This window comes from Bos mutus, chromosome 2 (assembly GCF_027580195.1).
Source record: "Bos mutus isolate GX-2022 chromosome 2, NWIPB_WYAK_1.1, whole genome shotgun sequence".
Classification (NCBI taxonomy): Eukaryota; Metazoa; Chordata; class Mammalia; order Artiodactyla; family Bovidae; genus Bos; species Bos mutus.
In genome coordinates, this window is record NC_091618.1 from 81903097 (window position 1) to 82900000 (window position 996904).

Here is a 996904-nt window from a genome sequence, read left to right on the forward strand (position 1 = left end):
GCTGAGAATACACTAAAAAAAAGAGCAAAGAGGAAATTAAAATGTTTAATAAGTTTCTACAGAAGGAGAAGAGGGCTACAGAGGATGAGATGGTTGGATGGCATCACTGATTCAATGGATATGAACTTGGGCAAACTCTGGAAGATGGTGAGGGACAGGGAAGCCTGGCGTGCTGCTGTCCATGGGGTCGTGAAGAGCTGAACACAACTTTGGCGACTGAACAATAGTAACCTAGGCAAGAAGATGGTGGTTGGAATGAATGTAATAGAAAGGGAGATGATATGAAATGTTCTAATGCGTTTTTAACATAAAGTCCAAAGGTTTTGCTGTATGCAGAATGATTGTGAGGATTTAAAGAAACAAGGAAGTCAAAGATGAATTTGAGGCTCTTATTTTATGTTATAAGGATCCAGTGACAATTGACTCAAATTGGTAACATTAAAGTAGGAGAAGATTTGGGTTGATGACTGGGTACTGAACATTTTTAAATTGTGTTTTATATTTCTAATTCTCACTGTAAATTAATAATAGAAGTTCTAGCTATCATATCATTGATTCTAAGTTTGACTTTAAAAAATAACATAGTACCACTCTCAGTGCACAGGTATAATCATGAATTTAAACTACAAAGAAAAGGAAATGACAGAGTTTTTTAGAGAGTCTCTGAGCAGTCAGCCAGTCTGTCATGCGACATATTCTAGGGGCATCTATGCTTCAGCATCTATCTGCTTTCAAACTTTAAATTATGGTGAAAGTAACATGGAACTTAGACTTGATGAACCTAATCTACCACTCACTTAGAAAAGGAAGGAGAACAAGGGCATGGGCTTAATCTTCCAAAGGTATTATTTAGTAAGATGTACTAAGCAGGAAATCAGTCCTGAATGTTCATTGGAAGGACTGATGTTGAAGCTGAAAGTCCAATACTTTGGCCACCTGATGCGAAGAACTGACTCACTGGAAAAGACCCTGATGCTGAGAAAGATTGAAGGCAAGAGGAGAAGGGGACGACAGAGGATGAGATGGTTGGATGGCATCACCGACTCAACAGACATGAGTTTGAGTAAACTCTGGCAGTTGGTGATAGACAGGGAGGCCTGGCATGCTGCAGTCCATGGGGTTGCAAAGAGTCGGACAGGACTGAGAGAATGAAATGAACTGAACTGAACTAAGCAGGAAGGAACAAATAGCAAATGAGGAACTATGCTATGAACTTGGATTTGATTGTGGTTGACTACCTTTCACACATATCTTCCAAAGGGCTGAAGCACAAGGAAGTAGTCTTATCAAATTCAATTGCCTTTGGTTGAATTTCCATATATTCTTAAAGATTTTTTATCTTCTTTGCTACTTCAAAAGCTCTAGCAAAAATCAACTAAACAAAGCATCTTTTGCCAACTAAATTCATCCCAAATTAAAATGTAGTTATAACAGTTGTTACTAAGGATTTTGTTTTCTAGAACTTTCATAGATTAAAGAAAAAAAAAAAAAGGAAAGAAGTAGATTTCACAGTATATTTTTCTCCAGAGAATGCAAGGTCTATTAGGACAAATTAGTAATTTTTATATTTAGGAATGAGCATCAAGAAAGGTCTACTTCTACAGCAACAACAAACTATGCTTACTCTATTATTCTGTTTCATGATCACAAGACACAGTTTTTTTTAATTTTATATTTAATCTTTGCAATGGATGTCTATTAAAGTCAATTACATTTCCAAACAGCTGTCAGCCTGTTAGCAATCATGGTCTAATGCCACTGCCTATGTATGGGAAACCATCAAAATGCTAGATCAAAACTCACTGAAAGGATGGCAGTGGCTTGTAGAAAGGCTGAGAGGTAATTCTGGTGCACTCTTTTAAATTCTTAGAAATCATCAGTAAAAACACTGAATCAGATAGTACTTACAAAAATTTCTAACATGTATTTAAAAGTAATCTAAAGCTACATAACTGCAGAGTTGTCTCAGGGCCATTTTTAAAAGATTTTAATAATCTTATGATTTTAAGAAATGCTGTGTCATCAATGTTCTTGAGGATATTAATAACTGAATTTAAAAATTTTCTAGAAAACTTATAGTTTAATCGTATAAAACTTTCAGGAAAAAGTCAATGAATTTACTTCAATTATACTTTGTTTATATGCATGTATAAGACTGATAAAAGATAAAACCCTACATCTCATTAAGCCTAGATGAGTTCTTTCAAAATAAAATTATAAAATATGAATCTAAGTGAAAATAAGCACTGAATTAGAGTTTAATTGGAAGCATCTTCTGTAAAGATAATAGGGCATCTTAGATGCAATGGTAACTTCAAGTCAATGAAATACATGCATGCGTGCTCAGTCATGTCTAACTCTTCGCAACTGTATGGACTGTAGTTCACCAGGTTCCTCTGTCCATGGGATTTTTCCAGGCAAGAATACTGGAACAAGTTGCCATTTCCTCGTCCAGGGGATCTTCCTGACTCAAGGATCGAAACCTCATATCCTGTGTCTTCTGTATTGGTAGGTGGATTCTTTACCACTGCACCATCTGGGAAGCCCTCAATAAAAAACAGTATATTCTTTAGAGTGATGACTTTTTATCAGAAGTAAGATAAAGTTATCTCTAGAAACTGTGATATCCCAGGAAAAGCACTGAGTGGTGATCAAGAGGTCGAGGTGTGACACTGACTTGTTAGAAGACTTTAAGTAGCAATTAAATTTTGCTTTATTTTATTGGTCATGCATGTTAAGTCACTTTTGTCATGTCTGACTCTGTGGACCCTATGGAATTGAGCCTACCAGTCTCCTCTGTCCATGGGAATCTCCAAGAAAGAATACTGGAGTGGGTAGCCTATCCCTTCTCTGGTGGAGCTTCCTGACCCAGGAATCAAACCGGGGTCTCCTGCATTGCCAGCAAATTCTTTACCAGCTGAGATACCAGAGAAGCTCTTAAAATACAGTACCAACTCTTAAGTCAATGAAGCTATCTGTTTAGGTACTAGAGATAATATGATCCTTTTAGAAAATCTATGGAAACAAATAACATATGTCCTCCTGTTTCTGTGATGATAGAAAAATAGACATTATTAAAATCAAATAGAAACTAAGTGCTGTCATTTCCTTGACTATCATATATGAAGTATAATCCTTGATACTCTCTGTTATGTGCTTCTATCTTATTGTGTCATAACATGTATTATATTAGCATTTTACATTATGTCTTTATTAACTATGGTCCTTCTCTCAATCAAGAACACAATGAAAGCAAAAGACCGGTCTGGTTTCTTTAGTACTGTATCTTTGTTTCTCCTAAGGAGTGTCTGATATATGAAAGGTATTTTCTATTAAAAAAAACTGTGTGTAATGGTCTAATAAATTAGATGTTTAAGCAAAAATACTGAGCACTATATAAATACAATATATTGTGAGAATGACACAAAGGATGACATGAACCTTACTCTATATTTTCCAAGGCAAATATGTATAGGGTATATTTATTTACTTGGGAGTGAGTCCACTTATCTGTGATGTCCAGCAGAGATGTTTTCATTTGAAAAGACAAGAGTTAAGAAAATCAGACTTGATCTTTCTTCTTTATTCTTCCTTCTCTTGTTTTCCATCATATTCTGACATAGTTTAAAAGAAATTTTAATGTCATGTATTCTATGAAATGGAACACTTTAGTGATGGCTTTAAGAAGAATTTTGAGAGTAATTTTTATATCATATGTACTGAAACTTAAATTACTCTGTTTTCTTTTAAATTGCTATGGTGATGTGCCTCTGTTATAAACTCTCAAAAAGAGAGGTTTTTTACTGCCTTGTAGTTCTGTGTCTTGCTTAATTTTGGAATATGCATTTTAGCTCTCAGTGAAATTACTAATCTTTTTTCAAAACAATTGAATTTGAACAAGCTGTTGTTTAACTATTTTCTTTAGATTTATATCTTTGCATAATCTATATATAAATAATTATTAATAATTTTATATGTCTTTGTGTTTGTAGTACATGCTTGACCTTAAGGTAAAGAATTTAGAAAATGTCATTATTAAATAAATAATGAAAATAAATAAATAAATAATGTGTACCACACTGCAGTATTCTTGCCAGGAAAATCCCATAGACAGAAGAGCCTTACGGGAGACACGATGAAGTGACTGAACACACACACACACACACACACACGGACGTTTAGAGAAAATTGATCTTTGAAGTGTTTTGTTTGGTTTGCAATAAATACATTGCAAAGTGATGATATTTCACTTCTGGATATGTATTTAATCATAATCACAGAATTGGTCAAATTTTTAAACTGTCAGACAAACATTTTTCATGTTTTTTCTTCTGATTATGCAAGTTTATATAGAGAAGACATTAAAGAAGGTCTGCCAGTTAACCTTTATAATTTTCAAAGCTATCTCAAGGTCTCAGTCTCTTCACAGATCATAACCTTGTCCTGGTAAATAGGCTTTGGTAACTCAATGAAGCTATAAGCCATGTCGTGCAGGGCCACCCACGACGGATGGGTCATAGTTAAGAGTTCTGACAATACATTGAGGAGGGAATGGCAAGCTGCTCTAGTATTCTTGCTGCAAGAACCCCATGAACAGTATGAAAAGTGCTGGAGAAGATGCTTGAGAGTCCCATGGACTGCAAGGAGATCAAACCAGTCAATCCTAAAGGAAATCAACCTTGAATAGTCATTGAAAGGACTGATACTAAAGCTGAAGCTCCAATACTTTGGCAAGCTGATGTGAACAGCCTAATGAGTTTCTAATGAATTCAGTAGAAAAGACCCTGATGCTGGGAAAGAGTGAAGGCAAAAGAGAAGAGGGTGGCAGAGGATGAGATGGTTGGACAGCATCTCCGATTCAATGCACATGAGTTTGAGCAAACTCCAGGAGATACTGAAGGACAAGGAAGCCTGGTGTGCTGAGTCCTTGGGTGACAAAGAGTTGGACATTACTGAGCGACTGAACAAGAGCAAACAAGGTCTCAGACTACTTCCACTGAGGTAAACATTAATGCATTAAGCATATTCCTCAAGGATTTAACAAAAGTTGAACATGCTCTTTCCTCTCATCAAAAGTCTAAATTATTCAGGCCATAAAAATAGTGCTAACAACAACCAACATTTTTATGTCCTAACTACTTGTCACTAAGCACCACCACAACTATGCATAATAAGGCACTCAGTACTCTATATACATTCCTTCATTGAATCTGCGAACAACCTTATGAAGAAGGGTAATATTTTAGAGTCTAGGTAAAGTGATGTGAAGAGACATATTGAAAAAAAACCTACAGATTTTGTCCTTTGTTTTCTCCTTTATTTTTTTCCTTTCTGTTTTATTGAGATATAATTGACATACACTCCTTTACTTATACACAGAACACCATTACTGACACTTTAGGCCACCAGATGTGTGGGGCTTTTTCTCCCACATCAAAGCAATTCATGACATCAACTGGGTGTCCTACAATTTAACTCAGTTCTGGAAATGGGTCAGATACCACAGGTTAAAGATCAGTTCCGCAAGAATGCTTCCACAACACTTTAGATACCAAGGGATAGTAGGTTCCCAGAGTACCCACAACTTTTGTCTGATTGGCTACACATCTGAAATTTTCACAATCCCCTCCTTGATTAATAATAATTTGCTAGAGTGGCTCACAGAGCTCAGAGAAACACTTAATTACATTCATGAGTTATTAAAGAATAAGATAAATGATACAGATGAACAGCCAGATGAAGTAATACATAGGCTGGGAGTTTCCCAAGTAGAAGAGGTTTTGTCCCTGTGAAGTTGGGATGTGTCACCCTGAATATGGATGTGTTCATCAACCTGGAAGCTTCCAGACCCCTACTCATAAAATATTTTGGAGGTTTCTTCACATAAGAATAATCAATTACTGGCATAATTGATTGCTACTTCCATCTCTAGCCCCACTCTCCTCTTTGGAGGATGGTTGTAAAGCTGAAAATACCAAGCTTTCAATCATGGTTTGATCTTTCTGATGACCACCCCATATCTAAGAACTACCCAGGGGCTCATCTAGAGTCACTACAGTAGAACATGTGCTCCTGGTGTTATTATATAAGAAAGTACAAGGGTGTGAGGAACTCTGTGTCAAGAACTAGGAGCACAAACCCATATTCTGTTACCTCACAAGAGGCAATGAGACTTACCTTAAAAGGACTTGAAACACAGGTACTTCCAATTCTAGATCCCAGAACCTGACATGGGTGCTATAAAGAAATATCATGAATAATTAATTATTTTACAAAATACAACTGTGTCATTACATAGAAATTTTTATTACAATGAAATGTAACTAGTTAAAACTACTACTATAGTTATTCCTAATAATACTGTGTCTCAAACAACTTATTTAAGAGAACTTAAACTGATGTAGACTTGAGAAAATACCAAAGTAGACTAGCCAGTATAAGCAGATCTTTAAGTTGAATAACGAGAACGCCAATATATTTTCTTTTATTATTCTAAAAAAACACACACACGATAAATTTCAGAATGAATGACATCTAGTTTGATTGCCAGGCATGAAAAATGTAGAAAAATAAAACATTGAATGAGGAAAGAACCAATCAATTGAAATCAGACACAATTTACACTGATATTAGAAATTAGAATTTTAAAACCATTGTAATTGTACTGTATATGTTCAAAATGCTAAGACCTAGAAAATATTATTTTAAAGACTAAAATCAAATTTCAAGAAATACAAACCACAATGCATATGATGAAAAATATACAACATTAGCTTAATATAGTATGCTAAGTGCTAAGTCGCTTCAGTCGTGTCCGACTCTGTGCTACCCCAGAAACGACAGCCCACCAGGCTCCCCCGTCCCTGGGATTCTCCAGGCATGAACACTGGAGTGGGTTGCCATTTCCTTCAGAAATTACAAAAGAAAATATTAGTGAACTTAAAGATATAGTCATAGAAGTAGCCAAATTCTATCATCTAGTGGAATAATCCAAAGTGAAACACACAAGAAAAAAATTAAGAAAATGAACATTAGAGCTGTGTAACAATTCAAATGATCTAATGCATGTAATTGATATTTCTTAATTAGATGAGAGTGGGGAGACAGAAAAATCTTGAAGAAAAAGTTCTAAATTTGATTAAAACTATAAACCTATAAATCCAACAAATTTAATGTGCTGTAAATACAACAAACTTGAAGAAAGCTACAACCATACAGAATATAACCGAATAGATAAAACAAGGCAAGGGAGGGGAAAGAAAAAAAAAAAAACAACTTAGAAACAGCCAAAGCCAAATGACACATTATTTACAGAGAATCAAGATATTGTGTTAGCAGAGTTCTCATCAGACATAATGCATGGTGAGAAAATAATGCATTAATGTCTTCAAATACTGAATTAAAAATAAAATCAGCTTATTATGAGTAAAAATATATTTCAAAAACAAAGGGGAAAGAAAGGTGTTTCATCAGATATTCAAACCTGAAATAATTCTTCACCAACAGACATGTACTATAAAAAATGGTGAAAGACATCCTTGAGCAGAAGACAGAATCTACACAAAGGTGGCAAAAAAGAACCAGAACTTACAACTAAATGGATAAATATATGATTTATTTTTAATATTTAAATCTAAAAAAATAATCACAACTTCCACATCTAGAAAGATGAAACAAATGTGATTTTTTTTCTACTTCTCAATTAAATGGAGCTATGCATTCTGTACATTATATCCATAGCATATATAAAGTGTTTCTGAAAGATAGAAAGAAGGCACAATGGCTAGAGATCTCAAGATCAAAGAGATAGATGTGCTCAAAAAGACTGAAGTTATTAGGAAGTAAATCCAATAAAACATGTCCAGAGTTTGTTATTCTGAAAACTGAAAATCAGTGATTAAAATAGTGAACTAAATAAATGGAGAGACATAGTGTGCTTATGGACTGGAGGATTCAACATAGTAAAGATATCAATTCTTCCCAAATTGATTAAGTTAAATGCATTTATTATCAATAATCAAAGATTGGTAGAAATAGACAAAACTATTATAAAATTTATACACCAAGAAAAAGGAAGAAACTTAAATTGCTTAAAATGTTTTGAAAAAGAACAAAGTAGGAAGAATCAGAATACATAACCTCAGATATGCAGATAACACCACCCTTATGGCAGAAAGTGAAGAAGAACTAAAGAGCCTCTTGATGAAAGTGAAAGAGGAGAGTGAAAAAGTTGGCTTAAAGCTGAACATTCAGAAAACTAAGATCATGGCACCCGGTCCCATCACTTCATAGGAAATAGATGGGGAAAGAGTGGAAACAGTGGCTGACTTTATTTTTCTGAACTCCAAAACCACTGCAGATGGTGACTGCAGCCATGAAATTAAGACATTTATTCCTTGGAAGGAAAGTTATCACCAACCTAGACAGCATATTAAAAAGCAGAGACATTACTTTGTCAACAAAGGTCCATCTAGTCAAAGCAACATTTTTTCCAGTAGTCACACATGGATGTGAGAGTTGGACTATAAAGAAAGCTGAGCGCCAAAGAATTGATACTTTTTAACTGTGGTGTTGGAGAAGACTCTTGAGAGTCCCTTGGACTGCAAGGAGATCCAACCAGTCCATCCTAAAGAAGATCAGTCCTGGGGGTTCATTGGAAGGACTGATGCTGAAGCTGAAACTCCAATATTTGGCCACCTGATGTGAAGAGCTGACTCATTGGAAAAGACCCTGATGCTGGGAGGGATTGGGGGCAAGAGGAGAAGGGGACAGCAGAGGATGAGATTGTTGGATGGCATCACCGACTCGATGAACATGGGTTTGTGTAGATTCAGGGAGTTGGTGATGGCCAGGAAGGCCTGGCATGCTGCGATTCATGGGGTCGCAAAGATTTGGACATGACTGAGCAACTGAATTGAACTGAACTGAACTGAATGTCAGCTATTTGGTTCAGTTCAGTTCAGCCACTCAGTCCTGTCTGACTCTGCAACACGTGGACTGCAGCACACCAGGCTTCCCTGTCCGTCACCAACTCCCAGAGCTTGCTCAAGCTCATGTCCATCGAGTCACCATGTGCAGTGATTTTGGAAAGATTTTAAAAACTAAAGTCTCTCAATGTTTCCATTGTTTCCACATCTATTTGCCATAAAGTGATGGGACTGGATGCCATAATCTTTGTTTTTTTAATGTTGAGTTTTAAGCCAGCTTTTTCACTCTCCTCTTTCACCTTCATCAAGAGGCTCTTTAGTTCCTCTTCACTTTTTCCCATAAGGATGGGGTCATCTACATACCTGAGGTTATAGATATTTCTCTTGGCAAATTTGATTCTGGCTTGTGCTTCATCCAGCCGGGCATTTAGCATGATGTTCTGCATATAAGTTAAATAAGCCGGGTGACAATATGCAATCTTGACATACTCCTTTCCTGATTTGAAACCAGTCCATTGTTCCATGTCTGGTTCTAACTGTTGCTTCTTGACCCTCTTACAGATTTCTCAGGAGGCAGGTAGGGTGGTCTGGTACTCCCATATCTTCAGGAATTTTTCACACTTTGTTGTGATTACACAGTTGAAGGCTTTAGTGTAGTCAACTAAGCAGAAGTAGATGTTTTTCTGTAAGTCTCTTACCTTTTCAATGATCCAGTGGATGTTGACAATTTGATTTCTGTTTCCTCTGCCTTTTCTAAATCCACTTGAACATCCAGAAGACTCATCTCACCTACTGATTAAGCCTAACTTGGAGAATTTTGAGCATTACTTTGCTAGCCTGTGACATGAGTGAAATTGTGTGGTAGTTTGAACGTTCTTTGGCACTGTCTTTCTTTGGGATCAGAATGAAAACTGACCTTTTCCAGTTCTGTAGCCATTGCTGAGATTTCCAAATTTGCTGGCACATTGAGTGCAGCGCTTTTAACACCATATCTTCTAGGATTTGAAATAGGTCAACTGGAATTCCATCACCTCCACTAGCTTTGTTTGCAGTGATGCTTCCTAAAGCCCATTTGACTTCACATTCCAGGATGTCTGGCTCTAGGTGAGTGATCATACTATCATGGTTATCTGGATTAAAATCTTTTTTTTTTTTTTTGTATAGTTCTTCTGTGTATTCTTGCCACCTCTTCTTAATATCTTCTGCTTCTGTTAGGTCCATACTGTTCTGTCCTTTATTGTGCCCATCTTTGCGTGAAATGTTCCCTTGGTATCTCTAATTTTCTTGAAGAGATCTCTAGTCTTTCCCATTCTATTGTTTTCCTCTATTTCTTTGCATTGATCACTTAGGAAGGCTTTCTTATCTCTCCTTGCTATTCTTTGGAACTCTGCATTCACTCAGAGTTCCATGCATAGATATATCTTAGCTTTTCTCCTTTGCCTTTCACCTCTCTTTTCTCAGCTGTTTGTAAGGCCTCCTCAGACAACCATTTTGGCCTTTTGCATTTCTTTTTCTTAGGGATGGTTTTGATCACCACCTCCTATACATTGTTAGGAACCTACATCCATAGTTTTTCAAGCACTCTATCAGATCTAATCCCTTGAATCTATTTGTCACTTCCACTGTATAATCATAAGGGGCTTCATTTAAGTCATACCTGAATGGTCTGGTGTTTTTCCCTACTTTTGTCAATTTAAGCCTTAGCTACAATAATCAAGACTGGGTTTCCCAGGTCGCTAGTGGTAAAGAACCTGCCTGCCAATGCAGGAGCCATAAAACATGCGGGTTCAATCCCTGGGTTCGGAAGATCCCCTGGAGAAAGACATGGCAACCCATTCCAGTATTTTTGCCTGGTTAATCCCATGGACAGAGGACCCTGGCAGGCTCCAATCCATAGGGTCCACAGAGACAGACATGACTGAAGTGGGTTAGCACAGCACGTACAATCAAGACTATGTGCCAGATAAACAGACATAGACCATGGAATTGAACAGAAAACCCAAAAATGGACCCACACAAATAAGTCCAAACAGATTTTTATTCAGGTGAAAAGCTAATTCAGTGGAGATAGTGCTTAAAGTACTGGACATCTGTAGATTAAAAAAAAAGAACAGAACCAAAGTTTCATGACTTATAAAAAATTAGTTCAAAATGGATTGTGGATTTAAATGTAAAACTATAAAATACCTAAGGGGGTGGAGGTGAAACTAAGGGAGATTTTTGATAGCTAGGACTGGGAAAAATGTTCTTTGACTTGATGCCAAAATCACATTTTATAAAATATAAACAGATAACTTATACTACATCAAAACTTAAAACTTTGGCTCTGCTCACTACCCTGATAAAAGAGTAAAAATATATTCTACAAAATGGGAGAAATATTTGCAAACCATTTGTCTGGCAAAAGACCAATACCTAAAGACATAAAAAACTTTCAAAACTAAACAGTAAAAAAGCAAATAATATAGTTAGAAAATGGACAAAAAACAGAGTCATTCCATTGAAAAGAATATACAGCTGACAAATAAGCACTTGAAAGTATGTTAAACATCTTTAGAGATTAGAGAAATGAAAATTAAAACCACAATGAGATATCATCACTCTTCAATCAAAATAACTAAAACAAAATTAGTGTCAACATATGCTGGTAAAGCTACAGATGTGAAAGGGCCAGATGGGAAATGCAACCTCTTGTTCCTTCCTATTGCAAATCAGCTGAAGCTGATCTCAGCCTGGGAGAGCAGAAAGATCTGATGTTAAGTAAACTCAAAATTTTGACAATTAAAAAGAATTGGACTATTTTCTAAACTGAGATGGTTTCAATTCAAAGTGGCCACAAACTATATTAATCAGAAATGTACTGGAACTGGACCAAATCTGAGACTGAAGATCTAGCCTGTATTGAATCTATATTGGGAACAGTGAAAGATAGTTTCTTTATGATTATTTACTTTTAATAATAACTTGTAAAATATTGTGTGACTCATAATAAACACAAGATTGATAAGGAATCATTCAAAACAGTTAAAATACTCACTTTTGACAGAGAATTTCAGAAACTGAAACATGAATACGGTCAAGTATTATACAATTAATAGATCCACCTCCTCCCTATTATTTTTTTAAAAACAATCCCTGTAAAAGAGGTATCCAAATATTCTCTGCAACACAGAGCCACTTAAAGATACTGCTCCTGGTGATAATGGACCTGTTGATGCGTTTTTGTATTTAACCAAGAGCCTTGTATTAGAATGACCTTTAAATATTAAGAACATTTATAATAGAAAAAGTCATTGCCTTTTGTAAATATAATTGAAAGTACTTCAGTCCTTTCAATCTGCAAATAAACATGTCTCTATTGGCAGCTTTAGTAGTATTGCTTAAAGTGGTATTTTCACAACTGCCCCTCATGAGAACCCTGCATAGGGAGTCAGCAACTTCAGATTCTTTTTTCACCTTGTTTCTGCCTTAGCACATTACTCTAGAAATACTACTTAACCTGCCTCTCTTCTCTTTCCACATCTTTTAAGACATATATTACAGCTACACCAAATAGGCCAGAAAATCATTTTCAAGTGCCAGGCATATATTCATGGTGTAGTTTCTCAATATCTGGAGGCATGCTTTATCCTGTGCTTGAAGGAGACTGATGTGAAAGATTTAAAGTTGCCTAGAAACAAGCAATGGAAACCAAAGTTTAAAAAAAAAAATCCCATTTCTTCCAGCAGAGAATGAAAATAAAGAGCACATTTAATGAAAACTGTGCATGATATCTGTGCAGTAAAGGGCAAAAATCTACAGAATAAATTAGAGAATACATAAGTAAATTTAAGAGATTTACCTCGTTCATAGATTAGAAAGTACCGTGTCTGACTCTTTGTGTCCCCATGGACTGTAGCCCACCAGGCTCCTCTGTGCATGGGATTCTCCAGGCAAGAATACTGGAGTGGGTTGCCATGTCCTCCTCCAGGCAAACTTCCCAACCCAGGGATCGAACCAGGTCTCCTGCATTGCAGTCAGATTCTTTACTTTCTGAGTCATCAGGGAAGCCCCTCATAGATTAAAAGCTTCAATATTTTTTTTAAGCTCTCAATTCTTTCTGAATTTATCGAAAATATAGATTCAATTTCATCTCAATTTAAATCTCAGCAGACTTTTTTTTTAATTGGCAAGTTGGAAGATGCTAGAATAACCAAGCATTCATATGGGGAAAAATTTCCATTTCACATGATACACAAAAATAATTTAATAGGCAAATTCATAAAGACACAAAGTACAACAATAGTTGTCAGGAATTTAGCAGGAGAGGAGAACAGAGATATTGTCTAATGGATAAGAGTTTCAGTTTGGGATGGTGAAAAAATTCTGGAAATGGATAGTTGTAATGGTAGCTCAGCAATCTGAATGTATATAATACTAATAAATTATATACTTAAGATGGCTAAAATCATCAGTTTTATGTCTTTGTATTTTACCAAAATCTCAATTAAAAAGAAAAAAATGGAATTGAGTCTTTGGAAAGCAGTGTGGCCCTCATAGCAATCTCTCGTTCTAACTAATGTGTGACTTATCAAGTAGAATGAGATATCAAAACCACTGCCTTTCTTAAAGACTTGGAATAAATGACTGAATAAAATTATGCTTAAAGACTTTAAAGTATACACCAAACTGGTGGAATACAAAAATGCAAATCAAGTATATGTTAGAAATATATGCTTGGAACTATTTTTAAAAGTGAAGCAGCATAATTTCCATTAGATTGAGACATCATACTCCCTTGAAATTTCAAACTTGGCATCCTACATATAGGCATTTTAATGTATGCCTATTATAATAAAACTATTAAAATAATTCAAGGTGAATGATATAAAATAATATATAATTATTTTTATTCACCTTGAATAAAAAATAATTCAAGGTGAATGATTTTACAAGATGAATGTAAAAGATAAAAATTTGAAACTTCTAGAATTAAAGAGAAAAATATTTTTGTGATGTTAAGATAGACAAAGTTTTCTAGAGAACACAGAGGCCCCCAAAAAATGGTAAATAAGACTTAAACCACAACCAGATGTATATTCATTGAAAGGAAAAATTAAGAAAATAAAAACATAAGCCAAAGAATTGGATATTAATATTTGCAGTAACTATATGTGATATAGTATCTAGTATCTATATGTGATATCTTGTATCTAGAAAATATATATGTATATTTTTATATACATATATATTTATAAAACTCAATAATAAGAAAACAAATGGGCAAACAACTTGACAGACACTTCCTCAAGAACATACAACTGGCCAATAAACTTGGGCAGTTCAGTATTCCACTCCAGTACTCTTGCTTGGAAAATCCCATGGACGGAGGAGCCTGGTAGGCTACAGTCCATTGGATCGCGAAGAGTCAGACAGGACTGAGTGACTTCACTTTCACTTTTCACTTCCATGCATTGGAGAAGGAAATGGCAACCCACTCCAGTGTTCTTGCCTGGAGAATCCCAGGGACAGGGGACCCGGGTGGGCTGCTGTCTATGGGGTCGCACAGAGTCATACACAACTGACGCGACTTAGCAGCAGCAGCAGCAGTTCAGTATTATTCATCATGAAAATGCAAGTAAAAGCCACATTACTAGGATTGCTAAAATTAAAAAGAATGACAGTACTAAGGGTTAATGCATATGGAGCCACTGGAACTCCCATTGTTTGCTGGTGAAATAGAAACTGGTACCATCACTTGGAAAACTACTTGGCAGTTCATTATAAAGTTAAAATATACCTACCCCATGATTGAGAAAATTCACTCTAAAATACTTTTCCCAAGATAAATCAAAACCTGTGCTCCCTAAAATATTGGTACAAGAATATTTATTACAGGTTTATTTATAATACTGAAAACTGGAAACAAATTAAAATGTGAACGAGTAAACAAATTGTGGATATTAATACAAGGGAATAGAAATCATTTAGGGCAAATCAAACAAGATATTCACATTTTAATTTAAATATAGCTATAGAACAGGAAAAATTGGTAATAGAAATTAAATAAATTATTACCTTGCATTGGGGAGAAACCAAATATAAGAGACTAAATGTAAAGGTGTAAATGAGGAAATGCTCTGAGGTGACTGAAATGTTTTTGCTTATAGTGTGGTCACAGAGATATTTATTTGTCAAAACTCATTCCACTGAAAACTTCACATCTATGCTTTTTATCCAAATTACACTTTGTGATGGCTAATTTTATGTGTCAGCTTGAAAGTTATTTGTTGATGAGATTAACATATAAATTGGTGGTTTGAATAAAGTCAATTGCTCTCCATAATGTGGGTAGGTTTCATTCAGTTAGGTGAAGGCCTGAATAAAGCAAAAAGACTGGCGTCCCTAGCAAGAGGAGTGCATTTCTCCAGCTGACTGCCTTTAGACTTCATTTGCACCATTGGCTTTCCTGGTTCTGCAGCATGTTGGCCTAACCTGCCAACTGTGGATCTGCTAGGTTCCATATTGTGTGAGCTAATTCCTAACTAAATCTCTCTCTTCCCCTCATATAAATATATACATATACACAAGCACACTTCTTATTTTTTTCTCTGGCAAATATTAATATATACCTCAAGTTCATTAAATAATATAGAGCAAATTCTCTAGAAACAATATGCTAATACAAGGGAATCCTTCCAAGACAGTAGATTTCATTCCAAGCCAGGATTCAGGGTGTACAACTTGTGTTTGTGCTCAGTTGTATCCAACTCTTTGTGACGCTTTGGACTGTAGCCCACTAGGCTCCTCTGTCCAAGAGATTTTTTTCAAGCAAGAATACTGTAGTTGGTTGCCATTTTCTCCTCCAGGGGATCTTCCCAACCTAGGAATTCAACCCACCACATATCCTGTGTCCCCTGCATAGCAGACAGATTTTTTACCCACTGAGCCATCGGGGAAATCAAAACTATTCCATTTTTCTTTATGAATCTTGCATAATCCAGCTACTGGTAAAATTAAGTTTGAGCTTTCATTCTGCCAACTTCCTCCTTCCTAAAGATTCTGACTCACTATCCTCCGTGGAATCTACGTCTCCTTAGCTATTTTAGTTTGTCCCTACTCCGAGACCATATTCACTCAGGCTAAGCTTCTACAACAGATTCCTACTGCTCTACATGAACTTTCTGGGTCATGGCTGGAAGTACTTGGCTCCTCCATTCTGTCAGTGTCTAAATACAATGTCTGCATTCCTAGTACTATGTACATGAAATTCCTGATTACCTGTTGGTTTTTCAGTTCAGTTCTGTTCAGTCGCTCAGTCATGTCCGACTCTTTTCGACCCCATGGACTGCAGCACTCCAGGCTTCCCTGTCCATCACCAACTTCTGGAGGTTTTAGCCACTGTTTTCTGCCAGGTGTCTTGAAATCTTGCTCTATGTAGGCATAGTTGAAGAACCAGCCAATACCTGTGGAGGATTCATTTTGATATTTGGCAACTAATACAATTATGTAAAGTTTAAAAATAAAATAAAATTTAAAAAAAAAAAAAAGAAAATTTGCATACAGATTATTGTATCCACTTTTCTGGAGTTCCTTCTCTCCAAGATGTTTCTTCCACAAGCTTCATTCATTTTCTCAGTTCTAGGCTCTTACTTGTACTTGGCCATTTTTTGTTTTGGCTCTATTCCTAGGAACTGAAGGTTTCCCTCATAGCTCAGTCGGTAAAGAATCTGCCTGCAATGCAGGAGGCCCGGGCTCGATTCCTGGGTCAGGAAGATCCCCTGGAGAAGGAAATGGCAACCCACTCCAGTATTCTTGCTGGAGAATCCCATGAACAGAGGAGCCTGGCAGACTACATCCATGGAGTCACAAGAGTTGGTCATGACTTAGCAATTAAACCACTACCACCAGGAACTAAAAATTGCAAAACACCTTTAGATGAAAAAGCCAAAATACATGAATAAGATCATTCACTCCCTTTCTCTTAAAGGAAGGAGCCCTACACCCAGCCTGTCTTCAGTTGCATGGCTTTTTCCATATTCAGTAATTATTTCCAGAATACAGCTAGAACCAAAGTTACCAGCGCACAATCTTTAAAAACATAAATTTTATTAAGTCACTTACCCAAGCCTTAAAATTTTTCAATGACTTCCAACTACACTTTGAACAAATTGAGATACCTAGCCTTGACCTAAAAGGACTGCATTATCTGACTCTGCCTGTCTGGCCTGGTTCACCTAGAGTCTCTATTGCACATTCTTTTTAGTTACTTAGCCACATGTCCCTTCTTGCAACTCTTAAAAAATAACACTACTATATATGAAATAAACAAGGACATACCGTATAGCATGGGGAACTATAATTCTCTATCTTGTAATAACCTATAATGGAAAAGAATTTAAAAAGTATAGATATGTGCACATATGTATATAACCAAATAATCACTTTGCTGTATAGTTGAAAATAACACAATATTGTAAATCAACTATTTTTGTTGTTGTTGTTTAGTTGCTAAGTCATGTCTGATTCTTTTGTGACCCCCATGGACTGTAGCCTGCCAGGTTCCTCTATCCATTGGATTTCCCAGGCAGGAATACTGGGAATGGGTTGCCATTTCTTTCTCCAGAGAATCTTCCCAACCCAGGGATCAAATCTGTGTCTCTCCTGCATTGGCAGGTGGATTCTTTAACACTAAGCCTCCTGGAAAGCCCCATAAATCAAATATACTTCCATTAAAAACCCAAACCAGAAAAATTTAAGCTCCTTAGTGGCCTTTATTTTTGCTACCTTCTCACCTCTGCTTGAAATACTCTTCTCTCTTTTATTAGATTGATTATTTCTTCTCGTGATTGGCCATGATTGACGTCAATGTAGCCTTTTCAGAGAGGCCCTCCTTGATCACATTAGTAATTTCATACTCCTTTGTTATTCATTATTTCTGTACATTATTTTTCACTTTATTCTTTCAGTGTGTATCATAATATAATAAATTACAAACAAAATCACACCTGAAGAAATGAAGAAAGTGAAGAAGAAATAAGTAGGATTTAACTAAGCAGAGAAAGTGAATACAATTACAACATTTGCAAAGTCACTGACATGCAGAGACTAGTGAAGATACTCACGTCTGAGGACTGGAAATGATAGCAAATACATGTTTTTGTTTTTGTTTTTACAAAAGTCAAATCACTTTGTAAAATATTACAAGTTTTGATTAACTTCTAAAATGAACAATAAATATGAAATTATTTTATTTTTATCAATGCTTAAATCAAATTTGTTTTTTGTGTCATCTCTTTCTATATAAGTGAAGAAAATTAATATTAGTGGTATCTTTTGTTCTCAACTTGCTCATACACTTAACGGGTTTGTTGTTTTCTACTATAAACTGTCTTCAAAGTATTTTACATATTCATTTTGCAGTAATATTAGTAAATCTTTATTACATATGTACATATTTTAAAGGTTTTTGACATTTATTTTATTATAAATTTGTGGCCATATTGAAGTTTGAATTTGTACTGTTAAGTCTTCTTCTTTATGGCTTCTCTTGATATGTCATGTTTAGAAGGTAACTCCCTATCCTAAGGTGCATTCAATTCTTTTGTCATCTTAACATGTTACTGTTAATATGTATTAAATACATGAGAATTTATTTTGATTTATGTTGTAAATAGAGAATCCAAATTATCATTTCTTGAATGTCAATCATCATATATATTTTATAATATTAGCTTTCCCATAGCTTTAAGATATCAATAATAAAATACTTAAATAAAATGAATAAATTAATATTCATGAATTCAATATATACACACTTTTACCCTTGGATGTAGACATTGTGCTCTATTTTTAAAAAGTTAATTTATTTTTACTGGAGTATAGTTGCTTTACAATGTTGTGTTAGTTTCTGCTGTATAGCAAAATGAATCAGTTATACATATACATATACCCTCTCTTTTTTTATATTTCCTTCACCACATAGCACTGAATAGAGTTCCTTGCACTATACCATAGGTTTTCATTATTTATCCAGCATTTTACTCTGTTTAATTGATACACAATTAACCTTTATAATAGTACTTCTTAATGATTTTTCATTAAATAAAATAAAATTACATATTATATTAGTCATTAAATTGTTACTTACTATTTATTTAGTAACCAAATTAAATAACTAGATACAGCATCTCAACTTTACATATATATTTTGATATATTCTAAAACAAAGCACTATTTTTACCCTTGTTTTCAAAAAAAGTTATTGAATATTTTATTTTTTTATTCTTAAAATAACAATATTAAATTATTATCTCAGACCACATTAGAAAAATGTCACATTTGGTGCAAAAAAGAGTCATCTGGAGATTGGTATAAATATATTGAGAGAAATGTTTTCTACAGAACTGGGATAAAACTAGATTTCAAAGATTTGCTCAACCTTATTATGACTCATCCAGTGCCTTACTGAGCACACGGAAACCTTTCAGTAAATATTTATTGATTGATTGAAAAAACATACTTGAAAGCATTTCAAATGTGAGCTACTTGTCCAAACTGTACAAATAAAATTACAGAGATAAAAAAGTTCCCTTTAAAAAAATTTTATGACACATGAGTTTTCAGCCAGCGTGCATTAACAATATGTGTTTATTGGCTGCTTGTAGAAGTCTCAGTTATTTCTAAGGAGCAAAAGATGTAATCAATCTCTTGTTTCAAAGAGTTTACAAAAAATGGTGACACATGTAGTGTGCATGTAAACTTTGGGAAAAATTAAAAATTCTTAGGGGAGGGAAGTTTGTAAGGTCTGGAATCACATAGTTTCCCCTATGAAAGCTAAAAGGGGTTCCCAGGTGGCGGCAGTGGTCAAGAACCTGCCTGCCAGTGCAGGAGACCTAAGAGATGTGTGTTTGATCCTGGTCAGGAAGATCCCCTGGAGAAAGAAATGGCAATCCATTCCAGTATTCTTGCCTGGAGAATCCCATGGACAGGAGTCACAAAGAGTCAGACACAACTGAGCACATGCCAATTATCTTAGGTGACATTCTTTTTAAAAATATATTTCACTGGATAAAAGTAAAATATGATTTTTTTTTTTACTCTTTACACATAATGTGAATTTCCTTTCTTTTTTCATATTTTACTTTCTTTTTAAAATTACATTTCCAGGTAAGTGGCTTGGGTTCTTGACAGAGGGTATGGAAATATTCAGTTCTGTATTTCCCAGGTCTTAGCACTACCCAGACATTCAGGTTATTTATTTTCTTTTTTTTTTTTTTTCTTAACTGCATAGTAACATAATTATAGCATATGCTAACAGAAGAAATAATGGAAAGAAGAATTAAATATATTTAAACTCACTGTCGGAGAAGGCACTGGCAACCCACTCCAGTACTCTTGCCTGGAAACTCCCATGGATGGAGGAGCCTGGTGGGCTGCAGTCCATGGGGTCACTAAGAGTCGGACATGATTGAGCGACTTCACTTTCACTTTTCACTTTCATGCGTTGGAGAAGGAAATGGCAACCCACTCCAGTGTTGTTGCCTGGAGAATCCCAGGGATGGGGGAGCCTGGTGGGCGGCCGTCTGTGGGGTCGCACAAAGTCGGACACGACTGACGTGACTTAGCAGCAGCAGCAAACTCACTGTGGGAGAAGGCAATGGCACCCCACTCCAGTAGTCTTGCCTGGAAAATCCCATGGTCGGAGCGGCCTGGTAGGCTGCAGTCCATGGGGTCCCAAGAGTCGGACACGACTGAACGACTTCACTTTCACTTTTCACTTTCATGCATTGGAGAAGGAAATGGTAACCCACTCCAGTGTTGTTGCCTGGAGAATCCCAGGAACAGGGGAGCCTAGTGGGCTGCCGTCTATGGGGTCGCACAGAGTCGGACACGACTGAAGCGACTTAGCAGCGGCAGTAGCAGCAAACTCATTGAGTGTTGTGCCTGTAGACATGATGTTAGGGATCTACATGAAAGTACATAGACAAAGTGCTTGACTTGGCTTGATTTTTGGTGCACTGGCCCAAGACACATGCAAGAAAAAAGTGAAGCAGTTAGCAAGCTAATGAAAAATTTTTCTTATGGTTAAAGCCTACATATTTAGATGATACTTGCTAATGTTTTTCTTAGTGTGTATATATCATACATCCTTAAAATTCTGTGATACTTTATGTTTGCTTGGAGAAATAAATTAAAAACAAAAAGATGCTTCACAACACACAAGTCAATGTATCAGTGTAAGCATCACATCTCATATTTTATCCTGAAATGTTTATGAAGTCTCTGCTCCATTAAATCTTCACCCCAATAACCTTAGAAGGCCCCTTGTGTTTATCCATTTTAGTGCCTGTTGGTTGATATTTATATCTTTCAGTAATAAATGCTTTTATTTTGAAATTACTTATGAAGGGGTTAAACTAGTGCACCATATGCAGAGAATAAACACATATTTTCCCTCTGATAAAATGCCAAGAAAATGAAAATAAACAGATGGATTTATGGATGTATACTAAAACATCATTAAAGCTTAGTTGATTCTGCTTACAAAGCCACCTTAATATTCAGTCGAGATCACTGCCAAATCTGTTCAACCATAGCAATTGGTGTCAATAAGTAAAGACAGTCAGAATCATTCCTTGAACTATACTGCATCCTACCTCAGTTGTTTAAGCTATGCAGCCATTGTCCAGATACTGAACTTTCTGTCACTCTCTCTCTCCTTCATTATCTTTTATCTACAAATATGTTATAAAAAAATAGATTTATGTAGCCCACTTTGGACACTATGCTAATATAAAGGTAAAAAGGTCTCTTTCTTTCTCCTATACCCAGGTCAAGATGGGAAGGGGCATAGAAGATTCAAGTGTCCTCAGTGAATTTACCTTGGTTTTGATATGTAGTAATGACTGCAAGACGGAAACCCCTCGTGAATCAGCGGCAAAGAATCCTCCTGCCAATGCATTAGATTCATGTTCAATCCCTGAGTCAGGAAGATCCCCTGGAGAAGGTAATGGCAGCCCACTCCAGTATTCTTGACTGGGAAGTCCCATGGACATAGGAGTGTGACAGGCTGCAGTCCACGGGGTCATAAAGAATCTGACGAGATTTAGAGATTAAACATGGCAACAAAGACTGAAAATGGAGTAATCACCAAGGCACCTAGCCTATAACTATCTCTTCTTATATTCAGAGTGAACTGATCAGCAAGGTTCATGCTTGGCAGGAAAGCCTTTTGAGCAAATAGATAACAATCTTTCTCTTGCAAAACTTTTAATAAATTACAGTCTTGCTGTCAGTATTTATTCTTCTTAGCAAAGAAGCTCTCAGAAGAATAGGAGATGCAGATTGTCTAAGAAGTGAGAAAAAGTCCTTTGGGTTTCCCAACCATCTGGAAAAATGTCCTAATCCTAGTGGACAGTAGATAGTTCACAATTTTTAGATTTTAATAGAAGTTTTCTCATGGTTTTTTGTTCTAGTCTAATCTTGCCTATAAGCTGTTACAAAGAAGACCTCAATAAACAGGACTTCTACAGGGAGTACTGTCAACATGATAACTCTGAACCACAGAGTGGCAGTCTCTTGTTTAATTTTTTTCCCCCCTCTGTTCAATGTGGTTATGACTCGTATGTTAAGAATAGTACTACTTTATAGCTTAAAATTAATAAACCAAAGCCTCAATTAAATAGAGTTGCAAAGGACTCAGTAAAAAGCCATGGACTCATTATTTACAATAGAACTATCAACATCATTTACCTTTTTATAAAAGCTTTCTCCTTCCCTTGTGGGATGGGAACTTGCATGTGGCCTGCCATTGTTGCAGACCCCAAACTGTAATTCTCAGCTGATCCAAAATAAATTCATCTTTTGGGGAGACATATCAGGCAATCTGTTTATTTAAGGTCAACCCAACCACAGTATTGGGAAAATTAAGTTAATTGATACATTACAGTATTTAGAACAAAAGAAGCATTGACTCCTAATGCTTACTCAACCCCAAGTAAGCATTCAATGAGCATTAATAACTTTACCTTTTTGCTTCTTGCTGTAGCTGTTGTCTTTATAATTATCAATACTGAACACCAGCCTGCGTGACTGCCTCATCCTCCCTTTCTGTCTCCATCCTCCAAATCCTTTGGACCACTGCAGCTGTCAACATGAAGGCAGGTAGGAGTCGGGGCATAATGGTGGGGAAGGCAGAGCCCTCCACTTCAACATATTGACATGAGGAATAAAAATAGGTCATCCCTTAAAACTCCCTTGGCAGGATTGTGACTAAATTGCAGCTTCTAAAAACATTTAACTGAAAGTGCATGGTTAACACAGGGGTATAAAACCAGCAGTTATTTACAAGTGCTGATTCATGTGGTTCATTTCCAAGCCCACTAGCCCAAGATTACCCTCATGGATTTCCTGACAGTCAGGTACTCTAGATGACAACTTGCCTACATGCAGCAAGGTTAGTTTAGCTCTCATTATTAAAAAAACAAAAACAAAAACAGTGGGGCACTCTGTTCTACATTTCATTATTATGAGGCCCAGAGAGAAAAATTCTCCCATTATCCCAAAAAAGGCTTGCCTCTCAATTTCTCATTTCTCTTCCCAGAATCCACCTTTTTTCCTAAATCATGTTCAACAAAACTCTCATCTCTATAATATAACAATATAGTTTAATGTAGTTTAATCCATTCTAAGCCTTCTAAAGAGAAGAAGAATTTCTACCATCTGTTTCTTCCTGCCTTCTCATCCAGGCAACAAAGTCAACAGGGATAGAAACTCTTCCACAGCCAAATGTACACAATTTCATATTGCAAAGCTGAATATTTACTTCTTCATCTAAATCATCTGCATTTAGGTATATGGACATTCTAGTTCTTTCCATTGAACAATAGCTGGGAACATTATGGAATATCACAAACAATTACAGATGCTGTCAATTTATTTCAAAAATTGCTTTGGGGGGGTGCGGTCCTAAGATGGTGAAGGAATAGGACAGCACAAAGGTTAGTTTAGCTCTCATTAATCATTTGAACGCTAAGCAAATTCCACAAAACAACTTCTGAATGCTGGAAGAAGATACCAGACACCCAGAAAGACTGCCCATTGTCTTCAAAAGGAGGTAGGACAAAAGATAAAAGATAAAAAGAGAGACGAAAGAGTTAAGGATGGAGTGCTGTCCTGGGGACGGATTCGTAAAGGAGGAGAAGTTTCCAAACACCAGGAACCTGTCTCACCAGCGGGTCTGTAGGGGAGTTTTGGAATCTCAGAGGGCAACATAACTGGGAGGAAAAATAAATTTAAAAAACCCCACAGATTACATGCCTAATGGCAACTCATAGCAGAGAAGTAGCCCACATGTTCGCATCTGCCACCAGTAAGCAGGGGCTGAACAGGGAGGCGCAGGCTGCATTGTTTAGGGTACGGACCTGAATGCCCTGAGGGCAATCTGAGGGAGCTAATGTGAGACAGCTACCCAAACAGTGGGATAGCCAGAGAGAGATAAAAAAGGGAGAGAGAATAGAGAGAGAGAGAACTTTCCCAGGAAAAGCTCTAACCTAAGGCTCTGCCGGGCCTGCTCACAAAACAAAGGACTGAGTGAATACCAGAGGAGAGCTAGCCAGCTGCGCACCAGCCCACCCCTCACCAGAGGCAGAGAGGCAGGCATGTGACAGCCAGAGCCGGAAAGGGGCAATCTCAGCCCCAGAGATGGCATCCTCTACCAAACTGCGAGCAGGCTCCCAGTTGTTAACCAAGTCTTCCTGGGACCCTGGCCAGTTGACATCTGTTGAGAGAGTCACAGCCAGAGATCAGCTCTCCAGAGGAGACACACGGCACACCTGAGACGGCACTCCCGCTGCGCACCCAGGAAAGTGAGTGCCCGGGACCGGGGAGGTGATAAGATTCCCTGCCCCACCTGGGGAGAGTGTGCTCACCAAGGACCTGGTCGCTTGAGCTTCTCGGACCTGGGAAGGGCACAAAACGCAGGCCTCTGTGGAGTACGCAAGAACCTGTACCTGAGCGGCTTAGACCTGGGAAGTGCATGCAACTCAGGGCCCGCTTTAGACAATTCCCCTGCAGAGCAACCTGGAGCCTTAGCAGTGTAGAATGGGAAAGCACACACGCCTTGAGCGGGGACAAACCCAGTGTGGCCAAGACACTGCGAGCACTCCACACACACGCCAGTGATATTTGTTTGCAGTGTTCCTCCCTCCCCACAGCACGACAAGTGAGCCTAAATAAGTGACCACCTTCTCCCCTTGTGTCAGGGCAGAAATTAGACACTGAAGAGACTTGTAAACAGAAGCCAAAATAAACAGAGGGATCCACTTTGGAAGTGACAGGTGCAACAGATTAAAACCCTGTAGTTAGCACTGACTACATTGGAAGGGCCCTATAGAACTTGAGAAGTATAAGCTGGAACAAGGAACTATCTGAAACTGAACTGACCCCAACACTGCCTGCAACAGCTCCAGAGAAATTCCTAGATATATTTTTTCTATTATCCTTTTTTTAATGTTTTTTTTTAATTTTTAAGCCCTTTATTGTGCCTTTAATTTTCATTTTTATAACCTACTGTTACTTTTTAAATAATTTTTGTGATTTTGTTTTGTTTTGTTTTAATATTATATTTTTGAGATTCTAACATCTACTCTAGATTTTTAATCTTTGTTTTTTGTTATTTGTTTTCAATTTTGTACCTTGAAGAACCCAATCTTCAGTACCCATTTTTACTTAGGAGCGTGGTTACTGGCTTGATTGCCCTCTCCCCCTTTTGACTCTCCTTTTTCTCCCCTAGGTCACCTCTGTCTCCTCCCTCCCATTCTCTTCTCTACTCAACTTTGTGAATCTCTTTGGGTATTCCAGACTGTGGAGAACACTTAGGGAACTGATTACTAGCTAGATCTGTCTCTCTCCCCTCGATCCCCCCACCCTTCTCCTCCTGGTTACCTTTATCTCCTTCCTCCCTCTTCTCTTCTCTAGTAACTCTGTGAACCTCTCTGGGTGTTCCAGGCTGTGGTGAGCACATAGGGATTGGATTACTGGCTAGCTTGCTGTCTACCCTTTTGATTCCCTTTCTCTTCCTCCTGGTACACTTTATCTCTCTCTTCGCTCTTCTTTTCTCCATCTAGAACCTTTCTGGTTGTCCCTCACTGTGGAGAATCTTTTCTCCATTAACCTAGATGTTTTATCATCAGTGCTGTATGGATGGAGAAGTCTTGAGGCTACTGTAAGAATAAGACTGAAAACCAGAGACAGGAGGCTTAAATCCAAAACCAGAGAAGTTCTGACTCCAGGGAACATTAATCGATAAGAGCTCATCCAAAAGCCTCCATACCTACACTGAAACCAAGTTCCACCCAAGAGATAACAAGTTCCAGAGCAAGACATACCATGCAAATGCTCCAGCAATACAGGAACATAACCCTGAGCTTTAATATAAAGGCTGCCCAAAGTCACACCAAACCCATAAACATCTCAAAACTCTACTGGACACTTCATTGAACTCCAGAGAGAAGAAATCCAGCTCCACCCACCAGAACACCTACTCAAGCTTCCCTAACCAGGAAACCTTGACAAGCCACTCATCCAATCCCACCCACAGGGAGGAACCTCCACAATAAACAGGAACCACAAATTGCCAGAATACAGAAAGGCCACCCCAAACACAGCAATCTAAACAAGATGAAAAGGCAGGGAAATACTCAGCAGGTAAAGGAACATTATAAATGCCCACCAAACAAAACAAAAGAGGAGGAGATAGGGAGTCTACCTGAAAAAGAATTCAGAATAATGATAGTAAGAATGATGCAAAATCTTGAAAACAAAATGGAGTTACAGATAAAAGCCTGGAGACAAGGATTGCGAAGATGCAAGGAATGTTTAACAAGGACCTAGAAGAAATAAAAAAGAACCAATCAATAATGAATAATGCAATAACTGAGATCAAAAACACTCTGGAGGGAACCAACAGTAGAATAACTGAAGAAGAAGATGGGATAAGTTTGGTGAAAGATAGTATAGTGGAAATAAATGAAGCAGAGGGGAAAAAAGAAAAAAAGAATTAAAAGAAATGAGGACAACCTCAGAGACCTCTGGGACAATGTCAAATGCCCCAACATTCAAATCATAGGAGTCCCAGAAGAAGAAGACAAAAAGAAAAGCCATGAGAAAATACTTGAGGAGATAATAGTTAAAATTTTCCCTAAAATGGGGAAGGAAATAGCCTCCCAAGTCCAAGAAACCCAGAGAGTCCCAAATAGGATAAAGCCAAGGCAAAACACCCCAAGACACATATTAATCCAATTAACAAAGATCAAACACAAAGAACAAATATTAAAAACAGCAAAGGAAAAACAACAAATAACACACAAAGGGATCCCCATAAGGATAACAGCTGATCTTTCAACAGAAACTCTTCAGGCCAGAAGGGAATGGCAGGACATACTTAAAGTGATGAAAGAGAAAAACCTACAACCTAGATTACTATACCCAGCAAGGATCTCATTCAAATATGAAGGAGAAATCAGAAGCTTTACAGACAAGCAAAAGCTGAGAGAATTCAGCACCACAAAACCAGCTCTTCAGCAAATGCTAAAGGATCTTCTCTAGACCGGAAATGGAAAAAGTGTATAAACTCGAATCCCAAACAAAAAAGTAAATGGGAATGGGATCATACTTATTAATAATTACCTTAAATGTAAATGTTTTGAATGCTCCAACCAAAAGACAAAGACTGGCTGAATAGATACAAAAACAAGACCCCTATATATGCTGTCTACAAGAGACCCACCTCAAAACAGGGGACACATACAGACTGAAAGTGAAGGGCTGGAAAAAGATAGTTCATGCAAATAGAGACCAAAAGAAAGCAGGACTAGTAATACTCATATCAGATAAAATAGACTTTGAAATAAAGGCTGTGAAGAGAGACAAAGAAGGACACTACATAATGATCAAAGGATCAATCCAAGAAGAAGATATAACAATTATAAATATATATGCACCCAACATAGGAGCACCACAATATGTAAGGCAAATGCTAACAAGTATGAAAGGAGAAATTAACAGTAATACAATAATAGTGGAGGACTTTAATACCCGACTCACACCTATGGATAGATCAACTAAACAGAAAATTAGCAAGGAAACACAAACTTTAAATGATACAATGGACCAGTTAGACCTAATTGATATCTATAGGACATTTCTGGAGAAGGCACTGGTGACCCACTCCAGTACTCTTGCCTGGAAAATCCCATGGATGGAGGAGCCTCATAGGCTGCAGTCCATGGGGTTGCTAAGAGTTGGACATGGCTGAGGGAATTCACTTTCACTTTTCACTTTCATGCATTGGAGAAGGAAATGGCAACCCACTCCAGTGTTCTTGCCTGGAGAATCCCAGGGATGGAGGAGCCTGGTGGGCTGCCATCTCTGGGGTTGCACAGAGTCGGACACGACTGAAGCGACTTAGTTGCAACAGCAGCAGGACATTTCACCCCAAAACAATGAATTTCACCTTTTTCTCAGTTGCACATAGAGCCTTCTCCAGGATAGATCACAACTTGGGCCATAAATCTAGCCTTGGCAAATTTAAAAAAAAAAGAAAAGAAAAGAAATCATTCCAAGCATCTTTTCTGATCACAATGCAGTAAGATTAGATGGCAACTACAGGAAAAAAGCTATTAAAAATTCCAACATATGGAGGCTAAACAATTTATTTCTGAATAACTAAAAGATCACAGAAGAAATCAAAAAAGACATCAAAATCTACATAGAAATGAATGAAAATGCAAACAAAACAACCTAAAATCTATGGGACTCAGTAAAAGCAGTACTAAGGGGAAGGTTCATAGCAATACAAGCTTACCTCAAGAAAGAAGAAAAAAGTTAAATAAATAACCTAACTCTACACCTTAAGCAACTAGAAAAGGAAGAAATGAAGAACCCCAGGGTTAGTAGAAGGAAAGAAATCATAAAAATTAACACAGAAATAAATGTAAAAGAAACAAAAGAGACCATAGCAAAAATCAACAAAGCCAAAATCTGGTTCTTTGAGAAGATAAATAAAATAGACAAACCATTAGCCAGACTCATCAAGAAACAAAGGGAGAAGAATCAAATCAACAAAATTAGAAATGTAAATGGAGAAATCACAACAGACAACACAGAAATACAAAGGATCATAAGAGACTACTATCAGCAACTTTTTGCCAATAGAATGGACAACTTGGAAGAAATGGACAAATTCTTAGAAAAGTACAACTTTCCAAAACTGAACCAGGAAGAAATAGAAAATCTTAACAGACACATCACAATCAGAGAAATAGAAACTGGAATCAGAAATCGTCCAGCAAACAAAAGCCCAGGACCAGACGGCTTCGCAGCTGAATTCTACCAAAAATTTAGAGAAGAGCCAACACCTATCCTACTCAAACTCTTCTAGAAAATTGCAGAGGAAGGTAAACTTCCAAACTCATTCTGAGGCCACCATCACCCTAATACCATAACCAGACAAAGATGGCACAAAAGAAGAAAACTACAGACCAATATCACTGATGAACATAGATGCAAAAATCCTTAACAAAATCCTAGCAAACAGAATACAACATATTTAAAAGATCATATATCATGACCAAGTGGGCTTTATGCCAGGGATGCAAGGATTCTTCAATATCCGTAAATCAATCATCATAATACACCACATTAACAAATTGAAAGATAAAAACCATATGATTATCTCAATAGATGCAGAGAAAGCCTTTGACAAAACTCAACATCCATTTATGATTAAAAAAAAAAGCCCTCCAGAAAGCAGGCATAGAAGGAACATACTTCAACATAATAAAAGCTATATATGACAAGCCCACAGCAAACATTATCCTCAATGGTGAAAAATTGAAAGCATTTCCCCTAAAGTCAGGAACAAGACAAGGGTGCCCACTCTCAACACTACTATTCAACATAGCTTTGGAAGATTTAGCCGCAGCAATCAGAGAATAAAAAGAAATAAAATGAATCCAGATTGGAAAAGAAGTAAAACTCACTGTTTGCAGATGACATGATCCTCTACATAGAAAACCCTAAAGACTTCACCAGAAAATTAGTAGAGCTAATCAATGAATGTAGTAAAGTTGTAGGGTATAAAATTAACACAGAAATCCCTTGCATTCCTATACACTAACAATGAGAAAACAGAAAGAGAAATTAATGAAACAATTCCATTCACTATTGCAATGAAAAGAATAAAACACTTAGGAATAAATCTACCTAAAAAACAAAAGACCTATATATAGAAAACTATAAAACACTGATGAAAGAAATCAAAGATGACACAAATAGATGGAGAAATAGATCATGTTCATGGACTAGAAGAATCAATATAGTGAAAATGAATATACTACCCAAAGCAATCTATATATTCAATGCAATCCCTATCAAGCTACCAGCAGTATTTTTCACAGAGCTAGAACAAATAATTTCACAATTTGTATGGAAAAACAAAAAACCTCAAATAGTCAAAACAGTCTTGAGAAAGAAGAATGGACCTGGAGGAATCAACCTGCCTGACTTCAGGCTATATTACAAAGCTACAATCATCAAGACAGTATGGTACTAGCACAAAGACAGAAATATAGATCAATGGAGCAAAATAGAAAGCCCAGAGATAAATCCATGCACCTATACCAAAGGAACATTGCATGCAAAGATGGGCTCGATAAAGGACAGAAATGGTATGGACCAAACGGAAGCAGAAGATATTAAGAAGAGATAGTAAGAATACACAGAAGAACTGTACAAAAAAGATATTCACGACCCAGATAATCAAGATGGTGTGATCACTGACCTAGAGCCAGACATCCTGGAATGTGAAGTCAAGTGGGCCTTAGAAAGCATCACTACGAACAAAGCTAGTGGAGGTGATAGAATTCCAGTTGAGCTATTCCAAATCCTGAAAGATGATGCTGTGAAAGTGCTGCACTCAATATGCCAGCAAATCTGGAAAACTCAGCAGTGGCCACAGGACTGGAAAAGGTCAGTTTTCATTCCAATCCCAAAGAAAGGCAATGCCAAAGAATGCTCAAACCACTGCACAACTGCACTCATCTCACACACTAGTAAAGTAATGCTCAAAATTCTCCAAGCCAGGCTCCAGCAATATGTGAACCATGAACTTCCTGATGTTCAAGCTGGTTTTAGAAAAGGCAGAGGAACCAGAGATCAAATTGCCAACATCCGCTGGATCATGGAAAAAGCAAGAGAGTTCCAGAAAAGCATCTATTTCTGCTTTATTGACTATGCCAAAGCCTTTGACTGTATGGATCACAATAAACTATGGAAAATTCTGAAAGAGATGGGAATACCAGACCACCTGATCTGCCTCTTGAGAAATTTGTATGCAGGTCAGGAAGCAACAGTTAGAACTGGACATGGAACAACAGACTGGTTCCAAACAGGAAAAGGAGCTTGTCAAGGCTGTATATCGTCACCCTGTTTATTTAACTTATATGCAGAGTACATCATGAGAAATGCTGGAATGGAAGAGACACAAACTGGAATCAAGATTGCCGGGAGAAATATCAATAACCTCAGATATGCAGATGAGACCATCCTTATGGCAGAAAGTGAAGAGGAACTCAAAAGCCTCTTGATGAAAGTGAAAGTGGAAAGTGAAAAAGTTGGCTTAAAGCTCAACATTCAGAAAATGAAGATCATGGCATCCGGTCCCATCACTTCATGGGAAATAGATAGGGAAACAGTGGAAACAGTGTCAGACTTTATTTTTCTGGGCTCCAAAATCACTGCAGATGGTGACTGCAGCCATGAAATTAAAAGATGCTTACTCCTTGGAAGGAAAGTTATGATCAACCTAGATAGCATATTCAAAAGTAGAGACATTACTTTGCCAACAAAGGTTCGTCTAGTCAAGGCTATGGTTTTTCCTGTGGTCATGTATGGATGTGAGAGTTGGACTGTGAAGAAGACTGAGCACTGAAGAATTAATGCTTTTGAACTGTGGTGTTGGAGAAGACTCTTGAGAGTCCCCTGGACTGCAAGGAGATCCAAACAGTCCATTCTGAAGGAGATCAGCCCTGGGATTTCTTTGGAAGGAATGATGCTAAAGCTGAAACTCCAGTACTTTGGCCACCTCATGCGAAGAGTTGACTCATTGGAAAAGACTGATGCTGGGAGGGATTGGGGGCAAGAGGAGAAGGGGACAACAGAGGATGAGATGGCTGGATGGCATCACTGACTCAATGGACGTGAGTTGAGTGAACTACAGCAGTTGGTGATGGACAAGGAGGCCTGGCGTGCTGCGATTCACGGGGTCGCAAAGAGTCAGACATGACTGAGTGACTGATCTGATCTGATGGACACCTTATCTTTGACAAAGGAGGCAAGAATATACAATGGAGAAAAGACAATCTCTTTAACAAGTGGTGCTGGGAAAACTGGTCAACCACATAAAAAAATGAAACTAGAGCACTTTTTAACACCATAGACAAAAATAAACTCAAAATGGATTAAAGATCTAAACATAAGACCAGAAACTATAAAACTCCTAGAGGAAAACATAGGCAAAACACTCTCTAATATAAATCACAGCAGATCCGCTATGACCCACCTGCCAGAGTAAAAGAAATAAAAACAAAAGTAAACAAATGGGACCTAATTAAACTTAAAAGCTTCTGCACAACGAAGGAAAGTATAAGCAAGGTGAAAAGACAGCCTTCAGAATGGGAGAAAATAATAGCAAAGGAAGCAACTGACAAAGAATTAATCCCAAAAATATACAAGCAACACCTGCAGCTCAATTCCAGAAAAATAAACGACCCAATCAAAAAATGGGCCAAAGAACTAAATAGACATGTCTTCAAAGAAGACATACGATGGCTAACAAACACATGAAAAGATGCTCAACATCACTCATTATCAGAGAAATGCAAATCAAAACCACAACGAGGTACCATCTCATGCTGGTCAGAATAAAAGTAAGAGACAGGAAGAATAAAAGAAAAGAAGGCCCCAGCAAGGCCGCAAAAGAAATTTATAATTATTGATAAACTGGGTGTTATAAGGCATGAGACTCTTGGAACAAGTCCAGAGGGAATAGTTCATAATCTTGAAAACAAGATATTATCCTGGGGTCAAAAAACTAACCCCAGACTGTTTCTCAAGTGGCATCTCAGAGTCACATGTTTTATGTATTTGGTGGGAAATCTATAGATAAGAATATTAGTCTTAGCTACTGATTTGTTATTGATTACTGTTTCCTAATTACTCAATGGTTAACAATCATTTTGTTCTGTGGCCCTGATGGCCACATGAGTTATAGTTTAACTCCCGCTTATTCTTTCATTCACAGCTGAAAGTATAATAAAGCTGCCTTGGATTCAGTTTTGACACCTTCACCTTGGAGCAGTGTTGGTCCCCTGACCCTCGCTTTTCTCTGAATTATTGTGTCTCATTTCTCATTCTCTCACTGTATCGTGCTTTCAGAAACCCTGCTTGTCGAGCTGGTCTCAACAAATAAATGCTGGAGAGGGTGTGAAGAAAAGGGAACGCTTTTACACTGTTGGTGGGAATGCAAACTAGTACAGCCACTATGCAGAACAGTGTGGAGATTCCTTTAAAAGCTGGAAATAGAACTGCCATATGACCCAGCAATCCCACTGCTGTGCATACACACCAAGGAAACCAAAATTGAAAAAGACACGTGTACCCCAATGTTCATCGCAGCACTGTTTATAATAACCAGGACAAGGAAGCAACCTAGATGTCCATTGGCAGACAAATGGATAAGAAAGCTGTGGTACATATACACAACGGAATATTATTCAGCCATTAAAAAGAACGCATTTGAATCAGTTCTAATGAGGTGGATGAAACTTGAGCCTATTATACAGAGTGAAGTAAGTCAGAAAGAAAAACACCAATACAGTATACTAACTCATATATATGGAATTTAGAAAGAGGGTAATGATGACCCTATATGTGAGACAACGAAAGAGACACAGATGTATAGAACAGTCTTTTGGACTCTGTGGGAGAAGGCAAGGGTGAGATGATGTGAGAGAATAGCATTGAAACATGTATATTATCATATGTGAAACAGATTGCCAGTCCAGGTTCGATGCATGAGACAGGGTGCTCAGGGCTGGTGCACTGGGATGACCTTGAGGGATGGGTTGGGGAAAGTGATGGGAGTGGGGTTCAGGATGGGGGACACATGTACACCCATGGCTGATTCATGTCAATGTTTGGCAAAAACCACTACAACATTGTAAATTAATAAACATCCAATTAAAATAAATAATTTTTTAATTGCTTTAATTGCTTATGATATACCTGGAATTGGGAAATAAAAACAATTAAGGAATAAATTTCAAACATGAGCCTGTCTTCTGAAGCTAAAACTCTAGCATTAGATTAATGAATAAGTTAAAACCAAAATATTATAGATGGCTGTAAGTTTCATGAAAGAAACAGGGATCTCTGCAAAATAACAGCAGATGGCATTAGTGATGATATGGCATCCTTTCAGTCACTGTGTGGTTTGCTCAGAAATAGTGTTTTCTGGGTATGATTTTGTTTTTTAAAATATTACTACATTATATCTAAAGAGTACAGAAGCTGGGTTAATGTTGAAAATACTAGTTTTAAAAAAAGTGTTAGACTGTGGTGAAACTAAAAGTGGTATCAATAAAAATAATTAAAAATGTAAACAAAAGTGACAAATTTAGCATGTTGGGTGTGAATCTGTTGAATATAATATCCATTTTGAGAAGCAAATAGCAGAGCATACATCATGTGAAAAGTACTGTGCTTACACAGAAGGCCATAACCAGCAAGAGGGGTTTGCTGTTCCCTCATCCTGCATCTGCTCTGTTTTTCCAGAATTTTAAACAACATCCAACAATCCTATACATGTTTCTTATTTACCAGGTATTTTGCACATTTATTCCCATAAACCATAAATTATAGGATCAGGGTTTTCCCACCTGGTAAATTTCAAAGCACCATGAATAGTACCATATGCATCAAAGTGTTCAATAAATATTCATTAAATCAAGAAACATTAAGTAAATGAGTGCACAGATGAACCAATAAGGAATCTAATAATTAGAAAATGAATACTATTGGATGAATTCCAAATATAACTCACACTACAGAAGCAGAAGATATTAAGAAGAGGTGGCAAGAATACACAGAAGAACTATACAAAAAATAGCTTCAGGATCCAGATAATCATGATGGTGTGATCACTCACCTAGAGCCAGACACCTTGGAATGTGAAGTCAAGTGGGTGTTAGAAAGCTTCACTATGAACAAAGCTAGTGGAGGTGATGGAATTCCAGTGGAGCTATTTCAAATCCTGAAAGATGATGCTGTGAAAGTGCTGCACTCAATATGCCAGCAAATTTGGAAAACTCAGCAGTGACCACAGGACTGGAAAAGGTCAGTTTTCATTCCAATCCCAAAGAAAGGCAATGCCAAAGAATGCTCAGACTACCACACAACTGCACTCATCTCACACACTAGTAAAGTAATGCTCAAAATTCTCCAAGCCAGGCTTCAGCAATATGTGAACCACGAACTTCCAGATGTTCAAGCTGGTTTTAGAAAAGGCAGAGGAACCAGAAATCAAATTGTCAACATCCACTGGATCATCAAAAAAGCAAGAAAGTTCCAACAATAAAGCAGAAAAACATCTATTTCTGCTTTCTTGACTATGCCAAAGCCTTTGACTGTGTGGATCACAATAAACTGTGGAAAATTCTGAAAGACATGCGAATACCAGACCACCTGACCTACCTCTTGAGAAACCTGTATGCAGGTCAGGAAGCAACAGTTAGAACTGGACATGGAACAACAGACTGGTTCCAAATAGGAAAAGGAGTACATCAAGGCTGTATATTGTCACCCTGCTTATTTAGCTTATATGCAGAGTACATCATGAGAAATGCTGGGCTAGAAGAAGCACAAGCTGGAATCAAGATTGCCGGGAGAAATATCAAAACCTCAGATATGCAGACGACACCACCCTTATGGCAGAAAGTGAAGAGGAACTAAAAGGCCTCTTGATGAAAGTGAAAGAGGAGAGTGAAAAAGTTGGCTTAAAGCTCAACATTCAGAAAACTAAGATCATGTCATCTTGTCCCATCACTTCATGGGAATTGTATGGGGAAACAGTGTCAGACTTTATTTTGGGGGGCTCCAAAATCACTGCAGATGGTGACGGCAGCCATGAAATTAAAAGACATTTACTCCTTGGAAGAAAAGTTATGACCAACCTAGATAGCATATTCAAAAGCAGAGACATTACTTTACCAACAAAGGTCCGTCTAGTCAAGTCTATGGTTTTTCCAGTGGTCATGTATGGATGTGAGAGTTGGATTGTGAAGAAAGCTAAGCACCAAAGAATTAATGCTTTTGAATTGTGGTGTTGGAGAAGACTCTTGAGAGTCCCTTGGACTGCAAGGAGATCCAACCAGTCCATTCTAAAGGAGATCAGTCCTGGGTGTTCTTTGGAAGGACTGATGCTAAAGCTGAAACTCCAATACTTTGACCACCTCATGCAAAGAGTTGACTCACTGGAAAAGACTCTGATGCTGGGAGGGATTGGGGACAGGAGGACAAGGGGACGACAGAGGATGAGATGACTGGATGGCATCACCAACTCGATGGACATGAGTTTGAGTGAACTCTGGGAGTTGGTGATGGACAGGGAGGCCTGGCGTGCTGGGATTCATGGGGTCGCAAAGAGTTGAATACGACTGAGCGACTGAACTGAACTGATTGTGCTTTTTAAAGTACTCTGAAGTAGACCCTTTTAACCTTGCCTATTTTCCCTTTCTCCTAATAAAACCTGGTATAATTTCTACATATAAGTAATTTTGATTGCTTATTTTTATTGAAGTAAACTTTAATTACAATGTGTCAAATATTGCTGTACAGGAAAGTGACTCAGTTATGTATATACATTATTTTTCATATTATTTTCCATTAATGTTTATCAGATGATATTGAATATAGTTCCTTGTGCTACAGTAGGACTTTGCTGTTTATCCATTCTGTATATTGTTATACCAGTTTGCATCAGCAAATCCCAAACTCACAATCCAACTCTCTTTCACTCCACACCTTGGCAACTATCAGTCTATTCTCTGTGTTCCTAATTTTGTTTCTGTTTCCTAAAGGGGTTCATTGTGTCATATTTTAGATTCCACATGTAAGTGATTTGGTGTTTTGTGTTCAGTCGCTTAGTCATGTCCAACTCTTTGCAACCCTGTGGACTGCAGCCTTCCCTGTCCTTCATTATCTACCAGAGTTTTCTCAAATTCATGTCCATTGAGCTGATGATGCATACAACCATCTCATCCTCTGTTGCCCCCTTCTCTTCCTCCCCTCAATCTTTCCCAGCATCAGGGTCCTTTCCAATGAGTTGACTCTTCACATCATGTGGCCAAAGTATTGGAGCCTCAGCATCAGTCCTTCCAATGAATATTCAGGGCTGATTTCCTTTACGATTGACTTATTTAATCTCCTTACTGTCCAAGGGACTCAAAGTCTTTTCCACTACCACATAAATTCTTCGGTCCTCAGCCTTCTTTTTGGTTCAACTCTCACATCCGTACATGACTACTGGAAAAACCATGGCTTTGACTATACAGACCTTTTTCAGCAAAGTTATGTCTCTGCTTTTTAATATGTTCATATAGTATTTGTCTTTGTCTTTCTGATTTACTTCACTGAGTATGATAATCTGTAGTTGCATCCCTGTTGCTACAGATGTTTTTTTTGTTTTTTTGTTTTTTGTTTTTCTTTTTTATGGTGGAGAAGGCAACAGCAACCCACTCCAGTACTCTTGCCTGGAAAATCCCATGGACAGAGGAGCCTGGTAGGCTGCAGTCCATGGGGTCGCTAAGAGTCGGACATGACTGAGCGACTTCACTTTCACTCTTCTCACATTTATGCATTGGAGAAGGAAATGGCAACCCACTCAAGTGTTCTTGCCTGGAGAATCCTAGGGACAGGGAGCCTGGTGGGCTGCCGTCTATGGGGTCACACAGAGTCGGACACGACTGAAGCGACTTAGCAGCAGCAGCAGCAGCATTTCTACTTTTGATTACTTATTTCTCTTATTAAAATATAAGAAGATGATGTTGAAAACACTGGGATAGTAATTTACATGAGCAAATATAGGGATTTTTGTAATATTCTAATATGATGGTCAACATACCCATTCATCAGTTCAATAGATGTGTTTTAAGCATATGCTATGTGTCAGGAGTATATTTTTGAAAAGGAAGACAGTATTATTGACCTCATGGGAGCAATGTAAACAAGTAAACAAACTGAGTTATTTCAGAGAATGATAAATGTAATGAAACTTAAAATGGAGGAGGGGAGAGGATCTTGCTTTCAGTCAAGGTATTTAGGGAGAGTCTACATCAGAGGTAACTTTTGGATTGAGACCAAAATGGAGAGACTGTACACTCAATAGGAAGATAGGAGAACAGAGTTTCCTAGGAGAGAGGGCAAGTATGAGAGGTTAGAGTGAGGCAACATGAGCACAGTTACAGAAAGGAATGAAGACCAGGACGGCTGGAGGCCACTGAAGAAGGAAGAATACAATGTGTGTTGAAGTCAGAAAGGTCTCAGGGACCTCAGTCATGTTGGGCCTTGTTGACCACAGAGAGTGTTTAGCCTTTCTTGTTCACTTGTATTTTGCTGGAAGGTTTCATCTTGCAAGTAACACAATTTGATCTATTTGTGTTAAAAAAAAAAAAAAAAAAAAACCTAGCTATGTACAGAAAAAACCTGCACTAGTGGGGAAAAATATCCCCCTCATGTGTAATTCTCTTTTTCCTATGAAATCTCTCAGTGAAAAAGATACTATATTGAACTACTATTACATTTCTACATGTCTTGCCTTCCATGCTTTAAAAGTCACAGCTTTGTAATTTTATTCATGTGTACCACAATTACAAATTTTTTTTACTGATCATTATTGTTTGTCAAAAAGTCCACACTTCTTTAAAACTAACCTCAGTTCTGCAGAATGTGGGGAGGGGGGTTTAATGACTGTTATTCCAGTCCACAGATATTACTTTTGATAAAAATATTCTAAATTTTTTGGTTTTTTTCAGTATAATTTCACATTAACTTTAGCAGATAGCAATGGGTAAAACTCATCAATATTTCACTTGCCATTCCTCCTGAAAAATGTAAACCTGATGGGCTAAAATAAATTTAAAATCTAAACCACACTGTTATATTAAATTCAGTTTTGGCAATTAGCAGATATTTTTTATCCTACAACAACAGATGTGACTAAAAAAATTGATCTTGTTTATATCCCTACCCTTGTATGGATAGAAATCAATATTAACAAATCATTTACCATTGCATGTTCTGGCCAGGAAATTTTAACCATTCATAAAGTCAGGTTGAGCTTGTTCTCCATTGTAGTGTCACAGCCTACTTCTGATGGAAAGTATTTTTATCTGCAGTTGGCTAAGTCATTTATCTTAGTGAGACATCACAGGCAGTAGATGGCATCAGCAAGTAGATATAGGGAAACTGCCATCATTAATTATACTGAGGGCTAGAATTGGGGTCACTGAGCTTCCAGTGACAGACTCTCAAAGCAGGTAATACAACTTGTGATTCAAACACAATTAAGTGTAATATATTAATGTCCATTTAGTCACCTCTTTAAGTTGTAGGATTAACTCTAAGTCTTCATGATGATGACAGGTGTCCAACCAAATTTGGGAGTGTTTGATCTGGATTTAATATTGTCTTTGCAGTTGAGCTTCCTGACAAGATTCATGACAATCATCCATGCGTTAGGGGTAACTTTAGCCATTATTTGCACACACAAAAATAAAGTGAAGACTGAATACTCCAGGTAGTTTTTCTCCCACATTTTGATTATTTACATGACTACAATTTTCAAGAATAATTTGCAGAGAAACAACAAATTTTGATTCTATGGTAAGTTTTCTGTAAATGTTATTTAGCATACAGTTATGTAAAAACATTATTATTTTGACAAATAGGACATACTTTCAGAACATAAAATGGAGTATACAGGATTATGTGAAAAATGTGTGGCACGTTGGTCCCTGGTATAAGATATTTAAATCTAGCTAATTCTAAGAGTCATTATTAATTTAGTTATTTATCCACTTAGCTATTGACCTTTATATTTTCTGTCTCAAAATCTGCAGGTTTGAATATAGATCTCCTTATGCTCATCCATATTTATTATAGTTTGTTTCTCCCTAGCCTCTGGTTCTTACATCTAATGACTTGTATAGCAAGGAGATCCAACCAGGCAATTCTAAAGGAGATCAGTCCTGGGTGTTCTCTGGAAGGACTGATGCTAAACCTGAAACTCCAATACTTTGGCCACGTCATGCAAAGAGTTGACTCATTGGAAAAGACTCTGATGCTGGGAGGGATTGGGATGACAGAGGATGAGATGGCTGGATGGCATCACCGACTCGATGGACATGAATTTGGGTGAACTCTGGGAGTTGGTGATGGACAGGGAGGCCTGGCGTGCTGCAATTCATGGGGTCGCAAAGAGTCAGACACGACTGAGAGACTGAACGGAACTGAACTGATAGCACTTTGCCATGCTAGTCCTTCTACTTATACTCATTCATCTCCTTTAATATTTTGAGCATATTTAGCATTGAAATTTAATTTTGACCTGTTTCATTTTTTTTCTAAAATCACTCCAGTATGTCTACTAAAGCTTAGCAGAACTTTTATATACTGTTTTATCCATTTTTAACTTTCCTAAATTAGAAAGTAAACATTTGCAGTAAAATTCACAACCCATTCAGAGAATTCCCTGATTACATAAATCAGTGATCAAACAAACGCATACCTGTTACAAGTACTGTTTTTTTGTTTTTTGGCTTTTTAACTGGTTAAATTAAAAATATGTTGCAATATGTAAGATTGCTTTTGGTAGAAATTCTAAGTTTACATTCAAAAAGATAAAATTTATACATCTCTCAGAGATGAGTATGGTTCTTATAAACACCCATTATTTACCTGTCATGTATGGATGTGAGAGTTGGACTGTGAAGAAGACTGAGCACCGAAGAATTGATGCTTTTGAACTGTGGTGTTGGAGAAGACTCTTGAGAGTCCCTTGGACTGCAAGGAGATCCAACCAGTCCGTTCTGAAGGAGATCAGCCCCGGGATTTCTTTGGAAGGAATGATGCTAAAGCTGAAACTCCAGTACTTTGGCCACCTCATGAGAAGAGTTGACTCATTGGAAAAGACTCTGATGCTGGGATGGATTGGGAGCAGGAGGAGAAGGGGACGACAGAGGATGAGATGGCTGGATGGCATCACTGACTCGATGGACGTGAGTCTCACTGAACTCCGGGAGTTGGTGATCGACAGGGAAGCCTGGCGTGCTGCGATTCATGGTGTCGCAAAGAGTCAGACACGACTGAGCGACTGATCTGATCTAATCTGATATCAGTATTCACATTTATAAGTTAGTGTGTGTGTGTATTTTAAGTGGTCAGTGGATTGGGGGAATTTGTTTGGCATGATCACGGGAAAGCCTTGTGTGAGTGCTTAGTCATTCAGTCCTGTCTCTTAATGACCCCATGAACTGGACCCCACCAGGCTCCACTGTCCATGGGATTTTTCAGGCAAGAATACTGTAGTGGGTTGCCATTTCCTCCTCCGGGAAATTTTCCCAACCAAGGGAGCAAATCCACGGCTCCTGTGTCTCCTGAATTGTAGGTGGATTCTTCACCCACTGAGCCATCAGGGAAGCCATGTTTCATCAAACACTGAGAAAAAAATGATAAGTTGTATATGTCCCTTTTGTTTCTGTCTTTCCTTCATTTTACTATTGACTTGCAAATATAGACTAGAATTGGAGTGATAGAATCGCAGTTTATTATCTCTAGCTCACTTCATATTATTAAAAGCAAAACAGCACACTGCCTTTGATTCAAAGGAGACAGTAAAAATTTACTCACATTCTATAGGTGAACTCTTTACAGATACATCCCTTCTCCATCCAGACTGATGTTTCTTATCTTCTACATCTATTAAGGGATGGATGGAATATAGGAGGAATAATCCCTGAGCATATTATTGTGAGCACACTGTTCGCGGGCCATGACTCATCCAGCGAGCCTCCTGTAGGAGTATTCTTACATGAATATTATCTCATGGAATCCTCGCAGCCGTCTTGTGAGGAAGGGAAACATGATATATTACTACAGATGGGAGGAATCTGAGACCAACAGAGGCTGCCTCTCACAAGACTACATACTAGAAAGCAGCAGTTTCTCACTAAGGATTCTGTGTGTTCTGACTTTAAAATCCACATTCTCTCCATATCACGTAGCCTCTAAAGCAGATCTCAGCACAGCTGGCAACATCCGCAAAACACAATGAACTACTGGGTTCTGTTATTCAGCCTCTAAGAATTTTTTGGCCAGATTACACAGCACCAGTTCTTGCTTTAAAATAAAAAAAGAAGATAAGAAAAGAAAGAAAGCAGTAAGAGTCAGTCTTGTGCCCACTGGAATAAGTGGTAATATATATAATTTTTCAATTAAAAAATGTTCAAAAGTTACCAGACAGCTTCAGTGGCCTTCCCCTGACAGCTTCAAAGCCCACCAATCTTAATCCATTAATACATGTGAGGTATTTCCTTCCCGTTCTTCTAGTTGCAAATATATCTGGAACAAATGGGGCACTGAAATTGGTGTTACCTATTTAAGTTTCCTACATAATTGAAAAGAGTATGGTAGCACTGGGGACACTGAAATGGGAGAAAGAGGAGAATGAAGGAGGGGACCTATAAAGAGCCCTCTTCATTTCACTATTTGTTTACATTTGACCTTGCTCATAAATATAACTGTACAAGTTAGAAATATAAATAGCATCATTAATGTCTTTAAAAAGACACTGATGACAGTTCCACACAGGCTTTCAAGGGAAACAATGGTGTTTTGGAAGCTCTTTTTTTTTTTTTTTTTTAACATTTCGGGTTAGCATCAGGTACAACCACATCTCCTCATAGCAATTCTTTTGTGCCCTACTAAGTGACAGGATTCTGATAGGGGCAGTGCTCAACTGACTCAGACTAGCAAATATCATACTTTTGGCTCATATGCATGGCCTCTGCTTTTATGATGCCATCTGCAGAGAAATAAATCATCATAAAGTTGACTGAGTGTGTCCTATGTACATATGCTTGACTGTGTTTGATATAATTGACTGACAATAATAAAAAGAAATTAGAGAAAAGAGACATCAGTGTTGTCAAGTGATTGGCACCTGACCCAGGACTCCCAAAGGACAGTCAGGATATGGATGGGCTAAGAGAAAAGAAGAAGCCATCTAAGAAGAGTAGGAACAGATAGTATGGAAAGATGATGACTGCATGACATCTGTGTCTTGTGTTTGGAGGAGTGCGGGGCGAGAGCTCCGCCCCTGGCAAAGGTCATGAGGAAGGAGGCTTGGCATACGCAAAGGCGGGATCAAGCCTCAGGAGTCTCCCTGGAAATTCTCGAGCAATCTACCCCCAAAACCAGAGTCTGCCTACTTTCTGCTTTGTGCTTTCACCTGTCCCCCACTACCTCTCTCTGAAAAAAGAGTTAGCTTACAGCTCCAGTTAATAATTCCTGGGTGTGACAGTGTTTCAACCTACAAACTCCCTTGAAGTCCTCTAGCCTGCCTGAATAGGTTTTTCCGGCCACATGTGATTGCTCAGAGCCTCCAAACTGTGAGAGGCATGAGATGTTCTAAACTGTCTAAATACAGATTCCTCTGAGCAGTCAAAAGATTGATTAGAAATTGTATTGGTGAAGGGATTTTCACTTGTTGGGCCAATATTTGCTGCTAAGTCTCCATATCCCTTACCTGCTGTGTCCCTGGCAGTGTATTGATTAATATAATTGGTGTAAATAGTAGCTTTAATGTTTGTAACCTGGGACCCTTGAGTTAATTCTTTTTCTTGTTATAGCCCACCACACCTTTGCTCTGTAGGAATGCAACTTTAATACTTTTTGGAGGCTGGCCTGACTTTAGAATAATCACCTTTAGAGGAAAAGGCCTCCGGACCAGAAGATGATACAAATCACCTAAACTTTTGCATATGATAAGTTTGCAGGAAGAAAGCCTGGCTTACTGCATGACTCTACCCCTTCCCCCATTATCCTCTATGCATAACTTAAGGTATAAAAACTACTTTGGAAAATAAAGTGCGGGCCTTGTTCACCGAAACTTGGTCTCACCATTTCGTTCTTTCTCTTACCTTCTGGCTGAATTATTCAGCCTCTTTTCTCCACTGAATTTCCTCACTGAGCTATCCTTATTCTATTACTCTTTATATCCTTAATTAACGTTTAATTAAGCAGTTGTTTCCTGATCCTCGCCAACGCCGTCCCCGCTTCGAATTCCCTGGATCCACTGGGGCTGGACCCCGGCAGAGGAGGTTGCGTGTGGTGGAATAAAAAGGAGAAATATTTTGCAAAGTTAAAAAGTTAGTCTTATTGAAATAGTTCATGTTGCTAACTAACGAGATCATTTTAAAACTGTGGAATTCAGTGAAGTAACTGTATACCATAATTGGGGTTTTATTTTTATATCACATTTGACATCTCAGCACTATAGCACTTTTAGCAGACAGAGAAAGAATTAAGTGAGCATTCTGTTCAGGTTGTGACTTTCACGCTTGTTCAGTCTCTGTATGCATGCATGCTAAGTCATTAAGTTGTGTCCCATGGACTGTGGCCCATCAGGCTTCTCTGTCCATGGGATTTCTCAGGCAAGAAAATGGGTTGGCATTTCCTCCTAAGGGGATCTTCCCCACCCAGGGATCAAACCCACATTTTCTGCATCTGGATTCTTTACCACTGAGCCACTAGGGAAGCCACCCAACATCTTGTATACCAGAATATAATAGAAATTCAATGTAACCTATCTAAAAGTCAGTGTCCAGTCAGACCAGGACACTCTATATTTATAGTAAAATTTTAAGGTGTTTTGGGAACATAAAGAGAAAGAAAGAATATATATAAAACAGGTGAACTCATATCTGTTATGAGAGTTAAGTATATGTTACTCTAAATATTTATATGCAATGAACTATATCCACACAGGAGGTTTTGGTTTAATGTTTAGTTGATCATGTTCAAGAAGTAATGGAAAAAATTAGGCGGAGTTTTTCTGATGATCTGTTTGGATTTATTGCCATCTTTCTCCTGCTTAAGGAATTTTATTACTCATCAGATGAGTTGAGTTCTTAATATTTTCTTGTTAATTCCTTCAATTATTTTTGAAGCTTTAGTCCTGTTTTTTTAACTTTAGTGGCCTGCATGTGTCATCTTGTCCTTTGGATAGCAGTGTTCTAAAATGAGAGAGAGAGGATTTTTTAAACTTCTCCTGGAGGATCTTTTGAACAGAGTTGATATAAAAAGAAGAAAAGCCCATACACCGTGTATACATGTTGAGGTCCTAGCTTTGAATTATCCCAATCTAAGAAACTGATTGGGGTAGAAATCTGAATACTTAGAAATCTTAGAAATCTGAATACTTTAAACTTGGCCTTATAAGTAAACGGTCAAGGCAAAATGCTCAATTGCTGTAGGGTGGCAGACTACAGACTATGCCATTTCAAAATATGCCACTTAAGCACAGGGGTTATTTTGAACTGAAGTCAGTTGTGAGGAATTAGATACAAAAAAGTTCTCTGCCTTGCTCTTTTTTCTCTAGAAGCAAAACATAAATTGACAGAGGTATCTCTACTCTCCTATCAATAGGAAGAGCAAAGTTAACCATCAAACAGTAATTTGTACCTCTTAATCCCATACCTCTAGTTTGTCCCTGCTCCCTTAATAGATAAGTAACAAGGCCACAAGGAATTAGCCATTATCTTATAATAACTTTGATAGAGTATAATCTGTTAAATTTTTGAAACAGTATGCTCTAACCTGAAACTAATATAGTATTGTAAATCAACTATACTGCAATTAAAAAAGAAGAAGAAAGAAAAGTTAATTACTGATGAAAGGTTTTGATAATAGCCTGGAAACAGCATCAGAGGAACCTACATGACAAGATATACTAACTAGGCTTTATCTACCATTAGTTTATCAATAACCTCAGATACGCAGATGACACCACCCTTACCGCAGAGAGCACAGAAGAACTAAAGAGCCTCTTGATGAAAGTGAAAGAGGAGAGGGAAAAAGTTGGTTTAAAACTCAACAACCCTGTGTACAAGACAGCAAAAGAGACACTGATGTATAGAACAGTCTTATGGACTATGGGAGAGGGAGAGGGTGGGAAGATTTGGGAGAATGGCATTGAAACATGTAAAATATCACGTATGAAACGAGATGCCAGTCCAGGTTCGATGCACGATACTGGATGCTTGGGGCTAGTGCACTGGGACGACCCAGAGGGATGGTATGGGGAGGGAGGAGGGAGGAGGGTTCAGGATGGGGAGCACATGTATACCTGTGGCGGATTCATTTTGATATTTGGCAAAACTAATACAATTATGTAAAGTTTAAAAAAATTAAAATAAAGAGAAAGTAAAAAAATATATTAAAAAAAAAAAAAAACAACATTCAGAAAACTAAGATCATGGCATCCGGTCCCATGACTTCATGGCAAATATATGGGGAAACAGTGGAAACAGTGGCTGAGTTTATTTTGGGGGGCTCCTAAATCACTGCAGATGGTGATTGCAGCCATGAAATTAAAAGATGTTTGCTCCTTGGAAGAAAAGCTATGACCAACCTAGGTAGCATATTAAAAAGCAGAGACATTACTTTGCCAACAACGGTCCATCTAGTCAAAGCAACATTTTTTCCAGTAGTCATGTATGGATATGAGAGTTGGACTGTAAAGAAAGCTGAGCGCCGAAGAATTGATGCTTTCTAACTGTGGTGTTGGAGAAGACTCTTGAGAGTCCCTTGGACTGCAAGGAGATCCAACCAGTCTATCCTAAAGGAGATCAGTCCTGGGTGTTCATTGGAAGGACTGATGCTGAAGCTGGAACTCCAATACTTTAGCCAGCTGATGCGAAGAACTGCCTCACTGGAAAGGACCCTGATGCTGGGAAAGATCGAAGGCAGGAGGAGAAGGGATGACAGGATGAGATGGTTGGGTGACATCACCAACTCAAGGGACATGAGTTTGAGTAAACTCCAGGAGTTGGTGATAGACAGGGAGGCCTGGCATGCTGTAGTCCAGGGTTTCACAGAGAGTCGGACACGACTGAGAGAATGAACTGAACAGAAGAGTTGCTCATATATTTACCTTTCCACATTTTCCTGCCCCTAGAGACTTAGGTCCTTTCCACTTCTTTAGAAATGCATTATTTCTTTGTTAAGATGCTGTGTAAATCCAAGTTCTAACCAAATCTTTGAGTTCCTCATATCTGAGTACTATCATGTGCCACATGTGATGTACATATTAATAAACTCTGTTTCTGTTTTTCTCTTGTTGATTTTTTTTTCTTTTTCCAGTCTAATTTAAAGGGCTCCAGCTAGAGAGCCCAGATGGGTAGAATAAGACATTTTTCTTCCTCTACATCAATTAATTCCAAAATTCTGTGAGCTTCTTGCTGAGAGCCGGTGAGGCATTCCACTCGTGACAAAGGTCATGAGGAAGGAGGCTCGGCATACCCAAAGGCGGGATCGAGCCTCAGGAGTCCCCCTAGATATTCTCGAGCATCTACCCCCCAAAAAACCAGAGTCTGCCTACTTTATTGCTTTGTGCTCTCACCTCTGACTTTACTGGGGGCTGTCCCCCACCACCATCTCACTCTCTCTGTCAAAGAGTTAACTTACAGCTCCAATTAATAAAGTTCCTGGGCAATTAGGAGTGTTTACAAACCCCTCAGATGGCTCTCTAACTCGCCTGACAAGTTTACCCGGACTCCTACAGCTATGCATACGATTGTTTACAGTCTCCCAGCCTCGAGAGGCACGGGAAGCTTAAGATATTCAAATAGCTTAGAGCCTCTCAGAGAGTTAGAAACTGTCAGAATAAACTAGTAAAGGATTTCATTGATGAGCCAATGCTTGTTGCCAAGTTTTCATATCCCCTGAATTGTATCCTTGAATGTGTATTAATTAATATAGTTGGTATGTAGAAAAAATAAGTAGTGGCCTTGTTGTTAGTAACTTTAGACCCTTAAGGTAATAAATTCTTTCCTTTGTTGTAAACCCATTACACATCCACCCTATAGGAATGCAATTTTATCTTCGGAAGATGGCGCCAAACCTTAAAATAATTACTCTTAGAGAAAATAAGTCTTTGTTGATAAGTCCTTGTCAAGAGTCATAAAATGTTAATAGGCCTTCTGGCCAAAAGATGATGTAAATCACCTAAACCATTTGTATACGATAAATTTGCAGGAAAGAAACCCTGGTTTTTGATAAGGATCAAAAACTGCTGACTTTGCATCCCCTGTTATCCTCTATGTGTAACTTAGGGTATATAAGCCCCTGTTAAAAATAAAGCTATGGGCCTTGCTCACCAACGCTTGGTCTCCCCATGTCATTCTTTCTTTTCACATTCTGGCTGAAGTCTCCATCTGGAGCGTGGATATCCTCTGCGACCATTTATTTGCCTGGGCTTCTAAGACCCACTCGAGAAGGTGTCTAAGGTGGGGCACCTTCCGCTATTCGAGAGGGCGCCTGCGGCCTCCGTGGTCAGAGCTAACCTGGTGTCACGGGTTATATTGATTTTCCGCGTAAACCAAGCTACTCAGCCTCTTTTCTCCACTGAATTTTCCTACTGAGCTATCCTCATTCTATTACTCTTATATCTCTAATTAACATTTGAATAGTCGCCTAGGCCATCTCTCCTTCGAATACCCTGGATCAGCCGGGGCTGGACCCCGGCAGTTTCTCTACAAATGTTTATGGCTATATAATTTTATTCCATGCTTAGATATAACATTCAATATGAGAACTTTAAGTTCCAGCCATATAACGCTGGACAAATCCTTTCTGTACCCAGCCTCACCATATGGTGTAGCTCTAAAGACGGATAGGAGCAATGAACCTAGTGAGCTCCTGTGCAGGGAGTGGAATAGAAATGACAGATAACATGACAAATAGAAGCAACAACCAATTAATCAGTCAATATTTATATATGGTATTCCTACTAGAGTCTATGACTGGCATCAAACAGAGGGATAACGTGTGCTTTGCCTTACAACATCTGATTTGAAAATCTCATATTTATTCCCATATTTCCAAATATTTATTCCAATGTTCCAAAATTCTAATATTTATTAAATAATTAAACTTTTAAAAGCCAACAGTGACATTAAAAATAGTTAGATATTAATGTTATATGGAACCACTAAGTCTGAATTGTTTAGGCAAAGATTTTTTGGGTAGGAGTTTGTAGCCGGATTTAAGATGAGGAAGTTTCAGAAACAAATATGCAAAATATTGTAAGAAGTGGGAACAAATGAAGTGGAGAAAGTAAAGAAAGACTAAAGGTAGAATATTTTGGAAATAGTAAGTTCTCACTAAAGGGAAGACTCCATCAAGGCAATCCAGAAATAGCAAGAACTTCAGTTCGGTCGCTCAGTCCTGTCCGACTCTTTGCAACCCCATGAACCACAGCACGCCTGGCCTCCCTATCCATCACCACTCCCAGAGTCCACCCAAACCCATGTCCATTGAGTCAGTGATGCCATCTGACCATCTCATCCTCTGTCGTCCCCTTCTCCTCCTGCCCTCAATCTTTCCCAGCATCAGGGTCTTTTCAAATGAGTCAGCTCTTCTCATCACGTGGCCAAAGAAGACCAGCTTTTATTGGAAATATCATGAATCACTCAGCTGAGGCAAAGGGGCCACAATTCAAGGGACAGAGTGTAAAAAGAATTGAAATAGAGTTCATCAATTAAAACAGATTTAAAATTATGTTTCTTACTGATAGTCTGTTGACAGTCTGCACATAAGAGATGTCCAAATAATACTAGAGAATTATTGTCTGGGCAAAATGAAATATGTCATTTTAAAAGTCAAGTTGAGACTTTTCTCCCCTGAATATGCTCTGACTTTGGAGATTTAAAATGATCAATTTCTATCACTGGTAGAGATAGAATACATGGAATATTTGGAATATTGAATTTAAGACCTATCATTTGCTTGAGCTACACTATAATAGTTTAATTTTGAAAACAGTATAGCTGAATAGTCTTCATACAGGAGCTAGATAATAGACTGTAACACAAAATAGAAGAAAGTATAGTATATTTCTTTAGGGTACAAAGCAGGTGCCTTCAAATGTTTGTATATTTTAAATGTAAATCATTTTCTTTTAAGAGAAAATATTGCATTGAATATTGATGCCAAAGGATTATATATATATATGTTTTATTTTCTGAGTTGTAAAACTCATTTTATTCCTTTAATGAGAGTTCTGTGAAATATTCCACAATGTTTGGAACAAATATGACCTTTAAGGAAATGGATTTATATAAACTATAGCTAAGATTGTTCTGTATTTCTATGTACTTTCTTTTTTTGTAACATTTCATGTAGGCTTATTATGATGTTATCTATAGAAGCATTTAGGCATGTTTTAAATACTAAGGAAAAAGTCAAAATTTGAAATTGAACAAAGAATTCAAAGTGAGCTACTAGGACTAGAGTTCTTCAATAATGAATTTTAAAAGTAAGATCAAATTCTCACTATAGAGACTGTATATCTGAATAATTTCCAGTTGTGACCCAGTAATCGAGACTTCTCTATAACATGGCCTATAATTACCATCATTAAGAATTTTATGGATATCATATCTAAAAAAACACTGGAGAGGCCTCCTTTGAAATTGATGAACACTGTAACTCAGAGGCATTTACACGAAAAACTTTGTAATAAAGAATAGTGCAGTGGTGTAAGAACAAGTTGATTTCAATCACACTTTGAAGTTAAAGCATTTGGGGGCCACAGTAAGTGTCTATAATTACAGGAATGTTCTGTAGAAAGGTGTGAGGAGAGTTTCTGAAGCTATTTCTGAAGAAGATAAATGAAGCATGATGGTAGTACTTTTCATTGGTTATTTTTTCAATAGATATTTTGTAATGAAGATACTGAAGAAAGTAGGGAAAACCACTAGACCATTCAGGTATGACATAAATCAAATCCCTTATGATTATTCAGTGGAAGTGAGAAATAGATTTAAAGGACTAGATTTGATAGATAGAGTGCCTGATGAACTATGGACAGAGGTTTGTGACATTGTACAGGAGACAGGAATCAAGACCATCCCCATGGAAAAGAAATGCAAAAAAGCAAAATGGCTGTCTGGGGAGGCCTTACAAATAGCTGTGAAAAGAAGAGTTAAGCAAAAAGCAAAGGAGAAAAGGAAAGATATAAGCATCTGAATGCAGAGTTCCAAAGAATAGCAAGGAGAGATAAGAAAGCCTTCCTCATCAATCAATGCAAAGAAATAGAGGAAAACAACAGAATGGGAAAGACTAGAGATCTCTTCAAGAAAATTAGAAACACCAAGGGAACATTTCATGCAAAGATGGGCTCAATAAAGGACAGAAATGGTATGGACCTAACAGAAGCAGAAGATATTAAGACGAGGTGGCAAGAATACACAGAAGAACTGTACAAAAAAGATCTTCACGACCCAGATAATCACGATGGTGTGATCACTGACCTAGAGCCAGATATCTTGGAATGTGAAGTCAAGTGGGCCTTAGAAAGCATCACTACGAACAAAACTAGTGGAGGTGATGGAATTCCAGTGGAGCTATTTCAAATTCTGAAAGACGATGCTGTGAAAGTCCTGCACTCAATATGCCAGCAAATTTGGAAAACTCAGCAGTGGCCACAAGACTGGAAAAGGTCAGTTTTCATTCCAATCCCAAAGAAAGGCAATGCCAGAGAATGCTCAAACTACCACACAGTTGCACTCATCTCACATGCTAGTAATGTAATGCTCAAAATTCTCCAAGCCAGGCTTCAGCAATATGTGAACCATGAACTTCCAGATGTTCAAGCTGGATTTAGAAAAGACAGAGGAACCAGAGATCAAATTGCCAACATCCACTGGATCATCGAACAAGCAAGAGAGTTCCAGAAAAACATCTATTTCTGCTTTATTGACTATGCCAAGGCCTTTGACTGTGTGGATCACAATAAACTGTGGAAAATTCTGAAAGAGATGGGAATACCAGACTACCTGACCTGCCTCTTGAGAAACTGTATGCAGGTGAGGAAGCAACAGTTAGAACTGGACATGGAACAACAGACTGGTTCCAAATAGGAAAAGGAGTACGTCAAGGCTGTATATTGTCACGCTGCTTATTTAACTTATATGCAGAGTACATCATGAGAAACGCTGGGCTGGGTGAAGCACAATCTGGAATCAAGATTGCTGGGAGAAATATCAATAACCTCAGATATGCAGATGACACCACCCTTATGGCAGAAAGTGAAGAGGAACCACAAAGCCTCTTGATGAAAGTGAAAGTGGAGAGTGAAAAAGTTGGCTTAAAGCTCAACATTCAGAAAACGAAAATCATGGCATCTGGTCCCATCATTTCATGGGAAATAGATGGGGAAAAGTGGAAACAGTGTCAGACTTTATTTTTCTGGCCTCCAAAATCACTGCAGATGGTGACTGCAGCCATGAAACTAAAAGACACTTACTTCTTGGAAGGAAAGTTATGACCAACGTAGACAGCATATTAAAAAGCAGAAACATTACTTTGCCAACAAAGGTCCATCTAGTCAAGGCTATGGTTTTTCCAGTGGTCATGTATGGATGTGAGAGTTGGACTGTGAAGAAAGCTGAACACCGAAGAATTGATGCTTTTGAACTGTGGTGTTGGAGAAGACTCTTGAGAGTCCCTTGGACTGCAAGGAGATCCAACCAATCCATTCTGAAGGAGATCAGCCCTGGGATTTCTTTGGAAGGACTGATGCTAAAGCTGAAACGCCAGTACTTTGGCCACCTCATGGGAAGAGTTGACTCATTGGAAAAGACTCTGATGCTGGGAGGGATTGGGAGCAGGAGGAGAAGGGGACGACAGAGGATGAGATGGCTGGATGGCATCACTGACTCAATGGACGTGAGTCTGGGTGAACTCTGGGAGTTGGTGATGGACAGGGAGGCCTGGCGTGCTGCGATTCATGGGGTCGCAAAGAGTCGGACACGACTGAGCGACTGAACGGAACTGAACTGAACTGAACACATATATGTGGAATCTAGAAAGATAGTACTGACAATCCTGTATGCAAGGCAGCAAAGGAGACACATACATAAAGAACAGACTTTTGGACACAGTGGGAGAAGAAGAGGATGGGATTATTTGAGAGAATAGCATTGAAACATATGCATTACAGTATGTAAATAGATAGCCAGTAGGAGTTTGATGTATGACACAGGGAATCCAAAGCTGGTGCTCTCTGACAACCTGGAGGGATGGGGTGGGGAGGGAGATGGGATGGGGGTTCAGGAAGGAGGGGACACATGTATGCCTATGACCAATTCATGTTTATGTATAGCAGAGGCCATCACGATATTGTAATTATCCTCCAATTAAAATAAATGAATAAACAGAATACCACTATCTAAACTCTATGTTCAGAATAGCTCTATTACTGTTCAGAGCTGGTCTGAAGTGTAGAGGCAGTGGGTTCCTATCCCTTGGCACTGCATCAAATCTATTCCCCTGTAAAAACATAGCTGTTTGCCTTTTTTGCTCAAAACCTTGTCCTGGTAAGCTTAACTACATAGGTGAACTGTATAAAAGGCAACTCTTGCACAGATGATCACTTCTAAAATAAAGAAAACGTAGAAGCGGTTGCAGTGAAACAGTAACACAAGCTGAAGTTTTTCCCTATGAAAGCCTGAGGCTAGAAAAACAGAACTTTTGTCTTCAAATTGAAACTCAAACTTGGATCTGGAAAGAAAGAGAAGCTATACACAAACTATTTATCTTCTTTTATCCAGAAGGATGCCTGGAGACAGAGGGCAGACAGTCTTGTGGTGAGAATCCAGTTCTTAGGTTCTTGGAGAAAGCTCAGTTTGCAGAAACCCATAGACTGCTGGGGAGGGAAGGAAGGTGGCATTTGAACAACTGTGTAGTGTCAGGAATACTCTTGCCTTGGGAGCAATGCTGGAGCAACATACCGTTGGACACACTTAAACCTAAATCTCATAGGATAGCAAAGTTTTCAGCAAAAGAGACTGTGATGGAGCCTCGTCAGAGGGCAGACAGACTGTGGGTGGTACATCACCAATACCCAGCTGTAGATACTGCAGCAACTCCCACCACTTGTATCCCTCAGCATAGCTCAACAGCTTGATCTGAGTCACAAAGGCAAATAAAGCTGAGGGTAAATATAGCCTCAAGGAAATTTAGCATAAAGCACAGAACACACAAGGAAAACAATCCAAAAAGGTTGGGTCTTCTAGTGAATCTGAATCTGGAATTTGAATTTGAATATCACTTTGAAACTGAATCTGGAGGAAACAGATGAAATGGTTACAGAAACCAAAAGGAATACTGAGATTAATGCAATGATCATAATAAGGCATCATTATAGAAGTATAATTTTTAAATTTAAAAATATCAGAAATACTGAGAAAGGAGATGGTCATTGTTAAAAATGAAATTAGCATTCTGAAATCTTGAAATGACAAAAAATGCAAAGATAATAAAAAGGAACCTATTAAGATAAACCAGGATGTCTGACATGTGAAATATAGGAGTTAAAAAAAAAAGGGAATGAAGAGGTTGGGGAGAGACAAGTTAGTAATTGTCTCTAAATTACATGGAAGAATTGTCCATGTATACACACACACTCAGGCATGCTCATGTGCACACCCAAGTAGAAACATTTGGTCAAATTTTAATTCATTCCCCTATAAGCACTCATTCTTTTATTTATCATCTGCATCTTTTTCAAACCACCATTCATGACTTATTTACATTCATGTGGGTTTAATAATATATAGTTTGTGTCTGTTTGTTTTATTCTCACAAATTATATTATGCAATATGGCACATTGTGTAATACAGCTCAAGAAAATGTCATAATTTTGGTTTTCACTGAACATTTCACTTTTGATCTCTATCTTTTTTGATAGAGATAAATCTTGTTCTTCTACTATTATATGTATTCCATCTTATGCATGTCACACATTTGTCCATAATTTCCTTTCCTTGACATCATTTCCATATCCTTGCTATGCGAAACATGCTAGAATGGATATGAAGATACATTTCTTCGTGTAAGTGTGGGAGCATTTGGATAGGAGATAGAGCTGATTTCCACCTGAATAAGAAGAGCTATATCTGATTTTCGACTTGGCCAAAATAAGGGCAGGCAGTAGATATATGATATTCTGCTTAGAGTATGGTCTCCCTGACAGTACTCAAAGTTAGCTTCTTTACTGATAGTTTGCAACTGACCTAACCAGTTTGATGAGCCTGATTTATCTACATAACGAACCACTGAGACCTTTGGGGAGGAACTCTCCCGAGATATAATTCCTTGTCCATATCCTGGCAGTTCAAGTCAGAGACTCAGCCCAGTCCCAGAGCATAGAGATTGGGCCCACAGGGGTTCAAACTGGATATCTCTGAGAGCTCTGAGGCTTGCCTGCATTCTCTAGAGAAAATCCTCAAGTGGTACACTCTGTGACTGGGCTAAGTCAGTTCAAATATTCAAAATGGGGGAAAAAACATAACTACAGATCTCTCTTCAGAAGTGAAATTGCTAAATCATAGGGGGTGTTCCTGTTTCATTTCAATAAATTGCCAGAAATGGTCTATACAATGTCTTTTCTAGACCTAAGGCCACAGGACATTGCACTTTTCCTTATTCTCCTCAGCTCTAGATATCATTTGTATTTCTGTCAACATGATAGCTAAAGGTAGCTCATCATTCTGTTACTATACACTTCTCTGATTCCTAAAATGTTTGTGTATCTCTTCAAAAGGTATCAGCTATTCAGGTTTTCCCATTGTGAACTGTGTATTTTAATCCCCTGTTTATTTTTTTATTATTTTTATTGTGTTTTGGTCATTTTTCCTGAGGAATTCTTTAGATGTTCTTAATAGTCATCATTACCTAACTTGTCTTTTCATACTGTTCATGGAGTAAACAAGGCAAGAAGACTGAAGTGGTTTGCCATTCCCTGCTCCAGTGGACTACATTCTGTCAGACCTCTCCACCATGACCTGTCCGTCTTGGGTGACCCCACACGGCATGGCTTAGTTTCATGGAGTTAGACAAGGCTGTGATCCATGTGATCAGATTGGCCTGTTGTCTGTGATTGTGGTTTCAGTCTTTCTGCCCTCGGATGCCCTCTCTCAGTGCCTACCATCCTACTTGGGTTTCTCTTACCTTAGATGTGGGGTATCCACTGGATCATCAAACAAGCAAGAGAGTTCCAGAAAAAACATCTATTTCTGCTTTATGGACTATGCCAAAGCCTTTGACTGTGTGGATCACAATAAACTGTGGGAAATTCTGAAAGAGATGGGAATACCAGACCACCTGACCTGCCTCATGAGAAACCCGTATGCAAGTCAGGAAGCAACAGTTAGAAGTGGACATGGAACAACAGACTGGTTCCAATTAGGAAAAGGAGTACGTCAAGGCTGTATGTTGTTAACCTGCTTATTTAACTTATATGCAGAGTACATCATGAGAAATGCTGGGCTGGAGGAAGCACAAGCTGGAATCAAGATTGCCAGGAGAAATATCAATAACCTCAGATATGCAGCAGAGAAGGTGCTGGCACCCCACTCCAGTACTCTTGCCTGGAAAATGCCATGGACAGAGGAGCCTGGTGGGCTGCAGGTGATGGGGTTGCGAAGAGTCGGACGTGACTGAGTGACTTCCCTTTCACTTTTCACTTTCATGTGTTGGAGAAGGAAATGGAAACCCACTCCAGTGTTCTTGCCTGGAGAATCCCAGGGACAGGGGAGCCTGGTGGGCTGCCGTCTATGCTGTCACACAGAGTCGGACACGACTGAAATGACTTAGCAGCAGCAGCAGCAGCAGATATGCAGATGACACCACCCTTATGGCAGAAAGTGAAGAGGAACTCAAAAGCCTCTTGATGAAAATGAAAGAGGAGAGTGAAAAAGTTGGCTTAAAGCTCAACATTCAGAAAACAAAGATCATGGCATCCGGTCCCATCACTTCATGGGAAATAGATGGGGAAACAGTGGAAACAGTGTCAGACTTTATTTTTCTGGGCTCCAAAATCACTGCAGATGGTGATTGCAGCCATGAAATTAAAAGACACTTATTCCTTGGAAGGAAAGTTATGACCAACCTAGACAGAATAGTGAAAAGCAGAAACATTACTTTGTCAACAAAGGTCCATCTAGTCAAGGCTATGGTTTTCCAGTGGTCATGTATGGATGTGAGAGTTGGACTATAAGGAAAGCTGAGCACCGAAGAATTGATGCTTTTGAACTGTGGTGTTGGAGAAGACTCTTGAGAGTCCCTTGGACTGAAAGGAGATCCAACCAGTCCATCCTAAAGGAGATCAGTCCTGGGTGTTTATTGGAAGGACTAATGTTGAAGCTGAAATTCCAATACTTTGGCCACCTGATGAGAAGAGCTGACTCATTTGAAAAGACCCTGATGCTGAGAAAGATTGAGGACAGGAGGAGAAGGGGATGACAGAGGATGAGATGGTTGGATGGCATCACCAACTCAATGGACCTGGGTTTGAGTGGACTCCAGGAGTTGGTGATGGACAGGGATGCCTGGTGTGCCTCGGTTCATAGGGTCACAAAGAGTCAGACATGACTGAATGACTGAACTGAACTGAACTTGTCACTTTTCCGTTGGCTCGATCTATAATATTTCACTTCACTTTCCTCCTCTATAAAGTAGAAGCAAAAGCACTAATAGTACCTATAACATTTTTTTTTTCCTTCTAAAGATTAAGGGAGAAAATACAGATGAAACACTAGTACATTACTTCACACTCAGGATTAAATATAAACTAGTTATTTATTAAGCTTGTTTCAAATTGAACTGATACTGTAATGGGGCCTAGATACACATATAAAATGAGATATAAATTTAATTTTAGTCTAAATGGAAATTGAATAATTCATCTCATCCTCTGTTAACTCCCTCACCAAAGACTAAGACTAGACACAGGAAACTGAAAATGTAGATTCTGGTGATAGATGGAGGAAGATGTGACTAAGAAACTAGGAGCCATTAATCTGCTCTTAAACACATGTTAGCCTGGAACTCCTGTCTCTGGGACTTCCCTGGTGGCTCAGAGAGTAAAGAATCTGCCTGCATTGTGGGAGACCTAGGTTTGATCCCTGGGTTGGGAAGACCCCCTAGAAGAGGACATGGCAACCCACTCTAGTATTCTTGCCTGGAGAATCCCCATGGACAGAGGGGCCTGGTGGGATACAGTCCATGGGGTTGGAAAGAGACATACATGACTGAGCGACTAGGCACAGCACGCCTGCCTCTGTGAAGAGCAGACTCTGCCCTTAAAGCTGACCTGCTTTTGTGCCCCAAGCATCTGACCTGCTGATGATGGAGGAACTTGCATGTTTTCACCTGTGCCAAATATATCCATTGAATCCATACATTTATAGTTTCAAAACTGCAACATTTTCATCACCATTACTCTTGCCCCTAGTGCATGATTTATCACCCAAACTTTCAAGCCATTTTGAGGAACGTATCATGAAATACAGAGTTGTATCTGATTTCTTTACTGATGAAAAACTCTAGGGGGAAAAAAAAAACTACACTGTTAATGTCATGATAGAAAGTGGAATCATTCATGAACTCATGAAGCAAAATATGTTTTCTAAAATCTATCATAGATATTGGCAGAGAGATATGAAAAACAAGGGGCAAGTGGAATGTTCTTATAAGTGCATGGAGTTTTCTCTTGGTAGAAACTTTTCCATTTAGTTCCTAAACATATTCTCTAAACATTGAAAATATTTTAGAACTTCTCAGGAAATGATCATTAAAGTAAATGGCTAGTGTTTGATAAATTCTTACTCCATTGCCCTTCTGTGACTCCTTCAATCAATACCTCTGTTCTTGGCCAGATTCTTCACTAGCAAGGAATTCTGGGGAGCATTTTATATTCACTTATCTATATCAGGTTTGTCTATGATACTGCCTAGGTTGGTAAAAACATTCCATGCCTTTAAAAATTAGTTCCTGAAGTACTCTGTTAAGGAGATGAAAGACCACAATGAGGCACAGATGAAAGCAGCACAGTGTGAGCTCCATTAACAGGGACTGCCACCAGCAAGGAAGAAAGGAGGAGCTTCAAGTGGGTATAGACACTTCTTTTAAATACTCACTCATTTTCCCAAGCAGATTCACCATTGCTGTTGCAGCTGCTAGTCTCTTGTCGTGTCCAACTCTGTGCGACCCCATAGATGGCAGCCCACCAGGCTCCCCCGTCCCTGGGATTCTCCAGGCAAGAACACTGGAGTGGGTTGCCATTTCCTTCTCCAATGCACGAAAGTGAAAAGTGAAAGTGAAGTCTCTCAGTCATATCCAACTCTTAGCGACCCCATTGACTGCAGCCTACCAGGCTCCTCTGTCCATGGGATTTTCCAGGCAAGAGTACTGGATTGGGTTGCCATTGCCTTCTCCAAGAATCATCATTACCTCTTCCCAATTCCATGGGGCTGTATTTTCAGAATATTTTGAATAATTAAATTATATTCAAGTTCTCTTGTGATTTAATTTGTCAAATGTAAATATGAAATAGCTACTATTCTTGGAAGCTTTTTAGACCAGTTAATCCTTTATTACATTAATCAATACATTAAATTAATTAATCAAGTGGATTACTACATACAAATCATGTAAGGACCATGCATATGCTATGGCTATCTAAACTTAGCTTATCCTCTAATATAATTCAGTGAGCATTATGTGTGTTCTTCTATCATGTTTGGATTATTACAAAGGTATCGCATGCTGTTCTATAAACTCCAAGTTTCACAAACATAATAGGCAGTATTTCTCTCATTGTGTAATTATACTGTAATCAATATGTAGAACACAAGAAGCTTAGTAATAAAAACATTAGTTGTATCTCAAAAATTATGAATGGGATCTTTAATAAGCAAAGACTTTGGGTCAACTCTTAGACTAACAGGCAGAACTGCAGAAAATAAACTTTTCATAAAGTCTCTTTAGCTGAAAATGTAAAAAACAATCATTGTGTGGTTATACAGGGAAATGATTAATTCTAATTCTGTTGATATGTATGTATTTCCCCAATCATCCTTATGATTGCTTATAACAGAAGCAACTTAATTTTTGAAAGAGTGGGCTGTAAGGTTTTGATAATGAAGAAAGAAATTCCAATAAAGCATATTTTTCTTTCTAGTATTTCTACAGCTAGTTTAGTATTTAGTGGGTATTTTTATTCAGCCGATGGCTTCTGAAAGAATATTTTGTTTTTTGGTGGATTTTCCTTTATTTTAATTAAAATTGCATACCTCTATCATGTTTAACTTATAATTTTTATGACAATGATGTATACATTAAAATAGTTTTTACAGAGCATTGACACAAAATGGTAGTATTTCAACATTGTTTTCTATTTGAAGACCACAAGTAGATCTTTGAATATTAGAAAACCTAAAAAATTAACATTCTAAAAATAAACATAACTTTCACCTTTATCAGTTTGCTTTGTGTCTACTTAAGACCTCATGTTCATTTCTGATAACGCTGGGTCTACATGGTAAACAGATCCTCAGACTTATGGTTCAGAATTTTGTTTTGTTTTTAGCTTTTAGTTTCATATTCCATTGCCATAATGCTTTTCCCTTTTGCTCTTGATTACAATTAATGATATGTTAATATATTTAATTATCAATGTAACTGGTTAATAATATATCCTGATGAATAAAAGCAGTGCAGAGACAATATTTTAATAACTTGAATTCAGAAAAAAATATTATATACTATGAAAAATGAAGTAAAGAAAGATAAAAGTTTATGTTCAAGTAACAGTACTCTAAAAGAAAGATAATCATGCATACACATATATTAAGAACTCAGCCTATGCTAAGGGCTATTAACAGCAATAAAGTGTTATAGGTACAAAAATGAAGGCATGCATTTTTATTAGCAGCAAAGGGAAAGTAGAATGAGACTGGAAAAGAAGAAAAGGCAAAGGAGAATGAGAAAAAAGATTAAACAGATTTGCACTATAGAAGAACTGATAAGAACAAGAGCTTTCAATGTAGAGGCTGTCAGCAGAGAAGGCGGTTTGGATTTGCCAATTAGGAAATCATTATAGTTGTTATTAGAGAAGAGACTCAGTGACACAGCAGAAGTGGAAGTAAGATTTAAGAGGAGCTCACAGTTAAGGAGGCACTTTAAAGGTGTTTCTACTCTGTTCTCTTTGAAGCCAAGAGAAAACTGAAAACTTCTTAGAAAATAGAGAAGAAATCTCTCTTTAATAAAATGGGCATTGGCTATAATTGCAAACCAAAATTATGATGAATAGCTGCTGAATACACAGTTTCAGACCTAACATGTCTGGGTGCAAAGAGTGCACTCATCTCATTTGAGCCCTGAAGTTCTCCCAAGGCAGGTGGTATGGTCCTATGGTCCTATGGGTCCCGCAAAGAATATCTTATCCAGAAAGTAATTCTGGAAAATTGAATAGGGTGGAGAACAATCTCTAAGCTCCATTCTACTCTGAATATAGAAAAGAGACATAAGAATGGAAGAGAAAGTACATAGATCAGCCGTCATCACACAAAATTGCAGTCAGTATGGTAGTGGGAGGAAAGAGAAGGAGCAATTCACTTCACTGATGATGATAAAAGCTAGTTAAGTCATTTCACAACACAAAAACCTGTGTCACCTGGAGCTAAATTCTAAGCCATGTTGATTTACTGCTTCAGCAACAACAAAAAAGAATCGAAACATACTGAGCAGATAAATCCCCTCACATCTCCTGAATACCTCAGTCATGCTTCTGAATTACGGAGGACTTGAACTGTCTCAGCATAATCAGTCAGTTAAATAAAATAAAATAAGAAGCATTATAACACAGACAATAAACTTTGGAATATAAAGAAAATTTTAAGTTAGGCAAAAATATAAGTTCATTTTTGGAAGAGAGCAAGCAAGAGAGAAAAGAATATTTTAAATCAAAGGAAGAAACTACATAGAGGAAAAGAGAAGTGGGTGGAGAGTTTGGAGCCGTCAGATTCTCAAAGTGAGTTTCACATGGCTGGATTATAGTACACATGGGGAAGAAGGGCCCAAAATGAGGTTACAGAAGTAGGCACAGGCCAAAGCATAAAGTGCTTCATATGTCATGTCAATAATTTCATTCCTCCCGCACACAATTTTAAAAGGTCTTTAAGTAGCATTTAACACATGATTTGAAAGATTAATCTGCGAATGACAAGGAATTTAGATTACAAGGGAAATATTTAGACAAGGAAGCAAGTTAAGATACTGTATAAAGGAAATTTTTAAAAAGTCATAAAATGATGACATGTTAGACTCGGACAAGCAGTGAGGGTAGAAAGGGATAAAAGGAATGACTAGACAACACTTGGTAAAATTGAGGACTCCATAGGTACTTTTTGTAAAGTACCTATAGAGTGACAATTCTGTGATCTCATAAAGAGTCACAGATAAAAGGAAATTAAGAACATTTCTCCTGCACGTTGTTTCCTGCTGATGATATTTTTGTTTTCTATTAGTGTCCTTTAAAATTTTCAATTTAAGATCATCTTGCTTGGTTACTAATTGCTGTCAATAAAACAGTAATCTCCAATTGCATCCATCCTGTGTTAGGGCACTGAGTCCAAAAGTCCATTCTTGTAGGCACAATAAAGTTATAGGAGTCTCATGAGAGTAGAAAAGTTACAAGGAATTCTTTAGGAATAATTACTCGAGATTATCTATATTCTGAGGAGAAGGCAATGGCACCCCACTCCAGTGCTCTTGCCTGGAAAATCCTGTGGATGAAGGAGCCTAGTAGGCTGCAGTCCATGGGGTCACTAAGAGTCAGACACGACTGAGCGACTTCACTTTCACTTTTCACTTTCATGCATTGGAGAAGGAAATGGCAACCCACTCCAATGTTCTTGCCTGGAGAATCCCAGGGACGGGGGAGCCTGGTGGGCTGCCGTCTATGGGGTCACACAGAGTCAGACACGACTGAAGTGACTTAGCAGCAGCAGCATCTATATTCTGACAAAGAACAAAGAGAACTAAAAAGTTAGAAGTTAGAGGATTAGAGGATTTATAAACTGCCGTGTTGAAAGTAGGTCTGATGTAAGCTGGACAGAAGATGTAGCTAGTTACTGACCACTTTACAGTTACCTCCTGGCTTGGATACCACAGTAAATATACAGACAGTAAAGGCTTCTTGTCTTATAAAATATCTGATCAAACAAGGAGGGCTAAGGAGATATGACCCTGCATTTTGAAGGCTTCCTTGGAGGAAGGACCATGAGGGTGAATATTTTAAATAGATTCTCAAGAGCCCATAATACTGAAATCAAAAGGTAAGGAGTAACTGAATTACTGAGCAGCAATTAGGAGCCAAAGTGAGACAAGGTAAATTAGTATGGGAGCAATAATTGCCTTCATATTTATTTATCCATTATTATTTAACTAGGCTGGCTAATTTATATTATCAATTAAAAGGTTACATGTAGGCTGAAAAATAAATAAATATATTGATGCCATAGACAGATTATTGTACAGTAAATATAAGAGAAAATTAGAACTGAGTGATGTAAATGAAAAGTCTCACAGAATGCTTAAGTGTTAGTTGCTCACTCATGTCTGACTCTTTTGACCCCATGGACTGTACCCCACCAGGCTCTTCTGTCCATGGAATTCCCCAGGCAAGAATACTGGAGTGGGCTGACATTTAGGTAGGGCAAAAAATTGATTTTAACCTCCCCAAGCAGCCAAACAGTAGTACAATTCTTCTTGATTTAAAAAAAAAAAAAAAAAAAACTAAGATTTGAATGATATTTCTCCTATAATTTTTCAAAGAAAAATCAAAACAGTGAGGTAAAAAAAACATAAAGTGAAATGCATGATTCTGCCTTTGCTTCTCTCAAGTCACACTGAGGCAGTAAGTCAAATCAAGTCACACTGAGGCAGTAAGTCAAATCGGAGTTCTATAAGATCCAAATTCATTAAGAGCCAAAAGAAATGACGTTCAAGGGTGAAGCCTAAGGTAAAGTCTTAAGATTCTGAAAAGTCACTCAGATGTCACTGATTTCCCCAGGTACTTTTAAATGCTAATGATAACCTTGAATATTCATCCTCAGAATGCCTTCCTTTGTTCCAAGGATATGTGTAGGAGGGAAAATATACTTTTAATCACCTCTTTCCTGTATTCCTATTTGAATAAATATCTTTCATTTAGAAGACTATTTTAGTCCATTAGAGGTTCTCTCTTTACCAAATCATAATGTGCTGAACACCAACACTATTTTTTTTTATTTCCACCAACTATAACATGGACAGGCTTCCCTGTTAGCTCACCGGTAAGAACCCACCTGCGGATGCAGAAGACACGGGTTTGACCCCAGGACTGGGAAAGTCTGCCAGAGAAGGAAATGGCAACCCAGTTCAATATTCTTGCCTGGGAAATTTCATGGACAGGGGAGCCTGGCAAGATACAGTGCATGGGGTGGCAAAAGAGTCAGATATGACTTAGTGACTAAACAACAACAGCTATAACATGGACATAAGACTTTTGGCTGGAAATTTAGGTAGAAAAAAGGTTTACATTGTAGGACTGTAACATGAACAATCACTCAGCTTCTTTGTCTCACTCTTCTTTTATCTTCTTGCCTATTACAGACTCTTCCTGCCTGGGCCACCACCCACATTTGATTATTTTCTATATACTGTCGAAAGGTAACTTATAAAATTAAAAGCAATTGCAACTGTTAATAATAAATATTTGAAATAACTGGGAAAGAATTATGAAATAAAACCAGTGAGATTACGTGAAAAAACAGAATACAAAAAACAAGAAATTGAGTAAAAATAAATAATAATCAATAGTAAATGACACAGCAAATAATAACAAATCCTTGACCATGTCAAGAAAATCATTTAAAATAACAAAGATTAAAATAAATAAAAACTGAAAATTAAAAGTCATTTAGGAAATAAAGTAGGGAAAGACATTTTAAAAAGTAAAATAATTAAAATTATAAAAGAATCAATATTGGAGTAATAAATAATAAGTGAACATAAGAATCAGATTGGACAAAACTGAAAAGTTAAAGCAAGAAATTTGTTTGGAAAAGATTAATATGAAAAAATAAGTTGGAGTTCTCTGGCTGTCCAGTGGTTAAGACTTCGCCTTCTAATGCAGCAGGGTGTAGGTTCCACCCTTGGTTAGGGAGCTAAGACCCTACATGCCTTGTAGCCAAACAAAACAAAACAAAACAGAAGCAATACTGTAAAAAATTCAATAAAAACTTAAAAAAAATAAGTTGAGAAGGAAGGAGTATATAGGAATTCTCTGTACTTTCTGCTCACTTTTGATGTGAATCTAAAACTGCTCCAAAAAGCACAGCCTACATAAAATAAAAAGAAAATAGAAAAACAGATAAATAAGTTGAAGAAAAAAAAAAGTAAAAAAAAAATATGCTAAAATGTATGTCTTCTGAGGCAGGAAACAAAAAGCAAAAATAAGCAAGTGGGATTGCATCAAACTAAAAAGCTCTTCACAGCAAAAGCAACTGTCAACAAAATGAAAAAATAACTCGCTGAATGGACATTTACAAACCATGTATCTGACAAGGGGGTAGTATCCAAAATATGTGAAAACCTCATTCAACTCAACAACAACAAAAAAAAACAACAGCCAATTAAAAAAATGGGTAGAGAACCCAAATAGACATTTTTCCAAACTACTTCCCCCCAAACAAGCAAAGAAGCAAAATGACAACAACAACAACAAAAAAAATAGAGGTAGCCAGTGGATACATAGAAAGATGTTCAACATTATTTATTACTAGGGAAATGCAAATCAAAACCACAAATATCACCTTATGTCCATTTTAATGACTATTACTAAAAAGGCAAGAAATAACTGTTGGAGAGAATGTAGAGAAAAGGGAAGCCTTGTACAGCCACTGTTGAAAACAACAGTGAGATTACTAAAAAACAAACAAGAATAGAACTACCATACAATTCAGCTAATCCACTTCCAGGTATTAATATTTACCTGAAGCAAACAAAAATACTAATTCAGAAAGATGCATACACCCTTATGTTCATTGCAGCATTATTTACATTAGCTGAGATACAGAAACAACCTAGTGAAGTGAAAGTCCCTCAGTTGTGTCCGACTCTTTGCGACCCCATGGTCTATAAAGTCCATGGAATTCTCCAGGCCAGAATACTGGAGAGGGTAGCCTTTCCCTTCTCCAGGGGATCTTCCCAATCCAGGGATCAAACTGGTGTCTCCCAGATTGCGGGCAGATTCTTTACCAGCTGAGCCACCAGGGAAACCCAGAAGCAACCTAATTGCCCATTTATAGATGAATGGATAAAGTGTAGTTTGTGTGTGTGTGTATATATGTGTATATATGTATATATACATACATGCGTGTATATATATGGCTTGCTGGTGGCTCTGATGGTAAAGAATCTGTCTGCATTTCAGGTGACCAAGGTTGGATCCCTGGACTGGGAAGCTTCCCTGGAAAAGGGATTGGTTACCCACTCCAGTATTCTTGCCTAGAGAATCCCATGGACAGAGGAGCTGGTGGGCTACAATTCATGGGGTCACAAACAGTCAGACATGATGGAGCGACTGTTTAAGTTTCAGTTTCATATACACATACATATATACACACACAGAAAGGAATACAGTTCATCCATAAAAAAGTAATATTGTCATTTTCGACAATATAGATGGATGTAGACGGTATTATGTTAAGCTATTATGATAAGTCACATGGAGAAAGACAACATTTGATTTCACTCACATGTGGAATATAAAAAACATACAACAAACAAACAAATCAGAATCAATGAACAAACTAAACCTAACAAAAACAAGCACACACAGAGACAGCAAAGTAGTGATTACCAGAGAAGGAGTGTGGTGTAAGACCAAAATGGGTAAAATAACACCCCCAAATGGGTGTCATAAAAGATGGAAACTAAATTTTTGGTGGTAAGCACACTGGAGTGTATACAAAAGTTAAAATATGGTGTTGTACACATAAAACATATAATGTTATGAACCAATGTTGAGATAATAAATAAACAAAAAGAGAGAGAGAAAGAAAGGAAGAAAATAACTTTTGCATCACCTGTTCCCATTTTGCAGTTATCACAATTGCAATACTGCTGTCATTGAATTAATGATGCCAATATACTTATTACTTTGTGCCTTCTGTTTTATATCAGTGGAAACTCAGGACATCTCTCCTCATCAAGAGAACAATGATTGCAGCAACAATATTACTTTGAGAAAATTTGACATTAAATAAACAAATAGTAAAAGGAATAGGAAATGGCAACCTGCTTCAGCATTCTTGCCTGGAAAATTCCATGGACACAGGAGTCTAGCAGGCTATACTCCATGTGCTCACAAACAGTCATACATGACTGAGCGTGTATACACAAACACACACAAGCAATAACTACTATTACAAAATGGTTTATTTGAAAGCAAATCTTTCTCTACAGTGGGAGTTTTAAAATCCTTAATGTTCATCTTCTAATCATCTAATTTTCCTCTATTCAGATGTGATGACTCATTGAAAGCAAATATGCCTTTTTCAAAACTATTTTGAAAGCATTTATCTTTTCCAGACTAATTTGAAAAGCTCAGCTAATTTGTAGCTCAGCTCTGATTCTCTTATCAGCTAACTATCTGAATACAGAGGGGAAAATAGATACTTTTGATAATTCCAGTTCTTCATGTAAACAGAGATTTGGGAAAATTGATATGCAAACATATATAATAGAAAATATTCAGGTTCCCCAGAAGAGCACAAATATAGACTGCCTTTATGCCTCTGAATTTAACTGTAAGGGAGAAAATGTAATCCAATAAAAAGTGAGTAGGTTATAGGAATTTTAGTTTACAATTTTAATTACCAAATGGCAAAATGGCCTTTGCTTATAATAGGCTCTTGTATTTTTTTTTTTTTAAAGAAGAACTACATATAGAGGACAGGAAAGCCTGTGCTCATCACTGGGGAATTTTCCTAATTACCAAAATTCTAATTCTTATAATAACCAAATGCATGCCTCAAAGGAAAGAGAGAACAGATTATCTGTTTAGCCTAGTGATTTGTTATTTTCTATCCCCTTTACATGTAAGGAAGAGGGGAAAAAAGGGAAGAGAAGAGGGGTAAGGGGTGGAGGAGAAGGAGATGAGGGGAAAGGACAGGAGGGAGGGAATAGGGAAGAAGAAAGAATAGGGAAGGGGGCAAGAGAGTGAGAAAAGGCAGAAGAGGAGGATTAAGGAGAGTAGAGGAGGAGGAGAGGGCATAAGTAAAGGATAAGGCAAGGAAAGAGAGGAAAGGAGAGAGAAAAAAAGGGGGACGGAAAAAAAAAAAAGAGAAATCCAGGTGTGTGTGTTCTGTTCCTTCTATTTTTTCCTACCCATGTAAACAAGATCCAGCATTCCTTGGCTCAGAATGGAAATTGCTAGACAAGAACCCCCTGACCTGGGTTTTGAGAGAACCCATGTTATATTAGTTAACCCCAAGAGGAAGGGGAAAGAGTGCTTGGGAGTGCAGAGTGATGAAACTGGGAAAGGAGCTGCTGCTGCTAAGTCATTTCAGTCGTGTCCAACTCTGTGTGACCGCATAGACGGCAGCCCACCAGGCTCCCCCGTCCCTGGGATTCTCCAGGCAAGAACACTGGAGTGGGTTTCCATTTCCTTCTCCAATGCATGAAAGTGAAAAGTGAAAGTGAAGTTGCTCAGTCGTATCTGACTCTTAGCGACCCATGGACTGCAGCCTACTAGGCTCTTCTGCCAATGGGATTTTCCAGGCAAGAGTACTGGAGTGGGGTGCCATTGCTGTCTCCTGGGAAAGGAGAGGCAGAAGGAAAAGTGAAAAGGAGGCTACCAGGCTGAAGATCTGCTGTATGTACAACATCTGGGATATTTCCAATACCCCCTTTGAAGAAGGAAAGAGAGTCCAAATAATGACAGATTAAATTTCCCTCCGCAGAGTAAAAAGTGATCTCTTAAAATATTCATATTTAATTAAAATATAGATTAGTGTAAAAGTTACTATATAGTGTAAAGGAGGAAAAATAATATTCCCTCTACCATTTTGAGTTCTTAACTAGGACTTCTGCAATAAAAAACAGATTAACAAGAGAAAACAGAGGTTTATTAATATAAATACCTTATGTATACATAGGAACTACCCAAGAGGAAAAAAAAAAAAAAACTCTCAGAGGTTGTTTAAAATTCAGGCTAAATGCCCATCGTAACAGGAAAAGGCAAGGGGTTTGTATGACAATTTGCGGAAAACAAATGATTTTAGGAAATATCAATGGACCCTTAGAAGAAAAAGTGAAAGAGAAGATAGTTTGTGAGAAGGTTTGTTGGTGTGGTGTGAACTTCTGGTATCTTTTGTGATAAGAATCAATCTTCCCTGGTTAATCCAACTTCTGAAAAGGAAATTTATGAAAACTGAGTTCCTTTCAGATCCATGTTTAAAAGGAGTTCACAGACATCTCCGCCCTGCATTTGCTGTTTTTCAAGTGCTATAGCTCAAACTAGTCAATATACCACAGTGGCATATTTATGGTAACACACGGACAGCGTATTAAAAAGCAGAGACAACACTTTCCTGACAAAGTTTGTATACTCAAAGCTATTGTCTTCCAGTAGTCATGTACAGATGTGAGATTTGGATCATAAAGAAGGGTGAGTGCCAAAGAAGTGATGCTTTCAAACTGTGGTACTGGAGAAAACTCTTGAGAGTCCCTTCGACAGCAAGGAGATCAAACAAGTCAATCCTAAAGGAAATCAACCCTGCAAATTCATTGGAAGGACTTAAGCTGAAGTGAAGGTCCAATCCTTTGGCCACCTGATGCAAAGAGCTAACTCATTGGAAAAGACCCTGATGCTGGGCAAGACTGAAGGCAGGAGGAGAAGGGTACGATAGAAGATAAGACAGTTGGATGGCATTACAACTCAATGGACAGGAGTTTGAGCAAGGTCCAGGAGATGGTGAAGGACAGGGAAGCCTGGTGTGCTTCAGTCCATGGGGTCACAAAGAGTTGGACACAACTGAGCAATTGAACAACAACATCCTGAACTCCTACAATCATTTTTCGGGGTAGCATATTCTGCTATACTTCCACATATGAGTTTGAGACTGCAGTTTTTTATGAGTTCATCCTCCCTGGCCCCTGAGGTTCTCTTTTATTTATACAATTCAGTTCAATTCAGCTGCTCAGTTGTGTCCAACTCTTTATGACTCCATGGACTGCAGCATGCCAGGCCTCCCTGTCTATCACCAACTCTCGGAGTTCACTCAAACTCATGTCCATTGAGTCGGTGATGCCATCCAATTGTCTCATCCTCTGTCATCCCCTTCTCCTCCTGCCTTCAATCTTTCCCAGCATCAGGGTCTTTTCAAATGAGTCAGTTCTTCGCATCAGGTGGCCAAAGGATTGGAGCTTGAGCTTCAGCAACAGTCCTTCCAATGAATATTTAGGACTGATTTCCTTTAGAATGGACTGGCTGGAGCTCCTTGCAGTCCAGGGACTCTCAAGAGTCTTCTCTAACACCACAGTTCAAAAGCATCAGTTCTTCAGTGCTCAGCTTTCTTTATAGTCTAACTCTCACGTCCATATATGACTACTGGAAAAAACATAGCTTTGACTAGACAGACTTTGTTGGTAAAGTAATGTCTCTGCTTTTTAATAGGCTGTCTATGTTGGTCATATTTTATTTCTACAGATCACTTCTAATAGTTGGACCTGAACTGACGATAAGTCAGCATCTTTGTCTTCAATCTCATACTCATTTTTACTTATTGAACATGTAGCATAAGAGTTTCATAGCTGGATCTATACCCTTGGATTCTTACAGGAATAGTGTGCCACACTGAATTTAATTTGATTAATAATAATACGATCTCTCACTGAAATCTACTCCATGTCAGGCACTGGCCCAGTCTTAGTGAATAAGCCCTGAAGAGTAAAGATAAAGTTCACAGTTTAAGAACAGTTTAAGAATTAGTTTTTGAGAGAAGAGAATTTCTCTCATATTCCAAATCATGAATTTTTATAGAAAGAACTGAATCAACTTCTGGAAAAAAAAAATTCAACAGATATTTTCTTAGCTTTATTCATGGGCAATCTCAGAGGAGGATAAAATCAAATTCTCTGCTTTTCAGAAACATATGTTGTAGGTGAGATGTCGTACACGGAAATTAGTAGACGGCTCTGAATTGGTACAACAGTTTAACCTGGCAACATGTTTCTTCTTTCAGTTTCCAAGAAAGAAGAAATATAAGCTCACTCTGTTCTCTCTTTTCCCTTTACAGCTGGCTCTGCAGTGGATCTTGCATCCACCACTCCCCCACAACTTGTTTTCTCACAACCTTTTATATTTTTAGGTGTTTATGGGAATATTCCTTGGAGAAGGCAATGGTAATCTACTCCAATATTCTTACCAAGATAATTCCATGGACAGAGGAGTCTGGAGGGCTACAGTGGTCACAAAAAGTAAGACATGATGTAATGACTAAACACCAATGTGAATATTATAAAGATTTTATAATGGAAAACCATTATATCACCAGCTACAAAGAATATGCTAAATACTTTTAAAAAATGAATGAAGGGAACATTTTTTTAAAAGGACAGATTTATAAAATATAAGATATAGGTTGATAGATTAGACCTCCAAGTGAGTTCTTTAAAAGTGGCTATGTTAAACAATAGTTTTTAAGACAATATTTTGATGGAGTGGTCTTTAACATTATCAAAAGACTTCAGAAGAAGAAGTGAAAGCAAGACACTTTATCTCTACTTTTGTATATATCTATATGTGTCTCCTGTAGTTAAAAAGGAGTATAATTTTTCTACCAAAAATGACACAGACTTCACCCTCAGACTTACTTCCTGGATATTAGAACTTGGCAAATTATCTAACATTCTTACAGTACAAGGAATAAGTGAAATAGAAAAAAAAAAAAAACAAAATTTGAGATAGTCTGGATTCAAAGTTTTATTCTTCCAACTTAATAAAATTAAGACATTCCTCTTATTCTATAGTATTATTTTAATGATAAGATTCATGTGATAAAACATATTTTCTTTTCACTGTACAATTACTTGTACAAAAGTAATTTTGTATGTCTTTTATCCCCATTTCTTGGACACTGGAGGGTAATGCTTTTGTTCTGGATTTTTTTTTTTTTTTAAGGATGTGTTACTTATTAACTTGTGTGTCTTGGTACATTGGCTCTCTACATGCATTGCTTTATATATATCTCAGTAATCTCAGTAAATACAAGTGATTTAATTATTTAGCCCCAGTCTCTATCTTTGGTCTTAATTCTGAAACATTTTGCTTGTGGTTTTTCATACCTAAAAGGATATATAATAAAAGACCCAAGCTTGGGAATAAACATAAAGAGATAATGAAGGTAGAACGATAGATAGCCCACAAGCTTAAATAATTTCCATTTACAATTTCCTACTTTAGTTTCCACATGATCTTCTAACACTGACTTTTTCTTACTTGATTGTTTTGTTAACCATCTAGATTGATGATTTAGGACTTTTTAAAATCCACCTATTAGGCAATAACAGAGAAGGCAATGGCACCCCACTCCAGTACTCTTGCCTGGACAATCCCATGGATGGAGGAGCCTGGTGGGCTGCAGTCCACGGGGTTGCTAAGAGTTGGACATGATGGAGCGACTTCACTTTCACTTTTCACTTTCGTGCATTGGAGAAGGAAATGGCAACCCACTCCAGTGTTCTTGCCTGGAGAATCCCAGGGATGGGGGAGCCTGGTGGGCTGCCATCTATGGGGTCGCACAGAGTCGGACACGACTGAAGTGACAGCAGCAGTAGCAGCAGGTTATAAAGTATATCCTAGAATTTAGGGCCAATATTAAACTTTCAACTTAAATGTTAATTCATTAAGTGTCAAACTCTGTTTCTAGAAACAGAGTTCTGTTTTCCAGACTAGAAATTCACAATGCTTTTGACAGTGAGGTATTATCTCAAAATCCAAGTCTTCTGGATTACCTCCGGAGTTAGGAAATAACTTTTCTCCAGTTCTTGGTGTATTTCATAGCCCAAAGCAAGGAGGAATGTGAATTTGGGGATTTAGTTCCTAGACAAACTAATTGGTTCAGCTCACACACAAAAGAGGATAATCCATTTACTCTACAAGATTATTATAGGATATGGTTCACATTCCCAAAGATCTTAGTGAACAAGAAAGTGTTTACCTAAGTCTACAGGGCAGAGCTTCACAGGGGACAGTGCCCGAAGCAGAGCCCCTAGTGTTTGAAATACAGAGCAGGAGCAGCATGTTGTTTAGATATCTGTCAGTGACTGGCGATTTACCGTCAGAATACACAAGAGTGGGAAGAACTAAAATTAGCTCACAAATTCCCCATAGGGTGGAGTCTGAGCAAAAGTGCTTTGACTTTCTCACTCAGAAGTCTAGTCTATATTTGTAAGCTACTTTTGAGAGGTTTCATTTTGCTGAAAAGAGACACTGGGAGCTGTGGACCCCACTGGAATCCTAATAGGTAAGTTCTGAGACATTGATATACTCTACACAAATATACATTCAATGAGTTTTCTAAAGGATATTCCTTCTGCTAGAATTTTTGTCATAATGCTTTAGCAGTTTCTTCTGCTAGATTCTTCTCTTTCTTTTTTTTTCCTCCAAATTATTTTCATAAAAATAGTGCAACACACAGGGTCTCTACCACTAAAGACCCTTTAACCCTGTGGGTTAAATGAACAGATTAAAATATATATATATATATATATAGTATAAAACATCTACTATAAGATAGTTATAGTTGAATAAGTTAATCTTACTGTGGTGTGGATACTCGCTCAGTCGTGTCCAACTTTTTTGCGACTCTATGGACTGTAGCCTGCCAGGCTCTAGGCAAGAATACTGGAGTGGATTGCCATTTCTTGAGTTTAAATGGTAAAATTAGATGAAAATTCATATCCTGAAGTTAGCTTTTTAGATCCTGTGTTTTCTGGGGACTCTATTTGTCTTATGTTGATATTAGTTATATTCAATTTTATTTAGAGAAGTGAAAATGTCTATTTCTTGAATAAGGTTTCTTCCGCTTTCACTTTGTGAAATGTTTGCCTAAGAATGGAAAGTTGAAACATTTTTTTCTATATAGTTAAAAGAGTTTACTTATTTCTTTCCTGTTTTTATTTTGAGAAGGGTGAGGTATTTTTTAGATAGTAATATTGGACCAAACACCTTGAATTTATTAATTTGAAACTCAGCATGTAATTCATATAAGCTTAGATATAAAGTGTGCAGCTGTATCAGTGACGTTTCTTCATTCCTCAAACAGCGATACATTTAAAGAACATTGTTCCGTGCATATGTATTAAATAATACTCTTTCTCAAGCTACACACTTTCTTTATAATATGCTTTGCCAGGTTCTAAACTTTGAACTCATGTGAATAATTTGCTCATTTCAGCCATGAAATCTGAAACTGTGTAAAGATTAACCACTGGTGAGGTGAAAGTCCCTCAGTCATGTCTGACTCTTTGTGACCCCATGGACTATACAGTTCATGGGATTCTCCAAGCCAGTATACTGGAGTGGGTAGCCTTTCCATCTCCAGGGGAACTTCCCAACCCAGGGATCGACTGTCACTTATTTAAGTATTTAATTTGCTTACTAGTTAATTTATTTAACTATCTAACCTGAGAACCTGTGGGTAACTAGGAGATCTTGAATTCCACGATTCCACAAAAATGTGTTTATAACTATAGAAGTTTCTTCTTTAAAATTTTAGCTGTATAAATAAAATTGGAAACACAATTTACAAAATTTCCATTGAGGGTAAATGGCAATTTCCACCATAAGGTATTAATATGAAAAAAAAATATTATGAGACTTTTATCCATCTGTGTACATAACCACTTTTTAAATAAAATTACCTCTAAATATATGAAATATAAAATTTAGAAGTTTTAAATTTGGCTTGAATTGCTTTATTTCAATATCAGAGCATGTCAATTTACCTGTAAATGGTAAACTAAACAAGGTATAACATTCTGGTTTGTGAAGTACTAACTGACTTAGTGGCAAGGTGAGTGCAGAATGTAGCAGGAATCATTTATGATGAGTTAATAAATTGCTTTCTTAGAGTGAGGGTACTGTGAGTTTATTTACTCCTGTTGGGGGCTGTTGGCAGGGTGGCATCCTGGGTGCTCTTCTGGAAAGAGTATTTCACCATCAAGTATCTTACTACCCGGGCAGGTGAGGTTTTGATACTCAAGTTGTGACAAGTTCAGAAGAAGGCGTGGACTTCAACCTTGCCCTCACTAGGACTGAAAGGATTGATTAAAAAGAGTAGATGGATTTATAGCCTGTGGGGCTTTGCAGAGTGAATACAGGGGTTTAAAAAAAGAAAGAAAGGGAATGAGCCAAAGAAACACTGCAAAAAGAATTAAAAAATTAGATGGAAGAAATGAAAGGTTCAAGCCTTGTGTCAGGAATTCTTCTCTGCATACTCCACCCACATGCCCTGTCAATGACAAGTTCAGCTTGACTCAGTTCCTCAGGCAAAGTGCAGTCCCAGATTGTGAGCTCTGTTATCTTTCTCCTTCATTTTTGTTTCTACTCTATTGATTCCAGAGTTTGGTCTCAAAGTAGAGGAAAAACAACTCTAATCCCTCAAAACTGGTACAGGGATGAAATAAGAAACAAATATAAAGAGGCCCGTGAGTTAATATTAATATCTTTTTTGTTAAACAAAGAAAGTTAAATTTTACAGGGGATATCACAAAAGAAAATGAATATATGTTTGTTTCAGTTCAGTTCAGTTCAGTCGCTCAGTTGTGTCCGACTCTTTGCGACCCCATGAACTGCAGCACGCCAGGCCTCCCTGTCCATTACCAACTCCCGGAGTTCACCCAAACTCATAACCCATTAGAGTTTAGAGTCAGCCCTGATGAATTCACAAAGTGCTGACTCTCCAAAGGAAATCATGCAGAGTCCCACTGAAAAAATTCTTTTTAAAATCACTTCCCCTGTGGCTAAATGAGAAGGGTATTCCTAAAGTAACGGTCATTAATCCTGTCAAATAATTCACCGATTTTGTGCATCTTATTCAATTGCCAGTTTAAGGGATTACTCTATTTTAAAGGCACTGATCAGGAATGGGATGGCTGCAAGGATAAATTACATGAGATTCAGTCCCCCGACTAAATATAGTTCAGTACAATAGACCAGCAATTCAATCAAGCTATCGTAAGTAGCAAGCTTATAGTAAAGACACACTCGGTAGACAGAAAAAACAGCTCATGGGATTCTTGGAACAGCCAAGAAGGCAACCTCCCAGGCCTTGTAAATAGTATGTTGCACAGAAAGATCAATGACTTCCCAGTTGGCTTGTCTTGTCATCTTTCTAGGAGCCATAGCTATTTTATCTCTTGCCATCCATGTAACTAAGTGATTCTTACTTGCCTTTGAAGTCACTTCATGTTTTAACAATCAGTGGTTCAGTTTGACTCTGAAAAAATGAGTCACTCATGACAATACTCCTTGCAAACCCTACCATTTTATTGCTTCTCTTTCTTAAATTTGTGCTTGTTTCTAACTGAATGAATAGCTATATCTCACAGGTCAGATTCCTGAAAAAATTGGATTATATGCTCAGCTAAACACCATCAGGATTGTTGGGCTAGAGCTTTTATGAGCAAGTCATTCACAGACCATTGATAAAATAGTGCATTGTCTTTAGTGCACCAAGTATCCAGCAAAAGTCTGATCTACTATGACTAGGCAATTGACAATGTCAAGCAGTAGTGCTATTTAATGGGCAGGTTCCTTCATCAGAAAAGTATAGCTAGAAATGCAGATAAAATCAAGTTGTAGGCATGGCATGAATGTTTGTTCCATATATACATATGTATCTAAATAACTACAGGAACTAGCAGAACGTATTATTTATTATAAGAGGTATGCTCACAAGTGTTACAGGTATTCAGAGGGGGAAAAAACTACTTTTAGCTCAGATAACATGATGGAACTCATGAAGAACAATGACATCTGAGCTAGGGCTAGAAGAGTGACCAGGATTTGAATATATAAAAGGAAAAGTAGAATATTTTAGGCAAAGGGAATAAATAAAAATCATAGAGATAGAAAATTTCGTGAAGATGACAACTAATTTAATATGGTGTCCATCTATCCACCCTGCCATCATGTGCTCAGTCATGTCTGACTCTTTGCAATGTTATGGACCGTAACTCTCCAGGCTCCTCTGTCCATGGGACTTTTCCAGGCAAGAATACTGAGTGCATTGGGATCTTCCCAATCCATGGATTGAACCCATAACTTCTGCATCTTCTGCATTGCAGGTGGATTCTTTACACCTTGAACCATCGAGGAAGCCCTAAAGTGTGTGTATGCATGTGCTCAGTTGTGTCCAATTCCTTGAAACCCCATGGACTTTAACCAAGCAGGATCCTCTGTTTTTGGAAGTTTCCAGGCTAGAATACTGGAATGGGTTGCTGTGCGCTCCTGTAGGTGATCTTCCTGACCCAGGGATCAAACCTGTGTCTCTTGCTTGCTTCTCCTGCGTTAGCAGGCAGATTTTTTTACCACTGTGCCACCTGGGAATCCCCAATTTAGTATGGTCAGGTATTAAAAGAACAAAAAACATTAATAACAAAATCAATTAACATTCTTATAAAAGCATAGATCAGAGCAGTTGAAAACTACTACGAGCACCAAAGCTAAAAAAACATACACATTTAAAGCTCAGTATTCTTACCTTTTGGAGAAGGCAATGGCACCCCACTCCAGTACTCTTGCCTGGAAAATCCCATGGATGGAAGAGCCTGGTGGGCTGCAGTCCATGGGGCTGCTAAGAGTCGGACACGACTGAGCGACTTCATTTTCACACATTGGAGAAGGAAATGGCAAACCACTCCAGTGTTGTTGCCTAGAGAATCCCAGGAACGGGGGAGCCTGGTGGGCTGCCATCTATGGGGTCGCACAGAGCCGGACACAACTGAAGCAACTTAGCAGCAGCTGCAGCATTCTTACCTTTGAATATAAAGGATGGCTCATCAAGGGAGACCACTGGCAACTGAGAAAGGAAGAGTTCAAATAAATAAGGAGGATTTAAGTACAGAGTACAGGAGGTATGTCTACTTAGCTGGCATTATAAAACATTGAGATATGCAACTCTTAATTGCCTAACACTGTGTGTTGGTTGAGGTGGCAGGAGAGTGAGTGAGGAATAGGAGAAAGATGATTGAACTGCAATCTGTTAGTTTCCATTGGTCCATAAGAGTTCTAAACTTTATGTACTGTCTATGAATTGAGAAGTATCAAACTTATATCTCATGATTCAATTTTCTCATGAGCTACAGACTCAAACATCCAATGCTTGACATTTCTACCTGGGATTCTTAATAATCATCTTAAACTTAACGTGTCCTAAACATAACTCTGATTTTCCTCCTGAATTTGTTTCTTTCCTAGGTATTTCTTACTTCATCACTTTGAATATATTCACTCAGATCCCAAAGCTAAAGGTCACTCCCTTTCTTGTCCTCACCAGAGATACTTTCTTTACTTTTCTCTCCAAAATATACCATAAATCCACACACTTCTTTTTCCCTCACCACATTTAATTTACTATCATTTTCCCCTTGAACTACTAAAATAATCTCTTTTTTACTCTTATAACTCATCAAAAGCAGAAAAATGATTTTTATTTAAAGTTATATAACTCTGCTATTCAAGACACTCCAGTGGTTTCCCACTAAACATAGAAAAACAGCCAAATTCCTTCCTGGCCTTCAGAGTCGTTATGATAAACGATCACCTCCCCCTCTCTTACATTTTAGTCTTCCCTTCTCTCTGCTTTCCTGAGTTGAACAACCCAAACCTGTCTACACTTCAGGACCTTTGCACGTTTCATCATCTTCCTCCAGGTCTAGATCTTCTTCACATGTCTGACTTTCTAACGGGATTCAGAAATTCTCCTATGTCCTTACCTAGGAGAAATGCACTTGACGCACCCCCTAAGGTAGCAATTCCATGCTCCAGTGACTCTATTCCATTCTCTGCTATCTCTACTCATAGCTTTTGAAACTATCTAAAGTTGTATTAATTTATTTATTTTTCCCTTCTTGCACTAAAAAGTCACTCAACAAAAGTCACTTTTATATACTTTGTTAGATGCTGCTGTTCTATAGTAGTTGGGGCTATAGTACAGGTGTTCAATAAATATCTGTTGAAAGAGTGAAAAAATGAAATACTGTATACATGGGGTCAACAATAGTATAAGTATTAAATAAAACTAGCTTGAGAAAATTTCTTGACACCCACCAGTCTCTAACCTCAGAGAGTGTTCTAGCAGGTTCCTAGATATGTGTGTTAAATTAGATGCCAACCCCTCAGGCCAGAGTTTAAATATAAGCAAATGAGCCTCCTTGACTAGGTCTAAGCACAATTGGCCGCCTTTGAGCCAGGCCCTGGGACAGATAAGTTTGAGCACCCAAGCCCATTAAGAGCTATTACTCAGGCTCCTACTCTTTTGTGCCTTGGGACTTCAGCCCTATTGGTTTTCACAGTTTTATGTTCTGGGGGCTTCTCTCTTAAATACACGTCTTAAAATTTGAAGTATCTGATGTGGGAGCAAAACCCTTTGCACCTCAGAGAGAAGATCCAGGCTTTGATTTCCTTCAGAAGGTAGATCACTACACAGGCAGGAGGGGGTGTTAAGGCCAGACTGTATCCTAGCCTCTTCTACTCACTTCAGTGTGGTTTTCTCTTTGTTTTTCCAATGTGTATTTGATGCTCAGCCAGCCTTTACATTTTTTTGTTCAGAGGACATTGCTGCATATGTGGCTCCAGACTCTGTCTGTGGGGGTGGGTGAGTTCAGTATATACCTGCAGCGCTATCTTGAACTGGAAGCCTGTACAATTCTTGCTCAATTTAAAAAAAAAAAAAATGAAATTTTGGGAAATATAATTATTTTTGAAAAAAGAAATAGAAATCTCCATTGCTATTTATCCATTTCAGAAATTTAAGTTTTCTTTCCAAAAATATAGGAAGTGTTAGATAATGATTAAATGAAGCAGGATGTGGTTTCAAGTAACACCAGAGGTCCCTGCTTTGTTCAAGGATGGACTATATGATTGTGAAAGAGGAGAAATGTTTCATTATCAGCAGTTCGTAGATCTCATTGGTCTTCATATGGGAAAAAAATCACTAACATTATTTAAAGTATTTAAATATTTTTCATTGATATTGTTTTTATTCACAGTAAATAATTTGCTAGGGTTCTATTGTGTATATGTCTCTATTTGTAAAACTATGATCCAAAAATTACTGGGGATGGGAGAGTTGAGGAGAGCTAGAGAAAAGGAAGATGAGCTCAGTGGAGCACTGCTCTTCTACACTTTTCACAAAAGCCTCTTTATTCTCACCTCCTAGTAAGTAAGACATCTAAAGAAAAGATGCCAACATTATATATGTTTGAAAATCATTAATTGGGACCATTTCTTGGAAAATAACAAAGAAACGAGCTAACATCTATTGAAAGCTGACCTTGTCTTGAGCATCATTACCTAATTCAGCTTTTTCAAATCCCTAAGTTACTATTATTTTCCTTACATAAGAAAAATTCAGGCATGGGTTTGAATTCCAATTGTTAATTATATCATTTGTGAGGTTGGGAAGACTAGAAACTTTGTTAAAATAAAAGGTGTTTTACCTAAAAGGCTAATTTTCTACTGAAGAAAAATGACAGTGGCTTGATTATTTTTAGTTTTTTTTTCAAATGTATTTTTAGAGGAGAACTTGTAATGGAGCCTTCACCTCTTGAGTTACCAACTGATACATTGCAGCGCATCGCATCTGAACTTAGATGTCACCCAACAGATGAGAGAGTTGCTCTCCGCCTCGATGAAGAAGACAAGCTGAGGCACTTCAGGGAGTGTTTTTATATTCCCAAAATGCAGGATCTGCCTCCAAGTAAGAACACTGAAAAGGGTTTTACTTTCCTTAATCAATTTGTTATTATATTTTCTACTGAATGTGTTTATCACAAATCTTTGAAAATCATTGTTCTGTTACATAATAGAGCCATTGCAATCATGTCTGCAAACAGCAGGTTCCTGGCGGCATTAAATCAACCTGTCAGCCTAATTTAGTCACAGATCCTATATGTTTCCTCTCCTCTGCTGAAAAGAAAAATACTTTCAGTGTTCTTATATTGTCATCTAGTTCTCTGAACAATAGAATGCCTGATTGAAAATTATAGCGGATGCATTTACTTGTTCTCTTACTCACTTAGAGCTCAAAACAATTCCTTTTCAATACAGTATTAGTATATCTTTTATTTTCTGGTACCTAGTTCATGACAGCACATTAGTCTAAGAGGGGATATTATTCTGGAACTTGGATATATTAGGAGGGATATTACATGGATATCTAACTCTGTGTGCTGTGGCATGTATAAGACTTACTTAATAAATAAAATGCCTAAGAAATGCATATTGCTTTTTAAAAACTTAATACTGAATCTGTTCTTGTTTTGGAAGATGTTCTGTTTAAAAAAAGAAACTGACTCTTATTTTGGAGGATTTTCTGTTTAAAAAAAATAGGTAACAGGTTAAAAAAATGAAGCAATAGTTTGTATTTGGCTTTGCTTCATTTTATGTCAATGAAAAAGGCTACCAGTTTGAATGGAATTGATCTACCAAAATGGATTTCACATACTTTCTAATTCAGTCTAATTTCCTTTTTTCTTCAAATTAATTGTGGCAGGTACAATTCTGGATACTTGTAATCCAAGAGCATTACCGAATATGATTTTAAAATGAGATCAGGTCACATAACTTTCCTATTTGGCTTATATTTCATTATGCAACATGGGATGGCACCTTGTAGAATTATGGAAGGATACAATAAGAGGAGGGCTTCCCTGGCTCAGTGGTAAAGAATCTGCCTGCCCTGCAGGAGACACCAGAGATGAGGCTCAATCCCTGGGTTGGGAAAATCCTCTGGAGAAAGAAATGGCAACCCACTCCAGTACTCTTGCCTGAGAAACCCCATGGACAGAGGAGTCCTGGAGGGCTATAGTCCATGGGGTTGCAAGAGTTGGACAAGACTGAGTGCACACACACACACACACAATAAGAGGAGGATTTATATCCATTTTAAAGTTGCTTACAATTAACTGAGGAAGACATTGATGAGACCAGATAAAATGGGGTTGTAAGTGAAGTGATCTGAGATCATAAGAAAAAAAAATCTTCTATGTCTTTCTGGAATCTAGAATGTAAGTGCATTTTGCTTTGAAACTTAAGGATAAAAAGGAATATTAATGTGTGAAAATGATGAAATTAAGTCTAGGAATATTCTATCATGATGGGAAGTTAAGGACATGGTAGCATACAGAACATAGTGTGGAAGTCCTTGAAAAGTCCAAGGACCCACTTAAGACACATTATGACCCTGTTGTCCCAATGCACTCTCCAGCCTCTGGGCTACCTGGGGCTTTAATGAGCCCCTAGACAAGGGATGTTTCCCTGGTAGCTCAGAGGGTAAAGCGTCTGCCTGCAATGCAGGAGACCTGGGTTCGATCCCTGAGTCGGGAAGATCCCTTGGAGAAGGAAATGGCAATCCACTCCAGTATTCTTGCCTGGAGAATCCCATGAACGGAGGAACCTGGTAGGTTACAGTCCCACGGGGTCCCAAAGAGTCGGACATGACTGAGAGACTTCACTTTCACTTTCTTTCACTTAGATGAGGGATGACAGCAGAACCCTGGAGTGCCAGAGTTTATGATTGCCCTCCACACACAACAGAACTATAAATTGAGAATCAAGGCTCTAGAACTTTATGTTACTTATTGCAAGTTCTAATTTTCTCGTGATTAAAAAAATATTTTGTTCCTTTTCATGAATGATAAGAAAAACAGACACAACAAAGTAAGCAAGCAGCAAAGCCTTTCCAGTGAGGGTAGATAATGGTATCAGAGACAAGGAAGAATAAGAAAAGAAAATGGCTAGTGGTACATGGTAGCTGCAGCCGGGGCCGAGATTTCTTGGAAAATAATGCTAAATAATGGCTACATCTAGACACAATGGCTATTTCCTCAACATTGAAGATGATACAATAGGAGTTTTGACTTCTTTGTCATCATTCTTTTCTTAAGATGTCTTTCTTCAAAGTAAAACCATTAGGGATTTGGGTTTTTAAGGACAAAAGTCTATTGAAATGAATGCATAGACAGAAAGTGAATTCAAATGCTATTTTGAATTCATCATTTTTTTCTGTTACTGAACTTAAGCCTTATTAACTAACATAACTCTCATCCTCATGTTGAATCACTTACTTTCAACACACATTTATTAGTTACCTTTACACAATCCCCCTCATGCCTTGAAACATGCTCACAGTGTTTATCCTGAGAGGCTCTGTGGTCTGATTTTAATACAGATCAACATAGGGCTCTTTTACTAAGCTTTGAGATAATTTAATCAGAACCCAGATAAATATAGCAATGCACATGTAACCACTTCATTACACTTAAAAGCTGACTCAAGTATCCTGATTATGGGTATCACATTTTTATAAATAGAAAATAACTTAAAAACTACAAACGGTTAAATTTTTGTTGATTTTTAATAATTTTAATTTTTAATTTTCTATATATATACAGAAAGGGAAAGAAGATGAATTGATTCAGTAAAAATTCAATCAATCTAAACAATTGATTTCTTAAAAAGTATAGTTTTGAATGATACAAAGTTTTACTTCATTAACTCCAAGAGTTTTTTTAAATTAGTTATTGTCAAAGTGTGATTTTCTGACCAGCATGTGAAGATCACCAGGGAACTAACCAGAACTTGCCAGTTCTTGGTTACCACCCCCAGAATTACTAAATTAGACTCAGGGGAATCCAGTCATCTGTAACTAGCTCACTTTGGGTTGTGTCACAGAGAGTTAGACTAATTAACTTCTGCTCTAGTTATTCTCACTCTAGGAGTTCCTTACTGTCTGAAGTTTCATCCTTTCAACAAATATTTATTAAGTACTAAATCTGTTTGAGACACTATTCTCAAAACAGTTTATCAGTGGACTAAAGAGCAACATTATCACATTCCTGAATGTTTTATTCTAGTATGAGGAGATCTAATAAACAAAATTACAAACAATGTTAGGTGTACTCTGTCAGATAGTGCTCTAAGAGTTTAAGGGCTGGGAGGGTGGGAAGAGTTTCGTTTTACTCAGGGGACTCAGGGAAGGAAACACTGCTGAGATGATATTTGAACAGTGGTTAAGAATTAAGTGAGGAAGTGAAACTCAAGAATATGGAGATGAAGATAAGCCTGATGGCTCCTTCAATTTGGCACTGCCAACCATCTTCAGTAAGTTAAATTTAAGCTATCTAAATAAGATCTACTCTTATTCTGACTTTGTCATATTTAGCACTGGTTACATAAAACTGACATAGAAAACTGTCATGCTTGAGTTTGTATCCAGGGCTTTCACATAACATAATGCAGGCTCTTCAGTTCAGCTATTGGTAGTCTCAGAACAGTGATGAGTAGGAGGTAACAGTAAACAAAATGAGGGAAAGTATGCTTTTCAACATAAACTGGAATGCTTTATTTAAGGACAGTTAACACTGTGTTCAACAAAGGCTTTATCCAGTTAGGACTATGTGATTTTAATAAAGACTTCCCTGTAGCTCAAACAGTAAAGAATTTGCCTGTAATGCAGGAGACCAGGGTTCGATCCCTGGGTTGGGAAGATCCTCTGGAGAAGGGAATGGCAATCCACTCCAGTATTCTTGCCTGGAGAATTCCATGACAAAGAAGCCTGGTGGATTACAGTTCGTGGGGTTGCAAAGAGTCGGACATGACTGAGCAACTAACACACACACACATGTGATTTTAATAATGACTTAAATATCTAATATCCATAAGAAAAACAATGGAGTATCTCTTAATTAAAAGCTAAATTTTGTAGACATGTTGAACTTCTAGAGGCAGTTGTATTCTGCATTTTAGGGAGGAACAGTTAAGACTTATTTGTATCCTTCTCTTTTCTTTTGTATTAGGCTATCTGCTCCCTAGAAATAGAGACTGATTTCTCTATGTTTGAGTGAGTGTCATCTGGGCAGACTCCAGTGGGAAGGCAGCCAACTAGATCTTATCCTTCAGAGGGAAGAACATTTTGCAAGCTATATTTCAAATAACAGGAGCAGATAGGGTCAAAGAAGAAAAGTGTGTGTGTGTGCTCTCCCTTGAAGAAACCTCCCAGAAGTAGGCTTATTACATACCTACCTACCTGCCATGACCCCATCAGTATGCAGGGAAGACTGAGTGTAAAATATGATTTTTATGTTTGTGTTACCAAATCAGGTTCATCTGCAACATGACAAACACTGAGATGCCGAGATTTGTAGCAATAAAAGGGTTATTCATGAGAGAGTGAAGCAAGGAGACAGGAGAACAAATCTCAAATCCTCTTCCCTGAAGGCGAAGGGTTGTAGATACTATGAGATAAAGAAGCAGGGTAGTCTGAGGCTTGGGGGAGGGGTGAAGAAATGTAATTGTAGATAAGAAAAAGTGAGGTAATGATCCTGCAGAGGCACAACTGAGCTACATTCTTCTTCATGGGACACATGTTCAGAAAATGGTGAGCTTAGCATGACCTGAGCTGAGAAGGCGATGGCACCCCACTCCAGTACTTTTGCCTGAAAAATCCCATGGATGGAGGAGCCTGGTAGGCTGCAGTTCATGGAGTCGCTAAGAGTCGGGCACGACTGAGCGACTTCACTTTCACTTTTCACTTTCACACATTGGAGAAGGAAATGGCAACCCACTCCAGTGTTCTTGCCTGGAGAATCCCAGGGATGGGGGAGCCTGGTGGGCTGCCGTCTATGGGGTCGCACAGAGTCGGACACGACTGAAGTGACTTAGCAGTAGCAGCATGACCTGAGAGTGGACATTTTGGCCCTCTAACATCAAAAGTTCACCTATTAGATGCTGTCACATGCCCAGTGATCCCAACCAGTTTTAACTGGTTTGAGCTCAAACTGGCCTGAGTTGACTCCAAGTTCCTGAATGAAAACTTGGGAAAACATTGTTTCAGCTACATGCTGCTTAGAAGATATGCAAGTGTGTCTAAAAAAACAATGAAAGCCAGCTTATTTGGTAAAGGCAGATTATAGCTTATTATTCATTAAGCAAGTTATCATTTAATGGATCTAACTGATGACTACTCTGTTTCACTTGGAAGCCACAAGTTATTATTTTGCTCTGTTTTTAATAAGAGGATTATGTCCAGGCCTTCTGAAATGTGACTATATGATAGACTGGCACATACATTATTAATAAATTGAAATACATAAAGCTCATCAGTACAGTTCAGTCACTCAGTCGTGTCCGACTCTTTGAGACCCCATGGACTGCAGCAGGCCATGCCTCTCTGTCCATCACCAACTCCCAGAGTTTACTAAAACTCATGTGCATTGTCAGAGATGCCATCCAACCATCTCATCCTGTGTTGTCCCCTTTTCTTCCCACCTTCAATCTTTCCCAGCATCGGGGTCTTTTCAAATGAGTCGGTTCTTTGCATCAGGTAGCCAAAGGATTGGAGTTTCAGCTTCAGCATCAGTCCTTCCCAATGAATATTCAGGACTGATTTCCTTTAGGATGGACTGGTTGGATCCCCTTGTAGTCCAGGGAGTCTCAAGAGTCTTCTCCAACACCACAGTTCAAAAGCATATATTCTTCAGTGCTCAGCTCTCTTTATATAAAGATCATACGCACGCACACACACATATATATGGAGAAGGCAATGGCACCCCACTCCAGTACTCTTGCCTGGAAAATCCCATAGACGGAGGAGCCTCGTAGGCTGCAGTCCATGGGGTCGCTAAGAGTCGGACACGACTGAGCGACTTCACTTTCACTTTTCACTTTCATGCATTGGAGAAGGAAATGGCAACCCACTCCAGTGTTCTTACCTGGAGAATCCCAGGGACAGGGGAGCCTGGTGGGCTGCCATCTATGGGGTCGCACAGAGTTGGACACGACTGAAGCGACTTAGCAGCAGCATACATATATATATATAATTCTTAAAAATTAATCTTTCATGAATAGATTATAATAACTGGTATAAAGAGTATTACACCCACATATTTATGATTTTAAAATGACTATCTCTTCCAAAGACATAATATCCAATACTGGTATCTGCCAACATATTTACAATTAGGATGCTGTTTGGCCAACTCTAGTAATATTAGTTGGCTGTTCTAAACACACTGAGTGTTCTTTTTGTGGACAGCATTCTAGTAGAAAATTTATATATGTTGAAGACATAAAATTCTATTCAAAGACTCTAAAATAGTTACAACTAAAAATTTAAAATAGCTTCATTAGAATGCCAATAATTAATATATTTAGGGGGCATATTTCCTTTCAGGTAGCTGAACCTAGTGAAATATAGTAGAATTAAATCACTTCAAAAGCACCTGACCTGGGAGGGCTACTTGTTGGCTTATTTTAACTACAGCAGTAACGGTCTTGAAATATACTGGAAAAGGTGGCAGGCAGTGATAGTGAATAGGATCAAAAGACATCAGCTGAAGTGTGCATTCACTACTTGAGGCAACTAAATATAGGAAGTCTCCAGTAAGAGGCACTGCTACAGAAAAAAAGTACAAAAAAAGTAACCCATAAAGGAAAGATCTACTAATACAAAGGCACTAAAGCTAGATTAAGTTTTTCTTGTCTTTATTTCCTCATTTCATTTATGAAATTAAAAGTAGCAGCAGTGAGGAACAAGAACAAACTACTGTCAACATATTCCTCTGTTTCAAACTATACTTTTCTGAATTAGATCAACCCTGAGCTGGTAATGCATAACGCTTTGAATTGGAAGTGATGTTGAAATTTTGATTTATATTTAAGAAGGAAAAATGAAATTGGTTCTTGGATTAGGTTTGAGACATATGAATGAACTTAAAGGATATGCAATTAAGGTCCGGAGTGATAAACATTTTTGATGCACTGAAATTACTAAGAAGCAAATGAATATCCAGAATCATGAACTCTATATCAATCATATAACAACCTTTGTCAACAGATGAGACTTCCAGACAAATGAGGTGAGGCCTTTTTGTAGAAAGCTGAAACTCTTGAGTTCTTAGACTATTTAAAGTCAAGTGAACCTTCAAGGAGGATGCTATGGGTTGAATTGTATCCCTAAAAGCTTATGTGTCCTAACCCCAAGTACCACAGAAAGTTACCTTATTGGGAGATAGAGTGTATAGATGTAACCAGGCTAAAATGAGCTCGATAAGATGTACACTAATACAATATGAAAGGGAATATCTGGAGGCCAATGGCAACATATGCAAGAGAACTGTTGAGAAATTACAAAAATGTATGTCTAAATTGATATCTCCTACTCAAAGAAAAGTAATATGAATGCATCATTTCCAAAATACATATTTTGGCAGAATACCAAATCCTCAGTATGCTAAGAAACTTTAAACACACAGAAAATATCCTGAAGAATAAAAATGACCAGTTTATGTCAAACTTGACTTTGGAAGAAAGAATAAATGCAATGAATATTTTCAGAAAAGGAACTCTTCCCAGACCATGAACATACCTGGATCTTATCCAGTCTCATGATTTTATTTCAGAAGACTCTAGACTTGGACTTAAGCTATTAGGAAGCAGCAGAAAATTATCAGCAATGATCGGCAAGACAATCAAGAATAATTGACATGACAATTGATAATTTAAAGATGGAAATCAATGAGTCATGACTGAATCTGAGGTCCAGAAAATAATGGACATTCTAACCAAGGGACTTCTCTTGGCACAAATGAAGAACAGCTCCAGACATTCAGTGAACAAACAATGGATTCTGTAGGTGAGGAAAATTCAGAAGCTAACAATTTGGAAATCCTATGTTCAACATATTTCCTTTTCCTTTCAAGTATCAGTTCAGTTCAGTTCAGTCATTCAGTAGTGCCCAACTCTTTGTGACCCCATGAACCGCAGCATGCCAGGCCTCCCTGTCCATTACCAACTCCTGGAATTTACCCAAACCCATGTCCATTGAGTCGATGATGCCATCCAACCATCTCATCCTCTGTCGTCCCCTTCCCCTCCTGCCCTCAATCTTTCCCAGCATCAGGGTCTTTTCAAATGAGTCAGCTCTTCTCATCAGGTGGCCAAAGTATTGGAGTTTCAGCTTCAACATCAGTCCTTCCAATGAACACCCAGGACTGATCTCCTTTAGGGTGGACTGGTTGGATCTCCTTGCAGTCCAAGGGACTCTCAAGAGTCTTCTCCAACACCACAGTTCAAAAGCATCAATTCTTCGGCACTCATCTTTCTTTATAGTCCAACTCTCACATCCATACTTGACCCTTCAAGTATGGTATATGGAAAAAGTTCCTGGGCTGTAACAAAGAGTTAGGAATTTAAGGGAGTGTTTTATTTGTGCAATTCTCTATTCTGGGATTTCTATTCTGTTCCATTGATACATGTCTGTGTTTGTTTAAAACCACATTGTTTTGATTTCTGTTGTTTTATAAAATAGTCTGAAGTCTGAGAGGGTGACACCTCCAGCTTTGTTTATTTTCTCAAGATTGCTGACAATTTTGGGCCTTTCAGAATTCCATATGAAATTTAGGGCTATTTATTCTAGTTCTGTGAAAAAATTCATGGGTATTTTGATAGGCATTGGATTGAATATGAAGATTGCTTTGGGTAACATGGTAATTTTAACAACATTAATTCTTTCAGCTTAACTTCATGAGATAACTTTCCATTTATTTGCATCACCTTCAATTTCATTCATTAATGTTTTCAGAGTATAGGTCTTTCCCTATTTTAGCTATTTATTTATTTTTTTGTTTTCTGGGTGTTTTATTCTTTCTGATGTAATGAGTCATTGAGTATGAGTTTGGCTTAAATGGCCTTTATTATGTTGAGATATTGTCCCTCTAGATCTGCTTTGATGAGAGTAGTTTTTTTTTTTTTAATCATGTGGGGATATTGAATTTTATAAAAAGTTTTTGCTGCATCTATTGAGATAATCATGAGATTTTTATCCTTCCTACTGTTAATGTGGTGCATCACATTGATTTGTGAATCCTGAGCCATGCTTGTGACTATGAAATAAATCCAACTCAATTATGGTGTATGATCATTTTTTATATTAGATTCCATTTGCTAATATTTCATTGAGTACTTTTGCATCTATAGTCATCAGAGATACCGATCTGCATTTTTGTTGTTGTTGCAGTTTTTGTTTTGTAGTTTTTGTAGTCTGTTTTGTTTTTATATCAGGGCAATTGTGGACTCATAGAACGAATTTGAGAGTTCTTTTGAACTTTGGGGGATAGTTTGAGGAGGATATGTATTAGTTATCCTTTATATTTTTGCTAGAATTCCCTTGTGAAGCTGTCCTGTCCTGGACTTTTGTTTGCTGGGAGGTATTGATTTGATTTTGTTTTTTCCTATTACAAACTCATTTTATCTAATAATGATTGGTCTGTTCAAGTTGTCTATTTCTTCTTAATTCAATTTTGGCAAGTTGTATGTTTCTAGAAATTAGTACAGAACCCCATGACAGCCAAGAGCACCAAATTTCAATACCAAATTTTCTTATCATTCTTCTGGCACAAGAGAAGCCGAGGCCCCCACAGCTTAAAGGTCTATAGGTCTTTGATGTTGTAAAGATCTGATGGGATTGAGCTGGAGAGTAGAATGTTATCTCATCATTCTTATTATAAAAGGTACTTTCTTGATACTCTATTGTACTTCTTTACCTAATGCCAATGGAATGCTCTTATGATGTCGTTAGATGTGCTTTAAGACTTAAAAAATATGCAACCAAGTAAAAGGAAAATAAAGAAAATGGGGAACCCACTTTTGGAAGACATGTGACAAAATACTTTACAATTCTGCATTTCTTTCATAAGAACACATTTTAAAAATGATTTTCTAAATAACAGTAACCCAATATTTCAGTTCAGTTCAGTTCAGTCACTCAGTGGTGTCTGTCTTTTTGTGACCCCATGGACTGCAATACGCCAGACCTCCCTGTCCATCAAGAACCCCCAGAGTTTACTTAAACTCATGTGCTTTGAGTCAGTGATGTCATCTAACCATCTCATCCTCTGTCATCCCCGTTTCCTCCTGCCTTCAGTCTTTTGAATCATGAGGGTCTTTTCCAATGAGTCAGTTCTTCACATCAGGTGGCCAAAAGACTGGAGTTTCAGCTTCAGCATCAGTTTTTCCAGTGATTATTCAGGACTGATTTCCTTTAGGATGGACTGGTTGGATCTCTTTGCAGTCCAAGGGACTCTCAAGAGTCTTTTCCAACACCACAATTCAAAAGCATCAATTCTTCAGTGCTTAGCTTTCTTTATAGTCCAACTCTCACATCCATACATGACTACTGCAAAAACCATAGCTTTGACTAAATGGACCTTTGTTGGCAAAGTAATGTCTCTGCTTTTTAATATGCTGTCTAGGTTGGTCACAACTTTTCTTCCAAGCAGCAAGTGTCTTTTAATTCCATGGCTGCAGTCACCATCTGCAGTGATTTAGGAGCCCTCTGTCACTGTTTCCATTGTTTCCCCATCTGTTCACCATGAAGTGATGAGACCAGATGCCATGATCTTAGTTTTCTGAACGTTGAATTTTAAGCCAAGTTTTTCACCATCTCTTTCACTTTTATCAAGAGGCTCTTTATTTCTTCTTTGCTTTCTGCAATAAGTGTGATGTCATCTGCAGATCCGAAGTTATTGATATTTCTCCCGGCAATCTTGATTCCAGCTTGTGCTTCATCCAGTCCAGCATTTCTCATGATGTACTCTGTATATAAGTTAAATAAGCAGGGTGACAATATACAGCCTTGACATGCTCCTTTCCCAGTTTGGAACCAGTCTGTTGCTCCATGTCCAGTTCTAACTGTTGCTTCTTAATTTGTATATAGATTTCTCAGGAGGCTGGTCAAACTACCACACATTGCATTCATCTCACAAAATTCTCCATGCCAGGATCCGATAGTAAGTGAACCGTGAACTTCCAGATGTTCAAGCTAGATTCAGAAAAGGCAGAGGAACCAGAGATCAAATTGCCAACATCCATTGGATCATCGAAAAAGCAAGAGTTCCAGAAAAACATCTACTTCTGCTTTATTGACTATGCCAAACCCAATACTTAGTTGTCTATAAAAGCACCACTAAGAAAAAACAAGACAAAAACAAAAACAAAACATGGGAGCAGATATCTGGGTGGTTCCCTCCTCTTTCTGGGTTGTTGATAAGGCTGACACACACAGAACATGTTTAGTCTTTAAACTACTTTTAGAATGCTCAGTTGAAATCTAAGCCATGGTGCACTGACTGAAACTTCTGAATTCTGAATAAAATCGTTCAAAATTTGTTCTCTAGATTGACAAAGAACTGTTAGATTAATCCAATTTAAATGTATGAACAATATTTACATCTGTTTATTGGGACAGACTTCAGTTCAGTTCAATCACTCAGTCGTGTCTGACTCTTTGCAACCCCATGGACTGCAGCATGCCAGGCTTCCCTGTCCATCAGCAACTCCTGGAGCTTGTTCAAACTCATGTCCGTTGAGTTGATAATGCCATCAAACCAGCTCATCCTCTGGCCCTCTTCTCTCCTGCCCTCAACTTTTCCAGCATCAAGGTCTTTTTTCAGAGAGTCAGCTCTTTGCCTCAGGTGGCCAAAGGATTGGAGATTCAGCTTCAGCATCAGTCCTTCCAATGAATACTCAGGACAGATTTCCTTTAGGATTAACTGGTTTGATCTCCTTGCAATCCAAGGGACACTCAAGAGTCTTCTCCAACACCACAGTTCAAAAGCATCAATTCTTCAGTGCCCAGCTGTCTTTATGGTTCAGCTCTCATATCCATACATTACTATAGGAAAAACTACAGCTTTGACTATGTGGAACTTTGTTGGCAAAGTAAAATCTCTGCTTTTTAATATTCTATCTAGGTTTGTCAGAGCTTTTCTTCCAGGTAGCAAGTGTCTTTTAATTTCATGGCAGCAGTCAACATGTGCAGTGATTTTGGAGCCCAAGAAAATAAAGTCTGTCACTGTTTTCATGGTTACCCCATCTTTTGCCATGAAGTGATGGGACCAGATGCTATGATCTTAGTTTTCTTAATGTCTAGTTTTAAGCCAGCTTTTTCACTCTCCTCTTTCACTTTCATCAAGAGGCTTTTTAGTTCCTGTTCACTTTCTGCCATAAAGATAGTGTCATCTGCATAGCTGAGGTTTTGATATTTCTCCCAGAAATCTGGATTCCAGGTTATGCTTCATTCAGTTGGACCTTTCACATGATATATTCTGCATATAAGCTAAATAAGCAGGATGACTATATGCAGCCTTGACATACTCTTCCCCAATTTGGACCAGTCTGTTGTTCCATGTCTGGTTCTAACTGTTGCTTCTTGACCAAAAAAAAGAAATGCAAAAATGTAGGCCTTACAAATAGCTGAGAAAAAAAGAGAAGCAAAAAGGAAAGGAGAAAAAGAAAGCTATATCCATCTGAATGCAGAGTTTCAAAGAATATCAAGGAGCAATAAGAAAGCCTTCCTAAGTGATCAATGCAAAGAAATAGAGGAAAACCATAGAATGGGAAAAGCTAAAGATCTCTTCAAGAAAATTAGAAATACCAAGGGAACATTTCATGCAAAGATGGGTACAATAAAAGACAGAAAACTTATGGACCTAACAGAAGCAGAAAAAACTAAGAAAAGGTGACAAGAATACACAGAAGAACTATACAAAAAAGATCTTAATGACCCAGATAACCATAACGGTGTGATCACTCACCTAGAATCAGACATCCTGGAGTAAGAAGTCAAGTGGGCCTTAGGCAGCATCACTATGAACAAAGCTGGTGGAGGTGATGGAATTCCAGTTGAGGTATTTCAATTCCTACAAGATGATACTGTGAAAGTGCTGCACTCAAGATGCCAGCAAATTTGGAAACTCAGCAGTGGCTACAGAACTGGAAAAGGTCAGTTTTCATTCTAATCCCAAAGAAAGGCAATGCCAAAGAATGCTCAAACTACAGCACAACTGCACTCATCTCACACACTAGCAAAGTAATGTTCAATTCTCCAAGCTAGGCTTCAATAGGATATGAACTGAGAACTTCCAGATGTTCAAACTGGATTCAAAAAAGGCAGAGGAATGAGAGATCAAATTGCCAACATCTGTTGGATCTTCCAAAAAGCAAGACAATTCCAGAAAAAAACATCTGCTTCCTTCACTATGCTAAAGCCTTTGACTGTGTGGATCACAACAAACTGGAATATTCTTCAACAGATGGGAATACCAAACCACCTTACCTGCCTCATGAGAAATCTGTATTCAGGTCAAGAAGCAACAGTTAGAACTGACATGGAACAATGGACTGGTTCCAATTTGAGAAAGAGTCAGACTTAAGAGATGCCAATGAAAAACAAAGATAGTATCTATAAAGGCTGTCAGGTTGAATTAAATGGTGGCCTTTTTCGATGCACGATACTGGATGCTTGGGGCTGGTGCACTGGGATGACCCAGAGGGAGGGTATGGGGAGGGAGGAGGGAGGAGGGTTCAGGATGGGGAACACAGGTATACCTGTGGTGGATTCATTTTGATATTTGGCAAAACTAATACAATATTGTAAAGTTAAAAAAAAAAAAAGTCAGCAAAAGTTTAAGTAATCTAAATAAAGACAAGAATACAACAAAATTATTCCAATAAAATTTTGGCAGAAGTTTAATTTTTTTTTCAATAGAATTAAGATAAAACTTACAAGAACACAATTATAAACTTGTGCATTTCTAGGAAATATTTTAACCATATGGATTGATTTACTGCTGAAATTACATTTATTGCAACCAAGGTAGAATTAAAAATTAGTGTAGCTTTCATTTATTTGAATAAGAAGTAAATAAAGAAAAGAGCCTTTGCCTAAACATGTATGCATAGAGAGAGAATAAAAATGTACACATTTATTATATCCACTTCAGATATATCGATAATCATTTAGATTGTGTCTATATGCTGCAACACCAGTTAATGCAGAGTATCATTACTTGTCAAATTCTGATAACCTTCTGCTATAACTAGATAGGCTGATATAATTTCTGTAGAAATTCTTATTTTAACTTTTTTCTATTGGCTATTTATTATTGGAAGTACTTGTTCATCTAGATTTCTTTGTGGAGCATAATACATATGACATATCTAAACAGAAGCATCTAAATATTTAAATTATATGTTAAAATATAAATGTAAAATATTATTTTTAAGAGAACCTGATGCTATACTTGGAAGGAATTGTAAGATATTTCTCATCCTTCTTGGAGTTAAGTACATTAATTGTTTGTAGTGGATAAACAATGCCAAATGGAATAATGTTAATTAATTGAATAGTATTTTTTTTTTCATTTTCTTCTATTTCAGTTGATTTATCTTTAGTGAATAAGGATGAAGAAGCTATCTATTTCTCGGGAAATTCTCTTGGCCTTCAACCAAAAATGGTTAAAACATACCTGGAAGAGGAACTAGATAAATGGGCCAAAATGTAAGTATTATTTCAAAAGCTAACAATCAACATCTCATACAAGAATTGTAAAAATCACTCTAGACTGTCTAATATTTGAAAAGATGTAAAGCAGAATCTTAGAATATTAGAGCAGAGAGGAACCAGAGGGATTGTGTTCAATGAATGATAAAATATTCTCATTTTATGGACAAAATAACTGAGGATCAGTAAATAAGGTCATATGGCAAATTAGTGGTAGAATCAATAGTAAAGCTTTTAAAATATTTTAAAAATTAAGCTCCTCTTCTGAATTGGCACATCTATGTCATAAGCAATTATTTTATTTTTTTAAATTACCAACAAAGGAGTTAATATTTAGGATTCAGTTTAGTGTTTTCATGGTTAGTTCTTGGCTAAACTCTAGTACACCAATTTTTATAAATAAGAAAATAAAAATTGTTGAGGCAGGACAAGAGGTTGAGTGAAACAGACGGTACTTCCCTCACCAAACTGAACTTGATTATTGAGCAGATGCATATCCTTGTTGGCTCAGATGGTAAAGATTCATGCCTATGCCTGCAATGCAGGAGACCCTAGTTCAACTCCTGGATTGGGAAGATTCCCTGGAGAAGGGCATGGCAACTTATTCCAGTATTCCTGCCTGGGGAATCCCATGGCCAGAGGAGCCTCACGGGTTACAGTCCATGGGGTTGCATAAGAGCTGGACACGATTAAGCAACTATAACTTTCATTGAGTAGATGCTCCACTGGGGCTTAGTTTAGCAGGTTCACTCTAATTGTGTAGGAATCTTACATCAGGATTCATGTTTTTCTCCATTTTTCTGTTCTGCTTTTACTCTTCTACTTATGAAACTCTCCATACTCTCTACTTACCTCAGTTCTCATCTCTTAAATATCAACCTTCTCAACAACTCATTACCCCTTGTGGAATATCTAGTGTAATAGTAATCACCGCTCTACAATAGGTAGTTTGGAGATATCTACTTACATTAGTTTCATATTTTTAGCTATATTATAAATCCCTTAAGGAAAATAACTTAATCTTATGTACTTCTTATCCTTCCCTAATAATTACTGACAGCTAAAACTGGATTTTTTTTAAATATCTTAACTATTTAAATACTTATATTATTTGAATATTAAAAATAATATAAGTATTTTATTTTTTTTTGCTCTTTTTTTTTTTTTAATTTTTTTAACTTTACAATATTGTATTGGTTTTACCATATATCAAAATGAATCCTCCACAGTTATACGTGTGTTCCCTATCCTGAATCCTCCTCCGTCCTCCCTCCCCATACCATCCCTCTGGGTCATCCCAGTGCACCAACCCCAAGCATCCAGTATTGTGCATTGAATCTGGACTGGTGACTTGTTTCATATATGATATTACACATGTTTCAATGCCATTCTCACAAATCATCCCACCCTCTCCCTCTCCCACAGAGTCCAAAAGACTGTTCTATACATCAGTGTCTCTTTTGCTGTCTCGTATACAGGGTTATTGTTACCATCTTTCTAAATTCCATATATATGCCTTAGTATACTGTATTGGTGTTTTTCTTTCTGACTTACTTCACTCTGTATAATAGGCTCCAGTTTCATCCACCTCATTAGAACTGATTCAAATGTATTCTTTTTAATGGTTGAGTAATACTCCATTGTGTATATGTACCATAGCTTTCTTTCTTTTTTTTTTTTTAATTTGATTTTATTTTTAAACTTTACAATATTGTATTAGTTTTGCCAAATATCGAAATGAATCCGCCACAGGTATACCCGTGTTCCCCATCCTGAACCCTCCTCCCTCCTCCCTCCCCTACCCTCCCTTCTGGGTCGTCCCAGTGCACCAGCCCCAAGCATCCAGTACCGTGCATCGAATCTGGACTGGCAACTCGTTTCATACATGATATTATACATGTTTCAATGCCATTCTCCCAAATCTTCCCACCCTCTCCCTCTCCCACAGAGTCCATAAGACTGTTCTATACATCACTGTCTCTTTTGCTGTCTCGTACACAGGGTTATTGTTACCATCTTTCTAAATTCCATATATATGCGTTAGTATACTGTATTGGTGTTTTTCTTTCTGGCTTACTTCACTCTGTATAATAGGTTCCAGTTTCACCCACCTCATTAGAACTGATTCAAATGTATTCTTTTTAATGGTTGAGTAATACTCCATTGTGTATATGTACCACTGCTTTCTTATCCATTCATCTGCTGATGGGCATCTAGGTTGCTTCCATGTCCTGGCTATTATAAACAGTGCTGCGATCAACATTGGGGTACACGTGTCTCTTTCCTTTCTGGTTTCCTCAGTGTGTATGCCCAGCAGTGGAATTGCTGGATCATAAGGCAGTTCTATTTCCAGTTTTTTAAGGAATCTCCACACTGTTCTCCATAGTGGCTGTACTAGATTGCATTCCCACCAACAGTGTAAGAGAGTTCCCTTTTCTCCACACCCTCTCCAGCATTTATTGCTTGTAGACTTTTGGATCGCAGCCATTCTGACTGGCGTGAAATGGTACCTCATAGTGGTTTTGATTTGCATTTCTCTGATAATGAGTGATGTTGAGCATCTTTTCATGTGTTTGTTAGCCATCTGTATGTCTTCTTTGGAGAAATGTCTATTTAGTTCTTTGGCCCATTTTTTGATTGGGTCATTTATTTTTCTGGAGTTGAGCTGTAGGAGTTGCTTGTATATTTTTGAGATTAGTTGTTTGTCAGTTGCTTCATTTGCTATTATTTTCTCCCATTCTGAAGGCTGCCTTTTCACCTTGCTAATTGTTTCCTTTGTTGTGCAGAAGCTTTTAAGTTTAATTAGGTCCCATTTGTTTATTTTTGCTTTTATTTCCAATATTCTGGGAGGTGGATCATAGAGGATCCTGTTGTGATGTATGTCGGAGAGTGTTTTGCCTATGTTCTCCTCTAGGAGTTTTATAGTTTCTGGTCTTACGTTGAGATCTTTAATCCATTTTGAGTTTATTTTTGTGTATGGTGTTAGAAAGTGTTCTAGTTTCATTCTTTTACAAGTGGTTGACCAGCTTTCCCAGCACCACTTGTTAAAGAGATTGTCTTTAATCCATTGTATATTCTTGCCTCCTTTGTCAAAGATAAGGTGTCCATATGTGCGTGGATTTACCTCTGGGCTTTCTATTTTGTTCCATTGATCAATATTTCTGTCTTTGTGCCAGTACCATACTGTCTTGATAACTGTGGCTTTGTAGTAGAGCCTAAAGTCAGGTAGGTTGATTCCTCCAGTTCCATTCTTCTTTCTCAAGATCGCTTTGGCTATTCGAGGTTTTTTGTATTTCCATACAAACTGTGAAATTATTTGTTCTAGCTCTGTGAAGAATACCGTTGGTAGCTTTTTAGGGATTGCATTGAATCTATAAATTGCTTTGGGTAGTATACTCATTTTCACTATATTGATTCTTCCAATCCATGAACATGGTATATTTCTCCATCTATTAGTGTCCTCTTTGATTTCTTTCACCAGTGTTTTATAGTTTTCTATATATAGGTCTTTAGTTTCTTTAGGTAGATATATTCCTAAGTATTTTATTCTTTCCGTTGCAATGGTGAATGGAATTGTTTCCTTAATTTCTCTTTCAGTTTTCTCATTATTAGTGTATAGGAATGCAAGGGATTTCTGTGTGTTGATTTTATATCCTGCAACTTTGCTATAATCATTGATTAGTTCTAGTAATTTTCTGGTGGAGTCTTTAGGGTTTTCTATGTAAAGGATCATGTCATCTGCAAACAGTGAGAGTTTTACTTCTTCTTTTCCAATTTGGATTCCTTTTATTTCTTTTTCTGCTCTGATTGCTGTGGCCAAAACTTCCAAAACTATGTTGAACAGTAATGGTGAAAGGGGGCACCCTTGTCTTGTTCCTGACTTTAGAGGAAATGCTTTCAATTTTTCACCATTGAGGATAATGTTTGCTGTGGGTTTGTCATATATAGCTTTTATTATGTTGAGGTATGTTCCTTCTATTCCTGCTTTCTGGAGAGTTTTTATCATAAATGGATGTTGAATTTTGTCAAAGGCTTTCTCTGCATCTATTGAGATAATCATATGGTTTTTGTTTTTCAATTTGTTAATGTGGTGTATAACATTGATTGATTTGCGGATATTGAAGAATCCTTGCATCCCTGGGATAAAGCCCACTTGGTCATGGTGTATGATCTTTTTAATGTGTTGTTGGATTCTGCTTGCTAGAATTTTGTTAAGGATTTTTGCATCTATGTTCATCAGTGATATTGGCCTATAGTTTTCTTTTTTGTGGCATCTTTGTCAGGTTTTGGTATTAGGGTGATGGTGGCCTCATAGAATGAGTTTGGAAGTTTACCTTCCTCTGCAATTTTCTGGAAGAGTTTGAGCAGGATAGGTGTTAGCTCTTCTCTAAATTTTTGGTAGAATTCAGCTGTGAAGCCGTCTGGACCTGGGCTTTTGTTTGCTGGAAGATTTTTGATTACAGTTTCAATTTCCGTGCTTGTGATGGGTCTGTTAAGATTTTCTATTTCTTCCTGGTCCAGTTTTGGAAAGTTGTACTTTTCTAAGAATTTGTCCATTTCTTCCACGTTGTCCATTTTATTGGCATATAATTATTGATAGTAGTCTCTTATGATCCTTTGTATTTCTGTGTTGTCTGTTGTGATCTCTCCATTTTCATTTCTGATTTTATTGATTTGATTTTTCTCCTTTGTTTCTTGATGAGTCTGGCTAATGGTTTGTCAATTTTATTTATCCTTTCAAAGAACCAGCTTTTGGCTTTGTTTATTTTTGCTATGGTCTCTTTTGTTTCTTTTGCATTTATTTCTGCCCTAATTTTTAAGATTTCTTTCCTTCTACTAACCCTGGGGTTCTTCATTTCTTCCTTTTCTAGTTGCTTTAGGTGTAGGGTTAGGTTATTTATTTGACTTTTTTCTTGTTTCTTGAGGCATGCCTGTATTGCTATGAACTTTCCCCTTAGGACTGCTTTTAAAGTGTCCCACAGGTTTTGAGTTGTTGTGTTTTCATTTTCATTAGTTTCTATGTAAATTTTGATTTCTTTTTTGATTTCTTCTGTGATTTGTTGGTTATTCAGCAGGGTGTTGTTCAGCCTCCATATGTTGGAATTTTTAATAGTTTGTCTCCTGTAATTGAGATCTAATCTTACTGCACTGTGGTCAGAAAAGATGCTTGGAATGATTTCTATTTTTTTGAATTTACCAAAGCTAGATTTATGGCCCAGGATGTGATCTATCCTGGAGAAGGTTCCATGTGCACTTGAGAAAAAGGTGAAATTCATTGTTTTGGGATGAAATGTCCTATAGATATCAATTAGGTCTAACTGGTCTATTGTATCGTTTAACGTTTGTGTTTCCTTGTTAATTTTCTGTTTAGTTGATCTATCCATAGGTGTGAGTGGGGTATTAAAGTCTCCCACTATTACTGTGTTATTGTTAATTTCTCCTTTCATACTTGTTAGCATTTGTCTTACATATTGCGGCGCTTCCGTGTTGGGTGCATATATATTTATAATTGTTATATCTTCTTCTTGGATTGATCCTTTGATCATTATGTAGTGACCATCTTTGTCTCTTTTCACAGACTTTGTTTTAAAGTCTATTTTATCTGATATAAGTATTGCTACACCTGCTTTCTTTTGGTCCCTATTTGCATGGAAAATCTTTTTCCAGCCCTTCACTTTCAGTCTGTATGTGTCCCCTGTTTTGAGATGCGTCTCTTGTAGACAACATATGTAGGGGTCTTGTTTTTGTATCCATTCAGCCAGTCTTTGTCTTTTGGTTGGGGCATTCAACCCATTTACATTTAAGGTAATTACTGATAAGTATGATCCCGTTGCCATTTACTTTATTGTTTTGAGTTCAAGTTTATACACTATTTTTGTGTTTCCTGTCTAGAGAATATCCTTTAGTATTTGTTGGAGAGCTGGTTTGGTGGTGCTGAATTCTCTCAGCTTTTGCTTGTCTGAGAAGCTTTTGATTTCTCCTTCATATTTGAATGAGATCCTTGCTGGGTACAATAATCTGGGCTGTAGGTTATTTTCTTTCATCACTTTAAGTATGTCTTGCCATTCCCTCCTGGCTTGAAGAGTTTCTATTGAAAGATCAGCTGTTATCCTAATGGGAATTCCCTTGTGTGTTATTTGTTGTTTTTCCCTTGCTGCTTTTAATATTTGTTCTTTGTGTTTGGTCTTTGTTAATTTGATTAATATGTGTCTTGGGGTGTTTCGCCTTGGGTTTATCCTGTTTGGGACTCTCTGGGTTTCTTGGACTTGGGTGATTATTTCCTTCCCCATTTTAGGGAAGTTTTCAACTATTATCTCCTCAAGTATTTTCTCATGGTCTTTCTTTCTGTCTTCTGCTTCTGGGACCCCTATGATTCGAATGTTGTAGTGTTTAATATTGTCCTGGAGGTCTCTGAGATTGTCCTCGTTTCTTTTAATTCATTTTTCTTTTATCCTCTCTGATTCATTTATTTCTACCATTCTATCTTCTAATTCACTAATCCTATCTTCTGCCTCTGTTATTCTACTATTTGTTGCCTCCAGAGTGTTTTTAATTTCATTTATTGCATTATTCATTTTATATTGACTCCTAAATATTTAGCTTAAAACTCCACTCTAGCCTTTTCAGCTAATGTTGTGTTGGAAGGAAAATTTTCCTCTATCAACTTACCTTCCAGTGGTTGGGGGCCTGAGGATTAATTGACAACAGATAGATTAGCTTTCTAGGTGGTACTAGTGGTAAAGAATCTGCCTGCCAGTTCAATCCCTGGGTCAGGATGATCCCTGAAGTAGAAAATGATAACCAACTCCAGTATTCTTGCCTGGAGAATCCCATGGAGAGAAGAGCCTGGCAGGCTACACAAAGAGTTGTACATCATGCAGAACATACACACACACACACACACACACACACACACAGATTAGCAGGAGTAAACTTTATTTTACATGGGTACCGAAACACACTACAGTGGTTCACTTATCAGCCAGAGTAAGGGATTAAAACCAATTTAACAAAAAGTGGGCAGTTTTAGGCTTCAGTAGGAAAGTATGGTCTGCTCTACTGGGCTTTTCCAACTTGATAATAACCAGCAAATCTTTCCTGCTTGGGAGCTCCCCAAGAGAAAGACTGAGGGAAAGTAAATGTGTAACTCCTAGTGCTAAGGGCCATTTTTCTCTGATGGTGGGTCAGTGGTGGTGGTTTTTTCAGGAGGCTTTCCTTAAGTCTGGACAATGTTTCTTTCTTAGGATTTCTTTCTTAGGTCAAACATGCTTTTAAAGTAATCTTCCTGCCACTCTGGTGGCCCGTTGTTTCCTTCACTTGCCTTTCTAACTATTGCCTTTGTTTTTTACTAAATTTCCCCTGCATATGTTTGGTTTGCCTCTGGACCCAGAGCCACTCGTTATTGTAATGAGTATTATCTGATTATCTGTTCTTCTTCATCTCCTCCAACCCTAATTCTGCCCTACTTCTCAGCAGATACCCAAACCAAGACAGTGCCCACCCCCATTCCTGACCAGTGAGAGATTTTGAGAACTGAGTCAAAGAGAGCTACACAGTCACTAAATAATGTACCTTAAAATTATTTGCTTAACAGAGGAAAATAATATTAAAAATTTATAATCTTAACAGTAACTGAGAAATTTGAGTGAAATATTGCCCTGGGATATTGATATCAAATCTCTGGGCATCCATGACCTATAACATAGGAAATGACATTTGGCTTATGTTTTTTATCTTCTAAGTCATCATCTTTCACGGACTATTGTAGACATATTACCTACTTATCTATAAAATAAACCATCACTGGTCATCATGCAGCTCAATCTTATAATTCACGTGACTGCCATATTTGATTACTTTACACTAAAGAAAAGTCAAGAATACAGGCACACTTAGAAATATTTTAGGACTCAATTGATTTCTTCTAAAACTTCAAGTGATTCAAGCAAGACTATGAAATTAAAATGCTTACCTCTGTATTTTTTAAATGCCTATTAGTATTTTCCAAATTCATTTTCAACTGTATATGATTTCTAAAGTAGGTTAATAACACTTTATTTGGAGAATAAATTATTTGATGAAATAATAATATTTAGATTATTTTAATTTTCTGAAATAGAAAACTTTTAGTGTAATTTCACTCTTTGATATATAATAATTAGTTATCAGCAAGAAGATATAACAACAATAAGAAGCAACAATATCATATGCTTGTTCATTGTGGGTCTGCTAAGATGGATAGGCAATAAACTTAATTTGGGGGAATATTTAAAATTAAATATTTACTAATGACCCAGATCAATTAAAGGAGAATGAGTAAGTAATCATAGTGGTAAAATTCAGCTATATCAGTCCTAAAGAGCACATTGTAAGTTGAAGGATGTATGTTGTGTCCCTAGGTAGTAATCACTATATTATTGGTCTTCTGGGTTATCCCATTTGCTAGATAAATAAATGTCTTTCTTTTTTTATAGGAGCAAAATGTTGCCACAGTTTTGTCTTTATAGGGATTCTTATAAACACTGATACATTTTAGGTAGAATTACTTAAAAAGAAAAATAGCACACTGAATTACACAGTAGGAACAAGCTGCCTGGTTTGCAGTGACTTAGCTTACATGGTAATATGTGTGCAGAAAGGGTGCTGGTGAAGTACAGGGATACACATGTTTCTGCAGACCTGCAGTCTCGTTCAGTTTAAGGGTTCTTTCTTTAAAAAATATAAAGGTGTATTGTAGAGGAGGAAAGACTTGCCCCCTACTCCACAGGTCCATTACTGGGCCTAGGAAATAAAGTAACAGGCAGATTAACAGAAGAAAAGGCATAAAATTTTATTACTTTTTAATATTACATGCATGAGGACACCACAGGAAAAAAAGAAATGATTATCCAAAAAAAAGCAATGAGATTTGAAAGCTTATATGTTGTCTTAATAGGGGCTAAGGAGGAGCTATACAGGTCACTCTGAGAAAAGTAAATGAATGTTAGGAAGGATGAATAGGCTGTTAGAAGAATAGATGGGAAGTGTGGTAGTTTGTGACAAGGTCTATCTGGCTGTGGTGCTGACTTCATCTCCTCTCTTGTGACCTGAGTCAATCTTCCTTTGTTGATGAAACTTCCAAAGAGGGAATTAATGACAAGTGAGTTCTTTTGGAGGATCTGTCTTCACACAGATAAGGCGAGTTCAGAGATATCCTCCCCTTGCATTTGCTCTTTTTCAAGTACCTCCAGCACATAATAATCCTTATGCCCAAGCGGCAAGTTTTAGTGTGGCATATTCTGCCTCCAGTATGAATAAAAAAGTACATGGTATGACATGTTACAGAGCTTTTCCTGACATCTCTGTTGGCTAATCATCAACTGGGTCACAGAAAAAAGTTGTGATATCATTAAGGGAGACTCTTTGAAGCCTTATTTATTTGCTTACTGGGGGGAGCTTTTAAAAGCAGGGGCACTTTTCATTCTGTAGGATGGTTAAAGCGCAGCCCTATTTCAAAGAGGATCCACATTTCTATTAACTTCCTAATTAGATTTTATATCCTGAAATCTAATTTCATGAGCAAATACTGCTCTGCAGACATCTCAGCCGACTCACAGCAATGATTGATGCAATGGTAGTGAGTGAACTCTGTCCTATGCTCTCTTTTCCTCACAGCATTAGTAAAAGAAGATTGCACCTACACTGCAACTGCTTTAAGCAGTTTAGAATGAAAACAACATAAGCTTTCTCTTCAATTGAATATGTATGTTTATAACTGCACTGTGATCCACATCGGCTCTTTCTAATGACAGGCCACTTTAAGTTTATTTGGGTAACACTTCCTAAATACATTTCACTACCCTAGGCTAGTAGACTGGCAAAATGAAGAAGTTGATTCTGTGTGTGACATCTTAAAGGAAGGAAGATGCCAAAAGCATTGCAGGAAGAAACGGATCCTTAAAGATTATTACCATGGTGTCTACAAGGGTGAGAAGTAGGTGGCATAATATTCTGAGATATAAATTCTCTGAGGCAGAACATAGAATTTTACTGCCTAAATGCAATAAGATGTATTGTGCTATCAGCAAGGCCATGGAGCTCTATGTGATTAAAATAAAAAAGGATCCAAGTATCTGCCTTTAACTACTATTTAATGATAAAGACTTTTGTCTTTAGCATTTATATTGGAAGTCAAGAAAGAGGCAAGCTGCAGGCTATCTAACAATAATATGAATAATACTCACGAACAATTCTCTTTCTCTTCCTCCTTAGTTCTTATAGTCTGCTTATTCTCAAAGTCTTCTTCCTTCATCTCACTTTATATGGTAACTGAAGTATTAGTTTAAAAACTGTGTTTTACACCACATGCTGATGTGTAGTGCAGTGTTAGTCGCTCAGTCCTGTCTGACTCCTTGCAATCCCATGGACTGTAGCCCGGTGCCAGGCCCCTCTGTCCATGGAATTCTCCAGGCATACTGAAGTGTGTGCTATTTCGTCTCCAAGGGATCGATCTCCAACCCAGGGATTGAATTCGGGTCTCCTCGGTCTCCCACATTGCTGGCAGATACCTTCTGAGCTACCAGGGAAGCCCTCACATGCTGATCAAGTGAGTTTTAACATTAGATTTGCATTAGGAAAGACAACTCAAAAAAGGGGTACCATGTACCAAGATCTTTCACATGGTATCTTATTTATTTTTCATACAAAGCCTTTAAGGTACATATTATAACCCATTTACTGTTATAAAAGTGGGAAATTAAGTACTATAAGCCTCTAATAAATGTAGCCTCGTACGTAGTATTGACCTGGAACTGGCCCATCCCAGGTGATGGAGTCAAATGTTAAACATTCAGGATTTTCATTGATGGGCGGTATTCATACCACAGAAATCAGCAAGGGATCCTCCTTTCCAGTTTCCCCACTGCTCTGTAGAGGAGAAACAATCCTTTGGCCTTCTGAGGTTTTAACTGATAGCCCTGTAATAAAAGAGAGGTTAACAAGATAAAAAAAGAATTTTGCTTATTAACACAATTTATTAACATGAATACCTAAAGGATACATAGGGAATATTCAGGGAAAAATGAGTGACTCCTGAAGGTGGCTGAGAATTCAAGCTTAAATCTCATTTAATAGCTAAAGAGGAAGAAAGATGCAGGCCTCTTGGGGGATAGTTAAGGACTTCTGTGAAAGATGGATGGATCCTTGAAGAATAGATAGGAGGAATAGTTCTGAAGTTTATCTGGGGGTGGTGTTGCTTGTAATCTCTCCTTGCTAAGAGGCTTCCCAGGTAGCTCAGATGGTAATGTGTCTGTCTGCAGTGCAGGAGACCTGGGTTTGACCCCTGGGTTGGGAAAATTCCCTGGAGAAGGAAATGGCAACCCACCCAGGTATTCTTACCTGACAAATTCCAGGGACAGAGGAGCCTGGTAGGCTACAGTGGACACAGCTGAGCAATTGCCATGCACCCACCGTGCCAAGAGTCAATCTTCTTTAGTTGATGAAACTCTTGGGAAGATTTATGATAACTAAATTTCTTCTGAAGGATCTGTCTTTAGGCAGATAGCAAAGTTCAGAGAAAGCCTCTTCTTGGATTTTCTGTTTCTTCAAGTGCCTATAGCACAATATGATGAATGTACCACAATGATGTTTCAGGATGGCGTATTCTACTACTTTTCACCTCTAAGAGAAGGTTTTCCAGCTCACCACTACCAGCTTATTTAATTCCAGAATATATATTCATCACAGTTAACACTATACATAGAGCACATGCTTATTCCTTTCTTCCAAGTTTACATAGTCTTTGGATCCCAAAAGAATTAAGAACAGTCTATTCCAGAACTTTCTAATATACAAGTTTGTAACAGCACACAGTCACTCTCTTCTTGATTTCTTCTCCTATTTTTCAAATGTATTTGCCTTCCTTATTTGATAGAAAGGACTTGAGGATTGACATTATCTTATGTATTTAGCATTTTTTCCATTATGCCTACTGAGATACTTACTAGAATAACAAAATTGAGCTAGAATGTGATAGATGAAATTGCTAGAAAATATGGGATTCCCAGGTGGCTCAGTGTGGTAAAGAATTCACCTGTCAATTCAGGGAACACAGGAGTGATCCCAGGGTCGGGAAGGTTCCCTGTAGGAGGAAATTGCAATTCATTCCAGTATTCTTGCTGGGATAATCCCATGGATAGAGGAGCCTGGTTGGCTACTCTCTGTAGAGTCACAAAGAATAAGACAGGACTGAGCACACAAGCAGATGAAGATATAGTATTGTCTCTGATTATTGCCAAGTTTCACTATTAACTTAAAAAGTCATCATGAGTATAGTCACATTTTATATACTTATATTTAATTCATAGATTATAATTATATTTTAAAATGCAATTAATAATCATTTTAATATCTAGCCTCAGGTAGCTGTAAAATGTTGTAGTATAGATACAATTACATGGAATGGTATACAGGTAAGATATTCAAATAGCCTTAAAATTTTCAAAAGAGAAAAAATAATATCTTAGACTCCAAAATAAAGAAAGATAATGAAATATTATATGGTCAACTCCCCCTATACTCCCCAACAAAAGAAAACAAAGAAATATTTTAAAATTACAAGTTAAAAAGCAGAGTTCTCAAATATTACTTTTGGTTTTTAAAAAAGCATGCTTTTTATTAAAACATTACAAAGACTCACTTAGAAATGTTCAGTCACTAATGTTGATATTTGAAAACTCACACACACACTGACACAGACACACAGAGATACACACTATACACATAGATGCACACCAAAACTAAGATTGTTATATCCCTTTTCAATTTCAGGGGAGCCTATGGTCACAGTGTAGGGAAACGTCCTTGGATTATAGGAGATGAGACTATTTCAGGACTTATGGCTGACATTGTGGGTAAGTACAAAGTAAATTTTTTCCAAAAAACTCATAAAGACATAATCATTTGGTTATACACATAGGTTATTAGACAAACGTTTTATTGAAGAACATCCTGATTTTTTATTTTAATCTATAATACTAAAGAGTAAATGTGCTTTTAACTAAGACTCGATTGCTAAAGTTTTTTTTTTTCTTATATATTCTAAGGCTATTATTTACTCATCAATGAAAAACATCTGCACTTATAATTAAGGAAATTTCATAGAAATGAACTTCAATTAATTTTCTAAGAGTTTATTATACGGTAAAATAAACATTAACCTTCACATGCTAAAGGCCTAAAACACCAATATGTTTAGGGTCATTTCAACTTAATCTGTGATGATCTTTTAAAATTAGGCTGAGTGCTGTTGAAAATAATATTGATGCTGTATTTTCAGTCTATGATGTATTTCCTAAAGTGAGTTCTATATACTGTTGGTAAAGCTATTCAATATAGTTTTAAATGGTAAATGTGTTATCATATTGAAAAAAATTATTTGTTTAATAGGGTAGATTATTCAGCATTGCTTAAAGAAGTCTTATATGAAATTTAAGGTATTAAACTATATATATATATGTGTGTGTATACATATATACATATACACACACATATCTATCCCATAGTATCTCCTATATAAAGACACTTCTTTAAGATCAGGAAAATAAAAATCTTCCCTAAAATATACAAATAACCACAGAGAATTAAACAAAGTGAGGAGACAGAGGAATATTTTCCAAAGAACGGCAGGAAACTGCAAAGAACTAAGTGAAGTGTTAATAAATAATCTACTCAATAAAAAATGCAAAGTAATGATTATAAAGATGCTCAATTAATTCAGGAAAATGGGTGAAAATAATGAGGAGTTAAACAAAGAGTTAGAAAATATAAAGAAGAACCAAATGGAGCCAAAGGAAACAACTGAAATAAACTAGAAGGAATCAACAATAGAGTAGATGATACAGAGGAATGTATCAGTGAACTGGAAAACAGAGTAGTAAAAATTACTCCAGCTAAGCAGAAAAGCAGAATAAAGAATTGAAAAAGAGGGACAGTTTAAGAGATATCTGGGACAATATCAAGTATACTAACATTCACATTATAAGGGTCCCAGAAGGAGAAGAAAGGGGCAGAGAAGTTATTACAAGTGATGATTCCTGAAAACCTCCCTAACCTGAGAAAGGAAACAGACATCCAGGTCCAGGAATCACAGAGGGTCCCAAATAAGCTCAGCCCACAGAGGTCCACACCAAAACATATTTGTAATTAAAAAGTCAACAAAATAAAGAGAAAATCTTAAAAAAGCAGCGAGGGAAAAGCAATTTATTATACATAAGAGAACTCCAAAAAAAACAGTAGCTGACTTTCCAGCAGAGACTCTGCAGGCCAGAAGGGAGTGGCATGATATATTTAAAGTGGTGAAAATAAAAAAAGCCTACAACCAAGAATACCCTGCTTGGCATGACTATCATTCAAATTTGAAAGAGAGTGAAGGCATTTCACAAATAAGCAAATGCTAGAAGAATTCAGCACCACTAAATATGCTTTACAGGAAATGTTAATGAGACTTCTGTAGGTGGGAAGAAAAGGCCACAAGTAGAAATACAAAAATTATAAAAGGAAAAATGTCTCTTTTTTAAATGTCCTATACACAGTATTCATTTGTTCTGTAATGATTCACATTTTAAATAGTGCCTTCTGACAACATGCCAGTTGGCTCTTCTTTAGTAGGGTAATAAGAATAGCAGTTCACATTCAAGGTGGAGGTATCACCAGACCACAGGAGAAGGGTAAGCAGAGACCCTCTGGGCATGTTGCGGGCATGTTGTCTAGGGCAGAGGATTTCTAAAGGAAGGAAACAGGAGAGACTGGGAGAAAGAACACCCTTGTATTTGCAGAAGTCATTACTCTTTCTAAGTAGTGGTCATATTAGCTTTGCCGGTAACCCCATGTAGGGAGAAGAGGAAGAAAGCAGCATATCTTGCTTTAGATGCTTGGTTGGGGTGTTGCCTGCGAGAAGGAAGCTTATGGACACATTTGACAAGAGACTAGCACCCACATCTATCAGGTGAAGCTTCCTCAATCCTCAGCCACCATTCACACCCTCTGTACTGACAGCAAGACAGGGAAGAAAGCTTTAGCTTTCGTTCCGTGTTTAGCAAGGAGAGATTCAAAATTATCATAGTCAAAACAATTTATGTTAATATAGTTTGTAAACAGACCACAAATAATTTAGGAACGCTATGTTTCTAACTTCTTCTTATGTATTTCTGGGACTCATCCCAGCATAAGGACAGTCTTCTGTCCCAAATAGACCCCCAAAAATAGATCCACAGGAAATGACTTTGCATTTTCAGTTCAGTTCAGTTCAGTCATTCAAGCGTGTCCAACTCTTTGGGACCCAATGGACTGCAGCACGCCAGGCTTCCCTGTCCATCACCAACTCCCGGAGTTTACTCAAACTCGTGTCCATTGAGTCAGTGATGCCATCAAACCATCTCATCCTCTGTCGTCCCCTTTTCCTCCCACCTTCAATCTTTCCTAGCATCAAGGTCTTTTCAAATGAATCAGCTCTTCGTATCAGGTGGCCAAAGTATTGGAGTTTCAGATTCAGCATCAGTCCTTCCAATGAACACCCAGGACTGATTTCCTTTAGGATGGACTGGTTGGATGTCCCTGCAGTCCAAGGGATTCTCAAGAGTCTTCTCCAACACCACAGTTCAAAAGCATCAATTCTTCGGTGCTCAGCTTTCTTTAAAGCTGCCTAAAGTTTCTGGCTTCCCAAAAAGCCTCAACACGATCGAGAACCAGATGACTCTAGATGGCTCAGTCTGGGCTCAGAGCCACCCCCCAAGTTTAAATATTCAGTTGACTATGAATTAGAAGTGATAATACCTGAAAACCTGCCTAACTTGGAAAAAGAAACAGACATCCAGGTCTATATATCAACTGTGTTAAGCATGAATGAGCATAGAACACACTCATTCTTAACATAGCCCAAACTGCTAGACTTTTAAGGAAAATAAGTTCTTAGTTTAGGAACTATATGAATATGTAACCTGTTCTATTAAAAAAGTTAACATAAATAAATAAATAAGCACCTAGATAAAAAGGTTGCAAGCAAAAGCAAACTCTGTTTGCTGCTATTTATTTTTGAATAATCACTACAGTATACACATTTCTACCTCTTTTATGTAGTTATATTACAGGATCAGAATATCAGTTTCTAGTTTAAAATAAGAGGTTAAGTACAAACTGAAATGTTCCCTTCTGTTCTAAACACAGAAAAATAGAAAAAAAATTAGATTAACAAGCATATAGCAACACTTAAAAATTAAAAAGAAATCTTTATTGATCAGAAATATAGTATTTGCTGAAGAAAGAAGTACTTGGAAGCTGGAAGCACAGTATTTGAGGAGTAGTGCATGGAGCCAGCATGAGTATGTAGGGTCTGAGTGCAGGACTCGCACAAGAAGCCCCAGGGTGAATCTACAGAGCTCTGGATGCTTGGGACTCAAACCCAAAGTCAGGACATTTTAACCAGGGTGGCTAAAGGTGAAAGCTTAGCGTCTCCTTCCAAACCAGTCAGGATCTTGGGAGCACAGAGCACTTGATCAGACTGCCAGCATAACCCAGAGGATATGTATACGTATGTGTATAGTGTTATGGAGAGGATTCTCACCTGAACAATCCTGGATAGCATTTATAAGTGTTTTGCCTAGTTGTCTGATAATGCTTTTAATCTGTGTTCATTTCTTTGAAGCCAATTATATTCATTCAAATGCCTAACATGTAAATCTAAAAAAAAAAAAATACTCAAAAAATCCTGAACTAATTTCACCTGAGCATTTATATTTTCCTTAGATGTGGACTGTTTTTTCTTTGCTAGATTTGCATTCAGAACATAAATTGCATTCTAATTCTATTATTTTGTGATTAATATTTATCATGCTCTAAAGAGGAGTTAGGGTGTTAGGCCAGGGAAGTGGTAAGGCAATTATTTAGTGAGATTTATAAAACCCATAAAACTTGCAAAAAGATTTCCTTTCACCATTTAAAACTTTATAGCTCCACTGCAACTTATTAAATGAGCATGCATTTTGTTGCCCAGCAAATATGTATATGTCACAAAGATCAATGAAATTTCAAACCAGCCCACCTCTCATTATTGTTAATAAGATTATTAAAAAAAGAATAAGTATTTAGATTACTTAGATAAGTAACAAAATTGAACTTATTAAAAATGTTTTAAACAATAATTATCAGTTCTAGTTTTAGGGATTTTTGTGTGTCTTTGAAATACCACACAAAGGCATGTGACATATATGGGATAAACTTAATTTTATATGGAACTCAGTAAACAGTGTATGTACTATTTATTATATATATATATATATATTTCTCAAAGTTTTAAGCCTTAATATGACAATTAAATTATCATATTTAACTGGAAATATTATCAGTGCATCATTAAATCTAAAGTAGCTTCTTTATTTTAATGACTATTTTATTAAATGTCTATTTTGTTCTCTACAATGTATGTTTTATCGGGAGAAATAATTCTACCTTTTTTGTTGTTGTTGTTGACAGTAGCTGCAAAAGAGGACTATGAGCATGATTTTAAAAGCTCGTTTTTAAAATTTTTTTTCAGTAGCTAATACCTATCCCCCAATTTATTTACTTTTAAAATTGTATATATTACAATTTTATATTACCATCAAATAAATGGTTCTTAATTTAAGTTTAAAAATGAATGAGTTTACTTTGTTTGCCTTAGTAGGAACTGATTCTTTTATAAGGTATTTGTGTATGTGTTCATGTTTGTCTTTTTTGCTGAAAATCCCAGGTTTCCTTTTTGCCTTGGTTACTAGTACGTTCTGAGAAAATATGATAGAATGAAGTACCAGAACCATTTAATAGCTTCTAATTTGTTTCCCATGAGCATATATTGTACTTTGTTGTAATTTTTAAAAATCATTCTTTCTCACCTTAAATGCAAGACACCTAATATCCTCTTTGGAGGTAGATATTATATAAATTTTAAAAAAATTAAATTATATGGTAACTACAGAAGACAAGAGCAAAAGTCAAATTGATTTTTGCTACTTGTGGGATGTCGAAATGAGTCAGGAGCAAACAGACAAGCTATAAGTTTTGGACTACGATTGAATCTTCCAGGTTCTTAAAACCACAGCCTTTATTTTGTCATAATACTTCTGAAAAAGAAGAAACAGGAGGATAATAAAAATTATTATGGGTACAAACTGATAGAGTGAATAGAGAGGAGAAAGAGGTAATGAGCAATCCTATTTACTCATAGAGAAAATAATTCCCATTTCATAAGGGATGAAAAACTTTTAATAAAACATTTATATATATGTTATCAAACATATACATATTTCACTTTTCATATATATAAAAACAAATGAAGCTTATCACATACATATTACATGCCTTTGTATGGTATTTCAAAGACACAAAAGTCTCTAAAGGTAGAACTGCAAAACATGGAATAACTTTCCCTTATAATTAATGTCACATTATCAGGATGCTAGAAATAGAATTGCTGAGGAATATTATTAATATTATTATTAAGCCTACTTCTCCCTGGGTACATAAACATTACAGAGGACTAGATACATTCATTTTGGCTTATAAAACTATTGTAATATGAACATAAATTTGCTTTATGAAACTTGAGGTTGACCCTCTGAGAGGTAATATCCCTGGGAGCTCTCTCCAAATAGCCATGAATCATCAAGCACACTCGAGACACCACTAAGGACCCCAGGAATTTGCTACTTGTAAAATGGAGTGGAAAGCTCTCATATTAGCTTAACTGCAAACCTTAGAACAAAACAACATTTGCATCTGCTTAATAAAATATACAGAACGTGGCATGGCAGTTATGAGAACCTTCTTATCAAACACTAAGCAGCTAGGGACCCTGTCATTCTTATTTTGCAAAACATTTGAAATTAAATGAGGATGAGAAAGATACAGAAGGATATTAGTAATGAACATGGGCTTCCTATATTTGACGTACAGAGAGCAGATAACATGGACAACACTTGGCAAATGTTATCTTGAACAAAGATTTTATTTATTTATTTTTCTGAGAGAGAAAGATTTTTGTCTCCTACTTCCTATCTGTGACAAGTTAGTTCATCTGCTTGCACATTAGTTTCCTCATTGATAAAAGTGGAAAATAAAGTAGATACCTTATTGGATTACTGTGAAGATAATATAAGTCACACTAGAAGTGTTGGCACATAATAAGGGCTCAATGGACATTAGTGTGCTAGGTATGGATAGAAGAAGGTAGTGCTTGCATATAAGTTTCACCTTCTGGTAGAGCAAAAAATTGTGTTCAATAAATAAACAAGCAGTTCTCACTCTTCAAATGAGAACCCTGTCTCACACATATCTTAGATGAAATAATTCAAATTTTTACACTTACTGCAGTGACTTGTACATGATCTTCTAAAGTAAAGTGAAAATGAAAGTTGCTCGGTTGTATCCAACTCTTTGTGACCCTGTGGACTATACATTCCATGGAATTCTCTAGGCCAGAATACTGAAGTGGATAGCTTTTCCCTTCTCCAGGGACTCTTCCCAATCCAGGTATAGAACCCAGGTCTCATGCATTGCAGGCAGATTCTTTACCAGCTAAGCCACAAGGGAAGTCAAGGAAAACTGGAGAGGGTAGCCTATCCCTTCTCTAGCAGATCTTCCAGACCCAGGGGTCTCCTGAAATGCAGGCAGATTATTTACCAACTCAGCTATCAGGGAAGCCCATCTTCTAAAGTAAAGACTCTTTCAAATCCTGATAAGATTTCAGGAAGTTTTTTAAGAAATCCTTGGCCTCCAATAATGTAGTACTTTCATTTGTAATTTTTATAAATTATAGTCAGATGAATAAAGAAAAGCAAAATATTAGTGTTAGTTGCTCAGCCATGTCCAACTCTTTGTGACCACGTGGACTATAACTGGCAAGGATCCTCTGTCTATGGAATTTTTCAGGCAAGAATACTGGAATGTCCATTCCCTTCTCTAGGGGATCTTCCTAACTCAGGGATCAAACCCTGGTCTCCTGTATTGCAGGTGGATATTTTACCATTTGAGCCACTAGGTAATGGAATATTATTCAGTCATAAAGAATAATGGAATAATGCCTTCTGCAGGGTGTGCATGGACCTAGGACATATTATACTTAATGAAATAAGTCATACAGATAAAGACAAATACTGAATATTATATGGTAACAAGCAAATTTGTCCTTGGAGTACAGAAAGAAGCAGGGCAAAGGCAATAGGGTTTTGTGAAGCAAACGCACTGGTCACAGCAAACACCCTCTTCCAACAACACAAGAGAAGACTCTACACATGGACATCACCAGATGGTCAACATCGAAATCAGATTGATTATATTCTTTGCAGCCAAAGATGGAGAAGCTCTTTACAGTCAGCAAAAACAAGACCGGGAGGCGACTGTGGCTCAGATCATGAACTCCTTATTGCCAAATTCAGACTGAAATTGAAGAAAGTAGGGAAAACCACTAGACCATTCAGGTATGACCTAAATCAAATCCCATATGATTATACACTGGAAGTGACAAATAGGTTCAAATGATTAGATCTGATAGAGTGCCTGAAGAACTATGGACAGAGGTTCATAACATTGTATAGCAGGCAGTGATCAAGACCATCCCCAAGATAAAGAAATGCAAAAAGACAAAATGGTTGTCTGAGGAGGCCTTACAAATAGCTGTGAAAAGAAGAGAACTGAAAGGCAAAGGAGAAAAGGAAAGATATACCCATTTGAATGCAGAGTTCCAAAGAATAGCAAGGAGAGATAAGAAAGCCTCCCTCATTGATCAATGCAAAGAAATAGAGGAAATCAATAAAATGGGAAAGACTAGAGATCTCTTCGGAGAAGGCAATGGCACCCCACTCCAGTACTCTTACCTGGAAAATCCCATGGACAGAGGAGCCTGGTAGGCTGCAGTCCATGGGGTCGCGAAGAGTCCATACGACTGATCAACTTCACTTTCACTTTTCACTTTCATCCATTGGAGAAGGAAATGGCAACCCACTCCAGCATTCTTGCCTGGAGAATCCGAGGGACGGGGGAGCCTGGTGGGCTGCCGTCCATTGGGTCGCACAGAGTCAGACACGACTGAAGCAACTTAGCAGCAGCAGCAGCAGAGATCTCTTCAAGAAAATTAGAGATACCAAGGGAACATTTCATGCAAAGATGGGCTCAATAAAGGACAGAAATGGTATGGACCTAACAGAAGCAGAAGATATTAGTTTTGCCAAATATCAAAATGAATCCACCACAGGTATACATGTGTTCCCCATCCTGAACCAAACTAATACAATTATGTAAAGTTTAAAAATAAAATAAAATTTTTTAAAAAATTAATTAATTAAAAAAAGAGAAGATATTAAGAAGAGGTGGCAAGAAAAAAACAGAATAACTACACAAAAATAGAGCTTCACAACCCAGATAATCACGTGGTGTGATCACTCACCTAGAGCCAGACATCCTGGAATGCAAAGTCAAGCGGGCCTTAGGGAGCATCACTGCAAACAAAACTAGTGGAGGTAATGGAATTCCCATTGAGCTATTTCAAATCCTGAAAGATGATGCTGTGAAAGTGCTTCACTCAATATGCCAGCAACTTTGGAAAACTCAGCAGTGGCCACAGGACTGGAAAAGGTCAGATTTCATTCCAATCCCAAAGAAAGGCAATGCCAAAGAATTATCAAACTACCACACAATTGCACTCATCTCACATGCTAGTAACTGCTACTGCTACTGCTAAGTCGCTTCAGTCGTGTCCGACTCTGTGCGACTGCAGAGACGGCAGCCCGCCAGACTTCCCCGTCCCTGAGATTCTCTAGGCAAGAACACTGGAGTGGGTTGCCATTTCCTTCTCCAATGCTAAAAGTGAAAAGTGAAAGTGAAGTCACTCAGTCGTGTCCGACTCTAGCGACCTCGTGGACTGCAGCCTACCAGGCTCCTCCGTCCATGGGATTTTCCAGGCAAAAGTACTGGAGTGGGGTGCCATTGCCTTCTCCACACGCTAGTAAAGAAATGCTCAAAATTCTCCAAGCCAGGCTTCAACAGTATGTGAACCATGAATTTCCAGATATTCAAGCTAGATTTAGAAAAGGCAGAGGAACCAGAGATCAAATTGCCAGCATCCACCGAGTCATCAAAAAAGCAAGAGTTCCAGAGAAACATCTATTTCTGCTTTATTGTCTATGCCAAAGGCTTTGACTGTGTGGATCACAACAAAATGTGGAAAATTCTTAAAGAGATGGGAATACCAGACCACCTGGCCTGCCTCTTGAGAAATCTGTATGCAGGTCAGGAAGTAACAGTTAGAACTGGACATGGAAAAACAGAGTGGTTCCAAATCGGGAAAGGAATACGTCAAGGTTGAATACTTTCACCCTGCTGATTTAACTTATATGCACAGTACATCATGAGAAATGCTGGGCTGGATGAAGCACAAGCTGGAATCAAGATTGCCAGGAGAAATATCAATTATCTCAGATATGCAGATGACACCACCCTTATGGCAGAAAGCGAAGAAGAGGAGCCTGGTGGGCTGCAGTCCATGGGGTTGCAAAGAGTCGGACACAACTGAGTGACAAAGCACAATCTAAAAAATAGTGCAAAAGATGGTATATGCAAAACAGAAACAGACTCAGGGATGTAGAAAAGAAATAGTGGCTTCCAAAGGGGAGAGGGAAGTGAGGGGAGGAAATTAGGGCAGTTACAAACCACTATGTATAAAATAGATAGCAATAAGGATATATTGTGTAGCACAGGAAATTATAGCCCATACTTACAGTTTTTGATGTGTCAACATTAGTTCAAAAAAAGCTCTTAGGAAAAACAAAAGGAACAAACAAAAGCAACTTGAGAGAATTTCAACTTGCTTTAAATGAAGATTTATTGTCATATAGAATGCTGATAATACTGAAATATCTTAAAGGTACAAACATGAATTTCAGAAATACAAACTGGACCAAAAGAAATAGGTCAATTAGGTAACTTTTCTTTTGAAAATATGCTAAAAATCTATCTGATTTGTAGCCCATGAATGTTAAGAACACTTGATTCTTTGGGTGCTTTAGGTCATATTTGGAATAAACATTTCTGTTAATGTTATACAGCCTTAAAACATGCACCATCCTTAGCTATACTGGGGTGTGCATACACACATGTTAAATACACTGAGCTTCCCCTTCACGAAGTTCATAAGCAGGTGAGGAGGGCATTTGTGAAGAACTTGATTGAATTTAAAGTGCTAAGGTGGGATAACTTTTGTGTATGTGGGCAGACAAATTCAAGTCAGTGAAGGATTACTTACAAAGAACTGATCCAAGTTTTAGCAGTCCGTTGAGAGTGAAGAGTGCAAAGCACAGGGCCAAGTGTATGTCTAGATTAATTCCGCCCAAGCACCTGTGGTTCATCACATTCCATGCATGAAAAAAATTAGGTGATCCAAAATGAACACTGTATTCTTTGAAGGACTAACATTTCTTAGGGAAGGACAATTATTTTAGACAAAAGATAATTATTAAGCAAAAATGGAATGCCTGGCCTTGTATAGAAATTCTACCTCTTTTTTTTCTGCATCTTCCATATCTTTGTTTTCATTTGGTGGTAAATGTATAAATTATTTTATCCTCTTTTGATTTCTTCTCATTACATTATTTCTGGCTTCCCCAGTGGCTCAGTGGGAAATAATCCCCCTGTGATGCAGGAGATGCAGATCTGATCCCTGGGTTGGGAAGATCCCCTGGAGCAGGAAATGGCACCCACTCAAGTATTCTTGCCTGGAAAATCCCATGGATAGAGCAGCCTGGAGGGTACAGATCATGGGGTCGCAAAAAGAGTCGCATACAATTTAGCAAGTAAACAACAGCACAGTCTTTCAAATGCTTTTCTTTCTATTAGTTCTGCTCTTTCTTGATACAGTCACCCCTCAGTTTCTTTGGGGATTGCTTCCAGGAGTCCACACAGGATATTCCCTCCAGGATATCAAAATAGGTGTATGCTCAAGTCCCTAACATAAAATGGGTAGTTCCATGAATACACTCCTTCCTCTATATCCATGGGTTTCACATCCATGGATAAGGATGGTGAAATGTATTATTTTTCCTTCCTTTCCTCCTTCCACATTCCCTGCCAGAATATTTTTTATTAAAATTAATAGTTTTCAGAAAAGATATGTGTAAAGAGCTAATGGGAAGTTAAGAATAATATCAGATTGATGTCTTAGATGATGTTTTGTTTTATAAGTAATAGTGAAAATTCATACCATAATGCAAATAAATCTGGCAGCATTTCTTTCATCATATTTCAAAAAGATGCTCATACCATAGAAGATGTATGCCCCCATATACAACATAAGCTATCTAGCGTGTGTGAGATACCTGTTTAGTGCAAGGAATACAGTATGAAGAACTTCTTTGTGGCTCACAAGGTAAAGAATCTGCCTGTAGTGTGGGAGACCTGGATCTGATCCCTGGGTTTGGAAGATCCCTCGGAGAAGGAAACGGCAATCCACTCCAGTATTCTTGCTTGGATAATTCCATGAACAGAGGAGCCTGGCAGGCTACAGTCTATGGGGTCTCTCAAGGAGTTGGACACAACTGAGCAACTTATATATATATATATATATGCAGTATGAGGTTGTTATTGTCCTTGGACTTGAGACACTATTCACCTTACAATGACCAGAGATACATATTTAACAGCCACCATTTGTTTACCAGTCTTGCATATCAGAGTTGGCGATGGACAGGGAGGCCTGGTGTGCTGCGATTCATGGGGTCTCGGAGAGTCGGATACAACTGAGCGACTGAACTGAACTGAACTTGCATATCAAGTGGGGAAATCCATCCATCAAATGCAACAAGTTTTTCTTAACTAGTTCAAAGCACAGGCCTTTCCTTAAATGACTATGTTGAAATATAAATTCCACTTATCTCCAGTGGCCTCCCCTCAAGTGAATTTAACCTAAAACTCTGTCTACTTATTAGAATAATTATCCTACTTACAGTCTATTTTTTGAGTAAAATGGGATTCTATCAGAAGTATCTCATTGGATACAAAGTGCAAGACTTTTATGAAGCATTTTCTCTTACACTTAGTACAGCCTTACAAACATTAAAGCTCATACCCTCTTTTTCTCAGCAATGGTAAAGAGATACTATTTTAATTGCCTTCAAGAGACATCATAAGAAGCAAAAGGGGGAAAGTATTATTACCTTTGTTTGTGCTCTGAGTTCTTAAGTATCCACTGTATGCTTTCTCTTTGGGTCTGTTTCTGGTGGTATAACCCTTGTTAATAGGAATTAGATCAGATTATGATTGTGTTGTGGTTATCTTAATTTTGCATGTTTTCTTCATCAAACAATACATATTTATATTAATTATCTCATATCAGTGTGAATAAAGAAAACCCAGAGCTATTTAGCATTTACTTAACTACTAGCTTTTTTTTGTCTTAGGAACTACTGTATATTTCACTGTAATAACAGTGAGTTATGTTTAGCAGCATTGCCTTCTTTTATTAAAGGTGCATTAATTTAATGTTAGAAACAACCAGCTTTAAAGATGTGATTGGCCTTCAATTCTTTTTAGATTCCTCTTCGAGATGCACTTACCACAAAAATGTGTTCTGTGGGAATTTGGCAACCTAGCTGATGATAGGATAGATCATTTTTAGTTTACAGGAGAAAGCAAATGCTTCACTATTATGTTGTTATTATTTATTATGTCAAAAAGAAAATGTATTTTTAGCTAGCTATGTGCATGTGAGTCCAAATATCGTTTGGTAAAACTAGTCAAGTGGGAAAGCTTCCACTTCTTTGTGATGACGCATCAAATATGCCCTTATCACTAAAGACATTAAGGTGAAATGGTGATACTTTGTTTTTCCAAGCACCCTTAAAACTAACAGGAAAATCTAAATTACTGTATATTTATTTTTCAGGAGCCAATGAGAAAGAAATAGCCCTAATGAATGGTTTGACTGTTAATTTACATCTTCTACTGGTAAGCTTCCTTTCCCACCAGTGTTTAGAATACACTCATTTACAGAATCTGATTTTTTCTATCTTTAATTCATGAGGATTTGGAGTTTTACTTACTTAAAAATAAATTGTGAGATTATTTTCAATTATTCCAGGAAATGCTGGGCCCTGCTAGAATGGCTTCTTCATAATCATGGGAGAGTTGTCTCTTTACAAACAGCTTTAGAATACTGAGCTCTTATCTTAGAACATAAGGAATAAGAGTCACAGTTGATAAAAAGCTAAATTGCGGCAAGCACACAAAATAACGATGTAAAAATGGTAGCAAGCAGTGATCTTTTCAGAAAGACAGTTTTCCAATATGCTGAGTTTTAGGGGGTTCACTATGGAATATTATATTTCTGTACATTGATTTTAGGGGGTAGATTAAAAAAGACCCTGTTACTGGGAGAGATTGAGGGCATGAGAAGAAGGGGGCAGTGGAGAATGAGATGGTTAGACAGCATCACCGACTCAATGGACATGAAATGGCTCGATCTCCAGGAGACAGTGAAGGACAGAGAGTCTTGGCCTGCTGCAGTCCAAGATATCACAAAGAGTCAGACATGACTTACTGACTGAACAACAATAACAAACATTGAGTCACTCTGCTTAGGTATTTCTTACATTTTAAGAATTTGGTAATATGTATACCTTAAAATATATATTCTTGGTTTGAAATATGGTGCCTAGAGTAACTAATGTCATGAAAATTTTGTATTTCATTTTTAAGTGAGATTTTGAAAACATGTCTATAGGACAAAGATGGACTATTAAGATACTGATATTTTATTTTTATAATATACAGACATGATTATTAAACATGGCTGAAGGAAAGTGCTTATGGAGTATGTTAAGTATGAAGGTAAACTGCATGACTTTCAGTTTAGACAACTCTGGTTTGGCTCCCAGCTAGATTACTTAAATACCTGTTTGATTTTGGACAAGGGTATTGGCATTTCTGGGTTTCCCAGGTGGGTCAGTGATAAAGAATCACCTGCAGTGCAAGGGATATAAGTTCGATCCCTGAGTCAAGAATATCCCCTGGACAAGGAAATGGCAACCCACTCCAATATACTTGCCTGGGAAATCCCATGGACAGAGGAAACTGGTGGGCTACAGTCCATGGGTTGCAGAAGAGTCAGACACAACTTAGCAACTAAACAACAATTGGCATTTCTAATTTTAATTTTTTCCTTTGTAAAAAATGAGGATGATAATATCTACCTCATACATATAAAACATGATAATATGTGAAAATTGTTTTAGCACCCCGGCCAATGGTCAACATCCAATTAACAATAGCAATCATCCTTATTGTTATTATTGTCTGTCAGTATTCTCCAAGAACTGCACGGAGAAATGACAAGGCTCCATTGAACACATGAGCTACTTATCCCTGGTGAATCTAGAAATCCCAAATGTTTCATTAGGGCAAAGGAATTTTCAGTTGGATCTAAAATTAGATTTCATACAATCATAAAACTTTAGAAAGATTATGTACTAGAAACCAAATCTACAGCTATGAATAAGACATACATATAGATAGGCTTCCCAGGTGGCAGTAGATAGACTATGATATTTCAGTATCAGAGCAATTGCCATTAAGTGCATTGAGATTTTCAATTTTCAATTAATTTTCAATTAGCATTTAAGTGAAGTTTGAGAATTCATTTTTATCTGATTCACATTTTTCTCTCAAATTTGCTTTCCTACTGATAAACATAGTGAGCAAATATCTTGTTTTTAGAATTCATTGGAAACAACGCTAATTGGAAAAATGTACCTTTGATAGGCATCTAACTGTGTAGTTAATTAATTCCTTTAAAATGCTGGAGATTATAAAATTAAAGTGTGGTATAAAAATGAACAAATGTCTATGTTGTACATTAATGCTTTTCTCAATAAATCCATTTCATTGCAGTTATCATTTTTCAAGCCTACACCCAAACGGTATAAAATTCTCCTAGAAGCCAAAGCCTTCCCTTCAGATCATGTAAGGATTCTTCAAATGATATTTATATTCTTTCTACTCTTCCTAAAGGAGCATGTCATTTGCCTGACTTGAATGTTTATTCACTAGTCTTTTCTAAGTAACCTTATAATAAAAAGATCTGTCAAATGCTTTTGATTTATGCATTTTTATAGATTGTAGCTTTATTTCTTTTGTTCAAGTAAAACATGTGTTAAGGGAAGAAAGAATTGAGTAGGAACATTGATTTATTAGTCTTTTTAAAGACACTGAACAAACCACTGGTCTAAATCAAGTGCAGTTATAAATGTTTTATTAATTCTTGTTGCTGTTTGGTTTTATGAAATTAAATCAATACACACCCCAGTACTTAACCCTTTAGTTACCTAAAGTAGGAATATAAACATTTATCTGTCCATTTGCTTTCATAACACACTAGCATAATTATTGGTAGTTTTTAATTTAAAAAATGCATTGAAGACTTTAAGAATTTTTTGTGGTTCAAGGAAAAAAACCATGCTACTTTTTTTGCAATGTCAGTTGATAAGAAATTTGACTGTTACAGACACCAACACAGATAAAAGCATATTTCAGTTTTAGTATTAGAGAAACTTAATTTCCATCTTTATATTATCACTATTTAAGTATTCTAGCCTATGTCTTATAATTTCAAGGCATTTAATCATTCAAATTAATAGCCATGATCTTACTAAAAAGGATCAAGAATATTTATCTTGAAAAAATTCAGGGTCCCTAAAATTTCTGGTTCCCATTTTCATCTGGGGCTCTCAATGAAGGGAACTTTTTTTATCCTTTTCTTACACTAGCTTACTCTTTATAGGGCAAGCCATTTCTGTATCCTGTATTGAAGCCTAGCAAGTCTTCACTGCTCACTTTGGTTATTTTCTAAACTCTGTTTTGACTCAAATTAGATTAATTAAATATCTTACTCAAAAAATGTCATATTTCTAAAGAATAAATGACCCTTCATTTCTATCCCTATAATATTTCTGTTCAGATTGCTGCATGTAAATAATGTTAAATTTTTCTCTGATACATTCTGTTTAGTCACTTTTAACCTTGACCTTGAATCTAAAATGATAATATGCTTTTATTGTTATTTTATTATCTTTTTTTGAGCTATTTTAATGTACTTCTGTGAACTGGACTTGATTTAATAAATCATCTTTCTTTTCCAGTATGCTGTTGAGTCACAGCTTCAACTTCATGGACTTAACATTGAGAAAAGTATGCGGATTATAAAGCCAAGAGAGGTATATAAGAAAGAGAAATAAATATTCATCATGCTTCTATTTAGTATTGATTTTTTCTTCATTTTCTTCAAAAGTTTATTATCTTCATTACTTTAATGGAACTTTCAAGAAAGTATAAAAGACCTATACTCTGTTACTATTAGGTCATTTTGCTTAAAATAGAAACTTAACTCAGAAGTGTATTTATTTTAATTTTTTCAAGGGCTTGTCATATTATAAGCAAACTATATTCCTATCAATACCACTAGAGTCTGCCATATTCTTCAGTGGAATGGAAGGAGATAGCAACTTGCATATATCATTTTCAAATTTAAATGCCATTGCCTGTGGGTGCCATTAAAATCACATTAAAAATCAGTTATATTTGTTGAAGTTGAATGATGCCTATCTTTTTGCCCCTCTTAATCTAAGTACCAAATGTTTGCCTCTGAGTTTAGTCTGGGGTATTGAAAGGGACTTAGTGTAGCAGAAGGAAATTAGGTTTACAATCTCGTTATTACTCCCCAGGGAAATCCCCGTGACTTTGTGTTACTTACTTTATCTCTGAGATTTCTTTATATTTAAACAGATTACAAAGGAAACAGTTGGGCTTGACCATATGTTTAAGATCTAAAATACTATGCCCTTTATATTAATAAAGCTGTAAGGCTAAGTTGTACAGGCTTTGATATCTAAACCCTGCCCCTTGTGTGACTTGGCACCAACAGATTCACACAGGATAAATTTTAGGTTTCATGTATGTATGACACTCCCAAGTCAATGTTTGCACAATTATTTCTTTCAACCCAAAACCAATTTGAGAAATTAAAGATCTACTCTATTCACTTCTTTTTGGCAACATGTTATTAATGAAACAGAAAGTTCTCACAGCTTTGGAATGATATGTTTCATATATTGTATATAAATTGCTTATTTCTAGTAAAAATGACTATAGCCATCACAAGTTTTTGTTTTTTTTTTTTTAAAGTAATAAGTGTTGTGGAGCTGTATGACTTAATCATATATTTGGGACTACTCTTTAGCATTACTAGATTGAAGCAGGTCAACATGAAACAGAACCATATCTTATCATTGAAAATAAATTTCTCATTTTCTTAGTACTGATTCTTTAAAGGAATAAAGCATTAGTATATAGAGCACTTTCCTTACTTTTTTAAACAATTATAATGGACAAAATGTATTAGCTTCCTCTACAGGAAAAAAAAAAAAAAGAGGTTGGGGTTGTCATGTTACTAATTTTACCTTAAATTTTTTTCTTAGAATTACTATTTTTTAATTTAAAATTTATTTTTAACTGGAGGATAATTGCCTACAATATTGTGTTGGTGTCTGCTATACAACAATTTGAATCAGTCATATATCCCCCTCCTTCTTGAACCTCCCTTTCACCTCTCCCCCATCCCACCTCTGTAGGTTATCACAGAGCACCAGGTTGAACTTCCTGTGCTATACACCAACCTTCTCCTAGCTATCTGTTTTACATATGGCAATGGATATGTTTCAGGGCTATTCACTCAACTCCTCTCCTTCCCCCACCGTGTCCACAAGTTTGTTCTCTATGTCTTTATCTCTATCCTGCCCTTCAAGTAGATTGACCAGTACAATTTACCACTCTTATTTTTATAGATTATCATTTTTTCAAACAAGTCTCAGACTACTAGCAGAAATTAGCATATTATTACATATGTGATACATATGATATATGCCTAATGTGGGACACAGTAATTGGCAAATAGTAAGAGTTACCAAAATTAAAAACAATTGAAGAAAAATCCATTAATACTGACCATGTCAGATTGAGCAGTGTAGAAAATCATGAAGACTTCATAAATAGATGAGAATTATTAGGCTACAAATTTATAATTTGTATCTGGCAGAGTCCTTTCACTCAAGTTGTTTATAAGACCAAATTAAATCATTCACAGTATTCACAAACTAACTGATCACTGAATTGTGGGAGAAAAGTAACCTTGATAATATTGAATTTCATTGATAGTTTCTTTGTGTTTGGATCTTTACCTTCAGATTGGTATGGAATAGATATTGCTCTTAAATTAATAGAAAATATTAGGTTAAGTTTCACTCAGATGATGTATATGTGTCTTTTATCTGGAAAAAATTAATGATTTTAGATTGATAAGTAAAATACTAATTTGCAAGAAATCAGTTTTGACATTTAATATTTTATGGATATCCTATTTTTCTGGTATTTTATTGGATGGGAATAAAAATGAAATAATTTATAAGTATCTAAATAGTAAAGATTAATTGAAAAACTGAAGAATAAAATCAGGCAATAGAGTTTTGCAAAAACTTATACTTTATAAAATACTTTTTACTATTGTATTATCATTTCTTAATAACAAAAAGCATGTTCAAATGTTCTTGCCAGATTTTTGAAGACTCTTAACTTGAAAAAAATACCTTTGCTTTTTCTTATGATAAGAAAGATCCCAAAGTGATTTTTGGATTGGGAAATATAAACGGAAAAGTTGTCATTGTGGATATTATGTAATTTATGCCTACCACGACTTTAGGGGGAAGACACATTGAGATTAGAGGATATCCTTGAAGTAATTGAGAATGAAGGTGACTCTATTGCAGTGATCCTTTTCAGTGGTCTGCATTTTTATACCGGACAGCTCTTTAATATACCTGCCATCACAAAAGCAGGACAAGCAAAGGTATGTGCACCATTTCTTCCTCCCCACTTTGTCCAGAACATCTATATACACACACACGCACACACACACACACACACACACACGTGTATATATGATATGTGAAAGTGTCAGTCACTCAGTTGTGTCTGACTCTTTGCAACCCCATGGATTGTAGCCTGCCAGGCTCCTCTGTCCATGGATTTCTCCAGGCAAGAATACTGGAGTGGCCATTCCCCTCTCCAGATCTTCCCTTCCCAGGGATCAAACCCAGGTCTCCCATGTTGCAGACAGACTCTTCACTGTCTGAGTCACCAGGGAAGCCCCATATGATACATATATATATATTTGCCTAAAGTAAAATATTTATGTTTTAAAATATATTTAATACATATGTATTTAATACATATATTTTAAAATTTAAAGTTTATTAAATACACTTTAAAATATGAATATTTAGCTTTAGGCATCTCTGTTTAAACCTCTTTTGTTACTTCTGTGGTCATACCTCCTTATTAGCATCTGCTCTCTCAATGTCTACCTCTAATCAGCAGGATGGGTGAGATTCCTTAAGTGTTGTCATTGGTACAGAACTGCTCAGTCAGCAGAAGTAGCCAATACTTAGGATAGTAACTATATATTAGGACTATTAGAAACTCAACTCTGGTGCTTAGTTGAGTTTCTATAACTCATTCTAAATATCAGATCAGATCAGATCAGTCACTCAGTCGTGTCCGACTCTTTGCGACCCCATAAATCACAACATGCCAAGCCTCCCTGTCCATCACCAACTCCCAGAGTTCACTGAGATTCACATCCATCAAGTCAGTGATGCCATCCAGCCATCTCATCCTCTGTTGTCCCCTTCTCCTCTTGCCCCCAATCCCTCCCAGCATCAGAGTCTTTTCCAATGAATCAACTCTTCGCATGAGGTGGCCATAGTACTGGAGTTTCTGCTTTAGCATCATTCCTTCTAAAGAAATCCCAGGGCTGATCTCCTTCAGAATGGACTGGTTGGATCTCCTTGCAGTCCAAGGGACTCTCAAGAGTCTTCTCCAACACCACAGTTCAAAAGCATCAATTCTTCAGCGCTCAGCCTTCTTCACAGTCCAACTCTCACATCCATACATGACCACAGGAAAAACCATAGCCTTGACTAGACGAAACTTTGTTGGCAAACTAATGTCTCTGCTTTTGGATATGCTATCTAGGTTGGTCCTAACTTTCCTTCCAAGGAGTAAGCGTCTTTTAATTTCATGGCTGCAGTCACCATCTGCAGTGATTTTGGAGCCCAGAAAAATAAAGTCTGATACTGTTTCCCCATCTATTTCCCATGAAGTGATGGGACCAGATGCCATGATCTTCGTTTTCTGAATGTTGAGCTTTAAGGTAAATCTTTCACTCTCCACTTTCACTTTCATCAAGAGGCTTTTTAGTTCCTCTTCACTTTCTGCCATAAGGGTGGTGACATCTGCATATCTGAGGTTATTGATATTTCTCCCGGCAATCTTGATTCCAGCTTGTGTTTCTTCCAGTCCAGTGTTTCTCGTGATGTACTCTGCATATAAGTTAAATAAACAGGGTGACAATATACAGCCTTGACGAACTCCTTTTCCTATTTGGAACCAGTCTGTTGTTCCATGTCAAGTTCTAACTGTTGCTTCCTGACCTGCATATAGGTTTCTCAAGAGGCAAGTCAGGTGGTCTGATATTCCCATCTCTTTCAGAATTTTCCATAGTTTATTGTGATCCACACAGTCAAAGGCTTTGGCATAGTCAATAAAGCAGAAATAGATGCTTTTCTGGAGCTCTCTTGCTTTTTCCATGATCCAGCGGATGTTGGCAATTTGATCTCTGGTTCCTCTGCCTTTTCTAAAACCAGCTTGAACATCTGGAAGTTCACAGTTCGCATATTGCTGAAGCCTGGCTTGGAGAATTTTGAACATTACTTTACTAGCGTGTGAGATGAGTGCAATTGTGCGGTAGTTTGAGCATTCTTTGGCATTGCCTTTCTTTGGGATTGGAATGAAACTGAGCTTTTCCAGTCCTGTGGCCACTGCTGAGTTTTCCAAATTTGCTGGCATATTGAGTGCAGCACTTTCACAGCATCATCTCTCAGGATTTGGAATAGCTCAACGGGAATTGAGCCATTCCAGTTATTCCATTCTAAATATAACTATATTCTAAATATAGTTATAACTCTAATTCATTCTAAATATAATCATATAACTCATTCTAAATATAATCTATGCTCATTAACCCTATGTACCTGAAGGGGAGATGAAGAATAAAAGTTTATCATAGATGTGATTTTACCCAGTTTACTTTAAGGAAGCCATTATACTGCCTATAATGAGTAATTTTCTTTAAATACTACTGAATAATATTTACACAGTATACTATTATGAAACAGTAACTCTTTATATGTGTCTTGTGAAAAAGTGTTTTAGTATGTTTGCTTGAAAAAAATAAGAGGGAAAACACTTAACAGTTACAATTTGTATTTAAAATCTTTAAGTGTTCTATTTGATTTAGCAATCAAGCCATATATTTAAAAAGCCATATATATTAACAATCAAATTATATTCTTAACATTAGTAAGTTATGGGATTAATACATAAGTGAGATCTAGTTAATATATTCAGCTATTGAAGCTAATGAATGGAACTAATGAAAAGAAATTTAGCACCATTACCAGTGGTCTCTAGGAATTTCCAACCACAACTTCCAAATGATTTGATAAATATGAAAGTGGTGCATTACAAAAGATATAATGATGATGTCTTCTTAATTTAGATATTAAAGCTTAAGCACCAAAATAAACATAGTTCAATAAAATACCATATTTTAAAATGTTATGTAAGTAATTAGAAGTCTCTGATCACCTTACTATACATGCATGTCTCATTAACTTTCATAGAAATGAGGCAGGAAGGTAGATAAGAAAGATGGTGGGTTTTGGAATCACTCAGTCTGAGGTTCTAATCTTGGCTAGGTCAGTTAATTTTATATGAACTTGGGCAAGTTACTTGACTCTTCTGAGTCTCTGTTTTCAAAAGCGTTAGTTGGAATAACAGAACCCACTTGATGAATGCAGTGCTGATTATGAAGATTATGAAATTATCTATTAGATTGTACATATTCTGCTATTAAATAGTGGTTACTTCCCACTTTCCCCTGTCCTCAACAAGCATGAAGTTAAGAAAGTGGCTTAAATATACATTTTCTTTCATTTCTCATTAAAAAGCAAAATAAACTTGTTTACTACATATTATATGTAACTCCCATTCAACTACTTTGATGCTGAAACCATTCTTTCAATATTTTGCAGGCTTTCTTTCACTTACCAAATGTGGTAACTGCCTACTAGGTAAGACTTTCATTGAGTTTTCAGTCATAGAAAGCAAGGTAGGAATGAGTAGTTCCATATAAATGCAACTGTACAGAAATGATGGATACTATGGGAGTGAAATGGTGATCTAGCTGACTTCAATTTATCCATTATCAAAATGATTCTAACAGATATTTATACTCTTGCTAGACAATTCCCTTCATTCTCAATGAAGATTTAGAAAAAGTATTTAAAATGTAGATTTACATAGCTCTCTTGGGTGGTCTATGAAGATAAAGCTGAAGAGAGAGAAAGAAAATTAAAGGTGTCAATCAAGAAAGAGTTGGGAAATCTGAGGTGGAAAAATGCCATTAAAGAGTCACTATTATGAATGTCTAAGTGAGATTAAGAAAAAAAAAGAAAAGTTTCCATAAATATGGTTGGAACAAAAACTGATTAATAAAAGCCAACATTAGTAGATTTTCAAGTAGAAACTTCAAATGAAAGAGAAGAGGGAGATAGAATTTTTGAAAAATATATTAAAGAAACACATATATACCAAAAAGATCACAAATTATAAGTGGGTAGATGAGTTATTCTGAACTCTTACAACCATCACCTAGATCAAGAAATTTCTAGAACATTTATAAAACTCAGAATCCTCCATGTATATAAATATATACATATTAGTTTTGTCCATCTTTGAACTTCATATGAATGGATTAACATACACTGTTTTAGGCCTTTTAATTGCTCACAAATGTATTTGTGAAGTTCATCCATTTTTGTTCAAACAGTTTTGAGTGTTTTCCTTTTCATTTCAGTATATTATTGTATTATATGAAATAGATCACCATTTAATTTTTTTTATTCTAATCATTTGAGGGCCATTACAATAAATTTTATTCTAACCTTATAAATCTATATCCTTATACATTTCTTTGGGTATGCATTCACACCCATTTCTGTTAATTCAGTTCAGTTCAGTTCAGTCGCTCATTCGTGTCCAACTCTTTGCAACCCCATGAACCGCAGCACACCAGGCCTCCTTGTCCATCATCAACTCCCGGAGTTCACCCAAACTCACGTCCATAGAGTCGGTGATGCCATCCAGCCATCTCATCCTCTGTCATCCCCTTCTCTTCCTGCCCCCAATCCCTCCCAACATCAGGATCTTTTCCAATGAGTCAATTCTTCGCATGAGGTGGCCAAAGTATTGGAGTTTCAGCTTTAGCATCATTCCTTCCAAAGAACACCCAGGACTGATCTCCTTCAGAATGGACTGGTTGGATCTCCTTGCAGTCCAAGGGACTCTCAAGAGTCTTCTCCAACACCACAGTTCAAAAGCATCAATTCTTCAGCGCTCAGCCTTCTTCACAGTCCAACTCTCACATCCATACATGACCACAGGAAAAACCATAACCTTGACTAGACGAAACTTTGTTGGCAAACTAATGTCTCTGCTTTTGGATATGCTATCTAGGTTGGTCCTAACTTTCCTTCCAAGGAGTAAGCGTCTTTTAATTTCATGGCTGCAGTCAACATCTGCAGTGATTTTGGAGCCCACAAAAATAAAGTCTGACACTGTTTCCACTGTTTCCCCATCTATTTCCCATGAAGTGATGGGACCAGATGCCATGATCTTCATTTTCTGAATGTTGAGCTTTAAGGCAAATCTTTCACTCTCCTCTTTCACTTTCATCAAGAGGCTTTTTAGTTCCTCTTCACTTTCTGCCATAAGGGTGGTGTCATCTGCATATCTGAGGTTATTGATATTTCTCCCGGCAACCTTGATTCCAGCTTGTGTTTCTTCCAGCCCAGCGTTTCTCATGATGTACTCTGCATATAAGTTAAATAAACAGGGTGACAATATGCAGCCTTGATGTACTCCTTTTCCTATTTGGAACCAGTCTGTTGTTCCATGTCCAGTTCTAACTGTTGCTTCCTGACCTGCATATAGGTTTCTCAAGGGGCAGGTCAGGTGGTCTGATATTCCCATCTCTTTCAGAATTTTCCATAGTTTATTGTGATCCACACAGTCAAAGGCTTTGGCATAGTCAATAAAGCAGAAATAGATGCTTTTCTGGAACTCTCTTGCTTTTTCCATGATCCAGCGGATGTTGGCAATTTGATCTCTGGTTCCTCTGCCTTTTCTAAAACCACCTTGAACATTTGGAAGTTCACAGTTCACATATTGCTGAAGCCTGGCTTGGAGAATTTTGAGCATTACTTTACTAGCATGTGAGATGAGTGCAATTGTCGGTAGTTTGAGCATTCTTTGGCATTGCCTTTCTTTGGGATTGGAATGAAAACTGACCTTTTCCAGTCCTGTGGCTCTGCTGAGTTACATGCTTAGATTTGGCATTTTTAGAATATAATGTAGGTGTATGTTAAATCCAGATCAACAATGACAACTTTCCAAAGGTTTATATCAATTGGTCATATACTCTCACCATGAATTTCTGTAACTCTACATTCTCACCAATAGCAAATCTGATTAGTTTGTAATGATAATGCATTGCAGTTTTAATATGAACTTCTCTAATTATTGGTGAAGTTGCAGATATTTCAAATGTGTACTTGCTAAGTTTATTTTTTTCTGTTATGAAGTGCTTGTTCAAGTGTCTTGTCCAATTTTTCAATTGGTTATCTCTTTGTTATAAATAGTATAGAAATTGATTCTGATGTAAGGAGAAGATAAATGATTTCTAGTGATCATCTAAAAGGAAAACTAATAAATTAATCAAACAACAACTGGTAGTGTAGTATGGCCTGTATTCACATAATGAATTTAGAGAATGCTGAGGCTTTACTTAACTGAGGAGAAGACCTGGGATCATGACAAATGTGTGAGGCCAATGAAAACTAAGCATAAGATCAGGTTAGAGAGCCATATTATAAGGGAAGGCCAGCATGTGAAAAGAGACATCATATTCATATTTTGTCTCTGAAGCTATCTACTTAATTTTGTATTATTGGCCAACCTACTATCTTGGAGCGCTGCCATATATATATATATATATATTCATATTCTATTACTTGTTTGTACTAATAATTTCTTCTCATCTACACTCACTGGGTGTTCCCTATTTTGCTCTGAATTACTGTCCCTAGAGATTTTGACTATTGGCACCAGTCAACTTTCACTACCAAGTAAAAGCTACAGGCTACTCCTACCCTTGAAAATTATTTATGACCACCTAACTATTACACTCAGAACTTCTATATGCACCTTGAGATCAGTATGCTCCAGAGTTGTCTCCCTCCAAAATACCACTACTGTTTCACACTACTATCCTTATAGTCCTTTATAGACTCAACCCTGACAGTTTCCTGTTCTTTACCTTTTCAACCAATCACTTCTTAATTCTTTCCTCTCAGGGTTAGTCTTTCCTTTAATATTCCTTAATCAATTATGAAGGTTTTCAGCTGCAAAAAAAAAAGTCCCAGAAGAAAAAATAGCTGAAAATTAGAAATTTATTTTTCTCACAACAGAAGACTTGAGGCAGGAGTTTGCTAGGATGCAATTATGAAGGTTTTCAGCTGCAAGAAAAAAAAGTCCCAGAGGAAAAAATAGCTGAAAATTAGAAATTTATTTTTCTCACAACAGAAGACTTGAGGCAGGAGTTTGCTAGGATGCACTAAGCAGTTCAGTAACGTTAGTGTGACATCTCCAGGGCTTTCTGATATGTCCTTCAGATTTCTTATGTCATAGTCGCTAGGAGAGTTGTCCCAAATCCAGATATCACAGTTCGCATAAAGAAAGAAGAGAGGAGAAAGAGCACTACAGTTTTATCCATCCTTTTCATCCAAAGTGCAAAGTCTTTCCCAGAAAAACCTAGCAGTTTCCAGTTTCCGATTCAATGCTTTTTGAAGCAGTAGCTTTGAGGAAGCATGAGTAAAGGACTTTTTAGCTTTTATGGACCTAAACCAAAGAGAGGCTAAAAACAGAGCTGGGAAGGTGTTTGGGCTAACAAACCCACAGTACTTCTTGCATCTTCCAATTATACCCCCATGAAACATCATTACTTCTATTCTTCTAGCCCTCTGTAATTTTTCCTTCTTTCCTTCTTTTTTTCATATTTGTTTTATGCCCCATTTCACAAAGCATTTGAAACCAATTCATGGGCAATTTAACAGACAACATAATGAAATGTAAAGAGAGAGAAATAAAAAGAAAATCTAGATCATCTGGTGGAATGAATAATAATTCTCACAAATAATAATTTCTCAACCTGGACTATGATAAGAAACAGGTAATTAGAAATTATTGTCAATGGAAACTCTTGGTAGAGAAGATAGACTAAGTCTTGGTAACAAGTAGATAGAGCCAAAAATGCCTTCACTGTGATAAATATTTATTAGTTGCTCATCCAGCAATCAAGGATCAAGTTACCAGGGGTTCAGGGTTGTATCCTATGGCTTTCATATCCTAGAACTTCTGTTAATATTCAGCCAAAGGAATGGGATTTATTTCCACTTGTATTCCATTGATTAATGCATGGTCATTGTTGGGAAATGAAGTATATCTGTGTGCTCAAGAAGAACAGCTATTAGCTTTGCCACCTGTAATTCAGGTATTTTTGCTTGCTGATGGAGTATTATACTATAATTCTGAAAGTAGTGAAGCATTTGCATTAATGAAATATTTATATAGTAGAGACAGAGCTGACTTGGCCTTGAACTCATGCCTTTCTATTAGTTTCTAGCATAGTTTAAGTGGCTTAATTCATTTACCAATCAATGTGAGTTCATTTCTCCGCTTAGTAAATGGGGAAGGTAACAGTGCCCATGTATTTGCTCTAAGCAGAAACAAGGTACTATTCCTGAAACAGTGCATTGCAAGTAATAAGTAAACATTATCACCATATATAAAAAAATCACAGTGTAATATCCAATCTACAAAAAAAACAACAAAGAAATAATGCATCCTTAGAAAGTGAAATATTCAGAACTTTACTCTACTTGGACACTTCTACACTAGATTATGAAAGAAAACAAGAAGCAACGTGGTTAGGATTCAACAGACTAGACCGAATTTTTTTTTTAATTATGTAATGAACTAACAACAATTTTAATAATCTTATCCCTAAAAAAACTCATTGCCAAATGCTTGTATTCCACTTTCCCTCTCCAATGCCATACAAAATGTCCTTCAGCACTCTGGAACTCAAGGTGCCTGGCAGATAGTGGTTCCAAATAAATATTTTTTGACTGAATGAATGATTAATTATCTTATTTATCATATATTTTACACTATTTTACTGTATATGGATGCTGGAATGTTAGTTTCTTTTAGCCTAAAGAAAATTGAAATGCAAATAACAGCCAAAAAGAAGACTAAATTTTGCAACCCTGTGTTTTGTTTTATTAGCTTCTCCTTTATTGCGTGGTACTCTCTAGTGGGTGTGAGTATGAACATCTCTCTTAGACCCAACTATAAGCTGCCTAAATAATTAATAAATAATAATTGCAATTATAACCACAAAATTTAAATACAGAATGAATTAATTCTGGATTCAGAATAATATATGACAAAAGCAGAAATATGAATAAAGACCTCATTATAATAAAGAAAGACATATTTTAGTTTTAACATCATTTAATAAAAACTGAGGTATCTAAATAACACTCATATATAAATGGTCACTTCATTGATGCATCCACTTATCTTCAGGGAAGGTTTAAATTATTGTTAAAAATTTTGAGACTTTTTAGGAGATAAATAATTGATCAAAGCTCAAAATTCAACAGGAAACTTGGCTGGGATGCTTCTAATACTGAAGACTAGGAGTTAACTCTCATGGACTATTATAGAAGAATAATATCAATAATACTTGCATGAGATCAAGATTTGAGCAGTGAATCAGTTAGGAAAAATCAGTACCAGATACTTTTATATACAACTATAACATAAACTGGCATGTTGTAGGAAATGTTTATATATAATGAATAAACCCTTTCCGAAAAGATTTAATATTCAGATGCTCAACATTAAGTAATCTTTACTAGAAATTGTAGTACACACAGCCATTATTTTATTAAAGTCACTGCCAGTTCACCAAACAGGATCTTGTCCTTAGTGCATAAAAAGAATCTTGTCTCTATATTCTCTGTAATAGAGCAATACACATTTGAATCTTTTATCCATTATTTCTATCAGCAAATATTTGAAGAGTAAATTATAATAATAGAATTCTAAATAAGAACTCCTAATTTAGCCTGGAGTGTTAGACTGACCTTCTTAGACAAGATGAGACCTCAGCAAATCCTAAAATTATGAGTAGGAATTAACTAGGTAAAAACCCCTCCAGGAGGCAGATAATATGGTGGAGCCATTCTACATATTAAAAAAAAAAAAAAAAAAATTGCAAGGAAGCAAATACTTCAGTATAATTTGATTGTAAAAAATGCTGTATGATTTGATAGAAAAGGTATGATAAAAAATGAGTCTATAAAGCAGACAGAGGCTGGGTAAATAAGGGCCCACTAAGCTATATTATATGTCTTGAACTTCTCTTAAAGACATAGGGAGCCACTGAAAGCTTTTAGACAATGAAACAAACTGGGTTTTGTTTTAATTTTAAAAAGATATGCCCTACTTACAGGAATGGGTAGGGAGAAGATGAATAAAGAGTCATCTTCAGTCTCTATGCAAAAAGTTTAAAACTCTCTGTCATGATACAGTTCAAAAGATAGGGGTACCAGAGGACAGATCCATTTCTTACCAAATGAAATATTTTCTGATCTCTTCATAGATCACTCTTATTTAAACATTTTATCTTAGTGATATTAAAGACAAAATTTGTATAAGCATCAGAAATGAAGGATCTGTACTAAACTCTGATTTCACCTAGATTTCAATCTATCCACAGAATACAAGGATTAAAAATAATAATAATAATAACACACACACACACATACATACAGTCAGAGACAGAGAGAGAGAGAGAGAGAGAAGGGAAAAATGACCTAAATTTTAGATGGACCATCTCATTAACTAAGCATACTTTACTTCGGAAATAGCAAAGGATTATTCTGTTTAGAAATACAAAATACACGCTCTGTAGTTTATCCAAGTAGGAGCCTGGAGTCAATGTTTGTGAGGATCAATGCCCAAGAATCTAAAAATTTTGAGCTGTCCCTAAGAAGTTTTCATCAGATGTTTTATCTAATTTAAGCTTTTCATTAAATGGACCATGTGAGGAAGATTGATTAATTCTCAATAGAAGAGAAATTTGCGCTCAAGATGTTTTAGGATTACAGATCTGAGAAAAGCAAGACTCCAAATTGTCAATCAGGATTGTTGGTTTGGCAACCACTCTCATCAAAGCCATGGTGGATAATTATTTCTTCTGATCTAGCCTCATCCAAACCCAGAATTCCCCAAATGAAAGTGTATACTTAGGGTTTCTTTTAGATGATATACATTTTACAAAATACTTAAGTTGCCTTAGACTAAGGCTGTGTTCAGTCGTGTCCAACTCTTGTGACCCCATAGACTGTAGCCTGCCAGGCTCCTCTGTCCATGGGATTCTCCAGGCAAAAATACTGGAGTGGTTTAAGATCTATGTTTTTTAGCCACTTGATAAACAAAGGAAGGGTGATTTAAGTCTTTGTTAAGCTGAAAAATGAAAGTGTTTCAACATGAAATGTACACATACATTTTAATTTAATCACTAACCACCATAAGAATGGAAAGAAAAATGTGTGTTTGATGGCAATCAATGTAGGTGGAATTTCAAAAGATCTTTAAGCAGGAAAAAAAAATCCCCAATAAAATGTGAGATTTCTCTTAATGTCCTTCTTCATGTTATCCTTATTTAACCAGGTAAATTCTGTATGCAAACAAAATCAAAAACTGAGCTGAGAAGGCAATGTTCATTTTCTTAGGAAATTATCTTAAGTAAGGTGGTGAGCAAAGCGGATAACCATAGCATTGTCTATAAAAACTAGATTTAAGGGAAGAAATTAAAGAATGATGTATTTAAGAATTATCCCATAAACTTCTTTGCAATATTATCAAGTTCAGTATGTAGTAAACTTAATAATATAAGCAAATTTGGTTGAGAAAATGAGCATTCAGGTTGACATAGTAATCACTAGAAAACCATATTAGGGAAGAGTGTACTTTCATTTCTAATCAAAATGGTGCTTTATTCGATGTAGAGCACCATTGCCACATGATGGATAAATTAAATAGCTGCTTTAAAACCAATGTATAACAGGATAGGTAGATAAAACAGATATGTAAAGGTTAAAGGTTTCCACGTACCTGAAAAGTAGCTGCCCATTATTGGGAGGCTGTGATTAGGCCCTGGTGTCTCCTATTTGATCCCTTCCTCATTCCCACATGGTGCCCATCACTCTTCTATCATTTGTGGGATAGTTCAGACCATTGTAGACGTTTTATGATTATGCATATACTTAATTTAATATTGTATTTCCTCTGCTGTCCTTCACAGACTTATATTTACGCCATACCAAATGTTTCACATGTTTTCTGTACAGATGTCGCACTGTTGCCATGCCTTTCTTAGTTTTCCTTCGTCTTTGGACTTCCACATATGAAGATTCTATGCCTCTATCCCAGCTCAACCACTATCTGCTTCACAGGTTGTGACTGGTCCTAGAGAACTGCTGACCCTCTTTGTATATGCAAATGTGGTACGTTAAAAATTTTTACTTACATGCCAATAATGACAGATCAAAAGATTTCATATAAAAACTCCTAGTTTTAAATACCTTCTGAAAAGTGACATGTTTGGCAACATTAGACCATCATTAACCTAGGATAACAAGTGGTAAGACTGAGTCATAGCTCTGCCCACTAGATGGAACTTTAGTTCTTCAACACAACTCCCATTTCTACCTACTGACCTCAGCACTGAAGCAGAGTGACAGCTGGCATATATATATTTCTACTTACATTACAGCATTCTTACAAAACTGAGTAAAGGGGAGTATTTCTTATAGGCTCAACTCACAATATTTCTTGACTAACTCCTGTGGAACCATGAGGGGGCGATCCTTGATCTTTGTCATAAAATTTTTCTCATTCCTCTGTGTCAGGCTAAATCTGTCTTCCTGTTGTATTTCCACAGCATGATAGAAAATGTATTATTGGTCCCATTTTGCACTATCTTGTAATTATTTATATGCATATCTATAAAATTTAGGAAGCTTTGGTAAGTAGAATGTTCAATGACTGATTGAGGGTAGGCCTTACAAACTTCACAGGCTCATACTTTTCATATATATAATTAATGCTTTCATATACATAACTCAGTGCTTTTCATATACATAATTATTTATCATTAAATGGATACCTGTTTGGTCAGTGAATGGATAAATGTGTATATCAGTAAGGATGGATTAGGCTGTTTTATGGATCACATATTGCATAAAAAGCATAACTATGCTCCCATTTAATTAGAATCAGAAAATTCTGAAGAATTACTTATAATGGTTAATTACTTTAAAAAATAAAAATACTTGTTGTAAAATTTGAGATCTTTTTCAAATTCCATTTCTACTCTTTGACATACTTAGGGCATGCAGACAACTCCATTAAATTATTAAACATTAAATGAACTAAATTAAGCTTGAAAAATTACCTTGAGCTATTTTTCCCATCTTGGGTATCCGAAATAAATCAAACAAACTATATTTTGTGTGAGAACCTTGCCAGCTGGAGAAAGACTCTAGAAGAGAACAGTATTACTCAATTTGTTTTATTTTTCTTCTTTGGTTTTGCACTTACTTCTGACAATAAATAGAGGAGACAATAGCTGTTTTTTCTGGTAAAAGAAATAGCTGAAATTTACTCTTGAAAGCACACTCTGTTAGGTAGTAAGACATTTTTACCTGCAAATTACACAACACTTTAGAGTCTGAAGGGTTTTTCTCTTTTCCTCCCTCTCTAATCCTTTACTTTTCCTGCCCAAGTAGCTGTTAGCTTTTAGCTCTGTCTCAGACCTTCTTAACTGACACCGCCCCTCCCCCCCAACTTAAATTTCATTAGCAAAATGCTCCCAATATTCCTACTTTCTATTTCTCATCTCTGGATTTGTCAGTCTCATCAATCTTTACTTTTAAAAAAGTCAGGCTAAAAGGATGAATCTAGTTTCTTCAAGAGTGCCTTGTACAAAGGTAATAATACTAGGTGCTGCTGATGGCTTTCTTTGCTTCCGGTACTTGTGATGTAGTATTTACAATATTCCCAGCTATGCTAACAGGGAGCTTTTCCCATGATTCATTGAGGGAAACTGAGTCTGAGAGAAGTTAAGCACTTGTTCAAGCTGACTTAGCCATCTGGGAAACTGGAGTCTGGCTCCATACCTCTCTTTCCACTATATTTTCTCCTTTTACAGCTGCAAACTTAATGTGTAATGACAAAGCAGTCTCAACATTTGGAAAGTCTAAGAAAATATTTATAGCCCTCTTTCTTGGTTATTTTTCCTTGGGAAACTGAGGCCCCTCTCTTCAGGGTTGCATGATCATCTCTTCAGTTTAGAGAATGTTAAACCGCAGTTTTTACTTTGCCCTAGATGTCAAGGATGCGGAGAAGGAGATGACACCCCACTCCAGTACTCTTGCCTGGGAAATCCCATGGACGGAGGAGCCTGGTAGGCTGCAGTCCATGGGGTCGTGAAGAGTCGGACACGACTGAACGACTTCACTTTCACTTTTCACTTTCATGCATTGGAGAAGGAAATGGCAACCCACTCCAGTGTTCTTGCCTGGAGAATCCCAGGGACGGGGGAGCCTGGTGGGCTGCTGTCTACAGGGTCGCACAGAGTCTGACACGACTGAAGCGACTTAGCAGCATCAGCAGCAGCAGATGTCAAGGATAAGAATCAGAATTATTGCTGAATAAGATTCTGTCAGTGCCAGCATTCAACAGTACCCCAACTCAGAACTTCAAACACACTCCTTCCAACTGCTCTCTTTAAGAGATGCCCCGAGACACTGATGGGTCTCCTTCTGATGGGTCTCAGGTAGTTTCACTGGTAATAGCTCTCACCAATGACAGTGTCATTGCCATTCCTGGTAGCAGCTCTTTGGGGCTTTTAGATGTGTTTGCACAAGCCCTCTCTCTAATTAAATGAGCTTACCAACTTACACATGATTGGGAAGCTAATCTACATGACACTGGGGAGAATTTCAATGAAAAGTCCACTGAACCCTTTAATGGTAGCTGAGTTACAGAGTACTCTCTAGAAATTTCATTCTGTCACAGGTATATTGACCCCTCACTAAATATCAGATTCCAGGATTTGAAAGAGACAGACAGACAGATGGATAGAGAGAATAGATTAAGAAAAACTCCACTGTCTCTGCCTTTAAAGAGTCATATGCGGCATAGAGGCACATAAAAAGGAAATTGTTCTAGACTGTGTTAGTACTTGTCAAAGGTAAAAACAAATCTGTGAAAATGTCTTAGAATATCAATCTAGTCTAATACCACAAAAAGTAGAGTTGTGCATGTTCCAGTTTATCTTAATGATTGGGTCAAAACCACACACTGCAAATTGACTCAAGAATAAGTCAGATAGCGTGGGAGATGTAGTCTCACTCAAGTTCAGAAACTATCATTTTCCTCCAGGCATCTATTCACAGAACTAGAGTGCATAGCTATTAAGACAGAGCTATTTTTCCAGACTCCAGTTGCCAGTGTTCCCCACAGGCTACCTGGTCAGCTATGTAAACTCTATAGCTAAAACAGTTCTGGAATTTAAACAGAGTACCTTGAGATACATATTAATTAAAAAAAAAAAATAGAGGCTGTCTTTCCTGTGACATAAATAGAGCCTGGAAAGGTGTCTAAAAATGCACCAGGTTGGCCATCTTCAGTGAGCGGAGTGGAGGTCTACTCATCTTCAGTGAGTGGAGTTCTACCACCCCATTCAGGACTCTGAGGTTTCCAAGCAAAGAGGAGCTCCTTACAACGTGCCCATGTCCATTCTCTTCTTCCCAATATTCCACATCCTGTCACTTCACTGTTACTTTTCCAACAGAACACATTCTTCATAAACATATTTTCTTTTAGTTAACTACAGCTGTAAGCTACTATACTTTCTGAAAATATGAAAGTATGGCTTGATGTAAGAAGGCAACAAAATCCTAATACCATTTTACTCTAATTTGTACAGATTGACACATACATATTTCAGAACGCATTCCATTTTTACTCCTTAGTTAATCCGTAAATCCAAACCAGAGTCTTTAAGTCATCAAGTGAAAGCGTTCATTCTGATTTTGATTTCAAGTTAAAGGTACTCATTTTAATTTAATGAACTCCTTGATATCTGTGCCAGCCTTTGTCATGACTCTTTTGATTCAAAAGTCCCCCTAGTTAAATATCTTATCTTTTTCAAAATCCAGTTCTCTGGAAACTCCCAAGTAGAGTCATGGCTCCCCAGATCCCTAGGAACAGCCCACATGAGAGGCACAGATGTTTGGTTTTTAGTGCTTATTGTCTCCTCTATACAGATTTTCGCATAAATACCATCAATCAATAGCTCTAGGAGAAAAAGGTAGTTTTCTTACTCAAATTATCATGTAGTGTAAGGGCTATTTGGGAAATCATCCTTCTCTGTACACTTACATTTTAAAATAATATTTTGGTAGAAGATACATTTCAAATGAGTACACCTTAACCTTAGAATAATTCATCATATGGTCTAAAGTAAAATCTTATCTACCCTCCCAGTTTTTCTTGTTTCTGTTCCTGTTTGCTGCTGAACTTCAATATGAGCATTTGTAATTATCAAGTCACAGCTTCCTGGATGGGATATTGTGTGTAGTTTTTCTCTTGCAGTACATATGCTGATTATTTACTTCTGGAATCATATATTATCTTTAAGAGCCTCAGAGCTAAAATAACTTTGAGTAGCATTCAGCTTCTGCCTTAAAATTTTAGACGTTGGTTCTAGTTGCCAAGCTACTTGATTTCTAGAATATTTACCGCAGCTCCACTTGGAAGATTGTGTTGTGTACTTTTAACTTACGAGTTTATTTGCATTTTGTACTGCTATATGTTTTAGTATTGAGGAACAGCTATTCCTATCAATCTCTTGCTGTAAATAAGAGAAGGCTTAACATACCAATTCAAAAAGCAACAACAACAAAATAGTAGATAGCTCTGTTAGATAATTAGGGGAAGGAAAATGTTATACAGATTACATTTTGACTTTAAGTGAAAAATAAACACCATGCAAGAATTAATTAATGCACAGTTCCTGCTTATAGGCTTCCCTGATGGCTCAGACAGTAAAGCGTCTGCCTGCAATGAGGGAGACATGGGTTCAATCCCTGGGTCAGGAAGATCCCCTGGAGAAAGAAATGGGAACCTATTCCAGTACCCTTGCCTGGAAAATTCCATGGACAGAGGAGTCTGGTAGGCTAAAGTTCACTGGGTCACATGACTGAGGGACTTCACTCCTGCTTATAACCAGAGTTGGATGAAAAGGAAAAAAAGTGAGAAGGATACTTGAAAATCATAATAAATTTATGCTGGGTGAAAGGAAAGACTTCCAGGATAAAAATTCACTCTGAAATGATATACTATATTTACAGAACTGGTAGAGGCCCCTCTTACAGAGTATTTCTTTTTTTTTTATTTAATATCTGTGCATTATTTTGAACCATAGCAATTGAATGAATTTTACAAATTTTAGTGCTTCAAGACAGTGGCAAGAAACCCTGCCACCTTTCACCTGCCTCTTCCTCAATCTCACCCCGCCCCAGTACAATTCAACATCTCTTTAATTATGAGCTTCTTTGGGAAGTCCCAGGATCAAAACTAACTAGCCAACCAGTTGTTTTTAATCCCCTCTTTGTCTATCCTATCTATGTAGAGATGAACACACACACACACACACACACACACACACACTCCTATCATTTTTTAAAAAAATTTTCATTCACTGTCTTCAAATTTTCCCACCAGTTTTTCTTTTTAAGGTAACATTATTCAAATGTATGGCAGTGTACTTCTGCAATTGTTTCCTGTGACTTTATATTGAACCAGGAGTAACATTTAGAATGCATAAAGATCTGCTTGGTGTGGTGTGGAAACTGTAGTTCCCATAAACAGTCCTGAGAGCAGTCATACTCCTACTACTAGTATCCAATTACTAACCTGGAAGGAATCTTGCAGGCACCTATAATTTACCCACCATGATGCTAATGCCACTTCCAAGGGCATCCTGAAGTTTGGACATGCACCCAGCTCGCACGTATGAATGGCCACAGTCTACATGACATGCATCCTTTGCAGGTACTGCCAAAGTAACCTAGGTGGTTACTCAAGTGGGCCAAAGGCTACTTACCTATCTTAAGTATTTTATTATTTTAACAATTATATGAACATACAAATGCATACGACCTGGCTTTCAGTTCTGTGTATAGGTACAAGTGTCTTATATAATTACCCTTTTCACACCAAATTTGTTACTTATTGATGGTCTTCATAATTTATAGGAGTTTTGGGGAGTGAATAAAGAAGAAAATAATGATATCAGCCCAAAGTCAATCTGTTACAGGATAAACCAACAAAATTATGAGGACTTGAATGCTACAAGGGATAAAATTAAGCCTTACTATTCCATATTTCATTTTAATAAATAAAAAATAATAAACTAAATTTAAGAGACAGTGAGATAGCTACCTAGAAATCTCAACACAGGCCCTATGTGTATTATTATACTGGTTAGAAAAATTCTTAGTATTGTGCTATTGAAGATGGTCAAAATAAAAACTCATCATATGCCTTGTTTTATTGAAAAGAATTTTAAATATATTTTAAGCTACTATTGATTTCCCAAGAAACTTCATTTTAAAAGATTCCAAGCCTGAATAAATGATTTATGCAATAAAATTGCAATAGAATAAAGGATATCAAATAATATTCTTTTACATTTAGCTTCAGTTTACATAATATTTATTGACAATTGTCTGGCTTTATTATATGTTCTTTTGTTTACTTATTCATTCAACAATTGAATACTTGAATTTATATTATGTAAAAATAGAAAAATAGTAAGATTGGAAAATTGCTAGAAGAGATTTATGTAACCGGAACTGTAAGAGAAGAGAGAGGTTTGGCGAAGTACCTTCCTATGGAAATTATCTTGTGATCAAAATCTGAGCTACTCAGGCAAATGGGAAGGGAAAGAATACTCTAGAGACAGAGAAATATTTATGCAAGAAGAGGAAAGTAGGTGTAGGGCACCTGAGATACAAAGCTGGAAAGAATCAGGCCATAACAGTCTTTAAAAACCATACCAAGGAAAATGAGTTACATCCTGAATTGAATGGGGGATCACTGAAGGGACACAGGAAGTCTCAAAATCAAATGTATGATTTAGAAAGTTCATTGGAAGAAAGCAGGATGGAAGGAGTCAGAATGGTTAGAAGATTACTTCCGTAGTTTGGGGATTGACTATAAACCCAGGTGACATGGTGGCTGAAAACTTCTGTGCTTGTAATGTTGTTTATCATTTACATTTGTCACTCTCTTTTATCAATGAGTGAGTGAAAGTCGCTCAGTCATGTCCAACTCTGCGATACCGTTGACTATACAGTCCATGGAATTCTCCAGGCCAGAACACTGGAGTGGGTAGCTGTTCCCTTCTCCAGGATTTACCAATGAGATTCTGAACAATTGCGGGTAATTAATCCAAATCTGTTGAAAATATTTAATTTCCATTTTAGCATTGCATAAAGTATGCACTCAAGTATGCAATGTATGTTTTCACATATTCATATTGTTTTACCTACTATTTTTCTTAAAGTAATAAAAATATTAACTGAATGGCTATACAAAGTTTCAGAAAACTCTTAGTGTTTTCTTTAAAATGCTGCCATCTAGTGAAACTTCTATAAAATCACTTGGTGATGATCACATTCAAGTTTGTATCTTAAAGTCATTTACTCAAAATAATTGCATTTAATAACTTATGTTCTCTGCCATCCATGGGGAAAGAATTGTACATGCATTAAAATATATTGTAGGAGCCACAAGTGATTTTTTAATATATTGTGCCACATATGTGACCACAGGGCCTTTAACAACATGGTATGTGGGTGAAGTTACATAGTTTCTTCATCAGGCTATTCTTTATAAATAACTGATAATATAACTGCTGCTTTTTTTATTCCTTGAGTTTCCTAAGAAAAATTGTGCTATAAAAACTTGTCTATGGGAGGCTGAGGAATAAAAATCACCTCATAAAAAATCACTTCAATTAGAAATGTTGGTGAGAAAAAAGAGAATTTTAAATTCAGAACTTCTTTCCCCTACATTTAATTTCATTGAAATTATGAAAATTGTGTCTTAAAATACAAACCAATTGCACATGTATGTGCACTTTTATCTGGAGAAGGAAATGGCAACCCACTCCAGTCTCTTGCCTAGAAAATTCCATGGATGGAGGAGTCTGGTGGGCAGTCCATGGGGTCTCAAAGAGTCGGAAACGACTGAGCGACTTCACTTCAAACCTAAACATCAGTCTGCAAACCTGGTTTTTGTGTGTGTGCTCAAATGCTCAGTCATGTCCTACTCTTTGTGACTCCATGGAATGCAGTCCACCAGGCTCCTCTGTCCATGGTATTTTCCAAGCAAGAATACTGGAGTGGGTTGCCAGTTTCTACTCCAGGGGAACTTCCTGACCCAGGGATTGAACACAAGTCTCTCACATCTCCTGCATTGGCAGGCAGATTCTTTACCCCTGTGCCACCTGAGAAGCCAAAACCTCTAAATCTTGAAGGAGATTAATTGTATTTCTTTCCTGTTGCTCCAAAAACTTATGTTAATGTGAAGTATCTGTCATGTTTTCATGAGAGATATGTAAGGTTTTTATGTTTTATGTCATGTTGCTCATTTTTTGTGTTTGGGAAATAAAATACCTGTAAGAACCTCTTTTCTTTTATGAGATTCTAGTTTTGGTCACATTATAATGAGTAAGTTTTCTAATTAACCGACTCTCCAGTATATTGAGCTTTCTTCATGGAAACCGATGTTATAGGGTTGGGGTCAGCAAATCTTTTTTGTAATGGCCAAAATAGCAAATATTTCAGACTTTCCTTTCATGTGATCTCTGTTGCAATAATTCATTTGTGCTTGCAAAAGCAACCATAGACAATATCTAAACAAATGAGATTACCTGTCCTCGAATATTACTTTATTCATTAAAAAGGTCATGGTTTGCATCCTTCTGTTCTGGGGAAAGTGAAGTGTAGTCGCTCAGTCATGTCTGACTCTTTGCGACTCTATGGACTGTAGCCTACCAGGCTCCTCCATCCATGGGATTTTCCAGGCAAGAGTTATGCTGGAGAGGGTTGCCATTTCCTTCATCAGGGGATCTTTCTGACCCTAGGATTGAACCCAGGTCTCCCACATTGTAGGCAGACACTTTACTGTCTGAGCCACTCACCAGCGAAGTCCCTATTCTGGGGAAAGTACCTGTAATAGCAGTTCGGAGTTATTTTTAAGAGGTGTTACAATCAAAAAGTGGGTCCTTCTGCAATTATTAACTTCAAAAAACATCAATCAATAGATGTATTTCTTCAAAGTTGCAGGAAGTCTAATGTTTTAAGAAGGTTATTATTATATGTGCTCTTAGTAAGCTAACAATAGAAGAACTCAGAGGTAAGACATGTTTGCAAAATGAATACCCTCATTTAATGACTTTTTTAAAAAAAATTCATCTTCATGTACAAAGTTGTCTTAATGTGGAATGAATCACTATATTATCTAGCTAAATGTTTTCACATTTTGATCTACAGAAGAAGGTGGTTTTGATGGTAAGCAATTAAATCAGGAAATTACTACTTGAGTACAGTTTGGATAATATAAATGTATTGCTCCATGCTTTCCTTCTGGTAATTTAGTGTAAAGAGTCTTACATTCTAATACACTGAGTTCTACCAGGCAGACATACAAAATACTTGAAACCATACAAGTAAATAATTGAGACAGAATAGAGTCAGTAAGAAATTGTCCAGGTCTCAAGTCAATGTACAGGAAGAACACAACATAGATTCAAAAATAGCATTGTTTTTATAGGCCTCCTGAGAAATCTGTATGCAGGTCAAGAAGCAACAGTTAAAACTGGACATGGAACAACATACTGGTTCTAAATTGGGAAAGGAGTACATCAAGGCTGTATACTGTCACCCTGATTATGTAACTTATATGCAGAATGCATTATGCAAAATGCAGGGCTGGATGACGCACAAGCTGAAATCAAGATTGCCAGGAGAAATAACAATAACCTCAGATTCGCAGATGACACCACCCTTATGGCAGAAAGTGAAGAACTGAAGAGCCTCTTGATGAAAGTGAAAGAGGAGAGTGAAAAAGTTGGCTTAAAACTCAACATTCATAAAACTAAGATCATGGCATCTGGTCCCATCACACCATGGCAAAAAGAAGAAGAAACAGTGGCAGACTTTATTTTGGGGGCTCCAAAAATCACTGCAGATGGTGACTGCAGCCATGAAATTAAAGGATATTTGCTCCTTGGAAGAAACACTCTGACCAACCTAGACAGCATATTAAAAAGCAGAGACATTACTTTGCCAACAAAGATACATCTAGTCAAAGCTATGTTTTTTCCAGTAGTCCTGTATGGATGTGAAAGTTGGACTAGAAAGAAAGCTGAGCACCAAAGAATCGATGCTTTTGAACTGTGGTGTTGGAGAAGACTCTAGAAAGTCCCCTGGACTGCAAGGAGATCCAACCAGTCAATCCTAAAGGAAACCAGTCCTGAATATTCATTGGAAGGACTGATGCTGAAGCTGAAACTCTAATACTTGGGGCCACCAGATGCAAACAACTGACTCATTGGAAAAGACCCTGATGATATGAAAGACTGAAGGCAGGAGGAGAAGGGGAAGACAGTGGATGAGATGGTTGGATGTCATCACCAACTCAATGGACGTGAGTGTGAGTAAGCTCCGGGAGTTGGTGATGGACAGGGAAACCTGGTGTGTTGCAGTCCATGGGGTCACAGGGTTGGACACAACTGAGTGATTGAACTGAACTGAAGTTGCTTCAGCCATGTCTGACTCTTTGAAACTCTAAGGACTGTGTGCAACCCAGGCTCCTCTGTCCATGGGATTCTCCAAGCAAGAACATTGGAGTGGGTTGTCATTTCCTATTCCAGGGGATCTTCCCGACCCAAGGATCGAACCTGAGCTCCTATATTTCCAGCATTGGCAGGTGGGTTCTTTACCACTAATGCCACTTGGTCAACTTTACGTTAACCAAACTAGGCAGGACTTGGTTGCAAGGATGCTTCTACTTTAAGCTGACATCACTAACATGCCTTAGCTATTGTAAATGGTGCTGCAATGAACATTGGGGTACATATATCTTTTTCAAATATGGGAAAAATACTTACATTCTTAAAAATTATTGAACTCCTCAAAGAGGTTTTAATATTGTTTATGTATACCTATATTTACTGTATTTGTAATAAAAACAACTTTAAAATATATTATATCAGATCAGATCAGATCAGTCGCTCAGTCATGTCCGACTCTTTGCGACCCCATGAATCACAGCACGCCAGGCCTCCCTGTCCATCACCAACTCCCAGAGTTCACTCAGACTCACGTCCATCGAGTCGGTGATGCCATCCAGCCATCTCATCCTCTGTCGTCCCCTTCTCCTCCTGCCCCCAATCCCTCCCAGCATCAGAGTCTTTTCCAATGAGTCAACTCTTCGCATGAGGTGGCCAAAGTACTGGAGTTTCAGCTTTAGCATCATTCCTTCCAAAGAAATCCCAGGGCTGATCTCCTTCAGAATGGACTGGTTGGATCTCCTTGCAGTCCAAGGGACTCTCAAGAGTCTTCTCCAACACCACAGTTCAAAAGCATCAATTCTTCGGTGCTCAGCCTTCTTCACAGTCCAACTCTCACATCCATACATGACCACAGGAAAAACCATAGCCCTGACTAGACGAACCTTTGTTGGCAAAGTAATGTCTCTGCTTTTGAATATGCTATCTAGGTTGGTCATAACTTTCCTTCCAAGGAATAAGCGTCTTTTAATTTCATGGCTGCAGTCACCATCTAGGACAAAAAAACAAACCCATTACATACTGAAATACATATTACATTGTTAGGGGGTAAAAATGTAATTCTAAAAGAAACAAAAAAAGAATGTTTTATATTTGGCATATATTTTATATAGAAATATATTTCTTTGCTATTTGACTTAATAGAAGGCAGCTGGTTTTATATATCTTCTGCATTTAATCTCTTGATTTTTTTTTCTTTGTGAAATATAAGAATAAAATTGGACCTTGTACAGATATATATTTAGAAAAAGTACAAGTAATATAATAGCTTTTTCAGTTAACTGTGAATATTCTTTGATCCTATACCAGAATTTGACAAGAACATCCTGGGATTTGTAGTATGAAATGTGAAACCAAATCAATGATATTTCTATGCTTTGTTACATTAAAATCTATGGGCTGATTTTTCATTTTGAACAGATCTTTTATCCATGCATAATATGTAACAATATGTCTTGATCATTTGGAAAATATCAATTCATTCAGTTCGGTTCAGTTCAGTTGCTCAGTCGTGTCTGACTCTGCGACCCCATGAATCACAGCACCAAGGCCTCCCTGTCCATCACCAACTCCCGGAGTCTACATCCATACATGACCACTGGAAAAACCATAGCCTTGACTAAACAGACCTTTGTTGGCAAGGTAATGTCTCTGCATTTTAATATGCTATCTAGGTTGGTCATAACTTTCCTTCCAAGAAGTAAGTGTCTTTTAATTTCATGGCCGCAGTCACCATCTGTAGTGATTTTGGAGCCCAAAAAGATAAAAGTCTGACACTGTTTCCACTGTTTCCCCATCTATTTCCCATGGTGTGATGGGACTGGATGCCATGATCTTAGTTTTCTGAATGTTAGCATTAAGCCAACTTTTCCACTCTCCTCTTTCACTTTCATCAAGAGGCTCTTTAGTTCCTCTTCACTTTCTGCCATAAGGGTGGTGTCATCTGCATATCTGAGGTTATTGATATTTCTCCCAGCAATCTTGATTGCAGCTTGTGCTTCCTCCAGCCCAGCGTTTCTCATGATGTACTCTGCATAGAAGTTAAATAAACAGGGTGACAATATACAGCCTTGACGTACTCCTTTTCCTATTTGGAACCAGTCTGTCATTCCATGTCCAGTTCTAACTGTTGCTTCCTGACCTGCATACAGGTTTCTCAAGAGGCAGGTCAGGTGGTCTGGTATTCCCATCTCTTTCAGAATTTCCCAGTTTATTGTGATCCACACAGTCAAAGACGTTGGCATAGTCAATAAAGCAGAAATAGATGTTTTTCTGGAACTCTCTTGCTTTTTCATTAACTTATGTATATTTTCTAAATATTTCATATTTCATTATATGTTCTTTTTAAAATTGTATGTTAGTTTTAAACTCACCATAAATATCTTTAAATACTGGGAAATGATCATATTTATGGAAATGGACACAATTTTTCCAAAATTCCAGTTTCTCTTGGTAACTACTTTTTTCCTTTGGCAACAAATTCTTCAAGTTATTTTCCTCAAATTGATAGACTCACTTCATTTTTCAAAATATGTCTCAAATACCTAAGTATGATTTACTATCATTTGTCTGTAAGTTGCTCTTTCATGCAAAAATGGCTTTCTATGAATTTAAAGTGGGTAACTTAGCTTCCAACTCAAATAATTGCATAAGTGCATTATGAGACAGACATCCTACTTCAGGATGTTGTTAAATGTTTTATGAATAATTCCCATATTAAACCTTAAAAGAATAAAATTAAGATATTGACATTTTATACAAATGTATTATTTTTATACTTGTACCAAGGAGATATATAATTCAAATTAACCTTTTCATGCTGTAACTGAATGCACACAATGCCAATACAAGTTTTGACTACCTTGATTTGTGCAAAGATGTCAGCAGTTTAACACATCATTGCTTCTGTGTTATCAGTGCAAAAGTCAACACAGTGAAGAAGGCAAAGAATGTCTTCTTCCTGGTATGAAAACTGTTTTGACCTGAAAGGGCCTTGAGAATGCCCAAGATTTTATGATTCACACTTTGTGAGTCATTGCACCAAAGGATAAACTGAATTTATGGTACAGCATTTTTTCAATAATTTTCTTAAATATACTTGTATTTGTTATTTTGAATCATTAAGCAATTTCAAAATGTTATCATGTTCTTCCCCAGGGTTGTTTTGTTGGCTTTGATCTAGCACATGCAGTTGGAAATGTTGAACTTCACTTACATGACTGGGGAGTTGATTTTGCCTGCTGGTGCTCCTACAAGGTATCAACAGACTAGTTAATATATTTATATCCTTTTAGTCCACACTAACATTAATCTAAATGTAAAAATGGATCAGTAAAAATGTATTGTAAAATTGTAAAAATGACCAATTTAAAAATTGTAAAAATGACCAATTTAAAAATTGTAAAAATGACCAATTTAAAAATGTATTGTAAAAATTGTAAAAATGACCAGTTTTAGGTATTTGAATTACTTTCCTCCATTTCCTTCATTACTGTATTTTGTGACTTTAGTTAATTGTAGACTCAGTTAATCAATAGTATAGGTTATTATGTTTTGGTATTTCCATCCTTTATAGAGTATTTATTCCTTCAATTCTCTGACTTCTGTGAAAAAATCAGGACGTTCTGGACAATACTTCTATACTTAGAACTTAATTCAAATTTAATCTAGTTTTTTGTTAATATGTTGAGAAATTTCTACATAAGTTAAAGATAATTCTTATGGAATCAACTTTGTATTGACATTTGAAAACAAGTTTATTGACAGGGAGCATAGAAATAGAAGTGATCTTAAGCGTTTTAAAAATATAATATTTTATTATTATTTAAATATTTTGTGGCAAAATAACTGAAATAAATGAGCTTTGAAATCAGATAATTGTCAGTAGAACTGAACTGTTACCTACCAGTTGGGGCAAAAACTGGCCAAAATAGTAATAGCTATTTATTCCTAATTAATAATGCTACATTTCATTGTTTTTCTTTGAACAAAGTAACCCCAAATTCTGTTTTATAATAAAAGTTAAAATAATCACGCATTTTGATCTTATCAAAGTTGATTTCATAACAAAAAAGTCAAATTATTATTTTTATCATGTATATTTAGGCAAACCTACACAGTTTAATTTACTCTCTATCCAGTATTTAAATACAGGAGCAGGAGGTCTTGCTGGTGCCTTTGTCCATGAAAAACATGCCTATACAATTAAACCTGCGTGAGTACTATTTTCAGATTTTCTTTGGTGATGGATAAATGAATTAAATGAATTTGAATTAATTAGTGTGCTAAATTTACATGTGTTCTTTCAGATGCTATCCAATAAGAATCTGGGTTGATTATAATTATTTTACTACTCTGTGAACAATGATATGCTTTATCAGAAATAAACGATTTCCAAAGAGTTCACTTGGTTGAACAAGAAATTTAATCACAAAAGGGAAGCTTCAATGCTAAAAACAAGTCCCTGTAATCATGTAGAGCAGATGGTTTAATGCAAAGAGACTACTTAACTTTTTTTCAAAAATTAGACTTTAGAAAAGTCCAGGTTTCTCACATTGATGAATAAATCAAAGGCAACACAGAGCTGTGCCTAATAGAGCTTAAAAGTAGTACATGATTATTAAAATTACATCTACCTTTAAAGCTGGAAACTTATAATATGGTCTTGTAAGGAATATCTTCTGTCCTAAAAGATTTTATAATCCATGAAAACTAAAGAAGCTGAACGCTGAACAACAGACTGACTACATAAAAGAAATACTCTTCAATTTTTATATAGCACTCTTCATTTTTTAGAGCAAGTATAAATGCAAATGTGATACACCAACAAATTTAACATTTTTATTTGACTGGGGAACTCTTAAGTGTTTCTATTATTTTTATCTGGTATGGAGAAAAAAAAATATTCTGTAAAAAAAAAATCCTTTCAAAATTGTATCAGAATGTGTGTGATGAGGAGACTGTCTAGACTCCTAATAGGTAATATAATAATGTTTGATTAATTTTCCGAATCTTTTCAGTCACTGGCTGAATGGTATAATCTTTATGAGAACTGAAAGTGAATTAGTTATAAAGCTTGGAGCCCCTCACATTTTTGAGATTCTCCATATAAATCATACAAATTTAAGATCATTTTCTACAGCTCATTTAATTATACCTAAATTTCTTCAAGATTTTAAAGTTTTAAAATTCAATAGAGCATTTTTTAGACAGATATTTGTTAGGTACTCATCTACCTTGAATATATTGTCAGGACATTAAATTTCTCCCCTGGTTCCAAATTCTGCAAAGAATATCTTAGCTATGGGCTTCCCTGTTGGCTCAGCAGTAAAGAGTCTGCCTGCCAAGGAGGAGATGCAGTTTCAGTCCCTGGGTCAGGAAGATCCCCTGGAGAAGGAAATGGCAACTCCTTCCAGTATTCTTGCCTGGGAAATCCCACGGACAGAGGAGCTTGGAGGGATACAGTCCATGGTAGTACAGTTGGACACGAACAACTAAACAATGACAACATTAGATTTCTCCCGTTGTCCCAAATTATCTGAAAAGAATCAGATCAGATCAGTCGCTCAGTCGTGTCCGACTATTTGTGACCCCATGAATCACAGCACGCCAGGCCTCCCTGTCCATCACCAACTTCCAGAGTTCACTCAGACTCACGTCCATCGAGTCAGTGATGCCATCCAGCCATCTCATCCTCTGGCGTCCCCTTCTCCTCCTGCCCCCAATCCCTCCCAGCATCAGAGTCTTTTCCAATGAGTCAACTCTTCACATGAGGTGGCCAAAGTACTGGAGTTTCAGCTTTAGCATCATTCCTTCCAAAGAAATCCCAGGGCTGATCTCCTTCAGAATGGACTGGAATATAAAATGTATATTATAGGACTACCATGCAAGTTTTAAAAGGTCTGGGTTTTTTTTCATTTATAAACAACCCCATTGATAACATTTTACCTAGCCTAAGTGTTTTCCACATAGATGGTATGTAAGATACTGCCTGCCTTTGTGTGAAAACTCGCCACCCTGAGCATTTCCAACTCTCCACTTATTTAAACTGCACTAGAGAAATCGGCAAAGGGAAGCAGGGATATGGTAAGTAATGTACACAAATTCTAGAGAATGCAAGCACTAGCAGTTAAACTCTGATTTCGCAGCATCTCTATTACACTTCAGAGTTCTTTCACCATTATTTGCCCTTCATGGATGAGGAACAAGAGAGAGCAGAAGGGTTGTAGTGTGCCTGCATGTGCCTCATCTTCTAGAATCTCAACATCCTCTAGACCCAGTGAGTGAAGTCACTCAGTCGTGTCCAACTCTTTGTGACTCTATGGACTGTAGCCTACCAGGTTCGTCTGTACATGGAATTTTCCAGGCAAGAATACTGGAGTTGATTGCCATTTCCTTCTCCAGTAGGTAAGTGTTAAGTCTGTGCTCCCAGGAGAAAGACCATACAGACAGAGCAGATTTACATTCTAACCTGACCACTCACCTGCTGGTCCTGAAGAATGTTCTTGATTTCTCAGTGTTCTAGTCTCTTGATAAAGAGAACATAAGTATATACCTCATAGAAAGTTATCATGAGGTTAAAATAGGATAATGCATGTAAAACAGCACAGCCACTGAAGCATGATAGGTGATCCATACATCTAGGGTAAGTATCTTTTTGCCTTGCTATGAAGTTGCATGTTAACTTGTAGAATTTTGCCTAGTAGAGATCATTTCTCCTCAAGCAGGAAACATACCCTTAAAGGTTATGGTTTGTGACCTTTGGGATATTAAAGAATTTTGTACCTATGGCCAAACTCAGACTGAGCCTGTAAGCCTCTATTCCTGGAATCCTGTCTGATACTGGCCTCACCATCTTACTGGCTTATCTGCTAATTATGAGTTGATTGAGATCTTTATATGTGTTCATGTTATATTTATACAAGAGCCATGTTTGTACAGTCTTCTATTTGTACAGTTTGAAAATCACATGCTATTAACTTCTGTTGCATTTTAAGTATCTAGTTTGGAGATCAACAAGACTCAAACCAGTCTGACTCAGGTAGTCCTTCTTACAGGAAACACTGGTTGTTGTTTCTTTGTTTATCAGTTGTTAAAGTTTCTTTTTATGTGACATTAGAGGGACTAGTTCCAATAATACCAACTTCTACCCTAAGTGCAATGTAACTACTGTTAACTTCATGAAGTAAACTTTGTGCTTAAAAAAAGGGTGACATCTAGTGGCTAAACATGTTATTTCAAATAAATAGTACACATAACTTTTCCTGGTCCATTCATTCTTTATCTATACTTAAAGTATAATTTTTTTTCTATCATTTGACCATATATTTTTAGTGCAATAATTGTGTAGCCACAGCCTTTGATAAAGAGGTAGGACAGGATGGAGGTGGAAGTTAACATTAGGTGCATTTTAGGTACAATGTTAAACAAAATGCATAAATGTTTATCAAGGTTGAGAAGAAGGGTACTATGTGAGTGGATCCTGGAACTTGTAACCCTGAATTCTGAAAGTTTAATATTAGGTGAATAATTTCAAAATATCTTTTATATGATGTTCCCATTAGCAACTGGCAGATTACATCTGTACCAAGAAATTTCACCATTTTTTGTTTGTTTATTTAAATAGGCATTTTGGCCATTGTTCAAAATTGGTGACCTAAGACTTTTTCCAAGAACACTTTGTCAATAAAAATAATGAGTAGACCAGTGTCAATCTAATGTATTAAGCTTTATAATTCAAATCATTAATCTCAGCTATAATTTGACCTCTTCCTAGTTTATCATCATGTTTTTCCCATTCTAGTATCATATTCTAAACCTTATATGTAGCTAAGAATTATACTAAATAAGGACTGGTTCTGAGTAAATGTCATCTTGTGTTTTTTGTACTTCATGTCTGACAATTTTAGTGTATACAGTTAATAATTATCGCTCTGCACTATGAAGGAATTACTTTTAGCTGTAAGAATTCAAACGTTAGAAACATATCACCTTTTAAAGAAATCCTTCAAGTGAAAGCATTAATCGCTCAGTCATATCCAACTCTTTGCGACCCCATGGACTGTAGCCTGCCAGACTCCTCTGTCCATGGGGTTTTCCAGGCAAGAAAATATTACTGGAGTGGGAGCCATTCCCTTCTCCAGGGGAATCTTCCTGACCCAAGGATAGAAACCAAGTCTCCTGCATTTCAGGTCCTTAAAAATCTTGCATTTTTATTTTAAATTTATAAGTGTTGACCTTTCTGAAAGACTTTAGATCAATACTTAATTTTTTATTTTAGAAGATTCAAACATATGTGAAGCCTGTAAAATGATTCTTTTGTAAAAGTCCACAGACTGCAATTCAAGACACCACCCATCGCTTCTTGGTGTTTTTAGAGAGACTCTAGCAAGAAACAGGAGTAAGTTATTAAGATTCTTTCTGTGGCTTACTTTTTTTTTTACTCTATCCAGTGAAATCATACATACTAGAAAATTGCTGTTCTTCACTTTCCATGCTGGCATAAAGAATCTTTCAAATGCTCTTATATATTAGCTCTCCTGAAATTCTTGCTTCCCCTAGTATTTTTTTTTAAGTTTTTTAAGTGGTCAAGAATGGAGGCTACTGATAATTTTTTGAAAATGTTAGAATTTCAAATCATGCCAATACATTTCCATAAACAGTTAGAGGTATTTGATTGAAGGCTTTAAGTAGAGATGACATTTTTAAGGCTTTATTAAGAGCTTGAGTCATCTCCTTTATTGTAATAAGTAATTTGCAGGTTAAAAAGAACCAGCAGAAGAGGCTGGCTGCATCAGTGCCTGGGAAAGGAAAATTTTAAACTCAGAAGTATAGATTATTACTACTATTATTATTATTTGGGAACTTAAAAAATAGACACATAAAACAACATACGGAGAAGGCAATGGCACCCCACTCTAGTACTCTTGCCTGGAAAATCCCATGGATGGAGGAGCCGGTAGGCTGCAGTCCATGGGGTCACTAAGAGTCGGACATGATTGAGACTTCACTTTCACTTTTCACTTTCATGCATTGGAGAAGGAAATGGCAACCCACTCCAGTGTTCTTGCCTAGAGAATCCCAAGGACAGGGGAGCCTGGTGGGCTTCCGTCTATGGGGTCGCACAGAGTTGGACACGACTGAAGCGACTTAGCAACAGCAGCAGCAGCAAAACAACATAAGAAAGTCTAAGAAAGGATAAAAATAAGCATCAAGAAAATTTATAAAAATGGCTTAAAAATTATAAGCATGTTTCACGCTTGACCCAACAGAACAATTAATGTTATAGAGAGAGATCATCTACTTGTTCTGGAGTGTGATGATGATATATCTGATTGTACTTCCTTCCCCAGGCAATGCTGGAGAATACCACAAACCCAAACTCATCTATAACTTAAACCCTGTTTTGGTTTCTGTGATTCTTTCTGACTTACTAATTATCACAGCTTTTTCTAGTATCTATATAAGGTTTTGGTATTAAAGACTGGCAGAATGAGGGAGTGTCGGTGGTGGTAGCAAGGTGGGTGAATTCACCAGACCCCAGATACTTGCAAATGGGATAGGCCAGTATCAATGTATTTCTCAGTGAAAGTTTTCACAGAATCCTTAGTTAAACTATGACTCAGACCTCCCAGGGCATTTATTCTATGCATTTAGCTTGTTTTTAACTGGAGTTAGATGTTCAGTATGAATTAACGTGGATGGCATCTTAGCCACAACTTCCTGCCCTGTCAGACAGCCATATTACATGTACTTGGCCACCCCTTTGTCCTTAATGTTGCCTCCCACAACCCTACGTTACCTCCCACAGCCCTAATCTTCCAGTGTATCAGTTCCCCTTGCTTCTGTTCCAATGTATGCGATTGCTTTTCTGTACCTGATAAGTTTACTCTTTCACTTTTTCATTGATTCCCTCAATGCCTCAACCCTTGGTCCTTTTAACTCAGGTGTATCTCATCCTCTGTAATGATGTCAAAAACAGACATTTGCAGAAGATATCAACTGTATTTCTAGCTTTATGACTTGCTTACTTTCTATCCCTTACTTTTATCTGATTGCAAATTGCAAGAGCTTCTGATTATCAAAGTATTATTCTAATCCCGAAAGATACATGACAATGTAGGAAAGTAAAAACTGTGAACTACTCACTTATAAAATTAACCTTTACCAAACACCCTTTCTCAATTAGTATTAACATTTATCTCTATGCATTATTATAAAAAATATTTTGGTCTCTTGCTGATTATAGAATGTTATAACATAGTAAAAATTTTTTGCAAATGAATTGTAAAGTAAAATTTTTCAAGAGATTCAGCATTTCATGATGCAAGTTATACTGAAGAACTGCTGAATCACAAAATCATGAACAATGAGAATATGTTAGAGTCAAAAGCATTAACAAATGAAGTAGAGGAAATTAGGCATGGTAATTCAAAATCAAATGACTTGAATATGAGGGATTAAGAGGAACTGATGAATGCTTCAAAACTTTTGTGGAAATGATCATCTTTATGTTCATGCTAAAAAGTTAAATATAACACAAAAAAGATTGCTACCATGACATTTGTCAAGCACACCAAAAAAAAAATCAACATTTGATTTACTATTCATTCTTTTTAATAATTTGCATATTATGATTTTAATGTAAGTTTTGTCAAATTAAAAATTAAATTTGTTATACAATTTAAAGTTTTATTTTTCAAAAGCATCCCAATCAAATCTTTTATTTTTTTCCTTCATTATTTACTACAAAAGTATGGTTACTGGTTTAAAATAGTTCTATTTTAAAAGACCTTTTCCCAGTTTTCCATGTGTGCTCAGTTGCTCAGTCATACCTAACTCTGAGACCCCATGGACTCTAGCCCATCAGGATCCTTAATCCGTGGAATTATCCCAGCAAGCATACTGGAGTGGGTTGCCATTTTCTCCTCTGTGGGATCTTCCCCCACCCAGGGATCAAACCCAAGGCTCCTGCAGTTCCTGCACTGGCAGGTGGATTCTTTAAAATGAAAGTCGCTTAGTCCTGTCCGACACTTCATGACCCCATGGACTATACAGTCCATGGAATTCTCCAGGCCAGAATACTGGAGTAGGTAGCCTTTCCCTTCTCCAGGAGATCTTCCCAAATCAGGGAGGTCTCCCATATTGCAGGCAGATTCTTTACCAGGTGAGTCACAAAGGAAGCCTAGCAAATAATGAGGACTTCTAATATATCCATGTATCTTTCCAATCTTATGAATTAAGCATGATGGAGCTTCCATTTTATCCTACTCCAACACAAATAGCCTTTCTAAGGTGCTCACTGCTTTATCAAGTAAAGAGAATGTTTCTCAGTCATTTGAGGAGGCATGAGCAAATATAACCAACCTTTATTTTTGTACAGGAAGCTTTCATAGATAGAAATAAATACAGGATGCTGCATTTTTTTTAAATCATACAACCCATTTGGAAAGATGTTGTTTCAATAGTTGAATAAACAATTTAAATGATAGGTAATATAGGGTTAGAATATGTGCCACAAGGCAATTCCTAAATAACTGCTGGGTGAATTCTCATGTGTCACCGTAGGAACAGTGAAGGGATAGGTAACTCAGAGCTCCTTTGGACAAGCTTGAAGAAGTTTGTGGTGAAATTTACAGATACTGTTCCTCTGCAAAATGGAATGCTATGTTAACTAAGTGCATAAATTTAATCTCTTACTTTGAAAGCTGAAATTGTTGCCTATGAGAGAGATTTCACTCGATTAGTTTCATAAATCTAAGGAAGTATAATGAATTACTTAAATGGCCTTTCTTTAAAGGATATGTCAAGTGATCTTTTTATACACTTGATAGAATTCTTATGGAATCTGAGTTATTGACTTAACATTTAAAAGTCTGCCTAGGATCATAATCTTGCTCTTTATCTCTTTTCTACAGTATTTTAGAAATTAAAAACAGTAGTAAAAGCAGGTTTGCTTCATAGTCTCACTTAGTTCCAGAGCCATGCTCATGAGTGGCTTATACCTATGAGAAATCCTAGTCTCCAAATCATCAGTGTAAAGGATCCAAAGGAAGACAATATGATTGGAGAAAACTCACCTATGGATTCATGACACATAAATCATTCCTATCTTCATTCAGAAACCATTTTAGATCAATAATTCTAAAAAGACTCCTCACCTTCAAAGCTTGAATTTTTTATTCTGCAAATCATCCAGATAATTTTTGAGTGTAGTGAATTTAAGCTGTGATCATAAAAATAATGTTTATGCACTGAGGAATGATCACAGTTAAGAATAATTTCAGTAAATAATCTGATTTTCTCAACTCAAGAGATAAGGGAATCCTGACTCTTAAAACAGGAAGAGTAATTATCAGTATAAAACTGCATTAAAGTCAATGTTGTTTGCAAATCACTATTCTCAGATAATGATGACATAATCACTAATATGAGAAAATTGAAGTCCTTTGAAGCCTCAAAATTTATTTTCTCTTCAAAAATTGCAGTCTAGTGTCCCTGAAGATTTATCAGGTCAGTGAATCCTTTAGACACAAAATATAAACTTGTCAAAGAGCTTCAGCTCTTGTTTTAATTACTTCAAGTTTTGTCCCTAAAATGACCTTCAGAATATGAAAAGTTTCTTTTTTAATATAAAATATGAAGAGCAATGGCAACCCACTACAGTACTATTGCTTGGAAAATCCCATGGACGGAGGACCCTGGCAGGCTGCAGTCCATGAGGTCGCTAAGAGTCGGACACGACTGAGCGACTGGACTTTCACTTTTCACTTTCATGCATTGGAGAAGGAAATGGCAACCCACACCAGTGTTCTTGCCTGGAGAATCCCAGGGATGGGGCGCCTGGTGGGCTGCCGTCTATAGGGTTGCACAGAGTCAAACACGACTGAAGCGACTTAGCAGCAGCATTACTAAACTTTATTTGTTCTTGTTGAGAAAACACATGTATCCATCTGACTCTATAAGAGGTGCAGTGATACATGTTGTGTGGGGCAGCGTGGGAAACTACTCATTGCACATGAGCCACTGGGTCCTGCTGCTTCCAAGACTGAGCTGGGCTAACATCACAGGCCACAAAAATGCTTGTAACGCATAACTCAAAACAAAGGTCTGAATTCCTATGAATCAGTTTCTCTTTGGTCACTTCTTTTTAACTCCACCCCAGAGGAGAGAATTTGATTGAGTGGAAATTATCCTTTTATCTAGTGTTGAGGTTTGTCTTCATCATGATAAATTCATGTAAAGATAGATTGCCTTTACTCTCTTCTAAATCTCTGTTCCAATCAGATTTGGTCAAAGTCTCAGAAGATTTGGCATTAGTATGGAAACCTAGACAGAAAATGACCATTTGAATCTTTTTTTTTTTAAGGGTGCCTGTGATCTTTGTGAGAATCCATTTTAGTATGTCCATTGTGATGGTTTGAAAAATTGACCATAACATAATTCTAAATGTTAAAGTACAGGACATTGTCCTTCTGATCTTCCTTTATTATCATAATCCACAATGCCCGAGAACATATATATATATATATATATATATATATATATATATATTTTTATTTTGTTGTTGAATACATGGCTCTTTCTTTACTTTCAGCATAATAGACAAACCATCTTCTAGCATATGAAAGTATTTCTACTTTGCAAGTTACTCTGAAGTGAGTATGATTTTCAAAATACTGTCAAATTAAATATGCATTTCCATATGCTTCTACAAAGACTAAATATATCCATGAAACCAGCTATAGACAACTTTAAAAATCCTTCATGAGTATTTTAATCAACTTTAATCAACATTGCAAATAGTTCTTTCTAAAGTCCTAAGTTCAGAAATCTTGATGTGTTTTATGATTTTAGCACCAATATCACCATAGAGGATTATAAACCAATATTTTAAAATAATAGTAGATTTCAAGAAATGATAAGCAGAAAATTTTTATTAATGAAGCTTTCACACCAATAAAATATTGATTTAGCTCATGTAAGGACAACATACTATTCTGAATCTTCAGGAAACAATTTTCAATAACCAAAATTTATAATATCAGGAATTTTTGTAACTATGTTTATCATACTGTTAGCTCACTGGGCATATTTTAACAAGCCTTCTTTTGAGTAAGATTTGAAGATGTAATTGAATATGTATCAGAACCAAGTAAAGCACTCTCTCATAATGATATTTCCATATGATTGGGCAAATGAGTGGATGAAAAGGAATTGAATCCCCATAACTCCTCAAACTCCTTCCCAAAACAGCATTAAATCAGTTGACTTAGAACAGAGCAGAGCAATTGTGAATACTTTTTTCTTTTTTTTTTTTTTAACAAATTAAGAATTGATAAAGACCTTCTTTACTAAGAGTGAGTTGGTAATATTTTACCTATCTAATGTTATGGCCATACTGAGCCTTGAAATAGTCATGCTTGGAAACTCATTGCTGACAAGGAATGAATGCACGATTCACAAGCTGAAACATCCCATTTTGTCAAGATTTTCATCGTCATTAGCACCTTTGAATCTGTTCTATCACTTAGCCATAAGTTTACTTTTCCTTCAAATATGCTCTTTACTAACTGCTTAGATTTAGATTCTCACTGCTCCTTCTTTTATTTTTAGTTGAGCTTCTGTTTTTGTTTTTGTCGTTTGTTATAGTTTATATCTACTGCTTTCCCTGATCCTCATTCCTATACAGTAGCTCCACCTTTCCTATTCTAATATCAACTTGAACTTTAGCAATTTTGTTCCTCTTTCCCAAGCCTTTCTTCTCCTTCTGCATGGTAGCTTAACAATATTAATGCTTCACTGGGAGAGATGACCTAAAAATTTACTGGGATACTTATGTACTGTGCAACCATGCTCATGTCATACCCACTGATCTTACTTCCCTGAAGGCAAGTTGCTCAGACCACCCTTGTTTGCATTTGGCATACAACTGGATTGCTTGCTGAGAAAAGACTGTCAGTGGAGGCGGAAGAAACACCTTGGCCGATTATAGAGGGATAGAGCTTCAGTCAGTTCAGTTCAGTTTAGTTCAATCGCTCAGTCATGTCCGACTCTTTGCGACCCCATGAACCGCAGCACACCAGGCCTCCCTGTCTGTCACCAACTCCCGGAGTTCATTCAAACCCATGTCCATCGACTCGGTGATGCCATCCAACCATCTCATCCTCTGTCGTCCCCTTCTCCTCCTGCCCTCAATCTTTCCCAGCATCAGGGTCTTTTCAAATGAGTCAGCTCTTCGCATCAGGTGGCCAAAGTACTGGAGTTTCAGCTTCAACATCAGTCCTTCCAATGAACAACCAGGACTGATCTCCTTTAGGATGGACTGGTTGGATCTCCTTGCAGTCCAAGGACTCTCAAGAGTCTTCTCCAACACCACAGTTTAAAAGCATCAATTCTTCAGTGCTCAGCTTTCTTTATAGTCCAACTCTCACATCCATACATGACCACTGGAAAAACCATAGCCTTGACTAGATGGACCTTTGTTGGCAAAGTAAAGTCTTTGCTTTTTAATATGCTGTCTAGGTTGGTCATAACTTTCCTTCCAAGGAGTAAGCGTCTTTTAATTTCATTGCTGCAATCACCATCTGCAGTGATTTTGGAGCCCCAAAAAATAGTCTAATACTGTTTCCACTGTTTCCCCATCTATTTGCCATGAAGTGATAGGACCAGATGCCATGATCTTAGTTTTCTGAATGTTGGGTTTTAAGCCAACTTTTTCACTCTCCTCTTTCACTTTCATCAAGAGGCTCTTTAGTTCCTCTTCACTTTCTGCCATAAGGGTGGTGTCATCTGCATTTCTGAGGTTGTTGATATTTCTCCCGGCAATCTTGATTGCAGCTTGTGCTTCTTCCAGCCCAGCGTTTCTCATGATGTACTCTGCATATAAGTTAAATAAGCAGGGTGATAATATACAGCCTTGACATACTCCTTTTCCTATTTGGAACCAGTCTGTTGTTCTATGTCCAGTTCTAACGGTTGCTTCCTGACCTGCATACAGGTTTCTCAAGAGGTAGGTCAGGTGGTGTGGTATTCCCATCTCTTTCAGAATTTTCCACAGTTTATTGTGATCCACACAATCAAAGGCTTTGGCATAGTCAATAAAGCAGAAATAGATTTTTTCTGGAATCCTTTTCCTTTTTCAATGATCCAGTGAATGTTGGCAATTTGATCTCTGGTTCCTCTGCCTTTTCTAAAACCAGCTTGAACATCTGGAAGTTCATGGTTCATATATTGCTGAAGCCTGGCTTGGAGAATTTTAAGCATTACTTTACTGGCGTGTGAGATACAGTAACTTGGAATAACTAAAAAGAAAGACAGGAAAAAAGGTGTATAATTGTACATGAAAAGAAGTTAATATTGTCACTGAACATTATGGAAAAATTTGACTTATAATCCTTTCAGGTATGGCTGAATTATGTCCCTGTACCACATTTACATTCATTAAAGAAACAATTATTGAACATCTACTATAATCCAGGCATTTAAAAAAAATCTTTCGGATATATGGATAAATAAAGCACAGAATCCTTCCTCTTATAGAGTTTACATTCCATTAAGGACAGACGGAGTATGTACAGAGCAAACTGCATGATACATTTAAAATTGATAAGTCCTATGGATAATTGGAAAAACAGGACAGAAAAGGGGGTATAAGAATAATCTAGAAAACTTGGCCATGCACAGTATTCAAAAAGCATTCAAGAAGGCTCATCATTGGGAAATATGATATGGATGAAGAGGTGAAGGAGGTGTGCCAAACAATTATTTAGTGAAGAGGGTTCCAGGCAGTGGGAGTATTTTATCAAAAGCTCAAAGACATGAGTGTGTTGAGAAAGCCAGCATGGCTGGAGCAGATTGAGCAAATTGTATATTAGTGAGACAAAGTGGTCCAGGCTTGGGATCCATTCCTATTTTGCCTGAAAAGTGGCATGATATAGAAAATTTTAAATGATCATTCTGGTGGCTTTCTTGGGAACAGGTTGTAAGAGGGTAATGGTGGTCTTTGGAAAACCTGTGGGGGAGCCATTGAGGAAAGAAGACAAGAGGTGACAACAATTTAAAGCAGGGGAGCAGCAGAGGAAGTGCTGAGACGTTTGTAGGCTTCTCGGGCTTCCCTGATGTCTCAGACAGTAAAGAATCCACCTGCAATGCAGAAGACCTGGGTTCGATCCCTGAGTTGGGAAGATCCCCTGGAGAAGGACATAGAACCCCAGTCCAGTATTCTTGCCTGGAGAATCCCCATGGACAGAGAAGCCTGGCATGCTATACTGCAGGGGGTCACAAAGAGTTAGACATGACTGAGCAAATGAACTGGCAGGACGTAGAGAAAAGTTTGGCTAGAGGGACAGGAATGAGGGGAGAATTAAAGACTTACGTCTGTTCAAATGATGCTAAGTTACTCAAATGGCACACCATTGTTTCATTTATCAACTACAAACATATTTCTTGAGCATCTACTAGGCAAAGCAGTATGAAAACACTGGGAATTCAGAAATATCGTCTTGGAATTTATCATTCAGTGTGACAGGGAAAAGAGAGAGAGAAATTGGAGAAACCTATTCCTATTGACTGGAGAAATCCTAACTTTTAGTCAGACTGAAAGGGAACAGGCAGGATCATCGAGGTCCTTGTGTTTCAAGTTAGAGGTTTTGATTTTTATCTTAAAAACAAAGGGGCTCAAGTCTCAACACCTTTCCAGGTCTTGGTTTAATTATGGGAAAAATAAATAGTTACACCTGGACATCTCTAAGATTCGCTTCCAGTTTTTAAACTCTGATTCTCTAGGAATAAATATGAAGCTTTGAAAAAGGCAAACTGCTGATAAGGATAACTCAGAAACTAAAACCAGTTTAATGGAAATCTATGCATATTTATGAGTCTGATGACCCTCTTCCCTTCCTTTTTTTTTTTTTTTTTTTGTAATAGGTGGATACAGTAAAGCCCAGTAAGTTGAGATAAATTTGTAACAAACTTTACTGTAATCTTCTCATCTTTGTCTTTTCTCAAGTATGAAAGAGTGCCCTCTTCCCATTTCTTAAAGTTCAGCTGCCAAAAAATTTTATTATGAAAATTAAGACTATATAAAAGCGATGTGAATGAATAAATTTCTCATTATGTCCTGAATGAATAAATTTCTCATTATGTCCTGAATGAATAAATTTCTCATTATGTCCTGAATAAAACAACCTTTAAGAAACTTTTGATTCTGTGAAACTTGATTATTTGATGAGGATTTTAAGTACTACCCTTTGACTTGAGGTTAGTTTATAGAAGTGAAGAAAGAAATCACAACCCACTACAGTATTCTTGCCTGGAGAATTCCACAGACGGAGGAGCCTGGCGGGCTATAGTCCATGGGGTTACAAAGAGTCAGACAAGACTGAGTCACCAACACACACACACACACACACACTAGCTTTTAGAGGACATTAGGATATGACAGGCATTCAAACTTATCTGCAATTGCTATTACAGATTTTGTTTAAAAATAATTGTGCTATACCCCAAATGTTCTATTTTTTATAATGCTGTAACAGTTTTGTTGATTCAACACATTTTTTGAAGTCATGTAAGCAGTAAGACAATTGTATTTAGTTCTAACTTGTGACCTCAAGAGACAAAGAGAGAAAGAAAAATAAGAGAAGAGGGGTGGGAGGGTAGGAAAAAAGAAAATGAGGAAAAGGGAAGAGAAGATGTAAAGGAAAAGGGAAAAAAGAAGAAACTTGCTCCCAATCAAGTTTACATTTCTAAGCACAGACTTAAATTATTAAATGTATGGTAATAAACTGCCAAATAAAGGACATTATGAAAGCAGTTTTTATGCAAATATATTTTCTTAGAAAAGACTGTGATCTAATTTCTTTGTATGTTGGATTGTGTTCCAATGATTAATTGCATTTTTAACAGAAGTCAGGAAAACTGGTGTAAGCTGTTTTGTTTAGTTTTGGTGAGTTATGGAGTGAGGAGAGGTAAGGGGCTTGCAGAATAATTTGAACTAATTCAGTGCATGAAATATTTACGGATTCATACTGGAGATTCTGCCATTAAAGGCTTGCTAAGGAGATCAAGGAGCATTTGGATATTTCATTTTATAACTCTTAGCATCCAAAATTATATTCAGTGGATCCCTGGTGGTTTCCTCTTACTGAATCTGAATATCACGTCTCAAAGATGCCTTTATTATAAGTGCTGCTTTCCATTTGATAATACTTATTTGAAAATCCTTTTAGGAAATTTATGATGTTCAAAGAACAAAAAGCCTATTAAAATCTTTACTTTTTTATTATTTATTGGATCTCTTCCAACAACTTCTCTCAAAATTCTGCTAATATCTTCATTCCAAGTAAATTAACTCCCTGTTTGATTTTTAATTTTTGATGGCAAGAGATTAAAATTTCTATCCAAGTATGATGATATAGCATCTTAATTGTTATTATTCATATTCAGCTCATAGATATGTTTTATCAGCCTGTTGTGATAATAGCTACTTATAACCTAATTTAATGGTTTTTAATTTTACTTCATTAGCTTTAGAATATTTGCTTATTAGAATTCATGCTAAAGTTTCATTTATTTTTTTAATTTTCTTCATTATATATATATATTTTTTTTAATTTTATTTTATTTTTAAACTTTACAATATTGTATCGGTTTTGCCAAATATTGAAATGAATCTGCCACAGGTATACATGTGTTCCCCATCCTGAACCCTCCTCCCTCCTCCCTCCCCATACCCTCCCTCTGGGTCGTCCCAGTGCACCAGCCCCAAGTATCCAGTATCGTGCATCGAACCTGGACTGGCGACTCGTTTCATATATGATATTATATGTATTTCAATGCCATTCTCCCAAATCATCCCACCCTCTCCCTCTCCCACAGAGTCCAAAAGACTGTTCTACACATCAGTGTCTCTTTTGCTGTCTCGTACACAGGGTTATTGTTACCATCTTTCTAAATCCCATATATATGCATTAGGATACTGTATTGGTGTTTTTCTTTCTGGCTTACTTCACTCTGTATAATAAGCTCCAGTTTCATCCACCTCATTAGAACTGATTCAAACGTATTCTTTTTAATGGTTGAGTAATACCCCATTGTGTATGTGTACCACAGCTTTCTTATCCATTCATCTGCTGATGAGCATCTAGGTTGCTTCCATGTCCTGGCTGTTATAAACAGTGCTGCGATGAACATTGGGGTACATGTGTCTCTTTCCCTTCTGGTTTCCTCAGTGTGTATGCCCAGCAGTGGGATTGCTGGATCATAAGGCAGTTCTATTTCCAGTTTTTTAAGGAATCTCCACACTGTTCTCCATAGTGGCTGTACTAATTTGCATTCCCACCAACAGTGTAAGAGGGTTCCCTTTTCTCCACACCCTCTCCAGCATTTATTGCTTGTAGACTTTTGGATCGCAGCCATTCTGACTGGCGTGAAATGGGACCTCATAGTGGTTTTGATTTGCATTTCTCTGATAATGAGTGATGTTGAGCATCTTTTCATGTGTTTGTTAGCCATCTGTATGTCTTCTTTGGAGAAATGTGTGTTTAGTTCTTTGGCCCATTTTTTGATTGGGTCATTTATTTTTCTGGAATTGAGCTGTAGGAGTTGCTTGTATATTTTTGAGATTAGTTGTGTGTCAGTTGCTTCATTTGCTATTATTTTCTCCCATTCTGAAGGCTGCCTTTTCACCTTGCTTATAGTTTCCTTTGTTGTGCAGAAGCTTTTATTACATTTCTTTTGCATTTTGATTTACCTTTCCTGTATTCCAAGTGGTGAGGGTTTTAAAATGAATTTAACTTTCCCAGAAGTTTTTTGAAATGTATTTTGAGGTTGAATAAATATTCTTTGAAATAATCATTTCTTTAATGACTTTAAACAGTCCCCATTTCATCTGTTGAGGCTTCAAGGTGCAATATATGATTGATATGCTTATTCAGATTCACTGTATTAGATCCATAGGTTCACACATTGAACCTCTTCCTTGAAGAAGAGGAAATGACTACAGAGATTATCAAAGATCAGAAGGAATATTTTTTTGTTTTTGCAGGAGAAACATTGTATATAAACAGAATGTGGCTGTCACCCAGCCTGGTGTTTTGCTAGGTCAGAACCCCAAGTGTAGTATTTAAGGAATCTAAGGAATATTGCTTTTTTTTTTTTTTAAAGAATCCCTGATGAATTAAAAAAAAAAAAAAAACCTGTCTCAGGTGATTTTGCATATGTTTATGAATATACTTGGTCATGATGGGCCATATCTACATTTTAGGCTTCAAGGACCAATAATTGTATTATCTTCGACAATTTATACAGAGTTTTGGAACCTCAGTTTTCTCATTTGTATAATGAGGATGATAACACTATCTACATTATATGATTCTTTTGAAGATTAAGTGATTGTTCAGAACTGTGTCTGACTCATAATGAAATCTCAATTAGCATTTGTTTTTGTTGCTCTCAAAATTAACAAAAAAACTTATGAGAACCTAAATCAGGAAGAACCCACATATTCCTAAGTCAAACTCTTCTTGAGTATTTTTACAAGATCTTTGCTTAAGGTTTGAGGACAGTCAATCACTTGTTTTCACATTGTTCATTTTTATTATTTGGAAAATAATATGGGGAAAAGATTTATCTCTCAAACATATTATCTTAATAAAATATATTTTCCTTTTCTTATTTAAATTAACAGTGATTTTCAAAATTTTAATCTAGTTATGGTAAAAGTTATATGAGTATGGGGTCTTATATTAAAAATATATCATTGATGGTGTTTATCATGAAAATATTCAGAATATTCAGAAATTAAAGAAGAGATTCTAAGATTTTTTTACTTTACAAGGAATTAAGTGTAAAAAGAAATTTTAATAAGACAAAGTGTCATTCTCTTGTTGTAATATGCCATTTAAATTATTATTTTTATCATGTAAAAGTATAGAGTGATTAAATTTAGAAGGCTGCAATTATTTTCATCGAAATAACATTTAGAATTTCATTAAGATTATTTATACTACAAATGATTACAAGAATATGACAATTATTAATACTTTATACCAGAATAAATATTCAGTGAAGAAAAGCATCATGTGAAAAATCAGTAGCAGAGACCATTAACCACTACTGACTCAGGACTCTGAAGCACATACAACATGGAAGATCTCCTCCATCCTATTTTTTCATAATCGTAAAAGTGTTTGTATTATGGCTTGTTGAATTCTTCTGATGCATATTTTCTTCAAGTTATTGCTTTGGTAACAGAATTCAATGATGTTACTGTCACATCTAGATATTAGACTTTCCTGCCATACATTTGATCCTCCGGCTCTTAAGCACTCTGACCCAGAGTGATAATCATTAGAGAATTATGGTATAAAAAGCCTCTATAAAGAGTCATTGTTTTCTTTCTCCTGTTGTTCTTACTCTACTTCTCTTAATGAGTTCAATAACCAGGTTGATGAAACTGAAACTCCTCACCCTTTCTGAGTCTCTAATTTCATTTTTTTCAGTATTTAAATCCACTCAATATCTCACTCCTAACAAAATCTGTCTACAACTCTGCCTTCTTTAGCTCTTGTTTACTATCAAATGTCTAGGTTTTGGTCCATTTTCCCTCTCTCAGTTCTTTCCGCTTTATTTCACCTGAATCCATTATTATTGATGAAAAGTCACAGGTCCCACCCACAGTTCTTAATACTGAGCCTCATAATGTCATGAACACCAGGAAACAAAGATGGGGGACTATGCACCCACCCTTTGTTGAATTAATATTTGTTTAATTAGCTTCTCACCCATACCCAAAGACTTTAAGCTTTTTGTGGGAAGGAACCATTTCTATTTTAGTTCACTCTACTATTTCTATCTTTTGCTTCTAGCAAGGTGTGTCATTAACTACCTTTGAAGAATTAATGATTGAAATATAGGAAAACTCTAATAAGCCTGATTTTTAATGTAATTTAACTAGTACTATAAATTACAGAAATGAGACACTTATAAACAGCATCAACTCTAGCTTCATGTAACTTCCATTAAACTATTTTACTCTACTCTAGTTAAGTCTACTCTATTTAATTTTAGCTTCTGCTCTTCTGCTCAGCTTCTAGGCCCCGATGATCTCGGGTTCTTCTAGTTTATTGGTTCGTTAAGATACTTGTTTTGAACTTCCTCCTTCAACTTATTTCTGAGGATGTGTATATCAAACACAGTTTCTAACTGTGGGTCAGTGTTCCTGCTCACTTACTGGGCAGGATATGGGCTTAACTAGCTATGTTCCTTTATATGATCACTCAAACTCTGCAAGCCTTACTTTCTTCAAACATAAAATGAGAGAAACAATACCTACCTCAGTATGTTGTTGCAGATTAAGTAAAGTGACTGAGACAATCTTGCCCAGTTTTCCAGCAAACATGTCTTCATTTCTTCCCTTTTTTTCTTAGTAGTTCACTATGCAAAAGCTTTGCCCAGCCATGTCTTTTGAATAGGATTTCCTGTAAGCATGAGAACAGATAATCTGATTAGCTAGACTACTCTGAAATGTTATATAGGATGATATAATTTTCATCCAAAAGTGACATAGATGTAGGGGCCAAGGGTGATGGATGATAAAGAATTAGAATCTCCAACGACACTAGTCCCAGAATCTTTTGTAATAAGCCACTGGATTATTGTTGCTTAGTTGCTAAGTTGTGTCTGACTCTTTTGCAACCCATGGACTGTAGCCAGCCAGGCTCCTCTGTCCATGGGATTTCCCAGGCAAGACTGCTGGAGTATGTTGCCATTTCCTTCTCCAGGGGATCTGCTCAACCCAGGGATCGAACCAATGTTTCTTTCACTGCAGGTGGATTCTTTACCACTGAGCCACCTGGGAAGACCAAGCCACTGGATAGTAAAACACAATTTCTTTAGTGAATAAATTCAAAAGAGGTATATCATCATCAAATAATGAGGCAAATTGGAAACAATTAAAATATTATATTTTTACTTTTTCAGATAAAAATTTAAAGTACTTTTATGGATTCAGTAAATAAAGCATAAAAATGATGCCTTGATTTCAGTTATAGAATCAGATCCAAGTATTTTTTTCTCTAAAGAAGAACACATTTTCCCTACTTATTCCTTTCAGATTTGGGTTATGAATATGTCATCAGTACTTTTGCTGCTGCTAAGTCACTTCAGTCGTGTCTGACTCTTTGCGACCCCATAGACAGCAACCCACCAGGCTACCCCATCCCTGGGATTCTCCAGGCAAGAACATTGGAATGGGTTGCCATTTACTTCTCCAATGCATGAAAGTGAAAAGTGAAAGTGAAGTCGCTCAGTCGTGTCTGACTCTTAGCGACCCCATGGACTGCAGCCTACCAGGCTCCTCTGTCCATGGGATTCTCCAAGCAAGAGTACTGGAGTGGGTTGTCATTGCCTTCTCCCATCAGTATTTTTAAACATTGGCTATTATTTCCTCCTGTGATACCATGTTCATACACTAGGTCTTTGATTGTTTCTTTCAGATATATTCAACAATCATAATTCATACTTGACTTTTTTAGTAGCACTACACAAACAAAAATGACAAATACCTAGTCTTTCTAATGAATACAGAAAAATTAAAGATAAGTTGCTAAATAATAAAAAAAAAAGTATTGAAGTACTCTCCCAATGTTTATTTTGAAGCCATTGAAAAAAATGGGAAAATATGCAATTTTTTATGACCCTATTTCACAGCCACTGTATTTGCCTCAGATTTTTAAAAAGCATAATGCCAAGAGGAAATTTTGAATTCATTTCCAAAAGAAAGCTTTATGTGCAAAACTGCTTATACATTGATTCTTAATTTGTAACTACAGAAATTTTCATGAACAAACTGCAGTATTTTTCTTTTCTTTCAAAAGATAAAAGTAATAAAACAATAATCAATGCCCCTATACTAAATGACAGTCAATAAATCTACTTCATTCAAGCTAAAATTCCTTTCTTAATTCCTTCACAATAAACTGTGGACAATTCTGAAAGAGATAGGAATACCAGACCACCTGACCTGCCTCTTGAGAAACCTGTATGCAGGTCAGGAAGCAACAGTTAGAACTGGACATGGAACAACAGACTGGTTCCAAATAGGAAAAGGAGTACCTCAAGGCTGCATATTGTCACCCTGCTTATTTAACTTCTATGCAGAGTACATCATGAGAAACGCTGGGCTGGAAGAAGCACAAGCTGGAATCAAGATTGCCAGGAGAAATATCAATAACCTCAGATATGCAGATACCCGTATGGCAGAAAGTGAAGAGGAACTCAAAAGCCTCTTGATGAAAGTGAAAGAGGAGAGTGAAAAAGTTGGCTTAAAGTTCAACATTCAGAAAATGAATATCATGGCATCTGGTTCCATCACTTCATGGGAAATAGATGGGGAAACAGTGGAAACAGTATCAGACTTTATCTTTTTGGGCTCCAAAATCACTGCAGATGGTGACTGCAGCCATGAAATTAAAAGATGCTTACTCCTTGGAAGAAAAGTTATGACCAACCTAGACAGCATATTGAAAAGCAGAGACATTACTTTGCCAACAAAGGTCCGTTTAGTCAAGGCTATGGTTTTTCCAGTGGTCATGTATGGATGCGAGAGTTGGACTGTGAAGAAAGCCAAGCACCGAAGAATTGATACTTTTGAACTGTGGTGCTGAAGAAGACTCTTGAGAGTCCCTTGGACTGCAAGGAGATCCAATCAGTCCGTCTTAAAGGAGATCAGCCCTGGGTGTACTCCAGTACTTTGGCCACCTCATGAGAAGAGTTGACTCATTGGAAAAGACCCTGATGCTGGGAGGGGTTGGGGGCAGGAGGAGAAGGGGACGACAGAGGATGAGATGGCTGGATGGCACCACTGATTCGATCGACATGAGTTTGAGTGAACTCCGGAAGATGGTGATGGACAGGGAGGCCTGGCATGCTGTGATTCATGGGGTCACAAAGAGTTGGAACACGACTGAGCGACTGAATTGAACTGAATCTTAATCTCAGTAGAAAGGATGATATTGAGTTCCCCTCAGTACACAGCATAGTTCCCTACTTGCTGAAAGAATAAATTTTCAATAAATTTACATCATGATAAACATAAGTACCTCAAACAAATTGCACAGTGATTTTGCTTTCCATTCACTTTATCTCATTGGTATAGCTCAGTTACATGTTCAAATTAACTTAAGATATGTTCTGATTTTGAATATTTAATACAAAGCATGTGAAAGCTTTGACAAATATATTTTTCATTTTATTATTGATTCCAGTTATCATCAGAAATTTGATAATTGTTTTAAAAGTTGTAAAGGTCATCAGGTTACAAACTCAGGTACACAAGTAATTTTCTTTATTTTCGTCTATCAACTCATTTGATGCAGGAAATTCAATCTTGTAACTTGGAGGTATACTTAATGACTTTTGTTATTTTTCTCAGTAATTTCAGAGTTTAAGCTCTGTCTGTTCAGAGTTTTTGTTTGGTTGTTTGTTTTGTTTTTTGTCCTTTTCTCCTTAGGATACCATTTAAGATTGAAAAGGTGACTGATGTACACAGACATGGATAAAAGAGAGATATCCAGTCCACAGGCAACTCCAGGATCCATTAAACTGTGCCTGGCACTCCCTTGGTCATCTGCTTCCATTACTACTGCACCCTCCAAGATGTCTATGGAACTATCATGACAATATGCCCTTTATCTCAAATTCCACTGGGGATACTGAATATCTTAGTCCCTTCAATTCCCTTCTTTGGTGGCACTGGAATTTCAGGATACTACCTTGGGTCTATTGAGTTAATATGATCCTAAGTTATAAGTAAAAGTGCTATCACAGGTCCATTCTGCTAACATTTTTATTTGAAGACTACAGCACCAAACTGGCCTGGAAGAATTCTTACAAATGGTTTTATTGCCTAGTAGGTCTGAGGGAATATGTTACAAGAGTTTTCTATCTGTAGATCCCCCTGAATGTATCTGGAGTTCCCACTGATTTCTCAACCATCCCAACTCCTATCCCCTAGAACTTAACTTTGGGCAGGGAGTGTAGCCAGTTCTGTATTAGGAGTATGAATCCAGTCTTTCTCTTTCCATTCTGAAGCTTCTCATTCCTCAGCATTCAGAACATTATTTTAATCATGGGAAACAGGAAATGGAAGAAATACTTATTGTTTCTTCCACTCTCTTTTCTTTTTGCTGTTCACAGCATAAACTTTATGCTGGGCTACTATATGAGATATGATAATCAGAATTCAAAAATGTCTATATATTGCAAGTCAGAAGCCTTGGCTTTTAAATACTACTGACTCTGTATAAGTTTCAAAATCTTGTCTTGGAACTCAAAAGGAATTTGGGTACTATATATATCCTTTGGAGCTTTCCACCTAACAAATGAACCTAACACAGTAAAATTTGATTCACTATGGATAAGAAAGTTTAGGAAAATATTTGTAAATGATGAGAAAAATTTTAGTTAAAGCCTTCAAAGTTTTTCTCTTTTACCACCCCAAATATTTTTTCCAAACAATATATGTCAGTACATTATCCCTGAAGACAGATTTTTCAAAGAAGGGAAACTGGTAATCATGGCATCCGACCCATTACTGCATGGCAAATAGATGGGGAAACAATAGACACAGTGAGAGACTCATTTTCTTGGGCTCCAAAATCACTGCAGATTGTGACTGCAGTCGTGAAATTAAAAGACGCCTGCTCCTTGGAACAAAAGTTATGACCAGCCTAGACAGCATGTCAAAAAGCAGAGATGTTACTTTGTCGACAAGGATTTGTCTAGTCAAAGCTGTGAGTTTTCCAGTAATCATGTATGGATGTGAGAGTTGGACCAGAATTGATGCTTTTGAACTGTGGTGTTGGAGAAGACTCTTGAGAGTCCCTTGGACTGCAAGGAGATCAAACCAGTCAATACTAAAGGAAATCAGTCCTGAATATTCACTGGAAGGACTGATGCTGAAGCTCCAATCCTTGGGCCACCTGTTGTGAAGAACTGACTCATTGGAAAAGACCCCAATGCTGGAAAAGATTGAAGGCAAGAAGAGAAAGGGATGACAAAGGATGAGATGATTGGATGGCATCACCAACTCGACTGACATGAGTTTGAGCAATCTCCAAGAGTTGGTGATGGACAGGGAAGCCTGGCGTGCTGCAGTGCATGGGGTCTCAAAGAGTCGGACATGACTGAGCAACAGAACTGGACTGAGAAATATCATACAAAGAAGGAGTAGAACCTAAAATGGACTATAAATTTTCTAGTAAGCTTTAGTATTTTATTCTGGAAAAATCATTTGACAACAACTCCAAAGTTGAATATTAAATGCACATCTAGAAATTTAGTAAACCAGATTTAAAAATCAGAAGATTCATTTAAAATCCACCTATATAGAAAGAAAAAAAATAAAAGTGGAGAAAGAAGGTGGTGGGAAATTTGCCCTCCTTGTCTATATATGTGTTCGGTCTTTGAACATGTTGTTTTGATTATCTGGAACACTCTTTCCTTTCTCTGTGCTGAAATATACACATTCTTTTGCTCATCAGAGCTTCCCCTGACCATCACCACCCTGGTTCAGCTGTCCTAACTCATGCTTCCCCTATCAACCATTTACCATACCTCACATCATTCGCTTTAAAAACACTCCTCTACAAACGTTAAGAGCTGGTCCCTGATCTCATGAACTTACATTCTAGTTGAGGAAGATAAATCAAAAAGTTAATTATTTAGTTCATAAAAATACTATATGTCCTATCCTAATATATTTTTTGGTTTCTGGTTTCTTGTAATCATTCCCTTTTAAGACACAGAATCCTTTTTTATTCACTTCTGATGTAATTCTTATATGATATTTTACAATATAAATTTACCATAATTTATAAAACTAATCTTCTATTGAAGAGAGGTTAGGCTATTTTCAATCTTAGATTATTACTGAAAGTTATACAATGACCATACTTATGCATAATTCACTTCATACTTGGACAAGTTCTTCTGAAGAGCTAAACTCCCAGATGTAAATTTTCCAGGTCAAAGAGTATATGTATTTGCAAATTCCACAACTGTTATTCATTTATTCTCTAGAGGGGCACATCTATAATACATATTCCAACAAGAATATATGACAGTAATTTATACAATGTGTTAATATCAATAGAGTTCTTAATAAAACTTTGGAATTTTTCCACTTTAAGAGGTGGGCAATGGTAATTTGTTGTTGTTCAGTCACCAAGTTTATGTCTGACTTTCTGTGACCCTGTGGACTGCAGCATGCCAGGCCTCCTTGTCCCCTATCATCTGCCAGAGTTTGCCCATGTTCAAGTCCATTGCATTTCAGTTTAACTTTAATTTGTATTTTTCTTAACAATAAATGGATGGCCCTTTTAAAAAATAATTGAGAGCCATTTCCTTTTTCTGTCTATGTTGGTCATTTTTCTTGGGCTGTTACTTTTGCATTATGATCTCTAGGTATTTTTATACTAGAAAGTTTAGCTTGTTATGACATAAGTTGCAAATGATTTTTAAAAAATAGATTGTCATATGATACAACTTTCTCTTATGATTTATTGGTCTATGGAGATGATCCTATAACTTTCTCTTTAGTTTTATTAATATGATGAATAGTATATTAATAGATTTGACCACTGTTTTCATTTTGACATTTTATAATGTTATAATGTTTTGTAGAAATATTCAACTTCATTGCTCTTATTTTTTAGGGATGTTTTACTATTATTTATTTTCCATATGGCATTAGAATTAGCTTGCAAGTCCTAAATGAAAACAAATAAAATCTATTTGTATATTTTACTGGGATTATTTAAATGTATACACCAATTCAAGGAGAACTGACATTTTTCTTGATGTTGAAAATTATTCAACTTGATGTTCTTGTTCAGATTCAGGAATATTTTAAAAAATTTATATAAATCTGAAATATTTTTTGTTAATATATCAGTTTGCTTTCAATTTTTTAATTTCACTTTTAAATTTAGTCCTCATATTAATTTATTAACAGATATTTAGTTCTCATATTAATTTTGTACCAGACTACCATGCTAAGTTATCTTTTTGTGCATACCAGGTACACAACTGTAAAATTTTAAAGTGGTAATAATTGACTATCTATTTTTCAATTTTAAGCTGCAAAATATTAACATTAAAGAAAGCACTTTTGGTGTTTCTCCATTAAGTCCAGGTGTGAGTTGGATGTGAATAAAGCAGAAGTTAAAATTTTTAACATTTTGGCCATAATTACATATAAATGCGTGCAATATATATTTATCCTAAGATCAAACTCTAAATATTGTTATCTCTATTTTATAATTTTGAATATATATTCTTTCAAATATGATTTTTAAATGGCTATAATATTTCATAACATAAGCATCGTATAATTTATTTTTTCTCTCTTACAAGATGCTGGGGTTGCTATGACACTGTAAATAGTACTGTGCTCATTGTCCTAGCACACACATTTTAGTGTACTCCAAATAGTCTTTTGCATGAATCTGAAAAAGTAAAAGTACTTAGACAGAAAACTGTACATAGCTTTAATTTATATTTTTTAAACTGTACTTCATAAAGGTTTTATTACTTATTATACTCATTATTGAACAGAGTTTATTTTTTACTGAATCCCTGATGAAAAAAAGACATCTAAATTTTAAATAACTTTGCCAATTTAATATCTTTCATCTTTATGTGGTTTCATATTTTTCAATTTTTACTAACATTGAGCTTTTTTCTTCCTGGAATTCATGGAGCATTTTCACTTCTCTTTGTATAAATGTCCTGTGCATGCTTTGTGACTGGGCAGCTTTGGGGACACTGCCCTTTCTCTGATGAAAAAACTCTTGGTGCAAACTCTTTTAAATGTGGCAAACAGCGTCCTTCTCCCCATCATTGGGTCCTTTTAATTTTGTCTATCTTTTTAATACAGAATTTAAATGTGTATGAATATATGATATTATCCTTTATATTTTATTTGGTTTTCATAGATTCTACTTTTAAAAATCAAATATATGAATATATTTTCCTCACATTTGCATTTTTTCAAATGTTACATTTATCACATTATATAATTGTATGATCTGAGGACCATTTATATTTTCTGTCACATTCCATTTGTCTCCCTGATGCTTCTCGTGACAGTACTATCCTCATTTATTTAATGAATTTTGTAATATGGGCTTCCCTGATATCTTGGTAAAGAATCCGCCTGCAATGCAGGAGACCCCAGTTCAGATTCTTGGGTCGGGAAGATCCCCTGGAAAACAGATAGGCTGCCCACTCCAGTGCTCCTGGGCTTCCCTTGCGGCTGAGCTGGTAAAGAATCCACCTGCATTGCGGGATACCTGGGTTTGATCCCTGGGTTGGGAAGATCCCCTGGAGAGGAGAAAGGCTACCTACTCCAGTATTCTGGCCTGGAGAATTCCATGGACAGTCCATGGAATCGCAAAGAGTTGGACATGACTAAGCGACTTTCACTTTCACATGTAATGTAGAGCATATCCACCTTTATACTCTGCTTCAAAATTTATTATTTTTACTCATGTATTCTATATAAACATAAAAAAAACTGCCAACTTCAAAAAAACAGTACATTGGAATTTTTAATTTTGGCAGTGTTAAAACTAGCACTTTATTTAGGAAGAGTTGATTATACAAGAATACTGTGTTTGTCTCTTTCTCAAATTTTATATTTTCTTCATACCATTTGTAATTTTTATCTAATAAGTACACACACATACATATGATTTTTCCTGTATATTTTATACTTTATGTCTGGCCAATTAACATTCTTATGAAACTCTGAAAGTAACCAATTTCTTTAGAAAATTATTAAAATTTCAACAATTTAGAGGTTATTTTTATGTCATTTCCCTTTAGGATTCCTATTGCAAAAAGAATACATTACTGTATTAATCACTTTTCTTTGTTTTCACCTTTTTTAAAATCTAAAGAAACAACATTTTTGTTCATTTTATATTAAACAACAAGGTCATTAAATATAGCTCTTCAGATTATTTAACTTTGCAAGTATATAACCAGTAATATGAAAACATTGATTTTTATTCTCTCTCTGAGGTTATAAATATTAACTGTATTATGATATCACATGGCATTTATATGCTTAAGTGTTTGATGACTCATATCACAAATGATTTTAATATGAAGGCCCAAGAGTCCTATATTAATTCCGACTATATTTATAGACCAAAATCTCTAATGTTACTATATATGTTTTAGGTTAGTGGGATGGTTCGGCCATGAACTAAGCACCAGATTTCAGATGGATAACAGTAAGTATATTCAACTTTACTTCACAAGTCATTTTATTTTAAGTTTATTTCAGTTTTCATCTTTGTATGATATGTAATATGCATGCCTCATGGAGAGAGAACTTTGAAAATGCCACTAAGAATTCTTAAAATAAGGAATGACATTTCCTCAATGTAAGACTAAGTATTCATAGATTTTAGTATGATTTTGAGTCTATCCTTTTACAGGGAAATAAGAAGAAGCAAAATCTAAAATACAGAATTCAGGTCTCACCAATATGGAATACCTAAACCATCAGACAGCAGGGACAGAGAGGAATCATGGTCCTTATAGTCAGGCCCAGAGAGACTTAGGTATCAAGTTTATTGGTTTTGTGATGCTGTACAAATTTGATCATTTTGGGCTTTTAATTTTCTCCTCATGTATCTAATGTGAATAATAATATCTATTTCATGAGGGTAAAACATGTTCAAAGCTGTAAACCAAGCAGCATACTAATTAATAAGTGTTCGGTTTTATCCCTCTCTTTTCCCAAATTGTCCTCCTTTGGTGGCTTTTGCCACCAGCATGCGTACGTGTGTGCTAAATCACTTCAGTTGTGTCCAACTCTGTGCGACCCTATGGATGGTAGCCTGCCAGTCTCCTCTGTCAGTGGGATTCTCCAGACAAGAATACTGGAGTGGGTTGCCATGCCTTCTTCCAGGGGATCCTACCCCCTCCTAATGGATCAAACTTGCATCTCTTATGTCTCCTGCATTGGCAAGCTGGTGCTTTACCACTAGTACCACCTGATAAGCCCACTTTCACCACATACCAAACAGTAACCCCAGTGGGTAGAAATTAAAGTACATAATTAGTGCAGGGAGTTCTTAAACTGCCCTACTTCTCTTTCCTGAGTGACTTTATTCTTCCATCACATGGGATACAGAAAACTTCCTAAATGTTCTGAGAAATCAACTTAAACTTGATCCTTCAGACTGCTTCCAATCCTGAGATTTGATGTTACATATATACACATTTGCACCAACCAAGATGCAAAGGATAAAGATGGGCCCTTTGACTCAAATCAAGAAAGCTATATTTTATCTTAGCTGCTGAATCATAGCTCTTTTATACAGTTATTTAAATTGTTTGTAATAGGTTTTCTTATCTGTAAATAGGGAAGTTGGATTAGATCAGGAGTGGGCAAAGTGTTTTTTTTTGTGAAGGTTCAGACTGTAGACATGTCAAGCTTTGGAGGCTAACTGTGGCAAGTGCACAGCTCTGCTATTGTGGTGCTAAAGCAGCCATAGAAATATATAAATAGGTGAACAGGGCTATGTTCCAATAAACTTTTATTTACAAAATAAGGAGTGGGCCAGATATGACCCATAGGACATAGTCTGACTAGCCCTCATTAGATGAATATCTAAAGACCCAGAAAATTCTCTCACTCTAAGTCAGTATTAGTTTTCAATTTGCTCTAACTAGTAATTTTAACTATTGGATTTAGCTTGCAGCTACTCAATATAATTAATTATATGACAATATTGTCTGTTATTAACTTACCTTTTCAGTATATTCTTAGGCAGATCATTTTTGTAAACCACATTTTTTCCTCTTTCCTAAGAGAAGTCACTTGATGTAGTAATTCTAGCATTAAAAGTCACCTTCATACATCATTTCACTCACATTTCTGCCTTTGGAGGATATTACAATTACAAGCCATTCAAGTCTTGATATTTTGCTGTCATTGACATGGTTTCTGGTTTGGAAGCCTCTGTGGACTGTGACCCATGGAGACTGCCACCGCCATTAGGTCTCAGGTGGGGATGAGGGAGAGGTTTGCTGCTGCATCAAGGCCTGGGCCCGACTGGTGGACGGCTGTAGCGAGAGCGCTGGAGCTCTGTGGAATGCAGCCCTGGGGCCCCCAGTTCATCTGCCAGTTCTAAGGCCTAAGGCACCGATCCGTCTCTCACTGTGCTCTCCTCTATGAGCACCACTGCCAGGCTGACTGTTAACACAGCGGGACCTCTAACCGCCTGCTAAGAATCTTGCACTAGAAGCTGTGTGCCCACACTGCCCCTATTACAGGGGCAGACAAGATGGAAGTTGCAGGTGAAGGAAAAATATACTAGTATTTTAGGTCCATGAATTTTCTTTTAATTATCTCAAAACTCTTGGGAATAAAAGCTTTTAAGTCTTACATTTTTTTCCTTCTACTTTGCTGTCATTAAAATATCCATAAAGGACACTTTTTAGATACATCGTATAAAAGTGATATTAATTTTTCAGAACTGCAGTTAATCCCTGGAGTCAATGGATTCCGAATCTCAAATCCTCCCATTCTGTTGGTCTGCTCCTTACATGCTAGTTTAGAGGTAAGTGATCTATGCGTCAAACTTCCCACGTTGTCACCTTTTCTTTATCTGAGTGTGACATGCTGTCATATTTCATCTGTTAATCAGCTAGGTTAATATGCACTGTGCATAAGCATTGAACAAAGGGCAGGGTTCTCCTATAGGACAGTGACTGTGGCTCGTGTCACCCTTTATTTATATCTCCCTCCCCCAGCACAAGGCTTGGCACAGTGTGGGTACTTAATGTTCCATAGAACTCAGTTGGGGAGACGTATATTTAGTTCCACTTAGAATTTGTGTGAACTTGAATGAGTCACGGGATCTTCTATTAGTCTTTCTATATGGAAAATAAACCTGAAATATTTAAGTCTTGATTAATTCACTCATTCAAACATTTATTTAAAAATTATCATGTGTCAGACAATGTTGTGATTACTGGGGACTCATTTCTTCTAGTTCTATGAGTCAGTGAGCTGACAAAGTGCCATATGACAAAATTATAGGAGGACTTACTTTAAGGGGCGAGGGAGAGTATGAATAGTCAGAGTAAAGCAGAGACTAAGTAAGCTTGTCCCATGAGGTAGGGTGTATTTTCCCCCTTATTGGGGTTTCTATGTCATTGTATCCATGTGTAATCTTTACTGTTACTGGCTTAGTGTTTTTCTTTAAGTTCATTCATATTTTTACTTGAAAGTAGTCTCACTCAAAATTATAATACTCAAAGGGTCAGTTTGGTTTTCTAGACATGCATATGTCTATTATTTCTATATATCTAGGTACTTAACCTATAACTATTCATTTATACACACATATTCCAATCCCAAAGAAAGGCAATGCCAAAGAATGCTCAAACTATCGCACAACTGCACTCATCTCACATGCTAGTAAAGTAATCCTCAAAATTCTCCACGCCAGGCTTTAGCAATACGTGAACCATGAATTTCCTGATGTTCAAGCTCGTTTTAGAAAAGGCAGAGGAACCAGAGATCAAATTGCCAACATCCGCTGGATCATGGAAAAAGCAAGAGAGTTCCAGAAAAGCATGTATTTCTGCTTTATTGACTATGCCAAAGCCTTTGTGTGGATCACAATAAACTGTGGAAAATTCTGAAAGAGATGGGAATACCAGACTACCTGACCTGCCTCTTGAGAAACCTGTACGCAGGTCAGGAAGCAATAGTTTGAACTGGACATGGAACAACAGATTGGTTCCAAATAGGAAAAGGAGTACGTCAAGGCTGTATATTGTCACCCTCCTTATTTAACTTCTATGCAGAGTACATCGTGAGAAATGCTGGACTGAAAGAAGCACAAGCTGGAGTCAAGATTGCCGGGAGAAATATCAATAACCTCAGATATGCAGATGACACCACCCTTATGGCAGAAAGTGAAGAACTACAAAGCCTCTTGATGAAAGTGAAAGTGGAGAGTGAAAAAGTTGGCTTAAAGTTCAGTCTTCAGAAAACGAAGATCATGGCATCCGGTCCCATAACTTCACAGGAAATAGATGGGGAAACAGTGGAAACAGTGTCAGACTTTATTTTTTTGGGCTCCAAAATCACTGCAGATGGTGACTGCAGCCATGAAATTAAAAGACACTTACTCCTTGGAAGGAAAGTTATGACCAGCCTAGATAGCATGTTCAAAAGCAGAGACATTACTTTGCCAACAAAGGTTCGTCTAGTCAAGGCTACGGTTTTTCCTGTGGTCATGTATGGATGTGAGAGTTGGACTGTGAAGAAGGCTGAGCACCAAAGAATTGATGCTTTTGAACTGTGGTGTTGGAGAAGACTCTTGAGAGTCCCTTGGACTGCAAGGAGATCCAACCAGTCCATTCTGAAGGAGATCAGCCCTGGGATTTCTTTGGAAGGACTGATGCTAAAGCTGAAACTCCAGTACTTTGGCCTCCTCATGCGAAGAGTTGACTCACTGGAAAAGACTCTGCTGCTGGGAGGGATTGGGGGCAGGAGGAGAAGGGAACGACAGAGGATGAGATGGCTGATGGCATCACTGACTCGATGGACGTGAGTCTGAGTGAACTCCGGGAGTTGGTGATGGACAGGGAGGCCTGGAGTGCTGCGATTCATGGGGTCACAAAGAGTCGGTCAGGACTGAGCGACTGAACTGAACTGAACTGAATTGAATAATGCATATACATACACATGTCTTCCAATTATTTGGATATGAGATATTCATTAGTTTCATTAATTTATAAATTAATTAGTTTCATTCATTTCATATTCATTAGATTGAGACAAAAATTTATCTAAGTAAATATATATTGTTAATAATTATATACTGTATGATAATGAGCTTCCCCAATGGCCCAGTAGTAAAGTGTGCCTGCAATACGGGAGACACGGGAAGAGCCTTGGGTTCAATCCCTGGGTTGGGAAAATTCCCTGGAGAAGGAAATGGAAATCCATTCCAGTATTCTTGCCTAGGAAATCCTATGGACAGAGGAGCCTGATGGGCTATATAGTCCACGGGGTTGCAAAAGAGTTGTCAGATACAACTTAGTGACTAAAACAACAACAAATATGATAATGGTATTAATACACATATTAAAGAAATGCATATTTTATATACATAAAGTATATGTTAAGTAAATATACATATATATTTCTAATAGAGATCTTAAATATATAGACATTAAAATAAAATTTGATTTTTTAAAGTATTGAAAGCCTCCTCGTATTCCAGCATGAGTGACCAGATAAAGACTTTCAAAATCTCTTCCAAACCTAAAATTCTAGAAGTCTGTGAAAATTCTCAGCAACTTCTCATTCTGGCCACTGGACGGCAGTGTCAAGTTCCTCTGTTTTTATACAGCTTCACCACTAGATAGAAGTAATCAGCTCGTTTCATTTCATCCCAATTTAAAAAAAAAAAAAAAAACACCTACTCAGTGTGACCACTAGATGGAGCTTGTGCTATTTTCAGGTTTTGGCAGATTTTTCTGTTTTGCATTGAAATAGACCCAGTAACAAGATTTCTCAGTGATACAAATTATATTTGGGGAGGGGTGGGGAAGTGATTAAATCTGCTTGGCAAACCAAATAATGATATTTGACTTGTTTTTAAAATATTCAACCTGAGGCACAGTTCCATTAAACATTTTTGTTTTTTAAGAAAATAACGCTTTGCAAACTTTGCAAACTTATATCAGGGAGAAGATAAATTATTAATACAATAAGGAGAAAAGAAATAAGGCACAAAGGCATACCTTAGAAAGAAGTAGCACTTAAAGTTATTTCCTCTGATTTTACTCATCTTTGCAAATTATTTCCTAGCCATATCTAGAAAATGTCTTTTAGACACTATCACCGACATTCTTTGCAGTGGACTGACTTCAGTATTCACCTCTTCTGCCACAGAAAAAAACAGATTCCTATTTTCCCTACCAATAGTTTAGCTCCACACTGTATAACATTCACCTAGATATGCTTTTTATTCTCAGCTGGAATCTGAAAACTGATGTATCTTCTACTTCAATATCTAAACTTAAACCTAGGAAAATGACCCTAAAGCCCCAGAAAAGGGATGTACACTTCTCTTGAGTTTCTCATCACTTAAGTATTTCTCTGCAGCCTCATGGAAATACCTTATTTAAATAATTCACTGTTGAGGCTATGTTTTTACCAAAATTATCTTTAAATAATCAAACCTTGAGTTAAAGAAAGTATTTTCGAAATTCTTACTCCCCATTATAAATTGCAAAATTCTGAAATTACAAAATAATATATTTCCCATTCTCTGCTGCTGCTGCTGCTAAGTCGCTTCAGTCGTGTCCGATTCTGTGCGACCCCATAGACGGCAGCCCACCAGGCTCCGCGGTCCCTGGGATTCTCTAGGCAAGATCACTGGAGTGGGTAACTGTTAAAGTGTTGTTCTTTCAAATGCTTCTGAATTTGCTATATGACTATCAATGAATTAACAGATTCAGCACTTAGCTTATTTATTTAAAAATTTTGAATATAGGAGATTAGTTGAAGTTTGAGTAAGTGAAAGAAATAAACACACAAATCAAATATTTGTTATCTCTACTTCCCTTTCGAAAAGTATTCTTACACAGTAAAATGCCAACTGAAGGAGAGATTTTATACTTAAGAATCGATATATATTGGGACTTCTCTAGTGATCCGATGGCTAAGACTCCACGCTCCCAATGCAGGGGGCCTGGGTTTACTCTCTGTCAGGGAACTAGATCCTAGAGGCCACAACTAAGAGTTTGCATGCTACACTGAAGATGCTGCATGCCGCACCAAGGACTGACATTCCCGTGTGCGAAAACAAAGATCTGGTACAGCCAAATAAATAAATATTAAATAAAAATTGCAAAAAAATGAATTGATGCACATGGATATGATTACAGATTTGTAATACAAAGAATTTTTTTAAATTAGTTATGGCATTGTTCACAATGTGTATTTGACTGAGGCATATGATGAAAAATAACACCTTATAATCAGTTTCAAACTGAAATCAGGTTTCTTTATACTGTTGCCTATTTAATAATTTACACAATAATTTTAAAAATACTGTAGATAAAGAGGAAGAATAAGGTAGGAAGCAGGAGGCAAATACTCCATCCCTTACTGTGACACTAGGTATGACCTTAAACAAATGACAACTATTCTTGAATTCATTTGCCTCAACCTTTTAATAAAGATGTTTGAACCAGATTACTTCAGAGGTCACCTCAATCTTCCAATTAGTAAACATGACATTAAACAACACTTATATTTTATTTCGAAGGGTCCTATTTATACATAACAACAGGTAGGCAATATAATTATTTAAATAGCTTCAAAATATAAAATTAGAGCATTCAATTAAAATATAGGGCAAGTCAGAAGAAATGTACTCTGCATTTCCTCAGAAAGTTATTAGGCACCTAATTTTAAGAACTTAAGAGTTGAGAACATCATGTTATACTTATTTTTCCTATTTAAAATGATCTAACTTTTCTAACTTTGAATTTATTTTAGCTAGTAAGAAAAATAATCTAAGTAGTGGAAATTCTGCCAAGAATTCTGTTATAAGCTGAATATTTTCAAATTACACTTTTCATTTTTCCTAATTAAAAAAAAAGAAAAAAAGATTTCCACAGTGTTGAAAGCACGAAAATAATGAGAAGTTAAAAAAAAAAAAAAGGCTGTGGGGGACATTTACTCTACTTCACTGTTAACTCCTATTATCCCCTCTTAATATGTTTAACTGAAGCCTCTGAAGAGACTTTAACACCCTGTGAGAAGAATTTAAAGCCACTTCAGAATGCAGCTTCTCTTGTTATAGTTGTAACGTGGAAAATAGTTTTACATTTAAACATTATTTGATTATTAACAAAGAGTACTGATACGTTAAAATCAAGATATTTGTCATGAAAAACTTTTGCTTTCTTGTTATCAAATCTGCAAGAGCAAAACTTCATTTAAAGAACCCTATAATCTTAATATCCCCCAACGTCTTACTGACTTATGAATACAAGTGAAATGTCATTAAAAGTACTAACTTACACAGTGCCCCCATCTGCATCTTATGGGACCCAAAGCAGATCCAGAAAGTTTACCAGAATTACTTAAATAATTAAAATGTCTTCAAAGACTATGAATCGCCAAAGAGAAGCTTGGAAAGATTCCTGTTTTTGTTTTTGTTTTAATTCCAAGCCTGACAGACCACTGGGTGGACCATATTTTACCTGTTCCTTGCTCCTGCCTTCTGTGAGAATGTTGATTCTTGAATCAGGCTCTCTGATGGCCATTTTGTTTTACATAGGAAATGAAGAGATGTCTCCTACCAAACTCCATGTAACGAGGGTTACCTGAATACTAAAGCAGCATTTTTTTTGCACTGAATATGTCAGATGTTAGCTTCTACTTTCAGCTGAAGTCTTTCCAGGTTGCAGACACAGTCCATGAGGTCTGGTTGGGGAAACAGACAGATACCTTTCTACTGTCTGATACTCCTCTCTTCTTTCAATATATTAACTTAAATATAACTCCCATCTTCTCCTTCAGCCAAATACATACGCTCTGCAATAGGTCAAGAAAATCTATGCCTGGACAGTTTGAGTCCTATTAGAATGCCTACCCACACATGCCATGTGTATATACAGAAAGAACTATTTCCATAGACTTCATAAAGTATAGATATCACCAAATGACCCTATTTTTGCTCTGTGCCTACCACGATAGAGAAAAGGGACATTAAGTGGCCTGCCAGTGCATCATTCTCTGTTTGCAGTTCATTCAGTTCTTATATGTAGGATAGATCTTTAAACTCTACTTGACCTTAAGAGATAAGCTAAAAAAGCATGTCTGTTCTGACCCCTAATGTTCCAACACCAGTGACTGTGTGCCCTTGTCACTCATCTTAATATAAGAAACCTCAAGAAGCAAGTGCCAGTGTTTTCACACCAGTGTTAAGAGTTTAGCAGCAGAAAAAAAAAATGATGAAAGAAGAAAAAAAGAAAGACTTCAATGCTTTCAATACCAATGCTTCAGTAACATATAAGCACATCTAACATTATTTGCTTTCCTGCCTGACAAAACTTAGCATCATTTTTAACTCCTTGTTTTCTTACTGTTAAACTGAAAGAGATTTAGAAATTGTTAAAATGATTATGAATAATATTGGTAACATTGCCTTCCACATAAGCATTGAACTCTTACTGTACTTTTTTGTGGACTAAACAAACTTTATACAGGAATAGACAAAAATGTTCTTGACTATAATTGTATAAAATGTTTGGAGGAAGAAGTCTGACATTTATAAAATTTAAATCCATTTATTAAGGTATGTTTTACTTGTACTAATTATATGAAGCTAATTTAAAATAGCTCTGAAGGAACATTATGTTAACTTATTTTTTTCTGCTTTGGCAAGTATTGTTTAAACAACATTTGTACAGCTAATCTATCATGGAAACTTTGTGTTCAATTTTTAATGGCACAGTACTTGAAAAACATTTTTTTTAACGAAAAGATTATCTAAAATGGGATGTTTTATTGGAAAGGTCAGAAGCAGGCCTTTCCTTTTTATATGTGATTTACAGTTAATTTTTACTTTATAAATCAACAAGAAAGTGTGAACCTAATTGTTTCTCATTCTGCAGATCTTTAAACAAGCAACTATGAAAGCACTGAGGAGAAAATCTATTTTGCTAACTGGTTATCTGGAATACATGATCAAGCAGTACTTCAGCCAGGACAAAGCAGAAAGCAAGAAAACAGTCGTGAACATAATTACTCCATCCTGTATAGCGGAACGTGGCTGCCAGCTAACCCTAACATTTTCTATTCCAATAAAACACATTATCCAAGAACTAGAAAAAAGAGGAGTGGTTGTAAGTGTATCTCTTGTTTTCCTACTAGGTTTTCTCTATGGGTTGCAAATGTTGAGGATAAAATTTGAATTTTTCAGTTTATGCATTTTTCTATGATACTTAATTTTGATCAGTGAGGATAAATTAAGTGCCAACTAAGTATTCAGCACTCTGTTAACTAAAGACACAGAGATCTGTTATTTCTGATAAAAGGGAAAACACCACTGATTTTGTTGTAGGAAGCAGTATTATGTAACTTATCCATTCTTTTCATTATAGATTGGGCAGAAAAAAAAATAGTGAAAACCCCAATATAAATTTGTGGAGTAAGTGGAATTAAAGAACACATCAATATAGTAGAGGAAGAAAAAGTAAATTAGTCTTGTTTAGTTTGATTGAAATAAGTTATTTTTAACCTGTTCACTGCAGTCAAGAAAGACATGTAGACACATCTTAAGAGTGCTAACATTGTATGGAATATATTCTTTTGTTGCTGTTTTTTACCTTTGTGCCTAAAATAGTCCTCTTTGTCTCTTGAAGAGAACTAATAATTGTTTAATGAGCAATTACAGGATAAATAGTGATATCTATTTCCAGAGATAATATAATTTAGAAAATACTGCACTCAGTTTTCCAAACCTTTAGGAGAGATTTCCCCAGTTTTTGGAGACACATAGAATATCAGCAATCCAAATAACATTCTACCATTTGCAAGCCATGTGCTCCTGTGAAAGTTGGTAAACATCTATTGACTTGAGACTTCTCATCCATATTGGAATTGAATATACTTACCTCAAAAGTTGTTATCGAATTAAAAGTGCCAGCAAACACAAATCATTTATTATGTTGTCTAGCCTGTAGGGGTGTCTCTTAACAACAGAGTCACAGTGATCTTCAGACAGCTGAATTATCTAATTCATGAGATTAGGGATTATTGAATTCAATGGAAATATAATTGACTAAAACTCTCCAGATCTCAGTGAAGTTCTCATTCATTGAAATGTGTGCAAGGGTTCTAGTTTCTTCAGGGTCTCCCCGCAGATAAACTACATACCCAAACTATTGGATGCTTATAAAGGATGAGTGCACTTCAAGAAAGCACTTCAGACATTAATGTACCAACCTATTAATATTTTAATTATTATTAAGAGAATAGCTTCAAATAACACAAACATGACATTTTACTTAAAGTGAAAAAATTCTTACATATTAAATTTTAGAGTAATCAGTATGAATGTTTTATGTAAGTTTCTCTTGAATGCAGATTTCCATTATGTGAAAAATGCTAACACTATTGTGGCTTTACTTTTTGTTTCCCCTACAGTGTGACAAACGGGAGCCAGATGGCATTCGAGTGGCTCCAGTTCCTCTCTACAATTCTTTCCATGATGTTTATAAATTTATCAATCTGCTCGCTTCTGTACTTGGCTCTGTAGAAACATAAAATAGCAGTATTTTCCGCAGCAACTAAAGCAAATAAAATGGAAAGCCTGCAGTTACTTTATTACTATTATTCAAGTCTTAATTATTGGAAGTATTTAAAAACTGATTACAATTAACTGGAAATGAATTGCGTACTTTATAGAACACATGACAGTTTTGCTAAGGACCTGTGGTCTTGAGATCTCTATGGCTGTCGAACTTCTTGGTATTTGGTGAATCAAAGTATTTATTGGTGCAAGTATCACATACATAGTCTTGATTATCTGTCACATTTCACAGTTAATGAAATGCTTTCTGTTGGTTTAATTATAATTTGAATGACAACTTCATATGTATATAGAAATTTTTGTATCAATTTTAGAACTATTACTTTAATTTTAATTTACCAAGCAATTTCTTATAGGCACTGCCATTGAACAGTCTGAAGAATGTATGCTTTTTACAGTGTTCCACCTAATGCCAATCTAAGGAAGACAAAATACATTTTCTAGGGCAGTGGCTTTCAAATACTTTGTTCATGATCTATACTAAGAAATGCATTTAATACCAGGGGCTAATTTGTGTACATACCTTACTTCATCAATTCTAATACATAACTTTTAACCACATTTTAACATCCAATAAAGAAGAAATATCTTTCAACTTTCATTCAACAGCTTCTTAAAATTGCCACTGGCCATTCTTTCATGTTACCATCCCTGATGCTGCCATGATTCTCATCCTGAGTATGCTGCTGCTGCTGCTGCTGCTGCTAAGTCGCTTCAGTCGTGTCCGACTCTGTGCGACCCCATAGACGGCAGCCCACCAGGCTCCTCTGTCCCTGGGATTCTCCAGGCAAGAACACTGGAGTGGGTTGCCATTTCCTACTCCAATGCATGAAAGTGAAAAATGAAAGTGAAGTCGCTCAGTCGTGTCTGACTCTTAGCGACCGCATGGACTGCAGCCCACCAGGCTCCTCCGTCTATGGGATTTTCCAGGCAAGAATACTGGAGTGGGGTGCCATTGCCTTCTCCAATACTGAGTATGTATCATCCTAGATTTGGTTTTAAAGTTGTATACATAGTAGAAGCAAAAGTTGCATATATTATTTGCCCGTGCTTTAATATTCATTACTTTATGTCACCACAACAAATGTTGGTTGAAGTTCATTAAATTGATTTCTTTACTCACTCCTGCGTCCTAATCCATTTTTCATGAATGTCCTTTTATTTAATGTTATCATAATCTCTTGTTTTTGTTTAACAGGAATCACTCTGGATAAAAGACTTTATTTGGATGCGTCTGTTCTGTAAAAGAGTGAAATAAATCACAGAAGGATTCTTGCAGTTGAGGACCAGAGTTAGGAAAAAAGTGCTCATCTCTGAAGCCCTGTACCAAATCTATGGACTTTTCTTATTCACTGTGAAAAAAAAAACTGCAGTTACATTCAGCCCTGTAAGATTCCCTTAGTTTTTAGCTGTTGATGCCATAAACACTATTCATGAATTGGCAAAATATTCCACACTTCTGTACATAAGCAACAAGAAAAAGTAAGTACGATGTAATTATTGCCCATGATGAAACAAATTAACTTAGCCAACCACTTTGAATGGCAGAGTTAAATAAAAAGTTGCAGAGCTCCGACATCAACACCAGCAACTACTGATATTTATGGAGTACTTCCTACATACCATGTTTTCTGCTATTCTATTTATATGTTATCTCATTTAGCTGAGTAGTTGCATAATTACTTTAGAAGTGCTTTCCACCTCCACTTTTGGCAAAACTCATCCTCATAGATGGAAAAATTCTCAAGACCTTAAAAATCTGACCATAAATGACTTCATCTAGAAGAAACAGTTTTTCAACCTCATAGTGGTACACTAAAAAGACATAGCTTCAGCTCGCAGAGGACAGGTGGCTTAGTGGGGAAATAGATTGTAAACCTATAAACATCCAAGTAAATATACACTCACAAACTATAACTTCTTCTATGAAGATAAATGGTGATATTATGAGAGAAAAATCTTAAGGGTATTCACTAAATGGTTGAGTAAAAGAAGGTGTATGAAGGCACTTATCAGTTTAAGTTCTGAAGTATTTCATGTTAATTACATCAGAATTACATCAAATTGTGTTTAAAAACCATTCGAAGCATAATCAGCACTCTGTTCTTATCAGGTAGGTGAGAAACAGTATTAGAAACTAACTTTCTCCCACTTGCATCCCCCTCTCTCCCTAAAGAGATAATCATTGAATTAAATGTTGTGTTAATCATTTCCTTTCTCTAATTTTTATAACTACATATTTACCCATAAAAATATATTAGCCAAACTTGCCTGTGTGAACTTTATATAAATTTAATCATACTGTTGGAGAAGGCACTGGCGACCCACTCCAGTACTCTTGCCTGGAAAATCCCATGGACAGAGGAGCCTGGTAGGCTGCAGTCCATGGGGTCGCTAAGAGTCAGGCACGACTGAGCGGCTTCACTTTCACTTTTCACTTTCATGCATTGGAGAAGGAAATGGCAACCCACTTCAGTGTTCTTGCCTGGAGAATCCCAGGGACAGTGGAGCCTGGTAGGCTGCCGTCTATGGGCAGACGCACAGAGTCGGACACCACTGACGCGACTTAGCAGCAGCAGCAATCATACTGTATATATTCTTCTGCTTCTTTTGTTCAGCTTCTTATTTTTGGAGATTCATTCATTTGTTAGACATAATTTTTCATTCATTCTCATTGCTGCTCAGTAATTTATTATATAATTGAAATTGTTGATTCATTTTACTACTGGTGAAGACATGAGTTATTCCAAACATTTGTAATATTGCAACAATGCTGCTATTAACAATCTTAGTGTACACATTTAAAAGTGCAACCAGGACACAAAACTGTGAAAGTGCTGAGTCACAGGCCAAACACATGTTCAACTTCACTGTGTACTGGCAAACCTTTCCAAAGTAACTGTACCATTTTCCATGCCAACCAGTAGGACATGAAGATTTCCATGCTCCTTACCTTTGCCAGTGGTAGCAGTTGATTGCCTTCGTCATGTGTGCATGTTAAAACAGCCAAGGTGATTATTATTAGTATTATTATTATTTTAAAATAACAGAGAAGAAAATCTTTAGCTTCCACACAAAAAGAAAAGGGGGAAAAAAAAAATGAACACACACAAACCACACCAGTTAATGCTTCAGACAACATTCTTAATTTGTGGATTAAACCAAAACCAGAATTTTTACACTTGTCCAGCCTCTTTTGCTTTCTGTTATCTCCTTCCCAGGTTTTTTTTTTTGTGTGTGTGTGTTTGATAAGTGATAATTGTTTCAGTAAAACATATTTATCCAAATCCCTGTCTGAAGGTCTATTCCTTGGGAACTAAATCTAAGATAGCATTTCCTTTAGCTACTCTTAATAATCATAAATATTAATATTTTATGTGTGTGCATGTTCAGTCACTTCAGTCATGTCCAATTCATCACAATCCCTTGGACTATAACCTGCCAGACTTCCCTGGCTATGGGATTTTCCCATCAAGATTACTGGAGTGGGTGGCCATGTCCTCCTCCAGGGAATCTTCCTGACCCAGGGATTGAATTTGTGTCACCTGTACTGCAGTAGATTCTTCATCCATTGAGTTATCAAGGAAGCCCAAGAATTTTATATTCCGTATCTAATAGATGATGAATTTACAGTTGTTTCTGTTGGTTTTCACATAAAATGCTAGTTTCCTTGTATATATTGCAATTGTTAACTTTATGGTGCTCCTTTATCTTGACCTTTTGAAATTCTTTGAGAACTGGGTTAAAGTGTATTATTTGAAAGATATTCATGCTTGCTTCTGCCAGTTGCCCTGGGTCACTTGTGACTTTTTTTCAGGCTTTTCAAATCACATGAACAGCATGGAACTGGGTAGGTTAATCCATGTGGGGACCAATTAATATTTACAAATCTTCAGAAGATAATTAATTTTTCTTGCTGATCTTTTTTGGTTGTCAATATTATGCCAGGCTCTACTATCAGCATACTTACCTTGACCACTCTAGGCTTATCTCATGTCCTATTTAGTTATCAGCTCTGAAGCTCAGTGACTCTGGGATTTGGCACATACTCAGGATGAAAGCCATGCTTTGATCCTGAGCTTACTTTGATCTTTGCTTACTTCCCAGGTTCCTGTTTTAATTCATTTTGGGGTTCTAAGAATTTCTCACTTTCATGCCATCTCATTTTAGAAGGCTTTTTTGGTTGTTGTTTATCTTTTGTTCTTTTTTATCTGGTATCGAATCCCTTACAACATGCTAAACAGTCAAGTGCAGGTTTATGACTGAAAACCAAAAGTGTATATACTTCTTGTTTTCTTAAGTATAACATGTGACAAATAAATCTTACTTTTTCAATAACTCATGCATATCTATATAAATATCAATTCTTTTATAACGATACCCTTGGGTGCTATAGTAATACACAGGTCTGTTTATGTAACGCTGAATTGTATTTATTATACAAAACTTACTGGAGAAAAGGCTGGATGTAAAGTCAATAACTTATTTTCAAATTAAAGAAATAAGTTTTCTCTACAGCTATTTTCTGCTCAATAACTTTCAACATATTGTTTCATCCAAAACTATATGGGTTTACATTCAAATTCCATTATATCTTTGTTTCATAAATTGAGATTGTTAGAGTAATTATTTTTAAGTATTTATAAATGGATTTTGGCATAATCTTAAAAAAAAAAATCCACACACACCACGAAAGCACATCATAAAACAACACAGCAATCACTGGGTAAGGGTGCTACTCTCTTACTGAGAAGGTTGATTTGTTGCTTCTGTGGACCGTTAGCATCTGCATTATGTGTTTGATAAAGGTGTGAGATATGTACCTGGCCCTCTAGTAAATTCATTTTTAATCTCAGCAAAATATTCTCAAAGAACAAAATGATAAAGAGGATTAGTATAAATTAAAGGATTTAAACATTTTTGCTGTGGTTTGGCTTATTGCAATTATTATTTTTATTAATGATCTAGTGTTCCAATTTTTGACTGTTTCAAGTGGCTCCTGAATCCTCTTGACAGTACCTTGACTATTTTTTGATAGCTTCATTGCTTTTTAATTGACAAGATGTAGGCTTACTTTGAATATTTCCTACTTCAAACTTGACATCACCCATTTCTTTAAAAATATTCAATCTCTTTTGGGAAAAAATGGTATTTAGAAACTGTAATCTTAACTGTAAGAGTTCTCATTATAATCAGGTTGATCATTACTTCCACAATTTTGAGTTAAAGAGGATAGGAAATAAACACCTTTTAAGAGAAATTATGTCTTTATTTCATATTCATATTTTAAATTTAACCTAGGATAACAAAACTTTTACTTAATCTACTTTATATTTTATTTATTGTGCTGGAAACCTTGGTTCTAATTATATATTAATTTATATAGTGTAATTTATATAGTGTATAGTTTTATCATATACACTATATACTATTGTATATATATTCAATACATGCATATATATTATATATATAGTTTTAGAATTAGTAATACTAAAGCTGTCATAAACAATATGGTGAAAACACGTTAAGAGCTAAGTTTTGGAAAACACTTTAAGAGTTAAGTTTTGGAAACTTTTTGTTTTTTCCTTAGAATATGTTTCACTAGGAATAGTCAGATTACTGTGTTTAATAGGCACTTGTAATAACTCTTCTTTGTGTGGTTGTGCTCTGTATGATTATATGTATAGAACTATATACATAGTTAGGTTCACTACTTTGGAATCAACTTTTCAATCTTTATAAATTCCCTTTTAAATTTAAGTTATTTTAGAATTGTGTAATATACTCAGATAATTTTATTTTTTAATATTTTTGTTTTATTTTATTTTTAACTTTACAATATTGTATTGGTTTTGCCAAATATCAACATGAATCCACCACAGGTATACACATGTTCCCCATCCTGAACTCAAATCTGCAAGCCAGCTATACTCAAAGAAGTCTGGATTCTCTCCTTATTCCCTTTTCCCTATTTCCTCCCCCTATTTATACATATCTTTTATGCTTTGGTTTACCCCTTCTATTATTTTACATATGTATAGATAGATAGATAGATATACACATAGATAGATAGATATAAACATAGGTAAATACATGTATATTTCTCTCTTTTACATATAGTAAATATAGTAGCATGTTGCAAATACTTGTTTCCACTTTGGAAAAGCATTCATTTATAAACAAAAAATTAAAGTTAATACTTGAGGAATAATAGAATTAGGATATAACTCATTTTCAGTTATTACTAGAATAATTAGTTCAGCAAAGATCAAACATTTTAGGAAAAGTGGATAAGAAAGTCCATAGTAGGAAAATTGGATTGTTACCACTTAAACTCACTGATTACCACTGGTACTGCTAAAAATGGAGCAACTTCTTACCATGTGCCTGAGGTGATGCAGTATTAAGCAGATAGAACCACTTAAGCAATATACTGTTGTCGTTCAGTCGCTCAGTTGTGTCCCACTCTTACCGACTCCATGGACTGCAGCACACCAGGCTTCCCTGTCCTTCACTATCTCCCTGAGTTTGCTCAATTTCATGTCCATTGAGTTGATGATGACATCCAATCATTTCATCTTCTGTCATCCCCTTCTCCTCCTGTCCTCAATCTTTCCCAGCATCAGGATCTTTACCAATGAGTCAGATCTTTGCATTAGGTAGCCAAAGTATTGGAGGTTCAGCATCAGTCCTTCCAATGCATATTCAGGACTGATTTCCTTTAGGATTGACTGGTTTGATCTCCTTGCAGTTCAAGGAACTCTTAAGAGTCTTCTCCAGCAACACAGTTTGAAAGCATCAATTCTTCAGCGCTCAGCTTTCTCTATGGTCCAATTCTCACATCCATACATGACTACTGGAAAAAACCATAGTTTTGACTATACAGACATATGTCAGCAAAGTGATGTCTCTGCTTTTTTAATACGCTATCTACATTAGTCATAGTTTTTTTTTTTTTTTTTCCCAGGAATAAGTGTCTTTTAATTCCATGGTTGCAGTCACTGTCTGCAGTGATTTTGGAGCCCAAGAATATAAAGTCTGTTACTATTTCCATTTTTTCCCCATCTATTTGCCATGAAGTGATGGGATCTGATGCCATGATTTAGTTTTTTGAATGTTGAGTTTCAAGCCCGCTTTTTCACTCTCCTCTTTCACTTCATCAAGAGGCTCTTTAGCTATATACTTAGGAAATAATAAACCTGAGTCCAGTAAAACATTTAGGGCTATTTTCTAGTTTTACAACAACATAAGGAATGGAGGAACAAGCTAAATGATCCAACAGAGAAGCAAATATGGGTCATTCTACATGACAGCTGGTTGGATTTCTTCAACAAATCACAGCATGAATAAAATAAGGAAAGGGTGAAGGAGAAGGAACTACTCTGGATTATAAGACTGGAGAGACAAAGCAAGCAAATGCAATATATGGTGTGGACTTGGTTTGGATCTTCATTCAAAGACCAACTATAAAAAATATGTTGCTGAGATAACATTTGAATGAGAAAATAATTTTATTCAATTTGTTAGCTGTGGATAGCCACTGTGGATATAAGAAGATCCTAATATATCTAAATATATATACCATGTACAAAGAAATAAAATGACATGAAGTCTGGAATTTGTTTTAAAATTCCCCTAGTTCCCTTCAGTGCTCCTCCAAAAAAGAATGATGCCGAACAAGTCATAACAAACTTAGTGGCTTGAAACAACACACATTTATTATCTTAAGAGTTTTGTAGGTTAGAAATCTAGCATGAATCTTCATTAGACCAAACTCAAGGTTTTAACTGGATTATATCTCTTTATGAAGACTTCAGAGGAAAATCCATTTCCTTGATTTTTCCATCTTCCAGAGACTGTTCCAGTCCTTGGCTCTGGTCTCCTTCCTGTCTTCAAAGACAGCAATGTTGCATCTGTCTGATGGCTCTTTCATATCACAGCTCCTTCTAACTCTCCTCTTCTGAGTTGTTCTGCTTTTAAGGGCCTTTATGATTGCAATGAGATCAGCTGGACAAGCCAGGATCATTTCCCTATTTTTAGCAACCTTAATTCCATCTGCAATCATTATTCTACTCTGCCATATAATGTAAGATATACACACGTTCTGGGGATTAAGGCATGAATATCTTTCAGGGTCATTATTATCCTATCCCAAGAAGATGATGAATGGATGGAAGAAAAGAAAGAAAGAAGGGGGAAAGTGCTGCAAAATCTTGACAATTTTAAAACTAGACGATAATGTTTGAAATTCTCTATACTTTTTTAATGTTTGAAAATTAAGAAAAAACTATCAACAGTGATGACTTAGCTGAGAATCCAGGATACTTGCCTCAAAATTCATGCTTTTAATAAGATCATTTTTTTAATATCCCCCACTACATGTTCTCATGATGGAAACAATCTCTTCTGCCTCCATGTGTCAAAAAGTTGTTTTCCATAATTCCCTTATGATGGATTTTTGCAAGGAATATTATATCTTACATGGTATTTGCATATTTGTTTTTTTATCCTACTTTAATATCCTAAATCAAATAAGAATACTTTAAAGCGTGACTTCTCACGAAAAACAAAAAAGCTAACTAACACTAGATTTCTGGGCCTCAGTTGCAATTTCAATCACATATACTCATATTATTTTAGGTGAAAAGAACTGCATTTGAGTGCCAATATTTACTAAACAGAGGTCTTAATTTACTCTTTCCCAGTATGTGGGAGCTTCATTTCATGCCGCTCTTCTTGCACTCTATTGTGCTAAAACAGCAAGCTTGTCAAGAATGGAGACGTTGCAGTGATATATGCAGAGTCTATGGGAGACATTTTCTCTATGGGTTAACGTAAGTAGCTGGATCAAAGTCAGGACATAGATGCTACAGCTGGTCTGGGGAAAAAAATGGCAATTAAGAAGAAAAAAAAAGAACAGAAAGAGAGAATTGCAGACAGTCTTTTTTTAGGTGGCAACAACAGAACCAGACTGTTTGAATTTGGGAACTGACTCCAAATGTCACATTTTTCACTGAATTCTAAATAATATTGCTATTTCATAACTGTTATTTGGTCGTATTGATGGCCATACTAACTTACTTTATAACAAACTTGTTACATGTATTTTATAATCTATATTTGTTATCTTTCTCTTTCTTATATCTCTTTCTCTCAACAATACTTAGGAGGATTGAAGAAAAGCTTCCTTTGAATGGCTTTCAATCCAGTCAAAACTGGCACATTTGTTGTGATCAACTCATGCACTCTGTGCAGTTCAATACCCAGTACCCATGAGATTACCTATCCATCAGAAAACTCCCTCTTCTTTAAAGATTTCAATGTGTATTTGTGTTAGAAAAGCAAAAATAAAATAAGATTAAGAGAAAACTAAATGTTTTAAATTAATTTCTTTGGGAAAGTTGGGTAACATCATTTTAGGGGGGCAAAATTACTGTATACTAATCTGTATTTCCAGGTAATAGCCATCCATCTCACAAAATGATAGCAAATTAATAAATGTGCATAAACATAGAAATACCCTCAAAATGATAAGGGTCAAGAGTGTATGGAAGATATCAGTACACTTTCAAAACTGGAAAGTCAGCTGACTTAGCATGACAAAGAAAACTGAAATATAGTTGCCAAAATGAGAAGGGAGGCTATCAAAAAATATTAAACTAATTCAGTTCAAAGCCATTGAAATGTTTAGGAATTGGAGGTGCCTGTTATTTATGTATACCAGGATATATGCATGTAAATCCCACCTTCTTACATCCACAAAGACAAGAGTTCACTTTCTAGAAAGGATCAACTCTTGTAACTCTAAGACTTAGGGGCATGAGGACAGTTGAGAAGATAGACGAACCATTTAACTAAAAGTTGAGTGATTTGGTAAAATTTTGCAATAATGGTGAAAGCCCTTGTTCTCTTTTCTCTACTTGGTTCCCAAGAAATTACACATGCACCCAGAGTCCTGTTCAGTTCCCCTTCCAGCCCAACCCAGGAATAGGATTAGAGAGCTCTCACTGGGAAAACTCTCTAGTCCAATTGATAGGAACTGCAAAACTTTACATGGGTCTCATTGTGACATAGTGCTGGCCACCAATCAGAAAATTTTGCCCCTGTACAAAATTGTTGCCCTTGATTTTTAGAGTTCCGAGTTTTAAATGAACAGCTATGAAGTATCACCATACACTGAACAATAACATTCGAAGTTCAGAATAGAACCCAAAAGAACAAATAGGAAATAAGCAATACAATGAAAAAGGAAGAAAAAGAAGAAAAAAGGGGGGCAGCTGCAGTTAAAAATCTTCCAATAGAAAGGAAAAATCTTTGAACAAGAAAACTATATAATTAAAAGGATTCAGAGAATAAGAAAAAAGTCTTTGAAAATTAAGAAAATATATATATCAGAAATAAAAAATTCAAAGGAAATTCTGGACTATAAAATTGAAGAACTGTCTCAAAAGTAGAACAAAAAGATTAGTTAGAGGTAACTAGAGGTCAACACCCATCTAATAGTGGCTGTAAAATAAAAAGGGAGAGAAAACAAAAGGAAGAAAAATTATCAAAAAAAGAAAACTCCTCCCAAGAACTTTTCCCAAAACAAAGATGTGCTTTCAGAAGAGGCTCAATAAGTACTAAACATAATATATTTTTAGAGTATAAATCACATTATGGGAAAAAATGTAAGACACAGGATATAAAGAAGATTCTAACAAGTTTTATAGAAAAAAATTGTTACATTAAAAATATCAGCAATCATGATGAAGAAATTCTTACTACCAAATCTGAAAGAGAATAATAGAGGATATTTTTGATATTTAGATAAAAAGTTATTTCCATTTGAGATTTTGATTGCAACCCAAACTGTTAATTAAATGTGAAGACAAAATAAAGATGTTTTCAGGTAAGCAAGGTTTTAGAATGTTTTCTTTCCATGTACTACTTCTCAGAAGCTACTGGAAAACCCTGAGCAGCCTGCACTCACATGCCTCTGTACACACACACACAGAGGCAATGAGATTCCCTAAATGAGCATGAAGAGAGGTCTCATGACCACAGTCCTAGAGCAGAACCACTCCAGACTGGAGTAAGGGCTCCAAGATGTGGATATTTACTTCTTCTCTCTGTGTCTGTCTCTCTCTCTCTCACATATACAAACTGATGAAATACCTAACACCTCTTTTATTTCACTCTCCTGATAAGAGTTTAAAATTCTGTTAGAACTAATTTGAGAATTCAAATTAGTAAATAGACAACAATACTGAACAAATGTAAAATAAGATAATTACTAACTCTAAAAATAAGATTATACAATAAAAGAAACATTATCAGAGTAAACCATGTGGTATAGAAGATAAACCCTCTATTTCTCAGTTTAATACTACAAAAATGCTACATTCTCAATATATTCTAACATATGTCGTGACTCTTTCATATGCACACAACACAAGCTGTAAATAATATCTATGAAGTTATAAACATGCAAACAATGAATACTGATGTAATATAAATTATAATTTCACTGTATTTGTAGGATGAGGGGAGAAAATGTGTATGTTTGTGCATATATGTTCATGGGCCGTAGAGGAGGGAGATCTATAACTAAACCCTCAATTTTCATGGTAGGAAAAAATAATGTTGCAAACTTGAATATGAAGAAATAGCTATAAATTCATATTTATGGAATAATACGGAACTCAATATAGGTGGAGACAGCTAAAGTGTTTCAGAGTTGTCACCCTTTGTTTAGCAGGACAGGAATTAATAGTAAGTACTGATGGGTCAGAGGACTGCTGTTTTGGATATAAAAGTTGAAACCTGCAAAGAAGTGTGCTGTAAGAGTTAAGTTCACAGACTCTGACACAGGGTTCAAATATTGGGTCTACCACCTACTAGGTATGTGATCTTGTGACATAAATGCTCAGTGCTCCCATTTCCCTTTTGTAAAATTAGACAGTAATAATAGGATTACTTCACAGGGTTGTCAGATATTAAGAAGTTTAATACACAGAATAATTTAAATAGTGTGAGGCACACATTAGTAATGCTGGCAGTTCAGGGTTACTGTTAACTATTTACATGTGTTACTTTGACAAAATAATTTTAGAAAATACATGATACACTGTGCAATCTAAAGAATTTAGTCAAGAAATAAGAATTATTATATTTAAAAACTAAAAGTTGATGAATTATCATTAGAATAAAACTATCTTAAACTATGTTTCTTACTATTTAATTTCTAAACAAAAGCATTCATTAATTATGCTTAATTATGAAAGATTAACTTTTGTCTATTATAATATCAGTATATGAACATATGCCTAAGATATGAATTAAAACTGATTTCTAAAAAGCAGAATCTCATTACCAAAGAAATGAAGACAGTAAAACTGATTTCAAACTAATTAATTAATATTTTTCAGAAGGCTAATTAATATTTATGCTAATATTTACTCTTTCAGATGAATATTGGTCCTATATCTGCTTTGATATGTTCATATAATAGCATGTATGCCCTCTATGCTTCAATTTAATATTAAGATAATCCTAAATTCTCAGCATGCTTTAAGATATGTCCTTATTCTTTCATATACAATTAATTAGTCCAAAATTTAAACAAAACTGACACTATTTTTTTTTTTTTGGTCCTCATTAGAGGCTAAGGATACCTTTTTTTCGTTTGTTTCAAAAACCAACTATGTTTAAAGACATGCTAATTAGAGGGAAAAATAAGAGGTAATGTTTGTTTGTGGTGGTTTTATTAATTTTAACATATACTAAACCATGATTTTGTTTGTATTTATATTTTCAACATACAATGTAAATAAGAACACCTCCAGATATTCTTTTGGCAAGTACAAAAGCTGTTTTTCCATGGATGATATAGACAATAATGTATGGCTCATAATTAGAAAGAAAGCTGTAACTTAAGTTCTGATGGCATTCAAACAGTTTGTGTGTAACTAAACTAAGGCTGTTAGTGAATGGCAGCTTTAAAACATTTTAAACATGTGGACCAAAAATTGAATTTTTATTATTGTAAACGAAAAGGAAGATTTCTGGAGAAGGCTAGACAACATACTGTAATCCAAGCTTGAGCAAGTCTAGGAGGTATGGTGTCATATAAATAGAAACCTACTCTTCCCTTTATGTGTTTAACATGCATAATATGAAAAAGAGGAGAGATATGGAATGATAATGTATAACATCATACATCTAGTCCAGGAATAGAAATGCTTTGATTCTGAATATCAGAAACTCAAGGAAGAATCTCAATGAAATATATTTATCTTTGCAAATCTAGGTACATCCTGAAAATTTTGAATAAGATACATTTTATGAAAAAGATTAACTTGAGTGAGTTTGTATATGTGTACGTGATGACTGAAAGAGAAAATTGAATGAGGGACAAAATTTAATCTAGTCATTGCTGTCAAACATATGACAACATTCAAAGACATTTCTAGCAAGCAAAGTTTGAGTACAGGAAAACTATATGATAAAAAAATATTTATAGTCCTTTGTTCATCCAACTCAATATGAGCTATTTATAGCTTATGGAATATTTCATAATTATATTCATAGTTTATTACATAGAGAAAATGAAAGACAGAAAAGAATAACATAGGGGAAAAGAAGTGACAATGGATTAAGAGAACTGAGAGAGTAAATTTCTTTGTTTTGAAACATTTGTAATAAAATTCAATTCATTTTATTTGCAATGTTTAGAAATCTAGCAAAGAATCATTTCTTATTACAGAATCCTGCATACTGTAGGTATTTTTATATTATTTACTATATATTGAATGCCTAAGCTGTGTAACTTACGTTAATACAAAAATAAGTACAAAATGGCTACAGTCAAAAAATAGATGTAATATCAAATGCTGTTAAGGCTGTGTAGAAATTTAATCCCCAATACACTACTGGTTAGGATATAGAATAGTTCAGAATAGTTGACTAGTTCCTGCAGAATAGTTCAGCAGTTGCTTCTAAAACTTAAAATATGCATATAATACAACCAGTAATGGTACTTTGGGAAATTTACACTAGGGAAATTAAAACTTATGTTCATGTAAAGAAATTGTTACACAAGTATTTATAACAACTTTATTCATAGTAGATAAAAACTGAAAACAACTCAAATATCTTTACACGAATGAATGATCAAACAAGCTATGGTACACCAATACCTTGAATATTGCTCATTTATCTTTACCTCTTTAGTTAATTTAAATTCACTTTCTCCAATCGATAGAAACTTTTATTTTGCCTGGAAGCTTCTCCTTCTAGAACAAGTTGAGTATCTTTGACAATATAGTCATTCACTTGGGAATGTCTTTAACACAGAGCTTAATATATCGAATGAATGAGTGAGCGAATCACTGTAGCACAAGTGATTAATCTCTGAGATATGGAAAATATTTGAAAAAAATGAGAAGTCCTTAGTGAAAATAAACTCTTGTCCAACCAAAAATAACTTTTGTTTCTTTCTTATTCATTTCTGTTGAGTTCTCAGAAGTTAAAAACTTCACATTTTTCTAACTGGTTTCATTATTTTATCTAATAGCTATCTAATGGATATCATAATAAATAATAGCTCAATAAAGATTTTACTTAATTATTTTCTTAACATGTGCCAGACTTGTCTAAACACGTTATATTTAATCCCTATCACAACCTTGTGAGATATAGGGTTCTTATACTATTATTTTGTTCAAATTCTAGATAAAGCAGGAGAGGATAAGATCAAACAACTGAAAAATAGCAGAGTTAGGACCCAACTCTGGGTCTGTCTCTAGAGCTCAAATACTTAACCAATATCCATTATTTCCTCTCTTGAAGCACACTGATAATTTGATGTATTTTATTTTCTCTAGTTTCCTCGCCTTTCTTAATATGCATGGCAAACTCATAAAATCCTAGGTTTGCAAGTTCATTTCCTCATATGTAAACTAAAATAAAATTACTTACTTTATTCACTTCTCAGAAAAATAAACATTTTGTAAACTTTGAAGTTCTACCATAAGGCCTTTGTCACAGGCAATGATATATCTGGTTTCTTTTCTGCCTTAAAGTCATCTTGCCATGTTCCTACCTTATCCCTTTTGATCTGCCATCTTTCTATTTCTTAATTTAGCCTTAATTATATTAGTTTTTCAGACTTCATCTCTCTAAAAGAATATGCATTGCAACTAAACACTATATGATTCACATATTCATCCTTTAGAAATACAGGCATAACTTGTTTTGTTGCACTTCACTTCATTGCATATATTTTTTTACAGACTTGAGTGTTATGGAAACTCTGCATTGAGCCAGCTACTTGGTTCCATTTCCCCAACAATTTTTGTTTACTTTGTTTCTGATTACATTCTGTAATCTTCACAGCTATTTCAGACCTTTTCATTGTTTTATATTTGTTATGGTGATCTGTGATCATTGATCCTTGAAGTTACTATGACTCACTGAAGGTTCAGATGATGGTTAGCACTTTTTTAGTGATAAAATAGTTTAAAATTAAAATATGTACTTTTTTATAGACATAATGCAATTGCATATGCCACACTGCAGTGTAAACATAACTTTTATATGCACAAGAAAAAAAATTCCATATGCCTAGCTTTATTATGATATTCACCTTATTGTATAGATCTAGAACTGAACCCATAATACTCCAAGGTATGCCCCTATTAACTGAGCCCTGGCTACACCACATCGCCATACTAAGCTCAGGGATTAGAAAAAGGACAATCATCCCAGCTGCAGGGAGCTCAGAATCTGGGGAGGAAGCCATAATGTAGATACACTCCAGACAGTAAAGGAGTAGAGTTTTGGTAAGGGTTGTAAAGAAAAAGGATAGAGTGTGCAATGGAAGACTGACCAAGGTAAATTTCCATCCACAGGTTGGTCAGGGACGGTCTTCACTGAGGAATTGATTAAATGAGACCAGGAGGATGAGAAACAAGGAACCTAAGGTGGGGAAAGAACATTCCAAACAAAGGTCTGAAAGGGCTTCAGGTAGAAATTAGCTTGTCTTCTGAGAAACATAATAGACAAAATTTCCTATTTAAAAGGTCAAAAACTTTTTCTAACATTTTAAAATATTTTTTCCAGTTTTCCTATTACATAGTTTAATGAAACAACAGTGAAAAAGTACATTAATTTGTGAATGAAGTTTTAAAAATGAGTTTTGAGTTTTCCTGCGGCTAATCCAGTGAATATAAAATAGCCTACAAGGCAACATCAGGCTGAGATGAGTAGTAATTATTTTGAACCAAAACATCTACTGGATCTTTGAGTGTTCCTTTTATTCAATCAGATCTCACCCCAAGGGAGAGAAGTGTTTCTCTATTTGTCCTACATTGACAATTCAACTACAAGGCATATACCAGGGTCAGCAAACTATGGCCTGTGGGCCAAATCCCGTCCAACATCTACTTTTGTTTAGCATGTAAGCTAAAAATGTTTTTTTTTTTTTTAAATATATTTTCAAATGGCTAAAAAGTTTTTAAAGAACAATATTTCATGCATATGATAATTATAGAAAATTCAGATTCCATTGCCAACTATGTTTTTGGTGAGTGAGAACTCAGTCACATTCACTTGGCCATGTTTTATCTATGGCTTCTTTTAATCTCTAAGGTCAGAGTTGGATAGTTGTCACAAAGACCTTTTCATCCACAAAACAATACCATCATCCACAAATATTTACTTTCTAGTCCTTTACAGAAAAAGTTCACTGACTTCTGCGTTAAAACATTACTTTGTTGAGGTGTTATCAATAATACATTCATGACATTAATCTTCAATTCAGTTGTACACCCATAGTTTTCACTGTACACATTAAATGTATACGAGCTGCCTTTTCTACTTTTAACTTTTAGAACAGTATCTTATTAGCACACCAGATAGTCAAATAATTTTATTTTGAAAAACTATGATTTTTTTTGTTTGTTTGTTTAACCATAAGTTTCAGTAGCTTTCTAAATTCTATTTCAGGATACTGGTTTTTTTCTCTGACATTATAATACATAAAGTTAACATTAGGTGTCAGTATTTTACATATTATTTAGTAAGTATGTGAAGATGAAAAAGTATTATTACAGACAACAATTTCACTGGAAAATTTTAATTTTGTTATAATGCTTGTTCTACTGTGTTTTTTTTTTTTTTCTTGGTTTCTGTATTATTGAAATGTTCTTTATGATATCTCATAAGAGAAAAAATGAAATCATTTAAAATGTGACCCATATACAGGAGTCCACTTGCCAGCTGAATGTAACTATATCCTCAGTTGAAGTCACAAAGAATAGAAGATATACCAAATTCTGGACCAAGCATTCCTGAAGTGTATTAATTTTAGCCTCTAGATTTTGAGATGATTTGTTAAACACCTAAAGATAATTAGAACACTTGGGTCAATCCCTAGTGTTGTGGACTATAGGCAGGATTCAAAAAATCTTAAATTGGCATATAAATTTTAACTTGCTGGTAAAGTGAAAGAGTAAGAATTTAAATATTATGACTCAGTCAAGCCAAATATATAACATTCTTACCCCCGATTCCAAAAAGTCTTTTCCTTGAAAGCCCTATGAAGCAACTGGGAATAAGGTTGGGAGGGAACTCAAACCTGCAAATTAAGGGTATTAACTCATTTGAGCACAAAAACCAGATCTGGTCCAAATTCAGTTGATCAGTATTTACAGAAGGCTATATATATTGCTTCTATTTATTATACTTAGTGTGAATATTCATATATTTGGTTCAGTTCAGTTCAGTTCACTCGCTCAGTCGTGTCCAACTCTTTGTGATCCCATGAACCACAGCACGCCAGGCCTCCCTGTCCATCACCAACTACCGGAGTCCACCCAAACCTATGTCCAGCGAGTCAGTGATGCCATCCAGCCATCTCATCCTCTGTCGTCCCCATCTCCTCCTGCCCTCAATCCCTCCCAGCATCAGGGTCTTTTCCAATGAGTCAGCTCTTCGATTCAGGTGGCCAAAGAATTGGAGTTTCAGCTTTAACATCAGTCCTTCCAATGAACACCCAGGACTGATCTCCTTTAAGATGGACTGGTAGGATCTCCTTGCAGTCCAAGGGACTCACAAGAGTCTTCTCCAACACCGCAGTTCAAAAGCATCAGTTCTTCGGTGCTCAGCCTTCTTCACAGTCCAACTCTCACATCTGTATATGACCATTGGAAAAACCATAGCCTTGACTAGACGGACTTTTGTTGGCAAAGTAATGTCTCTGCTTTTCAATATGCTATCTAGGCTGGTCATAACTTTCCTTCCAAGGAGTAAGTGTCTTTTAATTTCATGGCTGCAATCACCATCTGCAGTGATTTTGGAGCCCAAAAAAATGAAGTCAGTCACTGTTTCCACTGTTTCCCCAACTATTTCCCATGAAGTGATGGGACCGAAAGCCATGATCTTAGTTTTCTGAATGTTGAGCTTTAAGCCAACTTCTTCACTCTCCTCTTTCACTTTCATCAAGAGGCTTTTCTTGATGAAAAGAAAAGCTCCTCTTCACTTTCTGCCAAAAGGGTGGTATCATCTGCATATCTGAGGTTATTGATATTTCTCCCAGAAATCTTGATTCCAGCTTGTGCTTCCTTCAGCCCAGCATTTCTCATGATGTACTCTGCATAGAAGTTAAATAAGCAGGGTGACAATATACAGCCTTGAGGTACTCCTTTTCCTATTTGGAACCAGTCTGTTGTTCCATGTCCAGTTCAAACTGTTGCTTCCTGACCTGCATACAGGTTTCTCAAGAGGCAGGTCAGGTGGTCTGGTATTCCCATCTCTTTCAGAATTTTCCACAGTTTATTGTGATCCACACAGTCAAAGGCTTTGGCATAGTCAATAAAGCAGAAATAGATGTTTTTCTGGAAGTTTCTTGCTTTTTCCATGATCCAGTGGATGTTGGCGATTTAATCTCTGGTTCATCTGCCTTTTCTAAAACCAGCTTGAACATCTGGAAGTTCACGTATTGCTGAAGCCTGACTTGGAGAATTTTGAGAATTACTTTACTAGCTTGTGAGATGAGAGCAATTGTGTGGTAGTTTGAGCATTCTTTTGCACTGCTTTTTTTGGGATTGGAATGAAAACTGACCTTTTCCAATCCTGTGGCCACTGCTGAGTTTTCCAAATTTGCTGGCATGTTGAGTGCAGCACTTTCACAGCATCATCTTTCAGGATTTGAAGTAGCTCAACTGGAATTCCATCACCTCCACTAGCTTTGTTGGTAGTGATGCTTCCTAAGACCCACTTGACTTCACATTCCAGGATGTCTGGCCCTAGGTGAATAATCACACCATCGTGATTATCTGGGGCGTGAAGATTGTTTTTGTACAATTCTTCTGTGTATTCTTGCCACCTCTTCTTAATATCATCTGCTTCTGTTAGGTCCATACCATTTCTGTCCTTTATTGAGCCCAAGTGATACTGTCTTAGACCTACTGGAAGTGATATGCAATATGTGATGAATATATCTTATTGCTTTGTAAATCCAAAAAAATTCTAAATAATAAGTAGACCCAAACATATCAGATTAAGTGCTGAGAGTCTATATTATGTGGCAGTTGAATATGTCATTTTAGGAGTTATAGTATTGTGTTAAATTTTCAACTCTGTCACTTACTAGTTCAGGGTCATGGGTAAATTACTTAGTCTCTGTGTACCTTAATTTCCCCATTTGCAAAATAAGGATAACAAGCAAATGCAGATATATTCACAAAGCATATCTTCAGGCAGACTTATGCAAATATTTTTTATAAAGATAGAAAATTAGACACAGAACTATAAGGGACTAATTTATGGCATCATTAAAAATCTTGTTTTAGAATTTTTAAATATTTTAAAATGCCATACATTCAACACTGTAAATAGATATTGAAATAGTGAAAACATTATCGCTACTCCAGAGAAGTGAAAATCAGAAATAGACATTAATATGATTAAATCTAAGCCAGAAGAAGCTAAACGAAAGTGAATTTATTGTACCAAGTTTTATGAAAGTGAACAGGGGGAAGAGTTTTAATCCCACCTAAGGTGATAAATGACATCTTCTCTTTTATAGTAGCTTGAAATTCTCAGAAGTCCCAGCCTCATTGGTTATCATTAATGGAAGAAGCAAGAGAGTGAGGAAGGAAACAGCATTACATAAAGACAGAGGTGTCACTGCGTCTATCAAGATTCATTTTCAAAAACAACTAAATGGTACTCAAACAAAAAAGACTAAACATACAAAACAGTCTAATTGTTTGGGTGACTGATGCAGCCCTCCACTCTACTGAATATTCTGAAGACCCAGGTAGAAGGTGACGTTTGACAGCAATCCCTCACCTTATAGATGCTTCTTGGTACACAAGCATGACCCACACTGATGGGATTCTAGTGTTTGAAGACAAGGTCTATTTTTTATAAGTATTTTCAAATATTTAGTTTTCCAACATATAAGCCATAAACTTTATCTAGAAGTCAACCAAAGTAATCTCGTTTTCCAATGATGCAGAAAAGAACTATCCATACTGAACTTATATAGAGAATGTAGGTCTCCATATAGAGAACAATCTTGTGGACACAGTCGGGGAAGAAGAGGGTGGGATAAATCAAGAAAGCAGCACTGACATATACACAACACCCTGTGTAAAATAAATAACTAGTGGGAAGCTGCTATATAACACAGGGAACCCAGTGTTCACCTGTGATGACCTAGATGGATGGGATGAGGGTGGTGTGGGAAGGAGGGTGGAGAGGGAGGGAATAGATATATAATATGGCTGATTCACTTTTTTTGTATGGCAGAAGCCAACACGACAATGTAAAGCAATTATCCTCCAATTAAAAATAAAAACAAAACAAAAAAAGAAAATAAGTCTCTGAAATGTCACCTTCTTTGAAGATCTGCAGTTAGACTAGGGGTCAGTGGAACCCTTACATCCATTCTACTACCCACATCTTAAAGATGTACAAACTCAGGACCAGCATAGTCAAGCATGAGAACCCTGAAGTTGTCACTTTATGAATGCTATTTTTCCTCCTTCTTCTATACTATTTATGTGAGGATTCCAAAGTCCTCAGCTACTACACTACCCTCTCAGTGGAAATAACAAATGGGGCTTGTTGGTCATTCTGTTTGCTGTCTGAGAAACTTGCTTCTGTACTGTTGGAAAACAGAACAGCACCTCAGAGGATTCTCTGGCTTCAATCACTACATGTTTCAAATATGGGAGAGTCAGCCTGGAAAGTAAGATCTATTCATTGATTTGCTGGAAGTGCAGGAGAAACTCTTTCCATACACGAGCCTCCATCTCAGCCAGGAAGAGGTATTCCACCTCTGAGAGTCCTTGCTTTGTCTCCCCACACCTGTTTCCACTACTCTCGCATTATCTTTGAGGAGAAGGAATGAATAATTTTAGCATTTTTCCATTCAAAATATGTGAAACTAACCTAGCCCCACCTCCTGAAGCCTATGGAAAAGTGGAGATATTCTCTGAGAATCAGTACCCCCTTGAACCTCAGTTCGCCAGACCCAAAGTCCCTCAGTCCTCAGGTATACACTAGTTTTTTCTTGTAGCCCACCAAGTTTTGAAATGAATGTATAGGCAGGAAATTAGGAGAAACAGAGTAGTCATACTCTACCCACAAACTTTCATCTAATCTATAATTGATTTTTAATCTATTTCATATTAGAAATTCAAAAAATAATGTCTTCTTCCATCACCAACTCTTTCCAGACACCCTCACAGGGGTAACTTGTCAACTTTAACTGGCATGAAAAGTGAAAGTGTTAGCAGCTCAGTCCTGTCTGATTCTGCAACCCCATGGACTTTAGCCTGCCAGGCTCCTCTGTCCATGGAATTCTCCGGGTAACAATACTGGAATGTCCATTTCCTTCTCCAGAGGATCTTCCCAACCCACCGATTGAACCTGGATCTCCTGCATTGCAGTCAGAGTCTTACCACCTGAGCGACCAGGGAAGCCCCTTCCTTTTTAATAGCTACGTAATTTTTAGCTTTTATGATTAAAAATCTGAAAATAGTGAGATGTATGGAAAAAGTAACATGGAAACTTACATTTTAAAAAATCTGAAAAGAATTTTTTAGATGGTCACCCATGTTCTCTTTGAAGTTCAAAGTTGCAGGAAACAGGCTCAGATGGGAATTTATTTGTAAGGGTTTTATGTGAAATGCTATTGAGATGAACATGTGTTTGTGGGTGTGGGGTGGAGGGATGGTAGAGGAAGCAGGATTGTGCCAATGGAGAAAATGAAATTTAATACAGATTAAACAAAATTCCCAACCAGTTGCACAGGGAGTCTAGATTACAGTGACCCATCAGAATTGCCTTCCAATTGCGGTCCCTTGTGTTAGGTAGGTAGAATAGGGAAAAGGAGTCCAAAATGGCGGTGGCTAAAAGACAAGGAAGGTCCGAGGACCAGAGTGAAGACTTCAGGCAGAACAAACAGAACAAAGAGCACTCCTGGCTAAGCCAAATTTGCATAGGGCAGGCCCAGGTGGAGGAAAAAACATATAAAAGGAGGAGCCAAAGCACTTTCTCTCAGACTCTCTCTCCCGCGTGCATGTGCTCTTTCGCTCTCTCTCTTTCTCTCTCTCACTCTCTCTCTCTCTCTCTCTCTCTCTCTCTCTCCCTCCCTCCCCACGCACTCCTCCACTCTCTTCTCTTCAAGTCTTGGATTCTCCTGCTATCTTCTAAACAAAATAGAGCTGTAACACTGATTTGCCTAAGATCTATAGCATGGTTTGTCCAAGACCCAAGAGCTGTGAGGGCTTTAATGTCCGTCGCTCCAAATCTTTGTTGTGATGAGACAAAGAACCGAGGAACATACACTCGCATGACACTTGTATGGAGTCCCAACATCCTTGTCATAGAGACAAGAAGCTAGAGCAGAGAGGTCAATTAGGGGCAGGCCCAACCTCAGCTAGCCACAGAAACTCACTTAGAGAGGTCTGTCCCCAACAATCCACTAATCATTGTTTTGAGGAATGAGAGTTTTGCAGCTAAAGAGTAAGAAATAGACATCAAAGTCAGAGAACAAAGACAAAACACTTGGGTCAGAAAAACAAGATCAAAGATTTGGGATCAAATGTAAGTGGGATAGTATAGTATTTCCTATACCAATCACTTCTAGTTCCTGTAGCTTGGGTGTGTAGACGTATGACAGATGTCAGGTTCAGCTATCATGAAAAGAAGTCAGTTAATGATCTCCTTCCTGCCACCATCATCTTGATTCCCCTTTTCCCTGAATGGTTTCTGATCTTTTGACAAGCCTGGGTACATGTGTGTATTTTTTGACAAGCCACCAAAACTTCACATTTCATGTAGAAATGTTATCAGAGCCAATATATTTGAGTATATACATACATATGTATATGTATACACACAAACACAAACACAGGTATACGCACTCATGGAAACACATATTCTATGCAAACAGCTAACCCTGAGAGATAAGTGCATATCTTATCTCTTTTGCCATATCTTTTGCATATCTTATCTCTCTATGCCACATCCCCATAGCTTTTGGGGATGTGGCATATCCTTGAAGGTGGTTTTGGTGTAACTAAAAGTATAATCTGAAGTTTCTTTTGTTTAAAAGAGAAATTTTTTTTTTAATCTAGTTCTTTTTTAATTACTAGAATCAGCTCTCAAAATTTATTTTTTATGTGTTTCCATAAAATTTAATAAACTTAAAAATGAAAAAGATTTATAAAGGGAAAATTATCCTTAACCTGGTCTGAGACAGACTTTTTAATTCACAACCTCCTTCTGGGAAGGAATTAGCATTCCTGATAAACTGCTTAAGCAATTTTCAGATAAACTGTTAATGGTATTAAGACCTCTTCTGGGAAACCAGTTGTCATCCCCCTCAGCCAAACAGTAGTCAAGAGTTCAATGATCTTTCACCTCTTTCACCAAACATCTTTCCCTTTCTGCGAATGGTTTAAAAAAGACATCCTACACTCTTTCGTATATGTTTATGTGTATGTCCGTGTATATATATCAAAAGAGAAGCTTAAAATTGTCTGATTTAGAATTTTTAATAATCTCAAAATAAAATTTGATTAGTGTACATAACTAAATTTTCTAGGGGAAAAAAGTTTCAAATAAGAAGTATTTCATTAATATTGGTTCCATTTAGATTCTCTAAACATTTTAAACTACAGTTGTGAATTTATTCAGTAATACTTGATTTCATTTTTAAAGACTTACACTGCCTGAAAAAAATGTAAGTAATTATATAATTCTTATAAAATTTACTAAATTAAATTTTAAAATAGAATAAACCTATGCCAGTGCACATTCCAATACTGTACATGAACTTGCTGAGATTTTAAGATCTCAAGTTGAAATTGGTTTTGACTTTGTATATTTTAACTAGAGTCATAAGTATCAGTTCAGTTGCGTTCGGTTCAGTCGCTCAGTCATGTCTGACTCTTTGCGACCCCATGAACCGCAGCACGCCAGGCCACCCTGTCCATCACCATCTCCCGGATTCCACCCAAACCCATGTCCATCGAGTCGGTGATGCCATCCAACCATCTCCTCCTCTGTCATCCCCTTCTCTCCTGCCCTCAATCTTTCCCAGCATCAGGGTCTTTTCAAATGAATCAGCTCTTCGCATCAGGTGGCCAAAGTATTGGACTTTCAGCTTCAACATCAGTCCTTCCAATAAACACCCAGGACTGATCTCCTTTAGGATGGACTGGTTGGATCTCCTTGCAGTCCAAGGGACTCTCAAGAGTCTTCTCCAACACCACAGTTCAAAAGCATCAATTCTTTGGCTAAATCTGCTAAACTCTCCAAAATATTTCAGATATTTAAAACAGCAAGTGCGTATAGTTTACTTAACAACAATGGCAAAATATCATAGACATGTTTTTCTAAAACATTTTATATAGTAATTTTATATCTTCTCAGGTTTAAAAAAGTGCTACAAATAATGACTCAGTTATGTCACCCAATTCAGTTTTGGTGGTTACCTTCCCTTGAAATTTTTGGAATTGCTTTCACTTTTTTGGTGTAAATATATTGATCATAAAGGAATAGATCCTTATCTGGGATTCTAATGGATTCCCCATGTATATAAAGAGGATTCAACAGTCTTCCTAACTTAAAAAGTGTAGACATTTAGACCATGTTATTAGATTTAAGTCATATCATTGCCAAATTTTCCAATGAAACAAGGTCTATAATCCACACTGAGAATTAAATTTGATTTTGCTTTTTTTTTTTTTTTCTATGGAAAAGTGTCTCCAATCAAGATCTAAAGACGCATGAGCTTGAAACCTCCTCACATTATCTTGGTATTCTATAAACTTTAGAAGATATGACAATTGCTAAGCTATGCCCATAGTTATGTTGCTAATACTGGTGCAACGAGAATTTAAAGCCAGATCTGATGGACCTCAAGCGTGTTTTTTTTTAAACATCTATTATAAATATTCTAGGCAAACAAGAAACAGATGATCTCGTGGACAATTCAGATCTTGTTACACAGGTATTTCTTTCACCATCCCTTTTTTTAATCTCCCAAAATGAGATTTTATTGCTGTTTTGTTATTTTGTCTTTGTAGAATTTATATTATCTCGTATATAATGAGCTGTTGCAAGCACTGTTTGCAAGTCCTTGCTGAATGAGACATTATCCTATACATGTGGAAACTCCTATGAAAATAATGTTGAATGAATGAAGCAAAAAAATTTTAAAAAGCAACACAGATTTATGTTATTTAGTATTTAAAGCAGAAGAGATACTTTTTTGGAGAGGAAGGGGAAAATGAACCCTTTGGCAATGTATAGTTTTCAGTACTTCTGTATATTAGGCATTAATTCTAAAATACACTAGGCATTTATACATGCTTTATTTCATTCAAGCTTTTCAATAACCTGCCAAGAGTCATTGCAATACTTCTATCTAGTATTATTGCTGTGGAGCCACTAAAGAAGTTAAGGAACTTGACAAAGGATAAAGATCAAGTCTTAGGACCAACCAGACTTTAGAGCCCAGTGTGTCTGATTTCAGTGGTAAAAGGAAACAGTTCTTATTCTGATCATACAGAGAGTACTGAAAGATCCTTATTGTTGAAATTATTCTCTACCAAAATGCTGAGTATTCTTAGTAGAACCTTTTAAACAAGTTTTTTTGTATTCTTCAACTAAATTGATTTGAATGTAATACCACTCATATTGAACCAGGCATTTGAGGAAATCTAAATAAATGCCACATTTATTTCCATTACCTCCAACCCCAATTTTAATGCACCCCTTACCCTCCAAACACCTAGTCTTTTTATCGTCCAGATGGTCCTCACAACTTTCCTGTGTTCCTTTCCCTATCCTGACACAAATCTACAGTGAAACTCTACTGACATCTCATCCTCAATATGGTTGGAATTAAATTTGCTGTCTTTACAACTGCTCCCAAATAAACTTTGTTTCTATTCTTCATCCTGTGTCCTCTATGTCATTTAATAACCTTACCAGCTATTCATTTGCCCAAGCCAGTCATTGATGGAATGTCCTTTAAGCCTCAAGTTTCCAGATTTAATCAATAACTGAATTTAATCAATAGTGCCAGTTCTATCAATGCTACCCTTCTTCCAACAACACAAGAGACAACTCTACAAAAAAAAAAAAAGACAACTCTACACATGGACATCACCAGATGATCACTATAGAAATCAGATTGATTATATATTTTGTAGCCAAAGATGGAGAGGCTGTATACAGTTATAGCAAAATTAGGACCTGGAGCTGACTGTGGCTTGGATCATGAGTTCCTCACTGCAAAATTCAGACTTAAATTGAAGAAAGTAGGGAAAACTATTAAGCCATTCAGGTATGATCTAAATCAAATCTCTTGTGATTATACAGTGGAAGTGGCAAATAGATTCAAGGGATTAGATTTGATAGAGTGCCTAAAGAACTATAAACAAAGGTTCATAACACTGTACAGGAGGCAGAGACTAAAACCATCCACTACTGCCCCCCCCCCAAAAAAAAAATGCAAGAAGGCAAAATGGTTGTTGAGGAGACCTTATAGATATCTGAGAAAGAAGAGAAACGAAAGGCAAAGGAAAAAAGGAAAAATATACCCATCTGAATTCAGAGTTCCAAAGAACAAGGAGAGATAAGAAAGGCTTCTTAAGTGAACAATGCAAAGAAATAGAGGAAAACAATAAAATGAGACAGACTAAAGATACCGAGGGAACATTTCATGCAAAAATGAGTACAATTAAGTACAGAAATGGTATGGACTAAACAGAAGCAGAAGAGATTAATAAGAGGTGGAAAGAATACACAGAGAACTGTACAAAAAAGGTCTTACTGATACACCATAATGGTGTGGTCAATCACCTAGAACCAGACATCCTGGAGTGAAGTCAAGTGGGCCTTAGGAAGCACTACTAAGAAACAAAGCTAGCAAAAGTGATGGAATTCCAGATGAACTATTTCAAATCCTAAAAGATGATGCTGTTAAAGTGTTGCACTCAATATGCCCCCAAATTTGGAACACTCAGCAGTGGCCACAGAACTGGAAAATGTCAGTTTTCATTCCAATCCCAAAAAAGAGCAATGCCAAAGAACGTTCAAACTACTGCACAAATGTGTTCATTTCACATGCTAGCAAGCTAATGCTCAAAATCCTTCAAACTAAGCTTCAACAGCACGTGCCCAAGAACTTCCAGATGTCCACGCTGGATTTAGAAAAGGCAGAGAAATCAGAGATCAAATTGCCAACATTGGTTGGTTCATAGAAAAAGCAATGGAATTCCAGAAAATACTTACTTCTGTTTCTCTGACTACACTAAAGCCTTTCTCTGTATGGATCACAACAAACTAGAAAATTCTTCAAGAGATGGGAATACAAGACCACTTTACCTGCCTCCTGTGAAACCTGAATACAGGATAAGAAGTAACAGAATCTTACATGGAACAATGGATTGGTTCCAAATTGGGAAAGGAGCATATCAAGGCTGCATATTGTCACCCTGCTTATTTAACCTACATGCAGAGTACATCATGCAAAATGGTGGGCTGGAAGAAGCACAAGCTGAAATCAAGATTGCAGGAATATCAACAACCTCAGATATATAGATGATACCACTCTAATGTCAGAAAGTGAAGAGGAACTAAAGAGCCTCTTGATGAAGGTGAAAGAGGAGAGTGAAAAAGCTGGCTTAAAACTTAACACTGTAAAAAACTAAGATGATGGCATCAGATCCCATCAACTCATTGCACATAGATGGGGAAAAAATTGAAAACAGTGACAAACTTTATTTTCTTGGATTCCAAAATCACTGCAGATGGTGACTAAAGTAATGAAATCAAAAGATGCTTGCTCCTTGGAAGAAAAGCTATGACAAAGCTGCTGCTGCTGCTTCTTAGCTGCTTCAGTCATGCCCTACTCTGTGCGACCTTATGGGCTGCAGCCTGCCAGGCTCCTCTGTCCATGGGAATTTTCCAGGTAAGAATTCTAGAGTGGGTTGCCATGCCCTCCTCCAGAGGATCTTCCTGACCCAGGCATTGAAGTCGGTCTCCTGGATTGCAGGCAGATTCTTTACCCCTGAGCCATCAGGGAAGCCTAGACAGTGATTAAAAAGCACAGACATCACTTTTTTGTCCAAGGTCTGTATGGTCAAAGCTATGGCTTTTCCTGTAGTTATGTATGTATGTGAGAGATTGTAAAGAAGGCTGAGCACTGAAGAACTGATACTTTCAAACTGTGATGCTGGAGAAGACATTTGAGGGTCCCTTGGACAACAGGGAGATCAAACCAGTCAATCTTAAAGGAAGTCAACTCTGAACATTCATTGCAAGGACTGATGCTTGAAGCTCCAATACTTTGGCCACCTGATGCAAAGAGCCAAGTTATTGGAAAAGATCCTGATGCTGGGAAAGACTGAGGGTAGGAGGAGAAGTGGGTGACAGGGGATGAGATTATTGGATGACATTGATTCAATGTACATGAGTTTGAGCAAACTCCGGGAGATACTGAAGGACAGGGAAGCCTGGCATTTACAGTCCATGGGGTCACAAAGAGTTGGACATGACTGAGTGACTGAACAACAAAACCTCCTACCGCTCCTATAATTATTTTTATAATATTCCATTTCCATTGTCAGAATCACAGTTTATTCAGTTTTGTTTTTTGGGGGTTTTTTTGCCTTGAATTCATGAAAATGATCCTCTCATACACTTCCCTGTCAGGAGGCATATCCTACCTTTTGAGTTCTCCACATTATAGCCAAATTATAACAGGCAAATAGTTTCTAGTTGAATTCCATTTTAGAACTGTCACTATTTCCAGGGATTTGGGGACAGAGTAAATATCTGGTTCTGAAACCCTTTCAAACCTCTCTTTTCATCATTCATTTGTTCCTCCAAACTGCTCTTCCAGAATTAATTGTGCTTTCTCTTGATGTGTGCCATCTGAGATTCTATACTTAGAAGACATTACTCATGCCTTGTCCCCTGGTTAATTTCTACTCTTCAAAGTGTTGCCTGAGTCTTGCTTAATTTGCTATTGAAATTGTTGCTAAAGGGTATTATCCTTACATCCCATAGCAGGAAAATATGAGCAATCTAAATATTCTCATAGTAAAATTAAGTAGTTATTTGTGTTTCCATTGTAGTTTTGTACTTCCCTGTTTTCATTCCTGTCTATTGTATTGGTCCTGATGTATTTACTAAGTACTGGACAGATATCTGGAACATAGTAGGCATTCATGGAATGCCTTGTTCACTTGAAATATTAAATATACTTATGATATTTATTATTAATTGAATGTAATCTTTGGATAACTGAGATACAAATTTTTAATAGACACATGCTATATTCAGAAATTATATATGTAAAGCAAAAATAAAAATAAATTATGCTAACTAAAAGTAGAACACTGTACTTATATGACTGAATAGCATGAGAACTTAAGATGAACATGAAAAATTTTTAATAAAAATATTCTAAATTAATGGAAGAATGGTTAGTAAGACATGTTTATAGTATTCTTATATGACACAGTGCTGTGTATTTTACTTTTCTTCTATGTTTAGCTCATTTTAGAATATAGTTGAGCATTCCATTGGATGACTCTTTAGATCAATTTTATTAATTTAAGCAAGTGGAATACTGAAATTTAGATTAAAAAAAGAAATATTAAAGTGAAAGATAACAGAGTCATAAAACAATGAAGTTGGTACAAGTGAGGGAATATAAAATACTAAGTCAGATTAAAATAATAAAAAGTTCATTTGTCTGATATCATGCCATGTCCTTCACCACATTTAGCATCTTTTCAAAGAAAACAAACATCCCATAAATTCACTGAATTTTATTTTGACTAGGTTGGGTGTATTTGTTAAAAACATAAATAATCTATAAGACTTCTGGTGGGGAACATAGGTTTAGCTACTGTTTTGAGCAGTTAAGTAATAAGTGGAGTTTTATTTTATGTTCTGTTCTGTTTTGTTTTTTAGCTTTTGTTTTCTTTTGTTTTTATCATGCACCAAAGTTTCACTCAATATTGGTGACACATTTTATTTACATGCCTTGCAACTTCCATAAATGACACAGTTATAGATCAGTAATTCATGCTTTTTTATTCTTCAATTTTATTACCTAAACTTACTCTTCTAAGAGTGGTTTTATGTTTCTAGTTAAATATAAGTGAAAATTGATTGGAGTATTTCTCAATGGAATTTTATCTTTATTTCATCATAATTGCTTCATATTTGAATAATGACAGATGAACTGCCTCATTCAATTGCAGTTTTAAGGCTTTGAAGTCACAATAACAGCACAGGATTTAAATCCTCAAGCCATTATTATAGCAGAAAAGGCACTGGGGAAAATGAAAACTTATGGTGCCATAATTTGATGGGGGAAAAAAAAGATTCCAATAGTTAAAGCATATTATTTCCTGGACAATTTCTAACCTAAAACATTATGACACAAGAGTGAACTGGAAAGTTACACAGTGGTACCACCTTCCTAAATTATTTCTAGAGCAATATTTTATAACTATTGGGCCAAAATTCACATAGCAAGTAAATGGCACTAAAATTATTCTGCTTTAGGATAAAACATTATCTTAGTGGCATTTATAATTCTATTCAGTGACAATTGTTTTTCAGCAGTAGAGAGTTCATCAGAACTTTTTTTTTCTCTGACATTTACATCAAGAGCTGAGTACTTTACTCCAAGGTATGCATTTCAAAGTTCTCTTTGTCTTTATATTCAATTTTAAGTAATGAATCAAACAATTTTAGCCTATGCAAAAGCTAAAATTTAAAAAAAAATCCTGCATTTAAAATTTTATTAAATATAGCTAATATGTTTTGCAGTGGCATATTTATGCATGCAATGCTTTTACTTTTTTATTTTCAATAAGTTTATTTTTATTTTTTCACAAATAACTTGTTTTTAAAAGTCATATTTATTTATTTTTAATTAATTAATTTGTTTATTGTAAGATAATTGCTTTATAGAATTTTGTTGTTTCCTGTTAAACCTCACCAAGAATCAGCCATAGGTATATATATATCCCCTCCCTTTTGAACTTCCCTCTCATCTCCCTCCCCACCCTATCCCTCTAGATTGATGCAGAGCCCCTGTTTGAGTTTCCTGAGCCATACAGCAAATCCCCGTTGGCTATCTATTTTACATATGGTAATATAGGTTTCCATGTTACTCCTTCCTTATATCTCATCCTCTCCTCCCCTCTCCCCATGTCTGTAAGTCTATTTTCTATGTCTGTTTCTCCACTGCTGCCATGTAAGTAAATTCTTCAGCACCATTTTTTCTAGATTCCATATATATGCCTTAGAATACGATGTTTATCTTTCTTTTTCTGACTTACTTTACTCTGTATAACAGGTTCTAGGCTCATCCACCTCATTAGAACTGACTCAAAGGTGTTCCTTTTTATGGCTGAGTAATATTCCATTGTGTATATGTACCAGAACTTCTTTATCCATTCATCTGTTGAGGGACATCCAGCTTGCTTCCATGTTCTAGCTATTGTAAATAGTGCTGCAATGAACAATGGAATACATGTGTCTTTTTCAATTTAGGTTTCCTCAGGATATATGCCTAGGAGTGGGATTGCTGGGTCATATGGTGGTTTAATTCCTAGTTTTTTAAGGAATCTCCATACCATTTTCCATAGGGGCTGTATCAATTTACAGTCTCACCAACAGTGCAGGAGTGTTCCCTTTTCTCCACACCCTCTCCAGCATTTATTGTCTGTAGACATTTTGATGATGGCCATTCTGACTGGTGTGAGCTGATATCTCATTGTAGTTTTGATTTACCTTTCTCTAATAATGAGTGATGTTGAACATCTTTTCATGTGTTTGTTAGCCATCTGTATGTCTACTTTGGAGAAATGTTTGTTTAGGCATTTTTCCCACTTTTTGATTGGGTTGTTTGTTTTTCTGGCATTGAGTTGTATGCTGCTTGTATATTTTGGAAAATAATTATTTGTCAGTTCTTTCATTTGCTATTATTTTCTCCCATTCTGCAGGTTGTCTTTTCACCTTGCTTATAGTTTCCTTTGCTGTGCAAAAGCTTTGAAGTTTTATCAGGTCCCTCTTGTTTACTTTTGTTTTTATTTCCATTATTCTAGGAGGTGGGTCACAGAGGATTTTGCTTTGATTTGTGTCATCAAGTGTTCTGCCTATATTTTCCTCTAAGAGTTTTATAGTTTCTGGTCTTACATTTAGGTCTTTAATCCATTTTGAGTTTATCTTTGTGTATAGTGATAGGAAGTGTTCTAATTTCATTCTTTTACATGTAACTGTCCAGTTTTCCCAGTACCATTTACTGAAGAGGCTGTCTTTGTCCCATTGTATATTCTTGCCTCCTTTGTCAAAAGCAGGGTACCCATAGGTGCATGGGTTTATTTCTGGGCTTTCTGATTGTTCCATTGGTTTACATTTCTGTTTTTGTGCCAATACCATACTATCTTGATGACTGTAGCTTTGTTGTATAATCTGAAGTCAGCAAGGTTGATTCCTCCAGCTCCATTCTTCTTTCTCAAGACTGCTTTGGCTACTCGGGGTCTTTTGTGTTTCCATATGAATTGTGAAATCTTTTGTTCTAGTTCTGCAAAAAATGCCAGTGGTACTTTAATAGGGATCACACTGACTCTTCAGATTGCATTTGGTAGTATAGTCATTTTCACAATATTGATTCTTCCTATCCAGGAACATGGAAAATCTCTCCATCTGTTTATGTCATCTTTGATTTCTTCATTAGTGTCTTATAACTTTCTGTGTATAGCTCTTTTGTCTCCTTATGTAAGTTTATTCCTAGATTTTTAATTTTTTTGTTGCAATAGTGAAAGGGATTGATTCCTTAATTTCTCTTAATTTCGCTTTCTGATTTGTCATTGTTAGTACATGGAAATGCAAGTGATTTCTGCATATTGATTTTGTATCCAGCAACTTTGCTAAATTCACTAATTAGCTGTAGTAACTTTCTGATACCATCTTTAGGGTTTTCTATGTACAGTATCATGTCATCTGTAAACAGTGAGAGCTCTACTTCTTCTTTTCTTATCTGGATTCATTTCTTTTTCTTCTCTGATTGCTGTAGCTAGAACTTCCAGAACTATGCTGAATAATAATGAGGAAAGTAGACACCCTTGTCTTGTTCCTAATCTTAGGGGGGATGCTTTCATTTTTTCACCACTGAGAATAATGTTTGCTGTAGGCTTATCATATATGTCCTTTACTATGTTGAGTTAGGTTCCTTCTATGCCCATTTCTTGAAGAGTTTTAATCATAAATGGGTGCTGAATTTTGTCAAAGGCTTTTTCTGCATCTATTGAGATTATTATATGGTTTTTATCTTTCAATTTGTTAATATGGTATATCACACTGATTGATTTCTGTACATTGAAGAACATTTGCATCCCTGGAATAAACCCAACTTGATCATGGTGTATGAGCTTTTTAATGTGTTGCTGACATCTGTTTGCTAAAATTTTGTTGAGTATTTTTGCATCTATGTTCATCAGTGATATTGGCCTGTAGTTTTCTTTTTTTGTGTTATCTTTGTCTGATTTTGGTATCAGGATGATGGTGACCTCGTAGAATGAGTTTGGAAGTGTTCCTTCCTCTGCAAGTTTTTGAAAGTTTTAGAAGGATAGGCATTAGCTCTTCTCTAAATGTTTGATGGAATTCTGTGAAGCCTTCTGGTCCTGGGCTTTTGTTTTTTGGGAATTTTTGATCACAGCTTCAATTTCAATGTTTGTAATTGGGTTGTTCATAATTTCCATTTCTTCCTGGTTCAGTCTTGGAAGGTATGAAACTTTTAAGAATCTGTCCTTTTCTTTCAGGTTATCCATTTTATTACCATATAGTTGTTCATAATAGTCTCTTATAGTCCTTTGTATTTCTTCATTGTCCGTTGTAACCTTTCCTTTTTAATTTCTAATTTTGTTGATTTGACTCTTTTTTTTTCTTGATGAGTCTGGCCAAAGGTTCTTCAATTTTGTTTATCTTCTCAAAGAACCAGGTTTTAGTTTTATTAATCTTTACTATTTTTTCTTTCATTTCTTTTTCATTTATTTCTGCTCATATCTTTATGATTTCTTTCCTTGAACTAATTTTGGGTTCTTTTTGTTCTTCTTTCAGGTGCTTTAGGTGTAAAGTTAGGTTGTCTATTTGATGTTTTTCTTGTTTCTTGAAGAAGGATGGTACTGCTATAAACTTCCCTCTTAGGGCTATTTTGCTGCATCCCACAGGTTTTGAGTTGTGTTTTCAATGCTATAATAGCAATACAATCCAACCTCAAGAAACAAGAAAAACATCGAATAGACAACCTAACTTTACACCTAAAACAACTGGAAAAAGAATAACAACAACAACACACAAAAAAAAGGACACTGAAAGATGAACTCCCCAGGTCGGTATGTGCCCAATATGCTACTGGAGATCAGTGGAAATAACTCCAGAAAGAATGAAGAAACCTAGCCAAAGCAAAACACACACACACACACACACACCCCTGGTTGTGGAGGTGACTGGCAATAGAAGCAAGGTCCAATGCTGTAAAGAGCAATATTACATAGGAACCTGGAATGTTAGGTCCATGAATCAAGGCAAATTGGAAGTAGTCAAATAGGACATGGCAGCAATGAATGTGGACATTTTAAGAATCAGTGAACTAAAACAGACTGGACTGGGTGAATTTACTCAGATGATTATTATATATACTACTGTGGTCAAGAACCCCTTCAAAGAAATGGAGTAACCATCAGAGTCAACAAAAGAATCCAAAATGCAATACTTGTATGCAATCTCATAAACAACAGAATGTTCTCTGTTCATTTCCAAGGGAAACCATTCAATATCAGAGTAATCCAAATCTATGCCCCGACCAGTAATGCTGAAAAAGCTGAAGTGGAATGGTTCTTTGAAGACATACAAGACCTTTTAGAACTAACACCCCAAAAATATGTCCTTTCATTATAGAGGACTGAAATGCAAAAGTAGGAAGTAACACCTGGAGTAACAGGCAAATTTGGCCTTGGAGGACAGAATGAAGCAGGGCAAAGGCTAACAGAGTTTTTCCCAGAAATGCACTGGTCATAGCAAAAGCCCACTTCCAACAAAACAAGAGAAGACTCTACACATGGACATCACCAGATGGTCAACAATGAAATCAGATTGCTTATATTCTTTGCAGACAAAGATGGAGAAACTCTATACAGTCAGCAAAAACAAGACCAGGAGCTGACTGTAGCTCAGATCATGAACTCAATTGCCAAATTCAGACTTAAATTGAAGAAAGTAGGGAAAACCACTAGACGATTCAGGTATGACCTAAATCAAATCCCTTAAGACTGTACAGTGGAAATAACAAATAGATTCAAGGGGCTAGATCTGATAGACAGAGTGCCTGAAGAACTATGGATGGAGGTTCGTGACATCGTACAGGAGGCAGGGATCAAGACCATCCTCAAGAAAAATACATGCAAAAAGGCAAAATGGCTGTCTGAGGAGACCTTACAAATAGATGTGAAGAGAAGGAAAGTAAAAAACAAAGGAAAAAAGGAAAGATATACAAAGAATAGCAAGGAGAGATAAGCCCTCTTCAGTGGTCAATTCAAAGAAATAGAGGAAAACAATATAATGGGAAAGACTAGAAATCTCTTCAGAAAATTAAAATACCAAGGGAACATTTCATGCAAAGATGGGCTCAATAAAGGACAGGAATGGTATGGACCTAACAGAAGCAGAAGATATTAAGAGGAAATGGCAAGAATACACAGAACTACTGTACAAAAGAGATCTTCAGGACCTAGATAATCATGAAGGTGTGATCACTCACACTCACCTAGAGCCAGATATCCTGGAATGTGAAGTCAGGTGGGCCTTAGGACGCATCACTACGAACAAAGCTAGTGGAGATGATAGAATTCCAGGTGAGCTATTTCAAATCCTAAAAGATGATGCTGTGAAAGTGCTGCACTCAATATGTCAGCAAATTTGGAAAACTCAGCAGTGGCCACAGGACTAGAAAAGGTCAGTTTTCGTTTCAATCCCAAAGAATGGCAATGCCAAAGAATGCTCAAACTACCGCACAATTGCACTCATCTAACATGCTAGTAAAGTAATGCTCAAAATTCTCCAAGCCAGGCTTCAGCAATACGTGAACCGTGAACTTCCAGATGTTCAAGCTTATTTTAGAAAAGGCAGAGGAACCAGAGATCAAATTGCCAACATCTGCTGGATCATCAAAAAAGCAAGAGAGTTCCAGAAAAACATCTATTTCTGCTTTATTGACTATGCCAAAGCCTTTGACTGTGTGGATCACAATAAACTGTGGAAAATTCTGAAACAGATGGGAATACCAGACCACCTGACCTGCCTCTTGAGAAACCTATATGCAGGTCAGGAAGCAACAGTTAGATCTGGACATGGAACAACAGAATGGTTCCAAATAGGAAAAGGAGTACGTTAAGGCTGTATATTGTCACCCTGCTTATTTAACTTATATGCAGAGTACATTGTGAGAAATGCTGGGCTGGAAGAAGCACAAGCTGAAATCAAGATTGCTGGGAGAGAAATATCAGTACCTCAGATATGCAGATGACACCACCCTTATGGCAGAAAGTGAAGAAGAACTAAAGAGCCTCTTGATGAAAGTGAAAGGGGAGAGTGAAAAAGTTGGCTTAAAGCTCAACATTCAGAAAACTAAGATCATGACATCTGGTCCCATCACTTCATGGCAAATAGATGGGGAAACAGTGGCAGACTGTATTTTTGGGGGCTCCAAAATCAGTGCAGATGGTGAATGCAACCATAAAATTAAAAGACACTTAGTCCTTAGAAAGGAAAAGTATGACCAACCTAGACATCATATTAAAAAGCAGACACATTATTTTGCCAACAAAATTCCATCTAGTCAAGGTTTTTCCAGTAGTCATGTATAGGTGTGAGAGTTGGACTATAAAGAAAGCTTAGCTCCAAAGAACTGATGCTTTTGAACTGTGGTGTTGGAGAAGACTCTTGAGAGTCCCTTGGACTGCAAGGAGATCCAACCAGTCCATCCTAAAGGAAATCAGTCCTGAATATTCACTAGAAGGACAGATGTTAAACCTGAAACTCCAGTACTTTGGCCACCTGATACGAAGCGGTGAATCATTGGAAAAGACCCTGATGCTAGGAAAGTTCGAAGGTGGGAGAAGGTGACGACAGAGGATGAGATAGCTGGATGGCATCACCAACTCAATGGACATGAGTTTGGGTAAACTCCGTGAATTTTTGATGGACAAGGAGGCCTGGCGTGCTGTTTTCCCTAGGTTGCTAAGAGTCGTACATGACTGAGTGACTGAACTGAACTGAACTCCCTCTTAGAACTGCTTTTGCTGCATCTCATAGTTTTGAGTTGTCGTGTTTTCATTGTCATTTGTTTCCAAAAGTTTTTTTATTTCCCTTTTGCTTTCTTCAGTAACCTATTGGTTACATAGAAATTTGTTGTTTAATCTGCATGTATTTGTGTTTCTTACAGCTTTTTTCTTATAGTTGATATCTAATCTCATAGTTTTGTGGTTGGAGATGCTTGATACAATTCAATTTTCTTAAATTTACTGAGGTTTGATTTGTGACACAAGATGTGGTCTATCCTGGAGAATGTTCCATGTGCACTTGAGAAGAAAGTGTATTCTTCTGCATTTGGATGGAATGTCCTGAAAATATCAGTGAGATTCCTCTCATCTAATGTATAATTTAAGACTTGTGTTTCCTTATTAATTTTCTATTTTTATGATCTGTTCATTGGTATGAGTGGGGTGTTAAAGTCTCCTACTATTATTGTGTAACTGTCAATTCCTCCTTTTATGTCTGTTAGTGTTTTTTCTTATGTATTGAGGTGCTCCTATGTTCAGTGCATAGATAATTACAATTGTTAGGTCTTCCTCTTGGATTGATACCTTGAGCATTATGTATTGTCCTTCCTTATCTCTTGTAATCTTCTTTAAGGTATATTTTGTCTGATAAGAGGATTACTACTCCACTTTCTTTTGATTCACATTTGCATGGAATATATTTTTCCATCCTCTCACTTTCAGTCTATATGTGTCTTTAGGTCTGAAGTGGGTTTCTTGTAAATAGCATATATATAGGTCTTGTTTTTATATCAATTCAGCCAGTCTGTGTCTCTTGGTTGGAGCACTTAATACATTTACATTTAAAGTAATTATTGATATATATGTTCCTATTGCCATTTTGTTAATTGTTTGGGGTTGATTTTGTTGATATTTTTCCTTCCCTTGTATTTCTTCACTATATAAGTCCCTTTAACATTTGTTGTAAAACTGGTTTGGTGGTACTGATTTCTCTCAACTTTTGCTTGTCTGAAAAGTTTTTTATTTCCCCATCAATTCCAAATGAGATCCATGCCAGGTACAGTAATCTTGGTTGTAGATTTTTCCCTTTCAGTACTTTAAATATATCCTGCCATTCCCTCTTGACCTGCAGAGTCTCTGCTGAAAGATCAGCTGTTAAACGTATAGGGTTTCCCTTGAATGTTACTTGTTGCTTTTCCCTTGCTGCTTTTAATATTCTTTGTTTGTGTTTAGTCTTTGTTAGTTTGATTAGTGTGTGTCTTGGCATATTTCTCCTTTGTTTTATCCTGTATGGGACTCTTTGTGCCTCTTGGATTTGATTGACTATTCCCTTTTCCATGTTGTGGAAATTCTCCACTATAATCTCTTTCAAAATTTTCTCATACCCTTTCTTTTTCTCTTCTTCTGGGACCCTAGAATTCGAATGTTGTTGTGTTTGATATTGTCCCAGAGGTCTCTGAGCCTATCCTCTCTTCTTTTTATTCTTTTTACTTTATTCTGCTCTTCAGAAGTTATTTCCACCATTTTGTCTTCTAGCCCACTGATTCGTTCTTCTGCTTCAGATATTATACTATTGATTCCTTCCAAAGTATTTTTAATTTCAGTAACTGTGTTGTTTGTCTCTGTATGTTTAGTCTTTAATTCTTCTAGGTCTTTGTTAATTGATTCTTTTAATTCTTTGTTAATTGATTCATTTTCTCCATTTTGTTTTCAAGGTTTTTGATCAAACTTACTATAATTATTCTGCATTCTTTTTCAGGTAGTTCGCCTATTTCCTCTTCATTTATTTGGACTTTTGTGTTTCTAAGTTGTTCCTTCATTTGTGTAGTATTTCTCTGCCTTTTCATTATTTTTTTTTTTAACTTATTGTGTTTGAGGTCTTCTTTTCCCAGGCTTCAAGTTTGAATTCTTTCTTTCTTTTGGTTTCTGACTTCCTAAGATTGATCCAGTGGTTTGTGTAAGCTGCATATAGGTTTGTGTAAGCAAAACCTGTATGTTTTATGCTGAGTTTTTGTTTGTTTTTCCTCTGAATGGTAAGGCTGAGTGAGGTGGTACTCCTGTCTGCTCATGATTGGGTTTGTATTTTGTTTTGTTTGTTGTTCAGATGAGGAGTCCTGCACAGGGTGCTACTGGTGGTTGGGTGATGCGCAGTGTTTTATTCAAGTGGTGTCCTTTGTGTGCATTCTCACTATTTGATACTCACTAGGGTTCTGGCCTGGAGAATTCCATGGACTGGAGAAGTCCATGGGTTCACAAAGAGTCAGACATGGGTCAGCGACTTTCACTTGAACCTGAACTTGAAGGGTTAGTTCTCTGGTAGTCTAGGGTCTTGGAGTCAGTGCTCCCACTCCAAAGGCTCAAGGCTTGATCTCTGTGCCACTGTGCCCTCCAGGCCTCTCCATGCACCTGCCCGGTTCCCAGCTCTCAGCTCTGGGATCCCAGTCCAGGCTCCTGGCTCCTGGTCCAGGCTCGGTACACGAGTGCCCTGCTTTCATTTTTTGACAAAGATATTATATTTCTACCAATGTTGCATCAAAAGTTTTTCAGAATCTCAAAATACAATGTAAATAGAATAAATAAAATCCATAAAACACATACTTAACATAACCCTTTGTATAAAATAACGTACATAAGAGGGAATATTTGTGAATGATTATAGTGACTAACATGAACATGAAAATGGCTCCCAATTGCAATTCAGAAAAGTTAAAGTAAAAGTGTTAGTTGCTCAGTCGTGTCCAATTCTTAGCGACCTCATGGACTGTAACCCACCAAGCTCTTCTGTTTACAGAATTCTCCAGGCAAATATACTAGAGTGGGTTGTCATTCCCTTCTCCAGGTGGTCTTCCTGACCCAGGGATCAAACCCCAATATCCTATATTACAGGCAGATTGTTTACCATCTGAGACACCAGACACCATTTTAAAGGGGATTTTCCTCAACTATTTATTAAAGCAAGTTGATATTCCTAATAAGTCAATATCTTTCTCAAAAAATAAAATTATGTAAAATAAAAAAATTATACATTACAAAATTATATTTTGTACCAACACAAATTTTGTGAAGTTAGAAAATCCAATAAATATTAGTTTCTTCACTAATAAGAAGAACATCATTAATACTTTTTGTATGAAAGATCATAAAATACTATGAATGAAGCACCTCAGAGTCAGTCAAAACACTTTTTTTTCTAATTGCATAGATGTTTTGCAAATAGAATCTATTTAAATTCTAAAATTTTGCTTGTTTACATTTTAATACTGTTTACCTGGGGCTTACCTGTTGGATTAGTTGTAAAGAATCCATTTCCAATGCAGTGGACCTGTTTCAGGATCCCTAGGTTGAGAAGATCCCATGGAGAAGGAAATGGCAACCCACTCCAGTATTCTTGCCTGGGAAACCCCATGGACAAAGAAGTGTGGTGGGCTACAGTTTATGGTGTCTAAACAGCAACTGTTTAACAACTGGGATGTTCTATATCATTTGAGCTCTAGGGGAAATGTGAGACTGTGTGTTCTATCTATGCACTCAGTCAACTTCTTTTTAAGTTGAAAACCATTAAATAGATCAGCATGGACTTATCAATCCTGAGGATGAATCTACAATTTAAAGAAAAGATATTTTTACATCAGGGGTTTCCAACTCTGGGCTTCCCAGGCAATTCAATAGTGAAGAATCCACCTGACAATGCAGGAAACACAAGAGATGCAGGTCCAGCCCCTAGATAGGGAAGATCCCCTGGACCAGGAAATGGTAACCCTCTCCAATATTCTTGCCTGGAAAATTCCATGGACAGAAGGACCAGGAGGGCTGCAGTAGATGGGGCTACAAAGAGTCAGACACAGTTGAGTGACTGACCACACTCGTGCATGCACGCGCGCACACACACACACACACTTTATCGAGAAGAGCTTATTTGGTACATTATATGTTTATTTTTAAAAAGCTGTCCTTTTCATCGTAGGTGATTGGAACGCAAATGTAGTAAGTCAAGAGATACCTGGAATAACAGGCAAGTTTGGCCTTGGGAGTACAAAATGAAGCAGGTCTATGGCTAACAGAGCTTTGTCAAGAGAACTCACAAATCATGGCAAACACCCTTTTGCAACAACACACAAAATGACTCTACACATGAACATTACCAAATGGTAAATGTCAAATCAGACTGATTATATTCTTTGAAACTGAAGATGGAAAAGTTCTATATAGTCAACAAAAACAAGACCTTTAGTTGACTGTGACTCAGATCATGAGTTCCTTCAGACTTAAATTGAAGACAGTAGGGAAAACCACTAGGCCATTCAGGTATGACCTAATTCAAATCTTTTGTGATTATACAGTGGGAGGGAAGAATAGATTTAAGAGATTAGATCTGGCAGACAGTACCTGAAGAGCTATGCACAGAGATTTGTAACAATGTACAAGAGTCAGTGACCAAAACCACCCCAAAGAAAAAGAAATGCAAGAAGGCAAATGGTTGTATTAGGATGCTTTACACATAGTTGAGGAAAGAAGGGAAGCCAAAACCAAGGTAGAAAGGGAAAGATATACCCAACTGAATGCAGAGTTCCAGAGAATATCAAGGAGAGAAAAGAAGGTCTTCTTAAATGAATAGTATAAGAAAGTAGAAGAAAGCAATAGAATGGGAAAGACTAGAGATCTCTTCAAGAAAACTGGAGCTATCAAGGGAACATTCTGTGCAAGGATGGGCATGATAAAGGACAAAAATGGTAAGGCTCTAACAGAAGCAGAAGAGATTACAAAGAGGTGGCAAGAATATACATAAGAATTATTCTAAAATATCCAGATAACCATGAGAGTATGGTCACTCACCTAGAGACAAATACCCTGGAGTGTGAAGTCAAGTGGGCCTTAGGAAGCATTATGACAAACAAGGCTAGTGGAGGTGATGGAATTCCACATGAGATATTTAAAATCCAAAAAATGAGGCTGTTAAAGTGTTGTACTCAATATGCCAGCAAATCTGAAATACTCAGCAGTGGCCACAGGACTGCAGTGGTCAGTTTTCATTACAATCCCAAAGAAGGGAAGTACCAAAGAATGCACAAACTATTGTATAATTGTGCTCATTTCACATACTAGCAATGTTATGCTCAAAATCCTTCAAGTTAGGCTCCAGTAGTACATTAACTGAGAACTTCCAGATGTACAAGCTGGTTTTAGAAAAGGCAGAAAAACCAGAGATCAAATTGCCAATATTCATTGGATATTAGAGAAAGCAAGAGAATTCCAGAAAAACATCGACTTCTGCTTCATTGACTACACTAAAGCCTTTGACTCTATGGATCACAACTAACTGTGGAAAATTCTTCAAGTGACTAGAATACCAGGACACCATACTTGTCTCCTGAGAAACCTGGATGTGGGACAAGAAGCAACTATTAGAACTGAACATGGAACAATGTACTGGTTCAACTGGGAAAGGAGTATGACAAAGCTGTATATTGTCACCCTGCTTGGTTCATTTATATGCTGAGTACATCATGCGAAATGCCAAGATAGATGAATCACAAGCTGGAATCAAGATTTCTAGAGACATATCAACAACCTCAGTCATGCAGATGATATAATAGTAGAAAGTGAAGAGGAGCTAAATAGCCTCTTGATGAAAGTGAAAGAGAAGAGTGAAAAAGCTGGCTGAAAATGTGACATTAAAGAAATTATGGTCATAGTTTCTGATCCCATCACTTCAAGGCAAATAGATAGTGAAGAAGTGGAAGCAATGACAGATTTTATTTTCTTGGGCTTCAAAGTCATTGCAGATGGTGACTGAAGCCATGAAATTAAGAGAAGTTTGCTTCTTGGAAGGAAAGTTATAACAAACCTAGACAGCATATTAAAAATCAAAGTAATCAACAAAGGTCCATACAGTCAAAGCTGTGTTTTTTTCCCAGTAGCTTATATTTACATGAGAGTTGGACCATAAAGAAGGCAGAGCTCTGAAGAATTGATGTCTTCAAATTGTGGTGCTGGAGGAGACTCTTGAGATTCCCTTGAACTGCAAGGAGATCAAACAAGTTTATCCTAAAAGAAGTCAAACCTGATTATTCGTTGGTAAGACCAATGTTTAAGCTGAAGCTCCAATACTTGGCCACTTGATGCAATGAGTTTACTCACTGGAAAAGACCCTGATGCGGGAAAGACTGAAGGAGAGAGAAGAGAGTGGCAGAGGGTGACATGGTTCAATAGCATCACAGACTCACTGGACATGAATCTGAGAAAACTCCAGGATACTGTGAAGGACACAGAAGCCCATCCAGATGCAGTCCATGGGGTTGCAAAGAGTTGGACATGACTTAGCAAATGAACAACAAAACTTCTTTGACCTGAGTAAGATCTAGCATCTTCAAACTGGTCAATTAATTCTAATCACCCATATTTCAATTTACTATGATTCAAATGTCCATTTGACAACTTATTTCATTTAAGTTTCTTTCTTTAAGAAAGAAGATGAAGCACTTAGGAGTAGATGTTGGCAGCAAATGTTGGAGTCTAGAGATGGCAAGAAGGAATAAGAAGAAAAACTGAATGGAAACGTATGAAAGCTTATTTGTCTTTCTATACCTAGATGCAAGTGTAGTGGTTTCAGATCTAGGAAAATGTTATAAAGAAAACTTTTCATGCCACGTTTGAGGGAGTAAATTCTTATGTAGATTGATAAGGAGTCTGGGGCCCTGGAGGAGGAGAAAGGGGTCTGGGGCTCTCAAGGAGGAGAAAAGGACAAATATATATTTGTCCTTTTTATATATTTTTATATTGCTTTGTCTTAGTCACAGGAGATTTTTTTTTTTCTTAAACTCTGAGTTGTTATGACAACAATCTTTAAGACTAACTTTCTTCAAGCCCAGAGCTAATGATTACACAACAAAACAATTCATCTTGCCCAAGGGTATGTTTTTCCTAAAGCCCTGTACTAGTGATTATAACAACAAGGGCTTCCCTAATTGCTCAGAATCTGCCTGCAATGTAGGAGACCCAGGTCGATTCTTGGATTGGGAAGATTCCTTGGAGAAGGAAATGGCAACCCACTCCAGTATTCTTGGCTGGAGAATCCCATGGACAGAGGAGCCTGGCAGGCTACAGTCCATGGGGCTGCAAGAGTTAGACAGGACTTAAACAACCACATTTTGCTCAAGGACATGTTTCTCCTTCTTAACAAGAACCTTCTGACTAATCTTGTTATCTTAAGACCCATATTGTGGGAGTGGGTCTGCTAAGACGTTTCTATTGTTAGTTCTAATCTTGTTAATTCATGATGTATGTTGTGGGAGTGGATCTGGTAAAAGTATATAAGGCCTTGTTAAGAAGACTAGTGAGTGGGGCACTCTGTCCCCCTTCTGATGTCTATGTCAGAAGCTTTCTCTGTCCTTTTTTACCATAATAAAACTTCTGCCACACGAGTATCTGAAGCCTAGTCCCTTTCTTCTTTGGGTCTTCTTCTTTGGAGATCTCGAATCTGACATAAGCTACCATCAGCTATCACAGTCAAACCTTACTTTCTGAACCCAACTCTTAGATTCTAAATCTTTATCTCCTTTCAGCTCTGATGAACAAGACTTTATATTTCTAAAACCCTTCACTGAAAAACCTTGACCACAGTGCTCCAGCACTAAAATAATACTCCTTTTCCCCACTCCCTCCTAGATCTGCTCCTAACATTTTCAGTGCCAAGGGTAGGATCACAAATAGCAACTAAATATTTCAAGGTTTCAAAACATACATTTAATAAGCTGCAAAATAAAACATTGTTCTGATTTACTATCTTGACATATATTCCTTTATAAAGTCCTGGGAAAATAAGTTTCAAAGTTAGAATCCACCCTGAAATGAGGGTGCAAGGGAGCCAACCCTCTGATCTTGGTTTTAAGTTTGAGCTCTGCTGTCTCTTCCCACCCTTGGATCTAGCTGGCAGCTGAAGGACTCCAGTTTAGCTCAGTTCAGTCACTCAGTAATGTCCAACCTTTTGCGACCCCATGTACTGAAGCACACCAGGCTTCCCTGTCCATCACCAACTCCTGGAGTTTACTCAAACTCATGTCCATTGAGTGGATGATGCCATCCAACCATCTCATCCTCTGTCGTCCCCTTCTCCTCCCGCCTTCAATCTTTCCCAGCATCAGGGTCTTTTCCAATGATTCAGTTCTTCACATGAGATGGCCAAACTATTAGTTTCAGCTTTAGTATCACTCCTTCCACTGAATATTCAGAACTGATTTCTTTTAGGATGAACTGGTTGGATCTCCTTGCAAGGGACTCTCAAGAGTCTTCTCCAACATCACAGTTCAAAAGCATCAATTCTTTGGAGCTCAGCTTTTTTTATAGTCCAACTCTCACATCCATACATGACTACTGGAAAAACCATAGACTTGACTAGACGGACCTTTGTTGGCAAAGTAATGTGTCTGCTTTTTAATATGCTGTCTAGGTTGGTCATAACTTTTCTTCCAAGAGGCAATCATCTTTTAATTTTATGGCTTCAGTCACCATCTGCAGTGGTTTTGAAGCCCAAGAAAATAAAGTCCCTCACTGTTTCCCCATCTATTTGCCATGAAGTGATGGGACCAGATGCCATGATCTTAGTTCTCTGAATGTTGAGTTTTAAGCCAACCTTTTCACTCTGCTCTTTCACCTTCATCAAGAGACTCTTTAGTTCTTCTTCACTTTCTGCCATAAGAGTGGTGTCATCTGCATATCTGAGGTTATTGATATTTTCCCAGCAATCTTGATTCCAGCTTGTGCTTCCTCCAGCCCAGCATTTCTCATGATATACTCTGCATAGAAGTTAAATAAGCAGGGTGACAATATACAGCCTTGACGTACTCCTTTCCCAATTTGGAACCATTCTGTTGTTCCATGTCCAGTTCTAACTGTTGCTTCCTGGCCTGTATATAGATTTCTCAAGAGGCAGGTTATGTGGTCTGGTATTCCATTCTCTTTAAGAAGATGGTATTCCCGTCTTTGCAGCCAAAGATGGAGAAGCTTTACACAGTCAGCAAAACCAAGACCAGGAGCTGACTGTGGCTCAGATCATGAACTCTTTATTGCCAAATTCAAACTTAAATTGAAGAAAGTGGGGAAAACCAATGGACCATTCAGTTGTGACCTAAATCAAATCTCAGGATTATACAGTGGAAGTGACAAATAGATTCAAGGGATTAGATCTGATAGACAGAGTGCCTGAAGAATTATGGACAGAGGTTTCTAACATTGTACAGGAGGCAGGGATCAAGACCATCCCCAAGAAAAATAAATGCAAAAAGGCAAAATGGTTGTTTGAGGAAGCCTTACAAATAGCTGTGAATAGAAGAGAAGTGAAAGGCAAAGGAGAAAAGGAAAGATATACCCATTGAATGCAGAGTTCCAAAGAATAGTAAGAAGGACTCTTACTCTCAGGTATATATGGCTTAGTCTAAACCCTCCCCTTAAAGAGCTCTTAGTGAGTGGTACACACATCTGGCAGTGTGACCTTCTTTTTGATAAATGGAAGCAGGGAAGAGGCTTTAACAAGGTCTGGAAGCAAGGTCAGAGGGCAAGAATCTGACTCTTTGGGTAACAAATTCCTCATTTTTTATATTAGTAGATACCTAAGGGTTCAGAGACACTGGTTCAAGTTGGACACATGCCCTTGGTCCCATGGATTCCCTCACTCATGGGAAGGAGGACTGTTGGAAGAGAACCAGAGCATGGACCTCTGAAACGTGTATCTCATCCCAAGGTAGGGGATCCTCTACTCTCAGTCACATGCAAGGGAAGAAGCAAATTAAGGCCATTCGTATTATTATGTGAATGGTCAGTATATTCATCTTTCAGTAAGGCTGAAATGACCCCTATATCTGAAATAAATTAGGTCATCAACTTTTAATTTTAAAGATTCATTTGTAATGTGGTTGTTCAAATCTTGGATTTCTCTTGTCAGATGGGTCAGCCAAAGCCTGCTTAGATTACAATATAGTTGAAATGATACTGAAAGAATAAGTGAGAGATGATAGTAATTCTGCAAAACTGGTTAATTACATACAAAAACATAAGACAAAGGGAAATAAACCCTGAAGATTTTATTTCTTGTAATTCTTCATAAAATTTGAAATCTCTCAGTAATGTAAGAAAACTATGATCTTTTCTATCAAAGAGAAAGACATAAGAATAAAAAAAATGATAAATATTCACAAACAGAAAGATGTGTGAGAGTGTGTGTGTGTGAGTGTGAGTGTGTGTACCCGGCTTGTGAATAAGGTTCCTAAAGATGGCAGTTCATTGCCAGTCCTTTGTTCCCTTCCCTTCCTGGTTCCCCTTCCCCATAAGAACAATTTGGCAGGCAAATTTTGTGGACTTTATCTCACATGCTAATAAAGTAGTGCTTAAAATTCTGCAAGCCAAGCTTCAGCAATACATGAACCGTGAACTTCCAGATGTTCAAGCTGGTTTTAGAAAAGGCAGAGGAACCAGAGATCAAATTGCCAACATCTGCTAGATCATCAAAAAAGCAAGAGACTTCCAAAAAAAACATGTATTTCTGCTTTATTGACTATGCCAAAGCCTTTGACTGTGTGGATCACAATTAACTGTGGAAAATTCTGAAAGAGATGGGAATACCAGACCACCTGACCTGCCTCTTGAGAAACCTATATGCAGGTCAGGAAGCAACAGTTAGAACTGGACATGGAGCAACAGAATGGTTCCAAATAGGAAAAGGCTGTATATTGTCACCCTGTTTATTTAACTTATATGGAGAGTACATCATGAGAAACGCTGGGATGGAAGAAGCACAAGCTGGAATCAAGATTGCCAGGAGAAATATCAATACCTCAGATATGCAGATGACACCACCCTTATGGCAGAAAGTGAAGAGGAACTAAAGAGCCTCTTGATGAAAGAGGAGAGTAAAAAAGTTGGCCTAAAGCTCAACATTCAGAAAACGAAGATCATGGCATCCGGTCCCATCACTTCATAGCAAATAAATGGGGAAACAGCGGAAACAGTGTCAGACTATTTTTGGGGGCTCCAAAATCACTGCAAATGGTGACTGCAGCCATGAAATTAAAAGACGCTTACTCCTTGAAAGTTATGACCAAACTAGATAGCATATTCAAAAGCAGAAATATTACTTTGTCAGCAAAGGTCCATCTAGTGAAGGCTATGGTTTTTCCAGTGGTCATGTATGGATGTGAGAGTTGGACTGTGAAGAAACCTGAGCCCCAAGAATTGATGCTTTTGAACTGTGGTATTGGAGAAGACTCTTGAGAGTCCCTTGGACTGAAAGAAGATCCAACCAGTCTATCCTAAAGGAGATCAGTCCTGGATGTTCACTGGAAGGACTGATGCTAAAGCTGAAACTCCAATACTTTGGCCACCTGATGCAAAGACTTGACTCATTGGGAAAGACCCTGATGCTGGAAGGGATTGGGGGCAGGAGGAGAAGGGGACGACAGAGGATGAGATGGCTGGATGGCATCACTGACTCAATGGACGTGAGTTTGAATGAACTCCGGGAGTTGGTGATGGACAAGGAGGCCTGGCATGCTGCAATTCATGGGGTCACAAAGAGTCAGACACGACTGAGTGACTGAACTGAACTGAACTGAACTGAGATCCCATTTAAAGGGATTTTACTCTACAGATAATATAAAACAAGGAGAGAAGATGGAAACCTCAGTTAATCTGTAATAACAAATAGGAAAGTTTCCTATAGTAAGAGTTGGGCGAGACAGAGGAACTTTGAGTTTGGACAGCAGAATGTCTGTCAACTGTGAAAGATGCCTATATGCAATTCTCCAAACTGAAGAAAGACTCAGTTATGTCTTCCCACACAAGCAGCATTTTATTACTGTATGACGTTGTCCTGTATCGACCAGTATCACAAGAAATACTTCCTCAAATTAAATGGCATAATAAAAGTAGTTACAACAAATTCACTGGAATATTTGTTAGTAAAGTTTATATAGCAGACCTTTGATGGCTTCCCTTTGATATAGAATATAGGATGAGGAAACTGGACTCTGGCCTTCCTTTGATTCCCTGGGGCGGGGGGCGGTGTGCATCTACACATACACACACACATGCACACTGGACATACAGACTATTTTTCATTAATTATGTAGTATATACTTGTTTATATATAAACAAGTTTTGCCAAGAAAATGCACTGGTCATAGCAAACACCCTCTTCCAACAACACAAGAGAAGACTCTACACATGGACATCACCAAATGGTCAACACCGAAATCAGATTGATTATATTCTTTGCAGCCAAAGATGGAGAAGCTCTATACAGTCAGCAAAAAAAAGACCAGGAGCTGACTGTGGCTCAGATCATGAACTCCTTATTGCCAAATGCAGACTTAAATTGAAGAAAGTAGGGAAAAACACTAGACCATTCAAGTATGACCTAAATCAAATCCCTTATGATTATACAGTGGAAATGAGAAATAGATTTAAGTGCTCAGATCTGATAGATAGAGTGCCTGATGAACTATGGAATGAGGTTCGTGACACTGTACAGGAGACAGGGATCAAGACCATCCCCATGGAAAAGAAATGCAAAAAAGCAAAATGGCTGTCTGGGGAGGCCTTACAAATAGCTGTGAAAAGAAGAGAAGTGAAAAGCAAAGGAGAAAAGGAAAGATATAAGCATCTGAATGCAGAGTTCCAAAGACTAGCAAGAAGAGATAAGAAAGCCTTCCTCAGCAATCAATGCAAAGAAATAGAGGAAAACAACAGAATAGGAAAGACTAGAGATCTCTTCAAGAAAATTAGAGATACCAAGGGAACATTTCATGCAAAGATGGGCTCGATAAAGGACAGAAATGTATGGACCTAGCAGAAGCAGAAGATATTAAGAAGAGGTGGCAAGAGTACACAGAACTGTACAAAAAAGATCTTCATGACCCAGATAATCACGATAGTGTGATCACTCACCTAGAGCCAGACATCCTGGAATGTGAAGTCAAGTGGGTCTTAGAAAGCATCACTACCAACAAAGCTAGTGGAGGTGATGGAATTCCAGTGGAGCTATTTCATATCCTGAAAGATGATGCTGTGAAAGTGCTGCACTCAATATGCCAGCAAATCTGGAAAACTCAGCAGTGGCCACAGGACTGGAAGAGGTCAGTTTTCATTTCAATCCCAAAGAAAGGCAATGCCAAAGAATGCTTAAACTACCGCACAATTGCACTCATCTAACATGCTAGTAAAGTAATGCTCAAAATTCTCCAAGCCAAGCTTCAGCAATATGTAAACCGTGAACTTCCAGTTGTTCAAGCTGGTTTTTAGGAAAGGCAAAGGAACCAAAGACCAAATTGCCAACATCCGCTGGATCATGGAAAAAGCAAGAGAGTTCCAGAAAAACATCTATTTCTGCTTTATTGACTATGCCAAAGCTTTTGACTATGTGATCACAATAAACTGTGGAAAATTCTGAAAGAGATGGGAATACCAGACCACCTGACCTGCCTCTTGAGACACCTGTATGCACATCAGGAAGCCACAGTTCAAACTGGACATGGAACAACAGGTCAGTGCAGTTCAGTTCAGTCGCTCAGTCATGTCCGACTCTTTGCGACCCATAAATCACAGCACGCCAGGCCTCCCTGTCCATCACCAAATCCTGGAGTTCACTCAGACTCACGTCCATCGAGTCAGTGATGCCATCCAGCCATCTCATCCTCTGTCTTCCCCTTCTCCTCCTGCCCCCAATCCCTCCCAGCATCAGTCTTTTCCAATGAGTCAACTCTTCACATGAGGTGGCCAAAGTACTGGAGTTTCAGCTTTAGCAAAATTCCTTCAAAAGAAATCCCAGGGCTGATCTCCTTCAGAATGGACTGGTTGGAATCCTTGCAGTCCAAGGGACTCTCAAGAGTCTTCTCCAACACCACAGTTCAAAAGCATCAATTTTTCGGCGCTTAGCCTTCTTCACAGTCCAATTCTCACATCCATACTTGACCACAGGAAAAACCATAGCCTTGACTAGATGAACCTTTGTTGGCAAAGTAATGTCTCTGCTTTTCAATATGCTATCTAGGTTGGTCATAACTTTCCTTCCAAGGAGTAAGCGTCTTTTAATTTCATGGCTGCAGTCACCATCTGCAGTCATTTTGGAGCCCAGAAAAATAAAGTCTGACATTGTTTCCACTGTTTCCCCATCTATTTGCCATGAAGTGATGGGACTGGATACCATGATCTTCGTTTTCTGAATGTTGAGCTTTAAGCCAACTTTTTCACTCTCCACTTTCACTTTCATCAAGAGGTTTTTGAGTTCCTCTTCACTTTCTACCATAAGAGTGGTGTCATCTGCATATCTGAGGTTATTGATATTTCTCCCGGCAATCTTGATTCCAGATTGTGTTTCTTCCAGTCCAGCATTTCTCATGATGTACTCTGCATATAAGTTAAATAAGCAAGGTGACAATATACAGCCTTGATGTACTCCTTTTTCTATTTGGAACCAGTCTGTTGTTCCATGTCCAGATCTAACTGTTGCTTCCTGACCTGCATACACATTTCTCAAGAGGCAGGTCAGGTGGTCTGGTATTCCCATCTCTTTCAGAATTTTCCACAGTTTATTGTGATCCACACAGTCAAAGGCTTTGGCATAGTCAATAAAGCAGAAATAGATGTTTTTCTGGAAGTCTCTTGCTTTTTCCATGATCCAGCGGATGTTGGCAATTTGATCTCTGGTTCCTCTGTCTTTTCTAAAACCAGCTTGAACATCAGGAAGTTCACGGTTCACGTATTGCTGAAGCCTGGCTTGGAGAATTTTGAGCATTATTTTACTAGCATGTTAGATGAGTGCAATTGTGCGGTAGTTTGAGCATTCTTTGGCATTGCCTTTCTTTGGGATTGGAATGAAAACTGACCTCTTCCAGTCCTGTGGCCACTGCTGAGTTTTCCAGATTTGCTGGCATATTGAGTGCAGCACTTTCACAGCATCATCTTTCAGGATATGAAATAGCTCCACTGGAATTCCATCACCTCCACTAGCTTTGTTGGTAGTGATGCTTTCTAAGACCCACTTGACTTCACATTCCAGGATGTCTGGCTCTAGGTGAGTGATCACACCATCGTGATTATCTGGGTTGTGAAGATCTTTTTTTGTACAGTTCTTTTGTGTATTCTTGCCACCTCGTCTTAATATCTTCTGCTTCTGCTAGGTCCATACCATTTCTGTCCTTTATTGAGCCCATCTTTGCATGAAATGTTCCCTTGGTATCTCTAATTTTCTTGAAGAGATCTCTAGTCTTTCCCATTCTGTTGTTTCCCTCTATTTCTTTGCATTGATCGCTGAGGACGGCTTTCTTATCTCTTCTTGCTAGTCTTTGGAACTCTGCATTCAGATGCTTATATCTTTCCTTTTCTCCTTTGCTTTTCACTTCTCTTCTTTTCACAGCTATTTGTAAGGCCTCCCCAGACAGCCATTTTGCTTTTTTGCATTTCTTTTCCATGGGGATGGTCTTGATCCCTGTCTCCTGTACAGTGTCACGAACCTCATTCCATAGTTCGCCAGGCACTCTATCTGTCAGATCTAGTCCCTTAAATCTATTTCTCACTTCCACTGTATAATTATAAGGGATATGATTTAGGTCATACTTGAATGGTCTAGTGTTTTTCCCTACTTTCTTCAATTTAAGTCTGCATTTGGCAATAAGGAGTTCATGATCTGAGCCATAGTCAGCTCCTGGTCTTTTTTTTTGCTGACTGTATAGAGCTTCTCCATCTTTGGCTGCAAAGAATATAATCAATCTGATTTCGGTGTTGACCATTTGGTGATGTCCATGTGTAGAGTCTTCTCTTGTGTTGTTGGAAGAGGGTGTTTGCTATGACCAGTGCATTTTCTTGGTAAAACTCTATTAGTCTTTGCCCTGCTTCATTCCATATTCCAAGGCCAAATTTGCCTGTTACTCTAAGTGTTTCTTGACTTCCTACTTTTGCATTCCAGTCCCCTATAATGAAAAGGACATCTTTTTTGGGTGTTAGTTCTAAAAGGGAACTTCAGCTTCTTCAGTGTTACTGGTTGGGGCATAGATTTGGATTACTGTGATATTGAATAGTTTGCCTTGGAAACAAACAGAGATCATTCTGTCGTTTTTAAGATTGCATCCAAGTACTGCATTTCGTACTCTTTTGTTGACCATGATGGCCACTCCATTTCTTCTGAGGGATTCCTGCCCGCAGTAGTAGATATAATGGTCATCTGAGTTAAATTCACCCATTCCAGTCCATTTCAGTTCGCTGATTCCTAGAATGTCGACATTTACTCTTGCCATCTTCTGTTTGACCACTTCCAATTTGCCTTGATTCATGGACCTGACATTCCAGGTTCCTATGCAATATTGCTCTTTACAGCATCGGACCTTGCTTCTATCACCAGTCACATCCACAGCTGGGTATTCTTTTTGCTTTGGCTCCATCCCTTCATTCTTTATGGAGTTATTTCTCTACTGATCTCCAATAGCAAATTGGCCATCTACTGACCTGAGGAGTTCCTCTTTCAGTATCCTATCATTTTGACTTTTCATACTGTTCATGGGGTTCTCAAGGCAAGAATACTGAAGTGCTTTGCCATTCCCTTCTCCAGTGGACCACATTCTGTCAGATCTCTCCACCATGACCCGCAGGTGGCTGTAACCAGTGCACTAAGCGTGGCTGAGAGGAGCTACTCCAGTCCAAGGTCAGGAGCAGAAGCCGGGAGGACCCCATGCCCGAAGAGTGGCGGCCAAGAGGAGTTACCCCACGTCCGTGGTGAGGGGCAGTGGCCAAGAGTGCCAGACTGCAATGGCACAGGAATGGCTGAGAGGAGCTACCCCTCGACCGAGGTCAGGGGAGGCGTCCAGGAGGAGCTACCCCATGCCAGAGACCAGGGGTTGCGGCCAGGAGGATCAACCCCACGTCCAGGGAGCAGTGGCTGCGAGGGCACAGGAGGGCCTAGAGGAGCTATCCCACACTGAAGGTCAGGAAGGGTGGCGGTGAGGAGATACCCCTCTTCCAAGGTAAGGAGCAGTGGCTGCGCTTTGCTGGAGCAGCCATGAAGAGATACCCCACGCCCAAGGTAAGAGAAACCCAAGTAAGACGGTAGGTGTTGCAAGACGGCATCAGAGGGCAGACACACTGAAACCATACTCACAGAAAACTAGTCAATCTAATCACACTAGGACCACAGCCTTGTCTAACTCAATGAAACTGAGCCATGCCCGTGGAACAACAGACTGGTTCCAAATAGGAAAAGGAGTACGTCAAGGCTGTATATTGTCACCCTGCTTATTTAACTTCTATGCAGAGTACATCCTGAGAAACGCTGGGCTGGAAGAAGCACAAGCTGGAATCAAGATTGCCGGGAGAAATATCAATAACCTCAGATATGCAGATGACACCACTCTTATGGTAGAAAGTGAAGAGGAACTCAAAAACCTCTTGATGAAAGTGAAAGTGGAGAGTGAAAAAGTTGGCTTAAAGCTCAACATTCAGAAAACGAAGATCATGGTATCCAGTCCCATCACTTCATGGCAAATAGATGGGGAAACAGTGGAAACAATGTCAGACTTTATTTTGGGGGGCTCCAAAATGACTGCAGATGGTGACTGCAGCCATGAAATTAAAAGACGCTTACTCCTTGGAAGGAAAGTTATGACCAACCTAGATAGCATATTGAAAAGCAGAGACATTACTTTGCCAACAAAGGTTCATCTAGTCAAGGCTATGGTTTTTCCTGTGGTCAAGTATGGATGTGAGAATTGGACTGTGAAGAAGGCTAAGCGCCGAAAAATTGATGCTTTTGAACTGTGGTGTTGGAGAAGACTCTTGAGAGTCCCTTGGACTGCAAGGATTCCAACAAGTCCATTCTGAAGGAGATCAGCCCTGGGATTTCTTTTGAAGGAATTTTGCTAAAGCTGAAACTCCAGTACTTTGGCCACCTCATGTGAAGAGTTGACTCATTGGAAAAGACTGATGCTGGGAGGGATTGGGGGCAGGAGGAGAAGGGGAAGACAGAGGATGAGATGGCTGGATGGCATCACTGACTCGATGGACGTGAGTCTGAGTGAACTCCAGGATTTGGTGATGGACAGGGAGGCCTGGCGTGCTGTGATTTATGGGTCGCAAAGAGTCGGACATGACTGAGCGACTGAACTGAACTGCACTGACCTGTTGTTCCATGTCCAGTTTGAACTGTGGCTTCCTGATGTGCATACAGGTGTCTCAAGAGGCAGGTCAGGTGGTCTGGTATTCCCATCTCTTTCAGAATTTTCCACAGTTTATTGTGATCCACACAGTCAAAGGCTTTGGCATAGTCAATAAAGCAGAAATAGATGTTTTTCTGGAAGTCTCTTGCTTTTTCCATGATCCAGCGGATGTTGGCAATTTGATCTCTGGTTCCTCTGTCTTTTCTAAAACCAGCTTGAACATCAGGAAGTTCACGGTTCACGTATTGCTGAAGCCTGGCTTGGAGAATTTTGAGCATTATTTTACTAGCATGTTAGATGAGTGCAATTGTGCGGTAGTTTGAGCATTCTTTGGCATTGCCTTTCTTTGGGATTGGAATGAAAACTGACCTCTTCCAGTCCTGTGGCCACTGCTGAGTTTTCCAGATTTGCTGGCATATTGAGTGCAGCACTTTCACAGCATCATCTTTCAGGATATGAAATAGCTCCACTGGAATTCCATCACCTCCACTAGCTTTGTTGGTAGTGATGCTTTCTAAGACCCACTTGACTTCACATTCCAGGATGTCTGGCTCTAGGTGAGTGATCACACCATCGTGATTATCTGGGTTGTGAAGATCTTTTTTGTACAGTTCTTTTGTGTATTCTTGCCACCTCGTCTTAATATCTTCTGCTTCTGCTAGGTCCATACCATTTCTGTCCTTTATTGAGCCCATCTTTGCATGAAATGTTCCCTTGGTATCTCTAATTTTCTTGAAGAGATCTCTAGTCTTTCCCATTCTGTTGTTTCCCTCTATTTCTTTGCATTGATCGCTGAGGACGGCTTTCTTATCTCTTCTTGCTAGTCTTTGGAACTCTGCATTCAGATGCTTATATCTTTCCTTTTCTCCTTTGCTTTTCACTTCTCTTCTTTTCACAGCTATTTGTAAGGCCTCCCCAGACAGCCATTTTGCTTTTTTGCATTTCTTTTCCATGGGGATGGTCTTGATCCCTGTCTCCTGTACAGTGTCACGAACCTCATTCCATAGTTCGCCAGGCACTCTATCTGTCAGATCTAGTCCCTTTAAATCTATTTCTCACTTCCACTGTATAATTATAAGGGATATGATTTAGGTCATACTTGAATGGTCTAGTGTTTTTCCCTACTTTCTTCAATTTAAGTCTGCATTTGGCAATAAGGAGTTCATGATCTGAGCCATAGTCAGCTCCTGGTCTTTTTTTTTGCTGACTGTATAGAGCTTCTCCATCTTTGGCTGCAAAGAATATAATCAATCTGATTTCGGTGTTGACCATTTGGTGATGTCCATGTGTAGAGTCTTCTCTTGTGTTGTTGGAAGAGGGTGTTTGCTATGACCAGTGCATTTTCTTGGTAAAACTCTATTAGTCTTTGCCCTGCTTCATTCCATATTCCAAGGCCAAATTTGCCTGTTACTCTAAGTGTTTCTTGACTTCCTACTTTTGCATTCCAGTCCCCTATAATGAAAAGGACATCTTTTTTGGGTGTTAGTTCTAAAAGGGAACTTCAGCTTCTTCAGTGTTACTGGTTGGGGCATAGATTTGGATTACTGTGATATTGAATAGTTTGCCTTGGAAACAAACAGAGATCATTCTGTCGTTTTTAAGATTGCATCCAAGTACTGCATTTCGTACTCTTTTGTTGACCATGATGGCCACTCCATTTCTTCTGAGGGATTCCTGCCCGCAGTAGTAGATATAATGGTCATCTGAGTTAAATTCACCCATTCCAGTCCATTTCAGTTCGCTGATTCCTAGAATGTCGACATTTACTCTTGCCATCTTCTGTTTGACCACTTCCAATTTGCCTTGATTCATGGACCTGACATTCCAGGTTCCTATGCAATATTGCTCTTTACAGCATCGGACCTTGCTTCTATCACCAGTCACATCCACAGCTGGGTATTCTTTTTGCTTTGGCTCCATCCCTTCATTCTTTATGGAGTTATTTCTCTACTGATCTCCAATAGCAAATTGGCCATCTACTGACCTGAGGAGTTCCTCTTTCAGTATCCTATCATTTTGACTTTTCATACTGTTCATGGGGTTCTCAAGGCAAGAATACTGAAGTGCTTTGCCATTCCCTTCTCCAATGGACCACATTCTGTCAGATCTCTCCACCATGACCCGCAGGTGGCTGTAACCAGTGCACTAAGCGCGGCTGAGAGGAGCTACTCCAGTCCAAGGTCAGGAGCAGAAGCCGGGAGGACCCCATGCCCGAAGAGTGGCGGCCAAGAGGAGTTACCCCACGTCCGTGGTGAGGGGCAGTGGCCAAGAGTGCCAGACTGCAATGGCACAGGAATGGCTGAGAGGAGCTACCCCTCGACCGAGGTCAGGGGAGGCGTCCAGGAGGAGCTACCCCATGCCAGAGACCAGGGGTTGCGGCCAGGAGGATCAACCCCACGTCCAGGGAGCAGTGGCTGCGAGGGCACAGGAGGGCCTAGAGGAGCTATCCCACACTGAAGGTCAGGAAGGGTGGCGGTGAGGAGATACCCCTCTTCCAAGGTAAGGAGCAGTGGCTGCGCTTTGCTGGAGCAGCCATGAAGAGATACCCCACGCCCAAGGTAAGAGAAACCCAAGTAAGACGGTAGGTGTTGCAAGACGGCATCAGAGGGCAGACACACTGAAACCATACTCACAGAAAACTAGTCAATCTAATCACACTAGGACCACAGCCTTGTCTAACTCAATGAAACTGAGCCATGCCCGTGGAACAACAGACTGGTTCCAAATAGGAAAAGGAGTACGTCAAGGCTGTATATTGTCACCCTGCTTATTTAACTTCTATGCAGAGTACATCCTGAGAAACGCTGGGCTGGAAGAAGCACAAGCTGGAATCAAGATTGCCGGGAGAAATATCAATAACCTCAGATATGCAGATGACACCACCCTTATGGCAGAAAGTGAAGAGGAACTAAAAAGCCTCTTGATGAAAGTGAAAGAGGCGAGTGAAAAAGTTGGCTTAAAACTCAACATTCAGAAAATGAAGATCATGGTATCTGGTCCCATCGCATCATGGGAAATAGATGGGGAAATAGTGGAAACAATGTCAGACTTTATTTTGGGGGGCTCCAAAATGACTGCAGATGGTGACTGCAGCCATGAAATTAAAAGACGCTTACTCCTTGGAAGGAAAGTTATGACCAACCTAGATAGCATATTGAAAAGCAGAGACATTACTTTGCCAACAAAGGTCCGTCTAGTCAAGGCTACGGTTTTTCCAGTGGTCATATATGGATGTGAGAGTTGGACTGTGAAGAAAGCAGAGGGCCGAAGAATTGATGCTTTTGAACTGTGGTGTTGGAGAAGACTCTTGAGAGTCCCTTGGACTGCAAGGATTCCAACAAGTCCATTCTGAAGGAGATCAGCCCTGGGATTTCTTTTGAAGGAATGATGCTGAAGCTGAAACTCTAGTACTTTGGCCACCTCATTCGAAGAGTTGACTCGTTGGAAAAGACTCTGATTCTGGGAGGGACTGGGGGCAGGAGGAGAAGGGGAAAACAGAGGATGAGATGGCTGGATGGCATAACTGACTCGATGGACGTGAGTCTGGGTGAACTCCGGGAGTTGGTGATGGACAGGGAAGCCTGGCATGCTGAGATTCATGAGTCGCAAAGAGTTGGACACAACTGAGCGACTGAACTGAACTGAACCGATACTTGTTTATAGCTGAAGATAGACTATGTTGTTAGATTTTGTGTCTTGTTAAATTTTGTGACTTAAAATTTACCTACAGTAAAAAATAAAAGCAATCATATTGCTTAAAACACACTTTAGCTAAACTCTGATTTTAAAGACTAGAAACAAATTGTTTATCCAATGACCATTTTCTCTTTTTCTGAAAAAACCAAATACTAATTTTCCTTTTGGCTGTCAATGCGCTCAGCTGAAATATTACATTTATAAACTTTTTCTTTCTGGTTAGTAGTGGTGAACAAGCTATAAACAAGGTTGTTTGCTGAAACATTTGGAAGAGTGCTTTTTTGCCTATCTGTCTTGGCTGCATGGAACTCAGACATGAAGACAGGAGCTAAGACAGCCATTTTAAGACTATAAGGCCAAAGGCAAAAGTGTCACAGATATCTAGATCTTGACTATCCTGAACCACTGAAAAAGGGCTAGCTGCTATTTACTTCTAGATTTCTCATTATGTGAGAAAAATTAACCCTTGTCTCCAAGCCACTGTCATTTTTTAAAATACATAATTAAGTCTAATTCCAACTGATAGAAAGGGTAAGTAGGAATCATCTTTTACTTGTCTTGAACAAAAAGGTACTCTAAAACTCAAAATGAATCAGATACTCAGTAAGTGTTTACTAAAATGTATCACCACAGCTCAAAAGCATCAATTCTTCGGTGCTCAGCTTTCTTTGTGGTCCAGCTCTCACATCCATACATGACTACTGGAAAAACCATAGCCTTGAATCCAGTCAACCCTAAAGGAAATCAGTCCTGACTACTCATTGGAAGGACTGAGGTAGAAGCTGAAACTCCAATACTTTGGCCACCTGATGCGAAGAACTGACTCCTTGGAAAAGACCCTGACATTGGGAAAGATCGAAGGCAAGAAGAGAAGGGCACAACAGAGGATGAGATGGTTGGATGGCATCACTGACTCGATGGATATGAGTTTGAGCAAGCTCCGGGAGTTGGTGATGGACAGGAAAGCCTGGTGTGCTGCAGTCCATGGGCTCACAAAGAGACACGACTGAGCAACTGAACTGAACTGAACTGAAATGCTGAACCAGGTGCTGGAGTTACCTATTTTAAGAAACACAAAAGCTTAATTCAACATATAGAGCTCATATTCTTGAAGAAGGTAAACTGATTAAACAGAAAAAAAACCAAATTCAGTACAATAAAGAAGAGATAGGAGGCCAAGATAAAAATGTGGAACAGAATGGGGTGCTTCATAGATTGGTTAAGAGAGAGACAGCATCTTAAGCTGACATCTGTAGAAACTAGCTATGAGAACAATGGACGGCAAGTATGAGGAGTGGGTTCAGAGCCTCTGAGGCAGAACAGGCAGCTAGAACAAAGGCCTCAGGAAAGAACTTGGCTTTCTCAGGAAACTAGAGGATTAGCGGAGATGAAGCAGTGCACAAAAGAGAAGGTGTCTAATATGTCTTAAATACTCAAGAAATATTTGTTGAAAAGCTATAGTGAAATAACACTATGAATATAGTTATTCAATTATAATAGGACTGAATTAAAATATTAAAAACACACTAAAATTACTCAGTTTTTAAACTTGACTCAGTAGCTTGTGGTTTACCAACAATACTCTCCTCATAAACTAAAACATAATAACTAAATGACAGTAGATGAGCTCATTGATAAAATTGATATGTTTTTAACTTGCAATATTTTTTCACAGTTCAATTCACTTTTTGAGTATTGTTAACATTAATTCACTTATTAGAATGTCCACCAAAATTATCAGAATCAGTAAATGAGATTGAAAGGCATTAGACTGGAAGTAATAAAGATAATTTTCAACATTTTCTTCACTTTGCTCTTTTCATGATCACACTCAATCAGATGCTAAAAGGATTTTAGTAAGGTTTGTTGAAGAGGGTGGGGGAAACTTCTTGAGAAATAAAGGCATCAACTGCCTTCATTCTGAAAGTATCTACCTTTATTTGATCAGGACATATACAGAGTAAAATTTCTAAATATTTGATTTGATATTTGAGGTTAAAAATGGATAGAATCTTTCATCAAAAACAGAGTTACTCATTATATATCATTTTGGTGAACATTTTAATTTTTAGGTTTTAGACTAACCCACTCCAGTACTCTTGCCTGGAAAATCCCATGGACGGAGGGGCCTGGTGGGCTGCAGTCCATGGGGTTGCTAGGAGTTGGACACGACTGAGCAACTTCACTTTCACTTTTCACTTTCATGCATTGGAGAAGGAAATGGCAACACACCTGGAGAATCCCAGGGACAGGGGAGCCTGGTGGGCTGCCATCTATGGGGTGGCACAGAGTCGGACACGACTGAAGCAACTTAGCAGCAGCAGCAGCAGTATTTTTAAATTTACCCAAGATATGTATGAACTTGAAGAGGAAATATAGTTTTGAGAGTAAGTTGCTGATCATTCTTCATTTTCTAAGTGTTACTTATTTATGAAGTATATAAACTATACTAATATATGAAGTATAGTTTATTTCATATCTAAATATTATTTTTGAATGTATAAGAAAGTTTACATATTATAGCTCAAGCATTATAATGAGCATTACTATATTGAATGGATCTGTATATACTAAGATATCAATAAAATCACAAGTACTATAATTTTTTTTGGCCACCCCTCACAGCATGTGGGCTCTTATTTCCCTGACCAGGGATTAAACCAGCACTTCCTGCATTGGTAGCATGGGATCTTAACCACTTGGCCACCAGGGAAGTTCCCCTAAGGTTTTCTTTTTTTTTTTATGAAAATTTTCTGTGTCCCATGTTTAGAAACTGTGATTCAGTAAGTCACTGGATAAACATTGAAGTTCTTTTTAAAAATTCTAATTATTTTGGTACAGAAGTTTTGACCAGCTTGAGGGGAAAATAAACAAGCAGCAAGCATTGCCCTCAATTTTTCAGTTGTCTAGTAAAGGTTGGTAAAGAATCTGCCTGCAGTGCAGGAGACCCAGTTTAATTCCTGGGTTGGGAAGATCTGCTGGAGAAGGGATAGGCCACGCACTCCAGTATTCTTGAGCTTCCCTTGTGACTCAGATGGTAAAGAATCTGCCTGCAATGTGGGAGACCTGGGTTTGATCCCTGGGTTGGGAAGATCCCCTGGAGCAGGGAAAGGTTACCCGGTCCAGTATTCTGGCCTGGAGAATTCCACGGACTGTATAGTCCATGGGGTCGCAGGAGTCGGACACCACTGAGTGACTTCTCTTTCTCTTTCACTTTCAGCCATAGGAGGAAGACAGTATTGTTTCCTGACAGCAATAGTATCAGTTTTGTCCATTGTGTGGAAGAATAAATAAACATATCTTAGTTTAAATAACTGAGTGTATCTTGAGAATGAAACTGTAACCTAGCCGAAGAGTAATTTCAGGATTTTTTTTTAACTAGAAACTTTTTCCCTCTAGCTGTCCGCAGAAATAGATTATTTCTAATTTCCTGATTTAGTTATAGTCATAGTGTACATAAAAACAGATTTGATTTTCTTGGAATCAAACATAAAATGAAAGCCTAGGCCTTATCACTGAAACAAGACAGCAGTTTTGCAGAGCTGTGTACATCCTTTGAACTCAGATGACATTGTCTCAGAGGAAAAGATGTTTGATGAGTTTTTTACACTTTAAAGCTCTTGCTAAGGAAAATGAGCTAGGGATCTCTTTTGGTAGAATTGAAGGGGGGTGGATGATTTCGTCTTCAAAAGATGAGGGAAAAAGTGTCATTTTCTATTTCCCTTAAGTATCATTCTTTCAAATACTTGTGTGACAAGAGGTTCAACAGGCTTAGATTTGGGGTTTTAGTTTTTCACAAATACATGTAGGACTTAAATGGCCCTGTACATCAAAAGGAAGAGAGAGGGAGAGAGAGAGAGAAAAAAGAAAATCCCCTGGAAAGAAGAAAATAGTGCAGAAAACTCTTGAAAAATATAGTTCATAAAATTGCTACAATAAATCAATATACTACAATTTGAAAGGAAATTAACAATTGAAACTCAAAAAACTGAATTAAGTAACATTTTGTACATTTAATTCAAGTTGTCAATGATAAACCAAGTGAGAAGTACTCTCTAGAGATAGAAACTTATAAATGTATTGGTTCATTTAACAAATATATACTATACATCAAGCTCTGTACTAGGTCCTATTTACCTGTACAGAGGATGAGGTTAGATTGAGTAAACAAAGAACAATGAGAAATAAGGTGACACAGAGTGGAAGGAGGGACGAAAGGATGAAATGAACAGAGACTGGAAGGATAAGCAGTGCAGGAAGAAAAGCCAAAATTGGAAGGATCGATGTGTTGAGAACAGTGAAGGCTCTGAGATTTTGTACTAAACACAAGCTGACAAATCAGTCTGCTAAGGTTTCACATATGGCAAAACACAGGAGAGTCGTGGGTCAGAGACAAAGAACTTTTACTTACTGCCCAGGAAGCAGCCTGTACTTCAAGTCCACATCATTTTCCCTTGCTTCACAGATCCCTGAAGGCAATATGCTGATAGGTTCAGCTGGATAAAGTATACACAATAGGTTTGCATCACAGCTACGGGAACTTAAAATATAAACCCTGAATTGTATAAAGGCAAACCTACTTAACCAATTTTTGCCCCAAAGGGAGATATAATCTTCACTATCCTGAGCAATAAACAAAATGTCCCTCTACTTCAGGGGAAGATACAATACCTTCCAAAGCTGTGTGCTATACAAAATTCTTGAATCATTACTCCAGAACAAAGTCATTAGTGCCTCTGATTTATAGATAGCCAGAAACACAAGAGATCCATGGGAAATTTTCTCCCAGGTGGATGTAGAAAGTACAACAGTTTCAACTAGCAAATGTTGCTGTACTGTGACACTTTATATCTTAATGGTTTTTTTCATTAGACCAAAATATTATCGGCATAAGTGATTCTTCCATATGATCTTTTAAAATTGTGCTCAGCTAAATCATTCCTAAACAACTGTTCATTTACAACACACACACATATGAACAGCCCGTGATAAACTTACAAAGACATAGTTTTCAGGTATTTTCACCATACATGTTTTTAAAGTGGTTTTAAAGGATCCTAATTAACTATTTTTATTTATTCTTATTGTTGTCATCGTTTTAGAGAAAAAAATATATCATTGGGGTGTTTACCAAGTCTAGCAGTTTTAAGCCTCTTATTATGATTTTCTCCATGACCTAATCTTTCTCATTTTTGGCAGTGTCAAAAACAGCGCTGGGGACGTCCCTGGTGGCCCAGTAGCCAAGATTCCATGCTCCTCATGCAGGGGGCCTGGGTTTGATCCCTGGACGAAAACTGGATCCCACATGTCACAACTAAGATCCTCCATGCTTCATGAAGACCCAGTGCAGCCAAATTAAAACAACAACAACAACAACAGCAGGGCACTTCAGCCTCATTATTGTGTTCTTTCACAGAGGGGTCATAACAGTATACTTTAACCTAACAAGAGAGAGATGCTTTTATTGTGTTTCAGCATGGATCACAGTGGTACCTTATTGTAATCTAAAGTCTGGAAATAGTAACCTACACTTTGTTTCTGATAATTTCTGTAATATGGAGAGAGAGGTAGCTAAGATGGTAGAGTGAGAAGAAACTGAACTCACTTCCTCCTGTTGACACACCAGAATTATGACTACTCACAAAGCAACTATCTATGAGAATGATCTGAAGATGAGCGGAAAAGATTTTCCACACCTAATGACAAAGAACCACGGCAAGATGAGTACGGAGGCAGACAGAGTACAGTCAGGATGCACTCCTCTGGGCTGGCAATTCACAAAAAAAGAAATACCATAATCATTCAGGTCCTTCCCAAGGTTGAGGGTCTGTGCCCCATATTGGGTTACCCATCCCAAGGGTCCAGCACCAGGAAGATGAGCCCCCAGAACATCCAGCTTTGAAAACCAGTGATGTTTATGTTCAGGAGAGCTAGATGACAATGTAAAACAGAGACTCCATTCTTAAAGGGTATACAGAAATATCACAATCTCTGAGTCCCAGTACACGGACAATAATTAGAAAGGGGTCTCTACTTTCTGATCTTAAGACAGCCTCCTGGAGAAACAGAAGGCAACTAGGCTCCTTGTAACAACAGAACACTGGTAACAGCCTTTTTTAGGAGGTCATTCTACCATAATACCACCAGCAGTGAGAAGTGCCATTTTGGAATCCTTCCTCTAACCTGTTACTGCCTGGGATAGAGCCATACCATGCAGCATGTTGGCACTAGGTCTATTCCCCCTCTGGTCACACAGACGACCCTGCAGGGACCAGTCCCCACCCTGCAGTAGGCCAGTACCAGCCCTGCAACCTCCCTGAGCCATGTAGACAGCTGGCTATACCAGCCTGATCCACTCTGGGCTACCCATTCAATTGCAAAGGAAATATATCCCACCTTCCACCAGCCCAGAGCCACCACACAAGGCATGGCCTCACAGCCAGCTGGGCTTGGGGCCAGCCCACCTACCAATATGCCCACAGCAGTCAATCCTTCCACACCAGAAGTACATGCAGCCCACATAGAGCATACCTCTAGAGCACAGAGCTCTGATGACCAGAGGGGAGTATGCTGCTGAGCCCAATAGGTGATCTGGAAGACAAAGTAGTGGAAATCATCTAATCTGTGCAGAGAAAGAGATTTAAAATATCAGGATAATTTAAAAGATCACTGGACAACATTTGCATTATGAGTCCCTTCAGGAGAGGAGAGAGAAAAAAGAGCAGATAACTTGCTTAAAGAAATAATAGATGAAAACTTCCCTAAGCTGCAGAAAGAAATAGACATCTAAATCCAGGAAGTACAGCATCCCAAACAAGATGAATCAAAAGAAATCCATACAAAAACACATTATAATTAAAATGTTAAGAATTAAAGATACAGATAGAATCTTAAAAACAGAAAGAGAAAAGCAGAGTTATATACAAAGGAACTCTCATACGACTATCTGCTGATGTTTAGCAGAAAGCTTGCAGGCCAGAAGGGCGTGGCACAATATATTTAAAGTGATGAAAGGAAAAAAAATTAAAAAAGAAAAACACATCCAATAATATTCTACCAAGCAAGGCTATCATCCAGATCTGAGGGAGAGATAGAGTTTTACACACAGCAAAAATGAAAAGAATTCAGCTCTAGAAAACTGGCTTTAGAATAAATGTTTAGATGATGTCCATGTAAGATCTGAAACCATAAAACTTCTAAAAAATATATACACAGTCTGTTCTTTGACATCAAAGCAGAAACTTTTTTTTAATCTGTTTCCTCAGGTAGGGGACATAAAAACAAAAATAAACAGTGGGACTACATCAAATTAAAAACCTTCTGCACCACAAAAGAAATGATCAACAAATGAAAAGGCAGCCTACTGAATGGCAGAAAATATTTGCAAATTATATAACTGATAAAGAGTTAATATGGAAGAAAAGATGTTCAACATCACAAATCATCAGTGAAATGCAAATCATATCAATGAGATACCATTACACCTGTCAAAATGGCTATCATCAAAAAGACAACAAAGATGAGTGTTGGTGAGGACATGGAGATTGCACTTAACTCTGTTGGTGGAATTGTAAATTGGTTTAGTCATTATGTAAAGCTTCATGGCGGAGAAGGCAATGGCAACCCACTACAGTACTCTTGCCTGGCAAATCCCATGGACGGAGAAGCCTGGTAGGCTACAGTCCATGGGGTCACTGAGGGTCGGACACGACTGAGCGACTTCACTTTCACTTTTCACTTTCATGCATTGGAGAAGGAAATGGCAACCCACTCCAGTGTTCTTGCCTGGAGAATCCCAGGAACGGGGGAACCTGGTGAGCTGCCGTCTCTGGGGTCTCACAGAGTCGGACACGACTGAAGCGACTTAGCAGCAGCAGCAGCAAAGCTTCATGGAATTTCCTCCAAAAAAAAAATGCAAAAAAAAAGCAATTTCACTTCAGGTTATTTATCTGAAGAAAATGAAAACAGTAATTAGAAAATATAGCTGCATCCCTATGTTCATTGCAGCATTGCTTACAACAGCTAAGATACAGAAGCAACCTAAGTGCTCATCAATAGATGAATCAATAAAGAAGTTGTAGTATATGTACACAGTACAGTATTACTCAGCCATAAAGAAAGATAAAACTTTGCCATTTGTGACAACATGGATGGATCTAGAGCATATTCTGATAAGTAAAGTAAGTGAGACAGATAAATACTGTATGATATCACTTATATATGGAATCTAAATAAACCTAAACAAGCAAGCAAAAGGATATGAAAACAGGTTTATAGGTACAGAGAACAGAAGGGTGGTTGCCAAAGGTGGGGATATAGGGGGACAAAATAAAGGAAGGGGATTAAGAAGTACAAACCTTCAATTATAAAATAAATAAGCTATGGGAATGCAATATAAGCATAAGGAATATGGTCAATAATCCTGTAATAACTTTATATAGGGACAGATTTTACTGGACTTATTGTGATGATCCTTTCATAATGTGTGTAAAAGTCTCAAATCAGTATGTAGTATACCTTAAACTAACATAACAGTGTATATCTAGGATATTTCAATTTTTTAAAAAAACAATAATTTGAAAAGATAAATGCAGCCCATGATCATTGCAGCATAGCTTCATTTTTATATAAAAAATTACTTAATAACTTACTCTAGAAACATTAGTCCTAAATTGTAGCAACTGCCAATTTCTGTGGTAAATACCCCCATCATGGCCAATTTCAAATTACCAACATGATGTCACAGAACACAGCTTGAGAAGATAGGTTTTATTTGACTCTTGTAAGGTAGCTTAAGCCTGCTCCAGCACACTAGTGGACAGCTTCATCCATCACTCATACCTTCCATTTGTAATATAGTTCATTGGAAAATTGGAAGGCTAACATTTAATTTGTAGATGGAAAAATAAAATTTACACCCAGTATGATAAGTGCCAAGTCATCACAGAGAAATTAGAGTCCTCTCTGACTGGTGAATAGGGATTTATACATTACCTTATTTATTAAAATAGAGGACACAGTGTCATCAGTCAAGAGCTTTATCTACATTCAAACATGCCTATCTCGATGATTCACCAGCATGTTTCTTCAAAACTCAGCTCAGAAAAATTTCAGCTTATGTAAGTCATGCCTGAACCTACCTTTCATCATAATCAACCATTCTCTATTCTGCATTTCCGTTACATCCTGGTCTTTTTGTCAAGTCAAGGAAATTCTCTGGCTTTATCTCTTTATATTTTGTTCTCCTCTATTTTCTGTGTTTTTTGTATTTCCTTCCTTTGAGATGCATTCTATCTTTACACCTTTTATTTATTCTTTAACATTTTACACCTTTTTAGGACTTACTAGGATTTTCTTCAAGTCTATCTTCCAGTTTACCATTTTTTTCTGCATCTGTTGTTTACTTTAATATGCCTTTTGAATTTTTAATCTTACTATGTTTTATTTTGTCTTACTACCAAATTTTACCTGAGAAACAGAAGGTGGAAAACTATAGTTTCTGGCTGAGAGTTCAAGATAATAGGTAAATTGGCATAAAGTGATAAAGTGCAAGTATCAGACATTTTACATCTGCATTAGTTTTAGAAAATAAAAGGAAAAGTTTACCACCTACAATGCTATCAAAGTTTCAATATTTGTCATCTATTCATTAGAAAGTAGATATACATTTTAAGGTTATTTCAGTTTTAAAGATGTAAAATACAAGTTGCTGATATATTCCATGAAATACAATAATGTTTTTTCCATAAGCAGTTTTTACCTAGAAGTCATTTTTAGTTTCTAGTTCAATTCTATAGACAGGAAATAAAGAAAAACAATAAAAATTATAAACTCACCAATTCATAGAATTGCTTATTTTTCAGTTATATAAAACAAATTATATTCTATCTATGATGATGTAAATGATCCTTCTAGTTTGAGACTGAAAATTTAATTGAAGCAAATTGTTTTATAGGTTATGTTGCTTAACTGAAGAATATTTATTATGTGCTCGAATCTACTTTCCAAGAGTTATATCTGAAAACTAATTATGTGAATAATTCAACCCTTGATTTATAATAATATATATTTATCAAAGAAAGTCATATAATGGTGGAATATTTCAGTTTGAAGGCATCGTAATATAGGACTTCTATTCTAATTCATGATGCAGCATGGGTACAGTTACTATGGTAAAATTAAAAAAGGATCATCTTTTTAATTTTTCTACTGCTAGAAAAATTCTCCAGTAATCAAGAACATGAGGCTTCCCTGGTGGCTCAGCAATAAAGAATCTGCACAATGTAGTGGATGTGGGTTAGTCCTTGGGTGGGGAAGATCCCCTGGAGAAGGAAACAGTGACCTACTCCAGTGTTCTTGCCTAGGAAATCCCTTGAACAGAGAAGCCTGGTGGGCAACAGTTGATGGGGTTGCAGAAGAGTCAGGTACGACTGAGCAACTAAACAACAAGTCAAGAACTTAAATCCTTATATGCATTTTTAAAAATTTATATTTGGTTATAAAAAATGTCATTGTTTTAAATGGAACTCTGGTTTTTCTGTGGGAATCTATTTCATTTCTAATTTTTGTATTCAACTGAAATATACTCATTTTGTAGATTTTTTTTAGATTGAGTATAATCTTGAATTCTGAGGAATCATTTTTATGCTGACTTTTGCAAATGGTTGATGATTTTTTGATACGCAGTGTCATTTTCATTGTGAAAGCACCTTATATGGATGGATCTGCATGCACTCTGGCTTGAGGAAGTATTTGCTACATAGTTGTTTTGCATTTGCTTCTTCCAGAGGCCACCTGGTTTCACTGGTTTAGATTTTATATGAATTTGTAGACTTCGGAGTCTCCAGTATCTGAGAAAGCAATGGCACCCCACTCCAGTACTCTTGCATGGAAAATCCCATGGACGGAGGAGCCTGGTAGGCTGCAGTCCATGGGGTCGCTAAGAGTCGGACACGACTGAGCGACTTCACTTTCACTTTTCACTTTCACGCATTGGAGGAAGAAATGGCAACCCACTCTAGTGTTCTTGCCTGGAGAATTCCCGGGGACGGCGGGGCCTAGTGGGCTGCCGTCTATGGGGTCACGCAGAGTCAGACACTACTGAAGCGACTTAGCAGCAGTAGCAGCAGTATCTGAGAAGATATCATGTATCCGGATCCTCAACATAAATCAGTTTTTAATTTCTCACCAAGACTTTTTTTTTTTAATCAAGGACCCAGTGTAGACGAGCTTTCTAGTTTTTATCTATTCTAGTTTCTCTTTTGTGGTTGACATTGCCATTTGAGGGTCCTATTTTTCAGCAGGAATCAGTTCTAACTGCTGCTTTTGAGCAAGTCTAGTGCAATCTTTTCATTTCCTTGGTGACCATGAATATCTCTGACCCCGGGGACTACCTGCCTCCTCTATTTGCCATAGCAGCAGCCTGCAAGCTTACTCCTTTAGCTTCAGATTTCCTTTTAAATCCTATCTTTCAGTTAGTTTCACTTGCTTTTTCTGGGATGCTGAGCCATGCGTTTAATAGGAAGTCTTTCCGTTTTGCACGTACTCCTACAGCATGAACTGCATGTTTTGTAACTAGCTTACTTCTTTCCTCCTTCTCTCCCTGGAGTAATACTCCAGGATTTTCAAATAGAGTTGGAGGCTAGGACCTGGGACCTGGCTATGTATAGATACCTAGAATCTTAAGACTGTGCAAAAGTATGTTCCTGAGCCAGGAGCCCTTAAGACATATCTTGGCTACTTAAGTCAATACGAGAAAAACAGGCTTTATCCCTGTTACAATATCCAAATAAGCAAGATGGAAAGAACAAGCCAAGATGTGATGACAGTGTCCTGATAGAAGTGAAGGGGACAGAGGGAGGTGAAGAATTTTATAGAAATTCTAATTTCCTAGCACAATTACTTGCACAATGTGCATAAAAATGATTGTTTCTTACTTGGCATTCAGTACCCTACAAAATCTTGCCCTCATTGTCTGCTTTCTAGGCACGCATGTCTCTTTACTATTCTTCAAACTGACAAGCTTGCTCTAACATTGCGTTTACTCTTTCTTCTGCTTGGACCACGGTTCTACATATATGCATCAGGTTTCTCCTTGACTTTTTTCATGTCTTGTGTCGAGTCACCTTGTCAGAAATATCACTACTGAAAACCCTATACCTATCCACCTTCATCTGCTGCTGCTGCTAAGTCACTTTAGTCATGTCTGACTCTGTGCGACCCCATAGATGACAGCCCACCAGGCTCCCCTGTCCCTGGGATTCTCCAGGCAAGAACACTGGAGTGGGTTGCCATTTCCTTCTCCAATGCATGAAAGTGAAAAGTGAAAGTGAAGTCGCTCAGTCGTGTCTGACTCTCAGCGACCCCATGGACTGCAGCCTTCCAGGCTCCTCCGTCCATGGGATTTTCCAGGCAAGAGTACTGGAGTCGGGTGCCATCACCTTCTCCACCTTCATCTAGATGCTCTCATTTTTCTCTTGATTATATGAATTATCTATGGATTGATGTCAAGGTTGCTCCTTACCTTTCACCTACTCAGGGTCATTGTTTCTGGGAGTATCCCTTTTACATGTCAACATTAATAAAATTTCCTTCTCTACTGCATCATTGCAATCAGCATGTGCGAAGTGAAGTGAAAGTCGCTCAGTCATGTCTGACTCTTTGTGACCCCATGGACTGTATAGTCCATGGAATTCTCCAAGCCAGAATACTAAAATCAAACTGTTAGTATTCTCTGTTTGTCACCTTTTTCCCCTCAAGGCATTGCATACTTAACTTCCTTTTAGATTATGATTTCTTGGAAGAGTTGTGGATATTCACTATTTTCTGGTCTTGCTTTACTATCTCCATAGTTCTTACTACTCTTGTACATTATTAATTAATGTGATTTTACTCTTGTTTATTGTCTCTATCACCCCTCAATGACATTAAAATACCTTCAAGAAATTATATCCTTAGAGCTTGGTGTTGTGTCTAAATACCAAAGTAAATATCCCAAATATAGTTGTTGAATGAGTGAGTATTGGGTACACATGTTTTTTCCCCCCCCACAACAGTGTAACACTTGGTTGCAAGAGATGTCAATTTATTTTATTTATCTTTTTATAAATAATTTAAGGTCCTGTTCTCACCAACTTTACAATTAAATTTCCATCATGATTTATACCCCAACCCCAATTCTACCATTCTACATCTAAGTTTCAAACTATATAGGACTCCCTATTGCTTCCACAGTCTTTGGGGAAGCTCCTTGGGTCATTATGAGTATCACTGAAATACTTCTTGTCTAAGTTTAGGGGCATAATTTAAAATAGATAGTCCTGATGCTTCTGGCAAAATATGGGATATGGAGATGTATCCACACTCTACCACAGAAAGCCTCACGATGTTGAACTCTTTCACGACTTATTTTCTCTCTTAAAATCTCTCAACTCCATTTTCTTACATTCTAATTCTCACTCCTATTTTATTGACAAAGTTGCTGCAATCAGAAGAGAATTCCTACCGACCTCAAATACTGCATATTTGTGTCCTGTCTGTGTCCTCTGGCTTCATTTCTTTTACAGTGAAAGAACTGCTCATGTTTCAGCCAAGGCTAAATCCATAAAACTACTTGTGCCTGAGATCCTATTCCCACTCCTCTGCTTAAGAAGTGTATCATAACACTTTCCTTTCTATCTGGCATCATCAATATTTCTTTCTACAGGATCTTCTTCATTTATTTTACTTCTATTATTATTTCCTATTTATTTCTAAAGTAAAACTCCAAAAGGATATCTGTACTTGTTGTCTTCAGTCTATTAAAATAAGATTTTCTCGTCCATATCTTACTAAAACTTTTATCAAGTTTATAATAACCTGTATGTCGCTATATCAAAAGGTAATTTTGTTGCTTTCTTTTTACCTGAGTTTTCAGTGGCATCTGACAATTTATGAACCTTTCATCCTAGAAAATATTTTCCCTTGGCTTCCAGGACATCAAAGTCATTTTTCCTCCTTCCTCCTTCCTCCTTCCTCCAAGACTACCATTTTTAAGTCTCCTTGACTCTGTGTGAACCTATGGACTGTAGTCTGCCAGGATCCTCTGTCCATGGGATTCTCCAGGCAAGAATATTGGAGTGGGTTGCCAAGCCCTTCTCTAGGAGTTTTTCCCAACTCAGGGATCAAACCCTCATCTGACAAGTCTCCTGCATTGGCAGGCGGGTTCTTTACCACTAGTGCCACCTGGAAAGTACCCCACCCCTGGCCCCTCGGACCTTCATATCTAACTGCAAAATAATCAACTCCATTGAGATGATAATAAGCACCTCAAAGTTATTACTACAAGTCAGCATGCCCCAATGTACCAGCTCTTCTGAAGATTTTTTTGTCTCATTTAATAGAAAATCCATTCTTTAGCTGTTCAAGGTGTTCAAAAGGAAATGGCTGTTGGATCCGTTTTCAGAACACATCCAGAATTTGACCATTTCTCCATTACACTTGTTACCACCAGTTTGGTCTGAATCCCAGTCATTTATGCCATGGATTACTGCAATAGCTAGCTTGCTAATTGGTCTCCCAGGTTCTATTCCTATTGCTTTGGTCAGTCCTTCATACAACTGACAGAATGCTCTTGTAAAATCATGAGTCAAATTATTTTAATGTTTCCCCTTCTTACTCAGATTTTTCAAAAAGAGAAGAGGAGACCACATGGTCTGAGCCTTATACTTTTCTGACACTACTCCCTATACTCTTCTCTCTCACTTATCCACAGTTGCAATGACCCCCATGCAGCCTTTTAATGTCCTAGACACACCCGTATCCAGAGTCCCTGCACCTGGTACTCCCTCTCCCTGGAATACCCACCTCCCACCTCTAAATCCACATGGCTACAACCATCACTTTCTTTAAATCTTTACTTTCCTTGCTGAATCCTCTCTTGTCATCTGACCTTCAATCTTATACCTTCTGAGAATTTTCTCTTCCCTTTCACTGCTTTCATTCTTCTCTTCTTATCAATAAACTATTTTATGTTTTTCTAACTAATATACACATCCCTAAAGCTCACTATATTCCCTGGTACATAGTAAGCCTTGAATAGGTAAACAGATGTTGCCCCCAGATTACAGTGTTCACCAATGCTGGACAGCTTCTTGCGAGTGGAAGCAAGCTCTCCTCCAATGCAAGAAACCCATTTCTCTCTCCCATTTTTGTCACAGGAAATCAAAGTCTTTCTCAGTATAAGTCAAGCTTTTCTTCTCTGCTTTCCCTTAGCATCTAACTCATAACATCTTTTTGGAGGGCCTGGAAACTTCTGGGTTTTCCCCCCTAATTATACACAAATGCCCAGATACAAGTAAATATTACCTGAGTGACAAAAACCAAGACCTAAATCAGTTAACTTGTTGTGATAAAGGGGAGAAAACAATTCTTGGTGAGGGATTTATCTGAAGCTATGTTATACCAAAAGTGGGTTGCTGGATAGTGCATGCATATATTTTATTTTGCTTTTTTTTTTTTTTTTGCCAAATTGCTTGTCGGAATAGCTTCGATTTACAGTTGGACCATCAATATATGAGAGGTCCTTTCTATAAATTCTCATCCAGATTTTTGCCATTTCAATAGGAGCTACTTTAACTTATTTTTACAATGACTATTGGGGTGTTGTACATCTCTTTAGATACTGATGGATATTATGCAGTCCTTTTCATGAATCATTTATTCAAATAAATTTCTTAATTCCCACTTGGGTTTCCTATTGACTTGCACAAATCTTTTGTGAATCTATGCATGTTCTACCAATCTGTTATTTTTCTGTAACTTTGTCTATAGTATTTTATAATTAACAGAATTATTTAATTATTATACAGTCAAGTCTGTATATTTTTTATCTTTTCCTTTTAGGGATACTGTTTACAAAAGTTGCAATCTACAAAAATATATTTCTTTATTATATTGTATCAACATTATGGATTTACCTTTCAAATGTAGATTTTATTCCATCCAGGGTCCATCTTTGCATGTGGCCTAATGTAGGAAACTCAACACTGCTTCTGTGATTTAGTGAATGTGTCTTGCCAGCATCATCTACTAATCAATCTATTCCTTTTTGTTTACTTTATGATGTCATCTTTGTCATATATCAAGAACTCAAAGAAATATGATCTGCTCTTGGACCAGTATTGAAATGTTTTTTTTTTAATATTATGACTTGGACTATGTTGATATCTGACCAGTAAGTCATCAGTCTTTGCTGTTCTGTTTCCAAATAAACTTAGGTATTTTTTGACATTTGTTTTTCTATGGAAATTTTGGGAATAGCTTGTTATGTTTCTTAAAAATTCAACTGCAATATAAATGAGATTCTATTGAATCTATCTGCTGATTGACTTGGACAAATTGATGCATCTTCAGTGTTACTTTTCTCATTTATTCACATAGTGTATTTTTATTTATCAATTCTTTCAGTCTCTTCAATATAGATTTAAATATAGAGAACTTTGGTGAGATCTGACTTTAGCATGAGTGCCAAGAATGATTTCCACCTGCTGAGTCTATCTTTCCTGTCCATGAAGAAGGAAAAAGAAACACAAAGGGCGAAACTTTTCCACATTATTATTTAATTGAGTTGTGTTGAATAAAATGTAGTTAGGAAACAGCATAGTATTTTAGAACAAAGACTGTGGGATCAGGGCCCTTGGTTTGACTCCTGGCTCTATTGCTTACTAAATTGTGCAACTACATAACCTCAGTTTCCTCATAAGAGAGGGGGAAAAAAAAAAAAAACCAGTACAATAATATTGGTTAATTCATAAGGTTTCTGTGAGGATTAAATAAAAGGATACATGTAAAAGGATTAGTACACTTCTTGGCTTACAGCAAGTAGTCAAATATTAAACACTGGAAAGAGTGAACATACTGAGTCATGAGCGTCGAAGTCTAAACTAGAGTAAATGCATCTCCTCTAGCCACGAAACCTAGATACATCACTGCCTAAGTTACTCCCTTCCCATCTTATATAAAAAATCATGCTTTGTCTCTATTTAATGTCCACTTACACATGATGAAAAATAAACATTGAAAATTTATACCTTCAAGTAGATGTTTGTGTTTATTTCCCATAAGGATACATTGGTTTTTATATTTTTTCATATTATAATATCTGATATTAGTACCTATGTAAAAGGAATGGTCTATATTCCTTGTTCTACATTTCTGAGCCTAACTTGGACTTGCTGTAGTCGCTAAGTGGTGTCCAACTCTTTTGCAACCCCATGGACTACAGTCCACCAGGCTCCTCTGTCCATGTGATTTTCCAGGCAAGAAAACTGGAGTGGGTTGTCATTTCCTTCTCCAGGGGATCTTCCTTAGCAAGGGATCAAATCAACATCCTCTGCACTGGCAGGCAGATTCTTTATCACTGAGTAACCAGGAGTTGGACTTACAAAGGCTTAAATCAAGTAGGATGTACTGAATATTTTTATGCTTCTTGGGAGGCAGCAGTATTTCCCAGTCATGCTAATATCTGCCTATCTTTACTGTGTACAAAATATTTAAATCTATTTTTTTCTTTTTCCTTTTTTATTTTAAACGTTTTATTTTGTATTGGGGTATTGCCAATTAACAATATTGTGATGGCTTCAGGTGGACAGAAAAGGGGCTCACCCATATATATACAAGTATCCATTCTCCCCCAAACCCCTCTTCCCATCCAGGCTGCCACATAACATTGAGCAGACTTCCATGTGCTATACAGTAGGTCCTTATTGGTTATCTATTTTAAATAGAGGATTAAACTCTATTTACTTTTTGTTGGAAGAGGTAGCTGGGAGAATGTGACCTCTGCTTGAACCACAAACTGGACCAAGGCAATCAGAGGCTCCTCACCTCCTCCCCTGACCTGGAATGCATATTCCTCCCACTGTTCCCATAGTGGGAGCCATTTTTAAGGACAGAGCCTGAGAGAACAATGTGTTTTGGGGACTGTATGGACTATATGCTTAACTGAACCCAGTTAAGGCCTTTATATAAAATTTTTTAAGATTCTGGTGGTGGGCAAGTACAAAGATTTATTTGTCTTACAGCCACTCAAGACAATCCTTGTATGAGTTCCCTTGCTTATTAAATCTGCCATCTACCAGACTGGTAGGTGGTGCTAGAGATGAAGAACTTGCCTACCAATGCAGGAGAAATAAAGGGATGCAGGTTTGATCCTGGGTCAGGAAGATCCCCTGGAGGAGGGCATAACAATTCACTCCAATGTTCTTTTTTGGAGGATCTCATGGACAGAGGATCCTGGCAGGCCATAGCCCGCTGGGTCACAAAGTTGCCAAACACAGCTGAAGCTACTTAGCACGCACACACCATTCTAGATGGGTCTGTCTCTTTCTTTGTTCTCTTTTTACTCTTAATGTATCGGGCCTACTTTCAGATTTCACCTGGGAAGCTTTCAAGTATACCAACCAATAATTTTATTCTGGGAGATAGATATTTTTATTTGTGTATTGTATTATAGAGACAAGTAACCTGAATTTCAGAGCATTTAAGCGACTTGGCCAAGGTTAAATAAACAGCAGTGTCAGAACTGAAGCCTGAAATCCGATTTCCTCGCTTTCAGTATCACGTTGTTTCTATTTTCTCCACAGCGTTGAGGAAAGTTGAGTACAAACTGTCAGGGCTCTACAAACTTAAAAAGGTGCATCCTGGAATGACAATTGACAGCAAGTTCTACGGTAGATCTGAAATATGATTTTAAAAATGAGAGTCCTAGAGAAATTAATTTGCAGGAACATGCCATGCTTATCTTGGGCCATAAATACGGAATATATTTTTAAAGCTTTTCTTTATGTGTGCCAAACATTCCACATCACTGAGAACTATTACACAGATTTCTAGTCTAATTGGTTTTATGACAAGAGATTCTGATTTAATTTTCTCAGATATTTGGAAGAAAAGCTTTTCCTTTCGTGAAGATCCTACAAACCTCACAAAACCAGCCAAGCCTGGACATCCAGGAGCTTATTCTTAAAACTCTATGGTTCAGTAAAAACACACACCCTTTAGTCATTCTGAGCTTCCCACTCCCACCCTAAATGTGTCTTGCTCTGGTCAAAGTTTGACATAGATGGGCACACAGCAGCATGCCAGAAATGATACCCCTTAAATCCTTTATTCTTTCTTTTTAAGTCAGGCCACACAAAAAGTCATTCAGCCAGATCAAAAGCTCCTCAGCAGATTTCAGAACTGCTTAGGAAACAGAGAGAGAACACACCAGAAAGAGAGCCACCACCAGAGCAAACGTCACAGCTGCTCCAGATGAGTGCCTCTCACCCCCCAGGTGAAAGCAAGGGCCTGGGCTGTATTCTCCCAGGCTCTAATGCAGGCTGTCCAAAGCCTCATGAACTTGGTAACGGAGCACCTCTGTTTGGGCTCCTCCATGAGTCACACGGAAGCGCCATCTCTGTCAATGCCGGTGGCCTCTTGGCTTCCTAGGCCAATCAACAGAGCCTTCGGAAGCCATACAGACCTGTTCCAGCCCACTGAGGAGAGCAGGCTTTAGGCTTAAAGCCCTTGCTAGAAGGCAGAGAAAGAGGAAGTGTCCCCAGGGCTTAGCAGGCTGCTCCTCCCCCTCCTAAAGTTTTAATTGCACATTTTGCCCCATTAAATCAGAACTGATGAAAACTTTACAACTGTGGGTTGTCTGAAAATTGAAAATCACCTTGGAAAACAACAATGTCGTTGACTATAGAAGGCAATTTCTTCAAATCAAGTAATGATGTGATGTGTGTGGTTAACTGTATCTGCGCAGGAAGTGGTTTTATTTAAAAGTTTTTTCTGCTAACTCCACCCCGCCCCTCCACCGCCCCGCCTTTTATTTTTTTCTTCCAGTACTGAAATTAAGCAGCATCCAACCTAGGCCTACTCTTATGACATGTGACTTGAGTTGACTGTTTTTCGTTTTTGTTGAAAGAATCATTAACAGTTAGAAGTTGATGAAGTTTCAATAACAAGTGGGCACTGAGAGAAAGGTAAGTGAGTTTTACTTTGTATTAAACATGCAATTTAAACTTGAAAATATTTGGCAGAGTATTCTATGCTTCAGTAGCAACATACAAACCTTTCCAACAAAATTGTAACATTTTCACTTGTGACTGAAACATCAATTTGTTTCCTTTGGTGTAGAGAAGAATATTGTTTTTTAAATTTGCAACCATTAAATTCTAAAGTTTTTAAAAGATATTACACTAAGATTTTATAGGAAAATATTAAAAACAGAGTAAAAGTAAACTTTTAGTTTCAAAGTGCTTCAAATACTGAGAGAAAATGTGAGACTTTGTATCTTTGACTGCTTTATAAAGTGCACTCTTCATGATCTAGATAATAAAGAGAAAAAGGCATTTTGTAAAAGTAAGAAATAACATCTGAATTGCATGCAGCATGAAAGATAGCTACTGTAAAGTATTGTATTAAAGTTAGCATGAGAAACCCTTGAAAAGGTGTAGTTTATTTAATCTGTAGTCTATTAAATGGCTATTAAAAAGCAGGAAGCTTTCAAAATGCAAAAGAAAGTTCTCTAACATGACATTTGAGTTTTTTCCGATAAATTTTATTTAAGATACAGGGTAAAATGAGGGCAAGTTTCTATTTCATAAGTAAAACTCTGCATTTAAAAGAGAAGTCACAGATGACTTCACAGAGGATTACTTATGGGAAAGAGGCAAATTAGAAATATACTTCTGTTATTTAGGTAATTATATAATTTTCTTTCTTTGAGATTTCCAAAACAATAACCTTAGAAATTAAAATAATTTGTTAATCATAAACTGAGAAGAACTTGTCTTTTATAGTGACTTCTTACCTTTACAGAATGTCTTTATGTGCTGTAACATATGTATGAAAAGTATAGAAGTATTGCTAATCTCAGAGACAAATACCTAAAATAAATCTGACTGTAGATTTTTGAGGGAATTTTAATAAAAGCTCCAGATATTATACACTCTTCCATAATATCATTTTTATTGTACTGTTGGATGGGGGACATGATGACCCCACAACACTATTTTTTTATGTTATTAAAAAATGGTTACAGGGTTGATAAGTGGCAACAATTTTCTTTTCTTTTATTGTCTTCTATTGAATGACTCATATAAATGATTTTTGATGTGGTCAATTTGGTAGGAAATTATTACTTACACTAGTATACTCCATTTTAAGACCTCCTCAATTGTCAATACTGAAGCTAGCTACTTGTTGACTATTAAAATGATCTTGGAAAAAACAGAGATTAGGACTTGATGTTCAATACATTTTTTTTTATTGTTAGAGTATGAGAGAACCCTGCTAATATTTATTTGCTTTGATATTCTGATTAGCTTTTCAATTTGCTCACAATGGAAAGCCTTATTTAAATTTGTCTTCAATATTATGGTTCTGAACATCTATAGAAGCTTTATAATTCAGATAGCTTTGGTTGATATGTTATTACTTTATTTCATTTTACTATAAAAGAGCATCACATGAATAAACATATGTAGTACTTACACGTTAGCAAGAATGTATATCTACATAAGCATTTGGTACTGAAAAAGTCCACTACAGTTTTTTAAAAGCCAAATTATTTTTTAAATGATTGTTTCTTGCAGAAACTGTTAAATTAAAATGCAAATATTTTATGGAGTATGTGTAAAATTAAGAATTAATTAAACATACTTATTATGAAATTATAAAGAGCAACAGGTAGAGATGATAGACATATAAACGAAGATGTTCTCATTTTGTAGAAACCAGGTATGTGTTATCCCTGGAATGCACAGATCAAATCTTAAGAGAATAAATTACAAATGAGTTACTATAAGTTATTATAACTTTATGCATTTTAAGTGAATAGGAAAAAATTCTGATGAAATAAAAACAAGGCAGAGGATCTCATCTGGAAAGTCATTTTTTAAAGAAAAATATGCTCTTCCACTTCGAGCCAGGATTCAGCAAAATTCTGAAAGGCTTGATATTCCTTCTCTTATTCTTTTTAAAAGCTCTATCCCAGAATGGCCTACTCTGTCCCTAACTTAAGGTCAACCATCCTTGGTACCTAGAGAAACAGACCATGCTTTTAATTTTTTTTCCTTCCCAACACGCCCCCACTGTTGTTAAAAAATGTACACATCCTATTTTCCAGAAGTTAGAGCATCTGATGAAAAGAATCCATGCTCACAAGAGAAGACTCCAAAGCTTTGTTTCTTGTAACTTGTTATTCAGGACTCCCCTCCCTCTAGTAGAATTTTAATAAGTTCTCTCAGCAGACAAGATCCAAGGGAACAGCTAAATGTTGACTACTCGGTCTCAAGTGAGGAGACTAATTCCATGACAAATAGTTTTGGGGAAATATTTGGGGGCACAAAGAGTGTTTTGTTAACCATTCATCCTGTCTCTGGCAATTAACCCCAGAATATCCTGAGAATGTTTTACATGAAGGGTCCATCACAGAAATATGTCCATTTCGTTAAAATATACCTAAAGAAATATATATGTTTCTTGCAGTGGATGAAAATTAACTGTACTATATTTTCAGGGTATTTTGCTATTCTCATACAATTAGAAACTAACGTAACCCAATGTTTTACATGTGTATTTTAAATATCATTTAATATCCTGAACACTTTGGGCACCATATTTTTTGTACTGCAAGATAATGTTATATAACTAAACTATAAAATATACTTATAATTATTCTAAATTTCAGCTTATAGTAGATAAAATGCCTTTGTTTGCAAATGATAGAAAATAAGCTAAAATTACCCTAGGAAATAGAGGTAGGCACTGATCTGTATAACTGAAAATCCAAGGAGAGAAAAATCAGGCTGGACCCAGCAGTGCACACAGGATTACCAAGACCATTTTCTTCATTCCCTAGCTCTTGTTCTCTCTTTTCTATAAGCACTCTCTGGCAGAAGCTCATACTAAGTTGACCAGGACACTTCAGGTTTACATCTCACTCTTTTAGAAAACTTTGTACAAAAGAGTGTCTTTCCTCCGAGGCCACAGCAAAGATACTTCAGATTAAGATCTGACTGAATAAAAGCAGGTCACGTGACCATGCTGAGCTGCCTTTGAGATTTAGATACCCTGAGTGATCAGGTAACTGGCTTACTCTTGCACTGATGAGCCACCTTCCCCTGCAACACATGGAGTCTCAGCTGAAAAGAGGGGGCTCCACACTGAGGAACTAAAATTCTTCCCTCAGAAGAAAGAGAACTTCATATCTTAGAGCTGAAAGCCATAGAAAACCATTACACAGCCACATAGGGTAACATTTAAAAGCATTACTTGGGATTTCCCTGCTGGTCCAATGGCTAAGACTCCTGGCTCCCAATGCAGCGGCCTCAGATCAGATCCCTAGTAAGGGAACTTGATCCTGCGTGCTGCACCTAAGACCTGGCACAGCCAAATAAATAAATATTTAAATAAGAACAAAAGAGCTACTTAAACTTTCTAAGCTCTGTAGTCAGACAGAAACAATGTCAGTTTAAGAGTAGGTCTAAATGAAGCAAATGTTTTAATTAAACTGAATTTTAAAATATTTTTCCACAGCCATTCCTATGTGCTTCCCAGGTGGCTCAGTGGAAATGAATCTCCTGCAATGCAGGAGAGGTGGGTTCGATCCCTGGGTGGGAAAGATCCTCTGGAAGGAAGCGATGGCAACCTACTCTAGTATTGGAACTTGAAAAATCCCATGGACAAAGGAGCCTGGCGGGCCATAGTCCATGAGGTTCCGGAGTCAGACACAGCTGAGCCACTGAGCACACACGCACTCCATGTATAAACCCTTGCCCCTCAATACTTATCTTCTAAAAGTTTATAATATCGTTGTTGTTTACTTGCTCAGTCGTCCCACTCTTGGCAACCCCATTGAGTGTAGCCTACCAAGCTCCTTTGATCATGGAATTTCCCAGGCAAGAATACTGGAGTGGGTAGGCATTTCCTTCTTCACAAAATCTAGTAAAATCATTATATTAATAATTATAATGGTGACAAAATATATCAAGTACCATAAAAAGATATGAGATGTTCTATTAGGATTCAGACCTTCGTCGAACATTTTTGTCTTCCTGTTATATGCCAGGCAATAAACTAGAGAATTTTGCAGACATATCATTTACCATATTCAGTCAGAGAAATCAGGACAAAATTTTTGAATAAATATGTGTACAGCAGTTCTCCCTTCTCCAAAATTTTGCTTTCTGCAGTGTCCATAATCAACCACAGTCCAAAACTATTGAAGACAAACTTCCAGAAATAATTCATACATTTGCAATTGTTCACCTTTCTGAAGTAGCTTGACGGAGTCTCACCTCGTCCTGCTCCTGCGAATCAGTCCGGAGTCTAGCGTTTCCTCTGTAACTCACTCCTCAGCCATCTTGCTTATCAGATCCATGCTCTCCTGGGTTTGAAGTTTCGCGTTTGTTCTGGAGTCCCCCTTATTTCACTTAATACTGGCCCCATAGCACAAGAGTAGTGCTGCTGGCCTGGTTGTTTGGACATGCCAATGAGAAGCCCTGCGTGCTTCCCCTAAGTGAAAGGGTGTGAGAGAAAAAAAAAATACATATATATGTCGAGGCTGCTAAGATTTACAGTAGGGGTTAACCTGAATCTTCTATTCATGAAATTGTGAAGAAGGGAAATAAAATCCTGTGTGCTTTGCTGTTGCACCTCAAACTGCAATAGCTATGACCACAGTGCATGGTAAGTGCTTAATTAAGATGAAAAAGACATTAAATTTGTACAGTAAAATAATTTGTGTGTGTGAGAGACCACTGTCCACATAATTTTACAGTATGTTGTTACAATTGTTCTGTTAGTAGTTGTTAATCTTTTCCTGTGACTAATTAACTAAACTCTATCATAGGTTTGTATACTAAGAAAAAACATTGTCTATATAGGATCTGGTACTGCCTGTAGTTTTGGGTACCCATTGTGGCTCTTGGAATGTATCCCTATGGATAAGGGGGTGCTACTGTGGTAGTTTCCAGAGAAAGTTAGAACTGGGGAGATGAGAAACATTCTAAGGGACAGGAAAGAATGTGTCAAAGGATGAAAACATGGAGTAACAGAATTTCCAAGGCAGAGTGAGTTGTCTCCTGCTGTTAGCGACAAGTATACTAGTAAGAGGTTGGGGCAGATAGTTTGAGATTCTAATAGAGTGAACTTGCTGAGCAGATCATGACTCTATAGAATAGGTAACTACAAGGTTGTTAGGCAGGGGAAATCCCTAATTGGATGGCCATAATTGCATCTGGGTGGGTTATGTAGCATCAGGATTTGTTTACTTCTTCCATAGGACTTACTGTTGATGATATACTCTTTAGGGTGGTTTGGAGAAATGCTTGTCTTCTATGAAGAGAGGTTCTAATATAGGCTGTGCTTATAATATTTTGTTTTTTCTTCTATATTGTGGAACTCTGATTGGTTGTTTTTAATTTTGAGAATAAGTGACACAGTGAAATGGTTTGAAAACAAAACCTAAATATAAGCATTTTAGTGAAAATCTTTCTTATTTTCCTGCTTCTATAAACCTCTGTTTTTTCCCACCTTAACCCAACAAGTAACCACTTTTCATAGTTTTTTTTAAAAATCCTTTTATAGTTTTTTTTTTATGCAGAAGCATATATGTATATACACACATGTATGTGTGTAAATATCTTTATTACATTAAAGGTAGTATGCTATATATATCTCTTCATTTTTTCTTTCAGTAATATCTTGGAGCTATTTTAATTACAAAGATAATAAACTGTCTAATTCTCTCTCTCTTTGTTTATAGCTGTACTGTATTCCACTGTGTGGATATATTGTACTTAATCTAACCAGTGTCTTTTTTAAAAGAGTCATGAGTGCTTTAAATTTTTTTTTGCTGCTGAAAAGAATGTTTTAATATAATTGTGTACATTTGAAAATATATCTATGGAATGAATTCCCAGAAATACTGTGTTTTTATAAGCCAAGAGATAAAATGGTACTGATAGATAGATAGATAGATAGACAGATAAAATGGTATTGCCAAACTGTCCTTCATGTTAGTTGTAAGTTTTTGAACTTCCATCAGCACTTATTGAGACTGCTGGTGGAGGCTTCATAGCTTTTCTAACAGATTGTGTTACCAAACATTTCAGTTTTTTCCAGTCTGTAGAAAACTGTGTCCTCATAAAGTTTTATGTAATATTTCTGTTATTATGATTGAGATAAGCTTGTTTTTTAAAAGGTTAGAGGTCTTGTTGTTTTTTTACTAATAACAGAGTGTATCCTTTCTCAACTGTATAATTAAGGATCAAAATCTTAGTTAAGTTCAAGGCTAGAATGAGATATTAAAGGAAGTAGGGAATTGAGGCTAGTGTATATAAAATATTCTTTTTATAAAGCTTGAAATAGGCAATAGCTAAAATGAGTATGAAATATGAATGTTTAAGTGAAGGGAAAGAGAAAAAAATGAAAATAAAGAAAATATATATATATATATTCAGATATCCAACAAGGTCTCAGATGATACAGTACAGATTGGTGTAATCACTAGCTCAAATAGATAAGTTAACCTGAAACAGAAGGAAGAGCACTTTAATGAGTGTGTATGTAGATGAATTGGATGTAGAGACGATGAAGTGAGGAAAGGAAGTTGAAGGAACACTTTCTCTGTTGATTCTATCTTCATTGAAGTGGTAGGAAAGCACATTTGATGAGAGGGAGTATTTAGAGGATGCCAAAAAATAGGCAGACTATCTTATTTTTAAAAAATCAGTCTTGTCAAAAACATACAACTGTGAATTTTAAAATTGATTTTTCTCTTTCAATGGGCATCAGCCCAATTCAATTCCATAAATAATTTTGAGCTCCAACTAAGTACAGTGTATTATGCTAGGAATTATTGGGGATACAGAGTCAGTGTGCTATCTAGCCAGTGAAAACTTCTTAGGTAGCTAAGTGTATAAACATAAGAAGTTAAATATAAATTCATAAATTTAAAGTCAATGCCTTAGAAATATTACAGAATATGCTATTGTCAGAGACTGGTTGTGCTGTGCTGTTCTCAAATGCTCAGTCATGTCCGCTTCATTGTGACTCCATGTACTATAGCCTACCAGGCTCCTCTATCCTTGGGATTCTTCAGAATAAAGGTACTGAAGTGAGGTGCCATTTCCTCCTCCAGGGTAGCTTCGCAACCCAGGGATCCAACTGCTTCAGTTAAGTCTCCTGTGCTAGCCTGTGGATTCCTTACCATTAGCACCACCTGGGAAGCCCAGAGTTTCATTTTACTAAACTCGGTGGCTTATTTATGTCTTCATGTTATTCACATGTGAGTTGCATCTGATGCAACTGAACATTCCTTCTCTCTTGAAATTCTCTCCTTATTTAAATTCTATGATATTTCATTCTCCCAGTTTTTCTCCAAACTATTTGGATGCTCCTTTTCTGTCTCTTTGCTAGCTGTTCCCCATTACCCAACCCTATAAATTTTAAAATGTCCTGCACTTAATCTTCATATTTCTACTTTTTCGGTCCTAGCTATTGTCTTCAAGTTTATTTCTATGCAATATTATATATTGCCATGATTTTAAATACTACCTAAGACTCTTGAGAGTCCCTTGGACTGCAAGGAGATCCAACCAGTCCATTCAGAAGGAGATCAGCCCTGGGATTTCTTTGGAAGGAATGATGCTAAAGCTGAAACTCCAGTACTTTGGCCACCTCATGCAAAGAGTTGACTCATTGGAAAAGACTCTGATGCTGGGAGGGATTGGGGGCAGGAGGAGAAGGGGACGACAGAGGATGAGATGGCTGGATGGCATCACTGACTCGATGGACGTGAGTCTGAGTGAACTCCGGGAGTTGGTGATGGACAGGGAGGCCTGGTGTGCTGCGATTCATGGGGTCGCAAAGAGTCGGACACGACTGAGCGACTGAACTGAACTGAACTGATATTCTAATTAGCTCTCAAGACCAAGCCTTTTGTTTTTTAGCACTAAAGCCGTAAATGCTATTGCCTATCATCTCCACTTGAATGTTGCAAGAGACAACAAAATGAGTATGTTCAAAAACTAAGCTCCTAATTACTCCCCATCTGCCCCCAACCCAGCCTGCCTCTTCCCTATTTTCATTTATCTCATTTAATGGCACCACCATTTATCTCTCTGTTCAGGATAGTAAATAAGAATTATCCCCAGTTTCATTCCTTCTCTCATACTCCTTATCCCAAACCAACATCCAGTTAATCAGCAATAGGCAGAACCTGCAAAATATTAATTCACCTCCCATAATCCTGTTTACTTTTCTCAGTGTTGGCTCTTAAAAAGGTATATATATATTTTTTTTTTCAGACTATTGGGTCTTTTTATTTTTTTTTTGTTTGTATACTGAATATTCCTCAAAACACCCGATAAATGTATACACTACAAAACGTGGCATTTAGATGACATCACAATTTTAAATAGAACCACACTTACTAATTTACTTCCTAGCTTCAAGTTAGAGATAAATCATGTGAAATATATGGAGCAATGTTTATTTGAACATTTTGAATGAACTGAAAAGGTTGAAGAAATAGGAGCTTGTAGAATGTTCCTGTCAGATTTTCTGACCCTATAATTGTTTTGTTTGTTTTTGTTATATCATTAAGTATCATTTATATAATTTATCATGTAATCATTAAATGATAAATGTTATTTAGCATTTTCTTGCCCATCTGAGGGCAAGAAATCTGTTTCAAAAACATCGGTGAAGACAAAGATACAGAATAAAAGAAATATATTAAATACACTTTTAATATGTTTTATGTAGAGTATTTTTCAAATTGTTGTTACTACTTACATAAACCCATTTTTAAAATCCATTCATGAATTTTTATATTTATAAATGTTGGTTGGGTATCTTGCTTTTATTTAACTGGTTTTCTCTTAGGAGGAATGAATTAAACATTAAGCAAGGGGTAAATGTATATCAAGATATCCCAAATTTAATCACTTCTTAACACCTCTACTGCTGTAGAGTTCTCCTGACTCATTTCCCTGATTCTACATTTCCTGATAATCATTTTCTGAAGAGTAGCCAGAGTAACTTTCTTAAGACTTAAATCATACAAGTCTCCAACTAAAACATTCCAAATGATTTTCTATTGTACTTTAATTCAGTCTTTTTCCATGATTTTTCAGATACTCTGCCTAATTACTCTGCTTTTGTTTGCTTAAATGGCATTTTGGATATGAGGAATCATTATTACATGTGAAGTCATTTAGTGGCTATCTTTACCCAAAACTGAATGCTCTATGAAAGTGTTGGCTTTTTCTGCCTCTTTACTACTGAATACTGAGAATCTGGAACAGTGGTAGGCGTATAATAAACACTCTAAATATTTGATTAGTGAAAGAATAAATAATATGAAAGCTGAATGTGGACTGTGGAGCCAGGGAAGGTTTTCTGGAGATTTGTGACTTCTGTTGGGTCTCACAAATAAGATAAACTTAGGCGAAAGAAAGCTAGAAACATATTTCAAACAATGACACTTTATGGACTCCTTTTGAGTAACATGACAGTGCTGAAGGTGGGATTAGAACATTGGATCCATTCTATACTGTGGCGCTTTTCTGAAACTCCAAATCAAACAACCCTCCATCTGAGAACATATTGAATAAACTGATAAAAAAAATACCAACTACCTCTTAGCATTTAAATTTTAAGCTGTTTCTCTAAAACCATGGTGTTACATTGAATAATTTTACTTATTTTAGATTCATTTCCTAAACAATTAGAGAACTTTTTGTTCTAGTCTCTGCTGATATAATGACAAGCTTGGAGTCATAACGAGATTTCTTTTTAAAATAGCTGTAAAAGGTAGAATGCTCAGGAAGTTGAGTGCTGTGTCAAGGGAATTTTTTTTTTTTTTAATTAATCTTTCTGCTTCAGTTAAGTTCATATTAGAACTTTAAGGGATAGAAACTGAACAGTGAGGCCCATATTAATCTTTTTCGCCTTTCTGCTACATGCCCTGGGAAATCAAGAAGTCTGAGCCTCTATTCATACCTTGATGGTTCTCCTAAAGGAAGTAGAACGTAGGAGGAAAAAAATGAATGTTGATTTATCCCAGTGGTGTCTCCAACACTGTGGTAGGTACCATGATGTTAGGCTAAACAAACAGTATTCCTTTCTTGTCTAGATACTTGCAGTAGCATGAGACATTGTTAATAAAAATGATTATTAGAGTGGGATTATTAATAGTAATCATTAGTGCTATGATTTATTCACTGTGTATTATGTATCAGGTGTTTTGAATACTTAATAGCATTTGAATCCTACAAACATTATGTAAGGGAGTTAGTATTCCCATTTTAAAGATAAGAAAGCTTAGGTTAAGTGGTTAAGTGCCCAAATTTATAGTGCTATTGGTAGGCTGAATCATGATTCGTATGAAGATCCACATGATATAAAATTCTTGTTATTTTCCACTATGTCATGCTATCATTTCTAAGCCTATTAGGCGTCGGTAGTTAAGCCATACTGAACCTCATTCAGGAGGCGCTATAGTCTGAAACAGTTTAGAAGGATCCTGCTCTGTCTCATATGTAAAAAAACTATTCCATCTGTAAAAACCTGTCCCTTATTCATATATATATGCACACATCTACTTTATGTACAGATGTTATAAAATATGTGAGGAAGAAGACATTTTTTGCCTTAGTTTCCTGTTTCTCTTTTCTTATCTTCCCTGGACCCTATGTTTCCTTTCAGCCCTTAGATCCCACAGATTCTGTCCTAGAATCATGCTGTCCATTATGGTAGAAATTAGCCCTAGATGGCTATTTAACATTTAAAATGCATGAATCTAAATTGAGTGTTAAATAAGCACCAGTTTTTGAAGACAATAGAAACAAACAACGTAAAGTATCTCATTAATATTTTTACATTTTTATATGCTAAAATTATGTCAACATAGGGAATTAAATTAAAAAATATTATTTTAATGGGGTCACTTCTTTCATTTTCCTCATACAGGATGGCTACCAGAAAATTTTAAATTACTCATGTTACAACTATTTCTAGTGGATGGCAAAATTTTAGGCCATCTCTTCTTCTCACAAGATTACTTGACATTCTTATTCATTTTTATGATTTGAATTTAATCAATATGGGCCTTCAATTTTTACGTTTGGCTTTGGTCTCTCTCCCAGTATTGTTCCTGGTTCCGGTTGTCACTTGATACCTCTTCCCTAATGTCTAGTCAGCAGTTCAAACTGAGTATACGCCTCATGTGAAAACCATAATCTCCCTACAGAATCCCCATTCTCTTTTAAACTTCAGTTAAGTTCTTCAAATCACCTAAAGAAGTAAGCTTGGGATCTCCATGGACTCCTGTCCATACATCCAATCAATTACCATTGGCATTCAGTTCCTTCTCTCTGTGTTCAGTTATTGTCTTAGTTACTCATTTGGTTATCCTTTAAGGCTTGTCTAGACTATGGCAAAGGGTCTTACTTTAGTACTCATTTCTCTTACGTCATTTGGCCTATGTAAAGTTTATTTTATGTCTTTATGGTGATGGTTGGGTTCAAATTAATTAATACAAATAAGAATGTCTGTTGTCTATTTATAATCTATTTAGAGTTTTAAAAATGACTCTAGTGGAAAAAGCTAGTGGAAAAAGCAGATTTAATAAAAGACAAGGAAGCTTGGAGAAAAAGAAGTGTTTGAGGACAGGCTAAGGACATATTCTTCCCAAATTCTGGTCCAGAACATTTTAATTTCTTATGGAGATAGTAAAGATTATATTTATATATAAGTATATATACATATATATGTATATATATATTTTACATGGAATATATTGCTTTATTGGAGAAGGCAACGGCAACCCACTCCAGTACTCTTGCCTGGAAAATCCCATGGGCGGAGGAGACTGGTAGGCTGCTATCCATGGGGTCGCTAAGAGTTGGGCATGACTGAGCGATTTCACTTTCACTTTTCACTTTCATGCATTGGAGAAGGAAATGGCAACCCACTCCAGTATTCTTGCCTGGAGAATCCCAGGGACAGAGGAGCCTAGTGGGCTGCCATCTATGGGGTCACACAGAGTCGGACACGACTGCAGCGACTTAGCAGCAGCAGCAGCATTGCTTTATACTTTGTGCTAGTTTCTGCTGTACAACAAAGTGAATCAGTTTTACATATGCATATATCCATTCTTTTCTTAGGTTTCCTCCCATTTAGGTTATCACAGATCACTGAGTAGAGTTCCCAGGGCTGTACAATAGGTTCTCATTAATTCTCTTTTCTTTTTACATAGTAATGTACATATGCCAATCCCAATCTCCCAATTTGTAGCACCACCTCCTTCTCCCTTGGTAAATTTGTTTGTTCTCTACATCTATGACTCTCTTCTAATAGCAAATAAGTTCATCTATACCATTTTTCTAGATTCCACATCTGAGAGACATTATACGATATTTGTTTCTCTCTTTCTGACTTGCTTCACTCTGTATGACAGTCCCTAGGTCCATCCATGTCTTGAAAATGGCACAGTTTTGTTTCCTTTTATGACTATTATAATATTCCATTGTGTGTGTGTGTGTATATATATATATATATATGCCACATCTTCTTTATCCTTTCTTCTGTTGATGGACATTTAGGTTCCTACCACCTCTTGGCTATTGTAAATAGTGCTCCAGTGAACATCGGAGTGCATGTATCCTTTTGAATTATGTCTTTCTCCTTACGTTTACCTAGGAGTCGGATTGCTGGATCATATGGTCAGATTTCTGATCATACAGCCAGATAGATAATATCTGGTCATCATGGCTTGGCTGCTCCCCCCCTCATACTTTTTACCACATAGTAAATTGTAATGTAGGTGCTTCCCTGATAGCTCAGTTGGTAACGAATCCACCTGCAATGCAGGAGACCTGAGTCCAGTCCCTGCATTGGGAAGATCCCCTGGAGGAGGGATCTCCACTCCAATATTCTGGCCTGAAGAATTCCATGGACAGTAATAGTCCATGGGGTTGCAAAGAGTTGGACATGACTGAGTGACTTTCACTCACTTCGCTCGTGGTAGTTCTATTTTTGCTTTTTTAAGGAACTTCCGTATCATTCTCCATAGTGGCTGTGAAGTGAAAATGAAAGTGTTAATCAGTCGTGTCCGACTCTTTCTGAGCACAGTCTCCTCAGTCCACAGAATTTTCCAGGGAAGAATACCAGAGTGGGTTGCCATTCCCTTCTCCAGGATATCTTTCTGACCCAGGGATCAAAACCACATCTCCTGCATTACAGGCAGATTCTTTTTTTTTTTTTTTTAACCTTACAATATTGTATTGGTTTTACCATATATCAACATGAATCCGCCACAGGTATACTGAGCCACAGGAAAGCCCAGTAGTGGCTGTACAAATTTACATTTCCACCAACAGTGTAGGAAGAGGGTTCCCTTTTCCCCACACCCTCTCCAGCATTTATTGTGGAGATTTTTGTTTGTAGATTTTTTTGATGACAGCCATTCTAACCAATATGAGAGATAGTAAAGATAAAAGAGTATTGCCTGGGAAGTCAGAAAAATAAAGTTAAATCTTGGGCTCCATCAGTTGTTAGATAGTATATATGTTATTTTATACAACTTACTTAATCTCTCTGAGCCAGAGTTTCCTGATTTATTATTGTTCCTAAGTTGCTAAGTCATATCTGAATCTTTTGTGACCCTATGCACTATATAGCCTGCCAGGCTCCTCTGGCCATGGGATTTCCCAGGCAAAAGTACTGGAATAGGTTGCCATTTCCTTCTCCAGGGGATCTTCTTAACCCAGGGATTGAAACCGCATCTTCTCCATTGACAGGTGGGGTTCTTTACTACTGAGCCATCAGGGAAGCCCTGATCTATAAAACAAGGCTTTTTCTCACAAGATTAAAAAAAATAATAATGTACATAAGGAACTTTGCCTAGTTTGTGTCATAAAATACTGTTTTAGAAAGATTAAATGTAATGTGATAGTAGTTGTAGTATAACTGTTCTATTAGATTGTCTTGAAACACATGATGACCATTTTCCCCTTCCGTATGATATAAAAATCATGTCAGGATAATTTTGGTTTATTTCAACTCTGATTAGTCTGACAAGATTATGAAACTCGTCAAAAGCAATTTCTTGCTATTAGTTTCATTTCCTCAGTACAGCTGTGTGGGAGACAAGGAAGGAGGCTCACTCTTTTCTTGTTTATTTACCAATTTTTGGTTGATATGGAGAATTTCCTTTGAGCAGTTCACGATGTGTCCTAACCAAAAATACCCTTTAATTTTGAAAAATTAATATTTATCACACAGAGCAGTTAAAAAAGTGGAAGGCAGCTACTGAATCTTGGACCTAAAATTAAAATGAAGCAAAGACGAACTACATAAACTAGGAGAGAGCAAAAAAAAAGTAGGTTTTTTTGACTCACTTTTATATTATATCTGATTTTTGCCTTGGATTTTAAAGTATCAGTGTAGATTGTTCACAAAGCATGGGGGTCCTAGAAAAATACTCTCGGGGAAAAATAAGAAAAGATTTTGGAATGTCCAAGGTCTAAGGTGCTGAGCCAGTGAGCAAAGTCTTTTTCTGTTTTTATTCTGTTTTGTTTTCCCCTTGAGGAAACCTGATGAAAATTTCATGTATGGAGGTAGACTGAATATACCAATCTCAGTCCTAATTCTGAAAGCACTTGGTATTAGGCCATCCATTAAATGATAGAAGGTGTGGCAGTGGGAAGTCCCTGACAAAATAATTGGGAGATAAGTGGCTGTGGGGTTGTCCCTGGAGAATTAGCTGCTTTTTACAGGCCAGAAGTTTTAGATTAGAAGTCTGGCTCTAAGAAAGGGGATTAACAAGTTTACCATAGCTGCAGGGTGGGAAATCAGTTGGAGAGGAAAACCAGAGACTAGTCAGCATGGCAGATGGGTAGAGAGTATGTCTGGAGTCATGAATGGAGCCAAGGTGAGATGCAGTGGATATTCTGACTTTCCCTGACCATGGTGCACTGATCCCAGGTCCATGTGGCAGCTTTTGATGTGGAGAGTAGAAAAGAAGCACGAGAATCCAGTAACACTTGGGACTGTGAATCATGACCATTCTAATATGGTGGCAAACTTGCACTTGTTGCAAATGCTCATTTTAATACTGGAAAAATTAGAAACAAAGAATTTCAGTCAGGCACCAAATGTTCTTGGTCCAGTACAGTGTATCAACACTGAAAAAAATACAGCATTTGACTTTTAGGAGTCCAAAGTCAATTTGGCAGGAGGGACATCTAACTCAAGTAGAGAACAGAGAACAAAAGAAGTCAGGATATGATTATCTGCCAAAATATAATAGAAACAGTAAAGGAGGTCAGAGCAGAGAGGGGGAAAAGGAACTTGCTTAGCAATAGCAAAGAGCACAGCACAATATCCTATTCGTGGTAATTTCAGATCATGTTGAAAAAATTGTATAAATAAATAATGTTAATCTCCAGTGAATTTCTTTCTAAAGTTGAGATACAAATGCAGTCTCTTGGTTTTGTTCTCCATTTTCAATCCTATCAGCTTGGATTTAAAAATAATAAGATATTGAAAATCATACCAGTTCAATATGCAGCAGAAACTCTGCTCAACCCACAAATCAGAGAAGCAAAACTCCTAGAGGTGATTGACTCCTGGGGTCACAGTCACAGATATCCCCAGGTCAGTCAGGTTATCTATGCAAATAAAGGGTGAAGGGAGAGAAAGCCTGATTCAGAGAGAACTCATTCTGTTTACAAGATACTGAAGCTACACATCTCCACCTGATAGTTCTCATGCATACCTTAACCAGTTCTTCACATCTCATCATTTTTTAAGAGAAGACACACAAATACAGACTTGTTTTTAGAAAAAGTAAAAATTATCATGTTTCAATTGGAAGCTGATTCAAAATTCTCCAAAACATTGTTCAGGCCCAACAACATATGTCTGTGGGTTGAATTTGGTTGGCAGTCTGCCGGTTTTCCACCTCTTCTTGAATTTATAGCTGCTCCTAAGAAAGCAGGAGCAGGGTGTAATGATTAGAGAGAACTAGAGTCCTCTGAGTAACTTCTGTGCACACAATGAATCCTAATAAATGGCTGGAGACTGACTAGCACATTTACTTTATGAAAAAGCTTCCGTTTATCTATAACCTTTTCATTTAGGTCCTTCTTTTGTTTGTCTGCCTTTCACAACTAGGCTCATTTACTTTACTTGGAAGAACAAACTCTTCTGCTGCTAGTCCTCCTCAAAGCATTGTTTTAACCATTAAGATGTCTCCAAAATTTAACTTTTCTAAGTAATAACAAATATAATAATCTTTAGTTTCCCTGATTTTCACAAAATCATAAAATATCAAATACAGATCAGAACACCTATACTTGTAAAGGATCAATTGTCATAGGGCAAAGAAAAGAGAGTTTTAGTTTTGTATACCTTAGGTGGCAATAATAATAGTAACAACAATTTAAATGTGTATGTGCATGCACACACATACATGTGTGAAATTCTCAGTGCATAGGATGAGGAAATGTAGCCCAAGTGTGGTTGTATAGCCCATCATATGTGTTATCTCTTAATAGATGATTATCTCTTTTCCAGAAGTAGTCATGACAATGGATATAAATGATATGGGAGGACACAGAGAAAAAGAACTACTGTTCAATAATTTTTAATTAGGTAATCTGATAGACATTTTAAAATTCTACCATTTATGAATTCCTTTTCACTTCAAGATGTCCAAATCAAAATCCTATATTTTACTTTATGAGGGGTCTAAATTAAGACAGAAATTTGGCTAAATTACTTCAAATTACAGTTACACTCAGTTAGCTGGAATCTAGTTTGATAATGCATACAACTATCTCTTCTAACTCCTACTTCCTGAGTAGAGGCCTCTGAAATCTACTTTGAGGAAAGACAAGCAAAACAACTTATTTCAGTGGGAAAATATCCCCTAAACAAATCCTGGGTTGAGGTTCCTAACAATGCAGCTGAAGCTCTTCAAGCAATTATAGCAACATAAGAGCCTTTAGTTAAGCAGCCTAGAAAGGATACAATTTAAGATATATAATAACAGAGGATATTATAGTATCTTCAAAGACTAGCATTGAAAAACACACTCAAAAACTTTTAATTTAAATAATGTGGACTGCTAAAAATGTTTACTATTTTGATATTCTTGACTTCATGAAAGAAAGCTTTCAGTTCAGTTCAGTCCAGTCACTCAGTCATGTCCGACTCTTTGCGACTCCATGAATTGCAGCACGCCAGGCCTCCCTGTCCGTCACCAACTCCCGGAGTGCACTCAGACTCATGTCCATCGAGTCGGTGATGCCATCCAGGCATCTCATCCTCTGTCGTCCCCTTCTTCTCCTGCCCCTAATCCCTCCCAGCATCAGGATCTTTTCCAATGAATCAACTCTTTGCATGAGGTGGCCAAAGTACTAGAGTTTCAGCTTTAGCATCATTCCTTCCAAAGAAATCCCAGGGCTGATCTCCTTTAGAATGGACTGGTTGGATCTCCTTGCAGGCCAAGGGACTCTCAAGAGTCTTCTCCAACACCACAGTTCAAAAGCATCAATTCTTCGGTGCTCAGCTTTCTTCACAGTCCAACTCTCACATCCATACATGACCACTGGAAAAACCATAGCCTTGACTAGACGGACCTTTGTTGGCAAAGTAATGTCTGCTTTTGAATATGCTATCTAGGTTGGTCATGACTTTCCTTCCAAGGAGAAACTTTACTGTCCCCAGATTTCAGATTAAATTTGAATGAAAACAGCAATATTTTATGGAATCTGTTTTGTTCTCACACTAAATATCTTTTGATATTTAACAAGGAAGAGAATGGCTTTCCACACGTTCAAATTGTTCAAGTTGTTTTACTCAAACTTACTATGTTTATGATATAAAAAACAACAACAAAAAACACTTGATGAAAGTTCTACAATAGACCTAGATTTCTTGTAGTATAAGCCAACTTGGTTTTTCCTTTATATAAAATAATTAATTTTGCAGCAAAAGTTAGGACTGGATATACATTCTAGATAGCTAAATATCATATTTTAATTAATCTCAAATAAGATATTCACAGTATTCCTTACATGTACCTAGGTGTCTGTGTGTCAATCTATATACTAGATAATATATAATTAATGCTAAATCTATATACTAAATAATATATATTTATTTAGCTACCTACTCATTTCTCTTCTTGCTGTTCTCAACTGTGATCCACACACCACTCCCCCAAAACACCGGCATATTCCAAAGGGAATTTTAATTCCGGAAAACTTAATTAGAGCAAAAATATTAACAAGTATGAACCTAGTACCATTGGTCTTTAAAAATAAGACAATTGTAGTAATTGTTACAATTTTAGGACAATGACGATATAAAATTTAAAAAAAAAACTATATAATTCTGTCAAAGTTTCTCATCAAAGTTCAATGTGCATATGAATCACTAAGGGTGGTGGCCAAATGTGTTCTTTCTCAGGCTCATTCTCAGTCCTGCTAAATGGGAATATCTTTGGAAGGTACGGTGAAATATGCATGTCTGTGAAGCTTCTCACACTGATCCTTGAGAATCACTGCTCTACAGCTGTCAGCTATCTTCTTTCTCACTCCTAGAGTCTTTTTTTTTTTAGCTGAAGTTGAGTTATTTCTGACCCTGCCTCTCATGGGAAAGCTTAATGTAGGGGATCTTTAACTAATTCCAGTGAAATGGAGTTCTGTGAATTTAATAATAAACTGTAACAAGTGATTATGGCTTTTAGTCTGCACTTAAGATACACAAATCAAGTATGTTACCTCCTTGTTTACAAGTCCCAGTGCCTCAGGAAGTCACACCTTCTTCATTAGGCATAGTTTTGTCCCTGACTACAACATCCTCTATTGGAAAACTGGTCATTCATTGCCTCATTTTCTTGCTAAGATTAAAACCCCACCTCTCTACTAACAGTCTTCTATGTGGGTAATCGAGCTGGCTCTGAACAAATACCCAATGTTCAGAACTCTGACTGTAACAAACCTCCTAGCTGATAAAAATCTGCAAAGCTGAACTTCTGAGGATTGCTCCTCTAAGAATGGGTATTTTTTCCTACTTGTTAAAAAAAGCTTTTTATTCAACTTGTATCCCCAGTTACCAAGTATTTACCAAGATTGTAACCGAATAGTTATGTAATTATTAGACTCAATGGCACCTACTGTCGATACCTGTGGATAAGAGAGCTCTTCAGCATCTGTTCACTTCAGATGTAGAGCCAGGTCCCAGGTCTTGTTTCACCTAGATAAATCACAAGAAATGACAGTTCCTTCTAATTAATATTTTTTATATATATATATTTACACACACACACACACACATGTGCTAAGTCGCTTCAGTTGTGTTTGACTCTGTGTGACCCTATGGACTGCAGCCTTCCAGGCTCCTCTGTCCATGATATTCTCCAGGCAAGAATACTGGAGTGTCTTGCCATTTCCTCTCCAATATATATATGAGTTATTTATATAGAAAGAACAGTATCCTACCTCACACAAACAGCAATTATTTCCAGAAGGATCACAGTTCTAAAAAAAAAAAGTTTAAACACCAAAGCTTTTTAGAGGAAAATACATGAATAGTCTTTGTAGCCGTGGATTAGGCAAGGACTTCTTAAGAGGACAAAAAGAGCACTAATCACAAAGTTAGATAAGTGATACACTGGATATATTAAAGCTAAATCTCTACTAATGAAAAGATGAGTGAGTAAAAAGCAACCTACAAAAAAAAGAAAATCACTATTGCAACAGATATACTAAAAAGAAACTTGTATTCAGGATATAAAACAGCTCCTACAAATCAGTAAGAAAAGGACAATTTTGCACAGATACTTCCAAAGAATATCAAATAGCAATCAGCTACACAAATGAAATTTTGAGTGAAATAAGCCCAGCAATAAAAAGTATATATTCTAGGTTTCTGTTATATATAAGTTCAAAATAGACAAAACTTAAGAAGGTAGAATGATGGTTATCATTGATGGGGTTGGGGATGGACAGTGACTGGAAGGGAGCTTCCGAGGGCTTTTGGAGTGCTGTTGATTTTGAGTTTCTCAGTTTGGGTGTGGTTACATGAGTATGCATTCAGTTTGTGACAATTCATGTTATAAAAATACAGGCATACACACACATAAAAAAATTGATTTAAACTGTATTTTAGGCATATGTTATTGAGCGAGAAAGAAATCATTTTTAAATGCATTTAAAAAGTTATTCTGAAATATTTGTATCTTAATGGGGCTATCATTGTCACAGTGATGGACCATATTACTGTCCCATTCTCAGACATGTCCCTTTGGCACTGAAATCCAATTCAATCAATTCAGAGTTTGAAGACATGAGCATTAGGGAAAGACTAATAGGATACAATAACAAATTTGCTAAATAAAACAAATGTCAGCCACATTTTACTACCCTCCATTACTGACTCTCGTTAATTACTGTCGAACACTAATTATGCAATATGCAGCTTCCCCATATTTTAACTTGGGCAGGCCAAGATGGAGATAGAGGGAGCCTAGTGTACTGCAATCAATGTGTGATTAGATTTCATCTGCTTGATAAAAGGGCTTTGCAACTGAGTCATGTCCTTTAGGAACTAAATGCTATAGGACATGAAATTCCAGGAAACAAGCCATCACAGGTTGAAATGTGTGTTTTTGCACTTGATACACTTCCAACAAAGATCAGAGAGTCAGGTCTGTCCCAGAGAATGAGACAGCTTGTTTTGCCAGTTATTTTAATTCTGTGGCTGCCGAACAACTTGTTGTACAGCTGATGTTTTCTGTGTAAGTGACATTTCATCGTCCGCTGCCCTAAGATAGTCACCCTGTTTTCCCTTAATTGATACTTGTACGCAAGAGGCGGAAAATGGCTCAGCATTTCTTGCTAGATTAGGTCAAAACTGACAGAGGAAGCAGAGAGAAGATTGCATTACTTATACCCCTTATGGTTCTCTTCTGTATCTAAGGAGATTGCCATTTCATAAAATTTCTTTTGCTGCCTGAACATCAATGTAATAATACAAGCATTTAGTTCCTATTTGCTTTTCTTTCTTTTTTTTTTTAACTGCTTACCTGATCACCAGTGGGAAATTCATAAGCAGTTCTACTAACTCTCAACTTAATTTTTCTTCTTTGTCCTTAATAAGATGTAATTGTATCCTTGGACCTCTCTTCCTTAAATGCTTCATTTTGTCTTTTCTGTGGAGCCTTTACTTTTCTCTTCATTTGATTTATAACCAGAAGAATTAAACATGCCTCTGAAAGTTCAAAGTGAGTTTCCTGAAGGTTTTTTGATTTTGTTTTTCCCGGATTGTGGGGTATTCTTATCATAAGATTAATGTTTACAAATAGATGTGGTGGTATTTATTCTGATTCAAAGTTAATTAAGAAGCATCCCATGAAAATGTTACTGTTCATTGTGCAGCCTCAGTAACTGGGGATCCATTCTTCTGGGTCTCTTTTCACCAAGTCTTTTGGAAAGAGATTATGTCTTTAACAAAGTCATCAACAGTTCCCAGAATCTATAAGACAAGCCCACATTCTTTAATGAAGCAGTAATATTTCTGTGCGTGTGTGCTAAGTTGCTTCAATTGTGTCCAACTCTTTACAACCATATGAACTGTAGACTGCCACGCTCCTCTGTCCATGGGATTCTCCAGGCAAGAATACTGTAGTGGGCTGCCATGCCCGCCTCCTGGGGATCTTCCCAACCCAGAGATCAAACCCGAGCCTCATGTCTCCTGCATTGGCAGGTCGGTTTTTTACCTCTGGCATCACCTAGGAAGCCCCAAGGTTGTCCTGCTGCTGCTGCTAAGTCGCTTCAGTCGTGTCCGACTCTGTGTGACCCCACAGACAGCAGCTCACCAGGCTCCCCCGTCCCTGGGATTCTCCAGGCAAGAACACTGGAGTGGGTTGCCATTTCCTTCTCCAATGCATGAAAGTGAAAGGTGAAAGTGAAGTCGCTCAGTCGTGTCTGACTCTTAGCGACCCCATGGACTGCAGCCTACCAGGCTCCTCCATCCATGGGATTTTCCAGGCAAGAGTACTGGAGTGGGGTGCCATTGCCTTCTCCGCAAGGTTGTCCTAATCCAGCTCTAATCCACTGTCTGTATCTAGCTTTCCAAATTATCCACTCCCCTCTATTATGTGTTGTGGATGTTCACCTTGCCTTTCCTTAAATTTTTTTACCTCAGCCTGCACTGCTCTTGAAATCCCTTCTCTGCCTTTTGAATCGTGTTTATCATACAGTTTCAAGTTTATCATATGGTATCACTTTCACCATCACCGGAAATTGCCCTCAGACCCATTCTCTGTTGCACTCTAATCAGACTCCATTGTAAGTAAGCGTGTATATGTCCAACTCTACTCCAGAATTTTTAATAATTTTTGTAGAAACTGTGGGACCTAGAAAGTCTGTTTCTCAGGGTAGAGGCTCAAAGATTATTTGAAATATAATATATGTTGCATTTCTCCCAGTAGGATTGAGACTAGTGGACTAAAGTGCCCAGGGAGGGAGCACTAGCAGCATGATACTAAGGTTGCCTACCACAGTTTTGTTCAGTATTTATTCTACTTAAAACACATTTTATATTTTACTTGTCATTTTCACTATTTAGGATACCCATGTGAAGAATAACTGTATTACCATTTATCCATGAAGCTGATCTGCCTGACTTTGTCAGTAAATGCAGCGTATCACCCAGATTTCTTGATATAAGTTAACTAAATGCAAAGTCTTATTATAACATTTCCTATATGTAATACCTGTCCAGTCAAAGACAATGTTACCCAGTGGTGTGGCTATGGTCAAATTCCTTTACTGTGAGCTTCCTTTCTCATTATATTTGACATTTTTGAAACTGAGTTTTATTGCACTTGCTCTGCTTATGAAAATGGTCTAGGGAAATTAGACTTAATAGAGATGTAGAAGCCACAGGGAAAAAAAAAAAAAGAAAAGAAAAGCAAACTCGAAGGAAAGTGAAATTAAAATGTTATTTTGGTAAATGGCTGCTCTGGTGGAGATGACAAACAATCGCAATGCAAGTTAATTACTGACCTATCAAGAAAGGGTAGCATGGAGGTTGTGCCACACATTACTGGAGCAACCACAGTCACAAGTCATTTCCACAGGGGAAGAAACAGGCTGTGCTTTACCACAGATCAACAGATCTTTCCAGGGGACAGAAATGAGTTTCTCACAAATACAGTATCTGTCTGTGGAGTTTCCACACACTCTCAGTAGACCTGGAGAAAGCTCTTCCTACACATTCCGGAAAAGGAATGGGGTCATATTGCCACAAGGAGTTCCTGTGTGTCAAGGCAGAGAGAACCTTGGCTTTTGGTGGTTATGGTGACCATACAGCTCACTGCTACACAGTGGAAACCCAAGCTGACACCCAAGGAACGGGAAAACACTGAGGCACACTCAGTGCTTACCTCTGAGATAGTTCTCCTCACTAAGTCTTTAGTGGGAATCCATGTCAGGCAAGAGAGTCCTTCCATTTAGAGAAAAAATGTCAAGCACCCAAAGAAAATTGAAACTTGAGGGAGACTTTCTCTATTGTTAGAACATAGAACCCTGCTAAATACCAAGATGGTCATAAATGTGGTCATTTTTTTTCTTAATAAGAAACAAAATGGTTGTCTGAAATGGAAGTAGGCTAATGTTCATATTTTTAAAATTTTGTATGATTTTCCAAATATACTTTAATGTTGGCGTCAAAGAGTATGAAAAACATTGCTTATTTGCAGCCTTATTTCATTAACTTACCGTGAAATATCCTTCGTTCACTGGTCCTCAGACCCACTGGCCAGAGTAAGTTATACATATTCTTTTTAAAATAAGAAATAAATTTGATCAGAAGCATTTCTATTGGTAATACTTTCCTGGGCTATATACTCTGGCCTTAACTAGGGTCCATATTTATTTTCCATTTCTATATTCTGCAAACATTTATTAAGTCTTTGTGGTTTTGTCAGGAAGCACAGGGATGTAAATGATTAAAGACTTACATGATCTATACTTAATATGGGTGCTCTACCATCATTTTATCCACTAGATCTCCATTAGATTTCCTTTGGAATTCTTGTTACCTTAGTTTTCCAGACACAGTTTCCCCCTGATCTAGGGGTCTGTGACCAAGGCAAGGATGTTTGGAGATGCAGCACTTGAGATCTGTCCTGGGACTACTTGGAACAGGTGGGGACACTTTGGGGAAGAACCACCAATATCCTTCAACTTTAATTTTCTCTGCTCTGTAGCACGGAAATAATTTCATAGTGTCCATTCAGTTTCTCCTAATTCAAATAATTCTTAATACACTTTTATTTTAATGTTTCTGAGGGGAAAGAGATGTCAAAAATAAACTTTCTAACTCAGGAGACTTAATATAATTAACAGAGTGCAACAGATAATCGACAGAGCAGCTATGAAATTTAGAATTAGATGAAATATCACATTCATTCCTATTTAGGTATTTGCAGTGTGAGTGGGAAAATCGGACCCAGAATATCACTGAGCCAACCAAGTCTGTTGAGCAGAGTCAAAGTTTGTGGGGCTCTTATGAAGTGCATTCTCATCACTGTTTCCTGTTTTTTAAACAGTATTGAAAGTGGAACTGGTGTAATATCACAAGCTATTCTTGCTCTTCTCTTGGTACATATAAAATCAGGAAGTCTAGAGAAATTGTGAAGGCAGCCTTAAGTGATTTACATTTAAATTTCTAACTCAAGGATGTTTATTTAGACAGTTTTGTAAAATAAAATTGACATTTTAAACACATGCAAAATGAACTAATTCTTCAATATTTTCCTTAGGCTTCCACCATGCTTCTGTGTGCTTCCTGTAAGAATATAAATGCTTTAGTCATCATTTTTTTCTAATAGAATTTAATAACAGTGATGATGATGATAAGATGTTATAGAAGGAACACAGGAAATACTGAATAAGCATGTAGATCACATGAAACAAACTTAATATGACATATAGTTAGCAGAATGCTGGATGTTCTGAAACTGTATAGGAATAAACATAGAAAAGGGCTTCCCGGGTGGCACTGGTATAAAGAACCCACCGACCAATGCAGGAGACAAAAGAGATGTAGGTTCAGTCCCTGGGTTAGGAAGATCCCCTGGAGGTGGGGCATGGCAATCCACTTCAGTATTCTTGCCTGGAGAATCCCATGGACAGAGGAGCCTGGCAGATTATGGTCCATGGGGTCACAAAGAGTTAGACATGACTGAAGTGACTTAGCACACATGCACAAGCATAGAAAAATATTACTGATTTTTCGATATACTCTACCAAATCTAGAAACTCAAGGGTCAGTGAGAAATGAAAATACAGGTGGAACAATAGAATATGATTTCAAAACCCTATGCATGTTCTTGGAATAATAACATAAAAACTCATTGATTAGAGCTCTTCATTGCCTTCCTTAACACATCCTGAAATTAATACTTCTAGGTTCCTGGAATTATATTCTTCCCCTGATGCTGGAAGCAAGTCATGATGGACCCTGGGGTTTGAGGGTTTCTTTCGACTCATAGTTGGGCAGACTTTATAATGGAGTTTGTTCCCCTAGAAACTTCTTTCCTAAAGACTCAAAAATTAGAGTACCATGGCAAGCCATCACATCCCACAACTCCAGGAGACACCATTTACTAGAATACAATCCTGATCTCCTTTCCTTAGTCACAAATGCTGCCTGCCTCTACAAGTACTTAGGAACACACACAAAGTAGAATAACCAAAGCTTTTCTACTATGAGATGTGTTCCCACATAGCCAGAAGAGTTTCCAGTATGAGACTCAGGTAAACGGTTCCTGAGGGTTAATGTGAAATCTGACTACTCATTTATGGTATTGTGTTAATTGCTATAATCACTCCTCTCCCATATATACATCTAAGTGATTCACTGAGCAGATGGATTAAGTAAAAAAATGTAAGTAAGAATTGATGATGGCCTTTCAGAAATATTGACCCTGTGGATGTGATGGGGCCTAAGTAGGTGGGAGGGCTTTGGCAGCCAAAATGTTAAAAGGATCATAGTGTTCAAGGTAGAGGAAAAAGAATATTAGGGTGTGGGCGAGGGGAAAATGGGAAAGTTGAAGGAGTCTAAAGAGAAAGAACTGTAAGTGGGATCGGAATATGACTTGCAAAATTTGGTATAAAACAGCCTTATCCACTTGGTGTGAGAGGTTTCTAACAGGATGAAAAAGAATAAATCACCTCTGAACCCACAGAGCACAACAGTTAGAAGTTTCACAGCTACCAGTGCAACTGTCATTTCTGGCAATTATATTTCCTTCCTCCTCTGTCCTCCCCCTTCCCCAGTTCCTGCTGAGGGTGAGGGGGTCCTGCTTCCCTCTGTCTTGTACTCAGTTCTTCCACACAAGATGTTTGTGTGTTATGCCAAGGAAAGCCCTCTTCCCAAATTCTCTTCCTCAGAGTGTCTAGAATACCTTGCCTCTTATAGCACTGGTTGGCTTAGGAGGGTTGAGGCTCTCAGTTAATCCTTCAGCCTGATGAGAGGATAGCAAGATAATCAGACTTACCCACATGGATACTAAATGCCATTTCCTTCATGAAATCCAGCACTTGTCTTTTCCTTCAACTTCCTCGGTACTGTAGTATTTCTTTATAACACATGTGAAATTTTACCTTATAATTTCACAATTATTTGCATACCTCTGCACTACCAAGCCTTTTGCCCCAAAAGCCCAACTTGTCTTAATTTAGCTCCAGCATCGGCTGGTCTTCTTTTGCAGACTTTCTCTCTCTACACCTCACCATTCCACCAGAGTCAAATGCCATTGCTTCTCTTCCCACCTGGGCACAACTCTTTTCTCATTTAATTTGATTTATTTATTTATCACACTCACTAAACTACTACAAAGCACTTGGCTGAAGCAAACAAAAACACAAAAAAGAACCTCTGCTGTAGTGTCTGTCACTCAGGAAAGTCTCAATAAACCTTAAATAGGTCATTTATTTTCTGTGGGTAAGAGGAAGTTTGTGTCATTTTCTGTATTCTTCTTAGAGCAACATGAAACCACCATATTACAAATATGAGAATAACTATGAATAGTATCAAGGGAATACCATTGTAAAACAAAATACAGAAGAAAAAATAAGAGAGCAATGTGCTTCCAACAAAATGTGAACTGGGGTCAGTTGGGAAAGGAAGTGATAGATAGAGGAGTGAGAGAAGAGAAATAACATTAACCAGTGTAGGGGGAAAGCAGCTTAAAAGAAAGATCTAAAGGAGGAATTTTGAAATTCCTTTCTGCAGATTGTCCCCTAGAAAACAGGTGGGGAAGCCAGATAAGAGGTTTTTTAAAGAAATCCAGCCTGTTGACGGAAACCCATCCCCAGACAAATTATGGGTTAATTGTGAAATCAATACCAGAATGCAGATGTTGATTTGATGCTGAAATGTGTGCCGTCTGAGGAAGCAACATTTCCTATAAATGGCACATGGTGAGGCTATGTAAATTCAGTGGCTTCACGCTCTTGGTCAGAAGATAGTGGCTCTAGCTAGAGTATTTCCCTCACCAATGTGGCAAGCACACTATCTTTGGAGTACAAATCTAATGAATAATGTGGAAGATCAAGCCTTGAATGAACTCCAAGGAGAATCTAGATTCTTTTAGAAAAGATTTATATGTTTAATCCTTGATTCTCCTCAAGCATAATCCACATCCCTTGGACATTAAATCATACCAATGCATTTTCATTGCTGCCTATTTGCCTGAAACTTTGGAGCTCTGTAAATCTGCAGTAGTACTTCAGCTCCCAGTTTTTAGTGCAGTGGTATCAGAAGTGAAAAGGATGGTGCATATCATAGCGGTCCTCCTGGTTGACCATGCACCCTCACTCTCAGTTTTCTTCCAAAGACAGAATAAGGGGCCATGGACTTGTTCAAAGGCATTAAGGTGGACATTACAGGCTGTGCTGCCACTAGAAGTCATCATGAGTTCTTTTTATGCAACTGTTGCTGCTGGTACTGTTAAGTCGCTTCAGTCGTGTCCGACTCTGTGTGACCCCATAGACAGCAGCCCATCAGGCTCCCCCGTCCCTGGGATTCTCCAGGCAAGAACATCGGAGTGGGTTGCCAGTTCCTTGTCCAATGCATGACAGTGAAAAGTGAGAGTGAAGTCACTCAGTCGTGTCTGACCCTTAGCTAGTCTAATTATAATGAATCCAAGGTCTCCATCACAATCACAGTGCCTAGATTCTCATTGTTTCACTCATAATTACTTCATTCACTGAAACGCTGAAAAAACTCATGCCTTTATTATTAGCACTTTATCAATATAAAAAATCCATAGATTTGCTTTATTTTGAAATAATGTCTTCTTGGTTATAAAAAATTGAAGGCCTCGATAATAAATAATACACAGAATAAAACCAAAAATGTATTACCCTGTACTAGGGTATATGGAAAAATAACTATTTATATCATTTGCCTGTGATTGCATTTACTTTTTAAAACACACTGATATATTTAACCTTCTATATCTTATTCTAGTTATATAAAGAGATAAGTTCCCTTATGCATACATTAGTGGTCAAATTCGATCCATTTAAAAATTCTATTAAATGTAGTTGTAATCATATTTATATGGAATAGTGGGGATAAGACTTCCTTATTTTATTACTTCAAAGTTGTATTTCTAATGTTGTCAAAAGAGCCTTTTTGTTCTCAATTAAATGTTTTTTAAATACGTCACTCATAGGATTATGAAATGAATATATTTTAAATAAATGAAAATAAAATAAGTAGAAAAATAATTTGGTTCAGTCAGTTCAGTTGCTCAGTCGTGTCTGACTCTTTGCGACCCCATGAATCGCAGCACGCCAGGCCTCCCTGTCCATCACCATCTCCCAGAATTTACTCAGACTCACGTCCATCGAGTCAGTGATGCCATCCAGCCATCTCATCCTCTGTCGTCCCCTCTTCCTCCTGTCCCCAATCCCTCCCAGCATCAGTCTTTTCCAATGAATCAACTCTTGGCATGAGGTGGCCAAAGTACTGGAGTTTCAGCTTTAGCATCATTCCTTCCAAAGAAATCCCAGGGCTGATCTCCTTCAGAATGGACTGGTTGGATCTCCTTGCAGTCCAAGAAGTTAGATATTACTAAAGTACAGTGAAGTGCAGTTGTTTAAAGTGTACAATTTGATCATTTTTAATACTTGTATATTGTTGTTAAACCATCATCACAATCAAGATAACAAACATATCTGTCACTCCCAAAGGGTTCTTTGTTTCCAGAGTCTACCCTGTCCCTAGGCAATCTTTGTTTTGTCTGTTTACTTTGTTAGTTTGAATTTTCAAAAATAGTATATAAGTGCACCAGCCCCAAGCATCCAGTATCAGGCATCGAACCTGGACTGGCGACTCGTTTCATATATGATATTATACATGTTACAGTGCCATTCTCCAAAATCATCCCACCCTCTCCCTCTCCCTCTCCCACAGAGTCCAAAAGACTGTTCTATACATCAGTGTCTCTTTTGCTGTCTTGTATACAGGGTTATTGTTACCATCTTTCTAAATTCCATATATATGCATTAGTATACTGTATTGGAGCCAGAGGAATGGTATGGGGAGGGAGAAGCGAGGAGGGGGAACACATGTGTACCTGTGGCGGATTCATTTTGATATATGGCAAAACCAATACAATATTGTAAAGTTAAAAAATAAAATTAAAAAAAAAAACCTAAACCACCACAACTAAAAATGTATATATATATATATATATTATATAAGTGAAATCATAAACACGCAATGAGAACTTTTTAGGGAAAGGGCTTGGTTTCTTTCACTCTGCCCAGTAAGTTTGCAATTCATCCATGTAGTTGCATGCATCAGTTATCCATTTTTTATTGTTATATTGTATAGATAAACCAGAATTTTTCTATCAATTCATCTGTTGGTGGACTTATGGGTCGTTTTTGGTTGTTTTTTTAAGTGAGTTCAGTTCAGTTCAGTCGCTCAGTCATGTCCGACTCTCTTCGACTCCATGAATCGCAGCACGCCAGGGCTCCCTGTCCATCACCAACTCCCAGAGTTTACCCAAATTCATAACCATTGAGTCGGTGATGCCATCCAGCCATCTCATCCTCTGTTATCCCCTTCTCCTCCTGCCATCAATCTTTCCCAGCATCAGGGTCTTTTCCAATGAGTCAACTCTTTCTATGAGGTGGCCAAAGTATTGGAATTTCAGCCTCAGCATCAGTCCTTCTAATGGACGCCCAGGACTGGTCTCCTTTAGGATGGAGTGGTTGGATTTCCTTGCAGTCCAAGGGATTCCCAAGAGTCTTTTTAGTAAGGGGGGAAAATAAGTATTCCACTTCTTTGTGTTCACTGTCCTTAAGGAAATTTTTAGTCTTTCCAATGCTCATTTTTCTCCTCTATAAAAACATAAGTATAATGTGAATATCATAGGAGCTTTATAAGGATTAAACCAGCTAATTGCCTGGCACATAGTAAATACTCAATAAATATTAACTTTTTAAAAAATATCACTCAGCTGCCTAACTGGTATCAGTTTTTCCTGATACCACTTTTCCTCCTATTAAAATGCTTTTATTTTTTCCTAATTATTTTCGTGTCCAATCAACCAGAACATTACCACAATTTTAGCCTGGTTGTCTGTCCAACCAATGTAGAAGTACCAATACAATTGGCTCCTTAAAATATAATCCTTCTTTAGGATTATATTGACTTTTAAAACTGACTGATGACAGTTTTTTCTAATATTGTACCCAATTGACCAGGTTAGCACTGAAGCATCTGTATAGGTGAGAGATGGAGACAACACTCAGGCAGAAGCGGGTCTGTTTCTAGAAACTTAGAAGCTATATTTGCATTGCAAATGTTCTATTTTAAATGAGTAGATGTATTCATTTGAGGAACTTGTGGGCAGGAGCAGCTGAAAAGGATTATGTATTTGGGAAGCAACTCAAAGCCCTCTTGGTCCACCCACCCAATTTATTTTCTTTGTTTTCTTTTTCTGAAGTATTCTTTTTTCATAGCCACTCCTTTAAAATTTGCCCACGCTGGATTTTCCTGGCTGAATCAGACTCCTTCCAATAAAATAAATGTAAATAAATAAACAGTGTTGATGTGTTGATTTTCTCTTTCTTCATAAATATTATATCCAGTAAGTTATTAATACTAAACCTGGTTCAGTTGGCAGATGGCAGTGGACAAAGGACTTTTAATTTTTCCCTGTGGATAATGCAAGTAGAGGTGGGGCTAGCACTCTGAACCAGGCTAATGAGGCCAAGCCAACATATTTGATAGTCAGTGGGACCAGCTTGGTTTGCTCTAAAGCCAATTTTATACACTTAAATTTGACCTCAATCACAGTTTTTTGGGTTTTTTTCCCCACTAAAAAAAAAGTTGCCAGTAATAGTATCGGAAAGTGGTGTGGGATGGGGTGGCTAATAGATCAAAGACATTGTGAATGAAAACAGCATATACCCTGAAAATGCTTAGTTGGCAATAGCATTTCTATATAAGGGAGATCATATCATATTGTCATTAGGAGTTTCTTAATCAAATGAAGGGACTACACAGAATTTGAGTGTATTATATTTGAATTGAAATCCTCTGGCATGAATACAGTAGTGTTGGAATATAGAGGTCCTAACTGATAAAAAACAAACAAACAAAAAACACACTGCAAAATAACTACCTTCTTCCTCACCACTCAAAGAGGCGGAGACTTAACGCCATTTTTGTGCCTTAATGATGAATAGAGATGTCCACTCCACCAAGAGTTTTTCATAGAAAACTATGTATATTTAGAATAATATAATACTTTTATATTTTATCAGGATACCACTGTACTATGCAGAAATCTACAAATTCTGATATCCCTGTGGAAACACTGAATCCCACCCGCCAAGGCACTGGAGCTGTGCAAATGAGAATCAAAAATGCCAACAGCCACCATGACAGGCTGAGCCAAAGTAAATCTATGATCCTCACCGAAGTTGGGAAGGTCACTGAACCTGTAAGTCAGACACCCCAAGTTCCCTGATATAGAATTTTATAAAAAAGTAAAAGGGCGGGGGGGCTAATTAGCCGTGTTTTATTTGTTTTCCTAATGTGCATGAGAAAACTGTTTTTGTAATGCATTTTATCTTGCCTACTTATAATCATAATAATATCCCCAGTTGCAAAAGAAGAACTGGGCTTAATCCAGAGTGATAAAGTGGATTTGGAACTAGACTGAAGAGCACCTTTGACTCATTTTAAGGGCCTCCACTATCATGCTTCAGTGTCATAAAAATAATGAGGTTATGCTGGCATGTGGTGTTTGTACTTCCAAATACAGTACATCACTTTGAAAAGCCAGAGGCTAAAATTAGCTAAGAATAAACTGAGAAAAAATATAGTTTTTAAATGTGAAAATCTCTTCCTTAAAAATCTTCCAACAATATATGATATTGGAAATTACAGTCTGATTTGGAATGAGTTTGAGCAGTGGAAATGGTGTGGCAATTTAAGGTTTGGAGAGGAAGCCATTTTGTCTCCATAATGTGTCATTAGGAAGATTTGAAATAAAATAGTTAGAGATGAACTCTACTGCCAATTGTGTCCCTGCCCCTGCACTCATCCTGAGCCACTAAACATACTGATTGCAATGAGTCTCCTCTGGTTAATTTTCTTCCATAATGGTGGTAACTTGCAGCTGAGGCCATAGGATGTTACAAAATTATTTATGCAATGTTAGCCACTCTTTTGGACCCCGGATCTGTTTTGTTGCTCACAGTGAGAGCAAGAGCAAGAGCTAGGTTAGCTGGGGATAGCCTGTGAGTCCCAGTCACCCTGCAGTAACATGTGAGCTATTAATTGAGTGTTCTGTTAATATCATAGGGGCCTATGAAATATTCAGCTCCCTAACTGAGTTATTAAATGAGATCAACTTGCTGAGTAGCATGTTACTGATTATATTTATTCCCTGTTTTTCACTCGAATTTCAAGTGCAGAATTAACCCACCACAATTTCAGGAGCCTGAGGAATATATGATCTTAACCATTCTTTTTTCAGGTATTATAGACAGATGTAGCATGAGGAAGCCAGTGATTATATTTTGGAAGTGAGAAATATATCCCTAGATAAGGTTCTGAGAGAAACATTTTTCTTTCTTTCTTTTCTCATTTAAAAGTATTGTCTGCTGGGAGGCACAACACAGTCAGCCTGACTTTGAAACCTGCTAAACCGTTCCTCAGCCGTGAACTTGAGATAGTGGTTAGAGTAAATTATTGGAATCTCTATAATGTATTATCAGTAAGAACTGTACCTTTGAAAAAGTTTAAAAGTTAAGTATATTTAATGATGCCTAACATATTTTATTGGCTGTGTTTAACAAAAGGCACTATGCCGCAGTTGTTTTTGACAAGCATGAAAACATCACAGCATGAGACTGCAAAAGGAATTATGGAGAGAAATTACAAGTGATCCATCTCTCAATGAATTATCCACCTCAATAGCCCGCAGAACTCAGCTACCAATTAACACCTACTTTATTACATGTTGGGATGTACTTAATAACTTTCATGTGTTTATGCACTATTACCTTGACTGATGCCTCTTGTACAATTAGGCATAATTGGCATATCAATATGCAAAAGTTAAAAGGATTAACCCTCTTAAAACTAATGAGCATTTCTGTATCCAGCTGCTAAATGAGACAAAATTAGCATTTTTCACTTTTGGGCAGGATTTTATCATGCAGTTTCTCATTGTTGATATTACCTTGTTACATAACTTTAGTTTGGGGGGTTGTATGCTGGACTGCTGGAGAATCAGAGTTTTCCAAAGTTAAATTAGCTATAATTATCCCAGCTTTTGTTTCCGCATTCTTAGCCTCGGCAATATGTATTCCTCGATAAGGAACAAAAATAAAAGTTACTTTTGGTTATGTGTGCTCAGTGCATAATTATATAAAAGGGGTATTTTAGTGAGGATATGTCATTTCACCAAGAAAACTTGGCTCAGAGATCCTGTATTGAAAGCTTGCCATGGCACTAATTTTCTTTCTGTCTCAGTTCTTTTCATCTCTTTTTTCCATGCACAATTTTCTGACTAGATACTGACAGAATGTAAAGTATTTTGGCATATTTATTCAAACAAGCCTGTTAAAGATATCTGCTCAAGCTAAACTAAGAACTTGATTTCTCAGAAGTTGGAAGTTGGGGTAAGGTCAAGGGGGAGATTTTGAACTTAAGGAAAGTGGGCGAAGATATACACTAAAATGTGTGCAGAAGTTCACATGTAGCATGATTTTCTGTAACAGACACAAATACATTTAATTTGTACAGAAAGAAATTGAGTATTTAGAAACTATATATGTATTATGTGCCCTATTTAATATATTTGGCATATATATACTATTTGTTACTGCCATGCCAATTATGCAAATTAACAAGGACTTAGAGTATATACTAACACAGTCTGATATTACATTACTATGATTTCACCTATAATGAAAAATGATAGTAATTCTAGGGTCAGATCTATTATGTAATTTTGTCATTAATTTATAAAGTCCTTTTTTAAAGTTGATTAATTAAAATGTGTGTAGTAAGACTCTCATATAAAACTCTCATATATATGTCATAGGAGCCTATGTCCTTGATGTATTAAATCGAGGAGTATTTGAAATGCCAATATAAACATTTATGCGACCCCAAACTCTGCAAACACAGGTGAATTTACTTGTTGAATTAAAAGTTTTTATTGCCTAAGTGCTGCAGGGAAGCATTCCAGTAAAACAGGTATCAATAGTCCATTAGTATTTTATTGGTGGCATGCATCATTTTCTTTAAACACCAAAAAATCATTTTTATGTGGCTCATAAGATTGACGCCTTTTCAAAATTCAAAGAGGACACTTTGCTTTCTAAGAAATGTTGGAGAGATGGGAAGTTTGGACATGGAATGACATGGTTAGTAAGAAAATTGCATATCTGTGAGAACGGTCTGGCGGTTTCGTGGGGAGGGAACGCTCTTTGGTCTCAGTGATTTGTTATCTCCCTGCCCCCTGCCCCAAGCACCAGAGACCTCTTAAAGGTGGACTGATGGTTTACCCGAACATGCTAAATACAGAAGCAGAAGGCTGAGTGAGCATAAACAGGGGCAAGTAAAGTGTGGGGCGAAAAAGGCTAATGTGCCAGAGAATAGCTAATACAAAAGGTTTAATGTGACTTTGATGTTATTTGTAAGAGGGATGCCCAGCCTACTAGACAGCTTGAAAATAGATATTAATGAAGAGTTTAAATAGCCCAAGTCAGGAAACCGCAGACATAGGATTTGCAGGCAGGAGCAGTTCTGGCATTTAATACCGGTGTCTTAAGCAGCATCATGTATGAATATTCACCATTTCCAGCTTGTAAACCCCACAGAGTGCATCACTCCATTCATAGCCATCATAGACAGGAAAATGTTTTATTTTTATTAGTATTCAGATAAAGACTTAGTTCAAGCCATTTCTAAACATTAACATACAAGACTCCTTGTGCTTCTGTTAACAGACAGTGTTCCTTCATTTTTCTTTTCAATATATTATAAGGGAAAAAAAGGAAACAATTTTCCTTTGTTTCTTACTTCTGTGATTATAGGATACTTGCCAAAGTTGTGGCTAGCTAAAAAGGCAGACATAAAAATTGCTACTAAAAATATAAGCCTTCTGTTTAGCAGAGATTTTGAGAAATATTATGAGGCTGTAGGACTTATCCCTGTTTATTTCAAATCAAGCTTATAGTTAGGTTTGAGGCTTTGTTTGTATAAATTGTCCTGAAGTGGATCCTGATATTCAATTAAAATGACACTAAATCACATTGAATTGATAAGACTTGGCATCTCAAACAAAGGTAATTGCCCGTATTGGTTTTATACAAAAATAGCACTGCTTGGAAAATGTGCAGCCAACACAGACTGTCAACTCCATTTATAGATCAATATGTGAAAACCATTGATCAGGCAGGCATGTATAACAGTAACACTTTGCATTTATTTGTTGTTTTTATACCACATTAAGGCTTACAGGATTATAGGCTTCCTAAATATTTTGACTTCCTCATAAATATATGATCTGTTGCATGTTAATTAAATGAGAGTCTGCAGCCATTTCTAAAATTGTCTTTAGTTTGATGATTTCCTTTTATTGCTGTGGATCGTATGATCTGAAAATGGATTAGTTTCCTTTTGCGTAAAGATTATTAAAGCTTATTTTTAATGTGTCCTATTTAGTATAAGATGTGGCTGCCTTTTTGCTTTGAAAAATATAGATACAGAAAATTATTTTCTCTTAGCGAGTGGCTGATCTTTTTTTATTAACTGGGCATTCTCAGAGCTCAGGGTAGAATTATTTCCTGACATATTTTGCACATGTTGTAGATAACGGGTCTTCCTGATTTTTCCTGCTAGAATGAATTTGTTTTCTTTCTTTTTTTTTTTTTGTCTAGCTCTGAAGTACAGGCATCTAATCAAACATTGTGTGGAAAACAAACTGATCATCTCAATTAAATTCTAGACACACACAAATATAATTTGAATTCTATTTTCCTGATTGGAGAACAAGCCTTACAAACTGTTCTTATACACTGCATTCTGCAGTTAAATCTTTCTTATCTCATCAATGTAAGGACAGTGTTTTGTTCCTAATCTTTATCGAACTATTGTGGATGACATTTGTAAGCCATTTTGGTTTATGAGGAAAAGCTGGAGGACAGTGGAGTGAGACTCTCCATAGATCCAAATCTCAGATACGACTACAAAATTATTTGTCTTCCACTGCAATTTTCTTTGCCACTGAGAGGTCAGTTTTGTTGGGAAATCTTTTTATATCCTCTATATACATTAGGACTACTGCTTTCAAGACAACACTTGGTTTTATATACGATATTAAAACAATAATAGAGAAACAAGTTTTCAGAAATAGCCCCCCCCCAAAAAAAAAAGAAAGAAATCATGATATTCAAAGGTTACCTAAGGTAACCAGTCTGCTGTAAAGCAGAAGAAAATATTTATTAGCTAGATTTTTTACTTTTACATAAAATGCCCTGGGGGGGGAAGGAGGAAAGAAGAATCAAAACCACTAGAGATTTCTTTCCTGTCCTTGCCATCCTATATCATCTCATGCTTTGAAAATCTTTAACTCTGTTTACCAAGCACAAATTGGACATGCCAAAGGTTCGGGAAGTTTTCATTGACAGTGTAGACTCTGTACTTCAAAGAATGAGCTGGGGCTCTTGAGTTCATGTTCGAGCTTGCGTGGTTTCCATTTTAACTTGAGCATAGCTAAATTTGTTTATAATCTCCTACTGATTGAACATGGCTCTGAATGTACATGAGATACATTTTTTTTTTAAGTTAGTCCTCTGATTACTAATTTGAATCCAAAACTCTAACCTTGTTAGCATCTGGACTTATTTCCATAATAACAACCCCTTCAGAACCTACAAAGTAATGAATAATTGACAACAAATGAAATGTTTTGATAGTTGTCGGCACAAAGCATGTTTAATGTTTTGTGTTGCTTCCTAGCTAATTATGTAGATGACACATTTGTCAGACCTTGACTGCCATTAGAAACGTGTTTCCAGAGGGGAGAAAAACAGGCTATTCATAGAGTAATTAACTAGAATGCTCAATGACCTGTGAGAGATTCAAATCGCTGCCAGTTCAGACATTGTTTTGTTACAGAAGCAGAGGGGTAATTAAAATTCCAAATTACAGTCCTATGATGGAGCATTTGTTTGTTGACAGTATACTCTTACTCTAGTTTGTTAATTCTTTTTAAAATTGCTTCTAATCCATTTTATAGCTTTAGGAGTTCTGTCTTTGAATTTACTGACAACTAATATTATGGTAAATTGTACTTCAATGGGGTACTGCCCGCCTCACAGTTTCAAGGGAGCACAAGGTGGGTGGGATAAAAATAGCTCCTTCCCTAAACTGATATATCAGGTGCTGTCAGTGGGAATGCCACTAAACTGGAACATCTTGTTAAATACTGTATTTCCAATTCTGTATTAGGGGGAAATGTCCTGGCAGAAAATAGAGAGATAAAAAGGAAAGCGATGAACATCAAAAAAGGAGGAAAAAATACTCTCCCAACAAGAAATGATTGATTAAGGTGTTTTATTAGACAAGGAGGAAGAGAGAGGAGATAGGGCTGAGGATGATGGGGAAGGTGTTGAGATCAGTGCAGAAGATGTCTGTATGAGAGCTCTCTTGGATCACTCAAAAAACGGGTGTTTCTACAGCAGTAAACTCCATCTCAGGTCAATAATAAACTGTAGGACAGGGGTATCACGCATTAATTTTTTTCACAGCGTTATTGGCATAGTTTACAAATCTGGAAGGCTAACATAATCTGAACAAATCAGCTCAAGAGAAATATTTATTTAGGTTGCTGAAAGTGAGAATATAGTTTTATTAAAAAGATCTGACAGAAGTCACACGGTGTTTGATGCAGGCGAGCTGACAGAGGCATCCAGTGGGCGTTGATTATCCCGAAGTCACTGTCAGCTAGGATTGATTTTCACTTTCTCCGTTTATGTAACGGTTCCTGTAATACAGCTGACCCCGAATCACGTTACCTTGTCATTTCTCTGCATGGATCAAGAAGAGATGAGCTGAAAATAGCTAGACACTGACCTTGAACTTGCCAGAAAAGTGAGAAGTGACAGTGGGGTTTTTCTGTAGTACATGTACAGAGATGAAGGCAAACTGTGCCTTATGTTGAGTTCACTGCAGCAGCACAAGGGGGCAGAGCAGTACTAGAGATTACAGGTAAAACTGCTTCTGCACCAGCATGTACAGGCTCTGAAATACCAAGTTGAGACAGAGGTCTCATTTTTACGTCTTAGTGTAGACATAAAGGAGAATTACTGATGAATCAAAATCTCAGGTCCCCTGATGTTCATAATCAGTAATCTTAAAGTGTACATTCTAATTAAAAAAAAAAAAATGTTACCTAATACTCTGTGTGGCAGCAACTATGCTTTTCCACCAAATTATTTGCACCATCTCTTATTTAATTCATATAATACTCTTCACCCTTAAAATAATTTTGGAACCACAGTCACTATTATTAAGGGGAAAAGTGAAAGTGAAGTCGCTCAGTAGTGTCTGACTCTGCAACCCCCTGAACTGTAGCCTACCAGGCTCCTCCGTCCATGGGATTCTCCAGGCAAGAATACTGGAGTGGGTTGCCATTTCCTTCTCCAGGGCATCTTCCCAACCAGGGATCGAACCCAGGTCTCCCACACTGGAAGCAGACGCTTTAACTGCTGAGCCACCAGGGAGCCTTATTGAAGGGGCGTTTATGGCAAATTCCTAAGATGATATGAGTCATTTCAGGTACAGTTGTATCAGAAGCTGGGAACAGTATTTTTAAACTTAGTTGTCGTGAGTTAGTTGCTAAGTTGTGTCGGACTCTTGTGACCCCATAGACTGGAGCTCACCAGTCTCCTTTGTCCATGGGATTTCCCAGGCAAGAACACTGGAATAGGTGGCCATTTCCTTCTACAGGGTATCTTCCCTACCCAGGGATCAAACCTGCATCTCCTGTATTGCAGACGGTCTCCTAAATTGCAGGCAGATTCTTTACCACTGAGCCACCAGGGTTTTTTACACTATTAAGTATCAAAACCCCAAATTAAAATTGGACAGTGTTATATGATGATTATAGGCACAAAGAGGTAAAATGCAAGCTGCTAAATAATGTTTGCCATTTGATTTATGTTTTTATGTGCCTTGTACATTTTCCCATTTTAATACTTGCCTCACTTTTCAAAAATTTTCTTTTCTTAGATCATCATTATAACTTTGATTAATCCAAAGCACAGTGTGTTCAGAATATTGTCCTTTGATTGTTAGCACTTAGTTAAGTTAAATCATTGTTGTACTGATGCGAAATGTTTCTTATAAATGACACTCGACTTGCCAAGTGAAGCAGAGAACTGAAGCAGATTGAGAAACAGAAGAACAAACACTGACTTTATCCCCTAGGTTGTAAGTGCCTTATGTAATGGCAAAATGGTATCTTTGTGTGCATGGTTGCACAATAACATTGCAAACCTCTACAGTAATAAGATCCTTTCTTGCCTATAGTAGATTCTTTCTTTGTGTTTATACATATATAGTAAATAAACATACCTACATCTCTCACTTCAGAGTGAGAGGGACATGTATATAAAATTTATATATTTGAGCTTATTTTTATATTCTCAAAATATAAAAGGGAAAAGACCTGCATACATATATCTACAAGCTGAAATATCCAGATTGCTACAGTACTCTTTTTTGCAATAGATTTAACTCAGGACAAACAGACAATGTTAGATCTGAGAAATAAGTAGAATTCCAATAAATTTTAAGAATGAAATAAATAGATCATTTGGTTGCCAGAAATGAGGTTGAAAATATTCAGAACAACTGTGTTATCAGAGATCTCTAGTACCTTGTTTTTGTCCTCACATAGAAGATGATAACTTGTGTTGTTGGAGCATAAGTCCTCCAAAGTAGGTCTTGGGGTGTGTGTGTGTGTGTGTGGTGTGTAGGAGGGGTGAGGATAAGGCAGATTTACAGTTACAAAGTTGATGTGTCTAAAATTGATGTCTTGAAGGCAAATCATGAGGAAGAGTCACTTTCCTTTAGAGTCACACAATCTACATTGCATTTCTGTTCCTCAGAGTGTGCAGGGACCTCGTGTGTGCCCTCTCCCAGGTGGTAGGAAGCCCATCTCTAAAGAGTTGATTAGCTTCTGCTTCTGAGACCAAGGCATATGTAAAGGTGTTGGCTGCTAAAACACTTCCCCAGAGTTGTCATTCCACCACCCTTCAGTGTGTAAGGCTTTTAATAAGGGACTCTAGTCCCTCATGTGTTCAGATCCAGTTTATTGTTACCATCTGTTTAATTATACTCTCAGGTTTGTGTTGGGAAGCATGAAAGTATGTTATCCAGCCTTTGAATCCCTGTGTTCCTAAAGAGATGTGGCTAAAGTGCATGTCAGTTTTCAAAGAGCATATTAAAAACTGATAAGCAGAACCATCTCCAAACAACACTATGTAGGAAAAAAAGACATTTTTTATGTTAATGCATGTTGCATGTAATTAGCAGGTGTACACTGATGTGGCACTTTCTCCCGGAAATGAGGCCATCTTCTTTACGTACAAACTCATATGCTTCTTCTTTGTGATGATGGATTCTGATTCCCATTCACTTCCAATTCACTGGTAATAAGTTTATTGGGGAAGAGATATGGAATTTGAGTTGTAATAGGATGTATAGCTGTCATATGCCAAGCAAGTTTAAGGATATGATAAATTGGGAGATAAATAATATCCTCCAAAAATGAGAAGAGACTCTTTGAGAAAGGTGAAAAAACCCTAGAGGAAGCTGCTTTATTCTTTCTCTTTCTCCCCCTCATTATTATTATTGCATTCCTTTTTTTTTTTCGGAGAAACACCAGCATTTTTTTTTTTTTTTAATGGTAGCTCCTGTAGTCACCATGATATGGTACATTTTTCCCCATGTAAATACCTTTGATAAAATTACATTGACTGACTCAGACCTCTCACTCATTTATGTGCAAATTATTTTACATACCAGATTTTGGGTGAAATAAAACTTAAAATGAAACAAAGCCAAATTCTGGTCTTTACGTATCAAAATGTTGTAGAGGTCTGGCTCTGAAAACCAAAAGGAAATCAATTAAATGTTTATACTTTCTAAATAAAACCAAAACAACAAAAAAAGACAATGGCTGCTAGTGTTTTATTTCTTTTGTCCCTGAGGAGATGATCTCAATAAGCTAGTTTCCCTGAGATTCGAAGATATTTGATTAATAATGTGTTTGAAAATGTCCAGAAGTACTTATTTTTATTGTGAGTGCCTTCCACAGTACCATAAACACAAACAACCATGGTACTGTTCCTTTTTTTTTTTTAATTCCTTCATGAGGAAACCGGTGCTGGTCTTGCCTGATAATCTTGTTTCTGTGGAGGAGCAGGAGGAGGAGTAGTGATGACACTAACTTTCCTCCACTCCTTTTGGACACCTGACCTGCTTTCTTTCCCACAGGGTAAAAGGCAACTGCAGACTTCATATTTCCAATGAGAAGGGACATGTGTCTCCTTGCATTGAATTGTCTTAGATCATATCATGTAGCACAAAGTGACCCAATAAAGGAAGACAGGAAAACAAAGTGACAGTTTTGTTTGCTCAAATATAAACACCGACATCGAAACATGGGGGCAAATCCTAGAGGTCCAACCGCCGGCTCACAGGAATTAAATAGCAAGAAGTACTGCTAAGTAGTGATATTCTGTACTTAAATAAAATGTGTTCAAGGTGTAGTCAATAATCACCAGGGAAAGGATAATGAATGAATAAGCTTAGTTCAGGTTAGACGAACTGATCCATGAGAAAGTGAATCTAGCTTTGACAATACGTCACCCACTGTGGTCTTACCTATAGATCATAGCCTGACAGTGGGTAACCTTACATGACAACATCCTCTTTCACCGTGTATTATTGACAGTGTCCATGCCAATAACACGTGATCAAATAGAAAGGAAAGAACTTTACGTTCCTGGATGTGCTATCTTCAACCTCCGTACTTTTAATATTATCCTTTAAAAAAAGGAAAAGAAATTTTCTTTCTTGTCTTTAAAGTACTAATGAATAAGGTTTTACTGTCACACAGATTATTAATTTGGCATCTTTTTGGCTCTCATCTATAACACATTTTAGATAATAAAACTCTGAATATAAGGGACCATTATAGTGGATAATGTTCTTGCATAACAAAAATCCTACAAAATGTCATCCAGTAGTGTGTTCTAAGGTCCCTTCATTAGTAATTTCCTGCTCACAGAGTTATGATCATCCCAACGCAGCCTCTGTTTGTGTCCCTTTAAGAGACCCCAGAGTGGAAATGGGTGAGCAGGTCAACTACTTTCATCCGCTCATTCATTAGTCCATTCTTTTTTATTTGGCAGATATTTATTGGCAGCTATCAAGGAGGGCTTTGAAAACTGGGGACACAAAGCATAAAGGTTCTCTGTTCTCTTAGAGTTTACATTCAAGTGAGGTAGAATCTGGGTATAATACCCCAGACTCATCCTGTTTGCTTCCTAGATGTCATCATTGTCACCACCTGCTCTCCCTCATTCTCCATACTGATACTAGCATTGCCTACCTTTCACCTTGCCACAGATATTGTATACAGTGTTTAAAAGATACTTATGAAATAGCAGAACTTCACTGTCTCTTCCTATAGATGCATTTCTGTGGGTTGTATGTCTCAAACAAGAGTTTTTTGCTTTTTTTTTAATGTGAAATTGTGGAACTCCAACCTGATTTTAGCCTATTAATACTTTAAACTCTCTTTTGCACATTTTGATCTATTTCCCATGTAAATACAATATTTCCTTTAGCAAATCCAAATTATTAAAGTTCTTTCTTTGGTAACAAGTCATGGTACAAGTGTTCCCAACTGGTTCAGTTTATAATGCCTTTTTATTCATCACCCATTCTTAGTCCCTCTTCTGTAGTTTTCGTGAACTTATTACGTATGTTTAACTGGAGTAGTTGAAATAATAATTTTATGACTACAAATTAAAGTGTTAGAATGTATACTTGACATCTAGGACTGTTTATGCTTTCAATATGAAGACTGAACACAGAACTAATTTAGAAGTTTACAGAGCATTCAAAATTTTCTCCAAGTTCTTGACTCTTTAGTAATTTTTAATGTGATCTTTGCTGTTGAGATATGACTGAATATTGTCCTCCAAGTACCCGTGCTTTGTTGAATTTTGTGGGGTTAATCCTGGAAGGAATGATTTAATTTACAAACCTACCTAAGTGGTCCCTATCATTAGTGTTATCCTCATCTATTTAAGAGGAGCATGCCATCATAGTCCTTAAAACACATTGCTGGCTATGACACCAATGTGCTCCTACACTGAAGCAAAGGGGATAACACTAAGCACAAAGCAAAGACCAGAGAGCGTAGGCTCAGTTGGCAGAATGAGCTATTTTAAGGCTTACTCTATTCAGTAAAAAAAAAGAAAGAAAGAAAGAAAAATGTTTTGAAGAATAATTTCTTCAAATTGCATAGACAAACTAGGGCCAAAATATAGTAATATCCAGGTTTTGTAATAAACCAGTCAGTTGACTAGTTTAAAGATTTAGCTCCATGTAGAGCAAAGTGACTCCTAGATATTTATGAATAAAGGCATATTTCCCTTACTGTGCTTCACTGTATGTCACATCATAGACTGCCTTTTTTTGTTTTTGTTTTTTACAAACTGAAAGTTTGTGGCAACCCTGAGTCCAGTGAATTGGCGAGATTTTTTCCAGCAGCATTTGGCTATTTCATGTTTCTGTGTCACTTTTTGATAATTCTTGTGATATTTCAAAATTTTTCACTATTAACTACATTTGTTATAGAGATCTGTCTGCGATCAGTGATCTTTGATGCTACTTTTATAATTACTTTGGGATTTTTTAGAAATAAAGTATTTTTTATTTAAGCCATGTACATTTTTTTAGACATAATGTTATAGACACAATAGACTAAAGTATAGTGTCAACATAATTTTTATATGAACTGGGAAATCCAAAACATTTGTGTGACTAGCTTCATTGTGATATTAGCATTTTTGTAGTGATCTGGAATGGTATCCGCAGTGTCTGTAAGGTATGCCTGCACTTGGTCATGCACAAAATAGGTTCTATTGAGACTTCATAGTTTCTTAATTCTCTCATGTGTGCATAATTGGACAGAAGTCTTGCCATGAGTATGGACAAGGAAACCCAAACTAGATACTGGATGCATTAAAGAGATCTGTTTGCACCCTTTGACTGTCAATCTGAGCTTTTCGCTACTCATGTTGACTTTTCAAGTTCTGAGCTCCCCACCTTCTGCCTGAATGCTTGCTGAAGCCAGTCTTGGGAGGTCTTTGCTTTCCAAGATCACTAATGTATACTTGGAACTCCAATGGCTTCCTTTTACTTATGCTTCAAGGATTTATTTAAAGACAGTATCAATTTCATATATACTTGTGACAAGAGACTAATGGTCTAAAGTAGGGTTTGCAAACAAGTGAATGAACCAATTTTGCCCATAGGTATTTTTTGTTTGGGATTTTGTTTTTAAAATTTTTAATTTGTTTCTGGCTTACTTCACTCTGTATAATAGGCTCCAGTTTCATCCACCTCATTAGAACTGATTCAAATGTATTCTTTTTAATGGCTGAGTAATACTCCATTGTGTATATGTACCACAGCTTTCTTATCCATTCACCTGCTGATGGACATCTAGGTTGCCAGGTTCGATGCATGATACAGGAAGCTTGGGGCTGGTGCACTGGGATGACCCAGAGGGATGGTATGGGGAGGGAGGTGGGAAGAGGGTTCAGGATGGGGAACACATGTATATCCATGGCAGATTCATGTCAATGTATGGCAAAACCAATACAATATTATAAAGTAATTGGCCTACAATTAAAATAAATAAATTTATATTTTAAAAATTTGAATTTGAAAGCCCTTGGTTGGAGTAGCAATGTCTCTCATCAATTTATGCTATCTGCTTGGCCCTGAAGAGATTTCAGTTTATAATCTTACAGCCTTTTCAGTGACTGACTATTTAGAATTGAGAACATAATGTGGCAAGTCAGAAGATGACAATTGTTAGTTATCAATTTGAAAATTTAGAAGATGACAATTGTTAGTCATACATTTGGAAATGTAGTCTCTACCACATTTCACTGAGAGTGTGAAAACATTCTGTTATATAGCTAAATATGAATTTTCTTATTCAGACTTTTTTCATGTGGGATTAATTTCAATTTTAGACTTGTACATTATTATAAATTAACAAACAACTTGCTGCCTTTTAGAAAACACTAGATTATCTCTGGAAATAGTGTTCTTGTTACCAAGTTATAAATGCTCTGTTTATTCTGGTTTATCTGTAATTTAACTTCTGTAAAGTTTGTTAAATATTTCTTAAAACTTGATGATAAGTTGCTTTATATTTAAGTGAAGCAGTACACTTCTAAATATTATAAAAAAGAATCACACCAGACCCTTAGAAATGAGAAATGATACTATTTGACAGTTTATAATATTATACAAAATTTAAATCAACTTATATTTGACTAATCATCTTATTACTTATCATTTACTTTACATTTTTACTAATTAAACTTAATTTGAAAGCTATTAAACTTTGTTAGAATTTTTATTTCTTTTTCAGTTGACATGTAATATACCATAAAAAATGAAACACAGAAAAAATGAACCTTACAAATAGTCTCAACGCAGCTCCTTATAGCCAATTTTTTTTTTTTTTTTGGAGAATAGGCTTTACCAGGTCAGAAGCTGTGTGCCTTTATGGAGAGAAGATAGGTTCACATAAGGAAGAGAAAAAGTCCTTTGAAACGAAGATCAAAGGGCTCTCAGAGATCTTTAGACTTGCATCTTGCATGCTGAAACCGACCCAAAAATGTGTTTTGCCTGTCCCAGTTTCCTTCTTGTTTTTTTTAATTGAACTGGCATTTTAACATTGTGAAGTTTCACAAAAATTTGTATATATGACACATCTCAAAATATCAGACATTCTGGCATCACAGGGTATCATTCTGGCTCCCCAAAGAGTAGGCAGTAACCAGCTAAAGGTAAATAGATGTTGCCCTGTCTAGGTGCATCAAGTAGCCTCTAGTTAACCACATTTAAATCCAGGTTCCCTTCACTGGATCCTGTTACCTACCTGACATCTGAGTTGGCAATGTCAGCTTTAGAGTTTCCATTCCAACCTTTTTTAAATGCCCACTAAGGACAAAGAGAAGCTGTGTTATCATTCAGGTAACCGCAAAACTAATGTTTCCATCGAATATAACTTTTCTAAGTTGCCTCTTCCAGATGAGAATAAGGTTTGGAAACAGGAAGACCTGGTTCATTTATGTACTGAAGTGGTTATTTACATAAATGAGACTTTGGAAAACATGATCCTCTGCTGATTCCCAGAGACACTAATTAATGCCCCTGTGGCACACAAATCTCCAGTGACAAATCAAAGATGCAGTCGTGGGGAGATGTGGCAAGTCTCTGTCCCTGAAGTGCCCCCTCCAGGTTCAATCAGAACTGTCAGGGCAAGTGTCATACAGAGGTTGTGATGCTCTTGTTAGTTACGAGTTGGGTACACGTTCAGTATTTTGACCAGTAACATTTGACTCTAGCCAGGATTAGAATTATTTTTAGGCATTGTAACCCAGGCATAAATCATCCTCTCAAGCACTTCTACATGATGGGTTACCTTCAAAGTGCTTTGCAACTTCATGGAAGCAAATTGGAGTCTGGTGATTATAAACACGGGTTAGTGCTGAGCAGACATGGGAAAAAAATCCAGGCTCTGCCGCTTACTTACTATGTTACTTTGGACAAATTTCTTGATGGTTTGGGGGCTTCCTAGCTACATTTTTATTTTATTTTTAAAAATTTTTAATTGAAAGATATTTGCTTTACATTAGTACGTTAGTTCCTGACATATATCAATATGAATCAGCCACAGATATACATATGTTCCCTCCCTCTTGAATCACTCTCCCACCTCCCACCCCATCCCACCCCTCTAGGTTGTCACAGAACACCAACTGTGAGCTCCCTGCATCATACAGCAAATTCTAACTGGCTATCAATCTTACATATGGTAATGCATGTTTTTTCAGTGTTACTCTTTCCATTTTTCCCTCTCTTTCCTTCTCCTACTGTGTCCACAGTCTGTTCTCTCTGTCTGCATCTCCATTGCTGCCCTGCAAATAGGTTCATCAGTACCATCTTTCTAGATTCCCCGTGTATGTGTTAATATATAATACTCATTTCTTCTCTTTCTGACTTACTTCATTCTGTATAGTAGGCTCTGGATTCATCCGCCTCATTAGAACTGACTCAAATGTGTTCCACTTTATGAATAATGAATAATATTCCATTGTATATATGTACCACAACTTCTTTATCCATTCATCTGTGTTGGACATCTAGGTTTACATCTTAGCCATTGTAAATAGTGCTACAATGAACACTGGGGTACATGTGCCTTTTTAAATTATGATTTCTTCAGGGTATATGCCCAGTAGTTGGGTCATATTGTAGTTTTATTCCTAGTTTTTGAAAGAATCTCCATACTGTGAATGTAAAAATATCAGTTACCTATAGACTGATGAAAATTAAAGGAGATAATGTCTATAATAGGCGCTCATGGCAAAGAACCCACCTGCCAATGCAAGAGGTGTAAGTGATGTGGGTTTGATCCCTGCATCAGGAAGATCCCCTGGAGTAGGGCATGGCAACCCACTCCAGTATCCTTGCTTGGAGAATCCCATGGCCAAAGGAGCCTGGCGGGCTTCAGTGCATAGGGTCACAAAGAGTCAGACGTGACTGAAACGACTTAGCATGCAAACAATGTATATAATGTACTAAGTATGACACCTGAGCACAAGTGTTCGGAAATTGTAGAAAATTGCCATTATAATTATGCCACTCATTTGACAAGGGTTGTATAGACCTGGCTCTGTAGCTTTGATATTTCCTATGTCCCCTCTGCCATTTGACCAACATCTTCCAGCAAACTGGCTCCAATATTCACCTGTGTTCAAAAACATTTTGATTCAACCATCTTGAGCTCTTACCCAACCTATTCTGGGTTTATTTAAGCTTTTAATTCTTTGACAAAGATCTTCTGATATCTGATGCTGTTTTTAGAATAACACCTGCTGGTATCCATCCTCAGCTATGACTCAGGATTAGCTCCTATGTTACAGTAATACAAATGTTTGCCATTTGGGTGCATCTGCTATGTACCTGGCACTGTGCTAAGTGCTGCAATGGAGAAGAATTGATTAAACCCTCACACCAAATTTCTGTGATGGAACTGAGACATAACTCCAAGGATGGCTGATACCAAAGTCCAAGCTTTGGCCATAGTGAGCCACAGTCTGTATTATAGCTCCTAACCCTGAAGCCCTACCTTTCTGTTGACCCCATGGTGACATTCTGCTATTTTCAGTCTGGCCCACAGAACAAGCGAGAAGCAGACATACATTTTCCTTTTATGCCAATTAAAATTTTATTCAACTTTAAAGAGTGAATTAAAACTCAGTCTTTTACCCAAGGGTTTCTCAACTGGCTTTTCCCTCATCTGAACTCCTACAGCAGTTATTCATTTGATTAATTATATAACTTTTCATTATGCACAGCTTTAATGTATTTCTCTATGCTTTATTTTGAAAATGTATCCCTCTTTATTATAATTTAACTTTTTATATTTTCATATTGTATAACCCCTACTAATATGAAAATTCCTAGAAGTTGGAGATTATACCTAACCTCACCTGAACCTGACTAAAAATGAGCACTTCAAATGTTTTTAAAAAAATTTAAAGTGCTTTTAAAAAGTGTAAAATATTATGCGGCTAGTAACACCTAGTGATATCTCTTCTAATTTCTGAAGAAATTATCTCTGTAACAAAAATATATAATTTTATTTGTATGACAAGAAGGGGGAAAAATATACCTAGGGATATCTTATAACTGTAAAACTAAAGAAGTTGAATTGAGAGCAGGAAAAACTCAATAGCCAATCTGTGCTTCTAATCCTGAACAGTGAAGTCATCATTGCATCCATTGAGGCCCAAGTAGGTAGCTCATCTCTTTGACGCCTTCCTTGTGATTCAGAAATAATAGTTTGCTTGCTGGCCAAACACTTGGAAAGAATCCCTGTGCCATGCAGGTGTTGTTTTATGAAACAACCAGAATTCTGTTCTTTATCCTTTCCCCACCTTATTATATCCACCCAGAGACTGAAACTCACAGAAAACACTATTGTAGAGATAGTAGAAGACTGGCAGTAGAATAAGGCATTTAGTAACCACAAGTATATTTCCAAAGGGGAGCCAGAATTACCAAGAGCACTGATAGAATGGTGGGCTTGAATTTAATTTTATATATATATATATATATATATATATATCTGCTTTATTGACTATGCCAAAGCCTTTGACTGTGTGGATCACATTAAACTGGAAAATTCTGAAAGAGATGGGAATACCAGACCACCTGATCTGCCTCTTGAGAAATTTGTATGCAGGTCAGGAAGCAACAGTTAGAACTGGACGTGGAACCACAGACTGGTTCCAAATAGGAAAAGGAGTACGTCAAGGCTGTATATTGTCACCCTGTTTATTTAACTTACATGCAGAGTACATCATGAGAAACGCTGGACTAGAAGAAACACAAGCTGGAATCAAGATTGCCGGGAGAAATATCAATAACCTCAGATATGCAGATGACACCAACCTTATGGCAGAAAGTGAAGAGGAACTCAAAAGCCTCTTGATGAAAGTGAAAGTGGAGAGTGAAAAAGTTGGCTTAAAGCTCAACATTCAGAAAACGAAGATCATGGCATCCGGTCCCATCACTTCATGGGAAATAGATGGGGAAACAGTGGAAACAGTGTCAGACTTTATTTTGGGGGGCTCCAAAATCACTGCAGATGGTGACTGTGGCCATGAAATTAAAAGACGCTTACTCCTTGGAAGGAAAGTTATGACCAACCTAGATAGCATGTTCAAAAGCAGAGACATTACTTTGCCAACAAAGGTTTGTGTAGTCAAGGCTATGGTTTTTCCTGTGGTCATGTATGGATGTGAGAGTTGGACTGTGAAGAAGGCTGAGCGCCGAAGAATTGATGCTTTTGAACTGTGGTGTTGGAGAAGACTCTTGAGAGTCCCTTGGACTGCAAGGAGATCCAACCAGTCCATTCTGAAGGAGATCAGCCCTCGGATTTCTTTGGAAGGAATGATGCTAAAGCTGAAAGTCCAGGACTTTGGCCACCTCATGCGAAGAGTTGACTCATTGGAAAAGACTCTGATGCTGGGAGGGATTGGGGGCAGGAGGAGAAGGGAACGACAGAGGATGAGATGGCTGGATGGCATCACTGACTCGATGGATGTGAGTCTCAGTGAACTCCGGGAATTGATGATGGACAGGGGGGCCTGGCATGCTGCGATTCATGGGGTTGCAAAGAGTCAAATACGACTGAGCGACTGATCTGATCTGATATATGTAAAATTACATTTAATTATGTATATATTCATAATTAGTATATAATTATATGTTACATATAATATATTGTTAGTATATAATTATACATAATTAGCATTTTATTATATATAAATATAATTAAATAATATATACAATTAGTCCATTACATTAGAGGAACAAGGTGGGGATAGCTGAGGATATTCCCACCTGTATATAGCAGCACTATATTAATCTGTCTTATTGACTAAACATTTGATGGAGAATTTTGGTTACTAAACAGTTCTCAGGCTGTATCTAATTCCAAGATGAGAATTCCACTAGCCATCTGGATAATGAATTCAGTCCAGAAATAGTCACATGACCTTTGTTACAATTAAAGATTGCATTTGGCCTCATGGAACAGAAAAGTGGACATATTCATTTGAATAACTAATGGGCTTCTTTTTGTGTATAGCAACGATGCACACGTAGTGACTACCAAGCAGCTGTAGTGCTGGGGTAGACAAAGTATCAGACACAGGCTTCTTTGGCTCACCCTCCTTAGAATGCAGTTTATTTCCCATTGCTGATCTTCTCATGGCCAGCAGATGGCTGCTTTACCTTTAGTATTTCAAGTGCATTATAGGCAGGAAAAAAGACAAGCTAAGGGCAAAAGGCCTGTGCAAGCTAAACCTACTGTCTTTTAAATAGCTTCCACAGAAGGTCCATTCAGTGATTTCTACTTATATCTTGCTCAAAACTGTATCACATGTTTAGTTAATGTTTAGCTTCAAGGAAGACTGGGGTGTAATTTTTTGATCAGAAGACTTCCCTGCTGCAAACAAAATAATATCAGATAGAGATAAGGGCTAATGAAAGATCAGAGTTAAAGGACAGAATGAAGTAGAGTGAGATTGGAGTGGAGCTGTTCCGTAGATAACACAAAGCTTTGTAGTATACTCTAAGAAGTTTGGATTTTATTATTTGATGCATAATTAGAGGACACTGAAGGATGTTAAGCAGATGAGTGCCCCTGTTTGGTGGAAAATAGGTTGAGAGAAGAAGAAAGAAAATGGGAGTGCTATTAAGGATTTCAAACTATTCTTGATCCAATAAATCATGGTAACTTGTGCTGGATTGGTTGAGTGAATATAGATGGAAGAAAACAATTTAAGAATATTTTAAACATAGAATTGAAAAGACTTTGAGATGGATTGAATGCAGATAGAAAAGAAGTGGGGAGGTTTCCAGGTGTTTAGCTAGAGAAACTGTATTAATATCCATGCCAATCACTGAAATGGGAAGAACCAAGAATAGACAATAGATCTGACAATGTGAGATTTCAAGTCATCAGATTTGGTTATGAAAAGTTTGAGATTTTAATGACACATCAAAGTCAAAGTGTCAAGGTGACAATGAATTATGTGAATTTGTAGCTCAGAGAATTGGCATGACCTACAGATATAATTTTTATGTCAACAACCAACAGATAATATTTAATGCCACATGTATAACAAAGTGGAGAAGGCAATGGCACCCCACTCCAGTACTCTTGCCTGGAAAATCCCATGGACGGAGGAGCCTGGTAGGCTGCAGTCCATAGGGTCGCTAAGAGTCGGACACGACTGAGCAACTTCACTTTCAATTTTCACTTTCATGCATTGGAGAAGGAAATGGCAACCCACTCCAGTGTTCTTGCCTGGAGAATCACAGGGACGGGTGGGCTGCCGTCTCTGGGGTCGCACAGAGTCGGACACCACTGAAGCAACTTAGCAGCAGCAGCAGCAGTATAACAAAGAGCCCATCAGGATAAAGCATAGACATTAAAGAGGATTTAAACTTTCAGGGTAAACCTGCAAAGAAATTGATAGAGTGACTGGAAAAGTGAACATGAACCAAGAGAAGTCCATGAATTCAAGAAAAAAGGGGTGCCTGAGAATTTTTAAAGAAAAAAATATATATATAAGTACATATTTTTTTCATATATTTCATTTAAGTGCCTTTAGATTCAGTTTCTTTGAAGGCAAAATTAATTCCTAGTAATTGGAAATGAGGCAAAACTAGTGGCTCTCAGTGTTGGAAATTATGACCTAAAGATACAATAAAAACAGAGGTGTCATTTTTTTATGTGTATTTTAGACATAGTTTATAGTCATATATGAATATGAATCCATGTACAAGTATATTTATCTATATACATTTTTATGTGTGCTCTGATCAAATCTAAGCAGTACTACATATCTTTATATTTTTAAAACATTATTTTTCTTTTCCTGGTAGAGGAAAATTCAAATTTTATTTTTTACTTTTAATTTTCCCTTAAGAGGTATAGTTTCTGGTTCAAGAAAAGCAATCTCTCATTGCAACATCACAAGGACTAGGAAAAAGTCAGAATGTCTGGAAAATGATAACGGGTTTAAACATGTGAAACAAATGTTCAAAGATAGAATCAAAGGGCAAACATCAAGGTGAAGATAAAGAAATAAATGATACAGAGATAATAAAGATAATCCACAAAACTAAACACACACACACACACACACACCTCTAATTTTATCTTGAGTAAATTGAGTGGATATTTTTGAACTTTGTTTTTCATTTACAGTTTGCCCCAGGATAAAACGATAAGCTCTATTAATCAGAAAAGGTTAATGGCATATTATTTCTTTGGTAGATGGATAACAGTTTCTGGACCAAGTTATTTGTAACTTCTGTCCAAGTGGACTATTGTACCTTAGCAGCAAATCACATGAAAATGTCAACCATGTGTTTGATTTTACCCACTTTACAGAAAAAAAAAAGAAAGAAAAATCCCACAGGGAGCATATAGGATAATAGAATATGTAAAATGAATCATTTTTTAGGGGTCTTTTTCAATTCTATTCTCCTTGGTTGAATTCCCTTCCCAATTTGGCCCTCAGATATGCATTTTATTATTGGAAGATGTGTTTGTGGCAAGGGTACTAAGAGCTCACTTTGAGTTAGCTCTCATTTATCAAACAATTCCCTCTCACCCAAAAATTCCCAGAGTAGTAACTACTAGCAATTCTCCTTTATTTGTACTCTCCATTTGTACCTGGTGAATTCTATATTATATTAATTCATAAAACCAGCTCTGCCAGACTCCCTATGGTTACAATTATTAAGGCTGTAACTGAAATGATATTTCTCATATTGATCTTCAACCAGAAGTTTTTGTCCTGAAGCTTTTGTTTCACATTAAGACACTAATGATCGCCTCCACCAAATGAGCAGCTTAATAGTCACAAAAAGCTGAATGAAAAGATTTTGATCATCACCTTGGAGAGCACTGTATTCCAACATCTTTCCCGTCCGTAATTGGCAAACACTAACAGAGCTTTCAGTTTAAAAAAACAAACAAAATGCTTTAAAGGAACTTTTTTTTTCTTTTTACAAAAATCATCTCTGTTTTCATTTGTTTTCACCAACTATTTTTAGCTTTACATACTCTGTTTGCTTTCCAGGTCATATCAAGACTGTTTGCCTAGGGATTATTTTTAATATTCTAATTTTTAACAGTGTTTCATTTTTTTTCTATGAGAACAAGATGTTGTGAATACAGTTAAAATGACAGAAATTAGGAAGCACTTTAAAGTGCCTATTTGATGTGTTAAGAGAATTGATACAGATTAGTCAGTGTAGACTCCCCCACATCTGGAGGGACAGAGGAGCTACTTGATGGTTCTTCCATATTCATATCTCCTCCTGGAAAAAAGTAGAATGATGACTCTATAATGAAGCTTTTATACAAACACAGTGTATCCTGAAAAATATTAACAATATTTTTGAAATTGATCAAATGGGGAAAAAATTTCTTTAGGTATTAATTAGACATATTAACGTTATTCACTCCACTGTTAAAATAGTAACACCACTACTGAGACTCTGTATCCAAGTTTTAAATCAACTTCATATTGTAGACTATTAATTTTCCTAGGAACCTCCAGATGCATAATTTAAAAATGGATACTTTGTAGTGGTGGACTTACACATACATAGAAAGAAAACTAGAGAGGGTTAAAAAACATCAAGCTGAATGTTTATGGGTCATTAGATCTTTAATGCATCTCATGGGCTCCTAAACCAATGAACTGAGAGCCTTGGGAAGCCTCTAGGCTGACCCAAGTGGAAGAAATGAGGAAGAGCACAAGTATTACCAGTGCTCAATGCTATTAAATATTCACAAAAGACTAATTTGGAAACGTATTAACCACATAGTAAGTTAAGGCCCATCACGGATCAAAAACTAAGTTTTGGGACAGAAAGCAATTGTTGGAAATGATTGGCTGATATTCAGGGAGGAAAGAGTGAAGAGAGAAGACTGATAGAAAATGACCTGATAGCCTTTTAAGGCCTGTGATTGGCAGAGTTCCCTGTGATAATGATCTGCTTCCCTTAGTGTTTCTTCTCTTAGGAGACACACGCCTGAAAAAAAGAAGCTCTGTTGTCTCTATGGATATGGAGCAGGCTTGTACATAGACTGAAGGAACAAAATTATCTCCACCATTTTTATTCTTGACCACAGATCCTGGGGTGAAAATGCTTTCTAAAATCATCTTCAGAAGCCACTATAATTCCTGTACACTTCAGACTTCTTCCTTGAACTTGGAAATTAGTACAGAATTTTTGGAGTGGCCTCCCTAACTACCACAAACCTTCAGTATCTCAAGGGCTGTGAAAAATGGTCATCTTGAAAACCCAAACTCATAGCAGATGTAGTTTCAACAAAAAAAAGGAAAAGTCAAATTTAAGTAATAGAGTCAGATATCTATTTGAATAATAGTAATAATGTAATGAATATAAGTGAGTAATATAATGTACGTATGTGCTGTGTGCTTAGTTGCTTGGTTGTGTCCGACTCTTTGTGACCCCGTGACTGTAACTCACCAGGCTGTTCTGTACAGGGGTTTTCTCCAGGCAAGAATACTGAAGGGGGTTGTCATGCCCTCCTTCAGAGGATCTTCCCAACCCAGGGATTGAACCCAGGTTTCCTGCATTGCAAGCTGATTCTTTATGGTCTGAGCCACCAGGGATGCCCAAGAATATTGGATTGCATAGCCTATCCCTTCTCCAGGGGAACTCCTTACACAGGAGTTGAACTGAGATCTCCTGCATTGCAGGCAGATTCTTTACAGCTGAGCTACCAGGGAAGCCCAATACAATGTATCTAATACCTTAAAGAAATTATTATTATATAATACATTAACAATAAAATACATATTACTATCTAGAGATAAATTTTTTATCATTGGCAAATATTAAAGGAATCACTACATGGTCAAGCTTGAAAAAAAACTGAGTTCCTCTATTTTGAAAGATTCTTCTATATTACCAGTTGATCATGTGAGAAAGAGAGATGACCTAATTCCTTAAGTAAAATACATAAGGATGCTGTTGTCACACATTATAAAGATTCAGCAAAGTTATTTTGTATTGATGAAAAATGTTAAGTGAGCAATGATATAGGAAACTTTACTAATATTCATCTATTCAGTGATCAGCTCAGTTCAGTTCAGTCACTCAGATATGTCTGATGCTTTGCAACCCCATGGACTGCAGCACGCCAAGCTTCCCTGTCCATCACCACTTCTGGAACTTGCTCAAACTCACGTCCATTGAGTCGGTGATTCCCTCCAACCATCTCATCCTTTTCATCCCCTTCTCCTTCATTCAATCTTCATCAGGGTCTATTCTAATAAGTCAATTCTTTGCATCAGGTGGCCAAATTATTGGAGCTTCAATTTCAACATCAGTGCTTCCAATGGATATTCAGGACTGATTTCCTTTACATTGACTGGTTTGATCTCCTTGCAGTCCAAGGGTCTCTCAAGAGTCTTCCCCAGCACCAAAGCTCAAAAGCATTCTTCAGCACTCAGCCTTCTTTATGGTCCAACTCTCACATCCATACATGACTACTGGAAAAACCATAGCTTTGACTAGATGGACCTTCATAGGCAAAGTAATGTCTCTGCTTTTTAATACACTGTCTACGTTTGTCACAGCTTTTCTTTCAAGGGGCAAGTGTCTTTTAATTTCATGACTGCAGTCACCATCTGCAGTGAGTTTGGAGCCCAAGAAAATAAAATCTGTCACTGTTTCCATTGTTTCCCCATTCATTTGCCATGAAGTGATGGGACCAGATGCCATGGTCTTAGTATTTTGGGTGTTGAGATGTAAACCAGCTTTTTCACTCTCTGCTTTCACTTTCCTCAAGAGGCTCTTTACTTCCTCTTTGCTTTCTGCCATAAGGATGGTGTCATCTGCATATCTGAGGTTATTAATATTTCTCCCAGCAATCTTGCTTCCAGCTTTTGCTTCATCCAGCCTGGCATTTTGCACAATGTACTCTGCATATAAGTTAAATAAGCAGGGTGACAATATACAGCCTTGATGTACTCCTTTTCCTATTTGGAACCAGTCCGTTTTTCCATGTCCAGTTCTAACTGTTGCTTCTTGACCTGCATACACATTTCTCAGGAGACAGGTAAGGTGGTCTGATATTCCCAACTCTTGAAGAATTTGCCACAGTTTGTTGTGATCCACATAGTCAAAGGCTTTAGCATAGTCAGTGAATCAGAGGTAAATGTTTTCTGGAATTCTCTTGCTTTTTCTGCAATCCAATGGATGTTGGCAATTTGACCTCTGGATCCTCTGCCTTTTCTAAATCCAGCTTGAACATCTGGAAGCCCTTGGTTCACATACTATTGAAGCCTAGCTTGGAGAATTTTGAGCATTGCTTTGCTAACATGTGAGATATGTGCAGTTGTGAGGTAGTTTGAACATTCTTTGGCATTGCCTTTCTTTGGGATTGGGGAGAAGGAAATGGAAACCCACTCCAGGTTTCTTGTCTGGAGAATTCAGACAGAATTCTTGTCTAAAGATGAGCCTGGTGGACTACAGTCCATGGGGTCACAAGAGTCGTACATGACTGAGTAACACTTTCGTTGGGATTGGCATGAAAACTGACCTTTTCCGGTCCTGTCGCCACTGCTGAGTTTTCCAAATTTGCTGGCATATTGAGTGCAGCAGTTTCACAGCATCATCTTTTAGGATTTGAAATAGCTTAGCTGGAATTTCATCACCTCCAGTAGCTTTGTTCATAGTGATGCTTTCTAAGGCCCACTTGACTTCACATTCTAGGATTCTGGTTCTAGTGAGTGATCACACCATCATGATTATCTGGGTCATGATCTTTATTATATAGTTCTTCTGTGTATTCTTGCTACCTCTTAATATCTTCTGCTTCTGTTAGGTCCATACCATTTCTGTCCTTTATTGTGCATGAAATGTTTCCTTCAGTTCAGTTCAGTCACTGTGTTCGACTCTTTGCAACCCCATGGACTGCAACACACCAGGCCTCCCTGTCCATCACCAACTCCTGGACTTTACCCAAACTCATGTCCATTGAGTCATTGATGTCATCCAACCATCTCATCCTTTGTTGTCCCCTTCTCCTCCCACCTGCAATCTTTCCTGCATCACAGTCTTTTCCAATGCGTCAGTTCTTCCCATTAGGTGGCCAAAGTATTGGAGTTTCAGCTTCAGCATCAGTCCTTCCAAAGAACACTCAGGACTGATCTTTTTTAGGATAGATTGGTTGGATCTTCTTGCACTCCAAGGGACTCTCAAGAGTCTTATCCAACACCACAGTTCAAAAGCATCAGTTCTTCAGCTCTCAGCTTTCTTTATAGTCCAACACTCACATCCATAGATGACTACTGGAAAAACCACAGCCTTGACTAGACAAACCTTTGTTGGCAAAGTAATGTCTCTGCTTTTTAATATGCTGTCTAGGTTGGTCATAACTTTTCTTCCAAGGAGTAAGCATCTTTTAATTTTATGGCTGCAGTCACCATCTGCAGTGGTTTAGGAGCTCAAAAAAATAAAGTCTGCAACTGTTTCCACTGTTTTCCCACTTATTTGCCATGAAGTGATGGGACCAGATGCCATGATCTTCGTTTTCTGAATGTTGAGCTTTAAGCCAACTTTTTCACTCTCCTCTTTCACTTTCATCAAGAGACTCTTTTGTTCTTCACTTTTTGCCATAAGGGTCGTGTCATCTGCATATTTGAAGTTATTGATATTTCTCCCAGCAATCTTGCTTCCAACTTGTGCTTCTTCCAGCCCAGCGTTTCTCATGATGTACTCTGCATATAAGTTAAATAAGCAGGGTGACAATATACAGCCTTGACGTACTCCTTTTCTTATTTAGAACCAGTCTGTTGTTCCATGTCCATTCTAACTGTTGCTTCCTGACTTGCATACAGATTTCTCAAGAGGCAGATCAGGTGGTCTGGTACTCCCATCTGTTTCAGAATTTTCCACAGTTTATTGTGATCCACACAGTCAAAGGCTTTGGCATAGTCAATAAAGCAGAAATAGATGTTTTTGGAACTCACTTGCTTTTTCGATGATTCAATGGATGTTGACAATTTGATCTCTGGTTCCTCTGCATTATCTAAAATCAGCTTGAACATCTCGAAGTTCATGGTTCACGTATTGCTAAAGCCTGGCTTGGAGAATTTTGAGCATTACTTTACTAGCATGTGAGATGAGTGCAATTGTGAGGTAGTTTGAGCATTCTTTAGCATTGCCTTTCCTTTGGGATTGGAATGAAAATTGACCTTTTCCAGTCCTGTAGCCACTGCTGAGTTTTCCAAATGTTCCCTTGGTATCACTAATTTTCTTGAAGAGATCTCTAGGCTTTCCCATTCTATTTTTTTCCTCTATTTCTTTGCAATAACCACCAAAGAATTCTTTCTTATCTCTCCTCGATGTTCTTTGGAACTCCACATTCAGATAGATATATCTTTCCTTTTCTCCTTTGTCTTTCACTTCAGTTCTTTTCTCGGCTGTCTGTAAGGCATCCTTAGGCAGCCATTTTGCCTTTTTGCTTTTTTTTTTTCCCCTTGGGGATGATTTTGATCACCACCTCCTGTACAAGTCATGAACCTCCGTCCATAGTTCTTCAGGCACTATCAGGTCTAATCCCTTGAATCTATACATTAATAGATTTTCTCAAAGTTTCATTTGCAGTTTTCAAAACAATTAGGGAAATTACTCAGTAAGAAAATAAATCTATTGCTTTGTTAATTTATTTGCTTCATATTTATCAAGAATAAAGTGGAGTTGATATTTATATGCAGAAGCCAACCTATTAATAAATGAACAATTATATATCCAAAATGACCCTGGCTTTTGGGCAACTGATACCTTCCATGATGGCTCAGTAGCTGAATAATCACCTGCAGTGCAGGAGCCACGGGCGATGCAGTTTCAATTGCTACATCAAGAAGATCCCCTGGTGGAGTGTGTGGTAAACTACTCTGGTATTCTCTGGTATTCTCTGGGAAATCCCATGGTCAGAGGAGCCTGACTGGCTACAGTCCAAAGGGTCACAGAGAGTCAGACATGTCTGAAGATACCAACATTGGGCAGCTGGCTAATATTGTTAGATAATAGCAGAGGAAATCACTTAATGTTAAATAGTGAAAAACAGCTAACAAATTGGAAAATCTATATTAAAATCATCTTGTCAGTTTTTTAGATTGCAAATATAGAAACCCAATTTAAACTAGTTTAACTAGAAAAACTATTAATTCTTATAGTGTGTATTAATTATTTATCATTGCATCTTTAACCATCCCCAAATGTTTATGTAACTTATAAATCTTCAGTTTGATGAGGATGCAGTAGGGAAGGCTCATCTCGTTGGCTGGGGCAATTCAACTCAGGCCTGGAGGATTTACTTCCAAGATAGCTCACTCACATTACTGGAACATCAGCTGTTGTCTCCTGGAAGCCCAATCGGAGGTGAGGGTTGAGGGGTGAGGGGATGCTATTTCCTTCCACATGAACTCTCCTTGGCCTATTCAGCTTCTTCATGACACAATGACTAGGTTCTAAGAGTTAGTGTCTCAAGAGGAAAGTTGTATGATCTTTTAGGTACTGGTTTTGGAAACCATGTTGTTCACTTTTGTGGTAGTTACAGACCCCTAATTTGAGAGAAAGGAATATATAAATTCTTAATGGACGAGTGTCAATGTGATGTTGTAAGAAGAACATGCGGAACAGCAGATCTTGTGAATGCCTTGGGAAACAAAATCAGCCACTTGGTCAAAATTTAAGAATTTTGACCTATCCTCTATCCTCTGCTCCTGCCCCTTGCTCTCTAAATGCTAGCTTTTTTCTCCCCTACTACAGTCTTTCTCAAGAAAGTGGGTAAGATGAGAGCTGGTAGTCTACATGTGTGGAGAGGTCTATTGTAGAAGAAAAATATCCTTCCCCATCACTTTGAGCCAGAAAAATCCCAGGCAAAGACTCAAATTGGCTTTGTTTTCGTCATGGAGCTATTCTTAGACCAGTGACTGGTCCAGTTGGATTGGGGACTTAAAAAAGAAAGGACAGAAAAGGCTATGTTATAATTTGGACAGAACCCACCAGGATGATTTCATTGGATTAGAAAAGGCCATCCTCGTTCTCACCAAAGAGGAACTGCATTCAGGACAGATAACATAAAGTATATACATTATAGCATTTGATAACAGGAAGAGGCTTTTGCATTTATCTACCTTTACTTTCTATTGTATATTCATTTGCTTATATAACCATGCATGGCGATCTGACAAACAGTGTCCTACATGAGTGATTGTCAAAGGGTGATCTAGAGATTCCTGTGGGTACCTTTGCATTTCAGGGGATCCCAGAGGTCCAATCGATTTTCACAACAATTCTAAATTAGTATATATATTTTAAAAATATAAACCAATGCCTTTCATCTCACTATTTTTTTGTTTTGAAAAAGCAGTTATTTTCATAAACATGTTATTTATGTTAATAAGCAAAGATTTTATTATTGCTACATGTAAATTAGTACACAAGTATTTTTTTAATTACTCAATTTTAGTTCCTAATGTGACAAATATTGTTTGATATATCTCCCATGGAAAAGGTTTTCAAGGTCTTTAAAGAACTGAAAATTTTTTGAGTGTAAAGTCTGCAGAAAAATGTTTGAGAACCCCTGCCTAAGTCAAGAATCTGGCATCCACGGGACTTCCCTGCCGGTCTGGTGGTTAAGAATCTGCCTTGCAATTCAGGGGATGCAGGTTTGATCCCTGTTTGGGGAAATAAGATCCCACATGCCACAGGACAACTAAGCCCACACATGCAACAACTAGAGGGAAGCCCACGAGCTGCAACTAAGAACCAACACGACCAAAAATAAGTAAATATCTTTTAAAAAGGAATCTGGAATCCAAGAAAGTAGACTAAGTCTCTACTGTGGAGTGCAGTAGATATGCTAACCTATTTTGAGAAGGATTCCAAAGTTTATCATGCAGCAATGTACCTATCTACCAAATTTTCAGCCACCTTCCTAAGACTCAAAGTTCTTAGAGGGTGAGGACTTTGTATTATTTTCAGAAAAAAATGTTAAATAATGATAGTTATTGATTTTACAAAGTGAACTACAAAGAAGCACTCAGTTTTATGCATGTATGAACCCCCCTGAGGGATAAAGTCTCTCTTTCATGCTAACTTATTCTTAAGGTGGCAAAAAATGAAACTGAGAACTTACCAATTTGTTTGAAAGTTCTCATTAAAATTTCCAGTTTGTCACAAACTGATATTGCCTAAATATTGTCTAAATTGACTAAGAAGTGTTCACGACAACTGGTTTGTAAAATTCATTATATCCAGAAAAATAGCATTGTGTCAAGCACATTTTGGTAATTTGGAATTGTTAGAAAAATAAAATAATTTGGCTGATTTTTTTTCTCTGGCATTGTGTTGAGTTCTGCTGTTTTTGATGGTATATTATATGTCCTTCATAAATCTTGAGTTTTGTTTTCTGAGATTAGGTGTGGAATGTAACATAGAAACAGTAAATTTTTTGAGCTGTTGAAGATTGTTGGCTCCAAGCTCCTAATTTCACAGGTAGGTTAAGTCATCAAGTAGCTAACTATCCCATATTGTGGCCAACGGGTCGATGGCCAAGAATCCACCTGAAATCCCCACTGAACATTATTTGGTGGATTAACAATGTGAGCAAACTAGGGTCAGATCCTGGTTTATGTACTAACTGGGGGATATTTTACATGTTCCATAACCTCTTTGTGTCTCAGTTTCCTCACTAAAAAAACAATGGTAACAGCCTTAAATTAGCTGAAAATGCACAGAATTTGGGCAGACCAAGTTGAATAGAAGCATCCCCTATAAGAGAATCAGTCCTTTAAATTCATGGTCTCACTTAATCTGCATACCTGCAAGGTATGCAGATTTTAGTAGTTTTAGTAGTATGGCAACTAACAAGGTTACGGAGCACAGATACAGCCCTAAATAAGGAAGCTAATTCCAGGGTGTAAATGGTGCTGTCATTCAGGAGTTCTTCCTGTCTTTTTAGCTATTTGAGGTTTAACCTCATTTACAGTCACCTAGATAGGTGCAATGGATTCATCAGCTCTGATTTAATCTCACTGGTTAAGGAGTAGTCCCTTTATTTGGCTGGCATTACCACTCACCTTTCCCGACGTTTCCAGGACTGTCTTCATACCCTTTCATCCTTACCATTGTTATGGGCAAGCCAAGTCTAGACATCCATTCAGGACCTAGAATAAGGTTAGCCCCCCTTTCCTCACTGTTGTTCTTTCATGCTGGAAAATGTTTTCCAGTTATTCAGCACTGTTTTCATTCACAGCCTGAGATTATCAGATTATTTTCTTTAACAATGATTTTGGAGTCTCCAGACATGGAGACGAATCCTAGACGACTGAAATCCTAGAAGTAGAGTCTTGGGCTTGCTTAGAGTAGGATATCCAAGGAAATTATTAACATGCTCTTCTGCAGTGATTACATGTGACTGATCACAAGAATCACTGGCAGAGCTTTTGAAAATACAGATTGCTGAACTTAACCTAGATCTTAGGAATTAGAATCCAGCTTATACCTATTCACTAGGTCCCAAAGCTTTCAGGCTTCAAAGTTAAACAAAACCAAGAGCACTCTTTATTGGTCAGACTCTGCTTTGAAACTGAGTCTGTAAAGCCAGTAGTACTACACTGTACAAAGTCAGTTTGCCTTAAGAAGCTAGAAATGTTCACCTTCTACTCTGCATGTAAGGTTCCACCTTCTTCTATGTTTTGGAAAAGTTAGACATATTTCATCTGTCTTTTTTAAATCAATAATTTCTAAAGGAGTGTGTGTGTGTGTGTTTGTGTGTGTGTGTGTGTGTGTTTGAGAAAGACAGAAAGATAGAGATAGAGAGGGACTTAAAGAAAGACAAGAGAATATTGGGTTATTGCAGAACCAACAGAGTATCACCTGTATGGCTCCGTAACCCTTTTAGGGACTTCTTTTATGCTGCCATTCGCATAAAAACTCAGCTCCTGCTAGGATGGGAATTACTACATTAGTAGAGACTGTCTCCAGTAAGGCAAATATTTGATGCTGAAGGAAACTCAGATATATTTTAGGTAACCATGTTTACCAGCTGGTTCAAGTGCTTGGTAGGAACAAGGTCACACAGAATTTGAATGAGATGTTATTCTGTAATAAGGGTTCTGTCTATATGTATCAGAGCCCTCACTAAGTAGCAGGGATACTAAAAATATAATCTAGTCCCAGGAAATAGAATGAGAAGGATTCCTTCAGCAACCAAGCATGAATCACATCAGGTCCTGTCTATCACTGGGGAAGATCAGGGGTGTAAAAGCTAGCTGTCAAGGCTGGGAGATCAATCTTATAGATTAAGTTGATACTAGAGGCCGGCAAGAAAGATATGAAAGGGTCACAGGAATTCTCAAATTTGGACCTAACATGTAGGCCTGACGGGCACTAGGAATTCAGGGTGGTTCTTCATGAACTTGGAGTCTTGAGAGGCTCACTGACTATTCATCTTCTTAAGGCAGTGGGACAAAGAAGACTGACATATTTTTGCTCCTGTTAGAACTGGTTCTGGAGCTCTGCTAAGCCACTTAGAACTACTCTTCAGAATCTAGGATAAGCAAAGGTAGAAGGTTTGCAGGGCTGTTGGGTGTTACCAGATGCTGTAATGTATTCATAACCAATGATTAATTATTATCAGCTTCAAGGGGTCCATGTTATTGGAATTATAAAGTTTTAAATTCTCTCTCAGATTTAAGGCATGTTTCTTCTGTGTAAAGGGAACAATGATTAATGAGGAAAATGGGAATGACTTTAGGGGACACCATCAAAGACTGCCATTTTTCTCTGTACTGTTATAAGCATATCTTTGAAAAAAATAATCAAGTATATTAAAGTATCAAAAATAGGATCAGGAAAGAAATAGGGTTACACAAAAGGGAAATAAAAATATATAGGGACTGAAAGAGTCACATCATTCCAATATGAGTATGAGAATAAGACTTGGTAAAACACTCTGTAGATTTCTCTGTTTTGAATCTTTATTTTAAGCTAAAGATAAAATGCTGTCAGATTAAAACTTTGTTTTTTTTTTTTACAAAATGATTTTTTTTTAAACTTTGTTTATTGTAAGCAAAATTGACCAAAAGAAATAGACACTGTCCTTAAATTAGAGTTTGAAGTTGGAACCACATAAAAAGGTAATCTTTTTAAATCATCAAGTTGACACAGCCGAGTAAAATAAAGGCATGCACTATTAGGCAAGCCAGAAGTTTCTCCTTTGTGACTGCCTTTGCTCTTCAGAGCTCTTTCCTTCTCTGACTAGTAGCCCATGGCAGTCCACTGCAACTAAGGAGGTCAGCAATCCAGCAGCCCAAGTTTCATGAAGAATGGACAGAAACATGTAACCTGAAATGACACAGACGCTGATGCAGCTTGTTGCTCCATTAGCTTATATTTTGAAGTATATTATGTGAGCTGAATTGCAAAGAATAGCATTCGACAGGGTGAAGGGTTGCGTATACTACAGAGAAGGCAAGATTCTTGGGGAGGCAAAAGTCTGAAGGACAAGTGCCTTTAGCACCAACTGAAAGTCTATCTGTATAAATGTGACCTCAAAAAACTGGACAGCACTGCATAGCCAATCGAGGGAGAGCAAACTGGACAAACTTATTTAGTTGTATTGCTTACTTAGAAATACTCCTCGATGACTTTGATTTGAATAAAGCAGGACTATTTTCTTTATCCTTATTTTCATCTGGGTTCATTTGGGTTGGCATGTCCCAGTTGAAAGAGAACTGCAGGTTTTACTCTTTGTGGCCTCAGGAAACACTGTGGATCACTACAGAATCTGATCTAATATCTAGTACTTAATATATCTGAACCTCAGCTTATAAATCTATGATACCAATTAAAGAGACTGATTTTTATAGATCAAATGACATTTGGGATGTAAGTAAAAAACAAATATTCTTTATTATCATAATAATCATACCTAGTTTGTGCTAGATTCAATACCGTATTTTGCTCATAGAACTAACCCAGGAAATACTCATTTATACTCTAGCCTAATTTCCTTATCTTCCAAAATGATATAATAATTTCCTGTATATTGTACAATACTGTTGTTTTTATAAATGAGCAAATTATATGAATTTATTTGGGGACATAAACAAATCTTTTATTGATATTTTAATATTCACCTTAACAACATTCATCCCATGCCTGTCATATGCCAAGTACTGTGCTGGTCTTTGGGATTAATAGGATGAACTGCATACAGTCACTACCTTAAAATCAAAATACATTTCTTCTCTTTTTAATTTACGTTATCCCTATGGAAACTTTCTTTGCCCCATTACTTTTAACTATTAACACAGATTTAAGCTCATGTACTTTGAACATTTTCCATATTTTTCCTGGGTTTAAACTTCGATTCTCTCTTTGATTTTTAATCTAAGATCAAGGTAGGAGCAGGTCCTTATGACATGGGAGGTATATATATGTATGTGTGTATATATATACATATATTTTTTTTTTTTTCAAATTACAGCCCCCTCTAATTGTAGTGCTACCTAAAGCCTATAATCCCTGCAACAATAAGAGTTGTTACTTACAATTGTGTTTTCTTCAAGTATGTTTGGAGGTCCAAAAATAGAAAGAGCTGTGATCCTTTCTCTAGAAATACCCTTTCTTTATGGTTAGGATGGATTTTACCTTCTTCACCACACGATGTAGACTACCCTTATTAATTGCTATTGTAAGAAGTCTTTTTATCTTTTGTCAGGATCATCAAAGGGACTTCATAAATCATATGAAAGTGATTTCTCCTAAGCAGAAATTTTAAATTATGTTTCAAAAAATGAAAGAAAAAAGTATTATATCCTAAGTTTACAATAAAGATATGAAATATATATTTTAAATAATTTCAATCTCAAATTCAATAGCTTTACCAAATCTTTCAACTCTTGTCTTATTCCTTTTCTTCTTTAAACTGAGACCTCAAATTAACTTCTCATAGCTGTCTGCAGTATGTCCTGCTCCCTGTGAAAAACCCCGCCAATCTCCTGTAAAGAATATTTAATAAATATCTTTTACATCCCTTCAGAAAACTCTGCCATTAAGTTATCATTGAGCTTGTGGCCAAATTTTCAAAAACAATTTTCAACTGTTTCTTTTTTATTGCTCCTGATTTGGGTGTGTCTTTCATTGTTGTTGGATGAGGAAAATCAAATCAGTAGTAAAGCCCCAAATAACCAAGGAAATTTGAGCATATAAAATAGGAACAAATTCATGTTTTCTTCATTTATGATTAAAAGTTAGCAATCTTTATTTAAATTATGTTGGCTTACAAAAAGCAAGAATGTGACATTTGCATCTTGAAAAAAATTATTTTGAAAACTTAATAAGTTAGTTTTCTGTTTCAAAGTTTAGTGTATATGGCTTTCATTTTAAGAGATTATATTACAAAACCCATTTATTATAAAAATTTCCTTTAGCATATGACCTGAAACTTTGGTTCCTAGGTTTATTTTGTACCTGTTTTTTTCCATGATTGAAAGTTCTTATTCATCATTTTGAACTGCCACTAAGTTCAAATCCCTATCCTCAAACTGATATAATGACCATTCTATATCCCTTTATCTTCAAAACATTCCCACTTGGTCCTATATTTTATTACCCTTCACATTTCCCTTAAAATATCTCTAAATGAACCACAGAGGATTCTCCCCTAAATGCTCAGGATCACAGTTTGGGAACAATTACTCCATGTGACTGATTTCTCCCCAAACACTTTGATCATTTAAAAATGATGGCCCTTGCCAAGAGCACTAATGAACTAACTTGTGCATTGTGGTGGGTACACAACGGAGGATAAAAAATGGGCTGGGAGTTAGACGTCCTGTTTATTCATCCAAGGGGAGCATTAGTGAGAGTGTTATTTTTAAAAAATTAATACAATTTTGGCAGCTTCTCTTGATTTGAAAATGAAAAGGTTTTAAGTAGGTGACTAGCAAAGAGGCTTTCTTTCTTCCTGGTTCAGTTCAGTTCAGTTCAGTCACTCATTCATGTCCGACTCTTTGTGACCCCATGGATTGCCGCACACCAGGCCTCCCTGTCTGTCACCAACTCCCCAAGTTTACTCAAACTCATGTCCATAAAGTTGGTGATGGTATCCAACCATCTCAGCCTCTGTTGTCCCCTTCTCCTCCTGCCTTCAATCTTTCCCAGCATCAGAGTCTTTTCAAATGAGTCAGTTCTTGGCATCAGGTGGTCAAAGTATCGGAGTTTCAGCTTCAGCATCAGTCCTTCCCAATGAATATTCAGGACTGATTTCCTTTAGGATGGGCTGGTTGGATCTCCTTGCTGTCCAAGGGACTCTCAAGAGTCTTCTCTAACACCACAATTCAAAAGCATCAATTCTTCAGAGCTCAGCTTTCTTTATGGTTCAACTCTCACATCCATACATGACTACTGGAAAAACCATGGCTTTGACTAGATGGGCCTTTGTTGGTAAAGTAATGTTTCTGCTTTTTAATATGCTGTCTAGGTTGGTCATAACTTTCCTTCCAAGGAGTAAGCATCTTTTAATTTCATGGCTGCAGTCACCATCTGCAGTGATTTTGGAGCCCCCAAAATAAAGTCTGTCACTGTTTCCACTGTTTCCCCATCTATTTGTTGTGAAGTGATGGGACCAGATGCTATGATCTTAGTTTTCTGAGTGTTGAGTTTTAAGCCAACTTTTTCACTCTCCACTTTCACTTTCATCAAGAGGCTCTTCAGTTCTTCGCTTTCTGCTGTAAGGGTGGTGTCATCTGCATATCTGAGGTTATTGATATTTCTCCCAGCGATCTTGATTCCAGCTTATGCTTCATCCAGTCCAGCATTTCTAGTGATGTACTCTGCATATAAATTAAATAAGCAGGGTGACAATATATAGTTTTCACATACTCCTTTCCTGATTTGGAACCAGTCTGTTGTTCCATGTCCAGTTAGCTGTTGCTTCTTGACTTGCATACAGATTTCTCAGGAGGCAGGTCATGTGGTCTGGTATTCCCATCTCTTTCAGAATTTTCCACAGTTTATTGTGATCCACACAGTCAAAGGCTTTGGCATAGTCAAAAAGCAGAAGTAGATGTTTTTCTGGTACTCTTGCTTTTCCGATGATCCAACGTTTGTTGGCAATTTGATGTCTGATTCCTCTACCTTTTCTAAATTCAGTTTGAACATCTGGAAGTTCATGGTTCACGTACTGTTGAAGCCTGGCTTGGAGAAGTTTGAGCATTACTTTGCTAGCATGTGAGATGGGTGCAATTTTGTGGTAGTTTGAGCATTCTTTGGCATTGCTTTTTTTCTTGGTAGATTTCTGTAAAAAACAGAAACATGAAAAGCTTTCCTTGAACATCATAGAATCAGGGACCTAATAGCACCTTATCCTCTAATAACAACCTCTGGGTTATTTCTCAACTTCTTCCACTTAATGTCCAGAAAGATACAAATCTGGTTAATTAATAGCATGCATGCTTTTTAGGATATGGAGCTAAATACAAATGTAACCATTTCATTCCTTAGCTCTTTGTTTTGTTAAGGCCATTTGTCTGTGTAAAATGCTTTCACTGGAGAAGAGATAATGTGGCCAGAGAAAATAAAAGAGGGGCCACCTCCATTGATTTCTCCTTTGACCCTGACTGTCACTGAAGGTGCATTATGGAGTGAGTCTTCCATTGGAAACTCAAGAAAGATCAAAGGGCTAAGGAAGACATTACTTTAAGAGGGCTCTCTTCAGTTCAGTTCAGTTCAGTCGCTCAGTCGTGTCCGACTCTTTGCGACCCCATGAATTGCAGCACGCCAGGCCTCCCGTCCATCACCAACTCCCGGAGTTCACTCAGACTCACATCCATTGAGTCAGTGATGCCATCCAGCCATCTCATCCTCTGTCGTCCCCTTCTCCTCCTGCCCCCCATCCCTCCCAGCATCAGAGTCTTTTCCAATGGGTCAACTCTTCACATGAGGTGGCCAAAGTACTGGAGTTTCAGCTTTAGCATCATTCCTTCCAAAGAAATCCCAGGGCTGATCTCCTTCAATATTAAAAGAGTTCTTTTGATAATGATAATGACTAACATGTATTGAGTACTTATTACATACCAGGTGCTCTCATATTCACTTTCAAAGTATTAATCCATTTAATATCCAATCTAACAGTGTAACCTATTATATTCCCTGTTTTGTAGATGAGGAAACCAAGACACAGAGATGTTAAATAACTTTCCTTAAATCATGCAGATTAATGGTGAATGCAGAGCTTGAATCCACAAATTGTTATGTGGTTGTGATTTTGTAACAATTATTGCAATTGTTCTCTGCTGATTCAGACTTAATTCAGCTTGTGTTCAAGGCTCAGATACGCAAGTGGAACTTTTTCATGATATAGATTGAATGCTAAGACTCCAGGTTGGATATTCATCCAATTTGGTGTGAGAATTCCTGCTTTCTCTCTCTTTCAAGTCCATTTGGGGAAATTTTTAATTTTTCCATGATAAGTTACACTTGTCAGAATTTATTTTTTATCAAAGTTACACATGAATTTACAATATTAGTCTAGAAAGCTTTTAATTAAACAGCGTATCTCTGGTTTCTGCATCTATCTGCTCATCAATTTCACTTCCTAGAGGCTACCAATTTTAACAGCTTTAGTTTTTTTGATAAAATTTTTTACATCAACCTTCATGTTTTCAACACTGTATGCAATACAGATTTTTCCTGATTTATCTATTTTAGGCATTACAGATTGACTTTGTTATGATACTTTAAACCCCACACTCTTAAACTCCACACCTTCCTTTCCCTCTCTCTTTTCATTATAGTTCTGTCACAATTTTTGTTTCAATCACTAGTTGACCTTACTGTGATTTTCTAAATATCTTCAGCTGAGCTGATAATTATTATATAATTATCATTCATTTTCTATTCAGCATTCTTTCATGAAGTTAATAATTGCCTTAGTTTAAATTACTTATATTTTATCATATCTATAGCTAATTTACCCAACAGTGCCAGCAAATCTGTCAAACTCCTACCAATCTTTTTCTAAGACACTGAAACATTAAATATTGTCTACTCCCATTTATTTATTTATTTATTTTCTGTTTCTTTCCATCACCTTCCTTCAATTTGGACTGTAGACTGTTGGCCTGACACACATCTGTGAACTTCTCTTTACCATGTTCCTAGGTCTCCAGGCCTTATTTATAATGCCTTCTTATCTTTGGTCAAGTATTTCTTTCTTTTTTTTTTTTTCAGGAGTTTCCCAACGAGAATTTAGTGGAAGCAAATACTGAGAACCTTTCATTTTTGGAGATGTCTTTATTCAGTTCTGATTTTGATTGATAGTTTAACAAGCTGCGTAATTCTAGGTTGACAATATTTTCTCCTTAAATTGTGAAAACATTTGTCTAGCCTTCAGTCAGCCAACACCATTCTGATTCCCATACTTTTGTATGTGATATTTGTCTTTCTATTTCCAGTGTTCTATAATTGCATGACCAACCTATTAATTTACTGCTCTGGACACCTGATAGGTTCTTTTAATCAGAAGGCTCATATTTATAAACTTCTATGATATTTTCTTGTAGTTTATTTTAAAATTTCTTACTATACTTTTAAAATGTTGGTTTTATCTTTTAGGGTTTTCCTGTAATGTAGATGAACTTCTTAGATTATTTTTTTCATTTGTTCTTTTTATGATTCAGCTCTTTGTTTTTCTATTTCTTGACTTGTTATTCCTATCCTCCAAGAATTATATTGATTTAATACATTTATCTAGATTTTTAACTTACAAATGCCTCTCTTTATTATTTTCTTTCTGTTTTCATGAATCCTATGTATTTTCTTATCTTTTAATAATATTATCAATAGTATTTTTAAAATATTTTATTCCTTTTTGTATTATTTCTGCTTATTTTGAATTCCTTTTTGTATTTGCTTTTTTGATATTCCTCTTCCATTTTGGGACTTTCCCAAAGACTTTTTCATTAAAGCAGAAGCTATTTTTCTTCAGCACTTAGAATATATTGCACATATTTAGTTATCAATAAATAAATGTATAATATAGTGATTATAATTTATTACATGTGTAATATAGTAATTATATATGTATTATATAATATCTGATCTATAAGTATAATATATAAAGATTATATATTATGTAGTGTTATATATTATATATTAATTAACTTCTTTTAGCTATTCCTACATGTTCATTTTTTTAAAAGAGGCACTATAATGTCTCTTTTGGAGTTGGTATGTTGGTCTTGTTGACAGTCAGGCTTCTTTGTAATGCATGCTCATGCATGCTTTTCACTGAGGATGTCTGAGTTTCAGGATCCAAAGGGCTTTAGAACCATTCAGTCTTCAAGAGTAGATTCCTTAAATCTTCTGGGTGAAGGAATACATTCTTTGCCACTGGCATTTCTGGGAGAGAGGCTGAGAATGGGAGCTGAGGGTTCCATTGCTCAGTGTGTAGGCTTTAATTCCCTAGTTCGGAGTATCGAACTCTTCTCTTCCCTCTGTGATGCCAGGTAATCCTGAGTCAAGACTCTGGAAACTGCCTGATTTAATGTCTGTCTCATGTAAATCTGGGACTGATCTCTGGATTTGAATGAATGAGTGAGCCTGGGAGTCCAGTTTTTTCAATGATGGTTCTTGTAGGCAGTCTTGATCTTGTCTTTATCTGGTGCTTCCAAGTGATGAGCCTTGGGGAGGGAGGGACTGACTGACATTTTTGTCATTAATAACATCAGCTTCTCCTGCTGCAACACTGAAGCTGTAGAATTTTCATTTTACAAGGTAATATACAATGTTTTCATACATTTTCTATATTCTAAGCATTTTTGAGATACAGTATCCACTTTTGCTCATATTTTCATTCTATGCAAATATATTTTTTATCTTTTTACTCTTATTTTAGTACATAGGAGGGATTAAGATGTATGGTCAGTCCACAAGTGTCAACTAGAAATCTACCCTGGCAACGTTACCTCAGCTGGCATATTATTAACATCTAGAGCAGATAGTCACTTTTCAGTTCCAGGATATACCAAATACAAAATCGTAGCACTATTTTTGAGTGGATACTATAGTTAAGTATATGCACCTTTAGTCCATTCATCTTCCTGACTTCCAAAACATTGCTATCATTATTTTATCTTAATGCTCAAGATGATTATAAAGATCTTTTATTTGAAATATGATTAAAATAGAATAGACACTTAAGCATAAGTAAAATAATTGAGTAGAAGTGTAATAAACAAGGATTTCCCTTGTGGTCCAATCTCTAAGACTCCACATTCCCAATGCAGAGGGCCTGGGTTTGATCCCTGATCAGGAAACTAGATCTCACAGGCTGCAACTAAAAATCTCCCATGCTGCAACCAAGATTTGGCACAGCCAAAAAAAAAAAAAAAAAGAAGAAGAAGAAGAGTGATAAACATCAGTGTATATTTTGATCTACAAACAGTGCAATATGTTGATGGGCAGACAACAACCATTTGCTGAGTTTCCACTTTGAAAGGTGGAAGGGTAGGGTCAGCTTTGGAGTCAGTATGCATGGAGTTTTGAATTGAATGAATCTAGATTAATCAAAAGCCTCTGACCCTCACTTAACTTTCAGTCTTTTCCCACTTGCCTTAGATTTATCATCTATGCAGTGAGGGCAATAATCATAACTGCTTCATAGCATGGATAGTGCATACTATTAAAGTTGTTAAAGACCACTGGCTATAGAATCAAATTACTTGTGTTTGAATCCCACCTCTGCAATTTAATAGTTGATCTGAAACTCAACTTATTTCAAAACTGAATCTAGATTTTGGTCTTTAAACTGGTGAGATGAGATTTACATTTGTATGATGAGATTTTGGACTTTGAGTGGATGCTATAATAAAATAAGACTCTTTGGAATCATGGGAAGAGATGATGTATTTTGCTTGAGGAAGGGACATAATTTGTTGAGGGCCAGAGGTGGGATTGTGGTAGACAGAATTCTAAACCACCAAGAGCCCCACCTCCTGGTGTGCATGTCCAGTATAACTAGATTTCTGAGTATTTAAAGCATTTTCTAATGAAATGATTTCAAAATGCCCTAAAAAAATAGTTGGAATTTTTTGAAGATATAAATTATTTTAAAAGAGTTTTTAAAAGCATCAAAGATTTTAAGAGAATGTTAGCTTAATTTTTTTTAATTTAAATTTATTTATTTTAATTGGAGGCTAATTACTTTACAATATTGTATTGGTTTTGCCATACATTAACGTGAATCCACCACGGTGTACACGTGTTCCCCATCCTGAACCCCCCTCCCACTTCCCTCCCCAACCATCCCTCTGGGTCATCCCAGTGCACCAGCCCCAAGCATCCTGTATCCTGCATCGAACCTGGACTGGCGACTCGTTTCTTATATGATATTATACATGTTTCAATGCCATTCTCCCAAATCATCCCACCCTCTCCCTCTCCCACAGAGTCCAAAAGACTGTTCTATACACATGTGTCTCTTTTGCTGTCTCGCATACAGGGTTATCATTACCATCTTTCTAAATTCCATATATATGCGTTAGTATACTGTATTGGTGTTTTTCTTTCTGGCTGACTTCATTCTGTATAATAGGCTCCAGTTTCAACCACCTCATTAGAACTCATTCAAATGTATTCTTTTTAATGGCTGAGTAATACTCCATGGTGTATATGTACCAAGCTTTCTTATCCATTCATCTGCTGATGGACATCTAGGTTGCTTCCATGTCCTGGCTATTATAAACAGTGCTGCGATCAACATTGGGGTACATGTGTCTCTTTCAATTCTGATTTCCTCAGTGTGTATGCCCAGCAGTGGGATTGCTTAATTATTCATGTACAAGAAGATATTTACCTATTTACTGGTATACTGGAAGAGGAATTATATAATTGGTATAGCAGAGGTTATACTAACAAGGACCTACCATATGACAAGCTGTATATGTTTTAATTTACTTATTTCTAATGCAATCCTATGAGAAATAACTTCTATATTATGCATATGTTGAGGAAATAGAGACACCAGAAGTTAAAACAATATGCCCAGAAGGTAAGTGATAATAGAATATGAGTGTGTGTATGTGTGTGTGTGTGTGTGTGTGTGTGTGAATCACTCAGTCATGTCTGACTCTTTGCGACTCCATGGACTGTAGCCCATCTGGCTCTTCTGTCTATGGGATTTCCCAGGCAAGAATACTGGAGTGGGTTGCCATCTCCTTCTCCAGGGGATATTCCCAACCTAAGGGTCAAACCTACATCTCCAGCATTGCAGGCAGATTCTTCAGTATCTAGCCACCAGGGTACCCCCTAATAGAATAGAGAACTCTTCAAAACAATAATCTAAATAATTGGGTAATGTTATTTAAAAGCAGAAATACATCTACCTAAATCTATATCCACAGGTTTCCATGGTGACTTAGATGGTAGAAAATCTGCCTGCAATTCAGGAGACCCGGGTTTGATTCCTGGGTCAAGAAGATCCCTTGGAGAAGAGAGTGGCAACCCATTCCAGTATTCTTTCCTGGAGAATTCCATGGACAGAGAAACCTGGCAGGCTACAGTCCTAGGGTCACAAAGAGTCGGACGTGCCTGAGGGACTAACAAACACACATATCCACCCTATGCCTATTTATATCTTTTTATCTTCTCAGATTTTTCCTCTGGAAGAGGTATATAAGCCTCAAGCATAGGGCATACAACATAGATGAGTAAATTATTATCCTACTAGTATCTGTTATTTCAGTTGTAGGCTAATGAAGGTATCGTTTTGAAAGTTCAACCTTATTTCAGTAAAGATAGATGGCAAATCTCCTATAAGAAACTATGGAACTTCATCTAGAAATGACTACTGACTTGATTTATATTTTGGAAAGAATGGTAAATATGTTTATAACAAGATATCATAAGGCAAGATATTATACAATTTGAAGGTCATGGTGAATTCAATGAAAAGTAAGTCACATGTATCAGATGATGCAAAATGGAGTGTGGAGTTTTCATACTATACTAAACTCCATTGATTTAAAGATAAATAAAACATGGCTCATCCTCAAGAGTTTCTGAAGAGCATGTTTGCTTTTCTTTTTTCATTTTCAAAGAAGTTAGTAGTATGTAATTATTACTGTAATATACTCAAGGTGTGATAAATCATGAGGAAAATTGTTTATTCTGGGAGCTCTGAGAGTTATAGCATAGAAACCAGAATAAGAGTTTTGGATGATTATATACATTCTTTGTCTATTTTCACCAGAAGCTCCCAGATAATTCCAAATTGAGTTTTTCGTAAATACTTTTTCAAACTATTCAAACTTACCTCTTCTTTGACTAGTTCTTTCTTAAGTATATATCTAAGCACATTGTGCTAACTTGAAGGTCAATAAGGAAAACAGAATGAGGGATCTGTCTTTTATGAAAATGTGCTGCCTTTGAGAATTTTTTTGGTAGGAAAAAAATGGCAGATTTTCTCTTATAAACCGTATGTTCTTGCATTTCTGATATCTGGAGTCAGTAGCTTGCCAGAAATATTCCCAATCAAAAGCCAGACTAACCCATAAAGGTGTCCAAAGAAGTCTGTTCTGATTACTGAAGATGTTGAACTAGTCCTGACTTCAAACAGTAGATATTTCCACACTTTAGTGGTATATGACAGCTCTATTCATTCCACAATGTCAAATTCTTTGGTTTAGGCCATTGGGTATTTATGCATTTCTGGCTAGGGAAGCAGAGAAACCTAATTTGATTCTCGAGCCAAAAGTTTTTAGGCCCTGTTCCTTTGGAACTTGGACTGGAGGATTTTGGCACTGTATAAAGACCAGGACAGAGCAAGTAGTCACACATAACTAACTGACTCAACAGAGCATATTCAGGGAGAAAGATCATGCCTACACATTGGATAACCATTCTCCAAGGCAGACTGACAACACCCTGAATTCAATCACCCTTAAATAAACACACAAGGAAAGCAAGCCTTTAACATACCTTCCGGCACTGCTCTCCAATGCTGCCTGATTAGTTTGAGTGCCATAGGCCAGGCTGCAGATGCAACCATTACTGTTGTTCTTACTTATGTCTGTCTGCTGTCTGCTAACAAGCATTCATATGCTTTGGATCATTAAAGTCACAACCTCCTAAGCCAATCTATTCCTCTCCACGGGTTTGTTGTAGATTGGAAAGAGAGATGCTATTTCTGTTTCGTTCTCTATTAAGTCTTCCATTCAGGGTTATTTCTGAGGTCTGAATATCATAGCTTGCACCCTTGCCCCCATTGAGCATATAAATTGTGTTCCCATTAAGCTTGTTCTTTTTGCCTGATTTATTTTGTTTTCTGTTGTATGTGCCTTTTCAATGCAAGGCAAGTGATTTGTGCTGGAGCCGCGACAGACAAAAAGTGCTGTAACTTAAGCTATTTCCTGGTGCCATTGCTGTCTGTGAGAGATCTGCCGTACTTACACCCTTGCTAAATTTCTTCTGACAGACTCCAGGTGGTCGGGATTTTCACAATCCAACCCATTTCTGTGTTAGAACTTGTCATTTGGGGCTCTGTGGATTCTTCCCTTTCGTCTCCCTGTTGGTAGCAGGTTGAGGGTATTTATATATCTACCTGTAAAAGGCCACATGTGTCCACAGGATTATCAGAGGTAGAGAAACATACAGTTTCTCTTTCAGAGAAGGCACAGAAGACAGATACTGGAGAGAGAGAGAAAGAGAAAATTGTCACTTGTAGTATTATGCAGGCTGCCCATCTAAACCCATCATTGCCTGGCACCTACACACTAAGGGCAAGGATCCAGCCAACTTGTGAGCGGGCACCATGCCATTTGAGCAGATGGGCATGGAAGTCGGCAGCCAGTAGACCATGTATGTGCATCAGCGGTGGGTGTTGAGGGCACGATTCCCAGAGGAGAATGTCCTAACAGCTGTCTGGCCTGAGCCAACATACTTACGACCAAGGAAAAGTGCCATCCTTCAATCCTGCTGAGTTGGATTAACCTTCAGAACTAAATCTGCTTTTTTCGGCAGCAGAAGGTGAGTTTAGGGGTCTATGAAAACCTCAAAGAATAACTGAAGAAAGGAAACTGGAAAGATACAGTTATTAGACATTCACTAAAGATGCCAAGGGTATTCATATGCATGTTTTAAACATTTGACCAAAAGTCCATTAATTCTTGAAAGAACGTCACAGTTGTTAAAAGTTCTGCCTCCCACAATGCTTTTACAAGTGATCTTTCCACACAGGCAGAGCATTTATAGTGAGTTAGATAGTACATTCCCATCTTTGCACTATGAAATAATGATGTACAAGGAAAGGTGTCAAAAGACTATAGAAATCTGACTGAGGGTAGATGTATTTGTCAAACTTTACATATCATAGATCAAACTAGATATTGCGTAGATTACAGTTTTTCAAAGAAGAGAATTTCTTCTTTAGTGATTGAACATATCCCTGAAAAAAAAATAAGAAGGCAACTTCATAATTCAACTTAAGCTCTTCTGGGCAATGAAAGAGACTTATATTTGAGACTGTAAATAAAGCCTGATTCTGATTTGAGAATTTCCAGATAGTTACATATCCAGAAATTAGACATAGGTCGTTTCTGCCCAGTGTGGCCAAATGGTGATTTGACAATGATTTGTTTCAGTTAGCTAAAAATTGGTAGGCCATTTTAATAATTTAGACTCTCAATAATTGTTTCCTATTTTTCTTTGTTTTGAGGTGTTTGTGAGATAGTTCTCTTGGTATCGTTTTATACTGTCTTGAATCTTTCTATTTAAACAATAAATTATGACTTGCAATTGTGGAGAAAATAGCAATTTGGCCCGAGTGTTCTACATACCTATCTATATTTTCTTAATCTGTTCTCTAAATTCTTTCCTTTAGTTTACACCAACAAAGGAAATATCTCTGTTATAGAGAGTAAAAGAGACAAATAAATTATTTTACCAGCTAACTTTCTATCTGGCTCTAATGAATTATCTAATGATTTAGATTTAATACCATTAGACCTAATACCATTAGTAGTATTATGAGTGAAATAAGATGTCTTTGTGTCTATTTGGCCTTTATTTGCTCATTATATCAATTTAGAAATTCATGATTGAAGTATATCTTTGTTGTTGTTCAGTTGCTAAGTAGTGCCCAACTCGTTGTGTCCCCACAGACTGCAGTATGCTGGGCTGCTCTGTCCTCAACTACCTCCTGGAGCTTGCTCAAATTCTTGTCCATTGTGTTAGCTATCTAACCATCTCACCTGCATCTCTGCATCTCCCGCATCAGCAGGCAGATTCTTTACCACTGTGTCACCAGAAAAGCCCTGACTTAGTATAGATGAAACGATAAAGTAAAAAAAGAAAGTAAACTAAAAATTTAAGATGGACATAAGAGCCCTTCATTGAAGAAATTATAGAAAATTTTATTACCCAGAATCTGTGTTTCTTATTTCTGATAGTTTTTGTCTTACAAGCATAATTGAAGGTTAAAATTATGGAGTGTCCAAGTTCCATATGAATGTTACTTCTCAGTCTGAGAAAATTATTGGAGATAAATGTTCTATTTACGGTGAATGGACGTTGCTTCAGTCACGTCTGACTTTCTGTGACCATATGGACTGTAGCCCTCCAGGCTCCTCTGTCCATGGGCTTCTCCAGGGAAGGATACTGGAGTGGGTTGCCATGCCCTCCTCCAGGATATCTTCCCTACCCAGGGATTGAACCTGTATCTCTTACATCTCCCTTATTGGCAGGCAGGTTCTTTACCACTACTATTGATAGTATGCAAAAAGATATGAGAAGACTAAAATAAATAGTATTTAACAATAAACAAGGAAATACATGTAATATATAGTTCATTTATAATTAAACAGGAGGTAAAAGGCAGTTTGATTTTCTTCTTCGTGGTATACACATGTTTGAGGGAAAATATGAAGGAGTAAGAATCATTCCAGCAAACACTTATCTTTGGCTATCTGGGAGAAGAATATGTGGCTGAAGCTGTTTCACTCAACTAGACTTATCCCAGGATTGACAAATTGGTGAGAGCTTCAGGTGGCCCAGATGCTGACTAAAGAATATTCAAGAAACTAAAAAAAAAAAAAAAAATGCTGATAAACTTTAATACATCTTGCAAATGTTTCTGAATCACTCTTTCATTTTCTACAGGGGATAAAAGAGATTATCAGATTTCTGACTGACAATCAGTTCAGTTCAGTCGTTCAGTCGTGTCTGACTCTTTGCGACCCCATGGACTGAAGCACGCCAGGACTCCCTGCTTTCACCAACTCCCAAAGTCCACTCAAACTCATGTCCATTGAGTCGGTGATGCCATCCAACCATCTCATCCTCTGTCATCCTCTTCTTCTCCCGCCTTCAATCCTTCCCAGCATCGGGGTCTTTTCCAATGAGTCAGTACTTCACATCAGGTGGCCAAAATATTGAAGTTTCAGCTTCAGCATCAGTCCTTCTGATATATATTCAGGACTGATTTCCTTTAGGATGGGCTGGTTGGATCTCCTTGCAATTCAAGTTACCCTCAAGAGTCTTCTCCAACACCACAGCTCAAAAGCATCAGTTCTTCAGTGCTCAGCTTGCTTCATAGTCCAACTCTCACACCATACATGACTACTGGAAAAACCATAGCCTTGACTAGATGAACCTTTGTTGACAAAGTAATGTCTCTGCTTTTAAATATGTTGTCTAGGTTGGTCATAACTTTTCTTCTAAGGAGTAAGTGTCTTTTAATTTTATGGCTGCAGTCACCATCTGCAGTGATATTGGAGCCCCAACAAAAAATAAAGTCTGCCACTGTTTCTACTTTTCCCCATCTATTTGCCATGAAGTGATGAGACCAGATGCCATGATGTTAGTTTTCTGAATGTTGAGCTTTAAGCCAACTTCTTCACTCTACTCTTTCACTTTCATCAAGAGTCTCTTTAGTTCTTCTTCACTTTCTGCCATAAGGGTGGTATCATCTGCATATCTGAGGTTATTGATATTTCTCCCGGCAATCTTGATGCCAGCTTGTGCTTCTTCCAGCCCAGTGTTTCTCATGATGTACTCCACATATAAGTTAAATAAGCAGAGTGACAATATACAGCCTTAACATACTATTTTTCCTATTTGGAACCAGTCTGTTGTTCCATGTCCGGTTCTCACTGTTGCCTCCTGGCCTGCATACAGATTTCTCAAGAGGCAGGTCAGGTGATCAGGTATTCCCATCTCTTTCAGAATTTTCCACAGTTTATTGTGATCCACACAGTCAAAGGCTTTGGGATAGTCAGTAAAGCAGAAATATGTTTTTCTGGAACTCTTCTGCTTTTTTGATGATCCAGCAGATGTTGGCAATTTGATCTCTGGTTTCTCTGCCTTTTCTAAAACCAGCTGGTACATCTGGAAGTTCACAGTTCATGTATTGTTGAAGCCTGGCTTGGAGAAATTTGAGCATTAGTTTACTAGCGTGTGAGATGAGAGTAATTGTGCGGTGATTTGAGCATTCTTTGGCATTGTCTTTCTTTGGGATTGGAATGAAAACTAACCTTTTCCAGTCCTGTGGCCACTGCTGAGTTTTCAAAATTTACTGGCATATTGAGTGCAGCACTTTCACAGCATCATCTTTCAGGATTTGAAATTGCTCAACTAGAATTCCATCACTTCCACTAGCTTTTTCGTAGTGATGCTTCCTAAGGCCCACTTGACTTCACATGCCTGGATGTCTGGCTCTAGGTGACTGACAATATACAACCAAAAAAGACTTATGGAAAAATAGAAAAAGAAAGGCATTTGTATGCCCACTATAGTAATTGAATGCTATTATGGGCAGATGGAAGATGAGAACCAAATTGTCAAACAATATACCGTAGTACATTAATAATGAGTAAAACAGAAGATTTGGTTTTTCTACAATTTATGTTATTACCTCTCATGAGGACTATGAAAGATACATTTAGTAAGGGTAGAATAATTATGAGGCATGGACAAATTTCACATGTGCCTACAAATATTTGTAAAGTTAGAAGATTAAATGCATGATAAGATAATGTTCTTATATCTTAACTGCCTTTTGTTTTCAAAAGCAATTACCTACCACATATACATGATTGAAAACATATAGCCATCACTTATGTTGACATTTATTATCTCTAAACAATTAAGTTGCTGTAAGTACAGGAAATACTGACTACCTTTCCACATGAACCCCCCCACACACAAAAAGCATCACTAACTTTCCTTAGTTTCTGATTATAGTAGCTTTAAGAAAAAGATATTGGTGAAACATATGAAGATTTGAACATAAAACTTGGGATATACTAAAAAAAAAAAGAAAAAGAAGAAAAACTTTTGAGAAACTGTGAAGATAAAAACTAAACTTAACCACAAATTTATTTCTGTTTTTCATCCAAGTATCCAGGGAGGTTGCTAATGAGAGGTATGCCTCAGAAAATGTACATGTCTGTGAAAATGTTGGAACAAACTAATGCTTTTATTCAAGTGATTTTATTTCAATTTTAAGCCACAAGCTATAAACTTTCATCAAAAATGGTAATCTATTTAAAATCAGAGCTATGTGGAATGTTTCATGTTTATGTATAACTTTCATAGTAGACCCTCCTACACAAGAAAAATAATATGCTCAAATTCTGCTATTTTTATAGTTTGTGTCAAGTATCAAGTGCTAGTCCCACCTATCAGCTTCATATTTTAAAATAGATTATGGAAAAAGGAATGGAAGGACAAAATGAAAACATTGAAAAAGTGACTTTTTAATTCCTCTTTTTGGAGGAAAAGATATCTGAAAAACTTAACTATAATGCATATTCTAATAAGAACAAAAAGAAATTTAAAGGGGAATATGCACTGCACATCTTGAATACTTTATTTTTCCACCTTGCAGTACACAACTAGAAAGGGGAGTACCTGGGGAGGTTAGAGGAGTGGAAGTAGAGAGAGTGGTAGGTGGTGACAAAGAAGGAAAAACTCATAGACTTGACCTAAAAGAATTTCAGTGATATATTAACTTAATATTGAGTTCAAAAAAATCCAAGTCAAAAGATATTTGTTTTTCAATTTTTTTCAGTGGTAGCTCCAAATCATTTCTATTTACTGGAAAAATAAATCAATAGGAAGATGGCATCACTGAAAATAGATGAGGTCTGACTTTTTTCCCTCCTCAAAAGAAAAGAAGGGTTGCCATCCACACAACTACTATCTATTATGAAAGCTTAGCTTATTATGATGCAGAATACCATGATAAAAAAAACAGTTTATGACATAACCATGTCACCTCAAAAGACACTGTTAAGTAACATTCCTTAATAAACAGGTCAGAGAAGTGTGGAAATTTTAAGGTTTCTTTCTGCTTAAAAGCTAGAAGTGAATTGAAAAGTAGCAATTCATAAAATTCTCAAATGGGAATTGTAAAATCATATTGAAAAAAATATGTCATAATTTAAGAGTATGAGAACAAGCCAAAAAAATCAGGGTAGAACACAAATATGTGGTGGGTATACATACATGTTCATTTATGTTTAAAAGGAAGATCTGTATATGATTTAAGATATTTGGAAACAAAAAAGAAAGCAGACACACATAAAAAAAATCATATTTCCAGGCTTCCTCAGAAAAAATACTTCTGTAATTCACAAATAAAATAATGTGTTAAAAATTTTGTATCAAGCTACTGCTAATATTTTGACCGTTATTTAGGTTTAACAAATTCAATGATTAGCAATTCCTGCAAAAATGAAAAGGACCTAAGATTAAACAATGGAGCCTGACCTTGCCAGCATTCTGAAACTTATCCAAAAGCAATTTTCAAAACAAGATATAGGGGTTTTTGTTGTCAGGTACTTTTAAAAGCTCTGATATTCTGGGAAAAAAGTTAGGATTGTCCAAAATAAAGTACGTGCTTTATTTGCAACACTAGTAAGAGATTTTTTTGTAATGTCAACAAACAAGTACATTTTAAGCACTCATTATTAGAAATTACTGGCATATGTGTGTACTAAACATGAAATGTTTGTTGGCTAAAATGAATGGCTCATCAAAACATCTGTGGAAAAGAATAAAAATTATATATATGGCTTCCCCAATGACTCAGCAGTAAGGAATTCGACTGCATTGCAGGAAATGCAGGTTCAATCCCTGAATTGGAAATATCCCTTGGAGATGAGCATGGCAACCCACTCCAGTTTTCTTGCCTGGAGAATCCAATGAACAGTGGAGCCTGTCATGCTACAGTCCGCAGAGTCACAAAGAGTCGGGTATGACTAAAGCAACTGAGCATGCACGGACTCGTGTATGTGTGTATATCTGAATCACTTTGCTGCAGAGCAGATAAGCAGAAAAACACAACATGGTAAATAAACTACATTTCACTACAAAAAGTCTAATGTCTTAAGTGGTAATGTTTCTTAAGAGGTCATCCCTTAAAAATTTGAAAAATTATCAGATACTATTATATTAATTATCATATACTATTATCAGATTAATTATCAGATACTATAAAATTATCAGATACTATTATATTAATATTACATTATTAATAAATAATTCTGTAAACTGTAAGATATTCTGTTGTTTATGCTATGATTTAGGAGAATCCTGTCTTTTCCCTTCAAACTTACCTCATGAGATTGTGATTGACCTCAAATTTTCTTTATAATTATTATTTCAATTACATATGTCACAGAAAGACAGTTCTTTTGAAACATTCTAAGTTTTTCAGATATCAATACAAGACAACTGAGCAATTTTGGATCAAGAATTTCCTAAATCATAAGTCTCAGTCAGCATAATCTGATTTGGCATAATAGCATATTTCTGTACCTAATACTTAACTGAGAAAGACATTAAAGCAAAAGACAGGTGATGAAAGTTTTCTTTTCTTCCATATCTTTGTAACTTGGTTGAATATGATAGATTGGTTAGCTTATTGATTTAGGAATGATCAGCAATATTACTTCCCCCAGAGGAATATTAACATGTTTCATAACAGATTCAAAACCTGATTTCTAGCTTCCTGCGTAAACGTGTACAAATTTATAGGTTTAGGTCTCCTCAAATTTCTACCTTACGAATATCCACTTATGCACACAGGAGATCTCTGCAGTTCCCCAAGAATTTAGTGACTGTTTTTATACATAAACATTTTTATTGCTGGAAAAATAGTAAAGTGCAATAACTAAGGGCTGAAGTCCACATTAAAATATCACCTATGCTTTTCCTAGCTGTGGATTTTCAAAGTTCCCTAAAAGGTCTATGTTTATCTTTTTAAAATATATGTCTCTGATCCCTTAATTTCTGGGTAATAATTATTTTAGTATATTCAAAAACACTTTGAACAATGCCTAGCAAATAATAGGTACTTACTAAATGTTGGCAGGCAGTATTGTATCATATCTCAAGTTGAATTCTTGTTTATACCATGGAACCAAAGGTCTCCCTCAAAAGTGGTACATGCTCAGTAAATGGTCATTTCTGATCCAATTTCTTTCTATTAAAATTTGTTTCCCAAGCTTCAGTCATTCACTTATTGTGTTTGTGGGGTTTTTTTCACATTTCATTTACTTAAATAAGAAAACTCCTTCTATCCCAGAATTCTCCCACCATTGTAAGTTGAGTATAAGACATAATACTAAATTCCAGTATAATGAGTAATAATTAAAAGTACTAAATTATAAACACATAGTCACATAAAATAAATTCCTAGTTCTTTAAGAGGCTTAAATCTCAAATATATACATATATATATACACACACACACACACACACACACACACAACATCCTCCTGTTGAAAAGCTGAAGTATCAGTGAATAACAGATATGAAGTTTTGGTTCTAGGATTTCTCCCATTAACTGCTATTCTGTTCACAGTTTTCTTATGCAGAAGATCTTTCATTTCAACACTAACTAACCATCAATTATGGTTATCTTACTTAGGGTAATGCTAACAAATATAAAATTATCTAAAATATATCATGGCTCCACAAAATAAAAGTTTATTCCTCACTATTTAAAAGTTCAAAGGACATTTCCTACCTGAACTTTCTGTTCTCGCTACAACTTTTCTCTTAGTATAAAATTATTCCAAAATAAAGTTTACTAAATAAGACAAAGTGAGTTTTCCTGAACTATGCTTGGGTTTTCTTGACCTGGTGATTCAGCATTCTCCCATCTTGCATTTTCATTCTGCCATAAGGCCTCGGTTGATGTTTATTCCCAGCTAGTATCCCAAGAAAGGGAATGTGGTGGGACAAGCACTCACTGGTTAATAGCTTTGAAAGGGAAGTGGTTCTCATTGTTTCTACTCATTTGTTTTTGGTCTAAACTACTCACATGGACACTCTCAACTGTAATGCAGTCTGGAAATGTGCCCTGGAAGGAGAGGACAGAATCTGGTGAGAGATTTCCAGATTCTTCCTCCCTCCCATATATCAATTTGCACCTGTCTTCTAACACTTAGGAATAAACTCCCACACCTCCTCAAAGGAGACAACCAAAAACCTCACTTAGTTACTGCCTTGAACTCCAATTCCAGAATCTCTGGTGGCAAACAGCTTTCTGCATCAGGTCCAAATTTTCACCAGGGGATTAAGAATGTCAAACTCGAAAACTAAGCTCTCCATCCTGTTTTCTCCATCATATCTAACAGACAATGTTAGGGCAAGAAATTGATACCTGAAAATAAGCAAAAAACAAAAATCCTCTCATTTATAAAGGAAAGAATGGTAAACAACGGACAGCCACTGGATGCAAGCGATGACTAACCTCCCGGTCAGGTCCTGTGAGACGTGTCCAGGCAGTAGCGACAGTTTCTGCCTCTTCTTTCTAGAAGAATTTCCCATTACATTGTTCTCCAGGGTTTCTGGCTGGGCTTTCTGGAGTCTCTTCCTTCTCCATCATCCTTCATGGACACCACATCTGAAGAGGACATGGACGAGAATGGCCTCCTTGAAGGCTGTACTGCCTTCATAATTGTTTTTGTGGAGCAAATATGGAATTCAGGGATTGAATAGAATCACAGGGTCTTTATATCAGGCTTTTGGTTCCTTTGGGAATACAATTTCCTCAGAATCTTACCAGACCACCTTACCTGCCTCCTGCGAAACCTGTATACAGGGCAAGAAACAACAGAACCGGTCATGGAACAGCAGACTTTCCAAATTGGGAAAGGAGTATGTCAAGGCTCTATATTGTCATTTTGCTTATTTAACTTATATGCAGAGGACATCATGCAAAATTCCAAGCTGAATGAAGCACAAACTGGAATAAAGATTGCCAGGAGAAATATCAATAACTGCAGATACGCAGATGACGCCACCCTTATGGCAGAAAGTGAAGAGGAATTAAAGAACCTCTTGATGAAGGTGAAAGAGGAGCATGAATAAGCTGGCTAAAAGCTCAACATTCAGAAAACTAAAATCATGGCATCCAGTCCCATCACTTCATGGCAAATGGATGGGAAACAATGGAAACAGTGACAGACTTTATTTTCTTGGGCTCCAAAATCACTGCCTATGGTGACTGCAGCCGTGAAATGAAAAGATGCTTGCTCCTTGGAAGAAAGTCATGACCAACCTAGACAGCATATTAAAAAGCAGAAACATTACTTTGCTAACAAAAGTCTGTATAGTCAAAGCTATGTTTTTTCCAGTAGTCATGTAAGGATGTGAGAGTTGGGCCATAAAGAAGGCTGAGCACCACAGAATTGATGCTTTTGAACTGTGGTGTTGCAGAAGACTCTTGAGAATCCCTTGGACTGCAAAGAGATCAAACCAGTCAATCCTAAAGGAAATCAATCATGAATATTCATGGAAGGCCTGATGCTGAAGCTGAAACTCCAATACATTAGTGACCTGTTGTGAGGAGCTGACTCATTAGAAAAGACCCTGATGCTGGGAAAGATTGAATGCAGGATGAGAAGGGGTCGACAGAGGACGAGATGGTTGGATGGCATCACTGATTCAATGGACATGAGTTTGAGCAAGCTCCAGGAGATGGTAAAGGACAGGGAAGTCTGGCGTTCTGCAGTTCATGGGGTTACAGAGTCTGACATGACTGAGCAACTGAACAACACCACCACAATCTTAGCTGGCATTGAACTGATCTTTTCAGTCTGTTTTATGTGCTGGTAAACAGAGCCAAAATCAGCCAAAATTATTTTCTAGACATAGTGCTTAATTTAAAGATTCCTTACACTCATGTCTCTCTCTCTTTCTCTTCTATCTCTGTCTCTTTCTTTCTCTTCCTACTGATTTGTCCCACCACCTTCTCTTCTTAATGTAAAGTACTGGAAAATCCCTTTATAGTGAAATTGTACTATTAATGACAGCTTTTATTTAAATTTTAAAATATGATTTTTAATTATAAATTCCTTTTTTTTTTTTTACTATAGAATCTATGATACTTCTTCAGGAGAAAAGATAAGGCATTTAAAGCAAATTTGTTCTGAAAACACTTACTGTGTGTTTTGTGTATTTATATATATATATGGATAACAGTGGAAGACATGGAGATTAATAGCACATTAACTCTGAAGAAGCTAAGTTTATAAACACACAGATAAACACAAAAGTTTCAATATTAAATATTTTGTCCCAGTTACTTCTACAGCATTGCAGATCACTCTGAAACATAGAGGTGTAAAACAATGATTTTTTTTTTTTGCTGATGCAATCTGGTCAAAAATTCAGATAAAGCACAATAAGAGTAGCTATTGCAGTGTTTGATATCTCTACTGAGAAGACCTGAAAGCTGTGGGGATTCAATGCCTAGAAAAAGGAATCATGAAGATACTTTTTGTTCACATGGTCAGTGGCTGATTTTGGCTCTCTGCTGGAAACTCAACTAGTCTGTCAGCTAGAAAACTGGTCTCTCTGAATGGGCCAATTTGGGTTTCCTCTCAACATGGTGCCTTTTTTTTTTTCTTTTTAACAAAAAACAGCAATTGTATTATTCAATATCCGATATCACACCACGACACCACCTAGAAACCTCACCTTCCTTCCTTACCTGTCCCCAAGGGTACACCCGAAATGGAAAAAAATAAAAGTAAACCCAGATCTCAGCTCCTTCTCTGGAAGAAGGGGTGTTGGCCTTGGGAGCCCCTTTCCGCTGGTCCCAGGAGGCTGGAGAGCAGATCCTTCCTGTGCCCAGAGAACTGGGCTCCAGCCTTCAACAACAGAAAGAACATTCAAACAGGAGCAGAGCCGTTTCTGCAGAGGAGGAGGATTTGGGAGGGTTCCAAGAGAACAAGTGGGGAGTGAGTGGTATTTTTATACTCTAATATTTGGAGTCATATATGTCACTTCTGCCATGTATTCTGGTTAAAGCATGTATAAAGGTCCACCCAAGTTCAAAATGAAACAGCATACACCCCACCATTTGATAGGAAGGCTATCAAGGTCAAAGGGTAAGGAGACCACATGGAATATGAGATATCATTGCAGCCAGCCATCTTTGAGTACACCTTTTATCCAAATTAGTTAATGTCCAAAACATTTACTTCCCATTTAAACTTACTTTATTCACTTTTTTGAGTGAATTTGAATATGGTGATTCTCATGTGCACTGTTACAAAATTATGCTCTTTTATTTAAAGATTTTTTAATATAAATTATATAATGGTATCAAATGTCACTGTTTTTTCAGATATCCCGGCACAGAAGAAATCATTCACAGCATATCTTGAAAGATGTCATTCCTCCATTGGAACAATTGGTAAGTATTTCACTTCAGTACTGTATTATTTGTCTACTGTCAACAAAATAAATTACCTCAGAGCTCAGCAACTTAGGACAGCATATACTTCACATTTCTGTGGGTCCGAAATTTGGGCATAAGCTAATAGGGTCCTGTGGCTCAGAGTCTTTCAAAAGTTTTCACTCAAAAGTTAAGCTAAAATTGGGGTAACATCTGAAGGCTTGAAGGGGGAAGAATCTGTTTTCAAGCTCAAGTACATGGCTGTTGGCACGATTTCATTCCTTTGAGGCTTTTGGCCAGAGGCTGCTCTTACTTCCTTGCAACTTGTATGTTTGCTTTCTTCTCCCAAGCATGCCAGCTGGGAAGGCAAGAGAGTCTGTTGGGTGTGCTTAGTCACTTCAGTCATATCTGATTCTTTGTGACCCCCATGGGCGATAGCCCACCAGGCTCTTCTGTCCATGAGATTTTCCCAGCAAGAATATTAGAGTGGGTTGCCATGCTCTCCTCCAGGAGATCTTCCTGATGCAGAGATTGAACCCAAGTCTTCTGCATTGCAGGCAAATTATTTACCACTTGAGCCTCAGGGAAGCACCAGAGAGTCTATTAGTAAGGTGAAAAATAGAATCTTTTGCAACCTAATCATAGAAATGATATCCCATCAGTTTTGCTACATTCTCTTGGTCACTAAATTCAGTCTATACTTAAGGAGGAGGGATTACAGAACAGCGTGAGTAACAGGTGGTAGTGGTGATTTAGGTGCTAGGTTGTGTCCCACTCTTTGTGACCCTATGGACTGTAAACTGCCAGGCTCCTCTGTCCATGGGATTTCCCAGGCAAGAACACTGGACTGGGTTGCCATTTCCTTCTCCAGTGAAGTAAAGGTTATCAGGCACCTACTGCAAATTTTGACATTTTTAAGGAAAAATTAATCCCTTATCTGTAGATTCTAAGAGTGAGACCAAGTTTTGTGTGTTTTTTAATCTTCTTGTTGTTTATTGTTGTATCCTATGGCACCCCACTCCAATACTCTTGCCTGGAAAATCCCATGGATGGAGGAGCCTGGTAGGCTTCAGTCCATGGGGTCGCAAAGAGTCGGACACGACTGAGCGACTTCACTTTCACTTTTCACTTTCATGCATTGGAGAAGGAAATGGCAACCCACTCCAGTGTTCAGTCTATGGGGTCCCACAGAGTCGGACACGACTAAAGTGACTTAGCAGTAGCAGTAATGACAATTAAGAATACCTGAAACATCCTACAAAACATAAAAGAATGAAGTAGATATAAATAACTTATAGATGTCTCAGAGATATCTTCAGTTCAGTTCAGTTCAGTCACTCAGTCGTGTCTGACTCTTTGCGACCCCATGAACCACAGCACCCCAGGCATCCCTGTCCATCACCAACTCCTGGAGTCCACACAAACCTATGTCCATTGAGTCGGTGATGCCATCCTCATCTTATCCTCTGTAGTCCCCTTCTCCTCCTGCCCTCAATCTTTTCCAACATCAGGGTCTTTTCAAATGAGTCAACTCTTCGCATCAGGTGGCCAAAGTATTGGGGTTTAAGCTTCAAAATCAGTCCTTCCAATGAACACCCAGGACTGATCTCCTTTAGGATGGACTGATTGGATCCCCTTGCAGTCCAAGGGACTCTCAAGAGTCTTCTCCAACACCATATTTCAAAAGCATCAATTCTTCGGTGCTCAGCTTTCTTTGTAGTCCAACTCTCCATCTATACATGACCACTGGAAAAACCATAGCCTTGACTAAATGGACCTTTGTTGACAAAGTAATATCTCTGTTTTTCAATATGCTGTCTAAGTTGGTCATAACTTTCCTTCCAAGGAGTAAGTGTCTTTTAATTTCATGGCTGCAATCACCATCTGCAGTGATTTTGGAGCCCCAAAAAATAGTCAGCCACTGTTTGCACTGTTTCCCCATCTATTTGCCATGAAATGATGGGATCGGATGCCATGATCTTAGTTTTCTGAATGTTGAGCTTTAAGCCAACTTTTTCAGTCTCTTCTTTCACTTTCATCAAGAGGCTCTTTAGTTCCTCTTCACTTTCTGCCATAAGGGTGGTGTCGTCTGCATATCTGAGGTTATTGATATTTCTCCTAGCAATCTTGATTCCAGCTTGTGCTTCTTCCAGCCCAGCGTTTCTCATGATGTACTCTGCATATAAGTTAAATAAGCAGGGTGACAATATACAGCCTTGACATACTCCTTAAAGACACATAAACACAAACTTTTTGATATGTAACTTTCTTTTTATTAATGATCTCCTTTTTGATAAATATAATGCCCCCTTTCTCCTTGCTTATCCTTCTTGTACTTCATATTAGTCAACATGCTTCCAGTTCAAAATGATTTTTTTCTTGGCTCAGTTCCATGATTTTCTTTGCTTGGCATGTTTTAGGTCACTTATGTCCACTCTAGCTAATTGCTTCGTTATTCTGTTTTACTTTAGAATAAAAAATTCTTTAAAATATTGTCTACCTTTAATGTCCCTAAAATCTCCCCTCCTTTTACTTCTTGCAGCAACTCCATTTAGGCACTTATCCCAACCACTCACCTCTTAACGAGGTCATCTGTTACTTTCATGTTACTAAATTTGGTACCAACATGGGCACATGTTGGTAAAGTTTTGGTTTTCTCCTTAGAATATCTATCTCAGAATTTAATCCAGTTAATAACTTTTTGGAAACATTTTCCTTACATGACTACCAGGAAACTGCTGTCTTTTGGATATCCAAATAATTAAGTGGCCACTGACTTTCCATCTCCTTTGCTGGTTCTCATTCATCTTGGAGATTGACTCTTAACTTTTCTTCTTTCTGTCTACATTTATTCACTAAGGAATCTCATTTCAGTGTTGTTGTTTCATATACTGTGTTACACTAACCACTTCTAATATTCAGTCTCCAGGATAGACCATTACCCTAAACTACAATATTGTACACTGTGGCATTTTCATTTATATGTCTACATCTCAAATTTAACATCCAAAAGTAATTCTGATTTCCCTCCAAACCTGCTTCTCCCAGTCTTCTCCATTTCATAGGATGTAACTCCATTCTTCTAGGTTTTACAGTCAAAACTGTTAGTCATCTTCAACTTTTGTTTATTTCATTAGATAAACTAAAACACCAAAGAACCACATTTACTCTGTCTTTAAAATCCATCTGGAATCATTTCACTCTCTCCCATCTTTATGCTATGTCATTCATCTCCTAGTTTATTACATGTGTATGCTTTAGTTGCTCGGTTATGTCTGACTCTTTGAGACCCCATGGACTGTAGCCCACCAGGCTCCCCTATCCATGGAATTTTCCAGGCAAGAATACTGGAGAGGGTTGCCATTCCCTTCTCCAAGGGATCTTCCCAACCCAAGGATCAAACCTGAGCCTCCTATATTGCTGGCAGATTCTTTACTGCCTGAGCTACCAGGGAAGACTTTGGGCTTCCCTGGTGGCTCAGACGGTAAAGTTTATTATAATGCCTTCCTAATGCACGTATCTACTTTCATTCTTGCTTTCTATTTTTTTTTTTTTTTTTTTTGATACAACAGCTAGCATGAGATTGTTAAAATGTAAGTTAGTTGATGTCACGCTTTGGCTCAAATACCTCTCTGATTTCCAGTGTCTCCAGGGTAAAACCTAAAAGACATGAAGTTACTTACCAGATTCTATAGGACCCAGCCACCTCTGTGCTTCACCCTTTCCTCTCTTCTGCTGACACTGTGCTCCAGCCAAGATTACCTCTTTACTTTTTCCTTAGGGCCATTTCACCTGCTCTTTGTTCTGTCTAGTACAGAATAGTTCAGTTGGCACCCAGAAATTTGTAAGCCTTGTTCCTTCCTTTTCGTTGCATCTTTATTCAAATATCATCTTTTAAAATAGCTCTTCTCCAGTCTCCCCTAAATACAAATGAACAAATTAAGAAAACCACCATTTCAGTCCACACTCCTTTTCTCTTACCCTAATTTAATTTTCTCCATACAACTTATCACCATGTGCTATACTCTGCATTTTCCTTTTGTTTGTCATCTCCTTAGAGTGTTCTGTTGTCGCCTATGTTTAGATCTTGATTCCCATGATTCTATTAACTGTAAGAACATAATAAAATTTCAGTAAATATGTGTTAACTGAATGCACAAATGAGATAGCTATGAGATAAATGAGATAGTTAAAGACTTTTTTTTTTACTTCCAGGCTTATAATACACTGATGCATACTTGTGTATTTTCTCTTCATTATCTCATCATATATCTTGAAGTGTTACTTAGTCATTTGTTCTAGCATATCTTAGGGCCACTCTAGATATGAAATATTCCAAGTTGAACCCATCATCACCTTCTTCTCAAATTGACTCCCATTTCCATTGACCCTACCATTATTTTTTATACTTACTTAAAAGAACAAGTTACCTCTTTTTAATAGAGAAGAGACTTTTAAAATTTTTGTTCACATTTAATTTTAATTTTTTTTAGTTTATATTGGAGTCTAGTTGATTAACAATGTTGTGTTAGCTTCAAGTGTATAGCAAAATGCTTCAGGTATATCTATATATTCTTTTTAAAATTATTTTTCCATTTAGGTTATTGCAGAATATTAATCAGCATTCCCTGTACCATATATATAGTAGGTCCTTGTGAGTTATCTAGTTTATATATAGTAGTGTGTACATGGGGCTTTCCAGGTGGTGCTAGTGGTAAAGAACCCTCCTGCCAATGCAGGAGATGTAAGAGACTGGGTTCCATCCCTGGGTCAGGAAGATCCCCTGGAGAAGTGCATGGCAACCTACTCCAGGATTCTAGCCTAGATAATCCTACGGACAGAGGAGCCTGACAGGCTATACAGTCCATAGGGTTGTAAAGAATCGAACACAACTGAAGAGATTTAGCACACACACAGTGTGTACATGTTAATCCCGAATTCCTAATCTACCACATCCCTGTTAGTAGTAAACATTTATCTAGGCTGAGAATACATTTTCTCTGGATCCTTTATTTACCCTATGGCCCTTCATGTAAGTCAACATTTTCTGAAGTGTTTTCTCCACGGTGGGTGTGATGTTCTCATCTTTTTTCCATGTGTGCAAGCACATGTTCCCCAAGCCTTTCAATGCTCTGGCCTCACCCCACTGTATCCACCACACCTCTCCCACTGATTCTGCAGTAATTCCACACCAGCCTTCTTTAAATAGAAGCTTCATTATTTCATGCTCCTAGTCACAACTTTCAGCAGCTTCCTATTTTCTATAGCATCAAGTCTATAGACTTTCTCACAGCCCTGATTTACCTTATTTATTATCTACTGCCAAATACATACCCTCAAGCCAGCAATAGTAACATGATTAAGACATGGCTCTTACCCTGAAGGAGCTCGGATTTTCTGTAACAATTATAGTTCCTTCATCTCAACACTCTTTTGTGTTGTCCACTCTTATTTCATGGGTAATAGACTTGTTCCATGGCTAGACTATAAATGCTTTTTAGTTAGGGGTCATGACTTGTATTTTCTTTATTATGTCATACTTCCCCTTACATTGTTTCTGGCACTAGTGTTTGTAAAAGACACACATGTCAATGGTTTAATTATAAGATATTAAAGATTTATTAAAATAATATCATTGATTTCAGAGATTAATACATATATGACTGTTAATCATAGTGAAAGACATTTTTAAAATTTAATTAGATGTAACAATATCTTATATTCAAAATTGACCACTTAGGTTTCAACTTAGAGAACATTTTCCCTGGAAAGTATTTCTTTGATTCCTCAACTTTGAATCAGGTAGCCCTTCTTTATTCTGCCTTTCTGTAGCAGCTTTCCTTGCCTCTATCTCTAAATTGACTCTATCTCTGATCACATTGAAATTGCCTGTTTCCTTTTATATCTCTCTTACTGCATTGCAAGGTATTTGAGGGGAGAGCTATGCTTCACTTACTGTTTTCTTATTAAAACTTCATGGAAGGCCTGGCACAGTAGAGCTGTACAGTGAATAGAAAAGTAATGGTGTTTCTTTTGTATACATTTGCCTTACAGAACAAATAAAGTACATATAAATAAAATGCTTTATTTTAAGTATAGCACATGCAAATGTCTCTCTGAAGTGTTTGATGAAACATGGCAAAAGTTAAACTGAAAATGAAGCTATATGAGTGTGTGTATGTAATATAAATATGTATGAAATTATATGTAATTTTATATGTGCGAATATATATGAGATTATATTTGAAAAATGCCATAAACTTTCAAATTTTTACATGAAATGTGTATTAATTATGAATTTTAAAAATTAAAATTATGATTATTACTTAAATTTAACCAATAACTAATGGTATACTTTTGCTATGCCTGTATATAAAGCATAGGCTAATATTGAAAGAATTAAAATATTCCAGAAACAGTTTTCTTAATGTACCTTCCTAACTTCAAGGTTATTTGTTGGTTTGTTGGCTGGAGAAGGCAATGGCACCCCACTCCAGTTCTCTTGCCTGGAAAATCCCATGGATGGAGGAGTCTGGTAGGCTGCAGTCCATGGGGTCGCTAAGAGTCGGAAACAACTGAGCGACTTCACTTTCACTTCTCACTTTCATGCATTGGAGAAGGAAATGGCAACCCACTCCAGTGTTCTTGCCTGGAGAATCTGAGGGACGGGCGAGCCTGGTGGGCTGCTGTCTATGGGGTTACACAGAGTGGGACACGACTGAAGCGACTTAGCAGCAGCAGCAGCAGTTATATGCCTTAACTCTGCAGCCTCAATTCTCAATAAATTAAACTTATTTTTAAAAGATCTCAAATTATGTATAATGTAACTAAGAAAAAATATATCTATATGCTTAATACACTATTCTAGATCAGATAAACTTGGAAAAGTGGCATTGGGAACTACTGCTAGATAAAAGGAAAAAAACAGTAATTTGTTGATCTCTTTAGCTTTCAGTCTCTGTAAATCTCTTTCCCTGCATTTCTATTCAATCTCTCTGTTTATACACACACACACACACACACACACACACAAGCTCTAAAAACTCTATTGGAACTACCAAGTAATCTACTTTCTATGCCTGCACTGGGTTTCCCTGGATCCTTTCTATGAGTACTTGTTTAGCTCTCATTTCCCTTGTGAACAGAGGTTAGGTTCAACTTTTATTCAGTCTCTACTTGAATTAAATTGCTTATTTAATGTTATTTTAAAGATAGAAATGTTTATCTTTTCCCTACAAGTCTTACTTATGAACTACTCCATTATGATAGACAATGAGAAAATAATCACCAATTCCTTCTAACAACAAATTTGTATTGATTTTTAAGTATCCATTGCTGTTTACATCAAAACTTGAACTATTTTTCCACAACCTATAGAGCTGCTTTTATATTTGCCTAATAAAACTAACATTCAGAAAACGAAGATCATGGCATCTGGTCCCATCACTTCATGGGAAATAGATGGGGAAACAGTGGAAATGGTGGCTGACTTTATTTTTTGGGCTCCAAAATCACTGCGGATGGTGACTGCAGCAATGAAATTAAAAGACGCTTACTCTTTGGAAGAAAAGTTATGACCAACCTAGATAGCATATTCAAAAGCAGAGACACTACTTTGCCAACAAAGGTCCGTCTAGTCAAGGCTATGATTTTTCCAGTGGTCATGTATAGATGTGAGAGTTGGACTGTGAAGAAAGCTGAGTGATGAAGAATTGACGCCTTTGAACTGTGGTGTTGGAGAAGACTCTTGAGAGTCCCTTGGACTGCAAGGAGATCCAACCAGTCCGTTCTGAAGGAGATCAGCCCTGGGATTTCTTTGGAAGGAATGATGCTAAAGCTGAAACTCCAGTACTTTGGCCACCTCATGCGAAGAGTTGACTCATTGGAAAAGACTCTGATGCTGGCAGGGATTGGGGGCAGGAGGAGAAGGGGACAACAGAGGATGAGATGGCTGGATGGCATCACCAACTCGATGGATGTGAGTCTGAGTAAACTCTGGGAGTTGGTGATGGACAGGGAGGCCTGGTGTGCTGCAATTCATGGGATCGCAAAGAGTTGGACACGACTGAGTGACTGAACTGAACTGAACTGAATAAAACTGTATACTTATTTTTAACCTAGATTCAAATATTTTTTCCACAATCTGACATGTTCCTTCCTTCTGTCTCTACATCTCTTTTTCTTTCCCCCAACCCTGCCTCAGGGTTGCTTCTGTAGTCATCCATAAGTTCTTGCAGTGTTTTTCCTTGTCAATACCTACCAAGATGAGCTACCATATATAAAATGATATGTACCAAAACACTTTATAAAATAGTAAAATCCTTGCTGCTGCTGCTGCTAAGTCGCTTCAGTCGTGTCCCACTCTGTGCGACCCCATAGACGGCAGCCCACTAGGCTCCTCTCTCCCTGGGATTCTCCAGGCAAGAATACTGGAGTGGGTTGCCATTTCCTTCTCCAATGCATGAAAGTGAAAAGTGAAAGTGAAGTCACTCAGTCGTGTCCGACTCTTAGTGACCCCATGGACTGCAGCCTACCTCTGTCCATGGGATTTTTCCAGGCAAGAGTACTGGAGTGGGGTGCCATTGCCTTCTCAGTAAAATCCTTGAGTAGATGTTATTACTCATTATTTTTACCATCTGGATCTTTGAGCTTATTTATATCCCACATTTTGTGCTAAAAATCTCATTTCCTTTATCTCTCATATTTAGAAATTCTTTGAACATTATCCAGCAGTCATTAGAGCCTTTGGCTTTAAGCGTAACTGACCCAAAGTATGCCATTCCACCCACTCCTTTTGGAGGAAAATAATTCACTTTCTGAGAGTGGAGTCTGCTATGGTGGGTGATCCCCTAGATGGTGTCACCCTTCAGTAACCATAATTTACCACTTTACTTCCCCTTTAAGAAAGAAGTTGCAATCAGCATGGTTAAACAGCAACATAATGCATTTCTTTCGAATACTGGCAAAAATATATTCCTAGCTGGAACCTGAAATCTCAGGGTGCAAACTACCCAGTTCACTGACAGCTGACGTCACTTACGCCACTTGGTATGCAAATCCATATGCTATCAATGCAAGAGACTAAATTATTTTCTGAGAAGCTGTGTTGTTTCTTAACCAGCTCTGTAACACAGTGAAGATTTTAAACATGAAACGTCAAATGTACTAATATGTGTTTGTTTCCTGATGTTGTATATTTCACATTACAACTCTTTGTGAGACCTAATTATTTTCAGAGTATTTCCCCTTTTTCCTTTAATGAAATATTCAAGAAAAATAACCCTGTTTATAGCATGTTAAATCTTTATCATCTTTATGTTTATCAAAAGTGTATAAGGCATGTCTGGGGATAACCCTGCAGGACTCAAAAGCCTGTGGCAGGTTTTAGAGAATCATCTGCTGCCTCCTGAGCTGGAAGGATTTGCAGGCCAGAGCTCAGGAAGTTGCCATGGCTTGAGGGCAAAGCAGGCTTTTGCAGATAAACCTTAAGTCACAGATTCTACCTTTTGGAGCCAGATATCATTTTGTGGATTAATTAATACTTGTGAGGGCTTTAAGGATGAAAGACATTGTGAGCATACAGCATTTCTTATGTTAAAACAAAGGACAGCCTCTTTGTGGGGAATCATGCTATTGATTAGGCTGTGCTTTCCTTAAATTGCAAAAAAAATTACCAAAAGCTCTTTAGTCTTTCAAAATTCTACTTTGTTAAGATAAAAATTAGGTTTTTGGAAAAAGCACTCTCCCAAATCTTCAAGATGTTAGTATATTAATAATGCTATATAATTTAAGAACCCTTATACAAACCATCTCCAAGTTTTCATTGTTTTATGTGCCCTTCCTTTACTCAAACAGGAGTGTTTTTTATTTTTTTTTTTTCATTTAAAAAGTGTTATCAGCATATAGATTTTACAGTGTTGTGTAGGAGTGTGTTAACTCCAATATTTGTTGAGGCCATCCCTGAGCTAGGTTTGGGTGTGATATGATATGCTAAATAGTCATGTCGTTTTCTGGAGGGCCTGTCAGTCCAGAGGTGAAGAGAAATATTAAACAAAGAAAGAAAGTCATAATTCTATAAATGCAAATTACACAACATGCTATGACAGCAGACAAACAAGTTTCTATGAGAGAGGGAGAGCCTACTTTGGATTAAGTATTTATAAAAGCACAATTTGAAAGAGCCATTTAAATTGAGATTTACAGGGTGAATAGAGCTTGTTAAGCAAATAACTGGAAGGATGCTGCAAACAGAAGGACTAGCAAGTACAGAGGTCTGGGAGTCAGAACAAAGTTGTTAATATTGGAAAAACTGCATGAATGCTGCACTGACTAGAAAAGAAAGAAAAAAAGTGAAGCTGCTCAGTCGTGTCTGACTCTTTGTGACCCCATGGACTATAGCCTACCAGGCTCCTCCGTTCATGGGATTTTCCAGGCAAGAATACTGGAGTGGGGTGCCATTTCCTTCTCCAGGAGAACTTCCTGACCCAGCTCTTGAACCCGGGTCTCCCGCATTGTAGGCAGATGCTGTACGGTTTGAGCCACCAGGGAAGTGGTAGACTGACTAGGGATATAAATCTGGAAATGTGGGTAGAGGGAGACAGTTCTCAGATAATGGTAAGGAGTTCAGAAGCCATTAAAATACAAAAACAGGTTACAGTAACTTTTCCCATCCAGGCCTACATTTGAAATTCATTTAACTCTACAGAAGAGAAGAACATTCACACAACAACAATGAAAAAGGTTATTAACATTGAGCAATCTTGTTTTCCCTATTGCCTTGACCAAAACTAGTTATAACAAAACAATTGAATTATGCTAATAAATTTCCCAGACAGTAACCAGGAAGGCCATTCTCACTGAATCCCAATAACAGTTAAAGAAAGAACACCATATTTGTATCAATGGCACAAAGAAATAGAATTCAGGGAAGAAGAGAGAAAAAAAGGAAGGGAAAGGAGATGCATTTGTACAGGAAAAGCTCCAAAAGACTGAATTTCTTGAGACAGAAAGAAGTGCCCTCATCAGCCTGTTTCCCAAATAGAACCTGGATTTTTATGGTGGTGACCAAATGAAACACACTGGTTACAAGATGAAAGGCTAAGGGGGTTCTTAAACATCAAATGCTAGCTTATTCAAGATGATATTTTGATGAGTTAAGGGTAAATAAATCAGAGACATGTGGGTAAAATTTCCCTTGAAATACACAGGGGTTTAAGATGATGGGGAAATGCATTTGGCAAAACATAATATGTACTTTGCCAAACCCAACATTTGAAAACCGGTTCAAGACATTCAGCAGAGCCCCAGAGCACAACATATTCTCTCATCCTGAGAGCAAAAGAAGGAGAAAACCCATGAAAGCAATGTACAATACACACTGCAGGGTATAAATAATTTGCATTCAGCAAACCATGCCTAACTTTAAGACCTGAAGTCAAGACCAGCTTTTCCAGATCTTTAAGCATGCTTAATTACTCCTTTATAGGCACTGCTCATGTATGACACAGCATCCTTTTTCTTCTATTCTCCTTTCATGTAATTATTGTTTTCAACTTGAAAATTTTGGTTTACCACTTTTTAAACGTATGTACACAATTATGTATCTTTGTTACACAGAGATTTTATATTTCATGTCTCCAAGAGCATCATAGTTCATTTTCCAACTATATGTGAGATGGCCCTAAAATCGAAGTGAAGTGAAGTAGCTCAGTCATGTCTCTTTGCGACCCCGTGGACTGTAGCCTACCAGGCTCCTCCCTCCATGGACTTCTCCAGACAAGAATACTAGAGTGGGTTGCCATTTAAAATTAAGCATTTATATTTTAAATTAGTACTTTATATGATATAAAGATAAGCTACATTTTGAAGGTGATTTTTTTCCCTTTATTTTTGTTTTTGTTCCCCTACAAGACCACACACACGGTCAGCAGATCTGATGTAGCAAGAAAGCTAGAGTCAATACATAAATAACTGGAAACTGAGAAGAAAAAAATGTAAGCAGTGAATCCCAAAGAGGAAAGTAGAGCAAGAGAGGGAAAGCCAGTGGAGTTCTGTAATGACTAAGTTCTAGAGATTGACTGTACATTAGGGTGATTATACCGGTTAATAAGGCTGTGTTGTACACTGAAAATTTGCTGAGAGAGTTGACCTTACATGCTCTCACCATAGAAAAATCTTCAAAAGTAACTATGTGAGGAAGTGGATATGTTAAGTAGCTTGACTATAGTAATCGTTTCACTGGTTGTCTGTTATTTTTTAGTCACTAAGTCATGTCTAGCTCTTTGCAACCCCATGGACTGTAGCCCTCCAGGCTCCTCTATCCACGGAGTTTCCCAGGCAACAATTTTGGAGTGAGTTGCTGTTTCCTTATCCAGGGGATCTTCCTGACTCAGGGATTGAACACACACCTTCTGCATTGCAGGGAGATTCTTTACCACTGAGCCACCAGGGAAGCCCAAACATTTCATTATGTATATGTAAATCAAAATATCATGTTGTACACATTAAATATATACATTTTTTATTTTAAAGACAGAAACAAAAAAATAATTTTAAAAAGAAAGCCATTGGAAAAAATACACAACATTTCTATTTCTGTGAGTAGTGGAAAAGTTAAGAGATTTAAAAAGGAAGAGAAACGTCATTGGGGGTAATATGATGTAACCAGATATCCTCCTTCTGTGCTTTATAATAGAAATTATCAAAAACAAGATTATCAGCAAAGTACTTTGATCAATTGAAAGTTCAGAAAAAAATATAACGTCTAATTACTAAATTGGAAAAGCGTTAAATGCAAAATCTGTTTGAAAATTATAGTAGCTCATGTGTGTAGTTATGGAGATTCGATACAAGGTTCTCCCAGGAAGCAGGTTAGTCATACAGAAAGTTTCACAGGTGCCACTACTTTGGAGGGTTCTCTCCAGTTCAGGCCTGAGGCTTGTCTCAGTTCGGTGGATCTTGATAGATTACATGTATCAATATTACCAGTGTTTACAGAGATGATGAACATTTACCTAGGGTTTCCTTGGTAGCTCAGTGGTCAAGAATCCTCCTGCTAACGCAGATGTGGGTTCTATCTGTGGGTCCAGAAGTTCCCCTGGAGAAGGAAATGGCAACCCACTCCGGTATACTTGCCTGGGAAATCCCATAGACTGAGGAGCCTACTGTCTGTGGGCTACAGTCCATAGGGTCACAAAACAGTCAGACACAACTTGGCAACTAAACAACAATGGGATTACCTCACATAATGAAATTTCTAAGAGTCTGCTGTATAAACTTGAAATCTGATTTATTAATTTGTAATGGTGCATATACTGATATTGACTATGGTCCATCACATTCTGTGTGAGAGGACCGAGGAAGCTGAATTAGGAGTCAGAAGATTGCCAGTGAACACAGGAATCAGAACAAAGGAGAAAAGAGCAACCACTCACATATATCAGCAGAGCAAAGGCTCTATGTTTCTGGTACTGAACATCAGTCTTTTCTCGTAAAAATGCGCTGAAAGTTTTAGATTCAATGTATTTTCATTTATAAACATGTATTTCAACAGGACTCTTGTACTGGTGTAGATAAAACTCTATTGTTTTCAATTCTACTTATTTTATCTGAGAACTATTTTATCTTATTTTATAAGATAAAGATATAAGAACTTATTTTATCTGAGAACTGAAGACTTCACATTAAAAAAATTGCAGTGTCTGTAGTTATGGTTACAGTCTGGTCTTTCTGCCTGACTGTTAGCATTAATCACAGGTTGTCTTCTGCTCTCTTGCCTTGTGTCTGGCTTCCAACTTAGGCTGATAAACAGGTGCTATCTGGATATCCCACCACCATTCATTCTTTTCATATGTATCTCAGCACAGTTGTGTCTGCTGAGTACTCCCTCACTGCTAGCAGACTGGCTGGCATCCAATCTGGACAAATTGCTGATCTTTCCTGCCACTTAACATTAAATAGGGCTTCTGAGGAACGTTGAACAAATAGCACAAGAAGCCAGATTCAGCATCTAAAGACTGGTTGATGTTTCTAAGTATATGGTTTAGGAAATGCTACAACTTTAAAGAACTTCAAGCTGGCCTGGAACTTGGCATGTGGTATCCCAAAGTGAAAGAAAATGAACATTTCAGTTGTTCAGTACTGTCTCTTTGTGGCCTCATGGACTGTACCTCACCAGTCTCCTCTGTCCATAGAATTCTCAGGCAAGATTATTGGAATGGGTAGCCATTCTTTTCCCCAGGATATCTTCCCAACCCAGGGACTGAACCCAGGTCTCCCGCATTACAGGCAGATTCTTTACCATCTGGTCCACCAGGGAAACACACTCCTAAACCTAAACATAATTTTGTAAATTACCAGAGGCAAGACCATCTGGGTCCTAGACGACCAACTTAGTCCACTGTAATTCATAGATTACTGTCCATTCAAACCATGGGATTAACATAAAAGAGGAATAAGTAATTAAAATAATTAATATGGTACCATACATAAACCCACATGCAAAATACAGAGCAATCTTCTGCTTGCCCTAAAACTTCTTTTGGCTCCTATGAGCCTCCTGGAATAAGTGATTCCTAGTGCCTGGAACATGAAAAAGTATTTCAAAATATGATGACAAGGAATAATAAAGTAATAAAGTGTATTAATGGAAACTTTGCTTTTCAGCATGGGACTTGAATAATGCAGTGCTTTCAGTATAGGAAACCTGACTGGAATTTTCTATTCCAGGACAAAAGCTGTTCTCATCTCGGAGGTAACTGGAGGCAAGTAGGGTATCCATTCCCTCCAAAAGAGGAATAGGAGTATCTTGAAATGTGATCTCACAATGATATAAACCGCAATAAGATCAAGGTTGTCCTATTAGTCTTTGTGGGCCTTCCCCAGTGGCTTGGCGGTAAGAATCCACTTGCAATGCAGGAGACAAGGGTTTGATCCCCAGGTCGGATAGATCCCCTGGAGAAGGGCATGGCAACCCTCTCTAGTACGCTTGCCTAGAGAATCCCATGGACAGAGGAACCTGGCAGACTGCAGCCCATAGGGTCACACAGAGTCAGACACGACTGAAGCGACGAGGCAGCAGAAACATTAACTTTTGCAGTCCCCTTGTGAGAAGAGCAACTGGTATTTAGTGGAAGGGGGTGTTATTTTAAAATGTATAAAAAAAAGGTTGTATATTAAATATGAAAGAAACAATGGAGAGAAATGAACAGACATGGGAATAGTTCATGATGGTTGCACATGTATATAATTACATGTAAAATGTATATGCAGATACACAGATATGTAAAAATATGCACTGTAGAAATAAATATAATAGGTAAAAGTACACACTAGAAGGATTACTAGTGTCTCCCAATGACTAGGAAGGCAACTTGGACGTTAGAAGATAATATAAAAGAAGATTCCTTACCTGTTTTCTCTGAGACCTCTGTGTGGACATGCCTAGCAACTCTATTGCATTGATCAAAAGCCATGAAAACTGACTCAGCCTGTTTGATGGCAACGATGTCCATTTATAGAAGCCTAATATGAGAAATCCAGCCCCTGGCCTCAATCTCAGTTATCCTGAAAAGGTCCAGTGCATAGAGGAACATTACTTATTCAAGGAGAGAGAATTTTAAGGTATATAACTCAAGCCAGCTTATGTAGATTTCTCCTTGCGAGAGTATTAGGTTTCTACTTTCACATTTTCCGTCTCTTTTTAGACAAGTGGTCATCAATAATACATCTCTGGCAACTAAATATCCACCTAGTAGCCTTTTAGTGATTTTTTTTTTCTGGGGGGAGGCAATATTCTTAGCTAATAATGTTTGCATAAAATTTTATTATGGGTTGAGAGATTTTGTAGGTTTTTGGTAGACAGATTCAGTCTTTTGGTAACTTATTTTCATCAGAAGAAATCTTAAATAAAGAGGTAAATTTTATCTATCATTCGTTCAGTTCACTTCAGTTGCTCAGTCGTGTCTGACTCTTTGTGAACCCATGGACTACAGCACACCAGGCTTCCCTGTCCATCACCAACTCCCGGAGCTTGCTCAAAATAATGTCCAGTGAGTCAGTGATGCCATCCAGCCATCAACCATCTATTATTTGTTACACAACAAAATTTCTAAATATACATTCATAAAGAAAGGGACATCTTCTGTGATGCTAATTGCTCTTAAAAACATCTCTCTTCCAAATCTTTGTAGAAACGAGTGATGCCCACAATTAATTACTAAATGTATTATATGAATTTAGGGGATAGACAAATAAGATTTTCTGGCACTAAAAGAAGAGACTGTATACATTAGGTGAAAAGGTGATTAAAGCAAATGAATATTCATATCTAAGTACAAAAGAGGCACCACTGAACATCATGATTCTAAAAGTTATCTAAGAGAGCTTCCTTATATTCTTCTAGGCTTATGGAAAGTACGCTGAAATAAAAGAAATTCTCTGGAAATGTAGCTATGTGAAAAGTAGTATGCTATGATTATCATAAATCTTCATTATCTTCATTATTTTTTAAAATATGTATTCATCCAATATATTTTGAAAGCTAAGTATTGTGCTATGTATTGTGAATATAATAATAAACAAATCAGAAAAGAACTCACTCATATCAGAGTGAGTCTTGTAAATAGCCAGTTTTTTAACTGATGAAATTTTAGTGGTTTGGGAAAAGTATTAGTCGTTCAGTTGTGTCTGACTCTTTGTGACCCCATGGACCCCCTGTAGCCTGCCAGGCTCCTCTGTCCATGGAATTCTCCAGGCAAGAATATTGGGGTGGGTAGCCATTTCTTTCTTCAGGAGATCTTCCTGACCCAGGGACAACTCACTCCCAAATATCTCTTTTTTTAATCTATCGTAATGCATACATAGGTTTTTTGTTTTTTTTTTTTTTGGGTTTTTTTTTGCTTGTTTGTTTGCTTACCCAGTTTCCTATAAAAATTTAGATAAACATTTAAGCAGCCATTCATTCATCATTTATCCACTCATTTGTTCAAACAATATTTATTATTGTAATTATTGGTGGCAGCAAGTACTCTCTCTGCTGGGAACCCTGATGTGAAAGGAAGAGTCACAGCACAGGTGCAGGTACAACCCAACAAGCCCTATGATAATGATAACAGCAGAATGAAAAATGAAGATTCAGAAAAGGGCATTTAAAAGGGACTGCAGAGGAACCATGGAAGAACTGTATAACAGCAGAGATACATAATACGTTTTAAAGTGGATTCAATATGTTTGGAAATTTATGTGATGACAATATGGTGGGAGTGAAGTATTACAGTCAGGAGAAAAGCATGTAGGATGGCACTGAGGGGTATGATCGTTTGTTAGTAGGCAGCTGACTCCTAAAAGCTTACAGCATATAGGATGGGACATGGGTCAATGTTGTTGGCAATTCACCAAGATTGTTTCAATCTTGCAGCAAGGGTAAGAACTAGGGATGAGAAGAGTGCAGGACTGTCAGAGGAAGATAGAAACAGGGCACTAAGAAATTAGAACATCTATTGCAGACTTTGATGGGAGTCAATTCAGCTCAGTCACTCAGTTGTTTCCAACTCTTTGTGACCCCATGAGCTGCAGCATGCCAGACCTCCCAATCCATCACCAATTGCCCGAGTTTACTCAAACTCATGTCCATTGAGTCGGTGATGCCATCCAGCCATCTCATCCTCTGTCGTCCCCTTTTCCTCCCACCTTCAGTCTTTTCAGGATCAGGGTCTTTTCAAATGAGTCAGCTCTTCACATCAGGTGGCCAAAGTACTGGAGTTTCAGCTTCAACATCAGTCTTTCCAATGAATATTCAGGACTGATTTCCTTTAGGATGGACTGGTTGGATCTCCTTGCTGTTCAAGGGACTCTCAAGAGTCTTCTCCAACACGACAGTTCAAAAGTATCAGTTCTTCGGTGCTCAGCTTTCTTTATAGTCCAACTCTCACTTCCATACAGGACTACTGGAAAAACCATAGCTTTGAATAGACAGGCCTTCGTTGGTAAAGCAATGTCTCTGCTTTTTAATATGCTCTCTAGGTTGGTCATAACTTTTCTTCCAAGGAGTAAGCGTCTTTTAATTTCATGGCCGCAGCCACCATCTGTGACTGGGATGTCACTGCATCACAACTTACATTCTGTATATACTTACCCTGCCGCTGCTGCTGCTAAGTCGCTTCAGTCATGTCCGACTCTGTGCGACCCCATAGACGGGAGCCTACTAGGCTCCTCTGTCCCTGGGATTCTCCAAGCAAAAATACTGGAGTGGGTTGCCATTGCCTTCTCCAATGCATGAAAGTGAAAAGTGAAAGTGAAGTCGCTCATTCATGCCCAACTCTTAGAGACCCCATGGACTGCAGCCTACCAGGCTCCTCCGTCCATGGGATTTTCCAGGCAAGAGTACTGGAGTGGGATGCCATTGCCTTCTCCAATATATTTACCCTAGAACTCAACAAAAATCTCTGTGGAGTGATAAGGAATAGTTGAATCTCTCTTAAGCAATATGCAGTTATATTAACAGTGAAAGCCAATAAATACAAATAGGAAAGGAAGCAAGCCCACCCCATGGAGGAAGATAATGAGATAATGCTGCCACAGTATTTCTTGGTAGCTAGCTGAACAAAATGTATGGAATATCAGGGTTTTAAATTCTTCTCCAGTTTAACCAGCTACCTAGTTCTATTGAATTGTTTGCTCTCACTGGCCTCAGCAGGTACATGGAAGGGGAAGTAGAAATGAGGGGTGAAAAGGAGGAACTTTTCCAAGGATGATAAGTAAAATTAAGGAAGGCATTAAATTTATCTTTGTTTTACCATTTGTAATCAATTTTGTAAGCAAGTGATTTCAATGCCCTGAAGGAAGTGTGAGTAAAGGTGTATCACTATTCAACAAATCATTCACATTACTCTTTGTAATATTTCTTTTGGATACTTAACATCTTGTAATGACTATGATCTTGCAGGCACTTCCCATAAGCTATATATGCATTATTGATGAAGTTCTATGACTGGAAACTTCCATCACTGCAGTGACTGTTGGAAAGCATAGGTTCTTTCAAACTAATAATGTGTATGAGTTTGTCACAGTTTTAATATATGCATTCTTTTTGCAGATGGTTGAAAAAGAAGGTTATCTTCAAAAAGCTAAAATTGCAGATGGAGGAAAGAAACTAAGGTAATAAACTTTTTTTTAATTCACTTGTATATAACTATGCTAGTTCTCCATCTCCTCAATTTGTATTGCTGTTATTGTTTAGAAAGGTAGGCCCTATGATGCAGGACTAGAATATTCCTCTCTGTTATCACTAAGGTCAACATTATTTTTAATGTAACTATAGGTTTCCAACAAAGCACTACATTTTATTTTATTGCACAGAATATGAATGAACTGCTTCGTGACCCTCTAAAACTTGAAATTAAAAAAATATGCAAAGAAATAAGAAAGTCAGTCAGTTAGTCAGTTCAGTCGCTCAGTCATGTCCGACTCTTTGCGACCCCATGAATCGCAGCACGCCAGGCTTCCCTGTCCACCACCAACTCCCGGAGTTCACTCAAACTCACGTCCATCGAGTCAGTGATGCCATCCAGCCATCTCATCCTCTGTCGTCCCCTTCTCCTCCTGCCCACAATCCCTCCCAGAATCAGAGTCTTTTCCAATGAGTCAACTCTTCACATGAGGTGGCCAAAGTACTGGAGTTTCAGCTTTAGCATCATTCCTTCCAAAGAAATCCCAGGGCTGATCTCCAGGTCTTTATTTCTGTGATTAACAGATTAAAGGGTGAAGGGACTCATTTTGCAGTGTAAAAAATCTCCTATAATACATTGAGAGCATAATTTTTTGAAGGATGGAGGATTTGAGATACATTTGTTGCTCAGTAAAAATCATTTGAGAAAGAAAAATGAGAGAAAAATATCATCTGTTAGATAAAAAGTTGGAAGTTGCTGCATTTGGAGATGAGAGTGGCACAGAGTAGGTGAGAGAAATTAGACAATGCAGGAAGAATTTACTTAGGCGACAGGAAGAAAAAACTTTAATAATAAAAAATGAGGTTGATAGGAGGGTAGTCAAAGATGCTACATATTTTTTTTTAATATATGGGCTACTTAGAAGTAAACATCTCTATTTTAGAATGTCCCCTATTTCTTATGTAAGTCTTATTAAATACTTAGTTTTGTGATAGGTTAAATGCAAACTGCAAAGGTATGTAGAAAGTACTCACAGTGGCAGACAAAGCATTTATTCATGACTGTATAGTTAACAATTAAAATCATAAAGGATAAATGTACTAATTAGCTACACAATGGGACACTTATTAATTGTATAATATAGTTTATTAGTGGGATGGAACTCTGGCCAACACTAGAAAATAAAGTATGTTATTGTACTTATTTATTTAAAATAAGTAAAATTGGAGAAAACTATCATCCATAATCCCACTACTTAAAATAACTCTTTCAAGTTTAAAGAACAAATTCTATTTTCCATCCATATTGTGTTTTATTCTGGGTTAAGATTTTAAAAGCTCTTTTAAAGAAGAGCATATAAAATATTGTGTTTTATTCTGGGGTAAACAGGGCCTTCAACCTTCTCCTAGACTACTTTTCTGCAGTATCTCTGCAGCCACCCTCCCTTGAAGGTTCAAGGAGTGAGCTACACAGGAGACAAGATCAAATGCAATACTGTTTTCAAAGACTCATCTAGTCCAGGCTCCAGTGGAGAACCTGACTTAATGTGTTAAGTTCTGAAAGAGCAGTAGGGATTCTTTGACTAACCCAACCTAGTGCCAACTTTCCCCTGGACTTCACTCCCAGGTATATTAGCCCGTGGAAGGAGTGTGGAGGGTGCAGCAATAAGCCTTCCCAGGATAAACCAAAGCCCTTTCTTACCTTACCAGCTATGTGGACATCACATCCAAAGAAGGATAGAAAAGGGCTTGTCAAAGTTCCCACTTCAGCCTTTCCCTGGGGCTTGGTAGGAAGGAGGAGGTGATAGCTTTGGTAGGTCTTGGATCCCAGCCTCATGCAAGGAAGAGGAGAAGATCCTAAAAGGGATTCCAAGCAAATTTTGTACAGTGTCCTTGCCATAAGCCCTCCATAAACCATTCTTGTAAAATGTTTTCCTAGAAGGTGGTGTCAAGAAAAATTAAGGGGCAGAACCAGGCCTTTTCCCTCACCAGCTCGCATGAACAGCATATTTTTAGGTAGCTTCAATCAGTGTGTATACCATTTTGTATTTGTTTTGTTTGTTTGTTTAACCAGTTTACATACCATTGATGTGTTCCAGCTTAAATTCATATAAACATTAGTTTGTACTATGTTTCATTGTTATTTCAATCATCTTGCATGAAATTATGCATTCTTTCAGCTTTTTTTCATTTAAAATCATATCCATTTTAGTTTTCCTTTTGTTTTGTTTTTAACCTCAGGTGCACAAATTGAGTTGATTATCCTCTTCAGTGTGTGGCCTTGTATTATCATCTTTCTGGGCAAGACTCCTAGCTGGGCTTACTTTATTCTCAGTCTCCATTCCTCACTTCAATCCTCTGTAGAATATGTGTTCTTCAAATCCAGTCTCCATATATTTATTTGGCTATATGTGTGGCATACTAGAAAACAGCATGTAAGTGAATATGCTCTAAATTGCAGAAGTCTTTCGGGTTATAGGGGCTTCCGTGGTGGCTCAGCAGTAAAGAATCTGCCTGCAATGCAGGAGACGCAGGAGACACGGGAGACATGAGTTCAATCCCTGGGTTGGGAAGATCCCCCGGAGGAGGAAATGACAACCCACTTACTATATTCTTGCCTGAAAACACCCCATGGACAGAGGAGCCTCACGTACTATACAGTCCATGAGGTCGCAAAGAATCAGAGACAACTGAGAGAATGAGCACTTCGGGCTATAAGCCTCATTCTGTTTTGTACTACTTTCATTAAACACTAGTCAATATTAGGGTTATCTATCTACAGCTGTATACTTAAAACAAATTAATTTCTTCCAGCTTTCTACCCATTTTGCCATTGTGTGCACACATCAAATTTTACTTACTCAGTCTTCCAGGAGTGGATACTTAAATTGTCCCTACTCCTTCCATCCCAAACAATATTGCAATAAATGACACATGTATGTCTCCTTACAAATATATTAGGAATTCTCTCGGGGGCATAAACCCAGGTGGCTCAGTGGTAAAGAATCTGCCTGCCAACGCAGCAGACATGGGATCAATCCCTGGGTTGGAAAGAACCCTTGGAGAAGGAAATGGAAACCTACTCCAGTATTATTGCCTGAAAAACCCCACGGACAGAGGAGCCTGGTGGGCTACAGTCCATGGGGTCGCAAAAGAGTTAGACGTGACTTAGTGACTAAACGACACAAAAAGACTGCTTGATGGTAAAGGCACATACAGTTATAAATCCATGCATAACTGAATGTATCAGTTCATATTCTCTTCACAATGCAGAGATCACCCCTCACCACAATCTCATCAGTGTATAGTTTTACTAAATTTCAGTTTTGCAAGTTGATATCTATAGAACATAGAGTTGCTTTTATTAATATTTTTATTCCTCTGGTTGATGTTTTAGTTAAGTATCTCACTTTTCTTTTCTTGTGACAATTTCTAATATGCACCAGGTAGTATATACCTTGGTCAACTTTTATATTAAAACTATAAAGACTTTATAGATTGAAAATTGTAGATATAGTCAACATATGTAATAACATATGATATCCTACAATGTTGATGGGACTATAAAGCACCAAGCCATTTCTACATTCCTCTTTTATTACATTTTTAAGTTGACTCAAGTTATATGAAAATAGTTATAATTGCAGTAAACCTACTATAGCTTGCTTTTATATTTTCTTAACAGAAATTCTAAGCCTAGATGTCTTGAGTAAATCACAAGACCGTATTTGTTTTAATGACTGTTATGTATAGTCCTACTGCTTGCCCAAGGAGTCTGTATGTTTTTGTAACTAACAACAGAATGATCAATTTCATCATAACTGAGAAGTTGTGTAGTTTTTAACCCATTGATAATTTAGTAACTATTCAATAGTATACCACAGTTTCTATAATTTGTATTTCTTATGTAAAATTTCTTGCCATGGTCTTGTCCCTATTTATCAAGGAACTTTATATCTTTTTATAACTTTGAATGTGTTATAACAATAATAACAGATGCTTATTCTGTGGAGTATTTGGATAGTTGCTTTACCAGTAACACTGAAATAATACTTTAAAACAGGCTATGTTACTGCCATCAATTTTACAAATGGAGAAACTTGGTCCCTTCTACCAACCTCTCCTCCCAATCTTACTCTATGTATAGTTGGTATGTATAGTCAGATTTTAGCTATGTCCTCTGTATGAAGTAGGTTAGATTTTTCCGTCTTGGTAGAAGACGTTTGAGGCCAGGAAGCACAAACTGTCCTTTTATTTCATACCATCAGCCGTACCAAGGGTTTCAACTGTCACTTAATAAATACTATTTTATTAATCTCTATAAATTTTCTAGGCTTCCCTGGTGGCTCAGTGGTAAAGAACCCACCTGTCAATGCAGGAGATGTAGGTTCCATCCCTGGGTCAGGAAGATCCCCTGGAGAAGGAAATGGCAACCCACTCCAGTATTCTTGGTCAGGAAATCCCATGGACAGATGAGCCTGGTGGGTGACAGTCCATGGGATTGCCAAGGAGTCAGACATGACTTAGTGACTAAACAACAACAACAACAAATTTTCTACTCCTAAATCCATGACATATCATCCACATCATGTTTTGTGTTCTTCTTTTCTTTCTTCCCCTCTTCCTGTTCCTTTTTCTTTAACTTCCTTCCCTTTTTCATGTATTTTTTTCCTTCTTTCTAAGAAAAGTTTGACCTATCTCTGAATACAGCAAGAGTTGGTGGAAAGTAGAACACATTGGCTGTATCTTACATCTATAAAGGGCCATGAATTTAGCTTTATTTTGAAATGAAGTTCTAGAAGTGTCCCCAGACAGACAGGATTGAAAGCCAAAGACATTCAGCATTCAACTTTAGATTTTGTTTGTGAACATTGAAAGTGTGTTTTTCTGATAAAGATTAGAAATTCCTGCATTTTGTTACATCTGTTCCCAAAAGAGAAGTAGCTCATGTCTCTCTGAAGTTCTCGGAGACCTTAGCGAAGAGTTGCTTTCAATTCTTTCATTTATGAAAGGCCCCTGACAGCGTGTACGCTTTCTGTACCCTCATCTCTCCTACTACACCTTTCATTTTAAGCCTGCCCCTTCGTCATCTCATCTGTGGCTTGTACATCTTGTTACACATGGCTTTTCACTCTACTCTGCTCTTCAGAGGGGGTGGAAAGAAGTTCTTGAGGATGAAAGGATGCACAGAGATATATTTGGGAAAAAAAGTAGTATAGTGTTATGTCTACTGGTGTTCATTTTCATCCCAGAGCCCCAGAGCTATTAAACCTTTGTTTTTGTTTCTTTCTTCTTTTTAAACAATTGTTTCTAAGAATAGACTTTCTGTGGAACATGGTACTAAAGTACCCCCCTAATGTAAACGTTATTATTATTTTAGCATTTTCTGCTCAAGATCCTAATGAATTCTTCCAGGTTGCATTTGCCTTTCTCTCTTTTTATGTTCAGTGCTAAGGACTAGGGGGAACGTTTGAAAAGTATGGAATACAGCAGTTATTTTGTAAAAGGTTCCTTTAGTTTCATGATTTCCAACACGTGCTATTATAATTTCCAACTTCTAGTAACCCTGTGAAAATAGAAAGCTTTTACATTTCTTGCAGTAGTGACAGCGATGTATATATTTATACACTAGTGTCTCTTTGATTTTTTTTAAAGTAGAGGCAAATTACAAAAAGCTTAGGATATGAGACAAGAAATGTGTTCCTTGCATACCAGTTTGAGAACTAGTCAGACTACTTAGCAGTGTCGGAGTGATTGTTCAGTAAATCAGTCAAGGACACTGGAGTAAATCAGTTTCACCCCCCTCCAGGGGTGCAGAATCAATTCAAATCCAGTGTAACCAAGTCAGATAACAGAGGCAAGCAACAGCAAAGAGAGTCTGAAATTTACAAAGTAACCTCATATCTATTTTCCTTTTATTTTCTGGTTTGCCATCATGTCATTACCAAAGGAGGCACTGGAGAGGTCAGTGTAATATATAAAACTTAAGTGTTAGAGTAGATGAATCCGTTCAACATGAGCCCAAGCTAACAGATTCTAACAATGATAACAAATATTTTAAAGGCCAGTTTCCCTCAAGTGTTGTTCAGATGAGCAGTTACAAAGTTGCTCTTATTATGTGCTGCCATCCGGTGTCCATTTCACAGAATGCAAAGAATTTTTGGTCAAGCTGATGTTTGTGTTTAGTTTCTTTGGTTTGGGGTTTTTTGTTTGGTTGGTTTTGGTTTTACTTTCTACATTGACAAGTCAGGATTCATTTTAAGAATGTTCTCCAAAGTGTCTCTTGGAGAAGATGTCCCACCAATTGCATTAACTGCTTGTCCTTATTAGAAGTTAGTTCTTCCTCCTTCTTAATTACATTAAGGATCCTCACTGCCACCCCCTCCCCCATCTTAAATGAGATATCTTGTGACAAAAATTTAAAATAAATACCTGCATTTATTGTCTCAGGATATATTTCCTGTGCTGAATCACCAGCATTAATGTCAATCTCTTACCTAATTGCTATCTGTAAATTTATGTGGAGACTCTCTCTCCTACTCCTAGGACATCTGACTTACTAAAGTTGGACATTTCCTGACTTATGTGTCTTACTTAACACACGAGTCTGTCCAACATCTAGGTTTTTATCTCTCTGTGTGGAAAAATTTTTAAAAAAAGAATGCCCTCAAATTTAAGATGATGAAATGTTGATGCATTAATTGGCTCCCATCAATGGATGATGTTACCTGCTGGCCATCTTGGGAAAGTAGGGCTGAAAAGCCTCCCAATTTGGCATTGCAGAACAGCCCAGATCAGTCTAAGAAGTAGCCTTGCTCCAAGGAGAAAGATGGTCAAGGACCTCTTTGGCAATAGTAAGGAGTCTTCCTCTCTCAGGGCTATCATGAGGCTCTCCATAGACAAGCACAGTATGACTGAGGGAGAGTTATGTGCAATCTGCTCTAGAGATGGTCAGCAGAATGAGTGTGGCCTTCAAGGTTCAGGAGATTTGGCCTGAATCCCATATGTATGACTTTGATGCCCTTGGATAAGACGTAACCTCACAACACCTCCGTTCTCTTATCTGTAGTGTGTGGATTATCACCCACCTCCCAATGCTATTTGGATAATTTATTTGTTACCGTGTTTACTACCTGTCTCCAATGAGTTAGAGGTAAATGCCTTGAGGTGTCTGCTGTTTGCCTTTATATATGCAGGCTTTGGAATTGTATCTGTCCTGTGGCGGATTCTCAGTAGATACTTGTGACTGGCATGGGGACTAAATTTCTTGACTTATACCAAGTATCAGGTGCCATACCTAGCACAGGGTGAGAACTGATGCATGCCCACCAGCTTATTTTATTGACACACATATGAGAAGTCAGGAAGCCCTCTGGAGAAAGCTCAGGCCATGCCACTAGAATTATAAATTAGAAAAGATGTATTCAACCAGAAACATTAGATAGTTTTAAAATGATTCTATGAAGGACTTGTCAAAACACTTGGCAATTAAGTAATAAATAAGGGAAATGCAGAAGTGGGTGCTTTGTAGCCCTTTTGTCGCTGGTGTCGTTCAGTCATTAAGTTGTGTCTGACTCTAGATGTGTGATGCTCCTGAAATTTGAGAACCCGTATATTCTTTTACTCAAAAACATTTGAGAACTTCCCTGGTGGTCCGGTGTTTAAGATTCTGAGCTTCCACAGTAGAGGGCATGGATTCAGTTCCTGGTCAAGGAAGTTCCACTTGCCCTGTGGTAAGGACCCCCCAAAACCACCAAATATCAAAACATAATAACAACAAGAAAAAAAATACTTAAATAAGCACTCATAAGCACTCACTATACGTCAGATATGGGTTTCCCTGGTGACTGAGTGGTAAAGAATCTGCCTGCAATGCAGGAGACACAGGTTTGATCCCTGGGCCAGGAAGATCCCCTGGAAAAGACAATGGAAATTCACTTGAGTCTCCTTTCAAGGAAATCCCATGGACAGAGGGGCCTGGCAGGCTACAGTCGATGGAGTCACAAAAAAAAGAGCGACTGGGTGACAGCATAACAACAACAAACACAACCCACAGATACTGTGCCCAGGAGTGGAAAAGCTCTAGGAAGTCAGGCGTGGTGTTCCCTTCTCTGAGGGTGCTAGGAAAGTAGAGAGACTTTTATTTCCATTCTGAAAATCACTTCTTCCTCAGAAGATCTATTTAAAAGTCCTGTGTAAGTAAAACGAGTTGCCAGTCCAGGTTCGATGCGCGATACTGGATGCTTGGGGCTAGTGCACTGGGACGACCCAGAGGGATGGTATGGGGAGGGAGGAGGGAGGAGGGTTCAGGATGGGGAACACAGGTATACCTGTGGCGGATTCATTTTGATATTTGGCAAAACTAATACAATCTGTAAAGTTTAAAAATAAAATAAAATTTAAAAATATAAATAAATTAATTAACTAATTAAAAAAATAAAATAAAAGTCCTGTGTAAGTAAGCCCTCTAAACTTGAAGGAGCTACTCACTTGCTGAGTTGAATCTCAATATACTGAAAAACTGTCACCTATAAGGATTTGATGGCATGTAGAAAGCATTAGAATTTCAAGTCAAGGCAAAACCTTGCCAGTTGATCCAATTCACACTGCTTCCAGAGCTGACAGTGCCATCCAAATGCTCATTGTGTTAGAGTAACTGGTGAGAAGCTTTTCTGCTGATATCCTGAGAATTTTAGGTGACACAGAGGGCCAAACACATCAAATGGGGAATTGACTTGAAAGATATTGTGAAGAAAATAGCTAAGTCTTTATTCAGAGGATAAAGGTCCTGACCTATGTCATAAGGTAAAAGATATTCCCAGTAGGTGAATTCTCAGTCACTCCTACATGAGAGGCTTTTGAAACACTTTCTGGTTTTAGACTCCCTACCGAGTACATGTGAGTCTGCTCATCACAAACCAGAATAACCCCCTAGCAGGAAAGAGACAGAGGTGGTGTCATAGTTAGAAGTACACCCCTGCTTCTGGCTTCTTCCGAGCAGTTGAAAGGCTCATCATTAACTCCTTTTGATATATGCTAAGTTGCTTCAGTGTGTCAGACTCTTTGCGACCCTGTGGACTGCAGCCCAGGTTCCTCTGTCCATGGGATTCTCCAGGCAAGAATACTAGAGTGGGTTGCCGGGCCCTCCTCCAGGGGATCTTTCAGACCCCAGGATCAAACACATGTCTCCTGCATCTTCTGCATTGCAGGTGGATTCTTTAAAGCTGAGCTACAGGGGGTGGGGTGGGGGTGACAGTCCATGCCTCCTTTAAATCAGTTCAATTCCCAAGAGAAAAAAAGCGCTTGAGAGTAGTGGGCCTTTGGCCAATCCTTCTAATTATCATTAGGTAAAATAGTAAATAAGGCAGTCCAGATGACTTGTACCTTGCCATAGGCTCTGCACTCTAGTTTCTATAACTTGAGATTTAGGACCAAAACTATGGTGAAAGCTGACATGGACAATCTCCTTAACCAAAAAAGTGATACAGTCATACATTGGAGATATGGCTGGTTTGGATCCAGGACACCTCCATAAAGAGAATAAGGCACCAAAGAGAATCATATGATATTTTTGGTGTCCCAGAACATATAAATTTATGTTTATACTCCACTGTAGTCTATTAATAATCTAATAGCATTATGTCTAAAAAAACAATGTATATACCTTAATTCAAAAACACTGTATTGCTAAAACATGATGATCATCATCTAAGCCTCAATATGACTCACAAAAAAGTGAGTCATAATATTTTTTTGCTGGTGGAGGGTTTTGCCTCAGTGTTGATAGCTGCTGACTGATCAGGGTGGTGAATACTAAAGGTTGGAGTTGCTGCAGCAACTTATTAAAACAAGAAAATAATGAAGTTTACCACATCAATTGACTTCTCCTTCATAAGCAACTTCTCTGTAGCATGCAGTGCTGTTTAAAAGCATTTTACTCACAGTAGAACTTCTTTCAAATTGGATTTAGTCCTTTCAAACTCTACTACTGGTTTATCAACTACACTTATGTAATATCCTGAATCCTTTTTTGTCATTTAAACAATCTTCACAGAAACTTACCAGAAATAGATGCCATCTCATGAAACCACTTTCTTTCCTCATCCATAAGAAGCAATTTTTCATCCCTTAAAGTTTTTCATGAAATTGTAACAATTCAGTCACATCTTCAGGCTCCACCTCTAATTCTAGTTCTCTGGCTAATTCCACCATATCTGCACTCACTCCTCTGCTGAAATCTTGAATGAACCCTTCACAGTCATTCATGAGGGTTGGAATCAACTTCTTCAAAGTCCTGTTAATGGTAATGTTCTAACCTCCTCCCCTGAATCAGGAATGTTCTTCATGGTATGGAGAATATTGAATACTTTCCAGAAGGTCTTCAGTTTACTTTGCCCAGATCCATCAGAGGAATCATGACCTATGGCAGCTATAGCATTACAAAAAGTATTTCTTGATATAATAAGACTGCCTGGTTCATAAGCTGCAGAATGGATGTTGTGTTAGCAGGCATAAAAACATTAATCTCGTAGTGTATCTTCATCAGTGCTCTGGAGTAACCAAGTATATTGTCAATGAACAATAATATTTTGAAAGGTATCTTTTTTTCTGAGCAGTAGGTCTCAACACTAGACTTAAAATATTCAATAAACCATATTGTCAAGAGATGTGCTATCACCCATGATTTGTCATCCTATCTGTAGCATAATTCTTAAGGATCCTAAGATTTTCAGAATGGTAAATGAACAATGGCTTCAACTTAAAATTACCAGCTGCATTATCCCCTAACAAGAGAGTCAGTTTGTGCTTTAAGGTTTTTGAAGTCAGTTATCAACTTCTCTTCTCTAGCTATGGATGTCTTGGATGGCATCTTCTTCCAACAGAAGACTGTTTTGTCTACATGGAAAATTTGTTGTTTAGTGCAGCCCTCTCGTTGATGTTCTTAGCTAGGTCATCTGGATCACTTATTGCAGCTTCCACATCAGCACTTGCTTCTTCACCTTGTCTGTTTATGTTTTATAGAAAGCTTCTTTCCTTAAACCCCATGAATCAACCTCTTCTGGCTTCATACTTTTCTTCTGCCGCTTCCTCATCTCTCACAGCTTTCACTGAATTGAAGAGAGTTAGGGCTTTGCTCTGGATTAGGCTTTGGCTTAAGGGAGTGTTGTGTCTGAATTGATTTCTATCCAGACCACTAAAACTTTCCCTATTATCAGCAATAAGACTGTTTTGCTTGTCTATCATTCATGTGTTCACTGGATTAGCACTTTTGATTTCTTTTAAAACTTTGACTTCCCTTGGTTAACTTTGGCACAAGAGGCATAGTACTCAGCCTGTCTCAGTTTTTGAGTTGCCTGCCTCAGTAAACTTAATCACGACTAGCTTCTGATTTAAAGTGAGAGAGATGTGACTCTTCCATTCACTTGAACACTTTAAGGCTGTTATAGAGTTACTCAGGAGAGGGCAATGGCACCCCACTCCAGTACTCTTGCCTGGAAAATCCCATGGATGGAGGAGCCTGGTAAACTGTAGTCCATGGGGTCGCTAAGAGTCAGACACGACTGAGCAACTTCACTTTCACTTTTCACTTTCATGCATTGGAGAAGGAAATGGCAACCCACTCCAGTGTTCTTGCCTGGAGAATCCCAGGGACGGGGGAGCCTGGTGGGCTGCCGTCTCTGGGGTTGCACAGAGTCGGACACGACTGAAGCGACTTAGCAGCAGCAGCAGCAGAGTTACTCTTTGTCCTAATTTCAGTATTGACATGTCTCAGGGCATAGGGATGCCTGAGGAGAGGCAGAAAGTTGGGGAAAGACCAGTTAGTAGAGCATTCAGGACACACACAACCAATGGATTAAGTTAGCTGTCTTATATGGGCATAGTTCATGGCGCCCGAACACAGTTACAATAATGACATCAAGATCACTATTACAGATCATCATAGCAAACGCAATAATGTAAAATTTGAAATATTGTGAGAATTTCCAATATGTGACTGAGGCATGAAGTGAACAAATGCTATTGGACTTTTGTCTTGCTTGAAGCAAGGCTGCCATGAAACCTCAGTTTGTAAAAAATGCGATATCTGCTAAGCACCATAAAATGAAGCACACCTATACTCCTTAATCTAAAAAACACAATATAAATTAGTAAAGAGATTATAGGCTTCAGAATCAGAGAAACTGGGTTTGTCTCTAAATGTGTAGCCTTAAGTAAGTTACCTAAACACTCTGAATCTTATTTTCTGTACTAGTAAGTGGATATAATATCTTCATCATATTTTTGAGAAGCTAAATCTCCACTAGACGATCAAACTTATACTACTCAAAATAATTTATGTTAATTCTTATTTTAAAAGAGATCATGAAAAACTGAATTAAAATTGGGGCATCTGAAATGTTATAAACCAGCATTCTGTTCTTCCTTTTGAAATGATATTATCTTAAACAAGTTGGAAAAATCCCTTGTATTCATAGATATTATTTGTAGTTTATAAGTTCAAAAAGAAATTACACTGTATGTAAAGTACCAGAGCAATTTATATTACCAAAGTTACAACATGTACAATTCCTATCCTCTTCAGCCTGTTCATCAGATTCACCTAAGAGGGAACTCTTTACAGCAGCTCAAAGTTCTGAGAACCATGAGATAATCGAATTTCATGCAACTTCATTTCTTACCAATTCCAGTTCCAAGTTTAAGGAAGGGAAAAATGCCAACACGTTCTATAAACGATCAACATCTGAAACAGATCAAATCAGAACCGTTTATCCAGGGCTTGCTATAGATAGGAAGCAAATAAGGTATAGAATATCTCCTGCCAGGAGATTAAAAATATAGTAGGAAATATAACAGGCAGGTTAAATAAAGATTTTGTCATGTCTGAGGATATTCCATTCTTGCTGGTTACATATGGTAAAAGTGAGGGGTGGAGATAACAAAGATGCCCAGTCTAGATCAGCAGTCCTGCCAATGCTTACTCTATCTTGGATCATCTAATATTAAGACCTCTGTCAAAAGAAGGCTACAGATGCTCCAGTTCATCTTGCTGCTGGTGGTAAATAAAAGGAGAAATAGGAACTAAAGCAAAGGAAGGAAAAGGTCTATGTGTTTTTATTCCTGCTCTTCCATCTTTATTGTCATCTGATTGAAAAAGTGACTGTTTGAAGACAAGTGGGCCCAACAACATAGAGTTCGTATTTGCATGTTGAAACATACACACTATGTGTGTTTTGTTTCTGTTTTTCATTTTTAATACAATGGTGTATAAGTAGGAAAGCTTCAAGCATGTAAGAGCCACCTAGTCTTGTAAATGTTAACTTGACTGAATCAAAACTGTTCTTTCAATCAAACCTCTAGAGTCTATGAGGAAAGTGGAACTAAATTATACAAAGATCTTAAATGGTCATTTAAAACATATTTTTGTGTAGTTTTATATTGCCCAGAATAGTCTTTTAGTAACCTTTTTTTAAAAAAAATCACTTTTGTAAAATGAATTCAGCTATTCAAAAATGAGTGTTAAACCAAAGCAAACATCAGCAACATGATGTAATAGATAGAAACTTAATGTATATTAATCTCCTTAATGTTTTACCATCTAATCGAAGGGTATTCTTCATGACACAAACTTATACAGATCTAGTTATTTAAGTAACAATGCAATGCAAAGGGCAATCAAAGTTGGGGTTTCACTTTCTGATTTAACTGTTGTTATATCCAATTTTTTTTATACCCCCATGCCTAAGTTTAATCATTAACTCAACAAATATATAATTATCGCCTACTCTTTCCAATTCACTATTGCTTGTCACTGGGGCTATCTTTGTAAATATAAAGTATTTTCTGTTGGTTTGGGGATTTTTATTTAATGGGGGAAAGAGAGAAGTGAAATTTACAAAATATTATTTTCAATATGTCTTAAGTGCTGTGTGAGGAAGTCATGGAAGACATATTTAAAAACATAATGTTTGAACTTCTGATGAATGGGAATTAATAATCAGAAGGGGCTGGGATGGGTGAAGACAGTCATAGATAAATAGTGCAGTATGGTATTTTGAACTATATCTTATATTATGATTGACATTGAAAACTTCCCTTATCAGGATTCTTCTACATGACAGGGTTAATTAGCTCCTTATATGAATCCATAATATGCAATTTTCATAACCTGTCTCTCTTTTTTTGATATTTTACATGCAGACTTAAGAAATGATGCACTTCATTCTTGGGCAGAGAGCCTTAACTTATAAGATTATTTGTAGGATCAGTTTAAATTCATAGTAATAAACTTGTTCAATTGAAAGATATACACATTTAAAAATATTTTTTAAAAACATATTGCCAGATTCACTCCTGAAAAAATGTTTGAACTCCACCAAAATTGTATGGGAGAATTCATTTCTCCACACTCTCAATAAGTAGCCCTTGGTATCATTCCTTATAGTTCTAGCTAGTTTGACTGGCAAAAAAGGAAAAAAAAAAAACATTTGACTCCTTTTATTTTCATTTTTGCTTTCTGTTGAGTTTCAACATTGAAAAATATTGTGAGCTAGACAGTGACAGATTAGCTGGTTAGTTTTCAAGACTCTGATGTGTACTAAACCCATGAAGAGATGTCACAATGAAGGAGCATATCCTGGACATCCTGGAGTTCAAAGTCAAGTGGGCCTTAGGAAGCATCACTATGAACAAAGCTAGTGAAAGTAATGAAATTCCAGATAAGCTATTTCAAATCCTAAAAGATGATGCTGTTAAAGTGCTATACTCAGTATGCCAGCAAATTTGGAAAACTCAGCAGTGGCCGTAGGACTAAAAAAGTTCAGTTTTCATTCCAATGACAAAGAATGTTCAAACTACCTCACTGTTACACTCATTTCACACACTAGCAAAGTAATGCTCAACATTCTCCAAGCTAGGCTTCAATAGTATGTGAACTGAGAACTTCCAGATGGTCAAGCTGGATTTAGAAAAGGTAGAGGAAACAGGGATCAAATTGCCAACATCCACTGTATCATAGAAAAAGCAAGAGAATTCCAGAAAAACATCTATTTCTGCTTTATTGACTACTCTAAAGCCTTTGACTGTGTGGATCAAAACAAACTGGAAAACATTTCAAGAGATAGGAATACCAGACCACCTTATCTTCCGCCTAAGAAATCTGTATGCAGATCAAGAAGCAATAGCTAGAAGCGGACATGGAACAACGGACTGTTTCCAAATTGGGAAAGGAGTATGTCAAGACTGTATATATGTCACCCTGCTTATTTAACTTACATGCAGATTATATCATGCGAAATGCCAGACTAGATGAAGCACAAACTGGAATCAAGATTGCTGGGAGAAATATCAATAACCTCACATATGTAGATAACACCACCTTTGTGGCCAAAAGCAAAGAGGAACTAAAGAGTTTCTTGATGAAAGTGAAAGAGGAGAGTGAAAAAGCTGGTTTAAAACAACATTCAGCAAAAACCACCACAATATTGTAAAGTAATTAGCCTCCAATAAAAAATTTTTTTAAAGACAAAAAAAAAAAAAACCCTCAACATTCAAAAAATGAAGATCATGGCATCCGGTCCCATCTCTTCATGGCAAATAGATGGGGAAACAATGGAAGCAGTGACAGATGTTTTTCTTTGGCTCCAAAATCACTGCAGATGGTGACTGCAGCCATGAAATTAAAACATGTTTGCTCCTTGGAAGAAAAGCTATGACAAACTAGACAGCATATTAAAAAGCAGAGACATTACTTTAGTGACAAAAGTCCATATAGTCAAAGCTATGGTTTTTCCACCAGTCATGTATGGATGTGAGAGTTGGACCATAAAGAAATCTGACCACCAAAGAATTGATGCTATTGAACTGTGGTGTTGGAGAAGACTCTTGAGAGTCCTTTGGACTGCAAGGAGGTCAAACCAGTCAATCCTAAAGGAAATCAGTCCTGATTGGAAGAGCTAATGCTGAAGCTGAAGGTCCAATACTTTGGCCACCCGATGAGAACTGACTCATTGGAAAAGACCTTGATGCTGGGAAAGATTGAAGGCAGGAGGAGAAGGGGATGACAGAGGATGAGATGTTTGAATGCCATCAGTGACTCGATGGACATGAGTTTGAGCAAGGAAACCTGGCATGCTGAAGTCCATGGGGCTTCAAAGAGTCAGACATGACTGAGCGACTGAACTGTAGTGAACTGAACAATGAAGGACAATGTTCTGATTTCTCTTTTTAGTTTGCTGCAGGAACAGCTTTTTAGGGAGTGGGGGACATGGATACATGAAGTTGGATTTTTAATATCTGAAAAAGATTTGAGGAGGATCTACAAATGAGACTTTTACTGTAAATGCCATGATCTAAAAACTACAGAATCTTTTATTATTATACATATTCCATACCACCTATAGATTTTAATAAAGAAAAAGACTTTTAGGAATTCTAGTTAAAAAAGAGATAGTCTCTACTTATTCCACATGTTGCTTATGCAATATTTGTGCTAATTTCTTCAAGTAATACTGCTTTTTATTTGCTTTTTTCTCTCCTAAGGAAAAACTGGACTACTTCCTGGATTGTTCTTTCTAGTCGGAAAATTGAATTTTACAAGGAGTCCAAACAGCAGGCGCTGTCTAACATGGTGAGTAGTTCTCTGTGTTTACTATTATAATCTTCATAGAAATATTGTTGAATTGAAAGTTCAGTTTCAACAGAAATCGCACTAAAGCCTCCAAGCTAGCAACATCTGAAAGCAGATGGAAGAAATGACTCAATAAACTTTTAATCAGATGAAGGGAAAATAGAACTTAGTGTCTGTTTTATTAAGTGGTGCATTTGGAGAATAATCACAAAATGGGATGAATAGTGAGCAGCTATCTAGTAATGGGAAGGTAACACTTTAAATTAAGGTGCCATTTATAAATGCTTTATTCTTATTTATGAAATGATCACTAAATGCAGCTACTTGCTCAAATAATGTATTATAAAGCATGTTATAAAATGCATTAGTAATAAATGCTTAACGGATGAGACTATGGGAAGCTGTTTTAAAGAATATTATAGGACGTAAATCGTATTAAACCATGTATGTGCATCTTTAATACATGAATTTAAGTTGTTATCTAGCATGCTATAAAGTGCTTCACACATTAATAAATAATAATAAGCTGTTTATAAATGGCACCTTAATATAGAGTGTTACCAATGAGGAAATACTCAATGTTAACAAAGTGATTTTTTATCTTAGTCTAACTGTGACTTCACTACATCCAGCTAACCTTTCTGAATAGTTCTATGACTCAATCTAATGGCACTAATACAATTTCTGTATCCTGTAGTTATTACAAAGTGAAATTTGTAGGGCTTCTTGATTTGTACCTGGAGGAAGACCTTATAAATGCCCACTGAGATTTGACAGTGATCCTAAGTAGGAGCAATTCTGAGCTAGTTACTGGGGCAATACAAGCTCAAAACCTCACTGCCCGAACACGAGAGCTGCCACACGATGTCGGAGACAGTGGGCAAGCAGCATATCTGACAGCCTCCTGATTAAGAAGGACTCCGGGCAGGAACCAACCTGCCATACCCCATTGGCCTGATGGGCAGCCAGGAAAGGGGTCTCCTGGCAGGAATTAACCACAATGAGCTAATTTGTATTTGGCAGGTAATAAAACGATGGAAAGTTCTTTGCTTTCCAGCCACTAGTGGTGTTTGCTATGTAATCCTCTTTAAATAGGAAATAGAAAATCATTTGCTAGGAGATTTTTTTTTTAAGGAGAAGATTTTAGTAAGAACAAAAGGTAGCATTTGGCTTGCTCCTGATAATTGCAATAGCCTTTATCCCCAAGTAGCTTGCTGATTTTTGGAGTCTCAGTGCAGTCCAATCTGTAAACTAATTATGAAGAAATTAAAAATATATCTCAGTCCTTTGTATTTTTAATTTAAACTGCCTCGGATATTTGTTTTAGGGTTTTGTTTTTATTTTTTATTTATTTTTTGGCTACAGTAATGTTGAGATAATCTTTTTTAAGAAAAATAAAGTATCCCTATGGCCCAGGCACAAAACAACTCCCATCCACCCACGGGTCCTTTGTCTTCCCTTTGAATGAGTTCTGAAGGGAAAGTCAGGAAGGAAGGAAAGTAGCTTGCCTTTCTGAGTTTGGCTGCTGAGAAGATGATCTTTGTCTTGCTGGGTGAGAAGAATGCCATTGGAGCAGAGTTGATATGAATGTGCGTGGGTAATGGGAGAAATTAGATTTCAATTTAAAGTTTTTGGCTTGATTTTATTATTTTAATCTCATACCAGGAGATATAATTATCAGCTGCTTAATTTTCTACAGGTGGAAGAGAACCCCCCTTCCGTAATAGGCAGACCTGAAAGTCACCTCATTCATTGCATGCCTCCAGATCAAGCTTCAGAATTGTTGTAAATTGAAAATAGGTTTTACCTTCAGAAAAAATTTGTTAACCTTTGTTTTTTTTTTGGGGGGTAGTCCCTATTTATTATTTACCGTCCCATTTTCAGTGCTCTTACAATTTCTCTCACTGTCTTTAAAGCAAATTCAGGGCAGTAACTATGTTTGTGGTAATGGGGGAAAGAATCACAGATTCCTGTTTGTACTGCATGAATTGCCTTGTTAGTCAGCTTCTTGGATACATTTCTAACAAGCATTAAAGGCTTGGTGGGATAGCCCACATTTACCAATACCAGTCTCAGAGAAATGATATGATGATTGCCAGACCTTGATTAAAGATACTGTGGTTTTATTTTGAAAGAGATTTATTCTCAAGTTTCTGAATTTCTCTTGTGCCCCCTTACACATGCTCTGGTATTATTGTTCATGGTACTTTTGGGGAAAGTCTACCCTTTTCTGCAAGGGGTGCATAGAAACTGCTTAAGTGAGTGCAGAATGTGTTTAGAAGAGTAAACGATATTTTAATGTGTATAGGAATGATCTTCAAATGCTAATGCACTGATGAGACAAACCAGCAAAATGGCTAGGAGAAGGGTTTTGAAGTTCAACCACAGAGGACTCTATTCTAGTTTGCCACTTAGGAACTGAAAAGAGTTATTCAACTGCTTTGAGTTTCAGAATCCTCATCTATAAAGTGGGGATAGTAATATTTGCCAAGATAATTAGTATGGAGTAAAATTAATTTATAAAAATATACACAATAATCTTAAAATAATTATTATATTCCAATATACTCTATTAAAAATAAATATACTATATTCTGTAGTACATAATATGAAGTATAATGTATTAAATTGATGCGAAAGTAATTGCAGTTTTGGCCCTTGAATTTTAAATCAGTATAGCTAGGCTCAGGCACATCTTTATTAATCAAAAAGGAACCATTGCAATCAACACACTTTTTGCCCATGAGAAATAAGTCTGTGTATTCCTGTAGTGTAAAAATCTGTGCTTCAGGCTTCACTGAACTCTTGGAAAGCATAGTCTCCATCCTGCTGGTTGTGGAAGCATTTTCCCTGCAAAAAGTTGTCAAGATGCTTGAAGAAGTGGTGGTTGGTGAGAGGTCAGGTGAATATGGTGGATGAGGCAAAACTTCCTGGCCCAATTCGTTCAACTTTTGAAGCATTCGTTGTGCGATGCGTGGTCATGGAAAAGAATTGGGCCCTTTCTGTTGACCAATGCTGGCTGCAGGCATGGCAGTTTTCGATGCATCTCATCAATTTGCTGAGCATATTTCTCAGATGTAATGGTTTCCCCAGATTCAGAAAGCTGTAATGGATCAGACCAGCAGCAGACCACCAAACAGTAACCATGACATTTTTTTAGTACAAGTTTGGCTTTGGGAAGCACTTTGGAGCTTCTCCTCAGTCCAGCCACTGACTTGGTCATTACCGGTTGTCACATACAATCCACTTTTCACGCATGTCATAATCCAATTGAGAAATGATCCACTGTTGTTGCACAGAATAAGAGAAGACAACATGTCAAAATGACGGTTTTCTTGATTTTCAGTCAGCTTATATGGCACCCACTTATTAAGCTTTTTCACTTTTCCAATTTGCTTCAAATGCTGAATGACCATAGAATGGTTGATGAGTTCTTCAGCAACTGCTTGTGTAGCTTTAAGAAGATCAGCTTGATGCTGCTCTCAACTGGTCATGGTCAACTTCCAATGGCCGGCCACTTCACTCATCTTCAAGGCTCTCATATCCTTTGCAGAACTTCTCGAACCACCACTGCATTGCACATTCATTAGCAGTTTCTGGGCCAAATGCGTTGTTGATGTTGCAAGTTGTCTCTGCTGCTATTTTGAACTCTAATAAGAAAATCACTCAAATTTGCTTTTTGTCCATCCTTTCCATAGTTTAAAATAAATATAAACAGCAAGTACTAAGTCATTAGCAAAAAGAATATCAAGTGAGAAATGTGCATTCAGATGATGTATAACCTAACCACACTTATTTAAGTATGTATTCCAATATCAAATGGCAAATTTCAACCATGCAAAAACTGATATTATGTTTACACTAACCTAATAATTATAACTTATCATTGAATTGAGTCACTTGAATTGATTCACACATGCAGAGAAGAAAAAGTATATTAATTCAAGGAATGCCAGCATGTATAGTCTCCAAAAAAAGAAATATGTATCCACAGGCAGCATAAAATATTGTTTGTGAAGCCATTTCTCTATCTGGGGTTATAGATGTAACATCCTGATGTCCATATATACGTTCCATATGTATCTTCCTCCATTGCCTCTTACACTTACTGCTTTCACATTTAATACAGCATGTCACAGACTGTGGTGCCTGATCCCACATTCCATGTGTGACAATATTTTTTTCTCACTGAAATTCTTTCAGTTTATAACCATGTCCCATTTTTATCAAAAGCAGTCTCTCCCCTGAAGAGAGATGCAGAATCACTTTGCTGGTGTGTGTAAATCTGAGTTTCATAGGCTCTGTGTCCTCAGTGACTTATTCAGGGAGGACTGATCTATTCTCTTTTTCTTTTTCAATAAGGTCATTAAAGAGTAGGATGGCTTTTGAATCAATAATGGATGAGTGGGCTGAATTTCACATCTATATAAGTTTTCTTCTCAAACTGATGAACCTATAACAAAACTGCGATTTCATTGAGAAAAAAAAGAAATGGGTACATTACCACCTACTACTGCTCTCACTTTCTAACATGAAGGAAATACCCTAATCCCAAATCTAGGTCAGATAAAACTTCAGAAAGAAAGATAGTCTTCACCAAGAGAGGACACTGTCTCCTTCTTAATGTCTATATACACTGTCTTTGTTTTGTTCACTTGTTTGGTCCAGACTGGTTGACCCTCTTGTAAAAAGGAGCATTGGAAAACCAGTGGTGTCCTTAGATCTGGGTTTTCTGGATTTATAAAGGAAAAGACACCGGTCATATTCTAGATTCTGATTTGTAACTCACTTTAAAATTTTAAATACTGTCATTGGAAAATAATGCAGAATCTATTTTTAGTAAAATATATTAAACAAATTTGTATATTTTAACAGGTATTAATCAAACTTCTGCATAATCACCACCCAGGTCAAGATATAGACCCTACAAGCCCTGCCAATTATCTGTATGTCATCATAGCTTATTCCCTTGTCACAGACTTAAATGGCATCTTAGTCATTATTTTTTCACCCTTTATTATTTTCCCACCTATACCTATAGCTCTTAAAAATATAGTTTATTTCATCTGTTTTTGAATTTGTAAAATGGAATCACTGCATGCCTTTGTTTTGTTTCTTGCTTCTTTCTCTAAATATGTCTTGCTTTTTCTTTCTTTTTGTTTTAATCATTTCATATTTTTCTCTCTTGATTTGAGAGTGATACATTTTGTGTTCTATTAATGACTTGCCTGTAATTATAACTTATTAAAGACTAAAGCTATTCAAATATTATTTTAGAATGTTTTTTAAATTCACTAATCTCCTTCCCAATGTATATGCTATTTCTGTCTGTATTTTAATTCTTTCTTTTCTATGTTAACACCACTAGACATTATTTATCCTGTTTTATAGAATCAATACTGATTTATATTTGCCCAATATTTGCCACATCCCACATTATTTATTTTTTCCTGTCTCTTAGATCTTCCTTCTAGGATTACTTTTCCTTCTGGTTGAAGTATATTCTGAGAAATTCCTGTAGTAAGGGTCTTGTGGTAACAATCTGTCTGAGCGTCTGCTTGTTTCAAATCTCTCTATTTCTCCCTCATTTTGGAAATATATATTCTCTCTGGATATAAAATTTTGAGTTGGCAGTAATTTTCTTTCAATACATCTAAAATAGCTTTCCACTGTCTTCTGTCATCCATTATTGTGATCAAGAAGTTACCTGTTAATCTAACTACCATTCTTTGGTTGCTCATAATATTTCTACAGTTTCACAATGATACATTAGAATGTCAGTTTCTTTTTATTTCCCTGACCAGATTGTTAGGTCCCCTGAAATTGATTATAGCTCTCATTAATGTAGTTTATTAATAGAAAATCCCAAGCTATTATCTTTTCAAATGAAACTTCTTTTACATTTTCTCTTGTTTTCTTCTAAGCCCCTAGTTAAACCTATGTTTTCTCACTCTGGCCTCCACGTGCTTTATATTCTTCTTTCTTTCTGTCTCTCTGAACTGCATTCCAAATAACTTCTCTTGATTTATTTTCTCATTCCTTAATTCAATCTCCCTTTGTGATAATCATTGTTTTTTTTTTTTAATTATTATAATTTTAATTTCTAGAAGTTTATATTTTTAATTTACTATGTCATTGTTACACTTGTTTTATTCACTCACACACATTTAAAAAACTCACTTTTATTGTGTGAAAATTAGAAGGCATTTTTTTTTCCAATATTCTGTGTCTTGTGATTCTAACATCTGAGCTCTATGTCAGTTTCTGCTGGTTCTCACTCATGTTGCTTTGTTTCGCTGTGTGTCTGCTTACCTTTGACTTTGTGCTAATCGTTATTAAAATAACATGAGAAGTTCTCCGAGGTCTAGGATAAATGCATCCTACTCCAGAGTGTTTTGCATTTTCCTCAGATTATCTGTGGGCATGTCCAGTGATTGATTAGATCAATCTAACACTTTAAAATGTTCAAGTTATGTGTACATAAGAGGAGGGCTACAGTTGTGCTATATCTTATCAGGGACAGAAGTATTCACTCCTTCTTCTCTTACATTGCTCTTCTACAACAAAGGCAGTCTTCTTTATAATCCCTTGGGATTGGAGAAAAGCTACAGGTTTAATATTAGTTTGCCTTTATCTTTTGATAATGCCCTCAGACAAGGTGTAGTTGTGTTGATTCGATATTATGCTTTCTCTCTGGGTTCAGATTCTCACCTCTAAAAAATACTTTTCCTTGGAAGTTCCCACTATCTTTTCAGCTTTTCAATTTTTAAGGTAAGTTTAAAAAGAAGTATTTTATCCAGCACTTTTCATTGTTTTCAGTGGGAGAGTTGATCCAAATAGCATAGTTTCTCATTACAATCTACCTCACTTTCATTTAAATATGCATTTGGTTAATCAAGTTTGTGCTATTTATATAAGCCTTGGTGGGAAAAGACTTCATAAGAATATGTATTGAAATCCTACAATGAACAGCTTGCTCGTTAGGGCTACATATAAGGCATAGAGATATAATCAAGATAGTCTTTGCTTTATAGCGTCTCTGCCAAAAAAATAGGATGAGATGAAACAAGAAACATAGGAGAGTTTTTTTTTTATAACATTTAAAGGAAGGAGAGCTCACATCTGTGAAAGATTTGAATTAGGCCTTGAAGGATGGTTATAATTTCAGTATGAGGAGATTTGTGGGCAGGGAAAATTCCAGCGGAGTAAAAAAATGAAATGAAATGAAAATGAACAATGGTATGAAGCTGAAAATGGGCAAGGTCTGTGTGCTGAAAAGAGAAATGAATTTTTTTAGTTTGGTTGGAAGATAGGATAAAAGAAAATGATTGAGAAGACTGCCATGGATTGAGATTTGCTACCAGGGGCAGCTCTTTAATAAGGTGTATCTGTAGTCTCCAAACATTTTCACCCTAGAATAATCTCTCATGGCTCTTCTTTTAACAAATATATACTGAACAGCAATATGACCCAGGTGTTATTTGTTTGAAAATGACCGGTACTGTAATAAGGAAGAGACAAGAGAAAAATTAATTCTAACTTCAATTCATTTAGTCCAAGAGCAAAAACTTTTGCTTCAAAAGCAGCTACAGTATTATTTAATTCATCTGGTGCCAGAGACACCCTAAAGAAACAAAATTTGTCAATTTGATTTATCCTTTGAGGCCTTGGATCATATCCCCTTCCATTTTTCAGGTACACTTATCTATTTTTGTACCACCAAAGTATTTCAGTTGGCTCCTGAAATTCAATTGCAACTTTCCTCCTGTGTACCTTCCATACTTTGCGATTTTAGAGCATCTGCCTGATATGGGGTAGACCTCGGACTATAGCTATGGGATCTGGCAAATATGCACTGCTGGTTAAATATATATATATATATATACATATATGGATTGCCTCATGAGGAAGAAGCTGTGTAATTTAGATAACTCATTCATTTATTTATTTTATGAACTGTTAACAGCTACTAACAGGTGTCAAACTATGTGTTATTAAACCCTAGAGATATCCAGATTAATAATATATGATCCCTACTCTCCAGGTGCTTATGTTTCAGTAGGGGAAACAGAATCATACTTAGGTTTATTATAATAGAATATGACTAACATGATAAAGAAATATAAGAAAACATGCTTGGGGAACCATAGGTCTAGCTACAGGTAGTCCTTTCCCAAGGAAACTGTGGTGCCGAGTAATGCTCAGCTTACATATCTCTTCATGTATTAATTCTACAAATATCACTGAGGGTGCTCGATGTTAAGCCACTATTCTAGGTAATAAGAAAGATACAAACATGAAACAAACTCAGATCTGTCATTTGAGGGCCTGGAAAGAAATAGAAAGCACACCCAAAAATCAAGTAATTGTAGTGAAAAAGCGGACTTTGATAATTGCTCCAGAATGTCATGGACATGGGCATGAGTTAGTTTTATGGTAACTAAGTAGAGAGAGAGATTGTCTCCAGCTGAAAAGGGTTCTAAATAAATCCACACAGGAAGTGAAGTTTGAGGACGTTTCTCAAGGCTGAAGAGGATTTCAATGCAGAAAAAAGGGGGGAGAAAGACACTTCACCTGGAAAGAAGGGAGTGAGTAATGATAAAATATGGGAAATCAATTTCTTAATTTATTTATTTTCTAAGCATTATTGATTTCTTGTATTGCTCCACATACTATGCTAGTCATTGATCTTAAAAATATTTCTTGGTGGTTCCGAGGCCTAGGGTATATATGCACCAGTCCAGACTGTTTTGTGCAGACTATTAAACCTTGAACCGGATTGTGAGAAGAGGTGATTTCTTTCTATAGGCACTGTGGAGCCCTGTATCATTAATATCGTGTTGGCCAAAAACAGATGTTACTGAAAAACCTCAACAAACCTTTTGGCTGACTCAATACTGTGTGTGTATATGTGCTAAATTGCTTCAGTCGTGTCTGGCTCTTTGCGACCCTATGGACTGTATACTCCAGGCTCCGCTGTTCATGGGGAATCTCCAGGCAAGAATACTGGAGTGGGTTGCTGTGCCCTCCCCCAGAGGATCTTCCCAACTCAGGGACTGAATCATGTCTCTTATATCTCCTGCATTGGCAGGTGGGTTCCTTACCACAACTGCCATCTAGGAAGCCCCAACTACTGCATATCCTCAAATTAAGAGTTAGAGTTTTTAGCGACAGTTTGGGGGAATTAAGTATCAGCTTACGTATCTCTTCATGTATTAATTCTACAAATATCACTGAGGGTGCTTGATGTTAAGCCACTATTCTAGGTATTAAGAAAGATACAAAAAAAAAAAAAGAAAGAAAGATACAAACATGAAACAAACTCAGTTTCTTCTACAGTTAAAAAATTAAGATAAGACTTGTTAAACTATCTGAAAAACCTATTCTAAAAATCTATGAATGGATGAGAGCAATAAGGCCTGTGCTGGTATTGATAAAGATTATATAGCAAAACAGCTAAATCTGTCATCATATGGCCCAATGCATTTAGTAGATCACAGGACATCTTCTCACTCAAAATATGCACTAATATTCTCCCATGACCTGATCTTTTAGCAGTCTGTTCATTTGTAAAGAGTCCTCATACAAAGGAAGCAAATAGGGTCATTCATCTAAGGAGAGCGGAAAAATATGCTGTGGCCCAAACATGGTATATCAGCACACCAGTGAGCACCAGTTCAAACAGGGAGGTATTTTCCTGTGATGCCAGAATACGTGTTCAATGTGGCACCTTACTAAAACAAATGCATTGTGCAAACTTTATTTCTGATTAAAAAGTATCTCATTTCCACATCCACCCAAAATCAGCCCAAGTGAACCTTACTTCCTTTTATATTTATCGCATGATACTCAGAAAACTTAGTATCAATTTTGACATAAATTCTGAAGTATTATAAGCATTTTAGGGACCATTTCTCCCCTCAAACCATACAGTTATAAAGCCAGTTGTTCAATATGGAAACTACATGTCGACTGTATATGTAACTTGGATTTTTTGGCTACTTTTGTTTTTCACTTTACATTGTACAAATATTTCTAATCAGAGGCAAACACTGGCAAATTTTACTTCTAATGACAGAAAACTTTTCCAAGGCATTTAATAAACTATTAACGTTTTTAGACCAGTCATTCAGCCATAACCTTGAAAGCAAAAAAAGAGTAATATGAAAGGCTTCATTAAAATAATTTGTTTACTTTTTCTTAATATTGTTTACTTCCAATGCAGATAATGAGAATAAGCATTAATTAAATAATGCAATATATTTAATGTTCATTCACTGTAGCATGACTTTAATAACAAAGTGGACTTATTTATGGGAGTAAAATGATGTGATTTAGCAAAAAGATGAAAACAGTTTTAATCAGAAAGCTATTCATGAATTATTGAGTATTCTGTACAAAATGAATATGGAATTATTTTATCTTTGTAAAGTGAGTGTTAAGCCCTTATTCAGATCCCTGCTCAAAAAAAATCATAAAAACAGAGGTCTACAATAGATCTACTGACCTTAGCATAACAAAGCTATTTAAAATCTGTGACTAATGTCTTAATTCTTGTAATAATAGTGCTCTGGCAAAGTCAGCATGGCTTATATTGGGGGCAGATTATTAGTACAGCTGTTGATTGCACTATCATATGGTCTCATCATACATTTAAAAATTAAAAGAAAAAAAACAGTCCAAAATCTAGAGGATGACAGGTGGGCCTTAAAGAAAGAAAAGGAAAAATGAATTCTAATATCTGATTAACACAAACTCTGTAAGGAAAAAATGAAATCAAGTGATCGATATTACTATAAATGAGGCCATGTTCTCTGGTTATAATTTTCTCAAGATTTGGCCATTAACCACAATAAATTCTGTATCTTACATAATTTTTAATAACCACAAAAATCTATGAAATTGGTAGGATGCTTTATAAATGGATAATAGCTTACTGTCCAATAAACCTCACCTTAGGCTCTTTCAGAAAACTATTTTAATTATGAAGCTTGACTCTCTGTGGTTTATCATTTTGGTCAATGTAATACATGTGATTTAGAGCTTACATTTCTCTAAGATGAACTGGACTTACTCTACAGTGCATTTTAAAACTTACTGAATGTATGTATTTATTCTTCCTTTAAAATTCACTCCTAAATTGAAATGCTCTAGGAAGCAGTATACCATATTAGGTAGAACTAGGAGCCTCTAAGTCAGACCACCTGGGTTAGGAATCCCAGATTCACATTTTATTTGTTGCTACAATCTTTGATGTTTCTACTTCAGTTTGGGGTTAATAAGAGTACCTACTTCCTAGAGCTATTGTGAGATTGTGTGAGAAAACCGATGTAGCATGCCTAGCACAAAGCAAAGATAATACATATATTTGTTATTGTTGTCACTATTATTATTACATAGTGGTTAAGAGAACAGACTTTGGAACCAGAACTAGATTCAAACACAAAAACTGCCATTTAATGACTATACATTAAAATCCTTGTCTTAATCTTCTTAATAATGTAAAGATATTTCAGGTTAAAAAAAAAAAAACACTACTCACTGTCCAAATACAATTCAGAATTTCTTCAGAACTTCATTCCTTACTCATCAGTCAGTCAGTTCAGTTGCTCAGTCGTGTCCTACTCTTTGTGACCCCATTTACTGCAGCACTCCAGGCCTCCCTGTCCATCACCAACTCCCAGAGTTTACTCAAACTCATGTCCATTGAGTCGGTGATGCCATCCAGCCATCTCATCCTCTGTTGTCCCCTTCTCTTCCTGCCTTCAATCTTTCCCAGCATCAGGGTCTTTTAAAATGAGTCAGTTCTTCGCATCAGGTGGCCAAAGTATTGGAGTTTCAGTTTCAGCATCAGTCCTTCCCAATGAATATTCAGGACTGGTTTCCTTTAGGATGGACTGGTTAGATCTCCTTGCAGTCCAAGGGACTCTCAAGAGCCTTCTCCAACACCACAGTTTAAAAGCATCAATTCTTCAGCGCTCAGCTTTCTTTATAGTCTAACTCTCACATCCATATATGACTACTGGAAAAACCGTAGCTTTGACTAGACAGATCTTTGTTGGCAAAGTAATGTCTCTGCTTTTTAATACGCTATCTACGTTGGTCATAATTTTTCTTCCAAGGAGCAAGCGTCTTTTAATTTCATTGCTGCAGTCACCATCTGCAGTGATTTTGGTGTGAGTGATTTTGGTATGAGTGATTCTTATTCATACCATAGGCCAAAACAAATATTCCTGGTCAGTTTTCTGCTGCAAGGTGCTTGTGCCATTTCTCGGTTCTGTCATCCCCTAGTGGCGGTTGAAGAAAGGTTAAGACAGCATAGGCAAGTCTGCAAGCTGTGTTAAAGCTGTGAGCTCAGAAGCCTCTCACATTGTTCTCACTCTTATTCCAGTGATGAGAATGAGTAATATGGCCAAAGGTTAATGTAAAGGGGGACAGATAAAATGTAGCCTCTGGCTGTTTGAGCTACTTCCCAGAAAAAAGTCTAGACTCTTGAAGAGGAAGCACTGCACACATTTTAGTGGAGAGCTACCTTTCCCCATCATAGGAAAGAAACCAATTGTCTCAGTCCTGATTCTCTAGAAAGCAAAGCCAAAAATAAGTACCCGTGCTTCTATTTGAGAGGCATGAGCGCAGGACACAGAGAGAAAGTAAAAAGGAAGCGAGGCGGGAGATGATGGGAAAGAGTAAAGAGGATGTGTTATCATTCTGGCCTACCACTCTACACAGAGCCTCATAGAGACACTGGAGAGGGCTACTGGGCAGGTGCACCACGATTTTCAGAGAAGCTGCAAATAAACTGGAGAGAGCATGAAGCAGTCTGTAGGAGGAAAGGATGGGGTAGGAGAAGGAATTATCAGCCAGATTTCGTCCCATTTTTTGCTTCAGTTCAGTTCAGTCGCTCAGTCGTGTCCGACTCTTTGTGACCCCATGAATCGCAGCACGCCATGCCTTCCTGTCCATCACCAACTCCCTGAGTTCACTCAGACTCAGGTCCATCGAGTCAGTGATGCCATCCAGCCATCTCATCCTCTGTCGTCCCCTTCTCCTCCCGCCCCCAATCCCTCCCAGCATCAGAGTCTTTTCCAATGAGTCAACTCTTCGCATGAGGTGGCCAAAGTACTGGAGTATCACCCAGTCTCCACTCCCTGTATTGTATATATCCTGGACATACCCTTATGACTACTCAGAAAGTCAGATCCTATCCCCTGTAAAGCAGCATTTCATCCAAATCTAGAGGTGGTAGGGAGCTAAACATCTATCTGCACCTTGGCAACTGAGAGGGTCTTGCATTCCAAGAAGGTGTCTAGACTTCCACAGGAAGTGAGACCGTATGGGCCCAAGCAGGACTGGCCATCTACAGGGACAGCTGAGGCCAACTGAGTGAATGAGAGGCTAAGGAGGGAATCTGAGGGGCTGCTGGAGGTATCAAAATATGCCCAAACTACTCACATTGCAGCATTAAATAGTTTTTATGTAATATAAACGTAAGGCAATATAAGCATGCAGCAAACATGGAAGCTTTTATGTTTATTCCTGCAAGATTTTGATTCAGGATAAATACAATAAGTTCTTAAAAGGAGAGAATACTTTCTCCTCAACAAACAAAGTAAACAAACGTATAACATTCTAGTGCTCCAGATCACTAACAAGGCTTTGCTTTTCTGAAAATCTGGTTTGATTTGGTCTTGTACTGAGAAATTTCACTGGAGAAACAATTTCAGCTATTATTAACACCATTTATATTCATATACATAAAACTCACATCTTACAATCAAAGTATCCACTTCTATGTTGACAGCAGCCATACTTTAGACATTAATAAGATCAGGTAGCCATTCAGCACTCTTTCCTAAATCATTTTGCCAAAATGAGAATTTATAAGTGAGTTTTATCCTCCTGCATGATTGATTTTCCAGAAACAAAACCAGTTATGTGATAGAACTTAATTCCTCTAAACAGATTTGGTGTTTCATGTTTCAAACTGATAAGGACAATCTGAGTCTATATTCTGGAACAGCAATTAATCCAAAATAAAAAATGGTAGCTAATAACCTGTTTCATAAAATCTGAGCCTTGTCTTTGTTTCAACCACGTCGAGTAATAAGGGTATGAGAATGAGTGGCCCAATGATTTGTTGCCCACACACATGCCCAGTCTTCATCACGGAAAATGCCATCAAGTAAAAGAGCATCTGGCCTTTGATATTTCTTTAATATACATTAAAAGCCCTCAAATATCCCATAAAGAAAAATGGGAACTTAATTCCAAGTGTTTAATCTAAGTCAGGGAAAAATATATTATGGAGAGAATATGCTGTCCACTATTATTGGGAAATGGTAAAGATGTACTAAGAAATAATAGAAATCAGAAGTGGACAAGACCTAAGGTCAATTTTTAATAACTTTGCCTTTTCCAGCAAAGAGCGTTTATATGTTTTATTGTCTAGAAGAAGTAACTTTTAAATACTTCTATTTAAATATTTAAAAAATCAGTCATTTATATTTTAAGTTTACCCAGAATAAATCTATGTACACGTTTAGACTTAAATTTATATTTAGTCCATTTTTAAAAGTGCGTTTTTATAATGACGTACAATGTGATACATTGGCATCACGTAGTTTAGCAGACTTTCTCATGTGTTTTATAGCTGTAGAATCAGAAATGTTTTCTATTAAAGGATTCTTTAATTTCAGGCTTCTTGAATAAAATCTTGATTGTCTTCCAAATAAATTCTGCAGCTTTTCTGAACAACTTATTCCAATATTTAGCAAGACTGATAATTTCCCCCTCTAATAAAGCCTACTCCCTAAAGTTGTTCTCCAAGCCTGGGTCTTTTTGCTTTAAATTTGTAAAAATGAATGATTGATTAGGATCATTTTTATATAGCCCTTCATTTACTTAGTTTTCTTTTCTTGAGGTGGATATTTTTATTTGCTAGACTTTTACCAAAATCTCTTTAGCTTTTTCTGGCATACTTTAAAATTTAGCCCAAAATCTCTATCATTTGCTTCAATTTTGCTATAATATTAGTTCCTGTTAAAGGTCAGTATAAATGAGATTATTGTGATTTTTATGTCAAGTATTTCTCATTTTATAAACTATAAATCTGAGGTGTATTTTTAATTTTATTTATTAATATATTGGAATGAATCTGGAAATTTTCTGTTGCAGGTTTCCAGTTCATAAATTGATTGAGCAGTTAACGGGTTTCTGTTTAGGGCTTATTTGGGGCCACTTTGCTAGATTTTAGGAAAATAAAGATTTATAAGACAAATCCAACTTGTTCTGATTGTATAACTGGAGGAAAGAGACACGTCAGAAAGCAGTTGTAATGTGTGGATAACAAAACAAATTGTCAAAAAAAGTGTGTTTCAGAGTAGGGAAAATGGTGAGAAGGAGTGAGTGACTGTGCCTACAGAGGTGAAGGAGAGCCTCATGTAGGTTATTTTGGAGTTACATCATAAAACGGAGCAAGATTATGGCAGATGGCGGGCAAGGAAAGTGGTTGAAGAGAGACATAAATATGTCCCAGATGAAAAGGGGTGCATGTATACTCAGATCCCCATATAGAGAGTTGTGAAAGGATGTTGCATTTTAGAAACTTCAGCATTGCTGGCATATAGAAGAAAGACGGATGAATGGAACTGAGAAGGTGGTTGGAGGATAATGAAAAGAAGCCTGTATACTCTGCTAAGGTATTTGTACATTATTCTGTAGATAATAAATTTTCTAGAAGAACTATTTTTGAGATATATATCTTAGAAAAAAATTGAAAACACAGAGAATTAATTGAAATGGTTTTTCCTGTGATCAGAAGAAACAGCATGGAGAGGAATTCAGATTAGAGAAAATAAGAACTCGAATGAGACTGTGGTCTAGTTCTAGAATTTGTGGCTGTTGATGGAAAGTGGAGAATTAAGAAAATAAGGAGAATAAAGGAGGTAAAGAAATGATTAGCCAAGATGAGCAATAGAGAAAGGGGGCCAACTCTGAGAAGACAGTGATTTCACAGAGTTGTCTGTGCTACATCCTAATGATAGAAAATAGAGTTCTGGGGGCAAGAAACCACTGGGAAGTTAGCATATTTATAAGTGATGGATCAGATCATAGGTAAGAACAAAACCCAAAGAACGCTTATAAGCTATGAGAAATAATAAAGGTCTAGAACTATAAACCAAGGATTACTAACATTTGAGAAATGGGTTTCCCTGGTGGCTCAGTTGGTAAAGAATCCACCTGCATACAGGAAACCAACTGCAATGCTGAAGACCCAAGTTCAGTCCTTGGGTTGGGAAGATCTCCTGGAGAAGGAAATGGCAGCCCACTCCAGTGTTCCTGCCTGGGAAATCCTATGGACAGAGGAGCCTGGCAGGTTACATTCATTGGGGTCACAAGAGTCATACATGACTTAAAAACTAAACCACCACCATCACCACCACCAAGAAATGGGATGAGGAAGTGAAGTCAGTGAAAAAAAAAAAACAAGCAAACAAACAAAAAAACAGAGAATGCAACATATAAAAAGTGAAGAATTTGGAGAGAAAATGTCTTAGCTTGAGAGACAAAGAGTTTTAAGGAGAAGAGCCAGCAGCATTTCATATTACAGAGTTCAGCTGGAATGTTTATAGGTGAGAAAGCATCAGACTGTTTCTGTTGACCTTAATGGTTAAGACATTGTGAAGAGAATGGAACAAGAACAGAGAACGTAACTACAGGAAACTCTGAAGAATCCTGGTCATCACAGAAGGAAATGGGTGAGACTGAGAAACTGTGAAGTTGTGGCTCAGTGCTTGCTTTCTTATGTTTTTGTGTGTGTTTTAAGCAAAAGTGACCTCAGTGTGATTACAGGCTAAAGGATATAATCTACTTGAGAGAAAATAAGGGATGTGATTGGATGGAAATAAAAACTGCCGAGGAAAACCCTTGGGATGAAGAATGAGCGTCTCTTCCCCTGAGGAAAAGCAGGACGTGCCTTATGAGTTGTTCGTGCACTATATGGCAGACAGACCAGGTGCTTTTGATGCTCATAGATGTCACTGTCATGCTCAGACATGGGACTTCATTAGACATGGGGACAAAAGTCATAGACCCAGGTCGAGAAGTCTGGAATCCAGAAATGAAAGTGGGAAATGAGGAAACAAGGAAGAAATAGAATGTGTTAATTCTTATTTTTAGACCTAAAAAGGATGTTAGGTGGCCTAGTAGGAGAAAAGGATAGGTATGGAGGGGAGGCAGTGTTCAAGGACTTGGGATTTGGAGTCAGATAAAAATGAATCCATATCTCAGCTGAGGCCCTTATTAAGTGTATGAGCTAATGCAATAAACTTAACCACTCTCTGCCTCAGTTTCTTCACATGTCAATTAAAGGCCATGGTGTTAACTTCATAAGATTGTTGTAAGGAAATAAAGAAGTTGATATAAAACTTTCAGAGGGAAGACATACAGAATATATTCTGTTTGTTCATTTTGATTAAACAGACTAACTATGAAAGTGGGGAGAATGGTGAATGTTCTAGCACAAGGGCTCTATGACCTCTGTGAATTATGAGTAAGCCATTTGGTGGGATAACTTGAAAAAGGTACAGCTTTGTAAGAGAGGTGCCATTCAAAAAATAGAAACTGACTAGGAACACATAAAAATTCTGCAAAGCACTCATAACATTAGTCTTGGCAATGATTTCAGGGGTATGTTAAATGTCCTTATCACAATGATAGTGATGAAAGTGTCTCTGCATAGAGTCAAAAGCCCAGCTTAAGTAGATGGCCATTGTTTGCAATGTTACTATATTGAGTAGTCAAGTCATTTCCATAAATTTGAGGAATATGAAGGGGATTGTAGAAGAAGAAAACGTGGATGAGAGAGTGGAGTGAATCATCAAATGATGGAGAGAGAGGGGCAGGTTGAATTGCCTGCTGAATCAGGACACAGATATGGACATGAAAGGAAGTGAAATCCAGGGCTTGACATGGGGAGAACACCCAAAGGTCTGCAGATTTCCGTAACCTCTAAACCAAGCATGACAGGGTGGGAGTAAGAATGACTCAGAAAGCGGGATTTGTTAAGCAAAAGTCAGAATGAAGATTATTAACCATGGAGAAAAGGTGAAGCAGTGAGCTCATGAAGAACATAAGATATGGGTCAAAGTCATATGAGTGAGCACTAGGAGGTGACTAACAGTAATGGACAGAGCAAGCAAAGCAAAAACTCACAAAACAAAGACTGCTTAACCAGTAAACCAAATATAAGCCCTAACTGGTATAAAATTGGAAGTTTTAAAATGCCCAAACCTTCCTTCCAAAGCATAAACCTTAATTGCACCTTGGTATTTTCATTTATGAATTTAGTAAATATTCATTGAACAACAGTTAGTTACCAGACGTGGTTCCATACATTGGAAAAATAGTGGAGGAAAAGGCAAGCAAGTTCCCAGCTCAGGGAATTAAATTCTAGTGGGAGAAAAACAGACAGCATAAAACTATGTATATTAATTCAACTAGGAAGAGATCTATGGTGAAATTAATACTAACGCATATATATGGAATTTAGAAAGATGGTAACAATAACCCTGTGTACGAGACAGCAAAAGAGACACTGATGTATAGAACAGTCTTATGGACTCTGTGGGAGAGGGAGAGGGTGGGAAGATTTGAGAGAATGGCATTGAAACATGTAAAATATCACGTATGAAACGAGTTGCCAGTCCAGGTTCGATGCACGATACTGGATGCTTGGGGCTAGGGCACTGGGACGACCCAGAGGGATGGTATGGGGAGGGAGGAGGGAGGAGGGTTCAGGATGGGGAACACATGTATACCTGTGGCGGATTCATTTTGATATTTGGCAAAACTAATACAGTTATGTAAAGTTTAAAAATAAAATAAAATTAAAATCATGAAAATAGAAAAAAAAATAGGTAGAGAGTTATCAGTAATATTGGAATGCCACTATTTTATATACGACAGTCAGAGAAAAGACTTCTGACAAGGTGACATTTAGCTAGGATCTGATGGAGAAGGAGTCGGCCATGTGAAGATTGGGAGGTATTCCAGGTAAACAGGTGGTGTAAAAGCCCAGTGGGAAGATCAAGTTTAACAGAGAAAGACAGAAACAAGATCAATATGTCTGTACTAGTCTAGTGAGAAAAGCCTCTCTTTTCCCTAAATGTTTCATGTTTTAACATGAATATGATCACACTGTATATTCAATTTTCAAGAACAACATAGTAATTAAAAACAGACTGAAGGGGCGCTGCTAACACTCAAATACTGACTCCTCCTTTCCTACATGTGTTACCTTGGTAAAGCTTACCAAACCACTCTGACACATTTTCTTACCTGTAATATGATAATAATAATAGTACTTCCTTCATACAGGTGCAATAAGAATTAATAGCCATAAAACACATAGAGAAATGTTTGGCCCATAAAAAGTGCTTCTTATGTAAAATCTTTTCATTTTTTATTCCTGATTGCATTATGTGGGAGAGATAGTCTTTTTTCTTACATATGCTTATTGATGATTATTTCTATTGGTTCTGAGTGTCCCATAATTCAAGTAACTGTAGAAACGGATTGCTCTTAATTTCTCTATGTCATAAATCACTTGACAATAAACATCATTATCATGCTTTAAGATTTTCCACAGCAGTGATCACCTGGGTTGTGGAGTATGGGAAAATAGTAAAAGTATTTCACTGTCTGAAGCATTCATAAGAGCCGTGCTCATCTTGATTAGTTTTCCATGGAATTAACCTCCAAATAACAAAAGAAAGATACAATGTCAACTGATGCTTTGCCAACTGAATTTATCCTGAAGGAGAGTTGTGCTTGGCCTGTACAATGTTTCCAAAAAATTTTTATTGAGGTGCCAAAACTCAAGAAAATCTCAAATTTTACTATTAAAAACTACTTATTTCTGGCTTGTTCTGAAAAATAATTTATTTACTGTAAACTAGTAGAACATAGTGGGTAAGAGGCAAAACTTGTGGATAGATTTCTTATAACATTTTTTTACTATTTATTCATAATTTTATGTTTTAACCTTAAGTTCATACTGTTAAAAATTATATAAAAATATTATAAGCTTTGTATACTAAAAACTTAAAGTATTCTTTTGAAAATGGCTTGAGAAAATGGAACTTAATCTCCAGGAAAACCTGGAGTTCCAGCTCACAACATATAAAAATAGTTGGAATCTTTGAAATGTGGCTTTAAATAACTTTCTTTAACAACAGTAAAGAAATTTTCCAGACAGGTAAGTTTTTATTTTAATGTTCAGAGTTATGCAGATTTAAATTATGTACGTATGATGCACTTGAACTAAATGAAAATATGAAGAGACAAATATAGAGGACATTCCCATTAATTGATTATTATGAATTACTGAGGTAAAAACAGCATTTAAGTAACACCCACATTGTACTGTATAAAAGGAAGTACATGCCATAATCTATTTGATCTAAATTAAATTGACTAAATACAAATGTATGAATATATATTACACTTATGTGTATAGTCTTAAAAGCCAGAAAAGTGAATTCTTAAAAGCCATACAATTGATCTTTTAAATGTATTATTTTCTCCTTTTTTTAGCTTTCTTGAGATATAATTGACAAATAATATTGTGTAAATTTAAGGTGTATTGTGTGGTGGTTTGATATACATGTACATTGTGAAATTATTGTCACACTAAGATTAGCTACTAAAAATATTCATCACCTCACATAGTTACCTTTCTGTGTGTGTGTATGTGTGGTTATAAATAGTAATTTATAGTCACCATGCTGTATATTCGATCCCCAGAACTTATTCATCTTATAACTGAAAATTTGTACCCTTTAGCAAATTTATTCCCATTACCCCAGTGCATGGTAACCACCCTGTTTCTATGAGTTAGACTTTCAGACTCTGCATATATCTGAGATCAAGAATTTGTCTTACCCTAACTGATTTACATACACATATATTATATATGGGCTTCCCTGGTGGCTCAGTGGTAATGAATCCACCTGCCAAACATGAGTTTGATCTCTGGGTGGGGAAGGTCCCCTGGAGAAGGAAATGGCAACCCAATCCAGTATTCTTGCCTGGGAAATCACATGGACAGAGGAGCCTGGTAGGCTACAGTCCACAGGATCACAAAAGAGTCAGATATGACTTAGCCACTAGAAAACAAAGCAACAATATTTTATATGTGTATATATATATATATAAAACATTTTCTTTATACATTTATCCATTGATAGGTTGACAGACACGTCATTTCCATGTCTTGGCTATTGTAAATAATGCTGCAGTGAACATGAGTGTGAGAATATCTATTTGAAACTGGAAAAGAGAAAGAAGAAAGCCTTTATGCCATTAATATATAACTATTAAATCAATAACTTATTTTTTCTGACATGCATCACCAGTGTTGTGTGCTTTTTCTTCTTATTGCATTTTTGTTTACAGAAAACTGGGAACAAACCAGAAAGTGTGGATTTGTGTGGGGCACATATTGAGTGGGCCAAGGAAAAATCAAGCAGAAAGAATGTCTTTCAGGTAAGAATGTTACATAGATTCAAATTGTTCCTATTCTTTCTAAATCTTAGCTCTCCTGGGTAATCAAAACAAGACTACCTTGTTAAGATGTTTTCATGAGCTTGAACTAGTTGTGCAAAGGTCATTGTGAAAAGCTGGCTTCTCTTCCTGTCAAATTTTGGTTGTTTGTTGTTTTTCCCTGGTGACTGGTTGCTATCTAAACACAAAATGTTTATTGTGTGGTGATTAATTATATACCCAAAAGTCATTGACTTTTATAGTGTATTTGATAGCTGCTTGGGATTCAAACCTAGAATGCTTGGCTTACATAGATTTAGTGTAGGATTTTCAGAAATAAACAAACTAAGATTCACTAATTATGATAAACTATTTGCATTCACTGCCATTCCTGCCTTCCAGTCATAAATTATATTTACCAGTGCAACTTGGGGGATGGAGAGAGCTGAACAGTTATAGAAACCAGTGTTTTCAAATTATATAATTAATTTTTTTGAAAAAATAACTGATTGATAATTTCAATCATGCTGCTTTGAATGGAAAGAACCAGATGAAATCCTTCAAAGAAAGGAAATGGGAAAACAATATTTCATGTATGATTTTACTAAAATCCCTTTGGCAATTAATAACTTCAGATTACAGAAGTTGATCTTTTTTCTGTATTTATATGACATTTAATTTATTTTTAGATATCCAAAGTAACCCAGAACTTTATAGGTTTGTTTTAGAATTTACATCATTTAGTAGGAACTAAATCATTATAATTATTGTATTAAATGTATTCTAAGACCATTTTAGCCCTTAAAGAAAAATCAACTCTATTCTTAAATGCATCACTAAAATTAATGTATAGGGTCTTATAGAAGAATAGGTAGGTGACATTTCTTATCTGATCTCTCATTGGGAAGAAGAACCTGATGTCCAGTTTGTTTTTGCATTTTTCAGATGCTTAATCAGGTCTAGCCAAATAATTTGGACTCGTAGTAATTAAAAAAATGAAAAAGCAAAAAAAAAACACTTTCAACATATTATGGAATAACTTATTTTTTCTGATTATAGTTGAATTCTGTTTAGGCATTCATTTTTATAGGGTAGAGTTTTTGCTTTTGTTTTTGTTTTAACCCAAAGAAGAGGAAGAAGGAAAGAAGGAAGGAAAGAAGAAAAAAAAAAGGAATAAAATATAGAAAACTAAAAATATTTGCCAAGAAATCAAAGGACTAAAACCAAAAGTGATTAGAAGGTGAATTTACAGAATCAAGAAGTAAAATTAAATTGTGCTTTGAAGTGAGGAATTGTGGATCAGTGGTATATTCTCTCTCCCAATTTCTTGCTTTTTTAATTCTGCTGTAAGTAAGAAAATTTGGTGTTATAATCCTAGCCTCTATGACAACATAAATAATTAGTATGGCTAGTTCTGAACTGGATAAGGTGAATTAAGGGGTTTAGTTTTATTATGTGTTGTTAGTTTAGCATCCTAATTACCAATGTTGCAAAATAAAGATGTTAAAATTTGATATTGACATAATTCCTAGATAAAGAAACAAACCGTCAGAGTTGAATTAAGGATGACTTTTTCAGTTTCTTCTGTTAACCTTATAGTTACATTAGATCACAAATGAGGATGATACTCAAATATGAATGATGTATACAGGCTGTGAATATAGAAGAAAAATATCCAAGTATAATTTTACAAAGCTATGGATGTAATATGTATAGATATATATTTAAACCACCTGTATTGATAATATGCATCATCCTAACATTTTCTGAGTGTGACTAGCTACCTCTGTTATAATATTTTACTCATTTTTCATATTTCTGAATGTAGATACTTCCAAAAATATTAAAACTATTCTCATTGTATTAGTTTTCCAGAGGGGAAAATCTTACCAGCTAGTTTTGTCTGTAAGGTACCTGAGTAGCTCAGGGGACTTCGGTTTTCTTACGTCTAGGTTACCGGTTTCTGTCTTGTACCCTTTAGTTTAGAAAAACAAGAAGTAATGATAAGGATGTTGTGAATAATAAAACTAAAGAAAGATTAAGATTTCATTTCCTGCTTCATTCTTTTTAGGCTGAATCATGTGGTTTTCTTGTCATGCTGAAATCTTTTCATCACCTAAACACATAAGCTTAGGTAAAATTTACTAATTCCTATCCATAGTGGCAACCCATGAAAGTAAGTCTTTTGAGAGGAACAATATAAATAGCTTTTATAGTTGTTAATGAAAAAACATCAGAAAGGGTTTGCCAGAGAGCTAAATCTAGATGACTTGCATCAATATTTGATTAGGTACATTAGCTGGTATAACTCTCAAATGATCAGAATAAACATGATTATATCTCAAAAACATGGTACTAAGGTATTGTTGGGTGTGTGAGTGTGTGTGTACAAGGGTTTCATTACCTACAGAATAATGAAGCATTTCTTCCTGACTGAAAAAGACCATCACAGCTTTAGCTGATGTGCTACATCAGAAATAGCTTTAGAATTCCAAGTTTGAATTAGGCATGGTGTTCAATCTCAGTCTATGAATTATAGATTACAGATATCTAATGACTATTGAGATTTTTGGTTCAAGAAAAATCAAAGAAGAGCAAAATTAGAAATAATTTAAAATTTGAAATCTGTCATGAAAAAGTTGATGGATTAGCAATTATATGCCACATAATTACGATGTCTCTAGAGAAGATGAACTTAAAATGAAGAGAAAAGCAAACAAAAAATCACATGCCTAAGATATGCTTGAAAGACTCAAAAGCAAACATTTGTGACACAAAGAATGGAAAGATTTCATCTGTTTCCTTCATATATGTCATTTGGACATTTGAATTGTTCATTTCCTTCTTTGTATTAAAAGTCAGATTCTTTTCATAGTCTTATTAAAAACTCTTGATATAGATTCATTCTTATTTGATTGGTACATGATAGCATAACTGTGACAGCATTAATTAATTAGATTTCTTATTCAGCTACTCTTAGTAAATCAGAATGATACTCACTGGCTGAGTTCAAGAACATCTGCCTATTTTATAATAGAACAGTTTTTCCTAATTGACTTTAATAATACATAACATATTTTTTAATTATTAACAACTTCTGTTATAAAGCATACTTAAACAAATCATAATGTATTTAAAAAGTATAATTGTATATAGATGTATGCATATATGATGTATACGTCAATGTGTAAATCCACATCTAATAGCTTGACATTAGGAAATAGAGTGATTCTTCCCATACACTTGTTCTTCTCACACACTAACACTGAAAGACGTATTGCACTTATTAAAAAAAAAAGGTCATACATATTCTAAACTAAAGTAATAAATGTTCATTGCTTCTAACTTTTGTTCAATTCTTCGTTTAGCATAATTGTCAAGGACCGTCGCAAATCTGATGTAGCTTGAGAAAGCATTTAGCAACTGAATGATTTGAAATGAACTGTGGTACAAGTTTTCTTAGTTAAGAGCAACACTAGGTCTTCATCAGGGAAAGAATGAATAAAAAGATTTATGTTCAAATCACATGTTTTAAACATTCCTGCTAAGTGCTAGTTTGCTCTTTGGTATTTAGCCTGAAATTTAAAGCACTGAGGATTAAAAGGATTACAACATAATCTTAAATAATCCTAAATGTCATTTACAGAGAGGGAGTTGTAATAACTAAATAAAACCATGTGAAAGGATGGCAGTGTTGTCAGGCGGCATCTGTAACATGAGTGGTGCTTCTTCACCTTCTTCTCTTTCCTCACGGGTACATCAAGCATTTACAAAGCTTTTTAACAGAACATTCAGTTGGGAAAATGGTTGCAAAACAATTTATAACAATAAGTAATTTTTAAACTTCTGATATCTTCTTGTTTCAAAGTAGAAGGAAAATTTTCACTCAGATTTCCTTCCTTCTTTTGAACATACAACTCTCTGAGCTAAAGGTTTTTAAAAGTCTGGGACAAAGGAGTTCACGATATTGCTCTCAAATAATTAGATAATTCGCCTCTGAAACATTCCCAACCTCTAAGGAGCTGCCCCCTTGTTAAATATGATGGTCCCAAGCACTGTAATTAATCCAATGCCTTTTAATTCAGTACTAGAATATTCTTTAATCCTGTCATGTAAATTAATTTTGCCTCCTGAAAGAATATACAAATGTAGAGACTATATCCTATACTGGTTTTTTAAACCATAAGACTGGATATACCTTTTAACCAGCGCTATGGTTACTATTAAGGCTAAAATTGAATTTTTAATAAAAACACAAAATTCACTGTCATAATTTTTTTTTTTAAGAAATTGTGTCCACTATTATAGGCTCTGTACTCCAAGATGATTTCTGAGTGTCAACTCCAGTCACTTTTTAAAATGAGGGTAAAGAATAGGAAATATACTGTTTTCTTGGTCCTTTTCATTACACCAGTAGGTGATTACTCATTGGAAATAATTAAACCTTTTCTTGGAGCTAGAAGTGACTAGGTCTCAGTTTTTCTCAGTTGCCTTTCAAATAAAATTAAAAATAAATGCACCCATAAACATGTAACAGGCTCATCTACACATTACATGTTTTAAATAAGATATTTTTACTCTTAATGAATTATGACCAATTAAAACTTTATCAATTGCCTGCTTTTAAGACAGAAAAAATTAAATGACTCAAGATGAAAGTCTGTTTTTCCCCCCCTTCTACCACCAGTTTATTACCTCAACAAAAATCATGATCAAATTTCTTGGATCTGAGATTCTTTTTTTAATGTATAAAAATATCTCAAGGGAGCAGGTTCTGTCCCTAGAAGTAAATCTCGGAATAGATTTATCATTAGTTGTATTTCTTTTGTGACTTTGGATGGAGTCTTCTGGCTATAATGTATATTCAACATATTCATGTAATATTGTCCATGGATATGCTTTACATTTAAACATAATTTGATTGCTCTTCCTGATCTGAATATGTCTTAGCTTAAAATCTTTAAGTACTACTTAAGTTTATTAATGCAAAGATAATTTAATAATATCTTGGAAAATGTCATTTTAAGCCAAAAGGAAAACTACTGGTATTTTGCTTTTATCCATTTCCTTCTGTTAAAACTGATGGTTTAAAATAAATTTGAGCTTTTACCAATTTTCTCTTTCATTTTTCAATGCTTGTAGTTAGACTAAATGCAAAAGGATGATTCTTCACATTCATATATGCATTAGATTTCGAGTAAAGCTGGTTTCACTTTAGAGAATTACTCACAGTATCTTAAAAGGCATGGCATTAAAAATAAACCAGAGTAAGAGCAGCCTTAATGTCTCATACAGTTTTTTTCCCTTTCTTGCTTGTCCCCAATCATTTTATCTACCTATTAGATATTCATCCATCATTCAGAAGGTGCAGGGGAGAGAACACAGGAGTCTAGGGACGTGTGTTCCAGTTTTGGCGCTGTCAGTTGTAACTTTAAGTAGAACCCAGGGTAGGATCCCTCCTTCAGCTTACAGCTTGTCACACCAAAGAAATAAGAGATAAACTTTAACTCACCTGCCTCCTGTCTGTGTTAAGGTTAAAATGAAGCAGTCCTGTATTTGAAAGCAACTTCAGAAGATTGATTTTTAAGATAAATAAGATTGGGTTGAATTCATCATCTAACCACATCATCTCACAGTGCATTGAGAACAGTTCCAGATGTGGATTTGGGAAGAATATGGGTAGGAGAGGTAGGTCTCTCTGAAATACGATTCAGGGTCTCTGCTGCGCACGTATTCTCTGTACTGCCTTGTGAACTTAACCAGGAGAAGGTGAAATGCACCACTGAAAATCTCTTCATTCATTGTCTAAGAATACGTGTTCTCAAACTGAGATTATTTTTAGTATCCTAGTCTATAAACAAAGAGTATAATTAATGTAATATTTAATCAATGCAAGTTATTTAATTAATGTCATATCCCAGTTAACACTTTAAGAAAAGCATTTTGGCTGAAAAGCCTCTACCAAGTTACTAAGAGGATCTTGAAAAAGGGAACTTAGAAACAAGTGCAACAACTATGCCCCCAAATAAGAGACAATAGTAAATCTTTTTATTCTGCTGATGAGATACCAGGACATTTTTTTTCCCTGATTGAAGGGGAAGAGCGAATTATTTTTATGATTTTGACTTCATTTTTGCCAGTGGGATTGCACAGAAGAATTTTGATGAATGCAATGAGATAATTTTTCATAATTGGGGACTTGATTTAAGAATATTAGCATATAGGAGTGTGTAAATTTCACTGCAAAGGAGAGAGTCTGGAGGCAGGAAATAAAGATTGCAAGACCTCAAGGTGAGACTCAGAGTTAACAACCTGACTGATGAAAAGAGAAATAGAAAGACGTCCATGGATAGCAAGTAAATCCCTCAAATGAAAAACACAACTATTTGTTCAGCCCATGCTACTTGGGAACCACTGTCTGTTTTTTTTGTTTTGTTTTGTTTTTTTCTGATTCATCTTTTCAGAAATAATAAATATGTCTGGAAAAAAAACAGATATAATCTAAAGTATAGAGTTAAAATACTAATAATGTGAGTGTGTCATCAAAGAAAATAATAGGAAGCTTATGTTGACTGGTTATGCCATGAGGCTTGGTAGTCTAAGATATGGACTCATTTGCACAGCTTCTGTGTTATACTATCAGAGGGTACAATGCTATCACACTTTCTTCATTTGTTTTTAAGCTATCATCAGAGTAGAATGCTACTGGTTGAGAGTAAAGATTGACAATAGCCACACTAGTAAGTTTCAGTCCAAAATTAAGCAAGAGAACCAAGATTTTAAGGTTCCAAAATAAAATAAAATTAGTCAAAATTTTAAAAAAAGAAAAAGAAAACGTCAGTGTGGCTTCTTATACTTCTAATGTTTTAGCAAAAGGATAGGTGTGTATTACCTAAGGGGCTGGCTCCATCTGCTCAAAGATAAGAGTTGTCCATTTGGAATAAATTCTAGAGTTTAGTTTGACACCAAGCTAAATGCAACATGCTGTTCTTCATTTGTTGACATCATGATTTACATCCCCTCCTCTTATGAAACGTGCTCTGTTTCTTAATGTTTTGGTCCGACTGGTGTGTTGGTCACTGAGCCTTACATGGGCTAACAATGCAGGTCCCCATGATCACAGAACCAGAGTGTGGCTAACTGAGTTACGTGGAATCAAACCTAGGACTTCATGATACCCACCTGAGCAAAAGCCACCAGTGCCAATGAGGGATTTCATGGTATCAAATCAGAATCATTAAGCGTTACTGTTTTTCCACTTGTAATTTTCACCTTGTTAAGTACAAAAGATTACATTGATCCTAGCAAGACAACATTCAAACCAACTGATTCCCTTTTTATATCTGTTTCAAAGTTTTTATTTTGTATTTTAAAGGAGAGAAGCGATATTTGTTTCATGATGAATATGGGTTTGTTTTCTTTTCTTTTTTTTTTTAAATAGCAAGCAGACTTCTTCCGGAAGAAGGAAGGATTTAATCCCTGAAGTTGGTACATAATAGATGGGGTCAGTGGGTGGTATCATATTTTATAGCTTGTCCATAAGGATGACACAGGGTGAAATAAAATTGAGTGCTTTTGGATCGTGTAGGATCACTGGCAGATAAATAGTTGATGTCATTCAATTTTTAGAAACATAAGATAATGAGGCTGGATCTGAAGGCAAGAGAATATATATTCACAGCATTTGTATACCATAAGCCACTGAGCAGGAGAAAAATCTGGGCAGTGGTGAGCAGAACTCTCAAACCTCAGAGCAGTATTTAAAGCAATATAGGAAAATAACAAAGCAAGCATCCATAAACAAAGGTTTGAAATGTACACAAGGACAAAAATTAACCAAGGTTAAAATGAAAGAAAATGCCAGTGTTCATAGAGAACTGGAGAAGCCACTTGTAGAATCTATGCAGTCTCTATATATATGAGGTAAATATGCTACTAAAAATTTAGTAGAAAACAAATATTCAAAACCAAAGCTATGAACACTCCAGGACAGTTAAAGAGTTTCGGTATTTAAAGAAGAGAGGAGGCTGCTCTTTTATCTTAACAAAACAGGATGTTGAGAGATGACCTAAGTGAAAGGATGAAATGAAATGCCTGATGCCTGGGAGGAATCAGGAAGGAAGCTGTTTAAACTGTTTTCAGATAACAGATCAGTATGCGGTGATTTGAACAAGGAAGGGGCATTCACTTTTAAGGAAGGTTTAGATGAATTTTTTTTTTAGTAGAAAGCTTGGCCTTCATCCTTGGCCTTCATCCCACCAGTTTGCCTAACATTTTATTTCCAGCACTAGGAGAAATTCTAAGTCTGACTTCCTTGGTGAACATGTGCAAACCAACAAAATTTACAGTGGGAAAATTAACAAATGGTGCAAACAGCTCAAAAAGGGAAAGAAACACTGATATTGAGGATTCTCTTCCCAAGTAATATAGACCTTGATAATTTGAGAGGATTTTTAAAAACTTGAATTTGAACAATGCTTCTTTTTCTCACACCCATGATCATGTAGAATACAAGTTTCTGATATTTGAGATCTGTGATAGATTTTAAATCAAATCATGCAAAGGGTGGTTTCGAGTACGCCCTTTTGATGTGTAAGATGTACTGATGAGGGTGGCAGGAAATTATGTGAAACCCTTCTCTTTTGACAGCTACACTGGAACATTTACAACCACAGATGTTATTTGTCCATCAGAAAGGAAAATATTTGTTTCAAGCCACAGGCATTTTCTACCACGACATCAAAATGAAATTCGACAGCAATTTAATGTTTAATGTGTAAGAAAATAAATATTTTGGGGGGCTGTAATTCTAGAAAGAAAATAGATCCCACAAAATATAACTAGTGACATGAAAAAAAAATGGCTGGTCTCATTACGAACAAATCTTTTACTAAAGTAAGGATTGTTCTATTATTAACACAGAAAATCTTAGATGGACTGCACATAATGCTGCATTATTCATAAAAGCATTGCTGCCATCTGGTGGCGAGTTGGCGTTTCAACACCAACTTCGCTGATTTGATTTGGCTGGGTGCTCTGGCGAGGCGTTCAGTGGAGGGCTCGCTTTATGGAATAATTAAAATACAAACCTGAAATACCATGGCCCAGATGCCATTCATCTGATGGCAGTCCTTTCTCTGTCCTGTCATGGAATGGCGGGTTCAGGGGAGTCAATGACATACTTGTGTGATTTTTATCCTGAACATGAAAGTGTATGTTCCATGACTTCTTATGTAAGGAAGTTACTCTTGGCTGTTATTGACTGATGAATTTTATCAACACTCATTTCTGTTAGAAAATAAATATGTAGTCAAATATTAGGAAGATTTATTGAATCTAAATATATACTGTATTGCTTAAATAAGAATGTATGTGAGATACTGTAATCCCTCTTTTGGATCCAAACATGAATTTTTTTTAAGTTACCACTCACTGAGTTTGATTTTGGAAATAACATAATTTACAACATCAAAAGAGAGAAATGTGTAGGGCTTCATAAAATTCAACATTTCTTCCCAGTCATTTGATTGTTATATTGAATAAATCTGATTAATTGTTAATGACTCAGAGACTTATGAAGTCATCTTTCTTCATGAATTTACAAATTAAATGACAAATACTCAGCTCATGCTACACTTTTTAAATAAAAAATAATATAGTTAAAATGTAATTTAAGAAATTTTGATGGTTCTTGAGCAACAGTGCATTAACACATTCTTAATCAGAAGCAATGAGATTATCTTTGCAACTTCAGGGTATGTTGTAAGTTTCTAATAACTGTAGAATGCCTCATTGTATGCAATGAGACTCCTGATCAATAAAGTGGATATTTATATAGATCACAAGTCTTTGAAGAGTATAGGAAATAATGAGTTAAAATTACCCCAGGAGGAAAGTTGAAATTCAATCCTGAGTTCTCAGGGATGGTATTTAATAGTTAATACTCAGTTTTTACCAGATATGTGCCTACATCTTTAAACCACCTTATAATTTAGTAAAGGTAACAAAATGCCATTGCACTAACTTGGGAGAATCATAATATCAAATGCATATTATCCTCTCCAAAAAAATAAAAACGTGTAAATGCCTATTTTTAAAGTAAGACTGTGGAATTTATTTTTAAATTCTTGGTTAAGATTTTCACTCTGTGACTGCATACTTGATATTACCCTTGATAATACCTACTTTTGCCACTTAAAATGTTTTCTTCCTCAAAATATTTAATTTGACTCATGGAAGAACATTGCTTATTTTCCCTGAGAAGAGTGATTACTAAATTCCCTACCCCTCCTCTGTCTCTATTTAGGAATAGGTTGTGAAAAACAACAATAAAGCTTTACAAAGAAAGTGAAAATGATAATGATTATGCCCCAGTCTCTTCCATCCATAAGTATAAAATTTCAAGTAAATTATTTTCCTAATTATCTTGGATACAACCTGTATTGGTTCTAATGGTTCCATAATAGAGAAATAGTAGTTACGGTCAGGATGCTCCAGGTTGTAGTCATAAGTTGCTAATGTTTGTTTCAATAACATTTGCCTTTGACAGCTTTTATAGCTACTTAACACTAAATTCCCATCCAACCAGGAGAATCATTCAATACTGTAATGAATGATGTCACCTTAAATCCTTTAGTACATAATTGCTAGATGTTACATTTTATAGCAGGGCATTTGATGGTGTATTTGTTTATGCTAAATTTTATGACAGTGACAGCTGTATCTCGGTGGAGGAATGGTCCATTCCTTTCATAGGGAGCTAGGTTGGAATTCTCTTTAAGCAAAGAGTTTGGCCATGTATGCCCTCTGGTTAAGGCTGGGCTCCCCATCAAAGCAAAATTAGAGATTAGGAATTGAGTTGCAACTAGTTTATTTAGGAGATAATCCCAGAAAGCCGGAGTTCGAAACTAGCACCAGTGAAACAGAGTAGGATGAAAAGGCACGACAAGGGGCATTACTGAGTTGGGCAAAGTGTCTAGAATATCTGTCAGAATTTTCACCCAAGGATTAACAGGACGGTGCATTTGTTCATCAGCTTTTCATCCCTTTGGATTAGGACAGAATAGTATCTTTAAATCTTTTTGACTTTCAGACTGAATGTGTATATCTGTGTACCAAGAAGGCTCTTTCTAGTGTCCTACGTCATACACTAGAGAATATCTGTGGCAGAAAGGGAAAGACACATGGTATATGCTTGAGGTAAGATGCAGTCAGGACAAAGGGACTCGAAGCCCTTGCAGAACTGTTTACACCAGCTGCAGCTGGTGTCACAGGTAAAGCCCCGAGGGTGTGAGGCAGGACGCGAGAAGTATGTGATGCAATCCCCTCTGAAAATGCTCGAAGTGACTTGGACCTCAAGTTAACCAAGGTGGTGGCCGGCCTCAGTTTGTAAACAAGAGCTAATAAAAAAGTTGTTGTAGAAAAAGTTACACTCCTCTACCACTACTGTGTCTGAGGCCATATTTGATGTTCATCATCTACCTCTTCTGCCACTCATTCTAGATGTTCCTCACCTTGAGACCTGACAGATTTGAGCTCTTAATTTTTTGACATTTCCAGGCTTTGCTTGCTGCAGTAGACAGTTCACTGCTCTCACCGGGCACAGAAGCACCAATATACATCTCAATGAATTCCCTGAGTTCCTGAATCATTTCTCCGACTCCCACTGTACAGAAGCAACTTCACCTTTTCATCATAATAGGGCCAATTATCCTGATGAGTATAGCAGCTATTTTGTGTGCCTGTTGGTCCCCCGCTTGAGTAGCCCTTCTTAAACACCAGTGATTATAACTTTAAGTTCAATGATTCCATTACTATTTTTTGCCAAAAACAAACTCATCCCCCATCCCAAGAACAAGAATTTTTCATCTAGCCAAGCCAAGTTGCAAAAGTCAAAAGCATCAGTGCTGCAAATGGGTTTCTACAGGAGCTGCTCCTGCTTCTCTCTCTTGATCCTTAGACTCATACATTCTAACTATTATGGACACTATAACATGTATCAGATATTGATTCAGTGTGTATGTACTGCATCTTAGAATATAACACCCTAACCAAGCAGGGTCTTATCCCCAAGCTACCACCTTAACTAAGATTTTATGAAGTCATTGGTTATTTTATTAGGTTGATTGCTTCCAAATAGTATGTTGTTTAGTAAGAACAGTGGATCTTAAGGATCCACTTGCAAAGGAAGGGCTCTGATATAGTCAGTTTCTATCAGGTGGCCGGGTAGTCTCTTTGAAGGGTTCACTTGTGCTTTTGCTGCTAGAAGCCTGAGCCGATCAGCAGTGATAGGCATTATGTCAGCTTTGGTGAGAGGGAGCCATAGGTTGGGATCTGTGCATAGTCTCAATCTTTGCTACCATGGCCACTCCATTCATGAGTGTATTATACAAGCTCCAATTGGCTAAAGACAGAGGCCGTGTGAAAGTGTTAGCTGCTCAGTCACGTCTGACTCTTTGAGACCCCATGGACCGTAGCCCTTCAGGATCTTCTGTCCCCGAGATTATCCAGGAAAGAACACTGGAGTGGGTTGCCATTCCCTTCTTCAGGGGATCTTCCCAACCCAGGGAACAAAACTAGGTTCCCCACATTGCAGGCAGATTCTTTACCCTCTGAACCACCAGGGAAATCCAAAGATAGAGTTCGAGGATTTCAATTGATTAAGTCATCTAGTACACTTACTCTTGAAAGGTTGTTGTTGAATCACGAGAATACACCGGGATTCTTGGCCCCCGGAGGAGAAGAATTCAATCCGGGGCCAGAGACGAGGCTTGATCGCTCAGAGCTTTTGTGTAATAAAGTTTTATTAAAGTATAAAGGAGATAGAGAAAGCTTCTGACATAGGCATCAGAAGGGGGCAGAAAGAGTACCTGCTTGCTAGTGTTAACAATGAAGTTATATATTCCAAAGAATGTCTGGAGGTTGTAAAGACCTCATCAGACCTACTCCCATAATTTACATTTTAAGATTACAGAATTAGCCAGAAGGTTTAATCCAAAGACTGTCCTCAGGCAGGATACATTATTGTTATATAATCCTAAGGAATGTGGAGAAAGAAAAAAGTTGGTCCTTTCTTCCTCCTTGAGAATTCCAGACCCCTCTCTCCTTGGGGACCCCTAGACTCCCTATCAACCTGCCTAGGAAATGACTCTCTCACTCTGTGGTAGACGTTAAGACATTAAGTTGAAACCAATGATCTTCACGGCCTGTGCCCACTCCCGTTAAGTCCACTGACTTCTTTATCTTCAATCTTCCAGACTATTTCCTTCCAGGCCTCTGGCTGGCAAACAAAACCACTCTTTACTTTCTATAAATCAGTCTATGTGCTTACCTCAGGCTACCCTGCTCTCTACAGTTAACCAAACAAGTTCACTTCTTATATTTCTCCCCATGGAAAGATTTCTCCTCACCACTGGCCTACAGGGTCACCCAAGGGTAGGGCTGCAGTGCAGCTGCAGTCCATATTTTTGATGTCCAACAGTGTACTGAAGTGACCTATTCAGGAATCAGGCTTGAGTGTTTTCATCCTTCATCAGCTGGCATTTAAGAACTTCCGTGAGGCCATAGGTGCAAGCTCAGGGAGAAGCACTAGCCCAACAGTGACAGATAGCATGGGGCTTTGAGCCATGTGTTCTTTGTATTTTTAATGTAATTTTCTTAGGCCCTATGGGCCTGATTGGACCAAATTCTAAATATGGCATTGCCATTCATGGCTTGTTGCCCAAGATTATTAGTCAATGGATTTTACAATACCCAGCTCATCTTGGGAAGCTAAAGTCAAATCGACACTTGATGTCCTGTGATCAGGTGCTTAGTCTTTTTTCTGACCCAGTAACAGGCCGGGAATTACTTTTAGTTGGTGAGAATATCTTTACTAAAGGTGACAAAGTCTTCTTCCACAACCCTTGGGTCGTTGTTACGAGGCTTTTATTATAATCTGCCACAAACTCCGTGAAGCATTACACCATAATTTTGTATTGAATTTTCTGAGTCATATGATTCTAGAGTCAAAGAACTTGCACCATAGCCTGAGCTTGCTGCAGTCATTGCTAAATTATGGATAGCCAAGTGGGTGTGTGCCTAACATCCCAAAATACTCTTGCTGCCCAATGTACTGACTCACCTGAGGACTTGTGGTCATATCACTGTTCAAGAATATCTAAGAGCAGCCTAGATTCCTGATTGTAAACAAATCAATGATTATCATCTCAAGCCACTAAACTTTGGGTTAGTTTGTTACAGAGTAGTAGCTAATTGATACAAATAAAATTCAATGACCTGATTTCTATAAGAAAAAAATAATATATTTGAAAGTAAAATCCAACCAGTATAAAAGGCCTTTGGATAGGTTGTAGAGCCCCAGTTCATGGTGTCAGCTTCTAATATTAACAAGTACTAGTTCCTTTCACTGGAGAAGGCAATGGCACCCCACTCCAGTACTCTTGCCTGGAAAATCCATGGACAGAGGAGCCTGGTAGGCTGCAGTCCATGGGGTCACTAAGAGTCGGACACGACTAAGCAACTTCACTTTCACTTTTCACTTTCATGCATTGGAGAAGGAAATGGCAACCCGCTCCAGTGTTCTTGCCTGGAGAACCCCAGGGACGGTGGAGCCTGGTGGGCTGCCGTCTATGGGGTTGCACAGAGTTGGATATGACTGAAGCAACTTAGCAGCAGCAGCAGTTCCTTACACTCCAGTGCTCTTGCCTGGAGAATCCCAGGGATGGGGGAGCCTGGTGGGCTGCCGTCTATGGGGTTGCACAGAGTCGGACACCACTGAAGTGACTTAGAAGCAGCAGCAGCAGTTCCTTACACTCCAGTGCTCTTGCCTGGAGAATCCCAGGGATGGGGGGGCCTGGTGGGCTGCCGTCTATGGGGTCGCACAGAGTCGGACACCACTGAAGTGACTTAGAAGCAGCAGCAGCAGCAGTTCCTTACAGGGTTGTAGAGAAAATGCAGGTAGTGGCATTTCATCTGGTCGTGCGTCTTTTCTATCACTCACTTTGTTTATTGAAATAGCTGCCTAACAAAGTTAACTTCCAGGAAAGATGCCAGGTTACACAGAACCATACCAGAGCCTTAGAATCACTTTGGGCTTTCACCCAATGTTTTTGCAACATTAGGTGGAGACAACACAGTTTGGCTTGAAAAATTACAAGGGAAAAAAATCATAGCATATGCTCATGGGACAGTATGTTCAGAGTCTTCAAGAGAGTATCTTTCTTGGCCTCTTAAAAATAAGAGAATATTATATATCTATGCCATTTAAAAAAAAAAATAGTCTGGACCAACAAGACCCAGGGTTGTAACAGGTCATTGATAGGCCAGCAACTATAGAGGTTCTAACCCAGAATTTGAGCTGTAAGACATAGAGCAGATAGAACTACAGTTGGACAATCTAAATATAGCTGAAAAGTTTTGGCACTTCAAGAATTTCTGAGAGAAAGAAAAGAAATTTGATTTCTGTGCCTCTGATGGAAAAGCTTGCAGATGACCTAGGAAAATTATATTTGTCATATTTATATTGCAAATGGTATTTTTAAATTTGTTCCTAAAAGTTGAAAATGACCTTCCATGTTAAAAGACCATTAGTTAGAATAAAGCATGAAGTCCATATGGCTTTGCATTTTGGAATTAAATATTCTAGCTACCCCTTTAATTTTGAAAAATGTACAGATAAAAAATGTTATTTTTTTTTCCTGAGAATTTTTACAAGATATTCTGGCTCAGAAATTATTTATTTGTGTAAGGTAAACATGTGATTCCCAGACCTGCTTTTATCAATATTAAGTTTTTGGTTTTGCTTTTTCTTCCTAAAATATGCAAATAAGAAGATTTAATTCATTTATGTCTTTTTTCCCTACCTAATTAAACCCAAAGATAAGCATGGTGTATTCAATGTTAAAGCTACATGATACTAAGAGTTATCTGTCTTGGATTAAAAATTTATTTGAATTCCTTAATTCAATTAAATTTTAGATTTTCAATAGTTTATTATTTCTAAATCTGTGTTAAGTTAACTTCAGGGACAAACACTGATGAAAAACAGGGAATAAAGTTATTCAGTTACATCAAAGTCTAGGTTTTAAACACTTTTTTGGTAGTTATTTTAGAAATTGTGCGTTCAATTACTAACTTTCCATCATACTGAGCGGAACTCCAGAATCTTGGAAAAAGTCAGTTTACAAAAATGTCTAATTTATGGTTAAGAAATTGAATAACAGTCAGCTATTTCCCATTTATTCCTATCATAGCCTTTGTTTCACTGTTTGTTTTAAATAATTTTACCACCCAATAAAAAATCCCATTTTGATAATAGGTATTACTTTATCTTCTAAAGTCAAGCAAAATTATTTTTTCCAGTGTAACACAAATCAAGGTGAAAATTTCAGTAATTGGAGAAAGTAACTGAGCTATTTCTCAAACGCAAGCTCTATCTAAGAAAGTGAACTAATATTTAGGTTATGTAGAGTGCTTACTTGCTATTGGTGAGTAAGTAGCAATTCTACTAATTTTGCTGAAACTCCAGACAGGGTGAATAATTGAGGTTCAGTAATTGACACTGTAAGTAGCTAAATTGCTTATGCCATGATTTGAGAATGATATTCATATTTATTGTTTTCACTTAGCATATGAATCTGCTAAATTTACTTATTAAGGGTAAGTGTTTCTGAATTTTCTACTTTTGATGTTTCTAGGAACAGAGAAATGTCACAGGGATCACTTCTTAAATTAGCATTTGTGTAGCATTTCCATTTTACCAACAAAATCCTTATACTTAACTTTTTCCCCATAAACTTTGCTTAATATTCATTCATGTTTCCAAATAAATAGAATATATATCATAATTAATGAAGAAAATATTAACAGAATAACACAAAGGACAAAATGTCATCAGGGATTTGATTTACCATACTTCCATTTATGACCCCTCTCTCAACCAAGATTGGCTTTTGGAACACATGGCTCAGCTCTATACTGTCTTAATTTTGGGTACCGGGTTGAAGAAATAGCCTCTATCTGGAACAGATATGACAGGCATGGCATGCTGGCATTTAAGCTCCTTCTCAGAAGTAGCATATGTCAGGTTTGTCTTCATTTCATGGGACTAAAGAAGTCATGGAGCCAGGAGAACACACAGGTATAATCCTCACATGTGCAGGAGCACTGCAGGAGATGCACTAGTATAAGAGGTAGCTAAAAACAGAGCCTACCACAATCCCTTCACAACTAAATATTCAAATCACTTGGCCTAACCTGCTCAATCTAAAGGGTTGTTGTTGCTGTTTAAATGGAGTTAAATTTCATCAAGCCATTCTAGAGATAAAAAGCATTTAACATAATTGATTGCATACTTGTAATTGATGGTGACATAGTGACTTATTTAAAAGAGTCATTGTCTCTTTGATAGAGGCTGCTGAGTATGAAACTACAGTTCAAGTTTTTCGACAACATATGACAACCTGCGTATCAATTCGTATCCACTTTAAAATTAGTTCAAAACTGTTGAGAATATAGAAACTGTGTATCAATAATCATTTAATTTCAAGTCAGATGTGTGAATTATAGAAGCTGAAGGTCACAGAATTCAGAGTGTAATAAGTAGTTCATGAGGGTGACAAAAATGAGGTAAGAATTGGAAAGTGCATTTAGTAATTGAACCATGTTAATGGATTTATTCTTTTTTTCAATGGTAAATGAATATATGTCTAGCATCATCAAATAAGTTTGTCTTCTCATCATAGATATTTATAGACCATCTTTAAATATACTGAGTGCATACATAATGTGCTTGATTTTATTGGTCTCTCAGGAAGTGCTTTACTAAAAAACTATACTGTAGAGCATTTTTGCTGTTGAAATAACAATTATATTCTGGAATACAAATATTTGACATGAGAAAATATGATTATTTTCTATCAAGTTTTATGAATTATATCCTTTTGAAGTATATTCTAGGGAGATAATATTAGATGGGATGGAAGACAAAATGAGGGTCCTTAATGTAAATTGTTCAATAGAAAAGCAACACATTTTGCTTGAGAAAAAAACCATCTGTATTTTCAGAATGAGGCATAAGCCTCATTTTTAATACTCTAGATTTGTTACAAGAAGTAAAAACTACTTTAATTTTAGCAAAAGTACCAACTAATGTCAGTGAAAAATGAATGCAATTCAGCTTTATGTATGTAGCTATCATGGCAAAGTAATTTTACAGAGTATAGCTATTAGTTTTTTTTTTCTTTTTTCTTTTTTTTCTTGGAAGGCATTGGTTTTAAGTCCTGTGTTTCAAATGTAGAGCATATTGGTATAAAACGGAAAAAAAGGCCCTCAAACAAAAGTCCCAGTAAACCAAATTGCAATTAGCTGCCACTCCTGGGAAATATTCTAGTATATGTGCTGGCACTTGAAAAATTTACACCTTCTGAGAAAAGGCAGGAAAATTCTGTCAAACAATTAAGCTGATTGGAATTCCCAAGAATGTGAAAAAACAAAACGACTCTTATGTTAAAAAAGAATGGCAAAACGTTGTGTATACTGCCATGAACTGGAATAGAAAAAAATAAAAGATATTTGTACCTTGTATATATCAGTATTTTTTTTTCTTTAACACAATTGTAATGCAAGTGAGTTAAAATTTTTTAGTACTGATTTATCTTTTTAAAAACTACACATTCTAGACTTGAAAATGTAATTGATTAAATAACCTCTAAAACAGCAATAGAATGGCACATTTGCTATTAATATTTTTGGATAAATGAGGTGATTGTTAATTCTTTGGGTAAATATACATTTGGCAAACAGTTAGTAAAGACAAAATACGGGTATGTTACCATCAAATAATGTAGAAGATACCGAAAAGAGAACAAATAATTCAGACTAAGGGTAAAATAGAAATTAGCTCTTAAAAGATTAAACTAGAATCAACTCTGATAATATGAACTGAAAGAAAATCATCCAGCAAAATGAAATGTATGAAAAAATACCTTTCCTAAGTAAATATGCTTCAAAGAGTTGTAAAACAAATAGAATATGTTAGGTGCTCAGGGAAATAAAATAAGGGTATATGTTTGGTAGATCTTTAAGAAAGAGAAACTACTATGGCTTATCTGTTTCCTATGCCAAATATTCCTATGACTTTTAAAAAGTCAAACTATTTTTAAATATTTATCATTTTTACTAGTTTTTTGTTCACTGAAAAAAATCAAGAGAAAAATTACTCAAAACGGAATTATTCTCATTGACTGATACAGTCACCATGTGTTCAGAGTGTGTGCTAGCAATCCTGTAGGACTGCCTGTTATTTTGATGTGTGTACAAATCCCATTATGTTCAAGGATCAATACTTACAAAAAAAAAAACAAAAAACTTTTTATTTTGTATTAGGGTATAGCTGATTAACAAACAATGTTGTGACAGTTTCCAGTGAATAGCAAAGGGACTCAGCTGTGTAATACATGCATGTATCCATTCTCCCTCTGAACTCCCCTCCCATCCAGGCTGCCATATAACATTGACCAGAGTTCCATGTTAAAAAAAAAAAAAAAAAAACCTGTCCACAATTAGGTGTGAATGTAATGTTAATAATTTACAAGCACATCTCTAGTAAAATGTTAATTGATCTTCTTACATATTCTTCACCAACTATAAAACTTTATTTGACTTTCATTTTGCTCAAGATGTTTTCCCCTTAAATTGCCTAAGATGTTTTCACCTACTCAGAAGTTTTCACCTTAAACAGACATTTCTGGTTTGCTTTGGATGTGATTTCTGTACATTTATGCTTTAAAATAAAATCCTTTCCCATACTGAGATCAGCAGCTTCTCATTTGTATTGCCCATTTCTCAAAGGATTTCAATATTTTTTTTTTAACATTTAGCTATCTAAGCCATTGGTGATATTTAATTTGTTCATAATTTACTTTGGTGTATAGTGTAACGTGACCCAAGTAGTCAGGCATTCAGTACCATTTTGTGAATAATGTATCATTCTCTACGGTCTTATGCCGCTCATATTTTTATTATATATTATCTTCTCTTTTTAATAAGTATATTTCAGATATCAATTTCTTTGACATTGCACCCGATATTACTGTCTTCACTATAGTAACCATATAATTTATTCTAATTACTGGAAGATCAAATCTTCTGGTCAGCTTTTATTTTTTTAAAACTGTCTTGATATTGCTGTATTATCTACAGGCTGTTAGTATAATATGAAAACAATCTGATCTTTCTTCTTTGTACATAACCTGGGTTACATGCCTATTTATTCTTTATTCCAGAAATTTAAGAAAAAAATCTTATTTTTTCTGTTAACCTACTAGTCACATTTAATATTTTAATGCATATTCAAAAAATTTGAATTTGCAGATTGTTTTTTCAAAATTGACTAAAGTATGTCACTGATGATCACATTAAGTTGTTTTTTCACCTTCTGTACATCTACCTTTCTGTAAAATGGCACCTCTCTATTTTTCATATGTATTATGTTTATCTCAAAATTTCTCCCTCTTGGTCTCTTTCCTCTGTTTTAGAAATGGCAGAATTTTTCTTCTCCACTGTTAATTTTTTCTTTTAATTTTTGTAGTATAAATTCAGCTATTTTCTGCCTCTAATAAATATTTTAATTCTGATATAATTCACAGAGTTCCCCTGCCTTGTTTTCTTACATTTTCCACATATATACACATCTCACTCTATGTATGCCTGAATCAAATCTTCTTTTTCTGGCCATATAAATTCTAAGTTTTCTTTTATTGCAACACAGGTATGTTCCTACAGGTTCTGGCTTCTATAATAAAGTTCCCCTCACTCCACAGATATTTTTTCTCTGTATCTTTTCAGCATTTCACTCTTCTAGTTTGTAGACTCTTTTACAGAAGCCAAGTGTTCATATATTTTTCTTACAGTATTTTACACCTTCAATTCTACTTGAGTGCTGACAAACTCTCAACTTAAAGTTGAGGAAACTTACATTTGTCAAATATTCTTTTCTATCATATATACTGCTAATAAGGAGATGGATATATTCGTGAGAATTTAAAAACAGTCTTTAGTTCTTCTTTTTACTTGAATGTGGGCATGTATCTGTAATTCTCTGGAAGAACAAACCACTTCTTGGGTACCTTTAGTCAGAAACTATTGTTAATTTTGCTCACAAAGTACAATTTATCCTCTTCCTGTGCTGGACCCACTGCCTCCTTAGATACTGATGGAGTCAGTATCTAAGTACTGTGAAGGGTCCCGGGAGCCTCAGCAAATAGCTGTCTTCCAGCAGACACAAGGCTGTGGTCACAACACTGCATGGGCAGTGCAGGCCAAATCATATTAGGAAAAAAGAGGTGGCAGCAATGTTCTTAACAGCCCTCCTCTTTCTCATTCTGTATTATTCAGCTCAAAAGGCATAGCAATGCATTCACTGCCAATCTCAATTCAGATGATCTGTAAAGTATTTAAGCAATATTATTAACAATCTGTGAGATCACTACTTTATATTCTCAATTCCCAATACTACTAGAACTTGATCTCATTGGTATTTTCATGAATGTTTCAGTAGAAAAGTATTAATCATATATGTATTTAACCACTTGGTCAGTCCAGATTCTTCCCTTTAATAGATTCTGAACTTTTTTTTTTTTTTAAACTTTACAATATTGTATTAGTTTTGCCAAATATCGAAATGAATCCGCCACAGGTATACCCGCGTTCCCCATCCTAAACCCTCCTCCCTCCTCCCTCCCCTACCCTCCCTCTGGGTCGTCCAAGTGCACCAGCCCGAAGCATCCAGTACCGTGCATCGAACCTGGACTGGCGACTCGTTTCATACATGATATTATACATGTTTCAATGTCACTCTCCCAAATCTCCCCACCCTCTCCCTCTCCCACAGAGTCCATAAGACTGATCTATACATTGGTGTCTCTTTTGCTGTCTCGTACACAGGGTTATTGTTACCGTCTTTCTAAATTCCATATATATGCGTTAGTATACTGTATTGGTGTTTTTCTTTCTGGCTTACTTCACTCTGTATAATAGGTTCCAGTTTCATCCATCTCATTAGAACTGATTCAAATGTATTCTTTTTAATGGCTGAGTAATACTCCATTGTGTATATGTACCACAGCTTTCTTATCCATTCATCTGCTGAACTTTTAAAATTTAAATTCAATCATGTTAAATGGAATTTTTTCTTTGTTTTTTGCATTGTGGTTTTGGTATCTTGTTTTTGGCAATGTGTTGTTGATGTTGATTGTTTTTATTTCATGTGTTCAAGTACTGTCTCTGCATTTTTAGCTGTGTATCATTTCATTGTTTTTGTGTGTTTTTTTAACTGGATATTTTAAAGATTCAGTTAAAGAAACAACTTACATTGATTTGTCTACATAATCACTTTATTCTATTCATCAACCTGTGTTTTTTCCTTAAATTTCCACTTAAAATATTGCTTCACCGGTATCTTTGTAATTAAGTTACTGATATCCAGAAATGAAGGTAACTAGGTTTGGATACCTTTTTCAGTAAAACAAATGGTAAAGTAGGTAAAAGTAAGACAACATATCCTAACAGAATCTGATACATATTTTTGAATAATTTGCTGGTGCTATATGGTTGTAATTACTAATAACTGCTTTATTTTGCAATATAAGATGTTTATATTAATGTCTAGTTCTTAATAATATCATATTTACAAGCCACTTATTAATTAGATGAAAGATATTACTAGTAAAAAGTCATGACCCATATTCTTAAGTAGCATGTTGTATGACATTTTACAAAAGATTAATTATTTAAAATGTAGGTTAGTATTTATCTGCGTAATTTTTTTAAGATTTCATAAATCTCCTCTAATCCTCTAATGAGTTACTTTTTAACTCATAATCATTTCTAAGTATTTCACTTCCATATTTCATTCTTATAAAATGGAATCATTTGTAATCTCCTCTCATTTATTGCTAACTTATTTTCTAGTAATTTCAAGGAGCCTAGAACAAAGTCTGGCTCATAGTAGGAGTTCAAATGTTTTTAATGAATAAATATATTTTGTACTTTTTTCTATAATTTCAGCAACTCTTGCAGTACATGTTACTGAGAAACAACCTGTAACACAAAGAAGTTTTCTGGAAAAATAAAGTTCTGTCTCTTTTTTTTTTCATTGTCACTAGCCATTTTATTATGGTCACTATTCAACCTTTAATTTCAGATTTTAGGTAAAATGTTCTGTGTATCTTCTATCACCTGTGTCAGTTGAATGAACACTCTACCTCATTAAGTACTCTGTTGTTTGAAAATAAATAAATTAATTCTGTAACACACAACTTTGCAGCCTAGATGAAAATTTGCCAGTGTATCTCTCTAAACCATTTTATCTGTAACTAAATTATCTAAGTCCTGTCTGGCTTCAAAGTCCTCAATTTTAGGCATATAAAGCTGTTTTTAATAACTAGTTTGTTTTCATAGAAAAGGAAAAAAGTCTAAAGTACAACATTAATTTTCATTGTTGCATTAGAACTAGCTTTTCTCTGGTCTTCTCATCTGTACTTCATTAAGTCACATTATGCAGTATAATGTTGCAAGTTTGAAAATGCAGAAACAGTTCAAGAAATTGATTCTATTTGTTCTTTCTGTTCAATAGACCTTTGATCTGAAATGTTCAGTGGTGCCTGGCTGTTCCATGCAAGCCTCTTGGAAACCATTGTTCGCATTGTAATAGCCTTGTTATCAGGTTGTATGAATTAATTCTATCACATTAGCAGGAGGAAGTTATACTCACAGCACAGTCTAATAACCGTTTCATGTTACTGGCCGATTGATTGGGTAACAGGACGGCATACCACGTTTATAATTCAGTTGTGTTGCAAGGTGGTCCTAATTTCAGAATTTCAAAATGACAATACTAATTTCTGATTTCCCCAGGACACCTTGCCTAACTGGTCTTGGGAACCTAACCATGCATAACTGAAAAATGTCACAATGAAGCAGGCCACCAGTCCTGGTAAATTTCCTGAATCAAGAGAAAACACACACCAAAACACCCTACAGCACAATGAAACAACCACCCACAGACAAAAACAGAAACCACCCACAGAATGAAAGGCTGAGGGTCTACAGGCAGGGGGTCAACGAGGAGAAATATCAGGGTTCTTCAGGTAGTGAAAGTGAAAGTCGCTTAATCGTGTCTGACTCTTTACGACCCCATGGACTGTAGCCTGCCAGTTTCCTCTGTCCATGGAATTCTCCAGGCAAGAATACTGGAGTGGGTTGCCATTCCCTTCTCCAGGGGGTCTTCCCAACCCAGAGATCGAACCCAGGTCTCCTGCATTGTAGGCACATTCTTTACCATCTGAGCCACCAGGTACTGCCCAACCTTGTACTGACTTCCAATGCTACAGTAAGGGGAAGAGATCCCAGGAACTCTGCCTGTCCACCGCTGACTTCACCATCACTGAACTGTGGATGATATAATCAACAAGGGAATGGAATAATATATAATGTTGATGTTTCCATCACAAAGTGCTGACCTTGGCGATGGTGAAATGCAGTTATACAATTAATTTGAAAACTAATTTAGAAACTGTTTAAATCGACATATTAACAAAATAATTATTGGATGAGTAGATTTCATTTCTCTGCTTGATTAGGTTTGTGTATGTGAAAACAGGCTCATTTATTTATTTACTTGCTTCCTTACATCAGAAGATCCAGTGTGCACATTTTCCCTAAGCTTCTAGCTCATCACTCATTCACTCATTCTAGTTCTTCACATCATCAGTCCCAGAGCAGTGACCAAGTTAATTCCCCATTCATTTGTCTAAGGCACCTTCCCGGTCTACTCTTCTCTGATGCACAATTTCTTGGATATAGCTGTCTTCTAACAAACCAAATTGTTTGTGGCCAAACTCTTTTGGTAATAATTGTTATTGTTGGTCACTCAGTCATGTCCCACTCTTTGCAACCCCAAGGACTGTAGCCTGCCAGGTTCCTCTGTCCATGGTATTCACCAGGCAAGAATACTGGAGTAGGTAGCCATCCCCTTCTCCAGGGGGTCTTCCCAACTCAGGGACTGAGCCCAGATCTCCTGCATTGTAGGCAGATTCTTGACCATCTGAGACTTATAGTTGAGACTTCTTTAGATAATTGATAGGCTCTTATAACATCATTATTTATTTACTGAACTGTTTCCCTTCCTGGTATGACATCCCCTTGCTTCTTTTCCAGTCCAACTTATGCACATCCTTTACAATAAGTTTTTACATGAATCCTCCATGTCTCAGAGCTAGAGTGGACTTTTCTCACTTTTACTTTTAGAGTAAGGATGTCATTACAGGAGTTGATGTGATAATTAAATGAAATAGGCAGAATGGTTCCCACACCGAAAGCAAAATAAACATCAGCTGTATTTATGAATACCATTCACTCAGCACACTATTGCAACTTTTATTTCTTCCCTTTACCAAGAACTTTGGTGAGGGCATAGCACTCTGTTGGATACTCTACATGTATCTTTCTACTTCTCACAGCCAACTCACCAAGTCTACACTTTGCTCTTTTTCCTAGTTAAAAATGAGGAAAAGGATTTACAGACATGTTAAGTAACTTGTCTTATTTTGTGGAGCTCTTATGGGAAAGCTGAGGCTTAAACCACAAGCATTTGTCTCTAATTCTTACACTGCTAACAATTACCGAACCTTGCCTCTGAATAACAGTGTGGCTGTCTTTATGCATATTAGTATCCTAATCTTTTTGCTAGACACTTTGACATTTATACATATTTTCATATGTCTACGCATTTTCTCTAATTATATTTTACTTCTTTGGAAAGCAGGGACCACAGCTACCCTTATTCCCTCCCTTCCTTTATCCCTTCCTTCCTACCTTCCTCCCTTCTTTCTTAAATTTCTTTCATGTCTGATGCAGTGCCTTATACAGGAATGCTCAAAGCTGTTTATTCTTTGTTATAATTTGCCATCTTACTAAAACATTGGCCTCATTAGGCACACAATTGAACCAAGCAAAAGCTCACAAAGTTGTTAGAAAGCCCATGGCTGGAAGCTTAACCATATCATCTTTTCATTCTTCTACCACTCAGATGCCTCTTATTTCTTAGTGTTCTTTGTAGATTATTTTGGTTGCTTTTGTTGTTTTTTTTTATTGTTACTGTGGCTTGTACTTTGATCCTGGGGTTTATTGAAATACTGCTTTAGACCCTTCTGAACTTCTAGGATGCCCAGGGAACCTAAGGATGGAAATGAATTCATTCTCAGCTGTTCACTTTTCAAATAACAAGAAATGAAGTAGTTTATTTTTCATTTGTTGTATACTCCTCAGTAAGGAAAATGAACAGTTTTATTACCTATCATTTGTTGTATTTGTTCAGTATAACTGGCAGACATGCCTTGTTTACTTTTTGAAAAATGAATATGAGGTGGATAGATTCAGAAACTCATACCAGGATTTAAAATGTACCTTCCATGCTTCAGAATTATGTATGCTTTTCCCGCCTGAAGGGACTGTCTGTCTAAGTTTTTGGACAGCTAGAACTTTTAAATCTTAAGCTATTAGCCATCTTTCGGCACTTCTCAAAGAACTTTAAAGCAGTCAGACAATAAGACAAATCCATAGGCCTTGTTTATTAAATTCATAGGTGAACCTTGAAATCAGCCATATATACCTACATGGTGCTTTGTGGACACAGCATATATTTTCATTAACTAGACAGTCATTGGACTGTTTGTCTGTGTGTGCTCAGTTGCCTTAGTCATGTCCAACTCTTTGTGACCCCATGGACTGTAGCCCACCAGGCTCCTCTGTCCATGGGATTCTCCAAGCCACAATACTGGAGTGTGTTGCCATGCCCTCCTCCAGGGTATCTTCCTGACCCAGAAATCGAACTGGTGTCTCCTGCACTGCAGAAGGATTCTTTACCCACTGAACCATCTGGGAAACCCCAAGTGGGCCTCTGTAGATCCAGGATAAAATGAGCCATGCTTTCTTCAGACTCTCTGCCTTTGCATTTCAGTCTTTCTATTCGATTATCACCAGCTTCTGTAGGAAGCTCTGCTTGCCCAGTTCCTTTCATGGGGTTTATTTAGAAGAAAGTCCATAGAAAATATCTTTCTAATCTGTGAAGAAATTTGTGAGAATGTGTCTCTGGGATCGGGCTTCTCAGGTGGTGCTGGTGGTAAAGAACCAGCCTGCCAGTTGCAGGAGACATAAGAGATTCAGCTTCAATCCCTACATGAGAAAGATCTCCTGGAGACGTGCAGGGCAACCCACTCCAGTAAATTTGCCTGGAGAATCCCACGGACAGAGGAACCTGGCAGGCTACAATCCATAGGGTCGTACAGAGTCAGATACAACTGAAGCAAATTACACACACCACGCATCTCTGGGATCTCTCAAACCTTGTGCTCATTATCTCAATATTTGTACACTGGTGGAGAGCAGCAGGTCTGAGACTCCATCACAAGTGATGACATAGAAATAATTGTGACAACAGTGACTTCCAGGTTGTGTTAGTGACAACCCATCTGTACAGAAGGCCTGATATTTCTACCCTAAATGATATCGAAATTTTAACTCAGTTAGAAAGACAGTGTCAAGATAATTTACCATAGGTGGTAAATTCACTAGCTCGATGACATTATCAAAGACACAGTCATTCCTTCTTCTTGTCCTGCCATCCCCTTGGTCTTCTTGTCTCACTCGAGGCCACATGTTTGCTGTTGCTGGTTCAGATAGCCCATGAAGACCTGACCAAGTTAAGCAGATTAGAGGACTCTTTCTCATACTTCCTGAAAATGACAGAAGCCTTTCACAGATGGTCTGCTACAATCCCCCCATGTGTCAATGGACAGAACTGGTCACGTATATATATATGCAAGAGAAATGGGGCCACTGTGATTGACAAGGGAAGAGGGCTGACAGACCCACCCCGAAGTTAGAGTTCCATCAGCAGAGAAAAGAAGAAAATTACTTTTGAGGAGGTAATAGAGTGCCTGGGCTTCCCAGACGGTTCAGTGGTAAAGAATCCACTTCTCAATGCAGGAGATGCAGGTTCTATCTCTTGTTCAGGAAGATCTCCTACAGAAGAAAATGGCAACCACTCCAGTAATCTTACCAGGAAAATCCCATGGACAGAGGAGCCTGGCAGGCTATAGTCCATGGGGTCACAAAAGAGTCAGATAAGACTTAGCGACTAAACAACAACAGTGTGTTTGCTAAATTAATCCCCTTTTTTTTTAATTTTTAAAATTTGTTTAATTAAAGGATAATTGCTTTACAGTATTGTGTTGTCTTCTACCAAACATCAAATGCTGTAGAAGGTGTGGAGAACAGGGAACCCTCTTGCACTATTGATGGGAATGTAAATTAATACAACCATGTGGAGAACAGTATAGAGATTCCTTAAAAAACTAGGAATAAAACCATCATATGACCCAGCAATCCCATTACTAAGCATATACCTTGAGGAAACCAAAAGTGAAAAAGACACATGTACCCCAATGTTCAATGCAGCTCTATTTACAATAGCTAGGCAAAACTAGATGTCCGTCAATAGATAAATGGATAAAGAAGCTGTGGTACATGTATACAATGGAATATTAACTCAGCCATAGAAAGGAACACATCTGAGTCAGTCATAATGAGGTAGATGAACCTAGAGCCTATTATACAGAGTGAAGTAAGTCAAAAAGAAAGAAACAAATATCATATACTAACACATGTTGGGTCTAGAAAGACAGTACTGATGAACCTATTTGCAGAGCAGCAACAGAGACACAGACATAGAGAACAGACTTACGGACATGGCTGGAGGGGTGGGGAGGAAGGAGAGGACGGGATGTACAGAGAGAATAACAAGATGGAAATATATATCGTATATTACCGTATGTAAAATAGCTGCTGCTAAGTCGCTTCAGTCGTGTCCGACTCTGTGCGACCCCAGAGAGGGCAGCCCACCAGGCTTCCCCGTCCCTGGGATTCTCCAGGCAAGAACACTGGAGTGGGTTGCCATTTCCTTCTCCAATGCATGAAAGTGAAAAGTGAAAGGGAAGTCACTCAGTCGTTCCAGACTCTTAGCGACGCCATGGACTGCAGCCTACCAGGCTCCTCTGTCCATGGATTTTCCAGGCAAGAGTACTGGAGTGGGGTGCCATTGCCTTCTCCATGTAAAATAGCTAGCCATTGGCAATTTGCTGTATGACTCAGGGAACTCAAACTAGGGCTCAACTCTGTAACTACATAGAGGGATAGGGTGGGATAGGAGGGAGGTGGGAAGGATGTTCAAGTGGGAGGGGACATAGCTAAACCTATGGCTGATTCAAGCCTACTCTTTTTGACTCTCTCCTTGGACTTTATCTTATGGAGAAGGCAATGGCAACCCACTCCAATACTCTTGCCTAGAAAATCCCATGGACGGAGGAGCATGGTAGGCTTCAGTCCATGGGGTCGCGAAGAGTTGGACAGGACTGAGCGACTTCACTTTCACTTGGACTTTATCTATTATCCTTAGTGTTTCTTATCCTGAGGGCTTAATTACCTGATCCAAATGCAAGAATTTCCTTTTAATCCCTAAGGTAAAGTTCCAGGAGCCCCTCAGATATTTCTATTCTGATATTTACAATGCACATTTAACTGTTTCAATCATGCTAAATTGACTACTACAGCAATTAAAAAGTACAAGAAATATTAATAAAAATAATTTCTAGTCTCCTGGCCCAGAAGCCACTGAAGTTTACATTTTGAAATATTCTGTTCTTTGTACTAAGCAATGCTGAATGCTTTTTTGGCCAAACTACATGTAGGATGGATTTTAAAAAGGAAGATTTAATATACATTGTAGTGCTCTTTTTACTACAAAAAAGGAAGGAATTTAGAACCTACTTATTTAAGTGCAAATGCTGCCTCCTACCTAAGTCACTTAATCAGGACACTTTAATTTCTACAATGGTGAAATTCAGATAATAATACCTGCCCCTGGTCTACCTCTTTGGGAAGCTGGGCGGATTCATTAGATAAAGTATTTAAAGCCCCTCAGAGAGAAGTGGCATATGTAAAAGATGTTATTATTTCTAGGGAAGAATGAAGCAGTGTCTCTTTTACAGTCTATGCTTCTAGAATTTTCCCCTCTTACTCATTCAGCTGAAGTGCCAATTTGGTGAATTTTAATTCATCATATGAGACCCTTCTCATTCTCAAGTAGTTGCACTTAAAGAAAAGATTTTCAAGTACTGCCTTCGACGATGGGAACTGTATGTAATTCCCGAGTTTCTCTGATTATTTCAAAGCATGGCCTTGCAAATTGGTGTGCATGCTGGACTCTAGTTACATCTGTAAAAACAAGCAGTGACTATATTGAAGACTGTGACCTGAGCCCCTTTTCAGGTCACACTCAATCCTGGTTTCTTCCATGAAGTGTTAGCCTATGACAGCAGTCCTTACTGAGAGCTTATATGGCCAGAAGAGCCTTCACTGATCAGTAGAGAACTGGTTCTCAAACACAGGACATTGGAGTTTAAACAGAGGCATGTTCTGAATACACAAAATCATTCAGAGGTTAATTGTTCAGCTTTGTACGAGAAGAAAGAAATCTGTTACACCCATTTACATAGAAATGGGTCAAGTAAGAACTGACTCATTAGAAAAGACCCTGATGCTGGGAAAGCTTCAAGGCAAGAGAAGGGGATGACAGAGGATGAGATGGTTTGGTGGCATCACTGATTCAATGCACAAGTTTGAGCAAGCAAGCTCTGAGAACTGGTGATGAACAGGGAATCCTGTCGTGCTGCAGTCCATGGGGTCGCAAAGAGTTGGACACGACTGAGCGATGGAACTGAACTGAAGATCATTTTGGACATAGAAGACAAACTGAGAGTATAATCTTTATTTATTCCCGTATGCACTTCATGAAATACGTTACTTTTAAATATCCTTTTTAACCAATAAGTTTTCCTATTTAGGTCGAAATCCCTGTCATTTTCTTCTAGAATTCTCAGTTTTAGTTATACATTTAAATTTCCCCACTTTTTTTTCACCTCTAACTGCATTTTCCAGAGGTTTAGCTCTTTAAGCTGTCTTATTGGACACTGAGCACCTTTGTTAACCTACACAGGAATGGTTTCTAGTTGATAAGTTAGCAAGTGCTCCTGTGTTTTAATGACTGAAAATGTGGCTTGCTGTTAACCAATTTGTGTTTTGCCCAGGGGCATGGAAGCTCATTACGGATGGGATGGGGCCAGCCCTGTTTCCCCACAACACTTTTTGAAGGAAGCAAGTAACTGGGTCTGCTACAGAGCTGGATGTCAATACTGGCTTGCCCTAACACTTTCAATCAGCTTTTAACAACCTTCAATCATTCTCTCTTCCTAGAAAAAAGTCAACCTACCATTCTTCAGAAATCAAAACAAAAAACTTCCCTCAAAGCAAAAGGGTACCCATAGAACTTTATCTGAATCTTGACTTCACATGTGTGGGCTCTTAAAAAAAGCTAGCATTTCTTATTTTCTTCATGCTTCTAGCTCTAAAAGGAAAAGGAGGGAAATGAGCATTGGGTTTTACTCAGTAATGACATAATTCCAAACTTAGCCAGCCAGCCTTTGTGACCTCACAGCTTAGTAAAAGAAGCAAGAGAGGGCATGGTGAGATTCTGCCAATCAGAGAAAAGGCCATGCTGATTTACTTTTCCAGAAGCAAAGAGTAGAAGAAGAAAATCAAGGGTTAGGTCATGTCTAGGTCCACTTATCACATGGAGAAACAATATAGGGTACAAGGGAAAAAGAAACAAGAGAGAAAAAAAGAAGGGAGGGTGCCCTTAAGACTTGGTAACACCATCCATTGATCAAAGTCATGTACTGGGTGCTGACTCTTCTGATCATAAACTCCACCCCTGCCTCCCAGCACCCCTTGGTAGAAGCCAGAAATGAGAATGAGTGGAGATGGAGCTGGTACAGGAGAAGGCAGACATGTTTTGTCTTGTTTTTTCCTATAATGCTATTATGATTGTCCCTAGAAATACCAACTTCATTTACCCCCAAAGCATTGGATGTCTATAGTGTCTTCTTCTGAAGCATTCACAGCCAGTAGGGATGCCAAGACTAACCTAAAAAGCTAAGTTTTAAGGATTTGATTAAGGATTTTCTGAGTGGTTTTGAGAAAGAAATACCATGGCTTTGAGATTCAAATATATCCTAATAACTTTCCCCATGAAAAGATAAATATTGATCAACTTATAAGAAGGAACCCACACTTCCGTTTTGATACAAAGAAATGGCAGGTATAAAAAGAGCACCCTCATCTTTTGCCTAAAGAAAGAATATTAGTAAGATATACTTGCAATAAACATGTAGTAGACAGGAATTCCCTGGCAGTCGCACGGTTCGAGCTAGGCACTTTCACTGTCAGGGCTGGGGTTCAGTCCCTGATCAGGGAACTAAGATCACACAAGCCACGTGGCCAAAAACAAAAAACAAACACACACATGTAATAGAGTTACTGTATGTTATACTTACTATATACTAGACTCTAAGGAGTGTATTTAGTCTTACTGATTTAATCCTTACAACATCCCTGATACAATTATTATTGTTATTATCCCCATATAGTAGATCAAGAAAAGTAAAGCTCAGTGGTTAGTCACTTCCCAGAGGTCATATAATTAACAGTGAAAGCCGGGTTTAGAACTAGAGTGCTCCTGCTATAGAGGTCTTGATGTTGATTATTCTGCTACACATATAATGAAGAAAAAAACTTAATGTAGAAAACAGTACTAATTATAGATATTCAAAATATACCAAATATACACATAGAAAGAATAGTTATAACAAGACATCATTAGCCTATGTTAACATAAAGTCACTTATATGGAAAGTCTCAGGCAGAGAGTCAAGATCAAGATTATCAGACTATAACATAGTAGGAGGACAATATTTCATTGTTAGCATTTTTTGCAATTAAGATCATTTGCTTAAAAATAGAGACATGTTTTATGAGGTTCTGAGATAGTAGAAAGCAGCAGCTCAAAAGAAGTAAAACTAAAAGAAGAAAGAGCCCTGCAAATTCATGACTCTCCCATAGAAAACATGAGTCCACTGGAAATGGACCTGCAAACTCATTTCTTGAACATTGTCATAAAGCCCCAGGTTCCCTTCATGATGACTGACTAATAACAATGGTGCTTCATTATGATAATAAAATGGCCAGTAGTGCCTCATGGACTAATGCATTTTATAAAATTGTACCCATGCTTCAAGCTCAATTTTCATTCGCAGTTTATTGCTGGACTCCAAAATATTCTAGTTTCTAAATTCTACTATTGAGATAAAGAGAGGAGAAAAACTTACTTTTTCCTTTTTTAATGCATTTGGTAGCTGAACCACGTTAAAGTGTTACCTAGCCAAAAATATTTTTAAAGTTGTCTATGAATCCAGTATTCATAAGCATATGTAACTCCTTTACTCTCAGACTAGATAAAATTGTGATAGATTGAATCTAATAAGGTTATCATCTACTACATAAAAAACTCATTTCTTTCAGTGGCTCTTAGCTTTAGCAACTTTTCTTAGAGTCACGTCTTAAATATTGTGTTTCCAGTTCACTTGTACTTGTAAATAAATTTTTAAATTTGTAAATTACATTATTTATGATATATGTAAATTTTGATTTCTCATGGAAAAGTATATAGACTTTTAATATGACCTCTTATAGGCAAACCTTTATCAGTTTGATAAAGGTTTTCATAGTGATTAACTAATAATAGAAATACCATTTATAAGGCATGGATCAGCTTGTCATTATTCAAAGTTGTTATCAGGTAAATATTCATTCTTTCACTTTAAATGTGAGAAAACTAGGATTCAGAGAGGCTAAATAACCTTCCAGGTTTTACATAACTAGTAAATGGCAGAACCAAAATTTGGACCCAGGTTTGTCTGTCTTCAAAGCCTGTGCTCTTTCTATGCTGGAACGCTGCTTAGAAATTTGGTCCTTCCCTGGGTCGGCTGCCTCCTTTGCTTTATATGTCATTCAGTGCTGCCTCCCGCTGATCACCGCTGGTATTACACTGTAGTCAGCCCTTCAATACAATCCAGTGAAAACAACCAGTTCTTGTCGGGAGCAGATCATTTAGGAGTATTGATTCTAAATTTGTCATTGTTTTCCATGAAAGCTAAGCATAGAGTATAAATTGCCACTCACCACATAAAGTTGATGACTTTCTATGCCCAAATGACTTGACAATTTGTGATTTCACCCCTAGGAGTTTTTTTGCTAACATTTTTCAAGACAAAATATTCAATCCCTGTCTAAAATGATCAAATTTTGCCCTGCAGCAAACCTGTAAATTTTTGCAAGGACTTGTGAAACTTCGCCAGGCAAGAGATCCATAATTTCACACCATTCTGTTCTCACTGCTTTCCTCAATGTACACTATTTTGTTTGAAACCGCCAAGATAAGAAAGTAAAAATTTAAGGGGCAAGTAAGAAACTCCCTCCCCATCTTGTATAAATAAAAGTGCTATATTTACAATAAAGGTGATCAATCTGTACTCAAAAATTTAAAGAAAGGCAAAAAATTCATTTCAGATACAAACACACCTCATTGTATTGCCCTTTGCTTTATTAGGATTCAAAAATGTGGCTTTTTTTTTTTTTTAAATAAATAGAAGGTTTGTGGCCATTCTGTGTCAAGCAACTCTTATTAGTACCTTTTTTTCCAACATAATTTGCTCTTCTTTCACAATATTTCAAACTTTTTCATTATTATTATATTTGTAATGGTGATCTGTGATCAGTGATCTTTGACTTTACTATTGCAAAAATATCACTACTCACTGAAGTTTCGGGTCATAATTAGCATTTTTTAGCAATAACATCTTTTTTAATTAAGGCTTGTACCTTTTTTTAGACATAATCTATAAGTATAGTGTAGCCAGAACTTTTATATGCACTGGGAAACTGAAATATTTGTGTGACTCCCTTAATTGTGATATTCACTTAATTGAAGTGAATTAGAACCAAAGCTGCAACATTTCCAAGTTATGTCCATATTTAAAAATATAGCTTTACCAAAAAAAATGGCAACGTTACATGTTTCTACTCTTTTAATATCCTGTTGTATATATTGACATAAAATATTTTTGATTTTCTGCCTACTGTGTCCAACACTATCAGCCTATGTTACAAATTAGGATTTCGGCAAAGGGCCTGTGTGGGCTGTGTACTATTGTTATAACAAGGCAGCAAAACGTTCTGTTCCTATCTGGAATAACACTAAATCTTTCATTATTCACCATTAATTTTATGCATACCTACCTTTTTTTTCCATGTTGAAAAACACCAATAAATTCAAGCCAATCAAAAGGTAGATTTTGCCACTCTCTTCAAAATTTCCGTCTTTCTCTCTAGGTCCTTTTTTTTTTCCTGCATGATAATAATTAATATCCCCCTATGTTCAAATTTTACTTGTTCATTCTTCTTGCTGTCTAATTTCTCCTTCAAAGATCTCATCCATTTTCATGGATTCAGTTCTGCTTTTACTTGAATAATTCCAAAATCTCTATTGCAAATCTTTTCCTCTTGTGTCGGCACTCACCATTTATTTCCAAATGTTCACCGGACATTTCTACTTTGATGATTCGTCCCTTCTGAATAAATAAGCATTTCACCCCCAAACAACCTTCTCTCCTTGTTTCCTTATTATTTTTGAGATTAGAAACACGTTTCTAATCACCCATTCTTGAAACCTTGGACCAGGGATCACAGATGGCAAAATTCACATACCAGAAACAGGAGTTCATTTACAGTAGGGCTGGTGCTTCTGAACGAACTGGGAGCTTTGCCCCTTGTTACTCATCGCCACCTAATGGTCACCATGCAGAAGAGCAGGCCCAGTTTTTCCTGATCCTATTTTTCAAAGAAAAACATAAATCTTGATTTTGTTGTGAAATCTATCCAATATGTTTAGATGCTTTCAACTGTTAAGCAAGATTAAACCTTTTGGGAGCCACAGGAAGTATTTTATGAGCATGTCTATCCCAAGGGCTATTTGTGACCATTTTACAGGCACTGAGTTAAAAAACAATTGGAATAAAATATTAATATAAATAAGTGAAAGGCTTCCCAGGTTGCTCAGTGGTAAAGAAAAACCACCTGCTAAGCAGGAAATGCGGGTTTGATCCCTGGGTCAGGAAGATCCCCTGGAAATGGCAATCCACAGCAGTATTCTTGCCTGGGAAATCCCATGGACAGAGGAACCTGGTGGGCTACAGTCCATGGAGTCACAAAAGAGTTGAACAGGACTCAGCAACTAAACAGCAGCAGCAATAGCAACTAGGTTATGATAATGACAGGAGAGCAAAAAGAGCCAATCCAACAGAGTAGAGACATTCCAGCCACCCAGGACCTTGGGCCACTTTGCTTCAGTTCAGTTCAGTTCAGTTCAGTCGTTCAGTTGTGTCTGACTCTTTGCAACCCATGGACTGCAGCACACCAGGCCTCCCTGTCCATCACCAACTTCCCAAGTTTACTAACTCATGTCCATTTAGCCGGTGATGCCATCCCACCATCTCATCCTCTGTCGTCCCCTTCTCCTCCTGCCTTCAATCTTTCCCAGCATCAGAATCTTTTCAAATGAGTCAGTTCTTCACATCAGGTGGCCAATAGATTTAATGGACTAGATCTGATAGACAGAGTGCCTGATAAACTATGGATGGAAGTTCGTGACATTGTACAGGAGACAGGGATCAAGACCATCCCCAAGAAAAAGAAATGCAAAAAAGCAAAATGGCTGTCTGAGGAGGCCTTACAAATAGCTGTGAAAACAAGGGAAGCGAAAAACAAAGGAGAAAAGGAAAGATATACCCATCTGAATGCAGAGTTCCAAAGAATAGCAAGGAGAGATAAGAAAGCCTTCCTCAGTGCTCAGTGCAAAGAAATAGAGGAAAAGAATAGAATGGGAAAGGCTAGAGATGTCTTCAAGAAAATTAGAAATACCAAGGGAACATTTCATAAAGGCTCAATAAAGGACAGAAATGGTATGGACCTAACAGAAGCCACTTTGCATAGTGTTCCAAAAAAATGGTTTAATCAGGGAGATAAGTGACATTGAGCTAAACCCAATAAACCTGAAATAAAGTATCATGCATTGTAAATCAGTGGGCAAATAATACAAGAAACTAGAAATTAGAAAAAAGTGATCTTGATTCTCCAAAAATAAGCCACAGATTATGTTTCTTTCCTTCAAGTTTCTCCTAAGCATGAAAAGCCAATTTCTAGCCTAAGGCTAGTAGATTTCAGTGAACATGCAGCCCACGTCTCTAATTTTTACTTTGTTCTCTTAATCTTTTAGAAGTAATGTACATTTTGTTTTAACATAGCAAAATTACTGTAAAAAAAAAAGCTGCTGGAAATAGATATTATAGACATCTCAAATTAGACTAGTAGAGACTAACTCAAAGACATATACTATACTGATGAGACAAAGCAATCTGTGACATTAAGCAGCTCTCTTAAGACATCAAAAAGACATGTGTGGATGAAATTAAGTACATATAAATGCATCTAATGGTTCCTTACAAAACTTAAAATTTTGATTTAATAACTCGACACTTGAGGCTTTTAATTGTAAACCCAATACTGATTGAGAAAATTAAAGAACTGTAGAAACTTAATCAATTCAATGTTTTTTTCAGTATAATGTAAAGGGTAAATTTTAAACATAAAATAAATTAGAAGTATAAGCACATAAAACACCTGGTTAAGATTATACATTTAAATGCTCAAGCTACCAGTACTAAATTTATGTTAACTATAAATTAGCTGAGTGCCTGAATAAATAATATCAAACTTATATTTCATTTGTATATGCTTTAGAAATAGACTTTTATCTTCTGATAACTTTTTTACCTAAGTTATGGCAAATTGGTTTGATAAAAAATACCTTATGGATGAGAACGGAAAATACATTATATGAAATATTATGGTATAGGGGCTTTTGAATTTTTTCTGAGTTGTTATTGATCCATATGCATTTACTTTTTAATTTAGAAAAAATCTAATATCTTGTAAGAAGATGCATACTTTTTTAAATTGAGAAACTGAACTACCAAGTTAATATAGTATCAGTTTATTGTACTTCAAATTTCCAAAGCACAAGCATTTCAGAATACTGAAAGGCTATATTTAGAGTGAGATCTACATATTCCTTGCAGATGGAATAAGTCCATGAATATGTGTTGGTATCATTCTTGCCAGTCCTAATAAAACTCTATCTATAGTATATTTGAACAAAACTCGTTATACATAAAAACTGAAACATCAAACCATTATGTATCCTTTAAGTGTAGATAAAATAATTTTACATCCATACAATATTTTTAAATGTTGACTTTAGTAAAAACTTAAAATCCCCTAAAATTTGAAATGAAAATTCATGATGTACAAAATTATGAAAGAAAAAAAAAAAACCTGTCTTCTCCAAATATTCTATAACTTTTTTGAACACAATCTTAGTGTTATGATTTAATCTTCCTCATTTACATTTGCCAAGTGTATCTGAGTTTACAAAGTGTTTTCATATAGGATACAACATATAACCCACATGGTGGCCTTTGTGAAAAGAGGGTTTATTATAATTTTAATGTTGGGATAAGTCTCATAGAAGAGAATGACCATCTTCAATCATCACACATCTAGAACAAATGGCAAAACTGAAGCTTAAAGCCCTGGTTTTCCGATTCCTGACTTCAAACTCTCTTTCTAATAGACCATGATCTCTTCTGACAAGTTCTGATCAGGTTTCTATTTTCCTCCATTCATCTTGCATCGTTATATATGAAGGAAATGTAAGTGTAACCATTTAAAACTTCTGCATTTCTCTTTTTAATTGGGCCCTTGTTGTATTCCCAGCTTTGTCTGAGCATAACTGGAATGTGAAATCACGTTCGCATTTGTGTGTTTTCTGCATGTGAGGACACACATACATATGTATACATGTAATGAATTCCTGTAGAAGTGAATGTACGGATTCCTTTTATTTTCTGTGACAGAAAGATAGTTACAGTTCTGAGAAAAGAATAGAAGAAAAGAGGGGAATATCAAAAGCTATGTAGGAAGCAGAGGCTATAGTAAAATGGGAATAGGCAGTGAAACATTATTTTACTGCAGTGATGGTCAGGTGCATAGGGGCTTGCCAGGTGGCATTAGTGGTAAAGAACCTGCCTGCCAATGCAGGAGACATAAGAGGTGTGGGTTTGATCCCTCAGTCAGAAAGATCCCCTGGAGGAGGTTATGGCAACCTACTCCAGTATTCTTGCCTGGAGAATGGACAGAGGAGCCTGGTGAGCTATAATCCATAGGGTCGCAAAAAATTGGACACAGCTGAAGAGACTGAGCATGCACAGGTGCATGGAGCCCGTTTTGCATTGTAAATGCATAATTCTTAGGAGTCTGAAATTCTAGAAGCGAAACTGTATGGGCCAGAATTTTTGAGAATGAAACACTGTACTGAACAAATGTATAATCCTGTTACCTAAACTGGCATAAACCTATTCCACATTATTATTATTGGCTGGCCATGTATTTTATATAGCTTACTTTTGTCTACTGTCAATATAAAACGTGACCAATAATATAAATTATATTAGGGATTAGGAAGGAAGTCTGCTTTTGACTTAAATTGAAAATGTGCTCAAAAAGACATTGGTAGAGATCAGTCTTAATCTGATTATTTGGCCTTGTACTTATGACAAGTACTTTCTTTCTTTCTCAAAATATACCTTGTCTTCTGCCAGGCTTCACAGTATACTTAAAATTGCACTTTAGGACTTCAGCTTGGGTTAGGGTTAGTGTTAGGGTTGGGTTTTGTCATGGAAAGTTTGCTTCCAGAAAAAGAGGAAAATAAGATGGGCTCTCATAGGCTTCACACCCAGTTTAAAGAATCATCTGAGACTCGCTCTGTGTGTCTCTCCAGGGAAGGCTCACCCCTCAGTTCAACTCATTCCTTGGGGGCCCCTCTTATACCAATGGGAGGATGCTTAGTGTTCCATTTCTGCAAACTGACTTTTTTATATTTCAAACTTCAGGAGACTGGATCAAAGTCATTATTTGAAAGATTATCTCCTCAAGCCTCTGGCATTCCCTTATGGTTCTATAACACATGCATCCTTGTACATGATGTGTGAATGCTCTCTGCATTGATAAGAAGCACAAACAACCAAGCCCAGTGTGAACCCACGTGGGAAAAAGTACCACCTAATTCAGTAGTACATGAATCTGTCTCCGATGGGGACAGAAGGTGTCACACGAGGCCATGGGCCACAGGGAGAGTGCCAATCATGTCGGTGCACATTCAGCTAAGTCTTGTGCACATCCTGTTTTTCCTAATGGCAGGCCAACCATTTCTCCTCTGGAGTCATGTACACAATATGTAGAATGGTTATACAGAAGAAATCCATGGCAACAGCACATACAGAGCTGGTTGATTTATTTGGAAAAAATAAGTTTACCTATTTTTTTTTAACCTTTGAAAAATATACATTTCTTTAGATTGACTTGATTCAACCTTGAGAAAATAAAAAAGAACATTGCTGTACAATTTTTTAGCCAAGCTTATCTTGGGCTTTATGAATAACCTAAAGGCTATTCATCCTTCCCTTTAGAAGCCTTGTGGGTATTTTTCTGTGCTGTGTACATTTTCGTCCTCAAGAGTATTTTCTTCTCATTCTCCTAGATACCTTGGGACAATTATTTTTTCTCTGCAGATACCTTAGAGGACTATTTAAGACCCTACCATTCCATCTACTCTTAGCCTCACCTGAAGGGCAAAATCCCTAAGATCTTGACACAAATCCTGATAAATACATGGAATTATTAAAGGTGCCATCTCAGCAGAAGAGAGTTTCTGCTGCCTTTGTTCTCAGGGGAATACATATTTCACCCAGTAGCGAGACACCCAACTGCAGCTACAATCAGAAATCTCTGAAATGCCTTTAAGCTAATCATCTTTGAACACAAACCTTTGTTGTTGAATAAGGGACCTTCTAGATGCATGGCACAGAAACCTTCTTTTTTATTATTATTAGTATTTTGTTTCTTCCTTTTTTTTTTTTTTTTCCCTGCACCTTGCATGAAACAGCATCAAGCCTGTCACTACCACCAGTAAGGTTCAGTGATCTGTCAACATTCACCCCTGATGAAGACAGTGAGAGTTCAGGAGAGACCCAAACAGAGTGTTTGCAAAAGAGCATTTTTATATGTTTTCTTCTGACAGCCCTAGTTTAACAGAAAATAGTTGGAGTGTGCCCAAAAATGGGGAAAAATGAAAGACAGTAGTGGTAAGTTAGGATAGCATGACATGATGGATCTGGGCTACGACAAACCGAATTGGAAAAAAGCTTCCCTGGGGACCAACTAGGCCAGGTTTGCTGAATTGTATTTCTTGATTTCTTACTGTGCAACAGTGCTTTTTACCATTAGATTGACTAGGCTTCAGAATATTTTTAAAATTGTACAAATCAAAATCCATGTAGCTTAAAAATGAAGGATGTAAAAGGTTTAGGAGTTTGATGTATTGAAAGGCATTCTGTATTCCCTCATGTGAGTATTAAATATACACTTTGTCTGTCTGATGAATTTTAAATCTTTGTGGAAGGCAGTGCACTGGATAGCAGTTTACAGGGCTAAAAACCCTGGTTGGAAAGAAGGATACAGGCTGCAGAGATTCAAAGCTTCTTCCTTCTTATCTCCCATGGATGTCCTGGGAATTACAACATGCAGCCTCTGTAGATTCTCATTTGTTCTGCCTGTGTGCTCAGTCGCCTCAGCCATGCCCGACTCTTTGCAACCCCATGGGCTGTAGCCCACCAGGTTCCTCTGTCCATGGGATTTTCCCCAGTAAGATTATTGGAGTGAGTTGCCATGCCCTCAGCCAGGGAATCTTCCCAAGCCAAGGACTGAACCTGTGTCTCCCACGTCTCTGGCTTTGCAGGCAGATTCTTTGCCACTGAGCCACTTGGGAGGCCCCACCATTTGTTCTGAGATGTTTATATAAAGGAACCTTAAATCTGAGGCCCTCTTAACAAAAGTGTGATGCCTTGTTCGTATTACTTATCCTTTCAGTTCATACACAGTGACTTTCACACACCCTAAGATGAAGTCAAAAGAAAAATAAGAAGAGGGAAAAAGACTTATTTTACAGCTGATAAATTTGTCAAATCTTCATGTACCACATGACAACACGTAACTAGACAGTCTGATTCTTTAAATAACCACCCACAAAAAGCTTTAAATGGATACCTAAATGAATGGAATATCTTAACTACTCAGAAAACTTTAGGTACTTGAGCAACAGAGGCATAAACAATTTGGGTCCTATTTTCAAGAAGTTAACAACCAATTTGAATAATTCATGAAATAGATTGCAAAATGATATGTATCAAGTGACAGCCATGCTCAAAACAAATAGCAAAATATCTACTGGGCTCAGGCAAAACAACTCCATAATTTTCCCCATCAGCTATTCACATCGAGGAGAGGGTGTTAAGAAAGTGACTGGTGAAAGTGAGTTTTGGTTGAAGATGAAAATATAGAAGATCTGAGCACTGAGTCATGAGAGCTAAATGGTAAGACACGGGGTCAGCCAGTATTCAAATAGGAATCACACACTGAAATGTTTATGACTGGATGTAAAGACATAAATGATGTGGTTTAAGTGTTGAGGCAAATGGGATAGTTTCTGTCTGGAGTAGAGAGAGGACAATTGCTTGTCCTATCTGGGAAAAACAAAAAACAAAAAAACAGCTGCTTTTCAGCTGTAGATCATTGATGCGTGCAAGAATATAGAAAAAAATTGCCAAATCGTTTGCATTTTTACATGAACCCTCTTGATTTTAAATATTAGCAAATACTTTTTAAAAAAAATTTTGTACATTATGTAGATCAAATAAAATATACCTGAGATGTATTTTAGCCCATTATACTTTGTTATAACCTCTGTAGGTATAAAGAGTCAGCTTGAATTGTGGATACACAGTGTAGCAAATCTTTGAGTTTGAAAATGTGGAGGGTGAGTTAATAATGAGACTCAAATAGTTTTAGAAGTAGATATCTGGAGTGGGTAGGACTGAAGAGATAAAAGGGATTGGAAGTCAGGCAAATACAGGTTATTGAAGAGGTAATTAAACTAGCTGGGATAGTAGCAGATAACAAGGCAGAGAAGAACAGCATTAGCCTGGCATTGCCATTAAGGAATATGAAGGAGTTATCACAGAGAAGTAAGTACACAAGGTGTTATGATGTTGCCAGTGAGATGAGGAGAACAACATTCTGTGGCCTGACACTGAGCACATCACAGTGGAATGACCAAAATCTAGGGGGAACAAAAGTAGAGAATTACTAACAAGAGCAACAAAGAAAGCCTAAGTGAGTTTGACTTGGTTTGATAGTTTCTATCAAGAATATATCACATCAGTTGGTTAACTGAATTCAATTCATTTGCAAAAATACACTAAAGACTACACTTTCTAAAGTCTTGGCTTAAATATTTTGGAGGAGATACAGGGGACAGCAGTGAATATAAAAATGTATGACCCTCTACCTGTCTTTAAGGTGTTTAAATCTGTATGGAAAGCAGTGCACACACACACACATACACATACATATACACACTCACCCCTAAAATGAATCTTTTCTGGTATCTATATATAGATATATAGATATCATGTGTCAGAACTCTCCAGAGAACCAGCAAGACACACACACACACACACACACACACATATATATATATGGAGATTTATTATGAAGAATTAATTTCACATAATTATGGAGACTGAGAAATCCCTTTAATCTGTCATCTGCAACTTGGAGACCCAGGAAATCCAGTGGTATAATTTAGTCCATGTCCAGAGGTCTGAAAACAAGAAACCCAGAAAGAAGATGAGATGTCCTAGCTCAATCAGTGAGGCAGTGAAAAAGGGAGAAATTCCCCTTCCTCTATCTCTTGTTCTGGTCATGCACTCAGCAGATTAGATGATATCCACTAACAGGAGCAGAAGATATTAAGAAGAGGTGGCAGGAATACACAGAACAGCTATACAAAAAAACTCTTAATGACCCAGATAACCACGACAGTGTGATCACTTACCTAGAGCCAGACATCTTGGAGTGTGAAGTCAAGTGGGCCTTAGGAAGCATCACTATGAACAAAGCTATTGGAGGTGATGGAAGTCCAGCTGAGTTATTTCAAATCCTAAAAGATAGTGCTGTTAAAGTGCTGCACTCAATATGCCAACAAATTCGGAAAACTTCAGCAGCCACAAGACTGAAAAAGGTCAGTTTTCATTCCAATCCCAAAGAAAGGCAATGCCAAAGAAAGCTCAAACTACCACACAATTGCAGTCATCTCAATTGCTATCAAAGTAATGCTCATTTTCTCCAGGTGAGGCTTCAACAGTATGTGAACCGAGAACTTCCAGGTGTTCAAACTGGATTTAGAAAAGGCAGAGGAACCAGAGATCAAATTGCCAACACCTGCAGGATCGTAGAAAAAGCAAGAGATTTCCAGAAAAACATCTGCTTCTGCTTTATTGACTACGCCAAAGCCTTTGACTGTGTGGATCACAACAAACTGGAAAATTCTTAAAGAGATGGAAATATCAGACCACCTGACCTGCTTCCTGAGAAACCTGTCTGCAGGTCAAGAAGCACCAGTTAGAATCGGACATGGAACAACAGACTGGTTCCAAATTGGGAAAGGAGTATGTCAAGGCTGTATATTGTCACCCGTTTATTTAACTTATATGCAGAGTACATCATGTGAAATGCCAGGCTGGATGAAGCAGAAGCTGGAATCAAGATTGCCAGGAGAAATATCAATAACCTCAGATATGCAGATGTCACCACCCTTAAGACAGTAAGTGAAGAGGAACTAAAGAGCTGCCTCTTGATGAAAGTGAAAGAGGAGAGTGAAAAAGCTGGTTTAAAACTCAGCATTCAAAAAATGAGATAATGGCATCTGGTCCCATCACTTCATGGCAAATACATGGGAAAACAATGGTAACAGTGAGACTTTATTTTCTTGGGCTCCAAAATCACTACAGATGGTGGTGCAGCCATGAAATTAAAAGATGCTTGCTCCTAGGAAGAGAAACTATGACAAACCTAGACAGCATATTAAAAAACAGAGACATTACTTTGCTAGCAAAGGTCCATATAGTCAAAGCTATGGTTTTTCCAACAGTCATGTATGGATGTGAGAGTTGGACCATAAAGAAAGCCGAGCACCAAAGAATTGATGCTTTGAACTGTGGTGTTGTAGAAGACTCTTGAGAGTCCCTTGGACTGCAAGAAATCAAGCCAGTCCATCCTAAAGGAAATCAAACCTGAATGTTCATTGGAAGGATTGATGTTGAAACTGAAACTCCAATACTTTGGCCACCTGATGTGAAGCACTGACTCATTGGAAAAGACCCTGATGCTGGGAAAGATTGAAGGCAGGAGGTGAAAGGGACGACAAAGGATGAGATGGTTGGAAGTCATCACCAACTCAATGGACATGAGTTTGAGTAAGCTCTGGGGATTTGTGATGGACAGGAAAGCCTGGTGTGCTGCAGTCCATGGGGTTGCAAAGGGTGGGACATGACTGAGCAACTGAACTGAACTGAGCTCTTATTCTGAAGGACAATCAACTTTACTGAATCCACCAATTCCAATGTAATCTCATTTGGAAACACTCTCCCAGATATACTTGAAATGTTTAATCTGGGCATCTTTAAATGGTTAGGCTGACAGAAAATTAACCATATGCCATGCAAGTGTTTTTGCTTATTCTGAAGATCTACAATGCATTATTAACTGCTGGGTTCTTTCAGAGAATCCCAATAGCAAGCCAGAGGGAGTTCTCTGGGAGAGGTCAGGCAATCAGATTGAACCCACTTTTCTTCCTTTCTTGTTTGTTTTGTTGAGACCTGACTCAGGTTAGCACTCAGAATATGTACAGTGAGTTAACAGTTTTAATTAGGGTGAATTGATTTGTATTCAAATTGATTCGCTTTGAACCTTTGCTCTCCATATCTACCCATTTTCTTATTGCCCTGCTTGGCTAGGATGTCAAAGCCCTCCCTCCCCTCCATCAAGGCTGGAGATGAGACTATCACTAAAAAGCAAATTTTATGTAAAGGTTTCCAATACCTTTAAGAGTCATACTTGGATACTAGGCAAAATCAACCAGAAATTCATTTAGGTATTATAGGTAGACAAAGCATGTTTTAAAATTTGAGAATAAAAATATTTCCGGAACTTGAAAGTTTCAAAACATTTTTGGAAAACTGTGACTGCTTCTCAAATAAATGTCCATTTTTCAGTGGTGCCATTTGACAATCGTAGCCACGTGTCCCCAATTTAGTAGCCATGAGTACAAATAATGTTTGACTTTTCTATCCTATAAGCATATCATATTCGTATGAAATTCAGTTGCTTGTTCTTTGCAACAGTTTACCAATTTCATCAGACATTTGGGGTAACTTTAGCTTCCTACCTATAACTTAAAATATTGTAAAAGGAGAAAGTCAAATGCATCTAATAGTTTCCAAATAGGTATTTTTGCTGTTTTTAAATTAAATATTTTTCAATATATTTTTCAATTTATAATGCAGGAAGGCGCCAATATTACTCAATCATTTTGATCCATTTACACCTGAAACTACGGAAATAATGGTACATCACTCCTAGTCTTCTTTTACTCTTAGATTGGTATCTGTGGTTTGGTTTTATTTATGTGTAAATATGCAGAGTTCAAAACTTGTTAGTCGCAACACTAATAATGTCATTTATATACTTCACCTTGTCCATTTAAAATGGATTGTTCTATTTATAGAGTAACAGCCTGTAAAATTGAATTTAAAAATTTAATAGAAAAGACAGTCCTTTTAAAAATTATTATGATAGAAAGAAGGGTAATTTTTTTCATAAATTACTCCCAAAGCAACTTTTAAAAAAAATCTTCCTTTTAGTTCCAAAACTTTAAAATGGTCTTATTGATTTTTAAAAATAATTATTTATGTAAATAATTTATGGCAGAGTTTTCAGTGTTTGAAATGTATATTCTTCTAATAGGAATTTTACAAGACCATTAATTTTAGCAGGGCTGGGAAGGACGACTATAATTTAGGAGTTATTGTTGATTGTTTCTAGAAATAGATATTGACCCTATTAGTTTTAAGTGATAACATTACTAAGCCAAGTATTAATCCAACAATACCAGAATTACTGATTTTAATCAGCATTTTTATTCAAACCCTCCCTCTAGTGCTTAAATTTCACTTAGTTTATCATACATAAATATCTGTAAAATTTAAATAATCTTAGAATTCTCATTTTAAAGTTATTACAAAATTAATGCCTGTGGGATTCCAGTGCCTAAAGTCTTTTGTTTGTTCCAGTCATTTTAGTATGCATTTTGGATCTGGTGAAAATGATCCCACACTTTTAGATATTGTTTCATTAATCGTGAGAGTACCCCTAGGGTCCGGAGAAGCATTTGGCCCAATAATCAATCCCTGAGTCATTTGTTCATTACGTCATGCTCTCAAGGAGAGGAAGTCATCACCGTCAACAATAGCAAAAACCAGAAAAGGAGCTAGCATTTATTGGGTCCTCACTATGTACTGGGCATGGTTCCTTAACATGTATCAACATGTTAAGTCCTTACAAAAATGAAATGGTTTTGAAAAATGATTTGGGGAAGTTTGTACACTGGATTTACAACTGTTAAAAGTTTTCACATACAGCATGTATGTCTCCATTTGTTTTCTTGTTTTGAGACCCATAGATGCTAGGGCAAGGGGTGCTTAATGAACTCACTCTCAAACAAATCTGTTCTACACCAACAAACATGTGTTTTTTGTTCATTTTGAGGGGGTTAGAATAACACTAATTTTGGAGTTTAAAACCACCTCAGTGCATCAGAGATGTCAGGTTTTGTTAATGATTCATAATTCCACAGATACCTGATTAGAGACTAAAAGTATCTCATATATGGGTCTTAAAGCTGGGTGTCTGGGTGGGAACTAAAAGTTTATATGTGTTGCAAATATTAAGTGTTAAAATAAAAAAGTAAGGATCAGCTATTCACATTCAAATTTGAATTTAGTTGTGGGTTGACTTCCCAGGTGGCCCTAGTGGTAAAGAACTTGCTTGCCAATGCAGGAGACATAAGAAATGCAGGTTTGATCCCTGGGTCAGGAAGATCCCCTGGAGAAGGAAATGGCAACCCACTCCAGTATTCTTGCCTGGAGAATCCCATGGACAGAGGAGCCTGGAGGGCTACAGTCCATAGGGTTGCAAAGAGTCAGACACGACTGAAGTGACTTAGCACATGGGTTGGCAACAAATGCTTAACCCCACCCTCAAAAAAACAAACAAACCTGATGAAAAGCCCTTTTCAGTTTGTTTTTAAATTCTATACTTAAAAGTAGATACAATAGAAAAATTGATAATACTTATTTCAGTTGCTGTTTAAAAATATTTAAGTACATCTGATAAACATTCATTAAAGCTGTGAGAAATTAACTCAATGGTTAACTGGTCTTGCTCAACTATTTACATAAAACTCCTTTGATGTTTGTCTTGATGATAGAGGATTATCTCTCTCTAAGCCTTCTCTTCCTTTATACCTGAATCTTAATAAGCACCTTTAAAGATCCTAAGACAATCTTTGCTCTAACTACTGCATATTTTGGAACCCAGAACATTTGACTTCATGGGTGAGTTGAGAAGCACTTGTGAGCTATTATGCAATTTTAACACAAATTTCTCAGAATAAAAACACAAAGTAAGCAGGAAAATATTACTAGATATATTTACTTGGTGCTTCTGAGACTTTGGTATTTTATGAGTTAATAATTAACTTTGTGCTTCCCTGATAGCTCAGTTGGTAAACAATCCGCCTGCAATGCAGGAGACCTGGGTTGAATCCAGGTAGATGGGTAGATTTTGGTAGATGGGTAGACTTGTTTCTAATTCACTGATGGGCAAGATGTTGGGTTACTTTTGGTAGATGGGTAGACTCTTTTCTAATTCATTGATGGGCAACATGGTAGGATAACATTACCTGCTATAACAAACAGACACCACCCTACATAAAAGCTGAAATAGAATAGAATGTTATTTTTCACTCTTTGAAGTCCATCATGGGCATTGCTGTTTACAGGTGACTTTCCTGTGGGCAGTAAATCAGGGACCCCCAGAGGCTTCCCAGTGGATGGACCTGGCATCTTTAACATATGACTTCTAAGGTCTCTGGGTGCATCTGCATCAAATCAGTGAAAGGAGCATGAAGAAGAAGAGGTGCATTCCTGGACCGGAAGTGGCACACATCATTTCTACTTATGTTTTATTGGCAAGAATGTGATTCACCATTTAAAATCAAGGGGAGAGGGCTGGAAAGTGTAGTCTCTGAGGGACAGCACTTCTGAGCAATAAATGTGTACTGTGGAAGGGAAACCACACATGTTTGGCAAAGGCAATCCAGAAATATCAGTTGTTCTTGTTATTCAGTCGCTAGGATGTGTCTAACTCTTTGTGACCCCATGGACTGCAGCATACCAGGCTTCCTGTCCTTCACTAACTCCTGGAGTTTGCTCAAATTCATGTCCATTGACTTGATGATGCCATACAACTATCTCATCCTGTGTCACCTTCTTCTCCTCCTGCCCTCAATCTTTCCCAGCATTAGGGTCTTTTCCAAAAAGTTGGATCTTTGCATTAGGTGGCCAGTGTATTGGAGCTTCAGATTTAGCATCAGTCCTTCCAATGAATACTCAAGGTTGCTTTCCTTTAGGATTGACTAGTTTGATCTCCTTGCTGTCCAAGGGACTCTCAAGAGTATTCTTCAGCACCAAAGTTCAAAAGCATCAATTTTCTGGCAGTCAGCCTTCTTTATGGTCCAACTCTCACATCTGTACATGACTACTGGAAAAACCATAGCTTTGACTATATGGACCTTTGTCAGCAAAACCATGTCTGTGCTTTTTAATACACTAAGTTTGTCACAGCTTACCCTCGAAGAACCCTGAGATGGTGCACTGACCAGTGACTGAAGAGTCAACTCCCCTAACATCCAACCAAAAGCTCTCGCAGTACTACATCTCTGGTTTCCAGCCAATGGGACACTATGTTCAAATAAGTGGCCTCCGCTTAGAAATCAGAGGGAAGTTTAATTGAATACTAAGCTAATGGCAACCCACTCCAGTACTCTTGCCTGGCAAATCCCATGGACAGAGGAGCCTGGTAGGCTGCAGTCCATGGGTTGCTAGGATTCGGACAAGACTTCACTTTCACTTTTCACTTGCACGCATTGGAGAAGGAAATGGCAACCCACTCCAGTGTTCTTGCCTGGAGAATCCCAGGGACGGGGGAACCTGGTGGGGTGCTGTCTCTGGAGTCGCACAGAGTCGGACACGACTGAAGCGACTTAGCAGTAGCAGCAGCAAGCTAATAAGAAGAAATTGAATCATAACAAAATAATAGCCTGTATTTATTAGCAGTCACTATATTTGGGGGATTGTTCTAAGCACTTTACATATGTTAGTTTAATTAATACTCCAGATGGTGCTAAAGGCAATTATTCTTATTTGGTCCAATTTAAAGTTGGGAGACTGAGGCACAGGGAAGTAAGTAAAGTCCCCAGAGCTATATGGTAAACATCAATTAGAATCTAACTCCAAATCTAGGTAATCTAATTCAATTAGACTATTTTATCTCCCAGGAAAGATAGACAGGTGCCATTTGAAAAGAAAAGGGAAAATTTGGAAGAACAGTTTCTTCTTGACAGAAATTTCATCTAATTAGACTTTGCTCAGGTTATACAGTGTAATTTTACACAGTTCACTCCCAGCCTGTAGACTCCTGTTCTTTTCTCCACAGGACTTGTGCATATCATTGTGGATTCAGCAAAGGACTGGATTTTAAAATGATCTCTGTGTTCATTGTGCTTAGTCACTCAGCCATGTCTAACTTTTTGTGACCCTATGGACTGTAGCGCACCAGGCTCCTCTGTCCATGACATTTTCCAGGCAAGATTATTGGAGTAGGTTGCCATTTCCTATTCCAGGGGCTCTTTCCTACCTGGGCCTTGAACTCACTTCTCTTATGTTTCCTGCATTTCCAGGCAAATTCTTTATCATTGCTGCACCTGGAAAGCCCAAATGGGCTCTAATCTCAAGGAATTTGGATTCTGTTGAGGAGGAAAGAGATTCTAAAATAAGAGAAAAGGACAGTCAATATTAAAGGGCAAATACAAGGCAAGCAATAGGGTTTTCAGGAAAGGTGGGCATTGCTACGAAAGAGTATGAAGGGTGAAGACTTTAGCTGGTCCTTAAAAATGGGCAGAATTTCATAAATAGAGAATTACAGAAGATTTCAAAGGAGAAGGATGATGAGAACAAAGATTTGGGTGGATAAAGGCAATATTTGTAGCAGCATGGCTGTAATAGAAGGCAATTTTGGGAATTAGTGAGAATTATATCTTTATTCACATTCATTTTTACTTTGGAACTTATATTTGCATATATTTTTAATTCAATGTAACCATCTGGGAAGGCCTGGCACTCAACAATTTTGTTGCAGTGGTAGAGCTACGCATGTAGGCACAGGAAAATGAATACTGGGTTCTGGGAACAAAGACTAGGGAGGGATTTCCAAACAAATGCCACCTTCTACTCATTTCAACAAGTGTGAGAGTTAAGGAATGTGCTTCACTGCCATTACATTTCTGGGTTCCCAGAGCTTCTCACAAAGAACCTTACCAAGACCTCAGTATTCAGCAGGTCCGGCTTCTAAGTACTTTCAGAGGAACTGACCGTTCTTTTGCGCTTATGCCACTTCTCAGCTCTGCTTTCTCATGCAGAGAACTTCATTCCTCCTTTAAATCAAGGGATGAGCCTCTGGACAACATTGAGCGAGTTCTGAATTCTCTGAGGAGCCACCTCTGACTATTATTGTTCTTCACTGTCAATCACAGAGCACTTCCAGTGACATCACTGCTGTTTCCATATTATGTTGTTGCTGTAGGCAGCATGGAATTGACAAGAAATGGCACTGAGAAGAGCTGAAAGGGCACTTCTGTTTTGTTTGGTTTTGATGCATCTGACACCTGTAGTTACAAGAAAGAAAATAGCTTCCATAAGCACATTGCTGGGTGATATAGAAGGTGAGTGATTATTTAGAAGTAGCTTTTCAATGCAATAGCACAGTAGAAGCTAAATGGCTTCTGTGCACTTCCATCCTGAGAGTACCTTCCTCAGTAGAAGCAATGAGGTCTCGTAGTTTCCTAGAAGTCTTTGGATAGAAGTAGGCTCCAGTGTCTAACCCTTAGAATCTCTTGGTCTATGAGATAGAGATTTCACTAGCCCTGATTTTAGCAGAATATGCTTTTATTTTTAGTTTATATGCTTGTTTGTGTTTCTTCTATTTGTGTAGTTACAGCTAGAAAAGCTGATGTCCAAAATGAAAAAGGCAGAAAAACATACTCTCAGGGAGTCTTTCCTAAGGATAAGCAGGAAAATCTGCCTAAATTCAAATTGTAATTATTACCGGAACAATAACAAGTCTGGCAGGTAAGCAACCGCAAATGAGGGGACTCAAACCCATGTAAAGTCATTTTTATTGACAACTGGGTGGTTTTAACACTAAGTGGACAGATTAAAAAATGGGGAAGTGATCAATTATACTGTGCTGGAGATTACAAGTTTACACGCCATCAATAGTGCATTGAACCAGCACAGCAGTCTATGGTGTTCAGTCATTGAACATGGTTGGTGACCGACTCCTAAATCTTCACCTCCCTGCAGCAGCCCATGCTGTGGGTTCTTTGCTTCGTGGCTTTGGTGCCACCCTCTTCCTATTTTCCTCCTGTTGCCTAACCATGGTTTCTCCCTTGTTCGCCCTTCCCCTCTATGTGTGGAAGAACATTTTTTTAGTCTTTAGCAGCAACCTGAAGCATTTTCAGGCAATGCTGTTGGCTGTCTGTCTTACCAGTACATTCTTTTCTATCAGGCTCATTATGATGAGTGCAAGGAGCATGGTGAGAGAAGCTTATCGTCAGGCCTACTCGCAAGCACTGGGGGAAAAACAAAGGGAAAAAATCCTCCTTTTAACTGTTTGCGTGTCTCCTGAACCATGGCAACAAAGAAAAACTACAGTTATTGAAATAAAGTTTTACATACCTGACAAGGCCAAATATTCAGCGTACAGCCTCAACATTTCACATATATGCATTTAAGTAATAATAACAAATACAAAAAGAAAAAAAGTTCCCAACACACAGGACTATAATTGAGGGCTAATTAGGTGCCATTTACTAGACCATATGTTTTGCAGTAAAGTATCTATCAAATTCTAGTGACAAATAAACTGTGAACAGTTGTAATCTCCCCTTTACAGATGAGAAAATTAAGGCATAGGAAAATCAATTGTCCAAGGTTGCACAACTAATGACACAGGAATTTTCATTCTTCCCCCCAGGAGCCCTGCGTTTTAGATAGTTTCTCTTTGCATTGTCTCACACAGACTGCATCTTATTTCTACCTTTTGTTCTACAACTCCCATATAGAATGCCTCATAGAGTCCCATTCTTGAATTATCTCCCTGTGTTCACAGGTTCCATTCTCTCCAGTTGGAGGGGTTTCCTATATTCCCCAGCACATATCTGCTTAAGAATTACTTAGAAGTAGATAACAAGAGTTGATTTGTTCTCTGTCCTTTCTGACTGTAGATCACACCCTCTATATGTATGTTACTATACAGATATTCGGAGAAGGCAATGGCACCCCATTCCAGTACTCTTGCCTGGAAAATCCCATGGATGGAGGAGCCTGGTAGGCTGCAGTCCATGGGGTCGCTGAGGGTCAGACACGACTGAGCAACTTCACTTTCACTTTTCACTTTCATGCATTGGAGAAGGTAATGGCACCCTACTCCAGTATTCTTGCCTGGAAAATCCCATGGACGGAGGAGCCTGGTAGGCTGTGGTCCATGGGGTTGCTGAGGGTCAGACACGACTGAGCAACTTCACTTTCACTTTTCACTTTCATGCATTGGAGAAGGCAATGGCACCCCACTCCAGTACTCTTGCCTGGAAAATCCCATGGACGGAGGAGCCTGGTAGGCTGCGGTCCATGGGGTCGCTGAGGGTCAGACACGACTGAGCAACTTCACTTTCACTTTTCACTTTCATGCATTGGAGAAGGAAATGGCAACCCACTCCAGCATTCTTGCCTGGAGAATCTCAGGGACAGGGGAGCCTGGTGGGCTGTCATCTATGGAGTCACACAAAGTCAGACACGACTGAAATGACTTAGCAGTAGCAATACAGATATTGGTACTTCAGTCTCAACTATGCATTTCCATGTTGAAGGATTGCTAAAAAGGTAATACTAGGATTTCCCTTCAAATGGATGTAATCCCCAGTTAGTATCTTAAAATACTGAAACTCCTTATTATCCTCTTAGCACACCACAGTATTGACAGAACTTTGTTTTACCTTATCATTATAACATCATCTCTGAGAATTTCTACTTGTATCATTACAAGATGATTATGACAGCTTTGCTAAGCCTCATTCATGTGAATGGAAAATTAGTGTCATGAAGAAAATTTCTAATAATTATTTTCCAGACATATTGGTACTTTTCAAAGTTAAACTCATTAAACTGATTTGAATCTCATTTCAGCAAATCCATACCAAGTGGTATTAACTCAGTCTCATACTACTTTTAGGTAAAAATTAATCAGAAAATACATTCGTGAAATCCATATGTATAACCTCAGGATTATTACATATATGGCAATAGTGTATATGGATCTTGATACCTGTGAAGTGGCAAAATAATTATACAATAAATTAAATTATCAAAATAATCCAAAAAGTAAATAGTACACCAGATACTGTCCGAGTTGTTTTACATTCATTATCTTATTTTGCATGCACAACCTCCCATTTTACAGGTGTGGTAATTGAATGTCAAAGATGTTTAGAGATTTGTTCAAGTAACATATACAGTGTGTGGGAAGAACCATTTTGGAATATGCTTCTCATAGACTCTAAAATTCTCACTCTGAAAAGAATTTTTAAAGCCTTTAGAAACCCTTGCAAAGGCAGCAGCAAAGTACTTCCTAACGTACACAGTTTTATTTAATAGCACTTGATAAGTTAAATATCTTAGATTATAAATGGAAAATGATTGAATTCTGTGTAGACAAATCAGAAAGCTTATTCTTAAGGGAACAGATGTTGAGCACTTTGGGGCAGAAAATCTGGGAAGTTTCTACAGGAATATTATTAGCCCAAGTCTCACATAGAAGAAGCCAGGTCTGCTTGGCCATTGTGTCAAATGGAAGCACATCATTCAGTTTGTTAATGATGTTACTCAATTAATCTACTGATTAAGCACAAGTGTAATGGGATCAAATGTAGCCGGAGGGAGGTAAAATCAATAGGTAATGTTCTTCACATATTTGTAACACTCAGTAAATTGTATATACTTCATTTTATATATGGTTTCAAATTATGTCTAAGTAATCGTTTTGTTACCTGATACTATCCTCAATGTGTGAGTTGGTGTCACCCAACTCACTATTTGTTATTTGAAATAACAAATAGACCCAAAGTATGCAATATCTCAAACAAAACAGACACATTGATAATGAACTAGAACATACTTACAAACATTTTCTGGTGGGAATTCTTGAACAGGCAGCTCTCCTCCACCTCTCGTTGGATAGGCAGTGATTCAGACCCTTACCCCTTGCATCTCATGGCTCTGCTTGCTCATGAGCTTCGTCATTATCAGAAGAAGAAAGCATAGTTAGGATACAACAGCTGCTTAAAGTGAAAGTGAAGTTGCTCAGTCGTGTCTGACTCTTAGGGACCCCATGTACTACAGCCTACCAGGCTCCTCTGTCCGTGGGATTTTAAATGGCAACCCACTCCAGTGTTCTTGCCTGGAGAATCCCAGGGATGGGGGAGCCTGGTGGGCTGCCATCTATGGGGTCACACAGAGTCGGACACGACTAAAGCAACTTAGCAGCAGCAGCAGCAGCTGCTTAAAAGCCTTGTCCCACAAACTGGACATATCTTTGTTGTTGTTGTTCAGTCACTCAGTCGTGTCCAACTCTTTGTGACCCCGTAGACTGCAGCACACCAGGCTTCCCTGTCCTTCACCATCTCCTGGAGCTTGCTCAAACTCATGTCCATCGAGTCATTGATGTCATCCAACCATCTCATCCTCTATTGTCCTTTTCTCCTCCTGCCTTCAATCTTTCCCAGCATCAGTTTGCCCTGCTTTGGGATTGTTCCAATGAGTTAGTTCTTCACATCAGGTGGCCAAAGTGTTGGAAATTGAGCTTCAGCATCAGTCCTTCCAATGAATATTCAGGTTTGATTTCCTTTAGGATTCACTGCTTTGATCTCCTTGCAGTTCAAGGGAATCTCAAGAGTCGTCTCCAATGCCACAGGTCAGTTCAGTTCAGTTCAGTCGCTCAGTCATGTCCGACTCTTTGCGACCCCATGAATCACAACACACCAGGCCTCCCTGTCCATCACCATCTCCAGGAGTTCACTCAAACTCACGTCCATCAAGTCGGTGATGCCATCCAGCCATCTCATCCTCTGTCATCCCCTTCTCCTCCTGACCCCAATCCCTCCCAGCATCAGAGTCTTTTCCAATGAGTCAAAACTCTTCGCATGAGGTGGCCAAAGTACTGGAGTTTCAGCTTTAGCATCATTCCTTCTAAAGAACACCCAGAGCTTTACAAAGCATCAATTCTGTGGTGCTCAGCTTTCTTTATGGTCCAAGTCTCAAGTCTCACATCCATACATGACCACTGGAAAAACCATAGCTTTGACTGTATAAACCTTTGTAGACAAAAAAATGTTTCTGCTTTTTAATACACTGTCTAGATTTGCCATGGCTTTTCTTCCAAGGAGCAAGCATCTTTTAATTTCATGGCTACAGTCATCACCCACAATGATTTTAGAGCTAAAGAAAAGAAAGTCTGTCATTGTTTCCACTTTTTCCTCTATCTATTTGCCATGAAGTTATAGGACCAAATGCCATGGTATTTGTTTTCTGAATGTTGAGTTTTAAGCCATCTTTTTCACTCTCCTCTTTCACCTTCATCAAGAGGCTCTTCAGTTCCTCTTCGCTTTCTACCGTAAGCGTGGTATCATCTGCATATCTGAGGTTATTGATATTTTTCCTGGCAGCCTTGATTCAAGTTTGTGCTTCATCAAGCCCAGTGCTTCACATGATGTACTCTGCATATAAGTTAAATAAGAAGGGGGACAATATACAGCCTTGATGTACTCCTTTCCCAATTTTGAACCAGTCTGTTGTCCCATGTCAGGTTCTAATTGGTGCTTCTTGACCTGCATATGGGTTTCTCAGGAGACCGGTAAGGTGGTCTGGTATTCCCATCTTTTGAAGAATTATCCAGTTTGTTGTGATCCACATAGTCAAAGGCTTTAGCGTAGTCAATGAAGCAGATGTATTTCTGGAATTCTCTTGCTTTTCCTACAATCCAGTGGATGTTGACAAGTTGATCTCTGGTTCCTCTGCCTTTTCTAAATCCAGCTTGGACATCTGGAAGCTCTTGATTCACATACTGTTTAAGCCTCAGTTGGAGGATTTTGAGCATGCTCTTATTAGCATGTGAAACGAGTGCTTTTGTGTGGTAGTTTGAACATTGTTTGGCATTGCCCTGCTTTGGGATTGGAACAAAAACTGACCTTTCCAGTCCTGTGGCCACTGCAGAGTTTTCCACATTTGCTGGCATATTGAGTGCAGCACTTTTACAGCATCATCTTTCAGGATTTGAAATAGCTTAACTGGAATTCCATTATCTCCACTAGCTTTGTTCATACTGATGCTGCCTAAGGCCCACTTGACTTCACATTCCAAGATGTCTGGCTCTAGGTGAGTGATCACACCATTGTGATTATCTTGGTCTTGAAGATCTTTTTTGTATAGTTCTTCTGTGTATTCTTGACACCTCTTCTTAATATCTTCTGCTTCTTTTAGGTCCATTCCATTTCTGCCCTTTATTGTGCCCATCTTTGCATGAAAAATTCCCTTGATATTTATAATTTTCTTGCAGAAATCTCTAGTCTTTCCCATTCTATTGTTTTCCTCTATTTCTTTGCATTGATCACTGAGGGAGGCTTTCTTATCTTTCCTGGCTATTCTTTGGAACTCTGCATTAAAATGGGTGTATCTTTTGATTTCTCCTTGGCCTTTTGCTTCTCTTTTCATAGCTGATTGCAAGGCCTCCTCAGACGATCATTTCGCCTTTTTGCATTTCTTTTTCTGGGGATGGTCTTGATTGCTGTACAATGTCACAAACCTCCATCCATAAACCTTCAGGTACTCTATCAGATATAATCCCTTGAATCTCTTTGTCACTTCCACTGTATAATCATAAGGGATTTGATTTAGGTCATATCTGAATGATCTAGTGATTTTCCCTACTTTTTTCAATTTAAGTCTGAATTTTGCAATAAGGAGTTCATGGTCTGAGCTACATCAGCTCCCCGTCTTGTTTTTGCTGACTCTACAGAGCTTCTCCATCTTTGGCTGCAAAGAATATAATCAATCTGATTTTGATATTGACCATCTGGTGATATCATTGTATAGAGTCTTCCCTTGTGGACCAGTGCGTTCTCTTGGCAAAACTCTTAGCCTTTGCCCTGCTTCATTCTGTTCTCCAAGACCAAATTTGCCCATTACTCCATGTATTTCTTGACTTCCTACTTTTGCATTTCAGTCCCCTACAATGAAAAGGACATCTTTTTGGGGAGTTAGTTCTAGAAGTTCTTCTAGGTCTTCATAGAACCGTTCAACTTCAGCTTCTTCAGCATTATTGGTTAGGGCATAGATTTGGATTACTGTGATATTGAATGGTTTGCCTTGGAAATGAACAGAGATCATTCTGTTATTTTTGAGGTTGCATCCAAGTACTGCATTTTGGACTCTTTTGTTGATTATGATGGCTGCCCCATTTCTTCTAAGGGATTCTTGCCCACAGTAGGAGATATAATGGTCATCTGAGTCAAATTTACCCATTTCAGTCCATCTTAATTGGTTAATTCCTAAAATATTGATGTTCATTCTTGCCATTTTCTGTTTGACCACTTCCAATTTGCCTTGATTCATGGACCTAACATTCCAGGTTCCTATGCAATATTGCTCTTTACAGCATCGGACTTTACTTCCATCACCAGTCACATCCACAACTGCATGTTGTTTTTGCTTTGGCTGCACCTCTTCATTCTTTCTGGAGTTAGTTCTCCACTGATCTCCAGTAGCATATTGGGCACCTTCCAACCTGGGGAGTTTAGCTTTCAGTGTCCTATATTTTTGCCTTTTCATACTGTTTTGGGGGTTCTCAAAGCAAGAATACTGAAGTGGTTTGCCATTCCCTTCTCCAGTGGACCACGTTTTGTTAGAACTCTCCACCATGACCCATCCTTCTTGGGTGGCCCTACAAGGAATGGCTCATAGTTTCATTGAATTAGACAAGGCTGTGGTCCATGTGATCAGACTGGTTAATTTTCTGTGATTGTGGTTTTCAGTCTGTCTGCCCTGTGATGGGAGAAGGATAAGAGGCTAATGGAAGCTTCCTGATGGGTAGAAGTGAAGTTGCTCAGTCATGTCCGACTCTTTGCGACCCCATGGACTGTAACCTATCAGGCTCCTCAGTTCATGGAATTTTCCAGGCAAGAGTACTGGAGTGGGTTGCCATTTCCTTCTGCATGGGATCTTCCTGACCCAGGGATCGAACCCAGGTCTCCTGCATTGCAGGCAGACACATTACTGTCTGAGCCACCAGGGAGAGACTGACTAAGGGGGAAACGGTGTTGTTATGATGGGCAGGGCTGTGCTCAGTAAATCTTTAATTCAATTTTCTGTTATGGGCGGGATTGTGTTCCCTCCCTGTTATTTGACATGAGGCCAAACTATGGTGGAGGTAATGGAGATAATGGCGACCTCCTTCAAAAAATCCCTTGCAGGTACTGCTACAGTCAGTGCCCCCGACCCTGCAGCAGGCCACCGCCGATCCATGCCTCCACCAGAGTCTCTTGGACACTCACGGGCAAGTCTTGGTCAGTCTCTTGTGGGGTCACTGCTCCTTTCTCCTGGGTCCTGGTGCACTCAAGTTTCTGTCTGTGTCCTCCCAGAGCCTGTTTCCCCAGTCCTGTATAAGTTCTTGCTGCTCTATGGTGGGTTAATGGCGACCTCCTCCAAGAGGGCGTAAGCCATACCCAGGTCCTCTGCACCCAGAGCCCCTGCTCCAGCAGCAGGCCACTGCTGACCATACCTCCTCAGGAGACACACAAACACAGCTCTGTCTCAGTCTTTGTGGGGTCTCTGGGTCCTGGTGTGCACAAGGTATGTTTGAGCCCTCTGAGCATCTCTGGTGGGTATGGGGTTTGATTCTAAATGCAATTTTGCCCCTCCTACCATCTTGCTGGGGCTTCTCTTTTGCCCTTGGATGTGAGATATCTCCTCACAGTCACTCCAGCACCCTGGTAAATCTTTAATCCAATTTTTGTTGATGGGTGGGGCTGTGTTCCCTCCCTGTAGTTTGTCCTGGGGCCAAACTATAATAAAGATAATGGCTGCTGCTGCTAAGTCGCTTCAGTTGTGTCTGTCTCTGTGCGACCCCATAGATGGCAGCCCACCAGGCTCCCCCATCTCTGGGATTCTCCAGGCAAGAACACTGGAGTGGGTTGCCATTTCCTTCTTCAATGCATGAAAGTGGAAAGTGAAAGTGAAGTCGCTCGGTCGTGTCCGACTCTTATCGACGCCATGGACTGCAGCCTACCAGGCTCCTCCGCCCATGGGATTTTCCAGGCAAGAGTACTGGAGTGGGTTGGCAATCTCCTCCAAAAGGACTCATACCATCATGGCACACCTCCCAGGTTTCTGCAGTCAGTGTCCCTGATCCTGTGGCTGGCCAATGTTGACACAAGCCTCCACCACAAACTCCCAAACACTCATAAGCAAGTGTGTCTAAGTCTTTTGTGGGGTCACTACTCCTTTCTCCTGGGCCCTGGTGTGCACAAGTTTTTGTTTGTGCCCTCCAAGAGTCTCTGTTTCCCCAGTCCTGTGGAAGTTCTGTAATCAAATTCCACTGGCCTTCAAAGTCAAATTCCCTGAGGTTTTCAGTCCCTTTGCCAGATCCCCAAATTGGGGAATCTGTTGTGGTTCCTAGAACTTTCACAATAATGTAAGAACTTCTTTGGTATAATTGTTCTCCACTTTGTGGCTCTATAGTCCTAATGGTGAACTCCTCCAAAAGGACTTATGCCACATGCCGGGCCTCCCAGGCCTGCTGCTGCCAGAGCCCCTGTCCCCGTGGCAGACCACTGCTGACCCATGCCTGCACAGGAAACACTCAAACACTCAAAGGCAGGTCTGGCTCAGGCTCTTCCGGTGGTTACTGCTCCTTTCCCTGGGTCCCAGTGCCCACGAGGTTTTTTTTGCACCCTCCGAGCATGTCTGGTGGGTATGAGGTTTGATTTTAAACATGATTGTGCCCCTCCTACCTTCCTGCTGAGGCTTCTTCTTTGTCTTTAGAATGTGGGGTATCTTTTTGGGGTGGGATCCAACATTCTCTTGTCAATGGTTGTTCAGCAGCTAGTTGCGATTTTGATGGTCTCTCAGGAGAAGATGAGCACACATCCTTCTACTCTGCCATACACTCTAGTAGAAGGACATATCTTATTCTCTTATAAACCAATGACTAGAACCCACATGAGATCCACCTGCAAAGGAGGCTGAGAGAGTACACTTGTGCACAAGTTGAAAAAGGAGAACACAGCATTCTCAACCATGTTGTATGTTAAATTATTACAGAACCAATATCTAACAGGGGATTACAAACCAAAAAGTGTAGCAACTGCCTCATTGTATTGATAGAGTTACTATGTTAATAAACATCTTAAAATGTGCTAAAAGTCTGACAACACTTGTGCCAATGAGTCAGGTCTTCAGTATGGACTCTAAGAACAATGCCTTTGGATTTTTACTGTCATTTTTGTTTTCCCCAATTACCGCTTTTTCCCTAGTTCTTAATGGATGAATTGATGAGGTAAATTAATGTATTAATTTATTTTTTAAGTGTTAGATCCTCAGAGGAGAGCTATTAAATGTTTCTACAATAATAGGTTCTGAAGATAAAAATAATAGTCCATTTATCAGCTTTATTATTTATCAGTTTTATATTTATCAACTTTATCATTCCTAAAGATGACAAAAGCACTAATTTAAAAAAAACGCAACAGTCAATATGTTATAAACTTTAGCTATGTATATAAAAATAGTCTCCACAGGTAACTATGATCACTTTACAATGGATAAGATATACATATTGACACTGTTTCCTCTTTAAAATGTCTTCATTCTTAAAGTTTATGACATAGGATGTTTTTAAATGCAAAACTGTTTCATACTGAAATTGCTTAATGCTAAAGCACCACCATTTGTGAGTTTGAAAGAGTTACCATATTACAATAAATTTATGGGTTCACACATATGAATACACACGCAAATGGAAATAGATAAGTAGATAAATAGATGATGGATAGATAGAGTGCTCTTTCAAGTTTTTAAATGGTGAGTATGGTTCTACTTGGTTTATCTAACCAGTAGTGACCAATATGATTATATCTGAAAAGTTAAGAGGTTGACTTTCTAAAATCCAGCCATATTTGCTTTTAGATTCTGTTACTTACTATAAACATGGCCTTGAGTGAATTTAATCTCACTTATCTCAGTTTCCTCACCTGATAAAGACCTAAAACCTCCCTGCACAGGCATGTTGAAATAGTTACCTGAGATAATGAATGCCAAGGGCTTATATTGTGTATGTTCAGTATCCAATAGTCTCTTCTTCATTCCTTGTTTGTGATTCTGCTTTTAGAATATCACCACCACCACAATCAATACCACCAACTTTGTCCCCACAAGACATTGCTAAAGAGGACCTTTAATGTGGTTGACAATCATATTTTATTTTTACTCTCCCAAGTTAAAATTTTGTTAAAATTTCACATTAAAAAAAAAACTATAGCAAGGTATAAATAATACTTCTTACTCTGACTAAAAATAATTCTGACACTTTATATTCTTTTTGAAAATTTCAGTCCAATGTGGTGTGAAATTCTGGGCTGAAAATCTGCATTTCTGGTGAAAATACTTATTTAACTTAGTGGCACAGATATGGAAGATGAGAAGAAATTCTATTTTATGATTTTATGACAAAAATTGCCTTGAAGAAGGAGATCAGGCATTCTTCAGTGCACAGTTGACTCTGAAATTTCACAGGTAGTGAAATACCAACTCTGTCCTAGTTGTAGCTGAACTAATGTATTATAAAAGCATATCTATTCCTATCATTTCAATTCAGGAAGAATAGTCCTGCTTTTTCACAAAAATGACTCTTTTATTAAAGAGAAAACTCTCAACTGAATAAATCATAAGCTTGACCACAAATAAACTCTTGTGGTTTTATAGTCTAACCCTTACTTCATAATTGGTGAGACTAAACAAAATGGCTTATATCCTTGAGGATAAATATAGTAAAACTGCTCCTTTGTAGATAAGTGTAACATTACGAGGTTAAAATGTACATGCACAAGATGATAGAGTCACTTTCTTATTTCTAGCTTGTCCATTTAACTTTTTAAAGCATATTGAACTAAAAGTATGGTCAGTCTTACAACAGTGTTCTTTGAGTTTTATGCATACTTCAGAATCATTATTTAAGTCTTACTTGAACTGTATGAAGGTGCCATTTTTGGAGGTCAAAGATGGTTAAATCTTGGTCTTTCTACATCTCTAAAATTGGCATTTCCAAAATCAAAATTGAGTGTGTGTGTGTGTTCAGTTGCTGTCATGTCCAGCTCTTTACAACCCCATGGACTGTGGCCTTCCAGGCTTCTCTGCCTGGCAGAGACAGGCAAGGATAGTGCAGTGGATTGGCATTTCCTTCTCCAGGGGATCTTCACAACCTAGGGATCAAACCCGCATCTCCTGCATTGGCAGATGGATTCTTTACCACTAAGCCACTTGGGAAGCCCAAAATTGAGTATAATAGTGATGAAATGATAAAATCCAAATAGTTCAGACATATCAAACTTGAAACACAACCAATATTTTTTATGTTTTAATTGTCAATGAACACTTAGGAGAAAACAGATCTTTAGTGTGAAATTGGTAATAGAATATCAGTGCTTTGGGGAAAAATGGTCTTCTATACAAATGGAATCTGAGCAACTGTTGTAAACAAATTAAGGGTAATTTAAAATATATAAATATCATTCAATGCCAAAAGTATGTCAATCAAATAAATCTAGTTGATACAATATTCTTATTTAGATATTTTCTAAATAAGTATTGTGTATCTTATAAATAATTTATTTCATTATAAAAGAGAGTTTGTGGAATAGACTTAGATTAAATTTTTAACCAAGTTTTTTTTTTAACTTTGAAAAAATATTTTTGCAAACACCTGTTCCTCATCTCTACATTAAAAACTATTGGAACAATCTCAGTAACATTATTGGGCATACTGTGAATTTCTTATGCAAGGACTTGTCACTTTTATTCAAATGAAAATGCTACATTAAGGTAAGAAAATGCCTTGATATACTGACCAAAAATGTGAGAAAGACATAGAAAATCTTTAAGATTTATGGATAAGGATTAAAGAGAACAGTGCCTACTGCAGATTAGTAGAATTGAAGAGGGGCAAGTCTCTGTATTCAGTTCAGTTCGGTTCAGTTGCCCAGTCGTGTCTGACTCTTTGTGACCCCATGAATCGCAGCATGCCAGGCCTCCCTGTCCATCACCAACTCCCGGAGTTCACTCAGACGCACGTCCATCGAGTCAGTGATGCCATCCAGCCATCTCATCCTCTGTCGTCCCCTTCTCCTCCTGCCCCCAATCCCTCCCAGCGTCAGAGTCTTTTCCAATGAGTCAACTCTTCGCATGAGGTGGCCAAAGTACTGGAGTTTCAGCTTTAACATCATTCCTTCCAAAGAAATCCCAGGGCTGATCTCCTTCAGAATGGACTGGCTGGATCTCCTTGAAATCCAAGGGACTCTTAAGAAATGTGTATGCAGGTCAGGAAGCAACAGTTAGAACTGAACATAGAACAACAGAGTGGTTCCAAATAGGAAAAGGAGTACGTCAAGGCTGTATATTGTCACCCTGCTTATTTAACTTATATGCAGAGTACATCATGAGAAAGGCTGGACTGGAAGAAACACAAGCTGGAATCAAGTCCCTGTATAGAAGGGAGTAAACTCGGCAGATTTTCATCTAAATCATACAATTTTCAGATTGTATGATTTAGATTGGTCAGATCTGTGTTTAATTCTTAGCCCCTACCATGTACTAGCCATTTGATATTTGGCATATTATTTAACACATATGTATCATCAATTATATCATTTGATCAATTATTGTTGTTGTTCAGTCTCTAAGTTGTGTCCAACTCTGCACATACATGGACTGCAGCACAGCAGACTATTCTTCTTCGACTGTCTCCTGGAGTTTGCTCAAATTCATTTCCATTGAGTTGGTGATGCCATCCAGCCATCTCATCCTCTGCCACCCCTTTTTCCTTTTGCCTTCAATCTTTTCCAGCATGAGGATCTTTTCACATGAAGTACCCAAAATACTGCGGCTTAAACTTCAGCATCAGTCCTTCCAATGAATATTCAATGTTGATTTCCTTCAGGGTTGACTGGTTTGCTCTCCTTGAAGTGTAAAGGACTCTCAAGAGTCTTCTCTAGCACCCCAGTTTGAAGGTATCAGTTCTTTGGTGCTCAGCCTTCTTTATGGTCCAACTCTCACATCCATACATGAATACTGGAGAAACTATAGCTTTAACTATACAGCCCTTTGTCGGCAAAGTGATGTCTCTGCTTTTTAACATGCTGTCTAGGTTTTTCTGCCAAGGAGCAAGCATCTTATAATTTCATGGCTACAGTCAGTCACTGTTCATAGTGATTTTGGAGCCCAAGAAAAGAAATCCTGTCACTGTGTGCATTTTTTCCCCTTCTACATGTCATGAAGTGATGGGACCAGATGTCATGATTTTAGTTTTTTGAATGTCGAGTTTAAAACAAGCTTTTTCATGTTCCTCTTTCACCCTCATCAAGAGATTCTTTAGTTTCTCTTCACTTTCTGCTATTAGAATGGTATCATCTGAATATCTGAAGTTGTTGATATATCTCCCAGCAATCTTGATTCCAGCTTGTGATTCATCAAGCCCAGCATTTTGCATGATATACTCTGCATATAAGTTAAATAAGCAGGGGGAAAATATAGTTTTATTGTACTTCTTTCCTAATTTTGAACCGGTCCATTGTTAGATGTTTGATTCTAACTGTTGCTTCTTGTCCTGCATACAGATTTCTCAGGAGACAGGGAAGGTGGCCTGGTATTCCCATCACTTTAACAATTTCCCACAGTTTGTTGTGATCCACACATTCAAAGGCTTTAGCATATTCAGTGAAGAAGAATAGGATGTTTTTTCTGGAATTCTTTTGCTTCCTTCAAGATCCAATGATTGTTGGCAATTTGATCTCTGGTTCCTCTGCCTTTTTGAACCCAGCTTGTACATCTGTTAAGTTCTTAGTTCACATACTGCTGAAGCCTGGCTTGAAGGATTTTGAGCATAATCTTGCTAGAATGCAAAATGAAACCAACTATACAGTGGTTTCAACATTCTTTGGCATTGGAATGAAAATTGACCCTTTCTGGTCCTGTGGCTACTGCTGAGTTTTCCAAATATGCTGACATATTGAGTGCAGCACTTTCACAGCATCATCTTTTCAGATTTGAAATAGATCAGCTGGAATTCCATTACCTCCACTAGCTTTGTTCATAGTAATGCTTCCTAAGGCCCACTTGACTTTACACTCCAGGACATTCAGCTCTAGGTGAGTGACTGCAGCATCGTGGTTACCTGGGCCTTTAAGACCCTTCTTGTATGGTTCTTCTGTGTATCCTGCCACTTCTTCTTAATCTCTTCTGATAGGACTGATAATAATACATAATTGCATACCTCAGAGTGGTTATGGGGATCAAAATAAATGATAAGTGTGAATCACCTTGGATAGTGTCTAGCACCTAGGAAATACTAAAAATATTAATCCTTGTTACTATTATTAAGGAAAGGGCTTTTAAGGCAAGTGCGACTGATCTGGAGACAAGCAGAAGCATGCTTGGGTAAAACAAACTCTAGGTCCTGCCTCCAGGCCTCCTTTTAATTCATCCACATCTCCAGAAGGAGCATTTATTTTCCTGAGTGGAAGTCAGCCTGAATAGTCTTTTCCTCCCACTCACTCCACCTATTTTCCTAATATCCCAACACACTGCTAATCCATGCTATAGCTGTCTACTGCTCTGTAGCAAAATAGTGCATGCGTAGCAGCTTAAAAAACACACATTTATTATCCCAGAGTTTCCATGAGTCAGGTTGCTAAGAATAGTCTAGCTGGATTCTCTGCTCAGGGTCCCCCAAGGCTACTAGTGAGGTGTCTTATTGTGATATCCACAGGGGCTATAATGTCACTTGAGGCTCATTGCCAGAATTCAGTTGCTTGTGGTTAAAGACTCAGGCCCTGAGTTCTTGGGTAACTCATAACATTTCTTTCTGCATCTTCAAAGCCATGTGACAATATCTTTCCTGTTTTTAGTCTTTCTTTTCAGGTGGAGGGCCGATCATATTTTAAAGGGTAGATTTGATAGGTAGCTAGGTCAGGTCCACCCAGGATAATCAGCATTTGATTGACTCAAAGTCAGTGAATTTGTGGCCTTAAATACATCTGCAAAATCTCTTACCTTTGCCATCTAACAAATTCTAACCACAGGAGTGGTATTGTATCATATCTCGGGTCCTGTCCACACTTAAGAGTCGATTATACCGGGCATCCATACCAGGGGCTTGAATCTTGGGAACCATATTCAAATTTTGCCTCTCCTATCTCTAAAGTGTTTCAAATAAATAAAAGGCCTTTCATTTTGCAATTGAGGATAAATTTAAATGCCAAGGCTTTTAAAGGAAGGCAGCAATTTAATATGCATTTATGTGATAAGTTGCTTCAGTTGTGTCTGACTCTTTGCAACCCCCTGGACTATATAGCCCACCAGGGCCCTCTGTCTGTGGAGTTCTCTAGGCAAGACTACAACAGTGGATTGCCATTTCCTCCTCCAGGGGATCTTCCCAACCTAGGGATTGGACCTGCTGCTCCCGCATTACAGGCATAGTTTTTACTGCTTGAGCCACTGTGATGAAGATACAAACAATTGAAGCATATAGTCAATCAACACATTTTGATCAGAATCTCCTGTTTGATGTTTAAAGCTGCACAAAGAGAGAAAGAATCCTGGGAGTATCTGAAGGATATTATCAGTGTGAAAGGAGAGAAAGAAAACTTTGCCTCTCCTCCAAAGACAAATTTCCAATACTTATTGCAAATGTGTTTTGAGTCTGTCCAGTTTACCTTTCAGTGATGGCAGAGAGAGTGAGCACGGTGGGGTTCTGATCAGGTAGCTAGTGAACAGTGAGATTTACATCACATAATTATAAATATTTTCTTGTTTTCCATGATATAGTAATTCTTATAGTATAATTAGTTTGGATTAAATGAGGCATCACTACATTTATTTATGGATTCTTACATTTGTTGAAGCACCTTAATCAGTTTTAGTCTTTTACAAGCATGAAACTACATATACAGTTTATAATGTTCTTGATGGAAATAGTGTAAGTCGACACCTTTCCTCAAATAAGTACAGCTGAGTAACTTTTAAGAAATGAAAGTCTATTAAAATATATTCACTACTATATATAAAAATTGATAACCAAAAGGACCTACTGTGTAGCACTGGGAACTATACTCAATATCTTGTAATAACCTATAGTGAAAGAAAATACAAAAAAGGATATATATGTGTGTCTAAGTGAATCACTTTATTGTATACCTGAAACTAACACAACATTATAAATCAACTATGGCTCAATAAAAATTAAAAAATAAAGGAATACATGAAAAAAGCTTTCTTGAAAAAAAAGAAAAGACAATCAATAAGTAAACTCTGAACCACAAATAAGGCTTTTTTGTACTATTTCAAAGTCTTCAGATGATACACTATACTGTTAGGTCTATGGTATAGCTAATTACACTGTAAGAGTTATTAACTGGGCGGTAGGGCAGACTTAAGTAAGAACCAGAATGGGGATGGAGTGACTGATCACTCAATAAATTCAATAAAAATAGTCATACCAGTAATTGAATTAAATTTTACCTAAACTTCTACCTTAGAAATTTAATTTCAGATTCTATCAATTTTTTCCTTTTTTTCCCATGCATTAAGTGGAGTGACATACAAGTGAAAATAAGCAAGGTCTTTGCAGTCAGATCTGCAATGGCATTCTAGACCTGCCACTAGCTCACTGGATAGTATTAGGCAAGCTACTTACCCTCTCCGGGCTTCTAGTTCTTCACCTGTAAAATAAGCATTGTATCTGATTTGTAGGACTGAGTTAATGATAGGAAAAAAAATATCAAAAAATATACAATAGAGTGCCCAGCTATAGAAGAGCTATGACAAATGTTATAGTGAAAAGTCTTTATACTACCATTGACAGGCCAGGTTGTTTTACTAAAGAATATGATAGAAATGGCATTACTGGAAACTGCTCATGAAATTCTAGGGAATGTCATAGATTCCAAATCATTGAGCAAATCATAGGAGAAGAAGGCACATGTTAATTATTCAGTTTTAAAACCATTTATAATGTTACTATTCTATGACTCTATTAAGTAAACTTTCTAGGAAAACAGAGTGTATCTACTAATTAAATAATTTATTTGTACTTCCTCACATCTTAAAAAAGGAAAGTAAGTCAGAGTAATGGAAAAGATAAAGAAATATATAACATACAAACTATTATTTTGCTGCTGTGCTACTCTCAGTCATGTCCGACTCTTTGCGACCCCATGGACTGTAACCCACCAGGGTTCTCCATCCATGGGGATTCCCCAGGCAAGGATACTGGAGTGGGTTGCCATGCCCACCTCCAGGGAATCTTCCCAACCCAGGGATCGAACCTAGATCTCTCGCTTTGCAGGTGGATTCTTTACTGTCTAAGCCACCAGGGAAGCCCATTTTGCTGCTAGTGAGATTCATATCTGGCTCTGACATTCCTAGTGGCCAGGGCAAAAAAGAAAAAAATAACACTTTTTAAGAAGTAAAACTTTTGCTGGACTTTAATCCTGAAAATATTATCTCATACTATTCTTTTTATATGCTGCTGCAGCTGCTGTTAAATCACTTCAGTCGTGTCCGACTCTGCGATACCATAGACAACAGCCCACCAGGCTCCCCCGTCCCTGGGATTCTCCAGGCAAGAACACTGGAGTGGGTTGCCATTTCCTTCTCCAATGCAGGAAAATGAAAAATGAAAGTGAAGTTGCTCAGTTGTGTCTGACTCTTAGCGACCCCATGGACTGCAGCCCACCAGGCTCCTCCATCCATGGGATTTTCCAGGCAAGAGTACTGGAGTGGGCTGCCATGAGTAGTGCCAAAAGAATTTTCATTTTGCAGTTTCTTTTAAAGATCCTTAGTAGAAAATTAATATATAATATTAAATACAGCTCAAAGAAGATTTGCTTAGCTAACTAAATCTAATAAACGTATTCCTATGGAATCAACCTTATTCCTTCCTACTCTATCTATATATCTGAAAATTTAATACAAATAGCCTATTCAAAGCAGTCAGAGCAAGTTGGGATTTTAGGCAGTATATAGGAAAACACCCATATAAAGCAAATCTACATTCTATAATTACCATTCCCAGTTGTTGACTGCTAAGAGCAAAGGTTTCAGTGTACAAAAGATTTTTCTGGAATCTCAGAGTCACGAAAAATCAGTTCAAACCCAGCCTGGCCAAAGTGAGTATGGGCAAGTCACTTTGCTTACTAGTACAGTTATTCACCAAACCTTAAGTGAAGTAAGTGGACTAGACAGGTGCTACCTCATTCTAGAACTATGCCCACAACAAGGCCTGGCACAGAGTGTACATTCCATAAATAAAAGTTAAGAGTGGATCCTATTCCTGTGTGATGGTGAAGTGAAAGTGAAAGTCGCTCAATTGTGTCTGACTCTTTGCCACCCCATGAACTATACAGTCCATGGAGTTTTCCAGGCCAAAATGCTGGAGTGGGTAGTCTTTCCCTTCTCCAGGGGATCTTTCCAACACAGGGAGCAAACCCAGGTCTCCTGCGTTGCAGGTGTATTCTTTACCGTCTAAGCCACTAGGGAAGCTCTGGTCATAGTGGTCTGATTTAACCAGTCTAATGGTCAGAGAGAGTTAGTTGATAAAAGTATTAATATGTGATATTTCTCTATTCGAAGAAAGCAGATGATAGCAAAAAAAAAAGGCTCTAGATATATACCCAGGTTTGTCAACGTAGGCATAGTTACATTTTAGACTAGATACTTCTTTGTTGTGAGAAATGTCCTGTATGTTGTAGGTGATTCAGCGGCATCTCTGGCTTTTACCCACTAGATATCAGTAGCCCTGTTCTTCAAGTTGCAGCAGCTAAACTGTCTAGAGACAATTAGACCTCATTTGAGAAAATTTTGTATATGTGAACAGGTGTGTATATATGTGTGTGTGTGTGTGCCCATGCAGATAGGGTTGTCTGTCACATACTATGTACTTTTATTGTACCTTGAATATATGAGATCACTAATTATCAATTATTAATTTTATGTACTTCCATGACATAATAGATAACACAATTATCCCAACAGTGTCTTCTTATTCTGAATATAGCATGACTGGCATCTAAAAGAATCGAGTGTTTTCCAAAATTAAAGCTAATGTACTTCATTCCATTGCTTATGGTTCTTGATGAAAATCATGCAAACACAAGCAGTCTGATGTTATTTTTTTGTTTACAGTATTACTGTGTTGTTTTGGTTAACAGAATGAAAAACAGCACTGTAATACTACAAGTAAAAATGTTTTATTCTTAGTTTGTTTCATCAATAAAGACTGACGTTTTTGCAAGAAAGATGTTATACTATTGAAATTAACTCTTAGTCAATTGTAAATAATTGTATTATATCGGTATGTTATCATGAAGATTAGAAATCATTTCCTACAGAATCATGTTTTTGCTTCCTCAGCACTGTTTCAATTGAAAGGAATTTGAATGAAGTGCATCTCATTACTAACATAAAGTAGATGGAGCTTGAATAATTTTTATATTTATTTTCCATGGATGGCTATTACATTTCTTATCCTATCTATCCAAATTTTATAAAATAAATTGTTTTAATCCATCCTTTGGAGAGGAGCAATGAATTTATTTTTGCAAAAGCTCTGCATCTGAATATACTGTAATATGCATAAAGCTCTGTTAACACAGTTATTTATATAAAAAGTGTAGCTGCCTTACCTTTTATTTAATTTACATACTTTATTTACTTTCTGACAGGTTCTTCTCCTTGCATTTTTATTTACATACCAAAAATGTCTTTTCAGATAAGTCAACTAAAACTTTAATGTACTGTATAATTTAAAACTCGATAAAATGTTTTATGTATTATATAGTTTCATATGAATTTTTAGCCTGATGGTATAGAATTTTGGAAATATTTCATCAATTCCTATACAACACCACCATATTTCTTAAACAGTATGAGAAATAGAGTATTGTCTTTTGTTTGAGAACATGTTTAGAAAGAATCATAAAACTTATGCTCAGTCTGTGTGCTCTGAATAGGAAAAAAAAATCTCTGAATATTTTAAAGAATTGTTATTTTTTTCTGAAAGTATTATGAACTTCATATAATATGGGCATCTCACATCATTAAAGATTTTGGTACTTGTGTTCTAAGTTTACAAAAAGCTCATTATTTTTCCATTCAAATGTTAGAAACAATACATTTCCCTTATGTGTTTCATTAGCTGTTACAGTGAAGTAATAATGCCACAGTGCGTCAGTTTCATAAACTTAGCCCTCACCCCTCCCTTTTTTGTATTTATCTTTTGTAAGCATGGTGTGTATTTGTGTAACCCACCATTCATGTTCTTATGAGTTCACGATATAAATAATTTGAAAAATTTCATTCAGTTCCCCAAATTATTCTAGTCATTATGGATGATTCATGAGAGGATTAATCTCTTGGATGTGACATAAAACTCAAGGGGAAAGACACTACCTATCATATCATTTGCAGTTAAGAACATGCTGCATATCTTTAAGCTTTACTTAAAGTGCTTATAGTAATTGGGTGTGCATGCCTTCACTCGGTTAAAACCCAAACAGCAATATGGGAGAGTGTGGTTTGTTTTTTAAATGTGCAAGGAAGGAAAATTAGTGAAATCTGTTTAAGTCACAAAACTGCCTCATTCAGGACCCAATTCAGCAGCATGGAAAAAGTAACTCAACTTAACTGTACTCTAGCATATGTCTAAGCTCACAAATTTCAATTCACTTCAAATTCCTTTATTTTCCCATGGATCTGCTTGCAAAGAAAAGAGATCCAAAGATGGTAAAAAGGTTCAATAGTTCAGTAACTCTAGATTTTCTCAAGGTTTTCAGAATAAAAAAGTGTCCAAATGAAGCCCAGCCCCTCATGTTTTGGAATGGTGATACCCATTCAAATTGTCTTTGTTTTATTATGGATCTTTCCTCTTTTCCTGCTCACCACCCTCTGTTGCTACCACCAGCATACACAACTACACACATACTCATGGAGTTAAAGGTATAATGTCTTTTGATTTTTTTTCCATGCAAGGAAAATATGGGGGAAGAAACAAAACTAAGCTAATGAAGAATAGATTTAAGTATTATACAGAGATTGTGGTTTAGTGACCTAAATTGCACCATAATCTTTTAAAGGATTACAGTATTTGGGGAGAAAAAAAATGATCTCTCTTTCTATAATGGCATCTGTGTGTAAGAGGATATTATAGGATATGAGCTGTGTGGTAGCAGCAGATATTTTCTCTATATCTTTCAGCAATTCAAAGTAGTTCTCAGATACATCTGAGAAGTAGCACTGAAGAATTAGTCTTCATTTATAATCAAACATTCTTGAATAACATTTTCTTCCAATTTTTGTTTTAAAGGTCTAACATTTGATCGTATGTTTTCTTTAGTTAACTTTCTATATTATATGGCAATCTCTGCGGTTATTTTTTCAAAGATAAAAAAGAAAAAAAGCATGCTCAAAATGTAGAAGTTATTTTTGCAGTAACGTATGTCATGATTTTTAAACATTCAGGCCTTTAAACTTTTTTTATAGTGTATGTTCTTGCCAATCCCAGCACAGTTCTACAAAGTAAAATATTTGGCAGTGAATTCATATTAACAGATGGAACAAGAAATTAACACGTTTTTGCTTCGCTAATTCACAGTTCTTTTAATACGCTAATTCTAAATCACCTGTTCTGACTTTGACAGGCTACAGACACCTGTTTGGGGTAATATTCCACAGCTAATTACTACATGAGAAATTCAGTTTCCAACAAAAGGGTTTCTGTGTGAAATTGTCATAGCTAAAAATTAGTAATACCCTGTATATACAAGTATATTTCTGATATCTTAAATACAGTTAGCCTACTACTTATCTTTAACTAAAGAATGGTATAGGAAAACTAGAGACTGTCCTCTTAGTGTTTGAATTCTGTCTATCACACTTTACACCATGGTTGCACTGATCAAGTCAGGATGTTCTTCCCAGTAGCAGTGATTTACTGTAATACTGTATTTTAAATGGCAGGAAAAGAGTATAGAATTTTCACGCGGCTGGAAAAATTCCTAACTGTGTGTTAAAAATGACTCAGGAGAGTTAAAAAAAAAATACTGACAAATGAAAGAGAAAAAAGAAAAACTTAGTCTGGGTAGCATCATATGGAAGACAGACAATAAATAAACAGGAAGTTCACTGAATTACAGAGTCTGAAGTATAACTGATTCTCATGAAGCACCTAGAGGACCATTGATTCTTTGTAAGAGAAAAGCAAGGTAATAATGCCAGGAATTGTATGGATATAAAGTCAAGTTCCTCCCACTTCTTGTACCTCAAACTCTTAATAGCCAAACTACTTCTGTTTACTACTAAACCTTGGTTTTCTTTATATTGTTCTTCATTGTTCCAACAGGGTCATTTCCCTTCTCTCACCTCAGATCATATCCTTTCACAGTAACTCTTTTCATTTCAGTTTTCCTACAAAACCCTGCTATGTGGAAATGTGGAGGCAAAGAGTGTGTATGTGTGGGAGGGTAGGTTGGTGGAACAAGAAGCATAAATCAGAAACGTAAGGTTTTTCGGTGTTTGTAACATAACGACAGATGCTAAGGTAGAATCTATCTTTAGGTTTGCCAAAGGTTCCATTTTGTGTGTCTGTTTTTTGATTCTCTCTAATTGCTGTTCAGCTTTGTATATGGCATTGCTAACGGGTCTTCCTTTGCCACGTTAGGGAAACAGAGAACTTGTCATTTCTTTAATTAACCTTTATATCCTAATACTCAGAGTGTAGAGTTCACCAGGCAAGCCCTCTTGAAACTTTTAAGATTTCATGGTGTTGTATTCTGATTTTGAATAGGTATTGTAACAAAGCATATTTTTCAAATGCATTTTTGTTTTGCAAGACTTCAGGTGGGTGAGGAGAAAGCTTGCTTTTTACATTTAGCCTTCTTGTAATTTTGTTTTTCTCCCAATTGCTACTCTAGAAAGCACATGGTCTTTCTCTAAAATCATGCTTTATGACATTGCTATTTGCAGAAATTTAACTGGCAGCCCACCCCAGGAAGATAAAATCCCATTTCATCCAAGTTTGGTTCCCCTCCTACACCCACACCTGAAACCATATTTCTGCCAGAGCCTACATTCTGCTAAGGAGGAAACCAATCTTTTATAATACTTTAACATACGTGAATTTTATTTTATTTTTAATTAAAAAATTACATTTCTCATCCAAAAATGCTAGATGACATTTAAAGCTAGAAAAGAGTTTCCAAATAACTCACCTTTACAATTAACTCTTATCAGAACTAGACAGTAACTTCCCTGTACAGGGTATAAGCAAGGGGCTATGATGTAGCTGTGAACGGGAAAGGCCTCCATCACCACTCAAGCTCTTGGCAGAGTTCAGAAGCACAATATCCTGTGGGGAGTTGGTCAGGGCTCAAAGTTCAGAAGAGAGTTACTGGTACAGAATTGGAATAAAATCATTATTTTGTTGTTGTTTCAGTTAATAAGATGCCTCAAGAATAATCCAAACTTCCAAGTTTTTAAGGGTGGGGGTGGGGGGAACTCTCAGAAGCTTGTTTGTAAATCTAAGTTACCCTGAATACAGTTACAGAAATACATTGCTACCTCTAAAAGAGTTTGAATGAATTAGCTCTAGATTTTAATGCAAAATATTCAATATTTAAAGGATAATTACCTTGAAAAGTGTGTTTGGGATTTAGATTCAATGTGAAATTCTTAAGAAAATTGTTCAAGATGATGAATGACATTATAATGAAGTTCACTCATCTGTCCTTAATTAAAACACTTTGACAACTCAATTAATTAAAAAAAACCCTGATATCTCTGATATGTCCTAATTTAACATACTCCTATGTGCAATGTGTAAAATAACTGTCATTTTGCTATAGACTAATACATATGTATATGCCTTTATTTGTATGCATGTATATATGCATATGGAGGAGGGCATGGCAACCACTCCAGTATTCCTGCTTGGAGAATCCCATGGACAGAGGAGCTTAGTGGGCTACAGGCCACCGGGCCGCAAAGAGTTGGACACAACTGACATGACTTAGCACAGCACGCATATATGTGTATACACATAAATATGTACATACACATACATTTTGGGGAGCCTGTTTAATCCTTCAAAGAGGATTGCATATTACAATAGATTAAAGAGTTATCGTAGCAACAGTTATATTTCACTTAGTCACTTTTCTAAGCAGGTAAATGGTCAATATATCAGATATTTAAAGGGGAAATTCTTGTTTTAAGTAACTAGCAGATGCCATTAATTTATACTCACCATTTATGTCCTTATACTATGTTAAATAATTGCATATATATAGTGCTATATTTTAGAATATATTTTAGAAAGAATTGTGATCTTCATTCAGAATTTAATTACATTAGCATAATTAATTTATCCTAAGTCATTCTATCATTTATGTCATCCTTCTTAGAATCATGATATTATTCTAGTAACAATAGTTTACCATTTACTGAACACCTAATGAGCACCAAATCCTCTCCATAAATTTTGCTGATTCTTGGCTTTTGTTTCATTTCACAGAATAAGTAGCTGGAATCCAAAAAGGTTAATAAATTTTCCTCTAGTCTCAGAGCAGTGGCCAAGATAAAATCCCAACCTGGGACTCTGTAATTGCAGACCTCATTTTTTTCCTCTCATCACTTCATATTGATAATCAACATTTGAGTAGTTAGATATGTAGAGTTCAAGTTTAGTGGTAACTATCATCAAAAACCATAAAGATACATGGATTGTGATAAAGTCAAATGGACTGTCTAAATAAGAACTCAAGACTAATCTGCATAAAATACCCAAATGAACAAATTGCTTTGCCTTAGTAACCTGCAGCAATGTCTGTTTATTGCTGGAAGTATTAAAGTCTAACGGACAATAATGTCAAATAGCATATATTCTAAAAATTCAGATTTCTTGCTGTTTAGAAATTATTCATTGACACTGCTTCTGCCTTCAAGGAGTTTGCAGTTTAGTAAATTACAAAGTTCAAAGCTTGATTTTTTTTAGCTTTGCAATGCTTCTTTGTACCTCTATAAATAATATATTTTTATTAGCAAATTTTCTTTAGATTTGTTTTCTTTAGTTGTGCCCTTTAAAGGTTTTTCTTTTAATTTTTATTCTAAAATATATTGTAATGGTTTGTTTAATTATAACTGTGACCAGACTGTAATATTCCTGTGTCAAAGACCACATAAGTTTATTTTCTAGCCTTTATCACAGCCATTGGTAGATGTGCGTGCTAAGTCAATTCAGTCATGTCTGACTCTGCAACCTTATAGACTGCAGCTCGCCAGGTTCCTCTGTCAATGGGAATTCTCCAGGCAAGAATACCAGAGTAGTTTGCCATACCCTCCTCCAGGGGATCTTCCCGACCCAGGGATAAAACCCACCTCTCTATTTATTATTTATTTTTAATTGAAAGATAATTGCTTTATGGTATTGTGTTGATTTTTCCAAACATCAATATGAATCATGCATAGGTATACATATATCCCCTTCCTTTTAAACCACCCTCCCCACCCGGCTCCTCTGGGTTGTTACAGAGCCCAGATCTGAGTTCCCCGGGTCATACAGCAAATCCCTATTGGCTATCTATTTTACATATGGTAATTCATGTTTACATGTTACAACCTCCGTGCTGTCTCCTGCATTGGCAGGAGTGCCAGTGCACTCCACTTTCACTAGTGCCACGTGAAAGTTTAATAACTCAGTGATAAATGATTGGATGGATGTAACGTGTATGCTTGCAAATTCCGGCAGATAACGTGTGACAGTGAAGTGAGCAGAAAAAGAATATACACATACAAAACACTGGTAACCCAGATGAGGAAAACTGAAGACTTGAATGACTTCGTTTAGCAAACCTTTATTGAACACCAAGCACTGAGTCAAACGTGAGGATATGATGATGACAATTAATAGTGGCTAGCCACACTGAGTTAACTTTCCAAGGGGAAAGGTAAAAAAATGCATTAACAATTAAAGATTGATAATTATTTTACTTGATGATTGTTATAAAAGTAAAATACATGATGATACAAACTCACTCAGGGGATCTCTTTAGAAGGTAGAGGCAGGGAAAATTCATAGGAAAACTTTAGAGCTGGGACTGGGCAATGTGAAAAAGTAAGAAAAGAATATTCTTCTGAGAGTAGGTGGAAAATTCCTGATTATAAGCACTGAGGACGAATATAAAGGAGTCACGCATCCTTTAAGGGAGCCAGTAGCTGCACATCATGACACGCTCTTTGTCTTCCTTACTTAAATATACATGTGGCTCCAAAACACAGCTAAGCATAGGAATTCCTGGGGTGATTTTTTTTTTTAATATAGATACTAGGATGCTTACTGTATTGTCAAGGGATAAGACACATTGTCTGTATATTATAAAATCTTTACAGATGCTTCTGTACAGGATAGGGAAACAACAGCAGCAACACTACCATCACCTCGTGGTTTCTACTGTCTAAAAACCACAATTACAGAATGATACTAACAACCCCTACTAACAACCACTATAAAAATAGTAACGCCAAAAATACTGCTAAAATCTGTTCTCCCCAATATTTTTAACGTAGAAAATGACCAAAATACTGTTATACATACCTGATTCACCTTAATTCCCTAAGGAAATATATATTACACATTTATTTGAATGTGTCAAGTAATTTTCAGTTCAAATTGATCCAAACTGGGTATGATTTAATGAGAGTTCTAACCATTAGCCTTTCTTCCGAGTGTAGTTAGTCAATCAGTCAACCAATAAATTCAGTAAGCAATCATCTAATAAATATGGTCTTCAAACAGGCAGCATTGACATGTTCCAGAGCTTGTTAGAAATGCAAATGTCTGGGCCACCCCAGACCTAATGAATCAGAGTCCATATTCTGACAAGCTTGTCAGATTTGAATGCATAATAAAATTTGGGAACTTCTTAAACAGTAGGTATGTGCCCAGTCCCCAAGCTAGGTGCTAAAGTACACAGAGGCAATACAAGTTTACCAGGATTTAGCTTTGTTCAATAGACTCTAATTAGGTTTTCCACGTGGGACAGTGGTAAAAGAATCTGACTGTCAATGTAGGAGATGAAAGAGACTTGGGTTCAACCTCCGGGTTAGGAGGATCCCCTGGAGGAGGAAATGGCAACCCACTCCAGTATTCTTCCTGGAAAATCCCACGGACAGAGGAAGCCTGGTGGGCTACAGTCCATGAGGTTGCAATGGGTTGGACACAGCTTAGTGACTGAACAACAACAACAAATGAAACTGGGTGGGGGGGGGAGGAGGAGGAATAACAGTTTTTGGCAACTTTGATTTGAATATGAATTTGAGTCAAATTCCTAAGTGAATTATTGACCTTGATCCATCACATGAGATTTTCTGATCAGTTCTGTTTCCAAACATGTAAACTTGCTCTAAATATAATACAGTCCATCAACCTTCAATATACTGTTTGAATTCCACCATAATTTTCACCCTAGATTTTAGTAAATCACTTCCTGATTGGCTCCCTGCTTCCTAAATTCCTATTTATTTTCCAATAAGTTGTTAAATTCAGTGACTTTTTAAAGAGCTTGGGTTTATTGTTCACCTCCCAGTTGACACTACATAATTAGAATGCATACACTTCCAGTGGTGTCTTCACAGGTGACCCAGCAGTAATGTATCCACCTGCAATGCAGGAGACCCAGCAGACATGGGTTCGATCCCTGGGTCAGGAAGATCCCCTGTAGGAGGGCGTGGCAACCCACTCTAGTATTCTCGCCTGAAGAATCCCATGGACAGAGAAGACTGGCGGGCTACACAGTCCATAGGGTCGCAAAGAATCAGACACAACTTATCGACTGAAGGCACAGTACATGAATTAATGCTTTGTAAGTTAAAACGTTAAGTTCAGTGGTGGAATGTGGAAGAAAAAAAAAGACTACTTCGATAAGTAAGTAATATGGTGATGGCATTTTCAGAAGCATAAATGGCATGCTTTAGAATGGAGATATGGAGTGTTATTCAGGAAACTGTGAAAGAACTTTTGGAATCCACAGTTGGAAATATGACCAGTAACCAGCTTATGGTGGATTTATCTCCTAAACTAAGGAATGTGTACTATATTCTATAGACAGGTTTTGTTTTTTTTTAAATATAAAATAGACATGTGTTCAGAATGATGGTTTAGGAGGACTCATACAAAGTCAGCGTGCAGGATGAACTGGCTTGGGAAGAGGCTGCACAGAGAAACAGCTGGCTAGAGATTCCAAACTGTGTATGAAAAGTAGCCTAGGTTAAGAGGTGACATTGGGAATACAATGTATTAAATGAGTTAATAAGAGATAAATCTTAGAAGAGCACATAGCAAGAGAAAATACTATGTGAGCAATTGCTATATTCTTCACCACTAGTATGGCATATAAAAATACCACAGAACTTTCCCACAATAGGAACTACAAGGGTGCTAATATAAACTGTGTAGGGGAAAAATTCTTCTGGAGATAAGGATATTATCATTTTCAGCTGCTTTAAAACTCGAATTATCAGACTGCATTTTAATGCAACAGTTCTTGCCATTACAAATCTAAAAAAAAAGTAGTCTGTTCTCATCTTCTCAGAAAAAAATGTAGCCTTGCTTCTTTCAAATGATCAATGCAAGAGACAAGAGTTTTTCCTGTATTTCAAAATGCCTTTTCATTTGTTTGCTAGACGGTAAGCCCTTCATACACACATATCTTGTATACTTCATTGTTTCCACTTTCTGAACAATAGCTTTCTTAACCAAAAATGAGAGTATTAAAATGGACCTGAAAGATTGGGGTGAGGGTGGTAAATGATAAAATATGAGTCAGGCTTCATGCCACAGTGGGACCTTAATAAATATTTGTTGTACGTTCTTTCCCTCCATCAACTAGTATAGTACCTTGGTGTTGTAATGCTCAATAATTGCTTATCAAATCAATGAGTGTTGCTGAATTTGCACTGATTACTAACACCAAGCACTGCTTTTTTAAATCATTGACCAATACACTTTCAAGTGTTCATTTTCAGAAAATCTCCATAGAAACATCTTCTACTGTTGAACCTTAATTGTAAACTTGACTTTTGTCTCAGTCCCTTCTGATCCACAACTTTGTATTTCTTTGAAAGTGGAAGTCGCTCAGTCATGTCTGACTCTTTGCAACCCCATGGACTATACAGTCCATGAACTTCTCCAGGCCAGAATACTGAAGTGGGTAGTTTTTCCCTTTGCCAGGGAATCTTCCCATCCCAGGAATCAAACCAGGATCTCCTGAAGTGCGGGCAGATTCTTTACCAACTGAGCTATCAGGGAAACCCCTTAACTTGCTTTATATTTGTGCACTTATCTCTTCTCCCCACAGTGTATAACCTAGTACAATATACCATCTCCTAGCATCATTGTTTGCAATGATATATTTTTGATGCTTTTAGACTGATTATTCTTATTTCCATTTTGTCTCTTTCACTGCCTTCCTGTGCTTCCCAATATTTTTTATTAGGTCCCATTTTATTTTAAAATTATGTTTTGAAAATATATTTATAAAATATAAATTCCTATCCCCCTATTCTATGAATCCTAAACCATTACTCTCTTCTATATATACTTCTTTCATCCTCCTTTTATGAAACTGTTTTTCCAATCTCCTCTATAAAAATATTTCCATCTCTTTGCACATTTTGTCTGTTGCCCAAGGTATTATATTCCTAATTGAATTAGAAAATTCATCTTTATAGGGCCTTTTATGTGTTCTGTGCACTCATGGTTTTCTGTAAACAAAAATAATAAATAACAGGTGGATAGCTAAATATATAACTCACTGGAAATCAAGCATTTCTAAGAGGAGGAAAAGGCTTTGTCAGAAACACTTTACATAGATTACATTGAGCTCAGTAGAAAAGTAAATGGTGTTCAGCTGTCACTTTTAATAGATCAAATCCTGCTATTTATTATTCAATAAAAAGTAAACATTTTTACTAATCTCTCAAATATTTTTCAGAAGCGTATTGTAATAAATGTTATTATAACTGTGTGTTTTTTATAGTACCAAACATGAAATCTCTCTTTTGTCTCATCTTTCCCTCTTCTTGGTAGATAGACAGATAAACTCAATGAAATTAAAACTATGTGGGCAATAACTAAAACTTAGACATTTCTAATACAAAATACAGTACCTAGCTAGGATTCTTTAACTGTAGCAGTTCCCTCTTCCTATATCCTACCTCCTACCAGAAAAGTGTAAGTGAAAGTCGCACATTCGTGTCTGTTTCTTTGCGACTCCATGGTTATCACAGTCCATGGAATTCTCCAGGCCAGAATACTGGAGTGGGTAGCCTTTCCCTTCTCCAGGGGACCCTCCCAACCCAGGGATTGAACTCAGGTCTCCCACACTACAGGCGGATTCTTTACCAGCTGAGCCACCAGGGAAGCCCTACGAGAAAAAGGGGAGGCCAGAATTGTGGCGGACTGGAGCTGGCTGCAGAACTGACATGGACGGCTCTTCCCAACTCTGCATTGTGAAAGTCAGTGAATGCTACAAATGAAGACTTTTCCCCAGAGCCTATGATATACGTTTTTGTTTTTGTTTTTTTTCCAGCCAAGCAACGCAGCTTGTGCGATCTTAGTTCCCTGACCAGAGACTGAACCTATGTCCTCAGCAGTGAAAGCGTACAGCCCTAACTACTGGACAGCCAGGGAATTCCCTGTGATAAACATTCACTGGCACAGCACTGGGGAAGGGCCTGGAGATCTGTGGTAAAGATATACTAGAAGTTACATGGCTTTTAGTTTAGACAGTATTCCTTGAGAGGGAGCAATAGGAAATACTGCTAGAATCTGACTGGGTTTAACAGAAGCAGGAGATTTAGAGATGAATCAACAAGATGCTCTTCTAGAAGAAAAGATCAGAACATGAGTTAAAGAGGAGACTAGACAGGGAAATCTGGGGACTGTTTCTGAGTAGAAAAAAAAGGAGTTGTGCATGCTTTTTATGGGACAGTTGCTGTCTTTTAGGGATTCCCTGGTGGCTCAGACAGTGAAGCATCTGCCCGCAATGCAGGAGACCTGGATTCGATCCCTGGGTCAGGAAGATCCCCTGGAGAAGCAAATGGCAACCCACTCCAGTACTCTTGCCTGAAAAATCCCATGGGTGGAGGAGGCTGGTAGGCTACAGTCCATGGGGTCACAAAGAGTCGGCCACAACTGAGTGACTTCACTTTCACTGTTTTTGCCGTCTTTTACAGGGAGAAATGAGGGAGTTAGTGGAGTTGGACTTCAAATGTACAAAAGCAAATGGACTGAGACTTTACACAAAAAGAGATTTCTAGGGTCATGGTACTACAGAAGAAGCAAACTTCTGACAAGTAACAGATCCACCTGGTGAGAGGAGTTTGCTGTACATAGGTGCGGCACCCGCTTCCATGCAAGGACTTTGCTCAGGGCTCAATCGCCTCCATTCCCTGTAGGAGGAAGCCACAGCCAGAGCCTTGGATGACAATGGATAGCCTGGGTGCTGGACTCTTACCTGGCTCTTGGGGCCCATTGCTGTTTTCCTGGAGAAGGGCAGTCTCAGAAGGAAGATCTTGTGTATTTAAATAAGAAGAAAACGAGCTTCAAAGCACCCAAACCATGATGCTCAGGTTTATACAAAATGTAATATAAACATGTTTAGTTTAAATGCCTCAGTCCAACATTAATTCATGGGAAGTATAAAGCCCTTTGGGCTTCCCTGGTGGCTCAGGCAGTAAAGAATCTGCCTTCAGTACAGGAGACCTGGGTTTGATCCCTGAGTCAGGGAAGATCCCCTGGAGAAGGGCATGACAACTCACTCCAGTATTCTTGCTTGGAGAATCCCATGGACAGAGGAGACCCGTGGGCTACAGTCTGTAGGGTTGCAAAGAGTTGGATGTGACTGAGCAACTAATACTTTCACTTCATTACTTCATAGGGCCCTTTAGGCAGCAGGTGACAAAAACTCAAACTTATGTAAGCAAAGAAGAAGAGGGCTGATTTGTCTCTCTCCTCTTTTGTTGTTTTTGTTTTACTTCAAAACAGATTTTCTCTCATAGAGAATTCACACTGATGTGAACCCTAGCACTCAGGGAATCAGCATAAGAGAGATTGTCTGTTTCCCCTAACTTCTGGCAAAAAGCCCTGAGAGGACTTTTCATTGGCCTGGATATGTCACATGCCCTTCCCTAAACCAATAACTACAGGCAGAGAAAAGGAATTTTATGCTGACCTGGGCTCAGTGTCCATATATGGAAAAAAGCTCAGATTCTGTGGACTGCAAGGAACAGGTATAGATTGGACACAGAGAGACCTCCGCTGTAGTTATGCTCTTCCTAGAATTGCAGGGAACTTACTGACATCCTCTAAAAGTAGATACAAGCTTAATCATAATCACTTTGTATAGAACCTAGTTTCTTTTCTTGCTAAAGTTTCTATGCTCATTTTCAATTTCCCCAAACTGTACACCTTCTAGAATTTCATTCTCCTGCATGTGTGCACCACTCTTTATTTCTATTATGTTATTGGCCTAATCCCAGTAGGCTGCTCAACCCTGTGGGCCGTGCCCACTTTCCTTTCGGCTTCCTGACTGTACGAGAGTTGGACCCTAGATAGTTGGTCCCTTATGCAATTTTTTGTTCTCTCAGACTGACTGAGGCAATTAGGAGAGGCAACATTGCTTCAACCATGAAAATCCATTGCTCGAGTGACAAAGGACTGCTTTATTAGCAGAGAGAAGCTAATAAATTAACTGCCCAAGTTATTATTTTTATTCATAAATTTGAAATTTTGATCAAAGATTTGGTTATGGTTTGTATAACTCTTCATTGCCCATTCTAGACAACTTGTAAAATGATTGGTACAGAAATGATGGAACAGTGATTATTTTATCTAAAAGATGCCATTATAAACTACCTACTAACTACAACATAATAATACAATAATATTATAGTAATAGTATTCCTATTTAATAGTAAATAATCACAAGAGTAAATATTTTAATTTTATTGGAATTTTTATATATGATCTTTTAAATCTTTTTGTTGTTGTTGTTGTTGCACTGGGTCATTGGTGCTGCACAGGCTTTCTCTAGTTGCTGTGAGCAGGGGCTAGTTTGCTGCTGTGTGAGGGCTTCTCACTGCAGTGGATTCTCTTGTAGAGAGAATATAGGCTCTAGGCGTGCAGGCTTCAATAGTTGCAGCACATGGGCTCAGGAGTTGTGGCCCACAGGCTTAACCGCTCTGTGGCATGTGGCTCCTTTCCAGACCAAGGATCAAATCCAGGTCATTGGCAGGTGGATTCTTATCCACTATGGCACCAGGAAAACCTTAATTAGATTTGAGGATCAAAAAACATTTGCAATTTTCACATTTTAAACTATTAAGTTACCTGATAGGAAAAAGACAAAGGTCAGTATTAGGATGGACAGAGCAATTCAAGACCTAGCCTAATTATTGCTGTCACTGAATTGTGTGTTTACTTTCTGTCTCTCCTTCCCAGTATCTGTATGCAGCACTGGAACAGAAAAGGAGATAGAATTCATTTGTGAAATGTCCTGATAACTGGAAAAATGGCTAAGTTCATCTTATGTGAATGTAATGAATTTAATTTTATTAATTTAATTCCTTATATTTTAATGTTTATACATGTAGTTATTGGTCAACTTGTTATCTAAAAATAATGGAAGTTAGTCAACTTTGAAAATAATATTTGCTGCTGTAAAGGTAAGGGTGAACTCACCAGCTCTTCCCCTGACTCTTCCTCTGACTGTGCTTCCTAGTTTTCCTGAGGCTCTCCTGGTTGATGCTCGTCTTTCAGTATATTTTTAATTTGTGCCTCCTCACACGCTATAAAAGTGTTTTAGTTCAAAGACTGTAGATAAACTAAGTTTACATTGCATATGAGAATTATTTTTGTTTTGAAAGGATGTGTTATTCACCAAAAAAACCTTGGAATTAGTTAATGAAGGTGTAAAAAAGCAGCTTTCTTCTGAAATCTTTAACATAAATGAAGTTAGATATATGCCTGTCCCCCTGAGATGGCCTAGGAAGAGTCTGTAAATGTAGGAATTGACTGATATTTGATGATGGCTCTTGCTCAGTGTGCAAAGCTGCAAACGTCTTAGAAAGGAATGATATGTACTTGAGTATGAGGAAATCTATATCAAGATTGACAATCAGTCAACTCAGAAGTGGTTTACTGTTTTCATTCTGCTTTATTGTATTTTTCTAATTAAAAAAGTCAAGATCAGTGGATGATGGCTCATAGATCAGTAAATTCCAAATTTTAGGATTTCCTTAAAATGTTACATAATTTCCTTTGGAAAAACTGTTTGAAGAGATACAAGCATGGAGGCGAGGCCTGCCATCACATGCACCAGGGTTCAAATCTCAGCTCTGCTGCTTGTTAGTTCAATCTGTGGTTCTTTGATTTTAAACTTCACTGTTAATACCACATATGCATAAGGGTACACCCACACATAAAATTATAGGGAGAACACAGATTAGGATTTGATCATTCCTTTCCGTTTTTATAGCATCCAGGAAGGCCAATATGTGTTGTCTTGTATTTTGTGTTCCTAGCACATTTTTTTCTTCCTTGGAATTATAACACACCCTACATGGACTGGGAAAATAATCTATGGCTTTCTTTCAGTGTTAACATATTTAATTCCTGAGGTGAATTACCTGCTAAAATGATTTATGTTTGTCTTTGATTGACCACCACAAACAGAAAGTCTGAGCTATTCTCCATGACAGAAATACTTACTATTGTGTAACCTAATACTTATTTGTTTTGCTTTTCCGTGAGGAAATGGCAGAGAGAGTAAAACTGTTAGTTCAGGTTTAAACATTCACTTTTACTTACTTTGCTGTATTGTACAAGCCTAACTGGGAAAAATTCTATACATTGGTTTTGAAACCATAATCTTACATTCAGTTTGTATGCTGGCCCATTGTTTAAAAATGAATTTTTAAGCAATTTAGCATTTCATCACAGTAACAGGGCACTTGATTTTCATTCATCCATATGAAAACAATTAGAAAAAAAATGCCACTTATCTTAAATAGTATTTGTCAGATTTTCTTCATCAAACTTGGTAAATACAGATCTCTTGACATTTTGATGAATTTTCATCACTCTGTGGTAAACCTAAGTGACTAGGCTGTGGCCCGTGAACAGCTTTTGTTTCTATGTGACATTAAAATGTATTTTTTTTAAAAACATGATTATAATGAATATTCAAAATTAGATTCATTCTCTAGCATGTGCACAATAGGTCAGAAGTCGTGGCTAAAGAACACTTACTAGTCAATCTCAAGGTTTTATTATTTCTTCTGAATCTCATCTTTTCACATTGTTCAGAGATATAACTATCAAAGAGGAAAGCCAACTAAATATATACCAGTTTCAGTTTACCTAGACAACTTTGAAAATTCGTTTCATATGTAGTTAAGTGAAAAGTTGGTGTATCTCCCTAGCTGTATATTGTCTTGACTCAAAATTTCTTGGACCGTATGTTTGAGACAGCTTGAAACAGACATTATAAATGAAGAATAATCAGTTACCATAGTTCAGAGCATTTTCTTCAAATACTCTTCAATTTCTGGTTCCAGCAGAATTTTATTTACTCAAATATAAATCTTTTTTTAATACTCTAGAGCCTCATCCTGAACAAAACACCTCATTTTAGTACAATTGTTTCTATATCCTGTCACAGGGTGATGATGATAAATGGAAAATGATTAAGGGTATACTGTTTGTCAGATATTTTCTTTCACAATTCAATAAATATTCCCAGAGTCCTCCCATGTCACCTTATTTACAATGATTATCAAGTGGAAGATATGTTTGAAATTCAAGATTGAAATCTAGTTTTTATTTTGGCTGTTCTTCTTTACCGAAAATATAAAGTATGAATTAAAAGCCAAGTTAATCACTTAGAGACACTAAGTTCTTTATTTTGAGAACTTACATAAGAAAAAAATCACTTTAAGTTTCTAATTCAGTGGGACACATAGCTGTAGTGTAACCCTTTTGTGTTGGGCACATTTTTAAGATTTAAATCACTGGTTTCCTACTAATTGTATATCAAAAACAATCACTAACAAGAATGATGACAGACAAAAAAGAAAAGCAAATCCATCCCCTAAATATCACCCATACTGAACTTCATGCTTTCTGAAATGTCCATTTTGTTTTTCACTTTCCTGGTATCAAATAATAGAAGTTCTCAGTCAAAAAGCTAATTTGTCTGCTTACTTCTAAATTTCCTTTTTTCAGAATGGTCTTGAAGTCATTTACACATTTATTATAACAAATAGGATATGCCAATAAATTAGAGATATCAAACCAAAGAGAGAACATCACTGGAGAACTTATGACATGAGTGACCTACATTTTTATGGCACTTAAGAGTTTTACAAGTTCCTTTCTCTTTTCATATTTTTGTTACTGTATTCTTTCTGTGATTCTATGAATAAACAATCCATAAATTTGATTTTGTATTCTCTGATTAACACCTGTGAAGTGTTTTTTATTCCTCTTTTAGAAGTGGGAAATGGAAGTTGAGAGAGTTTAAATGACTTATCCAAAGTCACACAGCTATGTGTGACAGAAGTAGAATTCAAAATTCTTGTCTGCCTGGCTTTACACTACACTACTAAGAAAAAATGTTAAACAGCTGTATAAACTAGACCTCTCTTCTGTGTTCACCCAAAACCTTTGTGTCCTTTAGAACCCAGCTTAAACCTCGTACTCAGTAGAGCCTTCTCCAGTAATTAGTTGTTTTTCAGTCACTCAGTTATGTCCGACTCTTTGCAACCCCATGCACAGCAGCATGCCAGGCTTCCTGTCCTTCACCATCTCCTGGAGCTTACTCAAACTCATGTCCCTTGAGTCAGTCATGCCATCTAGCCGTCTCGTCCTCTGTGATCCCCTTCTCCTCCTGCCTTCAATCTTTCCCAGCATCAGGGTCTTTTCTAATGAGTCAGTTCTTCACATTAGGTGGCCAAAGTATTGGAGTTTCAGCTTTAGCATTATTCCTTCCAAAGAAATCCCAGGGCTGATCTCCTTCAGAATGGACTGGTTGGATCTCCTTCCAGTCCAAAGGACTCTCAAGAGTCTTCTCCAACACCACAGTTCAAAAGCATTAATTATTCAGCGTTCAGCCTTATTTATTGTCAAACTCTCACACCCATACATGACTACTGGAAAAACCATAGCTTTGACTATATAGACCTTTGTTGGCAAAGTAATCTCTGCTTTTTAATATGCTGTCTCAGTTTGTCAACGATTTGAACTCATTTCAGATGATCAGTTTCCTGAGTTATTGTACATGCCACTCATTTTGACATTTAATCATAGATTATTTTCCAATATTATTCATAGTGTATGCATGCGTGACTTCTCTGTGGTATTTAAGTGAAAGCAACTTATCAATGTGTTTTGCACATTTGTTTGTTCTAGGATTGCCCATGATTTCTGAATAATATGAACTTGTCCTCACCAATGTTTCAACAGTAGCTTTGTCATTCTCTGTAAGGTATGGGAGGACCCTGTGATCTCTGCCACTGGTGTTACATCCATGGTAATAGGGCAAAGGTGATGATGTCACTGCCTCAATTTGGTTATGCTTTATGGCAGTGGTGAACAGATTTTGCAGATGTAATTAAGGCCTTGAAGCAGTTAACTTTAAATTAATCAAAAGGAGATTATCCTGGGTGAACCTCATTTAATAAGGTGAGCCCTCTAAAAGAGGTTTTAGATATGAGTGATAATCTCCAGCTAGCCATGAGACACATGGTCATGCAGTGAATTATGTATGGAGAGGAGCAGTCTCTAGGTTCTAGGGACCTTAGCCCAACAGCCATAAGGATGCGATTTCTGCCAACTACAGCATAAGCTTGAAAGAGGACTCTGTAGCCTTAGAAGAGATAGCAACCCATCTGATACCTAGATCACAACCTGTGCAGTCCTGAAGAGGCTCAGAAGTGAAGAATCTGCCTGTAATGCAGGAGACATGGGAGACACAGGTTTGATCCCTGGGTCGGGAAGCTCCTCTGGAGGAGAAAATGGCAATCCTCTGCAGTATTCTTACCTGGAAAATCCCAAGGACAGAGAGGAGCCTGGCAGGCTACAGTCCATGGTGTCACAAAGAGTCAGACACAACTGAGCATGTATAAACCACCACCACATACTCGTCTTGAACAGAGGATTCATCTAGCTTGTGTCTGAACTTCTGACCTATGGAAGCTGTGAAGTGAGAAATGGATATTGTTTTGAGCTGCTAAAAAGGTGGTAATTTGTTACACTGTCATAGAAAATGAGCACATTTTTACTAAAACAAGTATTAATGCTAATACAGAAAGTAATTTCTAGTGTACTATAAATCTTGTCAATTTATATGAAACATATATGTGTGTGAGTATATATATACATATATATATCTCCACATACATCTTACACTGATTATTTATTTACACATGCACACAACACATGCCTAATTTAGCAGCAGCATCTCTATCTTATATTTATAATGACAGAACCTTCACCAAAGTTTTAGAATCACTCTACAAAAGTTATGAGAGAACACAGTTTAAAGGAAACTGCTTGGTGAATAAGAATGATTCTACGAGGGAAAAAAAGGAAAATTGGCATTAAACTTAGAAGTTTAGTGTCTATTTGTTTTTAGTAAAAGAGAAGAGTTTAAGTAAAAATAGGCCTATAAGATCTATAAAGTAAAAATAATGCAATATAATGTTAATATTTCAATGTCCCTGCCTATGAGATTGTTTTTAGATTATTTTTAAAGGTTTTACTGAATTTCTTACACTATTGCTTCTGTTTTATTATTTATATTTTTGGCTGCGAGGCATATGGGGTCTTAGCTCCCAGACTAGGGATTGAGCCCTTGCCCCTGCCTTAGAAGACAGTCTTAACCACTGGACCTCCAGGGAAGTCCCAAAAGATTTTTATAGATACATTTTTCTACTATGCTACCATTTCCCATCAAATTTTAACATATAAATACAGGTACATAATACAGATAAAACTATCAAGTAGCACTGTATAAGGTAAATATATGACATATCCATGGTCATATTTGTGTTAAGTGTATAAGTGTTTCATAAGTAGCCATCTGTGCTTCCTAAGTCTCCATCACTTTAGTTGAATCAAATCTCTTTTTCAGGATCTTGGTCACATTAAATGAGGACAAAGAGACCTGGTGATTCATGCCTTCAGAGTTTTAAACTAGCGTGTGCACAATATTGCAACACTGTTTATGCAATTTCAGAATATTACCCAAATAGAATTATGATTTTTTTCTAATTCAATTTGTTCTCAAGGTTTCATTCCTCCATCAGTGATATATTGGAAAACTCCACTAGGCAATAAATATACAGAAGATGAGTTGTAGTTCTCCGTTTCTAAAGAAATGTATTTGGTAAGTGTCAATGTCCCCATATCAATTTGGATGTCCATAGGGAAAATATTTATTTTGCACCTGAAACATTGTCAGTTCAGTTCAGTTCAGTCACTCAGTCGTATCCGACTCTTTGCGACCCCATGAATCGCAGCACACCAGGCCTCCCTGTCCATCACCAACTCCCGGAGTTCACTCAGACTCACGTCCATCGAGTCAGTGATGCCATCCAGGCATCTCATCCTCTGTCGTCCCCTTCTCCTCCTGCCCTCAATCTTTCCCAGCATCATGGTCTTTTCAAATGAATCAGCTGTTCACATCAGGTGGCCAAAGTATTGGAGTTTCAGCTTTAACATCAGTCTTTCCAATGAACATCCAGGACTGATCTCCTTTAGGATGGACTGGTTGGATCTCCTTGCAGTCCAAGGGACTCTCAAGAGTCTTCTCCAACACCACAGTTCAAAAGCATCAATTCTTCAGCACTCAGCTTTCTTTATAGTCCAACTCTCACATCCATACATGACCACTGGAAAAACCATAATCTTGACTAGATGGACCTTTGTTGGCAAAGTAATGTCTCTGCTTTTTAATATGCTGTCTAGGCTGATCATAACTTTCCTTCCAAGGAGTAAGCATATTTTAATTTCATGGCTGCAGTCACCATCTGCAGCAATCTTGGAGCCCAGAAAAATAAAGTCAGCCACTGTTTCCACTGTTTCCCCATCTATTTGCCATGAAGTGATGGGAACAGATGCCATGATCTAGTTTTCTGAATGTTGAGCTTTAAGCCAAATTTTTCACTCTCCTCTTTCACTTTCATCAAGAGGCTCTTTAGTTCTTCTTCACTTTCTGCCATAAGGGTGGTGTCATCTGCATATCTGAGGTTATTGATATACATACTCTTGTTAGTTTTCCTTATGAGGATGTTCAAGTAACTATTGCTAAACTGATGTCACAGTCTCCCTAAAGAATATCATTTCTTTGATTTGAGTTGAGGTTGATGTCCTAATTCTGCACTTAATTAGATATAGATATTTGAGTTGATCATATATTCATTTACTGCTGTTCCATGAGGAGAGAAATTATGCCTGCAGGAGAAGCTGCTAGGAGGACCAGATGTATATGAAAGAGTCTTGCTAACTATGACTTCATTCATAAACCAGAGTTGCTTTGTCTTTTACATGATTCTTTAGTACGTAGCAAATATACTTTTTCCCTGAGAATTATATTTTAGCAATATATTTTTCATTATGTCTATTTTGGTAGCTATTGTACACTGATTACCTTTAAGATCTCTTGGTGAAAGCTCCTCCCCTGCCTGCATCCCCCTTCCCAACCTTTCTCTTTTGTAAAAGAAACCATAACCTCTTTAAACCACCAGGATACCACAGACCTGTTTATCTCTATTCTATAACTTAAGTATAAATATGTCTTTGTCTGTCTTGTCTGCTAGACTATCAACTCTTCAGGGCAGGAACGTGTCTTGTGCATTATTTGTTTTGTCAAAATCCAGCAGTGTACATAATGCATAGTAATCCCTCAATAAAATTGTTTTGATTTTTCCTTAAATAAAGTAATATATGTATAAATGAGGAAATAATGAAATTCTAAGCAAGGATTATATAGACTTGTCTCCCTTCATTAATCAAGCTAAACTTTCTGAGAAGAATACTGTTGATATTAAAACAAAATTACCCTTAAGAAGTATGGAAGACTATTACTCAGTTATAAAAGATAATGAAATTGGGTCATTTGTAGCAACATGGGTGGACCTAGAAAGTGTCCTATAGAGTGAAGTCAGAAATAGAATATGTTAATTAATTAATTAATATGTTAATAATTAATATGTATATTAATATATATATGTGGAGTCTAGAAAAATGGTATAGTGGATCTTATTTGCAAAGCAGAAATAGAGGCACAGACATAGAGAACAAACATATTGATACCAAGGGGGAAAAGAGGGGTGTGGGAATTGGGAGACTGAGATAGACACATAGACATTACTGATACTATGTATAAAATAGGGAACTAATTACAACATACTGCAAGCCCAGGGAACTCTGCTTAATGCATTGTGGTGAGGAGAATGGGAAGGACATCCAAAAGGAAGTGTATACATACACACACACACACACACACACACATATGTATACTTGTGTATCAGTTACACACACACACGTATGTGTATGACTGATTCATTTTGCTGGACTGTAGAAACTAACACACAGAGAAGGCCATGGCACCCCACTCCAGTACTCTTGCCTGGAAAATCCCATGGACAGAGGACCCTGGTGGGCTGCAGTCCATGAGGTCGCTAAGAGTCGGACACGACTGAGCGACTTCACTTTCACTTTCCACTTGCATGCATTGGAGAAGGAAATGGCAACCCACTCCAGTGTTCTTGCCTGGAGAATCCCAGGGACGGGGGAGCCTGGTGGGCTGCCGTCTCTGGGGTCGCACAGAGTCGGACACGGCTGAAGCAACTTAGCAACAGCAGCAGCAGAAACTAACACAACATTGTAAAGCAACTATACTCCAACTAAACCAGTAAGACAAACAAACAAAAGCAAGTACGTGAGAAAAGAATTTTAAATCTGTAGCCACTTTAGAAAGGCTAATACTGTCTTTTGGAGTAAAAAGGGAGATGAGTGGGTTGTCTTGACAACCTTCACTGTAGAGGAGGAGTTAATTCTTATATCTGACCTCAGGCTTAAATTGTGATTCTAATGTTAATCATTATAAGACATAAGCTTCACAGCTCATAAATTCAGTCAACCTGTTTCCACTATCCAGAGCCATGTTAAATAAAGAACAGTTTCTAAAGCTTTTTTCAACATTTCTAGAAAATCCTTTCTGCCCTTTTCCAAATTATGTTTCTTGTCATACAAGCTACTTTTCATGAGCTGTCTGCCATGAAGCCCTAAGAATAATGCAGATGTTTGAGTCAATAAATGGTCCATCTCTCTTTCAGACATCCTGCTGCTGCTGCTAAGTTGCTTCAGTCGTGTCCGACTCTGTGCGACCCCATAGATGGCAGCCCACCAGGCTCCCCCTTCCCTGGGATTCTCCAGGCAAGAACACTGGAGTGGGTTGCCATTTCCTTCTCCAATGCATGAAAGTGGAAAGTGAAAGTGAAGTCGCTTGGTCGTGTCCGACCCTTAGCGACCCCATGGACTGCAGCCTACAAGGCTTCTCTGCCCATGGGATTTTTCAGGCAAGAGTACTGGAGTGGGGTGCCATTGCCTTCTCTATTCAGACATCCTAGTATATAAATAAAATTGTACCCCACCCCACTCCTTTACACCATACTTAGATCACAATATCAATTCAAACAAAGAAATGGATGTGCTAGGAACTGGACATACAAATGCATTATTTCTCCTCTTTTAAATGAGTAAAGGAAAGGGAACTAATAATAATGTGACATTGTTGTCTACTCACTAACGACAGCGTGGAATAAATAAAAGAGTCTTCCTTTTGTTGTCCTGATGCTGAGATATAACTGGCTTTCATAATGCTAGCGGTACAAATGTCCTCATATTTTAAAAATGTTTGATAAGATACTTATCTGTCATATATTTCAGTGGAGGTGTTTTATGCTTTGTATTGTATCTAATAGGCCTATTCACAAATGAAGAGTATATGAGGGAAAAGATGAACATCACTTCATAACAAGACATTGAGATAAACTCTCCTAAACTATGAAAGCTTCCAAATGCATATGGCCCTTTTATTCATGGCTTTTTTCTATTCAAATACCAAAGTGCTTCAAGTGGCTTTGATAACATACTTATGAATTCATGAAGACGTTTTTCATAATGTGCTCACCTTTGGTGCTGAGAGGTTATGCAGATTGCTTTTATTTGCTTGGCTGGAAAAGAAGATCTAAGAGTGTGTTGCAGATACATCACAATTTAGAACAATTTTTTACATTGTTCTTAGCTATGTTTCACAAACTTGCTGGAACTCTCTACCCAAACTTCAGGCAATGATAAGAATAAATGTCAAATATTATTAGTTCTGGAGTATAACTACTAATTTTGGTTTTGACTGCACAGTACATAGAAAAACCTTGGAACATTTCCAGTTATCTTCACTATCATTTAGCCCTTAAAACCCAGAGCAGACATTTAAAATGAAAAAAAAGAAAAAAGTACACCATTATATTGAGGCGGCAGATGCAAGTTAGCATTATCCGAAGATGAATACTTGCAGCCTTCACTGGCAACCTGACCAGATATATTCTGTATAATTAAATAAGGGAGCAGTTTAAAAAATAAAATTATAACATCTTGGGCAATCTTTTGTAAATAATGGAGTAAGCAGCACAGAGAACAGGAAAAAAAGTCCAAATGTGATTAGCGGTTGCTCTTCATGAGAAATTTTCTCCACCTCTAATTTGACTTTTCTGAAAAGCTTTAATGAATACTTTCCTCGGTGATACTGTTTGTTGTTTTAAATATCATCGTGGCATCTTTGCAGTGTTATTACCATATGAAGAGGACACACTGGCGAACTTTAGAAAATACCAAGTGGCTCTTGGCAGGACGTGTCTGTGTTAACTCGTTTCAGCCCGGCGTGTCGTGTCCCTGTTGCTGAGCTCTTTAGCATAAATGTTAAGGTTATCACAATTCCAGGAAGAAAGTGGACTTTACGAACCCATGCTTTCTGAAGAAAAGAAGGAAGGAAGCAGAAAGTATTAATACATTGAACAAAGTGAAAGACAAGGTAGTTTAACTTGTTAGTTTGTTTGCTGAACTCAAAAGTAAATATACTGCCGCTGCAAGTGTTCCATTTTTATCCGCCTGCTGCAGTAATGGTTGTGTTACTTCAGGGCTTCTACTTTAATAATTGATCATGGTTTGTATAGCATCAGCTAAGAGCAAAAATAAGAGTGTTGCTTTGAACAAACTGCAGCAATGTTATAGCATTAGGCACAGAAACAAGATTCGGGAAATATAGATATAGAAGAAACAGGAAAAAGATGGATACATTGGGTGGTAAATACTGCTTCGGGCTAGAAAGTAATGAGAATTTTTCCGTAGAGAGTTTTGACCTGCTATTCAAAAATTGTTTCTTGTCTTAATAAATCCTAAAAGTGTAATTTACTTGCAAAAGGGAAAGAACAAAGGCACCAAAATTCTTTTGATAACAACACTTGTTAAGGTTGATAAGTTGGGTTTCAAATGTGTGAAGAAAAATGTGTGACAGTTTGTTTTAAGGTGACAACCTAAGTGTTCAGATACTTCCATCTTTTGCTACTTATCAAGCAGTAGCTGAGTTGTAGTTCCACTTGTACATTTACAGCATAAGCCATACCGAGTAGTATAGGCTGAATTCATGGAGAAAATGTACTTATATTTTCTAGTAAATTGACAACCACAGATTTCTATAATTTTTCTTAAGCTGGTAAAAATAAGATTTTTTTCTTTGATTTTAATTTGTTTTGCATTACAAATAAGAAACACCACTCTTTTCAGAAAATATTTCTTTTCTCAACATAGAGTTTTCTAAAGATGATGGTTATTATATATTTTCTTCTTTTTCTGAATTGAATCTCATATGATTCACAGGGGTCTCGATTGCTATATGCCAATTACTGCATATATATGTGTCTACTCAATCAGGATTTACATGTCTTATAAACTATTTATGATTTTTTAATTTAGTCTTCTTAATTGCGTGCACATGTATATGTGTATGTACACACACTCGTGAAAATCAACTTGAAGATTAGGAAGAACAAGGTGGTAAATCTAAATTTAAATTACAATTCATGCTATTAAAATAACTACTGTAACCTGCTGCTGTGGTGTGCAATAGTGATAAGATATAAAGCAAAATGACCAAATTTTAATGAATGTAAGGATAACATTATGATGTTAATGATAATCAATGTGACTTATTCCATTATCAAACACATTGCAAAGGCGTGATTATTTATTTTATGCCTAATTACAATGGAGAAAAATAAAGCAATCACGTATTTCATATCAAAAATAAGCAGAAAAAAAGGATCTAGAATAATTTGTTCTCAATTACGTAGACCCTTTTGGTAAAAATGATAAAAATGATGCCCCAAATACTTGCTTCATATCTCTACTTTGCGTGTACATGTATCCCTGTAATTAAAAGGCAAGTGTTTGGGTTGAGAATTTGATGATCAATGTTAGCTTTTTTCCCAGTGAGTCCTTGGAATGTTTGTAGACCTCCACAGTCAAATGAGTTTGGGGATGTTGAGCTAAATAAAGATAAGTCACTTCTTTTTTTTTTTTAACTGAAGAATTTCTCAAGGCCTTAAGGATTCTAGTGTACACTACAAACCTTTATGCAGTGCCAGGAATGCAGTGTTCCCAAATAGATCTCACCACGAACGTTTTTGTTCAGAATCTCAAGGGACTGGTGAGTCTTGGAACATACTTTAAGAAATACTGATCTTGACCTATACCAACACCAACCCTGATTCACTGTGCAGTGAGAAAATACTTTCCTCATTCTTCGACTTTCGAAATTAAAAAGGTTCCGCAGAATTCCCTGAGTATTTCACAAGCATTGAAAACCCTCTTGATAATTGTTGTCATAATAGAATGTTGTTTAAAATGAAAATGACAAAATTGTTAGATGCAAGGTCAGAGCAGTTGACTAGACTCTAACCAGCTGAAGGATATATGTGGGCAGTAGTCACCATGCATACATGGTTTTGTTTGGGATTCAGCTAATTCCTCTATGGTACACACTTTGGGGAATCACACAGTGAGTTGAAATCATAAATATTAAATGTTTAAATGCCAAGGAACTGTTCAAAATGATTAAAACTTCTCTTCTACTCATTCAGGGTAGATTTCTTATGTCAAGCAGTAACCTAGGAAGTAAGAACACAGAACTGAGAAACCCAGAATCTGTATTTAAGGAGATATCTAGACAGGGAAGACAGACACAAAAGTAAACAAGAGCCATGTGTGTTATCAAACAGTGTGTTAGGCCTATGGTGAGGTGGAACCATAGAGTCCTGAGGGTGCATGTGGCAGGGGTTTGGCTACGTTATCCAGACTGGGAAAAGCAAATGGTGATAGTTGAGCTGGTTCATGAGGGAACTGAACAAATTACTCTGGCAGAGAAAGTGCATTCCAAGAAGACAGAATGGCAAGTACAGAGGCACAGGCATAGGAAAAAGTGTGATATGTTTCATGATTCATATATAAAGCTCAAGGGGAGGGGAGGGAAGCTGGAATGGTAAGTTTAAATAGTGATAGAGTTTTCAAATGTTATGCCACTGACTTGGAGGTTTTCCTCTGGGTCTCAGAGAAACCACTAAAGGACGTACATGTATGAGGGGAAAGATAGATGATAGAGAGACAGCCAGAAATAGATGATGATATCTGTGTTTTCTGACATGCATGAAGGTACAAGAGTATGACTTCAGATTGGGAATAAAGTTTGGAGAGTTAAAAAATTATGTCACTTAACAAAGTTTACCCAGGACAGCATGCCCTTGAGATGACATTTAAAAATAAAATAATTGATTACTATATAATTATATCCTATGTCACTGATTTTCAAATTATTTCCATCTTCTCAATCCTTTGCTCATAGATTATGCAATAAAAATAATGAAGTAGAAAAGTACCAAGAGAGGATGGCTTTGTTTGATTGGTAGAGACATGTGTATAAGGGACCCCTGGGAACAACCCAAGTAGACCCTGGGAATTTAGAATAAAATCCTGGAACACAGTGAGGCATAAAAGCATTCTTTTAAGTACTGGCAAATCTGCATGTGTGACCAAACATACTAACCATCTTATTTTGTGTTTGAAGGAATTTTGTGCTTTCTCTTTTAAATTATTTTAAACTTGTGGTTTTCTTTCTTTATTGCACAATATGTATTGAGAACATAATACTGGCCCTGGACTAAAAGCCAGGCAAACAGTGGTGAACGTAGAAAACATCCCAGCACCCAAGGAGCTTCCAGGTTAGAAGGGAGACGAGCAAATCATTTCCTAAGGAGGTATGAAGTGGTCATTCTGAAAAGTGTTATGGCAGAGACCCCTGGAGTGCCACGCAGGACAAGGCTAGTGTTGATTTGATGAGCTGGGCATCCAGAGGAGTCTCCCTGATGGGCTGAAGGTGGAGATACTAGGGTAGGTGAGACTTGGAGTAAAGCTCAGGCTGAGCAAAGTGTGTGGGAAAGTGCTGAGACAGCGAGCAAGGCATATTCTAGGAGTTGCCTGCAGGCCAGTGTGGTTGCAGGGGTGGGGCGAGGTGTTGGGAGTAGAGGTGGGACAGGATAGGAAGCTAGGGTGAGGGAATCAGACTTTGGAAGATTTTACAGGCTGAATTAAAGATGTAATATTTTTCCAAAGAGCAATGGGAAAGCATTAAATGAATCAAAGCAATGTGGCAAAATGTTTCATGAGACTGCACGTGGCACTGCTTCTGTAGGCTATAGGTGGCGACTATGTCAAGTTTTACATTATATTAAGGATTTGGGTATGGCACCCCACTCCAGTACTCTTGCCTGGAAAATCCCACGGACGGAGAAGCCTGGTGGGCTGCAGTCCATGGGGTCTCTAAGAGTTTGGCACGACTGAGCAACTTCACTTTCACTTTTCACTTTCATGCATTGGAGAAGGAAATGGCAACCCACTCCAAGTGTTCTTGCCTGGAGAATCCCAGGGACAGGGAGCCTGGTGGGCTGCAGTCTATGGGGTCGCACAGAGTCGGACACGACTGAAGCGACTTAGCAGCAGCAACAGCAGCAAGGGTTTGGGTATTTTGCCTTAGTAGGTTTCTGACTGCCTTTGATTTAAGACTTTTAGGAATGTAACCTAATGTCAATAATTCCTTCTGGAGTTCTTTTAGGCTTCCATACCTGAGGTCACAGGATTTATTTTCAAAATAAGTCCAGGTCAACTGAATTCAGCAATGATTGGCAAACTATCAAACATTTAAAGAAGAAGAAGAAGAAGGGAAGGTGTTCTGTTTATAAGATAGCAAAATTCTGTCCAAACCCTGGAAGGTAGAATGGCACTGACCTATGATAATTAACTTAAAGAAGAAAACACAGCATTAAATTAATTGCTCAGCTGGAAATTATTTAGTAATTCTCTGACTTTTAAGTCTCAGGGGTTTTCTTCTTGATATAATATTGTTAGACATCTTAAAATCATCTGAAAATGTACATTTTGGATGCCATTACTTTTCTTCACTTTTAGTTTGCAAGTGTTCATTTATGTGTCTAATAATAATAAACATTTCTTGAAGGCTCAGTATCTTGTATGTAAGCGCTAAATCTGAGCATTTTAAATGATCCATCTATTGTACTCTCACAGATACTTACGTAAAGTACAGGAATTTTTACTCTTATTTACAGACAGGAAACAGGTTTTAGAAGTGGATACGCTCCAATGTCATGCTGACTTATAATACCTAAATAAACAGCTGGGGCCGTTGCTATTGCCACTGTTGCTGCTGAGTGGCAGGGTAGAGGGAAGCAGTTAAAGAGGTCACTGAATTAGGATTGGTGACTTCAGGTCAGGTCCAATCTTCCCAGGTGGGTGCCCTTGATCAAGTCTCTTTACTCATGGGCCCTTCATCCTTAAAGGAAAGGACTTGATGAAATATTGGACCAGATACTACTCAAAAATTTATCGTTGGATTCACAAAGTTTTAATAGTTAGGTACAGGGCTTCCCAGGTGGTGCTAATGGTAAAGAATCCTCCTGCCAATGCAGGAGACACAAGAGACGTGGGTCCGATCCCTAGGTCAGGAAGATCCCCTGGAGAAGGGAATGGCAACCCACTACAGTATCCTTGCCTATAAAATCCTATGAACAGAAGAACCTGGCAGGCTATAGTCTATGGGGTCACAAAGAGTCAGACATGACTGACTGACTGAGCACAGGAGCTAAGCAAAGAGATGCAATGGGATAGCAAAGATGAGCTCTATAAAAAGTAGGCAATATGGCTTATTTGTGACACCAAGCAAAGCTACAAGATGTCAGAAGGCTGTGGCTGGGAAGATAGACTAGATTGTGTTCCAAAGAATCATGAAATCTGGAAAGAAATCTGGAATTATTCCATTAGGCAATAGGATCACCAAAGAAAGTAAATTCTGGAGTATTTCAGTCATGTCACGAAACTGGAAACTCAGACCTGGAAACTTCCTTTTTAAATTAGCTCAGATACCTTCTTGCTTTTCTTTGGTATTTGTGGTCTTATCTACTAAGGCTCTTTCCTAAAATTCTCAAGTTATACTTTTATGTATGATCGCATAAAATACCATACTATACTTTAAAACATAACCAGCTATAGCTTTCAGTATTATCATGTTAATTTGACTTAAATTTTGGATTATTTTAGCTATCTTGTGTCTCATTGTGTGAAATTGTCTCCGTAGAGGGCATTTTGGTTGTTCTACACCATTTTCATAGGGCCTATAAATCAACAGCTATCTTCTTTCAGTTGAATCATTTTTTCCTCCTTTTTGAATTCTTAAGTTAGCATTCTCTCCTTCTCTTTGAAAACTTCAGTCAATATATTTAATACTCACTACTCTCAAATACAGAAACACAAAGTATGAGCATTGTTTCTTGCATCCTAAAAGGAGTTGCATTTTGTTGGCAGTGATACCTACAGACTGGCCTTCTACACTTGCAATTTGTTGATTGGCATAAGGGAGAAGCTGCAAACCAAAGAGAACCAAGACAAACTGGAAACCAGTCAGGGTGAGAGTGACCTGGTTAATCAGGCAATGCAAGAGTAAAGGGGGTAGAAAAGAAGGGTGTGCAATGGTGCATTTTAAGTGAGAGTTTTGAGAAGTTTTGTTGGAGAATTGGGTGATTTTGAGATATACCCACTGTATGAAATACAGGAGTAAAGTTAGGAAGATATTTTTAAGATTTTTGTGTCTTCCTAATATAAATTCTATTTGTTAACTATTGAGAATGAAAATGTTTGTCCCCAAATTTTTACTAGTGGATGTATTTCTTTTTTAATTGTAAAAGAAATCAATATTTTTATGGGGGATGGGGCATGCTGGAATGGAGCAGCACTGTTCAGGTTGATGATAAGCCTCATATCCGCTAACCTCTAAGGTAGAAAACTTATGGCGACTTTAGAACCAGAGATTTCTAGGATATATTTTTCCATTTTTCTGATGAGAAAAATCATGCTGATGGGGACAATTTGCTACTCAGACCATAAGAGTCTAGTTCAAGTGGCCAAGGAACAAAATGAAGAGAGTTATTTAAAAAAATATTTTCCTTTTCCTGTGTTTCTGACATTTGACTTATGATGATAAAAATGGTAAAAGAAAAATCACAAATATATTAAAAAAAGCTAATCTAATAAGAAATCAGAATACTGAAAATTTTAAACTATGTGAATTAACTAACGTAAGAACGATTACACAAATAGTTTTCACAATTTGTAGGACAGCCATTCTTTCATTGGACTTAATTGTTTTCTATAACATGTAGGGAAATGTTCTCTTCTCTATGAACACTTACAGGTCTTGCCATTATGATTTTGTTCTTTCTTGTATTAATTTATGTCTCTAGCTTCCCTTTTCTGGGAAGTTCATTGAGAGGAAGAGCTAAATCATATTTTTTTCTCATCTTCATTATCTTAGAAAAATCCCTACCTAGTAGCTACTCATTAAATGTCTGAAGAATCCTTTTTAAAGACACTATTACATTTGAATTGAGATCTTTACATTATTCTCTACTGTTACAAAAATATAAGAAAATATTTCATCTACATGACAACTTTCCAGATAAAACTAACAGACTCTTCAGAAGTCTCTGGCAAGGGCAGCCAGTGCATGAGACTGTGTCTAGTATAAATAACTCTGTTAAACTCACTGACTGATACATTTTGGGGAAATTATTTTGAAATGATATATGATCAGTCTGTTTAGTTTCACCCCCAGATCCCTGTCCTTCTTGGTTGTGGCTATGCTCGGTCTGAAGCAACAAGTGCATGTGAAAGGAATGAAACATGAAATCTCTCTCCATCAGATTGTCCATTAAAATCATTTCATTTTTCCCTCACATGTAAGCTTCTAAAATTTCTCACTCACTCTGCATTTCCTCTCTGTTAAATAATGATATACAGACTGTCTCTCCAATTTCCAACAAAAAGCATAGTAATTATTGTTTCTCCTTCCACTTATTTAATAAATTCAGTGGATACAAATTGCCTTGACCAGTGTACCAAGAAGCATACTTAAAATTACACAGAATTTAAAATTTCACAAAATCATGGTAATTTTTCATTCTTGCCAGTTCTACTTCTTAGGGGTCTTAAATGTAAGTTTTGAATTTTAAAGAAGAATTTTAATCATTAAAAATAAATATGAATCCTATTTTATATTTGACCTAGCCAAAATTCTTCACAATGCACATATATTTTATCAGAATTACAGAGATAGCCCTGAATTTATGTTTCCAAATGCCCTAGGACTTATTATGAGGTATATGCTCATTTAAGAGCAGAATTTTACCCATTGTACATAACGACATCATAGACAATTGTGATGATTTGTAGATTTGTGAAAAGTGCCAGCTCTATCCCACATATCAATAGATGCTTCTGGGCTTTTCATGGATATCATTGGTATTGCTAATGTTTTGTGGGGAAAAAATATCCTCATATGGGAAGTGTCTGTCCTACATGTCTTGGACATACAAACTGCAGAACAGGACAGGCTTTGGAAGGAAATAATACTCAGTTCGCAGTATAACATTTCATGAGGAAAACAAGTGTCTGGAACTGGAAAGATGATTCATTTTTCATGCTATTAATAAAGCCTTAATAAAGGGATTTTTAATGTGAATATTCCATGATCTTTCTCTCCTGTATGGCAATAGAGTAATTTGCCTACTTAGAGGGTATTTTTCTAGACACATGATGATTCTTCAGTATTATTGTGTAAGTAATTGCATTTTAAAGGCTATAAGCCTCACAGGGTCTGTGTCTAGCACTAAAGCTCCAAGAGGCAGAAATAAATCATAGCATTCCACCCATTGTCCTGACAACCTTTAGGTTTGTATAGAATTATTTCACCTAAGTCCCAGACTCTATCTATTCTTTTACTCCTGTATGCCAGAAACTATGCTGAGTTCTAGATGAGGCAAAAAGGTAATGAAAAAACAAACAAACAAAAAAACTCAGAAGAATAAGTTTTCAAACTATGGAGAAAGATGCATTGTAGTTAAATGATTACTAGTTATTTTGCTCAAAATCTCTTGATGGTGAGTCCTTCCCTGGCCACAACTATCAACAGTATTAATCACCCCTTCAATACTACACATCTTTCATTTAATCCTCTTAGAACTCCACACTAACCAAAAAGGTGTGTAATACAATATTATATACCACATGCTATAAACATATAGATTAATTGTCTTATTCTATTTCCTGTGATTAAGACTTGAATCTAAATTCTATGAGATTAGAAATTTTGTTTTGTTCAGAGATATATCCTCAATGCCTAGCACATAATGGAAGCTTGATAAATTGTTGCTGAGTGAATGAAGATGGTAGTATGATTTGTAGCATAGGATGCTTTTACCATGATATGGAAGCACAAATGGGAAGCTTGCATACAGAGAAAAAAAATTTTTACAGGGAATATGATATTTCATCTGGGTTTTGATAGATGAGTAGGAGTTCACCTTGCAGGCAAGGAATTGTGTACAGAGACTAATTCAGCAAGATTGAACAGCACCTATGAAGCATAGATATGTTTGTTGACAAAGAGTTGTCAATTCTGGGAGAGAATATAAACTCAGTAAGTGTTGAAGGGTATTTAGCGTGGAGTGGCATGATCAAGAAAGGTCAGAGAAGAAGATTGGTGAAAGAGGATCAGAAAACAGAGATTGGACTATTAAGAGTCTTATATACCATGGTCAGAAGTTTGAATTGCATTCTTCGGGCAATAAATAATCTTCAAAGGATTTTCTGCAGAGAAAGATCACAATTGTCCTTGAAAGATCACTCTGTTGGCAGTGTGGAAAATGGATAGGTACTCAATATTTGTTGAGTTAATGAATGATTTCTCAACAGTACTTTAGACCTTACAATTTGGTGATTCTTCAAGCTTCACTATAAATATTGACAGATTGTGAAAATAAATATCTCAGAATGATGGAGCAGTTCTATTGTAGAAGACAAGATTATACCCAATTTTTCAGAACGTAAAAAATGGGGAACTTTCCCTAAACCTCTCAGCAGTTTCATAACTATTCGTATCATTACACTAATCTTGGTTACTCCTATTAATGATTTCTTTTCTCTGAAAATCTTTAACTGCCTAACAGAAGCTGTCTACTTTAGAAACAAAAACAACTTTTTGACTTTTTGCTGTCTGCCAAAATTGATTTGCTACAAATCAAGTTTAGCTATGTACTTCTTATTCATTATGGAAAGTAGTTAATGCAAATTTAAATATCAACGCTCCCTACCACAGATAAAAACAAACTTACATGAAAAACAGATTGCCAGGCAGGCTTTGAGGAGTCTCCGATGTACACACATTCAGAACGATTACTCATTCTGAATTCCTTTCAATAGCACACCTCTCACTCTCTCACCTTCCCTAGTACTGTGGGAATTGGATCTTAAATGAAAACCCTTCTTTTTTTCTGATTGTTTGAAAGTAGTTAGCATCGTTAACCTTTCCTGGAAAAGTAGATACCTACAAAAGTAATATAGGTAATTTGGTATTCCTTCTTTCAAAACCTAATATCTTTATCAAGAACAGAGATTATAGGTATCTTTCAAGTCTGAAATTATTTCTTTGAAGAGTTAATATTAAGGAAGTGCTAATTTTTCTTAAAATCTCTCTGGCTGAAATATATAAAACAAAGTTAACACCTTATGAAAGTACTCTATTTGTCATTAATGCAATAGTACTTTTTCTAAAATTTGACATAAAGTGTTTACAAATTTCTATCAGGCCAGTAAACTCTGTCCCAAGGAAAAGCTGAGAGTGTCAGGCAGACCATGGCTTGTGAAGGACATTGAGTGATTTATTTATCACATTTATTCATTCATCTTATACATTTGTTACTGAGTGCCTCATAGGTGTCAGGCAGATAGGAATGAAGATCCATAAGACTTTTTCTAGGAAGGAGCTCACACGACATTAAAAAAGGGGAGAAAGACAATAAACAAATAAACAAGGAAGCTGCAAGAAGTATCAAGTAGTTCTAAGGCTTTGATGAAAATAAAACTAAGGAAAAAGGCTGCAAGGCTACTACTGTACCTTCCAGTGCTATTAAGTGGTCATAAGAATCTTGTCTTTTAGTTGGTCCCAGATTTTCTCAGGCCTCTCTTACTTCAGCCATTGTGTAATTCAGCAACAACCATGAATCACTAGCAGCTGAGTGTTTTGGGTTGGTCATTTACCAAACTTTTTACCCTACACTGATGACATTTGAAAGTTATCTGGCTTGATTAGCAAATACATTTATTTCAAACTGATTTCCTATTAACAGATTTAAACCATCTCAAAAAATAGAAATTATGCTTTCAATAGTTAAAAGTATCTTCTGGGTTTGGAGTGTATAAAATCAGAAGACAGAGCTACAATTAGCCTAAGCCAGTCTCAGTTCAAGCTTCCCCCACATGATTTTACTAATACCCTTCAAATTCTGACTTCTGCCATTCCAGCCATATGTCTCTTTAAGCAGATCCACTCTGTGGTGCCAAAGTGTGTCAAGGACATTGCTAGGTTACCAAAAACATTTTTTTTTATGTGTAACTTTTTATAATATTCCAAAGTCTTCTTCCACCTGAACCCCACCCCAACCCCTAAAATACAGTTTTAATAACACACATTAAAATGCCATGCTGATAATAAAACCAGAGATATATTACAGGGAATCTGTCTGCATTTTTTTAACGTCTTTTGGCACTAGCATAATGGCGTAAGCACATGGACTCACACACATTGCCTAATTTCTTTTCTTTTTTTTTTTCGGCTTTGGGTACAGAGTAGTGCAAAAATTTATAGTGATGTTATTCAGTGTATAAATGTCAATTTAAGAAAGAGCTGAGAGAGAGGGATATAAATTTGTGTTTGAGAGATGTACTAACACAGTAGAACTGTGTATATAAGGGATGTGACTTTTTAGTTTCTGATCGCAGTTTTATAATCATATTATCCTGTGTTGCTGTTGGGGAAAGCAACAAACAGTGTCTTCTGCCATCTCAATGAACAGAGAGATCTCTGGAAATTGCACCTGTTCATTATTATGTGAGAAAGCCTTCTGTGGGCAGAGAGGAGGAATTCAGTCTTATTCTCAAACTGTTGCCTAATTCCTATAACTTGTGCATATTTTCTGAGTGATGATTGTACAATCTGCTACACATTTTGGGATAAAAACATTATTGAAATTGAGCATGCTAACTTTAACCAAGCTGCATATTTTGTGAATCGGGTTGTAAAGTTGACTGCCACAAGACAGCCATGTCCTATAAAAATTAGCATATATACACACACTCACCAATCCACACCCACACACATATGTTGACACACACACACATACTCTCTCACAAACACACCAGGGAGGACATAATTTAACGCTTGGAGGCTCATTACTCTTCTAAGATAAAGAGTTAATTTTTTTTTCCCCTACTGCTCTTCCCATCTTTGAAACACCATGAGTCATGGTGTTTCCCATTTAACAAACACCATGGCTTCTTTATTGTCTGTGAGGCTTCCATGTACTGCAGTAAATTTGGATTGAATATGTTATATCCCAATTGACAGTAGTGATTAAGCCAAAAATAAGTGCATTCTCCTTTAAATGTTAGCTGTAGCATCAAGAAGCATCCTCTACATTATGCTGTACTCAAACAAGTCAGTCTGCACAGACCAAAATGTTGATGGATATACAGCAGATCAAAAAGAGGAGAGGCATTTTGAAGTACTCGTTATCTGTCTGAGACTATAGGCTTCTGCATTTGTACCTCTTTGCAAAAGAGACTTCGTATTATTTTGTCAGTTTGTTTCAATTTGAGAGGTGTTGAAATTGGTATTCATTTTTTGATATAACCCTTACATTGTACAATTTACGAAAACTGACTGAAAGAGATAAATTAAATGGGTAGAAATATTTTCAAATCAAAGACCAACTGACATATATAAAAATGATGTATGTTTCCTACATGGTCCACAGGGAGAATTCTGCAGGCTTGCTGTGATCTCTACAATTTGCTTCAGGGCAAACTAGATTCTGGGATATTCTATTATCCCTTTGGTCTGTTTATCATGGAAACTGATGTACAAATCGAGAGTACTTTTTGGTCTCTTTCTTTATATATGGTTGGAACTGGTAAGAATTCACTTATCTCATGTCCTCACCTTCAGTAAAGTGCTACAGAAGAGTTCAGTGACCAGTAATCAATTATTATTGAGAAGCAATCAATTGCTAATTTCCATAATTATGCACATCTAAACACTATGAACAAGAAAGAGAAACAAAGCTGCACTCCAAGCATTGCCTTGTTAGCAGTATTTTGTTAACACAGGCTCTAAAAAAAGCTGCCGCAGCTGGTACCACAAATGTGTTTCCAGTATTCAGGCCATCAACGTGATTCGTCGCTAAATGTATAGAATCAGCTTCTTGCTAAAAACTACAATTACAGGTGATATACAGATTGAAATCACAGGGCTGGTTTGTCGAAGAAAATTGTCCTAATGATGGGTTTTCGGATGGGGAATGCAGCTCTTTTCTTTCTCTGTGATGGGTTGTGAAGGCAGCTGCACCTGCCTCTATGCTGTATTCTGCCGCACTTAATGATATCTGATGATATCATTAGGCAAAGTGTTCATAAACAGATGTTGAGCCTGTGCCTAAATGCTGTCAGATGAGCGGTTGCTGGCCTGAAACAGTATTATTTATATAGAACATTTACGTTTGTTATGTTAATAACCCCACTATTAGCTCTCTGGATGTTACGTTAGGAATGTAAATGTAGTTAATATGAATAACAACCTCTTTACTCTTTGTGCTGCAGTTGAGTATAACTTTTAGGCTTTGGGAGAGAAACAAAGATACCCCCACCAAGTCCTTTCGACTTCTTTTTTTTTGACACCATTTGAAATTTTGATCAAAAGATAAATGGTAAGAATTTGTAGGACAGATGCTAGATACTAGGATTTGATTTTCCTAGCAGTTAATCATTTCAAGAGATTCTGATATCTATGTGTTTCCTTGTGTGAGCCCAACCTGTGACCCTAATACACTTAGTGTGGTTATCATGGACACCAAATTGACACCATTTCTACTGGAATGTCCCCAACTGTTGGGATATGGGCCCGTTTCCTCCAGCTCTGTTTCTGACAATCCCACATCTTTTCCACGCAACACACTGGGACACTAGTGTCATGTGTCCTAGTCATTTGTTTTCACATGTGTGTTAGTGATTTAGGCTTTACCTTGATGTCACAGTTGCAGGGCCTAAAAATATCACATGACAGTTACTATCTCTGTGTGTGTATTTAAGCCAAAGTTGAATTTTATACCTCATAGTTAATTCATGCAGAGTAAGTTATGTAAATTCTGACAGTCATCAAATGTGCAATATTTTTGTGAAATACTGTTCTACTGTGATAGCCGCATTATTTTTTGAAAGTGCCTTTGTCATTTTTATGACATTTTAACTCTTTCAAGAGTTTTCAATACTGAAAAAAATGCACTTGTTTATTTTTAAGGTCCAAAAAACTATTATTTGGAATGTTTATTGAAGAAAAAACAAAGGGTGTTAAGCCAGTGCTTTCTTATAACCATAATTAGAGATTAGAGAGGCTTTGGACATGTCATTCTCATCTCAAGTAATGCTTATGAAATCATTCATATTACTAAAACTGGTAAAGACATCCTTGTGTGTTTGTTTCAGAGACTCTAGGTGTGAACAGTGTACTAGAGATATGTGTTTACATATATAACTTCTTTCATTTCATCTTATTTTTAAGGATAATCTGAATTACCTGTGATTTTAAATAATCATAATGGAATCTCAGGAAAATTTTTTCTGGGCTTCTTACTACATGTCATTTCAATTCTGGTCTAGGAAATACTAGAAACTTCAGATTTTTTTTTGATATGGAGATTTACTAACATCTCCCAAATAAGGAAACAGGAAAAAGTAAATTAAAACAGAGGATATTTTGTTCCATACAAATTGCTTCCTGACTGTGATGTTTACATAGATTTTTTTTAAATTGTAACTTCTCCTAAAATTGGAAACATAACATTTCTTAAAACATCTCAGGTAGTAAGACTATCAAAACTTTGCTTGTGAGAGAAATCTGTGTACTGGAAGGAAGGAACTAACTTTCAGCATATTCTGAAGAACATAGGTAAATATAAAATGTCAGAGGACTCTGAGGACCTGTTGAACTATTTAGACTTTTCAACACGTCCAATGTGCCTTTTATAAGGGAAAATCTTAAGTGGGGAGTAGGAAATTTCAACCACCATGGAGGGTATTTTATTTGCTTGATACAGTCTAAAGTTGTTCAGAAGAAACTTGAGATTGCCTTTTGTTTGTCCACTCAACACTTAGGAAATCTAGCCCATGAAAATATTCATTCCAAACTCCTCAGAAATTTAGGTCAGTTTGAGTGAGAGGATAAAGGAACTATGGAAAGCATCAACTACTGTTGAAACAAGATCAATTCATGAAAGTCCATTTAAAATGCATGGAAGCCCACCACTGTTTCCAGGAAGTCTTCGTTTCCTGTCTTCTTTTCAGTAGCAGTAGTTCTGACTAGTTTGTTAGGATGAATGCATGTCTGTGGCAAATATTAACTTATCTTGATTATGAAAGATGGAACTGATGTAGTCATCTAGCTGGTGATTTTCCAGAATGTTTCAATTTCCTAGGTTGAAATGGGTGATGGTCACTTTGAAATAGAAAATATCTCTGCTGAGGCCAGTTGGTGTATTCTACTTTTTAAAACATTTCTATTTACCTAAAGAACTAGATTATTATATAAATCTCTTGATACATAATATTATTTTTATTGGTCTGATGACATTATTACCCTACATACAAGGACTGTTGTTTTTCCTATGTCCTATAAAAGACTGCAGAATTCAAGAGTAAAGTAATGGTATACATCAAGAATCAAGCAATGTGTATTCTAGTGTTGGCTTAACAAATGCTTAGCAAGTGTAGGTTTGCATACAAATGTCTAGCAAATGCATTACCTTTCTAGGCCTCCATTTGTCTGCTGTGATATAGCTATACCTTATTGTTTTGCTTCTTGGAAAGATATCTGTATACATGATAAAATACTAAGATTTGTAGAAATATATCATGTGAATCCAATTTTAATTGAAACAAAAAAACTAGTGGCAGTGTTACTTTATTAAAATATAGTAGGCCTTTTGAGAAAATACATTAGAATAAATACTTATTAGAGAATACCTCCTGTGATGACAGCAATAATAATCTTGTCATTGGTTTTATTAGCTTTTTGTTATTATTTTCATAAATTTTTGTTTAGATCTCCAAAATGGAGAGGAGGTATGCAAAAATAATTTTTACCAACACAAATGATACATATTTGTTTTTTGTCAGAATATCCTTCCCTTTAGTGGAACCCACTTAAAGTGAATCTGTCTGTTCATGTTTATAATTAGCTTAGTTTTCAACATGTTTTTATAAAACATATCTTTGATTCACTGATATGGCATTTTGTGTCTCTTGTGTGTATCCTCACTGGAACAACCAGAGACTTTTATCAGTTGCCTGAGTGTCAACATCTATAATAGTTAGGACATTTCATATAGAATTTCTTTAATGAATATAAGAAAAATGTTTGCCTTTTAAAGTAAAACTGTATCTTCAAAGATAGGTCGTAACTCGTTTTGTATCAAAGACAAGTTAGAATCGCTTAGGAGATAGTAATCATTCAGTATTTTATTTTATCATTTTTTCCTAATTAATGAAATTATATTTTTGTCATCAGTTGGATCTCAAGGAGCAAATAGGAAATATAAAACATTTAGCTACCTGTCCCTGCTCTTTTTATGTATTTTACTGGACTTTCTTGAAGGCCATCAGGGTCTCCGTAGGAGAATATTTGGAGACAGTAAACATGGAATTATTATTAAAGTTATCAGGTCAGTAAACATATCATAGTTACTAAAGTTAACAGTTTAAGAATAGATTAAGTATGCAGAGACTACTTTTGTCAGTAAAAAATGCAAAAAGTATATGTGTTCATTCTTATTTTTTACTTAACATGTATAAAGTCTATTGGCTTCTTCCTACAATTTTGGGGCTTCCCTGATATCTTGGTAAAGAATCTGCCTACAATTTGGGAGACCAGGGTTTGATCCCTCGGTTAGGGAGATCCCCTGGAGAAGGGAAAGGCTACCTACTCCAGTATTCTGGCCTGGAATGCTATAGACTGTATAGTCCATGGGGTTGCAAAGAGTTGGACACAACAGAGCGACTTTCACTTTCACTTTCTTTCAGTATACAGTGGCCATAAGCAATCAATTAATAAGAAAAAATAATTTAAAGAATCATTACAAGTTTCTGATAAGGCATATCCTTCCACTGGGTTCTGTAATACCATCAGGGAATTGTCCAACATAACTGGTACCTCAGAGCTGATTTTCACCTAAAAGGGAGTGGGGGATGAAGAAAGTTTTGAAAAGCAGAGAAGGAGAAAGCAAGACTACTGAATTTTGGATATAGCACTATGAACCAAATTCTTCTTTCATTAAACAAAATGTTTAAATTGACAAAAAAAATATGTTTGCCATGATGCACAGAATTTGCTTCCGGTGGTCAAACAGTTACTTGGGTCTATTTCTTCTACTCAGAAAAGGTTTTCTAACCTGAGAAGATATGTGATGCTGTGAATATGCTGTTGGCCCAGATTTGAGCACTTGTAGTTACCTTTGATTAAGCCAGAGACTTGTAGTAGGAAGATTAATGTCAGAAGATTTCCCATTGTTCAGTCTTGTATCTACATCAATAAGATTGAACTAATTGTGGCTCAGCCGGTAAAGAATCCACCTGCAATGCAAGAGACATGGGAGATGGGAATTTGAACCCTGGCTTGGGAACATCCTCTGGAGCAGGAAATGGCAACACACTCCAGTATTCTTGCCTGAAGAAATCCCATGGACAGAGAAGCTTGGCGGGCTACAGTCCAAAGTGCTGCAAAGGGTCGGAACAGCTAAGCATACATGGATAGTATTAATAATAATTGCTAATGGGCATTTAAAAAATGAACTACTTTGGTATCTTTGCTGTAATATGGCATGGAATTAGGACTTTATTTTTATCTTAGATAACAGAGAATGCTTTTTATCCCTAGAAGTACATAAAGTCTCATTACAATATTTTTATAATATGAACAATGAACAATCAGAAGTTCATTATTTATAACATACATTTATTCAAAAGATATAAATTTCCTAGAATTCATTACCTTAAACAAAATTGTTAGATACTGACTTTAAGTGTGTATACTCAGTCGCTCAGTCATGTCCAACTCTTTGTGACCCATGGACTGTAGCCTGCCAGGCTCCTCTATCCATGAAATTCTCCAGGCAAGAATTCTAGAGTGGGTTGCCATTTCCTACTCGTGGGTAACCTTCTGACCCAGGGATGGAAACTGCATCTCTTGCATCTCCTGCATCCAGGTGGATTCTTTACCCCTGCATCACCTGGGAATCCCATTTATACCTGCATTACTCACCAAGAATTCAGACAAAGCTTCACCCTAAATAACCTACCTTCCAACCATCATTACAATAATTCTTTGTGTTTCTGATCATATTGTTGTAGAATTTTATATGTTTTTCCCCATTGCCTTTGGCATAGCATACCCCAACTTATTTAGTGATTTTAAGGTTTTAATGGCATATTTTCCAGAGGAATTTATAGTCTGGGAAACATTTATACAAAGAGCTTTCTTTATGAATTACCACCAACTGCTGAAGAAGTTTGGAGAAGGAAATGGCAACCCACTCCAGTATTCTTGCCTGGAGAATCCCATAGACAGAAGAGCCTGCTGGTCTACACAGTCCATAGGGTCGCAAAGAGTTGGACAAGACAGTGATTAAACCACCACCACCACCACTCAAGATATTAGTTCTAGAAAATTATATTTTCAGGATTCATTTAGTATGCCTTTAATAGACTTGTCTTTTGTTACTTTCCAGAGTCATTAAAATAAAATAATGATCTGTAAATATGGTTATCTTCAAAGTACTTAAGAATTTGGGGTTAATTTCAATCATCTATGATTAGCTTTTTTTTTTTTTTTTTTTTGAGTAGCATTTTCTAAAATGTGGCTCATGGTCTTCCTGATACTCTACAGAAAAATCTGTAGTCAAATAAGTACACAAATAAGTGTACTATTTGTGTGTACTATTACCCTCATAGAGAATCATAATACATATTAATGTTAGAATGAAAGGAGTCCTGCATAAAAGTATTTATCTGCCTAACTCTGTGTTTTAAAAAATTTATATGATTATGGAATTCCCTTTTCTCTTTGAATTATATACTGCAGAATTGCTGTTCAACACAATTTACTTCAAAAACATTGTTTTAAGAATTGTTTCTCATGAAAGGGGTAGGCAGAATGCTTCCTCATAAATAATCTGAATTATATTGAAAATTCTAATGTTTCCCACATTCTTGAACCAGTTCATTGAATATCTAAACTGTGTTACCCAATTAGTTATAAATATTTCCTAAGGAGTGGACAATACTTGAAAGCTTCGTTACCTCATTACTAATGCCAAAACCATTAGTTCAAATTTTACTTTATGGATTTTCAAATTTAGGATTTCTTATACTGTTAAAATGACACATAACTGAATCAGAAAAAACATTATGAAATAATTCCAAAAATCATTATTTTTCGAAGAAGGAATAGCTACGCTCATGCGTTTTTAAAGAATTAGGAAGTGAATGAGCAGGGACTGGTTGACATTAAGGCAAAGCCAAGATGGCGTGCTGCAATTCATGGGGTCACAAAGAGTCGGACACGACTGAGCAACTGAACTGAACTAAACTGAACTGAAGATGAGCCTGGGTTCTTAAGAGAAACTTGTTGAGATACAGAGAGTTTCGTTACTTTTTCAGCAAACTGGGCAAGTGCAACTGTGCATTGATACTCCATCAGGGAATAGATAAACATCCTTCTGGTCCCCACTCCCTTGATTTAGGCTAAATTTATGGTGTAAAGGTGATTTTGCCTCTATAAACATCTTTCCATCTTTGACAGTCTCCACAAGTGGTTACTCACTCAGTTGTATAAATGTACTCCCTTTGAGTCTTCAACTCTTCAACTTAGACCAATAATCAATGCTTCTTTCCATTCAAGGATCTAAAATTATAAAATAGGTGCAGCCCAATTTCATTATTTCATTTTATTTGTTGATTGATTACAAAACTGAGGAAATAAAACTTAAAAATTGTTTAAAGCAAAACACTGAACTTATTCTGAAGTATCAGTGATTGATTCTTATTGCTAAATAAATATTTCCTTGGAATGTCAGTCATTGTTTTCAATTCAAGAATGTCAATAACCAAGTCATCACTGAAGTCTGGTGCTCCAAAGATATAGATGGATCAAGCATTTAAGCCTCTAAAATGATGTTCTCCATAGTGTGGTTTCATCTACTTTGTTATTTTTCTTATAATAAGGCCCCTTTCATTTGCATTGGCTTTGTAAAACATAAATGGCCCTCTGAACTACTTCCTGATGAATGAACTCCTAACAGGAATGAAAATTATCCCACATTCATAGATTAAAACAAGACATCCCTATCAACTCCAAATGTCTTCACACTCCCATAAAAAAAAAAAAAAAAAAAAAAAAACTGGTGAGCTCTGAGGTTCAGTACAGGAGGCAGAGTTTGAAAACTGCAGCTCCTCCTTCCAAAGAACTATGCTTACCTCAGTCAGAGTGAAAATGTCAAAATCTGTGACACAATGATAGTGGCAATATTTGTGTAAGCAAGTGTCTCGTTGAAAGCAAAGAAGCACGTTGCTTGAAAGGCTCCCTTAGAACCTTGAAATAGAAGTATGGCTGCCTAAGAACACACTCATACACACAGTAGTATTTCAGCACTGCTGATTTAGCTAGCGAACAAAATATGGTTCAAATGGCTTAACAATCCTAGAAACGGAAGGCACCAGTTTAATGAGGTCTCCTCGGCTTGAAATTAAAGTAGAAGGAATTTTACGGGGAACAGTATTCAATAACAAAATATTAAATGATAAACACAGATTGCTTAAAATCAGACGGGCCATTTTAAGAAAAGCATTTTAGCTCATCATGATATGTAGCACCTTATTTAAATTAGGAGGTGTTAATTCGTAGCTTGAATAATATATTAATATAATATGTAAAGTGAATGGCATTGTTAATCACAGTCGCGCCTGGAACGACTTTGCTTCTGTGCACTGAATGTTAATTTTGCAAAACATTAATTTCAAAGATTTTGCAGCAGTGCTTTTGTAATTAAATATTAATGTCACATGTTATTGCAGTAGCATGTTTATGAAAGCCGGCAACACTTCAAGTCAACTCATTTGTTTTTATATTTATTCTTGTACATCTGCAATCCCTTCCATTTCACAATTTCAAAGTGAAGGCCATTTTGAATAGTCAATATGTGAACATTTTTCATTGTAAGCGTTTTTTAACATCCAACAGGGTAAATATTTAATGTTGTGTTTTTAGCTGGTATAATTTTTCAGAAAATTGGCTATAACTTTTAACAGCTCAAAGGTACCTAAACTGTCTCCAGTTTTGGCTTAAGTGATCTGAAAATAATGTAGCAATAAATGTGATGAAGCTGTGTAAAAATATTTAAGAATTAGAAAGCTTTATATGAAAATTTGAAATTAGAACTGCAATTCTGAGCGTGAGATATCTCCGCGGTTACTTATCTTCATGTATTTTCATTATGGCACTCTATTATCTCAAGAAAATTTAAAAGATGGAACAGACTTTCAGTTAACTTTGTTCAAGTTCCATAAGGAGACAAAGAATAGAAAAATATCAGTTTGCAGTGATATGCTTCACTCTTAATATGTTTCTTGAAGTTATACTTTTGCTTTAAAAGAAAACACATTTTATGCTCACCAGGTTACTTCAAGTATACACAATATATATGTCATTACATTGGTTTACCCATGACTATTCTGACTAAATTGCTACATACAGTGATCTTGCCAATGATACTTCCAATCTGCTAATTATAGTTAGCCTAAAAATTAAGTCACTTCCAGTTTTGAGCCTTGACAAGAAATAACAGTCAAGAGATTTCAATTTAAAGCTATTATTTTAGCCATCTAGTAAAGTCATCTTTGAGAATCAAATCCCTTAGATAAAATTTTTTTTTTGAATTATGGAATGAGTTCCCCATACTACAAAAAAAAAAACAGGAAAAATCAAGATACATTATGTTTGGTTATGGGTACATTTAACAGTTAAAAATTATATCTGCACCTGATGTTGCATGTTAACAGCTAATGCCATTTGACAGTGATGAAATTAAAGGATGAAGAAGAGATACAAACTACATTTTACAAGCATGATGGGTCTCCAACAATGCCATTTAAATATTATTTGTCACTATTTAAAATGAACCTTTCCCCTTTAAGCTATGCCATTACGCTCATTTTTCCTGTCACTGCTGACAGGCTATATGACTCACACACAAAAATGGTCATTAGGTACTGCATCTTCATCTTATTTAAAAAAAAAAAAAGAAAGAAAGAAAGAAAGAAAGCATTCTGATGCCTCTAAAAGCCTGTAATTATTTTCATCCGAAGAGATAGTGTTGCTCGGAAGGTAATTTAATAACCTTTTGCATGTACCTGGGGAATGCCTCTCCAGGGAACCAAGGTGCCGACATGCCATTCAGTCGTCAAAACATGACCTTTAATGGTTGCTTGGAGAGAAGTTAGCGTGGAATGTTGTACACTGTGCAATGCTAATTCTGCTTTCTAATATATGCAAAATTTAGTTCTTGAGCAATGATCTTTGTAAGATGAATTAATATAGGTACTGCTCCAGGAAACAAAAGAAATTGCCACATGGAAGCCTCCCTCAACCCATGATCTTTTATACTTCAGTTTGAAGTAGCTAGCAACTTGCACAGTCTGTATAAAAAATAGTGTGAAACACTCCAGAAGTCGTTTGCTTCTTTTACCCCTTGAAGTTTGTGGATGAATTCTATTCGGTATACTGTGGAAATGTAAAACAGGATTAAAGGGATTTCTTTGATAAGTTTATTTCTCCAAATACGGCACTGGCCCCAACTCCGTGAAAAGGAAAAAGAAAGGCTTACCTTTAATATACCCTCTCTGTTTTATAACAGCATCTATGTGGCTCACTGAAATTACTAATGCACTTACTGAGTTAATTGAAAAAAAAAATCCTTCTTGGATTTTCCTGTTAAAATACGATATTTTGAACGCTTGCATATATAATAAGATGCACAGGCTGTTTTCTGTGACAACCAGGTTCAGAAACTCCTTATTTTGGTAGTCTGATATTAGAACCCTCCTTAGTTAGAAATGTTGGGATTTCCACTCCTACCCCTGACACGCCATCCGTCAATTTATTAGCACACTGGTGCAGTAAGCCACTGAACAGGCTATATCAATTCGTTTAGTTTTTTTCTTTAAAATGTCTGTAATCCTCAGCTCTGCTCTCTCAACCGGTCAGCATTAAAGATTTATGTTGCACTTTTTTTCATTGCCACACCTGAATATGGATTACTTAAATGGGCTGTAAATAATTCATATCTGGGAATAAGTTTCCATTACTGACCAATGTTGTAATTTAATATACTGTATTATGGGTTATACAGTTTTAGATTGTTTTCTGTGTGCATTCAGCAGTCAGGCAGACAACAGTTTAAGTTAAAAGGGTGAGATGTTTGTTCAGCTTATTTTCATGTTCACTCTGTGTGCTCAAATCAGCAACAGGGCTAAAGGAAGCAGAAAGCTACTTTCAACTGCATGTTTTTCTGCTATTTATGGAAATATTTAAAAAAGAAAAAAATAACTCTTGACCTGAAACAAAATACAAACACATTTAATAGCATATTATTGATAAACTGAAGATGTGTTCATGTAGGTGGCTAGAAATCTCTGAATTCTTGAGAACTGTAAAATAATCTGGATTCTTGGGCTCAAAGGTTAACTTTCCTGTTCAATGCTTGATTATTCTATGCATAAAATGCCTGTGATAAAAATTATAATTTATTTGACAGTTAAGTTTGAATGAGGCTACCAGATCAAATATGCAAAATGTTAAAGTACAAGCTATCTTTAAAACATAAGCAAGTGTTTACTCTTAAAAGAGCTTTAAACAATTTAAGATTAAGTTGAGTATAGTAAAAATTAATAATAGATTAATACATGAAAATCTATGAAGACACATAAGATAATGATTTAAAAAGGAATAATTTAAAAAGATGAATTAAAAAGTCGAATCAGAAAAGAAGGCCAGCATAAACTAGGGAAAAACATGCTGTGAATAAAGTCTGTTAGATCTTGAAATAGGAGAACTGCTAAATAATGCATAGTTTTATTTTTCTATAATTTGCATAAACCTTAAGAGAGTATTTATTTGTGTAAAACTTGATATATCGAGTAAGGAGAATGAAAAAATGGCATTCATTTTGTTTTCATTTTGGTATTTAGGAAAAATATTCTGTTACATATGGACTACTTAGACCTAATCATCTGACTGAATGTGATGTGTGTCTTGAGCCAGGTTGGAAAGGGGCTGGCTGGAGAACAGTGCCCTGGTCTTGCTGCAGGCAATGCAGGTTGGCCCATACTCTGCTGGGGAGCAGATGGTGAGCCAATGCTTGTAGTCACACTTACCTTCCTTGCTAAATCCATAATCCCTCACTGGACACGGAGCCAAGGCAGGCTTTGGAGGCAGAAAGGAGGTTACAATCTGGACTTGGGTAGTGACTGCCAGAACTGAGAAAACAGCTCAGAAATTTCAAATGCTTAACAAGTTATCTGTCTTGTCCCTAAGCCAGTGCAGCATTTTTAAAAGTAATTAAGACATGATTGAAAATGTGTATGCCATCTAAATACAAAAATCTTCAAAAATCATCAAAACCAATAATAAAAAGCCACATTTAATATGACATTATGCAAAAATACATTTAAAATGAATTATATTTTTGAGATTGAGAGGAAATATATATAAAGTAAAAAAGAAAACAGGAAAGAGGAAGCATTTATTTTATGGGAAAAGACTTTTTTTTTTTTTAACAAACCTGGACCTTATAGAAAGAAAATATTTCATACATGCCTATAAATATGCTGGATATATGAAATATTTACCTTCTATAAGGAAATGCATAGCTGTACAACATCTATATCTACACTAACATATGCTCCTCTCTATAAGTTATTCTTTCAGAATATTAAATAATTATAGTTAATTTTTTCTATATATAATATGATACTTATGCATGTAAATGTATGTTTTTACATGTGAATGGGGTTCATCATCAACACAGACATTATAACTTAGAAAGACAAAATAAAAATATTGAGTGGGTAGCCAAATTCTAATCATTTATAATAAAAGGGGTAGTAAGTGCCATCTGTTTAAATGTAAAAAAAAAAATACTGATAAAAATGCATACATGTCTAGTAAATTGAGACCACAGAATAGTTCATAGAAAACGAAATATATATAAAATAACATATTTTATTAGAGTGATATTGACAAACATATACTACTTTCATAATGATTATATAAGAAAAATCTCATGAGTATTTTTGGTGATATACCACAAATATTTTTAAACACATGTAGTCTACTTGGTGGGTGTAACAAAATTGCTCAGTTTTCTCTGCTGTATTTTCATGACCCTCATCTCTTAGACGATACTTCTTGCAGATCACTCTTACTTGCATAGAAGTTCGTTCACTTGAGCAAATTTCTTGTAGCTTCACTAGTCCGTTGTATTACCTTTATTTCCCAAACTGGTAAAATGCTACTGATACTATACTTGTATCCGAATAACTTGAGCTCTTCACTTTGGGACCATCACCAACTCCTTTCACTAATTTCTTTTGCTCCTCTTTTGGAAAGTATTTAGCATTCTTATTTATCCTTAGTAAATGTCTTATTTTCTTCTCTTTGTGAATCTCCTTCAGAATTCATTGCTTAACAATGCCCTCTATCCCTCAAAATGTCCCTTCCTTACAATTCCATTTTCTTAAAAAAAAAAATGATGGAAAATAATAAACAGCAAAATATGTAGAAGCATCTTTCTCTGCCTTACCTTAGAATTTAAGAAATGTCCCTTGATATGTAATATATGCAGATCAGTATTTATAAAAGGAGATGTAACCGCAAAAAAAAAAAATTCAAAAGTAAATTGCAAAACATAGTGATATTTATGGCAAACAATTTTTTCATGATTTTGATAGAAATTTTTACTAAAAGTGGCATCATAGGATATTTCACTTCACCCCAAGACCTTAAATGAAGACATATCTTATGATATTTACATTCATCTAAATTTTGAGGGAGGGATAATTTCTTAGACTTTCAAACATGCCTGAAGAGATGGATTTAGTGTGATTTCTTCTATGTGATAAGAACAGAAAGAAAACATTAACATTTACTTTTAACAATACAAAAATCTATAAAATCACATTTCTATTAATATCAAGGATTAATCTAAAACATTGTGAGCTGTAACCATTTAAAAAACAACAAATCAACAAAAGATGTAAGATACTTCACTAAGAGTTAAAGGGACTTTCTTGGTGGCTCAGACGGTTAAGAATCTGCCTGCAACGCAGGATACGTGTGTTCAATCCCTGGGTCGGGAAGGTCCCCTGGAGAAGGGAATGGCTACCCAGTCTAGTATCCTTGCCTGGGAAATCCTATGGACAGAGGAGCCTGGAGGGCTACAGTCCATGGTGCCGCAGAGTCTGATGTGACTGAGTGACTAACACTTTCACTTTCAAACACAATACAAAGAAGTAGAAGACAGAAGTAGGATTACAGAGGTAGAACACAAACTTATAATTACTAGGAGGTAAGATCAGTTCAGTCGCTCAGTTGTGTCCGACTCTTTGCGACCCCATGAATCGCAGCACGCCAGGCCTCTCTGTCCATCACCAACTCCTGGAGTTCACTCAAACTCATGTCCATTGAGTCGGTGATGCCATCCAGCCATCTCATCCTATGTCCTCCCCTTCTCCTGCCCTCAATCCCTCCCCGCATCAGAGTCTTTTCCAATGAGTCAACTCTTCGCATGAGGTGGCCAAAGTACTGGAGTTTCAGCTTTAGCATCATTCCTTCCAATGAACACCCAGGACTGATCTCCTTTAGGATGGACTGGTTGGATCTCCTTGCAGTCCAAGGGACTCTCAAGAGGCCTCTCCAACACCACAGTTCAAAAGCATCAATTCTTCAGCACCCAGCTTTCTTCACAGTCCAACTCTTACATCCATACATGACCACTGGAAAAACCATAGCCTTGACTAGACGGACCTTTGTTGGCAAAGTAATGTGCTTTTGAATATGCTATCTAGGTTGGTCATAACTTTCCATGTTTTACTGTCTGAGTCACAGGGAAGTCACTAAGAGGTAAGGGGGAGGGAAAATTAGGAGACTGTGATTGACATATACTCACTACTATATATAAAATAAATAACTAATAAGGACCTGCTGTGCAGCACAGGGAACTTGACTCAATACTCTGTAATGGCATACATGGGGAAAGAATCTAAAAAAGAGTGGATATATGTATATGCATAAATGGTTCACTTTGCTGTACCTGAAAGTAAGACAAAATTGTAAACTACCTATATTCCAATAATTTTTCTTTTTTTAAATAAAGAAGACATAGTCTCTCTCTTCAGGAGTCTTAAGCAAAGACATTGGACTTGTAAACAGGAGACCTGGGTTTGCATTCTAGCTCTGCCACTTGCAGACTACAGAAGTAAAAGAAGTACCTACATTTCTGAATCTTGGTTTCCTCATCCATGCCATTATAGCATGTGCCTAATGTTGAAAAGCAGAGACATTACTTTGCCAACAAAGGTCCGTCTAGTCAAGGCTATGCTTTTTCCAGTGGTCATGTATGGATGTGAGAGTTGGACTGTGAAGAAAGCTGAGCACCGAAGAATTGATGCTCTTGAATTGTGGTGTTGGAGAAGACTCCTGAGTGTCCCTTGGACTGCAAGGAGAGCCAACCAGTCCATTCTAAAGGAGCTCAGCCCTGGGTGTTCTTTGGAAGGACTGATGCTAAAGCTGAAACTCCAGTACTTTGGCCACCTGATGCAAAGAGTTGACTCATTGGAAAAGACTCTGATGCTGGGAGGGATTGGGGGCAGGAAGAGAAGGGGGTGACAGAGGATGAGATGGCTGGATGGCATCACCGACTCGATGGACGTGAGTCTGAGTGAACTCCGGAAGGCCTGGTGTGCTGCGATTCATGGGGTCGCAAAGAGTTGGACACGACTGAGCGACTGAACTGAACTGAAGATTTCTAGAATACTGATCACCTACAAAACATTTTGTGATTATGGGAAAGAGAGAGAAACTAAAAAGGTGAATAAGGAAGAGTTAAATACTAATAATAGCACAGTACAGATGATGTCTCTGGGAAGGAAATACATTATTAATGACCAAATGAGTGGTTCAGGCTATGCTTTAAGCCAGTTAGAAGGATAAATATTTATATGGGTTCTAATGTTTTATATTTAAAATTTTTCATTGTATAATTTGAAACACATTTTGACCAAATTAAATTGAGTCATTAACAATGGAAAACATTTCAAATATAGACCTCCAAGCAAAATTTTGTAAGATGCCTCATGTCTTAGGACAATGCCACGAGAAATGCCATTACCAAGTACCATGCATGAGTCCCACATTTTTGAGAACTCTTAGGTTGCAAAATTGCAGAGACAGGAGCTATACCAATCGACACAAGGGAGGAAATGAGTAGCAAAAGTGCGCTACAGAAGCAAAAAAAACACAAAAGTATTTCAGATTGAATTAGAAATCCAGTTTATCAAAATCCTGGAAGTAGCGTCTGCACTGCAGTTGAGTCTTCCGCATTTTGATATGTCACCTATTAAGCTGCAGAGAGGCATATGCCAATTCTTTTGTGGTATTGAAAACCCCCAAGTAACTATTAGATAATCTGTCATCATTAATGGGAACATTACTGATTGAGAGACCTCTTTTTCCTGAAAAGGGAATCATACTCCTATGTAAAATGATCCATCACAGAATTGGAAATGACTACGTGGTCAGAATTTGAATCTCTTTTTATTATTGTTGTTCAGTCACTGAGTTGTGTCTGACTCTTTGCAGCCCTATGAACTGTAGCCCACCAAATTCCTCTGTCCATGGGATTTCCCAGGCAAGAATACTGGAGTGGGTTGCCATGTTCTTCACCACTGAATCTCTTAGATAAAGCATAAAGCACACCTCTTGATGTTAATGGTCTTGGAAGATTCTGTTTTGACACCTGTCTGGAATTATTTACCAGTTTTTGCTGACCAAATTCGAAAGTAAGGGGCTCCACGTACTGACTCAAACTTACCTTAGTGCCCATTTTACTATTTATGATTCATGATAAGATACATGAACAATGATGGACTTAGGTAAAATTTTTAAAAGCTTCTACCACCTCTTCTTTGTTCAGGTGCTTCTCTTTTCTTGATGGAATTTCTACCATGGGTTCCTAAACAGTATTTAGTTTCTCTTTGCCTCCGTTATTCACTTTAAGCCATACTCCTGAGATTGGCTGTCAGAGAAATCATCCTAAAATTCAAATTGGTTTCTTAGTTGTTCACTTTTTATAATTTCTCCATTACTTTCCATAGCCTTTAGAAAAAAAGTTCAAGGTCTTTATTATCACTATTAAAGCCCTTCACAGTCTGGTCCCTATTTATTTCATTAGCCTCAGGTCCTATGCTGTATCTAAGCTTTGTGGATCCTGAAAGCATATCTACAGTTACCAAACTCTGCATTTTCTCCTTTGTTAGCTTTTCACAATTATTCTGTTTACCAGGAATGCTGTGTATGTAGTCACACGTCCTATTTTTTTTTCCTATCAAACTCTTTCATATCTTCCTTGTAGATGGCCTGTACTCCAAAAGACCATACATATTTGCTCTCCCTAAAAATCTTGGTGGTTATGTCCTTCTTATGTGCTCTCATAATACCCTGAACCATTACAATTATACATTGAATGAAATTATGTTTGTTTCTTTGTTTACCCAATTTAAGTAGAAGAATTAGATTATTATATTCCTTTTTGTATTTTCAAAGCCTAGGCTCTTGTGTGGCAAAAATCAGTGTTTGACAGGGTTGACTTTTCAATTCCAGAAATATTTCTTCTTAGTTTATTCAGAGTGAGTGATTGAAAGTCGCTCAGTCATGTCCAGCTCTTTGCAACCCCATGGACTGTAGCCTGCCAGGCTCCTCTGTCCATGGAATTCTCCAGACCAGAATACTGGAGTTGTTAGCTGTTCCCTTCTCCAGTGGATCTTCTCAACCCAGGGATTGTACCCAGGTCTCCCGCATTGCAGGCAGAATCACATTCTCAAAAGAGAGTCTTTTGTCTTAGTTTTCTGCCTTCTTCTCACCACCTCTTACTTGTGCAATTATCCAGAGCCCAGTCTTTGGTCACCTTATACCTTTAGTATCCGCAATTGTCTAGTTGATCTTACTCAGGATCATGGTTTGAAATTATTCTCTCTATGCCACATACATTCAAATGTTTGCATCTAGCCTTGAGCAGATCTCTCCAGACTCATATATCCAACTGCCTCCTTGATGTCTTCATTTGGATATTTAATATCTGTCCTAAACTAGCAAAACAAAGCAAGAATACTTGTCCTCATTACTCAAAATCTGTTTGTCTCTTGGAATCTCCCATTATGATAAGCAAACCGCTTCAGCCACTTGGTTGTTCATGGTGAGGATCTAGGAATTTATTCTTGCTTCCTATTTATGAGACTTCCCTGGTGGCTCAGACGGTAAAGCGTCTGCCTACAATGTGGGAGATCCGGGTTCAAACACTGGGTAGGGAAGACTTCCTGGAGAAGGAAATGGTAACCCACTCCAGTATTCTTGCCTGGAAAATCCCATGGATGGAGGAGCCTGGTACAGTCCATGGGGTCACAAAGAGTTGGACACGGCTGAGCGACTTCACTTTCTTTCTTTCTTTCCTATTTAAACCCAACCCAATGAAATAATTGTTATGACCTTTTAGCCCTACATGAAAGGAACCTGAATGCATCTCCTTCTTGTATCTCCATTAAGCCACCCTGGACCAAGTCACCATCATCATTCTCTGCATACTCTAATACTTTTCTAGTTGGTTAACCCTTTTACCATCCATTCTTCAGCAGTAGCCAGAGCAATCTTTTAATTATGTCAATGAAATCATGCCATTTTTCTTTTCAAAGCTTTATAACTCTCATTTCATTTAGAATAAAATGTTGATATCTCATTTTAAGCACCCTGCACGGTTCAGCCCCTTCCAAATGCTGTACTAGTCCTGTCTCATCTCACCTCTCTCTACTTTTGCTTCAGTCATATTGTTCTTTTACTTTCTTGGGCATGTTAACTCAAGTTGACCCACAGGTGGCACCCCCTGTTGTTTCCTCTGTCTGGGAGAGTCTTACTCTTTATAGTTTTCTTCTCTCTGTCATTCAAATATCACCTCCTTCATTTCAGTTTAGTCGCTCAGTCGTGTCCGACTCTTTGTGAGCCCATGAATTGCAGCACGCCAGGCCTCCCTGTCCATCACCAACTCCTGGAGTTCACTCAGACTCATGTCCATCGAGTCGGTGATGCCATCCAACCGTGTCATCCTCTGTGGTCCCCTTCTCCTCCTGCCCCCAATCCCTCCCAGCATCAGGGTCTTTTCCAATGAGTCAACTCTTCGCATGAGGTGGCCAAAGTATTGGAGTTTCAGCTTTAGCATCAGTCCTTCCAAAGAACACCCAGGACTGATCTCCTTTAGGATGGACTGGTTGGATCTCCTTGCAGTCCAAGGGACTCTCAAGAGTCTTCTCCAACACCACAATTCAAAAGCATCAATTCTTCGGTGCTCAGCTTTCTTCACAGTCCAACTCTCACATCGATACATGACTACTGGAAAAACCATAGGTTTGAGTAGACATACCTTTGTTGGCAAAAGTAATGTCTCTGCTTTTGAATGTGCTATCGAGGTTGGTCCTAACTTTCCTTCCAAGGAGTAAGCGTCTTTTAATTTCATGGCTGTAATCACCATCTGCAGTGATTTTGAAGCCCCCAAAAATAAAGTCTGACACTGTTTCCACTGTTTCCCCATCTATTTGCCATGAAGTGATGGGACCAGATGCCATGATCTTCATTTTCTGAATGTTGAGCTTTAAGCCAACTTTTTCACTCTCCTCTTTCACTTTCATCAAGAGGCTTTTTAATTCCTCTTCACTTTCTGTCATAAGGGTGGTGTCATCTGCATATCTGAGGTTATTGATATTTCTCCCAGCAATCTTGATTCCAGCTTGTGTTTCTTCCAGTCCAGCGTTTCTCATGATGTACTTTGCATATAAGTTAAATAAGCAGGGTGACAACATACAGCCTTGACATACTCCTTTTCCTATCTGGAACCAGTCTGTTGTTCCATGTCCTTACCAAGGCTTTTTCTAACTGCCATTTCTAAAAATAGCCACTTAGACATTTGCTATCATGTTACACTGTTTTGATACTCTGCAAGACACCTATCATTAACATACATTTTTGTTTGCTTGTTAGTCTATATTTTGTGGCTCTTCTTTAAACTTACCAAAATGCTAACTTGTTCAGAGCATGGGACTTGCTCATCTTGGTCATTGCAGTGTTTCCAGCACCTAGAACTGGATGTCAAACAGTAGAAAACTAATGAATATGTGTTAAACAAATGAACAGCAATCACAAAGAAAATCCAGTTTGAATGAGTGAAATTTAGGACACCATAAATTTGAGGCTTGCTACTAATAAATGAAGAATGGAAGTTACCATGTCTTTTGTCTCTAATTTAGAGAGATTGATTGTTATCAGTGAGCGAGCATTAAAAAACAGATTGCTAGAGAAGAGCCTTAGAAAGTATCTGATACCATCCTAAGAAGTGCTGATGAAGCCAAATCTTCTCTTTCAACTACTTTTTCCTAGAGAAAAAAAAAGCCAGAGAACTGGAAGTCAGAGAAGAAACAATAGCATAAATGAGAGAACATTCCACTGTCCATTAGATACCTAACAGACTTCTGAATAATGTTCTTTCTAATCTCAGAAATCTTAATGAGCAGTTCCTGGTTAACATTACCCTACGATAACATTACTTGGTTTATTTTAGACACAGATCCACCTTAATCTTTTTGTGCTATTATGGAAAATTCATGTTTTCCTTCCTTGCACTTTCACTTGGAAATTATTTTTCTCTCCCACAAAAACAGTTTAGGTAATTTATTTATTCAGAAAACATTTAATCAGGACTTTTTCTGAACCTTGAAGTATAAAAAAGATATAAACATTCACATAATGTTTGTCATATGGGCAGGGCAACTATATAGAAGATGTTATAAATACCAAATAAATGCTAAGAAACTTCAGAAGAGGGAGGAATTATGCCCTAATGATGAGTCAGTAAGTATCACATATTATAATACCAGGAAAGCCTGGATTTGAAGTATACCCAGGAATTTATGGTGTGCATAGAGCAGCAGAACTAATAGAGGGTAGGGGGAAGGAAGAAAGAAAGTGGGGAAGGAAGAGGGAAAGGAAGAAGAAAGGATGGAGGGAAGGAAGAGGGTGAGAAAGGAAGGAATAGAGAGAAAAGGCATTTCAAGGAAAAAGAACAATTTAAACAAGGTGTAAAAAGGACTGTCGTGGAGTATGTGTACTGTTTTAAATTAGTAGTTTCATTCCAGTGAGGCTCTGGAGGGCAAGGAGGGGAGTAGGAAGTAGGGATAGGATGGTATTCTTTGAGCTTTCTGTCACAGAGGATGTGGCATGCAGGAGTGAAGAGAATAAATGTTCTGAAGGTCTCTGTAATATAAAATATAACTTGCCATCCAATTTTTGTTAAAATCTATGACATCTAACTCCTACATTTTGTTCAATCCTGTAACTACTCTCTTTTCCATCTTTGCCTTCTGTTCTACCTCAGCCTTAAGACATAATGTCAGCAAGATGCTAACTAGAGTATCTATTAGGATAGAGCGAACATTCAGTGAATGCTTTTTGAAAAGGATTCCCAAACATTTGGGACAAGGTTCAGTTGCTTTAGGTCTTATAGAAATACTGACAGATTAAATATATAAGTCTCTAGATTCTTGATTCAATTTCTATTGATTATTTCTGGTTGATAGTTCTTGCCTGTAAAGTGTTGAAGCTCCTATTGGGATAACTGCCACAAATGCTGGGCACACCATTCATTTTAAGCACTCAGGAATACTACGTCATAGTCTACACATTCACATCCATTCTGATTTCTAATGCTTACTTTTTTTGTATACACCAGCCAGAAATTGATAGAGCCTGGATTGTGAAGATAAAAGTTTCTAGAATTGAATCTTGGCTCTTCAGTTAAGGCTCCAAGGATCTTGGATGATTTCTTTAAAAAACATTTCTAGTTCTAAATTGCCTTATATATAAAATGGGAATAATGAAGTTCGCCTTTAAAAGAACTTCCTCTGTGGAGTCACAATCACGACTGTTTTTCGGCTTTAGTGGACAGATGATCTAGGGATCTGACAGAAGGTACATAACACATCAGGCACACACTAGCACGCCTACTTGTGTGGTTTTCTGATTCCTTCTTCTGGAAAGTCCCTTATTCCACATTTCCATCGGTCTATCTTTTCACCCGTCTTTCAATATTCTGAAATATTATTTGAATGACCAGTTGTGTGAAAGGCTGATTGTCACAAATCTGTCTTTCTTTTAAATTCCCTAGGCTTTTTATCAGAACCTCTTTTATGGAGGTTTTTACTCTCTACCTTGATTACATCAGCACAGATAGGTGTTCTCGCTCATATTATGTTTTAAGTTCCAGTTCCTGTTGGGTGTCCTCAAAGTATCTACTACGGTATTTTTTTCAAGCAGTAGATCCTGTATATATACATGTTGAATTAGTTATTCTGAATACTATTTTTTATGTAAAACTACTGAAAAGTAATCTAAATTTTGGAGAATCTATATAATCATGTCTAAAACTTTACCTAGTAAATTATATATTTTGCTAGGTCAGCTAGCTGCTAAGTCACTTCAGTCGTGTCTGACTCTGTGCGACCCCACAGACGGCAGCCCACCAGGCTCCCCTATCCCTGGGATTCTCCAGGCAAGAACACTGGAGTGGGTTGCCATTTCCTTCTCCAATGCATGAAAGTGAAAAGCGAAAGTGAAGTTGCTCAATCGTATCCGACTCTTAGCGACCCCATGGACTGCAGCCTTCTGCCTCCTCCATCCATGGGATTTTCCAGGCAAGAGTACTGGAGTGGGGTGCCATTGCCTTCTCCAAGGTCAGCTAGATTGTATAGTAAAAAGATATACTTATTCTTAACTTCTATGTAGCAGAATTAGTCATTCAAAAATACCTGAAATCTATTGCCTTTCATAACTATTAGAGAATATATATGAAAAATTTCATACACATATACAATTTTGGATCTCAGAAATTAAAATCTCAGTTTAGTTTCTATTATACCCTCATAATAGAAATCAAGATCACAAATCCATTATAATATTTGCGTGTTTAATAAATGTTTCATAAGGAAAATAATCATTACTTTAAGGTCCAAGTTGCAGTGTTGATAATAAACTTAACACATCAAAAATTATACATTTCAGGATCATGTTTTTCCTTGTGAATTTTCTTTAGCAAACTCAATTAATGTTTACTAGAATAGTGTTATACAATGATATCTGTATATTTTAGTTTCTTATTTGAAAACTATTCAAATAGGCTTTCAAAACCTTAAATTTAAACTCTTTATTAAAATGCTAACTGAAAAAATCTTGTTATATAATTATTTTCTGAAAATTAAAATAAAATACATAAAGCATGACCAAGACAGTTCTTTATCTTCAGCAACTTCTTTTTACCTCTTCTCTGCAGGCCTAGTATTTACTGAATTTCCCTTAAAGCTGTTGTTTAAAGTGTTGTTTATGTTGTTTATGTTCTTCATGTAAAAGGCAGGTTCGTGTTACTTACAGTCAACTTCAAAATTATTATTATTATTATTGTAATCAAGATGCAGTATTTATACTGTTTAGACATATCTTGTTTTCAGATATTAATAGAAAGGAGCATTGAAGGAAAACAAAAACAGTTCAATTGATTAGACATTCAATAACAATCTTAATTTTCTTTAGCATTTCTGTCTCATGGGAAATACATACCTGTGTTTGCCATGTTAGCCTCTCCACTATTTGTGGACACTGAGGCAGAAAAAAAATTAATTTTGTTTTATCAGCTCTTCTTCCTTTACTGTCAATAAATTATCTCTTCTATCTTTTCTAAGATCTGACCTCTGGCCCTTCCTACAGCTGAAAATGGCATTGTATTTATCTTTATCATCGTCACAGGTTTCCTTTTATTTGCCACCTTTCCTTTCTCATTATTTTGTACTCCCTTCACTTCATTTTATAATCTTCCGCATACTGCTCTGCGTCTCGTGCAACTTACTCTGGATATTCCTCTTCTTTATTCCTGATTATTTTTGCACTTTCTTGTTCATACTAATTGGCTCCATTTTTATTTCTAGTATATTTATTACTAAATGGCATTCATTGCCTTTGGGCATACATTAATTTATCTTTTAGGACTTTCCATTTGCTCTCTCTGTCTTTTTTTATATATTTCTTCTTGCAACCTCCATTTCACTTCACTTTTCTCATCTGTGTTGGTGTATTATTTTTGTTGTTGCTTTTTTAATATGCCTTCATATCTCTAATTCATGCTTCATGTATTATTAGGAAGGTTTATAAAATAAACCACTGTATGTCACAAACAGCATTAATTTGAATAATCTAAAAATAGGCTTGGATTCACTGTACTGCCATTTTTCAGCCACCTTTTTATACAGCTATAATATAGGGTTTAACTAAATAAATAATTAGAAGCTAATTTTGCCAATTAAAAGGATTATAGATATTATAATTTATTGACCTGAGTTTAAATAAGAGGAGTTTATTGAAAGGTGAACAAAAAATGTAAAACTTATGATTTATTTCAAGAGATATGTTTAGACCTTTTGAGGTACTTAACTGACAAGAAAGTCACATATAAATATATATATATATATACACACACACACAATATAATTAATCTTCATACCTCTCTATGCTATTATGCACACAATAACGTAATATAGTAACATGGAAATCCAGATATACCTTCTCTAGGAAAACCCTTGAAAAGCAGAATATTTAATGAGGCAAGTAAAAAAATATCAGATACATTAGAGTGCAATATAATAAATATAAAATTAAATAGAATTTTGCTTAGCTTGTAATGGAAGCCAAGTAATATAAAGAGTATCTTTAGAAGACTCCCTGAAATAAATGATGTCTCTGCTGAGTACCAGACAATCAAACATGCATTGCCACCTGGAGATGGTCTTTGGAGAGCCCAGGTGGCACCGCCCCCAGGTGGCAACATGCACTGCCACCTGGGGTGGTCTTTAGGGAACATGTTCCGTGCTGTAATTGAAAGGCAGGGAAAATGACAGGAAATGAAGTGAAAATAAGGGTGCGTCTGCACTTAGTAGAGTCCCACTATTTTTGACCTCATGGACTGTAGCCCGCCAGACTCCTCTGCCCATGGAATTTTCCAGGCAAGAAATACTGGAGTGGATAGCCATTTCCTACTCCAGAGAATCATCCCAACCCAGGGATCTAACCTGCGTCTCCTGCATTGGGAGGTGTATTCTTTACCACTGCGCCACCTGGGAAGCCCCTGAAAATAAGGGTGTGTTTACTTTAAAAAAATGCAATTTTTCTGGGGTTCTGTGTGAATCATTGGAGATTTTAAGCAGAGAAGAGGCATGATCAGATTTGATTTTAGAGTGAGAATTCTAGCACAGATAAAGAAACTATGGCCTCGGAGGCACCAGGACCATTTTGGATGGCAAAATAATAAGATTGATGAGAGAGAATGAGGCCCCAAAGTTTAGATTCTCCAATTTCCATTGACTACTCTTGCATAACAGTAGTTAATGAATTATGATTAACAATTGATTGAATTAAAATATGGACAAGTGGAAAAATAAAAATAGCTAAATATAGGATTAATACTTTTTTATTGTATAAATGAATAGTGACACATCCAGACTTTTAAACACTGAACAAGAGAGAACCCCTAAAAAAACAATAAAATATTGCACACATATTCAGGCAAAATGATACTGATGGTAGTAAATTCTAAAAATGGCAGAATTTGGTTCTAAATCAAATGCAATTTTCACATTTGCATGCTATGTTAGAAAGCATCTTATAACTGTGTTCATAGTATATTGTTCAGTTCATTTCCATAATCTAATTCAGTGATACTTATGCTCTTCAAATAGTATTCACTGATCATATTTTATCTCTTCTTTTTCCTAAATTGTGGTTCTGTAAATTGTAGACCACATCAGAGAAAGATTGTAAATATTATAAATATTATGCCAATTTCCTTAAAATGGCAAATTATGTAAAATTTATTTTCTGCTTTTTCTTAGAAGAACCAAAAGCAAACAGACCTTTAAACTTAAACGTGGATTTTAATATATTTTAAATACATAGCATAATTTTTTAAAAATCCTTTAATTTATTAAAAATAATCATTTTGACAAAGTAATCATGTAATGTAAAGCTGTTGATTTTAAACAGACTTCAGTTTGATCAACTTTCTCATCCAAACTTGCAAAAATTCTAATATAATTGCTAGTTGAATTTGTAGTAAGCAAGGCAGGTATTTGTTCCATAGATATAATACACTGTTCATACTGTTTTAAAGTATTATCAATAAAATGATGATTGTGATATATTGAGACAATATTAGGGGCAAACTACTCTATCAAGCACTTGGCAAAGACTATTCTATGGAATACAAAAATCTTTCAGAGAATGTAGGCTTATTACTATTGTTATTGGTACTATTGTTGTTGTTACATTTTATTCATTTCTCAGAAGTCAAATGTCAGGGAGGTTATATAACTTGCCCAGTATTTATCTGCTTGTAATGTAAATCCTGAATTGGAATCCATATCAGTCTTTTTCTGAAGTCCATGATTATTTCCTCTGTATTACGCTGTCAGGATGTGGCAGTAGCACTCTCACTTGGCAAGTAGTTATAGATAAAGGCCTTTCTAGGTGGTGCTAGTGGTAAAGAACCCGCGTGCCAATGCAGGAGACCTAAGAGGCCTGGGTTTGATCCCTGGGTCAGGAAGATGCCCTGAAGGAGGGCATGGCAACCCACTCCATTATTCTTGCCTGGAGTATCCCCATAGACAGAGGACCCTGGCAGGCTACAGTCCATGGAGTGGCAAAGAGTCAGACATGACTGAATGACTAAGCACAGCAGAGCAGCAAAATAACAGTTTGTATTATTCATAATTACTTAAATCATACTTTTATACTTTTTATATGTTTATACTTGTAATTCATAATTTTTTAACTTCAGCCCACTTCGAAAAGTTTGTTGTATCAAAAGCCATACTAATTAATTGTGAATACTTATAGCTTTTGTAATTATTTGATTTAGTTGTGATGTCTTATGAAATATTGTAAGGAATTTAGTGTAGCATACATGAATCTTGCCTTCATAGCTCAGTTGGTAAAGAATCTGCCTACAATGCAGAAGACCTGGGTTCAATTCCTGGGTCAAGAAGATTCCCTGGAGAAGGAAATGGCAATCCACTCCAGTATTCTTGCCTGGAAAATCCCATGGACAGAGGAACCTGGCAGGCTACAGTCCATGTGGTCGCAAGAGTCGGACACTACTTAGCAACTAAACCACTACCACGTGTATTTACAAAGAAATTATATAATTAGAAAATAACATCTTATATGTCATTTCTAAAATTATTTGATTAAATTTATTTAACAATAGTTCAAATTCTCTGACAAATATCTTCAAAATGGGGCTTGAGTTCATTCTACTTATGTCTACATTTCATAGGTACACACTGTAACTTCAAATTTCTTTCCCCAGTGATTTATTTCATTTATTCTTTTATCTTCTATGGCATCCTGTAAATCCATGTGAAAAGCTTCATATTTAGCTTTTTCATGTTTCAAAAGATTATGCAAGATAAGAGGGCTTGTTTCCTTAATCACTACTTTTTTTCACCTTTAAATATCTCCACCTAAAGAGACTATCAGGATGTTTGTATAACATCCTGTATTTAGTTTAGGAGAATAGGTTGTTTTAGAAGGGTATATTTTTATTTATTGGTTTTTTGATGGTTGTAGAGTTAGTGGTGGTGTTTTGGCACAATAGAAACCTATTTTAGGTCTGCTTTTGACAAAAAAAATGTTTTGAATGTAGAAAGTCATTCAAATATCATTGTTTCAATAGATTTCTGTAAGACATGTAACGATAAGGATCAGTTGGTAAGAATCTATTCTCCAACAATGAAGGGTTTGCATATTATTCAATTATTTCTAGAGTTTCTGTGTGAGATTCCAAGTTGCATATTCTCTTTCCCTCTCTGTCTCTGTTTCTTCTGTTTCTGTTGCACACACAAATGCAGTGGAAATGACTACATTCAGAATAGATGCATACAGGTTAGGTTTGGTTTGTAGCAATTCAGGCACTGAGCCAAGTATTAGGCTTTCTTTGGTTTTTGTTTTTGTTTTATCAAGGGTAGCTTAAAAATACTACAAGGATCAGTGTAGTCTCAGTCTTAATGTTGGAGTCCTGATAACTAGGTCTAAGAAAGGTCGGGCTTCAAGTCACTGTTTTGAGAAATTTCTATACAACTGAAACATGGCATTGCAACTGATACTACTCTCTGGTAACCATTTAGTTATAATTCTGATGATCTGCTTTGAAGCAGTCATTTATCTATGTTACCAGTGCTGAAAACATCATTGAAAGCTTTCAATTTGTGTATCCCATTTTTATGACTGTGTTCAGAAGTGATTTAATGGGTTAGTCCTTAACTCTTTATTTTAGCCTTTGATTTTTAAGAAAGTGTCATTAGTCTCTCAAAACTAGAAGCCAAATATTATGTTTCACTAACACTACCACAGTTTTTAGCTAACTCATGTATGTGTGTATAAATTCAAATTTCAAAAATTATTTTCTATCTCTCATAAACATATAACAGAATTATTAGAGTGACATGAAATGACATGATGAAAGAGCAATCAATTTTGTTAATAGTCTAGGAAAAGTCTCAGAGAAGCATATCAAATTTGAGTTAGGCATTGAAGAAGTAGAAGAGATACATAACAGGCAGTTTTTGAATTTTTTTCTCCTTAAATAAAAATATGGCTTACCATTCTTAGATTAATATTAACAAAATTCTTTGTTTCTTGATAAAGAATAAAACATAATAATAATTGAGTTACTCATGAACAAGAAATCTCAAATAAATGAAACATTCTTTGGACCTAGTAGAGCTGCAAATCCATTTTACTAAGGTTAAATGGTTATTAGAATCATGGTTAGCTCTTAAAAATAGGTCCATAAAAATAAATCCCAAATGTTGTATATCTATGAGGTAAAATTATTCTGTTAATCACATATAGCTAGATTTGTAATTTTGTTACTTCTCAAACAGTTGGCAAAGGGCACTGCAAATTAAGTTGTTGAAAGTCATTATAATGGGTGAAATAAAAGCCAGTGGGTAAGAAAGAACATATTTCCTTAAAGGGAACATATTGCTCATTTCTTACTTTTGAAAAATAGGATATAAAAATATGATAAGTGGATTATGAGATGTTGTTACTGGAATATGTTTCTTTTGCATAGTAACACTATTTGCTATCATTAGTAGATGCCTACACTGGCCAACCTTCCATCCCATTTCTTCCCTGCTGTACTCTACCCTGCCTGATCCTCTGCATTGATGATTCATTTGTTGATTAGTCTTCAGGCTGCAATGGTAACTTTTATATGCCCCAACTGGAGAATCTGCCCTGTGGTCGCAATAGCTACTTGTTGAATGTATGTGTGTGTGTGTTTTTTTTTCCCCTGAAGCAGACCAATGGCTTCTATTGGACAAAACTTCCCTGGTGGCTCAGATGGTAAAGAATCTGCCTGTAATGCAGGAGACCTGGGTTTGATCCCTGGGTTGGGAAGATAACCTGGAGAAGGGCATGACAACCCACTCCAGTAGTCGTTCCTGGAGAATCCCATGGACAGAGGAGCCTGGTGGGCTACAGTCTGCAGGGTTGCAAAGAGTCGAACACGACTGAGTGACTAACACTTTCACTTTCATAGAACAAGTACAATACCTTTTCTATTTGCATAATCTCAGAATTTAACACTGTTAACAATGTATGCCCAAACAGTTGATCAATAAAAGGAAGAGAAAAATGAATAAAGGCCATCATAGCTTCACTAGAAGAAATGAATCACTAGAGGGATCCAAATTTGTAAAACAAAGCAATGAACAAACAGGTTGGACAGAAAGGAAATTGGACTAGATGTTTTGATTAAAGATATGGACCTTAAAATGTATTCTAAGTAATTTTCTGATAAGACAGGTAATGATGTATATGACATAATTTGTATTTTTTAAAACCCAAATGCTTATTTAAAGGCCACCATTCAGAATGGCTACACGAAAATGTGTGTTACTACTAACAATTGTCTTACTAAGAGCATGCTAGAATCAGAACTCTGCCTACTGGTCTTTGAAAATGTCATTGGCCTCTCCCCCTCTCTTCACCTCCCATCTTGCCATTTCCCCCTAGGGCCCTATTAAATATGTTTCCTAAATTCTTTTTTGTGACTTTTAATGGTCTGAAAGTAAGTAATCTGATTGGTGATGAAAATTCAGAACAACATAGTCCAAATACCCTGGGAATCAGAGTTCTGCCAAGCACTTATGAACTAAGAAAAATACACTCTCTTGCACATGTGGAATGTTGTGGGGGGAGCTCCACAGCTCACTAGGTGTTAGAACAACAGTGCAAGGGTATCCAGTGGTGACACGCATAAAGACATGACCTCCCTGGGAGCGCCAGTGATTTAGAAATGAAGCCTTAGACTGCTGCGTGAAAGTTGAAGATGCTGGGTTTTTTTTTTTTTAGGAAAGTATGGAAATTGTATAGGTTTAAGGTAAAGTCAGCAAACTCACCAATAACACTGCCATGGTTAAGTGTTCCTACTGAAAACTTCTATCAACACTGAGGCTCTAAAGAGTTCATTCTGGAAGCCAAAAACAGTGAAATGCCGACTAAGAACCCAACTTCTCTAAACATTCATTAAATGGATTTTATTTTTCTTGTGATGATTGCTTGGAGCAAGGAGTGCTTTGGCAAAGAGCACACCCTACTCTAAAGAAAATGTGTTGGCAAATGACAACAGAACAAGTTCATGTGTTTAAATGCATTATATATAAAGAGAAAAACAAACGTATCTAGTATGGCCTGCGGTATGTAGGCACTCATTATCATCACTAATATCTTTAACCTCTACATTTTCCACTGGATACAATGAGAACTGATTTTTAGAATCTTGACTGCTGAGTGCTATAAGATTCTTACCATTACAGATACATTCCATTATGCAACCTTTCAGAATGCTAAAAGTGGAGAGAGGAACTAAAACATTTTAAAGTGTTAGTCACTCAGTCGTGTCTGACTCTTTATGACCCCATGGACTGTAGCTCACCAGGCTCCTCTGTCCATAGGACTCTCCAAGCAAGAATATTGGAGTGAATTACCATTTCTAAAGATAAATTTAAATTACAGGGACAGAAAGTAGACAGCTTTCCATTTACACTGAGCTAATCAGGAAAATCAATTAACCAAAACCCCTCATTGCCAGAACACTATATAAATTTATAAATTTGGATTTTACTTAACTTGGATTGTTTGTAGCCTGTTGATATTTCCTGAATAGTGTTCAAGTCTATCAATCATCAATGATAGAATTTACTCCTTGACACCTACTCTGTCTGGCAGGGGTGAGGTGTGGGGAACAAAACTTCCTAAAATCATGATCCTGATCACAAGCAGGGCTGTCTAGGCTATGGTTTAAGGGCATTTATTTTTGTTAACTTCAGATGCCTACATGGTAAGACTCAGAAAACAAAGGATAAAAATTCAGGACTTAAGGTATAGCATGGAGGCTGATACTAAGCATTGGAAAATCCAATCTCAAATAAATTGCTTTTAAAGGGTATTCAGTAGCATATCTATCACTAAATTGTAGTATTTTAACATTATAATTTAATATAAGAAAATTAGAACTTCACTCCCCATTTTCTTCTAGCTACAACTTTCTCACTTTGTATTTCTTTTTGAGCTTATGAAAAAGATAAAACTGATCTCAGTTCCAAGAATCGGAGAAGGCAATGGCACCCCATTCCAGTACTCTTGCTTGGAAAATCCCATGGATGGAGGAGCCTGGTAGGCTGCAGTCCATGGGGTCGCTAAGAGTCGGACACGACTGAGTGACTTCACTTTCACCTTTCACTTTCATGTATTGGAGAAGGAAATGGCAACCCACTCCGGTGTTCTTCTCTGGAGAATCCCAGGGATGGCGGAGCCTGGAGGGCTGCCGTCTATGGGGTCGCACAGAGTCGGACACGACTGAAACGACTTAGCAGTAGCAGCAGTTCCAAGACTATTTTAAAATGTTGAATACTTAATTTGACAAAATGTACTTACCCACTCGTCAACATCATTCTTTCTTTGCTTTGTAGATTACACGTGTATGCATGAAGGTCCTTTTGTCAGCCTCCAATACTGTGTTTTATGTGGTTGGTAGTGGTAAATATTTTCCCGTAGTAATCTCTTTTAAATATTTTGCTCTGGAAGTAATCACTGAAGAATATCAATCCATTTGCCTGGCATTAAAGTGAGAATCTGCTCCCTTATTGAGGAAGTACAAGCTTTGGATTTTATTTACAAATGCCATATATGGACTACTTCCCCCAACATCTAATAAAAGTTTCAAAGACAGAATAATTTTAATAACTATGTCTCAGAGCATTTGGGTAAAATTATAATCCTATAAAGAATAATTACTTTTTTAATGTACAGCCAATATTTACCTAATGAAGTTATATACGGAACAATAGAATTTTAATGTAGGAAGAAACGTTAGTGATCATTTATTCTAGTTTCTTGTTCCAGTTAACATTTTTTTGAAAAACATTTTTCTAGAATATTGAGACACAGAGAATTTTTAGCACATTTTCAGGAATTTTATTCTTTTCAGGATTAAAAAACATTATTTCCTAAGGTGATTATTTTAGAAAAATTAAGAAAAGTGAAAACAGTTATTTCCAAAGTATTCATTATTAAACATATTTCATAATAGATTTATGTATTTCCTTTCTACCTTTATTTTTCTTTGCAGCCATATTTTTATTTTATATGCTGGAATTCTATAGATAATTTTGTTTTCTGATTTTCTTTCATTAAATTTAGAGTGGAAAAGTTCCAAGTCACTAAACATTTTTTGAAAGAGAATTTGAGGGCCACATAGTTTTATGCTAATTAATATTAATTCTACAGTGTAAAAAGGGTTTCAGTTGGAGTTTTTCCTATTAGTGTTAAAGCAATAAATTAGCAAGATGTTAGTAGTAACAAAATATTATAGAATATATGAGTTTGCTTCAGAACTTTTCCATTCATGATTTTAATACATTTACAGTTCAAACTTCTGATTTTTAAAGAATACTTACTTGAGTGATGCTCAAAAATAATATTTTTAACACAGTGTCTAAATTTCTCCCTGGTACCTTTCCCTTTGCAGCAAACATTCCAAAATATAATCTTCATTTAAACATTAATAATTAATTTAACATATTTAATATGTCATAATATTTAATGAGTAGATGATTCTAGCTTTAGTAATAATCTTTGGAGACAAATGCAGAAAGGACAACAAGCAAACAAACATTATATTTACTGAGATTTATTAAAATGTTGAAATTCACCCTGAAACTTTATTTTGTATGTATGACTTTGGGGTTTCAATTCAGCAAGACAGGTGATCTAATAGTAGTGACTAAAATGATTAAAACTTAGTTTCATTGTATGTGAAAATGAGATTGTAAAGCAGTTTCTAAGATCTTTTAGAAAATAAATTGTGAGTGATTGGAAATTCAGTCATTCTTGAATCTGGAGATACTAGACAGTTTATTAAACATATTAAAACACTTCTAAAACTTTAAGAAATTAAGATATTTTTCTATAAACCTGGTCTGGTATTAAGGCTGATGTTATTATCCATGTTACTTCTTGGTAAATTGAGGTCAATTCCCAGTTATCTACCCAACATGGTAAAACAGTGAATCAAACTTGTTATCCTTCCTATTCATTGGTAACAGGGATAGTTTATAAAAGAGCCATAGTTACCCCTAGTGTCTTAAAGAAAATGATATATTCAAAATCAGTGAAAACCTCAGATACTCAAAGTAACTATCAAGGTTTTTCAACATCTTCCTATATACCATCCACTACCAGTTCTGCTAAAACATTGATTGATGTGTTTTATGTCCTTCATTCTCCACTGCCACCCTCTAGCAGAGAGTCTAGAGGGAAGAAATGCCCTGCATTTCCTTGTCAGGTTCCTTGAGGGAAATGCAGAAGTCAAGGACTTGAATCATATTCACAAACTGGATAATCAATCTCCGAAGTATTGAAAGCTGATAGTACTGGAGAAGTACACTAAATAAACTATAAATGTTACAATTTATAAGCTGGAGAATTTAAAATACTTAAGCAAAAAGGCACACTATTTGATACATATGGTAAACATTGGAACCATGAAGCTGTCAATTTTTTAAAAAATAAAATGGAGATTTCACAAATTCCCAAATTAGAGTACCTTTAACGAATTGTCTTAGGAGTGTTCAAATACGTGCAGAAGGAAAGAAGATTGTCACGTGCATGTAGGTCTTCTAAGTACATGCGTGTGTACTCAGTCGTGCCTAATTCTTTGGGACACTGTGGACCACGGCCTTCCAGGCTCCCCAGTCCCTGGGATTCCCCAGGCAAGAATACTGGAGTGGGTTGCCATGCCCTCCTCCAGGGGATCTTCCCAATCCAGGAATGGAACCCGCATCTCTTATGTCTCCTGCATCGGCAGTCAGGTTCTTTACCACTAACGCCACCTGGGAACCCCGAATACGTACATGTATGCGTGCGTGCTAAGTTGCCTCAGTAGTGTTCAACTCCATGTGACCCCATGACTGTAAGCTGCCTGGCTCCTCTGTCCATGGGATTCTCCAGGCAGGAATACTGGAATGGGTTGCCATGCCCTCCTCCAGGGGATCTTCCTGACCCAGGGATGGAAGCCACTGGTTTCCCGTGGTTCCTGCACTGCAGGTGGATTCTTTACCACTGAGCCACCAGGGAAGCCCGGTAAATAGGTGCATACTAAAGGATTCCCCAATGGCTCAGAGGGTAAAGAATCTGCCTGCCGTGCAGGAGACACAGAAGACGCAGGTTCAATCCTTGGGTTAGGATGGATTTCTTGGAGTAGGAAATTGTAACCCACTCCAGTATTCTAGCCTGGAAAATTCTATGGATAGAGGAGCCTGTAAGCTATAGTTCATTGGGTCACAAAAGAGTTGGACACGACTGAGCACATGGCACTTGAAAAGAAGAAAGGATAAATAAATAAATACAGTCTGTGCACAACCCCATAAGTAAATTATCCTCCAGGCACACATCTTGCCTTTTGGTGCTGATCATTGCTATAGTTGAATTTATAGTGATATGATCCACACTGACCATTTAAAAAGCCATTTCCAAACATTGCACTTTCAATGCGGCATAGTTTGCAAAATTATCTTTTTAGCTTCCTGAAAACCCATCTGAATTTCCTAGTTTGATTTGCTATTGTCTTCTGCAAAGACATTTTATCAACCTTAGAGAGGGGTGAGCAACCAAAAATTGTTATGAAATTTCAATTGAAAATCAAGAAGTTTAAATGAAAAGACTTGCCACTTTGGAATAAATACATGCACTTCAAATAGCTTTAGCAGGAAAAAAAAGAATGGCTTTATATTTTTTTCCCCAAAGGAATGAAGGTACAATACAGATAGATTGATTTTAAAGAGAGTTCTTATTCCACATCCATTAAACAGATATTTATTGTGCCAGGAACTGGATGCTTATTTGCAATTCTCAAAATATGCGGTGTAATAGAAAAGGAGAACAAAATTGACTGTTTTCATAAATACCTACTTTATGCACGTTATACTAGGCACTTTGCAAAGAAAAGGGAAAAGGAAGGAACTAGGATAATACATCAGACCTCTGGTTATAGCCTTTGAGCAGATCTAATCTAATTGGAGACTTGAATATGTATGTGAGCATAAGCAAAACAGATTAAGTAGATTAATAAGGAGTACTAATATAATGATATGTTAGTACTCTGCTTTTTATTAGTCTCCTACTTAATCTACTCTGTTCAAAGTAACAATGTAGTATAGTGGAAAGAATGTGACTTTGTGTTTTCCATTCCTGGCTCTGTTACAAACACTTGGACTGACTATGGGCCAGTCACTTAATAACACAAATAATACTCACCATTGATTTGATTGCTTGGGTGCTCAACATATATTATTTCATTCAGTCCTCACATCTACCCTATGATGTCCATATCACTCTGACAATACAAGTGACTGTAATTTTAGTTTGTCAGAAATAGCCCTGCTTTATCCCCATTGCTCCAGCATCCTTTATGTGAGTATCCCCTGCAACTTTTCCCTCAAGAGTGTCCCTGTTTGGATGATCTATTAAATTGCCCCCATGTAATGAGAAATTTGATAGTCACAATCGAGCAAGTAGTGGAGCCAGATTTGATCCAAGGCTGTTGATGGCCAAAGCCCATATACATAACTCTCTGTGTTCCCTCTGGTTAAATAGTTCCACTCCTCCTTTGTGTATAAATAAAATTAAGCCATTAAAGTAAATGATCTCCAGAATTCCTTCCATCACTAAACTCTAAAATACTAACTACAAAGAGACAAAATATGTGGGCTCATGATACTGGCATTCTGACTTTACACCAGGGTTAGCAAACAGATTTGAGAAATAGTGAAGGAAAGAAAGGGGAGAGAGAATGGAGGATTTCACACATTATCTGATTCATAATATAAGTGTAGTTCTGAAATGCCTAAAAAGACAGCCTCTCCTGCTAATGTGCATGACAAACAAACAACCCTTGACATAAATTAGGGGGAGCTACATCTTTTCACAGGCTTCCCAAGTGGTTCAGTTGTAAAGAATCCAATGCTGAAGACAGAGGAGATGTGGGTTCTATCCCTTGGTCAGGAAGATCCTCTGGAGGAGGAAATGGCAACCCACTCTAGGATTCTTGCCTGAAAAATTCTATGGGCAGAGGAGCCTGGTGGGCTACAGTCCATAGAGTCACAGAGTCAGACATGACTGAGTGGCTAACACACACAAGTCAAATTCTACTTTATAATACACTGAGATCTTCTTAAAATTCTTTATTTTATAGAATATGATATTGCCTACAAGGAATTGTTTGGCTCTCTTATGATTTTAAGATACACTTCAGATTTATATTCTCCCCAGATGATTATATTTTCCTGTGAAAATTTGACACATTCCCACCACTTTGACTTCTCATATTCCTTCTTTATTCCCATCTTATTGGATGCTTGCCATCAATATTAAATTGTCTTAATCCTGATTTTTCCACTATTGCTGCTTTTGCAGTTGGCACTGATTCTTATGCCCCTTGAAAGGTACTTGTGTGGCAAAAGATTGAGAAAAAAAATTGGCAGTTGCTGTCCGGGTTAATGTAGAAAAATAAATCTCTTATATTGCCAGTTGGGATTGACTTTTCATTTTTAATGGCCCCAACAGATGTTGGAGGAATCTTCCACTTCCTGCACACTTCCATTTTTACAGCTGGTACTGCTTGGCTCGTTCTTGACTTTGGGGGAGCAGCTCCTGGGTGTTTACACAGTGATTTACAGACACCGTCTCACTATAGACTCCGCTCGTCCTCTTGCTTTCTTCCACTGTTTTCCCAGAATGCGTGACATCACCGTTACCCGGTTTCTCATCAGGTTTCTCCGTCTCAGTGTTTCCCAGCCATCGTGCCACGTTTTGAAATGTTTGGACTGTTAGGTAAAAAGCACATAAATAGGGAATTGTACAAAGAAGAGGAGATTTTCAACTTAGCAAATGAGGCAGTCCATCTTTTCTGGTACCTTCTTTGGTATCTTTTCCTCATCACTAACAAAAGTGCTCCTGACAACTTATATTTGGGTAGTTCACTCCTTTAGAAGTTTTCCCTTTTCTTTTTTTCTTCTCTTCTGAGATACTCTCCTCAGTGGCACTAGTTTCTCCTAATAACCACTAAAACTAGTATTAGTTTGCTAGGGCCGACATTGAAAAGTACCACAAACTGTTGGCTTCAAACAACACCAGCTTAATGTCTCACATTCTGGAGGCTAGAAGTCAGACCATGGTGTTATCAGGACCATGGTCACTGTGAAATCTAAAGGAATCCTCCTTTGCCTCTTAGTTTCTGGTAGATTGATAGAAATCTTTGACATTTCTTGACTTACAGTGGCATAACTCAAATCTCTGTCTTCATCGTCACCTGACATTCTCCCTGTGTTTGCTTTACATAGTCCTCCCTCCACGTGCTTGTCTCTGTGTCAAAATTTCTCCTTTTTATAAGGACTCCAGTCATATTGGATCAGGACCCACCCTCATGACCTCATGATAATTAGATTGCCTCTATAAAGACCCTATTTTCAAATAAGGTCATATTTCAAGGTACTGGGGGTTAGAAGGTCAGCATCTTATTGAGCTGACCTAATTCTACTCATAACTCCAACTAAGAACAGAATTCCCACTCTTGCTTTCAAAGGAAAGGTTGACATCTTTTAGCAAGTGGTAGGATCCTGCAAAGATGAAAGCACCATTCAGGGCTACAATATTGTCTGTGACTTATTTGCACTGTTCACTTGCTGTCTTGGATTGAGGGTTTCCATAGAAAAGGCAGAATCAGAAGCAAGACACTGATGAAAAACAATGACTTAACCTTTCAGTTCTTATAATAATCTTTATAAAATTACTCTTTTATGACCCAAATAAAATTTGTTTGGTAATCACCCTGACATGAGAAAAGAAAAGCTAGGCTATCCAGCATTGTGGGAAACACAATTATCAAGTATCAGTAACACCAGCCATGGTTTTATTTTCCTTCACACATTTTCTTATTTAGACATGTATCAAGGTTGCTGAGGATACCTAAGAAGCTTATCAGCCCACAATTTTAGTGCCTTGTTCCAGGAATCAATGAAATCATTTTAAATGTTTTTGTATTATACTAGAGATAAAAAGGAGAGAATACATTTAAAATATGTAAAGCAATTTCAAACCTGAACTATTGGAGTGTTTGCCTTAAAAACCTTTGACGTTTTCTTCTAATGACAAATAACTTGTGATTGTCATTGTGGCTCTATTAACTTTTTTTATTTTCTTCTGTAAAACTGAAGAAAATAAAACATTTTAGTCAAGCAAGTATCTTGGCTCATTTAGATAACAGTAATGGGCCAACACTTTCATTTGAATGTATCTTTTCCTAGTGGTTCAGATGATAAAGAATCTGCCTGCAGTGTATCCAGTCCCTGAGTTGGGAAGATCCCCTGGAGAAGGGAATGACAACCCACTCTTATTCTTGTCTGGAGTACTCCATGGACAGAAAAGCCTGTGGGCTACAGTCCATGGGACTCACAAAGGGTCAGACACAACTGAATGATTAACTTCTTTTTAATTAAAATTATGGATAGCTATCAATGAATAAGGTATTCTTGAGGTTAGTAATAAAACTAAAATATTTAATGTCAAAAAAGAATTATATTTGCAAATCCTCTATTTTTAACAATAAAGCTATAATCCTACACAAGATACAAACCTTCTCTCTTGGAAGTGCTTTTTAAAAAGTAATTATTATGCTAAACATGAAAAGTATACTAAATAATTTGTCACATATTCTATATCGAACCAAATCCTTGCATTTCTCAAGCAATTCTCCAGTGTGTTCATTTGATTTGAAAAAACAAAAAGTCAATTCAGGAAACTGTAGAGAAAAAAATAGTTAAGCCAGTTGTTCAGACAAAACCTGTAATTATGTGTCTAAATTATTTTGCCTCCTAATTCATTTGCTTTGACATCACACAGACCTAGTCTTTTTCGCATATGGTGGCTGGTACAAGACCACTGGGGTATTATGCAGTGAGTTACTAAACAAGTTACATTGAGCAAATCTGATAAAATCAGTATTCTAGGATCAGGACTTAACCAGGCTGTATCTGGGGGTGAATGATGAAATTTTTACAGCAGCATTAAAGAAAGGGAAAAGTATTGATTAAAGAAAAAACTAAAATTGACATCCAGTACATGCTTTTCTGGAGCCACCCTGGAAAGTCCTTGTGATCCCCATGAGGCAGAGAAAAGTCATCATTAGGCTTCCTGGGGTAATTCAACCTTGTAGATGACTAGCTTTCACTTGGAAATAGTTTCACAGTATGTAAGTGAAAAATACTCTTCAAATTTTATTTTAGAATTGTATTTTAAAATTTTCAGAACATTTAAAACGCATGGGTTTTGATTTATTTTTTTCTGTTCGTTGATTTTTCATGGAGTTGATGGAGATAAAAAGATCAGCCTGGCAGCTTGCTGGCATGGAACTGGAGTGTTTAGGGTTTGTTTTGCCTTTTTGCAAGATTGGTCCACAAGAACTTTAAAAGGAGAAAAAGACGATGCAAATTAAATACGTTAGAAACGTATGTCCCATCTGTTTTTATTTCATTTTTAGAATAAGGTTTTCATACCTTCTTTTATTTTTATATTCTATGATACCACACTATAATGTTGGCCACCTCAGAGACAAACTAAATTAGCTATCCTGACCATATGGAAAGGAAAAGCTTTACCAGCTAAAGAAACAAATTTAACTCAGGCAAAAAGGCCTATGTGTTTTAGAGTTTAAAAAAATACTGCTAAGTGCATAGTAGGGGAATGTAACCCACCTGCATAAGTAAAATTTGAAAAAGAGTTTGGGTATTCCAAAATAACTGTCTCTTTTCCTGGCGTCATTCAGGAATCACCCATTTGAAGCATACTTCTGTTTATTTGTATCTGGATTTATTTGTATGGAAATGTAATCAAAGGCATGAAGGCCCCTTGGAAGGTCATCCACTCCTTCTGTCTCCAAGGAGAATTAAATCTAATCTGCCTAGGTATGCCTAGGCATACGATTACGAAGAAAAGCTTCAAAACACTCCAGAGAACAAAACTTTTCCTCTACTGTCTATTCTTTGGAAATTGAAGAAGGTATGCCTTTATAGAAAAAGAGATTTTATTTCATTCTACATTTGCCCATAATGTAAAGTATTTGATAGAAGCCCTAGGCTGCAATTTTATTTTACCTGGAGAGAAGCTTCTCATAAATATACTATGTAAAACTGATGGCTGCTTCAGAAATCTCTCAATCTTTGGTTTTTATGTAAACCACAGTGAAGGAATGGAGCTCACAGAGGTCAAGCATGTGTTTTCTAACCACACAGAATAGAGGAGTGTCGGTCTGATCCAGGAAGACTTCATACTGGCATGTGCAGTTATTTACAATGATTGAGAACATCAGGTTTTATGCACAACCCATGAAGACAAGATAAATAGGTCGGTAGAGAAGCTTCAGCTAAAACAGAGTCCAGTGAATTGTTTGCTGTCACCTGACTGTAACTCCCAGCATGGCCAAGCTAGGACCACTAGACTTTTAGAGCACTGAAGTTAAAATTCACTTTATTTCATCAAAGTAATAGCTGAACTTATAAATGAAGGCATATGTTTTGAGAGTTTTTCTGTAGACATTGGAATGACTTTTTTTCTGGACATTCTTGCTAGCAGGCATTTCACCAAATGCACACTGATTACTAAAATTACCTGAATGTATTCAAGATGTGTCTCAATATTTTTTGGTACTAAAGGGGGTGGAATTACAGTAATAGTTCCCTTTCTCCATTCATGGGACAGTCAGCAGAACCATTAGCTAGCTTGAAAGATAAGTTTCCAACTCTCAAACACTGAACTAGTAAGTTTCAACTCTCAAACACTGAACTAGTAGAAGATTTCTGAAGTGCCCTCTAGTTCTCCTAAACTAAAACCATTAATTTGCACCAGATGAAATGGACTAATCAAGCAAAAGTAATTAGGGTTTAGAAAATGTGAAGTCCTTAGGTTCATATTGATCTAGCTATTTTGGATTTTCCAGTTAATACTTATATCAACATTAAGATACCAGAGGAGACAGATAAGCAACAGAAAAAAGGCCATCTCAGGCCCAGTATTAGTCTTTGACAGTGAAACATTGTGTTAATACTCTGAACTACATAAATAAATACTTCCTCTCTATTATTTCTTGGGACTTCTTAATGTTTATACTCAGCTCTAATCATTGTCTGGTTTATGGCTAGGCATAAAAAAAAAATGTTTTCTTTAAAACGTCCATGATGTAATTCGTGTTATCTATGAAGAGAGGAAATTCAGATGAATTCCACTTGAGGTGTGTTACAACCTGAAATCACTCAGCCACCAGCACAGTGTTGATAGATAATCTGAGTATTGTCAGGTGGGATATTACTAAGGAGACAAAAAGGGCCACGAGATTTTCCAAAGAAGAGGATTATGTGTTCGGTGTATTCACTCTGATCTAGAAAAAATGAGTTATATATCAAAAAGGTAGATTGTTTTTTGTTTTTGTTTTTTAACTTAGAGCTTGTTTTGAAGTTAAGGAACGAAATTTTTGCAAAGCTCATTGAAAGGAAAAAAGACAAAGTGCAAGTTTTCTGAATTAAAAGGAGGGGAAAAAATCAATGCTTACTGAAGACAATTGTTCAAGAAGTTGTCTTATAAATAAACAGAAAGACTTGTCTTCAGGTAACATGAAAGGAAAATATATGGAAGGAATAGACTGGATCCTTTGTATATTTATTTATTAACATGTGTCCGAAAAGGCTATCAGAAAAAAATTTTGGAAAGGTATTCTGTGTAGGCATTTATTTTTGTTCAAAATGGTCAAGTTGACTTTCAATTTTGCATAGAGAGTATCTGTTTCAAAGCACAAGTCTGTACAAAGAAACCTCACTATTTTGCCATACAATATTTCATTGAAAATAGTTTAAAAAATTAGCCAACAGGAATAAACAAATTGAAAAGGGGGTAAACAGAAGCTATACATATTTGTAACAGTCGAATTTTGCCAATTTAAGGGAATTAAGAAATATCAATGAATGTTGAATGAATGTAATTTTTACCTAAATTTTCTTCACATATACTAACAGGTGGCAACAGTTTGAATAATTAAACAAAATGCAAGAGTTCCAACCCCATTCTCTCTCATTTTTCACTAGATCTTGTTTTTGATAAGTGAATACTTACAGAGAATAATGATTAGATGGCAATAATGTTGCTAACATAATATCATTACCTTACATTATTGATAATGATACCAATTGCTGAGCATCCACTAAGAGTCAGGTCTTATTCTCTGCTCATTGTGCGTTTATTACTCCACAGAATTCATAAAATAAATTGACATTTTATTATCACTGACATTTTACAGATGAAGAAGCTAACATACAGAACTAGCTTAAGTTCACATGACTGGTACACTACTAATTACCACGTGTGAACCGTGCACTGTGCTGGGTCATGAGGATAAAAAGATTAAAATTCAGTATTGGGTCTTTCCAAAGTAGAGGAGACAAGCAAATAATTAAAAAAAAAAAAAAACTCCACTAATTCTTATAAAAAGTGGGGGAAAATTGTTGAGTTCTTAATTGCTACTCCATTCCCTTGCCTCTACCCATATCATGGGGTGTGAGAATATATATACACACAGACACACACAATGATAAATACATATTCACGAGATTTTTAAACAGTCTCACTTAACTGCCTCAACAATTAGTTAATATTTTCCCTTTTCTTTCTGAAATGTACTCATAGCAACTCCATGCTAAGTGCTCACAGGTAGTATTCTACTTTCTGGTATGCCTGTACTATTTTGTGCCTAATATTTGAGTAGGGTGCTTTTGGAGAAAACTTTTCATTTTATCCAAAAACTATTCACATCATTTTTATGTATAGAATTATATAACTTAATTCAATATTAGGTAAACAAATGATGTAAAAATGTCCGAAGAAAGAAATTCATTTGTATGAAACTCAAAGGGGAATGCTTTGGGAAAAACTTGATAAATGAATTGTTAAAAGAAATTTTTCCAAATCAGGTATGGGGAAGTTGGGGAAAAAATTCCCCAACTATAAAAAGTTGGGGAAAAAATTCCAGAAAGATTCTAAACTTAGTTTGTTTTGCATGTATCGCTGGATTTGCACTCTATGTCAAAGAAATGAAAAATAGGAATTCTACGCTTGTTGTAGATAGGTTTCTAGAAGAGAGCATGAAACCCAAACTTTGACCCTCAAACAAAGAAAAGCTTTGACCCTAAGTAAAACATGTATTTGTTTTTAATTTAATTAATTGGTTTAAGTGAAGTGAAGACAGTCGTGTCTGACTCTTTGCGACCCCATGGACTGTAGCCTACCAGGCTCCTCTGTCCATGGGATTTTCCAGGCAATAGTACTGGAGTGGACTGCCATTTCCTTCTCCAGAGGATCTTCCCAACCCAGGGATTGAACCCAGGTCTCCCACATTGTAGACAGATGCTTTACCGTCTGAGCCACCAGGGAAGTCCTTATTTAATTGGTTTAGGTAGGTATTATATGTATAATTCTATGGTAATTCCTCAGTTAGCTTTTTAAATTACTCATCAAATATTGGTCCTAATTGCTTCCGATAAGAATATTTCTATAGTGGTTAGATCTAAATTCTATAATTTGTTAATTGGTAATTTAATTGTATGTTCAATGTAGAATAAAACAGACTTTTCACAAAACTCTGTGCCATTTGGAGAACTCTTTTAAAGGTTTAATTTGATTGTTCTAATAAAATAAAAGCATCTGTATGGATACTTCTGAAACCCTATTTTATGACAAATAAAGGATTTACCTTTCTAAAAAAAAATTGGCAAACCAGTAGTTTAGAGGGCTTCAGGCTAGGTAGTCCTATAAAATTATCTAAGTGGACTAAGATATTTTCTCATATACCTCACTAATTTCAGTTTTTAAAAGGAGCATCTTGAAATATGTATTTTCCTGTTTTTTTTTTAATAAACTAAGGCATTACTTATTTTTGGAAATTGTGTTCAGTGTATGTTTTTGAAACACAAACATGATTTTGTATCCGTTGCATTTACTAATAAGCCCAGGTCTGCACCAGATGGGCAGGTGAAAATGTGATTATGAGGTGTGTGGTGATGGTTCCATTTCTGTAATACATGACTCTCCGGGTTACTTGTACGTCTGTTATGTTTATCAATTCACTTTACGGCTGTCCTTAGAGGTGCTTAAAGAGGCAATCCTACACCATGAAAGGTCTCTAGAAGAGGAAACATTCCTTCTTTTAACACAATTATAAGAAATGGTTCTTGTTTCAGAACAATCAAATAAATAGAAAGATGTCAGCATTTTTTCCTGGCAGGTTTAGAAGTTTGATGCTGAAATACTGACTGGGGTCCGTCGAACTGGACTAAAGTGAGTTTGTTCTTGAGTAGGTAGATGCAAATTGAGTCATAGGGTGTACTTTGTTACATGATGCCTTTGGGAATAACACACGGGGAGGACAAAGCCAAACTCCATCCAGGTGGTTGAATTCCCCACATATTCATTTGGACTGAAACTTTCAAATGTCAGGTGCCTGGAGAGCTCATTTAATGAAAGGGTTATCCCTGCCAACCAGTCAGTAGTTGATTTTTTTTTTCACCAGAAGTTGTGAAATATTATTTATGTATGTAGAAGACAGGGGCTTCCTGCCGTTGTTGTTTACTTGTGGGTTTGGGCAAGTTTCCTCCTTTCCAAAAAACAAGTTTTCCATAAAAGCAACTTTGCAACAGCCTCAATCCTTTTGTTTGGTACCCCAGGCAAAGAGCTTTTCATGGCATTGAAATAATTCTCATTTGAAAAACGGGAGCTCAGATGAACCAGTTCTTTATTGAAAATACAAAAAAAAAAAAAAAAAAAAGAGGCAGTAAGGTATCCTTGGTTAACTTTTTAGTTATTTAAAAGTAGCTTGTTGAAGATTGAATATTTCTATGTTTCACTAGAGCCTTTAAATATAAAAGAGATATGAGACTATATCTGACACCATCAGGCATATTATATTAAAATTTATGAACAACTTCATCAAAAACCACTTTCCCTCTCCTGCATAGAGACAGATTTGTTCTGACATAAACGTTACATGGCTGGTTGCAGCCTCAGATTAATGCGAAGACCCTGGCGATTCCTTTTAGACGTTATTTTATGAAATAATACCTGTCAGCTGCTGCCTGATCCTAGAAAAGGGGGCAGGTTTTCCAGGTCATCTTGCCATCTGTCAGCAAAAGCTCATCTGTCCCTCCACATTACCACCTGATCTGTGCTAACAGGCCTCACAGGGAGGCCTGCTTCATTGGCCCAGTGGGAACCTGGGAAAGGGACTGTGTGAGGACATCACCTGTGATGCTGAGATTTAATTATCGCTGAAGTGATGAAGATGTGCAGGCAGATTGCAATGCTTTTGAATAAATTCATGGAGCAGGATGTACTGTGTCCCTCTCCCCGCTTCCCCCTCCCTTCACTTCCCCCTCTCTACCCCCAACCCTCAGCCTGGTCTGCTCACTAGTTCCAACAAAAGCTTACAGAGTCACCCTTAGATATTTGTAAGTACAACCTTAAAACACACACGCTCACACTCAAGCACAGGCATAAGTGCACACGCACGCAAACACAACTCAGTATGCCCACAGAAGTATCAACCTAAATTGAAAGAACAAACCACGTATTGAGAGGAAATTTGCCCCAGCTTTTACAGCAAACCTGATTATTTTCTGAAAAAGTTCCCTGTTATCAAATTTTAAAGCCATATTGATTGTTGCTGGCTCGAAAATCAGATTTCATTATGGGGCCAGCTTTTTACCTAGGGTTTTACTCAGTCTGTGGTAACACCAGCACAGAGTTACCTGGGGTCTCCTTGGAGACTTAATGCAAGGGTTCACAGTGGAGGGGGCGTGTGGTGGAACACGAAAGGTAAAGAAGGCCATGGAAAGCCCCCGGACATCCTGGGACTGTGTGTTCCCTCGCGCTCTCTGAATCAATACCCTGCACAAAAGTTATTACAGGTCCAGGCCTTTTGCCTTCCAAGCTGCTTAGGCCGTATGTGGCATTAATTCTCTTCTGTACAAAAATGTGGTTGATAATCACCTGGCTAAGGAAAGGATTTAGGGCCAGAACAGCAGATTTCCTCACAGATTACAGAATAAAACCTAGTTTCTTAGGATAAATTGGGACAGTTAACTGTAGTGAAATATGTTACCCTCGTTGATTCATGCCCATGTGATACCTTTGTTACATGTCACTGAAGAGAAACATTTATGCCATTATGGGAGGTGAGATCTGATTTCTACTCTGTTCTAAGGTGTGCTGTGCTGCACGATACATATTTTTATTTTCTTGGTTTAGGGAGCCTGCTTTAACTCCAGAGGCCAGCTATTAAGCAAGCACTGAACTCAGTTGACTCCTAATTATACAGTTACAAAATAAAATGATCCACTACTACTGGTCCCCTTCCTTGTCACCGGTGAGCACAGTCAGGGCCCTGAACTGAGCTTGCCCACATGGCTGTCAGAGACTGCAGAATTTCCTTCCCACCATCACTCCCAGAACAGGATACACCTCTCCCTGGGAGAAGGAAGATTTGGAACAGCCAAAGAAGACCCAAGGGTTTTTTCAGCATGACAGCAAACCGAAATTGTATATTTTCCTTTTCTTTTTTAAGGAAAATCATGAGCAAAAACATTGCCTTAATTCACATTTCAAAAATAATTACTACAGATTCAAGACATTTATCATGTTGTCATTGGAACCTGGGAAAGGTTATTCTTGTGGTACTTCAGGTCACAAACAAGAATGTATTATTAGAAACTAACACGCAGGCTATCCAAGAGATTCCTGGGGGAAAAATAGAGGTCCACTGGCTTCAAAAAAAGGTGACAGGAATGAATTAGGTAACAAGGGCCCACGGAAATTTATCAGGTTCTGAATGGGTCAGTTTTCAAAGTAACTTCTATTCGTTGCATTATGTACTGTAGTGAGAACATGCAGGGAAAGTACCAATAGTCACTATTAAATTTTTCCAAACGCTTACTATTTTTATCCTCTGAAATGGTATGGATTTTTATGAAGCGTCCATTTTCCAGTAACTTCAAAGAAAATCTAAACATGAATAAACAAACTTAGAAATGTTAAAACAGAGATAGGATCATCCTGTCTTTTTCCAATTGGCCCACATCTTCAACCTTTTTCTATTTAGAAAAATATATTGAAATTATGTTGTCTGGAAGAATTATTGTATATTGTATATTTTGTCTACAGATGTAGTATTTATCAATTAAAAGACTTATACATTGCATTCACTGTTAAATCCTGCCTAATTTATGTGAACATGCATTTAGAAATGCAACTTTAGTAATGAGTGTATCCCCACAATACATCCACTTTAGCTCAGAGTAACCCTGGCACACACACTCTACTTAGAAAAGACAAATGAGATTGGTTTGGGATAGCTTCGGCTGAGTGTGGTTGTTTCAACAGCTTGAGGTAACGATCTGAAATCAAGTGAGATAGAAATGGATGACATTTTAAAGAAACATAAGTAGAAAATAATGAACATGCTGAGAGGTGGTTGTTGTTTTGACTTTTGAGGGGATATAGGGAAAATTCTGTATAACATATATGGCTCCTAGATATGATTTTGACCTCTAGATAACTGATTATCTTTCAACAAAAGTCACTGTCATTTGAGAGTTGTTCAGTAATCAGTAAGAAAATGTCTTGTTCTTAAGCTAGATGCATAACCCAAGATAGAAATCTTGACAAATAAATGTTCTTAAAAGCTTATCACCAAACTTAAAAATACATGGAATATGTTAAATAGTTGTATTTATGATGAATCCAAAATTGATTTTTCTCCACATATATCTTAGCTTTTTCATCATTCTTTTACAAAATAAATTACAGTGTATACTTACTTCCAAAAAGATTATTTAAAATATCTTTCATTGTAATGGTCTCTGTTTCTGTTTTCAGTTTTAGATTTGTTAAGTGAAAAACAGGTTTTACCTAGATGGCCCCAAAAATCTAGATAGCCAAAGTTAGCCTTCATTTATGCTTTGCCCAGAGTATAAAACTTAGAATTATACTATAAATATAATTATATATATATATAAGAGCATATAAAATATACTCTCTATATAATTATACTCTAAATTTACTCTATAAACCTTGAAATTAGAAAATGGCATTTTTGGTATTGCAGTATATGCACTAAGAACTAGGACTTGTATCACCAATAGTAATTTGTTCATTAGGTATTAATATTACTAAGAATAATATAAACTATCCATAACTTATATTTTGAAAAAGCACTTCAGATAATTTATGAGAAGTATTACATTCTTACTTAATTGGTACTTAAGAAATGCAGAGTGAAATTTGGGGGAAGGCCAAAAAAAGAGATGTCTGTCACAGGAATACCTTTCCAGTTGGGATGTAACTGAAACAGCAAGAAATACTTCAAATTGTTTTTACTGTAAAGCCAGTCTGACTCTAGGGAAAGTAATCCATAGACCCTGTCATGGAACAAGCACTATTTCTCAGTACCCTTTGTCAGCACTGGCATTCACGTGTGCCAGAGAATAGGACCTATCCAGATCACGTCCCGCTTGCTTCTGTGGTTTCAGATCAGATCGGATCAGATCAGTCGCTCAGTCGTGTCCGACTCTTTGTGACCCCATGAATCGCAGCACGCCAGGCCTCCCTGTCCATCACCAACTCCCAGAGTTCACTCAGACTCACGTCCATCGAGTCCGTGATGCCATCCAGCCATCTCATCCTCTGTCGTCCCCTTCTCCTCCTGCCCCCAATCCCTCCCAGCATCAGGGTCTTTTCCAATGAATCAACTCTTCGCATGAGGTGGCCAAAGTACTGGAGTTTCAGCTTTAGCATCATTCCTTCCAAAGAAATCCCAGGGCTGATCTCCTTCAGAATGGACTGGTTGGATCTCCTTGTAGTCCAAGAGACTCTCAAGAGTCTTCTCCAACACCACAGTTCAAAAGCATCAATTCTTCAGTGCTCAGCCTTCTTCACAGTCCAACTCTCACATCCATACATGACCACAGGAAAAACCATAGCCTTGACTAGACGAACCTTTGTTGGCAAAGTAATGTCTCTGCTTTTGAATATGCTATCTAGGTTGGTCATAACTTTCCTTCCAAGGATTAAGCATCTTTTAATTTCATGGCTGCAGTCACCATCTGCAGTGATTTTGGAGCCCAGAAAAATAAAGTCTGACACTGTTTCCACTGTTTCCCCATCTATTTCCCATGAAGTGGTGGGACTGGATGCCATGATCTTCGTTTTCTGAATGTTGAGCTTTACGCCAACTTTTTTACTCTCCACTTTCACTTTCATCTGTGGTTTAGGACACAGCAAAAATTAACAAGAATTTTTCTAAAAAAACTTTACCCTTTTTTAACATAGGCTATTAATTGAGACTTCCCTGTAGCTCAGACGGTAAAGAATCTGCCTGCGAGGCAGGAGACCAGGGTTCGATCCCAGGGTTGGAAAGTTCCTCTGGAGAAGGGAATAGCAATCCACTCCAGTATTCTTGCCTGGAGAATTCCATAGACAGAGAAGCCTGGCAGGCTACAGTCTATGGAGTCTCAGAGAGTTGGACAAGACTGAGCAACTAACACACACATTAATTGTTGATGAATATTCACAGTGATCAGTAAATAAGCATATAGAACATACTAGGACAACTTAGAGTTTTTCAAATGGACTTCTTTGCTCATCCAGTATGACAAACATTTAACTTTGCTATAACTTTAAGCTACAATCTCATTAACATTCTGTATAAACTAGTAGACTCTTAGACATCAACATAGCCATAAATATGCCAGTTTCTGAATAATGTGGAAATATCCAAGGTGACTCAAGAGCTAGTGATGGCCAAGACTAGAACACAATGGGTTCTCTTCCTTGTCGGCAAGTTGGAAAAAAAAAATGAGGGTGAAACACAAACCCTACACTAAAATCATGGTCACATGGAAAAGTAATGAAAACCATGGCGAGAATTCCAGCTCAGAGTGCAAGTGTGGTTCTCTAGACACCCAGACTAGTCACCAACTTTAGGTGCACTTTTAATACTGATAGTGATAAAGGAAATATCTTTCCTTCCAATCATCTTCCATATCCCAATTGGTAACTTTGATGACTAGTACTATCTTCTACCTACTAAAAACAGTAGAAATGAAAATATGAGAGGAAACTTTCCGATAATGGCATGTTTCAGGAGTTGGCATCTTTTCATCTCCATTAAGGACTTCTGAAGTACAAAGAATGATCCAGTATATTTCAATATGACATTTTCCTACCATTTTGAAATGATTGTTATTATACTTAGAACTAAAGAGAGAATAAAATCTCAGAACACGTGGTAGTATATATTTTCAAACAAAAAGCAAGGAGGCAGCTTAATGATAAGCAGAAATTTTTCCTTGCTACATATTGTGGCAAGGAGAAGATAAAAGACTCCAATACCCTATTCCGTATTGTATCTTCAGAAAAGATAGATATGAAAATGGTCAGAAATTACCATTTATGGAGGATAAAGGGAAGAAGGAAGACAGGGATTGAGAATAAGAAGGAAAGATTACTCTACCTTGCCTGAAAGACACTGTCTATCTGGATTACCTACCACCTACCACCGTAGCATAGCAAGAAAACTACACATAAATAATTAAAACTCAAAGCACTTGGAGTATATATTGTGAAGACTACAATAACTTTTTTAAATGCCTAGTTTTTTATCTTAAATAAGCTTAAAATTTATTGAGGAATAGTCATTACTGTACAACAGTATCAAAGAGAGATTAAATCAGATTACAGAAGAGAAAGGCCAATAAAGAGATGGCATTTCAGCTGGACCTTCAAGAATTCAGTTGACATTCAATAGGCAAGGAGTTGAAGGAGATTGCAAGTAAGAATGAGGGGTGACTCAGTCAATAATTTTTGAGCCCCTTTTATGCTCTGTTATTGACCTGGAAAAAAGAGTTCATTAGTGAACAAAACACAGTCCAGTCCCTCATGATATTTATAGTTACAATTGAAAGATATAAAGTAAATATGTAAAGAGTCACACACAGGCAGAGTGTAGTGCAGGAGAAGTACAAGGTATAATTAGTAGTTATCTCCAGAAGATCTCCTTCCTATATGAAAAGCAGTGGGCATTATTAGTGCTAAAGACTATATTTAGCTGAATCTAGTTTAGAAGGTCAAGAAAGACTCTCCTAGGGATGAGATCTGAAACTGAGGAGCAGGAGAATGCATGAGCAAACATTAGTGAAAGAGAGGCTAAGCAAAGTATGTACGCAAGGAGCAGCTTGTTCAAAGACCCTGTGGTAGGAGAGAGCATGGCGTGTTTGAAGAACCAAAACATTCTGAAAAGAATGGAATGAGAAAGATAGAGTGTGGAAAGACATAAAGCCATGAGGTAGGCAGAAACTGTCTCATAAGGTAAGTCCCTGTCAGCCATGCTAAACATATTTCACTTTTATCTAAGAGCAGTGACATGTCACTTGTGGTTTCAGGAAACAGAAATGAGGTGAGCTTGTCCTGAAGTACGAGGCACACAGTGGGAGCTTGCAGGAGGATGAGTGCCAATCAAAATCTGAATCAGAACAAAACATTCCAGGAAGTGCAGGCGCTTCATTCCTACTGTATTCCTTGATGTTGTGACGATTTGTCTTCGCCACTTCACCAGAGATACTATCAGCTTCTGAGTCCATTTTACTCCCCTAAAATTTCATCATAAATCAAAGATGCTTTATTAAAGGTCTCATTCCAAAAAAGGTGATGTAATGCTGTATATTTATATTCTGATATGCTGAGTCTATTTTACTCAGGTATGTTTAAGGGCAAGAGAAATAACCTAAATGTTTGTATTATCATTGTCACCGTGCTCCTATAAAATTCTTCCATTTTAACAGGTAAAATAATAATCAGAAATATCACCAGATTTTCATGAATCAAATTATAGGAACTTCTGTGTGCCACAACTGCATTTTCAATAATATTCAGAGAATGTTGTCTGATGACCAGCTGTAATTGGGAACATAGCATCACCTGCCATGGGTTTTCATAAGCAGGATCACTCTTACAAGTGATCCCTAGTGACCAGAGTAACACATAATATAATGACATAATGACAAACCATGTAAAGACTCTGATCCAATCGAACAGAACCAATTGGTTTTTAGAGTAATCTCCATGTTTTTAGAGTTTTTAGAGGAGTAAGACTCCAAATAGTCTAAAGAAAAAAGGATTTAAATTATTTTCTGTTTAATCAAAGGTGACATCTTCAGCTTTCTGAATGATTTCATGAGCCTTTTCCTAAGGAAATAAAAATATTCTAGAGCACAGTCCATATATTGAGAATATTTGCCACTCAGCTAGATGTACATCGAAATGGTTATAGCATATTTGGTCGAGAAGGTGAAGCATCCCAATACGTAATACCCCAAGAACACTCTGAACTGTGTTACCAATTGTGATTATAGTAGTTTCTGTCTTGGATGTAGCTCTTTGAAGTTTGCAATGAATATTTATATGAATTATCTCATGATTTCTCACATTTAACAATAGACACAGGGAGATGTAGTAAGACTTCATGACACACCCAAAGTTAGAGATGGAGGAGGTGGTAGAATTACTGAAATATTCTTGACATTTCCTTAGATTGAGTTCTTGTCCTCCATGTTATTTTCTCACTTTCCAGTGCTGCAAAGAGTAAAAAGCCAACGAACTATTTTTTTCTAGCTCAAGCACAACCTGTAGATGGGGGAAAGTAGATACAAACTCCTGGCAACAGAATGTGGCTGGGGTCAGATGACAAAAAAACCCAAACATAATATGAATAATTATTCCATCACAGTGAATGAAGTATATGTGAACATTACTGATTTATGTAGACAATAGTGGTAATGATAAATAAGAATGATGATAAAGATAAGTATGAACAACAATAATAAATAAGAATGGTGTATATTTATAACTTTAGTTTTTTATGATGGAATGTGTGAATAGTATTTAGGTTTCTGGTCATTTTTCTTGGGTGGTACATTTTTAATATAATTTTAACTGCTTATTAAAATTGCTGAATTCCACGCATTCTCAACAGAAGATAGAGTTGATGAATTAGGGATATTTCTATGAAAGTAACTAGTATCATAAAGATACAGGGATCTTGTAACTTTACTGATAATTAGCTAAAAATAAAGAGAAATTTCAATACAATCCTAGAACACTTTATTCATGGACTTTTTATTTTTTGCTTATTTTTTTCATGGATAGTGAGTTGTAACAAAATTAAGAATGCTACAGGGAATTTTCCAGAGGTCTGGTGGTTGAGACTCCAGGCTTCACTGCTGAGGGGCCAGATTTGATTCCTGGTTGGGGAGCTAAGATCCTGACAGCTATGAGGTGGGGCCAGAGAAAAAGAATGTTGCAAGTTCTAATACTTTTAAGTAAAACTGGGCTCTACAACGCATTATACTGGGCATGGTAATTATTTGGAATGTGTACAGATAGATTCATACCTTCAGTGAATTGGTTATAAAAATCTCAAAAAAGGAAAGTGGTAAATTATTTTTCTGTGTAGCTCAATGAAAGTTAAAAGCTGAGTGTGGACCATCATCATTAACTCCTTTCAATCCTGAAATGTCCGCTTTCTGCCTTGAGTGGGAATTTCTTAAATAATCTTCCTTTTAAATGGTTCAAATTGTATGGCAAGTCCCATATGCATGAGTCATCTCGTTACATCCTTCCACACTGGAGACATAAGAACAATAATCAGATTTCATACTCCTCAGCCTGAGGAGTTAGACTCTGTGGTGGACGTAAGAGAGGCTGGTTAGGGCGATACTGTTTTGTGATTTACCCAAAGTTAATGTTCCTCTCAGTGATGGGTTAAAAGTCATTCACCAAAAAACTCCAAGAGAATTGGACTTTCCTGAGCTTTTATTGCCTCTACTGTTGCTTAAACTATGCAGCCTAACGGGGGTTTGGGAAGCTTTCACTTCCGAGCTTTTGTAGTTGCTAACTCAGCTTGTCGTAAATTCATCCAACCTGTATTTCCATCTGCAGCATTGTTGATTTTCTCCAGAAAACACTAAGGCACACTCAATTCTCAGGCACAGATGACTGGGTTAAGGGCTTTCTCCAAGCATAATGCCATATATGATTGAATGTAAATGACCAAATCTGATCATCACTCACACAGTGAAATGGAAAATAAGAGTTGCTGAATGATCCTGAATTTTCTGGTTCATAAACAAATAGAAAATAACAAATTTAATATATTTGAGTTTTATGTGCAGTTTGGCCACAAGACAAACTTTTTTGCCCTCCAATGTTTAATGAGAAGCATCTCTCTCATTGCTCTCCCATTTTAGACTTAAGCATCCCTATCTCAGATCATCAATTGTTTATAATAAATGGAAAAACCCTTATTTTATTTTTTTTGAAATGGTTTCTGGCATCTAATTACACAGGATTTTTGACCTGGCTAGACATATAATGTTAACACAGCTTCAATACTAAACAAGTCTGAACATGTGTGCGCTTGACTTTTATTAAACTCCTACCGAAGAAACAGATTAATTGGAGGCTGATTCACTGGTGAACAGGCGTTAAAGACAGAAGGACCTTCTCACATTTTGTTCTGTTATCCAGGCTTATGCCATCTCAGGTTGGCAAGGAGATCCCAACTGTAGTGTTTTGAAATATAACTGAAAGAAATTGTAGAATAACAGGTGCAAAAAAAAAAAAAAAGCAAACCACTTATAAAATGTTGATCTGATTTTCTCCTTTTTCTTTTGCCAAATGGCCACCTGACACTTTATGGACTCAGGTACTGCCCAGATAGCATTTCACATAAGAATATTATGTGGGGACTGATTATGGAGGCTAGCAGCTGTCATAATTATTCCTTATACCATTGTTACTATTTTCTTTTAGAAAAATTTTTTGGAAGAACATGGGTAAAAGCTGTGAGGATACCATTTCGAATAGTCTCAGAGAACATTGAGGCAAAAGAAAATGCCCTTCTTGGCAGCTTTGATTCTGTCTATAAAAGCTAGAATTTTATCCCCTGATGTTTCCTTTACTATTTAATGGTTTACATCCTGTAAGATAGGAAAGGCAAAAATAAATAATTAAATAAATGATAAAGACACTAGGAACTAAGTTGCTAGTGAGTTGGAGAAAGGCCCTATATTGTATCTGTGGATGTAACGTATTATGGTTTACAGGGCTTTCCCATGTATTATCTCATTCATAATATCTCTGTGAAATATGTGTCACCAGATTTTTACAGCTGGGAAAATTGCCTCTTAAAAAAGTTAAGAGACTTCCTAAAGTAACTCACAGAGTAAGTTGGGCAACAAGGACTTTAGTCCAGACCTTTTGACTCCAGGTCTGCCTGGGGCTTTTCTAGGAATGTGCCCATTAGAAAGTACCCCCCAGTCCTTCTGGGTCTAAATCTTTTTATGTCGAAAAAGGACAGTGGTGGAAAGACGGTCTTTAAGTCGCCTTCCAGTTTTAAAAATGTGATCTTGAGATTTGATTATAAACTTGTAAACTCCTAGAAATAAGCAACAAATATCAAAAAATAGTCAACAAATATCCAGTAGAACTGGACTCTAGGAAGGTGTGACCTGTGCAGGCTCTCAAGTTCACTTGGGACACACCCTCAGGTCTAGTTCACACCACCTGGAGGCTCTGTTAACTTTCTTCTTGACAAAGCTCCATTAGCATCATCAATTTCCTCTGTATAAATACTTCTGTGAAAGTCGCTCAGTCGTGTCCAACACTTTGCAACCCCCATGGACTGAATCCATGGAGTTCTCCAGGCCAGAATACTGGAGTAGGATAGCCATTTCCTTCTCCAGGGGATCTTCCCAACCCAGGGACTGAACCCAGGTCTCCCACATTGCAGGCAGATTCTTTACCTGCTGAGCCACCAGGGAAGCCCAAGCAATTCATACAAATGTTAGGATGAGTGTAAAGATTTCAGCAGTATATGTTTAAAGTCCCAACTGTTAGAAATTTAATATTACTATGGAAATTTGGATAGATTACCGGTTTCATCACATTTCAAGAAGTTCAAGGTTCAGCAAAAGGAAAGTAGCAGTCAGTTGGTTGAAAGTGAAAGATGGGAAGTTAAGGTGGTGGCTCTCTAGGAAGAGTTTGCACCTGGCATTCTATTTGTAACCAGACTTTTATTTACATTTATTCACAGAGGCAGAAAGCGAAGATTAGTTATTTATGTGTTTATCTCGACTCTTGTATCCTTCCCACCAAATTTTGAAACAGCCCATAACACTACTTTAAAATATTTAATTAAATGATTTAAAGCCACCTAACAAATCCTAGCCATCACATTAAAATATTCAAGTGTCATGAACAACACCATATTAATTCACTTCAAACTAAGGTGGACATCCATGCAGTTGAAATGAACTCACAATAGACACAAGAATAATAAATTATAAAGTGAGGCACTTATTTTCAGTGAATATTTTAAAAATATTATGATGGACTATATTTACTTTTAATGTATGGATGTATGGACTGATTGTTCAGCTCTTGTTTAGATTCTGTCCTGGACAACAAATAGTTAACATGGAATACAACAGAATTGTAGGACATCTTCTAGTCTCTGTGGCTAGTAGAGAAGTCTAGCAGAAATTTCTATGTGTGTTGTACAGAAGTTGATTGGAGACTTTCTGAGTTTTAAGTGCATTTCAATTTCAATGTCAAATGAAAGTCCAGGAACTGAGTGAACTTTTTCGTATCTAAACATTCCAAGCCTGGTAAAACTGTTCCGCTTGCTAAATGATGTTATAAATATCGAGATTAGTTTCTTCTAAAATTACCAGTGCCAGGTGCATTCCATTTCTTATGTCATATAATATTTTGTTACCAGTCTTCACAGTTTAAAGAAGGTTTAAAGAATGTGTAGACAAAAAAATTAGTAACGACATTTAAATGTGACAACTGTATCTATACAACCTGTATGATAGGTGCTGAAGAGGAGAATTATATTTTTAGTCTTGTTTTGCTTAGGTGGGGTAAGGTAGACGGAATATGTGTGTTTAGTTCTGAACTAGCTATTGTTTCCATTATGAATAGGTATAATAGTTGGAATAAATAAATCAGTTGCAAAACCAGTATTACTGTGTTTTGTTAGTTGTGCTTCCCATGCATAAAATCTCAGCACTCAAGATGTCCCCATAAAATCCTTCACTAAACCTTTGTTTTAGAGTATTTGAAAGGACATCATTCCATGTGGGAATATTACGTACAGCCACTGATTCAACAGTAACTGAGAACTTATGTACAAAACATTCTTTACATATTGACAAATATTTCTAAAAAATGAATTGGTATTTTTTGTTGTTGAGTGTTTCATGAATGACCTTTACCTCTGTAGACATATGCAGTTTTCAGTTTTTTGGGTGAGACTTTCAAAATATTTTTTTAGAGTGTTCAATGTTAGCACTGACATTTTTACAGTGATTTCAGAGCCTTGTAGTTTAGAATATTCTATTTGCTTTATTTCTAATTACTTATACCACCCTCGTTTTAAATACTGTGCAGATGTAATTGACAGTGATGATATACAATATGTATGAAATGAGCTTTTCTCTATCAGTGGTGTGTGTCATGCAAGATTCCATTGCAATATTTACAGTTAAACTAAACTTTTTAGAAGGAGCAAAATTGCATTTGTTTTGCAGATTTGCTCATCATTAAATGTGAAACATTTCACATTTGTCTTTTTGAGTAATTGGCTTTTTAAAATGATAAGGTGCTCTGAACACTTGTTATGTGGATAGGTCTGACGTTGTATCCCAGAAATCCATATGCCATACAGACAGAACAGAAGAAAGATATTCACAAGCATGTCACAGATTGGACTAAAGCAAGCCAAAAACCCAAGTGCCATGGCATTAACAATAGCACCAGATTTACTGTCACGATCACAATCTGTGCTGCATCACAGACAGAAGGAGAACTTTTGATAGGTAACACCTCGGTGTTTTTTTAATTTTTTTGGCAAATTATCATTTATCATTATATTTTTGCCTGCCATATAATATTATTATAATGATATTAAAAATACAAGATAAGTTTAATAGTCCTCAACAAAAGGATAAATGTAATTGCCAGGCCAGGTAGGATTAGAGAGGGGAGAGGGAGAGAGAGAGGGAGATATTCAGTTGTTTTATTATGGAACAAACTGAAGTTGGAAAAATAGAAAACAGCTAAGATACTAGTGAGGATTTTAGCTTCTTCAAATTCACAAAAAGAAATGGCTTATTAATGACAGGGAAAACAAAAGAATTACCCCTCTTGAGAACTTGAAAACTCTAATGTTTCCAAAATATGTGGTTTCCCCGGATAAAAACTCACAGCTAATTTTATATTCCAAATGGGAAGGGGGTGGGTGGGGATATTTTGAGATTTGAAATTGTCCAATCTTTTCTGGTCTGTGCACATTTCCCCATGATGTGGATATGAAGCAACCACAATTCACAGGATGCCCCGATAGGTACTAAAAAAAGATTTACAAAATCACAGTTTGCAGCTCAATCTCACGTTGGGCTGATTGAAGGAAAACCTCTAGAAACACTGCACAGAGTTTCCTAGCATATAATAGAGACACATCAGTCAATTGTTTTTCTTAATTGAGGACCTCCTTGGGACCTCATTGAAAAGAACGTTTCCACCTATCTTTTAGCTGTTTACCTGGGTAGGAGACATTCTGGAGAACAGCCTCAATGAGAGTTTTGTTTTCTTATAGAAGAATATATCCTAAAGTTATCCAGTTTTGCTAACATAATTAAAAATATTAAAGCTGCTCTTTCAAAGATATAAGAGAACCTTAAGAAAAACTTAAAAGAATTAATTAGCAAAATACTAAGCTGTCCAAGTATTGCTGTGTAGATACAAAAGGATATTAATCTACAAATTAATTTGAAATTGAGTTGGCTGAAATGAAAAGGTGTCTTTAAAGTATATAGATATATGCTAGAGTAAATACGTTCTCCTCAAGCCACAGTTTTCACCAAAATTAGAAGGCAGTTTTGTGTTCCATAGCCTTGAAACCAATGAACATTTGGTTTCTAGCCTTGTGACAGTTCGGAGACCGGGCACACTATTTTCTTTTAACATTCCACTTGCCAGTGTCAGTCTTCCTTAAAGCCTAGAGGATTATTTACTGTTGTCCACTTCCAGTTCACATGCCTCCCTTTCGTGGGACTTAAATAAATCTTCTAGTTTTCAAATTCTGCCAACTCAATTTTAACTTATTAATCATTACCCCAGAAATAGAGTAAATATTTTGAGAGTTACAAAGAAGCACAAACTATTACTACTTTAAAAAAATACATGCTGTTACTATGGCGCGAACAAGAAACAAGAAGAAGACCACCCAAGATAAAATACAACAAATTGTTTAAATTGCTTTTAAAAGTTTATAATACATAATAGTGGTGAAGTTATGCTCAGAAATAAAAGTCTATCTCTCTAGATAGCTAGAGAGTCCAGAGAAGGAAACATTTTAGTTTTATGCATTATTAGAAGAGAAAAAAATAGGAAGAAATACAATTTTCACCATTTTATAAAACAATTATTTTATAAAAGCACTCGTTTACTTTTATTGTTGCATTTCTACTGTAAGTATGTAAAGACAATATAAATGAGACTTAAACTTTTCACCAGAGACATGGAACAACTTTCTGTACAAGATACTCCAATGAGAGCAGCACAGTAAACATCATGAGAGAGGTATTGAAATACGAGAGTTTTAAGAAAAGCAAAAGACAATAAGAACCTTATTATACAAAGCTTATTCAAGTGAGAGTATATTGAACATTTTCCAATTTTCCATTAATTTTTAAGGTTTTGGAGTTGGTAAGATGTATAATTAAAGCGAGTATGATATTAAAGAAGATATTGAAAGAAGGGGTTCAGAGGTAGCAAACCATGTCAGGTGTAAATAGAGTGTGGACTAGACTGACAATTCTGAATACTCAAGGATAAAGAAAACATTATAAATGGTCATCTACTGGGGACAAAGGGGATAGAGAAGATAAAAATGATGCAGTTATAGAACAAGAATTGATCACACGGATGATAGTGGCACTGGTAGAATTATGAACATCTGGAAGGTAAGACATTTTAAGGAAAACATTTTATGGAAGAAGCAAAATTTGATAAAGGCCCTAAGGTCTATGTAGAATGAGTGAATGTGTTAACAGAAAGATATGGAAATCAAATTATAGACTAGAAATTTTGATAAGTGTCACTTAAGTTAATCTCATCAAAAAATTATATGATTTTCAGGAACATGTTTATCTCCTAAAGCAAATATTTGTAATTTTCAAAGAAGTATCTGACACTGCATATTTGACTTCCATTAGATTTTCATTCGTTTATTAATATTCTACTTGAACTGTCTTTGTTCAGCGTAAGTAAGATGTAAACTATAAAGTCATGATTGATGTATTCTAAAGTCAACAAACACATATGAGTTCCTACTATGTGGGCACAAGCTAGACATATTCTTAGAGAGACTCTGACACAAAGCAGTTAGATAAGAGGAGTGCCTCATTAGGCAACAGTGTTAAGGAAAATTAGTGAAATGAATTGATTTTATAAAAATTTAAAAGGTAAATAAGGGGACTCTTATTTTACTTTTAAGATAAATAAAAGTTATCATTACTTAGGTAGTGATAAGAACTTATGCCTTATGTTCTTATATCCTAAGTTTTTAGTTCTCAAGTTCTCTCAATTTCTTAAGAGACCAGTTCTGTTGTGATATACAGGATATTTCTCAAAGATTACTGGAGATGAAACTCATATTATAAAATGTACAACTTCTACTTGAAAACAAGTTGTAGGTTAGATTTTTATTTCTTTCCAGTGACTACAAAGTATGAAGATAATTTCTGGGAAGTCAAGGTAAATTTTAGAAAAAACAAATATTTCTAGTTAAATAATTTGAGATACAAATGAGTACTTACAATGAATTTTATACCAATTTAGTGCATGATGGGAGAGGGTATTTTAGGATGTGTATTTAGAAGTTTGATGTTATAACGTAGACCTCCCTATACAAAAGGCTTCCCTGGTAGCTCATATGGTAAAGAATTCACCTGTAAAACTGGAGACCTACGTTTGATCCCTGGGTTGGGAAGATCCCCTGGAGAAGGAAATGGCTACCCACTACAGCATTCTTGCCTGGAGAATTCCATGGGCAGAGGAGCCTTGCAGGCTACAGACCACGGGCAGAACAAGTACATGAATGCCTTTGAGCAAGTTCTGCTTGAATTTTGTTCATTTTGCATAGTGGTCTTATCTATTCTTGCAATTATCCTTAAAAATTGAAATACTTGCTTCATTAAACTAAATACAATTGACTCCCTTTATGAAAAATGAGAAATATATGCACTTAACTTCTTCCCACTTTGTCATAATCTATAGATATGTTAGACATAGTTAGATATTTTTATATTTTTGAATTTAAAAAAATTTTATTTTTTGTCATTCTAATTTTCAGAGCTTAGGCTTAAATAAGAATTGTACCTCATTTTATACAATAACTTCCTCAAAAATATTTTCTTAGCTTTTGATATTTGGTTGCTTTGCTTGTTTGAAAGCAAATATGAGACTCATATTATCCAATGAAATCTTTTGGTGCCTTTGTATGTGAATGTAAACTTGACTAGGTATGAAATACTTGATTAACACTTTCATTTTACCAAGACCTTTAGGCTTTCTCCACTTTCGTCTGAATTTAAACATTGATATGGAAAAATCTGAAGCCATCCTAGTTTTGCCCTAATAAGTGGCTTCATGTTTCTGAAGGTCTATAGGACTTTTTTCTTTATCCATAAATTCTGATAATTTAGCAAAGATATATCTTAGTATTTAAACTCTGTAGCAAAATTTTCTAGAACATAGTCATCCACATAAATTCAGATTTCTATTTTACTGAAATTTTGTCTGTCACATCTTTGTATCTTTCTATTTTATTTTATTAAAATGTTCATTTTGAGGATTCATTTATGATGAGGATATTACATCTCTGACATTCTTGTTCTTTTCTCACATCTAGTCTTCTACAATGAATGTATCTCAAATAATAAATTTTCTTACTATTTAGTATTCTGATCACATCCTCACAGGTTTTATAATATAATGTTTATGTTTAAAATTTTTACAATTCTAGTTTTAGTGTCCTTTTTAATACAAATATTTTTAGGAGAATGTTTTCTTTTTGTTTATATGTTATTACTTTCAATAGAAGATTTTCTTTTCTGCTATTCTGTTTGCTTTTAATTTCTAATTATATGACATGATGGTTTAGAGGTGTGGCTCTTGAATTTTAAAAATAGAAGTACTATATGGTTCATCAATCTCACCTCTGTGTATATTTATGAAGATAATGAAATCGCTATTTGCAAAGATATCTGCACTTGCATGTTTATTGCAGCTTTATTCACAATAGGCAAGACATGGAAACTGTTCATCAGTGAATGACTGGGTCAAGAAAATGCAGTATATCTATATAGACATCAGATCAGATCAGATCAGTCGCTCAGTCGTGTCCGACTCTTTGCAACCCCATGAATTGCAGCACACCAGGCCTCCCTGTCTATCACCAACTCCCGGAGTTCACTCAGACTCATGTCCATTGAGTCAGTGATGCCATCCAGCCATCTCATCCTCTGTCGTCCCCTTCTCCTCCTGCCCCCAATCCCTCCCAGCATCAGAGTCTTTTCCAATGAGTCAACTCTTCGCATGAGGTGGCCAAAGTATTGGGAGTTTCAGCTTTAGGATCATTCCTTCCAAAGAAATCCCAGGGCTGATCTCCTTCAGAATGGACTAGTTGGATCTCCTTGCAGTCCAAGGGACTCTCCAGAGTCTTCTCCAACACCACAGTTCAAAAGCATCAATTCTTCGGCACTCAGCCTTCTTCACAGTCCAACTCTCACATCCATACATGACCACAGGAAAAACCATAGCCTTGACTAGACAAACCTTTGTTGGCAAAGTAATGTCTCTGCTTTTGAGTATGCTGTCTAGGTTGGTCATAACTTTCCTTCCAAGGAGTAAGCGTCTTTTAATTTCATGGCTGCAGTCACCATCTGCAGTGATTTTGGAGCCCAGAAAAATAAAGTCTGACACTCTTTCCACTGTTTCCCCATCTATTTCCCATGAAGTGATGGGACCAGATGCCATGATCTTCGTTTTCTGAATGTTGAGCTTTAAGCCAACTTTTTCACTCTCCACTTTCACCTTCATCAAGAGGCTTTTTAGTTCCTCTTCACTTTCTGCCATAAGGGTGGTGTCATGTTCATATCTGAGGTTATTGATATTTCTCCCAGCAATCTTGATTCCAGCTTGTGTTTCTTCCAGCCCAGCATTTCTCATGATGTACTCTGCATATAAGTTAAATAAACAGGGTGACAATATACAGCCTTGACGTACTCCCTTTCCTATTTGGAACCAAAAAGAAGGAAAGCATGTCCTTTGTGACAATGTGTATGAACCTTTATAGAATTACATTAAATGAAATAAGACAGAGAAAGAGAAATATAACATGATTTTATTTATATGCAGAATCTTAGAAAATTATACTTGTAGACTCATAGCATAGATTGGTGGTTTCCAGGGCTCAGGGGTGGGGGAAATAGAGAGCTATCATTCAAAGGATGCAAACTTTCAGTTATAAGGCAAAGAAGCTTTGGGGATCTAATGTACAGCATGGTGACTAGAGTTAATAGTACTCTACTGAATACCTGAAAGTTGCTTAAAGAGTAAATCTTAAATATTCTCACCAGACAAAAAATAATGATAACTGTTGTGGGATGATGGATATGTTAATTTGCCTCCTTGTGGTAATCTTTTCACAATATATACATACAGCAAAACATGATGTTTTAACCCTTAAACTTACACAATGTTATTTGTCAATCAGATCTCAATAAAGCTGGGTGAAAAAAATTGGGTAAGGGACAAGGAGCACACATTTTTATGAAAGAAAGAAGAATGCCACATGTGCCATACACTTTTTGGTAATATTTCATTAATATGAGCTTACATTCTTATTTCCAGTCTCATTGTTCCCTTAGTTTTGTATCTTGCAAACAGTCTATTGATATACTCATTTTTAAAAAGCTCAATCTGAAAACCTCCATTCATTAATGGGAAAATATAATGCATTCATGTTTTTTTTCAGTTTAATAAAATATTTGGTATTTCTGTGATTTTGTTATGATTTTTGTTGTTGGCTTTTGAGGGTTTGTTTGTTTTGCCTATAGGCTATTTCTTTTTCTTCATTTTATCTCTAGGAAATTAAGTTACTTTTTTTGGTTTATTTTTATCCATTTGGTAGCTTAGAAACTAAAGTTCTGTATACAATTATTATTAACTCTGTAGTTTAACACTGGTATCTAACAACGTACCTCATTGAATGATTTAATGTTTATATCATCCACTAAATGAGTCAAGACCCTTAACATGCTTTTACTGTCCCTACTGGAAAAGAAAAGAAACCCTGGGATACTCATCATATAGATATTGTTTTTTGTTGCTTTGATGGGTATATGGCAGGAAAGTAGAATCAATGCTTGTATTCACTCTACTGTTTTTATGAAATCTCTGCAATATTCTCTTCAATAACTTTGATCTCATTTTTCTTTTTTGGTTTCATGTGTTTTCCTTCATGATATAATTATACCTGTTCTACTATTTGATACTTTACTGTGGCTTAAACACTCTAATAATTTTCGTTGTAACACTCAATTCTTCGTATAAAACCTGAAAATTCTTACTTTATATTTTTGCTAAGTTATCTTTTTTTGATCTTCTATGTTTATTTTTGTGTTATTCTTTTGATAGGTCCAAGGTCCCAAAATTTTTTTCCTGAGGGTGTAGAATATTAAATATTACATTTCTCCTATTTCTTGGAGTAGTTTTTCTTCTGATGTGGGTTTTTAATATAACTTTTGTTTATTTTTCTATCTTTTCCCCCAACTCTTTTCTGAGGAATTGAAAACAAGAATAGCAGTGTCTGTGAGCTAGTCTCATATGACATGCTCTCTGCTTATTAATCTTCTTTCTTAATGTAAAAATGATTGCATTTAAACCTAAAGTATTTAATCTGAAGAAAGCTGCACATTTCTTTCTGCAGTCTCTCCCTCTTTCATTTGTAATCCACATGCTGAATTTTTGCACTTTCTTCTTTCTGTGTTCCTATTTTTTCATTATGGAGAACTCTGGACAAGACTGGTAAAGTCTATTCTAGATTTAGGCTGCCTATATCAAAGTCTGTGGCTGTTTTTGAAAACATCTTATTATGTTTTAGGAATTTTTTATTCCATCTGAAAGTTGAAATTGGTTAAAGGATTGTCCAATACATAATTTTCTAGAAAACTTCTCCCCTCAGTTATGCTAAAAGACGTCAAATCTTTTTTGCCAAAGATAATTTTGAGTATATTAAAAACTCTGCAGGCATTACATAAGTTTTTTAAATACATAAATATAATGTTTATCTCCATTGTGTAGGATGCTAGAAAGAAAAAGAAATGGTCTTTTTAAATATAAATGATATTTGCACTATTTGAATATAACATATATGCAACTATTAAAAATGTTAATTTTTCTAAATTTGAAAACAGAAGACTTGATTGTTATAATAATGAAATAATATTTGAGCCCTTCAGAAAAACATTTTTCCATGCCATTTGTGGGGGAAGACTATTGGCTTGAATCAAACATCATTCTGAGATTTTTGTTTAGTTGGAACTATGGATAAAGGAGGAATATATGTTTTTTCCTTTAAATCTTGGTTTGAAATATGCATTACGTACAGTATAAAATATTCTGATATTGACACTGTTCAATTATGAGGAATTGACATAAAAGGCACTGATCTCTGACACTTTCATTTTTTCAGAATAAAATATTACCTGGTTATAAAACCCATTAAGGGACCACCAACTTCTAGAAATTGCTTACTGTAAACCAACTTTAGCTTCAGAGAATAGCTAACCTATGTAAAGCACATTCTTTGAAGATACAAGTCTAACACATTGACACATATATCACACACCCACACCTACCAATAGAAAAACAACAACAACAACAACAACCTCATTAAATTTAATGAGGCAAATGGTGCTATTTTTGATGGGACACTAATGAGAGAATCTTTTTTTTAAACCAAATAGAATCTTATTAATTTATGTCAGAAACAGAAGTGGAGACACAGTCATATTAGAAGTGTTAATTTCACACGGGACTATCTCCAATGGTCTTTTAACTGGGCTTAAGCATTTATTTAATCAAACTTACTGAGCTTTATTTTAATCTTATATGGTTTAAGATCATTTGTACATCATACTATGTGAAATATGTTTGTTCACCTATATATCCCCTATTACGGGGAATGGTACTTCAAACACTACAAAGGCACCCTTTTTTCTATTTTAGATCAAGAAATTCACTTCATTTCACTTTTAGAGTTTTCATATTTATAAAATGAGTGGAACTGAGATATTGATTTTAAATCCAACCAAAAATCATCACAAAACTAGTATTAACATGCACATTTTTAGAAAGTAATGTATAAAGTCTGAAAATTAATAGAATTTTACTTGAAATGAATTATAGAAATATGCCATCTAAATTAAAAGTTATGGTGAATTCTCAAAATATGGACTGTTCTTTGCTTCATGAAAATTTTCTACTTTGTTATTTATTTTGTTGAGTCTGAGGACACATTTGCTGTTTCATCAGTTATTGAGTGGACACACGCACATAGACAAAAATTCATTTTGGTGACTAATGATATATTAATTGATTGACAGCAGTCTACAGGACTGTCAACTACAATACGTCCTTTTCTATGTTTGTGTTTTCTAGTGTTCTGAATAGAATGCTAATATTCTATCCTGGAAAGGGAAAATATGTGAAATGTGTGTGAGTGTTCACTCAACAAATATTTAACTGAACATCTTCTTTATGCCTAGTTATGGTACATATATACATACACACACACCTATATATGCCAAACATTAGTATGGGTGCTGCATTATTGCGGTTAACAAACAGAAACACATTCTACTCTCATGGGATTTGCATTCTAGTTTGATGAAGCTAGAAATAGGCAAAATACTAAGATAAAACAAAATATTTAGTATATTGATGTTGCTATGGCAACTAAAGAATAAACTCAGAGAGAATAGTTTAGAAATTTAAATAGGATGGCCAGAGAATGCCATAGAAAAGTGTTTTGTGAGTAAGGACTGAAGGAAGTAAGGGTTAATTAAGGTTAGGGTTAGGTTTTGTTGATGACTGATTTATATTATCATGATAACTTTAGTCACAGTGATAATGGAAATGAAAATATAGTAGGAAAGGCTAGATTAATAAAAAACCTTTTAAAATGTTGTATTTGAAAGACCATGACATAATTAATATTTTAAGAACCACAACCTTTAATTCTGTATTTATTAAAATTAAATGTTTCTCTAAATACAAATATCTAGAACAAGTATTAACTATTGAAGATAATAAATTAATAAACGTCTTTCCTGCCAAAAAAAAAAAAAAAAACCACCAAGACTTCACATCATTGTATATGAACACTGTCTCCCTATTATACTTATCACATGATCACAAGTTATTTATGTTTTTATTTGCTATTATTCTATGAATGTATTGAATATATTGAGCTTACTGAATTCATCTTTTCTTCCTTTGCACAATGGCAGAGCATGCATAGCACTCATTACAACTGTTAAATACACTGATTAATCAAACATTCAACAAATATATATTAAGATACTATTTTAAGACCTAGAGATACACTGATGGATAAGACAGAAAAAAAAATAATTCTGAACTCATGGAATTTACATGTTAGTATAAAATAGTCAATAATTAAGTAGAAATATATAATATGTCAATTAAAATATATAAAGAGAAAAATAAAGTGAGAAAAGAAAATAGAAGGTGACAGAGAGTAGTAACAGAGTGTATTGTTTTGGAAAGGGAGACTAAGGAAGACCTCTGTGAGGTAGTGATATAGTAGGAGAGCCTAGAATGAAGTGAAGTATCTGAGTAAGGGGCATTCCTGGAAGAGGAAACCAGAAGTCCAAAGTCCTGATGGCAACAGTTAAAAGCTAATATGGCTGAATCAGAGTAAGAGGTGTGGGAGGAGAAGAGGTCAGCACAATGGGTGATGTACAGGTATGCAAACCTTGGAGACTATGATAGAGAGTTTTAGTTTCAGCTGTTAGGGCATTTTAGGCAGACAAGTGATATGATCTCGTTAGCATTTTTTTGATAATTACTCTGTCAGCTGTATAATAAAATTGAGTGTAGAGGGTTAAGACTGGAAGCCAAGAGACCATTTTAGGAGGCTCCTTGTCATGTAGATAAGAGATAGCTTCTTAGAGAAGAGAGTGACCAGAGGTGATTAGAGATAAGCTAGTAATAGATTAAATATGATAGAACAAATGGAAGTTCTTTGAAAACATCATGTTGGACTTTTCAAGCCCATGATTTTAAGTAACTGCAGTGTTGCAAAAAAATTACGGTTTTTGAACTTTATCACTGACATATTAGGCAGCTTTTAGTAACAATTTCAGATGTTGAAGCAAAATATTAACTGGAATTTACTTCAGGAAATGGCTAATGTGGATGAACACTATCTTTTCATAAGTCTCATGAGAATTCATTTTACCTAGTAATATTAACTGATAATTTATTACTGCTCCTTTAAATTAAAATCACTTTTTACCTGTGTGGTTCTAAGATGTTTATCTGTCTCTTTGAATTTCATCTGTACAATTATGGTATAATAAGGGTTATATTTTTTGCATTTCTCCTGATCAGGGTTTGTAGTGATTCTTGGGTCTGTGCTTTATGTATTTAAGTAGCTTTAGAAAATTACCAGTCATTAGCTTTATTTATTTGTTTGTTTGTTTGTTAAGTATAGGTGATTTATAATATTATATTAGTCTTAGGTGTACAACATAGTGATTCAATATTGGTATAGGTTACAATATTTAAAATAGGTTACACTCCACTTAAAATTATTACAAAATATTGACTATATTCCCTATGCTGTGCAATATATCTTTATCTCTTATTTATTTTGTACATCGTAGTTTGTACCACTTAGTCTCTACTCCTGTATCACCCCTCCCCCATGCCTCTTCCAACTGGTATAAACTTTTGTTCTCTATATCTGTGAGTCTGTTTCTGTTTTGTTATATTCATTTGTTTAGTTTTTAGATTCCACGTATATGGTAACATACAGTATCTGTCCTTTGACTTATTTCACTAAGCATAAAACTCTCTAGGTCCATCCATGTTGAGACACATGGCAAACTTTTCTTCTTCTTTACTCAGTCATTGGCTTTACATACAACTTTTTCCTATTCAATTTTTCCTGTCTTTCTGGACCCCAAGTATATATCTCTAGGGACTTTTATTTTGTCTTTTTCTATGCTGTTTTTTCAATATTTTCCATTCTTTTGCTTTCTGTACTTAAGTCTGCGTATTTCATTCTGACTTAATTTCAGTTCCTTTTCGTCTATTTGATTTTCTGGAAATCTATCTTAATTTTTTATTATTTTTATATCAGCATATCTTGATTATATTTTCACTTCTAAAATTCATATCACTCTATTGATCATTTCCAGTTCTCTGCTAAGACTTCCAATTTGTAAATTTTTGAATGTGTTATATAATATCATACAGCTATATTATCTAAATTTGTCATAGGTCTATTTTAATCACTTTTTCTATTTGTTAGCAGTCATTTATTGATAGCAATCCTGATTTTTAAATCGAACGCAGGACATTGTTTATGAAGAATTGTAGAGTAATTTAAAGCATTCTTTCAGAGGGAATTTAATTTTTATTCATGGCAGGAACTTTAGTCTAGGAGACCACCTTAATCTAAGCAGGGATTAAATTAATTAAGTGCTTTTTGAATTTGTGAAGACTTATATATTCCAGGATTATTGTAATGCTCAAAGCATAATCCTTCAGTTGAAAGCCTCAGTCTTTTCCATCTTTGTAGATATTGATCTACACTTTTGTTCCTCAAGCCCTGTGAGACCACCATAAACTCTGATGAGCTCAGCCTATTACCCATAGCTTTAAATGGAGAATATCTGAGGGAAAGAGGCAAGACCAAATTCTGAACTCACTTCTCTGGGCTTCTAGTCTCTTCAAGATCTTAATTCTTAAGTTTTCTGTTCCTTGTTGGCTCTTCTCTGTCTTCAAAGAGAAATGCTATCTGTGTGTGTGTGTCTGGTTCACTGGTAAATGTCGATCTGAAGTCAGTCAGCCGTTGCCTGAAAGTTGTTTAGTGAAAAAAAAAAAATAATGGTAGAAATCAAAACAGTTTGGGGGAATATTTATTATCTTAATACATATATTTAGATAAAAATATAAGTAAATAATAAAAACAAAGATTGAAAAGATTAGAGTTATAAAAATCAAAAGAAAAAGAAAATGTAATTTAGAACTTAGCTGAGATAAAAACAAAAATAATGATAGAGTAAATCACAAATAAAGCATATTTTATTAATAAAACTAAAAGCCGATCCCTTAATAAAACAATAAATTTGAACAAAAAAGACAATTATAAGCAAAAAAGAGAAAAGATATTATGTTAGAAATAAGAGAATGACTACAAACAAATGATTTACAAGGAAATTTGCATAAAAGTTGCTTAATACTCTGAAAACTTAGAATAAAATATTATTTTTAGGAAAATTTCAATCTACAGACTTAGGAAATGTAAAAGCTGAATAAAAAATTATAGGAGAATTTTTAGAAGTAATAAAATATCTACATCTGAAAAGGCATTAAACTTCAAATATAAGCAATCCCCATGTTACATAAACTTTTAACATAGAAATATGGAAAGCTTCCCAATTTATTTCATGAGATTGGCATAACCTGAAAATAAAATCAAACAGGAAGAGCTCCAAGAAGGAAATTAACTGAAGGACAATCATAATGATAAAGATGTTAAGACTTCTAAATATAATAACAGCAAACATATCTTGGTAACCAAATGAAATATTTATCTTGAGAGTGAATATCTCCAACATGAGGAATTCTGTTTTTGCACATCTTTACTGTAACTCGCTAAAGGAAAAAATATAATATCTCATTCAATATTAAAAGAAACCTTTTGATAAAATTCAATACCTCTTAAAGAAATAGTGTGCCAGCATTAGAAATAAATTTCTTTGGCAAGAAATGACTGACATATATGAATATATAAAATTAAAAACTCTATGACATTTAAGATACTATGAATAAAGTTAAAAAAAAAGACAGGTAAATATTTTTGCAAGATAAATATAGACAGAACACCTCTAAATAAGAAAAGAAGGAAACTTGCCAGATAGCTAAGAAAAAAAAGAGTAAATTAATTTAAAATGTCTAATAAGCTTATGCAGAAAAAAAGTTTAGTTTCTCTGAGAGTCAGAGAATTGCAGCCTTTGACATGATGCCATTTTCGCTCATCATATTGATAAATATTTAAAAGATTTGTAAAGTTTAGTTTCGAAAGATTGTTGGGGCAAACGTTCTCATTCATTGTTGGTACAATTGCAATTTTAGAGAATAAATTAGAAGAATTTTTAAAAATTAAGTGTCTGTTACTTTTGATCTTGCTCTTCCACTTTAATAATCTATCATACACTTACACTTACATAATAGGTATATGTACAAGGGGTTGGATGTAGATTTGGCTTTCTGAAATAAAAATAATTTTATTAAATATTTATAGGAAGGATTTAAATAAATTCAGGTAAGTTGGCTTAAAGCTCAACATCAGGAAAACTAAGATCATGGCATCTGGTCCCATCACTTCATGGGAAATAGATGGGGAAACAGTGGAAACAGTTGCTGACTTTATTTCTTGGGGCTCCAAAATCATTGCAGATGGTGATTGCAGCCATGAAATTAAAAGACACTTACTCCTTGGAAGGAAGTTATGACCAACCTCAGTTAAGTTCAGTTCAGTCACTCAGTCGTGTCCGACTCTTTGCGACCCCATGAATCGCAGCATGCCAAGCCTCCCTGTCCATCACCAACTCCTGGAGCTCACTCAGACTCACGTCCATCGAGTTAGTGATGCCATCCAGCCATCTCATCCTCTGTCGTCCCCTTCTCCTCCTGCCCCCAATCCCTCCCAGCTTCAGAGTCTGTTCCAATGAGTCAACTTTAGACAGCATATTAAAAAGCAGACACATTACTTTGTCAACAAAGGTCCATCTAGTCAAGGCTGTGGTTTTTCCAGTAGACATGTACAGATGTGAGAGTTGAACTATAAAGAAAGCTGAGCACAGAAGAATTAATGCTTTTGAACTGTGGTTTTGGAGAAGACTCTTGAGAGTCCCTTGGACTGCAAGGAGATCCATCTAGTCCATCCTAAAGGAGATCAGTCCTGGATGTTCATTGGAAGGACTGATGTTGAAGCTGAAACTCCAATACTTTGGCCACCTGATGCGAAGAACTGACTCATTTGAAAAGACCCTGATGCTGGGAAAGATTGAGGGCAGGAGGAGAAGGGGACGACAGAGGATGAGATGGTTGGATGGCATCACTGACTTAATGGACATGAGTTTGGGTAAACTCCGGGAGTTGGTGATGGACAGGGAAGCCTGGCGTGCTGCGGTTCATGGGGTCGCAAAGAGTCGGACACAGCTGAGCGACTGAACTGAACTGAACACTGGAAAAGCTTTGGGGAAGTATGGGAAAACTTTGAGGTACTTAGAAAGAACAATATGCAAATGTGGGAATCACTCTTTATTTGTTAGTTCCAGAAAAAGAAGTGTCAGGAATGGATAGAGGGAGAGAAGAATTTGGCCTAGGAGGAAATATTTCATTGTTATGGAGAGGAATAGCAAAGCAGACTGAGAAGGATTTAAGGAACTGAAGAAATCAGAAAAAGATTATTCATGATAGAAGGTTAACTTGCCTATGCTTACGAGATATCAGATATGAGGGAGATGATTGTAATGGGGTCAAAAATCACTTTTTATAAAGCAATTATTTTTGAAGGAATATTACATTCAATAATTTAATTCTGAATTAATTTTGCTCCACATCCCCCATTTCCTTGGTGGGGATGGGGGTGCTGATTAAAAAACTTAGTCTTCTTAGATGTAACCTCTTCATGAGTCTGTCCTTTCAGTTCTCTTTCCCAAGATGGTATCTGGGTAAAATGAACAGCTTACCAGCCTCATAGCAAATGGAAAATAAGAGAATGGTTTGTGGATGCCTTGGTTTTGATATATTTATTCAATAAATACATAATGAGTATCTATTATGTGCTAAAATTTATTCAAGATCCTAGGAACACTGCAGTGAATAAAGAAGCAAAAACTCCCTGCCCGCCTGGAGTTTACATTCTAGGAAGAGACATTTCTGGTCTCCACTTTACTGTGGTTGATCTGGTCTGTGCCCTGCTGTTCTCTGTGCTCTGCTCTGCTATTCTGTTAAAGCTGCATGGTTTCTGCTGTTTTATTTATTTGCTTTGTTTTGTGGCTGGCATCAAGCTGCACCACCACCAAATCTTATGATTTCTACTATTTGAATCTGAGATCCCTTCTTTCTTCAGCCTCTTTGTCCTGGCCTCAGGCTGGAGAATTTAACAGTGTGTCTGTGTCTCTGTCTGCCTTTGGGACACAGGATCACATGGGGTTCCCTTGAAGCTGTAAGGATGAGGCATTGCTCTCAGGCCTGGTCAAAAACAGTTGTCCCTGCCCTGGGTGCCCTGCCTGCACATACTTCTCCCCCAACCCCCATCCACCACATACCCGAGACCTAGCTCCAGACAAGGGTATTCCCTCCACATAGCCTCACACCTCTAACGCATATATAGACTGGGGTCCAAACCCACTAGTTTCCTTCTTAGGAACCTAAAGGTATCTTCACCCTAATTGTGATTCTGCAAAATCTCCGCAGTTGAAGTATTCCTTTTATTATTTGCAAAACTGCTATTGGGGTGACACCTCTTTTGAAAAATTTAGAGTAAGTAATAGTGGAAGCATTGTGGTGCCTGAGTAAGCAAAAAAAATAGAGACAGTGAAAATGGAATATGATATATTCAAATGATGCAATATTACATGATTACAAAAAGATTGCTTATGAAGCACTTACAATAACGTGGGAAATCAATTTTTGGGAAAAGTTAAAGACCTGGTTCTAAAATCAGATGAATGTTTTTGCAGCTGCTGATGGAGAGGGGGTTTATCTACCTCCATCTAGAATGAGAAACTCAGACCAATAGATATGTTTCATTATGGGTATCAATAATTCTGCTTTTTATTATCAGAAAATGAGTATGTCTTTGGATGAGATTACTCTTGTAGCACCTGTTAGCTTCAAGTCTACAGGGACAGTGTCCTGTGGGAAATTTGTGCACAGGCCAGATGATAAGAACAGAAGAATGTGTGTCTGAGTTTCTTGGGGTCATTTCCACAAAAATCACCGACCTGGTGTTAAACACTGCTGTTGAAAAATGCTCTTCATATATTTTTTTCTGAGCCTTTTCTTTCTTTGGAGTCATAGTAATATTTGCCCTCGAGTTTCTTTCTATTCTTCTATCAAAATTATTTTCAAATACTAAGAACTAAGTGTGTTTGTATGAGTAAATTAAAAGATCTATTGAGATACAAACACAATCTTAAAATAGACACACTTTGTTTCTGAGAAAGAAGTCTTACTATTTGCAAATTTTTCATTGTGCCAATTAATATACAATCTTATCAAAATACCAATGGGATATTTTGGGAGAAGAAAAAAATATTTAAAATTCATTTAAAAGTTTTAAAGTCAAAATTGGTCCCCAAAATCATAAAAGGAATAACAGAGGGGAAATATGCCATGTGAAGTACAGGGGAAACCTAAAATAAGAATAATTACAAAGAAGATCAAAATACTATAAATCCAGAGAGAAATAAAACAACTGCATAGACAGCCCACAAAAAGACAATGCATCTGTAAGATAACAGGAAAATTGTAAACTAATAGGGTGAGGAAATATCATTCAATAAATGGTGCTAGATAAACATTGTATGAAATAAATTTTAATAGTAGATTCTCTTATACCCATAAAATAAATCTAAGAATAATTAAGTATACATGTTTGAAAAAATCATTAAAAATATTGGAAAATATATGAGCCAAAAATCTGACATCTAAATGAGTAAGGGATTTCTAAGAACTAAAATATTAATTAGAAAAATCATGAAGGATTTTTATAAAACTTTTAAAATTTACACTTTTATTTATAAATAGTTTAACTAAAATTGCCATTTTAAATTAATTAGGGAGAATATGTGTAGTAATTATGGCCAAGGTTTAATAATCTTTAATTAAAGTTCTCTTTCAAATAAATCAAATAAATAAAACTATAAAGTCCTATAGTTGAAAAATGTACAGAATATTAGCAACTATTTTTTAAAAATAACTACCGATAAAAGAAATACAAACTTAAAAAATATTTTGTACAAAATTAGCCAACAATACAATATTATATTAATTAGGATAAAAGGAATTGAAATGGTCCCACTTATAAATTTTACTGAGATAATACAAATTAGAGTAATGTTTCTAGAAAGTACTTAGGAATCTATTCTGAATCCTTCCAAAATTATGTTATTTGGTATAGCAATTCTTTCTCTAAGAATCTCTCCAAAGAAAAATCAGAAATTAAAGAAGACAACATGTTTATGCAACATGGTCTCATTTGTCATGACAAAAAATGGAAACAATTATGGAAAAAACAGGAAAACTTAAATATATTATGATAAATCTCTATGGCAGAATACTATGAAGTCATTAAACTGATGCTTTCAAAGAATAATGTCATAGAAAACCCTTATAACATTAAAAAAGTAAAACAATACTCTAATGCAACCTATTATATACACATATTTTATATGCATACATTGAAAAATCTAAAAGAAATGTATTAAATATTAAGAGGGCTGTCTTTGTGCAATGTGATTAGAGGTGGTTTTATTTTTCATTTTACTTATTTCTCATTTTGTTTTTTAGAATGTTCATATGTTGTATTTATAATCAGAAATCTTCTGTTTTAATATATTTTCTCAGGAAAAGTGATATACTGACATCTGAAAAAAAATTATATTGATATAAAAAAGTCTCTCCATTTAGCTGTCTAAGAAGCTTCATTTAATAACCTAATCATTAAAATTCCAATCCTGAGACAGTAGGTTTAGGGAATTTGTCATCCAAGGAGGCTTCTTAACACTCCTAGAATCACACGACATGGCAATTGACAATACTGCCAATATAAGTTTTAAGGTCAAGTCAGCATATGGATACTGAAGTCTCACTTATGGGAAATACAGTTCATCAATATATAAGGAGATTGCCAAACTTTTCAAATGTAGTGGCAATTTTAAAATATAGTCATGATAATGAGTTACGTAGAAGAAAGTCAGTTTACTCATTTGTTGAGGCTGAGAATTTGGGGAAAGAATGTCATGAGGAAAGAATGGAACACAGAAAAAGGAAAAGTGATCTCAGAACTGCTATCTTCTGGAATCATAGTCTTGTTGGAGATAGCACAGAAGAATGGCTCCGCATGGCTGGGGGAGGATTTACTGACTATCTGAAATACACCAGCTCTATTCTGTTATCCTTCTGCCATTGTATTGTCTGACTTGCGTTACAGGAACACTCTATCCCACACAGAGAATAAGTCTCTGGTAATTTTGATGTATAAAGTATAAGTTAGTTTCATTATATTTAGTTATCACAGTGGTGAATGTTCTCTGAAAGCCTTGATGTAGTCTGAGCCTCTGCCGAAATTTACTGAAAAGTTTTTGGAGATTACTTTCAAATCTTGCCATTGTGGGCCCTTTGAGAACACTGACTTTCTGTGATTTTCCTCAAGACAGCATATCAGGTATCTGCCTGACATCATGGGAGCATAAGGGTATCTGTTGATGGCAAAGAGAAGACCATGGAGTCATATTCTCAGATAATGTTTATTCCACATCTGTGATTTGTGTCCTACAAGGCTCTTGGGACTTAAACCACATGTGCTGTATTTGCATTAATGGGAACTTGAGAAGGAGAGGCCATAACACTATTAAAATGTTTAGCTTTCTCTCTCCCATCACACAGACACATGCTAATAACTACTCCCAGACCTTGTATCATGGTGCTGCAGGATGCAACGTGGAGTGCACTCATTGTTTCGATACAAGGGACTTAAAAACAAATAGCTGCCATCTCTGCCTCTGATAGCTTGCCAGGCTTTTAACATCTTTGGTTTTTCCCTCTTCAGATCATGGTGAGCTATCTCAAATGTATTCCAAACAGCACATTACCCTCAAGTCTTTGTTTCCTCTTTTATAAAGAAACTAATGCTTTAAGGTATATTTAGAAAAGCCAGGGTTTAAGCCAAATTCCAAAGAACCACATCCTAATTCTATTTTCAAATAGCAGGAAATGACTTATCAGAACAGAATCCCCCATACAGGGTTATTGATCAGCCAAGCCTAATTGTCATAATATGTGACAAATATTCTGGAGTCTTTCTGTAGGCTTAAAAACCTAACTGTTAAATAATATTTGGAAACATTTTGAAACATCTTATAAACCAGAAGAAAGAGAGAGAAAGCTAAGAAGCAGGACTTGGGGACTGGAGTTTTCATTAGTCCCTAAACCCGGTGCCCCAGTCCAGTGTTTTTCAAATAGAATTCAAGACCTTTTAGTGGGTCTTGAAATCAATTTAGTGAGTTGGGGCTATATTTTTTAATGAAATCAATTAAAGGATGAATAGAACAGAATAAAAATATCAGGCTACATTATGTATAGTAAGAGGAAGTATTATTATTTCATGAAACTTTTGTTTCAATTCTGTGTCACACAAACATATACATATATAAGTAATATGTTTATTGGATATTTTATACAAAATAATGGGTATGTGGATAAATAGATTAAAAGAATTGTGAGTGTACCTCTAAGAAGGAGAAAAACAGAGAGAGTGAATAAAGGAAGATACCACTCATCTGCCAGTGTAAAATAGATGTCTTACCATGCACTGTGGCCAAACAAGTTTTAAATCTTTGACCAGAATATACCTCCGGGCAGTGGCTTCTTTTAACTTTGGAAATAAATTATTCCCTTAAGGTCTCCCTCACCAGCTTTCAGATACATTCACAAGCTATGGATAAATGTATAACTCAAACGTATTTAGAAAATTTGTGGATGTAACTTAGTAAGATGTAGATCTAATACAATGAACTATTCATCAATAGTAGCAAGTTGCAAGCCAGATAGACACTGGTCCAATGATGGGAAAATTTTCTTAATGTCCTGTCCCTCAGTATCCTAGAAAATGATAAATCTCACGATAGTTCACTGTGATCCACAACAATTGAGGGAGGAACTCACTATGTTGATGATTCTTAGCTATAATTTATTCAGGGATGGAGACTATTTCTTAGGATTAGCAGTAATCCAGTTAATGGCAATACAGCCATCTTGATGAAGTAGGCATCAGTTTGAGAGAGGTGTTAGGGAAAAGTTTGAGCTGATAGTATTGGAAGGAAGTGTGTCTGCTGGACAGAATACAGAATGAAACAGTAAGTAAACAGAATACATTCCAAGCTGTTAGAGTCAGAGTGTGAGTTCCAACCTGAAATAACAAGAATATTTAATAGGCCAATTGGATAATCAATGAACTCACAGAAATGGCTCATTTTGGGGTACTCATATGACCATCTGCCTTGAATGCAAATACAGATTATTACTGATTACATGTCTTATAATTAAGGTAGATGAGACAGGTGGAAGGTGGAATTAAGGAAGGGAGGCAGTCAGGATCAAGGAGATGCTCAGCAGAGCTCTAGTTCCTGAAAAGGAGACTGGCAAAAAGCACTTGCACCAGCTGAGAGGATCTGGTGCACAATGTAAGCCATCAGAATAGGGAATCAGAAGCCAAGAAACAAGATAAGGGTAAAGGTATGAAACTGAGTTTCAACAAAGACAGGATATTGAGATTGGGTACATTCTAAATTGGGTTCCTGAGTGGCTCAGTGGTAAAGAATCTGCCTGCCAACGCAAGAGACTCAGAAAACACAGATTTGATCCCTGGGTTGGGAAAATCCTCTGCAGGAGGAATTCTTGTCTGGAAAATCCCCATGGACAGAGGAGCCTGGTGGGCTGCAGTCCATGGGGTCGCAAAGAATAAGACACAACTTAGTGACTGAACACACACATGCACATTCTAAATTATCAGAGACTGAGATCATGTCAAGCCCCCCAGGAGTGAGCTAAAGGTCTAAATCCAATGCCAAGCATCACCAAAGCTTAGCATCTAAAACCAAAGGCAGAGAAACAAGCTGCTTGACCTCTGTGGAAAGAAAGGACAAAAGGCCAAAAACCAACAAGTGTCTTGGAAAGTCTAGGAGACTATAGAAGAGGGAGGCACTTTACACCTTTCTGAAGAGCCTTGTCGCAAATACAGAAGACAGTGCCATGTTGACAGTTAGGAAAGTTGCAATACAGATCCATCTTTAAGAGGATGCCCCTACTCTCTGAAACTATGGTGTGGTTCTACTTATATATCTACTCAGAGATCTAGTGCTATGATTCCCACTGCCTAATGTGTCAAATCAAACTTACATTTTCTAAAATTTAAGGCCTCTTGTTATCTGTATACCACAACTCTAAAGTAGTAACCTAAGTTAACTGAACCATCATTCATTCCATAACCTTTTTGAGAGCCTGTGGTGCTTGGCTCTGTGCTGGAGACACATGGTCTTTGTCATCTTCACTTTGTGAAGTGTAGCAAGGGTAGAACAAGAAATTAGATAATTGTAATAGTGAGGTCAGCTCCACGGTGGAGTAAGTTCAGGTTACTGGAGGGACACTTCCTTTTTTACCTTTAAGATTGGAAGAGCCTTTCCTAAATAGGTGATGTCTGAATAGCTTCCTAAATAAAGAAGCTGCTGCTGCTAAGTCGCTTCAGTCATATCCGACTCTGTGCGACCCCGTAGATGGCAGCCCACCAGGCTCCCCCATCCCTGGGATTCTCCAGGCAAGAACACTGGAGTGGGTTGCCATTTCCAATGAATAAAGAAGCGGAGTTTGCAAAAATCCAAGAGACAGTCAATGACTCAATCAATCAAATAATAACTATAATTTAAGAGTTTAGTATGTGACAGCTACTATATTAAATTCTTTTCCTGAATTACATTTTATATACCCTACACAATGATCCTGTGAGGTACATATTAACATTTTCCACAGTTTATAGGTGAGGATATTGAAACACAAAGAATCTAAGTAACTTGCTCAAAATTATGCAGTTAAGATGTAGAGGATTTGAAGAGAAAGATTAGAGAGACAGAAAGGGACATCATGAACTGCTTGATAATCCATATAAAAGAATGTGAGTTTTATCTTGAGGACAATGTGGATCAAGTCAGTGACTTTTAAATGATGGTTGACAGATATGCGTTGGATGGATCACCTGTCTGATCTTATAGGAAGATAAGGCAGGGAATAAGAATGGTTTGAATTGAAATTATACTAAGGAAGATGTCTGAAATAGAGACAGTGAGTAAGGATTCATCAGTTTATAACTCTGATTTAAAAAAAGATAACAAAGTAGGTAACATCATTCAGGAGTATGTCCCTAAGTGAGAATCATGGCTTACGAGACAATGCTGACAAACACCTCCATTTAAAGAATGGGTGAAGGAAGAATAGCCCAAAAAGAGAACTTAGAAACAGATTCTTAATGTCCTTTAGAGATGCCATCTTCTATCCTGCCTCTAAGCCCTTATACACACTGCTCTGGTCACCTGTGTCATTCTCTTCCTCCACTTCTTTTACTCAATCTCAGCTGTCCTTGCAAGAACCTTCTCTATCTTCCCTGAGGATGCAAGTTTACCCTTAGAGAACCTTTGATTTGTTCCTTAAAAATTAGTGCATATGTCCCATCTTATAGCATAATTATTTTTTCTAGTTGTTTTTCCATGTTGATTTTGTCATCCTAGATTATATGTATGCTTAAAACAAGGGTTATGCTAGCTCTTTTGGAATATTTTCATCATCCCTAGACTTGAATCCTGATAGATAGTCACCAGGCATCTAATGATCAATGGTTGCTACATGGCACCTAGTGTTGTATGTAATGAATAGGGTTATATAAGCCCCAATATACACAAAGTATGTGGACCTATTCTCCTGGTATAACTACTAACAGTGCTTCTTTTGCCTTCAAAATTGGCACAGTTTAGGCAAATAATTATATAGTCACTCTACTGATAAAGCAACAAATATATTTTTTAAAAATCTAGCATTTTAAAATGGTACTATTTCTAACACAAATATAGTTTTGTTCTGGAAATTAAGGCATGTTAAAGTTTTCTGCACGCAGGTATCATAAGTAATAAATGTCATTCCAAATGTCAAATGTCTCCATTACTGGCCTATTGTTCAATTGACAGATGCCATTGTCTATTATAAAGTTATGAGTAGTTTATTTTTTAAAAGTAACATCAAATGATATACATACTATTGTATTATAAAGGCATTATGCCACTAAATTATAGTTTTAGAAATGTAAAATACTTTTACAAGTTTGTTTAAAGACAACCCTTTGGAATAGGTTTTTCTCCCAAAAACAGAATTATCACTTTTGCTTGTTTTCAAGGAAAGTTTCACTATTTTCAACTTATTTAAACCTAAAATTCATGGGGAAAGAGAAGTTTCTCCTCATTCATGAACTTCCTACTTATATATGTGCTTAGTTGATTGTTCTTAATGGATAATTATACCATTTCATACAGGATATCTGTCAAGATCTTGGTTATATGCAATTTGAAAATTTTCAGAAACCAAAAAGTAAGGTTTTGCTATAGTGTTAACTTTATTTCTTAAATTAGGAACTTTGTGTTCCAGACAATAAAAATTCAATAGTTTGATCCCCAAATCCTCACTGAATATTTGTTATTCTGCCCAGACCATGTAGTGTGATGTTAGACAAGGAAACAGATACCATTTTCTTGTGATCTACACATTCTCCCAGGGTAATTCTCAGTTCCCTCATTTCCCAGGTCAAAGTGGCATTAATTCTGTGAGAATAGCTCATCTGTGCCCTGGATAATCGGAGTTCCCTAGAACAGCACAGAGGCACTCTGTTTATGTCTGACAAAATAGTTATACATCACACTTCTTCAGATCATAAATACACATTTATCTTTAGCATATATCACCAAGTGAGTCATTTTGATGTAAATATTGCACCTCTTAAATATAATGATGATAATAGAGGCTGTGAATCTACAGATTTGTGCAAGTGCTCCCTTTTCAATAACTGAAAATATTTAAATCGCAGAAGTTTTAACATCCTATGAGAAGTGGCAGACAGAGTGGGACCTACCATAGTTGCAACTGTTTTTCTGAATTATGAATAAGGCAGACTCACTGGCTTCTACGTTGGTAGGTTTTTGTTGTGCTGGGACCAGCAGCCCGGAAATGACTGACTCAGAGGGGATCCTTATCTCCTTCCCTCCTTTTAGTTATGTTATTACGTAGAAAGGGCTCCATGGCAAAGGGTTATAAACAAAGCAAGGTGAGCAATAGTCTGTACATTTTCTCATTCAGTCAAAAGCCCCATGGGAATTGTCCAGCTTTCTCAGACTGGTAAAAATGCTGTCTTTTGGAATGTACCCAATGGCAACCCACTCCAGTATTCTTGCCTCGAGAATCCCATAGACAGAGGAGCCTGGTGGCTACAGTCCATGGGGTCACAAAGAGTCGGACACGACTGAGTGACTAAGCAGCAGCAGCAAGATGATGGGGAATCGTCATTGTGATGGCATTGCCATCTCTTACTGGTTGGCATCTTTGTCTGGAAGCTATCTCAGTTGGCTGTAATTTTACTTGAAGATTAAAGCACAGATTTTTATATGTATCTTCTGTTCTCTGAATGTAAAAAATATAAAATACACCTACATTCACTTCTAACTGGCAGTCTTGTAATTCAGCAGATTTCTGCTTTTCATTGAAACCTGGAGTTGAATTGTCTTGAGCCGGAAGGCATTCAAGCTGCTGTTTTTTGCTCAGCTATATTTCTCTATAAGCACCTAATTGTTTCAAAAAGTGATGTACAGTATGCAAAAACCTGAATCTAATGCAAATAAGTCTGTACAGCACTAACATTAACAGGTGTTCTCATTAATGTAAGTACACATGGAACAACTCTTGAATGTTTTATAAACACTCATAATCATGGCCAAATATGTTACAATTGCATAAAGACACATACTTCAACATCTTTTATTCTTGTTGTGCAGTCTCAGCACTTATTAACAGAAGACATGTGTATGTAATAAACTAGGGGCAACAATACCTGTTTCTGCTTAAGTCACTGTATCTTAAATTAACTAATACTTCTAAATACAAGTATTGGTAACATAACCACTGCCCCCTGACCTCCTATAGTTTGTTTATTAATATTAATAACACTTTACTGAACATAATGGCTGCAACAGTGCAGGACCAGCAACTTTGCATCACTGAGGTTCTCTAAAGACTTGACCCATTGACCTTAGCATTAACTCTTGAAAATCTTAAACTGTGTCCAATTTCCCCTATTGTCAACACTCAATTAGAAAGATCAATACATAGGGTGAGGTTCATGGATATTCTAGTATAGATTACCCCTGCAAAACACATGCTTTGGAATATAATCAAGAACATTCTATTCTAGCAATATGCATTTAAGTACAGAACCAGTCTTGGTGCTCCCTGACTCCCTCCATATTTAATCCTTTTATCTGAAGTCTAGGGCTTGTTGACTGATGGGAGAAGAGTGTCAGTGTGTTGCTCCCAATCTTCAAAATGGATTGCCTACTCTACTCTGATAAAAAGGTGTCATCAGTAGATCTCAAAATAAGCACTTATACATTGCCTGAAAGTACACAATGGTATTGTAACTTTCAAAATTTTATTAAAATTGAGGATGAGCTAAATGCTATGGCATATCAAACAATAGGATATAATGCATTCACTGAAATGTATAAGGTTGATAAAATTTACCTATATGCTATTTACTTAGTGCCCCTTGGTTGTGGGTTGTATGGCTACATCCTGGGTAGACAATTACTCTTGGCTTCTAAGTGATGACAGTGTAGTGGAGGGAACAGAGAAATCAACAGGGAATTGCAATGCAGACCATTTTGCCCTGTGATGAAACAGGATTCATAGATGCATGTAGCAGGAACATCTATTTCAGAGAACCCTTTCCTGAAAAGGTGACATCTAAATTGATTTGAATAATATCATAGAGGGTTCTTCAGAAAGGAAACAACCTGCTCTGAGGGAAGAAATGAGAATTAGTATGGAACAGCTAGACAAGGAAAAATATCAGTATGGCTGGATTATAGAGATGCAGGGGAAAGTGTGGAACAGGGACTCCAGAGCAGGTAGGTGGCAGAGCACACAGGGTCTGGCAGCCCGAATGAAAGGATTTACACTGCAGTGTAACAGCTGTGGGGAATCTCAGATTATCAGGTATAGGAATTGGTTATTTGGGACTGTAGCCCACCAGTCTTCTCTGTCCATGGGATTTTCTGCGCAAGAATACTGGAATAGGTTGCCATTTTCTATTTCAAGAGAAATGGGATGATGAGATCCAAATTTCAGAGAGATCACTATGGCTACAGTATAGAACATGGATTGGAAGGGGAAACGAGATTGTAGAGAGACAAAAGCTCTTAAATCCATGTGAAAATGATGGTAGTATAGATAAATGCTAAAATTATACTTCAGTATACATGACATTTTCATTAAAATATAAACACATATATAATGTTTATCCAAGAGTCAAAAAAAAAAAAATTGATAGATAGGCAACCATCCAGTATGCCTTGGGAAAGGGAAATGTTGTGTTTAAGTTATACTTTTATATTTGTTAAAATCTTTACATTGGGCATTGCTTAAATAAATACAGAAATAGTAAAAACCATTCCAATTAGGAAATGGTGGGGGCAGCAAATGCCCAAGTGACTCATTAGTCATGTGACTAAGTGAGTAATTTTGCACAGTGAACATAGATCAGGCTAGAAGCTGATGTGTGGTTGGCAGTGATTAATTGAGTGGTGGGTACCAGCAAACAGGAGCCCTGAGATGATGCGTTTATCTAGAGGCAGTTATTCCCCCCAAGTTTAAAAATTAACGTTAACAGCAATAAAACTCTAAGCTGATATCTTTATACACCAACTGCTTCGATTAGTCACTTTTTCAGTCGTTTTTCATATGAGCACCACAGGCAAAACTTTTGGTGTAGCTGACTGCAAAACTATAGAAACTGCTAAACTATCTACTAATTACTTGGATAGTATTCTTTCATGAATATTGAGAAGACTGTTTGTCAGTGTTAAAATATTTTATTACAGACAAAAGAAGGAACACAAGTTTTTTTTTTTTTTCTGTATTCGGGTTTGGGTATTTCATTAATAAACAGAAAGGTAGTATGGGCAAATGACTCGGTGTGAATGTTCACTGTAGAACCAGTTTTATTATGCAGAACAAATAAATCTGTATTGCAAGAATGCATGGACCAAATTATTTGGGTATCAGTGGTACAGCTCAATTTCAGTTAAAAAGCACTGTTTCTTGAAAGTTTGGCCTTAAACCTTAGATTTTGGAACACACTTAAGATCTGTTGTATATATTGCCCAACATTTGTTTACCTTCTATTATAAAAGAAATTGCTTACATGAGCAGTCTATTTTTATATGATGACACTGCTGAGGGTTCCAGTAAATGGACATGCAAATCAATCAACCCCAAACACATTGAAAACATAACCAATAAACATCTGGAAACTAGTGAACACATATTTGTTAACACAGGGGCAGTTGTGGAAATGCAGGATCCATTGATAACCAGGCTTATTTTGTAGCATGTGGATTTTAGAATATTTCTCAGAGTCAGAAGAAACAGGGTAATTATAACATAAGGTTCAACATCTTTAGATATGTAGAACATTTTCCGTTGCTTAAAACAAATATTCCCTAAGAAAGTATAAAGCATTTTTCTGACTTGCAAAGTTTTTGCAGTCTATCATTTAAATTACTTAAATAAAGGGAGCTTTACTGGTCCCCAAAGCTGCGAATATAACACCCTCCATGCATATTAGTTTGATCTTCTTGACAGACCAGAAAAGTGTTTGTGTGTGCCAATTAAAACAAAAACGGATCCCTAGTGGCTTGTTCCTCACACGACTTCTGAAGACTGCTATCATTGTTTGCTGGGGCAACCCTGGATAAGGCTGCTATCCAAAGTAAACAAACTTTTCAAAACTTTCATGACAGATGGGGGTTACAAATGCATTTTAATAAGAGAGTTGCCAAAGCCACTTTTTTTTTTATAATCAGCATATATTTACTTAACATCTAGCAACATTGGGAACACAAGGCAGATACTTTCTCACAAAATGTTTTAACAAGTAACATTTTTGGAAAGACAAACGGAAGACCTTTTACTTCTAAATGATATTTTACCCTTTGTTTTGTGTTAACTTTGCTCCACATGTTAAGAAAAATGTTAGGAGTTACTCAAACCAGACTGTAATTTGAGACAGACATGCAGCTTGATAATGTAATTTCTTGAGTGGTCATAAACACCTTTGAGACCAAGTAATTTAACTATAAGTATAACCATGACAACCTCCATATCAAATGTGGAGTGTAATGCAAGATGAAAAAAAAAAAAAAAAAAACGCTAATCTGAGGGTTTTTTAAAAGTCATTGTTACTTCAATTTAGTTACTTCAATTTCACTATGATGTGACCAAGGTATATGTATTTCTTATGCTGTTAGAATTAAAGATACAACCAAAATTAACAAAAAATAATTTATGTTCACTTCAAATGAATTTACTATACTTGACATAATTAAATTCTATTCCTCTTAAATGGGTAATCTACCTATTTGTAGGTAGCCATATCATTTAACATTTTTCAAAACTCTTTGTATATCTGGAATACTTTAGAATGCATTTCCTATATACAGTTTCAACTTTATTAACATGGAGTAAACCTTCCTTAGGCTCATAACCAGATTTGATCCTAAGCAAAATGTGAAAGACATTTAGTTCAAACATAGGATTGTTTTAGTCTTTTCTAGGATGTCAAGGAGTTTATTGGATAACCCAACTATGTTTTGGGCTTCCCTGGTTGCTCAGTGGTAAGAATGTACTTAACAGTGCAGAAGAAGCAGGTTCATCCCTGGGGCGGGAAGATCCTCTGGAGAAGGAAGACAACCAACTCTTGTATTCTTGCCTGGAGAATCCCATGGACAGAGGAGCCTGGCAGGCTACAGTCAGTGGAGTGTCAAAAGAGTTGGACACCACTGAGCACACGGGCAATGCACTTTCATAGTAGGATAGTGGCTGTCCTTGAGGGAAAAAAAGAAAGCATCTGAGTAAGAATATTGGTGGATCTTTTAAAATTGTGCTATCTTTAACATGACAGTAAAGAAGCAACTTTAGTCTAAGGTCTGTAGTCTGCATTTCACAACTGAAACCAAACCTTTATGGTCCTTTTCTCATTTGCACAGTCCTTGATGGTATACAACAGTTTGCTGAAGACTAGTGAACTAGAAATCAAGATCTTTGTAATCTCTTGATTCAGTCATTTAAAATGATGCCAATTGGATAGAATGGCATTTTCATTTTCCTCATTTGCTTCATTTTCTTCATTTGCAAAATTACTTTATGATAGTGGAAGAAAGCTGCATTTGAAAAATGTTTATTATGTGCTTTGAGATCATTAAAACTGATATCACTTTGCATACCAAGTGGTAGTATTCATATCCTTAATAGACTAAAGTTCTGATACAATCAACCTAAAAGAATAACTTACCATGACCAACAGTTTATGGATAATTCCATGATGTAAATGTGTCTGCAGTAATTATTCCCTCCTCGGAAATCTTGACATGAACATTGTTCTACTCACATTGGGACTTAGTATAAGCCATTTCTATTGTTATTTATCTCTATACTCTTATGTCCTATCGGTCTGAACAGATTGTGAGCTCTTGAGGGTGGAGCTTGTGTATCCTTAGCTTCTAACAATGTGCCATTCACTTAACAGATGTTTAATCAGGCCTTGTTGTTGATTAGGGGGATGTTCAGTGAGAAACACATCCTCTAATTCTCCTAAACTAAGGATTCTTTTGGGGATTTATTCTGCAGTAGGAAAGTTGCTACTATCAAAAAGTGGAACACACGTTACTTGTTTACTCTTGCACCTTTAATAGTCTCCCAACATTCATTTGAAGTCATCTGAAATGGAAGCAGCCGACGATATTTTACTGTATTTTGCTGATGAGTTATCTATCTATAAAGTTTTTCATCAATTATTATCATGTACGTTTGGTTACTAACTAAGTTAAATTTTCTATAATGTTTACTCTGTGGAGCTATGAATAGTTTTAATTTGTTTTTTCATTATCTTTAATTTTTCTAAATTCTCCACAGCAAATTTAATGCTTTATAATCATAAAAACTGTTCATGGGGTTCTCAAGACAAGAATACTGAAGTGGTTCACTATTCCTTTCTCCAGTGGACCACGTTTTGTCAGAACTCTCCACCATGACCCATCTGTCTTGGGTGGCCCTACACAGCATGGCTCATAGTTTCACTGAGTTAGACAAGGCTGTGATCCATGTGATCAGATTGGTCAATTTTCTGTGATTGTGGTTTTCAGTCTGTCTGCCCTTGGATGGAGAAAGATAAGAGGTGTATGGAAGCTTCCTGATGGGAGAGACTGACAGAGGAGGAAACTGGGTCTTGTTCTGATGGGTGGGGCCATGCTCAGTAAATCTTTAATCCAATTTTCTGTTGATGGGTGGGGCTGTGTTCCCTCCCTGCTATTTACCTGGGGCCAAACTATGACTTCCCTGGTCGCTCAGACTGTAAAGCTCTGCCTACCATGTGGGAGACCTGGGTTCAATCCCTGGGTTGGGAAGATCTCCTGGAGAAGGAAATGGCAACCCACTCCAGTGTTCTTGCTTGGAAAACCCCAAGGGCAGAGGAGCCTGGTGGGCTACAGTCCAAGGGGTTGCAAAGAGTTGGACGTGACTGAGCGACTTCACTAAACTATGGTGGAAGTAATGAAGATAATGGGGACCTCCTTCAAAAAGTTCCTTGCAGGTACTGCTGCACTCAGTGGCCCCAACCCTGCAGCAGGCCACCATCAACCCATGCCTCTGCCAGAGGCTCCTGGACACTCACGGGCAAGCCTGGGTCAGTCTCTTGTGGGGTCACTGCTCCTTTGTCCTGGGTCCTGGTGCAAACAATGTTCTGTTTGTGCCCTCCAAGAGTGTGTTTCCCCAGTCCTGTGTAAGTTCTGGCAGCTCTATGGTGGGGTTAATGGTGACCTCCTCCAAGAGGGCTTATGCCATACTTTGGGTCTGCTGCACCCGGAGCCCCTGCCCCTACGGCAGTCCACTGCTGACCGTACTTCCTCAGGAGACACTGAAACACAGCTCTGGCTCAATCTCTGTGGGGTCTCTGGGTCCTGGTGCACACAAGGTTTGCTTGAGCCCTCTGAGCATCTCTGGCAGGTATGGGGTTTGATTCTAAATGTGATTTCACCCCTCCTACCATCTTGCTGGGGCTTCTCTTTTGCCCTTGGACATGAGATATCTCCTCAAAGTCACTCCAGCGCTGCACAGCCGCCACTCCAGCATCTACTGTCTTGCTGGGGCTTCTCTGTCCTTGGACATGGAGTATCTCCTCACAGTCGCTCCAGTGCCACACAGTCGATGCTCCAGTGCTGCAGCCATGAAATTAAAAGATGCTTGCTCCTTGGAAGGAAAGTTATGACTACCTAAACACCTTTTTAAATATTAAAGAGCAGAGATATTACTTTGCCAACCAAAGTCCATCTAGTCAAAGCTATAGTTTTTCCAGTGGTCATGTATGAATGTGAGAGTTGGATTATAAAGAAAGCTGAGAGCCGAAGAATTGATGCTTTTGAACTGTGGTGTTGGAGAAGACTCTTGAGAGTCCCTTGGACTGCAAGGAGATCCAACCAGTCCATCCTAAAGGAGATCAGTCCTGAATATTCATTGGAAGGACTGATGCTGAAGCTGAAACTCCAATACTTTGGCCACCTCATGCGAAGAACTGACTCATTTGAAAAGACCTTGATGCTGGAAAAGATTGAAGGTGGGAGAAGGGGACGACAGAGGATGAGATGGTTCGATGGCATCACCGACTCAAAGGACATGAGTTTGAGTAAACTCTGGGAGTTGGTAGTGGACAGGGAGGCCTGGAGTGCTGCAGTCCATGGGGTCACAAAGAGTCAGATATGACTGAGTGATTGAACTGAACTGAATCAGAAAAACATTAAGTTCTGAAAATATTTTGCTTTTATTCTGGTAAACCAAAGTGTGGAAATTTTTAATTATATAAATACAATCTTACATATTAATTCTTCATTTAAATTAGCATCTAACAGGGGAAAGACTGCCAGAATGCATTGGAGCAATGCACAGAATGCACAGGAGCAATTTAATTGACAGAATTGAAAAGGGCAATATTTAAACATAAGCATTTCTCATTAAAAGTCCTTTAAGCAGTTTTAAGTTTGCATAACAATGTCCCATTTGTTAATTAGGGCTTAAAAAACATTCTTCTCTCATTGTCTTTAATCAGTGGAGTTTGGAACTGGGTTATACCTGTCTCCATCTTCAGAGGAACCATAACAAGGACACAAATGGAGCTATGTTCCTAGCCCAAGGGGAAACTATTGTTGAATTAATACCAAAGTCTTGAGGAATGTTGTCTCTTCTGCATGATGCCCAGTGGATATGCTTACAAGGCTGTTTATGTATACATTCATTTACCAGAAAAAATTCAGATGGTCACTATTTAGTGAGAAAAGTTTCAGGCAAATGTCCTGACAGGTATTTAAATACATCTATTCTTAACGCTAGAAAATTTCATTGAGGTGTCTTTGGTGCCAAGATATATACCTTCAAAATACAACTTGGAAGAGATAAGGGATTTCAAGAGGCACTTGTCTAAAGTAAGCTTTGAAGTGAAGTGGAGACCAGCAGCTCTTGCCTAAACCATTTTTTCTGTAAATTCTTCCTTCATCTACCTTGTCCCAGCATCTGTCACTGAGACCATACATGATATAGAAAGAATATATTAGCCTGACTTAATATATTGTTATCAGCTCTATGTCACTCTGTAGTGTCATCAGGAGAGACTCAATCAAAAGGTTTAGTCAAAACTAACATTTACTGATAGCTTTCTCTCAGGAGCATTGACAATTCGATCGTTCAAAGTGCAAATATAATTTGGCAAAGTATTTATCAGAACTACAGAGGTAATGTTAAAAAAAAAAGTAGATTGAGAAACCTGAATTCAATGTGTTTTACCAGCCAAAGACTTTGAAACCGCTTTCCTATGAGTGACTGGAATGGAACAGAACAAAGTCAATTACTGACTGTAATTAAGAAGTGGAAGCATTCAAACTGTAGAGAGCAGTAGCAGACTTCTCCAGACTGCCTAGTAACTTGAAAGATTAGTGGGAAGACAGAGGAGAGGATGCAACTGTATCTTTCTAATAGTATGCTTTAAATGAATTGCATTCACATAGTTCTCTGGTCCAGCTTCCCCAAATGAATTCATAAATCACTGATTATGTACAAATAATGCAGTAATAAATTTGGGCAAAGAAACTTTTAAGATACATTTTGCTTTTCATTGTGTTAGCAGTAAAGATTCCCTTTGCATTGCATAGCATGTACCCAAAATGCAAATGCATTGCTGAAGTACTCATATTTAATCACTATTTGAATTTACTAGGCTGAAAATTGAAACTTGTTGGCTCTTTCCTAAACCCTCAGAATATGGTAAATCTAATTATGTTTGTTTCTAGCACTTTGAAAGTGTTCCTTTTTATAATTTTGATAATAGTTTATTTATAATGGCAGAAAAATAGGTTGTACATTGCATTTGGGCTAATTCATATTTCTGTGTGTATGTTAGCAAATTGTAATATTATGTAATACATTCATAATCAAAATATTTATATTCAGATTAGGATGAAGGTAGAGGTCAAGGACATTACTAGTTTTCTTGTGTTAGTTAGAAGTGACCTTATATTTTTAGATTACTATTTCTGTGGCAACACTTTATATAAAGTAAATATTTGGAACTTTATATAAGTAAAGAACATTGCAAGGGTGTTCAGATAATTAAGGAAATATCAGCTTAACTGTCTTTTACAAGATACATAAAACAGAGGACTATTTGGAGGCTATTTTGAGCTATCCTGAATCTTACATGCAATTTTTATTAAAAAAAAGAAAAAAAGTGATAGGCCCTGGTAATCTGTCAAATTCGAGTGTGGGTAATTAAGTTGCCTTCTATTTTCTAATCTTTCACATCTCTTAATTGCATGTACTTTGTATGCTTCCTTTTCTGACTGTTGTAAAAATTTGGGATCCAACTCACCCAAGAATGATTATATTGCAGCACTGAGTAATGTTGCATATCTAAATAATTTTTCCTAAATATCAGTGCAAATGAATATATCTGTATTGTGTAAACAAAGATTTCTTTAAGACTTCAGGATTGTTGTCACTAAATGTTACCATAAAAATCACTGAAACTTCAGAGTGAGCTGTTTTGGGTAATTGTCACTTTAATGATAGAATTACAGAGGCATTTTATACCTCAATTTGTGATTTTCTGAATTTGAGCCATATTTTAGCACTTACCTCCCATTTAGAGGAAGTAAGGCTGAGAAGAGGTGACTAACTCCTGATTGAGTATTTTGAAATGTCTGTCCTCTAAACCTCTGAAGCCTTGCTTGATGCGTGACAGTAGTTGGGAAATGTTCATCTTCTTGGTGAAACAAAAAAGTCAATAATACAAAGAGAAAATCTTCATGGTTCAGATTGATAGCTTAAAACAAAGAGCATGTCCACACCTTCTCTAATCAAATTCTTCTCTAGGTAATCCTTTATGTGTGAAATCAAGTTTTCTATAGGGTCTCATCCTTCTCTAACAATTCCAGGGGGAAAAAGGTTCCCTTTAATGAAAAACTTATAGTTGTACTCTAAATATTGCCAACTACTTAACAGCCCTAAGTATCTGGAACAGGAATGTTCTTCTGATACATACTATCCATGAGAGGTCCAAATATGTAAATGAACTTATATTCTAATATACTCTTTTTGTGGGGAAATTGGTCTTCATTACTTTCCTATAGATCTTTTTGATAAGAAAGTAGAAATAGCCAAATGTTACTCATTAGAATGACCTTTTAGAAAAGTCTGCATTAGGCTCTTTGGTAAATAATCTGTTTTAGTACACTCCATAAAAGGAAATCAAATATAGAGATACTATTAGATTTGAAAAAGACAAACAGGAAAGAGCCAAACGTGCAGAATGAATTCTGACACACCCGGGTGCATTTTTCTGAGATTCTGACTTAAGTGGATACTGTCTGCATTATTCCGAACTTCCTGACTTGCTTTTCCATGAGTTGGAGTAATTCAGCTTTAGACCTACTCTGAGTTAATCGTTCTATTATTGAAATGATAATGTATTTGTTATGACATGAAGAAATGGTTTGTAGAGAGGAGTTCAAAATGATCGTAGTCTCCCAGTTCCCAGAAAGACAATTACTGGAATACAAGAAAATATCTCAGTGTATTAAAGTGTGTGTTTTTTAAAGCATATATTTTTAAATGTAATAGATCATTTTATATGGTTTGCTCACCTGTTGATCTTTTTTTTTTTTAGATCACAACTTTATCAGGAAATGAGTTCCTTCTGCAGTCAGATATTGACTTCATCATATTGGATTGGTTCCATGCTATCAAAAATGCAATTGACAGATTGGTATGTATTTGTTTTAGCTGTTACCTTTGTTAATTAGAATGTAATCTTTTAAACCTATTGCTTAAGCATATTATACACATACATTTAAGTAGATCCTATGAATTTAGAGTTATTAAGTTATTTTAATTTAAACAGTCACTAATTCCATTTTTGGAGAAGGCAACGAAGATAGGATTTTGAAACTAAATGACATTTTATTTCTCTCTTTAAAAATACAATGCATTCATTTTTTTTTTCTGAAATAGCATAGACATTGATTTAGTGAAGGCTCTATGAAGCAAACAAGAACTTAATAACTACTAAATTTTCACATTTTCAGTTTATGCAATCTGTAATACATATTCTTGAAAATAAATATCAGTGTATTTAAGCCCATACTCACTGTTATAATACTAGTAAATAATAATCCTTTGTACTGATTTTCATTGTTCTTCCAGCTAAGCAAGATTGTTCTCGTGAAAATTACATATCTAGAACTTCATGAAATTACCCTAAATCACAAGTTTAAAGTATGTTCTTAAAAGAGTCAAATAATTTAAAACTACTCATTTTATACTGTTTCTCAACCAAACATCTTATTTAGGACACTGGTGTTTGCAAAATCTTGACAAGAAAATATTCTTGAGAGCTTTTAATAAGGTATAAAAATAATAATATTTTTGTGATTTTATTGTGGTTTAATCACACACTTCCGTTGTATTACTTTGGGATCAAAACTTTAAAAAATAAAATAGCAAGTAAGTTTTTCCCACTATCATTATTGTCCCCTTATCCAGGCATACGCATGTGCACACATACACACACATGCACACGCATTTTTTATCATTATGAGCAAACTCTGGGGTAAAACTGCCTGAGCTTGAAAGTTTGAATCTAATTTTTCTAGCTGTGTGGCCTTAGGCAAATTGTTTATCTCTTTTGGCTTCAGTCGTCTTGTCTGGAAAATAAGGATAATAAAATACCTACCTCATGGGATATCTGTGATGAGTAATTGAATTAATGCATGGGGTGCTTAGGCTATGCACAGAATTTAATAAGTAATATTATATATGTATATATACATATATATCATTTACAATTTAAAAATTAAGCTAGCATAGGGGCACTATTTCAAAATAATTATCTTATTACAAACTTCTTGTTAATCTAACATCAAAATAGATCACAGAACTATTTAGTGACTTTTTTTCTTCTATGTAAAATTGTTCCATCTATTTGTTATTTCCAGCCAAAGGATCCAAGTAGTCATTCAAGAAGCCTGGAATTATTTAAAATCCAGAGATCCTCCAGTACTGAACTACTAAGTCACTATGATAGTGATACAAAAGAACAGAAACCAGAGCACAGAAAATCTTTAAGTAAGTATTTTTTTTGACTAGCTCATTTTAACTTTGTTTAAACTTAGTGCTTATGAAATGTAGATACAATGAAATGAGATTTGAACCAAACTGATGCTACTCATCGGAGAAGGCAATGGCACCCAATTCGTAGCCATTTCTTTAGCCAGGAATTCATGCATTCGACGGCAGTCTGAGTGCTTTGCTCACATCATTGTTGGTAATGCCTTTTGAGAAAATAATTGTTCCAAGGTCATGGTCTCTGCTTACAGCAAACTTCTGAATCTAAGTAATAACCATGGCGTTCAGATTGGTGATTGATTTCAAGAGTGGGAAATGTCAAGCGTCTCCAAACCTTGGTATGCTGACTATTTGATTTTCATACATTAAAAGATATATGACTGACCTGACATAAACCAACAGGCTATGCAACTTTCCATTTGTTTCAACCACCAGAAAGATTTAGAAATGTGTAATGTGGACTAGATATCCTCCAAGGTCACATCTAGGTCTGATTTTCTAAAAAAAAAAAAAAAAGAATTTGAAGTGAAAAGGACCAGTCTGTTCACTTATATAGTGACCTTGAGCATAACTGTTAATCTTTTTCATGCTTTTTGTTGTGGTTGTTCAGTCACTAAGTCGTGTCCAACTTTGTGACCTCATGGACTGCAGCATGCCAGGCTTCCCTGTCCTTCACTATCTCCTGGAGTTTGCTCAAACTCATGTTCATTGAGTCAGTGATGCCATTCAGCCATCTCATATTCTGTCATCCCCTTTTCCTCCTGCTTTCAATATTTCCCAGCATCAGGGTCTTTTGGTGGCCAAAGTGTTGGACCTTCAGCTTCCCAGCATCAGTCCTATGAGTGAGTATTCAGGACTGATTTCCTTTAGGATTGACTGGTTTGATCACCTTGCTTTCCAAGAGACTCTCAAGAGTCTTCTATGTTTTCACCCTGTTTCTTCCTCAATAAAGAGTTATGGAAAGGTGTTGTGCATATCTCACAGAGTTGATTTGAATCTCAACTCCCTGAAAGAACAGTAGATATCTCTGGAATCAGAGTCTCAAAAATTATAGTACTTTTCTGGGATCATCTATCTACGTACATTCAGTCTTCTGAATCACCAGTTTTTCTGCCATTTCCATCTAACTAAAGATCAGATTATATCCTGTAATTATATCCTAGCTTTTTGAACTTAAGGAGAACTCAGTAAGAAGAGAAAGGCTGATTACAGAATATTTGCATATCTACATGCGTACATGTGTATTTGCATATCTACATGTGTACAGGGGCTTCCCTTGTAGCTCGGCTGGTAAAGAATCTGCCTGCAATGCAGGAGACCCCAGTTCCATTCCTGGATCAGGATGATCTCCTGGAGAAGGGATAAGCTACCTACTCCAGTATTCTTGGGCTTCCCTGGTGGCTCAGACAGTAAAGAATCCTCCTGCAATGCTGGAGACCTGGGTTGGATCCCTGGGTTGGGAAGATCCCTTGGAGAAGGGAATGGTTACCCACTCCAGTATTCTGGCCTGGAGAATTCCATGGACTGTATATCCATGGGGTTGCAGAAAGTCGGGCATGACTGAGCAACTTTCACTCACTCACTCATGTGTACACAAGTAAATATGCTGGATGACCATATATGTATATACATATATTTGTGTGCATCAGAGAATAATATATATGTGTGTGTATATATATATATACACGCACACACATACACACACACACATAAATATACATGTTCACTCCCCCACATGACAAAATAGAGGGAGGTTAGTTATATGTGATAATATATCTTATAAATCTAAATTGTTATGAGTCTGAATCTAGAAACAGCATGATAACTTTGAGGAAGAGCACCCTTTCAAAATTGTCATTATTCAGAGAACCATGCCATAATTTCAATATCCATTGGTACATATTTGGTTAGCCAGTTGTGTTAAGTTAGAACTTAAAATTATCAATGTTAATGTCTCAGACTCTATGGTGCATTAAAATTAAATTATTTGTGGAAAATAAGCAGTGCCATTTAAAAAAATTTTCCATATGATGGTACAGTATGATATTATCTCATCTGAGGATTTCTCTTTATTTCTTGCTCATTGTCCTTCTTGACTTAATATGGGTACAGACATAAGATTTTAGAATTAGAATTCGATTGTGAGTATGTAGCTAATGTTAACTGCATAAACATTTTGTAGTAGGTATAAAAAGAGAAGGAAATGTCAACCCACTCCAGTATTCTTGCCTAGAAAATCCTGTGGGCAGAGAAGCCTGGTGGGCTGCTGTCCGTAGGGTCGCACATAGTCAGACACAACTAAAGCGACTTAGTAGCAGCAGCAACAGTAGGTATAAAATGAGGTATGAGGAAATGAGCAGTAGCTCTGGAATCTCATATATAATTGCTGGTCTGGAGCAGACTTTGACACATTTCTAAAGTCTAAACCTCAGGAGAAAATTAAGGTTTGTAAAAGTATGTATGAGAAACATTGAGGTAAATGGATTTTGTATTCAACAATAGTCACTTGAAATGTTTTCAGACTATATCGGGGAAAAAAAATTCCTGCAAGTAGAACACCAATCACCTGTTTCAAACTTTTTTTAGTGGGAAAGACAATTATTTGTCTATTTTGGGCCTACATTTAGTCTTGTCTAAATACAAGGAAAGAGACATTAATTCTATTCATTTCAAAGTGTATTTAACTGTATAAGAACCTTATATTTGCTTTTTTCTTTGCAGTTAAAAAAATAATGATACCGAGAAAATATTGAGTACTTACTATCCAGGCATTGTTCTAAGCTCATGTGTTACACTGATTACTTAATCCTCCAGTAACTGAATGACATAGGTACTATTATTAACCCTATTTTATAGATAGGAAACTGAGGCACAGAAAATTAAAACAACTTGTACAAAGACAAGTTACGGAGACCAGTTTCAAACTCAAGGAAACCAATATTAGACTCAGTGCTTTTACCAATAAAACTAGAATGAAGTGAACAAATAAAAGGTACACTTAGTTTATATCAACCTTGGACTTGGATGGAAATATTAAAAATGATATCCATATAAATCAATAAACTTAAATAGAGACCCAAAAACATATTAGCAAAAGAATTAAAACCAGATGTTGACTTTGGACTTTGAATTTACTGTTAAACTAAAAGGGTCATTTAATCTTTAACACTAGTCCTAATTTTAGAAAATGCTTCTTTTCTGTGTTTTGGTAGATATTAATACTTTTAAGCCTTTTTTAGGGCTAATCTATTTTTTGCACAGTAGGATACTGTTAATATCCATCCATTACTTTGAATTAAGTTCTTTCAGTATTTACATATTCATTTTCATTTGAAAGGCATAATGATTGACCCACCCATACAGTATCAAATTAGCTAGGCATTTGAAATAGTGATTGGCATATTTTATATCTGATGCTTTTTACAATATATTCTGAAGAAATAGGCCCTATGAAACCTCTCTGATCTTAGTTCCAGATTTGAACACCCAAACTTAGGTTTTTAAAGCATGCATTTGGTTTTACAACACCCTCTTGAGATTAAATAATTATATGAAGTTAGAGATTCACAACATCTCCTTCCTTATTAGCAGTCTAAGCACAAACTTTACTGTCAGTTTTCTGCCTTTGGCTTCCTGTGCCCTTGATGTTCCCACGAGTTTTGTCGCCAAGATTGTAGACAGATAAAGCCAGAATTACTTTTTTTTAAGGCATGTGAACATCATTAGCAGCTAACAGGTGGTCATTTCATTGTCCAGTTTCTCTGTATAACATGGGAAAAATATGTACTCTCAGTGAGTGAATTCAGAAAGTTAAGTGCTTAAATATACTCTCCTTTTAAAAATATGATTCTAACCTGCCAACACTATTAAGTACTAATCAGATATTTTAAGATATCAGTTGAGTCTAACAGACAAGAAGCCAGAACATTCAATGTGAGGGCCAAATCACTGTGGGAAATTCAGGACACCAGCATGGGATGAGAGTGGGAGCGCTGCTCTCCAGGGACGGCTGTTATGGAAAGTGGAGAATCAATCAAAGAAAATGCTAACATATTTTTCCAAGGAAAGAGAACTGTCTTCCACTGATGGCCTCAAATATAAACCCAAAAAGTCTTGGAGAGCTTTCTCAACTTTTCTGAGCTTTACTCTCTAGATCTATAAAAATGGATCTAATACTGTCCTTGCAGCATCGACTGAGAATGTGAAATTAGATATGTAAATACTTAGTTCACAACAGGCACTCAATAAGTAGGAGCTCTTATTATTATCCTCTGTGTCCCCAAGCAGATGGCACCAAAATAGGGCATGAGCCAAGGGTGGTATCTGATGAAAGATTGGAGCAGGGCACATATACTTCACATCCTCTCTCTGAGTGTAAATAAAATAGGGGAAAGGAGTCAGACCTGTATATGGGAGTTATGACTGCAAAAATCTAAATATGAACAGCTGGTCTTTCCCCTGGCCACTCCCCAGGTGAAAATGGCAGCCAGGACATTCTTGGGAGCAACACACCAGGAACTCATACAAGGGAGCCAAGAGATACTCTTGATTCTTTTATCCCCAGAAGAGCAGGTCATTAAGAAGTCCCAGTTGATGGAAAGGATTCAGCATCTAGACATTTCACCATTGCTTTATCCATAGCTCTAGTTTATTCACTCATCGTGTATTTATTGTTTTTCATTAATAGATATACCTAAAGGCATGTAACTAAAATTCTTGGCTCCATTCATCTGTATTTCCAATTTTTTAAAATTATTTTTGCATTTAGGTTATGTGTAAGGAGTAATATGTTTCAGGTTCATCAATTGCTGAGCTATAAAATCCATATATGGGAATCGTGAATAAATTTTATGAAAAATTGATACTTAGCATTATAAATAAACACCCCCAAATGAACATAATTTAGAAGAATGAAATCAGACATAATAGAATCAAAAGGAAATGGGTTTCTTTTTAGCTGTGCTTTGATGAAAGTATCATAAAAACCAAAAGTGTTCTGGGTGAAATCCTAAAAGTATTTAGATATGAATTTCCTAATTCCACAGCTTCTTACCAATGTGTAATAAAAATGTATGTACAAGGCTTCAGGAATAAAGATAAGAATGGAATAACTGGATTCACATATTTATACAGTCTAGAAAATTTAAATGCTTGTGAAACTTTAGTGATATCTTTGTTTAAAATTTTGCCTGCAAATAATGATCACACCAAGTTAAAACAAGTGTGATAGAGAAGGCAGTTAATTTTTGTACTAATCTAAATGATGATAATACTGGCCATCCACAACTATGAGTAGACTATGTTCTCAAAATCCAGTTTTAAACTGATTGCTTAGACCTCAACGTATTTTCAAAAGGAAATCGTATACCAGCCACAGAAGCACGCTTGAATCTTAGGCAATCATTTCAAATGCTGCTTTTAGTAAACAATTCATTCTGAATTTGTTGCACCTCTGGCCCTAGAAGATCTGCCTTCCAAGTAGCTTTGCTTTCCATCTGATTTCCTTTTTCCTCCTCCCACACCCTTGCACCAGCTCCACCAATACAATTAGGATTCTCAGAATGACTTCGGCCAGGAGGTTCCTGGACCCTGAAAATCCCCAGTGATGGTAGGGAGGGAATACAAGAAATAGTGAGAAAATGAGAAGAAGGAGGACTGGAGAGGAAGTCTTTGCAGCATGGGCGGGGGAACTGAATCCTCAGCTGTTCTATGTAAGAAATATGTATAATGACAGATCAGTCTGGCATTGTCCCGAATTCTGACATTTGTGGAATCTGGGTGGTATCTATAAAAGCGATCATGGTGCTGTCGTTTTCTGTATGTCCGAAAGTTTCACAATTCAAAACTGGAGCATACACACATGGACAATTATTACTCATGTTCAAAATTCAATAAAAAAATACATATTTTCAAACTGCAGTTTTAAAATTTTAAAAGAAGGATCAAATTTTCTTTATATGAGTTACATTAAGACCTCTTTAAATATAAAACATTAAGTCACTGTTTTCCTCCTTTATCTCCAAAAGCCAGTATATGTTCTCTTATGACTGTTGTGACCTTTCTGATAACTATATAATTAAGAAAATTTATTAAAATGTTTATTATTATCCAAAATGGAAAAGTCATACTAGTTTCTTGGATAGACATGTAATTAGCAATTGTTTGAAACATATTGTGAGGGCTGTTATGGAGACTCATATAAATACATATTTTAAAGTTTCTTCTTATTAAGAATTTTGTATGAAACAGCCTAATCTTGCCAATGCATGAAAGTAATAAGATGAATAAGCCATCTGCCAAGAAAATGAAAACAATATTAAAATTGCACAAATAAATTATATCTATCTTTGAAAAAAGAGAAACTCTTACCTGGACACAACAAAAAATCATAATAGTTGTGTAGAATATTATGGGTTATTGTGTTTTAGTGAGTTTCAGATTCAAGTAAGATGGTCAATTATCTGATTCTTTTTTTCCCACTAAAATCAATATTGGTACCCTGGCACCAGTTTCATTCAATATCCAGCTGAGAAAAATAAACTATTGAACTAAAGTGTGAAAATAAAAATAATTTTGTTTTACTATAGTTATAAGACAGATAATTCTGAGAAACAGTGAGTGTCAATTCTCTTCTTGATTATTTTTTACAGGTTAAGGGAGTTCTTTATTTCAACATATTCCAATTTGGTGAAGAAAAAAATAAAAAGTTTTAAAAGGGCATTTACAGTGCCAAAGCTGGAACATTATGAGAAAAAAATAACCCAGTAAAGATTAGATGCACACTTGATAATCAGGCATCTGAATTACTTTGTCAAAACAGTATTATTCATGAAGGTTCCAGGGCTTCACCAAGGCACTGTGTGACCACAGCAATTGTTCTGACATGTGTTCCCAAGATAGTTAGCAGCAATTCAACTTTCCTGGGGCCCATAGATTACAGACTCTTCAAAACATTCAGTTCTCCATGAATCATCGGATAAGCAGACTTAGTTATAAGCTGAGCAAAGAATGTTCTGATTAATCTCTTCCTTCCCATCCAAGGGGTTGATCTCGCTCTTTGACCTGTGGGTGTCCATTGTCATGTATCTTGTAGCATCAGCTACTCTGAAAGTCTATCTAACCCTATCAGCACTCAAGCACTAGATCACCCCGTCTCCTCTTGACCCTGGCAGTAACTCCCTGGCCATTTTTCCCCTTAGATGAACTGCATTTAATCAATTTCTGATTTCATTAGGTCAAATGGCATCTTTCTTTCAATAATAGGCCAAATCCAGAGGGCTTCTTTGCTCTAACTCTACAGCAATATTTCCTTAGCATTAATACACTACTGTGATTGTAAACAACAGAAAAAATATCCTTTGATTTCCTCTAAAAATTTCTCCTATCTTTATTCCATGAACCTAGAATGGGCTTATATTAATATTTTATTGTTAAGTTAGATGTATAATATGTGTTCACCAGTGTCACATCAAGTTTACAGTATATTAGCTAGACATGATATTTAAAGCATTCTTATAGTGAATCCCTGTGCAGAAAGAAAGCATTCTTTTGAATGTAAGTGATCAACTCTTTTTGTATATAGAATTTATTTGGTATACTCATTGTAGTTTCTGGTGTATAGGAATAATGCTACTTTTTTTTTAAATCCTAAATAAAAATTAATTTGCATTTTAATCTCTTTATTTGGGTGTCTCAAATAAGCCCAATATTAGGCTTAGGGTAAACATTTAACTGTAAACATGCATAATCAATGCTATTTTTTTGGAAAATAAGTTTATTTCTCATTACTCATTACTATGTAAGTCCACATCCATGTAAGGAAAATCAGGTATTGCTTTCATCTCAAAGTATGAGTTGTATCCAAAACTACTAGCTTTTTTCATCCAAATTCAGTAAAACGTGAATATATTTCCATCCAAATTCAATAAAATGTGAATATAACGTTTGCTTCCTTCAAGAAATGCCTTGTGGATGACTTGAGAATGGTAAATCAGTCTGCCAATTCATCTTTCTTTGATTATTTAAGTAGCACCTGAAGCCAAATACTCCTGCTACCCAATTTAAGTACTGTAAATAATAGACTATTTTGTATCCAAAATTAATAACCTGAGAAAATAGAGGTAAAATAGGAGAGGCAATGGTCAAATGCAAAATATGACTGGGAGAGTACCATCAGAGATGGTGTCCTCTGAACTAGAGTCAAAAGTTAAGAACAATTTCTAATCAAATTACTGCATTGGAATGACTCAAGTAAAAGTTCCTCAACAGAAAGGTCTTTATGACTTGGGTCCCCTTCTCTGGCTGTTTCCCAGCCCTCTCTGACCCGTGAATTATGTTCAGGAAAATGATGCTGATATAATCCTTGATACATACCATTCTGTGCTGATGTTTCCATTTAACTCAAGGTCTTCTTTTTGCTAGATTAACATCCTGTTTGACTCACCTCAAGCTACACTTCCTCCAAAAGCGTTCCCAAATTTCTGTGGTGAGTCAGGAGATCCTCAATATTCAGTACATATCTCTTCCATTGCAATAGACAAAGTGTATTACAACAAGCTAGGTATCAATGTCTGTTTGTCTATCCACTAGACTACTAGACTCTGAAGAAGACTGTCTCATTTACCTTTATCTGCAACTAGCAAAGTGGCTTAATGATATTTGAAAGTATTCAGAAATGTGCAATGATAAATTAGTGAATGAATAGATGAGGGTATTCAAATGATCATTACTAATATACTTCTCATTCTGTGCTAAAAATTAAGATAAAATTGCTAAAATATTTTTAGGAAAGTAATAGATTATTGCTTCATCCTGGCTACTTGTGCTGGTTGGTGTTTTAAAGTCAGTATTTGTGTGCCTCTCTGAATTTTCTCTTAGGACTGTGAATCTCAAAGAAATGACATTTTTTAATAGGTCTCATGCACTGTACCTAGCAATATCAGGTACACATATCTGTTTTATCACACAATGAAGATAAAAATGACTAAGATTTGGAGGAGAGAGAAGAGAAAATCCTAGTTCCTTTGCTTAAAGTTACTGTCCTCTCAGCATATTTCTATCATGCCTTCTAGCCTCCAGTTTTAATTGAGAGAATCATTCTGGTTCATAGTAATTCTTGATGCTGTCCTGTGGGCTCTGACTTAGAATTTTCAAGGCTCTATTGGAGGCAAGGAAAAAGGAAAAACTCTATAATGTATAAAAAGATAGTAATAGTAGTTTTGATAATTTTTAGAAGACTGAGAATAGTTTCCTCTATGGTCAGTATATTTGAAAAAATCTAGGAAATTTATGAAAATCCACACAAAAGTTAGAAAAGGGTACATGTCTTCTTCAAAAGGTTGTTGGGATTGTGTTAAAAATTTGTGTCTAAGAATCTGAAATTGTATGTACAATTTTTACCTCCAAGATAAACTAGCCATAAGATTTGGACAAGTTTCTTAAGTTTCTGGAAACTGACTTTATAGGTAAATCAGTGGATACTTTTAATATAAATCTAACCTATATATACACAATATGTACATGATCTAAGGAGATAATTTTAATATATATATTAGGTCCAAGGATAATATATATACTATATCTAAAATATATTCAAAAACTATATATATTTTTATTACAGTATAGATATCAGACATAATGATTTCTAAATGGGCATATTCTAAGTAAAATAATCATGACCTTTGTCTGCTATAAATTCATCAAATCTTCTCTTTAGAAATATAAAGGGAATGCACTTTGCCAATGATTTGTAAGGTTGGCAAAATCAGACTAAATAAATGCATAATTTATCAAAGGCTTATTTTTTAATATCTTTATTCCATTGATTCCCATAACATTATATACACTTTAATCTTCCATTCCCTTAAGAGATTCTGAGAGTTATGAGGAATAAAACATTGGTTTTCCCATTCCTGAGTGTGAACCTGATGTTGTAGCAATCTCTAGAGATTAAATGTCACCCAGTGTCACTTGCCTATTCTTTTTTGCATAAAAGAACAAAATGATGCAATGGTAAAATTTTGACAAAAAGTTATATAATTTCACCTAAAAAGCAAGGAAAGATTTTGTTTGATTTTAATGTTTTATACATACATATATGTGTATATATGTATATATACCTATAAATTCTACTATATATTATATACGTGCACATATATACATATACTTGACTTCCCTGGTGGCTCAGATGGTAAAAGCGTCTGCCTACAATGCAGGAGACCCGGGTTTGATCCTTGGGTCAGGAAGACCCCCTGGAGAAGGAAATGGCAACCCACTCCAGTACTTTTGCCTGGAAAATCCCATGGACGGAGAAGCCTGGTAGGCTACAATCGATGGTGTCGCAAAGAGTCGGACAGGACTGAGCGACTGCATTTTCACTTTCACATATACTCACATGAACTAAGCTAAATATCATAACTCACCTGGTGATAGATAGCTTTTTTTGACTAAAGGAAAAATATCAAAACCACATGATTACAGAGCCACTTATAAGGAGTAAACCAAAAGATGATAAAAGTCGGTCTCACCAAGGCACACTCTATTGACAGACTGGTAGGTATCCTAGGATGCTCCTATATCTGCTTGGATGAAGGGAGTTCATATGTGGCAGGGGCAGTCCTAGCTGACCAAGGCTTCTGTCATTTGCTGAAGCCAGGATCTCCCTGTTCCATTAGACTGCAAATGCCTGCGGTATAAATCATGACCTTCTGATGATTACTTCTCTTCATCTGCATTACCTAAGAACAGAGTCCAAAATATAGTAGAGTCCAATATTAAAGGTCTGAATGGGTGTGGGGCACCCAAGATGGATGTGTCATAGTGGAGAGGTCTGACAGAATGTGGTCCACTGGAGAAGGAAATGGCAAGCCACTTCAGTAGTCTTGCCTTGAGAACCCCATGAACAGTATGAAAAGGCAAAAAGATAGGACACTGAAAGATGAACTCCCCAGGTCAGTAGGTGCCCAATATGCTACTGGAGATCAGTGGAGAAATAACTCCAGAAAGAATGAAGGGATGGAGCCAAAGGAAAAACAACACCCAGTTGTGGATGGGGCTGGTGATAGAAGTAAGGTTCAATGCTGTAAAGAGCAATATTTCATAAGAACCTGGAATGTTAGGTCTATGAATCAAGGCAAATTGGAAGTGGTCAAACAGGAGATGGCAAGAGTGAATATCGACATTCTAGGAATCAGCGAACTAAGATGGACTGGAATGGGTGAATTTAACTCAGATGACCATTATATCTACTACTGTGGGCAGGAATCATTTAGAAGAAATGGAGTAGCCATCATAGGCAACAAAAGAGTCTGAAATGCATTACTTGGATGCAATCTCAAAAACGACAGAATGATCTCTGTTCGTTTCCAAGGCAAACCATTCAATATCATGGTAATCCAAGTCTATGCCCTGACCAGTAACGCTGAAGAAGCTGAAGTTGAACGGTTCTATGAAGACCTACAAGACATTCTAGAACACCCCCAAAAGATGTCCTTTTCATTATAAGGGGGGACTGGAATGCAAAAGTAGGAAGTCAAGAAACACCTGGAGTAACAGGCAAATTTGGCCTTGGAGTACAGAATGAAGCAGGGCAAAGGCTAATGGAGTTTTGCCAAGAGAATGCACTGGTCAGAGCAAACACCCTCTTCCAACAACACAAGAGAAGACTCTACACATGGACATCACCAGATGGTCAACACTGAAATCAGATTGATTATATTCTTTGCAGCCAAAGATGGAGAAGCTCTATACAGTCAGCAAAAACAAGACAGGAGCTGACTATGGCTCAGATCATGAACTTCTTATTGCCAAATTCAGACTTAAATTGGAGAAACTGGGGAAAACCACAAGGCCATTCAGGTATGACCTAAATCAAATCCCTTATGACTATACAGTGGAAGTGAGAAATAGATTTAAGGGACTAGATCTGATAGAATGCCTGATGAACTATGGATGGAGATTCATGACATTGTATAGCAGACAGGGATAAAGACCATCCCCAAGAAAAGAAATACAAAAAAGCAAAATGGCTGTCTAAGGAGACCTTACAAATCGCTATGAAAAGAAGAGATGTGAGAAGAAAAGGAGAAAAGGAAAGATATACCCATTTGAATGCAGAGTTCCAAAGAATAGCAAGGAGAGATAAGAAAGCCTTCCTCAGCGATCAAGGCAAAGAAATAGAGGGAAACAACAGAATGGGAAAGAATAGAGATCTCTTCAAGAAAATTAGAGATACCAAGGGAATATTTCATCCAAAGATGGGCTCAATAAAGGACAGAAATGGTAGGGACCTAACAGAAGCAGAAGATATTAAGAATAGGCCGCAAGAATACACAGAAGAACTGTACAAAAAAGATCCTCACTACCCAGAAAATCATGATGGTGTGATCACTCACACTCACCTAGAGCCAGACATCCTGTAATGTGAAGTCAAGTGGGCCTTAGAAAGCATCACTATGAACAAACCTAGTGGAGTTGATGGAATTCCAGTTGAGCTATTTCAAATCATAAAAGATGATGCTGTGAATGTGCTGCACTCAATAGGTCAGCAAATTTGGAACACTCAGCAGTGGCCACAGGACTGGAAAAGATCAGTTTTCATTCCAATCCCAAAGAAATCCAATGCCAAACAATGCTCAAACTACCACACAATTTCACTCACCTCACACGCTAGTAAAGTAATGCTCAAAATTCACCAAGCCAGGCTTCAGCAATACGTGAACCGTGAACTTCCAGATGTTCAAGCTGGTTTTATAAAAGGCAGAGGAACCAGAGATCAAATTGCCAACATCTGCTGGATCATGGAAAAAGCAAGAGAGTTCCAGAAAAACATCTATGTCTGCTTTATTGACTATGCCAAAGCCTTTGACTATGTGGATCACAATAAACTGTGGAAAATTCTGAAAGACATGGGAATACCAGACCATCTATCCTGCCTCTTGAGAAACCTATATGCAGGTCAGGAAGCAACAGTTAAAACTGGACATGGAACAACAGACTGATTCCAAATAGGAAAAGGAGTATGTCAAGGCTGTATATTGTCACCCTGCTTATTTAATTTATATGCAGTGTACATCATGAGAAATGCTGGGCTGGAGGAAGCACAAGCTGGAATCAAGACTGCCAGGAGAAATATCAATAATCTCAGATATGCAAATGACACCACCCTTATGGCAGAAAGTGAAGAAGAACTAAAGAGCCTCTTGATGAAAGTGAAAGAGGAGAGTGAAAAAGTTGGCTTAAAGCTCAACATTCAGAAAACGAAGACCATGGCATCTGGTTCCGTCACTTCATGGCAAATAGATGGGGAAACAATGGAAAACAGTGGCTGACTTATTTTTCTGGGCTCCAAAATCACTGCAGATACTGATTGTAGCCATGAAATTAAAAGATGCTTACTCCTTGGACGGAAAGTTATGACCAACCTAGATAGCATATTAAAAAGCAGAGACATTACTTTGTTAACAAAGTCCATCTAGTCAAGGCTATGGTTTTTCCAGTAGTCATGTATGGAGGTGAGAACTGGACTGTGAAGAAAGCTGAGCACCGAAGAATTGATGCTTTTGAACTGTGGTGTTGGAGAAGACTCTTGAGAGTCCCTTGGACTGCAAGGAGATCCAACCAGTCCATCCTAAAGGAAATCAGTCCTTAATGTTCATTGGAAGGACTGATGCTGAAGCTGAAGCTCAAGCTCCAATACTTTGATCACCTGATGCAAAGAGCTGATTTATATGAAAAGACCCTGCTGCTGAGAAAGATTGAGGGCAGGAGGAGAAGGGGATGACAGAGGATGAGATGGTTGGATGGCATCACCAACTCAATGAACATGGGTTTAGGTAGACTCTGGCAGTTGCTGATGGACAGGGAGGCCTGGTGTGCTGCAGTTCATGGGGTCTCAAAGAGTCGGACACGACTGAATGACTGAACTGAACTGAGGATTAGTTTACATGTGGTTATTATCATGTTTGCCATGCCATTACACTGATTTTGGTTGTCTGTGCGTGTTAAATCGCTTCAGTCGTGTCTGATTCTTTATGACCCCATCGACTGTAGCCTGCCAGGCTTTCTGTCCATGAGATTCTCCAGGCAAGAATACTGGAGAGGGTTGCCATGGCCTCCTCCAGGGGAATCTTCCTGACCCAGGGATCAAACCTGCGTCTTTTATATCACCTGCATTGGCAGGCAGGTTTTTTGCCACTAGCACTGTTGTTGAATATTTATTTCATCTTATCAACCTCTTTGAACTCCTGATTGCAGATTAAGACAGAACCAACTTAAACTCTCCTCATAACTTTTGCCTGGGTCACACCCATGATGTGAAGTCTGAATTATCCATGTCAGAAAGTCAATAACACTAGCTAAACAATAACAATAATGAAAATTAAGCCAAGAATAAACTAAGACAAAGAGAAGACAAAGAGTGAAGAAACCAAAGCTCCAAACAAGGAAAAGATTCATTAATTTTCTGGATGTGCTCACATGCAAAGTCCATCTGAAATGCTACTTACCTCTCATTTTCCATTTGACTCTTTTGGGGACATATGTTATAAATAGCTTTCTTTTGTTATTTCTCTTTGCCAAAGGCAAAATTGTAGTATTTTATGGCTTAAATGTCCTTTATTTTGATGTTCTTAGGTACCTGAATGTATTTCCCATTGTCCTTTCAGGTTAACTGTCATAATTGTGAATGATCCCCATGACTTACTCATAGAGTAAGTTTATATGTTGTGCCTGCCAAAACAACCAAGGCCTACCAGCTTGCAGCTTAGTGAAGCACTTTAGGAAAAAATGCAAAAAATAAAAGTAGGCTCACAATTTAGTTATCAAAAAATAAAGGACATATTCCATATAAAGTCTGATTAATCCTTCTAGTAATGTGAAATTGCACTTGCCAGTGAGAGGTAATAATAGTTATCTTGGAAATAAAGCATGGTTTTCTCAGATCCACCTTTGTTTATTCCAGGAAATGCAAACTAAACTGAGCAAATGATAATCTTTTCTAAGACTCTGCTTCACAAATTTGCCCCTAAATGCCCAGTCTTTTAAAGTTGGGTGAATGGTAATGAAACATATTGAAAGAGTAGCCTCAAAACTTTAGTAATGCCTGGATGCATTTCACTTACTTAGTTTTATTACTCTAGGACAGGTTACATCAGAATAATTAATCTTATTTTTTTTTCCCTCATCAGTACCTAGGTTTGTTATTGAGGTTCTATGCCTTATTTTTAAATTGGGCATAACTGATTTCACAGAAGGGGTTGACTGAGAACCCATGCAATTTTTGCTTAACTTATTTTTATTGAACAAAATCCAGAATTTTAGTCAAGAAGCATTAGATATTAATCACATGCAAGTAAAATTTCCTTTACCTTCCAGTATAGCAATAGTGGGTCATTACAGAATGATAAGAAGTGAGCTCTCTTAATACTCTTTACAATTGCATAAAAGCAATCATTTTTCATAAGTCTTAGAAGAAGCTTTTAACTATTACTTGAGAAGCATATTGGAATATTAGAATATATTATGTTGTATTATTATAGATGTGACTTGTGAATTGAAAAAAAAAAAGTTCTCTGATTCGAGACTCTTAGAAGTTATCCTTTTCAGCTTGAATAGTTTTCTTTAACACAGTTTGTGATTCTATAATATTTTTGTGTGGCAAGTAGAGGCCATTTTGCTGAAATATAAATTCCAGTATTATTTCTTAATTATTGCACTCTTAACTTTAGAGAAAATTAGAGGACAAATGCAATATTTTCTACTGCAGTTAAGTAACAACAGTTGGTGATACTTAATTTAAGGTGAGTCAGTTTAGAGAAAAAATTAGAACAAATCCCTCCTCTAAATTATTATCGCCTTTCTCCTTCCTTTCCTTGTAACCACTTCTCATCTTTGACTTTGAAACCCAACAGTTTAAACTTGGTTCTTATTTCAGTGGGCTAATCCCCTTTCATAAATCATGCTCAAGAGCTGAAATAATTTGCACATCATTTAAAGAGTATTTGCTTTGAAATATTCACCTCAAGCCCTTTTGTATATCCTTTCTCTCTAAAGATTTGTAGTATTTGTTTTGTTCTCTGAGGTATAAAAGACCTGGATAAACTTTATTCCTGTTGTTTCAAGATTAGTTAACGAAAATGCATATTAATTCAGCAGGGACTGGAACAAACCTCAGTAAAGATGATCATACATATGCCTCTCGGGAATAGCAGAAGTACAAAATGTCAGTCTTCAAATCTCCTCGGACTTCCTCAAAGAAGCATTGAGGGATTTAAATTTCCAGAGTATGTCTACAAATGTATTTTCTTTGTTGTGGAGAACAAGATCCATACTGATTATTTTTCCCAAGAAAATTGATTCTACTTTTTATTTAAACAAAAATTAAGCTATCTACAAAGTGGCTCTTCAAGAATACAGGGAGAAATTGCCACAAAAAAGGTAAATTTAACATCAACAAATTATATTCCTGACATGCCACTAAATTTTTAACTTCTTTTGTTTCAGAAGTCAAATCCCCAAATAAATTTTAACAGAGCATCCATATCCTTTTTCCCTAAAAAAACTGGAATTAAAAGGACCTCATAAGATCAGAATTAAGCTTACGGGGGCAGGGAGGCCTGGCGTGCTGCACTTAATGGGGTCGCAAGAGTTGGACAGGACTGAGTGACTGAACTGAACTGAACGGGGGCTTCCCAGGTGGTGCTAGTGGTAAAGATCCTGCCTGCTTATACAGGAGGCATAAGAGGTGCAGATTCGATCCTGGGTCAGGAAGATCGCCTGGAGGAGGGCATGGCAACCCACTCCAGTGTTCATGCCTGGAGAAACCCATGGACAGAGGAGCTGTGGTCCATAGGGTTGCAAAGAGTCAGACACAACTCATGGAGGTAAAGTTCAAGGATACATTTAAATTTATAAACTCAAATTTTCAATTTGCTAGTAAACCCAGAAAAAAGTGTCAATTTCTCCAAATAATATATCTGTTCTGTATGGGAAAATGTGCCCTATTCTTTTCCTAAACTGAAAATGCCATAAACTTTGGCACATAAGTGCTTATCCGGAAATGACTGAGTGGATTCAAGAATAATAAATCACTATATGGATCCAGCCACCCACATTCTTGTTCCATTTCTCTCCTTTACAAGTGTAGTAACAGACATTTCCATAGTCCTCGGGGTGCCAAACTTTGCACCATTAGGAAAATCTGAAAGTAGCTTGATTTATCTTCCTCACTCAGTTAGCTAAGACCCAACTAAGTAAAAATCAGCAGGAATGAACCGGACTCGCTAAACTTTTCTAATAGGGAGATGCAACAATTAGAACTTTCCTCCTTTGCCACTTCAGTTTGCTTTGGATGTGAAGCCTCTTGTGAAAAATATTCAGATGAGATCTCACATTATAGGTGCATGGCTGGATGATGCTGACTCTGAGTTTTCATTATACACAGAGGATTGTCTGCTGTTTGCAATTAATCCAGACACAATCCTCTTGGTACTTAGGGAGGAATGTGGAAGAAATAGCCATTTTATAAGTTGTAAACTCCTAAATTACCCTAAATTAGAGACACTATTAATCGGACACTTAGATATAGATAGGATCTGCTCATTGTGTAGGCTCATCTTCCCCTGATGGAGAAATCAATTAAATATTTAGGATGTGGAATACCTTCCAGGTTGGATAATGCATTTCATTTAAATTATGGCCCTCCAATTGAAACATTAAAGGGGATCTTAACGGATGGAAGCACATTACTGTCTCTTGGATTGGGCGCATTAACACTTTAAAAATGAATGTGCTTCCCAGGATTTCCTATTTGTTCCACCAGCTGCCTGTCGATGTGCCAGATAAACAGTTTAAGGGTAAGTATGTGAAAGATGCATGTGTAACATTCTGTGTTCTGAGGTGCACCCGTGGAGGAGAAGTCCCCCAACTGTGACCCTCCCCTTTAGATGTTTTTTCTCAATGTCCTAGCAATCTAAAATGGGAGGGCTCATTTGATCATGGGTGAGTAAAAAGGAAAACCAAAAAAGAGATTCAGTTAGTCCTCTCATAAAGGTTCTGTGTTTTTCTAGTCTTGGTCTCCCAAATAGCTAGTGGCTATTACCAGAAAATATTGGGACAGTATGGTAGAATTTGAAATAAACATAAGCTTTTCAGTTATATAAATTGTTGATAGGAAAATCATCATTAAATGATCACTCAAGGACCATTCCTATGCCAAATTTATGAATAGTATTGTAAGAATGAAGTTTCCATATCCCCTAAGCTATAGAATTATGATATAGAAATAGCTAGTGTTTGGGAGTGCTTACTAAGCTGTAAGCCCCATTTGAAGCAGTGTACATGTTCTCTCTCATTTAATTCTGTGAATGAACCTACGAGGTACAATGGCATTATCATCACACCCATTTTACCAGGTGGTAAGTGAGGCACTGAATGGTTTGTCAATGTGCCCAAGGTGACACAGCTGAAAAGAGGCAGAGTTAGAATTCAAAACCAAGCATTCTGACTCTGCAGCCTGGAGCCATAACCATTGTTCTGTGAGGATTCGGAGTTTGGGAATGAGGCTGAAGTTTTCGTTACTTACATATTAATAGATCTATAAACTTGAGCCAGTCATTTAACCTCACTTATATTCTGTTTTATCATCTTGAAAATGGCCATCTACCTCACAGAGTTGTTTAGAAGCATAAATTAGATTATGCAAGTAGTGTTTCTAGCACTGCTTTGCATAACATAAGAACTCACTAAATGTTAATACTGACATTGGTACATGTATTTAATTTTGATCTTTAGTATTTTGAAGAGTCTTCCTAATTTGTTTAAGGAAAGGTTACCTTAGAAATAGATGACTGAGTTCTCTTAGATTAACATATTTTCAAAAATTCTTTTGGATTTATAGGGAAAAAATAGCATATGGAATGACTTACAGAAGACTGAACTCTATGTCGTCAGTCTGAACTTAGTCATATGTCGTCCTTTTGTTTCCATTTATAAAAGTCTTGATTCAAAATTAACATAGATATATTATATTAGCTTACTTAGTGAAAACAAATTTATCCAATCATAAAAGAGATGATGAAGATAGGGGGTCAATTTATTTGTTTCTAGAGACAGACTCCTCTTGCCAAATCTGATATGCTTCAGTGCATTTGTCTTACTTCAGAAGACAGCAGAAAACTCAGCTAACTGGTATAATTATATAACTTGGATAGTCATATTGAGGGGCTTCAGCTTTGGCAATATAATGAGGAATTACAAAGTTCAGTGAAGTTGCAGGAATTTAACTGAAATTACTTATCAGCATTTTGACTGGGAATAAACAGAAAAGGAACAAATTGATCCTTTCAAAGTTGGGTGGAAAGAATGTTCCAGAAGCCTTACTTTGTAATGACTGTCATTGAGAGGCCCTGAGGCCTCTTATTTGCTAGTAATTGATACCTAGACTTCAGGCTCAAATGCTAAAGAAACTGCTATTTTAAGGGCTTGTCAAGAAAGTCAGGAATTAAGAGTCCTTTTTCCTACCCAGCCTTTCACGAGTCTTTCACTATTGGGCCAAGATCATTGTAAGTCAAGGGTGAATCACACACAGATAATTTTCCTATTAGGAAGACTATTGGGATAAAATCAGAATCTGATATTTAAGACCAGAGACATACTTTATTTGGCTCAGAAAACAGCTTAACCCGCCACCAGGCTACATTTATTTGCTTGTTTATATGGAGGTTTTAACAGTAGAGTAAAGCTCTTCATTGTCTCTTAAATTCTGCTTTTTCCCACTGAATAGCTAGAAACGAAATGACTTTAGATGGCATGATAATAAATAAATGATACATCAGCCAATCAACTCCAAAAACCAGTGAAGAAACAAGAATTGTTGTATTTGTTACATTTTCCCTTCAATGTATTCATTACATTCTAAATATAGAGGAATTAAAAATGTCCCTGTACTATAATATGTTCATAATATAAATGGACTGACTCAGATCAGAATGATCTAAATCTGGGAACTGAGAAGAGACAAGTAAGCTCTAAAAACTGATATCTGAGGTCTAAGCAAAGATGATATAAATTCTAAAAAGTTAGAGTAGTGGGAGCAAGTGCTCAGTTTATGCATTGACATCACAGGCACTTATTGAAGAATTATTTGTGGTGTTTGAAGCACTGAAGTTAAAGAGGTTCCAGATGCTCTCAATTCTACATTGACTAACAGTGTTTATAGTCACATTTTAAGTAAGCATTTCCTATTCTCTATCAAAATTCATGATGAATTTACACATGAAAAATTGTTAAAATACACTATTTTGATTTTGTCAACAAAATGAATACAATAATGACTGGTTAAATATGCTTTTATATGGCTTCCTGGGTGGCTCAGTGATAAAGAATCTGCCTGCCAGTGAAGGAAACACTGGAAACATGAATTCTATTCCTGGGTCACGAAGATCCCCTGCAGTAGGAAATGGCAACCCACTCCAATATTCTTGCCTGAAAAACTCCATGGACAGAGGGGCTTGGCAGACTGCATACCATGACATGACAAAGAGTCAGATGTGACTGGGCACAGCACAGCCAATATGATTTTGGCAACGTATTTCGCTTAAGTTTACACCTTGAAGGGTAAGTGAAGTCTCACATTGAACTTACGAGAAATTTTACATTCACATTAAGAACAAACTCCTGTCCATGGAGGGTTAAGTAGTGCCATGGGCCATGGTCTACCAAGAGTTCATAAGGGAAGAATTTGATGAGTCAAAATGCTGCAAGCTTGAGTCCTAGTGTCATTGTTTATCCTCAGTCTTCTAGAGGCTGGAATTGTTTCCTATCTGGCCCTGGGAATGGGAATTTGTCACTTTACAGTGATAGAAACAGTGTTAAATGACCTAGAGCCCAGCTGTTAGGAAGCAAGTGCTGCTTTAAGTGCAAATTAGGCTAGCAGCTCACCTGATTGTCCAGTTGCAGTGCGGTGATGGAAGTGTTGATACTAGAGACAGATGACTTAGACGTAGGTAGGTCCTAGACCTACCTGCCTGCCAGGACCATCTTTGTGACTTGAGTAACATTTCCTCATAGATTCACAGTGAAGAGTATATCACTTAGTCTCTGAAAGTGCTTAGAACATTGCCTGGAATACAGCATGTGCTGTTAAAATATTAATTATCCTTACTAGGGACTCATATTAGACCAAATAAACCTAATAGTCCATAAAACTTGAATAACTTTAAAAAACAAATGGTAAAAATATATATCACAGAGTAGCAGATTAATTGGAGGTGGTAGAAAATTTTTTAAAAATCATAAATAAAATAACAATTTTGAATTTTCCATTGTCTTATATATTAAAATTAAATGCATTAGATAATGATATGAAATAAACAAAGATGTAAAGTGATATGACTAGCATTATTTCCAAAGTTAAAGCATTTTCCTCTTAGAGGGAAAATAATTATCAGCCTTTGTATATTAATATCAATATAAATAAAAATATAAACAGCATGCATTGTTCTAATTACAAAGCATGTATTTTCTCATTTTCATCTTTAAAACATCCTATATAATAAGTTTTATATTCACTTATAGAAGAGGAAACACAAACATTTTAATTTCAGAATATAGATTATAAATTAAGCATACATTGCATATTTTAGACTTTGTACAATTTTGTTTTTATTTCCTCTCACCTTTCTTTAAGTTTTACTTGCAAATACATATAAATAATTATATTATTAAATGATTTTTTGTAATGTGTTTTGAAGGATAAAAAGATCTGTATACAGACATAAATGCATGTGTGCCTATATAGTAAATAAAAATAAAATTTAAGGGCCATATTGACAGATGGGAAAGTACAAATGTCAAAGAAAGTTGATTTAGAAATTAATATATAATAACAATTAAACTCTAGTATTTATTGATTTAACAGATGGTGAGTTAAGAACTAAAAGCAAAATATTAAAATGCAATTTCATTTTTTAAATTAGTGAGATTATTCTATGAACTTGTTCAGAAGCTTGTTATTTTCTAATTATATTTAAATTAATTCTAACCTTTAAGTTTTCAGAGTTATGTCTTTTATTTAACAGTTCCTGTTTAGAAATTTGCCTGTGTACAAATATTTAGTTTGAAAATATGATATTTAATCCAAGATAAATACCCATAAGATTATAGTGGAGGTAAAAAACTTTTCATGTATTCATATTGTTGATTACTAAATATATATTAAACTTTGTGCCCTAAGTACAGACATAATATCTTATTTTAAAACATCCTACATAGTATTTATTATTATCAATCATGTATTAAAGCCACAAAGAATTTGTTTAAATCCTAAATTCAGAAATTGTGAAGAAACATGACATGAATAAGACCTTGAATAAGACCATGAATAAGACCATAAGAAAATATAAGAAATAAATTTCTTATAATAAGAATAAGAAATAAATTTTTTCTTATAAAAATATAAGAAAAATTGAAACTGATAACAAGATACTAACCAAAATGCCCCAAGTCACTTATTGGTTAAAAGAACATTTCCTTCCATTGCTTTTTCCTAAGGAAGAGCCCATTAAATATCAAATGTATTTGATGCATTTGATGTATGCAACCAAAGAATTATTCTGAGGCAAATGCATAGCATTAAATGTTTTTAGTATTAAGAGCAAAGTTAAACAATTCTGAACTTAATTCAGAAACATTTTTTCATAACTAAATATAACCAAAGAACTCCAAAGGTAAAAATGATAAAGCTAAGAAAACCAGTAAATTATAAAACAAAAATTAATAGTAAACTAAATGTTAGTTCCTTGAGAAAATAAATATTATTAAGAATAAAATGAAAATAACTGAAAACCGTAAAAGTACATAAAGCACAATTACAGTTTAAAATCTGAAGCAGATCCAGAAGTTAAATTTCAATACAGTAGTATATAAAGTTGTGTTCTGATACAGAGAAAACCAGTGAAATATTGTATTTTAGAAAAATTAACCAAAAGAAATGAGGAAAAAGTGGAATATTCTAAAACACCTCTTCAAAATTTTCCTTCAAACTCTTTCAGGTCTAAAAATGTACTGGTGTCAATTTTATAAAGAACCCATAATTTTTCATGACATTCCAAAGCATACAAATGATTAATGAGAAAAATCTTAAGTTACCCATTTAGCCAAGGAACTGAAAAATAAAGTGATAAAGAGAATATACTACACCTGCAGCCCCAGCTGTCATGAACAGCAGGGGCTGTCTGCCCAGAAATGAAAGCTAATTATGACCAGAGTTTCAATCTTGATTTTCCAAGAAGTTCCTTAGAAGAATCAGCTCTGGAGACCTGCAACCAGGCTATTCTAGCACTACCAGCAGTGTGTTCAGAAAATAGTATAAAGGATTTCCCTTTTGAAGGGCTAGTGATCAGAGGCCATGGGAAAAAAAGAGTCTGAAAGTTCCTAGTGCTCTTAACTGCTGAAAATGGACTCCTCAAATTTAGAAGTTAAAAATTAAGAACTTTGTCAGTTAAAATCATCAGGATAGACATCTGTTTGAAGAATAGTTTAAGAGAAAAAAAAATTTCCCTTCTTCCTAATGATGTTCTCTCCTTTGGGAATGAACCATCACTCATTGCTTTGAAGTCAAGGCTCAATTGCTTTGGCATCTCTCAGCAACTAAATATACCAACACGGAATAATTGTTTTGGAGTGATGGTTGTGATGTTTGATCTGTGATCAGCTTGAGATGTAAATAATGATAAACTCATCAGGATAGTCAAGGCCACCTGACCTCTTCAGTCTAGCTGTTAGGTACTCCATACTTTTGTTTTTGCTTTTATGGAAGTAATTAGCTAGACCTTTTTTTAGCCTTAGAGAAAAGTGCTCTGAAAATCATCCTTGCAAAATAGTTTCAACGTTTGGAGGCATCGTTTTATATTTTTACATATCAGTTTTTAAGATTGCTAGTAGCTTGGGTTAGTCAGGAGGCAGACAGCTTTTAACAGTTTGCTGCCTACCTTAAAAAGGGTGTCAGATTGAGACTTGAAGGTATTCTCTCTCTGTGTATAATAATATATACTACTAGTTTTATTAATTTTATATAATGAGGCATGCTACTAGTTTTATTAATTTCACTTTATCCTCTACATATGTGAAGGTACGAATGACACATCTGGAAAAATACATATCCAGGGACCAAAAACACAATTTCTTATCAAAGAACTGAACTACAAAGATTTAGAAGACAAGGTACTTAAACAGTGATAAATTAGAATCTTTATTTTATATTAACCAGACCTCAGACATAAAGCACAAATTATGGGTTATTCCTTGGTACAATGATTGCATTGGGGTTATGGTTTCTTTGTGCGCCTGTGCTCAGTCGTGTCCAATGTCCAATTCTGCGTGACCCCATGGACTGTAACCTGCCAGGCTCCTCTGCCCATGGAATTTTCCAGGCAAGAAACCTGGAATGGGTTTCCATGTCCTTTTCCAGGGTCGTCCCAACTCAGGGATCAAACACATCTCCTGCATTGTAGGCAGATTCTTTACCACTGAACCTCCAGGAAAGCCCCATTATTTTCTTTACTATCTTTTTTTTCCCTCTCTCTCTCTGTTGGATTTAATTCAAGAAATGATACAGTTTTCTACAAAGATTTTACCTAAACCTTGATCCTTTTTAACTAACATATATGTGTGATTCCTCTTTTGTTTAACAAGAAGAAAATGAGCATAGGAGACGAAAAATGAAATATTGCTACTTAGAGGAAACTTGAGAAAGGAACCCGGGGCACAGATGGCCTCAGCTGAGTCTCTGCGTTTTGCCATGATTCAGGGAAGGGGCTGTACCCTGTTGAACAGAACAGCGGGCAACTCCCCTAGCACTTCTGCCACCCCTGTCAGTCGGGTCAGAGGGGAACAGACACACAGAACATAGGTAACATACCTGACTTCAGCCCTAGGAGAGAGGCCCCTTTTGCTGGGGAAAAAAAAAAAAAAATTAATTTGAAATAAGACCTTAGCCTTTTCTTCAGGCTTTACAATGTTTACTGAATCTAGAAGACACAGCCCATCTTTAAATTGAAACCCTTGAACATTTTATTCAGATTTGGCTTATACTGTGAAACCATCCTTTCACTTTTAGCACATCTGTGGGGCAGTAAATGTATGGTTTGGGATCTTCATTCCTCTGAACTTGGAGGAAATCCCAGGGATATGTATCATTTCTTCATTTGGGCTACATGTTATAGGAAAAACATAAGGATTAAATGACTAGTTTTACTATAATTATAGAAAATAATTTCCCCATCATTAAAAGAAAACAAACTAAAGTAATGGAATATTTCTATAAATGTAAGAGCATTGGTAAATTCATACGGAAATTTTTTTAACTGTCAAAAACCCTGCTATTTTTCAATATCTGTTTTCTTCAGCATGACTTATAGTATTTTTGTCTATCAAGAAGAATTCAATATTTTTTAAAATGAAGGTACTAGTTAATTCTACTTCTGAAATTGTAATTATGATTCCCCTTTGGGGTGTCTTCAACATAGTACATTGAACAAATAGGCATTAATACTTGTTTACCATTAAAAATAGACTATTCAGCAAGCACACTTGATATGTAAAAATGATTATTGTAAAGTGTGACTCATTATCTCCATTCAGCCAGGGGTTTTTGTTTTCTTTATCTGGATTTTTAAATTAATCTGTTTTACGGTGAAGTTTGCCTTATAAAAATAACAGATTAAATTTTAACTCTGGAGAAAAACAAAAAGGTTGAAAGGGAAAAATGATTCCAAATCATTAAATCTTCAACAGAGACATGATAGGAAAACAGAAAACCCCATTGAAGGTTAGATACATTTCACATTTCCAGAGGACATAGAGAACAGAGTCCCATCCATCCATCCTTCCACCCGTCCACACATTCATTCCATATATGAAACACTGTTCAATGCAGTTATAATTTTGAACAAACTGGATTAGTTAATATTCTCTGAAAATGTCTCACACATAAGGGAATGCTGGTCCTAATATTGGGGCTATGTGATTGAGAATTGAAAGGTAGCTCAAGAATGTACCTAATCAACCTTCTATTTTTATGGAAGACAAAAGTTAGACTGAAACCCTCTGTATATATTAGAGTTCAACCAGAGAAGCAGAACCACTATTAATGAGAAGGATGCACTTCCTTGGTGGCTCATCAGTAAAGAATCCACCTGCGGATGCAGGTTCTATCCCTGAGTCTGGAAGATCCCTTGGAGAAAGAAATGGCAACCTGCTCCAGTATTCTTGCCTGGAAAGTCCTATGGATTGCGGAACCTGGAGGGCTATAGTCCATGGTATCACAAAAGAGTCAGACATGATTTAGCGACTAGACAAAAACAACAGGTACAGATGGGTGGACAAACAGTTCCAGAGAGAGACACACAGAGAAAAAGAGAGGGGAGGGAAGAAGAGAAGGGAAGGGAGAAGAAGAGAGAGGAGAGGGATTGACAGATAACAAGGAACCAAACTGATCTACATGCTTGTGGGGTTGGCTGAGTCTGCAGGCCATAGGGCAAGTAATCAGAAAGGGAAGACCGCAACCAGGCTGGAACCTCATAGGCAGAGGCTGAAGCTAATTATCCATAGACAGTAAGAAAAGAGAGATGAAGCCAAAGCTGGAATTTCCTGAGCAGAAGTGATTTGGAGTTTCTGACCCCAGGGAAGACTTCAGCCCTCTTTTAAAGAGCTCAGCTGATTAGATTTTAAGAAATGTATTTAAATAACCTCTTTAATTTATTGAATTGATGTTAGGACAATTAAGAAACAATTACAATTTATTTAATTGTATTTATTATAATGGTAGCTAGTAAGTTAGATACAATTTGATACATCTAAGGAATAGACTGAAATTATAATAAGAAAAATAAAGGTCTAAACTTGAATAAACAGAACGAATTACATTGGTGATTGAGGACATACAAAAACATAACTTAAAGTGAATTTTTATTAATATGGCAGACATATTATGGCAAACATAGAAAGAGTAAGTAAATAAATAACTCTTTGTATATTCATGTAAATTTTGAAAGCTGTGCTTAGTCTTGCCAGACAAGTTATTTATATTTCTAAATGTATGTAGCAGAAAATTCTGTGACAATTTCTAGTCAAGACAACTTCTGTTACAGTGGAAATGATGTAACCAAGGCTAGTTCGGCATCTTGTTGATGATCAAGACATCTCAAGAAGTTTGTTTTGGAGGCTAGTTACACTTCTGGAGATTTTTATTATAGACTACACCCTCATTATGTTTCTTAGCTTTTTCCTTTTATCAAATGTAATATGATTTCAAAATCCTATTGATTTTCTTTAGATTTCCACATCAATTTAAAGCCTTTTACTATATAAGTTTTCATTATCTTTTAAGAAAATCCTTTTCATGTTGTGTAAAGCAGTAATGACATTTCACAGTTAGTATTATAACAAATTTTACTTTTTTAAACTTTTTAAAGCCTATTTTAAAACAAAAACTAGTTGCTTAGGTTAATGAATGTTTTTAAGCTTTAAAATGTTGCAGTTTTTCTCCCATCATTCTCTCAAAATGGCTCTACTGTCCCTCCCATTGCTATTTTCTTTCCCTCCTTCTTATTTCTCTCCCCCTTAAACTCCTCCTATTTTTGTTCTTTTGTAGCTGGCTTTCCATTAACATTTAAAAATACCCTTTAATGAGCATTAACGAAAACATCCGATAGGAACAAAGGAGGGGGCAAAGGAAGCTAGAGAGGGAGGAGAAGAAGGAAGAGAGATGAACAGCAGGCATTGCTATCAGTCTTCAACTAATTTCTGCAGCTGACTCTCATTTCCAGAGCTGGACCAAAGTTCTACAGTATTGCATAGGTGACCAAATCAGAGAAAATGAAGGATCTTAGTAACAAAAAGTCTGCAATCCTTGCAACATGGATTACTGCCATAATATTTACCTTTAAATGGAAATGGCAACCCACTCCATTATTCCTGCCTGGAAAATCCCATGGAAGGAGGAACCTGGTTAGGCTACAGTCCATGGGATCGCAAAGAGTCAGACATGACTGAGTGACTTCACTCACTCACTCATGCGCGATTGAAAGTACTGGGAATCTAGTCACTGTTGGTCTGTTTTTAAATTAGTTTTTTTTTTTTTTTAATTGAAGGATAATTGCTTTACAATATTGTGCTGATTTCTGCCATATATCATCATGAGTCAACCATAGACATACATATGTCCCTTCCTTCTTAAAACTCTGTCCCACATCCCACCATATCCCACCCCTCCAGATTGTCACAGAGCACCAGTTTGAACTTCCAGAGTCATACTGGAAACTCTCACTGGCTATCCATTTTACATATGGTAATGTATATATTTCCATGCTACTTTCTCCATCATCTCACGCTCTCCTTCCCCCCACCCACCCATGTCCACAGTCTGTTCTCTGCATCTCCATTGCTGCCCTGAAAATAGGCTCATCAGTACCATCTTTCTAGATTCCATATATATGTATTAATACATGACATTTGTTCTTCTATTTCTGACTTACTTCATTCTGTATAATACGCTCTAGTTGAGCCACCTCATTAGGACTGCCTCACATCTGTTCTTGTGTGTGTGTGTGTGTGTGTGTGTGTGTGTGTGTGGATCTCTTACCTTGGTGGTTCAGCTGGTAAAGAGACCACCTAACAATGAAGGAGATGCAAAAAGGTTCTAGGTTCATCCATCCCATTAGAACTGACTCACATATGTTCCTTTTTATGGCTAATTATTGTACAACCACTTCATGGTAAATAGATGGGGAAACAGTGGAAACAATGGCTGACTTTATTTTCCTGGGCTCCAAAATCACTGCAGATGGTGATTGTAGCCAGGAAATTAAAAGATACTTACTCCTTGGAAGGAAAGTTATGACCAACCTAGATAGCATATTAAAAAGCAGAGACGTTACGTTGTCAACAAAGGTCCGTCTAGTCATGGCTATGGTTTTTCCAGTGGTCATGTATGGATGTGAGAGTTGGGCTATAAAGAAAGCTGAGTGCCAAAGAATTGATGCTTTTGAACTGTGGTGTTGGAGAAGACTCTTGAGAGTCCCTTGGACTGCAAGGAGATCTAACCAACCCACCCTAAAGGAGATCAGTCCTGGGTGTTCATTGGTAGGACTGATTCTGAAACTGAAACTCCAATACTTTGGCCACCTGATGCGAAGAGCTGACTCATTTGAAAAGACTTTGATGCTGGGAAAGATTGAGGGCAGGAGGAGAAGGGGATGACAGAGGATGAGATGGTTGGATGGCGTCACCGACTCAATGGACATAAGTTTGGGTGGGCTCCAGGAGTTGGCGATGGACAGAGAGGCCTGGCGTACTGCGGTTCATGGGGTCGCAAAGAGTCGGACATGACTGAGAAACTGAACTGACTGATATATGTGCAGCTTCTTTATTCATTCATCTGTCAATGAATATCTGGGTTACTTTCATGTCTATTGTAAATAGTGCTGCAATGAACATTGGGGAACATGTTTCTTTTTTCAGTTATGGTTTTCTCAGGTTACATGCCCAGTAATGGGATTGTTGGGTCATATGGTAGCTTTACTCCTAGTTTTTTAAGGAATCTCCATACTGTTTTCCATAGTGGTTGTATCAATTTACATTCCTATCAGCATTACAAGAGGGTTCCAATTTCTCCATACCCTCTCTAGTATTTATTGTCTGTAGATTTTTTGATGGTTAGCCATTCTGACCTTTGTGAGGTGATATCTCATGGTAGTTTTGGTTTGCATTTCTCTAATAATGAGCAATATTGATCATCTTTTGATGTGTTTATTAGCCTTCTGTATACCTTCTTTGGAGAAATGTCTGTTTCGGTCTTCTGCCCACTTTTTGATTGGGTTGCTTATTTTTCTGATATTGAGTTGTATGAGCTGATTATATATTTTGGAGATTAATCCTTTGTCAGTTGTTTCATTTGCTATTATTTTTCTCCCATTCTGAGGGTTGTCTTTTCACCTTGATTATAGTTTCCTTTTGGTCTTTATTGATAGTACTGCATTTTTACAGTACAACTTACAGAGTATCCTTATTTATGCTTTTATTTAACAGAAAGCTAATACTTTATATTTTCCAGTTTAACAATCTAAATGCTGATATATTACATATAAAAAAAGCAAAAATGTTTGAAAATATAATTACCTTTAGATATTAATCAACAGAAAAAGTATAAATATGTTTTCTTTTCATTACTTTTTGACATCTCCCCACATAAAAACTAACAGAAGTCCACCTTTTGTTATAGTAGCAACAATGATATTTTCAGTTAGCTTCACTATCTCCATTTGTGCTTAGGTATGGCTTAGGCATTTTCTGCAACCCCAGCTTACATCAGCTAGCTCTCTAGTTCCTCCCTTGGAAGGCAGAAAAATCCCTCAATTGCCCTTGATAATCTCTGTCACTCTTTAGAATTCTATTTAACAGAAAACCTATGTGTGTCAGTCAGCAAATCAGTTCGTTGAACAGTGAGGACCTAACATAAAAACTGAATTCTTCATTTAGTTTGTTTTGTCCCACTGAATGGGGGACAGAGGGAGGGTTGGGGTTTCAGCAGATTTCCCCAGGATGTTAAAGTTACCACAGAATAAAACTTTTATTTTGATCAGGTACTGTGGTGGCTCAGATGATAAAGAATCTGCCTTGGTTTGATGCCTGGGTTGGGAAAATCCCCTGGAGAAGGGTATGGCAACCCACTCTTTAGTTATCTTGCCTTGAGGATTGCATGGACAGAGGAGCCTTGTGGATACAGTCCATGGGGTCGCAAAGAGTCAGACATGACTGAGCAACTTTCACTATTGTATTTCCAGTCTGTCATGGTTTCCTACATCCATATAGGAGGATACTGTATTGGGGCCAAACAATACAGGGAGGTTTGGAAACAGTTGGCTTTTATGGGCACAATCTTATTCTTTCCATATCCATTTTTTTAAAATTGTGAAAATGAAGCCAATTTTTTTTTTCAAAACAATGCAGCTTCTCAAGACTCTTGGAAAAGACAGCTTGGGTTGAATCTTTTTTTGTTGTTTTTTTCAGCTTCTGAGAAAAAAAAGTCAGTTGTATAAATCGAGTATATATATTTGTCCAAACATTCATTGTGTTTGAGTATTAGTGGAAAAGAGTATTTCACGTGATAGGTTTTGTCTCCTGGTTTAGTTCAAGTTCCTGATTCTTACACTCATAAATCAAGCATATTCAGGCACAAAACAGGTAATTGAGGGGAGCCATTTGCTCGGTAATACCATCCTCTCTTTTGTGCACACATTTGCAAATGTAAATGATTTGCATCTGTGCAGACACCCTTGAGGGGCTTGTCTATCCTCACATCATTTTTAGACATCCAAGAAGTTTCTTTGTAAAACTCTCATTCTGTGATGCCAGATGGTTGATACAACCCTACAACACCATATTTTGAGCAAGGAGGACCAGTTTAGCAGGTAGATGAAACAACACCCGTTAAAATTATTGTCACATCTCCCGGTTCAATAATGGCAAAATGTACGTCTCATCACATGTTCATTCCAACCACAAAAATGAGTAAAATTGATATGGTTTTCCTTTTACACTAAGAATTGGGCACAGCTGCTCCCTTACAAACATTAAAAGGAAAAATAAAAGATAATAGCATCTTTAATTTCTCATGTTTCTCAGCATCTCTTAGAAAAACAGCTTCATGATACATGGCTCAGTGGCCTGAAAATACCTACTCTTGCTACACTTTTAAGCAATGTTTTCTTTCCCTTTATAACTTGAGCAACGGAAGATTTCTAGCAAACCTGACTTGGAGATCTAAGGAAGAGAATATGAATACTTGAAATGATGCCTTATCATGCTATGCAATTATTCCAAGGCACGTTTTGCAGTGTTTTTGTTTGATCACTACCCTACACCATTCATTTACCTTGTTTGAAAAAGAAAAGGTTAAAGTAATAGCTATATGCATGGCAAATAGTAAGTAAAGATGAATGTTTCAAATATCTGTCATACTGTCACTTATTTATTTTTTATGCAAAATTGAAATGCACTGATCAGATAAGTAATTGCAATTGGTTTTGGACTATATAAAATTCACAGAATTTTATATATATATATATATATATGTATATTAAATTAATGCATTAAATAACAAAATAAGCATTTTTTACTAGATTACAAACCTTTGAATAAATCCAGGTGTCCAAAAGTGTTGTTTCCCTTCATTAGAAGGATTGTTTAGGAGCTTTCTTGAGATCACCTTCAAATCACAACACAGACATAATATATAATTCAGTTTATTATATTTTTCCATTTAGGCTTACAGATCTTAGAGGCACAAATATTTTAAAAGAAGAACAAGATTTTCATGGAAAAATATGAATTATACAGTAGTTTTATTGAGTCTTTATTGCTAATGCACATTGGGTTCAGAACCATAATGATGATATTGGGCACTTAAGTCATTAGGCTGTCATATTACAGCAAAATTATTTGTACTATATAATCATTGTTTCCTTTTTATATTACACAGATCTAAGCTTAGTTCATTTATCTTTGCCATTACAATACTATTTTGTTGTTGTAAATACCTATTTTTTTAAGGATCATTTGAGTATGTTCATTGTAGTTCAAGTTCATGTTTATTAGACCTTTGCATCCTTAAAGCTGGGAAACATGATTGAGGGAAGTTTTCAATCTGCCTCATGGTGTCTTGTTAGATTATGTATTGCTGCACAGTGTCAATTGCTATATAGTTTGTATTTTAAGTACTTGTATACACATTAAAAATTTTAAGAGGAATGGGATCCAGTTTCCTTTTTTAACCAGCATTTCCATCATACTCATATTTAAGACACACTCTTATTCTTAAAATTAAAGTGAAGTTCTGTTTATATACACCTTTTTTTGGGGGGGCGGGGGACTTTCAAGATGCACACATTTAAATACTTTCTAGTGATTATTTGCAATAAGAAGAAAATCATTTTGAGGGGGAGGGGGAATAAAGCTGAACCTGAAAGCTTCAGCTGAAAATCTTTTGCAAATATTCGGTGAATATGGCTTTGGTTTTGAGAACTAGATTGAGGGTTTCATAAACCTTTTAGAAATAATATTGATTACTATTATTCAACTAGTCAAACTGTTTTCTCAGAATTTGCATTGCTTAAAATCAGTGCCATGATGGATTGTTTGTCTTATTACTAAATCCTGGGCATTATGGAACAATATGGTTCATCTGGCCCATAGATGCTGTGTATTCCCTTGTAAGTGTGTTAGAGAGAATGTGTATGTGTCTGTGTCTGTGTGTGTGTGTGTGTGTGTGTGTGTGAAAGAGAGTAATGTGAAAGTTGAAAGATGTATACACTTCTGAGTTTGAATAATTTTTGGCTGAGATTATGTGAATTGATTCCCATACAGGGAAATGACATAAAAGTAAAATCAGTAGTCTATTCAAATCATAGTACAGTCACATCAGCTAAATATTGGGAAATTAAGAGCAAAACCAAAACTTAAATTGACCAAAACCAATTTATTCTATAGTTAAGCACACGCTGTCTGTGTGTATGTCTCTAACTTTTCTCACCAGAACAAAACCTTGATTTGTGTAATGCATTATAAACCAGACAATGCCCACCCAGTCTTTCCTACATTAAATAGATCATCTGAAACTGGCCCTTTGTGACAATTTAAAATTTTTACCTTGCCATGAATTTTCAAAAATAAAATAAATTTAGTAGGAGAGAGAATCAAATAAGCACTTGAACTATTATAAGGGAGTACAGCTTATTTACTTAAAGCACCCAGCACCCCTGAGAACCTGCAGTTAACCCCTTCACTCCTCCCAGATATGTTTAAAGGTTTGGGTATAAAAATTCAGTTATGGTGGAGAGATGATTAGCACGTGTGAAATTTTGACAGAGCAGCACTTGAAAGTGTGTGTTAGTTGATCAGTTGTGTCCAACTTTTTGCGACCCCATGAACTGTAGCCCACCAGACTCCTCTGTCTATGGAAATCTCCAGGCAAGAATACTGAAGTCTGTAGCCATTTCTTTTTCCAGGGGATCTTCCTGACCCAGGGATCAAACCTGCACTCCTGCATTGCAGGCAGATTCTTTACCATCTGAGCCACCAGGGAAGCCCATACAAAAATTCAGAAGCTTAATTATTACAGATAATATAATAGAATGTGTCTTGCTTTACCTTCTCTACCAACCTAAAATGCAATAAAATCACCTTACTTTTTTCCTAAGTGTTGTCCCTTTTAATGAATCACCCTGGCTCCCCCTGCAATTTCTTACTCAGACACTTAACAGAAACCTAGATGGAAAAAGAACTGAAAAGACAAATCAATTCAGAAATAATCTCTGGTTTTGGTGACTCTGATTCTGGAAACATGACTCTGTGGCTTTCTCTTCTGACACATTGTTGCCCATTACTGTGGTAACATCTCTGAGCCAGCTCACAGTACCAACTGCCAGCAAAGTTCAGCTGTGGTTCCAGGGGATTGTATTTGTATTGACGTATGCCCACCTTCCCTGGTGGCTCAGAGGTAAAGCCTCTGCCTGCAATGCGGGAGACCTAGATTTGATCCCTGGGTCAGGAAGATCCCCTGGAGAAGGAAATGGCAACCCACTCCAGTATTCTTGCTGGGAAATTCCGTGGGCTACAATTCATGGGATCACAAAGAGCTGGACAAGACTGAGTGACTTCACTTTGGCTTTCACTTATGCCCACCTTCAGACATGACACCTAGAGGCTTGCTTTAGAACTGTACTGTCCTGTATGGATGCCACCAGCCACAAGTGTTTATTGGACATTTAAAGTGGGGCTAGTCTGAATTGAGATGTCCTGGCTGTAGGTACGGCATGCATACCAGATTTCAAAAACTTAGTACAAATATCTCACAAATAATGTTTATTTTAATTATATGGAGAAACAACAATACTTTGGGTGGATTAGGTTAAATAAAATATACATATTATTAAAATTAATATCTGATTTTTCTTTTTTAATGTGACATTGTTCAGTCACTCAGTCGTGTCTGACTCCTTGTGACCCCACTGTAGCATGCCAGGCTTCCTGGTCCTTCACCATCTCCCAGAGCTTGCTCAAACTTATGTCCGTTGAGTCACTGATGCCATCCAACCATCTCATCCTCTATCAGCCCCTTCTCCTCCTGCCTTCAATCTTTCCCAGCATCAGGGTCTTTTCCAGTGAGTCAGCTCTTCACATCAGGTGGGCAAATTAAGGAGTTTCAGCTTCAGCGTCAGTCCTTCCAATGAATATTCAGGACTGATTTCCTTGAAGTTTGACTGGTTTGATCTCCATGCAGTCCAAGGTGCTCACAAGAGTCTTGTCCAACACCAAAGTTCAAAAGCATCAATTCTTCAGTACTCAGCCTTTATGGTCCAGCTCTCACATACGTACGTGACTACTAGAAAAACCGTAGCTTTGACTAGACGGCCTTTTGTTGTCAAGTAATGTTTCTGCTTTTTAATATGCTGTCTAGGTTGATCGTGGCTTTGCTTCCAAAGAGCAAGCATCTTTCAATTTCATGGCTGCAGTCACCATCTGCAGTGATTTTGAAGCCCAAGAAAATAAAGTCTGTCACTGTTTCCATTATTTCCCCATCTATTTGCCATGAAGTGATGGGACCCGATACCATGATCTTCGTTTTTTGAATGTTGAGTTTTAAACCAGCTTTTTCACTCTCCTCTTACACCTTCATCAAGAGACTATTTCCTCTTTGCTTTCTTCCATAAGGGTGGTGTCATCTGCATATCTGAGGTTATTGATATTTCTCCTGGAAATTGTGTTTCCAGCTTGTGCTTCATCCAGTTCACCATTTTCCTGATGTACTCTGCATGTAAGTTCAATAAGCAGGTGACAATATACAGCCTTGACATACTTTTTTCCCAATTTGGAACCAGTCTGTTGTTCCATGTCCAGTTCTAACTGTTGCTTCCTGACCTGCATATAGATTTCTCAAGCAGGTCAGATGGTCTGGTATTCCCATCTCTTTCAGAATTTTCCATAGATTGTTAGGATCCACACAGTCAAAGGCTTTGGCATAGTCAATGAAGCAGAAGTAGATGTTTTTCTGGAATTCTCTTGCTTTTTCTATGATCCAACCCATATTGGCAATTTGATCTCTGGATCCTCTGCCTTTTCTAAATCCAGCTTGAATTTTTGGAAATTCTCTGTTCATGTACTCTTGAAGCCTAGTTTGGAGAATTTTGAGCATTACTTTGCTAGCATGTGAAATGAGTGCAATTGTGTGGGACTACTTACATATGTGGACAGTACTGGATTAGGTGGTCTGAGGTCACAGATCAGAATCAGTCTCCTGAAGAAACAGCCTCTTTGTATGTACATGTTTGTCTGCTTAATTGATTCAGAGAATGGAGTTGATACCATCTTCACCATCCTTGTCATCCTTATTATCATTAGCCATGCAACTTACAGTTTTTTTCCTTATCTCTCATTCACCTTCCTCCCCATAAACACCACCTAGGATCATTTTAATATATTCTTGAATGTGTCTTTATATTTAATTTTTTAATATGAATCCTATTTTCTTACTTAAACAAGATAATAAGGATAGCAAGATAATTTTCACTCATATTTGTGAATAGGTAAATAATAAAAGAATACCACAAACCACAACTCTTTCTAGATGTTCAGGGTTTGAAGAGAAAGGCCTGAGGGTCAAGATGTGTTTTTTTTCTCAGACCTGTTGTGGATGTAAACTCAGACTGTTATTCAGTGGTAATAACCCATCATAATTCCCTTTCCTCATGAAACATTAAGTGAAGATTTGCTTTCTTAGAACCTAGGGATTTATTCATAAGTTGCAAAATGTTGAATAAAATTAGAGCTTTGATTTTTCTAGAAAAAGATTCAGAGTATTCTTCTATTCATTCAACAATTTATACTAAGCACTTACCATTTGGGACTTCCCTGGTGGCTCAGACGGTAAAAGCATCTGCCTACAATGCTGGAGACTGGGGTTCGATCCCTGGGTTGGGAAGATCCCCTGCAGAAGTAAATGGCAGCCCACTCCAGTATTCTTGCCTGGAAAATCCCACGGACGGAGGAGCCTGGCAGGCTACAGTCCATGGGGTCGCAAAGAGTCAGACACGACTGAGCAATTTCACTTTACTTCACTTCACTTCTACCATTCGCTCAGGTAGTGGAATTAGTCTCTAAAAAAAATCAATAAAATGAAATATTGGCAAAAATCTTGCTCTTGGGGAGTTAACATTCTATTGGGGGGAAATAGATACTTAAAAAGGAAAGAAAATATGTATTAGTGAGATAGTGAAGTTTACAAACTTAAACAAATAAACCAAGGAAGGGAGGTAGCACCTAAGTAGGGAAGGCTTGCAAATTTAAACAGAGAGAGAAAACCTATATAAAGGTGATATTTAAGGAAAGACCTAAAAGAGGTGGGGAAAGTAGCTATGCAAATATCCCCAAAAAACTTCTGTGTCAGAGGAAGCAGCATGTGCAAGGGCCCTGAGGTGGGATGTGCTCAGGAGAGAACAAGAAGGCCAGTGTAGCTAAAGTAAAATTAGTGACTGACAAATAGCTCCATATGGTCATGTGGTAGCTTACCAGAGAGATACTCATTCTGAAGAGTTTTCTTTTACTGTACTGTTCAGAGCTGATCTTGCTTAAAAGTTGTGAATATGACACTATGAAGTACAACATCAGAGCAGAGAGTCTCCTGCCAACTAACCCATTCCCTCATTCCCCACCACACAAACAATTCAGATCCTCAGATCTTCAGATTCTCTGCTGAGCTACATTCTATCTGCTATTAATCAAGTGTCAAGGATCTTTAAAAATTTTTTAATGTGTAAATTATTAAAGTACCTATTTGTGTACCCTAAGGCTACATGGGATGTATTTCTGATACATTCTGGTAAGAAATTCCATTATATAAAACAGTGTTACTGCCATATTTATCAAAGCAGAATTTCTACCATTTCTATTTGGGTAGAAAGAAGATTTCAGTCTTAAATTAGGTGTAAATAAAATATGCTTTTTATTTTAAAAATTACAATTATTATTATTAGCAGAAGTTGTAGTAACTCCTACATTCATCTGGGGTGATTTATACCACCAGGACACCTAAGCCATCAAAGCTACAATTAATATACATACACACAGTTGGAGAATTTAGTGTGCTTTTTAAAAGTGTGAGAATGTATACTCAGTCTCAACAAGCAATTTCCAGGACTCTTCCTATGGTATATTGGCATATCTCCTTGCTGACAGCTAATATTAATATAAGCTTAATTTTTAAATAATTACTCCAAATTTCTTAAATGATCTATATCTACTTTCTGTTTAGACACATCAGATGCATTGTGATTTTTACTTGTTAGCGCCCAAAGTCCAAGGATTCTCTCTATTTAATTCACTTTATAGAGTGTAGTGCAAGCTGTAATTTATGATGATAATGGTGAGAATGATGAAGATGAAGGAGAAAGTGAGGCAGAGGATAAAGATAGTAATTTGTGTACATGCAAAGCACTGTGATTATTTTACAGCATAGCATTTAATCCTTACAACATTGCAACCAAGTGTTTGTATCTCTATTAAATATACTAGATAAGGAAATAGAGATTCAGGGAAACCAAGTCATACATTTCCTAAGTGGTGGGTCTGGGACTCAAGATCAGATGTCATAACATGAATGCCTATGTTCTTGCCACTGTATGTTTTGCACAGACAGTATTCAATTGCTAAACATTTTTAAAACTGAGCCCTGACTGTGTGTCTGCCTTGATGAGTGTATAGGGAGCACCCTTCAGTTCCAAAGTATCATGTGAAGATCTGCCTCAGCCCATCCTCATCTGTGACTTCAGCATGTATTCCAACAGCAGTTTATTTCATGTGGCCACAAAACTGGAAAAAAAAAAAAAGTTTTTGCCAAACTATTATGTGATCCAGAGCACATAATTCTCATTGACCATTCCCTCACAATGGAGCAATTAAGTTCAATTTTCCTTTGCAAGGCCCCACCCTTGATTCACAACTCTGTCCACCTCTGCTTTTTTCAGCCATTACATAAGCCAACACCTGTTTGTGTTGTCAGGAGTGTTTTCAGACTGAAGTCCACTGGTGTTTTTTTCTTTTGTGCCATAGAGTGAAAAATAACTAAACTCACTTTCCAGTGATTAACTTAAGGAAGTATTTCTTGTTGGAAATTTCTTAACTGAACTGCTTGACATAAATGTGGAGGGAGTCAGATCCTGCTAGAATATTTCTCTTTTACTCTTGGTTCTGCTTTGACAGTTTGAAGGATTAAGGGATAACAATAACAGTAGTTATTGTTATTATCAAGTCTTACTGTGTCTTTCTCACCATTCACTGTGTCCCTGTTGGAACAGATGCTGATGACTACATCTGTTGTGTTATTAAAACTAGATTTTTAAGTCAAAATGAGGATGTGTGTGCATCACCTCATTTTGAGTTTCCTTAATGTTTCCAACCATATTTTAGAAATAAATCCCCAATGCTTTTTTGCTAAGTGCATTTTCCTTTCAATTTTAAACCTATGTGTATTTTAAAGGTCATTTAATCCACATACTTCTAGTTTCTCTGGTCTTAAATCATCACTGTGTTATTTTTTATGTAAGAGGTACTTAATGTCTCAAGAAGCTTTCAGAGACCTTTAAAACCCAAAGACATTTTTTTTCCCTAAGACCAGAAGTTCTGCTTGTCGAAAGTAAACAAGCTTGTAGAAAATCAGGATCTCAGCCTGTTTCATAGTCCAAAAGTTCGACTTTCAGAGGGGCTGGAACTTGGCGAAATGCATGTTCCCATCCTTTGCTCTATCCTGTCTTTTTCCTCCTAGCTTAGGCCACAACACATGGAGACAGATCCTGCAGAAGACTCTCCTCAGTGACATCTGTCTGGAGGAGTGTCCTGGCAGTGGGCAACAGGATCTTCTCCCCCACCCCCACCCCCAGGGAAAGGAAAGGCTCAAAACCCCAAATAATAATAATCTCTTACAGATTTCAGGTTACCAAAAGTTAAAGAAAAGGATAATAGCAAAACAGCACTGCTGCATGTCTGAAAGAAGGCTACTGTAGTTCCCCACCCCCCACCCCGCCTTGGGGCATGTCTTTTTATGTCATTATGCAGATTATGCATACTAATTTAAATGTATTTCCATATTCTATTTAAAACTCTTTTTCTAAATATGTAGAATAAAATGAAATTAATTGATGGCAACAACTACATTTAAATTCTAATCTAAAACTCCTGATCACTGGAAGCACAGGCCAGTAGGGGGCGCCTACGGCAACAGTCCTGGCTCCTCTAGAACATTGTTCTGGATTGAGGAAAGTTTTTCCTGGGTTTAGGGAGACATAAAGATGTGCTGACAAAAACCCAGAGATGGTGGTTGAGATATTTGCGATAGAATTTTTACCCTGCTTCTTACTTGGTAGCCTTAGGCAAGTGACTTGAACAATCTGGGTGTCTTTTTCCTCATCTCAAAAGTAAGGAGCATTATGTTCTCTCCAGTTCATTCCAGGCTTAATATTTCATTTTTCTGTGACTCCAACATGACCTGTGCCCAAGAATGGGATTATCTGATGGTCAAAAACAAGGAAAGGCTTGGTAATTTGTTTACAATTAACTCATCCAGGAAAAGAAATAAAACATTTGGGGTAATCATTGAATGGTGGCAGAAAGTAAATCTCCCATCACTATTTTTAATACAGTTAATCTGAAGGTGTGACTGAAAAGCAGAAAGCAGTTTCATTTGTTGACGACCTGGGGACCATCATCTCCAAGAAGGACCCCAGATAGATTTAAAATAGAAAACAAATAAAAGAGCCTATATCCTGACCACATCAAGCATCACAATGATACAGGTCTTTCTGGGTCTTTTCCTCATTTTTTTCCTACTTCTTTAGAAATGTATGTTATGAATTATGATTATTGCGGTGGAGCCAAGTATTCACGGGCTCCAGCTAGATCTTTGTTTAGCAAGCATAAGCTCACTGCCAGCTGCAAATTGCAGCTGTCTGTCAGCATTTGTGAGGACAAACCGCTCCACTATCCCAGATCACTTAGCTGGAGACTGCATATTGTGTCCTCAGCTCTGCTCGGCCCACCCTTTGCATTCTCAATACCCTTCCTGTGGGGGAGGGTCTCAGCCTTTCGCGAGCACATTTTGGAGCAAATAACTGGAAGCTTATGTCAAAACGATGCTTCTCATAGAGAATCTCATCCCAGTAAAACTATTTTGTGAGAGACTGACTCTGGCCTGACATTTCCTGATCTCTGATGTCCTGAAAAAGGCATGGGAGGCTGCCACCCTAACAACCAACCGTTTTTTAAGGACAGAGTGACCCCTACAGAGAGTGCCAAGAGAATGGGCCCAAGGCCAGAAGCCTGTCTCAGAGCTGCGGAATGTGGGGGTGAGAAGGCCATGGCCAAGGGGCAAAGCCAGAGGAAGGACACAGTCCAGGGGGCTGAGTGCAGCCATTCTCCTGGGCTGTAGCATGGAGGAGCAGGAGGCAAGACTCAATGGAATCCTTATCTTGGGAGAATTCCTAGTCTCGAATGTTCAAGCAAATTTGGAACTGTGTCACTTAAGTAGGGAATTTGCAGAAAGATACATTTTGCTTGTGGAGCATTTGCCAGCCTTCTAAGCAAATTTTTTTTCTTTAAATTTCTAGGCATGCATAGAATGGGAGAGAAGCTGGCAGCACCACACCAGATTTAATTAAAGTATCTGTAAACTTAACCAAAGTCTTCCCTGTTTTATCATCAGAGTAACGTTTGTGAGTTCTGGGGATCATTTTTTAGAATGTTGGCAATTACAGGAATATTTTGAGAATTATCCCAAGAATCCAGGAATACTCTGTCTCCCCAGGCATCTGCATACAGTACACTCTGAGCTTCTTAGAGGGTAAAAACTAGGACTAAAGGGTCTTTAGACCCTGGAATGCTGCTCATACACTGCAGGAAACATGAGGTATGAACAGTCAGTACTTGGGGAAGGTATACTTTTAGATTTTGTTTAATAATAATTTCAAATGAAAACTAAATCTGGAATTCTTCCCACTCATGGGGGTATAATGAGAACTTCTCGTGGCTATATAAGAATGTTGTTTCAGGAAGAAATGTACCCTCTTGGGAAAAAAGGCACAATGCAAATTCAAATTAGTAATAAAACTGTACCGTGTGTAGCATATGACCAGAATTGGCCTAAGTCACTCATGGGAGAAAACATTCTAAGGCTTGGGAAAAGTCACATCCCTGGTGTGTGTGTGTGTGTGTATGTGTGTGTGTGTGTGTGTGTGTGTGTGTGTATAGAGCTGTGTATGTTTGTGGACAGGGGAGCAATGACCCAATATAAACAACACTTTCTTTCCCACAACTTAAACATACACACAATACTTAAAATAGTTTCATTCAAGGATAGAAGCCGTGAGAGTCACAGGATCATTAAACAATAGCAAAGCTCTGTTAGTCCGTGATCTTTCCATATTCAGGGGAACTGTTAAAAAAAAAAAAAAAAACAAGACTCTGCAAGAGATCAATATTTTCCAAAGGGATAGCAACTTATAGCACAAGAGTATTTGGATTGCTAAGTGCCTTCACTTCTCTCTGTGTTGCAGTTTGCTGCTTTGTTCGTTGTGAAGCCTTTTTGCTGGATGTGTTACATGCGATGAGCTTTGGTGTTATAATAAACAGAGAGGAAGGCTGCAATAATGTATTTCAGTTAGGAAGAAGCACTTGAAAGAAATTGGTTTTGCTATACACATGATGTGAACCAATCAATAGTGGTTTAGTCTGACAAGCACTGCCAATATCCATTGTCACAGTTCAGAAAGTCTTTAATGGATAGTTCTTCAAAACCCAATGATTTCAGCACGTGTTCAAAGTCTTGCAATACACTCTACCTGGCAGAAATTAATCACAGATAAACTTTTGGTGTTGTATGAAGTATTTTTTTAACAAAGAGCCAAAAAGCAGTTAATTAAAATGTATATATTAATATATATTTATCTTATAAATTAATATATATTTAATGTATGAAGCAGCTAAAGACTTACTCTAATAATACCAGGTACATAATAAATGCCCAGTAAATGTTGAAGAAATCAGAGGCACTGGGATGGAAGGTGAAAGTGCACTTTCATACCAGCTGCTCTATTTACTTACTGATTATTACAACTATGATTATGATATAGAGTAACTATCATAACCACCGTTCACAACAATTAGCTTTTATTGAATGCTTACCATGTTTTGTATATATCAGGACATTTAATTTTTGCAACAGTCCTTGGTAGGGATATTGCCAGTACCATTTAACAGATGAGAAAATAGAGGCAAAAAGAACTTATGTTGCTTAAATAAGATTCTGCCACTGTTAGGTGACAGCTGAAATTCAAAATCTGAAATTGGTAGTATTCAAAAGAGATAAAGAAAATGCATGAAAGAGACTGGAACACAAAGTTTTTGAAAAGGAACAGCATTAATGTTGAAAGGAGGCCACATATTAGTGGTTCTTATCTGCTTTCATGCTTAAATATTGATCCTAAACTCTTACTCCTATGAAGCAACTAGAAATAATAAAAGCAGACTCTGTGATTGGGATGGAGAAGAATAAGGTTCCTAATTGGGCTGAGAAAAGAGCTAAGGAGCTTATAAACATGAATGTATATGCTTATAATATAGTGGGCTAAGGGTTCAGTTCAGTTTAGTTCAGTCGCTCATTCGTGTCCGACTCTTTGCGACCCCATGAATCGCAGCACGCCAGGCCTCCCGGTCCATCACCAACTCCCGGAGTTCACTCAGACTCACGTCCATCGAGTCAGTGATGCCATCCAGCCATCTCATCTTCTGTCATCCCCTTCTCCTCCTGCCCCCAATCCCTCCCAGCATCAGAGTCTTTTCCAGTGAGTCAACTCTTCACATGAGGTGGCCAAAGTACTGGAGTTTCAGCTTTAGCATCATTCCTTCCAAAGAAATCCCAGGGCTGATCTCCTTACAGTCCAAGGGACTCTCAAGACTCTTCTCCAACACCGCAGTTCAAAAGCATCAATTCTTTGGCGCTCAGCTTTCTTGACAGTCCAACTCTCACATCCATATATGACCACTGGAAAAACCATAACCTTGACTAGACGGACCTTTGTTGGCAAAGTAATGTCTCTGCTTTTGAATATGCTATCTAGGTTGGTCATAACTTTCCTTCCAAGGAGTAAGCGTCTTTTAATTTCATGGCTGCAGTCACCATCTGTAGTGATTTTGGAGCCCACAAAAATAAAGTCTGACACTGTTTCCACTGTTTCCCCATCTATTTCCCATGAAGTGATGGGACCAGATGCCATGATCTTCGTTTTCTGTTGAGCTTTAAGCCAACTTTTCACTCTCCTCTTTCACTTTCATCAAGAGGCTTTTGAGTTCCTCTTCACTTTCTGCCATAAGGGTGGTGTCATCTGCATATCTGAGGTTATTGATATTTCTCCCAGTAATCTTACACCATCTGTTTTGAAAAAACAGTAGGGTGATGACAGTAATCAAGAACAAGAACTAAGAAACTGAGAGAGACGATTAGGTCACTAAAGCATTTTTGCTTAAAAGGAAGCCCCAGTCTGTACTCTGTATCTCTATTCCTATATTCATTCTTATCTTAATGCATTCAGCACCTGGAGCACAGTGAGTGGTTCTTGTGTTCACCTTCTTCCCAGTAGCTGAAGAGTTCAATTTGTGTTTATGGTGGTTGTGCTCTCTGCAGCCCAAAAGCCATCTGCGGTTGTTCTGACTGGCAGTACAGAGTAGTCACGTATCAACGCTGATGCTGTCCTGTGATTCACTAAACTCACCTAAAGCAACTCATCTTCCCTTTTAGGTCTAGAGTGACACGTGTCAAATTCCCTCAGTCATGTCCAACTCTGCGACGCCATGGACTGTAGACTGCCGGGTTCCTTTGTCCATGGAATTCTGCAGGCAAGAATGCTAGAGTGGATTGTCACTCCCTTTGCCAGAGGATCTTCCTGACCCAGGGATCAAACCTGGGTCTCCTGCATTGCAGTCAGATTCTTAACCATCTGAGCAACCTGGAGTAATTTTGTCAGAGTTCACCTGAAGCATATGATTTAAGACCTTAAGTTGAAAGCAACTGATTACAGTGGGAGGCTACTGCCACCTCTCTGTGTCCTTAGAACTTTGACAGCATTGCCAGACAGAGAGGCAGGCTGCATGGCGGGTTAGGCATTGCCAAGGGCCGGAAATCAGACAGCTCATATTTGATTTCCAGGTTAGCCACTGTTGCTTACTTGGCATAACCTCTCTGAACCTCAGATCACTAAGCAGCAGAGTCAAGAGCAGTAAGAGAACCTACCACATTGAATGATTATAAGGACTAAATGAAATAGAATATTCTTTCCTTGTCACACTAGTAACACTCTAAAAACAGTAATCCATGTGACTTTGGGATGATCAGATTGGCTTGTCAAAGTGGAAACTGAGATTGCTTTAAAAGAATCAATACTATATGGATTATAATATGTAATTGTATATATAATATTTAAATTGTGAGAAAAGTTAAATATATGTTTATTTATTTAACATTTCTCACAATCTAAATAAACACTTTATTCCACCACTTCCTCTTAAATATTGACTGCTTTGACTTAAGACATTTCTCAAACTACCAATGCCTGTACTATATATTTTTCTGCCCTGGTTCAAATTTTATGTTTTAAAAATTAGGGATACAGTATTGCATATTCTTGATCACACAGAGGACCAAGAGTTTAGAGATGAAAGAAAAATCTTCAGAGTTGTCATATATTTCTCCCCTCTACACCTGCTGAGAATACAGTATCTTTACACACATTTTTCACAAAGTACAAGTACATACATGGACACAATATACATAGTGATAGCAATCTCTATTTATGTCTTAAGGAGGGAAGATTTTATTGCCACTCATTCAATGCAAATGGGCTTTCCTGGTGGCTCAGTGGTAAAGAATCCACCAATGCAGGAGATGTGGGTTTGCTCTTTGGGTCAGGAAGATCCCTTGGAGAAGGAAAGGGCAACACGCTCCAGTATCCTTGCCTGGGAAATCCCATGGATGGAGGAACCTAGTGGGCTACAGTCCATGGCATTGCAAAAGAGCTGGACATGATTTAGCAAATAAACACCACCACCACTACCCAATGCAAATACTGCTAAGCGTGAGTCAGTATGTAAAATCAGTGTGGACATTATCCAGTACTGTTAAATATGAATATTATTTCCTTTTTCAACTTTACTTTTTTTTCCATAGAAATCTAAGTGGTAATTTCCTAGAATTTTGTCATACTGCTACCTCTATGGGGGGAATTGCCATGCGTACAATTATATTGCTTTGGTTTTTTTATTTTGTTCTCTTTTTGCGGACTGATGTTCACATTGACCTATGAGGCTCTTCCCATTTGATTTGACTGTGGCCTATTTTATGTCACTAGCCCATTCCTGTATTTAATATATAGAAAACATGGAAAACATGTTTCTACTTCATGGTGCCCTTTGTCTAGATTAATGCTCCATGCTATTTTTTCCTTTCTTTCTTAGTAATTTTGCTTTCAAAATCAGCTGCTGAGCTAAGGCAGCTGTGCAATCCCAAACTTTATAGGCAAATTTATCAAAGTTTTGAAATAGTTTTCAAGTGACAAAGTTTTATCAACACTATATCAAGCAATAAGAAGCCAAGATAAAATTTCTCATCAATAGAAGATATTTGATTATCTGAATCTTTAGATTTTATACTGTATCTGATTCTGTTTCAGAAAAAAACTGTCATTATGTATCTCTATACACACCATAGGTTTATTTATTTAGGTATATTTTCTCTTTCTTCTTTCCTTTTTTATTTGTAGTATTTCCACAACCTTTTGATGGAAAATCTTTTGCAACTCTCACTTATAGAAATAAACTAGACAGACTTACAGTTGAAAGAATATTATATTTGTGATGAAATTGCTCAGTGTTTGCAGTACAGTTTTGAAGTTGCCATCATCATCACAACCACCCTGAAAGTTATTAAGTAACTCAAAGTTATGCTAAATGCTATAAAAATAGTTTAAATATAACACCCTGACTCACACTACAGCAATGCATTATAAACTAGATACACCTAAGATATATGATCAGCAAAATAAAAATGTTAAGCCTATACATGAAAGTACTATGAAGAATTTATTATAATTACTAGAAAAATAACGGTATTTCCATATGGCCAAATGACAGGGCTATGACAGTAAACTGCCTGCTGTTTATTGACACTGAAAACATAAAAAAGTGGTTAGATCTGCCTACTTAAACTAGATAATTTAGCAAAAAAGTAAACATTTATATTGTATGAATTCTCATGAGTGGATAGCATAAATATTAATCATCAAAGAGAGAATGTTATCATACCCTTCTGTTTCCAACTGATTATTTTGTTTTTCTATAACATCTAAATGGGAATTAAGTGGTTAAAACACAGCACTGCTGTTAGAATGCCGTGTATTCCCTCTTCCAATTATTTCCAGATTTAATCCTGATTTGTGTTTCAAGTAAGTCACTTGAAGTTTCAATAACTTAGTTTCTCAAGTGGTTGAAATTATGACTTTTGTTTACACTGAGCTTGTGAAGAAAACAATATATTAAATGACCAACAGTACATTAAGCCCAAACTTACCCTTTCTGCCCACTCTGACACAGGGAGATATGTGCAAAGTGTTTTGAGCTGTAAAACCACACTGTGGAGAGAGCAAGCAGTATTTATTACAGCCTAATGAATTAGGATAAGAGGGTGTGCCCTGGAAAGGAATCAGGCAGGAGGCAGACAAGAAATTTAGTGAATTTTGTTTCCCAATTTTGGGTAAGGTGCTCTTGTTTTAGTAAGTTAGAAAGTGGTACAACAGGGAAATTCCAAATACAAGATCATAAGGAAAATATGAAAGGAGAAAAATCAGCGTTTTGTTTTGTGATCCACGTGATGGTTTGAGAAGTGTTTGGAAATCTTTGGGGGTGAAGAGTCTGATATAACCTGATTTTTTCATTTTTTTCTGGATTTCCCTCTCGGAACCCTGCAGTGTGATAAGATGATTGTACTAAGTGACTCCTGCCAGCTTTGCTCTGAACATCCCACTAGACTCTCCATGTGTTGGGAACTCCTAGCAGCTAATACAGCTATCTATCTACACCTATGTTGCTCCTTATGTAAACCCCCACCAAAAAAGTAACAACAAATACCCTAGAAAATTGTTTGAAACAGCATTTCTGAAGGGTAGTAACTCTACTTTCCTTTAGCAATATTTCTGAAATGTTAGCTCTCCCAGCATTTCCAAATTGAAAAAAAAATATATTAACAACATGTAAGTGTAACATGGGAATACCGCGAGAACAGGAGTTTGGCAGGAAAATGGGATATTTCAAAATAAGATCCACAACAAGACAAATTCTGGCAAATGCACAGTTCTGGATCATATTATCCAAATTGTTGGATTCTGGAAGATTTGAGAGGTTTTTTTTTTGTGTGGTTCCCATCACTTAATAGCATGGTAGTGGATGTTCATCATTCAAATTGCATTGCTTCCTCCTCCCATTACTAAAGTTGGAAAATAAATATACAAAAGGCATCCATTATAGTACAAAAAGCATTCTTTATAGTAAGCATTCCTACCTTGAGAGGTAGTTTTAACACCATAATGGCTGCGTCAGGTATAAAACTTGTGTTGGGATAATGCCATGTATTGATATCATATGTAATGATATTTATTGGAAATCATCTTGAAAAACTCAGGATCCTAACTATTCTCTAGTGTGAGCAGCTTTAACAGCAATTAAATCTCTCCACTGGTTAAGAAAGGTGCTTAAAACTAATGCCTTAGGTCTATGAGTGTGGAGACTTAAATTGCATATTGTTATTCAGAATTCTTAGGCTTTGAAAAATATTCTGTTTGTTTGGGCTTGAAAAAAAAGATCGCACATTGGTGGGGGAAAAAAAACGAGAGAGACAGGAAGCACAAAGGAAATAAAAAAATAAAAGTAAATTCTAAAATACCTGGAAAGTTAATCCAATTCAACTTAACTTTTCTTAGAGTTGAAAATATGTAGAATTAAGAGTGATTCCTCTGTAAATCAGATTAAATTCTTTGGAATTTAAATCTATATCTTTTTGGTTTATTTTTCAGTTTTTGAATAAAAATTTTAAATGGGAACGGAAAAAAACTGCTCATTGGCTTAACATAAATCTTTAAATTACAATACGCTTCACCCTCAAAAAGTAGTTGAATCTCTGAGGAAAAGGAAAAGGCTGAATTCTATTTTTCATAAATGATGGATTATTGTACCACACTGTGTATTTTCCAGTAAAGTGTCCTTTTATTTGTACTGTGTGATTACAAGTTTCTAAAAGTATGTGTGGGGTCACTTGGGTGCTGTGGGAAAGTGGAAGGAACTCTGTTCTGTTAAAATCAGTAGTGAAATCAGAAGCAAACTATGTCCTGATTACCATAGGCATGTGTTTAAATTTTGCTTTCCTTAATTGGTTATGTTGTATTTACTTAAAATGAACAATTTGGCAAGTTTTTCTCCCTTGACAACAGAAAAGCGTAAACTGTTTTATAAGTTTGGCTGTTAAAATCAGATTTGTAAACCGCAATATTCAAAGACTTTTTCTGCTGTTTACAGGGGTCCAGTGATGGACTTTGCTTTATAACCGTGTGCTTTTTTTACATTTTTGGTTTGTATTTACAGTGCTTTAAAGTTATTTGGTTAATTAAAAACTATGCCATATATTATAGTCATCTATTGACTTTAACTTTTGCATAACTCTTCTTAGAACAAAATGAGCAGAATGAATGATGGCAGAGGCCTGGCAATTTGACTTGTCATCTAAGGACGATTATTTATGGCATCAGGAAATGGAAGTTGACGCTCTAGTCTGTCTCCAGGAAAGTCATCATTAGAGGCAACTCTGGGTAGTTTGGCTGTGTTAAAAACTGTGTAATCATATCCAAGACTGCTAGTTTCTCAGAATGTATGAGAAGGAAACAAGCTAAAGCATCTTAAAGTATACTTGCATTTTTCTTGTAAAAACAGTGTACCTTACACACATTTCACACATGTGGAGCCAGATGGTGGTATTGAAAACAATATATATATATATATATATATATATAAAAACGTATATATGCACATATATACACATCTAATTAAGAGTACTATCACCAGAGTACCTGTTTCCAAAAATATATAACTTACTATATAATTACTTTCATGTGTATATGTGTTTTAATTTGCAAAGTACTTTTTAATCATATCATTTTTACTAGTCCCTAAATGGCAGAAAAAAATACCGTCATTGGCTCTGAATTTCCTGGCAGCCTGTCATGGAAAATGACGGGATTTTGACATGCGACTAGAAATAGAAAATAATACCTTTGGTAACCTGTGAAAATTTAGATTGTTTGTTCCATATCATTTCAAAAGCAGACTTTGAGACCCAAATTACTGAGGTAGGTTTCTCCTGAAGGATTCTCGTTCATTTAGCCCCCAGTACTAGAACCGAGGCCCTTGGGCCTTTGTTAACAACTGTCAGTTGGAGCAGATTATACATGACCAGACCCAAATGAAAGTTGATAGGCTAGAATGTAAGCACAGCATATTAAGATGCTCAAAATGACTCATCCAGTCATAAAATTTTGAGTCAGTTAATACCTGATATTCACGATCCTATAAGAGCAGTTGTGGCTAGCATGGGTTCTAATGGCTCTTGGTATTTCTCCAGAATGACCTGAGGTCAATTCCTCCACTAAGATCCCTTAGTCTCTTGTACTTCATACTCCTCACCATACTGTATTATTACTGTAGAGACCATATGCATTTTTATCCACAGCAGTTCCACAACACTACCATGCATGCATGTGGCCAGTTTGTATATTTTTTTAAGCATCTAGCAGCACTGTCCAGGAACATTTGAACCTAATTTAAAATCTTCTCATAGCCACATGTTTTTAAGAAACAAGAAATAAGTTTTAATAATATAGTTTAACAAAAATACCCAAACATTATTATTTCAACCTATGGCAAAAGCAGCATTGTAAGTAGTCAATAGCCCAGAGTGACTAGTGACTACTGAATTGGACAGTGCAGCTCTAAAGCACTGCTCCTCAGGCCATTTCAAGTTAAGATACACATACACACACAAAATGTAATAGATGATACATCAGATATATATGTTAAGTATATGTGTATATGTAATAAACTGTTATTCGCTCTTGTGTGTGACACAAAGAGTTGGACACAACTTTTTGTGACCCCATGGACTGTGGGCCACCAAGCTCCTCTGTCTATAGCGTTTTTCAGGCAAGAATATTCGAGTGGGTTGCCATTCCCTTCTCCGGGGAATCTTCCTGACTCAGGGATCAAACTCAGGTCTCCTGAATTAGCAGGTGGATTCTTTACTGTCTGAGCCACCAGGGAAGTCCATAGAGATAATATATGCTGCTTATAGAGAGATTTATTATTAAAATAAGACTTTTTTCACTTTTCACAGTTCCTTTACATTTTGTCAGTCCATGAGTAGCCCTTCCACCACCAATCAATGAAAATTTTCCCTTCAGTTGGGAATGATTCTCAACAGGGAATATGTCTCCTCCCTCTCCCCGCAGGAGACATTGGAAAATGTCTAGAGACATTTTTGATTGCCACAGTTTAGGAGAGGATGCTACTAGCATATTGTGGGTAGAGACCAAGGAGGCTTCTCCACACCCTTACTCTGCACCGACAGCCCCCTGAAAAAAGGAGTTGTCTGACCTCATATACCAGTAGTGCCAAAGCTGAGAACCTTCCTTTGAGGTAATAGAAGATATTATGATCTTTTAAGTGGCAAGTACTGTCTTAACTTAGCATTTAATAGTGTATAATCCCATGTGATAATTTAAATTTTTCACTTAATTTAAAATTAAAGCTCCACTCTATACTTAGCTAGGAGGAGGACAAGATGTCTTCCTCTCTTTTCCTTAGCCTTGCATTTCACCCTAACTCCCCATTTTGCTAACAAAAGTTTGTAACTACCTTGTGGTCAAAGCTAAAGGAAGGAGGTTGCAAAAATGTCCTTATTTGACCAGTTACAAGAAAGCTTCTCACACTAGGCCTGGCAGACTCTTTAAAGCAGACACTCTCCCTTAGGCACTTTCATGGGTTCCTTTGAGATCCCACTAGGAAAATTTGACTTCAAATCCTTTAATTCAAGCAATTTATTTTCTCCCAGCTCCAGTTCCCTCCTAAATCTCTCTCTTTTTATTCTGAGTTCCTCAGGAGGGGATAGAATGGCTCAAGTGTAGCTCCCCTACAGCTATCACTTAGTAAACTGTTTTGCACCCAATAGCAACATAAAATTTTTTAATTGATTAAAACCATTCTATTTTAAAAGACTAAGTGAGCTCCTGATACTTTTCGTTTTCCTTCACCTTCCATTTTTCACTTAGTTCAGTTCAGTCACTCAGTCATGTCCAACTCTTTGCAACCCCATGGACTACAGCACACCAGGCTTCCCTGTCCATGACCAACTCCCAGAGTAGATTCAAACTCATGTCCATTGAGTCAGTGATGCCATCCAACCATCTCATCCTCTATTGTCCCCTTCTCCTCCTGCCTTCAATCTTTCCCAGCATCAGGGTCTTTTCCAATGAGTCAGCTCTTCACATCAGGTGGTCAAAGTACTGGAGTTTCAGCTTTAGCATCAGTCCTTCCAATGAATATTCAGGACTGATTTCCTTTAGGATTGACTGGTTTGATCTTCTTGCAGTCCAAGGGACTTTCAAGAGTCTTCTCCAACACCACGGTTGAAAAGCATCAATTTTTCAGTGCTCAGCTTTCTTTATAGTCCAACTCTCACATCCATACATGACTACTAGAAAAACCATAGTTTTGACTAGACAGGCCTTTGTTGACAAAGTAATGTCTCTGCTTTTTAATGTGCTGTCTAGGTTGGTCATACCTTTCCTTCCAAGGAGTAAGTGTCTTTTAATTTCATGGCTGCAGTCACCATCTGCAGTGATTTTGGAGCCCCCCAAAATAAAATACTCCAATATATTAGAATACCAGATAAAGATCTTATTAGACTGGTCCCATGTCCCAACTTGACTTTGAACAAGTTACTTAACCTCTTTAATTTAGCTTCTTCATCATTTAAAATGAGTAGAATTAGTTTTGTTTGTTGTTCACTCTCTAAATTCATGTCCGACTCTGTGGCACCATGGACTGCAGCGTGCCAGGCTCCTCTTTCCAATACTTCAAAAGATCATTTTGTGATTTGATTCAGAAAATATTGATTAAACCTTTACTATGTGATGAACAATGTTGCAGTATTAGGGACACATTAGTGAACAGTGTTTATAAAAGTACATGAAATCCCTCCTTACACTGTAGTAGAATTAGGTTAAATCACATTATATGCTTAGGAGAGTTTCAAGCATATAGTAAGGTCTCAATACATTTTAGATATAGTCTTATTAACCCATTTGAATGATTGTGTATGTGCCTGCATGCTTAGTCACTAAGTTATGTCTGACTATTTGTGACACTATGGACTATCGCTTGCCAGGCTCCTCCATCCATGGAATTCTCCAGGCAAGAATACTGAAGTGGGTTGCCATTTCCTACTCCAGGGAATTTTCCTGACCAGGGATTAAACTTGTGTCTCTTGCATCTCTTGCATTGGCAAGTGGATTCGTTACCACTGAGCCACCTGGGAAGCTCTAATATTGAATGATCAGCTTATTCTGAAATGTGATTTGAGAGGAAAAGACCTCCATTTTCCTACTGAGGTGTCCCAAATCTTCACATGAAATCGGTAATTAGGTGAGGACAACGAAGGGCCCTGTTAAGATGAGTATCTCATGGCATAGAGACAATTCATTCCTATCATTTTACCAATTATGAATGATTTTGTTGTTTTGTTGCTGTTGTTCAGTTGCTAAGTCGTGTCTGACTCTTTGTGGCCCCATGAACTGCAGCATGCCCAGCTCCTCTGTCCTCCACTGTCTCCTGGTGTTTGCTCAAATCCATGTCCATTGAATTCATGATGCTATTAACCATCTCATCCTCTGCTGCCCCCTTCTCCTTTTGTCTTTGATCTTTCCCAGCATCAGGGTCTTTTCCAATGAATTGGCTACTCCCACCAGATGGTCAAAGTATTGGAGCTTCAACTTCAGCAACAGTCTTCCCAATGAATATTCAGGGTTGATGTCCTTTAGGATTGACTTGTTTGACCTCCTTGCAGTCCAAGGGGCTCTCAAGAGTCTTCTCCAGCACAATGATTAATGATAAGAATCATTATTAATAGTGAAAGTGAAAGTTGCTCAGTTGTGTCTGACTCTTTGCCACCCCGTGGACTATACAGTCCATGGAATTTTCCAGGCCAGACTGCTGGAGTGGGTAGCCTTTCCCTTCTCCAGGTGATCTTCCCAACCCAGGGATCAAACCCAGGTCTCCCACACTGCAGGCAGATTCTTTACCAGCTGAGCCACAAGGGAACCCCTGTTAATAATGTCATTAATAATAAGATAACTTGAAAATGTTTAGGCTCCATGCTAATGAAGGTACAGACCTTAAATGTTATGTTCATCATTGAATCCATATCCTTTAGCATAGGATATGATAATCAGTAGGCATTCAGCAAACATGTGTTTAGTAAATGAATTATTAATAGATACACACCTAACTTTCATGATAACAGTGAGGCTAGTAAAACTGAGATGGGGGACTGATGAAGACATGGCAAAAGTTTGAGTCAATATGAGTTACAGAATTTCACCTAGTGGTAATTTCACACAAATAAGAAGAGAAAGATGTATCTGCATTCTTTTTAAAAAATTGATGAATTAACTTAGCTGTGCCAGATCTTAGTGGGGCACAAGGGACCTTTGACCTTCATTGTGGCATGAAAAGTCCTTTAGTTGCAGCATTTGAACTCTTAACTGCATCCAGTTTCCTGACCAGGGATCAAACCCTGGACCCCGGCATTGGGAGCTCAGAGTCTTAGCCACTGGATGGCCAGGGGAATCTGAAATCTTAAAAATATCTGCTTTCTTAACTTGATAAAGAAGCTTGAAAAAATCATTAGGTATGCAGGACCTTTGAAAATGCCTAAATTTCCTACTGTTCAATTCAGTTCATTCAGTCACTCAGTCATGTCTGACTCTGCGACCCCATGGACTGCAGCACAGCAGGCTTCCCTGTCCATCACCAACTGCCGGAGTTGACTCAAACTCATGTCCATTGAGTCGGTGATGCCATCCAACCATCTCATCCTCTATTGTCCCCTTCTCCTCCTGCCTTCAATCTTTCCCAGCATCAGGGTCTTTTCCAATGAGTCAGTTCTTCACATCAGGTGGCCAAAATATTGGAATTTCAGCTTTAGCATCAGTCCTTCCAATGAATATTCAGGATTGATTTCCTTTAAGATTGATTGGTTTGATCTCCTTGCAGTCCAAAGGACTCTCAAGAGTCTTCTCCAACACCACAATTCAAAAGCATCGATTCTTCAGTGCTCAGCTTACTTTATAGTCCAACTCTCACATCCATACATGACTATTGGGAAAACCATAACTTTGACTAGACGGATCTTTGTCAGCAAAGTAATGTCTGTGCTTTTTAATATGCTCTCTAGGTTTGTCATTGCTTTTAATTGAAATTAACAAGAGCTTTTTTCTCTGCAAGTTAGATGAACTTTTCTATAATTTTGTGTACAGATACAGTTTGGTAGAGGGCTTCCCCCAGTGGCTCAGCATTAAGGAATCTACCTGCATCACAGGAAACATAGGAGATGCAGGTTCAGTCCCTGGATCAGGAACATCCCCTGGGGGAGGAAATGGCAACCCACTCCAGTATTCTTGCCTGGAGAATCCCAGGGACAGAGGAGCCTGGTGGGCTACAGTCCACAGGGTTGCAAAGAGTTGGACACGACTGACTAAACACACACACATACACAGGTGGAGCTATCCAAATAAGTTATCATGTTAACTATGAGGAAGTTAATGTGAAAATAAATTGTGAAAATATGGACCTAACCACATGTTCATTACATGATCATGTAGCAACAGAGCTAATATTTTTACATGGGCAAATTTTTACTCCTGTGCCCTGTCTAAACAGAAGGGCCTGAGCTATGAATTCAGGTAGTCATCCCATAACTAGCAGTTTTCTATTCATATTTGCATAAAGTAATAATCATAAAGGAAAAATTTACTGAAAGCCTCTGACTATTTTTTTTTTTAATCTCCAGTGTTCAGACTGCATCATAGTGCTTCTGATACAAGCGACAAAAACCGAGTTAAAAGCAGATTAAAGAAGTTTATTACCCGAAGACCTTCCCTGAAAACTCTGCAAGAAAAAGGACTTATTAAAGGTATAGAATATTTTATACTTTTACTGTAACAGTGATAAATGAATGTGCCTCTCTGTCAGTAGTTAGTTGGCTATAAAGGAGTTTTAGGAGATTTTATTCTTCTTAGGTTGCTTATTAAATGTTCTGCTCTATGACAAAAGGAAAAATAGCTCTCCAGAAAACTAATCCTGAGAAAATAAAGGTTGTATCATAAAATCATTGAAAAAATACCAGGTTTTGCCCTCAGAGGATCTGGGAGCCAAGAAGAAACATTCCAGTGGCCCATTAGAATGACCCCACATGCTGGAATAATCCTCGATGTACCTATTGCTCCAGAATATTTACTAACAGCATCCCTTCTCATTCTCAATTGAGTCTTTTTTTTTTTTTTTTTTTTTTTAAATTTTATTTTATTTTTAAACTTTACATAATTGTATTAGTTTTGCCAAATATCAAAATGAATCCGCCACAGGTACACATGTGTTGAATTGTATAATAAGTTATCTGATCACCTAGTCATAGTCTGAAGTAGGGCTAGGAAGAAAGTCTAAGATAAACTAGTGTCGTGAAAACTTACAGGTTTGAAAACTGGAGGACCCAGAACTCAATCTAAATTGAAATAAGCAGATATTTTGCAAATATGTGTAAAGTATATAAAATATCTTCCACCATTCCAACACCAGAATAGAAGAACACTCTGGCATGATACTGTAATTGGGACTCAGACTTCTAGTCTACCACTTACTAATATTGATGTTGAGCAAGTTGTTATCTCTGAGCCTCAGAGATGTTATCTCAGAGCCTCTTCTTTTAACTGGGGATACTTATACCCATCACGGAGAAGACTCTTAAACAAATGAGATAATCCATTTAAAGTATTTAACAGTGCTTCTGGAATATAAGTATTCAAAAAATGTCCTCTGCTATCACTAATATTATTATCATTCATTACTCTTGTTGTTACCAGATAGATGAAAGGATGGATGGACAGACAAAACCAGTGATGTAGATTTTTATGACTGGAAATCACCTTATAGATCACAGAGGCAAATGTATTATTTTCCTAAGAAAAAAATATATTAATCAAGTCCATTATTCTCCCTGGTTTTCAGATTTTCTAACCAATGGACACATTTTGAAAATTAAATACAAGAAAGAATTTGAAAATAGGCTAAAATAAAGTACTAAAATAAACTTTGAGAATGAAGTGGAAAGACATCCTTATAGAAGTCAAAAAGTGATTTATGATACAAATATTTCTCAGGAACAGGGCAAAGCAGATAGTATTTTCAGCACTACTTGGGATGAGAATTATTTCAGTAGTTTACAATAGCCATCTGACCTATTAACTTCAGTCTCTTTTTAAAATAGGTGAACATATCACAAAAATCATCTAGCATTTTGAACCAATTGTGAAAGGTTAAATTTTGTGAAGCATGAACATACCTATCACTAATAGAGTGGAAAATTCTTTAACATAAGCATTTGGAAGTAGAACTAGCACCTGCTTTAAATCAGTCTTAAGCTCAGACTTTTACTCTCTGAAATGTCCTTTTCAGTGGACAGCATTTGGTCTTCTACAGATTCAACTTCACATCATAATATTGCAGTACCTCCAGTTCTACCTTAGAATTTATCCCATGGATTATCATTTTCTTAGAAAAAAATCAGTAGCATGTTACCTGCTATCATGACAAAATATAAACCCAGATAAGCAGCCCAAACAATTACAGTCTGACAAACTCCAAATTTTTCATGACTGTAGCAAAATAAAACAGGCTTTAATTCAGTGGCATGGTCTGGCCCCAATCAAAATGCTAAAGAATTAAAAACCATAGTGCTCTAGAATTGGTCTCAGAAAACAGCAGAGAAACTGGATGCCTAATGCAGTTTTCATACTGATGTAATGGAACCACTGAACACACTCCGATGGTACATTTCCTATCTTAAAGCTCCATTGCATTTTCACCATAGTTGACCAATGAGTCAGAATTCATTAGTAAGGCTATGGAAAATCTATGTGAAATTCCAATTTGATAAGCTTCCCTTGTTGTCTTCAGTGGAATTTTCTTCCAAATACAGATCAAGTTATGCAAATGCACTCACTTCTTGGGCTTGTTTCAGTTTTAACTGTGAATTTTTTGTAAGGCTTCTGAGACTTTTTTTTTTTAACTGAATAGAAAGCATTAAACCAATTTTTAAAGATACCGACCCAGTCAAATTTAGTATGTTAAGTCCATTTTCTTAGCATATTTAAGGCAAAGACTTAGGCGAAAAAATGAAAACAATGTTTTTGATTGGCTGTGAAAAATCACACAAAATAAATCAATGATTAACACTGAAATGGTTAATTTCTCCAAGTAAAATGACTTAACTCTTTCTAGAGAAGAATTATTTAGAAAAAAGGGATAATGCCTTTAAATGTGTCCTGGAGTGTGTTTTCCCAAATTATATTAAATATATATTCAAATAATATATATTTAATATATTCTTTTGCATATGTTGAGTAAAGACCTCCATTACTGAGGTTCAGGAAAGCTGTACATGGTAGTTTGGGTCTTACAAGCGTGCTTCCTGATACCTAGGAGGGGTTTGGCAAGGCCACAGCCACTTTTCAAAGTGTTTACGCTTTTATGCAACATTCCCAACAGATTGAGAGGCCTAAGCTTTGAATTCAACCAGCGTTTATTGAGCCCCCACTGTGGGGCAGGAAAGGCTGTGTTTTATTGACTTTCAATGCCCAGCAGAACAATATTCACAAAGCACTTTAAGTGAAAAGAAAACTGTCACAATATCGCACAGTATAAACTCAGGCACAAACCCTTTCTTTAAAACTTGATTTTTGGACTCATGAAGACCCGGCCAATATGTGATTTCATTGGCTAGATTTTAGATAGGGAAGTAGCCTCTTAATGGGGCTGCATTTTCTAATTTCTTTAATATGACTAATGAAAAGGGTACCTTATGATGCCAAAAAGGGGCCAGCAGAAAATTCTGAATTATCACCCAATGAAAAGAAATAGTAATAGCTCAGGTGGGTGTCACAATCATTGTGCCACTGCAGTAGTAGCTTCTGAAAAGCCTTCAATTTCTCCAAGTGCTTTCACATTTGCCAAGGGAATGGCAAGAGCTTTTTAAATGTATGAGTTTATTACATTGAGCCACTCACGGAAAACAAAACTCCAATCAATGTAATATGTAAATTATAGGGAATAGGGTACACTTTAGGGTGGTAGGTATGTTTGTACATGTCCTCTCCTTGCTTTTGGAACTGAAGTAATTGCTCATTAGCATCAGCCAAACTACCTTATGTAATCTTTCAAATAGCAGCATTGACATCCAAGAACATAAAACACAGGCAATGCAATTTTTAGAAAAGATAATAATTGGTTGGATTTTTAGGAGCAACTAACATTTCCTTATGTCAAAATGATAAAGACTATTGTGTATTTTGAAAGTGGTTTCTTTCATCTTTGTATAGAAAAAACCATACTGGATGACATTAGTAGAAATTGAGAGCAATGTGGTAATACTTCTGTTTTTTAATGTTTGTTATAAGGGAAACAGCCAGTATAAGGATTAAATAGTATACCTCCAGGATTTATGATGAAAAGCAGTGTTTTCCTGCCTCGTGCTCATTTTCTTCCTTATAGGGACCATTTGGGGGGGTTTCTATTTGTAGTTCTCAAGGCTGCCTCTCTATCTTAGTTATTATTAATTGGGGTATAGATTTTTGTTAATATCTTTCTTATCTTTAATGTTTCAATATCTTTCTTTATAAATTTCAGACATTACTTCAGGTTTATTTTACAGTGAATCTGACAATTAAACTAGACTTCATCTACCTGTCTTTTTCTCTCCCAAATACTCAAATACAATTGGCCTTACTGTTACTATTGGCTTCATCTGAAATATCCAACATACTTAAACCTCTGTTTATTGTTCTGTTGACCATAGACAATTGAGACTTAATGCCTCCACTGACAAGATGACAAGCAAGGTGTCCTTTTCCCCTTTCATCTCCTCTACTTTTGCTGTTAAGTCTTTACTTCTACATCATGAAAAGTTGTTTCACAGCCGCAATCAAGAATTCTACCCTCATCCCATATATTTCAAATCTAAATGTGAAAGAAGTGATCAGTCATGTAATCATGTAGATATTACAAAATTTTTCACCAAGTAGTGTGCCAGATTGGATTAATTTATCCATAGGTCTGATACCAGGCTTTATTGGATGCACAAATTATAATGTTATTATTTTTAAAGCTTATGCTTCATCATTTGCTTATAATTGTGCTATTGTTTAGCTTGATACATTTTGGGATTGTGAATTTCTTGTACAGATGTTTATCTCCCAAAGTTTTCTTTTTCATTGCTTTCTGAGTTTTACATCCTCAAAGGATTTAGTCCTCTCTACTAAACATTTTATGTACCTTAGTCTGTGACTCCCTAGGTTTTACCCCAGAATATCTTCTAAAACCCTTCCATCATCCTACTCCATTTGTACTTTTGGTTGCTTTCCAGGTTTCACTTTGGTTGTTGTTATTTAGTTGCTAAGTAGTGTCCAACTGTTTGTGACCCCATAAACTGCAGCATGCCAGGCTCCCCTGTCCTTCACTATCTCCTGGAGCTTGCTCAAATTTATGTCCATTGAGTCGGTGACGCTATCTAACCATCTCATCCTCTCCTGCCCTCTTCTCCTTTTGCCTTCTATCTTTCCCAGCATCCGGATCTTTTTCAAGGAGTTGGCTCTTTGTATTAGGTGGTCAAAGTGTTGGAAATTCAGCTGCAGCATTAGTCTAGCAAATATTCAGGGTTGATTTCCTTTAGGATTGACTAGTTTGATCTTCTTGCAGTCCAAGGGACTCTCCAGAGGTTTCTCCAGCATCAGAATTCCAAATCATCAGTTGCTCAGCCTTCTTTTTGGTCCAACTCTCACATCCAACCATACATGACTACTGGAAAAACCAGAACTTTGACTATATGGACCTTTGTCAGCAAAGTGATGCCTCTGCTTTTTAATATGCTGTCTAGGTTTGTCATAGCTTTCCTTCCAAGAAGCAAGTATCTTAATCTCATGGCTGCAGTCACTATCTGCAGTGATTTTGGAGCCCAAGAAAGTAAAATCTTTCACTGCTTTCACTTTTTCCCATTATATTTGCCATGAAGTTATGGCCATGATCTTAGGTTTCTTTTTTTTGTTTTACGTTGAATTTTAAGCCAGCTTTTCACTCTCCTCTTTCCCCCTCACCAAGAGACTCCTTACTTCCTTTTCACTTTTTTCCATTAGAGTGGTATCAGCTGCATATCTCTTCTAAAATCCTTCCATAATCTTACTCCATTTGTGTCGGTTGCTTTCTATGCTTCACGTTTATTACTCTGTGACTTCCTTTCATTGATCTTCTGAGCTGTATTTACTGTCTTCTGAATCCCATGCCTTTTCTTTCTTGCTTTAATTTCTTCTCTTATTATGTAACAGCCTTCAGTAACTCATTTAGAAAACATGAGACCTTGACTGTCTAAAAATATCTTCAGTATGTCCATACACTTAATCAATAGTTTTGTTGTGCATAAAATCCCATTGCCTCTAGAATATAGAGTTGCAGTTTCCATTCTTACTCTTGTTCCTTTGAATTCTTTTTTCTTTCAGAATCATTGATTTCTTTTGTCTGTTTTTTTTGTTTTTTTTTGATGGGGGGGGTCTTTGAGATTCTATAGTCAAGATAATGTATACAGTTGGCAGAATTTTTAAATTTTATTTTGCTTGGCACTCAACTTGAAGAATTGTGAATCTTTGGCTCTGGAATTTTTTCTCTTTCTTATTATGTTAATAATTTTCTCCCATCAGTTTTCTGTTACCCTCTTTGTGATCTTTAGGATGTGAGTATTAGATCATCAGAATTGGTTTTTCTCATGTTCTGAAAGAATTCTCAGTTTCATCGTACTTTTTGCTTCAACAATTATATTTTCAGTTTTCTAGACATCCTTCTTCTTCTCGGTTCTTTTTTACACACCTCACTCTCTCGCATTATATGAGGACAAGTTTTGTTTCACCATGCTGCTCCCGTTCCTAATAGTGAGGATGATACTTAACACTCAGTAAACGTTAATTCATTGAATAAGAGAGAAAATAGAAAATAGATTATATTTTTTTTCTAACTTATCAACTTGTATAAATTACAATTTGCTGTTGTTCTGGACTTCTAATTTTAAGATTTTCTCTTCTTTGAATCATCAATGTCATCTACGTTCCTTTTACTCATATATTTGTCTGATTCTCTTTCTACCACATTAGTAACTTCACTCCCATGTCTGGTTGGCCATTGCTCTTGGTTCTTGTTACAAAATGAGGCTCCACAAAAATGAGCTGTAATTCTGCATACATGGGTAGAGCTAGCTTGTCAGTGGTATGTTTTTGCTCTAGGGTGATCTATAGGAACTATCAAACCTGCTTGAAATATCAAATATCTCCATAGGATAGTGTATGCCTTATATACTTTTACTAAACTGAATAAATCTGTGTACAATTTTTTATAGTGAGAGAAAATTTTCAACTCTCTTTTATAATTAAGAGAATTGAGTTTATTTGAAAGCATAACAGCTTTAGAATGTGACTAAGCTAAGTTAAAGGTAAATTCTCTCATTTATCAGTTATAAATTTAATATTTGGTTATCAACTTTTGGGTTTATAAAATTTACATCATAAAATTCAAATGAAATTATATTTAAGTTTATTTATTTTAAATGTAAATGAAAGAATCTCACACAGTGCCCAACTTATCTTAAACATTCAGCAGCTCCCTTGTTTCCTTCTTTCCTTCCTTCTATCTTTCCTTCCTTGATTTCATCTTTCTTTCCTTTTTCCCCCTCTTCTTTCTTTTCTTACTTATGTTTATAGAGGAAATCATGACCAAGATGACCCTAGGAAAACACTCTCTCAAGTATTCTTTTAATGTTTGAGAAATTAATCCAAACAAGTATCAAGGAAAGGAAGCAGTAATTCATTTCTTCAAGGAAAGTGTAAAAATCATTTGCAATTGGCTCATATTTACCATTTTGGGTAATTTTTATTATGGTACTCTTTATACAAAAATGGGCATGAGCTCATTTTCTTTCCTATCTACACCCATTAACATGGTGTCATCCAATTGCTAAAATGTTTAATAATTATCCAAACAGACAATTGTTTAAGTTTCTGGCATATGAGAAAATAATATCTTTGACATCAGAGTACTTTTGTAAAATATATGTTCTACTAAAGAGTAAAGAAAGCTTTGCCATCCAAGTTGCTGATACAAGTTATTAGCCCTAAAGTTTCAGCAGTCATGTTTATGAATAGCAAAATCATTGAGTTAAGAGGACAGTATTTTTAAAGTAATTTGTTAGAGCTAATGTATGACAAAGTAACCTACCTGTCACATTGTTAATTTAAGCAAAATATATATGAGCAACACTGCAATATACCTTTGAGTAGAGATATGCTCCAACTTGCCACATTATCAGTGTTAGTCTGAGAATAATTATATTTGAATTTATATACTGGGGCATGGGTCTATCATTGCTTGGGCCTGAAATACTCTCACAACTTCCACAATATGCATTAATGTGCTTAAAAATATCTTGTAAATCTTCTTTTCTTTAAACTTCTTTATGGTTCATAATTGAACTGTGATCCTTACGTGTGAGCTGTGTCATGATTTAATATTAGCCAAAATTAATAGCCAACCTTAAGCTGCTTTATCTTGGCCTATAAGCTTCCTGGTTCCTCTGCATTTATAGTTCCCAGGCAGTTTCTGTTATTTAAAGGCTCTTGGGAGCAAATGTGTTCATAATAGAGTACCACATAGCTAGCTTTTGTTCAATAATAAAATACAGGTCACCATGAAAGATGGCAAATGTTGAGGAAAAAGTGCACCTGGCTAGCAGGTTAAGCCCATGTCTTTTAAAAGCCTGTTATCCAGAGAGGAAATGATCCTGATATTATGAGATATTAAAAGCAAAATAACTTCAGAGCAACAAGAGAGAAATGAGGTTCAGAAATGGGAGCAAATTAGGTAAGGGGGGAAGAATGAGCCAGAGTAATGACTTGGTTTCCCTGTGGTTCAAGAACTTATTTTCTTATGGAAGGAGAACTTTTCACACAGCATTCATTAGAATATATTATTTGAGATGGTGACTTACCTATACTTGATTTTTAGTATCTACAAAATGATATTATCTGTAATTTCCTGCTATAAACTACTATATTTCATATGTTTGCAGGTAATATTATTTTTCTACTATTCTCCTTTTTTCTTCCTTTAAATTATATTACTAACATTTGAGTTGAGTTCTCAAGATCTCTGGTTGTTTTTAGGTAAAAGAAAGTTCTGGATAATATCAGCCTTTAGCACTAAAGCTGACTGTATTCCTAGTAACAGCATTCTAAATACGGAGAATATAAAATGAATAAGACCCAGTTGATTTGAAAATAGCATACTGGCATTTTGTTGTTAGCCAATGGCCTCTAAAACCCATATTAATTCTTGTCCTGGCAGAAGATGTTGGGTTTAGCCATTCCATGGACCATTTATTGTTAAAAGACTGCCCAGTGTTTTGGCACAGCTTACAGAGTTAGTCTAATCTTGGTGACAGTTCGAAATATTGTTTTTAAGCCTTCCAGTTTGAGGACTGACAAGTTTTCATAAAGTAAGAAGAAATCAGCATGAGCACCAGTAAGGAAACAGTACCAGGTAGAGACAGGTTTTGTTTTGTAATAAACCATGTTTTAAGCATACTCTGTGCTCTAATTCAAATTGTATGTGTTTGTGCATATGAGTTTGGGCATGTATGCATGTGTCTGTAGATCATGTACAGGATAAGAAGCCTCTCCTCCCATCCCTGACATTGCACCAGCCCAAGTTTATTTGCTCTCTGAAGCATATCCTCAGCTAGTTGCAGATGACCAAGTCAGGCCAATGTGATTATTTCCTTCCTGGGTCAAAAGGCTGCTGTGCTGCCCTCTGGAGAGGCGGTCTATGACCGCTCAATCCTCTAATCACATCCTAAATCTTTCCTCCATGAAACCACCTGAAGAGAAGAAAAAGATGCAGGGCTCTCGTCAGTGTTCACAGGAGTCCCTCTTTTAAAGGTTAGCATTTATTATTGATACCCTGCTGTTCTCCAGCAGGTGTTCTCATACCACACAGTTCCCTCATGACTCCTAAACCCAGCTCACAGGCAGGGGAAGATTCTTCAGCTGAATTCTTGTTAGCTTTTCAGGACCTCGGTAGACTGTACAGACTGCATCCAAAACCAGTGCTGGCACTTTACCTTCTCCTTTGTAGTTGTTGTAATTCTGTTGCTGAAAATACATTGATTTCATTTTGTAGTGGGATGGATAATGGAGGGAGAGGAAACCAGAGTTTCTTTCTGACCGGGAGATGGATAACTTGAACAAATGTGTGTATAAATGCTTCATATATAGTGAGATGAATTCAGTTTTTCATAGTGCTTGGAAAAGGAGGTACTCATGGTATGATTGGAATTCGAGAGTCCATTTGTATGTATGCTGACTGTGTCTCTGGAGATGATACAATTCAGAGCTCTCCCAACCAGTTTCTCCTCATGAGGGTCCACATTCAGCAGATATGTGGATGGCTACGAGCATAGGAAATGTTGCTGCTGCTGCTGCTGCTAAGTTGCTTCAGTCGTATCCGACTCTGTGGGACCCCAGAGATGGCAGCTCCCGTCCCTGGGATTCTCCAGGCAAGAACACTGGAGTGGGTTGCCATTTCCTTCTCCAATGCATGACAGTGAAAAGTGAAAGTGAAGTCATTCAGTCACGTCAGACTCTTCGTGACCCCATGGACTGCAGCCCACCAGGCTCCTCCATCCATGGGATTTGCCAGGCAAGAGTACTGGAGTGGATATGTTACCATCAATAATTCATTTTGACGTATCTTAACATGAAAATGGGCTTCCCTAGTGGCTCAGTGGTACAGAATCTGCTGGAGACGTAGGTTCGATCCCTGAGTCGGGAAGATTCCTTGAAGTAGGAAATGACAGTCCACTCCAGTATTCGTGCATGGGAAATCCCATGGACAAAGGAGTCTGGTGGGCCACAGTCCATAGGGTCACAAAGAGTAGGACACGATTTAGTGAGTAAACAACAACAAAGATTGATATAGTGCTCTTTTTATTTCCTCCAGCATCACTGACAGTGTGGCCTACAAATCTTTCCTCTTAAATTCATGTCTATTATAAATCAGAAATGTTCCACAAATTCCCAACATAAAGGAAAAAAAGAAATGTATCATTTTACTGGGGGGAACAAATATAACAATATCTCTCTTGTCCAATATAAAAATATCTCTTTTGACTTGTTACCCTATCTGATTAGTGACATTGAAATTTGACCAGCCTCTGTAAAATTTAATCATCAGAAAAATAACTCTGTATCACAAAAATACTATTCCAGCATATTCAACTTTTCTCTGGGAAAGAGGCAAGATGCCATATCAGAATTTGGATAATCATAATTGGTGGTCTGTCAGTATTAGTCACACTGCAACATGAGGAGGTATTATCTCCCAACTTTCCTTTGAAATTGACTATGTTGCTCTAAGTGTGTTTTATCAAAGCATTTTCTGGGGCAACAGATCTGAAAACATAAACTTTATGTAGCATTGTTCCTCCTTAGATATTTCTCTTTAATATGTCCTTTCTTTTTGAAGATAAAAGTACATAAAAGAGTTCTGGGAATAGGCAGCTATATGTCATAAATACCCTTCACTCCCCCTTGCCCAGGGCCCCCGGAGCCCCCAAAATTTGGAAATAATTTGATTGAAGTGATGACTGCCTTGATCTTGTTTGAATACTCCTCCTTCTTCATTGTCTTTTCTCTATGGGAGGCAACAGTCCTGTCATGGAGTCATTCCTGGGAGAGAAAGAGGTATTTCAAGCAACCATATTTTCCAAACACAAAATTGAGACACATGGCCTGACAATGACATAATATTTGAAATCGAGACTGTGCTCAAAGATACAGAACATATGGTTGAAAGAGTTTTCTTATAAAAAGCCACTATTAAGACACTTTCTGTATTCTTATTCACAAAGGGCACATTCCTCCATCCCTTTTATTCTCGTGTTAAAATTATTACCCATACATGGGAAGACTAGACCACTTTTCCCTCAAATGTGTTGCCTTGGCAGTGCAAAAAGCACCCTGTTGACTAAAAAGTTAAATGCACAGCCATCAAGGAAGCAATGCAAACCAGACTGCCAAACATATTATGAATATATTGCGCTTCTTAAAAATGCTAGTTGGTTTTTCGTACTGGAGTATTGACTAACTGTCTGCATTTGATGTATGGTTTACCAGCCTGATGTCGACTTATGGTTAGAGCTTAACTTGTTAGTTCTGCTTTTGCAGCCAATTCAGAATAACTACAGATGCCTTGAGATATTAAAATTGACTGCTCAAATGGACTCAGTGTGGGAGTTTCATTGGTTTTAAATTGATAACAGCTGAAAGAGTGAATGATTAAAGTGTACATGAGCGTAGGACACAGCTCTTTCACAGGAACTCTTGTGAACAAACTCCCTGAGTGTGGGAATATTTTCTGTCTTTTTATATCATAGTTGTGCCTAAGCAATCTTGAGTTAAATTTTAAAATTGCACAGAAAAAATCAGAAGCCTACAAGAGAAATAATTCCTGAGAAACTGAGATAAATTTTGATGAAGTAGGTTTCTATTCTATAGGGAACGTTTAAAGTTAAGTGGCATTCCATAAGGTGGTAATTGTGTCTATTTCCCAGGCATTTGAGTTAAATAAGCTGTATAGGAAGCATAAACTGTCATAATAGAAGGGCGTGCAAGTGTTGTGTACATCTCTTTTTTCAACTTGCAAAACGTGAAGCACAAAAGTGCCTTATCACAGATAAGTCAAACAAAGCCTTCTCTTTGCTTTCTTATTCTCCTGGGAACAGTTATTATTGTTTTCATTATTTAAAAAGATGATCAGAACACTTTCTTCTCACACAATAAAGAAAACATAAAAGAGAAATAAGAAAACTTTTCTCTCCCTCATCAAATCAACAACATTTATGCAATAAAAAAAGATTTTATGAGTATGTACTTTCACAGTTTAACAGTAGCTTAGGGGAAAAACCCAGGAAAGAAAAGAATACAGAGTCATTTAAAGAAGTTTATAAGAAACAGTGATGATGGTGATGGACAGGGCTGATGACGGTGATATTCTGGTGATGGACAGGGAGGCCTGACGTACTGCAGTCCATGGGGTCGCAAAGAGTTGGACACGACTGAGTGAACTGAACTGATAAGAAATGAATATTTGTTTATATATGTCTTCAACTTACATTTTTCTCAAGAGTTCAGTTATTATTACTGTTGTGATTACATATATGTTATTACAATGTGTTATTACATATTGTGACCTAACTCCATCTTATATTTTCAATTGTCTCTAGCATTTTTTTTACCTTTGATAATATGTTTAAAAAATACTTGGAATACTTTGTATAGCTAACTGATACTGAGCACTAACCTATAATAATAAAGTTGTGTGTGTGTTAGTCTCTCTGCTGCTGCTACTGCTGCTAAGTTGCTTCAGTCGTGTCTGACTCTGTGCGACCCCATAGATGGCAGCCCACCAGGCTCCCCCGTCCCTGGGATTCTCCAGGCAAGAACATTGGGGTGGGTTGCCATTGCCTTCTCCAATGCATGAAAGTGAAAAGTGAAAGTGAAGTCACTAAGTCAATGTCTGACTCTTAGCGACCCCATGGACTGCAGCCTACCAGGCCCCTCCGTCCATGGGATTTTCCAGGCAAGAGTACTGGAGTGGGGTGCTGTTGACTTCTCCAGTGTTAGTCTCTCAGATCAGACCAGATCAGTTGCTCAGTCATGTCTGACTCTTTGCAACCCCATGAATCACAGCACGCCAGGCCTCCCTGTCCATCATCAACTCCCGGAGTTCACTCAGACTCACATCCATGGAGTCAGTGATGCCATCCAGCCATCTCATCCTCTGTTGTCCCCTTCTCCTCCTGCCCCCAATCCCTCCCAGCATCAGAGTCTTTTCCAATAAGTCAACTCTTCGCATGAGGTGGCCAAAGTACTGGAGTTTCAGCTTTAGCATCATTCCTTCCAAAGAAATCCCAGGGCTGATCTCCTTCAGAATGGACTGGTTGGATCTCCTTGCAGTCCCAGGGACTCTCAAGAGTCTTCTCCAACACCACAGTTCAAAAGCATCAATTCTTCGGCACTCAGCATTCTTCACAGTCCAACTCTCACATCCATACATGACCACAGGAAAAATCATAGCCTTGACTAGATGGACCTTTGTTGGCAAAGTAATGTCTCTGCTTTTGAATATGCTATCTAGGTTGGTCATAACTTTCCTTCCAAGGAGTAAATGTCTTTTAATTTCATGGCTGCAGTCACCATCTGCAGTGATTTTGGAGCCCACAAAAATAAAGTCTGATACTGTTTCCACTGTTTCCCCATCTATTTGCCATGAAGTGATGGGACCGGATGCTATGATCTTCGTTTTCTGAATGTTGAGCTTTAAGCCAACTTTTTCACTCTCCACTTTCACTTTCATCTAGAGGCTTTTGAGTTCCTCTTCACTCTCTGCCATAAGGGTGGTGTCATCTGCATATCTGAGGTTATTGATATTTCTCCCAGCAATCTTGATTCCAGCTTGTGTTTCTTCCAGTCCAGCGTTTCTCATGATGTACTCTGCATATAAGTTAAATAAGCAGGGTCACAATATACAGCCTTGACGAACTCCTTTTCCTATTTGGAACCAGTAGTCTCTCAGTCATGTCCAATTCTTTGCAGCCCCATGGACTGTATCCCTCCAGGTTTCTCGGATAATGGGGATTCTCTAGGCAAGAATACTGGAGTAGGTTGCCATTCCCTTCTCCAGGGGATTTTCCTGACCCAGGGATCGAACCCAGGTCTCCTGCATTGTAGGCAAATGCTTTACTGTCTGAGCCACCAGGGAGGACAGTAATGAAGTTGGGATTTATTAAAGAAATTTCATATATAAAGTATATACTTCTAATAATATTAGTAGATACATATATATGTTCAGACATGTAAGATAATCATTATAAAGAATGCTATAATTTTAAAGCAAAATAAGTCATATATATTTGGCCAATATTTATAAGAAAATTTACTATACATTTATTGCTGAAATTTTGCCCCAAATTATAACCTATGTACTAGAGTAAATCCTAAAATTGCCTAACTTGATGCCTTCCTGAGATGCATACAGCTATTGAATTGTGCTTGGTGTTGTGATGGATAACTTGGGCAGATAGCTATCTAAGAGGCTATTACAAGGATTGACATCTTCATCAGATTTAATTCACTTAGAAATGTAAGAGCAAAGGAGAGAAATTTTCATTCTCTTTCAACAGTTGTTGAGTTCCAATTTTTTAATGATTTTCTTATCTACCCATATTAGACAGGAGGGAGATTTTAGAAGAGATGTAATCCAAGTTAAACACATGTGAGGGTCATTAACTTGAATATATCACTCCTAACTTATCCCTTTGAACTTGGAACTCAAACTCATAGGAGGGAAAAAATGATGGAGGCGGAAGAGGACTGGCCTCGGTTAACCTCACAATGAAGGAATCTATCATGCACTAGAGGCTGAGAAATAAGAAAACAGATGGTCTGAAAATAATGTCTTGAGGATATCTTAGCATCTTGATATTCCAAATAATCTAAATTTCAGAAAAGCTATTATTCCCCCAGATTCCTTCATCATTGCACCACCTCATACATTCCTTCTCTGAACAGTATAACATTATGGTTATGTCTTTTGTGACTGTACATTTCAAATGTACTGGGGCCTTGAGCATGGCACAATTTTTTTATCTTAAAAAGTAATTAGCATAGGATAAATTCAATATTATGTAAAGAATTTGACAGGACCTCACTTAATGTTTTTTAGAAACAATTAACATGTCAGAAGAGGAAGTGAGAGCGCTTTTTGGTCATAAATCTGTTTACATAATTACCAGTTGAAGAAGTCAAACATTTTAGGAGGAAAAAAAATGCAAGGTTAGACCCTGTTTTCATCAAAATCAGGATTCTCAATGATGTCAGATATCTCAAGTTCTCTAACATAAGGTTTTTTATTCATGTATACACTTGTATGCATGCCCCTTTAATCAGAAAAATCACATTTTAAAAGTATGATTGAATAATCTTTGAAGAAAAGTAATATTGGTTAGAAATACACTGTCCATTACACACAAGGAAAGACAATTACTTACATCTGTGTGGGAAGTTATGTTCAATTCAAGATGCCACAGCAATATGGAGAAAGTATTTCAAGGGTGGCAATATAGTGTAGGTATTAATATATAAGCTTTCCAAATATGACCACATGGGGCCACATACCAGGGCACTTTATCAGTAAGATGCCTGTCCCGAACTGCCATTGTGGAGGACAGATTGGAAAGCAGAAAATCTGGCCAGGGAACTGTGGCCTCAGAAAGGATTGATGGGCAGGAGGTAGATGTTGGGGAAAACAAGATCACAACCCTGCACTAATACCACGTAGAGAATAAATAGCATATTGGAGACAGTTGGGGAGGTGGGACAGCTTATCTAAGGAATTCTGGAGAAGGTAGTAAGTACTTTTGGGTAAAGTTCTAGTGGAAAACATTTCCCAGTGATCATCCAAAGCCATCTGTCCCTACAATCAGTTATTATAGTAAGAACACTACCGAATGCCTAGAGAAAGCTTATGTCTCCCAGATGCAGTTCTCTAACTCAAGAGTCTGAGAAGCTGCCATGTATATGTGTGTTGAGCTCCAGTTTCACCTGCTGAGCTGGATGGTAGACATTCAACTGAGACCCACTGCATGGAGTCTGTGCTAATCCATTTGCCGTACCATCTGGTGGTTAGGGGTGGTGGAAGCATCCTTTGCTGGAGAAGGTCCCAGCCTGTTGCCTCCATTATCACCAGCCTAGACTCCTAGACTACAAGAATATCTAACAAGTAATGCAGCAATGCTGTGCATCCTTGGGAAAGAGAGGTGCTTGAACACAAAACTGTACTTAGTTTTGTATGATATTTAAGTATATAAAGAACACTTGAAATAATGAAATATGTGAAAGACTATTTCCCCCATTGGGTCTGGGGGCATGTGGTGTGAACTGATGAGATGATAGTGACCAACTCTCCCTGTGATTTTTGAAAGAGCTATATGTAACCTATTTTACTCAGGGAAACAATGTATTGCAGTCATTAAGCCACAAAGATGGTAGAATTTTGAACTAGATTTGAAGTCTGTCTTGGCTCTGCTGCTTATTTTTTGTGAATTAGGGCAAAGTAATGAAATCTGCTGTCTTAACACTTTCAGATATTACCTCTTAGGATTGTTGATACTATATAAAGAATAATCAACATAGCAAGTAATAGCTATTCATTCTTATACTCCTAATTCTTCTCTTATTATCTCAGAGCATATTGTATGTGCTTCTTCTCCTGGATGCAGAGTAGATATTCTGAAAATTTCAAAACAGATAAAATATGATGAGATTTTTGTGAGACTGCGTTAATAAAACTAACATGTGGAGCATCCTATCCACTATGTACTATGGTATCCAATAACAAGGCTAAAGAACTCTGCTTGCATTTCTTTATGCTTTGATGGTTATTTACATTGCCTACACATCAGTTCAGTTCAGTCGCTCAGTCATGTCCGACTCTTTGCGACCCCATGAATTGCAGCACGCCAGGCTTCCCTGTCCATCACCAACTCCCAGAGTCTACTCAAACTCATGCCCATCGAGTCGGTGGTGCCATCCAGCCATCTCATCCTCTGTCATCCCCTTCTCCTCCTGCCCCCAATCCATCCCAACATCAGGGTCTTTTCCAATGAGTCAACTCTTAGCATGAGGTGGCCAAAGTACTGGAGTTTCAGCTTTAACATCATTCCTTCCAAAGAAATCCCAGGGCTGATCTCCTTCAGAATGGACTGGTTGGACCTCCTTGCAGTCCAAGGGACTCTCAAGAGTCTTCTCCAACACCACAGTTCAAAGGCATCAATTCTTTGGCGCTCAGCTTTCTTCACAGTCTAACTCTCACACATACTCGTAAATCACTATTTTCTAAGAGGATACAAAGTTTCATAAAGCAGAATCCCCCAAGAAATGAGTGAGGGAGGAAAATGCACAACAAATATGGCATAATATATCAAATGTCAATTGCTTCAAGGGAGATTCAGGTCATAGATTTGGGAAAATTACAAGTGGAAAAAGAAGTGGGAAAGATTACTATTTCTTTTACTCTATGGCCCTTAAACTGAACCTTAAAGTTTTTGGATATGAGAAGAAATGAGTGAGACATGCAAAGTATACAGTTGTAGGAAAGCATGGGTAATAGTGACTTGGATGAAATATAAAGGATTTAATAAGTCATGGTGGCAGGTGGTTTGCATAGGGCCAGGCTAAGGACCTTGTACTTTATATTATGAGCAATGTTATTATTCACTCAGTACCATTACATATTTTGTATTTATTTGATGAACATATATTGAGGACCTACCATCTGGTAAGTGATAGACTGGATGTTGGGCCCACCAAGATGTGTAAGGTGAGATTCCTTTCTTGAAAATTAGACACTGCCTAGAAAGAAGTATTCTATATTAAAATAAAATTATGTCCATATCTCGCCAACTTGGCTCCATTTGAAAAGTCCAATGGAAATACATATAGTTATCCCTTACTATCCACAAAGGATTGGTGCAAAATTTGAAGATGCTACAACCCTGTGTGTAAAATGCCACAGTACAGTCATTTCTCTGTATTTGCTGGTTCTACATCCCCGTATATGTGAAGGACTGATTATATTAGAAAGCCGCATTATGAAATTAATTTTACTTAATTCCTATTTAACCTCAATGGGCCACGTCCCAGCAACCTGTTACTGTGAATGAAGTAACAATGACATGAAGGTAGCAAGGTTTCATAGGTAGCAAATATCGCAAGTCTTGACTCCCACCTGTATCATCATAACAATTCAGCCTTTCTGTTTCCAATGTCTCCCTAGCTATCTCTGGGACTCCTGGAGTATATCACATCTGAGGAGAACTGCTCTCTTCATGTTCTTCTTCTCTGATTCCTCTTCTTTGATATCCCATCGCCTACAAACTGGCCAAGGAAGGCAATTTGTCATGGCCACAGACAGCCAGTGTCTTCTGATCAATGACTGCTTCAGTGCCTACTTACTGTCCAGAAGTTTCCAGACCTACAAAACCTTTCAGGGGCTGCAGTCCCTCTGCTTCCACTGAATTTCTGGCTTTACTCTGCCTCCAGAGCAATCCAGAAGACGGCCCTGCTCCCAGACAACTATATGGTTCATTTGATTTTTTTAGGGCCTGAAGCAACAGTGCTTAGGCTTTGAATCTCACAAAGTGAGAAACTAGCTTCTTTCCATTCTCTCTGAGGCCCTCTCCTTAACAGAACTCGGATCAGCTAGAATACATGAAGCATTCTTCCATCTCTGAGAATTCCCACTGATTCCACAAGCTCAAAATCCTTCTCAAGCAAGCCACTTCTCAAACAGACTGTTGGTGTTTTCACCAACAAATATTAACACTTGCAATTAGACATCTGTGTAGTGACCATCACTCTGCCAATTCATTTGGTAGACCCAACCATTTCATCTTTAATTATGCCTGTCCCACCTTGGGAGGCCCTGTTAGCTGGAAAAGTAATCCGAAGTGTATGAAATAAACCCAGAAAATGTACTGTATGCAAAGTGCATCTCCCAATGAAAGTGAAAAGTGTTAGTCACACATTTGTGTTTGACTCTTTGTGACCCCATGGACTGTAGCCCGCCAGGCTCCTCTGTCCATGGAATTTTCCAGGCATGAATACTGGAGTGGGTAGCTATTCCCTTCTCCAGGGGATCTTTCCAACACAGGGATCGAACCTGGGTCTCCTGCATTGCAAGCAGATTCTTTACCCTCTGAGTTACCAAGGAAGCCCATCTTCCAATGAGATATCTATTTATTGAATTCTGTGGACAGCCCTGGGACAGGATAAGCTGTTTTAGAAATGTTAGTGCAAAGTCACTTTCTACAGTAAGGGCTGAGAAAGAAATACACACCATGTTTGACTGGAAGCCCCAAAAGAGACAACATGTTTTCGTAAATGTGTGCATCATGGCCTATTAATTTGGGCTCCTAACCCCTTCTCTCCAATTACATTCCTGGAAATGTTTTTCAATTTCTTTGCATAAAATAATTAGAGTACGACAGAGAGCAGGCAAACCTGCACAGGGTATACACCACACCTCCACGGAGCTAGCCAACACTTCCACAGAACCACACCGTTCCCCAGCTCTTAATATGGTTTATTATCAAATCCTTTACCTGCCTCAAAGCACTTTTCATCAAAGCTGCTTTTAAGCTGAAGCTGAGGACCGAAGAATGCCTTTAACAGAATCCTGAAATAGCTTTTAACCCAAGGCTGAGAAGAGAAAGTGCTTTTAACCTAAAGTGCTTTCCTCTTAGGTACTTCAGCATGTACCTAGCACTCAGCATTAGTAGCTGTGAGAACACCTTAAGACCCAAATGAAAGAGACTCCATTATAGATATTCAAACCCATTATATTAATATATCACAAGTAATATTTGAAATCATTAAGCAGTTTTACTCCAACTAAATTTAAATCTTTTCTTATTGAACTATGCATTCATGCAAATAAATTGAAGTCTTATTACCTGGGATTCTAACAAATCTATGCTGATATTAGGAGGAGTACAGTGTTATTTCCTAGATTTTACTTAATCCAGAGTGAGTCACAATTTCCACACCTTCTCCACCCTAAAAGAAACTTTCAACTTTTATCAATCACTGAATGACATTACCAGCTTTAGTCCCTATTATTATGGGCTAAAAGGTAATTTTATTACATCATTTAGGTTTAATTCAATCAAATATCTGAATAAATTTCATGTATAAAGTTTTCTTCTTATCCTCATCACTCAAGCAGAAATAAAAGTACTGATTCCATAGTAATTTTAACCCCAGTGAAGTTCCTTCTAAGTGAAGTAAGTAGACAACTTAATCTATAAAAGTACTGACTTCAGAGTAATTGTAATAAGTTGTATGCTTGAGCAGTTAAGCTCCATGGACAGTTTTCTTTTTTTATTATATATATATATTTTTTTTTAATTTTATTTTATTTTTAAACTTTACATAATTGTATTAGTTTTGCCAAATATCAAAATGAATCCGCCACAGGCATACATGTGTTCCCCATCCTGAACCCTCCTCCCTCCTCCCTCCCCACACCATCCCTCTGGGTCGTCCCAGTGCACCAGCCCCAAGCATCCAGTATCGCGCATCGAACCTGGACTGGCAACTCGTTTCTTACATGATATTCTACATGTTTCAATGCATGGACAGTTTTCTAGTTTAAAAACATAAATTGTACACAAATAGGGATAAAGTAGCAAAGTTTGACATCATTAAATTTTATTCCCTTTTCCTTTGATAGACCCCCTCAGTAATGCTAATAAAATGATGATAGGCGAAGGAAAAACAGAAAATATTGTCAACCCAAAATGTAAATAATCAGCCTTTGCTAAGCAAAATTTGGTAATGTTGATCATCCAAAGTGCATTAATGCAAACTAAACTGAAATACATTTCTTTCATACTCAAGTTATCATAAAACAGTCATTACATAAAAGTCACTTTTTTATATACATTGTCTTCTCTTATTCATATATCCATTCATTCACTTATTCATGTATTCATTCATTTACTTATTCACTTATTTTTACTTGGCATCCAGAAGGGAATGTAATAGGAGGCAATAGAAATACATCTATTTCTATAGGAAAGAGGAAAAATTTTGTTTATCTTGTTCTATTGTATAAAGCTTCCTTCACCTTGAATATTCTTTTCTAGCTTCTTCTTCCTAGTAAACTTCTATTCATTTTTAGTCTTCCAGCTCAAAGTTACCAACTCCATAAAGCCATTTCTGTCTTCCTCATTCTGAATCAGTCCTCTTTTCTGTTTATCCCCACACTATAATTTCATTGTTTGAGACTTTTAATACCTTCCAAGGAGACCGTGAATTGTCTCTGGTGGACTAAAGAGCATCTTAACTTCACTCTGCTTTAAAGGGAGTAGGAAAGAAGGGACGGAGGGCATGAAATCTTTCAGTGGTTTTAGAATTCCTATTTATTTACAATTTCTCATTCCTTCTTGTGGAAACTTTTAAGCCACTGGGTGCTCCTTTAGTGAAGACTGCCCCTTACACCAGCCTCCAGATGTTGGGCTACTCCTGTGTTAAGTCTTTGAACTTCTCTTCTCTTTTCCTTTTCCTTCTTAGACTACTGAGCACTATTCAAATATTCCAGGGCTGAAATATTCCAGCCCTGTAGTTTCAAATTCCTATGATAGGTTTTCTAAACTTAGTACTTCAAACTCCAGACCCTTGAAACTCCAGACTTGCACATTCAAACATCTATTTGACATCTCCTGGGATGCTTGGTAAGCCATCTCACAGTTTTATAGAGCACTCCTTGCCTCCCAAGCTACCATGTATTCTCAACTCCAGGAAATGTCTCTGCTATTTGCCAGCTGGGGTCTCTCTCCCTGCTATTCTGTCCCATCTACACTCATCAGCAAATCCCACCTTAAAAATGTATTCTCGATTCAACCACTTTTATTTACTTCCATTGTTTCCACCCTATCTAAGACCATGATCTCTCCCTGAACTATCTCACCAGCTCTCTAGCTGACCTCTCTGCTTCTTTTCCTCACCCTCTTAAATACAGTCTGCACATAGCAACTAGAAAGATTATTTAAAAACATAAATCACTTTACATAACTTCCCTGCTCAGTAATTTCCAATTACTTAAATCATACTTAAAATCATATGTATTTTTCTTCCTGTGACCTATAGGGTTCCACCTGCTATGTCCACTAGGCTACTTTTACAATTTCATCCTCAACCATACTTCCTGTTTATCATTTCACTTCAGTCACACCAGCCTTCTTGTTGCTCCTCCAAGTTACCCCACTTATTCTCACTTGCTATTCCTCTGATTAAATATTCTATCCACATATTGGTATGGCTCGTGCCTTCACTTCTTGGGTCTCTGCTCAGTGCCATTACCTCTAAAAAGTCTTCTCTGATAACACTTCTCTCTTGCTCTCTATCTCTCTGGCATGCTTTATTTTCTCATAACACCTGTCACCACCTGATATATTAATGTGCGTATGTGCTTGTTTCTCCCATATACATACACAGTGTGTAAAGACAGAGAGTGTCCTATTCATTATTCCATCCTCTTCAGGCATTGAAAAATACTCAGGGATGGATTGATTGAATGGATGAATATAAAAATGCAGTAATATCCACTTGGTCAAGCCATTCTCTGTGTTGTGATTCTGTGCACACACATATGGTGGAGTGTGTGTGTGTATGTGTTCTTTTAGGTAAGCACAGAAAAGAAGTATAGGACAAAGATTGGCCTAAGGGAGACAAATAAAGAAAAAAGGTATACTCATTGTTATATTTGAGTTAATAAACTGTTCATTTAAGATAAAGGTGTCTTTCTGGCTGGTGGACCCACCAATATGTACATTGCATTACTTGGATCAAATGGAGTTGAGATCTATTTTTAATAAGAGTTTGGCAGCTTAAAAGGAAGGGCCAGAGGACGCTTTATAGAAGTCTTGTTTGAGGTTGAGAGTGTAACTGCTGAAAGCCTGAAAAGAAAAGGAGGAGGGAAAATGGAAAGGACTGCGGAAGGACCCTCCATACTGTTTGGATGGCAGCCAGTCTGTCTCTGACCCTCATCTTTGGCTGATCCTGTCAAAGGGTGCTACCTTTGAAGCAACTATCCAACGTTGACTGGAAGCTCCAGATCCCAACCTTCCTTTGTTGGGGGAGGTCTTCTGCCTAGAGCCTCGATCAGTCTCCTCCAGGCCAGTCTTTCCAGGGTAGACATTATCATTTTCTGCCAGCGACTTTAAAGTCTGTTAGATCAGATGAGATACAAAAATATGAACAAACATGTGGGAAGAACCATACACAGAAGTGTATATACTTAAAATTCCTATTTATTTAGATTCCAAACTACTTGAAAGTTAAAATAATTAAGCTTTTTCCTGGACTTGCCACTTATGAGAAAAAAAAAAAAATCATGAGTAAACAAAGCAATGAGAGAGATTTACTTCCAGTTTATATTAAGAGACTCAGCAGAGAATCAGTGCAACTTTTGATATCTGTGTAATAAAAAGCAATAGCTGATATTTTTAATCAAAGCCCTGAGGTATTATAAGATAATTCAGTACCTCCTGAAACTCTTAAACATATATTAAATTCAGTGCTAGTGTTTTAGCATTAAACATATTTCTCTCTATCTTAATTCAAAGACATAAGCCACCAGAATACTACAGTACTTAATTTAAATCACGTATTTCTTCAAAAAGTCTCAGTGAAGTTGTGGGAGAATTATATGATGGGGGCTCATATAGAGAGTATTTTAAAGGTAAGGAAAAGAAAAATGCAAGAATGGAACTGGAGAAAATATAAGAATAGAGATAGGATTCCTTGATAAGTAATCTAAAAGTTTGGGTCTGGAAACCTACTCACAAAGGGAAACTACATGTCGCTTACTGTTTAAAGTCAAAGGATGAAATCACCTAAATTGCTGAAATTACCCATCTTGAGAATATTATTTTTGTCCTCCATCAGCCACTGCCCTGTCCTTACAGCAGCCTATTGGGAAATGATCTGCCTGTGTCTGTGGCATTTTAGAGGGAGAAAATTTCCTAGTGAACGCTACCTACTAAGGAAGCTACAAGGCTTGTATTTTTTCTCATTCCAACCCATTTTTTAGACAAAATCTCATTCACTTGAACATCATCTATTAGAACTTCAAATCTTGAGTAACTGATGAACAGACGTCATTAGGACATTAGTGGGGGAGGGGGTGACATCCTGTCCCTCTCAAAGTCACAAGACAGCAAGACAGCTGCTGTATTTCCTTTTTCTTACTTCTTGGCTCTCCTGAGAACTTTGGATTAAGCCTTTCTAAGACTGGCCCCTCACCTGCAGTAATTTCTTTGAGGAATTCATAAATTGCTTTTTTTTTAATCTAACTTATTTTATTTAATTTGGAATATAGTTGATTTCTATTCTAAAGAGCCTCTTGAGGGTGAAGGAACTAAAGAGCTTCTTGATGAGGGTGAAGGAGGAGAGTGAAAGAGCCGCCTTAACACTAAATATTAAAAAAAAAAAAAAACTAAGATCATGACATCCAGCCTCATTACTTCATGGCAAACAAAAGGGGAAGAGGCAGAAGTAGTGACAGATTTCCTCTTCTTGGGCTCTGCTGCTGCTGCTAAGTCGCTTCAGTTGTGTCCGACTCTGTGCGACCCCATAGATGGCAGTCCACCAAAATCACTCAAATGGTGACTGCAGCCATGAAATCAGAAGATTGCTTCTCAGCAGGAAAGCTATGGCAAACCTAGACAGTGTGTTGAAGAGTGGAGACATTAATCTCCTGACAAAGGTCTGTATAGTCAAGGCTATGGTCTTTCTAGTGGTCACATAATGGTTGTGAGAGCGGGACCATAAAGAAGAAGATAGAGTGCCAAAGAATTGATATCTTCTGACTGTGGTGCTGGAGAAGACTCCCGAAAATCCCTTGGACAGCAAGGAGATCAAACCAGTCAATCTTAAGGGAAATCAACCCTGAATGCTTTTTGGAAGGACTGATGCTGAAGCTGAAGTTCCAGTATTTTGGTCACCGATGCAAACACCTGACTCATTGGAAGAGTCCCTGATTCTGGGAAAGATTGAGGGCAGAAGACGAGGGAATCAGAGGATGAGATGGCTGGATGATGTCACCAGTACAATGGGCATGAACTTGGGCAAACTCCAGGAGACGGTGAGGGACAGGGAGGCCTAGTGTGTTGCAGTCCATGGGGTTGTAAAGAATCAGACATGACTGGGTGACTGAACAGCAACATTATTGATTAACAATGTTGTGCTAGTTTCAGATATACAGCAAAATGATTCAGTTATAAATTACTTTTGTTGTTGTTCAGTCACCCAAGTTCATGTCCATTGCATCAGTGATGCCATCCAGCCATCTCATCCTCTGACGCCCTCTTCTCCTTCTACCCTCAGTCTTTCCCAGCATTAGCGACTCTTCCTATGAGTCAACTGTTCGTCTCAGGTGACCAAAATACTGAAGTTTCAGCTTCAACATCAGTCCTTCCAATGAGTATTCAGGGTTGATTTCCCTTAATATTGACTGGTTTTATCTCCTTGCTATCCAAAGGACTCTCAGGAGTCTTCTCCAGTTCAAAGGCATCAATTCTTTGGCACTTCACCTTCTTTATTACTTTTTACTCTTTAGTATTCTGCCTTCTAAAATTACTTTTGGTTCCCAGTAAATTCTTTGAGTTTCCTCCTACCCCCATCCTTTGACATCATTTGAATAAATTTTTCTTTGCTTAAGATGACCACAGTGCTTTTTCTTTTCTATTGTAGCCAAATCTTCAATGAATGTACCTCATTACCAAAATAACTTTCCAATGTGTGTGTGTGTGTGTGAATGTTTGAACAGTTCAGTTTTTTATTATTGTTTTCTCTTCCTCTCTTTATTTCATGTGTGTAGTTCTATGGGCTTTGTTTTTCTGCTTTAAAATTTACTAGCGTAGCTGCAACAAGCCTCTCTCCTGATAGCAGAATAACATCATTTTGAAAAGCATGTGGAGACTGTCTCCCCTGCATAAATGATGATAACACCGTCACATTATTTGAACATTTAACTGCCTCTATTGAGTAGTTTTCCTCGTAGTTTTGATTCATTTGGAATCTAACTGACAAAGATCCCATTACTGGCTGTTCTTTCCATAATTTGTCAAAAAATATATAGCAGAGATGAGGGAGAATGAAGCTAATTTGTAATCTGGGAGACTTAACCTGGTTATGCTGATGAACTAACTAAATCGGTCAAAAGTTTGAGTGCTTAAAGATTAAAAACCACCATTCTCTAGTTAAACTCTAATTCATTATGTAAACAACATGCTTTGTAAGTGCAGTCATGTGGAAGGTCTATTTGTTTTTCTCACCAAAAGATGCTTTCAAAGAAAAATTACAGAAAATGGATTTTCTCCAACCAATGTGTTGCCTGCCACCCCTGGTACAAGCACTGAAGCAGGAGAACAAAGATGTAATGATCACACCAGCCAAGGCCATAGGCATGTGCAGAACATTCCAAAAATATTGGCACCCCTAGCAAGAGGTGTTTTCTAAATACAAAAAGTTGTTAAGAGAGGAAGAAAGGATTACCAGTGAGCCCACAGATGGAACTATAGGTGGGGAGCCGGGAACTCAGGGTTCCAGGACTGCTCCCTTTTTCGGAATGCCATAAGGAGGGGGAAAGCAGAAATAATCTTTAACGTTGTGCCAGGATAGCAGGCATGGGTGTTTAGGGGGCAAAAGCTAGGTCATCAGTGCTTGCCAGGAAAACAAAACACCTTCTTTCTTCCTCCCCCTTTCCCCACACAATTTCAAGATAGAAGGTTCTGTGGTTCAAATATGTTCCTATAATTTAATGGTCTTCCTTGGTGTATCAAACTCTGAAATCAGATTTACAGATGGGTGGCAATCCTACAATAACCCCTAAACTGTACAATGATGTCTTAGCTAAATCTCTATGATTTACTTCCTTAGCACTTTTGATTTTGCAAAGTCATTTCAAGTGTATCATCATCTCCTCCACGTTATATACTTCACCATGTAATGTTAAAAGCTCATGTTGCAGTCATTTTTTTTTAAGTTGTAATTGATAGAAACTTGTTCAAACTGCAAACGTAAGAATGGAATTAATTGGACTACTTGCCTGAAAAGTCCAAGAGACGAGGATAGCTTCAACCATGACTGGACCTGTGGGCACAAAATGCTATCAAATCTTTATCTCCTCCATCCCTCAGCTCTCTTTTCCAATCTGTTGGCTTAATTCTCCAGTATGTTTTCCCAGAAGCTGGCAGCATAATTTCTAGAAGCTCAGATTCATATCCTCATAGTTTACCAATTCCTACAGAAAGAGGGCTCCTTTTTCCCAGTAGCACTTTAAAAAAAAAAAAAAAAAGCCCTCAGGATTTGTGAGACCAGATCCACTTGGATCATGTGTTCATATCTGAACACATGTTCATATCCCTGTGGCCAAGGGAAGAAGTGCATGTTTATTGCTAGAGCTGGAGCTGGTGGGGTCAGCACTACTCAAAACAAATGGCAGCAATATGAGAAAGTATCACCCCCATAGGAAAACCAGAGTGCTCTTACTGGAGGGTAGAAGAATCGTTCCAAGGCCAGCAAAACCAGTAGACATGCAACATACTCATCCTAACCAGTGCCACCCATACCAGTGGGTCTCACTGAGTTATTTCCAATCCTGGCACCTTCTCCTCTGATTCTAAGTCCTCTTTTGGAACATTGTGGACAGTGCTATGTCCATGTTCTTGCCAAATTTGTTTGGCTGCATTAAACTGAAAGTGTCAGTGTTAGTCACTCAGTCAGGTCTGACTCTTTGTGGTTTTGTGGCCCCATGGACTATAGCCCGTCAGGCTCCTCTGTCCATGGGATTTTCCAGGCAAGAATACTAGAGTAGGCAGCCATTCCCTTCTCCAAGGGACCTTCTTGACCCAAGGATTGAACCCGGGTCTCCTGCATTACAGGCACATTCTTCACTGTTTGAGCCACCAGGGAAGCCCAGTGCCTTCTAATTCTAATGCACCCGATGGCAACCATATATGGTGCATCATGTATATGGTATATTGGAGAAGGAAATGGCAACCCACTCCAGTGTTCTTGCCTGGAGAATCCCATGGACGGAGAAGCCTGGTAGGCTGCAATCCATGGGGTCGCACAGAGTCGGACACGACTGAAGTGACTTAGCAGCAGCAGTATATGGTATATATATGACATCATATATAAGTATCAGGAAGTGAGGAGCTGAGGTGTCTCTGCTTCATTCACCTCCCTCTGCATATCCGTTTCTGTGCACACTCACTCATTGCACATAGCCATCTCGCCAAACGGCTCCCTTTGCCCCTCAGTGTCCCTGGAGCAGATAGTATCCCTGATACCACCTCAGACTGTAGCGTCCCAATTGTAAAACTTTTGTAGGGAAACTTGCACTGACCCGGCTTGGGCCACATGACAGCCGTTAATTTAATCAGGTTTACCCAGAAGGTATGGGCTACCCTGTGGCTCAGATGGTAAAGAATCTGCCTGCAATGCAAGAGACCCGGGTTTGATCCCGGCGTCAGGAAGATCCCTGGAAAAGGGAATGTCTACCCACTCCAGTATTCTTGCCTGGAGAATTCCATGGACAGATGAGCCTGGTGGGTTACCATCCATGGGGTCACAGAGTGGGACTGGATTGAGCGACTAACACTTTCACTTTTTGTTTTAACCTGGAAGACTAGGTCCTTCTACAGAGCCTTACTGGGTAAGTGTAGCCACTTTAAAGTCAGGATATAAATGAGGTGATTATTTTTCTTTTTTACCTTTGTGGTAACCAGTGAAGGCAATCATTTCCCTCCTGTCTAATGAAGTTCAACATATATCAACTCTTTTTTCCCCAGAGCGCTGTTGGCAATCTGGGAAGGGTTGTTTTCTCTCCCCATGAGGGATTGCCTGCACTTACCTGGACCACCCAGTAAGTGGCAGTAATGCACCTCCCCCACCTCTGGCCTCAGAACAACTGAAAGTAGCTAGGAGTGCCCCTCACCCTCTCTAGAGCATTCTGGCAATCAACAAATCAAAAATACCTTGCAATTGAAATGTTCTGTTCTCCACCCCACTCATAATCCCTCCCCAAATCCTGTCTTTCCTTATAATTAGTGAATCCTCATCACTAACCTGAAAAAAGTCTATTTGCTGTCTCTACTTCTCACCTTCCCTTCAAATCTTGACCAAAAGCCTCTGCTTTTCAGTTTCATTCTACAAAAGCCATTTTCCTTATGATCACCAATAACCTCTTAATTTCACCTTGATTTCTCATCAACATTCTGTTCTGAATTACCCATCCTAACTCCTAAATATCAACTCTCTCGATTCTTCTCCAAACCCTCAGGTTTCTGCATTTTAGTCTCCTTTAATCAAGCAAAAACTTAAATCCTCTTTGCCCAGTGAGTTAGCTCACCTCCTGCATCCTGTCTGCAAATCCGCAGAATCACTACATCTCTCCGTTGTCTGAGTTAGGTCCTTATCTTTTTTTTTTTTCATCTAGAGCCTGATGGTTTGTACCTATGGGCAAATGACTCAGTATCTTTCTGCCTCAGTTTCCACTCCTATAAAATCAGGATGGTAATAGTGTCTACTACCAAAGTGTTACAATTACTATGATGATCAAGTAAGTTAGAATAAAGTACTTTGAACTTTGCCTGGCTTAATGCAAAAAGTCTTTGCTATTATTAATAAACACCCTTATAATAGCACTAATTGCATCATATTATAATTGTGAGAACTATTCTTCCGCCCAGACTGTGGGAGATCATGCTTCATGCACCATTGCATCTTCAGGATGGAGTGCAATGTCTAGGCTACAGTGGGCATATAGATAGTTATGAATATAATAGATAGTTATGAATGGATGTCAATCTTCAAATTCTTTACAGTGCTCAGCATATGGTAGGTGCTCATGAAATATTCACTGAATTGAATTAAATAGATTTGAATTGATCTGTAGAGAATACATAATAAGAAGTGCCATAATATAACATAAAACATAATGACTTTAAATTTTAAGGTGAGAGAAATTTCCTTTGAGTCTCTTCAAAGAGACTCAATCTTAGGATTGATTCTAAATGGATGTGTAATTCCACGTTCTAGCTAAATTTAGAATTTTTTCTCTATTTATTTGCTCCCCAGTTTTGGTTTCCATGTCCTATCAAGTCTCTTTGTTTTCATTCTCACAGCATAGCTTAGATCACCCAAACTCCAGTCTCCTGTTATCATTCTTTATCAGTAAGCTGTTGCTGTCTAACAAACAGAATCTCAGTGGCAAACAGCAAAAAGCACTTATTTTTCATGTGTCTGTGGCTTGAATGGACCACTCTGCTTTACATTGTAGGTTTGACTGGACTTGTCTCCTCAATAAGGGTCAGCCTCAGTTCTGTGCTATATGTATTTACTCTGGAGCCCGGACTGAAGGGGCAGCTGCTACCCAGGTAAACCTTGATTCAGCAGTAACAGAGAAGCAAGCATAGAAATCTGTAGCATGTCTGAAGACCTCAGTGTTGAACTGAAACACAGTCATTTCTACACAGGCTACATTGTCCAAAGTAATCATTTGGGCAAGCCCTCTATCAGTGAAATGAAGGAAATAAATGTCACCCACTCTAGTGAGTTTCACCACACAGTCAGATGGCAAAGGTAGTAAAAGTATAAATCTAATTCCGAGAAGAGGAGAAGAATGCTCAATGATGACTAAATTTACCACAAACCTATCCTGATTCTGGTCTTCATAACATCTGCATACGTAACCACATTAGCTTCTCAACAGATCTTTTGTGTTCAGTCTTCACCACGATCTGTTGCCTCGCAACCCCACCATTTGGTTATGAATATTTTGGTTACAGGTGATAGAATATCCAGTTAAAAATTGTTTATATTATCTCATATATAAGAAGTATAGAGAAAGTGTTTTAGGACAGGTTTAGAAGCTCAACAATATCACTGAGGTCTCAGGTCCTTGTAGCTTACTCTTGCCTGGAAAATCCCATGGACGGAGCCTGGTGGGCTGCAGTCCATGGGGTCGCCAAGAGTTGGACACTACTGAGCGACTTCCCTTTCACTTTTCACTTTCATGCATTGGAGAAGGAAATGGCAACCCACTCCAGTGTTCTTGCCTGGAGAATCCCAGGGACGGGGAAGCCTGGTGGGCTGCTGTCTGTGAGGTCACACAGAGTCGGACACGACTGAAGTGACTTAGCAGCAGCAGCAGCAGCTTTGGCTTGCAAACTTCTTGTCTCATGGTGACAAGATTGCAGCAGTAGCTCCAGGCATTGCAAAGTTGCACGTTGATGTTCATGAAGGAAAAAAGACAGAATGCTTTCATGTACCCCTCTCCTTTCATCAGGAAAAAAAAATTCTTTTTTAGTTTCCCAAGTCATATCCCCTTGCATTATACCAACCAGAACTCTCTAATTTTAAACTAACTAAATTTACATGATTGAAGGCCAGAAGAGAAGGGACAACAGAGGATAGCGTCACCAACTCAATGGACATGCATTTGAGCAAGCTCTGGGAGTTGGTGATGGACAGGGAAGCCTGGTGTGCTGCAGTCCATGGGGTCACATAGAGTTGGACATGACTGAGCTTCTGAACTGAACTGAACTGAAAGCTACAAAGGAAGCAGAAGTCATTGGAGACCATTTGAACATCAGAATCTGTCTTATAAGTGGACTCTAAAACATGAAAGAAGTTGGGAGGGAAATGGCGTATGTATAACAAATCAGCCACATTTTCACGCTCTCAGATAAATGCCCACTTGACTTAATAGTTAAGACTCCGCATAACACAAACTTTATCTCCTCTTAAAGCTTCATACATGATCAGATCAGATCAGTCCCTCAGTCGTGTCCGACTCTTTGCGACCCCATGAATCACAGCACGCCAGGCCTCCCTGTCCATCACCATCTCCAGGAGTTCACTCAAACTCATATCCATCAAGTCAGTGATGCCATCCAGCCATGTCATCCTCTGTCGTCCCCTTCTCCTCCTGCCCCCAATCACTCCCAGCATCAGAGTCTTTTCCAATGAGTCAACTCTTTGCATGAGGTGGCCAAAGTACTGGAGTTTCAGCTTTAGCATCATTCCTTCCAAAGAAATCCCAGGGCTGATCTTATTCAGAATGGACTGACTGGATCTCCTTGCAGTCCAAGGGACTCGCAAGAGTCTTCTCCAACACCACAGTTCAAAAGCATCAATTCTTCGGTGCTCAGCCTTCTTCACAGTCCAACTCTCACATCCATACATGACCACAGGAAAAACCATAGCCTTGACTAGACAAACCTGTGTTGGCAAAGTAATGTCTCTGCTTTTGAATATGCTATCTAGGTTGGTCATAACTTTCCTTCCAAGGAGTAAGCATCTTTTAATTTCATGGCTGCAGTCACCATCTGCAGTGATTTTGGAGCCCAGAAAAATAAAGTCTCACACTCTTTCCACTGTTTCCCCATCTATTTGCCATGAAGTGATGGGACCGGATGCCATGATCTTCGTTTTCTGAATGTTGAGCTTTAAGCCAACTTTTTCACTCTCCTCTTTCACTTTCATCAAGAGGCTTTTGAGTTCCTCTTCACTTTCTGCCATAAGGGTGGTGTCATCTGCATATCTGAGGTTATTGATATTTCTCCCGGCAATCTTGATTCCAGCTTGTGTTTCTTCCAGTCCAGCGTTTCTCATGATGTACTCTGCATATAAGTTAAGTAAGCAGGGTGACAATATACAGCCTTGACGAACTCCTTTTCCTATTTGGAATCAGTCTGTTGTTCCATGTCCAGTTCTAACTGTTGCTTCCTGACCTGCATACAAATTTCTCAAGAGGCAGATCAGGTGGTCTGGTATTCCCATCTCTTTCAGAATTTTCCACAGTTTCTTGTGATCCACACAGTTAAAGGCTCTGGCATAGTCAATAAAGCAGAAATAGATGCTTTTCTGGAACTCTCTTGCTTTTTCCATGATCCAGCAGATGTTGGCAATTTGATCTCTGGTTCCTCTGCCTTTTCTAAAACCAGCTTGAACATCAGGAAGTTCACGGTTCACATATTGCTGAAGCCTGGCTTGGATGAAGATTTCTCTAAATAAGAAAAAGTGTATGTTTCCCTTTGTACAATCACACCAAGATGATTCTTCTCATCACTCTCTCGTCGCTGATTGTTTACCTCTCCTTCATCCTCCCCAAATGCCCTGTTTGTTCTTTTCCTTACATCTCCAAGCTAAGTCTTACTTAACCTTGAGGACTCAGTTCTTCCCTGGGAAGTCTTCCATGAGTGCTCAAGGCTGTTCAGGTGCTCCTTCTAACATGTTCCCATTGGATCTGTGCTTCCTTGGGAATAGTATACTTCAGGATGACATGTTCTTACTTATTTCCTTATATGACGTCGCCACTAGACAAGAAACTTTAGAGCATTGGAAAGGAGTCTTTGTTATTGTGCTATCAGTGCCTTTCCTAGCTCCTGACACAGAGCAGGCATTTAGGATTTCTTTTAAATAACAGAATGAGTGAAGGAGTAAATACAGTAGAATATTTTCATCTTTTTCATATTCCTGTATCTACCTATCAGAAAAAAAAAGTAAAGAAAGAAACCTTTCTCCAGACTTTAGCATCATCTTCATTCAAGAATCTATCTTTCTTGAATGATCTCCATCCCATAAATCCTCCCCCAACCTCCCCCTTCCCACATACCACCTTTGCACTAAATGACAGAAAAAAACTTTATACTTTAGAACTTCTTTCTTTGCACGAAGTACTTTTTGTGATACCTGCTATATATTCTATTTATTATTTATTAACAGAATGTTTCTGTTAGCCCTACAATATTATAAGCTTCTTGATATATTTATCACAACCTAATATGCCTACTCATTGCTTCAACTATAGAGGATACTTGGTACATATTTCTGAAATTTATTTGAATCATGACTATCATTAAAAGATTTTATTCTGTATAAAAATGCTTCCTTTCTGTAATCTCTGACCAGTTTAAATGATCAAATCTGAAGTTCTGGATTATTTTTCTTAAATAATATTTTATGTTATTCTTTCTTATGTTGGTGACTTACTGTTTCTGAATGAATCTTTGTTACTAGACCAGATATTCAAAGCAAATATTCATGATTATTTCCCACTTCTCTACATTATGTTGATGTGTGTTTTGAGCTTGTCTTCTTTCTGTCTCTTGGACAAAAACTCACATTTCCACATTAAATTGCATTATTATTAGTGCTCTAGCCTTAACTTGCTGAGTTGTTCTCAACTCAAGCCATCACCTTTCCTAAGAAATTGATGACAATCGTGATTTCCTTGAAGTCTCACCACAATCTGTGTTGACTATCCCTTTGAATAACATATCATTTACCATTCTATTACGCTGCATCTTATATTTTCTCCCACTTACGCTAAAAACATAAAGAGATAGAAATACCAGACCACCTTACCTGACTCCTGAGAAACCTGTATGCAGGTCAAGAAGCAACAGTTAGAACCAGACATGAAACAACAGACTGGTTCAAAATTGGTAGAGGAGCACATCAAGGCTGTATATTGTCACCTTGCTTATTTAACTTAAATGCAGATTACATCATGAGAAATGCTGGGCTGAATGCAGCAGAAGCTGGAATCAAGATTGCCAGGAGAAATATCAATAATCTCAGATATGCAGATGACACCACCCTTATGGCAGAAAGCAAAGAGAAACTAAAGAGCCTCTTGATGAAGGTGAAAGAGGAGAATGAAAAGGCTGGCTTAAAACTCAGCATTCAAAAAATGAAGATCATTTCATCTGGTCCCATCACTTCATGGGAAATAGATGGGGAAACAATGGAAACAGTGACAGACTTTATTTTCTTGGGCTCCAAAATCAGTGCAGATGGTGAGTGTAGCCATGAAATTAAAAAAGGCTTACTCCTTGGAAGAAAAGCTATGGCAAATCTAGAGAGCATGTTAAAAAGCAGACATTATTTTGCTGACAAAGGTCCGTATAGTCAAAGCTATGGTTTTTCCAGTAGTCATGTATGGGTGTGAGAGTTCGACCATAAAGAAGGCTGAGCACCAAAGAATTGATGTTTTTGAACTGTCGTGTTGGAGAAGACTCTTGAGAATCCTTTGGACTGCACGGAGCTCAAACCAGTCAATCCTAAAGGAAATCAGTCCTGAATATTAATTGTAAGGACTGATGCTGAAGGTGAAGCTCCAATACTTTGGTGGCCTGATGCGGAGAACTGACTCATTAGAAAAGATCCTGATGCTGGGAAAGATTGAAGACAGGAGGAGAAGGGAATGACAGAGGATGAGCTGATTGGATGGCATCACTGACTCAGTGGACATGAGTTTGAGTAAATTCCAGGAAATGGTGAAGGACAGGGAAGCCTGGCGTGCTGTAGTCCACAGGGTCACAAAGAGTCGGACACGACCGAGGGACTGAACAACAAACAGCAACTGTGCTAAAAATATGTTTTACATTTTTGAAAACTTCTACTGATGAAAAAGATGATGTCTTATAGTCAATAATTCAATAAATATTTACTGAACTTCTAGTATTTTCCAAAGAGTGTCGAGTTACTGGGAATTCAGTAATAAAGAAAATAGGAATAGCCCTTATTCTCTTGGGTTTTGCATTCTAAGCAAGGAGAGCAACTAACCAGTAAACATATCAATCTAATATGTCAGATGGAGTAAAGTGCTCTAAGAAAAGTAAGCTGTGGGCAGCATGAAGATCTGTTATCAGCAGGGCTTGCCAGTTTTTTTAAAGGTGGATAGGAAAGGCTACAATAAGAGGGTGACATTTGATCACCTGGATAATTGATTTCCACATAGAGGAAATAATAAGTTCAAATTCCCTGAGGCAGAAGTGTGCTTGGCATGGACAAGAATCAGTGATGTAGACAGAGTGGCAGCAGCGAGTGATGAGCAGAGAGAGGAGAGAGGAAGCAAATGAAGTCAGTTAATTGGTGGAAAGTCAGGTTGTTTACTGCCTTGGAGGTGATGTCAAGGAATTAGATTTCATTGCATGCGAGATGGAAAGTCCTTGAACCTACTAAATATTTGTTTCATTGTCAATAATCAACATCTCTGCTGTTTAAAAAGATTCCGGAAATGGATGGTGGTGATGGTTGCACAACAGTGCACATGTACTTAATGCCACTAAACTGGACACACAAAAGTGGTTAAAATGGTAAATTGAACACCATGGACCCAAAACTGTGCTTGACTGAAAGAACAGTATAAGCAATGCAGCACTCGAGAATCTGCTTTGAGAATACATTCCATATATTAGAAGTGAAAATACACAATGCAAGGTAGCATAAATCATGTTCCAAATGAGAGAGCTAGGCTAGAATTTCACACAGTGTTCTCGGAAACATTAGTCTGGAGAGATGCCCTTTGAAATAAAAGGATCTTACTCAAATAAGTTTGGGAACTGGCGCGTCCTTCAGTCCTGCCTGGAGATTCCCAGTGCACATTGGCATAACACGGGCTCTGAAAATAAGTACACATGAAAGAAACCTGTTTAACTTTGTTTAACCCAGTGTTGCTAAATCATTTTGATTACAGGCTTTCCCCCTCAAATCGCCTATTAACATCCTGAGAAACTGGTATTCCAAAGAATCTATGTTACAGGAGACATAAAGCTGAGATAAGAGTTCTGGATAGACTTTGTGGAGAAAGAACCATTTGAGCTGAGCCCTAAAAGAAAAGGGATACTTAGATTAGAGGAAGGGCAAATTCAAGGCAGGAGAAATGTGAAAACATTCACTTCAAGGTAAATCTTCTGGAACTTGCTTTTTTCAGATATCATTGTGCCATTGAATGAATCTAAATATACTAACAACATCATAATTTTGATGATTGTTGATAAACTTCTTCTCAAACACTGAGACACCAATTCACTAGGATTCATTAATTCATTGAAGTTTTCTTAATTCCTAGTCATTATTTTATAGACAGCGAAATTAAGCCCAGAGAGACTATAACTTACTCAGTCATCCCTGCCTAATCGATGGCAGAGTGTTCATTTTCTTTCTCTAGGGCCAGAGTCCTGTTCCATAAAGGAGGGAGCTATGGTCCTTGCATGTCTGCAACAGACACTTTGGAATTAAAGCCAAAAATCGATTCCAATGCAAGATGCAGATTTCATCATTCAGTGGATATGGAAACAGAATCAAATTAAAGAACAACGCAAGCTTGGATTTTAATGAAGCTCATCTTTGTTTCTTTTGCAGATCAAATTTTTGGCTCTCATCTGCACACACTGTGTGAACGTGAAAATTCCACAGTTCCACGGTTTGTAAAGCAGTGCATTGAAGCTGTCGAAAAAAGAGGTGGGTAACTGAACGTACAGCCATTCCCCCAATACTGCACCCTCTACACAACCAATGCTCACATTAACAGCACCACTTGATTTGTCTGGAAAGCCATGCAATTAAAACCTGACTGTTGCTAATCAGTTAAGAGGATCAAGTTTCTTATTAACTCCAGTTTGTTTTCACAGTAGGGACATCAATAATTCCCACTAATGTTCTTTTTTTTTTAATATTTTGCTGTCTGACATGTTGTTGATTCAATTGCAAACTTCTGTTTTCCCGCCAGTGATAAAACATTCATAAAATATCAGTACTCACAGTGTTAGAACCCTCCTAACATTCAGGCTGGTAGACGTTGTGCCAGAACAAATTTTGGTAAGCCCCCATTACCCAGTGGAACAAATAGTGCTCCTACTTGTAAACGGTGATGTTCCATCTTCCACATGTATCTGTTCAGCACAGAATATGCCTAACTAGTTTTGCTAGAACAATTAACAGACACACCTCCAGTGTTAAGATGACCTTTGATTCCTATATTTCAACATTCTAATTTTCGTCTGAAATGATCTCATCTTACTGAGGGGAACAAAGCAAAACCCAATTGACTCATTATTTCTATGGTAGTCTATCTGTAGGGTGTTTTTCCTTCAGACTCTGACTTCATTCATTCAAGGTCATTTTCCCTGGAAGATACACCACAGTAGATGCAGAATCTCAAAAACTATATTGTATAAAAATATGAAGCTTCATCACCATCTGTTACAAGTTTACAACATATTCCCAGGATCTAGGGGGATATATATCATGTAAAAGATGGAGGTGTTTTCAGAAAAAGAATTGGTGAATCTATTCCCCTTTTCAGCTCCCAGTCTCTTAAAACAATAGAACCAAGGGAAGAAATCTTTACCAAGTTATCTGCTAGGGAAAAGCCATTTTAATTCTCTCAATGTTACCTGGCTTTATTATAGAAACATAATAAAAATGGTCTGCAATTTCCAACTCCTGGAAATTCATACTTTAATTATACTGTAAGGACAGCCTTGGGATCCTATTATTCCCATATCAGTAGGGAATGAGAGAATAACAAGAAGGGGACAAGTGGGTAGAGAAAGTGTGTAAAGTGAGCAGCTTTGGGGAAAAGCATATCAACACATCAGAGAGCTGAGCTGAGAGTTCAGAGAAAGAATAGAAAATAGTAAAAGCAGAATAAACACAAGGAGAGGTATTTGTGAGGAGTGGAATCAATTGGAGTTTAGAGAGAAAAGTCCTTTTATTGCATGTTACAATCTCATGTAATTGTGTGAGTACGTATTTTAGGAATAAATATTATTTAATAAATACTTAGAGCCAAATGGATCACTGAAAATATTATAATGTTATTATTGCCAATAGTTAAATTATCATCATTTTCTGGAAATCTTCACTCACTTATAAATACTCAGTATTGACAGTGTAAGCACTGTCATATTAGAACAAAAATCCAAATAGGACTTTGGGGGAAGCTGTGCATAATAAGATGTGTGCACATTTTAAAAAGGATTTTATACCTCTCTTTTTCTGTATATACCCCAGGCAAAATGAAAACCCTGCTAGACACAGTCTTGTGGCATGCAGATATCATGGTATTGCAGAATTGAAAATGCCTATAAATAGAAACTATATGTTTTGTCCATGGCATTTTATTGGTGATTTTTAATAAAATAAAACCATGTTTTTGCTGACAGGGGCAATCATATTTGGCCTTATATTTCATCGTCCCAATGTTTTCTCTTAAAATGAATTTGTAGATTCAGCACTAGATAGGCACTAATCACATATAATGATTATTAATATAATTCCTAAATGTTTTAATGAAACAAAGACCACAATTCCGTAAAGCAGCAGATAATTCAAAGCATTTTGGCAATATCAGCTTAAAGGAGCTCTATGGAAATGTTCGACAAAACTCAAAGGCACAAAAACCTCTCACAAGATTTACAAGTGTGTGCTGTTGATTATGTTTTTCTATGATCATTTTGTTGAATTAATATTCTTACATTTATATGCCAATTCTGTTTACTCAAAGTGTTGTTTTTGCTAAATTCTGGCATAAAGCACCTCAGTACAGAAATAATTTATGTGAATATAAGTCCAATGTTTATGTAGGTTTCTGATGACATTTTGTGCTGGGGTTGGTGTTAGAAAGTAACATATAAAGGTGCCAAGTCTCTCAGCACGGCTGGACTCAGCGTATCTAGAGCCCTCCTTCTAATGGCCAGATCCTCTTCCAGCCAAGATACCCAACTGCAGAGTCATGGGAAATGCTTATGGACCTGTTATGGGAAAGGCATGTTTAATGAAAACTGTGTGTTTATTCTCACAGACTTAGGAAAATGGTCTCAATCCTCACTACAGCAGCACATCAGCTGTTACATAAAAACTAATTGTTTCCTTTCTTTTTTCTCGAGATTATTTTCCCCACCTTAAAAAATCATTTACAAACTGCAGTAATATTTTTTAAATGCTTCTGTGCTGTGCTTAGTTGCTCAGCCATGCCCGACTCTTTGTGACCCCATGGACTAGAGCCCCCCAGGGTCCTCTGCCATGGAGATTCTCCAGGCAAGAATATTGGAGTAGATTGCCATGTCCTCCTCAGGGGATCTTCCCAACCCAGGGATCGAACCCAGGTCTCCCACACTGCAGGCAGAACCTTTACCATTTGAGCCACCAGGGAAGCCCAAGAATACTGGAGAGGGTGACCTATCCCTTTTCCAGGGGATCTTCCCAACCCAGGAATTGAACCGGGGTCTCCTGCATTGCAGGTAGATTCTTTACCAGTTGATCTACCAGGGAAGCCCTAAATGCTTCTAACATTCTTGATTACAAATGAAGCAACATTAGGAGAGCATCTCTCACCATTTACTCATTCATTCCTCTATTCATCCATTCATTCAGTTAGTTACTTACACTTGGCAGAAGCAATTTGCCCACACTTCTCTAGTCTCCCCCAGGGGTATCCTACCCAGTCCTTGGCACAAAATGTATTCTTTACCCATACTTGGCAAAGTGGTATTCAGTTCCATTCAGTCACTCAGTTGTGTCCGACTCTTTGCGACCCCATGAACCACAGCACGCCAGGCCTCCCTGTCCATCACCAACTCCCAGAGTCCACCCAAACCCATGTCCATTGAGTCAGTGATGCCATCCAACCATTTCATCCTCTGTCATCCCCTTCTCCTGCCTTCAATCTTTCCCAGCATCAGGGTCTGTTCAAATGAGTCAGTTCCTCGCATCAGGCGGCCAAAGTATTGGAGTTTCAGCTTCAACATCAGTCCTTCCAATGAACACCTGAGACTGATCTCCTTTAGGATGGACTGGATCTCTTTTCAGTCCAAGGGACTCTTAAGAGTCTTCTCCAACACCACAGTTCATAAGCATCAATTCTTCGGTGTTCAGCTTTCTTTATAGTCTTTGTTGACAAAGCAATATCTGTGCTTTTTAACATGCTGTCTAGGTTGGCCATAACTTTCCTTCCAAGGAGCAAGCGTCTTTTAATTTCATGGCTGCAGTCACCATCTGCAGTGATTTTGGAGCCCAAAAAAATAAAGTCAGCCATTGTTTCCCCATCTATTTGCTATGAAGTGATGGGACCAGGTGCCATGAACTTAGTTTTCTGAATGTTGAGCTTTAAGCCAACTTTCTCACTCTCCTCTCTCACTTTCATCAAGAGTCTTCTTCACTTTCTGCCGTAAGGTTATTAGTTGCATTTTAAATTTTGAATGTCTTGGACATGCCTAGAAGAAAATCTCTTAGTGAGCCGAATGTAAACCAATTTAGCGAATCACTTGTTTAATATGTTTCCTTATCTTGATTTGGATTTCCTTTATTCCTCTAAACCACCAGAGCATTCTCCTCCTTACCAACTATTGTAACTAGATTAAAGTTCTTTCTGTGGTTTCTGACACTGTCTGCTTAGCCCAGAAAATATACGCAGAACTTGGAGGGCCAACTGTGAAGGAGTGTGTTAGTCTTTAAAACTTTTCCAAGTGGTTCATTCTCCTTTGCCTTGCCCTTACAGTTTTGGACTATGTGTGTGTGTGTGTGTGTGAAATTTTAAATAACCAGTGAGAAACTGAATTTTTGTTTCTTCTTCTAGAGAAAATTATACAAAAAATATTGAATGATTATTCAGCTAATGCTCAATAGACATGGTAAACTGACCAAAAGCAGGAGATCATCTGACAATTTTTTTAAAGCCTGGAGGAACAAGCATGTAGGGGGTGTACCTTGTGACATACTGGTGGTATATAAATCTAAACAGAGAGAAGTTCAGTTTTCAGTGCTTTATGAAATGCTTTCTGTAGTTCACAATGATCTAAGAGGTATATAGAAATTGCTTTCTTAAAAGTAGAGTCACTTTTATCACTTAGAGACAAGGACCTAGAGATATGAACCAAAGAAAGTACTTCATCTAAACTGGTATAATTAGTACTAAAACCTTAATCCATAGGGTTTTTTTTTTGTATATGAAAAGTCTGTAACTGACTATTCTTTGTGAAGGCCAGTCATTTGGAAAGAGCCCCACAAAGTGTGTGACACATTGTAAACACTCAGTAATATTGGCTGAATGAAGTAATAGAACTAGTGTTACTGCACTTCAGCAACAGGTAATTAGCAGCTCAGATGCCTATTCTGTATCATTCCCCATACTACCATCTGAGAATATAGAGGAGATACACATTAAACAAACTGTGGTAAGTCCTATGAAAGAAAAGAATAGATATTGTGCTGGAAGAAAGAACAACCACTACAATAATAATTTAAAAAATAGAAGTTTGCTTAAAATTAGCATGATGGGGGTGGGGGAAGTGGAAAGATCTTGATCAAAGGCATTAAGTTGAAGTTATGTAGGAGGAAAAAGTCTAGAGACCTATTACATAAGCATGATAACCAGAGTTTACAATATTGTGTTGAATACTGAAAATAAAGAAGAGTAGATTTTGGATGCTCTCAATACAGAGAAAAATTGGTAGTTATGTGAGGAGATATGTTAATTAGTTTTCATTTTGCTATGTCTATGTATATCATGTGGTACACTTTTTTTTTTAATTTTTTAATTTTATTTTATTTTTAAACTTTAAAATATTGTATTGGTTTTGCCAAACATCGAAATGAATCCACCACAGGTATACATGTGTTCCCCGCTCCCTCCTCCCTCCCCTTACCATCCCTCTGGGTCATCCCAGTGCACCAGCCCCAAGCATCCAGTGTGGTGCATCGAACCTGGACTGGCGACTCGTTCCATATATGATATTATACGTATTTCAATACCATTCTCCCAAATCATCCCACCCTCTCCCTCTCCCACAGAGTCCAAAAGACTGTTCGATACATCAGTGTCTCTTTTGCTGTCTCGTACACTGGGTTATTGTTACCATCTTTCTAAATTCCATATATATGCGTTAGTATAGTGTATTGGTGTTTTTCTTTCTGGCTTACTTCACTCTGTATAATCAGCTCCCATTTCATCCACCTCATTAGAACTGATTCAAATGTATTCTTTTTAATGGCTGAGTAATACTCCATTGTGTATATGTACCACAGCTTTTTTATCCATTCATCTGTTGATGGACATCTAGGTTGCTTCCATGTCCTGGCTATTATAAACAGTGCTGCGATGAACATTGGGGTACACATGTCTCTTTCAATTCTGGTTTCCTCAGTGTGTATGCCCAGCAGTGGGATTGCTGGATCATAAGGCAGTTCTATTTCCAGTTTTTTAAGGAATCTTCACACTGTTCTCCATAGTGGCTGTATTAGTTTGCATTCCCACCAACAGTGTAAGAGGGTTCCCTTTTCTCCACACCCTCTCCAGCATTTATTGCTTGTAGACTTTTGGATCGCAGCCATTCTGACTGGCGTGAAATGGTACCTCATAGTGGTTTTGATTTGCATTTCTCTGATAATGAGTGATGTTGAGCATCTTTTCATGTGTTTGTTAGCCATCTGTATGTCTTCTTTGGAGAAATGTCTATTTAGTTCTTTGGCCCATTTTTTGATTGGGTCATTTATTTTTCTGGAATTGAGCTGTAGGAGTTGCTTGTATATTTTTGAGATTAGTTCTTTGTCGGTTGCTTCATTTGCTATTATTTTCTCCCATTCTGAAGGCTGTCTTTTCACCTTGCTTATAGTTTCCTTTGTTGTGCAGAAGCTTTTAAGTTTAATTAGGTCCCATTTGTTTATTTTTGTTTTTATTTCCAATATTCTGGGAGGTGGGTCATAGAAGATCTTGCTGTGATGTAGGTCAGAGAGTGTTTTGCCTATGTTCTCCTCTAGGAGTTTTATAGTTTCTGGTTGTACACTTTAAATATATATATGTATAGAGAGAGAGAGTTTTCATTTAGAATATATTTTAAATGATATAATAAGCCCTGAATAATAAACACATACTCTTCTGGTTTTAGCCTCCTGATAAGACCAGAAGTTTAATGACACCCTATCTCCCAGGTTATTTTCTTGACATACTGTAACATTGTAACACAAGGAATCACTTGGTGTGAGATACCCAAAAGAACATGCCATGAATGATGAACCAGTCCTTTTTCCATGCAACAATGCCATACATTGCCAAAGACATTTTTTAATATAATAATGGAGTTAACTAAACGAATGAACGTGTTTCTACACTAAATATACTTTTATGCATCCAATATATTTTTGCTTGTAAGGAATAGGGCTGGTTTTAAAACAATTTTTAAGTTGCATTTGGATTGGCATTCATCCTTTGGAATATGGTTTAACAACTCATTCTTCCTCCTTGATTCCCAGTTCAGGTTACTATGCCCCTGAACGATATAGCAAATTTAAAATAACATCTAGAGATCTGTCGCAAACAATGTGAACACAGCACTACTTAACTGTACACTTAAAATGGTAAATTTTATATTATATGATTTTCTTTGCCACAATTAAAAATAAATGATACCAGGTCTTCCAAATTTGATGATTCCAGCTATAAGCTACTTTGCAGAATGCCTCAGCAGATGCTAACCAACAATTTTGTTCTCTCTCTTTTTTCTGGAACACAAAATACTATGACAGGAATGATACACAAAATTACATATTTGACTTGGTGCCTAAAAGCCACCCTGGGATCCATAACCTTGCTTAAAGATTTAAAAAAGACCTTTAGTCTACTTCTGAGAAGGTCCTTAGCCCCGAAAACTTTATCTCTCTCTTTGACTTCTTAGCAGCTGTTATATTTTTTTGCTGTCGTTTGTTTGACAGGATCCAGTTATAGGTTCCGATGTCTGTTTAAAGAAACAAGGAGGCTGTTGGCTTTAAAATTCCCTCATTGCTTGTGTGATCAGCATTTTCCCAGGCTTTTCTACATAGTTTGCCAAGCAAAGGGACTGACCTTTTGTAGCAAACACTTTTTCATTTCAAAATGCTCACTTTGATTTTTGTCCCATTTTATGCTCATTCCAAACTGTTTACAACCCACTAAAAATGACTGTGAATTATATGTTTGTGTAATGGATTCCTTTTGTGGTCAGAGTGGAATGTTTACTTTGAACAATTAGTTATCTTTGGGTAGATTATAGCAACTTGGAAAAAGAATGACTAAAATTATTATTATACCTTAACTGTTTCTTTTTGGTAGTTCCCCTGCTGTTACGTGAAGTTTGAGAAAAGGGCAGATTAAGAATTCCATGACATTACAGACCAAACCTATTTCTCTTATTGTGTCAATATTTATTTGGGCGTACTTATTAATATCACAGGAAGGTATGGTTATACCCTTATAACTTACTGGATATACTTACTGAATCATAAAAATTCAGAACAAGGACTATACAGAAATACAAGGATATTTCCTATTATATATAGTGCATGCTTCCTTAATAGGTGTTTGCAAATTAAGTAAGGCATGCACATGTATGTACTTATTATAAAAAGAACAGACCTGATTATAATATGGCTATGATGCACCAGATTCAGTGCACCAGTCTGACATGGTCTTGAGATTCTACCAAGTTTTCACTGGCAAAAATAAAACTACATAATCTTTTCCCATTGCCCGGTGATCTAGGCCCCTGAAGGGCCGATCACAATGCCTTCCCTAGGCAAATTCTGCTCCCAGTTCTGCTAATTTTACACTGTTCATTCTTTCCCACTTTGGGATAATCTATTATAGTTAGATCCAGGCACGCACCAAAGCCTGATACTTCCATGAAGAATGTGCAATTTGTACTGTTTAGTTGGTGACGAGATTCTTGAAAACTTTTATGATTATATCTTGTTCCAGAGAGACTTCTTCTTGCTAGTTTTATAAGCAGCAAGTGAAAAAATAAAAAGTAATGAAAACAAAACAAACTGATAAAAATTACATGCTCAAAAAATAAAATCAAGAGTTCAAGATAAGCACTATTCCCTTTTCCCTAGAGAATATTTGTGGGACTGAACAAAAATGTTTCTCAGGGCACTGACCTATGTCTTCCTTTTTTTTTTTTTTCAAGTGCTTGCTTTTTATGCCTAAAGTTAGGCATCCCCATGCGTTTACAATAGAAAGATCCTCAAAGAAGCTCCGTGAAAGTTTACAGCAAATTTTCTTTAGTTTTTACTTCTGAGCTAAAACTAAGTCCAGTTTAGTGGGTTTTTTGTTTGTTTGTTTGTTTTGGTATTTTGTGTTTTATTTTGTTTTGTTTTAATGCAACCCAGTGACTGCCACCTTCCTGACAGCAATCGTGTTGTGCTGGGTCCAAGTTGGAATTGGCTCTTTGGGGTAGTCATGCTGGGGCCTCTGTGTCTGTAAGAAAGCCACATTCAGGGCTAGAGGGGAAGACAAAATCAAAAAAAGAGTAAACAGGAAACAGCCCGCGAGAGTATAAAAGAGAAACTGGGAAAAGACAACCAAAAGAAATCAGAGATGACAAGGTGGAGAGAGAGAAAAAAGCTGTGTTTTGCAATTACGAAAACAAATGTGGATAAAAGGGCATGCTTGTGAGGTCTGTAATGAAGAGAAGACAGACTATTGAACCAGTTACCATCTCTGCCATAGTTACCTGATACCTACTCCCTGTTCCAGAGAAATGTACTTTTGCTGCAGAAAATGCTTGTAAGTTGAATCTTGCCGTGAATGTTCACAAATTCTGAATGTTCACAATTTCTGTACATAGATGTGGTTACTAATTAATTCACTGCACTTATTAGTGCCTTTTAATGGCATTTATCTATGCTGAGCAATACACAGCAGTCTTATTATCAAAAAAAAGAAAAGAGAGAGAGTTAACTATAACAGAAGTTAACAGAGAAATGAGTGTGCAGTTCAATAACCAGAAAGGCTATCTAACAGATCCAGCAATGTAGCTCTGGTCAAGTCAGTCAGCGGATATTCCCACACTTTTGAGTCCAGAATGCATACGAATAAATAATGTCTCTTCCTAGATAAAGCTTAAGTCCAATTTCCAACCTCCGCCCGCACTCCCATCCCCTTTCTAAAGCTTAGGTTCTTAACGTACATTTCCCTTGGAGTTAGTTGTAAGGAAACAGAGCCAAAATTAATACCCTAGGAAATTAGCTTCTTGTTGTGGATGGAGGATTTAAATAAAGCAACACCTCAACATGTCAAGATGTAATACTCTAAATTATCCTTTAGTGGTGTCATTTATATGATGGGAGTTCTGGGTCTGGAAGTTTTTCCCATTATAAACCCCCATATTCAGAAGTTAATAGTTCAACCATAAAAATAATCTTGGCTGAAAATTGGCAGGATGTTTAAGCCTGAAAGCAAATGTTTACAAGATTTGAAGGAAAAAATTATCACATGCATTTGGAAAGCTTTCATGTTTTTAGAAATTGAGTGTAGTAGTAATAATAATAATGATAATAATAAGGCAGTTAGAAATTTTCAAATATTTGTTGCCTTTAGATCCAAAAATGGATTTGTAGTTTTTAAATATTTTCATTCTTGTTGCATAATGTGAACCCATTGATTAAAAAATAACTCATCAACACTTTCACAAGTGTCACTTTGTTTTTGAATTAATCTGTCCTTTATTACGGAGAGGGAAATGGCAACCCACTCCCGTACTCTTGCCTGGAGAATCCCATGGACGGAGGAGCCTGGTGAGCTGCAGTCCATGGGGTCACTAATTTATACATCATATTTTTATAGGCATTTCCCTAGAGCTTAAAAATGTATAATCATTGAGAAGCCTTAAGTTAATTTAGGAAATTATGAATAAGACCAAAATATTATACTCTTTTGTGGGTTTCCTAATGAATAGCATTCCCCTCTAAATGTCTAGAAAAAAATTGCCCCTTCCAAGGAATTTTCACACTTTCAGATGAAGTGTGTTCAATTTGAACATTAATCATTAATCTGCATACACAGTAAAAGAGACATACAGATTCCAGGAGAAATGGTTCTATCAGTCTACATTATTGAACATGGCATATTTTCCTCCATAGGATGTTTTAAAGTAATTTACCCATCTCCTTAGTAGATTCATGTCTTGGGGTTTCTTCTAAATTCTATGAGAGGTTATCTTATAGTCTAACAAGCTATCGAGTTAGAAATGTTTTTCCTGGGTTCAAATAATCTTTTCTTTGCTAGTTTTATTCCTTTTTGCCAAATTTTATACTCTTCAAGCCGCTTTCTATCTTCAGTTCAGAAAAAAACAAACGACAACAAAAAAAATCAAGGGCAGGACACTTTGAAAAGGAAAACTAACCATGCAAAACCAAAATAGCTCTGAAATGATACTGCTGGAAGAATTCTTGAGGTTTAGTATACTGTAGACCCAAAGTGTAAAGTCATACTCTTTTTAAAGAAATAAGAATGCCCTGAGATGTAGGGTGAAAGCACCATGTATCAAAGAAAAAATATTTAAAATGTTTCCTTTAGTACATTTGTGCTCCTCCCTGTAGAGAGAGTGGATTCATTTTAATTCTTCACTCAGTGCCTAGCATGTGATGCATTCTCAATAAATGATATAGTGGGTAAATTATAGGCAACATTGTTTAAATCTTCACTGGAAAGTTGCACACTGTCGCTACACCTGCACATGCTTGAAACTAAAAAGATGAATAACCAGCAGTTGTTGGTCGGAGGCAGCTACAGGATGTGCAGAGAATAGTGTGGTTTGCATTTTTTTTTTAATTTAAACCATTTCTGAAGATATTATATTATTCTAAATGACATCATTCTTCCCCATTGACACACAGCTATGCTAAGCATTCACAGTTATGTTTACTTAAAGATTTTATGCCCATCAATTTTTGGAAACTACATTTAAATTCAGCAGCTAATAGAACATCCATTCTCTTCTCATTTCATCAGAGGAAGTCATATCCCATTAGGCATTATTTCAACACCAAGAGCCTGCTGTTCTTAATTAAGTGATTGAATGGCAACTATGACTTGTAAGTGACATGTATGTGAATGGCCAGGCAAAGGCTCTGGTCCCATAACCCCACAGCAAGTTAAGCACCGCATCTTCTGCTTTAATTCAGACTTGGACTACCATCTCAGTGCTCCTCTGTGTTAGTTTACTCTCCTGTAAACATCTCATCGTCCTGATTTAGTGTTTCTTTTCTATGTAGATCTCAGGAATTTCTTAGTTTCATGATAGTTTTTTTTTTTTTTTAGTGTAAAGAATCTGTCAAAGAATTTGAAATAAGAAAGATGCGGTCAACTACACAGACCTATCAATTTGAAACTAATGAACAAAGGATAGCAGTACTCTAAATTCTGACATAGTTTTGCTATTGGACATTGATTTCATTTTCTCAAAATTACTTCACAGCACAAAAATGCTAAATTTTGCTGATGCTATCAAAAGCTACATAAAGACTTTGAATATACCAGTGTCATTAAAAATAGGACTATTGTCTTTCTTTTTTAAAAAATATGTTCTTCTTGTTATGTTTTGCATTTTTGATAGCTTGTGCTAACTTAACCCTTAAGTCTCCCTACAGAGTGGTGGGACACCTAACAGAAATTATTGTAATCACAGTATTGAAAGCTTTCTTTACTTTTGTCTTAAAAGTGGGTGGTTGGCACGTAAGTAAAACTGCATAGCATAATATTGGATATATTATGTGTTTTGCCTTGGGTTTAACAGCATAAAAAGAAACTATGCATTTCCTTCAGATTTAATTCTTGACTGACATTTCATGCTACTATTTCTCTCAGTGTGATCTCAGTTCAGTTCAGTCACTCAGTCCTGTGCAACTCTTTGCGACCACATGGACTGCAGCACGCCAGGCCTCTCTGTCCATCACCAACTCCTGAAGTTTACTCGAACTCATGTCCAGTGAGTCGGTGATGCCATCCAGCCATCTCATCCTCTGTCATCCCCTTCTCCTCCTGCCTTCAATCTTTCCCAGCAGCAGGGTCTTTTCAAATGAGTCAGCTCTTCAGTGTGATCTCAGTGACCCTAAAACTTCAGTGATTCCTTCAATGACTAAAGTTCTGATATAGGCATGACTCCTCAAGCTAGTTTTTTATACTCACATCTGAGATCTAGGAATAATCGTTTTTGAATATTTTTTTTCTGCCATCACAAATTCAACATTTTCAAACTGAGCTTATACCTTTCCTCAAAAAACCTGCTCTTCCTCTTTTTGTCCTTACCTCACCCAGTGGATTCATGACCTATTTTGCTCATTGCCCTAAAAAGAAATTCACTGGACATCTTAGATTTTTCTCTCTTATTATGTACAACACCTTTCATCAAGTCTCATGAACTCTATTTTGTTTTTAATTTTTTAAGTCTTTACTGAGTTTATTACAGTACAGTATTCCTTCTGTCTTATGTTTTTGGTCTTTTGGCCATGAGGCATGTGAGACCTTCACTCCCTGACCAGGGTTTAAACCTGTACACTCTGCACTGGAAAGCTAAGTCTTAACCACTGGACTGCCAGGAAAGTCCCAATCTCTACTTTTTTACTGTCTCTTAAATCTGATTCTTCCTCTCACATCCCATGGCCTTAATTGTGCTTCCATAATTTCTTTTGATATGAACCCTCTAATTGACATCATTGACTTTGTTCTTATTTCTGCCCAGGTCATTTTTCTCAATGCTGCCAAAATTATCCCTCATAAATATAAATAGGATCATATTATCCCTTCTGAGAACCTTCCATCAGGATAAACAAAATTCCACACTAGTTATTATCATAAAAAGGATAAGCATATGACCTCTGTCTGTTGTCCAGCTTTATAACCTCATAAACAGCTTCCTATGCCCCACCTACATGAAATTTTCCAAAGGCTGATATTCCATCCATGAACAGTTTTCTCTCCTTAAAGACCTTTTCCATATCCATTTATCTGTCAAATTTGCATTCATCCTCTTGGGCATAGTACAAGCTTCCCCCTCACAGATGAATATTGTATGACTCATATCTTCAGTCACCTCTCTGTAGTCTCTTGAGCATTATTAGCACCCTTCCCTCCACAGTATTCCAAAAGCATTGCTTTCCCCAATACCACCCTATTGCATGGGATCATAGTGGCTAGTTTCATATCTGTTTCCTCATCTAGAATGTGAGTCCTGGAGTCTAGGGTTTGTCTGGCTCCTCTCTGCCTCCTCACTGCTCAGCACACCAGAGCTGGCATATGGTAAGGATTCAAGTCATCAGGGATGATTGGATGGATAAATAGATACTATCCAAGATTTCTTTCATCCATCTGTGTATACATCCTTAGAGAATCGAATTGTATACTGAAGATTCATTGACCTGCTAGAAGAAAGAGTCATTAAATGTCTCTTGGAACACAGAGTAAAGTTATATGATCTGGAAAGGTGAAACTGTCTTAAAAGAGTTGTTTTGTTTTACATTTGTATCATGGTATGATATGTATGTATATCCATATCAATATCTATATTGATATCATACATATACATGATGACATATATCTATGTCATATCTATGTGACATACCATATTAGCAATAGTTTATAATAGGATAAAACAGGACCAAAATAAAGCAGTGATTCTTTCTCATCCTTAAGAGGGAAAAATCGCTCTCTCAACAAACAGTGTTAAATGTTTCATAAACCTGAGAGATTCAATTAACTAAAAACAAATTTGATGCTTTTGAGACCTGTCACTGTCGTAAGTGTAGAACTATCATGTTTCTAGTTCAAAAACTGCTTTTTATATATAAACTTCCAGGCACTGTGCCCACTTCCCTGTAAGTTTGTATATCGTTTTTCCCATTATCACCCCCAGGTCTCTTTCACCATCACCACTTTCCAGGCATCTACCATCCACTGAATAGCCATGTTTCTGATTATCTTTTCCCAAATGTATTAGCTTGCATTATTTAAGGCTGAATCTCATTTTATTATTTCCTGCTCGTATTTCTAAACTCCTTAAGTCCATTTGTATGATTCTTTTGTCTTCACAGATGTCCACAGTTCCTCCCAATTTAGTATCATCAGCAAATTTAATTAATGCTCTGTTTACCTCTCCTTCTAATGAAACCAGTCCCTTGTTTCATTTCATCATACAAAGTAAAAATGTATTGGCAATAAAACAGTCCAAAGAAATGTTCCCTCACTGTAGGAGGGGAAGTTAAGGATACAGCAAAGAATCATGTGGCGAGGAGTGGACAGGGCCGCAGGGCGGTGAGCTAGTTTGCTATGCCCTAAAGCAAAACCTTTTTCACAGCAACCACACTTTGGCAGATTGCCTGGGCTGGTGCTCGGTGTGTGTGTGTGTGTGTTTGTGTGTTCTGGAAGGCAGCTATATTATCCCAACTGAGGACTTTTTCCTCAAAATATTTATTGATATACAAAAAGCACAAGTAAAAGTGTAAATACAAATACAAATGTAAACTAGTAACATTTAATCTGTAGTGTAGCCACTAACCTAGATATACATACAGGCTCACAATTATTTTCAGGAGACTTTTCCTAACCTTCACTACTGTTTAAGTTTTTAATCTCACTCCCTAATTTGATAAATGCTTTAAACTCAAATTGCCTATTGAGTTTAAATCAAATTCTTTATAACTAGTAGATTTATAAAATAAAGTCAGAGAATTTTTCAGTTGTATCCAACAGGCAAATGTCAGTAAAAACAATTTAACATATAGAATGAATAGGCTGAAAAATTGAACTTGATCAGAGAGACATTACTTGTTAACTTTAACATAGGCAAGTTTACTTGCAAAGAATTACAGCATTAGTCTTTGAAGTTGTAGTCATACAGACAAGGTATGATTTATGTAAGGAAAACAAAGGCGACATTTATTAAGCACCTACTACGTGCCACAAATAATGCTAATGCTTTCCAACATGGGTCAGTACAATACATTTAAAGCCTATATCATTTACTACCTGGTACTCCAAACAGAATTTTTAACTTCAGTAAATCTCTTAAACATTTGGCAGGCTGTATATGATAAGTCACTCTTCAGAATATGGGCGAATTAGTATAAATTCATTGACTCCCCAGGAAAAAAATCTTTCTAGTGATTAGGACAGACAGATGGTAGACCAGCATCTCTATTGTTATATACAGAAGATGATGCACATTTGCCATGTTGAAATTAAAGCTGATATATACTTTACATATAGCACAAGGCCACCAAAGGTGTCATCACTGAAGGATGGTGTTAGCAAAACAGTGACTGGGAATATGGTGAAGCAGTTACATCCTTGTATTGTTTTTGCAGTGAGAAAAATCGGATGCACAATGCATTCTTATGAGAGAATTTTCTCAGATGCCAAGACTTTACAGGCATAACTTCCATAAGCTTTAATGGGAGTTTCCTGCCAGCACCTGTTACAGTGCAGAGTTCTTACTTTTCACACATAATCCAAAATGGGCTTGGAATACTAACTTGGAAAAACTTATATAGTGAAACCTTTTTGAAATGTTTCCTCACGTATAATGTTCATCTTTTAATCCTCGGTCTGATATATGTATGACCATGTTTTCCATTCAAATTCTTTTCCCACCAGAAAAGAAGAACCAGGCTTCTTTTCACAAGCTGTCTATGAGTAGGAGCAGATAAAATAATTATTTGTAGCGGGTAAGCTAAAAGAAAAGTTATTAATCTAGAAATTAGGTTAATGGTAGAAAGCAACTTGTCTTAGCTGAAAATAGTTCTAGAGTTAGATTGTAGATTCCTGAGGAGCCAACAGAAACAATTAGAGATCCATGTGCAAAAAGCGATACCAGTAGCTCTAAAGGATCACAGGTTAAAATAATATAGTTATATTTTCCCATATCTTTCCAGACCAAAGTATAGGGACTTTTAATATATGAAGGATATTGCATTTAATCCCATGGACTAATTATCAGGGTAATGTTTTGTGTAGAGAAAAATTTAATGAATTCTTAAAATTCCATATTTTAAAATTGCCATAAATTCTTATTACCAAAACTAAAACAAAAATAAACAAAAAAAGGTTACAGCACTTCTGTTTAACTAAAATTGTGAAGATTGTACAGAAATACTATTCTATGAACAACAACGTGTTTGAAATCTCTTATCCAATGTTCCTAATGCACATGGCATGTAAGAGTGAGGGCAGACCTTCATACTTCAAGTCCTAAATCAAATATTGTCATTTTCCTGTTTAACAGTATGGTGAACAGGCGAAATGCTTTTTTCTCATTAAACATCATGAAATATTAAACTTTTAACTCATGTTTATAACAGGATTTTATAGCTAATATTGTTAGGACACAGAGTTAAATTTGTAATAAGTCTGAAATCCTGAAACCATAAGAAGACAATTATAAACCAAATAATGAAATTTCTCATGGGGCAAAATGTGGATTCTGAACAAGAATAACTCCAGGATGGTGCCTATGTATTTTGGGTACTCATTACCCTCTTCTTTCTCTTTCTTTGCTGTATGGCTGCATTACTCCATGCTGTCCCCTTCAGCACTCTGTCTGACCTCTAGTACCTTTTCTTGGCAAACCTGCCAAGTTTTCAGTTTCAGCCTGAAGTTCAGACACCCTTGTGACTGAGTATTACCTTGAGTACAGTTGTTCTGAAAGGTAGCAATAAATTGGCATCAAATGGCTCTGTCTCCTATTCAGGTACCATGGAAGGAATTTTGCTTTGTTTTGTTTGATAAAGCAAAGAAGGGAAGGAGAGTCATATTGACATCTCTGGGAGTAGGCTGTGTTTCCAGGGTTAGTACCTTCTTCCACTCTAGGGCTTTTGCTTGTAGTATACTTTGCTCTAAACTTGGGCAAAATAAGGTCATCATTTTCTTTTTATATTCCAGCCAGTGGGTTGGTAGAAATGCATTTGTTCCTGTGTATAGTAGTTTTTGTTCAGGTTTGTTTGAAAACTTGAAATTAGGTTGGGAATCAAGGACCTCATGAATCTAGACATATTGTTCAATGTCATGTGATCTCCAGTTAACACTGTAGAGTTTTAGGCTAGGGACCCCACTCCAATACTCTTGCCTGGAAAATCCCATGGACAGAGGAGCCTGAAAGGCTGCAGTCCATGGGGTCGCTAAGAGTCGGACACGACTGAGCGACTTCACTTTCACTTTTCACTTTCCTGCACTGGAGAAGGAAATGGCAACCCACTCCAGTGTTCTTGCCTGGAGAATCCCAGGGACGGGGGAGCCTGGTGGGCTGCCATCTATGGGGTCACACAGAGTCGGACATGACTGAAGTGACTTAGCAGCAGCAGCAGCACAGAGGAGACTTAAGGGCATGAGAAAGGAGAGGTGTCTGATGGAGCTAGATGTTTGTATACAGAAAGCAGTGTGCACACAGAGTTTGTGCACAAAGATGCAGTTTTGGTGCAGAAAAATGATGCAGCAGGAGAAGTCTCCAAGAATGTGTTCTGCAGGCCCTACCCAGAAAGGAGAGAGGACTGTAATTCAGTATTATTCATTATTATCATTAATTCATTATTCCAAGGAGATACAGAGGTCTCATAATTCCAAGGAACAATGTTGTCTCTTCACAGTATTTCAATCTATAGAGCAAAGCCCTATATGGATTTATACACACTCAGCTTTTGAGTCTCAGTTTAGAGTGTTACACTCACTCAAAAGGGAAAGGGTCATATAAGTTGTCCCAGAAGAAAGACAGATCATTTATTATGCTTCCCATATAATGGAAAATTAATATGATAATAAAAATAAATCATATTTAAGAATAAATTATATTTAGTCAAGTGGAAAAATGTGCCTCTCCTCCCCCAAACCTTTAAATACAGTAAGAACATGCCATTTTCATATAACTATTGTATCTGAAAATAGAAGGGTGAGCATTTGGGTAATAGAAACCACCCCTTTGGATTAGCCTACATGGTACACCCACTTCCTCTTCTGTCTTCTCCCATTATTTATTACACTAGTCTTATCCTTCATCTCTTCTTGTCCCACATCCTCCACAAGTGAAGTCTTGCTGTATTTGCTTTCTTTTAGCTAAATTTTTCTCTCAGGACAAGATCTAATAGATTGATCAGTGAAGTTTGATGTGAAATCCCTCCATGGGATTTAAAAACAAAGGAATAAAGTTCTAATTGCAGAATTTTATACATAAGCAATGATATGTAAAAGAAATATTTTAAGATGAAATTATCTTCCCAAAACTTTAAAAAGATATTGTAAATATAGCCTCTATAATTAATGTTAAAAACTAACCTTTGGGACCAAAAAAGGAAATTCAGGTCTTCAAATTGATAGTATTTTATTTCTATCTTCTGTAGTACTAATAGTCAGATATAGTAACTGGGTTTTCTAATATTATTTTCAAAATCAAACACACTTTGATAGAATTAAGAAAATTAAGATACTCTTTACTTAAATTTAAGACAGTGAAAAACATGAAATGCATTTGTAACTTGGTTTCTTACCACTTAGAAAAATCACGTAGGGAAGAGACACTCAGTAAATAGTGTATTAATGAACATCAGCATATGTAACACATCTTTGTTTAATATACCTTCTTTTCATGACAACAGATCACAGAGAAGTGATAGATATTTAGTGATAGATACTAAATATGTATGTGTATGGCTTCCTCGGTGGCTCAACAATAAAGAATCAGCCTGCAATACAGGAGACACAAGAGATGCAAGTTCAATCCCTGGGTTGGGAAGATCTCCTGGAGGAGGAAATGGCAACCCACTCCATATTCTTACCTGGAAAATTCCATGGACAGAGGAGCCTTGTGGGCTGCAGTGGGTGGGGTCGCAAAGAGTCGGACATGACTGAGCAACTAAGCACACACATACACATGCACATATAGACACAAATATTTCAGTAAGACTTTTGATGTAAACCCAAGTGACAAGATCATTCAGAAACAAGAAATCTATTTCTGTTACACTAGTGTTAATAAGTTTAAAAAGAGAACTATCAGAATTGGAATGCTTTTTTTTTTTTTCAAGACAACAAGTACAGTTTTGAATAACCAGAGTGTGTGCAATTGGTAAACAGTCCTAAAGTAGTCAACATGAAGCTGAGAATATTGCCCTCTCCTACACCACTAAAGGAAGTCTTCCTCTAATTTTTCTGCTTATAGTATGATAACAGAAATTAAGAAAGCCAACCTCAATGCTAGTTCTAAGCACTTATCTATATATTTCTCTTTGAAGAAATCTTAAAATCATGAATTACAGTGGTTTAAATTGTCCAGGTATAGTTAGAGCTTCTAATTAGGGGAAATGATTGTCTTTTTATCTCTATTCCTCTGACTTATATCTCCAAAACTGGATGTGATTTGTCCAGTGACTTGTGAAATATTTAAATTTTGAAGTTTTCACTGTGTCGCCTAGAGATTTGGAACCTGATATCATGCATATTAAAGCATCTTTCAGCTAAACTAGAGATACAAGATAGAACATTCAAGGACATAGTAGATTTATAATAATCTCCCAGGCTTTTTCCCAGGCTTGGGAACACACAACCGTATTATAAAAAAGAAATGTAATCTTTGACAATACTTTGGTAATAAAGTAAATATAATTATAGCCATTTGTTCACAAAAGTCAAATACACACACACACACATATATACACACACACACACATATGGTCCACTGGAGTAGGGAATGGCAAACCACTTCAGTATTCTTGCCTTGAAAACCCCATGAACAATATGAAAAGGCAAAATGATAGGATACTGAAAGGGGAACACCCCGGGTCAGTAGGTGCCCAATATGCTGCTAGAGATCAGTGGAGAAATAACTCCAGAAAGAATGAAGGGATGGAGCCAAAGCAAAAACAATACCCAGTTGTGGATGTGACTGGTGATAGAAGCAAGGTCCGATGCCGTAAAGAGCAATATTGCATAGGAACCTGGAATGTCAGGTCCATGAATCAAGGCAAATTGGAAGTGGTCACACAGGAGATGGCAAGAGTGAACGTCGACATTCTAGGAATCAGTGAACTAAAATGGACTGGAATGAGTGAATTTAACTCAGATGACCACTATATCTACTACTGTACTGTGGGCAGGAATCCCTTAGAAGAAATGGAGTAGCCATCATAGTCAACAAGAGTCCGAAATGCAGTATTTGGATGCAATTCTCAAAAATGACAGAATGATCTCTGTTCATTTCCAAGGCAAACTATTCAGTATCATGGTAATCCAAGCCTATGCCCGACCAGTAATGCTGAAGAAGCTGAAGTTAAATGGTTCTATGAAGACCTACAAGACCTTTTAGAACTAACACCCAAAAAGATGTCCTTTTCATTATAGGGGACTTGAATGCAAAAGTAGGAAGTCAAGAAACACCTGGAGTAACAGGCAAATTTGGCCTTGAGTACGGAATGAAGCAAGGCAAAGGCTAGTAGAGTTTTGCCAAGAGAACACATTGGTCATAACAAACACTCTCTTCCAACAACATAAGAGAAGACTCTACACTTGGACATCACCAGATGGTCAACACCAAAATCAGATTGATTATATTCTTTGCAGCCAAAGATGGAGAAGCTCTATACAGTCAGCAAAAACAAGACTGGGAGCTGACTGTGGCTCAGATCATGAACTCCTTATTGCCAAATTCAGACTTAAATTGAAGAAAGTGGGGAAAACCACTAGACCATTCAGGTATGACCTAAATCAAATCCCTTATGATTATACAGTGGAAGTGAGAAATAGATTTAGGGGACTAGGTCTGACAGATAGAGTGCCTGATGAACTATGGACAGAGGTTCGTGACATTGTACAGGAGACAGGAATCAAGACCATCCCCATGGAGAAGAAATGCAAAAAAGCAAAATGGCTGTCTGAAGAGGCCTTACAAATACCTGTGAAAAGAAGAGAAGCAAAAGCAAAGGAGAAAAGGAAAGATATAAGCATCTGAATACAGAGTTCCAAAGAATAGCAAGAAGAGATAAGAAAGCCTTCCTCAGCAATCAATGCAAAGAAATAGAGGAAAACAACAGAATAGGAAAGACTAGAGATCTCTTCAAGAAAATTAGAGATACCAAGGGAACATTCCATCCAAAGATGGGCTCAATAAAGGACAGAAACGGTATGGACCTAACAGAAGCAGAAGATATTAAGAAAAGGTGGCAAGAATACACAGAAGAATTGTACAAAATAGATATTCACAAACCAGATAATCACAATGGTGTGATCACTCACATAGAGCCAGATATCCTGGAATGTGAAGTCAAGTGGGCGTTAGAAAGCTTCACTATGAACAAAGCTAGTGGAGGTGATGGAATTCCACTTGAGCTATTTCAAATCCTGAAAGATAATGCTGTGAAAGTGCTGCACTCAATATGCCAGCAAATTGGGAAAACTCAGCAGGGGCCACAGGACTGGAAAAGGTCAGTTTTCATTCCAATCCCAAAGAAAGGCAATGCCAAAGAATGCTCAAACTACCGCACAATTGCACTCATCTCACACGCTAGTAAAGTAATGCTTAAAATTCTCCGAGCCAGGCTTCAGCAATAAGTGAACCGTGAACTTCCAGATGTTCAAGCTGGTTTTAGAAAAGGCAGAGGAACCAGAGATCAAATTGCCAACATCCACTGGATCATGGAAAAAGAAAGAGAGTTCCAGAAAAACATCTATTTCTGCTTTATTGACTATGCCAAAGCCTTTGACTGTGTGGATCACAATAAACTGTGGAAAATTCTTCAAGAGATGGGAACACCAGATCTGCCTCTTGAGAAACGTCTATGCAGGTCAGGAGGCAACAGTTAGAACTGGACATGGAACAACAGACTGTTTCCAAATAGGAAAAGGAGTACATCAAGGCTGTATATTGTCACCCTGCTTATTTAACTTATATGCAGAGTACATCATGAGAAACACTGGGCTGGGAGAAGCACAAGCTGGAATCAAGATTTCTGGGAGAAATATCAATAACCTCAGGTATGCAATGACACCACCCTCATGGCAGAAAGTGAATAGGAACTAAAAAGCCTCTTGAAAAGTGAAAGAGGAGAGTGAAAAGGTTGGCTTAAAGCTCAACATTGAGAAAACTAAGATCATGGCTTAGTCCCATCACTTCATAGGAAATAGATGGGGAAACAGTGGAAACAGTGTCAGACTTCATTTTTGGGGGCTCAAAAATCACTGCAGATGGTGACTGCAGCCATGAAATTAAAAGACGCTTACTCCTTGGAAGGAAAGTTATGACCAACCTAGACAGTATATTCAAAAGCAGAGATATTACTTGTCCAACAAAGGTCCGTCTAGTCAAGGCTATGATTTTTCCAGTAGTCATGTATGGATGTGAGAGTTGGACTGTGAAGAAAGCTGAGCACCGAAGAATTGATGCTTTTGAACTGTGGTGTTGGAGAAGACTCTTGAGAGTCCCTTGGACTGCAAGGAGATCCAACCAGTCCATCCTGAAGGAGATCAGTCCTGGGTGTTCATTGGAAGGACTGATGCTGAAGCTGAAACTCCAATACTTTGGCCACCTCATGCAAAGAGTTGACTCATTGGAAAAGACTCTGATGCTGGGAGGGATTGGGGGCAGGAGGAGAAGGGGACAACAGAGGATGAGATGGCATCACTGACTGATGGACATGAGTTTGAGTGAACTCTGGGGGTTGGTGATGGACAGGTAGGCCTGGCGTGCTGTGATTCATGGGGTCACAAAGAGTCAGACATGACTGAGTGACTGAACTGAACTGATGAAACTTAACTGTTTCAGGATATAATGTGAAATTGAATATATATCGTGGTGGTGTTTTCTTCTAAAGTTGACTACAGAGCTTATATACCACCTTGTATATATTGCTTCGATGTGTCCTATGTGTAAAAATATCAGAGCTTGCAGGTGTCGTCACTAATGCATGATCAATGCATGTCATTAATGCATTGTTGCTTCAGAAGATGATGATGCTATGGCTCGATGGCATCTGAGATGTGTACTCTTTGTTCTTTGCTGTGTCTCTAGTGCCTCGGACACTTTTGCTATACAGTGAGCACTTAGTTGATACTTGTTAAATTGCATAGAGTGTTAGATTTTACTAACTCTAACTTTCTATCTAGAATATATTGGAATTTCTCTGTCCTTCCATTTAGCCACAGTTTAGCATGGGTCCTTTGTCAAACAGGAGTATTATGCAGTAGCCCCATGTTTCTGTTTAGCAGAAATATTAACAATACCATTCTCACTATTTATCTTGTATTCTCAAAAAGAGAACAGTAATCTTATTTATGTTTCTTGAGAGAAGGAAGTTCCGTTTTTTAGCCTCATCCATTGTCATGGTCAGGCGCATCTTCTTTGACCAGGAAAGAGTCAAATGACACAGAATTTCTCTGAAGTTTGGGAGAGCATCAAGAAGTTGCAAAGAACCATCTTGTCTGTGATCTAAACAGGACTTGGGGTCCTGATATGCTTAAACAGTCTTGTAAGTATAGTTCCTTTGTGTCTGGAATTTGGCTTCCCTAATCCGCTGTAGGAGCAGCAGCCAGAATGGGCTCTGTCTCTCACCTGAATGCTAAGCTGAGCCAAACCATCAAAACCCGCCAGGAAGTAGCTAGCCAAAGGGTCTGAATTAGAGGCACCTCCCCAAAGAAGATCAAAAGTTATGCTGCACCAACATAGAGACACTGAGAAATGGTTGAATGTGTTCTAAATTAAACTGCCCTGGTGGTGAGCAGAGATCTGCCAAAATCTTTCAATTAATCACTTTTACCTTCAGGGCAGAGTTAGGCCTAAGAGTATTTCAATAGGTTTTTATTGGAACAGGGTTATTTCAGATATTAAACTATGTTGCACAAAGTAAAAATAATGTTATTTTTAAGTTGCTACTCTTGTTAAATAAAAGTTGGCAAGAATTCTTGGGGCCTGTATTGTGTCTGTGTATTTGTGTATGTGTGTGGCTTTTTCCTGTGCCATAAGCCTCATTGATTTAGAAACGTGAACAGCCGTGAATTAGGTGGTAAATATATTCATATAATCATTTTCATTAATAAGATGTTATAAATAATAGAAGAAAAGTTTCAAGTGTCTAGTTCTTTACAATACAATTGAGATATTTTTTCCTACATCTTCAGCAGTAAGTTAATTAGAATCACCTGCATTTCCTTGGGTGGACACCAAATGGATTGCAAACAAAAACAGATTAAAATAGCTGCTGGAACTCATGTCATACAGATGACAAGATTCACAAAAAGGACAACAAGGCACTGAAAATGTTCACTTTTCAACCCGTTTTAGAGGAAATTGAGCTCTTGCAACTTCTCTGTAAAAGCTGCTTGTAAGTGTTTTGCTGAAAGGCTAGAATGGCTTTGTTTCTGATCCCTTGATGAGTGAGAGAAATGTTTAAGAAAGATCACTTTACAGAGAGATTCAGGCTGAAATGTGATGACTGTGATTCAAGCCAAGCCAAAAATTACAGTTCAGAATGAAAGGGGAGGGACGTGGTTTGGGAATCCATTTTCCCACATTCCTGAATCTCAATCATCCCAGCCAATGTTTAAAAAAAAAGTCCAGTGGAAAACAATGAGGTCACTTTGTTTAGATGTTTAAAAAATAGAGGTGGAGGGATTGAAAAAAATGAGGGCAAATATATAAATTTTAGATCAATATCCATTTCAAGTATGATGGGATCAAAGGCTAGACTTTATATAACTATAATGACTTCATCAGAGAAGGAGCCATTTTTCAGTGTTTTCTTCTTGTTTGTGTTGGTAAGCCTTTTATTGCATATCTTTAACTTATAAGAAAGTTTGTTGCTAGAATTTTAAAAAGAAAGAATACATGGGCACAGTTTACAGATTACTGTTCTGTAGCCCCCAAGCTTTCCTTAGAAATGGCATTTTCAGGCAGCTTGTTTTCTATTCATAAGCCTGCTGTGGTCATGTACTCCTGTCTGGACCTCAGGTTATGTTGGCATAGTGAAGTGAAGTGAAAGTCGCTCAGTCGTGTCCAACTGTTTGTGATCCCATGGACTGTACAGTCCATGGAATTCTCCAGGCCAGAGTAGTGGAGTGGTTAGCCATTCCTTTCTCCATGGGATCCTCCCAATCCAGGGATCGAACCCCAGTCTCCCACATTGCAGGCAGATTCTTTACCAGCTGAGCCACCAGGGATGCAAACTACCAGATGATGGCTGACCACGTTAGACTTATTTATTTTAAAGAAACACTCTCAGTCACAGTACCAAAGGAATGATTTACTTACATCAGCACGATCACAGCATAACATAACAATAGAACTCAGACCTACAAGAAACTCAGAAGATGATGAGATGAGCCAAATACCAATTTCAATCTCTATATCTTCCAGACACAAGAGATTTTCCTTGAAGACAAATGCTGTCAGTTAATCATTGGCCAATATTTGTCTTCAAAACTAAGATTTTTTTAAAAATAAGCATCTAAGAGAGTTTATTAAAGACTATTTCTAGGTACTTTGTTTTCTACATTTAAAAATCATTTCAGGTGGTTATCTTTAGTCTTATCAAATCAGAGATTAGGATTCCTAGTGAAATTTCACAAGCATACTCAAGCTTTCTTGAGGTTCTTCTTGCTGCTGCTGCTGCTAAGTCGCTTCAGTCGTGTCCCACTCTGTGTAACCCCATAGATGGTAGTCCACCAGGCTCTGCCGTCCCTGGGATTCTCCAGGCAAGAACACTGGAGTGGGTTGCCATTTCCTTCTCCAATGCATGAAAGTGAAAAGTGAAAGTGAAGTCACTCAGTCGTGCCCAACTCTGACAACCCCATGGAATGCAGCCTACCAGGCTCCTCTATCCATGGGATTTTCCAGGCAAGAGTACTGGAGTTGGTTGCCATTGCCTTCTCCATGAGGTTCTTCTTACTTTGAGTTTATTTCCAATATTATTCAGGTCATAAGACTGGTATAATTCTGTAAGTTATTTATTTATACCATGCTTCAGACTCATAGAACTCAAATTCTCAGCTGACTTTAAAAAGATACATGAGACTCAATGAGTAAAAATGAGGGACAACATTTGGGATAGCATTCTTAGACTGGCGTTTCATTTTACCCAGATATTAAACAGGGCATACAAATGGCTTTTATCTATGTCACACTAACCATACTGGAACTTTTTCCCCTTGTCTTTTCCATTATTTACTTATATTTAATAGTTCATAAGTTAAAAGGTGGACTTCCCCGATGGCTCAGATGGCAAAGAATCCACCTGCAGTGTGGGAGACCTGGATTCAACCTCTGGATAGGGAAGATCCCCTGGAGGAGGGCATGGCAGCCCACTCCAGTATTCTTGCCTGGAGAATCCCCAGGGACAGAGGAGCCTGGCAGGCTACTGTCCACAGGGTCACAGAGTCAGACATAACTGAGCAACTAAGCACACACACACAAGTTAAAAGGTATGATTTTAAAGGCAACTGGTCCAGTAGTAAGTCTGAATGGACTATGAGTTGCATTAAATGTATGGAGGTGATATGCAAAAATAAGCCTAATGCATAAAAAGTATCAGAGCAAATGGAAACCAGGACCTTGCCCTTGGTACTCATGTGAGTTTTCACAGGACTTTTCATATACTACTGTTTCTAGTTGATAATGGTATGCATGTTCTCTGTGTGTGTATTCAGTCGTTCAGTTGTGTCTGACTGTGACCCCATGGACTGTAGCCTGCCAGGCTCCTTTGTCCATTGAGTTTTCCAGGCAAGGATACTGAAGTGGGTTGCAATTTCCTACTCCAGGGGATCTTCCTGACCCAGGGATTGAACCCATCTCTTTCATCTCCTGCATTGGCAGGGAGATTCTGTACCATTACTGCCAACTGGGAACCCCATACATGTGCATTTGCAATTATGAGACAATTAGTGAAATACTACGGCAACAAGTATAAACACAAGGGAGAAATTCCAGTAGAGAGGAATGACAGTGCACAGTGATGCGGATGTTCCTGTGTTTCTGGTAACATTTAAAGAATTCAGTGTGATTCTTCTCTACATGTTGAAGTATTCAGTATCCTACCTTAAAAGAATTGACTGTATGGGAAATAAATGGTTTTCCTAATTTTTTTCAGCAATGTAGCTCTTTACAAGAATACTTAATAATAAGTAAGACAGCTAGCTCTTCCTTCCATACACAATCCCTAAGTATTAACACTGAAGATCTTTTCAAGGCATAAGTGGTACAATATGGAATGAGTAAGAAATGTGATCAGTAACACCCTTAATACTTGGGATATTTTATCCTTTTCCTCTTCCAATTTTAAGTTCATCTTCCCAGCTCCCAGGCTACGTAAGACATTAGGATTGCACAGAATAGCAAATATGGCATGATAAAAAATATAGGTAGATAGAAGATTGATACAAAAATGATAGGTAAATGATGATAGAAAAATAATTTTGCTGGTAAAGAACCAGCTTGGCAAATAAGGAGATGCAAGTTTGATCCCTGGTAGGAAAAGATCTCTTAGAGAAAGAAATGGCAACCGACTCCAGCATTCTTGCCTGAGAAATTCCATGGACAGAGGAGACTGGCAGGCTACAGTCTATGGCATTGCAAAAGAGTCAGATATGACTTAGCGACTAAACAACAATAGCAACATATGCTACAAAAACAATATAAAATAATGTTTTATTTATTATCATCACAGTATCTAAGCAGTCCTCTCAAGGGAAAAAAACACCCTTTTCTTGGTGACCTCTCTTCAGTCTAACATGTTTTTTTTCATTTATCAACAAATACTGTCTCTTTCATATCTTAAGAAGACAAAATTCTTCTTTCCATATGAATCCATAAAATATCTCTTAGATGAAAAACTTATTTCATTCATAAATAAGTAACCTAAAATGGACTGCTACCAAAATCAAGCAAACAAAAAAGTAAAGGAAAATTGATAATAAGTATTTTGTCATGATATAAAGAAGGAAAACAAACATTTATTGCAACAATTGTCTTTATGAAACAAGAATTTATCACAGAGATACAAGGAAGGTAGGAAAAAATCAAAATAAGATAAAAGTTTAAAGGAAAAAGGGTTCAAGCATAAAAAAGAATGAAATAATGTCATTTGTAGCAACATGAATGGACCTAGAGATTGTCATACTGAGTGAAGTAAGTCAGACAGAGAAAGACAAATGTCATATGATATCACTTATATGTGGAATCTTCACTTCAGTTCAGTCACTCAGTCTAGTCTGACTATTTGTGACCCCATGGACTGCAGCACACCAGGCCTCCCTGTCCATCACCAACTCCCAGAGTTCACTCAGACTCATGTCCATTGAGTCGGTGATGCCATCCAACCATCTCATCCTCTGTCGTCTCCTTGTCCTCCCGCCTTCAATCTTTCCCAGCATCAGGGTCTTTTCAAATGAGTCAGTTCTTCACATGAGGTGGCCAAAGTATTGGAGTTTCAGCATCAGTCCTTCCAATGAACATTCAGGACTGATTTCCTTTAGGATGGACTGGTTGGATCTCCTTGCAGTCCAAGGGACTCTCAAGAGTCTTCTCCAACACCACAGTTCAAAAGCATCAGTTCTTCAGCACTCAGCTTTCTTTATAGTCCAACTCTCACATCCATTTATGATTACTAGAAAAAACAGTTTTTAATAGATGGACCTTTGTTGGCAAAGTAATGTCTCTGCTTTTTCATATGCTGTCTAGATTGGTCATACCTTTTCTTCCAAGGAGCAAGCATCTTTTAATTTCATGGTGGCAGTCACCATCTGCAGTGACTTTGGAGCCCCCCAAAATAAAATCTCTCACTGTTTCCATTGTTTCCCCATCTGTTGGCCATGAAGTGATGGAACCAGATGCCATGATCTTAGTTTTCTGAATGTTGAGTTTTAATATGGAATCTTAAAAAACGGTTATTTACCAAACAAAAAGGACTCATGAAACAAATAAAAGAGAAAAATACACCAAATAAAGCAATCTCAGTAATAAAAGGAACATTGTCAAAACCATAAATGACAGTAGAAACTTCTAATGACAAAGAAAAATACAGGAGTGAGAAAAAGATGAAGGATAATCTGATCCTGGACCCGATATTAACATATTCTGCCAGCATTAGATATAGAGACACATAATAAGTGTTTTAAATATTCTAATTTTTCACACATCTGTCATTTAGATTACTATTGAAAAGAAAATTGTTATATGGCAGTATCTTTGCAATCTAGTGAAACTTTTGTTTTCAGCATTAAAAAATCTCTCTATGAAAAATTACTAGGGCCCCATTCAAATTTCCAGGCCAAGAAGTCATGTTTGAATTCTCCTTCCTCAAAGATCATCCCAGTGAAATAAGAGAAAATATATGTTGGGAAAGAAAAACAAAAAACAAGTGGTGCTGAAAAGAGAAAAAGTGCCATCAGCAAGCAAGAAATAAAAGTTCCAGGAAGACTGAAAGCAGATGGGATCAAACAAGTGAACATATTAGAGAGAAAGAAGCATCATTCCCAGACACTATTATTAGGTACAGTTCTTGCTTGGGATGTCCTAGAAAATATCCAACCTTAGAGTTGACAAAAAAAAAAAAAAAAAGCAACAACGGGCAAGAGGGCAGTAAGTAAAGTAATGCACAAAATATTGTATCTAACATGTCAAAAGCTGAGTCCCTCTCCATTTGCCTTGCATCAAGGAAGAGAACAGGCTCAACTGAGAATAGGTTCTACAAGGACAAATGAGAGGATGCTGGCATCTGAGAAGGAAGGCAGTGGAAAATGAAATGTCTCAGGTCTTCTACAGCAGACACAGAGTTGGAGAACTTTGCTCAGAAGCAAAATAGTACAAGTGCTCCATATCCCCATATAAGTCCTCCTTACTTGGTAGCTGAAGACCTCTAGCCTGCTATCTGTGTTGTGCTGTGCTTGGTCACTCAGTTGTGCCTGACTCTCTGTGACACCAGGGACTGTAGCCCGCCAGGCTGCTCTGTCCATGGGGATTCTCCAGGTAAGGATACTGGAGATGCCCTCCTCCAGAGGATCTTCACAACCCAGGGATCAAACCCAGGTCTCCAGCATTGCAGGCAGATTCTTTACCATCTTAGCCACGAGGGAAGCCCAAGAATACTGGAATGGGTGGTCTATCCCATCTCCAGGGGATCTTCACAACCCAGGGATAGAACTGGGGTCTCCTGTACTGCAGGCAGATTCTTTACCAGCTGCGCTACCATGGAAGCCCAGTCTACTATCTTATCTACTCAACACTGGTTCATCCTCACTCAGCCTGACAATTTAAGATTGGAGCCTGTTGCGGGACATAATAATAATAATAGTGTACAAATGCAGAAGTACCCATGACCGTCATTTATTCTAGTTAATTTGCTCTTTTGTCAAAGGAGTATTCTGATATTTGAACATCCATCTTAAAGAAGTTCTAGATAGAGTGAAAAGAAATAGTAGGAAGAAGGATATATAATGCAAATAATATAAGAAAATGTTTTCTGATTGAAGGACTAGATGTAGACACATCTGAGTGAAATTTTACTTCTACAAGTTAAAGAGAAAAGCTTTTTTTAAACCTGAAGGTAAAAGAAATTTACCTGCAAAGCATCAAGAATCAACTTGATATCAAACATAACAGCAGAGATGCGAGAAGATATGGAACATTGCCTTTCAAAGTTAGAAAAATTTTTAAATTATAAATACTTAAATTAACAATTAAATAGGAAGCAGTCTTTTTAAAACAGTCTTTTAAAAAATAGTTGATTTGTAATGTTGTGTTACCTTCTTCTGTATAGCAAAGTGACTCAGTGGCACCGCTGGTAAAGAACCCTGTGATACTAGTGGTAAAGAATCCACATGCTAATGCAGGAGACATAGAGATGTGGGTTCCATTCCTGGGTCAGAAAGATCCCATGGAGGAGGACAAGGCAACCCACTCCAGTATTCTTGCCTGGAAAAGCTTTTGGACAGAGGAGCCTGGTGGACTACAGTCCATAGGGTCACAAAGAGTCAGACACAACTGAGCAACTTAGTATACATGCACACATACATTTCTATATACATATATATATATATAATGAATATATACATATTATTTTCATATTTTTCCATTATTATTTGTCACTATATACTGAATATAATTACCTGTACAATACAGTATGACATTGTTTTTATCAAAAACAGTCACTGAGATAGAATAAATAAGAAAATTTACCAACCACACACGTCTGCAAAAAAAAAAAAAAAATCATAACTCTTAAAAAAGAAATCCAAGAAGAAATAATAGTAGAATACAAGAGAAGAGTAGTAGTTGACTCTGACACAGAGCTGTACCATCCAGTATGGTGGTCATAGACCACATGTGGCTGTTATTTAAAATAAGGTAAATAGAAATTCAGTTATTCAGTTGCATTAACCACATTTCAAGTATTCAGCAGACAGCCTTATGTGGCCAGTGACTGCTGGTCTAAATAGTGAATATAGAGAATATTTCCATAATCATAAACAGTTCTATTGGACAGTGCTTAATTGAAGAAATAAAGAGGCCTACAATGGAAGAAACACACGAGACTCTGATGAGATCTCCTTTGTGAAAAAAGGTTAATGTGGGACCCAATCACAGTCACTTTCTTATAAATAGTGACTAATATTAACCCACAGATAAGCCACAAAATATTTATAGAGAATAAAACAAAATGTTGTAAACTTCAAGAGCGTAAGCAATAATAACAAAGAATAAAGTTGGAAGTTATGAGAGAGAAGAGAAGGGTAAGGAAAAGTAAAATGCAATAAGTTCCTTATTTTCTTACACACAGAGCTAATTTGGTATATTAAGATATAGAAATAGACAAAGGTAGTTAATAATAACAAAGAGAGGGTACATAGATAAGTGGTAGAAGCTATAGACTCTTTATCTTTTCTGATAAGGAGTGAATAAATACCATTCAAAATTAATAAATTAATAAACAGAAATGTGATGCATTAACATAAAATAAGTAACAACAAAAGAACTAAAACAGAATTGTTAACAGTGACTGTCTTTGGACAGCAGGATGAGGTATTTACTTAGGTTTCATTGTATTAATCTTGTGTGGGTTAGTTTTCATTTTTACCAAGCAAGTATATTGCCTCTATAGTAAAAAAAAAAAAAAAAATTTAATGATTATTATAAAGTCAAAGTTTTTCATATAAGATAAAATCATTCTTGTTTGACAATCAGAATTGTGTCAACTATTTTTAAGGTAGTCATTCTTGAAGGATGTGTATCTCACAATAAATTAGTAATAAATAAAGCCAGCAAAAGATACAGGATAAATACAAGCCATTGAGACAGAGTAGAAATTAAATTTAGAAAGAGTTTCCAATTATATCCTGTACTCAGCCACTGAATTTAAAGTGTGTGATCAGATCAGTTAGCAATATAAAGTTGGAAACACTTCAATTTAGAGGAGGAAATATGTGCCATTCAAAATGGTACAAAACCTCTCCTCCAATACATCTCTGAAACCAAGCAGGACCTTTAGAAGAATAGAAAAAGAAATGGGCAGCACTCTTTGGGGGCAGTCTGGGTGTTCCTCTGCTCAGTTGTTCTTGCCAGAGGGAGAAGCCAGAAGACCAAAGTATTGCGAGAATGACTCTTTTTGCGGTAGCTCTGGCCTCCTAGGAATTAGGAAGTGCCATAAATCTCAGGAGAGAGACTGTGCAGAATTCCCAGCCCATATTTCAGACTTCAGAGGTTCAGATGCATTTTGTTATATTCCAGAAAAACAAGCAGGCTTTTTGAGCCTACCTCTCAACCAGGCTCAAACTCTACATCTTCGTGATTTGTCCATCGTTTGAGCTACCAAGAATGCTACCTAATCCACAGTTTGCAGCTATTTTTAACAGGCTCATCTGCATTGTTAAAAACTACCCATATTTTGGCAGATAAGTCAGTCAACTCTGGAAACAGTGTTGGTCTCTTAGATTTCCTTTTGGAAAGTGTCTGAGATTTATGGTGGGAATTACTCATGACAGCTGCATTCTTTCCACTGGGTTTAGACCACCATTTGGTCTAATAACTCCTAATTGTGTGTCTATCCTAGTCTAAGCTTCTTCAAAAAAAAAAAAAAAAGTGGAGGAGGGGGAGGACTTTTGAAAATCCCCTGCAGCAATACCCAGTGATTTCTGTCAACAGTAAACACTATTTTGGAACTTAAGAGTGTCAGCTGATGAGGAACAAATAAAAGACATTTCAGTGAATGTGGATTTTTTAAGAGAATTTTTCATCAACATTACATTAATGCTGGTCTGATAAAAATAAGCATACAATGTTTTAGTTTCATTGTGTTCCCAAAGTATTTTTAGCATAACAGGCAAAATTCCTGTCAGCATTTTCAGTCAGGGTATTTTCTTGAAAGAAGTACCTCGTAAAGTGATTTTTCTCCAAACTTCACCAAGGCCCAACATGTGTACCTTGAAGATATTGCTCATTTAAAAATCATAAGAGGTCTAATTATATTTCCAAAATAAGTAGCTTCCAGTCCAGCAAGGATAATGTGGTCATGAAAAGGATGTCCAAATCCACCAATTTACATTGGTTTGGTTTGGCATGACTTTCAAAGTTCTTGGAGCAAGAAGAGGATGGCACATGAAACTTTGTAATTTGGGTTCAATTCACAGGACTTGGGGTTTGCCATTCCATGAGCTGTTCAGGGAAGAGCTAATCAATTACAAGACTGTACCTATGTAATTTATAACTGCTAAAACTCACTGATGTGTTCCAGATTATTTTGCAAAATGTAATACCCTCCTTTTTAATATCTGCTTTGTCATTTTCACTCTATTTATGTAATTTAAAAAGTATGATAGCAGGGGAGCATGAGCCATTCAAAGCAGGAGCCACAAATGTCAGAGATTGTTATCCTTCATAAGATATATGGTGTTGATATATCTGAATCTAAAGGGCTTGGAAGTTCTGTCAAGTTAGATTCAAATTGCATCTAATGTGTTTTGCTTTACTCCTTTATACTTTCTGGTTTCTATCGTGAGCCACAGAGCGGTTTCTCTGCTGTGACTTAGGTCTGCAACCACAGTGGTCGCACTAGTCTGAATTATCCTCCCTGTCTCCATTCCCAGCACTCCCTTCTTTTATTCCAGAAGAAAATTGGCTTATTAATTTAGAATGAGGCTGCTTTGTTTGAACAGTATAGTGCCTTCCAATTGCTCATATGTAATATATTCAACCCATACTCCTCTTTCAAATGTTTTTGATTACTGAAGTTAAAAAAATATATAACTTCTACTGAAATTTATGAAAGATCAAAGGGATACTTCCTATGTAGTAACATCAAATTTCTATCAGAGAAAAAGTTTTTAGGTAGTAGGGAATTTCATTAATTGAAATTCAGTTTAAAACTCTAGACAACAGATGCATTTCAATAACATTTAAAATAATATTAGAAAAGAAAAATTTCTAGCTTCAAAAAAAGTGTACTTGATTTTATACCTATAGAGACATATTTATTAAAATGAGGCTTAATTAAGGTCTTTATTTGCAAAAAAAATTGTTAGAATTCAAATGATTGTATTTACTATTGACCCTGGATAAAGGTCCAACTAATTAAAACTTTTTTTTCACTTTATTGTAGTTGTTGTTAATTGACATTTCATTTTTAATCATTATTTTAAATAGGGCTAGTTTGATTTCTTAAAAAATGTATATTAAGATTTCTCATTTGGGAAATGTAGATCTACACATTCCTTCAATATTTCTATTTTTCAAACTAATTTTTTTCTCAACTTCCTTTAGAGCAACTGATAATTCACAGGAAAAAATCAAGATAATTTTCATTTAGGGAAATTTTGTGATGACAAGCAGAGGACCTCATTCAACATTCATGGTTCTGAATGACCTTTGACTATTTCCAGACCAAAAAACTATCATCAAAGGCCCCAAAGTTGCCATTAATAAACATTTCTCTGTAGACAATATGGAGCCACTGAAGGTCATTTTGGAGAATAGCTTCAAAATATTTTTTGTAATGGCTACTTGTTCAGAAATATTACGGATACCCCCAATAGGGAAAAATTTGAAAGGGAGACACATACTTGAATGCATAAGTTTTAATATTTTAAAAAGCTATAACATTTTTTAAAAACACAGAAGTTAAAGTTAAGTCAGAAAGATTATCTACATGACAAAGCAAAGAAGAAAATGGTATAAAATTACAAAGTTCCGAGCACACGTACGTAAACTGAAGACCAACATAGTCCAGTGCAAAAACTGAAAATCAAACGTTGGAAAAGTTCTAATTGACTATCACATTTAAGTTGTAAGTGCACATTGTGCTTAAAAACAAACTGGAGTGCACTTTGATTAATGGAGCTATTTTATACATCAGGAAAACAAGGACACATTTGATTTTTATTAATGTATGTGTCTTAGACATTTTCACCACATACTAATAGGTGTTCCACCTCATCTAAATTCCTCATAAATCCATAGTTCTCAGGAAGGGACAGAGGCTTGCTAATTTATTGTTAGACTATTCTAGAACTACAAAGAAAGAAAGTTGCTCAGTCATGTCTGACTCTTTGTGACCCCATGGACTGTAGCCTACCAGGCTCTTCTATCCATGGGATTTTCCAGGCAAGAATACTGGAGTGGGGTGCCATTTCCTTCTCCAGGGGATCTTCCTGACCCAGGGATTGAACCCTGGTCTCCTCCATTGTAGGTAGACGCTTTACCATCTGAGCCACCAGGGAAGTCAGAACTACAAAACTCACACCAATTAATATATTTGTTAATAGCCATTCAGTTTTATTGAAATTGTATAGAAGTTATTACATGGAAGAATAAAACCATAGTGTGGACTAGTAGGTGGGGCACAGAGGATTTTTCAGGCAGTGAAAATACTCTGTATGATGCTTTAATGATGGATACATGTCATTATCCATTGTCATTATGGGAGCTTCCTAGGTGGTGCTAATGGTAAAGAACCCACTTGCCAATGCAGGAGACATAAAAGACTCGGGTTTGATCCCTGGGTTCAAAGATCCCCTGGAAGAGGGCATGGCAACTCACTCCAGTATTGCTCTCTGGAGAATCCCATGAACAGAGGAGCCTGGCAGTTACAGTCCAAAGGGTTGCACATAGTCAGAAACAGCTAAAGTAACTTAGCACGCATGCACATGTCATTATACATTTGTCCAAATCAATAGACTGTACAACACCAGGGCTGAACCGTAATGTAAGCTATGGACTTTAGATGTATTGGTGGTGTTTCCTCAGTTTTAAGAAATGTATCACTCTGGTAGGAGATGTAGGGGCCAGGGTTAAGTAGGAAATCGCTGTACCTTTACTTCAATTTTGATGTAAAATTAAAGTTGCTCTAAAAATAATGTCTTAAAACTGAATGAATAATGGCTTTGATTTATGCCATTAGTACTAGTATTACACATTATGTCAGTCTGTCCTAAGTTACTGATGATATATTTTGCACAGCAGCAGAAATGTTCTACTATAAAGTACATAAAAATAGAGATTGTAAAACAATGAAGGAATTCATTTCATGTCAGTAAAGACTTCAAAAAGACTTTATTCTGTTATACCATGACAGTAATTTTTATCAGTTTGTGTAATACCAACTATCGTGAATGACAATGTTTAACAGTGGTGCTGTATCACCTCCTTAGAGAAACTGCAGAGGTGCTGACCTCTATGTTACTGTGGAAAATTCTGAAAGAGATGGGAATACCAGACCACCTGATCTGCCTCTTGAGAAATTTGTATGCAGGTCAGGAAGCAACAATTAGAACTGGACATGGAACAACAGACTGGTTCCAAATAGGAAAAGGAGTACATCAAGGCTGTATATTGTCACCCTGTTTATTTAACTTATATGCAGAGTACATCATGAGAAACGCTGGACTGGAAGAAACACAAGCTGGAATCAAGATTGCTGGGAGAAATATCAATAACCTCAGATATGCAGATGACACCACCCTTATGGCAGAAAGTGAAGAGGAACTCAAAAGCCTCTTGATGAAAGTGAAAGTGGAGAGTGAAAAAGTTGGCTTAAAGCTCAGCATTCAGAAAACGAAGATCATGGCATCCGGTCCCATCACTTCATGGCAAATAGATGGGGAAACAGTGGAAACAGTGTCAGACTTCATTTTGGGGGGCTCCAAAATCACTGCAGATGGTGACTGCAGCCATGAAATTAAAAGATGCTTACTCCTTGGAAGGAAAGTTATGACCAACCTAGATAGCATATTCAAAAGCATAGACATTACTTTGCCAACACAGGTTTGTCTAGTCAAGGCTATGGTTTTTCCTGTGGTCATGTATGGATGTGAGAGTTGGACTATAAAGAAAGCTGAGAGCCGAAGAATTGATGCTTTTGAACTGTGGTGTTGGAGAAGACTCTTGAGAGTCCCTTGGACTGCAAGGAGATCCAACCAGTCCATCCTGAAGGAGATCAGCCCTGGGATTTCTTTGGAAGGAATAATGCTAAAGCTGAAACTCCAGTACTTTGGCCACCTCATGCAAAGTGTTGACTCATTGGAAAAGACTCTGATGCTGGGAGGGATTGGGGGCAGGAGGAGAAGGGGACGACAGAGGATGAGATGGCTGGATAGCATCACTGACTCAATGGACATGAGTCTCAGTGAACTCTGGGAGTTGGTGATGGACAGGGAGGCCTGGCGTGCTGCGATTCATGAGGTTGCAAAGAGTCGGACACGACTGAGCAACTTATCTGATCTGATCTGAATCTCATCTAAGTCTCTTTGAGGGCCTGGGCACATCAAGGAATATTCAATCCTGACATTAAAATTATGTTATCAACATTTCTTATTGACAATAATAGTGTCTGAATAAGTGTTTCTCTTTTCATTTTCCTGTTTCTCCATTTTCTTCTTTTTCATAACTGACTCATGGAAATAACCAGATGATATAGATATAAATAAGTATGTGGAAAACAAGTGGTTTATTATCCAAACCCACTGCCAGGATAAGTTATTCTGAATTATAGATGACTAGTTTTAAAATAATCTGAAACTGTTGTCACTATCTTGTCAAGGATTTATTTTTATTTTTCCCCTCTGTAATGGAGTATCCTATTACCTACAATACACTAGAGACTATCAAAGTAGTTATACATCGAGAGTAGAATTTTCATTCTGTAGTTTCAAATAATCAGACCAATACACGTTATGCCATAGGGACTGCATGAAAAAGAAAATGAAACCAAATGGAAATGAATTGGAATCCCTAGGAATAGAATAAAATGAATAGAATAGAATAGAACAGAATAAGAATAGAATATGAATAGGAGAAAGGGAAGAAAAAGAGAAAGAAAAGTGAGAAAGCAGTAAAGGGCAGAGAAGGAAGGAAGAATTTTTAAGGAAGGGAAACTTCACAAACACTTTGGGTTACTTTATCTTTCCAACAAGGGTCAATAATACACATATACATGAAGGTTCTTCTGCCTACTGCACCCTCAGGTTGATTTCTGTCTTTGGGAATGAATCATAACTATACTGTGAAATTCCATGCTACCTACTGCTCTTTTATGGTTCAACTGCAATCAAGTTTGTCGATGGTTAGCTGTTACTGAACTTAACGATTAGTTTATTTGGATTAAAATATTGAAGACTACTTGCTTTAGGAAAAAGAAATTTGTTTTCTCTGTGAGGAAGAGATAGTATAATTATTATCTTCCTTTTATCATCTCATTCTTATAAGAGTGAATATAAAACATGCCCTTTTGTTTTCAGGTCTAGATGTTGATGGAATATATCGTGTTAGTGGCAATCTGGCAACAATACAGAAGTTAAGATTTATCGTCAACCAAGGTAAGTGATTTCTTTACTTCAGACCTTCTTTCAAGTAGTTTTGTCTCTAACAATATTTCACACTCTCTGCTGTGTGTATTATGAATATAGTTTATTTGAAGATGAGTACAATAAAAAGGCCTAGCTGATACATTGTGTGAAATAAATAACAAGTAAAATATGAACTTAAAATGAAGACGAGAATAATGAGTAAAAAATAAACTAGCTTTGAAAAATGTTGCTGACATATAATACACGTTTAATATATGTTGATAATTGATAAATAAATGAATAGTGGAAAATGTAAGAGTCAAAATCACAAATGTTAGAAAATATATAATAGGTAAGTAAAACAATAAAAATTATGGAATACATGTATCATCAAAGGATTACAAACTAGAACAACAATAAAATACTACCACAAGCCTATTAGAATAGCTAAAATTTTAAATGCTGACTGCACCAAATGCTGACAGGGATGTGGAGCAACAGGAGCTCTCATTCATACTAGTAGGAATGAAAAATAGTGCGGCTAACTCAGAAAATACCTTAGCAGGTTATTATGAAAATAAACTTATTCTTACCTTATTACCCAGCAGTTGTACTCCTTGGTATTTACCCAAATGAGTTCAAATCTTATGTTCACACACAAAAAAACTGCACAAAATATTTTCATTAATTTTATTCATAATTGGTAAAATTTTAAGGCATCCAAGATTTCCTTCAATAGTTGACTAGATAAACAAACCATAAAACATCCCTATAATGGAATATTATTTACTGATAAAAAGAAATGAGCAGTCAAGTCATGAAAAGGCTTGGATAAAACTTAACTGCATATTGCTAGGTGAAGGAAGCCAGTCTGAAAATGCTATATACTATATCATCTCAGCTATATGACATTTTGTAAAACGCAAAACTATGGAGATTGTAAAAGATCAGTGATAGTAAAGGATTTGAGGGGAGAGAGAGAAGAATGAGTGAGCATGGGGGATTTTTAGGGCCATGAAACTATTCTGTTTGATACTGTATAGGTGGATACATGTCATTATACATTTATCAAAATCTAAATAATATATAACCCTGAGTGAACCTTAATGAAAACTATGGACTTTAACTAATAATAACTTATAAATATTGGCTCATCAGTTGTAACAAATGTACTACATTAATGCAAGATCTTACTAATAAGGGAAATGGTGGGGGAGTGGACAAGTATAAGGGGGGTATATTGGAAACTATATTTTCTATTAAGCTTTCCTGTAAACCTAAACTTTCTCTAAAAAAAGATGAGAATTTAAAAAATAATAATTAGGAAATATTGAAGAAAATAAAAGATCGAAACATCTTGAGATGTTATTACAGATAGCTCATAAGTTTAGAGTTATACATGTGGGATAAAAACGAGACACTCTCTCCTTGTGTCCTTGGCATCTATTTAATTCTCCTATGCTCTGTTTTTTATCTGTAAAAACAGGAAGGAGGTGCTTTGGAAATACTTGTGAGAATGAAATGAGATAAGATGTGGTATTCCCTTAGTAACATAACAGACTCTTGGTAGTTGTTCAGTACATCTAAGTTTCCCTTTCACTTAAAAAGTCAATAGTGTCTAATTGCCTTCAGGAGAATTTATACAGTCTTCATAATCTGGCTTCCCACCTACTTCTAGCCAGATGCAGGCCCTCAGAATTTCTTTCACAATACATTCATAACTGTACTTCCTTATTTACATGCTGTTGTATTTCTTAATGCTTTTGCATACACTCTTTCATCTACTTTCAATATCCTCCTATCTTTTCCTTCCTATCCCACATACAAAAACTTCCTGTCTCATTAGATTTATCCTTATTCTTCAAGGCTCAGATTATAAATCATTCCAGGGAGCTTGCAACATTCCTTCAGTCAGATTCCTTCTCTGGGTGCCCATTATGCTGGGTAGTTAAATTTGCATTCGTACAAGCATATCTAACTTATAAAATTCCATCTATTATAAGACCCAGATATTTAATGCCATTCTTTTAAAGAGAATTTTATCAAATATATTCAGTGATTATATTTCAGAAGCATTACAATTTGAAAGTCTTGGAATAAGAAAAAAAGAGCATACTATTTGAAATATCTATCTCCTCCCTGAATCTCTATACACCTAAAAAGGTAGGATTTAAATAAGTCTTGTATCTATCCTCATTAACCAGTAGCTCTTGGAGTCTCCACGCAGGGAGCTCTTAATATCTGTTGTATATTGTCTGTGTGTGTGTGTTGCAAATAGGAGAAGTATTAATACTAAGAAGCATTAACCTCTCCAGCAGTTCAGCTTGGGTTGAACCATGCTTTTAAGTGTTAACTACAATGCTTTTGGCCAGTGGCCACGTGCTTCTTATTTCTGAGCATCTCTGTAATTCCCCTGTGAGTCAGCTGGTAAAGATTCTGCCTGCAGTGTGGGAGGCCTGGGTTCTATCCCTGGGTTGGGAAGATTACCTGAAGAAGGGAAAGGCTACCCACTCCAGTATTCTGGCCTGGATAATTCCATGTACTGTATAGTCCATGGGGTCACAAAGAATTGTACACGACTGAGCAACTTTCACTTACACTGTAACTAAGAATCTGTTTGCTCACTAATATGTACTTTTGTCTTTCAGAATTACTGTCCTTCATGGGCGGAAGGCAGAACTGAACATTACCTTATGTATTCATATTGGTCCCATTGGCCTGAGCCAGAGTACCCCCTCTGTGGATAAAAATTGGATAAAATAGCCCCAGCTTTTTATAACCATTCCTGTTTATAACCAGCTAAAATCATTCTTGTAATATATTTCATACAAAAACCATATCCTGATTGGGATTCTAGACAGCTGGGCAACACATTTCTTCTACAAAGAAGAAATCTCAAAACAGAAGCCATGCTAGAAACAAACACTAGTTGCATTTCCTGCCTTTAAAAAAATTATGCTCAGCAGTTTGAAAAGACAAAAAAAAAATCTGCAATGAAAATATGAAATCTGTCCATCTCATCTTTTGAAAAACTTCAGCATCCTCTGGGGCTGCATAACTGCTCATGTTTCCATGAGAGCTGACAATGTAAAGCTGGACAGAGGCCTGAGTTGGTATCTGGTAGCACAGAATTGTCAGTAAACTGTCTCCCTGGTTTATAGCACTGTCAGAATGCAATACACTCAGCACAAATTATGCTGTATTAGAACCTCTGATACTAGTGATTTTGTCCAAGCTATGTTGTGTTCTTTTTTTTTTTTCGGATTAGATGATAAAAGATAGCCACCAGGGAAGCCCAAAAGATATGCCAGTCTCCCTCAAATTTTACTAATCAGATTATCTTGTGAATGAAATTACAGGAGTGGAGCTGTAACATTTGTTCTAACACCATACCTTCCCCTTCTACATGCTGGTTGCTGACAACAGAGCTGACATAGGAGAGAATCAGTGCTGGATACAAAGAGACTGAATGTGTACATCATTGTGATTTTCTCTATGTGTGTGTATGTATGTGAGTGAATATGTGTGTGTGTGTGTGCGTATGTGCAAGGCAATAAAGTGGCAGTCCAGTGATAATTCCTTGAAAAGCAAAATGGGATATGTGAAGGCAATGCATTCTTTTTTGTATTCTAAGATAGAGCATAGCTGGTTTTGGCATACCCTGTCTGTGTTAACACCTTTTATCTCCTCCATGTTCACATTCCACAATGTTTCCTTTTCAGAAGGTTCTAAATGTATATTTTTTAAATGAATAAGCCCTACCCACCATTAGACTAGACAAATGAAAACTGATTTTGGTGATTTTCAAGAACAGTTTAATTGCAATTTATGTATTTCACTAACTTTCTTGAATGCTATAATCATCAGCAATTCTAAATACACCAGTTGAATGATTCAATTTGTTTTGGTTTTCTGTTTGACTCACTAAATCAGTAGGAATTGGATACCCTTATTATACTTCCAGATCAGATGGCATACAAGTTAAATTCAAAGTGATCACTTTTGAAAAGCATTTCCTAATTGTAACTGGTAATGATGAGGATAATAATAATTATTATTATAAAAGTAGCTAATGTATTTTCATAATTTATTATGTGCCAGGCACTCTACCAAGTGTTTTACTTATTTAATTTAGTCCTACCATTCCATAGAATGTGGGTTATTACTGTTTCCATTTTAAAGGTGAGGAAACTGAGACCCAGAAATGTTAAATAATGTCCTAAGGTCATAAAGCAAGTGAGTGAGAGGGCTTGGACTAGATCCCACATCTCTGTGTCTCAGAGCCAGTGCCAAAAACCACTGCTGGGTTTGACTTTGCCCATTCATTGATTCTTTATTACCTCCTTACAAAAGTGAAGATCAGTCTCTTCATGTTTTATCCACTTCTTAGTGGCTTTCTATTTTCTGGTGTTTGTAAGTGACAAGTACTGTCGTAGGAGTTTGACTGAAACTTTTCAAGAAAGAGAAATGCCTGGGAAAACGCCGAATGCTACAGTTAGGAAGAAGTCTGACGCCTGATGCTACCATTCCCAGTAGAGCTTCATGTATCTATGTTTGGAACCAGAAACTATCACAGTATTCTGTTGCGACCCTCACAGAGAGTCATGAAAGACTCTAGACTCACTGGCTATTTATGCATTAGTGAGCCGTGCTCTTCTGTTTGTTATATTTGGTGACAACTTTCAGTGACATTTTGCTGATGCTTCTCCTCCATTCTACAAGGGCAGCCCCTTGTAGAAACTAGTCTATGATCAGAGAAACTAGTCTATGATCTTAGATGTCAACTTACCATCAGCCAGTGACACTGCGTTGATTCCTTAGAATGATCTGTGATGTGACTTGTGTGGGGGTCCTTTTACAAAGGACAGACTTTAGCACTGAGGATGCTGCATCACTGTCTTGAGAACTTCTGAAAGTGGGTCTTAAAAATCCCACCAATCTGAACGCCCCCTCCTTTGACACCAGAATTCTGGTTTGAGCTGCCCATCGGGCTTATTGGTCAAACTCTAAATTCAGTTCAGACTCCCTTTTATATTACTTAGATGCTCTCTTTCACCCTTTAAAAAAAAAAGGACAAGGAAGACTGGCATTCTTTTTGGAAAATATTAACTGCAAAACTTCCTGAGCCCATGAGACAATAGAGGACTGTGAGGCACAGAGAGAAGAACTGATTGAGCGTTTTCCAAACTGGTGTTTCTTGGTACACATAACAAATCTTCCCTCTAAGCATTTCTCTGAACTGGAAGAAGTTACTTCTTACCAGAATTTTAGACATGTTTTCCAAATATAGAAAAATAATTTAAAGGAACATTCTCAGGGACACCCTCCTTCACTTTTTCACACCCAGAGGAACAAAATATATAAATGCCATAAATCTCCATGGCCAAGAATCTTAATTGGGTATGTGGGTGTGTGTACGTGTGTGTGTGCATACGATTGTATGTGTGTTATTTTAAAATGGAAGAAGATTTTTTCCCATTAATTTACAGTCTTATACTTTGCATATCTTTATTCACCCAGACCTTACTGGCATAATAATCCAAATTAAATATTGGCTTAAAGAGATGAACTTGCTTATTTTGATCATGCTAAGAATAAGCTCCATTGAAAATAAACTATTAGAGGAACAATTTTGTGTTGCCAGCTATATCTAAACTACTTTTATATAGATTTGTACCACAAAGCAAAAGAAAGCAAAGCATTAACTTTAGTAGCTATCCTGGTGCTTTTCATATTATTTGCAGCATCAAAAATTGAATAAGAGAAGAGGAAAGCGAGAAAGAATGTGAACAATTGGCAGTTTCACCATGAAATAAGCAATTGGATGAAACAGGAAAAGATCTGGAAAAGGATTTCAAAACTTCTAGTTCTGTTCTCATAAAATAGCCATTGTATCAAGTCCATTCATTTTTCTATTAAGAGAGTTTATATTGCCCTCTTATTATTTTTAAAACGAGGTATTTCCTTAAGCCTACTCCCCTCTCACCACCAACCACAGCAACAACAAAACAAACTGTGTTATTTGCTTTATCCATTCCACGGGGCGGTTTTTTGGTAAGTTGAATCATTGATATTGCACCTTTCTGGCTTCCATGTGACAAGATTATCTTTTAACAATGATTTATTTTTCCCATTAAAGCTGAAAAGATCACTTGATCATAAAAGGGCCAGACTCTAACATCATTCAGGGCTTTGGAAACTTTCTCAGACCTCATTTTTCAGCTACATTGAGTCAGAGGGCTCAAAGACTATTGATGCCAAAGCTTGTATTGCTTCCTAGCTGCTTAAGAAAATGTATTTGTTATTAGTAAGTAATGCTAAACACAGAGGTCGAAACAATAAGATCTTCACATGCACATATATTTATAAAGTTTTTAGTTTCATGTAATATTCGAATAACACCTTTCAAATATGTTTAGTGTTTAAAGTAAACAAATTCTACCTACTTATTTTTAAACAAATGACACCATTCATTTATTGTGAACTGTATTTTATAATTCATTATATACCAAGCAAAAAGGAACTGATTTAACTCCGTGGTGAAACAATCAAAGACAGAGATCATCTAGTCAGGAAAGAGCACTGGGTCAGCATCGATGAAACTGCCTCCTTATCTTCATTCCAAGCTATTTGTTAGTCTAATAGAAACTATGTTAACCCCTTCAAATCACAGACTCTTCATTTCCAAAATGGGAATAATAATGAAAATGTAAGGACTTTAAAAACTCTGAATCAAGCAATGATAATCAGTATTAGATTTAATTAAGATGACAAGTGGTTACTTGAAATCAAATCAATATTACTTAATTGTCTTAATAATAACATGATACTAAATATTAATAATCAAATATGGCTTTTGGCTTCCACATGATTGAGTTTTCTCTGATGATAATAATATTATTTTTCTTTAGAGACTATCCAGTGATTTGTCTCATACCTAGCCAAATTCATAGGAAGTCTGGGTTAGCTTTATCTTATCCAAAGGCTTTTGGGAAATTCCAGATTCCAAAAGAATATCCTCATGTTCATTGGAGAGGAGGAGTAAATTCTACTGAAATTTTCAGATCTACTTTAGTTGTGCTTTTTCCACTGGGTCAAAAAATTGAGTCCAGAAATTAGACCAGTCAGAGATGTGCGACTACCAATCTTTAAGCAAATCTCTATGGATATTTATAAAAACCCATCATTATCATTTATCATTATTATTAGAATTAATGCATAGTCATTAAAAATTAGTAGGAAAAAAATTGAACTTACTTCTATTCTAAACAAAGTCTAAAGCATGGGTTCCCAGCCCTGACTATATTTCAAAATTGTATTGGTTATCTACTGCTGAGTAACAATGTTACCAGCAACTTAGCTGCTTAAGCAACACACATTTATAATTTCCCAGTTTTTGTGGGTCAGAGGTAGACTAGCTGAATTCTGCATAAGACTGCAGTCAAGGTGTCAGCCAGGCATGGGCCCTGATCTGGAAGCTCAAGTGGGGACAGGTCTAATTCCAAACTCCCATGGTTGTTGGTAGGATTTAGTTCCTTATAGGTTGAGCTTAAGGCCTCAACAGTACTGGCTGTTGGTCAAAGGCCTTGTGGACCTCTCCATACACCATCTCACAACATGGCAGCTTTCTTCATCAGAGCAGTTAGGGAGAGAGACCAGTGGCTGAAGCAAAGATATAATCTTTTGTAAGATATCAAAAAGGTTATAACTCAACACCTTTGGTGCATGCTGTTGGTTAGAAGCAAGTTGTGGTTCCTATCCATACCTTAGAGGAGGGGATTACAGAAGGCATGAACACAAGGTGGAAGAGATAATCAGGGATCATTGTAAAGTCTGTCTGCCACAAGAATCAAGTAGTGGGGCTTTTTATGTTTTTTTATTTTATTTATTTTTTACAGATCATGGCCACTGTTTATTTATTTTTAAAAATAGTGTATAGTTGCTTTACAATGTTGTGTTTCTGCTGTCCAACAAAGTGAATCAGCTATATGTGTATATGTATATATATATATATATATATCCTTCCTTCTTGAGCCTCCCTCCCTCCCACCCACCATCCCACTCCACTAGGTCATCACAGAGCACGAGGCCCTCCCTGTCTTATACAGCAACTTCCCACTAGCTATCCATTTTACACATGGTAATGAATATATTTCAATGCTGCTCTCTAAATTTGTCCCCCATTCTCCTTCCCCCGCTGTGTCCACAAGTCCATTTTCTATGTCTGCATCTCTATTCCTGCCCTGCATATTTGATTTTTGAAGTTCAGTCATAAAAACTCTGATGCAAAAGGCTGAGGTTAGAGCTATTAATATTCATTTCCAAAGAAAAACTTTCCAGCCGAGTCAAGTGCATAGCCAGATCTGGGAACCCCTGTGCAATGTCCAGCTAGTTTTATTCTGGATATTTAGAGAAAACATGACCTACAAACCATAAGACATGTGAGATGTATTTTTAAGAAAAGCAGAAATAGGCTGTGAACACTTTTTTGTTAAGCAATTTCTAATGATAAATGGTTTCTCTTTGACTATTGATTGATATAATAATGTTAAATAACTTTTATGAAGTCTGAGTTATGATTTAGAATGTAACTAAGAAATTAATGTCATGAATGTAACATGTATATTATTCATATGATTAAAATTGCTGGCATTTTTCATAACTGCAATCCTTTTCCAATATTGTAGATTCTGGAATAAATGAAAAGGAAAATTGTTGTGTCTAAGGATTTGCTAACAAAACTAAAGGGTAAATAATATTTTAAAATGTAACAGAATAATACTAACACTGATGATAGCTAGTGCTTATTGAGAATCTACTACATGGCAGGTATGCAAAGTTAGAATTATCTCTAATCCATATAGAATTTTGCTAGGTAGATAAACTTTATTATCCACATTATGCATACATGAAAATCATGGTTCAGAAAGATTGAGTAACTTTTCTAAGGCCACAAGGGTAATATGTTTTAAAGCCAGACAATGAACCCACTTTAAACTTACTCCAAAGAATATGTCACTGGTTGCTGGATTCAATTTACTGTAGGGGAGGGAAGAGAGAGACATTTTCTTCTTTTTAACATCAAAGAACCAAAAACCACTTCTTATTATGCTACTATACTTTCTTGATGTCCAGTCTGTGGGACTCTTATAAAAGGAAACCTCATTTTAAAGTGTTCTTTCAATAAATAACCCCTAACTGCCTGTGACTTCATGGAGGGTAATAAGTTTGATTCATTTTTGTATCCCCAGTACAACAAAGTGCACAATACTCTTTATGGGTTAAATAAAGATTTGGTGCAAAATAAGAGAATGATGAACTTCTGATAAACTCCTACCAAGTGGTATCATAGGTACATTGTGTTAGGTTCTACTACTTAGGTGTCTCAGTAAAGAACACTCAAGCGATATTTTGCATTTATTTTCTCCCAGACTCCTATAAATTAACACCTAATTTAGATTGGATAAAAAAAATCATGGGACACAAATAAAGAGTGAAAAAATCCCAAATTCCCATTCTCTGCCTCAGTGAGAAAAAGCTTGAGGAGAGATGATTTACTGCATGTCATTGGCTACTGGGCAAGCCAGGCATGCTATAGGAAATAGTGGTTCTACTTTGCTTGCCATCTTGGCTCTCCAGAATGTTGGAAATGACAAAGTAGAGAGAAAATCAGAATTGACTAACTAGGGATGAAATTAATTGTATTACTCTTGTTAAGTCCATGCACTGAATTTTGAATTCTGAAAGTATGCTTTGGTTTTTGTTTTCACACAGGAAAGTCCCTGTTGCCGATAATTTTGGCTTCAGTGACTCACATATGGCACCTCTTTTTCAAGGCACTCCATGTAGTTGAAAAGCATTTCCTAACAAAAGTGTGCTATATGGGAAAAAAAAAAAAGTATTCTCATTACTTCAAAGTTTCTTCTAGAAAGAAAAAGTAACAAGTATAGAGGCAGGGAGGAACTTTTTCAGGTCCTCATGAACTCCCTGAAGAGAAGCATCCAAAGTTTACAAAGTTAGGGATGAAGCAATGATCAGATGAAAATCTGAGTGACTTAGAGTCATGTGGACTTCAAAATCATCCTCCTTATATGCCCTCACATTCATGGCCTACTGGAGATGGAGTGGTAGGTATGCCTGTCCACTTTCCTCTTCTCTGAGGGTCCTGAGACATCAAAATTGATATGGAAGTGAGAAGTGAGCTTCATAAAATAAGATTTTGGCTTTTACATCATTTGTTCATTGACAGACACTCAAAACATTCTTAGTATGTGCCAGGCAACATGGAGGATGCTGGAAATATAGCAGTGAATACAGCAAAAGACATTCTCATTGACATGGAGCCTATATTTCCATGGATATTTGAATCTAATAGCCAAGAAACCTGTTGGTCTATTCAGTGTAAATTAATAAGGAACTCCTAGGATCTGCAGGCCCCACAGATTCTTTTTCCTTCCTATCTCTCTGATCTTACTATGTCCTTGTCTCTCATCTTACTATTCTCCAACCACCCTGGCTTCCTTCCTTCTTTCCTCAGACACATGAAGCTCATTTCCTTTCCAAGGCTCTGGATTCTGCTCCTGTGTACCTGAAATGTGCTTCCTCCAGTCCCTACCGGACTCACTCTTCTCAACATTCAAATCATCTTTTCAGCAAGACCTTCCATTGCTAACACGTCTGAAACATGCCTGCACTGTATTCACCCATACACTCTTCATCCCAATGCTTTGTTTTCTTCACCACACACACTGCCTGAAATTGCCTTGCTTCTTTAATTGCTGCTTCAGTTACTGCCCTCCCCCTCTACACTGTAGCCTCTTTGCAAGCAAGATTTTGCTTGGTTTGGTCTCCTAAGTAACCCCCCAGTTCTCAGTATGCTTAGAACATAATAGCCTTCAAGTAGGTTTTTGCTGAATGTGAATTAATTCCTTAAGTGAATTAATGAATAATGTTGGACCACCAGTGATGGTTAGGCCTGAATAGACTACCAGGCTTCTTAGGGCCAAAGTGTTATATAACCCCAAGCAAAAAAAAATCTTCAGAGTTTGAAAGTTTATGTCCAGTCGACCCGATAAACCACCAACTTCTCTCTACCTCTTACCTCCACATGAGGTCATAATCTGATTGTCCAACATGGACCGGATAATAAAGACTTGGCAAAATGAAAAGGCAGCTGTTAAGATGGAAGATCAGAGCCAGCACTAACATCCTGGCCCAATAGGCCAAGAAAAACTGCCTAAACAATGGGCAACTCTCAACCCAGGTGGTAAGACCACAATTAGGACTGTCGTCTACTTATGTGAATGTCCACAGTGTGATTCCTCTCAGTGATACTGCTCATTGCCAAGGCTCTGCCAGCCCCCTGCCAGGCTGCCAAAAGCCACCTCTCAAATTTCAAGGCTGAAACTGCAAGGGACTTTCCTGGTCTTGCGATGCCCCACCCCCAAAAGTATTATACATTTAAAAGTATATAAGAATCAAGAAATGAGGAAAATTAGTTTAAAGAATAGAATAAGACTTTAATTTGCCTAAGGATGACTTGAAATGGAGATTTATTTATTCAAAAATATTTACTGAAAAACCTTCTATGAGTCAGGGTCTCTTCTAAGTACTGAGAAGAGCCCAAAGGAGTCAAGATCTGGGGAAGTATTCATTTTGATGTCAAGTGATAGATAATAATCAAATATACAAGGTGCTTACTAGATAAGCCAAGAGTCAAGATAGTGACATGATAGAGAATAACTGAAGGGATGAGGAAGATGGTCCTCATTTTCGATGATCTGTGAAGATCTCTTTGAGGAGGTGCCATCTGAGTAGATACTTGCCCGGATAGGAATGACACAAAGATGTGGAGGGAGAAATGACCAGGCGGAGGAAAACTGGCCCTAGAGAATCAGGGTTTGTATGACCTCAGGACACGGAAGTCAGAAAGATGGGCAAAGCCACCCATGGAAACACTTGCAAATCAAAATAAGAAGTTTTGCCTTTCATTCTAAATTCAATAGACAGTCAAGGGGTGGAGGGGGTGGCAGATAATCACAGAATGATCTGATATTATTTATTTATTTTTTAATCATTCTGACTGCTATGAGAAGAATAGACTGTAGAGGATAAGGGTAGAAACTGGGGAACAGTTAGGAGGTAATTGCAGTAGGTCAGTCAAGATATAATGGTCACTGGTTTACATGAGGTAATCTCCACATTCTAATTTGTCTTATTTTCCATGTGTCTTTTGAACCATTTCTTTTAAGCCATTAGGTACAATGAGAACACTGAGGTCTAGGAGTTAGATAACTTTTATGGGTTTCCGTATCACCTCTTACTAGCTGTGTTTTCTTGCTCAAATCACTTAGCCTTCCTAGGCCAGTTTTCTTGACTTTAAGGCAAGACCATCTGTTCTCTAGAGATGAGTTAATCACATGAAATAATGAATCAGTTATAGTGGAAAATGTTACATTATGCTTCATTTTATTGGGTTTCACTTTATTGTTCATAGACACTGCCCTTTATACAAATTAAAGGTTTGTGGCAACCCTGTACCAGGTTTATCCATGCCATTTTCCCAACAGCAATTGCTCACTTTGTGTCTCTGTGTTACATTTTGGTAATCTTCACAATATTTCAAACTTACTATTATAATGATTGGCATGGTGATCTGTGGAGAAGGCAATGGCACCCCACTCCAGTACTCTTGCCTGGAAAATCCCATGGGCGGAGGAGCCTGGTAGGCTGCAGTCCATGGGGTCGCGAAGAGTCGGACACGACTGAGCGACTTGACTTTCACTTTTCATTTTCATGCATTGGAGAGGGAAATGGCAGCCTACTCCAGTGTTCTTGCCTGGAGAATCCCAGGGATGGGGGAGCCTGGTTGGCTGCCGTCTATGGGGTCGCACAGAGTCAGACACGACTGAAGCAACTTAGCAGCAGCAGCAGCAGCATGGTGATCTGTGATCAGTTATCTCTGAAGTCACTATTGTAATTGTTTTGGTGTACTCTGAATGGCGCCCATGTAAAACAGTGAACTTAATCCACATATGTCGTGTTTGTTCTGACTGCTCCACCAACCAACCATTCCCTTGTCTCTCTCCTTCTCTGAGGGTCTCCTAGTCCCTAACACACAACAATATGGAAAGCAGGCCAATTAAGAACCCTATAGTGGCCTTTAAGTGTTCAAATAGAGAAGAGTCATGTGGCTCTCACTTTAAATCAAGAACTGGAAATGATTAAGCTTAGTGAGAAAGGCATGTCAAAACCTGTGACAGGCAGAGAGCTAGGCCTCCTGCATCAGTTAGCCAAGTTGTGAATGCAAACAGAAGTTTAAAAAAAAAAAAAAATTAAAGTGCAACTCTAAAAGGCTGAAAGTGAAAGTCACTCAGTCGTGTCCAACACTTTGCAACCCCATGGACTATACAGGAATTCTCTAGGCCAGAATACTGGAGTGGGTAGCCCATCCCTTCTCCATTGGAGCTTCCCAACCCAGGCATCGAACCCGGGTCTCCTGCATTGCAGGAGGATTCTTTACCAGCTGAGCTACCAGGGAAACTAGTAATTCACAAATGATAAGAAAGTGAGTCTTATTGCTTATATGGAGAAAGTTTTAGTGGTCTGGATAGAGGATCAAACCAGCCATAGTAGTTCCTTAAGCCAAAGCCTAAACCAGGGCGGTGTCCTAACTCTCTTCAAGTTTATAAAGACTGACAAATAAGGAAGCTGCAGAAGAAAAATCTTAAATCAGCAGAGGTTGGCTTAGGAGATTTAATGAAAGAAGCTGTCTCCATGACATCAAAGCACAAGATGAAGCAGCAAATGCTGGTTATAGAAGTTGTAGCAAGTTTTCCAGAAGATTTAGCTAAGATAATTAATGAAGGTGCTACACTGAACAATGGATTTTCAATGCAGATGAAACAGCCTTCTATTGGAAGAAGATTCCATCTAGGACTTTCATAGAGGAGAAGTCAATGCCTGCCTTCAAAACTTCAAAGGACAGTCTGACTCTCTTATAAGAAGCTAATGATCTGGTGACTTTAAATTGAAACCAAAGCTCATTTACCATTCTGAAAATCCTAGGGCCCTTAAGAATTATGCTGTATCCATTCTGCCTGTGCTCTGTAAATGGAACAACAAAGCCTGGGTGACGGCACATCTGTTGACAACATGGTTTACTGATTTCTTAAGCCCACTGTTGAGACCTACTGCTCAGGAAAAAAAAAAGATTTCCTTCAAAATATTGCTGCTCATCCACAATGCACCTGGTCACCCAGGAGCTCTGATGGAGATGGACAATGAGCTTAATGTTTTCATGCCTGCTGACATGTTTTCATGCCTGCTGACAGCACACATTCTGCAGCCCTTGGAGCAAGGAGTAATTTTTACTTTCAAGCCTTATAATTTCAGAAATATATCTCATAAAGTTATATAGCTGCCATAGATAGTGATTCATCTGATGGAATTACACCAAGTAAATTGAAAACCTTCTGGAAAGGATTCACTATTCTAGATGCCACTAAAAACATTAGTGATTCATGGGAAGAACTGGAAATATCAACATCAGTAGAAGTTTGGGAGAAGTTGATTCCAACCCTCATGAATGACTTTGAGGGGCTCAAGACTTCAGTGGAGGAAGTGACTGAAGATGCAGTGGAAAGAGAAAGAGAACCCGAAGTGGAGCCTAAGATGTGACTGAATTGCTACAATCTCATGATAAAACTTGAATGAATGAAGAGTTGCTTTTTATTGTTGAGCATAGAATTTGGTTTCTTGAGGTGGAATTTACTCCTGGTGAGCAGGCTGTGAGAATTGTTGCAATAGCAGAAATGATTTAGATTATTACATAAATTTAAATGATAAAGCAGAGGCAGGGTTTGAGAGGATTGACTCTAATTTTGAAAGATGTTCTACTCTGGGTAAAATGCAATCTAATAGCACTGCACTGCAAACTACAGACAACTTGTTTGTAAAGGAAGAGTCTATCAACATGGCAAACTTCATTGTCATATTTTAAGAGATCTTCCCCAGCCAACCCAGCCTTCAACAACCACCACCCTGATCAGTCTGCATCCACCAACATTAAGACCCTCCACCAAAAGAAAAATTATGACTCACTGAAACTTCAGCTGATGGTTAGAATTTTTAGCAATATTTATAATTAAACTATGTACATTATTTTTGTAGACATAATGCTACTGTACACTTAATAGACTACAGTAGAGTGTAAATATGACTTTTATATTCACTGGAAGGCCAAAAATTTGTATGTCTCACTTTATTGTGGAATTTGCTTTACTGCTGCAGTCTGGAATCAAACCCATGATATCTTCAGGGTATGCTTGTAGAATCAGAAATTATATCGAAATGTGTCCCTGACAACCATCCTAATGGTGATAGCTATTTTAATACAGCAAAGTGTGTGTTTTTTAAAAGGAAAGAACATTTGATAAAAGGCTAATCTCATATCTTCCTTGGATTATTTAACTGTAACCCAGTTTTTTCCCTGAATCACCCCAACCCTCAGGAATTGCTGCTCCTTTTAAATTATATGTTTGCAGTTTCAGCTAGTTGATTCACAGAAATCTCATGTTGTATGTGTTGTCATATATTACTAGCAAGAATTATATGCATATCTTGTCTTCTCAACACACTGAACACTCCTTAAGAGCAGAGACCATAAGTCTGTCTGTCCTGCTTCACTTTGAAAGCTCTCTTGCAATGAATAGAATCTTAATTAATATATTGATCAGATCCAGAGTTGGGATATTTCCTTCAAAAAGAAAAAGAAGTATTTTACACATGCTAGAGAACACTCTTAAAATGGACTATTTCATTGCGTATTGCCAAACTCTGTCCCAGAAACAATGGCAAGAAATGCACAAAATGTCTGACTAGGTACTGGTGACTTTTATTGTCTTTCTTTTTTCTAAAACATGTTCTAACTTCACACAGTTAACACATATTTCTTTTGAAATAACAAAAGAAATACATGCTTTGTTTTAAAAGAGTTGTGTAAATTCGCTTTAAGAGAATGGTGCTCACCCTTAGAACTTGCCAAGGGAATGTCGGTACTTGATTCTCTAAAGCATTTTCAGTGCTGTCTCACTATATCTGTATAAAAAAGCTGTTCACTTTATAGGTGAATGAAAGTCCCTATGAGTTTAAATGACCTGCTAAAACTTGCATTTGTTTCATTCAAGTGATATTTTGAGAAGGCAGTGTGTGTCTCATGGTAATCTAGAGACGAAATGGATTTAAAGCCCAGCTAAAGTCTTCAAAAACCTGGTTTCCATCTTGGATGCTCTCAGGGTGAGCATGGTGTCTGATCGTTTACTTAACATAATGTCCATGAGATCCTAAAAAACTCACTAGAATAATGTTGTTTAAATAACAGTTTGTCTTGCTGTTTCACCATCTCATCTTTTACATTTTTCCAGATTGTTTGTTTTTTTGTGGTCTCCCCACTCCCTGCTACATTTTTCTCTTGTGAATGGCCTGTTCTCCCTTCTAGTTAAATCATTCCTTTAATGCTCTGACAACCATAAGGGTTGTCTCCTTTCTATGCTCGAGATGTTTCAATTCAATGTCCCATCAGACACAGGGACAGAAATATGTGTGCATATTATTATTTGATTGGTCTCAATGGAAGGAACAGCAGATCTGTCTTTCTGAGCAAGAGACACACCATCATTGGTTTTGCTGACTGGTAACTTCATCTCTTTAAGACAACTCTCATGATTCCTGGGATCAATCTCAACAGAAATTAGCTTTTTCTTCCACTGTGTTCCTGTATCATTGTGTACCTGTGGTTCAGCAGTGGTTTTAGTCTATTTAGCATCGTATCTTTCTCCCTCTCCTGACCGTTAGATTCTGGGAAGTGAAATGTGCTTCACGCTTACTTATGGATTTCCCATTATGCCCATCATGTGCCAAGTACATTATAGACCCTCAGTAAAGTTATCCCTGCCAGAGCCTATGATTTCTGCTTGCCAAATACTCAGCCAGGAGAATATATGCCTTGGCATCAGCGTTGCATTTCTACCCCCAGAGAGCTATCTGACTTGAAACTGAGGTCAATCATCTCAAAGTGCAGAGGGACCAAAATGTGCCTTTAGAGCCTTCAAGCCATTCTGCCCTCACCTCTGATGCCTCCAAAGCCTGCTTTCTCCACTTTCATACTCGCAGCACCCAACCATCTGCTCCATTCCTTTCCCTCTCCCTTTTCTGATACTCTCTGCTGACCTTTATCATCATTCCCAAGAGTCTGCTCAGACCTTCTAAGGTGACAATCTGTTAACCGCAGTAAACTAGTTCAGACTCTTGACTACATAAGAGAGTAATATAAGGGAACTCCTATAACCAAGCCAAAAGTGAGGGTATCAGGTTTCTACATAAGGCATTTTCAAAAAGTAATGTTGACTCATCTCAAAATCATACCACTTTGACAACTTTAGAGCCAACTGTGCCTGGAATTTTCTTTTTATGGCTCAAATGTGTAGCTCTCATATGTTAATTCTGAATTAATATAGCCCTCCTGAATCCTAAATCCAGGTGTAATTTCTGAGATCACTGTTCTCAATACTAATCCAGTTATCTGAAAATTTGTTCTAATCAAAAACTTTAAAATATAAAATATACAATTGAAACAAAAAGAGACCATATTAAGAACCATCTAAAGCACTTTAAAAATGAAGTATATCAGCTGGATAAATTCAAATCTCCAATTACAAAACTGGAAATTCAAAAATGGGGGAAAAAAACATATTTTTATATGTTTCTTCGTTTGTACCACCTTGTGTGTTTATAGAAGAAATAATACTCAGGTACTTTTCATTTCACTGGGACAAGTGAAGAAAATGCAAACCACAATGCAGCCTTGTGACTCAAAAGTCTGTAACTCGTATTAATGAACTTTTAAAATGCTAATTTTAACACTTACTCCAACAGAGAGCCACCTTAGAGCAAAACCTCTCATTTCTTATCTGCTGAAAGCAATGTGTTTGCATCCCTTACAAAAAAAAAAAAAAGGGTTGAAATAGGACTTTTGAATGGTTTAAAGTTTCAAGGACTTCTCTTGTTCACAGTTATTCTTCTCGAGAAAAGAAATGTATAAAATCACATCCCTTAATGGTCCCTCTGCTTGAAAATGGAAATATTCCCAAATATGTTCCACTGTAGGAAAATCAAAAATAACATGTAAACTACAAATATGTTAGCCAATTGAGAATATTTATTAACTAAATAATTTAATAATAAAGAAAATGCCTACTTGATTAATTGTTACAGAGTAAAAATTACAATAAAACTGTCTTGATCAGTGCTTTGCAGAAGCGCCATTACTGTCTGTGCAGTTGTTTAACAAGGATTTAATTGGAAAGATAAGTGAATGCACATTTAAAAGTATTGTTAATTTGCTTTATAATCACCTCATCCTTCACAGTATTGACAGCACAAGGCACAAACCCCTTTCTGTTTTACAAGTATTATTTTCCATATGTGCACAATAAATTCTGAAGCAGTAATTGGAAATTTTATTGGTTCCAACATACCTAGTATAGTATGTTTAGAGGTGCACTCTTCCTTTGTAAGAGGTAACCCAGTTCTAGTTGATGGAAACAAGTGACAAATCTGACTTACATATTTCCCCCATTCACTGCAGATCATAATCATATTTTTTCCATTTATAGAAAAATTGCAGCTTTTATATTTTATTTAATAAAATCAGGGTTGAGAGGAGGAAAAGTTGTCTGAGTTATTTTTATTCTGTGACTATTTATACTATTTTCTTGAAAATACGTGTGAACAGTAGAGGATGGTTTCTGGACTGCATTTTCCTGAAAATAGTTGCTCCTGAATCTGTTATAGGAAACAAGAAAAGGGGCAAAGAACTTCTATGCACAATGTCTATTCCTATGCCACTTGCGCTAGCATAAACACACTCCCTTATCCTCACAAACCCTTTAGAGTCTGGAATCATTGAGTAAAAAATCTAATCAGCATGACTTTCAAAATTGTGTGACTGTAATACCTCAGATTTCTAGGAGTGGGAATGTTGCTGACCAAGTCTCCATTGCCCAGAGCCCAGAGACCTTTTTTATTTATTTTTAATTGGAGGATAATTGCTTTACCATGCTGTGTTGGTTTCTGCCATACAATAACATGAATCAGTAACCGTTATGTATATGTTCCTTTTCTCCTCAACCTTCCTTCCACGCCCCACCCCACCCCACCCCACCCCTCCAGGTTGTCACAGAGCATAAGCTTGAGTCTAACGCTGTTTTAAAAGCAGGTCCTTTGCTTAGTCTAAAAGGGAGAGAGAGTGTGTTGTTTAATTGCTAATTCTGAAGGGAGTGACAAGACCCAGGTTTTATTTCAAAAAAGAATGAACATATAAGCCTTGTCTTAAAAATGATGAACTATTAATATAATCAAACCTATTCCAAAGGCAAGACTTGTTCCAGTTGTCTATTGTTTTCTCAAAGATAAAGAATACCCGCCGCTCCGCCCTGATCTTGATGAGAAGGGCATGTCCCCAAAGTTTCTCAAGTCACTAACACTAAAACTGTGAAAATATTTGGGAAACATGCTTAATGTCCCCTTCAGCAATGCCCCCATCCTGCTAGAATCAGTAGAAATATTCTTAACTTTGGTTAAGTGTAGATGTTATTCCTGTGGACAGCAAATGTTGCAACAATAAAAGCTTAGAAATTCTTTTGAGGAAAATTTTCATTAGAGTCCTTTTTAGTATAAATCCCTTTGCCCTCTTGATAAAACATGTGACCTCATATAATGTCATGGGAAAAATTATTTTTATATTTAGTTTGGCCTCTAAACCTCTAAACCTCTCACATTTACAGTAGCTTTTTATACTTACAGAGTAAAATAGATAGACATTGAGTTTCACATGTCTAGAGATTTGCCAATAAAATGCTAATAACCAACCATTAGTAATACCTCACCAATCTCACAACTCCTTTTTTATTCCTCTCTTCATATATGTTTGAAAAAGAAATAGAAGTAATCTTTAAAGTATGCACATAAGTGTGCCTGTGTCTCTCTCTCTCTTCTTATATAGATAGATAGATAGACATTCTCTAGTAAAATTCTTCCATGCTAAATTTCACCCTTCCCATATGTATATGTACTTGTGTATTGTGAAAACCAAACACAAGCATATATATGTACACACTTCAAAGATTATTTTTATTTCTTTTGTAAATTTCTCCCTTAGAGGCATGAATTTTAAAATCTTTTGTCTCGGGTGAAAGTGTCTTTGGGACCAAGACCTTCCCATGCGCCATTTCAACTAGTCAGAGCTGAGGCTGGTGCAATAATGAAATGTCCAGCTGTCCTTTAATTAACTGAAATGAGGAAAATGGAATGTTTTGATGAGAGAACCAGGATTGTCTGCAGGATAATGGGAAGACTATATGTTTCTGCGCCTTCCTGCATATGACGGAGCCATGGGGTGCAGGAAAGCGATGAGGCTTGTTTATGCTCCAGTAGGGGGAGCTTTCTTTTCCCTCCTGTACAAACAGCATGGTGCATGTGTTTAAATACGCCATCCTAAAATGCAGACTTTTCATTTTCATTTTGCAAGTGGGAAATTTCGCCATGTGATGGGCACATTACTCTTCTTAGCGACACATTTTGTGCAAACTCATTTGGGAAAGAATAGGAAATTTAGAATACTGCCTTCATATTTCTTCTGGAAATGTTAGCCTGAATCCATTATTTCCAAACCTGATGAGGATTACAGTTCATTTGTATTTCACAGCAACCCATATTGTATTCTGTTTTGTGAAGTAAATAAGAGATGATACCATTCTAATAGTGCCTGGGTTTTGTTTTCCATATGAATAGTCCTATTCTGGGGGCAAGAGGGAAGGAAAAGGAAGCAGGGACTGGAGTACTTGATTTAGCCTTCTCTAGATGGAATATGTTATTTTGACAAAGAAGTGCCCTGAATTATTTTATAAATAATCTAAACTGGAGGAGGTGGAATATAAACTCACTTAGGTCACTGAGTACATCCATATTCAAACGACAATATAAAAAGCACTATTCGGTAACACCCAAATCTATATCTCTTATTTAACAAGTTTAAAATACTCATGGACTAACCTGATTTGACAGCAGTGTAGGTGGATGCTTTTGCCAATGAAGAAAATTCTTTACATACAAAATAATTTCCCACCACCATTTCACTGTGCTTGAAATGCCACGATTAGAAAATCAATTAATCTGGCTAAGGCAAGAAAGGCAAATAATCTTACCTCTTATACTAAATATAGTTGATTTTTAGTGATTAGATGGTTGTGTTAAGGAGGAGACTGAAGCAATGTCTTAAAGAGAATGACTTCTATGATGCAAAAGTGATGTATGGCATGGGCATTATTTTTTATATACTTTTATTTTGTATTGAGGTATAGCCATTAACATACAATGTTGTGATAGTTTCAGGTGGGAAAGCAAAGGGACTTAGCCATACATATACACGTATCCATTCTGCCCCAAGCCCCCTCATATCCAGGCCGCCACATAAAACTGAGCAGAGTTCCCTGTGCTGTACAGTAGGACCCTGTTGGTTATCCATTTTTAATATAGCAGTGTGTATATGTTGATCCCAAACTCCCTAACTATCCCTTCTTCCCATTCTTCCCCCTGACAACATAAGTCCATTCTGTAAGTCTATGCATCCGTTTCTGCTTTGTAGATAAGTTCATTTGTATCATTTCTTTTTAGATTCTGCATATAAGAGATGTCATATGATGGCATTATTTTTTAAAAGAACCTAAGTAGGCCTGCCACAAGTTTTCTATTTCTGGAATATGGTATTGGATTAACAAAAGTTAGTTATTAGAATGCAAATATCATATAAGGTTTATGCATTAAGGAAATATAATGAACAAAAATCTGTTTATCAGGCAGGAAAGCACAAATCTTAGTATACCTCCAAGAGAACACAGCAAAGAAAGAAAATTTTGGAAGAGTCAGGAGAGAGGAAGAGTATATGATAAAGAATTAAGAACTAAAGAGAAGTCCTAGAAGCATAAGAGCAAAAAAAAAAAAAAAAAAAAAGCCTTGACTCTTACAATGAATTAGATGAGAAAGCCACATTTTATTGAACAATTTCTGACTAAGACTAGCTCTGTTTTACCCACTAACTATTAGTCCCCCCCACCCCGCTTTGCTATAAGGTATGACTAAGCTAGTTTGGTTGACTCTTGTTCATTATGTAAACCATATATTGAGTTGACTCTCACTGAAATAACAAGAAGTCCAAAATAATCTTTCCTACAAAAAATGTCCCATCCCATCTCATGACTTCAGCTGATGACTGTAGACACTGTCTTTCTGTCTATAACTATCATTTAATTGTGGATAGAACAAACCCCCTAATTAAGAAATAAAAACAAGTCACCTGAAATACAGAAAAACTAAAATGATATATCTAATCAGTCTTCCCACTTTACTTTCACTTTGGGCTCAGGTTGATGAGACTTGGGGCTTCCCTGGTGGCTCAGAGGGTAAAGCGTCTGCCTGCAATGCAGGAGACCTGGGTTCAATCCCTGGGTCAGGAAGATCCCCTGGAGAAGGAAATGGCAACCCATTCCAGTACTCTTGCCTGGAAAATGCCATGGATGGAGGAGCCTGCTAGGCTATAGTCCATGGGATCGCAAAGAGTCACACAGGACTGAGCAACTTCTAATTTTTGACCAACCCTGAAAAAGCTTGATGAAACTGCCATCTATGCAAGACCTCAATGTTCAATTTAAGTTGTGTGTTGACTTGAAATAAATATACTATCTGCCTTTTCTTATACCACTAAAACAAAATCCCCTTCATTGGGGATTATGGTGAAATGCTGATTTTTTAAATTTATTGACTATTTGGTCTCTCACCATGCAGTAGCTCAAAAATTTAGCATCTTTAAAGAAACAAAAGAGTAAATAGAAAGTTCAAGTAAATCAGTTAGAATTCTTTGATTTCAAGGAATAGCAAACCAATTCTAGTTGATTTAAATACATTTGTCATATAACTGGAAAATTCAGAAAATAATCCAGACTCATTCATGACTAAAATTGGTTGCTTAAACAGCCTCATCAGGACCTAGACTCTGGATCCCTCAGCTCTGCTCAGGCTTCACATGGTGGCAATAATGATTGCAAAATCTCTTGGTCAACATGGTCCCCTGGAACTTTTTCCTCAACAGGCTTGAGTACCAATGATCAAAATTGGCTCACTAACCAATATTCCTGAATCAGCCACTGTGGCTAAGAAAATCACATGGGAGATTGGCTTAGACCAATGTCACATGATCCATACTTGGAGGTAGGGATAGAGACCCACTCAAAGCATTTGGACTGGCATAGAGAAGTCAGATGTTCCCCTGAGGAAATTTGGTGTACAAGGTCCAGAAGCAAGATGCTCTCTACAATGAGTAGATGAACTTTTGCTGTTAAGACAGTGGATGTTATACCATGGAGACTGGTGTGTGGAAGATACACTCATGGAAGGCACATATCTTCAAGCAGGTCCTCAAACACACTTAAAAACTATTTGGGTAAATCCATTTCACAGGGTTTGGGAGCTTTTTTAAACATGCAGTAATTGCTTTGGGATGATGTACACAAACATTGCTGTAATTGATAGGTTCAAGAAAGGGGTAATTGCATCCTAGTTAAAATGGTTAGCTTGCTCCAGCACAAGCATGGGCCTTAACATGTTCCCAGCTTTTAATTAATCTATTATCTTTGGACTGTTCTAGGATCAAAACTTATATGTTTTCAATGTATTTTAGGTTACCAACATTGAAAAGAAAATAATAAGCACATGATCATATACAAGCATGGACCAAGCTGTATAAAATTACAACATAGAGTATTAAAAAGAAGAGACCTAACCTTGAACAGGCATAGGTAAATGTTGAAAGAGTCAGAATAATGATGTAGAACTATGTACCCCAGAACTAGGTTAAGGTGTGATACCATACAGTTCAGCAAAGGGTCTGAAACCATAGTATGAAGATCTTTGATGACTCCAGGATATTTAGAAATTCTTAATGACTCTCTAGACATAATGGAAGATGATTTTTTGTTTGATTTTTTTGGTCACTGTTGGTGGCATCTGTGCAGAGGAAGATGCCTTTGTATAAGAAGAGAAAACTGGGGTTTTGTTGTTGTTGTTGTATCACAGACACATGACAAAGCATTCAAATATAACGCAAATAATTACAAACTGATGTATCCAGCAGTCTAAAAATTGAATAAATTAGCTTTTACACATGGGCAACCCTTGCTGGAAAAACTACAAGTCAGAATCCTTCTCTTTGAATCTATTGTATTTTGTTAATAGATGAACTAATATAATAGGCATTTAATTGTATAATGTATTATTAGACATTTTCTTTGACATATCATTAACTTTAAATAGTATTAATATTTTATATTTCATCATATACAATATAAAGTTCTTATGTTTTCCAGCCAAACAGAAAATGTGCATTGATAGTAAATCTCTTGAAAGTGGGTTTTAGATGCTCAGTATGCAAAACCTGTTCCATTTATACTGTTTGATCAAAATACTCAAAATGCCACAACATAAAAAGGCAAATGCTATAAGATGACAATGATGACAAAACTGTATTATTTTGTAATCAAATACAGTGTATTGCATAATTAGGCATAATTGTGTAATTTGAATATTTAAGGGCACATTTAAACTGTGATAGGAGGCATATAAGTACATGGTCTTCTCAGGGATGGTTAAATCAGAGGGTGGGAAGTTGCCATTCATATTGGCTATTGAATAGGAAACTAATTTAAACATAAGTTTGCTAGAAGAGGATTTGTAGCTGACTCACATCATGGACACTAACTATCTTGGCAAAAATGAATCTATTTGAATTTGACCTATCATGGTTTTCTCTCCTTAAGGAAAAAAAGTATTTAGTTGAGTTAGGGCACAGTACTTCTAGTCTCTGTGTGCGTCAGTTTGATCCTTTATATTCTGTAGATATAGACTGTCCTTAATTCAGAGCCATGTTCTCAGAAATGTGTGCCTATGATTATGAGGGGAACTAAACCAGAAAGAATAAGTAGAGCAACCCAGATCCATCCAATTTCCAGAAAAACTGCCCAAAAGATATGCCTCAGATGGAGGAAATTAGCTAAATATTTTGTCAAGAGAGGCCAATGTTCAAAGGCAACTTTTAAAATTGAGAATGAAGCTAATTTTTTTGTTATTGTTAATAAATATTTTGGAGGACACACCTTTAAATGAGCAACCATTCCAGGCTTTACTCAGCTCTTCCCACACAAACCTCTCCACTATCAGCAATGGAATAGCATTTGTTTGTTATATTAAGGAAGAACACTAGGAGATGAGAAAAGCCTTTTTATTTTGAATCTTGCCGTAGTTTTTCAGTGATATGGATACAGAGCCAATTGAAGACTAGGTTGATGGCATATTCCAAAATTAGAGGAGAAACTCAAGCAATATTTTCTGTTTTATATTTAATTAGTAGTGACTCAATTAGGGGGCCAAAGATAGGTGAAAGTAACTTGTCTCATCTCAGAGTATTCAGAGATTTGTGCTATCGCAATTAAATAGAAAATGTAAAGACAAAATTTAAATGTAGATTTATTATATCTATTAGTGTAAAATCCAGATAAATTTCTTCAGAGTTCACCACGTTCTCCAGAAGCTGACCACATCCTGCTATTTTCAACCCATACCCAATCTTATGTTCTTGCAAGTAAATATAATCATTATAGGAAGAAAATGGTATATTTACTTCCCCCTCTATGACTTGCTTTTATGGATCTTCTTTTTTTTTTCCTGAAACCCCTTGCTTAGACCATGTTTCAAAATTCATCTCAATTTCCAAATTCCTTTGATGAATTAATCTTATTTCCTTACTTTTCCTCTTTTTACATGTTTTTAATTGCAATATTATTTTATAATAATTAATGCTTAAATTGCTCTATTTTCTAGGGTTTTATTATATTAGTACATAATACTAATTCATATATGTATATTTCTCTTTACACTAATTCTGCAGTTGACTTGTATCCCCAACCAAAAACATCTTGATCCTCAGGAGTAGCATCATATCTTATTCTATATTTTTACTCTTAAAGTGCCCAGAAGAATACTTGTGACATAATAGGTGCTTAATAGTGATGATGAAACTGATAACTCATGTTTATCAAGGCCTTACTATGTGCTAGGTACTGTGTGTGCCAAGTGTTTGATTAGCGTTTTCTTACTGATCATCACATTAATCCTATGTAGCAAGTACTAGTATCACATCCATCTTCAGACTGAGGTATAGTGAGAAGAGCTATAGTGACAAAGGACACGAGTCGTACACATATATTCTTAACAGAGTCCTTGTTTTCAAGCATAGGTGTTTGACTAATTAGCTCCACAAAAAGCCAGAAGATGCAGGAGCCAAGCAACATCTATCCTGATGTACTATAACGTGTGTTAGACAAGCTGAAATTTTTTATAGCATCACTTTATGCAGAGCTGGGTTAATGGTGTCAAAGCAGCAATTTTCTATGCCTGTTTGTGCATCACTGTGAACCAATGCACACACTTTAGTCCCTCCCAGAATAGGCTTCCACTCCAGAGCCCCACAAATGCTTGCAAATTCCTGTTCATCCTTCAAAATCCAGCTAAAATCACATCTCTGAGACTGTCCTCAGGTCCCTCAGGCACAGACGACCTCACCCTTCCTCCTCTTGTATTTTTCCATTATATCCATGCTTTTTTCATAACACTTAGTATTTTCACTAGTAGAGCCTGAATTTCATTAGGGCAAGTATTGCATCTCACCTTTGCCTCTACTACTTGGCCTAAGGACTAGTGCAGAAGTGATAGAAATAAATGAGTCTTAACTGAGTTACTACACAAAAGAAAAAACAGCACAGTTTATTTATGCATGAAATTAGCTGCTCCAATTCTAGAAATGACATATTCTGAGCTCCCCTAACTTCAGATTCTCAGAATCTATGGAAGAGTAAAATCTTACCTTCAAAGACAGTTTCTTTAAAACCTTCCAAAGATGGAGGTTTTCTCACAATCACCTTATTGGTGGGGAGGGGATTGGAAAAGATGGGAACAGGGCCATTTCTTTCTCTGAAAGACATGAAATGAGATGAGATGAGATGAGATGAGATTACTCATTTAAAGACTCTGGAAAGTGATAACTGCCATTTAGCATTCCTTCATTTCCAGTGTTTATGATGCAACTGTGTTCTTGCTTCTGCAGGCTGAGCAGTCTTATTTGAGTCTAATATTGGACATGATATAAAGATGTGCACATCTTTTACATTAATAAGGCTTTATATTTCAAACCCTCATATCGTGCGTCTATGTGTTTGACAGCTGGTGTCCTGCAAGGCAATGGCCAGTAAGAGGCATGGTTGCGCTAAATTGGAAGCATGAGGCAAAGGGGTGTGTTTTTACTAGGGGGGGCAGGGAATGAAATATGAGGGTAGTGGGTTAGAAGAAATCATCCACAGATGCTGATCTCTGTCCGTTAGTGGATGGGATTTTTGAATTGTGTTAATTCCTGTTTCTGTGACAATTCATCAAAAATTGAGGGCAACCCATTTGAAAATTACCCATGGTTTCACTTCTCAACTAGATGCAGACTCTATGCCTTTGATTATTAGAATTATTCAACTCACTCAGTAGAGCAGAGAGGAGGGGCATAGGTAAATACTACGCCAACTGTTATTCTGTAAGAGATTCACTACAGAAGCACAAGTCAGCAAAGCAAACTCCATCACTTTTTAGCAAGTCTTATTTAAACACACAGCAGCAACTGAGGAGTGAGCCAAAGTGACAATTTGGAAGTTCATTTCTCTCCTTCAGAAATGTCTGTGTGAGTGAGGGGGCAGTCACACTGAAAGATGTGGAGACAAACTTTTCTCTGCTTTTATTAAGCATTTTTAGATGAATTGTGGAAGGCAACTCGTCAGATGTCTTCAGGGTTCTCTCTACTCCACAAAACTTCACAAATATCATATCTTACTCTATATTGAATCTGAAAAAAGTGATACAAATGAACTTAAATAAAGCAGAAACATACCCACCACAGACATAGAAAACAAACTTAAGTTTACCAAACAAGAAAAGAGAGGAGGAAGGATAAGTTAGGAGTTTGGAATTAACATATACACATTAGTATATACAAAACAGATAACCAACAAGAACCTACTATACAGTGAAGGGAACTATACTCAATATTTTGTAATAACGTGAAAAGAGGAAAAAAGAAACTGAAAAATATAGCTATTAGGGAAAAGAATGTGAAAAAATAGATCTTATGTATGTATAACTGAATCACTTTTCTGTACACCTGAAACAAGCACAACATTGTAAATCAACTATACTTCAATTAAAAAAACATAAAGATGAAAAAAGTAATATAAAATACATCTCTAACCTGCTTTCCAGTGAGTGAGAAGGAGACAGTCCTTCAGAAACTTTTTACAGGTAACACCTAGTTGATGTTCATTCAGCAAAAGCAAAACTTCAAAAGCTACTTTCCTTTCATTCTGTCAAACACCGACTGAGGTCATGTCCCAGCTTTCTCTTAAGGAAGAGGAGAGAACTCATATGGAAGGTGTGTGGAAGGGAAGAGGAGATGCATGTGAGTTAGCCATATCCACCGTAAGAAATTTTTTCGTCAGTCTCACATAGAGACCAGAGTGCGCTCCTGATGCTCTGAGTGCACGGGACGGCCATTGTAAAGAGACAGGACTTAAATGTAAGAGGGATTTCAAGAGAAGCAGGCTGCTGATCCACATACAAGCATGTCAAAGATTATTTAAGTGGCCAGTAATATAAACATCATGCTACTAACACTGAACAGTTTATCACATAAATATAATTGTCTTCTTTTAGAAGAATAATAAAAGCTAAATCCATATGTTACGTATTATCTAAAATTGTTCCTGTAAGATGTATTAGTCCCATAGAAGCAGCAGCTCTTCCACCAGAGGAGGACAACAGCAGTTTTAGTATTTTACATTGTCATTTGTTTAATTTGTTTGTTCCCAGTAGTAGTTTCACAGATTTTTATGAACTGTTACTTTTATAGAAAGTCAAGTTATTCATGATTGATGTTACTTGCATTCATTTTTTTTTAAAAAATGAGTCAAAAAGGTAGATGGCATGGATTTACTTAACAGAATGTGTTTAAAACAATGTTTCTGAATTCTTAGACAAATCGAAAATTGATGTAGGGAGTTAGGTTCTGTCAGGGATATTTCTAAGATTTTGTCTGAGTTTATTTAAACATGGAGATCAAGTTAAAGCTCAGACTGGAAGACCTCTTTGTGAGCAAGGATAAACTAGCAATTCTTATATTTAGAGATAATTCTGAATTAGATTTCTCGAAGGATTTTTTTTGTCCTGGTTACTGCAAAATACTAGTTTTATTTACTTATAGTTAAATGTCTACTACTAATTTTATTGGTTGAGAAAACTAGTTTCTCCCATCATTTCTCAGAGTTTCAACTAAATCTTATCTTTTGCCTACATTGAGATGCTTCTAGGTAAATTTGAAATTTTATTTTATTTATTTATTTTTTTACATTTTTTTATTACTTAAATCCCTGCATGTTTATTTATTTTTTTTTAATTTTATTTTATTTTTAAACTTTACAATATTGTATTAGTTTTGCCAAATATCGAAATGAATCCGCCACAGGTATACCCGCGTTCCCCATCCTGAACCCTCCTCCCTCCTCCCTCCCCTACCCTCCCTCTGGGTCGTCCCAGTGCACCAGCCCCAAGCATCCAGTACCGTGCATCGAACCTGGACTGGCGACTTGTTTCATACATGATATTATAGTTTGTATTCTCCATTAACTAGTAGATTAAATAAATGCAATATGCAAAAATACCACCCAAGATGTACCATTCTTATTTCTTCAAACTGCTAAAGATGCCTTCTATTGAAGTCATATATTTGGAAAGAAATGTCATGAAAGTAAATGTCCAAGAGAATTTGAGTAAAATTATTCCAACAGTGTAGACACAAGGCTGGACAGAAAATCAGTAAATTCCAAGTCTTCCGGTATCAAAGTATGTGAACATTCACAATCTATTTATTTGTAGTATTCTGATAAATTAAAAACTCTAGAAGAGAACAGCAACATTATTACAACATAATCTAGACAATTAGAGCATTAAAAATCTGACAGTATAGACATATATTTTCTGAAGCCAATCGAAGTCAAGCTGTAATTCCACAAAGCAATTTTTATGAATAAATAATTTGTCACACATCTTTTATTCTCAGTTGCAAAATTTAAAATCTAAATACCTGAAAAATTCTGAAAATGAAATATGACCATATCAGAACAACTGACAATGAAATCTGTAATTCTAAGTGTACATGCGTGCTCAATCATGTCTGACTCTTTGCAACCCCATTGACTGTAGCCCACCAGGCTCTTCTGTCCATGGGATTTCTCAGGCAAGAATACTGAAGTGAGTTGCCATTGTCTTCTCCAGGGGATCTTCCCAACCCAGGGATTGTACCCGTGTCTCTTGTGTCTCCTGCACTGTAGGCAGATTCTTCACTTCTTGAACCACTGGGGAAGACAATTCTAAATAGTCCCAAATAATTTGTATTTGGCTTTGGAATCCCTTGCAAATATCTTTGTGTTTTACTTAACTAATTTTACATTTCCTAAGCATATTGATAAAAGCATAGAGAGATGGATTAGAAACATTCTGGGTGTTAACAAATCATCTTGAGACTTAAAATATCCTTTCTAAATTTAGAGAAATGCAAGATAAATCCTATAAGAGGTTCATAGTTCCCTAGACTAAAAGTAAAAGAATGTAAAGATTTGCTTAAGCCTGTAACTGTTCTTTATAATTCTATATTGACTGTAGAATGATAAAAGCACCTCAGCTCTGACCTTAAGCAGTTATATTGCTGTTTGTTGAAAGAATATTTTACAACTTTTTGTATTAAAATATTAACTGTACAGAAATTCAAACAGACAAAAATACGCAAAGAAAAAGAAAAAAATGTCATGTAGTCATTTCATAAATAAACACATAATAAAATATACACATGTATAATTATGTTAATAGTGAATAGCATTAAAGATGACTCGATATAGTGATGTAGACAGATATGGATAATAAGATAGGTAAAAATGGGACTCTGCCACAGTTATTATTTTTTAGTAAAATGTTTTATGTTTAGTTTTACTTGAATTTTAAGAAGAAAAAGAAATGTAAATGAGTTTGAAAGAATGGCTAAACTTCAAATAAATGTTTATTTGACCCAAGAGTGATCAGCTCCTTAAAGATAACTTAACCCTGAGGAAAATGTTAAGATTTTGAAGTGAAAAGAATTATTTCCATTTAGAGTAAAATTTTTGCTATTCAAAAGATTTGGAAGGTGTTCTTCCTTCCAGATGATCTTCAGTTTATTTAGGATTTTATTATTGACAAGGGTAACATTCGCATTTGTAATCATTATTCCCAGCATTGTTTAGACTTAGTTCTATGCTACAAAAGGAAAAAATGTTCACATCTCGTCATTTTATCAAGTTTTCTTTATTCTCAAGGACTTCATTTAAACCTTATTTATTACATTTTGTTATCCAATTGCATTTCCAATAAAGGAGCACGAGTAGGTTACTCTCCAGTTACTGAATGAATTTTTCTGAATTTTGCAAACCTTTTCATTAGGCACGGAGCATTGCTATGAAGGATTCTAACACCAATCTTTTTTTTTTCCCCCTCTCTCTCTTAATATGAATTACCTGTGCTGTGTGGAAAACCATATGTCTTCTTATTTATCCTTAGACCTACTAGGATATGTACCAATTTTTCCTGAAACTAAGTGCATTTTTTCAGTAAGAAAATTTAAGTGTTTCTCTAGTTCCAAAAATTTTCTTCTATTTCATCTTTAATTGTTTATTTCTGTTCCATTTGTTCTTTGATCTTAAACAGCACTAGTTTTGTCTTTGTATTATAATCACCTTTATTCATATACACAAAATTATTCAGGCATATTTTATGCATTTAACCTTTTCATTTTGTTTAATTTCTTCTAGTCTATATCTCATCCTGTATTTTCAATTATATATGTATGCAAGTTTTCTTCTACTTTGACATTTTTACGTTTTTTTTTTTATTTCACTTATTTCCTGAGTTTGATCAACTTGTTTTTCTCCCTTTGAATATGTATAGCTCTTTTTAAAAATTAAAAAAAATTTTAATTTCTGATAAATTTTATTGATATTTTTTCAACTGTAGATAACTATTTGCCTGAACTCTCCTGGTTTCTTGAATAATTTCTCTTATGATTTATATTCCCCTGTCTTTTTATTCTTATCTAAACAATGATACCTTGGTACTTTTGTAATCCTTACTTATTTTTTCTGATTACTGCTAATCCTTGAATTGGGCAATTTAATCTTTCTCTCTCTTTCTCAGCAACACAGCTCTGTTTGTTGGAACCTGCAAATTTCTGTTTTATCTCCCTCCATGCAGTTTCTTCTTTGGAACTTTTCCTCAGCTAAGTAACTGGGGAATAAACAATAAAATGATTTTGTTTCCATGCTACCTTCCTTGACTTTCTGTGGCATAAATTTCTAGGATATTTGCCTACTCACAGGCTGCACCCATTCCGTTCCCAGACCTGATATTCTGTTGGATCATCAGATATTACACGCAAAACTATGACACTTGTAAGGAAACCCCTTTTCTCTTCTATTTCTGAAGTTTGTGTTGGCTCTTATTAATAGTTTCTCTCCTCATATTGGTACAGATTCCATTGTAGTTCACAGTACACATGACTGTGTATAGTTCGAAGCTCTGGCTACTTCTTTTGTTTTATTGAAGATTGGAGGGACTTTGCTGTTAGTGTTGCTGTGGTTCTCTTTTTTTTTTTTTTTCAGTCTTTATTGCTTTGGGTATGTTTTCAAAGCACTCAATCTAGATGCTTTTTAAATGAAATAATCTTAAGACCTAAGTTGCTCTAGACTTTTGAAGTTTGTGTCATTGTGTTTTGATCTTTATTCAAATATTCCTGGAAAAATATCTTCCTTTCTAATGAATTACTTTAAACAAATCAAATATACTACTCCTTCCCAAATGCCTCTTGCTTTCGTTGATTTTTATCCTTCCCAAAGTAAAGGGTAAAGGCCTCCCTTTCTTTCATCTTTCCTCTTTCATAACAATTTCTGTAGTGCCAGTCCTCCATTTGAACTGTTTGGAGACATGTGGACGCCACTGGTGGGATAATAATTTTGTGCTATAGTCAAACTTATCATTTGACCTCCAAAGAACACCAGTCATTTGTCACTTCTTTAAACTGATATAAATATTTATTAAACATTTTTAAAGGCAAACTCCAGTACTGGGGTTGGAGTCTATTAGAAAAGAAAGTCTATTAGAAAAAGTATAATAGAAAAGAAGTCTATTGTTGCCAGTACCTCATCATGTAGACCCCATTCAGTACATCAAAAACCTTTCTGTTAACTGGGCTTAACTTCCTTAGAAAACAGTTTAACAGTATTTTGGTTTTACTCAAACATAGCCACCTAGAATTTTAGCTCCTCTCCTCCTTGTCAAACAGCTTATCAAAGAACTATATACAGTTTTCCTCCTAAGAGAAGGTCTAATACTATAAATTCTCCCTGCTCATTACATTTGAAGTGATCTTTTAGAGTCCTTTTAGATAAGTGATCTGGAGCACCCATGGTACCTTCTAGGTAGGCCCTCCATCTGGCTTTCTACCCTTCATCACATTCCAGAATAGTGATCTCAATTGCTTTAAGTACTCATGTTTTCAAGCTATTTATCTTCTAAATATATTGGAGAAAAATCAAGGTTTCCATTTTTAAAAAATCACACTCATTGCATTCCAGTTTGCTTTTATGAACAGAAGAGAAAAAGTATGGATATCTAATTAGTTAAGTTAGACTGTGTCCCTCCTGGGCATACTCATCAGAAATTCTTCCACAAAGAAATACCACCTGTACTATGTTGAAAATTAAATGATTCTGGAATCTTTTATTTTCTACTCAGTTTAATACATTTCCTCCCTGGCTTAGACATGTTTCCAATGCTCTATAGTAAATTTACATTCATATTTGACTTCCCCAACCAAAAAAGGCCTTCTTCCATGGCCTTTTTTAACCTACTTCCTGAGTTAAGAGTTTAAAAAGGCCTTAGGGTCCATTTTGCTGGTTCCTCATCTGTACCAATATTTCACCTATTGAACTAGGCTGGAGAAAGTTCAACTTTAGACCCTCTTCTCTACTCCCTCTTCAGAGAACTTGCATAGTTCAGCTATCACTTGCAATCAAATTATTCTCAAACCTTTATTTCTATACCTTAATTCCTGCCTTTGAGCATATTATTAAAAGTGTGGTTTTTATTGCCTAAAAATATGTCTCCACTTAAGTGGTCACTAATCACTGAAATGATAGAGAAATTTAATCTCTGTTCTAAGAAATCTACTTTCTTTGTGTATACTCTACTGCCTACAAAATTTGACTGCTCTTACTAACCTAGGATGACAGGTTTGAGTCATTTCCAGTATTTGCTTTTTCACTTTCTCAAAACTACCATATCTTTAACAGTATTTCTTGAACACTTATTATATACCACCACTGCATGATGTGATTTACAAATATTATCTCATTTAATAAACTTAGAGCCCAAAGAAGTAGTAGACTTTACTGTCTCAATTGGGCTGATAAGGAAACAGAGTTGGTAAGGTTAATTTGCCTAAGGGCATAGAGCTAGTAGATGACAGAGTCAAGAGTCAAACCTAGGATTGATACGAATGTAATGTCAATGTACTTTTACACACTGTGTCAAAATCCATAGTGTTATCTTAAATTCTACCTCACTCTAGGTATAGGGTAAGCTTCTTGAGTCTGCAGTCACTCTTCTTTAACAAACATGAATTCATTGGCCTATATATCCCAGGTACAAAACAACAGAGTGTCAAAATGAGTAAGATGTGGCCCTAGCTCAGCGGACTTTTGGGGCTAGTGAAAAACAGTGAGACTGAAACTTGGTGGGGGTGGGCATTTTTTATAAGTTGGTGAGTAGTACTGTTGCAGTTTGAAATATTTAGCTCTTAGTAGTTAATCTGTATATATTTTCTCTCCCTTGATTCAGTACTTACTGCAGATGATTGTCTCATTTGGGGAACTTCACTGAAAAGTGGAAAGCAAAGCCAAGTGGATTGGAAAAGAAGATCCTCTGGACAGACAGAAGTTTGTAGGGCATGATTAGTAGCAAAAAAATAATAAAGTAATTGTGAACAGTGAAGTGGACAAGTTCTCATTTTGAAGTGGACGAGTAGTACTCAGGAGATATTTGTTCACAAAAATTAGGCATCCAATTCAGGACTTCTCCTGATGATGACCTATGTGAATTTAGGATGTCATGCACTCAGGAGCCTGAAAAAGATTCTTCTTGTAAATTTCCAAAAGTATCTATTTGGTGTACCATGTCCACCTTACTGTTCACAAATACTTTGTTAACTATTTTTGTTACTTATCCTTTCCTCCCAACTCTTCTTTCCAAAGAATCTTCCTCCCCAATCCACTTGGCTTTGCTTTCCATTTTTCAGTAAAGTTTCCAAAACACATTCATTAAATCATAAAATTAGATTGTGACAATCAGCATGTGTCATTTCTAAGCACAAAATAATTTGTGCTTTAAAATGTGAGTTCTGGAGTCACATTGGCCTAGGATAAATTCAAGCCTTGCTCTGTAAAACTGGCACAGCCTTGAAAAGTTAGGACATCTTAGGACTTTGCTTCTTCAACTATAACACAAAATTAATAATCCTACCTTGTGAAGTTCCAACTTCAAATGCAAGTGAGATAAAGGTTATTATTATTATTTTCTTACTATTCTGCAAATATTGCTGGGATAAAATTTCTTGTAACTCTCTTTTTAGAAGGATTCATATTTGAAGAAACTGTCTTTTACTGCTTTACTTTGCCCCATAAAGCAGCATAGCACATTTCTCTGTTTCAGCTATTTATTTATTATATTCAATATTTCCTGGATGAAATGCTCTTTCTGAACGATTAATAGTCAAACACCATTTAACAACTCCTTCTTTTAATTTTCTGAATGTCAATCCTTTTGTATACTAGTGGAGTATATGAAAAGATTTGCCTATAAAAAATTAATTTTAAAATTATACTCAGATAATTAGATGAACTATGTTTTTCTAGATATTTATTACTTTGTGTGTGTTTAACTTCACAACTCAGTAAGAAATTATAGTATCATTTTGGAAAGTCTCCAGTCACACTCTGATCTTTGCCTATGATGTATCTGGTTTTATTTAACCAAAATGGGGGAACTGAATACTTGTAGATTTTCCTGCTATTCTTCGTTGACTATTTGACTTTTGTTGTGTCATTCTGTAAGAAATCTTGACAAGTTAAATTTATCCACACAGAAACCTGTAGTTAGGAGACCTGTGAGACGACTATAATTTCCTTCCCATTAGTTTCAATGAATTCCATGCACGTGAAATAAAACATGGAGAGTGGAGTCTGGAGCCCCACATTTCCCGTCGTGCAGGTATATTGAGGAGAGAGATATAGTCCAGGTCCCCTTACGTTGTTCCTCTGCTGCACATTACCCTTAATCCTCCTCTGAGCAAATACAGACTAAAGCAGCAATGTCAAGAATTGGAGACTTAACTCTTTAAACACAATAGGCCTATGGACATGTAGCTTACTCTTTGCACAAAATCTGTGAAATGGTTAATATATAAATGTGAGTGTCTATTGTAGCCAATGTGAACCAGAAGAATTGAGCTTTAGCCAGCATTTATTTAAGCATCATTTTTGCCATCTGGATTCTTTTGTGAGGCAAGAAACACTTGAAGGGAATTGCCTTTGGTCGCAAAGGTGTTTGGACTTTCCTCCCTATTTGTATGTTAATCATCCCTAAGGTGCCATTGTTCAAAGTTCCATAATGAGGCTTTTTTTTTTTCCTACTGTTTTGAGACTTTAGGTAGCTTAGATCTTGACTAGGATGTGGGAAGGTATATCAAAAATTCTGTGGACAAAGCACATTGGCCTAAGTATGTGAAAATCAACTAAACAAATTAATCCAGATGAGAAACCATGTAACTGAGGCCACTTAGCCTTACTCATTGGTTCTTTTCTAAATCACATGCCATATGATATGACAAACCCTTTGGAGATCAGAATCAAATTCAAAATCTTATTGGCCATGTATTATCAACAGCTCTGGTACTGATTCAGTTCATTCTTGGTATGGAAACAGAAGACGAAAGTATTACTATAGTCCAAAAATCATAATTTCTAATCCCCTTTGACCTATGGAAAAGTATAATTCAAATACAATAGTGAGCAACCATCTGAAAATGTTTTGAAGGTTAAAACTTGAGAAGGGTAGTATTCATATCTAGGAATTATACATTTTATACTTATGCTAGAGAAAAGGCTTTTAAATTAGTATGATTTAATTTATTTTATGACTGTGTTTATAAGTTTCAGAACTAGTGGTTATTTTATGATTACTATAAGATCAGGTAATTTTATCTCATATGAGAGCTCTTTGATAATAAATTAACTCTCTCATCTGAATAAAGGGTTTTTGTGGTGCCATGGGCAATGAGGCAAAGTTTGTAGAACACATATTTTAAAGAACACATTTCTACAAACAAAGTTTGTAGAACACATTAATTTAAAGTATATTAAAATAAAGCTATTTACAACTTGTAAAAGAAAGTACTTTTAGTCTTGTAAAAGAAAGTACAAGAGTACTAACTTGTAAAAGAAATACCCACAAGTAAAGCTTTTGGGGGGCTTCCCTGATGGCTCAGTGGTAAAGAATCTTCCTGCAATGCAGGAAGCATGGCTTTGATCCCTGGGTAGGGAAGATCTCCTGGAAAAGGAAATGGCAACCCACTCCAGTTTTCTTGCCTGGGAAATCCCATGGACAGAGGAGCTTGGCAGGCTACAGTCCACGGGATCTCAGAGCTGGACATGACTTACACACACACCTTTTTAAGATCAACAATAAAGTAATAGATCAACAAATGCAAAATAATATAATGCATACAAAATATTTTTGTGCTATTCACATACACACTGAAAGAATGATTGGAATGGAAATGAAAATTATCAGTATGTAATTCTAAATATTCACCCCTAATAGTCTTAATTGGAAATTGATAACTTATTTTACTCTTGAGCAGGAGTGCATGATGTTAAAAAATTAAGAGGAAAATTATAAAGTCAAAAGGTAAATGTTCAAATACATATATGTGTGTGCATGTGTGTGCGTGTGTGGATGTATTAATCTCATCATTAAAAGGAGGAAAAAAAGCCTTTAAAGTTTCCATTATCCATTATGTCAGGTAGCAAATATCTTCTCAACGTAACTCCAGACATTAAATCTGTCGAGAGGAATGCTGTAAAATAAATGTCTGGGATACCTTCATAAACAAAAATCTTATTTCCATAATTCATACAGCTGGCTGGCATTTATTGGCACGTCAGGTGCAATGGGGACATTTCAGGAACATTAACATGTACAGCATCATTTGTCAACAAAGCAACAATGTAAGCAAATCGTTCAGAACTCATACAGATTTACAGCTTTCTCTGCCAGCTGCTAATTACGGTGTGCTCGGCCTATTTGGTATGGTCTTTTTATTGGAAAATGACAAAGGGGTTATAGTATCCAAGTTTGGAATATAGATGTGGCTTTTAGTAATAATATGAGTGTAATATGACCATGTAGCTTGGAGTTGTGATCCAGTTTTGCTGGTCTTATAATTGATCAGCTTTGATTGATGAAGGACAAAGAGAAATTCACAGCCTATTTCATTTCTGATACAAGTGTAACCTCTAAAACAAAGGGAAAATAGGAGGAAAAATTATCAAAGACCATGTCATAGCAGTCTTACTGTTTTCCCCTATGGAACATGACATGTAATATTTACCTCTCAAAGAAAAGCTGATGTGTTGATTGCTGACGGAGCAAATGTTACAGGAGCCTGTACATTTCAGAATGCTAGACTGTGCTTTGAACAATCAGGAAGCTCTTCCACAAATATCTTTAAATAATGTTAATGTTATGGCATAAGGTGACAAATGTCAGCAGTGTCAAAGTTAACATCTATAATCACCCCCTGCTTAAGTTGTTCAGTTTTAGGAAAAGACACAACTGTGCAAGCAAATGATGGAGTGTCAACTCTACCTTCAAATTCCCTGGATTGTGTCAAGATATATTATAATCCATAAAATGAATAGTGGTACTGCCGTCAAGCCCAGGATGTAAATCCATGTTTAGAAATATAAACACCTCCTATTCAACCAAAATATAAAAAGTTAAATTGGTAAATACTTATTCAAACGTTATTTAGATTTATCCCATCCCCAACCTTATTAAAACCCATTAAATTCCAGTCTGAACAGATTTGACATTCAGCAAATCAATTGCTGTCAGAGCAGCTGACTTGACCAGATATTAAAATATTTTAAGCTTTGCTAGCACTGTATCTTCAAAGAAGAAATGTGGTGAGACATTCCTAGGGCTGGTTATATTAGGCCAGCAATGGTTGACTAAATTTAGTGTACATTATACTAAATTAGCATCATCTCATATTCCTGTAAATAAATATTTTAACTTCAAAAAGAGTTTATAGATCAATAGTCCATCTATTTTGCATAATCCTCCAGTGGAATCTCTTACAGTCTTCCCTTACACATTTGTCATTATGTATTTTGATTGTTGGTGATGTCCTCTTCCCCTAGAGTAGAATTCCTAAAAACAGAAAATATACTGTGTTCAATTTGCACCCCCAATCCTTAGCACAATCTAGAACACAGGACATACCAATGAAAACTAATCAAAGGGATGAAAGAACGAATTCATGCATGAATATTGGGGAAGCTCTTGATAAGATTCTGAGGAAGCAGAAATTTATCAACATTTGTCCACTAGTCCTTTTCTTCAGGATAACTTCTAAGTCCTCTAAGAGACATATTTCCTCTGTATTTTCTTCTCTTTTTCTTTTCTAAAACCTACTCTCAGAAAAGTATCTTAAACCCACAAATATTAGGTATTAAGTATTGTCTTTTTCAGGGGAATTTATATTCTAACCAAGATCCAGCTCTTAAACTAAGATTGATTGTTAACTTGAGGCTTTTAGGCATTCCTTTTACGTAAAGAAAAAATTTTAAGGTGAGGGTGAATTTAGGTTTCCCTTAATAAATAGTCTCAAATTTTTCCCCAAACCATCTTGTTTTGTGCCAAGAGAGGAGGTGGTATTGACTCTACTCTTTGGGATTATGTTCAATTTATACCAGGAATTAAAACACAGTCCCTGGAATGGAAATGTGGCTTTGCTAAGGAAAAATGCCATGGTCTAATTCTCATTAAAATGAAAATTTTAGGTTGAGTCAATATGAAGAGAAACATCTAGATTGCTATTTCCTGTGTGAAGCAAGTTTCTACTGAAATTAGAAGCAAACAAGAGCTTTTATTTTTTACTGTTCAAAGAATGCGAAAACTTTCAATTCATGTCATAACAACCCCAGAGAAACGGGGTTGACGAAATCAGATCATTTGGAAGAGAGGAACAATGGTGATTTGAGTAAAAGTCGCCGTTTGTGAATCTACCCAACTTGCCCAAAATTAAAATAATTACTCTTGAAACTAAATTACATATAAACTAGCATTTGTCTTAACCCTTACTCCGATTGTTATCCTTATTTTTATTTAGAATCGTTAAGCCAGATCTTTAGAATAGTCTGTATCATCCTTCCAAATAATTTAGATTTCACTAATTAATGATTCATATATACTTGAGATGGAATAGATTGATGTTTACCTGTTTACTATGCAAAAAAAATCTTCAAAAAATGCTTCCAAAATTCTAGGGACATTCTTAAGCATTATAAATTACTTGTAAAAGTTTTTCTTCCACAAAGTGGTGTTCTAACTATAAAATGTTCATCACTAATCTCTAATTCAGATCCTCTAAGGAATTCCACCAGGAATCATTTATTATCCTCAATAACATATAATAATCTATTTTAAATGAACCAAAGTTGACCATAATTTTATTTCCCGCTAATTTAAGTTTTCCTTTCCTTTTCTTTTCCTCTTCCTATCCCTCCCATCAACCACCACTTTCACCTAACAGTAATACATGTTTATAGCCATTTTGAAATTACAGTGATATAAAAAAGAACTTTTGAGAATTTACAATTTAGGAAACATGGCAGAATTCAGGACTTCTCTTATTATCACTTGGTAGTTGATTTGCTTAAATACAAAATATCATAATAAAGAGATAAACATATAAAATTGATATTCTTTTGTAAGAGCTATGGAAAAATTATTATAGTTTATATTATATATAATACATATTGGCTTATGTATCTTAATTCAGATTCTAATGCAGATAGAAAATCTACCTTTAATCCAGTTGATGTGGAAATTCCCTCATATGACCTTTCTAAAAGAAAGCAGGAGGCCAAGCATGAGAACTGCCCTGTCCAGCTGTCCCTTAAAATGTTAGTCAGTCACTTAATGCTGCTAAGTCACTTCAGTCCTGTCCAACTCTGTACGACCCCATAGACGGCAGCCCACCAGGCCCCGCCGTCCCTGGGATTCTCCAGGCAAGAATACTGGAGTGGGTTGCCATTTCCTTCTCCAATGCATGAAAGTGAAAAGTCAAAGTGAAGTCGCTCAGTCGTGTCCGACTCTTAGCAACCTCATGAACTGCAGCCTACCAGGCTCCTCCGTCCTAGGGATTTTCCAGGCAAGAGTACTGGAGTGGGGTGCCATTGCCTTCTCCGCAGTCACTTAATAGGAGGTAGCAATTAATCAGCTTAATAATTCTCTCTTATTGTTCCCTTCGAAAATCTAATTTAAGGGAGAAAGAGAGACTTTAATCTCAAAAGGTAAATATTTAACTTAAAAATGGTACAGAAAGATAGAAAAGGTAGTTTGATAAGTGGCATTTTTCTTACATGAAAAAAAATAACATTCAACTAATAACATGTGTCTGTATATATTCTGTAGCAAAATAGAAACAACCTCAAGCAAGCAAATCTGAGAATTTAACATCAACAGACTCTCTCAAAACAGTATTATAAGAATATGTTTCAGGAAGGAATTAAATTATGCCAGAAGAAATGTCTGAACTGTTAGAAGAAAAGATTAGTGAAAAAACTAAACTTATGGGTAAATCTAAAGAAACTGTAAAACAATGATACATTTGTGGAGTGTAAATCTAGAGACTGATGAAATCTTGTCAAAAGTAGTGTATAAACTGGGTAGGGGAGTAAACAAAGTTAGTAACTTCCAAGGTCTACAGTAATTATGGAGAGATGTAAAGACTTTAGATGGTATTACATGATATACACATGGTAAAATTTCTTAGCCACTGTGTTCTAACATGGCCACCATTGGCTGGTAAGAATCTATCTGCAAAGCAGGAGACCCTGGTTCGATTCCTGGGTGGGGAAGTCCCTGGAGAAGGGATAGGCTACCCACTCCAATATTCTTGGGCTTCCTTGGTGGTTCACATGGTAAAGAATCCTCCTGCAATGCAGGAGACCTGGGTTTGATCCCTGGGTTGGGAAGATCCCCTGGAAGAGGGCATGGCAACCCAGTCCACTATTCTTGCCTGGAGAATCCCCATGGACAGAGGAGCCTGATGGGCTACAATCCATGTGGCTGCAGAGTCAGACACAACTGAGCAACTAAGCATGGCACAGCACACAGCTGGAAGGTGGCCACAGGGAAGGAACTTAGGAGTGGAGTTGGATTAGCCACCCAACAAGATCAGCCAAACCTTGTATGTCTCTATCACACCCTGCTTGTCCTCCACAGCCTGGAGCAGTCTGTTCTTTAAATAGAAGGTTTGTTTTATTTCTGTTGAGGATAGAGAGTATGCAAACAGAAGATAGAAATCCTAAGAAATATTCTGGATAGAAGAGGAGAGGTACGTTTCTCAGGGTTGAAAACTTAAGAGTCTTAAAGAAGTCCATGCATTTCCTTAAAAACCAAACATCAATAGCAAACAGGAATACAAGTGATGTATTCTGGAAGGAATGTTAGCTATTGCGAAAATTATTTGTCTATTCACAGAATGCTAACCTTCTAAATACTTCCACTTGGAAAAACAGCAGTAAGTCATTTCAATAAACATGGACATTTGAATAGAGTTTTTGCTGTCCATAGATGAGAGCCTAAGTAATTTTCCTACCAGCAAAGAACAATGTACTTTGAGAAACATGTGTGCACCTGTAGGTTCCTATTAACACACAATCTTTCAAAAGTAAACTTGAGCATGAGCCATTTGAATATTTCATAGCTAGGAGGGAAAAAATGATTTTGTCTTAACAAAAATACATTGAAAAAATTGTCAATTACTAACAAATAGAAAATGATAAAAAATGAAAATATCACTGCAAAAAAAAAAAAAAACAGAAAAATAAGCCTCAAAGAACAGAAAGCACTTTTCATCCAAAAATCAAATGTTTAATATTCTCATATAGTTTGTATTTATCATGAATTTCCAGTTTAACTTAAGTTTCTTTCCATTGCTACTTATGGACATGGATTACTTTTCTCACTCTTTCTCTCTCTCTTCTGCCAGTTCTGCTATTTCTTATCATGTGTATCTGCCTCAATGAGTTTTAAATGGCTAAACTGTTTGCTTAGAATTCAGGTGTTTTTCTTAGCAGATTTTTTTTCAAACTGAAGCTGGTCCCTTCAAATGTAGTGTTGAATTCCAAATGTCCCCCTAAAACATAACCATGAAAGTAATTTCTTTCCTCATCAACACTTCAGATAGTTAATAGCTGCAGGCACATGTTATAAAAGAAGTTGCTGAAGAAGGGAACTTGAAGTGAATTTGGCATAGAGTTGTGGATGGTACTAAACACATGGATGAAGTTATTTACTTAAGATTTTTCTTGTCGGCCTGATTTGGCTATATTTTCAAAATTGACACATACTAGGCTGTAGACTTCTATTTTCACTAGCTGAGAAACAGAATGATTGCAGACTTTTGCATGTTATGCATTTTTAAATATCACCAAGTTAAACTTAGATTTTGATTCTGTGCCCAGGACCAAGTGGAAAAATCTCCATCTTCAATAGTTCCTATTATCTTTTAGTCACAGGGCCACATACTGTATTTCTTCCATGAGTAAAACTCCCACTTGGAATTCCAAGCATTGCATAACCAGCAGAGTGTTCATATTATATGTAACTCAGTCGACTTTCAGATCTGAAACAGACATTTTATCTGCATGATATTCTTCTCAGCAGTTAAAACTCTTAAAATCGTGGTCCAAAATGGAGCCAACATTTAATTCATCCAACAAATATTTATTAAACACCTACTTCTACCACTAATATCACAACCATGACTACCACTTTACATAGTTCTTTACTGCTTTAAATTGCTTTTACAAACCTCATTTCATTTAATTACCATGTGAAATTGTCCACTATATTGAAGGAGCATAGAGTCCCATAAAGCAGATTAAGTCAATCGCCAGAAAAACTAACCTTTAAAGTCCTTGTCTATAGTTAGCTAAATGGTACTGGCTAATGTAGTATTTTTGATGCTTTTGGGAAACCGGCAAGTGATCTTAAGTAGTTCATTTGCACAAATGTACATTTATTTTTTATTTTATTCTTTTTAGTCCCAATATAATACTTTTTTGAGAACTAAGAAACTTCATATAAGCATACCATTTAAAATATACCACCTATATGAATGACATTTCTTGAAGCATGGCATATTTAAAATATGACCTATTTTTAAAATGTTACCCATCTATGTTTGAGCTAACTTTGGTCTATGGGCCATAGTTTGCCAAACTCTGTACTAAAGCAGTAGTTCTAAAAGTTTAGCTGGAAAACATCAATTGCTGTAGAAGTCCCAAACTGGTTTTCACAGCTTGTATTTATAATTCAACTGCTGGATCTGAAGAAACCTCAATAAGTTATCTGACTTTCTCTCCAAATATGATTCAATTTCTCTTGATATCTTTAACATGTATTTTACAATGTGGTGGTCTGTAGATTTGCTTGGATTTCATGAGTTTATAATATTTTGCTGACAATCTGTCTCTTCAAAGATGTTTTCTTTCGTTAATGGTAGAAGGTTTCTTGCCCAGGGAAATTCGACATAGACGTAATAAGAAGTAAAAGACAATAGAACAAGTTTTTGAAATTAATTCTCTTTTCTCTGATACAGCAAGCATTCATAAACCTTAAAAATTAGCAGTAGCCAGTGATCAAGCAAATGTTGCTAGTTTCAAACACAAGAGGGAGGAGGTTGCCTGACCATAGGGCTTGACCATTAAAACCTGAGCTGTATGATTTCTCTGGTTAAAGTGAGTTGAAGATTCTCAATTTTCCCTTGCTATTTGTCTTTCATATCTCAATCATGAGAACATAATTGAGCATTTTTACTTCATCTGGTGTTGAAAATCTTGCATGATGCAGGATTTAAAGTTTTCCATCCTAATTCTTAAAAGTCTTATTTCAAACCACATTGTATTGTGTGTTTCATTTAAAATAAGCAACTATTATATAGCTTATCTTGGATTTTTTTCCCCCTAAGTACACACAGTTGTTTGTGACTTCCTTTGGGAATGACTTGTTAATCTTACCCCAGTCCCATTTGTGAGCCTTCACTCTACAATGAGCATAGACTACTGGACACTTACCCTTTCAAAGATACATTTTTCAGGGGTTTTTTTTTCCCTTGTATTACATGAAACAATAAAGCATTCATTAATTCTTTCTCTCTTTATTGAATTCAAAAGGCAAATAAGCTAGTCTTTTCTCTCTTTTTGGCATGCATCAGCAAAAGTATATTATGAGGTATTCTAAAATAATATATCTTCATAAAACAATATAGGTGGAGGTTTAAAGAGAAATAGGGAAAGAAATTGGAACCATCTGGATATCCAAAGTAGAGAAAAGTTTTTGCTAATGGTTGTCATGTACACATTACAAAAATAACATTGTATGGCTTTCTGAGTGGATGGGAAAACACAGAGTTATCAAAAAGTTTTAAAAGAAGACAGTTCTGGAGTGTAGCAATTGAAGAAGTAAAATTACTCATGAGACCTGTACTTAGAAGGCAAGCGGAGATTCACACTTCTTGGGTCAGTAGGGAATTAAACATATCTCAAAGATGATTTGCTTGGTCATGATAATGGAAATACAATGGTGTTCCAGGGAAGATGGAGGGGGTCAGATTTTTCTTTCTTGGCAGAGGTGAATGGGGAGAGCACCTTTTACTGGTTTGCTCTTAAATCAGCCTGATGAATTGGAAAAGAATAGAAATTTCATGAAAGAAAAAAATAAAATTCCTGCTTTAGAGATAAGAGGGGAAATGTGAAAAAAAGAAGAAAGGAATGGAGGACAGAGTAGGGAAAAAGGGAAAGTAGGAAAACTTTTCAGAAACAGGCTGAACTCCCTCATGTGTAAATGTTACATACAAGAAGCAATGTAATTGAAATCTCATTTCAAAAGATATTATTTAAGTATTAAGACATAAATTATAAATCAATTTTAAGAGGATTATGTGTCCAATATAAACGTTTTTCCGGTTTTCTTTTTTTTTTTTTTTGTCATTTCATCACTATGTCACCATGTAGGCAGGGAGTATGTCTTTAAAGCAGATTAGTAAAGGTGGTCTGATCAATTATTTTAAAGCCAAACCCAATAGGCGTGCTCTAATTTTGCATGTTTCAGCATAAGGTTGACCAGCATGATAGAATACTTATTTAAACAGGTATATCAATCTCAGAGATCTATATGTATAGTCTACCTTGATGTCCATTGGAAACAGAATATTCCTTATTGATTCGGCCTGCTCTGCTGCTGTATGTAGTCAGTGGGACTCATAGGGATGCAAATAGAATGAATCAACTCCTCGCTGGCCCTGGGCCTCCTCGAGTCATGTGAAGTAGGTTTCTGATTCCTTTATGTTCAGGCACAGCCAGGGAGACAAGAGTGTTACTGTCTTCCGCTGGTGCACAGAGTTACCTCAGGCTATGCAGGAAAAATGCTCTTTTCTTATTTTTAGACCTGAATCAGTCTCTGCCACTAAATGTATTCTTGTGAACACAGACAGCACTTTGTTGCTGTGCTCATGGGAAGGCGATGGAGTAACCTGTTCGGACGCAGCTGCAGGCCACCTGTAGAGAAAGTCAAATTAGGGAGAGACCCCACTGTTCTTTGCATTAATGCTTTTTGTATTGTTGTTTGACTTTTCCCCCCTCTGTCTATGTATCTTTTTCAACTTGGGAGATCGGGAGCACATTTTAAGGCTTTCTGTCCCTTTAAGGCATCTAGTGATTGAAAGGACTCGAAGATTTGAAAGGCTGTAAAAACTCCCCAGTTACCAATGAATGATGGCAATACAAAGAATTGTAAAGCTGTTGAAGTAGTCTTCTTACAGATTTAGTTTGTTTGGTGAACTTTCAGCAGCAGCTCTTGCAAGGTACTGTTCAAATATTCCCACCTATCTGTGCTGCTTCTCCTTGTAAGGATTTCTCCTATTCTCAGTGGAAACGTAGTTGTCTGCACTAGCAGTTCACTTTACTGGAGATAAGGAGAAGAAAAGAAAGAAATTCTCGAAGAAATTCTCCTCATCTTCCTTTCCTCATCTACCAGTTTGAAGCTTGAAAAAAGAAGCCCATAAATGAAATATCTACATTAGCCATAAATATTAAAGGAGGGAAATGCACAAATAAAAGTTGTTTCTGGAAAGCTTGATTTTGGCTGAATATCAAAAACCATTTCCTGACAATGAGATCCATTAGACTACAAAATAATTTCTCCAAGTAGTGGTTGCATTGCTTATAAGATTTCAAATTTAAGGATAGACTGAAGGCAGCCAAAGATATCAGGCTCAAATGCAGAGTTTTGTTCTGGCAGTTAGAAAAATCAATTCTTTTGAGCCTGGCTGTTTCTCTTGTTTTTGTTTATTTGATTGAAAATTCCAATCCAAATGTTGGATTGGAATTTTCCAAGACCCTCCATTATGGATCCTTGCAAGCTATTTTGGGAAACTGGACTCTCATGGACAGACCTGGTTTTGTCTGTGAATCTGCATTGCTCTTCAAGCATCTATCAGAAGCAAGAATCTATCAGTACAGTTATCACTTAGAGAATTCTCTCTGCTCCACTTTCCAATGTTTATCAAGCTCCTATATTATTGCACTTAAATACCATTTAGTCACAAAACCTTTCAATCATCAACATTTTGCCCGTTTGTATATACAAAATGCCCTTTTGGACAAAGTATTGTACATAGGTAGCTACTGAGATATTTCCTAACAAATTCCTCTAGATAAGGCTTTAGTGTTTTAGCCCTAATGACCACGATTTGGTACATACAGGTTATACTCCTACTAAAATCAGATGATATATTAATAGAATAGAATTTGCTGAAACTAAATAGTGACATTCAGACAACTTTAAATCTTGCATACATGTTCTGTGCTTCCTCCTAAATGTTGTACTCTCTTGAGCATCTCTGTTCTGGTGAAGATGGTTGGAGTAGTAATGCCTTATATAGCATAATATTTTACACTTTCATAGATTGTTCCTGCATATACGTCCTTAAATAGATCCTCGCAACACAACCCAACAATTGAAGCTAAGAGAGACAGAGCAGGGACTTGAAGTAAAGAGTTCAGCCTCTCAGCTCCTTCCTGCTCCATCAACATTTGCTCCATGCCTGCACTCTCACATGAAAAGCATTTGCATTTTCCATTTGGTATTCTCTTTCACTGGTACTAGCACCATAATTGGAGAAGGCAATGGCACCCCACTCCAGTACTCTTGCCTGGAAAATCCCATGGACAGAGGAGCCTGGTAGGCTGCAGTCCATGGGGTCGCTAAGAGTCAGACACAACTGAGAGACTTCACTTTCACTTTTCACTTTCATGCATTGGAAAAGGAAATGGCAATCCACTCCAGTGTTCTTGCCTGGAGAATCCCAGGGACGGGGGAGCCTGGTGGGCTGCCACCTATGGGGTCGCACAGAGTCGGACATGACTGAAGTGACTTAGCAGCAGCAGCACCGTAATTAGCACTTGGAACTATATATTCAGGTAAAGATGTAGTCCTGAGGGAAGAATGTAAAAAGTACCTAACTGCATAGAAACAAGGCACTAGAAAAAATGTAAAACATAGCACCTCATGTCAAGGTGCTTGAAATCCACAATTGAAAATAGGACAGGTCCCAGGAAAAAACTCATAGATAATCCCAAACTGACAGTTATACCAACATCTACTACTATGAAGCAGATTCAGGACACTTGAGGTAAAGCCACTTTTGCCTTCCAGCATAAAGAGGTGGAATTAATTGACCACAGGGAGCTAGTTGAGACCTTGCTTAAAACCATTCATCTATAACTTTCAAACAACCTGTGCTTCGAATTTGAAATGGTTTTACCGTTTTTTATCCCTGAATGCTGTCTTTAACCTAGGTATGCTTTAAAAGGGCTTCCCTGGTAGCTCAGCTGGTAAGAATCTGTCTGCAATGCAGGAGACCCCAGTTTGATTCCTGGGTGGGGAAGATCCCCTGGAGAAGGGATAGGCTACCCACTTCAGTATTCTTGGACTTCCCTGGTGGCTCAGACAGTGAAGAATCTGCCTGCAATAGGGGAAACCTGGGTTCAGTCCCTGGGTTGGGAAGATTCCCTGAAGGAGGGCATGGCAACCCACTCCAGTGTTCTTGCCTGGAGAATCCCCATGGACAGAGGAGCCTGGCAGGCTACAGTCCAGAAGCCTGGCAGGGTACAGTCCATGGAGTCACAAGGAGTTGGAATATTTGACTCAAAGACTTGATTCAAATCCTGACTCTCCTATTTACAATATTTGTATAGTTATTTCACTGAACCCCTATTTATTGTCTTCTAAAATGCAGAGAATGCTAGTAATAACTTTTCCCCAGATTGTTGTGTTAAATGAGATACTGAATGTGAGTGTGTTTTGAATGTGATGAATGGTATTAACATAATCTGTTATATTTTGCTCCAATTAGTTTAGTAGCTTAGTAATTTCTTAAATTATTCAGATAACTACCCTTTTAACACCCAATTTGATCTCTGTGGGTGCTCAGCTCATATCAGGTAATTAACAGTGGAATAGAAAAGACATTTGGCATTTATAACAGTCCTTGGACTCCTGTATATAGACAGCCTTTCTTCTTGTCACTGTGTTTATGAGACATTCATACCCAAACTTAAAGCCAGCCCTGTAAAGAACTTTTCAGTGCCAGAAATCCCATATGGTTTTGATGTAAGTAAAAGGTGTACATTTCCCTCAGGGTCAAGTCTAAAATTTGGACCACTGCAGGCTTTGACCACATGTGTAAGGATCCACAAAACCTGTGATCTTACCTACTGCAATCGTATGCCTTTATTTACTCCACTTGTGTCCTTTGAATAGGTATACTTCTAGCCAAACACAGTAGAGGAGAAGGTTAAATGATATTAGGATAGTCCTTACAGATGAAAATACCACATTAAATGTCTTGACATAGTGCAACAGAATTACAAATATAGACATAATTTAAATCTATATAAGTCATCAATGTGGAGTGTTCTTTTAAATTACTTTCTTCTCCCAAATGAAATGTCAGTCATTTTTAGTTTTGATTTTTGCAAATTTTGAAAAGTTTTTTTTTTACACATCATAATTACTGCAGATACTTTTCAATCACACTGCTATAACTTGGGAGGAGAAGTAGCAGTAAAATTCTACTATGTTTCAAAACTTCACTGTGTCTTCAGAATTCTACCATGTGAATCAGAGTCTAAGGTGACTCAAAAAGAGACTAGAGAGTCTCAGCAGAGACCTTCAGATCTCACCTTTTTCATTGGAACTTTTTATAACACTTGTGTCTGAACTTTGACTATTTGCCAGAGAAACTTTACTTCCTAGAGCAAATATCCTGATATTTTAGAACCAGAGATGTCTCATAATTTTGCACACATCTATGCATTATCAAAAGCCCTGTGAATTACTAGTCATTTAAATACCAGTTATCTACTTTTTGCTGATTGTTTTTTCATTGTAATTGCTCCCATTTCCCGTCTTGACCCTAATGTTTCAGAGAAAGGAAGGCATCCCACAATAGAGAGAGTGATCTTTCATTTGTGAGCTGCAAAGCTTCATAGATCCTAATTTGGCAGTATGTTTGCTGCAAAGCCTTGGAATGCTGTTTTGCAGTTTCAAAAGTGATCATACTCAGCTTCCCAGAATTTTTTATGCCTGGAGGATGCCACAAGAACAAGGGTAGCCTTGTTAACAGTTGCAATCTCTCGAAAACAAGATAGGATTTGGATATAAATCATCACTTCAGCTCACAAAGCTATGTTCTCCACCCCACTAAAGGATTGCATTTACATGTAAAATGGTTAATACTGATCTCCACTAGAACTCCTAAATGGAGGAATGTAGCTGCCATGTGTTCAGTGACTTTGGGGTTAGGGAAGAATGACATCACCAAATTTAAGCATATTATCGGGCTGACATAGAGGCACCTTGTTTTCTCTTCTGTGCATAGAGCAAGGATTGTGTTCTGAGTCTTGATTTTTTCCTCCCAAAGAATACCTTTCTACCCCACTTCTTAGCAGCTGCGATATGAAGGGTTGAAAATGTCACTTCAGCTAATGATGAATGATGCTTGACCTCCGTATGGGTTACTCTGAATTTTACGCAATGCTAAATTAATATGAGAGATTCCGACTCAAAGGACTTTGGCTGTTACGAACTGCTCTGAGGATGGAGTTGTGTAAAGCAGGCAGTAGCTTCAGGGTTTTTTGTTGTTGTGTCCTTGGTGGTGGTAGAGGGGTGGGGGCGCTCTAGAAGCAAGGTAGAAGACGCAGTGTGCTAACACTTTCATGTCTTTTCTCCTGTGACATTAATATCTTTTCATACTGGAAATATTGTCAGTAGCAGAACCAGTTTGTGAAAAAAAATTCTCAAAAGGGCAACTGGCCCACATGTCTTTGTTGTTTTTATTTGAATATAATTAATTATGTAAAGCAATAGTTAGTGGAAGATTAACAATTAGTAGATTCTGTCAAGTAGTCACACGGAAATTACTAACTAATTGAACGACTGGTCCTCTATTGTGTCAGAAAGCAATGCTGAGTGTCATTCTTTTTATCTTTCTACTTTGTTGTTTTCACAGATCCCCTTGTTCTAAGATGTATGTTTCACAGCAGACTAATAAATAAATAACCCTGGTTGTAATTTCATAGCATGCAAAAGGGTTTGAAATAAAAACACCTGTTTTAATTAGCATTATGGTTTGTTCACTTTAAAAAAAAAAAGTGATAATCCTGATGCAGTTAGCTGACATTTTTAAAGCTTTGAATTTCCATCTGTATCTTATATTATGATGTTTCAGGATTGTCATGAGTTAATTATGTTAACTTGGGAAGCATTGCTTGCATTTAGAATGAAAAACTTCAGCTTGAATAGACAGAAAAGCAGATGCTATCTTTCTTGTCAATTGCTTTGTTGTGGGCTGCCTTGCAACTTTTCATGTATTTCTGGATCTAAAGGGAAGTGTAAATCTCTATTTATTTTAAGTTTATCATAAACTACACAATTTCAGTATTCTTCTGTTTTGGCTGTACGTGTCTTGTGTATCCTTACATACATCGCTTTCCTGCCCCCAAATCCAAAAACCCATGGTCAAATGATCTCTTCTTTAATTCTTAATTTGTTTTGTTGTGCCTAGCCATTATGGAGATTAGAGCATAATAAAATTGAAGAATAGGACAAGGCTACATGGCTTGATCCTTTTTTCAGTTAATTTTTCTACCACCTTTTTTTTGCTTTTGTACATCAACCTTTTAAACAGTGCAAAAATACGTGCAGCATCTGGGCACAACAAGGCATGTTAAGGATGGAGTAGACACTCTAAGTAGGAATTTCCATGCTTTTGTGAGCTTAATGTTCCTTTAACGTAGAGAGCAGCTGTGTTTATGTCAATAATTACACTTTGAAATAAGTGCATGTACATGTGTTTCTTTATGGGATTAAGGATGTTAGGGATGGCCTTCCACAAAAGATATTTGTGCCTCCCATCTCCACCCAGAAAGTTCCTACAGTATTCTAAGCCAAGTTATACTGTTTGAGATTCTGAACTATTACTCTGGACAACTGGATTCAAGTTTCTAACATACAGATTATTGGATTGTGCTTAGTGCTCAATCACTTCAGTCAAGTCCGACTCTTAGTGACCTCATGGACTGTAGGCCACCAGGCTCCCCTGTCCAAGAGATTCCCCAGCCAAGAATACTGGAGTGGGTTGCCATTTCCTCCTCCAGGGAATCTTCCCAACCCAGGGACTGAACCCATGTCTCCTGTGTTGGCAGGCAGATTCTTTAGTACTGAGCCACCTAGGAAGCCCACTATTGGACTGATATGCTTGTAATTTTCTGTTTCCTCCCTGCTCCACACTGGTTCTCCCTTATTCTCTACCCTGCTCTGTACCCAGGATCTAACTTATATGTACCACTTCACCAAGGTCCTGTTTACCAAAAGGCTTCCAACCAGATTGAACTAGAAGGAGGCTTCTGCAGAACAGAGGATAGGAGGAGACAATGCAAGAATGCTCCGATTCTTAATGCTTAATCCCCAAATCAGGCTTCGTAGGTGGCACTAGTGCTAAAGAACCTGCCTGCTAATGTAGAAGTCACAAAAGACGTGGGTTCAATCCCTGGATCAGGAAGATCCCCTGGAGAAGGGCATGGCAACCTAACCTGTATTCTTGCCTGGAGAACCCCATGGACAGAGAAGCCAGGAGGGCTACAGTCCATAGGGCTGCAAAGAGTCGGACACGACTGAAGCATCTTAGCACGCATGCATGCACAATCCCCAAATTAGTGTCATAGAAAATAAATCCTCAGCTTTCAAAGGCAAGTGAGATCAAGCAGAAATGGATCACTCTAGGGAGGATTTTCGGAGATGGCAATGGCAACCCACTCCAGTACTCTTGCCTGGAAAATCCCATGAGTGGAGGAGCCTGGTAGGCTGCAGTCCATGGGGTCGCTAAGAGTCGGACATGACTGAGTGACTTCACTTTCACTTTTCACTTTCATGCATTGGAGAAGGCAATGGCAACCCACTCTAGTACTCTTGCCTGGAGAATCCCAGGGACAGGGCAGCCTGGTGGCTGCCGTCTATGAGGTTGCACAGAGTCGGACACGACTGAAGCAACTTAGCAGCAGCAGCAGCAGCAGGGAGGATTTTGGGAGATGTGAATGCTTCCCTTTGGGCTTTAAAGAATTGGTAGGATGGAGTAGAAGGAGGGAGGGGATATGATAGCTTAGGGTCCAGAATGAGAAGGAACCAAAGTATGGAGGGTACGGAGTATAGCTTAACTTTTCTGGGGAACAGAAAGAATACCAGCTTAACAGGAACAGATGTCAGGGGTCTGAGTGAAGAGGAAAGTTAAGATTAAATGGCAGGTTGGGTCATGTATTAATAGTAGAGGCCTTGAATGGATGGAATGAGAAATCGTGGTCTTTAAAATACATGACAAACGTGTCCTCAATCTATAGACCCAATCTGTGAATGATATGTATTGTGGAGGTTTATTCAAGTGCCTTATCACACATTCAAATTAACTTTTGGCTGTTCTATCCCTTAAAAATAGCTCTGTTCATTAAAGGAAATGTAACCTAGATTTTCAGAAAACTAAAACATAATGTTCCTAAAATCATGTCATGCCTTAACCAAGAGTCATCATTTAGTACTGTCTTCCTAAAACCTTTTGGACTAATGTGGAGTGTTATAAATCTGACAGGTTATTTGTAGTTGGTTTGATTGCAAACTATCAACTTCAGACTATCAAACAACAAATTGATAGTTTGCATAGACATGACCATTGAGCCTGGGAAACACCTATCACTCCATTATGTTTCATTCCCCTCAACTTTAGATGTATTTTACCCATAAAATTTACAACATAGTGATCGTTATTCAGCACCAGTTCAGAGAACACTGGGTTTGCAGTGATTGGTGTTCTTTAGGACAGATGACCTGAATCACAAAGTGTGACTTATTCCGTGTACTTAAGACTGCTGCTCCTCCGCTAGAGACAAAACTGCTGTGGAGTTTACCTTGTCAAGTCAACTAATTTGTGTAGATGCTGATTTTTGGAACTTAAGTATTAACACAAGAATCTATGTTTAACACAGATTCCAATTTGTTGGTTGGATATTAACCAATCTGTTGGTTGGATATTCCTTTCAAATCAGTCTGGAGCTGTTTGCTTTTAAACTCATATAAAAAGAATTATATTCTGACTTCCAGGACATAAATTTGAGTGGTACCCTTCTCTTCTTGCTCTGTTTCTACATGACAATTTGTCTCCCTTATTATCTTAGTCTTGCAAAATAGTTTACAAGTGAGGAAACAATGTTAAAAACTTACTGTGACACTAACTTCCTGAGTGAACTTGAGCTAGTTAATTTCTCTGGTCTTTAGCTCTTCACATGTTAAGTTAGGATAGTACTACCTTGCTTGGTTGGATGGAAGTTAGTTAAGATTTTGTGTGTGTAAAGTACATCTCGCAGTGACTGGCACATGATAGAAACTAACTTAACAGCTTCTGTTGTCATTACTGTAGTTATCATTACTATTTAACTCTTACTTCTATGTTGATAATTCTCAAATTGACCTATTTAATCTTTATCCCCTTTACTAAGCTTCATGTTCAAATATACAAATGTCTATATGGACATTGCCACCTGGAAATGCCAGTAGCATTGCCAAATCAAACTCATACTCCCTGGCATCTTCTTGTTGAGAATGAACTGAATGAATAAAAACTCTTCCTCGGTGTCTAATACGTGACAGCTGTATCAACACACCAACATCCTTCTAGCTAGAAACAATAGTTTTACCTGATTCTCTTTTCCCTTTACCACCACTGTTTTCATTAAATTTTAAGTCCTTTTATCCTCAACCTTTTCTTTGAATTTCTACAAAGACTACGTAATTCTGGCCTTCATGGTGCTTTGGACAATTGCAATGACTTCCTAAATAATTTACATATTCTTATCTTTTCATCTCTCAAATACTATGTCCACTAAAATACACTCTGAGTGACATATATCCCCACTCAAACTTTTAATGGGTCTCTCTTGTCTAAAGAACATTTAATCTCTTAACATGACAGTGAAGCTATCCACTGATTTCCAAGCTAAGCTCTCGTCACCTTACACAACCCACTTTAGCATGCATGCATCAGAATCACCTGGAGTACTTGTTAAATCACAGATGGCCAGCCGCACCCCAGAGATTCTGATTCAGTAAGTCTGAGGTATGGTTCATTAATTTTCATTTCTAACATTGTCCTATGTGATGCCAATATGGCTGGTGCTGAGACCACATTTGTATGACCAGGGCCTAGAACATCTTTCTTTCCCCATCTCAGTCCATCAAAATCCAATGAATCCCTTACTGCCATTGAATGAACCAGTTCATACTCTGTGCTAGCACAGTGCCTAAGGGTTCTAAAGGCTTAGAACCAGATTACTGGACTCTAGCTAAATATCTGCGTGAACCTGGATAAGTTACTTAATACTGGACCCATTTCCCTATCAGTAAAACTGGAAAAAATAATAGTGCTTATAGCGTATGTTGATGTGAAAATAAATGAACATATGTGAAGCACTTAGAATAGTGCCTGAGAAGGACTCAATTCTATTATGTTACCTAGTAGTTCATATCTTTAATCTAACACTCCACTTAGCATATTATGACATTTAGAGTTTGCAGAACAAAGTCCTTTACTAGATATTAAGCACCCTGAAAACAGAGACCACATCTCCATGAATTCCCAGAAACATAACCCCAGGCCTAGCACTTTATAGAAATTAAGTATAAAAACCTTTCAATTCAATTGAAATTCAGAAAAGATTGCAAAGAAATCTTAAGTAAAACTCTTCTAATCAATAAACAAAACCATCCATTTGTTTTTCCCTTATCATAAAGATGCATAAAAATGCGGTCAGTTATTAATAATACATTGAAAGTAGGTTTGCCTTTTCCTTTGACTTTTCTAAACTCTATAATTAAAACAGCTTCAAATTGAAAGATTGTAAAGAAGAAATTAATCTTATTGGTAAGTAAAAAAGCAAATCCCATGGTTGATGATAGATATGACCTGTTAGCAATAGTTCCACTTTTACACTTCCTTCTCTTACAATCAGCGTGTGGAGACCAGCATAATCCAATTAATTGTAATTCCCTTTTGTAGAGTCAGTAAAGTAGTGCATGATACTGAAACACCATTGAAGTCTTATCTCTGGTCAGATAATCCACACGGATTTTCCTTTTCCAACTACCAGCAGGTTTTTATAAACTTCAGGAAAATAGAATATTTTGACTTCCTTGAACTTGTGATAAATGTGATACACAGTAATTGTCTCTGAACTTTAATCCTTTGTATATGCCTAGCCATCAGTTTTCTAGGCTTCTTTCTCTGCTGTACAATGGTTTCATGAATACACCTGCGTTTTTCTCTATCTCCTGACTGCATTTAAAATATTGTTTTTCCACAGTGAATATGCAGTATTTTAACACAACAGAGCATCTCAACTGAGCTGTTTGCTGCTGGTACCTCTTGGACGCATAATCTCTCATCCATATACTCCTTCTGATCCGTCTTGCTCACTCCTGGCAAAGCACAGGAAAAATTATAACAATATGCTGAAATAAAAGTTATGTGACTGTGCTCTTTCACACACAGAATATCTTACTGTACGCATTTAATGCCTTTTCCATCTTAACTAAAGTTCAGCAGTTTGAGGTGCAACAGTAAAACTAGCATGAATTTATTTTTCCTTTTTCACAATTTCATGGACAGAAGGTCTGTTCTTAAACATCAATCTTAGTAACTTCAGCATACAACTTTTTTTCCTTTCCTTATTAAATGGAGAACATTTACCCTTTCACTTAGAGGAAACACATTATAGCATCTCTTTGGCATATCCAAATTGCCAGCATCACCAGTCTTGTGTTTGGGGGCCAGTATTAAGGAAGGGTGTCTTGCACACAAGCCTCTGATATTATGGCAGCCAGTGTGGTAGATTGAGATGGCTACCGGGACTGATGGAGGCTACACTAGGCAAAAGGAAGATTCAGGTCCCTGGGAGTGGGGAGGGAAGGGGACAAATCAGGACCGCGTGAGATTTCATCACACCACTCAGAATGACTTAAAATTTATTTCTAAAATTTATCATTTAATATTTTCAGACTGTGGTTGATGGCAGATACCTGTGGAAAGCAAAACTAAGGATGAAAGAGGACTGCTAAGGCTAAGTTATTTAGGGTGTGCCCCCAGAGTAATGGGCTTCCCAGGTAGCACAGTGGTAGAGAATCCACATGCCAGTGCAAGAGAGGCAAGAGACACAGGTTCGATCCTTGGGTTGGGAAGATATCCGGAGGAGCAAATGACAACACACTCCAGTATTCTTGCCTGGAAAATCCCACAGATAAGAGGAGCCTGGCCAGTTACAGTCCATGGGATTGCAAAGAGTCAGACACAACTGAGGACACAGGCACGGCCTGGAGTAATACGATTACCAGGCTAGGATGAGTAACATACTAAATGGACCTGCAATGAAGCTAAATGTAGGCCAGAGTGAAGATCAGCAGCACAGACGTGGGTGACCTCAGGAACCATAGGCAAAAACTCAGGAGTGAGGGCCCCAGATGTGTTTTGTGTTAGACCAGAAGAGAAGAAAAGCAAGAAGAGTACCTAGTTGAAGAAAGCTGTGTCTTTCCACTAACATCACTCCAGTTTCCTCCACTAACTTTCTTGTGTGAGAATGTGTGGTGAAGTTAGCCTGAGTACATCTCTACTCTGCAGAGAAAAGGGAGAGGCTCGTATAGGCCAAAACTGCCTAGGCTACTTGGAAAGGTGTCTTAGTACTAACAGTTCACCTGAGACTATAGAAAATGATGTCTTCTGTCTTTCTACAAAAGGAACTGTAGATAACTCTCAGACTTGGACATTTATATAGTTATCATCATCATCTTTATTAAAAAGATACTTAGTAAGCACTAATTGAGCATGTCTTTGTACTAATGAATTGAATATAAAATTAAAAGGAGTAGCTCCTTTCCTAGAGACAGCATAATTCTAGTACTAATGTTAAAAAACTTAAGAATTGTCATATTTCAAGAGATTATATATCATTTCTTAGATATCTTACAATCCTCATTCTGTCATTATAACTGCCTTCCCTACCCGTACCTCTTGCACTTAGCACATTTGACACATATTAGGTGTTTTATTTTTAATGAGTGAATGTATTAACTTGATTGGTAGTTTTGTTTCACTTTGCACTATAAATGTAATACTGAAATTGATGTATAACGATGGAATTTCATTCATTCATTTCATTTTCAGCATGCTAATTCCTTTTTCTTTTGACTTTGTTTCTATTTAGATTTTTATTTCATCAGAAAACAGTCACTGTTGTTGGGTTTATTTTTTTGATTTGTACTTACCGTTGACCCCTGAGCACTGAGGGGATTAGGTGTGGCAAAACTTCCATGCAGTTGAAAACCGGAATATAATTTATAATCCACCCTCCATATGCGCAGTTCCTCTGTAGCCATGGCTCTGCGTCTGCTGATTTGACCAAGTGCGGGTCATTTAGCCCTGCAGTATTTGAAAAAAACTTGTATATTAAGTAAACCCTTGCAGTTCAAACCCAGGTCGTTCAACGGTCAGCTGTATTATTGTTATATATTTGTTAAGCATCAATTGTTTATCAGTTCTTACTTAAAGAGTCAAACTTTTCTTTTCATCAGAAGTTACATCTCTCATGACAGTACAGTAAAAGGAGTAATTTAAGCCAGATATTATATAAGATTCTGAAAATATTTGCCAAAGTCTGACTGACAAAGATAATACTCAAATAAATTTTCTAATAATGTATAACAAGCCTATACTAGATCTTTTATATCTCTTCACTGAATTCTCACACAAAATTAGGAGGGAGAGATAACAGTTCTCATTGGACAAGTAAGGAAACCAGTATGTTAAGCAATATCTATATATATGCACGTACCTACAATAGACATATTATCTGTATACGGGTATTTATAGACCTTAGTTATATTTATTTCCTAGATATCATTATGAGATATGTTTTGACCTGACCTTCTGCTTGGTATTTACAAATGTAATATAACTCAGAGAGAACAAAAAGCGATAGTGTTGAAACTTAGAGCCGATAACGAAGAAAACTTTCAAAAATGACTTGAAATTTAATCCTATGGATTCTCTACCCTTTGGCGTATGTAATGTATGAAATCATCCATGGAATTTGAGTGAATTCAGAATCTGTTTGGAGAAGATGGTCAAATAAAATGAACCATTGTGTATAGTGTCTGCAGAGCACAAAAAGCCTTTGACTGCATGGAAATAAGAGCAGTATTGGAAGCTCTGAGTGAGAAAGGAATTAAAGAAGTATATATTGGTATCATGAAAGGTATCCTTTTTTAAAATTTACGATCCTAACAAAGTCAATTCATTTTTATCATTGTTACTGTTGTTAGAGTCTGAACAGGGCTACCTCCCCTCGGATGCCTAGACAAAAAAACCTAGGAGCCAGGAGAGAAAAGTAATGTCCATAACAGCCTTTTATAAGGTGCATTATACATGGAGTTACGATGGGAAGATGCTGTACGTTATGCCATTATAAATTAAAGATGCAAAAGCAGTGACACATTTGTTATAGTTTCCATCTGTGGTGCCTGCTTCACAAATTTCAGTTGTACCTATTTATTATGTTATTATTTACATTCAAATGAAATCTGAGGAAAAACAAAAATAAGGCATAGTCATTCTTGACTCAGTTCCTGTACTGGTTAGCTGGGGAAGGATAGATAGAGTAGAAGGCTGCTCCACCACCATCAAAGAGAGTCACTAAAGACATTTCATTAGCCTGTGACATTATTTGCATGCCTTGGGCTTCTTAAGTGATTCCCAAAGAAATATACACAGCATGAAGTCCATGGAAAGCAAGCTAAAATGGCATACCAAAATACCCCAATTTATTTTCACTTAACCCAGTGGAGTTAAGAAATAGAAGCTTTCATGAAAGAGGCTTTAGCATGTTGGAGAATTTCTGCTTATTTTCTTGGCTCCTCCCTTTTTCTTACTACAAGGAGGCCACACAAAACTGAATTTGGTAAACCAGGTGGCAAAAGTGTCCATTCTCTATATGGATCAAGCCATCTCTTTTTATAGTAGAGCAACCATTTTCAAATGTATGTCTTCTAATAGCTTCCTGCAGGTTACTGTGGTAAATAGTAAGGAATAAATTTCTTTGGTTTTGGAATATAAAATTACATATTTAAAACAACTTTCTGCCTTCTTTGATAGATAACCACGGCCATAGGGAGTTAATTTGGCTTGCACTGAGATCTTGTGTGTGTGTGTGTGTGTCTGTGTGTGTGTGCACGGGCGCTCGAGTATGCACAATGTCAGTCGCACACTGCTTGTGCAACTGCTTGCCACCCCATGGACTATATAGCCCACCAGGCTCCTCAGTCCATGGCATTTCCCTGGCAAGAATACTGGAGTGGATTGCCATGTCCTACTCCAGGGGATCTTCCCGACCCAGGGATCGAACCTGCTTCCCTTATGTCTCCTGCATTGTCAGGCAGATTCTTTACCACTAACACCACCTGCGAAGCCCAAGATTTCCAGAGAACAATTTTAAATGTTCCTTAGTATTTCATGTCTTGGGCTATAGCAGCAATGAAGTATTTCTACTTTAGAAGTAGTAGCTGGAAAAAAGAATGAGTAAGAAAATAGCAATCATGATTTTATTGTCTGGTAGTCATGCTAGAGAGTATCCTGCATGTGTATAGAGCAAACCATTTGAAATAGTTAGGTTGAGCCTGAATAGGCAAGAAATTGTTCAACTAATTCAAATTTCAAATGCTTTCTCTGAATCTAGATAATAATTTTTATTTAGTTTGAATTACTTAAACAGCTATTTCTGTTGTCTACCATATTTCATATGTGACACGGCCCATGATTTGAGAAAATGTCTAGATATGATCTAGGAACATGATGTCTTTCTCTGCACAGAAACTTTGGGTTGGGCATTGTATTCATTCTCTAGGGTTGCCAAAACAAAGTATCGTAGACTAGGAGGGATGGGGGGCTAGGGGATTAAACAATGGAAATGTATTTCCTCTCCGACCAGAATCAAGGTGTTGGCAAGGTTGCTTTCTTCTGAAGCTTCTCTCCTTAGCTTGTGGATGCCTGTCTTTTTCCTATGTCTTCACATGGTCTTCCTTTGTGATGTCTAATTGCCCCTTCTTATAAAGAAACCAGTCATATTGGAATAAAGCCATCCATGTCACCTCATTTTACCTTAATTACCTCTTTAAAGGCCCTATCTCCAAATATGGTGGGGTAGTGGTCATGTATGGATGTGAGAGTTGGACTGTGAGGAAAGCTGAGCACCAAAGAATTGATGCTTTTGAATTGTGGTGTTGGAGAAGACTCTTGAGAGTCCCTTGGACTGCAAGGAGATCCAACCAGTCCATTCTAAAGGAGATCAGCCCTGGGAGTGCTTTGGAAGGAATGATGCTAAAGCTGAAACTCCAGTACTTTGGCCACCTCATATGAAGAGTTGACTCATTGGAAAAGACTCTAATGCTGGGAGGGATTGGGGGTAGGAGGAAAAGGGGACAACAGAGGATGAGATGGCTGGATGGCATCACCGACTCGATGGATGTGAGTTTGAGTGAACTCTAGGAGATGGTGATGGACAGGGAGGCCTGGCGTGCTGCGATTAATGGAGTCGCAAAGAGTCAGACACAACTGAGTGACTGAACTGAACAGGAGTTTGAGACTCCAAGTTATTCATTGGAGCAGTGTGGTGGTGGGGGCACAATTCAGCCCATAACAAACATAAAGCACATTTCGGGGGTGAATTTGTCTCTGCTTTAAGGTCAAAAAGAGTATTATTCTAGGGGACAGGAATAAGATGGAAAATGCCTAGAACCTACTTTATTTTCACTTGAATAAAATTTCTGAGCACCTGGCGAAGCCCTCTCTTTGAGGTATCCAAAGCAGCCTCAACAGTTGTAGCTCTAAAAAGGCACCAAATACAGCTCCTAGTATGTAGTCTCCATTCAAGCTACAATTGTTGAGTAAAAATTAAATAAACTAGCAAATTAACTGGTCGACCAGCCTAATTTTCTAAGATAACGTCCCCACCAAAGTCTGATGTTCCCAAGGAATTACAGAGGTCCTTTAGTGGGTGCAGGATGCAAAGAGGATGGTTTTGGCACAAAGTTTACATATCGCTGTGTTTGAGAATTTGGAACCTCTCTAATCCACCAGAAATCAGATTGAACCATCACTTTAAAGAGCTAACACGACAGGAAAGGTTGAGCTAGTTGGATGATTCACCCGACTTCCTTTTGATCCACCCCTTTGAATGCTAAACTAAAAATCAGCTGTATCCTTATAAACGGTATGTTTCATCCACTCATATCTAATCTTCCAGTTTGATTTTATGGCCAAACATATTATTATTTTTTGGATCAATTGTCCCTATGACATCTCTTTCATTCATGATGTGACTTTCATGTACCCAGCAGGGCTTTCCGATAAGGTTTCCAAATGGTCATCTGTGCTGGAAGCAGATACCATATCCTTTATGAGAGTTTCACGATGTAATAGGTTCTTGTCACTGTATTAATGATATCAGAGCTATTCTCTCTGTATCCTGGTAAAGTTGGGCTGTCTTTTCCTCTTTTTTTCTTTTATTACACCAGTAAAATAAAAGTTGGAAAGGGACTTTAAAACTGCCGTGGAAAAATTACAAGGCAAAAGTGTACTTGTCTTTCAATATACAAAGATGCTCATCTTTATTCTTATGTAACTATTCTACTCTGGAGAGTCCAAGTTTGTCTGCAGCTCCATGTCAACCAATCCTAGGTTAACACAGTGCCTTTAGTTAAAGTCAAACAATGTTGCAACTTTGAGTTATAGCAAGTCTGTAGAGCAATATATAATACGAGAAGAGAGTGGTGATTAAGCTATTAGTGATATTTATTTATTTATTTTTGACTGCAATATGTCTTCATTGCTGTGTGTGGACTTTCTCTAGTGGAGGCAAGCGAGGGCCACTCTTCACTGCGATGTGTGGGCTTCTCTTTGTGATGGCTTCTTGTTGCGGAGCATGGGCTACAGGTGTACAGGCTTCAGTAGTTGAAGCACATGGGCTCTGTAGTTGTGGCTCATGGGCTCTAGAGCATGGCTCAATAGTCGTGGTACACAGGCTTAGCTGCTTCAAGGCTTGTGGAATCTTCCTGAACCAGAGATTGAACCTTTGTCTCCTGCATTGGCAAGAGGATTCTTAACCACTGAACCACCAAGGAAATCCTATTAGTGATATTTAAATATTTCTTTTTCCATGGAAAGTATCATGACATTCTGTGGTTCTCAAAGATACACCTTTCAGTTCTTTTTAAAAAGAGGTAATTTCTAATAGCTATTGTCAAAAATGTTTAATTTCAAATATAGTGGATTTTTAGCTAGATATAGGTAAGTTTTTATTTAAAAAAAACAAGTCTACAAAAAACCCTTTAAGGAAGGACATTTCAAGATAGACTTGAATGCTTGGATACAATATTAAAATATATTTGTTGTGGTATCTTAAAAGTCACAGAGTGACTTTGGATTTTGGAGCTTAAGCTGTCTTCAATTCTGTTTAAATGGTTTAAGCCAAAAGCCGTAACCAACATGAATTTACAATAACCTGATTAGAGGGCCAGGAGAAACCAGCACAGATTATTGGTGTGACGATTGTGAGGTGTCTTGACTCAACCAGACTTCTTCCCAGTACTGGACTCCAGCATGTGAAGTTTTTGTTGAGCTCCTATGACAAATTGCATCATGCTGAGGCAAATCCTCTAAGACAATCAGGATGGTTTATGATGTTTGCTCAGTATTTCCATTACTTTAATCCCTAATATATTTTGCCTTTTGGGCCTTTATTCACCTTCCCCATCACAAGGGCATCTTGGATATGCCTGAGGTTTTTTTGCTTTCCAAATGTTTTTCAGATACATTTTCTCATTTGATACAAATGACTATCCTTCTAAATATATTTATTTCACAAATAAATAGATACACAATAAATTAGCGGTAAATCCAGGTCTGGTGTTTTATATAATCTCTTTCTCACTCTATCATGTTTCCTCTTCACTCTAGCACCACATAGTAATTTGCTCCATCTTCTGTCCCATTCCTAATGCATTCTTTTTATTGCCAGTTTGCTTTATATCTATTTATATAAAAATCTGTGTCTTCTATAAATGAGTAATTAGGAAAGATCAGAGTCAGGTCACAGGTAAAAGCATAGCCTCAAGTAAGATATTTAGGGATAAAATATAAAAATCACTATCTTTGAAGTAATAGTCAATCCACTATGACTTGCAATTACCATTTACTTGCCTTTATCCTTTCAGCTTCTGCAAGCCAGGCTTAGCCTGACCATAGTGGTTTGGAGAGAGACTGATTGGCTCCTTGGGCTTCACGGGTGGCTCATTTGGTAAAGAGTCTGCCTGAAGTGCAGGAGATGCAGTTTCGATCCCTGGGTTGGGAAGATCCCCTGTAGAAGGAAATGAAAACCCACTCCAGTATTCTTGCCTGGGAAATCCCAGGGACAGAGGAGCCTGGTGGGCTACAGTCCATGGGGTCGCAAAAGAGTCAGACATGACTTAGAGACTAAGCAACAACAACAAATTGACTCCTTATCCTGGGTTTATAACTTGTCAGCCGTGGAAATTTTACTTAATCTATACATGCTTCATTTTCCCTGTCTGTAAAATAAGCTGATGATAACAATAGCATAGACCTCATTATTGAAAAAAAATTATATAAAAAAAATGTAAAGTGCATAGCATAGTCTCTAGCATGGTGTAAGCATCAAATAACTATTGGTTATTGTCTCTGTTGCAAAGATTCCCTAAAATATAGTCATCTGAATTTTGTTCTGTAACAGATTTTTATTTTGTCAATAATAATTACAGATCTTAATGTTGAATGTGTTAGTTACTCATTCATGTCTTTGCAACCCTATGGACTGTAGCCCACCAGGCTCCTCTCTCCATGTAATTCTCCAGGCAAAAATACTGGAGTTGCCATTACCTTCTCCAGAGGATCTTCCCGACCAAGGGATCAAATCCAGGTCTCCTGCATTGCAGGCAGATTCTTTACCAAATGAGCCACCAGGGAAGCCCCACCAGCACTTAAGTTCATGTTGAAGAAACCTCAATATGCACATATCTAGTTTTCTATTTCTCTATACACCAAAGGTAAACTTCACAAATCAACGTTTGTTGAGTAACTTTTATAGACTCTTACAGACTCCATTGTTTTGGTTCTCCACTGGGGGATCACTTTGTACCCCCAGGAGATATTTGGCAATACCTGGAGACATTTTTCATCAGCACCATTGGGAAGTGCTGCTGGCAACCAGTTGGCTGAGGCCAGGGATGCTACTAAATACCATAGCATGCACAGGACAGCCCCCGTTACAAAGAATTATTCAGTCCCGAATGTCAACAGTGCTTCACTACAGAGAAATCATGCTCGTTTGAAAAGGGGGGAACAAGAAGACATCATCACTGCTAACAGATTTGTAAGAAAATGCCTATCAGATAATACAAATGTGTTCATAATGATACCTGTTAACACAGAGATGAGTGTCACTTCATCTTCACTACAGATTGCATTCATGAGAAGGCATATAAATATGGACCCAACTGTGTGTTTAGATAAGTATCAGTGGTCTTGAAAAATATGCCTTAAAGTCCTCTGTTTTACAAAGAAATCTTAACCTTGGTTGTTTATGGAAAAACTTAATATAAAAATTAGGTATTATATACCAAAAGACTTTCCAACTACTTATCATCTTATTTATTGAAGCTACTTGTTGGGGGGCTATACATGGTCTTTTTAAAATGAAGACCACATAATAGGAATGTTAGTTTAAGTAACACAAGTTGATATTGATATTATATGGCATTTTGAATGGATATAATCAAATGGTGTTGATTGAGTGGTAGATTTTCTTTTTTATGTATATTGAAATATTTCATTTTCAAAATCAGTTGAATTAATTGATGTTTATCTGAAGGTGACAAACATGACTGGCATCTATCTTTGGTTATGCAATTGTTTGCTCTTATTGTTTGCTTGCTCAAAATAAAATCATCCTGTTTTTTAACCTGCTAAACTTAAACGTACGCAGCAAAATAGCGTTTTGTGTTGGACTTTTGTACTCTTAAACCTATGCACCAAAATGAATTTTTGTGTGGACTTTTGTGATAAATTTTTGGTAGAGATAGTTGTGCATGTGAGCATGTGTGTGTTTGTGTGTATTTAGTTTTCCACTTAAAGTTCAGTGCCAAAGCTACCGTACTTATACATTTTCTAAATGTGCTTTAAGCAATAAGTTGTACAACATTTTTAGAACATGTGTTAAGCTATTTCTCTAAGAATGAAGCTCTTAACAAAACATAAGCACTCTGCATGAGATCTTAGCAGCAAAGTGCTTAAAAGATAAAGTAAGAATTGGTACCATGGGAAGAACACCAGCTGTAGAGCGCACAGGTCCATTATGAGAAGTATGGTAGTGGGTAGGGAGAAAATGATTTAATCAGGAGTAAAACCAATTTTATTATAAGGGCACGCAGGGGGTGTGGCACCATAGTGAGAGGGACATTTCAAAATATCTGACAGATTTCAACAATGTGAAAACCCCGTTCTTTAAAGTGACAGTAAACCCCATCAGGTCTCCCTTTTTGATGCTATTGTTAACAGTTGACTGTTTAAAGCTGGCCTGCTAGGATGCTGTCGTCCTATTTCAATAGTGTGTAGCCAAATAAAAGACTAATTGTTGAAATACAATCAATCAAAAATGATTGCAGGGCAGAAAGAAGGTCTCCTCTGCTGATTTTGTTGTGGGTCAAATTATTGTGTTATGATTGAGGTAGGGATGGAGACTGAAAGGGAAGAAGAAAATAGCCCAGCTGAAATAAACAGATTCACCTTCATTCCTTCTCTTTGCAAACAGCCAGTTGAGCAGGAACGTCACTTACCAGCCCTGGGAATAATAATCCATTTAGAAAAAAAAGATCTGATAAAGATTTCAGCTAATATTTTTAAAAGGACATGAACACTATTAGCAAAACAGCCCATGCAGAGATTCCCTACAGTGACAATTCTCAGCTTTTCTTACATTTTTGGTGCAAAGTCTCCTCTGCATTCATAAACCTGACACAAGCTGGCATCTAAATGTGAGCGCAAGATATCGGTAAAGACACACAATTCCAGTTGACCAAATACCTAGTAAGTTCTTGCCAGGATCCTCAGCTTTCCTGTTAACCCCCAGGTTGTCCAAAATGATTAGCATCAGCTTTCATTAAGCCCAGAATCCAAAATCTTTTCTGTGTTGTAACGTTCAGAAAGACAAATACTGTGTTTCAGCAGCAATGCTTGTATGCCTGCTTCCTTTTAGTTGTATGTAAAGGTGTCACTTTCAGACATTATTGCATCCACTTTTTGAGTGAGAATGGTTCCAGTCTTTCATACTGAAGACGAAAGAGAAGGAAATAATTGCCCAGACTCTTTTTATTTCTTCTGAGAACTTTATTGGGGCCTTTATTGCCTTTAATATTTAAATGTCTCAACTCACTCAAGCTTCCCAAGCAAACATTTCCGTTGTTTCTAAGAGGAGTTGGTGAGCACTTGTGGTTTGTCTTTAGTGTGTTATCATTTTTGACAGCTTTGCATAGCCTACGTAGGCCAACAGGGGTCTGTCTAATATTGTTGCTGGGCACATTTTCCTCGCTGAGATGAAAACTGAAAAAAAAAGAAAAAGATATTTTTGAAGCGGTAAGAAGGAATTAATATCTTTTCTCACTCGGTATTCTATTCCTTGCTGACTTTATATTCAGCAAAAAAAGGAAAAAAGTGTTACCCATTATTCCCTTGTACATAGCAAGGCTAACACATGTAAAGCAATAACTCATTTTCTATTGCCATGTTTAGCATATGTCTCCTGTTGGCTCAGCAAGGCCTTTAGGCCGGTCCCTTGAGCCAGCCATCATTGGCAACTCTTAGCCCCTCGGCCTCTAAACCAAATAGCTTTGAATCATGTTGAGCTGTGATGCTAATTTTCATACTGATGCATTATGGGAATAAATGTATCTGACATACTGTGTCAATGGCACTGTCTCTTTGTGTCTCTTGTTTTTTTGTTAGCTGCATTCCTACAGATGGTATTCCATTGAAAATGTTCCCTTCCTATGGAAAAAAGGGAAAAAAAAAAAAAAAAACATGCACAGCACCAAACCTCTAGGTGCAGAAGGCTGTTAACGGTTGCTGATGATAGTAGGCAAACATTAACATAATAATTAGTGTCTTGTAATTGTTTCATTAAAACCAGTTGTTCCATTTCTCCTCGTGTTTTCCCAGAAGAGAAGCTGAATTTGGACGACAGCCAGTGGGAGGACATCCACGTTGTCACCGGAGCACTGAAGATGTTTTTCCGGGACTTGCCTGAGCCGCTCTTCCCTTACAGTTTCTTTGAGCAGTTTGTGGAGGCGATCAGTAAGTACCTGATACACAGGAATGGCTGGTGCAAAAACCTGGTGGTGTGGAATTATTATTAAGTTAACAATAAGAATGGCTAGAGTAGCAATCAGGGCGATGATAATACCCCCAGTGCTCCACAGCTTTCGTTCTAGTTTTGGTGTTTCTAATGGCTTATTCTTATTTCCGCAATATTATCTGAGTATTTTTAAAAATTAAGGAAAAAAAAAGAAGACATCCTGTTTAGTGTGGCTGATTTTCAACTAAGCCTCCTTAAATGAAAATAGCTTCTTATACAATCTGCTTTATTTTTTTCTAGTTGTTGTTGTTGTTTTAAAACTTTTTATTTTATACTGGAGTATAGCTGGTTAACAACATTGTGATAGCTTCAGGTAGACAGCAAAGGAACCCAGCCATGCATATACAAGTATCCATTCTCCCTCAAACTCCTCTCCCAGCCAGGCTGCCACATAACACTGAGCAGAGTTCCTTGTGCTCTACACTAGGTCCTTGCCCACAATCTGCTTTAAAGGGGTCACCTTCCACATCCCCAGCCCCTACCTTTATACTTTGGGAGTTACGGTGAGTTTAACTGATTACAAGGGGATTTTGAAAAAGAACTGAAGTGAATTAAACATTACATTTCATCAAAGAGGTATTAAATCGTCAACTGAGACATTACCTTCTTAAGGGATCGCTCACCCTACACCCACCAACACTAGGAAAGAGTTGGCTACAGTTTGCTTATGGACATTGTGAGTATCAATTAAGTTATGGAAGGTTTCTTCTATTAAACTGGTGGCTTTGGGGGAGGTTGAGTTGTATCACTATCCAGTAGTCATTGTACTCTCCATGAAGCTTCCTTTTTGTTATCTTCTCATTCATAACACACACACACACACACACACGCTTAAGGAAAAACTAATGAATAAATGAATGAATGAACAAATGAATGAAAATCTTTCCAAATGTGAGGCAACTTCTGCTATTGATTCTTGAAGCAACAGCGACTAGTACATTTCTAAATATAATATTAATATCTTAGGGTATACTTACTATGATTGTGACAGCTTGGAAAAAGTTTCCTGGCAAGCAGGCTGATTCAAGGAGGAAAAAAGAAAGAAGAAAGAAAGGTAAAATTAAAAAGCTTGCAAGCCTGGCAGGAGCTTAATTAAAGTCCAAATGAGAAAAATCTCTGAGAAAAAAAAAATGCTCTACTTAGGAGGTCTGATCTTGGATGGCTGTGTGTACAGCATTCCCATTAGGGGGAGTGGGATACGGGGAGCCTGTTGGAAACAGCCCCTCAATATGCTCTTTTATTCTGTTTTTCATTTCACAAAAGTCTTCACGCTTGTTTAAAGCTCTGGCAAAATGATATCAAGAGGAATAAAGCAGAGTTTATTCTCCCAAGGTCTTTTTCTTGCTGCCTGCTCACAATTTCAGATGATGTTGCTGTTGTTGAATAGAGGAACAGTGCTTTAAATATAGGTTTTGAAGTGAGGCTGGAACTCTTATCCCCTGTCAGATTTTTTATTTCATGAGTCCTCTGTTTCTCAAGAAGAACAGTATTTTATAGTTCCCAGGCTCTCTTAACGTCTTTTTAAAAGGAAGAATAAAGACAAAAATAAACAAGCCTGAATTTCCATAACAGTTTATTCTGATATGGAAGGTCAGTCATAAGGCTAGGACAGCCTTCCAGTAAGACGTTGGGGGCTTCTGCATTTGGGTGGTGCTAGTGATTAAGATCGTACCTGCCAATGAGGGAGATATAAGAGAGGCGGGTTCAATCTCTGTGTCAGGAAGATATCCCTGGAGGAGGGCATGGCTATCGACTCCAGTATTCTTGCCTGGGGAATCCCGTGGACTGAGGAGCATGGCAGGCTGAGTCGCACAGAGTCAGATATGACTGCAGCAACTTAGCATGCACCCATGTACTCTGATTCTATATATCTAAAGAAGTCATCGGAGAAGGCAATGGCAACCCACTCCAGTACTCTTGCCTGGAGAATCCCATGGATGGAGGATTCTGGTAGGCTGCAGTCCATGGGGTCGCACAGAGTTGGACAAGACTGATTCGACTTAGCAGTAGCAGCAAAGAAGTCATACAAATTTCACATCGCAGTCTCCATACTTTTAAGTGAGAATTGTCTCATTTGGAAGCATACTCGTGCTTGTGCTGATCTGAGGGCGATGATGTAATATACCCATCATTTGAAAGTGAAAGTCTCTCAGTCGTGTCCAACTCTTTGTGGCCCCCTGGACTATACAGTTCATGGAAAAATCTAGGCCAGAATACTGGAGTGGGTAGCCTTTCCCTTCTGCAGGGGATCCTCCCAACCCAGGGATCGAACTCAGGTCTCCTGCACTGCAGGCGGATTCTTTACCAGCTGAGCCACAACCCATCATTTAAGCTTCCTTATTTAACCTGATTCTGAAGATGTTAGGCAAGCCATTCCCTTAGTCTAAGGATGTGGAAAGCAGGCCCTCCAACCCATGTGAGGTTGTGTCCTTTGAATTTCTGTAAAAAGTAAGACCATCTCTGGACTATCCTAGACTCATCTCCAAACTGGACAGAATTTCAGAAACACTGGCATGGTCAGAACTTAACAAAGCAGAAGTGAGGTAGAGCAGCATGCTACTGTGATATATGGCTATTGCAATGATTTTTTCCAACTCCTATCAAAAAGGCTATGTTGAGAATGAATGAGAAAGTATTTTAGAACGTCCCTTTAAAGATGTAAGATACTGAACAAATGCTAACAGTGTTTCTTCAGATCAGCTTTGTTTAAGAAAGTGATCTAGAAGGAAAAAGAGGGGAGTTTTTCATTTTTCAAGGCAAGGAGAATCGATCTCAACAATCTTGGCTTACCTAACTCATGCAATACTTAGTATTTTTTTCCGTATATAAAATGGAGGGACTAACCAAGAGGTTAATGTGGTTGAGAAATATGTTGGAAAGGGACATATGTTTGCTAATCCATGCATTTTTGACATAACCTTGACATTAGTTCTTGAATTCTTAACTCAGCTCGAAGCTGTAGTTAGTATTTAAATATCCTTAAGCAATAGGAGAGTGGCCACATAGTTGCTTGGAAATGGCAAAACCACACCAGAGGAGGCACTGTTACCCAACGTGCACTAACTGAGTTAAAAAAAAAAAAATTGAAACTGTAAATACATTCTTATCCATTGCAGAGAGGTGCTGGCTTTATCATAGGGCTCACTGCTTCTTGTGAAATCTATACTGTGAGCTCAACAGACCTCCTCATGAGGTCTTAACTTTTCATGAAAAGGAACCAGCCAGGTAAAGTAATTCCCCAGGGGAGATGTCCATATATGCTGGCTCTGGGCTTCTTTGACCATCTTCTTTTGTCACTTCTTTGCTTTGTACCTGTGGAAGGTTGACCCTAGCCAGCTGTATTACAGAGATGCTATCGCAGTCAAAGGAAGTGGCCAATGGTAGTTGGCAGAGGGAGAGGGAAGGAAAAGATAACCCAGTTTTTTAGTTTATCCTCCACCCCTCTCCCCCTTTCCCACCCACCTTCCTCAGGTAGCTTCCCTACCCAAGGATCCATCTCCTCCATGTCTTTAGTCCATTCTGACTCCAGCTTCCATCTGGTGATGGGGACACTCCTCCATTTGCCCCTCTAGCTGGGTAGTGGCTTTCTGCAGTCTCTAGTTACTTGGTTACTACACTCTTCCTTACTTGGCTCTCAGCTTCTTTACCACATGGGTAATCAGTTCCCTCTATTGGCGTCAATGCTTGAAGCGATGTCTGGTCACTGATTAGTCACTAGCAAATGTCATGCCAGTCAATGTCATGGTTCAGGTAGCTATAAAAGTATTTCCCTTTACTGCCTCACTACCTCCAAGCCCAGTTTGTGAAGGCTTAACGTTTCTCTTTGGTCACAAATTGAGAGATCTTCTGTTATGCTTTCATGACAGAGTTAAAAGGTGAATAGACCAAAAAGAATTTTGCATCCAGCTGTAATGCTCTGCTTCTGAAGAAGAAATATTATTTCATGTAAAATCAATTAATGATCATTTGTGCTGTTTGAAATACTGTTAATTTTTATTATATGTTTGAAAGTCATCATTACATATTCCAAGAAGAGGGAACAGAAGGCATTTACTTTTTTAAGTAGTTTCTTTTTGGACCAAAAACAAACATTAATATGATAAGAACCTGCAATTGCCATAGTGATCCCTGTCTAATAACACCCATTGGGGTAACAAAAACACCTGCGATTATTTTATATTTCAGAATCCAAGTACTGCAGCTATTGATCTGAAATTCTATACCTGAGGTCAATACAACTGGGTCACCTGCATGTTATTTCGTAGGGGATTTAACCCACTGACTACTAGAAAATTAATTCCCTGGAAATAACTTGTGCTGAAGGCATTATTAATACCTTAAATGTGAACTCAGTACAAAAACACAGCTTTAGAGTTTTATGATAGGTGATGCAGTCTTGTAGCTAAAAGCCTGCCGGGCTTGTGGACATTTCCAGTACCTCTAAATCCTAGGAAATGTACTGTTTACCTCTATTCCCATCTCTTTTGTTCTGGTACTTCTACAGATCCAAAGGAAAGAGGCAACAAACAGTGTCTTTTCCATTTTACTACCTGCATCTTTTCAAAATTCCTGGGAAAGGAAAACTCGTTGGCACTTTTTATAATTATATCATTCATTTCCGATGATAACACAGGATACAGAAGAAATGGAAAAATCATGTGGAAAATAATTTCTAGCTCATAAAGTTTCTATGAGAATTATACAGCATAACGTTTTCCTCACTCTGTATTAGGTGCTCAATAAATGATTTGAAAGAAATTCATTTTTCAGAGGAATCAAGCAAGTCGCAAAATACTTCCCAAGTTCATGTGGCTCAGAAGATTAGGCTTAGCATTAAGCTGCAGACTCTAAAACATAAATACCTTCCATCATCCTACACTGCCTTTCTGTGACTGTTTATCTAAAAGAAATCTTGCTGGAAGAATAAATAACTAGCTGCTGCCAAATATATGTCTGTTACATCATCCTATATAAGACATATATATCCTATATCATTCTACAGAAGATCATATCATTTTGGTGTTTTTTTAAATCAAGGCTAGAATTAAATCATCAGAAATTTTAGTACTGAAGTTTTACGTTAGAAATAAAGCTAGTGCTGGATTGGTCTCCTTGCTGTCCAGGGGACTCTTAGGGGTCTTCAACAGCACCGCAGCTAGAAGGCATCAATTCTTCGGTGCTCAGCTTTCTTTATGGTCTGACTCTAACATCCATACATGACTACTGGAGGAACCAGAACTTTGACCACAAGGACCTTTGTCCGTAGAGTGACGTCTCTGCTTTTTAATACACTGTCTAGTATTGTCATGGCTTTTCTTCCAAGAAGCAAGTATATTAAATATAAGTATATATTATATACTCATATTAGTATATAATAATGTGTATGTTTACATATGTACTCATGTTCATTAGTAATTACTATATGTTCTTGAAACCTACTATTATGTTCTTAATTATTTTACAATTTAAACTTGAGATAAAAAGTCTTGTTTCAAGATGCCATCAAAAAGTATGAAAAACAAAATATGATAAATCATAAGTCAAGTATGTTTGTGCTGTGTGTTTAAAAAATGTCTCAAATGCATATTAATACAAATTTAAAAAAAAAAGAAAAAGAAATAAAGCTAGTACTTTCCAAGAGTGTGCAATGTTTCAATACTTACTAATAGATACTAAAAGCACCAATGCTTTAAATGTTGCCCTCTTTGAGTACATTTTAACCCTCCACTGTATTATTTTTATAACCAGTTGTTCACACACCCCCTTTTGAAATGCATTTAGATATATGCAATATTATTTTCTTAAATCATGTGAGTAGTATTTCAAGTTTAAGTGTTATTAATATTACTTTTTTTATAGTTTCTCACTTGTATCAAACTACAACATTTACCAAACCAAATTTCACAGAGGAATTTATAATGGAAAGTGATAGATCGAGTCCTATCACTTCACATCCCCAGGCCTGTTCATAAGAGGAAACCTCCTTCAGCTATTTCAGTTTTTAATTTCTTCTAGCAGTTACTTACATAACTCTGGATAACATCTCTACTTCTTGACTTATCATCTATAGATAATTCCTAATAGGAAGTATCAGTTTATTCTATTCCACTTCCTCCATATTTGATAATCATGCTATTATATTTTGGTACTTAATATGAATAAGCCTCTGTTTCTTGTTTCATCAACATTCTATAATAACTCATAACTTCCCTTTGTAAGATAAGTATATTTTCCTTTCTGTACTTTCCTGTATCTCACTTCCTTTTTTTCACAGTCACTGGTCATTAACCCCTTGAAGTTTTAATGGTTTGACCAAATTGGAAACTAATAAACAGGATTTATATTTGTGTTACTATGAGTTTGTAAGTCTTGTTCATTGCCTATCCAAGAGATCTCACAAAGACTTTTTCTTTAGAATTCACTGTTACAATCCTTACACTTCTCAAAGAATATTCTTCACCATATCCAACAGAATCTATTTTATTTCTCTCCAAAAATTGCTTAAACTATTGGCCATATTTGTTTCCCTTTATAGTTGGATCATGCTTTTCTTGCGTAGATTATTTATTTTTTTCCTGGAGTCTGTAATTGCTTACCTTTCTCTATGTTTTTTTTTCTTTTATAATGAACTTACTCTTCTGACTCTATTGTACAGTGTCCCAATTTTCCAGAATGCTTTCTTTTTAGAGCCTTCTGCCATTTACAGTGGTGCTTCTAGAACCTTGAAATCCCTGTTTCAGAGTGTTCAAACAGGGATTTCTTTCTGTTTTCTGAATTAGAGCCTCTGTTTCCTATAGGACATTGTGTATTAGTTTCCTATTGCTGCCATAACAAATTACCTTGAACTCAGTGGCCTAAAATAATAGTAATTTATTACCGTATAGTTCAGTAGAACGAAAGTGTGACACTTGGTCTCACTGAGTGAAAATCAGAGTCAGAAGGACCATATTCTAGCGGTTCTGTGCGAGAATCCACTTCTCACTTTTTTCAGCTTCGAAAGTTGCCTGCGTGCCTTAGCCGGTGGTTCCCTTCCTCCACCTTCACAGCCAACAATCATACGACATCATATCCCTCCAACTTCTTCCATTGTAATATCTCCTTCAGACTTGCTTCTGATTACAATTTTCTCTTTTGAGGATCCTTGTTATTACATTGGGCCCACTTGAATCATCCAGGACACTTCCCCATCTCAAAGTCCTTAATTTAATCCCATCTTCAAAATCTCTTCTGTCATGTAAAGGAAGAATGTCACAGCCTTTGGGAATTAAAATATGGACTTCTTTATGGAGCCATTTTTTGCCTACTACAGGTTTTTTTCTTAATTTTTACAGATGGCACTTTCTTTATCTCCATATGATAAAAGCTCTTAATCCATCAGTTTTCATCTAACTGCCTCAAATCTAAACAATCATCAGCGCTGACATAATAGTAAAACTATAGGCTGCAAGGAGATCCAACCAGTCCATTCTGAAGGAGATCAGCCCTGGGATTTCTTTGGAAGGAATGATGCTAAAGCTGAAACTCCAGTACTTTGGCCACCTCATGTGAAGAGTTGACTCATTAGAAAAGACTCTGATGCTGGGAGGGATTGAGGGCAGGAGGAGAAGGGGACGACAGAGGATGAGATGGCTGGATGGCATCACTGACTCGATGGACATGAGTCTGGGTGAACTCCGGGAGTTGGTGATGGACAGGGAGGCCTGGCGTGCTGCGATTCATGGGGTTGCAAAAGTCGGACATGACTGAGTGACTGAACTGAACTGAACTGAATAGGCTGATTAGTAGATGAGAGGGAAATAAAGAGAAATGACCCCATGGATTTCCTTACAAAATGTTTTATCTATTATTTATGAGGGATAGGCTTAGAGATTTCTCTCAAGCCTAGGTCAAAGTTCAGTTATTCAAGGACTATCTTATAATTTCATTTTGGTCACCTTCTTCACCTCAGCTCTTTGCTGCTCATATTAGAGCATGATTTGAGGTTTGTTGATGTGTTATATTCTCAATTTCCAATGTTGCCTTTTGTGTGTAAAAATAATTACTTTTCCTCCCATCCCTGACCATGGCCCTGTGTATTTCCCATCATAGGGATGCAAACATTGCTAACTCCACAATGAAAAAACCTGTGCTTCCAATACCAATCCCCTTGTCATTGTTTTCAGGTCTTCCCAATCCAGAATCAAACCCAGGTCTCTTGCATTGCAGTCAGATTCTTTATCATCTGAGCCACTAGGGAAGCCAAATATATATATACATAATGTTTATTACATATCACGCTTATTAGGTATCATGTTTGTTTTATATATAGCATGTTTATTTAATATATGTGTATATACATATGGAATTGAAAGTGAAAGTTGCTCAGTCGTGTCCAACTCTTTGTGACTCCATGGACTATACAGTCCATGAAATTCTCCAGGCCAGAATACTGGAGTGGGTAGCCTTTCCCTTCTCCAGGGAATCTTCCCAACCTAGGAATCAAACCCAGGTTTCCCACATCAAACCCAGGTCTCCCAGTTGGTACAGACTCTGTACCAACTGAGCCACAAGAGAAGCTCAAGAATACTGGAGTGGGTAGCCTATCCCTTCTCCAGCAGATCTTTCCAACCCAGGAATCGAACTGGTGTCTCCTGCATTGCTGCTGCTGCTGCTAAGTCGCTTCAGTCCTGTCAGGCAGATTCTTTACCAACTGAGCTATGAGGGAAGCCCGTATGTGTATGTGTACTTATGTATATAGGCCTTGGAGATTAGGCAAGCCAGCAATAAACTGAGACAGTAAAGATGTTCCATGCAAGTCTTCAGTTTATTAATGTCAATGTATGGCAAAAAAAACTACAATATTGTAAAGTAATTAACCTCCAATTAAAATAAATAAATAAATAAAATGTTCAAGTCTTCAGTTTAAAGGTTCCAATCACACACACATTTGAAGACAATATTTATGACCAGTTTTGGTATACACTGATTACTTAAGCAGTAAAACAAATTCTGAGAAATGGTATCCATAAGGTTGAATGAGCATCTTTGAAATCTAGGCCCCAAAGATAAAACATGCCCTGCTGCTGCTGCTGCTGCTGCTGCTAAGTCACTTCAGTTGTGTCTGACTCTGTGCAACCCCATAGACAGCAGCCCACCAGGCTCCCCCATCCCTGGGATTCTCCAGGAAAGAATACTGGAATGGGTTGCCATTTCCTTGTATCCTTAAATACAACTCATCCTGCTATATATCTGTCAGTCACACAACCCTCCTATAAAAAGGTGTTACCTTATGGCAGAAAGTATCCATTGCATGTCTTAATGTTTTTTTTTCCCTTCTATGGCCATCATGCTACTTTACCTTTAAAGTATACTTTAAATAAGTAATTGGGGAAAAAACTAGTCAAGTATATTTGCAAATATTTTCTTTACTCTTGACTATCTTGCCCTTTGGTCAAACTATTTCTGATGCATCATCAACTCCATGATGATACTCTTTGGGAGAAAAGAAACAGAGCTTGCAAGGCACTTGACTACAAACAGTTGCTAAACATGAAAGCATGATAGTGACAAATTACCTTAAGACCAGAGAAAGGAAAAAGCAGGGTTTAAAGGGTAACCACAAAGACAACAGAGATGTAAAAATAATATAGTATAAAAATATTCTCTACAGCACCGTTTTAAGGAAATTTGAAATTAAAATAAAGGTAGATTTTACAAATACTCCCCTTTAACTACAGTTTCCACTGCAAGCTAACATTCTTGCAGACTTGGCAGGGTTTTTGTTGTGGTTGTTTTTTAATCAGTGTGTGTGTGTGTGTGTGTTAGCAAACTAGAAATTTTATGGTGGATGCCTCGCTTGTCTCTTAACTCATTCTAATTATATTCATAATTAAATTGTAAAAAAAATAGTTGACTGGAGCCAAATGGCTTGCACAGGTGTCTTTTTGTAGGAATGGTTTAGTGCTAGATAATAAACAACTGGACCTCCATCTACTTAATTTGGCTTAATGAAAAGTCCTTTATAAGTAAAACTAGAAGGTGATTCAGAACTAAAATTGGGCCTTGACGCTGAAATTAATTGAGTGGTAAGACATCACCTCCATGAGAAAATGCAGTGCTTATCTTTTTGTTTTTCCTTATAACTTTGTTTTACTTGCACTTCTTTCTTCCATATCTTTATGAGGTCACTTTTCAAAGCAATAAACTTCTCAAGCTGAGTGATCAGTCTGTCAACCTTCATGAGACAGCTTCCTGAGCATCTCTGCTCACACTGAAGAGAAATGCTGTTAAAAATATATAGCAGAATGTAGAATTTACCCTCAGTACCTCAATGGACAACAGTTATCTTACCCTCTCCTCTAATGTAGATTTAGGTGACAGTTTTAATCAACTGTTATCCAGTTCACAGCACTAACAGAGCCTAATGAAACTGAAGGTCTGTGGTCTTTGAGATGCTTGTCTCATCTCACATTCATGGGTTGATACCCACACCATCGAGAGGGCTTCCAAAAAATTTTCTACTGACCCACTCCCAACTCTGAGTCTGACCACATTTCTGGGAGAAAGACCTCTTCTACTTCCCTAACAGGTTCCTTTTCTCTCACCCAATCCAGCGTAAATCTAGTTGTAAAGATAGGCTTCTTATGCAACTGGCTTGCAGTTTTCTTTTGAAGAAAAGACAAATTCTTTGTGAGGTCTTCAAAGCCTTCATGTCTGGTCACCCACAGCTGTCTTGCCTGGACCGTCTCACTCAAGCCCATTGGCTTCCTGGCCCTTCCTTGAATGCCCCAGGTATATGGAGGGTCTGACTGCTCAACCTCTCTACCAGGGGCATGCCCCCATGTTTCACTCACATTTAACTCCTCAGTGAGGCCTACATCATCAGAGAAGCTAACGTTTCTACATGCAGGGCACAGCACCACTTCCATTCAAATCCTGAGTCCTAAGACCTTTAACAAGAACACACGTCAATGTCTACATCTAGAAATAAATGTAAAAGTAATATCTTTCCCAATGGGACTGAAGGGGATTTAATGAAATGCTAATCATGACAAGGGGCCTCCCTGGTAGCTCAGATGGTAAAGAATCCACTTGCAATGTGGGAGACCTGGGTTCGATCTCTGGGTTGGGAAGATCCCCTGGAGGATGGCATGGCAACCCACTCCAGTGTTCTTGCCTGGAGAATCCTCATGGATGGAGGAGCCTGGCAGGCTATAGTCCATGGAGTCACAAAGAGTCAGACATGACTGAGCCACTGCGAACACCATAGCAATCATGACAAAGGCTTCCCAGTTGGCTCAGTTGTAAAGAATCTGCCTGCCAATGCAGGAAACACAGGAAACATGAGTTTAATACCTGGGTCAGGAAGATCCCCTGAAGGAGGAAATGGCAACCCACTCCAGTATTCTTGCCTGGGAAATCCCATGGACAGAGGAGCCTGGCAGGTTACAGTCCATGGGGTGCCAAAGAGTCAGACACAACTGAGCATGACTATCATGACAAGGCACTTATTTACAGATTTCTGGCATGTGGCCTTCAGTGAACGTTAGGTAGTAGTATCAAACCTGTGTACAGTCAGACTATCCTTCAGTCCACACTCTCACATGACTTTCCTATCTATTCCCACCATCTTTCTACTCATTTAATAACATTGTCTTGAGTGACACATATGACTACCTTTATTCTGCTCTAATATTGGTTTGCAGAATTCCAGACAGCACCAAATATGTTTCAGATAACATTCCAGGATATTCTCTTGCTTCAAGATCCAGCAACTCCCACTTTCTTTATCTCACAGCATCTCTCCTTTGTTCTGCCAGCAGTTCCCAAGCCCAACTCCACCTCATGACTCCAGAGCTTGTCCCTTCATTGTAAAACATACATCTTTATCATAACCCAGAGGCTTACCCTCCCCAACCTGATGCTGTCTTCCTTTTACTAAATACTAGAAATTGTAACATCAAGAGTGGCACCAGAAAAGAAAACTTCAAAGTATTGCTTTTTCCAAGTTGGGAAATTAGCTTCCTTGCTGATAGTGTTCCTGTGTTTTCTCTTGTGAAGGTCACAGACTCACAAGTTGGGATATAAGGAGTTTAGGGTGTGGCACAGGGAGGCTACTCACGAGCTTGTACAAGTATTTGTAACACTGTTGATCTTTCTCACAGAGCAAAACACTCAAAGAATTGTCAACTAAACCATACTCCACAAGAAGTCATCCCTCCTCATACACACACATAGACACAGGGACACACACACACACACATTCTCCAAACTGGAAGTGTTTCACTCTTCAACTCTCACAGCTTACGACATTCTAGCTTTAAAAGGTAGACTTGTTTTTTTATCCTTTTATAATAATCTCAAGAAAACGTTCCCGTTAACCTCCCTGAGCTATATTCGAACCTTGATATGAGGTGAGAACTGATGCCTTACCCTCTGGTCTCTTACTTGCTCACACTCAGTCACACACGTTCAGCGCTCAGGCACCTGTCCTCGCTCCAATTCTCTACCTCTAAGTTTATAACAGAATTTTCTCCTAATAGCTTGTAGGACTATCATGGGGTTCTTAAAATGCAATGTGTCTTTGCCACTCTGTGTTGTTTGGAGAGCTACACTTTAGAAGTGATGTCTGCTGGAGGACTATACAAGTCCGGCAGGAATTCTGCTCATGTTGGAACAGCAGAATATACTCGTTGAGAATTGCCATGTTGTTTGGAGAATGGAATTTTCCCCTAAGGATTGAGTCACACATTTTCTACCTACACTTTGGGAAACAGAAACATGGAAAATGGATAGCCTTTTATAGAAAGCAAGTAGCAGTGCTAGTTTTACAAGTAAAAGTAGTATGCTTGAAAGAACAAAAGCAAATGTGTATCTTAAAAAAAAAAAAAAATCAATGCACAGTTTAAAAAAAAAAGTGTTGTATGGTATAATTATGTGTTTCCTCCTTTCATTGACTTATTTATAGTTTTCCATTTAAATATGCAGCTCACCCACATCCCCATTTTGAGCTTTCCAGGTGGCACTAGTGGTAAAGAATCCACCTGCCAATGCAAGAGATGCAAGAGACATGGGTTCAATCCTTGGGTCAGGAAGATCCCCTAGAGGAGGAAATGGCCACGTACTCCAGTGTTCTTGCATGGAAAATTCCATGGACAGAGAAGTCTGGTGTGTTACAGCCTTTAGGGTCTCAAAGAGTCAGAAACAACTGAGCACACATGCACATCGCTTTTTATTTCATGCAATACCTTCACTTTCCAGAAAATTACTCTAAAAGTGTACATTTCTAAGGCCCTGAGTCCATGAAAACCAATCAGCTCTTAGCGCCTTTCTCTTTCACTTTTCACTTGGAGTGTCCAGCAGGTGAAAGAGTGTCTCTTTTAGATCTCAAGTCCATTCCTCTGCCAAGTAATGGATGGGCAGACCTAATTAATGCCATCTGTTGTGCTAACTGCAGGTTCATACTGTCCTTCCAATACATGAAATCAATATCTTTTGAGCTCCCCCTCCAGGTCCTTAACTCTACCTTCCATGATAAGATTGTTCTTTGACACTTTTCTGTATTTTTCTCTGAGTAAAGCTCCCACCTTCAAATACTGTTACAGTGGAAGTTAGGATTTCAATGAAACAATTTGGGGGGTAGAGTGAACAAAAACATTCAGTAGCAGAAATCATTCTTGAGTGGAATATTTTAGATGTGCTACTAATCAGTGTGGATAAAGTTTCTTGCCTTATTCTGGCAGTATCTTTTTATCACTGCAACACAAGGTTTAACTAGCTCTTTATTAACAGTATTTTATTCTTATTTGATGTATTATTGGGGTCTAAAACTGAATTTAAAGTTTCGGGTGTCACTTTTACCCATTTCTCTTTCACATTAAATTTGTGCACTTTTTAACCTACAAGAAGATTTATGAATGCAACCCTCTACTATTGTGCTTTTTCCCTCATGATCCCAGGCTGTCAGAACAATAACATTGGCAGAGGAGTTTCACTTTAAGTTTTGCATATTCACAAGACTTATCTCACCTGAGTCACATAACAATTAGACCAAAATGCAAGTTTTTAACTGTAAATCCTTTAGTCTTACCATCTGATCTTCCTCTCAGCATTGTGGCATTTGCAAATCCGAACACTGTGTATTCCTTGGGTCTTGAATACATTTCAGGACCATGCAGCATAGACTGGAAAGCCATTTGAAACAGTGGAGCAATGAGAGAGAACAATTTATAACATTTTGTTAAGAATTTCAAATCTGTGCCAATAAGAAGAACTGTAGAAAAGAGCATCACAAATTTATAATATAGACATTCTTTAGACATTTGGACAGTTTTAAGAAGTCATTTGAATTATAAATGTTATAGTCTAATAGAATAATGTTAATGTATAAATAAATCCAGAAACAGCTCATGTAATTACAGTTTCAATTTATGGGTTACTTACCATATTTTCACTTGCATAAAGCCAAGTACAATATGTCCATTTTTCCATTTAAAGTAGTATTTAGGACCTCCTTTGTGATAGGTGTTGTTACTCCCATTGTTTCAGCTTAGAAAACTGAGGCTCGTGAAAATGAAATAGCGTACCAGCTGGGAAGTTGCTAGCTGAGATTTGAACCCCAAACTGGAAGACTCCAAAGCTGTTGTTCTTAACCAGGAAACTATCACTTCTGCCTAATTTGGATGAAGTGATAACAAGTCTACTTAGAATTTAGGTAATTAGTAGATTTAGATGTGGCTCAGATAAAGACTCTGTTGTCAAGAATTATAATGAGAGGAAACTAAATAGAACATGAATAAATTGTTATGTTCATACACATGGTCACAAGACCTCATTATTTATTTAAGAAAAGCTTCTGTCCTAGCTATTCAATTTATAACAAATTTAATGAAATTTTTTTATTGCTTTCTGTATCCAAGGCAACATTGCAGGTACTCATTCTCATTCCTGGTCATTGGAAAAACTTTTAAAAATAAAACTAAGCACCAGTGAAATTCAAACATTCCTAGCAGATGGAGAAGAAATCCTTCAAGTGTAGAAACAAGACTCTATGTTCTTACTACATTTTCTAGGAAGTGAATTAAGAAATAGCATAAAATTTCTTACAACTTTCATCATATGTGTTATTGAATTGAAACGTGGAACTGCAGCAAAGCATTGCTTTGCCTCTCATGTCATGTGCTAGAATATATTTTCATAAAGTCTATAAAATAGATTCGTTATTTCAACCATCTTAATCATAATAGAAAAAGCCCAACTATAGTTAAAATATTGATACTATGTCCACTCACATGTAGTGATATTCTTTAAAAACAAACAAACAAACAAAAAAAGAGGTTTAACATCTTTGTTGAAACAGCAAATACAGAAAAGTACACAGATCTTGAGAGCGTTATTAATTTGGAATTATTTTTTATAAAATTGATTTTCCAGGCTTGTATGTTTGTGACTCTTTTCTCTGGTGATTAATCATAAATTATCTCTGTTGAATTTGTAAATATGAAACTGAGTGTAAGCTGTCTCATTTCTGGGTATAGAACTTAGGATATTGTTTTTCATCTCTTAACCTAACCTAAAGGTCCTTAGGGTAGGAGCCGTGTCTTAGTTATCTTCGTAGCTGCAGCTCTAGGTGAATGTAAAGACATAACATGCTTTGTGCTGGTTGTTTCATATAATTCTTCTTTTAACGACCCATTGTAATTAGCAGCAATGCACTGCTGAAGTGCGGTAATGAAAAGGACTGGTCATGAGGTAAATAAAAGAGGAGGAAAATGTGCTTAATATTACCCATTTTACTGATAACGGATTTAAGAATTAACTGCTAACATTTCTCCGAATGTCCTTCATCTTCTTTAAAACTCTGTGAAAATGTCACCATCAGAAGAATATACCAACTCTTGTTTTCGTACTTTCTGTATGACAAAATGGCATTACTATATAATTTACAAAGACTTCATCTTTGTGGCTTGAAAGTTTATGAGAGAATAAAGAGGAAATTAAATGAACAAAGAAAGGATTTTGATCAGCTAGTGAACTTTTGCAGTATTCAAAGGGTTACCTGAACTCCTCCTAAAACAACTTGCCAGACTTAAATGCAGGGCAGTGGTGGAGAGAACAGTGAAACTGTACTATAAAAATAAATTACTGTCATGAATATTAAGCAACAAGAATATAATAAACATGACTGCATGATTCTGATTTATTGGTATTGAAATGTGTATAAATTACGACACTCAGTGTTTATTCTAGTTGTTTCAGAATATGGGCCAAACAAAGCTGGGTGGACACTTCCCGCAGACCTTTCCATCTGCCACCAAATCCCCATTCCTCTGCTCCTGTGCTGAGTTTCTTATTTCTGTGGCATCAGGACCATGTGTGAGCAGCCATTCCTTTTAGTTTACTTGCAGACTGAATGAAGTAGCTGGCCTTTCCAGGATCTGGTGTTACAACTACTACCCTTACGAAGTTTCTGCTCTCTTGCAGTCCAAAACCTCCAGCTTCAAAGCATCACAGAGGCCATTCCTACTTGCTCTATTAAACAATGCTCACTTTTGACGTGGGAGGGTTCATGACTATGTTTATGGACTTCCGGGCACCAGATTTGGGATTTCCCAATGCTAAGCAGTATTGTATTTTACAAAGTTGCTTAGCAGTGGGTGTTCTGGATAACTAGTTCTGCTAGGTTAAAGATAAAGTGAGAGAGCATTGTGTATCCATGTAAAATCTGGTGGTACCTCAACTCCCATAAGATAACTACATGAATAGCACAAGCTTGCACTTGCTGATATTCACAAGTTGAAGTTATTAAGATTTGCCATCAGTTTTAATTGACACTCTTTGGAACCAGATATTTGTTAAACAGATGGCCAGAATAAGGTATCACACAAGAAAATAGCATTCTCCTTCCTCAGGTTTTTTAGTTTTAATGTTACATCTCATCAAAGTTTACTTCAGGAGATTAATTATTTTGGAGTTCTCTTTTCTCTAACATTGGTGGAAGCCTGCAAGGAAGATAGCCAAAATTTTAATAACCTTAACAAAAGATGCAGTTTCTGCATAGTGAAGTATGCTGCGTGGATATAAGCTGATGATACCTATAAAGAAATGCTGATCATAGAAACACTTGGCTCTAGATGAAATGCCAGCTGAAGTTCACGATGAGGCAAGAATTGTTAGCTACTTAGAATTGGAAGTCTTACAACACTCTTGAGGGCATTTTAGCTATATATACATCAAAAGGTTTAAAAATTTGCATACCTTTGTATTGGCCACTACATATCTAGAAATTTACCGGAGGAAATTTTTATAGATATGCACAAGAATGTGTACAAAACTTGTTTATAGAGCTCCTGTTTAAAATAGTGAACAATGTAAGAGTAACATATTTGTCTGAAAGTTAAATTATGGCACATTAATATAATGAAATAGTATACAATTGTTAAATTATGTTACAGAAAACATTGCTTCACAAGGTAAAATGAGTGTAAATATTAAAAGAGAGCATAAGTGTGTACAATATTAATCTACTTTTAAATATGTATATAATTATCTGTAAGTAAAGACCAAGTATTTATTTCAAAATCTTAACAGAGGTTTTCTCTGATGAGGCTTCTCTTGTGGCTCAGATGGTAAAGAATTCGCCTGCAATGCAAGGGACCCGGGTTCTATCCCTGGGTCAGGAAGATCCCTGGAGGAGGGCATGGCAATCCACTCCAGTATTCTTATCTGGAGGAGCCTGGCAGGCAACAGTCCATAGGGTCACAAAGAGTTGGACAGGAATGCGTGACTAACACTTTCACTTTTTCGCTTTCTCTGAATAACTATATAGCCTTTGCTTGACACTCTTTTCTTGCTTTTCTGTGTTCTGTAAATTTCTTTAGTAAGTACATTTGTAATAATAAAACACTAAGAATAAAAGATATAAAAAGAGGGTGAGTTGACATTGTTGTAAGAGATCCCGAGTGGTTACCCTAAAGGATTTGGAAAATGGTTTTGACCTAAAACACCTTCATAGAAACAGATTCCTGGTCAATTTTGATTCTGATAGATTTTGAGTGAGTGTGCCTGAGAGGAAGTAGAGGAATTTTTACCAAAAAGCAATGAGCAAATCCTCAGGTGATACAGATGTCTAGTCAGATTCCGGAACCATTGATTTTGATCCCTTCTCCTCAGTAAAGCTGAAAAGGAGGAAGAAGCTCTTTCTCTGAACAGACTATTGGCATCATAGCAGCTCACCCCAAGCCATGTGTGTGCTCCTTGAGGGAGAGATTAAAGAAGTAAGAGGTAAATTCCCCAAACTAGAGAAGAAATTAAAAGACATTTGCTCCTTGGAAGAAAAGCTATGACAAATCTAAACAGCGTATTAAAAAGCAGAGACATCATTTGATGACAAAAGTCCATCTAGTCAAATCTATGGTTTTTCCAGTAGTCATGTAGATGTGAGGGTTGGATCATTAAGAAGGGTGAACACCAAAGAACTGATGCTTTCGAACTATGGTGTCAGAGAAGACTCTTGAGAGTCGCTTGGAGAGCAAGGAGGTCAAACCAGTCAATCCTAAAGGAAATCAACCCCAAATATTCATTGGAAGGACTGATGCTGAAGCTGAAACTATACTTCAATACTTTGTACACTTGATGCAAGAGCCAACTCATTGGAAAAGACCCTGATGCTGGGAAAGATTGAAGGCAGGAGGAGAAGGGGACAACACAGGACGAGATGGTTGGATGGGATCACCGACTCAATAGACGTGAGTTTGAGACAACTCCGGGAGATAGTGATGGACAGGAAAGTGTGGTGTGCTGAGGTCCATGGGGTTGCAAAGAGCTGGACACGGCAGAGCTACTGAACAACAACAGAGAAGAATACGCAACCCTATGGGTTCTAGCTGCACCATAAGTGATCGAACGCTATATAGAGGAGAGAGAGAAAAGGGCAGTGGTTGGGATGACTTCATGGAGGAGTCATTCAGTGTGTTTGGAGTTTGGAAAAGCCAGCCCAGGAAAGAACACAAGCACTGGCTCTAGACCTGAGATGAGTGTGTTGTTCCGGTGAAAGTGAAGAATCTGAGCAAAAAGCACTAAAGATTTTGGAGATAACAAATGAAGATGAGGAGCAGAGATACAGTTAAGCCAGTGTTACAAATCTCATGAAGGTTGTGGGCAACAACTCTAGTATTTGATCTTGTATCCTCCTGCCTAACACAGTACCTTTCACAGAAAAGTGACTCAGCAAATACTTGGTCAATAAATTAACTAATTAATTGCAGAGAATTCAATACTACAGAAGGGTTTTCATTTTAATCCACAGTAGAGGAAATTCCATTAAACATTTTTGAGAAAAGTAGTGAAAAACTGAAAAGTATGTTTTAGAGAAATTATTTCATGGTAATTGACAAGATGTGTTTAAGAGGAGAGATAGGAGACATGAATCCCTGTAGTGTTATCTACCTACTAGCATTGGACCTGGCCACCAATTGAATATGACCTTGGACAAGTAACCTAACTACTCAGGGACTCAGTTTTTTTTGTTTTTTTTTCTCTAAAGTAATGAAATGATACCATGTCAGAATTCTGAAACTGAGATACATACATAGATGTGCAAGCATTTCACGATCCACTGCCCAAAGTGTTGTTCAAATTTCTATTTATGCACACCTGTGTATTTTCTGGAACAGAAATCTCAGAAGATATGTGACCTTGAAAAAATTTATAACATAAGCACTACTCAGAATGTGGTCTGCAGACTGGTAGCATCAGACTCACCTGGGATCTTGTCAGATGTGAAAATCCTGGGGCCCGATTCCAGACTTTCTGAATGACAATGTCTGGGAACAAAGCCCAGGAATCCGTTTTTATAAGCTCCCAAGGTTATTCATCTGCATGCAAAAGTTTAAGAATCTAGTAGCTGGATGAGTTCTAAGCTTCTCACCAACTTGAAAATCTTTGCCGGCTTTGTAAAAGAAAGAAAGGAAAAGAAGAAGGTATTGGTAAAGATTACCAGAAAAGAGAAAAGTCGCCAAGAGGTAATGGGAACTTAAGACAGACTATCATGGTCAGATTTTAAACCTAGATAATCAAGAGAACAGAACTGTATTTGATAGAAATAGAGAAGCTTTGTTGGCTGTTTGGCATGCAGTAGGAGACTGGACCAAACACAACTCATTGATGAACTGATTTTTCTTCCTGGCATTGTTCTTATAGACTTTGGAGCAAGACAGTTCAATGTGCCTTTGTGCTTCAAGTTATTCTGGGATAACTCAACTGATTAGAACTATTTGAATACTGAATAGCTGATCAGAAGTAGAGAGTGTTTAGAATGAAAATTTTGGCAAAATCAAAGATAACATGATATCTTGGTGTGTGTGTGTGTGTGTGTGTGTGTGTGTGTGTGTAGCAATAATAATAATAATCAGTTCAGTTCAGTCAGTCAGTCGTGTCTGACTCTTTGCAACCCCATGGACTGCAGCACACCAGGCTTCCCGTCCACCACCAACTCCAGAAGCTCCCTCAAACTCATGTCCATCGAGTTGGTGATGCCATCCAACCATCTCATCCTCTGTTGTCCCCTTCTCCTCCTGCCTTCAATTTTTCCCAGCATCAGTGTCTTTTCCAATGAGTCAGTAATTCGCATCAGGTGGCCAGAGTATTGGAGTTTCAGCTTCAACATCAGTCCTTCCAGTGAATATTCGGGACTGATTTCCTTTAAGGATATAATTTATAGTAATAATAAAGCCTAAAACAGGGATTTCCACAAGTGAAAAGCGTAATTATTTGATGAATAAGTGTAATGTAAAATTCCTAGTTCAGAGGCAACATTGTTTTAAATTTTTAAACAGAGCATTGAGAAATGAGCAAAAACGGTTAACAGAACATGCAAATATGAACCTTGACTAATTTTGACAAAAGCTTTCCAGTTCTACAAACCAAAAGTTACCCTTAAAGTAAATGAAACCAACTCCTTTGAATCAAGAAAGGGAAAAGATATGCAGATTGAAAAGAACTTTTAACTCTGTCTACACTATCATTAAGTGTACTTAGATTTGCACCATATAATTATTATGATTGTAGCAATTAATCAATCAACTGATTAACATGTAGGGTCAGCAGGATCCAGTGATCTTATCTTGAAGCTTGAATTAATTAATTACACTTTCTTCAGCAGTATTATTTTCTATTTGTGTACCCAGTTTGTACAAGTTGCCCTTATTGACAAAATGTGGTTTAGTCTCTCTATTTATCACAGCAGGTATGAGCACTCACTAAGGTACTTTTGCTGATATAGTCAGAATCATAAAGAAACAGAAACATTTTCAATACTTTCTGAAGTAATTGCTGTTATTTTTCATCATTTAATGTGTTATACAAATAATACAAATTAGCAACATTCTTGTGAATGATTTTTAGCATAAGATCACAGAACAAGAACTTCTCTGTCAGAATAAGACCAATTCAGTTATAGTATTATAAATCATATAACAATTACATTATTCAGATAATTTAGCTTATATTGCAAAAAATGCCCAAACCTGCACCTTGCAAGCACACATTTTTTATTAAAACATTTTTAAATTTTTTCAAATATATTACCTCTTTTGCTAACTTTTTGTGAAATGTTTAAAGCTGAATGAGGGAATTGAAGCTAAAACCCATGAAATGTTTTGTCCAGAACTTACCAGATAGATCACTAAGAGCAGTACTGGAATAGAACAACTTATTCACCAAATATATATTGGATGACTTCTTATGGACATGATATACTGAACGTTAAAAATGGTAAGATGAGCAGGACAGGGTACCACTTTTATGAAGTTCACAGTCCAGCAGCGAAACAGACATGTGACAGGATCTTTACAGCACAAGGGCAACCCCACAATGAAGACATGAAAGAGCCTGAGCTAACAAAGGGTCTCTCTTCCACTGCTCATGGTGTTTCAAGATGACATCCTTGATGAGGATGCTCCAAACGAAAGAAGATAGAACACAAAAGCAATAAATGCATTGCGATTTGAGACCTGTTGCATATGTTAAAGCTGGCTTTTTTTCCCCTTTTTACTGGAAGCCACTTATTAGCAGGGCCTGTCTCAGTTGGAGGTTCTGCCTTTTTGCTTACAGACTGTCTGACGCCTTTATAAAGTGGGCCACTATATTGTTGATTACTGCACACCAGGGTGGTCTGTGAGCTGCTTTTTTCTGCCATGCCACAGTTAGACAGAATCTTCTGAAGTTCTGGTCTCATAGGTCCTTGGAGAATGGTTAGTGTTTCCTAAGAAGCTTAAGTCTGGATGATTTACATGTAACATTTTAAACTCCTGTTGTGTAATGCCTGGACTGAGATTTATATATACTGAATACAGGTTTTCAGGTCTGTGCATGACATTAAGTTACATATTGTATCAGCTACCCCCATTTATACATTTGGCTGGAGAAGATGTTCATGGGATGCGCAGTAATGAGGGTCTGAAAATTCTGTATTCTACCCCCAAGTATTAATACCATCATGTGCGTAGATGTTCCAGCTCCTTAGGATAATCTCATAATCAAGTGATTAAGTGTTTTGTCAACCCAAGTTAGATGTGTTTAATTCTGACGTGAAAAGACAAAAGAGAGAGGCAACTGGGAGAAGTTAGGATTTGAAAAGGTCAGAATTCCTGACCGGGGTTCGTTTTCTCCCATTAACTTTTTTGCTTTCTTCCAAGTAAACAGCCTATTTCCTGGATATGAGACTTTGTCAAATGATCTAAAAAAATTCTGAAAACAATTTCAATGAATGAAAAATAAAAACTTATACTCACTCTCATGAGCATTAAAGATAGTAATACGTGAAGATCCATTGAAATGTGATTATCAAGCTACACCAAACCAGAAGACCCAGAATGTAGTGTGTCTACTAGACCACATGTGGTGGCAGTGTGCATGTTGTTTGGAGTGTGTATGTGAGATGTATCATTGCCATAATGTAAAAGAGTTGAATTAGCTTCCACTTGACTAGATGAGAGCTCTTAGTTCTTATTTTGAAAGCAATCAATTGAGCATGGTTAATTAGGATATCACCAAGTAGTTAAGAAAAAAAAAAAGGCAAGCCACTTATTAGAAAGTATATTTTAAATCTGCTCACATTACAGTGCTGATCGAAGGATTATGAAAAGAATTCACCAAAACTGTGGTTGTTAGGTGCTTTCTGCACAAACACATTTTTCTTCAATTAGAGCAAATTATTATAGTTATTTTATGTGGTAATACAGGGCTGCCTTTATGAGAATCATTGAGTCATAAACAAAGGACACATTCCAATCTTCCGAGTAATAATTGTAAAGGGATGAGCCAAAAAGATCTCATTTGGGGAAAGATTATCTTTAATTCTGTTTTTATTCTATCTATCAGCACTCGATTAACTCAATTTACAAATATTCATAACTTTTTAAAATGTTAAATTACAGTAAAAAATTCAAAATGACTAGCAAGATTGACTAGCTATCTGAGATTTATACTATACTGTATCATTTTTTCAAGGTATGCCTTTCACTTCAAAGTATTTCAGTGTCCTGAAGAAAACTGTCTCTCACTAACATGGAAAATGAGAATGGACTCCATATTTTCATACACATGCCTTCTTCATTATGTTCTATGTCTGTGTAACACTCTTTTCAAAATAGTTCCAGAAATCTAACAGCTAGAGAGGGCTGAGTATTAATACTCAAAATATCAATCCACTCTGACTATTGTTACTCTACCACCACCCAGATTGTCCCCCACAAATACTAATAAGATAAATGCAAGTCTTCTTAACCTTGGACAAGGTTGAACATTTACATGATTTGAGATCTGAAAGCAAGAGCCCAAAAGCAAAGTCCATGTTTTCTCATAATGCTTGAATGCCTTCTCATTCCCGTTTCTCGATTTGAACCGTAACCCTCTTGCATGCATTAACTTGAGAGTTTCTGTGACCACAGTATTCTATTAGTTGTATGCTTCAATGAAAGAAAATACAAATGTTAAAATTTTACATGCATGCCTTAATTTTTTGCATACAGTATTGGGCAAGTGTTAAATAGTGAACTCAGATTTTAACATAGTTTTTCTTCCTTCAAAGACTCTCAACATTTTCAAGAGAAATTTGCTATGTGTTTTTATGCTAAGGATAAGTTATTTGTCCTTCTTCCCATGTCTGAACCTAAGCAAGTGGGACTGGATTATGCTCAGATCCACATGTTGAAAGTGGGCATGGGGAGTCTTTGCCTATTCATGTCAACCTGATTCTTTGGGAGATTTGGATGTTTTTTTTTTCCTTCCCCTCTCCCCTTTTATTATAAAAATACTTCAATTACCCTGCAAATAAGTGAGAATCTAGGCAATAATCTAGATTATAAAACAGAATAGCTTTAAATTTTCAAATGAAAATAGTTGCCTGATATCCAAAAGTTATTCCCACCATTGGCTCTAATCAAATATAAAATTTCCTGTGATTTCTACCCAACCAAATTTTTCCAAAAAAATAAAATCCTAGCTCATAAATATGCATTGTTAGCACATGTCTATATCTTTATTACATTTTTCTGTTTTTAAATTTGTTCTCCATCCTGGGAGTGAACAGAAGAGTGGTCTTTACAATTCAACTATATCAGAGGATCATATGTGTATTTACATAATGAGACATAGGAAGAACATCTGATTCAGCCCACTGGCCTCACTGTAATACCAGCCTCATAGTGAAAACCACACATGAGGTCCCACACCAAGTGACTTATAAGCAAATTGAGGGATTTCTCTGACTTTACTTAATAACCTCTAATCATTGAATCAGTCCATCCTAAAGGAAATCAGTCCTGAATATTCTTTGGAAGGACTGGTGCTGAAGCTGAAACTCCAGTACGTTGGCCACCTGATGCGAAGAATTGACTCATTGGAAAAGACCCTGATGCTGGGAAAGATTAAAGGAGGAAGGAGAAGGGGACAACAGAGGATGAGATGGTTGGATGGCGTCACCGACTCAATGGACATGAGTTCAAGTAAGCTCCAGAAGTTAGTTGGTGATGGACAGGGAAGCCTGGCATGCTGCAGTCCATGGGGTCACAAAGAGTCAGATACAACTGAGCGATTGAACTGAACTGAATGTACTTACTATGTTCTGGCATACTCAAGGTCAGAGAATGCGAAGTATCTCCTGATAATTGCTGCCATTTCTTTTTCAAATAGTGTATAAAAAGCAAAACCTCGCGTGAGCATCAAGCATAATTGTCTTCTGTTTCATTCATCATTATCAACATCACAATCAACATCATTATCATCTATGTAATCAGTTAAGTAACCAGCATGTGGTTCTATCCTCTAATCTCTATTTGTTGAAGAAGCAAGAGGCTGAAATTCAGCTCTCTTGTTCATTTCAAAACAGTTGTCAGATTCTTCCTTGGACTGGAAAAGAAAACTTTGGAGAAATTGACATCTCATTCACTGGTTAGGAAGTAAATATGGAAGCGCAAAATGGCATTTTTAAACAAAACTGCTTTCCTGACCATAACTGAATTTTCACATTGTCAGCACTTCCATTATAAACATTTTTTTTTTTAAGTTGGGAGTTTATAACGCAAATGTAAAGATTTGCTATGGGCTAAATCTCAACCCAAGAGCAAATGTTTATACCAATTTTGAAAACAATCAGCTTGCCCATTTGTAGTTATGCATGTGTTCATCATCTGTTATTGCTTGTCCAATGCTCTCCAACTTCTGGGAGGAAAAGCAGACATCTGGAGAGAAGAAACAGTGTTTGCTCTCTGGCAGATGTAGTCTGTTTTCCACAATCACTGAATAAGGAAGGTATTGAATAAATCTGTGCCCTTTAATATAGGGGAATGAAAATTACAACATTCTGCGTGCATACCAATACTGTTGAAACACATAACAGTCTAAGAATTATTCACTTTGGGTCATTAGAATTCATAGTTATACCCATTTTACAGACGGAAGGAACTGGGATACTACCGTGAATCACAGCAGTGAAAGCACCTCTCTTATAAAGTACCTCATACTACAAGGATTGCAAGAGTTAAATAAAAAATAATCATTTTGGTACAAAGTATACTTTACTAAGAAAAATTAATATTTTCCAAAAGATTGTAAATAAACTTTCATTTTCATATTGTTGGAGCTTTTTTTCCTCTTTTAAATTCCTTCATTAACCTAAATTTTCAATTGCATGCATCCTTAATCACTCAGTCGTGTCCAACTATTTGCAACCCTTTGGACTGTAGCCTGCCAGGCTCCTCTGTCCATGGGATATTTCAGGCAATACTTGAGTGGGTTTCCTTCTCCAGGGAATCCTCGACCCCTGTCTTCTCGAACTCATGTCTTCTGTGTGTCTCCTGCATTGCAGGCAGATCCTTTACCCGCTGAGCCACCGAGGAAGTCCAAATGTTCAACTAGCACTCTGCAAAAAAAAAAAACCCAATTATCAGAAACTCATTTATATCAGGAACAACACTGAAAAGTTTCCCTAGATGTGGGTCCTGATGAGCTGAAATATCAAAGCTGGCTACAACTATTTTTTTCAAAGTAATATGATAAAATTTCTGTGGGTCTTTTTGTCACCTACATTGTATGGCACCATGAGTAATAAAGGGCAAATACGGTTTACCATGGAAAGTGTGGGTTCACAAGTGAGTTTGGCTCAAATTAGCTCCTCAGATCAAGCAAATAATTTGTCCTCTCAAATTTGATGTTCGAGGTTATCAAACGAAGTGATTTCTAACCACCTCAACCTACTGTAAAGTTCATGGTTCTGTAATGCTAAACTTTACAGATTACCCTCCTCACAAGTCTGCTGTTTTGTAGTGAATCAAGCCAAGACTCTTGCCTGATTCTCCTGTAGTCTTTTATACTCTACCCAGTAAGTATTCTCTTTGTCAAGGACCCAGCCAAATGAAAGAGGCAGGCAAGCACCTTTGTCTTGTTTTGAGGAAGGTAAAATCAAAGATCCTTATACATAGCAAATCCTCATTGCCAATACAATTTATTTGGTATTGGTGAGGAATTCTACAGTACTGTTGACAAAATAAAATTCTTGGCTTACTCTGTCATGTATTTGGTGGCACTTAATATACCTTGGGCTTCCCAGGTGGCACTAGTAGTAAAGTACATGCCTGCCAGTGTAGGAGACATAAGAGACATGGGTTTGATCCCTGAATCTGGAAGATCCCCTGGAGGAGGGCATGGCAACCTACTCAATTATTCTTGCCTGAAAAATCCCATGGACAGAGGAACCTGGTGGGCTATAGTCCATAGGGTCTCCAAGAGTCAGACACGACTGAAGCAATTTAGCATGCATGCATGCATGATTACATAGCTCCCATCACATGACTCATTTTCCCCCAAATCAGCACAACTGCATATGTTGTCCATTTTTACTGTGCTAGAAATATATTTTAGTGGTGACCTGGAGGAATCTTGGAGGAAAATCCTATATATCAATGTACTAGTAGATTTTTCATTACACAAAATCATCAATTACTTATGCCTTCTCATCAGCAAAAAAAAAAAGTCAAATATAATGGGTTTACTGCAATGCAGATGCCCTGGCCTTGCCCATTAAAGACCAAGGGTACATGTTAAGTCTGGTTGCTGTTGTTGTATGTTTGTTTTTGATAAAAGCTATAGTAGTAAAAACTAAAAATGCACAGTATTAGAGCATGCCATATGAATTTTTCTCCAGCTGTGTTAAGATATTATTTGGGACACAAATTTAGTACACGATTTGATGAGTTTCACACAGTGAAATATGTGTACACCATGAAATCATCAGCACAGTCAAAATACTGAGCTCATCCTTAACCCCCAAAATGCTCCCCATGTCCTTTAGTAATTCCTTCCTTCCACCTCTGGTGCCCTCCTCCATAACAAATGATTTTCATTCCATCACTATAGGTTTGTTTTATTTTCTCAAGTACTGTATAACTAGAATTATGTAATGAATATGCTTTTTTGTCAGTTCATTCCATGTGGAGCAATTATTTCAAAATTCTTCGATGTTGTAGATATTGGGATTTACTTTTAGTGCTAAGTAATATTCTATGGTTTGGCTACATCACAGTTTGCTCATCGATGTACCTGTTGGTAGACATTTGGATTGTCAAGTTTTGGGTTATTACAAGTAAAGTTGCTATGAGCATTTGTGTGTAAGCCTCTGTATGGAAATATACTTTCATTTCCCTTGTATATATACCTAGAACTAGAATGGCTAGGTCATATGATTATGAATATTTAACTTTAAAATTTGTCAAACTATATTTCAGAGTAGCTATACCATTTTTCCTTCTCACCAGCAGTATGTGGAAGCTGCAATTCTCCTCATCTTCATCAACATAAGAATAGTCCATCTTCTTAATTTTTGCAGTTCTATCAGGTTTGTAGAGGTGTTGCCTTGTGGTTGTTATTTGCATTTCTCTAATGGCCAACAGAAGCAGTGACTCCACAAGAGACTGACCCAGACTTGCCTGTGAGTGTCCAGGAGTCTCCAGTGGGACTGTGGGTTGGCGGTGGCCTGCTACAGGGGTGGGGGCACTGAGCGTAGCAGTGCGTGCATGGGACCTTTTGAAGGAGGTCTCCGTTATTTTCAGGCTTCCCTGGTGGCTCAACTGGTAAAGAATACGCCTGCAATGTGGCTGACCTGGGTTCGATCCCTGGGTTGGGAAGATCCCCTGGAGAAGGAAGAGGCTACCCACTCCAGTATTCTGGCCTGGAGGATTCCCTGGACTGTGTAGTCCATGGGGTCCCAAAGAGTTGGACACAACTGAACAGCTTTCACTTCACTTCACTTCCATTATCTTCATTACCCTCACCATAGTTTGACCTCAGGTCAAAAGCAGGGAGGGAACACAGCCCTGCCCATCAACAGAAAATTGGATTAAAGATTTACTGAGCCCCACCCTTCAGAATAAGACCCTTTCCCCCTCAGTCAGTCTCTCCCATCAGGAAGCTTTCATAAGCCTCTTATTCTTCTCCATCAGAGGGCAGACAGACTGAAAACCACAATCACAGAAAACTAACCAATCTGATCACATGGACTACAGCCTTGTCTAACTCAATAAAACTATGAGCCATACCATGTAGGGCCACCCAAGACGGACGGGTCATGGTGGAGAGTTCTGACAAAATGTGGAGAAGGAAATGGCAAAGCACTTCAGTATTCTTGCCTTGAGAACCCCATGAACAGTATGAAAAGGTAGAAAGATAGGACAGCAGTATATAGAAGTTGCAATTGTCCTCATCTTCATCAACATGAAGAAATATGTGTACACTTCATATGCTACTGGAGATCAGTGGAGAAATAACGCCAGAAAGAATGAAGAAACGGAGCCAAAGCAAAAACAACACTCAGTTGTGTATGTGACTGGTGATGGAAGTAAAGTCCAATGCTGCAAGAGAAATATTGCATAGGAACCTGGAATATTAGGTCCACGAATCAAGGCAAATTGGAAGTGGTCAAATAGGAGATGGCAAGAGCAAACATCGACATTCTAGGAATCAGTGAATTAAAATGGACTGGTATGGGTGAATTTAACTCAAATGACCTTTATATCTACTACTATGGGCAAGAATCCCTTAGAAGAAATGGAGTAGCCATCATAGTCAAAAACAGAGTCTGAAATGCAGTACTTGGATGCAATCTCAAAAATGACAGAATGATCTCTATTCATTTCCAAGACAAACCATTCAATATCATAGTAATCCAAGTCTATGCCCTGACCAGTAATGCTGAATAAGCTGAAGTTGAATGGTTCTATGAAGACCTTCAAGACTTACTAGAACTAACACCCAAAATAAGATGTCCTTTTCATTACAGGGGAAAGGAATGCAAAAAAAGGAAGTCAAGAAATACCTGGAGAAAAGAAGAAATATGGCCTTGGAGTACAGATGAAGCAGGGCAAAGGCTAATAGAGTTTTGCCAAGAGAATGCACTGGTCATAGCAAACACCCTCTTCCAGCAACACAAGAGAAGACTCTACACATGGACATCACCAGATGGTCAATACCGAAATAAGATTGATTATATTCTTTGCAGCCAAAGATGGAGAAGCTCTATACAGTCAGCAAAAACAAGACCAGGAGTTGACTGTGCTTCAGATCATGAACTCCTTACTGCCAGATTTATACTTAAATTGAAGAAAGTAGGGAAAACCACTAGACCATTCAGGTATGACCTAAATCAAATCCCTTATGACTATACAGTGGAAGTGACAAACAGATTCAAGGCATTAGATCTGATAGACAGAGTGCCTGAAGAACTATGGAGAGAGGTTTGTGACATTGTACAGGAGGCAGGGATCAAGACCTGAAGTTTTGTAGTTTTAGATTACATTAGATGTATGACCCAGTTTGAGTTATTTTTTAGAACTTTTATTTTGTATTTGGGTGTAGCCATTTAACAGTGTTTAGATAGTTTTAGGTGAACTGTGCAGGGACTCAGCCATACCTCTCAATTACATAAGATGGAGAGGTAAAGATTGAAATCCACTCTTTTTTGCCTTTAGGTATCCAATTTTTTCAGGACTCTGTTAAAAATACTATCCTTTTTCCATTCTGTTGCCTTTGCACCTTTGTTGAATGTCTGTTGTTGATGTAACTAGTACTATTTCAGTACTATCCATTTGATTCATTGATCTATTTATATAACTCATTACCAGTGCCACACTTTATCATCATAAATTTAGAATAAATCTTAAGATCAGGTATTGTTTTTCCTCTAGCTTCATCCTTTATCAAACTTGTTTTCACTATTCTAGGTCAGGAATTGGCAAACTTTTTTCTTTGAAGGGACAGATAGTTTTAAGCTTACAGCTGTATAGTCTCATATGGTACTTAACTCTGCCACTGTAATGCAAAAACAGCCATAGACAATATTTAAACTAATAGAGATGGCTATCTTCCAAAAAGACCTTATTTACAAAAGCATGCAGCAGGCTGGAAATACACTGCAGGTCATAGTTTGCTAAACCTTGATGTATGTCCTTTGCATTTTCACTTGAATTTTGGAATTATCTTATCTTTTTATAAAACTTTAAAAAAATTTGTTGAGATTTTGATTCACTTTTTTGAACCTACTGATGAATTCAAGAAGAATTGACATTTTAACAATATAGTGAATCCCAACCAATGAATAAATTATACCTTATCATTTATTTATATCTTCTTTAATTTTTCCCATCAGTGTTTTACAATTTTCACTATACATATCTTGCACATATTTTGTCAGACTTATCCATAAATATTTAATATTTTTCATTGCTATTATTATTGTATTTTTAATTTCAATTTCTAGTTGTTATTCACTTCTATATAGAAATACTGTTGATATTATGTTTTGTTCTTACATCTGCAATATTGTGATACTAATTCATTGGTTCTGGCAGTTTTTTGGTACATCATCAAGTTTTCTACATAGATAAATATGTCATCTTTGAATTAAAAAATATTACTTTTATTTCACATCTGGTGACATTTCTTTCTTTTTCTTGTCTCATTACACTAGCTAAAACCTCCAGCACAACGTTAGATAGAAATGATGAGTGTAGACATCTTTGTTCCATCGTTTCCTTTAGGTGGAAAGTATTCACTCTTTTACCCCTAAGCATGTTGCTGACTGTAGGTTTTTTCTTCTCATCTATCACTAGTTTTCTGGCAGTTTTTATCAGAATAGATATTGAATTTTGTTAAAATTTTTTCTGAATCTATTGAAAGGTCATATGATTTTTTTTTAATCTTGTCAATACAGTTAATTACATTGATAGACTTTTCAAATGCTAGAATGAATCTGCATTCCTCGAACAAGTCCCACTGGTTCATGATCTGTTATCTTTTCTATCATTGGTTTCCATTTCTTAAAATTTTGTTTAGTGTTTTGCATCTATGTTGATAAAAGGTATTGATCTTTAAAGGATCTTTCCCCCTTAGCAATATATTTGTATGGTTTTATTCTTTACTGTCAACAATGCTTGTCCTGACAGAATGAAGAACTATTTCTTCCTCTTCAGTGTTGTGAAAAAGGTTTAACTAAAAATTCAGCTTCTCTGCTATATATAGGAATTTCCAGGTCATTCATTTTGAATGTTGATTGATTTTGTCTTTCAGGAAATTTATTTCATTTCACTTGTTGAATATATTGGCATAAATTTTCCTATAATATTTTCTTATTGTTCTTTTATTATTAATAGAATTTACTGAGATGTCACCTCCCTCATTCCTAATTTAGTAACTAGCATCTTCTTTGCTTTTTCTAAGATCTTTCTAAAGAATACAGTAAAGATGCTTCAAAAAAGAGAAACAAAGTTTTAGGAAATTGATGAAAACTTAACACTGCTCCTTAAATATCTCTTGGTTGTGTCTAATTCTTTGTGACCCCATGAACTGTAACCCACCAGATTTCTCTGTCTATGGTATTCTCTAGGCAAGAATACTGGAGTAGGTAGCCATTCCCTCCTCCAGGGATCTTCCCTACCCAGGGATAGAACCCAGGTCTCTTACATTGCAGGCAGATTCTTTACTGTCTGAGCCACCAGCACTTAAGAAACACAAAATAAAAGAGGTGAGAAAGAAGAGTTCCTCAATGAGTACTACCTGCCCCCCAGTGTGGATTAGCATCCTCTATCCCCGGTACTTTCCCTCAGTCAGAGCATTTTCATTAATTTCGTTTGAGATGGTTAGTTGTTTGTCTGTTGCCTTTACTTTCATAGCACCAGAGCAGGCCATGGTGTGTGGCATGTGGTAGTTGCTTAAAAATCATTATTTTAATCACTTATAAATGAAGTAGCATAATCGTTTATCAGATTCTGAACACTCTTCTGTGACTTACTATGGAGGGAGGTTTATCCTGAGGACAAACAAAGTCCCTTGAAGATTTAAATAAGGCTTAAAGCTCTACATTCAGAAAACGAAGATCATGGCATCCGGTCCCATCACTTCATGGGAAATAGATGGGGAAAGAGTGAAAACAGCGGAAACAGTGGAAACAGTGTCAGACTTTATTTTTTGGGTCTCCAAAATCACTGCAGATGGTGACTGCAGCCATGAAATTAAAAGACGCTTACTCCTTGGAAGGAAAGTTATGACCAACCTAGATAGCATATTCAAAAGCAGAGACATTACTTTGCCAACAAAGGTCCATCTAGTCAAGGCTATGGTTTTTCCTGTGGTCATGTATGGATGTGAGAGTTGGACTGTGAAGAAGGCTGAGTGCCGAAGAATTGATGCTTTTGAACTGTGGTGTTGGAGAAGACTCTTGAGAGTCCCTTGGACTGCAAGGAGATCCAACCAGTCCATCCTGAAGGAGATCAGCCCTGGGATTTCTTTGGAAGGAATGATGCTAAAGCTGAAACTTCAGTACTTTGGCCACCTCATGCAAAGAGTTGACTCATTGGAAAAGACTCTGATGCTGGGAGGGACTGGGGGCAGGAGGAGAAGGGGACAACAGAGGATGAGATGGCTGGATGGCATCACTGACTTGATGGACGTGAGTCTGAGTGAACTCCGGGAGTTGGTGATGGACAGGGAGGCCTGGCATGCTGCGATTCATGGGGTCGCAAAGAGTTGGACATGACTGAGTGACTAAACTGAACTGAACTGAACTGAAGACATACTAAGATTAGCAGTGCAACATGTATACTTAGGGGATGGAAGACTCGGGGTGGGGAGCTAATTAAGGAGATACTGGTTGTATAAGGAGTATTTGGAGATAAAACGTAACAGAATTTGTCTGACCACTTAGAGTAAAGAATGAGTGAGTAAGTGAGTGAGTGAAGTCACTCAGTCATGTCGGACTCTTTGCGACCCCATGAACTGTAGCCTATTAGGCTCCTCCATCCATGGGATTTTCCAGGCAAGAGTGCTGGAGTGGATTGCCATTTCCTTCTCCAGGGGATCTTCCCGACCCAGGAATCGAACCCTGGTGTCCAGCATTGCAGGTAGATGCTTTATCATCTGAGCCACCAGGGAAGACACAAAGAATGAGGGAAGATTAATATATTAACTGCTGCTGCTACTGCTAAGTCACTTCAGTCGTGTCTGACTCTGTGCGACCCCAGAGATGGCAGCCCACCAGGCTCCACCGTCCCTGGGATTCTCCAGGCAAGAACTAGAGTGGGTTGCCATTTCCTTCTCCAAAGCGTGAAAGTGAAAAGTGAAAGTGAAGTCGCTCAGTCGTGCCCGACCCTCAGCGACCCCATGGACTGCAGCCTTCTAGGCTCCTCCATCCATGGGATTTTCCAGGCAAGAGTACTGGAGTGGGGTGCCATTGCCTTCTCCGTAATATATTACAGTTCCCTACTAAAGTTTCGTTATCAGTGAAGCACTGATTCAGCCTAGTAGGTGCAATGGATTCACATGATTGAATTTCCCAAAAAAGTTAAATGCATCTCAAAAAATTAAATCTTTTGATTTTAACTGTTATATATTTCCTTAAAGCATTTTCAAGTTTTTCATTTTGTTGTCACCGACCCTGGGACAAGATATTATAAGTACATTCATTTTTCTGATAAATAAATTGAGATGAAGAGGAGTTGAATGACATTTCGAAGCTACGTTAAAATTGTCAGCCTCCAGATTTGAACCCAGATATTTTTATTCTAAATCTGGCTTCTCCCCTGCCCTTGCTAATCACTTCCATGTATACTATGATGCTCTTATTAATGCAGTAATTAACTGTGAGGACAAACACACAATCAAAATTTAATAAAAATTCTGGAAAACTCGTGGTGAAGGTAGTCACCTATTTCCCTAGGGCAGCATTTTTTAATGCAGCAAGAAAACATGGTGTTATAAAAAGAAGATGGGCCCTGGCATTGTGAGATGTTCATTTCCCTTTCTTCCCTATAGTAAAAGGTTGATTTTAGAGCAAAAGGTTTAGCTTTTTTGTATCACTTCCCTATCATGCTAGGTAACTGCTTGGTGGTATGCAAGAATTTCCAAACCTTTTAAAAAATCATAAATTACCTTCCAGTCTGGAAGAATTAAATACAAAGACTGAAAACATGAATCAGTTTCTTCCTACTTATATAAATCAGCAGTTTCATTCTTTTTCACTGTAGTTTTCTTACTGAGGTTGCCCCAGCTTGACAAATGAGGCAGAAAAAGAGTTTGAGAAGGAAGGAAAGCAACTCAGCATTCAGTTAGGCTATTTTCTGGATTTATTTCTACTAGAGAATATCCTTTGGTTTTCTTCTAGGACCAAAGACCATTAAGTTCCATGCAATGTGTGGTTTTCACTCACAGCAGGTCTCATTTGAGCAAGTTCTAATTCTAAACTGATTAAGTGCAGCTTGATTTCTGGATGGCATTTGCTTATAAGTTATAATAGTTTCCTTAGTTATTTGGCAGAATCCACACTGATGCTTACCTTGCATACAAGATATTTTTGTCAGCAGAAGTCATCTCTGACCACACTACCCACAGATCTAGAGTAAAAAGACACCACAAATGGCTGAAAATGTCAACATAAATAACTATCAATAAATATTATGGAATGTAGCGAAGCACTTGGCTTGCATCTTGCTAACCTATCAGAGCTAACTGTTTGGCTATTACTGCCACAAGGGATGTTCCCAGTTTAGCTACATACAGTATTTATCAAGTACCCATCACCATGGTATCTAAACACTTGGGCAATCTAATTAGGCTAGTCCAATTACTTGTGTACAAGTAGAGGAGGTACATTCCTTATATCCCACTCCACTGGAACCAATTTGATTGTGTTTTTAAAAGCAAGAAAAGCCTTCTGTGAGAATAGCTTTCTAGGCCTCTTGTTCCAAGATTAAAAGACTGTCTGAGTAAAGAAATGACTGTTTCCTATTCCTGAAGGTGATAATGTTCGGAAGCAAGCAACTCTCCAGTGATAGAAAACACCACAGACCAGAGATCTTGAATGAGAACATTCTACTCCCTTTTCTTTTGAACTTCACTCTGGGGGCAGGTAACTGAAAAGTGCTTTCTAAAAGCAGTTCACCTGAAGGTGAATTATTTCTAAGGACCTCCTCGGTGAAAACGCTGTGTTCTCTCCTGGCCTCGCAAGGCAGAGTCCTTCTCCTCTCTAGAAGAATTAACTAGGTCAGACATGAACTTAACCTTGATAACGAAGGCCTCCCCTCAGATTTTATTGCTGACAGATACAGAGAAATTAGGATATAATTTCTGGTGTGTGTGTGTGTGTGTTGGCATGTTTTTAGTAAGTCACATATACAGTGGCATCTGTCTGAATTCTGAACCCAATTCCCAGTCTTTCCCTCTGTGTGTGGGGTTGGGGACATATTATCTATTAGTATAATCACTAAGAAATATTTTTATAATTTAAAGCTAATCAAAGATTTTAGAAAGCTATGTCTGTTCACTGAGGCAAGGTGGGAATATCATGTTCACATAGAAAAGTCATGGTTTGCCAGTACAGACCTCAGGATAAAGAGCAATTATCCTTTTGTACTGTCAAGATTTATCTCTGAAATTTATCAATAACTCGGGATGATATCAATCTAATTTATCTGATATTTTATTTTATTATATTTTCATAACTCAGTAACAAATAAGTCAACATGGCCTGTAATGTTTCAAAGTATAATTGAAAATTTCCCAGTAGTAACATTTACCTTGAAAATAGGTAGAATATTATTTTACTGTTTGGTGATTCCATCTATATTATGCATATTATTCTTGCATATTGCTCAGTTCAGTTTTTAAACATACTTATGTTCACTTGTCACCTCTTAACATTATAGTCTCTACATGTGTCTTATTGATTTGTTCTTACTATCATGGCTTTGGATATAATTATGAGTTTTTTTTTAAGTTGATATTCTTTCTGTGCCTCAACCCTCCCACCTCCATCCTGTTCTTGGAGTTTGCACTTCTCTTTTATATCCATTATGGGTGGTGAAATGTTTCTGCTCTCCCAATATACATTTTAAAAATTGTGTCAGTTCATGGAACTTATTCTGTGCAGCTACTGAAGTTCCTTTAGCTAACTATTCATTTCCTTTCTCATCAGACTCATTTGCAATTATATTTTCAGAATTTCACTTTTTAGTGTTCTATTCCTCTTGAGCCATCTTCCTATAAAATTCTCACCAAGGGTTCTTACACAAATTTTTCTCTGGCCCTTAAAATGATGGTTGTAATGATTGAACATCTCCTTCATGATAGGAATTTTATATGCATTATCTCATTTTCTCTCTACCAGCACCGTATAAGATAGATTCATTATCTTCATTGTGCCAGTATGAAGATTGGAGTTCAGAGAAGACAAGCATAGGCTGCAATAGACAGAGCAGGATCAATGTTCAGGTCTGTTTGGCTTAAAAACCTATACATCTATCCATTACATTTTGGCATACACATCTGAGGAGCCAGAATTAAACCTTTGTATGTTATTTATTCCTGTAAATGAATGAGTAATATAACCATCCCTATATCAGTGTCAAATTCCAAATATCAAATAAGTCAGTTGGATTATGTTTGACTACAGTTGACAGAAAGACAGCTCAAAAGGATTTAGGCAGTAAGGAGATGTGTTAGTTCATGTAATGAGAAAGGGTTACAGGAGACTGGGGGGATTATAGGATTTATTGATACAGTGATTCAAAGATGGGTGTGGAGGACCCAGGCCCGTTCTATCACTGCTCTGCCATCCACAGGGCTGGCTTCATTCTCATGCTCATTGCCCTCATTGTAGAAGGTGACCCCGAATAGCAACACAACCTTGTCCTTCCTCTGTAACATATGGTGGGAGGTAGAAGAGCCCATTTCCCAGAAATCTGAAGCAAACATCTCTTTTCACCTAATTACTTTGAACTGCATCACATGCTTATTTCTTAAAATAGCAAGGAAAAGCAGGTTGACTTGGATTAGGCAAGGCTGAATTCCGGATCAGAGCCTGGGGTCTGCTAAGAGCAGCATGGAAGTTCCATTTAGGAGAGGAGAAAGTAATTGCAGTATAGGTAGGCTTTGGCATCTCCTCTCCAACTCATTGACTGTAGAACACTCACATGCTCCTTTCTACTCCAACCTTTACCTCTGAAACCTTCACAGCTATTTGAAGCCACTCACTTCTCTCTAGTCTCATCCAGCTACTGTAGCTAGTACCAAGAACCAAGGTTTGTGCTCAGTTTTCTACCAGGTATAATGAGACTTCTCTAACTAAACAACAGCTATCTACCGCCAAAGCACTTACTATTCAAAAGTAGAGGAAAAGGGCGTAACTAAAACTAAGATTTCTATTTGTAAAAGTGAGCAATGGAGAGCATAAGGTAGTGCTTTGTCCATAAAACAGATGATATTCTGCTGAGCAGGAATTCTGTGAGTTCTGTGCCCTGGCTGTGGAGTGATTTTCTAGATCAGATAGTCTGATGGCTCCTAATCCTATTTTCTGGGAAATTCTCACTTATTCACTGTCTCCCATGGTCAGAGTAGACAAAGAGAGAGTGAAGGATAGTCTTTAGTAGCATCCATGTCCTCAAGGGCCCAGGGAAATTTTAAGGAGTTGTCTACCCTTTCAGGGACAATCTGTTTTAAAAATTGAGAATACTTTGGGTTTATTGGTTTTTCATTTCTAGTGAATTATATAAGCTTTCAATCATTTTAGAAATCTTTTGTGGAAACTTCATCCTCTTAGCAATAAGCTTCTGTGTTCTGCCACTTTCTCTCCCACTCTGTTTATTGATGCTTCTTGGGGCTTCCCAGGTGGCTCAGTGGTAAAAAAAAAAAAAAAAAATCCATCTACCAATGCAGGAGACACAGGTTCAATCCCTGCATTGGGAAGATCCCTTGGAAAGGGAAATGGCAACTCCAGTGTTCTTGCCTGGGAAATCCCATGGACAGAGGAACATGGTGGGCTACAGTGCATGGTGTCACAAAGAGTCAGACAAGACTTAGCAGCTGAACAGCAGCAGCAGCAGCAGGATCTTCATCTTAGAACTTTCTTCAAGATAAATTGAAGCAATAGGTGGATATTCTTCTCATGGAGGGATGCTAGAAAAAGCTAACATAGACCAACATCCTGAGTTTTTAACTCAGGATTTAATTTTTTCTAACAGTATATTGTGGATAGACACATGGTCTGTGTTCCATACTACAGCAGATTTGAGTCTAATAAGATGTTCTATTGCTATATGACAAAAATCATTACAAACTTCATAGCCTGGAATAATGGGGTCCTTGAAGCCCTAACTAACTCCTGCATTCAAACTTTGCTCTGTATAAAATTTGTTAAATCATACTTGTTTCTATGTTTTCAAAAATGACATCTGAGTATATTTCTCCTTCTTCCTCCATATTTAGTATAATTCTTCAACTCCTGAATGTCTTTTCCACTCTGTAATCCCAGAAGTTCTAGGAGAGCCAATGGGAACATCAGTTGCATTTATATGTTGTAATCCAAGTCTATGCCCCGACCAGTAATGCTTAAGAAGCTTAAGTTGAACAGTTCTATGAAGACCTACAAGACCTTCTAGAACTAACATCCCAAAAAGATGTCCTTTTCATCACAGAGGACTGGAATGCAAACGTAGGAAGTCAAGAAACACCTGGAGTAACAGGCAAATTTGGCCTTGGAGTACAGAATGAAGCAGGGCAAAGGCTAATAGAGTTCTCCCGAGAACACACTGGTCATAGCAAACACCCTCTTCCAACAACACAAGAGAAGACTCTACACATGGACATCACCAGAAGGTCAATACCAAAATAAGATTGATATATTCTTTGCAGCCAAACATGGAGAAGCTCTATACAGTCAGCAAAAACAAGACCAGGAGCTGACTGTGGCTCAGATCATGAAGTCCTTATTGCCAAATTCATACTGAAATAGAAGAAAGTGGAGAAAAACCACTAGACCACTCAGATATAACCTAAATCAAATCCCTTATGATTATACAGTGGAAGTGATAAATAGATTTAAGGGACTAGATCTGATAGACAGAGTGCCTGATGAACTATGGACGGAGGTTCATGACATTGTACAGGAGACAGGAATCAAGACCATCCCCAAGAAAAATAAATGCAAAAAAGCAAAATGGCTGTCTGAGGAGGCCTTACAAATAGCTGTGAAAAGAAGAGAAGTGAAAAGCAAAGAAGAAAAGGAAAGACAAACCCATTTGAATGCAGAGTTCCAAAGAATATCAAGGAGAGATAAGAAAGGCTTCCTCAGCAATCAAAGCAAAGAAATAGAGGAAAATAATAGAATGGGAAAGACTAGAGATCTCTTCAAGAAAATTAGAGATAGCAAGAGAACATTTCATGCAAAGATGGGCTCAATAAAGGACAGAAATCGTATGGACCTAACAGAAGCAAAAGATATTAAGAAGAGGTGGCAAGGATACACAAAGTAACTATACAATGAAGATTTTCATGACTCAGATAATCACGATGGTGTGATCACTCACCTAGAGCCAAACATCCCCAAATGCAAAGTGAAGTGGGCCTTAGGAAGCATCACTACGAACAAAGCTACTGGAGGTGATGGAATTCCAGTTGAGCTATTTCAAATCCTGGAAGATGATGCTGTGAAAGTGCTACACTCAATATGCCAGCAAATTTGGAAAACTCAGCAGTGGCCACAGGACAGGAAAAGGTCAGTTTTCATTCCAATCCTAAAGAAAGGCAATGCCAAAGGATGCTCAAACTACCGCACAATTGCACTCATCTCACACACCAATAAAGTAATGCTCAAAATTCTCCAAGCCAGGCTTCAGCAATATGTGAACTGTGAACTTCCAGATGTTCAAGCTGGATATGGAAAAGGCAGAGGAACCAGAGATCAAATTGCCAACATCCGCTGGATCATCAAAAAAGCAGAAGAGTTCCAGAAAAACATCTATTTCTGCTTATTGACTATGTCAAAGCCTTTGACTGTGTGGATCACAATAAACTGTGGAAAATTCTGAAAGAGATTGGAATACCAGACCACCTGACCTGCTTCCTGAGAAACCTGTATGCAGGTCAGGAAGCAACAGTTAGAACTGGACATGGAACAACAGACTGGTTCCAAATGAGAAAAGGCATACGTCAAGGGTATATATTGTCACCCTGCTTATTGAACTTATATGCAGAGTACATCATGAGAAATGCTGGGCTGGAAAAAGCACAAGCTGGAATCAAGATTGCTGGGAGAAATATCAATAAAATATCAATAACCTCAGATATGCAGATGACACCACCCTTATGGCAGAAAGTGAAAAAAAACTAAAGAGCCTCTTGATGAAAGTGAAAGAGGAGAGTGAAAAGTTGACTTAAAGCTCAACATTCAGAAAACTAAGATCATGGCATCCGATCCCATCACTTCATGGCAAATAGGTGGGGAAACAGTGGAAACAGTGGCTGACTTTATTTTTCTGGGCTCCAAAATCACTGCAGATGGTGATTTCAGCCATGAAATTAAAAGATGCTTACTCCTTGGAAAGAAAGTTATGACCAACCTAGACAGCATATTTAAAACCAGAGATGTTACTTTGTCAACAAAGGTCCGTCTAGTCAAGCTATGGTTTTTCCAATGGTCATGTATGGATATGAGAGTTGGACTATAAAGAAAGCTGAGCACAGAAGAATTCATGCTTTTGAACTGTGGTGTTGGAGAAGACTCTTGAGAGTCCCTTGGACTGCAGGGAGAGCCAACCAGTCCATCCTAAAGGAGATCAGTCCTGGGTGTTCATTGGAAGGACTGATGTTGAAGCTGAAACTCTAGTACTTTGGCCACCTGATGTGAAGAACTGATTCATTTGAAAAGATCCTGATGCTGGGAGAGATTGAGGGCAGGAGGAGAAGGGGACGACAGAGGATGAGATGGTTGATGGCATCACCAACTCTATGGACATGGTTTTGGGTGGACTCCAGAAGTTGGTGATGGACAGGGAGGCCTGGCGTGCTGCGGTTCATGGGGTCGCAAAGAGTTGGACACGACTGAGCAACTGAACTGAACTGAATACTAGTTTCAGCCAGATTTTAAAGTTCTATATTTCTGAGCAACATTCTGGAACCAGAAAAGAGATCTGTGCCCTAAGAGGTTAAAGCAGGAATGGTGGTTTAACATAGCCAAGGACTGAATAGTGAAAAAAGAAAGAACTTAATTTTTTTTTTAATATAATATCATGTATGAAACGAGTCGCCAGTCCAGGTTCGATGCACGGTACTGGATGCTTGGGGCTGGCGCACTGGGACGACCCAGAGGGAGTGTAGGGGAGGGAGGAGGGAGGAGGGTTCAGGATGGGGAACACAGGTATACCTGTGGCAGAGTCATTTCGATATTTGGCAAAACTAATACAATATTGTAAAGTTTAAAAATAAAATTAAAAAAAAAACACATAAGAACAAGAATCAATCCTAAGATACACAGTTTATACATTTTTAATGGAAGATATCAAGAAGTTAATTACAGATAGGTCTGCATAAATATCAGTGAACTTTACATGTGATGCATCTCCTTAAGGGTTATTTTCATTTAGCTCAGTTGGTAAAGAATCTGCCTGCAGTGCAGGAGACCTGGGTTCGATTCCTGGGTTGGGAAGATCCCCTGGAGAAGGAAATGGCAACCCACTCCAGTATTCTTCCCTGGAGAATCCCATGGACAGAGGAGCCTGGCAGGCTACAGTCCATGGGGTCACAAGAGTCGGACACAACTTAGTGACTAAACCACCACCACCATGTTAAATTACAAATGTAGTTTTGTCACAGAAATAAACAGATTGGACCTATCGTATACGTTTCCTTCTGAGAAATCTCCTAGCCCCTCACTTTTAACCTAGGAGTACTAGCAACAAAGTGAGTTTGTGATGGCCAGCAAATAACACACAGATATGTCCTCGTTTTATCTCATCACTATTATATTCATTTTCTCTTGATGACTCATTATCTTACAGTTCTGTAGCTTAGAAGTCTGGCATGGGTCTTAACTGGGTTAAAATCAAGATGTTGGCAAGACTGTGTTTTTTTCTGAAGACTCTAGGGAAGAATTCATTTTCTTGCCTTTTCCAGCTTCTAAAACCACCCACATTCCCCAGCTCATGGACCCCTTCTTCCATCTTCACAACCACCAACAAACGGAAACACTATCCTGTATCTCTCAGAACATTCCTCCATACTCCTATCTCCCTCTGGCCACTACCAGCAAAGCTCTCTTTTATGGAACCATATGATTAGATTGGGGTCCCCCAAATAATCCAGGATAATATCCGCACCTCAAGGTCCTTCACTTAATCATATCTGCAAAGTCCCTTCTACCATGAAGATAACATGCTCCAGGTTCCAGAGACTAGGACCTGGGCATCTTTAGGGGTCTGTTATTCTGCCTACCACACAAGTTGAGTAGTATATAACATTGCTTAAATGATAAATAGTTAAAATCCTACATCGTCCTCACCAAAACAATGAAACAATAAATGTTTAATGAATGTCAGCTATGAGCAGAGAAGTAGGAAAAGATAAGCAGGAACACAAGGCTGACAAAAGAAAAAACCCCATAAGAATTTTTTTAAAAAACCCATACTTTTAAAAAGTTTATGTTCTTATTATGAAAATAAAATTATCAATGATAACTACCTTGCAAATAAGTGCTAAACAGAAGTGAGTTGATTTAATCTTCAAGAAAATTCCATCTATAATTTAGTATAAATCATGATGTGTATGTGCTCCATCATGTCTGACTCTGCGACATTATGGGCTATAGCCCATTGGGCGCCCCTATCCATAAAATTCTCCCGACAAGATCTTCCCAACCCAGGGACTGAACCCTGTGTTTTCTTGCATTGGCAGGTAGCTTCTCTTACTACTGAGCCACCTGGAAAGCCCAATAAATTGTGATAGAGATTCAGAAAAGAAAAATACATTAAAGAGAAACAGGTAAAAATGCTTTGAGGTGTATTTTGTAGGTTTAGTATGAGTATTAATAGTAGTCTGGAGAACAGTTACCACTGTTGTTAAACCTGTATACAGTCTAAGTTTCAAATCCCACAGGATGGAAAATACTGTGAAGATATTCATCTGAATCTTAACAGTATGCTGATGTAACACTCCCATTGCCTCCTAAAAGCCTTCTTCACTGTCTCGATTCTATTTTCTTTTTATTTTCAATCATGGTATTGTTTTTAGCATACAGAGCAAAATTTGGCAACAGCTTTGAGTTCTGAATGACTAATGAATTGTTCGTCTGTGTGAAGGATCTCCCTGGTGCAAGCTCTGTGTGAGTCTCTATTCCTCCCTATTCAGAGATGACATGGTTGATTGTGGCGATATCACCCATGTGTGCAGACCCAGCTGAAAAGACAAATGAGAGACCAGCATTCCTTTCTAAAACGCCATGCCCTTAAACTATGTCCTTTGTCTGCAGGCGCAATTTGCTGTTTGACAAGCCTGTACTCTGACTCTTCCTTTTTGTGCAGCCTACATGACCATCTCCTTCTGAATAAGTCACCCTGTTCCTTTTGCTGCAGTTGATCTGCCAGTTATTTTTTCTTAGAGAAGCCCAGAGTTCTGATATACTTGTAGTTCAAGTCACCTTTATTCCAATCCTTTGATGAGAAATTCCAACTTTCTATTTGAAGTTGAATACATAGACAATCCTGTAAAGTCAAATATACAGGCCACAGACAGCTGTAGAATCATTCAAGTTCACAACACATAACTTGATACAATAGCACTTCCCAAAAAAGAAGAAATATGAGAATGATTTAATTCACATTGGTATAAATTTGTTTGCAAGTATATTCTTCTCTCCACTATGAAAGAATCAGAATTTTAATTGTTTTCAGATATTGGAATGGCTAGCTATGTGGAAAGCTTACATTCTGTTGGGACTCAGAGCCCCGAGTTTAGACCTTAAAATTTTACTATAACTAACATCGAATATTTATTATGAGCCAAGTACTAATCTAAGCACATTAAATGTGTCAGTTTCAGCTTTTATAGCAATCCTAGGAGATATGTATTATTATTATCTCTATTTTGCAGAAAAGAAAAATTAAGGTGTAGAAAAATTATCTTAGTTTATTCAGCTGTTAAGTAGAGAGACTGGCGTTCAAACCTAGGTAGTATAACGCCAAAGCCATTTTTTAGCTGCCACCGAAGTATACATCCTCTCTTATGTCTCATCTTAGAGAATGAAAAAGTGAAAGTGTTAGCTGCTCAGTTGTGTTTGACTCTTTGCAACCCCATGGACTTTAGCCCGCCAGGCTCCTCTGTCCAGGGATTCTCCAGGCAAGAATACTGGAATGAGTAGCCCTTCACTTCTACAGGGTATCTTCCTGACTCATGGATCGAACCTCAGTCTCCTGCATTGCAGGCAGATTATTTACTGTATGAGCCACCAGAGAAGCCCCAACCTACCACAAGATTGAGCCCAGTGAGAAAAGTCAAGATTTAGAACAAATGCCTAGAACAGGCCTAGAACACTGCAGGTTGAATAAATGAATGAACAAACAAATTTGCCATGTCATGGATCAAACATTTGAAGGATAAACACAAATGTAGGTACCAAATAGAAACCAAAAAAGATAATGACAACAACAGTTGTGATTTGTTGAGCATTAGCTATATACCCAAACTATGCTAAAGGTTTTCTCTAAGCTATGTAACTTAAATACCATGATCAGGCAGCTATCACTCTCTCCATTTTTTAAATAAGGAAACTAAGACCCAGAAATTTATGTGGCTTGTCTAAGATCAGACCACTAGTAACTTATAGAACAAGATTTAAATCTAAGTCTCTGGTTCCAGGATCCAAAGACTTAATCTCTTGTATACTAACATACTTTAGTCAGGTAGGACTTAGTCTCTATCAGCAGACGTATATCATATGAATCTATAAAGGTGAATCTAAGGTTATATTTTATAATCCAGACAAAGAACTATCTTAGCAAACTCTGAAGGTCTGAGAATACAGGACAACTTCCAGACCTGAGAGCTGAAAATGGAGATTTGCTTCTATGTATGCAAGCATGGTGCTCTGAGTGTCTATACTTGAATAGAAAGTACATAAGAAATAAGAAATACATAAGAAAGATAGGGAGAGGATCACAAGACTCCCATTACAAGACTCCCATTACTAGAGGGACCCAAGGTATACCTGATCTCATCACCACCAAAAAGATTCAAGCAAAAGGGGACCAGTGTTTCACACTGAAGTTAATTTTAGGCTGAGACAAGCTGCAGAGGTGACATGGTTTTCAGGTCCCCCACAGAGGGCATGTAGACTAGTTTCTTAAGTGCCCATCACTGCTGAAGGTCAGACAGACCTTGGATGTCAAGGAGGAACTGAGCTCACTGGTTGCAGTTCAGTGTTCCAAGGATGGACAAGAGACTTGACACTGCAGGAGTCAGGCTCCACCTGAAAAGGCTCTTGTATGTATATGTGTTAGTTGCTCAGTTGTGTCCAACTCTTTGTGACTCGATGAACTGTAGCCCAGCAGGCTCCTCTGTCCGTGGAATTCTCCAGGCAAGAATACTAGAGTGGGTTGCCATTCTCTTCTCCAGGGGATCTTTCTGACCCAGGGATCAAACCCATGTCTCCTGCATTGCAGGCAGATTCTTTATCATCTAAGTCTTGCTCCTGCTCAAAGTTCTTAGAATACACCCCTTCTCTGCCCTTAACCACATTCCAGATTTCTTTTTTAATTTATAACATCTACTTTTTTCTGTCTCCTATGCAAAAACCTCAACTTTTTCTGTATTTCTAGTGCTATTGTATTACTTCTTGGTGTCAGCACATTTTCTGTGTCATGCATATCATCCTTCTTATTGGAGTATGATAGGAAGGATTTGAAGATCATGAGACTGATGCCTCAGACTGAGTTTGCTTTCTCTTTGTCATATCACCTACCAGACCAGTCAAATGCTGTGCAAAAGACACATAAAATCAAGGGTACCCATGTGGTCACTTCTGCCTGCCTCTGCCAATTCCATGCATTGGCAAATCCCAAATTTCATGCTTTCAACAGCCTGCACACATTGAGGGATCCAATGGGTCACTGGAGATCAGAACCCTCTTTAATTGTTTTATGTATTTTAAGTTGCTTTGCACGTTGCAGGTTTCTGAAAGTGAGTACTTTCTCTCTATCAGCTGGTAAACCAACCTGACTGCCTAAACAGAATGAGTTAACTGGGTTAAAACATCCCAGGCCAAAGGAAACCATTGACAAATTACTGGAAAAGAATTCTTGGGCATACACATTAGTTCTTCTAGCTTTAACCACACTACCTCCATTCTACAATTATATTTTCTTCGAGAACAATGGGCTAATGGCATGCCTACTGAGAAAACGATATGTCAGAAAGCTAAAAAACATAGTGTATGTTATTGGTTGAACAATAATTGAAGATTACTATGAACAATATTCATGCAATATAATATGTTAAGAAGCAGCTTTAGGTTTTGTTTTGAATCATTTTGACTCAGTGTAAACTGATACTCTCAGATAAAAAATCAAAGTAGAGCACAAAAATGCATATACATGATGGACAAAACTCAAAAATTGGCTCATTGTTCAAACATGAGGAACTATCGCTATTAATGCCTATAAAGAGCCCAAAGATGAGACAAATGGACTATATGCACGTGTTGTTGTTGTTGCTAAGTCACCTCAGTCGTGTCTGACTCTGTGCGACCCCATAGACGGCAGCCCACCAGGCTCCCCCGTCCCTGGGATTCTCCAGGCAAGAACACTGGAGTGGGTTGCCATTCCCTTCTTCAATGCCTGAAAGTGAAAAGTGAAAGGGAAGTTGCTCAGTCGTGTCCGACTCTTAGCGACCCCATGGACTGCAGCCCACCAGGCTCCTCTGTCCGTGGGATTTTCCAGGCAAGAGTACTGGAGTGGGGTGCCATCGCCTTCTCCGATGCACATGTTAGAAGACTCAAATGATTTTTAAGTTAATTAATGGACCTCACCACAGATATTACATGATAGACATACTATTTGTTGTTCAGTTGCTAAGTCGTGTCTGATTCTTTGTGACCCCATGCACTGCAGCACACTGGGCTTTCCTATCCTTCACTATCTCCCAGAGTTTTCTAAAACTCATGTCCATTGAGTCGGTGATGCCATCCAACCGTCTCATTCTCTGTCGTCCCCTTCTCCTCCTGCCCTCAATCTTTTCCAGCATCAGGGTTTTCCCAGTGAGCCAGCTCTTTGCATCAGGTGGCCAAAGAATTGGCGCTTCACCTTCAGCATCAGTCCTTCCGTTAAATATTCAGGGTTGATTTGCTTTAGGATTGACTAGTTTTATCTCCTTGCTCCCCAAGGAACTCTCAAGAATCTTTTCCAGTACCACAATTAGAAAGCATCAAGTTCTTCAGCGCTCAACCTTCCTTAGGATCCAACTCTCATATCCATACATGACTACTGGAAAAACCATAGCTCTCATTATTCAGACCTTTGTCAGCAAAGTGATGTCTCTGCTTTTTAATACACTGTCTAGATTTAGTATTGATTGATTTCAAAATTTGCAATTTGTGCAATTCCATTAAATTGGTTCAATTTAATAAAAAAGGTAAAGAACCTCAACTCAGCCCTGCTGATTCATGTACAAACCATAAAGAAATTGCTGGGCCAAGAATGAGAATAATATTTTATAACACTGAATCTTTACTCTCTGTAGTAGCCTTTAATGGTGCAGTGTGAGAATTAATTAAGCTAAATGAATATCTACATTATTTGCTTTGCAACTGAACTGAACTGAAAGTAGAAATATCCAAAGGCAATGGTAAAACATATATTTAAGCTTAGTTTAAACTCTTAATTTGAATAAATAAGCAGATAAAAAAGTTAAGGAGATGACACTTTTGCCTTCTTTTTCTTTTGACAGTTATTGAAAAGTTGAATTTTAAAAATATATATATCAGATAGGCAATTTGCATCTCTCCATATTGGAATAACTGCTAATAGACTTTCTTTCCAATTTGAAATAACTGTACAATTCAACAAAATAGAAGATGCATTAAGATATTGAAAAAATAAAATGAAAGGAATCACATGAAATGGGCCTGGTGACTGCTAAGTGGATGCAAGATGTTTTTGGGATACACTTTGATGTTGCAGCATAGGAAAATGAAAAACTTTTCATTTGAGTATGGTAGCGTTGTTGAGTTAAAGAGGTAGAGGCTGGAGTTCAGGACTGTTAAATTGGCTAGAATTCATGTAGGGTGACATAAGAAAAGAAAGAGCTTTGCAAACAGGACTTCCAGAAATCTGCATGGCAGTCTCTATGCTGTGTACCTGAGAACTGTGTTATACATGCAAAAGGCTTCCATGAGGCCAAGAAGAGATATTCTGTTTCAGGATTGAGAGTGGAAGAAAGATGTCTTACAGTACTGAGGTCTCACAGAACTGAGAGACATTGGAGCTTCAGTTTAGTCAAAGTAGAGAAATCTCTCTGAGCAATTTTTTAGGTGAGACCTTAGGAAGGCCGTAGCTGTCTAATAAGACATATAGTTGAGTTCAAAAGTGAAATAGACCAACCTTAACAGAAAAATAGCCAAGTCTTACAAGACCGAAAAGTATCTGACTGAAGCTTAACTATCCTTCATTAAAAACTTCTCCTCCTTAAGGAAAAGCAACCTAACACAGATTCCATACAATGTATCATAGCCAAAGATGCAGTGAAGGTTGCTGGAGATGTGACAAAGTAGAAGATATGACCCACAATCAAGAAAAAAGCAGACAACAGAAATAGACTTGAAGATGATCACAATAATGAAGTCAGCAAAAAAAAAAAAAGAATTTGAAGCAGGTATTGTAAATGTCTAAAGCCTTAAAAGAAAAGATGGTCAAATTGAGCAAACAGAAGGGGAACCTCAGCATAGAGATGTAGAAAAAGAGAAGGGGAGGAGGGAAAGAAGAGGAAGAATTATTTAACCTAATAAATATTTTAGAACTGAAAAGTAAAATATTGAAAGTAAACAAATTTACTTTATAATAAATGGGCCTAACAATAGACAGGTATTTATATTATAAAGGGTTGGCGAACTTGAAGACAGATGAATAGATATTATCCAGCAAGAAGAACAGAAAAAGAAAAAAAAGCTTTTTAAAAACAGAACTTCACTGACTCACAGAACAAAATCAATGTAACATGCTATAATTTGACATAGAGTGGGAGAGTAGAAAAAGAGTAAGCACAAAAGAATGAAAACTATATAGATATATGAAAACATAGTCAAAATTTCCCAAATTTTGTGAAAAACTCCAACTTATAAATTTAACAAGCTCAGAAAACCTTAAGCAAAAAAAAAAAAGAAGATGCAATACAATACAAAGCAAAAATAAAAACACTAAACTATATATTTTAACTTAAAACCAAAGATGGAAATAAAAATCTTAAAAGTTTGTGGAGAATAAAACACAATTCATCCAAATATATAGAAACTATAAATTATGACTGAATTTTCATTAAAAACAAAGAAAAAGCATTGTTAAAGTGCTGGTAAAAAGTCAACCCAGTGTCTTGGCACTTTTATTCAAAATTGTACTAGATTTTCTATCCAGTGCATCCTAAGGTAATCTATAAAAACAGTACTGGAAATAATAAGCAAATTTGTAAGCACCATAGGATCAAAATCAATTTTTTAAAAAAAGCAATGTATATCTGTATATTATTGGGCTTCTCATGTGTGCAGTGGTAAATCCACTGCAGTGCAGGAGATGCAAGAGATGTGGGTTTAATCCCAGGTTAGGAAGATCCCACTCCATTATTCTTGCCTGGAGAATCCCCATGAACAGAGGAGCCTGGTGGGCTACAGTCCATGGGGTTGCAATGAGTCGGACAAGACTGAGTAGATGCACACACACATACACACACACATTAGCAGCAAACAACCAAAAATGGAAATTTCAAAAGTTTAAATTAAAACTTCCATTAAAAATGGCTTTGAATACTTAGCAATAAATTTATCAAGTCATATAATACTAATACATCAAAGGCTACAAAACATTGCTGAAAATTTACAAGACCTATGTGAATAGAAGAATATACCATGTTCATGGTTTAGAAGATTCAATTTTAGTAAGATGTCAGCTCTACTTAGATTCATCCATAGAGTCAACACAAATTCAAAAATGCTTGTTGAAAACCAAATTTTCAACAAGCATTTCTGTAGACATGAGATGCTGATTCTAAAATGATTAAGAGAATGAAAGCAACTTGGAACAGTTGAAACAATCATAAAAAGAAGCAAAATATTAATGGGCAAAGAAAAGTCCTTTCAACAAATAGCACTGGAGCAATTAAATAAGAAAATGGAAAACAGAAAAGAAAAACATTGGTCCCCATCTCACAATATACAAAAGATATATATTGTGAGATGTATATTGCATACAATATACAAAAGATAATTTGAGTTAGACCATAGACTTAGAAGTAACATTTAACTCTACATGCCTTTTAGAAGAAAATATTATAGGACACATTTAAGACCTGGGAAGTAGGCAAAGATTTTTTTGACAAGTCATAGAAATCAATAACCTCAAAAGGAAGTTTATTATTATTGGATTTTACAAAAATCATCATTTAGAAAACAAAATGGCAAGCCATAGATTGGGAAAAAATGTTTATAATACATGCATACATGCATGCTAAGTTGCTTCAATCTTGTCTGACTCTTTGCGACTCTATGGGCTATAGCCCACCAGGCTCCTCTGTCCATGAGATTCTCCAGGCAAGAATACTGGAGTGGGTTGCTATTTCCTTCTCTAGGGGATCTTCCCGACTCAGGGATTGAACCTGAGTCTCCTATGTCTCCTGCATTGGCAGGCTGGTCCTTTACCACTAGCACATACATCTGACAAAAATACCTGTATATATGTCTGTGTGTATATATATGTGTACACACACACACATATATATATGTATATATATAAAACAAAATCAATAAGAAGACAACAGGCAATGATATTTTTAAAAAATGAACAGAAGACTTGAACAAACTTTCAGACAAACAGTGGTCAAAGAAGACATGAAAAGTTTCTTGGCGTTAATTAATAGTCATCAGGGAAGTGCAGATTAAAACTACAGATTAAAACCTTACACCTATGAGAAGGGCTAAAATTAAAAAGACTAATAACAAATGTTGGTGAAAAGAGTGAGCAACTAGAACTCTTGTATATTGCTGGTGAGAGTGTAAAATGGTACAACCATTTTGGAAAAATGTTCAGTTCAGTTCAGTTCAGTCGCTCAGTTGTGTCCTACTCTTTGCGACCCCATGAATCACAGCACGCCAGGCCTCCCTGTCCATCACCAACTCCCGGAGTTCACTCAGACTCACGTCCATCGAGTCAGTGATGCCATCTAGCCATCTCATCCTCTGTTGTCCCCTTCTCCTCCTGCCCCCAATCTCTACCAGCATCAGGGTCTTTTCCAATGAGTCAACTCTTTGCATGAGGTGGCCAAAGTACTGGAGTTTCAGCTTTAGCATCATTCCTTCCAAAGAAATCCCAGGGCTGATCTCCTTCAGAATGGACTGGTTGGATCTCCTTGCAGTCCAAGGGACTCTCAAGAGTCTTCTCCAACATCACAGTTCAAAAGCATCAATTCTTCAGTGCTCAGCTTTCTTCACAGTCAAACTCTCACATCCATACATGACCACAGGAAAAACCATAGCCTTGACTAGATGAACCTTTGTTGGCAAAGTAATGTCTCTGCTTTTGAATATCTAGGTTGGTCATAACTTTTCTTCCAAGGAGCAAGTGTCTTTTAATTTCATGGCTGCAGTCACCATCTGCAGTGGTTTTGTTAGGCAGTTCTTAAAAATCAAACATACTCCTACCTATGATCCAAAAATTGTACTCCTAGTTATATACCAAAGAACAGTAAAAACATTTGTCAACCAAAAGTCTTGTACAAGAATTCACAAACTCTGTTCATCATAGCCAAAACCATAGAAGTGACTCATTTGTTCATCCAAAGGAGAATTTATCAACAAATCACATAATAGAATACTATTAAGCATTAAGGGCTTCCCTGGTAGCTCAGATGATAAAGAATCTGCCTGCAATGCAGGAGACCTGGGTTCAATTCCTGGGTCGAGAAGATACCCTGGAGAGGCGAAAGGAAACCCACTCCTGTATTTTTGTCTGGAGAATCCCATGGATAGAAGAGCCTGGGGGACTACAGTCCATGGGGTCACAAGGAGTCCGACACTACTGAGAGATGAACACTTACAATAATCAAGCGTTAAAAAAGAAGAATGAACTATCAATGCACAAAATAGCATGATGATCTTAAAATTTGATTTGAGGAAAAGAATTCAAACACACAATACTATGTAACTGCGTGATCCATTTATATGAAGTTCACAAACAAGCAAAATTATTATGAGCTCAGAAGAATGGTTGCATATGAGAAAGATGGGGATTGACTGGAAAGATGTCTAAAGGCATTTTTAGAAGTGAGAATGATGTACTAACTTATTTGGGGTGTTTGTTACTTGAGTTTATCAAAACTAATCAAGCTATACACTTAAGGTGTATGCATGCCACTATTTGAATTTTATCTCAGTTTTACTTGAGCTAAAAATTAAATGGAAAGTAATTGAAAAATCATTATGGTTTCTTCATCATTTTATTCTGTTTTGATTCTCCTGGTTCCAGGAGACATCTCATTCATTGTTTCATTAGTCTTCCATGGTTCCAATGATTCTAATATTGACTCAGAAAGAAAGGAAGTGAAGTTGCTAAGTCGTGTCCAACTCTTTGAAACCCCATGGACTGTAGCCTACTAGGCTCCTCCGTCCATGGGATTTTCCAGGCAAGAGTACTGGAGTGGGTTGTCATTGCCTTCTCCAGGGTATCTTCCTGACCCAGGGAACAAATCCAGGTCTCCCGTATTGTAGGCAGACACTTTTACCGTCTGAGCCTCCAGGGAAGTCGCAATAAGGACTCAAGACCCTCTGAAAATGGTAGAGACCCAGAGTACCAGTTATTAAGGTTTAAAGAAGAAATAGAAATTTTAGACCTGATTGGACTAAGGGATTTCTGTTTTGTGAACACAAAATTTTGGAAGACATGTTTGGTGTACTTGGTAATGTAATCATGAGTTTGGATATCAGAATCAATGGGTAAACCTGAGAATATATTGCTGTATTTATCTTTGGACATTGGAGTAAAAAATGAACTAAGTAAGTTATTGGAACTACCTTTCATTCAGCCCTTCTGATTTATCCCAGAAAAATAGATGTATTTTTCATTTTCAAATCCTCATAGAAATTCATACCTCTTTAGTATGCCTTGTATTTTAATTCTGATCATGTCATATCACTCTCTTAGCTGGTGTGCTCTTTAAGCTAAAAACAGTTTATTACCTCACAGCACCTGGAACATTCATTTAAATCAAGTGCTAGGTAAGGATTGAAGTATTTCATAGATTGAATTTTAATTAAACTGGATGAAATAACATTTATAGGTAATGGAGTTACAGATCAGGCAATATTAATAGGGATTTGAGGAACTGAATTCATTTTGCCTTCATATAACAAAGTTATTGAATACTTACTACAAGTAAGACACTGAGATAAGAAATCAAAGATAAATAAGGCATAGTTCTTGTATGCAAAGTTCTATCAGGTTGTCAGAGAGAAAAAAAAATGTTTCTAACTAATACACAATAAGAAGTGAAAAGTCATGTGGAAAAAGAGGGGCAGAGATGCATTCTTATGAAAATGCAAAGAGGAAGAATATGTTTGCCTATTTTCACCCCCCCCCATTAAAGAGACTTGCTTTATTTTAGACCAATTTAACTCATATTGAATGTATGCATATTGAGAAAGCCTAAATAAAATACTAGTCAGAAATTTTAGGAATTTTGTTTCAACAGAGTCAAGATGATAACCTTTTATATGGAGAATAGTCAGTGTTTCTTTCAGAAATCAAGTGGGAATGAATGGGAAGTGATGCCAAAATTTATTTATTACTTTTTCCTAACAATCAGAGGATAGCCTGTGAGGAGCTCTGGTTTCTAATCGTGTCTATGCCCATGACTGGATGGATGACCTGTTCATTGACTTACTCCCCTTTTATCATAGCCTCTACATCCATAAAATTAGATATTAGGACAGAAGATTTCCAAAGTCTACTCCAACTCTAAAAATGTCATGATTCTATTAATATCTTCTGTGGCTCTATGATTCTTATTATTTTTGATAAGATTTTTTATGTGATTTTGGTGATTGGAATGAGATTGCCAGGTTTCCCAAACTTCATCGATCCACACGCTAATTTCATGGATAGTATTTTAAGTAAAGCAATGCCAAATATTTTTCTTAAATTAAGACATTTTTATTTAAATAATGGAGAAGGAAATGACAAACCACTCCAGTATTTTTGCCTGGAAAATTCCATGGACCGATAGATTTAGCTTTATTCCCAAGTAATAATATCCATGATGCATACATTCTAGATATTCCTTACACTTTAATATACATGAAAATAAATACATAATCATTAAATTTGTCTTTTACACAACCAATAATATGCATATTTTACTTTAAGAAGCACTGCTATGCTATATTAAAAAAGACTTAACCAATGTCTTTGCCAGTTGACAATCAGTCATAAATGTTATCAGAATAGGTCAACCTCTTATATACTATCTATAAAGACTAAAAAAATATATGTTGCACTCAATCAGAATCTGCTAAATCCTGAGATTCAATCTTAAGTGGGTTTGTGCATTACCTGGAAAACAATTTGCAAAATAGATCTTTAAAGTTCAGAGTAAATTGGAGAAAAGGCTACATTACATTTGAACCTTAATAAATACTTAATAACCCATAAGACAAATAGCCATGAATTACTAGAATGATTTTAAGCATAGTGCTTCTGCATAGAGTCAACCTGCTCTCTTATTTTTCTCATTATAAAACAGGAGTTATAATATTGCAAAGTTTATTAGCTCTGTTGATTTGTGTATTTTCTAAAATAAGACATTTGAATAACAAGGAACCAGAACCATTAGGAAAATCTATTTCCTTTCTCTTTTTTCTCTTTATTTAGTCTCCTCTGCCCAAGACAGCTTAAATGTCTTTCTCATAGAGAGGGAAAAACAAGAAGACTCCTCTAACTCTGTCCTTTTTTATGGAGGTTGTTTATTTCTTGAATGGGTGTGTGTGTGTGTTTGTGTGTGTGTACAAGCTTAGGTCCTCAGGTGGAACCGTGGTTCCTGTGCTTTTCGTCCTCGAAGCTGTTTTTCTGGAAGGGAATGGAGGCAGCTGTGTTTACAGCTCAAGTCTTGGCATACATTTACCAGAATCTATTATTCATATCATTCAGTATCAGGGAGAGATCTCAGGCCACCTGTCTATCTGACAAATTCACCCTTTTGTGAGCTTTCTGTTCATAGCAAATTATGTTCACATTGATGAATTGAGTTTTTATGAGCATTGCTAACTAACATTCTCACAGAAGGCCAGGGGCAAGAGCCTGCAAGTGTTTCTGGTCCACAAGTAAATGATAAAAAAAAAAGAACGAAAGAAAAAAAATGGTAGTGTTTAAAGACAATTTGCCATGGAGGGATAGTTAAATCATTTGGCAATGCTGTAATATTTATAATTCTAAGACTTTCCATAAATTATTGCAAATATTCTGCTTATAACAAACAAAAAGATGAGAAAAATCCACATATTACTTTTCCTGGTGGCACAGAATATTCTTTAAAAATTGTTTTACATTTTGACAGGTAACTATTGACCAGGGCAAAACACAGAGTACTTGAAGTATGCCCAGCATTAATAAATCCAGCAATTTTATACCATAATGTGGAAAACTTAGAGCAATTATAGCTTAAATTCCAGCTTCATATTTCCATAGATACAAAATGGATTTTTTTTAATCTCTAGAAACCCTATACTGGTTATGAAGCTAAGCCATGTGGCATGAGTTAAATAAATGAGAGCAATCTTTCACAAAAGACTAACAGAAATCCTTCTAAACAGTGGGTGGGGAAATACCCACTGTTCATGATAGAAATGAAGATTTCCCTCAGTTTGCATATAGAATTGGTTCTCTCAGTCTTCTGAGAGAAGTTCCTTGCATTTATTCTGACTCTTATTCTGCATTTCATTTAGAGCAGCTGAAAAAGGAGAGGATTTCACAAGACACATTCTGGTTTTACTGTATCTACATTTCATAGCTCTAATTCACAATCTTCTTAAAATGATAAACCTACCTAGGCAGATCCATTAGTCTGTCTGTATTGTTTTTAAAAAGCAAAAAAGCAGGAATTTTACAGGGTCGTGAGGAATATCATCAGTAAAAATCCACATTCTCGTGTTCTCGGTTCATTCCAGAGCTACGACCTTATCATTCTGAAAGTCAGATCATTATCCTCGATAAAGTACGACTTTATTCTCTTAAGTCTTAGTGCAAGTCAGTGGAAAATTCTAAAGCTCTTCACGGTAGCCTGCCAAAATGTGTCAGACACATCACCTTTCAAGGCAAAGATACCGTAGCACAAAGAACACTCGGCATTATCGCTGGAAAATGCACACCTTTCGGAGGAGCAAATGGGAAGGGTGGTCTGTTCAACACCATATGTGAGGGAGCTGCACCAGTCTCATTTCTTCCTCCAAATGTTACAAGCTGCTATCTCATTGTGGCGTGTGTGACTCTGCAATGAAATTGGTGACAGTTAAGTGTCTACCTGGTCCCAATGTCAGTTGGCCTGTTGACCACTCAGGCATCCTGCTCAATATCATACTATGGTTTAGTGGCCTCAGAGACGTGGAATGCCTAGGCTTTTATGTTAATTTAGTAGCATATGTGAAACTTTTGCAAACTTCCAAGTAGTTACCACTGCCCTCAGATTTTTGAGTAAAATGAGACAGGGTTTTCCATACTTAAAGTACAGAGGGAGGCAGAGGTCAGCAATTTTTAAAGATTTTTTTGACCTTTTCTTCTAGTCTAAATATATTACTGATAGATGCTTATGCCATATTAAAAATAAACTGTGGAGAGTCATAGCAATAAAATGGTGGGATCACAGGTGTGGTTGAAATTTTCTGTGGTAAGCATGGTGACTATTCATCCCAGATTCTGTACAGTAGTTCAGTTTTCAAATAGCCCATCCTTTTCCGCAAACATATGTTCCTATTTTACTTCAGAAAATATGGTAAATGCAGCTTTAAGGCAACAGGACAATTTTACCTGCAACAATTTTTCACTGTAAGACTGTGGAAATGAACATGGGCGAGAGAGACTGCAGGTTTTCATTGCTAAGTAACTGATTTGAGATAAAATGTGCATTCTTTGGTGGTGAAGCAGAGCAGGCAGCATTCTGCAGTTCAGTGCCATATTCATAGTGTCAGGCAGCTGAAGTCCCACCATTTTGCTCCCTGGAACAGCGACTGCATTTCAAGCATTGCTAGAAGGCTGAAAGTTGGCTGCAGCCGGCAGAGCATTGTTCTTTTTTTAACCCATGTGATAGGTATCTTCAACAGTGTCAAACAAATTTGTAGAGCTGGTGATTAGTTGCCCAAAGAGCATAATGTATGCATTATTAATTAAAGAAGGTAAGTTTGGCTAATTGTCATTTCTATACAGTAGCAGTGCACTAAGATACATTTTAACAATCTATAAATAATTGATAATTTTTTTTCTTTCATCTTCCTTCCTAGTTTGCATAAAACTAATGACTTGGTAAATGTTACTCACTTCAAAATATTCCACCACTTCTATGAAAATTAAACTAACACTGTAACCTTAGCAAATAAGGAGATTTTTTTCCCCCTTTTATTGCAGGTTAAAGAAAAGATAGGAAACATAACACTTGTAACAAAAATGTGACTCTGTGAAATCCCAATGAGAATCATAAATAATATAAAATCAACATTGTGTGTGAATTTAATAAATAGAATTGACTTTTAAAAGAAGATTCATATACACACACATACACACATATGTGTATGTATATATGATCATATGTATATTCCGTCAGACCCAAAGTCTTGCTTTTTCAGCTTTCAAGAGCCTATGACCCAAAGATTTGCTCCAGGATATCTTCTACATCTGGTGTGAGCCTGTATTTCAATACTTACTAATAACTACATGAATATAATTCTTTAAACCTGGTTGGCAGAGGAAGCAAAATTTTTTCTCAAATGAAGTGTTTGAATCTAGTTTCTGTATGCTTTGTTAATTTGATTATAACACCTAGCTGGATCCTTGTAACAAGAGATTTACTGCAGTAAAAGTACCTGCTCTCTCTTTTTTTTTTTTTTTGAAGAGTTCTCTGTTATTTTTACAAATCCACAATCTGTCAGTCTCATATGATAGCACAAGATCTTATACTCTAATTTTCAACACAATTAAATACATTCCCCAAGTTATTGATGGTGCCATGATTTTACGTTTATTTTGTTTGAAATACATTGAGGTTTAAAGATTTCTTAAGAAGACCCACAAACTAAAGTATTGCCTAAGTGACATATTGTTATTTAAGCCTTCGCCAAATCTTACATATGCTTCATTATGATAAAAAACAGGTTGTAAGGACTGATTCTGTGACCTTTTTTTCTCATTTTAACCCTACTGATATGTCACCCATGGCAACCTTAAACTGATTTTAATAGAGTCGATCCTATTATTCATTTAAATTGAGGTGCAAGAGCACTTAGACCAGGGAAATTTGCATTCAGCAAATGGGGATTTGATGAGCAAAAATGATAAGATATATGTTGTATAACATGGCCTATTTTGCTGGCAAATAAACAGCTCTTGAAATTGATAAACTTCAGAATATTTTATCTTCAAATGTTTATACATAAATGATTAAAATGCATTAGCAATTCTGCTTTTGAAAAAAAACATATTGGGAAAACAACACAGTTGTGTTGCTTAAATTTGTAATTAACAAATTTATTACTAATTCTGTGCAGTTCTTTAATATGCTGCATTCCTGAAGAAGAACATTAATACACAATGGCAGAAAGAAGCTAATTTTAAGACTTTGGAGAAATGAATGTCTTTTAATGCTGTGTGTTTCTCTTATCTACATGCCACATTATTGTAATAAGTACATTCAGGAATAATTTCTTTTCAAATATTTTTACAAATCTTGCTCTTATTTGCATGCAAGTAAGTTGTCAGCTTAAATCTTTGAAATGCAAAATATATCTCATTTCTATATTTCATCAAGGAGCCTTTCATGTTTAATAAATTACAACTTAGATCCTCCAAGACTTTGTTTTTCATTAACTAAAAGCAAAAGGATACATTTAAAATCTTAATCACAACCTGCAAGAGTATTTGCATGTTGCTGATATTTGTCTTGATGGGACTTTTAATATTTGCAAACTAATCAGGATAGCAAGGTTATACCAATAATTTCTGAAGACAAAAAACTTTCTGCATTATTTTCTTTATTATATTCAAGTAGAAAACTTAAAAAAAAACTCTCAATGACTTAGCCTCAACAGTCTGTATATTTTTTTGTACCTACTCCTCTCTTAAAGATTTTAATTGGAGAAATGGCCACATCACAAGAGCACTATTGAAAAATGTGTAGAAGAATGTCACATCTGGGTTCAGTCTAGTCTTTTATTAGTGCTCGATCAGCATGTATTAGACAGAATCGTTAAGAACACAAAACAAGCAAGGTAAATCACCCACTACTGCCACCCTGTAAACCACCTCATGATACTACATGGAGATGTGGATCCAGGAGAAATCAAAGGAGAGCTTCACTTTTTTTTCATTTGACCCCAATTTAGATAGGAGATAAGGGTGTTTCTGCTTGTTTGGCTTTAGTTGTTGTTTTTTGTTTGTTTGTTTTTTGTTTTTTTAATCCAAATATCCTAGCTGATCTTGCAGAAAGTCTTCTGGACTCTGAAAGAGAATGGATCATCTCCTCTCAGCAGAGGCAGGAAAAAAAAAAATTCTTGACAGCACAGTTATCCTTATTGGGGGGGTCCCATGGGCCACAGTAATATCGTGTCACAAAAGAGGCAAACTTCTGCTGAACTTGCTGCCCTGAGACCTTCGGTTAATCTTTTGCTTGAGAATGGAAGATCAAAAAACTCCGAGCAGTTTAAAAAATATGCAGCTAATGTCATGCAGTTAAACTGATGTAGCATGCATGTTGTTTTGCAAGCTAACAGGTTAAATATGGCTTTGCTTTAAGATTCCCATCAAATTTCGTTTTTATAGAGAAATCTCTGAAAGCAGAAGGGGTTGAGGGAGGGTGAGGTAAAAAGAAATAAATCATTGTAGTCTCAGGAACAGTAATCCTTGTTGAGGATTTTGGCTGATTGATATAAATAACATCGTCCCCGCCATCTGTCCGAAGAGGGACCTTTCCAGTCAGTGTTAAGCTGCAACGGCAGAATAATTAATGAATGGTGTCCTTTGTGCTGGTAATAAAGACAAGACAAATTATGTTATAATCCAACTGCTGCTCATTTGTCACAGCCAAATAAAATGTCAAATAAAAGTGAGGGGGGCACTGTGTTTGTTTAATGGACTGCAAGCTACCTGTTTCTATTGTTGACAGACAACTAGCGTGTAAGTTCTGAATGTTGCAGGAGAGAAAAACCTCCAAACAGAATTCACGTTTCCTCGGGAGTGGGGGCGGGAATGGAGGGAGACTATGGGGGAGGACTGGCAGATAAACATTGAAGTAAGTTTTAATTAGAGAGCCATAATACCACCCGCTCCTCTGAGTAAGTTGGTTGCGATTCCAGTGCAAAAGCGCTGCCTGGAAAAGTCCAAGTTCAAAACAGACGAGCTATGTGCAAATCTGTAAGAATTTGGTAGGGCTCTCATCTTGCGTTTTCAGGATAGACACATTCATCCAGTTGCTAGGAAAGCCAAATAATGAAAACATAGCTGGGATTTAGCAAGTTCCACTGGGAATTACCTATGATAGAGGGCAGGGCTGCACTTCCTCAGAACATGCTCCTGCTGTAAAAATTCACAAACCTGGCATTCATACAGGCATCTGTCGCTTGCTCTAATGCCAGTTCATAGTATACATACAAACATCTGCTTCCGTGCACAAAGGGATACAGAGCGCTTGACAGGTCTGTGTTAGCAGGGTTCGCAATGCCAGTTCTTTATGCAAAAACCCTAATGCTTCCCGTCAAGCCATTAGAAGTGATACAATCAGCCCAGACCCCATTAAGCCATCAGTGTCCACCTGTGATAAAGATGGCCATTTGTTTTCTTAAAGCCCACTTAATGTCTGCTTAACTCAATTTGTCAGGAAATGTAGAACAATTTCCTCACAGCCTGAAATTTGGTAGTGGTTCAAAGTCAAAAGGCCAGGTCTAGTCCTATTCAAATGATATAATAAACAGTCTTCAAATCGAAATCTCCCTTGAGGAGCTGATGTTTACTTAAAAAAAAATTATGTTAGCTAGAAAAGAATAACATTTGCATCCTTTATTGTTTTTTTTTTTTTAATTCCTAAAGTCCTGGAAGATGTCTACCAGTGGAAAAGGCCATTGCTTGATTATATGAGAAAATAACTTTATTCTCTTTTTAAATTCAGCCTGAAATTGGTTTTAGAAAGACCAGAAGAACCTTTGCAAAGCATGAGTCCCTAACGATAGCAATCACTTCCAGACTCTAAGGAATCACACTGTAATATGCCCAAGTTTACTTTTTAATCTAATTCTGTTTAAAACATTCTCTGTAATGCTTATACTTCTAGTTTGTTGGAGGTTGATACTGTCTTTTTGTATACCTTGAAACAGATAATAGATTTTTTTGGAAAATATTTTTTAAATGATTATTAATCAAACATAGGGGCTTGCTTTGCCACCATCCCAATTCACTTTTAAACACATGGGCAATTTGATAGACATATATAACTGGCCATCTGGAGGACAGAAAGGAATCAGAAGACATTTCTAAGATTAACCAACAGGGGGCTCTCTTAAATATCCCACATATACTGACTTCCTACCATTCCAAATTCCATTCAAATCTAACCTCAATTCTGAAAAGAGTTTCAATTGAAAATTTAATTTTTGATTGCCTAATAACTTCTACCTCAAAATGTTTAACTCTTAGTTCCTTGTGATTCTGCTTGGTAAAACCTGGAACTAACCACTGATACCAAAACTCTGAAGAATAAATTCTCACCTGACTGTGTGTGGAAGGTGAACTGGAGAACTGAGTCAGTATCTGGATCATTTAGTCAACATGTATTAATTGTGTATCTAATATGTACAAAAAAATTGAAACAAAAGTAAAGTTTAAGGGTTTAAATTTGCTATGACCTCATTTCTAAACTATGCTACTGGTATGGAAGGCTTTAATGAATTTAGTTTCCAAAAGAGAAGAGAAATTGATATGATTTAAAGGGACAGGCATAGGAATACAATGTGTGCTTCAGTATAAACTCTATAGCACTCTTTTTTTCTCTGCTTAGAAATATCACCATTAAATCTCATCCATGAACTAGTGTTGTGTTGATAGGTGGTATTTCCCATGCTTCAGTCCAACGGGCAATGTAACTCCCTAAGAAAAGATTTGATTGAGGAAGAATCAGAAATTAGAATGTGGAACTAAACATATTTACATATGTGGCATTGAGGATCCTAGGTCTTTCTTCAAGTTGCAAAGTTATAGTCCTGTGGCATTTTATATTTTCTGTCCTCTCCCTGAAAGTACCCTATATCTAGTATTTTCACCCATTAAAAGAAAGTATCAAACTCCAACCTTTCTTTCTTGATTCTGTAATATAGGCACTAAATAAAATATTTACTGCAACAGAAATACCTAGAGGAAAATCTAGTATATTATTTTCCTAGAAATGGTTTGATTTTTGAAAATAGTATATTTTTCTGTGGCTTAGAACACCTAAATGTTCTGTACCAAACACAGAGATTTAGTTTTGTTACAAGATAGCATATACTCAATATTAAAGAAAATTTGTAAAGCACATTTAAAATGGAAGACAGTGATTTATATTCCTGTTATTCAAAGATAACTTATCATGGCTAATATTTTGGTATATCTTTCCTACAGTCTTTTTAATTAGCTGTTTTGGGAAAGCTATAATTATTTGGTATCTAAGCAATTGTACAAACTTCAAGTTGTCTCTTAACAGATTACAGAAATAATAAATATTTGTTGATGCTAACTTGAACAGAAAAGTAAAAAGAAAAAAATTAAAATTACTCTGAATTTCACCATCATATTCTGTAGACCTGTTTATTCTGCATTTGTCCCCAGCCTATTTAATTTTTAAATACATACAACATAGGAAAATTTGGATATAATATTTATCATTGATTGATTGTTCAGTCTTTATCACTTTGATTGTTCCCCTGATTTAGTTGTTTCTATACAATTATTGTAGATATAAAGGATGTTCTCTAAAGATTCTCAGCAATAGGAGTAAACATTCTATGAAACTCTGCTTTTCGAGAAGGGAAAACTCAAGTAATTCTCAACTGCAATGTTCTAATAATTGTGTTTGCTAACAAATGCCAGAACTGAATAGCATCAGTCACTGTTTTAAATGGGCACTAGAGATTTCACCTGAACTGTGAAGGGTGGACCACAATAAAGTCATTTCCTGATACTGAGAATAAAATGAAAGCCAAAGGGAAATAATTCAATGGGGCGTTTTGAGTTTGGGGTCCAAGTAAGTTTAAAAAGATATGTAGTTTCATTTATAGTATCTCTATTTTTGAGTTCCAAATTTTGACTCATCACTCAATAGGCTTACATAAGCTTTCAAATAAACTTTTCAAGAAAGTAGTGCTATTACAAATCTTTGCATAGATGTCTTTCTGTTATCCTAATGTGAAAAAGATGACTGAAGAGTGCACACAGTTTGAGGACCACAGCTTTTCCCTCTGAACAACAGGTACTGCTTTGTTTCGCTTCAGAATTTAGTCAGATACGTCTTAGGAAAGCCTGTATGGCTACTAACGTAGTTTTATTTGGGCTCTAATAATTGTAGGATAGTGCTTGATCATCATTACAAAGTTTTGCCAGAATATATTAAAATAATATATTTACTCAGTGATATATTCTTAAAACCAAGCTGTCATTTTTAACACTGAGATTGTTTCTTTCATTCACATTTTCCTTAACTTTATCTTTGACTATTGTGTATTTTTCAAATACACTCTTCCCCAAGTACATTTATAAGTTGTAGTTGTTGTTCAGTTGTTCGGTCGTGTCCAGCTCTTTTCAACCCCATGGACTGCAGCCCGCCAGGCTTCCCTGTCCTTCACCATCTCCCAGAATTTGCTCAAACTCATGTCCATTGAGTTGATGATGCCATCCAATCATCTCATCCTCTGTCACCCCCTTCTTGTCCTGCCTTCAGTCTTTCCCAGCATCAGGGTCTTTTCCATTGAGTCAATTTTCACATCAAGTGGCCTAATTATTGGAACTTCAGCTTCAGCATCAGTCCTTCCAACGAACACTCAGGGTTGATTTCCTTTAGGATTGACTGATTTAATCTCCTTGCGGTTCAAGGGACTCTCAAGCGTCTTTTCCAGCACCACAGTTCAAAATCACCAATTCCACAAAAATAAATTGTAGATAATCTCTCAATTCGGACTTCCAACATTCCTTCTCCTTCCTATCATATTTTGTTTCCATGTTCTGGACACTTCTCTTGTCATCCATATCACTGACCTAATTTTTCTGCGATGACAATTTCGCCTTTAATGTAAACTTTCATTTTGTTTGCATTTTTAGTTTTCTCACTGTCTTTCCTCACCGTCTATCTCCTTATCATCTCATCTGAGCATCCTTTCATCTTACCCAGTTGTCTCCTAATGGCCTGCTGATCCTTTTCATTAGACTCCTTGATGTTCAACATTCTACTAAAGATGCTAAATAGTTGCCTAATTGTCTCATGGTCATTGTGAAAGTTCTGCATTTCTGAGCACTGGTCTTATCTAAAAAGAGCTTTTCATAGGTCACACTTTTGTTGTGTTTGCATGTCTGGGTGCTAAGTCACTTGAGTTGTGTCCAGCTCTTTGCAACCCTATGGACCACAGTCCACCAGACTCCTGTATCCATGGGGATTCTCCAGGCAAGAATAATGGAATGGGTTGCTATGCCTTCCTCCAGGGGATCTTCCGGACCCAGGGATCAAACCCTCATCTCCTGCGTCTCCTGTATCCGCAGGTAGTTTCTTTTCCCATAGTGCCACCTGGGAAGCCCTTTGTTATATTTATTCATTTCAAAAGGTGGAAGCATATCCAGCATTCTGTGTATAATACAGGTTGCTTTTTATGCTCTACTTTAGCTCTACTCTAATCTTTGCCCTGGAACATCATCCAGATGACAAATTGATAAACACAGCTTTTATATTAATTCTTTTCTAGCATATTTATTGTCTTATGACCCTACTATCCTGGTGATTTTTCTCCCACCACATTGCTTAGCTCATTGACATTCTAAAAGATTAAAGACATACAATATTAGAATTCTAAGAACGTGTTCCAAATAGAATTTTGCCAGTCTCCACTGATTCTATGTTTTACATATGGGACTACAATTCCTATGGTGATATGTGCCATTATCTGCCTTCCACTCTCAGTTGTTGTTATCACCATCATCATCATCATTCTGCCTTCCGCTCTCAATCTCCCTCGTTATTTTGTGGAAATTGCTGTCTCTATATTATTGCAGACAAAAGAGAAATCTCCATACATAGTTAGAAGGGGAGAATTCAGGTGAGGAAGGAAATCCTTCACAGTATTCATCTGTATGCATGGAAAGGGGTGCTGACTAGTCCTTTGGGCTGAGTCTTTGATTCTGAAATCAGATGGCTGAAGAAAGGAAGAGAAGGCTATTTCTATCCGCTTTAAGATAGGCACAGTCTCTGGTTCAGTAGTTCAGTAGTGCAAGTGGTCTCACCACTGGCATTTTCCAATTAAATTCCATCTGTCTTAAAGGAAATTACTCTTTAACTTTTTGTCACCTTATTGCCGGTCAGTCCCTGTTATTTTAAGCATTTTAGTCTTTTTTTTCTGTGTCATCAAGCATATTTAGTGGCAGGTTCCAAGAGGTGGTTAGGTGTTGCCACCCAGATGCCATTTTTAAAGCAAAAGTCAAGATTTGCATCAAGAACCTCACATCGAAAGTTTGCATTCAAATTCTCCCTTGGAGCGTGACCTCAGTCTATGACTTCTTCACATTTGCCTCTTTACCTGGAAATGGTAACAGACCTGAAAGGAGGAAATTTATTTTTAGTCTTGCCATTTGCAAGGCCCTTTGAGCTTCTAAGAAGATGTTTAGAGTCACAAAATGTAAATCAATCGTTTATCATAAAGATAGATTTCAAAATATTATTTTTCCATTTGGGGGATTTTTTTCATTGGGTAAACCACACCTTGGTTCTTTGTAAAAGGAATTTTGGACTTTACACTATAGGGAAAGAAGTTTCTATTGGCTTGAATTGAGGGTAAGGAGGTGTGTAAATGGCCTCAAGTTATACATTTTTTGCAGAGGAAATATCCTCCAGATGCTCAAGTCAGCCTTTTCTTGGCAGACAACTAAGAACCATACCGAAACTGAGTCTAAAATCTTTAACAAAAGATTTCCACAATCACTTACCTTTGGAACGGACATTAATTAAAAGAAACAATCATATCCCCTGTGATCAGAGTTTAACTACTGTGAATCAGAGTTCACCACACAATTAACACTTCAAACTGATTAGCAAATGGAAATCATAGCAAGAAATTTTGAGGTTAAAATAGTGAATGGACATATCCTCTCACCCAGCTCACTGTCCCTTATCTTTTAGAGGAAAAAAAAAAAAAGCACTTCAGTCATAACGAACTGGGCAGATTTTGTTTTCCGTGAGGTGTTTGCCATTACATATTGCACATAATGTATGGCACTGTTAGGAGGAAAAAATTGGAGTCAAAGTGGCTGGAAAGTTAGGTCTGCTCTGTAGCACTGTGAGATTGTTGACATCTGCCGAGGTTGGAGCGCTCAGTAAGCAGGAAATGGGGTGTCACTCTGAGTGGTAGTTTACCATTATCCTGGCATCCTAATGAAGTGTCTGCAGTGCACAGAGCTTCTGGATGGCATCTTAACACACGGCTAAGCAAAAGCACTTCTCTCCCTGTCACTGTCATCCATCTGCCTGCACCCTACTGTAGCCAATGGGATGGAACCATGCTACAATGTGCTAGAAGCCATTTAGAGTTGCACATTGCATAATCAGTCCCATCAAATATGTAAAAAATGGCTATTATTGGTTATTTTCTTCAAACTCTGGCACCTGGAGTTTGATACATTAAGGTTAAACTTTTCCAAGTGCTGTTTATGATATTAATTCTACATTCCCCCCACTATCTAAATGGGAATGAGTTGCATCTTCATTGTCTTAAGTCCTGTTAATGGACTGAAAGAGTTGTATGAATATTCATTAAAAACTTCACTGTACATCACACTTGGTGAATCCATCAATTTACCATAGAATGGAATGGTCATTTTCTTTTAGATAACCATTTTTAAGAAAAGGACAAAAAATAAGATCAACTCAAATCACAGATTGGTTGTTTTCATCTTTGAGGACATCATTTAGTTTGCTGTGATAGTTTGAGGTCTTTGGATAAATTTCTTTAAAGACACAGTACATTTTACCAAATACATTTGCAGTTTAAGCTAGTATTGTCAATGCCAGATGATTAAATTTGGTGCTTTAACATCACCTCTGACAAAACTGGCATGCAGTGGAGAAAAGGATATCTGTTATTAGGTGGATAAGTAGAGTAAGACATGTGTGTTGTCCTCCCAAAACTTCTAGATGGATCATGTGTGATCCTCTGGACATGGTTGCAAAGCAGCTGGGATGTGTGGCAAGAACTGATGTGGTAAGATGGCCGCAAAGTTGAGAAGGTGCTTTCTGCAAGAGGGGCAATAAGAATCTGCTAAATTGGAGGTGGGGTAGTGGGTTGGGGTTAGATAAACAAGAGGGCATAACATAATTCGGTTGCATCAGGACTTTTTTCACAGACATTAAAAACTATGGTAAACATAACAGCAGGGAGGCTTGTACTGCAGCACAGTGGGAAGCTTAGCGCGTCTGCCTGCACTCTGCCTGGCTCAACCACTGCTAGGAGTCTCCGAATTTCATTAGCACTCAACAATTCACCCAGTTCCCCAGAAAAGGAGAAAACCCAGGCAGCAAAGCCCCTCACTAATTATGGTAAATGCTCCCAGGTTACAGTTTTGGGGGGACAATGATGGCAGAATGATGTTAAGCTAGAACAAAAGAGTCATTCTGAAATTTAAAAAAAATAAAAGGGATTGTTTGATTTAAATCAGTGCAGTCTTTCAACGGGTAAGACAGTGTTTTAGAATATTAGACCGCCTCTTTACTATGAAATTTTAGATGACCTAACCGAAGTGTGTGCAGCTCTTCTTGAGCAGTGAAAGTACAGGTTGGTTTCACAAATGATATCCTCCACTCTACCCCCTGCTCCCAAATTTATGGAAGTTCATCTCACAAATCTCTGAAATAGAAATTGTATCCTTTGGAAGAAATTTGTAATAATACAGAAATTAGTATGGAATCAAATGTAACAAGATAGGCAAACTACTATAGATTACTACAAAATACTGCATGTCAAATTCAAGTTGTTATCTCCCTCTCAAAGAATGGAGTTATCTGAAGAAAATATTAGTTTTTTCAAAGGGAGAGTGGTCTGCTATTGATGCCCATAAACATTTTAAACGGTACAGTTTTTTAATGGAATGATAGGTGTTTATTTTTGCTAAATCCAGACTTGGCAATCTGGTTTCTTCATTCGTATCCCCCCAGCTGCTGTCAGCATTACAGCACATCAGCTTTCCTTCATGTACGGATATTTCTCCAGAACTCATTTGCAAGAGTCGAAGCAATATTAAACACCACATCCAAACCTCTTTTAAACACACAAAGAGATGGGAAAACACTTCAGAACTAGACCATTGAGAAAATCCTCCTTTCAAATTTACTGTTTGCTTCGCATGCTAGTGTAAAATATCCCACAAAGTCCCGTTTGTGATCCATTTGAAACAATCTTGATTTGCTTAAATTGTCACATTCTTCTTGCACATTTCTTCCTAAATGCAAAAATGGCAAAGAATTCTCCTCCCTCTTCATTATAAAAGTGCAGAATTTCTGGTTTGTTTATTCCTAATGGAACACTTGAGAAAGAAGGAAATATATAAATATCTCCTTCAGAAGATTAGTTGTCTCAATCTTTTTAAAAGAGAGTATTTGTTCATTTCTTCCCCATTGTAAACAATTGGGCTTTTCATTGTAATTTTCCATTGTCAAATAATGCATTTCACTTTACTGTCTTGGTCCCATGGTTCCAAAACATTGTCCTTTCTAATATCCTTATTTCTTCTATATTTACATTTTGATGTATGTCATTTAGGACATAGATAGTTGTTTAAAAAGCTCCTTTTTAAACAAATTTGTTGGAGGAACCTGCTGCTTCGTTGCAACTTACTGGAACAGAACTTGAAAAAACTCACAGTCTAACAAAGTAAACTATATTTTACTTCTTATGAGAACACATTCCCAAGCAAAGTATTTCAGGCAAAAAATGGTGTACATGTTTGGAGTATTTCAAACCAGGCATCGGAAATTTTGTCTAATCTACTGGTAAATATTCTATTGACAAGGTCAAGAACAGAGAAAACTCTGGCCCCCAAGACAGAAGAGAGAATAAGCAAAAGCAGAAATGTGGACAGTTTATCAGCTTCGATTTCTAAAGTTCTGTGCAGTCTCTATAGAATGTGGATGAAAATCCCCTAACTATTTAGAAAGTATGTCCATGTTTGCCTGCCACATATGTGATTCTTCAAAAATTATATCAAGGATGTTAATGAAAAATATGGCTAATAATTTCAGGAAACTATAAAGAGAAAGAAGAGAGAGAGGGAGAGGAAAGCAAGCTGTGGCAAAAAACCTGGGCTCAGCAGCTTTCTGAGGGGAATGGTGAAATGTGACTATGTGATTTATAATGAGAAAAGGTATCTACAACATACAATTTTCTACCTAGCTGCAAATAATAATTCATAGTGATGTCCCTTCCAGATAAAAGACCTTTGCTATGTAGGACCCATGTGGTAAAATGATCATGATAAATGTCAGACCAGTGCAGGTAACGGCTTTACAAACCATTAAGATTAGCTGGCTCTTTTTGCCGATGATAACAGTAACCATGCTGTGACTCTATGTGGTAATAATATCTCAGTCCTGATAAATACCAGAGCCAGGCAGAGGTGTTTATCATTCCCAGTTCAGAAATGCTGACTAAAGTTACCACATGTTGCCTGTTTTTCTTCTTTTAGAATAGCCTTACAATTAACAAAAAAGAAAGTTGAATCATGAAATTATTTTATTCCCCGTTTCTTAAAGGATTCTAATGTTTGTCCCCTGTTCTCAACATCACTGTGTGGCCAACACAAATGAACTGGCTGGAGAAACAGTTGAGCATACTAACCATTATCTTCTCTTGAGAGGTCTTTTGTTCAAAATGAATAGTTATGGATAAAGTTGAATATGCTTCTTAAAAAAAGTGGAGAGGAGAAAATATTCCTTCCTTCACATTTTTCTTGTGTAACAGATCCTAGTTGTTTTCAGGTGGGACTTTTTAAATCCCCAGTAAATTTAATTTGTCTACCAACAAAAAGAGGTAGACACATATTAAAAACTTTAAATCTAGAAAAGTATTTGTAGAATTGCCACCCTCATGAAAATGTACAAAGATAATGGTAATAGAAATAGCAACTTGAGTATTTGAAAAGAATTACTGGTTTATGATTAGAAAGATGTTAAATGACTCAAAACGATAAGCCTTTTTTTTTTTAAGAAAAAAACTTGTAAAACCAGATATGTAAGGATAAATATAGTTTACAGAAAATTCTCACAGGAGAACTAAATAAACTACTGAGCTTTATTTTCTCAACACACACTATCGCCTGAGGATGAATTAGGATCATTTGTAAGTTACAGAAATGTACTTGGCCACTATGACACTTCCAAAATTACTTGGAAAACAAGAAATTTTAGGGAGGATAATACGATCATGCTTTTCCTGTGAAGACTGCCGCCATTGCCTTACTCTTTGATTCAGACAAAGGGCATTTCTGCAAAACTGAAGAAATTTGTTTTCAGAGACAGTTTCAGTTTGGTGAATTTTAGAAAATGTTATCATCCTAAGATTGACTGCACCAAAGCAACTCACTCCAATATTCTTGCCTGGAGAATCCCACGGACAGAGGAGCCTGGTGGGTTACAATCCACGGGGTCACAAAGAGTCAGACATGACGGAAGCAACTTAGCACATACACACGCACATCAACTTGTGAATTAGAACCAAGCTCTCTTTGATAATGAACTGCTTTCTAAGTATTCACAAAGCCAATACATACTATGGGCTGTTCCTGTTTAGGAAACAGCACTAAAGAGTAACATTTATGGCTTCATATGATTTGGAAAATAACCTTGAACTATGAGCAATCAGGGCAGATAGAGAGGATGATTCAAAAGAAAGATGTTAATGGGAAGGGTACTTACATTCAGTAGTACGTACAATATGTGCATTTATGTACATTGAAACAAAATTCTACATACAATTGTATGATATATGTATATAGATTGTGTGTGTGTGTGTATGTGCGTCTGTGTTTAAGTAGGAACTGGAAGCATTAAGAGTTCAAGCAACTTGCCCCAGCTGTACTATAGAGCACTATTTCTAACTTAATTTTTTCAGACTCCTTCATGATATACCACTTCTCTTAATTTATAGCAGGAGTTTAAAGCATCTGTCTATTTTTATCCATTTGTAAGTCTTGAATTTTCTCCCTTTCCACCTAGTGTTTCTCCCTGAAGTAAATGTTAGTTATTTAAAGAAATTTATCAAGTGATTGTTTGCATGACTTGGATGATCCTTTAACACCCAACTCAAATTTTATAATTAAAAAGCATGTCCTCAAAGATTTGCATCTGGTTGTAGGGTACACTAAAAAAATAAATAAATAAATAAAACGTTCTCTGAAGATAAACATCCCTCCTACAAGCTAGGACAGTCTGTAACTAAATTCTGAAATGGTGATGATACAAAGAATAGAAAGTGGATAGAAATTAAACTGCTCTCTTCCAAATATAGCCTTGACATATAAGCGACAGCCGATTTTTTCATACAGGATGCTCTATACATTTCAGCATAACTTTCAGAAGCAGAACAGCTGTGATGTATATTCACCTCCTCAAACAAAGGGGTACAGTTATCCTTTTAGAATTACAGATAAATAGAATGAATAGTACTACTACTATGTTGTTTACTGGGAGAATCTGGTCTTTTATTCCCCTGGGTGAACCTACATATCAAAGCAGAGTTAATTTTGATATATGATTTAACTTGTGACTATAAATAAGTTAAGAATAATAAATGCATAGATGATAAGGCCGGAAAAGTGTCTGGGGGTCATCGGGTCTGGGGTTTTGCACTGCACAGAACTCTTTCCATCATTGTATAACTTTATCTTATCTCTGCAAAAAAGGCATTTGGCTGTAAATGTCCTTGTTTTAGTAGCAACATTTCATGCAGATAAATGCAAATGTAACCATCATAAACCATATTTTTTAAAATGTGCCCTCAAAACCATGAATCACGGAAAAACTATAAAGCCACATCCTTATCATAACATTAAAGGCTATCACATCATGTAGGAGCTGTTACTTCTTTAAGTAGCCTGGAGTTGTTTTTGAAGAAGCTCATTTACAACAGAGTTTGGTATAATTTGAGAATATGGGGCCAGGTGGGTGAGGAATAGGCCTTAGTGAAAAAAAACAGTTTACTATTTTAGTATATATGTGTATCCCATGCATATTTTCCATAGGCATTTTTTGCAATTGGGTAACAAAAATGAAGTCCTCCAGAAAAGTTTTGTATGCAGTATGGGTTCACAGCTCAGACTGGAGAGGCTATTGGAATCTGAGTGGGAACTAAAAGGTAAGTATTAAAGTAGATGGGCTTCCCTGGTGGCTCAGCTGATAAAGAATCTGCCTGCAACGTGGGAGACCTGGGTTTGATCCCTGGATTGAAAAGTTCCACCGGAGAAGGGTATAGCTACCCACTGTAGTACTGTGGCCTGGAGAATCCATGAACTGTATAGTCCATGGGATCACAAAGAGTCGGAAACGACTGAGCAACTTTCACTCAAAGTAGATACAAAAGTAAATCAGAAGGGCACAAAGGTAAGAGCAAATGTGAGTGGAAAAGGCCCCAATCATGGAGTGTTTTCCTACTGGCAAGTTTGTATAAGTCTCTTAGCATACCATTTACCTAAGAGGTTCTCTAATTCTCTGTGTAGCAAAGGTTCATTTTCTCCCTTTTAGTCATGATGTAAAAGAGTCAGAGATATCTGAAAGTCTTCTCAAAACTCTCAATACTTTACAATAATGAGAAACCATATGCTGAAGGAGAAATATTAATAGAAAATGCTGTCTTTCAGATGCTCACTGAATCAATTGAAGACAGTTGACGCATCTTTAGTAAGCTGTGTCTGAATCTTAGCTCATTAACCACTCCTGTATTATGTATGCTGATTCCAGCTCCTAATATGACACATCAATAAACCAGATCTGAAAAGGTGTCATTTCGATTTTAATGTATCCAATTGTATTTTTAGAAGTTCCTTCACTTAGAAGTGTTTGTGTTATTTCTGATTTTACAAGCTATGGAAGAGTGGGTTCAGTATTGATTTGAAGGGGAAGCTACTGCTTTCCTATAACCTTTTCAAACCTTCTTTCTGATTATGTTGTAAGAACAATAAATGGCTCCTCCTTGATAATATTTCAGCCCTCTCTAATCTATTGTCCAGTACCCGCTCCATGACTTAAGTGTAACTTAACCACAGATATTTATGTACCACCATTCATTTCCGTTCCTCAATTATAAGTGAAAGCAGAGAAAGAGAAAAATATTTCTATTAAGTAGTCTTCATGTAGGATGTTTCTTACCAGCATATATGGAACAACCATGTACTTTTATAAAAATTCTTACATGGAACTAAGCTGCTCATCAACAAGATCACCAGCCTCTCAAATTATGTAGTGTGCTGTGAAATGTCAGGCAACCATAGCAAGTGTCTTGTCACCAGTTGGCATCAACTCAGTTCAAGTATTAGGAACTACATTTCGAATGCTCACTATAACCAGGTAGTATGCCCGGGACTGAAAATAAAAGGTGAGCCATATTTAGCATAGACCTCAAAAAAAAGAGGGGGGGAAGGGAGTGATGAATATTTATACAGTACCTACATTTTGCTGGTCGCTGTTAGGTACACTACATACCTTGTTTAATCCATAAGTCTGGCCTCTTTGACATTTTTCAAAGAAAATAAAAAACTTATCCAAGACCACACACACCACTTATCCAAGACTGCTAAAACACTGTTGTAGAATTCAAACCAAGGTCTGTCTGTCCCAATCTGTGTTCAGGTCTTTCCTTTGTTTACTAATTCTTTTTTTTTTTTAATTCAATTAACCCACTGCTTCTGCTGCCAAGTCATTTCAGTCATGTCTGACTCTGCTACCCCATGGACTGTAGCCCACCAGGGTCTTCTGTCCATGGACTCTCCAGGCAAGAATACTGCCCTCCTCTAGAGGATCTGCCCCACCCAGGGATCAAATCCACATCTATTATGTCTCCTGCATTGGCAGGCAGGTTCTCTACCACCTAGAAAGCTCATTTTCTAGTGCCATCTAGAAACTCCATTTAACCCACTATATGCCAGTATAAGAGTTGCCTCAGTTTATGGGAAAATTTTCAGTTTAATGGGACAAATCTACAGGTATTCATGTCATGAAAATACCATATGAAGTGTTATATATCAATAAATAGAATGTCCTAAGTGCAATGGAACATAGAAGAGGGACTCTGCCTAGGGAGGTTCATAATTCTTTTATCCGGTTGGTTAAAAAGACAAAGTAAAGCTTTAATTCCTGCCCAGATACCATGGCAGTGACCTTGCAATTATTTCCAATTAAGCAACCCCAACCTTTCTTAAACCTGCTCTGCCTGGGTCATACACTCCCTAAAACTGAGGTTTGCTGGATGTGGCCATTTAGACCACTCTCTACTTACTATCTGTCAAGCTTAGATCATGGCTGCTACTTCTATAGACCTCAATGTTAATGGATCCTTTTTTTTTTTTTTTTTTTTTTGAGACTCTGACATTAAACTAATCATTACCATGGCCAGAGTCTTCAATAAAATTAGAAAAGTCACCTCTCTTCCTTTCCCCTCCTCTCCTTCCCTCATCTTTCCCAATTTCATCTGTATTACTTGAATCAGAAGATCCTTGGGTAAATTAAACTACTAGCATCATCCCATTTTATGCAGAATGTACTCATCTCAAAAATATATAAATGTATGTGTGTTGTGTTGTTTAATGGCTAAGTCGTGTCTGATTCTTTTGTGACCCCATGGACTGTAGCCTGCCAGGCTCCTCTGTCCATGGGATTTCCCAGACAAGAATACTGGAGTGGGTTGCCATTTCTTTCTCCAGGGGATTTCCGTACCCAGGGATTGAATCCGTATCTCTTGCATTGGCAGAGCGGTTCTTTATCACTGAGCCACCAGGGAAGCAATGTATGTTTATGTATAGGATCATTGGTGTGTGTGGAATTAGCTTCAGATGCCTAGACACAAAGTCTCCAAGTGTCCCTAAGTGCTCTGTCCGGAACATACTGTACCAATTTGCTCTCATCTTTATTGACTTGTTTTACTTCTGAGTTTCTCATATCCCATAGGCTCCAACTGGTCCTCTGAAGCATCACATTGTCCTGCCATCATTAAGCTACAAGGGGGCTTTCTAGCCTTTTGGCAGGAAGATTAGATCTGCTGTTGCTATGATGTTGCAACTACCTTTTCTCTTTTTCTCTCCCTTTCTCTACCTTTTCTCTTTGTCTCTTTCATTTGCAGTTGTCCAATCCATAGTATGTTGGAACTCTTCTAAGAATAACTGCAATTTTGAAAGCTCTGCGTGTGGGAGGCATTATTTATAGGCCTTTGTGGTTTTTAGAGGAAGAAGAACAACTTCTAAGCAGAGTTCTCCTAATAAGACTACCCCCACCCTATTTTCAGTTCAGTTCAGCTCAGTTGCTCAATGTGTCTGACTCTTTGTGACCCCATGAACCACAGCACGCCAGGCCTCTGTGTCCATCACCAACTCCCGGAGTCCAACCAAAGCCATGTCCACTAAGTCAGTGATGCTATCCAACCATCTCATCCTCTGTCATCCCCTTCTCCTCCTGCCCTCAATCTTTCCCAGCATCAGGGTCTTTTCAAATGAATCAGTTCTTTGCATCAGGTGGCCAAAGTATTGGAGTTTCAGCTTCAACATCAGTCCTTCCAATGAACACCCAGGACTGATCTCTTTCAGGATGGACTGGTTGGATCTCCTTGCACTCCAAGGGATTCTCAAGAGTCTTCTCCAACACCACAGTTCAAAAGCATCAATTCTTCGGTGCTCAGCTTTCTTTACAGTCCAAATCTCACATCCATACATGACTACTGGAAAAACCATAGCCTTGACTAGACGAACCTTTGTTGACAAAGTAATGTCTCTGCTTTTTAATATGCTATCTAAGTTGGTCATAACTTTCTTTCCAAGGAGTAAGCATCTTTTAATTTCATGGCCGCAATCACCATCTGCAGTGATTTGGAGCCCAGAAAAATAAAGTCTGACACTGTTTCCACTGTTTCCCCATCTATTTACCATGAAGTGATGGGACCGGATGCCATGATCTTCATTTTCTGAATGTTGAGCTTTATGCCAACTTTTTCACTCTCCTCTTTCACTTTCATCAAGAGGCTCTTTAGTTCCTCTTCACTTTCTGCCATAAGGGTGGTATCATCTGCATATCTGAGGTGATTGATATTTTTCCTGGCAATCCTGATTCCAGCTTGTGCTTCCTCCAGCCCAGTGTTTCTCATGATGTACTCTGCATGTAAATTAAATCAGCAGGGTGACAATATACAGCTTTGACCTACTCCTTTTCCTACTTGGAACCAGTCTGTTGTTCCATGTCCAGTTCTAACTGTTGCTTCCTGACCTGCATACAAATTTCTCAAGAGGCAGTTCAGGTGGTCTGGTATTCCTATCTCTTTCAGAATTTTCCACAGTTTATTGTGATCCACACAGTCAAAGGCTTTGGCATAGTCAATAAAGCAGAAATAGATGTTTTTCTGGAATTCTCTTGCTTTTTCCATGATCCAGAGGATGTTGGCAATTTGATCTCTGGTTCCTCTGCCTTTTCTAAAACCAGCTTGAACATCTGGAAGTTCACAGTTCACATATTGCTGAAGCCTGGCTTGGAGAATTTTGAGCATTACTTTACTAGCGTGTGAGATGAGTGCAATTGTGTGGTAGTTTGAGCATTCTTTGGCATTGCCTTTCTTTGGGATTGGAATGAAAACTGACCTTTTCCAGTCCTGTGGCCACTGCTGAGTTTTCCAAATTTGCTGGCATATTGAGTGAACACTTTCACAGCATCATCTTTCAGGATTTGAAATAGCTCTATTTTAGCCAAATACTATCTTCTGCAGGATATTTTCCTGTAATTCCTTAGAAAAAAGTTTCCTTTGCAATAGTGTATTAAGAAAAAAAAACAGTCAGTTTCTACACTCGTTCTTCAGGACTGTCCTGATAGCTCCACAGATTGAAGGAATCTGTTTATACTGTGTGTTCCACTCTCCATGGGCTCAGTTCTCAAGATCATCTCATAGTACAACTATAAGCCATCTACTTTCTAAACAGAAAGGCCAAAAGGCTACAAAGATAAGTTATCCCCCTGTACACAGTCTCCCCAGAAGTCCCACATAACACTCTGACTACAGTCTCATTGGCCAGACTGTGTCAGCTGGTCACTCTGGCTGCCAAGGAAGTGAGGAAATGATCTCTTTTAGCTGCGTATGGCCATCTCCTCAACAATGGGATGGTCTAGCTAAGGAGGAAGAGAATGGATACTGGGTGGTGTGTGCCTCACCTATTATTCTCTTATCTCTGATCTTTTCTAGCAGTGGCCTCTTTAGAATCATCAGGAGCTCTGTGCTAGAAGTTAGAAGTAAAGTACAGAAAAGAAAGGTATCTGAGTCAATTATATAAAGAGCTTAAATTCAAGAAATTATTATAATTCTGAGCCTTTATTAAAACTATGGTAAGATAAATTCTCTAGTATACTAAGTAACTCAGTTCTTACTGTGCCATCCATGCCCAGAAAGGCAAAAAGAAACAAAATGAAAGAAAACACCCTACGTGATATGTAGTTTGGAATAACTTCCTATTTTTTTTAATGTATGTGACTAAGCATTATGCTTTCAAATTTATTTGCATTTTTTTTGTTTTACAGCAAAAATGAAATGTATTAGGGAGAAAAGATAGCATAGAACTAATAAAAAAAGAAATCTTTAGTCCTCCACAAAATTAAGCAAAAAAATAGAATACTGGTAATTGAATCAGAATGTATGTCCTTATGTGTTTGTTTTCTAATGCTGCTATGACAAATTATCACAAACTCTGGCTCCAAACCATAAGAATTTATTATCTTACGTTCCTGAAGACAAGAAGTCTGAAGTCTATTTTGTAGGGCAAAAATCAAGGTGCTGGCAGGCCTGTGTTCCTTCTGGAGGCTCTTTCCTCAGCTTTTCTGGGGTTTAGAGGCTATCTTTACTCTTGGACCCATGGAGTATCACATAGCCATAGCTCCTTTTGCTTTCATTGACATATCCCCTTCTCTCTCTGACTCTGATCCTCCTGCTTCCCTCCTGGCCACCACTGTGATTACATTGGGCCATCCAGATAATCCAGAATAATCCCCCCCATCTCAGAATCCCAAATTTAATTGGGATTAAATCCCTAATACGTGGAAGGTAATGTATTCACAGGTTCCAGAGATTAGGCCATGGACATCTTTGGGAGGCCATTATTCACTCAGCCACAACTTAGAAAATAGTAAAGCACTTATGAAAACTGATTGATCTTAATAAGAAGATCGTGTCAGAGCCACACTGTTGCTGCTTTCATTTTCCCTTGATCTTATTCACAGTCAAAATAAAGAAACTTCATGATGCTGATTTTCAGTATATTTATTCCCTTTGGCTGCTAATCAGAGCTTTACGTTTTACATTTGCTAGGATTTAGTCCAAAATTCTTCTCAGAAAATTCCCTCATGCACCTGAGTAATCGTATTCTTTTCTGTTTTTTGTTTTGTTTTGTTTTCAGAAAAGCAAGACAACAACACAAGAATCGAAGCTATAAAGTCTCTTGTACAAAAACTCCCTCCACCAAATCGTGACACCATGAAGGTTCTCTTTGGACACCTAACTAAGTAAGTTGTAAAAGTTTCTGGTTGTGTTGTCATATTCTCATTTCCTAAATGACCAATATTTAATTTCAAGTCTCTAGTACAAGAGTTTCTGAATGCATCCATCTCAAATTTCCCCCTCTAGCTGATCTAAGTCTTCCTTCAGAAGCTGGGAAATGTACTTGAGGTAGGAAGGGAGACCTACAAAAGGAACTTTCAAAATAATCTCTTTTCCCTGACTTTTAAACAAGTACGTGTTTGCTGACTGATTGCCACAACTGTAGCCAGAGCCCTGGAATGGGCTGGGTTTACTTTGTTATTTTAGTATGATGGCAGGAGCCTGGAATGATTTAGACATGAGTTCAAAACCTAGAGCCATCATGTACCAAGAGTGATGACCACATATAAGTGACTTAAACTCTCTGATAACCAGTTCCTTCATCTATAAGACATTGATGCCAATAGACAATGTGACACCTATGTAAACTGCAGAAAGTGAAGAGGAACTAAAAAGCCTCTTGATGAAAGTGAAAGTGAAGAGTGAAAAAGTTGGGTTAAAGCTCAACATTCAGAAAACAAAGATCATGGCATCCAGTCCCATCACTTCATGGTAAATAGATGGGGAAACAGTGGAAACAGTGTCAGACTTTATTTTTCTGGGCTCCAAAATCACTGCAGATGGTGACTGCAGCCATGAAATTAAAAGACGCTTACTCTTTGGAAGGAAAGTTATGACCAACCTAGACAGCATACTCAAAAGCAGAGACATTACTTTGCCAACAAAGGTTCGTCTAGTCAAGGCTATAGTTTTTCCTGTGGTCCTGTATGGATGTGAGAGTTGGACTGTGAAGAAGGCTGAGCGCCGAAGAATTGATGCTTTTGAACTGTGGTGTTGGAGAAGACTCTTGAGAGTCCAAGGGACTCCAAGCAGATCCAACCAGTCCATCCTGAAGGAGATCAGCCCTGGGATTTCTTTGGAAGGAATGATGCTAAAGCTGAAACTCCAGTACTTTGGCCACCTCATGCGAAGAGTTGACTCATTGGAAAAGACTCTGATGCTGGGAGGGACTGGGGGCAGGAGGATAAGGGGACAACAGAGGATGAGATGGCTGGATGTCATCACTGACTCGATGGACATGAGTCTGAGTGAACTCCGGGAGTTGGTGATGGACAGGGAGGCCTGGCGTGCTGTGATTCATGGGGTCGCAAAGAGTCGGACACGACTGAGCGACTGATCTGATCTGATGTAAACTGCTAAGAGAAAAAAAGACAGTGAAAAGACCTAGAGGCCACACAGAGCTCGGTGTGTTTGACAAGCATAAAGCAGACCTGACTGGCTAGAGCCTCGTGGATGAGGGACATGGGGGTGGAGCTGAGGTCATAGATGTTAGACCAGTGTAAAACCACATAGGTTCTTGCGGGCCACAGTGAGAAAGTGGAATTCCATTATAAATACAGTGATGAACCATAAAGTGTGTTAAATTGAGGGATTCTATACAAGATCACCCTGGCTGACAGATGGAGAATGATTTCCAAAAGTGAAAGCAGGGAGACCTATACGGAGAAAACTGTGGTAGTTCAGGCAAAAAGTAATGGTAGTTTCACTGGAAGCCTTAAAGAAGTATTTTGATGATGGGTCAAGTCAGATTTGCTGATAGTTAGGATGCAGTGGAGAAAGGAAAGGAGAAATTAAATGTTCCTCTTGGGGTTTGGTTTGGAGCAAATGGAGAAATGGTCATGTTACCTAGATGAGTAAAACTGGGAGAAGGAAAAGGTTGAATAGGAAGAACTAACTGGAGAGCTGTGTTTTGGACACTTTAAGTTTGAAATGACCGTTCCTCATTTGTCTTGTGTTAACACCTTCTTCAGATAAGGCAGAGTGCAATATAAGTGATGAGGTTTTAGCTTTCATCACATACATATAGTAATGTTGAAGCCTGATAGATCGGGCAGTTTTGCTTTTGTGAGATTAAATCTCTTTAATCACCCATTCCTTGGGTTGAGTCATTCCTATGGATTATTCAATTAACCCACTACATAATTTTTAATTGTAAATATAATGCACGGAATTGCATACATGAAAAATTTAGGCAACTGTCATGCTTATAAATCAAATTTGCCTTCCAGTCACTCTTAGCCTGCTGAGCAGAAATAACTACACTTCTTGTATCTACCCTTCCAGACATGTTCCTAATCCTAAGGACATGCAAATATACCTGTGTGTGCTTATTTATTGCATTAGAGTATACATTCTACACATATTGTTCTGCAACTATTTTTGCAACTCATGGACAGCTTCCCATTTCATTAAGCAGGTATCTGATTCTTTCTAACAGTGGCCTAGTATTCCATGGGATGGATAATCTACAATTTGCTTCACTGTTCACTACATTAGGGAACATATTTCAATCTAATTCATCATATTTCCTTCTTACTATTTCACTCCCACCAGTGGAAGCTGTATCAAAGTTCAGAAGACCCCTTATTTTTAGAATGCCCCTGCTTGTCACGTCCATATACTGCCTTTGGTGGGAAACCCAGATGGTTTCTTGGTGAAACGATGTTGGGCTTTGAAGAAATAGAGATCTACAGTCAAATTCTTGTTCTATACTTTATACTCCCTTTATGATCTCAAACACGTAAAATCATATTAAATAATATCAACCATATCTTGTGGTTATGAGAATTAAATGAGATAATGCATATAAAAAGTCTGGCACAAGGTAAGCATTCCTCAAATGCTAATTCTTTTCCCTTAGGTTCCAGGCACACCATGAAAGGAATTTCAAGTTGCATGTAAATACTGGAGTGCTTATCTCAGTAATTCTAACTGGACAAAGTCATTAAGCAAATGGAAAAGTATACTCTTTAACGCTATGTAATACCTAGTCTCAGAGATCTTGAGAAATATCCATTACTCAGTCTCAAGTATGCCTTTGTTTTTCCAACTGAAAGAACAACTATAAAATGAAGAAACTGAGAATCAGCTAAATCCTACTTTGAAAACACACACATGCACACACACACACATACACACACAGTGAAGAAAGTCTATCCAATTAAAAACTTTGAAAGGATGAGAGTCATGCCACACAATCGCAGTATTAGCAATTAGTGCCTGATCATGTCTTATATTTAAATTAATTCCCTAATTTTGTTAGAACTTTCGTTCAATTCAGTAGAGATGGAAATAGATGTTTTTGATGGAGATTTCAGATCGGGTTATTATATCACCTTCACAGCATCCACGTGATACAGGTTTCCATTTTAGATGGAGAGAAAGTGTTGTTTGCTTGCCGCCCACCTTTCTTGAGTTGTGTGACCATATTCCACCCTGCAATGATTTATAAACAGGGTTTAATTATGCACAAGTATGTGCACATGATTATATCTTGTTAAGCATTTCTTGCTAAGTTTTTGATAAACAGCCAATCGTGGCATGTCATCAAAGCTTGAGAAGACTAAATAAGAAGATTGTTTAACGAGAATTTAAATGTATTCATGTTTGAAAGAATCATTAGAATGTTTTCCTTAGTCTTGATGTATTTGGTAGTTCTTCAGAAAATCTACCATCAACACTTGTATGTAGTGTTTATTCCAAATTGTTGCAAATATATATATATTTTGAAGTTTGTTTAGCAAAGGTCAGGGAATGCAATGAAGTGCCAAAAATTCCACTTGACCTACGTTGTACTCTATAGCCAACAGAATAGAAGTCCATTTTTGCAAAGCTCTGAGTTAAACATTCCCTTGAAAGCAGAGCAACTCCCAACTGAGAAAGTTTAATGCACCACAGTTGAAGTAGAAGCTGGATGCAGGTGCTATTCACAAAAGCCAGAATTTTTAAAGGGTTATGATTATATTAAGCATGTGCGTGCATGCTCAGTTGCTCAGTCGTGTCCCACTCTTTGTGACCCCATGAATTGTAGCCCACCAGGCTCCTTGTCCATGGAACTTTCCAGGCAAGAATACCGGAGTGGGTTGCCATTTCCTTCTCCAGGGGATCTCCCTGACCCAGCGATGAAACCTGCATTTCTTGTGTCTCCTGCATCCCCTGCATTGGCAAGTGGATTCTTTACCACTGCATCACCTGGGAAGCTCATGTTAAGCATAAGATTACATAATAACCTCACAGGCTGAATAGTCTCATAGTCCAGAGTCCTCATTCTCAATCATACTCATGGTGAAGTATGTGCTTCTGCTGTGATAGATTGAGACCAGGAATTCAGAATACACTATCGTCTCAAAATGTCATCAGCCAGAAATCTTTATTAATAGGCACTTTCACCAATTGACATTACAGTGATAAGCACTGGAAGGTCCCGTGATACCCTCTGAATCATATAAATGGCATGTTCTATCTCTGAAAAATATGTGGCCAGTGCATGTTCCTTCGGCCTGCTTATTTGAAAAGGCAGGCAGGCAAAGTGGAGATGAAGTTAATGGGAAGGCAGACCTAGAAAGATAAGCGTTGCTTGTTGATGGGTAGTAGCTTGAGGTTGAGAGCTAGGCAGCGAGGTTATATAAGAAATAGAGAACCACTGAGACTTCATCTGTTGGACATTTGCATGATGTGCTCCGTGTTTATGAAAGAGTCCTCCAACAATAGAGTGTGGGGTGAATGAGATAGAAGAAGAAAAGAATCCAAGAAGCCACTTGGAGAGGTAGTTAGATTGGAGTGATGAATCTTGGATGGAAAACAATGGTCCAAACCCTGCGACTTCTCAAAGGAAAATTCCACTCAGCTTTTGCTTCTCTCATTTCTTCAACCCCCTTATTTAGTCAGTCATAGGGATAAGTCTCAACCTACTCCAGTACTCTTGCCTGGAAAATCCCACAGACGGAGGGGCCTGGTGGTCTGCAGTCCATGGGGTCCTAGGAGTCGGATACGACTGAGCAACTTCACTTTCACTTTTCACTTTCATGCATTGGAGAAGGCAATGGCAACCCACTCCAGTGTTCTTGCCTGGAGAACCCCAGGGACAGGGGAGCCTGGTGGGCTACCGTCTATGGGGTCGCACAGAGTCGGACATGACTGAAGTGACTTAGCAGCAGCAGAAGCAGGGATAAGTCTGGGGTTTCAATGCCAAGTAATTGTAAAAATAGTTCCTTCAATAGCAGTAAAATGGCAAAAGAAGACACTGTTTAGAAGGGTGCACTTTTTTCTCTATTTTGAAATACAGACAGGGAAAAAGCAAGATGAGCTTAGAGAAGAATAAGGAAATAGAGTTAATTCTGTTTTGTTGGTGTGAGTTGAAACAAGCCCTCTAGATCTGCTGGTGGGGATGTCCCACCCAGCACGGTGGGAACCCATAAATGTAATATAGCTCAAGAATGAAAGCCTTTCAGATCTTATTGCCTTTTGAGCCAATATCTTAATGCCATTACCTATCCTAAGGAATGGTGGGGGAGGCAGGTAGCTTATGCAAACGAAATTTTACTATTTACACGAGTAGAAACTTGGAAACAACCTAAGCATTCAGGGACAGGGGATAGTTATACAGAACATGGCATATCATATCAGCTTAATAAAATGTAGTTCATAGCTAGTTGTTTTTTTAATTAGGGAAATCCTTGCATTAAGTCAAAGTCAGGGATACAATATTTTATATACTCAAAGAGAGTATAAGTGTAAATATGTGGGAAAGTTGTGCATTTAGAAAAGACTGTAAAGCTGCTTGCTGAGATGTTAATATTTCTTTCTTAGAGTTGTTGAATCATGAAAGAATTTTTTCTTTGTGTGTTTCTTCTTCTCTCCTAGCAGTGGGATAGAAAGAGACATGGGGTTTGAGAGCCGGTAAAGAGAATAGGCTTTGAAGTTAGGCAGAAGTGAATGTGAGCCTTGGCACTGCCACTTACTGGACGCATAACTGTGAACTGACTTAACTCTAAGCTTCCTTTTTCTCATCTGCAATTCAGGATTCATAATAACACCTATTACTGTGGTTAGGAGTGAAAGAAGAATCCTTTGAAAGAATCTTGCACAGTACCTAGCACATAGTAGGTCTTGGATAAGCATTATACATCAACATTTATTATTTTTATTATGTGAGAAACATAAAATAATTCCTAATGAAATAAATACAGGAAGAACTGCTGAGGCTGGGTTGCCAAATTTCCTGACTTCCAGAAAAATTCTTTAGCTCACCACAACATCTTTTGCCAGAACCTGAGTTCCGACTCTGGCCTGACTCGGCCAGGCTCCCCTGGTTCCCATGAGCTGCCTTCTTTGGCGGGCTGACAGACCGCCTGACACCTCCGTGGGGTGCCCAGCCCCTGTGTGAATTCCCTGCACAATTCTGTGCTGTCACCAACTCTCCGTCAACCTGATCTGAATCTTATCCCATGTTCTCAAATCCAGCTGTTTTCACCTTCAAAGTGGTATCCTGCTGATAAGAAAGCCTGGTCCACTTGACTTCTACGCAGGCATCGGGACACTGGTGACAGACACGGGTCCTCCTTCACTTCCTGTTCAGAGCCTTCTGTTACAGCAGTATCCTAGGGACAGACAGTCCTCTTGCCTTGTTGTCTAACTTATCAGAATGGTTCTCACAGAGAGGATTTCCTACCAGGCAGGGCAGCACACTGGCCATGTGGAAGCCTAGTAAGTGAGATAATCTGAAGCCAGTAGGGCCTTACCCTTGGCCTCAAATCCCCAGTGTAAACACTCCTAGAATTTTACCAGCTATATATCCACCTGTCATTGATGCTGACCTTTTCAAGTTCTAGAATTCCTGCTGCTGTTACTATAAATAAACTGTCCTAGCTATTGCTGAAGTCTTTTTTCACATTTTTATTTCCAGGATAAAAATAATACACGAGAATTACAGAAAACTTAGAAGATAAATACAACAGTATTTTTCACTGTTAAACTCGTTAGCCAGATTTACTTTGTGGCATGCATTTTGGAGGCCAAAACAATCTCAAATGTTTGAGGATGGGTAGGGGAAGATATAAAAGAACATTCAATCCCCAACGAGGTATACATCGTCCAGAGAAAGTTAAAATATCTCAGAAATGTGTAGCATTTAGAGGTGCTTAAAATAATGTCATTCACTGATTTTCAAAAACAGCTTTGGAAGAATATATTTGCTGAAGATTTTAGGTGCAAATAAACATTGTTGTAGGAGACTTGCACTTTGTACAGTAGGCTAAGAAAAGCGTCCAGCTGTTCTTTGAATTCCAAGGTGAAAAAATGATATGGCTGAATAGACAGATCTCATGGAAGCATGCCAGTTGAATGCTTCATTGAAAGGTGAAACTGTTGAGCTGTGGCTATTTTGTGCGAGTAAACTGATATTTAAAGCTTCTCTGTGATCTTCATGGATGTTAAATAAAATATTCTACAAAGGCATGTCAGAAGAACTCCAATGACGATGACCTAGAAGTATAGGGATTGTATGAGGAAATGATGCTGAGGAAGTAATTCATCTACCCAGCCTGTAAAATGGTCCTGTGGGTGTCTCTGAGCTTTTGGGAGGGTGGGGGGATGAGGCATAGCCTGAGATGGACTGGAAAGCCTGTGAGTCCTCACCCTTCTCCCTGTTTAAGAGTGATGGCTGGTGAAGCTCTGCCTCCCATCAAGGCCTCTGAAAGCTCTGCTCTGGTGTGCCTTGGAGCAAGCTGTGTTTTCCTGTGCTGCCTTCTGGCACTCCACCCTTTTTCTGTACACTTTGGTCTCTCACCCAACCACAATACCTGATATCCAAAGACTTGCAGGCCGTGGGTATTTTTACTGGAAAATAAAGAACCTGAGCAAATTGTTATTTTCCCTTTTTCTCTTTCTTTTTTTTCCCCCTGAGAAACAACGGCTGCAAGTTGTTTGAAATAAGCCAGAAGCCTAATAGCTCCTTTGCTTGTGTGTTTGAAATGGCACCCTAATCACTTTGAAGAGCTAATGTACTTCCTATGGGTCTGAAATTTCTCAACTGGACTCCCGTGGCAGAATTTGGCCTGGTAGTTAAGAAAATTAATTACTCTGATCCTGAGGATGAAGCAATAGTTCCCAACTCCCTGTAGTGATCATTAAAATGTCATCTACTTAGGAGACACCTTGGCATGGGATTTGCAAGGTTTGTGAGCATGGGACTAAGGTTCAGTGATCCTTCCACTGATGGACCCTTGTTCTGCAGGAAGGCTTTGGGAGAGAAGGTTTTTAAGACGGGAGTAAAATGACTTTAGATCTTTTGATTTAACATTTGAATGTTAACATTAACCACTGAATAATAGAAAACAAAGCAAAACTTAACATGGCTACTGCCCATTTATCACTGTCTTCTCGACTATTAGTGATGGCCCATCTCATGGGGTATTTCCCTCCTAAAAGGTAAGTTTTTTTAAGCTGTCCCAGCCTTCTCCACGATGAATCTTAGCCTTTTACCTAGAGGGAAAGACCCAGGGATTTAGAATCAAAAGACATAGGCTCAAATCCCAACCTCAGCCCTGAGAAACTGTAAGCCACTCAGTCATGTGTGACTCTTTGTAGCCTGCTGTTCCCTCTTTCCATGGGATTTTTCAGACAAGAGTACTGGAGTGGTTGCCATTTCCTATTCTAGGGGATCCTCTTGATCCACGAACGAACCCAGGTCTCTTGTGTCTTCTGCATTGCAGGCAGATTCTTTACCCCTGAACCATCAGGGAAGTATAATATTAGGAAAGCCTTTAATGCCTCTAACCCTCCCTTTTACTTATCTGTGAAATAGGTCAAGTAAATTCACACTGTGAAAATGTTAACTGTGGAGTCCTATCCACTCATTCCTTCAGGAAGTCTTAAAGGAGTGCCTACTGTATTCCAGGCGCTGGACTAGATCAGAGATTGGCAAGCTATGGCCATGGATGACACCCAGCCTGCTGCCTATTTTTATCAACAAAGTTTTATTGGGAAACACAACATACTTATGTGTTTATGTATTGCCAGTGGCTGTTTTCATGCTACAGTGGCAAAAGTTAAATCACTGTAACAAGTTGCACAAGGCCAAAAATAGTTACTATCCAACCCTTTACAGAAAGTGTTTACCTACCTTTCAATTGAATACCAGGGGCACAAGGAAGACTCCTACCCTCACTTATCCTATGGTTTCCCAGGACTGATAAATGAGTAAACAATGATAATAAATACAGTGTGATATCACAAGACACTATGAGAGCACCAAGCAGGAGCTGACGTTTAGCCAAGAGAAACCAAAGAATGCCTCCCAGAAGAGAAGACATGGGCTATTTTTAAGGATGTCATTTTGGCAGACAAAGGCCTCTATAGGCAGAAGGAAGACTGTGTACAAAGCGGCAGGAAGAAGGAGAATTACAGTACGATAAAGACATGGTGACTCCTCTGGAATGATAAATTAGGAACCATAAAAGAGGGGATAGGACAGAAGCCCAGAATGTAGTAAATTAGAGCTAAATTGTGATGAACCTCATATGCTTTGCTAAGGAGTTCGAAATTCATTCATAGACACTAGGTAAATCACTGAATGATCTGAAGCAGGCAGAGATGTGATTTGACTTGTATTTATAAAGATCACAATCTTTTTAAATGTGAAGAATAACTAGTAGGAGGGCAGCACTAGATGTAGTAGGAGTAGTTAAGAGGCTGATACAGTGTCTAAGTCTGAGATACCATTCTAAGGGAGTGACGGGGAGAGGAGGGAAAGGGATGGCTACAAGAGGCATGGAGGAGGTAGATTCAATAGAACATGCTCAGTGAGTACATGCAAGAGGTTAAGAGGAAAGAAGATTCCAGCATGGCACCCAGGAACTAGCTAAATGGTGAAACCCTTAACTCAAACAGAGCAAAAGAAGAAAATTAGAGACATGAAAGAAGTTGAAATCTTTTGGACATGATGTGATTTGGTCATTGTTTATATTCTATTAAAGAATAAGAAATCTATGTTGGAATGCAGGAAAGCTGATTGGGATCTAGGTATGAATCTGGTAGTCTGGTTTAAAGATAGCATTGGGTGAGGTCATGAATAAACCCAAGGGAAGGTGTGAACCTAGAAGAGAGCTGAGGAAAGACTCCTGGGGGTGTCCCTATTGAAGAAGCGGCCAGAGGAAGAGATACTGGGAAAGGAATCTGAGAATAGTAGACCTGGTTATAGAAAGAAAACTTGATGGAGCAGAGGTATTTTATTTTGTGGCTAAAACTACTGCTTCTAGAAAAGGGACCTAGAAATTTCTCATGGTAATGGGACATTGAGCAGATATTCTAGTAGTGCTGCTGCTGCTGCTGCAGCTAAGTCGCTTCAGTCGTGTCCGACTCTGTGCGACCCCATAGACGGTAGCCCACCAGGCTCCCCCGTCCCTGGGATTCTCCAGGCAAGAACACCTGGAGTGGGTTGCCATTTCCTTCTCCAGTGCATGAAAGTGAAAAGTGAAAGGAAAGTGGCTCAGTCGTGTCCGACTCTTAGCGACCCCATGGACTGCAGCCTACCAGGCTCCTCTGTCCATGGGATTCTCCAGGCAAGAGTACTGGAGTGGGGTGCCATTGCCTTCTCCATCTAGTAATGATGATCTCCTATTCTAACATTCATCCTTTGGCTCTTGAAAAATCACAGGAATGAATATATAATAATCCAAAAGGAAAAAAAAATTGTTCTATAGTATAGTGAGTTCTTGGAAACATTGGTAAAAATGGAAATTGTGACCAGGTTCCTTCTACCATTAGCACATGGGCTTCAGGAGGGCAGGAATTTGTATCATTTTGATTCTTGCCACATTTCAAGAGCCTACTACAGTGTCCCACACATTGTGGATACTCAGTGATTTTTGTTGAACAATCACATGACCTCATTGAAGAGAAGAGGATCATTGAAAAGTCATTGATAGTTCCAATTAAGGTCAACTTCTTAAGCCTGGAATCTTAGAAACCTGATATAGACTAGGACTAGGGAATATTCCATTTCGAGGATATTGTTAAGTGAATTGTTTTTCTCAAGCTTCTGTCTCCTCACCTTATGTTTATCTTTTCATCATGATGAAGAGAAGAACAGCTCTAATTAGAAAAGAGGCAATATTAACATTCATCATGTTAGGAGGTCCAGAGTATAATGATCAATGGGTGCTCAACAAAGCTGACTTTGCTAAGTCTTGATCAGGGACTCCGTGACCACCCACCAGTGTTGGAGCCTTTTAAATCAATCACTACAGCCCAGAATGGGATTGCCAGTTCTTCTAATTGCTTGATTATCTCAGATTTGTAACAGATCTTGGAATTTCAAAGCTTAGATTTTTTTTTTCTCCTGTCAGTAGTCTCACTACTCAATTAAAGAATCTCTATCTCTCTTGTCTCGTCATATCATCCAACCTTCCTGTCCATCTTTTGTTCCAGATCCAATATTGACTTCCTATTACCTTGAATTATTTAGCATCAGGTAAGGAGAAAAAATTATTATTACCAAGGCTTGACCTCTGCTTATAAGTGTATAAAGAAATTCAGTTCCCCTGTTTTATGGAGCGGAGACACATAACTTCAAAGTAGAAGGGGGAAAAAATCAACCAGACCTCAAGTCACCTGATTTCCAGTCCACTAGACCACACTCTGCTTCCTTGCCAACACCAATACGTGATTGTTTCCAGGGAAGAAAGAGGGAGAAAGACCAGCCAACTGTGATAAAGGCACAGGCCCATCACTCAAATAACCTGTTTTTGCACATCAGCTATAACCCCAACCTTTTAAATAAAATTACCAAATTATTTAGTGGAGTGACATATTAAAATAGGGGTTTCCTTGGTGTCTGTCCTTCCGTCTCTCTCTCTCCCTCTAACACATTGCTTTCCACCTAAGAAACACTGGCAAGTTTTATCTCCAGGGGTCCTTTTAAAAAACAAGCAGAAAGAAGTAGAAAGAACATATTTTTTTTAAAGGTGGTGATGGAGCTGTCTTTTGCCACCTTCTTTCTCCTCCTTAAATGGAAAGCACTGAACCCAGATGCCCAACCACGGAAGATACTCTTCCAGAAGCAGCATCTGGCTTCCTGGCAAGCCCTTCAGGCGAGTCGTTTGGGAGCTTTGCAGTTGTCTTTTGGTCTGTCACGTGTATCAGATACCATGGCCTCTCTGGCTGGCATGTCCAGGCAGCTGCCAATTCCTTTTGCTTCACCTTTAGTTCTGAGAACTAGCTCCCTCATTTTCATTTCTTACTGGACTTATTTTTCTCCCCACTGCCCATAAGAATTCCAGGACAAGACTAATTTCTCACTGCTGTCGGCCTGTCAACTTCCTCTCCAGGCTTCTGTCTTTTGAACCCGAGTGAAATCTTCAGCCATTTAGTCCTACACTAAAATAGGTTACTTTGAATAATATTTCTTAGCCACTTCTTGTCAGCGTAGTTCCTTGTAAACTAGGGGTGGGGGGTGGGGGGAGGTTGTTCCCTGAAAAGAAAAACAAAACATTCCATCGGAGTAATTTATTCTGGTCCGTACACAAGATATGAAAGTATTCCTGGCATTTGTGTATTATTTAGTTAAATCATATCGGCTCCCCCACATCCTTGTCACACCACGAACAAAAGAGCATCTCAGGACTGCAGAAGAGGAGACAACGCGGCAGCATTTTACAAATAGCTGCCGCTTCAGGACACTAAAATTTTCTTTTTTTCTCTCTCTCTTTTACCTGTTAATGTAAATACATTTTTTCACTGGTGAAGGATTCTGTGGGGCTTTTTTTTTTATGGATAATTGTTAAGAACACAGAGTCCAATGGTAGCCCACGCACCAGGAAGCTGTGACAAGGTGCTGACAAGTCCGGCAGCGGCACCCAGAATGCAGAGGAGAAAGCAGAAATTAGAGCTGCAGGGTGACATCCAGGAATAGTTAACACGGGGTAGCTGCACATTTCCACGTTGCTGGGGGTTTTGCCTCGTGCAGGAAAAAGTGCAGCTTGTATACGAGATTTCAGATTTCAAGACTGTGTTGTCTGGGTTGAGAAAAGACTGGGCTTTAATAACGGACAGAAGGAAATCGCAGACATAAGTAATAATTAGTCTGTGGCCACTGGCAGATTAAACCCATACTTGACTTTGAAGGGGTATGCAACTAAAACCCAGACTCACCTGAAATGACAGCCTCTGGAGGACAAAGAAATGAATTTAAGAGCTGTTCAGATCAGGACATTGGGAAGATCTTTTGAAATCATCTATAAAACAGTAGAGCTCAAATTTAATATTAGGATTTTTAAGGCTTTTTTAATCTCTGTCTCAATAATATTTTGTGGTCTTTAGTTTTTCCTCAGGTTAATTTGTTTTCATGTGTACAAAGGAAGTTGGAAATAACCTTCAGAACTTAGAAGCTTTATATGAAATACGGCCTTCTATAAACTTTTTCTCACTTCTAGTAATTTCTTCTCCTCTGTCATACATTCTTTTAAACCAGGCTCTTTACACTGACAATTTCCCCTTTCTTTTGTTCTGCCTTTTGTCCCAATATCCTCCTCCTCCTCAAATTCTTCTTCCTACACTTCTCTCTGAGAACTGTCTTCACTTTCAAAGCTTTACAGATACATCATCCATTTCCCCATTTATTCTTGATACAAATACAGATCAAGTGCCTATCATGTGATAGATGCTGAGCTGGAAATAAGGATAATTTTACCAGGAAAACAATCAGTTCCTGGGATCTGGGAACTTGATTCAGTTATGTTATCAGTCTCTCTGCCCTTATCTGGGAATGTTCATGTCCCTCAATCTTGACTTTAACTCCCAACTTTCTGACTCTTGCCCTGCCCCTCCTCTCCTCACAGAGATATGCAAGCCGGCCCATCTGTTGTAGGCATTTAGTTAATCCATCCATGTGATTAGGAAGTCCCTGCTCTTCTTTGCTTTCCCACTTTCAAAGAGAGAAGTACAGACACTTCCCTGGTGGTCCAACAATTTAGACTTTACCTTCCAAGGCAGGGGCAGAGGGTTCCATCCCTGGTAAGGGAATTAAAATGCCTTGTGACCAAAAAAACCAAAGCATAAAAAAGAAGCAATATTATAACAAATTCAATGAAGACTTTAAAAATGGTCCAAGTCAAAAATATCTTAAAAAAAAAAAAAGAGTGAAGTAGAACTTTTAGGAGCAAGGCCACAGCAAGGAATAGGCAAGATACAGTTGCTGGTGGTCGGGCAATAAAAACACTTTTTTCCTACCCTCCATTTAATGTCAGTCAAGACGCACCTCTTAATAAATCTTTTCCCTTTATCAGTGAGTTCACTTGCTCATTCATTCATTCGTTCATTCATGAATTCATTTAGCTCATAGTGTTTGGGATACGAAAAGATACAAGAAATTACCCCTGCTCTAAATGAATTTTTATCTAATTAATTCATGTCTCTTAGACATCAAAACCGAATGAGTGTTCTCAAACAGGGAAAAGACATGCAAAGTGTGATACTTCACTTAAATCTTATTATTTTCCTTTTGAACACTTTTTGAACAATCATTTTACATTCCAGAAAAATCCCACCCTCAAAAGCATCTCTTCTCTGATTAGAGCACAACTCTGTCCTCTTGGTTCCAGGCTCACCCACCTTTTCCCACTTCTCTTTCATTTCCAGCTGCCATTCCAGAGCTACAACTGCTCTTTTGGTACTGACCTTTGAGTCATCAGAAAGAGATTCCATTCACTCTCCCAACGCCACATTTCCTGTTTAGGGTCAGACATCCCCCACAGAGATAGTGAGGTATTTTATGGGTGGTTTACACGTCCAGCTATATTTTTTTACCTAATGGGAAAGGAAAAATAAAATGCATGCCGCATTCTCTTTGCCCTGACTTTGAAAATAACCACTAAAAATATTTTCATATCACACTGAAATATAAAATATTTTCATATTACATTGAAAATAACCAATTCCTAGGGAACCAAGCTTTTAAAGCAATTCATACTTCCCTGGCAGTCACAGGCATTTACCCTTCTTCTCCACAGAGGCAGGCCTGTTTTATTCACCCCTCATCACATTCTTGCTATTCTGTGCTTGAGTTTCCCCTCCAACACTCTATAGTAGGCTAGGTAGGCTAAGAAGCAGGTGACTACATAAAGTAAAGATTCACTGCCACATTCTAGTCATTTCTGATCCCAAAGCACATTTATCCAAGAAATGTTGATATAGAAGAAAACAGACATGAGGTTGCCATATAAAAGAAAATGGACTGTGGCCACGGAGATAGTGGGGGCAGGGAGAGAGATAGCCAGAGAGATGTTCTGTTCATCAGGAACGCAGCCACCTGAAAAATACCAGCTAATTAGCTGTCTGTAGCCACAAAACACAGCAGTTTAGTGCAAGAAGTGAACAATACTTTACCTAATTGAAACTACAGAGCAGACTTAGGTAGGCTGCGTGCAATTACAGACGTTGGAAGTCAGCCAGGACACTGAGGTTAACAACCCCTTCTCACAAAAAGCACCGCGGGAACATCAATGACCACAAGTGGTAAAGGCCGGCATCCTGCGGCCCATCCAGAAGGCCTCACCTCTCACAACCTAGGCTCCATCACAAGGGCGTAATGGTGTCAACTAACTGACTGGAAGAAAGAGTGCCCTCTATCGGTGTGCCTGGGCTCGGGGTGTGTGTGGGGGGGGGGCGGTATGTGTGTGGGTGTGGGTGCGCGCGCATGCGCGTGCACATGCTCAGTCATTTCTGACTCTTCACGATCTATAGACTGGGCCCTGTGCTGTGTGACTAATTCAGCCTTCTTGGGAAGCAAGCTTTGAAGAGGTAGAATGGAGGGAGATTTAAATAATGGAGGACATCCCAGGTGTCAAGTGGTAGACAAGGGAACTGTGAGGGATCCACCATCTGCTCATCTCGCGGCCAACACAAAGGCTGCCTACCATCTCAGAAAGTTCTATTTCAGAATTTCTCAAACTTGAAGGTGCTTATTGATCAAATCACATAGAGATCTTGTCAAAAATGTAGATTCTGATTAAAGAGGTCTGGAACAGAGCCTAAGATATTGCATTGAGGACAAGCTTCCAGGTGCTGCTGTGTGGGAACCAAACTTTTAGAAGTCAGGGCTTGCAGAAAAGACAGCAGAGACTGGACGAAGAGATTGAGAACTTTAAAATGAGATTTAACACCCACAATAATCAAGCTCACTTTCATTGGTCTTAGGAACCAAAGGAAGCAGAAACAGAAAGAGTTCAAACTATAAAGACTCAAATCTACTCCTAAAATAACTTTTACTATTAGAGGATGCAAGAGGCCCAGATTTTGTTCCTTGAACATGTTTCATGAATGAGATGGCTACTTTAAACAGTATAGCATTTCCCACTCACTGGCTGATACTGTAGCTGAGACACCCCAGCCAGCAGTGGTCTGGGATGACCTCCAAGAACTAAAACTGTCTTTTAAGGTGAGTCAAGAGAACACAAGATGGCTGAATACAGACCCTCAAAACTTGATCAATGGGCAGTGAAGGGAGTAATAATCTTCCTCCAAAGCCTATAAAATACAATCAGTGTTGGTGACAAACATCAAAGAATGGGCCATTTTAAGCTTATATTATGCAAACTCAGTTTATTGCTATGTGCTATGAAGCCTTTCATGATAAAAGCTGCAAGTACTATTAAAGACTTAATTGATAGGTGGATTAATGATTATATTCTTTATCTAGTCATTTCCTAGGTGCTTTTTAGACTAATATCTACATATTTTGTGACTGCTTAATGATAGAATTCACTTTAGATGTATAGAAACATGTACACACAGATATACAAACACATGCTTATAAGCAAGACCCAGTTAGCCCCTGGTGAAATTAGTATGGGTTCCTACATTTAGAACTTGCTGTGAACAAATTTTAAACTAGATAAGGCTAATGTTTGAATATACATTTATCCTAATATATAGCTTGTCAGTATGCTACTTGCCAAAGATATATAAATGTAGGATAAGATATATATATATATATGTAGAAGAATGTAAGCATCAATCAATGAACCAACAGTAGCTCTGGAGTGCCCACTCTGTGTTCCACACCACACTAGGGAGGGTTGGGAAGATAGAAGATGTATAAAGTTCTGCCAGTGCAGAGCTACTAATCTGAAAGTGGACAGAGCACTTAGGGAAAAGAGCAAAGAACAATTAACTGTTAAACAGTACATGAAGGAAGAAGTAGAGTAAAATAGTTAAGTCTTCAATGAAAGGTGGGGAACCATGAGTGAGGCCTGGCAGGAAAGTTGGAATCTGAAGTCTCAGACCATAGGGCCCCAAGGCAGGTTATTGAACAGTTGAAGAATAGAAGTTTTGCTTTTGTTTTGCTTTCAATATCTCAATTTATTGAAAGGTCAAGTTTGAAATTGTTTTGGAGATGGAGAGGCTGAAGGAGGAGGCTTGCAGTAAGGCTGGAGGGCAGTTAGTTTTGTGTTGGTTGAGGAGCTCAGCAGGAAGAAGGGAATTGCCAGGGAAACTTTAAAGTGAGTCAGGTGTATTTGCTGATAGGTTTGATATGATGGATAAATGACCAGAAAGAGTCTGAGACAACGCCAGAATGTCCCATCTGTAGACAGAGTGATGATACCACTGATAGAAACTGGGTTATCATGAACTTTGAGCACCAACTCTGTGACAGGCACTGTTTTAGAAACTCAGGTGTGCTGTGCTGTGTTAAGCCACTTCAGTTGTGTCCAACTCTTTGCAATCCCATGGTCTGTTGCCTCCTGGGATCCTCTGTCCATGGGATTCTCCTGGCAAGAATACTGGAGTGGGTTGCTATACCCTATTCCAGGGATCTTCCCAACCCAGGGATGGAACCCACATCTCCTACAGGATGATTCTTTACCACTGAGCCACCAGGGAAGCCCCAATAAACTTAATACATATAATATAAATGGATAAATCAAATACACATAATAAACAAGGAAATGCTACAGTGTAGTACAAGATGATAGCTGCTGAGGAACTAGAAAAAATGGAGCAGAGTAAGGAGGGTCCAGGCTGCTACAGGGGTAATTGAGTCCAGTGGTTTGCAGTCAGTGAGAAAGAACTGACTACAGAGGGGAGATCTGAGAAAAGACTCAAGGGAGGGGAGGGAATTTGTCAGATGGATTTGCCTGGAATCAACGCATTCCAGGCATAGAGAACATCTAGACTCTTAGTGTCTTTGAGCTACAGCAAAGCAAGGAGGCCAGTGTGACCTGAGTAGAGGGAGGGTGGGGAGAAGAGGAGAAGAGTCACCTAGCTGACAAGGCCATGTCACATACAGCCCTCTGAGGCCAATGTGAGCACTTGGTCTTCTACTGAGTTCAAAGAAACGGGGAGCCAGTTGTAGAGTTTGGAGCAGGAATGACAAGAATTGATTTCAGTTTTAAAAGAATCACTGTGTTGAGGGTACATTCTAGGAGAATAGGATAACCAGATAGAAAACTATTTAACTTATACAGTTACCAATCTAATTAGAAAGAGTTATTTGTGGGTGGAAAGTTCTTTTCATGCATTTGCCTCTGATAGGTTAAAAGAATATAAAGAACTAGATTCCAGCCCCCTTCTTGGATATAAGTATCCCAAATAACTTAAGGCCTGTTAAGCTGCTGCTTTATCATCTTTAACATGGGAATAACATTTAACTTTATCTACCTTGTAGTGTGTTTGTGTGTGTGTGTGTGTGTTTGCACATGCCACATCTAAGGAGATGAAGAAAATGAAAGTCAAGATTATATACTGTTACTAGAGTTTGACATGGTTGGAAATTCAAGTGGAGAGTCCAGACTAGACACTTGATCTTGTGCTGAACCCAAATGAAAATAGAGACAGCACTAGATTCAGAACCACAAGACCTGAGTTTGCATCCTGAGTCCCTGACTCCTTAAACCTGTCACCTTGGGTAATACAGCTTCCTCGGTTTCCTCTTCTCTGTTAGAGGAGATTATAATACTGATACCTCAAAGGACTTAATCCACAGTCACATGTGAGTACAAGTCCAGTTATAAACTGTAAAGCACCAAACAAATGAAGCTCCCCAAAGCTCCTATTCCAACTGTACACAGCTCTACTCAGCCTGTTAAAAAATCATAATTAATCCTTCCATACAGATAGCTAACTTTAATTCTTCACGTTAACTGAAGATTAAGAATGATTAAGAAATAATTTCTTCCTCAGTGTCCCATATAACCAGTACCACCCATGTAACCAGGGTGGAGCAGCAGGAGGATTTAGCAGATCATTTTAGCAAGGGGTTAAGTAAAGGTGTGATACTAAAGAAGGAAGTGTCGATTTGGGAATCAGATTTTTGTAGAGTAAATATTCCAAACAATTAGAGTGGATACATTCACTGAAAGAATTCAGAGCCTGAAGAGACAGGATGGAATTAAATACCACACTGGTGACCAACACAGTAAGCGTCACTAACCAGAAAAGAGAAACAACACAGAAGATAAACAGATACAATAAGAAAGAATCATCAGCATGATGAAAATCTGAAGAGTATCATCAACTGGTATACGTTAATAAATAACTTCTGCTCAAAAAGGATCCAAACAAATTTCAATTAGTTGACATTTCACCAGAAATCCCCCTAATAATCACCCAGTTATCTAGTAACCACACTCTAGCACAGAGATAACTGAAGTTGCTAAAGAAAACATCACAGTTCAAAAGTTCCTTGTGAATTATCAAAGGACAATAATGCCATATCCATTGTAATTTTAATATTATTTGTGTTGTTTGATTACTGCTAATCCACACATGATGATATAATGTGTTTTTCACCAGAGCAGTTGCTTAATCAGAACCTATACTGCCCAGGCCTTCTAAGTAAGGAAAGTATACAGGGAATAAAGGAAAATGGCACATAAAACCGTGTTTCCAGTCTGTTAAGTACATATTTACCAAGCCATCTTGCAACATACCTAGCCAATAATTTCCATCTCCTCTCTAGAGCCCTTTTTTTGTATCTTTTTAACTGACATTTTGGAATTCACCTGAAAACACCAACACTTTGCCAAGACAAAACTTGGCCTGTGGAGAAGACACCATATTCAATACCAATCTGGAGAAAACAACGTACTCAGTTCTTTTATTCATTATGATCGTAATATTTATTTTAACCATTATCACAATTTGAAGATTATAACTCAGTCCTAAGAAAACTGGCCTCCAAGCAGTAAAGAGTTAAGACCAGAAAGTTCACCGCCTGGACCCTTTGGTCCATCTCCTTATTTCAGTCCCTCCTTCCCTGTGATACCACAAAATGAATAATGCCTTAGACATAGGTTTTGCAATGCTAATATTTGAACAGTAAAAGATACCTTAAGACCTTCATCAAGATTTTTTAAGGCGCCGTTTAATGTCAGTGTCAAGGTTCTGTGAGGAATAATTAATATAACAAAACAAGGCCTATGTGCCCATCGATTGCTAGGGGATTTATGCAGGTAACTCATTAATGCTTCAGGGGGTTCTGCATGTAAATCCCGAAGCCTTGATAGGGAAATGGGACCCAATGATTTTTCCCCCTATAAAAAACACAAACAATGACAAGTATAAAAGCAGATAACCTGAATATCTATACAAACAGCAATATGGCTTGTAAAAGTTTTCCATTTACATCCTGTCACCTCTTCTTTTCACATGTATAAAAGATGGGACAATTATTTCAACAAACCTACCCAGATAAATCAATGCAGTTTTGCTGTGGAAAGACTGGGTGTTTAAGGAATTTAATATTTCAGCATCACCAGATTATCACCAGGATCCATTTCGCTTTGCGGTCAAGGGCATGATTAGCGCTGTGACAGGATATTGGCCATTTTCGTAGGAAGATCTGCAAATCCTAGTAAACAAATACCAGTTGGAAAAATTAAGAACAAGTCTGTGGACTGGAATGCACCCTACTTGTAATGGGAACAAAAAGCTGGCAATCAAATCTAAAGAAAAAAGCTAAATCACAGCAGAATGACCTACTTTAAGGCATTTGCCAAAGAGGCAGTGTTTTTTAGACAGCTCTTCTGAAGTAGCGTCTTTCTGTCTATGCCATCTGCAGATTTATTACTGCCTGAGAAAAACAACCAAAAAAAAAAAAAAAAAGCTGTATTTGAATGATACTAGGAGCCTGGTCTGGGCTATAGGAAAGATTCCAGTATTGTGGGCACCACACCCACACCTACTGATGTGGTCCAAGGTTTTGCTTTAGAGGCACCTAATTAAGAAACCCTGACTCATTTACATGGAGACGTTTGATCTAAATTACACTCCAAACCGCACCAAATTGGGAGCATCTGTGAATGTGAAATGTTTGTTCCCTGTGACGGCTAGAACAGGGCCAGCTCTGGACGGCACATGTTCAAGTGACGAAAAATATTTCACATGTAACGTACTTCTGAGACCCACTTTTCCACTAATAATTCATAGTGATCCTAACCAGTATCTGTACTTCCACAATTATTTCAGGCTGTGAAAAATTATGTCACTTTTTTTTTCTGCAGCTAGAAAGAGGTAGAAGGCCACCTACTTTGTCTGTTGTCATCAATAAAAGGACTTAAGTGCAGCCAATAGCAAAAATGCAAAGCTGTATGGTGTAGAGGCTGCTCATTACATATATCTCTTAACTGGGGGTCCAGAAATGCAGAGCAGCAATCTAAAGGAATAAATCTCAAGGCTGACCCCCCTCTCATCACTGGCTTAATAACGTCTCTAGTTTTCCACTTGGCTTGTTGGTTCTCAGGAAAGTTTTGCTTCTCAAATCCTCTGAAGCTATCTTTGTGTTAGATGACACAGCCCATAAAAGCAAGAATATCGATAGATTAAAAGTCACATTGTCTGCAATTAAAGGGCATTCAGATACAGTCCATGTCACTTCCATCAGGTAAAATGTCTTAAGAAAATTAAAAGAAATTTTTCTGCCATTGGATGCTAAGAACAGTACTCAGCATATAATTCTCATGAAAGTATTGTATTTCAAGTACAAGCAATGGTGTTTTATAGATGCATTCAACTCTGTACTCACACTTGTGGCCAGTTTACCTTTTTAGACCGTATATCACTTATGTTTCAACTAGAGTCCAAGGAATAAGAAAGAAATTTCTATAAACATTAGAATTCATTTGTCTAAGAAGATACTATGCTGCATGGATCTGATGTAGCGTTTTTTGCAGTAGCTAGAGTGAGATTTGAATATATTAATAGTTCTAGCAGCAGAGCCCAGGGAGTCTAGTTAATAACTTATGCATGGATATATAGATATATTTCAGACAGAGGTAAGGTTTTCAGCTCTCATGTTGGTAATACTTAGAGGGATCGAATGAAAGGGGCTGTTCCCCCAGAGCCTTTGTTGTGGGCATGCATTGTGACAGTATGGAGCCAGAGTTCTTCTGGTTGTCTACACAGCCTGGATTCAATAAACTGTTATATATGCATATTATGACAATGTGGTCAAGGAAACCAGATTTTTTTACTCTACCTTCCAGTGCCTATATAGCTTAAATCTGGTGTTTATTTTTCTTGTCCCCATTCAATATGTAAACATATTCATAATTTAATACAGGTTATGTGCATTTTATAATTAACATTATGGACTTAGTTGGGAAAGCACTCAGACCACACTGTATGAAAAATATGTATCTTTTTCTATATTAGACTATATGGTTCAGTGTGAATCCTAAAGGTGGATAATCCCAGATTATCTTACTTTGCTGGGACTACTTTAACAAAATGCCACAGACTAGGCTGCTTAAACAACAGAAATGTGTTGTCTCTCAATTATGAATGCTGTGAGAATCATTCCATCTGTTATGGAAGTGTGGGATCAAGGTGTCGGCAGGTTTACCTTCTTCTTAGGTCTCTGTCCTTGGACGGCAGGAGGCTGCCTTCTTACTGTGTCCTTACAGGCTCTTTTGTCTATGTGTGCACATCCCAACTGTCTTAGTCCCAGTTTCTTCTTCTTGTAAAGACATCAATCATATTGGATGAAGGCCCATCCCAACATTCTCATTTTAACTTAATTACTCAAAGCCCTATCTCCAAATATAGTCACATTATGAGGTACTGGGAGTTAACATTTCAACAGATGAATCGGGGTGTGTGTGGTGAGGGGTGGGTAGGGGATGTAATTCAGTCCATAACACAGTCCAAGAGAATACCCATATCCGGGCTACTGCAAATATGATTCTCAGCCACTTCTCCCATCAGGAAGAAACAAGGCTGACTTTCTAAGGTTTAGGGGAACGAGCAGCAGCAAGACTCTTCTCCTGCCTTCTGGCTAGACTGGAAGGAAGCAGCTTCAGAGTACAGTAAGTGTTACCACAGTGCCCGCCCGAGCTCCACCCCGCCTTCAGGGACCCCTGGTCTGGAGGCATAAGTGCCTCCCCTCCATTACTGCCGCCCTCCATTAGGAACAGATAATGCGAGAGATATCACTTTCACAATAAAATGTTGCACTTACACCACACCTTTCAACTCAGCATTTCCAAATGCTTTAAAAATCATTATTATTTTTATTATTTATCTGTAGAATCCCAGCAGTCTACTCAGCACTGGGAAGTGCAGTCAAAGCCACAGAGCTATGGTCTCAGTTACACAACCTTAAACCAACGCTCAAGTTTCCCCTCTCGATGTGCCAGTAAAAAAATCTGAAGGTGGTTGGGTGTGTGTGTGTGTGTGTGCATATTCAGGGGGGAAAAAAAGGAGAAAGGAAACTTATCTGAGTTACCCTGCTAGCTGAAAAATTTAGAAAAGAGCCATTCAATAGTGTTGCTCTAATAAACTAAGAACCACACTAACAAAAAAAAAAAGCAACAGAACCAACAGTTTTGAACCTAAGATTCAGAAAATGGAAATGAATTGCCCTAATCAAGGGCAACTACAGTAATACTCTTAAAGGGTTATTAAGCAATGCAGGAAGTAGAAATCAATCATGTTCTGCATATTGTTCACTGGTCATTATTTCCTAGGTCAAATCTGCTAGACATTCAATTGAATACAGTCTTTCATCAAGTTGAAAAGCCCTGGAGAAACTTTCATTGGCCACCCACATTTTCCAACAGGGCTGCTGCCTAATCCACCTCATTTTTGTTTCTGTTTGTTTTTATCGTCATTGCATAGTGTATCTTTTCCTGCTGAAACAACACTTCTGCTTTATATGACTTCCACGGTGGTGCATATATGCTGGCCATTCTGGAGAATTCCATGTATAGAAGAGTCTGAAGGGTTGCAGTCCATGAGGTCGCAAACAATGACTGAGTGACTAGCACATGTACACATTCTTATAATGCTAGAACCTGGTCCAGTGTCTGGCACTTATGAAGTGAAGTGAAAGTGTTAGTTGCTCAGTCGTGTCTGACTCTTTGTGACCCCATGGACTGTAGCCCAACCAGACTTCTCTGTCCATGGAATTCTCCAGAGAAGAATACTGGAGTGGTAACCATTCCTTTCTCCAGGGGGTCTTTCCAACCCAGGGATCAAACCCAGGTCTCCTGCATTGCAGGTAGATTATTGCTTAGTAATTGTTTGTGAAATAAATGAACCAGAAATTCTCATAGTACTCTGAAAAGCTGTCTAAAAGTGTATTTGACATATTCTGCTTCTTCAATAAAGTTATAAGCTAAGACAGATCACAACAAAGAAGAGACAGTCCAGATACAGATTAAAAATATAATGAAATAAGGATCTAGATTGCTTTAAATCAAAACAACCAAATGCATTTGTAGAAAGTATATGTTGAAAGTTATCTTGCCTAGCCTTGAGTTTAGTCAGCAAAGGTTTTCTGAAAGAGTATGAGTTCAGGATTTTTTGTTATGGTGGGAAGGAGAAATCATAAACTGGTAAATGTTCTAGGATTGGGGTGGGGCCTCTGGGGAACACTAAAAGTAAAAATAGATGTCAGTAATTGGACTTAAAATGTCAGGAGAGACAAGAGTCAGGGAGGTAGAGGAAAGTGAGATTACTAGGAGTGTTCTAATGAAGGGCTTTCAAAGAAGATAAACACCCCCAGGTAGAGAGAACTACTTTGAGGAGATTGTTAGTAACATAGGAATGTCATTAGTAACAGGATTGGGGATATGCTAAAGTAGGAATTCAGACAGTAGGAGCTGCCACAATGCAGCCAGAGTGAGGGGGATGTTTCTTGGGTCCTCTGCACTTGGTGCCAGCCACCACCCCCAGCAGTTCTGCATTATCCCCAGGCAGAAAGCTTAGAAAGGACCTAAACACACACTGTAATCACACGTCTTTGTCAGTCTACATGGGGAGTGAATCACAAAAGGGCATTTCCTGTGCTTAGGAAAAAGTACACAATATTTGTCTTTCACCGTCTCAAATTGGTAATGCAAAAAATACTACATATCCTTCTGTATTGGGCTATTTTGAGGCTTAAATAGCCCCAGCCCCTCGGAGCAAAGATGCTGCAAAGCAGAAGAAAATACGGGGCATCTTCCAAGAGAGTGGACTAAGTCACTGAGATGAGGCTGGCCTCATCTCAAAACCTACCAAAGAATAGTAGCACAGCTAGAAATGAGTTCAGAAGTGTGTGGCTTGGCTCAAGCTGCTCTATTGCATTTTGTATTTAGATGTCACATGTTTATATTCCAAAGTACAATGTCTCTTTAAAAATGTAACTGTTAAGACTAAAATCAGGAAGGAGTAAAGTGACTTCACAGAGAAAAACACAGGAAGTCTTTTTCTTGGGAGGAGGGGAAAGGAATTGATTTTGTTTCCAGTTCTGTGGAATTTCAATCTAATCAACACCTGGACCACTCCTTTTTAAAAAGAAAAAAAAGGAAATGAATTATTAAAAAAAAAATTTAATGTTTGAGCATGCAGAGGAGTCCTAACACACGTCTGGGAGTTTTAACAGAGACGTCCAAAAGGCAAGTTGAGGTACAGCAGCAGTAGCAAGCGTCTGACCTTTATTCTCATTTTCAAGAAAAAAAATGGTTTATAGGTTTTTGAGGTGTCGTTGCTGGAAGGGAAGCTTGCCAAGCCTCTCATTTCGAAAATGAGCAAACCTGGGACTTTCCTAGGTTATCTAGCCAGTCTGCAGGTCCAGTAACCCAGATTGACCTTAGTGGTAAAAGGAAATTAGAAATATACTATGTCAAAGGCACTTAAGCTCCAACTGGCTGATTATTCTAGCTGGTTAAATACAGTTAAGGTTCCTAGATGTTCAGTCTCCAATGAAGGTAATTTCATCACAGCAGTCTCTTTTCTAGAAAATTGTCAGGACTTTCTCACTGTCTTAGCTCTACCTGGAACTCTAACCCTTACTTCCATGAATGAATGTGTCACTTCATCAGATGAATGAATTTTCTCATCATCAGCTCCAACTGTACCTCCTGCGTCCCCCCTTTGCAAGGTATGGCCCACAGTCTTCTCTTCCTACTCAGGCTCCTCTCTATGTTCTCTGCTCATTCCAGATTCTACCACTTCTTTGAAGAATCTGACTCAGTGTCCAGATCTATTCAGATTTGCTTGATCACAGATCTGGCCCCATCTGAGGAGACCGTTCCCTACTCTCAGCTCACAGCCCTTTTTTTATATATATATATAATTCCATATATACATTTTTAATTGAAGGATTATTGCTTTACAGCATTGTGTTGGTTTCTGCCAAACGTGAATCAGCCATAGGTATGCCTATGTCCCCTCCGTTTTGAACCGCCTTCCCACCTCCCTCCCCATTCCACCTGTCTAGGTTGTTACAACATGGAAACATACATTACCATATGTAAAATAAATACCCAATGGGAATTTGCTGTATAACTCAGGGAGCTCAAACTGAGGCTCTGTAACAGCCCTTTTTAGGAATAGTTGTGGGGGGTAATTTGACACATACATAGAACACAGTGACTATAGAAAAGAAAATGTGCAGCTCTTCTTATTCTTTTCTGATTCTTGCAAAGTGTCTAGCATGAAGAGACATAATTTATTGAGCACTAACCACATGTCCCTCAATTTGCTGAATATTTAAAATATATCCTCTCAATTCAGCAACCATGTAAAGGAGGTATTGTTCTCCATTGATGTAGCCAATATCTAGCATCTAGAGGAACCGTGATGTTTTCCTAAATCACTCAACTAAAACGTAGTAGAGCCAGCATTTGAATACAAGTTTTTCTTAATCCAAAACCTTTATATCTAACCTCTATACAAAACTGCCTCCCTTCTCAGAGTAACCTGCACATAAGTCACTAAATATTTGTGAATCTAATGAATGGGTAAATTAATAGATAATATGGAAACTGTCCCCTGCTCCAATCTGACTCGAAATCAAATATTGGTTCCTCTCAACAAACATGGTCACACAGATAGCACAAGGAAAGCAGAAATACTCTCAGAAGTTAACAATTAAGTTGTCAGTGGCAGCCTACCTGGAAGTGATATGACTCACAGGGAATAACAAGCCTCAGGTCAAACTTGGCAAGTGTTTGCAACTTTAGAGCCTGCCACCTAAATACTCTACTCACCTCACCCCATATTTTCCCTTTACCCTTATTTTCTTACTCATTTTAAATGTATTTGAAACTTTTATATTGAATTCATTTTATACAGTAAAATACATTTATTTTATAAGGTGGAAGTGTAAATAAGTTTAATACATAATAAAATTAATTCATGAAATAAAATTGGTTCTCAAATTTAAAGAACAAGTTCAGAAATGTTCACTGGCTAGAAGTGGGTGGCTCATGGCCTCATGTATTATTTCATTCAAGCATAGGGCTGTAATTGCAATGTTGTGTTTTAGGAAAGATTTGAAATGTGTGGGTCTAGAATGTATTTAAAGATACAGTCTATCAGTACTAAAATCAGAAGAGTTTAAAGGCCAATGGAAGAGATATGGGATTTTCATAGAATTCTTTTCAAAGCTCACTAAACAGTACAAAGATCTCTGAATTTGAAAATTATTTTGTACTCAAATATCGTAACGTTTGCAAACTGATATTTTAAAACACAGAGGGGAGAGTTGACTAAGACTGAAAGATATGGTTTTCTTGAAGTTTTTTTGCTAAATGAATATCAAGACAGTAAAGAGAAGCTAATTTGATTGCAAATTCTGAGGCTACCAGATGGTATTTCTCTCTATTGCCATCACCAACCCTTAATTGTTATTTTCTAATGATAAGGGAGGCTGGGAACCACTGATCTACTTCAGTCATATCACATGAGTATCTCAAGTCTCATAAAGACATCCCTTGTCCAGATTTTTCCAGTTGTGGTAAAGAGCTGTGATGTTGAGGCGACTCTCGTGGGAACCAACTTACTTCTGCGACTGAACCATGCGAAGGAACTCAGAGAGAGGGAGAAAGTATTTCTTAATTGTCGTTGCCCTCTGCTCTGTCTGTGGATGTCTTTGTCTACTACAAATTCTCAAGGACCTCCAAAGAACAAGTCAAGCCTTTCCTTAGAGTGTTGAAAGGATGGGTATCTGGTTGGTTTAAACTGCAGGCATGTGTGTGACCAAATAAAGCAGATCCCTGAAGAGTCTTTTTCCAGATGTATATATGACATTTGTGCTTTATTTCGGCTCCATTTAGAGAGTGAAGGCCCTTCAAAAGTAATATAATCTGTGTAGAGTGAGGGTTTACTCTCAAGAAGCCAGATACTCAAGAAGCCAGATATCAATTCCCAGTTATATCAGTGAACTATACCTTCAGTTACTGATTTTAACTATAAGATGAAAAAATAAAAATGGACCCAACTTCATTTTTCAAAAAATATTGTGCAAATTTAACAAGCCCATTTCCCAATTCATGTGTTATGACATGCTACTATACATTTTCAATCAGAAAGTGTCTCAAGATTTATTCAGAGACTACAATTAGTTTCCTTTTTTATTTGCTCAGTCAATGAAATTATGAATCAAGAATGTTCTTTCCTCTCTGTTAAAGAATACTGACACCTATCTATTAAAGACAGGGGGTCAGTGTCTGAAGAAGAATTGGGGGAATATGTACAATTTCTAAATTTGAATTTTCAAACATCTCTAAAGTCTTTAACAGGCATCATACAAATCCGAACTATTAAAAAAGAAACCCAGTCTAAATTTATTTTTACAAAGATTGAACATAAACGAACAAAACTAGTAACTTCAAATAACACTTCACTCTAAATTTAATTTGCTTTTATACAGGCCTATTACTCTCATTCATGTTAACATTCAATGTAGGAGCTTTATCTTTTTGTGAAGTGTCCAACCTAACTAATTTTGGATATGAAGGCAGTGCTTACCTTGGTTTAGATGTGCATGAACACTGACTCCCCTTCAAACACAGTCCTTTTTCTCATCAGAGATGGCCGGGAGCAGTAGTATAGGATGAAGGAGATCCATCATGAAATGTCCAGTGTCAATGTGTTCTCCCAATTTACTTCCTGACCTTCAGCATGCAGCCACACTCCTGACCCTCATGAGATGGAGCCTTAAGGGGGAAATGGCACTGAGTACCAATTCTGCGTCCTGTTGTTCTGTGGTCTCAATTAAGTGCTAATTAATTACCACTGGCATCTTTGGCATTGCTTGTCAAATTGCATTTAGGAGTAGCTTTCCAGTGTTTAAATACCAGTAATCCAAAATCCACAGCGAAAAATCCCATGTGTTACTATGCCCCCCCATGTTTTTCCTTTTTAAAACTGATTTAAAATTCAACAGTTATGTCTATAACTGAAGGTAGCTTTCAAATACAACAAAGAGGAATTGGTATTGTCAATTTTGATTAATAGTACTTCATTAATAAACATCCTGTTATTCAGTCTCCACCTGCACTTGCTGATGTTGCCTGGAATCAATTAACTCATATAATTTGATTTATTTTACAAAGACATTTTGGGATGTGCTGGGCTGATGATAAAGGTCCTGTTTTAGCAGTTCTTGATTGCAAGTTAGATTGTACCTGAATGGATTTCTGTTTCTGCATGGATATGTATACACAAGTGTGTGTTTTGCAAGTGAGTTGGAAGAAAATGCTGAAGAAGTTTTGAATTAAATAATTCACTTTAAAACATCATGGGGGTGGGGGTGGGGGTGGTTATCCTTCCTGAATATTCTGACTTGATCTGAAGACTTCCAAGAAATGCAGATCTTGAAATGTTAATCTTGTCTCTTAATGAAGCCATTTTACTTAGCAGATTAGTGAGTCCTCTTTAAAATCAAAGAACAAAACAGTGTCACAAAGCACCAAAAGTAAAACACCAGCTAGGGCTTAGATGTTAGAGCCAGATATTAGATTCAGCTTTATGTATAATTTTGTTTCACTTTGCTTTGTTAGAGGTTTAATTTCTTTTTCTCCTCTAAATATTTACAAGTCATGGTTTCCAGATCAATCCATTTGATCCCAATTATATACTCTATGAAAACATTACTTAGGCTTCTATAGGTTCTTGAATGCTAAAGTTTAGTACAAGTGACAAAGGCCAATTCAAACTGTTTAGGTAGAAAAGAGAATTTATTGGATTCACATGAATGTATGCTCAGTTGCTTCTGACTCTTTGTGGCCCCATGGACTGTAGCTCGCTAGGCTCCTCTCTTTGTCCCATGGGATTATCTGGCAAGAATACCCAAAAAATGCTCTTACCAAAAGAAAGAAAAAAGATGCATAGAAGGAAAAAAATCCCCTTGTCCACAACTGTAAATTGTAACTGCAACCTCTTATTTCCCCAACACAGCTGTCCTACCTCTGAGTATAATAGTATTTCAATCAATCAGAGAGGAAAATGAAGGCTAAGTCAGAGTAAGGAGCACTGTTGTCTATGAGTAAGAAAGGTTGCCTAGCTTTCTTTCCTGCTCTCTGGCAAAGAGGCCTCAAGGCCTATGATGCAAAGAGTGGCTTGTCATTTCCTCCTCCAGGGGATCTTCCCAACACAGGGAACAAAGCCACATCTCTTGCATCTCCTGTATTGGCAGGTGAATTCTTTACCACTGAGTCACCTGGGAAGCATTTATTGGATTACATAACTGAAAGTTCTAGGATGAGATATGACGCTGGGCATTACTAGATCCAAGTGCCAGTGTCTTGCAGAGAATTTGCCTCTTTCCATCTCTGTTCATCTTTAGGTTAGCGTCATTTGCACTTAAAATCTTTCCTCCTGGCAGCAAGATGGCAGCAACAGTATTGTATTGTATCAGCTTAGCATTCTCAGAGGCAAGTAAGCCTCACTTTTGCTGTGGGAATAGAAAATCCCCAGAACAATTCTCCTTGGCCTGGCTTGGATCCCACATTTATTCCATATTTGTTTTTCATCCATTCACTGTGGCAGAAGAAAAGGCATGGCTCTCATTAGCTGGACTTGGGACATAAGTCCACCTCTGGAGGCAGGGACTGGGTCAACTCCATTCAAACTGGGAGTGGAGTTGAGACTGGGAGTAGAGGACAGGCAGTTTTCCCCAAAAAATGCTCTTACTGAAAGAAAGAAAAAAGACGCATAAAAGGGAAAAAAATCCACTTGTCCACAACTGTAAATTGTAACTGCAACCTCTTATTTCCCCATCACAGCTATCCTACCTCTGAGTATAATAGTATTTCAATCAATCAGAGAGGAAAATGGAGGCTAAGTCAGAGTAAGGAGCACTGTTGTGTATGGGTAAGAAAGGTTGCCTAGCTTTCTTTCCTGCTGTCTGGCAAAGACACCTCAAGGCCTATGAGGCAAAACTGAAGGAATATCCATCCATCCATCCATCCATCCATCAATGCATTCCTTCATCCATGTAACACTGATGAGTCCCAACAGTGAGACAGGCCCTGAACTAGGCACTGAGGCTACAAAAATAAATAAGGTGGCTCCTTAAAGAGCCCCTATGTGGCAAAAGTAGTAATAATGTAGTCACAAGAGATAAGATTTTGGAGTTACACGAAGCTGGGTTTCAATCCCGGCTCTTTTACTAATTAGGTATGTGAGTATAGACAAAGTTTTCATTCCTTCTGTGTTTTAGTTTTTGTATCTAAAAATAGGTGTATTGTAAGAATTAAATGTGTAATATTTATAATTTGCTCAACATAAGACCAGGCACATAAGGTCATTGTTCAATAATTAATAGTCATTACTGTGTTTATCAAATGAGATAATGCAAACAAACCATTGTATGCAGTGCCTGGCACATAGTAAGTGCTCAGGAAATGGTAATTGGCAGCTATTATCATATGAAATAGAATTAGGGACTAAATCCAAAAGGAAACAAAATTTAAAAATCAAGAAATAGCTATTATGATAGATTTGGAAAAAGCGTTGAGAATTCATCCAGACCTACCCCATCTTCAGAGAAAACACGTTAGTCATTTTAGATTTAGTAGAATTTATCTTCTCTTCAGAAAAAGTGCTCCCCAAAGCAATTGTCTTCCTTTTTTGCTCTCATATTTCATCAGTTTACATAATATTTAATTAAATTACATAATTATAATAATAAGTACAACTGGCATAAACTTGTTTGGGGCTCTCTCCTGGGACTTCCCTCTAGTGGGAACAGATGTGCACAGTTGAGAGTCATTAACTAGCCGCAGACATTCAGTGTGTTCTGGGCATTGGTCAGTATATTTTACAGAGAAAATAGAAAGCTGGTTAAGTAGAAGTCAGCCACAAGAACCTTTGCAGTACTACGGTGGTCTTCTGCATACTCTTCATCTTAATGAATGCCACTGTTACTTAAAAGTGTACCCCATATCTACTTGTATTTAAAACTTCTATAAGCGATATAATCAGAACTTTATAGCCAGAATTTTAAGCCTGCCTTCTGGAATCAGTTTTCCTATAGTCACAACTATGTATTGGGCAAAAAAGCAGTGCTAATAGAAAATGGTAGAACATGAAGGATTAATACTTGGTACTGTTCTAAATCCATTCTAACTCTAATCTTAATAAATCTAAATTCATTTCTAAGAAAGAAAAAAATAGAAACTTGTCTCACACATTGAAATGACAATAACAATAAGGTAGAATCTAAAAGAAGATTCAAATATGCTTTTCACTTCTGCCTGTCCAAATGCAGGAAATTGAGAGATTATTCTTTTAATTTTTCATGATGATCTCATGAAGATTTTTGAAACTTATTTGTTTTTTGACTTGCAAACCTCAAAATCAGAGTGCAACAAAAGTGAGAAGCCTTGGAACATCTGTATTTTAAAACTGGCAGTTTGGGGGAGATTAATGACTCTGTTTAAAAGTAGTAGTCATTCAAAGCTAAAATCTAATGAAATTCTTATTTGTAATCAGGTACTCCTGCTGAGTATTAGAAGTAGTTCAATCTGTGCCTCAGGAAGTTAAAATTTTATGATCAGAGTAGAAGCTATCATTACTGCTGATTCTTGATCAATGGGATAGTGACAAGCCAAGTAAGCAGGGCCAGGGGTGGGGGGTGGGAGATGGGTCTTGGGGTAAGTGCTGGAGTGGCTTAGCCCCAAGCAAATAATTACAATATTAATAAATATCAATAGTGGACATTTTAAAGAAAGAAAGAAAAGAAAAGTTGTCATATAGGATTGGTCACATCCAGAAGACACATGCCTTTCTCTGGTTGTCTGTGAGGTAATTAAGAGTCCTGAGCGTATGTGCGTGTGCCGGCACACACACACAAACATACACACATACACACACACAAAATTAAAGGCATCTTTCAATCTTCGACTGTTTTAGACGACTTGGATTTTTCCCAGGTAATCACTGGCCACTTGGCAGACACTGACCTCATGTAGAATGGCTCCCTAGTGAGAGATGACTTGAACCAGATCAATTCCTTACATTTGGCAACCTCCAGGTCTCTGAATATTATGGAGATCAACAGATTTTACTACTTATTTATGTGAACTAGGTCATCTGTAGTCATTATAATTTCAGACATTTTGGTGTAAATAACAATTTAAAATTTTATTGCTACTTTTGGTGAAAGAGTCTGAGCCAAAGTACTTTTTTTTTTCAGTTTTTTTAAACTCTATTTCTTGAAATAGTTACACAATCCAAATTGCATGCTCTGCTCTGTAAAAACTTTATATTAACAACCATTGATGCTGCTGCTGCTAAGTCATTTCAGTCATGTCCAACTCCCAGGCTCCCCCGTCCCTGGGATTCTCCAGGCAAGAACACCGGAGTGGGTTGCCATTTCCTTCTCCAATACATGAAAGTGAAAAGTGAAAGCAAAGTCGCTCAGTCGTGTCCGACCCTCAGCGACCCAGTGGATTGCAGCCTTCCAGGCTCCTCAGTCCATGGGATTTTCCAGGCAAGAGTACTGGAGTGGGGTGCCATTGCCTTCTCCGAACAACCATTGCACAAACTGGAATGTCTTTCTTCAAACCAAATTTAAGGGCTGAGAAAGGTATTCTAGTTGGTCCCATTCCTTGATTCAAGCCTCCACCTTTGGCCCAAACAACAGTAACAAAACATGGCCAGGTTTACTTTCTGGAAGAAAAAGGAATATCCTGGTGAGTTTTGAGAACACTGAGTGAGGCAAATTGGAAAAAGACACTGGACCCAGATTATGAAAGGGCTAGCATGTCCAAGTAAGGAGCCAACAGATTCTTACCTAACAGATAACAGAAAACCACTGCTGGTTTTCAAGTCAAGGATATTGATCCATATGATGAGACTAGAGGAGTCCAGGTACATGCAGACTTGAAAAGGCTCTATAACCTTCCAAGATGGGAGGGAAGCAATGCTGGTGTTTCTGATATACTTGGGAGAGCAGAAAAAGACAATAACCTTAGCAGAAGGAGCTGGCAAGCAGTAGGTGAGAGAGTCAAGTGTCTGAGCAGTCCCTCTAGGGCTCTTGGGGGGAAACTGAAAAACAGAACCAAGTATCAAAACCACAAGTGAGACTGGGCACATACGCCTCAGTCCTGCTGCATCCTAAAATCAATGAACTAGCAGGATGCATAGGCCCTTTAGAAGAAACTTTTGTAAAGTTGAGGCCGACAAGAAACAGTACCAAGAATCTCAGGAAAGTATCTTTTGTCATTCTACATCATCATTTCTACTAAAATTAAAGGAACATGTGTTCAAACTTTCAGTCCTTATGAAATTAGAAACCCAGTGTCTCTCAGGTTATCGAAAAGGATTTATGTTTCCTCTAGTTGTTTTTGGCTTGATTTCCTGCTTCAGCTGAACCCACAAGTCATGCATGCCTGATCACTTGCCAGTGTTGCCTCATCTTAACTTTGCCTTGTTTCTAAAAGCTCACTCTAGGACATAGGACTTAGACATTTACTGAAGATTCATGGAGGATAGAAGGATTACATCTCACCCAGCCTAGCAGATAATTTAAAATTTAAACTTCAGTACTAGGCATTCCTATTACTCCCCTTCTTATTCTCCCTATGCCCTCCACTGGGAATTTTGTGGGGTGTCTCTTTCATTTAGCCCCCAATTTCCCACCATGTAATTCTGCCTCAACACCCTTTTCATATTCTTTCTTTTTATACATGACCTTCATAAGTCTATTTCATGTTTTATAGAGAGAATTTGGTTAGCTCTTTTTCTGCTGTGTTCTAAGGATTATCTTTCCACAACCAAAATGCTGTGCTAAGAAAGAAAAATTATGTTTTTGCCCTTAAGAGAAATTCTGCTACCAGCTATTAAGTCAGGCTTTTCCCCTAGTATACTTGAATCTATAACTTGAGCATAGTGGTACCTCTTTTTTACTTAAGTATGGATTAGTATATCTAAACTGACCTGCAGATTCGTCTACTGGGATACCCTGTACTGTGCTGGCCTTTCTGGCTATCACTGTCTGACAGCATATTAGGAACACCACTCATGTCAGACCCTACCCCTTGCCTTTCCTCTTGACAATTTATAGATCCAATGCTATTTAGACAGGTGGAGAGGTAATCTCACCAGCGAGGCAATTCCCTTGGGCCATTATACATGCAAGATATTTCCTCAATTCAAAAATGCTATTGGAGGATTTCACTGAACACTCCAGTAAAGAAATTCCTGAAATTGCAGTGTTGAAACTAGCAAAAGGGCTCTGCTATAAGAAGTAATATTCTCACCAAGCTGTTGATACCATTTGAGAAATTTACATCTTGAGACAGTATCGGATGGCAGTGATAACAAGCTCCTGTGTCAACGATTCTCCATGTCTGTCAATTGATCTCATCCCAGGTAAAGCAGGGGCAGTGACTGTCTTATTGCAAGATAAGTGCAGGCCCCCAAACTACCAGAAGCACCCATGAACACTTTAGTGCCTAAAAGAGAGTGAAATCCTATCAGAAAACAATGAACATAGGTTCTGTTCAGTTTCCTTTCCAAGGACCATGTCTGTATGCTTGGGAGTTGATTTAAACTGCTTCTTGTTTTTCAAATACTCAAACTGTCCTACCCACTTGGGGAGGAAATATTGAAGTTATCGATCATTGAGAGAAAAAAATACAACAGGCAAGGATCTAGCAGCTGTATTAATGTACATATTGCTGTGGAAGTGCTTCAATGTCCTGTCCCTCAACCTCTCCCCAGTGTTTGAAAGTGAAGTGAAAGTGTTTGTAGCTCAGTTGCGTCCAATTCTTTGCAAGCCCATGGATCGTACCCCACCAGGCTTCTCTGTCCATGGGATTCTCCAGGCAAGAATACTGGAGTGAGTTGCCATTTCCTCCTCCAGGGGATCTTCCCAACGCAGAAATTGAACTCAGGTCTCCTGGATTGCAGACAGATTCTTTACCATCTGATCTATCAGAGAAGTCCCCAAATCCCTGAACCCAGCAATGACAGAGCTGTGAAAGACCAGCACGACGCACCCTCACTGAGTAGTGGGGGTCTCTTGGCAACCAGGGTGAAAACATCACCTTAGCAGGTGACAGACACTTGAGCCTTGGCTAGGGCATTAATGAACAATATTAATAAAGACTAATTAGATAGTGTTTGTTGAAATGTTTCCAAAGTGATGAGCAAAATAAAGCCAACCTAAAGAAAATATTGAAAAGCCTCCCACTGAGCATGCTCAGAAAGAGCATTTGAACTTCTTTTATTTTTAAAATGCTCAACCATTTTCTTCAAAAACTTGGCTTGATCTTCCTGATTCAGTGATAACTGAAGTCATGCCAACTTTGATGTTTTTAGCTTCAGCTGTTTTAGAGCTATATGTGATCCCCCCAAAAGGTTGGAGTGATTTTTATTTCTGAGTGAAGAAAGAAGCATATGTTTTAACCCTCATGTGCCTTTTTTGAGAAAGGATGAATTAACATCCTATAATGTTTTACCTTTGGGCTTAAAATAAAGAGTGTGGTTTGAAAGTCAAGGATACATTTTTCAGAAATTAAAATGGAGGCTCCAGCCTTCAGGATTAAGTCCATGGATTTTTGTCTGTTTTACCAAATACATTTGGTGAATTGCTTGTCTGCTGCTATTGTTTTAAAATGGCAGCAGAGACAAGGCAGTCTGGAGACTTGAGCAAGATGGACCACACACAAACCTAACTTCAGGACATCAAAAAAACATGAAACTAATATGCAGAAACACTGGAGCATCTTGAATACATTTTTTTCTAACCAGATAAATGACAGAATGGGGAATAAAAATGAATTTCAAAAGCTTTAATCCACCTGACAGTCTAATTTCCCCTTCTAATTATAGAAATAGGAAGGAAGGAATAAATAATGAGAATTTAGAGGCCGAGTGATACCAAATATAACTAATCCCATTGAAGGAGAAGGAATGTAGAAGACAGGGTTGTCAGGGTGGCTTCTAAGAGCCATGCCTACATTCTTTCCCATTTTCAACCATGCCAAGACTTCCCTCAGATTTCCCCTGGGATCAGTTTTTCATTGTGTCTCCTTAGGACACACCAGAGATGGTGAGGTAAAGAAATCACGGTAATTACGGCTGATACAGTTATTAGCTAGAAAGTTAGACAACAGCCCTAATGATGAAGCTCGGATGTGTTAAATGGCTCCCAGCAAACCCTAGTTGGTGTAAAACTTACATGAGAAGTTTAGGATCGGGCATTCCCTGGGTTTCTATAGGTGGAAACACTGGATGATTCTGGCACTTCCAGATCAGACCTAGGTCATTTTTGCCGATGATTACACAATGTCATCTAGTAGTATCAAATTAAATTTCACTAAATCACAATTCGCCCTATATACTGGTATGTACCCGAAACTCTGGAAGAACAACAAAAGGAAAGAATTGGTAAAGAAATGACAAATGTCTCACTCTCTTACAATGTCAGAAAAACTATGGGCAGAAAAATTGAAACCAGAATGAAAAGAAAGGAAATTGAGTCTGTGTTTACAAAAGGATTCCAATTCTGGGTGAACTGTCCAACTCAACCAGTGGCTTTGGAGAAACATGATTAAAGTGATGACTGAGGTGTTTTGTGTCCCAGCCTCAGTTTCCTTTCGTCCCCTCTGAGTCCCGTAACAGCCAATCAGAAAGGAACCTGGCCCGGAGGCTTGTCAGTGATAATAATTGAAAACATCTGTCCATGTAGCAAGTGTGGGAAGCCAGAGCAGTTCTCTGACAGAGGGAGTTCTCAGACAGCAAAGCCATAACCACGACTGCGCTCATATTCTCCTTCACAGGATTTTCTCACTGCCAGCTGTCTTTATTCTCCTGCCAGGAAAGCCAGGGGCCTGGGGCTCTTACCCGGGCTGGGGTTAAGTGAGCTGGGACCAGGGGAAGGAGGGGTACAGGCTGGCTCAGAGCTTTGGGTATGGAGATGAGGGCTATCTGATCAGGAACTAAAGAGACCCAGGGCTGGGGGGGGAAGAGCAGCAAACAGAGAAACCAGTGAAGTATAAGGAGGACAGAGGGATAATAAGAGAAGAGGAGTTCCTAGTCTGCATTCAGAAGACCTGTCTTTGAATCTCGACACAACCACTTCTGTGTGACACAGGGCACCTCCCTGAGCCTCAAGTGTTTCATCTTTGCATGCTGAACTGTGCTTAGTCGCTCAGTCACTTGTCCAGCTCTTTGCGACCCCATGGACTGTAGCCCACCCAGCTCCACTGTCCATGGGGATTCTCCAGGCAAGAATACTGGAGTAATAATGCTCATAAAGCTCTCATAAAGCTGTTGTCAGGAAACAATAAAATGATGCACTTGAGTGGCACAAAGCAAGGGCTGAACAAACATTAGCTTCTTTATCAGAGAGAAGATGGCTTACCATACAGCACTTGAGGTTTAGAAAAACAGAAGCAGAAATTCCTACTGGAGGGCCTGATACCAGGGTCATGAGCTGAGATGTTCCTGCTGATTGTGTCATGTCGTCTTAGATGGTAGCTATGTTGTTCCTACAAATATGGCTCATCCCCTGGCTGTAGCCTTTGCCAACCTGTGTTGCTTGGCCTTTTGTGCTGACTCTTTGTTGTAGCTTCTCTGTGTCCCTAGAGCCACGTTCTGGGCTGCATCAACTTCCCTCTGATCTAGCTGGCTTCACCACACTCCCGATGTACCAATGTCTCATGCTGTTGGTCCCAGCAGTTTGCCAGGTCTTTCAGCTTGGTGCTGAATCTATCAAGGGAATATCTGGCCAGAGCAATGCCAGTAAAACGTTACTTCAGCCAATTGAAGAGAAAATTCCAAATTGTAGGTTAGAGAACATTTAAAGCAAGGAAAGTTGGAGCAAGGAAAAGAAAGAAAATAAAGTTCTTAATAGGAAGATTTAGATGTTTTCCCCTGCCTACAGGAAAAAAAAAAAGTTTTCATTGAAAATATAATAAACCAATAGATTCAGAAGGAAAAAAGAAACAAAGGATCTTAAAGGGAAACATTCAAAAACACCAAATTATCCACATCATTTCATTGCTTAAGATACCCTGTACCTAAATGAACCACCTCTGAAAACTGCATGAATAGTCACATCAGCACAATTGTATGTATAACTAACTCAGTTATATGATGTATGATATTCACTTGGAAGCTAGAAGGAATAAATCCAGCTTGCAAAGAAGCAGAACTTACTTTTGGTGAGGGGGTGCTTAGGTCCTGAGAAAATCTTGCTTAACACATGGGTGGCAAGAAATAATACAAAAGGAGAAACTTGGGGAGGCCAACTTTGTATCATTAGTTAAGAACAGTTATGTATTGTATATGTATCCAACATAAACACTTGGCTAAGGATGTTATTCTACTGACAGTGTTTGCCTTTCCTTATGGTCATCAGCTGGTGACTACTGCTACTTGGCTGCAAAGCACTTCATCCATAAAGAAAAGCACCATAAGTAATAATGAGTGTGAGTTTGTGTTCATTGCAAAGCAAGAATTCAGCTTCAACAAGAGTTTTTTTATCCAATTGAAATGAATCAAACTGTTTAACCTAATTGGGCTTCTATAAATCAGGAGTGTTGTCATATTAGTAATCCTCCCCGATAAGGCATTGCAATGAGGCGCCATGCAAAGAGTACGAATGTATAAACACAAAATGAATAGAATCCATTGACCCTCTGCTATTTAGAAGCCTTGTACGTCTTCCCTCTATTATCACTACTTAATAAAATTACTACTTAACAACTGACATTAGTAGACCCTTTTAACCATTGAGAGACTGGATTTTTCCTTTCTGTGACTTTTTTCTTCAGTCTGCACATACAACCACAGAAAACCTCATTTTTTGATGATTATAAGGTAATAAAATATACTAGTAAGGTAGGTAATGTACATCCATTGGAAACTGGGTTTTTTTAAAATACAGATTATATATGTTGTATAATTTCTTCTAAAAAATGAAGCAGGTATTACGTTCTAATTTGAAAGGACTACCGATTTATATCTCATTATAGATATATTTCTTTAAATGTCTTGCAAATAGTTATCTTTGCAAATTAAATCTAATATATATCGGAGAAGGCAATGGCACCCCACTCCAGTACTCTTGCCTAGAAAATCCCATGGACAGAGGAGCCTGGTAGGCTGCAGTCCATGGGGTCGCTAAGAGTCGGATGCAACTGAGCGACTTCACTTTCACTTTTCACTTTTATGCATTGAAGAAGGAAATGGCAACCTACTCCAGTGTTCTTGCCTGGAGAATCCCAGGGACGTGGAAGCCTGGTAGGCTGCCGTCTATGGGGTCGCACAGAGTCGGACACGACTGAAGCGACTTAGCAGCAGCAGCAGCAGCATATCTAAAGTCACTATTTGTCTACTTTGACACTTCTATGCAGCTATAATTTTCCCTTTTTTTTTTCCTATACTCACTTAAGGGTAGCTTGGTTCAAATGCTCCCAGCAGCTTGCCTCTCAAGTTTCCAGATTCCTTCTCATCTAGGAAGGCTTTGTAATACTTCTATAGATGTATCTGATTTCCTTTTGAAATTACTTTTACCCTGAATGGCACATTCCTGGCACATACACCACCATTTCTCATCCAAATCCCGTGTAGACATTATTGATTGGTCGCATAGCTCTTTTAGCTTCAGGGTCGTTCCCCACAGAGCAGACAGCCACCATCAGCTAGGTAAAGCTGTGTCATCTCAGCCAAAGTGGGTCTCTTGGTCCATTGCCACCATTCTTTTATAGGTGTTATGAAAACAAAAATGCAGACTACAGACACACCCTTATGCTTCCAAGAGAACAGGAGGCTTGTGTCTGTTTCCTCAAAAATTCCCTAAGTCTGCCTTTTTCTTTCAATCTTTATTTTAATAAATAAATATAAGTCTTATAGTGAAGATATCCATGCTGTCCTGTGCTTAGTCACTCAGTCGTGTCTGACTCTTTGAGACCCCATGGACTGTAGTCTACCAGGCTCCTCTATCCAGGGGGATTCTCCAGGCAAGAATACTGGAGTGGGTTGCCATGCCCTCCTCCAGGGGATCTTCCCAACCCTGGAGTCGAACTGGGGTCTCCTGCATTTCAGACAGATTCTTTACCAGCTGAGCTACCAGGAAAGCCCAAAATATGCATACATACCCTGTATGTGTCAATTATATGTAAAGCATATACGTACATAGGTAAGATATTATTACAATTCCTTAAATTTTAGAGTTTCTTTATTTTGCTGTTGAGAACTGTGCTTACCATGTGTTTCTGAGCTTGTCAACTTTCCTTACCAATCATTTCAAATTTGAGGAAGGAAAAAAAAGAGTTTAAACTTTGCGTGTATGTATTAAATTGTTGAACAACAGGATTTAGTGCACAAATTAGAACTCCTCTAGCCCAACTGTCTCATTTTCCAAAAGAGGAAGCTGGGGATGAGGAAGATTAAGTGAATCTCCAAAGTCCTACATGCAATAAAAAGTAGAGACAGGGAAGAAACCAGGCTTTCTGTGTCTTTGAACAATTGATCTCCCACCCAGTCATTAAACTGTGCATGTTTATTAGACCAAAACTTCCTTACTGAATCAACTTTTTCTCCAGGTTCCTATGGTGTACTGGGTCAGTAGGCCTCAGGGACATCTACACAATACTCTAAGTCAGTTCTTTCTCCTTTGAATGATGTAGACATTTCTGTAAAAAAGCAAAACTTATCAACACAATCCTCACAACTCCTACATTCTATTTCTGACACCTTAACCTAAAGTAATTTCACACTACCTCATAAAAACCCTTGAAAACAGAGCATCCAAGGATGATATTTTGCACCTACTGAATTCTCTTTTCCAAAAGAAGCCTCTAAATGTTACATTAAATTGCTATATTTCCAAATTCTATTCTCCAGTCATCCTCTGTGATTTTTTTCAAAAGAAGCAAAAAGAGAAGACAGGGGAAAGGAGAAAGGGAAAAAGGACTGACATGGAAAAGGACTCAAGGTCTTTGCTGATCATCTTGACTTGCCCTTCTGGGCTTAAGAAAAAGCAGCTAACAAGAGTATCTGTGGATAGCTTGGCTCTGACTGTAGCTAGACAAGTATTAGAGAGTATCTCATTTTTGTTCAGTTCAGTTCACTTTCTGTTGGAGCAAAAATGCATCTGGGTGAGGAAAAACTTAACCTGCCAGTGACCTGTAAAGCAAAATCTATTTGTAATAACAGGAAGGTATAGAATGCCCAAATTTCCTACTGCAGTGAAAATAGGAGTAAAGTAGAAGGTAACACACCACCTAAACTCAAAGATTTTGCAATCTAATTGAGGGAGATAAAACATATGTGCATGAAATAACTTAGAGATAAAAATAAAACATGTCAACAACAATGTAATACAATCTGAATGTTTAAATGCCAAGAAAGCAAATAACGAAGTGATCAGAATACAGTTCTTAAAGGCTTCCTCATAGAGACAGGCTTAAATATGGTTTTGGATATGGTGACTGACACACAGAGCAAAACAATTCAAATGCGTGTGGCCATAAAAATAGGCAAGCAGGAATCGACCTCGGTCCCCTGAATTAATGCAATCTGCTTCTGTTATCCTTTTTTTTTCTTTCACTTTTTAATAATTTTACTGGTGGACTATAGTCCATAGGGTCAGACACAACTGAAGCAACTTAGCATTCATGCACACACTTTTTCAGAACAGATTTAGGTTTACAAAAATCTGAATAGAATGTACAGAGAGTTTTCATATACTCTCCACTCCCCTCCCCCCTGCTCCCCAAAACATACACACACAACCACAGAATCTCCCGTCATTAAAATCTTGCATTAGTGTGGTGCATTTGTTTTGATTGATAAGCCAACATCAATACATCATTGTTAGCTAAAGTCCATAGTTTACATTAAGGTTCACTCTTAATGTTGTAAATTACGTGAATTTTGATAAATATTTGGTGACTTGTATGCACCATTATATCATACAGAATAACTCTACTACCTAAGACTCCTCTGTGCTCTGCCCAGTCATCCCTCCCTCTTCCCAAACTCCTGGCAACCACTGATCTTTCACTATCTCTAGATTTTGCCTTTTTCAGAATGTCAGATGCTTAAATCATATAGCCTTTTCAGATGGGCCTCTTTCACTTGGCAGCATACATTTTAAATGGATCTCTTCATGGTTTGATAGTGCACTCCTTTTCATTGCCAAATAATATTCCATCATCTCACAATGTGAATGTCCCACAGTTTGTTTATCTATTCACCCATTGAAGGACATTCATAAGCATTTAAGATTTAAAAACAAAGTTGTTGTTTTTTTTAACCAATTCATTACTCAGGTAGGAAATTGATTCTCAGAACCCATATTCTTTTTACCTTGAGACTTCTTTGTCTAGGGAAGTATGTTGTCATTTTTCTTTAACATGAGAGTAGGTCATCATTTGTCTCCTTAAACTTGTGGGTTTTAAGCCACCTCACCCTTTTGCTTTCAGTCTTCGATAACATGAAAGCAAAGTTTTTTACAACATATAACCAAAAGTTATAAAATTATGAGAATTATGAAATTAAGTTCTGAGTTTTTAAATTGAACATGGTTACTATCAAGCATCTATTGGGGGTCATGTTTTTCCTGTCCGTTAGAACTGTAATTATGGTTTGTCTTCACAATGAATCAGAATATAAATCTAAATTTGACATTATGCCTTTTTCTCTTTTTTTTTTTTTAGCCAGTGTTAATTATATCCAAAGAAACAATTCTATGAGTTTTACAAAAGTGACATCCTAGGCTGTTGACTCTAAATGCAGCCAAATATCACCTGGCACACCTGTGTCTTCCTTTTTGACACCAAATAACATTGATAACCAAATTACTCTAGTAATAATAATTTTCAAGGGCTCCTCCCACCGTGGCATTTGAAGGAAATTGTCAATGAAAGTCATTTCCTTGGCTCCATAAATATGTATACATGTTGATTTTAAGACAGCACACAGGAGACTTTGCCAGAAAAATTTTAAAGTTCAAGCAGAAAAAATAATCCCAGTATCTCTCTATTTGCCGCTTTGTATTTGTTTCCTTAAAATGCACAGCTAAATGCTCTCTACACATAGATATCACTTGGTAGGCAGGGTGTATCTTATTACTGTGTTATTTTCCAGTACATTTGGCGTAGTTAAGGTAAAGTGTATTAACTTTCTCTCAAAATAAAGATGAAAACAGAGCTGTAGCAGTCGTGAATGCTTCAGCCATTGTCAGGAAGTTAAGAACTGACGGGAGGTCCAAATAACCAGCTCTGCCTGTGCATATACCGTCGTTTTCCCCTGGGATAGTCGGTCTAATCCTACAATGTATCTGACTGGCATGAATGTAGAATTACTTTCAATAAAGATTTTATTTCAAGCTTGGATGATTTCCCCCAAAACATCTTGTCACTGAGGCAAAGTATATCATAGAATATCTGATTTTTTTTCCCCTCCAAGTCAGCTTTTGAGGGCGAAAAATACACATTTCAACTCAAGTACTCAACTCAGGTCAATTCTCTGTAAAAATCACATTTTAACATATCTAGGCTGATTAGAGATTTGCTACGTTAAAGAAATCAGGGAGCTGTCAAAGAGAGCTTACTCTAAAGTCTGCAAATGTTAAGAATAAGTAACACATTTGCTCATCTACAGCTTGCACCCCCCACCCCTGCAGTAACCTCCACTTGAAGAGCAGGCAGGACAGATGACTCCACTAGCTAATACCCAGCTTCTAGAATATTTGTCTTTTTGCAAGTAAGGAACATTTAAAGGTCACATCTTCCAATAAGTATGAGATTGTTTCCAGGCTATATGAGAAATATGAATGGCCTGGTCATGATCACTCTAAAACCATCTTCATTTCTCCATTTCTCCTTGTCTCTGTCTTTATCCTTTTCTCTTCTTTCATGATGCCAAATTAAGTCAGCATGTCAAGATAGGGGAACAGTCGGTAGCAGTACACTACTCTATTTTGAGTTCACTGAAATGTTTCATTTTGGGCTTGCTTACATTATTTCAGCCTTGCTGTCACTTTGTTTAATTTATGCTTGGTTCATATACACTTAAAAATATCTTAGGTTACCTATAGCCTCACCCCTTAGTCACTAAAAGCACACAAATCACATGGCTTAGTTCTAATGGGATAGGAGTAATTACTTTAATATTTAATAATCATAGCACATTATATTTATACAATGTTTTAAATTCAAAATCCCTCTTATCTCTATTATTACATTTTATTACTAACATGTAATATTATAATAAAATGTATGCACAAGAATGAAAACTCAGCATGGATAACAGCAGATGAAACTTAGAGGAATGAAAAGGTCCAGATTTGAGTCATCACAGGTGATTACAGACAATAGACGCATGAGTTAGCCTGACGTCCATGTGCACAAGGATGTATGCAGGAACTCGCACAATTTATTTCTCCACCACAGTACAGATTACAAATTCATGTGTATAAAGGCAAAACAAATAGCTTCTATATTTAAGCCAAGTATTATATATATTTAAAGGGGTTTACCTTTCTGCTGCTGCTGCTGCTGCTGCCACTTCAGTTGTGTCCGACTCTATTCGACCCCATAGACGGCAGCCCACCAGGCTTCCGCAACCCTGGGATTCTCAAGGCAATAACACTGGAGTGGGTTGCCATTTCCTTCTCCAGTGCATGAAAGTGAAAAGTGAAAGTGAAGTCACTCAGTCGTGTCCGACTCTTTGCAACCCCATGGACTGCAGCCTACCAGGCTCCTCTGTCCGTGGGATTTTCCAGGCAAGAGTACTGGAGTGGGGTGCCATCGCCTTCTCCGTGCCTTTCTGCAGATATAAACATTTTACCTAAAATACTATGTGATGTTCAGATTTCAGATGGTCAGGAAAAAAAGTGTCATTATCTTTAGCTTCAACCATCCATAGTATAAATCAGATAAAAATTATGTTTTATTCTAGACTTTTCTCATCAGTTTTGTTCAAATCAGGTACATGTTAAAAACTGAGTCAGATAATATGTGGGAAAGAAAGGTACCCTGCATAGTTACAAGCCCTGAACTAGGTCTCAAGAAATAGTATCTCTGTTTAACAATCTCTGCATTCATGTTCTCACCATCTCTGATGTACAAGAAACGTAAGTATTGTACCAAAATCAAAACTAATTTCCCTCTTGAGGCCCTTTTTGCTTGTTTCTTTTCCCCAGAATTCAGATGTTTATGCAGTTGACAAGTATTTATTGAGTACCTAGTATGTGTCGATCTAGATGGGCATTGGAAAGACACAGCTGTGACAGAGAAGAGCTCCCATGGGCATCATTTCTGAGTAAGATGATAGGAAGGCAGGACTATCTCAAACCAGGCATTATTTGAGGCCCATTCTTCTAAATGTTTTAAATTTAGTCAATTCAGAGTGTCTTCTAGACACTTCTAAACATTTTCCTGGGTCATTTCTAGTTCTGGAGGGCTAAGAATGGCCTAAGCATCTGGTGAGGGGCAGGGAGAGCATCCATTTATACAGTATTTCAGTAAATATTGGTTGAGCACCTATGAGCCAAAGACTAATCCCGGTCTAGGAATACAGCACTAAACAGAAACAAAGTCCTGGTCCTTAAGATGTTTACATTCTGTTGGAGAAAGGTAATAAAGCAGATAAGCAGGGTAGAAAGTGTCTGGCTTTTGTCACCTGTCCTGGATGGTCTTCATTTCCTTCTGGTTGTTTGTCTTCATCTCTTCCAATCCCAGGTCTGGTATCGGTCACCAGCAGACCCTGTGAAGGTTATCTTGCTATCTTTGTGTAGATATACCATGCAGTAATTTGTATTTAACTATTCCTGATACATTAAACATGAAGAAATCTGAGGGTTGTTTTTTTTTTAACTTTTTACTTTGCATTGGAATATAGCCGATTAACAAATAATTATGTGATAGTTACAGGCGAATCGCAAAGGGACTCAGCCATAAACACACGTGTATCCATTCTCCCCAAACTCCCCTCCCATCCAGGCTGTCACATAACACTGAGCAGAGAACTCTGAGATTTTGTTCTAACCCTAGGTCTGCTCCAAGGGGAGAATAGAGGTCTGTCTGATCTCAGAATCCTCAGACTTGCCCACAGCCTGTCCTCAGGAAGAGGGATAGGAAGGGTTCCTGACCGAGCCCCCTTCACAGGACCTTACCAAGTCTCTGCTCTTCTTAACTCTCCTCCCAATCCAGAGAAATCTTTCTCTTGTCTGGCAGCATGGTAACCTGGCTCTTCATCTACCTTCCAGTCTACTGATTAGGCCATCATTCCAATTCTAAGTCCAGGGCACTTGAGCCTTTGAAACCCCAAGGCCCAGTCCCTTGCAATTCAAATACCCTAGTTTACAAAGAAACCAAAGCACTTTCTCTGCTCTTCTGTTGTACCATCCCTCTACTGAGGACAAAATGTTGTTAATGGAATCTTGGAGAAAAGAAAAAGGTATGAGCGAGGGTGGAGAAGAAACCTCAGTTATGATATATTATCCCACGTCATCTTGGACTTTCCCAGAATGTTCATTCTTTCATCATTAATCTGGAAGCCCAAACCAAACCACATTTTAAATATCACTGGATTTACCATCCAGTATGGGAATCTGGAACATCTGTGAATGCCTCCTGATGGAGAACTTGTGTTCTTTTTATGTGTAGAATATTTAATAACCTTGATAGTCTCCTTATTTTTATAGTATACATTTAGAAAAATCTATACCAAATAATAGGGAGAAGGCAATGGCACCCCACTCTAGTACTGTTGCCCGGAAAATCCCATGGATGGAGGAGCCTGGTAGGCTGCAGTCCATGGGGTCGCTAAGAGTCAGACACGACTGAGTGACTTCTTTCACTTTCCACTTTCATGCATTGGAGAAGGAAATGGCAACCCACTCCTGTGTTCTTGCCTGGAGAATCTCAGGGACGGAGAAGCCTGGTAGGCTGCAGTCCATGGGGTCGCACAGAGTCGGACACGACTGAAGTGACCTAGCAGCATACCAAATAATAATAATAACTAAATGACAGAATTATTAGGGATTTTTATTTTCTATTGTAACTTGTCTACGTTCTCTAAATTTTCTGTAATAAATGTGAATCTTTTGAAGCAGACTAGTCTATTTTCACAACTCTAATTCTTCATACAGAAATGAAATTAGTCTGTGGGTCAATTGCAGGAACTGGATTTACTAGAGAAAAATAGACTTTTTCTTCCATATCATGGGGTTTGTTTTTTGTTTTTTGTTTTTTTTCTTTTTTTGCATTCAGTCATCACAGCTGCCCTAACTGTTCTTTTTTCTGAAGCAAAACACCATCAGTCCCTGTCCTCTATCACTGAGCAGCCTGTCACTCAGATGCACACATTCACCTTGGAGCCTCAACTTGTGCAGCCAGAGTCAAGTCACTGTGAAAAATATATAAAATTTATTTTCCCTCAGAAAGTAAAATTAAGTGTGGACAACTGAATACTGACACATGGACTAGAACTGACTTTCTTTCAGCTCTTCTGGAACCTCTTAAACTAGGAGACAATTTTCTAGAAAACTGCGGAAGGTTTGATGTTGATCCCTTAGTGGAATAGGAATAGCGGAAAAGAGGTTGATGAATTCTGACTTTGCACATGGATAGTATATATTCCTTTTAGATTTATCTAAAATCATAAGGCAAATATTTAAGTTCCATATTCCCACTAATGTCTTATAATTAGGTGCCTTACTCTGCTTGGCCTAATTAATGCTGATCCACACACAACCCCCAATGTTCTGTATAAAATGTTACTAGCACATACTAGTGTTTTAACTGCCTTATTGGACAAATTCCAAGTAAAGAATAATAAACAGTGTTATATTTTTTTTCTTTTCTAAAAATACTTCCAACATGTCATATATTTCCTAGCCTTTCTCTCTTGAACCCGGGGCAGTGTCTTCCCAGGATGATGATGTTATCCATGGTTATTGCTAGATCAACAGAGCTCAGGGAATAGGCAAATTAAGACTTCTTTTACTGCTGACATGGTCAAATGTGAATGGCTAAAACCATTTGAAAGCTTAACAGAAAACACCTAAGGGGAATCGTAGCTGAAATTCTCAGTCTGTCTCACCAATAGTGCATTTCCTTCCACAGTGATAAGTGAATATTCTCAGAAGTTGAACACACTGTGTGAATCTGGAGAAAAAGGCAATATGTATTAATTTGATTTTTCTTCCACCTGAAACCCTTTTCATCTCTATAAATATATCCTTGAATATGAACCAGGTGATGAAAAAATCAAAATATGTCACCCAAGACTTTCTGACTCATTTCCCTTCCACATCTACCCCAGGTCTCAGGCCTCATCATTAAGAAACCCCTTGATTTCAAACCCCTTGATTTCTCGACTCTTAGTTATTTGTGGAAAGAAGATCTATCTCCCAGAGTAATAAAGATCTGCATCTTCATCTAAGTGTTGCTGCCACTTAACTATGTGATCTTGATCAAATTATTCAGTGTTTGTCAGGCTCATTTTATCCGTCTGAAAATTTTCTTTTATATCTGAAAAAGAAAAAAAATGGAAATATTCCCAGTGTATATTAAAGTTACAGTTATTTGAACAGTAAAGTGGTAGTGCAGAATATAAGCACAAACCATCCAGAATAGAACATACCAGGTGTTTTTGTCTGTGAGTTGTAGGATATATTATTGGGGCAATCAGCTAGCTATTGAAAAAAAATAGAGATTACCTTCACATTTCATATAGTAAAATACACTGAGATGAATTATAAGATACAAAAATGATACCATTTTTAAAATCTAGAAAAAAATATTGATGACAATTACCTGATTTATTTAAATGGATGAATTTTATAATTAAAAAATAATGAGAGAAATTCCAAAAGAAATAATGCTAGATATGAACACATAAACATATAAATAAACAAAATTAAGGAAAAATATAATTGAGAGAATATAAATACAACAAAAGTAATGAAATATTATGCCATTTAACACAAAAAAAACTCAGAAATCTAATATGTACAAGTATGTTCATTGTAACATGTTTCATTGTCTGTAACAGCGAAAAATTAGAAGCAACATAAAAGTCCATCAGCAAGGGAATGGTTAAATAAATTATTTTCATACTATGAAATGTAACAGCATTTTTCAAAGGATGAGGTATTTTTAAATGTACTGACTTGGAAAGATTCCCATGATATATAGTTAAGGGGGAAAAAGCAAGTTGTACTATAACATATTATGTATTTTTATCTCATTCTGTTTTTTTTTTTTAAGAAAATAGACACTAAAGGGATTGTTGTTGTTCAGTCACTAAGTTGTGTCTGATTCTGTGTGACCCCATGGACTAGCCCACCAGGCTCCTCTGTCCTTGAGATTTCCCAGGCAAAAATACTGGAGTGAGTTGCCATTTCCATCTCCAGGGTATCTTCCCAACTGAGGGATCAAACTTGTCCTGCATTGGTAGGCAGATTCTTTACTCCTGAACCACCAGGGAAGCCCAGGTAGATGGATAGATAAATAGAAAAACATCCAGAGGGAGCACCCACCTGTTAATTATAGTTGTCTTGAAGGAGTTTGACTAGAAAAACAGAAGGTTTGACCTTTTCATCCTATATTCTCCTGATTAGCACACTTTTTAAATACTATATGCTAGTTTTGTTATACAAAATAATTAAATGGATGAAACAAACAAAATTGTATGCTCTTAATAAGAAAAAGGCAGGTGATATGAAAGGTTATTCACAGAAGAGATAATCCATATTGCTGTGCTTTTTAAACTTCTTCCCCATTTCCTAAATTCAAAGAATCCTAACTTTAAACAATGATAGATCATTTTTCACCTATCAAGTTAGCAATTATTTTAAGAAGAATAAAATCAAGTGATAATAATGCTATCAGGACTATGAATTGTCATGTTACATATCCCACATTATCATGGTTTAAGAAAAGAAAACCCTTAACTTAATGATCTAGTGCGAATTCTCAAAGTGTGGTCCCCAGACCAACTGTATCCTCTCAAGGAACTTGTGACTAGTGTAATATTCTCAAGTCCCTCCCCAGAGTTGCTGAACCAGAAATCTGAAGGTAAAGTTCAGTGATTTGTGATACAACCCAGTTTCCAAATTATTCTCATGAATGGTAAAGTTTCAGAACCATTGATCTAATTGCTACATTTCTACTGCTGCGGAGTTTCTCAACAGCAGCAATACTGACATTTGGGGCTGGGTAAATTGTTTGGGGAGACCGTCCTATGCATCGTAGACTGTTTAGCACCATCCTATGCCTCTGACTCACTAGATGCCATAGCAACTCACCTTCTCCACTCCACCCAGTCATGACAACCTTGGATATCTCCAGACACTGCAAATGCCTCATGGGAGATGCGGGGGTAGGGAAGTTGCCCCTATTTGGAAACAACTGCCTAAAGAAATACTCCAAAAATGTGGAGAATGAGTATACAAAAAAAGGGTTTTTAACATATTAATTACATTTATACTAAGAAATCATAGAGTACAAACCATTCTGTCCCATATAAGATAATTAGTAAAAGCTATGGTAAAGAATCTGCCTGCCAGTGCAGGTAGACGTAAGAGACACAGGTTTGATCCCTGGGTCGGGAAGATCTCCTGGAGAAGGGCCCAGCCACCCACTCCAGTATTCTTGCCTGGAGAATCTCATGGACAGAGGAGCCTGGCAGGCTGCAGTCCGTAAGGTAACACAAAGTCGAACATGACTTAAGCGACTTAGCACGCACACACATATATAAGACATAGGGCTTCCCAGGTGGCACTAGCAGTAAAGAACCCACCTTCCAATGCAGGAGATTCTGGAGACACAGGTTTGATCCCTGGGTTAGAAAGATACCTTGGAGAAGGGAATGGCTATCTACTCCAGTATTCTTGTCTGGAGAATCCCACGAACAGAGGAGGCAGGCTACAGTTCATGGGGTCACAAAGAGTCAGACACGACAAAGTAACTAACTCACAATACACATATAAGACATGAGAACTGCTCATGACAGAAGTGAAAAATGTTGGCCACAAAATTATATAGAAAGTATTTTCTTGAATGTGTATATAAATAAATTATTTATACATGTATATTGAATGCTGTCAGCATCATTCTCCTGCTCAAAACCCAAGGATGAACACCTGTTTACTGTTAGAATTAAGTCCTAAGTCCTCCCCACAGCATTCCTACCTTATCTGTCTCACTCCCCAGCCTTCAGCTATACTATCCTCTTCTCTATTCCTAGAACCACCCAACACAACCTCACAACTGGAGCTTTCTACCAACTTTTTCCTGCCTGGAGTTTTCCTTCCTGTGGTGTATGCACATAAGCAGCTCTCTGCCCAAGTGTCCTTTCCTTAGAAAGAACTTCTGAGAAGCTTGTCTGCTATGTGTAGCACTTTACACCTCTCTCTGCCCATCAAAATAATCTGGGGACTCTGTTATCTTTGGCCAGCCAGGCTCTACTCATTCTTAGCAAAGAAGACTCTCTGGGGATGGATTCTAGGCCATTAGGAACTTTTAAGAGGCTCCGAGGGTCAGTAGAAGAACCACCACTTCTCTTAGTCTTTCTTGAAGTACCTCTGTGCCGAAATCACTTTGTGTATTAATTAGTGGATTGTTTCTTGTCTGTTTCCCCAACTAGATTATAAGTTGCATATGGGTAGGAACTTTGTCTATTTTACTCACTGCATCATCCCCAACATCAGGCACCTAGCAGGTACTGAGTAATAGCAGGTCTATTGAATAATAGATTTTAATGAATGAGAAATGATTACCTTGAGTTATTGTTAGAGTTATTGGTGTGTTTTTTTTCTTTATCATACTTTTCTTAACATCTCAAATTCTAATAGAATATATTACTAATCAGAGCAAGAGAAATTACAGTTGAGTTTTAATTCTGCCTTTGAAAAGCATGGTATATTTGAAGCACAGTGATTAGCATGTAATGGATATTTGGCAAATAATAACTACTGTTTGTGTTCCTTTTTGATATTATCTGCTATGTAAGGGCTTTGGCTATGATATCCCATTTTATATATGTTGTTGTCACCTTATAGAATACATATTACAACCAGAAATAAGCCATTTTTAAGTCTACAGGCTAGTCATTTTTTTTTAGTCATTCCTTGTCTCTTATAGTTCTGAGTATTGCTTTAAAGATACATTAGACTCTCCTTGTAATGGCCAATCAATATAAATATGAAACAAGTGAATAATTGAAAATGTTTCAATCTTTTGAAATGAAATCATTGCAAAGAAGGTACTCAATAAATGTAAAGAATAAGGCCATGTTAGCTGTTAATGTGTAACTACCATATAAAGTACCTTTTCCACAATGTACTTTGAAAAAATTATATACACATAGCTTCGAAGATAATTTAAAAGCAAAAATGCCAGAACATAGCATTAATTCTCTTTTAGGAGGATAATTCTTTGCTTACTTTGGAAAACAATAATAATAGGATATTTAAGCATAAAATTGAAGATTTTACAATTAGTTTAAGCCAGTTGATGTGTAAATTTGCATGTAAAAGTGACAGTCACCAGTGAATGACCACCTTGAAATATATTAGTTTAAATGCAAATAACAGTTGTAAATGCTCACCTTCTTTTATAATATTTGAAAATTTTTCTAACGTACAGCCCTGACTTTAAGGGGAAAAGTAGACTTCCTACTAAGTCCCCAATCTTAAAAAAAAAAAAATGAAAAAGGCCAATGTAGACATGGCAGTATATTTTGTGCAGATTGAGAGTAGGCAAGCATATGGTTAGCATGGATCCCCCCCAAAGTAGCTACAGCACATAGGAAGCATAAATTGAGCACAGTGAAAATTTATTCTATTTTTAGCAGCTTCTCCTCACTGAAGTGGTCAAAGTCACAATTAACATTTCATGTACAGTGGATGAGCTGTATTATACAAGCCAGGTGTGACCTGTTGGCAAAAGTACATTTACCACCGCACTTTCTCCATTAAACTATCCTAAAGTTATGTGTGTTGGAAAATCACAGCAATCCAGAGATAGAGAAGGGAATACTTATAATACACCTCCAATAACTTGAGGCTTGTCCTGCAGGCAATTCTGTGGCTTTCGACTTCCTTTGCAAGTCTCTATGATAACAGCAAAGCACAAACTTTAAAGGAAGTTTGCATCCTTATATCTGTTTGTAGCTGGTCTACTTACTATTAAATGCTTTGGTCTTCTTAGCATTAATTTTGAGTTTTATGGTAAATCTCTCTTTCAGTTTGAATCATTTGGCTATGATTTTCAACAACTAAGAAATTTCTTTGAGTTAGTGATTCAGCTCACTTTTGGAAAAAAACTTACCTAGCATAAGTCTGTGAGGATTTTTTTGTCTGGGGCCCAACATCTGTAGCTGTGGATTATAGATTGTTTCTAAAATTGATGAATTGTTGCTCCTTCCATTGGGGCCCGACAAAAAGTAGCTCCGGCATTTCTTCTCCGTTTTGTGCTGTAAACTGTACATCACATTTTTAATCTCTTGCCAGAAAAATGAATTCTTACCTACTTTAAGATTTTATAAACTTAAATTTTACTTAGTGGTTAGAGAGTTTCTTTTACAAAGAATATATATCAAGTGCTATTTTGTGAACAAATTCATAAAATCATAATTATTCTTGTCAAGCTGTTTTAAACTTAGCAGTGTTCATAAATAGCCTTTTTCAAAAGAGTTGCAGTTTAAGATGTTTTTCCTGTTAGTGAAGCATTCACAGGCACTAACGTTTGAGCTCCTCACATTGCTTTGAATCAGGTATCTTCACTATTTCTTGGGAGTAAACTAATGTTGAGTAAACAAACATTTAGAAGAATTTCCAAATATTGATCTAAATATTTTTATACCTTTTCACCGTCCAGCCATTTGCTGTATAGTAATCTCTCAACCATGTGACTGCTCTCACCTTTGTCATTCAGATGTGGTCTTTTTGCCTTTGACCTTTGTTTTGTCCTCAAAGAGCTTCCCAGCTGGTGCAAGTGGTAAAGAACCTACCTGCCAATGCAGGGAGACATTAGAGATGTGGATTCAATCCCTGGGTTGAGAGTGGGGTTGCTGTGCCCCACTCCAGTATTCTTGTCCTAAAAAGGGAGTTCCTTTCATTTCTTTGTGAAAACACGTTAAATGGTAGCTCACAATTTACAACACTGTCGTGGAGTTTAAGGCCAGATGAAATCTGAGCCCTACCAGAGGGGTGGAACTTGCCAAAAGTGACCACAGTCTGATCTCTTTGAGTTAGCTGCTACTGAGTTCTGAAGCCTGAGTGGCAGAGGAGATTCAAACCATGTTTCAGATTTAGTAGATCCTTAGCAAAGCACACTAGAGTAACGTCTCAATATACACTCCTCCTTGTCACTCAAGAAAGAGGATCCACAATGTTCAAGTAAGTTAGGGAACATGCTAAGTTACACAAAGATGAACAGGGTTAGTTTTCTGCAGGACTTGTCAGAGCCTGTATTATGCTATTGTGCATTGTAAATTTCCAAGAAGGAAAAATGGCATATAATTTTCTGCAAACTTATCTTACTCCAGACTGCTATTTTTGTGAAGTGTGTCACAGAGATGGTGTTTGCAGAACTCACTTTAGTGAAAGCTGTCCTGGAAGTACTGCCAAACCCATAGTAAAAATGTATTTGGTTTCTGAATCAGATCCTCCCCTCCAGTAATACAGCTTAACTGCATTTTAAGCTACTGGAAGTATAACTTACTGTTTTTGAGAGTTTTCCATCTTAGATACTAGATTGCATTTTTTTTTTCCATTCCAGGCTTTCATTTCTTTCAGTAGCCTATATTTCTCCTCTACATATGTTTTACTAGTTGAAGCTTTCAGAAATAATGGCACTTGCAATGCACAGCTAGTCCCCACAGCAAGAGAGAAAAGTATTAGATCCATTGATTTGAGGTTAAAAAAAAAGAGAGAGAGATTTGAAGAATTTTGTAGGATAGTATTCTAGCTGTATTTTGAAATTGCGGTTGACTACTTATGTTCTCCTAAATCAACCACTTAACTGCTTAAAAATCTATTGAGGTAGAGAGTAGGTAGGTTCATATTTGAATAGTGAAGTCTGTAACAGCATAAATACATTTTCCAAACATACCCAGTTTGAGTGGCTTCTTTGCTAGATATGTCTATCACCACCTCTACAATAAAAGGGTTTAATCTAATGTGAATGTTGGTATGAGAATATTTTTGCCTATTTACGTGAATCATATAGTTCAGCAGTTGGTGATTTCCACCCACAAATAGTCTTCGCCCTCAGCATCTTTTCTAACCTAAAGATTGATTGATTTCTCAATATACCAACTACTGACTGGTTGATATTCAGAACATAAATTGTCAATGAAATATACACATACACACACAAGCATACATTTTGTAAGAGAGAGTAGGAAAGATAGTATGAATTCTATATAATATACATCCACATTTTCTTAACCTTTCTTAACTACATTTGATTTCTCTAAGTGTTATTGCAAGTTACTTAATTTTCCCAAACTTAAGAAAAAACTCCAAACTGCTAGGAAAATTTAACCTGCAAGTGGGCCTTAGAAAGCATCACTACGAACAAAGCTAGTGGAGGTGATGGAATTCCAGTTGAGCTATTCCAAATTCTGAAAGATGATGCTGTGAAAGTGCTGCACTCAATATGCCAGCAAATTTGGAAAACTCAGCAGTGGCCACAGGACTGGAAAAGGTCAGTTTTCATTCCAATCCCAAAGAAAGGCAATGCCAAAGGATGCTCAAACTACCGCACAATTGCACTCATCTCACACGCTAGTAAAGTAATGCTCAAAATTCTCCAAGCCAGGCTTCAGCAATGTGTGAACCGTGAACTTCCTGATGTTCAAGCTGGTTTTAGAAAAGGCAGAGGAACCAGAGATCAAATTGCGAACATCCGCTGGATCATAGAAAAAGCAAGAGAGTTCCAGAAAAACATCTATTTCTGCTTTATTGACTATCCCAAAGCCTTTGACTGTGTGGATCACAATAAACTGTGGAAAATTCTGAAAGAGATGGGAATACCAGACCACCTGATCTGCCTCTTGAGAAATCTGTATGCAGGTCAGGAAGCAACAGTTAGAACTGGACATGGAACAACAGACTGGTTCCAAATAGGAAAAGGAGTACGTCAAGGCTGTATATTGTCACCATGCTTAATTAACTTCTATGCAGAGTACATCATAAGAAACGCTGGACTGGAAGAAACACAAGCTGGAATCAAGATTGCCAGGAGAAATATCAATCACCTCAGATATGCAGATGACACCACCCTTATGGCAGAAAGTGAAGAGGAACTCAAAAGCCTCTTGATGAGAGTGAAAGTGGAGAGTGAAAAAGTTGGCTTCAAGCTCAACATTCAGAAAATGAAGATCATGGCATCTGGTCCCATCACTTCATGGGAAATAGATGGGGAAACAGTGGAAACAGTGTCAGACTTTATTTTTCTGGGCTCCAAAATCACTAACGCTTACTCCTTGGAAGGAAAGTTAGGACCAACCTAGATAGTGTATTCAAAAGCAGAGACATTACTTTGCCAACAAAGGTTCGTCTAGTCAAGGCTATGGTTTTTCCTGTGGTCATGTATGGATGTGAGAGTTGGACTATGAAGAAGGCTGAGCCCCGAAGAATTGATGCTTTTGAACTGTGGTGTTGGAGAAGACTCTTGAGAGTCCCTTGGACTGCAAGGATATCCAACCAGTCCATTCTGAAGGAGATCAGCCCTGGGATTTCTTTGGAAGGAATGATGCTAAAGCTGAAACTCCAGTACTTTGGCCACCTCATGCGAAGAGTTGACTCACTGGAAAAGACTCTGATGCTGGGAGGGACTGGGGGCAGGAGGAGAAGGGGACGACAGAGGATGAGATGGCTGGATGGCATCACTGACTCGATGAACGTGAGTCTGAGTGAACTCCGGGTGTTGGTGATGGGCAGGGAGGCCTGGCGTGCTGCAATTCATGGGGTCGCAAAGAGTCAGACATGACTGAGCAACTGATCTAATCTGATCTGAATACAAGTATAACAAGAATACAGAACTATATATTCTTTGGTAAAATATACTTGTAACAGGATTACTTGAAAGTACCCATGAGTTTAAAGTGTTTTTATTAAAATCACATGGAAAGTGTGCAGAGAAATGGACACAGATTGAGATGGAATGAATGCTCTGCATTTACACACAGAGAAGAGCACAAAATGAGCACTTGACAAAGGGCAAATTTAGGAAACTGATGAACTGGCAGAAATCCGTTTTAGGACTCCCTCCATGAACCACCGGCCAAGAGAGAGAAACTTGCCTGAGGGGGGCCTCTGACAGCCGCTCTGCCTCCTACCCGTCACTCCATTGAAGTTCAGCCTTGGTTTCTTCTCTGGATTGGTTCGTGCTCTGAATTCTTAGACCAGGACTTTGGCTGAGTGGGAAAAATATAAAGAACACTGGGAAACTTTATAAATAATCTAGTCCCATTTCTGCATCCTTTTACTCTCCCCACAGATCGAGTCCCACCAGCTGCGTCTTTCAGGTAGGGCTGAGTTACCCCTCCAGTCACCCCAGTTCCTCCAGCACCATAGGCCTCTTCCAGTTTCTACCTCCATAACCTCCTGACAGCCATGATTGTCCCCTCCAGTAATCTACTCTTGGACCGTCCTTGATTTCTAACCTCACCTTGAGGGTATGTGTTCACTCGCTCAATCATGCCCAGTTCTTTGCAACCCTTTGGATTGTCACCCACCAGGCTCCTCTGTAGTTAGAGACAATTTTAGCTCCCAGCTACCCCAAATCTCACTGTTCCTGTTTTGACTGAAATTATAGCCATTATTAACTAGGAAACTATATCTCTGTCTACCTGTCTTTATATTCTTCCTTTCTCTTTTCAGTCTCCCTGGATTCCTGGACCTCTTCTACTCGGTTGACCCTATATCAGTCATTCACCTTCATACTTGAATAGTCTCTTTTAATTCTACCATCTTCATGCTCTGTGACCTCTGAGCCCTGTTCTCTGCTAGATAACTCTCATCAGCTTAGAAGTTCGGTACCAATGGGTAATGTTGTGAAAGCAACTCTTACGTAATAGTTACTCAGTTAATTGATCAGTTATGTTATCTCTTTCCATATTTGTTTAACAAATTTACTGTTACCGTGGCAGAGTCAATGAAGGACTTCGTATCCCCAAAAAGATACTACTTTTATTTTTTTATTGGAGTATAGTTGCTTTACAATGTTGTGTTAATTTCTGCTGTACAAGAAAGTGAATCAGCTATATGTATACATGTATCCCCTCCCCTTGGGCCTTCTTCCCACGTCCATACCCATCCCACCCATCTACATCATTATAGAGCACTGAACGAGAAGCTATTACTTTAAATCCAAGAGAGAAAAATCTGTTTTCCTTCTCAATGAATCTTACTAGTGATTTTTGTAATGAAGAGGTCTGGGAGAAGCTCAAGAGAGACTTTAAGCCAAGGTAAATAGGTGTGTTAAAGGGAAGCATAGCTCCATTCCATCTTTCCCTCCTCCAGGTTAGGGGAATGTTTTAAAATCATTCTACAGACTTTTGGTAAATGTAGTAGCAAGTGGTGCAGTTTCTATATTCCAAAGGAAACTTTAAACTTGATGTCTCCGATAACACACCAATACTTTAAAATATGAGAATCCCTTCCAGAAATGTAGTCACGCCAATGTTACTCACAGGTATGAAGACTTTTCATACAAAGAAGAAGAAAAGTGAAAATGGGAGGCAGAATATCCTGAATATTTAGTCCAAGTTTAAGAGTCATTTTGCCCACAATGAATCCATTGTAACCAGACTGTCAATCACAATGCTATGTGGAATAAAAATCCAGACCCTCTTAGGGAAGGATCTATAACCATGTGGAGAATGGCAGAGAGACGAGTCAGCCAATTACTAAGCATAGGAGCCATAACACACACCCGGGCAGTGATGTTTCCATGGGCGCTGAAGCCTGCCTGCCTGGGTTTGAGCCTCAGGTCTGTGTGACATCAGGCATTTCACCACTCTTGACTTCAGTTTTCTTATTTGTAAAAAGGGCTTAATAATAGAATTGGACATGAGTTTGAGCAAACTCCAGAAAATAGTGAAGGACAGGGAAGCCTGGCGTACTGCAGTCCATGGGATCACAAAGATTTGGACACGTCTGAGCAACTAAACAACAAGCACCTCATGGGATTATTATGAGGATCAAGTGAGGATCAAGTGAGACAATAAAACTGCTTAGAATAAAGTCAATGATACTTCCATTTTTAAACCTAAGTAATAAGTAAAATAAAATTGCTTAGAATAATTCTTATTATTGATATTGATCAAATCAAGGACATCTTGCTGATCAGGAATTTGTGCTATGGGAAGTCCCAAATTGAAGGTGTTGGCCCTTCTCAGTGTCTTTCAGGAGAGTGAAGTCAGGGCCTTTTTCACAGAAATGGCCCTGAGATGAAGGTTTGTGGAGGGATGGAGAGAGAACAAGTCTTCTTCCTCTTGCCTCCATGCATGGAGACTAGGTCGGCCCACTTAGACCAGACACAGAGTCCTCTAGAGGTGAACTGGTGCTCCAATGGGCTCCGAGAACAGAGACCCCACTGCTATGTAGTAGTGTTCCTTTGCCTCACTTTATTCTCTGTGCTCAGATTTCCCTTGGGTTGGGGTGTCTGGAAGAATGCAGAGTTTAGTATTTGTGAGCACTCTGTCCTTCCATATGCTTTCCCTTTTTTCCTTACATCACTAAATCCCCACTCTCCCTAATTTTAATATAAAACCAAGGAGGCTTCAATTGTGAGAATAAGCATTGTTTTGTTTTATTTTAAAGCCTCCATGTAGAAGATGGGGCTTTAATTTCTTTTTAAGAGTCCCATGTTGATTCAGGCAACGGACTACCATTAATAAAACCACATCCTAATGTTTCAATGGTATTGCAGCTCTCCACAGTCTTCACGCAAGCAAACATTTCTTTGATTCCAGTGGGACTTTTTTCCTGTGCAAATGCTACAAGCTTCTGTATTTTATTGAGTAAAAGGGGTGGGGATACTTGTTATACACCTAAATGTTCATCACTTTGCCGACAAAGGTCTGTACAGTCAAAGCTATGGTTTTTCCAGTAGTAATACAGATGTGAGAGCTGGATCATAAAGAAGGCTGAGCGCTGAAGAATTTATGCTTTCGAACTGCGGTGCTGGAAAAGACTCTTGAGAGTCCCTAAACCAGTCAGTCCTAAAGGAAATCAACCCTGAGGGACTGATGTTGAAGCTGAAGCTCCAATATTTTGGCCTCCTGATGCAAAGAGCCAACTCATTGGAAAAGACCCTGATGCTTGGAAAGACTGAGGACAGGAGGAGAAGGGGACAATAAAGGATGATATGGTTGGGTGGCAACACCGAATCAATTGAACATGAGTTTGAACAAACTCTGGAAAAAGGACAGGGAAATCTGGCATGCTGCATGCAGTTCATGGGGTTGCAAAGAGTCAGACATGACTTAGCACTTTCTACAAAACAGAGTACAAATAGCATTTTTCAGGAATACTTTACTCACACTAATCACTAAGAATTTAATTATTTTTTTCAGCTCTTGTTTCTACTTATAAATTATGCCTATATTCTATTTTTTGCATATTTGGCTTCTTACGTGTGCTGTGCATGTCTCACCTGTTTCCTCCATTGACTCTAGTCACTTCAAAGATTGAATCTTGTTAACTGTCACAGTAATTGTTGTAATTTATTCATTCCACATTTATTGAGCACTCACAATGGCTAGGTACTATGAGGATAGAATCCTTCTCCTGAAAGTCATAAGTTCTATTTCCACACAATAAAGCATAAGGAGTAGATTAAATAATGTTATGGCAGGTGTTTTTCTGAAATCTAAAATTGTTTCTGCTTGTGTCACATTCTCTGTTTTGCCAAAGCCAATCCCTGCCCTTACTTTCCTTCTTTAAGTTGAAATTTAAGAAAGAAAAAGAATTCAAGAACACAGAACTTTACAATTCAAAAACAGTCACAATTTTATTTAAACTCCAGTGGGTCTTTTTGCTTTCTCTCTCTCCATAGGATAGTGGCCAGAGCGTCCAAGAACCTCATGTCCACACACAGCTTAGGGATTGTGTTTGGACCCACCCTTCTGCGAGCGGAAAACGAGACCGGGAACATGGCTGTGCACATGGTGTACCAGAACCAGATCGCCGAGCTCATGCTGAGTGCCTACGACCAGATCTTCAGCTGACTGACAGACGAGGCAAGCTACTGAGTGTGTTCACATCTGTCTCGATGCCTAATATTTTTACATTTCTGTAAACATATTTCTGAAATATTTTTTTCCTTTCAAGCGACAGATGCCTCATTTTGTGAAAACTTAATGATGATTTTGTGTTTAAGTTCCAAACATTTGAATAAAATAGTTGACAATATTTGCCTATATGTCTTCTACATTAACCCCTTCACTGCTAATGCCTTCCAGCACTTCCAGGCATACATTATGGATGCTCGACGCTGTAAAATAGTGTGCAGAGGGCACAGCATATCCAAAAATAGCCTTAATGAGACTCTTGGGCATTGCACATGTGCTTGTGTATGTGCAGATATGCGAGTGAGTGTGAATGTGACTGAGAGTACAGGTATGTGTCCACACAGGTGAACCTCTTCATTACCCTGGCTGCCTCAGGCCTGTGTTCAAACACCCCTGGGTACACAAGCAGAACTAAAAGAGGGGGCAAGACACAAATGAATAATTTTTAAATAGAACAGAAGAAATCAGGATTTCAACCAAAATAGACATACCTCATCTTTCAAGAACACTTTTATAAGTGTAAATCTAGTCCAGCATCCCTGGTGCTAGATGCTGAAATTTACAAATACATGTAGAACGGCAATTTTTCTGAAGACAAATGACAGTTCAAAACATTTGCCATTGGATATGTTTTTTACATATACTATTTGCAGTCCCATAAACATACTGTCTTATAAACTAGAAGCAAAATTAGTGCCTTGCAATTTTGATCTTTATATTATACAGGAACTGCATGCCTGCTCATTTTTAATGTTAACATCCATTTTGAATCTTCATCAAACTGTATATCTTCCTTTTTTTCCCTGGCTATGTCATTCTATGTAGAATTTTTATTATGCTTCTGAGGATGTTTTATTGGCGAATCATATTAAATCCATCTAAAAAGAACTTTTTTTTAAAAAAAGTTGTTTTTTTTTAATATGCCCCAAAGATTACTTGACTAGACTTGGATGGCTTTATCCATTTGATGGTTAGCTTCAGTTGTCATGGATAAACAAAAGGGTAACTGTCTAGAATATATCAAACATTGTTTTATTTTGAAAACTATGTTCTAGCTGAGCACATCTCATACTGGTTTTGTGAAAGTATTCTGCTGATAAAAATGTAGACTTATGTTTGACAGCTTTTTAATCAAATTCAAATGGAATAAATAAAACTAATCCACTGTGATAAAGAGTAAGTCTAGTTATTGATTTGTTCTTAAAATGAAAAATAAAGCATGTAAATAAAATGCGTGAAGCATGGACCCAAGAACAAACACTTAGAGCAATAAGGAGCTCAGAGGCCTGGGCTGTCTGCATGGATGGGGTGTACAGTGGAGGAGAGAGACTGCTCAATAGAAAGCCAGATGTTCACACAGCTCCCACATCCACCGCACTGCCTGAGGAAGGAGAGGCTTCTCTCACCCCTGTTGAATGTCTTCCTTTTGGCAATGGCGCCAGTAAGTCGGCGTATGCCCAAAAACCAAGTGACCACAACAAATGCTGAAGTGTGGTTTCATCGAGTGGGATGTATACAAATACCACAAAGCCAAGGAAAGTCACACGAGACAGAACCCCATGATCTAAAGTCGCTGGTAACAGTGAGCTGACAGACTTGCCAGCTTCAAGCTCTTCTTTCATTCCACGTTGTGCTTATGTCTTTCAGGAAAACATGGAGACATGAAACAAGTCTCTGGCATTCAAGTGCTCATTTCTGTGGCATTCCATATTCTCAATGAGGTCTCCTCCAAGACTTTCATTACTACTTCTTTAATTATTTTTGAAGTGGGAAGGACTAGGTTTAGTAGTCCCAGTGTTAAAATCTCATTCCTTCCTGTGTCCATATTTAAAGTAATTCTGGGAGCAAGAGCCAGAGAGAAGCAGCACTAACAGCCAAAGAGGAGAGGCATTATTTGCTTGGAGCAGGGACCCACAGCCCCTTGCCTCTGCTGCCTTCCAGATTTACAATCTTCAAAAGCAGCAGCTTCTTGATTTCCAATCTGATGGGATTTAGCCTGATTTAAACCCCAGCTGTGTCCTGTGCCTGCTAAGGGCATTTAATCAGAGACTAAGTTTGCTCTCTGGAGAAGACCATTCCAAGGTGCTGAGCCAAAGTGCCCTTCTGACTTATACACACTAAAGGTATAAAAAGAGTTACACTGGAAGGTCATTAGATCCCATAACATCTCAGAGACAGCACCGGTGTTCCTATCAACTGTTCCAAGTTTAAAAGCCAAGATTGTAGGTATACTGGGTTGCCTCAATAAGGGGTTCGATTTTATAAAAACTGGCCAACATTTTCCATCATGAAGACCTTAAAAGATGGTGAGCATTTCTTAAGCACCTTATCTGAGCCAGGTGCAAGTTTAGACTCTACTGATCAAATACAAAGTAAGGCAAATATTAATACACCCAGCAGTTTCATAGCCCAGTAAGGGAGACAGTTCGACACCAGATTAGGGACTCAGCCATCTTGGTAACCATGTTGCCCCAGGCTTCAGCACCTCTACAGAGAGATGTTCAAAAAGTATATTTTCCAGTTGATTTGATCAAAAAGTATTTTTGAATGAATGAACAGAAGTTAGTACAGAGATATTAGGAAGTTCAGTAGTTGACAGAGAACCAAAACGCAAATTGTGCCTAGGGTAGTCAGGTGAAGCTTCACTAGGAATATAACCCTTTCGGTCTAATCTTGATCAACTGAATAAAATTAATCCCTCCCCCAATGTAGATGACATACTAGCAAGCAGGGGTGGCATGAGGAGAGAGCTGAAAGACCTAACATCTTCAAGGAAAAGTGAGAAGCTCACGGTGATGCACATGCCTAAAAATTTTGGAGAACAGAATTGGAGTCAGACATAGGATATAATGGGCATCCCCCATGGCTCAGTGGTAAAGAATCCACCTGAAGTGCTGGAGCCTCAGGAGATTCAGGTTTGATTCCTGTCAGGAAGATCCCCTATAAGAGAAAATGGCAACCCATTCCAGTATTTCTGCCTGGAGAATCCCATGGATGGAGGAGCCCTGTGGGCTACAGTCCATAGACTCACAAAGAGTTGGACTGAGCACACAGACATAGGACATAATAAAATATTTAGATTTTATCCTGTAGGCAGCAGAGAGCCAATGGAAGCTTTAAAATGAGAAACTTTGTTTCTTAGAAAGAGAATCTCTAAATTCATCAGTGGGCAGAAGAAACAAAGGACACTGGCATTTCTCATGTTTGTGTATATGTGTATGTGTGTACACCTCTTAACATTTTCCAGGAATGCAAGAGATAATCTTATATTCTCAGAAGCATTTATATATTACGATGAGCAAATATTTTAAAGAAATTATAACCTTAACATAACAGAACTCTAAAACAGGGTTCCTGGAGATGGTATTTTTTTTCCATCCTATATGTTATGAGTCTGACTTTACTTAGTATATGACATATGACAGGATCACCATGCCACAGCCAGTAATTGAAAGCCATATGATAGTTCTCTCTATCCAATTAGAAAACAAAGGATCCAATTAAGAAAAATTAGAAAAGCTGTTAAAAGGGAACAATCACTTGCCAATGGTGCTGTCCTTACAGTTTAACACAGCTAGAAATTGACCTGTACTTCTCTTTTCCACATTTATTTTTTGTGAATTATAAGTTAATCACCCTGTCAATTCCTAATTAAAAGGCCCTGCAAAGATTTTCATCCAAAAGGACTGTCACTAAGAGTTCTGGGTCAAATTGCTCTGTTGTCAAAAAGAAATAAAACCAAAACAATATCAACTCTCTCCTGGGAAATTCAAATCGCAATACGAAAAAGCAACAACAACAACAAAAAGAAAAACTTTCTTCAAACATAATAATCACATATTATTTCCTCAATTAAAATGTATCATCTGAAATTTAGATGAGTCTTTTTCTTAAAGCAAGGCTGCTTACTAGGGCCAGCCAATAATGTAAGTGATTTGCAAAGAGCAGACTTAAGGTATTAGGAAGTAGTAACACCAGAGGAGGGCTTCCCTGGTGACTCAGAGGGTAAAGAATCTGCCTAAGATGGTAACAATAACTCTGTATGCGAGACAGCAAAAAAGACACAGATGTATAGAACAGTCTTTTGGACTCTGTGGGAGAGGGAGAGGGTGAGATGATTTGGGAGAATGGCATTGAAACATGTATAATATCATATAAGAAACGAATCACCAGTCCAGGTTCGATGCAGGATACAGGATGCTTGGGGCTGGTGCACTGGGATGACCCAGAGGGATGGTATGGGGAGGGAGGTGGGGGTTCAGGATTGGGAACACATGTACACCCGTGGCGGATTCATGTTGATGTATGGCAAAATCAATACAATATTGTAAAGTATTAGTTTAATTAGTCTCCAATTAAAATAAATAAATTTAAAAAATAATAATAATAATTTAAATTAAAAAAAAAAAAAATCTGCCTGCAATGTAAGAGACTAGGGTTCAATCCCCAAATTGGGAAGATCCCCTGGAGAAGGAAATGCAACCCACTCCAGTATTCATACCTGGGAAATCCCATGGAGAGAGGAGCCTGCTGCTGCTGCTGCTGCTGCTGCTAAGTCGCGTCAGTCGTGTTAAACTCTGTGCGACCCCATAGATGGCAGCCCACCAGGCTCCTCCGTCCATGGGATTTTCCAGGCAAGAGTACTGGAGTGGGGTGCCATTGCCTTCTCCGAGAGAGGAGCCTGGAGGGCTACAATCCATAGGGTCACAAAGATTCCGACACAACTCAGTGACTAAAGAGCGACAACACCTGGGTAAAACTCAAGATGGACCCCTGGACAGAAGGGCTGACTTCTCAGCTCAAGCTGATGTTGCTTACATGGGCACATGGACACCAGGCTACCAGACCTTCAGATCTTTCATGAAAAGCCAGAAACTTTAGTGAAAATTGATTTTTAAGGGCACCTAACAAAACATACCTAAGCTGACTCAGCCCAGGGACTTCCACTTTTTTCCAACACAGTGTTGTTAAACCTTGTGATGTTGTAAAGCCAGCTCCCCAGAAAAAATAGTAGCATACAAAGCAAACAGTGGGGATATGTAAATAATCCAGAGCAATGGATTAGAGCAGAAAATGAGCAGGCTAAGAAATAAGCACTTAGGAGAACTTGCTATTTAGGTCCTGGGCAAATTATTTACTTCATCTGTGTCCAGATGTTTCCATTTTTTAAAAAAATTTATTTCTTTACTTTATTCTTGGATATGCTGGGTCTTCTTTGCCTCATAGCTTTTTCTCTAGTTTCAGTGAGCAGGGACTACTCCAGTTGTGGGGCATAGGCTTCTCATTGAGGTGGATTCTCTTGTTGAGAAGCATGGCCTCCAGGGCACTGAGGGCTTCAGTAGTTGCAGCGCCTGGGCTCTGCAGCACAGGCTCAGTTGTTCCTCTGCATGTGGGGTCTTCCCAGGTCAGGGGTCAAACCCGTGTCTCCTGCCTTGGCAGGTGGATTCTTTGCCACTGAGCCACCAGGAAAGACCTCAGTTTCTCAATTTATAAATTAGAATTGTACTTGTCTTATCTCTATTAAGACTGTCTAATGGAATTATGTAAAGGATATAAAACAGGTAACACACCATGGAATTAGAACGTGTCCCTCCTGGAGACAGATGATGTATTTCCAGCTTATTGAGTAACAATTAACAATGTGATCTTCTGAAAATGATGAGAAGAAAAGTTGGGACCAGACTCCAAAAAGCCTACACATGATGGCATACACAAGAGGTTTTATATTAAGTCCATAGTCAATTTTGAGACCCTGAAAGTTTGTTTAGCAGCAAAGTGACTTTAGCAGAGCTATAAAGATTTTCCTGGCAACTTTATGAAGTAGACCTTGAAGCTGGAAGAAATTATAGGCACCACTGACAGAAGATAATTGCCATAGTAGTATTAACACAGATCTGAATTCAGACAGTGGCAAAAGCTATGGAAATCAACATTAAGGAGTATCATCCAATTGCATTCCTGAGGTTCACCTCAGTTCAGTTCAGTCGCTCAGTCATGTCCGACTCTTTGCGACCCCATGAATCGCAGCACACCAGGCCTCCCTGTCCATCACCAACTCCCGGAGTTCACTCAGACTCACGTCCATCGAGCCAGTGATGCCATCCAGCCATCTCATTCTCTGTCGTCCCCTTCTCCTCCTGCCCCCAATCCCTCCCAGCATCAGAGACTTTTCCAGTGAGTCAACTCTTCGCATGAGGTGGCCAAAGTACTGGAGTTTCAGCTTTAGCATCATTCCTTCCAAAGAAATAATCCCAGGGCTGATCTCCTCCAGAATGGACTGGTTGGATATCCTTGCAGTCCAAGGGACTCTCAAGAGTCTTCTCCAACACCACAGTTCAAAAGCATCAATTCTTCAGCACTCAGCTTTCTTCACAGTCCAACTCTCACATCCATATTCACCTACTACGTCTGAATTATGACTGCTCGGTGCAAAGAGTCCTGGGACATAGGACTCTCATAGCAGGCCCCTTTCCACTGGAATTTTTCTGGGCCTGTGGTAGGGGTGATACTGATATCCTGACAATGATTTAACATTTGACAGTAATGTCTTAAAATATTTGGACCAACTTATACTCAAGTCAGAGGAACATGCATGTGACCATCTTCTGCCTCCAGTATGATCCCCAGATAATCATCAGGTCATTTCTATCTCATCTGCTCTGATTTCTCCCTCCCTTATCTCCAGGTGATGCCACCTCCCTGGTCACTCAGAGGACCACCAAGAGAAACTCATCCTGGAATGACTGATTTTTGATTAGCTAACATGTCTTGAGTGCTTGTTAAGGAAATGCACTGTATAAATATAGTTGTATTTTATCTTCATAATTCTATGGAAGGAGGTACAATTATTACTCCTGATTTATACTTGAGAGAACTGAGGGGAAAAATAATGAAGTTACCCAAATTCATGAAGTTAGTGTCAGGTTAGTATTTGAATCTAAATTAGTATGGCTTCAGAGGCCCCTGGCTTAACCACTATACCATAGATTCACTCAGTCAGGGGAAAAAAAAAATGATGAATGTAAACAAATAAACACCCTAAATATTTACACCCCAGATGTGTGTACCTGATAACTCCCCTGTTAAAACATCTGGTGAGAGTTTCACTTTCATACTAATTTCCATGAAAGAACAAGAGGGATATTATATATTTCCCCAAATACAGGGTACCTTTGTTGTTATGAGTAGATGGCTAAATCTCATTTTTGTCATTGCTATTATAATTTTAATATTCATGTATCATTTCATTTTCCTACATTGTACTGACCATGTCACTACATTACGGAAAGGAGGGCATGGAAGCCTCTTAGCCCACATTTTTGAAAGTACTTTGCATGACTTCTACTCTAACATCATATTATCCTGTGTTGGATTGTATTTGTCAATATCCTGTTATCACCCATCATATCATACTGCCTAATATTGTATTGAAATTAAATCTTACCCTTTAGGAGTCCTGTGCAACATTAAAAAAAAAATGGGTCCTCAACAGTCTTCCTCTTAGATATAATTGAAAAAGAGGCAGGCATCAAAACATACCGCCGGGGAGCGATCCTGAATCATCCAAATGATGAGCATACAGTGAACATCTTGCACCAAAAAGATGACAATTTTCTGTAGCAGTGTTGTCAAAATGAAAATGTCTAGCTGTCTTGGTGAGAGACCTGGCAGGAAGATACACACACACACACACACACACACACATCCCTTGTAGACTCATCCAGCTGATTTTTGTTATCTTATGCTTGAAGTGAAGACTTCAGGGTCTATGAAATTCTTAAGCCATCAGCTGGATTCTACAGAAGGCTCCTCACTGAATAAGGGGAGTGTTAGGAAAGCAGTGAGGGAGAGAGGTAACACTACCAGAGTTGGTGCTCAGTGTACACTTGTTGGATGAGTGAACCAAGACAAGCACCCAGAACATAAGCAACATTAAATACAACTATGATCCACCACTGTGTTTCTTATCAACTAGATATCACAAGTTAAATGTAGTCCAAACTCACCAGTGTCTGTACTGACTCCTAGTCCCACTTGTAAGGGACCATCAAATAGATACACCTTCAGCTGGCTCTCTTAAAGTCTAAGTGCACAAGAAATACTTCTTTCCAAAAGCACAGCAGCAGAGGATCAATGCATTTGCTCACCTGACTCATGCAAGTCTACTGTGTATGCAAATTCTGTTTGGGATCTGGAAAAGTCCTGTTTGGATCTGGAAAAGTCCAGGCATCCAGAATACCCAGCCCCATCTTCCACTAACCTTATCTGCTCTGCCAAATATAGGGTTTATGTGTCAGATAAATGCTAGAGAGTACTGACTTTTTGACCCATGTATGAAAATCTGAAAAGCCAAGAAATCTGGCAAATACAAAGCATCGGCCTGAAAAATCCACACTTTCCTCTGGCACCATTTAAGCTGACAAGTTTATTTGAGACAGGCACACTCACATTTGAAGAGCAGGACTTGTGCTAACCATTCTCACATCACCAGCAAAGTGTGTTCTGAGTCCATATTGCACAGCATGCTTGAAGAAGTGTGGATTTTTCCACATCATTTGGTGACATTTTGCACAGTTTCATTTCTGCTCTGTATTGCTAGACCCTACCTTTTTTTCCCTCGCAAATATTCCACTAATGGGATTCCCTTGAGTATTCAGATTCTTTCCTCTGCTTCAGCATCTATTTGTACTGCGAGTGCACAAATCTGTCATGATGTGCCCCTCAGTCAAAGTCAAGCCTCCTTGACTGAAAGGAAAATGATAGAGGTGCTCCGCTGCTGAGGAGAGTCAGGGGACCGCGGGCCAGCCTATGAGGGGATGAAGAGATGCGTTAGAATTCCAGGGAGAGGTCAATGAGGAAGACTCCAGGGAACGATGGTCTAGCTGGAGGTGCCCGTTCCTAACGCCTCTTCCCAAGTCCAGGTGAAAGGCAGCTTTCAAGTGGCAGGTGAAAGGCAGCTTTTAAGTGGGAGGGGGTGAAGAAGACAATTGAAACCAAAATTGTTTTGAGCTCACCATTTTTCTAGCTATCAGTTCTGAGGTCACAGTCACTAAAACTGGAAACTTAAAAATGACTTCAAAAAGGCAAACGCTAACTAGATTTCACAGTGGATTTCATTTTACTTGGCTTTACAGAAAGAATGCAGGTATTAAATAGACTGTTTCCTGTATACAATAAGGTTAATTAGTAGTGAGGGATGGAAAATCAGTGTAGACATAACTCTTTTCGACAGGTATCAAAAATAATCCCCTGATCACTACAGACCCCAGCTGCATTGAAAGAGGAACAATATAAAAGATTCTTTAAGCACAAAATTTGCAAACATTCTCCAGGTGTCCGCAGCACCCGCGCAATAGGCCCTGAGCCCCTGTGCATGGGCTGCTCCGCAAGCCCTTCCGCTGCAGTAACTTAAAGGCGCAGCTACTCACGCTGAATTTTGAGGCGCAGCATAAAGGCTCTGCTTACAAAGCGGCTGGGATCGCAGGCGGAGACAGGAGAACAAAAAGAAGAATATATTGCGGCCTGAATGGGACTTCCCTAAGCTCCTTATCAATAAGGTTAATAAGGGTCTATGCAATTTACTGATCACTAAGATGGAACAAGCCTCCTTGCGCTCCAAATCTCCACGTTGGCGCCGGTTTTTAATACTTTTCACAGCCAATCACATAAAAGCCCCTTTGCCCCGCACCCCAGAGAATAAACTCTGGTTCACCATTCTGGCCTGCATAAAATCGTTGGTCCGTTATTACACTTCTACCTGCCCTAGTTAAGCAGATTAACAGTTATTTCCTAGAATTCGATCAATGAGGTTCTTTGTAATTGAAGCTGGAGTACTCAGATATGTCTTTTTTTAAAAATGCATTTCTGAAAAACGAATTTCTTTTTTCTCTGGTTTAATTTTGTTATCCTCAATCGTATGCATGATACAAAAAAAAAAAATCCAAACTTCTATCTCCTCTATAAAATACATGTCATATCAAAAAGGTGACAAGAGGGGGGAAAAGTAATTAGTGAGTTCACAGAGTTCAGTAGAAAAGTTAAAATGGAGTAACACATTACTTTTTATGTTAAGATTTCACAAGACAAATCTTGCCTGTGTTTTAATTGCATGTGACCCTGGCAGTCCTACTCTGAAATGAAGTGCCGTAAAATTAAAGATGACAGACGCTCAAAACAAGTCTTGTGATCTTGATTAGACTACAAAGACCACACTCTCTCTCTGCTGCAACTCAGATATCATGGACTGTTTTATTTGGGGAATTGCTTCATTAATGCCTTCTTTGACTAGACATGTTTATTATTTAAAAAAAATACTGAATATGGTGATATCTTGCATAACTAAATAATTCCCTAAAAGCAAGTTATAAATGAAGAATGTTTAAATACCCCTAAAACTAATTTTTATAGATACTTATACATAAATATATATATATATATGTGTGTGTGTGTGTATGGATGTGGGTACGTAGATGTAGATGTATATATTATATATCCATCTTTGATATGTGTATTACCTATTCTAACCTACAATTCTCTATTATAGCCTGAGAAGCAGAGCAGTTAATCTGTCATATTTCCTTATATGTTCCCAGGTCAATCGAATGTGTGGAACTATACATTATCCTATAAAAACCATTTCTGAGAAACTCTGTCAGAATTTTAAACTTTCTGAGCATTGTCTAAGTGGAGGATCGGATTTGACTCACACCTATATTTCAAAATGATCACCAGATCATTCAACCTAAATTACATAAGCCATGGTATAGATGCTTTTACACCTCACTTCTTCCTAGTTCAACGAAAGCAGGAAATTCAGGGGCAAGTCCTCACAGCATTAGACTCTGTCAGCTCTGTGTTCCCTCAGGCCAGCTCGAGTCCTGCTTTTGTCTCAAGTCCTCTGGGTCAGGGCTTCATTCTTACTATGAGGAGGTCATTAGTGTTCATCTCTAGGACTGCCTACCTTCTAAATCTCTATGATTCTCTTACTTTGTCCGATTTCAAGAACACTATTTTAAATTCATATATTTTGTATTAGGAAACAAAAGGATTTATGCTGGTTATATGGGTGTTCTATCAACAGGGATATATAGATTCAGCCTAGAATCAAAGATTGGTTTCTAGAGTTCATTTTTTTATTGTGCATCTGTAATTCCAGAAAAGTCTGTATACACATTCTGCTTCCATTTCTTTAAATTTGAAATCCATATTGCAATTTCTCTCCTACCTAACATCAGGGCTCCTGTGAGAATAAAATATGATAACATACATTAAAGACTCTTTTAAAAATATGTGAAACAAGGCTTCTTAATCAGTAGTGTTTTTAGTATAATTATTCAATCAGTGGTCTTCAGTGTACACAAAAGGCTTTTTCACATGAAAGCCAAATAGTCCTTTAACCTATAATACTGTGTTTTCAAACAGCCTACATACTTGCCTTTAAAATAAAATCTATGTCCCTGTAGAATTTCTCAAGACTAAGGTCAAAAACCATCAGGTGTGGGATATGTTGTATCTCTCACATGAGAGATTTAATTCACCAGAAGAAGGAGGGATTACAAACATTGGAAAGCATTTATTAGAATCCAGTTCAGCGTAGTGTTGAGAAGTTGTGCCCCACTAGGAGAACTGGAGTTATACTCCCTGTCTCTCTCCAACCTGCCTCTGTCTCTGTGTTTATGTTTCTCTGCCTCTCTTTGTTTTTTCTATCTCTGTGCTTCTCCTCTGTCTCTCTCTATTCCTGATCCTCATTCTCACACCCAGGGCAGGCATCTTAACCTAAAATTCATGGTTCCCGGGATCCCTGGGCTGCAACTGATACTTGAACTCTTAGAACTTTCAGGCTGGATTGTGTGCATTTCACTCCACTTAAAGTCTGAAGTTTTCCTTATATTTTCAGTGAAGTCTGTGATTTGGATTTACTGTTCTAGATTCGCTTTCCAGCATAACAATACTATTATCTTACATCTGAATTAAACTACGAGTGGGTCAAGTCAGATCCTAAGGTCTACCAGGCTCTGAGTACTCCATGGATTTCTGTCTGATTACCTGACAGGACAGGACAGGCTGGGCCAAGGAGTGAAATATAGATTCAACAAAATCAGTTAGTACACATTGAAAGATGATGATGCAATCCTTAGAGGATCTCCTATTTTCAATTGATGAAACTAGTAAATAGAAGCACCCATGAAATCAGGATACTTTGCCTGTTAGTCAATGAAAGATATTTAGGATTTTAAGATAAATCCAGTAGTAACACAAATAGTCCATTCTCACAATGCCTGCTTTTAAACTGTGCCAGACACATGTCCTATGCCTGCATGGTACTTCTACACATTAGCTGCCACAAACCAAAGGGAATGTCATTGCTTTTAATAGGATTACATAGAACCCAGTCACAAACAGGAAGACTAGCCTTAGTCGGAGTAACTGGCCAGTAATTTGGATGTTTAACTAAATGATTGGCTGCCAAATTGACAGGTCATCCACACTGAACTAGCCACTATTCCATGAATTTTCATGACCGGGATCACAATGGTTCATTTGCATGTGTGAAATTCTGCTGTGAAGCTGGCTTTTGAACTGGCTAGTTCAGCCAAAGATATGTTTCCAGTGCCATGCATTAGTACCCTAGAAATACCATCACATGGGGGTAGCATAGATCTTCCCAAATCCTGCTATTAGAACACCATCTACACCTACAACTGCTAATCAGCATAACGACTGGGATGTAAGGAATACAGGGGGAAGTGGATTATTGGAAAGTGAAAATTAACACCAAAATGAGCATTTGGATGGGGAAAGAAAAGTTTTAGAGAAGCAATAGAAGTTTGGGGTTTGCTCAGGACAATTACTAAGAGCAACTCCCTACCCAGAGAGCATTCAGTGACTATTGAAGCATCATTGTTATGATTATTAACAAGTAGCTGTTAACCACCTATTACAATACAATGGGACAGACAGGAAACCAATAAATACAAGCCCCAGGATATAAAAGTACTTCCCATAAAGGACTTATGATCTAGTTATGGGCTTCCCTTGTGGCTCAGCTGGTAAATAATCCACCTGCAATGCGGGAGACATGGGTTCGATCCCTGGGTTGGGAAGATCTCCTGGAGAAGCGAAAGGCTACCCACTCCAGTATTCTGGCCTGGAGAATTCCACGGACTGTATAGTCCACGGGGTCGCAAAGAGTCAGACACGACTGAGCAACTTTCACTTTCACTTCACTTTCACTATAGGTGAAAAAACATGAGGCCAAAAAGTAGAAATTATAGTAATCTACATTTATTACTGACTTACCACGGACCAGTTATCTTGCAACAAAACTGTGATATAGCAGTATTTTGATGAATATTTCAAAGATGAGGAAATGTAGATATTATCATTGCCTAAGGGAGAAGAGCTAGGAAGTGGTTTTGAACTAGGTATGTCTACCTTTAGAACAAATATTCTTATTTCCTCCACATAAAAAAGGTTAAGAAGCCCAAAATAAATTTATTGCCATGGTGACTCAGATAGTAAAGAATCTGCTTGCAATGCGGGAGACTTGGGTTCAATCCTTGGGTTGGGAAGATCCCCTGGAGAAGGAAATGGCAACCCACTCCAGTATTCTTTCCAGGAGAATTGCCATGGACAGAGAAGCCTGATGGGCTATAGTCCACATGGTCTCAAAGAGTCAGAGATGACTGAGCAACTAACACTTTCACTTTCATAGTAGACAATATATCTACTAATATAAAATTGAATAACTATGCAAAGGAACATTACATAATGAAGTATTTTGAAGACGTTTACAACCTATGGGGGTACTTCCTGGTGGTCCAGTGGTGAGGGATCTGCCTTGCAATGCAGAGGCTGCAGATTCAATCCCTGGTCAGGGAACTAAGATCCCACCTGCCGTGGGGCAACTAAGACCTGACACTGCCAAATAATTGGTTCCGATTAGGAAAAGGAGTACGTCAAGGCTGTATATTATCACCCTGCTTATTTAACTTCTATGCAGAGTGCATCATGAGAAACGCTGGACTGGAAGAAACACAAGCTGGAATCAAGATTGCCAGGAGAAATATCAATAACCTCAGATATGCAGATGACACCACCCTTATGGCAGAAAGTGAAGAGGAACTCAAAAGCCTCTTGATGAAAGTGAAAGAGGAGAGTGAAAAAGTTGGCTTAAAGCTCAACATTCAGAAAACAAAGATCATGGCATCTGGTCCCATCACTTCATGGCAAATAGATGGGGAAACAGTGGAAACAGTGTCAGACTTTATTTTTGTGGGCTCCAAAATCACTGCAGATGGTGACTGCAGCCATGAAATTAAAAGACGCTTACTCCTTGGAAGGAAAGTTATGACCAACCTAGATAGCATATTCAAAACAGAGACATTAGTTTGCGAACAAAGGTTCGTCTAGTCAAGGCTATGGTTTTTCCTGTGGTCATGTATGGATGTGAGAGTTGGACTGTGAAGATGGCTGAGCACCGAAGAATTGATGCTTTTGAACTGTGGTGTTGGAGAAGACTCTTGAGAGTCCCTTGGACTGCAAGGAGATCCAACCAGTCCATTCTGAAGGAGATCAGCCCTGGGATTTCTTTGGAAGGAACGATGATAAAGCTGAAACTCCAGTACTTTGGCCATCTCATGCGAAGAGTTGACTCATTGGAAAAGACTCTGATGCTGGGAGGGATTGGGGGCAGGAGGAGAAGGGGACGACAGAGGATGAGATGGCTGGATGGCATCACTGACTCGATGGACATGAGTCTGGGTGAACTCCAGGATTTGGTGATGGACAGGGAGGCCTAGCGTGCTGCAATTCGTGGGGTCGCAAAGAGTCGGACACGACTGAGTGACTGAACTGAACTGAACTGAAAATAAAATTTATGTGTTTAAATACTATTGACCAGAGAAATTCTGCTAACAGAAAAGATCAAGGTATGAAATCATAGGTGCAGTGTGATACCATTGTTGTTATATATCCTGTAACGTGTATGTACACACAGCAGAATATTAGCAATGCTTATCTTTGAGTTGTGAGATTATCAGTAATTAATTTTCTCCCATTGTGCCTGGCACATCCCCAAGTTTTTGCTTTGAGCATTTGTTACTTTCATAATTAGAAAAAGACCAAATACAATAAATATATATAAATGGTAACCTAAGACTCTGTGTAGTAATTGGTACAAACAATAAGATGTGAGGACTTTCAAATGACATCATATTGGACATCAGGGAGGCTCCAGGATGCCATTGGCTCTGAAAGGAAGGCAGGTGAGGAAAAACGTAGGCCTCAAGGTAAGGTTGTAACATAAGCAAAGACCCAAAGGCAGAAATTGTGAAGTTGCCTTTGGGGAATAAGACTACTGTTTGGCTACAATGGAGAACTCTAACAGAGGGGGGTTCAGAGCAACAATTGACTTTACATCTTTTTGGATCTTGTTCTAAAAGGTGGAACTAAGTAAAACTTGGATGCCTTTATGTGATAACATTTCTAGGACACAAAAGCCCAGCGTACCAGACGTGTCCTTTGGCTTAGAAACCCGGTTAGCAAGCCAGCTTCACAGTGGAATTTCACACATGAGAAGATAGGTAAGGGCCAAATTGGGGAATCCCTGAAACGCCAAGCAAGCAAGTTGGACTTTATCCTGAAGGCAGTGGGGAAACTCTGGAGTTTGAAGCAGGGGGGTAATGAGAAGAAAAACGTTTTAGTAAAATTAATCTGACAGCACGGGCTAAGTGGATTGGAAGGGAAACAATGACATGTCTCTTGTCATATGCTTCTTCATGTTGATATATTTTTCCTGTGAGGATTCTTTCTCAGTTAGGATTATAAACTCTTTGAGAAGAAAACCCATGTCTTAGATTCCTTTGTATCTCTAGCATTCCTGAGGATAAAGGAGGCATTAAACAGTGGATAAATTTTCCAGCTTTGGCTTCAGAGAGTCCTCTGTGGAACTCCCAGTTTCTGAAGGAGTATCCTTGACCTCTGTTAGCCTCAGTGTGGTCTTGTAAGATGGGGACAGTAACACCCACTTTGTAGGACTGTGGTGAGGATGAAATGAGACAATGAGATTTTGTGTGCAAAGCCCTTGATCAGAAGTGTGCTGTCCTCAATAACTCTTGTTCTAGCTATCACTGTTATGCCTAAAAAAGTTACCTGGACAACTTTATGGATGAAGAAAATGATGTTGATGTTTGAGTACGACTCTCTATCTTAGACACTGAGTGGAGGAATGTGAGCCAAATATACCTGAGAAGCCAATTATCCTATAGGCAAAGTTGGACACTAGAAAGATTTGAAGGGCAAACACTGACCCAGTGAAATGGAGACATACAGAGGCCAGCAGGATCTCTGTTTGTAAGCCAGGGTAAATCTGGAGCAAGTTAAAGAGAGATAGCTGGCTCGTCTGGGCTTATACTGTGCTGTGTGTGCTCACTCATGTCCGACTTTTTGTGACCCCATGGACTGTAGCCTGCAAGGCTCCTCTGTCCATGGCATTTTCTAAGCAAGAGTACTGGAATGGGTTTCCATTTCCTACTCCAGGGGATCTTCTTGACACAGGGATTGAACCAACATTTCTTGCATCTCCTATATTGGCAGGCAGATTCTTTACCACTCTGCCACTTACTGTAATAATAAGTGATGTCTGTGAGAAGCATGGGCCACCCACAAGAATAAACAATGATGTCTGGCAGCAGCTCATCCAGAGAAACTTTCCCATTTCTGCTAATTAATATTCACAGTGTTCTGCTTAATTGACTATGCCAAAGCCTTTGACTGTGTGGATCACAATAAACTGTGGAAAATTCTGAAAGAGATGGGAATACCAGACCACCTGACCTGCCTCTTGAGAAACCTATATGCAGGCCAGGAAACAACAGTTAGAACTGGACATGGAACAACAGGCTGGTTCCAAATAGGAAAAGGAGTTCGTCAAGGCTGTATATTGTCACCCTGCTTATTTAACTTATATGCAGAGGACATCATGAGAAACGCTGGACTGGAAGAAACACAAGCTGGAATCAGGATTGCCAGGAGAAATATCAATAACCTCAGATATGCAGATGACACCACCCTTATGGCAGAAAGTGAAGAGGAACTCAAAAGCCTCTTGATGAAAGTGAAAGAGGAGAGTGAAAAAGTTGGCTTAAAGCTCAACATTCAGAAAACAAAGATCATGGCATCTGGTCCCATCACTTCATGGCAAATAGATGGGGAAACAGTAGAAACAGTGTCAGACTTTATTTTTGTGGGCTCCAAAATCCCTGCAGATGGTGACTGCAGCCATGAAATTAAAAGACACTTACTCTTTGGAAGGAAAGTTATGACCAACCTAGATAGCATATTCAAAAGCAGAGACATTATTTTGCCAACAAAGGTTCATCTAGTCAAGGCTATGGTTTTTCCTGTGGTCATGTATGGATGTGAGAGTTGGACTGTGAAGAAGGCTGAGTGCCAAAGAATTGATGCTTTTGAACTGTGGTGTTGGAGAAGACTCTTGAGAGTCCCTTAGACTGCAAGGAGATCCAACCAGTCAATTCTGAAGGAGATCAGCCCTGGGATTTCTTTGGAAGGAATGATGCTAAGGCTGAAACTCCAGTACTTTGGCCACGTCATGCGAAGAGTTGACTCATTGGAAAAGACTCTGATGCTGGGAGGAATTGGGGGCAGGAGAAGAGGATGACAAAGGATGAGATGGCTGGATGGCATCACTGACTCGATGGATGTGAGTCTGAGTGAACTCCAGGAGTTGGTGATGGACAGGGAGACCTGGCGTGCTGCGATTCATGGGGTCGCAAAGAGTCGGACGCGACTGAGTGACTGAACTGAACTGAACCTTCCTTCACTGGAGAAGGGCATGGAAACCCACTCCAGTATTCTTGCCTGGAGAATCCCATGGACAGAGGAGCCTGGTGGGCTACAGTCCATGGGGTCACAAAGAGTTGGACATGACTAAAGTGACTTGGCACAGCACCACACACCCTTCCTTCACAATGTCTCCTCCTTGCAGTTAGAACAGGCAGACACCTCCATGGAGGGGATGAAAATGTCCTGAGCTTGTGGAGACATGACAGATTCTAGTTCTTGGACAGAAAGTGCACAAGATGACTCTGGAGCTGCTCATTCTGTTATAAGATAAGAAAGCCACCAGAGACGAGTGTGATTGTGCCAAAAAGACGCAAGAGCCAATCTGAAGAGATTCCCACTGACCTAAGATGGGATAACTTGGGCATCAAAATGTATAATAACTGCAATGGATTTAAAGATATCAAATATATTTTTTAAAAATCAAGTAAAATAAGAAACAAAAATTCACTGCTCTCCAAAACAAGATATACCTAGAAAATAGAACAATATTCTGAAAATTGATGTATAAAGGAAGCAAATCAAGTATTCTGACTCTTATATGAGTAGTATTTCAGGATAACCAAATAGCTGATGAGAAAAAAAAATATTCACAGGTAATTTGTAGCTAAGAATGCAGAAGGAAAATTTTATACATACGCTAGATAGAGAGTATAATAAAGCTCCAAGTAGTCATTGCCTAAATTTAAGTACCAACATTTTTCTAATCTTTTCTGCAACTTTTTTCCCTTGAGTATTTTAAAGCAAATCCCAGACAGCATCTCATTTCAACTGTAATTTTTTTTAATAAAAACAGATACCTGAAAAGCTACTGTTACACAATTACTGCGTCCAGAAATTATGCTGAAAGTAAAATGAAACTATATTAGATAGAAGTGACTTTTCATTAATTATCTTACCTAACCATCAATGAATTTGCAGAACACTTAAGTATAAAAGATAAATCAATTTTTATGAGCAAGACTGGGGAAAGGATTACCATGACTGACCACTACTCTCAAATGGACTTGATAACCCAAAAAACAATAGAAACTGCCAGAAATTATTCCAATATACCAAAGTTAATAGGCTCTGCTGCTAAGTTGCTTCAGTCATGTCCGACTCTGTGCGACCCCAGAGACGGCAGCCCACCAGGCTCCACCGTCCCTGGGATTCTCCAGGCAAGAACACTGGAGTGGGTTGCCATTTCCTTCTCCATTGCATGAAAGTGGAAAGTGATAAGTGAAAGTGAAGTCGCTTAGTCGTGTCTGACTTCAGCTACCCCATGGACTGCAGCTCACCAGGCTCCTCTGTCCATGGGATTTTCCAGGCAAGAGTACTGGAGTGGGGTGCCATTGCCTTCTCCTAATAGGCTCTAGTGCATTTTAATTTACTTGACAATAGAGAAGAGCTTTATTTACCTTTCTAAATAAATCTGAGGCCTCATAATATCCATGCTATTCCCACCACAAAGTAACCATCAAGTATATCTATGAAGGAATAAAAAAGAAAGGCTACAGAAAAGATGTATATAATCCCCCAAATTTTCTGTCCTATGATCTAATCTCTCCTTTCCATTTAGATTGTTTATTTAAAACTTCTACAAGCAAATCCCTCCCCCAGGTAAGCACAAAAATGACTTACAGAACTGCCATCTATATCCATGAAATTGATTTTTTGTTACCTTTTAAAATCTTCAAAATCCTAAGGAAGGCTTCGAAAAAGCCTGTGGTGTTACAGTTACTATTTCTATCACTGTTATTCTGTCCTATATATACATACATACATACATATATATGTTTTAAAGGCTGACATTCCAAGGAATTGAACAAAATGACATCTCAGCTGTAAATGAAATAAAACAGCCACCTATATATGTTCATGTAAAGTGTTATTTTCCATTGATTCAAGTTGATAATTTCCATACCTTAATTAAAAAAATTTTTTTCTCTTTCTTATATTTTTCAGTTTCATGGCTACAACATAAAAAGAAATCACACCTTTCTTGCCTGCCCTCATTATCTCTAACCTATGCTGTTTATCTGCTTTCATTACAAAAACCTCTATTTCCAATCAGCAGTGAAAGAAAAATACATTCTTCCAGAAAAAAAGCATGGTCATGTATTTCTCAGTGTCCTGATATGATTCAACACAATGGTCTGAATAACAGAATTGTTAACACACAAACTGAGACACATAGAAAGATCTGAGACACCAGCTCTGAGACACATAGAAAGATCTTTTTTCCCTGTTTTTTTTTTTTTTTTATGTCATTTTGCCTGAAACTCACATAGAGTTATCATGGAGGTAAAGGGAGACAAATGAGACAACCCTTTTAAGTTAGGAAGTTTTGGATTGACATGTGTACACTTCTATATTTAACATTGATAACCAACAAAGATCTACTCTATAGCACAGGGAACTCTGCTTGATATTATATAACAACCTAGTTGGAAAAAGAATTTGAAAAAGAATAGATACATGTATGCATAAAACTGAATCACTTTGCTATGTACCTGAAATTAACACAATATTGTTAATCAGCTCTACTCCAATATAAAATAAAATGTTTTTAAAATTAAATACAATATGAGAATAGAAGGAAAAAATGAAAATGTACTACTTGCAAGAGAGAAGATATTGCCCATTTTACATTCCTGGGTGCAATTGCCCCGGTTTGGTTTTCTCACCAGGAAGCAACAAGGCTGATTCATCTTTAAGGGAACATTGGTGAGTGGGAACTGGTACCTAGGTTGGGTACTGGAAGGTGGGCTCCAGCACCCCCAGATCAGCATGGAAAAATCAGTGGTGGGGTGTGTGAGTGAGATGAAGGACAGGGTCCCACGTGGGGGATGGATGTCAAAACTTGTCACTCACTCAAGGAATATATAGGCAGAAACACTGCTCTAGCTACTTAGAATGACAAAACAAATCTTGTCTGTTTCACAAGGCTCAGCCTTGATTAGCTCAAATCCAAAATTTTATGAGTATAGTTCTTAATAGGACTTATTTATTCCTTCAAATTTCCCCTACTTTCATTTGATATCTTTTGCCAAACTCTCTTAAGACATACATATACACATCCCCATGTACATATATACACATATATCTGTATTACAGATACATAAATACACACATGTATAGGTGGTGCATGTGACTAAAATAAAATTTTGACTCTGTTTTTACCCTGTTTTTTATCCATGAAATTCCAATTTGTAGCAGAGATGGTGGCTACTAAATAATATGACTCCTCATCTCATCTCTTAAAGATGAAGCTCAGGTCAGTTTAAATATGTCTTTCATGAAAGGGATAGATTATTGACCAAGTGCATGAATGAAAGGAAGGCAGCTTTTACATTCGAAGCAAAACTTGAAAACTCTAGAAGTTAAAGAGGCATTTTTGGTCAAAAAGAAATAGGTAAAGTTGTAGAAGAGAAAATCCCCAGTTTTGGGTCAGATAAATTTAACTCTGACCTCTGTCTCCATCGTCTGTTCTGCTGGCTGCGTGGTCTGGCACAAGTCATCTCCAAATTTTAGTCTTCTTGCCTGTAAAACAGGAGTGATAATATCCACGTCAGTGAGTTGCAGTGAGCATTGATGAGATACTGTACAAATGATGTAGTACATCCTCAATAAACGACATTTGTTATTTTTGCCACTCTTATGTCAGGAGGAAAAGAGCCAACCCTGGAGGAACAGAGGAGAGATATTTGAGTCAGCGCGCAGATGTTTTCCGTCTTATTTTCACATTCCACACCACTTCAGTCTGACCCAAAAACACAGACGCCAGCCAGAAGGAAGCCCACCCAAGAATCATAAAGATAGATGCCAAATTGAATTAGTTAACCCCTGATTTAAATACAAGGACATTATATTTTATGAATCAATTCCTTAAGTACCCCACAGACCACAGGTATAGAAAGCCCTTAACTAAGTTTATTTTTTAATGTTAAAAGTACATTAATTATGAAGAAAAATATAATAAACAAGCATCAACCCACCCAACTGCAGAATGTTAGCACTTTGTCAAATTTGCCTCAAACTTTTTAAATAAAAGGCATGAAATGTTGCAGATAAAACTGAAGTCTTTTTTGTTCCTTGCCGGAGTCCCATTCCTTTCCCATCCCAGAAGTAGCAATGATAATGAATATGGAATGGCTCTGTCCTGAAAGTCAGTGTTTTCTACTTTTACCAAGTAAGTTGCATATGTAAACAAGAGATGCCTTATGGAGTTTTACATTTTTATACATGGATACACTATGTAGTATTCTGAAACTTTTTTACTTTCATTTTGTTTTTAAGAGCTGGGCCTTCTGATTCGTGTAGATGTAGTTTACTTATTCAAATGCTATACAGTCATTATTTTTTTTAACCAAGGCAATTCTCCTTGAAGAAGGACAAATTAAACCCAATACTTTTTACCAGCATAATCAAGATATATGTTTACCTTTTCAGAATTACTTTCTCTCTTTCAGGCATGTCTCCTTGTACTTATGAATTGCTGATGATATTACTAATTATTCTTTCATTCAATCTATATTTATTGTGAATCTTGCATGGGAAAGGCACTATTTTAGGTGGTGAGAATACAGAAGAGATGAAATCAAACATGAGTCTCACCCTCAAGTAGCTTTTTGTCTGCTAGAAGAGATAGACAACACACCATTATTCAAATAATAAGCAAAATAACCTCGGCTCATAATAAATTCTCTCAAAAACTGAAAGCAATCATATTATGAGAGTGAGAGGAGTGTGGTAAGATAGCTACTTTAATTAGCATGGTATAAGAAGGCTTTCTGCGTAATGGTTACAGTTGAATGGAAATTTCAAGAACAACAAAAAAAGAAATTTCAAGAACAAACAAGAAAGAGGCACATGTGATGAGAACAGGGATGAGCATTCCAGGCAAAAACAACAACAACAAAATGCATTGGTGAGCTCTCTCACTCTGTTTAAGACTCAGAAAAGAGAGCAATACTGTGGGAATATAGTGAAACAGGGACTGAGTATTATGTGATGACGATGCAAAAAGGAAGGATGGAGTCCTGTGAGGAATTGGGGTTTCATCTAAGTGATACTGGCAACCTGCAATCGTAATAAGGGAGCTACACGATCTGATTTAGGGGTTTAACTGATCCTTGTAGATTCTGGGTAGAAAATAGATTATAAGAGTGTAAGAATGGGAGCAAGGTGACCAAGCAAGACACTGTCTCAGTAGACCAAGAAGAGATAATCACAGTGTGGACAGAGATGGTGGCAGTGGAGATAGAGAAAAGATAAAGAGATGTGAAGTATCTTTGGGGGATGTAATAAAAAAAAAAAAATGCATTGGTAGAGTGACACTAGAAGATGAAGGTGAGGGAGAAATCAAAGAGAATTCCCAGGTCTTAGGTGCTAGGTATCAATGCCATTTATTGAAATGAGGAAGGTTGGGAAAGAAAATTGTTCAGTCCAGGAAAAGTCAAGACTTCTCTCTATTAAATACATTTAGTTTGAGATGACTAGATGCTAATATATACCCAAGGAGACATCTTGAGTAGTCAGTAAGCATTCAGACCTCATGGGAGAAGTCAATACCAGAGATATAAGCATGTAGGCATCATTTAAAATTATAAGACTAGAGGAAGTTACTGAGGGAGAGCAGGCAAATGCAGATAAAAGAGTACAGGATGTTTTACAGTACAGGATGGGTCCTGGGAGGACTCCTATATTTAGAGTACTAAGAAAAAAAGAACTCATTGAAAAAAGACTGAGAATAAGTAACCAAAAAGGTAAGAATCAGTCGTGTCCTACTCCTTGAGGCTGCATGGACTATACAGTCCACGGAATTCTCTAGGCCAGAAGACTGGAGTGGATAGCCGTTCCCTTCTCCAGAGGATCTTTCCAACCCAGGGATGGTCTCCCACATTGCAGGGAGATTCTTTACCAGCTGAGCCACAAGGGAAGCCCAAGAATACTGGAGTGAGTAGCCTATCCCTTCTCCCTTCTCCAGAGAATCTTCCCGACCCAAGAATTGAAATGGGGTCTCCCGCATTGCAGGCAGATTCTTTACCAGCTGAGCTATCAGGGAAGCCCAATGCTTAGACAAGGAGTAAGAAAAGAGAACTCACTGAATAAAAAAAAAAAAAAAACTGAGAATGAGTAACCAAAAAGTAAAAAGAACCCCAGGGGAATCTGTTATCAAGGAAACTAAAGGAAGATGTATTTCATGACAAGGGTATCTTTAATGGCATGGAGAAAAATGAGGCCAGATTGAAGAGCATAGAGAGTGAATAGGAGGTGAAAACATGGACAGATAGAGCATAGATAATTTTCAGAGAAATGATGCTTTGCAGGGTGGCAGAGACATCAAGCACTAGAAGGGACTGTGTGGTCACCAGAGGTTTCTGATAATGTGGGAGAAGTTGGTGATGCAAAGAGAGAAGAAGTGCAGAGAAAATTAGGTCTTTAAGAAGGTAGCAGAGGAGTGCATATATTCAGACACATTTATATGTGTGTATACACATATGTATGTGTATATAGCATTATATATTTTTATTCATGTTAAAAATAAGACGGATATATGTAGAGTTGGGCTTCTATGTTAGGTGATGGGAATGTAAGGAGTATATATCTGGTTTCTTCAGTTTCTTTTTCAGGGGCTATCAGGGTCATCACTGAGAATGAGGGATTGTGGAGAGCATGTAGGATATTCTACGTGAGAAGAAATGAAGGAAAACATTTTCAAGAAAGCATAAAAAGGAATCTCTAGGGAAATCTCACAGTGTTGAATGTAAGTTGATGAAGGCAAGAAGCTTTGAGTCATTCATTCACTGCTCTATCTCTTACTGAGAGCAGAGAGAGTATTCCATAAAAAAAAAAAAAAACTGTGTTGATGACAAAAAAAAAAAAAAAAAAGTGAATGAATGAATAGACCAGGAGAAGAGAAGATGAACGTTGGGTTATATCAGGGTTGATTTTGCCACACTAGTGTGATGGGCAAGTGTGAGCAGTGTGGTTGCAAAGCAGTGAGTACAATAATGATCTTTATATCTAGCATGTATCTAACCTGGCTAAACATTTTTTTTAATGATGATTTCTTTGGCCAGTGAATTGATGTTTTGAAGGAAAAAAATGCTTCTGTCAATGTAATATGTCAAATGAGCTAAAACATAGGAGATGGTGGCAGAAGGCTGA

The 996904-nt window shown here is 37.2% G+C and overlaps 2 protein-coding genes across 5 annotated transcripts; both read left to right on the forward strand.

The window, feature by feature from the left end:
• The first annotated feature begins 73535 nt into the window (after positions 1-73535).
• KYNU (kynureninase) lies at positions 73536-198036 on the forward strand. Of its 4 annotated transcripts, XR_011468002.1 has the most exons (15): positions 78126-78345; positions 81010-81191; positions 95711-95831; positions 108642-108724; positions 121774-121835; positions 123777-123848; positions 125024-125098; positions 127636-127782; positions 153340-153438; positions 154323-154396; positions 182434-182486; positions 184741-184826; positions 191923-192153; positions 193457-194596; positions 194821-198036. XR_011468002.1 is itself a non-coding variant. In XM_014478136.2 (14 exons), the coding sequence occupies exons 2-14, from the start codon at positions 81023-81025 to the stop codon at positions 193574-193576; spliced, it is 1392 nt and encodes a 463-aa protein (XP_014333622.2). In that variant the 5' UTR covers positions 73536-73730; positions 81010-81022; the 3' UTR covers positions 193577-194778. The 4 variants fall into 4 exon arrangements, 3 of the variants coding, with proteins under 3 accessions (XP_014333622.2, XP_070245972.1, XP_070245959.1); XM_014478136.2 differs by lacking the exons at positions 78126-78345; positions 194821-198036 and adding an exon at positions 73536-73730 and having other exon boundaries at positions 193457-194778; XM_070389871.1 differs by lacking the exons at positions 78126-78345; positions 194821-198036 and adding an exon at positions 73537-73730 and having other exon boundaries at positions 81065-81191; positions 193457-194778.
• A 75201-nt stretch (positions 198037-273237) lies between these two features.
• On the forward strand, positions 273238-972008 carry ARHGAP15 (Rho GTPase activating protein 15). Its single transcript, XM_070389876.1, has 14 exons — positions 273238-273395; positions 305304-305482; positions 363692-363760; positions 382836-382897; positions 399447-399534; positions 420991-421080; positions 624819-624917; positions 626146-626275; positions 682590-682712; positions 719728-719826; positions 758861-758938; positions 828534-828668; positions 908916-909021; positions 971653-972008. Exons 2-14 carry the CDS (start codon positions 305318-305320, stop codon positions 971822-971824), a joined length of 1416 nt encoding a protein of 471 aa, XP_070245977.1. The 5' UTR covers positions 273238-273395; positions 305304-305317; the 3' UTR covers positions 971825-972008.
• Positions 972009-996904: the final 24896 nt, after the last annotated feature.

What these genes read in the sequence shown, in the direction of transcription:
- KYNU (XM_070389858.1), top strand. Translation starts at nt 78,263, where the DNA reads ATGGCTCATCAAGGGAGACCACTGGCAACTGAGAAAGGAAGAGTTCAA. An exon ending in AAGCCTTCCCTTCAGATCAT is followed by an intron (nt 123,849 to 125,023) that starts GTAAGGATTCTT and finishes TTTCTTTTCCAG; the next exon opens with TATGCTGTTGAGTCACAGCT. An exon ending in GGATTATAAAGCCAAGAGAG is followed by an intron (nt 125,099 to 127,635) that starts GTATATAAGAAA and finishes CCACGACTTTAG; the next exon opens with GGGGAAGACACATTGAGATT.
- ARHGAP15 (XM_070389876.1), top strand. Translation starts at nt 305,318, where the DNA reads ATGCAGAAATCTACAAATTCTGATATCCCTGTGGAAACACTGAATCCC. An exon ending in GATGGAGGAAAGAAACTAAG is followed by an intron (nt 382,898 to 399,446) that starts GTAATAAACTTT and finishes TTCTCTCCTAAG; the next exon opens with GAAAAACTGGACTACTTCCT. An exon ending in AAGATTTATCGTCAACCAAG is followed by an intron (nt 758,939 to 828,533) that starts GTAAGTGATTTC and finishes GTGTTTTCCCAG; the next exon opens with AAGAGAAGCTGAATTTGGAC.